The following is a 1,153,433-nucleotide window of genomic DNA, read 5'->3' as shown; positions in this document are numbered from 1 at the left end:
GTTGTAATTAAGCATATTGTTAAGTGCTTTCTTGAATAGAGGTTAAAAATTTGAAGTTTAAAATCATGTTAGCTAAGGATAAAACAGTTCAGAGGCCTTTTTTTTATAAACTGATCTGAACCATATGAAATTCTTCAGAGCATGGATCTGGACTGGCATCCCTTCAGAATAAGGTTTCCCATGATGTTTTGGACTTTTTGCATTGTGTATAGAAACTGAGCACAGATGTCCCAACATGTTTCAGAAATTTTAAAACCTTTTGTTCCACGATAGCAATGGGAACAGTGGGAAACATTAATTAGAGTCTTATTTAGTGATTTTTTTTTATTAATTGGCTTGTTCTTGCTTTAAGTATTATCCAAAAATATCATAGTGAATCAAATCCAAAGGAAATAGTTTCTTTATCCTTCATCCAATAGTGAGAGGCCTCTCTATAACCAGAATCTTTTTGGAAGCATATAAGAATGAACATAGTCTCAATCAGATACTTAGATAGGCAAGTCTGACCTTTAGGATAAATTACAGACCAAACTGCTTTTGAGATACATTTCAAGTAAGGTTCTGCCACGGCAAAGGTACAGTGAATGACTCAGAGATAGACTGTTACTGCAAATACTTAGTTAGTGTTTCTAAAGGGGTAGAGGGTGCCCATTCTAAAAAAAATGGGACATGAGCATTACGCAGATTATAAAAAAGTTTTAAAATTCCTTTTGCTGTGTAGGCAGTTATGGTTAAGGTATATTGTTTTATTGTTTTTCACTAAACAGAATTTTAAAAAACCCAAGCCACTATCTCAATCACAGTAGGGCTTGTGTAGCACAAATCTTTCTCTTTGTGCTGTTTTTTTTGGTTGTTTTTTTTTTTTTTTTTTTTTTAAAAAAAAAAAAGGGGGGAGGGGGGGGAGGGAAGAGAGAAAAACAAAAAAACCCAAAAAGCTGCTGGAGGTGATAACAGCACAGAAATACATTTTGTTGGCACCATGTGATGGCCATATATCTCCCTGATAGTGTGCTACAAACATCTCAAAGAGAGATTGATTTACCTTTATCTCAGCTGGCAAAGTCTGCACATGGTGGTTTATGAGGCAGTGGTAAATGGTTCACACAAACTGAGAGATATTATTCACAGTACCTTTTTTGGGAAGCTTCAGGAAGCTGGTTAAGTGTGATGTGCTTTCATTCACTCCATTTTGGTGATGCTAGGCTGCATTTAAATGGATTTACCTGTACTACCACTTTGGGACCACCCTTTTCAGACCCATGCTGCTATTTCTTTAGTCACCCAGGGCTCTTAAGCTTCTTTGCACTCAGGCTGACTTCAGAGGCAAACTTTTCTCTTGATGAAGCAAGCTGCGTAAATAAAGTGAACACCAGAGCCCTCAGGGCAACAACTAAATCCTTTACAAGTAACACGAAGATAAAACAAAGGGTCTGAGTTGGGTGGCTTCATTAAAAAAAAGACAATGCTAATATTTCATATTAAAGAAGCTGAGACCTTTGTTGAGAAGCCAGGAGACAGTAGCTTCTGAATCTGTGCTGCACAAATAATGGGATGCAGGAGGCTGGACCCTGATGGTCCCCTGTGGTCAGAGCCGGGTCTTAATAATTAAGTCAGCTCCCCAAAATCTTTCCAGCTAAATCTCTATGGCCTCATCTGAAGATCCAGTAAAGCTTTCCCTCAAACTAGAATATGGCTACAGAGACCAGATATTGTATCACCATTGTGTCATTGTTTGGGCAGTCAGGGAGGGATGGCAGAGGCAACTCCGGCATGGAAAGCAAACAGCGCATCTTCTGCTCTCTCCCTCCGGAAACAACCTTTGGGAGGTGCAGGGAGCACTGCCTTCCACTTCCTTTACTTCTTTGTTTTATCTCACTCATTGATCTAGGTTTTCATTGGTCAAGGTTTCATTCATTGATTAAGGTTTTCAGTTGCATTGGGACAGATGAAGAGTAAGATTCTCTTATACTTCTCTAATTTTTTTTAAGGTTAGTAAAGATGCTTATGATTCCAAGCTCTTCCTGACCCACTGCAGACTGGCCTCACACTCTGTGGATGTGCTGGCCATGAAATGATCAGTCCATCCTTGCCAATATCCCTAGTGATGAGGCTGGGCAACAAAAGGCATGGGCAGTGTGGCAGGTGTCACGACTGGGTGTATGCTGTATGGGGTGACTATATGGATGAGATTTGGACACCCAGCAGAAATTCATCCAAGGAGTCAGGATGGAGAGTCAATGGATTGACACAATTTCAATGTTGTTCCTATTTATTTGAAAAACACGGGATTAGCTAAGAATCTCCTTGCACCAAACATCAGGAAGAAGAAAGGAGATAATACTGATCCACATATAAGGCGACGGGAACAACATTGGAGCTGGCCCAGCATTGCAACACCGAACAACCTGGCCTGGAGGTTATAACCTGTGTAAATTATGGCATGGCCCTTTGCTGCTTCTGACAGTAAGAGCAGCCTGTGAGGCTGGGTCACCCAGCTCGAGAGGCTGCCCCTGCCCTTCTGCATGCTGGTTTCATAACCACAATCGGTTTTCCTCCCAGACTGTAAGCTGCAAGCTAGGAGGGGCTTTCTCATATTCATGATTTCTTTGAATACTATGTTTCCAAGTAGGAACTTGGGTAAGTTCCAAATAAGTAAGTTTGTAATGCAAGTGAAATAACCTTCAAATGCTCCGTGTCAGCTGGCTGACATAACAGAACTAGGCTTTTTAGTCACATTTTAGAACTAATAGCCATAACCTGCCTCCAAGCAAGATCCTCTTTCTCCCCACCTCCATTCAGACAAATATCAAAGAGGCCATGCCCATTGCCACGTCTGCAACACGTGCCACTGTGAAAGTGACCATTGCCCTGCGTTTGGTCATCTTTACATCCAAAAATGCAGCTCTAAAACCCCCTCTTTTTCACTGCTCATTGCTACTGGCAATGCTTACTGCTGCAGCTCAGCTGGAGTCTGGGCATCTGTAGGTATGGCTCATTTCACCCATCTCAGACATCAGTTTTCAGTGGGGGACAGAAGGCTGAAATTCTACAATCTAACTAAAAGAAAGTCACAATTATCTAATAAACCTTTTTTTTCCTTCTTCTTATTTTTTTTTTCTTTTTTCTTTTTTCTCCTTGCATTCCATGATTCTGGGATGTAGTGATTTAATTAAGGAAGACAATGCTCCCCACTGGGCTTGCAAAAGCAAATATTGCCACATGTCCCTCAGAGTCATGAATCAGGTGGAGCAGGCACGGCAGTGGCACATTAGGTCAGCTCACAACAAAAGGCAGAATACCACAGTCATCACAGTAAAACTTCAATGCTCATGCAATCACTGCACCACAAAAGATCAGTATTTGTCACTCTGTTGAGGTGCTGTCAGACAAAAAGAAATGTTCCATTCATGCTCAGTACATGGTTCAGTTTCTTCAGCTGCCAGATGGTCTTTCTGCAGTCCACTGAGTTCCGCCGTGTCACAGTGAAGGTCTGTTTTCAGGCATGGCTATCCCTGCCTTGTAAACTTACAGCTTAGTAAAGTGACTCTCCTCCCTCCCCCATTTTATACTGCAAATGCCACAGAGCTTCTGCAAAGCCTTTGCCTCCTAAGAAAAGCAGGCATGTCAGTCAGGACACTGACAGGGCGAGCAGACTCATAAACAAATGGCACTTCTTTTCTGGCTGCGGTTATGGGGGTCTGAGAACAAATGAAAGATGAAAAAAGCAGGGACAATCTCAGCTTTTGTTAGACTTCCAGTTAGAAAAGGCTGGCCACAGACTGACAGGAACCAAGCATCACGAGTGTGCCTACCTTGCTGACATGGGGGAGGTAAGAACAAAGTGTGTTTAGAAGGGTCTCTCTTCTGCAGTGTTCTCTCTCAGTCACTGTTTCTATCAAATTGAGGTTGTACTCAGATCATTTGGATAAATATCCAGAAACGGATGTAGCCTTTATGAACTTGTTTAAATCTATTTTCAACTTCATTCTTATAAATTCCGCTATGTTCTGCAAGAGTCCTTTTCTAGTATTTAGTGAGAATTATGTGCAAAGCTATTTTTACTTCTTTTAAATGTATTTACTAACTGGCCACAGTCAACAATTCTGACAGTAGAAATGCCAACACAGAAAGAGTCTCAGCCACATTTGGAAAGAAAACAGGTCTTATCTATTGATCTTAAACTAACATATTAAGACTCCAGGATTTACCAATCTGTCTGGAATAAAAGGAAATAGTTAATAAGAATGTACATTTGAATCTGGCCCCGAGGACAGAGGGAAACTTTCAGTAAATATTGAGACTAAAGTTCCACCTTCAGCATAATAGATGGTTGTGTCCTCAAGTTCAAAGTGAATCCACCATATCCACCACGCCAATAAAACTACTGACTTAGGTCCCATAACTTCTTTTAGACCCTACTCAGTATTTAATTAACTTGTAGATTCCGTAGTTTTGGAGCAGTTCCACTTCTTCCAAAGGTGACAGTGCATCTCAGATGCAATGTCGTGCCTGCAGGACAGAGTGCCACATGTCCCCAGCAGTGCTGGCTCACTGCAGCGGGGGTGGGGCAGCCAGCAGGGACCGGGCAGGAGATGCTGTCTGAGGACACGGCTTCTTAGGCAGCAGCTTCCTACACGGAGCCAGCCAGTGGGGTGGCAATAATTTCCACATTCCCTCACAGTCCAGGTCACCACAAACCCCAGGCAGGCTGTATTGTTAAACACTGCAGTTGCCATGTCTCCCCGGCCCTGAAGGGCACCTGTAACCACGTTGTGTTTTTACACTGCACTGGCACCTTCTCATAGTCCTTAAATAACCTGGTACCATGTGTACCAATAAAACAAGTCCTGTCTCTCACACAGCCTCAGTCAGAAACTATAACCACCAACCCCAAGGTTAGTTTAGCTTTTGTAATATTGCCCTAGGATAATATTAATCAGTCATTCATCTCCCCACCCCAACAGGTAATCCTTTCAGGCTTCCTTTTGCTCCCAGCCCAGCCCCACCTCAGTACTGGTCTTGCATTCTCTACAGTCCAAGAAATGTCCACAAGGCAGTGTAAACAAAGTGTCGTTTTGTATTTATTTGCTGTACTACCAGTGCATCTCAAAATGTGCTCTTATCTGACACATCACAAGCTCATTTTGTGCAAAAATTACGTACCTGAGTTCTTTTGACATATCTTCTGCCTCAGATTACACCAGTGATAGTGTGTCCACAGCATTTTTTTCTGTATTTACTGCTGGGAAAGGCAAAAATATTAGGTCAGTAACTGTTTGTATGTCCATGGAGCAGAGTGTGCCCCTTGCAAAAAATTCAGATGGATTTTGGATTACTAATTCGGGTGCTGGAAGCATTTTAGCCTTATTAGCAAAATTCTTAGGCTGAGTCTATTAGCCCTAATTACAGGAGCAGTTATATGAGACCAGTGAGAGCTGTATTCTAATGCAGTTATATGGCTTTGCTGTTTATCTCCAGTATCTCTTCATAAACCTTGCTGTGTTTTTTAATGAGAAAATGCCACTTAGAAAAGTGACCAGCAATTTTCCCAGATAAGATCAGAGATTGATAAATGAGTAATGAGAATGCCTATAACCCTTTTTTCTTAGCCAAGTGACTTAGAAGGTGTGAACAATCTATAAAAGCTTGGAAATCCTTTAAATATATCTCCACTTAGTTTTTTTCCAAAGCAGCATTAGGGAAAAAAGTATTTAATTTAAGAATAAGAAACAAAAGTAACTTATATTTTTACAAATTTGCTGAAGATGTCTCAATATGTTTAAAGCCCCCACTAGCTACCCAGGATAGAGCAGAGCTGGTGAAAACACACAGACATCATTTGAATGCACTTCGAAGCAGCAGCAGCGTTCACTAGTCCTTGTAATGTTACTGAGGAATATGAGCTATTTTTATTCTCCTGAGTGGGGAACTACAATAGAGAAGTTTTGTGATTTATCCAAGCCCTGGGGAATGTGGTGGGACATCCAACTCAGAATTTTATCGTGGTGGTTTTCCGGTCCTGTGTCCTGCCACCCCTTTCCCCAGGCACTAAAAGCCGGTACAATCAGAGCTCCCCAGTGAGCGGTTTGCCAGCAGAGCCCTGAGAGGAGGCGGCTGTCACAAACTAACACGGCAGCTACGCTGCCACTGGGAAGCAGGAGAGCCTCTGGACACGAAACACCGCTCTTACAGGGAAGCGGGCAGGTCGCCACTGCATTTGCAAAGCCTCCTCCCTTCTGTGTGCAGTCTCTGCCTCCTGCGTGCCGCTTCCCAGCAGGGGAAGAGCTGGAGGGACCGGACTGAGAGGAGCAGCGCTTTCCCTAGCCGGGAGAGCAGCCTGGTGTCCGTAATTCCGTGTGGATTCAGCGTCCCCTGGGATGTCACCAGACACGCAGTCACGCATGCTGGGACACAGAGCCCTGACCCAGGGCATCTGTAGGAAAGGGAGGCAGGAGGCACTCACCAGCAGGAGAGTACAGCAAGAGCACACACCACCCAAGAAAAGGCGAGCAGGGAGACCATCTGTAGCAGCACTGAAGCATGGATCGTCTGAAGCATCCCCGTGGTACTGAGGGTGCCGTGGGTCCCCGCACACCGCTGTGGGGGTGTCCCCAGAGGCCTGGAGTCTTTGGCCACACAATGCACCAGCCTTGGTGGGATACGGTGGGGCGATCACTACACCCCAGGTAGGAAAGCTCAGCAGGCTCTTGGAGACCTGGCCAGTGGCCTTCACCAGGACCTTGCCCCACTCCATGTCTGCACTCGGTTTCCTGGGCTCTTAAAGGGCTGATCTTTAATACCGGGCGTTCCTTGCAAATAGCTGGACTTGGAAGTTACAAACTCTGTTCCCCATCAAGGCTTTGAGGAACAAGCCGAAGGTGATGCATAGGGCTGGGCGTGCTCAGGGCTCTGACAGGGCTGGGGGAAGCAAGAGAGGAATCTTCATCCCTCTGCACACCCCAAACACTACAAAGCACTGACAGCAGTCCATTTCCAGGAGCCGGGCTTCAGATGCGTGGGACCACGAGTGAGAGGCGGTCCCGAGGCAGCTGGCAGGCGACGTGGGTTATCCCAGCATAAAGCACCTGTCTCGGAGCTCTGCACAGCCGGCCCTGCTCAGGGCGAGGTCAGGTGCGCAGGGATTGCCACGATCAGGCTTCTCCCCGAGAAACCCGGCCTCACCTCGGGCTCAGCAACAGAGGGGAGATTCCTTCCCATCCGCCTGCAGCGTGGGCAGGGACACTGCCATCGCTGACCATGTCGCTGGACGCTATTCCATGTGCTAGCACGAGAAGTCTGCCCACCAAGAGCAGCAGCGTGAGGAGGTCAGCTCTCCCACCCGCCCTGCTCGAGGTGCCGCCGTTCACCATTATCCCTCCCGAAATGGCTGGCAGGGCTGTGTGAGGAGGTCGGGGGTTCCCAGCCGGCGCCTGAGGGGGCGGCGAGCAGCTCCAACACGCAGCTCCGCTCCCCTCACACCAAATCGCTCTGACAAGCGTCCCCGTCCTTCCCACTGTCACTGTCCGCAGGGATCCTGCCCACAGCGAGGACCCGCGGGTGCCATGGGCGGGGGGCAGCGGCACCCGCTCCCCCGCTGCCTTCCCGGCGGGGTGAGGGGGACAGGGGCGGGGGACGCCCCTCGCCAGAGGGTCCGCGGGTGCTCGGAGCCGCTGCGGCCGTGCGTGGGCGTCCCGCGTCCCCCCTCGGGAGGTTGTGCCGCTCGGAGCCGGCGTGAAGCAGGATCGAGGCGGGGAGGAAACCCGAGTTTGCGGCGCCGCTGCCGCCGGTGCGCGGGGACAAGAGCGAGCGAGCGGAGGCACCTCCGGCACACCGGCTCCGCCGGGCCGCCCCTGCGCAGCCCCCGGCCCCCCCACCCACCCGCCCCGATCGCTGCCGGCGGGGCCGGGCCGGGCCGGGCCGGGCCGGGCCGGGCAGGGGGAGGTGGGAGCGGCGGGGGCGGGCGGCAGCCGCGGGGGTCGTCGCCATGACGAGCGGGCGTGCCGCCGCCTCCCGCCGCTGAGCGGGGCGGCCGCTGTCCCTTCAGCACCGCGCCGGCCGGCGGGGCCGTCCTGCCCTGCCCTGCCCTGCCCTGCCCTGCCCTGCCCTGCCCGGCCCGGCCCTGCCCTGCCCTGCCCGGCCCGGCAGCCCCCTGGCACCAGCAGCCCTCCGGCACCGGCATCCCCCGGAACCAGCAGCCGCCCGGCAGCAGCCCCGCGCCGGCCACCGGCAGCCCCGGGCAGCGAGGCGAGCCCTGGCGGCCCCCGCGGGCGGCGGCGATGGCGGGCGGGGGCCGGGGGCAGCAGGGCGCGCCGGAGGGGGGCCGCGGCCGCTGAGGCAGCAGGTAGGGCGGGCGCGGAGAGCCGCGGGGCCGGGCGGGGCGGGTTCCCCGCGGGTCGGAGCGGGGCTCCGGCCCCCGAGGCGCGGCGTGGGACGGGAGCTCGGGCGGCGGCGGGGGCTCTCGTGTGGAGGGGCCGGGAGCGGCGGGAGGGAATGAAAGGTCCGCGCGGCCCCGGAGGCACAAAGGCCGTGAGCATCGGGGCGTCGGTGGGAGCGACAGCCGCAGCCCAGGTGAAGGGCGAGGGGAGGGACAGGAGCCTGCAGCGGGAACAAAGGAGCCTCCCTCAAGGTTTTCAGTGGGAGGTGAGAGAAAAGAAAAGGGGAAAAGGGGGAGCAACGGGGGCAGAGGAGGAAAAAGGGAGGGAAAGCGAGTGAACGGGGGGAAAAGAGAGAAAAGGGGAAAAGAGGGGAGAGACAAAGGAGAGAAGGAAAGAAGGGAAGAAAGAGAAAGAGAGAGAAAGAGGATAAAATGAAATAGAGAAAGAAGAAATAAAAAGGAAAGAGAAAGAAACAAAGAGAGAGAGAAAGAAAGCATCAATGGATGAACGTGCTGTAGATTTGTTCATTCTGCCAACTTTCTGTGTAATTGTATCCTAGGTTTTCATTCCCTACCCACCTTTGGAAGGAGCTCACTATGACAGGGCAGAGTCTGAGGACTTTATCTGAAGCGAATTTTGAAGACAATGAAATCAGCATCAACGTTGGAGGCTTTAAGAAAAAGATGAGATCCAACACATTATTAAGGTTCCCTGAGACCAGGCTGGGCAAATTGCTGAGCTGCCACTCAAAGGAGTCGATACTGGAGCTTTGTGATGACTATGATGACACCAAGAATGAATTTTATTTTGATAGGAACCCCGAGCTCTTTCCTTACGTGCTACATTTTTATAACACTGGCAAGCTCCATGTGATGGGTGAACTCTGTGTGTTTTCTTTCAGCCAGGAGATTGAATACTGGGGAATCAATGAATTCTTTATAGACTCCTGCTGCAGTTATAGCTACCATGGGAGGAAAATGGAGCCAGACCAAGAGAAATGGGAGGAACAAAGTGACCAGGAAAGTACGACATCTTCTTTTGATGAGATTTTGGCATTCTACAACGATGCCTCTAAATTTGACAAACAGCCCTTTGGAAACATCAGGAGGCAGCTCTGGCTTGCTTTGGATAATCCTGGGTACTCAGTTTTAAGCCGCATCTTCAGTGTGCTTTCAATAGTGGTGGTGCTGGGCTCCATTGTGACCATGTGCCTGAACAGCCTCCCAGACTTTCAGATTGTTGATAGCAATGGGAACCCTGAGGAAGACCCTCGCTTTGAAATCGTGGAACATTTTGGTATTGCATGGTTCACTTTTGAACTGGTGGCGAGATTTGCAGTAGCTCCTGACTTTTTAAAATTTTTCAAGCATGCCCTGAATTTGATTGACCTTATGTCTATACTTCCATTTTATATTACATTAATTGTCAACTTGGTGGTGGAAAGTAGTCCGACTTTAGCAAATTTAGGCAGAGTTGCACAAGTCCTGAGACTCATGAGGATCTTCCGCATATTAAAGCTTGCTAGACACTCCACAGGTCTCAGGTCTCTCGGAGCCACCCTGAAGTATAGCTACAGAGAGGTAGGGCTTCTTCTTCTCTACCTCTCTGTTGGCATTTCCATTTTCTCAGTAGTGGCTTACACCATTGAGAAAGAAGAGAATGAGGAGTTAGCCACTATCCCTGCTTGTTGGTGGTGGGCCACTGTTAGCATGACCACAGTTGGCTACGGGGATGTGGTGCCAGGGAGCACTGCTGGCAAATTGACGGCATCTGCATGCATCCTAGCTGGTATCCTAGTGGTAGTGCTTCCCATTACACTCATCTTTAATAAATTCTCCCACTTCTATAGGCGTCAGAAGCAGTTAGAGAGTGCCATGAGAAGCTGTGATTTTGGTGATGGCATGAAAGAAGTTCCATCTGTCAACTTAAGGGACTACTATGCTTATAAAGTCAAATCCCTTATGGCCAGTCTGACCAATATGAGCAGGAGTACCCCCAGTGAGTTGAGTCTGAATGATTCACTGCATTAGTGTACAAGTCTGACAGCAGTTTGCATGAGAGCTATCAAGAGCTATGTTTATAAATGTTTTTCTATTTGTCTCTTTTTTTTTCCCTAGAAGATAGTGTTGCTGACACTGCACTTTGCACTTGAGAAACTAAAGACATTTCTATTACAAGTTAACAGTTTGCACATTTTCATCCAGTTTCATAAGTACTAAATGCTGACTTTTCCATACAAGTGTTACCACTTCCATGACATTAGTGCTAGTGCTATAGTGATGATCTTTTCTCATCTGAGCAGAGAAAGGAATGTACCCAAGTGGAATAAAAATTCTCAGCTGCAACACGAGTAATGAAAAAGTCACCTATACTGGTGTCTGTACTAGTATAGGACTTCCCATGCATTTTACAACAGTTTGAAACAGCCACCTGTGAGTCATTTACACAGGAACACTTTTACCTATATTGCAGACCAGTAATTCTGATCATCACTTGCCTGAAAACACCTTTAAGTTTGCTTACTCTTGAGTATGTGTGTTAAAATCTGGGTGTTTTTGTTCTGAAATGTTATGTGTAGTAATATTTTTCAGAATCTCTTGGGCATGGACCTTCCTCTGTTTCCAAGATTAGATCAATACTGAGCTCTCTGAAGAAGGCCACCCCTCATTTTCAGATAGCTACACATTCAAAGACTGCATTCCCACAAGTGACTCTAGGTATGGAGGCCCATAAAGAGCTCTCAGGATCCCATTTCCAGAAGGGATCTGCTCACAGCTCGGTCCCAGTGCAGCTGCAAATGCGTTGTATCAGTCCATGAAAATGGCTTTGAGTTTAGACACGTGAAGATGTGGGCTTTAAGCAATTAGAAGTGCCAATGAAAAACTTGGATTTGATTAATGAAGTGAAATATTCCCACATGAACAGTACAGGCAGCATTTTAGGAATTGACATTCATATACTGCAAAAAGACTAATTATAAAGATGCCATATGTGATGCTGAGATATAAAATCTAATTTTATCAGTAAAGCTTGAAAGCAGGTGTTGATGACAGACAATTCCATTAAAATTTCTGCCAAGGAATCTCTAAGCAAAAACCCATTTTCACTCAGAAAGAAAATCTCAGTTTACAGCTAAGGGAGAGTATAAGGGCCTAAGAAGGGAACAGATAAAGAGCTTGATACTGCACTATCTGTGGGTAGATCCTCCTACCTACTTCTGTGATGTCAATTTAAATCCTTTCAAGGGCTGGCATGTACTTGTTTAAAAAAGAAAACCATGAGAGAACAGATCATATGCGATTTCAAGGGTAATAATGAATCTGAATAGAATTGTTTTTTGAGTGCTCTGTCTCCTCCCTTACACAATTGTACAGAGATCAAACCCTTGCAGTCAACAGGCAGAAGCCACTGCTTCCCTCTTTTTACTTCTGTGCTAGAAAACAAACTACTGGCACTCAGTGGGCAGAACAGCATTTCTCTTCAGATCCTACTGCTCTTCCATCTTATTCATTACATATAATGTTCCAATTAATTTTTTTGTTAGTTTTACTTGTGAAAACTAGAGAGGTGCAGAAATTAAGTTCAAGCTAGTTAGAAGAGAAATTAAAATACTAAAGGTGAAATTGTCTTGTTTGGATTGGGTCAACTTGACTGGGTTTTTAAGTCATGGCATGGGGTGGGTCAACCGACAAAATAAAGCAAATATGGTATGAATAGGTAATTGCCTCATTTAGGGTACCAGAGGTAGCAGCTTGATCTGGATCTTTTGACTCTGTATCAGCTCCACCTAAAAAACAGAAAGCTGAGCACCCAGGACGGGATTTCTGTTTGCCCAGTGATCAGTGACAGTGTAGACAGTGTGAAATAACTTCGCCTCCCACCCCATTTCCATTGAACACCCTCCCCTCCCATCAGTTAGTAGCTGATCTAGGCAATGAAGTGTGAGGGGAAAAGGTCCTTTCTGACCTTACCAACTTTGAACACAGCCTGCACAAGAAGTCAATGCCTGCATAATCAGCCAATTGGCCAGCCAATTGCTTGCTGTCCCTGAAATTGGAAGTGCCATATACATGGTACTGAAGGTAGACCTAGATAACCTCAATCTGGTGTCCAAACCTGAAACACTTTGCTAAGGCTTACACTTCTGGACAATTCAGGGCTGGTTCAATTCAATTCAATTTATGCTTACTCCCTGGCATAAATTCAATACTCCTGTCCCTGATTCATGCTGCGCGTGTGTAAACTACGACACACCCACTAACAGCTACCTAACACACGGAGCAGTGTGAAGTCACATGTTGAACTGAAATACCAAAAAAGAAACAAGGGCAGGAAGAGGTGGGCATGGGCAGCACATGCTGCAAGGGTGGCAAATTCTCTCCCTAATGCAAGGGACACTGCAAACTGTGTTGTTTGGGGCTTTTTGGGAACTCAGTTCAAATCAGTGGTTTTATTTCAGTTTCACTAACAGTAGATTTACAGAGCTGAAAACTAGGGACTTTCAGAGCAGTTGTTTGGTGAGACCTGTAGACTTGCCAAAGAGCCACAAATTCACTCAGCTGTTGCTAGTTTAACATTGCAAAGCTTGGATTTAACTTTGCAACACATCATTTCAATTACCTATAGCTTATCTTATGTTCTAGATTTATTAGTATTTGTAGGGCTGATGCTCTGTCACTTCTGCAAGTATTGACTGGAATGTGTCCAAATTGCATTTTACTAAAGAAAGTGAAATACCCAAGGAATTCCAACTTTTATTGTACTGGTTGAAAGGAATTTTCGTTATTGCATTTTTATAAAAGTGCTTTTGATCAAAGACACTAAATAAATAAAGTACTGAAATTTAAGATGTTCTTATTATAATGACAATCACTTTACACAGTGCACAGGAATTTCTTTCATAAACTTAACTAATTCCATGTTAGAAGTAGTCACATTTTTGCTCCCCCCTCCTCCTAAAGACTATTCCAGAGCTGTGCTGCTCTCCAAGGCTTGCACAACTTTTAGCACAATTTTATTAACGGCTGCTTTATACCAGTATTTTTTTTCTTTTGCCAACACTGTTCTTTAGTTTAAATATTTCATTTTCCTCTTAGTGTATTTATAGACAGCAACCATATGGCTTTACACACGTATTTTCACAGGTTTATACCTCTCCTTCCTTTTAGTTTTCTTTTTGCATGTCCTGTTCCCCTGACCATGCTAGGGGATGTAGCCCTTTTTTTGCATTACTTCTGCTTAGATTTATTATGTTTGAGCATTGGACAGTATTGTACAGCAGTTTTAATATTTTCTTATGTCTAACATATTTTTTCACTGAGCAGAATAACAATTTAGTGATTTAAGTAATGTTGCTGTCTTAGCTGCCCCAAAATATCTAGGTAAGGAAGAATAGGCACACCTTTCCTGCCATTTTATGAAGCAAAGTCTATTCTAGGGCTCCGTGCAGTAAGTGCTGAGAAAACCAATCTCTCATTAAATAAAAGCTACAGGGAAATGTTTACATTACACTTTGAAGAAAAAATGCAATCTCTCCAAAGCCTCACAGGGGAGAAGAGATGGGGTATTTTTTGCATAGTCAGTGCTTTTGCCAGACTTCCTCACTCACTGTTGTGCGAGGGCAGGGCATCTGCACTTCCATAAACCACTGGGTCAGAACGGAAGGATGAGAGGATTAATTTGCCACTTTTTCCAGAACTGGAAAATTTCTGTGGTCAGAAATGTCCATAGCATGGAGGTGCAGTTCACTGAAGAACATCTGCCTGTGACAGTCACCTTTGTGGCACCAGTGAAAATGCTGTGCCTTCTCTCTTTTGTCTGAGAGCTTAGTATTGTTTAAATGAGAGTTGTGGTAATATTTCAAATGAGGTAACTTGCTTTATTGCCAGAAATAAACTGTTAAAGAATCTGGATTTCTAGTACAAATCTAGGCTATTATGAGAGTCAGAGATGCCCTTGAGAAGCAATATGTTACATTATGTTCCTGAGATGTAAAATCTATATATAGATTGTGATTAAGCTTTTTATGTATGTTCAGATTTTGTATTATTGCCTGGTTTATTACTCATTTACTTTCATCAGTTGCTAATTCTCTCTTTCCCTGCAGACTTTCCATTTTGAAAACAGATTGGATTTTCCTCCCATGTTATATAGAGCATGGGCTACTTCACATTGCAAACTTAAAAACAAAAACTTTGCATTTAGTTTTCCAAATTTAATACCTCCAGTATTTGTACCTTTTTGTATAGCACTTTGCAAGACTGCAGGGAACTTCTGTATCTGGTGCTCTTTATACTGTGTGTCTTGTCCCAGTAGTGTGTAACGCACTCAAGAACTCAGTTTTGTGTCACAAAATGAAAATTAAATGCATAAAAAATTATCTTTCACCAGGGATCTAGAACTGATTTAAGTTTTAGGACATTCTGAGTATATATTATAATCAAAGAAAAGCCTGGGCCTCATTGTGAAGATAAGCTTTTTTAAACATGCACATCACGCTAGATTTCTATTCTTAGAAATACTCTTAATTGGTGATTGTGGTGGGGAACCCACATTTTTCAGTTGAACAAACAGTACAAGCTTCTTGGTCTCTACCTGACAGATTAGGGACTAAACAACATACCACCAGCATTTGTAGGCACTAAATCAACTTGACACGACCTTTCATCTCTTCCAAAATAACCCCCATCCCTAGAGGCCCCAGCTGTGCACATATAAGCAGCAGAAAGCCCCTGGAGTAACTGTTCCTGCTGTGCTGGTTATCCATTTCCTCCCACAATACTCCTGACTTTAATATACCTTTGATGGTGCTTTCAAACAACATTCAATCCAAGGCATCACTCATATCCCTTGGTGAGGTGCTGTGCCAGAACTATTCTTTTCTCATTATGTTATTCTTATTTTCTTTTCCAATTTATGCACCTGGCTTCCCATTAAGTTACACCAGAAATTAATTTGATCTCCTGCAACTAACTTTTAAGTTCCACACTATTCAGACAGGGTGAAAGAATGTTCCCACCTGATTTCTGAAACATTTTTTACTGGTTCTGCCTTTTTCCTTAAAAAAAAAAAAAATTATGCTTCTCATCTGAGAATAATTTAGGGGGTTAAAAATAGAGCAATGGGTAATACATTATTCAAAGCAACATTTCTACAGAGCAATCACTGAAGATGCTAAAAAACATAATTCTCATTAAACATTGCGGATCTCTTCACCTCTCAGATATAAAATTATGGGTTGTCAAGCGGAGGAAGCAACCCCCAAACAGTCTAGAAAGCGTTTCCCGAGATCACATGACACTGTTGGCAAAGGTCTGGCTCTGGAATTTGTCCTGCTAGAAATGAGGATGGAGAATCATCTCACAGGTGCTGGGACTCACACTGACCTCCCACTGCAGAAATTTGTTTGCCTGACATTGCTTCACCCTTTACACACAACCCTAAATCTTGTAAGTCCTCACTTGGATAAACACATGCATTTGCCATAAGAGGCACTGGCACAAATCCAGCACTTCAGCTTCACAGAAGTGCAAAGAAACATCAGCACCTCCCACTCTTGCTTTTTTTCTTTAAGGGTACTAATGGGCTCTGGCTTCTCACAAATCCCTGTTCAGATATAAACAAGGCTACGTTTTTCAGGAATTGGACAAAGACTGCTATAAATCTGACAGTTTCTTCTATAGATCTAAAGCAGCCTAAGAGCTGCCCACTTTCAGATGCACGATCCAGCATCTGCTTGTTGTCACCCAATGTGCAGATGTTCTGGGTGGTGCAAAAGCCTCTGTATCTTAATCTTACTTGGAAGATGAGTGGTACTCACACAGCAGCACAATTTTCTTGCCAGCAGCTGCTGTGTTGCCCATCCCAAGCCCTGTACCTCCTGCGTCACCCTCTCTATCTGCCATGGCCTGACATGGCTATTCCTGCAGTCTCCATGGCTTATGAGGAAAGCTGATGTGGTGGGGTTGTAACGCAGCAAAATGAAGGTTTGGAGTTTCTGAGTAAGGAACATCAATCCCACCAACTTTCAGTGGAAATTATCCTTTCAAATTACTATGCTCTTTTTGAAATTCATGTTCTCTCCCATTGTAGGAAATGTTCTGAATACTGACACCCTACCATAGCCCCCTTAAGAACCATCCATTAGGTAAATTCGAATTTATTTCTATTGTATCAGTGCCTAGTCACGTCAGACCATGGGCTAGCACCTCCCTATGTTAGGTTTTCCAAGTATGGCAAAAGATAACACATCAAAATTGCAGTTTACTTTTGGGAAAAATCTATTCTCTATGTTGTATCTTTCTTCTTTCCATACCAAGGCACACCTTCCTACTGCCACTGTTAGCATGATCATTTTTTAACATTTTGATCCCTTCCTACTGAAGGAAGAAGCCTTGGATGTATTTTTCTTTGGAGAGCTGGTTCTCAGCATTCCCTGTGGGAGCATGCTCTAAAGAAGATAGCTGAAACCAGGGAAGAGGCTGATGCCACTTGCCAGCACCTTCCAGAAGAGTGGTTTATCCCCATCCTAGTCCTCCTTATCCACCTCCCCCTCTCCTGCATGGTCAGCAGCGAGGCGAGGCAAGCCCCACAACAGGGACATCGCAACCGGCCAAGGTTGGGATGCAGCTCCTTCTCTGATCCTTCCTTACTCAGCCTGGCAAATGAACTACCAGGTCTGGCTGTGGATTTTTGCAAGGGGCATCTCAGCTGCAGTACTGGAAATGATTTATAAATATAGGGAAATTTTGCTTATGCTTTTGATGGCAAAAATGCTTGAGCCTTCCTTATATGTCGGTGAGGGCAGCCCCACTCCTGGCTCTCACATTCCCCAAACTGGAACTGTACTGGTGGCCTCCCCAGTGCTACCAGGGCAGTGCTGGGGAGCATAAAGGACTCATAAAGGCTTCATGTGAGTAGTAACACAGCACCGGCCCATCCATCAGCCCACAAAAATACAAATCTGCTTCCTCACACTCGGCAGGAGCCCCAGAGCACCAGAACAATTTAACATGCTGGGAAAGGAACGGAGCTGGCAGGTGTTTCTAGATGCATTTGATTTCCTTAGGAATCCCTTTAGATTCAGAGAAAGGTCAGTCTAGACATACCAAGAATATAGAAGAAAAAGGCTTTGCTAGGCAGCTAATGATACCTGAAACAAGACACCTGACAATTTTCCATCCTGAGAAAGCAGTATTAAAAAAGCAAAGTGCGTCTTTTCATCTTGCCAGAGAAGATGGGAAGAAAGCCACGGGGAATGAAAAGTTAGTCTATTTCAGTTCTGGGCTTTTAAAATTAAGCATTAATCCAATGCAGCCCAGAAAAGAATAAACCTGAACAGAAAACAAAGCTGCAACTGAACAGTGTTTCAATTCTTCCCTTGCAAAGTGCACAGGACAGTCATGTCTTGCATGGTTTCATTTAGAGATCTGGACCAAACATCAGAGATCACCTTCTAAAAGTTTCAACTTCCAATTTCTAAGCACAGCCAGGGGTGTTAGACACACCGTCCCCTCACCTGGGTCAGCTGCATGGCGCTCCAAACATGAGGCTGGCAGCCTCACAATATTTTGGGAGGGTGAGGCCATGCAGGTTCTGTCACTTGCTGTGATGAGGAACACGGCAGCTGTTTGGCTCTGCAGAACAGTGCCCACTCAGGCCTGAGCAGCCTCAATCCACTGATCAGGACAGAAGCTGGAAGACAGCTCAGAAATGGAGCCCTAATCTCTTCTAAAAAAGCCTGAATGGTTGCTCCTTGTTCTAGAGCAGTGAGCTGAACTAAACTCTTCAGTTCACATTAGTCAAACACTGTGCAAGTAAGACTTTTTCCTACTCCAGCTGAAAGATAGGACCAAAATGTTGAGCTTTTTGTGGAGGCAGCAACTGAAGACAAGTGATATGAGATGTATAAACTGATGTCAGTTGATGGGCTGAATAAATCAACGCTAACTACACTTAAAAGACTTCAAAATTATACCAGGTCTTGGAATAAATTTGCATTAATTTTTGGGATGCAGGACTACTGAATTGCTGGTCCTATAATCCTAGAGATCTTCAGTTCCTTACTTATGCTAATAATGACATATTTGGGGGCTGTTTAAACATCTGCTTGTCAACAAAAGTTTATAATTACACTAACTAGGACAAATAGGTTTCTTGGGTTTGTTGAATCTAACACGACACTATTGCTATTGATTTTACCCACATTACATTGTGGAATGTAAACAGCTTCAAAAACTAATCTGTTTTTATAAAAGCTGAGCAATCAGTGGTGGATGTGTTTCCTTAGCAGGAAAGATACCCACATACCTATAGTGGGTTACCAAATTGCTTTTGTTTGTTTTAGAGTTTCTCATGGGATGATAGACTCTTGCAGTGAATCAGAGCAATACTTCAGTTGTATTTATTGAAATACTGAACCAGTACTCACCAGAGAATTCTGTTCACTTTCTGAGATAAATCAGATTTGGACTCAGCAACTGTACATGTATATGAATTGGTACTGTGCTGAACATTAATACAGTCATCTCATTATTTTTTTAACAGTGTCAAGGCCATTTTCCATAAAGATCAACTAACAGGAAAAGCGCCCCAAAATTTCTTCTGGAATTCAGGAGTCTCAGAAAAAGTTATTAATTGTACTTATTAAGTGTACCTTTTGACTTGTTTCTGCATTTCTAATACAAAACACTGAAAAATTCTAGTCTTCTTTCAGCAGGAAAAACTGGTATATGGCAAACAAATATGACTTATCTAGATTGAAATAACACCTGCACTTTTAAAAGAATCTCATGCTTTTGGATATGGTTGCTATGAAAAATGGTACTTCTACTTAATCCTTCCTCAAATAATCTCTGACCTCCATAATCTCTGGACTATGAAACCTGTTTTCATGTGCAATGAGAGATCAAAAGGACACCTCTTGCTGTTAAGCCTGTATACCCCACTGTACTGCAGTAAAAATGAAATATCAATTGATGCATCACACAAAAGGTTTAGTGGCATATAAATCAACTCAAAAGCTCTTGGTCTCCCTCTTTGATGTATTTGGTGTGAGGCTTTTTTAACAGTGACCGCGCAGGCCTTGGGAGCCCAGGAGGAGTGCGAGGCAGCAGAAAAATCTGAATAGGGGAAAAAAAAGTGGTGTTAGAAACATCTGAGGGCCACAACCATCTTCTCATGCATCAGTCCTTCCAGAGACACTGAGGGAATGAAAGAAAGAATTAAGGGGCAGGGTGCTTGTTTCTGGGCACACCTGTATGCAGCAAAGGAACAGCTGAAGCATTATACTGGTCAGCTCCAAATACTGTCCAGAGGAGACAAACAGGAGGGCTGAGCTTTTCTCTGGCAGAAGCTAGGGAGAGATACTGAAATATATATCTGTCCTCAGAAGAAATATCCACAGGAAGATCAAACCGGGTGCTTAGCCAAAAACATATGGCTTAATTAATTTGACAGAGGAAAATATATCCAGGTACATTAGCATGTGGCCATGTATATTTACAAATTTAACTTCTGAAGCTGTGATACCTAAAGAAAAAAAATGTTTAAAGTCACTGGGTTTGCAATGCCATGGTAAACAGTGAATACCATTGTTTTCCCCCACTGTGACAGACAGAAAACCTTTATTTGAGCCCAGAATCAGATTATATTTTAATTCCTTCTTGCTGCCTGGGTCTGGGCAGCTCCCTACTTAGTGCCCAATTTATCCCCTCTGAATTTTCTGTGGCCTTTAGAAAGGCCTGTTTGTAACAAACAGGTACCAGCACCAGGCAAGAACTCTGGCTGTTTGCCCAGAGCGCATGAGAACTTCTTGCTCCCACCATCACTTCTGGCAAGTCAAACCCAGCGCCCACAGTAGGAACTTGGGAGGCTGAGGAATAGTGTCAATGCACTATGAACGGTCCTGGCATGGGGCATGGGGAGATTGTTTCACTGATGGCATTACACAAACTCCTCCACTGCACTGAGATAATTTCCTAAATATTTTTTGTACACCAATTAAAAAAAATAGACACAAGGAACTTTATCTTTCCCAAGGGTTAAATGTGATTCTCAGACTCCTCGGTCTGCATAAGCCTTACCGGGAGCTATGGCCACGCTGCAGTCCAGCCAACGAAGCAAAGTGGCATCCAAAGCTGTTTGCCACCACAGCATGGCTTTCTCCCTGAGATAACAGCTGGCTCCTGCAAGGCTTCCCAGACCACAGGCATTGACTTGAGCTTAGTGCTACCCTGCTGGGGATCAACAGCTTCCAGACTCACACGGAGTCCCTTGGCAAAGAGGGACTCCCTGCTGCGTGTTGGTTCCTCACGCTCTGAAGGAGCGTCAGTGCCTGCAGCACGGCCTGGCAGGGAGAGGAGCAGGAGGACAGCAGCGGCTTCCAGCAGGGCACAACACTTACATGACATCCTGAGCAGGTGCACAGCTCTTCCAGCCCTCTCGATAAAACCATCTCCATCCACGTCTGCCCAGGGCTGGGCCATGCAAAGTCCCTCCACGCACAGACAAACGTTTGCCATCAGAAGCCTCTGTAACCCCAGAAAGGAGTGGGGAAAGAAAGTAGGAGAAAGCATCTTCTCACCTTGGTGACTTCGATTCAATTCTTTTTCCATTTTTATTTACTTGGCACTGTTACCGTGTGTTTCCATTTATAAAGTTTAAAAAATTAGAACGTCTATCTTTAAAGTAGCAACAGGATAAATAAAGCATGAACACAGAAGACAATAAACATGAATGGAAGAAAATCAAATGTGAAACATCAACACAGGGCAGTAAGTTATATGGATGACCACCTGATTCGCTTTTGTCAGCCAACACATTTTTTCCTCACATCCACAGCCTCACACGCAGCCTGGCCAGGTGCAGATGCTGTATTCTTTTTCTTCTCCCCTCAAAGAAAATTTTTTAAAATTATTTCTTTTTTCCTGTTTCTGTGACAAATACAGCTCTTCTCCAACCCAGATGACTCTCTGAAGGCCTAGTGAAATGAAGTGTGACTCCATCCTAAGGACTGTGTAGCAAATAATGGAAAAAAGTATAAAGCATCTGTTGGTCTGGGACTAAATTATTCTGAAAGATTTGCTTTAGTTTCTGAACATCCCATCCTTTCAAAGGAAGAAAAAACAGGACAGCTGAGACTTCACTTCAGTGATCTCTGAATAGAAGAAGAGAATAAAAGCTGTTGCTGACATGTGCCCACTACGTCCAAAGGACACTTGGGGGATGCTCTTAAAAGTAATGCCCACATTAATTTTCTTGAGCAGGAGGAAGAAGGAAAACATGGGGAATTTTCACGTATGCTTTAAAAATGCTAACAAATTACACCAAATCAAAACGGATGAGAGCATACCATATAAAAGATAGGCCCTTTCCAGAATGAATGCACTGAACAAAGAGGAGAAATACATTCTGTGAAAAAATATTTCACAAATGCAATTTAATGACTTCACACTAAGCCATCAATGTAATTTGCCTTTCTCCAAAAAGCTTAAGCTATTACTCCATCTGGCACAATGCAATCATAAGAAACAACACAGGCTACACAGGATGCGTCTTCTCCAAGGCTTTCATTGTCAACAGTGGGCATAACACTGCTGCATCACAGCCTGGCATAGAAATATCCCACAGCAAATTTCCCAGCCAGCTGCATGACACAGCCCCAAGCTGCACCAGGGCAGGTTTTAATTTGGTATTGGGAAAAAATTCTTCACCGAAAAGATTGTCAAGCACTGGAACAGGCTGCCCAGGGAAGTGACAGTGTCACTATCCCTGGAGGTATTGAAGAGACATGTGGATGTGGCACTTAGGGCCATGGTTTAGTGTGGAGTTGGCAGTGCTGGGTTAACAGCTGGACTTGATGATCTTAAGAGATCTGTTCCAACCTAAACTATTTAATATCCATCAGCGCCTTTGGAAACACAGAAAGAAATGCCACCGTAAGCTGGAGTCCTACTTAAGAATATTCACATATTCAAGAATGCGAAGAAATAAAGACTTTCTTAGTGCATGAGGTCTTTTTGATTAGCTTTATAACCAGATATACGCTTAAAAAGTAAACCTCATCTTAGCACACTGATAGAGCCATATGCACACCAGGTGCTTCAGAGAAGCTGTACAGTACACGTTCTGCTTGGAAGCACCAGTGCCTTTCCGTGGCGAGTCAGGCTACCCCTTGTACTTGGGCAGGGATTCACTAGCCATGAGCCACATCTGTATCTGGAAGTTCAACACACTGAATGGAGAAGCAGCTCAAAGCCACAATGCACACTCATCAGAATACACAGTACAATGCAGACAAGCTATTATTTACTGTAAATAAACAGTAAATAATTATAATATCCAATAAATGTCCGATTAATTCAGATTAGCAGCAGACTTCCATGACTTCAAACATGCCATGGTTCACCACGGAGCACTGGTCATGAGTTCCTATAACTAAAATGTATTTGTGGGCAAGTTATTAAGAGAATAATTTTAAAAGATCAGAAAAGAAATGGGCAATGGGATTATATTCAAGACATAAATGTAGCCACTTTTCTGCTTAAGTCTATCCATTGCCTATCGGTTTTCTAGTGTGATGAGAACAACAAAGGAACGACTCAAACCCCTTATGTCCACTAGTATCTCCAAGTAAAGGATGTCTAAGAAGACAGACAAGATATTTGGGTGATGCTCAGCTGTCTCAGGATTAGGCCTTTAGCAATATCAGATTGCAGAGACAAGGATTTCCACAGAGTAATACTGAGGATTTCTGGCCTGATCTGCGTTCATGAGATCCTCAGACTTATGTTCTTACAGCACTGCTGTGATCTGGAAAAATCCTCACCAGAGCTGACTTTGAGAGACGTGGGTTTCTGTGCTCACAGTGTTACAGAAAGGAAACAAAACATGAGGGATGACTATGGAAATGAACATTAATGGTTACTCTTAAGATAATTTTGCTCCAGTTAGAATGAACAAGTCAACAATGATACATGAAAAATTAGCTTTTATTAAAAATGTTTAGTAATAAGCACTGATTTTTCAATTTTTTTTTTTTTTTAACTTACTAAACCTAAACATACAAAGTCAGAAGCAAACAAGAAATTGCTTGGTTAAAATCTTACTGAAGGTTAACTTGTCAGTAGTTCTATTAGATTTCCTGCATGGCTTGCTTTTAAAATATATCATTTATTGTACTGTTGGCTTTACTTTACAGAGATGCTCATCCTCTAGTAGAGATGTGTAGTCAACAACATGGATGATTTGATTAATTTATATAAACAGAAGAAAGAAAAAATAAGTTGCGTCCATCTCTGTGTATACAAAACCTACTTCTCTATGTTAATGCTTGCACAGGATTCAGAGCTCCATACGCTGGCTGCTGCCAAGGCAGCTCTTACACTGACTGCAGTTTGCACCACACCAGAATGGCAACGTACTAATTTCATGTTAATTCATGAAAGTATTCTTTGGTCACAAACATCCTGGACCTACCCAGTTTACAGTATATCAGATGCTATTTTTCACCCTTTTAAGTAGCTTGTTTTATTTTATTCATGGCATTCAGATCATTCTCATGCATGTATATTCCATTTCTGTGTGCATGCATGTGCACCAAGTCTGAGTTGCTTCTATGCAGGCACATCAGGATAGAAAAAAAAGATGGTATTTACCTTCTGATAGCTTTCAGATGTCAGACTGCAACAGCTCTAGTCTAAAATAGCCTTTTCTTGGAGTCCCTCAGGATACACAGATCATCTTTAAGGTACCACATTACTGAAGTTTTCAGAATACACAAAGTAAGAAATTTGTGATTATTTTATATTATTGTCTATTACAATGTAAAGCCCCATTATTCAAACTCAAAGTCTTATTTTTCATGTGAAAATTTTAAGATTGAGTAAGGGAAAATCTAACTGCTGAGGATGCAGGTAAAAGTGTCCAGACAATGACACTTTGCTTAAAAGGCACACCAAGAAAAGACAAGCTAGGTTCCTCTTCTGATGGTTTAAACCTGTTTTATATTTTCTCTTATATATATAGATATGAATATATATGTGTGTATATCTACACAAATCAATGTGTATACACACACTTTTGAGTTCTGGAAAACAGAAAGTTCAAGAAGTAGAAATTACTTTAAATAAATAAGAACCATACTAATAGGGGGAAGTTGGTCCTGTTATTTTTTCCTGCCTTATGATTATAATCTAATGACACAGTGATATATTTATACCATTTTTTACTTTACATCACTTCATTGTATAAATGTGTGGCGTAGGACTACCAGGTACATTTTATCTTCCCTAAAGTAATTTTTATGGATCTTCTGTGTTCTTGCATTTTCGCAAGGAATGGTGGTCATTCCTCTAAGAAGTATGAGGAGAGCTGAAGATAAAGATGTTCTAATAATAACAATTACGATTTATTTGACTCTAGGGTTTACATGTCAGAGCGTGGTGTGCACGCAAACACAAAGAGAATGACAAGGACAGTGACGGCTGTGTATGGCTCAAACCCCAGTACTGGTACCAGCGTGGCTGTAGAATGCTGATCCTGTAAGAACTTTTTGTTTCCATTGGCAAAAGTTTCGTGACATTATGCATCGTTTCCAAAATCAGCACTGTTCCATCTAAATGGTCCACGTATGGTGACAATTAATGTTAAGAGGCATGAGATGATTACTAACTTCCAGAAAACATTTAACAGAAGATGCCCATACAGTAGTCATCATTAAAAGTTTAACAGCTGGAGGCTGAATGCAAAGATCTTTTCAGCTGTATTGTTTAAAGAAGTATGACTATCACAGTGAAGTTATTTACATACAAGGCAACAATAGTAAAGATTTCAATAAGAGAACACAGTAGATTGTTCAGGGAGTGGATCACATTTTCTGCCAAGTCTGAAATATTTCTCACAATGTTGTAAATTCTACCAATAGATATTCCACAACATAGACCAGACAAGAACTTGTAAAAAGCTATTAAGAGCTTGGTCCTGCATTTCTGAGTCCCCAAAATCTACCAACAGAAGACTATAGGAATTTTGAATGCTTAGCAATTGCAGGACAACCCCCACAGAACATTATTAAATGCTGCTTCTTTTCTGTACTTATTAAATATAAGTATTCAACTTATTTTCTTTGGTTTTTAAATTACTATCCCTTTGTAGCTGTAATGTGAAAACAAACAAACCCCAAAGTACTAATAATTCCCCTTTCCCCTCAAAACAGTGATTAAAAAAAACCCACATGAAACAAAAAACATATCCAGAAAGTGTAGCTGTTACATCATTATAAAACTACGGTGCAAAATTGAGGTTCATACTGGTCAGAATTGCAATAGCAATTGGAAGTTTACACTTAAGGAGTGACTGTAAGTATTGCTTCTCCTGAATAACAAAAATTAAAATTGATTAGGCACTTGTTTTCTTGTTTAATGACAGCTGACTCAGTGTGCGTACAAATGACAGAAATACTCTCTCAAAGAATGTTCTGTAGTGTAACAACTGTACTATGCAACTACAACAGTCCCTGATTCAGGAGAGCAGAAAAACATGTGCTTATTACTTACTTTATTCCTCAGTTTTACTGCTATGAATGGGCTGGACACATGTTCAAGTGCTGTCCTGAATTGGGATACTTGTTGAAATTGGAGTTTTAAAAGATAATATAATGGTGAGCAGCTTTTAATTATACTACAATAGCAATTTTATCTAATTTGACTCTGCTCTCCACAATATTATCCTAATACTTCCCAACAGAAAACAGGCATAAAATAAATAGGATAACCAAAGATTACATAATAAATATGCTACTAAGTGGGAGAAAAATACATTGCAATATAAGGCTCGGTAGTGTTGCACAATCAAGAAATCATTCCAGGTGCTTCAAAACACAATTCCCAATGTAACAATACCAAGTTACCACTACACACCTGAAAAAAATTGGGAAGTAACAGATTAAACTTCTATTACATTAAACATTTGAAAATGCAAACAAGTGGTAAAATGTTTTGCCGCCTTTGCAGAACAACATATGAATGTTCTTGACTGTTGCAATTATCACTGCTTGTGAAGGAAAATTTAACAGATTGGATTTTTGGAAACTCGCATAATCGAATTCCTTCTGACTTACAAAGTTGCCAGTGACCACACTGACTGCTAGTATTATGGTTGAAAGTAAAACCAACTCAGAAATTTTGCTGCCTCCGCTTCTTTGCATCCATCGCATCTAGGATAGGTTGCCTCTTCGCAGTGTACCTCTGACGAAGCTCCTCAATTTCTCGTTCCATCATAGGGTCCAAAGCCTTTAATCTCATCTGTAATTCTTCTAAACTCAGATTCTTTAACTGCAAAACAACCAAACAAAAAACAATCCCACAAAAAATATTAGAAACTGTTTTCAACAAAAAGGGAAACCACTGCCTTTCACAAGCCTTTAATTTACAGCTGCAGGGTTTTTACATATTTAGTATATATTTACACATATATCTAACTGTTGATATAGCCAAAAGTCTTACTGTGCTCCACAGTAAATAACAGTATATAAAAGCAAACACACATAGTGCATTTAATTTGAAAAAAAAGAACCTTTGCAAACCTTTGCAAACCTTGCAAATAAATCGTAAATAAATACAGGGCTGGAGCTGAATTCATTAGGCTGAAAAAAGCATGCCACAGAATACACATATATATATATATACACACACACACACACACATATATATATACACACACTCATGTATATAACTTATATTGCATAATCAAGTACTTCTTATCAAACTTCTTACAGATGCTTGAAAAACAGACAGCTGATGTAAGTAATACTCTTGACAGATATTTAGAGGTACTTTCTGATAAGAATAACAAGGCACCTGTCTTCCTCAACAGACTGCTGTCAAGAACTACACAAAACAAATTGCTAACAGTATTTTAAATAATACATGAAATAATTTCCTGAATTCATGGGGGGTTACCTTTGACCAAGTTCTCTTCTCTCCAAAAATATTTTCTCAGAATGTTTAACAGTTTATTGCATTTCACTCATTAAAAGTGACTGATCATACAACACAGAAATTATTTCACTGCTTTGCTGGCTGATGCCAACAAAGGTTGAAGTCTTGTCAAACACTGGGGCATGTCAGGCACTGCTTCTCCACTTGCTATTGCAGGGAATGATCTATATTTGAAATTAGTTCTTTGTCTGGCCTATGTGTTTTTTTCTTGATGTAATTTACTGCCTTTCTGCATTTCTCTCTTTTTAGAATTGCCAATGTGCCATTATTTTTCACCAGTGTGAAAACCAGTAAATTTCAAATAGCACATATAATTTCCTCTTAGGAAAGTGATAATCTTTATTCTGTTTGCAAATACTCTCACAATGCAAACAAGCACACTACCTAAGTCATGGGTAAAAAAAATACTTTTCTGAATCAACTACTAATGAGTCAATTCTTCATTCGTGAATCTAGGGCAGGCTTCCATCAACACAATCTGATCTGTTTTCCCTGAAGAATTAACTGCTACTTTTGATCTTTATTTTTATCAGGAATTGAGGCATATAAATTAGTGACACATACTGCTACAAACAGTCCAAACCCCAGCACTATGACTTCTACTAACAGACCACACTGCACAAAGTAAACAAATAATTTAAAGTCATAATAAAGAGAGAGGGCATATCAGAAATGCATAACAGAGCATATGGAAAAGACACACATCTTCATGCAACATCATTTTAACCACAAGACTCCTAATGAAGAAGAGAATCAAACCCCAGATGTCAAAATATCTTCAAGGACCAAAGATCCCAAGACCTGTATGAGACTTCAGATGTGCTCAGTAATGTTGGTCTTACAGAATCACAGAATACGCCAAGTTGGAAGGGACCCACCAGGATCATCAATGTTCAACTCCTGGGCCTGCACAGTACAGCCCCAAGAACTGTGATCTATTGATCTGTGATCTTTTGAACTATTTGTTCAAATAGTTCTTGAACTCCTTCAGGCTTGGTGCTGTGATCACTTCCCTGGGGAGCTGTTCCAGTGCCCAATCACCCTCTGGGTGATGAACCTTTTTGAAATATTCAACCTAGACCTCCCCTGACACAGCTTCAGGCCATTCCCTCAGGTCCTGTCACTGGGCACCACAAAGAAGAGATCAGTGCCTGCTACTTCTCTTCTCCTCACCAGGAAGCTGTAGATGGCAATGAGATCTTCCCTCAGCGTCTTCCAGGCTGAACAGACCAAGTGACCTCAGATGTTCTCCATATGGCTTCCCCTCCAGACCCTTCACCATCTTTGTTGCCCTCCTTGTGACACTTTGTTTGCTCTCTCTCGCTCTCCCCCAAAGACTCTTCTCCTTATGAATGAGAGAGTTGCCTCCCAAGCCATCAAATATCATCCAGTTTACTGCATTCCTCCCGTACGATATATAGAATAAATGACGGGGGGAAAGGAATTCCTCAGTCACCAAGACTTTTGCAGAAAAAGACCTTTTCATTTTCAGAGAAAAAAAAGATTAAAAGCCTGCACTATTCTATTTAATTTTTAGCCCATTGGTGTGTCACATGACACACTTTTCAGTGAAGATACTCTCTTAGAGAAGTTAAGTGTCAGGGATTTGAAGTATAATGGGAAGAGATGACAGTGCCAACTCCACGGTTTAACTGATCCCAAGACAGCACAGATGAGAGGAGCAATAAACCCACGTGTAACAGGAATAATGTATTTAGCACGTGTGACAGGAATAATGCATTTGGGGCTCCACAGACCAGCAAATGCCTAAGGCAGACACGGAACAATCTCGTGTGAGAACTGCCAGTGATGAAGTCCCTACCCATTCTTGACCAGTCTGGACTGCCACTTGTTCTCAGTCACCACTGTAGACATCAGGCTTAAACTGCACTGAATAGGCTCCAACTGATGTAATCACATAATTATTCTGTCCTGAAAAACATTTTTTTCATATATTAGCAGAGAAAAATGTGGTGGCTGAGTTTTTATTTAAATTTCAATCAAGAAACAGAGCCAGCGAAGAGAATTTACTACTCTTTAAAGATCACAGACAGCTGGGAAAAATATTAAAATATAAAGAAAATGAATTTTTTACACCAGAGAACAAGAATCTTTCAGAATTATCTCAGGCACGTCACCCAGGAGATCCAGATAGCCACAGTACTCATCGATATGAATGGCTTATGCTCAGGACATTTAAAGGAAGGAAGTGGCAGAAAACAGAACTGTTAGGAAGGTCTCACCTATCTGACATCAGATGAGAAAACCACTTAATCAGCCACAGCTGAATCTGAGAAATATGTGTGTGTGTCTGTGCATGTATATGTCTCCTTGGCAAACTTAAAAATATATTTCTTTGATTTCTGGCTATACTATACGTATTACCTCACAAACCCTAAAAGCCTACAATAATCCAAACACTGAATGCAACAGCAAATATATCAAATAAGATGTGTAGAAATAACTCAAACGAGATATTACATTACTCCTATGTAATTTAATGCCCTGCATGATAAATATTTTGGTTCAAATTCTTAAAGCAATAGAGCTCAGCATTCATTTACTTCCCCCTGCAAACAGTTTGCAATTTAAACTGCCATAAATAATTCACCAAGTAGCTTGTTCTAACTACTGGAGCTACTGGCATTAATGGTAAGGAAGAGGGGAGCATTCAGCAGCACCAGCTACAGGAATCAGAAAGGCTTTAAATTATATTTCAATAGCTTTTAAAAAGCTGCTAACTGTAACAATTGTTGTTACAATTACAATTGTAATCAGGATAGCATTTGTGTGACAATAATAGATAGTTCAATTTCTGACACTCTACATAATGGACTGAATCACGCCCTTTCAGAGATCAAACACCCACAACCACACCAGAGACAGCAATTAGTGTCAGGATGGGCCACTTCCAAGACAGAGGTCTTAATGGAGTCTCTGGTAGCAGCTTTGCCTTCACTGGGATCCTTTATTACCCCAGATAATCACATGGGTTTGGGAAAACAATAGTCCAAACTGCAACTTATAATGCCACACACAGACACAGCCTTTTAGAGGGAGTACACACATACCCAGTTTTCCAGAAGAAAGATTAGGTGTACAAAGATAAAACTTTTCTCCTTAAAGATGTATTTGTTAACCTAATCATTAAAGACAGCTAAAATGTATAAGGGAAGCAAATCAAACAAGGAAGTCAAACCACTGCCAGGGCCAGATGACATTAAATAATTTCTCCTTGAAGTTGATGTATTCTCAAGATACAGTCACATGCAAAGAAGAGTCACTGAAATTCTCTGCTTTGCTAGAGCAAGGTAAATCAGCTTTGCCTACGAAGAGACCAGACAACAGTCGTCCTTATGGGACAAGCTCCCACTGCTGCAAGCTGAGTGCCAGCAGCTCCTGCCTCCACCTTGTCTGGTCCCTGATCCAGGGGGAAATCCTGGTGGAAGGTAACGTTTCAGAAAGGAGTTCCAACGACCCAAGTTTCCAGGGGCAGAAGTATCTTTCAGCAGCACCAACCTAAGACGGGACAAATAGAATAAAAGCATAACTAACCTTCTAACTGAACTACAATTTTCAGCTATAATCTTTGGAAAAGGAAACTCAGCCACACACTTGGGAGACCAGTAAGTCTGGAAGCTGGAAACACTTTATCTCACACAGGACACCAATCATTCTCCTTTCCAGGAAAGGCCACATGTAGAAGTTAAAAAGGAGCAGAACAGAAAAGGAATAGTTAGCAAGCTTTTCTTAATGTGACTGTCCTCATTATGCTGGGATACAGTGAAAATCCAAAAGTTGAGGCAGCTCCAAGCATGAAGTGTTCCAGCTGCCATCAGAGCACAGGTCAGAGCTGCAAGCATTCCACAGACAGGCACACTGCCATTGTGTGAAGGCGGTAGGAGCCACTGCTGATCAGTCCAGGGGTTTAAAATAATCCAGCATGATCACACAAGGTTTGCTGAATACAGTGCAAATCAGCATGTCATCAGAAGAATATTTCCTACTCTAGTGGGTTGACCCTGTCTGGATGCCAGGCACCCACCAAAGCTGCTCTATCACTGGACAGGAGAGAGAAAATGTAACAAAGATTCACAAGCTGAGATAAGGTCTGGGAGAGATCACTTGCCAAATTCCATCATGGGCCAAACAGAAGTGAATCAGGGATACTAATTAAATTTACTTATAACAAAAAACAGACTAGGATAGTGAGAAGTCAATGAATCTTAAAAACACCTTCCCTCTACCCCTCCTTCTTTCCCAACTATAGCTGCCCCACTGGCAGAGTTGATGAGTTTATCTCACATTGTTTTTGCTGCTGCACAGGGAGAGTCATCCTTCCCCTGCTCCAGTGTGGGCGCGCTTTCACAGAAGACAATCCTTCATAAACTTCCCCAATGTGAGTCCCTCCCATGGGCATCAGTCTGCACAAACTGCTGCAATGTGGGTCACTCTTCCACAAGGTGTGAGCCTTCCAAGACAGGCTGCTCCAGCATGGGTCACACACAGGGTCACAAATTCTACCAGGAAACCTGCTCCAGCATGGGCTCTTCTCTCCACAGGTTTGCAGGTCCCCCCCAGCAGCTTGCTCCAGCATGGGCCTCCCAAAGATGCACAGGATCTCTTTCCAGCATCCACCTACTCCAGTGTGGGTCTTGTCCACGAGCTGCAGGTGGATCTCTGCATCACCATTTACCTCCAGGAACTGTAGGGGCACAGTCACCTCAGAGGCTTCAGGGGAACCTCAGCTGGAGCTGGAAGCTCCTCCCTCATTTCTTGTCCCCTGACTTTGGTGCCTGCAGAGTTGTTACTCCCACAGTCTCACTCTGCTGTTCTCTGGCCACAACTACCACAGGCAATACCTTTTCTGCCTCCTTAAATACATTATCACAGAGGTGTTACCACCACTCCTGACTGCCTCGGCCTCGGCCAGTGGAGGGTCCAGAGCTGGCTGGCACTGGCTCTGCTGGACATGGGGGAAGTTTCCAGCAGCTTCTCACAGAAGCCACTCTGCTACCAAAACATGGCCACACAAACCCAATACGCCCATGCCAAAAACATTGTTACTCTGGTCATTACTGCTTTCAGGTGATTGGGTTTTTTTACATGGCTTCAAACAGAGATACACAAGGAACTCTTCCCTCAAATACTGTTGCACTCCACTCCCAGAACCTCTGCAAGGGAAGCGCAACAAGCTTTACTTTTTTTGTCTTTTGATCTAACTTCTTGCATCCCATATGGACCAGGTTCATTTGGAGTGCTATTTTCAGCAAACCAAAGAGTAATTACTTGCAGTCAATACTACTGCCTGCAGGAGGACACACGCTGGATCTTACATATTTTGTTGACAGTCTTCATCAAGCCATACTGATGAAAATTCTGGACAAAAGGGGCACTTGGAAAATAGGTGTACATTCCTATCTATAGACCTGCGTTCTGAACAATAAGCTCAGAAGGAAGGAGATAAAGTACAATGAAAAATGGACTCTCAGAAGTCATGAAGTCAAAAATTACAAAGTTAATCCTGACTACTAGATTGCACATGTGTCCAGAACAGGAGCCAAAAGCAGAGACAGATATCTATGATACTTGGTCATGGTTGTGGTCTATGGATTTAGGTGAGGGGGTCTGGAACTCAATAGCCACACTTGGCCAGCACATACCTGTAGCTATCCAAACTTTTCAAGGGGTGGAAGCCAAAGATGTGGTGGATGTACAACACTATAATCTCAATCCATTTTGGACAGCAAGAGAGGTAAATAAAACCCCTATAACAATTATATTTTCAATAGAATAAAAGTAGATTTCATTATTAATTCCATAAGGCATGAGTTACCACTGCAAACCTTCAGTCTATCAAAGTAAATTACGAAATATTGCTACTAAGCTGGTGCAACAAAAACAAACATATGTATTTTCAGAGTTTAAATTGTTAAGAAAATAGATATTCAATCAAAAAGCAATCTGTATCAAGTTTGTATTTGTGTTTACTTGAAAAAACAAATTCTTCCTAGCAACTGCTTAAATGAATCTTACATGCAACATGCCTCTTAGGAGCCTTTGATTAAAAAAATATGGATTGTTAATACTATATTCTGAGTCATCTATTTTCCCACCTGCTAGCAATTCCGACAGTATGAATTATCAACAGAATGGCTAACTACAATTATTGCATCAATAGCAATTGCAAAAGGGGGTTGCCCATAGCACCTTCTAAGATTTAACCAGTACATATCTTCGATTGTCTTGTGTGTTAGTGGTCTCAGGTAACAGAAATTTTTCTCCTCAGCTGTTCACTCCCCTCTGTTGAGTAGCGTTTACTTTTCTCTAGTGGAATGAGCTTCACTGATGCCTTCAAAGTCCTTTTTTTCACTGGTATAAAAAGTTAAACTTGAGTCAGAATCCAAAAGGAACAAGGTGAGCCTTGCTTCCCAATTTTTCTCCACTATAAATTCAAATCCAAAATACATTAATCTCACTAGTGAAAAAATTGTCACACTTGTGTGCAAGGAAGTATTTTCCAGCTACTGCTGTCTGTTCAGCTGCTCCCATGCAGCAACAGAAGAACTGCTTTATGTTTGCTTATACAACAAATCCTGCTGACCCTGTCTAGGCAGTGTCAGGTGAGGATGAGCTGTCTCAGGCACCCACTGGCCACAGAGCAGAGCTCTGACTTGCTGCCATCCCCACACCTGCTGTCAGGGTGAGCAAATCAGTCACAAGAAAACAAACTCATATGGGGAATGGAGTGGGACAATTTATTTCATGGTGTCTGAAGAACAAGAAACCTTGCTGGCAATGCACAAAGTCATAGAAATATAAAAAGGACCTAATTTACTGTAACAATTTATAGGAGAGAAGGACTGATAACTGTCAAAAGCCAAAGTTCATTCCACAGGACTGCAGTTACCTTAAGCATCCTGGGGGCTAAAATACGCATATAAGATCAAATTAAAGATGGACAAGTTCATGTATTTTAAAAATGCTTTTCTAGGGATAAAATTGTATATACTTTCTCCATGATTAATCCCTGTTTTCACTAGTAGAATTCTCTCTGCTCTAATATTAAAGCTGAATGTGATTTTAGCAACACAAAGCTAAATCTTAGCCAGTACCATCAATATTTTTCAGCTCTAGGAGACTTTTCTTGGCTTCATACAAAGTGACATTTCAATAGAAATGACCACTAGGAACAAAACAGTTTTCTGATGCATTAGTTTATACTATCATTTGCATGCTTTTTTGAATAGCGCCCAGGGCTCTCCGTTGAGCACATTAAATACTGCCAGTACTAAAATTCAAAAATCATGAGTTCAGTAATTTACCTTCATTAAATTACCATTAAAATTAGATTCCTAAAATAAGTTGTTTTTAGGAGAAGGGAAGTGTCTTTTTATTTTCCTTTTCATTTCTAAATCATCAGGAATCAGCTAAAATCTAAATATTTCTGCAATTAAAAAGGCTAAAAAGCTCAGGAAAAAAAAATCCAGAAGTCAAAAACTTAATTGAAAAATCCTGATTATTGGAACTAAAATCTAAGGAAAAGTACAGCTTATCATGAATAGCTGTGTAAAATCAATAATAAAGTCAACTTTTGTCAGTTGCAATTTGTAGTGGTTTTGGTTCACCAATTTTTTCGTTTCCCGGTCAGTGCATCAAATAATGTAGTGGGTTGAGCACCCACTAGAATGATTTACTCCTTTTCTGCTGTGAGATAGGATTAGGAGAAGAGCAAAGCAGCACCAAAACTTAAAGGGTATAAGGAAAACTTTATTAACAAAATTACAAGAAGAGCAAATAAAAAATTAGTAGGAATCAGAATAAAACTTTTAAAACACTTCCTCTCCACCCACAACCTTCTTTTTCTTCTCACTGACAACGTGCAGAGATAAAACTTGGAACTTATGTCAGTTTACCACCTCTAAAATAGTATTTCATCTGTTCTTTTAGGGAGAGGAGTCTCTTTTGCTATGTCATGGAGACTTCTCCACAAGAAAACAGTTCTTTCATGGCTTTACTTTTCACTAATGCAGATTCCTGGGCAGCTGCTATTCATGAAGTCCCTCCCATTTCACGCAGGCTTCACACAGCTGTGTGTATGGGCTATGTTAAACTCATGGGGTACCATTTTAAGTATGAGCTGTTCAAAAACAAAGGTTCTCTTCATCTCTTTTTTGAGATCATCTTCATCTCTGGGAAAAGACATCTTCTCTCCCTGGGAGCAAGTCTTTATCTTCATCTCATTACCCTCTCTCTATTCAACTTCTCATGAGATCACAGCTACTTCAACATTTACTCGCTTCAGCACAAGCTGAAAGTGAGCCTTTGTTCACGTCTTCAATTTAAACACTCCATCCCCCACACTGTTTCCATACTGATTAAAGGGATATTCTAGTATATCACAGTCTATTACCATGGCCTTGCAAAAGAATTTCAGCCTAAGACTAAGGCATCTCCTCATTCTCCTCCCATCTGGGACTTGACTCCTCCTTCACTGACTTTGGTGTCTTCATATTGTTTCTCTACGTGTCTTCACTCTGTCTTTTTCTCTCACTCAGAGAGGATTCAATGTTTTGCAAGTTCCATCTGTGCGAGGAAAGAGTTAATATCTCTCTACGGAGGTCACGCTGGTTTCCGCCGGGCACTGGCCGGAGCAATCACGGTGGTAGGTTCCGGCCTCGCTGGGGCTGTGCCAGCACTGCGGCAGAGGCAGGGCCCGGCCCAGGCTGGGAACCGGCCCAGAGGCAGGATGTTAACAGCTGCTGGGGCCTGATCCGACCCGGGCCTTCTTTCCTCAGCCTCTCCTACCCCTGCCTGGCAGCCGCTGGGCCCCCATGGCAAAGGGGGAACCGGGCTGGCTTGTTACCTCTTCCCAGGCCAGAAGAAAAGAGAGCTTTCCCGGGCTTTGTTCAGTTTTTAACGTGTGTTCACAGAGGCATGTTCAGCTTTCTAGAGGTTTAACAATATTCAAAACTAGCCACTGATTGGTTTTGTCAGGCACAAGCGTCTCTTAGAAAATCACTTCCTTCTTCCCTTTTCACTGAATGTCAATCAATGCAAAACGAGCACACAATTTTTACCCAGTTCCTGACAAAATGGTAAAGCATTGATTCTTTATCATATCCTAAGCATTTCAAATACAGTTTACATTGGTTTTACCTACTATAGCATCTGGTGTTCTTGCAGCTATTAGGGATATAGCTTTCACTAAAACAACTAAAGCACCATGAAAGAGACTGAACATGGGGAAACAAACTGAAGCAATGTATCTCAAAAACTCGGCGGCTCGAAAACTTCCTTTAATAAGTACCTTTGAAATCAAGTCCTTAGTATCTCACAGAAAAGTGTAAAAAATAAATTTAGGTGTACAAAAGGAAAAAAATCCTGCCATTCTCTCTTTCCTATGACATTTACACAAGGCATGTTGTTACACTACACACTAGGGTCCACTGAAGCATGACACTTAAATTTGCTATCATATTCTCTTTAGAATTTCATCATCCATCACAGAAATTTTAGAAGTTACTTTTAGAGTATCACAGGCAAAAATTCACAGTTTGAAATTCCTTTGAGAAAATCTTGGTGGCTTTTTATATCCTGGATTTTGTGTACCAGGATTCTCAAGCTTAATTGTACAGTTTGTCTTGAAGAATACTATAAATGTTTACGGAAGCTCCCAACAGAGTAAATAAGCTAAAGATTAGGAAAAGCACTCCATCTGGATACTCACTATGCTGTTTCAACTTCATTGCAAATACATCCACACAGTGTTAATGGCAAAGTAGCTACTACACCTGATCTAAAAATATGCAGGAATTCCCTCCCCAGCCCCTTCTGCTTCTGGGAAAAAACCAAAAAAACAAAAAACCAAAAAAAAACACCCCACCACAACCCCACAACACCCCCACCACATAGGAAGAAAAACCAAACTAAATCACCCCCAAAACATCCTACCAAGCAAAGATATAAAGGTTTAAAAGGAAAAGGAATTCTTTAGCTAAAGCTCTTAGTGTAGCAAGTAAGCAGCATCAAAAAGTCAGCATTTTGTCCTTATCAATCTATAGCTCTCCAGGGCAAGTGCTTCTGAATTATGCTTCATACTGAGCTCAGCTATCAGCAGGTATCTTACAGTGACCTTGAGTTCACCATCACATTTCAGCTACCGCAGCAGTCATTCAGCTACATAAACCCAAATGTTACCCTCATATCCCAAAGTTTTTGCGAGTTAAGCCACTGCCTCCCTGACATCTGAGTCCTTCATGAAAAGAACATTTTAAAAACATTCAGAAAATAACAGTATTTTATTTTTGTAAAATTCTACAAATCTACACAAATGCAAGCTGTTTTAAGAACAAAGATATAAGCTATTAGGGATGAGAAACAGCTAAAAACCTCATTTGGTTAAGACACCAAAACATTGTAAAGATAAATTAAAAAATAAAAGATGCTCCTAGTTTTGCTGAACTACTTTGTAAATGCAAAAATATAGTGAAAAGACATAAGTAACTTGAAGTAGAAGTCCTGAGGTTAAAAAAAAGCTGTATTAAAATCTAATACAGATTTTAATATATATAATATATAATATAATTAATAGAATACATAATGATATATTTTAAAGCTATTTTTCCTCAATAGTCCATTTAAGATTATTTTTTAAATAGAAAGAAAAATAGAAACTCATTTAATAGTGAGTTTTGTCACATAGCAATAACCCTCAGACTGAGAAAAGCATTTAACCTGAAGGCAATGCAAGAGGCTAAAAGAATTTTAAATATCAAACCTCAGTGTCCTACTGAGAGATAATACAAGTGAATCCCAATCTTCTAAGAAGCATAAAAGGTTGATAGTCAAAACTAAACCAACAAAATTAAATATTCCTAACAGGAAAAGTCTGCTGGAAGAGACACGCAACCCCCAAATGCAAAACGCACATGCAAATTTGTATCTCATTTGCTGGGAAACCTTGACTTGGTTATATTTTTTATAAGGAAAAAAAATCAGCTTAGTTTAAAACAGCCAATTAAGAAAGGACCTAGGAAAAGCACTTTAATAAATGGAAAATGATAGGCATAATGTTTGCTGGGTTTTATTTCATGCAGAAATCTTTCTGGAAGTCACATATGAGAGAGGATAGGTTTCAATCACTGATATAAGATGGTCAGAAAAAATCCTATAGTCCAAAAACTCAACTTATGAGCAACAAATGCCAGCTTTATTAATCTCTGGGAGAAGGAATAAAATACAGCAAAGGCAGCAAAAAACTCCCAAGAAAACTGAGACATCAGTTGAAGGAGGCCTGCAAAACATCAGAAATTGTGGAATCCGAACTTGCAGCAACTCAACAAAGACTGAGCTAGGCAGAAAGATTTAATTGAGCTGTTAATCGTAGCAGGGAGGAGAACACTGCCTCAGGAAGGCCTGCAGGTTACCACCTTGGGACAGGGATTGGGGGAGGATGACAACCAAGCACACCCGATTGCTTAAGCACCAACACATGGCCCATGGATGCTACACATAGGGACTGACTGAAGTGAACTGGGAGGGGAGAATCAATCCCCCAGCCTGTAGCATCTTCGCAAGGCAGCACCAAGTTTTCTCTTTTGCACAACTTTAAAAATCAAAGAGAAGCACTGTTGGCTTTTAAAGAATCCATCTTGGTCCACAGTTCCTCAATTTTTTTTTATTCCTTCCTCAAACATTTTCCAGGAATCCTTTTTCCCCTGCCAGAACTGCTTGACTACTACTTAGTTTGATGTGGTTCACAGTTTTCCCAGAAGATTTGCATGCCCAATAGCAATCCTGGCCCATGGCATCCCTGGAAGGGGAAGGGCACCATTCCACTCCTGCATGGCATTCAGCAGCTCGCTAGCCACATGGGCTGGAGATTCACTGGCTGATGAAAGTTTTAATGTTATGAAAACTGATAAAAATTCTTCAGGAAACTCTTTTATTGTGCTCAAGAATTGAAAAGATTTTAAAAAATCTCTTTACACCAAAATCATAGTTTCTTAACTGTTCCTGATGCTGCCCTCTCTTGAAGTCCTATCTATAAATCATGCCAATCAGGCACTACAGAGTTTCAGCTGGTTCATTAAAGTGGATTTAGTTTTTTGTTTGTCAAAATGCACCAATTCCACGTTTGGAAAACACATCACAAATAAACACTATCAAATAATATTTAATGAACCTGGTGAAATCCAGTGTATGATGGGCTAATCTAGTACACATCTCCTGGTTTGCTTTTCATCCAGACTAAATTAAATCTAAAATAAGTGAATGGATACAGAAAAGGATAATCTATGAATAACACCACTCAGCTAGCAGCTTTTAAATAATATATAGTTATCTCTTCTTTTACAAACATGTAGTAGAACACTCTACTACAAATAATATACTAAAAAACAGCCTGAAAACATAGAACAAGACAAGATAATCACTGATAATCTGTCAAGTCAAAACACATTAATCAAGCGTTGCATGTACCAACATACAACAAAGAGAAACACTACATTAAAAAGAATAGACCACTCATCTTAATTAACAAGAAATCCAGGTAATCTAGACACTGAACAGTACACTTAACCATAATCTAAATCTAGTCTCTAAAACACAATCCACCATGTGAGAAGTGTGATGCTCACTCTGTATGAATTTAGAAACTACACTTATTCATTAAGGTTCAATGATTCAGGAGCATATTCACTTACAGAGTCCAGAACTGCCAAAATCACGTGCCAAAGAAATATTTTATTATCAAACATTTTGTCTATGACTCAAACATTAGTGCAATCAAGCCAACTATTAGCACAGTTTTTTCTTACCTTCACAGAATTATCTCCTAGGAAGGTCCCCAGTATTTATCGTTTTTGCTTTCTCACAGGGAACAGAGCAACACTAGTTTATCTGATTAGGTTTTTCAGATCATCATCTGCTGATATAATTTTGACTCACTACTCAATGCAAACAGGTATTATACAAGCTTCTGTGCCAATGCCGTTCATGAATCCCCATTCAAATTTAGAGTGCTCACTATTCCCCTTCTGCACCCCTGGAGTGAGTGAGGACAATGACATACCCTGAACTCAGGAATGGTACAAGCTCTGCAAACCCTTATGAAGTGAACCAAGCCTCAGTAGAAACTTTCTGGCCTCTCTGCTGGTTTTCCAGTCCATCTCCTGAATGATCATCTAGGGTTCAATTAAGGACAGAGTTTTCTAGACTTAAAAATCCATTAAGAAAAAGAAAATCATTATAAAATCTTATCCATTGTATTGTATATCAACAATGAAAAGGTCACACATACTGCACTTGAACATTGGCAATCTTCTAGAGTCTGTAGCTTCTAGTTGAGATCACTCTCAAGAAAAACTGTTGGGAATTCAATACAGGTTTTAGAACTGATTTTGTGTTTACAGTTTGGAAACTGAAGCAGAACCAAAGGCACCACCTGTATTATTTCCAAACTTAACTATCAGGGCAGGAAGTAACGTGAACTCCCACCCAGCACATTCCCAGACCACATCAAAAGCATAAGAAAAATGTGAGCTAGACAAATGTATTCCTCCAATGGAAGGCTTCAGTACTCAAATAAAAGCCATGATCAATGCAGTCAGGGGCTATACAATTCACCGGCTCAGCTTTAAATAAAATTATGTTTCACAACTGCACTTTCAGAAATAATTAAAAGAAAAAAGAAGTATTTCAGTTTGTAGTGCCTTGTAAAAGCAGTTCAGTAGCTTTGACCATCTTCCTAGCAGTGCCTTTCCAAAGTAAAGATGAAAATACAAACACTGAAGTTATTAAATGCCCTCACAATTTATCCAGAGTACATCACTGGGGTTCCTGCTTACGGAACATTTATTCCTTAGTTTGAATGGGAACCTACATTCAAAGATACAACACTGAAGAGAGATAAAATACAAATGTATAGGACTGGACATGTATTAAGTTTCATTGTTCCATTTGTAAGAATAAAAAGCATGTGAATAACCCCCTTATCACCAACAGATCTGATGGATATGCATGAGCTTAAACAGATGCAGGAAACATAGGTTTAGTGTTAAAAGACTGCATATCTGTCCTGGACTTTAAATATTAATTTAACAATGTACATGGGTTATTTCTTGCTCCAGTTATTGAAGATGTCTGGACATGGGCACTAGGATTTACTGTCAAAAAAACCCTACTCTCAGAAAGACAGGTAAATATATAGCGTACACTCTGGAATTGATGCAAAAGAAATTCATCTTATGTGGCAGAAGGATGGGGTATGGGAACGGGAGGAATCGTGAGTATCTTTATAACTTCTGCATCCCATCACAAGCAGAAAACAATACTACCTCAGATAGTTTAAAACCTGGTATTAACATACAGCACCAAATCCAAAGAACCTCAGAAATATAATTATTTAAAGAATCCCCAGTATTAGTATCATCTCTTCTTGTCACCCAAAGCCAGAGATGTGCTTTTATTTGGAACTCAAATGTTTAGCTGGGTAGATTCTATTGGTGACAGAGAAGTTGCTTTTGGCATTGAGCCACCATCTTCTGAAAAGTTGCCACAGTTTTGAACACAAACTGCCTTGTTGAACTATACCACATGAGTAGTGGACCCACTACCCAATTCTTTTTTCCTTGAAGAAACAAAATGCCAGCTCAGGTCTGATGGAGGAAAAACTATACTTCTTCTGCTTAATGTCTTTGAGACTCGAATTCTTACAGTCTGAAATCTGAGTGCAATCCAAGTCAGGATGTCCCAACATCCTATCACCACAGAAATTACATTAGTAATTTAAGAATGCTATAGACATGAAAAAAAACAATGTCTTGTTGGGTTTTTTTTGACATCACTGAAAAAGTAAAGTTTTCATTATAATAGTCCTAACTTCATCTCACACACACAGCTATGTGCACAAAATTGAAAATACAAATACTGTAGAAATTATGAGAATTCACAATGGTGTAAAATCAAATATATTAGAGAAAATTTTTAAAAATTATTTTGTTAAAGTGAATGTCAAATTCACCAAAGGCTCCATTAAAAGACACAAAATGCAAATAATGACTTCACAATATTTTAAAATCCAAAACATAGGAAGTAGCATCACTATCGCGTTGCATACAAAAAAAAATTGTGGAATTGGTCCATCAGGTAATTTTGTAAAGAAGTAACTTTACTTCCATTTTCATTACTGATTTTGACTTTATATTCCATTTGCAGAAGTTTTAGATTCTTGCCCATTTCAATCTCAAACCACATTCCTCTTTCTTCCATCAGTATCTCTTACTGATTTAAATACAGTCTAAGAAAAATATACTATTCTGCTGATTTTTGACATTAATATCTCTAAATATCTTCCATTCTGGAAGTTCATATTTATGTCATTTGATGGTCTGTATTGCACAAGAAATCCTAGTAATTATGAACTAAATGCCTACTAATCTGGTTGGTGATGATGTTGTTAGAATGCTGGTCACGATTACCAGATCCTGGCCATTAGAATAATAATAGCAAAGGAGTATTTTCAGCAATTTAACAGTTTCTCCTACTTCAACAAATGTATTCTATTTATACTTCCCTAAGTAGAATCACAGTGCATAATAAGTTGCCTAGAGGCAGCAATGCTGCAAAGCTACAAGGTAAATTAATTAATCACATTAATTTGCTTAATAATGCTGAAAATATTTCCCCTCTTTCTCAGCAATATAATACCATACAGCATTTTGAATGCAATATGATTTGAAAATTAACAGATTTGTTATTTACTGTCACCATTATAACCACAGAAAATTGTGTAAGAAAATACCAAGCAATAAAGGATGAAATGCCATAGAAACAGATAAGAATAGAACCATTTGTGTCAGTCTGAGCCTTAAGGAAAATTTTAGGCACAGAAAAGCTCATGGACAGAATTATGAAAAAGTGAAGAAACGGAAAAGGGCAGTTAATGTTAGAAAATGAGAAAAGTAGTTGTATGGCATACTGCCAGTGTCCTCCAACAGAGATTACATGCAGATTAGTTGAAACCTCTAAGAAAACTAAAACACATTAGATAAAAATTCAGCTAATTATGATATGAACTTGTTTTACTTTTTGGGGTTTTTTAAATCTTCTGCTTTTAACAATACTGCTGCAGTGTTGCACGATATAAATAGTCAAAGGCCCACAAAACCTGAATACAGTAATAGCTAAATTGCTGCCAGTTTTACACGGTCTTTTAAAATTCCCTCCAGCAGAAGGAACTAACAATTGACTTAGGAAGTTATGAAGGAATTCATATGTAGGATCTATTTTCCTGTAGGTCAACCCACTACTGCACTGTAGAATGAATGTAAATACGAGATGATATCATTTCATCTCTGCTCCTCACCTTTGCAATGACCTTTCAGAGAAAACATCCTGGAGCCTGAGTTTTGTTTAACATGGAAGTCATACAGGCTAGATAATATGACATTCCTACCTATGGGCAAAACATCTTTAACACATTTATTTCTCCTAAAATAAAAATGCTATACAGATATGTCTGTATTACAGGTTTCAACAAATCTAGAGTCAACACACAGAGCAGTCAAATGCAAAGTTTTGTGTACTAGAAGAAACAATCTATTTACAGCTCTTTGTTTGAAGAATTAACAGAGCCAAAATCAAACCTCTCTCTAGTGAAACTCCATTTTGGATGTTATCCATTGTCTTGTATTGAGAACATAATCAAGGAAAACCACTTTCTTATTACATCTCTCTTGTTCCAAAGAAGGATTAAAAAAGCAGATGGCATCAAAATGGAGCTCAAAGATGGTATATTTAGATTTGATACAGCAAACATATGGAAACCATTATATAAGGAAGGGAATTGTTGCATAAATGTTCAGGTGAGATGCAACTTAATGAAAGACAAGAATCTTGGGAGCAGCATAAAAAAGGATAGAGACCAAAAAGAACCTTCGTTCTACACCAAATCTGATCTAATGACAAGAGGTAGCCATAAGTGCCAGTCCTGCTGTGTGAAACCTTCAGGGTTTCTTACACGACAATCTACCAATTCTGCAACTGTAGGGTGAGCTGGGAAAGAGAGGAGGACAAAGGGGTGGTGGACATTTTTTGAGCATGACAAATTGACTCAGCTTGACTGATACATGGTAATAACAGAACTGAGCCAGTGTCCCCTTCTGCCATGCCTCAATCTTTTCATAGCTCCCATCTCCTGGGTATACCACCCATCTGTCCCTGGCTCCAAGCTACTGAGGCCACGACCAGTCTTTCAGCATGGCAAAGACAACAGCTGACTACAGGCTTCAGGCTACAACCCATCTTCCAGCATAGGTGTCAATCCGGATCCCTCTTCTCAAGAGGCAAATTAGTAGTAGTGGTATTGAAACTTGGAGCAAATTAACTTCCTTTGAAACCTCCACTTTTGCCAAATTTGGATAATATGACTCAAAAGTCAACAGGGTAAACAGCATAATAACGTAAGTCTCATTTTCTCAAGAAACAGATGAAAAATAATATACAGCTAAATAGCACAAAAATAATCTTTGTACAGGGTGATTAAAAATTTGAAACACCAGTATGATTAGATGTTAGCAGAAAGTACATAGTAAGTCTAGTATCCCATTTGGGATAAGTATAGGTTGGAAGGGAGATCACAAAAATCTATGAAAGATGACTGTGCTTTTATGACAAAGTGAATAAAATTGATTTTATACAGTAAAACTTTTAAATCATATCAAGTATTTCCCCCAAAGCTCTGGAACGGGATTAATAGCTTCCTCAAATTCAGTCTGTGTACAAAACCGTAAACAAGTAATTTAAATACAAGAGTGGGGGATTCTGCAGTGCTGGGGTCAACCAACACAGCAGCTTTTCTCTTCCTGGTATTCATAGCACCTTAGAAGAAAAACAAAGGTGTATCCACAGCTCATTTTAGGATTTACAGTACATTTTACAGTAAAATAACAATACCAATACTGTTGGAGTCCAGGGCATCCCTTTGGTTGCCCTGGAGGGTCAGGGACCTGGGCAGGGGGGTCTGGGACCCCAGCCCAGAGCCCAGGGCTCAGAGAGACACTGGATTTGATTTCAGTCCATGGGAGAGGCTTCTTGCACTGCAAGAAGCATTGCAGACCACAAGAGTGTAAAAATAGTAGTTTAATATATCACAGGGTGAAAAAACAGTGAGTTTGGGATTTTTGGCATTGAAGTGAATGAGGCAAGATGGAGAATTCAGGGCGTTGTCTCTTTCTTCTTCCTTCTTGTTCCCTCACTCCATTTCTGCAGTGACGTTGGCACAAAGTAGTTAGTGAGGATTGGGTCAAAGTAAAGATGACCTTTTTAGTAATAGTGATAGACATTGGTGAGAAATAGTAATTAAGAAATACGTAGCAATTAGTATAAAAGATAAGGACAGCCCAGAGACAGGAGGAGTCACCAGATGTCCGAGCCCCGGCAAACATCTTTTGGACACTGAGAAAATTGTAAGATAAGAACTAGTAAACGAAGCATGTAACCTTGAAGACTCCGTCTTTTCCTGCGTTTGGCACAGAGCTTTGCAGAGGGCCAGAACTCTAAAACCACCTGAATGCCGGGGAATTTAAGCTCCTAAAAAGGAGCCCCCGACAACTGCCGTCCCTGGGATGGGCAGAGACAACTGCCGTCCCTGGGATGAGCAGAAACAACTGCCGTCCCTGAGATGGGACAGAAACACAATACCTACACCAAAAAATGGCACCACATCTGAAAACCCAACAAGTGAAAATGTAATACCAGCAAGCAAAGCTTTTGTACCAGTTATTTCTTGTAGACTTGGAAAATGAAGTAAAAAAAAAGTAAACTTTTTTCTTACTTCACAATATTTTTTAAATGCTAAATGCCTATAGTAAATGTTATGTTACAATCATCAGTCATTATCAGTGGGCTACACGATAAATGCTTTTGCAAACCTTTCCATTATGTCATCTTACAATAGTTTCTTCTTATATTTCTTCCCTGTTCCAATAGAACAAGAGTCTAGTATCATATCCATTTATTCTCTACAAAAATTTGATCTTCTCACATTTATAAGAAGAATATGAATCAGGCCCAATTGTAGATGCAGATGGGGACGTACTCAAGTGCTGAAGTTATACAACAACGAATTTTAAAGCACAAACTTATCAATTGTATTTCTAAAAAGCCCTCACACCCTTGAAGACGAAGAATTACCGTGTTTGGAAAAAGAAGTTTCAAGTGTCACCTTTTTGAATCTTTATGTTGCTTCAGCATTACTACTGGAGTTCTGACTTGTTCAACTAACTGCTCAGATAGGCCTGGTTTAATTTGGAAGCATTCAAAATCTTCTCTCTCAAAAAAGCCTCTAGCAACTTGTCATCACATCTTCTCATCACTGTGCAAAAGCATTGCTTTATCAAAACCATGATAAATTTAAAAGCAGGACAAATAGCAGCATCCACAACTGTTGCAATAGCGCTGATGAAAATGTGACAACAATCCTAATGCTTTAAAAAAAAAAGTTTTAATTAAAAAGTTTCAGTGAGACAATTGCTATTTTTACTTTTTACCATAGATTTTGATTATCATTAAAAACAACACAAGCAGTTAAAATAAAAGCTTAAGTAACATTCACAGTTTGATTAGGAGATACTTCACCAGAAAGTGAATATTTATTAGTAAATTCTCTGTCCAGTGAATTGAAAAGCATCTGTGGACCTATGGAATATAAAAAACAAGGGAAAAGAAATCTGCAGGTATTGCAAAGTAAGTTAACATACAGCCTACTAAAACTCTCCAAATACTGAGATTCTACAGCACTGCAAGAAAAACCAACGTTATCACTGAAGTAATTGACACTTCTTAGTGATGAGAACTACACCACCTCATCCAGTTTTATTTCATGTTAACCAACCTTAGGTCAAAAGGTGTTACTAAAGTAACCAGCTATGGTTGATTTTAACAATACTGAACCGGAAACCAAAGGCTGCTGGAAAAGGGAGGTTTTCACTCACTGTCATCCAGCGCACTGCATGGTCCAAGACCACAGAACGAGTTATCACAGAACTTATCCTGTAAGGCAGATGGCTTTTACAAAAGCAAAGTTTGAAGTCAGCCCAATTGTATTTAGATTCCCTATATCACATTCTCATGATATTTGTGCTAATTTAAAGGATTCAACTAATTTCAGGTGGCTGCTTTGAAAATTAGAACATTTAGAAGTCTTACACAGCTACTGTTAGTGACAAAGCTCTGACTGAACATGGCTCTGTTTAACCTTTAAATATGTGTACTCTAAAAGCAAGATATCAATTCTTAACATAAGCCTCTCACAGACTAAAAGTAGAAGCCCTCCTATACATTAAGTGTGAAGTGGCCGGGTATAGCTACTCTAGAAGGAAGAAACAGAAAGGAAATTTTGGTACAGAACAGTGAGGAAATTCTCTCTTAATGATTCCTATATATAAGAATTTGTAAAGCACCAGTATCATCATGAACCTGACATTTACCAAAACCAGTCTTAAGACATTCAACAAATTCTTGGGGTGTCTCCTCTATGGTTTGTTACACTGGTTAAAGTCTTGCTGTCTTTACAGCAAAATTCTACCTCTTGCCTGCTTTAGAGGTAGACATGGCTGCTATTAAGAAAAGTAATAAAAATAATAATTTTTACTCTGTACTTTTGTCCTCAAAAATCAACATATGCTTTTTTTATGTACAAATGTAGCAAATAGTCAATAGCAACCATCCCAGCAAGGAGAAAAAAACTAAAAGAATATATCAAGCATACAAGACATTACTCATACATATAAAAAAGATATTCCATGTTCACGAATGCACTGAACACAACAATTCTACTTAAATTTCACAAAAGGTTAGTTGTGATCATGGACTGTCTGGCAACAGGTACCATGTGCTCAGGCAAGCGTAAGGCAAAACAAAGCATGATGTTTGATGGCATAATCAGACAACAAAATAAAACTACTCCTAAAAAAATCCATATGGGTAAAACAGGCAGCTTTCACTTAATTACTTGACACTTACTCAATAGTCAACCACTGCATATAAAGGTCTTGGAAGCTTTAAAAATACCTTCTTTCTTTCTTTTTAAGAATAAAATACTCTTCAAACTATTTCCCATTGTATCAAGCACGAACATGTTTTCATTTAACTTCAAAATTGGAATGTGTCTTACTTTAATTTTTCACCTTCAGTCTGTTGAAGAAACTTGTACTGTTGATAATAGGAGAAAAACAGATCTTACTTAAATTATGATTTATGCTATATGTTTGTATCTCCTCAGGAACACTGCATTACAGATTGATAGCTACTTGGGGGTTTGGGGGGATGGTGGTGTTTGTTTTTCTTTATTTTTGTTTGTTTGTTTGTTTGTTTCCTTGCTTGCTTTGGGGTGTTCTTTAATGTTTTCAAAGCAGTCAATCCTGCAAAAGCAGTTGGCAGGATCACTAGTCTGCTGATGCAGTAGGTTTATTCATCAGGCACTCATTTTGATTTTTAGCTGAAAAACACTTTCCACATATCACGGTTTGGGAATAGGGGAATCCCATGGCTCTGACAGCAACAGCCACATTTGCAAAAGGGACTGCACATTCCCAGTTCCAGACCCTGCCAGTGCCCCGCTGGATGCCAGCACAGCAGTGGCTGTAGGGGATGGACTCGTGCAGGGTGGCTGTGTCACCTCTCCCTGCCCTGGGCTGCAAGAGCCTGGGCAGCTGCTGCAGGTACCACCCACCAGAGCAGCTCCTGCATGTGCTGTGGGTCACACCAGTGCCACACGGCATTCCACCACCTTGGCTTGGTTTTTGGGAGAGACTTCACAATTTGCAGCTTAGACCGCTTGTTACTTCCACATTAACTGAAGGATTATCATGTAGTAAGAACACAGTGGAATTGTTTGGCAGCGGGTTCCAAGAAATGAATACTTTCGTGGATCCAGGGTTGTCAGGACAAACTGCAAAAATAATGAACTCATTTACAGTAGAAAACAGGAACAAAAATATAGACAATAGGAATCAGGGTTACTTATGTAGCTGAAGCATGGACAATGCAAATCCATGAAAAGAAATAAGGGTATCTTCAGAAAAGTAAGCTGCAATCTGACATGAAAGTAATGCCAAACTTTATCACATTCCCATGACTACAACTAAACCAGCCCAGGAACACCATGGTACTCCTTCCTCATCTGAGAATTTAACAAGCCTAAGTTCTAGAACAGATAATGGAATAAAAACAGAAGATTAAGAACTATCCCCTCATGCTGGGTCATTTGTCACAGTTTCCATGCTTGCTGAAATTCTGGTCCTACCTCTAAAGAAAAACAAATGGCAAAAGGAATTGTCCAGCTATTCTCTGTAAGCATTTTGAATTTCCTCCCTCAGGAAACAAAGCATAAATATGAAGCTCAGCAACTTGCTTCTGGTGACTCCGTGGCTGGCTTCTCCTCTGAGAAACTTCTCTTCAGTTCCTAGTCCCTTTTAAACAGAGTGAACATATCGTAATCTCACTGAAAAGCATTTCCAAGTACACTGTAGTCTGAAGAAAACATGGAACAATCTAGTTCCTTTAACAGCATAGTAATGTTCAAAATAGCAAAGTATAGATATTCCTTGTTTCACCTGAATCCAGTGAGGTAAATTTATGGTATTTCAAATTAAGGGATTTACAGCATGAACCTAATAATAAAAAAAGAACCACCAAAACAAAACACAACCAAACAACACAAAACAACAACAGGGAAAAAACCCCAATACCTCCCCTCCCCCCCCCAACTAAACCAAAACAACAACAACAACAAAACAATCCCCGAAAGAAAACCACCCAAAAAACTCAACTCCCCATAAGCCCCCACGAAGACCCCAAGAGTCAAACACCTCTCATTTTTTTGAGAACTAGCTGAAATACTATGTATCCCTGTAGCTTTGGACTATTTTAATTTTTGTACAACAAATCTAAGGGATTTCATTTGCATATAGGAAACTGAAGCAATACACTTTATTTCTTATCAACTCTTCCTAAAAATATACACAGTAAGGAAAAAAAAAGAAAGAATGCTGACCTTGGGAGATGGAAGACCACAGGAGCCTCCCTGGTTAAACCATCTCGCATGGATTCTGCCCTGGACTGGTCAGAGCCAGAGTTCAAAACCACTCCAGCCCCATACTGGGAGAACCTCAGTGGAGGTGAGAGGTGCAGAAGCAATGAGTATCATTACGAATTTTGTCTCCATTAAGGTTTGATTACTGTGTTAAGTGGAGGAAAACTGCCATCACCGTACTACACTAAGTATTTACAGAGCAAGAAATTAAACTTACTAGTACAAAAGTAGTCCATTCTCTTCCAGGCGTTATTTGTGATGCTTTGAACCAGTTGCTCAGTACCATGGCCGCCAGTGGAAGTTCACCCTAATAGCAGACTGCCTCACAGGCTTTCCTACTATCCCTTTTTTCTTTTTTAAATCTGCCATAATAATGGCAAATTTAAATAAATAAAATTTATGCCATAAAATTATTCATCATATATATTTTATTTCTAGTCAAATTCAACACTAGGCATGGGAATGTATTTCTACGCTACAGGTACTTCAGTAAAAATCTGTGAGCAGTTTAATTTAAAAGCCATGGACAGCAACCTAAAGGAATTTTTGACCATGCAAAATGTTTTATAAATAGTTCCATGTGCGCTGTTCTTCTGGAGTCTCACTAGAGACGAATAATGACCTTGTATTTCATTCTCATTTACTCTGAATTAGCCAAACCTTCTGGTTTTAATTACATACTTAATACACCTGGCATGGTCTAATTACAGAAAACAAAACATCATTTAAACAAAGACTGACCTTGAACTTAGTCTATCAAAATAATGGTTAACTTCAAGTTTTCAGTTTTTAACAAACTGCCAAGACATGCAACAGCAATTTTCCAAATGTGATCATATGCCTTTAGAGCAACAGACCTCTTGCATTAGGAAACATCTGTACACACCCTTTACGGCTTTCCTCATTATTAATGCAAATCCCTCTTAGATTTCAATAGGGCTATAAACAGTTCTATAGGTAAACACCAAGTCCACACTACTGATATGTTTAATGTGTTAGACTACACCAGGTCTAGATTTGTCAAGCAGCAGCTTGTTGAAGCTGAAATAACTATTTTTAGTGATTTTATATGAGTATTGCACTACAAACAAAGAGAACACGAAGCTATAGCCATGACAACACACCGCAAAAGAGGCAACTAAGGGTTCTAATACCAGAAACTTCATTAAATGCATTGGGCATTCTACTGCTACAAGGTTACTTATCTGCTTGAAAATGATTATTTGCTTTAATTCCTCCTTCAGTTGTGTTGAAGAGTTTCAGTGACAGATTGGTTTTAGAACAATGTTTCAATATAATAATGAATGGTCTTCACACATCTGATAATGTTTTTTTTAATCCTACCTGTGATCAAGCAATGCTAAGCAGCATTTTTATTAAAGTGCCTGGGATTTAAAGTCAACAGAATGTAATGCCTACACAAAACTCAACAAGGCCTAAAATTCCTGTAATATAACCTGATCATGTATAATTTTATATTGATTATCGTTACAGCCCTAAAGCTTCCCACCTAAGCGTGTCAGAACGGCAAATGGAAAATGCATTTGAGGTAAATTATGCAAATAACAATATTAAGGAAGGACAGGAATAAGAATTTGGGCATGGTCAACAAAGGTCTCCCGAACTACTGGCTACTTTACAAAGAGCTGGCATTTAAAGATGTACTCACAGAACATTGGTCTGTGTTCCTTACTGCTGACCACAGCATACTTTTAAAACAGAATACTCCAGCAGACAAGGGCAGAGAAGCTGGTTATTAGAGATTCTGACAATGTTTCAGCATGGGAACAGTTTACTGTCACTGCTGACACCGCCAATGTTTTGAACATAGATGACAAGAAAGTTTGTGGTTTGTATGTATGTATGTTAGGTCTGAATAGGTAGTATTTGTTGAAAACAATAATTCTTCACTAATTAAAAGTTTCAGTGAATTCATATAAATGCATCCTATATAGATAAGCACATATATTCAGGGTTGTCATTAATGTTGACAAACATCCATTACTTAATTTACTTGGCTGGCAAACGAATTATAACATTGATTCTCTAAATGAGAAATGCATCCTAAGCTTTTGTTACTTCACTGACAGAATTCAATAAATATATTACAATAAATAAAAGAGTAGAAAAATATTTTACAACAAACCATATAGGTAATAGACTGTGATTAAATAATTACATATATCATTAATTATTTAACTGAACTGCAACAGCATCCAAATCAAGACTCCACTGCCTGACACAGACCCATTCCAAACTGCCCAGGAGATGATATGATCTAAATGACATTTGTCACAAAGTAATACATCTTACAAAATGAAGATGAGATATATGGGAGTAGCAGAATTTACACTTCACATGAGACCTGATGGCAGGACTCCTGTGTCTTATTCCAGCTTTGCTATGAACTCACTGTGAAATCACTCACTTTCTGTTTCTCTGTCATCATTCTCCTGATAACAGCATTTGTTAATTTTTTTCCACTACAAGACTATAATTAAGGAAGTCCTTGAATAAATACTCAGATCTGAATCCTTCTCACTGTGCTCTCTCAACCAAAAGGTCTCTGTCAGTGCAATTATGCTGCTTTAGCTCTACCAGAAAATCCTGTTTTCACAACATAGGCTATGGGCCAAACACACAAACAATGCACCCGCTAACATACCACAAAAATAATGTGTCATGGGTTCAAACAGTGTTTCATTCTTTTCAGATCTAGCATGGCTATGCTACTTTGAAATTAAAATAATCCTGTCCATCAAACAATGTTAGTGACATAAACAACCTGGAGCAAACAGGCACGTTACAATAGCAAAGAGGAATAAAATCAACACCAGCAGTTAAAAAAGGTAATCTGGAAAAAAGCCTTGAGACTATGTAGGGCAGAGTGGTCTATGGCTGAGTTCTCCAAAATCTGAAATTAACGGGCACAAATAGTTAAAATTTGCAGTTTAACTGCAAATTGAAAACCATGATAGTTTTTCCTGAAAATTATTTCCCTAAATAGGAAAATAAATAAAAATAAAAATCACCATCTCACAAACATAATACAAGCAAATTAAAATAATCTTTTTGTTCAATTAAATCTGATCCAAAAAATGTGACAATATTCATCTCTGAATTGTTCAAAGCAAATAGTAAATTATATTATGGTTCAAATGACAGCACAGTGTAGTTGTCAAAAATATTGCAAGAAAGGCAAATCTATAGTAAAAATAAAAACACAATCCAAAAAATGAGTGCAAATTCATCCCTATTGCCTTTTCTTCCTTGGTAATAGAACCAAGAGATGAACTTAAAAGTTTCAAACTCTGTTCCCCTAAGTAGGCATTCATAGTAGTGAATTTAATTAACCCATCCCAAGATATGTATAGTAGAAGATACTCTCTTCTCTAAAGCCTTTAATACCAGGAATAAGATCTCAAAATACACTCCAAGGCAAAAATCAGCCCCTATAAAAAAGCATCTCAACAAACCACTGAATTACATGAATGACACACTGAGACTGAAGATAATGGGTCCATCTCTGCTTTCTACAATACATAAATGTTTTAATAATCCTGGCAGCATCCCTGAGGATAAATTCCTTGCTGTCTGCCAGTGCCTAGCCTCTTTCTTCTGTGAGACCAATTATTTATTTACACAGTATCTTAAAACAGCTTACAGACGAAACAGCAGAGGGCTTTTCTTTGGTTGGTTTTTCATTTGACAGTATTTTGTCTTTGTGTCCAAAAAAAATTACTCAGCTCAAAAACCTTTTTTCTGAGTCTGTCTAGAGTCTGTTCAACTGTAGGGAGAGCAAGTAGCTCCTTCAAGAAGATGATACACAGCCCAACTAATCTCCCCTGGCTGCTGTCAAGGCATTTATAAGGGTTTTAACAAAAGTTTCCTGTGCTATGGTTCCAGACCCAGGGATGACTTGTCACAATTTAAAATTAGTGTTCTGATGACAGATGTCCTGTTCCCAGAGAACCAGCTATTCCCACCTGTGAATGTTCATGATGCAAGTACAGAATCGACACATGGAGGAACTAATCATATTCTTTACTGCTACTGACAACTTGGTTATGCTTCAGGGATCTTCAAAGCAGACATGAATGCCAAAACTTTATAATAATTCCTGGGGTGGGTATTTAAATATTCACATATATATTGTTCTAGTTATGCAATATTCTCCCTTAGGCAGACATGTAAGGAAAGATTTAGTAAATGTATATAACTTGAGTATGTTATTCCTTCTTGGAGGAGTAAAAATTGTTGGACTGTTCAAAGAACTTAAACAATACATAAAATCATAAAATTTTAAACTAAAGATAAAAAAATATCATTTAGCTGTCAGATCTATAAAACTGTGACACAGCCTCCCCAAAGGAAAGTAATGGAAGTATCTTCAATTCAGACATGTTAAGCTCATGTGGAAAAAATATTTGGTAGTGTATCTACTTTAGTAGGGATACAGAAATGATCACATGGTAAGAAATTTTAATCTCTCATTTTTCAGATTAATAATAGTTTGGACAAGAACTACCTTACTAAAAACAGAGCAAAACATAAGGAAAGAAATTACTGGAATCAATATTTAGTTGCAAATTTACTTTAGGACAACCTCCTATGTGTATTCAAATTCAAATAATGTGAACACATCCAAAGTACAAGAAGCTCAGAAACCACTGAAAGAATAAAGTATTTTCTCATTTTGGATATTGTATTGGATACTACCCATAGACTTATGTGGTTTTGTGCTTAATATTCGCATTATGTTACGCCTCATTTCAAACATAAAGGTAAAGTGAAACTCAAGTTTATCTGAAATAAAAATTTTGAAAGACCATAAAAAAATCATGATAGCCTATACAGATGACCTTTTATATCCTTGGCAAGAAAACCATCTATTTATGATTCTTTTGGACCTGTGTGCTTTTAATTTGAAGGAGGAAAATAACTTGCACAATTCTTCCCCAACAACTTGAAGGGTTGACATTTCTAAATTGTTTTGGAAAACTCCAAAGAGATAAGGTCAGAAATCAATGATCCTCAAGCATTAGTGTATTTAGATACATGTCTTTGGAAAAACTTTGCCTGCCCACAAATCAGCAGCAGGAACAAGTTTTCCTCAAATTCAAGGTGTTTTCCAGGTAACTGCCAACTCACAATTTTGTGGCAGGTGCAAATTACTCGAGACTGCAGATTTTTCCACGTAACTGAAGATAGACTCTTGACTAAAGAAGTGTTATTATAGACACAATTTGCAAATTACAACATAAATAACATAGGCAAGCCAACTTAATGCTTTGCTGAATTAGAGGTAGAAACTTTCAAAAAAGAGGGATGAGAGAGTCAAGGAGTGTCATTAAGTATTCTCAGAGAGGCAAAGCCAGAGATAAACCTTACAAACATAAGAAAAGTTAAGTAGTTGTATAGATACAAATTACTGGCTAGAGAATCTTCAGAGTCCATACCAAAAAACTTGATAAATCACAGCTGACAGGCATTAATTTCATACAAAGTATTTGATCTAACCATTCACTCACTAACTGGGACCACACAATGTTGTGCCTCATTTCTAGTGAAGGAAAAGGTGGAATGAAGAGAAAGTGGATCTGTTGGTATATAAGCAAGAGGAAACAAAAGGCAAGAAAAAACATTAAAAACAAGGGTTGCAAATGCTCTCATCAGTCTTACACAGGAAAGTGCAAACCAGGTTTTGACTCCATATTTTGCTTACAGAGTTATCAGGTGACAGGGATTTGACACCAATTCCAACAGAAACAAAGCAGCCTCTCAAAAAAACCCTCCAACCACCTTCTACTCAATTTCAAGAGCCATCTTCTTTGTAGTCTTTCTTTTTTCATACTGTACGGCATTCCAAAGAATTTTAGTTTTAACCAAAATACCAATGGCTGCTGAAATAAGAGAAGTGAATGTCTGCTATAGTCATATTAACAAGTAAATGTATATACTCAATATATTAGACCAACTATTTACCTCCACAACTCCACTTCTCTAATATGGTTACAATTAGATTGTATTGCCATGGAGAATAACTGCAGTCCAAGCTTTCCTCTAATTTTGATTGCTGCTGAAGTTTCTCCTTTCATCTTTGTCCCAGAATGCCTTCCTACTGAACAGAAATCGTAGCTCCTCTAAATGCCCAAATAGAAAATCAAAACCATAAACCTGGCAGTAAAAGAGAACAAGCATTACAGTTTCCAATGTTACCAGAAGACTTGCAGCCTCATGGTGGTTTTATTATTTTCATTTTCTTGCAATAGTGTGTGAAATTAACAACCCCAAAACTTAACTGAGTGGTTGTTATGGAAAGAACCACACATTCAGATGCAGGATTCTTCAAATGGAAGTTTATTCTGAATTTACGTTTTCTTCTCTCTTAATTCCTCTTATTTCATTAAACTAGTGGATGAATGCAGAAGTATCCTTCCTGAAATTCACTGTTTAATTCCCAAAGAGCTTTTCTCTTTTTTATAAATAATATACAGCACCACCTAAAATAAGCTACTTAGCAGTAACCAGAATGTCCTTGAAATGTGATGCTCTATGCACAATCCTAGAAAGACTGGGGTTTTTTGGAGGTTGCATATGTGAGGCACCAACTGGAGAATGTGCATCCGTGGTTCCTCACATCCAGAATCCCCTGTAACTTTTAATGGGACCACATATGGAGTTAGGGATACACACATGAATGCAATTTCTTGAAGAAGTTCCATTACAAGCTGAACTCACTGACTGATAAGAATATGTAAAACATTAAGGAAAGCAGTACTTAAGAACCACTTGAGCTGCATCAAAAAAGCAAAAGCACATATAGAATGTATAGGGACAAATCTGCAAGTTTCAGGGACAGACACTTCTCACATCTCAAAGCACACTTGCGCTCATGTGGATACACATGAATCACACCTCTGGCCCTCCTGCAGTAGATCCTGACCCGGCACACTACCACACTATCTCCTTGTGGGGAAATCACCACGCACACAGGCATTTTTGCTATCTCTTTGAAAAGCTGAATAATCTTTCTAAACCTTCTTGTCCACATGAAAAAAAATAAAAATCAAAAATATTATATCCTAGATGTGTGTAACTTTGGTAAGAACACAGGCAGGGTGATTTCCTGGCTTGATTCACACGTTGCAGGAATCACATAAAATGCAAACTTACACAATTTCTTCCAACTTAAAGAAAGCCAATATGATTCAAGATACATTTTCCTAAGCGTGTGGCAATAAGTAGAAAATATTATTTGAATTCAAAGAACTAAAAAATTGAAGGAGTGATCACACAGCCATGAGCTTAGAGAGATGATCCTTAAGGGGATGTAAAGGTAACATAAAAGTCTCAATTAAATGCTGGTTCATTAGATCAACCAGAAAACTCTTACTGTAACTTTTCCTACTGGAGAATTTTGCTGAAGAAAACAATGAACTCATTCCAAGAACAAGGTGTACTCCTAAAGAGTACCTAAAGAATAACCGCTTTTTTTGTTATAAAAAATTATTCTGACCAAAGGAAAGGAGATCTCCCCCTCAAAAGACAGAGGTTGAGTACAAAGCTGGGCCACTACCCACAGAAACTGGTTCACTTGGCTGTGGGTGTACATATAGTGAACTTCAGAGCACTTTTTGATATGGCTGTTCTCAAGAGGATCAGTGTAGGCTGAGGAGACTTTTCATAATCTGGAGTAACCCTTAAGGCATCAGGCAATTAAAGTCCCATGATAGTACACCCAAAACCCCGAAACTGTCATCATGGAGAAGAGGTTGTAGAATAAAAACTGCCTTCATGAAGCTAGGGATAATTTAGGAATATTGTAACTTTCTAAGGCTCACTAATAATCAACACCAAAATTATCTCAGTTGGTTAGAGCATGGTGCTAATAATGCCAAGGTTTCAAGTTTGAACCCCGTATGGCCATTCACTTAAGAGTTGGACTCGATGATCCTTGTGGGTTCCTTCCAACTTGGAATATTTTGTAAATCTGTAAATAAAGTTGCAAGAAAAAAAATGAGCAAAATGACTGTGACTAGTGGATTAAAGAGGTACCCAAATAGGACCCTGTAGATAAATCAGATCATGATAAAAATATTTGTTCACCTAATAAAAAATATTTCTTCTCCATTATCAGGAAAAAATGGGCCCATTTAAGACTCTCAAGTCCCACAAAACTGGCTTGAGTATCTCTCTGAAGCCTGTTCATTCAAAATTCTCCAGTCCCCACTACCCAATATTATGAGGGTTAGTCAATACAAGTCTTATACCAGATGTATCAATTCCACATATAATTACCTTTTCTACAGAGCATAAAGATCTTATGCCTCCATTTGTTCACAGAAATTATTGCCCTGGTATGTTCTTGGCATTCTTGACACAGAGAGGCTTAGACTCTTCCTAAGACTCAATTACCACACTGGAGAACATGGTGAGATGGGCCAGATGGGACCAGTTGCTTCAATGACATCTGCCCTTTGGGTGTATCTGAACAAAGCATGTGCCTGCCTCATGAACATCACCAGCTGTAAGACTGACATTCACAAGTGTACCTACTTGCCAATCACCTAGCTGCTGCAAAATACCAACCAAGAATGCTCTGAGCCAGCTCTGATGATCACAGTTCTGAGGACAGCGAGTCACTCCAGTGAACAGCCAAGAAATGCATTCAGGTCACCCTGTAGGCCTTGTACTGCAGACAAGGCCTTCTTCTGAGAAGTTCCAGAGAAAGGCGACAACTTTACCGAGTAGGAATTTGGAAGCAGTACTTCTGTACATGTGTCATGGGGCAATTTGAGGACAGTTCCAAAAAAAGAAATAAAAAAAGCAGCTAGACTGATTCTCTGTATCTGGCATGTGTGAGCAGTTATGTAGAAACTCACTGAAGTGATCTTAAGTGTAGGACAGATGGTATTTGTGCTTTAGATCACTGAGGGAGAACCAGACCTGGCACTCTTTCCAATAAAGCGAGCATCTGCAATGGCACTTCTTAGCTACTGAGTTGTGACTGCATGACAGAAGTGCTGTATCAGGAAAAGGGAGAGAAGAGCTGATACAGATCATGAAAACTTATTCTTATGTCAGAGATGAAGATGAGCTTCTAGCTATAGAAGATTGCTCTAATGAGTCTTAGCAGGTGAGGTGGGTTAAGTCTTGCTATCAGCCAAATGCCCACTCAGCTGCTCACTCTGTCCCCTTTCTGATCAGGATAGGGGGAGAAAATAGGATGAGAAAGCTTATGTGTCAAGATAAAGACAGGGAGATTGCTTACCACTTACCATCATAGGCAAAGCATATTTGACATGGGGCAAATTTAATTTATTGCCAATATAATAGATTTACAGATTTATAAATAGATTCTCGTCAACAACAGAAAACCGCTGATGCAACAGCTGGTCTCTTTCCCTTCCCAGGCTCGACTTCACTTCTTCATTATAGACTCTGCTACTCATAGACACTACTCCCCCAACAACACAGAGGCACTGAGAGTGCGCAGTTATGGTCAGTCTGTAACAGTTGCTTGTTGCCACTCCTTCCTCCTCATAGTTTTCATAGAATCATGGAATGATTTGCGTTGGAAGAGATCTCTAAAGACCATCTGTAATACAACCCCCCTGCCATCAGAAAGGGCATCTTCCACTAGATCAGGCTGCTCAAAGCCCCATGCAATGTTTGAATATTTCCATGGATGGAGCATCCGCAAGTTCTCTGCAATCTGTTTCAGTGTCTCAGCAACCTTATAAAAAAAACCTTTCTATTTGAAAATGTACTTGCAGCTCACTGAATCAGTTTGAAGTCATTGCACCTTGCCTTCCACTACAGGCCCTGGTAAAATGTCTGTCTCCTTTTTTTTTTTTTTGGAACTCCACTATAGTATTGAAAGGCCACAGTATGGCCTTCCCAGAGTTTTTTCTTCTCCAGATTGAACAACCCCAACCCTTTCAGCCTTTCCTCCCTCTGATCATTTTTGCATCCATCCTCTGGACCCAGTCCAACAAATCCACATCTTTCTTACACTAAGGATTCCAAGGCTGGATGCAGTACTTCAGGTGAGGACTCCTGAGAGCTGAGCAGAGGGGAAGAATCACCTCCCCGGACCCGCTGCCTGTTCATTTTTACGCAGTTGCAAACGACTCTCTGAGCCACAAATGCATAAAATCATTCAATGGTTTGGGTTCAAAGGGACATTTAAAGACCATGTACCCCAATTCCCTTTAAAAAAAGGCATTTTAAAGCTACTTGACTTTCACAGAAGCAGAAGTCATTGATATATGATTTCTCGCATCTCACCATGCATGGTAACACATCTACTGGGCAACTCTCTCACATGTCCACTATTACATGAAGGCCAGGCTGGACTGACTCTCTGCCACAACAACTGGTGGTCAAAGCCATTTGTGTTTTGTTCAGAGTAAAACAGTCAGCATAGGTGATAAGGGCACCAGCAGTTAACAATTCAGTGCTTAGATCTAACTGATGAGTAATGAAAGGCTTTTGAGTGTGCATGGAATAAGTGTTGCTTTTCTCCTTCCTTTCCCTTTTAAAATTGATATGAAATTACATTCTGTGATTTTATATATAAAATTGTGAAAGAATGTTAAGTTAAATCCTTGAGAGACATTAGGGAAGAACATCTTACGATTCCTTAGGCAACCTTAATTTTGCTTTTTTTCCTAAGTATAGCAGTGTAACACATTCTTTAATTACACGACTAGAGGTTAAAACTCAGTTAAATAATAGGTCCATAAGAGGTCAAGTGCTCATAAATGCATCACTCCTTAACTTTTGGCCATTTGATTTCGGCATCTAAACAGTTTTTTATCTCATTTTTGCATTTAACGAGATTAGTTGAGAACCCTTCACAGGTACTCCTTTTACCCACATAACCAACAAACTAAAGATCACAGATGAACATTCTCCTTCATACTTGGTCTTACAATCTGCTTGTCATAGATGAAGAAGACTTTCAATCCATGGCTCAACAAGAACAAGTCCAAAATAATGCCAACAGATTTGGGGAATAAAAAAAAAGGCAGCTAGCTAGAGTGTTCTATCCTGTCATAGCTCCCACTCAGTAAGGCAAAGGCTCCAGTATTGCTCTTAACTAAGATGCTTTGCTCGGATCCCAACTACTCCTGTGAATTTGAGGAGCAGTAAAAACAAGGTCTTCCTCTTGAAACTTGTGCTTGGCAAGAATGTACTTTCCTTTTAGCACAGGTCACGTTACAACCACTCCTCTAACATCATAACATGAAAAATGCCCTAAATTGAAAATTATATTACACCTTTATTAACCAAACCTCTCTGTTGTCATACTATACTGCTGTCCACCTTCTAAGTGACAGTTTTCACAGGAAGTACAGTATATTCCAGATGCCAGGTGAAGTTCACTGCACTAATTTTCAATTTAAAACAGTAAAATAGTGTCTTGAATTGGCCACCTGCAAAATTCTCTCACCACCACATGTTATAATGGCAACAGCCAGAAGCAGAGGTATTTCAGATAGAAATTCACTGATTAAAACTGTCAGGTAATTTTTCAATGAATGTGTCACAGCTCTGGAATTCATTTGTCCTTAACCTATGGTCCAAGAGCTTATGTTTGCTGACTTCCATAACATGGGATATGGAACTGCAGAAGAAAATTACCATTGTGTTTGGTGACAGGACATTATGAAGACCACAGGGTACTATCATTCTTTTAAGTGTTCTATTTTGGGAAACATCAATGAGATGAGATGTATAAAGGTAGAAATTAATTGAAATCAAGCAAAATTAATAAACTGCTCAGCAGAGTTTGGAAATTATGTTTTCTAACGAATCTGTGCTAATTCTAGGGTAGCACAGAAATCTGTAAAAAAGGTGGGTGCAGGGAGCACACTTTGATGCTGGAAGCAATCCAAGCGTTCCACGCACACGACTGCCGAACCTCTGAAACTTCACAGTGCTCATCCTCCATGAGCTACTGTTGCCATAGCAACAGCTCTTTAAAACATGGAAAACAGGTCAGGTAGTTTCAAACTAACCAGTTTCCAATGTCACTACTTCCCCTGTAGTTTGGAACCAGCCCGCCTCTGAGGTGATCACTGGGCTGCTGCTATAGAGCCATCAGCCTGCAGAGAGATGAAAACAAGGCTCTTGAGCTTCAAAGGGATGTGTAAGTAACACGGAGTTTGGCCTCCCTCCACCTACCGCTCTTTCCCCTAAATCCTTTAGAAATCCCCTTCAGAGGTATCAGCTCTTTTCCATCCCTTTTTCTCTGCAAACACTCTTTACTCTGAAAACTGTTTGGGACTCAAGATTTTTAGTTTTGTTTTTTAAATAAAAAGGCACTGCAAAATTTTAGATTTAAATCCTGTTAAATGCTGAGTGTAAGTGAAAGGTGCATTTTTTGGCCATAACATCATTCCTTCAAAAGGCCATAACAGTACCATTCAAAACTTCATGTAAGGAACAACAACCATTGCAAACTAGGCCTTGAAACCCCATGATGAGAAAGTTACTCTGGTCAAGAGGTAACAAATTAAACAGTTGAGCAGCTACACATCAAGCTGCACTATAACCAACACACTCCTGCCAATTCCTTTGTTTCTCTAAAGTAGCACTGAAAGTGGACTGCACACAGTTGCTCACATCTTGCCAAATTTTAAGCCACAGAAAAAATATAAAAGGAAAAGTCTTAGTTTCATTTTTTAATTTAACGTCTTTGTTACTTGAACCTGCCTGAATGCAGGTGTACTTACACAGGTCTCTTCATCTTGTGTCACAGTTGTACTCGAATAATTAATGGAAACTCTTTAGACAAAAATAGTGATGAAATTCACAACTTTGCAAAAGCAAAACAAGACGCTCATTTCATCCTATCCACGCATATCACAAGCACCACGGAAATACCCTATTTCTATATCACTATGAACATTATCAGCATAACAGTTCTCATCCTGACGTGGTTAGCCATCTCTGTAGAATACATGTTCTTCCTGTGTGTGGATGGCATTTAGAACATGTGACTATAATTAATGGCAATCTTTAAGTAACCCAAATGTTTGCACTTTAGAAAGAAAGCCTCCTCTTCCATTCACACACTTCTTGAAGTAATTCCCTATGCCAAAAAGCACAATCTTCAAAGACGATACAACAAAATAAGAGGCAGTCATTTCAGGACAGGTTATTTTTACCAACAGAACTTTTTGCACCTAGATAACTTTGTAGGGTAATGTGAAAGTTTGGTCTGTGCCTTTGAAGAACACTCCCCACCCACCCCCCGCCCCAATTCTTACAAAAACCAACTACATATACTGGACTGTATTGACACCATGAGGGGGGAAAAATTTCAAACATTTTTAGAAGGTTCCACCTAATTCACATCTACAAGCGCTACAGCATGGTCATACAGCATCATGTGGTCAAGGCTACACAGGCTGCAAACTTTCTGCCTCTCAGCTGCAGACCTAACCTTGCCCACGACCCTAGTCTGCTGCCAAGCAAAGTAAGTTAAAATTTTGAAAATGGTTTTAGGTAACTTGCTTTAGTTCTCACTATAGTACACTAAATATTGTCATGGAAATGAAGTCAGGGTTCTCAGCTGAGCATCAAGCAGCTTCTTGAAATAGCTATAACCATGGTACCATTAGAGCTGTCCCATTGAACAATTTTGTCCCAGAACATTTATGTCAGCAATCTAGATTATCTGATTACTATTCTTGTATCTGTACAGCTCCTAATGTCAAACGCAAATGTAAGTAATACTGTGATCATTAAACAGATGGCAAAGAAGTGTTAATTCTTCAAGTATTTCTTTCTTAGGAATGGGGTGAACTTGCTTTAAACTAAGGAATGCTGAGAGAAACAGTCTAAGTTGCAAAATTTCTAACCCAAAATCTAAATGCATTTTCACATTTAGGCGCACAAATGAAAGTAGCTTCTTTAACAGTCTGAGCTGTGAAACTTAACTTTGGCATCAGTAGGAGCTTTGCCACTGACTTTAGCAAGCATGAGATTAAGTTTTTATGGAGAGTCTGCCAATTACCGCAGCTTTGTATACTGGGCTTGCATAGCTTTATTTTTAAATTTTTACTCATATAAAAACACAAAGTAGGTGTAAATATTTGTCAAATTAATTTCTTTGCTTTGTTGGATTTGTCGTGTGTGTGTGTACCCTCCACACACCAGGGGATATCACATAGGGGTTTTTCTACCTTTTTAAGTAGTGGTACATGTCCATGAGGTAACACGTCTGTCACAAATAACAATATCAATGAATGAAAAAAAGAGTCAAGTCTCCAAACAGTTACAATTTACATTTACAAGTTACAATTTCCACACAACTCACCTTTTTCACCAAAAATAAAATTACTAGCTCATAGCAATGCTACAACTCCCAATAAACAAAAGCAATTGTGGATTATAATGCATATTTAGTCATAGATCTAATGTAAAAGAATGACATTTGGGTAGTTTTAACATATACTCTTCATACATTACTAAAATACAAGTAAATGAGAATAATAAGTTATTCAGAAAAGACAGAAATACAAATTTTGCTCTCAAGTTTCATAGCAGTTCTCTTTTATCTCTGAGATATGCAAGTTATAAGAAAAAAAATAAAATTTACATGTAAAGCAAAGTATCTTGGACAATCCCTGGACTTGGTCTATATGCACTAAGTCAAATCTAATCAGATATCTGAAGATATTAATTCAAAATAACAAATAATTCCAAGTATTTGAGCCCACTGCTTGAAGTCAATGCCTTAGTGCAGAAGCGTCTTTCTTCAAATTCTACAAGATATTTGCAAACTAAAACCACCGATTTTTTTCCGTTCCTCATCAAGCTCAGTAGTATTAAATGTCAGCCATTTAATTTCCAGCATTTTATTGACGAAATATTGTTAACATCTATGCTTAATATAGAGTCTAAACATGGTACTTAATGGCTGCCAATCAAAACATGAGGCACAGAAATCTAATACAACATTGTGATTATTCGGAGTCAGCCACACAGTCACTAAACTCATCCAATTTTTTTTCTGTTAAATTGCTAGAATCCTATCTGACAAGATCCCATTTGAGTCCAAAAAAAAGAGAAGGGGGGTAGGTGGAGGTGGGGAGATATGCTCCTAACACCCTAAACTGAAAAAAACATCTCATTCTTTACCAAACCTCATGATGAGGAAATCCTCCTTAAAACTAAGAAGCTATAAAAATTAACTTAAAACAATCTTCCAGTCACCCACTCTCCTGAGGCAGGTGTTATTTTTACTCCTTTTTATTAGCATTAATTACCATAGCAAAGAGCAGAAGAGCAGATTTCGTTTCCTGGTGGCAAATTTGCATGATACTGACACAGAGATGATTTCAAAGAATTCTGCTGAAACCCTGAGCTGGAACAAGCACTCCTTGGTGTAAACATTCAGCGTGGAGATCAGACATTACACACAAAGGTGTGGTACACTGTCTTGACACTAACAGTGATTCATGGAACATGAAAACTCATTGGATTAAATACCCTCCCTGTTTGGTTGGTTTTTGTTGTTGTTTTTTAATTGTAAGGGAAACAGAATAGAGACCTGAATCTGAATTGGTATGGACAAAAAAAAAGAACATTGAAAATTTGTCCAGCTATAACTGCTTTTTTACAAATTTTTCAAAGCTCCTTCTCAACTACATTAGTGAGCTATTACACAATGATCCTAAAGAGGTATATTAATACAGACAACTGGTTACTAAGGGAACAAGACATTACTTTAAACCAGCAGCACTGTCCCAGCTCATCAGCTTCACTCACATCTTTCCTTTGTTCTTTTTAAACTACGCACAAATGACAGACTTGCTGTATAACCAAATGTACACACTAGAGCTATGCTTCAGTTTCTCAGCTCATTTTCCCCATTCAAGCTAATGAGGTAAAAAAAAAGGCATTAAGATGACACAAGCATTTGAACCCTCTGGTGTGAAGTAGTTTCATTCTTAACTCTATACTAAGAATTTGAAAGTTGGCTGAAAAATAAGTTTTAAAATGTTTTCTCACTAGAAACTATTTTATAATTATAAAAAACACTGCACGTGGAAATTATTTGTTGTGATAAAGTAAGATGGCAGGGATCCTTTAAAGTTTTGGGAGGGAAAACCTGATTAAATCTTACTGACTGATTCTTGGCTGAAATTTTCCAGAGGCAGACTCTTGTTTGGAAATAATAGTTGACTTCTAATTGCAAAAAAGATTAAGGTTACTCAGACTCTGGTTTCTCCAAAACACTGATGCTCCTAATAAACAAATTAGGTATGTCACTATTTTTGAGAGCTCCAGCTTGTAAAATCTAAGTGTTCTCAACATCTTTTATGATTACAAACATCAGGCATCAGCAGTAGCTTAAAAAACCATAGAAAAGGCGGCCATTGGAAACATTTACAGGAGCAGGTCACCTACAACAATTCTCTGCTCCAAGTGGGATTAACTCCACTGAAACATTTCCTGATGTATTTTATCTAACCAAGTCTTCAACACTTACAACAATGGCAACTTCTGCAACCCTCCCAGGCAATCTGCTCTTCTGTGCAACTATCCATTCTTCTCACTATCTAACTTCAAATAAATTGCTGCAATTCTAGCCCGACCTCTTGCCTTGTCTTCAGAGTATATGTCAATGATAAATAAAAGCCTTTTGTTCTGTTTAACATGTAACAATGCAAAAAGCTTTTTTTCTAGAAGGGTGTTTTCTGTGCTCTTTTAAGATACAGAAATTTATCTAATCTTTGTCAGACAGCACGATTCACTGTCCAAAGCTGCTGAAGTATAGCACTGGCACTTTGTCATGTTTGACTCAGTCGTCAGAGTAACAGCCTTATAACAGTCCTACAATTAAGGATAAACAGAAAGTATTAATTCTATTTATAGCCTAAAAAATTACCAGGGTTGATTTTCAATTATTTACTTATATACTAATAGAAGAAGGGACATATTTGAAGAGAAAGGATACTGTATTCAATACCAGTTGGAGGAACACTCTGCTCAGGCATTTTATTTCCCCCTCTCTGCATGAAAAATAATTCTCTTTTTGTTATTAGAGTATACGAACAGAATTTAGCTAAATTAGTCAGTATTTGACTTACAGAGTTTAAAAAAAAGTGTAGTAAGTTTTTCTGTTATCTTTGCCTACAAAATCTCAGCAGCCAATACTACACTTCTGGTTTACATGTCAGGCTGGCAAAAACTCCCCTCCTGAACATGATAAGCCTGACAAACCACAGCCACAACCTGCAAATTGTCCACTGTGGACTCCTAACGCAAATCTCTCTCCCACTGACTTACCCACAAACATACCTTTCATTTTTGATAAATAAGACACAAGACACAAGAAGTTTCTCTAAAAGCCACCTACTTTAAAAGGTACAGAAAATCTCCACTGCTGAGGTTCACACAAAATGACCTAGATAAAGCACGTCATTTTCACTAAATTCACTTTACAGTCTCTCCCCTTATAGCCTGAACTGAATAGAATTAAATTCTGCATGGAAACTATCAGCACCAATTTACCTTTATCACATATGTGTATGGCCCATGCAAATGCAGAAATCTAAGTTTCGTATTTGCTTAGTAAAGACAACATTCTTCCTGTCATCACCTGGAAATGCTTTGTCATATTCAAAAACTAAGTAAAAACCAAGCAAAATTAATCTACATTAATATTTAATTTAAAATGTTCAATCTCAGAAGAGAATCAGAAATTAGTGAAAATGGATGAAATAGGTTAATTCCCATTCATTAGAAAGAGAATTCCTCCAAACAAAGTTATCTGCTGCTTAAATAAAGTCAGCATAATCCCAGCCAAGATTTCCAATTAAGTTATCTCAGCTTAGCTTGATTAGTGAAATTGTAATTTAAATCTAGATGTCTTCAGTCATTTTATGCTATTTAATATTTTACAGACTTAATTGTTACATTATACGTTTGTAAATGTTAACTGAAGTCTCAGAATCTGCAGTACTATTATTCCAAAATTATTATATTCTAATGTATTTGTTCCTTTTGAAACCCAGGGAAATATTCTGCCTACAGTAACAGATGGCTTTTTAATATTTTGTTGCTATTCCAGAATCTTTAAGTCACCCAATATGCATGTACTTAAACATGATACTGCAGTTATTATGCAAAACATGATCTACATGTTCACTGTTTAATATTTAACAATCTGGATACCATTCCAGTTTGGAAATAATTCTACTAGAGACAGAAATCATTACCCTAGCATTGCTGTAATAAACAGATTTGCCTTTTTACATTTTATTGTCTCATAACAAAAAGTAAATGACTCATTTAAAATGAAATAACATATTCAATTAGTGCAAATGAAGTTTAGCAACTCATTCTGACTGATGTTAATTCAGAGGTTATCATCAATTAGGTTCACGTAAATACTTTATTACTATCATGTCCCATTCTAACATACATTACTAAGAGGCAGAAGGATTTACAGGGCAATTTTACATCTTAATGAGATCTAAAATGTCATGATACACTAAAAATGTAAGCAGCAGATTATTTCAAACATGTACACACTGCACATCAATCCAGCAAGCTAAGATTTATCTGGGTATCCCCATATAACAAAAATATTGAGATCTTCTTGCTCAGAATAAAAAGGTCACGTTTTCTTGGTGAAAACTAATTTCTATTATATAAGTCATACAGCGTAAAATCGTCAGCTGTGAAAGACAATAAAAAATTTAAGCAAGCTGCTTTAACAACACCCTGCAGTCATACTACTCGTTTAATACACAGCTGTCTTGAGCATGTACCTATTTCATGGGAGAAAGCCCCCATGGAAAGAATAAAGCTATCATAACAGCAACATGATCATAGGAATACATAATATCTACAAAAAACAACTGTTCTTAAAAGGACTGGCCAGTCAGATGGGTGAAACAAACACATCATGTGCTGTTATTCTGATCCAAACTGCTGACTTCTGAGCTAGAACTAAAAGTCAGCCCATTAAACAGTTAAGCCTCCTTATGAAAAGCTGCTTATAACCGTGCATCATTAATACTCCTAAGAATTTCATACCCATACATTAGAGAGCTTTACTGCATTTTTACTTATTCAATGGCATTATGCCACTGTTCCTCACAATGAGTAGTATCTTGTTGATTACACTTACTGACATCAAGGTTTGCCATGCATAAAGCATCACTTAACCCCAAGTAAAAGTGAGAGAATTAAGATTAAAAATACTACTTTAATTGTGCTATCTATAACATGCCTCTTAAAAAGAATTTAAATGTGTAAGAGAATTGCCTATAGGCTGGTAGAATTCATTGAAAACAAAATTCCACAATGATCCTTGAGTGTGAGATACACATTAACAATTTAATATAAAAGTTTAAGTTTGAGTAGATATTAGTTTGGGATTTTCAAAAGAGCTATATATCAAATTAGAGTTTCAACAGCTGCACTTCAAAGGCTGAAATGGATAAAGCAAACAAAACATTACAAGTACTTCCTCAGAAATCCATTTCCCTAAGATTCACTGATATCAAAGACCTATACTTTAAGTTTGAGAATTAATCACAAGACATCAAAAACAGACAGGACAATAACGGAAAACAAAAATTAAAACCAGCAATTCTATACAAATTCCTACTTACAGAAAAGAAAACATTCACAAGCGCTTGAGGTTGAATGTTTTTTGTTTGGTCATTGTTCCTTTTTAAAAATCAAGAAGAAATGTAGTATAAAAATTCCAAATGCCTATTTTGCATGAAAAACAGCACTTTAAGTCCAGAAGGAAATATAACAGGATAAATTTGAAATAATGTAATATTCAAGGTGAGTATACAGTAACATAATCCAGTCCAGTTCAAGTCACTTGCAATATACCTGATTCAATGCATTGTAAAACTTGAAGGTCTGTGGTGACAATTTTTCCTTATCGTGACATCAATAACCAGCACAGACTGATCACAGAACTGAAGGCCCACAGGACCAAAAGTCAGAGATAGACCTTAAATTCCCATGTGGCATCAGTGAAAAAGAATTAAGATCAGCTCTTGAATTTCAAAACAGATGTACTTCAACAGAGAAAAAAACCAAACCATAAATATGTACTTACAGAACAAATAATGCTCCGAAAACTACTCTTTTAAAGCTCAGATTGATGACCAAAGCATGTTATTTTCTTGGAAAAGCCTTCTAGTTATATTTGTGTTGGCAAGTAGTTTTTAAAACATTTACATCAAGACCGAAAACTATGCTCACACCAAAACTTTCAAAGCCCTAGCACTAAGTTCATTTGCCTTATTTTATATATTTGTTTATTCACATAATGAGAACAGTTTCCTATATAATTTATTTACATTATCTAAAAACAGCAAGTATGTAAGACTAACTGCTCTATGCACATTACATGTATTTGTACATTTCAACAAATAAAATAACTATGTTCTATCAGACAGTACAAAGGACTAAGAATAGGATAAAATATCACTGTGACCTAAAGCAAATACACTATTTGGCCACAGGAATTAGCTCCCAGTTCTGCATGTTTCACCTTATAATATACAGAAATACGCAAATTAATTAGTTGCAGGGATTTACAAGGTTGGTTTTCACTTTCTTTTGCCTTCTCTTTCCCATCTCAATGGCATTTCTGCTTCAGAGTTCACATTTAACAGACGTATACAGAAATTTCTAGGTCTTTCCATTCAATACACTTAAATATTTCTTCTTAGCATGACCCTATCATTCACTCTGGCTCACAAGTGAAGTGTTCACTGGCTGCCAGAATTGCCATGGTGTGTTTGGCTTACAAGGGTAAGAAATAATGGTATCTTTCAGCAAATTAGTTTGGCGACTTCTGGCTTACAGAGCATCCTTCCTCTTCTACACAGAAAGCTGGAGTACTACTAGAATATACTACTATTAAGTTGAATTTTGATCATTTATATTTTCGTTCTGGTGTATCAATCCCTTCTTTAAATAAAATTATGACTGTCATCATTTACAGTTTGGATAGCTTTTTAGACCCCATTAAGACTAATTCCAAACAAAACAGTATGGAATTATTTAGTTCAAAAAGTTTCCATCGTTTATCCCTTTCATGAATCATTTAAAGACTTCATGTCAGCAACTGAAAACATTCATGGTGATCTCACAAAGAACAGACAATATATTATGCATGCTGCCCACTGATTTATCCTTTGAGAAAGTCTCTTGCAGGCTACTTGCCAATACTGCCACTCACTGTCTAAAATATAAATAGAAATGCTTCTAGAATATATAAGTAAATAATAACTGCCAGTGGTTCAAATCAGCAGGCAGTTAAAACCTGTATCGTGTGCAGTATCAGTTGGTACCACATGCTTTAAAGAAATGTATTATTGAGTGGACTACTCTGAAGCAGTACATCCACTACTGAAGCATCTTCCTAAACTCTTCCTTAGGATGGCTTATCTCTTCTTCATGTTTAAAACAAAATACCATCACACACACAGAGTCCATACAAACAGTTACTCACTTTTGAAAAAATTCTATTTGGTTTTCAATCAGAATAATTTTGTAGCAACAAGCCACAGAACACTGCCTTTTCAAGAGGCCAAGGACAAAGAGAACAACACATAAATTCCATGAGACCCAAGAACAAATTGCCCAGACAAGTTGTGGATGCCGCATTATTGGAAGTTTTCAAGGTTACAGCTTTAAACAGCCAGTGAAAGATGACCCTGTCCACAGCATGAAAGCTGGACTAGATGACCCCTAAAGGTCCCTTCCTTTAAAAGGAACGATTCTAGGATTCTGAAGTCTGTACTTGCCAGTCTAACACCCCTAGGAATGTTTGTCTGCAAAAATGAGGAGTTCCATTTCCTAATATCAGAACTCCTTGGATTTTGTTCTAAAACAAATTCCTGTCTCAAGAAGGCAACTTAATTGTTCAAGCAATGTCAACAAACTCCACACAATTCTCCATGTATGAATTATCAGTGAGTAATTGAGTAAGAATTTGCATCTTAGCATTTACAAAAAGAATAATTTTTGCCTGCATTTCTTCACAAGTAATGGAAAAGATAGAATGAATTGTTCTAAAGGCAATTTTATTGCCACTATAACCCCACTGAAACAATGGCCAGTTATTGTCCAATGAACAGTGCAACTATTTTGTTAATCATCAGGATGATGATTACTGCATTTGATGGGAAAAAAAAACTCTTAAAAAAAAATCCACAAAAACCAAAACCCAACTATATCAAAACTCTCTAGCAGCAACAGCTTGTACTATGCTATTTAACTGGCTTTACCTTAGTAGTTTAAATTTAAGAGTCAGCTTTAAGTAGAAATGCAGTAAGTGAAAACTGGAAAGAAAATTCCCCACCTACAGCTGTCACCTAAAATTAAACACAACATTTCTCTTGAAATCTCAAGAGTGTTTCAAAAAGGCACCATGTGATCATATTTAGCTACTGCACTGTAGTTAAGAACATTTCATCCACAACAGATAAACAAAGATTTCATTGAAACATGTTTAAAAATTACCCGAGGTAAAAACCAGGTATAATCACTTATAAGTCTCTAATCAATAATTATATATTTCATTTTAAGTGCAACCTATAACTTAGGAATATTTGCTTCTTGTCCCTGTTATAATTTGCCACATAGGCAAAATGAAATTAACTACACATTCTGGAGGGCAAAAACTCTACTCTAAAATAGATAAAAGTTGTGTTAAGTAAAACAATTCTGGGTAAAGAGATGTGTGCTATTGGAATAGTACCAAGAAGATGACTTGTGCAAAACAGTAGGTGGTCTTACACAGTTCCAAGGAGATTGATTAAAGTGGCTCCAATCCTGTTTAAAATGCTTATCATTTTACTGAGATAGCCAGCAAACTTGTCAATATTCCAGGTCTGTAGCAATTTTTTTTTTTTAAACAGAATTAGGTCAAATTTTAAAGTTGTTACAGCTCATAAATTTTAAGGAAACAAAACCATTTTTAAAAAATAATTACAAGGTAGTATAGTGTCACACGCCATTCCTCATTAAAAAGGTCCTGTGCTAATCAGGTGTACTTAGTTCAACAACCAGGATGAGGCACAAAGCTTAAAGATTTGGACAGTATTCTTCAAAGTTTACTTATTTTATTCAGTATTAATATAGTATAGAAAGGTATTTATATAGTACTAATATAGTTATAGAAAGGGATTAACTATTTTTGGTACATATAAAATAAACTGCATGCAAGAGAATACACAATAAAAAAGTACTTACAAAATCAAAGTCTCCATCTTGAGGGACTTTCCAGTTATCAGGGAAAACGTTTTTGGATATGTGGTAAGGTTCATGCATGTTCTGATTACAGTTTTCAGGGCTTTTATTCTTGGAATCTTGTTTATCAAAGTAGTCCATGAAAGAAGGTCTTTGAACTTGTGGTGACGTAGCATTTCCTTAGTTGAAAGAAAACAGGAAAAAAAAGGTAAAAAACTATTCAAAGATTAAAGAATTGCACTATAAACTAAACTTCACTAATAAATTTTCCCATGGTTTGCAGAAACTAATACAGTCATCTGTATGTGATGCAAGCCTCTGTTTCTCCCCGGAGAATCTTTGGCATAAAAGCTCACAGTCTAAGTACGATATTTTTGTGGCAAGATACAACATGGAGAAATGTTCAAGACATTTCAGAGTTGCACACACAAATAACATTAGAAGTTACTTCATGCAATATCAATTTGTTGTTATAGCAACTGAATAACATGAAGTGCTAAGCATTCCTTTGGGTGCTGAATGCCCTTAACTTCAATGCCTGGTCCACAGGCACTTGTAGGAATGGAACAGAGTTTCACTAAAGGTGAGATTTAATGATTATTTAGAAAAAGAACTTGCAAAATACAGCAACACAAATTGTGTCTGGATGCTGCTTAATTGAATTATCAATGAAGATTCCCAGAAAATTACAGAATCGCCCTCTACAGAGGGTTGCAAAGCACCCTGTCTCCATGTCCTGGGGGATTTTTGTCATCATCCAACAGCAGCAAAAGCTTTAGGAAGCAGATTGAGATCAGCATGAAGTCCTGCTCTTTTTTCTTTTCACAAAACTAAAGGTTAAAAAAAAAATCTTCAGTACTAAATGATTAAAATTTGGTTTTGTTTATGGCATTTCAAAGCAAATTCATTAAACAGCACAATAAATAAACATAACTGTCACCTCAGAGACCACACTCTGCATTGCTCTCACATATGAAATGTACCTGCTGGGAGTGTAACACATTTGACATGAATATATATTAAATATATTTCCACAAATAAAATATGGAACAGGATGAGAGATAAATAACTAAGATGGGGGGAAAACCTAAAACCAAAAATCAGACAAAATTATACATTTATATTACAAGCATAACAAAGTAATAGGAATTTTTATTTGATACACTTGTTTCAACAAGTGAAAAGGTAAACTGAAAATATATTTTGAGCTTGTGTTTAACATGATTACTAGGACTTGTTAATCTCCTTATCTGGTTTTACACTTGTTTATATTCATTTACTAAGTGGGGTTTTCCCCCCCTCTTTCACTTCTTATTCCATCATCTCTTCCCAACTCCTTTGTCTAAAGACTTCCTAATTCATTCTAATTTTGCCGCATGACTAATAGCAGCCTATTTTTTCATTAATGTTTATTTTTGTACTGACATATTTTCACAGAATCATCAAGACCAGAAGAGTAATTCAAGACCATCTAGTCTAACCACTGACTTAGAAACACCATAATCACCACAACCATTACCACAAGTGCCACATCCAGACACCTTTGACACTTCCAGACATTCCAGAGGTGTTGCCCCCACCACCTCCCTGGGAAGCCCATTCCAATGCTTACTCACTTTTTCTGTGGAAAAAAAAATAAAATTCAAATATCTAATCTGAACCTCCCCTGGCAAAACCAAAGGCTGTTTTCTCTCACCCTTTCACTTGAGACGTGGCAGAGGGGATCAACCCCCACCTGGCTAAAATCTCCTTTCATGTCATTGTGGAGAGCAATATGGTCACCCCTGAGCCTCCTTTTCTCCAGGCTAAACACCCCCAGCTCCTCATGGGGCTTGTGCTCCAGACCCTTCACCAGCTCTGCTGCCCTTCTCTGGACACACTCCAGCACCTCGATGTCCTTCTTGAAATGAGGGACACAAAAGTGACCACAGGATTCAAGGTGTGGCCTCCCCAGGGCACAGCAGAGGGGGACAATCACTGCCCTGGACCTGCTGGCCACACTATTCTTGACAGAAGCAAAGACTGCATGTTGATTTATTGCTTCTTTTCTTTCTGCTGTTCTTAAATTTTTCTGTTTTAGTAAGATTCCTTCTGGCAGTTTTTAATGTGTGCTTCTACTGTCATGCTCTAAGCTTTAGTGAATTTGACGTCAGCTGCTTCCCTTCAATTCCACAATGATTCCTTCAATCAATCAATCTGCTATTTCCATACACACCTTCTTTCCTCACTTTTTTTAGCTAATTTTTCTCTCAGCTTTTGCCACATTTTTTCTTTTTTTTTTTTTTTCTAATCCCACATCTCTACTCACCATCCTTTAATTAATAACAACAGTGACCTAACAATTCAGTGAATTAAACTCCAGGTTGAATTTAACTGACCAGACAGCAGACACTCCTCTCCAGAATTTCCCAAGTGCCCCCACTAAGCTCAAGATCACTTGAAGGACATTTCTTGATCTCTTGAATCTGGGACTGAGGAAGGGATGAGAAGTAAACAGCATGGAATGCCAAAAAACTAAAGAAAAGAGCATTAAGAGCAAAAACTACAGTCATTGAATGGGTTGAGCTGGAAACGACCTTTAAAAACCAACTAATTCCAACTGCTCTTCCATGGACTAACGTTCTCCAAGTCCCATCCAACCCAGCCTTGAACACTTCCAGGGATGGGACATCCACAGCTTCTCTGGGCAATTTGTTCCAATATTTTAACACTCTCACAGTAGATAATTTATCCCCAATATCTACTCTAAACCTGCCCTCTTTCAGTTTAAAGGCATTACACCTTGTCCTATCCCCACAGGCCATTGTCAAAAGTCCCCCTCCAGCTCTCCTGTAGGCTCCTCATTCAGTACTGCAAGGTTCTACATGATCTCCCTGGAACATTCTCTTCTCCAGGCTGAACAACCTCAACTCTCTCAGCCAGTTTTCATATCAGAAGTGCTCCGCCCCTCTGATCATTTTCATGGTACTCCCCTGGATTTACTCCAACACCTCTGTCCCTCTTGTCTTGGAGGTCCTAGGGCTCAAAACAGTATTACAGGTGGGGTCTCATAAGAGCTGAGTAGAGCAGAAGAAAAATGCAAGAACCTAAATTTTAGAAAAAATACACATTTAGAAAGCAGATCTGAGAGAAGATAGTAATACGAAGGAGGTAGAATTAAAAACAGAAATACAATGCTCTTTCTTAGTACAAACTGTTCATTACTTGGTGAGCGCTGCCCAAAACCCCTGAAACTGTTTGTACCAAAAAGATAGGACACTGCATTGCTGGCCTTTCACAACCAATTTTTACTTCTGCTGAGATGGCTGTACTTAAGTTTCATCCCTGAGACATAGTTATAAACAAAAAGACTGCCAGTGTCACTGTTCAAAATGCTAAATACCAAAAAGTTGGCCCATTATAGGTAAGGCAATCTCTATCCTCTCACATATAAGGCAATACTAAAGATTTTCCAAGCACAGCTCGTAAATTTTAGAACTATTTATAACTATCTTCCTTATACATGTAATGGAAGACTACCTACACACATAAAACAAACCAACCACTCTGAATTCCTTGCTACCAAATGCACATTACGGAAATTAGGTCAACAGGACTGAAATTACTCCAAGGTAAGCAAAGAACATTTATTTTTTACTTTGAGAACATCTTTTATTTGTTTTTCTAAATAAGAATTTAGAACTCACTTCTGATTTCAATTGAGCATACAGTCAACCAAATTAAAAGAGCAAGCTGCTTACCTTCACTGAAAATATAAAAACTCACATACAAAATCAGAAATATGACTGCAAAATGATGGGACCAGAGGTATTTCAACTTGTTGTTGTTGTTGTTCCTTCCTCCAATGTAAAAAAAAACCCCAAAATTAATTAGAAATGTATTTTTAAGGTTTTGTTTTATTTTTATAAATAAATATCATGAAAAAAGAGACACTATTTTGATCTCTAGCTAACCTAACAGGTTCAATTACTGTTTAATAGGAATGGGTTGACATCTACCAGTTTAAAGGCCGTGTGAAAGCTCCTATCTCTTTGGTATTCACTTTATAAAACTCTCAGGATCTTTATGCCAGAGTAAACTGATATGGGTTGCACTTCCCTTCCCCTCCCCCCAATTAAGATCATTTTGGTTTGAAAGTACTTTCTTTTAATATTCATGAGCAACAGAGTAACATTATCTTCTCAACCATCTTTCAAGAACCAAGAAAATCAGAACTATAATACATAAAGATTCCCTTAAGGACAATTAATTCACTCATCTATTCAGTCAGCTACATTTGCCATAAAAAATCTACAGCAGTCAGTATCACTGCATAGGTGCACTGAAAACCTATTGTGCAATAGCCTGTTTCATTCTAGAAGGATCTTGGATCTTTTGGTTCTTCCAATTATTTGCTTTTCAATAAGCTATGATCATGTCTAAAAATGTTTTCCACAGTTTCAATATTTAAGAGCATCTGTCTCCTATCATCCCTAAAAGTTGCCTGCTTCAAAGACAGCTTGGGGGAAAAGGCCATAATAAAACAAGTCAGAAATTGCTGGCAAGCCATGAAACACAGAGAGCACCACTGATGCTGAAAACACATTCTACCTCAGCAATACCCCTGTGACAGGAACACAGCCAATAGGGATGTCCCCAAATAGTTATGTAAGCAAGTTTCTTCCAAAAAGTATGGTGAATAAAATGAATGAGGCAACGACACAACACAACACCAACTCTATGACACTGTTTCAAAATCATATCACAAATAAAATAATTCTCAACACACATTTCAAAAAAGGAAGAATACACACTCCATTCTAATGCATGTATTGGTAAAATTCAACTGATGTCATCTACCATGAAAAATTATTTTGCAGTGAAGCATTTCCAACAGAAAAGTATTACATTAATATGAAATTGATTTTAAACCAGTTAAAAAGTTCTGCTGTTGGTTAACAAGTAAGGTCGGCAGATGAGGGTGACCATCTCCTAGAGAAGGGAGACTCCCACTACAGTTTCCTGGGAAGGCATGGCTGGTGCTATTTTGTTTGTTTGGCATTTTGGAGTGGAGGGTTTACAGTGTCCTGTGGAAAGTCTGTAAGTCTTTCTCTGTGACTACCAGGACACTGGACCTCTTCTGCTGCTGCACATCTACAGAGGAAAGCTTTCTTCCTTTTGCCAAAAGCCATGAGCTTCCACAAACTTCCCCATCCTGTGGATCTCCATCTACCACACAACTGAGGAACATTTTCAGCTGTTTGGTGAAATTAGGGATCTGGCTCTCCTGTCTGAAGTGCTCCTGCAAACATCCTGTCACTCTTTTTTATTCCCTTAAAATACACTGCTTTGTCACTATTAAGAGTCAGAAGCTGTAAAGCAATCAGCTTTCAGCCTTCTTTAGACCTGTAGCTACCTATGTGCTCTCACCCCTGCTGCAAAGGCCACCAGAGCTTATACAACATCATACACTACTCAGGCTTTGGATTCCATACAATCCTACCGCTACTCTCCCCGCACAAGGTGCCCTACGACACAGTGGCAGCAGTTCTAGGAAATGGGAGACAGAAGCCCAACATTTTGACCTCAGACTCCAGGCAAATGCACCTAACAGTGAACTACCACGTAAAAAGCTGCCACAGCCACCTCCTTCAGCCATCTTTTAAGCAGGAATTGTGACTGTATTTTACAAGTGGGAAAGTTCTGCTGCTAAGACAAGCCTATTAAGCAACCACCTCAGATAATTAGAGGTCAGGTTCCCTCCTGGGAACCACAAGGAAGCAGCAGAAGAAACTGTATCAGTTACTTGGCCAGAGCTTCTGGGAGTCTACCTCAAGACAGATCTAAGAAATGCTGGACTATTGAAAGCTGTGCATCAAAGTGGTTACTGAGTTCACGGTGACTTACACACCCGAGCTCAGCTTCAGGCCTCATCCAGTCTTTCGTTTGATGAATGACACACCTATTTACCAGGAAATAATTGCAACTGGCATTTAAATGGAAAATCCATATAATTTTCAAACAGCTGAAGCTTTCAGAGACTTTTTGAAGAACTATGAACCCAATTTATAATTTTTAATGGGGAAAACTCTCCAGCACAAAACATTCCTTTGTTTCTTGAGAATAAGACTTGTAAAATTGGCTTAATATTTTGGGGTGGGTTTTTTCCCCCACTCCTGGGGGAAAAAAAAATAAAAACTCAATGATACTACTGTTATAATCATGGAATATGCTCATCAGGATCATCAAGTTCAACTCCTGGCCCTGTATAGGACACTCCAAGAATTACATCATGTGCCTGAGAGCATTGTTCAAACACTTCCTGTCAGTCCATTCCAGCCGAATTACATTTTATTTCTGTTTTTAGAAAGTCCACATTAAACTACATTCTGCAACAGCTCTCAAAAGCAGAATGGCCAACAACATTATTTAAAAAAAAAAAAAAAAAATCCTCATTTTTAAAATATACTACTACAAGTGACATAAATTAACAACTTTATCACCAGACACAGAAAATGGCTTGAGAACCAATACAGACCTGTAAAGATATATCACTTCTTTATCTATACAAATACAGGAATAAAGCACTAGTACAGCTACATATGGCACCAAGCTAACCATCATACTGAGGGCACAGTAAACATGCTTGACCAAAACTACATCCGTGAAGTATCAACGCCCAGGCTACAGCACCACTGAAACCAGCCCATAATTACGTTTCCTAGTGGACTTAGGTCGTAAGTTGTTATAAAACACATGGCACAAGCTTTTGCTTTCCAGCTGAAAAACCAGCTGTAGGATTTAGGCCTTTCTAAGAGTTTTGAAGCACCACTCGAGAGCTATTGCAGCATATACCTCATATCACAGAGGAGACTGACTTCCAGTATCAAACAATCTCTCACTCTGGATGCCGAAATCACTAAAACATAATAAATAAACCAACTCACAAATTCTTTTATCAACATCGAAGTTCTACAGACAGTGCATGTCGCACTGTAACCAAAAATACCATTATACAGTAAAACAAGAAAGCTGAGCAAGTAAATACCGTTTGGTTCCAACAGGAACCAAACCTGTTGCCTGACAGCTGAATGATTAAACCACCACTTGCCTCAGGCTACCTCCAGTTTTGCCAGATTTGCTGGATTTACACTGCTCAAGACAGGCATGGGGTGGGGGAAGAGGAAAGGGAAGGAAACCTGCTGTCTTGAAGATTATATTCTTATGTCTGATTAGAAGGAAGAACGTGTTTAAGATTTATACTGACTTACTGACTAAACCTAAAACATTCATGTCTTACAGGGCAAAAAGCAATAAAACAAAAACCTGATTACTTTTCTACATTCTAGAGGTCAAATGCCACCTCATGAGTTCTCTGTCCTGTTCTTTTAATACATTCATCACCCCTCACAAGCTATCTAGAAGCTTCACCAAAGTCTGAAGCAAAAGAAACCCAGAACAAACCCAAACCGCATTAAGAGAACTTGTTTTCCAGCCCAAAGCAGATGGCAAATATGAATTTAATAGGGCAAAAAAGAGATGCAGGAGGAACGTTGCTGAAAATGAGGGAAAGAGAACAACCACAAGTACTCTTGGTGCACCAGAAAGCCCTAACACTAAGCCTTGCTGGAAAACCACAAGGGGAATGTGAGGAAGCTGGTCTGAACACTAGTCTCTCCACTGACATATGAAAAGGCTTCTACACAAAAATAAGTAAAACCCAGGCAACCGAACAAAAGAAGCGTATTTCCATCATTCTCACTCTTTCCTCTACTCCACATTAAACCTCCTGAAGTTAAGTTCCATCCAACTCTCCCATGTTCTTCATTTTCTTTCCTCCTTCCAGGTACATACCACAGAATCCCTGTTCAGAGTGTGCACAGACATACCAAGCAAGACAGGATAAATGTTGTTTATTACTAGACTGTATAATGTATGTTGGGGCAGGAGGACAGGCCTCTTTTTGTTCCAAATCCCAATTTTATCTGGGCACAATTCCCTATTTGTGAAAAAAATATGGTTTTAGTTATTTTCTGTCATGGCTCCCAGAGGCCTCTAAGCATGGGTACTTATAAATAAAAACATATTATTGTTTCTTATTTTGTCCTTGAGCAGGGAAACAAAAGGCAGAAGGAAACAAAACATGAAACTAAACACAACAGCAATTAAATAAGAAGTTTGTCATAAATATTTTGTGTCTCTAGGAAGGAAATTAAATCTCTCTTCCCTAGTTTATGAAGTTTATTTCTCCAAGCTTCTTGCTTGCAATGTTCTATTATTCAGGAGTATCAAAGACTGCTTTTAAGATACTTATTCTGATTTATGATATTCAAATCGCACAAGCATCCAGGAAGTTCCTACTTTTCCTATAAAAGTACTTTGCAAAAAGCAACCGATCTCCAAAATCTCGTATCTCTGTCGAGTACAAAGAAGCACAAAATCTGTGGCTGCCTTTCAGAGACAGCAAGGATTTTTATGTCCCTTCCTAGTGACATTTATTCAGGAAACTTGCTATTGCTCCTGTTTCAGCCAACAGCACAACAATCACAGAACCAGAGGACCAGCTACAGTGGACACGATTTATTATTTCTTTTTAGCTGAGAGATGCGGAGATTCCGTTCTTGAATTATTTCTAGTTTTTAATGTAAAAAATGCAAATAATGGGTGCCTAATGCAAAACACAAGAAATTTTAGCAAGAAGTGCGGAAACCAAACCTGTGGCCTGACAGCTGAATGATTAAACCATCACTTGCCATGAGGCAAACTACCTCCAGTTTGCTGTCTTTGCTTTGCTACAGTTACAGGGCCCAAGACAGTCATCTATGGGGGAGGAGGGAGGGGAAGGAAACCTGCCACCTTTCCCAAGATTATTCTTGTTTGAGAAGAAAAATGGGATTAAGACATATACTGATCAAATGTCATGGTGCAGAAAGACAGCTCCCTAACTACAGATTGTTAATGGAATCAATTAAAAATTGAAAATGACAGAACATTTTAAAAGCAATGTCCCCAGCAGACAAATAAGACACAGATTAAGAGATTGCAATGCAAACCCAATGCCACTCTTCTGATCGGTTTGGCTTAGTAACAGGTATTTCCTCTCAACACATATAAAAACTACATGGATAGTGTGGTGCAATTTGGCAAACTACTTATATAGAACTTGTCAAGCTGCTTAGAAACTGCACTAAGCCCTAATTCATAATACTTCTACCCAAGAAAATTATTCCATATTTTTCCATACTATCTTTCCTCTTTCTTTTTTTTTAATCACACAGCCGAGAACTCTAAAGGAAAAACAAAGTAAAATCCAAAACAAACCACAAAAAAGCCAAACAAGCAAAATCTACAAAACCTCTTTTTCCTTCCAACTTCCTGTATGCATAAAAAAGTTTCTGCTTTGCACTTCCAATCAATCTTGACCAAATTACAATCAGGTTCTATATGCAAACACAAACGCAGCTTTGTATTTGCTATAAAACACTACAATGTTACTTATTTGGGACTGATTTCCAATCTTGAGATATTAGCTCTCCATATTACACACACACACACAAAACTTCCCACAACCCCCACTCCCCACAACTGCCTGGAGTTAAACATTACATTGTGCCTCATGACATCAGGCAGCTACAGCCTGAGTTAGAGTCATCTATTGATGCTGCCTATCCAAGCAAATAGCTCTATTAAAATTCGTGGACCTCAATCTGCAGTAGTCTTCAGCCAAACAATGACCATATCAGCCAAGTCAGTACATAAATTAACTATTTTTAAAATGTGTACTTATGGATATTTCAATGTAAGTTATATTTTCATAACATGAATATATAAATATTATATATATATTCACTTTTTATATATAAATATATGAAAACATACACTTTTTTCTTTGTTACGTACTCCCTCACATGCTTTCAAAAGCAAGTAGAACTTTTTAGTTAGGTTTTAACTATCTTTTGATCATTGCCTGAAATCAACCATTGCTGAATTACACTCCAAAAAGTGTCCAGATAATCATTTGCTTAAAAAAATACAGATCTGCTAAATGATCATGAGTTACAAAATGATTTTGCAGCAAAATATATTACTGATTGCTGACCCTAAAGAGAGCCATGATATATTCCCAGGACCACCGACACTGAAACAGCAAGCCTCTCACATAATCATACAGTTTAGCTTCAAGGAACTGGTCCAAATGTACCTGGGACAGGAGACAAAGAGAAAAGCAGTAGAAAGGGACAATTCACAGAAGGACAATTAAGAGTCCTCTAGAGAAACGTAGCAAAGCACCAAAACCAGGCTTCTGCTTTGAATCTCCCACTATAGTCAGCTTTTTCTCTACAAATTATAGAGTGCTCAGAAACACTGTTTTAACCACAGAACTTGACACTGAAAAGCCTTTCATGATACAACATTGTCATGCAGCACAAGAAAACACGTTATTACAAGAAAGCAAATTAACAACATACGTTTCATGGTCCCATCTTCCTCCTCATCGTCATCACTGTTGATTACCATGGTCCCCAAGTCAGATTCTAGCATGGTGCTGTTGTGTTCAATCATTGTCTGAGCACCTTCACTCATCGTACTGGTGGCTCTCATGGTACCAGCGCTCTCTGAATTGGTCTTCACCATGGTGTGAGAGTCCAACTCATCTTCATCCTGGGTGGAAACATTTGCCAGAACACAGCAGAACATTAATACAAAACAAAGGTAAGGTGCATTCATTTATTGATTAGTTTTTTATCTTTATGTGGCCTAACTGTACTGCTGGACTCCCAGGTTGAACTTTAAAAGAAATCACAAAATAAATAATCTTCCATATAAAGAAAAACAAAAACTTCTTTCTCTCACAGATGCACAGCAGGGTAGGTATAACATGGCCCACACACTCACTTTGCATTAGCATTCAGTTTTGAGTTATTTCTGTGGTTTTCATGACCCACTTTATCTCTCTGGGTTCCAAAAATCACTAACACAATTTACAGAAAGAGGTTTTGCTGTTTTGCAAGGGACTGTCACCAAGGGTGCTGACCACCCTTAACTCAGGATCACGCCTAGCATTTGATGTTACATACAGAACTCAGGTAACAAGCTCATGCTCAATTTAGCTATCAAACAAGCTTCAACAGGATTTTTAAAGTCCCCCTCAGAAACAAAAAATCAACTTGACTTACTTCAAGTGTTTACATCCATTTTAAAACCTTTGTTACAAACATGAGTAAATAACTTGTTAATATTACACATAAAAATAGCCCTTGAGCACAGACTTGCCTACTAAGTGCGGGGGAGATAATGTCAAGGAGATAGACAGTAGCATTTTGAATTGGTAATAGTAATGGGCCAGGAATTTGAAACAGAGCACTAATGACAATCCAGTTAATGAAACGTGAAATTCATATGGAATACCAATATTTGAGAACACTAATGAGAAATCCCACTGGTTTCCAAAATCTGATTTAGATTATACACACAACATCATAGCATTTCAGGAGTAATGTGATGGACTGTGACTATACACATTCTGTATATGAATAAAATCTATTACTCAAGGAAAAAAAAATTTAGACATTCTTATTTGTTGATTAAATGTAAGCCATAATATCTACCACTGTGAAGTTACTCTAGGTCAAACTGTTATATTTTAAATACAAATGCTACTTTCACCGGTTTTATAACCATATATGCATCCATTTCCTCTACTGTGTCAAAACTTCATTAGAGTTCCTTGATAAATGAATTTTATCCCTAAATAACAACATATTTTAGCGACATCGTTTGGAAGACTATTAAATAACCCTTGATTTTTTTTTTTAATTAGCCCCTTACAAATAACATGTTGCTACATAGTATCATAGAATTCTAAACTGGAAAAGGCCCCTAAAATCATCAGTCCAACTGTTAATCTGGCACTGCCAAGTCCACCAACTAAATCATGCCCCTAAATACCGCATCCACAAGACTTTTAAATACACTCAAGGTAACATGTAACAGTAAAACAAGCCTTCACTCACTAACAAATTTCCCCTTTTTCCTAAATCTTTGCACTGCTTTAGAGATTTCAAATGTTAAATGACAAGGAGACTTTTAAGTGCAGGGGCTGGGGGGCACAGACACAGAATGGGACCAGAAAAAGCAAAGCCCAAACTCAACCCCCTGTGAGGTCTGACACTTCTGTTTCTCACTGCACTCATTCCCTGGCACTGCAGACAATTTACCTCTCACACAGACACATATCCACGAGCTACATTGCCTGAGTGCCTGTTTCAGTAAGGGCTGGTCTAGGTAGACACAGAAAACTGAGTGCAGTAATACCAGCTCCTGAAAATTATTCTATTACATCTCAACTAAGAAATACAAAAATAGATTTAACTTTGATACAGAAAGCCTGGCTAACAGCATACCACAATGAAGCCAGGATACAGACCTAAACAGATTTAAATTAAAATGCCAAATGTAAAAATAATAATAATTTTCTGGATTATAATTTGCAAAAATACTTAAGCTGTTCGTTTGCATTTTTTCAGGGTTTCTTTTTTTTTTTTTTCAGTTGTATTGTATTTAGTAGCCTACCCTTAAAATAATTGTGATATTCCCAAAGATACAAACAGCCTACAGCTACAGCACTAGGCAACTGTGACAGTAAAAAAAATATTTTGGTACTGCTCCTCCTGGTGGCGACTTTAATTTTCTTTACTTTCTACCACCAAATGTTACCGTTTACCCCAGTGTTTTCTATTAATTGCATATTTCCTCTTCTAAAAAGGGTACTCAGAAAAAACAAGTAGTTTTGCATGGCATTTTAGAGGTGCCAGGACAGTTGAACTACACACGTTTCTTCCAGTACTGCAATACAACATCAAACTGATTCACAACATACTGATGTTTCACCTATTAATCACTACAAACTTGGCAGACAAATCTCTGAGTTTAAGGCATAGTTACATTTGATTTACAGCTTAGGCTGACTAATATTAATATCCACTTGCAGTGCATATGGCCCTAAACTTACCTAAGCTGAAATAAGAAATTAAACACTTTCCGAGAGCGCAAAACTTTTATTGTAAAAGTTACTGGAAAAAAGTGATGGCTAACAATATGAACAAGTATGAAACTGAGGCCTGAATTACCCTTTTCATAACTTCTACTTTACTGAAAAAAATAATCTTTTATTTCTTCAGTCAAATCAACTATCTGGACTTGGTCCAAAGAATAACATTTCATTTCCACTCTAAGAGTGTCAAAAGCCTTTATCTTAGTATTGTCTCTCAGCAAAGAGAACAGTTATCTTTTAGCACCTAGAAGACTAAGGATCAAACTTAGTACAAGAAGAACAGTTCTCCCAAAAAGGGAAGTACACAACAATATTGATGAATGGTGTTTTCCTTATATCAGGAATCATGTACTGAGAAGGAACAATATAAAACTTCGTGGCCTGTGTATACCTCAGAATAATTAATTTTGTAGCTAACACAGATTGCTTCCAGAACTGTCATTTCAGTATTTCTCACAAATATGAGATTTAGCTAATATGGCAGTAGACTACACTGGTTCTGAAAAGGTAACTGTATAAAAATATGCAGTGGATCCAAGTTATGGAAGTGCACATTTACATGAGAGATGAAAGTGATTCCTTCATACAAATTCTGATTCATGCTTTACAGTACAAAAATATTGGTGTAGAACTTGTGATCTGATGTTAAAAAAGGTAAACACACTGATTAAATAAAAACAAACACAATCTCAATTTTAACCAGGAAAAATAAGAGAAGTATTAAAGCTGAAGTGTCATGTTCTCATACTGTTTATGAAAACAGATCCAAGAATCAAACAACAAAAACAACTAACTCTGGAGTTAAACTGTCTGTTGCCCTCCTGTGTACAAGTAATAAACAACCAAACTTGTATTTGGAAGGGGTTTCAGTTACACCACTGTACAGCAGCAGAAGGTGCATGCAAGCTAGAACTCTAAAAATCTCTTGAAATGCTACAGAAATGACAATAGACTACAGAAACTGGGGTAACATGATAATGTTACCATGTACAAGTACAAGTAATGTATCAGCAATAACCTGCAATCCTGTAAGACTAACTCTCTCTGGATCTCCTTATTTACCAATATGTTATTATTAACAAAATCAACCTTTAAAGCATAAAAATGCAATCACAGAGGTTTGATTATCAGGAGAGAAAATTCAAAAATACTTCAGCAGAAACCACACACAAGACTTCATGACATACTTGTAAAATAAAAGATCTCATCACATAAGGAGTTTTAAGTTTTTTCTCAGAGAAGTTGGCCTTGCAGACCATACCTAAGTCTACATCATTACAGAAGTGAATGAGCCGAGGTGATAAAGATTAATGGATTTTTCTGTTGCCTTTTAAACATCAGCAGAGATGAAGGTTGCTAAAAAACTAAACTAAAGAGAAGCAAGGTATGACAGCAGTTACCTTTAAAATCTCTCTGCCTTTGTTTTGGCACGTAAAAAGAACACTAGAGGGCAGCAAAGACGGCCAACTCGGCTGCAAGGTATTAAAGGAAGATTTATTTACATGCTGGCAAATTTTAGTATCCTGTAAAATAATTTCATTTACTATTAACACCTCATCATCACCTTTGAAAAATGTAGCTGTAGTCACAGCTATCTTTTTTTAAAGCACTATAGTGCTTTAAAACACATAATATAGTTTGGTCAAGCACAAGGATTTTGTAAAAGCTCCTAATGAAGAAAGCCAAACTTCAACCTGAGTATATGATTAATACTGAGCACACAAAGCTTAGACTCATCAGTAAAACAGGTAAAAACTTAACTTTCAGCACACAGTCAAATTCCATTGCATTCAACAGACATCTGTCACAAAACAGCACTTAAGCTTGTTTTCTACCTCCAGGCAATGACGCCTTTTTGCATGCTTGTACCTCCTCACGCTTACTCTTCCTATAATCAGCTTCTGGCTCAACACTGCTGTGGATTTTAATAATATGCTATATTTCTAACTTCAGGACACTTAAAGGACTGCAATCGAATTTAATTAACACATATGTCAAGGGTTCTTTGGCATGAAGAAAAAATGGCAGGGAAAGAGAAAGTTTAAACACTTTCATACTTTATGTATGTATATATAGAGACAGACATAGCTATAACGTATACATGCAAACACATGAAAGAAACATGAAAGAAACATGAAAGCCAATGCAAAAACCTTCAGGAAAGTCCAGCACAGTGTATCAGATTAAAAATACAGAATAACCCATCTGATACACTAGTTTCTTAACAACACTGTAAATATTGTAAAAATACAAAGGAATAATTATGGCAATTCTTAGAGTCTCAAAATATAGACGCCACCTTTTCATAACTAATACAGGATTAACCAATAACCTTTTGTATGAATGATTAAATATTCTTACATATAGGAATAGCTGATTATCGACAGTTGGCTTTAGTGTTGATAGCTGTCAACCACTAAGCGCCCAAGCAAAAAAAGGAGACCACTGAAGTAGTATTTCTTGATTTAATACTCTAAAAGACTTAAACATTTCTCACATCGTAGTGACATTAAAATGTAAAAGAAAACATACTGAGAGCTTGTTAGCTCATTCCTTTAAAGGTCCACAGAAACAAATATTTAGACATGTTTCCTGTAAGCTGCCAGGCAACAAGTTACTTAACATTCCTGTAATACACTGCCCAGCCTCAGCATCCACTTCACATCACACTTCCAGAAATGCACGAGAAGAGATTGGTCATGTCCCATAATGCCTAAACCAACATTTAAACTCTGATATTGGGATTAACCTTCTGTAGAACACAACACTTGTGATTTCTTCTTAATTAAAAAAACCTGTACAACTCTCAGCACCTATCAAAACATGTCAGTTTGTCAGAAGGCATTCTCATCACATGAGCAGCTCTCATAACAGGCATAAAATCAATTCTGAGCATACTATTTATAATGATAATATATCTCTCAGGAAGGATACAGACATGAAGACTGTATTCAACCTGGGCATTTATTTACAGCTCTGTAATATGAAGTTTTGAATAGCAAAAATATTTACATTACTACTGACTTCTCATGCTATAAAATGTTCACAGACTCTGTTGAAAAAGAAAAATAAGAATCAATTTTGGGGACGTGACTCTTCTTCACTTGAAGGACAACTACCTGAATTGACCCTGAAAATTAAGTACATAACTGTAAAGACTTTGCATCTGATTATTTCTCCAAATCCACACACTCCAATCTACTTCCAGTTATCCAAGTCACTTTTAACTTGAGTGCCTATTACTATACAATATATGACTTTAAGACGGTATTAAAGCACAAAAACGTAATCAAATGTAACTGCTAGGGTTAAACAGGTTTCCTAACATAAGAAACCTCACAGTTAGAACATTTTACACCTTTCCTCTTGATGGGTCTCAAATTATGTACTAGTGAGTAACAAGCAGAACTGCTCACAATTTACACGGGAAATTCTTGGGGGGTTACATCAATAAATTCAAGCCCCTGCCAGGTTAACTCAAACCATTCTTTTTCAATAGTATATGTATTCAATTCACTGCCCATGAGAGACCTTTAACATCACTAGATTCTACTTAACACTAACACCAATATTTGCTCTTGCTTTTAGATATTGTCAAATACGCATTTCTCAAAGTTCAAGTCTGGTTTTGCATTTCTACACTAAGGACATTAGAGCAGCATGGTTGGGAAAGAATACATTTTTGAGGTGTTATTTTTCAAAACTGAAATGCCAGGTGGCTATTACCTTGCAACTGAATGGTGACTCCAATTCTACTCACAACCTGAAAACATTCATAGATATTAAAATATGAAGAAATATACACATTACTTACTGTCACTACTGCTATGTAAGGTAACACAGCAACTGTCATTAGCTCTTTCTAGGGTTGTTGTCATCACTGCAGACTTATCAAGACCTGTATTATCATTTGAATTACAGGATCATGTAGTCATGCAAACCACATACAAGCAGCCTTGTATTTCTTACAGAGTTCTGTAAAACTGATGGATAAGGAGGAAGAATGTGTAAGGGTTATTTATCATTATCCCTGAATGCTGGACTGCTGACTTCATCCACTACCAAACTGACACTCACATTATCTGCTTTCCCTTTCCAAAAGGAAAATGATAAGCACTCAGAAGCACAGAAAGAATTGGTTTACTCTTTTTCTGGCAGTTCTACAAACAAGTTCCAAATTAAATGAAAGACACAACCTTTGAGCTTATTGTCAATTTATACATGATTCTGAAGTGAAGTGTGGGCTTGGGGAGAATTGTTTCTTTTTCTAAAATGACAAACACAAATATTGTAATGTTTTCATTTTATTCTTCCAGATTTTTATCCTGGTTTCTTCTAATAACTTATGGGTCTATTGATTAACCTCTGCCTAGTATATTTAAAAAACTAAAATCAGAATACCACTTAGTTCAGGCTTTCACTCAGCATGTTGTTCAGGAGTTTTTTACTGTGCAGTATATGAGCAACATGCATTCAAGAAACACCTTACAGGTGTCTTTCATTAAAAAACAAACAAACAAACAAAAAAACCCAAAAAAAACAAAAAACAACCAAACAGTAGCAGTTTCAAAGAATCACACAATGGTTTGGAAGGGATAATAAAGACCATATTGTTCCAACTCCCCTACCATGGGCAGGGACACCTTCACCTAGATCGGATTGCTCAAAGTCCCATCCAACCTGACCTACACCTCTTTAGGAATAGGGCATTCAAAGCTTCTCTGGGCAACCCGTTAGTGTTACACACCCTCTCCTAACATTTGATCTCAATCTATCTTCTTTCAGTTAAAAGCCATTGCCCCTGTATTACATGCCCTTGGAAAAAGTCCTTCTCCAGCTTTCTTGTGGGCCCCCTAGGCACTGCGACAAGTTTACACTGCTGTTTCCTGGTTTGGATGAGTTTGCACTTCTGGCTGATTAGAATCTTGGTGACAGCAACCTTGGACAAGATTCTGGTGTTACCTCTCAAACGAATCTGGAATTTCTTACAATGATGTACGGCACTGAAACTGCTTCAAGACATAGGAAGTCTGTATTATAACTGAACAGTTACTAAAACCAGTCCAGAAAAAAATTTCTTCTGCATTGTGACACACAAAAGATATTCATGGGTCATTCCACAAACTGTTTTTGTCAACAAGGAAATCCCCCCTCACCTCACCATCAATATTCTTCATTTCAATCACTTGTACCCTCACTTTTTCTATTAAAGCTAAGTATTTCAAAACTTTTTTCACTCAAGGCTTACCAAGCAATACAAAATCATTTGACATACATTTACTGATAGCAAAAGTCACACTTACTACCAAATACCACCTGTTTTAACAACTGTTAAATATTTCATCCAAACCTTATCACATATTATTTTCTTGAATCATAAAACTGTGTGAAAACTTAGGGAACTAAAAAAAAAAAATCTCAATAACATAAAAAATTCACAGAATTATTTTTTATAGAAGGTACAAAAATTTTCTTTTACTTGATCTTTTTATAATGGGAAACTTTTGAAAGTGTTTAATTTTTCAATATAAACTTTACAGCAAAAACACCAGGACAGCCTCTTGGATGTTACCTGGACAAGATATTCTTGCATGTTTCTTAACAGCCCTGTAAAAATCATTTGGAATTATTTCTTAATATTAGTTAAACAATTACAGCCTGGAAGTCAGCATCTGCAGTGAAAAATAAAAAGGGGTACACAACATCATAAAACAAAGGATGATAAAAGCATTCTGAAAGAATATATTGCTGAAGCTTTTACCCAGATTCTCTCATCCTTTGTTTTCCATGATGTTAAAGTCTCATCTAGTGATCCCTTCACTCAAGGGAATACTACAAAGCTTCGTTATCCAATTTCTCCCCTTCTGTCTTTCACTGTACTGAAGTCATGCTCTTCTATTTTTCTACTACCTTTCTTTTCTGAACTGATTAGTCTCATCCACAAGCTCACTTTCATGGCTTCATCCTATTCTGTCACTCTTCAGTACTTAGAAGTCCGCTCTGCCTCAAATTTGCCTCCTCCCTTACTCACCTGTGAAGTTTCCAAACCTTTCCTCTTTTCCAACATCCTGTGCAACTACAGGCAGGGCTGCCTCTAGCACTGCACGGCTGGCCTTTAGAACTCCTCTACATCATGATCACAAAAAAAAATTGAGCAAGGTATGCAAATGCTCTGACCTTCTGCCTTATACTGAAGAGCAATTTCTGCAAGCAGAGGTTGACTTCTGGTTCTGGGTTTCTTGATGCTCATGCAATGGTATATGATTTATAGCCCCTAAAGTTCTATTAGTGTAGTAAAAAAATTACAGATTTAGCATTTCCATATACTACAATGGCATTCATTTTAAAGAGCAAACCAGCCTTTTAATAAAAGTAGCTAATTAGACAAATTAGACTAAGTTGCCAGGAGGTGCAGGGAGGCGAGCAATCTTTTCCTGCGGCTCCACACTGCTAAGGCAGCCACACCTGGAGTGCTGGGTCCACTTCTGGGCTTCTCAGTATGAGGGACATGGACACACCAGAGAGGGTTAACAAAGGGCCACAAAGATCATCAGGGGACTGGAACATCTCTCCCATGGGGAGAGACTGAGAGCTGGAACTGCTCAACCTTGAGGACACAAAGCTCATAGGGGGCCTCATCAATGCGTGTAAATATCTGAAGGGCTGGTGCAAGGAGGATGAAGCCAGGCTCTTCTCAGTGGTGCCCAGTGACAGGAGCAGAGGCAATGGGCATATAATGAAATGAAGGAGGTTCCCTGTGAACATCAGGAAACACTATTTGTATCATGGGGGTGACTGAGCATTGGCATCAGCTACACAGGGAGGTTGTGGAGTTTCCTTCCTTGGAGATATTCAAAAACTGCCTGGTCACAGTCCCAGGCAGCCAAACCTCAATGGCCCTGCTTAAGTAGGGGGGTTGGATAAGATGACCTCTGCAAGTGTCTGCCAATCTCAGCCACTCTGTGATTGATTCTGTTTTCTCAGCCCTGTTAACTAAAGATACTCCTGATACTTTCAGATTTGAGGCACTTATCTTCTATACTTAGTGACAAGCAGACTCTTGCTGTCTTTTTTACTCATAACTTGGTCCCTTACTGCACCGCAAGAGCTCATGGCAGAATTCCCAACTACTACAATGGTAAGAGAAGTAACAGATTGCTGCCCAGTCCTGGATTTGAGGTTCTCTAACATTGAACACTAAATGAGGGGAAGTATGGAGGGAAGGAGTGTGGGGGGTGGCAGAGTGAAGAGTGCAGCGTTATATTCTGCTTCTGTACCCATGCAAGAACCATGAGGAGCTGCTAAATGCTGCCTCAGTTAAGGTGAACCAAACTTGTGTTACACCCTTCCATGCAGCAGTGGGAGAGGGAGGTGTGCACCACATCCTTAGCTGGCATGGACTCTGCCTGGCAGTGTGAACTGAACCTCAGACTAAGTAATCAGATGTCATGCTTAATTCTGGGTTAATGCAAAAGACATCAACATTGCCCAAGCATTTAACACCTCCAGTTCAGAAGGCAACAGTACGGATGAAAGCAAGCTAGTAAAGATAGCAGACTTTTATGTCAGTAATAAATCAGTCTCTTAAAAAATCAAGTATTCAATAAGTCACAAACACAACTCTCTATATCAAGTCACAGAGGAAAATTTCCCAACATAAAAAATAATCTCAGCCTTCCCTGCCTTTTTATTACTGACTAAGCAAATACAATTCAGAGTAAACCACCTTTATAAAAACAAGCTATCAATACTTTTAGAACACACTTTTAGAAAAAAAATGCAGCCAACCACACTGACTGTTGGAGATACAAAAGACTGCACAGAATCTGCTTGAAAAGTATTCCTATATATAGATCACCACACAGCACTCTGTAACAAGAATTCTACAAATTGCTATAGGACAAACTGCATTTACTGCACTGCTTTTTTCTGTTTGCTCAGAGCTGTAACATTCCAGTCTCCATCTTCTCTTTGTGCTTTTTCTGAATGACCCTGAATGACCACACATTTTATATCTGGCAATACACTTCTTTGAAGCATATTCTGTTGTGTTGCACAAAACTAACCTGAAAAAATTACATAGGGAAGAGAAATAATGCCAGGAGCACAGATTTATTCTTAACACTGGCAAACAACTCTAAATGCAACCTACTTATCACACAATCCGCTTTTCTCCTCAAACATATGCTGACAATGTTATCTTAAGAATGAAGTGCCATCACCATTTTCATGTTACTTGGTTCAAACCACACTGCAATCACTGCTTACTGAGTGTCATCATTAACTATTCTGTGTATTACACTTAACCAAAAACCCCCAAACAAACACCAAGCAAAGTGCCCTGAACTATAAACTAAACCACTTGTCTAGAAGTCCACCTGTGAAAGTAGAACCTTAAACAATTTGAGGAGTTTTAATGTTAGTCTAAATAGCTGAAGTTGACATGGTTTCTTTCCCTACTTCCTAGAAAAGCTTTTTACTAAGACATTTCACGGAATAGTGCTGAAAGCTGACTTATACAGCATTACTCACAGTTAAGAGTGGAATACTCAGAATTCATAGGCTTAAAACCACACAGAAAACTGGTTAAAAAAAAAAAAGTATTTGAACACAACTACAGGAAGTAGGGGAAAACCAGCAACTTATCTGTAAAGTATATGTGGTTATAGGAAAAATGGGTACACACCGAATTTTCTTCCTCCTCTTCTAGTTCTCTCTGCTGTTCCTCATGTCGCTTTGCCTTTATCTCCATAGCTTCAGTGATCAGGTCCCTTAAAATTGAAACTGGCTTAGCATTCTTAATAAATGTATGCTAGGGGAAAAAGAAATCATTAAAATATGTAATATCATTACAGCAGCTGTGCTTCAGATTTAATTACAAGTCCTATTCAACACCACAGATTTCAGTGATAAACAGTATTGTACATTACACAATAACCAAAATCTACACCAACACAACATACAGTTTATTTCAGCTGCTTCATAACTAAAATTTTACTTTAATTATTTTTAATAACTGCAAGCCTTGGGAAATGTAATCACTTAGTAACTGTTTTATGATTGAGGATACAATTTTCCAAAGAAATCGTTGCAGTATGTTGTAAATAGAATGGTGATGATCTGACATAGAAAACCAAACTTTTTCAGATATTCAATTTCATAATTTAATTAATCTTAACAAGTTGAGATTTGTTAAATTATTAGTGGCTCTAACCAGAGCACCTGTGGCTGCTTACTTCAACCAACCTATACTTTAAATGTTATAAAACATTTCTTGATCTATGATGCTGAAATGCAGAACCAGTAAAAAAAGCCATTACTTTGAGCGGGAAGTATAATTTTTAATTCAAGGTCATTTAAAACATTACTTCTTCATTTAAGACAACATGCATGATACCATTTGCACATTTTGCTGCCTAATAAACACCTGCTGTTAGAAAAAAATCTGATTTTTGCATCATTATATGCAAGTACAATTTAGGCAAAATATAACTAAGTACCTCAGAAAAATATTATTAAATATTTAAAAACTGTTCCATGAAGAACAGAATTGATGAAGCCTCATGCCCTACACCTATTATCTATCTTCTCCCTTGATATATTAATTCAATTACTGTCTTTTTCATTCCATGACCTCTCCTCACTAGCAGTACTTTCATTTCTGCTCAAACATTTCCACAGCACCTCCAGCTCCATCACATATGCTCCAAATTCCAGCTGGGGAAAAAGACAACACAGACTCCTCATAAACAAACAGTATTTGGTTTTCTGGTCAGTAAGCAAGGGAAAGAAACTGTAATGCACACTGAAGCTTTTTTTTGTCTGTTTCTCCTTCCTTGCCCACATTAATGCCAGTCTCTTCTATCCAGCTGTCTGTATTCAGCTAACCATACAAACATCAAATCTTGGAGGTGTCAAGTATTGGTTCATACACCACACAGACACTTACAACTCTCAATTTTTACTTACCTTTTGGTCTACATTTTGGTATTTTGCAATGTATAAAATTAAATATTCTTAGCATGATCTACAAATTTGCCAGATCTATAACCAAATAGTACTTTGCAAAATTTTTTGTTCTCCTTGTAGTGGAGTTCACTGGAACTTAGAATTTAACAGCTGCTATTGCTAGCTCAACACAGAATAAATCTAGCAGGAGAGTAATACAGGAAGCGAGAGCCTGGCATAGCCTGCCTTGCTCCAAAGGTCCACACTGCCAATTGTGGCTGGCACAGGAAAGCACCCACTTGGTTGAACTCATGAACAAACTCGTGATACTGCCTGTCTGCATCAGACGCTTCTAGGACACACAGCCACCTGCCTGCTCAACCTGACACGACCAGAAGGAAAGACTGAATATATCCCATGCATGGGCCACACAGAGGAGTAACCTGGGCTCAGTTCTTTTAGTAAACACTTGTCTAAATCCTGATCTATTGAGGGCCTTTAACCACAAAGCAAGGATCCAATTTTAATAGCAAGAACCAGCCCTAAACTATTTAATGAACAATGAATTTTTCGAAGCAGCGAGAGAAATAAAATGGGGGCAGAGATACAGGAGCTGACAGTGAAAAGACTACAAAGTGGAAAAGAAATAAGGTATAATAACAGTTGAAGCAAGATTTTCCCTTACAAATTTTCACAACATTTTAGGTTTGAGAAAAGAAAGAAAAAAAACCCAAACATAAAATGTGCTTTTCCTCAGCAACTTAAATACTGACCTGTAGCAGCTGGGTTGCTGTAGCTCTTTGTTCAGGATTTTTCACTAAGCATTTCTTCACAAAATCTGTGAATTCATCAGACCAGAGCTCTGGCTTCCGGAAGGTTGGAGGGGGATTTGTAGGAATCATAAAAATAGCCTAGATAAAAATCAAACAATAGCAAGTCTAAACAAAACACATCAACACAGAAGCTGAAGCCAAGTTAAAAAAACAAAATTGTTTTATCTACATTTCTTATCAGGCTAAGAATCTGGAAGACAAATTTTAAGTATGCAAGGACTTCTACTCAGATCAAGATTCAGAAAGTAAATCCATCTGCTACTAATGTAACTACTTCCCCTTAGATTTTCTCTATTTAAACTGTACCCCACTGAGCATAAGACTCCTCATTTTATCTACTGCTGCTCAATAATCTGAAGAGATGATTATATTCTTTCAGAAATTCTTACCAGAAATGACAGCACTGCTCGTTTTAACACGCATATAAAGTTGCTGTGAACAGCCAAGCTCACCTTCTCCTCTCTTTAGTAAAGAGTTTTATTTAAGAATTACTTAGGAAATTCAGGAGGATTGCTATTTCCTTTTGCACTCGTAATTCGTCAGTTGGAGCTTTAAAACTTGCTTGTCCAAGATTTAGATACATATGCTAAAAGACCTAAGGTAACACTAACAGATTATATAAATAAAATAATCAAGTAACTAGTCTTACTGTACTGAGAACCTACATGAAACTGAAAATGCACCTATAGAACAGTTTTACCTATATAACAGAAATTTCTTCTGTTGAGAACCATATGCAGACAGATTTTTCAACTGGGAAAAAAATATTCACCCTATATTTAAAAAAAAAATGTTTATGATTGAGGATACAATCCAAACTTGTCCATATACGAGTATATACTTGCCAAACTAGTATATGGACTCAGCCTGTAACTACTTCACTTGTGATGTCCTACCTATGACCTTATCTGCTTCATTTGGGATGTCCTACTTAAGAGTATATATATTGTGCCATTTTTAATATGATTATTTCCAGGTTTCCTCTGATTAAAAATACACACTTGAAGCAGAGGGAATAAAAAGCCATACAACTCTGACAGACTACTGCAAAATAATGAAAAATTTTGAACTTTTATATGTAATAGATGCATTCAATATCATCACTTAAGACTTATACATGATAGCAACACACTATTCAGAACTAGGTCTATTAAGAAGAACTACAGGCTATTATTTTCTTCTAAACCCAGGTTCAATTCAACCACATTTTCCAAACTCACAGGGAGTAAAAGTTCTTCATTTGTTTTTCTACAAGCACAGGCAGAAATACAAACTCAGAAAAGGGAAAAAAACCACAATTCTGCACACTTTTAACATATCAGAAGCACTAGAAGCTTCAGCCTGTGTCTGAAACATAGGCAGAAGGCAGAGAGAACTTAATGAGATTTTATCCATAGCTTTTAAAGAAGTCTGACTGGCCTTGAAAGTTGGGTGAACTCGTTCAAACCCTCATTAGAAAAATCTTCTTATATTCTGAAGGAAATTGGAATCTGTGCAAAAATGATGGAAAATTTGTTTACTAACATTTTAATGAAAAATTAATTCAGTAATGAATAGTTGCTTGAATTCAAATACCTAAACATTTACAAAATTTGCCATTTTGTTTAATAAAAATGTGTGCTACAACAGCAGCTTTATATTTTCAGTGGTCAGCCATGCCAAACAATTATATGGACTCAGATAGGAAATGTGGCACTCAGTAACTGGCCTTATCTACTTCACTTGTGATGCAAGATTAATTGTCAGTACAAGTGAAGTGCTTCTGGCAAAAAGCAGTGGCTAACAAATTCAGCTGTTTCTGTCCTTGAAATTAATGATCTCATTTGAACTTTGAACTGATGACTTTTGATCTTATCTTCAGCTGCTCTTAACAGCCAACTCTGCAGTAGCTATTGAAAACACACAGCTGTAACAGAAAACTACCAACTTCTGTTTATGTGGTGTCAAAACAGGTACCTCCTGTTCGATCATAAACACTGACCTCTCTCCCCACAGGTAAGCAAAGATAAGTACCAGAGTCCTATTCAGCTCCACAATTCTAGGAAAAATGTTTGCTTTGGCTAATTATTTTCATCAAATACACAGCAGTTTAGAACCACAGCAAAGAACTGATTTAGTCATTCACAAAGGACAATGAGAAGAAAGAGGGAAATCATGAATCATTCTTTTTATGCCAAGCAACAAAAGTCACAAAAGGAGATATTCAAGTATTAGAGTTTTAAATCCACATTTATGCTTTGTACATTCGATGAAAATACTGACTTCAGAAATATATGTATGTAGTGCTTAAACTGCAGGTTTTTAAAATCCTGCTATGTCACATGAGCTGTATTAGCTGAAAAGAGAAATTAAGCTTATTTTTGTAATACAAGAAAACATACAGAAATTACTTATTCCAATGTTTAGTCCAACTTGGTAATTATGCCATGCACTTGCTAGCGTGTACCTCTGCCTCCAGCTCTCATCACTCCATTCTATTAACCAACGTAAAAATTCTGGTTTTCCATTCCATATTCCCTCTCTACTACCTAATTTTGGCTTGCATATTTCTCTGCAGAAAGTTAAGCTCCTTTCCTCTTTCAAAATGGTCTGATTTAGCTTTCAACTACCTTCTTTCCTTCCAAGAGGCTTGCAAAGTGATCGCTGGAGAATCATAAAGGAATGAAAATGAAACACTTATCTGATAGGAACTTACTCCTCATTTTTGACACTTCTTGTCAAAAAGGTCATTTCTATCCTAAAATAACTATACATTATTTTAAAACAAGACTAAGATATTTCATACATTCTGGGTGCCAATGGAAGCAGGAAATACTTGAGGATTTTTTCACGCTTCTTTCATCTTCCCTTAGATTTCTCCAGTCCCTGTTTTTTCCCAAACTATTATTTGTAGTATTTTTTTTACCTCCACTCCGCTTGTAATTTTCTCAGAAGTTACTCACAGCTATTTTTTTCAGTGTAGTTCTCATAGTGGAGCTGAGGACGGTGCTCATACAGCAAATGGTGCTTAAAAGAAACACCAAATATAAGCAACTATCCACCCAATTACACGGGCTGAAGTGGCAGTTCCAACTGCAAGAAATCTTAGGAGGAAACTGCTCAACAGAAGGGACAGGCTCTGACATACTTATAAAAGAGATGGGGCTGATTCTTTTCTCTCTCCCACCATCAACACCACCTTCCACATTGTCTTACGTTTCTGAGACAGACTGACAAATCTTACAGGAGTAACACATGGAATTTACAACCAAAGAATTAGATTCTGTGACTCAGTCTTCAGTTTTAACCATTCAATCATCTTTAAAAAGAGAAAGGAATCACTAAAGATGCAAGAAGGTTCAGCTTAATCTGTGTTTGTCTTCACCTGCCTATAACATACAGCTCATTCCAAACTTGACCTGAACTGGCCCTTCCCCCTCTGAACCTTGAGCTCAATTCTACATTGAATAATCTTTCACACAATTGGTCTGAGGCAAATCCTTCACCTTTCAGTGGAACCAGAATTCAAGGCAGATTATATATATGACAAAAGATGGGGGGAAGATAAAATTATCCAGGGCAGCTTTTGGGGCCACTTCTGAATTGGTCACTGGACAATCCAACACATTCCCTACCATACCTGTTGCCTGGTAGCACTTCCCTGCTCAATCACCAGCAGTTACAACTAAGCTCAATACCAGACTGAGAACCAAGTCTCAAATGAGAGCAGAACTGCACAAGTCAGCCCAGGATTTTCTTTTTATTATTCTTAAAGGGCCTAGTATTTTAAATTAAGTCCAGGCTGAAAACAGGGTTTTGTTTTTTTCCTATGAAGGTTCTTTTATGGACAATTTTATTGGCGTGAAAATGCAATTATGGTGATGATGATGAATTAGGAAACGCCAAAAGAAAAATGAGATGCTCATATACCACACATGGAAATTCCTAATCAGAAAATCCTTGCAGCTCATTCTTCTTGTCAGTCAGGGTAATATATCTGTATTTCACACAGCCCACGAACACATTAAGTGATCAACAGCAATTTCGTAGAGGTACCATGTCTTCTGGCTTTTAGTTCCTTGAATAACTTGTGTCTATTACTTAGCTGAAATAAGCTACTTGCAGTAAAAAGCAGAAAATCTACCCAGTATCATAAATCCTACTGAAGAGGACAACAAGGATTTCTATACTGTGGTGATTTTATAACTTTCATGCTGTGAAGTATGAAGGGAAGGATACATGACATCAGTTTGTGACTTCATAGTTTTGGAACCACAATTATACTATTTAGTTTAGCAATCTACTGTAGGAAACAAACACCAAAACACATTTAAACTCAGTAACAAATTTCAGAGTATAAAAAACTATTTGAGTCTGGTGGACTTAAATATTGAGTACTGTAAAATTTTAATAACTTTGGGAATAAAGTATCACCTGAAAAACACATTTTTCTCTTCTTTGTGATACATGTCATAGAACCTCCCTCCTTTCTTAAATAGCCTTCAAAAAGAACACTAAAACACCATTGATTAATCAGTTACACAACTCATCAGCTGTCTAAAAATGAAATATCAGCATGGAGAACCATGAAATACTAGCAGGTTCTACACTGGATTTTCTTTGTTGAGCATGTTTTCTTGGTGCAGCTTTTGGGGAGGGGGGGCGGGGGGGGTTCTGTTTGTTTTGTTTTTATTAATTCAGAACTACAATATTGCAACACAGTGAAAAATAAAGTTACTGAACAACACCTTGTTGTTTAAAGTCAAGAAAGTCAGTTCATAATCTGCTTCACAGTAAATAATAGATTTATTTATTAGAAGCAACCTAAAAATCACTGTTTCTTCCTCCCATCTGCAAACACAGATGTTGATGAAGATCATCTAGTGTACTCAAACCTTTCGTACAGAACTACAAACATGGTTCCATCAGACATCTATCACCTACCTGATGCAAGTTGATTTTTATTAGAATTATCAACACAGGATTAAATGCAGGAAGGTATAAGTGAAGCTTTAGTTCAGAGAAGTTCTGGACAAACAATAACTGACATAAGATTTTTCATCCTAATGAGGGGAAATATGTGTGACATTTACAATGCAACTCTACTGAGCTTACTTTTATAGTTTTTAGTAATGGCCACTGATTAAACCATATACACAATACTACGTAAGTTAAAAATTACATTTAAATTAGTTTACTATAAAATCACATATATTAACACTGGGAGCACTTGAAATGTAAAATAAATCACCATAGGGGAAGAAATCAAACTAAATAAAACAAACCACAACTCTTACCCGTGGCTTAAGAGCCATTCACTGTCAAAAGCTTCCCTCTGGAATAACGACCTTTGATAATCAAATCAAAGTATGATTCACTTAAGATGTAAAGTAATAAACACAGAGAATAGACACATAATGGAAGGACTATTTTCATGATTAACAGCAAAGATGGGTTACTGAAAGATAAGCTGTTTACATTGACCTGTATATTTATTATCACTAGTAAGCTCATTCTGACAGCATTACAACAGGTCAAGAATGCAACGATATTGATCTCAAACATTTTGCAATAGTAAGTGCAATTGCCAATCTATCGAAAAGAATCAACCCTTGCCTTGTTAGCACTGTCACGCAACAGAACGGTGCCTCGAGATTCACCTCTGAATTTACTCTTCCTGCTAAGGTGGGAATTGGATTAATAAACTTGGAATTGGATTAATGAACCCTATGGGTCCTTTCCAAATTGACATATTCTTTGATTCTAAAAAATTGCTTTATATTTCAAAAGAATATTACAGATTATTTGTCATGTGACAACAGCTTCAACAAGTTAGTGTTCTAAGGCCACAAGTTCATTGAGTTTGGGGTCTTTCATAACTGGTTTTAAACGAGCTTACTTAGAAAACTGATTTTTTAAACCCCACCACATTTCCTAACTTTAAACTTCTACCATATCCTCCACTATTGTACTGGTATATTTATTGTACTGGTATATTTATTGTACTGGCTGCTAGGCAATTATCAACACAAAGAGTAAGTTCCCACTGCTAACTCAGCTAAAAAGATCATGCCATCTGCATATATACCTGTTCATTATCAAACCATTACTCATTTTGTCAGGTGAGTAACAAAACTATTTACCGCCATTTTTTTCCCAGAACTATCATCTCACCATGCTGCCTTATTGGCAGGTAATTAATTTACAAGTTTATCTATTTCTTTTTTTAATTTTTCAAAGCTTCTTGAAATCTTATAACCCATCACTTGTACTATCCAAAGATATCTGAAAGCAACTTAACAAATGATCTCGTGGAATTGTATATAAAGAAAGAACTTTGTTTATCTGCACTGACCTCCTTACGTTTGCTTCTTCCTTCTCTCTCTCCCTTCAAGCCCAGCAGACCTATCAATATTTCTCCAGCTTTTCTTCTAACATATTTAAATAATATTTGGAGAACTCTTCATTACTTTTGCCTGTAGCTTTTTACTATTATCTTGTCCCAACTTCCATCTTCTACCTTGAAATGGAACAGTTTCAGTTTTTGAATGGTGCTCACCAGTGGTGTCCCTCAGGGGTCTGTGCTGGGGCCAGCTCTGTTCAATATTTTTATTTATGAAATGGATGTGGGTATTGAATCTTTCATTAGTAAATTTGCAGATGACACTAAGCTGGGAGAGTGTGTCGATCTGCTGGAAGGCAGGAGGGCTCTGCAGAGAGATCTGGACCAGTTGGATGGATGGGCAGAGTCTAACAATATGAAGTTTAGTAAGTCCAAGAGACAAGTCCTGCACTTTGGCCACAATAACCCCCTGCAGCGTTATAGGCTGGGGATGGTGTGGCTGGACAGTGCCCAGGAGGAAAGGGACCTGGGGGCACTGGTGACAGCAGCTGAACATGAGCCAGCAGTGTGCCCAGGTGGCCAAGAGGGCCAATGGCATCCTGGCCTGGATCAGGAATGGTGTGGCCAGCAGGAGCAGGGAGGTCATTCTTCCCCTGTACTCGGCACTGGTCAGGCCACACCTTGAGTGCTGTGTCCAGTTCTGGCCCCTCAGTTTAGGAAGGACGTTGAGATGCTTGAGTGTGTCCAGAGGAGGCAACGAGGCTGGTGAGGGGCTTGGAGCACACACCCTGTGAGGAACGGCTGAGGGAGATGGGGTTGTTTAGCCTGGAGAAAAGGAGACTCAAGAGGTGACCTTATCACTCTCTACAAATTCCTGAAGGATGGTTGTAGACAGCTGGGTCTCTTTCACCAGGAAGCAACTGACAGAACAAGAGGACACAGTCTCAGGCTGCATCAAGGGAAATACAGGTTGGATATTAGGAAAAAGATTTTCACAGAAAGAGTGATAAAGTACTGGAATGGTCTGTCCAGAGAGGTGGTGGAGCCACCATCCCTGGATGTGTTTAAAAAAAGACTGGATGTGGCACTCGCTGCCATGATCTAGTTGAGGTGTTAGGGCATGGGTTGGACTTGAAGGTCTCTTCCAGCCTAGACGTTCTGTGATTCTGTGATTCTCTATCAGTAGGGCTATTTTGATTTCCTGAACCTAGATCTTCAACACACAATGTTCCTGAATTCTGCCATTAAACTGAATATTGTCCTTTTAGTTTAGGGATGTAACCTTCAAGTTCCCATTTCATCTGCAAGGTGCAAGTCACTGATGTCAGTGACATTTCAACAGAAAGAAGACAGTCAGCAACCTGCTCCTCAAAATTCTTCCCTCCTTCAACTTAGATCCTTGAAAACAGGGCAACAAATGCTTTTTCAAAGTCTGTAGAAATGAAAAATAAAGCGTGGAAATATCTGCAATCTCGTGAACCCTTTGAATCCTTCTTTGGCTTCACAGGTGTTTTTTGTTGTTTCCTTGGGTTTTTTTTTTTTTTGGAGTGTGGGGGGCAAGTGTTTTAGATAAGTGAAATTTTTCAAGTGAAAACAAAAATAATTTTAGGCTACTCAAGATTTTGTGCTTAAACTACCCAGTCAGCTACCAGTTTTGAATTTTAATTGACATATACAGGAATTTTCAGAGGAAAATACCTAATTGCAAATAACCTCTTATAGGTACAAAAAAGACTAAGTATTAAACATTTTATTGAAAGGTTGTACTAAAAGTTCACTTCCACAATAATTACAAGTCTACACATTTTTAGTGTTCTTGGACATAAAAAACATTATAAATCCCAATGACTTAAATCCACACACTAGTGGAAAACAAGATAGTGAAAGTCAGCAAGTCTTACAAAAAACCAAAACTTTCAAACAACTGAAAGGAACTGCAGCATTAAGACACCATCTAGGACAGTATTTCTAATAATTTCATTCACCAAAAGGAAAACCTAAATGAGCTGAAATTTACTTCATTATTCCTATTCTGAAAAGTACCCTCAATTTCAGCACTGGCTGAGCAAGATTCATTTTACCAGGATGAGAAAGAAGGGTGCATTGTATGCATGTATATGTGGGGTTTTTAAGGGTTTGGTTTTTTTATTTGAGGGGAGGAAGTGTTGTGAGCAAGGGGGTTGAGACAGGAAAAAACAAATAGATATTAAACTACCTTCAGTTTAGAAAGAAGTATCTCTTGTAGTGGTTTAAACTTCTAAGTGATTTTTTACTTGACACAGACTTGGAAAAACTAGTATTTTAAACACTATTGTATAGGAGAAAATTTCCTTCTGATAGTGATGAGCAACACCTACTCTTTGTGAGGAAATCAAAATCACCATAACAGAGAGATGGGGCCACTTCAGGCCACTGGCCAATTCTATTCAAACCCACAGAGAACTTCAACACTTACAGAGTCTCTCAGACTAAATTATACATTATGACAGATCCTTGCTCAAGAGCGAGGCAACTCGCTGCCTAAAGGATAACTCCCAGCCACACAGGTGGCCTGGAATCAAAAGAGAAGATGTCCTCGTGAATGTAAGTACCTCTCAGACAGAAGCATCCTGCTATCACATAATCACTGCTATCACTCCCTTCACAGAATACATGAGATCAAGAACATGAACTTGAAACTGAACAACTTGTTCTTTTTTCCGCACTGAACTACTTTCTTATCAGTTACAGAACAAAGAAATGGTTCAGAAAGTACACACTATGACAGAATCCAGAGAATACTCTTCTGATTAATTTAGTCTTCTTTCACCATAGTTTCTTTTACTCCTGATTCAGTACTATCTTGAAAATTCATATGTATAATGCCTAGAAGGTTCCAAGTTTTTACTAGAATACGAAACTTACTTTCCCTCCAAGAAAACTCCAGTAATAGAGCTTACTTTCCAAAAATATTTTTCTCTTCTTCCCACAGTATTTTCTGCAGTTTCTGAGAAAATGAGGCAATGATGACATTACATAGAGACATACTAACATTTTATAAGACATGAAGTAGAAAAACTGCATTTGCAATTATATTTACTAGTAGAAGAATCAAGGAGTGAGTAACTTATATTTGTGAGAAAAAGCTGCAGTAAACTCACTGGACATTAAATGTGAAATCTCTGACATAATCACAGACAGTAGTAATGAAAAAAGGCATTCAAGAAATATGTGGCCGTTCTCCTTTATTTGGAGTATGTTAGACCTCCAGCAGCAGTTTTGTGTTCAGTTTAAGGGACCAAGCTTTCAGAGATATGAACCAACTGAAGATGGTTTGAAACAGAGTAACTACAATGCTTAGATGCTTAAAAAAGCACACTCTGCAAGAAAAGATTGAACCAATGAGGATTGCTCAGAATAAAGAGATAACTACAGTGAGAAATATGGTAACAGTCCCCAGCACGTTAAATGCCACTTCAAAGAGGGACAAAGTCTATAAAGAACTGAAGAGGAGCTAATGAGTTTAAATTTTAACAAGGAATATTCAGGTTACATTGTAGGAAAGTTGCCAATAAACTACCCAAGAAGTTCCAGAACTTCCTGTTTTATTCTCAAAAAAAAACCAACAACAACAAACAAACAAAAAAACACACCAACCAAAAAAAAAAAAAAAAAAAAACCAAAAAAAAAAAAACAAAAACAAAAACAAAAAAAAAAAAAAAAAAAAAAAAAAAAACAAAACAAAAAAAAAAAAAAAAAAAAAAAAAAAAAACACACCTCCACAAACAAATAGACAACCACAGTTTCAGAACTTCATGATCAAAATTTGGGCCTTTTCCACCACTTTCCCATATTTCCCCTGTGCTCATACAAAATTAATTTTAACAATAAAGTAAAAAAAAAAAAAAAAAGAAAAAAAAGAAGAGGATTATCATGTTTGGTCACTCTAGGTGCAGAAACAGAATGACCATATTTAACACAAGAAACATGAAACACAAAGGAACAACGCCTTTCAACAGTGTTTGCTGCTTCCTACTTCACCTTTTACAATGGCAGCAGATGAACAGGTGACAGCAAAAGCCAACCACCAGCACAAAGCAAAACAATTCATTCACCTGCAGTGTGCAAACTAAAATTAAACTGACAGATTACAAAATTCCAGACATTAAATGCCAACATCCTACTGACATAATGAAAACAACTAATTAATTACAGATTTTGTGGTCTTTTTGTGAAAGAGTAATTGAGTTCTTACATCTTAAAGCACTGCCTACTTCAAGTGAAAAAACCTCTCCTGGTTTCTGCTCCACTGACTCTCCAGGTACTGAGAGAATACAAGACACAACGGTGTTGCTTTTCCAGCTACCAGGTATATACAAAAACCAGTGCTACAGTCCTTGCCTTGCTAATGTTCCCAGTATTCTCCCTACTAGTTACAAATACATGTCATTTATATTGTAGCCCCTTAAATTTCATTGCTAGATTAGTGTAATAGCCACATTCTTTCCTGTAAGGAAATGTAGTTGCTACAGTAAAACTGTTTTTTCTACTCCATAGGCCATGATGCAGTGGGAGGCATTACAAAGTAAAATCTGGACATTTGAATGTCCAAATGAAAAGAGAAGTGCAAACAAGGGATAGTATTACTTACATAATGACACTAATCTTACATTTTAAAAAAACTAACGTTTCTTTTAAACCAAACTGAACAATACAACTACAAGATCATAGTCAGAGTTAAAATTCAAGTACACTGCCTGAACTGATACTTCAGTCCTTCAAGGCACTGTGTTAGCTTGGTAAGTGTAAGCACTGCACTCTGGAACAGGGTGTGAAAAATATGAACTACCTCATGGAATTCAAAAGCAATCCTACCAAATGAGAGACATAAAGCAATATATCAAATTCTGGACAAGCTAGGTAAATTGATTTAAAAAAAAAAATCTCTGAAATGGTATTGTGTCTGAGGAAACTGGAATTGGTAACAACTGCTCATGATATAATAACTGAAATTACATACATCCTCAGGAAGATTCATCCAAAACCAGAAAATGTTCCAAAGAAAAAATGTACGCACAAGATTCAGATGCCATGTATTTTGTTTTTTTTAAGAGACAGTAAAACATAAAATGAACTGTGAGCCAAAGTTAACTCTGTATCTTCAGTTTTATTTATCAAACTGAAAAATCTCTCCAACTTTCTCTTTTCCTGTATAAGACCAAAACTATGAGATGTTTTGTTTGTATTACAATTATACTAATTCAATGCAGGTCACTTGCATTTTACTGAATCCAGATGACATTTAGTTAGCTAAACACAGGCCAACTGGCTTTTTTTTTCCTTTTTTTTAAAGGCGGGGGCTGATTGCCGCTGGGTAGGTCATACAGTGGCTACAGAACACAATTGCTTGAATTACATTTTGACTAACATCAAACACAAAACTGAAGCTAAAAATTGCCTTTTTTTTTCTGCATGCCTTCTAGATTTCTCATATTGAAATGTACTAATTTAAAAGTCATCTCTTTCCACCCTGAGGTGATAGATACAAATAGATTCAAAGTTTTTGTTGTTTCCTCTCTCTACTTAGTTTAAAATTATACACTTTTAATACTCTAAGTAGTACAAACAATTTCATTTCCACTTCATTTTTAATATCCCCAGTGGCTAACTAACCTTTTCAAGCCTGCTCATTTGAACATACCACAGTAAAAAAGAAAAATATAGCACCCTAGATTTAGTGAGCAGTAAAAATAAGCCTCTTCTATTTCTGCAACAACATTTGTATTCTCAAATCAACCTGAACTGCCATGTAACTAGCCATACAATAACCTTTACTTTTAATGAATAGAAACTAGTTCCAGAGGAGTAGGAAAACCCTCAAGCTTACCTCCAAGAAAGAAAGAAACAATATGTCTTTCTTAATGCCTTAGATGTGATCAAGGGCTGATTCTCTTTAAACAAAAATACAAGCTATAAAACAGTAGTTAAGAACCATGATATTAAATAAAATATTAGTTTACAGACAGAGTGCACCTGACTGCAAATCAGTCAGTGATATTCTTTCTAATCATGTCTGTCTGGACTTGGCATCTTTTTTTCCCCAGAAGTTATCCACATCTCAAGCACTATTATCAATTGCTAAAATAAAATGTAATGTATATTATAAAATAGTAGCCTCATTATTTATTCTGTAACACACTGAATTATACAAGTTAGTTATTATTTGTATCATCTCAGGGTTTTGTATCCATCTCTAACAGTTTTCCTTTCAATATATCTGCTACACTTTCAACAAATTTCACCCAACAGAGAAAACATGCACAACTCTTTAATTAATAAATTAATTAAAATGCATTACACTAATGGCATCCAATGCTAATTAGAGGTCCCCTAGACTTGGTCATCTTCAAAATACTGCACAATCTACAGCAATTGCACACCCTGCAGGATGTCAAGCAGATAGTTGTATTATATGGTATCGCTCTACAGGATATTGAAGACATAGAAGCGAAAAATTCTTCACAATTAAGAAGAAAAAATTCATAGTATAAGATATTTTAGAGGCCAGAAAGATATATAGACACTAAAAAACGATCTGCAACATGAACTGGTCTTGCATCTATTTTCCTTTGCTTAAATCAAATTAGAAACAAACCTGAAGAGAGAAGATGAAAAAAATAGCAAGCATCTGGAGTCAAGACTTCCACATTATTTAGCCTGGAATATTTAAAAAAAAATTCCTAAGTGTTGGGGTTGGGTCTATGGTCTGTGTTTTACTGCCCTGTCCAAACACTTACTAATCATATTTTCTGCATTTTTGTTAGGGTCTGGTTTAACCTACTGCATTTTGTTCCATTTTAAGGCATGTATCATATCTTTTCTACAATGACTGACACTGCAGAGAAAAAAAGACAAGTGAAAGCAAAGCCCTGTTACTATAGGTACACACAGAAATAACATTCCTTCACACAGTGTTTAGACAACAAAAATTTATAGCCTATATTGCTGAAAAAAATTACAGTTTAGCAATGTGGCTGTTGCAATCACTCAAGTATGCAAACAATATAGCAATAGTTGAAGCAGTGACTAGAAATGCTGATATTGTATAAATGGGCCATATCATACCCTTAATTCCTAGCAGCTTGTTCCCAGTTTATACAAAATACCTCAGGGCAGACAGGGGAACGGATTTCTGAATGCAAAAGCTCTTCAAGACACGGCAGCCATATACAGTTACATGTAAATGGCCTTTCCTCTCTGCTCAAATGACATTAGCAATCATACTCCTGGCTCCTCCAGCAATAAGATAACTATTCACTGAGTAAACTGCAAAGTTTACATGAAGCATCCCAAAAAGCATCTTCAAGATTCATCTTGTTTGAACAGCCTTTGAATAGCAGGATACTTTACAACATATGTATGCCGCTCCCAAGTGAAGGCTTTGCTTTGAGAAAGGTACACTTTGAGAATGGTGAAGAACTGGCATCTCCCTCTCTTGCTCTAATTGTACATATTCACTCCACTCAAGCAGTTTCCGAGAAATTCCTCTATCCAGCCTGAGATAAGAGTATCTAGAAAGCTCTCTTAGAGCAGAGACAACAGAGGCAAGAAATATTCCTAAACAAGTAGAAAAATAAAGCATGAATGACATCTATGCTAGCTGAGGGACAAGTGCAATTTGAAAAGAGTATCAGCTGGTAGATTCCCAGAATAAGAAAATAGTAACCTAATCCCCATAAAAGTCTGCACAGAGTCACAAAGTTAATCAAACTCCTTCATTCCTCCTCAGATCCAAGGTCAACAATAAGGTCAACTCTATTAAAAAGGTGCAGGTTGAAGGAAATCACTACAGATTCAAGAATTTCTGAGAGACACCACAGTAACAGAATGGTTCATATTGGAAGGGCCCTCTAGAGGTAATCTTGTTCAATCCTCCCAACCAAGCAGGACCACCCAGAGGCAGATGCCAACGACTATGACCAGACGGCTTTTGAATACCCCCAGTACACTCCAGAACACTTCCTAGCTGAACAGGGTTCTTACCACTCAAATAGAGCAGGACAGAGTTAAAAGTTCCTCATGGAAGCCAAAAAATGGAGAAGTAACACAAGTGATAAAAACCCTAAAGAAAAAGCTTGACATGAAATTGGAAGAATCATTATTTCCTGTGGATTTCCAAGGCAAAAAGATCTCCTTTGGAAGTCCCGTCACAAAGGGTAAGTTTTAAATCATTTTAAAGCATTCCAGACCCATGTTTTCCTGAAAAGTGTCAGAAACTATTCCTGACAAATATTGCATTCTTGAGCTTAAGGAACAAAGATCTTCACAGGGACTTGAACGTCACTTGACTTCTTTCTTTCTCAGGAGACTGATCCTCACCTGGGAAAAAGCAATCCCTCTTACAATATCACCCCTCTTGGTCATCTATACATACAGTGGCCTCAGGCCACAGAGGAGCTCTTACGCCTAAAGATTCTGATGTGAATGATGAGATGTAGATGTCATCACTGTGTTAGAACAGGACAAAGACTGAAGCTATAGCCGGCAACCAGAGTCTCAGACAGATTCTCAAAGTCAGCTACGAGCCAGCACAAGGTGAATGCAAATTCCAGACATACAGTCCACTCATCCAGGCCAAAGCAATATGCTAATATAAAACAGCACCACCATATGACTCTGCATTAAGAGTGCCATGTATTTCAGGAACACTCTTTCTTCTATCATTGTATTTAGAGCTTACATCTTGTCTCTGCAACTCTACCTATTTAGCCAAACACCAGACCACAGAGTGCACTCGAACCTATTTCAAATCAGAAATGAGAGCCACTGAACTGGAAGACAGCAAGAGCTGGAAAGCTGCTGAAGGCTATTGGCTCAAACTTCAGGTAGAGAAAGGCTGTGCACGCTGCCTGAAGACACAGCACCCAACCTGAAAGCACCAAATGCAAGTTATAAAGCAAAGGTTTCCCTAGAACAGACAGCAAGACCCAGAATCGCAGAGGGTGGTATCTTAATCTTTCCTCCTGCAGTTTCTCTTGGCTACTTACAAAGAGCTATGTGGGGTGGTGCACTGAAACAATGGCTCAAAAGCAGCACAGCACACTCCAAAGGGCCCTTCCTGTGGCAGAGCCCCAGGCAATGCATAACCAAGACCATCAACATGTCCCATGTCTAGTGAACTATCTTTGTCCATAAATGGATATGCCCACTTAAGAAGGACATCAGCCTTCATAAGTTAAAGGGAACATAAAAACATAACTAGGAATGGCATAAAGATGATTAAACAAGCTGCCCAACCAGGATAAAGAGCACTCACTTGAAGAAACTATTCATCTATTTTAAACAAGCATTTATTTTAAGCAGTAGCAAACTCCCCAGTCAAGCCTAAATCAGCTGACAGACAAAGGAAAGGGAGATGTGAGATTGTTCCACCTTTCCTTTACACAGAAAAATAAAGAGAGGGAGTATGAACATACCTGTTACAGACTGCTGGGCTGTAACGCCTATGCTAGACTGATACAGGTCATGATTTAGAAGACAACCATGTAAAGAGAAAAGTCAACTGCTTGAGCTAAAATTCAAGCACACATTAAATTAAGAAGTTCATCTTAAAAACAGCAGCAGATAGGATGAATTCCTTCAGAGATTCAATGCCTGTAATTACCTTTTTCATTTAAAAATAATCAATGATTAAAGGTTTTCATGTAAATCTGTCCAACAGTACAGATAAATACAGGACGATTTACCAGACACCCTGCCTAATTCCACTCCAAGGGACCTGACATCCAACTGATGTTGAAAATGCATAGGAAGACTCATTTTCTACACAGTAGTTAAGCATTACTTGGGCATCCCCTCTTGGCAGTAGAACAGTGTCTCAGTTTAGTATCACATAGAGCTTTAAGTTCACTGGAGCTCTGAGGCATAAACATTTTGTGAAGGGCTATACAGAAACCAACAGTTTGCACTCATAAGATCATCAAGAAGAATGCAAGTTGCTGAAAAAACAATGCCTTCCAAATGTTATAAAAAATGGAGACTAAAAAATAATTAACCAAATACTCATTTTTTGCCTGACTGAAAACATCCCCCTGTAACAGGGATGCAGTATTTGCAAACATAGAGAATGAAAAACTCCTCTGTGTGTGCCTATGTATCTATACAGAGTTCTTTGAGAGATAAATCCATAAATATATATTCCTGCATATAAAAAACTAAGCTGTTTACAGATGCTGAGATATGCTTATGAATTTTAAATATACTTATATATTCCTCTCAAAGAACTAATTCCATAGATACAGATATTTAAAAAAAACCAGTAACAATAAAAATTTGTTGTTCTCTTCACCTTGACTGAATGGAAGCGGGTTTCCACATGTTTGGAAGTAGCTTGTAACCGTGGGGAAAAAATACAAAGAATACAATGGTCATTTTTGTCTAAAAATACTGAGGCTCCTTACCATCTTCTACATGCAAGTTTTTAAAACTTATTGCTCTGCCTCTGAACAAGATTTGCCTGTATTTCCCTAGCAAGGATCTTTGTACTGGAGATGAAGCATAACTCTAGGTTACATAAGCACAAGGTATAGCAGTTAAGGAATGGTGAATTCTTAAAATATATCAGTCACATCTATTAGCTACTCACATACACACCCTGAACTCAAAGTCACTGTTTTTTCTCTTTAAGAAGCCAGTGTGCAGAGACAACAAAATACAAGTGAAACTACTACTACTGAAAAATCTGAAAGCAGAGGCTCTCCCAGTGAGGGAATCACCATAGCTGGGTTCTCCTCTTCTGTGTGAAACAGAACTCCAATCTCTCAAGAAGACTTTGCCAAGCTTCACTCCTGTGACTTGACTTACCTTTTCCCTGCTTGCATGCTGGAGAACTCCCCTTTGCCTGGCCAAAGCACCAGGGACAAGAAAGGAGGTGGAAGAGATGAAAATTCATGTGGAAATTGGGGGGAAAAAAAAAAAAAAAGACAATATTCCTGAGCACATCTTGCCTGACCTAAACAACTCAGATCAAGTTTCAAAATTTGGCTTTAACTTATGGTGGGGGACCAGCCAATCATTACTCTGGCTCTAACCAGGGTCATTTAAAAACCTTCCACTTCTAGAACAGATCCCTTTACCTGCCAAATTATGCCTTTTTTTTTTTTTTTTTTGAGAACTACTGTTTATGCATTAAAAACACTGATTAAAAATAAAAAAGCCAAGCATATATATTTAAATTGTCTGTAATTAGTAGTCATCTTCATTTTTAGAGAATACTCAATAATTTCATTTGATAAATTATAAATACACTTAATGATAAATTTAATAAGAGAAAATATATAACTTAACTCCTAAATTTACCAGAGGTTCTGTAAAGAACAGCATCCAAAACCAACACACCTTACTTTTGCATAGCATCCCATCAACATTAGTTTCCTCTGCCATTTGGACCTAACACTCCACACATAGAAATTACTCTCTCAGTGAAAGAAAAGCAGTCTTTGGTTGACCATCACTGGAATGGTTATTTGAAACCAGTAATCGCACAATTCTTTCAATTCTTATCATGTTACCAGTATTTTATCGGAAGCAGATGTTAGCAGCACAACTTAGTAAGAATTATTGAACAACTTTTCTTTCAATTTCATAACAAATTAGGCAATGCTTAGTTGATGCATCTGAAAAAAGTTACAGAATTGCAAACCCTAAGGCACAGGGCTGGTGTCATAATTTAAACCATCACCATCAGAAATGCAAAGGCATTAGAAACATAATGTTTTACTCTGTTAAACAAATTTCCCTTACAGACGAATTTGTCAATGAATTCTGAAGCCTCGATAGCAACCAAAAGCTCCCACTTCAACATCGAAAGTCTAGTAGAATTCTTACAAACATAATACTAAAATTTCCCAGATGTTTATTAATAAGTAGTGAAATACAAATAAATAATTAAATACCTTTTTTTAATTAAAGCCCATATTGAGAATAGCAATCATGAAATTATGATGAGAGTTTTTGATTCCTATTATCAAAGCAAAAAAAGCTAGAGAAGGGAATAATGCAGAAATCAAATCACCTTGTGTGTACACTACAGCAGCAGAGCCTAGGTAACAATTCTCCAGTTTAAATAGAAAGGAAGGTATTTTCAGTGCTTGTTTTTAGCTCCAGATTTGATGACTTGGCCCTCAGTAGTCCAGTTTATTCCCTTTAAAGTAACTTTGAGAGGCTATTTTTATAAATATAACTTTCAAAGGAAACCAATAAAGGTGGAGACTTTTGTCAACTGCTGAAATTCTGGAATGTGAAATATCTTTATTTTGGCAACTTGCATCAAGAGCATCTTTTAACCAAAGTTATGTTTCAAAAGGCAAAAAAAAAAAGTTTTTGTGTCAATGCCAGGTTTGGCAGTCTCGCTCTACTCACGTAGACTTTTGTCTTCTGATAACTGTCTGTAATCGTTTTAATTTAATAAAACCGGGCAGAAACACCGATTAATGTAGTGGTTTTATATTCGCTGAATTTTGGTTGCTAAATTTAGTGCAGTGGTTTTAGTGTTTATTCTCTTTTTGTGGGAGACAGATTAGGAGAAAAGTAAAGCAGGCCTAAACTTAAAAATAAACAAATAGTTTTATTAACACATGCTAAAAAGAGTGGAAAAGAAAGAAAAAAAAGTTGGGAAAAGAAAACTAAAACAGAATGAAATTTCAAAAACACTCTTCCCTCCCCCTAAAAACTGTTAACTTTCTTACAAAACAACATAGAAAGACACAACTTGTGATTTTCAGTCAGTTTCACCATTTAAACATAATCTTTCATTACTTTGAGAGGAGAGTCTCTCTAGAGTCTCATGGAGACATTCGCCACAAGACAAAACAGTCCAGTGGCTCCCAATGTCACAAATGTGCAACCACCCGGAGTTTCTGCAGATTGCGCAGTTCCATCCATTAGCAGCCTTTCCCTTAGCTACTTATGGGCCTCTCAGTGTATCGGGGTACTGTTTACAAATGCTTCTTCTAGTCTAAAATCATCTTCGTCTCAAAGGCTGAGACCTCCTTTTAACCCAGGGACGAGGACTTTAAAGTTCTCAATTAAATCCTAATCACATCCATCCCCAATTTTGATTTGAATCAGCATTCCCCCAAAAACATTAAGATGCTACAAAGAACAGTCCATTTCTCCATCGTTTACTCCAGAGATGGACGGTCAAAAATGTCCACTTCGTCAATCCTATTCCAATAATATTATTAGTTCTTTTACTCATAATCCACTGACTTCATGCAGTGTCTGTTCCACGTACCCTGTGTCTTTTTCTTCTCTCTCTCAGGAAAAGGTTATGCTTTAGAAGCTTCATGTTGCCAGGAAAGGGTTAAATCTGTCCAGGCCTGCAGTGGCCATGTGATCTCCTCCCCCAGGCTACCATGCTGTAGAGACACAAAGCCCCGCTGCTAGGGGAGGCCGGTGGACGTCCTCTTTTCCACTCCTCGGTCTCATTTAGGGTGGTTCAGCTCAGAGTTGACATAAAGCTGCAGGTTTTCTTTCTCTGCTGCCAGCCGTTCTTGAGCCGGGCCATGGCGTGGTCCCGGGCACGTGGTCAGCACTGCCTAGCTGCAGCCTCCCCTCTCTCCCACTGGCAGCCAGGGGAAAGGGGGCTCAGCCGGGGGAAAGGGGGCTCAGCCGGGGGAAAGGGGGCTCAGCCGGGGGAAAGGGGGCTCAGCCGGGGGAAAGGGAGCTCAGCCGGGGGAAAGGCGGCTCAGCCGGGGGAAAGGCGGCTCAGCCGGGGGAAAGGCGGCTCAGCCGGGGGAAAGGCGGCTCAGCCGGGGGAAAGGGGGCTCAGCCGGGGGAAAGGCGGCTCAGCCGGGGGAAAGGCGGCTCAGCCGGGGGGAAAGGCGGCTCAGCCGGGGGGAAAGGCGGCTCAGCCGGGGGAAAGGCGGCTCAGCCGGGGGAAAGGGGGCTCAGCCGGGGGAAAGGGGGCTCAGCCGGGGAAAAGGGGGCTCAGCCGGGGAAAAGGGGGCTCAGCCAGGGAAAGGGGGCTCAGCCGGGGAAAAGGGAGCTCAGCCGGGGGAAAGGGAGCTCAGCCGGGGGGAAAGGCGGCTCAGCCGGGGAAAAGGGGGCTCAGCCGGGGGGAAGGGGGGCTCAGCCGGGGGAAAGGCGGCTCAGCCGGGGGAAAGGCGGCTCAGCCGGGGGAAAGGGGGGTCAGCCGGGGGAAAGGCGGCTCAGCCGGGGGAAAGGCGGCTCAGCCGGGGGGAAAGGCGGCTCAGCCGGGGGGAAAGGCGGCTCAGCCGGGGGAAAGGCGGCTCAGCCGGGGGAAAGGGGGCTCAGCCGGGGAAAAGGGGGCTCAGCCGGGGAAAAGGGGGCTCAGCCAGGGAAAGGGGGCTCAGCCGGGGGAAAGGGAGCTCAGCCGGGGGAAAGGGAGCTCAGCCGGGGGGAAAGGCGGCTCAGCCGGGGAAAAGGGGGCTCAGCCGGGGGGAAGGGGGGCTCAGCCGGGGGAAAGGCGGCTCAGCCGGGGGAAAGGGGGCTCAGCCGGGGGAAAGGGGGGCTCAGCCGGGGGAAAGGCGGCTCAGCCGGGGGAAAGGGGGCTCAGCTGGCCCAGGCCTTTCCCTGTGCGGGCAGCGGCTCCCAGAGGCCCGGCCGCCCAAGGCCAGTGGGGCCTGAGCTGGGCCCTCCTCTGCTGCCCACGATGTCACCTCATGGCCATCTTAGATGGACGAGGCTGACCTGACGGGGATGAGGGTTTCATGGGGATGAGGGTTTCATATCTTTGGTACTTCTCAAAGTGGCATTCAACATTCTCAGTGGCTAAAACAGACGCTAATATATCAACTAGCATTCTGATAGGTCCCTGTCCCCCTCAAAGCAACTCCAAGGTCCTGGCAGGGAAAAACACCTTTTCTCCCCAACTAAAACTAAACTGTGCTAACCACAACACTGTCGTTAATTAAATGTGCTACAAATGTAATTATGATGCTTAGGACCGACCTTCTTCTGTTAATATCAAAGGTTAATTTTAGGGGAAAAAAGTTCCCTTCAGGTGTGAAAGAAAGCTGAGCCAACCATGTTTTTACTTTCTGAATATAGGTAAGGAATCAAGGTAACATCCTAGAGCAGACATTTATTAAATAGCAGTAGGAAAAGAACATGCTCAGTGCATGAAATAATACCTGGAAGACATATATGACTTAATGGCTTAAGAAAATGAACATTATACCCATTGACTTCATCTATAAGAAAAGGATAAAGTACTAAGGGGTCAAGAACAAACTCCTATTATGGGCATGCTGGTTTAGTTGATTTTTATTAAAGATTTTTTCAGACAATACTAATGCAGCTTTAGGAATCGTAATTCAGATTCAGAAACACTGTAAAAGAATACAATTACACTGTTCTTGTGCAGTAAGTTAATTAAAAAAAATAATTCAAAGGCTAAATTTTGCATCAGCTAACTTAATGCTGAACTAAATCCTAATCTAACCCGAACATGCACAAAGTCAACAAGCCAGTAGCAGAAATCCTGCAGTGTATGATTTAGATGCTCGGTTAAATGCACTTCTGTGTCCACACTCAGTCCAGGTTCTGTGAATGAATTCCATATTAAAAGTTATAATTACAGCCTGGAACAGAAGGTATCTTTCACACAGAGAGAGGTAAACATAGAAACAAGCTCTGAGGCCAGGTACATTACTTTGGGTACAGAGGCACATCAGGTGCTGCCCCCGGACAGCACAGCTGTCAGAGGGAGCACCCATCAACTTTTCAACACCCATCCAGACAGACATGTCCTCTGGCTTTTAGCCTGTCCTACTCTTCACCCAGGCCTACAGCAGTAAGGCCTTTCTCTAGCACCATCAGCTTTACTGTAGTATTTCCAGTCTAGAAAGAACCTACCAGTTACTGCACACTCCACATATTTTCAAATCAAGCAAGTGGCAATGCAACCACTTCCTCCCACAGTCACAATTTATACATGACAATTGACACAACTGCTAGAAGGATCAAGTTCTAAGAAAATTTGTGCCAATTTCTCTAAATAATTCAATTATTCTGTTTAAGAACAGCACGTTTTACAAATTAGGAACTTGCATATGCTCATTTTCACTACCAAGAATCAAATGCTAGCCACTTCTAAATATCAAAAAATACAGCTTGCACAAATTAGTCATATTATTCAGAGAAACAAACAAAAAGCAAGACATTTACAGTACACACACACACACAGATACTCCTGGAGAAAACTGAAAGGAAGGCAGTACAGGCAAATTTCACTTGTGTCTGGATGTACCTGCCCAGTGTAGACGTGACCTCTGTCCCAGGCTAGAGTTCATGATTATTACGTTTCTTAAGGAACATCCCGCTTGAAACAGATGACTGTTTCAACACATACATCTCAGTTTGCCAATAAACCTTGTGCTGGCTGATGCTACCTGTTTCACATTCTCACAGCATGAGAAAAGGAGCAGCAGCAGAGAAAATACTGGGCTGCCATCTCTAATGCCTCCAGTCCCAGCACCAGGACACTGGGAAGTACCCACCACAGGTACCCATGAACTCCATCAGAGGTACTCTCTTTTCTGGGAACAGATTACTTCACTATCTTCTAAAATTATTCTAAGTTTCTGGAGGAGATTGGAAAATGTAAGACACCTTAAACTTCTCAGACTGTCCCATGTTCCTGTAACTATCACTATAAATCTGAATTGCTCCACCAGAATGGCAACTTTTTCCTTTTTTTAATCATCAACAGTATAGCATGGAGCTCAGAGGAGGAGCTCCTCACAGCAGATGAGGCTTCTGTTAGTAAAGCAGAGTTTTTCAGGCAAGTAGGTAATGATAAGAAGTGTTTGGAAGAATTATGTCCATGTTTGTGTTTCTGAAACACAAACTGATAATGCATTAAGATTTGTGGTGACTGAAACACCATATATGCAATTTTCATAAGGTGAATTCTCAGACACAGTAAAGAAGGACAGACGAAAGCAGAACCTGGAGGTAACACTCATGTTGCCTTTATTTGTTTCCCATGGGAATGCAAATAATGACAAGTTACATCTGAAAGAAAACCTTGGATCCATACAGCTTTAAAAGCAGACAGGTTGTGTTATCTAAAAACTATGAATTTTTACTCTAATTTTCTGCAGGTAGTTATTACAGCTTTCAAACACACTTTTTGAGACATAGTGTATCAAAAATACTTCCTGTATCTCAATGCATTTTATAAACAACACAACAATAGAAACTGGCATTAGAACAGAAAATTCTAACTTAAAAAAAAATTAAAAATCACAAATTGTATACCCAAATCATTTGAGTTAGTTTGCAAAGTACTGACTATGTATTAAAGCTTTGTCTAAGTATTTAGTCAGGAAAATCAAAGGCTGAGCCAGGCTGATTTCATTCTTCTCTAAAACCAGGGTGGTCTATGGGCAATTTTTGATACCACTGGTGTTGCCAAGGAAACAAAATGAAAACAGGTGCCATCAAACGCAAATTAAAGATTTACTTTTATTTTAAACCATCTTAAAACAAAGTTTCCATAAACTTAACTGATACTACTACAAATTTGACAATACTTTATAACAAGAAAAGGATTATAAGTTGTCTTTAGACCATCAAGTTTTAACTGAAGCAAATTTAGACTGATTGGCAAGCCTTCCTTTTAAATAAATAAATTTCTTCATTAAATATGCATCATCCTCTTTAAAAATTACCTAGTGTACATTTTAAAGCAATATAATACCATGACAGAAACAGGGTACATGCAGTCTTAATAAGCTTTCTTCATTCCCAATTTTATCCTCCTCCCAATCTAAGCAATTTTTTAGATTCTTTACGAAGTAAACAACCAGTATAGGCTCACAGCATATAAAGATCTTCTGGTAAGTAGCAACAGAAGCTTAATATTTTCCTCCTAATTTGACTGCGGTTTTCTCACACATGTTAAAAAATCAAATACCACTTTAACTAAAATCCAAGTAAATACACTTTTGCTTTTAAAACTTGTAATAATGTGTTAAGAATTTGGCAATACAGCACTCAAGTCTCTAAAGCACTTCCTCCAGGTCAACTAACTATACTGACAGAAAACATATTTAAGAAAAAAAAGAACTTTTAAAATTCACTTCAACAAATAAACATTAATTCAAGTTTCCAAGAATGCCTTAAAATTGTTTACCCAGTTCTTTTTGGGCTTAAAAAGACATTACTTGCATACAAAAATTCAAAGAGATATTTCAGTTAAAAGCAATATACAGATTCCCTCCTCTTTAATGAGGCTAACCACCAGACTCTGAATAAAAATTAACCTTGTCTATTTAGTGCCAATCCTAAAACTTAAAAGATAATAGAAATAAAAAGGAATTGAAGTATATTTGTAGCTAGTGTGTGTCTTCACCTGAAAATTTTAAAATATGTGGTATACTTGACAATATCCTGCAAGGTATTACAGAATTGCTAATAAAATAAATTCTCATACATCTGTGCATAAACACCTTGCTGAATTATTTTCTATATCCATAGTGTTAACTTCTATGTTCCTTCTATTCAGGAACTGAATAAATTCAGCATACGACATGTACAAATGACAGAAAGTCTTTTTTTCTTTTTTAAATAACAATGGCTGTAAAGCTCATTAATAAAAAAAGTCATGTTGTCATTTTAGATTTAATGAATCCTGATGATTTACTACAAATTGCCTATTTCAAATAAAATTTACTTGAGACCTTCAAGTTGCAAAATAATTCTGCTTTGCACTCTGATCTATGTTTATGGTATTACTAGCATTACAAATGAGCAAATCTACAGCAATTTAAAACTTCTGAATAAGCTTTTTGGTGGAAGGTTGTTTGCTTTTAACATTTGCCCAGGAGAGAGCAGCCAGCCCAACCTGTGCTGTGCTAGGTCTGCCAAACACATTCTGGGCTTTACCCTCATTAACAATTCCTTCAAATCATCTTTAACAATGCTTACAGGCACTAGAGCCACTGCTCACTCAAGCCATCAAGAATATTTCCATTAATTTCATGGCTTCATTCAACCTCTGATTGCTGTTCCAACATCTTTAAAAAACAATTTTCCCAGGACCAACATTTACCAGCGAAGCCTCTTGTAAATAAATAGGTAGCATCATGGTATGGGTCCTTTCTCCAGATCAGCACTTCCAAGAATCTGAAACACTCACAGCAGATGCACAGCATTACATGAAACTAACCAAGATCAAACTCCCTTAACAGTTATTTTAGTTAAAAGTTTCAAGTTAACTCACTTGTGTGTAATTATGAAATTACTGTACTGATCCTCCACTTCACTTTTAAAGTGATTAATCAAAGTCAGAGAAAACCAACCATCAACTGAAGCACATCTCAAGTTTCTTATTCAGGGGTAAGTCTAAAAAGATGCACTAACTTAATTTTAATTAAAACATCATTTAGAAGCATGCAATAAATGTTTTCCATTTAGTTCAAATTAAACTCCAGTTCCAGTACAAATTTCAAATATTCTCAGTTTCTGCTACTTTATTACACGACAGATTAACATTTCTTTTTTGCACATATATGCACCAGCAAACGCGACATAATTTAAAAATGCAAAGCATCTATATTTTTAGCAGCAATAAACATTTATTCTACTTCCAAAACTCCTAGTGACATAAAGAAAATTCTAGTGATGTGAAGGAGTGATGATGTATTCTCTAAGCTGCTGCCAAACATGTATACTAGATTCTATAACTATTCTGTAACTTTTAACTGCACTTTATTTATATTGCAAAAGTTTTGTTATGTGAACTTTCAAGCCATCTCTTCACTGAAAGGAAAATCAAGATAGAGAGATGGAAGAAAAAAGGAGGGTAAATAAAAAAAAGGAATACCTACAGGAAGACAACAATTACATACATCAGATTGCAGACTTTTTCAAAAGCTTTAACGTGAACAGGAATAGGATGCTGTCATCCTCCAATTTAATCACTGAACACACCCCAAGTAATCTAGTGTTTTCACAGCAAATCAATGCTAATATCATATAATTAAAGAGTTCAATAAACCAGAGAGATCTGTCAATCCTTTGCTTAGGAAGCCATGTGGCAGAACCTCTTTGAAAAGTTCCTTGGGCTATTAGGGAGAAACTTTTTACTACCTTTGAAGATTTGCCAGAGAACAAATGGTATTTTTCCTTCCTTGCTTTCACAGTGGTATTACAAATCTCTCCTTTCACATGAAAGGGGCTGATGTTAAACATACTATCGCTTTGCATAACAAGCTGTCCAGTCTTGGAAACTGGATGCTGCCATGGTGGCACATCATTCTCTAGGAGGTTCAATACATGCCAATGAGCCTGGTAAAGTCAAGCAATGAACTACTGATTGCAATTTAAGAAAATAAATAAAATATCACATGCTATATTTCATATGTTTTGCAACCAGATACCTCTTAACTTGTCTTCAGTGTCTAAGACTATTCACATACCATTTCTTTTTAGTCCATTTATGTATTTTGACTAATCCATGCCATAGGGCTTTTCCTTAAAATTCTATGCTAGGCACGTTGAAAAACTGAAACAAATTCTGTTTCTCTATCACAAGAAACTGCTTGCCCAAGAGCTAGAAGTGAAACATTGACAGAAAATTATTTTTTGCCTTTATTTTGTTTTCAATTCACTGCTAAAAATAACCACAATGAAAAGTAACATCAAGCTGACACAGTTACCATGTAGCTAAAAACTCTCTTTTTATCTAGTAAAAAGCCATTACTGTAATAGTCAACAATTGCCTTCATTATATTCCAGAAAACTTAGAAATGTATCTCCTCATATTAAGGTACATATAACAACCCATTGAAAACATGCTTTCATATACCCATTAAAGAATAATATCCATGAAATAAGCTACCAAGTCCAATTGTTACAACTACAGCAATTCTCCTGGTGATCAGTAGATCTATTACGTAGATACTAAGATTCTAGCAAACTCTGTGCAAATATTTCATTTAGGTAGGACCTCAGGTATCTGCTCACAAAAAATGGAGATGTGCATAGATCTGCTAGTTCAAATGTACACAATCACTCATTTTAATTTTCCCAACATTTATCATCTCATTCCAGAAGCTTTGTTGAAAGGAGTCAAATCATGAACAGGGTGTTGGGACCTGCTCTGCACCTCAGCAATTACTTCCCACACCATAAGCAGTTCAGGTCTGTTCACGCACTATAAAATTGATCATTCATTTAAAATAAATAAGTAAATATATTTATTTTGACAAGTAAAATAAATCTGGAATGAAAAAGCATTCAACACTTTTTTTTTTTTTTTTAATGTATTGCCTCATCTGTTTTGGTTTTCAATTCATACAACAATGCCCACACAGCAATTATTCACATTTTGATTGGAGCAGGTGGACAGGTTGTTTACTAATTTGAATTAGCAGCATATTTAATTAAAAGTTAAAGCTTTCCTTTTTTAAGAACCCTTAAGTAAGTCATTGAACAAAAAATGGAAACTACCAAAGATACGATACCCAGATCAGCACTGGTAATAGCAAAGCTGCAACTGATCTGAACCACATACTACTACTACTTACTCCACAAAAAATGTTCCATATCCCATTAGAATGTGGACTTGTATTTCTCATTGTGATTTATGTGGAAAGCAATTCCCTTGAGACCAATTTTTTTTCCTCAGTCTGTACAGAGAACATGCTTTATCTTCTGTTAGACAAATACTGTCTGGTGTTAACAGTGCACTTTTATTTCCTTGAATAAAGTTGTAACACCTATTTGAAACTTTGGCTATAAATTATGAATACCAGAGGCAAATTATGAATCAAAACTTGCTTTCAGCTGCATGCAAATTGAAGACCACTGGAAGTTTCCCCCATGAAGTTCTTCTGTATCACAGCAATAACATTTAAAGATGGAAGAACAGAATGAGGTGGAGAAGAAGGAAGGCTCTGTGGGTGTACACTCAGCCATGAAAGGTCTGGAATACTGTCTAATTTTACCAATATGCACAACCAGAAAAAGCCTCAAAGGACAAGTAGGACAGCTACAAAAATGTCAGTCTGTCCCTTAGGACAAGCATTTTTAAGAGTTGAGTTCAGAGAAGCTCCCCAGTTCCTTAAATAATTACTAAGTTTTAATCATAATAAATTTACAGACAGCCAGCTGAGGCTCTGGTTTTGCAACTACCTAAGTCAACCTGGTTGATGCCCAAAAACAGATGATCCATTTCTTCTACCAGTCCCAGCCACACATTTTTGTCCCTAGGTAGCTGGGGCACCCTGTTAACAATATCATTGAAATAAGTAACATATCGTTGTTACTTGGTTCGTTTTCTGATGCAGCTTATCTTGTGACCACCTAAACGTCCATTCCAGCAGAAATGGATGTTTAAAATGCATGGAAACAGGCAGGAACACCACCCCTCTGCACCCACTGCCTGCAGTTAAGTCTGTATAAAGCAAATAGAAAATTCCATTTAAAGCCTAGAGAGGGTGAAAGGTCTTACAACAGCTCTTTGAAACCCCTACCACAGAATACATGCTTCTTCAATTCCTCTGCTGTCACAGCCATATCACATCAGTCTTACGTCCCCACTGCAAACACGTTATGTGCACCTTAAAACATCACAGCTCACTGTCACCCTTCCACAAGATTGTGAAGAGTAGTAAAATAATGAACAGTGATGTCCAAATTTCCATATTTTAAATTCTTTAAATATTAGCTCACCCTATCTTGACACAGCAGGCAAGAAGACCTCAAGTTACAAATTAACAGTGTCTCATAGAAAGTTCTTAAAAGGTAAAGGACTTTTAGAAGTTAATTCAAAGTCTTTTGTAAAGATAAGCAAAAGCACTAAAATAGGAAAACCATATACTTTTACAAACCTAGTCTAATTTAAAAGCAATAATGCTGAGATAAGATAGGTGAACTCTTAAAGAAAATAACAGAAACCAATGAGATAACATCATCTGTTGGAGAGAAGAAATGCAAGAGTGACTGTTCAGAAACACAGAAGTGTTTTTCCTATTTTCCTCTCCTCAATTTCTGGCACAAAAGGCATACAGAAAAGTGTCTTCCCAATGGCTGAAAAACTGGTCCCAATCTGACTGCTATGCTCCACATGACACCTCCTTTTTTCTTAGAGCCCTACAGAGCAGTAATTCTCGCTTCAATCTCCAGTTTTAATGAAATATGTCAAGAATAAAAAACCGGGAAATTGTAGTTTGTTATAAGATACATCAGGAATAAAAGGTTATTACAAACAGATTAGTCCAGGGTGGAAATGACACAGGCTAAGCAGGAGGCATGGATAATCTGGGTAAGTGCCATGGAAAAATAAATACCATGATTGAACTTAAGGCAAATGGAAGCAGTTCAAATTGGCTTCCTCCAATTCACGGCAGAACATGTGATGCCCACATGTCCTTTTCCAACAAACTTCACCATAAAGAAACAAAGACCGATACTGTGGAGTGTTGAAAAACACATTTAGTACCAGCTTCTTCCATGCCACAACAATGTGAATTACTGCAGCTGCCCGATACGAAAGAAAAGAGTATGGGGGGTTTTTTGGCTTTTTCTTCCCTTCTCTTTTGTAGGAGAGCTACCAGCATTTATCTGAAGCACACCAACCTGTCAGTAACTGTTGACCTCGTAAAGAAGGGGAAATTTTATAAAACCCACATTGCAGTTCCATAGTTGGTCTAAAAGGTTCAAAAGCAGTAACTCCCCTCAGCACATTTCCTCTGTCCACTATATGCTCCTACAACTTCTCTGGCCCAGTTCTAGGAGGTTTCTGTCACGTTAACTTTTCAGTACATCAGCTCCTTTATCCAGCTCCACATGAGGCCACAAAAAGGTTAGTGTTTGCTCAACAGAAAGGTCAGAACACCTGGCTACTGACAGCAGCAGCCCATGTTCATATTTATCAAAAAAAATCTCAGCCTGGCAGGAATAACTAACCACATCACTGCATGAACGTGAGGGAAATTTTAGTAAGGGCAGCCTAGAGAAGGACCTCAAAAAGAGCCATGCTGAAGTTTTAAGACTAACTCTATGGCAAAGTGTTATTAATCTACTTCTCTCTAAAGCCAAATACTAGCAGCAGAAGGATTATATGAAAACTATGCAGCTTAAAGGATGTTCCACCAAAAACAATGCTTAGATGACAATTTGAGATTATTTGATTAGCAAAGGCAGAGGATATTTCACAAGTACATTACCAGGTTTTAGCAAAAAAGCAAAATCACAACTGTTACAGTAAAACAGTCCACTCTCTACGTCTTGCTACAGATTAAATATAATAAGGATAGATATCACATGCAGAGGAGTGACTGAACAAAACAGTTAATGGTTTGAATTAATGAACAAAACAGCTAATGGTTTAAAGTTTTTCTGGGGTAGGACATAAATATTTTATTACTCCAGGACAGCATATATGCAGTCAATGGGGACATGGGAACACAGCTGTTAAAACATCGCTGCAGCTTCAGAGGAAGAGACTGAGTCTTGATCTAGAACCATAGTGAAGTCCCCTTAAATTAGCTCCACTATAATTGCTAACTGGTCATCACAGCAGAGCAATCAAAGGCAGATGCAAACGCCGACAGCCACATTAACCCTGGCAGCTGTGCAGTCTACTGCAATCAACATGCTTTTAGCCCTGCTGGATGGGTTAAATTATCTAGGTTTGAGTGGTTTTTTAATCAGAAAATTCCTTGCTATTTCTAGTGGCTCTATCACCATTTTTTAGGGCAACCTTGAGGACATCTGTATTTTTCCCTTCTTTAAAATACCTGAAAACACTCCTTCTTTGGAAAAAACCCCACAGAAAATACAAAGTTTCACTTTTCACCATTAGCAAAAACAGAAAAGGACTCTGACATCAAATGTGAGGCAGTCCATAATTCTTAGGTGAATAAAGCATTAAAACTACTGAGCTGGCAAGTGCTCGTGACCTTTGAGCCTCAAACCAAGTGTGACAACTGCAGCTCCTGTTGAACTCAGGTTTGCAGCAGAAACAAGTGAAATAGCATGGATGACAGCCAAATACACTCTGACAGGAATACCTAACCAGAAAAAATCTGTTTCTTCTTCCCCCTCCCACCTGAAATTCCATCTTGCATCCCCCACTTCTTCTTTCCCAGTTGAAACTAGTACAATTCTTTGGAGTAGTCAGAGTGTGGTTAAGCAGAGGAAGCTATGCTTGTTTGCATGGAATCTGCTATTTCCTCTCTGCCAAAACACTTGTTTAAAGAAGTCATGTAATATTTCTATTAAGCTGTAAATGCAGTTGACAAGGAAATGGCCTACTGGCAGTGCATTACCTTTGTGGCAGTGCCAACCAGCCTACAGCAAAATAGTGTGCATGGAAATTTCACTCTGCATTCCCAGGCAACAAAATTGTGCCTTATATAAATACCACAGAACTCCAGCAACATCTAGAAAAAGCAATGAAAATTTGCCCAAGCTTTCATGCTTGCCTGTATCAATTCTGTGTCATAACTAAAACAAAGCATCTACATATGGCCAGAAGTCCTGTGAAGCTGTATCATATGACATCAGAAAAACTATTGCAACTTAAATCTGTGTATTTCTTGTTAACCACTGTAACAACTCACTAATAAAAATTAAGAAAAACTGGTGGTATCAAATATACAAAAGAACACTAACTACATACAAGCCCTTAAAAACCATAACGTAATTTATTAACAAGAACACATGTTGTACATAATCCAGAATTGTTAAATTACACTGGCCTTTGATAGCATTCACTTGATTGCAAGAATTAAACAGATTCACAAGAATTCAAACTCACTGACCTTTGATTTATAAGCAGCTATTGTCATGCACATAAAAATCCTCTCTGATAATATAGTCCTCACCTTTCAACAGCTGGTGCAACTACATACAATGATGTTACTCAGATGTGAGTAAAATTAAGGCATTTTTGTTAGAAGTATAACCAAAAATCCCAGCATGAACAAGTGCATTTGTCATCAACCATTCTTCAAAATCTTTTTAGAGGTTATATCATCTTATCCTAAATTCCCATCAAAAAACAGCTTCAGAGATACTTATTTTGTTCTTTGCTTTCACCTGAGTATTTTTAGTTTGGATTGTAATTTTAGAACAGTTAATTACATGGAAAAAAATATGGTGCAGGAAAATGATTAAACTTTGCTTCCAAAATTATGTAATGTTTCTAAAAGAAAATTGCTCAGTAGCTTTAACAGAAGTTTCAGGAAACATCTCTCCTCTAAAGAGCACACATAATCAAAAACCAAGAACCCCACAAACTAAAACAGCAGGAAATAAACTTGAATTCAGTTGTGCATCACCTCACAGTAACTGTATAAAAATATACCTTCTCTTTCTATAGTGGTGGCTTACTTATATTAAGATTCTGATATATGAGGCACCAGCTAAAGAAAACAAAATAATTTAGTATGTATGACAATTCTGCAGCAAATTGCCAAAGATTCTTCTGGAAAAAGGTATGCTTTAAGCAATATAAAGTGCCTTCTTAATTCAAAATGAGTTTTAAACAGTTTAAGAACGGAGTGTTTATTGATGCTCAGTGGAATCAGCATACCTATTCTATAGTTTATTACAAAATATTAACAGCATGACTAACAGTGTCAAGGTATCCCTGGAAAAATATTATTCTCCATTAACTTCTCCAAGCAATTCCTTTGTAACTGCTAGTTCTCATAAAGCAACTAATCGTATTTACATTTTATTTTGCAAAAAGTAATCTAATTCAGTAAGAGACCTTAGGAGTCACTAATAAATAAAAATGTCAGGTGTTACTAATAATAATAATACTAGCACTGCTCCCACAGGACAGATCTGAATTCTTCTTTAGGTCACCTTTACTTCAAAACTTCCTTTCAAAGGCAGACAGACTTGGTGATGGAAGTCTCCAAGTGCAGGTACAGTATGGAACAGATTTTATATATTACCCCAAAGCCAATTAAGGGCTTTCTGCTGTAGCTCCCTCTCAAGCGGAGATAAAGGCATTCTGAAGTCTTACAGAAATGTGTTAAAATACAGGCAAACTGGAATCAAGAGGAAGCAACACAGAAAGTAAAAACTTAGTATTAAAATCTCTCTTCATAAACATACAGCTTTATGATTCCAGTATTAGGGGCCTTTGAATGTTTCATGGGCTTGAGAGTGTTTCTTTTAATACAACAAACAAAAAACGCCACCAACACTTACCCTCATTGGGTGAATATCAGCATATGGAGGCTTTCCTTCAGCCATTTCTATTGAAGTTATACCAAGGGACCAGATGTCTGCCACACAGTTATAGCCAATCTCTTGTATGACTTCAGGAGCCATCCAAAATGGAGTTCCTATAACAGTATTACGTTTTGCCATTGTATCCTGTAATTATATTATTTATGTAATTAAACCAGAGGTGCTTATTTTCAGATTATTTTTACATTAATTCAATATTTAAAAATTACATTATCCACCCAAAGGTCAAATGGTAGTGACTTCCAATTAAGGCCAAACAGATTCAGCCCATCAGCCTACAGAAGCCAAAGAGGTGACAATAATCATAAACCTCTAACTAAAATTTAAAGGGATCATCAGGCACTTGATACATTGGATTAAAAGAACAAACAGCTAAAAACTGAATAGCCCTGCACACCATTAAATACTCACTGTGATAAAGATTGTTAGTTCTGCCACTATCACTAGTGGTAGTGACACTGTTCAGACACAAAATTCAAGGCAGAAGACAACAGTGAAAGAATAAGGTTGGGAGTGCTATGGAATTTTTAAATTATCTTTCCACAGTTACTTACTGTTAACTGACCAGCCACACCAAAATCAGCTAATTTTGCATGTCCCTCGGTATTAAGAAGGATGTTTCCAGCTTTTATATCTCTATGTATTTTTCTCATAAAGTGCAAATATTCAAGTCCTTTGAGAGTAGATTTCAAAATAGTTGCAATTTCATCCTCTGTTAGCTGCAAGAAAACATAAAACCATTTTCAGGTATATACATAAGGTCCATATATTTGACATATTTAAATCATGATCATTTCATAATAATTATTACAAAGAGCACTATGCTCAACTTTCTTTTTTTTAGCAGAGCAGAAAAACTTCAGTTTTGAACCTAAAAAAAATTAATAAAAAATAAATTATTAAATGCCAACTATAGAGAAAAAAGATGATGTGTAGACTTGGCAGGCCAAAATGCTTCTCTTAACTCTAATATATTGCAGAGCCACATACCATCACAAATGCTACAATAAATTGCAAGTCAGCTGGCAATAAGCTGACAGACATTTCATTAGAAAACACAACAGAGTGAAAAAAAATTGAGACATATTTTCTTTTACTTGCTTCATAAACAACACAGACTCTTGAGTAAGTCATCAGTTAGCAGTTGTTTATCCTCATCACTTTAGATCAACACAATAAGAACACATAAGCTCCTGAGCAAGTGTTATCAGAGAAACAGCAAGGGTCTCTTTCAGGTACCAGACTCCCCTGAGAACACTTCTCAGATTTTCATCAGCAATTGTTCTCGAATAAAAGCAAAAACACACACATATAATTCATTCCATGTGATGCGTTTGCTCAAGGGAATACAAAGAAGCTATCCATACAACTGAAATGCCAGTTAACTACAGTATACTGATGTTTCAATATATGAACTAAACGGATGAACCTCACACATTCTCAGAAATGCAAGAAACTGCAAAACTGAAGATGAATACTCTGATTTGGCTGCAATGCTGGGCTGCATTTTTCCCTCTTTCCTCCTTTTCCAATCCTACACAGAAATTAAATTACTCAATAGAAATTCCTTCCAGTTTCAGTTCTGCAAGTGTTGGTAGACATCTACACCTCCCTCCAAAAAACAACCACCATCATCAAAAGCCTGTAAGAAACAAAAAACCCACTCATGATCACTCTAAGCCAAAAGAATGAATTGACAAAAAGGAAAAAAAAAAATATATTAGTCAGCAAGATTATCTCCACCTGAGCTGCTCAGAAGATTTAATTATTTAACAAGCAGAATCACTTCCCTGTTGCAGCTTCTATCCAGTCTCATAAAGCCTAGGTGTGAAGCCCAAGAGCAGCTACACGCACATTTATTTAAACAGCAGTCCCAAGCTCCAGTCCCTCCCTTCCCTGCATCCTACAGCAAGAATTCACACACTGTCTCAGCCCTTCCACTGAACAACCGTAACACATCCTAGTCGAAAACAAACCCATCTGCCAAATTATTTTTCCAACAAAACAGGTCCTGGATTCAACTCCATAGTAGAGAAGGACAAAGCAAAGTAGCTGCTGCTCAAATTGGCCTTGCTTTCAAAGAAGTGCATGTGTTGATATACCCCAAGAGTTCCAGAGACTTTCATAAACCTTTTCCTATGCAAGCAGAGGATGAAATTGATGGTGGTATATTAGCTCCAAGTCAAGCAGTTACCGCCTCTGCTGTGCATTATGCATTCCTTGCCCACCATTTATCTCTGAAATCTTTCAGTGTTTCTATTCAGCAGCTCACTGCTCAAAGCCTTTATTTGTGCTACTTTATGCTGACTGCTGCTTCAAAGGACTGTATGCCAGAAGAACTGAAAACCCTGTTGTACACAGTTCAAGTAAGACAACTTTCCTGGCATTGTGCCATGGGAGTAAAACAATCTACCTGACCTAAGATTTTAAATCGACTCTAGGATAAACAGAAGTATTGGTCAAAAGGATATCTGGAGGCAGAGACAATCCTCAATATGTGAGCTAAAAATTCCATGGTGAATCACTAAAAATGTGATTATCTGCAGACTCACACTTGAGACAATTTAGACTCTGGCTATTAAACTGTATCTTGAATGGTTTAAGACATGCTGTGAGTATAATACTTTCTGCCCAAGCTTTGCCAAATCCAGCCAGTTTCAGAAACAATACAATGTCCTGAATCTCCAAGGACTTCCATGCACCTAATCCTGAATATGCAACAGAAAATGATCCTGAGTACTGACAAATGTGTAGCAGGACAAGCACACAACTTCCTTCTCACTTTCATCTAGAAAAAAGTACTATGAAAAATGGTAATTAGAGGACACAGCAAAGATCTCTCTTCAGTGTACTGTGCTCCTAAGGAGGTAAACCCCTAGCTTTAGTACTTGAAAAATTAACTACATTGAGATCTTTGGATCATTTGCTCTAGATGAAGAAGGGGTTTTGTAGCTGCATGGCAAAATCCAGCTCTCAAAAGGAGAGGCCAATGGAATACTGGAACCGAAAGCCGGCAAAGAAGCTATGGAGTGAGAATCCAGCAAACCAAGAGAATTCTGGAGTACTGCAGCCTGATGCACTATCTGGGGACCCTCGGCAAAGCTAAGCTCTAGCATGGCTAAATATTACAGAAGAACAAAGCATTTACACATGCAAATACATAGAGCGGTCAAAAAAGCCCAGAGAATTGAATACCACCTCTAAAAAGTAGGCAGTCATGACCAGCAGTAACAGGGAAGCACAAGAAAAAAGAAGGAAGAATACACTGTTCCAAGACACATCAATCCCAGCTCCAGATGTCCTAGATTTATCCATTTGTGCTTCATATAATCATCATCTATATAACATGATGCAATCACTAAAATCACTCCTGCTTATGTTGTTGCTAAACATGGCCGAGTATGTGTACAATAATACTGAGACAAAATATCTGGCTTTAATACCTAATAATATTTAGAAGGATGCAATGAATTTCCAGCTTTATTCAAGAAGCCAAGAAAGTACACTCACCTTCCCTAGACAAAATAACTTTTTTCAGAAAATAATGCTTTGCCATATTGAATATTACCATGCAAGCATCACAAAAAAAAAAAAAAAAGTATTTAAAAAAAATATTTCAAAATCATTAATTTAATTGTTTTTGTGCAATTTAAACTTTTTGCCAAACACATACCACCTATGCGTAACAGTGAAAGCACATAAATTACAAACTTCTCCATGTTTATACTTCTAAACCCAGAAACATTATTCAACTATACAGTATAGCAGCTGAGCCATACATAAACCATTTCTTCCCTTACTGGATGCACTAAGCATTGTAAAAAAAGTTCCACTTACATTGTTCCTATAGACCATCTTATGCAGATGTTTTTGCACACATTAATGGTATTTAAGTATTTTGTACACTGCCTGCCAAAAAGCAAATGGTATCCTGGGCTGCATGAGACAAAGTTGCCAGGAGGTGCAGGGAAGTGAGTGATCCTTCCCTTCTGCTCCACACTGCTGACATCACACCTGGAGTGTTGGGTCCAACTCTGGGCTTCTCAGTTTAAGAGGCACGGAAACACCAGAGAGAGTTAACAAAGGGCCACAAAGATCTTCAGAGGACAGGACCATCTCTCCCATGGGGAGAGACTGAGAGAGCTGGGTCTGTTTAGGCTGGAGAAGATAAAGCTCATGGGGAATTTTTTTAATGTATGCAAATAACTGAAGGGGAGGTGCAAAAAGAATGAAGTCAGGTTCTTTTCAGTGGTGCCCACTGACAGGAACAGAGGCAGTGGACACACTCTGAAACACAGGAGGTTCCCTCTAAACAGCAGGAAACATCTTACTCTGAGTGTGACAAAGCACTAGGAACAGGTTACCCAGGGAAGTTGTGAAGTCTCTTGGAAATCATGCAGAAATGGCCCTGCCATCTCTAGACCTTTCTTTAGCAGGCTGGTTGGGCCAGATGACCTCCAGAGGTCTTTTCCAACATCAACCATTCAATGATTCCATATTAGTATAATTTACAGCTCCATACAACAAAATTAGATGCATTTTACACCAATCTGAATAAATCATGGGCTGTTTTAGTTGACTTGTCTATATTTAAAGTTTGAATATCACCCCAAAATAAACGCATTCCAAAACATATCGTTACCATGGAATAAGTAAGTTTGTTAACTGTCTGAACAAAAGGCAAGTTTGTGTTCCGTACAGAGGTAAGATCATTACCTTTAGTTCTTGAAAAATTAGTAGCTGAGGTCCCTGCTGACTGAAAGCTAGGCAGTGTTATTCCAATTTACAAAAAGGGCATGAGGGAAGACCCAGGAATCTATGTATCTGTTAGTCTAATCTCAGTTTCTTCAAAACTAATGGAGAGCATCATACTAGCTACTGCTGAAAGGCTTCGAAAGAACAATGAAATCATCAGACATTCTCAACATGGCTTCACAAAGGGAAAAGTCCTGTTTGATACCTATGATAAGGTCACCTGCCCACAGTGAATGAAAAGTAAGCGGTGCATACTGGTTTTTAGTCAAGTAAGGCTTATGACACTACTCCTCACAGCCTCATTCTGTGAGATGAGCAGATGCACAGTGAGCTGGAGGCTGAAGTGCAGGGCTCAAAAGGGTTGCAGTCAATGCAGTCACTGCCACCAGTGATGTACCCCTCAGTTCTAGAGCCAGTTTTGGTCACTACTTTTATCAGTAATCTGGAAGCAGGAATTGAATGCACCATTAGTAAAGCTCGCTGAGGATATCAAAGTGAGAGATGCTGTTTGAAAAGCCTTGCAGAGGGATTTGGACAGAATGGAGCATTAGGCAGTGATGAACAGGATGAAACTGAACAAGCTTGAATGATGAATTCTATATCTGGGATGGAGTAATGCAGGGACAAGCATAAATTGGGAGAGTAATGGCTCAAGAGCAGCCCTGCAGGAAAGGATCTGTGTGTGCTCGTCAGCAGGCTCAGCAGGAGTCAGCAATGCACCCTGACAGCCCAGAGAACAAACCCCTCCCTGGGGTGCATCAAACTCAGCACCACCAGCTGGTCACAGAGGTGACTGTCCTGCTGTACAGCCTTGGTGCAGCCTCTCCTCAGCTCTGTGTGCTACTCTGGGGCCCACATCTGAAAAATGAGGGTAAAGGATGAGAACGTGTCCAGAGGAGGGCAACAGAGGTGGTGAAAGAGCTCCAAGGAATGTCTTGTATAGAGCAGCTGAGAACATCAGGCTTGTCCAGGTTGTAATAAAGGAGGTGACCTCACAGCTCTCTACAGCTTCCTGAGGAGGTGACATGGAAAGGGAGGTGCTGAGCTCTTCCCCCTGGCATTCAGGGTTAGGACACATGGGAGTGGTTCAGAGCTGTACCAGGGAAGGCTTAAACTGGACATTAGGAAGCATTTCTTACTGAGGGTGGTCAAACACTGCAACAGGCTTCCTACAGGAGGTGGATGTCCCAAGCCTGTCAGTGTGTAAAAGGCATTTGGACAAAGCCCTTAACAGACTTTTGATCAGCCCTAACTTGGTCAGGGAGTAGGACCAGATGGTCATTGTAGGACCCTTCTAACTGAAATATTGTTTTGTGTTCTATTCTGTTTTTTACCCTGTGATGAGCGTATCAGTTAACCTCATCTGGATTTTACAATGTATTCCATCATTCTAAACCTGTATAAAAAGAACATATGGACATATTCTTGAATACAGATTGCCTAAATGCATCAACACCTCATGTCTTTGTATTTACAAGGTAGGAAAATAAACCTGTTTTGTTGGGAAATAATTGATTTTTTTAAAAACTGTGACAGAAAGTTCTTCTTTACATCACAGAGATTAGCTGACACATAAACTAATGCAAAACTGATGGAATTTGGGGAAATAAATGTAGGTAGACACACTTTTTTAGCCTACCAATCGTTGGAAGTAACAAGGGACCAGAGTACATAAAAACAGATCCAAAGCTCCTACAACTATTCATTTCTTCATAGAACCACAAACTCTTAAAATCCACACCAAAATGCTTCCTAATTACACCTCCTCCCTTCTTTACTCTAAATCAGAATCTGTCCTCATAAGCCTGGTTAAAAGTCACTATATAGGTAGTGTAGGGTCAGTGTCCCTACAAGTGATTTCCAACATACAAATAGCTAAGTACAGAACCAAATCATTACACACTTTGTAACAGCACACAACTTGCCATCTTCTCAATACCCAGTACTCTCTAGTTCTGTAAGTAGTTTGACACTGACATACAAGCAATGCCATCGATAACCACCACACAGAACAATTAAAAGAAACAAAACTTTTCATATTAATATAAAATTCTGTTCCAGTCAATGTTGCTATCCTGATCTAAATGTATGCTTCTTTATTCTATTCCTGATCAATCTATATCAGTATTTTTCCTGTTAAAAAGTTGGTCTGTTTTATTCTGAGCTTTTACATGCACAGCATCATTCTTCCATCAGCACAGCTCTATATCTTGCACCTTAGTATAATTTCACAGTCGTAATCTTTCTGCTTTGTTTCTGATTTCCATTTGTGCCAAGATCCTCACTTAAAACCTTGTGGAACGTTTATCTGTTTGGTATCTCTGGCTAGTTCTAATCCTGTATGCTGTCCCCCTTTGATGGGTTGGTGCTACCCTTTAAATAAGAGTCAGCCATGGAGCAGCTTCTAATCCTTCACCATCAAAACCACAAGCAGATCATATATTAAAAAGAATGTGAATGATAAAGGTGAACAATTCTACAACCTACATAAAGTACATTAGACATGAAGCCAATCTTAAAAATCAAAATCTGGAGCAAAGCAGTGAATTCTAGTGTTCCACATCTATTAGGAGACTAACAGACATCCAACTGGCTATGGATGCCACACACAAGGGAGACTGAGGGGTGTGCTTACCCCGTCCACCACGCACCATCTAATCCGTGCAGCTGTTGGGACAACTCATCCACAGGTTCTCTTGCACACAGTCATGCTCCTTCCTGAGGCCCCTCTGAAGGGGTCTGGGTCAGCTGAATTGTTTTAAGTCCATTCCCAGCTGCTCTTTTAACACTAACACACACACACACACACACACACACACACACACACACACACACACACACACACACACGTTACATCTGATGCTTCCAGGAAGTATCAGATTACTGCATCTAAACATTGTGATTAGGTTGAACACATTGGGTAGGTCCACTCTCACAAATAAAGGAGGCACTCTTCCACCACGAGCTATGAAGCTCTAACATTTCACATCACATCATCATCACACACCTCTCCTATTCTTCATTTACACAAAGACAAGGCTAAACTAACAAAAAACCTGAGATACAGGAGAGATGGGCAAATAATCAGGAGAGAAGAGATGACAGTTTCCACAATATCCTTCCCATTTGTAATATTTGACATCTAACTTAGGAATCAAGGCAGAAATCTTCAGAGAGAAAATGAGTTGTTAAAGTTACAGTTCTAGCCTGAAGCCAGTCTTAGATTCTAGTTCCCACCACCTGTTACCAGCTACACTGTCCTGAAATTGCTTTCCTTGAGCCTCCCTTTCAGGGCAACTACATTTCAGACTTCTTTTAAGCAGATCTGTATGCTATGTGTAAAGACAGTGCTCTTCAAACAAAATTACAGCCTCTGTCTTGGAGTAAAGTACCAAATCATGATATTACTAATGACAACTAGGTTTGGCCTAAAACTCAAGATAGTCTCAACCTAATCCTATATTATATCTAAGGAGACACCTCAATATTACAGTAAAGGAGTAAAAACTCACTACATAAGACCCAAGCTGCACATAAAATCATACAGAAAATATGCTGCAGTAAGTGTAACTAGAAATATACCCTGGACAGGTGATGATCGGTGTTAGTATTTTTTAAGATTTGTTTTTCACTACATAATCCCAGTAATATAACTTCCATAATATTTATTGAATATAATATGCAAGGGACCACATCTTTTCTTTAAATTAGCATTTTTGTACTGGATAATTAAAGATAGTCTTAACACATCAGTCTTCTATGTGTCGCTTGAAAATTACTATAGCCTAGCAACAGCATAAAATTGTCTAAAACAAATCTAGTGGCTCATAGGGAAAACTATTTCAGGAAATCTGAGGCTCCCATGCTTAACATTAGCTACCATTAATATATATTAATACACAAGCAGACCAAGAATTGATCAGAATATGGAAGTCAGACTCCTCAGCCCTTCATGATCAAGTTCCAGCTTGGAACTACCAAGTTCCTATGAGATATCTATGAAGTACCAAGCCAGATGTTGAGCACAACCTTAGAAGTAATGCAGAAAAGTACAGAACCTCTTCAGTACTGGACTAAGTGCAGATTTTAACTATGTTTCAGTAGCACATGCACTGTCATGTCTACACACAGCAATGATCACCATCAATGTAGTTAGTTTGATTGTGCAAAGTCCTCTTCTGACAAGAGTTAGGTCAAGAACTGCACTGGAAGCCCTTACCACAGGTCTGCTAAAACAATACAAGTGTATGCCTTTCTAACAGGAAGCACTTATCTGAGTTGTCACTATTTAAAACCAACTTTACCATCGTACAGGACACATTTGCAAACAGATCACTTGGCTCACAAACTACACACCTGCTCATACCAACCCCATGCTGCTTCTGACAGCATCACCAAGAGAGATCTTGGACAATCTTATGAGCCAACAAAGAGCTGGCTGAGCATAAAGGACAACCTCCTAGAAGTATGAAAACTGTCCTTCCTGCATGCAAGGTAACTAAACACAGCAGGAGGCCATCTTGACCAAACTAAGAATTCCTAACTGAGCTAAAGTGCATAAAATAAGGCATGCAAAGAGCAGAAACAGATTACTAAAGATAAATAAAGAAGCACTGCCTGGATAGTAAAGAGTTGAATTACAAAGGCCAAGAATAAGGTAGACCTGAATCTGAGCAGCAAAACAGAGCGCAGCAAGAGGATTGTATTGGTCTATATGCAGAAAAATAATGAAAGAAAGAAAGAAAGAAAAAGAAAAACAAATACAAGAAAGATTTTGTGCTGAGTGGTCAATCTATTGACAAGTTATGCAGAAATCTCCCAAACACGTTCCTGGAATCAGTCTTTAGCAGGGTTTCTCTGGCTCTCAGTTGTCTCTGCCTAGTAGCAAAATGGAACGATTTAGGAATTACTCTAGTAAATTTGACAAATACAAGTCCATGGGAACAGATAAAATACATCCAAAGGTGCCAAGGAGCTGGCTAATGTCAACTCAAGGCTGTCTCTTATCAACTTTAAAAGGTCACAGCAATCAGGGTGTCCCCTTACAATACCATCATCTCCAAAACGGGCAAGAAGAAGGGCCTGAGGAACTACAGGCTGATCAGCTCATCCTCAGGCCCCAGGATATTATGGGGTGAATCCACAGAGAAGCTAATTTTTAGACACACAAACAAAAACGTGACTAGAAACAGCCAGCATAAATTGACCAGAAGGAAATCATGCTAAATTAACCTGGTCACTTTCCTATGAGGATGAAGAAAAAGCTGAGGATGTCATTTCCTCTGACTTTACCAAGGCTGTTGGTAGTCCCCAATATATGTTTTTAACTAAATCTGGGGAATTATAGAGAAGATATAGAGGAACAACCTGCTGGACTGCCAAGCTCAGCAGTGGTTCAAAATGTAACCAAGAGCCAGCTATAAGCAGCATTCTCAGAGACTGATCATGGGGTGAACGCTCCCAACATCTTGATGAACAAGCTGAACAATAAGCAAGAACACATCCCATCACGGTTTGTGGATGACATGAAACAGGGTGGAAACAGTCAATACACTAAAAAGCAGGGCAGGGCTGCCATGTAGAGGGATCTCAACAAGCTGGAAGAAATTAACTTAACAACAAACATAGTAGTTCAACAGCAGGGTCCCACACCAGGAGAGAAGAACCAGTATGGACTAAGAATCAGTGTGGCAGGAAACATGCCTGCAGGAAAGGTTGTAGGGGGCTCCAGAAGGTAAGCTGAACATCAGTCAGCAACATCAGCAATGTATCCTAACCATAGACTGGCCTTCATTAGGAAAGCAGTCAGGTCCAGTAAATATTCCCCTCTATTTGGCACTTGTAAAGCCAACTCTGGAACACTGCATGCAGTTCCAGGCAGCTCCAGTTCCAGAAAGGCTGAAAATTGGAGAGTCCAGCTAGAACTAACTAGAGGGGATAGAACAAAACAATCCTCACTGAGCACACAAAACGAAATAAAAGTTCACAGGGCTGGAGAAAAGAGACTGTTGAGATTCACTTTTCAGATTGTTAAGACTGATCTGAACAAGGTCCTAAACACTAACTGGACTTCCTTCCTTGGAAAAGTAGATTCACCTAGCTGACTTCCAGAGGTGCCTTTCAAATTAAAATTATCACTTATTCCAAATCAGTGGCACACTGTTCACCTCCTTCCTTACCAACTCGAAAATAAACATCCAAATTCAAACAGTAGCCTGCAGTTTTCCTACATTTCCTCCACTTCCTCAGCACAGTAATATATAGCAATAAACCCTTCTAAACTTTTAAAATATTTTTTATTGTAAAATAAAATATGAGGAAGACCGCAATGAAGCTTGGCTTAACTCCTTGAATGGAGACAAATTTTATTGTCCAGATTATAACTTTATATGCAGAGACATTGACTCAAACTGGAAATACATTAAAAATTCAGCTGATATTTCTGGCTCTGCAAGGCACACAATGATGGGGTTCTTTTGAGGGGAAAGAGCACTGTGGGGAGGCAATAAGGTTAAACTTCCATCTTTTATTACAACAGGAGTAAGATTTTATGGTTTTTTGTGACGTAAGCTGTATACAAGGTACCAGTAGGTGACTGACCTGAATAAACAGTCATGCGAACAGCTTTTATTTCAAGATTTTATTATAAATTTCTTCATATTCTATGTTTACATGGTAATTTTATTGTTTGAACAACTTAAAATTGGCACCAAATGAAAATTATTTACAAGAGGGGAAAAAAAACCCAAAAAAACCTGCTGCTTGCACTGAGTAACTCTAATAATTTTTTATTCAAAAAATCATTAGCAGCTCAGTTTAAAAAATGAGTAACTGACTTCAAGCCACAGATGCAACTTCTGCTATTCTCCCAAAAGTTCCACAGTTTTGTTTTCTGAAACACGGATGAGGAGGCAAAGGCGATCTGTTGACTGTGCAACTAGCCAGTTTGTTCAAATTAGAAAAAATCCTCCTCAATATATTATAGTCTCTCTCATCTTTTATTGATGACCTGACTGCAAAGAGAACAGCAGCAAATAGAAACACTGTGAAACACAACAAATACAGCCATTAGCACTAAAGTAATATTTTGTAAGCCTTCTTCCAAGAAGTATACTTTTTAAACAGAAACTAAGTGAATTATATTATCATATATTTTAGTATTACATGGTTAGTTTTAAGACTGCCCACAAAATGAACTTCAACATTTTATACACTTGTAGAAAACTACAGAAATCATCCAGGAATCAAATTCTTCTGAGAACAGACTTGTACATGCTCATGGCACAAGTTAACAACAGTATTTCTCTGAATGGAAAGAGTAAGGACAGATAAACGTTGGGGAGAGATAATTCTGTCTTCAGAGCAATTTTTATAGTATTTTACAAATAAACACTGGACTTCAGAGGATGTATAATTTAATAGCATATTATTCCTCACTGAGTGAGCATGATCTGCTAACACTCTAGAAGAAGGGGGAAGAGAGGACAGCTAGTGCATCCCAAAGCACATTTACCAGAGGATGCTGCATGGCCAACCTTTGTTTTGAAACTTCCCCATTTCTCAGTGCCTTTGGTCAATTGTATTTGCATGTAGTATATACATAGTTATTTTGGAAATGGATGAATACCAGTGTAGCTTAAACTTCCTCTTCTTTCATAAAAATTAGCCAACACATAACATGCATCTTATTTCTGGCATACAAAGATTTTTCAGCTCAGGGAAAAAAGTAATTTTCATGAGCAAATTTCCAAGCAGATGAATACAGTTTAATGCAAGGTTGAAAGAAAGGTCTATCATTCTGAGAGTCAGATAGTACAATCCATTTTTAAGGAACTTACAATGCTACCCTAAAGAACTAAGGAAAAATAATTCCCAGCATTTATGTAACAGTCAATTATTCAGAGCCATAGTATGGATTTTAGTAGACAAGCACTAAATAATTTCAGTGTTGCACTGCAGAAGCTAGTATAAGCTACTCTGCTTTGTAAACACATAATAAGGCAACCAGGACATTTGTGATCAAGTTCTTGCCTCCTTTTCCTCAGCCTGGCTACAGAGAAAAGTAATTTAACAATGTTGGCCTAAAGATCAGTCTCTAAGTAGTAACACAGCTGATTAGCTCATTGAGTCAATTCATCACCTAGAAGATCCACTGACAGAACGTGGTCAGCAGCATAGCCAGAATGGACTTGTCCACGGACACCAAAATCAGATAAGCAAGTGAGCCAAGGCAGAAGAAATCTCTATCTTTGTGTATGGACTGTCTGGGTATTAATTAATCCATGTGGGCTCAACTGAGGAAGTTATTCTGCAATAGACTCTATTAAAAAATACAAGAGGTACTAGGCACTAGGTAGCTGCTTCACAGCTAATAATCACACATACTTTAGTGAAGCAAAGGGCTACAAATTGGAACCACCTTAACTGTAAAATTACTGAGAAATATGACTGCTTAAAACTGCAAAATAACATCCTTATGAGCAAAATGCCTTTAGCCCAGATAACAAAAGGTTTATCCTGAATCCCCATGGTAACATACAGATCAACCAAATCCAGTAGGACAATTCAAATCCAGAGATTTGGATATACTATTCACTTGAATTAGCGGAGCTTAAACACATGGAAAAAAGTAATTAGCTAAGAAAACATGGCAGAAGTTAATCATTAAGAGTAAATGAGGCATTATATACGTAACTGATAAACTGGCATGTAAAGGAAATAATTTTAAATACAAAATACACAACCTCTGGGCCCAATTGTACAGTACCTGTGCAACTATCCATTCCAACACTTGTTACTTACAATACTGACCCAAATAAAGCAGGTTTGTCTGATAATCCTACAACATAGCCACTACCTGGTATGTTTCAGCCAATTGAATTTGGTCCCCAAAGAGTCAGGATTAGAATGACTCAGTTAATCATGATCAGTGGATGAGCAAATGTATCCTTAATAATCATTAGAGAGACGAGGTTGGTTGTGTGTAAATATTCTCCCTTATGTTAAGAGCAGCCAGTAAGCCTTATAGTGTTGCTTCACACTGTAATTATCTCATTCTATTGACACTGAAAGTCAGTCCTGTACATTCTCTTCCTTCCCTTTCCACACTGCTCATTCCTTGCATCAGATCAAGCCACCATGCTGCCACAGTGAGCCCAGAGATAGCTCATGACAGGGTGGGGAGGACCGAACAGAGAGGAATTTCTCCCATCATACCATCAAGCTTATTGAAGATCACCCTGCAGGCACAGACAATCGCTGCATCTGAGGCACGGAAAAGGCAGGAGGAACACATCAGTCAGGTTGGAGGACAACAGCAGAACTGCCCCTCCTGGCAGCAACCCACAGTTCAAATGGATAAGATATATGTACCTCCCAAACCAGTCTCTGAGGGAAAGTAGACAAAACTAGATCTAAGCTTTGTTGCCCAGGACTGATGAACACCACACCCCAGATGAGCTAACAAGCACCATGAACTTGCTGAAGTACTGCTGATCTGCCTGGCACAGAAGACTCCAGGCAGAATCACCAGGGGTCCATTTAACTTTGAATTAGTGGCTTAGGCCTCTTGGACAAGAACCTGATCTTGCCAAGCTGAAAACTTCTCTATATGAATAGGCTCCGAACAGTCACTAAAAATTACCCTAACTTTGGATTCTGTTTCCCTTGGGTTTGGTCCACTAGAACAGCAGAACAAAGACCAGTGTTGTTCACTTTGTAGACAAACAATTTTTGAAATAGTAGGGAAACCACAAAACCAGAAAAAGATGATCAGTAAATTCTTAGTTTTAGAGACAAGCAACAAGGGCAAATACACATTAACGTTTCCTCCCCAAACAGGAGAAACCCACCTTTTTCTATGAGTTAATAATGATCATAGAACCATTTAGGTTGGAAGAGACCTTTAAGATGAAGTCCAAATGATAATCCTAACGGCCACTGCACGCTCAGTTTCTTTTCCGCAAATATAAAGAAGCAGGAAATAAACTTTTCCTTGGCCCAGCCACAGTCAGCATTTGACAATTTAGGAAAGCTACAGAATACATAACTCTGTGTGTCTGATTGTATTCAGCAAATATTCTGACAAAATAAGAAACAACTCTCTACTTGTTTGCAAGCAGAGATATTTATTTTCTTACTACAAAACTATTTCTTATTTCACTTAATGAATGAATAAATAAATAAATAAAATGTAAGGTCATCAACAGAATGCTCAAGTACTTTAAGCAGCCTCATTCCAGTAATAGTCACAAGTTTCCCATCATACACAGTCTGAGTGATCAGGCCACTGTTCCACAAAGAGCAAGAGAATTTAAACACACCCCAAAGCCTCTTCCTAAATCTTTCAAAACTTGCAAGACAGAGGCATAGCAAGGGAGAAAAGGAGAAGTTTGCTTTGCTTATTTTTTGTTTTAGGCACTAGAACACTCCCTAATCTACAACAGAATTAAAGTTCTGTCCAGCCTGGTAACCCGCCTGCATGTAAGCACATGTCAATTAAACCATGACAGTTGTCTGCTTCACCTTCCCAGAGATCTGAAGCACATGGACTTCCTGCTCCAGTCATTACCCATTTGAGTGCAGTCACAGTCATTTTTTCCAGGTCTTATTTAGTTGCCTTTTGAAAACCAACTCTCAGCATCTACAAGAACTTCTATAACTATACAGTCACCCTCATGTGCAAAGAAAAAGTTTTGCTTTGCATCTACTGTCACAAGTGGTCTCTTGTTTTGTAATAAACAATACCACAGCCATATCTTACTTTCTTGGTGCTACTCATGGTTTTCAAAATCTTCCACCATCTGTCTCCATCCAGGTACCTCTTCTCATCACAGAAATATCCAAACGCATTTGGTGTCTGCTTCTAGAGAAGTAATCTTTACTTCTGAGTTACCTTGTTACCTTCTTTAACTTCCATAGTTCTGCTATGTCCTTGGTACCACTGAAATCTCTGACAACCACTTAACAACTAACAAAACCTGCATTCTACAGGCTTCCCCTATATTACTTCTGTTATAAGACCATTAAGACACTTCCATACAACTCTCATTTTGGTTCCCTCTCACATTCCTTACTTGGCATCTCTTCCCCTTCTCACTCCTTGAGTAATGCCAGTTACTTCTCATGCTCCCTAATTAGTGAGTGAGAGTAAGACAATTTCACGCCTGTTTCCAAACTATGCAGTTACTAAGTGGCTGCTGACAGACTGTAACGTGGAAGGGGTAGAGGAAAGAAACCACAGTTTTGCCTTCTACAAAGCAGTAATTTTCAACAAATTCCCAAAGATCTTCATATTTCAAAACGCATTTGCTTCTGCTGGTTATCGCTCCACAGAGGAACACACAAAGTTACCAACTGCATGAGCTCATTTCCTGGGAACTAAGGCACAGGTAGCACCCTTGGCATCAGCCAAGTTCTCGTCTTGTAACTCCAGCTTTTATTCTGGCTTCCAATCTTAATTCACAAGTTGATTTTAAGAACTGCTGTATATATTAAAAAAAAAAAAAAAAGGCACACACCCCCCCCAAAAAAAACCCACACAAAAACCCCACAACACTCACCGTTTTATTACGCAGTCTAATTATGTCTGAAACAGAGCCAGCTCCACAATATTCCATAACAATCCATAGATCTGTGTTCTTAAAGTAGCTGCCATAGTACTTGACAACATAAGGACTAGATGGGGAAAAAAAGTTAGATAAATAGGTGAATTCTTAGTAGAAGAAAAAAAATAGAAAAACACCAGCATAAAATCACCTGTTGCTAAAAACTGTTTGACGCAGCTAAAGAGCAAGTGCAACCAAATACATTTTAAATCTGTAATTAGCTTAACCAATGCCTTTTTAAAGTAAATTATGATTACTTAATAAAATTATAAAGGCACTACTATGTATATATGTTTTCAGCAATCTTCAAATACAGCCATCATTCTCCCAAACCTTAGTCATCTGATAAAAAGCTTTGTTTTTCCCCCCTCTAAGGCCTCTCTTGAATTTTTCTCTTCTTAAAAAGACTGCCTCATTTTTGTTTCTCCAGAGCAAAACAATATGGAAACTCACCCATGTTTTCCCAGTTTTGCAAGAATTAACTTATTTCAAGCACAGAGCTAGACTTTCATATTAAAGAGAATCTAATGCTGATTTGAAGCCCTCTGGATTTGCAATGCTTTTAATACTGAAGCATCTTATGTGAACTATTGTCATAAACAGAACACATTGCTTTGCTACTCATCAGTTTGTCACTCGACATAATGCTTCCTTGGAGTCACTTGCAAAATAAAGGCAGAAACAGATGTGGTAAACATAAAAAGGATCACCCTTCATAAGTTACTAGATGGTGTATTTATGGAAATAAAAGACTGAAGGTTTGGGGTGGGGTTCTTTGCAGGAAATTAATCAAAGAAGGCTACGGTTCGATTGCCATCTAGCTCCCACAAAGCCAGGAAGTGAGACACGGAGATTTCAGAAGTGGTTTCTCATCAGAACACCTACATCGTGGTGTGGCATCAAACACCATTTTGTCTCGGAGCAAGGAACTGCATTTTAGGATCAGCATTTCTGGCAACAACACTCTTCACATAGACAACTGGTATCAGAAGAAGAGAGGACCCATGGCTGCCTCCTGCAACATGATACCATCTTTACAAAAAGCAAGGCCAACACTTTTAAAAAACTATTTCATTTAAGATCAACTGTTAGCCCTAAATGAATTTGCCTTTTCAGAAGGAAAGGTGGGTCAGTCTCCTCCTAACTAGTCCAAATGTCTACCATTTACAACCATGATACATTGATCTTGCCCCTTATAAATTCATGAAGAGAGGAAGGCTGTATTACTTCTAAAGAAAACCCACTGATTTTTGTGACCATCTCTTACCAGATTTATACTATGCCAGTATTCCCAGCAACAATTGGGTATCGTTATCAATCAGGACAAGATGATTGTTTCAAAACATCAAGTGCTGTACAATCTCAAAACATTGTTCATATTTGCTTAAAGACTGACACTAACTAATCTGAGTTTGAAGTTGCAGCCCAAAACTCCACAGACAACAGAAAATGCAAAGTAATTTCTGCATCCTTGCACCAAGGCTTCCACTTCTACAAGACCTGCACTCGTAAGATTGTGAACAAAAGATAACAATCCACCGGCAATTTTACAAGATTGTTCACTTTTTTAAAGGGATGTTTCTGCAGGAAAAAGGCAGCCAAGAGAATACTCTTCTGGAAGTTAACTGCTAGCCATTCATCTTCTGCTAGAAACATCTTTATCAATCTTCTGAAACACGTAACTCAGAATTTCACAATTCCTTTAACTAAAAAGTCTACGTTGGACAATTTACTTTCCATGAAAAAGTTTGCAGCTGCTTATATTTCAGCTGTTTTCACAAGTAAATACACTTTCACATAGACTCTTAGAAAGGGAACAGAAATGTCATACCTACCTGTCACATTGTTGCATTATAGATATTTCTTTAATTATTTCTTGAAGATCTGACTCCACAGGGACCTGTTTAATGGCTACAACTTGTCCAGATTCTTTGTGTATTGCTTTAAACACGCTACCGTAAGACCTAAAAATAAGAGACAATCTTTTTAAAAAACAGGACAACCTGCTCCTGATTTCCATTATGCACAAAAAGTCACAGAAGCCATATGCTCATGCAGATGTTTGAGCCTTTTTCAGGCTGCAAAAAGATCAGTTCTACCAGGACCTCAGGAAAGACAGAAGAATGATTTATCAAGACTGAAGAAATCTTTATCTAGATTTAGAGTTTCTAATTCCATTACAGGTGCAGGTACATTTGCTGCTTTAACAAACAACAGACATCAAAAATTCATAAATATATCAGGGAAAGTGTGGAAATCTGCTGATGCATGCATTTGTTTTGGTAGTAAAACTTGTCTGTAGAGGCATTCCTTAGGACATTTACAGTCACTCTCTCTGTAACATAATATTCCAACATATGCTTTATGTATTTTTTTCCTCTGATCCTATGCCCCTGTAAATAGCTGTACTTACCCTTCACCAAGCTTCTCCAGAACATCAAAGACTTCTTCAGGCTGCTTAGTTAAGCTATCTTCACTTAGCTTTTTCAGTTTGCTAAAAGAAAGACAAAAGTTATTTATTTGTTTGGGGGAGAAAGAACTCAAGCAAATTTTCACACAAGCAACTAGACAGAATAAATTATTACAAAGAAAAATATATTCCAATGAAAATAAAATACTTAATGTACAGCAACAAAATTTTAGTCAACTATCATATAAAATGAATAAAGTTATGATGATTTTTGTCATTATCACTTTCCCATTAATGTTTGCTCAATTCAAAGCAGCATTGGACCAATTCACTCTTCAAACCACTTCCTTTGCTTTAGTAGAAACAGACAAAGAATACAGGAAAGTTTACATTCCCTCGAAAAACAGTCAGCATGCAAACACATGCCCCTTACTGCTTAAAGGATGCCATGTTGTTCTCTATTTATAAACCTATCCTTCACCCATATGAAGTACTCAGTTTCTAAATTGTACCCCTCATCAGCCAGTGAATGACATCACTAAAAGCAGAATTCTGAAGTCCAGATGATGCTGGGACCATATGGTAGCACTTCCCAGACAGCAGCAGAAGACTGAAATTCCAAAAGCTGAGTACTGTAAGAGCTGTCGGGGCAGCTTCTCTTGCACCTTTGTAAATGCATATTGGGACAGGATGCGACGAAATCTCTAATTACATAACACCACCATATTTTGCCCTTAGCCCTCTCTCTCACACAGTCTCAAATCACTCAGTAACACCCTATGATTTCTTCCAGCACTTTCAACCCCCTTTTACAACCATTTGTTGTCCTTTACAAGCAGTCCTAGCCTTTCCCTGGTCTCTAGCATTCCCAGCTATCCAGGCCCCCAGACTCCTGGCAAATCTCAAAACACAACTTGGCTGCAAGCTTGCACTAAAGCTAACACTGAACGCAGCACCGGAAAATATAACCACACACACATTGCAGCAGAAACAGGTGGCTGCAACATGTAAATCCTTCACCCTAAAGTTACAGGGAGTTTTGCTACAAGACAGCCAAGGGTACTAATAAAGTAGAAGATGTGCTGAAGAATAGCTGGTGCTGTAGTGTTAAATATAGACAATGTATTCCATATGCAGGAGGAGGAAAACAGGAAAAAAAAAAAAAGAAAAAGGAAGCTTTGAAGAACAGATCATTGAGAACTTATGGAAAGTAAGTTATCCCACAACACTTTCTGGAAACAAATACAAAACAGGGGAAGGAAGAAGGGCATAGACAGAAAAGATTGACAAATCTTAATAGTGGAAGAACAGTGATCTGAAAAAAAACCCTTCATATTAGGAGATGCAATTCTGTGATATACAAAATTAATAAAAATTGAAGTGACCAATGAGGGACCTCATGAGTCGAAACAGACTTGTAATTGCCAACCTTCTAAGTAAAAGCAAAGAATGTGAAGTAATTGTAAAAGCACACAAGTCATATGGATTGGTGCTAAACAAGGGAAGCAAGACGAGGAGAAGGCACAAAGGTGCACACATTTATAAATCAAGTAACTATTTCATAGACACAGGAATTACATGAATGCAAAAAGCATCCACAATCAGTACAGAAAAGTGCATTAACTCAATAAAGACCATGCAGTTTGCTGCAGCAGTCAAGAAGCTGGAAGCTCTGTGTTTAGGGAACATAACCTTCACAGCAAAGGAAAGGCATAACTCATGGAGAAAAACTGCAAAGAAATTCAAATGAAAACAGCTAAATAATGTCTGCAAAACTGGCCTACAAGAACAAAACTCTCTTCTTTTTCACTCTCTGCTGGTTAGACATTAGAAAGCAGAAAGACAGAACTTACAACTTGCAGAAAAGCACATATTTCATTACTGAACAAGCATATGTTGAGACAAATCAAAGAGGAAAAAATACTTTGCAGGTAGGTATTAAAGTAATAAATCATTCATTTTGTTTCTTTGTTCCAGTTTTTTTTTCCTCTCTGAACAGATTATATGCAGCCTTAAAGGCGGCATTCAAGAAAAAGTTGCTGCCATCATCCCCTTTTTGCTACCAAAAAATGCCATGTACAGTATGTTTATAATATAAGCAGAACCTTTAGCTGAGTCTCTCAGTCAAAGAGCAGTGTAACAAAAGATGTACTAAACAGAAAAGCAGAGAGACTGAACTTCTTAGTAACAGCAAGAAAAGAGAAAGCAGTACCCCTGACTGGTGTTCACAAAGAGAACACTTCCACCCGCTCATCGAAAGAGTAACACCTGCTAAAATGAGAAAGAAGCAAAAACAAAAAAACCCATACCAAAAGGGGTCCAACAACACCATTAATACCAAGGCACTGTGAGTGCTTCAGAAGAGTTAGTGAAACAATCACAAACAGCCATCAACTGATCAAAACCAATGTCACTGTCAAACAACAAATTACCTGGACTACTTGAGAAGCAACCAGGAGATCAATGAAATACGCATTCTGTAGTTTTAAAATTATTTTCACATTATCCAACTCTCACAAACATGTTATGAGACCAAATCACACTTACCACTAAGGCAGCTTAATACAAAACCTATTTCCAGTAAGAAAAGTATGGCAGGCTCAGGAATGTCATCAGCAAATACCCTCCTCAAAACACGTCCCACTCCCTCACACTGTAACGGTACAGCTGCAGGGTCCAGTGTTCAAGTGATGGTACCAACACCACAGGTCTTTGAAGCACAGAAAATCCTAATGACACAGACATTCTAATGATTGCTGTTTCTAGATGTTTAAATAGAATATTCAGCTCTTGAACTACAGAATGTCACATGATGTACCCTCAAGGGCTGCAGTAAAGAAAGCATTTATGAAAACTCTGTGAGAAACAAGGAAGGAGGCAGCGACCAGTGTAACTGGCTAGAAAGCACCAAAAGTAGAATACAAGAGGAGACTAAAAATATCATCATGTTGGTTAAAAGCAAGCAACAATCTTGGGACAGAGAAACACATCTAAAACTTCAACATTAGCACCTAATGGTGGGGAGAAGGGGGCAAGGTGAAGAGGAGGCAAAAATGAAGAGACAAAAGGCACAAGAACAATAGGAGAGAAAGATCGAATATGTCTCATTCCTCTCTCTCATTCATCCTCTACTTTCGTAACACAAGCATTTAAAACAGAACAAATAAATCAGTAAATCAAGGCACTTCTTTACTCTGGCCAAAGGACACAAGTGCCATATGTGTGTGGATACATATATATCACCATATATGAGAAAGTCCAAAGGAGATGCAAAGACGTTCAGTATAAAACCTGGGTAGAAAGTCATTCCAGGTTATTTTTTTTTTCTCTAGAATCTAAACTGTCAGGTAGTGATTATGAGCTATTCTGGAGGTCTTCCAGAAGGGAAGCTGTTCCTTAAACCAGAAGGACTAACTAAACTATACTTCTGAGAAAGACATGTCAAAAGGATTTTCCTGTCCCAAGAACAAGACTTTCCACATAAAATCTAGTCTCAACAAGAAAAATACATCCTAGCAAATAATTATACTTTTATAAATCCAGTTCAGAGAATAAATCATTAATTCCTAGTCTTATTTGCCATTGAGTGCATCAGCAAAATTCTAGAAAAGGAAAACCTAGAAAATATAAGAAGGCACCCAATCCCAGAAAAAAGATCAGAAGAATTTGAACTACACGATGAAAGAGCAAGAGATTTCCTCCCCAAAAATGAAAAAAAAAACAAAAAACCAAAATATGAGTATAGTATCTTACAGTCAGTATATACAGATTTTACAAAATAAATTGGTGATGTGTTAAAGAGGTAGGGAAAAAAAAAAATCCCTGAAAGTTCAAAAATAAAAATAAAGCTTGAATAAAGAGTAGAAAGCCATCAATTACCGTCATGAGTTACAAAAAAAATGGACAGCCACTCCAAGAAACATGAATATAAGTGGTTTATTGTGCAGAAGAACTAGCACATTGAAACATTTAAAAAGAATGGCTGGGATCAATTATATTGATATATTAAAAGAGAAGGTAGTAGGAGAAATCACTGCAGTGGAGATGGCATGTGGAAGCCTTGAGACATGTACTCTGCTTCACAGCATTCACACAAGTAGAAGCAAGAAGAGAGGTTACACCACTGTACTTACATTTAGCGTTCCACCAATAAAGCCCAAATACTTTTGTCCCATCATTTTCAGGAGGAGCTTGACAATTGCCAACAAGTCCATTGACACAAACGTTAAAAACCACACTTTTTTTACAAACAGTTCATATTCTAAGAACAAGCTTTTCCTCTTCCCACAAAACCTGAAAACTTGGGTTTTTCAGGGAACATTAAACTCAAGTTTAAAGAAAGGACTAGAAAACCTTCATTAACACTTCCCATGCTTGTTAAGCAGCCCCTCATTTGCCAGCAGCATGTAGGAGGACAAGATTAAAAACTACATACTTGAGAAAATTCTGTCAATAACTATTTTGTTTTTCCCTTGCACGCAACCTGTATCCTCTCATGTGAGCTTGCCAAGGAAAACAGAAGAACACAACAATAACAACAAAAGAAAATTACAACACTAAGAGGCAAATTTTTAGCTATTTCAAGAGCGAATCTTCTTTCTAGTGAGAGAAAAGTCTATAAGCACATCTAAAGTACAGTTAGAGATTCAGATGCAAGAAAACACTGTGTCAACTACTGCACAAATTGTTCAGCTTAAGTCCAGAACGTCTACTCGAAATTATTTTTAAAGTAAAGACATTCTGAAAAGAAGTCTCCCTTAGAAGTCTTGTGTTACTGTTGTGATATGTTAGTCAAGGAAAAAAAGTGAATTATTTTGACAGCACCTCCATTGAAAAGTCACAATGGCCTAGAATGTCACTTGGGCATCATCATTGCAACGTTCTGCAGGTCTGTATAAATTACAGATTTATATATCAGACAATTGCAATGTGTGCTTCTCTACAAGGAAGTGGAGACAAAAGTGCCCTGTACCTCTAAGGCAACACTGGGATTCTAGGACACCCATGCAACCTTTTAGTGTACATATGAAATTCTTGCTACCTCTAAAAAGATGTCTTGCACCACAGATATGATGCCAATAGATCCCTCTCAGTAACTGCTCCTGTGGACAACAGGTACCAAAGAATTCTGTGTTCACGTTTGTCTTGCCAAGTAAACATGGTCCATTTCAAACCACTACTGTATCCAAAGACAGCACCAGAAATTCAGCCCACAAAAAATAATCTGCACTTCTGGACTTGCAGAAAAAGGAGGTAGCCTAGAATAGTTGGGATTACCAACAATCAGGAAACTGTACAAAACTACCAATAAAGGAGATATTATGCACAGCCATGAAGAATTTGTTTCAAATATTAGGAAATAACCTGAGTTAATATCTTATGAAAAACGGAGTTCAGATTTTCTCTTCCACTAAAGAAACAAATCTGAATTCTCATCACAAATTTCTAGAAATAAGCTTAAAAACACATGTGAAATCTAGTTCTTTCTGACCTAATCCAAAGATTTAAACCTCTTAGTTTCAGTTAGGCCAGACACACACCTCCAGCAAGGCCGTAAAGCTACGGCAAATGCCACATCTTCCCTGCAACATCTAACAGGTTATGCTTACTTCACTGTTTGATTTTCAGTCCTGTGATACCATCAGATCTCATGGTTTCCACTGCTGCTGGTGACTTTGATTACTCCTCAGACATTTTCATTTCTTCTAAAGTTTTCCTGGTGCCTGTCCTACCTCATTTGAGATACGCAGCACTGTCAGCCCATAAGTACATCATAGGCCTGTCCCTCCTTATCCCACTGCCTGCTAAAACCACCCTAGACAGCAACTACAAACCAATTCTTTTTCAAAGTTTTCCACAGTAGGTACTGTCACTTGAGGAAAGTCATCAGATGTTCAAGACTACTTTCTTCTCAAGTCCTGTCATCCCAGAGAAAGCTGCTTTTAAAGAATTTTAAAGGTTCGAAATGGAGATTGGAGAGGTTTTAAAGATGGATGTAAAGACTGATCTAATATCCTTTATCACAAGGATAAAGTCCCTAGATTTTTCATTATCACGAAGCAAAAGTAAAATCAGAGCTCAAAGACAGTAAATATGTGAACCATGTAACTACACTTTGTAGACCACATCAACTAAAGTCCATGTATTGTACAATTATATGCAAGAAAGGCTTGTTCCAACTGAAATATATGATTAAAATTAAACTTAACAAAAAGCAAAATTATTTTATGCACTAACAAGTCAAATAATACGCTGCTTTTTAAATCACGCATAGCAATTAACATGACCTGACAGCCCATATATTTGAGAAAATACATCTACTGTGGGAATATTCTTGGGGTTTGCCTCTTCCCACTCCCTGATTTGCAATTGCAACTATGCAACGCCCACCCCCACAAGCATCCGTCCCTCCAGCAGCAGAGCACAAGGACACTTTCCAACCTGAAAAGAGAAACTACTCGTGTGTACTCCTGCCACAGACCTGAACTATCGAGTGAGAGATCCTCAGGCCAGAGAGGAAGGACTCTGCTCGGCGACCAAGTTTCCCTCATTTCATAGTAAAAACTTTCTTCAAGCAGCCCCCAAGGGTTCATCTCCACCGGGGCATTTACTAGACAGTGTTTTTCGTGGCATCCACATTACAGAAGACCCTTCCTCACGTGACCGAGCCCTCCGGCCGCGAAGCAAGGCTCAGCACCGTCCCTGTCCCACCGCCCTCTCACAGACCCCGGGACCGAGGCCTCACCCCGGCCGAGCCACCGCTCCCGAGGGAGGAAGGGGCCGCCGAGGTTGGGTCGTTACCTCTTAGGCGCTGCCTGCTCCATGCCGTCGCCACCGCGGCCCGCCCCGGGGCCTCTGACCGAGCCCCCGGGCCCCGCCGGACCCGCACAGCTGCCGAGCGACCTCGCCGCCCCTCGACGCGATACCCACACCCTCCCACGGCCGCGCTCCGGCTGCCGCCACTACCGCTACCTCCGGCCGCGGCGGGGGCCCGCCCGGCAGCGCCGCTCATTGGCTACAGCCGCGCCAGAGCCGATGCTGATAGGGTGGCGTGGACGTCGCTCAGAGCGGCGGCTGCGGGAAGGCCCCGCCCACCGCGAGCCGGGCGGGCGCTGCCGCGCCGGCGGGAGGGGAAGATCATGGAGGCCGCGATGCTGCCGAGCTCCCGGCGTGCCCCGCGCGGCGACGGCCCGCGGGGCACGCCGGGAGATGTAGTCCGCCCTCAGAACCCGCTCTCGATGCGAGCCGGGCGGGCGAAGCGGCAGCCCCGCGGCGCCGTTCCGCCCCCGCGCCTCGTCCCCCGGAGCTGGGCGCTGCGCTGCCGGGCAAGGGCGGCCTAGGGCAGACCCGCCGCCTGAGGGCGGCTCTTCCCCTGCGGCCACCCCGTGGCCTCGGGGCCGCGCTGCCGGGCGGCCGAGCCTTTCGCCCGCCTGTGCGCGCCGGGTGAGGCAGCGGCATCCAGCCGCTCCTCAGAAAGTCAAGATCTTCGTGGGAACCCGCCGCAGAGCAGTGCTGAAGGGGAGCTTGAAGTCAGTCACGGCAGGACGGGGGAGCTGCTCCACGCAGCCGCCTCGGGTGACAAGGGAAAGCTTCTGAGGTGGAAATTGCCGGCGCTGGGCTCTTGGGTGTGTGGTGCCAAAGCACACAAGTTACCCTGCAAAGCAGGGGAAGCTGTCACGTAATTACTCAAGCAGCAGGTTTTAGGCTCCAGAATACCGTATGACGGATAGCTGCAATTTCACCACCTTACAACTTCGACTTTCTGCTGTTTATGTACTTGAATCGGATGGATCCAAGTAGATCCAGCCAAGTCAATACAAGAAAACCTTACATGCCCAAGCCAGTTTCTATATCCTTTCCTAACAGCAGGTTTATTTGCCTAACTAATGGAAGTTCAAGGTAGTAAAACACCTAGGCAAGTTCCATAAAAACACTGAGATGCCCACATTCCATTTCAACCTGATTTTAGATGTGCAAGTACGACAACACTCCCACTTGGTAAAAAAATCTGCGCTCCATACATAATTTCATCTCTTTGATGTGCATTAGCAAGGAAATTTAGAATGACTGAAGTCCTACTGTTGTGCAAGTCCTCTACTTTGTCTGAGTCAATCCAACCCAGTTGACTCACTGTGGTCGGGCCAAGTGCACAATGGCAATATTGAATGAACCCACAAAACAAATCACACACCACCATATGACCTTTTAGGTTTCTTTGTTTTTCTGAGTCATGGAAAAACTGCAATAGAACATCTTCCTTTGCACAACAGATTAATGCTGAGCTCTTCCAAGTATCATCCCACAAGCCACAGTGGCTCACCAGCAGTACTGCCAGATGTGTCCATAGCATAAACAGCAGTTTGTAGGATATGCCAAAAAAAAACCAAAAAAAAAAACCCCACCCAGGAAAAGGAGCCAGCAGATGGCTGAGATGGAGTATGGTATGAGTGCTTCAGAAAGTGGTAAGCAGGAATCCCACAAGATATCCCATTTTTCAGTTCAAGGACAGGTGAGGTCAGGCAGATAGCAAATGCCATGTGGCTAGTGTCCAGCTTTGTTTTACAGATATTTGGCTATACCTGCTGACCAATTACTATTTACAGTTCACCAATTTCACCTAATGAAGAGCAGTCTGATATGCCTGTTTGGCTTTAATACTCCTGGAATGCAGAGGTTGTCTCCACATCCTTTAACACAAATATTTAAGGCAGTATGTTGTCTGGGTTATTTCAGAGGAGGGAGGTTTTGCTCCCACATCTCTAGCCAAAGCTGCCACAGACTATACATTAAAGCAAGGAAAAGGATTCTTAGAAATAAAATACAGGTACTATATTATCGTTGTAACAGCAATACAAAGAAACAGAGCCAAGAAGTGCTCCCTCTTCCCATTCACACATATATTTCATTTTCTGGAAAAACTTAGGGTAAACAGTGTAATCTGCCACTCTTACCTCTCCCTTAAACAACAGTTGACAAGAACAAAAGAAAAATTTTCCAAGCAAAAAATAACATATTTAGATATTTTCTCTGTTCATTTGAAACTATTTAATACCACAATCCCCACTTCAAAAAAAATACCCTGACTCCTCAGTAACTGAGGAAGATAGAGCAGGACTGTCCTCCATCTATGCCACTGAAGAAAGAAAAGGGTGCAAGAAACTCAAGATGTCTGAAACAGGAGAAGTTAGGTAGCCTGGCTTTATTACATAGTGGAGCAAACAGTGCCAAAAAAGAGTATGGACTAATTCCATGCCTCTCTCACAGAAATATAAGTTGTATCTTGTGCAATTGCCAGAAAGCTTTCTAAGTACATTTGAACTGACAATAAAACATAAGTAGGATAACACATATATCACGGTGTTTTTCAAGATCACTTTATTCATCTCTTATAATTTCAAGTAGTATTTTTAGTCAATGACATTGGAATAAATAACACTATCTCACCTTTCCCCTGTGACATGAATTTGAGAACCGTGCTGTGAAATATGGCACTGATTTGGTATTCATTACAATACTGTACCTAGCCAATGGCAAAGAAGGAACTTTGAAAGGGAAAACAGATTCCTTCTGTTCTCCTACTCCATTCAGAGTTTCCAGTTAAGAGAAGTCTAGATGTTCTGGAGGCATGAATATACTATGAGATTGCTGGTGTCTAGACAAGATGGAGATGAGGAAGTTGCAGACACTCTACAAGAGTATTCCCATGATTTCTTCCAACAGCAGAACTAACACTACTAAGAAGGCGACTGAGTAAGAAAATATTTAATGTAGCCCAATCCTAAAAATGTAGGAGAAAACTAACTGAATTAATCCTTTTCTTCTGAAGAATTTTATCCACTTTACTAATTTATCTGCCTGAATTAGAACGCCCTTTTCTGCAGAACTGGCATCAACATCAAATATAATTCCTTAGACCAAAGAATGGATGAAGACCATACTTAGTTTTTGAGTACTATAATTATTTTATATTATAATATAGTTTTGTAAACATAAAATAATTTATATTATAATTACTTACACCGCAATGAAATCAGGAATCACAATGGCATGGACAACCATTTGGTGCTGTATAGACACACAGAAAGAAAGTCCTCAAGCCCCTAAAAATATGAACAAAAAAAGTCCTAAAATATCAGTCCTGTCTCAGTTGTATATAGTTTGTAATAAAACTAAGAAGAATAAAAGTTACTTTGAGAAGATCATGTCTGCATTTCTAACAGATATTACTGACGATAAGATTTAAATTACAAATATATACTTCAAAGTCATTCATAAACATCATGCAAATAAATTACCAATGTTATAGCAGGGACCTTATCTCGTTCCTTTGATAGGAAATAAAAGCAGCATTTACTTCAGAAGTATTTGATCAGGCTCATTTAAACAAAGTTCATTGTAATGAATACATGAGGCTACTGTAAAACAGCAGAATTAATAAATAGCGCATGTTTTCCAAAAGATACTTGTCATGAACACTCCCCAAAGAAAATACCTCTAGTCCTTCATCATGTCTGTGGTGCTTTTCACAGGCCAGCTCTTTTTCCCCTGTGCTTTCTATCCTTTCACCTTGGTACCCCTCATTTCTTTCACATGGACACGGTCCTCACTGCTCTCTTCCTTGATGTGCAATTGTTATCCTACAGCAGCTCCATTCACCAGCTTGGCACACCAAAACTGACTAAATCCATGTAGACCCCACTCTCCCAGCTTTATCCTCCTAACACTCTCCACATCTCTGGTGCCTCACCATGTCTTGGCCCACTCTGGCATTACCCCATGGAGTTCCAAGGATGCTGTGTCTCCATTACACCTGCAGATTTGCTCACAGATGTTTGGCTCACAGGAGAAAGCTGCAGGCCAGTCCACAGCGTGGTCCTAAACTCAGGTAAGAACAGAGTTTCCCTCACTTCGCCCTTGCCCTGGGGTAGACAGCCCCACAAACAGACATTCTCTCCTCTACCATTGAGTTCTGTAAAAATAAGAACTTACTGTAATTACAGACCTCCGAATTTTCACAAAATATGTTTAAGACTAGTAAGATAAGGCACAAATGATTGTGAAGGGGAGAAAGGCAGGGGATGGCAGGCAAGCACAAAGATGGAATGAATGCAGGAGCCTGCTTTCCTTGGAATCCAATTCATAAATTCAGTAGATAAATAGTCAACAACAACATGTTTGCATGTCTCTCCCTGTGACTGCCTGATAGTAATCTGGTATGCTGAAAGTTAAGGAAAAGGCCTTGAATGAAATACCAGCTTGTTTATACAAAAGATAAGGAAAACTGACTTCTGCCTGTATTTTCTTCCTACCTATCATGTCCAATGTGAAGTAACCTTGAAGACTTATCTAAAAAATTTTTATATACTTTCCTAACCTTGTCAGTCATAAAATAGTTATAAATAAAATATAAAGGAACAGCGTACTTTCAAGTCTGGAATAAAATTTATTCTTTTCTATAGTGAGTTTTTAAGTAAGTTTAGGATTAAAGAAAAAGGCAGAAAATAAAAAGTCAGGCAATATAAGTACAGCAATATAGATTCTGCTATCCATATCAAGTCTTTTAAAATCAGCATGATTCACAAAATTCCTACTTAACATTAAAAAGAGTCATAAAAAAATATTATCTGCACTACTTGCAATTCCTCTCACTACCTAGTATATGTTATTTTGATATTCAAAATATTATTACTGGACCTAAAGCCATTTGTTGATTAGGATAGGATTTTACTGTTGACTAACCATTTAGCTCACAGTCTTGGTAACAGGCTATATATAGACTTACCATTTGCTATTTTTCCTGTTATAGCACACTATGGTAAAAATAAACCATGGATACAGAGTTGCTATTTACAGTTGGCCACAGAAGATATTCCGGTCTGTACTACAGCTGCATTGATTGTGCTCATGGGATCTACAGATTGGCATTAATGTGAAAAAAAAAAATCCCATTTTGGTTTGTGAAACCATTACTGTTGTTGTGGTAATACTGAGGGTTACTCTGGATTCCCTTCTGCACAAAATTTTCCTCCTCTTTCTGAGAGCAACCATCTGCTCTCCAGTGTGCAAAGAAGTGTGCTCACACCCTGGAGATTAAATAAATTATGTTTAATGAGCAAGCCTTGATGCCTGCACTAGGGGTGGAAACGAGTATCAATAACGAAAGAAAGATTGAATCATCATTACTTGATGAAGCAAATACTTCAGGAAACCAGCTTCAACTGCATGAGTACGCACAGCCATATGCCCAAGGCTTCCACCACCATGGTGGCTGGATTTTCTTCTATCTTCCTTTAGCTCCTGAACTGAGAATTTTAATAACACATGGCAGAAATACTTAATGAGGATACAGGTTTTGGGGGTTTTTTTACAGTTTTTAGGGATAAAGCTTTCAAGAGGCTAACAAGACCAATTCTTTCAGGTTCAAAGGAGGCAAGTTTCCTTGCCCTTGTGCGCCTTCCACACAATTGCTGGAAGAGAAGTATAAATATGTGTGACACCAAATGACAGAATTCAAAATAAGGAGAACTCAATACAACGTGAAAATACTTTGTGAATACTGAGCACTACAAAGGCAATGCCATGAAGTGCTTACAGTTTATTGAGTTACAGAGTTTTGGGGTTTTTAGTAGAACCCTTCCTATTTATTTCTGAAGTGCATCTCCAGCATGCTTCATAAATATTAAAAAGCAAGTGTTTTTATAAGGAAGAATCACTCATCTAAATGCTTTACAATCCAGAAGCCACATTTCAGTTTCTTACTTTTTTCCAACTTTACCAACTGAAACATGCCAGAAGACCATAATTCAAGTCCAAATAAGCTACTTGTATAACAAGTACACTCACACTTAAAAAAAGAAAAAAAAAATAATCCAAATACAATTGCAGTCTTAAAACTTCACTTAAAAAAAAAAAAAAAAAAAAAAAATCAGGGACATAACGGCCATTTCATGACTGACTGTGAAGTAATGTGTCTGATTACAAGATAAGGTCCCATGTAAAGTGGGACTAAAATCTAAGAAAACTGTTAAGCTTTGCACTTACATTCCCATTTTGCACTTAAAAGCAGTGTGTGCTAAAGAAACAGCAAAGCAGCAAATAATGAATTTTCACAGAACTGGCTTTGTACAATGCACTCATTTGAGTCTCTTCTAAGCAGGTTTGGTTTGGTTCAATAAGGGAGAGTTTTATGGCATCCTCACCACTACCCAGGATGAGACATTAAACTGCTGTCACTACTGAACAGGGAAACTTTCTGCTGAAAATAAGACTTCAAAGTGACCGAAGTGTACATAAGTAATGCTAGAAAACCATAGCAAAACATAGAGCAAGTTACTATCTAGAGAGCTAATTAACCCCATTGAATTTGAGAACTAAGCTTTTTCCATTATTCCATCCTTAAAAATAATTTTCTTATTGGATGATTAGTAGATTTCTTAAATACCATGAGAGAATCTATCAACAGCCATCAACATGGTAATTTGTACCAACCAAATTAGTAATTTTTAAATTAGGAAAAAGAAGAAAGGTTTAGGTGGCACAATTTTCTTTCAGAGCTGAAGAAAATAGAGCAATTTCATATCCTAGGAGCTTTCTTAATAGAAACAGTTAATTTACCACATAAGGAATATCACATGCGTACCACTTCCACCTAACATGAGTCACTCCTTCCAGCTGAGAAAACTAAGGTCTTTTATCTTCCTCAGGGTGGAGTCCATCTCCTCCCATAGATCCCTACAGAATAAAACTGCTAATCGTTTTAAGATTTAAAAGCATTACTTCTTTTACTTTCTTGTGTTCATATATCACGTTTCAATGTCTTCTAAACAAGAGAGAGCTTAATGTTTTTGTGTAACCTTGAGCAGGCCGGTACACAACTTTTATTGCTTCATCCTTGAGCTCTTCTGTAGTTCCATGATCTAATTTGTTATACTGATGGTATTAAGCTGCTCTTACCAGATTGACAATATGCAATATAAATTCCTTAAAGCTAATTTTAAAATGGGTATGCTAATTTGAATACTAGGTTAAACAAGGAAAAGATGAAACAGAATAAAAAAGTCAAACTACATGTTTTAATAAATACTGTGTCTCTCCTCCTGAGGTTAATAGACAGCAAATCACTGCTCCATGCAGTTCAAACTAGGCAGAATGGATTGGATCCAAAATCTGTTGACATCATCAGTTTCTTTCATTCAAATATACTACTTTGAGGATCAGTCCTTAGAGGAGAGCCCTGTCTAATTTCTCATGGCAGTGTGAATACAAAGGCAGATTTTTGCTTGACTAGTGTTTCCATACTTGGCCCATTTCATGTCCCAGGAGGAAGGAGGAAAACTCAGGATGGGGGACAGGTCATATTAAACACTACCATTTATTTGAAATAACCTCTTAATGATGTGTCATTGGTTCGTTAGATCAGAAATTATGCAGTCAGAGAAGATAAACAGTGTAGAAGTGGCCCCCTTTTTGTGGAATAGATATTAAGCATCTGAAATTTTAGACAGTGCGAAAATCTGCTGTTCCTAGTCACAGGGACGCTTATGCAATGTTGTATAATATGCATTACCTGCTAATATATTATGCATTACAATAGCTATGTATAATTTGCATTGCAATGGTATAGCAATTTTAAGTGAGAAAAAGGTCACACAACTGTGTTAGTATACACACAAATATACACAGCACTAATTTTATATAAAGTAACAGAAACAGCACTTTATAAACACTCGACTCAAATGTAATTAGCATTTTTCTTGACCTTTCAAAATGGTCTTTCAAAAGCAAGTACCTCATTTTGATGGGTGTGGGATACTCAAAAGCTCTAAATTAAATGCCTCAAAAACAGTCTTCAAAACTGTGTTCTAAAGTATATTGCAACTCTCTTTCCAGTTTTTGGCACCTGTTCCTGAAATGAAGGGGGGAAAAAGCTCATTGAAACAAGATTATGCATTATTTTTCAGGAATTCAGCAATTTCTTGAAGGGATTAAATTTACTACAGCTTTAAAATAACAGAGTTAGTGCACATTTTGAATGGTTACAGGGCTGGGTAACAGCTAGTACAGGAGCCTCAGGGGATTTTATTGTAGTTAACCCATCCTTCTGTTCTGTTCCTACTTTTACATCCTGCTTTTACATGCAAAAGAAAAAGGTTGTACTTAATACAATATTTATAGCTATAAGTAATAGTCAGTTCCTTTCTGCTTTTACTGTACCAGCATGTATAAGAAATACACAGGACTATATCTATATTACTGCTACTACTTTGCAAAATGCTGTATATATTGCAAAGCTGGCTCTCTAATAGAAGGCAGTTAAAGATCTCTGCACTGAAATCTGCCAAAGCTGATACTGCAATCGCAAACATGTGTTGTTACACTTCTTGTGGCTCATCTCCACATGGTGCAGCTGTTGTGTTGGCTAAAGAAAATGCAGGCCCAAGGGAAACAAATTTAATTCAGCTGGGGCGACTTCCACTAAAAAAAGTGCTTTAAGGAGAACAGGTGTCCTACAGTAAGAGGGATTGTTTGAGAGGTTTTCCCCAAAGTTGCTTCGCTTCTAGGAAAGCTATTCAGAAGTGGCGTGCCTGTGATAATAATCTTTTGCGGTCTAATTTTTAAATAATGCCCTTCAGAAATGCAATGGATTCCAGAAATTCTGTTTTTGTTTGTTTGGCTCAGTCCTAGGACAGGAAAGCTAGTACAGGACCTTATGCTGCTTGTTAAGAGCTGGAGGAAGCCTCATTGCTGTTATTCAGATTCCTGTGCCCCAGGAAGGTTTGTTTAATCAACAAATGATTGTACCAGGCAGACCTGCAGCCCGGATAAGTCACCAGCTGACACCCCTAGAGCTGTGCCTGTTTAAACCTGTGTAACTGTTGTTTTAAGTTTAATCTTTTACTAAATTCACTTAAATGTAGCCCCCTCCAAAATATGTTCCCATTTAGTCAAAATAAATAAGCTAAGATACAGAATCTTCTCTAAGAAAACAGTATTAAGTATATGAACTTTTTCCTTTTCCGGGAAGACATTTACCTTATGCACTATAACACCTCCTCTTGCTCTGTCACGCATTCCCACCTCCCTGCTTTCTGTGTCTTCTGGTTTATCAGAATGAAAACCATTTGACTGATGTCCAGCAGCCTCCACACTACGGGCGAAGGCACATCCCAGAGCGCTGAGGAACTGGGATCCCTGGAAGCTGGGAAAGACTTTTCCCAGCAGGCTCTCAGATGTGTCTCTGTCAGTGCTGACTGAACCAGCCCTTCAGACAGATACTGCAGCAGACAGCAGCTCTTCTCTTCCTCTTGTCATCTCTCTTTCCAAAATAAGGGTAGTGCAGAGGGCAGTCTCTTCTTGTGTAGATAACTTCATACTGCACTTTCCTCCTTTGGGCCTGTTTTTTCTATCTCCTACAAGTTCATAATTCCTTCTCTTTGAGGCAATAGAAGTCCAAACGAGGGTTAATTTTTCCACACACATCCCATTCCTACAGTGTTGGTTCTCCTATAGGGTGTATAGTATTTGCTTTCAGCTCTTCTTTCTCACATCTTAACTAAATAAATGTTATGACAAAATTCTGTCTATATTTTTGCAAGGTTAAGCTTCTTAGCTCCTTCTTCAATATTTATTGCCAAATGTTGTGTCTTCAGAGTGTCATATGCAGACCTTGGGCTGGTTTTTGGATTTTTTCTCAAATTTCTGAATTGAAGACCCAGTACTCCTCCCTTTGAATAACATTCAGAATTCAACAAGGTCCATAGCAAAATTCATGAGAATCTTGATCTCTCTGTCCGCACATAAAGACCTGCAACAAATCTTGCATTTTTGCCAACTTCCCTTTACCAAGGGAAAGAAATTTATTCTGCTCCTGCTACTTTTCTCAACAGGACTTGTGACAAAAGCCCAAAGTCACACTGATGGAAGGAACTGCTATGGCCATGCCTGAATTCAAAAGCCAGGAGTAGATGGACCATACCCTGCCAGTGAGGGGAAAAATTTATTCCATTTAACAAAATAAAGAGAGACAACAATGTAGTGAAACCTGCATTTGCAGTGAAACCATTAGGGAGACACTCACTCTTTACTGTGTATATGTACAACCAGTACCCCAAACACTGGAAAAAAAAATATATTATTCATAAAGTGAGATCAATTCAACAAAGTGTCTGAGTGTCACTGAGGGAAGCTGCTTAGAGTGATATCTGAATTTGAGATTAACCTCTTGCTTTTCATGGCACTGGACTGTGTGCTTGTCAGGGAAGTTTTATGTTTGAGGTTCAGGGAAAAGGTGATGGCCATGTCCTCTGAATGTTTTCAGATGACTGATTTTCAGAATGTTGCTGGCATTCTTCCAGCTGGAGGCCTGGCCATTAGATAAGTTTAACGTTATGGTGACCATTTGCAAAACAGACGAGAGCAGGAATAGCAAGAGGAAATGAGAAACCCAAGAAACCTACTGAAACTCTCTGAAAAGAGTCTTAGCCTTGGAAGGAAAAGTCTTAGATCCTTCCACTGTAAGAAAAACTATTAAGCGTACATTTTCAGCTGGTAAAAGTATAACCACTATCCCAAGGGAAACGAAAACACTGGCTGAGGCAATACTACCTCAAGTGCCAGCTCAAAGAAATCCAGGAAACGTTGCACTAGTTTTCTGTGTAAGAGTCTAGACAAAAGGTTTAGATATGGCCAGATAGGATACATTTACTTCTGCTTTCAGGTGGGGGGTTTTTGTTTGGTTTGGGTTTTATTTTTAATGGTGAAGCCCATAGTTCTGCTGGCTAAGAACCCTGTTTAATAATCCCTCCTCTGCCAGTATTTAAAGTGTGTTAAATGGCATCGGAGCATTACACTAGCAGAAGATTTGACAGATATCATTTGGCACATCCTGTGGTCGTTCACATCACCCTTACAGCTGCCTTTTCCCTCTCTCTGCCAGAAATTACTGCTTCTGGAAGTGGCTTGGCAAAAGGATCATACCTGTACTTCAGCAATGCTTGTTCAGCCAGATGCTGTAATTCAAACTTGCAAGCAGAGATAGCTGAGGGCCATTCATTTTTGTTCTACATTTAGTAGCTGAAGTCTCCTTTACACTGCCATTTGGAAACATTATGAGCAGTGATCCTTGGTTACCACATTTTCACTATCGGGCTTTCACATGGCAATGGAACTTGATGTGGTGGAAACAGGAATGGGGCTCTCTCCACTGGTAATTTCCTGGCAGAGAGAAAATATTAAGTAATCTTTTTTTTTAATCAAAGAGCCTCACCTGAGTAAATATTCTAGCAATTCCAATTTTTAATTTTATTATCACAGTCTGTTGCTCAAGCTGTGTTTTCTGACTGTGCAGCAATAATAGTACTATGAGCACATGAAGATTTTTCAAACTGGCATTGTATTCGGTTCCTCTTAACATTTCCACACATAATCTGCATAACATTATTAAATCTTTCCTGTACATTATTTAGCCTCTGGGATCAAATGAAATCATACATAACTGGAACTCTTTGGACTTTGACAGATGTCCTCTGGCAGATTTTTGCAGTGGTTTTTAAGTTGTTACTGCTTTTAGCTATTTTCTTGGCCTCTTCCTGGAATTGGACACATGTCAGCTGCTCTGGTGGAAAACACTAACCTCTTAGCTTTCAAAGATGATAAAAGTGGGTTTGAATTACTGCACCAGACTCTGAACTGAAGCAACTTGAAGCAAAGGTATGGTCCTTTTCACCAGCTCACCTGCAGGTAGAGTAGTGCTTCACAGAGAGCTGTCAGAAGCGTTGGGAAGGTAATGCAGAGGACTTGTTTGCAAGCTTCTGGAGGAATATTTACAGCATCTTGCCTCTGGTCCTTTTTTCCTGAGAGCACTGGAAAGCTGAGTATTCTCCTCAGTGAAGGTCATGAAAAAAATACTAAACTTTCGCAGCTCTGTTTTGAAATAATACAGATTCTCCTGAAACCAGTCTGCTTTGTGGGCTGACTCCTACCGTGGTGTTACGGTTACCCTAAGTAATACTGTACCTAGACAGTGCACAGTTTGTTTTCTTTCATCTCTACACCTGCACAAGGCTTTTTATGTGTGGGAGAGAGGGCTTTTTCTACCTTGTGTATTTTGTAAGCAGCCTCTTTGATAAAGTGAACCCTAGATATATTATCTCTGCCTAAGTTACTATACTTTCTACAGATTTGGAGCAAATAAAAAGAGTCATCTCAAATCTGTCATTTGTTTTTTAAAACTTCTGTATCAACCATATAATACAGAAGAAATCTCACACCATCGTATTTTGATGAGTTCAGGCATTTTTGAACAACCAAGAATTTAAATCTGTGAATAAACTGAAGAATGTGTCACTGCATTCAAGAAGCATACTTTCACTTTAAGAAACCACAGCTGCAACAATAAGATAGAAATTTGACACACGCTAGTTCGGAGGTGGCAAGGATTAAAGGTATGGAATTAGAAAAGAAGCCCCTTATGCTGTTGAACAGAATATGGGACATAAATCAATGACTAACTTTGGCTAAGCTTTGCCTTATGGAGGTATGCAGCATTGCAGCTTCACAGTTATCAGTATTTGTCATCTTGAGTATCAGTACACATGCCAGATGCAAAAGAGGGGCCCAGCGAGAACATGGGGGATGAGGAAAAGAAAATTCATTGTTTCAGTGACAATGTACAGTATTTTGATGTGAAACAGAACTTCTGTAATATTTCAAGGAGCTTACGTACATATATGTATGTGTGTGTATATATATATGGACAAAAGCTGTTGGAAATAAGCCATTGACTTCAAAATGTGCCTGATTAAAAAGAATACTGATAAAAATTGAGATGAGAACAGCTGGAACTTTGGTTGCAGTTATGCTTTCTTCTGGATGTTTATTTCTAGATCACTTTTGCAGCTGCTTTTATCTACTCCTTAGAAGTTCTTTAAGATTTGAGGAACCATTAGCTGTAAAAGTAAACATCAGCTGAAGTCTGGTTTTATAGATCTTGAAATCATTGAGAGTGGGAAAGATAATGTGAGACTAAAGCTGAACTAGATCAGACTTAAGTGATGCTTTGAACAGCCTTTAAGGATTTCAGGCTCCACCTGTAATTCTAACAGAACATTGAGTATTTCTAGTATTTGTCTATTAAGCAGTTAGGAATTTCCAAGCTCTAGGAATTAAAGTACTTTTTTTTTGAAAACTGAAATTCATGTCTCACTGTTGTTCAAAAGACAAAATGCTTTCCAAGTATGCCTCTCCTATCTAGGTAGAAAGATGGTCCTTAAAACTATTTCTGCTGCCTTTCAGTATCTGTCATATACAAATATTATGCTTCAAAGAAAAACAGATCTGCAGTTTTGACTCCACTTCACTCTATTTTGTTATTATAGTTGTTTAAGAGTTCTTTAATAACTGTGATTTTTATTTGTTTAAGAGATGCCTGTTTGGAGACTGGAGAAAGGTCAGGGTTAACCCTGCTTAGCCTTAGCTAATGACCTATTTTGGTGGTCCCTTTTTTAGACTCAGGAGTGTCAGCAGTGGTGCTCTGGCCGCTGACTGACTTCCATGCCAGGTTCCACTGAAATAAACACACTCTTACACTTACTTTATGCTTCTCCCCAACAGAACTTTTTAACACACCATATTGGTCAAAGCCCTCTGGTAAAAGTCACTGAGACTTCCCTATTTTCAGATTTAAGATTTTAAGAATTCAAGCACAAGATGTATTTTGTTAAAAGATCCTTTCAGATGGCTTTAGGAGTCTTCTTCTGGGACCATTCCTGGATTTGAAAAATATTTTTTCAGTTTCTGTATTCAGCTTTCATTTCTCTGTCGTGAGCATTTGTGCTAATGATGGAGATTTCATCACATTTCTCCACAGGCATTCTCTCTTGGCTCCCTGAAAGCCCCTGGCCTTGCAGATGCCATAGATCCTCGCTCCCATCACAGCCAGGAAGACTGTCATTCCGAAGCATCCCTTGCCCCAGGGTATCTGCTCCCTTCCACAGGACTGCAGCCTCCCAAAGGAGCAGGGTGCTGTACCTTCACAGGCAGGGTTCACCCAGCAGTTCAGAAACACGCAGCCTCGTGGCAACAGTGAGATTCAAAAGCTCCTGGTTTCATTTGAGCAACTGGTAATCATCAGGACAACTGAGTGGAAAAGGAGAATACATATTGCATTGGAAAGGTTGCAGTATGGCTGGCAGTATCTCTTTCCCCTCTTCTCTGAAGCTGAAAATAAGAGGCCTTGAGTCATCTCTGTTTCTACTTCAATGTCATGTCCTTGGCTCTCAGCACTCCTCTGGTGCTAAAATGAGTTTTGGTGCTGAAATGAATGGGACTTATGTTTTTCTTGGAGACAATTCCTAAGGGAGAAATTTGAAAGAATAATATAACAACTAATATTTTTCACCAGCCTAGCATGGCTGAGCAAGCCAAATAAATGAAAGAGTTAATGTGAACATAAATCCTGCAATAATCATTGATACTGTTTATGAGACAGACCATGCCATCTACTCTAGACTAAAGAGGGAAAAAGGCCATTTGCAAGTTTCACCCTACTCTTCACCATCCCATCCAAGTCCCTCAAATACTCCTGTGGGGTCTGTGAAAGGGAACTAAGGAGAGCAAGCAAAATGCCAGTCCTCTGAGCAGGGACCTGTACCATTGTGGGAACAGAAAACAAAAGTCCATGAGCAAAGAAGATGGAAATCCACTGCTGGGTCTTCACTCTGGTTTGTCCTGGTTTCACATGGTTTCAGTTTGTCGCTGACTCATGGTACCCAGACACCAGAGACTGTCTGCCATGATACACTGGCTCAGCTCAACAGGAAGGGAAGTGAGGTAGAAGAGTATTCTTTACCAGCAAGTCTTCTGACTGGTCCTTGCCCATTTCAATTCTGTTCTTAAATTGATCTGTTCCTTTTCCCAGCTGTTGCTTTGACTGTACTCCAGAGTGATCTTGTCCTGAGCTTTCTCCACAGTGGCTATGGAGAGTTCATGAAGAAAAAGGACTTTTTTTCTCATGCTGTAAGCTAAATTCAAACTGCTCCCCACTGCAAAATCTCTATGGTGTATCAATCAGCATTGCATCTACAGACTGTGTTGGTGCCACTGTCCTTTCATGCAGCAGGATGATGCACACAGTGGTGCTATGAGGTGGCAGCAGAAGCTGAGAACACCAGCACTTAAGGCAAAAACAAGGTAGTCATACAGGTATCAGTGCCAACAACTTAACTCATGGAAAAGGACATGAAAGCAGGCATGATGAAAATTCTTGCCTAGAAGAGTAAGTGCTCTTGGGTTTTTTATAAACTTTTGTTCATTTGTTTATTTTGATGAGGCAGTCTGAAAATAATATCCCTGATTAAGTAAATATTTAAAGCCAGCAGTAAGCCACACATTCAGCAGATGACTGGCATATAAAGACATTGAAGCACCTGCTTAGATACTGCCCTGGGTAGCAATGATCTTAAGCATGCACTTAAATACTTTTTGGATCATACCGAGTAGAGATACAGAGTAATGTTCAGCCTTGGCAGTGTCTTTAAGTGCTTTCTAATGCCTTATTCTGGTAAGCTTTCCCATGATTTCCCTGTATTTCAGCAATCTTCAATAACTTAACCTTCAAAACCCCTGATTTTATTAAGAAGCGCAGGGTTTCATCAGTAAGGTTTGTCTGGACAGTGTAGAAGCGAATCTGCCCGGGAATAACTGTTAGTTTTTTGTAATACCCATTATTGTCCTTTTCTTTGAATTAGATGCCACAAACAACTGAAAAAAACACACAGAGATTACTACAGACATTGTGCACATCTGTAAGTGATGATTTGCATATGCTTGCACCGTGCTTGTAATGCTTTGAAAATATCTGAAATGCTCTGTAGTATCCTGGTTTATAACATATCCTTCACCACAGTTTACACATTGAGAATGCATGCTGAAAACAGGAAACCCGCATATGGAGGGTAGGTAAAAGGGGATTATAGTATACAGCCATTCGACAGAATAGTCCCAGTTTAAGAGTATCATGAGCATCAGGCTTGCATAAACAAATCAGTGCTTAACCCACAGATGTATCTAACGACCAGATGGATTCTGCATGTTTACAACTGGAAAAAACTCTCTGAGCTTTTCTATTGTTTGTTGACTTACACCCTATAATATTAATTTTATTTGTGAAACCAAGCTATTAACAGGCATATTGCAAGTTCTTAAAAGGAAATAGAGTTACTTAATATATGCCACAGGAGAAGATGTATAGGTCTGTTCTCTACTGCCTTGGAGTTCTCACGTCCTAGGTGAGTTACGAGGCATGCGACCAAATGTACAACTGCATTTCTTAAACAAATTTATTGCTTTTATACAATATTTCTTTTAGATTTCCCCCCTAGCAGTTGGCTTGGAGATTGCAAACTTCCTTATGCTTTCAGCCTAGGGCAGTTGCGAAACTTCATGAGAGCCTGAACCTCCACTTTAACTCAGGAGGGTAGCCTACAAACCCATGGCCATGCAGCATGCCGGCAGCCCTGAAGCCCTGCTGACCTTCACCATGCAGGTGTCCTTTGACACGTCTGCCAAGAGAGGTAAAACACCACCACCAGAGAGTAAGCAGAGCCTGTCAGCCTGGGGACCCTCTAGAGTCCCGAGGTGCAGCTTGGGGGGGGGTCAGTGGTGCGGTATGGAGCAATGGGAAAGGGGCCCACGCGTGTGCAATGGCTGGCTGTGGCTCCACAGCCCAGCCCTGCTCAGTGTTTCTGCCCTGATGGCAGAAAAGACTTTAGCCGAAAGGTTGTTTAAACCAAAATATAGCAACGTACGGCATGTTGTATTTATTTTTGTCTTGACATCCGCTCACTTTAGACACCACAAAAACCTCTCATTGCTGATAGCGGGGGAAGGAACGTTTCAGGCTAGAAAAGCCCTTCTATCGAGGGCTCGGGGCCCGCCGTCGGGGCAAGGCGGCAACACCGCAGCTGGCCGCGTCCTCCCCTCGGTCCCCGCGGCCGCCTCCGCACCATCCGTCGCTCCCTCCACACCGCGCTATTGTACAGAGGCAATAGCTGCGGCACAGCGCGCAAGTTCCGCGGGATGAGCGGCCCCGCACCGCTGTGCGCAGGGCAAGGACGGACTCGGCCAAAAGCGGCTTGACGCTCCTCCCGGCACGCCCGTGAGCGCCGCGGCGTCAGACTTGGAGCCTGGAGCTTCGGGAGCGGGGAGCCGGGGCTCGGCGGTGGCCGGAGAACAAAAGCCCCCCCGGGCGTCTGTGTTCCTCAGAGAGGGGAAGACGAGGAGGAGGCACCCTTCGGGCTGGCTGCGGTGGTGATGCCGTCGGGGAGGCATGGGGCGGGCGGCCCGCTGAGGCGGCTGGGCCCGCTCCCTGCTGCCCAGGGGCAGCCCCGCGGCCGGCACCGCGGGCGGGGGCCGAGGGCGAGGGGGTGGCGGAGCTTGCGCGGCCGGGGGAGACGCGGGCGGTGCCCGGCCCGCTGAGGTCGTTGCAAGCTTAATTAGTTTCTTCTTCCGTGGAAATTAATCGCGGCGATATTCTACGGGGATCTGAGTCCGAGAAGGGAAAAAGGGGACGCTGAGCGGGAGTTGCAGCAGCGGTGTCCCCCGGAGCCTGCCAAGCGCCGCGTCCCCGGCCGCCTACGCCTGTTTGTCAAAGCTTGGCATTTCCTGACTACTTCATGAAAAACAAAACATAATATCCCACCCAATAAATCGGAGCGAAGCCGGTGATGATTTAGTCACCAAGAAACACCAGCGGAATCAGATGCCAGATAGACGGGCGGTCACTGTTTTCCTAAAAAAAAAAAAAAAAAATGAAGTGCTCGGTGTGTAGCCGAGTGGTTCGCCGCATCGGCCCGTGTGTCGGCCGGCGTTAGCCCGGGGCTGGGCTCGGTTCGCCGTTGCCCTCGCTGCCGACCGCTCTGCCCTGCACGCCCCGGCAGCGCTCCCCGAGCCAGCGGCCGTCGGGGGCCCTCGGGTGGCTTCCCAAAGCAGGGTGCAGCGATGCCCTGCACCGGAGACTGTGCTCCCGTCGCCTTCCCTTGGCGTAGCCCCTGTCGTGAGCCAGAGCCAGCCCGAGTACCACATAACTCCTTTCCTTCCGGCGCCGGCTACGGTCGCACCCCTGAGCCCTAAGAAGACTCTAACCCATGCATTTTCGCGGGGATGAGTTCCCAGCGACCGCGGCCCCCACTGCCGATAGCGCTCGGCGCACGCATCACGCACCGCAGCCGCGCACGGTGCCCCGCGGGAGGGCCCGACAAGCGCTGCAGTCTCCCGGGCGCATTCCTGTGCTCGGAAAGGGGCGAGCGGTCAAGGTTTGCCCCAAGCTTCGCGGCCGCGGAGGAACAGCTTTAATCTCTTCCTCGCAGCAAGAATAAACGCCGCCTATCTCCTTGCTTCCCTGGACGGAATCCACCTCCCCGCACGAACTTTTTTGGGGGGGTGTGGAAAGAAAGAGCGGGGGGAGGCTGAGATAACCGCGGCGACGTCTGCACCGGCGGGACGCGCGGATGGGACAAGGAGGTGCGAGGTGAGCGCTCGGACGCCCGCGGATAGCGGTGCTGCCTCCGCGCTCCTCGGGGCCCCGCGGCCGCCGTCCCTCTGGCGGTGCGGGGAGAGCCCCGCTCTGCGTCCGCCGGGATGCCCGTCCCGATGCGCCGTGTCCGCCGGGACACCCGCGGCGGGGCCGGGGCCCGTGCCGGGGCGGGCGGAGCGCGCAGGGCGCCGCGCCGACCTCCAGGCGGCGCTGCAGCACCGCGGGCCGGCCCCGGGCGCTCCCCCCGCGCCGCCCGTGCCCGCGCCCGGCCCGGCACAACGGGGCGGCCGCGGGCGAGGGAGGGGAGCGCCCTGGGTGCGGGAGGGGCTCGCCCCAGGCGGTCGCGGAAAAGTGACACGGGAGAGCTGGGCTCCCGCGGGACCCGGCGGCCCGCGCCCCGGCCGGTGTCACCCCTGCTCGACGGGTGCCGCTGCCGTGGAGCCCCGCGGCGTCCGAGCGACCCCGGGCTCCGGCTGGTGCGGAGCTGACGCGGCGTTACCGGCGGGCCTCGCGGCCGGCTCTCGCCGCGCACCTGCCGGCCGGGCCGGGCGGAGTCGCGCCGGGGTCAGGGGCTGCTCCCGGCCGGCGCAGACGTGCGTGGCGACCCCCACGCTGCCGGTGGCGGGAGAGCGCGTAGCCGAAAGGTACCGAGAACGGCCCGGGAGCGAACAGCCCCGGTGACGTCGCACCGCACTGTCCCCCTCCCGAGTTCCCTCCGCTTTGAGGCTTTTTCGTTGCCTGGTTGGCTTGTGATTTGAGGAGATCGTAGTTATTTGGGGATTTTTTTAGATTCTGGTTTTGATTTTGGGCTGGTTGTTAATTTTTTTTTTTTTCTTCCCTCCACTAGTGCCGCTTATTTCTACTTGCTGAAAGGGCAAGAAATTATGGTTCTCCCGAAACAATTTCCCTTTGATCCTTGAGTCCGGGCGTGTTGTCCTTGGTATCCAGAAGCCAGCAGTGCGGGAAAGAAATTGAGACTCTAAAGTCCCCTTTTCACTTCGTTCTTGAAGCAACCGGCCTCTTTCGAGAAAACAAAACGAGGGGATGCGGGTCCTGCCCCCGCGTCCTGCCCGAGTCCCCGAGCCCAGCCGCGGCCAACGAGCCCTTGCCCTGTGCAGGCTCCCCGAGGCGGCCCGCACCCACCTCATACCCGGACAGAAAAAATCGCTCCTTCTCCCGGAATTGTGAACTTCCGTATCCTCACTGCCCGGGAGAAGAAATTCTATTTATTTAGGGTGTCTGGGATTTAAAACAGAGCGTTTTTGAAGCAAGGATTTATTAAAAGAAACGAAAAATAGCCCCGGCGGCCGGCGGCAGTCGCAGGCTGCGACGTGCGCCATCCTCGGCTGCGCTGCCCCGTGCGGGGACACGGCCAAAACTTCCTTTGCTGACTCCTCTTCCCCTCTGATTAATTTTTCTTACTGTAAGCTAAAAGGAGAAAAAGAATCCACATAGAGCAGTAATTTATGTCCTCTTCTCTACCTCGGACTTGAATTACCAGCATAGACCTTACCTTTGAAAATTTTTCAAAGCTATCCTTTAAGTGCCATTTTCTCCGACATCTTTCCGTCCTTTACCAATTTTAGTTCCAATTTCCAGTCCAGATTATACGATAAATTCCCCATATATGTGATTGAAATAAGGCACGCAACAAGATAAAAAGTGTAACCTAAAGCCGACACATGCAACCAGCCGCATTGCAGCTATCGACGAACGTGAATAGAGCTCCCTAATCGAGACATTTGAAGAGGGTTAGGGAGGCCCCATTTAGCAGTAAATTCCCTGGTAATAAATCGAAACTGCTTTCGAAACTATGTGTCTGTTCCAGGTAGGGATTGTGTGCTTAGTCACCGCGCATGGGGATGCTTCCTCAGAGCTTCTCTTTCCGAATCTGCCCTTAGGCGACTCAGTCGCAGTAAAAGGGCAGTGTAGAATCGCTGACGGTCCACAGGGCGACCCGACATGACGGCCACAAGCACTATCTGCGCCCGCTCTCGGCGACAGGGGCACCCACAAAAACCCACGCTCTAAGTTTGGGTGTGTTATTTTCGATATTTAAGCCAGTCGGGCCGCCTATGTCCCAGCCCCAGCTGGGACACCACGGGCAGCCGAGACGGGCGGCGAGACGCAAGGAGAGCGCAAATACCCGCGGCCGGCAGTGGGACGGGGGGCGTCGAACTGTTCTCGGAGGGAAAAGTCACCTTAGGTGACGCGGGGGGAGCGGGGGGCGTCCTGCCACTTTAAAGCCCAGTTGCTACCCAAACACAAGTAAACAGTGGGGCCGGCGCGGCGGGGCGGGCCGGGGCCGGGGCCGCGGCCGGGGGCGGTCCCGTCCCGTCCCGTCGGGGCGGAGCGGCGCGGCCCCGAGCGCGGGGGCCGTGCGCGCCGCGGGGTGGGCCGGCGGCGGCGGCGGGCGGGCGGGGACAGCGCTCCACGCCAGTCACCGCTGAAATGTGATGGACCGGGCAGGGGGCGGCTCAGACTCGCTCCGAGCCTCGCCGGGGTCGAAGGCGGGAGGCTGCGGGCGGGAGGCGGCGGTCTATGCCGGGGCCCCGGGACCGCCGCGGCCAGAGCTCCCTGCCGCCGCCCAGCCCGCCGCAACATGCCGGTCGCCGCCGGGCCCCGGCCCCGCTGAGCGCCCCCGCTGTGGATCTAATGTCTCCGTGAAGGTGCCGCTGCCGCCGCCTCAGCTTTGCCCCGGGAGGAGCAGCGGGCTGCGGTAGGTGAGTGGCTCCGCTGGCCCGCCCTGCCCGCTGCCGTCGGCGGGAGCGGGGCGGCCGCCTCGGGAGCGGAGCCTGCGCTCAGCCGGGAGCGCAGGGCCGCCGGGTTTACTTTCAGTTCGCAGCTCCGCTGCGGCACGGGGTGCGGGTGTCCCCCCACCTTCCACGCCGCGGGCGCGTCGGTGCGAGGCCGGGCGACGCCAGCCCGCCGGGATGCGCTCTCGATGTCCTTCACGCCGAACTCCTAGCAGGGAGAAGCCGGTGCGTGCATGGACCGCGAGCTAAGCCGCGGGTCGCTCTGGAGAAACCTCGGTCGGGGGAAACACCTGGCTGGCTGCGCGGGCAGCGGCGGCCGCGGCTTCGCGTGAGGCCGCCGGGGAGTGGGGGCGACCCTGTGCCCACCCGCTCCTGGGTAGGACGGCAGCGCCTTCGGGACACCGTCCCGGCCCCGCCGCCGGAGAACGGGGAGCGCGGACCGGACCAGCAGGTCGGCGGCAAGCAGGTAGAGAGGGCTGTCCTGACACCGGGCTTAATTTAACTAAGCTCTCTGAGTGGAAAGGGAAAAGGAAGTGCCAAAGTTTAAGTAACATCCGTTTTTGGTTGACTTTCACCCCCCCACCCCCCCCCCCGCCCCAACACACCTTCATATAAATGGCCGTAAAATCACGTATGAAGGTGCTTTCTGGTCTTTTTTGATTCGTTTTACTAAAGTTACCTCCAAATACAATTAGTAGCAAATGTACCGCCGTTCAAACAGAAGGGTAGTTTAAAAAGTTTCTACCTTAAAAATGAGGGTTTCGTGTCCAGAATAGCTTTCTCAGAATTGGTTCTTGGACACCAAAACGAGCGTGGTGCAATGACACCCCCACACACAGCCACCAAACGCGGCTGTAACAGAGGGAGCTCTGCCCCTACAGAAACACTGCCTCTACCTCTGTCGTAGCTCTCAGTCGGTGGCTCCGAAACCCGGCCTCAAACAAACGGGATGGAGGCAGGAGCCGCCGGAACAGCCAGCGAAAAGTGGTTTAATTGCTTCTGTTTCGGTTCCTCGCGGAAACTGAATAGGAACTCATACTACGACATCTTTAAAAATAAGTCTCTATATATAACCACCCCCCCACCCCCGATAAAACGAAAAGCTCGCCATATATAATAGTATCGATAACTGTCCCCGGTGTCGATACAACCACAAACGAGAAAAACTGGGCAGCAGCGGAGGAAGCTCCGGAGACCCGCGACCCGAGGCAAACGAAAACAGGAGTAGGCAGCATTGCACTTCACACCCGACCTCCTTGCCACATTTTTTTTTTTTTTCCCCCAGTCGGCCAACTGTGCGGTGCCACAAACGTGGAGGGAAGGTATTTTAGGAAAGAAACCGAAAAGTGGGTTTCCATCCGGAGTGCGCGGTGCCAGCGGAACGGCGGGAGCCGGGCGGCAGCGGCCCGGGCGGCAGGGACACCGCTCACGGAGCGCGGGCTCTGCGCTCGGAGACCTTCCCTGATCGTTGGTGTTGTTTAGAGAGGGTGGTTTAGGATTTTTGCGGGGGGAGGTTCTCTTTTTTATTTTGGAAACTGCGCGTTAGCAGACCCTCCATGCAAATCCCTTGAGGTGCTGGGTCACCCTCGGCCCTACCTCTTGTTTACAGGCCCGGAGAGACCCCGGCGTTTGCTTTGGCCGCTTTCCTGGGTCGCTGCAGCCTCTTGGCTGCTGGAAGTGAACCCTCAACGAAAGCAAAAAAAAAAAAAAGGGAAGGGCAGGGGCTTGTCCCCCCGCCGATGTCCCCCTGCCCCGCGGGAGTTGCGCGTCTCCCCGGGTCGGCCGAGGGGATCCCCTTGCGACGGGAGCAGCGGGCCCGGCGGTTTCGGTTCAATAGGCTGAGTGAAACCCTCTGACAGTCACACATCGCTCATTAGCTCACGGCCCCGCCGCTCCGCCGGAGCTCCCGGCCGGGGGACGCCCGAGGGGCTGCGGGGGTTTCGGCCGCACGGCTCGGTCCCGCCGGGGCTGCGCTCGCCCTTCTCGGCCCTGCGACACCGAGGGAGCCGGCGGCGGGGCAGCGCCGTGCCGGGCGGCCCTCGGCGGGCCGGGGAGGCCTCCGGGCCGGCCGCTCTTCTCGCCGCCGGTGGGATGGCTGCTGCGCGGGGGGCTGGGGAGGAGGTGTGCGTGCGGGGCAGGGGCTCCTTTCCTGTCCTTCTGTTATCTTGATAAATGAGTTGTTGTTGAGGGAAGAAAAATAAGCAACGGAGTCGGGACGAACGCGGGGTTTATTCCCCCCCGCTCCGCCCCCCGGGCCTGACTCGGCTCTCCGTGAACACCCTGCTCTATCCCGGGGAGGCCCCAGCCAGGAGGGGTCGGGGTCGGGGCCTCCGCGCCCGCAGGAGGCCGGGCGGAGGGTGGGAGCGACGCCGGGGGCCAGGTCGGCGCGGGGGGCAGGAGGGAGGCGGCTCTGGGGTCCCCGCGGTGGGCGCTGCGGGGGAAGGTGGCAAGGGCGACGGAAAGCGGAGAGGCTTCGTCCCCGGACGCGTCTCTGTTCCGCCTGTGTTTTTACACGATTCGTTTAATTTGGATTTGCGGCCCCTTCGGTTGGCTCGGTGCAGGGTTTTCTCCTTTTTATTTTAATTTGGGGCCAATTTTGGGAACGCTATTTTTATTTATTTCCTACGCTTTAGCTTCTCCGGTCGAAGCGATCGCGCCGTGGGTCGGTGGCGGCCGCCGGTGGCGGCGGAGGACGGGAGCCTGGGCTGCGGCGGGGTGCTGGGGCCGCGGCAAGGCAGCGCGCAGCAGCCGTGCCTGGCCCTCCCTGGCTCCGCCGCCACGCTCGCCTCGGCTAAGGAGTACCACGCTGCTCTCAGTAAAAGTCTCTCTCCCCTCCTTTCTCCCTCTTTCTTCCTAGGATTTTCTCCCCGTCTCGGAAGCCCATCAGAGGCACCAGCTGCTCCGCCGGCTCGCGCCCACCTCGGGAAGATGGGAAGCAAGGCTCTGCCAGCCCCCATCCCGCTGCACCCGTCCCTGCAACTCACGAACTACTCCTTCCTCCAGGCTGTGAACACCTTCCCCGCAGCTGTGGACCAGTTGCAAGGTCTGTACGGACTCAGCGCCGTGCAAACCATGCACATGAACCACTGGACATTGGGCTACCCCAATGTGCATGAAATCACCCGCTCTACCATCACGGAGATGGCGGCCGCGCAGGGCTTGGTGGACTCCCGCTTCCCTTTCCCCGCACTCCCCTTTGCCACGCACCTCTTCCACCCCAAGCAAGGCGCCATCGCCCACGTCCTCCCAGCGTTGCACAAGGACAGGCCCCGCTTTGACTTTGCCAACCTGGCCGTGGCCGCCACGCAGGAGGATCCCCCCAAGGTGGGGGAGCTCGCCAAGCTGAGTCCCGGACTGGCCTCGCCCCTGGCGGGCATCAGCAAGCTGTCCCCGGACAGGAAGCCTTCCCGCGGCCGCCTGCCCTCCAAGACGAAAAAGGAGTTCATCTGCAAGTTCTGCGGCAGGCACTTCACCAAGTCCTATAACCTCCTCATCCACGAGCGAACCCACACGGACGAGCGGCCCTACACCTGCGACATCTGCCACAAGGCTTTCCGGAGGCAGGACCACCTGCGGGACCACCGGTGAGGGACCACCACGACCGGGGTCGGGCCGTGGGCAGCCGGGGCGGGGTGAGCCGCTCGAGGGGGATGAGACTCGGTGTGCTCCAGAGGTCATGGAAACGGCACAGGAAAAAAGCTCCCGGCTCGGATTCCGTGGCCACGGAGGGCTCACGGCTGCCGAAACCTGCGCTTTGTGTGGGAAGGGCACCCGCCAGAGGGAGAGCCGGAGGGGTTCACAGCCGGAGATGAAGATCCCGGGGCTTTTGTGCTTCTGAGCCATGACCCTGGGGGGTGCAGGGAACAGGACGGGTCGCAGGTGGGCGCTTCCCCGCTGTCCCCCCACCCATCTCCGCACACTGCGGCCGGGGCTGAGAGGCGCCCGCCGCCGCAGGGCAGAGAATCCTCTCCGCCTTCGGAGAGGAGCGGGCTCGGGTCCGGCCGGCAGCGCAGATGCTGTCCCGGTCTGGCAGAGGGTGCAGTCACGCTTCGATACGAATTATTGCAAGTGTTTTGAACCGGCCAAGAAGTTTTACACAGAATAATAGGGGAAGAAGGAAGGAAGAGGAGGGCGAGGGCGTCTGGGGGGGAGCGAGTTTGGGGAAGCGGGGTCTGGGGTCGTGTGGCTTACGCGCCTTCGGCAGCGCTGCTCACCCCACGGGTTGCCTTCCAGGTACATCCATTCCAAAGAGAAACCCTTCAAGTGCCAGGAGTGCGGGAAGGGCTTCTGCCAGTCCAGGACCCTGGCGGTCCACAAAACCCTACACATGCAGGTGAGCCCGCCCTTCCCCGGCCTCTCAACGCGTTTGCGGCCGGCGCTGGCCCGGCCCGGCCCGGCTCAGCTCGGCTTGGCCCGCCCCGGGGCAGGGGCGGTGACCACCGGGGGAACAGGGCTCTGGAGCGGAGGGGAGCGAGGGGAGTCCGGCACTGCACGACCCCGTGGGTCCGCGGTGGGACAGCGGCCCGTGGTTACCTCCGCGACCGCGGGAGGCCCGCGGGAAAACGGCGCCCTTGGGAGACGGGCTTAAAGCCAGCGGGGACGCGGTTGGCGGCGGGGAGCGAGCCCCGGGTTCGGGTTTGTCCATGCCGCTGCTTCGGGGCGATTTTCGTTGGGGGCTGCGGCCGTGCCCTGGCGGCGGCGGCGGGCGCGGGGCGGCGGGATGCGGGGCGGGAGTCCCGGAGCGGGAGGGCGGCGCGGAGGCTGTTTTCCGCGTGCCCCAGGGGCGCGGAACATCACGACTCGAGAATGATAAAATAAGGCTTTTGGGGCAGGATAGGGAGAGGTGGGCGGCCACCCGGCCGCACGGGGCTCCTCTCGTTCGTGTCCTCCCCCGATGTCTCCAGTTGGGCGTTGCGACGAGAAAAAGTGCAGTAATACGTTAAACCGGGTGGTTTGTGAAGGATTAATCCTTTGCTTGCTTCAAATCTGAACAGGAATCTCCACACAAATGCCCCACATGTGGAAGAACCTTTAATCAAAGAAGTAACCTGAAAACTCACCTTCTTACCCATACAGACATCAAGCCCTACAACTGTGAGCAGTGCGGCAAAGTGTTCAGGCGAAACTGTGATCTACGGCGGCACAGTCTAACTCACACCCCGCGGCAGGACTTCTAGAGCAGCCAGGGACCCGCGCCCGCTCCGGCTGCTCCAACTTGCCCATTTTACCCAAGGAGTGTATTGTAGGAACTCACAGACGCGCGCACACACACACACACACACACACACACACACGGAGACACGCACGCAGACTCGGGGCCAAGCTTTCCTACCACATGTCTGCGAAACTCGTTTAGAGAGTGCGGACTGCAGGATCGGGCCCCTCTCCAACCCACACCTAAGCGTAACGCTCATCTTGTAGATAATCGCGGCTCATTTTAGAGCTCTGTACAGAACGTGTTTTTTTCTTCGTTTGTTTGTTTTGTATCGTGTCAGATGCACATCGATAACAAATCATGGAGGCAAAGTATCTCTTCAAAAATGTATTTCAAAATAAATCCCCCTTTTTTTTTTTTTTTTTTTTTTTTTTTTTTTTAAAGTTCTCCAAATACCTCCCGCCTTCTCGTATTATTCTCTGAGCATTTGGGCTTTTTTTTTTTTTTTTTTTTTTTTTTTTTTTTTTTCTTTTTTTTTTTTTTTTCTTTCTTTCTTTTTTTTTTTTTTTTTTTTTTTTTTTTTCCCTGCTGTGTCAATGCAATGGTAAAGCATATTGAATAAATTTCCTAGCCGGGTAATTGTACTGTCACAACAATTTTGGTGATCGCTTTTGTTTGGTCTGTTCCACTGTTGCTGTTGTGTTATCTATTGTTAAGTAAAATGAAAGTGCCTTATTTGAGAGTTTATAGCTCTATTACTTAATAGTATGAATGTCTAAATATTAACTTCTGTGCTTTTTTTTTTTTTTTATTTTTTCCCGAACGATTTTTTTCAAAATAAGAAAAACAAAGAAATATTTGCAAATAAACAGATCTTAGGAAATAACGCATAGAGCCGTTCTTACGCCGAAGCGGCTTATTAGTAACTTATTTGCAATCAGGCAGTATATTGTAAAAGTTATGCCTCTCGCGGGGATTGCGGTAGACAGCCCGTAGACTTTGGACACTTCACCCGCCTAGACAGGGACTTTATCCTGCAGAAGACGATTCTTTCCCGACAGCTCCGGAGGCGAACAGCGAGGCGCCGGTTCCGCCCTCCGCCCCGGGCTCATCCGCGGGCCCTGGCGGAGCTGCGGCGCTGGGAGCAGGGATCCCCGATCCCCGATCCCCCTGCGCTGCCGAGCACAAGGCACGCCCAGGGGGCTGGACGGAGAGGCTCTGAGGAGAGGGATTGTCCTCCCTCGGGAGACCCTCACCCCACCGTGGGGGTCCCCAGGAACTGCCCGCCGCGGTGGCTTTCGGCGGCTCCGCCCCATGGGCCGCACGCTCAGTGCCTGCACCGGGTCTGCAGCCGGCAGGGTGGTGGCACTGAACCATGGGCTCCCCTCCTTTGCCATCCTTGCAAGCCCCTCACCAGTGCCTGTGGACTCTTCTGGAAAGGTGCCGTGCTGACATTGAGGTATTTTCCCTGATATACTGCAGGTTGGCTTGGATGTACGTCCCCTCATTACCATTCCATTGCTCTTGTCACTTCTGGCACCCTCTCCACAGTGTTTTGAGTAGTGTGGGGCCCCAAAAATTGCTCTTTCTCGGGCTGGGGCAACCATCCTGCCCTACTCCTCTGGCAAATTAAGGACGAGGTTAGAATGGCGGGGAGAAATCTTTCCCGCAGGCCCAGGGAGCCCTGGCCAAGGAGAAAGCAATCCCCTTGCACCCAGTTCAGCAGAGAGGGCTTCACTCCTGGGCTCCATCTACCAGGCTACCAGAACTCCAGGCTGGCCCATCCATGAGGAGGATCACAGATCCTAGCATGCCCAAAAGCAGCAGGTGCTGACAGAGCTCATGTGGCCGCCCTGTCCCCATCCCTGATCCTCACTGATCCTTCGGCAGGGAACCACACTGCCTGAGCGCTGTTAATGAGTGGCAGGTCAAACCCAGCAGTGCCTGGGCTGCAGTCAGACCATCGGGGTGGAAAGCCCTGCATCGCTGGCCGCACTGCCTCCACAGAAGGCTACCGTGGGGCAGGAGCTACCAGCCAGCCCTGCTCTGCCCCAGACCAGCCAGCCAGGTGAATTTCTTGTGGTACAGCAGATCTGACAGTGTCAAAGTCAAAATTTCTTATGTGGTGAAGGCCTATCTCTCCATCTGCTCCTGTCCAGGAAGACGGGGAAGGAAAGAATGTTTCTGCAGCCAGAAATACTCTGAAGAGCAGCCTCCCTAGTCAAAGTTTATGTCAGTGCCATCTGGTCTCTTTCTCTTCACTGCCTGTGAACTTGCACTCCTTCTTTGCTGGGGTGCTGCACCCCTAGAAATATCTTTTGTCACACCCTTCCCTCCCGTGTTGGCAGCCCTTGTTCTCCCTCTTCAAAATGCTTCTCTGTCCACACTGCTCCTCTCTGAACCTCTCTTCATGGGCATCTTCCCGATATCTGATGTCTTCCCCTCTGACTGATTCTTCTACTCCCAGTGCATTCCTCTTCTCTCAGTAGGTTATTTCCTCTAAGTTTCTCTATCCTTATTGTTCTCTGAGTTCCTGTCCCCAGGCTGTTTTACGTCCCCAAGTACGCACAGCAAGGCTGGGATAATTCCATTTGAGTAAACACTCCTGTCAGGGTACATATGGGCTTAGTCCACTCCTCATAGGCCAAGTTCTGTGTGAAGTTTGTTTGGAAAGAACTTAATCAGATGAACAATATCAAAGGACAAAATTAAAGTGATTGTATATAGCTAAGGTTTTATTTAATAGTTTGAGGTTGCTTGTTTAATAATCTTCCCCCTGAGCAGACGCAGACTGTAAATTTATCTCCTGAGGATTTCTAGAGTTCAGCAGCCAGAAAAAAAAGCCAAATTACTGAAGTGGGTCAGCGACAAGCATCTCTGACTGTTGTTCCATGGACTGTTATTTTATATTTAAACCAGTAGCTATCCTCTTCAAATGTCAGAGAATGATTTAGTATTTCTCTTTACTGTCAATACACTTGACTATAGCACTGCCACGCCCCATTCACTTTTTAAAAATTCATCCCTCCCTGGAAAATTTCAAAGGCAGCTATAAAGAACATGTTAAAATACACATATGGTTTGTTGGTTTTAGACCTGTTGGGAACAGAAATGAGCTCTGTAAAGCTACCTTTTGGGCAGGGCTAGGGTTTTTATAGCCATAAAGTTCCATCCTGACTTTCACAATGCAAACACTAAATGCAGCAATATCCCTGTGACTGCCGTTTGTGCCTCTGTGAAGTATCCTCCCTGCCTCTGTGAAGTATCCTCCCTCCCTCTGGAAGTTCTCTGCTGAGTCACAGAACACAGCACACAGCTCCATGCTTCTGCAGCTTCCCAGAGCTTCCCAAACCACCTGCCTCCTGCTGCTCTGTGTTCCCCTCTCCCATTGCCGCTTCTTTTTTGGCACTGCTTTTTCTTCACCTGCATGGCTCTGCACATTTTGCTGTCTTAGAGGCAGCAGCTGCAGAGCTGTAGCAGGAAAAAGAACTAGCTGTGCTACATACCAGGAAGAAAAGAACAGCAGATAATAAGATGTCACAATAATCTCCATTTTTTAGGGGCAAATTATAGCCCTTTAAGTTGCATCTGAAAACTGAGCTCTTTGCACATCAGTTGCTGAAACAGATGCTGCCCACAGCTGACGGCAGAGCAGCTCAGCCCAGCTAATCGTGCATAAAGCTTTTCAATGCAGTAAATATTAGTCAGCAATGGCATGTCATGCTATTCCAGGCAGCACAAACTATATCTGATGCCAGTGCAAATTTGCTGGCAAAGTCTAGCTTTATACCAGTGCCGCCTTAGGAGCATGCATAGCCCAGATCTAAGTGTCAAACACTCAGCAGCAACCCAGCAATGCAGCATGGTCGTGTCTGCCTGGGTCTGGGGGCTGGAGCCCAGAGTCCCTTGGAGTAAAAGGGAAAAAATACTATTTATTGAACTCCTCTCTGCCTGCTGTCCTCTTCCCTCTTCCTTCTCGCTACTCTACTTTTGGATGTTTGCTTCAGGAGTTGCTTCTCTTACTCCAGACATCCTGTACTACCTGCCTCCTGCCCAGTCTCACCTCCATCTCTCTCCCCACTTTTTTCCTCCTGTTTCTTTTTTGCTTTCTCATGCCTCATCCCACATTTCAATCTCTTTTCTGGAGCAACTTCCAACACTTAGACTTTTTGGTTCCCACTTTTGAACCACTCCAACAGAACAACTCCTCATTCTGTCCTTCAGCCCATATGAGCGCCTCTCTCTTCCCCTGTGTGGTACTTCTCACACACTGCTGGCCCTTCCTGGCTGATCCCATTAATTGGTGCCATGTGCACGTGGCGCTCAGATGACATCAGAACAAGTGCCACAGTTGTACTTGGACCATTTTAAGCATGCTGGCTCTGACACGAAGCCACCAGCAATGGTCCCAGGAGGACCGTGGTGGCACATGCAGCTGGTGGCAGCCTGGGCTGCTCAGGGTGGAAGCGCTGTTGTCAGCAGCGCTGCAGCCCCCAAAGGGCGTGGGCCTCATGAAGATCAAGAGGAGCCAGTGATTTCAGGTGCAGTGTTCTGGCCCCAGAATGTCAAAATGGAGTTTGCAGTTAGTCAGCTAAGCTGCACTGGTGGCTCAGAGCTTCTAATCACTCCGTGCTCCTACCACTGTGACTGCAGATAGTTCTATACATAAAGTGTATGAAGAGTGACTGGATTTACCAAACTGCATTACACAAGGGTTTAGGCAAATGTTCCTTTATTTTAAAATTGTACTGTGTTTCCAGCTTATATTTCCCTCCTCGTGGCACATTTCTTCCTTCCTACTTATGTAAACTTGTATTAGTTCTTTTTCCAACTTGGAACAGTGCAGTTATGACAAAAATAGGGTAGCTACCAGCCAAAAAGTTATTTTTATTGAAATTATTAAAAATACTTATTTACATTCAAAATAAAGTCATCATGTCTATATAAAACATTGATTTTAATATCTATTTTCAAAAAATCCTGGTGCAGATGTTTATGAAACCTCTTACTAGAAGCTCCTAGTTTATCAACTGAGATGCAAAAATATCTACACTGAAAACAGTAAACATCTTTCCTAGATCTGCAGAATTAAGGCAATGGAAGTGTAAGCTGCTTCCCCTTCTCAAAGCCTCCCTTGCAAGCCTGAACACCCTGTCCCAGGTGTAACTTTCAAACACTGCTTGGGACTTCATGATGAGTGGAGCAGGACCCAAAAGCATTGGGTGGGACCCAAAAGCAGCGGCCTTGTACCTTCATCCCTATACAGTGAGGCTGGAGTGGTGCATGGTCACCTTTCTCCAGGAAGGTTTCTTTCTGTCAGCACTAGGGCAGAACTTTGCAGTACAGATTGACCAAAAAGGCTTAATCTAAGGTTTACAGATACAGAAAATACCGAGCTCCACCTGAAGTGAGCAGTGTATGCAGCAGGGCCCTGTTGGCGTGGCTGTGTCATTGGGACGAGCACACTGGCTGTGTCCCCAGCCCACAGGCAGCAGGGGACAGCAGGCAGGGGGACAGGCAGGCAGGGGGACGTGGCTCCAGTGGAGACCCTGTATGCTGTGCTGGGAGATGCAGTGGCCCCAGGGGATGGACAGAGGTCTCTTCTCAGACCTGACAATTCCGGCTGAAGGTGGCATCTCTCCTGGCTGCAGGCTACCACCAGCCCCAGCAGCCAGGCCTTGCAGCCATCACAGGGCTGGCTTGGGTTTGGGGAGATGAGGGGCACTCCTACAAGCTGTCCTTCATCAGGACCACAGTGAAAGTGGGTTGAAGAGGGCGCTGGGCAGTCTCTGGGACAATTTGGATTGGCCAAGTGAATTGCCAGGCCTTCAGCCTCCATTTGAAATCAGCCTCCTCTCAGTAAGGGAAGGGGAGCGGCAGGACTTTTGCTTTCCTGAAATTCTTGTAGGATCCAGAGAGTGGCTCCATCGCCTCACACGGCTGAGGGCTGCAGCTGGGAGAAGATTACAAACCCCAGGTCTTTTGACTTTCCCTCTTTGCAGAAACCCCCCCAGATTTCTGGCTTTGAAACAAGCTAACTTCACCTTGCCTGCAGATCAGGGATGGGACCGGGAAGGAACCTGCTGGCAGGGCGGTGGTGCTGTGCCGTAGGCAGTGCTGTGAGACTCCCACTGCCCCAGGCAGTGCCTTGACCTGAGGCTCCCTTGCTGCGCACTTAGGAGGGCTCTCCTACATGCCGGGGCATTTTGGAGACCCATTTGTTCATCTGGGGGAAGTAGATTGACTGATTGCTTGCTTTTCTTTTTTCAAGAGTAAGAGGAAGCAAAACCTTCATTTCTTTTTTTTCCCCTCAGAGATTATTTATAAGGCATTATCTCTGCTATTGCCAGCTGACATCCTTTGGCGTCACTACCACTCAGTGCACTGAAGATGCCTCAAGGTGTGTCAGTCGCGCTTCGCGTCAATGCGCCTTGATGTATCTCTTTGGCTGGAATTGAAGGGTACAGTTTCTAAATCTCCCGGTGACCCGATTTGCATGGATCACTGGTGCGCTAGAATGTAGCTACTCCTTCCCATCGTGTTAATGCAAGTTTGCCTGCCTTCAAAGCAGCCTGGCCTCCGTGTGCCACGCCGAGCACAGACGCGGAGCTCGCTCGGGTCTCTGTAAAGGGAGCGCGGCTGCTGCAGACCCAGTGTCTTCCACACAAGTTACACGCTTTAGGTATTTTCATTGCTATACCCCGGTCCCTTTATTTAAACATTGTAAATTCTTTTGCTCGATAAACATAGGCAGACAGCTGGATTATCTTAATCTTGGGGCTCGCAGTCAGCCGATGGCTCCCAGGTTGCGGAGGCACCCTGTCCTGCCCGGCTGCCGCGGGAGCCCCGCAGCCGAGCTGGGCAGCAGCGCTCGGTGTGCCGAGAGGACCCGAGCGCCGGGGGGGGAGCGGCCCGACACCGGCTGCGGTCACAGGCCGCCCGCCCTGCGGCCGGCCCCGGGGACAGCCCTAATTAATACTTCCAGCAGCGCCGTGGCTCCCCGCGCTGCCCTGTCTGCCGGGATGGGAAGGAGGGTGGCGGGAAGGCAAACCCTCAGGGGCCCTTCCTGATGGCCCCGGGGCCCAGCTGTGATGGCAGATGGGATTCATGGGCAGCTCCAGCCCCGGGCGCTCAGGCTGCCTGCGAGGGCGATGCAAATGCGGTGCACCTGCCCGCAGGGTGCCGTGACCTCCGGAACCCTTTGAAGGACGCCTGGCTGGGGTGCGATGTAAACCCGGTGCTGATTCAGCCCAGGAGCTGGTTCTGCTGGCATGAATCATTTAAGCACACAAGCACCCCGTGACTCTGCCTTTCATTTTCATGTTGTGGTCTTCTTTTCCCGCTCCACAGAGGAAATGATGGCCCGATCCTGGGCAGAAGCCTCAACAGAAAAACGCTAGGAAAACAAGGCGGCATTCGAGGGGATTTCAGTTATATATATGACTGACCAAATCTGGGTGGTTGGGTCAGATCCTCACCACCTTCTTTTGTCATGCACCTATTAGCCTCTAATTGTGGTGGTTGTTGTTTGTTTTTTTTTTTTTTTTTTTTTTTTTTGTTTTGTTTTGTTTTGTTTTGTTTTGTTTTGGGTTTTTTTTTTTGTTTTTTTTTTTTTTTGTTTTTTGTTTTTTGTTGTTGTTGTTGTTGTCGTTGTCGTTGTTGGGGTTTTTTTTGTTGTTGTTGTTGTTTGGGTTTTTGGGTGTTTTTTTTTGGAAACAGGGTCTTGAAGTTAATGCTGCATTAAGAGGTATGTGGCAGCTCACACTATCAGATGTAATGTTCTTGCCAAGCTACAACCATAGCTTTGTCATGATTCATATTTTCAAAATCCCATTTAAAAGGTTAAAAACGGATTTTCAGTAGTTCAGCTGTGGGCACATCGCATTTTTCTGAGTCTCATTTTCCTAGTTAAAACAAATTCTAGACACACCAAATTTTTAAAGAAAAATTAATGTGCAATGCAGTCATGTGGTCCTGTCCTTTTCTGGGGTGCCCAACAGGTTCAGTTCCCTAAAATCACCCAGTGAGTTCAAATGAGCTGGGATTATGGCACAGGAGTGGGGGCTAGAGGTGCATAGGTCTATCCTTACCTAGGCAGCACCTGTTTGTTTACTTCAGCAGGGTTTTCCAACTGGGAAGTGAGGATGTGGGCAAATGAACAAGTTACTGCAGGCAAAACAGGAGATATGGAAGTTCAGCCCCTCAGGTACTGTCCAAAAACTGCTCTAATGTATTCTTTAACCCTCTCAAAAATGCAAATTCACTTTTCCTCCCCCACAGGGAATGAAATACTTGGCTTTTGCTACAAGGTAGTGTGTGCAAGGGGGTGCAGGTGGTCGCTTGCCACCACAGAGCAATCAAACTGTAGGCTGGTGACACCTTGTCCTGCAGTTGGTTGTCTCTCTAAACTCTGGGGCACAAAAGATAAATTGCCCTAAAAGCCTCACTGTAAAATCCTGATTCAGGTGAGGGAATGGCATGGGAGCTTCTGTGCTCAACTGGCCTTTGCCTCACAGCCACTTGCAGGCAGCAACCTGGTTTGACAAAAATTCTTCGGGTTTCAGCAACAGGAAATTGCAGATGAGAGAATGCTCTGTAAAGTGCATTTGCATGGTTTCAGTCACAAGCTGTGAAAAGTAGCAGCTCCCCAAGCCCTCAATTTTAGCACTGCTATTAATAGTGGTTTTTCTAATAGCTAACAATTGAGATTAATGGAGCGTGAGGGTCTTGTTGTAGTAAACATCCTCCCAATGATGCTCAAGAAACCCACGTCTTGTCTTCACACAGTTTGCTGTCTAAATGTCCCAACAAACTCACAAGAACCTTAGTGTCCCAGCCAAAATACAGGATGGCTAGGAAGGTGACTCTGTTTTAAAACCTAGTTCTGAGGTGTTTCCTCTGCCAGGCAGCAGAACAGGCACCCTGAAATGCTCCTTGAGGCAATGATGGGTGCTAGTCAGGGCTCACGAGAGAAGAAATTAAGGTTTTGTCCAGTGCCTCATTCCTTTTCCTTGGAGAGCTCCAGGGACTGCTCTCATACAGGTGCATGGAGTGCTAGGCAGGATAAAATCCCTGCCCCCAAATTGGAATGGCTTTGCAAATTGCCCCTGAGGATTTAACACTACTCTGGTTTCCACAGTGCTCTCACTGGTAATGCAGACAGGCTGTGGCAGTCAAATAAAAGCTGGTCAAGATGGTCAAATAAACTACCAGGACTCCCTGCAGCACTGAAACCTGAAAATGTATTCCTCCCAAAGCAGTCAGGAGAGGGATGTGTGCATGGCTGATAGGAGCAAGGCTGGCTGCTGTCTGCCCCATGGCTAGGTAGTGACCCTTCCCAGCCCTGAAGCCAATAGCCCCCATCCTGGGAGTGGACTGGTTTCAATACGGGACTCCCCATCTTGATCCAGTTTGGATGGGTCAAGGCATGTTGAGACATGCCCTTTCAATATGCTGCATTTTATTAAAAACAAAGTAGCTGTGGGCCAGATTGTAAAACTAGGTGGGCCTCATTTGTCTGTCCCTACTGTAAGCCAATGAAACCTTCAACATATTCAAACTCTCACCTTTTTACCCATTTGAATGAAAAAGCATCACTAATAAAAGAAAATGACTCACCTAATGCTAAACCTGAGCTCTGTAGATCAGCTTTGATCAAATCCACTGACATTTGGATAACTGCGTTATTATAACTAAAACATCTTTTAAAGTTTTTTTTCCAGACGTTCATTCTTTAAAATTTGCTTTGATCACTGTGCATATCCTTTTCAGCAGAAATTTGTCCACAGAGGGTGAATTTTTTTCATTTGTTTTTCATATGGATTCTCTTTCCTTTGTTCACATTTTAAATCAGTGAAGCTACTCTTCAAGCTAGCCCTTACAATAAAAATGCAGCTACTGTGTGGCTTTTAACAACTCATTTAACCCATCTGTGCTTCAATAGTCTTGTTAGAAACCCAAGGCAACTCACACTTATTTATGCAATGAGGCTGATCATGAGGCTTAATTAGAAATTTTTTTTTAAGGCAAAGTAAACATTTCAGAAGGGCAGAGCAGGGAAGCGACGGTCACTGTTATGGTGGTCTGACAACACCAATTTGTAATTTGTTACAACAGCAGTGTTTCAAAATGCTGCACAGAAGGATATTTCTTTCAGAAAGTACTTTTGAATTAGTTCAAGTGCTCCAGTTTCCAAATAGGAGTCTCAATCCGAGACAATTAAAATAAATGGAAGCACGAATGCGTCGGGACAATTACAAATTAAAAGATTGAAATCACTGGACATTGGAAGTGTAAAAATTTGCCTGTGTGCAAGTATGCATCTGTGTATGAAGCTCAGCTTTAGAAGCTGAAAAGGATAAAGTTTGATTTTCTTTTTCTATGAAAAAAATTCACACATCTATGATGCAATAAAATTTACTTTAGCAGTACTTAAGTGCATTTGTAACCAATTTTTCCCTTTCACGCAGGCAGGAAGACTGTTAAAGCTTTAATTTGCTAATTATCATTTATTGTAATTTGACCGTGCAGCTGAGGAAGGTGGTGCTGATTGCTCATCAGAGAGGGCGTCTGCCAGGGTCTAGAGTCAAGATAGTCTTATTAGTGGCTTTTTACAGCACGGGCAGAGTTCTTGTTAGAGCTTGTAACAGAGGTGGATTAACCACAAATAATTTTTAAGACTTTGAAGTCCAAAGCTGCAGCACCTTTTGCCGTATTCTAGGAAAAAAAAAGTGGCCGTGTTCAGGTAAGGTTGGCGGGTGAATTGTCCCGCTGGCTCGGACCAAGGTGCAGCTCGCCCTGCCAGGGCTGCCTGCGCAGCCATTTTGCAAACACAGACTCCTGTCATCTGACGGAGCGAGCCCTGGAACTCCGCACGGCTTCTGCCTCCCATAAAACTCTTTCTGAGTGCACACACTTCCAAAGATCGGGCCCTGCGATCCTTTAGCTCCACACCAAGCTTCTTAGGGATCGCTTGTTTTCCCAAAACACTTTAGGCTGAGAATTCCTATTAATATAAATCTGCTTTAAACAGGAGATAGTCATTTTTTAATGCAGACATCCTTTAATATTTTCATGATGTGGCTTATACCTTAATAGATAGCAGTTGCGGCGCAGATCTGGCCACGCAGTTGCATAACATATTTGCGGTAATGAGAACCCTTGCCGACATGGAAAATTAATATTAAGAAAATTAATGTAAGGAAAATCTTTATTAGGCTTTTGTCTGTGTCTAATACAATTTGCAGTTAGCAGAAGGAAGGAATTTACTACCAGGTGAATAGCCCGCTCTTCAGAAATCATGTTTTGTTGACCACATTTTAAGACCTGCTGGTTTGATTTAAGAGCATCAGGAGCAATATCTGCTTCGTAAACAACAGCATGAAACACCACACTCAGGATCCCGCCTGGCATACTCAGCTGTCAGAACCTTGCCCACAAGAAAGAGTTCCTTGGTACAAATGTTTTTCATGCCGGTGCCCGTTGTGTCTCGGAAAGTGCTTTGAAAGCTCAGAAACTTCAGGAGGGCAGGAGAGCAGCTTAATGCTCAAACCCACCTAGCAGTGGCTGGGTGAAAAGACATTATCTTTTCATAAGCAGCATCTGTCAAGTCCTTTGGCAGAACAGAAGTAGCTGATTTCCCAATGAGAAAGGCTGCTCTTGTTGCATGTCCAAGGACCGTAGTGTTACAGCGCTAGGGCAGCGTGCAGACGCCACTCTGCACAAAAGGGGAGGAAATCCTGGATGGGAACCAACCTCCTCTGCCTCCCACCCCAGCCTCTGCCCCCCCAGCTCACAGCTGCCATCCCATCAGAGAACACCAATGCTGGCATCAGCTTTTGTTCAAGGTGATCCATGGTTTAGATATTAGAGTTTTTTATCTGTTGCCTGGGTTTCTCTCAAATAAAAGAAGACTGGCATATTTTTATCCTTTTTGCTGCAAGGAAGATAGGTACTGACCCCCTTTATTTCCTGGTGAATGCCGATTTTAGAGATGATGCAAGCACAAGATATCTGGCATGACATTACAGAAACCAAAGGGAAAAAAGGGCTTCTTGGAAGAAACCCCATTTTTTTCAATTTAGACATCTTGATTCATTACCTCCTACCTAAATTTCTTGAAAACAATACTTAGCAAGAGGGAGGGATTTCTTGGTAAACACTGTGTATTGTATGCCATTTTTCAAGGAGCGGGCGGACTCCTAACAGCCTTCTGAGTCCTCCTTGAGAGACACCAATTGTGAGAGGAAGGGTTGTATTTGATCAATTAGAAACGTGTGTGTGCGCACAAATAAAAGGAGCAGTGAATCCAACCCTCTTGTCTCCCCTCCTTCTTGCATGCCAGATCACCTTTAGCATCAGCTCCAGTCCTGCAGCTGCCGCTTTCAAGTGGGGCTCATCGACACCAGCCCTGGCTGCTGACCTGCTCTGGCTACAGATTCAGGCCCTGTCTTCCCTCATCCCTTCCCTTTACCCTTTCATTCCCACAACCCGAAGGAAGTGGAAAATGAAAGTGAACTGTTAGCTGCGCTTTATCAAAATTAAACAGATACCAGAAGTTGTCTGGAAGCGAAAGATGATAATTAGTTTCTAAAATACTGCCACAACTTTTTTTAAGAAGCCCTCTGCCACTCACTGTTTCATTACTGAGGGTGCACAGAGAACAAGGTTTGTTTTATCACAGAATGGACTGTTTTCCTGGAAACCCCAACAGACACGTAGAGAAATGTTGTCAGCTTGAAGGGTCTTTCAAGATCTGGATAGCTAGTTTTGCCCAGATAAGAAATAATTTATTCTTCATAACTAAATCAGAAAATCTTCAAACCGGATTGACTAGCAATGTGTTAATATTCATCATCTTGAGTACTGCCAGTGGCTTGATCACATTGTTCCAAAATAAGACACAAACAAAACATGCTTATAAAATATAAATATTGGTGTTCATTCTGTGCTGTGCATGCCATCTCATTTCTTTTTATCTCCAAATATTTAATACAACTTCATTTTGCAACATGTGGATGATTAGTTCATAGCTAGTGCATACACAAAAAGTAACAGAGTATTGAAATATTACCCTTTTTTCCCCCTGAAGAATGAGATAATTAAATCAACTTTTTTCAGTCGCCTATGGTATTTTTAGAGAAGGTAGATAAAACATACATATATTTGGAGATACATGCATTAACACACACCCCCAAAACATATATGATGTTTTGTGGCTGAACCAGTTGCATTTGCCATCAATAGCAGCAAAACATGGACCTGATCCAGTTGCTTTGCCGTTTCCTGTCACATTATTGCGGTATAGAAATATAAAAATAATATATAATTATACTCACCGTGTTACAGTAGAACGTTTTCTGTCTACATTTTTAATTCTATTCTCAGCTCTATTAGAAACACTACTTTATCTTGCTTTACAAGATTCCTTTTTCATCAGAAAAATTGCTGCTTGTATTTTCACAAGCCGTTCAGCAGACCGATAAAGATAAAAACATGCACCAAGCATAGAGGACAGAAGTTTATATCAAACAATACGCATCAAAGAGGAGAGACTTCACTTCCTTTTTGTTACCTCCACCCGTAGATTTTCACATTAATCAAATCATTACCACATCATTGCTAGTAGCCCCAAATGGCTCATATTAATTCACTTCTTCTCATTTGGAATTATTTTTTTTATTAAATACTTAAATATCATTATCTCTAAATAATATGCTAATAAACATTTATCCTTTTAATTCTTGTTAGGTGGACCCCAAAACAAAAACACATCAAAGGAGAAAAAAATCCAAAATTTCAATTAATCTTAACCAGAAGTTCAAGCAATGACAATATCAAGGAGACTTTGTAATACCTAATATCCCCTGACAATATTTCAAATCCACATGTGAATATAAAATAGCTTCTCGCTTGACTTTGTTGATCCAGAATTGTCAGTGGAATAGAAACTTCAGTAATTCCTAAAGGTATCAAAGTGTGATTTGCTCTGATTTCAGCTTAAATTATCTATTTGTCTATATCTGCCTTTTGTCTCTTTCAGAAAGCAGAGGGGATTTGTTCGTTCGTGGTCTTTAAAAACACTGTCTTATTTTCATTAAGCTAAGCCCACTGCTGATGTAATTCTTGCATTACAAAGGTCTTAATTTAAACCATGACATAAATGCTTTTCATCAGTTGATTTTTTTGTTCTTTGTGCCAAATTTCTTGCATTTTTAAAATAAAGAATATGGTGTATAATAACTGCTGCGGGACAGGCTGCTTTATTCTTCAATATGAAAGACAAATGGGGTGTGACATGCATACGTTTCAACATGCAGCACTTACTTCTTCAGGACCTTTACTTTTTCCACTGTTTTCTCAGTAGACTATTTCACTTCCTTTGAATCAGGCCTAACGATAACACCGGATTTGAAGCACGGTTCTCGGCGTTGAGCACACTGACGGGACCAAGAGGTGAAAAGTGCTTCTAATCTCTCTCCTCTCTCTCCCTCTCCCCCTCCTCTCCCTCTTCCACTCCCTGCCTTCCTCTCCTTCCTCTCCCCCTGCACTCAAGGATTTGGGGTCTGCAGATGATAATTTACAGAGCGTTTTGGAAGAAGGGTGGGGATGCATTCCTAACACCCCAAATCCTGGTTTGCATTACACATTAGGGATTTCAAAGCACACCAAGATTTAATCATAATCAGAAAGTAGAGAAATCGTTTCTACAACATTCTGCAGTACCGAGCCTTTTTTTTTTTTTTTTTTTTTTTTCCCTTTGGTATCCCTGTAACTAATAACAGCAAAATTGTATTGCCATCATGTCCTACTATTATTGAAATGATCAGTGAGCTGTGTAAATGCATCTGGGAAAACTGCATAACTTGTTTAGATATTATTTTGTGTTTAGAAGCTTGGTTAATTTTCAGACGGAGTCAAAAGACACTGGCTGTTTCTCTACTTAAATGTGAAAGTACAGAAGACATTTTTCTTGATCCACATTGCTTCAAATGAATCAAGATTACAATGGAAAGTATGCAAATTCTTTATTTAAGTAGAATTTTCAACATGATCTATGCTAACACCAAACCGCAGCTAGTTCATTGATCTCCGCAGGACAATATTGTCAAATACAGAACAGATTTGGAAAATCTCGATTGAATTTGTGGAAGGAATAAAATCTTTAAATTATCTTCATTCGTCTACTGCATTTTAGAAGATGCTGACCTGATACTTCTTTGTTTGTCCTGGCTTTATACTTTATGTTTAAAGCAATGCTCTTAAAATTGACAAAAACAGGATACAGGGACAGGTTGACCTTTAGTCTGTCAAATTTCTTGTATTATGCAAGACATTAAATGAAATGGAAAAGGTGCCTTTTTTACTTAGATTAAGTGTTTGTAATTAATTAATTTAGCATGAGGTTAATAGATTAATTCTATTTCTTGAACATCAGGAACCTAAATAAAAATGAAGCTGGGGAAATAAATATTTTTGCTATGAAATACTTAGGACAACAGTATATTGAATACTTCTAAATTGCAGATTTTATTCATAAGGTTGGATATTATTTGGGCTGTTATTTTATCTTTTCTCCTTTATTCACTTTATTGTTCTATTGCATGAACCTGAGCTGAAGAGAGCAGGGCTATTCTGTAAGGGCGTGTTCATCTTTACATATTTTAAACCTATTTTGATAGATTTATATCAAGGCTGAAGTAATTCACTCTGGGAAAAAACTTGGCATCAAAACTTTTAAATACAAGCAGATTTTTCTTTCAAATTTTTTAAAAGAAAATTTAAAAATAATTCAGCATGTTCTTAAAGGCAAAGGTTTAAGTCCTGATTCATTTTAAGTCAATGGGAGTTTTGCCATGACTTCAGTGGAGCCAGGACTTCCTTCAAATGATGGGAAACAATTACGCTCAGCATTTTCAGATGGAAATTTTGTGCTTGTATAAATTAGAATTGTCCTTTTTTTTTTTTCTTTTTTTTTTTTTGGGGGGGGGGGGTGGGGGGGTGGAGGGGTGTGTGTCTTCATATTGTATAATCCATAGCGTGAACTCATCTCTGGATATCTTTCTGTTAAGTGACTGTCTTTTTTTCATTAAGATAAGTAACAGTTCAACATATGTGGTTACTTAAGAAATTCCTCAGGATCTTTAGTGGAGTCTTTCGGGATAAGATGTGAAATCAGCCGTTGTCATTCATGACAAAGATCCCACATAATTTTTCCAAAGAGTTTGGCATGCCAATGAGAGTGGATCAGCATAAGTGATTGTATTTTGCCCATGCATTTTCCATCTGAGGTTTGGATCCGAGATGGGACTTCTGCCTTTCCTGCCCCAAGCTGCCTTCAAGTACCACTTTGCATTAAAGTAACTCACATTTTTGGCCAGGCCAGGAGAGCTGTGAACTTCATTACCTTGCTTTGCTTCACAGAAAGGCGAGGTTATTGTGGGTGAGATCCTGCTCACCTTAATCAAAGACAAAACCCAACCCCAGAGTAGCAGTAAAGGACAGCTTGTGTGAGGTACCTGCAGGAGGTGCCTGGCCTCTCTCAGGTGAAGCTGTTCCCAAGAGTTTCATCGTGCCTGTCACCTCTGGCTGCGTTCAAATATCAGCAATACTAAAACTATCCGAGGCAGGTGATACAATTTTTGTACAAGGGATGAGTAGCTCAACCAGACCCACCCTGAAGTTCCTGCCTTGAACACTCAGATCCCCAATACTTCCCTGGGGATTTAACCCCACATGTGGGGTCTTGGAGCCAATCCAGGCTACTGCAGACAGGACAGTCCCTTCCCCATGCCAGCAGGGTGGGACAATGTCCAGCTCTGTGTTTCAGGATGTTAGAAACTGGACCAGCTCTGCTGTTGTATTCTTAGATGTGAGACAGCATCTAAAGCCTTTTTGGGTGTTTCCTGTGGATGTGAGATTGATGACAATTCTCTGGTGCAATCCTGCTTATTTAGAAAGAATAAAGTCTGCTTTCCTGAACCCTGTGAGGGACCAGCAGCAATATGCAACAACTTTGCCTGGAATCACTGGCCAGCACTTCCAGAGAGTTTTCTGCTGAAAGGAAGCTCTGCTCCCTGCTTTCCTCCCTGGCTCTGCCATCAGGAACGGCTCAGCTGCACCCTGGCTGTGGTTTCTCCACAAATTATGTGGGCCTTTCTCTCTGTTGCCTGTACACTTCGTGCTGTCTGCACCAGGGAAGGCTGGGCCCCTACACACTGCAGGGGCTTGGGCTGTGCAGCCTGGGGAGATCAGAGCTTCCACAAGTCTCCCTCCTCCACAAAAATGCTGTGAACCTGAACAAACTGGGTCAGCACCACTTTATTGGCCATGCCCTCCCAACCCAAGCACAGGTATGACAGAGCTGTCCTCAGCATGTGTACCCTGGCTGCCCGCCCTTCCCAAGCTCTGGTCAGAGAGCTGAGTGACAAGTGTCACCTAATTGTCCAAATAAATAGTTCCTCCTGCTACGTAGGCATGTACCATGGCCGTTCGAGCTCAAGTGTGTATCCCACCATGCTCGTGGCATGAACAGGCCACATTGCAAAGTCCTGAAAATGCAAATGTTGACAGTAAGCACCAAGGTGAGGTTGAACAGTGAGTTGGATATGGCTAAAATCAGTGATTGCTCTGTGATCAAACATAGCCAAGAGAGTGAAACTCTGTGCTTTTACTCCTTCTTCCACAAATGGAATGTCTTGGCTGTTGTCTGTAGGTAAATGTACTATTGCATTGTGTAGCTGCCTCCACACACATACTTTAATCTTTATATTAATTTCATCCTTCTGTGGAGAATAACTACATTACATGTTAATACTATCAGTAGTTTGCACTGTTAACATTCTATTATACTCCCATAAAATCCAAAGACAATTTAATAGTTAGAGTAAATAACTCTACACTCCCAATCTAAATCTATGTATGTATGACCAAACAACATTTTTTTTTGCTGCTAGGATGAAGCATTTCCTAAGATTTTTGAATATTTTTTTTTACAGCAGGATGCAGTCCAAAGCCCAACGTTGATCCCACAGCCCTGTCTCAACTGGATGTTGCCTTGTGCTGCTGTCTTTTGCGATACAGCTTTTGTTTCCACAGTTATGATCTGTTATGTTATGGTTGTGACCAAATACACCTGGTTGATGTATTTGTAGTTTTGTTTAAACACATAAGGGGCTTAACAGTGCCACCAGAACTTGTTATTTCAATTTGCATAGATTTTAGTATATGCAGAAATAACATGCTTCTGTGCATCTCCAATCTTTTAAGCATTGTAGCCTTTTTATTTTGTTGCTTAGAGTAAACACTGGCCTCTATATACTCATCCTGCTCTCCATCTGGTATTCTGAGACTGCAAGCAGTAGTAAAGGTGGGGCTATGGACTTCAAAGATACTCATACGTCTTGAAACTAAGCACTGTGCTAAACTCCCTTTAATGCCTCTGTGGGAAAGTGTCTCCATATGTCATCCCATGTATTTTCTTTGCTATTTAAAGTATTGCTTAATAGTACACTAAGCTGGTGGAAAACTATTTGCTTTGTTGGGTTAGTTCTACTCGGGCTTAGTGCAGGGCTGGGTGAGCACCAGAGCCTGTGCACGGGAACGAGTGGGACCAGGAGCAGCTGGGGTGGGAGGAAAAGGGACTGGGGCACCCTGCAGGCAGTGGGGTTTCCTTTGCTGGGAAGTGGTTATCAGTCCAGCTGAGTGGAGAAATCCTTGGCTGGCTGGGAGGTGTTGAGGCAGGGGTGTAACTGGACTTGCACTTCATCAATTGCACAAACACCCCGTGGGTAAGTGGGGTCTGTATCTCTGAAGTATTTTCAGACCTTGTAAATCCCCATCCCCATATTCTTAGCTTAAGTCCTACTCCTTTTGGACTGTTCTTCCCAACTTCATGCTTTCTCCCTCTTCTCAGCAATTGGAGCACCTTCCTGCAATGCTGTAATCTTATTTATTGTCTTCTCTGTCTTCTGCGATTCTCCCAACTCTGTAATCCTTCTTTTAACAAGACCTCTGGAAACTCCTTCTTATGTTCCCCTACTGATTTTGAAGGGCTCTTTCAGGTTTTGACTTTGATCTCCTTCCCTTCTCCTTCTCTGGACAACCTCCTACCAGAAAGAGATATATAGAACTCATTGTTGTGCTAGTGAGTCAAAGACCTACCATGCATCTCCTGCCACATCCTCCTGATTTCACTTAAATTGTCTACTTTAAAAAAAAGCCCATCTTTTCCCATTTCTTAAATCTGGGCCACCACACATTCAGAAACACAGAAGTCATGAGACCGGAAGGATAATCACTCATTTATTCTGATTTTTTATCTGGACTTTAAAGTCAACTTCCTTTAGAATAATGATTTTTTAAATTTGGGTTGTTCCCTCCTCATTTGTCACTACAGACCAAATGCCTTGTAAGAATTTGTCTTTCTTAGAGTTGTTATTTCTTTTCCTCTCCAGTACATGGTGACATCTTTTGTGTCTTTCTAACTTCTGCAGTTTTGTAGAGGCAGCAACCAACAAGTTTCCCTCTGGCCATTCTTTAACGCCACTTGGGCTACTGAGCTTTCTTGGTTGCTGCCCTTATTCCGCAAGATACCAAGCAAGATACTGGGTTAAGAGATGGTTATTGAAAATTAAAGTGATAAGACTGATGAGCCTATCTTCCAGTTCACAGTCTAGTTATCACTAGCTTAACTGTTTTACCTCTGCTAGTGCAGTGGTCAGGACCCCTACTGTTGCAGGACTCCTCTTGTACAAGAGAGGGTTAGCAACAGTCTTTGTGGACAATCTGTTTGATCCAGCCCTGAAAGCCTCCTCCATGTTCTCCTCACCTGATGTGATCAGGGTGGCCAAGGCTCTTGCACGAATGCCCTCGGTACAACCCTGTCTGCTGTCACAGAGTTTAACCCCTTTTATGAGTGGCTGCGCTCAGCCCCATAGGCACCTTTTTCATTGCAATATCCCAGGAGGAAAAGTTAGAAGATTTTAAATGCAATGTTTTTATTGGAATGAAGGTGATCTTGCAAAGGTGACTTTTTAACAGATGGTAGGAAATATTAAGGCTTGTGCTAATGTTTAACTGTAATACAGCATTGATATGGAGGATGCATTGTCAAAAGGTAATGAAATCCAGTCCTAAAGGATGTATGTGGCCAGCAGTTACCCTTATTCCAAGGTCTTTTAAAAAATCTTACTATTCATGAACCATACAAAACTCAAGTTTGCCACATAGGAGAACTTTTTTATCTCTGCCTCCAGTTATAGTATTTTTAATAAAAATAGAAAATACAGTATATATTTAATATAAATACATGTAATTTTATTTTCCAAAGACCTGCACTTACGGAAAACTGCTTTTGACCATCAGTAACTGAGTGCCCACTACAAGTTACCCAAAAGACTTCATAGCATTTCAGTTTGAAAGAGTCAGGTCTTACACCTCCTCATGAGGCAGCCTGGTACGGTGATGTGAGAAATGCTTTTCATTTGGGAAGGCTGAAAAAGAAAGGATTTGAACAAACTAACTCCATACATTCAGGTCTAGAAAAATGCTGGTCCATAAATTAAAACTTTTCAGAGAAATCAAATTCTGCTGACTTCGTCAGAAGCACAACTCTGTTTCCAGCCAAAGGAATGAGCATGGTTGATCCCTCCACGTACAGTTTTTTGAGTCTGGAAATTCAAACAGGAGAGAAAGTATCTCTCTGACTCTTCTGTAGAGGAACCATTTTCCCTGCACTGATGTGAGCTGGGCTGTACCCGTAGAAGTGAGGACAACACTTGACTTGGCCCTGTGCTCATGCTTATAATATTGCCCCTATTCACGGAGTGGAAACTCGCTGGATTTTTTTCCCTTAGGAGGAGAAATTGATGATAGGAGTCAGGAATGTCTTTGGTTTATTTACAAAGCATGTACTCAGAATCTTGTTTCTCTGAATGCAGCAGAAACAAACAACAGGCACTTTTCTTACTCAGAGTTTCCAAGCCGGCGTCTGTAGTGCGGCATGTATTCCATAGAGCCGCGCTGCTTCGGCCTGGGCCCCTGGCAGGGCTCTGCTTCCCTGGCTGAGCTCCTGAAGGGCAGGGAGGTGAGACGTGCACATGCACTCTCGCGCCCAAGCCCTCTCCTCCCCACATCCAACCAGCTGCCTTCCTCAGCCCCACACGCCATGGGCGATCCCGGCCAAGCTCGGCCGAGCTCTGTCACCATCCAGGTCGCATCTTCTGTTGTCTGCAGCCCCTACTCCTGAAGGGGCTGGAATGCTCTTTTCATTTAACTTGAGGGACGGACATGTGCAACAGCTTTTCTGAGGTATGTGATTCTAGATTAAAAAACTCCACTGCCATGAGAAGCCCATATAGATACAGCCCACATGTGCAAAGGCACACACGTGCACACATGCAGAACCTCCAAGCCTTTGGAGGAGCTGAGTAACGTGTAGTATAACGCAATTATAAAATAGTTTCATAGTTGTCTAAATAATTTATAATTTTCTGTTCCTTTATTGCAGGCCCAGTTTCACACTAGTTGTACAACCGAACAGCTTATCTCAGATCTGTGGCATGAATATTGTCAAAGGGAAACAGGTAAACGGCAGTGAAAAGTCTTGACATTTTTGAATGCCTACAACAAGACAATGTTCTCACATTTCAAACAAGTGCTAATTTTTATGGTATTGAGCCAGGCACTCTTGAGCTCTGCTGCTCACATTTTGGTAGGAGGGTGCAATGTGTAATGTCAAAAATTTTTCATTCCATGAAAAAAATTCTCCAATCATTTCAAACTAAAAAGGTGGGGATGATGGCCAGGCAGAGTAACACTGTGCTATATTTCTCAGCTCAGAGTCTTGAAGCTTTTTTCCATCTTTAGTAGTATTTACTTGTAGCAAAAAACATTAGAATAGTTTTAAGTGCGAGTGAAGCTGAAAGCGGACTCTCACCAGAACCCATTGCACATAAAGTGGAAAGCTGATAGAATAAAATGTTCTCATGACACTGTAGCTTTGTAGTATTTCCATCCTTTCTTCTCAGGACAACTTGCTTATAACCTTAATTGCACAAAGGTTCCTTTTTTCTCTGATCTCAACAATTCCCTGATCTCTGTAATTTGTGAATTTTCATATGTAAAATTGATCTGAATAATTCTTTTTTAAGTACATGTATAGTTCTAAAACAACTTAAAAACTATTGCTAGGGTGGGATAAGCATTAAATTTATCACATTTACATCAAATAAGAGAATAGCTAGTAGTTTATGAAACAGATCTTTTGAACCTGATGTCGGACCAATGAGAAAGGGATGTTTTCAATGATTCTTTTCATATGTTTATTGGATGCACACGTTGCTTATATCTGTCAATAACACTGAGAGCTATGACTTGATAGGGCAAAATAAACATTTTTAAACATGAACAGACTGCATTGGTAGCAGTGGAATGCATCTAGTTAGCTAAAGACCTTGTCCTCAGGCACTGAAGAGATCATAATTACAGTTGCAACTCCACCTTCTGGCTTATTTTGCTCTAAGGAGTCCAAGATTTTGGATCTTTTATTTGAATAAATTTGGATACTTCCTTCAGGGTTTGAAAAAGGGAAAAATTGACAGCTACATTCCAAAGAAAGCTTAGCTGGGTGGAAAATGACTGCTTGTAATACTAATGTGCTCTTTGTTTAGTGGCACAAATCATTATCATCATTTTTAAAATGTGTAACTAGAATAAACACTGAATATGAAAGCAAAGAACTAATTTCATGACTTGAAGATTTCCATATGAAAATGAATGTACATGCGTGAAATGTTTTTTTGAACAACCTTCAACAAATGTATGGGAAAAATACCATGGAAAACTCTTCTCAGCAGAAGCATTTGGGCTACTTCAAAGGAACACACAAAGGGTAAATGAATCATATGGACATGGAGAGTGAAAAAGCAGCTACATCCTTGACTAGCTTTGTTCTGTGATAGCAAAGAGCCTGAAGGTTTCTGTATTTGTCTCCATATTTGCAAGGCTAGGGTACTGCCTCAGACACTCTTCTATACTAAAGACAGTATTTTTAACATTTAGTGTTTGTCTTCACCACATCTATCTGCAGGAATCAATTTTGTGATTACTCTCTATGGCTTCAGAACAACATTCAAACTCGTATGCTCCTGGTCAGAAGGGTTTTAAACATACAGCTCTCTTTTAAATATAGCGTTATACAGAGATTTGGTTATGAACATCTTTCTGCATCCTTAGAAATAAATAGAGACTCGGAGTCATACACAGGATTTAATGGAAAAAGTTATAACCCTGTGTAAAGACAAGCACCAGCAGTGGAACAGTGATAAATGAAGCTGTTCAGGCTCCCTGGCATGTTGATTCTGTGGAGTACATTTTACTGAAACAGTTTCCATATCATGTTTGGCCTCATGAATGTTCAGTGGTAGAGGCCAAATCCTGTCTTCAGTCCAATCTCTGCAATTCCCTTCAACCACGTTGCAGCTTTCATCTGTTTTCTTGCATCAGATTCTTTCACGGGAGTTCAGACGTGCCAAGCATCTTGAAGTTGTATTACCAAGAATGTTTCAAGCACAAATCTCTTAGCCTCATCACTGAGCACAAATGCCTTTGCCCAAGTGCAGAAAAGATTTCTTTGCCTTGAATTCAAGGAAAAAACTGGCAGATTTTGCACAAATTTGAGTCAAGATCTTGGCTTTTAAAGCTGTGGCATAAATGTAGGCGTTGAACCAAAGCAGGATTTGGACTGTGGAAGAGGAATCAGTGTCTGTAGGAATCTGTGAAATGTTTCCATGTGAAGAGAACGTTCTCCAGTATGTCCGTAGACCAGCCTGTCCGCAGGGCTTGGGAAAAACAGAACCTTGATTTTCTCCACTGCAACCCACATTCACAGATTGAAATTATAGCCATGCCTCAGTCTGAATGGTTTTCAGCCACACCAGCCCTGGGGTCTCAACCCCTTCTCCCTCCTTGTGAGCAGAAATTAATGGGAGAGGAGGGAAACTTTTGTTAGTTTTGGCTCAGGGCTGGCTGGGGCTGACCAAAGTGTCAAGATCTCCCCAGAGGAGAAAGGACTAACTGAAACAAAAACCCTGTGATGAGCAACACCAAAACCAGGCTGGAGTGTGAGATTTGAGGGCTCACATATAGATCAGGAAGGTATCAAGTGACCACGGCGAGCAGAGGACTCCAAAAAATGCTCAGTAGGCTGCAAGTATCTGGTTTACCACTCCTTTGCTTTTTCTCAGCTAGACTGCTGCACCCTGAGAAAAAGCCTTTCCTGTCATCAACCCTTGCCCTCCCCTACCTCACTGTGCCAGGCAGCAAGCGTGTTCTCGAGGGACATGCCCTCTGCTCCTGTCCTGCTCCCTGGCAAAGGGCCTGGTTGGGCTCCAGGGAGAGCTGCTTTCCTCTCCTTGTGCCAGAACAGCTTCTGGCTGAACATGGAAGATGAGAGAAGGCTTTTCTCAATGCTACCATGTCGCCAAAACCAGCATAGAGAAGGCAGTGCAGGAACACTGCCCTGATGGTTCTGGGACATTTAGCAGGTCATGGATTGGGTTTTGGGCTGCTTCTCTTAGACCAGAGCCTCTTTAAAGAAAAGTTTCAGACCAGGGATGGGAATGAGTGGAAGATGGAAGGAATAAGCCAATGAGAAAAAGCAGCTGAGGAACAGCAAGGAAATGAAGAAGGTATAGTGTATTTCTCTGCTGCAAATGGGACCATTCCACTTGAAGAAGAAACATCTGAGAAATAATTTTAAAATACTGTCTCAAAACACTTAGGACTAGTAGACATCAGTCAGGGGAAATATGTCTTTAAGTTCCAGACTCTGGAACTGTATTTCTATTGTGTTAGAACCGATTCAGTCAACCCCACTTAATTTCCATTGTTGAGGGAGTCTAAAATAAGCAGGAAAAAAGGAAAAAATAACTCTACTGGAGAGATATGCTGAGAAAGAAAACAGCATTCTGAGAAGAGGGCAAAAAAAGCAGAGAATTGACAGGAAGAATATAAAATATAGAAATATAGGTAGTGAAGCAATTTTTTTTTTTTTTGAGAATTTGAGAATTTGTCATTTGCCAATTGTAAGCATCCACCTGTACAGTAACTGTAAATACACCGGCGTTAGCAAGCTAATCTTCTGACTTTTCTTTGCGTCACCCTTATGGGGAAAATGCCACAAGAGAATTTTATCTGACATGTTGTCATTTCTCTTTGCATTTTAAACCTGTCCAAAACGAAAAATTGAAGCAGTTTGTTTGAGTTGCAGAAAGGGTTTTGGCTTACTCCCCATGAAAATATGATTATAAATTCCTCCTGCATTTACTGTTGGCATATTATAAACAATTGAGTCCACTGATTACTGGGTTATATAAGACTTTTCATGTTACTTGAGACTAACTCATCAGGTGCTCCATGAAAGTGGCATAGATATTTTTTAACATCTAAAATTCAAACTCAAAGAAAATTTTTCTGTTCTGTGGGATTTTTACTACTAGCCTGGGGAGAAGGAAAGAAAACTGTGGGAGTTCTTGCCTCATACGCCCAAGATGATTGCTTTCAGTGCAATTTTTACCCATTTGCAGCTGGGCTGCAAGTATTCCTGCTCTGTGTTGTCCCCATCAAGATATTTAAAAATTTCAGTGTCCTTATTTAAACCTCTGGGTTTCAGCCTCTGCATTTGATTCAAGATTTTGAAAGTCTTGGCATCTATCCCAAAGCTTCTCGGTGAACTGTAGGGCATGAAAGAAGCTGCATTTTGACCACTGTATTTTACCTTAGTGTGGAACACAGAATTATCTGTCAGAGATGGGGAAAAGCCATGGAAATTAATGTAATACATTAATTAGTTTATGGTCACAAGATCCTCAAGGGAGTGCTCCAAAACCAGAACGCTGAATTTGGTATTTCTGTGAGTTATCAGAAAAATATGACTTCTCATTGACTATATGCCCAGCAGTGCCTAAGGTTTTGATAAAGTCATCAAAGATGCAGAGCAGTCGCATACAAAAATATTCCTGTAAGACATACTAAAACCAATTATATTTTTGTGAAAAATTTCTGACATCTTCAAAATACAATTTAAAAGAGATTATCTAATGTATGAGGATGACCCAGTTGAAGAACATGATTTCAGAAAACATTACTACCCACACTGTGGGTAGTAGAACATAGTTCTATGCATTCTACTGTATTCTGTGGTATTCGTCATATTCTGATGTATTCTTGCAAACTATATTTTTGCCTGTTACTGCTATACTGAGCCAAACCTGTACCTCGGCCATTTGGATAGGTGAGAGTGAAGGTGTTGTAAACTCCCTCTTTCTGCAAGTTTCTCACAGGTTTAAAGGTTTCTTTAAAGAGAAAGTAAAGCATGTACATTTTGTAGTTACAGCAAATTGGACTCATGTCGTCCCTTTAAGTTCGCTTCAGCTGGATTAAGAAAGGAACCTTGATCTACATAAGAGACATTCTCTGAGTGAGCTAGCAGTCTTCAGTCTTTCAGTCTGACTTGTCATTTGTGGAATCAGTTTTCTGATTTAAGGACATTTTCCTAGTCAGACAGCTGAGGAGACCATCATGTTCTTTTGCTGGACTCATGGAACACCCGACAGTATTTGAACCTCTTTGGATGACGCTGGATTTTCAACATACAACAAGTACTTACTCCAAGATATTTTGAATGGATCATAGATCCCATTTGATAAAAGTGCAAGTGAGACCTAATATAAAACTTTTTAAACTGATAGTTCAGGAATTGATTACTCATTGATAAGCGGCTCATACAGCGAAGTAAGAACACACTGGAGAAGAATTTTATTAGATCAAATTCTACAGCAGGATTGGTGGCCCACAACATTAGAAAAAGCAGCAAATCCTGTGTGCCACTTTTGATTCCATTATCAGCCATTTAATGGCATTGTTTATTAATACAATCATTATTTGTACAACACTGTCACTTAAAAGCTTTAAATATGAGACCACAGTTGAGTCATTTCATCTCCAGCATTCAGGTTCCCAATCTCATAGTAATTTTTTAGAGCCATGTTGTTAGGAAGGCTTAGCAATGTTTGCTGAGCCCTTTGAAGAAACGAAGTAACGTATTAAGGTATAAGGGGTGTTGTTATTTTAAAAAAATTGTAATTATTTTTCAAAAGCAAACAATTTTGGCAACGTGATAAAAGGCAGAAAGAAAGAGGGAGTGTAGGACTGAAGACAGTATGTTCATTTTTTCCTCACTAAACAGTAAACTCTTTAAGCAGCACTATATACTTTCATTCTCATTGTTCTATCACCCAGCCTCTTGCACTCAAGAGCAGTCATTTCATATCTGTATTTACTCTTCTCAAGCCATAGTCTGTGCTCATGCTTTTCAGCTCTTTATACATTTATTTAAGGATCAACTTGAAGCACTTATTTTTCCTATTGAGAAAACACATCACATTCACACATCACAGCCTGCAACTGCAGAACTGCTATAAATCATAAAATATCACTGACATTCCCCTTTCATCTTCTGATAGATTCTCTTTTTAGTGGTTTTGCCTTTATTTAGGTTGCTTTGCTACTTCTTCCTTGGGACTGAAATACATCGTCTTTAATTTCTTTTCTCAGCCAACAGATATCTTTTTCCCTCCTGATAGTGCACAACAGTGTGATTGTAAGTTATTGATGTATGCAAGTCCACCCATGCATCTTTGGCAATCAAAAACTGTATCACAAAGTCAACTCCTTTACCAAAAGGCAATGCTCACATCAAACCCATTAATCTTATATTACATCTATCAGGAATATATTTCCTGTAAATTTTGTTTGCCTAAGTACCAGTTTGGGGATGAAAAGACATGAAGGTACAACTCAAACCATGACATTTGTGTGCTATGAGGAAGAGGATAAAATGTTGACTTTGCTTTCCATGGGTTTAAGCTGAATTCAAGTAGTATAAATTAGGTAAGTGTCCAAGTGAGAGGAAAAAGTAATTTGGTCTAAAGAAAGAGACATAACACAGAAGAGACAATATCAGGAATAGAAGGGGGATGTCTAGAGGAGAGACCACTGGGAAATTTCACAGGCAGCCAGAAGTGGGATGAGATTTGGAGTGTGTTACTGTAGAGATGCAGTCAGGACCATTAAAAAACAAAACAAAACAAAACAAACAAACAAAAAAAAACCACCACAAAGATGTTATTCGTTTTGAGCTCTGCTGGTAATTCTGCAGCATACTTAAACTTCATCCACAAGTTGTTGCTTGTTGGCTCATTAAGTCAATCCACTTGCTGATGATAAGCATGTAAATATTTTGTGGCAATATTTTGTGACAGCTACTTCCCATCATTGAAAATATAATCTAGCTCTGACGAAAAGGTGATTAATGAGACTCCACAGCTCTTTTGAAATTTCTTTTGTTATGACTATGAATAATAGAAATATAATTTTTAAAAATATGCTAATTCCTGATGAACTTTAAAAAAATAAGCAACAAAGAGTCTGATTGGGACAGTTTGGGTAAATTTAGCTGGTGTGAATCAGTGGCTAACATGAAACAGCTGGTCTTAAGGTATTCCACCAAACTTCTGTTTTCTGCTTAAAGTCACCATTAAGTCCATTGCTTATTTTTAACTACCTAGTTTCTAAAAGTGGTACATTACTTTAAATTATTTGTTCTGTGAATCTGGCCACAAGATACTGCCTGGACTGTGCATGAAAAATATGCTGGAGATAAAGTGTTTGTGTGTCTTTCTGTCTAATAACAAAAGGTTCAGCTCTGTAAATAAAGTTAAGGCAGTCTATCTGGAATAGGAATTTAGCTCATTTTAAAAGACACTTTCTGAAAGGATTAATTTCCTATCTCTAAAGGTGAAATGGGCTCTTCTTGGATTAGAAAATACTGTCTTCTTCAGAGTTTGCAGGATTATGTCTCTACTGTGTGAACCCAATATTCACAGAGGATTGTGTAATGGTAAAAATATTTGCCTGGAACAGCCAGCTTTATGATTGACTGATGATATTCTACTGAAGATTGAAGTGAAGATAAAATTTTCAAAAGAAAAATATTGCTGGCACTTGACTACCTGTTCTGTACAGCATTTATTCGCACTTGTCAACTAACCAAAATAAAACCTTTAGTATTGCCAAATTGTGACCTTCTTTGCTGTAAAATATTCTGTTACTAAATCAGCACTACTCTGCTGCCTGTGTTTGTCTTAAACCTTTTTGTGAAACAGTATCTACCCCCTTAGAGCCATTTACTGCTCTTGCTGTGTACGCAATGAGAGTTCTGTGCAAAGATCAAGGGGACATTAGGTGTAGTTACATCCAGGTGATAGTGATGCAGGGTTTACTTTAGGGTTGCTCATTTATTAGGATACATTTTGTGTGTTCTTACTGAAAGACAGCTCAGCAGTATTGGCCTGAACTCATTGTTCTCAACATTCAAATGCTTTTTACGCTGAATAGTTGGGATGAGCTGGGTAAATGTTTTGAGGTTTTTTAAGGTAATGAGTGAAGGACAAATGAAACTAGAGTTACGTTTTACCAGCTTAATACAGCCATAAATTGCACTGCCTGATTTCTAATGAGAAGATGTTACATTTCTTATAATAATCTGTGATTAAGAGGAAGTGTTTTTGCCTATGGCTATATTGTGCTAGGGTCTGATTATATCAGAGCTCATAAATGAAAAAGTCAGGAGGGCCCACTGTGATCATCTGGCTTGGTCTCTTTTATAATACATGCCATGGGACTTCCCTGAATTAATTCCTGTTTGAACTGGAGAAAAAGTTCAGAGAAGCAGCCAATCTCAATTAAAATATTTCCAGTGATGAAGAGCCCACAGCAACCCTTAGTGAATTGTTTCAAGGAAAAACTATCTTTGCCCTTACATTTTTGAGCCTTGTTTTTATTTTGAATTTCCCTTAATTCCGCTTCCAGCAATTAAATCTTATTATGCCTTTGTCTGCTAAACTAAGTCTTATTTATCAAAGTCATATTCCTTCCATAGATACTCATGGTCTGTGATCATCTCAACTCTCAGCCTCTTTTTTTTCTAAAACAACATATGAAACTCTCAGAGTATGCTATAAAACTTTTTCTAGTGGTTTAATCATTCCCATGGCTCTTCATAGTCTGTGTAATCCCTTAGCATCCTCCATGGATTGAAAACGTGAAGAATGGACTGTAACCCATCATGAGTCCTACCAATGCTAAATGTAGCAGTGACATCGTTTTCTTTGCTCTTCATACATGCTCTTGGATCCCTTGGATCCCTTTTGGCTGCAGTGGTCACTGAGATGTTATATTCAGGAAGTTATTGACCATCAACATTCAGAGGTTAAATCAAAGTTAGAAATGTACCGAGTAACTTAGAAATAAAAATAGAGGAATATTTAATCAAATATTTTAGCTTCCTTATGTAGGACCAAATTATATCCAAGCTGAACATGGGTGGACATGGGTGCAGAAAAAAATTCCACTCACTGCCTGCCTCTCTTGTATGTCTATGTATGTGGTTGTGTGCAACAGCTTTAGAGGTTAGAGAAGCAACAGGGTTGAACTTCAGGTGCTCCACTCCAGAGCACATCGACTGGTGAAGGGAAGCGAGGAGAGAAGGAGCTGGGTGGCCCCACCCACATCAGAACTTGCTCCCCATCTCTCCACAGTGCTGTGGAGGTGGGCCAGGGGGAGGGAAGTCCTCTGGCATTCCCTTCCTGAACATCAGCAGTCCCAGAAGATTGTAAGGAAGGAGGACATGGAGAAGCAAAGAAGTGCCTGGAGGTGGATTTTTCCAAATCTACTTGACTGTGAAAACCCAGGTTCATTCAGTTTTTAAAGCAAGGGTAGCAAGACAGTCAAGACCATCCAATAGCCTGGCACTATTCCTTCAGCCTTGCATGCTGTTTTCTTGAACCAGCATCCTCAAAGTAATTTTACACTTCATCTTGGAGAATGAGTAAGCATCCTCACACCACTTTAGGCAATATCATCAGTAGTTTGTGTAACTTGCACAGCTACTACGTAAAGCAGCCACTCACCCCCAGGAGATTAGTGAAGCTTATGCTAAACCTGCTTCCTGTGTATAGTTTCTGTTGTTGCATGAAATACATAAAACCTCATGCCGGTGTTGTTGCTGATGCTTCCTTTGCTTTTATTGTGACATCATAGGTGGGCTTTCAGTTTATAGACACTACTGATATCAACCAACAGTACAGGGTAAAAATGGATATGTTTTATACAGTAAATTAACCTGGTAAAATGTCTCCAGAGGAACTATACTTATACTAATGCTCCATTTACTGCATTTATTTAAGATACCAAAATTAATTGCAACTACTACAGCCAATTTATGTGCTTAGTATTCTGTTACATGCCCTTGAAGTCTGAAATTCATTAACATCATACATATTTTAACACACTCGTCTGTCTCTTTCTCTTTTCTTAACTGTGTGTAGCATCTAAGATATTTTCCTCAGGGCTTGGAGAGGTGTTGCTCCACACTGTGCTGTAGCACAGGGTCTTGGATATACCCCGTAGGAGTTTAATGAGTGTTTATCTTCTGGTAGTGCCAAGAGGCTCTCTTGCAGTCAGTCCTTCCGGTGGCTGCAGTTTCTCAATGCAGGACTGATCATATCTCATGAAGGTGGATCTTACTCTCCTTCATAGCAATGTCAAGGACCCAGTGTTGTAATAATGTCTCAGAGAAACACATGCTTGCCCACTGCTGCATTATATCAACATGAATTTCCTTCTTCAATGCCCTGAATTTTTTCAATATCACAGTTTGTCCTGGGGAGATCCCCACTTACAACAAAGTTTCCTGCTCAGAAGGCCATCAGGGTTTTGGTTGTAGTGAATTCTCATCTTTTTACATGCACTGTTCTTCCTCACTTCCTCACCATGACTAGTGACAATGGTGGGGCTGTGAACGTAGAAATATGCAGGCAACATTGTGTGCAGCATCAGGATGTTGTTCAGGCTCTTGGCACATGTATTTCTTTATTCAGGAAGGGCTGGTTTATTTTCTTTGCCTTTTGCAGAGACAGGGTCTCAGACTTTGTTGAGGTCATTGCAACCACCCAAGCTAACACATCTCTCAGTTGGGAAACAGTTCAATTCACAACATGCAGCTCAAAAATAAAATAATGTGTGCTAAATTTACACTCAGCTATGACAGTGCTTTAACTTCACATTTACAAGTGATGTACAAATACTATCTTCTGGGTAAAAATTGTAACTTCTGGGTGCATTTTCTCAGAAGGTCCATCCCTACTATGCTCCAAGGCCTGCTAGGGATGCTGCAGTTTTTCATAGCGTCTTTTGCTGTTTGGACCACATTTCCCCACATGCCTCACATCTGCTTACCAGGTTCCTGGATATCCTTGATACAGTTTGGCCAGTCTGCTGTGCCTCTGGCTCTCCAGATACAGAATGCTCTTCCAAAATGGCTCTGTGTTATTCTTAAGAGTTTCTATTTTCAGTCATCCAACTGCCCTTACATACACTATCTTCTGTGCCCAATTCATCTTGATAGCTGCAATATTTTTGAGAAGCAAGCAAAATTCTTCCCTGATGTCTGGCTTCCCTATCAAAAATCTAGATGCAAGCACTTGTAAATCTTTGTCTTGTGAAGTTTGTTTTCAGATACTTTCCAAATCCATGCCTTGAAACCATCTGTATAAGAAAAAAAAGAAAGAAAGAAAGAAAGAAAAAAATCTACTTCACACATATATTGGACAGAAGCTCACTTTTTAAAAATTCCTGGTTAAAATGGTATATGACTGGATTTTCTATCTGTCAGAGTATTTCTTGCTCATTTTCACTGCTTTCATGCTGCAGGACTTGTATGGCTAAAAATTAATTCTTATTATACAAAAGTAGAATTGCTTTGCAGAGTCAGACGCTTTTGTTAAAAGTTGTCTATGACTTTCTATGCCTAAACTTACAACTCTATGGCCAGACACTTCCCAGTGCATTTTTTTTTTCTTTTGGTAAGAGCATCCCTGACAATAAAGCTATGGAATATTTCTGTCTACAGTGCAATGCCCCAATTCTGTTTCAATTGCATCATATTACTTATTTGTCTATTGATTTTAGTTATTGCATTTAAAGGTGTGAGATATGTTCCCTGATAGATGTGATGGTAGCATTATGCTGAAGTTTTCTTTCTACAGCATCTTTTCTCAGTAGCTGTACCAAGGGTTTCCCATGCATTCCAGATTCTTGGAATAAATATCAATAGATATTTTTATAATCTAATAAGAGAAATGAGAGAAAATAGTAATGAAAAGTATATACGTAATTAAAATTCATGTAAATAAGATGATAAGAATATAAAATGAGAATGTAATGGAAGAAAGGAGACAGCAGTCAGCCTTTTTCTCTCCTCTGCACGTCCTCCTCCTGGCGGCCACCGCTCCCTGGGAGTCAGATCTCGTTAGCATTGTCTCCGCTCTGAGCCCAGCAGTGATCCCCCAGCTCGCAGGGAGCCACGTCAGCATCTGGCATGGCACAGATCCCTGCTGTGCAAATGAGCTAGACAGGGGCTGGCAGAGCATGGCGTAAGGCAGAACTCGTTTGTTCAGGCACACTTCTACCACTTATCAGCCATGCCAGCTCAGGCAGGAGTTTCTTCATCAGCACTGTAGACATGTCCTAGGCTCCTGGACATTATTTAATGCATGAGACTAAGCAGTGATCTTGAGGGGCTTTCTGTGAGGTCAGACATCAGTGACTCCGTGCTCGCCTGCTTTTTCACACACATAATACAGGAGGAAGCCACTACTATGAAGATTTTAAACCAAAGTAGTATCAAGCCTAAAACAAAGACCACTGGACAGGAGTCTGTTCTGTGGCATAACTGGCATACAGGTGAATCAGCCTGGAAACTTACCATAAGAGAAATGAGGTGACTGTAAAAAGAATGCGATATCATTTTATGCAAATAATGACTTGATGCTTAGAATGTGACTGGTATTTCATTATGAAATGAGACAAACACTTAATTGATAGTTTGATTCAATTGCTACCAAAGACTGGCCAAAGATGGCTGGAAGACAAGCACATGCTCTCCGAGTTGCTGTCCAAGACTATCTGACTTCTACTCCTGCTTTATTTGTAAGACCAAAACCACTTTCCTGAGGTGAAGGTAAGGTGCAGGTCTTTCAGCACTGCTTGCTGATGGGCATTGAGAACTTCCCTGGCTGGCATCATGACCTGCAAACATTATGGAGATCCTGAAACTAAGAAAGCAACAGATCTGCATAGGAGCCCCATATTAAATTGGGTTCTCACTACTTACGACTTTCCTCCTCAGATCCATTGTTTTCTCTGTTGTCTAATATTAGGAAGAAACTTCAGCATCCAGTCCAGAACAAAGCTGCCTTATATTTTAACCAGATGCCCGTTTTTGATCTGAGGAATTGAAACCCCTGGGACACACCAAGCACAGATATACTCACCGTTCATGGGTTAGACATGCACCGAGCATGTCTAACTGCAGTCTGAAGAATGGAATAGTTCCTTTTTCCATGTAAAAATTTCCCAGTGAAGCTGAGGAGTAAGCGTGGTTGACATTAGGTTAAGTGGGGAGCCTGAGAACAGCTTGAGGGCTGAAGGCATGTATTGGTTGGATCACAGGGCTTTGTTGTGCTGTGCAGACCTTGAATAGAGAGGACATCAGACAGGCCTGATAAACAGTAGTCAAGATTCAGGTTTAATCACCTCAGTGATCAACTAATGGAAGTCTCATGGGAGCTGAGAGGACCTTGGTGAGGGGAATATTGCAGAGGCCAAGACCCACAATTCTGAAGGGCTGTTGGCAAAGTGCCCCTTGAAACACTTCTGCTCCATCTTCACTGGGCAGCTGGTGTGTGCCTTGTGCTGGGGCTCTGGCCCACCACTCACACAGCTACAGGGCCCAGCCAGGCTGAACCGTGACCTCTGCAAGAGCTCGGGTCCTTCCCACATCGTAGCTGCAACACTGGGAGAGCTCTGCTGACCAGCAGCACATCAGGCAGGCTGCAGAAAATGGTTCCAGCACAAAGGTGGAAGTCATGTCTTTGTACTGTCGTTGGGTGGGCAAGAGCAGGGAAAATTACTTGGAGAGAAGGTAAAATAATTTTTCCCAAGTCCTGATAAAATCAGATTCTCTATGCATGTCAGCCTTTCTGTGCCACTTACCTAGCCCTGAAGAAGAGTTGGTAGCATTGTACTCTTTACACATCATAAGGTACATAAGAATCAGTAGTTAGGGTTGACCTTTCTTGTGCTGCTTTGAGGAACCTCACTTCTGTCATGAAAGTACTCTTACATTAAACTTCTTCTCTGACATGCCTGAAGTCAAGAAAAAAAAGCCTAAAATCAAGTGTGATAAGAGCATGCTATAAGTATTGTCCTCTGAAAAGTCAAATGAGCTTCCTCCTTAGATCAAGTAAGGATACTCTTCCAGCCTGCTTGTTCAGCAAGATGTTACCAAAATCTTGCTTTTCAAAATAAAGATGCTCCTTTGTTTCTTTCAGGGATAAAAAATTTTAAAACCCTCTCCTGAGAGTTTTCCAGACTAGAGGAGCAAATCTGTCCCCTACAATACTCACTTTACTTTTAGTCCAGCTGATTACTTATCACTCAAAATATGAACATCTTTATTTAAAAGTCATCTGATGATCATGAAAGGAGGAAAGACATGAAAAGGAGGCTGTTGCACATGTTGAAAAATGATCTAGAAGAAAGTGGGAAGAAAATTTAAACATATTTCAGTAGGAGGTTATATTACAATTCTCACATAAACTGGGTCTGGCAGTTTATGTAAAAGCAGAGTTTGAGCCTACATGACAAGCACATACAGGGAAAATCTTCATATATCCACGTATTTGGTTTAGTTTTGAAGTGCTGATGCAATGTGTGCGCATAGGAGAGAACAAGAACATGTGCAAGTGAAAGCAGGAGAGAGTCTCTGTGGCTATGCCAGCAGGGCATGACTATATAATTTGTAGTGTGGGAAGAAGCTAGCAGAGAAGATCTTTGTGATGTTGAAAGTATGATGAAATATCTGGGTTAAAAGATTAATACAAAGAGAGCACATGAAGAGTCAGAGTCATGAACGCAGGAAGGTGAAGGATCGATAGGAGTGGTCCAGGGAGACAGGGAGGGCTGCACATGAAAGGCAGAGGAGAAAAGCAGGGCACCAAATATTGCCCAGTGTAAGAGGAAATACCTCAAAATTCAACAAGATAGGAAACTTAAATGGGAAGAAATAAAATGAAGACACTGAAGAAATACAAGGAACCTAAAGCAAATTTTAGATTTTTTTTGGTAAGTTGGGAGCTTTCTATGGTGAGGACTTTTTGTTTGGGGGTTATTGCTCTTTTGGAATAAAATGCACTATAGAGACAGAAAAGTGTCAATAGTCAATACTGGCTGCTTGCTACCTCTCTTATGATTTTGGTTTGGGATTTTTTGATGGTGGTGTGGGGTTTTTTTTTGTTTTTTTTTTTTTTTTTAATTGGTTAAATGCTTGGTTGTTTGTTTTTTAATTTGGTTTGGTTTTTTTGGTTTGGGGAGGCAGGATTTGGTTGGTTGGCTGGGTGGGTGGGTGGTGTTTGGTTTTTTTTTTTTTAGTTTGGACAAAGTTTTTTTCATTTCCTTGACAAGCTCTCTCTAAAGCAGCTCCTTCTAGCTGTACTTGTGCATCCCTGTTACTGGCTACAGTTCAAACTGTCCCATTTACCTTCTAAAAAAGAATCCAAAAATGTTTCACAGATTTTGCCACATTAAGGGAAATTCTCAGCTGTTCCGTGAGCAGTTAATTCTCTTCACATCATTTCCAGGGAAAGATGAGAGTAGGTTGTGAATATCTTCCCTCCTAGTCTTGACTGAGCTATGTCCATGCTATTCTGTCAGGATTTCCATGTACAGGTGGGATGTAAGCATAAAAGTGCAGTGAAGGGGAGCATGAGGTAGAAAAGAGATGAAAAGAGCTAGACAGAAGAAAGATATGCAGATGAATGAAACAAAGCAAAGGCAGTCAGGAGAAAGTCTACGAAACGTGGAACAAAATAAAGCAGTATATAGAATAAAAACTTGATAGGTAGGGGAAATGAAGCAATATGTAAACTGCAAATAGAGCAAAAATAGAATTTTAAATGAGAAAATTAGGAAGGAAATGAAAACATAACAAAATTTGAGCAAGAAATCTAGAACAGAGGAAGAAACGAAAGGAAATTCTAGGGCAAACTAAAGAAAAGTGGAAACAAAGTAAGTAGAAGAAAAACAGAAAAATAAGCCAGTGAGTAATTTTTTAAAAGAATAAATATTGACTGAAGTCAGCATCCTTTTATTTATAGGTGTTGTTACGGAAGAGATGCACTATATATTTATGAAACACCTGGGAGGTTGGAAACAAATGTTGGAAAGAGGCACTCCTGCTGGAAGACATATTTTTGTTTTCCTTAGGCCTTTCATGACGTAGTTAGATCTCTGTAGCTAACCAGGCTGCATTACTGATAGAGTACATTGACATTGAAAAAGAGTGGACATGAGGCACAACAGGTTCAGTGGTGTGTATATAAACATTTCTAGCTACACCCTCATGGGAAAAAGTTCCAACTCTCTCCATGCAGAAAACAAGTCATGACCTTTGAGAAAGTAAGTAACAGAGATAGGTCTAAGCTGCCAGATTTTATTCCTGTCCAACAGGATGGAAAGAGATGCTATGAAATTAGAAATTTGGCTTCGTTTCTTGAGCTCCACACAAGTGTACACACTTCTATTTATTTTACCGCATTGGTTCAGGTATTTGGGCTTTTCTTGGATCAATTTCTAACGAGACTCGGTTATTCTATACGCCTTTTCCCCTAGTTTTGAAGCATTATCTGCATTGATACGTATAGAGCCATTGGCTTTGCTCATGTGTGTAAGTGCTTACCTTTGTTACTGAGGCCTTCTAAATGCTTTAATTCACAGAACAGTTTGTTCTTTTGGTGTGAAACCATACTTTTTGTTGGTTAAACACTAGCAGCTGGAGGGACTTTATATGTGTTTTAATAGGGACCATGAAACTGCCCTTTTGTTTTACACTTTCTTGTACTTCGATTGTGCCCTTATTCCTTGTACTTACTACTCACAGTATTTAATGTAGATAGTTAAAATGGTTATAAGAGAGAGGAAGGGAACAGTTTAACCTCTGACAAGGGCAGCATTTTTAAATTCAACCGTAAGCATTTAGTTTAGGAAAATCTGTTTCCACTTTCCCGATGAACCCTTTAAAAAACCCCCTCAGCTTAACTACACGCAGCAAAGCCACGATATCAACCCTGCCACAAAAGGACAAACCCTGCAGATCCCTATTTGCACGGGAAGTCCTTCAAACTGTGAGTCCTTTTCAAGTGAAAGGAATACACACGTGATTTTAGGATTTGCAGAATTTGGCCTCCAGCTAATCACTTGGCAAAATTGTGCCTCCACAAAATTTGTAGTCTCAAGTAAAACTTCCTAAGTGGTTTTTGAATCCTTTACAGTAGTATTAAGCTCCCTTAGCAAAAACAACCTGCCAGGTGATAAACTTTCCTGGGATTCAGAATATTTGCTAAAAAGCAAGGCAAGGCCCTAATAGCTGAGTAATGGAATTCAGAAAACCAAAGTTTTACAACAGTGCAACCTTGAGATTAATGAATTAATCATATTTTCTCTCTGCATTTGAATAAATGCAAAAGACCAATTTGTCTTGGAAAAGCTAGTTTTATATTGAAGGGTGATCTAGTCATTTTAAATAAGCCAGATTCCGTAGCCTTACTGGAGGAAAATTCCCAGTGTTGTCGTTTGACATCAAAGAAGTATTACCTGACTCAGGGTATAGCTCTGTAAAGGCTGATGCTACTAGAGCTGGCATTTTTATTTGCTTCTAGAAGTATTTTCAGAAGTGAAGCAAGGTTTCCCTTTCCTCTGTTGAAAGCAGAGAGAAATTCCTCTTTTCCAGGCTGTTTGATAAGAAGTGCTGCCCCACACCACTGTCTCTTCTTGCCTGTTACAACAAGCATGTCTCCTGCTGCTTCAGCAGATATTTGAGGGCAATCTGCATGTCAGTCTCTCCAGGGATCCCCCTGCAGCCAGTAATGTCACTTCAGATGGCTCCATTGCACTGCAAGACAACACAGTATGGAATGGTATCCATAATCCAACCAAAAAGGAGAAGATAAAATCCACAGAGCAGCCATTCCTCAAGGAAGGTTCACACCAGAAAAAAAACCCAAAAAACAACAACAAAAAGCCAACAGAGCTACTGTAGGTCGACAGCAGAACTCCAACTGTTCACAACTCCACAGAATCTCTATCAGATTATCCCAAAGGATTTGGCAAATGCCCAAAAGGAATGATACGGTTGTCTACTTTTGTAGGAAGAAACAAACTGGATAAAGTTAATTTCTTCCAATGACAGACATCTGTGATTTTTTACTGGGTTTACAAATGAAATGTGTTCCAAAAGGCTGGGGCCAGCAACACAGTACTGAAGCCCTGCGTCTGAATGTTAAATATTATTTTATTCTAAATGTATTTTCACTAAATCAGGCTTCTGATGTTCCATGAGTTGAATTAGACATCTTAATAGAAAATTCTTTGTGGTACAAGGATCCTCTAAAATAACCTGAAAATACCTGCTCCATCTTTCATAATGCCAAAATTTTGTTATTGCTAGTTCTCTCCCTCTTTTTCACTGTTTCCCTCATTGAATCTATCCCACATGCAACGCTAAATACTACTTTATCCAAGACCTATGCTTCATCCACCTCTGAAGAGGAAAGGAAACCTTTATCTGGAAATAATGCATTTTCGGTTGTTTGGTTCTTAAAGTGTTTCAAGCTGTTTCACATTAGTCTCAGAGGCCTAGGTGGTATACAGAACAGAAAGCAGGTGAGACAGTTCATGATAGATGAAAATTATCTCATGAACATCAGCACCTCATTTGTGTACATGTGTGTTTTCCCCGTTGCCGAGTTAATTATTCTTGGTAATAATATTGAGTCAGACACATGACTATATCATTGCAGACAAACCCATGTTATTAATGCATTTTCAGTAAAGTAATCCTTGCCACAGGCAAGATTTTAACCTTCTAAGGGGTTATAAGCTGCTCATGCACGTAGTTGCTCTCCCCAAGGAACAGACTGTGAACAAACTTAAACTTGTACTCCTGGTTTATGCCTTGTTCTCCCTCATCTCTGGGGAGGACTAAGAGACAGAGCCACAACCGTTTTAATATCTCTGAAGATTCTTTGATACAGATGAAGTTCTATGTAAAGATCATATAAGAAAAAAAATTCCTGGGTTAAAGAACACTTCTTTCTTAAAGTGACTGCAATTTCTTTATTAGGTACAGGAAGAAAGAAAAACACCAGCTCTTGCTCCTGAAGGAGATAATCCCAGCTGTCACGCAGCCGCTCAGGAGAGCTGAGTCCTGTTTGCTCCAGTGACTAATTCCAGCTGAAGAGAGCACATCTTGTCTCTGCTGGCATTTCAGTTTGAAGGACCTTACCACCCCGTACCTGGTATCTCTGTTTCCCCCTCTCCCTGCCCTGGTGGCTGTCACTGCAGCTGCCTGCCTCTGGAGCACAACGCAGCTGCCCCAGCACCGAGCACCGGCAGTTTAAAGCAGAGTTATGGGCAGCAGCATTAAAGAACACGCTCTTACTCAACAGAGCAGCTCCCTGCATACCCTGGAATTAGAGCTGCTTGTTTTTCTGACCAAAAAAGCCTGTTTTTAGTATTGTTAGCACTGTAGAGCCAAGGAGCTCTGGGAGGGCGAGCTGGCTTCTATTCTGTTTTGTACATCATCAACCAAATTGTCAGCTAATTTCCTATTGTGGAATCTTTATTACCAGCAGTGACCTATGAGGCAGAAAGAATATTTTTTATTTTCGAATCTCGTGTGGAAGCTGCAGGTTGCCAGCTGGGGGGAAAAAAAAAAAAAAAAAAAAATTCTGACCTATAAATTTAGCAAATATGATAGGAAAGTAATTGAAAATGAAAAATAAGGTTCTACATTTTGTCCCTGTTAAAGTCTAACTGAATCATAAACACATTTTTAAAAAGTGTCTTTTTCAGTTTTGTGAGTGTGATGTTTCCTTTTCTTTTTCCTTTTGTGTCTTTTTTTGTAGATGTTCTTTAAGGCTCTGTTAAGTCCCTTGGTTTCAAATCATGTTGAAGTGTATAGTTTTGTTAACCCTAAAACTGGCATCCTAGAGGTGTCAAAAATGAGATTGGCTTAAAAACCTTAAATTCCAGAAAAAAATAAGATGAATTTTTTAAACTTCTAACCTTTTATCAAATTTATATTTTCAGATGTTACAAATGTGAGGGGTAGAAATGTACACAAAGAAAAAGCAGCTTAAAACGGTCATGGGTTCATCCACGTCCAAGAATGGCAGTTATAAAGGAAGAAGCAAATATTGAAACTCAAGATAAAATCTTGAGACTTTTCAAAACTAAGCACCACCATCCCCCCAGTCCAAAGCAGTTCTTGTTCTGGAATTTGGATTGTAAATCTCCACTACGAAGGTAGAGCAAAAATACAGCACAATGGTGTCATTTCTGTGAAGAAAAATTAACTCAAAAAACCCTGAAAGCAAAGCCACTTAAAGCTCAGCAGCTGGTATAAAAAAACCCTGAAGCACTAGAAGACTTGCAAGTGCAGATTAAGGTACACTTCTCACCAATTTTGTCTCCATGTCTCTTTGCCCAGTGCATGTCCTTTTTGAGGTGAAGACAGTTAAATCCAACTATCTTCTTGTGCTTTGTCGAGGTCAACAGTAGTTTTAAATGTGAAAGGACTAAAGCACTTAGTCCTTTTCTAGGTAGCCATTATAGGAAGACCTCTTGACCCTACAGTTCCTTACCTTACGCTGATATTTTAGGAAGTCCACAGAATGGTTTAAATTATTCTGAGATTAACAAAATTAAAGAAAATTAAGAAAAGTATTTAACTGGAAAGCATCAGTCCTAGTGGAGAGTGGACTAAATCAAATTTATGCAGGAAAATAATTCAATGATGCTCTAAAAAAAAGAAAAAAAAAGAGACAGTTGCACCGTTTGTAAACCACAGAACAAATCTCCATCTCAGGCAAGGATCCCATGTCAGGAAATATAGTGCAAATAGAATTGGGCAGGAGGAGTAAACAGGGTTGAATTCAATTTGTATTAAAAAGCTTATTGTAACTCTAATTGCACAGAAATAACAGCCACTCAACATAGTAAACAGCCTATAGGTAGAGATCCTAGTGCAACTTCAAAACCAACAAGAAATGTTGAGATCATCTGAATGACTTCTCTACCCCTACAAAAAGAGGAACTGAAAATACGTCACAGTTGTACTGAGGAGTAAGTGCTCACACAAAGAAATAATGAAGAATGCAGAGGTCAACAGGGTATAAGGTTTTCCTAACTAATGCTTCTCCAAGGCGTAAAATACCTTTTCAATAACTACTTATCTTGTTGTTCAAAAATTAGCTACTTTTGCTGATACAGAAGCCCATTTTATCAAAGCTTTGGCTGAAATTCAAATAAATTGTTCCGTGTGAACTTCTGTATTTTTATCAGCTTAGCAAAACTCTAAAAAGATAAAGTCAAGATAGAAGACTAATCAAACAGAGGGAGCTCTTTACCATCCCTAGATGCAGTGAACTAACACAGTTAGTAAAACTAATGTGTGGAAGTAGTTTGCATGAAATTATTGTCGTCAACTTTGCTCAGAACACAGAGTAAAATTTTTCTGAGAGTTCAAATGCCTGTTACATTTCTGAAAATGATTTTATTCCTTTACTATCCCATTTGCTCCACTTACTTTTGGCTGGAACATACAGAATGGTTAATTTGTGTGCTAAGTGCAATCTTCAGCCAAACTAGTAATAAACTTTTTTGACAGCTGCTCCGTTGAGTTTCCCCTCCCACATCTTCATACTCATAAGAACCCAAGAAGTTGGAAACTTAGATTGCTGGGTGTTCTTTCAGGTTGAACTGAAAATTATTTCAGGGAAAACAAAATTAACATTCTGTGATAATTTCATTTCAGAATATATAGTTTTTCTGGAAAAGGTGAACTGAAAACAGTGGCAGAACTAGCCCATATTTGAACACATTTGAATTTGTGATGCTTTAATTGCATATTCTGCCTTTAACTTGATGAGAAATTATTTGTTTCCTGAGATAGTAGCCATTTTGTTTGCAGTTGCTGTTAGGTGGGATAGGTGCACTCTGTTTCCTCCAAGAACAGAATTACTTTTAGTTCTTTTGACTTTTTTTGAAATTGAAAGAAAAACAACTTAATGACCAAGAGAAAAGTGGAAATGTTTTGTGTACATACATGGTACACAAAACCCGAACCAAAATGAATATATATATAAAGTAAATAAACATATTCTACACCCATAGATGGTGTTATAATTTGGTACTCACCTGCATTTTTGTATATACTTCATGGGAGAGAAAATAAAAAGCTTCACTAAGAGATGTTGCAGAGCTGCAGCACAGTGTCCACAACACCATTCTCTAGAAGCAGTTGAATACACAGCAATTCCAGTCTTGATCCCTCATTATCTCATCAGGTGTTAACATTAGTCTGCACAACATCAACATAAAAAATTTTCATTTTAATCAAACATCTAGCTATTGATTGTTATAACAAAATGACTCACATTTTGAGAATTCAACTCTCAGTGCAAACCTACATTTTCTGTGGCAGCTGCCAATCTCCACAAGGGGAATAAGAAGAACTCCGAAAGGCAGTGGAAGAGCGCCATGCTCAGTAATCCCAATCAAGCAAACCCATTTTGTCCTCTGGAATAATGCATTGTATGGTATTTTCTACCTTGTTTGGTATTTAGAGTTGGAATTTATTGCCAGGCTTCCTGGCAGCAAGCTGTGCAGGTTGCAGGCGGAGGCTGATGGAGGTGAGTGAATTAATGTGGTGGCTGTTTGGAATGTCGTCCAGCTGCCAGGGAGAATTATGTTTGTTTGCCTTTGGCACAAGTGTGAAAGGAACAGCCACAGATTTCAGAAGTGTGAGTCTACATTTTTATATCTCACACTAATGAATACATTTTTTTGTATCCTGTACATTTGGGGAAATAGAATTTATTTGTAGATTTTATTTACCACTTGTGTGGTAGAGAAGGAATGTTTCCTCAGAGACTGAACTTGTACTTTAGGAAAGAAAAAGAAGAAAAAAGAAAGAAAAAAAAAAAGGGAAAAGAAAGAAAAGAAGGAAAATATCTGACTAAGCCAAAACAACGTTAGTAAAAGTTATCCTAACTTCACTATTTTTGCAACTATATCTAAAGTCAGATCAGAGAAAGGGGAATTTCAGCAAGATTTGAAAATTTCTGTATGTCAGATTTTTTTGGTGGCACAGAAATGTCACTGAAAGATGTAACTTTGTTTCCTGCTGGAAATTTATTTCTTCCAGTCAAACCTTTACTTTACCTATAACCTGTCAGTTATCCCTACTCCAACCTCCTGTGCTATCAACAGAGGGATGATAATGCTATTTGTAATGTGCTCTGATGTGAAAAGTGCTATGGAAGATTGAATTGTTGTTGCTGATAGGACCAGAAATTTCCCCAACTAGATCTGTCAATAGCTGACACTAAAACAACAAGGTACAAAGTGCATTTGAAGACTGTCAGACACCACTGCTTTTTTGTTTTCTCTAGCAAACTATTCCTTAGATAACTGACTTGACCTAGCATTGCTTAAAAAGATCAAATGCTCAAAAGATCAAGTGTCTCAGAAAGAAAGAAAAGGCTGGAAAGAATAATATTAGTTACTCCATACTATGTAAAGCCTAATGATCTCCTGTCCCATTATAGTAAGTAAATAAAACTGTCACTTATACCTCTTCTGTTGGTCCTAATAATATAGAAAGGAAAACAGCTTTCTAGTTTTGGTACAATAATGAACCAAAAATAATGCTTTGCAAAATTATCTATTTTTAATAATTTGCAAAAAGTCACACTATGGGACAGATTTTAAAAAAGACAATTATGAATACCCATAGCTAGTATCTTAGTTTCTATGCACAGCCATGTAACTTACATATATGATCAGGAAAACTGTAATTTCAAATAAGCTTTGCAATTTTATTTTAATTATTCTAAATTTATTGTCTATATGTTAATTGATTGTTGTGAAGACTTTATTATGCTATAACATACTTCAATGGTTATTTAAGGAGAAGCAAATATATTTAAGAGAAAATAATTTGTTGAGTCAATATTCCTCAAATCCTTGGTTCATTCTAACCATTTAAAGAAAAATATTTGCAATCTTAATCACAGCCCTTCAAGGAAGCAAAGATGTTTTATGTGGCATATCCAGCAGAAGAAAGAAGAATAGATGTAAGCTTGCAAACAAGACTATTTTCTGGTAGGATGAAGATGTGAGATGTCACTCTGGAGATGGGATTAGAACAAAGAGGCAGAGACAAGAACAAGGAAGAAGGAAAAGGGGGGGACGACAAGAATAAAAAGAACAATAGAAAACAGGGAGTGGAGGGTAAAGAATGTGACAGAGAAGACTGAAAAGAGTCAGCGGGGACAGAGAAAGAGCGTAAGAAGCCAACGGGTGGGGGAGAGAGAAAACTACAAAAAAATAGCATAAGGTGAAAGATCTGTAAAGGGAGGAAAAGAATCTCCCGGGAGTGCTAAACTTAAGGAAGAATGGCAAGTCCCTCTTGGATGAATCAGTGCTTCCCAATTACCTACACGCAACCCCTCTGAGTCACCCTATGTTCGTGGCTGCGCAGCCTCGGTGCCAAGACAACTACTTAGAGCTGTGGTCCGGTGTCAGTGGGAGCAGAAAAGATGGCAGTAAAAGTCCTGTGGCAGGGGAGCTTTACTCCTCCCCAGGCCAAGCGTTCCTGCCAACCGAGCCAGTTGCAGCTGGCTGCGGCTGGAGTCACTTGGTACTTGCTCTGCGTGCAGGGTGAGCAACCCAAGAGCCGCAGGGGTGCCGCAGGCAGCCAGACCTCCACGGCTTCCCCTCTGCTTCGCAAGCCGGTGCCTAGGGAGCTCCGGGTAGAGTGATATCCGAAGGACAGAGCAGCAGGAGAAGTAAGGAAAAGGAAAACCAAAAGAGGGCAAAAGGAGGAAGAGAGTAAAAGAGGAAAGCAATTAGTGGTCATGGCCTCTTTACAGCAAGAAATGACTCGTACTACATACATAAGTGATCCCCATGTGAACTGTAAGTGGGAGAGGCACAGCAAGGAGCCTGCTGTTGATCTCATGAGCTGAGTAACCTACATGAAAGCACAAGAGCGACACATTTCTGTCTCAAATCCAGCCACTCACAAACACTTCTGCTAGGGCAGTTCAATGGCATATAACCATATCAGTTCCTTTCTGATCCTTTGATTTCCTTTTCCAGAAGGCAAGCCTAGATTTATCTTCTTTATTTATTTTGCCAACATGGCTGTATTTGTCAGCCTAGTAATTAGTTGAGTCGGTAGAGCTCAGGGAATAGACTTCCAGCTGACATGTGCTCCCTCTTCTGGTTGGCATTTGCCTCTACACACCGAGGTCAACGTAAAGACAAATTTGGGTCCTCTAGCCTCTCAAAAAGGAAGAGCCTTTAAACACCCTTTTTACTCCATTTTAATACAACTGTGAGATCTTTGCTGCTCACTGTCCTAATGGACCAAAAGGACATGAACACTGATGCACTTGTGCCTTTCAGACAAACGATCCAGAAAGTTCATTCATGGATTTGTTAAAATAGTACTTCTACTGTTTTACTGATATGACCATGCATTAGTGCCACTGTTTTCTTCCCCACAATGACAGTCACTCACTCCCTCACACAGCCATTCCCAGCTGAGCTATTGAACACAAGGCAACCGAAGTTTCATTTGGGGGGGATCTGATACATGATTAGAGGGGCACTATTGCAGGAAGCCTTGCTGGTCCATTCATTTGAATACACAGATAGTGGGAAAAGACAATGCTAAAATATATCCTTGAAAGGGCTCATTCTGAGAATTTCTGTGAAAAGCATTCGCTCCCTGCTTTGACTGTGGCCTGCTGTGGCATAACCCCGTGAGCAAGTACCTACAGCTGGTAATGAGTTCAGAGGGCCAAAACCTGCTGCCTGCAGGAACGGGGTCCTCAGGGCTTGCCTGGCACCGGTTATTGAGCTGAACTCAACAGCAATCGGCTCTTGAATTCTAATCTTGTCTCTAACACCGACTCCTGGTCAAAAGCAGTTATGAGCTTTCTGATTTCCTTCCACATCTACAGAAAGGGAATAATCCTTGCTTATAATATTTACCAGGCAAACTGAAGCAGATCTTCAGCATTTACACCTCATATCATCTGTTAAACTGCCTCTGCTTGGCTGGGGACTAGGTCATGCCTCTTTGGTGCTACCACATAAATGTTAGAACTTAACCATCATCTGGTCTTCAGAAAGGGCAGCTCCAATTCTCTGCCCTTTTTTTTTTTTTTTTTTTTTTTTTTTTTTGGGGGGTGTGTGTGTGTGTGTGTGTGTAGAAAGTAATTCTTTGAAATACTGTTTTAATAAAAAAGAGTAGAATAAACGTCTGCTTGGCCAGTGCTTATGAAATGATCTAGGACAGATTGCTGTGTAGCACTTAACATTCAAAGTGGAAGTATTACTTTGGCCCTTAGGCAAAATGTACCAGAAGCTTGTCTAGGGTCATGCCAACAACAAATAATGAAGAAAGCAAACTTTTTTTTTTTTTTCCATTTTAGATATAGTCTTTGAGTTTTTTCAAATAGAAGACTAAATTTGGACAATTGTCTTGGAAATAAACTCAGAGAAAATTTAGGGGTTTTTCCCCCATTTATCAATTTTCTAAACATTCAAATTGAAAATAATCTGTCAGTTTCTATTTCCTCTCCTAGAATTTTTTTTCCTGGTTTTTAACTGTTTCTGACTGTTTTCACAGTTCAGTGCTTGCAAACAGTAAAGCAGCTGAACAAAATAGGCACCCACTAATATTTCCAGATCTTTTTCAACCCACAGGCAAAGCTACATTCCATTTCTCCATAAGAATTTCACTCAAGCTTTTGGAGATTTCTTTTGGGTTCTTATTGTATGAAATCAATATTTAAATATATATTCAGTTAAGTTATCAGCTAATGCCTGCTAGAGCTTACGTCTGTTGGGGGTTAGGAGACAACATCAAATCTGGAAAAGTTAATTTTTTATAGTAAAATCCAAACGGAAATGTAATTTTTATGAGATTTGCTTTACTATCGTTGTCTACCACTGTTGCAGAACAAAGCACATTGCTAAGACAATATTTGTGGGACACAAAAGGCTCAAGGTACGCAAAAACATTTGTTGATTATGTGATATAGATATATCTCAAATGCATATGTATCGCAAAGTCTTTCTAGCAACACTCTTCTTTCAAAGGAAAAAAATCAAATAATGCTTGCTTTCATTTGATACCAATGAAATAAAACAGAGCTGATGAGGTTCATACTCATTCAGCATTTCTTTTCTGACCAAAACCCATTCATCTAACTGAAAATTCACTCTGTGGGATACCCAATTCCTTGTAAACCCAGAGAAAAGATGATACTTCAGAAACATACATCTTAGGCAAATATTTTATAGCTATAATGCACAAACTACTCCAGTGACAGGAATTCCTGTGTCACATTATAAAAACCTGAGATATAAACCGACAACACCCTCCCCTTCTGCTTCCATCATTGGTCCCCAAACTCTGCTTTGTGAATGCTTGCGGAGTAGATTGCGGCCTCTCAGGGAACACCACTGGGCGCAGGTCTGGAGAGTCCTGAGAGGCAGCAGAGTAGAGCACCATGGCTTCTCACCTGCCTTGAGAGCAAACACACCCCATGGGTGCCCTGGCATACAGTGCAGCTCCCAGACAGGTGATGGTTGCACAGGTGAAGTGCTTGGCCAGCGGTGCTGCCTGTCCTGCTGAGAGAGGACCAGGGCTGCCTACCTCAGCCTTAGAATGGAATTTCACTCAGAAGGAGGAGGAACGGCTTCCCTTGCTTATGGACAACAAATAATGTGGTAACAGGGAAATTCATCTTGTCCAGGGCACATCCAAATTTAAATCACTGCTCTCAGATTTGAAGCAGTGTCTGACATGGGAATTCACCACGACAAGTATATACTTAGCCCCAGTTACATATCTGTCGTTCTGTCTCCTTTGTGGACTCTCTTGCTTTCGAAACACGCTGAAAAGTCTTGATTTCACCCTGCATCAGAATGAAACCAAATGCCAAAACCTCAGAATCTTTCACGAAACAGAATCCTTGTTTCCTGGCCAGCCTTATTATTGAACCTTAATATGATACAACATGTGTCCATATTTGCACACATGGTCCACAGCCCTTACACATGTGTAAATCCTACTGAAGTCATGTATAAAGGATCAGGCTCTAAGGCTGTTATAGAAAAAGTTCATGTTTCACCGACTTTTTGGTATTCTTTGAAGATATTACATTTAGAGTAAATATAGAGAAGTACATGTTATATGCAAGATTTTCAGAGAACATTTAACTTCCACACCAGAAGGTCACATCTAAGGCAATATGGTCTTGGAACAAGTTCAAAGTTGTCACACTTGATAAAAATAGCTTAAAGGGCACATAACTGTGCTGGAATATGGGAAAACAGTGGAACATGAGAGGGGGAATGATTGAAGGCCCTATTACTAATTATGTACATACTTTGTTGCTATTGAAAGCTGGCTTTCCAAGCGTGTACATGGTACATAAGTTAAATAAAAGTGAAAGCAATTAAAAAATATATAAATGCTTTTGCATTGCTATATCTAAGGAAAGAACCTTTTACAAATATAATTTTATAGAATAAAGGAAAATCTTTCAAAATAAATGAACAGAGGATAAATGCGTCTAAGGTTTTTTTTTGTTGTTTGTTCTTAGTTTCAAAATTATGTTTATATACTTATATTTTTGCATCACTTATTAGTATTTTTATAATACTTAATTGAAAATTAAAATATTTATTTATTTTGTTAATATAAGAAGCTACATTCACTTTTTTTTCATATTTCACTTTAAACTGCTGCAATTTTGTTAGTTTCTTCTAACCTCCTGAAAGAGGGACAAATGTATGCAACAAACTGAGTCTTAGGAAAAGTTGAATCATACTGGAGGATGGGCTGTTATATCTATCTATCTATCTATCTATCTATCTATCTATCTATCTATCTATCTATCTATCTATCTATCTATCTCTATATATATGTATGTGGCACATCATAAATACAAGTTTACATTAAACTGCCTCTTGAGATACACATCATATTGGCAGTAATTAGCCCTTAGGACTGTGCTCTATGTATTGGATACCTGTTAAACCACAGTCAAACCTCCTGATGATATTTAAGCCATACATTTAAGTGAGCCTAAAATATGGTCCTACAGCCCTTATGCAAACTGATTCACTTGAACCAAAGTTGCACTATATTGGCAGTTTTCCATGGCTAGGACACTCAGTAAGTCATGGGTCATATGTGTCCTACACAGAAAGCCACACCATACATCTTCCAATTCAACGTTTTGATTTATTGTGCTATCATGTTAATTTTGCACTTGTAAAGAATATGTCGTGCAAATTAATCTTTTACTCTGCTTTTAACTGAGAAATTTGCTATATTTTGCACATACTTTTTAATGATTGATGGCATGGTGCAATCTTTGTGCCAAAACATGAAAAAAGCTAATGGTTAATGATTTTGTAATGCAAGACTCTTGACTTAGTTCTGCCCAGAATTACTACATGTAGGGCTCAGTCACGTCCTAATCCTGTTTATCTCAGTGAGGCTCCTGATGACAAGAAAATGAAATTGCTACCTTCCATGCTTGGAAGTAAATTTTTCATTCATCTGTATTCTTCCCTGTAGAGAAACACAGACACAGGTATTTTTTGACCAGGTTTGGTCATAGCAGACTTACATATGTTACCGTGGAAGGTAACATATTTTATGGCATCAGTCTGTAAAATGCATGGTTTGTGACAGCAACACTTTTTTTGCCATAGTAGTGAAGTGCTTAAGAATTGAAGATATTTCTTCAACCAGAGAAACACCTGAAAGCAAGGGTGTCCCATGCCTCCCATGATGCAAACAGCTAGCAAGAGGGTTTTATATCTTTGAGGATTATGAAGTAAATGATTGGAAAAGGGGCCTGAAAGCTGAACTCCAGGAGGTGCACTGGATACACAGAACTTTCTATAGTCCCCTTTTAAAATGTATAACCATGGGGAAAGGTTATATTATATTGCAGCAGAGAAGCAACAATGTAATTTATGCTACTCAGTTTAAAAGCATCACATTTTTATGCAATAACAAAAAAGTAGAGAGTCTGAGTCATTAGAAAAATACTTGCACAGCTGGTAAATTGTATTTTTTATGGACCTTATACATGTGATTGTAAGCACTAAGTATACACATTATTAGGGTCAATCTAAATCCAGGCTGATGAAAAATCCGAAGTGTTGGAGGATTTAGAATCTTCCTGTGGATTTTGTTGCAGCCTCCACATCTATGCTTTCATTAAAATAATATCTGTTCTAACTTCCCAGGTTTTAAAAGGAGTCTTTACAATGTTAACTAGTGCACTGTCTCACAGACTGTACAGCGAACAGATTGAAACAATACTACCAGGATATGTGAAATAACAACAATATTTATTCTGTATTTTTGTCTTCCTGGAATGGATTGACCACTGATTCAGAAGTAAAGAACTACTGTGATATGGCCCTAGCTTCTCACTCAATTGGAGATGGCAATGTTTTAGTGGTTTTAGTGCTAACCATCTATGAAAGAACACAGAAGGTGGCATGCCCCCTAAGAGAGTGAGAAGATGAGGGTCTGTGTGGCTGTTACAACTCCTCTAAGAGGATTGTACTGCTCTATTCTTTCATCTTTGTAAAGTGAGAGTGAAACAGTGCATCACAAAGCTGGGGAAAAAAAAAAAAAAGGCTCAAACGCCGTCTGTGGCGGTGCAAGAAGGGCCGTCCATTCTTATTTTGTCTCAGTGTCTGGAAAGAAGTGCTTCATTTCTTACTGCATCTGGACAAAGACAGACCTCCTGGAGGTGCTCCCAGCTCCCTGAAGATACTAGGATGTTTTGGGTTAAACTCATGCTCTATTCAGGCTTGGGTTCACCTACTTTCCCAGTTATATTTACCCACCACATTTCTTTTGGCTGTATTTCTCTGTGGTCATTAAATCCCTCTCTTTATGTAGTGTACTATTCTGTGAACTGCAGTGAACAGGAAGGTTTTTAGTCATTTTGCCAGTTCACATTATTTACTGCTGGGAAGCCTTTGAGCTGGTAAAGATTGGAAAGGATGCAATTCTTCATGAGCTAATGCCCATTGCTTTTATCTTAAATGGTTTTAGAGGCTATTCAAGTAATGCAAACTGGATTTACATTACTCCAGTCCAACAAATTGGAGTTCATTGAAAGGATTTTGCTACCAACATTTCTTGCAGTGCAGCAAAACTAAAAGCTGCCGTCAGGAATCAAAGTAATGTTTTACAAGACCCTATACAAACCTAGAACAGAAAGATAATCCTTGCCTGAAAAATATACAACATAAAGGTGTCACTTGGCTCTATGCTTTCCCCAGATGTTGGAGTTGGCATGAGTTTGTACCTCAGCTTTGCTACATGAAAAATGGTTGCACCTAATTACATCCTAAGGTAACAACATGGAGATTTGGCTGATGGATGGGGAGCCCAAGGACATAATCCTATGACAGTGATCCATCAGACAGGGAGGGTATCAGTTCCCTTGCTCCTAGCTGTTGTCATATTGATAGACACATCCTGGTGGCAGTGAATTCCATAGAAAAGAAATGACAAAATTTAGTGAGGGTTTTCAGAGGTTTTTAAAACACGTCATCCCCATGTATGAATGACTGCTCAGGTGATAATATGCATAGGGTAAAAAACCTGGTGTTGGGAGGATTATTTGCATCTCTGCCAGTGTAGAAGGGCCGAAGTATCTGCAAGAGTAAAGGAAGGAGAGTAAGGGCAATGTGCTTGAAAGAAGTGCAAAGCCAGAAAAATTAAATCCTTCATCTCTGTTGTGATGGAGGGATGCAAAGGGGAGGTTGGTACTTTGTAGAGAAATGGTATGGATTTGCAATTGTCAGATGCTTTAGAAAGGATGCTGCTGTACCTCAAGGCATGAGCTGATGAGAACACGAACTTCGTCTTGCCAATTAATAGCAGCTATCCCACTTTCAGAAGTTTGCCATTTAGGAAAGTTTAGGTTACCTTAAGATTTTTTTTCCAGCTTCCCTAAAAGAAGTATTCATTTCTCAGTATCAAATTTGTGTGTCTGAAAGAAGCAACTACACTCTCCTATGAAACACCACTATTTCTCCATTTTCACATAGATTTGTTTCTTGTTGAAAAAGAAACTGTGTAAAACATGAGAGAAAGCAGAGGTATGAAGAGAAAATAGCCTAATATGACTCCGTTTTTTCCATGTAATTTGTGAGCAGAATTAAAATCAGCAGCTGTGTCCTGTTGCTAAGAGAATATCTTAGAAAACTAAATTCTTAGGCCTAATTTGCATTTCTAGAAATGCCATGTTTGTTTGAAAACACAGTAAAGGCTATGAAAAAATATCTGGATGAAAGAACAAGACCCATTTCTGCAAAGCAGGTGATTCATGTAGTGTCAACTTTCCAAATAAAATCTGAAAATTAATTTGGGGAAGTACTTCCATCTTATAGACTTGCTGATATTTGTTCTTAGGCATGAGATATCTACAGAAATCTTGAATACACCATCAGAAACAGTGTCTGGATGCAAGCAAGCTCAATTTTTGCAGCCCATGTAACAAATGTAAACTACTGATAGACTGAGTTTGTTGTATTTACTTCGTTTCTCACATAGACCTTAAAAATTTCCAATATGAAGCAAGATTCAGAAGAGAGTGAGAGCCACCACTAATAAAAATTCTTGCAGTATCTCATACAACCATCTCTTACTGAAATCATGCTATAAACATTTGCACACTTTATAAAACAGTCTTTCAAATTTTTGTTACCATTAATAACATGTAGTAAGTCAACACTCTTCCCCATCCTTCCAGGTTTTAGATTATATGGAAAAATAAAAGGTGTATATCATGTAATTGAAATGGCATCACGACCACCACATTCATCATCTTTGGACAAATGAATGATATTAATCTGAAAAGAACCATTCTGTGTATTATGACTGGATGATATAAAATGCATAACAAGAAGTATAGCAAGAAATTCTTTGCATTACCTCAATGCATGTGGGATACAGCACGCCAGAAATCAACACTAAGAGATTGTGTGTTTCAAGAAAAAATGGACTGAGGAAAAAAAAAAAAAAAAAAAAAGAGAAGTACATCCTTGGAATGAAATGCAAGCTATGTAATCCTGCTTGCTCAGTGAATTTAAGATTGAAGGGTGACTTTCTGCAACTTCCAATTCATACTTAGGTTACTGTTGTTAGCAACACTGAATCTAAAATATGGGCAGGAAATTACATGAATGAAAAGAAAAAAAGATGGAAAGCAAGCAATTGATAATGGCTGCTGAAATAGCAAGAAGCACTTGCTTAAAAGCAAAAATAAATCTTGAAAATCTGCAACCAAACCAAAAATGCCTCAAAACTGCTGTGTAATGAATAGACTCTACACCTTGTTTTTCAGGGGCAGAAGCAAATCTGAGCAGTCATTCTATCAGAAGTGGGATCCTTGCTTTTATAGCTATTGATTTTTGGAGAGGTGTGAAAGAGCTATGTAATTTCCTGACAAAATACTGCAGAAAATAATTTAATGCTAACATCTATAAGTTCTCAGAGGGAAAAAAATTTAGCCTGCAAGTTATATGTTAGGACAAAGAGCTAACAAATGACTAAAAATTCTGGAAATGATAAAAAGCCTCCCTCTTATAAAAGATCCATGTACCTCAATTATCTGCTATTCATATTTTCTTTTTAGTCCTTTGTAACTTTCACAGTCTGAGTTCAATTTATACAGATTGATTTCAATATTAGGGCCCATGTTTACTTATCTATAAAGTCCAAGAAATCCACGAGATCAATCCTGAAATATTAAAGATTTTATTCACTTGGGGCTGTACCTGCCATTCAGGTTCCAAGGGTGACTTTGCGGAGCTGACACATTTTCTTGGTTTTGCAGTTCTTGTTGCTGTCCAACATGCCTGATATTCATTAATATCTGCTCTACAATATGTAAATCAAATAATTTTTGTTCACATAATGAAGAAATTTTAGAACAGACTTCAGCTTCTGCAGGAATGTTGCTGGTACAGTGGCAGGACAAGCTAAAGAAAGGGTGTCACAGAGTCCTACAGTTTCACTGAAAAACTCACTTTGCCAATAAAAGGAAGTGGATTTTAGCATAGTTCCAGTAAAAAGATTCCTGAGCTTTGCCATTTTTATCTTCATCCCCTAAAGAACTAATAAATGCCATAGAAAGAAGCTGTCAGTTACTTTTAAACTTTTGATAACATACTCTTTTTTACTGAGGAAAAAATATAATAGTAGTATATGTATAAATATTTATTTGAAATATTGATAGCATATTTATGTATTTCATATTTACTGAAAATCATTTATAGGTACAAGTACATATAAAATCATAGACTCATAATTTTCTGTAAATCTAAATATGGAAATAGTAGAGAAAAGGGATTATTTAACTCCTGAAAAGCAGAATTATTTTAAAAGACTGTATGCTAGAAGTTGTCATTAGAAATACATGTTTTGCATGAACAGTACAGCAACAGTCTAGCAAAACCTGAGTGAAACTTTTAGTGCATAAATCTCCTCATACCCAGAGGCGGTAATAAGTTACATGTTTCTCCACATACAGCGTTTAAAATTGTCAAACATGTATTTCATGTACTGGAACCAGAAATAACATCTTCTTGGCTGACTTTTTTGGATGTATTTCATAATTAGGTGTAGAAGTCAAAGACACCACTTTCTACCCAAAGGACACATAAACCCTTCAAGCATATCAGAACAGGTCAAGTATCACAACATACCCAAAAATTTCACTATTGCAAGGTGGGTAACTGTTTTCCTTTGTGACCAATTCAACAGAACCTTGAAAAACAGTTTCCACTTTTAACTTCCTGGTTAGACAACCATGCTTACCTCTCATGATGTACCTGAAAATTATACTCCTAGAAGACTAAACTGTACATTTACAGCCAGTTCCATTCACGTTTCTTATCTTGTCTTTCATTCATTCTGGTGTGTGAATAAAATTCAGGACAATGCATTCTGGAGATGTAATACTGCCTCTTTATTTGAAGTTTAATACTTCCCAAAGCAATCAAATGTATGTACAAAGAATTTATGCATGCAGGCTACATTTTAAACCACCAGTTACTGTAGCTAAATCCTCACATTTGAGCGCACCATCACTGTCTGGACCAAACCAAGCTGGCTGTTAGTCCATTGGTCACCCTGGAGGAGATTGGACAGACATTCACCCTGTTAACTCAGAGCGAACACTCACCCACAGAGGAGACATCAGGCGACACTGGGGAAGCTTGAGCTGGGTTAGCATCCGAATCTGCATAAATGTGTCCTGTTCCCCGCTGCCCTGGGCATTCTGTCCCCAGACTGCTGCAGGAATTAGCCAAGTTGGGGAAAGCATTTTCCTAAAAAGCCAGATGAGGCAGCAATGAGCTGGGATCATAGATCAAAAGCTTTCAGAACTTAATGACCTTTAATCACTAAATTAATACTTTTCTGTTTTACTTAGAGAAAATGTAACTGTTTCAACAAGCTCCTGCTCATAATCATAGCTACAAATAAGAAATTTATTTTGATCTTTTTTGAATACTAATTTTCTATTTTAAATGTGCCACAATAAAATCTATTTTTCTTAACACTTGAAAAAAATACTGCTTCAAAATTACAGCTGAGAACTCTTTCACTGTGATTTTCAGGCACAATTTAGGGAATAGAAGAACAAATAAAACTTATGATAGACAATTGTTTGCACCTTAAAATTCAGATTACAGTGAAAGCGAATTTGCAATTAAAAAAAATGTTTTTAATGTCACCAACTTTCAAATCTATGTGCATTTTGGTGAACTTGAAAATAACCCTATAGTAACATGGGGGTTATTATAGTAATGAAAGTGGCATGGCATTTTATTCCCCCCCAGTTTCTGATGGCTATATATGATTTAATAATTGGGTAACATGACATCACTAATAACCTATTTAATTCCAACAGTAAAACAGATTGATTTACTTTTTTTTTTTTTAATGTAGTGTTTTAATGTTTGAAAAATATTAGAAGATACATATTTTTAGTCAATTTAGCTTGAGCTGAGGAAATTCCCAGTAAGACAGAGAGGGCAAATCTTAATTTGTTTATAATACATTATTCTTATATATTATGATATAAAGACATTTACACACTTATTTTACATCTATCTATAATATACTACATCATTTACTACACACATCATTTGTAGTAAGAACAGAAAAAGGAACCAACAAGAAATGTTAGAAATCAACTAGTCCATGTTTTAGCACCTAGAACAGAAAGGGAGAAAGAAAGCTAAGTAATTTTTATTTTCCTCACAGGTATTTCTGAAATATTTCTATTAGTATTGATAATTTATGATTATGAACTCCTTCACACTGTCAGTCTCATGCTGTATACAGGTCACCTCAGTAGGCTCTAAAACATCATAAAGCAGCAGTTTTCTGCCACATGAATAGACTGAAAGCTTCTGGGACCTGTTGCTCATATCCCTGCTGCTGTACTTGGAGGCATTGGAGAAGAACAGACGTGGACAAGAGTTCACTCATTAACGTGGTCAAAGTGTCCAGTGTTAGCTCAGGGACATAGTGAAGGAGGTTGGAGGACTAAAAACCTTTTTCCAGTTAAAAAAGAGCTTCACAGGTGGTCTCTCGACCCTTCTTGTCAATAACCTCAGATTGTCTTATATCCTGCAAAATGCCCAGGCCAAACGTTTAAAAATCTATTTAGATGTCTGTTTTTCTTGTTCTTCCCCTTGACAGCAGCCTCAGGTAGTTTGCCCTGGTTGATGCCATGCCTGGAGTATTCAGTTCTGAGGTCTCCAGCTGAGGAAAGACAAGGAAGTACTGGAGAGGGTCCAGTGGAGTGCTGTGAATTTGGTTAGGAGTCTGGAACAACTCACTGATGAGGAAAGGCTGAGAGAGCTGGGGCTGTTTAGCCTGGAGAAAGGAAAGACTGAGAAAAGATCTTATCAATGTCTATCAGTACAAGGGTGTCAAGAGGATGGAGCCAGGCACTTCCCAGTGGTGCCAAGCAGTAGGATGAGGGCAACAATAGGATGAGGCAGAAAATGATGCACAGAAGTTCCAACAGAGCATGAGGAAGAACTTTCTTCTGAGGTTGACAGGGAACCCAGGGAACAGACTATGCTGGAGAGGTTGTGGAGTCTCATTCTCTGGAGATACAAACTGTCCTTGATGCAATCTTGTGCAGCCTGCTCCAAGTGAACCTGCTTTATCAGGAGGGTTGGACTGGGTGATCTCCAGAGGTGCCTTCCAAACCAAATCATTCCGTGGTTGAGTAATTCTGTAACAGGCACTTAAGCATCCTTTAGATGTTCCTCATTTTTTACTGAACTCTATTTTCCCCCTTCATTTTGTATTTCACTGTTCCTACTTCTGTTGCAGAAAACAGGAAATAGCCTGTAACAATAACAACACTGAAGCCAGAAACACATTAATAGACTATTTTATCAAGGAAAAAAGTACTCTGCAGGTAGATATGTTTCCTGAGGACCTCCTTGAAGTGCTATTTTTTTTTCATGTCAGGCCACAAGTGACACTGTTTTGTGCACACTTTTTCAATCTCCAGGTAAACAGTATCTACTTGTTAGCTTTTCAGGGACTCACAGTTGCTAAAGTTATATGATTGAAAAAGATTTGCACACCACTAGATTGCAATTTTAATTATACCTATCCTGCATGTTTCACTGAAGTGTTGAAATACTGAATAAATTGGACTAGCTCAAGGAGCTGACATTTCTAGCAGACATGCCCTCGTTGCTGTAGTATGCCCAAGTTCATTATTGCACATCACCTGTCTACTACCAGCAAATTCCTCCTGCACTCGGCTCGCATCCCTCTGTACATCAGGGACCTTTATAACCCTTTCCAGCTACTCCTGTTTCATTTATCTTCTTTCCTTCAAAGATTCATTCCTGTGTGATCCCTTCCATTTTATTTTGGTTTTTTTTCCCTACTGTAGGAAATAAATTATTCAGGGTGTCAACATACTTGAAGTAGAACTGAGATGGAGGTAGTTATAATGAAATGCTAATAGCTGCCAGGAAAATTACAGAGTTGTTCTCAGCTGCTAGGTCTGCCAGGCAGCTGCCAGGAGCACTAGGTTTTTCCCCTACTCTTCTTCTTGTTTACTGATTTTTTTTCACCAAAATAGGGTGTTATCCTTCAGTTCTGAGGTTTCAGAAAACATTCCAGCACTGATTGGATATGTCATTCAAAAGTAATAACATAATGGACAAAGAAAGAGAGGAATGTTTTTCTGTTGAAATAAGAGCTTTTGATGCAGGCTTAGGGTGTGCTTCAACTTTACACTTACCAGTTGCCACATCCCTCTGTTGTGCCAGTGCCACTCTATGGGGAGGCTATGCTATAAATGATATTGTTTCCATTATCACCGATTATTTCTCTAAGCTGCCTTGCAGTGCATACTCCTGAAGTGTTACCAATAAGATTCACCACTCTCACCACTCTAGCAGAGGGACAGAAAAGTGTAGCAGTTTTCCAAAGGAATTCTTCAAGAATGTTAGTCCTAGAGAAATTGTTTAGTCAGAAACACAACTTTAACTAAAGATCACTGCTGCTGTTCCAATTTTCCTGTCCCTCACCTGCTTAGCCACAGGTTGACATTCCACAGGTACTGAAGAATGGTCAAACACACACACACTCAAGTATGAGCTGTGGGAGTGGTGACCACTGCAAGAAGAAAAGCAGTCCAAGTTACTTTGACTCTGTTTGAGGTGAAATACTGTCTTATGAGCTGTGATTCATGGGTGAAGATGGCACAGCAAGTGAGGCAATGGTGTATGCAAAATGAGGTTTGATTCACAGTTAACTCAGCATGTGGATACCAGAGGCAGAACAGACAGGTAATCCAGCAGGATTTGGAGCCTCCAGACCTTGATTAGCTCAGCCAGATTTCAATACATGTACTGCTATAGGGGTAGGCTCCTACCCAAGCACTTGCTGTTTGGGCTTCACAGGCACTCACTCAGATGCTGTATAGTGTTTGGTTTTTTTTTTTTTTTTTTTTTTTTTTTTTTCAGCCACGTAACTACACTACAGATTAAATTAATGGTATTTCAAATTTCCAGGAGGAATATGCAACTCAAGAAACACATCCCAGGCTTTCCTTTAAAACCCAAATCAGAGGCCTTTGTAAAAGGTTATTCATTATCTACATCAAAGCCATGCCCACAGGCATTGCTTACTGCACTTTTCCCTGACAAAAATGAGCTCATCTCCTTTCCAGATGACACATATGCCAACATGTCAGCCTGCAAGGATTCTATTAACTCACCTTTCCAGGGCATTTTCTGGGTGCCACAAGCAAACCCCAAAAGGACTCAGAGCTGCTGGAGGTGGTTTTTCTCTATGATCCAGAGAAGGGAGAAGCACTCTGGGCATGCAGAACATCAAGGGCATTCCTAGGTGTTAGGAACTCCTCTCACATCTGAAATGGTGAAATTGTGAACCTAAGCAGAAGCTTGCTCTAAACCAAGCCAGAAAATGCATACCTTTATTAAGCAGAGTGGGAACAACTGTTTGCCACCGCCGGGGGTTGCCCCACACGGCCATTTGTCAGTCATAACAACACGACCCAAACCTTGGAGCTGGGGCTGGTTGAGGCAGTGGCACATCTCAGGGGTTCACAGCGCTCCGGGCCAGAGCCCGCCTTACCCACGCTCCCCAGGGCGAGGGCTCACACACACCTGGGGGAAGACTGTGTCGGGTGCTGTGCGCAGTTCCGGGCCCCTCAATTCAGGAAAGCCATTGAGGCGCTGGAGAGAGCCCAGAGAAAGGCAATGGAGCTGTTGAAGGGTCTGGAGGACAAGTCCTGTGAGGAGCAGCTGAGGGAGCCGAGGCTGTTTAGCCCGCAGAAATGGAGGCCCAGGGATGACCTGATCCTCCCTACAACTGTCGGAGAGGAGGCTGTAGCCAGATGGGAATTGGCGCCTCCTCCCAGAAAAAAATGGAGAGAACAGGAGGATAGAGACTCAAGCTGTGACAAAGGATGTCCAGGTTGGACGTTAGGAGAAATTTCTTCACATCAAGGGTGATTAGACACCGGAATGGACATTCCAGGGAGCTGATGGGAGTCATCGTCCCTGGGGGTGTTTAGGTAAAGACTGCACGTGGCACTCAGTGCCATGGCACAGCTGACGTGGTGCTGTTCGGTCACAGGGTGGGCTCCATGACCTCGCAGACTCTCTCCAAACCCACTCGCCCGCCGCCTCTCGGCCCGCGCGCTCCCTCCGCTTCGCGGGGACGCCGGAGAAGCCCCGCCCCCGGCACGTGACTCCACCGCCCTCAGCGCCACCTCCTGGCCCCGCCCCGCGCTCGCGCCAGGCGCCCGCGCATGCGCCCCGAAACCCGGAAGCGCCGGAGCGGTGGAGCCGGGGCGGCAGGCGCTGCCGGAGGCGCTGTGTGCGCGGCGCTCCCGCGGCCCGGCCGGCCCGGGGTGGGCGCGGGGCCTCGGGGCGCTGTGCAGGGCCAGGTAAAGGGGCCGCGGGGCCGCGGGAGGGACGCGCGAGGATGTGTCCCGAAGGTACGGGCGCGGGGTTCCCGGGTTTGTGAAGGTGTCCGAGTGAAGCCGCGGCGGTAACGGGACGGGGAAGGGTCTCCTCAGGACGACGGGGGTTTGGGAAAGGATGTGGGGAGGGATGGGAGTGAGGGCAGACCTTAACGTAACCTCAGCTCGGTTCATGAAGGATGTTGGTTTCTTGGAGTTCAGGCTGGCACGAAATTGGCGGGGTTGCCTTTTACAAGGTGTTGGGACCGGTGAGGTGCATCTAAGGCGATATTTTAGTGTGGATTCTTATCAGTTAGGAGGTACCCTTTTTCGATGTTATCAAAGTTTGTCCTTTTGATGACTCCAGAAAGGAGTTTTCCTGTCACTTAAATGCTACGTGAAAGCATGGTGGACTGCTCGATCACCTTTTATGTTTCTTCGTTTGCTTTTGAACAAGCCAGTTACTAGTTCAGATATATATATAGATATATATACAGATATATGTGTGTGTGAATATACATATATATATGTGTGTAACCTGAAAATTTGTAAATGTAAACCGATGTGCATCTTTCTATACATTTTATCTTCATATGTAACTGTATGAACCTCTGACTATAAATGATATTTAGAATTATTTTCATACATTCAAACAATGGAAGTGTTGTTATTGAAAATTAGACTGGAGATATACAGCTAACTTCTCACTTTCTTGCTTTCTTTTCCTAGTGCTTGACCTGTGATACAGAGATCTTCCAGAATGCTGGAGTCCTATGTAACTCCTATTTTGATGAGTTATGTGAATCGCTACATAAAGAACTTGAAGCCTTCAGATCTGCAGTTGTCACTCTGGGGAGGAGATGTTGTGCTTAGTAAACTTGAATTAAAGTTGGATGTACTTGAACAGGTATGTTATGTTTATAGTTACAGTCCATGTCTTTGATTTAAAGTAGTTGGCTGAATTATTTTAGATTGCACAGCTAACTGTGCGGACCAATCTAAAATAACTTAGTGCTTGCTGGTTTTCTTCTTATACAAGTATTTTTCCCCCCTGCATTTAGTTATTCTTGCTTTAATTTCATGCCATTTGTTAAGCAATGAATGGTAATTCTTTACATATTCTGTAAGTTACGGAGTGTGAAGAGAGGCTGTTTTGTGGACATGCTTCTTCTTTGAGTAACTGTTGTTTTACGGTATGAACATTAATTGAATTGCTTTTCCAGTCATAGTTACTAACTACATATAGTAACTAAGTTGAAGGGATACAAACTAGAGTGGGATCTCTTTTTAATTATGCATACTAAACCCATTTGTGCTCTTGGTATTGTTTTCTGACTCCAGATTGCATCGTTCCAGTTGTATCTAAACTTAAGAGTAATTGAGGAATAGATTTGATCATCTGGTTTCTGTGGAGTGAAGCAAAGACTCAATAAAACTTAGCCTTAAAACAACAAGCTTGACCAAGTGAAATACTAGATACAGAATTTGGAGCCTGCTGTCAATATGAACTGGTAAAACCTTAGCACAGGGATGGTTTCCTTTTATGCTTATCTGAGCTGACAGTTTGAGTGTGTGAGACCGATAAAACTGCTTTCTGTTGTGCATGGAGTAGCAGGGCTTAGCTGGACTCCTGTGGCCGGATGTAGTCCAACCAAGTGAAGGAGCTGAGAGAAATGCAGCAAAGAATGGGAAATTTAGACAATACATCCCTTGAAGGAAGAATAAAATATTCAGGGAAAGTGTTTTTTAATAAATTTATTTTGACTAAAATAAGGTGAGACAAGATAGGGCAAGAATTATTTGAATCTGACAAGAAGCAACTGAATAAATTGCATATTGGGAGACTTAGGTTAGACATAAATGGAAATCTCGTTTATGTGTTAGATTATTAGGCATTGGAATAGGCTGGAGCGACTTCGTGTCTCTATTGGGAACACTTTTTAAAATGTGAAAGAAATACATATGGTTAATTAGGAATCTACAACCCTGTTCTGGAAGAGGAGACAATCTTACAAGAGATCTTGTCCTGTTTGTTGCGCTTTTTAAAGAACCTTACTTGTCTTCCTTCAAGTGTTTCATAGTCTCTGTATTTTCTCTCAAGTCTATTAATTGGTACATCTTGTCCATACAGCTGATGTTCTGTAGGATGTGTTCCCTCGACAGCCTTTTAAAATGTATGTGTACAAAGAAGGGTTGATCAAAAAAGGGGTTCTGGAGGTCATCTAGTTCAGCCTGCTGTTCTGAGCATGGCTGTTGCCAGCATTATGTCAGACCAACTTGTGTTTTCCTTCAGCTGAGTCTTAAAATCTCCTGTCCTGTGAGAAGCTCCTCTCTGGGTAAGCTGTTTTAGCGCTCCGCTGTGTCGAGGGGAAGTTTGTCCTAATAACAAATGATGACTTGGGATGGATATAACAAACTTGCTGTGTTACCTGACACTGTCAGAATTTTGCTGCTCTCATTGAGGTGGTGTTCTTTTTCCAGTAGTTGCAGTTTGCTTTGTAGGTGACCCCTTGCTTCATCTTTGTCTGCCTATGGACTGTGTTCCTAAATAGCCACCTCAACCTGCTGATGTCATCACTCTTGTGGTGACAGATACTGCCATGTGTAGCTGTGCTCATGACTTACCAGTTTGAATGGGAATGTGAATATGTGATTGATGCAAAATTTAGCTCAGATTCATTGTATTTACATTATTAAGCTGAGTGCTTGTGAAATGTAGTTATCTTCATAATTTGGCTCTTACTGTTCTTCAGAACTTGTCTGGATCCACAGACTGACTGTATTTAGAGTAGCTCTCTCTTTTTTTTTTTTTTTTTTTTTTTTTTTTTTTTTTTTTTTTTTTTTGAGGGGATGCTGTTTATTTCTGCTCAGCAAAACTCTTTGAGTAAGCAGTATGTGGTAATACAAAGTCCCCAAACCCTTGCCACTGGTAGGACCTCTCTTGAAAAGCTGGTCTCTAGAAGTTATAAGTATATATCATTTTAGTTGGGTTCTCTCCCTGGATGGATTCATGATACCCAAAGTTAGTCCCCTTAACTGCTCTGCTCTTGTGACACTGTTACTGTCCTGGATTGTGATCCCCAGCCTGGTTCCCTTACCTGACATGAGCACAGCTTTAATTTCATGTTTCAGGCTCTTAGATGCAAATCCACCTATCCTGGGTGTACTTGTCTAGAGCCTTGAACGTTTCCAGAGAATTCCGTCTCCTGTGGAGTTATACATGGTTTTTTGGGCGTGTTAGCATAGGTGCCAAACTACCTGGATGAAGCACTTGATAACAGATTTGGGAACAAGTGTGTGCTTCCTGCTTCATGCACTTCAGCTGATGTTAGTGTTCTCATGTCATGGTGTGCTGTTATGAGCCACCAAACAGAATCCCAAAGGACAGGTGAGAACAAAGCATAAACTGCTGTTTGTTTTATAGATTTTTATTTGTTTTTGTGACCAAGTTGGAACCAATACCTCTTTAAATCAGATGAACAGTTGTTGACATAGAAAATTTACCAAATGTGAAGAGAATGTTCCAGTACCTGAAAATACTTTGCATGTTTTTTACATATATTTTTGTGAGTTTTATGCTTTTGTTAAACTAACCTGAATGTCATTGTAATAACTCTTAAGGTCTGTCCTTCTCTCTGTCCCCCTTTTTTTGTACAAACCAGTTCTGTAGTGGAAGTCAAGTACTTGTTTGTACTGGGCTTGAATCTTCTAGGTACAGTGTAGCTTTTGTACATAATTGTGTCACTCTCTGAGTAGCCAATTGATTTTATAATAATTATCTTCAACTAAAAATTAAATCTAATAAAATTTTGATATTCTTTCCTATCTGGAATGATTCAATTACTAGAAGATTAACCATTCCAAGAAGTTTTCCATCTGTACATAATATGCACATTGTAAAAAACTACTTCAAGGAAGTAATTTTTAATAAAATTTTGAAACAAATACTTTAAATATTGTTTTTTGGGAAAGCGTTTTAAGCGCTTTTGTCAAATTTTGTGTGAAGTCCCCATAGTACCAGAGGTAATAGAACTACCTCTGTGCTTGGTAACTAGTTTGTGTGTAGTATATCTGCTGACACAGTAGTGCCAAAAAGATAACATGCATTGTGATCTCTTCTTGCTGCTTGTTGTATATTCCCATAATTAGTCTTTAGCTATTTTGCATATGCAGAAGAGAAAGATTAAGTAGTCTTTGGAAGACAAAGGATACTTTGGTCTAAAGATTATTGGATTTTATTGCAGTGTGGACCTTTCATATCCAAAAGAATTTGTGTAGAAAGAAACATGAAAAATTCTAATGTACCTAAAATAATTTTAAGAAAATGGGAGCATTGAAATATCCTTATTTTAAGTCTCTGTCATGTGCCACTGGTTACTTGTGAAATGCAGCCTTGCGTGTGAAGAAATGGTATTTGAGTTAACAGTGATGTGGAGGACAAGTACTTGCCTATCACCCCAACTTTTAGAATAGTCTTGTATTTTAGAGCAGGGGGAGATTTTAGGCAAAGGGGATTTGTGATCATCTAGTCTGCAGTCTTACATGTTAGTCAATTATTTATGGGTCAAGCCCAGAAGTTTGGTTTTAGCCATATAAATTTTTGTGGAGGATTTGTATGATTAAATGGAAAATCTAAAATGCAAAGTTTAATCAGCCATAGGTATGGAAGAAATATTACGAATTTCAAGGAGTACTTAATGAAAGGAAAAAGATTGCATAGGAAACAGGGAGGAATAGAAACTTTCTTTGTTATTTTGTGTTATGAACAAGTTACTTAATTTGGCACACATTTGTATTGTCTACTGAATTGTACAACAGAGAGTTCTCTACATTACTTTATTCTAATTGCCCTAGCTGCAACTAGGACAATGAGTTTCCTTAATGTCAGATAACATTTGTATCTAAATTTCCTTTGAAAAAGAACTATCTTCTAAATATGCTGTGCACTTTCTTTTATCACCTTTATTTTGAAATAATTCCTGCTTTGTTTCTTTCAATATCTTGCAGTTAACTAGACAAAAGTGAGAGCATGTTAAATCCATCCAGCAAATAGTGAAAAAACAGCTATTCTAGAATGTCTTTTGAAGTAAAGACAAGTCAGGATCTAAATAGACATTGTGGTGTTGATGAGTGACAAAAACACATCTAAAAGTCCAGAATGGGAATTTAGTTCTATTATTGTTGACAGTGGTAGTTTACTGCCTTGATCTCTGAAAGCATTGTCTCTTACTTTGTAATGTATTTTTAGATTGCATTTTTTTAAATAATTTATTTCTGTGCCACACTTCATGTGTGTCCCCAGTCCTTCCCACAGATAAAAGTTCTGGGACAAAAGGCACTACTTAATTTATTGTATGATTAATCATGTAGCAAAATCTGTAGCTAAACAGCCCAATATTTGCTTTTTAGCTTCTTAACTAAAACTGTCTGGATGAAAATTTTATTTGTGTTGCTCGTGAGCCTAGGGCTGAATTTTTAGGAGAGGCTTTTGGCAAAAATCCTGAAGTGTAGTAGTGAACCAGATGAAGAAAAAACATTTTGTAAAAACAGATTAATAATTTTCTTTGAACTTTTAATGAGACAGTATGAAACTGTCATCTCTTAGAATGGGGACTTGAAATTATATGTGACTTTGTGTAAGCGTGGCTGAAGGAGTTGAGTTTTTTTAGTATGAGATGGGTGTGTTTTTTTAAACTTCATTAATCAGTACTCATTAAGGCTCAAAAAAAAAATTTACAAACTGAAAGCTGTACTTGGCAAAAAAATAGAGTGATAATTTTGTGTCATTTCCTCCTCTGAAGATTTGGTCAGCAGTGAATATACAATAATCTTAGCTACTGGATGCAGGATAAACTTTTTCACAATACCAGTAGAAAGCTTTAGGAGGTATCAGCTGCAGAATGGGGGAAATTGTTCCCTAGAAGTGCTTCTCTTAGCAGCTGTTGTTGCTGTGATGATGTAGGTATTGATAAGAAGAGTTGACTTGCCTCTAGTCATCCCCAAGACCCTCTCAAGATGCAAACGGTGGTTATTTCAATTCTGAACTTAGGAGATGGTAACTACTTAAGAAAATAAAACTTTTTAAGGGGTTTCAAAACATATCACTAAGATTTTATTATATATTAATTATTCATTAATTTATCACTGATAAATGTATTTATTTCAATATATTTAGGCAAAAAATTACATTAACTAGCTTCACAGAAATATTGTATAGGCATGCTTTAAGACTTTATAATACATATCAGGTAGTAAATGCAAAATGCTCTTGTCCCCAGATTTTATTTATATAGAAATTCTTTACAGCAGGGATAGGTCTAGGGTCAAGCAGTGCAGGAAAAGAGGCTTTTTGGATCCACTGGTAGGTGTTTGTCTGAAATTCCCTAGCAACTTGCCTGCTTGATTTCTGTTTCATGGACCTTCTCTGTGTAACAGCTGTTCATTCATACAAATTCTGAGTTGAATGAGATGTATGTATCTAAACTGAGCCAAGGGGCAAAGGTGCTTAAGCCCTGTTTTGCCAGGATGATTCTGGAGTCTTGAACGAAGGTTTGTGTTCCTGAGTTTACCAAAATACAGTTAAGAACCTGTGTGTGCTGGTCAGCAGCAGGCTCAGCAGGAGTCAGCAATGCACCCTGGCAGCCCAGAGGACAAACCCCTCCCTGGGATGCATCAAACTCAGCATCACCAGCTGGTCACAGAGGTGACTGTCCTGCTGTACAGCCTTGGTGCAGCCTCTCCTCAGCTCCGTGTGCTGCTCTGGGGCCCACAGCTGAAAAATGAGGGTAAAGGATGAGAACGTGTCCAGAGGAGGGCAACAGAGGTGGTGAAAAGGCTGGAGGCAACGTCCTGTTTTAAGGGACTGAGGGCTTTGGGCTTGTTTCATTTGGAGAAAAGGAGGCTGAGGGGTCACCTCACAGCTCTCTACAGCTTCCTGAGGAGGGGACATGGAGAGGGAGGTGCTGAGCTCTTCCCCCTGGCATTCAGGGAGAGGACACATGGGAGTGGTTCAGAGCTGTACCAGGGGAGGCTTAAACTGGACATTAGGAAGCATTTCTTACTGAGGGTGGTCAAACACTGCAACAGGCTTCTTACAAGAGGTCTGTGCCTCTGGCCTGTCAGTGTGTAAGAGGCATTTGGAGAATGCCCTTAATAACGTATTTTGACTTCTAGTCAGCCCTGAAGTGGTCAGGCAGTTGAACTATATGGTCATTGTAGATTGGCCAAAACTGCTTCCCTGCATTTAGGAGACTTAGATTCACTTATTTCTCAAACTGAGAACATACTAAACCTGTAGTTCTCAGCATCTAAGATGATGATGAAAACACCAGGCTATAGGCAATTATTCTTCATTAAAACTTAAAAACTTGATAGTAAAAAATATCAGAATATGAGATTAGAAAGGTGGAAAGATGAAGCATCCCTGGAACCTGAGCATTAGAATACTTAGTATTGAGAATCCTGACTTAAAATTCTAACATATGAAATATTGCTTCTTTTTTTTTTCAGTATACAATTGTTTTCATTATTCCAAATCTTGGTTGCTAGTCCTGAGACCAGCTTTCTAGCCTCACCCTTCTGTTGGTTAAGGGTCTTATTGTATGTACACCAATTTTCTTAATTGGGTGCTTTTAATCTAAACTTTGGCACCTTAATTCCTTCTGAATTGCTGCAAGCAGCAGCTGGTTCCCTGAGGCTGTCCTGCAGAGCTGTGATCTGTGCTGGAAGGAGTGCCCAGGCATTTTTTAGAAGCTCTGGACTGACTTGCACAAGTTTTTAAACCAGTGAGACATCTGCATTAGACCTTACTGTGCAGGAGTCTGGTTTTGCCAATGAAAAAATTAATAACTTCGTATTTACTAAGCAGTTTGATGTGAAAGGTGCAACAATGGGCCAGCCTTAAGAGAACTGATCTCTTAAAACTCTTAAGCACTAAAATATGTTGAAAGAAATTGCCTTGCTGTGGCATTGTCAATGTTTAGTTCCAGGTTTGTGTTCTTCACAATAATACTGGTTATGTATCGGTTTAAGTATTTACCTTTGCTTTGTTTGTTTCTGCTTGTACCTTGAGTAGCAAAACGTTTTGCAGTATTTTCATATGGGAGAGAGATGGTTTTAAAGTATCTTTTGTTATCAAGGACATGGTAATCCAAATGTTTCCTTTGAACAGACTAATTGTGACATAATTGTGCAAGTGATTATAAAGGCAAATGTCAAGTCCTGTGGCATACTGCTGATTAGGGGAGGGAGAAAAACTTTTGACTTTTTTTCTGATAAAACATTACTATTTTGAGTTACAAATGTGTCTGGAATTTTGATATGTTTCAGTAGTTAATTCTGCATTCTTTGTTGTTGTTAGGAGCTGAAACTGCCATTTACTTTTTTAAGTGGGCATATTCATGAACTTCGGATTCATGTGCCATGGACAAAATTAGGATCAGAACCAGTTGTCATCACTATCAATACGATGGAATGCATCTTGAAGTTAAAGGATGGGGCTCAGGTAAGAAATGAAGATGAATGCTTTTCCAACATTGTGAGGTTCATGAGAATAAGAGCTTCTATAGGTCACTTTCTTGAAAGTCTTCCGAAGAATCTGGCATGTGAAGCTGGGATCCCTTTTATTTTCTAAATAAAGAGGCTAATATTTTTCTTCATGTCATGGCTCATATCTTCCTTTATGCTTATTTTTAAACTCTTTATTAGCTGTAACTGTGTTCTTGCACATGTGAAAGCAAGTTAATACTGCTCTATCAGATTTCTCCTATGACTAGGAAAGAAATGGATTTCAAGAGCAGTATAGCATCCTGTGTCACTCTGGCTTCTGTCCCCCAAGAAGCAGCGGTGGTTTCTTGAGTCAGCGGCATGTGGCACAGCTCAGCACTGGGCATTTTTCAAAACTTGTGTTGCTATTATTGAAGGAATGCTTTGAAGATTCTGGAGTCTAAGTAATTTTTACCGTTAGAAATTATACTGCTTGTTTGAGTGTACTTGGAAGACTTCTTGTATGTAAGGGTCTTCAGTTGTTTTTTTTTTTTTTTTTTCTCTTTTACTTGCTCAGAATAAGTTGTGCATTAGGTTGTTTTCACAGGCTTAGGTAAAGTTTCCTTCTGACACAATGAAGCTGAAATATGCAGTACCCCAAATTTTATCATATGTCTAACTTAGTTAACCAAAAGTACTTGGTTATGTTAATGTTGAACTTGTGGTGGCTTCTTTTTTTTTTTTTTTTTTTAATCAGCTTTAATTCTAGAGAGGCTTACACGTTTGTTTAACTTACTGGTTTTTTGTAGAGCCTTGTTCACATTTTGATTTCAACAGTGCTTCACTTATATTAGGGATCATGCAAACAAAAATTCCAGTTTGTGAAAAACTCAAGTGTTTGGTAGGGTGCTTGATGAGCTGTTAACATTTAACATCAATAACTAGATACAAGGCAGCAAGAGCACTGGAGAACACTTTCCTGTTGTTTGATATTTCTTGATATATTCTTTTACAGTTACAGAGCTAATTTGCTGGAGTAGAAATCTCTAGTCTTAGCCACCCACAGAGGACTTGATTGCATTCTGTAGTTACGCTTAATCTGTGTGCATATGTGGATGTGCATATATACACATCACCAGCTAAATATTAAGTACTTTTCCAATGTTAAGGTAAGCTTTTGAGACCAGATGTTCCGTGAGAAGTGAGTTTTTGGAAGCAGCAAATTGCAACTAATTATGAATTGCCGAAAAAGATTTGTAGCCCATGACTTTGTGCAACCCAGAACTAATATTTGATATTGGACCTTGCAGATGGCTACTGCCAAAATGATCAGATTTCCTGCTTGCGTGGTATTTGAAACTTAAATTTTGTGGTGCATACATCAAAAGGTCAAGTGTCATGAATGTAAAGCGCTCTCAAAACAAGTATTTGTTACAGATGTTTAAGATTCAGAGGCAAGAAAAGAGTTTTGAAAATTGCAGCTGACATTTGAACAAATTATTCATTGGTATGTATGCTCAGGAGGGTAAAATTTGGGTCTGTGCCATGGAAGGATTATCTTTGACTAACAAGAATGTAGATGAAAGCACTTTTATGCTGTTTTCTGAGGATATGGTTTAAAAAGTTGACAGGTTGAATTTCATTTTTTGAATTACTATTTGAAACTGTTCAAAGTATGGTTGTGTTCTTGGCTAAAACCAATTGTCATAAAAAACTTTGTAATCAGTGAATAAAAATACATGAATGAAATGAAATATTTCTATGGAAAATGGTAGTAAAATGAGCTTTCAGCAAGTTTAGCTCCAGTTGGAACTGTTTTGCCGAGAACTTTGTGTCAGTGAAGGGCATAATTAGCAAGAAAGCTTAGTTTAGTTCTCAAATTGATTGGCTTGACCCTGTATTTCCTTCCTCAGGTGAGACCTCTAATGAGCACAGGCGTAATTTCACCTGAGCGAAAAATAAAAGTTCTTGACCTCAACTTAGTGAGATGTTTTCTTTGGAAAGGTGCTATTTCAAACAATGTTTCTGTTGAAGATATATGAAGATTAAAATAGATGGCATTGTTAGAAGCTATTGTCCAGTGGACCCTACAGATTTTGTAAAAAGGAAGAGAGGTGTTTTGCTCACATTCTTGAAGAGTATCAATTCCCTGTGGTGCTTTTGTATATATAATGTTTTACTGTGATGCTGTGTCATTGTTAGTTCAGCTTCAGTGTTAGTTTAGTTAGGTTTTTTTTTTGTTTATGCTTATTGCAGTACCTCCTCAGCTAAGTTTGGATTAGACAGCAATGGCTCAACTTCTAGTTTTATGCAAAAATTCCTTTTCTAAGCAGAACTATTGTATAAGTGGTAAGTTCCCTTGATGTGTAAAATCAAGAATTCTGTAGAATTAGTGGTATTTACATTTTGAAGGTCTTTGCTTTTCCCCTTTTTCTTCTGTGCTTTTCTTCCTTTTTCTCCTTTTCTACATCTGATACTACTTCTGAAACACAGATATTTAATGTGGATACTTTATAAGATAAGTAAACTGAAGTGCATCAACTTTGCAGTGAATAAATGGGTGTTCTATTGAACATGCTTTGTATGTGCACTTTTGGTTATGACTTGGGTTAGTATCAGTACTTGAAATAGAATTTGGCTGTGAGGTGTTTCACATTGCTTTTTGATGTCTGTCAGCCTAATGCAACTGTGCCTGCCTTTTTTTGCTCTTGAACTAATCTTCTGCAGCACTGAGTTTTAAGTATGAGCATTTATAAAGTTCTCAAATATGCTGGTATAATTTTTAAATCTGTTCTTTAACACTTTAATGTGATTCTGAAGTTTGCTTGGCTTGTATTTAAGTTATTGTAATTGACTGTCGTGACACTGTTCTCCATGAGTGCTATATTTTGTTTTAGAAAGTGGTTAAAGTTCCAGTATTTTGTATTCTTCTCATTACCTATCCCTGTATATTAAATCTCTGGGCTTCATATAGAATTGAAAGCACTTTTTAAAATCTATGTTGATTGCTGTTTTTCCTCTGAGAGATTTTCTCCCTTTGTCCTGCTGGACTGTTCGTAACTCTTTTCTCTTCTACGCAAATTCTTTTTTTTTTTTTTTTTAATATATTTGAAATTCTTTGCTCCTTTCTCTTCCCCTCTCAGTGCTGAGATATCTCCATGCCCAAACGAGAGGATTTAAATTCAGGTCGTGCTAATAGGGAAGGACAAGCCTGTATGCGCCTGTCTGTTTTCTTCACTTTCTTGCGATTATAATTACTCACAAGACTCTTCATCATGATCAACCTTGAATTCTGTGGTTTTTGTCTTGTAACTGATGCAAATGAAGGTCAAGGAGAAATGTGTTATTTGTATTACTGCTTCAGATTTGAGTCCTTGCCTTCAAGCAGAACACAGTGTACCAGAAATATGCTGATGTATATTGTGGCTCTCTGTACTCCAAGGATAATTAATTATGGAATTGTGGAGGACTGTTAGGTTGAAGCACTTAGAGGGGCACAGGGAAACCAGGATCAGCATACAGACAATTGAGCTCCTTTCATGAGGAAAGTTGTGAAGGAATATAATAACTTTGTGGAGGCAGTGGGGAACAGCCCACAAGCAGAATTCTGACTGTCAGAATACCAGACACATTGTTACCTGACAACTGGTAGAGACTGCCGCCAAAGAATGCTGGAAGCAGAAATTGGTCTTGACCGGGAAATGATTGAGATGGGAGATAAGGTGTGTTGACAGATTATGAAGAACTTTGAAGGTGAAAACAGAAGGCTTGTGTTTAATGAGGGTACAGTTATATAAAGTCTTTGCTTAGGTGGTAAAGCTAGCTCCAGATCTGAAGCAGTGCTTTAGTGGTTTTTTTCCTCACCTGGGCTGTAGTAGTTCAGTTGAATGTGGCTGTATGGACAAGCAGTGCTGGTTTTTTTCATTTGACTCGAAGTCTGTTGTTCTGTGACAGCAGAAATATAGTAAGACTTGAAGTCAGAAGACTTAATTAACAGTCTTTAGTGGCTCACCTTTTTATTTGCTCATGTGGAAGCTCAAGGTCTTTATTTTTTAAATAAATTTTATTTGGTACTTACTTTTGTAGTAGTATATTTAGTTCAGTAAATCTGATACTGAGTTTTAGCAAAATTTAAGGTGAAGATTATATTGAGAATTGCTCTATAGGAAGCAAACTATGTTATCAGCTAGTGTTGAATCAGATCACGTTAAGGATGAATATGAAATTCTTATTAAGCAGCCAGGTCATGTTGCTCTTATTTGTGTTTTAATAGAGTAATATAAGAAAAAAGAGAACTTTATGTTTCTGTGTGTCCATACATACAAATTAGTGTATATATGAGTAACAAGAAAAAATTTCCATATTATTTTGAATTACAACAAATTGTTTCATGCAAATCAGACTGTGATATAGTGTTTTCCAAAGGTTCAGAAAGGTTTTGCAGAGTCTTTTGTTGGATTTTGTGCCATTTTCTGTCAAGAACTCCTGTCTGAAGAGTTCTTACGTTTTCTATGAATTGCTTTATGTGAACAAAAGTGTTTTGGGTGGGAGGTTCTCTTTCAAGGATATTACCCTTTTAAGGGATAAATGTCATGCCCCACAAATGTCTTGCAAAAACATTTAATAAACTTATTCTTTCAATAGAGAAAGTAGTAAAGGGAGGCTGTAACAGGTGCCAGAAAAGTCTTTGCATCATTTGGTTCAGACACTTTGTTGTCTTTCTTCAGTGATTTCAAATGAGAGGCTGAGGAGATGAGCGGCTTTGCTTAAAGCAGGATAAGTTCTCACATGTACTAGCTGGGCACGCAACAGTGACCGTGTAATTTACCTATTTTTGTTCCTATTAACCACTTTAATAGACTTTAAAAGCAAAGCATCTGATACTTTAGATTGAAGTAATTCTGCTTATGAAGGAAGAAATTGCCTTTGTGAATTTGTTGAAAGACTCCTGCAGGTGTATTTCTTAACACTCTAGCTGCAGGAGTCTTGCTACCGCCCTTGTGTTGCCTCAGTCGGAATACCTGTCTTGTTTACCTGAATGCCTTTTAATGTGTTCCTAATTTTGGACAGGTTTCACATGCATTTGCCAGTATATTTCTGTTTGAGTCCTTTTCAGGGCTAAGTAATGGTGATTTCAAATGTCTGAAACTGATTACTGTGAAAGCTATGAGAGATCCTGCTTGATTCCTTCTGTGCTTATTCCTGGCTCCTAGGACATCTTTGTGTTGGTGTGCTGCTGACAGGCAAAGATAGCGTGGCACTTCTGACCTAATCCTATTGCCTACTCTGGGAGAATGAGCCTTGCTTTTAGGTGTGAGCCTTGCTTTTAGATATTTCTGGTAAAGAACAAAACTTGTATAATAAGTACTTCTGCTTTCTGACCGGTGCAATCCTGGGTGACATGTACAGCTGTGCCATACCTAACTCCTGAGAACACCCACAGGGACAAGGCGTAGTAACCTTTCCCAGTATCTTGAGAACACAAGTGACTTTATGTGAGAAGGAGCTGACTGGGAAGATGCTTTTCTGGGCAGCCAAACAGTGGATGACCAAGCAAGAGAGGGGGTGTATGAGTGCTTGGGTACAGTGCTCAGTTTCAGGCATATTTACTGTGATAGCAGGTTCAAGGACGGAAAAAGCAGTTGTAAATAGAGTTGGGACTGTATTCTTGCAAGGAGCTCAGATTTTGAATGCAGTTCTTGTCAAGAAGAATCTTTTGATGTTGTCAAAACAGTTGACAGACTTGATGATCTTAAAAAGACCCTTTCCAACATAAGTGATTCTATGATTCTAAAATCGGGTTGGTCATTATTACACAGGTAATTATTAATTATTAAGACATTAAGACTGTATAACATCAGTGATTTTCAATAGCTTTTTTTTTTTTTTTTTTTTTTTTTTTTTTTTTTTTTTTTTTTTTTTTGTTCAAATGAATACACTTTGCACGTTGTGAGGAGAGAGCAAGGTGAGGATATGGCCCTGTGTTGGTATAGGTGTTGCAAGTTAAGGAAGCTGCCAGGAGCTGTGTGTAGTTACAATTTCACCTTCAGGTCCTGTAGCGGGGGGAGCAATAGTATCTAGAGAGCACATGTTGCCTTTTCTCATCTTGTTTCCTAAACAAGATCTCTGCGTGCCTCTGTGGTGGTGTTCAGACCAAATTTGTGGTTTTGAAGAAATCTTCTGGCTATTCAAGCTTACTGTGCTTTGCCCTCTCTTACAGGGTTACTAATGGGCTGGATACCTTTTTGGTCAAACTACCATTCTCCTAGAGCACGTTAAAAGGAAAATGTGCTGCAGCTGTTAATTGAAATGAGAAGAGCTGTCTTGTATGAGTTGGTAATAGAATCAATATCCTGTGATCACCAGGCATGGTGTGCCTCACACTGAGAGCACAGTGAATCCCATGAGATGAGGGTGTTGTTTTTTTTTTTTTTTTTCTCCCAGAAGCTGTTCTGGCAGTCTAGGTTCAGAAAGTCTATATCTAACCTATACTTAATGTCTGCTTGTTTGGTTTTCAAAGTCAGTGTGTCTGTGACAGTAGGCATCTCACAAAACATCAAAGTATGGACATGGCAAGCACCACTTTTTCCCCTCCTCCTTTGTGAAAACACATCCCTCTAGTGCCCTCTGAAGCTGTAGAAAATTGCATGTTCTTATCCAAGGGTTCATAAAAGGGTTTGTATGGTAAGAAAGTGGAATCTGAGCTTCCAAACTAATGGATTTCCATGAGTTTGTTCATTTTTATAATGATTTAAGTAGCAAGCCTTCTGCAAACCCTCTGGAATTGTTTTCTCAGAATGTAATCTCACTCAAACTAGAAGAAAAAGGAAAACTGTCTGTGGTTGTCCGGCGGGTCTCATATTACATGCAAAGGCCAGTGCTTGATATCTGTGTATTCTGCACTGATAGGAGACAGCAAATTAATACTCACTCATATTCTGTTTCCAGCAGTGTTTTGAACTCTGTATCGACAGCAGAACATTCTGGTATGAGATTATTTGTCAAGAAGACTTCAGTGTAAATTGGAAGAATTGTAGGCATATGAGGATGCATTGATGCCATAATAAGGAAGGTCATGCACAATCAAGCAGTGCAGCTGTACTTCAGATTGTCAGTGAAATTTCTTCCTTAGGCATTGTGGTGGGTTGACCCTGGATGGCTGCTAGGTGCCCATCAGAGAGCTCTCTGACTCCCCTTCTCAGCTAGACAAGAGAGAAAATATAATGAAAGGCTCATGGACTGAGCTAAAGATAGGGGCAGATTGCTCACCAGTTACTATCAAGGACAAAACAGAAATTAATTAATGGCTTTACTCTATTCCTGATTCTTTACTTCCTCTTGCCAGTGGCACAGGGGACAGTGAATTGTTGTAGTTAATTTATCACACTGCTGCTGCTTGCTCCTTAGTGGAAGGACTTCTCCCCCTGCTCCAAAGTGGGGTCCCTCGAGGGACAGTCCTCCACAAACCGCTCCAAAGTGACTCCTTCCCATAGCCTGCAGTTCTTCATGAACTGCTCCAGTGTGGGTATCTTCGATGGTGTGCAGTCTTTCAGGAACAGCCCAAGGGATCACAAGTCCTGCCAGCCAACCTGCTCCATTGTGGACTCCCCTCCCTGTGAGTCTACGGGTGATGCCAGGAGCCATCTCCAGTGTGGGCTTTGCATGGCCTCACTGCTTCCTTCAGGCATCCACCTGCCCTGGTGTGGGGTCCTACACCGGCTGCAGGTGGATCTCTGCTCCACCATGGGCTGCAGGGGCATATCTCCTTCACCATGAGCTGCAGGGGGATCTCTGCTCCATGCCTGGAGCACCTCTTCCCTACCTTTCACTGACCTTCGTATCTTCAGGGTTCTTAGCTCCCATGTCCTTATTTCTCTCTGCTTCTGTCCAGTAGTTTTTGGGTTTTTTTCATCTTAAGTCTGTTATCTGATATTTATCACTGATGGCCTTGGCCAGTGCCAGGTTTGTCTTGGAAGCTGGCATTGCTTCCATCAGACATACAGGAAGCTTCTAGCAGCTTCTCACAAAATCACCCCCCTAGATCCCCGCTACCAAAACCTTGCCCTGCAAACTCAGTCCAGGCATGAAGCAGTGAGGTCCTTTTGTCCTTCATACGAACAAACCTCAAGGTTATAGTCTTATTATCATGCACAGGCACCTTATACTTTTGCTGGTGTTTATTTTGTGCTCCTCTGTACTGTAGAATCAATTGCAGTACTGGTTAGACAGCAAGAATTTCTGCTTTTCACATTTTGGAAGTAAAGCTCAAATTGATGATGTCTTGTTCTTTCTCTTGCCTGAGCTATCTCATTCTAAACTGATGATTTTCTTTGGTTTGCAAAAAATGATTGAAAGACAGCCCTTATAATGCAGTGCTGGTAGCTGAAAAGCTAACTTGACATGGCTGCATTATCTTATAGCTGCTATCTCAGTATAGAATTGCTGTATAAAAACAACTCTTTTTCAGCATTAGTAATGCCTGCCAAGTGTTGGGGTTTGGTTGAGGTTCAAGGCCTCAGGTTCCCTAGCTGCCTTGTCATAATTCGTAGTACTTCAATCTTGTAGTATACTAGTACAGTTCGTTTGTCTTAGGCATATGGACTAGGCATCTTGTCATCTATCCCAAGTTCCTTTTTTGCTTTTCTAAAATTTAGGTATTTAGAATTAAGAATTGTTTGGGGGTTTTTATTACTCTTTGGGTATATTGGCTTAGACTGGCTCTTTGCCTTTTAAGATGTCAGTTGTGCGTTGGGAAACATGCCCTTGCCAAAAAGGAAATAACATTTTTCAAGTTTTAAACAACTTATTGCCTTCTGAAAAACCAGTTTAATTGTTCTTTAAGTTCAAGAATGACAAAAATATATTTACTTGTGTGGATTATATACATTAATGTCTCAATTCTGTATACACAGTATACATGAACTTTCTTTTAACTGCCAAATCAATGTCCCTGGTTTGGGTTCTGACATCTTTTTTAAATGCATGTGTGGCACTGGCACTGTACCTCAATTTGTGACCTTTCTGTAGGCTGTTGAGAAGCCTTGCAGCTGCAGAGATTGCAGCTTCAATTTTCTTCCTTCAGCTGGTAAAGTTTGAGGCAGCCAGACTGAAAATGTGCATATTCTGTGATTAAGAGAGCTCTTCTGGAGTCCATTCTGTCTTGCTATAGGTGTCCCACGTGTATTTACAGAAGTAGGCACTAAATAATTTGTATCAGATTTATGGTGTTGTTAGCTTAGTACAAGACACTTGTTTGGAGCATGAAGTTTTGAAGTTTGTTGGTCTGATGTGAAACCTCAGTTGGAGTTCTGTCTTTGCCAAGCAGCAAGAAGAAAGGATAATGGGGATGGGTGTAGTATGTGAAGGAATACTGAGGCACTTAAATGGGTGAGTGGGTTAGGTGGGAAGAGATTAAAGAAAACAGATGGATGTGAAGTCACCCCAAGACAGGAAGGAAGGGTAGTTTTTTTTGGGGTAGTGCTGGTGATCCTTTAAGCTGTCATATATTCACAGGTAGTTCTAGATAGATTGTTTAATCAGGTGAGGGTAGCACGCTCACATGAAGAATTCCACTTGTTTGCCTTGGAACACCTGACTAGCTGAGAAATATCTCACTTATTTTGGTGGAGCTTTTTTAGGATGCCATATTTTGGAAAAAGTAATCCTAATTTTAGATGTGTTGGAGTAGTTTTCCATGTATGTATATTTTTTTTGGGAATCCTACATAGGGCTGAATTTATTGAATCTGTTATAATATTTCAGACCTAGTAGTTTAATATATTATTATTTTCTCCTATGCTTTGAAGAAAATATTTTCAGAGCAGATTACTAGAACACAGTTATTGCATGGGTTTGTTCTAAAATAGATATGGATATGGGGCTTGCTGTTTTCTGGATCAACTTGTATTTCAACAGAAATTAGTGCTTTACGTGACATGTGTTTTGGATTTGTATTTTTAAAAAGCCTTGTTCTATTGGGCAGACATTCTTAAATTAATCTGTGGTTCTCACTCCTTTTTTTTTTAAATTCTCCTTATTTTTTCTTATCCTGTTCTTTTATGTGTGTTGGGTTTATTTAAAATACTTAAACTGTGGGCACTGACTTCCTAGCTAGATTCCTCCTTTCTACATAGAATTCCAGTTTAACTATAGTTGTGCTTTGACTTTTGGCTGTAGAAGTTGATTTCTTTTTGGAATCTTTTCACTCATTAACATGTTGTCTGAGCATTTTCTTGTCTGATCAGTCTCATTCCACTTAATTATATATTGAGTAGCTATCAGCTGACCTGCTGAACTGTTCTTTCTAAAGCTAGTGCTTTATTTTTTTCTAAGAATTGTGTTCTGGGACTAGAGAGTGTCCAAGACCTGGTGTCAATATTGCAATGCTGTGTTCAATGCACTTGTCAGTTTTAACATTGGCAACTCAACACAGAAAGTGAAGCAGCAGAATGGGTTCATTTTCAAAACTGAGGTTTTTGGGAAATAGCATAGTGAGAATTCAGATCTCAAAATTTAGTTTTGAATCAATACATTTTTATAAACATATTGTTCCCCCACCCAATACTATCTTTGTTGATGGAAAATATTTATTTTCATTTGGTGAAACTTTACGTGCTATGAGCTTGTTGCACATGGGCTACTGCTCCTGAAAACAAGAGCTAGATAGCAACCTATGAGACTTTTCCTGGAACTGGACTGTGTTAGAATTTGAGATTTGTTGGCATAGAAGGTGCAAGCTGTGCTTGGGAGTATATTCTGACTGAAACATTTCCTTAGCTGTGGAAACTTGTAGGCTGTTGAACGTATTGTTATCAAATAGGGCACAAGTAGCAGTCAACCCATTTCTCTCTGTCTCCCCCTACCCCCTTTTTTATTTTTGCTTACATAGCATTCTCTAAGACTAATTCTAGAATTTGACTGTAACTTGCCACTGGTTAGTCATGTTCCATTGAAAAAAGAAAAGAAAAATTGGAAATCAAATTATGTAAGCCAAGAGCTGTTTGACCCCCAGATATCCACACTTCTCTTTATTCATGTACATGAAAACTAATAAACGTATGCCAAATGCCTTGTTAACAAAATAAGTGTTATTTGTTTTAACCAAAACCAGGTGCTTCTCTTCTCAGCATGAGGAATCTTGTTTCTGTGCTCATCTCTGTGTGAGTTCTGGCCTGCAATACAGTTTCACTCCAGTGAGCCGCCTCTTACACCTTTTGACACCTAAAATCTGTACATATCCCACTTTGCTTGTGAAGTAGTTTGAATATTGACAGTTCAATAGCATTGCCCATGTGGAGGGGAAGAGTGTTTGTCTCAGAGGAAGCCCATGTTCCCCCTTTTCCTTGTTTAAAACTGTAGTTCCTTATTTTCTGCTTTGTAGTTCTAGATTTCTTTGCTTGGGGGATTGTGATGTTACTTAACAAGTGAGGAAGCAGTAACCACACTTAGCTGTTGTACTGCACTGGTATAGGAGCTTGTTCTTAAGACATACTTTTGTGTGGGTGTTCGTATGTGTGTTTATGCCTATTAAAGACAATTTTCCATCTGACTATTTCCTTATTGCTTGATGGTCAGAAGGAACAATTAGGACAGGAAATATGGATTGCACTTGGTACATAGTAAACAGTTGTTTTTGCATTGGCTATAATTTCACATTAATCTAGTTAGTAAGGCAGTGAGAGCAGGCAAGAGCCATTTTCTGATTGCTTTTTGGGCAGGCACTGTCACACTTACCCAGCTGAATGGTAGTCAATGTATATTTAACTTGCTTCCCTCAAACAATGCAAATTTTTTTTTTCTGGAGTTCTTTAATGGACCCATCTTCACAGTTCTGTGATCACTAGAAAACTGCAGACCCCAGATTATTTCACACTACATAATACAGCTAATTCTGGAAAGCTCAGGAGTGTGAATGTTATGGTTGTTTATTAAGCAAATCATGAATATGCTGTGTGGAGAGTGGAGATGATATGTGAGAGCTTTCTAGCCTGCAAAATGAACTTGGAAGCTGAATGTCAGGTTGAACTCCTGACAAAGCACCAGTTAGAAAGTGCATTGTTGAAATATAAATAATAGTTTTGTTCTGTACCAGCGATGATAATATCCAGTAATTTTTCTGTGGAGTGGCTTTGCTGCTAGGGAATTGCATACAGTAAACCAACATTATATCAAGGAAATGGATGGCATAATTTAAATATTAGAGCCAATGCAGCATTGACCGATTTAACTTATATTTTAGGACTGTGGAGTATGTTGTGGGTCTGGAAGTCATGGATTTGAGTGTGAGTGCAATAGAGTTGCTTTTGGTGTGGCTTAATGTGCTATGTTTCTGGAAAAAAATCCCAAATAGTCAACAGGTTAGTAGGTAAAAAAAACCTACTAGTACTGCTAGTAATGTTAGTGATTTGCATATGCTTATATATTTCAGATAAGTTTACCTATGTTAAGGTATTTATTGCCTCTGGGATATGTATGAGTACAAAGAGGGTTTGTGTGTCTAGGTACATGAATTTTCCAAAATCTACTTTGAGTGATCATGTTCAAGAAAACTTTGTCCAGCTGTCACCTTTTGGTACCTCCAGGGCTATTGGCTGTTCAGGTCTTCTGGATGCTCATTCCTGACACAGGTCCCTCTTGAAGATAACTCTCTGGCGTTGTATGTCATGCTTTTATTATCACATCAAAATTAGCAGGGAAAATTGTTTTGGCAGAAACTTGCATGTTAATGCATAATGATTTTTGAAATATATGAGTAACCTAAATGCCAACACTTACAAGGATAATTACAAGTGTCCTATTTGTAAGTTTTGTGTTGAGAGGCTATACATGGAGACAGAGAGGAGGGTGATATAAGAGTTTATCTGTTTGGGGATCTATACTGCAGGGTAGTCCTGGACAGGACACTGAATGAATTGGTCCGTGCTAGCCAGCCAGCAGATCTGTTCCTCCCTGCCACAGTTCCTTTACTTCCCTTCGGTGTGTACTCAGCATGTGGAGCTCAGAAGCTGGTGTATCACTGATGAGACTGAACTTGCATTTGCTGATAGGCAGCTCAGGGTTTAAATCTATTCCATCTGCTTTTAGAACAAGGTTGCCACAGCATATGTCTTCACTGTTCGTGGTGGTGGACCAGGTTGAAAGGGTTGTTTGGTTTATTTTTTGCTGTGGTAATTTGGTAAATTAGTATTTGGGAGTGATCTCATGGTACGTACTCCTGAATTTTGGAAAGGAACCCATTTGCACAGGAACAGAGACTGACAGTGATTTCTGCAATGTAAGAGCTGAAACTCAGATCCCACAGTGTTGTTGATGTATGTTCCAGAAAATAGGTTTACTAAGACATATAAAATGTGATTGGTGTATTTGTCTATATGAAGTACAGAGGACTGTTCTGATGTGTAGATACAGCTGTATAAAGTAGAAAGATTAAGAGTAGTAGAAAGATTAAGAGTAATCCCTGTCCGTTTACTGATCTTTACTCAACTTTTTCCCTGACGTACTTACAGCAAGGAAATGTAATGCCAATAGTCAGTGTCTTTGTTCCCAGGTTCAGGGAGAAGGGGTTTATATATCATCTTTGGCATAATTCCTAGAAGTTTAGGGTCATATTCTGATTCAGCTTTCCCGGTGTAGGTCTGGACTACTTCAATTGATTTACTTTGGAGTAATTCCAGATTTGTCCCAATCCAGCTGACATCAAATCAGGACCCTACAGTCCAGCTTTGTTTCATGTAGTTGGGTGAAGAGTTTGGATTTGTGTGGTTTAATGGAGAATGAGGTGAGGTAGTGCATTTAAAAATATTTCCTTGGAGAGGAAGTAGGTTTTTCTCATTTGTTGATAGATTAAAGCATAGATAAATTTGTTGGAATGTATTTTAGCTCATCATTACAGCAGAACCTACTATTTGAGAATAGGCATGAAAACACATTTTGTAGTGGAAAAATTCTGCAATTAATTCACTTTTGGTAAAAGAATCTTAATATTCCAAAAGACAAAATACTCTTAATTCTTTCAGTACAAAGCATACTTGGGAATTATAGCTTGTTCTTTTTGGAAGGAGTAGTATTTTCTCTAAAAAGCGTATCATTGAATTATAAATTCTTAGATACAACTTAAGCAAAAGAATTCCCTTTACTCACCTGTTGCTTGTGACTTACCTTGCAATACCTGCACTTGAAGAGTGGTCCCTGCTAAATCATTTTGACACACAACTGATGTAGATTGTGTTTTATTTTGAACACTTATGGATAAAAGTAAATTCAATCCGGGTGAGCTTCACTTTTTCCAAAAAAGTGGGTATATGTTCAGGTTTCAGGATAAATGTTCAATGTGTGCTTTCTTTTCTTAGGAAAAGTCATTGTCTTCCCTCTTTCTAGGCCATAGAACCTGAGAGAAATTGTACTGTGTTACTGGCAATATTCTGGACCATCCAACTGTTATAAATGTGTGAATGTAAATGTAATTTTAAATGTAAATATTTATTTCTTTGCCTCTGGAGAAAATTGAACAAACTTGATTCCTCTGTTGAGAAATAGGATTTTTTTTTTTCTTCCCTCTCCTCTGGCATGTTTGTTTAGTGGTTCTGTCACTGACTTACTAAGAAACCATGTTCTGAGGCCTTCACCTTGGCTTCAAGAGATCCTCTTGCCTTCCCTTACACGTGCAAAGGTCTACAGAGGTCAGAATGCTGTGAGGTTACCCTTCATTTTCAATTAAAGTCCTTATGTATTGCACCCAGTTGGAGATTGAACAATGCAAAGCTGCTTTCCCTTTTTTATTTTATACGTGTGAATCATTCTTCTGAAAGATTTTGTCACATAAAGAGTTCTATTGGTTTGAGTTATTTAATTTGCAAGTATTTTCAGTTAAAGCTGAAAATGTCTTTTAGTTTCATTAGATAACAAAGCCTGTTAGGCCTGTTAACCTCTCAGCATTATTCGATATTTCAAATTAGTTTAGGGTGTCTGGAAATTAATTAACAGCTGCTGTAGCAGCAATAATATGTGATTACTTGGAATTCAGCCCGAAGATCTTTGGTCTTGGTATTCCAGAAGGGTGTTGGTTGTGTGGGACTACTTTTCAAAGACCTGCTGTGGTTTTCCATGTGGTTCTAGGAGGTGAGAGGCCTCCTGATCAATGCAGTCAGTGTTGCTCTGCCGTCAGCTATGGGGAGCACGGTCAACAGCAGTGTTTCGGTCCTGGGGTGGGTGGGCTGCTCTCAGGATTGTTTTTCATTCCCAGTGGCAGGAGAGTGTCATATTTCACAGCTTCTGGAACACTTTCTGTAGGTGAGTATCATCTGGGTTGTGTTGTATATGTGTGTAGTTCTGCTGCCTTCTGGAAATCTCAGCCTTCCTGTGTCTCTACTGGATTCCAGGTGTTTAAGCTTTCTACCCTGCAGTTTTTACCCAGCAGTGCCTGGTGAAGACCTGAGAAAGAAGTCAGACAGGAGTGTGCTGCTGACTCCATACAACTCATTCAGCCTGTTCTTGATGGTGATCTTCCCATATGTTCCTCAGATGTGGACACTGATGATGTTGCGGGATAAATGCATTGTGCTGGCAGTGGGAAGTGGACATCTTTCCTGGAAGCTCTTCAACCCTTTTCGCAGCATGCATTTAAAGATGGGCTTATTATATGATGGGGGAGAGGCTACAAGCCCCCTAGATAAAATGATTGTGGGGAGCAGACTGCCTGCTTCACTGCAGTCATCTGGTATGCAGCTGAGGTTCTTAGGAGAGGCGGCCAAAGGGAACAAGCTAGATGAATTGTCCTGCCACACTGCATATGGCCTGTGGGTTATAAGTTGTTCATTGTAGATATTTGCTTATGATCCTTAAGAACATTAAGATTTTGCAGTAAAACTTTAGAAAAATACTTAACAGCATGAAAGAAATCTGCTTAAGCCACAATGAACTCTCTAATTCTTTTTACCAGCCTTTCACAAAGAGAGAGCATCTGGTGGACAGAATAGATCAGAGTCCTGAGTGCATATGCTAGTGGTTTCATTGTCATCAACAGACATTACATTTTTGTTGATTTATTTTGTGCGATGACTAAAACTTCATTTCCTGCTCTGTTAAGGATGTTCTACTCTGCTTGACTTGTACAAAAATGAAGTATAGTTGTTGTATCCATATAAAAGTTGAAAGCAATTGTGTGGCATGGAGTTAGTGGTGGACATATCTTTTATCTGCTTATGAGTATGCACCAGTTCTTTTCATCTGAAATCCTCTACTTGTTGATGATGCTAAATCTTCTGCAGTTAACTTTCCCTTCTCAGGACTATAATCAAAAGGTCAAGATGCTGTAATCTATTCATAATTTATTGCATATCAAAGAGTATTCCTCTCATAAATGTGGCTTATAAAACTAGTTTATTACCCATATACCAATTGTTTAAGCACTTCTGTTCTCAGTCAAATAAAACCAAGTGAACTGTGCATATAGTTGTAGGAGAGTCTGAGATTCACTTCTACTAGTGTCTGTATAGCTCATCAACTTGAAAAAAGAATATGCTGTAGCTGCTCAGTCATTTTACTCTTGGCATTTTTTTTGCAAACATAATTTCTGCAAAATGGTGTTTTTACTGCCTGTTTTGTCTTGGGGGAAAAAAAACCCAAATGAGATACTGCATTTGGAACAGGACAGGGCATTATTTTTTCTACTTGTCAAAGCAGGGCTGGCACATATTTGGTCTTATTCAATATTGAGCTGTGTGTAATTGAACTGCTCCTCTGTTGTGTGTGAAATGTAGCTTGGATGCCTGGTTCTCTACTCTGGACTGTGTTCCTGGCTGTTTCCTCAGCAGCACTGCTGTTGCTTTCTCTGAAGTGCCTAATACGCTGCATGAATCTTCTGGTTGGAGGGAACCACCAGGGAGATTTTCTTTAAGGGAAGAGAACTGCCAACACTCAGAGCTTGGGTGTCTTGTGGGCACATTTTTTTTTTTCCTAGGTGGATGCTTTCTCATGTGTGAAGCTTTCATCAGACAAAATGGAGTTGTGCTTCTTTCAGGAATGTTGGAAAACTTGATTTGAAACAGAAATTAAAAAAAAATTTTTTTTTTTCAGAAATCTGAAACTGAAGTTTGATTCCAACTAAATGCTTCTTTTTCCACCACTTCCATCTTGATCTTGTACTAAAAGCAAGTATCAAGGTTATGAGACCTCAAGAGTGTGACTCAGTGAATTGGTCAGTATGTTAGTATCCGGTGAGGGACAGGCTTGCCTCAGAATTGCCAGCTCATGAGCACTCATCTTCCCTCTGCTTGTGCTGGACCTGGCTAGAGGTTAATGATTCTGGCCCACAAATTCTTAGTTTAGGATGCAGTTATGAGATTCTGATGCTGTTTAAAGGTAAACTGCAGCTAATTTGAAACTAACACTAAATGCCTTTACACATTATTAAACCAATCTGATGATTACACTAATGCCAAGATCCTATCCTGTCCTTGGCACCAATGGGACTGGTATGAGTTCAGTGGGTGTTGCTTGTTAATAGAAGATGGATTCTGGCTCTTGTAGTATTTTTTATGATCTACTGACACTGGTATTTCATTATTTCAGATTTAATGCGATTCTGAGCTCTCCTGAGCAGTGAACAACCTAAAACTCTCCTTTCTCATCTTCTGTGGAAAACAATTGGTAGATGGTTTGCTGCTTCCAATATAATGATGGCTAGTGCTGTGAGGAGAGAGAAAGCTGAGGGAATTGCAGCTAGCATTTATGAAGAGATCCCCTGCTTGTGAGATTCCACACTAACAGAAGCATTAAGGAAGCATAGTGTGGTGGGATTGAGCTGTGCAAGTGGTGTCCTTCCTTCAAATTTGTCCTGTCCTGCTCTGCTTCAAAACAGCATCGCACACATACCTGTTCCGTTCTTGCTGCTTCCTTTTCCTCATCTTAAAATGATCTTAATGATTAAGTTCTTATTTTTTTTCTGTCCTAGCATTTTTGATGGCTGACCTGTGAGCTTTGGCCATCTAAAAGGTCTGGTGTATGACATTTTACATTTTATGAATGTAATATTCTTGGATATTTTTACCCAGTTAAAACCCCTGACAGCGATACTTGTGTCTTAAACATGTCACACTCTACTATTTTACAGTTTTGCTTTTTCTTTTGGAAAAAAAATTTCTTATTTTGTGCAAAAGGCTTGTGTATAACAATCTTATATAGGCAGAAAGCAAGGACATACCTAAGTGAGTGTTCTGCTCTTTTCAGTTTTCATTCGTGTCTCTAAGGAGACATGTAATGCTTTAAGTGATTTATAAAGTAGCCTTGTAAACACATTTAGGTCATGATAGCGTTAAAGCTTCCTTTGTACATGATTTTTTTCATCAATGAACACTGGTAATGAATTCAAGTGTGGTATGATCCTGTCATTTATGCTGACTTGATGTAACTTCTTGCACTTGATATTTATTTCTGTTCTTGAATATAAATTCATGTCAGTTTTACTGCTGTTACTGGGTAAGAAATGATTTTGTTCATGCAAGGTTATCCTCTTTTTTTCTGCAATTTAAAAAACACGGGTATATTCCCAAGCACATAATTTGCCTTTGCTCTGGTTTTGGTTCATTGCAATGTGCAGCCTGTTCAAAAGAGCAGATACTTAATTTGTTCTGATACAGAAAGGGACCATGCATGTAAAAGCAAATACTGAAGTGTGGTGCTGCTTGGTTTTGACTATATACTGATTATTCAATAAAGATTCTAGATGAGCAACAGAAAAGCCTTGCATAGTGTGGAGATTTTTTTTTAAAATTGTTCTTGCACTACTGTTTCAGATCTTGTTTTAGGAATGGTAGGAGAGCAGGCAGGAAGATGTGGAAGGGAGGAGAACAGGAATGCTTATTGACATGCAGGTCAGCTCACGTGTGTAGCAGTTTGGTAGGCTACAACATTACCAAAATTATTCTCAGGAGATCTCTCAGGCAGCTAAACCTATTTTCAGCTTTCTCTTCACCACGTACTTCACATCACCACTTGCTGTCATACTTGCTGCTTTGTAAGGTGTTGGTCTGCTGCCCGAGCTTGTTCTTTGCCTTTCCAAACTCCCTTCCCTGCTTCAGCCACCTCTTTCGTTTAACAAACCCACAGTGCTTCAATTGTTACTTCATTTTGAATGTCAATAGAGATTTATAGGAGCTATTGCATAATTGATTTTGTTTCAATTAAAGAAATGTGAAACACAAGCATTATAAACACGCTCCCCATCAGAAAGTCAACCCTTAGAAAATCCTGCAGTCCTGAATCAGATTCTGTAAATATTTGCTCTGTTCAAAATACTAATCTAAACTAGGCTGAAAATTAGCATAGTAGCTGATTAGAAGACAAAGGTAACTTTTCCCAATTTGTAGAGTTGTTGGAAATGTTATTTCTTCAGTAACATTCAAGGACTGAGAAGTATTTATCTGAAAAAATAAGTTATATAGTACTGTCTCTTTGAATTTAATTTTATGTGATAAAAATTCAAATTTGGTTTCTATTTGGATGAATTTAATAGTTTAAAAAAATTGAACACATGCATGCTTTCTTGTGGGAGTTTCAAAGTACTTTTATTTGGTTATGTAGCAGAGAGTGTGCATGGAGTTTTTTGATGTTGGTATTTTTTTCTGGCAGTAAAAATGCAAATAATAGTCTTTATCATACTTCTTTTTATAAATGAAATTTTTCATAAACTCTTACATTAAAAAGTTTTTAATGAATACCAGTGTATTTTAGGAAAAAATGACTTTTCTTTACCCTCTCGGGAATGCTACTTTTGTTATGTTTTTCTGTTTATTCTTTTAGGAGCTTTAATTTCTAAAAATGTTATTTCACATATTGTTTAAATATTTGATGTTTTATCCTTAAAAGCTTCTCATATATATCTATAAAACCACTTTATTCCCTCACTAGAATGTTAAATATTTAAGACTGAGGTCAATACATCGCTAGAATGTCATGCCATTTATGATCCACTTTATTAAGCCATTGCTTTCCCAAGTCTGTTAATTAAAATTGCCCTTTTCATGAGAACAAAGTTATATACTCCATTTAACATAGAGAATGGTCATTTCTAATATGAATTTAAATAGAAATTTAAATGACCATAGCAATGTATAATGCAAACATTTTTCTCCACCATTTTTTTTTTTTTTTTTTTTGCCATAGTCTAAGACTTGGAGGAAAAACAAAGTGTTAGCAGTAATGTACCTTGAAATTTGGTTGAAAAGAGGCTTCACAATGTGGTTTTGGCGCTTTTTGTTGTTGTTGTTGTTTATTTAATTGTGTGTGTGTGAGGCTGCACATATTGTGTCCCCACACATTGAGTTACATTATCAGTAAATCTGTTCTTTTACCCCTGTGTAACAGCAGCTGAGACAATCTAGTTACATGTAAGTTGCTGGGAAAAGGACCTGATAAAACCGATGAGCTTACCAAAGTTTGAAACTAGTCTCTAGTGCATGTAGAAATTCAGAGACAATGCTCTGGGGCCTTAGAGTCTGTTCTATTGAACCAAGCTTCCAGTCGGTGTTTGCTGTGGGGACACCTCATTTTCACTCTTGCTGGGGCCGGGCACTGCCTTTTGTAGGGGATGCAGAAGGCTGCTTGTCACTGTAGGAGATCAGCCTGGGGACAGCAGTGTTGCTGCTTGCTGCCCTGCCTGGAGCTGCTGAGAAGTCTGCCATGTCCTTGTGTCCCAAGCTGGCCATCTCACCCCTGCTGTGCATGGCCCTTCCCTTGCCTTGTCTGTGGCCCTGCAGCTTCTCCAGTTGTCAGAACTCGTGTAGTTCAGTAGCTTTACCCAGTGTGTTTCGTTGCTGTGATGTGTATTACTCTTGATGAAATTCTGAAACCGACAGTTTGCTTGGCCAGGGATTAATTTGAAAGTACTTAACCATTTTAATTCTGTACTTAGCAGCATTTACACAGAATACCATGTGGGTAGCAGGTAGTTTCATGATTCTCTGGGGGGGCGTGGTTTGCTGTCGCTGATTTTGTTGTACTCTTATTCAATAAAATGTTCTACTGAATATCTCATAATAAGCTGATGTTATACACTCATGGTGGTATTTTGTAATATTGCTACAATAATCCACCTGGATGGATTTCAGCAAAAGGCTTACTGAATTTAGTTTCCCCCCACTGTTTTCCCCTAGCCCGCTGCCCTGAGTTGGAGAATGTCCCAAAACCTGCTTGAAAGGTAATACTAGGGCAGAGTAACTCAGAAACACAGACTCCATTTGCCTGAGAAACAAAGCCCCTTCCTCCAGAAGTAAAGGGCAGGAGGGAGAAAAGGAAAACCCAAACCTTGCTCTGTATGTAGATAGAACAAAGACACCTTTCATTGCTTATCTGAAATGCTCTGATATAGCTTCTTCATTCTACTTACATTGTCTCATGTGGTTCTGTTACGTGCAGTTGTTCCTGATGTATCTGAGGTGCACACTGGCACCTGGTTTCTGAACATTGTGCTGTGGGATATAAAGATGGTTTAAAAGGTAGTCATCTAAATTACTGTACATTAGAGTGGGGAAAAACCTGTTTCCAATAAACTTTATGGGTCTTGCAGTATTTAATACATATCTAGTAATAGCTGTGTATATAATTGTCTTTATATGATCAAAATATATTATTGGACGTACTTTTACGTTCAGATGCCAAATTAAAATTTACTGTCAAATGCGAGTGAGGGGTTTTTTCCATTTAATAATGCTGGAACTAAGATCTACCACTCAGTACAGTTCCACTTACTATTTTGTAGTGGATTGAAGTACTGCTGCAAGATGTTAATGGGAATTTTCTCATGCTCCTTGGTTTGGCTGTTTTTCAGAAACCAGTTTTCATAACGTCTTCCAAACTATTTCAGTAAACTTATATATCCTATGTATCATAGGCACTTGGTAAATTCTGATCCCTTTAAAACCTTACAGAGACAACCACACATTTGAGTTTTACATAGCAAAAGAGATATATCAGAGAATATGGGCAATGTCTACTGCTTTTTTTTCTTTCTTAGATTAAACCAAGGGATTGGCCATGCTCTGGCTTGCACTATTTGAAGGCTATATTTTTTTAGGTTTTTTTTTGTTTCTACCATTTTGCTTTCATTTTCCTTTGTATTTTGTCATCCTTGTGGTATCTCACTTACATTTCTAATCATCTAGTTTTGGCACTTTTTTTTTTTTTTGGCAGTATTCAGTAGTCAATATCGGAATAAATAATTATTGAAAAAGCTTCCTATCATTCTGGATTAATTGTATTTTAACACCAACAGGAGCTTTTTGATCATCTCATCTGATATTCTTACAAGAAGGTGTCTATAAATTGAATTAATTTTGCCTGATCTTTGGAGTTACCTAAGTCATGTTTCTTCTGTGGGCTAAAATATGGCACCCAAAAAATTAGTCTGGTGCCTAAAAGCATTTCTTGGGTAGACTTTTAAAGGTTTTTTAAAAAATCTTGTTCATTATGTTTGTGGGCTAAGCAGCCCTAGAAACTGAACATCTCCCTGTATATTTGGAAGTCGAAGAGAAAACTTCCTCATGTTGATTTTGTTATTCTCTTTGATGTATATGCTGCCACAGGGCTGGTGCTCTGGGCTGATGGCACTTGCAGCAGGGGAACAACATGAGACTGTTATGTGGAAGGCAAAAATAGTATACTTTCCACTTTTCTCTCCTGACATTAGGAAAGGGACGAAGATTTTCTATTCTGAACTTAGCACAGAGGTTGGAACACCTTAATTTGACAATTTTAATAGCAGTAAAGGTAGAAAAGAACTGAACTGGACTAGTGGTCTGTGGCTGGTGTATACTTTGAGATATTAGGTAAGATGAGTTATATATCGTTTGCTTGTATGAATATGGGTGGCTGAGTGGATTTAGCATAATGGAGTGTTTTAAACCAAGTGTAATATTTGCGTAGGAGCAGTGAGGGACAGAATAAAGGGGGTGGAGACCAGAAAAGAAGTGATAAGTATGCTGGTGATGCCCAAGTCCTCTGGGATGTGACGTGCACCATCTATTTCTGCATATTTGTTTCCTCAGCACTGTGTGGAACATACCCAACTTTTGGACTCAAAAAGCAGCTCTTGGAGTTTTTGTTAAATTTAACTGAAAAACCCCACTCCTTTTTTCTTTCCTGCAGTTTTATCCTCCATGCTGCTGTTGCAGCAGTCAGCAAAAATTCCTTTAGGAGGATCTCAATTTTTGGGATTTCTGAAGTTGAGTTTAGAAGTGGTTAAAATATTTTTGTGAGGATTTATTCTTGTTCAGAAAGCTTACAATGTGCAGGTGTTCTGTGTAGGAGAGTTGTTCCCCTCATCTTAGGTAATTTTCCCTTTGGGAGAGAACCCCAAGCTACTGCCAGCATTTACTCTGTGGTTGCTTTCTGCGGCTGTAAATCAGAATTGATAAGGAAAACGTGATGAGGTGCAGTACCCTGAAACTTGGTGATTCCCAGCCTTTTCTATGTGTCCACTTTAGTCTTCAAGATCTTTTCTCATTTTTGGAATGTGCAAATATTGAAAACGGTTGCTGTCTGTAAATGTCTTGATGAGACCCCTTGAAAATTAGTGCTGTGCACCTTATTTCAACATACCAATCATTGGTAACTAATGTGATGTTAACAGTGATTTACATTGATCAAAACTCACTGAAAGTGAAAAGCTGCTGTGTGTGCTTGTCTTTAGCACCTATTTGCAGTGCAGAGCTTTTATTCCAGAAAAAACCATACTTGGCCTGTTGTGGAGGAACTAAAATGTGTTTAGTCTTCTGCTATGTCACATCATGCCTGTTAAGTTTGGAGACATTTTGTGCTTGAAGCATAAGAATTCTTCAGTGTGATATAAGAAGAATGTATTATTAAAAATCCAAATACGTTTCTGTTCTGATTGACCTAAAATGATGTAGTGGTGAAGATGGCTTGCATTGTAAAAGCAAAATCTAAGTTCTACTTGGTTTTTTAAATTGAATATTTCTTACTTAATAAATGTGTTTTCAATTGTATGCTTTTAGCACTCATTTACTAGACCAAAAAACCCCCTCTAAAATGTCTATATAGTTTAAAAGCTCAGGCAGGAAAATGTTTCATCTTGAAGTGTAAGTTTGAATGGGGGAAAAAAGAAACCCAGGCAAAGATCTTTAATTTACAGGGTTAATTATGAAAAGATGTGAATGTTGGTTGCAGCAGTAACAGACAAAACTTTTCTCTCTGACCTAAAACATGTAACATGCAAAGTTTTTGATTAAATACAAAGTTTTTTCTCTAGCTGAGAGAACACTGTGAATACCATGGACAAATATAACTTTTTTAATACTTCTCACCAAAAACATTCATACAGTATTTTGCAAAGTCGATTATGGGAACACAGATTACTTGTGAAGAATGTGCTGTATTTGGGATCTCTGTTTCTTCTCTTAAATCTGTTTTGCATACTGGATCTAGGGAAAAACTGTAGTGTGAATTTTATCCATGGAGATAGTTATGGGATATTTTGTTCATGGAAGAAATTGTAAAACAATGTCTTAATAGGTAATGATATTAGATATCTGACACAAAGCAAAAGTTTATAAATATGTAAGTATCCATGCAGAAATCATACGTAATTCTGTGTTGGTTTAGCTATAAGCATATCTACATATCCTGTGTGTATATTAATCTCTTATTTATATGCTACACTGATGATCATTGCCAAAATACCTTAATGAAGTAATCTTTTTCTGGAAGTAATAAAGGACTGTAATACAGTACATTTGCAAATAGGAGCAGAGGGTTAGTGATAGGCAAGTGTGCACATAATGTGATTGTAATTCAGCCACAAAAGGAGAGTAGAAGTGGAAGTATCCTTGGGTTTTTTATATGACATTAAGTTTTAGTTGGAAAGGACACTTTGATTTCTGCATCTGTATATCTGTATGAAGAACTCATAACTTAAATTTGTAGATAAATTTGGCTTTGACATTTATGGCGTTAAGATTTATAAGGAGTTAAATGATAGTGCTGTGACTAGGGGGTTTTTTGTCACCTGGAGTTTTTATGAAAATTGTAAAATTGTACATATATTTGATTACTATAAATACCCTGTATCATGATTTGGCATGAAACTTTGGCTTCATAATATAATTACTCTTTTTCCTTCATCTATGTTGTTACTAATATATTTTTCAAAGAGCTACTGGACCCCACAGGTTGTCTATCTCTAGTATTGCATCTCTTAGTTTTTTTTTTTTTTTTTTTCCCCATTGAAATTGCAACTCTTTAATGTAATTTAAACTAATTTTTATGTGTTTTTTTCTGCTTGAACTATATTTTTCCTGCTAATGCTTGTTGGAGTATGGGATAGCTTAAAAAAAAAAAATACCTGTGGATAGAAAAACTCCTTTTCATTATTTGGTACAAATATTTACCCACATGTAATTGTGCCTGTGTACTTCCACAGGGGAGGCAGGATTAGGATGAAATTCAAACTGCCACATGGTGTTTCCAGAAACACAGAAAGTCACAATATAGGGAGCACAGTCAGTATATTTAAAAACAGATATTTAGAAATCCTTGTGTGACTGTCCTAAGATTCATATCAGTAAGATGCGCTGCCACAATCATGTCCTGTGGTAACTTCCTTTATATGCAGTATATTGTTTCTTTGAACCTTTTGTTACTGCTTACAATCTGATTTTGAGACTCACACACAGAAAAAGGACTATTTAGGCCCTCATCGCTTCAGTATTTGTTCAGTGTGAAGTGGAGGTATGTGGTTCTTTGCATCCTGAGTCCTCTGCCAGGAAATTGGGAAATAAAACTGTGTGGGCCTGTTAACTATATGAAAGCTAGCTGCATTTTTTTTTTTAATAAAGTATAAAACAGATACTTATTTTCTTTGTTCAGTGAATCATGAACTTGTGTTCCTCCTACAACAGTAAGTCTTGAGAATTGACTGTGCTTGTATGGCAAGATTTCAGAATAAAATGTGACTTAAAGTGATGTTTTTTAGAGCCGTACAATTCCAGAGCACTTTAGAAATCTGTATGTGTCAATACTTTTTGTTGAACAAAGATAGTTTTTAAAAGGCTATTCAGATATTAATTTTAATGGTATGTAAGACAGGTTTAGAAGTGATAGCCACAGTTTCTAACTTTGTTCAGTTTACTCTGTGCCATGCGGGGTAAAGATTTGGGGCACAGGCTGTTTGAGGGAGAAGGAGAAAGAAGACAGCAGTGAGGAGACCTGCCTGGATAGAAGAAATGGAGGGTGTCTGTGTCTGGTGGGTTCGGGACTGAAAGGACCATGGTCTGTGCCACAGGAGGGTGCTAAAGTGTGAACGTGATCCCTGGGTGATTGCCATGGGTGAACGATCCTCAGTTATCCTAGTCCTTAAATTGTTGGTATTATCTAAAGTTTACAGAAAGACTTACTTATAAAGTGAGGGATTTGCCTTCTGATTAACAAAATTATCTGTTGCTCTTCAGGACTGCAGATAAAAAACATCAGTCAAGAAAAGCTCTCTTTTAGTTTGACATGAATGCAATTGCACTTACATTTCTTAGCATTTTGAATAGTACACCTTCGGTTAGTTTTTGAAGGTGCTACAACTATCCACCACTGTAACCAGTATATACCACATAAAATAAGTGTTAGTGAAACCTGAATGAGTTGATGACTTAATGGTATATTACTTGTGATTTACTTTTGTCAAACTTGAATTTATAAAACAGATCTCACAGTGTAAACTAACAGATAAAATCACAATGAATTAATGTTCTAAGAAAATATTTCTGAGTTTAATTTATTTTTTAACTTTTTTATTTCTTGGCTGATGTTATTCAGTTATTCAGTAGTTTTGTTACAGATGTTCCATGTTTTGATTTGAAACAAGATACAGTATTTTCTTCTTCCTCACTAAATGCTCCCTGAGCTTTCCTTCTTGGCATTATGTGAGATTAGAGGATATTTCCAAGCTTTTTTTGCTTTCCTACATACATATTTTTTTCCCCCAAGTTGTTTTCAATCTTATTTCTCCACCCTGTTGTCCAGTTTTTAATTTCTTCCTGTTGCACGTGGCTGGAGTTGCAGTTGAGCACAAACAGTAACAGTCCTGTCTCCCTAACTCCTTTCAGAATGTTTGTTTTGTTCCCTTGGGCACTCAACTTCATTTCTTTCTGACACTCACTTTCCTACTTCCTTTTAAACCTGTCCTTATTCTTTCATTGCAACTTTGACCAAGGATAAAAAATACTTTCCATTCAAAATGATTGGCACAGATTTGGAAGAAGGTTTTGGAAGAAGCTGTTTTTCTGTTGTTGTTGTTTGTTTGTTTTTTATTTAAATTTTATTTTAAAATTTTTTTATTTGATGTTAAAAATCATCCCTTTTAGTTAGTATTAAGAGAGGTATAATTCTGAACATTCAGATTTGCGTAAGGAAGTGACAAGAATGTTGTGTTCACTGGAAAGAATAACAAATGTTGAATCCTGGTATAGAGTCCATGCTGGCCGAGAGGAGGCACACTGTATCTTAAATTAACCTCTGTGATAAAAAATTGTAAGTTATATTAGAATATAGACATCTTTTGTAAGACTTTTAACATTTACAGTGTAATACTGACAGCTGCACTTGACTTAATATATAGCATTCTGGTGGTTTGATGTGATAGACTGCTGGCTGTTGTAGAAGATAAATTACTGTTTATTTAGGTTTAAGTTAATGTTTCAAAAGCTTTTCTTACTTAAAGCAGAGCATAATAAATAGCAATAAGTTCTCTGAAATGCTCTACACATTACAGACTGACAATTGCGAAAGAAAAGACTGATAACAAATAGAAAACCTGTAACTACGTGTTTTGAGTAAGTTGCTCTTATGTGTACTTTTTAATATTGATTAACTAGGAAGTTTTTGCAGCCATTCAGCCAGCTTTGTAACTTAGTCCAATAGTTTTAAATAATGTTATTTAAATAAGATGTAATTGATAGATTACATTTGGTGAAAACCTGTCCTTCTCCATCATGGTGCCTGAAGTTTAGCTTAAAAAAGAAAAAAATAAAAATAAAGTACACATTTGCAAGTGAGTTGTTAGAAATGCAGCAGAGCTATTAAGGTGTACTTGAAAGTTAAAAGACAAGCATTTTGGGAAAATATGTGGAAGTTTTGCTTGAGACAACTAACTAAGGAAGCTCTCAATTAGGCTTCTGTGTTTAGAATTTGATCAGCTGGGAAGTAAGAAAACTATGTAAGTTAAGAGAAATTATGTTTCAGTCAGATGTATGGAAATATCTAAATTATGATGTACAGTTATACTCAGTAGATTTTAATTTCTTAAAGCTGTTCGAATATTCGTACATAGCAATAATACAATTACATAGCATTACATGTATGTTTATAGAATGCACGAAAAGCATATGTGAGAACTGTTGGAAATAAGTTAGAAAACGAAGTTTTGTCTTAACATAGCACTAAAAAGCAATTACTGTTATTTTTGTAAAGATTATGCTTAGTTTTTAAAAAGGAGAATATTTTTTACTACTGTTTTGTTGGTGTTCCGGTTTCCTTCTGTAGATTGTATTGTATGCTGAGATCTCACTTTTTCTTCAGTGAAATGCCCATAGTTCTGAATTTGCAGAATGCAGTGAAAGCTGCAGCGTTTTCAGTCTTTCTGTGTCTGTAGCTGAGAAACATTTCTACTTCAACCTTCCTGTGCTGGTAAAAATGTCCTGAAGAGTACTACCTTGGGAAGAAGTCCCTGTTACGGATTCTGTGAAGAATGGCCACAAGCACAGGTTTGGCTTGGACCTATCTTGGACCGTAACTGAGGAAGAAAGGACTGCTAGGCTAAAGTCTCTGACCCAAATGCTTTTCAGTTGCATTGGGTTTTAAGATTGAAATCTTAAGGAAACCAGATGTGCATGTCTTGGTCATTCAGTCTTCTTTGCTGCTTTTTTTGCACTGCCCCATGAAATTTTGAACCTACTGACTAATTTAAAACAATTTTAATGGAGAATTAGTCACTGTAAGCATAAACTAAACACTTGTGAAAATCAATAATAGCTGGAGGGATCCTGATGCCACCCTGGTTTTTCTGAGTTTTTTAAAGCCTTTTAATTGTTCATAAAATGGAGTCAGACTTTTTAGCTACTGTACAATATTAGGAGCAGTTTCTACCTTTTTCTCACAGATGTAACATAAACAAATCCTTTGTTTTTCATTCTCTGTCCTTTGTTTGCATATTTCTAACCTAAAAACAATTGTAACTGACAGCTGGTCTAGCCATTCAGCTGAGGGGTGAAAACTCCAAAAGCCAATCTTCAGCCAGACCCACAAATGTATAAAAAGTAAGAAATAAACAGGCAGAGGCTCTCTGCCTTGTTCTCCGCCTTGGCTCAGCCTTGAGCGCTCTCGGAGGAACCCTCTGCCCTGCGAAATCTTTTGTCTCTCGTGTGATTGCTTTGCGTATCCTGATCACATCCTAGTAGGTATACTCTTCCTTCTGACATTGGCATTTGTTATTCATTGCCATTTCATTACATCTTTGCTCTCTTTCCATCCCCAGCACCTCCAAAAGCCAAGCACTAGCCAAATGATGCTCAGCACTGAGAAGAGCTTGCTTGGATAGCAAGTTCTCCAGACAAAGCTTTGTGCCTCAGGCCTTTCACTGTTATATATCAGAGGTTTATTGTGATGATGGAAATTTGAGAGTGGAGGATTACTCAATTTTCTGGGACCCTGCTGTAGGTCTGCTGGTCAGTAGTGTTTGGGATTAGGAGAAAATTTGGTCTGAACAGTATTCTACCTTTCTTTGGAGGAAGTGGGTGGCAAGGTTATGTTGTAATAAAAATTATTACTATATCATTGGCAGATGCTTGGTGGAGAGAATTCTTGCACATGGGGTCTGACTTTCTAATAAAATCCAGTAGGAAATGTGTAAGGGGAACATACCCTCTAAAGAAAGTGTGAGACAGAGCTGAACCACAACCCACCAGGACTGTGCAGGGAAACAAATACCGTCAATCATCTACCACCACAAAGGAAAGTGATGTTTTGGTGAAGTCTGGGACCAGTTGAAATAGTGCTGGAGGCCAGTGTTAGCCCTCTGGCAGGTGGAAGAGAGTATGAGAGAGTCACCTGAATGGATCAGACTTTTGCTAATGGTTCCCAGGTGTTGTTTAATGGATCAGTGATGTGACTGAGCCATGCTTACAATGGTATTTTGATGTTGCGGTGAGCACTGCAGGAACAGACTTGATAAATGCTGGAGAAGTACTTCTCAACTCTTCCAAATATTTCAAGGTACCTGCAATAAGGATGAGAGTGTGTCCGGTCTTTGGTACAGTGTCTTCCAAAATAACATGCACAAAAACGTAAGCAGGCGGTGTAAGAAAAATGTGGTTGTTGTAGTGCTGCCCAGTTCAGTAGCTGGACCTGGAAGAGGGTGAGATGCTTCTCTAACAGGCCCCAAATTGTGTGTTAGGCTGGATGACAGTGAAACACTCAGACTGGTCAGGAGTTTTCATGTATGGAGATAAATTATTTAAATTTGAAATATGTATCCTATTTTGTTCTGATTTAATTTTCAAGAGATTTTTGAAATAGGTATCTGTTCTTTTATCACTCAATTTTATTATATTTGCTTGTTTCTGAACACAAGTTGAAAAAGAGAACAGAAATGCAGGCCACTTCTCTTAGGTTTCAGTCTGTTCTCATAAGCATATTTTGTGTCACTCTTTTCTCCCAGTCTTTCAAGGTTAAACTGTCTTAGTCACTCTTCTTTCTCATTTTCAGTCACAGAGAATATATAGGCCAGAATGACCCATTTCAGCTCACATTACCAGTTTTTCTGAAGGAGCTCACCTTCCTGCCATGTCTTTCCTCTTTTCCTTTCAGTCAGCCTGATGTGAGTTACTGAGTTAGAGTTCAGCTTGCTGTGACTTTTGTGGAACAGGCACTTCAGAATTGACTTGTATCTCTTCCATCTTTGCTTCTACAGTGATGCCAAATTTTGAGTATAGCTGCCAGATGCTACTGTAATATTTCTTATTTTGAGTTGGTTTTGATTTTTTTTTAATAGCTTTGAGAGCTCTAGTCATAGGTCAGACTCACTTTGTTTGATATTAAATGCAGAATAATGTTACGGAATTAACACCACCCCACCCATATTCCTCCAAGCAAAGCACTCCACAAACTTCATGTAACACGAGAGAATGAAATCTTGAAAAAGCTTATCCTAAGAGAAATTGCAGGAAAGTAATTTTGAAATGTTTATTTCTATTAAAAAGCACTTACATCATGGTAGGTGGCCTCATAATTTTTTAAAACTACAGTAAATGTATCAGAAGCTTTACCAGATGATCAGTTAACAGTTTATAATATAACTTTCTTTACACAATAGAAAGAAGGTATTTGTACAACTTCCCTCAAAAATAACTTGCAAGGTCATTTTATTTGTTACTCTGTCTTGAGTGTTGAGAAACTGGGGTATATTTCTGAGAACCACTTAGTGAGAACAGCCTGTTCTGTTTATCTTTGGTGGTATGACTGTATCACCATAGGCTTTCAGGCGCTTGAGCAGCTCCTTTTCTTGTAAACAAAGGAATGTTCCTCTCAATACTCTGGATAATCAGCTAATCAAAACAGTAGCAACATCACAGGAAGATGATGTTATCTAGGAATCAGTAGGAAGATGGCACATGATTTTTGGTATCAGTGCAGCAGGTTCCTTATTGGCCGTCACTGCTGGTTGTTTCTGTTAATTTAACATCAGTCAAGATCATATGCAGCAAGAGGTACATAGAGGGTGACGCCTTGTTTAAATTGTTTCTTGATTCCTCCAGTTTGTCTGTTCTGCTTAACCATACTTAAAACTTGTTTGTTTGCCCCACTCCCTGCATCTCTGCCTCAAATTCCTTGGTATTTCTCCTTTGTAGTCTAGGACATAATATTAAGAGTTTATTTTTGACATATTTCCACATGAAATATTACTGAAAAAAAAACTCTGGTAGCAAAAAAAGACTTTCCTGCATGTTCTTGTCTGACATAGAGAAAGACAGAGCTCAATCTCTGAGTACTCACTCTGAGGTATGTGATTTGAAAAGATTTAAAATTGAGTTTTGTTACAGTGAAAAAACAATGGGCAGTCTCTTTTGAGAGTACTAGAAGTGTATATATATGTATAGAACCTATAACTTCTATATGTAATAATAATTCCTTAATTATTCTACAAAATTGAAACAGCCTGATTTGAGTAATTTGTCTTTGATATTTTACACTGTCATAGTTTTGAAATATACCTATATTTACATAATCTTAATGTAAATGTGCATTAGACTGTTAAAAGATGCAGAAGATGTACAGATGTCATATGTGGGTGACTGGCTTTTCTCTGTTTCAGTGTTACACTTCCAGTTTGCTGTTCATTAAAAAATAATAAAATTAATTTTCTGTACGAATTTCTAAGCAGTGCTTAACCTGTGTTAGCCAGCAGAAGTGTTGTGAGGTTAGAAATGTAATAGGAATCTGTTTATATGTAATGCATATTAGCAATTGTATGGCAGTGGAAAAGAACCAGATATCCTTTTGAAAGCAAGATCTGATGGTGTTTACCATTTTAGTGAAACTTGTGTATTTTAAAGATAATGTTAAAAAATTGTATTACTTTGTGTTCTATTTTCACTTGCAGAGGAATCATAGTGCAATTTGGAATGGTTTCTGGTGATGGTCTAGTCCAACTTCATGCTCAAAGCAAGTCTGATTAGAATGGGTTGCTGCAGGGCTTGGCCAGCAAAGTGCTGAGTAACTCCAGGGACTGAGACTCTACCACCTCTCTGGGCAGCCAGTTCAGTACTTGGGCACCCTCCAAATGATGAAAAAGAGCATGCCCTGCTTGGAATTGCACAGTTCAGATTTGTACCCTGAAAATATGAGTGACAACAGGCACAGTCTGGCTCCCACTTCTCTCTACCCTCCCAGTATGTAGCTGTAGGCAGCAGTAGGATCATCCTTCTCCAGGCTGAACAACCCTGATTTATCTCAATCTCCCCTGAGAGAGCGCACAGGAGGTTGCTCCTGCGCCCTAACCATCATGGTGGTCCTCTATAGATCTGCTTCTGGAGTGTCTTGGAGAGCCCTCAGCTGGGTGCAGTATTCCATACAGTGTCTCACAGGGAGCTCAGGGGGGTGAATAGTTGTGCCCCTGGTTCCACCCTTGCCAATGCAGCCCAGCACACAGTTGGCCTTTGCAGCAAGGACACGCTGCTGACTCGTGCCCAGCTTGCTGCCCCCTGGGACCCTTGGATTGGTTTCTGAAAAGCCACTCTAGAGCTGTTTGACTGTTAGTCTGCAGTTCCAGAGTATCTTTATCCTGGGTACTCCAGCAATCAGTATTTACATCTGGATTTCACTGAGTTCCTGCTAGCCCGTTTCTTCACACCCTCAAGGAGCCTGTCAATAGCAGCCCTTCCCACCAGTGCATCGGTTCCTCTCCCTGGGTTGGTACGATCCATGGTTTTGATGAGAGTGCATTCTTATCCCATCTTCAGGTCTTTAGTATGCATGTTAAAACACCGTGGACCTGGTACTGATCTCTGAAGGATGCCACAAGTAACAAGTCATCAGCTGGACTTTGTACCCTGATCACAAGCCTTTGAGCAGTTGTCTAGCTGCTTTTTCACTGAACTCCCACTGTCCAGTTGGTATCTCACCAGCCTGTGAATGAGGAGACTGACTGCCCATCTCAGGAGAGTGTGTCAAAAACCTTGCTGAAATGGACACATCCTGAATGTTGTTTGTCATCTTGCTACGGGCAGCCAACTACATGGCTGTTATGAGCACTGTCCGCTAATGGTACATAAGTTCCGCTCTCCCAGTTCTTGCGTCTTGCCATGTAAAATACAATTTATAGAAATATGAATAGATATCTTCTAATGACTTGTAAAGGATATTAAGCTTACTGTTTTAGAAATTATAAAGGACGAGAAAAAGCAAATTTTATAGAGGAAAAGGAAAAAAAAATGGGGATGAAGAACTCTCTGCTAGTTTGTGTAGTAGGTAATTTGAATCAGTTTAGGTTTTAAAAATTTGATTCATAATATTTATTGGTTTAAAACAGTTTCTTGGTTTTTTTGTTTCTATAGAACCCAATTTTTCTTGTCTAACTTGGTTTTATGGAAGCAGAGGGACAGTATTTGCATAAACAGCCAAGTGATCTTCAAGAGAACATTATCTTCCTGTGAACCATGCTTATATGAGGCATTTTGGAGATACTGCACATTGAATAGGATTTGTGTGTTTTAAGAGAGTGTCTTTTTTAAGGAGAAAAGTATTTTGAATTTGGAAAGCATAATGAACAAAAGAAAGAATAATGAGTGAAGATTATAAACTCCACTTATTAGGAAAGATTAAATTAAACCTCATCCGTTATGTATTCAGGTATTGTCAATTGTAATTTGCTCCAAACCTTGCAATAACATTTTTAAATTGCAGTAGAAAATTGACTGAGGAACTTGAATATAACTTTACTAGCCTAGGTGTCTATCCTGTTACTTATTACTTGCATAGTTCCAGGATCATAGAACCATAATACTTCATAAAAACATTTCAGCTGACTACTGGAATTGACACATCTGTCAAAAGTGAAAAAAGATCCTGATTGTGCAAAATTGTATTTGTCGTATTTGCAGAACAACACTCAAAAACAGGACCTCTTTTTCAAATTTAAGTTTTCTGGGCTTTACTTACAATACAAGCCAGTGGGGAAAAAAACCCTTGTAAATGAGTTATCTTATTTAGAAATCATCTCTCTAGCTATATAATGAGTATTTTTAGTTTTCCACTGCTGTGGCTGTTCTTTGGAGTCACTATCGTTGGTGATAAAATGAATGGACTTTTATCAAATCTCATACTATAACTATAGTTATTAGCACTTTCAGAATATTAACTCCCTTCCCACCACCTTTACAATTTTGACTTCAACTTTTAAATGTTTGTCATCTGGTGTGAGGTGGATTTATGGGAGCTCAGTAATTTTAGTGCTTTTTGGCTGGGTGTTTCTGATGACATCACTGTGATCTAGACACAGTGTGTGACTCTAGTTGGTTCCAGTTTTAAATAGTTTCATAATTATGCTAGTTTTGGCAGTTTCCTTGGAACTTTCCCCATCTCTTTAATGAACATGTTTTACTTCTGGGCTTATGAGACAACCACATGTTTGAGAAATTAATAGTGTGCTCTTAAAGTTAACATTGAGCAGAAATGTGCAGATACAGAAACCTTCTGGATATATGTGTGCTTAGGAGTGTAGGTTTTTTTTGAGCTCATGGCCACTCTTATCATCTCCCATTAATTGAAGAATACATTTGTCTTTTAAAATATCAGTAACTGTTGTGAAAAATGGTATGTATGTTCATGCTCTAAAAACCCAAAATCAACTCCTGAAGCTCCCAAAAATATTTTTGATAATTTTGTATTGTAAGGAAAAGAATGGATGTTATCCTAGATTAAAAAAAAAGAAGTAACAACAAACCCACCCTTTTTTCAAATGTCAGCCAGGTTGAACTCTTGTTATGTGTAGGTAGGTGTACTCTGTTACTTCATATGGATTAAGTCACACGCGTCTATTTCTGAGATAAATTTGTTTTTGTACCATTTTGGAACATGTACATTTTTGCTTGTGTTTAGGTCCAGCTTGCTGTAAATGATTTACAACCATTTTCCGTCACAACAGACTTTTAACTCAGGGAAATAGAAAAAGCTTGTTGTATATAATGTGTTTATAGGTTGAGATTTGAGACTTTGTTTCAAAATTAAGGCTTCTCCTCCCCTTTCCTTTAAAAAAACAATCCCCCGTCAGAAGCCAAAGTGCTAGTGTTTATTCCTAGGTCTCTGAAAGTGATAAAAGCTTAAACCACTCTTACTTAATCTTTGATCATAATGTTCAAAATTATTGCAGAAATTTTGTGAAGTTTTGAGAACATGGATTGAACATAATTGGAGCAGTATGTAGATAGAAAAGTTAGACGTGAATGTAATCAGGCTTGATAAGAGTTAACACTTCAGAAAAAGAACTTCCCCATTCTGTTCTTCTGCCTTCTCTTTATTTAGTAGCTGACATAAATCTTAAAAGTCAATTGTAATGTGATCCTATCAGACAGAGTCATTAAATAGTTGCAGCACAGCATTCTGTGCAATCCATGAGTGAGCTTGGGGAAGAAGGAAATGTGCTAATTGAGCTTGGGCTTTTTTGCAAGTTCTACATGTGAACTAGTTTCCAAGAAGGAGTACATCTAAAAGTTACTTCAAAAATTTTAGGTTAAGAGTATATGATCTAAGTTTTCTCAGTAAACTGGAGAAGAAGGAGAGTTGAGCTCTGCTGATTACAAAATCTATGTTGATGAAGAGGCTTCCATCATGCTGGGCTTAATGAAGCTCTTGCTTTATCTCTGTCAGGTGTGCCTTAAAGAGAGAGGTGGTGTTCTAATGAAATTACTCCATGGTTAGAAGTTCAGAGGAAGTCTCCAGGAAGCTTGCATTCTTCTATGAAAAATATCAAAAGTTTGTCAGAGATGGGAAAGCAAACAAATGCCCTCTAAACAGAGTTAATTCTCAACCCATTATGGGGTTTTTATGCACTGGAAAAAGAGTATGACTGTATGACTAAAATGGCCAAATAACCATAAATTAAAAAACATCCAACAGTATGTAGTATTGCTTTATGTATTTATAATATAGTATTGCTTTTCAATACTCTATTAGTAACTGGAAAATCTCAAGTCCTTTATGGTAACTCATTCTTCTTTTAGAAGCTATCATCTAGTCTTCTAATATATGAATACATCTGTCTTATTCAATTGCCCCAAATGAGTTAAAGCTTCTATCTTAATCTTATTTTTCCCTAAGATTAAATTACCCTTTTTTTTTTTCTTGGTGAAATGGTAGTTTCATTTTATCAGAGAATTTCCCTCTTTTGTTGTTCTAAGTACAGAGTGGAAGGAAAAAAAATTCTTCAGTTACTTTTGAAGTTGTAGACTTGCATTTGAGATGTATCATTGCATATAGTAATTTTTTTCAATGAAAAAGAAAATCCACATCAAACAGCAAGTAATGTGAAGATTCCCTTTTCTAATTTCTCTGAGATTATTAGAAATACCAGGCAGCGTGTGGGGAAACACATGATCCGTCCTGTGCAAAAACACAGCACATTTTATTAAGCTGCGTGCTTTTGGTGTTAAGAGGACTTAAGAATATTATAATTCATACTGTGTTACTTGACATTTGTTCCCCAAAGCTTCTTTTTTGTGAACAAATTGTGTGATATGATCAGTGGCATGACCCAGAAAGCATTTTTCACTTTTTCTGCAAGGGACTGTGTCTATTAAAGTAATTTGGCTTCGGTCAAAAGCTGTGTTTGCATCTTCTTTAACCTGTTCTTCTAATACATTTACAAGAATATTTGCATTACTTCTCTTGGCTTTTTTACACTTGAGCTTTGTAGTTAAACTGTCATTCTGGAATGTAATGGGAATACCACTGGTGTATTTAAAATCCTAGATTCAGCTAATTAAGGTTTTCTTGTGTCTGCAAATCTCATCTTGAAAGGCTTATATCACATTCTGGAATTATGAGCCATTTTTCTGCTTCTGAATTCCTTATGTTGAATGAACTATATAGAAGCTCCAAAGGAGCAGGTGCCCTCAGTTCATTTATCTTTTCTGGGGTCATGTTTTACTGTTATAGAAGTCTGCAAAAATATTTTGCTTTATGAATCAGCTTCAATTAGCACTATTAGGAAGGATGTGAGTCTGACATCTTGGAACCATCTGAGTTTCATGAGAAGGCATATAAGCTCATACAATTAGGTAGTTTCTCGTACTTGTTTTGGTAATCCGCAGAGCTCTGTCTCTGAAGGAATGTTTCAGCAGAAATGGAGCTAGAAGAAATATGTTCACTTGAAATATATATTTAAGTGACAGGTTTCTTTTCTAAACTAAGGTTAGTGAAAGTATTGATTTTATGTTGTTCAGCTAGTTTTGTGTCAACTTCTATAGTACAGGATTGAATTGATGGAAGAACAGTAACGGAAGTTACAGAGCCTTTACCAAGTTCTCCCCATGTTTATTTTCTTTCTGTTTGGTTGACTTCATTGCTTTCTTTTCCTCTAGCAGGAAGACCACGAAAGCTGTGGTTCCAGTTCAACAAACCGCAGTACCACAGAAAGCATGAAATCAGCAGTAAAATCACGGCGAGTTCAACAGTCTGCTTCTCCTGACCCTGATTTACCTCCAGGTAATCCGTGATTTCAGAAACTGGTTAGGTATTTTTGTCTAATTCAAACACAGAAGTTTATTCAGATGGCCACAGTGTTTAAGTTAGATTATTATGTTTTTGTCTACCTACAAATCACAAAGGTTAGTGAAATACTTGTATGTTAGAAAATAGAACCAAATCACAGTAAAATGTAGTTTAATGCTGATAATCTTTCTTTCCATTTCATCAAATTCTTAAATTTACATAACTCATTTACAGTTCAAGGTAGCATCATAGAATCATAGAATAAATTGGATTGGAAAAGACCTTAAAAATAATTTAGTTCCAACCCCCAGATATGGGGAGGGACGTGTTTCAGCCAACCAGGTTGCTCAACGCCCTATCCAGTCTGGCCACTGGGCAGCCTGTTCCAGTGGTTCAAAAGAAAGAATTTCTTTCTGGTATCTAATGTAAATCTGCCCTCTTTCAGTTTAAAACCATTATCCCTTGTCCTATCTGTGCATGCCCTTCTGAAAAAGTCCCTCTCCAGCTTTCTTGTAGACTGCCTTTAGGTACTGGAATGCTGCTGTATGGTTTTTCTGGAGACTTCTCTTAGGTTGAAAAACCCAAACTATCTCATGTTTTGTTAATGTTTCTTATTGAGCCCTGTATCTACTGGTGGAGATTTGCACTTTTTTTTTTTCTCCAGATATGTAATTTGAATGTGAATGTGGGTTCTGATTCCTACTGCCTCTGATTTTGGATATAATGTGTTTCTTGCAGAAAAGTAAAATTGGAAAGTACTGGAAAGAATTGCAGTTTCCTTTCTTGTGTCATGTAATTTTAGTTATGTTAAAAATATGATAGTTTTGTGTGAGGCTTTCTTGCTGTCTTTTGTTAACAGAAACCTTATACTAGAATCAAAAGACAACATTGACATATAGTGTGCGTAATAGGATGTGCTACACGGTATCACCTTGCTTTGAAATGGTGACTAGAGGAGCCAGGGCTGGAGTGTCTCTTAGAGTTTAGCAATCCAATAAACTCCAGGGGCTTGGAATTGTGGGAAACCATTTCCTACCATGGACAGCGCTTCAGCTCTGGCAGCTGCTTGGGATTTGGTTCTTCGGGTCACATCTGCAAACAACGAAAGTCAAAGGCTACCCAAAAATTGTATGAATATATTTCCTTCAGTGACATTTGTAAGATTTTTGTAACTTACCTCCTTGTGGCGAAATGGTATCAATACAGTTCTATTAATAGTTGTAAATGATGAAGTTGTAAATACAGGTGGCTTTGGTTTTGTTTTAGAGTGGACAAATAGCACTGTTTCATATAGAGGTCCTATGTGGTAAAATGTCCTAAGATAAAATTTGCACATCCTGAATTTTAGTAAGATGTGGAGTTAATGGCTTAGGTTTTATTGTTTGTTTGTTTGTTTTGAGTTTTTGCTTTGTTTTGCTTTGTTTGTTTGTTTTTAAGTCCTTGGAGGATGCATGTATCATATTTGTGCTGTATTTAAAAAAAAAAAATAATTATTTGTCCTTTTGTTTTAGTGGCCTTGGATCTCCAGAGGCAAAATTTAGCTAAAAATGTAGCTTTGTCAACAACAGACTGCTGCTAAACATAAGTTGTTTAGATGTGTCTAGTCTGATGATATAAATTCTCTGACTGTAGAGATGCAAAATTTTTGGAGTGTTGGATTTAAAATTGCATTTGTAGCACTTAATGCACAGTGCAGCCTCCTGGGTTCTAGACAATTTGAAAAAAACATACTTGTGGACTTTGTGTTGTACCTCAGGACAGAATTTAGCCCTACAGATTTTCTGGTGATTTTATTCACTTAACATAGAAAATGTTTATTTCAGTGGCAAAGATGCTCATAGTGTTATTCTTAGAAATCACAGGAGTGTAAGTAACTTTTACCTGCCTTTTCTCACTTGTATTTAAAACAAAACTCTTAAAAAAAAAAAAGAACAAAAACAAAACAAACAACAACAAAACAAAACGAACAAACAAAACCAAACAGAAAAAACCCCAACCAACTCTTTATTATACACGAACTTGCTGATGGTTTTTTAATGTTGTTTTTGAATAGTAGGAATTACAATTTCTTAAGACTGTTCCTCGTGTGAAAATCTGCTTCTAGTATATTTGAAGTTAAACTTAATCAGGAAGCTGGTTTTTATATGATACTTCCAACAATAAACTATACCACTAGCTTGGAAATACCTTCATAGATATTTTTTAGCAAATCCATGACCTCTGTTTTATATGGAGGATAGGACTCTGCTTCCTCTCTTTATGAACTCAGCCAAAAAGACATACAGATGAAAATGGTGTTGCTCTTTTCCTGAATACCTTCGGAAAATATCAGTACAACTTGCCTTTTTTCCTTCTATGATGTAATGCTTTTGTCATTCACGGCAGGAAAATGTATATTGGATTGACTTTGAAAGACCCTTGAGAGCAAAATACTGAAAAAACTTTGGACCTGTGGAGAGACAGCTTCACTTTCTTCAATGAAATTAGGAGCTTGCTTTAAAGTCATAATTAAATAACTGGTTATAATTTTATAGTTGCTAGTTAAATAGTCTGCAAAAATATTTCAATGCTGAAATTAGGGAAAGGAGCTAAATGCCTTGTGCTTCCTTCTATTTATGTACAAATTGGTTTACATCACTCTAGTGATGAATATGGGTCTCTTATACCCCATAATTATTGAAATAATACATCTGTGTTTCTGAGTTTATATAAAATAAAAATGTTATCCTTTGAAGATGTCAGTGAGAAAATCATTAAAAGCAAGTTATTCCACATTTTTTTCAGTAGTTTTAGATTGATACGCAAAAAAAGCCAGTTCAGGTTATGTTAGAAATCTGACAGTATTAAGCTCTGAAAACATTGAATTTGACTGTATTTCTGGTTTTCCTTTTTCTGGTCATTGAGGACTTTGAATCCTGAAAAAAGGAAAAATGTCATATGTCAGCTGGGCAAATTTTTGATTGCGGAACTCAAGCAAGTTGTAATTATGTAATGGTAAAACTTTCCATATGCTCCAAAGTGAAAAGTTATCTATGAATGTGAAAAAGATGAACACCTAGAAAAAGCAGAGTAGAATGGGAGTAGCAACTTAAGTATTTTCCTAGTTATCTGACAATGTTTTGATGTTCATTTTAATTTTTAATTTTGATTAAAATTGTTGATATAAAGGAGTTTTGTGTAGTCTGAGTCTCAGAAAACTCCTCTTGAAACCTGTGGATTTAAGCCTGTATCATTAGCTGTCTTTTTTCAGCATACTCACCAAACTAGAACTGGGTAGTGTCTGTGAAATGTATTTTTAGATGTGTGTAATGTCATAAATTTAAAAACAGAGAAATTTTAAGCCTTACTCTTTTCCAGCAAGTGAGTTGGGTCCATAGTTGGGTTCAGTATACATGAAAAACATGAAAACGGGTAGTATTTAATTTCTTTACAAAATTGTTAAAAATATGAATGCTTGCCACATACTGTGAATTCCCAGATGAGATGATTTTTCCAATAACATTACATCTGAAAAACATGTAAATTGATTTGTTCCCAACAGGCTTCAGTGCAGGTGCTTACTGTTTGGCTTGTTGACAGAAATTGGTTTTGATACACCTCAAAGGGGTCTTACTGAACAAGATGTGGATATATTAGGTTTTAGAATGAGAAAGTACCAGGTGTGTTAATGCTTATTTAATTTATGAAAAAACTGAGGGAACACCTAGGCATAATATATTCATACTTGAAAAGTAACCTGGCAGCTGGTGTTCATTTTTCCAAACCTATTTCTAAATGTCTCTCAAGTAAAAAAGTAATTGTTAAAATTCTTTGTCTACAGTAGTCCATAGTGTTCTGTTTTCTTAATTAGCTTGAAAGTTAATTAGTTTTGTATGCTGTATTGTATTCGTAGTTTTTAACAACTTTTTTTTGTATCTTGCATTTCTGATGGATGCTGATTGACTTAACAACTACACAGAATGTTAAAGAGTTTTAAGTCGTTATTTTTTGGGTAAAGAATGTACAATGATGTTTTGTTTGTTTAAATTTTAATTTCTTTTTTAAAAGAGTGCAAGTTGAAAATAATGAATATATTGAAATAAATAATTTTTTTACTAAATAAATAAGTTTATCATGTCGTCTTTATCATTCCCAAAAATTTGTTTTATTTTATAGGTTATGTTCAGAGTTTGATTAGGCGTGTTGTAAACAATGTCAACATCGTGATTAACAATCTCATATTAAAGTATGTGGAGGATGATATTGTTCTCTCAGTCAATATCACTTCTGCAGAATGCTATACAGTGGATGAGTTTTGGGATCGAGCATTTATGGACATTTCTGGTGAGTAGATATTTTTTGTTTTTACATGTCACTGTGGAGGCACTCTTAAATTCATAGAGAAATTTGTAAGTCTCATAAAAATGGCTCTTTTTTTATCAGAAGTGAGACAATTTCTGCCTGTTTTGATTTCCAATCAGTTTTTTCTCTTGTCCTTACCTTAATTCTGATGAGCCAACTGTAATAATGTAGATTGATTCTTACTGCATCCTTGTATGAGCACAGATAATTGTTCTCTGCTCACACTTGCCATCGTGTGATGGTATTTGAATTACTGCTTGCTGCTGGCAGTGAGTGGCAAGTTTTGTGAGCGAGCAGTAGCACATTAAGGCATTCCATTGCACTTGTTTTAGATGATCTTGAAACTCTGAACAGGCTGGGAAGAGAGGCAGTAAAATGTGCTCACAGTAGTGAGCACAGCATACCAGTTGCAAGACATGATTCATTTCACTTCACATTTTCAGGGGAAAAAAGCCCTCAGATTCTGACTCTGTCTTCAGTATTTGAATGTTTCAGTCCTTGAATTGCCAATGTTCACCTGTAAATCTGGGTGCTCTTACTGATCTTGGCTAGAGGTGGAACTGGGGTACAGTAACTGTGCTAAGACCACACAGATGATTTCAGGTATAGTGAGGCATTCAATTAATGTTTGTCTGAACCTATTTTTTTTGTTCTGGCTAAAATAACTACAAACTAATATGATAAAATCACAAAATATATTTCATGTTAAGATCACTATAATAGCTCTTTTTTTCTTTTGGAAGGTTCAAAAGAAAACTTTAGGGGATAATATGCAAAGTTATTTCTTTGAGAATAATGAAAATGGTAGTCATTGTATGCTTCCACATGAAACAGTACTCTTATAAAAAGAGCTAAGGTGAAAATTTTATTTGGGTGTAACTAATTTGTCCTCACATTCTATGCATTCAGCAGAAAAAGTCTGACACAGGAAACGATTCTCTTCAGTCATGTAAGCAAGTACTTTGCTGCTGATTTAAATAATGACTAAAAAACTGCCTGGTATTGCTTTCTTCTAGTTAAGAACTTGTATGTACAACTTACTTTTTGTATGCAATATATTTTTTTTAACCTATACACTTCTTTTAAAAGCCACTGATCTGATACTGAGGAAGATGATCAACTTTTCTGACTGCACAGTATGTCTTGATAAGAGAAATGCTAGTGGTAAAATTGAATTTTACCAGGAACCTCTGCTGTACAAATGCTCCTTCAGGACTCGTCTGCATTTTACTTATGATAACCTCAACTCCAAAATGCCATCAATTATTAAAGTAGGTATCCAAAATAACTATTTTTGCTACTCACTTTTGAAGTTTTGAGGCTTTTCAAAATATACTTTAAAATTTTAAGTAAAATGAAAAGCTTATACTGTTGTGTTTTGCTAATGGAATTTTTAAATGGTGTTTTGTTCATATGATGCAGTTTATGTACAGAAACAGCATGTAAGTAAGGAAGTTATGCTTTCTAATATCTCTTGTGTGATAACCCAAGTGAATGTTTTTGGTAGTCGTTGTTTGCTGCCCTTCGCCTTCTGTTGTATTGCAAATCTTGTTTTTGGAAATAAAATACCTATACCAAACGAATATAGAGTTGTATGGTTTAAAAGTGGGCTTTACTGATGACAGAGCTTTGTTATTATTTGTTTTTGTTCTCTTTTCACATTATAGGTTCACACTTTAGTTGAAAGTTTGAAACTTTCAATCTCTGATCAGCAGCTTCCGATGTTTATACGTATAATGCAGCTTGGGATTGCTCTGTACTATGGAGAAATAGGCAGCTTCAAAGATGGGGAAAGTGAAGATTTGATTTGCCACACTAAAGATATGTTGGGAAATATCACAGGTAAATGCAGCTTTTAGTTTGTAAGAAGCAATGTTAAAAACAGGAATTTCTTTGTTTTTTCCAAATGTAAATATCCAAGTCTAGTTCTTGCCAAGTATCTTGTCAGTTCGCTAGAGGCAGTTCATTGTACTGGATAAGGATGCAGTGCTTTAACACGTTCAGTGTTATGTTCTATAAGGAATTCTGATGGTCTTGACTAAACTGAGGTTAAATATGATCTAAGAAGACCATTTTGGGAGTTGTGACACCGTTGGTTTGGATTTATCTGTCATTATATCGTGCAACAAGGCACCTTTCCATAAGCAAGTTTGAAACTGGTAGCAGCCACCTTTGAACTAAGTGAGAGAAAAGCCAAAGTGTGCTTCTTATTTGAAAATGGTCATTGAGAATAGATACATCAGAACTTGTTCTAAGCAAGGAGGTATTACTTTGCACTGTTTTCCATAGCTCTGTCCTTTTACTTTGCTCTCGACTGCTTTTTGTTTTCATACAACATGTATTCCTTCGTTTATATGAACTTTTGTGGTAATTTGCTGCAACAGGATCTTTTCAGGAGCATCTCACTGATGAGTGAGAATTTTCTTTATCTTTGTGTGGTTGCTTCCTATCTGCTGCTTCCCAGGCACATGGGATGATTCTTGAGGTGATTCTGTGCAGGGCCTGGAGTTGGACTTTGGTGGTCCTTGTGGGTCCCTTCCAACCCAGTACATTCTGCAATTCTGTGAATTTATTTAGAGATTTATATTTTAATCTTAATCTCCTCAAGACAGAAGTTTTGGTTATCTTTCCAAGATTGGATTTGGATCTGGGGAAATAGGAAGAGAGATCTACCTCACTGCCCAAGAGCGTGATAATGTCTAGAAAATTCTTGGAATTTTATTTGAAGGTGACATAGCTCTCTTAAGCTAGGCTTAAGTTTATAATAATACAGCAGTTTAAAGCTCTATGTAAATGATTAAATTAATCAATTTTGTTCTGTTGAAGAAATATACCATTTTAATTTGCATTAGAAGACTGAATTTTCTTTTTTTTTTAAATTCTGTGTTGCTGTCTTTGCTGTCTTCTCTGGTTTCAGATAAATAAATACATGACAGGTAAATTACAGCACTGGAAATTTTTTTCCAAAGTATGGCCTTCAGTGTTGTTTCACTGAATAACTGTTTAACTCTTATTTCAGATGTAGAATCCTCTTTCATGTTACTGCTGTGTGGAACTGAGAAAACAAATAAGATATCTGTAAATTGTTGTCTCTTGTTTTCTCTAAAGCTTGCTTTCCTTCACTAGAAACTCTGCATTGCAAACACAAGTTCATTATACCAGATGTACGATTAGAAGTAATTAATATTCTGCAAATATTGGCTTCATAGTCTGCTGAGACTTTAAAAGCATGCATGTTTTAAAAAAATCATTAGTGTGTGTTTTAATAACTTCTTGTGTCTAACCTTCATTTGTACTCTTTACAGGAGAAAGTGTCAGGAAGTTTTCTGTGAAGCACTGCATTGCTCTTGCCTTCAGACAGAGGGTTGTCTCTGTATCATGAATATCTTTCTTTCATTAGCATGATTTTTTCCCCCCAAATTTGGCGAAGTGTTCATGCTGTAGTGAATGACATTGTAGTTAGAGCTGCTTGAATTCTGTGGCTGTATTCAGTGAGGCAGTTAGGGCCATTTGAATACAGGATGGACACAGAAAGAATAGAGAAATCATGAGTCAATATGAGAACAACTGGGATGAGTAAGCAATGACTTTCAGTTGAAAAACTAAAAGGATTGGAGACAGAGTGAAAGGATAATGAGAAAAATAGAAGGAAGCTTTAACTGTGGAAGAGAACAGAAGTCAGCAGAGCTATGCAGGTTTTACTTGGCTTCTTTTGTTTAAGGTGTGAAATGGGTGACAATACAAGTACTGTTTAAGCAAAGATTAATTTTAAAAGGCATCTGCCTACAAATGCTCAGTCTCTTTTGCATCTAGAATTAAATTTGAGATTCTTACATCTAGTTATGTGTAAAATCTTTGGCAGTCCATCTTGTCATCCCTATTTTTAATGTCTGTCTTCATGAGGGTTGAATTGCAATTGCTGTTGGTCAGTCCCATTTACTTTCTTTTGAACAACTGTGAATATGACTTCCTAGCTTTTCACAAAAGAGCCATCTAAAAAGTGCAACTTCACACTGTTATACACAGGATTTTTCGGGAGAGTCAGTGATTAGGCTAAGATTGCAAAAGAAATCTGTAATTTCCTACACAGCTTTTGTTCAACTTAATTATAATTGTACTTAATTATATGATCATATGTATTTGACAGAACTATCTCCTTCAGAACACAAGACAGATGGCAATTGTTGGATGGCCAAGGCAGAGATGTAGAGGGAGTTTTAGAAGCCCATTTATATCTTTACTGCAAAATATTTTGCCACACAAAGGCTAAAAAGGCCATGCCATTTATGCTTGTTTCCAGTGTCTTAGTTGTGAGTTTGTAGTAGTTTCTTTGGTTTACAGAAGACAAACTGTGAATAAGAAAATTAATTTTAAAGTCTACATTATTTAGTGACACAAGAATAAACATCTGCATCTCTGTCCTTGAAGCATGTACTAAGTTTCACTGATACAGTTTCATGGCGGTTTCAATGAGATGAAAATTCATGCTATTGCCAGCAGAGATGCATTCCTTCCTTCTTTCTCTAGTGCCAACACTTGTATTCATGTGACCACAGGCTAGGCTGGATCACCATACCTGGCTGAAAATTAATAAGACAGAGAAATAAATAAATACCAAGGATTAAATCTACTGGGTTAATTCCAGATTTACGTTGAGAGATAGCAGTTTCCAGACTCCTATTACAGAAAAATACCTCAAACCCTTTAAAAGAAAGCAAATTTCTGAAGGTCAAACTTGATTAGAACATGCGAGCAGTGAGATGCAGACACACTGCAGTCGTGTAATATATAGAAAATGTATTTCTTAACTGGAATCACTGCCCTGCATTATGGAGCAAGACTGTTACCATGTGAACTCACAATGAATGGCTAGAAAAAAATGGCTTTAGAAACCTGATGCAGGGTAACATTTTGTCCTTTAACAAACTCATGTATGTAAAATGGGATTTGTCACTCTGTTTCACTATCTTGTATGTTTACAGGCAATGTAGTGTAGTTGGTTCAAAGCGAAGAGACTTTTTGTTTCCCAAGTACATACTCCCCTTCATATATTCCTTGCTATAAATGAATTTACACTCTATTTATGTAGTGTTTAGAGGATGTTGTGTGTTTATCAGGCCAATATGCATTTCTTCTGGAGTTTGGTGATTATAAAGTGGCTGTAGAAGTTTTAATTTAGTGATAGAAAATAGATGTATCTTCCTCTTTCAATTTTCTGTCTCACAGTATATAGATAGAGGAGCTAGGGTAAAATGGTGCTTATTTTAATGTTTTCCAAAATATTAAAAAAATATTACAATCCAAGCTATTACTTGGCATATTTTACTGTTGTCTCTGTGTACTTCAAAAAGGGGTATGCTAAATGATGGCTGAATTTCATGACCAGGTAGACCAAACGTGTTATGCATGACCCAGGTTCTACAGCTCCATCTTTTTTCAGTTTTTGCCAGACCTTCCACCATTTCTTTTGTGCTTGCCAAAGCAGTCTGTGCCAAACTACTTGAGTCACGCTCCTTATCAGTTTTTTTCCTTCTATAGCTGACAGTTCTTCCTCTTGGCTTTTTCCAAGATTTTACGTGTATCTCTTCTGTGTTTGCTGTGTTTCAAGATTTGCTTCTGGATTTAAATCTTGTCCTTGAGACTTCTGTGAAGAGAGCAGAAAGGAATAGTACACTACTTTTGTGGGAGGAGGTGCCCTTGCCTCTTAAGCACATGCAGAGAATTCTCATGAGTGTTTTTTATGCCTCTTTCTTCTGTTATGCAAGTACAAATAGAGTAAAAGGCTAGAGACTAATTAGACTAAAGAGTAAAAGGTCTAAAACTTGTAAGAATGGGATCTCTGAGTTTCAAAATAGGTAAAAAGAATGTGCCTGTTTCTGTTCTCAGTTAAATGATTCACCGTCAGGAACAGTACTGCCTCCTGTACTACCTATAGTAATTCTGAAGTATTTAATAGCTCTCACGAGTGTCATGAGAGTGGTGATGAAACCAGATAAAAGCTATTTGTGCTCTTTGCACATGCAGTGTATTACCTACCTGTTTGGATCATTAGTCTTAGACTTGCATCTTTGGGGAGATTCTTGCTTTGCTCTGCGTGCTATCTCTAATGATTTTCACAGACTGCCAACATTTTGACTTTTCACTCACAGATGGACACCAGCTTTTTTGAGTATAGATATATTTGTATCTTTGAATATTTGAAAAGCTTAGTTTTAAACAAAGGAGGTCTGCAACCTTCAGTTTTGTATCTGTGCTGTATTTATACTTTTTGCATTAGGGTGTTGCAACAGAAGTACTTTTAATTTAATTTTAAAATTGGAAACTACAAGATCATAATATTATTTAGTAAGGTTTAATTTTAGAGCTTTAGAAGTTCCTTAATGGAAGCAGTCTTGACAGCTTGTGGTATAGATGGAAAATTCTGGTCTCACTGCAGATGTGTGATACTAGTTTTTGGAGGAAAATGTTAATGAATCAAAGAATTTTTTGTAAACTCATATTCAGTAATTTAAAATTTGTATTGACTTTCTAGGATTATAAGACAAGTATCAGTGAATGCTGTGTGGAATACTGTCCAAGATAAATCTCACATACCATAAATCTGAGTTTAAGAAATAAATTTTCAGTACGGTTTATCTGAAATTTAACTTGGTTTTTGTTTTAAAAGGCACAGAAGATGAAGCAAGCTCAGTAATGCAATATCCTACACAGTACATTAGTCAAGATCCTTATTTGCATCAAGAAGATGACCAGCAACAAGGATGGGTTTCTTGGGCTTGGTCTTTCTTTCCTGCTATTGTGAGTTATGATGATGAAGAGAATGATTCTGGTGGAATTGATGATGGAACAGCAGAACAGCAGAAGTCTCAGTCCCTCAAGGATCCTGTTATTTCAGTTGGGTTTTACTGTACAAAGGCAACAGTGACTTTTAAGGTAAATATTTCTCTGTCATAAAGGATTCATTTAACTTGTTGAGGAAGTGCATAAAGGTTTTCTGAGCATTCATATACTGTTTGATTCAAGACAAATATTGTTGGTATTATGAGGGGAGTATTAAGTTAATGAATAACAAGAAGTATGAATGCTGAAAATTCCTCTTCCATCATACTGGACTGATAATGGCAACCTGAGTCAGTTTTGTTATTCGTGCTAGAATTTGAGTGTGAACTTTAGAATGCTCAAGGGAAACCACTTAATTTACTTAGAGTAATATTTTTTGAGGGGAAAAAAAGCCTGAAGGCTTTCTGTGGATGTTCACTGCAGTATTCTATCCATCCAATGTTTATACAAATACATATTTCTTTATAAAAACCCATTTAGTTTAGAGCTAGGATTGGAGGAATTTTTAGACACTGCTCATTTTTTGGACTATTGTATGTGAAAATACAAGTTTAACTTGATAATGTTGAATTAATTTTCCATAGGTTGAAATTGTATTGAAGGAAAAAAGGATAAATAGTACATGTAGGCTGAGCTATTAACTGTGTATGCAGAGAAAGATTTAAGTATTTGCTCTAAGCAAAGCTGAAAATTGTCGCTGGTCTTCTCTCTTAATATTTTGTAAGCTTGCAGTATGGAGATTTTGACTAAGATATTGAGATGTAATGACAGAAGTTAGAAATGAAGGTATTGAATTAGCAGAATACTTGTGTCAAACTATTTGAAAGCAATTATATGTGCATAGCTACACAAAGTGGCTCCTGGCTTTACAATTAAGGATGTAAGCAGTGTCAGAAATGCCACAGAGTAATTTGGGATAGTTTTTATGACTTTTGTAACTCTCATACAAAAATTATGTGCCTGAGCTCCCTGTCCTTTTCTTGCCTGTTTGGCTTGACATCTGTGCACAAGAGTGTTTTATGGAACTTTATGCCTAATTTAGCTATTTTTGTTTGGTGGTGTAGAAAGGCATTTAGCTGCTCAGCTGTCAGAAAGAGTGAGACAGATGACTTTGGAAGCTGTAGATATTCTGTGGGGACGTTGATGTTTTGAGCCTTCAGCCTCCTGTAAAATTTGGTTGCAAAATTTGAGGATATCAACAGCATTCAAGCGTTCAGTTGTGTTCCTTTGTGTCAGTCTGCTTCAGCCCTCATTAAAAGGGGCTAAAAATAAATACTATGATTTTTTCCCCCTTCATTAATTATATCCCTGGGATGCCGCTTGAAACATGAACAAGCCACCAAAGCTCAGATTTCTCATTTATCATGGCTCAGCATCTTTTTTTATGCTGTCATACAGTAGTAACTTGGTGCTCTTGTTCCTCATGCAAGAAAACTCATTAAAAATAATATGGACTTCTTTTAGGAACATGTGTTTTGCTAGAGAGGGTTTTCCTAATGCTTCACTTGCAAGTTTGCACATTTTATATTAGTAAGTGATTAAAAACTACTCAAAATGTAACATTTTGCATTCTAGAAATTTTAAATGTGAAGTGATGTATGGTGCTAATATGGAAGAAAACAGAATTCATTGTTCTGCTTGCATGCAAAGAGTGTATGGAATTAATTTGTGGTTCATATTTTGGTTAAAAAATAAGGTCAAGTTTCTGCATTAACATTTTGAACAGTTGATATCATTACAGCTAAAAATCATGCCAAATTAAATGTACCATTTTCTAATAATGGTGGAAACTCTTCTTGTAATTTCTGCGTTCTTTTAATCAATTAATTGCTTTTCCTCTGCAATAATTACACACAGGTGAAGGGTGATCAGTGATTTTTTTCATCCAGTTTTCATGGACATACGGATTACAAAATTTTAAATTGAAACAGAATCCACGTGTATCCAGTCTTGTAAACAAAGGGAGTGTGTAGATATTATTTTGTAAGAATTACAGTTTGAAGTATCTAAGCAGATCACCATAAACTAACTTGCATTTTTTCACACCAAATGTAATATATTCAGTATAGTATACCTATTTTCTTGTTTTTCTTAGCTATAGGTTATGTGCTTTTTATCCTGTGCATGTTTTCCCATTTTGCATTTTTATATCAAAATCGTGCAAGAAATATAAAAGCATGTTGCTCTTGATTGCCATGACATGAAACAAAAATGTGTATGGTTGTAACCAGAATATGTCTGTAATATTATCGTGATGTTTAATTTTTTTCTCAGAAGAATAAATAAAGTATTAATGGATTTTTACAGCAGTTTATAAACTCATTTGATATTATTAATGCAGCTGTGTATCAGTTTCATCTTTTCATAGAGTTTCTCTTTAGATAAGCAAACTAAAAATACTGTAGTGGATTTTAAACATTCTGTTATAGCATATTTCAAACAGAAGTTGAATATGAGACATTCTGATATGGTTAATGTGCTACAGCTGTTTAATTGCACCTGTTTCCTGACAGTTAATGTATTTTTTGCCTTTTACTTTGTCTTTAATTATTCTGTGTATTAATGACCATACTGTTGTTTAATACTAATATTGACTTTTACAAGGTATTTATCCTATTGTTCTCTAGCTCACTGAAATGCAAGCTGAAAGTAGTTATTACAGCCCACAGAAAGTAAAATCCAAAGAAGTTATATGCTGGGAACAAGAAGGAACAACAGTTGAGGTACTTTTACATGGACACAGCTTTTTTTATACATTTTAAGTAATGTACCAAATAGTTGCCAGTAAAATATTTTTTTAATTATTTAATTGCTGGTTTTTCATAATATGTCATATTGGGTGTGTTAGTTAATATTTATGTGATTATTACAATAATCTAAACTTCTTTGCTGTAGTGGTCGAACACTATAGGAATCCCTTTCCTTCAAGTGTCCTGTATGATTGCTATATATTAAGACTCTAAATATATAAACTGTGTGTATTTTGCTTAGTTTTTTTCTATCTTCTCTATTTCTGGTGGGGTAGAAGGCTTAAAAAATTATCACTTTTTTTTTTCTTCTTTTTTTTTTTCTTTCTTTCTTTCTTTTTCCTCATTAGGTCCTTATGAAAGGTGAACTTTTTTTTGATTGCCAAATTGGTTTTGTTGGTTGCCAAGCTATGTGCCTTAAAGGAATTATGGGAATTAAAGATTTTGAAGAGAATATGAATAGGAGTGATGAAGTGAGTATGTTGAAATATCAGTAGCTTTGCTGAATAAACAGTTCTGTTATCCTTTATTGAGATACTTGATTGCAAAAATTGAAAAGACTGCTATGAATTGTGATTTTTGGATGTTACTGTGGTACAGAACTCATTGTCCATTCCTTAGAGTTGAAAAGACAAATATCTCAGATTGAGAAAAAGCAGAACATAAGACTTTTTAAAATCTTTTTTGGACACTAACCCATTGTTGCCTTTGTTGGCATATTTTGATTTTGTATAACAAATTAAAATATATTTGAAAATCTTTGAAAGTACTTAAATCAACCAAAGATGGGAAGGGAAGAAATAGGAACATTGTATGCTGAAGAAAATAGAAATGTGGCACAAATACTGAGTGTTTAACCTCACTTTTCAGTAAGGCTGAGAGCAATATAAAGTGAAGGAGTTAGACAGTGCTAATTTTTATATTTTAAATAAATGCAGATCTTTAGTTGCTTAAGACAAAATCAGGTATCATTATGAACTACTTTAAAAATATTTACTGAAGTGTTAAAATTCTAAATTCAATAATTATGATTTTTAGTTGAAGTGTAGATAGAGTAGTGCCCTCAAGTATTGAAGAACAGCAACTATTATCTATGTTTAAATAAAAAATAAGTAATACTGCCAAAAAGAGACCTATTCACTTGATGTTAGTGCTCCATGAAGTCTTTAAAGAGAAAAGTTAAGAATGTGAAAGAGAATGCAAAGTGCATGTGTTTATGTCAAATATCTCCTAACCTGGGAACCTGTATACAGTATTATGATAGATATGGCGAGGCAGCTTCTTATCTTTCCCCTGTGAGAGCATTATGGCTTGGCATCCATCTCAGGTTTGTGGGTGCAGAGCAGAAAACAAGAAAATATCCTTACACAACCACTGAGTAGGACATTGTTGGGATTTTAGGGATGCAGTGGGACCCACTACATGACTGGTATGCTGCAATGGATGCACACAGGCTTTTCCAAAAGGGGAGGCTGAAGAGGCAAGGATGAGCCAGTTGTAAAAATGCTATGCTGGCCTTGTTAATGGCAAGGGAGATGTCGTTGGGGATGTGAGGGTGGACAGCCACCCTGTCTGTGGCAACTGAGATGGTCAGGTATAAAATCTTGAGAAAATTGATTTTTTTTAGACTGAGGTGGGTGGTTGAGCAAGAGAATTTCACAGAACCATGAAATAGTCTGCGTTGGAATGGACCCAGAAAGAACATCAAGTCCAACTCTGAAGTGAATAGACCATACAGGGATTGAACCCACAACTGTGGCATTATTAGCACCATGCTCTGACCAACTGAGATAATTTCCTTTAGGTTAGTTAATAAGGGACATTTGGGGTTTTATTCTTACTCATTTTTCTGCCGCTCTCTAGTTCAGGAATTTAGGAAAGTATCTGCTTTATGACAGTGGTGATGATATTACTTGCCTGTTGTCTGTGTACTGCTGTGGTTGTGGGATCGGTCCTTTCACAAAGGTTCTGGCTCTGCCTGTGATTGAGAATAGGTAGTTGGAAAAAATAAATCTCCTAAATAACTTTTTTGGATTAATAACGCTTGTTAGGAAAGTTGTATTGATTTCAGAAGGATAGAAGTCTGGGAGAAGTCATGTTAACATCTAGATGAATAAAGAATGGTAACGTAGCGATGAGGTCATACATGATTGCCTTGAAGAGGGTGGAGATAGCATCCGAAAGGATTGGGCAGCCGGAAATGGAGTATGCAGTGACAGGTTTGTGTACTGAGGAAGACTGGGGCAAGCTTTGGAGTGATGATGATCTGAGGTTGTTTGCTGTGAAAATGCAACTAATATGTTCTGTATCATGAGCTGTATAATATTCATTGGTTTTTAAGATTTTTATTGATTTGAAAATGGGGATGGAGTGGACAGGAACTTGTGTTATACAAAGGAAATTAATTTCATTGTTTCATTTTCGTTCATAATGAAATATGCTCTTGAGCATACGTATTCTGTGCGTGTCATATTTGTGTTATGACAGAATTGAAACTGCTCTGTTAACTTGACTTGTATTTTTTTTCTCCCCCTGCCTCATTTTCTACTGACTCATGAAGGAGGCATGCTTCTTTAATTGTGGAGAAAATCTGAGCGTGAAAGGAATGACTTATCTTACCAATTCACTATTTGATTACAGAAGTCCAGAAAATAATAGTATTCGCGCAGAATTTATATTGGATGCAGCTCATCATAAGGTCAGAGAATTATATTTTTCTTATAAAAAATTTCCAATGTTCTCTAATGGATTTCTTATAATTATTTAGATCTGTGTACTATTAGAGGACTGAATTTTCTTTACTTTTACACATTTAATTGAATCTTACTTTGCAGCTGGCCAAAAAAAGAGTAAATCTGTTTGTGTTAAAAAAAGACACCCACAAAAACCGAGCCAAAAAAAAGAACCAAACTGAAAAAACGTGTCCAAAAGAAACCTCAAACTCCCCTCCTGCCCCAAAAAATGAATTAATGTCATAGTTTCCAAAAGCAGTAACCACAGAACATTTTAAGAGGAAAAAAGACAGATTAGAAAATACTAGCAAAAGTCAAGCTTTACCAGCATGTATTTTAAACCCAAACAGCCGGTAGTCTGTGGTCTTCAAACTAAGAAGTGCTGTCAGATTTGGACAGTATTATTATTTGCCTTCTATATTTATCTACTTAGAGAAAATTTTGCTAATTCTGCCTTTTGTGGGGGCAAATTTTTTGTCACCTCTAATTTCTGTTGTTCTAAATTGTGCAGTAACAATTAATTCCTTGGTTGTCTGCCATTATTAAAGATTGGTTGCAGTGACCAAGGTGGTCCTTTCCAGGTGTGTTCATAGGTGGAGGTCTGTGTCATTTGTTGTACAGGTAGGCCATTTACAATTTTGGAATATATCTAATTTCCTTTTAATTTAAATTTTACTGTTTTCACCTTTTTAGTACTACTGATGAAGTGTAACCCTGAAGAATCACATGAAAAAATGAAATTAGCAAAATCACAAGTACTTTGAAATTTTTCCCATAGTGTGTTTTAAGCTTTACTCTATCCTTGGTCTGTCTTCGATGCTTTTACAATTTGCCCATTTTTTTGGCAAGAGAGGAAGCAAATTAGCTGTGTGATGTATTATATTATGTATAAATCCCAATGTTGGCATAAAGTCTTGATAAGTTTCCTGCTGTTGAAAGATAAAACCGCAATATTCCTTGAATAGCGAAGCCAAACTGAATGAGCTGAAGTTTTCAGTTTAGTTAGGTTGATGTGTTGCATGCAAGAGGTCAAATGAAGAATATTTTCTTCATTAAAGGTACTAATTGACTAGATGTTATTGATGAATTGGTCAGCATGTCCACGGGAATTATGGATGTGCATTTGTGTGGCCTCAAATGGAAGTTACATTGCCTATCAGAAAGGTGAATTCTTAGTGATAACCTCTGTCCTTTGCTTTGATAAGCCTTTCCCTGTGTTGATGCACAAACCCAAACATGAATATATCTCCCTAATACCAGTCTATCAGTTGGTAATCTCGAGAATCTTTCCTTATACAACATTTTCTTTGTTTGCTTCTCTTTGTTGGTAGGAGACGTACACAGAGGTAGCTGGAATGCAGAGGTTTGGGGCTTTCTACATGGATTACTTGTACACAATGGAAAGCACCAGTGGCAAAGGTACTTTTTTTTTTCCTTTGTTTACCCTGACAAATAATAGAAACAAAGACTCTTCATGCCCAGATGGTCCTTGACCAACTGTCCTCCAACTTACCTTAGATTTACCATCAAAATCATCAATAAAATGCTTTCATCTTCATTGATGTCTTTCAGAGGTTAGTTATTTTGGCTAGCTGTTGATTGTTGGTATTCTTCCTTTTATATTTTTCTTTTCCTGCATAAGTAATCCTAATGATATTTTTTATAGCCAATTGCTAAACTGAAAGTAATTATCTTGTAGCAGTGGTGGAATTCATAAAGTACGGTGTCTTTTTTTTTTTTTTTTTTTTAATTGTTATTATTGACTTTGCATATAGAAAGATATCTTGAGAAGCCCTGGTTGAAGAATGAGATTGATCATATACTTGGTGCAGAAGATGAAAAGGACTATTGGTTTTCTTCTGTGAAGAAAAATGCAAGATAGTGTGAAGAATTGTCTTTAAATATATGTATCTAAACAATTTGATTAGCAAATATTGGCCTAAACCATGTGCACATAGATTTTGGCTAATACTGAATGGGTTTTGTTATTCCTATCAATTATTTTCTAAGTCTGAGAAGTGGATTTAATGTCTAATTTTGTGAGTATCACGAAAGCTGGGACAAAGCAGTTAATCTATCCGCAAGTAATATGTTTATATTTTTACACAGATATTTTTATCGCTGATTTTGATATAATTTCCCCCTCACTCCTCAAAACACTGTCATCTACAGCTGCTGATCTGCAGTTTTATTGTCAAATTAATATTACTTTCTTCCCCATCTGTGTATTTATTATTGTGAATACTATTTCTCTGGGTATCTGTTGTTTCTCTGGGTATTCTTGCTGTTTTGTGACTGAACATTTGTATGCCCTTGCTACATAGTCTAACTCCGATGAGTGGTGGTGTTTTGTTTTTTTTTGTGTGTGTGTGTTTTTTTTAAAAATAATTTTATTTCTATGTTTTCTGGACATTAAGTCTAATAGGAGTAGGAGAGAAACTTCCAGTTTCCTTAGAGATGGGTCATGAAGCATTTACAAAAATGAGTAAATGATGCTATTGCAGCTATTGCCCTCAGCAGTTAGAAGCATACACCAGGAAATTTACCTGTTCTTTTCTGACTCTGAGGCTTTCCTCTGTAGCATGAGTGTGGTGTGAAGCTCTGAAAATGTGCAATTAAGTCAAACTTCTACTGCAGACTAGTTCTGGTTTTAATAACAATATAAATGTTTATTCGCACATTGAACTCCTATGCAGAGAAGTTGAAAAACTTGGGTAAGCCTTATCTCCTTTTTGAATCTTAGTATAGAGATTTAAATATGCTCAGACTATGTGCATTGTGAAGAGAAATTGATTTTGTGGAGTATTTAGTCTTGTTTCTCTGAATGCATAAGGAATGTTATGATCTTCCTGACTTGTAACTTTTTGGAACCCTTTTCAGAAATTACTGAACTCAGAAACACTTTTTTCTTTTCTTCAGTGCCAGGCTGTTGTGTTTTCTGACTACATTTTTCTTTCCTTAGCGTCTTTTTTTTTTTTTTTTCCCCCACAGGATGCTTTCTCAAAGCCTTGGCTTCTAACTTCTCCCTAAGTCACTAGGAAATCACCTCACAAAATGTAGTTTGGCTTCCTATCAAGTCTTACTGTGTGCTTTATTTTCAGTATTACTCCTTTAATTTCAGCAACCTGGCTACGTAAAAGAAGGGAATAATTAATTTTTAAATTGTTTAAATGGTTGTTGTTTCTCTAGAGCCAAGAACTTAAAATCTTAAATTTCCAAATGGAAAGCAGACAAGCAAATATGATGCTTTCTGCTAGTTATTTTCTAGCTAATTTTTCCATATTATGGGTTAAATGCATAGTTGTTAAATAGAGTGTAAACAAATAGGTGTAAAATATTTATTTAAGATGAAGGTATAAGTACCTAAAGATTTTGAAAACAATGTAAATCTGCTACAGTTTAGATGTATTGTTTGTATGGAAGTTTGCATTTTACAATTTCTTATTTTGGTATAACTAGTTTTAGTTACAATTACTGCACAGCACATACCATAAAAAAATGAACCCAACTTAAGTTGTAGGAGGCAGTTGCTGTGATTCTAAGATTTTTATCTATCAAGGCAATTTTGGTTTGACACATTCTTTGCACCTTTAACCTTTCTTGAAGCATAGGATTACTGATTAAACCACAAGTGCCTCCTGGATAACATTAACCCTCAGGAGTTTCATCTGTCACTCGCAGAAGTGCATTAATCAATTTCAGTATTTTGAATGAAAGCAAGATAGTCATGCACAGTAGTCTTATTTTGACATTTTGTCTGTCTTCTCCTTTCTTTATTTTTCTGGATTTTTGCTTCGTATTCCAGTGCAGAACAGTTTCTCTGAAACGTTATGTAGCCTGTCAGTGCCCTGATCACTGATTTGCATGACCTACAGACCTAGCAGGGTGTGCTGTTAAGTTACCTTTTGTTTTTTAATGTGTACCTCTCTACTTTGCTGGCAAGTTCATTATGCAGCACTCATTTTGATATTTTCGGTTGGTCAGAATTAGACATGTGATTTACAGAGAGCTTGAAAACTCATTGGTTGAAAATTGGTTTTGTTTATGCATCTGTGAAGTTTCAAGTCCCCTGTGATCACCTACTTCTGTAGAACCAATAGGTTTTCTACCCCATTCTCTTTGCACTTAGGTGGAATTAACTGGAACTGTTCCAGAAAGTGGATTGTATAAATTCTGTCACTTAGATATATTATTCATATACATACAATATATACAAGCAAGTCTGATTTTTCCTCTTTGAAAAGGCAGGCTTTACTACTTTTGTCCTTACTATTTTTGGCCTTATTATTTTTTATGTGATGGTATGTTTTTTTACACTTTTTGGTAGTGCTCCTCTGAACTGAATGCTGCGTAGAGTTGGAAGGATAAAAGTATGTATGTTAACTGCCTATAAAATAAATGCAGAAGTCAGTATGCTGGGTTTTAAAAAAAACCTTTTCAGGATTCATTCAAAAGATTGTAACTCAGTTCCAGCTGAAGATTTGAGTAGGTTTTATAAGGTAGTAGCCTTCTGTCCTTTTATCTTTCTTTTATTGTTCTTTTTCTTCTCAGAAGAACAACAAACCGAGGGAAGCAGAGGCTATAAATGCTCTCACCATCAACTTCTGTTGAGCTTTTAAGGATAAAGTTAATTCTTCAGCTGAGTGTATAAGCCTGTAAAGGCCTGCAGAGCATTAGGCCAGTTGTGCATCAAATTCGGCATAGTCTCAGTTTATTTGAGGACCTTTATCCTCCAGTGTTTTATGGTGTATGATTTAAACATAAAGGGAAAAAAAATGCCTATCCTTGCTTCCTTTTCCACCAAGCCTGACTTCCCTCAATATAAAGACTATTTTGAATGAGTGCAGTTAAAAGAGTACGGTAAAGGAGAGAGACAAAAGGGTGAATGACTGGATTCCTCTGGGGCAACCAAAAATCACAGACTTGCTAAGGCTGGGAAAGAACTCTTTGGGTCATTTGAGTCCAACTGTTAACCCAGCACTGCCGTGTTCACCACAAAACTGTGTCCTCAAGTGCCATATTCACACATTTTTGGAATACTTTCAGGGAATGTAGTTACAATGCTTCCCGTGACAGGTTGTGCCAGTGCCTGTAGCCATTTTCAGTGAAGAAAATTTTCCCGATATCCAATCTAAACCTCCCCTGGTACAACTTGAGGCCTACTCATCCTGTAGCTTCTTACCTGGGAGAAGAGACTGACCTCCTGCCCTTGCTACACCCTCCTTCCAAGTAGATCTAGTGAGCCATAAGGTCTTCTCTCATCTCCTTTTCTCCAGGTTAAACAGCCCCATCACCCTCAGTTGTTCCTCAGAAGTACTGTGCTCCAGGCCCTTCACCAGCTCCATTGCCCATCTGTAGTCTCAGAATGCACTTAATCTTGATGCTTAGATTGTTCATTTATGTAATGGTCAGCAAAATATCTAATGTTTAGTGCTTGTGTCAAAGCAATGAAGACACTGTCAAAGTGATGATCTTAGGAAAAAAAAGACGGAGTGAAATTCTGCAAGCTAAATATGTTAGAGGGATAGGGCTATATTTTCACAAGTCATATGTGACAGGAAAACATGAGCTTCTGAAATCTGCATGATATAACTGAAGAACTTCCATGAAGTATGTTCAGAGAAATAGTCATGCTGTTTGGTAGCCACTGAGTAGCCTATATACATTGAATGTGTGATTTTGGTCTACCTTTATTACTCTACTTTACTAAACTACTCTTTTATCTGTGTTGGCTCTTAAACAAACAGTCTGAGGCATGATGATTAGAGGAATTTTCTTTCTTGCCGCTCATACACCAGTGAATGGCCACAGATGTGAATGCAAGGAGGGGTTTATTGTCAGTCTGGTTCTTCCAGCCTTGTCATGGCAGGTAACCTTTCAAGGGCCCAGATCTGTCATGTCTTTGCAGCACACCTTTTCCTTGATTGTTGGGGATGGATATCTTTGTGATAAGCACTTTGTGTGTTGGAAGTTTTGAACGCCATGGCTGTCATTGACACTTGGGGTTAAGCTGCCATAGAAATTTAGACACCCCCAAAGAGCCCCAAATTTGAGAAATACGAAGTTTATGGAAGGATTCCTAAGTTGTACTCTGCTTGGAGGCAGGGCAGAAATTTGCTCTCTTTGCTCTGCATTTACCAGGAATATTTTTGGTAAAATCTGTTAAACCAGTCATTGTATATTTGTGTGTTATATTTGCATTGTTATATTTTTCTGTATATTTATTAAGTCTTTGATTGCAGAATTTGAAACAGAAGTAGCTGATAAAATACTTATTATGTCCAATTGTTTTATGTAACTTTCTATAAAACTTGTTGTAGTTTCTGGGAATCAGCAAGACCTTTCTTCAGTAAAGAGTGAAGATTTTGGAAATGTTCAGGAGATGTCTACAAAGAGCCTCATTGTGGGTCCACTCAATCTTCGCTTGGATAGCAGCGCAGTACACCGGATCATGAAAATGATAGTTTGTGCTCTGGAACATGAGTATGAGCCATACAGCAGAACTAAGCCAGGTTTGCTCCTATTGCATACACACTAATATACAGAATTAAACCAGACTACATTTAGTGTTTGTGAAGGTGCAGCTTTCAAATAGTTTTTATGAGTCCGAAGAGCAAAATGTAAAATAAAGGTAAATTAATCACAATATGGTGTTGGATGTACTTCTGAGATAATTTTGGACACTTTGAAAGCCATTTGTTTTAATCATAAGCGTCATGTTGAGTAATAGCTTACTTCATTGTCTACTCTACCTAATTTTGGAGCCTTAGAGAAGAAAGTATTCCTACTGGTATTTATTAGTTCAAAATAATAGTTATAAGGATGCAAATGCGTGGAAACAAGTTATGGTAGACGGTTAAGGTGAGTTTCTGAGAGATTTCAAGTAAGAAAAATCCAGTTAGTATTGCATTTAGCCTTAGGTAGAAGCAGCGTGGAATAACATTATGAACTGTGAAGGGGCAGGGGGGGAGCTTTGCATTTTTTGCTAGTCCCTAGTAATTTCTGAAATATCAGCTGTAGGGCACATTTTATGTATTTTAGTGAAACATACGTAATCTTCATTTATTGTAGATATTATGGATGGAAGTAGAACTATGCCAAGCTCAGAAGAAGTCGCATCACTGGAGGAATACATTCCCACTAGACTTACAACATTCACTGTTCTTAAATGTACAATTATAATCCCTGTGGCAGAATTCAATTTACTAGATCATTTGCTGCCCATAATCATGGGTGAGAAGGTATGTATGCACAGGTAATGCTTCAGATCTTTGTATCAGCATATGCTATACGATATAAATTTTCTTACTGGCCTGTTATTCCATGTGCTGGATGTGTCACTGAGTTCTGGATTAGTTTGGTGCCCATGGACCTTAACTTCAGGTACCTAAAATGAGCGGCGTCTGACTAGTTAGACTTCGAAACTGAAGTTGTTGTGTATGGACAGGAAAAATACCTTTGAATAAAAAAGGTTTTAAAGCATCAAGCAAATGAAGAAGCAGTAGCTCTAATCTTTTGATCAGAAGAGTACCTGTTCTCCAGGTCTTCATAAGCTTGGTAAAATATGAAATCTTTTAATACACAGGCTCAGTAGAGATGACATAGCTTTTAATAGCCAACTCTGTGTGTGCTAGTTCCAGACAAGGTATCAGCAGGACTTGGGCATTTAATGCTGAATGCCTAGCTCAGAGAGACAGAAATTCCCTAATAGCCATAATTTGTTTTATGTGTAGTATAATGCCAGCTAAAGAATCTTATATTGGTTTTATTCTTATAGGTCTCCTTCTTCAAAGTATGAAGTTGAGGTACTGTAGGGATGAATCTCTGGCTTAAGTGAAGACTTACAGTAGGCTTATCTCTTGTGCCAAAGGCTGGAAGGTCTTTTGTGGATAAGGGAAGGAGAGGGAAGAGCAAACCTCGTCAATTCTTGAATTAAATTTCGTGGAATTTTTGTCCAATGCTTCATCTGATATGCTGAGAGAGCTGTGGTAGTTCATCCTGAAGAAGAAAATGCTTTGAGAAGACCTCACTGTGGCCTTTCAGTACCTGAAGGGGGCTTCGAAAAAGGAGGGAGAGGGTTTTGTACAGTCGGATGATGACAGGACAAGGGACAGTGGTTTTGAACTAAAAGAGATCAGATTTAGTTTAGATGTTAAGAAGAAATTGTTTATTGGGAGGGTGGTGAAGCACTGTAACAGGTCACTCAGAGAGGTTTTTTCCTTTTTAGCACTTTTTAATACATTGCACTGAGTAGTGCAGTGGGTTGTGGTGCTTTTCACCTTATGGGCATGAGCAGATGGTATTTTTATAATGCGAGAATAGTCCCATCTTTGTTGTAGGTTTGAGGTAAAGAGGTTGAATTCCAGTGGCTTTTTTGGTTGATTTAGTCATTACTTGAAGTCTCAATTTACATTTCTCGAATGAAGCCAAGTGTATTTAAAATAATGATTTTCAATTTTAGATTGAAAATCATAGGTATTTCAACTTATTGTCCTATTTTGATGCATATTTAATAAAATTTTTAGATCTGTAGTGTAATTTGGATTGGAAGAGATGTTGGAGGTATTCTCCAGGAGTTCAACACCCTGGTCAAAGCAAGAGCAGGTTGCTCCAGGGGTTGTTCTGTCAAGTGCTGAATTAGCCCCTCCTCAGTCTCGCTCTTCTCTATGTCCTCCCAGGAGGTTGCAGTAGACAGCCGTAGGATTCTTCTCTGGCCTTTTCCAGACTGAAAGTCTTCAGTTGTCTCTGTTTCTCCTAAAGCAGAGCTCAGGTGCTCCAATGCCATAAGCACTTTGTTTCCAGCAAACTTGTTTCTGGTATGCCCAACCTTTGCTGGGTACAGTACTCTATTTTAATGGATAAAGTGAAAAATAGACTTGGATGTCTAAAATTGTGGTGTTTATTTTCTATGGAGTGGCATCTTCTTTTGCTGAGATACCTGGCATGGCTGTGAATACATAAAAGATGACAGTGTAAAGGCTATATCAGCATGAGATTAGTATGGTGATAGTGTTTCGGAGTGATGAAGAGGTAAACAAAGATTTTATAGGACAAAATATTTTCACTTTACATATTCTTGTACTGGGTTGACCTCAGCCAGCTGCCAGATGCTTACCCAGCTGTTCTCACTCCCCCTGTTTAACAGAGCAGTGGGGGAGAGAATGGGACAGGTCAGGAGGGAGATCACTTACCAATTACCAGTATGAGCAAAACAAACTTGACTTGGGGCAATTAATTTCACTTATTGCTATAATCCAAACAACATCTATCCCCTGTTCCCGCTTTTCCCTCAGACTCAATTTCACTCCATCGTTCCCTGACTCTTCTACCTCCCACCCCTTAACAGAGGGGGATGGTGAATGAAAGATGGGGGTCAGTAACAGCTGATTTCTGCCATTCCCTCATTCTCCCACTGTTCTGCTTCAGTGCAAGTCATTCTGGCAGGCTGCAGTCCTTGAGGGAAAACATGCTCCAGCATGGACTCTCCTCAAGGCTGCAGTGCCCTTCATGGCATGTCCACCTGCTTCAGCATGGGGACCTCCATGGGCTGCAGTGTGGGTGTCTGCTTTTGTGTTGTCTCTTTCATGGGCTGCAAGAGAATCTCTGCTCTGGTGCCTGGAGCACTGCTGCCTTCCCCTCCTCTGACCTCGCTTTTCACGTTGCTGTTTCTCACTTATGCTCCGAGGCTTTGCAGCCTGTGTGGCATTTTTGCCAATTCTTAAACCAGTTTGCACAGAGGTGCCCGCAGCTTGGCTGAGGAGCTCAGCTGTGCCCTGTGGTGGGGCTCCAGCACTGGCTGGAGCAGGCTGAACCTGGCCCAAGACAGCCCCTGGTGTCCCCTCATTGAGGCTGCCCCTGCACCACCAGCACCTGGACACCTGCACCCAAGACACTTCCAGACAAAAAGTTGATATTTTAAACTTCGAAGAAAATATTTTGGAAAGATTGGAGGATTTAGAGTATAATACCACAGTATCTATCGTTTATTTCATGTAGATTTCCTTGCGTGTTTAGGTAAGAACATATAGATATGATAGATAATATACATGTGCTATAATTATTACATATTTTTTCCTCCCTGCCCTAGAACTTAAGTGGACTGTTAAATGCCACAAGTTTCCAGCCCCTGCGGCCTCTACCTTCCATCCGAATTTTGGTGGATAAGGTGAACCTGGAGCACTCGGTGCCCATGTATGCTGAGCAACTGGTGCATGTGGTCAGCAGCCTCGGCCAGCCGTCCGACAACCTGCTTCATTACTGTTACTCACACTGCTACCTGAAGGTAAAGGAGGCCTTGAGATGTGTGCTGAGAAAAAGGTCGTACACGTTTAGTTAGTCCTGAGTGTTAGCAGGTGTCCTGTAAGAATGTTTTCAGCTAATCTGAAAGGCCATGGAGTAAACACTTTTCACAGAACGTTGCTGTTTGGGATTGCTGACTGGAGCCAGAAGTGTTTTGTTTTGTTTTGTTTTGTTATATGTGCTGAGCGCTTCATATGAGGAAGCTGCAAAATGAAGCCCCAAGGTCCTTGTGACATGATCGAGTTAAAATTATTCAGAAAGAAACCTTTTTCCTCATCTGACATAATGCTCCTATGATTTGTAGATTGCTGCAAAATACACTTACAAACTGGATGGGAAGTTAGGAAAAGCTGTCACTACTAGTAGTATTGATAGAGCAAAACCATCACGTTTGATATGCAATCAAAAACTGTTAACAGACAATTGAATTGTTTTTCATTTTAAGAGGACAGATCTCTGAATGTTCTCAGGTAAAGAGAGCATTATGTGAGAGGAGCTTATTGTGAGGCTGGGTGAAGCTTAAAATATGGAAAATTGTTTTGAGATGGTTCAGTTGCCATCTGCTCTAAGGAGGAGTTTTAAAGCAGGCCTTTCCAGCCTGCTAGTATGTGCTTAGGATGTTTGAAACCTTTTGGGTGCTACTAAAATATAAATATTTAATGCTACTACTGTTGATTTTAATCAATTTCTCGGTTACCTATTTACTTCCATGATATTCTATTTCAGTAAGAATTTAGTTATTTAAATCTTAATTATCTGCATACGAGAAAACGTGTTTCAGATTTGCATAGCAAGCTTTCAGTTTTCTGGGTGACATGTTTATCCTCTGCCACATTGAATGTGATTGGAATTGCAGCACTGCAAGTCATCTGTATGTTTTTTGGTTTGAGAGGATTTTTTTTCTCTTCAGAAAATGTTTTAGTAGCAAAATTTCGACATCAGCTTTGGGTTTTAAAGGGTTTATTTGCTAGCTTTAATAGTGGCTGAATTGTTCTGTTCTTGTGAATAGGGGTACAGCATGTTGAAAGACAACTACAACAGTTTGTTTGCCATATTATGGGGAAAAATCATAAAGAATTCTTGTGATGAATCTTTCTTTAGCCAGGCTCTTATTAAGAAAAAAAGCTTTGAAGGGAAGCTTCTAATTTCCTTAAATACCAGTCCTTTTATACCAATGTTGTTATAATTACACAAAGTGATTTTACTTTGTATGAAAGGCAGTATGTAATCTGCAAGTTTAAAAGATACAAAGTATTTGAATGGAAAAATTGTAATCCAGCATTCTTTGAAATTTAGCAGACCATAGTTAACACTTTTTGAGTGAAGAAAATATTTTTGCATGTCTTTCTAGGGTATTATTTGAGGTAGATTTTTGCAGCTATATTTAAGTTTGGGGAAAAGGATTTATCTAAAAATAATATACAATTTATTATTTACTAAGTGTACTTACAAATACATAGATTGTTATATCTTGAAAGTAATCTGATCATGTAATAATATACCATTTGACCAACTGAATTTGTTCCAGATATTTGGTTTTCAAGCAGCATTGACCTCTTTGGACAGTAAAGGATTGTACTGCATCCCTGTTCCAGTTATCCCCTCATTCAGTACCGCTGTTTACGGCAAGCTGATCAAGTTCCCCAAATACTGGTGAGCATTAAGCCTATATGGTGTGTTTAAGTCATGTACACAGCTACCTGTGCATTTTTAATGAGGGATTTAAAAATGCCAAGCTTTGTGCATACCCCTAAACATCTCTGTCTCCTCTGTCATGTTCTGCTGTTATCGTTCAGAGGTCTCTTGGTAAGAACAGCTGTCAATGAGTGTTGTAGACCCTTGTTTGGCTGAGGGAACTGGAGTGTGCTGCTAATGACACCAAGGTCACGGGTTCAGTCCCTCTATGGGCCATCACTTGAGATCCATGCTCCTTGTGGGTCCCTTCCAGCTCTGCATATTCTGTGTTACAGAAGCCCTGTGGTAAATGGCTTTCTTCTAGACCTTGTAGGTTTCTGGAACCAATTGCCATTCTTTCTTGAGCTGATACACAAGCTGAAGTTACATACTGATGGGAAGCTTGATGTTTTAACTGAGTAGGTTGGCTTTTTCTTTTTTAAACTGGACCAAATAAAAAGCAACGAACTGGGGGTAAAACTCCCAAGCATACCAAACCCACAGTGTTTCTACCACACTTTTATTTGTTTCTCATTACGGTTGGAAGGGTTTCAACACTGTGATGGGATATTTAAACTGTTTGTAGTAGTTCAGGTGTTAAATACAAATATTTTTCTTCTGAAAACAATTCTGTGCTTTAATTATGAAATGTGCTGTATAAATGATAATTTTTTTTAGCCTTAAATGCAATCTAAAATCAGTATTTAAATTTATCTCTACAGTTCAAATCTTGTGATCATAAATGTCAGTGTGTAATAGTTTATATTGATAGGTTGCATTTATAAAGACTGTTTCCAGGAAAATCCATTTTGACAATATTTTTGACATTTTTGGACATAGAGTTTTCTTTGTCCCTCATTTTGAGCAGTAGCTGTCTCTAATACTACTTTATGACTAAATCCATGCAAAAAAATTTTGTATGAAGTGACAAGATAGTGAAAAAGTGTGTTAATGGTTAAATAATTTGGCTTCAAACATTGTGATGAATACCTAATTTGTAAGATACATTTACTTGTGAAACATTAATGGATTATACAAAAAAAGTCTGCTTCTATGATTGTTCTTAGCGTCATGTAAAGAATATGCTAATTTTTCTTTCACAAGCTGTGATACCTTGTTAAATGTAAATGGGTTTTTAGCGTTATCAGCACACCACCAGGTGGTAGCAGCCTAACTTTGTCATATTTTCTATCAATATTTTTTCAAAAGTATTAATGGCTTAGAATTAGTTGCTGTTGTGTTACAACATTTTGCTAAAAAAAAAAAAAGTTTCCGGGATACTCTGTAATCAGCACTAATCAGAGTACTTCAGGGCTTTACAACTGACAGCCTTTCCTTATGTTATCTGACATCTAACATTAAGCTCTGGTTAGTAATCCTGGTTAGCAAACTGCATTAATAAATCCGTGTTGAATGGCAAACTTAAATTTCTTTGCTATATTGTAAACCCTATGTTTAGTTGTGCAAAATAAAAAAATTATTTTAGGGATAAATTTTTAAATAAATCTGTCATCTGACAAGTTCGTGGTATTCAAGTGCTGCTGCTTTCTCATGAGTGTGCTTGTGCTCTTCTGCGTGTGCTTGTGCTTGCTGTGCTCCATCTCTTGGTTTCTCGCTCACGCTTGGTTTCTCGCTCACGCTTGGTTTCTTGTGCTTTTCCTTGTGCGCTTTTTCACACTTGCCCTCCCTCTGTCTTGTGTTCCTGGTCTTGCCCTTACATTCTCTCTCTCATGCATTCTTGGATTCTCTCATGTAATCTGCCTCTCTCACATTCTTTGTCTCTCTTCTAAAAACACATTGTATTACCATGCATGCCCAGCTGGAAAGAGCTGTAGTTTTGGGGAGTGGAGGCAGGGGAATGGTCCTGCCTTAAAACAACAAATAGTCTATTGGCATTTATTAGAAGATATTGCTAGACCAACACTTACTGTAGTACTTTGGTGTAGTGTGTTTTGACGGCTTTCTCACTTTTTTCCTGTGATATGATCTCTTTCTATGGCTTATTTATTTATTAATGAAATAAAATCTTTATAAAATGAACTTAGTCCAACAATTTATCTAAACTAAGCAACACCAATTTGTGAGTAATAAAGTAGAAAAACAAATGAGTACAGCAGCAGCCTGGTTAAATGAAGTGTAGTTTGAAGTGAATAAAACTCCAGATGAAATGCATCAAATAGCACTTCAACTAAATCGAAATCAGCATGAGGACTGAGAGCTTCATTGAAGTCATGCAGTGAGTGAGAATTAGTCTGCTAGGATAACCTGGTAATGTCATTAAACTTAAACTCAGTCCTCCCTCCCAAATTATACCACCTGCTTTATTTGGATTTGTGGATTTCACATTCCAGAGTTTCTTAAAGTACACACGTCTGATGCTACATGTGTTCTTCTATTTCTTTGTAGAAAATACATACCACAGACCATACCTTTTAAAAACAAAGACATTTTATGAACTGTTATGGAATCCCTTAGGTAGTATGTTTTGAGTTAGCAGTGAAAATCTCAGCTTTATTTCTGACATAAATCAGTAGAATAGGTTTCTTTTCTAGTTGCAGTAAAATAATCTCAAAATTACTGTTATATACAGTGTATAAAATACTGTAGTAATATTAATTTTTAAAAACTAGTTGATAAACATTGGCAGGACATTTTAACAGATCAAATTTCTGCAACATCAGCCCAGTAAATTCCAGTAAATAACCATAAATGGCTGTAAAGTGCTGTTTACCTATTTGATTGATGTCTTTTTAAATTTCAGTTAGTACACTTTCTTTGTATAAAAGAAATGTGCTCAGACTCACTAGTTAACTAAGTCTTGGACATCTTTTAAATTGCATAGCTAATCTGTTTTTATTGGAAAGTACAAACCATCTGGTCTTTTGTTTTTGTCAAGCGTAACAAGATGCAAAATACAATGTTAATGTCAATATTTTACAACTGCTTTATGTTGTGTTGCATGCCAGATTGTAAAGCAGCTTTCAGAGCTTTCAGGACGATGTCTAAAACCAACTGAGAATTAGCAGAATATGGTTAAAAGCCTAGAGTGAATGACAAGAATGTTTATTGTTAAACAGAAATCTTGAGAGGAATTAGCTGATTTTCTTTTATTCTTTTGGCTTCAATGTCTGTGGTAACAGATGAGGTAATCTGGTATGAGACACTCCAGTATTACAAACTTCTATCTCAGTTCTGAGATGCCACTTGATTGTACTTCTGAAGAGTGCTAAACTAACAGTACGGAATATGGATTCGTAATCGCCTTCCTTTTATTTTTCTTGTATCTGATTGATAGTGAAGTGTCCTCTCTATATTTTGAGTTAGATATCAGTCTAGTTAGGTGTGTTATTCTATTGTTTTTCTAAAGCTTTCTTCTCTAAACAAGTGTTCCAGGCCTGTGTTTTTGTTTTTCTTTATCAGATCTGCAGACTTACTGTCTCTACCTGTGACAGATTTTGAGACTCTGAGCTCTGGTAGAGTAAGGTTATAAATGAGGGTAACATCATTATCCCTGATTCCTTTCTGTTCAGCTTCTTGGTCCTGTAGTCTACTTTGAAGAGATCTGTTTCCTTGATAGTGAGTCCGCACTTTATTATATGGATACCAGAGCAATACCTGCTGGTTTGCTGCTTTCAAGGAAGCACCAGTACAGAGTTGACTAGTAGCTAGTCATGTTAAGTTTGAATGTGTGAATTAACCTTTTATAAAGAGGTTGAGGGCTTGCTGGGTAGATTATTATCTAGGACTTCATGGTCTGCACTTGAATTATTAGAGACTACAGAGCATTTAATTGATTGTTCTTGAGTTTTTACTCGGTCAGAACAAAAATCTTGAATAGAAACTTGCAATTAGATCTCAATTATTAGTAAACAAAGAAAAGTCTTTGAGATGCTTAATAGATAAAATTTCTGTGAAGATTTTTTCTTTTGAGCTGTTCTCTGCAGATTGTCTTAAGAAATAAATTTCAGTTTAAATACATGTAGTGTGCTAGTCTCCATCAAGATTCATCTTGCTGATGAAGAAGGATTTTTGGTAACAGGAGATTTGATTTGTGTTGGCACTGTAGTTTTATTTCTTCAGTGTTTTTATTGAAGTACTAATCATTAATGACAAAAGCTGACAAAAGTTTAAAATTTGCTTAGCTGTTAAAGGCGGTCACATGTATCACATGCTGGGCACCTCAACTGTCCAGAGATCTGTCACTTATTTCACTGGTGAAAGCTGTGAATTACAGACCTGACATAGCTATTTTATAAATATATGCACTTATAGTTCTGAAAGATCACTTAGAAAATTTAGATGCAGTGCTCTCTGCATGGAATGAATATGTGTATTTTCTGCAGGCTCTTTTTATGAACTCTCAAGAACATTTATATAGCATAGCTGTGCTTAATGTTTCAACACAGATTTAACTGTAAAGGTAAACATTTACTGTGTTCTTAGAACCTGCTACATTTAGAGTAGATTGGTTATAGGGTTATAACTGCCTTTTGGCTAACTATTATGCAAAGATTTTGAGAAATATACTTTGCCACCAACCTGAACATCAGCATTTTGTTTTCTTACCTGACTTTCCTCACTTTTATTTTGATTTTGTCATGGTGTAGTTGTGAAGTAGTTGCTTTGTACACGCAATTTAGTTTCTCTTCTGTTTTCTAGCTTTGATATTAACATTAGAAAACCCGAGGACTCTAACTCCCTCGTTAATACTGGGTAGGCTTTTGCTCAAAATTTTGTTATTGTAAAGGTTTTTGTATTTTTATATAGCTTTACTTCCATTTTCTTCCATCATGTGTCCCCTTAGAAGGCATCCCTCTCTTAATCAAAGCTGTGTACCTGGTATGCCATACAATTGTATTCTTATTTCTAGAATTAATTCTTAGACTCATTAAACAATTGAGTAAGGTCATTATAGGTTCTAGACAGGATATGCACCTGCTCATGTTTGCTTCAGGGGTCATCTTGTAAATACCGTGTGCATTTAATGGTATCCCCATAAATTGACAAGGGTGAGAGCAATTCATGTTGATCTGCAAGCAGAGTGGTAGATGAAGATCTGGCTTCTTACACAGTAAGAAATTATTCAGCAAGGAAATTAGGTTTTGTTGATGCGGCCTTTGCCAACAAGGTACTACTTAGAGTAGGAGATTTCAGGATTTGATGCTCACTGAAGAGATGATTAGAAGTAAAATGGGGGATCAGGTGAACTGTCTGTTTTTTGCTACTATTTTGATTAAAACATCTTTGCAGGCATGTCCAGTGGAGTAATCTGTTTAGGACTAGAAATCATAGTAGTTTTGTGAGCTTGAGTCATGAGATTTAGCGGTCATGATGTTTAGTCCAATTGTGCTAGTAAGAGTCAAGCAGTTCCTACTGGCAGGTAACACAGAGCCAACTATCCACAAACTGTGAGCATTAGATCATAAATCTAGGAAGTTTTTCCATAAATTGACACTTAGGTCTTGATTTTGGCAGCCTGTTTTACTGGCTAGTCACAGTAGATCAAGAGCAATGTCAATTTAGATTGGGTGTGGATTGCATTTCACATGGGCCGTTGAGGGGCATGCTTGTTTCTTTGGTCAGAAGCAGGAGCAGGTTAAAAACACATGAAATTCATTTGGTAGCATTCAGTTGTGACTATTATGTCAGTAATTGAATTTAACTGCCAGATGAAAATTTGGAATATTCTTCAAAACAGAAAAGATCTGGGGTTGAATGCCTGAACAGATGCCTTCAGTGTACGGGACAGGGGAGTTTCAGCCACCTCAGCATTGTGCCGCTTAGATCTGGCACATGTTAAAACCTGTTTGAACTACTGAGATATGCCAGTGATAAGGGTTGTGCAGAAGCAGAACACAACAATCATTCTCCTGGGTTCTGCAGAGGTGCGTGTGTAGTACTGCCTCACATGGGAACAGTCAGAACAGCGCAGGAGTGTGCTGGATTGCTTCAGCGTTGTCCACTTCTCTGCTATTGCCTAGAAAATGTATCAAAGAACATAATGCTAAATCACATTTTTTTAAAATTAATTTGCTGGTAGCTGGTTTTGATAGGACATTAGGTGAGCAGTGGCTGACACTTTCAGAAGTTTCATTTACTGTGCCTCTTAGTGTTTGAGGAGCAGATGTGTCAATGTAGTGTAGCATATTGTAAACAGTAATGTAAGGTGATACAACAGCTTCAGCAGAAGTACTTTTCATTGATTTAACGTATCTTGCTTTATACACATTCAAGGGGGTTATGCTTGTGTATAAGAATGAAGATGCCTAAGGAACTTCTGTGGAACATTTCTAATCTGCAGTGCTACAAACATTTTAAGTTTCAACAAGAACATTTTGAGACACTTTTCAGCTGCACTGTTCTGGAAAGAGCTGTTGTTGGCTACCAAGAAAATCACTTGGAGCAGGAGAGGTTTTGCAGTCTGAGTACATGACTTGCAGCTTGATTAGTGTAACAACAAATTAACTTCAGTTGCAAACCTCAAGTTTAATTTTTTTAAAAAATCAAGTCCAGATCAAATGTTACTGTTTCTCAGCAGATGTGGCAGGCAGCATTCAGCAAATCTCTTAGAAGTGTGCTTATAATCAGTGTAAATTGGAAGCAGTTGTATTGTTAAGTATTGTCCACGAGGACGAAATTCAACTGAGTTGACACTAAAGGGAAGTCATGAGGAGTATTTCCAGTGTTGTTATTTAGACTAATTAATTGTCAAGTCTCTTCAGCAAAAGTAAATTAAGCTTATTAACTAATATCTGTCAAAGGAAAGTGATTGCACATGGTGAATGGTTAATCCTGATTTTTCCAAGTGTTGCCATCAGGATTTGCTGGCATTTATACTAGAAACAAGAAAATGGTATTTCAAAATGTGAAGGATTTTCAGGGTTGAAGCTGCATTTTGATTAGAGACTGGTGACAGGTATTAAAAACCCAATCTTAAAGCTGAAATGCTGCTATATAGCATAGATCCTAAAGAAAAACTGAATCTCTGATATATATTTCTTTTGCACTGGATGTATTTAGAAATTCTGTTTCTCTTAGTGGTAACACTATCTCTATCAAAGGTCCTGTTAGGATTTTCAGTGATACTCTGCTATGAGGCTTTACCCATGGAGATTCTGGTTAGAAAGATGCATGGGTGGCAGTTCTTCACACAAAGTTTGTCACTTGTTTCTCCAGAATTTTATCTGCAGTTTGGTGGGGTTTTTTTTCTGCCTCCAAGTGGATCTGGGAATTATGAAGAGAAATACCGTCACTGTGCTGGCATCACTGCTGCTGAATAAGACATTGCTAGAAACCCATCTGTGACCCTGAGGCTTGGTGTTTTCTCGTGTCTTAATTCATGTACACATATCTACTGGTACCTTTCCTTCCCACTCCCAAAAGGCAGAAAAAAAGTAAAATCAGATCAGAGAAGGACATTTATTGAGGCTTCAGACTGAGGACAGCTTCTGACATGCTCGATCCCTTCAGCACTGTTTGAGAAAGTGCCAGCTGCCCTGGCCTGAGGCTGGCAGAGGGCAAGCCAACAGGTCAACAGTACGCACAGCACAGACCATTACTGGAGCCAGCACTCAGCCTCCATAGCTGGCAAACAGGGATGCCTGAAACTTGCACCCTGAAACTGATTTTGGTGTCATTCTGCCAGCCAGCCCCAGTCAAATGTTGGTTATCACACGGAATTCGGAAGAACTGTATTTTAGTGTTGCAGTTGCTTTCTTACCTGTATCCTTCCCCACTTACCTTTCAGCTTTTTCTTTGCATCTTCTTTGTAATGTAATGCCATGGGAGTTGATGGGATTCAAAGCACTGTTTTAAGAACTTGTAGTCATTAAATACAATAACTTCAAAATAAAAATGACCTTTCATTTATTAGGACTTAAAATAGTTCCACAGGGAACTATATTGGATTATTCACCATTGTGTACCAAATAATCCACCTTCACCAAAGCTGTGTATTTACTTCTTGAATAAGCTATATGCTTGTTGATTAAGCTATATAGAATTGCTGATTTTGTTTATCTTTTTATATTGTCATGTTGCTGGCCAAGCTGTAGCATATGTTTTTTTGACTCTACAGAGCTTTACTCTCAAGTGGTAGGCATCACTTCCACCTGAAGTGGAATACCAGAAATGAGAGTTAAATTATGCACCTATTCTTACAAGCACATTAATGTGACTCTCATTTGAAGCTCATAACCATGACAATTGGTGACTGCAAACATTTTGCTAAAAAACAAGCTACTTATCTTGACTCAGGTAATCATTTGAGTCAATATACAGGCTCATGTGAATGTTCAGCTGTCCATAATACCTTAGCATCTTTACTGCACCTGTGTTCATCTCTAGGTGGAAAAAACATACTGTCCTGTGTCCGGTATCGTTTTGCTGTATCCTCCTCATGCTTGTTCTTTATTACTGTTTCTTTAGCAATGCCTTTTAAAGGAAGTTAACGTAACCTGTCAGGGGTACATACTGAGGAACAGCATTGAATGAGTTCTGAGGTACAGTGTTGAATGCATGCAAACATGTGGATCTCCATTTGGGCCTGTATGTTTGGTAAACGTTGTCTATTTTTCATTGTTTTAATCTTCTAAAGGACACCAGCTCCCAGTTTCTGAACTATATTTTTAGCACAGTGTGTTTGGGATGTTAGAGGGCCATTTGAACAAACACCAAAAAAGAGAACAAGTAAAGGCAGGCTCAGGTGGGATATGAAGCTCTTAAATAGTAGATTGTGAGAATAAAACTTGTTTATCAGATTTGGAAATCATTATACCTGTTGTAGATACTTCGGACATCAGTGCAAGAAATGGAAAGGATTGTGTTAGTTCATACACCACTACAAAAATTGTGAATTCATTTTTCGATTGATTAGATTTTTTTTTCTCTTTTTAAACAAAAGCCAGTATGATTATTTTCTTTGTTGGTGTTTAGTTAGTTTTTTCTTTGAGTTTAATGGCTGATTCCAAAATGAACAATTGAATACAAGGAAATATTTGGTAAACATGGTTAGAATATTTATTTGATAATGAAGAAATATGCAGGGAGAATGAGAGAATCAAGAACCTGACTTTCATATTTTAAATGAGCAAATGGAAATGGGACTTTTATAATGTCACTGATGTAATCTGTTGCTCCAAAAGTACTTGTATATCTTTGATTTTGCATACATGCTGGATTTGGCTGTGCATATATATAATACAAGAAAATATCTTTTTGATGTGTTTTACTGACAATATCTTCATTATGTGTGTGTGTGATATTTTTGATGGTCTTGAAGACTCACTAGGACTTGTGAAGTTTTTAGTTAATTAAATAGATGTTATGAGACACAGTGGATAGATCAAAACTGAACACAGGAAAACTATAGCCATAGAAGCTGCTTCAAAGCTTCTATTATTTTTGAGGAATGAATGGTGTAAAGAAATGCCAGAGTCAATGCTTAAAGATGGTAAATTTAGGTTTAACAATAATTTTAGTCTTTGAAGTATAAAGTATTAGACATTTACTGAGATTTGATGTTTTGCTTTAAATAGCATTTGATAGCCTTTAAAATTCTTTTGAGGTTGATACTTAATGAGGCCACAAAATAATAATTTTAAAGTCTTTGTACTCTTTCTGCAGTTATGCAGTGTATACATGTGAACCATTAGCACACCTTGTCCATTCATGTCCTTGCTGTTGAAGACACCCTTGATCCAGCCTTTGCTACATTAAAGGCTTTTCTGCTAATCAGAAAACAAAACTTGCTTCCATTTCCAGCAGCTTCTCTTTAATGCTGTAACTTCTCTCTTAAAGGACAGTGAAATTGGCTTTTGAGGTACTGTAAGGCACAGAGTTAAGTCCATTTTTTTAGCAGCACGGTTGGATTTAAAGGTCGCTCTTCCAACTCCAAACATTGTGATTTACCTTTCTGAGTATTCACATACAGAAGTACAGCTTTGTTTTTTTACTCCTGTGTATTTTGTTTGTGACATCTCCATTTAGGGCAATAATCTTGTTCAAATACTAATTTTGTTTCGCTAATGCAGACATGTACCTTCTTACTGCTCTGACTAGCTATAAAAATTTTGCCAGAATTTCAAGTAACCTTTTTTCTCTCAGTGTAAATGAGAGAAATTTTTTCCCACCAAAATATTTTATCTATTTGTGAAAGAAAATAAAGAGCATGCAAAAGTTTTTAGTGGAAGAAATTCACAGAAGCCCCCAAGTCATAATCCAGTTACCTTTTTGGACAATTTTTTTTACTGAGATCAATTGTTAGTGTTTACTTGAAGTTAGGGTTGTGTTCAGCTCTTAAATCCTTAGCAAGGAATTTGAAACTGTGTTAGTTCCCAAGAAGACCTTTGAACTGGGTTTGTCAGTGCAGTTTTCTTCACTGAGCACCAGCATGTTTGAGCCCTTCTGGCTCCCTGTTTTACCTGCTAATGGCAACCAAATGGTTCTGTGTGGCAGATTTAGAGGATTGATTTAATGGCTGTTTCTGCTGCTTCTGGGATTGTGTGGAGGGGGAAGGAGGAGAGGATGGGGTTACTTCCCTAGACAGTAAAGCAGGCTGTGCTGTGGGAAGCCAGTTCCCCAAACCCTGAACCACCCCGGTGACTCCTGAGATTGGATACACTCTGGTGTCCAAAGCAATGGTACTGGATTTATAAAAGCTATAAGAAAGAGTAATGCTTCCTTTGTTTTAATACACACAGATCTTTGTGGTTTGGAGGTTTATGGCCATGGCAATTTTTACCTGGTCACCTCTGGTGGTTTTTGTCATCTGCAGCTGTTTAGTTGCAGCATCAGCAAGTTTCAGCTGTATCCTTCTTGTGCCCCACCCACAACTAATATTTACCTGCAAGATAAATGATAATGGTGGCTGGCATTTAGTTTGGCATTGCTGCTTTTTCATTTAGGATCTCTTTCTCAGGAAAAGATACAAGGCACAATTAAAATGTAGGTGTAAAAGTTCCCTGCTTTTTACATGATCGATTCCCTTTGCACTACTTTCATTAAGCCAGTGATTCCCTATTGAATGTCCCTGCTTCTTTCCAGACCCGCTTCTGTCTTTTTTTAAATTTGTAATACATTTTGATTTTTGGCCGCTGTAATGAATGCTGATTTTTCTCATGTCTTTATATTTGGATCTTGTGGAACATAATGCAGCTGTCATATCCCTTCCCTTGTTCTCAGTAACACCCACCATCAATAACAGGAGGATTCCTAGATCCAAGTAAAAAAGTTAGACCTTCTCCCAGAAGTAAAGAAAGTGTAAATGTAAAGAAAATTTAAAGTGTAAATAATTTAAAAAGTCTTGAATTCACATTGAGGGCATTCCATGAGGAAATTTTCTTACCCCTTTTTTTTCCAGATCTCCACCCCACACCTTGTGGAGTTCTTTAAAGATGTAACTGTATGCTTAATATGTATGGTTTACGCACATCAAAAACTTAAATACGTAAAGAAGACTGAGGTCTGCTTGTTGTCTCCTCAGAGCAGGGAAGTTGTAATTTTATTATTTTATATATTAAAATATATATCATATCACTTTGATGACTAATTCTGGAGACAAGTGCTTAGAAAAGAGATTTTCACAAAGAAAGAAACAGCAGTTAGTCACTGATGTTCACTTGCAGTTTGATGGCAGTTCAGATCCCTAGCATCTGTCCCAGTGATGAGTCAGTAAGCTGAATTCGATCTAAACATCCTAAATATGTTTCTCTAATGCAACTGCAGGTTTAAGATGTTCCTGCATTGCCATTTCAACAGCCCCCTTAGTTTATCATGTGTCCGAAAATTAGACTGAAAACCCCCAATTCCTTGTTGGTATCAATAAATTTTTAGTTCAGATCTGTTGCACTTAGAGGCACATAGGCAATGACCAAGCTAGAAGTGATCATAGACTGCTTTCTTGCCTGCTGTCTGAAACATTTAATCTGCAGGTAAAAAAGAGACTGATCTGATGCTTAGTAAGGCTCAGATCATGTTGGGGGAAATTAAAACTTTCCCACCTTCGCATTCCACATGTTTGTTTTTTCTTGCACACTTTCTTCTCATGCTGTCTCATAGCACAGGTCACTGTTTCTCACTTCTTGCTGCTTCACAAACCAGCATTATTATTTGCATATACAGTCATAATTTTTAATGTAATGGTCATAAGTTTAATGTCCAGATGGGACAAGATGAATAAAATTATTTTAAAAACAACCCAAGTTTAGAGTTTCTAACATGTCCAGGCTTCTGCGTTCTTTGCTTTAAAGGGATTTTTTTTCAAGGTTTCTTCCTTTTAGATAATTTTTTTAATTATTTCATGATTTTTGTTCTTGTAGTATCCATTCATTTTTGGTATGCTGTATAAAGCTGAGTTTTATTTTTCCATTAAAACACATACTGGATAGCCTCTATTCATTTTCTAAGCCATATTAAAGTTTGTACTCTGCCTATATTGTTTTGCTTTCACAATTGTTTCAAAAAAATCTGTGGGGATTTTTTTAAAGTTTGCATGGAACTGAACACTTTGCAAGAATGTTTTCTTCACTGACAACTTATATTTCAGAACTGATGTTAAAAAATCTATACAGAAGTCAATTTTAAAATGATAGCATTTTTCTCTTCTAATCACATATCTAAAATTTTCAGAAATATCAAGTTAATATTTTCATTTACTGAAGAAAAGAAAAAATTGGCGAACCTTTGAGTTCGTTGTTTTCTCCCTTGTAAAAAAATGTATAATTAACAGTGTTTCCTACAAGTAAGAGGCTAAGGCAGGTGCAGCTCCTGAAAATTCCCATATGTCAAAGACGATGTAAGATACCAGGCAGCCTTTAGTGAAGTCTATAGAAGAGCAGAATTTGAAGGCATCAGTCTCAGAGGTGCTTTTGGAATTAAGTGTTCTAAAGCAAGTTTAATTGTTGAAGGTTTTTTTAATAGTAACTAACTTGGTCCTCTAGCGTGAGTAATTGTATGTTGCTCTCTGAATACTTGAAAATCATGTTAGTATATGTGGACATGTGATATGTTTGGGTTTTTTTGTGTATAGGAGTGACTTCATTTTGGCATTTCAAACAATAATTCTTCTGTTTCCTTTCCTACATGTTTCCTTCATAGGTTTGATATTTGTCATTAAGGAGCTAGACATTGTTTCCTTTACAATAATAATAGTTACTTAAATGTTAAGAAAAAGGATCAAAGTTTTCATTTTTTTAAATTAGATATGAAACATCAGATTAAGTAGAAATACAGATTTGTTGTAGGTATGTTGATGAAGCCTTTGCTCATGTCTTATAAATCCAGCTAAGACTTTATGGTTCCTGAAGAGGAAAGGTGTATAAATTTTGACCAAAATAATTTGGGCATTTAAATTACATTCAGGTTCTTCTAAGGCACAATTGCTAGGTCCTAGTAGCAAGCAGGTTACTGGTTTTGTTATTTTGGAAAGAATGAACTAATCGTATTTTACTGTACAGGATATGAGTAATAACAAAAATCAAATTTTTTTGAACATTTTGCAGGTTCCAGCTTTGCAGTTGGGGACTCTGTATAAACCTCTGTACCCAGCTGTTCACCACTATATTCTTTCAATCACTCTGAGGTGTTGATTTTACAAGAATGAGTTGCTGTTCCTAAAGTCTACAAACTGAAAATATTTCATAATGGGCCTGTGAACTTACATGGATTGGTTACATTGGTGCCTATGCATGCTGTATAATAAGGACCAATTCATGTTTTTGTCAAAAACAGCAAAGAAAACTATTTTCTTTAATGATATGCCAGATTTATTCAAATATTTCAGCAAGTCTGTATTACAGTTTGTCAGCAAACTGGGTACAACCAAAGTGTATTTAAAAATCATTTAATTAGGACAGATTCATTTTCACTCCATGCCACTACACAGCAAGACTTGCTTGTTCATATTTCCTTAAATTTATTCTGGAACATTTCCAAGTTCAGCTTTAATGAGTAGCCTATCCTGCTAGTTAGGATTTATTTTCCCCTAGAGAAGAGTGTTTGAATTGGTAGTTTTTTAACCTGTTCAGTTAAATGAACATATGTTCAGAACTGCATCTTAACTCTTGAATGTAAAGACTTGAGAAATAATTATTTCTATTGTTTTTGCAGTTCTAAAATGCATGTTAAGTAGTGTTTTTAGACCCAAACTATGTTCCACGACTTTTTTAATAAGGTAAGGAGTTTTGATATGAGGTTGCTTAATGCAAATTTAGTGATACAGTTTGGAAACACAGATCTGATTTGGTTTACTGAAAAATTATTTGTACTTGTATTTTGACTTATTACTTGAATATATCTCTTGCATCATAAAACTTGGTTAAATATAGCTCAATACCTTATTAATGAGGTATTTTCCATATTAACAGGTGCAAGTTGGTGGCAAACTTACATTTTAAGACCTTTTAAATGCATTATTTGTGTTTCAAAACTGTTATAATAAATCCTGAATTATAATTATACTTTCATCACTAGCTGGGTCTAGTTAAAATTTCCTTTAAGGAACATTTGCTGCACACATGGTACCGTGCTTCTCCCACCTTGATTTTTTTTTTATCTATAAAAAGGGATTTATTTTCAACTTCCCATTCCTCCAAACTTATCTGAAAAAGACCAGAAGACTTTATTCCTGTGGGATTGTTAAAGTACAGTAAGTGTAGAATTTGCATATTGTTAAAAAAAATTCATATGTCGTTACTACTCCTAAGGGACAATTTTATGTGAAACTTTTAAGTTTTGAATGTAGCATAGGTCAGTACAGTAGCTCTAATATGTATTAGTCAAATAGTCAGACTTTTAAAACAAAATCTTTTGCAGTGCTATATTGTATGCTGTGATTGTCACAGCTCTTCAGATCCCCTCTGAAATACATTAATTTGTTAATAAAAATGTGTTTAGATGGACTTACAGCAGAGTCATGTTTATTCTGAAGTTTGCTGAAAAATGTTTTCTACCATCTTTGTTCCTTCCCAGTTTTACAGTAGGAAACCCATCTTCTGAAATACTTAAACACTTTGTTCTGAAATATTTGGTTTTAATCCTGCAAAATAATATTCAGAAATAAGGGGGAAAATAGTGACCATGTGGTGTGAAAGGGTAAAAAAATGAAAAAGTACCAGAAAGGAAAAATGTGGCAGTGTACTTTCATACTGAGATAAATAATAAAGGATTACAGTACGTGGCTTAAAAAAAAAAAAAAAAAAAAAAGGAATACCAGGAAACAATCTGATGTCACTGTGCATTACATTTATTTCCAGATAATGTCTGCAAAAGCTTTCCTAACTTGCTTAGCTTGTTTTCCAACTTCAGTTCTGTGTAAAAGAAATGGGTTATGCTGTCTGTCTAATCTTAAGTTTTAAAATAAATTATTATGTGTACCATTTTGTTTCACAGGAATGGATTTTCCTAAGTACAGAATTCCCTTTTATACTCCTTTACTCATGCATATCTATTTTGCTTAAATTGATAGATTACTGAGTTTGGATTTAAACTCTAGGAAATTTTAGGAAAACAAGTTCAAATTGCCACTTGAAATGGGCATCAGAAAAGGTCTCAGAACTGTGGTCTCCACCTGTCCTTTTCATGGTACCCTGAGCTTTTCTTGGAGTGGCTACAGGCATTTGTGTACATTTGCACAGAGCATTTCTTGTGTATCTGAGGAGCTGAAATGGGACACATGTTTTATGTAATTGTATCCACAAGACAGTGATCATTTGTCCTTTTGTGCATTTGTGTGTTTTATGTAATTGTATCCACAAGACAGTGATCATTTGTCCTTTTGTGCATTTGTGTGGTAGAAGTGGTCAGAATATGTTCCAGGCTTTTGATTCCTTTTGGGTGTCTGAGTCAAGTGTTTTTCTTTAGTGGTGGTTTTTTTGTTTTTTTTTTAAACCAGGCAGCATCTGTCTCTATTTGCCCTACTTATTGCTGGTATTATTTTCAGGTTTTGTTTCATCTCTCCTTAAAGCAGTCCTAATTTTCAGATTAGGTAATTTTCTGTTTAGAAAAATGCTTTTGTAGAATGGATTTTTTTCCACCAGCTAAATTCAAATATGTTTGGATACATCCTTTCCTATGATTTGTACTTTTTGTGAGAAGAGCATTTTCAGGAAAGGTTTGCAGTGTGTTTAAACTTCAAACTGAAACAGGAAGAGCTTCAGGAGTTTTTTTACAGATATTTCTTACCCTCTTAGTGACTGACTGTGCTGCAGTTGATAGAAGTGAGCCTGGAATGAGGTCTGGTCATGTACTCCAGAAAGATGTGTATGTACCTGGCTGTCAGCAGGTGAGGCAGGTGGGACATGCACAGTTCCCCCAAACAGGTAGTTCGTAACTTCTTCTAGCTCACTGTTTGGGGTTTGTGACTCCTCTTAAAACAAATAAAATCCAAAAAAACCCAACCAAACAAGGCTTAATACAAGATCTCTTTTTCAAAGGCCTCTAATGAGTTTCCATTTTTCTAGCAACAAAGGCTGTACTTACAGGTAGATTCAGACTTCAAAGACAGAGATTTATTCAAACAGGAGACTGTTCTTTTTGTGGGGCAAGGTCTATGTTCATATGAAAGAAATTTCTACTACCAGACACGAGGCTGAGTTCTCCCATATAAACATGAAATGTTTTTTTTCCTGCAAATGGCATTTGAAGCTGGAAGCATAATTGTGTCATTAGCTTCAAATGAGTTGCAAATCAGAGGCAGTCTTGTTGCTGGTTTCCTCCTCCTTCTCAGCATTTTTGAGTCAGGTAGTCCTGATTCCAAACTTTATGAGGTTGGAAAACCTCATTCTAAAGAATACTGATTGCTATTACAGAAGGTTACAACATCTGTTTTTGTTTGTTCTTTGTCCTTTGTCCTTCATCTGTATTTACATCCGTTTCTGAGAGTCTTTGATGAGTACCTTCTTTCGTAAGAATCAGGGGTTTTTTTATTTTCATATTTTTATTTTTAGTGAGGAGCAATGGTTATTGTGGATGGGCTTTATCTGACACTTTGATCTGTTGTGTAGGCATCCACAGCTGAGAAGTATTGTAATGTCCCTTTTATTAGCTGTGGGCAGAAACAGCGACCTGCAGAGACATTAAATTTATAATCCTCAGATCTTGAATGAGTGGATCTCTGTTATGTGTAGAAGTGCTGTTTTCTTTTGATTTACCTTAAAAGGTTCTATGCCACAGTCTTAGGTGTGGATGTTTTTTTTATACGGTAGGTATCTAAGACTGAGCTTAATTCCTCTTGGTCCAGAGCAGATGGTTTTCACTTACCAGCTGTTTGCTGATACTGACAAGGAATTAAGAGAGGAGCTCTGTTTGGGACTTGAGGTGACTGCTTCTATGCCCGAGTCTGAATTCCAAGTGATGGCATTATCTTTAGCTGTATTACTGTGTCAACACAGTGGTTGAGAGATGTCTTCAGATGTTCAGAATGCTTATTTCCAAACCACACTTCGTAAGCCACTTCTGCAGCTTATGGGCCAAAAGTGTTAGCAGCAGAATATTTTATTACTCCGCTGCTTCATCTACAGCATGGTGATCCTGGGTCTGAGAAGTGATAAAGTGTTTTTTTTTCACAGTTATCTTGGTTAAAGCCCACTTTCCCAGTCAGATGGAGAATGTCCAAGAAATCTGTTCAATATCAGACTTTTGTGTCAATTCATGATGCTAAAGGTTTTAGAATTTGAACATCACAAATGGTCTGCTGCTGTTCTGCAGTCTCTGCAGCCAGTACTAGCTCACGTATGTTCGGTCATACAGCTGCTGGCATTTTCTTTTGGGCCTAGATAGGAGGTGTGGTGTATTATGGCTGCTTCTGAGAGTTCCTTGGAAGGTTTTGATTTTGCTGATCTGAAGAGGCCTTGAATGTCTGCATGTCTTTACATTTTCAGTCCCTGAGCGTTTTGGTGAAGCATGCTTTTTTCAGGGCCAGTGGATTTTGTGTGCAGCTTCAGCAGCTTTGCCTAATTTAAGGTGTCTTAAATAGTAGGTTCAACCTACTATTTATTTTTAAGGGGCTTTGAACATGTCCCTAAAATTTTCTAATGGAGGAGATTCTCCAGAATGAGCAAATATGTGCATCAGTAATTATATTTTATGGAGTCATAGCATCACAGAATGGTTAAGATTTGGTGCAAAGATCATCTTAAAGATCATCTAGGTACAACCCTCCTGCCATGTAGGACATTAGAGAAAATAATGCTAAATGGCATTAAATGGCAAAAAGTACATTTCAGTGGTGGAGTGGAAGGTAATTAGGGCAAGAATGCTAACGTTAAAAACATGATACAAGAAAAGGCTCCAAACTGAGAGGGTGATAGAAACTTTTTAGTTTTTGTTGCATGTAGCAAATCAGTCTGTTGCTTTATTTCAGGTAATAGTGTGTAAATTAGGAAGAAAAAGTAAGTTACTCACTTTGCTATCGTTTTTGTAAAGCATTCTTGTTGATGGTGGATTATATTGTCACAGAGGAATTTATTTCCCCAATGAATGTCCTTTACTTTGTCCTATCGAATACCTTTCTCCTTCTGTTGCTCCTCCCCAATTGAAAGGTAAGACATTGAAAAGTAGTAGAATCACTTAATGAGCTCTGTCAGCAAAATATAGAATGTGGGCTTGTTTGTATTTTGATGTATGAATATTGCCTATGTGTTTTTTGGGTCGCTAGCCGTATGTCATTTAGTGAAGCACTGTAAGCTTTCTAAATTTAAAAAAAAAAAAAAAAATCGTAAAATTAAATTTCTGAACGGATGTTTTTGGTGTTCTTAATATTTGCACATTTTTGATGGGAGCATGTGGAATTGCTTTTATTAAATATTTTAAAACCAAGAGGTAATTAGATAAAAATATATGATTTTTTACTGTCACATTCTGGAGGGAGATAAAGTTAAATCATGTAACAAGTTTCATTTCAGTATAAGTAGAATCAGCTCTTAGAAAAAGAAATCTAATAGGCACACAGTTCCTGTTTTACAAACTAACTGCTTGTACTCCAATATTCTGTGACTAAGTTTTAAAATTTTTATTTTTATGTGCTGAAGTAATGATTTTCCTTTTTTTTCTTTTATTTTAAACAGGACCAAGCGAGCTCATGTCCCACTAACAGAATGCATTTTTGAGCTCCCTAATTTGACACTTCAAGCAACTAGAGCTCAAACCCTTCTGCTTCAAACTATTTATCAGAGCTGGTGTCATCCTGTTGGAAATGTCAGTTCAGTGGTGGTAAATGAAGCTTTACTGAATGAGGTTTTCCAAACTTCAGGTAAATATGTGATGCTTTTGGTTAAGTATTTATTGTTGTACAGAGCACTGCTAGTGAGTGTCCATACAACTAGATCCTTTAAATCCAGGGTTTTACTTATAGTAGCTAACAGACAGAATGTTTTTTGTGTGCATATGGGTATTTATAGCTTATATTTAAAATCCAGGATGTAAGCTAAGCCACCCAGCTTCACTCCTTGGCACCAGTTTCTGGATGCATTCAATTTTCCCATACAGGATAATTTTTCCATGCTTCCCTCATCTGAAACATCCACTTTTGCTACCTTATATGGTACAATGTTATTACTTCAGGATCATTCAGAGGTGAAAGTGGATTATTAAGGGCTTTATTAATCAATGGCATACATTGAATTCTTTAGAACAGCTGCAGATGTTTCTCATTATTTCATAAATAAATGTTACTTATATAACAGTAAATGTTGTGAAAATGCTGAAGATATGCAAGTGTTGCTGATTATTACATAAATAATGAAACTTGTTATCTGTCATCCTTTTGCTAAACACCCATAGATTTTGGGAATAAATTAAGGATTTTGACCAGTTTACAGAGCAAACCAGAGTTTTCAAGTGCATAAAAGTCATCCGGAAAATGATTTTTTTTTTTTTTTAAGATTTCTATGCAGACTAGAATAATTTAGATCTGTTTTTGTTGATTTGTTGTGAGTAAGCTCATAACAAGAATAACAGATATTTTGGAATATCCAGCATTACCAGTCTTGGAGAATGTGTTAGGAGAATGATTTAGGTACACAAAATCATGATTTGAAGCAGAGTGGTGGATTAGACCACTGGAAGTCTTTCAGCCCTGCTTTTCTTGATCCTTTCCGTTCTTCTTTCTCACTTCTTCTGTTTACTGAAGTTAAATCTGTGTTGATCTAATGCTGCAAAAGAACTGTTGTATTTTTGTGCAATCTTTGGAAAAACTGCTTGAAGTGCTTAGGTGTTTCTTCTTAATGAAATTCACTTTTGTCTTTATTCCTTCATTCTGTGTGGGTCACCTAAGAATGGCATTGTGACATTTTATTTTCACGTCCTGGTACTTGTGAAGGTAGCAGGTTTATAATCCACACCATGGAGAAATCTGAAAATAAAGTTGTTTGATCCCTTCAGATGCTCTTAGGGTTTCCACAGTTTCAAACTAACCTGTTCTATTATTTAACATGTTTCAGTTCCATCAATTCAATGAACTCTGAAACAACTCAGGTGACAGTATCTTTGAAGAATAGAAATCTGGAGCACACATTTTAAGTACTTCAAATGAAGTAAATGAAAAGTATCATGCACTTATTTTGATCTTCTCTTGTTCATGGCTTAACGCTTCACTTGGTAAATTTTACACTTCTGTAGCTGTGCTTGGCGTTAACTAGACTTAGGGCAGCTCTGCGTTCAAGGCTAAGAAATGATTGCTGTCAATCCTTTTGTCTGAATTTTTGGCTTGGTTGATTCTGTAAACCTGCTACCTTTTGTTTGAATACTGTTGTGTAAAATTTAATATCATGCCTTGTTGAAAGTCATCCTTGTAATTGGGGTCAGCTTCCACATACTTTAACAGTATGTGTGTAAGCCTCTAAAAAATACTTGACTGTATTTGCACAGAGAAGTTGAAATTTCAAGTTTTCTTTTGTCCTCTCCCCTCTCCCCTCTCCCCTCTCCCCTCTCCCCTCTCCCCTCTCCCCTCTCCCCTCTCCCCTCTCCCCTCTCCCCTCTCCCCTCTCCCCTCTCCCCTCTCCCCTCTCCCCTCTCCCCTCTCCCCTCTCCCCTTTTTTTTTTTCTTTATTTAATGAAGTAACTCTGTGGATAGTGTAGTCAATAAGGAACTTGTCAGTAAACAAGGTAAATCTGTTAAACACTTTTACTTATATTCAACTTTGTTTCTCCAACATAAACAAAAGCTGATGAATGTTTCTTGGGAATCCTTGTTTTGAGTTCCTGCCTGCCCCGGTGCTCCTTTAGCTTGTACAGAGTGGCCTTACCATGGCTCAAGTGTTGGGCCTGGCAATAGCCTGGTAAAGTATTTGGGCTCCCCCTCCTGCCACTCTGAGAATCTTTGTGGGTGAACAGATAAGCTTTTCTTGTGTAACCTAAACTCTCAAGGAAAAATTGCCTTTTTCCCCCATGGTATTGTGTTTTCCATCTGAGCACAAGTTGGTTTTGGCTATGCACAGAAATAATACTTGAAGAAAATAGCTTTCCATCCCCATGGTGCTGTGGATTAATATTTCTTTGATTAATTTACTACAAATAATGAAAGTACAAATGCTATATTTACTGCTATTTACTGTCCTTCCTTTTCTTTTTCTGATTATGTTTATATTAAATTTTAAGGTTCTTGCAGGAAAAAGCAACAATATGCTCAAAGATTCCCTTTCCTTCACTTTATCCTATTTTTCAGGGAATCTTTTCCTTGAAATTAATTGCTTACATTCTGCTGTTTCAAAGAATCGTAAACTATGTATTTCATGAATACAGCGGCCCAAATTTTATTCTATGTTTACATTTTCAAACTTGTAAAAGCCATCTTTCTAACTAATTGGAAATATAGCTGGACAAACAGCTATGTCTCTATCCAGATTTTTACCGCTTTTAAAAGTAAATAAAAAAGCCCTCTCTATACATGATATTATTCTGAAAAGAAGGAAAGGGCTTATGTATTTTATCTTCTATTTGTAATGGTCTGCTCTTATCCCTAGGTTTCCAGCAAATCTGACTGCTATAGGCAGATCACAGGATTTTACATATTCTTGATACTCAGTGTAACATCATGCTTGTTTTGTAATTCGTGAATTAAATGTGTCATCCTATGTAAATTGTCCAGTTATTAGCTGCCCCCCCAGATAAGTTCTACCAATTTTGAAATACACTGTGACATGGAATTTTTCTTCTCTAGGTAGCTCCTCATACATAACTAGTCTCAAATGTGTTTGGCCTTTGTTTATATAGCCTAAAACTTTCTCAACTGCTTATATCTGTATTGCCATGTTTTGTGTGTGATTGAAGAGTTTTACTGGACTGAAACAGTTGTTGCTGGGCTCTTTATATCTCCTGGGGCTTTGTGCCAGGTGCTGTTGGGTGTTGGGCTTCTTTAACACATCAGTTCAGTATTACTTGAACTCAAAAGTGATACAACAAACGTCTGTAACCTCTCAGCCTATATCTTTTTTAGTAGCCATTGGGCTAAAAGATAGTTATGTGCTTTTCCCAACACAGCCAACCTATTCCAGTTTTAGAGCTTTATCACTGAAACTTATTATATGGGCTTACAATATGGGCTAAGATGTTCTATAGGAGAGAGAGATGAATTAGGGGAAAATAGAAATAAAAAAAGGAAAGGAAGGGAAACAGGAGAAAGAGGATCACCTAATAAAAAGGGAAGAGAGTGGCAGAGGAATATAAAACAAGAAGTGGGTAGAAAGAGTTAAAGTAGAAAAGCAGTAGAAATTAAGAAAACCAAAAATTAATAGGAAGACAAGTACAGATACATGAGTTGCAGGAGGGGTGAACCTCAGAGAGGAGCATAGAACTATTGGCTGCTTCACGTGCTGTGGAGAGGCTCACAAGGTACAGAAGCCCCTTTGGGAACCTGTTTGCCAGGTAAAGGCTGAAAGACCTTCTATGGATCTAGTTTAAAAAGGGTATGCTGCATTTCCAGAAACATATGAACGGAATTTATTGCTAGTATCTGGGGTTCTGTCCTAAATTTTCACCTGGAGCAGAAATGTTATCCTGCTCCAAAACTTCTTTCAAAGGTAATTGAGGCTGAAGTTGGTCTAGGGATTCAAAACAACCTCTCCTAGCTCTATCCTCTACAAATTCTTTTTGGTAATAGATTGATGGAATACCAGAAAGGGAAGATTGCTTGAAGATTAACTCTCTTCTGTCCCCCATCTACTTTCTTCCCCTTGTTCTTCAGAAACGTTTTCCTACTAGGAGAGAGACACTTTACTCAAATATTCCCTAGTTTGTTATTAGATTGCTGTCTTCATTAGTTCATCTGAGAGTTTATTTTTTAATTAACTTGCCCAGAGCAAGCTGTCTAAAAAACAATAAAATTTGAAGCCTCAAAAGCAAGCTGTGTGTGTTTTGATTCTGACAGAATTTAATAATGAAGTGCCTATACCACCTAAAATTTGTATTTGTCGTACATATTAGTAAGGTCTCTTATCTTGAAACTTCCAGTGAAGGATGCATACAGTACTGAGATTGACTGAGTTCAGAACTTGTGGAGGACAGATAAAATGAGTATGCCAAGAAAAATGTATGATTTTTACTCTAGAAATTTTTTATAAACATGTTTAAATAGTGTGGTCTGTCTTAGCTTGAGATGATTTAATTCTAAGAGCAGCTTTTTAATTATAAATTATATGGAATTTATTGAAACTTCTGAAAGCACTTCAGTCCATTCATTGCAGTTACATCTTTTTTAATCCATATATTTAAATATCTAGTTGAGAAAAGATTTTATGTTCTTAGAAGTCAAGATAGATTGAAAAAAAAGAGATAATATAAAGTTAAACTTATTACTTGAATGAGTAGGCATTATCATTTAAGTACAAGATTGATGCATACTGCCTGAAACAGTTGTGCAAGAACAAAAAGAATAGACAACATAAAATAGATGGGAATGCAAGTGACAAACTGCAGCATAACAAACAGAAAGTAAAACAGCTGCAAACAGCTTTTTGCTCTTTTTCATGGGTCAAGAAAAGGCATTACTAACTTCTTAATGCATTACATTAAAAAAAAAAAAGGCACAAAAGCAGTCTTCAATCCACATGTAACTCTTTGGAAATTTATGTTTTGGTTTAATTTTATAATCCTTTTGGTATACAAGCACAGCAGCGTGTTACATGTCAGTTAAATAATGTGAGTTCTTATGCTTGTGAAACATCCCAATTCTGCATTTCAATCACTATAAATGCAGAAACAAATATGAATTTGATATACTTCATGCTTTCTGCATTATTTCATGTATAGATGTTAATATTATTACTATTATTATTATTATACAATTTTAAAAATAAGTGTACAGAATATCAAAATATTATGAAAACGGCATTAGTTAAGATCTTTCGAAGGTTGAGCATGATTAATCCTATAGAGTAATTTTACTGGGTATTTTTTCCATTATTTGTTAGTAAGTACCTGAAGCACTCTGTTTCTAACCGTTTCAGCCTGCCAAGAAAATACATACACAGTCACACATGGCTTTAGTTTACTCTGGAAAACTGGAACTTGCTACCACTTTTTCCTTGTCCTGTTCAGGTAGTTCATTATTTTGTTGACAGTTCGGTTCCATTAATCTGGTATTTTTGAGAAAATTGCTTGCAGACCTTACATTTCTCTACTGAAGGTGATCAAATAGGCATTGAATCCCTCATGTAAATGATGTCTTAAAGTTAAAATAAAATCTATTTTCCAGAAAGTAACTGTAAAACTATTTTATGCAAGATTTCATGTGGGATACCTTAATGGTTGAATAATAAATTTTACCTCATAAAAATGAAATTCAATAATACAGTAGCTTTCTCAGCGCAGTAGCATCTGGTTGAATCTCATGAGAGCCAATATTTTCCAACTCATTAGGATCATGTCGTTCTGTATGTCGTCAACATTGACTTAGCCAAGCTACCTTTACTTACATAACCGCCAAACTATTAAATAGGTCTCTTGTGGAGTGAAGTCAAATATTCCTCTTATTTTGCTTTTGCCTTGGAAGAAGAGAAGAAAATGTACATACTGTAACATTTAAACATCTGGTCTAAACCACATCAGGGTAACAGTGAGGAAAGTAACAGGATTCAGTATTCTTCCCAGGTGTACATATAAAAAAAGGGTTGTGGAGCTGCTGCATAGCTCTTTTAACCACTTAGGAAAAAGACTAAAATAAGTGACTTACCTTTCTAATACCCCTGTTTTTAAAACTACTTTTTCCCTCTTGCCTGCTCTCTTGTCACCAAGCTCCTAAACAAAAAAGCCAGCAAAACCCCAACATTACAAAGTTTAGCAGTTGTTCAGCTCTAGCTTCCTTCTGACATACTGACATTTAGTCTCTGTTTCACATAACGTGGACAATTTTTCATTCATTGGGGGGGGGTATGAATTGAAATTTCTGTTTAAAATCGAGGTGTAAGTGTGTATTCTCTTAGTTGCTTGGGAGTGGCAGGACACAGCTACATGAAACTTGCACAGTATAAACAGTTTACTGTCTTGTGGGGGTAATTACTTACATGTGCCCTCTTCCTTCGGGTAGGCCCAGAATGCAGTGTGTAAATAGCATTATTTTTATATGTTGTGCATTTCTGGGAAACTGGTACATTATCAACTCTAATTTCAGATGGAAAAACAGCATGGATAAGCAACCTAAGAACAATTCCTTCTTTAGCTTAATTTTTTAAGCTTACTATATTAATGTATAAGGTTTTATTTCCTCTTGTAGTAAACATTTTCAGTGATATTCTTAAGTCATGAACTGACTTGCAATGAAAGGAGCTGGGTGGGACATTTTATCGTTTCAGTATGTAATCAGTGAGATTTATCTTACTGAGTATCTAATAATAAATCCTCTGCCAGAAGCAATGGCTCTGTTGTGGCCTGACATGAGGAACTGTCATGAAAAGTATGCATTGAAACCAGTAATTATGATTGCCTCTATTTTTTTTTCTGGTCTAATTAATATACACTAGTAAGCTTTGAAATGGAAATGCACAGTATTCTGATGAAAAGATGGTGCTAGGCATACTTAAGGCATTCATACGAGGTTAACTTTGATATGTAATGTTGTGCTAAAGAATCTAATGTACTTTAAAATCCACATGAGACTTTTTAAATGTCTTTTGTGTTGAAAGTGAATGTATACATACTGTCAACAGAACAGTGAAGGAGAAAAAAAGAAGATAAATCAGTAGGTTGTGAAAGGAATACGTGCATGCATGAAATCCATTGCTGTGCATAAATGTATATAAGTTTCTTAGGCTGAATTGTTTCGGAATGGCAGGAGAGCTCAGTTCAGTGTCTGCGTTGAAATTAACAGCCAACTCTTGAGTATGTTGGTGGGCTACCAAAAAAACCACGACACCTAAGCTTAGAGCTAGCTGTAAATAGTGCCCTTACTCCAGAGTCTGTAGTTTATTTACACAAATAGCAATGGAAGCTGTGACTGAGAGCACCTGTTTTGTTTGTTCAGCTGCTAGTCTGATGTTATTGCTTGTTCTTGTGCTCAGATAGCAGTGAGGTAGGCTGCCTTTTTGCTTTGTTCTAGCTACCAGGTTCTCCATCAGGTAAAAAACTACAGGGAGGTTGAGATGGTGGCTTCTAAGAGCAATAGAGCATGTTGAGCCTAAACTATTGAAATTCAGTGTTGCGATAAGAAGGCTAGGATGAATGTTAGTCTTGAATCTGCTGCATAATAGGAACTGGGAATTTTCTGAGAAGTGTTCAGAGCACACACAAAAGAAAACTTCAGAGATAACAGAAGGAAATGTTTTCGTCTTTTGTTTTGGTTTTTTGTGCAAAGGCCCAGAGAACTCGTCAAATTTAGAGTGAACCCGGGAACCATCAGTGGTTGCTGATGTAAGAATAAATCCTGAATGAAGCGGCCATAGTGTTTTCTTGACATCTGTATTTAAGAAAAGGGTTTGTGCAGAGGTGTTGCCATAGAGGTATTGATGTCAATCACTGCCATTTCCTCTTCAGAAGAGCAGAGGAAAGTTATTTCTTTGTACCTGGCAAAAAATAATAGGGTTGTCATAAAATTCAAGCTGGGAGGATCTATGGGAAGTCTCTGCAGTTCAGTTTTCTGATAAAATCTGAGTCAGTAATGGGATCAGACCAAGTTCTTCAGGGCTATACCCAGTCAGACCTTGAAAATCTCCATGGGTAAGAACACCCTATTTCCCTGTGCAGCCTGTGCCACTGCTTGACTGTTCTCATGATGAGAAAGCTTTTCCACCATTCCAGGCAGAACTTTTCATATTTTAGTATGTGACAATTGTCTTTCATCCTACTATTGTTCACTTCCGTTAAGAGCCTTATCACAACTTTGTCGTACATACAGTGTCAAGTGTCTTACTGCTGTTTTTGACCTTACTAAACCTTAAAACAAAACTACACCTGAGAAATCCTGACTAGTCTTAACACTATGTGATGGTGACTCTGAAATCCTTTTCCTCTTTCAATTCTCAAGCCAGTTAGATTTAATCGGAGTGTTGATGCATCAGTACATACAAAATAAATAATCCTATTTTCTGATTAGTTAATATACTGGTGTATAACATGGATTAATTCCAGCTTAGAATATCACTCTCTGCTGGTTTGATATTTGGAAATTCCCAAAGTCAGTATGTCTCCTTTTGCCCTTCTGATTAAACAATCCTGTTTTGTGGGATAGTAGTTTGTGTAGTGAGATATTCTGAGAGGAAATGGAAATGCATACAGGTTCTACAGCACAAATAAATGATCACAGTTTATGGTCATTATGGTATAGTGTTTCTTGTTTATGGTTTCATGGGACATTTTTTATTATGTTTGCTTATTTATTTTTATTTATTGAAACAACTTGAATCACTTTAAAAGAATCTGGAATGCCTTGTAGCCCGTATCTTCCTCCTTTTTATTCAGAACGAGACATTTCAGTTCGGAAAGGGACAGTCTAATTATAGGTTTTGATCTTGATGAGGCAAGAAATATCAAAGAATTTTTAGTGGAGTAAATTGTTAAGGAATGTGAATGATATGAGAACATAGAAAGATAAAATTGAAATATTCCTGTGAAGTACTTACTGTAGTAAAAATATATTTTTTACTTTTTTTTTTCCTAAAAAGTGGTAGTTTTTAGGAAAGAAACAACCAAGGCATAATCAAAAGTAGATAGATTTAAGAATAAGCAACTGTTAAACATGGTAGAAGCATGTATTCTGTTTGCAGATATGTAATGTTGACCACTGACCTTGAGTAGTAAGTTTGTATAATATGTATAGTCTTGATCAAATAAGAGTTGTACTGAGTTGAAGTCATAGGGCAATTCCCAAGTATTGGACTGTTGCTTAAAACTTCTTAGTGTCTACAATACTAAGAGTTAAAAAATACTAATATTCTCTAAAGTTATTTTTATGGAATAAGCTCTAGTGAATGGTATAGAAAGCTACTTTCCATTTGTCAGAGTATTTTGGTCCTTGTGGCAAGGTAAGATGATAAATACCAGTGGTATTCTTGCCATAGAGATACCAGATCATTATATACTGCAATAGCAATTTTTAGTCTGATGTCCCACATGATTTCTTATTATATTAAATCAGACTTTTTAAAAAGATACATGCCTTGTAATTATTTTAAACCTAGTGATTATAGATCCAAATCCAATTTTTTAATTGCATAGATATTCAAGAAAAATATATTCTTTCCCAGGAATATATTATGTGGGAGAGTTGTTAAGCTATTAAAAATGCAGACTGTATGAGGTGTAATCATTGTATTTCTTGCAGTCAAGAATGATGTTTTTCCTACATGTCTAGTCTGCCTCATAGTCATAGAATATAATTAATGCAAGGTATATGTAATATGTTAATGGTAGGGACAGAAAGTGTATTGTTACTGGAAAATACTGAGCTTCAGTTATAGCATCTCTTTTGCCCAGTAATTTTTCACTTTATGTTATGTCTCTAAAGGCAGGCAGTTCTTCTAGAGGAATATTCTACTAAGAGTAGAAATACACAGGAACATAAAAAGGTAGTAATGGTAAGGGAGACAAAGTCAGTGAAACATTAGGTTCTCAGGTAGTAAGCAAGAAAACTCTTAAATTAGCATTTTATGGTTTTGATTTTGCTACTGGAAGGTAATTATCAAGGAGCTAATATAGAAAGGGATGTGTTCTGTTGCAGTGTTATATAATGGTATCCAGAAAATGTCTCTTCTGTTTATGTGAACCATAATAGGAAAATCAAAAATGGCGCAAGCAGATGTAGCTGCTTTGATTTTGTTTTGAAGCGTTGTACTGCTGTAGGCAAGCTGTATTATTGTAAGGGTATGTATCACACTATGTGAAACACTAATCAAAATCTTGGATTCTAAGGAGATGTCAGAGGTCTCTATATAACCACAGCTCCTTGATTCTGGGATCTTTGTCTTATGTGAAATAAGAGCTCTTATATCTGCTTAACATTCTCCAAAACATACTTTGTAACAGGTCTGCTGGCTATTCAAAGAAACTAATGAGAACTATTTCCAGAAACACGTTTGTTTTAGTTGGAGATCATCTAAATAAGCAATGTCCCTAGCCTGAGCTTAGTTTCTTTCTTTTATGACTGTATCAAGTTCAAACCAAATGTGTTTTGCCTTTTATCTTTTTTTGCTTTGTTTTGAGTGTAGCATGCTGGAAAAATCCAGATATTACACTGTCTTAGCTGATTTTTCCCAGTTTGACGCTGTGACTTTGTTGCTGCATCTTGCTCATGCTCTTTTCCTACTTTTACTGTAGTTTTGTCAAATCCTGTGTTAGTCAGCTCTTTTCTTCATTGACCTTCTTGAGTCCAGTCTTTATCCATTCTCCTTTTGATTTGCCTCCTTTTTCTTCTTTAGTACACAACAGGGGACCTGAACAGTTAGGTATGGATAGGTAGAATTGTCTCTCGCATGGTAGTTTCAAATGTTTTTCTCATTAAACGTGCTTTCTCTGAGCTGGGGTTTATGGTAACCATTTTCCCCTCCCCCATCACTTATTGCAGGGCAGGGGAGTGACTAGAAAATACAGAAATGAAGAAGAAATGCAGGTCTCAGGAAGTGTTATAGAAATGTTTTAAATCTTGACTTCTGGAAAGGGTGTTCCTATTAAAATTCCAGTAATTATTAAAATTTTCCAATTTGAAGACATGGACTCTTTTTTTCCTCAGCCTGCTGTTGGAAGAAGAAAAGCATAATTGCTCTAAGGGGTGTCATCTTGTTGAGAAGCTACATTTAGTTCTTCAAATGAATTGTCTCCATAGTGGAATTATATTGTAGACTGTTTCTGTTTTCTGAGCTAAGTGAATACTGGATGATCTAGAGCAAAATGCAAGAATTCCTACATTATAGAAGCCAGCTGTCTTCACACCTCTGATAAGGCTTGGCGTTCTCATCATGTGATTGCTTGGGTTTTACCTGGCTTGTGTGACATACCACTGTTCGATATAGCACTTCTGTTATGTCAACTGCTTTATTCTTGCATTAGTTACAATTTTTCATTCTCCTATATGTAAACTCAGATTTGCAATGTAGCTGAATACCAGGTTTTTTAGTAGTTGGAATTACTGGAGAAAGTTTTCAAAGTAATAATGATAAAAAATACTAATAAATCAATGACTTGCTTTACTACAAGCCAAGATGGCCAAGAAGAGTTTTCAAACTGACTGATAGCTTTCCTAACTGTTTTAGAAATTCAAGGAGTTCATAAGATTTCCATTTTCGTCTATCTCCCAGAATATTTTCTTTACCTTTTTGCTTTTTTTTTCTTTGAAAATTTTTTAGGAAAAATCCATTTTTTTGCTGTCTTAGTATCAGCCTATTTAGTGTGAACTCAGTGGCTTGTAATCAGAAGTTGTCTGGTATCTTTTGGTTTCAGTTTGGATAGCAAAAAATACATTCTCCAGATGTGGTTGTGCCTGTTGTTTGATGGATGGGTCCATTTGGCTTTCTTATTTTGTGATTTCTGATATTTTGACTTTCAATGGACTACACTAAATTCTGTTCCTCTCCTTGAACGATTGTCATCTCAGAAACTCAGACCTCAATTAAATTTTGAGATGCAGAACTACTCTTTTTTCAGTACTTTTGGTTTTGTGAAGAATAAGTTAGTCATCCAACTGCACTGAGTTCAGCAGAAGAAGGTAAATAAGAACTGGGTTTAAATGTTTGCTTGATAAAAGGGAAATTTTCAAACTTCTGCACTTCCAAAGGATGACTAGTGTTAGAGAATAAAACAGGGATTTTGTCAGAGGACTTTTGGGTATTGCAAAAGTCTGTTGTGATTTGTGATCAGATGTGAGTTCATTTTTACCCTATAGAATGGAGAGGAGTGGCAGCCCTGCATTCCAGAAAGGCACTTCCCTTGCATCAAAAATGTACAAAAGCAAAGCAGTTTCTTCTGTTATGGTCTGTTACAAGCAAATGAATTGGGAAGAAGAATGATTTATTTTATTAATGTATTTATGTATTTATTTTCTAAACTAATCATGCTGTTGTTCATGCTTCCCAGGTTTTAAATGCAGTTTTTTAGGAGTGGTTGACAATGAATACTGCTGTTGTAAGTAGTTATGACTGTGCTTGGTACGTTCTGTCAGTAAATGTCTATCTTGCAGGTTTAGAATTGTAGTAGATACAGTGTAAACCACCTGTTAGATAGCTGTAATACTTAATCTTTTTGCAGATCCTTTTGGAGTCGCTCTTGGCTTTTAAAGAACGTAGTTTCTATGCATATTCAAGAGCTTTTCAAATGCTGTGGAATTTGTTATAACAAAGATAATGTACAGTTCAGAGGGGTGAACTGCACTATTCTGGGCATGGTCTTAGGAAATTGTATCTAAAAATATACTGTTTGTGCCAACAAACCCGATCACTTCAGAGACATTAGGAATCCATAGATGTTTATGTCTACTCATTTTAGGCTGAGCATAAGCTTTAAAGCAAAGCTTTGAGGCACTGACATAACAGCATTTGCAGTTCTGTTGAAAGCTCATATGATTGTGTCTTGCTATAGCTCTCATAGCTCCTGGTTTCATCAGTTAACTCTGTATTCCGTTCACTGGGCTTAGATGAGGTGGCTGTGATCAGCAAAGTGCTAAGCACTTGATCTTCTGTCTTTCAAGAGAGCTTTTTATAAAACTTGCTTTGATGTGTACTTCGTGTCCAGCCTACTTTCCCAGTGGGATCACTTTTATGCCGCTGTCTATTCGTATGTTGCAGTATCCCATATGTTATCAATGAAACACAGCTTGCCAGCAGATTTTGAGCTTATCACTGAGGTAGTACCTCTCCCATATTCAGCAATAAGATCAATTACTTCTTTAATTCATAATATTTGTATTCTTCAAATTTGCATAAATCTTGAAAACTTCACGGGTACAGAATATTTCCTAAATGCAAGGGAAAAACTATCTGAAAAAGGGAGTAGTACTGGACCAAACTATTGTCATAACCTCAATCTTCACATGTCATGCCCTCCCACTTCCTTTGCTGCCTTCATTTGAATGATTTGCTGAGTTTGAATGTAAGCCTTTAGGCAAGTTTCTTTCTAACAATATCAGTAGAAAGCTGTTCTAACTTAAAAACTGAATGGAAAAATGATCAACAGAAAAGAGCTGGTGATTTTTACAGCATGGCAGTAAGCGCTAAAAGGTCCACATGCATGGTTATGAGATGAAACAAAGAAATATCGCACAGAGCATCCACTGAAAACATATTTTTTTCAATATTTGTCTATTAAGCATTCCGTCTATCAGGCATTCAGTCAGATCCTGCATTTGCTATCATACACTTGATGAGAAAACTGAGCTGCAGCAAAAGAAGCTGCAGACTTTTTAACAGAATACCTTGAAGCATGTATGTAAGTAAAATCTGCTTCAGTTTTCTTCTGTACCTAATAGTTATGCTCTATTTCATTGAGGTAGCACAGAGCTTTCTTGTCTTAGCAATTGGAAAGGTACTTAGTGCAGTTGTACCTGAAATTGCAGTTCAGAGCTGATGGACCCTTATGGGTGCTTCCCTTTTTGGATACTGCTTATCAGGTGGAGCTCAGGAACCTGCTGGCCATAGTGTCAGGATACTTTCTTCTTTTTGTAAGCTGTAATATCTGCCACTCACTTTTTATTTCACCTATGTTAAATACAATATAACCTCTCAGCCAAGTTTTTCTATTCAAATGTTGAATGTATTTTGTTTGTTACTATTTTTTCTTAGCTTTCCCCAATTTTAATCATATAAACAAACAGAGCATCAAGCTGAGAAACAACTCCAAGGTGGTTCTACTTCAGATTAGCACTCTTGTCCTCCCAGAAGTCTCAAAGATCAACTTGATTTCCAAATGCTGCTCAAGTCATTCTTTTGAAAGGCCACATATCATCTTAAGGCTTATATGGACTTTGAAGGGGTGATGAGACTCATAATAGAAATTGCATGCAAACCTTAAAAAATTTCTTTTTGAGGGGCAAATCTACTTGTATTTCAGTCAACTGCCTTATCTATTCAAAAAGTAACTTTTACATCTAGCATAATGAGGTAAAAAAGTTCCATTATCCAAACCAAATTCCAGTTAAAAAGATGCTTTTTATGTTGACAGTAGTTCATGACTGTAACAACTTTGTGAGACTGCGGGGGTTTTTTGATAGATTCATGCTGACGTTTAAGTATGGGAGGAAAATCCTGCACCGTGTATTTTAAAAGAATCAAGGCTGGATGATCACAAGGCTTCCTTCTTTTCCTATTCATTTTGTGTTTCTTGATGGTTCACAAATTTTCTGTTTGAAATGTTGGTTCCCTCAGTTTTCTAATTGAGGCCAGCTGATTCCTGAACTATCCTCTTGTTCAGCCTGTGTCTCTTCAGTGCAGTTGACCCTTTCTGGGTGCCAGCTGAAGTATATTTTACCTTTTTTTTTTCTTTACTAGCTCTTTTAAATGCAAGATACTAAATCTTGTTAGTCTAAACAGCAGGAAATTGAAGTTAAAGAATATAGTTATTTTCTGATGATTGTCATGGCATTCATCAGTGTAATCTTTAAAACAGAAAACAACAAACAAACAAAAGCCCCAAAACATGCCCCAAACCCCAAAAAACAAACAAAACAAAAAACCCTCAAAAACCCAAACCCCCAGACTTTTAGACTTTTTTTATAGTGATTCACCTATTTCATGGGTGAGTGGAAACATAACCTTCTCAAGAACTTACCAAGAAGCAGCTATTGCATAACCATCTTTATCTGTATTGCCAGTAATTCAGAGATATGTTGTGAATTTAGACACTGGCAAGAACAAACCTCTCTTTTTAATTGAAGATAAGTGGTTTTCATTGCAAGACATTTATACTTAGCTGATTACCTCAGATATTTATTGTTTTTCACAAATTCCCTCTGGCAGGTGAATCTTCCCTGTAATAAGGGGAAAAGCACGTAAATATAGAAATGTTTCAGCAGCATTCTGCTTCCTCAAGGTGTTCCGTGGAGGAGATGGCTTGGGTTTGTATGATTTCGTTATTTCTAACATAGCTGTTCCCTTGCTACAAGAGTTGATGGCTTTTAATCCATGTAATGTGGATAGAAGCCTTTAGACTGTTCAGCTATCCTTGCTGTTGGATTTGAAATGTGATTTTCTGGCACTGAAACCTTTGATGTCAGGAAGGTTAGGTAACTTCTTTCCTTTCTGTCCTTAATGTGGACCATCAGCTTTATTAGCCTTGGAATCTGTGTCAGATGAATTCCTTAAGCCTACTGTGAGTTCCACATGTTTTATCCTGCTTTTCCCTATACCACATAATGTTGTGCAGTGCTACTCTTCTTCAGTTTTTAGTTCCACACCTGTTTCTTTGTTGAAAAAAAAAGGCTTCCAGAATATATAGGTACAATAGAGTTCTCCTTTATATCATTCTCATCTGTGTTAAGAACTTTTTGATATTTCAGTTGTAGGACTCTGTTTCCCAACAAAAGTCATGTGACATCAGCAGTGAGGTGCAATAAGAGCTCTCTTAGGATTACTTAAAATAGAATGGAAGACTTTGAGTATATAAGGTTGTGTGGCCTTGAATGTGATTTTTATTTGATATATGAGCTGTGACATAGCTATTGCATGACTGAGATGTGCCTGTAAGCGAAGTAGTGTACAGATGGGGTTTCTCTGAAACAAAGCCAGCGGCTAAATCTGAATGTGCTCATTTAAAGGATAAAGAATACTTCATAAACATATGGAAACATTTCTGTGTTTTTTCATTAAGAAGGTTTCTTACTCCATATGCATTTTTTATGATTGTTCATGCTAATGTGTCATTTACCTGAATCAAGACTGCCTGTGCATCAGATCAGTTTAGTGGCATTTGTACTGTGGTATGATTATTTTATTTAAAATCCACTAAATACACTTTTCTCTTATTCTAGAGCTTTTCATCATTTCAAAGGTGAAAGAATCCTTTTCTCAAAACTGTTGGAAAAACCCTCATCATTATGTATTGCAAGACACTTTATTTAGGAAAAATATAAAACAATAGTAATAGGGCTGTTGCATGGTAGGATTTGAATTAAATGGTTATAGGGATACACTGGTATTAAATCCAGAATTATTTAAATCTGAACAAGAAATGTACACCAAATTTATAAAAGAGGATCTCACTACTCAAGAAGTATGGATGGTGAAAATGTGCAGGAACCATTGCAGCCCGCATCTCAACGAGGGTTTTCTGTCGTGCTATGTCAGTAGGAGAATTGAGTACCCAAGGCATCTGAACTTCTGTGGTCTATAATTACTTACCAGAACCCTGTGGAAGACATACGTGTTGTTGATTTTTGTCATTTTATGGGAAAAATAAAAGGCAAAATTTCTAAACACTAATTAGTAAATTACTAATTAGTAAATTTTTCTACGCAATTTATTTTCAGGGATGTGAGGTGGAATATGCAAATGCTAAGTTTTTTGCTTCTGCCCACGTATTTGCCACCTGATTTCCTTGATTAGGCTGTGCTTTAAATTTGAAACATCCTTTAGCAGTATCTATAGCATCTCAGATATTATGAAATTATTTTTTTCTACTATGATGTCAAATCCATAGTGGTTTTTAACACTAAAATGTATTAAAATAATGTAGTGATGACATTCATAGCTGCTCTTCAGAATTACTAAATTAGGAGAACAGGGCCCTGATGCTTGAGGTTCCTAGGCAGTAAGTCAAAACAAATAATATTTACCTTAGAAAAGAAGGGTATTAAATACATTACAAAGCAATGGTTTGTGTTTTCTTTGCAATTGTGATGTCTCATCTATAATGGACCAAGAGTTTTGCTTTGTACCCCCTCAGACCCATGATTACAGTGGGTTTGAGCCAGATTTTTTTTTCAAACTATTTTTTCAGTCTGACTGTACCCCTAATGGAAGGCATTAGGGTTCAAGAAACAAAGACATAACACTTATCTCTAGGTCTTACAAGGTCTTACAAAGTCATAGATAGTCTTCTAGAAACTTCTGGCACCTTTTATTCTTGTACACCCTCTTGAAGTGTTTTGGTGCCAGATTTTTATTTGTAGACATGTTTATAAGGTAGGGGGTGTTTAAAGCCTCATCTGCCCTGTCTTATAAAGAATGTAATTTCCTTTTATTTTTAGGATGTAGGACCATACTACTGTGTATAGGGACACTGTGCATTACACTCCTGGCTGCATCTTTCCCACGTGTATAGTCAAGCAGATACGTGAGCAGTTCATTCAGCTTGTAGATCCAGCTGGAAGTTGTTCGTTCTGAGAGTTATTTTTCAGTCATTTTAGCTGTTTTTCTGGCTTATAATGTGCCCACATGAACATGAGAGGAAACTGAAGGCAGAGGGGTTGATGGTATTGCCCCAATGGAAAATGCCTCAAAGGTGAATGAATTTATAAGCTGGTCTTGGTATCGCTCTGCAGTAGTCTCAAGCTCACATTTTAATGCATCCGGTTCTTTTACTTTCTGAAAGATGTACAGTCTTGCAGGTAAAGATAATTTACATTCTTTGTGTGTTTAATATAATTATTAATACTAGCTTCTTATTGTTTTCACTGGACTTAATGGCACAGGATTGTTTGTACTTCATCTATTAATGCTAAAAATCCATATTGTGCTGTAATGTAGCATTGTGCCAAAAATACTTTGTGTACTCTGAGAGGTAAAACAGCTGAAATTTTTCTTATTGACATCCCTACATTGAAAATTCATAAAGCAGAGATCTGCAGTCAGTGTGTAGGTGGGATTTAGTGTCTCGATTTTGAAAGAACTTTTTGTAATGCAGTTTTCTATACTGCTACTATTTGGTGGCCATTTCAGAAGATGTCACTACTTAGCCACTCTTGTATGGTGAAATTTCTGCACATATACTGGTGTAAAAATTTTTTTATGTGTGTGTATATATATAATATATATTATATATATTTTATATATATATATATATATATATATATATATATATATATATATATATATATATATATATATATATATATATATATATATATATATAAAAATTTTTTTTTTCCCTTTAAAGAGAGGGAAAAATATCAACACAAGAAAGGTTGTCATCTGCTTTGGAGATGTAAGAGGAGAAATGGAAATGGGAGTGGAGGAGAAAAAGTTGTGGTTGCAGGAAGGTACATAGGAAGATTCTGTTTGCAAAGGGACCCTGCAGTTGTGAGATATTGTGAGGCAAGCCTCTGTACAGCTGCAGGGGTATCCAATGCAAAGAGAACTGCTATTCATATCCAAAACCGTTCTAAGCATTAATATTATCCCCAGTATAAAACCATTTAAAATATTTTTAGTAAGACATGCCATCCCTGGTAGTTTGGTTTACAAAATGATTTTTAGTTAACAAGAACAGTCCTTCCTTTATGGTGTTACTGGAACAAATATGTATTTATTGTATTTACTGTTTGGGAGATGGTGGTAGGGTTAGTTTGGTTTCCCCTGTGTTTGCGCAAGCAGGCAAGATGCATCTCCTTCAAGTCTCTCAGGCATTTATTTCTTTCTAATTAATTGTGTGTGTGTACAAAAGTCTTCTGTCCATCAGGCTGTATGGCTATATTTTGTACAGTTTCTTACGAAAATAAGTAAATACATTGCCTCATCTCTTAATTGAAAGCTATGCCATTGATGACCCAATCCTGACTGGAGCTCAGCCAGACTCCAGGGCCCTCTCTGTAACATGCTGCTGGAGGCAATTCTTAGCGTGTAGAGCCGAACACCTTCTTCCCTTGGTTTCACTTCCACTTTCATTTGCTCTGGGATTTTTATTTCCTAAGGAAGACTGACATTTCAGTTGCTTGCATATGTAAATAATGTGTGTGTTTTGTCATCTCTGGGTGCAATTAAAATATCTTTGTTTTCGTTTTTGCTTCTATTTCTCTCGAATATGTAATATATTTGTGAGCAAAGTAACTGATCATCAATGTTGCTGAGATTCTTTAGATGGTTTTCCAAGATCCTTATCATTAGTTTCTTTTTGTTTGCTTTCTTATTTCTCAGTTTATGCATTGCAGCAGAAATGTTGTAGACTTCTGCAAGTCTTTAGGAATTGTAACAGAAATAGTAGCTTATGTGCAGCTGGAAAACACCTTAATGAGTTGTAAAACTGTGGTGTTCTTAAAAAAAACCAAAGAAACCCCAAAGAAAATGCAAAACACTATCTGTACAAAAGTTGGAGTAATTCTAAATGAATAGGTTTCTACAGCCAGCAGCCCCCCTTTTTATCAATAACAACTGTGTTCTGGAGAAACAAAATTTGATCATCAGCAAAATTATTCTTGATCTTTCTTTGGCCTTACCCTACATTGATGATGTGCTTAGCAGAAGTAATAATTTGTTGTATAAGGAATTTAATTTTTTTAAATCTATGTATTTTATTTTTTTTAATGCATTGCATTTATGTGTCCATATCAATATGGACATATTAAGATTCAAATATTCAAATGCCTTTCAAAGAAGTGTTAGGGTAGGATGTGTGCTCTTAGGGTAGCTTTACTTTGTTAAAAACATTCAAATTTCTTTTTATTTGAATTGCTGTTTGAAGTAAATTGTCTTTCACAAGTTGTGTTAACTTGTCTTTCCTTGATGTCCTGTTGTAAATATTTTATGTCTTTTGTGTATCTTCTCCTGTTGCAATGCATTATTTTGCACCAGCAAGATGATCCAAATCTTTCCACCTGTGAACGTAATTGCAGGAATACAGGAAACTGTATAGTTTCCTGTGACAGAATGAAGCCTACTGAAAGTGTTTAATATCAGTTGCCATTTCATCTAGCTGATCTACACAACGCTTCTGTGTACTCTGTGAAAAGTTTATTAGTTACTGTTTCCTCTAGGAATTAATTTGAACCATATGTCTGATTATTAATTATGCATTCTGGTTGGTGTGTTGAAAAAAATGATTTCCTGTATTTATTCACATTGTCTAAGTCCTGGGATCTACACTGTAAAATGTTTTGTGATCACTCCAAGTAGTAGCTAATGCACTGTGGTGTAAATGGAAAAGCTACACATTAGAAGTTTTTATTTATTCTATGATATAACTGAACTTAAAGTGGATTTTTTTCCCTTGGTTGCTTGCTTATATGCCAGTCATTTGAACTTTAATTACTGTGGTTCATTATTCCAAGTAGGGGCTTCTTAACACTGCAAAGGTATTTTCTGTTCTTGGGTGCTGTAGTAGCATAATGGAAAGTTCTGAAAGAAGATGTTAATGGGTCTTGTTTGATTGTTGGGTCACTTAGCTCAGCTTACGATTAATTCTTTGGTGACTTCTCATAAGATATCCTGTCTATCCAGAAAAAAATAATCGAGTTCTTCACAGTGAAGGGTTTATTAGTTGAGCTCAGTTTGCCGTGATGAGAAGAAGCACAGGCTTACCTTTGGAGGTAATAATTACAAATGAGCAAGAATACCACTGTTACAAATGCAGTAATTTTTGTTTTGTTCCATAAGCAATCATCCTCAGAGCAGAATTAACTTGAATGTGGATAACCCAGATAAAGACTAAGGAAGGATTTTATCCTCTCCAAAGTTAGTTAGTGCTCTTGCATTGACCCCCTAGTGCTCTTGCATTGACCTGCAGTGCTAGCATTTATGGATTGCAGATATGTATATCCCTTAAATATAGGCTTACATTTTTGTTTGTGAGGAAAGAATCTCGTAAGGGGAAATATTATGTGATGTGTGTTTCTTTCTAGAAAGTGGCTGGAGACTATTGAGCAGATATAGTTAATGTGAGGTCTGTGAAAATGTGTGGTGAAGAAGGTTCCGTGTTAGCCTACAGTGTTTTAGGCTTGCATGTAATCTTTCTGCAGTTGTAGTAGGGTATGCTTGTGCCTATAGGACAAAATTAAGAGAAATGAAATAACAAACATTCTTGATGTATTTATTATGTTCCCGTTTTTCTGCATTGTAAAAAGAGGAGATATTTTCTATCTGTGATGTGCTAAATATTGAATTAATTTCCAATGGAATGTCTGCTTTTCATTTTTAAGATGGTATTGTATTTAATGCATTTCTAGGCATGTGAAAATGATTATGGAAATGAGGGTATGTGATTTGAACTTCACTGCCACTTGGGTGTGCAGTGTAACTTCTGTTAAAGGCCAATGTTGTTCAACACTTCTGCTAATAAGGGCAGTTCTTTGTTAAGCACAATAATCCCATTTGATTTGTCTTTAGGATACTTCTTTCTTAATAGATACAGAAATTATATTCTCAATGTTGGAAGTTGAATTGAGAGTTTCAGTGTTGACATTTTAATGGTTTTATGTGGGAAAAGTGATTTGTCTGAAGAAAAATTCCATTATTGGAAGCCCCCATATCTTTATTTCCTCGTGCCTCTACCCCACCTCCCAGTATCATAGTTCTAATTTTTATATTAGTGTTTTTCCAAATATATAGTAAAGTGTTTCTAAGTAGCAAACAGTAGCGCTTCTGATTTGGACTGGTAGAAGGGCTGTTAACATTTGTCTTTTTTCTTACAAATTGTTTTTGATGCTATTTCATTAATAATCTCTCACATATAGATCTTCTCACTCTGCTGATGACTATAACTAGCAAAATTGTGGCATGATATCCCTCTGGAAGAACAGTAGTGGCTCCTTATGGTGGGGCAAGGCAAAAATGACCTGGACTGTTGACCATCCCTCAGTTTACTGTAAACTAATTATGCTAATTGGAAAAGTTTATTAGTTAACAGTGCTCAGTCATAAATTAACTTGCTAAAATGCAGTGTGTGAAGAGCTGTATTTGGACAGCTTGAAGGATTTGGGAGAATTGAGTTCTTAGCTTAAGACAACAGCCGGTTAGACTTCTAGAAAGAAATTAATATTCTGAGCTGTCTGTCTTAAAGTCCAAGGGAAAAATATTATTTTCAAAGTTTTATTAATGCAAATAAGAGAATAAACAATATGTTGCTAAATAATGGTGAAAGGTAGTTGTCTTTAAGGATTTAATTTAACTGGGCTTCAAGCATAGATTTATAATTAATATGTAAATAGTTAGCAGTGCTAGAGAAGTAAATGGGTTTTCAAAATTAATTATCTGTTTGATTCTTCGAGACTTCAGGATAATAGAGGACAAACAGTGTTTTATTTTGGTAAATGAACATCTTCATTTGTTTATTGAAAAAATTGTACTTGACTGGAGTTAAAGCTTTAGAAATGCATTTCACCAAAATATTTGCCGGGAGAATTTTTTTTTTTCTCTCAAGAAAGCATTAAATGAAATCCACATTTTCTGTACAGGCATATTATGTAAGGAAACTATTTATCAATGCGCATCTGATGCAAGTACGTGGTATGCAAATACTTTATACTCTTTTCCTTGCAGAAATCTTTTCCCTGGATCTTTGAGTAAGGAAGATGAAGTTAGAACTTCATTTTAATGTGGGGAAAAAAAAAAAGAATATGTAGTTTGTTTATCAAGTTCTTTTGCCTTAAATAGTATTATAAAATACAAAACAGTGATTGTTGCTTACTGATTCAATTAACAGTAGATGTAAGAGATACAATTTACTACCCAAAAAAGAGTAAAATCTCAAAGATGAAGCAGTTGTGTAGTTTCCAAGCGAATAATACAGGACACATTTAAAAAACATAAGAAATGGTTTAATTTCATTGACTGTGGTCTAATATGTTGTGCATCCCACTCTTGGTAAACCACAGCGGCATTTACTGGCTATTGCTTCAAAGCACTACTGGTTTTCATCCCTTTCATTGGCCAAATGTGTCATAAGACCATTAGCTGAAGTCTGGAAAACAGTTCTCATGGATTTTGCTTTAATGATAAATCTAGCATATAGTACACTTGCTGATATAATCAAGTGAATGGAATTTCCAAAATCTTGACTTAATGTCTTTTAAGTATGAAGCAATAATGTTTTTATGAAGTAGCTTTTAAATGGCATTTGTTGAAGTGGAGAGCAGCTGGATTAGAAGGGTCTGTTTCTAACTGCAATCAGCAATGATCATAGTATCATATTACAGTCACCCTATAAAATAGCTTGTATTTTAAGAAAAATGGGGGGTGGGGGGGGAAAGGCAAGGTAGGAATGGAGAGAAAAGCAAGCATAGTCTGTGTGATGCCCAAAGGGGTCTGGAATTGGTTACAGTTGGGTAATGTTGCTTCAGCTGTTTGGGCAACAGCAGTATAGTTCTCAGTATAGGAAGTTCTCTATCAGTTGTTAGGTTTTTAGAATGGTTTGGACATACAGTCAATATGCATTTCTCAAGCATTTCAATATGTAGGGTGACTTTTCAATTCTAATGTTTACCAGGATAAAATTTAACTAAAATAGTGATCGTAATTGTAGAACCTTTTGCACTTCTTTCCTGTGTTTCTCTATAATACAGAGTCTTTTTTACCACTTTTGCATTTGTATCCATGTGTGTAAATGGAATTTATCTCTGAACAGTCCATCTTGTTCAGTTGATAGGCTTTGTGATCAGGGAAAATACTTTCTTTTGTTTCCTACAGAACACTAAATATGTTAGTGATGGTGTGTTATAAAATTTGTCTCTGCTGAGTCTCAAACCCTAATTTAGGAAACCATTGTATCCTTTCAGTAATTATCTCTCATTCTCTTCTTTAATGTATAACATCAATGAGTTAACTGCAAGAATTTTCTGTTATTGCTGTTTCAGTGATAGCTTGTCATTTTCCTGCAGTAGGCAAGGTGAATTATTGAGATCTGCTGGCTTAACATTGCACAAGAATGTCTTGCATAATAAACGCATAAAAATTTTGGAAACATGAAATGCTCTTAGTAGGTAGTGCTCTTGGTCGATGTTCTTGAATATTTCCCAAGTATTCTTGCGGCTCTTCTATACTTTAATTTTTATTAATTTAATTTTTTAAAATGGCATACTATCTGCAGCAAAAAATGAATTTCCAAAATAACTATTTCCGTATATTTTTGGGTTTTGTTTGTTTCTAAAGGTTTGATACAGTCTTAGGCAGGATCCTGGTTAAGACATGCGTAATACAACCGTACCTAATATGCCAGCAGGCAAAATTTTTGAATATGCATTTTAAATTAAAGAAAACAAAAGTATAGATTACTTGATTGTGAAGAAGGTCTAAATATGGTTTGACTTGTTCAAGCAAAAATAATATAATCATCCCTGCCATGTAGCTGTGTAGACACATCCTTCATCGTAAGAGCTGTGTTTCCCTATCCATTAGTTCAAATAAGTTCATTTTTCGTCCTGGAAAAGAGCTCTTGTTGAAAGTGATTTGCTTACCTGAGGTCCCTAGACAAAGAAGAGGGTCTATGGCTTGATTTAGTTGTGTTGGAATGCAGATCTTTGGGAACAGTCTGAGGGAAGGTTGCCTCATGATGTGCTTAGATCTTTAACTTTTTAAATTGGAACAGGTTATGTTGGAGGGCTCAGACCACATTCAAATCCATATATACAACAAGTCTAAGCCAAGTTCCACATTTACTCTGCTCAGGGAAGTAGGTCCTGCTGTTATGCCAGCTTTCACGGACTTCATCTTTTGCAGAGCCCTACTACTATGAGAGCGTTCAGAGCTCTCCTTCCTTGTCTTCTGTCTCTTACTAGGACGTTCCACCCCTCATCCCCTTGTCCTTCTCCTTGCTCTCTTTCCCTCTTAAATTTATATTCTCTTATAATTCACTGCATAATATTATTACGTAAAACCGCTAATTCCTCTTTTAAAATTTTTTTGTAACATTCTCAAAAACACTTTCTTAAAGATGTCCTGAGAAGGCACAGTTTTGCTTCATGGGCATCACAATATTTTCCTCTGTAATACTGTAGTCATCTTAGGCTGTTTTTCAAAAAGATACTTTAAGTTTTTATCTGAAGTAGGGCTAATTAATCTCTTGTAAACATTTACTAAGGTTATAGGTTACTTTAATAAAGCAGTATTGTTCTTTTGAATGTAGTTTTTTCACCACTGGTGTAGTATGCCATTATATCTTGAGAACTTTGCCTTCAAACCATCAGTCAGTTTCTGCCATGTTCCATTTGTTACTATATCTTTGATATGGACTCTGCCTTCAGTTTACTAGATTAGTAATTCCACTGTTAAAGCTTTGTACGTGTATTTTGTAGGCTGTAAATCCAAGTTGGGTGCAAAATATGTATCCCTGAAGTTATGAATTTTCTGTTTTGATTTGGAAAGATTGTGGTTTCAATGTAAAGGAATAATTAATTAGCTTCTCCTTTTACATTTGCCCTCTGTTGGAAGAAAAGGGTCAAAAGTGGAAGAATGGCGAGGAGGATAGTAAATTTGCTCAAGTGACTTTGCTGCTGGGAATGCTAAGAATACCAGGGTGGGAAAACTCCATTTCTTATGCCTAGTGCTGTTCATCCTCTGCCTGCTTTGAGAAGTAGAATTCCCGTGTAGAGATAACACACTCTAACAGACGTGCCCAAGCCTCCTGCTGGAACAGTGAGAACAAAAGGTCAGATCATAGAAGCTCAGCCTTGTGATAAACTACACATGCATGAAGCTCTTTGGTATACTGGGGCTGGAAGTGGCCCCTCCTGCTGTCTGCTGAGCTGAGCCTAACAGAGCCTGTGTGTCTGGGCGTCTCTGCCACCCAGCATTGGTAGTGAGGGAATGAAATGAATCTACTCTTTGCATTTTGGCTGTGGTTTGGTGGTTGCCCTGGTTACTTGTATGTGTTGATTCATATCCCTGTATTATAAAGAACCACTTCTTGTTTTGAAGCATTTATTTTTGATTTTATGACATGTTTTAGTAGCTTTTATACTGAATATGGCTGAGTACTGTTCATCTGAGTCTGTTGCCTTTTCAGCATTTACTACAACCTGTTTGGCTTAAAAAAACCAGCTCCCTTTATACACATGAGGAAACGACTATGTTGTTATTAGTTACGTATCAGTAATTATAATGATTAGATCTTATGTTACCATAATATTAACATAACCTTCATGTACATTTCTGAGCCCCCGGTAGTGATATTTCTGGTGGATGATACAATACATGGTCTTGAAATGTCATTAGGTCATGTTTAGGAAAGTGACCTTTAGGAAGCCCCTTCTCTTCTTTCTTGAAATGATGCAATTAACTTAATGAAGCAGGGGCAGTTGGGAATGGATTCCTGCTCATAGCATTCCCAGGTGCTGCCAAAGTCTTGGTCTATGCAAGGAAAAATGCGGTTATGTTCTTAATGCCGGTCAATGTCTACTGTACCAAGGTGTCGAATTGACGTCTCCCCCTCGGCACATGACATTTGAAAGAGCTGTTATGAGTGTGCAAACATGTCACCTTCAGAAAAGAGAGCAATATGCAAGGTCTGGTAAATTTTTGCATTTCAAAACAAACACCAAAGAGAAGCATGCACAGGTGCCTGCATATTTGAACTCAAAGTTTAATGGATGAAATTAATCTAGGATTAGTCCTGATAGCATTTATAGTTTCTCATCTCTTCTGAGGCAATTTTTAAATGCTGAAATACATACCATACAGTGACCGTTCTTAATAAATAGGTGGCAAATGGTTTAAAAATTTTTATCCATTTTCTTACTGATTCTTTTTAGTCTGGATTTTGACATACGAAGTTTCTTAAAGGAAACTTGCATAAAATTAAGTTTACTGCTTTTTCTGGTTGATTAAAATATTTTTAACATCTGTATGACTACCATGAAATTCTCTGGATGCTAATGCCTTCTAAACAGTACTCAGAGAAAGTAATATTAGTTGAGTTTTAAAATTTGTTAAAATCAGTTTAAATAAGCAAGTTAATCACAGTAGTGTTCATTCTACACTTCTCTTTGTCAAGTGTTTTTAGGATTCACCTGTGATCTAAGCAGTTACAGCAAAAAAGAAATAGAAAAATCCTATATGGCTATAGTAAATGTGACATAGCATAATATATAACTGGTAAGAAACTTTGATATACTAACTATAATTGATTCCAGCGATTTGTCTGTTAAAGCCAATGCAAATAATTGTAACATCTGTCAAAAACCAACCACTAGCATGAAAACCTTTTAACATTTTGCACTTAATAAACTATTTTATACATAAACTACCTTATTGTTTATATTAAAAACTAAAAAATATTCGGTCTGTTCCAGCCATTCTAACAAAAACTTTAATAAGTAGACATTGCATTAAAATGACACAATCCAGCAGTTATTTGGTAAGGCCAGCATAATCATAAATTTACCATCCATGCTTTTCCAAAAATACTAACCCATATTGTTCTCTCTGGACCTGTTGCAGGGATGACTAATCCAGCTGCTGAGGTCTCCCTTTATGTGTTTGATGGAACACTTGGCTTGCTAGACTACAGCTGTGTGTTTATGTGCAGTGCACACCTGCAGGGGCCTGACAAATAGCTGTAGTATGCGGAGTATACAAAATTACCCTGGCAGTGCTGCAAATAAGGAAGTTTCTGTTTTGAAGTCCATATGTGTGTGAGCTTGAGATGCCAGCTGGGGTATTTATGTTGCATTGCACAGATGTAAAACTGCCAACTGATTTTATACCAAATAAAGGCTAATCTTTTTATACATACTTGGTGTCAGAGTTATGAAGTGGTACATAAGAATGTTCTCACGACTTAGCTCTTTTAAAATAAAAGCTGACATTAAAAATGCTTGAACGCACAATACTCATAGATGCTAAAGATAAAAATATGCTGTATTTACTTAGATATCTGCTGTAGCATGGTGTTTTAAAGGTTTTATTGTTGCTGATGTATAGTTTTTAGCTGCACATAATCAGGACTTGATTTATTGTATGCACATACACTATGCTATATATTCTTTTTTCCAGGAAGTCACTTCAGCTCTGTGGTGAATCCAGTTTATGGGTTCTGAAATGTGAAAGCTCAGTTTATATAGCCACCTAACTTGCAAGCTTTGCTTTGCTTTCCTATTTTCAAATGTTGTTGAGCACAGTGATAATTTTTCATCAAATGTAATATGTATTTTGAAAATTGTTATCATTGTTAGTAAACTTTGTTTGTGAAGATACTTTTAAAGGTAATACTTGTTTCCAAATACTAAATAAATTAAAATGGAAGCACTAATTTCATTTGCTAAAGCTAACAAATAGCACAGATACGAGTTCTGATATTTTGATGATTTCAGTCAGTAGCTTGGCTTTTGGTATGAAGTGGTTGTAAAGACAACAAGGTGAAATTAATAGTTTGTTTTGGGTACTTTAGTAGTGCATGCTTAATCCTTTTTAAATGCCTACAATGAAGGCTTAGGGCGGGAGAGAGGGTTAATGTGCAGATGTGAAAGTGGACAATTTTTGTGCTTTTGACTACTCACTGGAAGTTCTCTAAGCACTTAGCTACTTTTTTAGGCTTAACACACTTTTCCTTCAATTAGTTTTTTCCGCATTACTGTGTGAAGCAATTTTAGTAACATTTTTAATTTGTTGTTTATTCTGGGCTTCTAAAACATTTGAAGATGTGCAGGATTCTGCTTTGCCTTACTCTGTCACAATGTATACTTGAAACGCATTTATGCTATGTGTGTAAGAATGAAGGAAAAGGGAACAACGTTAAATTATATCACTATAGAATGTGTCCCAAAGGACTTAGGAATTTATTTTGCTAAATGTAGTGAACAGCTTAGAACTGGCTAGCCATCACACACAGTTCACCAGGCTGGTGGGGTTTTTTTAAAGCAAGAGAATTTCATACATATGCACATATGCATGCACATGCTCACCCCAAGAGCACGGTCTTGGGCTTCTTGTGCTTAAAATGAACATCTGCAAGTATCCCCTAGAAGCTCAAACATTATCCAGCTTCACGTGGTTTAGAAGCAGAGCTTTTTGATGACTGAATTTTAGAGCAGAAACCTCAGGCATTACTATTACTTAGCTGAAGAGTTGAGCTGTACCCCCATAATACTGCCAAGGCATGTCCTCCTGGCTAGCGTAATAAGGGTGCCTGTGAGATGCTTAAACTAGCATTAACTGCTGAGAACTAGTGAGCAGAGAGGGCTGGGAAACAGCGCAGAATGCCAGATCTCAGTGAAAAATGGAAACACTTCAAAAGAAGTTACTTCTGCTAGATGAGTATAGGAAGTCTTAATTGTTGTTATATGCTCTATTTAGGATGCATATTCAAGACCAAAAGAGCAGAATTCTCTTGTTGGGTGAAGAAATATGTTGCAAAGATGGTTCAGTTATTTTGTGGCAGGACCAGCTCTGTTATAGAAGGATATCACTTCAAACAGATTGCCGCCACTGCAGGTTGCAAACACACAACTGAAGGCTTCTAGTTCTCAGCCCATGCACAGATGTCTTTCAATAAGTTTAGCCAGTAATTTCTTCAAATTGCTCAGTTTATCAGCAGCACATGTCATCAATCCTGGAGTGGTTGCTCAAGTCAAACTACAGAATCCTTAGCTTACAGACACAGCTGCAAACAGGTGAACAGGCAGAAAGTAATTTGTGCAGCTTGGTGGCTGTCAGACAAAAGACAGACAATCTGTGTTTAAAACAGATTGCAGGCCTTGCATGAGCCAGACAAAAGGGATTTCTACAACTGCAAATAATTCCAAGGTTAACATATTTTCCTTTCTGCCATTAGGTGATTTGTTAAAATTGGAAACAATGAGCATTATAAATCTACACAGAAACTAGAGATAAGATGAAAGAGAAAAACAGATCGCTAAATAAGTTTACATCCTTCTGTTGAAAAGCATACAACTGGTATTCATATAGCACTCCTTTTTATAAACTAACCCGAGTTATAATACCTATGAGGACATTTAATACAGATTTTTAGTTATGCTAAGGAAGTCTAATTGGGTAAAGAAACAGCCTTGTAAAAACAGTAAGTTGGTAGTATTGTTTCTCTGTCTTAAAAATTTGTCTTTTCAGAATCTCCTTTGGTTATCACTCAAAGATAATGTGAAGATTTATCAGGATTTAATTTTAACTTTGAAGTCCTCTCTATCTCAGATATTTTAATATTGGGTAGATTTGTCAAGATTTACTGTACCAAGCATATTGGAGTGAGAAATTTGTAGCAAACAAGTGTACTGTAGTGGTAAACTAATTACAATAAATTAGAAAATATGCAATTGCCCAATTGCAGATATTACCTCAGATGTGTGACCATAGAATATCTATTCCTTCCACTTCTCAGGGGTTCAGTAAACTTGCCTTGACCTCAAAACTTGTGCAGCCTTCCATGAGGTACTAATCAAGCTAATGTAATGTAGCCCTTCTTCCTGTTTAGTTCAGTAAGTACTTACGTGCAATAACATTGATGGGTAATTCTATGCCTAGTTTAAGTTCTGGCAAATTTATTTTCCGTGTTACTTAAAACTTACCAGCAGAGAGAGATTGTGTATGGAAGAAGATGCAAAAAGTAACTGTCTACTCTAAAGTAGCGTCTGCTTTTATGATATTATGATTCTGTGCATAGGTGTAAATCATTCTGCTTTGAAATACGTGGAAATCAATGTACTTTGTGTTCAGTATAGTGATATGTATTATGATGAATTCATGACTACAGGGGATAATCATGCAAAAGTGTTTACAAAACTTTTGTCCCATCAAAAGCCACTGTTGTTTTCTTAATGAAAAAATTAAAATATGTTCTTTTTTTTGCAATCATGCCTATATTACCTACTTAAATCCAGTGTTAAGTATTGTCGTTGTTGAAGACTACTGTTGTATGGCTATTTCAGGTTCATAGTATTATTGAAATGGAGTACTAAATAATGCAGAGAAACCTGATGCTGAGGCTGAATTGAAAAATTCTTTAAATTTCTCAGCTATGAGGATATCACAAGCATGTGCTATAATCTATAGCATGGAAATACCATTTTTTATGTTTTTGGACAAAATGCAAATTCAAACATAAAGTTGTGTCTTTAGTATGTGCTGTGTTATGGGACTCTTTGCATTTGGATTTTCTTCTATTTTTTGTGCCTTAATAGACCACAAGGTTTTTAGCATTTCAAAAAATTAATCACAGTAATTGAGATTTTCTATTTTTTCATCCAGGAAAGATTATATAATATGTTCTTTCTTTGTCATGCTGACAGTGTATGTATTGCTTGTTGATCGTGCAGGGTGTATGCTGCAGATTGCAGCCTGACATTGCTATGGTGCTCCATGCAAGGGCTTGATGTATTCACTGTAAAGGTGAGATCATCATCTTTAAAGGATGGTTTTAATTTGTGTTGGTGAATCAAGTGGATACTGTATTTAAGGAAGGCGGAAAAAAATGTATTCATGCAGGTTGCTGTCTGCAGTCCAAATTGCTGATCAGAGAGCCTTTATACACATCCGTAATGTGCTGTGCAATATAAGCTGAAATATATTCCACAAGGGAGGAAAACGGAATAGGTTACATACGCTGTTCCTAAGTGCAATGAATATAAAACTCCATTACTCACTTTAAGCAGGTGCTTTTTATATGAGGCTTTAAAGAAATATAAAACTGCTGGTGAAATGATTGGTTTGTACAGACACGACTTAACTTCCAGTACTTTGACCAGATAAAGAGGTTAAAAATATTTCTGCAAACATTTCTTTAATGATTTCAAGGATTAAAGGTTAATATCATCCTAGCGTAAGAAACTGTCATTCCAGACACTAAATGTACTGTTTTCTTTAAGTCCTCAGGAGTTGCATAGGCCATTTAAAAGAAAATACAAACATGTTTGTTAAAATTAGAGCATTGTGTTTTTAAGTGGATATCCTAAATAGTCTATATTAAATCTTTGGAAGGAGTACAGTGATATAAAGAAATGCAGTGTGATATAGAAAATTGTGAATAAGAATGATACTCGAGTTAGAAAAAACTCTTAACTTTAATGAAAGTGAAATTTTGTCATCTATGTGCATAGAAAATCACTGGTAAAGGGGTAAACTCAGACCTTTTATTTAAAGCAGCATATACTGTCTGGGAAAGAGAATCATGGGAAGACTGTTCATAATAATACTGATATACTGTATTTTAATCTTTCAGTTTAATTTCTATCATATTTTACTTCCCTACCCTGTCTGAATTACTGTTTTCCTGCCATTCCCAACTCCTTTACAGTCAGTGATTGTAGCAGCAATCTCTGTAGTCCATCTTTTAATTGTGTGACTCTGGGCTTCTTCCACTTCCCAACTGAGGGATGTTAACATTCTCTTTTGCTTCCTCCCCCATGCCTAGCAGCTCAGGAAATTATATATTAATGATTGTACTTTAGATGTTCTTTATTTCTGATGATACCATTACTGAATGCATCTGACCTTTTTTGTTAAATTTTTATGAACATTTGAAATTTCTTTACTGCTTAAAAATTACTATGTCCATCCTCTAGAATCCTCATCTTGTTTACCTTTTTACTGGTCCATCACTGTGGTGTCCTATATTCAATAAACTACTCCCAACTGACCCTGTGAGAGATTTCAGCCATTGGATATTGTGTTTGACAGCAAGCTGGTGACCAGGTGTCATGTGTGTTACAGGGAAGCTCAATCATGTGTAGGTCCAGGTGATACCTGGCACTTCTTGTCTTTAGCACAGCAGGTACGTTACATAGCACTATAAGGTTTGGATCTGTTCTGATGAAGGAGGCTTTTTAAAGGCAATACAAACTCATAGGAAATGTTTATTATTTTGATAGTTGCCAAATAGTTTATTTGAGAGGATGTGCCTTAGAGAAAGGAGCTCCACAGGTGCAACAGAAGGTGATCAGGTCTGAGATAAGCTCTGATTTGTCTGAGATTTGTTCTCATTTGCTCTGATTTGCTCTGATTTGTTCTTTCATCCTACAGTTTGCTGTACTGGAAAGCTTCTCTTTAGTTGCTACCCAGCTTTTTACTAAAAGAAGAGTTGTAAAACGTAGACTTTAATCCAGAGTCTGAGATAAATTGCACTTTTTGCTTTATGTGTTTTAAGATAAGCCCTTTGAGCTAGTACCGGATTGGACTTGAAATAGACTAGATAGAAAATGTATTTCAGATTTTTTTGAGATCCTGTTTATTAATGAGTGAAAGTGTTTTCCTATGTTTTACATGTTGACATTTGGCATGAGCTATTACTATCCTGAGATACAGCAAAACTACTGTGTTGGAAATGGATAGAAGGGTTGTACAACTGAGATGGAAGCAACCAATTGCAAGTGCATGACTTCCAACCAAAGGGCGTCTTACTGAGGATGGGAATTGTGAGCTCTTTCCTCCATCTGTCTGTCTTCATCTTTTTCAGGATCTTGCCTCAAATACTTTACTGTGCAGGTTTCTCAAGTTCATATTTATCTGTATCCTGGAAGCATTTGTATCCATGTCACTTTTAGCATTTGTCTACTGACAACACGTAGGTATGAGGATTGATAGGATATGCTTTTCTAGAGTTACAATTCAGATTTTGATAGGTTTTTTTGCATTTTCTTGGAAGAAAAAAGTTATTTTAATGCATCAACTTTGGCTTCTACCATTTGTCTCAAATGATACAGAATATCTGAAATGCAGCTGTTGAATTGAGCAGAAAGGAAATTCAGTCCTTTTCTTTTTGAACATCTGTTTACAGCAGTGGGAAGAGTAGCACTAAAGCTACTTTAATCCTGTGTCCTGACCAGTGTCATATTGCCAAATCTAAAATAATGGCTTCAGTTAGGCGTGCTTATAATTGGCGATGCCTAAATAGCTGGAATGTTAGCAATAATGAGGTTAATAATAATAAATTGCCCAAAACTATACTTTTCACGGTAAAGTTCCAGAGCTGTTCAATACTATCTATGTTTAAAGGTAGAAAATGGTATTCTTTTTCTAAGTGTTGGCTGTTTAGATCAAAAAGATCTGCAGTCCAGCAGGCAGCAGGAGAAGTCTGGTGGTGTGGGATGAGGTCAAGGTTGCTCATGGCAGAGGGGTTTGTATTGTCTGCATTGCCCATGCCTGGCCTCCTCTGACATGTGACATGCCAGAGGACAGCTGCTTGCCACTCCCTAGCCCCACCTTGGCTTGCAGGTCTACAACTTGTTGTCTGAGCTGCCCTGGTTTTTCCCTACAGCTGCTGAGGTGGAGCTGTTCCCACCTTGTTCCCCTGCTCTCACAGCACTCAGGCCCAGCTTTGAGCCTCTGCCAACTCCAGTGACGTTTTCATGACAGATTTCTCTCACAGAGCGATTGCTACTAATGGGATTCACATCTTCCCCCGCATGTTTTCTATCCTGAAAAATCCTAGCAAATACTACATAGTAGTAAATTGAATAAATATTACTAATCACAAGTGACGCTTAGCAGTCAGTGTGCAACACTTGCAAATTGTTGTCCAGCTGTGCTCCAGTCAGTGCTAGGTACCATGGCAGGTGGAAACAGTGCACTGAAAGTCATGGTAGGTCCATAAGGGAATGTTTCTATTACTAGAAAGGAGGCATGGTTAAAATTTTCACCCGTATCTTCACTAACATCACCTCCAGCTGCACTGTAAAAAGCACCTGGAGGAGGGTGTTTGGTCATCCGATAACTTCTTTTGGTGAACTTGGCAGTGTTGAGTTTGCAGTTGGACTTGATGATGTTAAAGGCCTTCTCCAGTGCAAAAAAATCAGTGATTCTGTGCATTTCAGTGGTGGCTGTTAAGTTCTCGTATGAGCATTCAAAATTAAAATCACATTTTACCTTACTGGATAATCACTTAAAGCAGATCATCTATGAGGAATATTTAGAGTTTCTTCTTACCTAGAATGCCTTAAGCGTATTATTGCAAATGTTCTATGTTTTCTTCAATATTGGTTTTCAGTTTTTGAACCACAGGTTTCTTATTTACCTCTCCATTTGAAGCAGGATTTTAGAAAAATCGAGAGGCTTTTGGGTTAGGGCAAATGGGGACCTGTATGAAGGCCATAGTGTGGGGAATCTTGAAACAGAAATGTAGCAATAGGATTTTGTCTTTTTTAAATGACTCTCCCTATAGATGAAATGCTGCTATTTTTTAACAAGCTGGGAAATATTTTGCAATATGTAAATCTCTGTTTAAAATGATGATCCTGCATCTTGTTTAGTATTTAGGCAATGGAGAAACCTTAGTTAGTTTACAGGCAGTTTAAGGATTGAAGTGATTAGAGAGATTTTAACATGTGCCTCTTGCAGTTTACGTTCTGATGAGGAGAATGATGCATACTTACATGAAAAAATACTTTCTTTGTTGCCCAAGAACAAAGCCGATTATAAGCTTGACCTTCTTTAGGGAGTATTTCAGTCTGTCACTAAATTTCACCCCTTCACGTGTTTACTTTTTCTTTTAGTACCATGGTTGAAGAGAGAATAAAATCAGAGCTATGTTTTAGAACAGGGGTTGCTTATGTGTGGAGCTCTGGCACAGAAGCTCAAGTCAGTAGAAAATCTGTCCAGTTCACAATGTGTTAAAGGCAGGACAAGTCTACCATAATCCTGTTGTGAGTGCCCTGTTGAATCTTGGGAGCTGGTGGGGATGAAATAATTTCTTACAATAGTGATCTACAGACTAAAAACTGGTTGCACAGTTACATGAAAATTAACTGTGATAATCAGAATAGAAACTGTGATGTTAAATAAAGTTGAGTTGGACAAAACACCTAAACAATTTTACCTTGACAGTTCCTTAAAATAAGCTGTCTGAATTACTGTTTTGAAGAAGTAGTACCCTGAGTGTGTACTATAGGGTTGCAAAATATGATCTGTAGACTACAAGTGAAGATGCTTGAGGTGCTTCATTGCACAGATTTGATTTTACTGTGGAAGGCCACAGAAAATACTTATACTCCAGCTCCTATATTTTAGGAAAGCCTCTCTTTTTCTCTGTTTTTCCAGTTAAAAGAAGGAAGGGTGGGAGTGTGGGCGGTGGCAGAGGGAACCTCAAACACAATACCCCGGTGTTTTCAGGTGATGTGGATGAGGAAGCAGAATAATTGAAAGAGATGTTGAAGTTCCTATGTTGCTGCTGTTTTACTGCAAGTAAGAATGTGAAAGCTTTATGCTCTCCCAATGCTTTGAACGTGAGAAGTAGGCTGGTGCCAGTTAGAGCTGGTCTTTGTGGCTTCTGTTATGTTTTTCTGAAAGGAGGAAGGAATTAAGTTTGGTTTTATCTTGGAGTTCCTCAGAAGCGCCATCTCTCTTCCAGAAGTTCTCACTGAGCACTGCCTAAGCAGAGACTGAACACAGATGAGTATCTCTCAGGAAAGAAATGAGGTTTCTCTTATGCTTCAATTTGTTTACTAGATTTTCTGTTTTAGTCATGTAAAACCTAAATATATGTTTGTGTGAAAATAATTTGACATTTTTTGTCATGATTCCAGTAAGACTTATGCTCCAATGTTTTTCATTTAGTTAATAGTGCCTTACTTTTATTCATGAATTGATCTTTTTACTGTTTGAAATAATTTTTGACAAGTGTGTGACAGTCTTTTACTATATCATGTTGCCAAACCATAGTTTATTGGTACTTAATGCTTTAAATATTGAAATTTTTACATCTGAGGCCACAGACTAAATGTGGGGACAATTCATGTGGAGTTGCTTCTAAAAGTTTGTCATGCCTTACTCATTTCCTATTTCATATTTTGCAGTTCTTTTATGATCTTTCTAAAGAATTATTGTATTTCAGGGATTTGGCGGCACACAGTCCTGACTGTTGTCTTCTGAATCAGTAACATACTGATTTTCTGGTTTTCTGTGCATGTTATTGATCAGTTTAGATTTTGTTTCTTGGTTTGCCAGTAATCATTGCAAATTCACCTTACAGCAAATAGATTGGTAAAAGATGTTCACTGGGAAAATCACTAATTAGGTAGTGTTTTAAACAGGCCTTAAATTAAATGAGTGCTTGGATTTCTAGGCTTGTTAGAAGAAATCCTGAGCTGATCTGTAAAGACATACTTGTGACCTGCCTTTAGCTATTTGTTTCCAAATAGCTGCTTGCTCATGGAATGATGCTGAGTGCAGGAACTTGGTGTAAACTGTATGGTTGGTTTATGTACATGGAACAGACCAAGGCTACATCTGGAAAGTTGGAGGAAGGATGTGAATACCTGTTTCAAAGTGTGGGAAAACTTTTCTTGACAGCACAATATTTCTGTGCATGTACCTGGAACACAATGGTCTTCCAGCTTGGAGTTTTAATTAAAGTGAGTTAGTGTGTGCAAGGTGTAAATTGCCAAGATGTAGTAGATTTTAAGTTAGAAAATACTTTTCTGCCTATTTTTGGGTTCTACTGTATGGAGAGAACAGATTTTAAATCTTTGGTGATGTGATGTATTCTATGTGCCTGAATCAAGTGAAACAGGCTATTCTTGATCACTGGGTGTACACGTATTGGGAAGGGAACACTGGATTTTAATGCAAATCATTCTACAATGGGCAAGATGTTTCCAGAAAAAAACCACAGACATCTAGAAAATTTATCTAGAAGGAGCCATAAGTTACATTTGATGGTGACTGGTGTATGTATCTCTTTCTCCATAAAGTCTTTTATTCCCATGTTCCTGGTGAAAATAATAAATTAACTGAAGAAAATTTGATTTGTACTAAAAAAAAAAAGCAGTGCCCTAATCTGACTCCGCTGAGCAACAAAGTCAAGTAAATCCAAGTTGTGCTTTTGCGAGTGAGATTCCAGAAGAATGAGTACAGCACAAGTTCTGCTCTCTTGTCTTGCACCTTGGAAATAAGCCTTTCTTATACTTCATTTGCAGGATGTTGAATTTGCATAATTGTGGTTGGCAATGACTGGTTTTCCTAGTGCCTGTTCAAATTCATGCTCAGTATCTTAATTAAAATGTTGTGGTCTGTTTAACTCCGTACAAAATTTCAGTTAGTACATGGAGGCATGGAACTTTTCATATTTAGGAGTTTGAATGTCTTCATGCTCAATCAATCCCTTAAAACACTACTTGAAAAAAGTTCATAAACATTGAGTGGAGGGAAGGAAGCTCTAGTGTTCGCTTGCTTAAGCATTTGTTTGCTGAAATAGGTGTTTAAGGAGTATTTTAGTTATTTGAACAACTGTTGAGACTTTGATTTTATAATGCTATCACAATGAAAGAAATAAGGGAGACTATTTGGGATGAACTAAAATTACAGGGATGGAAATTACAGATAGAGGCATATGAAGGAAACAAGCCTTCTTTCTTCTTTGTAGAGCAGCTTGCCAATTTGACACGTTTATGACAGATGGTTCATAATTTCCAAAAATTTTCGGGGACTGAAGAAAATGGCCTCCTATTTTAAACCAATTCATTAGATATAGTTCACTAAAAGTCTCTAAACTTTCTGTGCTTTGAAAAAGGTTTGTAACTTGGCAAGGGCAGTCACCTTAAATTTAGGTGATTTTTGTCTTTGTGATGAAAGTCTAGTTAGACATTCTAAGTTTCTTACTGTGTTCTCTGTATAGGATTTCAGTAATTAATAAATAGATTATTAGAGTATCCATCAGTCCAGAGCTGTGAAACCCAAGTGGAATTTGTTATGGCAACTTCTCCTGTGGAGTGCTGGGAGTTACCAGGTGTTGAAGTTGAAAGCAGGTTGCTTTTTGACACCAAAGCAACATAGAAAAGGAAGGGCATGAGAATGCTATGTTTTCCCATACTTTCCTTTCTATTTTCTGTTCACATAGTTGAAAACAATGGATGAAGTGTTTACCCTAACCCTGTAAAAGGAAAAAAAAAACAAACAACCAAACAGCTTATTACTGCTGCCAGTTACTTCTTCATATGCATTAAAATATGATTTTTAATATGATTTTTAATTTTCAATTTATGACCATGTATTAAGTGTTTGTGGGTTTCTTTAAGGCCAAGGCATTACGCTTTCCTGGCTTCCCATCATGGTCCTTAACTGCTGGCTAGGTGAAAAGCAATTCATTGGTTTGTTTGAGCAATGCTTTGCTGACTGTCATGCATATGATGACTGTCAGTTAAACAGGGAAAATACACTCATGTTTTCATGAAGGTTGTAGAAAATAAGGGTCTTGGATAATGCTGTTGCATCTTGCTGAAATTCAGTAACTCCAGAAGTTACTTGGTGAGGGACTAGGAGCAAGCAGAAACGAATAGTGAACATGATCACACTAAACTTGATTGCTTTTTTTCAGATAGGATACTAAACTAAAATGTAAGTTCTGCATGTAAGTAACATGAACAGTTTTAGTTTCAATGGAAAGAAGTTGTCCAGGATAATGGATCTAAAAGTGAACTCTGTTATGAAAATGATTTCGTTTTAAAACTTCTTAGTCTTCCATTGTGAAGTGAGAGAAATGTATTGGGCATCACACCTTTTATTTTGATTTTTAAAAGAATTGCTGGAAAATGAAAACAGCAAGAAACAACCAGTTTTACGAGGGCTTAAAGACGGTCAAATTGTGATCTCAGTTTGATTTGCTTTAACTCTAATATTGGCTGCTACCAGTTTAATAATCTTTGGTTTGGAATTGGCAGAGGATGGAGAAAACGAATTTTTTTTTTTATCTTAAATTAGTTGAATGCAATGGCCTCTATTTTGCACAAATTTATAGGAACTATGAGGAGGCAGAAATGCCTACAGATATCCTTGTTTCTTTGGACAAATTCATGAAATGCGTCAGATACCATGCCTTAGGTCAAAGGGGGGTTTCAGCTTTAAAGGAGGCTTAACCTGGACAAAAACAGGACTGAGGATCTGTTCACAAGATAAACTGGTAGTTGATCTTTCAGACTGAGGACCGATGGGGTGTTGCAATGGAAGGCACACAAATTAGTTTCAGTGAGTATTCTTTGAGCCTGAGGCCTTCCTGGATCACAAATTAGGAAAAGTCTGGGCATACCTCAGGGACAGAAGGCCAATTAAAGTTTGATAAGAAAGTATACCTGGAATGTGGAACCTACTTTCAGATTCAGTCTGCTTTACCACGTGCTGTGTGTCCCTTCATATGTTTCTTCTTGCTTTCTCTTTTGGAGAGTACTTTTTATTCAAAAATTATTTTATTGTCTTACTAGAAAAAAACTTGAATATATATCAAGAAGACTGCTTGCTAAATGATTTTATATGCACCACGAAATATTCTTCAATCTTTAGGATCTGGAATGGGCACAATGAACTAAGCATAATTACCAAGTTTAATCTGAAATCTTCTGTTCCCTACAATTTTTTTTAGGATATTTTTCCTTACTAGTTAATATATTTTAGTATATTTATATATACTAGTTAGTACATTTGTTCTTTGGGTTAAGTCTTTGAGAGATTTTGCAAAAAACGTAATTAATTCTGCAGATAATTACATTTCTTTAATGTGTTTAATAACCTTGAAATACATATAAAAATGCTTTTTTACCTGATATTCCACAATTCTTTCCTTACCTAATTATGGATTTTGGAACAAATTCTATGTTACCTACATGAGGAAATGGTTTCGTAATTATACTAATGTTTGCATAATTAACAAGCTGCTTGCCAATTTTAACTGACAAATTCCAAGTTGCTTCTGCACGAGGGGAAAAAAACGCCATAAAAAGGCAACTTCTGTTAGTTTTTCCTTTCATACTTCTTACAGGTGTTGAAACTATTTATTTCTAATTTGCAAGTGAATTTATGTGGGTTTTTTTCTGATAGGCAGTGCTGTACAGATTTGGAGAGCTGGCTTCCTCCACCTATGCTCTGGGGCTCTCTTGGGGGGCTGCCCTCAAGATCTGCCAACTTATCTCAGTCCTGGCATGTGCAATCCCCTGCTGCTTCTGCTGCAGCTCTAGGCAGCTCTTCAGAAGTGACTGCCAATAGCGCTGACTTCTTCCAAGTGGTGCAGGACTTTTCTGGTGCTCACAAATGGGGGCTGAGGAAAGACCACCAAAACTTATTTCCACTTGTGACCCAAGGCTAGGTTTGAACTCCAGTTTCCGCTGAAAAATGGCAAGCGTGCCTTTGGCCTTCTGTACAGCTCAGCTGCATGGATTTAATGCTTTACTAGCTACTGAGTAAAATGTTGTTGTCTAAATAAAAGCTGAAAACACTTAGTCATTTTAAGATCCTGAAATTAAATGCTGGTAATAAAAACATGAAGGAGAATAGTTGACGTGGCACTTATGAACTGAAAACAAAAGTGTATCTATGTATATATATGCATATTTGGTTTTTTAATTTTAGGTGGTCTTGTGTGTTTTCCCCACAGTATCTCTATATATTTCATGCATAACTGTTTGTGTTAAAAAATCCATATGCAGCATTCTTTCGCTTCCATTTAAAACCTGTGAATCACAACAAAAATGCTATAAGAACATCTAAGGTAGATAATTAAAATATAATTAAGTTTAAATGCCTTGGTGAAGGAATATAAAAATATTTAAATTCAACAGGCTAGTACATTTGCAGTTTTCTTTTATTAGGTGTGAAATCTAAGAATCCCCTGCCAACTCTTGAGGGCTCAATCCAGAATGTTGAATTGAAGTACTGCGGCACATCATTGGTCAAATGTGCCTCTGGGACCGTGGGATCAATAAAAATTTGTGCCAAAGCCCCAGGTATGTGCAGCTGGACCATGTAAAACTTTATTGCCTGTATAGGAGAATTGGCCTTGCTTTTTACAAGGGGAGTTACTGAAACAAGAATTTACTCATTGTTCCTATGAATCAGAGAGGGGTTTTTGTATTCTGTTTTGGGGGTTTTTTGTTATTAGTAAGTATGTTGTGATGATCCAGTCTTGCCTCAGCATAGTCAAATTTTACACTGAATTAAAAAAAATAGATTTTTTTTTTTCTGCTGAGACAAATAGCAGTTTAGAAGCACTCAAGAAATAGGAGAAATACAGAATACTTTCACCTAGCTTTGTCATTAGCATAATTTTTGATTGTTTATTGCCTCATTTTCCATTGATGATAGGTATTTTGCTTATAAAGTTTTTGAGGACTCTGATTTATTTTTTTTTTACTTCTTTAATAAAATTTTTCCTGAGGAGCATGTGGGGTTTATCAATGTCTATGATGTCTTTATGGACAAAAGCAGCTAAGGTCAAGAACATTAAAAATTGAGTGTCTTTAAATTGAGTTCATGGTGATGTTTAAATAGATTATTTTATAAAATTGGGAACGAATTTACTGTTTTAAAGATAATCAATTACTTTATTTGAAATCCTCCTGGATATCAAGGCATTTACAGGATAAACATTAAGTAGGTTGTTCAGTAGTTTTGTGATGCTGATCTTTCTGTTTGCTCTTTTAATTCCATGTTCACAATGTTAATTATTAGATATTCTCTTTGGATTAGTGAATGTTTGTATTGAAAATTTATCTTTTACTTTAGGTGATGGTGGAAAAGAGAAACTGATTCCTTTAATTCAAGGCCCTTCTGACACCAGAGACTTACACAGCAGTAAATGGCTCAATGAGAGTAGAAAGCCAGAATCTCTCTTAGCTCCAGATTTGGTAGCCTTTACAATCCAAATTCCACAGTATATGGACTACTGCCATAATTCTGGTAAGTACAAAACTCTTGTTAAGCTGGTATCACATTACATTTCTCCTATCCAAGGTAATTTTCAAAAGAGGGGCTTGATATAAAGTGTGCCAAATGTCAAAGTATCTTCTACACTGCTCACATTATAGCTTTAGCTCACTGTGAGACAAAAGAACTAAAAGTTGCATTTTGATGTATGTCTTTTTCAATAAGGAGTGCTTCATTAACTCTGGTTGCCTTTCAAAACAATTATATGAAACTTTTGTAAACTGTAGGCAGGGGAAGGGGGAAGATGCAGGATCCATGTTGAAAGTATTGGTTCTATTCTCTCTTGCTGATACTGGGTTGGCCTTCTCATACAGAAGTTGACATTCTAAATGGTTCATATAACTTTACAGCATAATTTATTATTAAGAATTTGTTTATCATAAAATTTGTTAACAGTAAAAAATAATTTTAAAAATTCTGCAGGGCACACATCTGACCTCATCAAATTTGGTGTTGCGGTGGCCTTAAATGAGAAGTTAATAATTTGTGAGAGTTGTTTGGCTAGATTTAAGAGTGTTGTTGACCTTGTGGGCATAAATACTTTTACCTGACATTCTTATGGTTTCTGTGATCTTTAAACAAAACATTGATCTGTTTTAAGCAACACTGACAATTTTGAAATGTGTCTAGTTTAAAATAACTCATGTAGTTTGTGAAATACACCTGGAACTAAGTTATGCTGTCAGTGTGGCGCTTCTTAAAACATTCTTTCATGTTTTTCAAAGCTTCTTCTATTGCCATGCTAGGCATGGAATGAAATGTGGGAAAAAACAGTCCAAAAAAGAATCTAGGTTAAGGAAAGGAAAATAATTACCCGATGCAAATATTATGAAACACAGAAGTAACTTGAATGCCTCAAGTGTGCTTTTTTTCTCTATTTTTTCCTGTGTAACGGTTCTTGAATGTCATTTGTCTGGAAAGCAACAATGAATTTATTACTGTCATTGCAATTTTTATGTGTATGTGTAAGCAACATTTGATTCTTATGTAGAGTAAATATTTGTAAGCACTATACACTTCAGCAGTTGTTAGGTTATTTTTTCAGTAATTGTACTTCTGTGTTTCTTGGAGAGTGTTTTCATGTTGAAAATGTTTACAGCAATGTTTTTATAATAATCTTCAGTTCCTGCTCCTAAAACATTGCCAAAAAGCAGCTCATGGTTCAGTAATATCTGAAGCACTCAGATCCATTTTTAAACAGAAGCTAAGATCTGTTACACCTGTTGATTCACTGAAGTATCTTTTAAATGTTCATAACAACGTTTATTACTATGATTAATTGTTGTATTTCTAAACTTTTTTTGAGGATTTTTTTGAGTCAATTTTCTGATTTTTGTCTTAGTCTCTTAGTTATATTTTAAAGGCTGTGTGGATACCTCTACTGTACATTTACTGCTTTTGTTACAGGTAATAAGGACCACACACATTTTTGCTCATCAGTATTATAGATGGACCAGTTAGGTGGTTGGAGTCCTTGATGGGTTGTGACAGAAGGTGCTTATGAGAATTAAGGCACTGACAAATGAAGTGCAGGCCGGACTCACATTCAGATATTTTGAGATAGAAAACATTTTTTTGTAATAGACGATTGTCTGTGGTTCCTGTTTTGTAGGTGAATGGACGTACATTAAAAATGTTAAGATTTTTGAGTTGAAAATGTCCTGGACAGCTCACCTACCCCTCAGTGTCGCAGGAAAGTTGTAGTGATTCCGTGTGCACAGTGGCAGTCGCTAAGCTGCACGTTCAGATTTTAGCTCTGCTCCTCTAGATGTGTAAGGTGGCACCTGTGAGGGTGACAAACGAGAGGAAAAAGCTGAGTGATTTGCTAAGGCTTTGGTCTCAGTCCACAGGAAGAATGGCAAATCGCAAATGATTTTAACTTTTTTAACATAAATTAAAACAGGAATAATTAATGTTTCAAGTGTCTCAGGTTCTATGCAAAGGATCAGCAAAGCAAAAGACTTTGCTTTCAAATACTTGCTGAAGAAACTGGGGCAATTTAATACAGGAGATATGGCTATCATTTTCATGATGACTGTGAAAATTACATGTAGGGAAAACATGAAGTGCTTTGAGAGCATAAAAGCTGTCAGTTGCAGTCACTTCTGGGAGTTTAATAAGCTATACTGGATAATTTCACAGAAAAAACTCATCCCTTGGGAGTAAAAGGGTTTTTTAAAGCTGTACTACTGGAGGTGATTGTGCAGTGCTGAAGTTGTGCTGTTTGTGAATTTTTTCCTAATGATGTTGCTTATAATGTTCTGCAGTAGGAATTTGGACTAATTAATTCGTGAAATTGAATGGAAAACAACTTGATCAAAAATCAAAGCAGTTGTTTGGATATAAAATGCTAAGGAGGAGGTTGTGCAAATGGCATGAGATTCTTGAATCAGGGCATATTCACCCAGAAAACAGAGTTCCTTTTCCTCTCCTTGTTGCATCAGCAACTGTCTACTGTCTTGTGTCACTTGACTCATATGATCCAGGGTGAGCAGGATGGTTGTGCAATTTCCTTTTACTGCTTGCCTGTATATGGCCCTGCATAGAGGATGTATTTACAGTCTGAGGGATAGAGCATTTCACACTAGTATCTTCCTTTTTGCTATTTCATTTGCGTTGAGAGGAAGAGGAAAAAGAATACGGTTCTAGCCATACCATACTGCATTGAGTACAACCATCAAAGGAAAAAGCTCTAACGTGTACTTTCAAAAAGGGCAGCGTTTAGAGCATATGATGTGTAGCATGTACAATGTATAACAAGCATAAAACAAGTGCAAATACTTATGTCAGGAGTGATTTAATGTTTGATGCGTAAAGTGTCATTATCACACGGAAAACTGATCCACCTATGGAAAAGGAAGTATTTAGGGACAAAGAATGTAAATATGGTTTTTAGTCCTTAAATACAAGTCTGAATGCTGTGATTTTAATTTAGATCAGTTGTACTAAAAACCGTCCCAGGTATCTCCATGCATAGTTGGAAAAATCAGTGAATATCCTCTTCAATCTTTAAACTGCAGGATATAAAATAAGTACAAGAGAAGAGATTATTCCATTACCCCAGGGCTTGGGAAGGTCTTCATACTCTTTCTCTGAAATAACCCTGGCTTTATTAACCCTGGGAGCAAGCTGCAGACCTTGTTTGTTTCACCTGGCCTTTGAGAGACGAGGGAGATTTCAAAATGAATGCTGGTGTTAGTGGTTAATTATGAACAGCTGCTGAATAGATGAGGTGAGCTGATTATGCTCTATTTGGTTTGCCATACTGAATAATTGGGAGTGCATGCACAGCCAGTGTATGGACAGCTTTATTACAAATAAATCAAGAGGAACAAAAAAACCCCAAAAAACAATTAATAAAGTTTTCTATGAGATCAGCTTAGTCAATAATGCAGCAGTGAAATAAGGGAATAAACAAAAGTACTTGTATTAATATCATGCTCATATGTGTTAGATTTATGCACTCAGTGGAGCAAAGCAAGAGTGGGAAGGCTTCTCTAATTTGTCGAGGCTGCATAAAGGCTGAAGAGCAAACATTCAACCTTATAAAAGTTGGTATTTCTTGTTTAAGCGATATGTTTCTCAAAGTTCCAAAAACTTTAGAATTTTTTTCCTCTATCAGTATTTTGATTTAGACGGGATCACTCCATTCACCTCTTTCCCATGCCAAAAAGAAAAAATAGCTGAAGAAACAATATCTTCACATATGAAAAAATTGCCATAGAAGTTGTACCAGCAGGAACATAAACTTTATTATTGTAAACTATATGATTTTTATCTGTTAGAACTTAATAGAAAGGAGGTGAGAGATTAGAGATTTATTTGGTTTTATGCATATACACCTACATATGCCCTCCATCTTCCTCTTTTTGCAGTTAAAAAAGCATGTCGTTGACATATTTTTAAATTTAATTTTGACTGCTAGCACTAGGGATATTAGTCTGAATTTTAAAGCTGGAACAATTACATTTTTTAATTTCCAATTTAACTGAGTCCTTGTGGTAGTAAGTAAATAAGTTAAAAAAATCCTAGTAAAAGAGAATTCATAGTCTAATTTGAAGTATTTTGGAAAGATTTAACACAATGAATGAATAAAAATGGTTAGTATATTGGAGTAATTAAAGACAATTCACATTTGTGGTTTGGACATAAATGTGTAAAAATTATACCCATCTATCTTATTACATTTCCTTTTCTCTCCCTGAGGATTTCACTATGTACTTTATCTGTAATTGTTGCCAGTTTTCTATCAAGTTCCCACTGGGCTTCTGGTGCAAAAAATCTTATCCTATCGATGACAGAGCTTGCCTGAATGATTTCATGCTCTTAGCATTTTTGTTCACGGGAATTAGGGGGAGAATGTAACTGCAGCTGAACATAGCATCTATTTTTGTAATTTTGAAGTTTAGACCCTGTTATTGGAACTAAATGAAGAGATGCAGGTGTTCTCCAGTTCAAGTCCTTTGGGATTTTTTGATGGTAGATGCTTGAAAAGCAAATGCATGTGTTTCCAGAGTCAAACAGCAGCTGTGGACAAGGATTTATGTTTTTCTCAGAACTTTGGGATTTCGAAATGTTACATTTAATCACATGCACAGAAAGGAGAGCAAATGTTAAAGATGTTACATATAAAACCAGGAGACTGATCTTTTTACCATACCAACTAGTTGTGGGAATAGAGGAACAAAGTGATCTTTAATCTTAATATGCACAATTTCAAAAGGATTATGATAGTTGCCAGTACTCTGGTCTTTTGAGAACTGTGCTCAGGCAGTGCACAGCATTTATATCTTCTAAATTGCTTTTAAAATCTGGTTTATTCTTATATTTCTTCTTGGAAAAATATGAATGTTAATAGTATGAGTTACTGAAAACACAGTATTCATGTAGGCTTATTTTGGAGGGTGGATTTAAATTCGGTAAGTATACATGTTTAGAAAAAAAAATTCTGGCAACATCCTGTAGTTTTCAAAATTTGATTTAAAATAGCAGTTCAACTGCCTGAACTGAAAGGCTATATTTGGAAGTTTTCTTTCTGACAGAATTTGTGAGCAAAAGTATTTAGTGGTAATGCAGTTTCTCCCTCCCTTTCTCTCTGGTGATTTTTCAATTAGTTGATTGTAGAAAACAAATGACATCTTAAGTTTAGCTGAAATTCAGGCAAGAGCAGCAGATGTTAGTACTGCTGAGCAATTCAGGAAGGGACAGTGGTGTGGGGAGGAGCAGGTTGGTAACAGTGGTAAATGCCAAGTTAATTAATACCAAAGAAGAGAAAGTAAAAGCCTCTTTTAACATTCACCAGTTTGCGTGTGCTCCATCCTCTGCCATTACCCTCACAACCTCACTGTGTTGTGCACTACAACCATGTTAAAGATCAAATATTTTTCCAGGCTTGAATCACCATTGCATCTACTGTCTCATGAAGATCCAGCACTTAGTACTTTCTCTAAGAGAGAAGTAAACTTGTCCTCAAGTGCAGTCTGTTCCCCTGCTGGCCGCAGTTGTGGATTTCATGTCCTTAGGAGTAGCAGCAGGGAGGGCTGTACTGTACTGTGCTAACTAGATTAAGAGACTACTACCAGTGAGTTGCATGAATCTGGCAACTGCCAGTAAGTTATGGTTATAGAAAGGTAATCGCACAATGCAGGAATAAGACAGCTTGTTCAACCTTCCCTCAAGTAATTCTGCAAATCCTCTTGGGGAAGAGGTGTTTTCATCTCTCCGCTTACGTTGTGGTCAGTTTCTCTCAGTATGCCATAAATCCTTCAGCAGCACATGTGTTCTAGAATTCTGAGATTGTGATTAAATAGGATTCTGAGTTTCGTAAACTCTTATCTCAAAAATTGTTTTTTAAAGAAAGAGTAAAAAGGAAAAAACTTACACTGTCATACAAGTTGTTAGGAAGTTAGCCTCTATAGTTGAGTTACCTGAACTCTTTCAATCCTGACTGATCTTGAGATGTGCTGTTCACCTGCACTGTGGAAGTTGGGTAATTTCTTTAGTCAAAGAAGCACTTTTGCTTTTTTTCCAATTATTTTTTTTCTTAATAAAATCACTCAAGATTAATAGTTTGGGCAAAATAAGAACAAAGCACTGTGAAGATGGGGATGCAACTCCAAATGACAGGAGCTTTAGACATTGTACTGGGAAATATGTGACTGAGGGAACTGGAAAGCCTGCATCTCATCTGGATTTATATATTTTTTTGTAAAAACGCATTGTCTGACTCTTCTCTTTTAACTTAGGATAACAGTGTTCTGCCTGTAGATAATGTAGTTGATCTTGCAGTTCTGTGGGTAGGACTTCAGTATTGGCAGTTAAAGATTTGAGCTCTTGAATGCTGGGTAGTAGGAGTATGTATTTCCTTTGCATAAAGGAAATCTCTCCACCTTCTCTTGAAACAGCTCCTGACCTAGAAAATTCTGTAAAAGTCACTAAAAAAGAGTCATTGAAAAACCCTTTTTTTTTTTTTTTAAACTTTTAACTCATTTAATGTGTAGAAGTTAGGGAATGGCATGTGAGATTATTTCTGCTACCTTTATTTTGTGTTTGTGTGCATGTGTGTTCCACTGGATGTCTGTTCACTTTAAAATCTGGCAGTATCAAAGTGTTCCATATGGCCACCAAAGTCATATTTAACACTTCTGTTATTGGGAAAAAAAAATCTACATGTGGGTTCAAATTATAATTTCTATTTTCATAATGGTAGAGGCTGATGTATCTGTTCTTCCTTTCTTCATGAAAATGCATTTACCTTTCCCACTTATGGCATCTGGAAAAGCATTATTCAGCAAGGTGACCAGATACTTATTGTTGGTTTGGAGTGTTTTGAAAACGTGACAGGTATAGGCTCTCAGCAATTGCTGTTGGACATTGAAATCTGTTTTTAATTGAGAAAATATATGTTGGCCAGCATATTGGGATAGTTCCCTCCCATTTTGAAAAAATGCCATGGGATCTTTAACTTCCATTTGGACACTTCCCAGACATGGGCATAAGGGACTGTAACTGTTTATTTTCAAATAGCGTTTTAACTATTTCCAGGTTTTATAATTGAATTATATTGCTCTCACTGCCTCTTTAGTGATGTAAATGATTCATATAAGATGGCTACATTTTGTAATGAAATGCTAAATAGATATGAGTGAAAATGAGAAGACTCTTGGTGGTAAATTGTAAATGCACTTTGACTAGGTCAACCTCTGGGGCTTTTTTTAAATTTTAGTAACAAGTAATTAAATAACATCATAGCACACTTCATAATAACAGCACTAAATTAACTATCTTATTTTTAGTGCAGAAATTATTATATATATAAATATATTTGTTCTTAATATAATTTTTTTTTTAGTAATTTTCATGGTTCAGCTCTGTTGCAGTTCAAAAAAATGCTACAGGTCACTCCCAAAATTCCAATGCTGTAGTTATAATACAAACTTACTGATAGTCTCATTTTTCTGATTTAGGATGTAGTCAGAGTGAATATTCAACCATATTGTCCCTTTCTGTTGGAACATTACTGTTCAGAAGTTCCTACAGAAATTCCTTCCTATGATGTTATGAATAGCCAGTTGTGGTCAACAATTAAAGTTGGGCCATTTCAAAGTGACTGAAGAGCTGGTTTTATGCAAAAAACCACATTTCACAGTCAGGATAAGCAAAGCAGGATAGAATTTTAATTTTGTTGTTGTTGTTGTTTTTGTTTTTGTTTTGTTTTTTAATTCAACTAGATAACCTCTGTGATGACTCCCAATCTAGGACAGACTTCTATAGCTGACCAAACTGAAGTAATTTTGAACAGTAATTTTGATCTTTAAGGTGTACAAGTTTTTCATGCGCTGTGAAGCTTCTGAAGGTCAGTCACTATTGTTACCAGAAATCTGCCAGCTGTATCAAAATTAGTACTGCAGGAACTATTATTCAGTTGTAACCTTTAGACCATTTAATCACTCCTGTGCTGTATCAGCCAATTTCATTTTACCTGTGCATTCAAATAGAACTAATATGTTCAAGATACATAATATGTACTTGTGTAAGGTGGCAGAAGTACTTAAAATTGATATCAGGAAAACAGTGCACTGTGTAACTTTTCAGTTCTAGTTAACAGCTGAAATTAGCCTACCTATATTATGTGAGCCATTAATGTTGAGTATCTCTATACAACAGACTTTAAGTACTGCAAATACAAACACAGATGTGGTATATTTGAGGTTATCCTGACATTCTCAGTATCACATGGAATGCTAAATCTATTTGAGAAATGCAGTGATAGGATTAGAGTGGATACCTAGTTTAATTAAATAGCTGAATATTTTTAATTCTTAATTTTAATCTGATTTACACTCTTCAGTGGAGAAAAAGGCCTTTTGAAAAGAAAAAAAAAAAAAAAAATCTGATTTTCAGAAGTCATGTCTAAAAGAGAAGATTCTAGGTGTTGCCCTGGTCTTGGAGCCAGTTCAGTTAAGGTAAACATATGCTGGATCAAAGTAATTTGCTGACCTGACTTCTGAATTTCCATCCAGACACATTTGTGCTGCAAATTATTGGTAAGACTTGCAGCACAGCCTATTAGTGCATGCTCTGGCTTTTCAAAGTGTTTTCCTAATTTCTGATGTATTTTCAAGGTGAAGTAGACAGATCTGGAAAAAAAAAAAAAGATTTTTTTTTTCCCCCAGGAGAATTAGAAAACTGTGTATTTGCAGAATAACAAATAATTTGGGGGTTCTGCTTTCTGAACTGATGAGAACATTTCATGGTCATGCAATGAATGGGTATTCTGACAATGTGAATGGAAGAGGCACTGGGAATTCCAAACACTTCAACTCTTAAATTGTTTGCCTGCATCTACCAACTCTTACACATTTAGCCTGGGTTCACCATCTGTCACTGTAGAGCTTCTGGGGCCGCTTGCCTGGGGTTTGTGCCGAGCTGAAGAAATCTCTTTGGCTATGCTGCCTCATGTCAGGAGTGTTGGAAAAATAGACCACTGCCTTTGGGAAGGTGGATGTGAAAGGAGTCAAACTGACCAGAGTTTGAGGCATGTCTTTTTGAATTTCAGAGTTTATGACTGTCATGCCAGTGGAAAAAAGACCATGTTCTTATAATATGCTGCAAACAATACATGAAAGTAAAATTTATTCAGACATCTAATGTTAATCTTCAAATTAATAATCTGAATAACCAAGTAGCTGACTGCCTCATCTCCTGCTGCCCTCAAAAATGCCTATGACTGTTTTACTTTTGGAATAAAAATAACGAAATCCTAAACAACTATTGTGTAAATACAATATAAAATATAATATTTGAACTGGCTTGGCTATCATAGGAGTTTTCCGCATTAAAGTGGGGAAAATAATAGAAATTTTGTGAATAGAAACAATACTTTGAAGAATAAGAGAAGATATGATTGAATATAAGAATTATTAAATACAGTATCTGGCTCAACATTAGTGAGCGGGGTTATGGAGGACATATAATGATGGATCATCACTTTTAGATAGTATTCTTTTCTTTTCTGTATGTCCATGGCATAGATGTAATCAGTCAGATGTCCAGTTTACGTAAAAGCTGATAAAGCACATCTTTTGTGCATTGGGCTTTGCATGAATTATATGTACAGCATATTTCTTATTTTTAGTGTAACTGTGTTCATGTTTGGTCATGCATTCAATAGAAATAAATTAATGAAATTAGAATACGAATTCTCTTCTGTGCTTTTGAGTTCTCTTATATCCCTGCTGTCATAAAAGAAAAAGAATTTAGTATTGAGAAAAATATTCTTTTAGATTGTGACATGAAGATTTATACAAGAAAATGAAATGTGTTCAAACTGTCTTCATAGTATTTGGAAGATGTATTAGCCCAAGCCCTGGATTAATATTTTTCAAACAGTAAAATTTTTGCAAAACACTTCTTTCATACATTTTTCATAATAAATTCACTATTTAATGATAAGCTTAAAATGAACCTATTATGTTGAAAGTGTGTTTTTAAACCAACTTTTGGAAAATCTTATAGATGGAATGTAATCTGAAAACAGATGTGTATTTTTAAGGGCACATATCAGTCCTTTAAGCAGTTGCATGTCTAAAGTAATAAAATGAAACTTAAATGCAAGTTCAGGTCAGCTGATTAAATTCTTTTAAATTGCAAAATAAAATAATTAAGGCGTATTTATATTTTTCAAAACAGGCGTAAAAATATAATAATCATAATACTAATTACATTTAGTGTAAAAACTTGTAATAATTTGAAGCCAATAGTACTTCTTTTTTTCTTGACTGGTAACATAAGCAAAGTATAAGCCTGTGAAAAGGATGACTTAACACAACTGTTGATGCACTTCGACTGAAACATCTTTATCAAGTTAATACAAGAAGCAGTCATGCCCTACTTGAATTACTCATTTATAATGGCTGAGCAGCAGCCTGGATGTGGACTTTGAAATCCTGGGAAAATAAGATGCATGCATGCATCCAAATGTCTAGAGTCTTTAAAGCAGCTGTAAAATGTTGAAGTGAGATGTCTGCTACTAGCTGTTGTCTACATTTTTAGTCTGAAGGGAGGTGTGATCATTTAATTGCTAACTGAGTTTAATATTATTGTAGTCATTACATTCTCAGTTCAAAACTTTTTATTTCCTAGAGTTTTTGGAACTGAAGAATCAGAATATTTGTCTGCTTTTTTGCACCTTTTATTGGACAGATCGTTCCAACTTTTTTTGAAGATCTTATTTGCTTTGTTAAAATACATACATTTTTCTCTAACTTTTATTGTGCTTGTAATGAGGAAATAATCCCAAAGATGTGTAAAATATCAAAATAAAGCACATGTATGGGTAGCAATTCCAAAAATGCTACCTTTGTGCTCAGTAAGGATGTAAAAGTACAATAGCTGGTAAAAGCCATATATTAAAAGGATTTCTGTCTCTATGCACTATTGGGATGTTGCTGTTTGTTGAGTCTTTTGCAGATGATGGCATTGCCAGGTCTTCACAGCTTGATTTCATGTTTTCTTTGAAAAGACAGACATATAGGAAATTAACTGTTCAACTGTAATTTTTCTTCAAATTCTTGCACAATTCCAAAGGGTGTGCATCCCATTATACTTAAAACAGAGATTTTTCATTAGAAGTGCCAGATGTTTCTCTAGTATCCTCACACTTCCCAAATCACCAGTATAGAAGTAAACACTTTTCTTTTTACTGCAGGAATTGTAAAAGTTTTTGTGACAAGAAGTGGGTGAGAGTATGAACATCCAGTTTTGCATGTTGGAACATCTGTAAGGCAGCGTGAATTTCGTGTTGCACTTTGGAGACACAAAATAAAGTCCATGTTGTATCTATGCAGGGATATTCATGATCATCTCACAGCAGCTGGTGAGACTGCAAGCGTGCTTAATTAAGGATCATTCAGGAATTAGTCAAGTAGTTTTTTTCTTCTGTCTGTTACAAGTAGACTTGAGATGGCTTGTACTTTGCCTGTTTCCTGGAAAAATCGCTGTCTCAAAATCATGATGGAATAATCTGTTTTCCACACAATTGTGGCCAACTTAGGCCCCCAGCTCAGAGATTATGCCTTCCTTCCTGGTACTGGGAAAATGGAGAGGTGAGAATAATCCACATTAAAGGTAGAAATAGGATGGCTAAAAGTCTTTCATACTTTTTCCAAGGCAGCCCTAGTAGAGTTATTTGGTATAGCTCATATGAAAGAGCTTTGAAATAGATTTGAATGAGGAAAGGAATAAAACCAGGCTTACAACAAATAAACCTGGGGGCAGTATACTGCTGTCTGAGGGATGCTGTGGTAGCAAGGTCCTTTGGTCCGTGTCCTCAGTGGAGGTCGAGGATGGAAATCCATGTCACAGCAGAGACACAAGGGTTATTAAGTTTTTAGAAACCATGGAAGCACCTGAGGATAGTTACATAGGAATTAGGGCTTGTTGTCCCCAAAAGGCAGAAATTAATAGTCCAACTGAAGTGCATTTACAACAATGCATGCAGCCTGGGCATCAAGCAGGAGCGGCTGGAAGCCACGGTGCAGCAGGAAAACTATGACTGACTTGCCATGATGGCAATGTGGTGGAATGACTTGCGCAACTGGCACGCTGCAGTGGATTGCTGGAAACCCTTCACAAAGGATAGGCAATGAAGGAGAAATATTGGAGTAACTCTGGATGTTGGGGAGTGTTTTGATTGTCTAGAGCTTGATGATGGTGACATGACAGTGAGTGTTTATTTTAAGAGACGGAGAAAAGGACAGAAAGACTTTGGTGGAAGTCTGTTGTTTGTGAGCAGGGGTGGGCTGGTAGATGGTGTGGTGGGTGAAGGCTTCTTGGGCCCAGTAATCATGAAATTACAGAATTTTTGGTTCTTGAAGAAGTAAGGGGCAAGGGACAGCAGATCTGCTATTGGACTTCTAAGAGCTTACTTTGGCTGGCTTAGGAGTCTGGTTGAAAGAGTTCCCTGGGAGACAATACTGAGGCACAAAGGAGTTTAAGAAGGCTGAACATAATTTAAAAAGAAAATCTTAAAGGGATAGAAGGCTGTACCCGTATTCTTAGAAAGATGAGCTGACAGAAAAGTGTCTGACATGGCTGAACAATCATGTTGGAAATCAGGAAAAAAAGAGGAGCTCATGACCTTTGGAGGGAGGGTTGGGAAACTCACAGGGACTGCAAGGATGTTGTGAGGTAATGGAGAAAATTAGAAAGGCCAAAGCCCAATTAGAACTTAACCTCGCTACTGCCGTGAAAGACAATGAAAACTGTTTCTGTAAATACATAAGCAAGGAAATCCATCATTGAATGCATGGTGGCAAAAGATGAGGAAAAAGCTGAGGTACTTAATGTCTTAATGCCTCAGTCTTTAATGACAACACCACTTGTTCTTTGGGTACCCAGCCCCCTGACCTGGAAGACAGGCTTGGGAGCAGAATGAAGGCCCTGTAATCCACAGGGAAATGGTCAATAGCCTCCTGTACACGAGTCTGTGGAGCTAGATGGGGTTCATCCAAGGGTGCTGGGGGAGCTGGCAGAAGAGCTCACTGAGCCATCTTCAGCCCTTTACCGGTGGTTCTGGCTAGCTGGGGAAGTCCCAAGTGACTGGGATTTGGCAGTAGTAACCCCCATCTATAAGAAAGGCCAGAAGGAGGATTTAGGGAGCTACAGGCCTGCCAGCCTGATGTTGGTGCTGGGTAATGTTACACAGCAGCTCATCTTGAGTGTCATCATATGGCACATGCAGGACAGTGAGAGGGATCAGGTCCAGCCAGTGTGAGGTTAGGAGAGGCAGGTTCTGCTTGTCCAACCTGATTTCCTTCAATGACAGGGTGACCTGCCTAATGGATGAGGGAACAGCTGTGAATGTTGTCTACCTGTGTGTTAGTAAAGCCTTTGATACCATTTCACACGGCATGCTTTTGGAGACACTGGTTTTTCATGGTGTGGATGGGTTCTTTACTAGGTAGGAAACTGGCTGGTTGGCCAGGCCCTGAGAGTGGTGGTGAATGAAACTAAATCCATTTGGTAACCAGTCACTAATGGGGTTCCCCAGGGCTTAGTGTTGGGGCCAGTTCTGCTTCGTATCTTCGTCTGGATGAAGGGATTGACTGCACCCTCAGTCAGTTTGCAGAGGACATCAAGTCAGGTGGAAGTGTTGGTCTGCTGGGTGGTGGGAAGATCTGCAGAGGCATCTGGACAGGGTGGATTGATGGGCTGACACCAACAGTCATGAGGTTAGACAGTGCAAAATGGTGGGTCCTGCTCTCATGTCACAACACCACCATGCAGTGCTACAGACTTGGGCAGCCCTGTGGAAAGGGACCTGGTGGTGCTGGTCAGCAGTGTCTGGATGTGAGCCAGTGCATGCTCAAGTTGCCAGGAAGGCCAGTGGCATCCTGGCCTGTGTTAGGAATAGTGTGGCCAGCAGGACCAGGGCAATGAGTGTCCCCTCATACTGGGCACTGGTGAGGCCATACCAGCAGCCAGTGCTGTGTCCAGTTCTGGGCGCCTTGTTTCAGGAAGGACACTGAGGTGCTGCAGCAAGTCCAGAGGAGAGCGATGGAGCTGGTGAAGAGTCTAGAGGGCAAGAGTAAGTCATAGTAGGAGTGGATGGAGCAGCTGGAGTTGTTAAACCTTGAGAAGAGGAGGCTCAGGGGGGACCTTAATTTTCTCAACAACTGCCTGAATGGAGTTTGTAGCTGGGTGGGGGCTGGTCTCTTCTCACAAGTAACAAGCAATAGGACAAGAGGAATTGGCTTCAAGTTGTGCTAGAGGATATTTAAATTGGTTATTAGGAAAAATTTATTTGCTGGAAAGGTGGTCAGGCATTGGAATAGGGAAATGGTTGCATCGCTGTCCATTGACAGCATTTCAAAGATATCTAGATGTGGTATTTAGGTACATGGTTTAGTGGTGGACTTGGCAGTGCCAGGTTCATGGTTGGACTTTGACCTTAAAACATTTTCCAACCTAAACAATTTATGATTCTATTCAGCCAGGGAGGACAATATTTTATCTTATATAGTTGTGTAAAGTGAAGCATTTTGAATGGGTTCGCATTGCTGTTTTCCTCTGAGGTTCCTTGAGTTGGGCTGCTGCAAGTGTATGATGGAGGGATGTTTGCAGTAAGAATGCACCAGCCCTTGTGGCCTTTACTGTGGCTTGGCTCTGTTTGGATTTAGCTCTCACAGTTTTTCACCCCTTCTCAAATGGGAGCTGCTCAGCTAGCTCCAGTAAAAGGTTTCTCTGTTTTGAAATGTGAATTAAGTAAGTTACTCCAGAACACTTGTTCTTAAGAGTGAAGAAATTGGTAATTAAGAAGCATAGTTGTACAAAAGTAGCATGAGGTAATGCTAAGGGAACAAGATGTTTTTCATTCATTTTCTGTGAGGTCCCCTCGTAGTGAAACACTTGCAAATGAATGCTGCTATATTGGAGCCAGTACAGCTCAGATTCAGTTACCAGCAGCATTTTGGACCTGACTTTGAGGAAATAAAGCAACATCTGAGTTCCTGCCATGCTTACCAATGTGGGGCAAGTAAAGTTCTTCCACTTCTGTGTAGTAGAGGTACCTCTGCATGTTCTTTTTGTTTAATTCTCTGCTAGGGGTGGTTGTTGGCTCATACACAGCAGCCAGCATGGAGGACTGCTGTTTGTGAGTTCCTGAGCCTTGGATCCGATCTCTGTGGATAGTTGGTTGGGCTCACACCTAACAGGGCTGTGGCTCTCACCACCACTGGAACATTAGAAGCCATTCTAGGATTGTTGCTTCAGAAAAATAGAAACAGTAGTAGTAAATAGTAGTAAATAAATAATTATTTATTATTATAATAATTAACAAACAATTAACTAGAAAAAACTAGTGAAACTAATGCAGTTTGCAGTCCTACTTATTTCCATTTTTTTAAGAGAATTTTCTTTGTTTCATAAGAGACAAAGCCCTCTTTTTACCCTTCATTTCCTAAACTGGAATGCCACAATAAGAATTTGGATGGGCCAGGGTCAATTTCTTTTTTAGAGTTGGGAGAAGTGGGAATATACACTTACCAGACAGCTGGTATAATTTTCCTAAATGTTTTCATGTTTAGCTATACATGTATAAAAGTATATGGAGAGAACAAAATATCTGTTCTCATTGTATCTATGATTAGGGTAATCTGGGTATTGTTGAGATTTGGGACGAAAGGTTGGAAAAATGATGGTGTAGTCCATGGTGCGTTGTGTTACGTAGCCCTATAAATGTATTGTAGAACTGAAACTTAAGAGAAAATATCAATCTTTTTAGTTCTAGATGTTCTTGTTTCCCAGAGGATTACTAATGAGACAGGAGTACAATTTCTTTAATTCCTTTATCCATAAGTCAGTCCCTCTGGAAAATCTCCAGTTGGTTCTTCATACCTCAGGAAGAATGCTAGCCAAACACTTGTTTTTTGACAAAGTCCTACCAATTTGCTGTCAGTACCAGGGTAATGTGATTGACATTTTTTTAGGGAAATGCAGACAAACTCTCCTTAATATATGTGGGATAGAAAATACAGTGTGTATGTGTAAATATCTATATATCTATATGTGTGTGTGTACACACACACACACACACATATATATATATATATATATAAAAAAGTATATATATGTAGTGAATTTTCCCTGCTACTTTCCAGTAATTTTTCTGCATAAGATAGGATAATAATAAAATGTCTTAAAATCTCATAGTTTTTTCTTATTTCTTTTAAGGAACTCCACCTGGCCTTGTTCTGTCATGACTATTTGACATGTGCAGCACTTTTAAATGAACTTTGCATACCAAATTATCTTTTATATAATAGATCTTTTAGTTTATATTAACCAGTATCAATATTATTCTTACAACTTTGGAGAAAATCAGGTTTTTTAACATTATATGGCTTCTTTGCTAAATTCTTCTCCTACTTTTATAAATTAAATTGTCTTCCAAACAAATAGGCTCTACCTAATAAATTACATGTTATCCCACTAGAAATTCTAATCAAAAGCTATTGTATGGCAACTTGAAATATGTCCAAGTCAGCTAGCATTGCTGCTTTTAGTAGTTTCAGAATTACATTGCACCTACTTAGAACAGCAGAATTTGCCTTGCATGTTAGTGTGCCAACGCAAATAATATTCAGACTTTCTTCTATGTTTCTTCTGTGAAGCTCAGTTTAATATTTAGTTGCTGATAGTGTCCATTATTATTGTTGTGCTTTGGATCAAGGAAAAGATAAAATAGTCTGAATTACAAAGCATCCAATAGCTTGAATTTTCTGCCCAAGAAATAACAAAAAGTAGCAGACTGAAGTTCAGATTTATATGGTGAATAAGTTTGAGTAGTTTTCTGTGCCATTAGTGGAACAAATTAAACTTTTGCTGCTTGAGTGCATATACCTAAACAGTGTAGTGTGGGAGGATTATCAGCCAGTTAGTCTTATTGGTTTATTGGCAGTAGAGCAGATTTAAACGAAATTTTCCCATGGCAGGGGTACTGTATCAGTGATCCCAGAAGTTTTCCTAAGAAATTTATGAAGTGGTATGAAAGTAAATTACTGAAGAGCCATCAAAGCAAGTATGTTATTAATTGACAATTTATTGACTTCATCCTTACTGCTAGTTAAAAGGAAAAAAAAGGATTAGGATTCCCAGTACACTTTGAAAGCTGCGTGAGGTCTTTTGTACGACATTTCAGTTAACCTGTAATTAATTAACTTAATTAAACAAATATTAGTAAAAGAGTAAAAGCACACTTATTCTGATGGATCTATAAAAGTAGTCGTAAGATCAATGTAAATAAGTAATGGAAAGTGTGAATCTGGGTCTGGTTAGGGCAGAGTGTAACACCGATTATCTTTGATCTTCTGAGAAATGTAGTCCTTGCTCAAGGAAATCTCTCATAAACATCACTGACTAATTGCTAAAGTACGGCTGGGTCTTTACCCTTCAGCTTATGGTCAAAAATATATTGCTGTTTATTATACTGGACCATTTTTCTATGCTTAGCTTCAGTACACTTAATTCAAACAGATTACAACTTGATTTTGTTGGTTATTATTTTACCACTGTTAAAAGAGTAGGAGAGTGATTACAGTAGAAAGAAGGGATCTTCTCTTTATTACAATTTCTTCTATTAACTTGCTACTTCTGGGTAATTATTTAACTTCTCTGTGTGTCATTTCACCTGCAAAAATAAGTGTTAACATCCATGTGAAATGCTGTGGGAAATGCCGTAAGAATATTTTCAGACTTTTAGTTGTAAGGCATCACATGAAGACTGGAATTTTGTAGTGATAGTAGTTAGGTATTAGTTATTGAGCGTGCTGTAGGTCTTGTAAACATCTAATTTTTGAAATAGGAATTTAATTCCTACTAATATTATGTGGAAATGGAGGTCTCCTAAACTTAAAAAAAATTAAAAATCTAAAGCTGTTCTTTCCAGATCATTCATGCACATTTTACATTTATAGCTTTTAAAATTTCACTCTTAATTAAGACATATAGATTTAATGACAGGAATATTTTTGCTATTACTAATAATCCCTAAAGCCTACTCCATGTAAAACACATGAATTCTCTCCTTTTCTGCCTCTCTCTGACACGTGTGAACTTTTTCTGTTGCTTTCAGTGGCTGATAAATTGTTTGTCAGGTAGGAGGGAGAATGCTTGACTTTGACTCACAGTTTAATTTCTTGAGAAAATACTGTTCTGTGCAGTGTGTCCATAATAGAAGCTATTAGAGGATATTTTTCTTCGCTATCGCGTTTTTTGGCCAATTTACCCATGAAAGCAGTCTCCTGGAAATCTGCTTAATCAGTAATACTGTTTTGAAAACAAACATTTTGTAAAGATCTGTCCTTTTTCATTAACAGCTGCAAACATTATAAATAAATCTACACCTTTTTTTTTTTTCACTCTCTCATGATATGCTTCCCTTCTTTGATATTGTCAGTTTTACCTACTTTGTTCATGGTACTTCAACTTTGATCTGGGCTAATTGCCATTAAATTCACACCGCTCACTGACTTGGCAAGCCCGAGCAAGTTAATGCTATTCATCATCAGGAGACCAGTTACTTTCTTCTGTCCCCTCTAGGCATGTGCTTGTTTGTTTAACTGCAAAATGATTTGAGCAGTTTTACATATGCTGCTCATACATTTTCCATATGAAAGTCAATAGCACAGTCGAATTCTACAACTGAAGGTTTTAAAATATGTTTATTGCTTAAGACATAGGTATATTTAAAGTTGGTTTGGTTTTTTTTTTTGTTGCTGCTTCAGATCCTGTTTCTGTCTCGCAGCGAGGTTTCATAGGAGGTATTTGGAGCTCGTACTTGGGTCAAGGAAGGATTTTTGTCTGTTTGGTGCTTCTTAACTTTTCAGAATACAGATTACTTTTGCTTGCTAAAACTATTTAAATGCATTTAAATGGAACAAATACAGGATTTTTTTCTTGGGCTGGTTTTCCCCTCTTCAGATATCACAGACTGTCTGATGTTGAGAGAGGAAAAGACAGAATCTCCCAAGTCAATATCTGTTGTAGACTTGCTCATTGTCTTTCCTGGGCTGATATGGTAACTTCTGGGTACTGCATCATTTATCAGTGTTAATGCTAATAGGAAGGAATTAGTTTATTAAATGAACATATTTATTAATTTTAAGCATTTAAAATGTTAACATTTTATTTTAAATATTAAATAGTTCTGATGAAGCAAGTATATTGTATAAATTTCATATGTGTGAACTTGGATTTTTTTCTCCAAAAGATGGAGAGTTGTATTCAGTGGAACATGGGACAGTGGTTATTTTTAAACTCATAGTCCAATACTACCATCAAGAATCATCTATTGACCAGTAATGGTTCCTCTTCTCAGAGAATGTAATGAATTGAGGCAAGATGTAACATCTAACACATTAATAATAAGATAAGAAAAAATAAAAACCACAAAGTAGTTTTTTATAATATATGGTGTTAAATTGACTCAGTTTGAAACTGATAAAAAACTTGTTCAACAGCATTATTGCTAAATCTTCCTGAAGGCAGCTTGGGAGATAATAATAGTAGTTCAAGCCTTTGCTGGTATGTTTCTTGAATCCTTCATAACTTTTTGACCTTCATTAATAGTAAGCTTTCTGCACCTTGTAAAGAATTGTTTTGATATAATCATCTCTGTTTGGGGGGGGGGGGGGAAGAGGGGGATGTGCATTTGAAAATTCAGAAGGTATTTTTGATTGTAGAAAAAAATGTAGCAATGCTGCTTACTGTTCCCCTCCCATCAAATTGAAATTTCTGATTTGATCAAAATTATTTGAGGGTCTGGGTTTTTTTTAATGTTCATCTGTTCTTTGAGGTTTTTGTTTGTTTGCTTGTTTGTTTGTTTTGTGGGGTTTTTTTTGTTGTTACTTATTGTTCATTATTTCCAATTACTTGTACCATTTAGTGTTTCTAGTGTTTTTCAGTGTCTGCCTTAAGTCTGGAAAATAAATGTTACTGAAATATTCTTTGAATTTTTATGTGCTTAGGCTGCAGGGAATGCTTACATCATCATGTGAAACAATTGAAATACCTACTGAAAAGTTTTATGAATTTTGATAATAAAGATAATTAAATTATCTTTCAAATATAAGTAATGAATAATATGGAAAGGGGAAAAAAGTAACCACTGGTGTGATAGGAAAATGAAGGATAAAACTGAATTTGCAATAGGGCCAAGCAAAAGCGATTGGACAAGAATTCCCAATCGGGAAGTACTGAAAAGCAACAATGTTGTTGGGAGCTGCATCAAGCTGCAGTGATGTCATTCTCTGTGGGATGAATGTGAGGGTTTGGTACCTGGTCCACTTTTGTGTTCTGGATAGCAACAATCTTAGGAATCAGTTTTTACAGAAATGCTTCATGGTGCCATCATTGTTCAAACAAGTTCACACTAGAACAGATAGCCTGTCAAGCGCAGGGTGACGGTCAAAGCAGAGCTCGGCCAGGTGCCAGAAGAAATGTAGCCAACTGTGGGAGGATCGACCTCACCTGCACTGACTCGCTCTCTTCCTTCTTACATCCCACACTTAAAAGAGAAAAATGATGCTCACAACAGTTCTGCCAGGTGGATATGTTGGAAATTGTGTGAGAGCATGAATAGTAGCATTAATGTTTAAATATTTCAAACTACTGTGCAGATGTTGTGTTCAGGATTGTTTTGGGTCCTTAGGGTCCTTCATCTCATTTTGGAATGATGTAGTATAAAAGCTTGTTGTTTGTTTGGTTTGGTTTTGTGATACAGTTTTCCCATAAGACTCGTATGAATGTTCAGGAAGCAAGATTTAAGTAAGAGACTGTTTCTTGTTTTAGAAAAGTTTGAATTCTTTCTCCAGAAGAATAAAATGTGTTGTGAGACAGTTAAATACAGTAAAATCTGAAATAAGCTGTCCAAGCTGAACTCACTGGACCACCCAGGTCTTGGACCACCCAAGGGACCCAGAACAAGCAATTGCCTGAAAGAGGTGGCCTTTTACTGGAGGTCGAACAAGTTGTGTTGCAGACCTTGGATATATTTGGTAGTGATTTCTTAATTCAGTTGGCTGCCTACTGGAGATAGTCCTTAAGTTCCCAAAGTTCCCACTGTATCAGTAATGTCTAATGTCCCTGTAAAAATGGCATTTCTTATTTACTTCTGACCTTAACCTTTTTTTTTTTTTTTTTTTTTTTTTTTTTTTTTTTTTTTTTTTTTTTGTCTTTTTAGGACAAAAGTAAAATTAGCATCTTAGCAATGTGCAGCTACTAAGTAGAGATTTTGAGTTACTATAGGGTTGTGTAGTGTCACATATAAATAAGATTTTTGAATGGGGGGATATTTGATATTGCTGGTGGGGTTTGCTATGAGAATTAAATTGGAAGCACTCATGTAAATAATTCTTCACTATGCTTTTGTTCATGAGAAATGGTACAATATGAAACCAGCTAATTCAGCACTAGAATTGCTCTGTTCCTAAGCTTAAATGGCCATTGAAAAATGTAGAAAATCTTAGTTAGAAGTTATTCCAAGTGGCAGTTTTTGTCCTTAAATCCACAGTAAAATGATGTATATGAGTGTGTAAATATTTTCTGTTAAAAATAGACATTGAATTGAAATTTCCTGTGGCAGTCATAATTTCAAGATGGTTTCTCATTCTGTTATTTTTAAAAATTGTTAGATAAAGCGTAAATCATCTAACTTAACCACCCCAAATCAACATTTTTATGTAGACACTTTTGCAGTAATAGTTTTATTCTAGTGATGGTAATTTAAAGACAGAAAGGATCCAAGGAGGGTTTGCTGACATGTAATTAACTGTTATGTGAGTTAAAAATGCCTCCATCATGTATCAATAAAATCTTCTATTCCTATAATCTTGTTTTAGATAGAGAAAACATTTAAAAGAAAACAGCTGTATCTTGTGCAAACCTTCTCTTAAGTATAAGGCTTTATTTCTTTAGCGTTCTTTTCCATTGTAAGTTGTATTTAGCATCTAATTTTATGTGGGGGTTTTTTTTTTTTCATTCTTTCTTAAAAACAAAATAAAGATAGCATCTATTTTTTTCCCTTTTTGCAAGGTGGGTGAAGCACTGGCTAATTAATTTAACTCCTATTGGAGGACTGAATTTTTTTAATACCCATAAATCCATGTATTTTTGTCACAGCTTTTCAGTCTAAAATGAATGCAAACATTGTTTGATTGTCCTGATGAAGACACAAAAACTCCTGTATCTTTGCAGGATAGGAAGAACCATTTGAATAGAGGACTTCAATTAAAGCCCTGTAGGCAGGGCTAAGTGTTGTACTTGTGTGTTATTGTGGGTGCATATATGTGTTTACACTAATTTTAATCTATGCATTAATAATAGTTTAATTATAAAATTAATATTATGCTTACCTAAGTTTCGCAACTACTACATTGACGTTCCCTAGAATGGTTTGGGCTGGAAGGGACATTAGAAATCATCAGGTTCCACCTTCCACTAAACCAGTTTGCTCAAAGCCCCACCCAGTCTGCCCTTTCATGTATGTGGAGTATGAGAATATGGATGAACTTGAGCCATCCACGTCGTGAAATTAATTGCAGGTGCCAATGTAGTAATAATTTTAAGTTAAAACAGTTGATAAAACATCAGTTCACATGTCCTACAAGCCATAAAGCTTTTTCCTTTTGCCACCTTATAGCCAACTGAGCAAACCAAACAAGTTCTGAGATAAAATAGTATATTAATTGTTTTAAATTTAATTTAATAAGCAATATGATGAAATAATGATGAAGAAAGTGGTCGATATTATTTATAGGTATAGAGGTAAGTCTTGTATTCTAATTGCCAGCCTTTCTGATTTTTCTTCAGTTCTCTGATGCTAATAAGTCATTGCAAATCCATGTAAACAGACTCCCAAACAGTTTTACTGAGGGGAATGTTCTCGGCAGGGCTTTGTTAACCTGATGTTCTGTGGTTTTGCCTCGTAAAACTAGCAAAGGGCTCTCTGCATGGAATGTTAATGGGGTGAAGTAATGAATGCAGGATGGGATGTAAGATTCAAACATGCATAAAGCTGGGGGTTTGGAGGAGATCCTTGCAGACAGTAGCGAAGATAAAAGCACTGGAATTTTTTTTTGTTTGTTTTAAGCCAACAGTTGGATCTCTGCTGGAAATCTGGCTTTGAAGTAAGAACGTAAGAAAGGAATTAGAAGTTAAGCTACATAAATTTCTTTTAATTTGGTCTTGGTGAAAGAAACATAGTCGAGGATCATCCCTGTGGTTTTAACACAGTTTTAAAAATTATTCCTATTTCAGAACATTCTTATAAATTATGTACATTTTAGTTCTGCATCAAGAAATTTTCTCTTAAAAGGAAGGTTTCTTGTGCCGTACCTTTGCTTTCTTTGCAAAAGTATGCTTTGAGAAACATGCAACTGAGCTAATTTCAGTTTCTGGGATTTGCAATCGCTTTTGTGGGGAAAATGTATTCAATACTTTGTTGTTCCTGTGGAATCAAGCAGTTGAAATTTTTATACGTGCAGTGCTAATTAGTTACATTGTTCAGGCATGACGTTATCTTGAATTTGTTGTCCAGGGAATGGCTATATCTATGGATGATCTGTTTCTTGCTCTGTGTGATTGATGTTTGTTGGTTGAGGGCCCGGATCAGGTCTGGTGAGGCAGGTGTATTTATTTTTGTTACAGTAAAGCCCACCCATATCTGTCAATCTGAGGATGTTGATCAGATCACCTCCCCTTAATGACTTGGTCACTTCATCTTCTCACTGCTCCATGTGCCAGTTCTGCTACATCAGAATGGCTGACCTGAAGGGCTTTAAGCTTTACCTGTAAATTTATTAGAAATGTAACAGCAAGAAAAGATGTGCAACTGTGTTTTGAAACAGATCATCCCCCTTTTTTTTTAGGGAGGGCGTGTGTACTTTTTTTTCCACAAGACAATTTTTGTATTTCTTATTTAAATATAAACAGGTCAGCTGCATAAGATTTCACAGTATGGAATAACAAGTAGTGACACTGCAGAGAATGGATGCAGCTTGTTTTGGGAAAAACTACTGCTCCAAATTTGAGGGAATAGAAATGTCTGCTAAACACTGAAAATAGAGGGTATGATAAACTAAGCACCGTGAAAACTGCATACCTAGGTAGTTTTAAAAGTGGATAATCTTAGATGTTTGATAGCAGACAAGACCAGGTCAAATTCAAATTTATCTATTTGCTGGCATTTACATTCACACATTTGCACCTAAGCTAAATGAAAGAATGAGGGTAGATCAAGAATGAGGGATTATTACTCTCAATTTTTACCAAGTTTTGAGAAAACAATTTTGTAGCACTGGAAAAAATACAGGTGTTGGGTTTTTCTAGGGGTAGGAGCTAAAGAAGATGAAGGGTTGAAAGAGAAACAGTATAGTTTTTGTAGTACTAGCATTGCTGACTGATACCAGTTAGAGATAAATGATGGAATATATGTATGGAATACAATAAAAATGGTTGTGAGAGAAAGTGGAATGTGAGATGCTTACCTCTGTCAGTCAAATGTTGTTAGAATGAACAGTAGCACAATAAATATCATGTTGCAATGATTTACATGGACTTGTGTAATTTACCTGTTTTAAATAATGACGTGTCTTGGCTTATTGTTAAAAAAGTTGTTAAGAGATAGCTTTATAAACTGTGTATATGCATAAAGGAACAGGCTTTTGAAGCTTTTCAGAATCTAACAGGATCGAATGGTAATTACAGAACAATTCAAACTCAAGAGATGTCTATTGTAATTATCAGATCAATTTATGAAGAGTGATCAATGTATTCTCCAATACTGGTAATGATAAAACCAGATGGGGGCTTTTCCAGAAGTTATGCGCAAGTACAGCCATGTTTGAAGTCAAATTCAGGGAAGTTCTGCCACTTGCTTTTCAGTAGAATTAATTAATTAAGTGGATGGATCTTGACTCATTGCTGTCTCTCACTTAGTACATGGTACTAAAAGATTTCTATTGCAGAAATCACATCTGTTAAGTTAGGAAATACTGAGCCATTACTACTGGTGCTCAGTTTTTTGCTAACTTCTTGATCTGTAGAGTTCTGTAGTACTTGCTGTGAAGAAAAAACTATAAGAGTAATATGCAACTTAATGCTGATGATTGTCTTGGATGTTGTTTGACATATTAAATACAAGATATGTAGTGAAGACTTAAATTGCAACTGGCCCTGCTCTTGTAGGCATTTAGTTGTGCTTTCAGTAGGATGCACAATGCTTGTTTCTGGTCATTCAGGTTACTTCAAAAGGATGGGACATTTTTCTCCCATTTGATAGCAAAAGTTAGAATATGTTTTTTAAATAGAGGTTTGAAATATTTGAATTTTAACCATCTGTCGAATATGTTGTGTATTGGTTCAAAGACCATTGATTGCATTGCAGTGATGGTGCCCAGCTGCATCTGTCTCCATTGATAAGTGCATTTGTCAGTGCTTAACAGAAATAGAGAATTTGGATGAGAAGTTGGCTGAAAGCCAGACAAGATGAGTTGGTGGCAGTGGTTTGAGAGAAAGAGCTTGGAGGAAGCCTCTGAGGTTGTGTTATTCTTTGGTGGAATGCAATCAACATTGCTTCTTGGAGCACAGAAAGTTTACTGACTAGGTGCTCATTAGGACAAAGTAGTTTATTTTTTGTTATTTCCTCCGCCAAAAAAAGGGGAAAGCCAGTTTATGGAACAACTTTTTGCTGACAGTTATGTAAGAGCATTATGGTTTTGGAAATTAAGAGTGTGTATTGGCAACCCCAATTTTGTACAGCCAGGTCTCAGAATCGCAAGCTAAAAATCACAATATTCTCATTGTTATTCAGTTTTTCTTTAGTTGAAAAGGAAGTTTTATATTTTAAATATAAATGTTAATATTTTAAATATAAATGTTTATATTTTAAATATAAACAAATTCTCAGTCATTGAAGTGTGGAATGAGTTTAATCAAGTTCACTTTTACTTTGTGATTATAAAATGTAGGACACTGAACCTCTTTTTCACTTCCAGTATAGTGGGCATCAAGTGTCTGTTGAAGGTCTTAGTTTACAAGATTGCTTAATTAGAATATTTTTATTACTAATGATAATTTATCTGCATAATTGTCTTTTAATGTAATTTTAAGTAAAATTTTAGTTACTCTTAAATGACAGTTAAGGATGGAGGAAGCAGATATGTATCATGCATTTTGCCATCTCTTTTGAAGAATTGCCTCACACGCTGCTTGAAGAAAGGCAAAGAATAATGATTACAAGTGAAACTTTTGAGAGGTTGTGCTTCACATTTTTTAGAAAGGTTTATTTATTGTTTGAATTATGCCAAACCATAAGAAAAAGGTAAATTGTGTAACATAAATCTTGTGTCAGAGGGTAAATGATATTTCAGTTTTTCTAAACAGAATCATAGAGTATAAGTTGATGCATGAATAAGACACAAGCAGACAATATTTACTTTATATATTTACTTCTACCTTACTGGAATGAAGAAAGCTGCTTTTGACTGGTACAACATACAAACCTTCAGCTAATATGACTTTTTAATGCCTGTCCGGGATTGAAAGTTGTGTAGTCTGGTTAAAACTGCATAATAAATCTTGTTGTGAGAATGGAAGCCTGGAAGCAGAAGTCAGCAAAAAGTTGATTAATGGCCAATAGTCACATTTATTTCAGTTCTAAGTGTGGTATTTACTAATAAATCCACTTTGGTAAATCTTCAGTGATTTGAGGTAAAAGTTTAACTCACATGAAATTTAATAGGTCATTTGCATCATTTGTGAAAAGAGCATAGGTTGCATCATTTCTGAAAAGAGCAGCTTATAAGTCTGTTCCATTTGGAAAAGAAAACCCCAAAACATATAACTTGATTCTTAAGCAGTGTAACAATGCCTCCACTCTATCAAGATTAGGGTTCCTGGTTCACAATCTCTATTGCCATTAGCACATGTTTGACCCTCAACAAAGTCGTGGGAAGCTTTTAGAAGTCTTAGAGCTCGCACACTATCCTGAGCACTAGGACTTGGAGATGACCCAGAGAGCCTCTACGTATGCACTCCAAGACTCAGGAATTATTTTACTAAAAACTAAACATTGGTTCTTCAGCTGTTCATAGCAAGAGCCTTTCTTTAATATTTTTAAACTTTTCAACATCATAATTTATGCCAATACTAGTAAAACTTATATTTGTTTGTTGAAAAGGTCATGAACCCGGTAGGATTTGGGGTTAGAACAGAGCATAGGAAGTCTAATGATAGTAAGGGTTGGATGGTTAGCCCAACAAAAGCCATGTTTTTCTGCACGTGATGCCAGAAACCTCATAAAAGGAATATTTTCAGTATTTTACCTTTTTCTACTGTGTTGTCCTCTTCTGCTCCTTTAAGCTCAGTGACCATGATATTTTTACCTGATGGTTGTCACGTATACCTTTTAAAAAGAAAATGAATGCATTAGAAGGTCTTAGAAAGACCTTCTAATTTGTGCTAGCAAGAAACTTGGAGAAACTGTCAAATTATATTAGCTTTGAAGTGTAGGAAGCAAACACTGAAAATTAATCATCTGAATCTTTTTTATTCTAACTTGTGGAGTTAGAACAAAGTTGGGACAAATATTTCATGTTGTGACTGACATTTGAAGAACTTAATGTATTTAGATTATTTATACAGCTCTGTTTCAATGTTTTGTTTAAAAAGCATGAGTGGAAGGCATTTGCTATTTAATCACATGAACTATGACTGTGATATCATAGGAGCAAAATTATCATTCTTCCATAAATATTTAATCTTAAAATGTGGATTAAAATAATTGCTCAGCTGCTTTCTTTATCCTTTTAGTGAAGCGGGGATTCCATGAAATGTCTTTCAAAATTATGTTTTATTTTTTCTTGTTTTGTTTTTAGCTAGCTGCAAAGGAAATGATGCAGGAAATGAACTGAAACAATTATTTTTTTAGACTGTTAGGATTCAGGGACTCCTCTCACATCATGTTTGACAGAGAATTTGAGTTAAAGCTTAGACCTAATGCACTGATTTGTAGGTTCATTTTCCTATAAATTTATTGGAAAAATCCTAAATGCTTCTTAAGATAGAGAGTACTTCTCTATCACAATCTCATAATTCAAGTATTACGTGCTCGGGTTCTGTGAAGCTGTTATCACTGTTAATAGCGTGTGGCTGCTGCTGAAAAGGTCAACTAGGTTGGTTTGCTCTTTCTGGCTTCTTCATTTGATGGCCTGAATCAGACTAATTCTACTTCCTTAAAATGTCAGAGACTTTGATCTGTCTTCACCTGATAAAGAACAGGCATTAGGGCTTTAGAACTGTCGCTGCAGTCTCATTGGGTATGCTGCTAATTTGTAATTTGTCTGTGGCACAGCTCCTTGACAGCTGTGTCCTTTGTTAACACCTTTCTTATCAAGCTTTGCTTTCTCTGTTGCTTATTCATTTGTTTCTTCTTCTGTGAGGTCTAGCAAGGAGAAAGTACTTGGCTTTCTGTTGAAGTGTGGAGGAGTACAATCAGTAGCTGCAGTGATAGCAATTAGCAGGGTTGGGGCGGTGCTTTAAATTGTGACAGGAGAGTGAGTTTTGGATAGAGTGAGAAGTTTGTCATATTTTGCCAAAATTATAAAGTGATTGCATCCTCCTGAGCCCAACATTAGACATTATTGTCTTGAGAGGTCTCCTCAGGAATCGTTTTGTTGGTTAATTTGAACAGTTTGTTACTTTAGGCTGCCTGTGCTCTTGCAGGACTGTGATGGAGAGAATCTTAAGTATATGTGGTAAAGAAGATAGAGAGTGCAAAGAGAATTATCTAAAAATAAATTAAGTTCTCTAGGAACAATCTTACTGTCATATGGAGAAATTTTGGAAAAGGGAAGAAAAAGGATATTGTATTTAGCTGTTTGGGAATCCAGTGATAAAATTAATGTGTGTATTAGAAATGCAGAATGTAGGGCAAGCTTCTTCCAGTGTTTTAGCAGTATTGGAAAATGACAATCATAGAGTGGTTTGATTTGGAAGAGACATTAGAGATCATCTCGTTCCAGCCCCCCTGCCATGGGCAGAGACACCTTGCACTTGACCAAGTTGCTCAGAGCCCCATCCAGCCTGGCCTTGAATCCTTCCTGGGATGGGCCATGCACAACTTCTCTGGGCGACCTGTGCCAGTGCCTCACCACACTCAGAGCCAAGAGTTCCTTTCTTGTACTTAATCTGAACCTACTCTTTTTTAATTTCAATCCATTGCCCCCTTATCCTGTCGCTACATGCTCTTGTAGAAAGTGCTACTACATGTTCCTTGTAGGCTTCTTTCAGGAACTGGAGGACTACAATTAGGTCACCTCAAAGCCTTCTCTTCTCCAGGCTGAACAAACCCAATTCTCTCTGCATTTCCTCATATGAGAAGTGTTCCATCCCTCTAATCATCTTGGTGTCACTCCTCTGGACTTGTTCCAACAGGTCCATGTCCATCCTGTGCTGTGGACCCCAGAACTGGATGCACTGTAGCAGGTGGGGTCTCACCAGAGCAGAGGAGCAGAATCCCCTCCCTCACCCTGCTGCCCACACTGCTTTTGGTGCAGCCCAGGACATGTTTGGCTTTCTGGGCTGCAGGTGCATGTTGCTGGGTCGTATCCAGCAGCATCTCCAAGTCCTTCTTGGCAGGGCTGCTCTCGTTATGTTCATCCCCAGCCTGTTGATATTGGGGGTTGCCCTGACCCAGGTGCAGTGCCAGGTCTTATTAAATGTCAGGAGATTTCCATGGACCAACTTCCCAAGCTTGTCCGGGTCCCTCTGGATGGCATCCCCTCCTTCAGGTGTGTCAACAACACCACTCAGCTTGGTGTCATCTGCAAATTTGCTGAGGCTGCACTCAATCACTTAATTTACATCATTAATGGGGATATTGAATAACACTGGTCCCAGTGCCACTTGGACTCAGACCCATTGACCACTACCCTCTCAATGCAACTGTCAATCCGCCTTCTTACCCATCTAACAGTTCACTCATCAAATCCTTCTCTCTCTAGTTTAGAGAGGAGGATGTCAAAGGCTTTACAGAAGTCCAGATGAATGATACCTGTAGCCCTTCCAATGTCCATTGATGTATTCACTCCATCATAGAAGATGACTAAGTTGGCCAGGCAGGGCTTGCCCTTGGTGCAGCCATGTTGAGTGTCCCAAATCACCTCCCTGTTCTCTGCGTGCCTTAGCACAGCTTCCAGGAGGATCTGTCCCTTTATCTTCCCAGGCACAGAGGCCAGTTTGACAGGTCGGTAGTTCCCAGGGGTCCTCCTTTCTACCCCTCCTAAAGCTGGGTACAATGCTTCCCTTTTTCTGGTCAACTAGGACTTCACTTGACTGCTATGAATTGTTGAATATCATGAGAACGGCTTGGCAGCTCCATCTGCCAGTTCCCTCAAGACTCTGGGATGCATCTCATCAGGTCCCATACTTATGTACATTCAGGTTATAATTACTTACAGGATTTTGTTTACTAGATTTATAGTAAAATATGTAAAACCTGATTACATTAATGCAGCAGGCTGCACATTCCCTGACCACAGCTTTTATTGGAAAATAATGGAGATGCTGAACATAACTTCCTGTAAAATTTTAATTTGGTTGCTGGAAGTATAAACCCTCACCCTGCTTTGTCTTAAGAAGCAAAGAAAACAGATTCTTAATTATAATAGTATTATTGAAAAGCACTGTTACTACATGCAAGGGGATTTTTAAACTTCCCATCCATTATTTTGCTGAATTGCTCTGAAATTAATTGTGATAATAGAAAACTCAACAATTATTATCTTTCCATATATATATAAACCTCTACATGTTTTCCAGCCAAAAATTATTTCACAAGACTGCAACTAGTAATATTTTTTTGATAGTAATAGTATTTGAAAGATATGCTTTGGTTTATCTGCTGCCAAGAAGATGTTCAAATGGCAAAAAGAGATTGTTTTCTTTGAATTGGCAAAAACCGGCCAATCTCCTGTCCTTTGTTTTCAATCCTTTCTTTATTCATCTTATATTGTCACTGTGCATTGCAATTCCTCATCTCTCTTGAAACTCCTCCTCAAAGACTCTTCTTTTGTGAGTCTATCAGCTATCACAGAAGCAAGAATTGGAAAAGGGTTTGTTAGGTCACGCAGTTAGGTTTGCTGCTGGTGTAGTGAGGAGAGGTCAGCGAACAGGGGTGGTTTAGTCTCCTCTGATACCTTTTGAAGTAACTCCTGCTACAATCAGAGTAAAGCCCAGCAGTCACCTATGTTTTCTGCTAAGTACTAATGGACTTGGTCCAGGTAATTGTGGGGTTTCAAACATCACATTATGAAAAAGCTTTGGTTTTTATTACTGAGTCTGAGATCTTTGAAAGAAATGAAATGTTGATAGTAAGAAGCCAGTATCGTGCGTGAAGATGTAGATAATGTATATATAGTGTATGCATGTGTTCCTGTTGCTAAGGCAGGAAAGCCTCTTGTCCAAACTGGTATTTGAAGAGGCAGGAGTAGTGTCTTACAGCTGCTTGCTTGATACCTAAGATAATAGCCAACCTTAAAAAAAAAAAAGGGGGGGGGGGGGGGGCACCAATCTGGGGTGCCCAGAAGGACAATCAAGCCTAAATAAATAAATTATATGATACATAATTATCTGACGTGAGTAATGAATTTCATCTGTAAAACTGAAGCCTGTAAAGTCTCTGCTCTTACAGAACTCTGCTCTACAGATAAAAGGTAATGCAATCTGAACTGGTAGTTTGATGCAAGTGAAATCTTTTCATGTCTTTTAGGATATATGTAATTGTTTAACTATGTAATAAAAAACAGGTGGATGCTAGACTGATTTAATGGGGGGTGATGAAGAAGAAGAGACAAAAAGTTTGACCAAGTACAGGTATGCCCATATGCGAGTGTGTGTATAAATATGTATATACAGATGCTATTTTCTTTCTATCACAAACTTTATATTGGATATTTCATTTGAAGAGACTAGTCAGGTCAGTATACCATAGCTTTGTTGTTAGGCTTAGCTGATTTAACTAGTCAGTGAAAAGGTGATGCTCTCATTACTCTGAATATTGTAGGTGCTTGTGGTTATGAGCACACAAGTCAGTTACATCCACTGTCAGTGTCAGAACAGTCAAACTGGTCAAACTAAATGCATATGCGACCTGATTGGGTAATTAGTAAAATTAAAGCTAGTTTGATCCTATCCCTTTGAAAGAGTGGAAACCCATCATGTCTTCTAGAATAAATAGCAATGTCTGACAAGGATCAGAGACAAAAAAACTCATGCTATGTTCCACTCAGTTTAGGCTGTAAATTTTATAATAGCCTGATTTATGGCCTGTGGAGTTCAGGATTGATTTATTTCCTGCAGTGTGCTTACAATTGTTGTTAAACTCTGACTATGCTGTCATTTAGGTAACAGCAAGCTTTTCAACCCAGTAGGGAAAAATGGATAACGTGTGTTAGTTTCTTGTAGTCAGGGAACTAGATTCAATGACTTAAAAAATACAAGTGCTAAAGTATTTTATTTTTACCTTTTCTTTTTTCTCCATATTTATTTTTTCTTTTTCTATCTTAGTCCTGGCAACAGCTTCTAATAGAAACTCAAGAAGAGTGCTTGGAAACTGTTTCTACGTTGCTCTGTTACTTAACGAGAACACAGTGTCTTCTTGATTTAGGTGGAGAACTTAGTGCCCCTGAGGTTTTACCACGAACCTCAAATGTGCACAAAGATTAGTATATATTGAGATTTCCTTCTTTCAGGATGGATTTATGCACCAGGGATGTTTCATGCTTGGTTTTCAATACCAAAACCTTTCAGCGTGTCTTTTCATAAGTAGAATTAGAATTGCTAGTCAAATCCAAAATGTTTATCTGAGAAATCATGATTGAATAGGACAAACAAATGTCCGGGGAAAGATTTTATCTGATACAGTAGCTCTGTAGTCTAGATCTCTGTGGGTATTCTGGTCAGAAGTGCAATTAAGACAGTTGTTAGCATTCTCTGTCTTTGTAAAGGTTCTTAGCATTAACAACCAAGATCTTTCTCAAATGGCCAGAAAAATCCATCTGCCTTAAGAGGAAACTCCCTGTTAGTTCCAAATTATGAAGAAAGCTGATATCTCTGCAGCCATAAAGTCAGCTTCAAGTGTAATGCACCCACAATTCCCCCAGCTGTCGGCTGGCATGATAGCTATCAACATAATCACTAGACATGCTCTGTGGCTCTGACCCTTTCCTGCCCTTTGTATAGGAAAGTGCCTGTTCCATGAGCTAATGATCAGACACAGATAATAAGGCTTTCCTTACCCCAGAAAACTATTTCAAGGGTCTCTTTAGTCCTAATACAGCCCCTGCTTTCTTCAAAACTAACAGAGCCTTGAAGCTTTGCTGCTGCTTTAAAAACCAAAAGTCGAGCATTGTTTGACCAGTTACTCCAGAAGTGACCCCAGTCTATTGAACCTTCAAAATTACTGTCTGACTCCAGTATACTTATAGTAATATTCAGAGCCTTCTCTCATCCTGTTCTAACTTTTCATTTCTTCTAACTTGTGAAAGGGTTATGCATTACAGTCATTGGATAACATGGCCAGTTGTAGTTATTTCCATAGTACAGTAAGAAACAATGTAATTTTCTGCTATTTTTCTTTTAATTTATTATAGAAATCACAGACATTCTGATAAGGCCTTAAGGAAAAAAAAAAAAAAAAAAGGCAAATATAAGCTATCACTGTCATCAAATATGAATTCACTTTCTCTGGGGATTGAATTACATCTAAGAAGTTGTGGTACTGCATGTTATTTTGCAGACCTCATTAGAATTTTTCAAAGCTGGGTTTCAAACTTCGGCTTCTGAATTCTTTTATAGGGGAGTAAATTATTCTCATTTTCAAGGTTGCTGGGAGCTCAAGCAGACACATCGTGTTGATCTGCAGTTGCTTCAGATTTGTAGCAAATACTGTATTGCTTTGTAGACTAGGTCTGCATGTTTTCCAGTGTAGTGGGACTTCTTCAGTGGTGTTTGGGATTTTGAGTCCTGATATGAAATTAATACTTACAAATAACTGTGATTTTCTTTCACAGAATCATCCTTTATCTCAGACTTTTATTTTTTATTTTACATTCAAGTACTCTTATTGTCAGTTACTTTCCTGTTTCCTTCTGCTCTATTGATTTTGTGTGAATAAACAGAAGTAAATCTGTGAATAAATGTTTGTGAGATGTTTATGAACACTGGCTGGATGAGCTGCAGGAGAGGATGGAGTTGATTGTGAAGAGATGAGAAAGTTGGCCTTGGGAAATTCAGAGTGAGGGAGAAATAGGTTTGCCTTCATTGAAGGGTCACGGGAACGGCTGTTTTCATCCTGAAATGTATATGCACAGTTGGAGGCAAGGAGACTTCCAGTCAGTTTTGCAGAATTAGATGCAGATGCCATAGCCTTTGCACCTTAAATGATGGTGTTTAGGATATGTGGGCTTTGTGGTAATCATATGATTCTTGTTGAATAGACTCAAAATGTTACACCACCTTGGATGATGACATTTGGAGCCAACTAAATATCACTGTTATCATTTTATGGCCTGGTTGTGTAATCTCCATTTCCAAGTAGCTGTTGATATGATTAACCTAATTTCTGATTTTTTTTTTCCTGTTATTAAGTAGTTGTTGTTGAATCTTCAACACAAAAGAAACTTTGTGTTTATTTCTTTTGATTGCTCTGTGACATTACAGTGCATTACAACTTGTGTTAACTTCTGGATTTTCAAACTTGTGAGTGCTGTGAAATCAGCTGGGGTCTGTTTTCACACAGATGCATCCCCAACCCTTTTACCACAAAAGATTGAAAGCTGTTGTGTTGGGAAAGTCAGAAGGCTCTTCAGGGGGACTGTAATGGGAAGTTTTATCCAGGGGAACAGGATAATGATGTTTGGCATGTTTCCTGGGTTTTGATTTTTTGGGGGGTGATTTTCCATGGAACATGGTAAACATCTATGCTTCCATACCTCATCCTGCTCCCTCTCATCTAATAAATTATGGAGCTGTTTGCTGTGTTCCTATAGCCTTTCACCTAACACCAAATGACTTATTCCCTGTAAATTACCAGTATATTCGGGAAGCCATTGAATAATTGGTGGTGCTTTAATCTAGTTTTATGGAAAGGCTGGGAAAGAAGTGCAGAGGCACTGATGATGATGGGTTTTTGTAGCTAGTTTAGGAAGGTCTGCCTGAGGGGTGCAGATTGAAGGTTGAAAGGAGATTTATCTGTGAGTCTGACACAGCCCCTGATTCAGGCCAACTTCAATTCAAGGCAGGAGCTGCTGCTCTGAATGTGCAGGCAGAGGTTGTCCCACCAGGATTGCAGCTGCTCCATGGAGGTGGATGGAAGCTGTCCTTGTAGAATAATTTACATTGAGGTAAAAGTCTAATCCAGGAAGTGTTACTCTGGTGAGAATCCATAATAACTGTTGTAGCATTTTGTGTCTTCAAACATCATGGACAAGTGAGTTCCCATCTGCTGCTCACCTTTGGCCGGGACTGCTGTAGGTATTGCTTTAGATTGAGTAACTACAATGTGCAAAAAGTAGCAGATTGTTGATAATGTGGGTGATTTAAAACACCAACAAGTAGATTCAGAGTCTGGATGAGATTTTTAGAATCGTATTGAGAACCTAATGTTTAAGGAATTGGCTGTGAACAGATTAATTAAGGTGACTGCTTTAAGGTGTTTTATTTTCTTTAACATTACTGCCCCCATATGGATATAGTCAGAACACACAGTGGAGGTAGGGAAGGCATTTTGTATAATAAAGCAGGTTTTTTGTTTGTTTGTTTGTTTTGGGTTGGGTTTGGTTTTTTTTTTTTTTTTGGTCAGCTCTGAGTTCTTAGAGTTCAACTTGCTTTTTACTTGCTTGGTACTCGAACAAAATAATTTCTGGCAAGGTAGGTGCTGATGCCCTTAAAAAATTTGAAAAGAAATGTGCTTTCATAGTAATTATAACTCATCATTTTGCAAATGCACCTGTAGTCAGCAGGTTTTCTGGAAATTCATCTTACTGCCAAATAGAAATTCAACACTTAAATTTTATTTGTAAGTGAACTCTTATGTAAGTGTAGCTGCAAACTTTTAAAACCCATTTGAATATTTTAAAAATAAAGTTCAGCATGTTTCCTCCAATTTTTGAAAAAAGTCATGTAGCTGGTACATGCAGCTAAATTAAAGGTGATTTTTGTTAAAGCTCAGCATGGTAATCTGGAAGAAATACATGTTCTCATTTAACTTATATAACTGTCATTAAGTTAACTTTATTGCTAGAGTTCACTGGTTTCTGTGAGCAAGTACTAGGGGAAAAAAAAAAAAAAAGGAACTCATCTTATTTTTCCATAATTTTGTGTGGTTCACTGTAAAGTACTAAATTCTCAGTCCTGAACTGGTTGGATTGAAAGTTTATTTTTAACAAGCCCCACACAGTAAAATCCAAAAATAAGGAATTAATAAAGGTTTGCTCTTGCCACAGCAGCATTTTTTAAATGGCCATTTCCAGGCAACTAGGGGAACAGTTAAAACTTTTTTTAATCAGCTGAAGTGTTACAGTGTTGAGTGTTCTTTATTTATTCCAAGTAGCTCATTCAGTAAATTCTTTGAATGTCCCAAAGGGCTCTGTGTGGAAAGGATGTTTACAAGTACAAAGTCAGTGTTATAGTTACACTATATGCTTGCTTAACGCCAGTTTGGTTTAAACACGCTGATAACAGGTTAGCATTTGCAACATTAACTTTGTTAAGCACAGTGACAACACTTTGTAATCTTTAAAATATAGCCACTAGTGGTTTGATTTCTTTTGTTTTGATGAAAAAAATGTTTTCTGATTTCTTCCGTATTTTGGGACCATTAAAATGGTACTGAACAACAATTTTTGCTGCATATACTATTGTCTTCCCCTTTGACATCAAGAAAATCTTTCATTCTCTTCAGCTGTATGTGTGTAATCTCATAAAACTCGTTTTTCTAATGAAAAATATGACCTTGTCTCTGAAGTGTGAATTTATTTTGGATAGTGTTTGTTCATTGTCTATAGGAGAAAAATTGGAGAAATGTAGGCATTTACAAACTTTTATATCTACAATAGCCCTTTGTAAATACTACCGAATTATCATTTCAGTAACTCGTTAATTTTTTAGATCTATCATAAGACTGAGGCTTTCATTTGCAATATTGGAATTAAACTAACCCAAAATAACATAAAGGACCAAATGAAAAAAGGAATTACAGATGTCCCCTTATTGTAAAAGTAGCAAGCTCTGCATGACTATCTGTTAGCAACACAAGTGTTTGTTCTGTTCTAATTTTTAGCAATTTGCCTTTCAAACAGGCAGTGCTGCAAAGCGGCGCAAAGATCAACAAGTCGTGTGCGTGACAGCGTACACTGCTGTTCACTGTGAGGAACAGGAGAAGAATGGAAACATTTTAAGCTATGGGAAATGAAACAGAAACTCAGCAACATATCAATCATGCCCTAATAAACTATTGATAATTAGGATATAATATGGTTTAGCAGGAGTGATAGTATTTTAGGAAAGAAATTAGGTTAAACGAATGTTTGCTTCTGACCCCACTTTGCAGCCAGATAAGAATTAAAGTCATGCTCGGTGGTAATGCATCTGCTGCTCTTCTGTGCCATTTTAGGGCAGATGTAAAAGTCAATTGCACAGAAGATAGTGGTAAAATGACTACAGAGAAAAATTAGCTGACATAGATCGGAGTGGAAGAACAGCTGTTGAAGTGGAGCTGAGTGACACGCTCTGTGTCTTGTGCCTTATTTTCCATAAGGGAAAAAGCAAGATCCACATGGTCTGAGTTAACTGATTGTTCTGCAGCATCATTCCAGTTAATTTCTGAAGTGAGAATAAAAAAGTACGTAGAAGACTCTTGTTCTATTACATTAATATTTATTGAAATTAAAAAACCAACCAGCAACAACAAAATACTATCTTAAAGTTTTGTTCAGTTTCCCTTTGCTGCTGCTGAATTTCTTTTTATTTATGTTTTAGTTAAAACTGTTCAACTGAAGAATGCATTTGAAATGCTATTTTCACATTTGACTTACAGCATCAAAATGTATGCAAGACATCAAATCTGCTTCATTGGTAATTTTTGTCTAAATTAGAAATAGAAATAATGCTGACATAGTAGGAAGTTTATAGATTATAATTATTTGCTATACGAGACATATATTTAGTGATTGCCATAAAACTTCGTGTTGCCAAAATTGAGTTACAAATCAGATTACTCTAAAGTATTTGTCACACTGTAAAAGTATATGGTACCTTCAAAAACTTAATTGTGTTACAGGTTCAGAAACTCAGCATAGTCAAGAAACAAAACCAAAAGGGCAAGTGTAGGACATGTCTGGAAGAGTATGGGGTATGTTGATGGGTCAAAAGTGAAAATATTACATGTCTTGAGGGCTACGTTTGAAGAAAAAAAGATGACAATGAGACTTGCAGAAGAACTTGAGATATGAAAGGAAGCTCTTGAATAACAGAATGGATGGAAGAAAGATTAAAACTCACAGTAACGTTGGTTAGAATTAGAGACATGTGAAACACAAATAATTATATCAGTATATAAAGAACATAAATTAGTTATGCCTTAAGAGCTTATTTTTAAGCTTTGATTTGGGGAATCCAACCTGTAGATGTGGCCATACAGTTAAATATTTTGGGTGGGTTTTGAATACTTTTTCCACTATGACCAGCAGTGTTGCCAGATTTCTTATGCTAAAATTTTCCACTGATTCTCCCAAACTTAACCAAAGGACCAGAAGATAGTGCCAGGCTGCTCCATTTATTTCATGTCAGTCTTACTGCTCTATCACGTTCTTGTGGGGAATCTCTTATAAAATTTTGGAAGAAAAAAGAAAGGCCTCCAAGCAAGCAAGAAATCTCATGCCTCTTCTGTTGTTTCATCCTCTGAAACTGCTGTATTTAGTACTGTCTTCTTCAGTGTCACCAAAGGACTGACAGCTTGCAACAAGACACGATGTATTGGTGCTTTTCATCCCCAAATACAAATAAAATTTTTATTCTTTCCAACAAAGTAAATGTTGTAGCAGAAATTTTGCAGCACATTACAAATATATGGGGATTGAATGTGTTCCTTTGTAATTCTCCAGCAGAGGTGACAGAGTCCTCTTCCTTTATCTGGAGCTTTGATAGGGCACCATAAAGGTCCCATAAAGGTCCATTTTTCTGTCCATGTAGCACCACTAAATTTGACCTGGATCACCAGAGGGCACTGCTGGGTCTCTTTAGGGGCCCTTGGTGTCTGTGCCTGGGAGAGAGTTGATGGTTATAAAGGAAGCTATATTTCTCATAGCCTATTCTCTGATAATACCTTTTTTCCTTCTTGACTCAATAAAAGATCTAGGAAGAAAATGATAGAAGATGCACCTACTGAGTTTTGGTGTGAATTTGTTTCTTCCTCCTCTCCCTTCCATTTTACCATGGCAGCATGTCTCATGCCTTCCTTCTTCAGGGACCTAAAGTATATTTCATGGGCTGTCACTTAGGATCCACAGTATCCTCATTAATCCTACGTGATTAACCAGTATTCATGGAATTCCATTTGTCAGCTCGGTGCTTCCATTGGACAATATGAAAACTGTGGTGCCTGTAAAAAAATATTTGTAAAGGGAGACTGTATTGAAAATCTAATTTATCAAGTTTCACTATATGCTCATTTTGTAATGACAAAATAAAGACAGAAGGGTTCTTCAAAAACCACCATCTGTTTGAGTCTTCAGCTTAAAGAACATTTACAAACATTTTGCAGTAATGGAAAATACTTTAAAGACATTCAGAACTGTAGGTTGTTTCTGAATGTTGGCAGTAGTGACAGAAAAATAAACTTTGATGTAATACTCATGTACATTACATTTGAACTTTATCATTTGACTCTGCTATACTAAAGCTTTAGTACCATGAAGTTCCTTCCCTTCAAACAGCTCTCTGGAGGTAGGGCTGATTTGTCGTAATCTGCCATAGGCACTTTGCAGGCGCCCTATCAGTTATGTGTGTGTCAGCATGAGACAGCTGCTGGTGCTCGAGAGGGAAGGATCCTGCACAATTGGTCTGTGCCAGCATTCCCTGGTGCAGCTGGGGGCTTGGGAGCTGAGGGCATAGCCAGACCAATCCAGGACGGTGGGCTACTCCTGCTGGAAAATGCTGGGAGCTGTGTATTGGTTCTTCAGGTGGCATCCATGGGGGATTGTCATCCCTTCCCTGAATGTGATGATCTCTTGTGACAAGAGTCTTTGCTAAGGCTCTTTGCATATTCTGTCAGAATGGGGATATATATATAATTTTGGAGGAGTGTTAGATAGAGTTATCTCTTCAGTTAAAAAACCCAAAAAAATCAAAAAGAAATCTCGGCATTTCTAGATATTACAGCAATACTGGTATCTGTTACATTAAAAACCTGTCTGTAGAATATGTTAGAGAAGTTGGTGCTGAGTGGTTTTGTGATACTGGGAAGAAACTGTTGTTCTTCTATAGGGTAATACAAGACTGAATTAATTTGTGAATTTTTATTAGTAAATGGTTATCCATTTGTAAATAAGGTATGGATTGTCCCCATAGTGTTATTATAATAATCACAGTGTTTTATTGTACAAAATGTGCTGCATGTGAAATACCTGTTGTTTAAAACATCAGCTTTAAAATACTTTTTTTCAGTACCTGTAAATACTTCACTGGCCACTACAGCTGGAGAGTGTAAGATATGGGCAAAACTACAAAAAGTCAGATTAGATTCACAGATGATCTATTCATTAATTTGCTTTACTCTTCTTAGGTGAACAAGTCATATCTAATAAAAAAGTGCACAGTTTATTCTTTGATGTTAAAAATGCTCATCTTTCATGTTTGAGAACCTTTTTTTACCTTGATTTTTAAGCACAACTAGTATTCATTACATTGAGGTCTGACAAAAAATACGTGTTTAAAACAGATTATTTTTAATCTGATGCATTACCTTTCTACTGTACTTTTGAGGCAGGATAATACATTAAGTCTTTAATACATTATCGGTTTCATATTTACAAATATTTGACTTGATTGTAGCTTATGAATACATATCTAGGACAGATACAGAAAAATCACAGTTTAAGTGAGGTTATAACATCTTGCCATCCACATTTACTTTAAATTGTCATCTTTTGAAAGTGGACACATTTGCTCTCTCACAACTCAGTTTCATTCACATTTAAATCCTGCTTTTGTGGTTTCTTTCATTCTGTGCTTCTGTGATTGAGTTACAACTATCGTAGTATTTGTATTTATAATTTTTAGAATTATTTCAGATATGGAGCATCTTTTTTCTCAGTGTCTGGGAGTTTTAATAAAATTCAGGTTTAGCCTGTTTTAATCATAAGCATCCACTGAAATCTGTTATCTTGCTCTTCTGTGGCTGAATGTATTGGCACATGAAAAGAACTAGACTATTTAAAAATACAAATCCTTTAGACTATTAAATAATCTTTCTCGTAAGTTTGTAAACACACTACCAATTGTTAAAGCAGAAAATTATAATTCAGGTTGTGATAAAGATTTGGTGCTGTGCAGGAAGATGTTCTGAATTATGTGAAAAGGATTAATGGAGAATTTGGCATAAAATCATCTGCGTTCGAATACATATGGGGCTTAGGAGCAGGTGCTTTTAATGAAATAACTGGGGACGCTGTTGGGTCTTCTGAGGTTTGACAGATGCAGACACTAATGTCAACATGCTCTCGTGACCACCAAGCTGCACGATGAGGTGCTTGCTTACTTAGTGTACTTTGCCTATTTCGTGGCAATCCAGACAGGAGCATTCCAGCTGACAGTACGAGAATTTAGAGCAAATTCTGTTAAATAATGTGCTTCCAATATGTCTGTAACTGTAGCAGTTGTGAGTCTCCCTAAAGGCATGCTGCAAGCACAACTGGATTGATATGAGTAGAAATTGTTTTCCATAAATTAAGGAGGTACTCAAGTTAGTGTGTAAAAACAACTTGAATGTTCCTAGCTGTCAAGGATATGTAATTAGTTTTCGACAAATTCTCTGGATTGTTAGAGAAGATGAAAATTCTTTTCTTTACATATATCTGCAAAATAAGAACATGAAATCAAAAACTTCAAAGGTTGTGATATTCACTATTCATCTGCTTTTCTCTTGGACTGGAAAGAGCTAAATAAACAGAGTTATTTTGAGCTATCTTGTCACGTTCTTCAATCGGACGCTGTTTAGCATGTAGCTTGTCATTCCAGAGATAGCTGAGCGTGGACTAATATCCACTGAAAATCTGTGTGTTTTTAATAGCCTTTGGATTTGGTATAAATTTACGTAAAAGGAGAATGCAGCTACGCAGCAGCAGCATCAAAGCAGATAAAGTTTATTCTACGTGAAATCCATGATGTGGTAAGGAGGAAGCAACTGAAAGGCATCAGGTATGGTATTGCTGTTTTTGTTAGCAGTGTTTGTCAAGTGGTGTTCTCCTAAACCCATGACTTTATGAAGCTTTAAAATTACTTAGTGCATGAACTAGGAGTTTTGTTTGAATGACAACTGCATACTTGAAATGCATATACTTCAGGCACTTTTTAAATGGCCTTTAAATGTTCTCACAATTCTCCCCCACTCAAAATCCCAACCATAATGCAAGTATCCACTTAGTATCACAAAGTATAAAGCTGTAAATAGGCACAGGACTTTATAAACATCTGTATTTTATTCCAGAATTCTGGTTTTTACATGCAGTGTTATAGTCGTAATAAAGGACTATGAGGTTAATGAGCGAGGGAAGAAGCAGCTGGTCAGAATTATTTCCCTTAATCACTAGAAAAGATGAGGTAAAATCCTCTAGCTTTCTTTTCTCTTGCAGGTACAGAAACACCCTAGTACGCTTGTTGTTATGTTCACCTCTTGGTTTGAGAACTGGCACCTCTCCAGCCCCAGCACAGAGATACAGCTCTGACATATCTGGATTAGCAAATGATTTGTTTAGATAGTGCTATGGTTACATGGTAGGGACCCCATAGGGCCCCAACATGTGGTGTCAGGCAGAAAATTTAAAATTGCAGGGCGTTATCTGAAGCATGGCTATAAGTAAGTTCCTTTTAATGTTTCATTGCTTAGAACCCTCTTCACTTACTTTCTTACGGATTGAATTTCTTTTTTATTAGATGTAATAGTCTGACTTGTGCACTAAAAAATGCAGGAAAACTTCATCTAAATAGTTTTTACAGGTATGTTTTTTGCTGATCTGTAAAATATGACGCAAGAGCACATACCACTCTTTTGGAGCACATCCCCAAAAGATCTGCTTAGAAAATTAGTATTCTGAAGACAACATGATATATTGCCAGCCATCTGCAGTAATATTTGCTTTGTAAATAAATTGAGTGTTCTTATAATGCCTGTGCAGATGTTTTATACAGTTTACTTAACACTTCTTTTGCTAAAAATCTTAAGTGAGGTTTGCAAAATCATAAAGCTGCAGTGTGGAGCTTACTGCCAAAATTATACGAAAGGTTACATGTTTCTGTTTATTTGTAACATCTCTTGCAGAAGACACTGTAAAAATGTGAAAGCTGGTTTCACTTAAAAACCAGTTTTTCAAGACAACATATTTAAAAACTCCCACTGTGACCTAAATGTATGACAGCAGCTTTCTGCACTTCTACTAGTTAAGAGATGCAGTTTTGTAATTTTCCTTACCTGTGAGTTTCTAGTGTCCGTACTGAGAAGTTTATGTACTTTTTAAACAGAACAATTTTTTTTTTTTAAATAATAACCATCTAGACAGTGGTGTTGATATTTTGAGTAAAGAGAATCATTCACACAGGCCCCAAAGTGAAAGTAAAATTCCTATTCTCCATCTAGTTAAGCAGGGTTTTAAACCACTGACTTAATTAAACAACATTTTTGATTTATTAATCAAAATGTATGTAATCAATTAAAATTTAACTTCATTATTTTTAAAAAGCTTAGCAGTGGTGGAAGAGGTTAAAAATTGATTTGAAAATAGCTGTGCTTACATAATACAGTGAATGCTTTAATATAAATTAAACGTAGTTAATAAAATGCAGATTTTCTATAATTCAGAAATATTAGTTAACCTCTCTTAGATCCACATCATTGGGAAAATACCATTCATAAGTCTCAACACCCTGTAAGAATGTATATTTAAGCTTAAAGGAAAATGAAGTTATTGTACTAGGTGTTTCCTTTTTTGCATGCATCGTGTTTAGCAGGAATCTTTATAAACACTTAACAGCTGACTTTAATTATATGTTCCAAATGCACAAACGTGATGGTATTGAGAGGAATAGCTTCTGTGTCAACTAAATGATGATTGTGTAAAAATAATAAATGTTAGATACCCATCTCCCTGTTCACTGCTGGTAGAAATGAACTGCACATACTTTGTCTTTGTTTGCAGTTTTGTGCATTAATTTCTGATGCAAAAAAACGAAGTTACTTTTTCTGCTGTCTGTGTTGGAGGTTCACAGCACTGTTTGAAAATAAAAAAGCAATTTTTATAATATACTAGTTTGGCAATCTGGGTATCTCTTCAGATATTCTGAGCATTGTCTTTCATTGATTTTTTTTTTTTTTTTTTTAATGATACTTCATGAATTTATACTGTACTGTGAAGATTTAAACATCACCTTTAACTTAATTCCTTGATTTTTTTTGCCCTTTGTATGGACTATAAGGACATTATTGTCTTCTTCTTATTGTCATTATTTGTGTGTTGCTGATCATGGTGACATTCATTATATTATTGAGAAAATTCAGAATTTTTATTGCATTTACCTGGAAATCTCAATAAATTTAAAGATTATTTCAACATATGAAAATACTTTAAAGTACTCCAAAAAACCCTCAGTCATAAAGGCAGGATGATCAACAGCCTCCTCCAGTATTACTTGTATTGGTGCTTTGTGTTGGTTCCTTTCTTTTCTGACGTTTTTGAAATTAATTGCTTAATCTCTGTAAAAAAGCTGTGGTGAGCTTTCCTCTGCCCAACTAAGATTCTTCTTTAATCTGTACCTGCAACATTCATAGTGACCATCACCATTGTCTATAAAGTCTGAATTACTGTATATTTCTAGCAATAGAAACACTAGTTTAGGAAATTACCAAATAATTAGAGGATTTCTGATATAAATTCTTCATTGTAAATATGATGGTGTTCTAGAAGGGGATAAAATTGATACCAGTAAAGGCACAATTTTTAATTTAATGTAGACATGACTGAATCTGGGATTAATAAATAATTGTGTATTTTTAGATTTTGTTTATTTAGCAGAAGATTATACAAAAAAAAGCTATTTATTCTGATGAGTTTACTAGCATCCCAGATGAACTTTAGAGAATTAACAGAAAAAACTGAAATTGAGAAATGCAGATTGTGCTCTGTGGATTGAATATGCTCATAGGTAAATTCAATCAGAATTTAGTGAATTTCACAATGTGCAGTAACAGGGCATTTTTTTTTTTCTTGGTATTCATGCTGTGTGGGCATTTTTCAATTAATAGTACCCTGTATATCTTGAAAATAACCTCCAGTATGTCATGCAATTACCTTGAAATCTTCTTTCTGAAACTACAATACATTCCCAAGACTTTCTGAAGATGGCTCCCCTGTCCTAGGTGTAAATTGAATTATTTATATGTTTGAGATGTTAGTTCTTGCCTGATTGTGTCTTGGTACAACCATTTCAGTGTGTGTGGAGATACTCATCTATCCTCTCTCCTTTCTTACATATAGGTTTCATAAGTTGATTAAGGCTTTTTGGCTTTACGTAAGATGTGTAACTCTATCGAAGTGGTACTGTAAATCTCAAATTATCTTTAATGAGCTTGTGGCATTTCTTTCAAATTTGGAATTAAGTCAATATGATATTAATAAATATACCTCTAAAATGTAAATGGTCTTATTTTTGTAAACTGAGTACACATTTGATGAAATAGATTTTTGATGTGTGTCTACTGTAATTCACAAATGCTTTAAAAAGCATTGCCTATGCAGATAGCAACTGCAGAAAGGACCAGGATTGACTGTCCTTCAGAAAATTTGGCCATTTTATGTTCATAGTACCTAAGACTTGCATATATTTCCCACCAAGTAACCAAGTACCACAAATTTCATATTTTTCAAAGTTGTTGTTTGCTTTAAAGAAGACATTTGCTTTCAACTTGAGCCCTGTGTATCAAGTTTCTGTTGGTTTCTGTTGAAGTGCACATATTAAGAAAAGGAAAAAAGGAAAAGTTAATGGCTGAACTGCCTGTGTAACTTTACCTACCTTGCAGTGTTGTGACTTCAGCAGAATAACACACTGTGGCTATTTTTATTCAGGCTCATTGTTTGGCATTTATATGCTATTTATTTCAGCCTTGAATCACTGGTATAGAGCTTGAAGTTTTAAGCAATAGAAAGGAATACATTAATTAATTCGGACTTCCTATTTAGAAGATATATATAGTTTTTTTGTTGTTCCTTTACTTACATTACTGCTACAGAAAAGCATAACCTTATGTGGAGTTTCTACTGTAGATCTTGCATGCCTTTCTAAGTTACTTTCATTTTCCTCAGCCTCTGTGCCTGTGGGTGCATTGTTTCTATTGAGCACCTCAGAAATTATGTGAAATCATCTATGTGTTTTCTGTTGCCTCTGAGAAGCTGTAATGTTTAAGAAAAAAAGAAAATAGAAACCACAGCTGTGTATTATTCAAATTACTTTTAAAAGGAGGTACACGAGGCATCTACTGCTGAAAAGATTTCAGCTTTAGAACTTAAAGTGCAAGACCAGTTGGTATCCATAGTCAAAACACTACAAATGTTCAACTGCTAAAGAAGGAATGAAAATAGCTCCCTTGGTGCCCTGTTGCCATAGGGGAAGAATCTTGTTGCAATTCCCAAAAGCATACTGCAGTAAGAAATTGCAAAATACAGTTTTGGCAGATGATACTGAGGTGTTTATAAATGCAGAAGCTGAACTGTATTAGGAAACTTCTTGGCAGTTTTCAGAGAATTTGCTAGTTTTAGTTTAAAATCCATATTTTAAATAACTATAACTGAATGTTCTATTCAAAATCACTTAGAAGGAGACATATTGAGGCATTACTTATTTTAACTAGATCATTAGCTCCTAATCCTTTTAAAATGTGTGTCACAGTCGAAGAAAAGGTGTGGTAGCATTCTACCAATCCAGTCACAGAGAGAGGGAGGATGCAATTCTGTTACCAGTGTGGTAGCATATATTGTGGTGCACAGTTAACTGTCATAGAACTAATAATTTGTAAATTTAGTAAGCTTTGCTCTGCTGTTTTTCATAGTAGAAAACTTGATAGATATTACTAGGCATTCTCGCAGCTTAGTTAGGAGTAATGCATTTGGATCATGACTGATATTATTCTCTGCATTAATAGAGGTGATGGTATGTGGTCCTCTCTTCCCTGCTGGCTCATGGGTGATATTTCAGCAAATATCTATTTCCCATGATTTCAGAGCCTTGGAGCATACCTCAGCTATTTTCTGCCTGTCTATAATCTTTATATAGAATGGTTCTATACGACTAATTCAGTCAAACCCAGCCTATTTAAGATAGCTTTGAGACTTCTGCTCTGTCAAAATATTATTCCCCTTACTGACATGCAAAAGGTCTTTTTGCATTGACAGGTGTTTTCTCAGTGGCCTTTTGGCCTTTAGCAGAAGCTCTCTGTGCGGAAGTTTGCATGGACTTTGGAGGGTTTTTTAATCAACTGTTCTGCAGAATTGTCTACAGTGATTAGAAATTGTTTGTGGCATGTGTGGAGACTCTGGTATCTTCATCAGTAACATCAGTGTAAATAGCCTGTAAAGTGCAGCTTCTGGTGGTACTTACAGAATTACATTCACACTTACCTGGAATAATGCAGTGATAAAAAACTACAAATAATATTGCCTTTAGAAGAGGTTCTGACATTGCAGCTTTTCTCTGAGGTCCACATCCAGGTGGTTTGGACCTGGAGGTTTTCAAAACCCATTTGCTTTGGAGTTGGCTATAGTAAGTAGGCAATCATTTAAAAATGATGAAAAGAAAATAGTTTAACCAGTATGTGTGTATAATTTTTTATTTCTGTGCTTTCTGCTCTGGGATTTGGAGAATGTATAATCATTTGGCATGGAGCATGGAGTGAATCAGGGAGGATAAACACTGAATAAATGGTGTTGTGAAACACAAGTTTTCAGGTTTGAATACTTAAAACCGACCCGAGTGTTCTGAGTATCTGTGTACACAATGCATTTATGCAGTGGCATAGTTGATATTTTCTGTTTAATTGCTTGTTCCTTCCTTTCTTCCTACGGAACATTGACATAATGCCTTTCTAGAATAAACAGAAATATTGTTTTCTTAGGCAAAGTAGTCAGCTCAGTTATCATTTACATGTGAAGTTAAAATACGAGGCAACAGTACCAGTAGGAGAAGTGTGTTTATCTGTATTGAATCAGGTGGGATATTTGGGAGTTCCTGGGTCAGTACCGTTCATGGTCACTCTGGATAACTCAGCAGACCTGGCCACCACGTTGATGTTCTGTAATGGCTTGGGCAGCTCAGGTCCCTGCAGGGCCCTGCCTTGTTCCATAGTGAGAATTACCATGTTTGCCTATGACTGTTTCTTTTCTCCTAAAGAATTTGCCCTATCTCAGACCAGGGACAGGACTTGAGGACATGGAATAAGCTGAGGCAGGGGAGGTTTAGGTTGGATAGCAGGAAGATGTGGGCATGGAGCAGGCTCCCCAGGGAAATGGGCACACAACAAGCCTGGCAGAGTTCAAGAAGTGTCTGGACAGCAGTCTCACGCACATGGTGTGGTTCTTGGGGTGTCCTGTGCCAAGCCAGGAGTTGGATTTGAGGATCCTTGTGGGTCCCTTCCAGCTCAGCATATTCTGTGATTTATCTATATAATTTTCTCTCTTATACCTTCTAGGTAGCCTAGTTTATTTAAAAACATGTGATTAAACAACTTGTGGAATTTGTGTAGGGAATTCCAGTAGACTACATAACTAAATTTGCTTTGTACTTTTTGATTCTCTAGGAGAACACCAGGTTTGAGCCATAGTATTTCTTTAACACTAAATTTTACACCTTTTTTTTTATTATTATTTTTGCGGAATAGAATATCATCCAAAATTAATACTAGAGATTAAATGGAAGAAAGGATTTGTTGCCCAGCTCCTCTAATTTCTAGTTTCAGTGCATTAAATAAAGGAATTAGCAAAATTCTTGATAAATAAAAAACATTTATATGATGATTTTGTTTCTAATCTTCTTGATGACATCTGTTTTCAGTAGTTCCATTCCTTAGGATTACTGTATTTTACATGTGACACTAAAAATCTCTGTAACATGAAAAAATAGCCACAACAGCCTTTAAAGTGGGACTGAGGAAGTCTCAGGTAGAGCAAACAAAAAGTTAGGCAATTGACTCATAGTTTCTTCAGAGCTCCAAAAACTTCTTTCTTTAATGGAATATAGTCTCCTCTTGATCCATAAGAGTAACTGTAAGTGGTACTGGTTCCATACAGAAAATAGAAAGAGACAACCTTGATGTTGCAACATGTATCTTCATTTTTCAGAGGGCTAAACAAGCTAAAATTCTTAAGCCTTTATAGCATTTTGAAAACCTGTTCAGGAATGATCAAGTCTAAGAACTGAGAGTCAGACTGATGATCAGATTTATAATAGTGACTGTTAAATAGTTTTCTAGTGGGACTTCAGGAGGAAAAGATAAAAAAATAAGATTTTGGTAGAAATCTTTGTAAACTGCTAGTTTGTGTTCCTGAGTTTCTGACCACCTGCTTTCATAGCAATGTGTCCATTAACAGCCTCTGCTTTGAGTCAGTTTGGGCCACCCTGCAGTGCCTGACTGGAAACACAGCTCTCTGAGTGACTCAAATGTTGTATTCTTTTATGAATAGAACAAAGTCTTCTAAAAACTTCATGTTTTTGAAAGCATTCAAAATTTCCTTACTCGCTGACAATATGGTTTTGAAGTCCTTATCCTTCCTTTGTGTTTAGTCCTTTCTGTCAGTTGAATTTAGAGTTCCTCATTTTCCTTTTATTTACAGAATAGTAAGTATGATGGTTAAATATATAAACAACCTAAAAGTGAACAGGAGGAAATGATACTCGACTGAGATATTCTTGCAATAAAAACAGAATTAAAGAAGAGGTGCTATGCAGCTCAGCATAGGAATATTGCCATTACCTTTTTATAGAGATGATTCAGTAATCATTTAAATAAAGCTGACTTTTCTGTCAGCTTTATTTCTGCTTACCCATTTTCTTTTTTTCTTGGTCTTTACTGCCTATTAAACTGTTTCCCTGAACCCACATCACCATATTGTCTAAGGGAAATTAAAATTTTGATCAAATGATTTTGGAAAAAAAGCAGCCTTTAAAGATAATTTGGTTTTTGTTTCAAAAACATGCAGCACACAAGTTAAATATGAATAATGTAGCATTTTTGTGAAAACTTCCAACTCAGCATGTCACAAAGTTTCTCCTCAGTCAGAAAGACAAAATGCTAAAGGGACTAAGTTCCATTCTTAACATCAGAGATGATGTGAAATAATTTCCATACCTTGATTTGATATGGCATGCTGCAGGTTGTTTGCAGAAATGTGACATCTTGTACACTGAAAAATGATGCCTTACATACAGCACTTTGTGTTGGACAGAGTATCCAGCAGTTTTGGTTTTGCCTCATGATGTTACATCTTTGATTATACTTCTATGCCATAATTCTGTAATTCAGCATTTGTGAGCATTTGGGTATGTATATTGATAAAGACTGGGAATTTTTTCTTTAAAAAAATGATGGTGACTTATCAGAACATTTTATTGAAATTAGGCCTGTCTGATTAGTTATGATTAGCACAGGACTCGTACGTTGAATTTTTTCTATTAGCTATAGTAGGCTAATATCTATATGCCACTTAGTTGTGGCATATAACTTCAACATCTGAATTCTATCTCTGGGTCCTGCAGTGTGATTTAATAACAACAGATCTCTGCCTCACTTTCTCTATTTTTTAAATAAAAATAAGGATATTGGTGACTCCCCCCCCCCCCCTTTTTTTTAAATGGTTTCTGCTATAAACATCAATAGGAATTAGAAAGTCGTGATAGCAGTAGAAGTATGTTCATAGTAAATGTTTCTGAATATAAAAAGCTTTCTTAATTAAAAAAAAAAAATGAAAAAAAAGAATGGTGTTAAAATCTTGTGGGGTATGTATTCTTGGGCAAAGAATAACTTGTATGAGGAAACTGTATTTGTTATTACAGACCGAGGTACCTTAGTTAATAGGAAATTGTTACTACTTCTGTTTTAGTGAAATATTCTAATATTAGTCTAAGCAACTAAACTAATTGATCTCAGAGTTATTTTAAGCACTTAGTGAATTAAAATTCTATGCAAGTACAGTAGACTTGGAGTTTTTTTTCTGAGATAAAATTGGGATAATGTTTGCATCTGTAGGCATTCAAGTCAACCTTGAATAGAGAGACATGCAGACATATATTTCAGTAGTTAGACAAAATTTATTAACCTACTGTGGCAGCTATAATGTAAAAATATTTTTTCACAATCACGTAAACTTTGATGTGGCTTGAAGTATCTGCTTCCCTTGGCTTACTCAGCAGTTCAGGATGAAATGGAGGATGGTGTCTCTTAGATAAGCTGATTATTTTGCAAAATAGTCATACTGGCTTTGTCCTTGATATTCCAAAGTAGACCAAAGTTGTATGATTAATTTTTTATGCAGTGTAACTGCAATTTTTAACTCTTCAACTCTCATTCTTCCTTGTGGGATGTTACTGAAAATGGCTGTGGTGCCACAGGATAACTGATTGGTAAAGCCTGTTTGGAATGTGGGTAAGTGAGCCGTACTGGCAGTAAGCAGAGTAGTAAAGAGGAGTCTTTTTCCCTTAGTTGACTCCCAGGCTAAAATTAAACCGACTTAGATATTTCTACACTTAGGGATTTACAATGCATCTGCTTTGAGTCAGCCAGCAGAAATCTACTTTTATAAAACAGAACTCTTCACTTGCATGTAATATGTAGATCTGCATTTTTTTATAGTATGCTTTAGTAAAAATGCCCTTCAAAACAGTAAGGAAAAAAAAGTAAAAAAAATATTTCTTCTCTCAGGTATCATTTTAAATAATTGGATACTAAATTAATGATGCTAACTCAACCTGTTAGCATCTATGTATCATTCATGTGTCCTGAGATATCTAGGAGTCATGAGTGCTCAAAGCCAAAATAATTCATGGTGCAGTTTATATAGCAAGATGGTGCAATATTTTTAAAGTTAGTTACTGGAAATATACAAGGCTTGTCAGAATTAGGTCTTATTATAAGTAATTCCATTTGTTCATATTTGTGATCCCTCCCTTATAGTAAATGTATGTCAACTCAAAGTTCAGTTTACTGTAGAGGTTTTTCAGTTCATTTTACTGGAAATAGCATTAAGGTGTGTTTGGATACTGCATACACGTAGAGCAGAATTTGGAAAAAATTCTGCTAGGCTGGTCCTTTACTGTTGCAAAAATTCATTTTCAGGTGCATAAATCACAAGATCATTTGTTCTTCCTAGTAATTTTTTTTTTTTTCTCCAGATTGTTGGGAGAAACAGTAATGCAGTTTACTCATTCACAAAGTTTGTGAATCTCCAAAAAGTGGGGTTTTTTGCCAAGGGTTGCCGCCTCTCTTCTCCTTCCCAAAGTGCTCATTCACTTCCACATTCCTCTTCCACCGTCCTGCTTCCTTCATCCTTTGCTCGTGTCTTTGATATCTGAGGCTCTTTCCTGTCCTGATGACTGAACATTCCTCAGCTCCACAGCTCTTCTGCTGGACTCAGCCATATTTCACTCATCCTGCCTTTCCCTCTGGCCTCTGTTCTTTGCAGCTGTGTCCCCCAGGGTGGGTGTCCTCTTCCACTTCACCAGAAGTGAAGCACGTTCCCTTTTCTCCCTTTTTGCCCTGAGTTTCTATGGAAGGAGCCCCAGGGTAGTGACCCTTCTCCTCCCTGCTTCTCCAGCAGCCTGTGCTCAGCACTCCAGGTGGGAGGAGGTGGCAGATATCTTCTGCAGACCCCCTGTCCCTTGGGAATAAAAGTGCTGTTGTTGCAGCTGTCATCATCCAGGGAGACTTGTCAGGAAGCTCATCCGCAGGATGAGAGTGCCAAGCATCGCTGTGCTCTGCTGCCTTCCGTTCGTCATCCTTCTCTGCCTGACTGCAGCCTCCTCATCCTCTATTCCTTCAGTAGAGAATGGGAATTCATGGAGGAAGGAAATTATTTGCCCAGGCTGAGCCTGGCAAATGACACCATGACTCAGGAAATTCTCAAACATTTAAGATTACTCGGTGTTGGGTCCAATACATATTTTTCGAATCTGTTACTAGATAGATGTAACAGATGACTCTGGCCAGAACTGAGATCTGGAGAGGAAACCCTGGTGTGCTATGGGACTAAGGTCTGCTTTTTTTCTGAAATGTAAATTTAATTAAAAGGAGAAAAAGGGAGGGGAAGAAACGAAAGTTCTCCACAATCTTAATGAAATCCAGGGCACTTGAGCATTGCATTTTGATGGAGACAGAATAGCAATTAATTTTTTTTTTGTTAAGCGTGTGAGGAGTCTGCTGCCAGCTTCGAGCTTGATCCTCAAATTACTGAGAACTTCCTTAAAAACTGTGAAGAATTCTTATTTCTTGACATGAAAACAGGAGGCAAATCTGAGAAACTTTTTTTGCTAGATAATGATTTTGAAGAAAGCTGTTACACAGAAAACAACTTTACATAGGTGATGAAACTGCCCTTAAATATAGTGGCTAAGTAGCAAACACAGTAGTAAATTTCAGTAATTTAGCGTGACAGAAGTGGCTTAGTAGGAAGCCAAAGTTACCTGACAGTCAAATTGAAAGCAAATAATGTAACTGCTTATCTGAGTACTTCTAACAGGGGTTTTTTTTGTTGTTTGTTTGTTTGCTTGTTTTATTTTTTTAATATCTCAGGCACAATCTATCAAAGACAACAGGAAATATGTCAGTATTTGTGCTGCCTTTCTGTGGAATTTTATGGGATTGTGCTAGTGTTGACCTAATTGAAGGAAGAGTTTCAGTTCAAATTTGGTTGACTTAATTGTATTGACCTTCTTAGTTGTAGCTATTTTTTTCAGTAATCAAGAACCTATGTGAAGTTACTAGAATGATGTGCTGCAGTAACACCGTATTTTTCTTTTCAGGAATCTGCTAGAAATGTGGGATTTTCTATTGACTTTGCCTGTAGGCTGCCTTTATGCTGCGCTCATTGGGAGGTCTGTCTCCCACTTTTCACATCACATGGATATTAAACCTTTCATTAAGTCTTGCTGACAACAGGCAGTGTCTCTTAAAGATGCAGGATTCTTTTACATTGGCATATAAATATCTTATAAAAGATAATGATTGTAGCATATGTTTTATCAATCCTCTGTTACCTTTTGCTTCCTTTTTCTAGTTTCCTGCACATCCTGCCACAAGGCATATTCACTGCTCTTCCTTGCATCTTGCCCCTTTATGCTTGAACGTTGGCTTTTCCTTTAAATGCAGATTTATTTCTAAGGTTTATTGCTGACATTTAAAACTTTCAGCTCACATGGGCTAGTCTGTGTATAGGAGTTCCTCACAGTGTGTGTTCCAACTCCAAGCCTGGGCTAGGCGGATGATTTATCTTTGTGTATTTCTTGACTGCCATTTTCCCATTGTGCTCATCAGGCTTTGCTTGTGTCACCCCAGGTTGGTGGGTCTTCTGCCATTTGGAATTCAGCTGGTCTTAAAATTTTGTTATATACAATAAACTCATAACTTATATTTTTTTAATTAATTTCCCATTTACAGTTTTGCTGATGTGTCTTTTGAGGCACATGTTTTACTGTTTTTTGGAAAGTACATTGAATTGTCTGTCAAGCTTTCTGAATGTATTTGAATTTATTATTAAATTCAGATTGCTGCATAATTACATTGTATACCAGAGAGTAAATGTAGTATATATTGCTTTAGGAACCATGATTCTTAGTATTATAGAACTACTGTAATTCTGTGGAATTTGGTGCTGGGATCCTCCAGTAACCAGGATTTCTGTTTTAAATTTATTTTGTTATTTATTTCATTATTTCATATATTAATTTGTAGTAAAACTGCAAAGCTTATGTGAAAGTATAACTGCCTACTACTTACTATACTTTTTCAGTATAGTTGATACCTTTGTATTCCATTAAGCCACTTGCTTTTGAATTGTACAGCTCTGTAATTACGTTCTGCTGCAATAGATACATTATCTGTACTATTAGAAAAAAACCCTCACCAATGTATGATCAGATTTTTAATGCAGGTTTAATGGAGATAGTGCTTCATAAATGGGGTTTTAGTGTGCATGGTCTGATGTACATGCTAACGTTTCTGGGTACTGATGTAGTTTTTCTCCTATTTTGAGCCTTAACATTTTCCATGTAAGGTTCTCTTCACAAACATAAGAAAACTAGAAGCTTACTTTTAAGAAGTAAAGTTGCCCTATCTTGTAATCCTAGGTCCTAGAAAGTGAGATTTGAAGAGAATAAGATATATTGTAAAGCTTAGGAAAATCCTAAGAGCTCACAGTACGGAGGCTGCCAGTTGTTGTCTGTCAAAAATTTTGCCTTATTTGCCTAACCCATCCTCTAAAGAATATTCATGACCATATTTACATGAAAAATGTTTGTCTTGAGCTTTGGGCAGAGCTAGTGTAAAGCAGGCCAGTCTTTATTAAAAGAACTCACTGTCCTAGACCATGGGGCTATTTTTAATTGAGGTTGTGGGGAATCATGCATTATATTCTTCCCTTTTTGTCAAGGGTTTTACTGACTTATTTTTTGCAATGTTAATGTTTGCTGAAAATTTGAGGGAAGGTGTTGTGAGTATTCAGTTACACAAGCAATTTTGTGAAAACAAGCATTTTTCTTGACAAAAGGTCGTAATAGGCAAAATCAAAATGCAAGTTGCTGCATTTTTTTAGGTGTGCATATCCCTAACACTGGTAGTTCTGGTAAGTTTCTCACTTTGAATATGTCATTGAAGTTTATTCTTTAAGTATTGCTATTTATTACATATTTAGTCCAAGCCTAACAAAAGTCTACATCAAAGATGATTTGTGTGCAAGAAAACTGCATCAAGGAGATTCTTGAGCAGATAGTTTACATTTTTTCTCTCTTCTATGGTGTGCAGGTGCTGTCCTCTTGTCCAGTGTACAAGGATTAGCAATTAATGTTGATCCAGTCCTGTATACGTGGCTTACCTACCAACCTCAGAAACGAGTTAGTAGACACATTCAGCAGGTATGTGCTTTTGTGGGAAAGGGATGGGAAGAAGGAAAGCTTTCGCTTCTATATGTGCCAGTAGTGCATTTTTCCAAGTATTTGTAGTTTGTTACTGCTTCCTTGTAGTTTGTTGCATGTACTGTTGATCTTATTTTGGATTGTTTAAAATGTTAAGTCGGAATATTAAAATTTTAATTTCACAACATTTTAATTTTTAATTAAAAAACAAAGAATTTGGATTTGTGATCACCCTACAGGATCATTATTTTGCAACTAATTTTAACTACTGAGACCTCATAAGCCTCGAGTCTGAATAGTACACCATATTTTAAAATTTTGGATGGTCTATGAAATAATTGCATAACTGGTTATGAAGGCAGCACTCTTACTAAACCCCATTTTAATAGGAGATGAACCATATAGCTCATAACTTGACAGAAGTGAAGGCTGTAACAGATTCTGTATATCATGTCAAAATGGGTATTTGCATACAATGTGCTTGAAAAAGAAGCAGGTGAGGTTGTGGGTCTGTGTGGTGCAATGGTTTCCTTGACATATTCTTAACCCTAATTTTCATATTCCTGGCCTGAAAAGAGCACCAGTTTAGTCTTAGATCAAACTTACTTTTATCTATTGTTTGGCCGAATTTCCTAGAGCTTAGATTTGCTATACTTGATCAAACTGTTTTTTTATGTCACCAGTGATGGTCTGTCTCACTTATAAGTGGTCAGTTATTAAGTAATTTTACGAATGTAAAATTATTTCAATGTTAATCTCATAACTATAGAACACTGCACATCAGAGAAGTTTCATTCTGGTCCCCTGGAGTGGGAGCATAAACATGACTTGTAAACATTTGTTTCTTGTGTCCAAATTACCTTGTTAGGTAGTAATTGTCAAACAGTAATTTGAGTCCCATCAAGCTCATTCTGCATCTGAAAAACTTCACTATGACAGTGAAGCTTTATTATTGTTTTAATGAATTTACTCAGTTTTAAAATGTATTAAGTTATTCTTCATTCCTGCATCATAACTGGAGCAGCAATTTCTTGGCGTATGTTTTTTGCAAAACAAACCATTTATCTACTTTTTACTGTTACGTAGCCTTCCAAAATGTAATCAATACTGTTTATCCTGCTTATTTCAAGTGTTTGTATAAAAGTCTGTCTTTAACATCAGCGTACTTAATCAGTTGTTAGTCAGCGCTTTCTCTTTTGATGCTGGGTGACTAGATGGGTTAAGTAACTACATTAGGAAACTTGTTTGTCCCTGGTTTTGATCATCAGCGGCAAAATTTTTAGCCAAATTTTGTTTATTTTGTAACTCCTGTTACCTCATACAGCCTTCAAAATTTTTTCATCATCTATTTGAGATTAAAATTACTGTATCACAAGTCTAATGTTATTAGCATTTAAAATGTCTTAGCAATTTGAAATTATTTTAAATATGAGTTTATAAACTCAACTGTCAATGTCATACCATTTTCATTGTTAACATGACGGTGGTAATGGACCGTATGTAATAATACGAATTAAAGTGTCTGTAGAAGTCATGAAGAAACTTTATTTGGAAACTGTACCTGTAATAAATTATGCTTAGCCACAGACTTTTTTCTTTATGTAATACTGTAATTATACTAGAATAAGGATTCTAGTCAAAGTTAGGCCTTGTGCCTTATCTTTTGGAAAAATTCAGCTTGTTACCATAGTCTAACTAGTATAACGGAACAAAAATGCTCTATAAAATCTTCCTAATTTTTGAACATTTAACAGCCATGAGATACAATTCTTTCAAGAGTTATGATCAAAATGTTTTTGGTTGGTAAAGCTCTTATCTTCCTCTATTCTGTCAGTCTTATACAATTGCAAAAGAAAAAAAAAAAAAAGAAAATACTTTCTTTAGAAGTTCTTTGTATGATTCAGAGATCTTAATTATTAAGAGATTTTAAGTTTTAATGTCTACTTAATACAATGCTTTTGCTCTGTAATTTTGAGTAAGTCAGTTGTGACTTCTATCTGAAAACACAGTTAGAAAACCTTTCAGTAAATTTGGCCCTGTGTACACATTAAACTCAGAATGTTAGCACTTGATAAAATAAGTTAAATTAAAGTATTAACTTATTTCAGTGCAACTATAGTCATGTAAACTTCTGCTTGCATACAGGATGGGGCTGGGACTGTCTGGCTCCTCACAGGGATGGGACACCTATACATATGAATGTCTTCTTTTTTTTTCTTTTTTTTTTTTGCCTTTTAACTATTTTTCTGGGATTTTAGGCTTAGGTTTATAACGCCAGTTTGGTGGTACATGCATTTTATATTTACTGAAATATTCACCATGTCTGTTTTAACTAGTTTTAACTGAAAGCATGACAAGTTAGAGAAACGGAACATAATAAGCTGCATTTTTACAAAACTCCTAACATTTCAGTGTCTCTTTGGCCTCACTGCCATTTTATTCAGCTGGAGCAGAACAGTGACTGACTGCCGTGCTGGGGTGTGGGGGTACGTGTGAGCCCAGTGAGCATCACCCCTCTTTGTCGCAGTGTCCCAAAAGTGCTTACCAGCGTAGCCGCAGGCTAGCTCAGCGGGTTTCCCACTGCGGCAACGTGGAAGGTCGGAGCGGCAGGCTGGGCAAGCCACTTCCTCCCTGCGGGGACTTGGATCCCCCACACCAGCGACGGGCACGATGATGGTACAGCAACCACGGCAACCAAATAAAAGGCCGACTCCTCTGAGCAGGGTTAACGGGGGTTTATTGATGGAGAGGGAGCACGGAGCTCTGCACTGTCAGACCTGCTGCCCAGGAGAGCACTGAGAGCAGGCGTGCAGCAGCTTATAAGGAGGGGTGGAAACAGGGGTGGCGACAACTGGTCAGCGAATCACAAAACTCAGGGGTGTAACTGGGGGGTGTAAACCATGAAACAGGGGACCAACCACAAAAAGCCAGGTGGGGATTTCCAGGGCCCCAGCCTATCACTCGACGCCCTCCCTGGAGCTTTCCAGAAGCCAGGGAAGGGTCCTGGAGTGATAGACAGGGCGCCCAAGGGGAGAGAGAGGGGATTGACAACTCGGTATAAGGGGGAAGGGATGATTGACAGAAAACGAACTGTGGGCACTTTGTGATAAACAAGTTGAAACCATTAACGAAATAGGGGGGGGTACAAGGAACAAACCATTACATAAAACATGTATAAATTTACATAAAACAATTAAAACAAATTGCTCACCACCACACCTCTTCATTTATTACTGCTGGACTATTGCTAGACAAAGCTCTCTCTGCACCTTGCTGCCTTATATCTTCTGCTTTCAGAGCCCTCTTAAAACTGCTGGCAGAATGCTTTCAGTTGGTGAAAACGAGGGGTTTCTTGGCTGACATCAGTCCATCACATAAGTTTGATTACAGCTGGTCAGTTATCAGTCTTTTATCTCAGCAGAGCACTTCTCCAATACCTAAAGCGCTTACCTGAAGCAGTCAGGGAATTTCATCTGAATTAGCAAGTTCACCTGCCAGGAAAGACGGTGATTTTGTGCACCCCAGGGGTTAAGCAAGTCTTATTATTCAGCAGTTAATTTTAATTAATGCAATTTTATTAATTAATTTAATTTTAATTGGGAACTAGGGCTAATGCCTTGGTTTGTTTGAACTCTCTGAAACAGTTTAGGTGTACTAGTAATCTTAGACATCAAAACAATTAGATGTAACTCAGTAGTCAAGCAGTGATTGCATTTTCATGTCATTAGAACTTGTAACTCAGTAGTCAAGCAGTGATTGCATTTTCATGTCATTAGAACTTGTTGCAAGGTAGACAGGGTAGATCATCCTTGATGTCACAGCTCATTCTGGTGCAGTTCAGACTGTCTTGTAAGTAAATGTAAATATTCTCTGAGTTAGATAGTGATTGCATGACAGTGATCTTAGATGTTCAATAAACACCATGTCTTGAGCAGAAATGCCATCTGTCCCCAATCCAAAGACTTGGTTGTTTTTTCTTCCTGCTTGCTGGTTGCGAGCTACTGCACAAGTAAGCATCAGTCTGTGCACATGCGGCATCCACCGTGTGAGATAACGGGGTTTAGTACCATCTCAAGGACAGCAGCTCATATCTGGACTCAAGCTTTTGAATTTGACATTTCACAAGGCAGTGGTAATGTTTTAGGTTCCTATCTTGGAATATTCTTTTGCCTTTGGTTTGTTATCAGGGAGGTGACTGTATAGGCATCCCCTGAATGAAAGTTTTTCGTCTGCTCGGTTGTTCAAGTTTTCTGTAAAACTCATTTCTCATGCTCCCAGATCTGCCTACAGTCTCTTCAGCCTCACATTTGTGGGAAAATACAATTCAGAAATAAAATATTTAAGTACAAAAAATCCCAAGGAAAATAAAATATTAATTCACCTATGGAAAATTAGTCCTCCTCATAGATACTTTAGCTTTAGTTACTTGGCATGTCTCCACATAAATCAGGAAATACTTGGCTCGTTGTATTTTTGGCAAGCTGTTTTTTAGCTATTATTTTTCCGAGCCTTTCTCTGATTTTAGATCTTTATAATTTCCAAAGTCATGTTGACCACATAGTATGAAGTAAAAAAAAAAAAATTAATAATCGGTATCTGTTGATCTATTTGCATACTTAAATGGCATATACGTGTGTGTGTTTTTATGTATACATACTTAACATGGCATGTAATGTGTCAGATTATTTGTGCCAATAAAAATTAAATTTAGAAAAAGATTGCTCTTCTGTAGTTTTTCAGCCACTGCTTAAAAACCTAATTGTAATAATTATATTTGAAAAGTAGTAACCTTTCTTATTTTGAATTCTGTGAATTGTTACTAATTTAATATTATGTATATAATTGCCACAAAACATTATTGCACTGATAAAACTGTCAGTATTCTAGAACAGAATCTGACTTTGACATTGTGTCAACAAAACAGTCACATATAAAGGCTGCTGTAGTTCCAGAAGTTTGTTACGTGTTCTTTATCTTCTATAACACTGACAATTCGTAACCATAAAGCTTAATCCCAAGTAGGTGTATTTAGGCTTTACTACATCCTATTTTATAGCTGGCTTTTTGGATTCTTGTGATGAAATGCTTATGATAACACTAGCATGCAATGTCTCCTTTCCCATCAGATTCATCTTCTCCTACAGCTGTGGGGCTCTTGTCATCTGCTCTTTCCCAAGCCACAATTTCCTCATCAGTTTGTGGCTAAACCCCAAATCTTGATGATCCTTTTCCATCTACTTCAACACTGATCTTTCATCTTCTGGATTCTTTTAACCAGAAATCTTTTGCCAAAAACCTGACAAGATTGTACTGGGCGTCAGCAGCAGCAGCATCAGACTAGATTTCAGTGAGCAAAGATAAAACATCTGTTTCATTGTCCAGATCAGCACTCAATATTTGGTCATAATTTTTTCCAGCTTTATCTGGCTGTGATAGCCTTGATGTTTTTCACTTTTTGACTAGTAGTGCAACTTATTATATTTTGCTGATCCATTTCTTCAGTGGTTCAGAAATAGATAAGGCTTCTTCAGGCAGTATTTCCATCCTATTGTCTTTTGTGCTGTCCTGTATTGTCTGCATTCATTCTTCAGAAATTCTTGCTTCACTTTGGCAAGTCAGTGTTCTTGCAGTGTTACATGCAGAATTGCCAAATCATGGCTCAACAGTGGCTATCATAAGAAAGCTGCAGATGGCTATGCCTTATGAAAGTTGTATCAGATAAATGGCAAGGTTTTGAAAATAAGTGATGTAAAACGTCTGATGAAAGTTTACAAAATTTCAGATCCTCTCCCTGTATACAAGCGGGGAAGTATTTCTGTGGTGTAAACGTTGTCTTTTCAAAGCTGATGGGGATTTTTGTTGTTGTTACAACTAGAGGGTATGCCAAGGTGGCATGTTACTGTATTCCACAAAAACTTTTTAGTGCTTTTGGAGACAAAGCTAATGACTGTACATTCAGAGGGAGGGGGAGAGATGAGAGTTCTGTTTGTCACTGGAATTAGCATTTTTCTATTAACTTTGCGTACCACTGGATATATAAATTGATTGTTTTCACTGGAGTAGGATTAAATAGTTGATTGTCTTATTTTAATTTACTTTTATAGTGGAAAATGGCGAAGGCGTTTGGAAGCCATTCCCCTTCAGTTAAATGATTTTTCTGTTTGTTTTGGGGTTTTGTATGTGTGCACATATTGCACACTGCTTGATTCAGTGATCTGTTTTCTATTGGAGAAAATTTACAAGCACATTGCCCGCCTCACACGAATTTGTTTCCCACAGAGATTCCTAATGCAATGTGTGAGGTTTCTCATTACGCAGTTATATGGATTACATTTTCACTCCAATACGAACAAAATTAAATTACACAAAAATTAAGATGCGTGTAATCCTAATGTCTGATCTCTAGAAAAAAAACTTTGTCATCTTTAAATGATAACCGTCTGCAAAATCAGTGGTAGAAATATTCTGCTTTTGTCAACTGGGATACATCTGCAATTTACATTGCAGCTAATGTTGCAGCAAAACGTTAAGAGCCAACTGTATAGCAACACTGAGGATCAAATTGTTCTTAATAAATTTGTCTTTTCTTGCTTGCATTAATAAAAAAGGAGTAACAAAGCCAATAGACTATTCATTTGTTCCAGAATCCATATGGATTAATACACATCACTCTTTTCTAATCTTAAAATAAGGATGCAGTCCTTCAAACTTTTTTCATGCCTACAGTTTTGTATTTTTGTGTATGTCAGCAGTTTCACATTTTGAGCAGTTTCTCATTTATTGATATGCTTGAAAGTCACAACAGTTCAAAATCAATAGCAGTCAGTTAAATCTTACATTTAAAATGTTAGGAAGAAGCACAATAATGTAGAAATATCAATACGTCCTATATTTTGAAATTTAATGACGGTTAATAAATGTCCTTGGGTCTTCATATCTGGGTAAATTTTTCAATTTTCCATTAAACATTTAGATAATTATTTTACTTTAGTCATCAGCCAGGTTTATTCCTATGGGTTTTGGGTGGCCAACAACCATGGTACTCTAAGTTAGTTTTATTTCACATTTTTGTTTTCACAGAGCTTTTCCTCAGTCTAACAGGACTGAGATAAAGAATTACAAGTGCAAATCTGAATGTGACATTTTGTTTCAATTTGTTTTCAAAATATTTGTGCTCCAATCTGTGTTTCAAGTTGTCTTCTGTACATTTCCAAATATGTAGTTTAAAACATGTTTCTCATGGCAGTGCCATAATTCTGCATTAATGTGTTTTGAGTTTCAGTGGTTCACAAGGTGTTTCTTTTTCCAGCAGTCTGTAGGAGCTGTTCCGCTTGGTGTGTCAGTAACTCGAAAGAAAGAGGATGAAGCATCAGTTGGAAGTGCACCTTTGGCAAGGCAGCAGTCAAATCAAGCCTCTGAGTATGCCAGCAGTCCTGTCAAAACAAAAACAGTAACAGGTATATATATCACTTCATTGCAACTATCCATTCTGCATCTGCAACCTCCCTCACTAACATGCTGCCACAACAGAACAGCATCAGCTGTGCAAGTACTATGGCACAACTTTCAGCTTTAGAGAAATTAAAACTGTTAAAATGAAAAAGAATCAAAAGTATTGTTTTCGAATACATGTTTATTTTTATTCTCATTTTTGTTTAATGCTGTCTTTGGGGCCCTGAAGTCTAATGTAACATATTTGTAAAACGAGATAAAGGAGATCTGCTTTCAATAGAATATCTGCTGTTCACCTTGATATTTAGTCCATTATTTTGTCAGACTTCACACTGTGATTAATCTCTAATTTCAGTCAGTCTGTTTACATTGCTTAAAGTCTGGCATCTGTGGAAGTCAAGATTTGTGCATAAACAGTTAAAAATTACTGTTGTCAAAATCTCTCACCCATAGAAAGTGCATTTGTTGGCACTTCCGCCTATGGAGTTCAAGAAATTATTTATTTTAGGAGTATTTTCTGTCCACTTAAGTGTCTAAAGTGAAACTTCATTACCACTAATCAAGATAATATGGTTTTCTTGGAATTTCTAGTGTATTTATTCATATGGTACTGTCTGTGAGTAGTAAAGTAGGTGATCACCCAAAAAAAATTACTGTCCAGCTGAGACTTTTAGTGATCCTTCTGAAATACACTGAATAAATTCTCTTTTCCTTTGCATTGATGTTTATTTCCAGATTATCATCAAGCACTTCAAGATGTTGTCTGCTGGTACTAAGATTACAGTCTTGTTCATTAATGGTAGTTAAATGCTATTTTGTGATTAAATGTGACTAAGCCAGAAAATCCCTTTGCTGAATATTAGTGGGTTGACATGTTATCACTGGTAGTAAGACAACAGATTAATTTTGAGGACTTCCATTTTATTCATTAATATCCTCTTTTTATATTTTTTTTAACATTTATCCATTTATTTTTACAATTCATTTATGGATTTCCTTCATTTTTGCCTGTGATGAAATGACTGTACCAAGCATATTCTTCTTTTAACTTTGTCATTTGTTCTGCTTTATCAGCATCATAAATGGTGATTTGTTTCTTCTTGACGTTAATTCTGCCTGAGCCTGCAGAGAGCAAAGGTGTATTTCATTAGAAAAAGCTTTCGTTATTTCCAATATTTGACATTCAAATCCAGCTATTTGCATGAATAGATTCTAGATTAGTTTTTCTTCATTTATTTAACCAGTTTATAAAAAGTAGGCATGTAGTTTGCAGAAATAGCTTTGTACTTGGATTTTGAAAACTGGTGTCCCAGTCTGGTACCTGCTCAGCATAGTAACCCTTTTAGTTCTTCAGTGTTTGTTATTCTTCACTTTGACTATTATCTTTTCTGATCACACCAGAATATTCTACTAAAAGAAAACATTATTCAAAATCTACAAATGCCATGGATGCCAGTTTTGCTTTTTTGTTGGGGTTTTGTGTATGAAAAATAATAAAATGAAATTATAAAGTATAAAAAATGTCATAAGGGCAAAAGTGGGGTTTCTGTGCATCTCAACTTCTTCAACCTTTTTAGTTTGAAGTCAATATCAAGATCTGTTTTCAGTTACACATTGCTGCAAAAATGAAAAGTTCATTTATAGATTTCATTTGTCATCTGCCTCTTACTTTACTCATTCAGTTTATCTAGTAAGTTTAGCTTAGATGCTGAGGATTTTTTGAAATTAAGTAGATATTTGTCTTCTCTATAAACAGTTTTGCAGCATAGATTTTGATACTATGAAATGAGAGGTAGTGGTGCTAATTCTCTCAAGAGATTACAGACTAGGAATATTCTTTTTATTTTATTAGAAGCAGTATTGTAAGGAAGATACTATTGAATTTGGTTCCATTGATTTTCAACTGTTAAAATTTTTGAAAGATGCTACTTTTTTTTTTCAAGTGAAGCTACATATACATATCAGAGGGTCTACCTGGGTTTATTTTTAAGAGGCAATGTACCTGACTCTACTGGGTTGAAGAACAACTTGTTGTCAGGTCATAACCCCAGGCAGAAGAGCAGCCACTCACTTATTTCCCCAGTAACAGGATAGTGGAGAGACTTGTAAGGGTAAAAGGTAGAAAACTAATGGGCTGAGATAAATACAGTTTAATAGGGAAAGCAATAGTCATGCACACAGGCAAAGCAAAACAAGGAATTAATTCAGTTTCCCATGGGCAGGAAGGTGTTCAGCCATCTCCAGGACAGCAGGGCCCCATCAGGTAACTTGGGAAGATGAACTCCATCACTCCAAACATCCCCCTCCCACCTTCCTCCTACTTCCCTCAACTTTATTTTCTGAGCACGATGTCACATGGTCTGGAATATCCCTTTGGTCAGTTTGGGTCACCTGTCCCAGCTCAGGACAGGTGTTGAGTCTCCTCCTAACCTCCCCTGCACCCCCAGCTTCCTCACCAGGGTGGCAGTGTGAGAAGGAGAAAAAGCCTTGGCTCTGTGTAAGCCCCTCTCAGCAACAGCAAAAACATCTCTATAGTATCAAGCCTGTCTATTCAGCACAAATTCAAGACACAGCCCTGTAGCAGCCACTGAAGAAAATTTCTGTACAAAAAGTGTGAGTAAAAATATAAAATTAAGGTCTCTGATTACAAAGCCACCAGTTACAGAGGTTAGAAAAGGTTGGATGGATGCAAATTTGAAAGGTGAAATCTCATTCTCAGAGATGTTTCAGTGGATTCTTTCTTTGAAAATGTGTTTCTTTACAGCTGTATAATGTTTTGGAACATGATGAATGAGTGACCATAGTTTATTAAACTAAAAATAGATTGCCTGTGGTTCTTCTTTCCAATTTTTCTGGGTTGCTCACTCCGATCATCTTTCATTTTGTTTCCTCTTTTTAAATTTCATCTACTTTCTGTCTGAATTTTCTTCCATTATTTCTGTCGCCTTTTAATAGCGGGAATTCCACACTGATTATAGATCTAGGATGTTTAATGTTGCAAATTCTACAAAAACATTCTACGTAAAGAGACAGTGAGCCTTGTATACCTCATATTTATTAATCATCAAGGCTAGAGCTACACAACTTCTAAGCTGTCAGAAAACGGAGATCTTACATTGATAATACGTACATATGCATAGTCTTTGCACATTGAAAGAGATTTTATCTTAAAATCATGCTGTTCAGGTGGGGATTTTGAATTAATTCTCTTCAAGTCTAGCATGGTCTCAGCAGTCACTCCCTTGAGAACTGCTAGGAACCAACCCTACGTACTAAATCAGTGCAGTTTGTAATCACAGCTGTAATATGGTTTCAAGGATTGATCTTGAGTTCAGTTTATTAGTTAATGGCTGCTGACACCTTGCCAAATATGAAGCATGGGAAAAGAGCAAAATTACTATCTATATGGCATCTGTCTCTGAAAATCCAGAGTTTCTGTTCTGAAGTTTCAAATTGTAATTTATAAATCTCCTTAACCAGAGACTTCACAACCAGAATAAGATAATAGAATATATGGTTTAAATCTGACATGATGTGGCTGTGAACAAGTAAGGGGATAAAGAATATTGAAAAAAAAAAAAAAGTTATGTCCGTTTTTCTGTTCACCCACTTCTCCCATTCTCAGTAGTTCAGCAGTTCCATGTATGTTCAGTGATTCACAGACCTGTAGCTGTGCATAGAGGCAGAGCTGTCATATCTGGATAGAGGCAAAATGATTGCTATAGTTGTGTGTAATTCCGTAATATATGTAACATACTTATGCAGGAAGATTGGATGGACTACAGTAGATGAATAGGACAATCTTTGAAGGCTGTCTCGGGCACACTATTGAATAATGATTTAAGCCCAAGTGTTTGTTTCCACACATTCAAGACGTGTACTTGTTTATTACTAAAATAATCTGTAACTTTCTTTTGTATTTATAAAATCATTATAATTATTTTCACTGTGTTTGAAAAATATAGCATTTTCCATGATCAGTTATGAAATTGGGTTTGTGGGTTTGGACTCTTTACTGCCTCCTGGTGAAGTCTTTTTTTTAGCCATGACAGTGAAATATAATTTCACTAGCATCTACCACAATCCGAATTTATCAGTTTGGAAGTAACCATGATATCACAGACACAAATGAAGGTGGCCTTTAATGGAAGAACCCACTTTAAAGAGGCTGAAAGGTTATTAATTTTTGTCACTCAGAATCCTGGAAGTTTACTTTTCTCATAGCCAGAGAATGGGTAGGTAGATGGAATTTAATGTATCTTCTAAGAAGACAAGAACTTTCTGGTTGGGGTGAGCTCCATAACCTGTTATGAAAGCAGCTGAAAACAGAATGCCATGTCCCATGACTGAACATACCTGTGTAAAACAAAATTTGGTGGATCCCTGTTATGCAACAGCAAGATGTGTACTCATGGTATAGGTGGTGACTGCATTTCAGCCCTGTCATGAGTGTACATCAGGCCTGCAAAAGCAGGCAGATGTTTTTCATTGCTGTGTCTAGCACCTGACTTCTCCATTTTCTTGTCTGGTGGGCAGATTGGTAGAGCATTTGCAAAAGAGAATTAAACAGTGATGGGTTAGGGGCAACATTTTTCATAGACCAGGTCTGCACTTCACAGTCTTTTAATTCCTGTAAAAATTCAGTGTTAGTTCCAAGTTCAAAACTGAGAAGAGAATCCACCCTTGTTACCCTCTGCAGGAAGTGTGGTGTGTTGCATGAAGGTACGTGCATAAAGGGAGAAATAAAGGATATAAAAGCATTGCATTTTGGAAAAATCGCTTGTGTTTTGAAGCACTGATAGTCTGTTCTTTGGAATTATGTTCTTAAAGAGAAATAATTAAAGAGTTTGAAAGCTTTATAAATGCTGTTACACCCAGTTTACTATTTGTATTTCAAGTCGATGGAAGATGATGTCATATCAAGAAAACTGAGAACTCTTCTCTTAGATAGACTTTACGTTTTCTGTTCTGTATAAATCACCTGAATTTTAATAAGGACAGAGCTTCTTTCACCAATTTCTTGCTCATTTGCCCTGCTTACTTATTTTCCCAGAGCCTGTAGAAACATAGTACCTTTGAAATATTTACCCTTTTGAATTTGACTAGCAAATGCCTAAGGAGCAACAAGACAAGCAAATGATTTGCAGGCATATGCGGGGCATATAGGATTGCGTAAGCCTTCTTTCCATAGGAAACCAGGCAAAGAAAGATCCCCATGTCTCCTTTCAATCACTTCTAAACATTTGATAGTGTAGCTATAATAAAACTTGAATTGCTTGTTAGATATTTACTGTAACTGGAATTTCTTGGGGTTTATGGAAAGTGCTAGTAATTAAATTTTGAAAGCTTTACTGAAGGAATTCTTAAAATTCTCTCAAAGTGTATGAGATTTTTTTGAACCATTATTAAATGGCTTTAAATTTAGACACATCTCCATTTTGTTTGGAGCAACAGATGCCAGACAAATTGATGTTTGTATCTGAAGTTTTATTTTAAATTAATGAAGTTTCTGCTGAAAAGTTCCAGTGTAGTAGAATAGGACCTGTACTTGGCAAAACTGGGATGCAGTTACTCATTATTGTTAAAGTCTGACTAGAATGCATAGTTAGATCCCTGCTAAAATGAGCTGTTGGAATGCAAAAACCTGGCAAATGTGAGAGAAGTCTGGCTGGTGAGAAATCAATGGATTATCTGAAGTATTTGAATTAGTAGGTCACTATTTCTGCTCAATGAACAGAATGATTATCGTTTATTCATGCCTACTATGAAATATGTGACTGGTGATTAATTTAGGAAGATGAATGAATCTAAATAGATGCTAAATAGGTTAAGTAAAATACTTGAAGGAATAAAAAAGTCAGGAATTTAAATCTGGTGCACATTTACCTAGGCTGCCAGAAAATACTAAGATTTTTATAAATGGGCTTTAGTTCTTGGATTATTCAAAAGGAAGGTGTCCAGGCACAGGTGATTTATAGAAAGTTTTAACTGTCTGGACAGTCACATATCTATATCAAAAATGAATTTTTCCGAGTTTTGTCAGCTAGTAAAATCTTTAACATTTTTGTTATGGTGGCATGATTTCTTCAGTTCACTGTGTGGATTTCAGAAACATTAGTAACTCAAAGCCAATGTAGTATATCAGACATTCTTTCTGTATGAACAAATTCAGTGTTGAGAGAGAACAAATGGTTGTTTATTTTTAGATTATATTATGACACTAAGGAACTTTCTGTGTATTTTTAAAAAGGCAGAGTACTAGGCAGAATTCCACATTTATCAGAACCTATTGCAGATCCAGAATCTGAAGTTCTTACTTTGTGGTATAAATTGTATTTGGAATGGTAAGTGATACTAAGATAAATTCAGGCATGGACTTTAGATATGAACACACAAACATCACATTTTTGTAATTACTAATCTAGTAGCTCGGTTTGGCCTCTGAATGGCTGGTTTTGATTTGTACAAAAGCATCAGTCCTCTTTTATTTTTGTTCCCAGAACTAAATAGGTATTTTTTGCCAGAAGTAGTGCAGCAATCATTCGGAATTTGGTGGGAGAAAATGCTGACCATAGGCGTTCCCTAGCCAACACACACTTTCACACAGAGAGATCCTTTCTTGTTGCACAACATTAATATCACATTTGTCTTTGTTTATTGACATATGTTAAAAGCCTCTGTGTTTTAACACTTATTCTGCTGTTAACTCATTGGGTGAGCACACAAATTTAGTCACTACACCTCTCTGCTGCCATTTCTCTGCACATAAGGGACTCTCATGAGTTGTCAGGGACTGTGTTGCTCAATTATTATTTTGATAAAAGTAATATATTATCTGCACTATTACTAAAATAGAATGCAATAATGCTCAAAGGCCAGTAAAGAAATTATTTATGCCAAGACTATTCAGTATGCTGGCAAATATATCATGTATTTTTATAAGCTTAAAAGGACTTCCTGGCCGTTTAAGTATTGCTTTTATTCTCAGACATTCTGGCAGAGAGTGTAAATTAAAAAGTAATTAACATAGTATATTGATAGAAAATTAATAATTCAAATATCATTCATCCAGGAGTGGGAGTGTGGGGAATACCTCATCTTACAACACCTCAGAAATAAAATGTTACTATTAGTGGAAGACTTCTGAAGGGTACTGATGGTTCAGAAAATATTGATAAATGCAGGTTTGAGCTTCTTCACCTGGTTTTAGTGAGCTGCTGCTTTGATTAACTTTAAAATTGAATGGTGGGGAAAATAGTGCATTAAGGTAGGAAGTATTTTAAAAATAACTCCTTTGTGCTTTTGCAACTCCTTGTATTTGTAAAATGTTATAATATTAAATCACAGAATAAAATTGTTTAATGGGTGTGTATTATAGCAGGAACAGAATTTCTTTGGCTGTCATATATATTTACATGAAAGTGTGGATGATTTTTAATGCCTTCAGATATCTTTATAAACACATGCTTAGTTCTATTGTGTTGCAAGTATAAAAGCATAGAGACTTGTAAAGGAAATTGGAAGGCAAACCTATGGACTAACAAGCTTTTACGTAATGTGTTTCACTGAATTTTTACTTCTATATAGTATTATACACAAAACCAAAAACCTGCAGATTTACAGAAAAGTTTTTAGAACGTGGTGGCTGTTTGGGTTTAATTAGTGGGGTAATTTTAGGGATTTTTTACGTACGAAGAAAACAATTCCTCGTCCGTTAAATATGTATATATGTGTATATATATGTGTAGGCCATTTTGATTTTTTGGGAGTTGTTTAAGGTTTGAATTTCTTCCTCCACAGCATTTTGATCTCATTTCTAATCCTTTGGACCCCTTGATTGGTTCCTTAGATTGTTGCATTTGTTGCAAACACCTTAGTATTTTTGGGTTTATTTTTTCATAGAAAGACATATTTGTCATGAAACTGAATACCTGTTAAAGAAATGCCAGCGAGTACTTTGACTCCATGCAGACTGCTTCCAATTTTAGTAGAGGAAAAATCTTCCTAGAAAAAGAGCAATGTAGTAGGATAACACTTTCCTCTGAGTGCTTTTTTCCTTGAATGTGTTTTGCTGTCATGGCCTCTTGGTAACAGTGGTCAGTCTGTAGCAGCATTTTCCTCAGCTTAGCTCCTTCTGGCGTGTGAGCAGCTGTATGACAGATGATGTGATGGTGAAGGAAAGCTTACCCAGCCTGTTGAGCTCATGGGAGAGGCACATTGTGAGTGGGGTCATGAGGTGTGACAGAGGAGAGAGTCCTGCTGCCTGGCTGGCGGTGGGACCTGTCCTGAGGGAGGAGTACTCTGAGCTTTTGGGCATCGGTGAAAGTGTGGATTTTCCTGCAGCAGGAAAACCTTTTCCAGCCAGAAAGAAGCTGCTGCCTTCTTAAGGTGTGCGGGATCTGAGGCACAGGGGGACAGGAAAAATGAGTCCATCTTGTGTCAGAGAGATTGAGACCTGATAGATCTGTGCCACACAGAAATCAGGAATAAGGTAGCTCCCTTTCATTTAGCTGCTAGCTGTAAGGAGAGAGGAAAGCATGCGGCCATCAGCGCCTACAGATTATCGATGTTCTTCAACACAGTAGCGGAAGTCTCTGCTGTGTGGGTTTTTCTGCACTGAATTATTTGAGAAAATGTCCATTTGTCCCAAATTGCACCTCGGATGTTTTCTTTTCCCTTTTCTGTTTCTAAAGGCTCTGAATATTAATAGCACAGAGTAGTGTCATTTTCACAAAAGTTCCTTTTATTTTCAAAACTTACATATTTTCTGGATCAGAGTTCTAAAAAAACCTCATTTCTAGTAGGCTAAAAAACACAAAGAAGGAGATATTTTTATTTATAAGAAAGACACTTTAAATTGGAATTTATACGTATAAATCTTGCTTGGTGGCATCTCCTACAAAGTGAGTACTTTAATGATTGATTTTGCAAAACTTGGAACTCCCCCTCTGCTTTAACCACGAGTTGTGAAATGAGTTATGAAAACTGCTCATTCAGTGAGTTCTTTTTTTTTTTTTTTAAAGTTTGTTCATTACTGATGTGTTCTGAAATTGCTGTGTGGCAATTTATATGTGATTGATATGGTATATATGTGTTTGCAAAAGCACCGATTAAACAATAAGGGACTAAAAGACAAGAGTAGGAGAATTTTATGTTCCTCAACGCTGTTTTTTGTTGTATTTTGTTTGTTTGTTTGTTTATTTTTTAATTCAACTGGTATAACCTGAAGCAGTCTCCACTCTGGTGGGGTTTTTTGTTGGTTTTTTTTTTTTTTTTTTTCCCCCTTATCAATTTGGAAGTGTTTCATACAAATCATTTTTTCTGTCTAGCTATTGCTGACTGGCACCTGGGTTGAACACAAGACGGATTACATTGCCAGGAAATGTTTCAAGGTTTTCAGTTCAGTAGTACCTAAGTAGCCTAATTATTTTAGGAAATTACCTGCATAGTGAGTCAGATGAGGCTGATCCAGTGCATGTCTACTCTAGAAGACCAGCCAAACACACATGGTAGCCACACCTGAGAGTGTGTATATATATATATATATATATACACACACACACACACACACTGCTTTTTTCCTTTCTCTTCAGGAGTTACTTCTTTGCTCGTTTCTTCTTTCTACTCAAATATACTTTTTATTCCTTTTCTATTTTCAATGGTTTATGGTTGAATGGTTCCTTATCTGTCTGTTGGGTTTTGAGACTTTTTTTTTTTTTTTTTTTTTTTTGATCTCTTGGTTGAACTTGAGGTTACAGTGAAGCTGGGTTTTATTGTGGATATTCCTGGAATTTTGCAAATTTTAGTCAGACTTAAATGTAGAAAACCAGGAGATACTTCAGTCAGCTAATTTTATTTTTAATTCACAGATTGTTGTTTCTGGCTATTCTGCTAATTGAGAGAGAATTAACACTGTTTGTTTCCCTGTAAATAAAACACGGGAGATTGGAACAAAACCTAACTTTAAATCCCACTCATGATAGATGCACTTGTTAAGTGATGTAGGATGTTGATAGTCCCTGCTGAATGCATTGTAGAATATGTAGGTTTACATTGTATTTATCTACTCATCCTGAACTGTAGCATCCTACCTGTGACATTCCTGGAGTCTCAGAGTGACTTTGTGTGCCATTCTCACCATTACCCACACTTGTGTTCTACAGTCCTGTGCTTCAATGACTCCTATTTTAGTATTTCTTGGCACTCAAGCTGTTTCTGATTGTTACTCTATAGAGTGTGTGTGTAGTGTAGGGCCTGACTACACAGAAGACTGCACTGAAGATGGTGTGAATTGAGGTGGGGTAATAAGGAGAGCAGTTATTCCTTGACCAATCTCTTTGTTTTAACTTAATCCATTGCTGATGCGGATGGAAGACATCATGGCATAAATCTGTCCATGTGAGTTGTTATAAAACAGCTATTGCATGCTGCTTCTCCAGATGGACAAATTACATGTTTGTCTCTCCAGAGCAGCTGACAACAAACAATCCTGAAATGTCATGCTTTTTACACTCTCACAATCCAGTTTTCATTCCATATCCTTCTAACCTATGCATAATTGGAGCCAGTAATCTCTGAGAGGACTAAGGATACTGCAACCATAAAAATTCTCTTTTACTCTTTTGACCACCTCTCTTTCTGAACCTTTGGATTCTCCATCAGTTTAACAAAGTGAACATTTTTCTTATAAGATTATTAAAAATACTCTGTTGAGGAATTTTTTCTGATGTTATTGAGCTCTAGCCTTGATGGGGAAAATGTCACAAATTAATTCATCAAGTGACATTAACTTTGCTTTCTCTTGGCAGAGAGTGGCCACTTAGGTGTTTCAGTTTTAAATCTTTAAATCTTTGCATGTTTCATTGCATTACTGAAGAAGCGGTGATGCATATCAAGGACCATATAGTTTTGCTTTCTTTCATTCAATTGATAGCATAATTTTGTCTTAAGAATTTTTCAGGAATTTCCATGCCACAGATTTCTCCTAGCTGTAAAATTGGTGAACATGAATTGTCACACATTGATTTCAATTTAGCTTAAATTTAAGCCATGAGTCTTCATAATTTATTCCTGCAGTTTTGTCATCTCAACAACATGTAGACTGAAACTAGAAATTTTAAATAAGCTAACAGTAGTTCTGTGGGTATCCCAAAATATAAGGAGGATGTTCTGTAACATGTCAGAAGGAACTATGCGCCACTCACCGTCCTCTTCTGAAGTTGTAGTGTGCTTATATTTAATTTAACATTTCTAAAATCTTTTCATGTTATTAAATAACTAACAGTTTAAGGAAATGTCTCTTTTTATTAGAAAGCATTGAATTTTGCTGAAATATTTCATACTTTATTGCCTTAAAAATAAGAAAATAGTTTAAATTTTATGCCTTTTTGGAAGCATACTCAAATTTTTTAAGGGAATTTTTCAAAGAAAACAAATTAAATGCTGTTATTTAGTGTGGTCTGTCATTTCTTACAGTTTTATAAAGGTGAAACCTGTAGATAACAATGACAATAATGTATATGAAAACCTCTTGGATCTTAATTGCATCGTCAAATAGGTTATCACACTTTGAAAACTCTTAATTTGTTTAAATCAAACATTCTTCATAATATTTTCTTAACACTTCATGTTGAAAAAGTTGGAACATTTAATTTTATTGTGTTGTATTTCTCACAAGAATTAACTGGTGCAGTTGTATTGACAAATTTAAAACTAATACAGATGCATTATTACCATGTGCATAGTGAGATATACACAGTGAGAAAAAGACTCAGAATGTAAAGTAAGTAATTATTTTTCTTTGCTATCAGTAAGTATATTATTTACTTAGATATTCTTTTTGTAACTGACTTTTCTTGTTTGCGTTAGAATCTCGTCCTTTGTCACTCCCTGTGAAAACCGTGCTGAACTCATCTGAAAGCTGCAGAAGTCCTGAGGAAAGAATGAAAGAATTTATTGGAATAGTGTGGAATGCAGTTAAGTGCCTTACACTTCAGGTAAGATGAAAAGGAAGTGAAAAAACCCCTATGTGTTTCCACACTTTATTATACTTTTTATGCATCCTAGTGCTTTTTATTAGAGGCATTTTAAAGGAGCTCCCAAGTTTTATTGTCTTATTTCAGTAGTTTCAAAGTCTGAGAGAATAAAAAAATGAAGTAAGGTTTTGGGTAAATTAAGCAAAAAATACTTTGGTTTTAAAATATTAGGTTTCATAGTACTGTTTTGTATTTAAAGGGAAAGAGCCCTCAAAAATTATATTAATTAAAATTGCTTGTCTCACTTTTCTGTATTATAAATGCTGCAGTTAGATTTGCAGAATGCTTTCTTTTCTAAAGCTATTTGTGGAAAGAATGTATGATAAATACTTTCCTGAGGTGTATGACACAATTGCTGCTGTTACACAGTGAAGGCTCAGCAGCTTACTCACTTGTTCATGAAAGTCAAGTAGATGGCTGCTGGGATTAAAGCATGTTGGTTTATGCTGCTCTAGATTGTAGCTGCTGATCAGTAAAAGCAGATTTTTCGTGTAGCAATATAGGTGCCACGTTAGGAGTCCAATGTTGAGATTGCAGGAACAAATATTAGATGGCTTAGAAGTGCTAGAATTAGGACTATGTTGTTCCAAGTACTTCTCAAGTGCTTATTGCAAAATTATTCTTATTTAGAATTACTATAACCTGTGCCTCTTGAACCATACATTCTTTCTATGAGATCAGTATTTTATGGTACACCAGGATACAGCAGCATTTTTTTAAACTAAAAAAACCCAAAAAACTGCCAAAAAAATTAATTACAGCTTTTGGCTAGTTTTTTTTTTTTTTGGTCATTGTTACAGAAAGTAATTGTTGAACGCTTGTTCCTTCTTCCTATCAAGAAATATATTTAATAATATACAGGCTCATCCCAGAATACGTCTGTGTCGCTCCTTTTTCATGTGTCACTCCTCTTTCATGTGTCACTCCTCTTTCATGGAAAAAGTACTTAAAATTCGCAGTTTTAGAAAGTTTAAAAGTTCAGGTTTTGCCTGAGCAAGAACTTGAGACTTGTCACCTGATTGCGGAACATAATGAAGTTGAGGAGATGCTTTCCATTAAATCTATTTTAGTTTTCAGCCTTCTCTTTCATTATTGTTTCATGAGTATTTTGCTTGTTTTCCTTTCTCTGTGTTCTCTCCACTGTAGATTAAAATGTCTAGATAAGAGAGAGAATTTGTAATATGTTTGAAGGAAGCAGTGTATTTTTGTTATGTGTCTGGGTGGTACTTAGCACAGTGAGACTCCCTGTATAAATGTGGCTTACAGTTGGAGTCATAATAAAAGTAATAATATAATAATGACAACGAAGAAGAGCTGGGTCCTTTATAGAGGGGGAAAGCTGAATCAGGGCTACAATACTCTGCTCGTATGTTTTTCATGGCGTGCTTTTTGTGAGCAACCAGCAAATTGAATTTGTTTTGAGGAATGAGTAAATACCAGCCATGAAGTTTGTGTGTTACTAGATAGGTAAAAAAGGTAGTTTTTCTTTCTGTGGAGATGAAAACTGGTGACAGTGATAGGCAGGGGTTGTCTCAAAGAGTAATTCCTAAATACCTTGCTGCTCTGACCTAACATACCAGAATAAGGCTCATACTGGCAGAGAATTTTTTTGTATTGGGTACTTTTTCTGGTGCTTGATGTTCTAGATTAATTTACTTTTTACAGGGTTTTTTGTTGTTGTTATTTTGGTTTGTTTGGTTTGTTTGGTTTTTTGGTGGTGTTTTTTTGGTTTTTTGGGGGTTTTTTTTGGTTTTTTTTTTTTTTTTTTTTTTTTAGTACTCATGCTTTCTATTTTCATCATTATGACTATGAAATTATATTTTTAGTTTTTTTATCTATGTTGAAATTAAACACTCAAATGAGTTCATACAGTAGTTTACAAACTTTGTTTCATCCTTATGCTTAACTGTACTTTGTAAGATATTTGCCAGATACCTTCCCAGAAGTTTATTACATCTTATCAGAGAAACATTTTAACAGACTCCAAGGAAGCACTGCAGGAAAGTTCGAGAATGTGCTTCCACACAAATGTGCAATAGTTATTCCTTGTGAAATATGAAAGATTTATAGATGTGTTTGCTGTTCTTTTTATAACTATTAGTAGTCCCTGTGTCTAATTTATTTAAATATGGTTTTCAAGACACAAATGCCATATATGTAGCTTGTTTCTTTCAATAGCAGCCCAAATGGGAAATCTGTGCAAGACAATATATAGAGGGTAAGAAAATGAGTATCATGATTCTGTATTGCAATTCCAGTACATTATATTTATTTTATTACACGTAATGTGATAATATTAAATATATATAACTATATTTAAATGATAAGTTCGTACAGATTTTCTGTATTATAATTTGGCATGAAAAAGAGAAATTTCTAGAATAACTTGTCTGGTTAAATGCGGGAGCATTTAGATTCTGTGTCTTTTTTTTCTAAAGCTAATTTTCATGTTCCTGGATCTTCTATTTACATGATTGTAGAACAGAAAAGTCTGTAGTTGTCATCAGATAAAACTGAACTTCATAACTTAAAATCATCAAAGGATTACTCTTTTAGTGGAAGTTAGAGTAAGTAAATGTATTTGGAACCAAAGTAACTGGAAAGTTTATTTTGGATCCAAAGCTGGCACTTGCTTAGCCCTAGCCCTGGCTTGCTTGTGATAGAATATTACATGAAGGTTTTACGCATTGGAGTTGTGGTAACCTATTACTATTTAAGTGAAAAGACTTTCGTATTTAATTATAAAAGGTTGGTTTATTATTTAGTTGTTGTAGGATTTTATATGCAGCCTTGAAGTCTTTTTGGCAGTTACACTGTGTAGGAGGGTAATACTCATTTTTCACATGTCCTTCATACTAATAGTTGCTAAAATTGTGAAGCAGGATAAACACAGTAATTTTTAATTGGCTGTTAATGCTGAATTCTATTGAGAACAATGAAGGATCTGTATTAAAAGTAAATTATTTAACGAGTAATGTTGCAACAAGTGCCAACTACATAAGAATGTAATTGTTACATATAAAACTTAGGTATGCCACATGCCTTTAAATATCCCTGAATTTATTTGAAAAAAAAAAAAAAAAATCCTTTTCCTAAAACTACTGAAAATATTATTTTCTTTAACACGTATAACTTGTAAAAATTGACCAAGTGAAACATTGAAAGTTAAGAAAGGGAAAGACAGATTTGATAAGAGTTCCTGTTCTTTGAATTGTGTTGTTATCCAGGGGTCAGGAAGAGATTCTGTGACTTGTAATTTAGCAGTTACAGCTCTCAGAAGTTATTTGGCAATTATGAGATAGGATTATTTCTTAAGTTGGTTACTTACCACAAACCAACAAAAATTTTGTGGTTTTGGTAACTAAATAAAACCCTTTTAAAAAGTTTAAAAGCTTTCTTAGGAAAGAACAGGAATACTATGAAGAACAATGGCACTGTGTTCTAAGTGATCAAAGAAAATATATCTGATCCATATTACGGTCATTTTTATGTACAGGTAACCTGCCCTCTTAGTTCTTTTACTTATGTTCTGCTTTCCATTTGAAACATTCTTACTTTTGTCTACCTTCAAAACAAGAATTTCTATTCTGCCTTTTAAAGTTGTAACAAACACTGCATGTCTGGCTCAACTGCAGATGGTCTGAATGGTAGAATGAATTTGGATGTTGGAGGCTGGGCTACAGTCTTAAAATACTGAGTGCACTAGCACCCACCCATGAGATCTGTAAGCAGTGGTTCTTTGCAGCTTGGAGGTCATTGCAAGATGATATTCTGTACCCAGAAAAACACGTTACCTTTCTGCTGAGAGCATATGAGGGTTGATGACTAATTCAGAGAGAGGCAACTCCCCTGGAGAGACACCCTTATGCAAGTGTCACCTTGTAGAAAATCTTCAGTGCTTCTAATTAATTTATGTACCTGTAAAATGTGGGTTATGAAAGGGAATCTTCTAGTATTATCACTATCATGGAAGGCTGTAAAGACTTGAACAGTATGTCCCTCTTCATTGACTTTTGAGGAGTCACTTGCTTTGGTTTCTTCCCTCCAAACAACCTTCCTCAGTTAGGAGGACCTAATTTTTTGGCAGTAATTATTTCACTCTTCTCTCTAGTGAACAACATTCCTTTTTATAAAATAAGAGTTAAAAGTACTTCAGTAACTTAATACTTTTCTTTTTATACAAGAGTCATTGGACATTTTGAGGCTTATATGTTTGTAAAAGCTTAGAGCATAGAGTTATGCTTTACTTAATGTTTTAGAATTAGAAGGGAAAATACTTTTTGCTTCATTGGTTTATCATTAGTATACATTATTTAGCATGTATGGGCCTTGACATAATAGAAATGAAAATAGGGGGTGATCCTGTTTCAAGAATGTAATAATTCGTTCTCTTTAACACATGAATGTGTTCAGTATTGGCAAACGAACATGTTGCTACCAAAACTGAAATCAGATCCTTGAAACAGAAAGGATGTTGCCATGGAAAAATGAAGTAACACTCGGTGCAGCTGCGAAGCATTAATGAATAGGATATTTTTTTAAAAGATCATTTGTGTTTGGTGTGGCTTGGAGGGTCCCAACCAGATGGTTTCCATGAACAGGATCTGACCCCCAGCTTGAGGACTTCTTACTGGCAGATTACTTCATTTTCTTTCCCTTGGATTGTCAGATCCTTACATTAATGCAAGATTTACTGCTGCAGATTTATATTCAGTTACATAAATCAGTCACATCTTACATTAAATTCACAATTTTAGGCACACAGTTTAACAGTTATTTAAAAAGTGTAAAAAGATTTATATGATAGCTTTAATATATGCTATTGATGTAGTTTAATTTTAAGAATTTGGATTACATATATTTCGAAACACTTTCCGATTGGTGAAGCGATCTGTAGCACACATTCTTGCTTTTATCCAGCATATAATTCCATCATTTTAGGTGCACTCTTCCATTCCTTCACTGGAACTTGTGAGTAGGCAAATTTCCGGATTCTGTGAGTTAAATGTACACAAATTCCATTGAAGTTGATAGTTGTGAATATGTCTCCAAGAGGTTCAACAGGTGCAACTCAGTTTTGCTTCTTGGACTCTTCTGCATTCAAGTTGGGAATTTCTTGTGTGATTATAATCATTACATAATTTTTACATTCCTTTAAAATGTGGACTTTAGCCATACATTCATTGTGTTGGCCATTGAAATCCTGCAGTAATGTTTTGCAAAATTTGTTAATCATATAGAACTTTTAAATGAAACATAGCTAAGTCAACCATATATGTAAGCAATTCTGTAGTATTACATATTGTCAAGTTTTAGTGAATCCAGATTTAGGATCCTGCTGACTGCACCAATTTGTCATGAAATGAGTGATTTAGAGTGACTTAAATAATCATCATCAAAGGCATTAGCAAAGGTGATTTTAATATGAATTCATAAAGGTGCAGCTTGGTGAAGTTCAATAGCAGGGTTCACTCTATCATTTACTGCATGGTTGAAACATACAAGGGAAAACAGAATTGGAATAAATCTGGTGATATTTACATGGAGGCCAAAGATGGAAAAGGGTAAGGTAACCCAAATGCTGAGTTGAGAAATTCAGACCGGACCTCCTTGCTTGCCAAATCTTTGATGTGGCTTAGGTGCAGCTGGATCTGATCTGGACAACAGTTTGTATCTAAGAGAAGAAATACAAAGAGTAAGGAAGTCCTTCCATTGAGTCGTGAGGTTCAGAGTAGATCCCCTTGCTTTAAACTCCCGATGGAGCTTAGGTCCAATCTTAGTCTCAGACTTTGACAATAGTCTGTCTAAAGAAGTTACCTATGTGGATTTCATTAGTATTAATTTAGAGTGCTATCAGCAGCTTACTGAGGATCTATTGCAATTAAGGGATCTTTCTGCCTTGGGTTACAGAAGGAGCACTCAGCCTCAGATAAGGAATCCTAAACACTCAAAGGCATCCCAGCTCAAGGGGAGAATCACTGGTATGCATTCCAGTCACAATTTAGGGAAAGCTTGAATTGAACTCATCCAGAGAGAGACCTGTTCTTAGTAGAAAGGCCTCTCCGCCTCTCGGAACAACCTTGAAAGGTGTCCCAGCCCTAGGGGAGATCACTGCTGGGCAGCCATCCTGCCTGGCAGGGAGAGCCCAAGGGCAGTTCACTTAGGCTGACATTGGCTTATAGTCAAATTGCATGCAATGGGAAGGGTGTGCAAGAGACTCCTTGTACCCACAGCTTTCTTTGTTCCTTGGTACCTGAGTCTTGGAAAAAACACATTCAGGTGTTATTCACGTGATCAGACATGATGCTCATTGGGCCAGTCTGCTCTTTGTGGGTTTCCTGGAGTTCTTGACCTGGCTACAGCTCAAGCCTTTACCTGATTTGGAGCTTGTACTGAGCTACTGCTGGTCTGGTTAAGGGAGCTGAGTGTATCCATTACACATATGGAGGCCTGATGCTACCATTTAAAGCCCACCAAAATTCGTGGTCCAACTCTCATTCAGTTGTTTGAAAATTAACAACAAAGAGCTTGTGTAAAAAAGGAATTTCCATCAGGAATTTAAAAGGGTGGAACTGTTGTGATTCGACTTCAGTATTCTTGATACAGCAAAGTAAAATAAACCAAATGTGACTGGAAGAACTTTTTTTCAGTACAAAGCTGTACGGAACTGTAAAATGAAGTGCAAAAACTCTACTAAAGTATTGAGATCTCTTCTTGAGAATGCTTTGTAAAACATGTCCTATAGATCCTGCTGCTGGTAATGTGATGAAGTATAGTATTTTCCTCAAGTTGGTGGAATTTTTGGATTATTATTACCACATGTGTTGTATATCCAGGCAGCATTTGATGTTAATTGTCATAGATGTGTATATATATATATATGTGTGTGTGTATGAAGAATGGGTGATTTTTTATAAACTGTTTAGTCAGCAAATGCACAGATAAAACAATAGTTATATTGATCATAAGTTCTTTTGTCATCTATTTATCATTATCCCACAATGGCTTGACCTGCAACCTATCACTAATAGACCAGAAAAATGTTCTAACGCGTCACTGTAAAAATCTTTGCAAATTGACACAAAGACTAATTTGCAATTGAAAAAAAATCCCAATCTGTTACATCTGTAACAATACACCCTAGCTTTTCATTCAGTATAAATAAAATACACTCTGCAACCTTGGATCAATAAACTACTTATCAAAGATGTAATTAGCTTCATTTTACAACTCAAACAGTTCTAAATCCAGAAACAAACACGGACTTCATGAACCAATGTATTTATTTTTGCAAAATTCTACTTATATTTTTCTGCAGTGAATTCTTGTCAGTTTGTCTAAGCAAAAGGGTACAAAAATGCTGAAATAAAGATGAATATCTGTGTACTCACTAGGCTGGCAAGGTACTTACAGTGCTGTGGAATTCCAGCTCTATTACATATCACTGTTGTGGTCTTAAAGGCCAAATACCCTTCAGGGCAGAGTATGAAGTACAAATACTTTCCCCTGGTTATTGCTTTTAAGCTGTGCTGTCTTGTGCGTTGTCAAATCAAAAGAGTGTTACGTAAGTTTGCAGCAAACAAATGTTTTTATCACAGTTACAAATAATATCTTGTCCAACAATTTGTATGCTAGGCTTTTGCAAGCAATGTGAAGAAATAAACTGAATCATGGCTTGTATTTGCTTAACAAAGCATTCAAGTGTGCAGGCTGTTGGAGCCTTTTGATATCCAGGTGCCAGAATGGTATTTGTGAGAGCCAGGGAAGACTAACAGTCCACAGCTTACATCACCTCTGAGTTAACAAGTTGTGATGAGTTAAGTTCTTGGTTTAGGCTTGCTTGGCTTCTCCAGAAGCTCCTAAGAAGATGGCAAAATGGTTGAACATGTTCCAGGGTAACAGCATTGAAAATAAAGAACAAAAAATGTTATTTCATATGAAGCCATAAGTGTTGCTTCTGATTTGCATTGAAAAGTGAGTTAAAGCTGGATAAACTTTGTCAGCTTTATTACTATCTCTTTCTCTTTGTTTATGTATAAACCTTTCTATTTGTTTAAAACTCCGTTTTTCTCTTAAATTTTGTGCTTGTCCTAGATTTTCTAATAATTACCTTTTTTGTACATGCTCATTATGTTGCTTATTAAGTAAAGGCAAAATTTTCCCTGAAACAGTTCTTTGTAGAAAGTAACAGCATGTAAAATGTTGGCTAGTTCTAGAGACTTAGCTCTTGCTAACAACTCTAATGAATGGCAAAAAGTGGAGGGCTTTCTCATTCAGAATGTTTTGTGACTCAATTGCACTTGTAAAAAGCTGTTGAAATGTGTGTGTGTGTGTGTATATATATATATATATATATGTGGGTTCACTTTACATGGCATCACCTTTCTGTTGAATTTACACAGCAAAAGCATCCTTCTTCTTTCTCCCCTCTCATAATCATAATTTATGAGCATATATTATTTTCCAGCATTTTTCATTGTCTTTTCTCTTAATTCAACTAAAAGTTAAGACTATTTTCAGTCAGTTGTGATGGATGAATAACTTCAGGTTTTGTACCAATATGAATACTCCACAGTGAGGGGGGAAATAATCTGTTTCTGAGAATCCTTCTTCACTTTGTTTTTTCAGCTTGAAGTGCAGTCTTGTTGTGTATTCCTTCCGAATGACAGCCTGCCTTCTCCAAGTACTATTGTGTCAGGTGACATTCCCGGGACTGTGCGAAACTGGTACCATGGGCAGGCCAGTATGCCTGGCACACTTGTTGTCTGCTTGCCCCAGATAAAAATTATGAGTGCTGGACACAAACACATGGAACCTTTGCAAGAAATCCCATTTGTTGTCCTGAGACCCATCCTGGAAGAAGGTAATGTGATAAACTCAAAAAACCTTACTCTTTAGTTTCCATTTCTAACTGTCATGAAAGTGATCTTCATTTTATATTGAAAACTTCTGATTTTGTACAGCTTTTTTAGCAGAATATTGTTATATATTATTGATGTCTAGAACGACTACTTACAAGGTTGGCCCCGTGGAAATCAACATGGAACTCATCATCAAAACGCTAGTTCTGTGATGTTTTGTGTATTTGAAATGAAAATAATTTTTTACCTTCATTGGTTTTGTTATTCAAGTTATTTTGTAGCCAATCATCTTGACACAACAGGAAGTGATGGTAAATTGGAAATTCCATGACAGAATGATGACAGGTTAGGAAAAACTTCTCATCCCACCAAGGTCTTGTAACATTCAGACAGAACATCAGTTAAACATTCTTTACTGTGAGGGTGGTTGGTCGCTGGAACGAGCTGCACAGGAAAGTCTTCATGGCACTAAGCCTGTCAGAATTCTGGATGTATCTATACAATTTTAGTCATAGATTTAGTCTTAGGGAGTCCTGCAAGGAGCAGGGAGTTGCACTCAGTGATCCTTATGGACCCCTCCCAACTTGAGATATTCTGTGATTCAATATAAAATGAGAAAAGAAATTCCAAAGTATAGCAAACTAGTATAGTGAAAAGAGAAGAATGGAAGAATGAGACTTTTATGGCCATCCTGATAGGCAACTGTTGGGTTCTGTGTTGTGACTTAGGAATTGTAGCAACCACTTTGTAGAGATTTGACGAAAAAAATTGTAAAGGTTGAGGAAAACTCTACTGTAGTTCTTATTTGAAAAGCTAATATTTGATTGGGGTTTGAATTTCAGACCAGCCTGAGGAAAGAATCAGCTTTTAATATTCTGCAACTGATTGCGAAATGAATGGAGGAGATAAGCTGAAAAAGGACCTAGCAAGTTGCTTATGTTCAATATATTTTATTGTGTTTTGGGGTTTTTTAATAGAGCCCTTAGAAATGAACAGAATAAATAGTAAATGGACCTGCATCAGTGTTCTGAAGAAATACTTATGTAAAAATCTTGTTCCATATATATATAGATATTGAAAATTTGTGTACTGGAAATAGGCACGCAAATATTCTGAGCCATCTTAGGAGGCCTTGGGTTCCACGTTTATTGTAATGACTTCCATGAGAGCTAGGCTCCCAACCAAGTTTGGGATTCCATGGAATGGAAATGCCTGTATTTGTGGTTTAACTCCAGCCAGCAGCTCTGGCTGCATGCAGCCCCTCACTCCTCCGTCCTGGTGGAATGGAGAAGAGAATCAAGAGGTCAAAAGTGGGAAAGCTTAGGGGTTGAGATAAAGACAGCTTAAAAGATAAAGTAAAAGCTACAGGTGCAGGCAATGCAAAATAACAAATTGATTTGCTACTTCCTGTCAGTAGGCAGGTGTTCCAGCCTTTCTGTTTGGTGGGTTTCATGGGTTATTTGTGGTCAGATGACCAGGCTGTCTCCCTTCCCAGCTCCCTGTGCACCCCTAGTTTACTTGCTGGTGGAGCAGTGTGAGAAACAGGAAATACTTTAAGCACCGTTCAGCAATAATTAGAACATAACCATATTATCCACAGTTTTAAGCACAAATCTGAACAGCACCATCCCAACTACTATGAAGAAAATTAAGTCTATTCCAGACAAAACCAGGGCATTGGTGTACAGTTAGTTCATTGTTGTTTTCTCAAACTATATTATTTAGAAAAAAAATTGCTGGTTTGTGTATTTATTCTAAGAGAGGGAGATGCAGCAATTATTCCACTGCTTTTGTTACAGCATTTTCTGAGAAAATTATTCTGTTTTCTGCGTACTCACTGCTGAAATACAAACAATTTAAAGGGTATGAAAAATTAGGACGAAATCACATTCAAGAGCTAGTCCTTCTCCTCCCATCTGAAATTTGTTTGCATTTACAACATTGTGTTTTGTCTCCCTTTGATCTGCCACTTATATTGGACTCTGCTCCTTTCTGTATTTTACCTTAACTCATGGCAACAGAAATAAAATTGTAGTTTTTAGCATTGAAAGTCGTATTAGAGATGCTGCCAAATGAAAAGGAAAAAAAAGGTGGAAAGAAAGAGAGAAAGGTCTATGTCTTTTTTCTAATAACTTTCAGTAGGAATGATCTTATTTGCTAATCATAGTGACAGATAGAAGATAAATTTAACGGAAGTCTTTTGTTTGTTTTAAACTGATGATGTAATTTAAACCATTTATGAAAGTAAGAAGTCATTTTAGTTTTGTCAGACCCAGATTTGAAGGAAAGAGCCTAGTGAGAGAAAAGAATCCCTGGTTGGGATAAAGCCTATGGTAAGGAATTTATTTGTGTGTGGCTTTCTGCTCTGGGAATAATGCCAAACAGAATTTCTCACAATCTTGATATTTTTTGATTCACTAGTGGAGCCATTGCCTTCTCCCATGCTAAGACTCCCTCTTAAAGAGATTATTTCAAAGTTTTTTCACAGCTTTAAAGTCACCTTCTTTGTTTCTTCCCCTGTAGAGGTAAATAATTTTTATGGACTTGTATTGTGAAAATCTCTTAATTTACTTCTGTCTTTGAACAAGACTTCAGGGGCAGTCTAACATTCTTCAGACATGTTACCATCTCTCAGAAATTATATTTAGTCAACAATGCTTTTCCTGGTTACTGTTTTTTGGGTCATTCCTTCTTTTGCAAAGAAGATATAAGTAAAGGGCTTTTCCACAAGGATGTGTCGATACTTTTAAGAAAGCTGTGTGCTCACTGATATATTTTTCTTATTGCATGATAAACTAAAAGAGGACAAAAAGGGAACATATTCCTACTGTCTTTTGGGAATATTTCAGCCTACTCAGATACTAACTGACCTCAGGATGTCAACATACTGTAAAAATAGCTTATACACCATCCCACAATCAGGTCTTTCCATTTGTTTACAGAGTTTTGCTGCATCTCTGAGGTAATTTTAGTTTATAAGAATGCATAAGAAAACATTTTAAATACTTTTATTCAGGAACATAATGTAGCTCAGTCATACTAAATAACTAAGTAATCCATAAATGGTTTTATCTGTGTAAAGAATGAAATATTCCTCCGAACTTTTGTGGGAAAAAAAAATATAAAGTATTGAATTGCATTAAGTATTATCTTAAGAGTACAAATTATTCAGACAGCTATCTATGAGGTAATATTTATTGAAGATGTTAAAGTAGAATCACAGAGCCTGGAAGGTCAGGTTGGAAATGACCTTGAGTGATCCCCTGGTCCACACCTGCATGGCAAAGGGACCCAAGATGACATTTTCCAACACCCTGCTTGTTTGCTCCTGAAAGCCTGCACATCTCTAAGGAGGCTGCTCCAGTTAATGATTGTTCTTACTGTAAAAACTTCCTTATGTCAATATTAAATCTCTCCCTGTTCAACTTGTACCTGTTGCCCCTTGTCTTCTCTGTTTTGACACCTTCTGAAGAGGCGGACCTCTATCCTATTTGTAGCTTTATGTAAAATAGTTACTAAGAAGACAGTAAATAGTTAGAAACTCAGTTTGAGCAAAACTGAAATGTTTAGAGCAGTGCTTAGAGCGCATTATGACTTTCCGTGCACATCTAATTTCAAATATTTGATAATTCAGCTGTATAATCTCCAAGGTCCAACCTACAGCAATAGGCTAAAATGTGATAAATATAGGTGGACAACATATACTGTTATGGTCAGAACTTCAAGACTGCTAAGTGGTCTTCCAAAAATCCAAACTCTGATAACAGGAAAACAGGTTGATGACATTAAGGGAACTTTTGCATAGGTAAAGCACTGTTTTAGAGTAGTAATGAAAATTTTTATTATTTATTTAATCCTCCTGTTTTTAGACGTTTACATTTTGAATTATTTTAGTTACTGATTTTTAAAATAATATTAATTATTAATATAATGTTCTTTGGGTTCATAGTAAATTTTATTAATTCATCTTTGTAAAAATGTTTGTTTATGTCAGATACAGTAAGATACAGATCTTTAGGTAAGACACAGTAAAATACTTTTAGAAAGAAGTGTTCAAAATATCTTAAAATTGTTGTTGATATTGCTGCTAATCATATTCACATTGTCAGGTGGATAGCCATATACTGTCGGTCAGTGAATCACTGTATTCCAAATATTTAAATTTGAAAGATGGCTTTTGTTTGCGAAGTAAGACAGATTATGTATCTTCACAGAATTTTGTAACATGTTGAAACTCAATAATCTGTCAATAAGTGACTTGCAGAGAAATAGGAAATTAGTGCCATATAGGCTTCCACCTGAAAACAGTGGTTAAGTGTTTAAAGTAGAACAGCAGTATGTTGGCCTTCTTACAAGTTATCATCTTGCATTAGATTTTTGAAAATGTTTACCTTTAAATTTACAGAAATAATTTTTCAGTTATTATATTTAAGATAAGTATTTGACATTAAAATAGTGTGCTGTTTCATAGAGGGATTTGTGTGTGACCTTAAAGATCATCTATTTCCAACCCCTCTGCCAAGGGCAGGGACACTTTTCACTAGACCAGGTTGCTCAGAGCCCTTTCCAGCCTGGCTGTGATCACTTCCAGGGATGGGGCATCCACAGCTTCTGTTTGCAGCCTGTTCCAGTGTCTTGCTGCTCTCAAAATGAATAATTTCTTCTTTACATCTAATCTAAATCTACCTTATTTTGGTTTATTTGGGCTTATACTCAATGTCACTATCTGTAATAGTAATTACTGTATTTAATTTACTTGTTATGGGAATGGCTTGTAAAATTTAGTTCTCACATTTGAGAAGCTGGGGTTATGCAGACATAGAACTACTTTCCTGTTGCACGACTTGGAGGAAGTACAAGTGAAGTAACATGTAGTGACTGCAGTATCTTTTTTTTTAAACATTGCATGTCCCATCAGAATGAGGGCTTTAGAAATCCATGTAAAGACCCTACAGCGTGGGTACAGAAAGGGAAATAAAGACAGCAACCTGATTCCAAGGGATACAACTGGTAAGCCTGGGAATGGATCCCAGAGCACATGCATGATAAAGCTTTCATGATCTCGTTCCTACCATTACTAATTTTGAACAAACAGAAATTCTCTTTTGTAGGTTTGTCAGCATCATATACACAACATTGTGTACAAATACCACAATTGCAATCTGTTTTTTAAAATAAAGATAAGTATTTCATAAAAATGAGAGCAAACATAACAATTATTGGTAGTTAAGTACATTTATCAATACTGTGTGTCATGCATATGGGAAGTCTTATTATGAGCATTAGTGATTTAACTGTAGCAAAGCAGCAACGTGCATCCGTAAGTACCAGAGAAAGGGCTTCTCCATACCATTTTTTTATTTATATATTGGAAAAATAATTCAAAAATTCTGTAGGAAGTTAGTCTTTCTAAACTATTGCAAGTAGCAGATAAATGATAAATGCCAGTTCTTTAAAAATTGTCTGATGGTTGGGTCGGTCAACTGCCAAATACCTGAAAGTGGTATTTATAAATTTAAGAAGTTATCAAAGCAGTTGAAATAGTTTAATTAATAAATTTTCAAATACAAATCAGTGTTGTTGTTCTATGAAATTAAAAATAAGTGTTTAGTATAGTAGTAGATCAGGAATTAACCAGAATCTTCAATCACAGTAGGGGGTCTTTCTTGTGTATATTTTAAAATCTTACCATAATAGATGTTGGGTGGGCTGTAGTTCCCCTGAAGACAATTCCATTTTTCCCAATTTACTTAAAATATTTCAGAATTTCATCAATTAGGCGGCAAAATAATAGTATACATAGATGGGAAGGTTAGATGTAGATGGCACTGACTTTTCTACCTGATTCTAAAGAAATCATTCTGTAAATGATGGGAAAATCTATAAGCAATGTTGCTTTTGATCCTTAGACACTTTGAATTTTTTTTAATAGTTTCATAAAATAAATTTGCAAATGAATGAAGGTACTTTTTTTTTTTTTTTAAACAAAGGAGACACAGGTACAAGGATTTATCAGGTGAACAGTCTAGTAAAGTGTTTAGAACAGGCACATACTGTATATGGAGCTGAAGAAGAGGTAATTGATGACATTGGGGGAATTTTATAGCTGTAAACTCATTGTATCTTTACTACAGTATTTTTTCAACGTACTGTGGTTTCTGTAAACTGATAAAATTTTATGATTGTTTTCCTTTTAAGTTAGATATTGTGTGCAGTCTAGTAGAGCTACTACTGATTTTTTTCCTTAGATATTATATCTTTCTTTTCTATGAAATATGTTAATTTATATTAATTTGTTTTAATTTCTGTGGTTAATTTTTTATGTTAATTTACTGTGGTGGTCAAAGAGAAAAACAAAGTTCCTATGTTATAATTAGAAACATGTAATTGGAGTTGACTTTGCATTTGAACTTTTTCCATCTATTGCAATCATTTTTTTGTATTTCTTGGCTGACTGAATCTGGAAAAAAAAAACCCACAAATTAACTGCTTCAAAACTTTTAATATGCAAACCTTTTGAAAATATTTTCAAGTCATTTTGAACTGAATTCTTCAGTATGTAATAGCTTCAAAATAAACTATTGAAGTTTTCACTTTATTCTTTGGATGAAACACAAGAGTTTTCTGATACATGCTTTTGACCATGTAAATGTATTGCTGAAGCCACCTGTGGAAGAAAAAATAGGAGTCTTACTAAAATAATATGGTAAAAAGATGTTGGAATGAAGCTTTCTTTTAATTTCAAAACCCTTCTAATTTCTTTAAATGATCACAGTTAACAGTTGGTGCTATTTCTTAGTGTTGTGATTTCTCTGCAGGACGCTATTGCCTGTAGGTCCCACCAGACAGCAAACACGCGTTTCAAATATTATTTAAAAACGCTGATTTGGATTTTTTATTGTCCCATCTGACCCCAAGGGGCCCAGCCAGAAAGTGTCTACCATTTTCTCCTCTGATTCTCAAGACTGGCTCCCATGCTTCTGGGGTATTAGGTTAATTTGGACTATTTTTATCTATATCCAAAATTTTGAAAAATAGAACTTCATACCAGATAACTTTCTGAATTCTCCTATGAAAGGAGAACTTTTCTCCTTCTCTTTCTCCTTCTCTTTCTCCTTCTCTTTCTCCTTCTCTGTTCTTCCTGCAAAGGTGAAGATGTTTCAGGCATGGCTGAGGTTTGTGGATGCTCACCAGCCTGCTGTGTGTGAATCTAGCACTGAATCCAGATGCTTTTATGTTGCTTCATCTTGGGACAGGTAGTTCTCTTGGTGGATTGAAAATTCACGTGCTGGGCACAGACTGGATGTTGTTCAAGTTGTCACAAAAGGGCCCAACTTCCTCAGCAGGGAATCTGACAAATGGGATGAAGACTTTCTTTAAAGAAAACAAAACCAAACAAAAGAAACCCCAAAGCCCTCCTGAAATATTGTTGTGTTCTTATACCTCTGAAGAGCAAAACCCCATATCTATTTCATGTAAAATTAGAATTATCCATGTATCTTTCAGTGCCTTATTTTCCTCACTTCTTTTGAGCATTCTTAAGAGTTTTGGTTCAGTATTTCTCCCAGAGCCTAATTTTTTTTCTCTGGGACCTGGCTATTATATGTGAGATTGTATTTGGTTTACATGGCAAGGTTTTGGTGGTGGGGTGGACTGCAGGGCTGATGTCTTTGAGAACATTCCAGAAGCTTTCCTCATGTCCAACAAAGCCAGTTCCAACTGGCTCCAGGTGGACTTTCCCAAGCCGAGTCTGTTCTGCCCATGAACAGTAACAGGTGAATTATTTCTCCCTATCTTCCAGCCTTTTGTTGTATTTGCTCTGCTAGTCCAGCTGAGTAAGGGGGGTGATAGCAGCTGTAGTGGGTTCCTGATGCTCAGCCAGGGTCAACCTACCACAGGGAGTCTGTTTGAAGTCCTATAATCTGTGTGCTCCTCTAGCTGGTAGAGCTGTTGAAAATTTTCCTTCACCAAAAGGAGTTCCTGTTGGCCCTTTAAAGAACTACCTGAATAGTTCTGTGATCCTGCTTTGGAAACTTTTATCTTTCATCTATTGACAACCCAAAGAAAACTGACTGTATGGAAGCTGTAGGCATTTTACTGTTCAGCTGTGCATTGCCAATTCCCTCACTGACTATTCCTGATAATAATTCCTGGTAGGATGCCAGGAACTTCTCTGGTTAGGCTTCCTCATAAATCTAGGAAATGAAGCGATAAGTGTATGTCCAAAATAATTTAATAATTTGGTTTTGGAAAATCCATCACCATTCTGTCCTAGGAAGTTTAAGTGAGGCGGTGGAAAGAGCTGTGCTATGAGTATTGGAATAGGCTTCACTATGCAACACCACTGTGTTGAGATACAACCTGTAGACTTTTAAAGGAAAGAATTCACTTTTTTAGTATTAAAACCTGTACATAGATTTAAGTATATTAATAGAAGGAGCTGCCTCTGAATTGCACCCATATGCTAAAAAAAGTGGGGAGTGTTTTCTGAGTATTCCTCAGTTTGAGGAAAGCTATATAAAGTAGGAAGATTTCCTTAAAGACTATGTTGTATATGTTTGTTCATAGTTTGGAGTTAAAATTCCCAGTGGATTTCATTTTTTAGAAGTTGTAAAAAAATCATTGCTTCTGTTTAGATTTTGAAGTATAGCATGGAAATGATGGTTGAATTATATTTATCACAGTTTGGGATCAATTTAATGGTTGTTGATTGCAATTGCTGACTTCTAAGGTGGTTTAGAATAAGGCTTTTGCTAATTTTGTGAAATTAATATCCCACTTTTTACTAAGCAATTGTTTAACTATTTCCCCTTCTTTTTAATCACTAGGTGATGCTTTTCCATGGACAATTAGTCTGCATCATTTCAGTATATATACTCTTCTTGGACAACAAATGACACTTAATTTGGTAGAACCAATGGGCTGTACTTCTACTTTAGCTGTGACTTCACAGAAACTGCTTCCTTCAGGGCCAGAATCCAGACACTCGTTTGTTGTCTGCCTCCATGTCGACCTTGAATCCCTTGAAATAAAATGCTCCAACCCCCAGGTTGGTACATTTAATTGCTTTATGAAAGGAAATTAAAAATAACTTGATTTAAGTATGATTGATCTGCATGTTCGTGAAGAGGGTCTCTGTCTTAATTTTTTTTTAACTGAGTCGTCAAGATCAAGGTGCTTAGATTGAGATTTGCTTTGAAGCTCTCTCAACTTCTGTAATTTAAACTCTTCTCCAAATGTAATAGCTGTAGTATGAATGCATCTTTTGGCTGATGGAGTGAAATGAATTGCAGATGTACCATTAAATGCTATGATACTGTTCTGCTGTCACTGTAGATTCTTATATTGAAGTGGTTTAATGTAATTTTTTTGCTACATTTTCATCGAACTTTCTTTGAACATAAAATGTTTTTTAGGCAAGCAATGGTATCCTACAGTAGAGGGAAGAAAATCCAGATGAGTGCATGTAAACAAAAGTTACCACCTCATTTGTGTTTATTAAAAGGAAAAGGTGTTCTTAGATTTTCCAGAAAGTACACCTTGTGTTTTAATGACTTGTACCTAGTTAGTTTCAAATACAGTAGGTGTTTGATAATATTAAAAGTAGAATGACATTGTTATAAGTGCAATAAGTTACCTAGATGTGAGTTGAGAACTAAAATGAAAACAACAAAATATTTTTCAAGCATTCCTATTAAAGTGTAATTCATTCAGCAAACTGTAAGAAAATATTTCCGCTAAAAAAATGAAACTCTAAGCTCCATATAAATCATATTATAAGCATAGTCTAATGTTAAAATGAAGTTGTAGCCTGGAATATTAGATCAAATGTTATTGTCTTAGAGGGTGTCCTTGTACACTGTGATGTTATTAATTTACTGAAGTATTCTAATGACTGAAGGGATTATTTGAGTTTACTAAAAGTTCTTGAACTGTCTTTTCTCCTTTACATGTGCCTTACTTGTCCTTAAGGGAAGAAAAAAAGGCAATCAGTCTTCTTTAACCAGATGTTGAAGGATAGAAGATGAAATATACTGTTCCATAAACAGCATTTGATATAAATTCACAGTGTGAAATTTGATTCCTTACAATGACAGGCTGTATTTTTTCTAGAGATGACAGCCTTAAACTAGGTGAAATTTGGTGAATTTGTTAAATGGTAGCAAAGGTGAAGTATTATATGACTATTATGATTTAATATGAAACCATGTTCTGATGGTCGTAAAGTCAGTAGTGCACTTCCAGTGTGCGTGATTGCCACGATGTTGTCTTTGGTTATAGTTTTCAGTTTTGTAGTAATGTGTTATTTTTAAAATATAAAATGCTGTAAATTACTGAGCTTTACAGATTTTGCCAAGTAGTCAGTAGGGTCTTATTGAGTTATGTCTGTTTTTCCTGACGAGGGAGTAGAAGCAGTGAGAGGGGGAAGACTTTTTAAAGTAATACTGGCAGCTGTCCTTTTTGTCCTACCATTTTTCTTCTCTTAAATAGTGTGTTGTAAAATAATTATTATATGTGCTCAGAAATACTTAGAAAGGAGAGAGGCCTTACATTTACACTAGAACTTCTCGTATAATCAGAAATGTATTTTTAAAATATTGAGACTATGCATTTGAAAACATGCAACCAACAAGAGAAAAAGGAATCCTACTATTTCAATCAGTACCAACCAATGGAATGAAATAAGATGCATTGAAAACAACCAAAGATGTGACTTTATCTGAAGTTTTGAAATTTTATTTACATGTAAACACGTGCCATCTTTTTTGTTTTAATGAGGCTTTATTGTGAGGCTTTTTTGTATTTTTCACCTTTTAATATAACTCCATGAAAATCATCTCCCTCTAATGAAAGTGTTTCTTTTTGTTTGCTGAACTTATTTTGTCCCTAGTTTCAGAGAGAGATAGAGTATTTTGATCATCCTACTTGGTTGGCTGGTTGCTGGTGATATTCAGAGACACAGCTACTGCTGTCTGAAATAGCCACTGTTTCAGAGTGGCTGGAAAGATTCTAGCCTGAGCAATTAAAAAAAAGTTTCCCTGACAAGATAAGTAATTAGTAGCTTTAATGATTATGACTACTGCAACCCCAGTAAAATTTAAACCTTTTGGTGTTGGATTAACTGATGACAAACCTCTTCACTTGTGTGAGCATAGGGTAAACACAAGTTCCTTCTTTTGCATTACTTTGTGCCATTAGGAACAGTAGCATAAATAATTTTCTGAAACCCCTGCTTCATTAAAACAAAATTAGCTTTAGTTCTCCTTTGGTTTCTTGGAAAAAAAAATGGGACATGGGGAAATTGCAAGCATGTATGATTTGGATATCTGCCGGTATCCTATTAAATTTCTAGGGATACTTTTGCCAGCAAAGTGTCAACACCAGTTAATGTTACATTAGTCAATCAATTGGGTGGATGTTACATTAGTTACTTACATTAGGACATTAGTTGAGCTTCCTGCATTACATGGAAAAAACTCGGGAAAACTTAGAAATTTGAATTTGGTAATTTAAAGATTACCAGTGCTTATCAGAGTGCTACAGGCACAAAATACTTTAGAGCATAACTGAAAGAGCTCTTCATCACAGGCAGAGTTGTTTGGCCGTAGATTGCTCTGTGTATGAAAGAAAAAAATGTACTGTGAAGTTTATCTCCTCTGAGGAAAATTCTGTCAAAAGATTAAATGACCTGCTCTGTGTAAACCTTGAAACTTCAAAAGAAAATCCAAGATGAATTAAGGAGGTTTTTATAAAATTCCAGCATTTCACCTCTTAAGAAAGGACTGCATCATGTACTTTGAGACTTCATCACACATTCTCACGCACAAAATCAAGCACTGTTTTATATCAAATATAGATTGACAGCAGTGTTTTTCTGCATCTGTTCTGCCCACATTAGAAGCCAGCTTCATGGAGCAGAAGTGTCCTGAGGCTTTAAGTTCTTATAAATATGAGAATTTCAATTTTTTATAATGGCAAGTTGGGTATGGTATCCAGCTGTGAATCTGCTTATATATTATTTTCAATTTTCACTGACCTTTTTTTATACAGTATGTTCCAATATGTTGTCATACAAATTCCATGATTAATGCTTATTTACATAAACTTGTGTAAATATCTTAGAACTGAGTCAAACAATGTGCAAGTTAAACAGTGTGTTTCCGAATATTGGAATGACATATGCCAGGAGACTAGTTTGGTAGTGAGTATTCTTCCAAAGCTGGATCAGTTTCACATGCTGCATGGGATTATTATTTTAATACAATTTGAATGATTAATTTTGCATTGTTAATATTTTATAAAGTTTACATTTGCCTTTTCCTAGAGGCTGTGTCTATACATATGAAGTACATGATAAATTACCTTTGCTTAATTGTTAAAATTTATGCTAGTAAAAGTTTTACAAGACCGTGTTATTGCTTATGTTTCTGAGCTGTCATATGTTTACACAAAGCACAGATTATCTTTATCAAAGTCACTATGCTGTAACTGATGCTAATTATTTTATTTGCAATGTAGTTACTTATTAGAACATTATAAATGGTGAGAAGTTCAGTTCTGCGATATTGTAAGTCTCGGTGGAAGACTTTGATTTTTCCTTCACCTCATTAAGAGAAGCTTCATCCTAAAACTAAGTTTTATTTTTTCCTTTAGGTGCAGCTTCTGTATGAACTGGCTGAGATCACAAGTAAAGTTTGGAATAAAATTCAGAGGAAAGGAGTTCTATATCAATCTGTATCTTCTGTCTATACTGAAACCATGACAGGACCTGCTCCTCCTAGTTCTCCTGTTAAGAGTAGTGTTGGTACCATTCCACCAGATACCAGCACATACAGCCCATCTGCTGACATTGGAACCACTACAGAGGTATTTTTATTTCTTAAAATAAAAGAAGTGTCAGTTCTGACCTACAAAATGTAGTGGTGTGCAGTCAAGGAAGAATCAGAAAAATCAAAAAGAGTAGTAGAGTCCAGGTGGAAAGTAACTTTGCCTCAATAAACTAATGAAGAATACTTTATTACTCATTTTGGTGGAACAAAATAGAGAAAAAAAAATTTGCTATATTGCACCTATATTTGCTATTTGTTTATACTGTTTCTCTTTGAAGTGAGTTCATATTATCTTGTGTCAGAAAGCTGTGGTTAGTGTGTTTGGGAAGCATAAGCCATTCTTCGAGTCCAGAATTAGTAGAATAGTAAGTGTTGTTTTGAAGATACCTGTGCTGTTTGTGAGCCATTCCAAGCAGTCAGCCAGTCACTCATGCCTGGCTCGGTAGAGAGCTGCTGTGTGTAAATTGCATTGGCAACCAGGAGAGGTGCTGGGCTGTGAAGGTTGGCATTGCGCCCGGCTGTGTGCTCACTGCACCTCCATCCAGCCACGGCTGAACCACTGTGTTGAACCATCTATGAACTACTCCTGAAGCTCAGTCCATTCCCCTGTCTCAGCTGGCTGTGTCTCAGAGTGCTCTTGTAGCTGTGTCATGTGAGCATTTGGGTATGCATCTTCAGATATAAGCTTGGATGTTTTATGTATTTCTGCTTCCTTAATTTATAACACTGTGTAACTGCCTGGAGCAATCTGGTACCTGATCATAATGTCTGTGTTTACCTGAGACTGTAAAATATTCGGGGAGGGGGAGGAGTCTGCACCGTACTGAGGAAAGCAGGCTAATTCTTTTATCACCATGAATGCTGTTAAACTTCACCCATGAGTATTATTAGCTGTAAGTCACCAGGTAGCTGGTATAGAGTAGAGTGGGGGGTCACAGGAAGCTGTGCAACTGCACAGCCGTAGGATTTGTGGTTTTCTTAGCTCCCCTGTAAGGTTTACAAGTTAGAATAGTGAGTTGACCTTGTTCATCCTCCAAGAGAGAGTCAAAAATGCATCAGCTGAGTTTAAGGTATACCAAGGTATCACGTGTATGCCGTGCTTTGTTTTTAACATAAATCTATTAGAATGTAGCGAGACTTTTCTGAATGACTGGCTTTCAGTCTCAGGACACATCAACTTTAGGGACACTTCATAGAGCAATTCTGGAACACAAGCAGATATACAATAATTTGGATTCTGGGTGCAATACATACTCAACATTTGGCCAGGATTGATTTAGCCTTGTGTATAGTTTATATTCATTCCCAGGTTTGGAGAAAATGAAATGGTGATTGCTAGTGCCTACTTTTTATATGCAACATACGCACACACACCCCAAGGAGGCAGCTGATATTAAAAGGTGTTTGAGTTAGAGTTTCAGTTCTTAAGTTGTTTCACTAAAATGTTTCTAGATTATTTGAGTAGCCTTGGTTTTGGTGTATATCTCTGTGTACATGATTTCAATTGTGAAAAATATTGCATGGATACAAAATTGAAGGTAAGTAATAAGAGTAAGAAAACAATATGGTCACAAAAATAGTGGTTTTCCCCCTACTCACATCCAATTAATTTCTCATTACAATCAGAAACCACCAGCTTTATAAATAACAATTTGGTTTTGATAATTTATATAGACAGCAGTATTTGGAGTACATGCTGTACTTGGAGCCTTCATTGAAACTACTCAGTAATTGTTTTAATCCATATGTTACCAAGATTATTTTGGTAATATGGGTCCAAGTTCAGTGTTCATATCCTACCCTTTCCCAAAATGTTCTTCATCATTTATTTAATTTTCTTTGTATTCTCAACAAATGTTATACACTAGCTAGAAAACTTCTTCTCCTAAAAATTCTAAAATATCTAAATGAAATTTAGTGAATTAGTGAACAGGGAACAATATTAGAGTAATTAATTAATAATATATATTTCTGTAGGTTTGATTTGGAGAGATGTTTGAGGAGTTTGTTTTTTATCAGACTCTGTATTTTGTTAATATTTCTGTAGTTTTGAGCCTTGAAATCTTGAAATCTGTCAAACATAAACAGCTTTGCTGCTGTAGCTGTGGGATTTTTTAAATTTTGAGATTTTATAGTTACTGTGTTTTGCTCTGTGGGAGACACATGATTATTTTTAAAGCTTCTTTCAGCTGCAACAGACTTGCTATAAAAGAAGAAAGCAAACTTGCACAACTATTTATATCAAATAGCAAAAAAAAAGGTAATTTGTTTATGTGATCTGTGAATTATTTATATTTTAAGCTGTGTCTAATTCTTTTCTTGCTGACAACTTGATGTGAGCACCACAATCTGCTGTGGATAAAGCTACCTAGGCTTGCTGACTTTTAGCCTGGGTGGTGGTAGGACGGGAAGCATGAGTGAGAGGCTCAAATATTGGAGGCTGCAAACAGTTAATCATTTTTACCATCCCTGCCTTGGAAAAGGTAAGGTAGTACAGACTACAACAGGCCACTTGTTACTGTTTACTTAAGTACAAACAGTGGTAGAAGTGTTTAGTCCTTGGGGAAACTCGGTGATTGAGCAAGAACGCAGAAGTTATTTTGATAAGGCATAGCATTAGTGTGGCCAAACTGTGATCATCCCTGAGCTTTACGCAGGCCAGGGATGAAGGCCTCGCATGTTTGGATCTTCCTGATGAACAAAGATAAATTCTGGTAAGAAAATAAACAAAGTATATCGGTCAATTTGCAACAATTGGTAAAAGAATTTAAATTGTATATTTTAGGACTTGGCATGAGAAGTTGTGGGAAAATAGTTCAGGGTTTCTGACTCTGGCTTGATTTTTCAGTAGATCTGGAAACAGCGCAAAAAAGTAATGCATAAACATATTTAACAATAACATGCTGGGTGCTGAAAATCCAAAATGAAAATTGCAAGTCCATGAGAAACAAGAGCAAGGCCTTTCTTCTCACTTCAGTCTTTAGTCTTTCATTGCAAAAAACGTCCTGTGAAACTGGGCTTATTTGGGGACAAAAAAAACCCCCAAACATCAGCTACTGCAGACCAGTTTTTCAGGCCCTTTGACTCTGCCTAATGGTTGTGGTTACAGTACCATGAACGGAAGGCTAAGAAGAAATGCAATCTCTTCCATTTTTTGCCTCCCAAAGGAGGCATACATACATACATACATGCAACATCTTATATATTTCTTCAGAGAAGCATCTGTCACTGACAAAGAGAATGGGGCAATTCAGCTGTTTACACGTTTTCATTGCAGAAAAAGTGTAGGTAGTATGTTGAAGTTAGACTGTTGAAGTAGGCAGAGGCAGCACCTCTGACAGGGGCGGGGTGTTGAGCAGCTGGAGGTGTCTCTTGGCAAGCTCTGAGGCTGCTGTGGCTGCCATCCATAGATCATCGCTGAATGCCACAGCCGAACCCAGTTTTAGCTACGCTGACCTGCTGCCAGTCCTAGGGGGAGTACGGGCGAGTGACCTGGAATACTGGGTGGAGTGCAGGAGCCCAAGTACGGAATTGTTGGGTGAGGTGAAGTTAGTTGAGGCCCTTGCTAGGATTTTCAGGCTCTGTGGTAGAATGAGATCCAAACCCTGGCAATTGCAGGTCCAGTTTCTAATGATACATCTGGGTGGGTATCTCTAGGGTAAATGCAGTTCTTCAGAAATCACACAAATACTGTTTTAAGGAACCTTGTGCCAAAATTATCAAATGACTGATTCTCAGAGAGGCGTTGTACATAATTTAATATCTTCATAAAAGTAATCCTAAAGAAGTGTGGGAAAATTATAGCGTGACTTCTCTTCAGAGTAAAGTTATCTTTGTACTCAAACCACTAAATAAAAATAGCTCTCTGTGGAAAAAAAATCCTAACAAAATGTATGAAACAGCTGAAAACATTAAATTACAGAAATAAAATAACCCAATTATAAAATTCAAAAATTACCATGGTGGCAATATGTATTTACTGTTAAGTGTACCCCTTTAAGTTTAATCAGCTATTGTTTTCTTCTTTTTCAACTATCAGAAATGTAGAGACTTGCCAAAATTTTAGAACAAAGTTGATTTCCATTCAAAATCCATTTTGGAACATGTTCAGTGGAGGAGTGGGGGAGTGTGTGGAAGACGAGGAGACTGTCTCTCATTCTCACCCATTCCATCACACTTTGTAAGTCATGGTTTGGCAAAATGGAGTGTGTTTATAGTACAAACAGAACTTGAAAAAAAATCTTAAGATTTAAAAAAAAATAAAAATTGTATTTTATACAATACAAGGAATAGAGAGCCACAAATGGGTCCACAGAACATCAGCATTGTCGAGAGCATTGGCTTGAACTGTAAATAAACATGTAAGTATCGTTTTTCCCTTTCCTTACCTTAATTGTCTTTTATTTCTTGATACTTTGAAATCCATCTGAAGATCTTAGTGCAAGGAAATTCTCTTTGGCTGGCTCCTTCTTTCAGATCTGCCCTGCTGAAGGGATCTGCCCAAAGTACTGTTGACTCCACCATCTTTTTGGAGCATGTGAGGTGTGATGAGAAGGGTCATCTCAGACACAGTGAAACTCCAACACTGAAGCGTCATCTTTTAGGGCAATCATTCAAAGGCAAATTACAAAGGTGTGGGAAGTTATTGAAAGGCAGAGTGTCAAAGGAGCTATGTGGATGTTATACAAAAAATAAAAAAAGAAAGGCGTGTATTGTCAGAAATTGAAAGGATCAGTACTAATGCCATTCTCATGGCGTGAAATCTCAAGTCATGAAATAGGTTGAGGCTTCTCTAATGTCCTCCAAGAATGAGGACTTTGCAAATAAAGACTCATCAAAACAGGAGATAGGATTCTCAAAGCATTGTGACTTTGGAAGGATACATTTTTCACTCCTACCTTCCATTGCTTTACACGTGAGCAGAGTAGTTGAAGGAAGGCAGGCTAGTGTTTGCAGAGGGTTGACCAGGATAGTCAAGGACAGCCAAATGGCTGGGTTATGTCACTGTTTTATTACTGTAGCCTGCCATTTCTGGAGAAGCAAGAAGGACTAACAATGGTTAGCACTGGAGAAGTAGCTGCCCTGCCTACATCCTTTCAGATGCTTGGGAGCTTCCAGGCCTGACACTCTGCAAGGCTGCTTTCCCCATACATTCCCATTCCAAGGACAGGTGCTGGCATCCCTGAAGAAAACTGTATTTTGTTTACAGAGTTGAAAAGATATTTACTCTCATGTCACTGTCAGTTAGTGCCGCTTTGTAGGATAATTAAGTGGCACTGGAGAGAGAAGATCTCTTTATAGAGACAGTAGGAAATATCTTGCAAGGACATGGTTAGCAAAGAGTATGAAGAGATGGGAAATCTGGACAAAAAAGTCAAAAGGCAGGAAGGATTTTGCTGAAGAAGCAAATAGGAAATACAAGTCACAGTTTGTGAGAAAGGATTTAAACCTCTGCCCTGAACAGGTTATTTAGCAGGTTCTACCACACTGGTTTTTTAACTTGTTTTGTTGGGTGGCATATGTTCAATGTGCCACTCTGACTTGGGAGCTAGACATGAGCTATCTGAGGTTTCTCCAGTGAGATGTCCTGCTGTGGTAGGCATTAAATATTATTAGATACACAGCAGGAGACAGGCCCTGCTATGTTCAATAATTAAATTTGCAGACAGTGTAAGAGTAAAACAGAAGACAAAGAGTAAGCAAACACTGAAAGCAAGAGGGTCATGCTAGGTCCGTGACCCTCCATGGAGAGAGATTTCAGGTGGGATTGTGTAAGCAAGTTAGCTCACTTAGAATGTGATAGGGAGCAAATGCTTTTTGGACCTCTGGAATCTAACAGTTTTTCAAAAAATGGTCACCTATGGTCTCCAGGTAATGTTCAGAGCTGTAAGCAATAATGCCTTATTTAAGAAATATAAAAACAAATAGAAATGTACTTGTTTTCTTTCATGCATTTTGATTAACACAAAGTCACTGTCACTACAGATGATTGAAGGTAAACTGGATCTTAATTTTCATTGCAATACTTACTGTTACATCTGTTGAGCTGGTCCAGATATTATAGTCTCATGTTTAGGTGTTATTTTCTAGAAACATACCTTGGTTAGTTGGATAACCTTTCCCTTCCTCATACAAATGAGGAAGGGAATCTGGAATGCTAAGTTCTCTGTGTCAGCTATTGACAACGTAGATGGTTTCTCCCAATTGTAGTAAGTATCATTGAGCTTTTTAGGGGTAAAGGTTTCTGCACGCAGATAAAGAACCTTTGCTGTTTCTCTCTGCATCCCCTTATAGTTTAGAAAGCCTATAATTAAATTGTAGCCCTGAGTTGAATGAAAATGTGATTTGTCAACATAAATGCTTCCATATGAGTTAGGTCATTAGGTTTGGGCTAGGTCCTACCCATCCAGAAAACAGATTGCTAACAGAACTTCCATACTTGCATCTTCCAGTCTTGGATTGCAGAATGAGACAAGTACTGTCAGATTTTAATTTTGCTACTGAAAGCAAGCTTTCCTGGGACATCTGAAGTTGGAACGAGTGCATTCTGAATCTTGCCTGACAGGTTAAAATGGTTTCAGTCCAGTTGTAGTGCTTTCTGTGTAGATCTGCCTTCTGGGATGTCTTCCATAGAAATAATCTTGGCTTTTAATTAGCTAAATCTCAAACATGTTGTTCGTCATAATTTACAATGCCTATTCCCACAAACCTTCAATGAAAGATAAGACTTGGGGTGTTTATTGGTCTGTTAGTCTTAGAAACAACTTAGTCTAAGTGGATCAAAGCGCCTAAACCTTTTTCTTTTCTTTGTGCTTGAATGAAGGAAACTTGCAACACATGTTGGAGTTGCAAGTGGAGATACTCCTGGATATTCAGTGGCTTCTGGATGACATTAGTGACTTATGTGTCCCTTGCATTCAGTTTAATAGGCTGTAAACACTGTGGGCTGATGAGCAGTTATATGTTTGCATCTTTCTTTCCCTATCTGGAAGACCCAGCAAAGGAGCGGGATGAGGTCCTTTGGCTGGTAAATATTATCAGAACATGCCCGCATTGCTCCAATAAGCCCATGTAACAGAATTTTCAGTATAGCTTTAATTTGTCAGCATTTTCTCCTAAAAACATTAATCTTTGTGTCTTCTTTGTTGAGCCCTTAAAATTTTAGGGAATGAACAGAGATTATTGATGACATAGAAGCTTCTACAGGCTCATTTGTCAACGTTTCATACATTGAAGAATATTACAAGTGACAATCATTTTTTTAACAACAGAAATATTTAGAAAGTGGCAAATAAAATATCTCCAATTCTTACAAAAAGCTATTATTTTCTGAAATATTTTTTTCCGAGAAGTTACAGGGATGCACATACAAGAGGGAAAAGAATTACTCAAACACAGTGTGTATATAGCATAGGTGTTACGGCTTTACTGGGTGGCTCTTCATTTGGTACTTCCAATGACCCTTCCTTTCGGATATGGGCAAGCCTCATACCCCTTTTCCTATTGCATCTCCAAATATTCCTATTAGCCTTTGTTTTAAATTGATGGAAGTGTTTCCATACTGTAGTGTTCATAAGGCAAGTGTGCTATGCCAAGGAGACCTGTCATAAGACCTTAGAGTTTTACTATTTTGTCTTTGCCAAAGTCTGTTATCTCTACGAAAGTTAAGGGGAAAATACTTTGTTTATCTTTTCCTGGTGTTACAAATGACTTAATTCAAATATACTCTTTGGGAATTTGTATTTCTGTAGTTTCTGCATCCATATCGGTTGAGATAGAAAAAGAACCCAGAAGTGGTGAAAAGCAATACTTTTTTTCCCCCCTCAGCTATTGCTTTTGTTTCATAGGGTGATTCTCTTCAGGGTGGTGATGATTCCCCCTTCTCAGACTCCATTACATTGGAACAAACAACAAGTAATATCGGAGTCTCAAGTGGACGTGTCAGCCTTTGGATGCAGTGGATGTTGCCAAAAATTACTGTAAAATTGTTTGCTCCTGATCCTAGAAATAATGGCACAGGTATTCTGCATTTTTCTGCCTAATGTACTGTTTTAAATTCCAAGCAGCATAGCCTATTTTACAGCACAGTATTAGCTATTCAACATTACTGAGCTCTATAACACAGAAATAATGGGTTGGAGCTGAATTTTAAATAACAGCAACAACCTGTAATTAGTTACTGCATGCAAATTAGAATTCAGTGTTGTTTTTGGCATAAACTTCCCCTCCATGTGGACAGATGATTAAGTTAAATTGGAAATAAGTTGGTTAATTGACATAGAGTGCAACATTTATTTCCTTAGAAACAATCATGTTTCATTCTGATATTATTTAGTCATGTATTTTGTGTATGTACATTTAATATTGATAATGTCAAATTTCAATTTAATATAATCACCATAATTTAATCATTGAAGTCAAAGGAAGTTTAATACAAGGTTCAGAGGAGAAGTTTCAACTTCTGTGTTGAAACGTAAAGTATGTGTTGTGCACAGCTAATCTTTTTTTCTCTTTGAGATATAGTTGAATTATCATCCAACAGCAATTGTTTGAAAGAAACTCAGATTCCATAAACTGCAGGACTTCAATTTTTTTTCTATTAACATTGTTGCCCATAGAAATGTGAAAAATCAAATGACTAATTCTTAAGGGTAATTTTCGAGAAGTGTACTTGAACCTTTGATTTTAAATAATTATAAAAGAGAAAACTGCTGTAATTAGTGTAAATATCTTGGCAAATTTTTTTTCCATTTTTCTTACCCTAGGAATTATGCTATAAATACCTAAACTAGAAACCCCATGTATATGTTTTTCAATATATTTGTATAAAAAGGTTTGGATTCTAGTGTGACACTTGAATCAAAAAGTGCTTTATGAGAAAACTCTGAGTAGAAGTAGCATCATCCTATTTACAAAATGTAGTGTCTGAGCTATATTTCTTGCTTAAAATACTTCAAGTTTCAGATTAATAACTAATAATTTTTATTTTCTTTGACTGTTGCAGAAGTCTGTATTGTCAGTGAATTAGAGGATCTCAGTGCCTCAGTGGATATGCAGGATGTCTATACCAAAATCAAATGTAAAATAGAAAGCTTCAATATTGACCATTACAGAAACAGGTAATTCCTGTGAGTTGTGATGCTCTTATTTCAGGCTGAAAGATAAACGCAAGTGGTGGTTTGTTTTTTTTTTCTTCTTGAGTCTTAACTTAATTTAAGGTAGATACTCAATTTCAGTTAAATTATTTTAATCTTTTGAGTAATAAAAATCACAATTATGTTTCCTCAGAATTAGAGCTAATTCCATAGAAATACATAGATATCATTGCAAATTTGGGAGAGTGGTTTTTTTACATTTACTGCTGTCTTGATCCATTAGACCAAAATAATTCATTTTAGCTGAACTTTAGAATGGGAAATTCCCGAAATATTGATTCATGATATGTTAGTGAGTGCCATTATTTTATGATTTATGCTACTCTTAGCATATGATTTATGCTAATCTATTATGATTTATATTACTCTTACATGCTGAAGAGAAACAACTCAGTTTTTCAGAAACATCTGTTGCTGAGGCAAAGCAGCAGTTAACGTAATGAAGAGAGCAAAGCTGATGATCTCTGTTGTGTCACATGGCACAGTGTTGTGCAGACCCCTGTGTCGCTAGAGGACACGAGTAAATACTCACAGGTCTGACTTCAAGAGATGAAGGTTGAAGAAGGAGAACTAGAAGAACTTTATTATTTACAAAGACCTTGCATTTATAGGTTTTGAAGAATGACCAGGGATTGGAGAACAAGGTTACCACCTCTCCATCCCACTGGCCAGGTTAGAAGTCTATCAGCTGACTATTATCAGAAAGGAATGTTGAAACATGATGTTTACAGTACAGACTGGGAAATTCAGTTACAGAGCTATAAACATCTCATAAAAGCTCACATAATACGGCAACACACCTGAGTAAAACTTCAGTAATTAATCCCAAGTAGTAAATCATCAATGATGTGTGTATTCAGGGTAGGTAGCTAGGTCTCGTCTGCCTTCCCACTGTTCAAGCCCTCTTGTCTGGATGGTCTGCTACACCAACATGACTGTGACACTTAACACCCAGGCACAGGGTTCTGTAGACAGATTGCATGTGCCATCTTCTAGTTTGTACTGGCCATGAACACACCAGTCTTGACAGAGAGTCTATGTACTCTTTGATCAGCTAGGGTAGTATTTACCATTACAGGTCAACAAATTCCATTATGAATTAAAAGATTAAAGGAAAAATAGAATAGTTGTGTTGCTCCTCGAGAGGAAAAACAGTTAAAAGCTTCAGCAGGGCTGTTGACATTGAAAATAACTAAAATATTTAGGAGCACAAATCATTTTGACTTGGAAACCAATGTCTGCAAGGTCTTATAGAATGCTTATTGTTCCCTGTGTACAATAGGAAGAAGATTTAGTAGCAACATTACCATAATTTCTTTATGATTTTATTCCTGATGAGCTGTCTTGAAAATTGTTTCAATTCCTGTCTTTTTACCTAAGTTACAAAGGCAGTTATTGTTTGTTTATAATATAGTATAATACAATATTTACTAATTAACAATTGTACTTTTAAAAAAAATCTTTTAAAGTCATGTCACAATGCAAAAGTGCTGAGCATGTCCTGGGATGCATCAGGCACAGCATCATCAGCTGGGCAAGGGAGAGAGTTGTTCTGCTCTGCACTTGGGCAGCCTCACCTCGAATATTGTGTGAAGTTTTGGGCACCACAATATAAGACAGTTATTAAACTGCTAGAGAGCATCCAAAGGAGGGCAACAAAGAACGTGAAGGGCCTTGAAGGGAAGCCATGTGAGCAGGGTCTGAGATTACTTGCTCTGTTCAGCCTGGAGACCTGGCTCCAGCTGAGGAGACCTCATTGCTGTCTCCAGCTTCCTCACGAGGTGGAGAGGAGGAATTTGTATCAAGGAAAGTTTAGGTTGGATTGTTTGAAAAAGGTTTTCACCCAGAGGTTGGTTGGGCACTGGAACAGCTCCCCAGGGAAGTGGTCACAGCATCAGCCTGAGAGAGTTGAAAAGGCATTTGGACAATGCTCTAAAGCACATGGTGTGACTCCTGGGGATGGTGCTGAGCAGGGCCAGGAGACTGACTTGATGATCCTTGTGAGTCCCTTCCAACCCAAGATATTCTGTGATTCTGTGAAATCCCACTAGCAAGCTCCTCTTAACACACTTCGGGGGAAAAAAACAAAAACTGCACAAAAAACCCCCAACAAACTCAGAACTTACTCCATTGCCAAAATTGTACTGTTCTCATTTATATTTTCTAATCTATTTGGAGTACCTTTCCTATGTGTAAATCTCTGTGGACTAAAACCAAAAGCAGAGACAAGGTGAACTTTCTGTCTTCCAGGCCAGGGGGAGATTGGCAGTCAGGACATTTTGAAGGAATTTTTCTACAATGCAGAGAAAAACTTTTGGTGAGATTTCTATAGTAAACTGAGGTGCTTACCTGAATAACTCTTCTTAAACAAATTACTTCACTTTATTCTCCTATATGTCAAAAAGAATGGTTACAAGAACTGTAGTGCAAGGCACATTTTAACTCTTAAAAGCTAACTTTTTCTAAATAATACTGATTTTGTAACATATGAATACAGCTTTACATTCACAGTGTCTTTGTTCTTGTAATCATCCTCCTCCTTGTCCTGTTAAAGCTATCTGCTGAAAATCCAGGGTAAGAGTCTTTTCTACACACAGGATTTTACTATACTTTTATTGTCATTTGTCTTCACCTCTTGCTGTAGGTTGTCCTTTCACATAAAATTTTACATTTACCTTTTTTAATCTCTTTTTTTGTTTGATCCGATTGAATTTCAGCCTTTTAGGAAAAGGTATGCCATGGGTTTATCTTGCAGTTACATCGAAACATGCAAGTTAAATGTAAACAAATTTTTTTTTTTTTTTGCTTATAGCAACTTTTTTTGTTTATTTTTTTCTTCTCTTCCTATCTTCCTTGCCTTGTTCATTACCTCAAGCCTTGGGGAAGATTCTTGGTCTCTGGGGCAATACGGAGGTGTGTTCCTTTCCTGTACTGACAAGCTGAACAGACGCACCTTGTTGGTTCGACCTATCAGCAAGCAGGATCCTTTCAGCAGCTTCTCTGGCTTCTTTCCCTCTGTAAGAATCTTTTTAAAATTTTTGAATACAGAACTTTCACTAATAAATGCTAGCAGAAAAAGAAAAAAAACCCCGACCCTTAAATTAATTTCTTGTCATCTAGTTGCTTTTTGTACTGAATATATTTCTTGCTTATATTGATTATGTAACTTGTGTTATTTCCACCTTATCCTTTAATAATAGTTCTCAATTTTTAGTAGATAAGGGAATGAGAGTTGATGGTTCACAACCTTGTACATAACAACAGACCACTGAGGTAATTGAGATTAATTTATATTAGAAGTGAGCACGCACAGTATATGTTTGAAGGCCAAATATGTAAAAGCCAGTACTAGATGCTGCATTTTTTAGTGTAATTCTGATATCTACTTAGGGATTTAGGTACTTGGTATTTCTGCAGTATACCTTTATGCAGCCTTATAAAATTGTTTTTCTAATTCTGATAATGCAACAATTAATAATTCCATATTTGAATCTTTCTTTTAAATGCTTGGAAGATTACTTGCTGATTCAGAATATCTCAGTGTGAGATATTTAAGCCATTTTCTTCTTGCCTCTTTATCCTTGAAGAGCTTCATGTGTTATGACATTGGCTTCTTTATGTGTGGTCTATGGAATTATTTTATGTTAGCGAAAGTTCTGGATGGTCTGATTTATTTTCGTCATGAAAATTGATTGGGAGTACTTTTCTATTATTCTATTTGTTTCAGTTCTTACAGTAAATTAATCTACCAGTTTGTTTTCATTAATTTAATTTTAAAAGCTTCCAGTTTTCCACCATTTAAACTATGTATCCTGCTTATTTAAGAAAGAGATGTTGTTCTTCTGCTAACAGCGTTTAAATTATATTAAAATATAGACTCCTGAATAACCAGAAATATGGTAATTGATTAATGTTGCATGTAGATTTTTGTAGCAGTTTATTTATTTATTTGTTTCTCCTTGAAACAGACAACTGCAAAACTTTTAGATGGTTCACACCAACAACATGGATTTCTTTCTCTCACTTACACCAAAGCCGTGACCAAAAATGTCCGGCACAAACTGATATCAAGAAATGAGCGAAGAACATTCCATAAGCTGTCAGAAGGTCACACTGATGGTTCTCCTCATTTTCTCCATGAGATCCTTCTTTCTGCTCAGGCCTTTGATGTGGTCCTTTGTTTTCCTTTGCTGAATGCAATTGCAAGCATTTTTCAAGCCAGATTGCCAAGGAGTCAGAAGGAGAAAAGGAAGTCACCAGGCCAGCCAATGAGGTCTCATGCTCTGACGTCCCGCAATTTGCCTCTGATTTACATCAACACGGGCGTAATAAGAGTCTTCTTTCCCAAAAACGAGGAAGATCATCATATTGGAGAAGGTACAGTATTTTATGTTAGAGATTTTCTGCTGTTCAGTGTTGTAGACAAATACTTCTAGTTAAATCACTGACAGTTGCTTCACTTTTAAAGGTCAGAGTTAGGAAACATCCAACATTCATGCTACTTCTCTGCACATTTGCTCAAAATTTCCTTTAGCTGTTTATTTGGTCCATGCTTTGGTACCTATAGAGTTTGCATTTAAAATGTGGTTATAAAGAATGGTCAAAAATTGTGGAAAGAGAACCCAGTTCTGCAGTGGTGATTCTGTGTCAGCTTTCGTTACGCTGGTATCAGTGCAGTGTTCCATAGACACCTGTTCCAGCAGTGGAATGAAAGTGGGGAGCCTTAGCTCTTGTGGACAGTGACACCTGGAAAGCCATGTGGTAGTAAAGCAACTAGATTGTTTAGTTTGTAAAATATTATTAAAATGTACTTTAAGGATGATGCCCAACAGATGATACAGTTTAGCATTTTAGCTGGAACTATTCCAGCTCTCTTGTGCAGAAGACCTTCAAGTATTTACAGAGTTTTGGTAGTGTAAAATGTTCATAAATAGCTGGATAATACTTGTTCTGTAAGACACTGTTTTCCCTTTGTATGTAAAAATATATTTCCATCCCTATTAAGATCTTTATATAAATAGAGATGCTGGTGTTAAAATTAGACCGTGTAACAGCTAACAGGAGTACATCTACTTCTCACAGTTCTTCTGGAGATTAAGAAAAAGTAGTGTTTTACTAATATCATGATACATTTATGTAACTTCTGTAGGTATAGAGCATTTTTTTACCATTATGTACAATACACAATATAATCCTAAGAGTATAGTCTTTAGATTTTTCTCATAACCTAACTGCAAGAAGTGCACGCAGTGAATTTACATAGATCATTTTTTTGCCAGCATCCTCTACAGTTTTCCAACTGGGATTGCTGAAAACACAGGAAGATAAAATTAGACTGGCTGTCTTGGCAAGGAAGAATTATGATTCTACTTGGAAGGGAGTTCTAGGGCATGCTGTCAAGGAAATCTTTGAGTATGTTTTTGTAGCTCTGTAGCTGTATACTTCATTAAAAAGAAATTATAAAAAATACTTCATATTTTTGCTGTTTCTTGCTTAAGAATGCCTGCAAGGAACAGAGTTGCCATGATTAAGCAGTCAATGTAGGAAGAAAAAGTGTATGCTTTTGAAGCAAAACGCTAAAGATTATCCTAATTAATAAGAAAGCCTGCTACACTCTTGCACTGGAAAACTCTGAAATAGCATCACTTTGAAAATTGGTAGTATTCTTTCATTTCTTCTTTCACCCCAGATTTTCCCAAAGTCTCATTTGTTTATGAATCTGGAATGAATTTTCTCTCTTCACCTGCTTATTGTCATCAAGAACAATAGAAATTAGAAATAATAAGGAGCAAGAGTTGAGTAAGACCCACATCTCTGTTGTGTTAGGTCAGAAGTGTGTTATATCAATGTGTTATATCTTCTGTAAATATGGCTTCATAAGATCCTCATTCATCATTTATTGTCTAGGAGAGATTTTCAATCCACTAAGACTTGTGTGTTCCAATTTGCGATCATTTCAGTAAAAGCAGAAGAATTATTTTAGTTTCTCTTCTAGTCAGTTCTCTTCTGTGCATGCTGATAGCTACAAAAACTATCCTTCTCCCAAACTCCACAAGTAATTGTGACTTTACATGTATAGTTAAAAAAAACAAAACCCAAATCTGTTGTTTACTCACAACTCCTTCAATGAGCCGTGGTAGACAAACACTGAAATGATCAAAATCACGTTTCTTCTCCTGAGGAATTTGCATACATGCATGCATGACTGCACCCACACAGTTTTATAGTATTTTAGTTTCATGGTTTTTGCAGCAGCACCAATTACCATTTCTTTTTGTGGTATATTTGAGGGCAGTGTTCTATCCTTGGCAATAAGCAACGCTGCTTTCTCAGAGTTTGATTTGTTAATACATCAGGTGCTGTTTCGAGCTCTGGCCAACAACCCACACTTGCTCAGCGATGAAGTAAAGGTAACTAAATATATGAAAGCAAAATATAACAAGTAGGAAAAAGAATTATTGTACAGCAGAAGATTATAAGTAAAAATTGTAAATCGCAAAAAACTGAAAAGAACTTGTAAAGACAGAAAAAATCCACATCTGGCTGGTTTGAGGATAATAGCAACTCTTTTTGCAGGTACTAAGAGCAAAATATCAGGAATCACTATAAAGGACATGATAAATTTGTTGATAGTGAAAAAGAAAAGGCAGCACACTGAATAAATGTATGTCCTGCATTTGTAGAAGTGATATATTCTTGTCACGTGAGCATGACTCTCTACTTTGAAGTCTGTCATAACATATGGTCTGTAACATCCTGCTCACTTACTGTTAAAGTTTCAAATCAGTCAGGCTGACTAAGTTGTGCTCAGGGATCTTGGTCTTCTGAGGCTAATTTTTAACACACCTTGGAAGAACAGATTTTAGACAGCTGAAGGTTTATCTAGTAAGATGAAAAGTGTAATGTTCAAATAAAATTAGGACAGGTAGTTTTATTGTTCTCCCTCAGAGAACATAAAGAAAAAATATTACAGGATTCAGTTAATAAAAAATTACATATTTGTTACATGATAATAAATATGTTTTTATGGAAAATTAGACTTTTAAAAACCATCTGATTTCCATTCTTCATTGTGGTTTCAATTCTTAGTTGATAAAATGTTTGCAAAGATTTGATATGCTTAGACTTTTCTAGGGAGTTTGACATTTTATCTCATGGTATTTATTTTAAATACATCTCCATACTATCTCTGTGGAAATGTTATATGAATTTAAAATGGCTAACCAGGAATCTTTAAAAAAAAAAAAAAAACCAACCCACAAAACCTCATCAATTGGGAATAATAAACGAAATTGGTGTTTAATTGTCTGAAAGTAAATATAAAACCGTTGCTGCTATCATCAGCAAATGTTGCAAAGAATTTCCTGAGGCCATGCATCTGGGTTTCTGTGCTTACATCACTGCTTGTAGAAAATACAGTAAATCTTCTAAAGCTAAAGTTACAAATCAAGGAAACAGTTTACACAGACTGTGTCTTCAGGACTGGAGAGACTGTGCTGGGAAACAGTGGCTGAAAACAGCTTGAGGGTCACAGAGGACTGAGGGAAAAGAAATAAGGGAGGTAGCTGTACTTCTGCATATGGCAGATGCTGGAATATCATGGCCAATTTGCTTTCTGTTGTAAAAGTGGGTATTGATAAAAGTAGAGAGGGTGCTGAAAAGTATCGAAAAATGTTAAGTTTAAAAGGAAGGATTAAAAGAGCAGAATGTATTTAGCTCAGCAAAAGGATGACTGAGATGAATGGATAAAACCAAATGAGATTGTGAACATTTGATTCTGTAATATTTTCCTAGATTGTACTTATATTGTAAGTATAAAGTAATGTATGTGCAGCATTATATTTTAAGTATACTTTAATTGTATGTTTTTAAAATGTAGCATAGGTTTTTTTTTCCCTCAAATTTTTTAATATCTGCAATGACTGTGATTGTTTATCAATGTTTATAAACATTGTTCCCATATTTTGAAAAGCATGGGTTAATGACTGGAAACATTAATTCATATGACTCTTTAGAAACCAGCTGATTATATTAATGTCTGTGATTCTTTCTGATTTAAAATTTGCTTATTTACTGACCTACAATAAACTGTACACAAAAGGCCCATGCCTTGAAAAAACCTCCTAAAATACTTACACAATAGAAACTGTTACGGGTAGTCCTGTGTTTATTTTGCTTTGCTAAGTGTCAGAGAAAAACTGAAACACTTAGCCTAAGATATATTTTATTAAGAACCACTTCCCAAGAGTAAGGCATCTGCCACCTAATTAAGTTGCAGTTATAATCAGATGTATATTTAATACCATCACTCCGTTTTCTTGTGTGAGCATTGGAAGCAAATACCCAAGACCTAAGTGCACAGTGGCAGTATTCTAGTACTTAGTACAATGCCTTACTAACTTTTGAAAATATGAGTTTAGATTTAGTAAAAAAAAATTGAGTTTTTCATCAGCTCTTGTGTGTTATTTCTAGCAACCAAACCATCTGTAAATAGTTTTGTTTTGCTTGGGGGGGGGGGCTAAAGGATTTGCCTTTACTTTGTAAGCACATGAGTTTGTTTTAAATAGATCACTTGTGTGCTAATACACTTGTGTATCAGAACTTGTGTTCCCACTTTGCCACATATTTCCTGGGGTATTTCTTGCAATAATTTGAAAAAATCATATCAGAATTTCTATGATTTCTTAGATCTGTTCAGAAATATACATCTCTTTATATGTATTTAACTGCAAAGCATGGTGTCTTTTTCACCAAGACATTACCGGGTCTGAAGAAACCATTTTTTTAAACTTACAGATTTTGCTGGTTCTTACCACACCAAGCATTTCACACCTCAGTAAATTATTTAAACTGTCTCCTACTGGAATCTTATTTTCAGAACTCATAGATGAGAGTCTCGCAGAACTTCCTTGGATGTAGCAGCAGGTGTGATGTTATTCCATCTCACACAGGTGTTGCAGTGAGACCTTTCCCTTCAGCTGATGAACTCTTTGAACTTGCATCACATGTGCTCCGGTGTTTCCTAGTTAATATGGAGCCTTCTAAACACAACCTTACCCAAGTGCTCTGTCTGTGCCTGCTGACAGAGTTAGCTTTCTACAAAAAATATGGTGCTATTCTATTTCTGGGCAGAAGTTTGGTTTTCTGCCCAATATGACCACTGCTGTTAAAGCTAAGAAACTTTACATGTGGCTGAAATTTGAAAATTATGGAGGTAAGTGGAAAGCAGAGGTTTTTCTCCTTGGAATAATTTTGTTATTGATGTGAAATTTACTGTCCAGTATAACATCTTGTTCTTTGTATATGTGTCAGATTTCAGATTCTCTTGTTTCAGTCCTTGTGTTTGAACTTTTCATGTGTGTTGCAGCCGATTCCAAATGCTACCAGGATGGTTATACTGTGATATCCTGTAATGTTTTACATCTAAAGATATAGGCCCATAATAAAAAGGGTGCACAATTCAGAGTGGTTAACATGCTGATATTTCAGCAAATAGTTATTGGAGAAACAAACAGATCACAAAGAATCTGTGATAAAATGTCTGAAGTAATTTTGGAATAAAAACCCCCACAAAAAGTGTCAGAGAGAATGAGAAGTCACAGACCAGGATTCAGTGGTGTGATAAAACTCTGGGGAAATCAAATTACAATAGTTTTGTCTTTATGTATCACAGCAGGGCTATTGATTTTATGTTGCTCCTGTGCAAAATCGAATCCTTAGCAAATATTCTTATGTACATTATTTAAAGAAATAGCTTTTCAGTGTTCCTGCTATGTGCATTTGACTTTTAATCAAACACACATTTTCTCTTCTCCTAACTACAGCTAATCCATCAATTAAAGAAGACACTTTGGTTCTCAAGATTGGATCTGTCTCTATGGCTCCTCAGGCTGACAACCCTCTTAGCAGAGCTGTGCTCAGAAAAGACATTTATCAGTAAGTGTCAGGGGAGGGGTTTGGCTTTTCATATATGGTCTCAGAAAAATTCATTCTGGGAGAAGTTAATTGATCAATAAAACGGGTACGTGCAGCCTGTAAAAATACTTTTCACATACAACCTTTTGATATTGAAAACCAGGTTTTTCTGATTCTCTTCACTTGTGGGCTTTCAAATCCATTTAGACAAATCAAGTTCTGCTGTGAAGTGCTGATGAATAACAGAATTTAAATGTCAAATCATTATGAAGTTTAAACTCACAGATGAGAACATTTTAAGAGGCTTTCTTTTATTCAGCTACTACTAGGTTCACCTTAGAGGAAAGGAAATTTTTTGTGACTTCCAAAGTGTTCAGTAGCCATATAGTGAGAAGGAGATATATCTTAATAATATAAATGGTAAACATATATTCAAACTGTAGAATTCTTGATGTCATGTAGATCAAAGCTTAAAGGAATGCAAACTTCTAAGGAGCTCTTTCCCAGTAAACACATTTTCTGTGAAAATGTCGTGCTCTGGATTATGTCACTAAGTATGTGCAAACCACACTAATCATATATAGGCAGCAAAACTGGTGAACATATGTAATCAACATGATAAAAGTAATATATGATCCTTAGTAGAGTTGGCACTGTTGCCAGACATGAAAGTAGGGTTGCAAATAATATCAAGTGAGAAAAGTCACAGAAATACAGATGAACAAGTGTCTTATACTTCCCGTTGGTCTGTTTTTCAGATGTGGCAATATTTTTAACTACTTCATAGTGCTCTTCAATAGAAATTACAAACATCAAAATCTTTTCCCAGCAGTAAAACATTTACTGCCTAGAAAATGACAGCAAGTTTTACTTTTGTCAAGACTTGGATTTTTAGGAGACCATGAAATATCTCCAATTTCACTTCTGATCACTTAGAAGTTGTAAGGGAGTCTTTTTCTTCATATTTCCATGTGGAAACATTTAAATTAATGGGTTTGCTTGTATGTTTGGTTATAGTAGTTTAGCCTTTCTTTTTTTTCCCCCCTTTTGTTTTTAAATGAGCATTTTATCTTTTGTATTACGGAGCTTACATGGAAGAAGTCTTAGAGCCTGGCACTTGCAGTGGCTTTGGATGGCAGGGTCTGATCCAGCTCTCCATGTGCTCATAGATGAAAGAGATCTTCCAAGCATTTGTACAGGCTCTTCCTACTTCTACCCTTTCTGTCTGAGGAGACTCCCGTCTGATACCTGCTTTAAGAGTCAGAGACCCAAATGTAGATTCCACTTTCCTCATAGCAACAAAAACTTTACCGGAGAAACACCTGATCATAAAGTGGGATCTGCAATTACCGGCTTCTGTAAGGCCATTTCAGTAATTTCGGGGACCTGTGTGATGTTCCTTCTATGCACATTACAAACCAGTGAGTAAGCAACTCATTTACAGCTGAAATCAATGAAACCATGCTAGTTAACGTTTCTGAGTGTGTATCTTTGCCCATGTGGCTTTACCTGAAATGCTGAAATCCAGTGCTTTTCAAATCACTCATTTTCTCAAAGGTTCTGATGCTATTTTGTATTATGGTCCCGTGGGTCTTATATACATAAATGTTCCAGACGAGATTTGTGCAGTGTATATTTGGTTTTCATAGTTTTAAAGCAGTTACAGTATGCTCCAGTCCTCCTTTAGAGATCAGGACACCAAATGACTAATGTAGAAATAAGCTCTGGGCCAGAGATTTCTCTCGTCTGACTGCTACTGGCATTTCGTGACCAGTCTCCCAACATCACGCTTCCTGTGTCCTTTTCTGAGTTTCCTGACATTTTAAGTGAGTTCCTCAGCTTCAGTGACCACTCCCCTAATTTCTCATCAACTGTCAAATGATTTGGCCTTCTCTTTCCTTCTTTAATCATCCAATTATATTAGCTTTACTGTTTCTAAAACAAATCAGAGCAGAGCATCATTTTGCAGTGTTTTATAGGACAATATTGAAGTTGATAGTGGGTGGTCTTTTGGTTTTGGGAAGAAGGTGACTAAATCTGTTTAAGCAAGTTTCAAGATTTTCAAAGAATAAAAGTTAATACTTTTTAGATTAAAAATATTAAGATTCCTGTTGGGCGTTGACCTAGATCCATTTTCTAATTACAAATTTTTTTATCTAGAACGAAGTGTACTTACAGAAGCGTTGTTGCAGATATCTCTTCATTGTCTTACGTGGCATTCACTGCTGTTAAACTGCTGGAGTTCTAAGTGAAGTTAATTTCACCATTTTTCAATTGTTTTTTTAATAAAATAGTACAAAGGGTTTTGTATTGTTGGGCAAGACGTACAGTCTGTAACAAGGGGAAAAAAAAAACCAGTGGGATATTATTAACACATGATGTTAGGTCTAATACTAGTATTTGTTTTTCCAAATATGAGAGTTCTTCTTACAAAGTATTTGCCCTTTTTAACGTGCCCATGGTACTAGATAAAAAACCTTAATATAATACAGAATGCTCTTAAAATTGAGTAGTAAAATGAACAAACCCACACAACGTGTAGCTCATGTATTTAGGTGAAAGATTTCTTAGTAAAAATTAACAGAGGTGCAAGGAGTACAATATCCAGTGTATGAAATGCTATAAAATTAAATTACAGAAGTCTGTTGGTTACTGAAGAATTAGCTTCCACAATATTCTAATAATCCCAACATGTAATCTTCTTTTTCCCAACCCCTCTTCTCTAATTTGATGCTGCTGCTTTTAATAGAATAAAAGAAAATAAATTGTTGTCTGAACCACTGTCTTTACAGTGTTTCTGGAGTGGGGATACAGACTTAATTTGTGGTGTCACTTTGCTTTAAAGAGTCTTCTGTTTAGGCCTGCACTACAACCACATGCAATTAATGTCACTTTTGTAGTGCTTCGTGAGAAAGAAGAATTTTTGCTTCTCATTTAGAAACTGTTCTTTTAGGAAAGACTGAGAAACATTTTGATGGCTAGAGGCTGAATAGTATTTCCAAACATCTTTTGAATTTGTCCCATAAATTTATACATGAAAAGCTGAATGTGCTCATATATCATTAGTAGAATGCCAGTGCATGAAAGGTAAGTTTGGTACAGCTGCAGGTCATACTAAATAAACCAGACCACTTTTGGCCTGTAGGCTGAAGTGACTCCATCTATTATGTCCTAGGAAAAAGAGCTTACATGCTAACTTAGAGAGAGAATTAAATAGAAAAAGGAATGTTGGAAAAACAATGTGCCTCAAATATTGGGGCACAAATATAGTTTCAGGTAATTACTGGGAGCTGGAAAGAAATGTATTGACATTGTAACTTAGATTTTCCTATACTGTATAAAAATGAGAGTATTTCCTCCATTAGAAAATGGACTAATTTAGTTTTGATATTAATGCGCAGTAAAGAAAGATACATGCACCATAACAGCGATTTTAGGGCTCCTGAAAGAAGTATGGTGACACATTTCTCTCTGGTCACAGTAAGAAACAATGTCTCCTTTTCAATTTTTTTTTCTCCTAAATTATAGGAGTTGGTTTGTTGGTTTTAATGATTTTTTGTGGTTCTCTGATTCTTAAACTTCAGCTCCAGCTGTATTTGTGTTCCACACATATTACCAGAATTGTGCATTGCCATCAAGAAAGTGCCAGTTCTGTTGATTGGAAGATTATCAGATTATCAGAAAGCCTTGGAATGGGGTCAGGGAGCAGGATAAAGGAGGGTTTGGATAAGAATGCAGGTAAGGCAGTTCCCTAGGCTGGCTAAACGGAGGGAAAAACAGTTAACTGAAACTGTTTGTGAAGGGGTCAGTCAGAGTAAATGAAGTTTCTGCTTAAGCAATGAAGGAGAGAACTGTATTTTTGTGGGCTTTAACTACTGATGAATTTTTAAGAAGTGTGTATGCTGGGGCTATGAGCAGTGAATAGCACTAGTTGTGCTAAGCTACCCGCAGAAATGGGCACTATCAATAGGAAATGGTTGAGAAAACTTCATCACAAGACCCAGAAATTCTGGTTCTCTGACTGAAGAAAATAAGAGGAAGTAGATGCATGGATATGCTTAAGTATGAAGCTGAAATTGAGATGATGTGCAGTTCTACTTCTGTATTGGGATAAGGGCCCTGCACCAAATACTGTGCAAATGGTCTGAGCTAGGTAACTGCTGAACATCCCCAACAGGGTTGTGTTTAGCAAACTGCCATGGAACAGTAATTAATGGAGTTTTAGGGGGTATCCATGAACAGATAAAGTAAGATAATGTTGAGTTACAATATTGTTAATGCGGAAATGAAATTGCAGACAGGGAGCTCAGAGAATAGAGGCTGTTTGCAGGCTGCTGTGTAAAGGTCTTACTTAGAAAGTCAGGAATACTATTGCTAAACTATCAAGTTCTGGGAGTTTAGGTAAGCAGAATCTCCAGCTTTCCTCAGCTTGGCCAATAAAGAACCTAATTGTTGTCCATGCTCTGGATTCATCATTTTTGAGATCCAAGGATTTCATTCATGTCATATATCAAAGCTTAATAGTCCAGGTCTGAGTGTTCTATGTTCATTTTCATGTGTGGATCTTTCATAGATCAAAGCATAAAGCTGTCCCTAGACTGTTTCCAATTTGTGAATGTAAATGGAAATTCTTTAGACATGCCCCTCCCCACAAAAACATTATATGTAAAGAGTTTACTCATGAAAAGGTAGCTGTAGATTTTATTATTTTTTCACTGAACTTTTTATGAATACAAGCCTTTTCTTATTATAATTATTTTCATTTTTGTAGTTTACTGTTTGTCACTTTTTAACATTCTAACATTTGCAAATAGCAAAACAAAGCTATTTTCCTTACAGAATAGCTGCTATTCATCTTTATTTCAAGGAACTCCATCTAGAACATCCTTGTAATAATCATGTAATGCCCATGACTGGTTAACAAAAATCTGTCAGTGAAATAAAGAGTAATAAAAAATTTTCTGTGTCTGTACTGATAGTGCTGGAGTGAAAGGAGGGAAAAAATGATTCAAGGAATTTATGAAAGAAGCACATACATAGCCAGCAGTCTGTGTGGAAATCTGTTTTTTCTTCATATGTGGTTTGGAAAATCAAATGCATTTCAAAACTTTTCAACAGCACCCACATCTGTAAGCATCTTCTCTTCAGAAATATTTTGATGTGTTTATATTTGAAAAACAATACATTGAAATTATTGATCAAAAAGCCTGGATTTTCTATAACTTTATTATGTGTAAAAAAATTAATTTTTAATATTTTCCTTCTCAAACCAAATAACTGTTTTTGCATGGAAGTTAGCATTAAGATATCAAAATGTTTCCTGGAATATGGACCTAATATGCATAATTTCCTTTTAAGAGTGAATTATTTTATAAAGGTTCTATCAAGACTTATTGTCTATTTTACCTGTTTTAATTTTTAATACCTCATTGAGGCTTATCTGGTAGGCAAACAAGGCATTAGCTAATGCTGAGCAGATTTTCTTCTTTTTTGAATAAAGGCAACAAAGATAATCAGTGAAAAAAAAAAAAAATACAGATAGCTTTTTAGAGAAACGCAAGTGGCTTATTAAATTGTCCATATGTACCATAGGGAATTAGGAAAAGTATCAGCTTTAGTATATTGTAAAATCTCTATTGCAGTTTTTTGTGAATTTCAAAATTATTAAAACTGCAGGGTTATGTTATATAAGAAAAAAAAAATTAAGAGAAGAAATTCTTAGTGTTTTAAGAAGTATGTCTTTTATTCCATGTAAGTCATGGAATGGGATTGCAGTAGCATCCTTTTAAGTTCTCATCTAACTGTATTAAGGAAAAAATATTGTATCAGCAAAGATTTTGAAATTGCTCCTCTAATTTATTAACTAATCTTTTTCAGGTCTCAAACCAAAATTATTTTATTTTTGAAGATTATTTTTTTAAACAGGATTCTCTCTGCATATAATTTGAATATACAATCTTGTTTCTTTTTGCATTTAATCATTAGAATTAATCATTGTTGAATTGGGGTGTAAATCTAAATATTCATACTAAATAGAAAGTTCTAAAAATTGTTCTTTGCTATGATACTTGAAAACACATTTATTAGCATAAAGTTGTCTAAAGACTTAGGAAAACCATCTTTATCTTCTGTAAGAATCTTATACGACTCTGGAGTAGGGCTTCGAAGTAAAGTCTTTTCCTGCTTTACATTCCTCTCTTCTGTGTTTAGCAGAGAGGCAAAAAAATGTCTGCTTAGACCTTTTGCCCAGTAAAATATTCATATATATGGATAGCATTACATGCAAACACCACTCCTAATTAGCATTGGCATGTTTGAGGCTATTGCAGCAGTTATTAATTTAAAACTCTCAGTGGAAACTAATTGTAAAATAACAGCTGGAACTACCCATTTAGTTTCAGAAATGTAGCTTGTTAATTATCTAATACCAAAAGCTATTCAAAGCTAAATTTATATTTGGAATTCGGCTTTAAAAATGTTCAGCTTTAACTGTGAAACTTGTTTTTACTTGAAATTTCTTTATGAGTTCTACAGGAATCTTCAACATAACTAATTTTCCTAAATACATATATTTGAAATACATTTCCTTATAAAGTAAGAGTAAAATAAAATAAATTTTATAAGAAAAGAATTTTTACACCTTTACTATTCTCTTTAATTGATGAGTTTAATCACTCTGTTCTCAATACACATACCTACTTTATATTTTTTCTTTCACTTAGTAACACAGAACCTGATTCATACAATAAGTTTTAATTTCTTTGTGGAGTTCCGTATAGAAAGGAAATTGAAATATACTTCATAGAATCATTCCTAGCAAAGAGCAGTGGCATTATGTCATTTAAGCATCCATTTGTTGTTAATCAGGCCTGCATTTTTGGAAACCTTATTAAATATGTTAGGGGGAAAAGAAAAACAAGTACGTATCAATAAAGAGTGAATTCAAAGAAATAACCAATTATTTTAAACAGATCAAAGTTGAAGCATATAGAATTGATAAAAGTAATTTTGAATTTTAGTAAGTCTTAAACAGTGCATGTATTAGAATTATTTTAATATAAAACCTATGACCTTCCTCAATGATTTATTGTTACTTTCAACATTGTTTTGAGGACTTGATATGCGTTTTATCTGCAAAGCTTCTCCTTTCTGCTTCTAGCTTGGCTGAGGTGTTTGCACAGTTGGGTTCTTGTCACTTGCTGCATCCCAGTCCTTCTTGTGGAGGGGTGGGGAGGAGGAGTGAACTTACTTGCATGGAGATTCATAGAGATGTGTTTGTGTGGCTAAAAGCCCTGTTTTAGAGGCAGATGGAGATTTCAAAGAGAAGCTTGATAATTCTCTCAAAACTGTTCAGATTTGATCTGGAAGACCGTGGGCACTTGCTCACGTGTTTGGGAGGGGCTCCAGTGTTGAGGCATGGTCAGAACCACTGACCTTGGGCACCTTGTGCCATTCTTCAGCATTGCAGGATACTGCAGTGGTCTCCCCTGGCATTGTGGACAGTTCAGTGGCAAATATGATGTGTGTGTGCAAGCCAGTCATGGTTAGTGCTTAACTGTCCTAGTTAATATGCAAAACATTTGAATTTAGTGTGGCTGAGATTGTTTAATTATTCAGGTATCATTCATTCATTCACCTCTGTGTGATTTAGAACTAAATTGGGAATGGGTTTCCAGACTCCCTTTAAATTGTGTGTTCAGATCGGGGATTTCTCAGGTTGGACAGTTTAGCTGTGAATTTAAGAGCCAAGCATCAGGGATGCATCTCTTCAAAATGGAGTCTACGAAGTCTATGTACTTTATATGATTTATTGTACCATGTACTCCATTTCTTTGACTTATTATGATGCCATCATTAAACAGGTCAGAAGTAAATAGCAGTTTTACTATAAAACTTCCACAAGGGCATTGCTGTCTGCTTTGCTTGTGTGCTATACTTTGTTCTATAAAGACTTCTCAGCTGTGTGTGATGTTATCTACTGCATCTTCTGCAAAGTCAAGGTTGAGTTAGAGAAGCACAGCAGCCTGAAGTCAGAGTTTCCTTGGTCTTCTGATACTTGTTGTTGTCTCAAATAATGTTTTAGCACAGTTAATTAGTATTTTCTGTGGTATGTACAGACCTTGCCATGTGAAATTCATACAACCTCAGTTTTGAAATCTGTAATATGTTTAGTGTGACTGAGTGGAGGAGAGATTAGGATTTCTTTCATTTGTGCTGGTTTGAGATGCTGTTTAATGTGAGGGTTTTTTTCCATTTTTTTTTTTTTTTCCCCCCAAAACCTGCAATTCTGCTGTGATAAAGCAAATAAAAATAAAATCAAACAAATTGTTTGGGGTTTTGTTTAATTCTATTCTTTTCAACTTTTTATTGCATTCTATATATGTGAATTCTCCATTTCTTGAATTTCTTGCCTTGATATTTCCTAGTCTTAAGATTCAAAATACTTGTTATGCATAGGGGTGTTTTTGTCTTGAGACCTAACATTATTGCAGTTGTTCTCATCTTCTCTCTAGGAAGCGTAATTTTTTTTTTTTCCTCTCTATGTTTACGCACTTTGAATGAGCCCTTTAGAAATTTCAAATATTTTTCTCTTTAATCAGCACTGAAATCTACCTCCTTCATTGAGATCAAGTCTGTAAATACCTGAAAATAGTTTCCAAACTGTTAATTCCTCTCTAAAGCAATTCTTGTTTTACCACAGGGGAGAGAAAACGTGTCAGATATTTGAAGAGTTCTTTGAGTAGAGAAGTCTCTCACTGTCCCACCCAAGCACGTGATGTGCAGACCAGCCATGGCCAGTGAAGGCACTAAAGGAGTAAAGTGTGGCCCTGGGCTTCCTTGGGGCAGCCCAGAGGAGTGAATGTAATGTCAGTTTTTTAACATGGCTTTATCCACAGTCGATAGGCAATGAGTTTTGTGCCCATTTAAGTTGTAAACCTAAATTTGAACTCTTTTAAGATCTGTTTCTTCATGGTGTTTCTGTTTGTACTTGTGTATAAGAAACAGGCTGAGGGACCTGAAAGAAATAAAAAAATGCTGGTGCCATCAGGCAATTGTTTCCAGCAAGGTTATTATGCTGAGCCTATTTATTTTATAGGGACACAAAGATTGGCCCTGGGAAAAAGGTGTGTTTTATCAGCCTGGGCTTGGATCAGCTTAATCTGCCATCATGGTCTGGGCTTTTGAAACAGCACAGAATTTGATGCTGTCTACTAAGATTTTTTTAAATAGTTCTCAGATTCAGCATTAATATTATTAAATAGACTGTAACAGTTTAAAAAGGTAAACAAGAAAAGGCACAGAGACAAAGCAAAAACGCATTTAATACTACTTAAAAATCCCAGAATACCTTTCACAGTTTATGTACTTAGCAATAATGAAATGAAAAATTTTTCAGATAAAGCTGGGAAATAAAAGGTAATCTGAAAGATGGAGTTGTTTTTTTATATGAGTTGTGTTTTGTGTTTCATGTTTTATGTTATAAAGCAACGTTATTGAAGGTTTTACATTTCTTCAAGTTACATTCCTTTAATCTTTTTCCTGAACAAGTGGCTTTATATTGTGCCTGTTATTGTAAAATACAAGGGGCAATGAGGAGAGGTGTTTGGGTTTATGTTACCATGGGAGAAAATAATTAGCTGGTTCTTAGAAATTAATGCCGCATTAAGAGCTGGAGTGGTTCCTCTGTATGAATTACTTAAGTAATATTCCTTTACTTTACACAAACTCCTTACAGCTTCTTCCCAGACTTTACTTTGCTGATTCTTAAAATATATTATTGAATTCATATATCAAGGTTGCTTTTCTGTCTTATATACTGAAAATTAGCATCTAAAGTCTCAGCTGCAGTAACTAAGTTATTCTGAAAGAACTGAGGAGATCTTTTAAAACTCTTTATTCTATACACTTTTCTTCTTAACTGTTCTTGAGTAAATATAATTTCCATCAGAACTGATTTCAACAAATGCTTTTTGGTGAAAAGTATTTTCCAGTATTATATAAAGCAGATTTCTTTTCTTCATAGCATTTTTGATTCTAGCAGGATCTCAAGGTAACTATAATGCAAGTCGTGTGCTTCTGTTACTGAGAAAAGCATATCCCGTTTGTAATGAAACATTTGTTAACTTCTGTATACAGATTGCGGTTCATTCCATAAATATTTGTGGGTTCTCTGATGTCCCTCACAGGGTTTTATCTATGACAAATTCATACCACAGTTCTTAAACTACATTTTGGATAGAAGTTCTCTTTCTTTTGCAAAACTGTTTGCCAGTGTCTTTCATTTAATGCTTGTAAGAATTTCAACTTTGGTTTTCAATTATTTAACAAAAGGGATTATCAGAAATATACAGAATGGTAACATGTTATTTTAGCATATTTCTCTATGGGATACTCTTCCAAGCTCCCATGGCAAAATTAATTCCATGTTACTGTTATCCGGAGCAACTCAAATTTTACTGTTTAAGTGAGCATGGTTCCTAGCTCTTAACTGACTTTTCCAATATAGTTTAACTTAGCTCAACCACCTTAAGTACGGTCAAAAGTCGTATTTAATGTTTGTTATGTTTAAGGTCTTACTGTGCTATTAAACCTGATTACACTGTAATAAAGGAGAAAAAAGAAATTAAAAAGCCATGTACAGAGGGTTTGTCTTGGATTTCAGAAGCTATTCTTCCCTTTTTTATTTTTTGCTTAAGAGCAAAAAAATCCATCGCTTTTTCTTAAGGATTGGGTTGTAATCTTATGGGCTTTATTAGTTGTTGGACACAAAGATGAATGTACCATTCTTCAGCCTCTCAAAACATTTTTCATGCCCACTGATATTTTTGTTGCTAGGGTTTTGGGTTTTTTTCTGTGAGAAGGCAATGGCCAGCACTGGTATGTTAATGGCTAACACAAGTGCACGTTGAGGGTAATAAAATACAGAGATAGAATCAGGCATCTCTGTTAACTTCAGTGTAAATGATTGGCATAAATCACAGCTACTCCAGTTTTCTGGAGTTTCTGGTATTGTGTGTTCTTGAGCACCCAAAAATAAGCGAGTGTGGAGGTGGTACAAATAGAACATAGGACTATGTACAAATAGATATGCCCTGTACTTGCAGGGTAGGAACAGAAGATGTTTGATCTCTTTCTGATAACCAAAATTATGTAAACATTGAACGGTATTATTTAATCTTTGTATGTGACAGTTTTTCAAGAGACAGAAAGAAACTTGTAGATTAGCAAATCGAGCTGTGAAGCAAATTTTAAACTTTTTAAGGTTGGAAGTATATACATATGTACTTATATGTATTCAAGAAAAATACAGAGGAATGCAATTCTCTGACATTTCTTTTTGGACCCACTGTATTTAGTCAGCTTCATTGGTTGATATTTCTATGGTTTTGGCATAGTAAAAAAAAAAAAAAAAAAAAGCCTGATCTATTGTGTAACTACAAATGTTACTGAAGTTGTTTTCTAGAAATAATTTTTAAAATCTATGTGTTGTGTTTTTCACACATTGCAGCTCATAAAAGTGTATCCAATTATATTTACTAAACTAGACTCAAGCTACAGATGGTGGAATTTGCTCTTTCCCAGATAGGCATTGTGTTTGTTTGTGTGTTTGTATCTGTGCGGTGTCCTTGCAATTGTTTTTCTTAGCTCCAGGCAGAAAAATGAAACTCTTAAGTTTTCTTAATAACCACCACCATTTAAATATTTGTGCTGCATCATGGAGTCACTGAACTACCTGACACTGGAATATGTAGTCTTCGTGGTCAATATTGTGATACACAGGGATATTTTGAGTAGATTTGCATCTTTTTTGTTTCTCTCTTTGCCCTCCTTCAAATGTGAATTGAGAAGTAAAACTTCCCTTCAATATATTTTGTTAGGCATAGATTCATACTGACTTAGGAAGTGTCAGTAGTCAGTTAACAATAGTCCAATGGGGTTTTAAGGACGAAAAAATACTGGCTTTAACATGACAGGTAATATCTTTCGTAATTACGATGGAATGAGGTTTTATATCAGGAGAGTTTTCAAAGGATATTGAAATAGACAAAGTAGTGCCATAACTTCAAGAAAGAAGAATTAAAGGAAGGTTATTTTTTATAGTGTGTTATTGACATCTTTTACAATATAAACAGTGTTTCAAAAATAGTTCCAGCTTCCCATTATGAATATGATGATTCTATAAGAAGAAGAAAATACAAGTGGTGTCTTGAGAAACTAATGTAATCGGTGCCAAAGATAAATGTGAATTGACTTGGAAAGTTAAATACTCTGATTTTAGAGTAGTTTCTTATATTATCCATGCTATAAACATTATCTATTGCAATAGACATGCTGAGAGTATGCAATAATACACATTGTTTAATATAAAGGAAAAGCTGGTATTTTTTTATTTGTAATGTTCTTTTCTGCTTCAGATAAAATTTGATTGATGTCCAGGTATGATTTTGATATACAGACACAGCAGCAAAAAGAAATCCTGTCCCCCATCAGCTTATGAAACACACTGAGGACTGTTTGCCTTCCAGCCTGTTCCTTATACCAGGTTGTACTGCGCTATTTAGTGAAATTCCATGCATCAAATGTGAGGGCTGTGTTCAGTGAAACTTCACCTAGGTATTTCCAGGTGAATTTATAGAACATCTGGAAAGACTGATGTATTGTACCCCTAGATTAATCAATTAAAGCAAAGTGAAATGCTGGCTGAAAACAGTGAGGAAATCACTAGATAATTTATCTTAGTCATATGGCAAAGCAAGTAGACACAAAGTATTTAAAAATTTGAAATGAAAGATCCTTTGAGTGCCAGACAGCATTAAGTTTTGAGATAAAATTATTTCTACCACAGAACAAAAGCATTAAAGTCTTTGGGTTATATTGTATTTTGCCTTTTTTACTAGTCCCCTCCTCAAACTTCGACTGTTTAGAAAAACTATATTCCACTTGGTTTTTTTCAAGGAACATTTGGCATCCAAAAATATCATACAGACCTTCCATTGGAATTGTGCATACTTATCATTTATACAGTCTGTCAAATGTATATTTATACAGTGCTCCCTGAATTTGGGTGAATGTTTCAAAAGTATAAAGAGATTCCTCAAACTGTCTGAACGTTAAGCAGTATAAAAATGAAAAACTGATTTTTAAAAGTTCAAACTTGCTCATGCTGTTATTTTTGTTGAGGAATTTAAACAATAAAATCATAGAAGTAATTAAACAGATGATATCTAAATGCACAGCTGCAGACTTCAACTTTGTTTCATCTTACACTTTTTTTGAGAGCCCAAAATTACTTCATAGTTTACTAATACCCTACCTTCTGGTCACAGGGTCTTTGATACTGTGTTCCAGAGACAGCTCTAGAAGACAAGTGCACTGCAGAAGTTCTTCAGCTTCTTTGCAGGCAATTACTGTAGCACAGCCCTTGTGGCAAGGGACTACTTTTGAATGTCTGTCACCTCACAGGATTTGTACAGCATTTCCTGCCATGGGACTGAGAAGGGAAGAAAAGGGCCAATTTTTTTGATGGATGTGATCTACTGTAATTCCTTTCATGTGTTTAGCAGCTTTTGTATGATCAGTGCACTGCTACCAGTCCTGACCTTGGTGTGGCCCAGTTCACTAAAATCCGGCCTTCCTGAATGGATAGCAAATGCAATTATGGTAGCACCCACCTGGCACCACCACTCTAATTAATGAGCGTGAGGGGGTATTGTTTTGCTTTTTTCCTTCTGTATAGGTACCTCGTGGGTTTCAAAATAAAAATACTTAAGTAGTCGCGTAAATAGAATAAATAAATAAGTAGTGTATAAATTAAAGAATTGGCGTCGTTAATTTTTATCCATATTTTATAACTTTGCATTCTCAGAATACTCTCAAAATGTTTTCTATGCAATTAGTTATATTCACAAAATCATTTTGGCTTAATGCCCACAGTATAAATTAGTAGACTGTAGAGGAGGTCGAATTTGTTGTTTAGAGATAAGTTCTAGGCAAGTTTTGAGAGAAGAGGAATGAAGCCGGCCTCTCCTATGTTCCTTTGCCATGTTCCAGCCTTGCAAAGAGGGAAGCATGTCCTGCAGGCCCATGGCAGGCCAGCCAAAGGGCTCTGCCGAGCCCCCAACGTTCTGGTGTTCAACAGATGGAGACCTGGCAGACCCTGCTCTCCTGCACATCCTTGCATCCACTTAGACTCGTCCCCTCAAGTTCTAACTGAGACCATTTTCTGCTCCTTTTGAGAAGGTGTCAGCCACACATGCAAAACAGGCACAAACCATTGACTTCCATTTGCCAGAATTCTTCTGTGTTCAAAACCAAATCTCTCTTTTCTTGCATTATGATAGCTCAATGAATGTCAGTCCTTTTATAAAACAGTTTGAGATTCAATAAACACCTGTATGACTCAGTAGTTGCAGTTGATGGAACTGTTTGAATAGAGGACACATAATAGTAGTTTCTCTAATAGTAGTTAGAGAAATGTGATTGTAATTTTACATTTTTTTCATCTCTGAGCAATTTGTTTAAGAACGGAGAGTTTTTTTCTGTATTTTCTGTTTCTAAGAAAAAGCTACAAAGCAATTATAAGGGAAGACCTGTCTGCTTTATCTTGGCAAGAAAAAGCTGTGCTGAAAAATATTAGTAAATGAAAATAGTATATTTGGATATTAAAAAAAAAAATTTGGTTATTGCTATCATTTTCTGTAGAAGAGTTATTGCTGCACAAGTAGAGAAGTCTTGAAGGAGATGGGAGATAACTCTGTGTTTCTAACTATCCCATCTACCTGTCTCAAATGTGGGTATTTAATACCTAGCTTGGACCTATTTAGGGGAAACACGTGCAGGTAGAGGACTGTGATGGCTTTGTTGAAGATCCTGAATACCTTCTCTTAATGTCATTCTCTGTCAGGAGCCACAATTGTCACAGTAGTAGATTCTGTACTGTGCTTAAATTATCTAAAGAGTCATCAGAGTGAATTCAAATAGCAGAATTCAAACACCTTTTTCAAGCTTTAATTTTCTAAACATGTATTGCAGACTCTGACAATAGAGGAGACTAAAAGACATGTTAACACCAACTAAAATCTTAGTGCTGTTTTATGTGATTAACTGTTCTACATGAGTGTAGATGATTTGTTCTATACATCCAGGTTGAGTTTTTTTGTTTGGTTGGTTTTTTTACCAGGCACTTTGGCACTCATGTATTGAATCCTGGGCATTTAGGGCATGCTTATCCATAATGGAATAATCTTTTTTGTGATTTGAAAGTACTGGAGGTTCCCACGTGGAATTCATTGTATTCCTTAATGATCTTCATAGCTATTTGTTGTCTTATCCTCTGCTTTAGCTTTTTTTAACACTTTGCCATTTCTTCTCTTCTCAGGGATATTTACCTCTGTAGGTATGAAGAGCAAAAAAGGGACCAGTGCCCAAGAGATAGAAGTCAGACATTTATCCAACATTAATTTGAAAAAGAGTTTCTTGTTACTCTTGTATTTTTGCATCCCTGTAGCAATTGTTTGAAGTACTCTAGTGCAATCAGAAGAAAATTTTGCATGTGTTTCAGTTACTGGCCTTTTTTCCCCCAACATACTAAATGTACAAGTAATCTACCTCTCAGCTGATGTATGCCTATGCACAAAAATGATTAACACTACAAATCGTTATAAAGTCAGAACTTATGAGTGATGTTGACTGCAAGACCTATTCCGTTAGAATGCAATTAACAACTTTTTCCTTTGTATTAGGATGTGATGTATTTGTCCACTGTGTAGATGTTAAGAAGTGGTCAGTCATTTTTATTTTGCTCACAGAGCATCACTGATGTGTTTTTTTTTTTTTTTTACAAGTGTCCTACACATATGAAGATGAACCCGGGTACCTTAACCAGTCTGACTTATAGGACATGTGCCAACTTCTGTAGATAATGTTGATGTATCTGGCTGTGCGGATCACAACACTAGGGCCAATCAGCCAGAATGGAATTTTCATTGTTAAACAGATTCCTGTAATCAATAGTATCACTTGCTAATCAAAAAAGCATTAAGCAAAGTAGCCTTACCGTACTCAGTTTATATTTTCATTGAATAAAACATTGGTGGTACCCAATCCAGAGTATGCTGCCAGCAGTCATGGAGCTGGGACAGTAGTTGTGTAATTCTGAGGCTGAGCTGGAGAGGAGAGAAGGAGCAGCTGCCAATAAAGCCAATCATCTGTGGCAGAGTTCCATAGGGGAAAAGAGACAGAAACAGTGGGAAATGGAGTTTACTGCTGATGGCATTTGAAAGGCTGCTCTACTAATCCAGACTAAAATAAATCGTTTCCAACAGCCTGGCAGTCATAAAACACTGTTTGTTACACCACAAGTAAGTCTCCCTAAGGACAGATTGCAGAGTGGGAAAGCAAAGGTGAGGTTACCCTTGTCCTGGAAGGCATGTGTATCACCCAGTATGGCGGAGTATGTACCCATGATCATGTGAGGACCTCTTCTTCTTGGCTAGGGATGTCTCCTTCTCTCTTCTTGCAACATTAGAATGGTATTACCTGCTTTTCTTTGATTTCAGCCCTAGTGCCCCAATCCCATAATTCTTTCTCTTGCTCAGTGTGCTCTCCTTTTCTTTCTGCTTAACTTCTCATTCTTCTTTCCCTCTTCCTCACAAATAAGTGTTTTTAATATCTGAAAATAGGACTTCCATCATGAGAAGCCATGCTATAGGATTTTTTTTATGCTAGTACTAAGATCATGTCTCTATATGTTGTGTGATGTTGGGGAAATTCTATTTCTCTCCCAAGGGCTCAAGTGTTAACTTGACACTGTGTCAAAAAGACATCTGTGACAAAAAGACATCTATTATACCATATATGTGGTATAATTTAAAAAGTAGTTGCCTTTGAAAAGCTGATTCCTGTCTTGAGGTTTTACTTATATAAGCTTAGCATTCTCAAAGGCCAATTGTTTCATAGATTCTCTCAGTTTATCACGTTTTTGTTGTGTCCTTCTTAACATCAATAGCATCTTATTCCAGATGGGATCCATTGTGTCTCTAAGAAACACTTGCTTCAATTTCCCTGTTTGGTACAATGCATTCAATAGCTTTGTCAAGGACAAAACTATTTAGTTGAATTGGGGAAAAGGCAGTGAAGGTGCATTAGGTCAGTGGTAAATCCTGCTGTGATTTCTAGGGTATTCAATCACATCTCATGCATAGGTGAGGGACTTTCAGACTGCATCTAGCCTGGGACTTCACAAGCTTAAGCAAAAGAGTCAGGAGTCCTTTTACATTTGTACCATAGGTTTTACCCCTATGAAATAGGGACATATAGTTATCCAAGCTTGCTGTCTCTTTCCTTTTCAAATTAGGATGTTTTACCACCGGACAAAACCTTTAATAATTGAATTTTGGGTAGATAGGTATGTTATCTCTGTACCTGGAAGCAATCAGTGCTCACAGAGATCCGTTAAGTGCTAATAAAAATTAGCTGTTGTGTGTAAAGTCTGCAAATATTTCTTAATTCTTACATAATGTATAGTCTTTAACTGCCATTTTCCTGGCTTGTTTAGCTTTTTGTGGGTCTCAGATGAGCTGTAAGTGAATAAATTTAACTTTTTTACTGTGGGTCTCAGAATTATGCTTATTCAGCAGCATGCAGTAACTGGTTCAACATAAGCTGCTTCTTAAATAAATGTACAAAAAGCCAAAAAGCCTGACCAGACTAAATCAATTTAAAAAAAGAAAAACTTTAAACCTGTGTTTCCTGTTACATGCTTATGGTTGGCTTTGGTTGCTTGTGATCTTACTGTATTGATGACCAACTGTTGTGTTCTGCACCACCTGCCAAACAATTCACATGAGATAGTGAAGTTGTTTTCAGAAAAGGGAAGCAATTAAAATCGTAACCCCTACAGTACATTTCAGCTGATAAAACATCACTTATGCTGGAGATAAAGAAGTCATGAATTTGGCTTACTCTGTTTTCCTGAATTTATTTGCTGCAAGGATTCCAAAGGGTTCAGAGTTCTTAAAAAGCATGTGTATTAATTAAGATTAGGCCAGGTTTGCTGTGGTTTAATGTACCTTCATCCTTCTAGGAAGTCTACAACTAATAAATTGGAGGCATACTTAGGAAAATTGTTGATATGGAAAACCAGAAATGAAGTCTTATGTAAAGCCCTGTATGTAAATTGTTGATATGGGAAATTAGAAATGAGGGTTTGTGTAAATGCCTCTACATACATTACTTATTTGAGAAAAGGCTATATTTTTATCCTTGTGTAAAAGTGGTATGATGCACTTTCTGAAAGCCATAATGTGCTTCATCAAAACATCAAGGCATTAATTACTTATCCTTGTATTTTACATGTATGTGTAAAATATGTGTTTCTTGAAATGGATTATCTATAGAAACACAGTTTGTTTGTATTTCAAAAGTGTATCTGAAGGATCAGAAGAGTTTTGTATTATATATAGGACCTTGTTAACAGTAGGAACAAAATGTGAATGTGAACTTTTATATCAGCATGAAAATATTGAAGAATTGGGCTGTAATATCCCAAAGTACATTAAAAAACAATGCAGTGGACAAATGTTATACCAGCAACTCAATACACGAGTACCTTGTGTTTAAATAATACCGTTGTGTATTTTGCTGCACCTAAAAATTTTTGCCAAAGAGTGATTTTGTTGTGGTTTAGGTTTAAATAAGTAAATTTGTGAGGGTAAGAAAGCCATTGGCACAATGGGGAGTTTCAGATTAGTGCATACAGATACATTGTGCTCGAGGAATTTGGTTCACAAGGTCATGGTTATGCTGAGTGAGTCTAAGGAATATCTAGGTGAGCCTATTACAAGTTATCAAGCTGCTCATAAAAGAAGAAATGAAAAATGCTCACTCTGAAGTACAGGGGAGAACAATCCATTATGCATATGAAATTAGTATCATATTCTGTTTTATATACATCAGCAGATTTCTAAAAAGACATTATTTGGTGCTTTATTTTAAGTAATATCTCACAAAATAAATGTTCCAGTATTTACTTGTATTAGACAAAGTGTGAAAATAGACGTTGGATCATACAATAATCTACTGTGGTGTTTTTTGTTTTTTTTTTTTTTTTTAATGCATTCATATTGATGAAATAATGCCTTAAAAAGAATAATAAAAGGCACAGTGGTTGTGGTTAGGTCTCTGTGTGTGGAAAGTTGACAAACACATTCTTAAGTTTTAAGAAACCACAATTAATTTTGAAATACCACTACTGACATAACAGATTTTCAGTGTGTTTCTACTAAAACTTAAGAAAGTTATAGGGACTACTGAACAATGCCATCACACTGCCTCACCAGGAATGACTTGATCAAAATGGCTTTCCTGTCATCCACATGCCTCTGTGGGTACATATGATTAATTACTTCATTTTCCTAATTGCTAACATACTCCATTGATGACAATGGCAGTGTATTAGCAGTTTGAACTCTTATTTGGATTTGGGCTGCACTGGGATTGCACTCAAAAGCAGCTTGCGTACCTATAGTTTCCATACTTGTGCTCTGAGTTTGCGGTTTGGGATGTGCTACTTTAATAGTTACTTATGTTTAGATTATTGGCATCAAATTCACACAAATTGCAGAATTATTAACTTCTCTGTGAAGACAGCAGCTGTATACTAAATCATTTTGGTCCAAGGCAACAACATTGAACAGAACAATAAATTGAATGTCATATGCAAATAAGAAACTTAAGCTTCAATGCAAATGTATGAAATCAATAAAAATAGACTACAGTTTGTGATCATAGATTGAAGGAAGAAAAGTTAAGATCCCCTTACTCTCTTATTTTGAAAAACAGTGATAATATAGTGGTGGATTTTTATTATAAAATCAAATGAGCAGTGCACAGAAGGCTGTATTGTTCCCAGTATAGAAAGGGCAAGATAATTTTTTTTTTTAATATTTCCCAGTGCTCATTAGCAGAAGACGAATGGCAATAGGAGACTCCTCTGTTACCGCTCACAGGTAAAATTGAATGGTCTCAGCAGCCCCCACTGATTTAATAGCTCTTGAAGGTTTTGTTGAAGTTGAGTCTGACTGTTTCCGAAACTCAGCTCAAGACTGAAATACTTTGTAAAACCTAATGTAGAAGACTTGAAAGGAATCCACAAGGAATTTAATTCACTCAAAAATGCTTTTTTCTCGCTTGTTAGAAGAATTTTATTTAAAAAGCTCTGTGCTGAAATACAGTGGTAAAAGGATTGAATTGTTTTTCCATCATCTTGGAATATTCTTTTTAATTTTTATTCTTTGATGAATTTGAGCAGTGAGACAATTGGTTATACTGATGTGTAGCTGTTCTTTTTTGAGGACTTTAATATAACACCTTTTATCCATTCAGTAGATGTGGATCAGTCCTACTTCCCCACAAGGCTGCTCATATGGATCTGACTGGAAGTGCAATGAAGTCCATGCATTTATCTTGTATCAACTTTGGTACATCTGGCTAAATTTAGGAATATATTCGTTTGCAGATCTCCCATTGTATTCCATAGCAAAGAGGCAGATGAGTATTTTTTAAGATTTGAAATGAAAATAGTGCTTAGTGTAGATAAACATCCAAAATCGATACCTTAATTTTGTTAATGAATCTATGGATCTTAATGAATATCTGATTGGTCTGATTTTGACCCTTAGTGGATTTCTTTTCCTTTTTTATGACATTACAGAAGAGCACTAAATCTAGGAATTCTTCGAGACCCTGGATCAGAGGTTGAGGACAGACAATATCAAATAGATCTTCAATCTATCAACATCGGTACTGCTTATTGGAATCAGTTGAAACCAGAGAAGGAAAATGGAAAAGGAGGGGTTTCGACAGAGACTGAGAGAAATTCTCAAAATCCAGCACTTGAATGGAACATGGCCAGTAGGTAAGGATTTTTTAAAAAACTTACTCTTTTCTGAATTTACATAGCACAAACACTAGAGAGAGCATGCACGGTATACCTGAATCAAATGATTCAATACTGGTTTTCCTTTACATTACAAGCACATTTCCCTGGAGTTTCGGGTTGCACATTTGAAATGAATATTACTGTTGTTACACTGTAGTTACTGTTTAGTTACTGTGTACCTTTGCTTCCATTATAAGCTCTTCTCCAAGTGATTTACTTTCTGTCCATAAAAATATCTCCAGGGCTGAGACTTCAGCTTGTCAGTCTCTATAAGCAATGGGAGGTTCTGTTCTGGAGGGTTTTTTTGGTGTAGGGTGTGGGGTTTTTTGGTGGTGGTGTTGGTGTGTTTTTTACTTCTCTTCTAAACTCCTTTTGTTTGTATTTTTACAAAGCTTGAGGAAAACCAGCTTAGACATTTCTAAATTAGAGAGAGATAAAGTAGAACATTTCCTGTTGATTGTGAACCGGTTTTTGCACTTCTATAACTAAAGCCAGATGAATTTTGAGAATGAGATATTTCAGCTAAGTCTCCTTTACTGGGTCTTATTATATGTGCACACAAACCCCATCCTCTGGTTAAACAGGGTTGAAAGACAAAGCATGCATATGCTTGCCTGATCTTTTAAATTTTGAAGTTTTTAAATATAAAAATGGGGGGAGTTAATTGGTTATTTGTGAAGATCTAAAATTTTTATTTTAGTTTTAATATACTTTTTTTATGCTTAAAAATTCACACAAGTAGTTTGAAACTAAATTTTTACAGACTGTGTAACAGATTTCAGTTTTCTAACTGGCAGAAATAAGGTCTGATGGCCAAGAGCAAGTTTTCAAAAGTAATTTTTTGGCTTTGGAAACATTTCTGATAGTAAATGTCCCTTTGCCTATACATTTAGCTATTATTTCATATAAAAGTCCTTTTTATCTAATTAATGCAGGAAAAAATTCTGATTTTTATGAAAAGTGTGCATAATTTTATGTTTCCTAAGATATGATTCCTATGAATTTAGGAATGAGTTCCAAAAAGTGATGTAGAAAAACAGGCAGAATCATCTGGAAATAACTACTTTTGGTTTAATTTTCAGAAAAATGGGAGATGAGGGGAGTCACATTTTTCTGAATGTAAGGCAAGGCTGCGTGAGGATGGCACACAGACTGAGCTTTATAAGTGATGTATTGATGCAAGGCCAAGAGAGCAGATAAGCTCACTCTTCAGGAAAAACGTGATCAGTAATAAATTCCAGTTTATCATTGAAAAACAGAGAGCAGGAAAAACAGTTCTAACCAAAGAAATGATAAAATGACAAGGAGTCACAGGAGTGCAGATAAAAATTTTAATACACAGAAATAGACTCTGGTCTTCATTTATAAGATCACATGGTTCTTTCCTGTCTTTTAACAATTTATTTTTTTAACTCATGTAATTCTATAGAGGTTTTTTATTTTAAATTCCTAGCCTTAAAAAAATGTATATGACTTTCTAGTTGGGCCTTGATGTTGGACAAGTTCCCCGTGAGGTTCTTTGTCACAGAATTCCACATCCACTGGAGTATCTTGAAAAATAAGATTACATTAATTTCCAAAGGACTTGGAGCCAATTTGCAACTTAAGCTAACATAGCAAAACCAGCCACTGGGAGATTGGCTTTCCTTTTCCTTGCCAGTGGTGGCTGAAATCCTACTGCCAGCACATTCTGGGTCTGAGCCTTATGGTTATACATTCAAATAGGAAATTTGGTGGGATTCCTGAAAAGCTAATAGGACAAGGAAAGCAGCTGTTACAGACAATCTTGAGTTCTCTTTCTTTTTTTTTCTTATAATCTTGGACATGCATCCTCAGCAGACTTCCAAAATGAAGCTTTATTAGAATACAAATAAGTATGTTTGGTTTAAAATTGCTTTTGAATGAATCTTCAACTTGACTTTTAATTTAGAACAGTTGTAATTAAATATATTAGATTTTCCTTTCTGTTGTGCAATTGCAGAATTTTAATTTCAGCTTGTTTTCAAGAAAAAATGTGAATGCTTTCTTACCCTTTTGGTTTTAAATTTTACACATTTACTACAGTTTTTTCAGGATCTTTGCATTTTTGCTTTTTGGTTAGCAGTCAGTTTTGCTGTATTTGGGTTTATTTTATGACCTGCAGAAGTGATGTGCTGAGAACTGGAAGAGCCTGCACTGAACTCTGCCATCCCTACCACTGGCTGCAGAATGTTTTACATGGTGCTTACTCTTTCCAGGGTTAAGTTAATCCTAATATTTACTGCAAATACCACAAAATCTTTATGCTTTAATCTAATTTTGATAACTGTTTTGATACCTATTAATTAAATTTTAATCTATTTTGATTCAAATTTTTAGAATTCTTTAAGTTTCTTAGACATGGTTAACCTGGAACATAATGAATGATTTTTGCTGAGTTATTTTAGGGTTAATTTCTTTGTTTGGTTTTAATATACTTCTGTTTGTTTTTACAAAGTGTTATGGTATATTAGGATCACTAGGTTTAATGATTCTACTTTGAAATCTGTTTCCCTCATTTTTTTTATTACTTTAATGCTATGCGGGGCAGTATAGAATCCAATCTATATCCAGGTTTTTCATAATTACTTTACAGAAAACCTCAGCATAGATAACAGCCATTCCTTTTCCATTCCCATTTGTAAAAGCATTACCGGATTATTTCAAAATAAAATTGGAAAAATTTTGAAATCGATTATATTGTAATTTAATCTACAATTGAAGATTGGCCTGGTTTTAAAAACTTGCGTGAAAACCAAACCATTGTAAGTAGGAGATCTATGGATATCACACAAACAAGTATCTGAAGGGTTTTGACATAATTTATCGCTTAAATGCTTTTAGCAATCTTTCCTCTGAAAGCAAATCCTTTGCATTTTCACACCACTTTTTCTGGAGTTCAGTTCTTCTAGTACTTAGTATGTTAAGGAGTTGATTCCCACCCCCTCCTCTCCCCCAACGTTTACACTGCGGTTTGTAGAGCGAGCTGTCATAGTCTAAAACTAAGATGTTGAATACTTGCAGGTGGTTGGTGTAAGATTCTTCAAGAGGGGCAACAGTGAAATGCTGGTGTGATGCCTCCTGTGTCTCTGCAGGTCGCCCCAAGGAGAAGGGGGGAACTGGAACACTCTGCTAGGGTGGATGCAGTCTTGCAGAAAAAACTGTCTAGATGCTGTGCTGAGGATCAGGGATCATAACTCTTTCCATTATGAAATGTTTATACTTCAGCATAGATGTTATAAAAAGCTCCCTAATGGTGTAATATATAAAAAGAATACTGGAAACAGTCAGACAGTTCTAATAAGGTTATGTACAAATGAAACCTGTCCACATTTATTCCCTTTACCAAACAGCATGTGGGGAACTGGGAGTACTTAACCGAAAGAAGTTTTCTTGATTGAAAACTGCTTTTTCAGCTTGCAGGTCTCCTCCTCCCTCTCCCCCCACTCAATGGAAAAAACAACAGCCCTGAAGGAAATAAAGAAATATATCCTCTCTTGAGGCCTCGCCCCCATCCCTGTGCAATCCTTCTACAGCTCCCAGCAGCAACTTCTGCTTCCTGCAGCCTGAATAAACTTTGTTTAAAAAAAATAATAATTGAGCTTAAAAGCATTACTTCTCTGTGTGGTAATGAATTGAGTGTGGCAATATACTGTGTTACAGTTTTGTCCTTGGCATACCACCATCTGGAACAGCTCTCATGGAGTACATCAGGGAGCCAATGATCTGTTGTACAAAACTGAACAAAATACCACTGCAAGGATCTTCAGAAAGGTTTCCTGCAGATTTTTCTTTGAATAGTTTTCATTTTCATGCTTTTTTGGAACGTTCTTGGCAGCTTGCCAAGTTCTAATGAGAAAGACCAGAAAAAAATTGATCTGTAGATCTTTGTGTAAGGAAATAGGGGCATTCCCCTTGAGTCTTTTGGAATAAAATGCAATGCACTTTTTTTCAGTAATTTATTTTAATTGCTGTCTTTTGTGGTACCTGAAGTTGTGCTTGTATTCATACTGTACAAAGCTTTTCTCAATAAAATGTTTTATTTTTTATACTAATCCACAGCAAAAAATGCTGCACAGTGTTCTTCGTAAGATAAAAGTTAGCTTTACTGAGGTCTTAGAGTACAAAAATAGTAATTCTTTACAGCTAGGTAGTGTACACTTGTTAATTTTCTATTTTTGGTTATTAGATGGTCCTCAAAATGTTGCTATGCGATTTTACTGCCATGTGACATGTCTTTGCAACACCTCAGAGAGCTGAAAGGATGTGGATTAGTCATTAGTAGTTAGATATCCTAATACATTCCTAATACATTTGTATATCAGGGATTAGCTGATTTAAACAGCTCCATGGGAAGCCTGCAAGAGAAAATTCTTTCACAAGTCTCAAGTTAACATGCTGTCTTAAATAACATCTTTTGACGTTTTGCATGCCTCAACAGTACTAGAGAACACTTTGACTGTGTGGCCTATTTCATGCTAATATGTTTTTTCCTTTTTCACATCAGAAAATTCTCCATGAGGACTCATCTTTCTGTAGCTAGTAAAACTAGATGATGCAAATGTGCTTTTATTGTTATTCACGTATTCAATGTATACAAGCTTCTCCCTGATGTATGAATTTTTAAGTATATAAGGGCTCAAAGTCTAGATTCAATAAGGTATTATTAAGAAAAAAATTATTATTACTAATAAGGTAAAAATTTCCAAATTTCACATCTAGGTTATGTTTAGCTATTACTGGCCGTATTTTCTGTTTGTTTTGATTAGTGTTTTCCTCGTGAGAGTCATAGTAGTAGGACTTAGTCCTACTTGTGCATTTTCTCAGCTTATCCAGTCTCACATCATTGTGTCTCCTTAATTAGGGCAACATCATCTCTTTGGCAGTCCTTCCTTTTTGTGTAAACTCAACGTGCTTCTGACTGGATATGATCAAATACTGATGACTTGATTTGTTGTAATCAAATGTTGCTTCCATTGCAAAATTCTGTTCTTCACATTTTTTTCTCTCTTCTTCCCACAACATTTTTTGTCATATTAATCATTAGATGTCTTTGCTTTCATGGTACTTCCATACCCCCGGTCTATCTACTTCCCTTTTTGTGTCTTCTTTCATTTTCTTTGACACATCTACACTCCCTGCTCATCAGACCCTATTATGCCAGTTACCAAGACTGGCTCACTCAATGTTTCAAAGAGGCGCTTCCTTGCTCACGCCTCTATCTTATAAAGGTGTTTGCTGTGAATATTCGCCTTGTTACTGCAATACTTTATTTGAAATCTTCCAGAAAAAATTAATTTCTATGATACTGTAGTATAAAAACCGTAAGACAGGTTGCCACTGTATGGATATTGTTACCTGTGCTGCTGTTAGTGGTTCACTTTTACTTCCCTGTCTGTGGGTGTTTTTTTTTCTTATACTTAAATTGTAAGCCTTTGAGGATAGAGACCATTTTCATCCTGTGCTTTTGCAGGGTGGATCTGTGGTCCATAAACAGTTTATGTTATCGTGCAGATAAAGCCCAAATTCTGCACTAAGGCACCTCCAAACCTTATCACAGTTGCTTAACTGCCTTGTTCCTTTGTGTTAGCATATGGTCTTTCAAATGCACTTACTTTTAAGTGTAGATGATCAACTGCTTTAACATCTCTAAAAATACTAGCTTTTCCTTTTTTTTCCAAGACAAATATATAACAGATGCATAAATGAACTACGGAATGAATGTGCTGCAGACATAGAGCCATCATTACACTCTTCACAATCAAGTTTTTTCATAAGCTCATGTGGTGTACACCTGTGTTAAGTTAACGTTGCACTTAGGTGCAGTGTGGAAGACTCAATAATTCAAACTGGAATTTGTTTCTTTGTTCCTTTTGTGCTCTTTCTCATATCCTCTCCCTTCATTATTTACTGTGCTCTGTTTGCCTTCTGTTTGTACTTACAATTATTTTCCTAATACTTGATTTGGCTGAGGTTCAAATTCACCCACAAGAAATTCAGAAAGTTAGTAAGTAGAGCTGGCCGGGGATAGCACATAAGGATGATTTTAAAAAATAAGATAAAATGAAGCAGTAATCAATATATATTACCAAAAATGTCCTTTGAGATGCAATGTACTGGGTATCTACTAGTATAAAGTATGAAAATTTAGAAATGGGAATATACAGAAGCTGAAAAATAATTTTATCAGTGGTTGAAGAGAGCCAGTTGAGGGTTTGAGGTTCAACAAATAACTTGCTTTTACAGTTTCATATATTAAAATCATACTTACTAGCATTTCAAGAAACTTCAAGTAGAAGTTTTCTAGTATAGTTAGAAAGTACAGCTGCATATTCTTTTATAGAATTGTTCTGCTATTTAGCTCTTTCATTGTCCTGAAAAAAAAAGAAGGCATTTCTTTCTCATCCCATTGAGAAGTGGAAATAGGAACTGTGTAGAAAATAATTTGATTTAAATCTAAAATGAAGGTGATGGCAGGGAGAGAAATAATTTAGAACTCCAAAATCTAAGACCATTTTCTCAAGTTGAAGATGTTCACTAGCCTCTAACAAGTCTGATTTCTAATTTGGGGATCTAATGAGACTAACCTTGCTCTAAAAGGCATCATTAGAGATCAAGAGAGATACAGCTGACCAAAATGTTAAAGCTTTTAAGGTAAGATAGTAGTTTTCTTCACTTAGTAATTGGCTTGCTCTTAAGCAAACTGCACACTTCATATGATAATGTGCAGCCTCCTCAGCAGTGAGGGTCATTTGAGGCAAAAGTTTATTAGAGTTGTGCTCTGCCAATTTTAACTCTGTGGCATCTGTTCTTTACTTCTGTATACTGTTGTTCTAAATAAATTTTAAAATTTTAAGGCCTACCTCCACTGTATAATTTGTATTCCCTTATGGATCACCATTCTTTCTATGATTTTGAGGACACTTAAAAAAATATGTATTAGTAGAATTTGAAGCATCAAAATTGAAATAGCCTAAGCAATAAAATGAATTCTGTATCTTCTGCAGTATGAATTTTGTATCTTTTGCAGTAGTCTGAATTCCACCTCAGGATATGATATCTATTTAATTTATTTCCAGCCTAACTCTTGGCTTACAAACCATCAGCGTGTGAGATTGTTTGCTTTTCTACAGAATCCATTAGAGAGCCATTATCAGACTACACATCTCAATGCCCCTTCTTAATCAAGAGATTTCCATAACCATTTCTCATGCTGTCAAGCAATGTCTGCATAGACAGGCATATAAGCATATTGGTTAATAACACTAACATGGGTAACTCTAGGTGATGGCTGGGACCAATTCTTTATTGCATAGTTGGTGTCTGGCTCACTCGTGTGATTTATGCTGATCCCTGAACTGCCATGTCTCTATTAGAGGGGGCGAATTTAAAGGTAATACAGTGAAATGTAACTAACATGCTGATGAAGAGTTCTACATGGGTCTATTTGCTTCTTATCTAAGGCCATGTAGTTTATTTTTTAAACTTACATCATTTCATGGTTGACAATTTTCTATTTTGTAAGCACAGGAAGACTTACCTCTGACCGATAACTTTATGATGCTTTTTAGAATTATCCTTGGTGAAATGCAGGTATTTGATGTTGCTACAAACAATAATAGGTAAAAAGAATTATCAAAACCTATTTTGGTAGAGGAAGTCTCCCTGGAATTTGAAGCGTATCCTCTTTAGAGGCTGAGCACCATCTTGATCTCATTACATTTTTTTTCCCTCATCAGAGGCTCTCAGATGGCATTTTGTGGCAATAGTTTATTTGACCTGACCCAGAAGATTCTGGCCATTTGGAATGTGTTGTCATAGGCTATTAGTGATCCATTATAACAGTTGTGCTTCTAGGCTTACTGTTTGGTTAAAGGGGGGAAAGAAACCCAACAAAACCCCCAAAACTATACACCTGGCTGGAAGAGAAATGCAATTATCCAGTTTAATGACACAAATATTCTTCGTAAGTAAATGTTGATATTTAGCTGAAAAAATACTGAGAACAAGCAGTGACAGAAGGAGTGAAGGAAGACTGATATTCCTGTTTTTCAAATGGTTCTGAACATCTTGGACAATAGTTACTAATTTCATGTGAAAGCCCTAGTGTTGCATGGGATTTGCTAGTTTAATTTTTCATGTCTTTCATTTTTGTATCAGTTCTGTGACTATTTCTTTAACACAGACCTCTAATGCACAAATTCAAATACTACGTAGGCTTCAGAGCAGCCATTTATAAACTGAAGGGCATCCATAGGCAAGTTTTAAAAATACTGATAATAAAGTTCACATCTTTTTTTAAATTATTATGTATAGTGCATTAAACAGAAGAAGCGATGTCAAGCGTCAAATTTGTCTACCTAGAGATAGGTTGAAGAGTCAAATATTTAGAAATACTTTTCCTGTGAAATGGAAATAGAAATCTGCCTTCAGGATTGGAATTAATGTGATTTACAATAATGATATTTATTGATCATAAGGTAGCAATCAAATGCCAAACAAGTATTGGAGAAATTTTTTGCTGTGTGCTGGATGAATAATATGGAATTTTTTTGCCTCTCTACAATTTATAATGTAATTTAATCTTGACTTTTCTTTCTCTTTGTTTCCTAGCATAAGGCGGCACCAGGAAAGGAGAGCAATTTTAACTCCAATTTTAACAGATTTCACTGTTCGAATAACTGCAGCTCCTGCAATTATTTTTACAAAAATTGATGCTGCAGAGAATTTACACCCAGAGGTTAGTACAAAGTGTCAACAGAAATAGTGCAACTTTTAATATGTGGATAATCTGAATATTTTACCATTCCACCGTTTGAAGTGTTGAGGTGTGTTTTCAAATTGCCAGCTGGAGAAAGGTCACGAGCTGAAATGTTCTTTCTCTGATGGAGAAAGAATTTTTATATAGCATTTGATATTAAAAGCAGTCCAACCAGAGGTAAATAAACATATTTTCAGTTCCAAAAATGGGAATCCTTTAATGATTTCCAGCAATATTTTTTAAAATTTTGTGATGGAAAGGGGTTAAGAAGAGGTGCAACATTAATAAAACATTGTATTCACAAGCTTCTCATAAAGAAACCTGAAAATGCAATCTGTATACTATCTATAAGAAGAAAAGTTAAGCTGAGTTCTCTTAGCCTGATTTCCAAGATCCCAAGTTGGCTTCCCTACCTTTGCTATGAGTACTTCCAGGTACTGATATTTAACAATCTCTTTTGCTGGTGTGTTGTTCAGCAAGTTAACGATAAGTCTGTGAAGCAAGTTACGCACAAAAGGTATTGGCTCACTTTTTAGCATTTGCTTGTAGCTCAAGAACATTTTATATAGGGAAGATATCAGAAAATTTTTGTCAGCTCATAAGGATAATTTCCCTTAAAAGCAACCTCCTGGAGGGAGCAAAACTGGTGCAGGAGTGTAAAGGGTACTAGATGTGTATTGCAGCTTGCAGTGGGTGTATGTACATTGTTGGAAAATAAAAGCTAGTGGGCATAGAGAGAAAAAATCAACAGTTTCACGTTTTGTGTAAAGGGTCATCAGAAGGGCAGATGGAAAATTGTTCAACGTAAAAAAGAAATAGAAAGCCCCAGTATGTCTATGATGCATAGAAGTTATTCAAGTAAAAAAAAAGAAAAAGAAAACAAAAAAAAAAAAAAAAAAGAAACAAACTTGAGCTTGGCTAATGCTTATGCTCAAGAATTTCAGTGTTTTCTGTACGTACATTCTTGTTATCTATTCCCTGGATGACATTCCATCATGAAGGGAGAGGTCTAGTTTAGATTAGAGCTTGAGCACTGTGCAAACTTCTCATGAGACAGAGCGGTTCTTCTCCCCTTCTGTATTGGTTCTGTTTTTCATCTCTTTATTGCTTGCCAACAGTGGTGAAGGTCTTTATTTGTGCTAGACACCACCAATAAAACAGTGGCTATTCAGCTAGTGTTGCCAAGGTATTAAGAATGGCTTACAGGCAAAGAGAAATCAATTAGATTGGCTATCAGTGAGTTCCAACACATGATTTCATTATAAATCAAGCAGAGTTTGTGTTTAAATTAAAAAAAAAAAAATGTACATCTTTTTCTTGGAAGGAAAGGAGAATTGAAATCATTGCCAAGGACACTCTGACAGCCCACTGATACTAGCAAGAGATGGAAACAAGGCCTTGTGCATGAAATGCTTTTCTTGCAAAGTTTGCCTTGACAGTTGGGCTGTTGAAACCCATGTAAAAAATAAGCCACATCCTTTAGAAGCATGACACACCAGTTTCTCCTAAAAAACCCACAATTTTACTATATATAATGTTATTTATCTATGTCTTATAATGTTAAGTATTGACTATGGCAAGGAACTACAATACTGTTATATAGAAGCTGAAAATTATTTTCCCAATAACTGTTACCTAGTATTTTCCCTCAATTTCACAGGAAATTTTGGTCTGTGGTCATTCTTTGGAAGTAAATATGACAACGAATTTGGATTTCTTCCTCAATGTGGCTCAAGTGCAACTTCTTCAGCATCTGGTACAAGCTAATATGGTTGGACTGGAACCCTCCAGTAGCACCACGGAGGTAGGTTTTTCCCTGCTTTGCAACTGGATTTTTAAAAAGTCCATCTGCAAAGTACTATAACTCTGAGGAGGTGTTTGTACCATCTAGGAAGAATTGTATAGGTAAAGGAAATACGTGGTTTTTGTTGTTTGAATGGTCAATTTCAAAATGCATTCTGACACTGATTTAAGAATAGAATGAGTGTTAACAAGAATATTATTCAGTAAATGCTATTATTCATTATAGTGGTTCTGCAACATCTTATGTACAAGGAAAATTATCTTATGTAATGTGCAAGGAGGATTATGTAAATGATGAAGGAAACAAATTTTTGGGAAGTAGGTTTTTCCCGCAGAGATTATTTTGTGTTGAACTTTTATTGAATCTTTGGTATTTTCTTTTGAGTTTACATGCTAACACTGACCCTCACTAAAGCTAGTAAACTAGAGAATTTTCACTGTGCCCAGTAACCACTACTCACAATAGTTGTCTTGGGGACTCAAGTCCCCAAGATTCAGTCCACCTCTGAATATTTTGATACTTCTGTAGCAAGAAGGTTGATTGGTACATCATGAGGGATCCTTTATCTGAACGGTTAATCTCTCCTTTTTATCTGGAATATTAGTGATCAGTAGCCATCTCTTGAATTTTGTCATTCTTTATTACTGGGACTTGATACCTCAGTTTGTATTGAGAGCAAATCACTGTGACAGTTTGGTAAGTTTAAATTCCATGCTTCTGGGCTGATTTAAAAAAAAAAAAAAAAAAAAAAAAAAAAAGGAAAATTATTGCCCTAAGGAAAAAAAAGTGTATTTCTTATCTTCAAAACCTGGAATCTAGTCAGGCTGACAGCATATCTAGTCAGGCTGACAGCATCTTTAATATAGTAGGAGTTAATACATGACAAAGCACTAATTCAACTGGAATGGCTGTTGGACCAATTGAGGTACCTTCACAAATAAGAACAAGAGTTAGAGAAAGAGTTATTGAGCAAGACACAGTCAACTATTCCAAGAATCTGGCTGATGGGGGACCTGGAGAAGATTTTCTCTTTCCTTTCCTGAATTTCACAGTTTCAGCATTGCATGTGAATCTGAGTGGAAGCAAGAAATGCTCTAGAGCAGCCAAACTATTTACATTCCTCTCTCTTCACACTGTCAAAACCCCAGAAGTTGTTTGTTTGTGCTAATCTAGGCATCACATCACCCCCCATTCTTCTATCACTTTCCAAGGATAGAGAGAAATAAAGGACATTGTTTTATTAACATTGGGAAACATGAAAGATGTAGAAAAGAAATGCAGTATATTTTTCTTTTCCTTGGATACTTTACAGACACAGGGCCTCTTTTGGAGATGAATACTGCAAATTATATATAGAAATATCTTCAATAAATTATTTGTACAGTGCTGTTTTCCCATTGTCAGTGGAATGGACAGAATCAGAAGATTTGAATAGGTGCCAGGAATTTAAATTTCGAGTTTGCTTTGTGCAGAAGTGCTGCATTACTTACTTGGACTATAAAAACTTAAAAGGAATTTTCTACAAAATTTCAGAAAGCCTTTTGTTGACTACATCCTGAGATACTTATTTGCTCTTCATTGATAACTCCCTTGCATCACTGAGATCTACTGTAATGAATAATGGGGATATTTCTGGCTCAAGGTGTTTGCCTTGTCTTTAGTAAGCCATAGAACTACATCTGGATTTACTATACTGGAAATATAAATCCATTGGTTGGTTACTTTTTGTCCAGTTCTTCTTCTGTATTGTGTAGCTCTATGTGCCGAAGTGAAACCACCCCACCCTCTAATATATGCACATTTATTATTATTATGGTTCTTCTTTAGTCAGCAGAAAGAAACATAATACACTGATTGTATGCTGCTGTTTTTATCTTAGTGAATGAAATCAAAAGCCTGCACATAGCTTTTTCACACCTGCATATTATTTCATTGCGAGAATCAAAACATAATTTAGGTTCAAGACACTTCTGGAAACCATTCCTTTGCTCAATGTCCAAGCTAGATTAGGCTTTTCAGGATGTTGTTCAGTCAAATCTTTCTTTACCTCACAGGAATGACCATCTGCATAATTGTCCTGTGCTTAATTACCCTTGCTTTGGCATATTTTTGTCTTTATATCCGCTCAGAATTTTGCTTGATAAAACTTTCAATATTTGCCTCTCAGCATTTCACAATACCTTTCCAAGAACAGTCTGACTTAATCTTCTTCATAGCCCTGCTTTAAGTAAATGGAAACAGTAATTAGATGACCCTCCATCATCCTTATCTTTCTCTTTTTCTGTCTGAAAAAACCTAGCTCTCTCACCCTCTCCTTATAAATTATGTGTTTTAACCTTTTAATCCTCTTGATGATCCCTGTCCCATTCAGGTTTGTCAATTTTTTCTTCTGCTGTTGAGCTCAAAGCTAAAGACAGTACTCCAGCTGTTGGCCCACAGGTGTCTCATAATCTCACCTCTGATCCAGTGGCTGTGCTGCTGCTAATGCTTCCCAGTAAATGCTCAGGCTCCCACACTACAGGGACGGTCTCCTATCACATGTTCAGGTTGTTGGCCACCAGGACTCTTGGGTTTGTTTGTGCAGAGCTGCTCTGTAGCATCGGCCTCCAGCCAGTTTTTGATTTGGGATTTTACTGTCTCACAGATTCACTGGATCAGTTAGGTTGGAGAAGACCTTTGAGATCATCAAGTCCAGACTTTGACTGACCATTGCCTTGTCAGCTGGACAATGGCAAGTGCCACATTCAGGTCTGGGACTGTCCTTCATGAGGACTTTGTCCTTCATGAGGTTTCTGTTACACCATTTCTCCATTTTGGCCATGTGCCTTTGAATGTTTGCCCCTACCCCTCAGTGTATTAACAGCTCCCCAAGTCTGATGTCATTTTTCTTTGAATATGTTTTCTGTCCTTGCCAAGGTCTTTAATAAAGACATTAAACATGATCAAACCTTGAGGAATGTCCATCAGTAACTGCAGCTTAGCTATACTTTGGAACATTGACCATTACTTTCTGGTTTTAGTGGCCCAGTGTGGTTTTTACCCACTTCATAGTCTGTCCATTCAGTCCACACTTGAGTGTTTGAATAAAAGTCAGCTGTGGAAAACTGCTAATGGCAAAGCATGTTATCTGGTACTCTGTCCAGTACAATCATCCCATCACAGGAGGCAATCACATTGGGGTAAGGCATGACAGTCATCAAAGTAGCAACTCCTTGTTTAAACTTTAAAGGTGAGATTTCCAAATGGACTGTATTTGGTGGTTTGCAGGGCAGTGCTGTAAAGATAAGTGTAGACAAAAAAAAACCAAAAAACCCCACACTGAAAAGAAGTGATGATTTATGTGTAAATATTTTTTTCTTGAAGTGTTTTAATATTCTGTAAAAAGTTTCATGCCAGGTCTCCAGTGCTATGTTTTTACTTATTATAAGCCCTAGCTTTATACTGTTTTATGAATCTTTGATGTACAGTGGGCCTATTGTACTGATTTCTTCATAAGGTATAGTCTATTATTGCAAAGAATATTGCTTTGATCTACTTGACAGCTTTAGAGTAAGGACACATATGTGGTGTTTGACAGATTAACTGAGGGGCAAAGAATGTTGCTGCCTTTTTGTAATTATTCACTTTTTCAAAATTAATATATGCCAAATTCTTAGAAGAAGAACATATAATACCTACACGTGGAGAACAGAAACAGAAGTGCTATGAAATGAAATACAAGCATAAGAGTGAAGTGCATTAATGTCCTGATTTTGTTCAGTGATACATCTAATATTATATGTGAAATATCAATAAAAGGGCCACATTTCCTCCTTCTTAGAAAAATTTTTAATATTCTGGGAAAAGTATTTCCAGTATAAATGATAACTAGTTTTACTGCTGAGCAGTGATAAAACAGGTGAATTTTCAAGGAGTTCATTTCTTCATCTGGCTAATCTATTTCTTGACGTCCATCACTTACCACCTGGAGATTTTTGGCAAGACTTATTTGTCATACTATCATTTAGAAGCAGAAAACACAAGAACTCCGCTTTGAAAAAGAAATTAAATGCAAACCAACACACATCTTGGTCTGCTGCTGACAGTGTAGGAATGCATGAGTAACGTATCTTACTCCTGCAGTCAGTGAATGTTACACTCCTCAAATATGGCTACTGAGGTCATTACCAACTTTTACTTCCCAATAAGCTTGAGATTAAGGCTAGACTTTTGAAAAAAGGGTCGATGTATGCAAAAATAATTTCTTTAAATTTGTCATAAAGGTTGTTCCTGTCTAATAACTATCTACACTGGAGGCATTGAATGCAAAGAACAGCTACTTTGTATCTTCCTTGAAAAACAAAGAAGGTACTTAGAAATGCTTACTTTTTCTTCACAGTATCACTGTGAGGATTATGGCTCTGGATGAAGAGAAGATGATTACTTTTAAAATTCAAGGCAACTTGAAACATCTGAAATATTTTCTAGAGGATAGCCACTGAAAGCATTCACTCACTTTCTGTTCCGTAGGGTATATTTCTCCTTATCCCCTCCATCACAGAATCAGTCACAGAACGGATAAGGTTGGAAGGAACCACCGTGGATTCTCTGGACCAACCATCCTGCCCAAGCAGGGTCTTCCAGAACACACGGCATAGGATTATGTCCAGACAGTTCTTGAATAACTCCAGTGAGGGAGACCCCACACCCTCTCTGCGCAGCCTGTTTCAGTGCTCGGTCACCCACAGAGTAAAGAACTTCTTTTTTGTGTTCAGGTGGAATTTCCTGTTTATCTCTCTGCCTATTCCCTTTCGTCCTATTGCTTAGTAGCACCAGGAAAAGCCTGGCTTCATCCTCCTGAAATCTTCCCTTTAGATACTGATAGACCTTGACAAACTCCCATCTCCTCTCAAAGTCATTCTTAAACAAGCCCAGCTCCTTAGGCTTTCCTCACCCCATGAGATCCACATCTCTCACAAACTGAACAGCCCAGAACTGGACACAGAGCTCCAAGTGAGGCCTCAGCAGAGCTGAGTAGAGGGGCAGGATCGCCTTCCTGAACCTGTCTGCAATACTCTTTCTAATGCACCACTGGATACCTTTGGCATTTTTGGCCACAAGGGCCATTTCCTTGTCCACCAGGACCCCATGATCCTTCTCTGCAGAGCCGCTTCCCACCAGGTCACCTCTCAGCCTGTACTGGTCCCCGGGGTTCCTCCCCAGGTGCAGGAGCTGCATTTACCTTTGAGTTTCAGATGTTTTTTCTCTGCCCATCTCTCCAGCCTGCCCAGGTCCTTCTGAAGGGCTGCACAGCCCTCTGGGCTATCGGCTGCTCCTCCCAGCTTTGTGCCATCAGTGAACTTGCTGAGGAGGCATCTACCCCTTCATCCGAGTCAGAGATGAAAAGTTAAACAAGACTAGATCCAGTACCAAGCCTCTGGAGACACCTCTAGTTAAAAGCCTCCAACTAGACCCTGTGCCACTGATTACAACCCTCTGAGACCTGCCATTCAGCCAGTGCTCAGTTTGCCTCATCCCTGTTTCTCAGGTTACATAGTCTTGTTTGTTTATTTTCTGCTAACCCAAATGCATTTTTCCATTGTCTGCAAGTCCATAGCTATCCTATATAGTCTAAAATTCAGATAGGTACCTAATAAATATAGCATAAGATCTTTCTTGAAAAAATAGCCAAACTCATCATCTTTTCATTCAGTCATGCTTATTTGCAAGTTTTTAATTGCAAAATTGTTCTTTGCAGAGAGAAATGTAGCACTCAATGTTTCTGAAAATATGTAAATATTTTCTCACAATTTAGATAGAAATGAAAACATTGTCCCTGTTTTGGATCCCTCTCAAACCTCCCTTGCCCCTGGCTGGCATTCTTTGATTTTTGCCTAAGCAATGAGCACAACTTCCAAAGTTCTTCACTGTACTTGCTATTTTATTTATGTGTTGCTAGCCATTAGAATATAGTAGGTCCTGCACAAATTTGATGCTTAAGAAGTTACTTTCCCCAGAAAAATACATGAAAAAAAAATCTTGTTAAAGTACAAGAGCAACTGCATTTAACAACTGAGCTGATGAAGTATGGACTCAGATGTGCTGGCAGAACAGTCCCACAAAGAATGGTCTGGGACTTGAAGTGTCTGATTGGAATTTTTCTCCATAGCTGATACATATGTCAAGCATAATTTACAGTCAGAGCCAATAGGCAATTCGCACAAGCTGTCACTCACCTGGGGAACTGTTGAGCAAAATGGGGGAAACCTGGTCTGGGCACATCTTTGTTTTCTTTCAGAAATTCCAGGCATGAGCTGCTGGCTAATGTTTTCTGCTTCGTTAAAGCTTGGTTTTAGGTATTTGACTTTTGAGCACTATTCCTCGGCTGCATAAGTACTAGCTGCAGCAGTGTTTGTCACCTTGCCTGATGATATTCTGCTTCTAGACCTGGCTCATGGTCAGTCACTGAGCAAACCCCACCAGCAGGTGTGATGTGTTCCATGGGGCAAATCCCTGTGCTCTGATTAACTGCAGCAAGAACCCACCAGCTTCCTGAATAAGTGATATGAATACTATCAAAAGTTGTAGGGGAGCAAAAGTTGTTTCAACTTTGGCATTGGAGTCTAACTACTATAAATATTGGATGTTTCAAAGTGAGCAGAATGTTACTTGTATTCATCCCAAGAGTGGGCAAGGCTGGAGGAAGTACAGCTCCTATCTGCTCAGGTAAACCAAACAAGCTAAGCAAGTGCCTGAATGAGTAATAAAAAATACACCATTAAAGTGAACTAAGTAATAGCTGAGAAGCATCCAAAACGGAGAAGGTGTCGAGAACTCATCTGTGGCAGCTGATTCCTTCCTAGCCTGGCTAAGTCTGACTCTGTTGCATTTGTCACATACTGCAGGCATATATACTGCAGTAATGTTTGCAGAAGGTATAAGTCATTCCCTATTGCTGCAGATGAGGCTTAAAAAAGCTTTTTTGATAGGTTTTAAAGCCCTATAATGTGTTGGCTCAGGAAGTCTGGAAGAGTATGCTGAAGAAGTATTTCTCTGTGCTTTCTTTAATTGTGTGGTTTTGTTGTTTTTTTCCTTAAAGCATCCAATTATATCTGCTTTTAGAGAACAGGAGTCTAAGAAGATCTTTGTTCTGACTCAGTAGGACTGTTATGTTCTTTTTTTTTGTTCTTGGCAATCTCATCAACCTGTTGTTACTCTAACTTCACTGTAAGATAAAGAAAATGGTCAGCAGGATATATGTAAAAAAGTGCAGTTACAATTGCATCACACGTAAAATTTGAAGGAATGATAGCTAATGAAGTTTATAGCATTTTTTCTTGCTGATGATACTTTAGCAGAGCAAACTTTTGAGTGATAAGCAGTTTAATTACTCTTTAGTTAAGGCTATTAATTACGCATGTAAAACATAGAAAAAAATTGTTGAAAACAAGCATAAATTTGTTTTCCATTTGTATTTTGCTTAGGAAAAAAAAAACAAAACAAAACAGAAAACTGGTAAAACAAGTTCCAGATAATACTACTTAAGAAGCCAGACAGTCAAAGTGTGAAATGGCAGATCCACATGTTGCACAGATGTTGTATTGACTGGATAGGATTCTTATGGAAAGTTTTTGTAATTGAAAGTATTTTTAGTATGTTGAAACTTTAAGAAGTTGGCATTTTCATTTGCCAGTTTCTTTTGAAGAAGCTGTTTATCTTTTGTCTTTTAATTACTGAAATCTAAGGTAATCAATGTTAAAGAGCCAAAACAGTCTTGGTTTTTGTATTTTATATAAATCAGTTGAATTTAGGTGTGTCTTGATATCCTAAAATGTGTTGGCACATTAAAAAAGGTAATGCTGTGTAAAGATAACTTCCTGAGAGTTTCAAAACTTTTTGCATTGTGCATTTGGTATTTGTTGTAGTGAGTGAAAACAGAGCAAACTTAGTCTGTGGTATTAGTAATGCCCCAAAAACTGTGGGTATTGGAATGTAAACCAATGAAGTATTTATCAGAGAATTTTGTTTTTCTTGTAGCTTGCACAGTTACTGATCAGGTCTTGTGTACCTGCTCAGTTCTGCCCATGTTTTAGAGCTTTGAATTTTCATTCCAGGGAATAGCAGGTCATTCAGCATGTAGTAACTTTGATGTCCTGGGCTATGAGATGCATTCTGGTGGATCTTCAGCTCCTTAATTGAAGAATCACAAATTTATTGCATTTGGAATGAGTATATTCAGTTTTTTGATAAAATTGTTAGCAACAATCTCATGACCTGGGATTTGTGATTTTTGCATGAATATTTAGTAACTGTAGCTTCCCTTTTTTAATTATTGTACCTTTCAAAGAGTAAGCCGTTATAAAACTTCTAACTAGATTACAAAATGTAAAGTTTCTGTTACCAGAAATGAAGTAACAAAGTAAAGAGAAAGTAACAAAATTTGGATTATTTAGATTTGAAATACTTGAGAGTCTCAAGCAACTTGGCAAGGCTTAGCTTAAAATTAGGTTTGGTTATTCTCACTGTGTTGGTTTTATGGATTTGGGAGCAATGGAATATATCCAGAGAAGCATTTTCACAGTTGAGAAGGATTGCAGAAAGCTGTAGTTTCTAAGCACATACCACAACTAGATCCCCAAAGTAGCTCTAATTTGTGTCAATGGAATCAGGAAATATCTTATGCTTTTATTCTTGCACAGTGAGGCCGCTTCTGTATGCTTCAAATTGAGACTGTGCCTTGTACATCTCAGATGGATTTGTAAAAGAGAACAACTTCCATAACGTAAAAAAGCTCACAAATTTTTGATAAGGAAGAGTTGCATTTCATGTAAATCCGTGTAATGTCCTTAGAATGTGAAAAGGGAAAATTAAGAATTTCTCTCCTAGAATTACAAGGAAAAAAAGAATGTTTCAAACTGATTGTTGCAATGAAAATTGCTCTTTGAAGAGATCTTCAAGATTAGATTCTGCAAATACAAAATTTAAAAAGTGTTTATAGTCTCTCTTTGACATACATAGGAAATTTTTTATCTTAAAACTGTGTCTCTTCAATAAGCATTTGTACTTATATAGCTGAGAAAAATCAACAAGCATAAGATAGTTATTAAACTGACAAGGTAAAGAATTCTTAGTATAGTAAAACCAGACTTGAAATGACAGATTCAAAGTATATTTCCTTTTTGCTAGAAAGAAACCAGTTTTTTCCTGCTGATTTTTGATGTCCACAAGCACACAAACTATGTGGGAAAAAATATGGAAAGTTGTATTTGATAGCTGTTTAAGGTCTTCATCATTCATGACCTGTTTCGGTGACATTTTCCTTAGTGTTTTCTGTGGCCATTTAAATTAAGGTGAAAAGATGTTCTTGCATATCAAGACTTCACATGAAATATAGCTGGGGAGGAATTTACCCAATATAATAATCTACAGAGAAGTTCATAAACAACATTCTTCCAAATATTCCTTGCTTCAACACAAAAGGATTTTGTATTGTCAATGAAAGGAAAAATACAAGTATTTCGCTGGAATACTGTGAAGCTTCATATGAGTAGTGTTTAAAAACTCCCATGCTGCAACAAATCTAATGGGAAAACATCTCATAGGAGTTGTTATTTTATGGGAAAAATAAATTATAACAGCAAAATAAAAAAGTTACAGTGACACAGGAAAAAAACGAACTAAAACATTGAAATTTTGGTTTTCCTCTATGTTCTCATCAATACTAGTAAAAGACTCAAGGTTTAGGGATTTTTTTTCTTCTCTTTTCCTATTTTTCCAAATATTTTAAAATAGAGCACAATGGGATAGAAAAAAATTTACATGAGTTTTAAGTGCAAGTGGAGGTTCAGTCAACTTTTTTTTCTTTTTAGCCTACAGTTCTTGATTACCTGAACCAGACCTTCTTGTGTCTGCTCAATTAATGGTATTTATTCTCTTATACTACTCTTAGTGAAATGTTTTAAAAGACATAAACATTTAGTCCAATCTCTGTATTTCATACCCTGCCTAGCAATATTTTGAAGGTAACTTGTGAATTATTTTTATCATTATCTTCAATATCATTATGCTTTCTTATCCAAGTAAAAAAATAACTAAACGGTACATAAAGTTAATTGAGAACGTCACCATTTCTGATCATTTAATGTGTTGACCAAAATAATCTGAAGTGTTCATTACAGAAATAATAAAAATATTACCTAAAAAGGTTCAAATTTTGAACTTTTCTTTAGGTTAGAACACATGCAAGAAATCATATTGGTTCCTTTTTCGGGGGGAAAAAAATATTAGAAAACCATGAACTGTGTAAGAATTGCTATAGGTTTACCATAAACAGCAAGTTTATGGGTGTTGGCATATATGCAGGACAAAATCACTGAAGGCAGGACGGTCGCTCAAACTCAGCCTAAAGAGAAGTGTGAGAGAACACGTGCTTGGGCTTTCTCACAGTGTGGACATGGGACGTGTCACTGTGATGATTTGCTGAAGCGTCTGACGAGGAGAGGAAAGTTGCAGTGTTGGGTCACACGATGTGAGACTGAGGGTTCTGCCTTCTTTGATCTCGACTAATCTTCTCCTTTGAGTCATCTAATGCTTGTGTACAGGAGAGTTTGATGCTGTGGCAACATTACCTTTAGACAGCCCCAGTTACTGTTTCTTCCCTGCGTGGAACATCACTTGCTAGGCAGTGTGGAAAGCTTGATCCTTGACAGGAATTATAAACACGTGGATTCGCAAAATAAGATTTTTTTTTTTTTCCTTAAAGAGGAAGACGAGACATATAAAGTAAAGAATTATTTGAAGGTATAGTCAGGGGGCAATAAGCAATTTAGATTTGAAATTCCCTGTTTTCTTTATGAGAAGAATCCTCACTTTTTTTCCCCCTGGCATTCTCTCACAAGAAACAATTTTTTTTCATGCATTTTAACCTATTTTAAGAAGTAAATAAAGTTAATATAGTCACGCTGTATGTCAGTCTTCCTCAAACAGTATGTAATCTTTCATGTTCTCAGCCAAATTAGAAAGCAGAATAGAAGTCTAAATATTAATTAATTTTTTATTTGTTTTGTAAAAAAACAGGAGATGTATGATGACAAACCAAAACAGGTGTTGCCGCTGTGGGAAAGCCATTATTCAATAGCAGGCAGTATTCACTGTTCAGTCTCTTGTGATGGACCAGCTGATCACCTAGGGCTAAATATGCTGCCTGGTTTCATATTGATTTTCTTTAGGACAGAATTCCACTTCAGTACTATCCTGTTTTTTAAGCAAGGAGGCATAATTTTCTGGGTGTACTGCTGGTGGGTATATTGGCTGCCATCCTAATTTTTCAATTTTTCTGGCCATCTGTAGTCTGTTTTCAGATTCAGGTAATGTTGTATCATCTGAGACTGCAGTAGAATGATACATTCCATTATTTATGCCTGAGATTTTGTCAGGAAACAAATATGGTGCTTTTTTTCACAAACTTATTTTTCTGTTCTGTCAGAAATTCATGAGTTCTTCAAAGTGTTTGAAAAGTGACAAAAATACCTACATGAAGAAATTTTCTTTTCATTAGTATTGAGTTTAAACATAAAAGAGCATAGCCTTCTATGTATATAACATTAAATGTATCAGTGTTGTCCAGGGGGTCCAGAGTGTGTTATTGAGAGAGTTAAGTGGCTCCTGTTTCATGTGAAATTAATTTGCATGTGTCAGAGCTGCAACAGTATCCTTGTACCATTTACAAGCAGCTGTATGCTGAGCAGAATTAGCTATATTTTATACTTTAGCAATTTATAACTAAATTTATATAATTTTCAAACAAAACAAAAAAGAAATCCAATCTAAAATCAGACATTTTTATTCATTATACCTTAGTGAAAGAATGGCATCTGAATCAGTTTCATCTAAATCTGTAAATCTACGTTCTGTAGCAGCAGCTTTGTAGGATGGTGAATGTTTAATTGTAAGGTGGCATACATTTTCTATTTCTGCTATGTTAAAGGCCTGAAACCTTGACATGTCAAAGGAAGCTGTACAAATTAATCTCTCTGGTTTTTTTCAAATATATAGTAACATGAAGATGTATGAAAAAAGTTAGCACATTTAAGACACATACATGTGCTTGATGGAGAAAATTTCCACCATGCATAACTTCATTTTCTTAGTAAAGATTGTTCCACAGATTAATCTAATCCACTTAGATAGTAAGTAGGCTTACTAGATTTAATTGCTTTATGGAGTTGTTAAAATTTGTAGAATGGTGAAATCTTTTGAAATGTATATGACATTAGTCTTCTGATAATATTTACCATTAAGCTGTTCATATGTTATAAACATAATCTTGTAGCTCTGTCATGTCAGAGAGAGTGCCAAAAGTGTAACTTTTTGAGAATGCCAATAAAAACTCTTAGCTGGAATAGCTGAATAATACTTGCATCATTTTCCCGGTAGCTTTACCAGTTCTTGGGTTCCCACACAGCCACTTGTCGGATGTTTTCCTGAAAATAACAGATATTTTGGTTAGTTCAAGGCACACTATCAAAATAAAGTCCTTGCCAGTATCTTGAGTCATTGCCGTACCCTGTTTCCGTTCTTAGGAAGCTTTGTCTCATCATTTGATTTTGTTGCCAAAACCAGTGGGAAGGTATCTTTTTTGAAGGACTGTGCAGTACTTCTTGATACTTCATATGAGCAAATATTCTCATTGCACTGGATGCACTGGAAACCTGGATGCTGTTCTTATATTAGAAAAATTGAGGTGGTTTTTCTAAGAATCTTCAAAGCAGAAACTTACTTTTCAATTAAAAAAAAAAAAAAAAAAAAAGGGGAGATTTAGGGATGAAGTAAATGCACACTAAAGTAGGAAGCCTTATGAAGAAAGGTCCAGTTTGCAGACATGAGGGCAAAACACGTGAGGATTACTCAAAAGGTCATAAGCATGTATGTGGATGCACACACATGCAGAGAGGTTTCACACAGCAAAAACGTCTCGTGACAGAAGATCTGAGTTCTGTGTTAGCCTGGAATTTTTAGAAATGCATAATTTAGTTTTGCACTTCAAATCTAAGTGAGTGGTGTGTTTTAATGTTTTGAATTGCTTTGCAGTTTCGTTCATGCTCTTGCAATGCTGCACAAGTTGCACCCGTAGTCATGCTATGAGAATTTTGAGACGCTTGAAATAAAACTAGTTATTTTGAATGGAAGAGTATCATTTGAACGTTGTGCTTCAGTTGAGGATTTCATAGGTAGACAGTAGTTTCTGAATGTTAATAGCCTTCTCGTGGTCATCAATAATAATTTCTGGGATTATGTGGGCTTCTGAGCTTCTTTGAATCCCAACAATTCAGTTTTTTCTGTGTCTTGCTTGCAGGGAAGTTCACTTATATCAGTAATAATAATTGTCTTGAACATCTGAATATTGCACTGAATTTTGGTTGAGTGAGGCAGAGAAAACAGTAGTGTTTCTTCATGGACGTACGATGTTCAGAGTGGAAGGATAATGAAGAGCCTAGCTGTATTTCATTTCTTTCTAATATGCTCAATGTATTCTGCCACCTATCACAAAAGCCAATCTAGTAAAATTACAATGAACTAATTTTTAGTGGTGTCATGCTTTGATGGCAAGGCTACAAAGTACATGCATAGAGTCTGTGGCTTTGATAAGTATGATACAATCTGGTACTGTTGGTATTCCCATTTAGATAAAAGAGGTAGTTGTCACACTGACTTACATTGCAGAGTGTTTCTCGTGACTATGGAGGAGATTAAAGAGCAGGACAATACTTTCATTTTTTTACAGCTAGCTTCCCTCTGACTGAGTTACTGGTTGCTATATCAAATGGTGAAATCATAGATTATGATTGTGATAAAAGATTGGTATGAGTCATGCATATGATGCTCATAACATACACTGAATCAGATTCAGATTTGCAGCTATTTCTAATTTCTCTGAGCTTTTCTCTGCAGATAATTGTCTGCCAGTACCTTTAGAGAGAAGACATTTTAAAGTCCTCAGTTGTTTATACATAGTATGCAGCTACGGTGTTTCTGCTGTGCTTAATGGGTTTGCTTAATAATCTTGCACATTAGCACTCTTTTTCCTCAGTGCGTGCTCCTAGGCAATATTTCCAGCTCTTCATTTCACTGAGACTGTACCTTCCCCCAGATTACCTGTGACTCACTGTATGAATCAAGACGGGAAGCTTCTTTCTTGACTCATCCTAAGTAAAGGTTTCCACTAATTCTAACTTTCTCCATCAAAACATTGGAGGAATAATGACTTAATAAATATTCTCAGAAATTAGCAGTGACAATAATTTCAGACTGTTGGACAGCTGTTTGCATTAGAGAATCCCTACAACTGAAAATCTGTTAGCTTTGCTGAGCAGAGATCCTACCTCCAAGTTTGATAAAACTGGTTTTTGAAGACCAGTGATTTAGGACATTATTTTAGAAAGCTGGTAATTCTTTTCCTTCACAGAGCTACAGGAATAATTAGATTTGTGAGTTTGCATTAGTTCACCTGTTTTCTTGCAGTAGTTTGTATGTCTTTTTTGCTAGGATAGGCTATCTGGTCTCTACAGATCATCTTTTTTGGCAGAATCTTTGCCTTCCAAAACAGCAACAGGAGAGATTCAGAATCACAAATAAATAATCTGTCAAACTATTAGTTTTTCAGTGGGAGATGGGCACATAACTGTTCTACATTTTCTTGAAAAAGTTCATTATAAAGACAGTAATGGCTTCTCCACACAAGGTAACTGTTCATTACACATTGAACATCTAGAAGTTTCACCCATTGTATTTCAATTAAGTCACTGTTGTACAATGTAATTTCTGAGTAGAGTGGTCTTGGTTGAGTGGTTCATTGGGTCATTTCCCAGGTATGTCTGTGAGCAAGCCCACCACAGCAGATGAATTCATGGCTAGTTTAAAAAATCATACTTAGAATAATGCTTAGGAAAATATTTTAATAAGTATTTTAATAAAAACAAACAAACAAACAAAAACCACCAACCAAACAAAATCCAACAACAACAATAAAAAATACTAATAAGGCAGCAGTTGTTAGTGAACTAAAAGGAACTTCATGGCCCAAAATTGAAAAACATTTTTGTGAAAAAGCAGTATATGTAACCAATATCCAGTAATATATGCAGTCTTTTTGCATCTTTATTGTAGTACATCCTAGTAATACATACAGAAGCATGTAAAGGTCAGACGTGTTTTTCTTTAAGAAGTAAACTTTGTAAACTGTATCTGGGTCTGCTAATGGAATTTGGAATGTTGTTACTATCCCACAGTTTGAATGGCTCCAATGGAATCATAGCACTGTAGATAAAAGCTTTGAAAATGTCAGATTGCTGCAGGATGTGTTTCACAGTAGTTCTCCATCAATTTTCCAGTGAGGTATAAAGTCAAATCTCAGCATGATTTGAGTGCTGGGTGCTTTGGAGCAGTCTCTCAGCACCGAGACTGCGGGCGCTGGAGAACTGCCCGGCCTGATCACTCGGAGTCACCTGAAGATGCAGCTCTGTGTGTCACCCACCCTGAAGGTGCCTTGCAGAGGTCTTCTTTTGGACCTTTCATTCCTGCTCCAGTGCCATGATTCTTTTCATTGTTTTAAACAAATTCAGCAAGCACAATTTAGGATGCAATTTTGAGGCTTAAGTTAACCCAAGGTGAGCTGCCATGGTCTGTCCATTTTCTTCACTGCTTTGTATTGTACAATGAGCCAGTGGAGAAAACAGAACAAGCCAAAAAAACAAGTACTTTTTTTCTCAGTTTTTTTGGTTGGTTAGCTTGTTGTTTTTTCATCCTGGGATTATTTTTTTTGGATGCTTCAAGACCCCGAACTGGCTATTTTACTGTCATATGAGGCACAAACAAGGAGGCAGAAATTCAGTCTGGCATGGAATTGTACACCAAGGCTGAGACAAACAACTTTCTAAAAATGGGGATATTTTGTCATGTCACCAAAAAAACATATTCTGGAATTCCTAATTTTGTAGGTTTTAGTTCACGTGCCATTTAATGTGCTTTACTTCCTCAGATAGTCTTTAAAATATTCTCAACAAATTCAAACATGGTTCACTCAAAGGTCACTTTAGGTACAAGTTGATACAGGTGAGATGTAGTAACCTAGGAAAAAAAAACCTCAGTAAGGTGCAGATAGATAATTTTCCAGACGTCTAACAGCTTTAAAACCTGAGTCACTCAAGATCCCAGCACGTATTTCAGTGAACAGTAGTGTGCCAGCAGTTGGATATTTCTCACAAGAGACTCCTGCACTGTGGATTTTTCTGTTTGGGGCATGTAGTCTGACTCAATCTGACTTATATTGCTGGAAATAACATAGAATGATGTTTGTTTAGTTAGGCAACATCTGTATATGAAATCTTTTAATCTGCTGTGGGTGTAGTTATTTTAATTGCCTTTAAAATGCTTAGAATGGATGAAGTATCTAATGCATATTAAGAAAACAATTGTACCATTTGATTCTGGAAATAGTTCATTTAACTGTACAGTTGCACATTTAAAAGGCTGAAGATAGCGTCTGTATTATGAAAGTCAAGTACCAAGTTACTTTACCACATTACAAAAATGTCTTTTTATTGTTCATACATTCATTCATCCTTCCTTAGAAAATGATGCCTAAATTTGTCTTTTGAGGCTTTGTTGAATTCCACTTTGAATTATTGCCCGGTATTTGGCATTTTCTTTCTGTGTCTTTTAATTTATTTTACAGAATGCTAAATATTAGTCAATGGAAGAATATTCAAGATTACTCCCATGGGAGTAAATAACTTTGTTAAGTTTCTCATGTTTGGAAGTCATAACAATGAGTATTTCTAATATTTTCATATTTAATATAATTAAATAATTTAAAATGCATGGAAATGTGACCCAAAACTGAGACAGGTAAAATTATTCCAATACCGAAATCCTGATACTGAAATGTTAGTGAATGTCATAGAATTGTATAATCAATAAGGTAGGAAAAGACCTCCAAGGTCAAGATCATTGAGTCCAGCCTTTGACCACGCAGTATCATGGCAATTAAACCATAGTGCTAAGTGCCATGATGTCCAGTTGTTTCTTGAACACTTTCAGGGGGTGACTTCACCATTTCCCTAGGCAACGCATTCCAGTGCTTAAGCACAGTTTCAGTGGAGAAATTCTTCCTGATGTCCAAACTGAGCATCCTCTGGCATAGCTTGAGACTGTTTTCTTGCACTTCCAGTATTTGCTTAGGAGAAGAGGCTGGCCCTGACCTTGGTACAATCCCTTTAAGGCATTTATAGAGAGCAATAAGGTCTCCCCTGAGCCCCCTCTTCTCCAGACTTAACAAACCCACCTCCTTCAGTCACTCCCTGTAGGATTTACTCTCTAGACCCCTCACCAGCTCTGTTGCCCTTCCCTGGATGCACTCCAGCACCTCAGTGTCTTCTTGCAGGAGTCCAGTTAGACTGCATCAACAGCCATGACCAGGCAGGTCACTGGTCATAAAAGGAGATCACCTTGGTCAGGCAGGATCTCCTAAACCTCTTCTGGCTGGGCCTGATCCCATGGTTGTCCATGGTTGTCCTGTTTGTGCCATGTGTACGTGCACAGTATCAGGGTGAAGTTTGGACTATTGCTTTTGAAAATGTCCAAATAAAATATGCAAGAAGACTCGTGGAAAAATGCCATTTCTTGGCTTCAGAGAGAAAAAAAAAAATCCCTTCCCTCCCCCCACCAAAAAAACCCTCTCACACAGAAAACAAAAACTAAAACTAAAACAAAACAAAACAACAACAACAAAAAAACAACAACAAAAAAAAAATCAGAAAAAAGTGTGCAAAATTGAGCAAACCGTCAGTATGTCTAAAATAAATATCTGGTTTAAGCCAGTATTTTTTGTATAAAAGCAAATATATGAACTTAAAATTTGAATTTAAATTTTAGAAATAACACCAAAAAAGCTAATGTTTTTAGGAAAAATATTAATGAAAAAATGCTGTGAAATAAAGAACTCTGTCAAATTTCAGCCTGGTATTTTTAAATTGAAAGCCTTTATTTGGAAAGAAAAAAAGATTGAACACAAGTTTCTTACTGGCCTTCATAGGGTAGCAAAATAAACATATTGTTTGTATTAAGATGAAAAAAAAATTGTTGGCATTAAAAAGGATTTAGCACTTGGATATCCATGTTACAATTGGAACATTTAACACAGCTTTGATTTATGAATATTTGCATCAGTGTTTAACAGAATGTAGACTCTTACTTTACTTTTGAAGAGCTGGGAAAACATTGCACAAAGAGGCTGAGTTTGTATTGCTCCTTGCCGTCACAACTTTCATGTAATTCCTGCTGTATTGTGAAAACTAGAATTCCCATCTGAAGTAATTCTGTATGTCCAGAAGCTCATATACACAATTACACTTCAAATTGGCTTGTTTTGCAACAAATTCTGCTTTAAAAAAAAAAAAAAGAAAAAAATCATTAGAGGGGAAAAAAACATTTGATTTTATGAAATAAACTACTTCAGACATCTCTGATATTTTTGTTGCCTCATTTTGGCTTGATTTAATAGTTCACTTTTGGAGGACAGCTTTAGAATCATGTTATAAAGGACTCTTTCTGCAGTTGGATTGATACAAGTAGAAGCAATCTGTCTAGATATAATAGGACTGAAGTTTTAATTTGGACCTTTATTAGACTGGAGGACAAAATTTAATAGTCAAATATGTTTGTATGTGAGTCTAACATTTTCCACATGAAATTAATATGTCAATTTGCAAAATAACTTTGATAATGGTCAGAATTAAATTCGATCATATAACTCGTGCAAAACCTAATAAAATTGTTTTAGTTGGAGTGTTCAGTAATGAGCAATGTGGCAAACAAAGGTCCATTAGATAATAATGATATAGTAACTAAATTTCTAAACTGCTGGAAACTTCTCAATGCAATAGATTAAGTACTTAGTACAAAGGAGGAAATTATCCAATGTTATCATTGTAATTCCAGTTTAAGCACAACAGAAAGTAAAAATGGATTATATATCTTTTCTGTAACTTACTTTGTCCAATAGGCAAGATGTTTATTTCCATGTACATATTAATACTTTTTAGCAAAAGGAATAAAACTAGGTCACATACAACAGTGATGGAGCAGATGTGATTGGCACTTAGATTTTGTGGTTTCACACTTGTGAGTCTTTCCATAACTTATGTAATGTGAAGCATGAGCTCATGATTGGCTGAAGGGTTTTGATCAGAATTAAGAAATGACTGGAAATTTTACTTCAATAGTGACATTATATGACCATAATTAATATGAGAAGCTGGAAAAAATATGCAGATGTTGATGCTTTTCTCTAATGAAAGAATTACTCTGTGAAGTACCAGAAAACGAACATAAAAATGTTTATAGTGAAATTTGCACATGCTTACATTGTTATTGTTGAAAATTCTTGAGATATTAAGAAATATAATGTGGCAATTCTGCCAGTTGCTGTAAAACACTTCTCTTTGATTTGGAAAATGTATTAATTATTGGTCTAAACTATTAGGTTGTGTGTTTACCCTGATGATTTTATTCCTGCTCTTTATGGTGTGAAAACTTCGAAGACACCACTACCATCTATGTACTGAGATCAGAAATGGAAAATAGTTAAGACTTACCTGCTTGAAATTGCAGTGACTTTAGCTGGGACAATTTGCCAATGTTGAAAAGCAAATCTATTTATTGATCCTTGGTTTTATGATGTACTTATCTGTGTGTGTTCTACAGGACATGCCATTTCCATGCCCTTTCTCTTGATAGATATATGTGCCATATGCCCTAGTGAACTCAAGAGGTTAAGCTAGTCAAGTTACCTATCTCAACACATGAAAAGGAAGAATTAACCACAGTTCCCCAGCTACCAGCTTAGCTTTCAACACCTTTTCTATAGTGTGTAGTATTGACAGGATATATAACTGTGAAAGGACAAGAAAATGCACTGAAGTGATCTAAGAAGTAAACTATCATCTTGATGTGTTTTTTCTAGCTATTGAAAACCTTTCCATATTGCAACTTATTCTGACAGTGAAACTGTAGAATACCTCTGATTTAAGTACCATCTGGTTATGCTCAAAGCTTTAAAGCTATTATCTCAGCTTAAAATTTCAGCGTCCTATACTTTTTTCTTCACCAAACTATCCATTTTTAAACCACAAATATTTTTCCAGTCCTTTCAGATTTTATCTAAAAGTATATTTTAACAATATTTAAATAGTTCTTAAACAATAACAATTTATCTTGATAGATGACATGCTGTGTTTTTTCATTTTATTTTAATTAGCTATTGTGGAACTAAATTCCCTTTTGTTTTATTCCTTTGAATACTGTTTAATTATAGTTATCATGCCAAATATCTTAAAGGTTATTTTACCAATACAGTTTCATTTAACATAAGCCATGTGGAATCAATAGTCCTGTTTCCTAAATTGAATGCTTGGAAAATCTTACATTCATATGTTAAGAGTACACATCCTTTCCTCATTAGCTGGAAAGTACAGGGATTTTGGCACAGGTTCTGTGTGGAAGCATTGTGCAGCTTTTATATGGATTTTGTTTTTAGCCTTTGATGACACTGTTTAGAATAGGAAGTATCTAATAAGTAAAGCATTTTGTCTAATGTGCTGCCAGTGTGTTTAATATATGCCTGGAGGTCTGAAACATTATCTTCTCCACTATAGTAATATGCATTTAATTCTCTGAAAGCAGAAGGTCGAACTTTTAAAAGGGACTCAAAGTACATTTTCAACTAAAATAATTTGAAACACATGGGATAGGGGACCAGAGTAATGTACGGTTGGTTTTTATGGTTTAATCATGATCATGTTAATGCACACCAGTAGCTAATTAAAGAAAACTTTTATTGTTCATTTTAAATGGGTTATGTAAAGAGTAAGAGAATTGATATCATACAGCCCAATGATAAATGTTACCATTACATTTGCTAACAGCAAGATGATATTGCTGTTCTTGACATCTTTAAAGTATTCGCCCATTTATTCTGTAATACAGCAAAGAATCTTTTTAGAGTTGTTATACCGAGACTCATTCTCTCTCATCTTCTTATCCCATTAGAGGAATACCTAAATGCTTCCCAGGTTTATTACTAGGCATATCTTCCGGTTAACTTTGGAACATTGTTGGAAGGCTTGATGCTTTACTGAGGTGAAATCAATGCAAGAAGTTCCAGTGATACTTCTGCACTTTTATTTTGTGCCCAGTTGTGTTATGTACAGCTGTCTTGCAAATCATTATTCACGTGTTTCAACCTTTATAATATATGTGGTAAGACCATACATAAGTCAAAGTTTCATTGTGGAACTGGGTGGCATGGAAAACCGTAATAGGATACGGTGTCTTTCACCTTTTGGGCACTGGTTCATATTCCATCCTGCTTAATACTGAGCAGAAATTGCCTCCTGAGTGCCGTTCAGTGACCTGCATGAATTGATTTGGGGTCTCAGTAAAGTTTCTGTAGTTGAATGTCCTCATAACAGGAAACTCAGCAGTTGGGACCAATTAGCACCCTTGCAGCAGTCTGCACAGAGAACCTATAGCCTGACTGAGGATGGAGGCAGAGCTACTTTCTTACTTTCCTAGAGGTTCTTTGCATACACCAGAACATTTAATAAGAACTTAGTGATAAAAAGAGGCAAAGGAAAAGAACTAGGCTTCAACTCAGATCTGTTTAGGTGTGGGAAGAGAGGATCCATTCAGAAACTGGAAGTACTGTGATTTCTTCTTCCACTTTGTCATATACATGTGATACTTTTCTCCCTGGAAGGTTGTCATTTAATACAGTGTATTTTCATTTTCTCTGGCCAAGTCATGCATTACCTAAATGTCAGCTGCAGAAATTTCTGCTGCATAGAGGAGAACAAGAGAATTTCATGTATTAAGAGTGTCATTCACCACTAAATCATGCTTTCTGAGGACATTTTTCATCAGATTAAACTGATGTCTGTGTAGCAATTAAAAACTGCTGGGTTTAGCAGCATATGCCCTCAACTTAATTACAGGCAGCGTTTCCATTAAATGAAATGGCAACATTTTTTCTCAGCTCCATCCTTTATTTCTGCTGGCCCTTAATACATGAGCAAGGAAACCATCTGTACCAATTTTGAAAGTGCCATCAGTGCACGATATGGATGAAGTACTTTATAGTTTACCAGGCAGAGAGACTGAGGTGTAAATAGCCTAACTTTGCTAGGATATCAAGGGGAATGAGGATTTCTTGGCTCACAGTGTATGATTCATTAAAATGGTCTCTAGTTATTTTTACAGAGGCAGCATTAAAAGTGGTATCACATTTACAAGTCAGTGATATGAGTCTGCCATGGAAAACAGCCGCAAAGAATTTTATTGGTTATTTGAAAAATATGTACATGAGTGAATCTGAAAAGATTGTAACCAGAGCTGGCAAAAACCTTTTCAAAGAAAATCTCAGCTAGTTAATGGTTCTGTTTTAGGATTTCCTCTGTAATACTTTTTCTAGTATGTTCATCCCTTTAAAGAAAAGGAGAGGGTAATGCTCCCTTTGTTCCATAAAGCACAATATAAAGGAAGGTTTAAAAAACCTGCTTTTTTTTGCCTCCCTCATAACCCGATTTCTGCAGTACATGTAGAAGCTAATACATTGCTGCATAAAGACCAAAGAAATTTGAAGAAATTGAGTAATTTACTGCTATTCGTTCCTATATTTAAGCTGCTGATAAGTTATTTATTTTTAATTCATTATTCTCTTTTGAAGAGGAAGTTAAGGTACTGTTTGCCCTAGTTCACATTTCATTTTTTGAAGATTCATTTGGGTAGAGAAGATAAGAAGAAAATATTGAAATAGATCCTGCATTGAAGAAATAAAATCATTGAGTCAATATGCAGTGTCAGCCAAAAAAACCCCAACAAAATACTGGACATCTGGACGGAGATGGAGAACAAGATAGAAGGCAGCATTTCACTTTTATAGAGAACTGTTCCACTTCTTGGTTGCTTTGTAGAGTACTCAAGAAGGCCATAGTGGAGTTACAGAAGTAGAGAAGGGAGGCTAAAAAGATTGAAGGTGCTGGAGCACCTTCTTTGTGAGGAGAGACTAAAAAGGCTGGTATTTCCATGTTTGAAGAGGAGAGGGCTGAAGGGGGCTGTGATCATAGTTTACAAAGTCATAACAACACTAATAAAGCTGAATGTGGACCTGAACAATTCATACACTACAAAAGATGGGGGAAAGCAATGTCACTCAAAGGACATGGTTTTAAGCGAATTTTTTTTTTTTTTTTTTGGAACTTGTTGCCCCCAAAGATTGTGGAGAACCAACACTGTCAGTGTGTTCAGAAAGGAAGAGGATTAATTAATGGACAAGAAGCCCAGAAATGGGTACTAAAATGACCACACAAACATGTATCCCTGCTATCCTGCATGCGGCAGCTGTGGACGCCTGGGGAGGAGGAGAGGAGCAGGTTGCAGGAAGAGTTTCTGGTGTTTCTTAACAGAGTTTCCTCCTGGTGCTGTTCAAAAACAGGACTAAATAGGTTACAAATCCAACCAAGTTGGGCATTTCTTATGTTAGCTTCTGTACGGAGCAGAGCAGAAACTCTACCGCAGCAGCACATATGGAAGTGTTAGTTATGCTGTGGAAGCTATACACAGTATGACTCTAACCTGCATATGAATATATGCATACATCAATTGTTATTGAATTTTTGTATTTTTTTTTTCCCCACATGTTCAAGTATATGCTCCCCACCTTGCCCTCAAGCTTTTGATAGGTTTTCTACTTGTTTCACGAGCAGTGTTGAAAATGTTTTTCCTGAAGTACTTCTTTGTCTTGGGATATCTCTGTCTCTTGAGCTGAGACTATAAGGTCTCTGGACACAGCCTTGCACTCTTTTAGTTTGTCAGTCATGTATGTTTTCTTTTTGAAATATTTCTATATGCAATGATTTCTCATGTGAAACCCTATGAACTTCACAGCCAATACTCTGTGTGGCCTTGGTAAGCTAAGAACTCATACCCATCACCAAGATAGTCTTTAGGTAGTTCTGATGTTTCCTTTGACTTTGGTGTTTTATATAAGGCAGCTGCCTTCCATGTCTCTTAAGAAAAATACTTTTTTCTACAATGTATTTTTTATACATTTCAGTTTATACATTCAGTTTTCCATTTAGTTTTTTTTTGTGTGTAGTGGATTAATATTATATTCTATTTGATCTAATCACAGTACAAAACTTTAGTGATAAAGGTGACTTCTTGAGCATCAGTGCTCAAAACTGGAAAACAATTCTAACTAGGCTTTTATTTCCAATACATTATTTCACAGATATATGGGTTTATATTAATCCATAAATTTCTTATAAATTCTTTAGAGTTTTTTACATTAAGAGTTTAATTTTATTTATATTTTCTAAGCCTAGAAATCCTTACTGCTTGCTTTTTTTTTCTCTTTCAGATTTTTTTTTTGACTCTTCAGCTATTGAGTCATCATTTCATTGGAACACACACCTGCTGTGTTTTTATGAGTTATTACTGCGTTAAAGTTAACTTGGCAGATTTTTTTTTTTATAATTCCCTTTTTTGACATCATGTTTATGTAGTGATTTTTTGCTGTGACTGAAATGGAAATAGCTTGGATACGGATATCAGAAGTTAATATAACATTTTCCTTTGCAGGTTTCCAAGCAAGAGCAGAAGAAGATGGATGTGGCTGATGGAGGAACAGTTGAGACTTCCTCCCGTTACAGCGGGGCACAGGACAGTGGAATCGGCAGCGACAGCGTTAAGATCAGGATCATTCAGATCGAGCAGCACAGTGGCACCAGCCAGCACCGCATTGCCCGCCCTTCCCGCCAGTCTTCCATCGTGAAGAATCTTAACTTCATTCCCTTTGACATTTTTGTTACAGCGAGTCGAATCTCATTGATGACGTACTCATGCACTGCCTCACCGAAATCAAAATCAGTGCAAGATCAGAAAGATGGTGAGAAGATAAGTAAAAGCTCCTTGAACCTTCCAGAAGCAGTCTCAGGCAGCAGCCATGATCCCAAGAAGCCCAGTCAGCCATGCATCTCTTCTGTCACAGCAGAAGATCTTCTGAACAGTAACCCTCCCCCGTCCGCTGGGAGAAAACCAGGTCTTTTGTCACTGGAAAGTCTGCACGCTTCCACAAGATCATCTGCTCGACAAGCCCTGGGCATAACTATTGTACGGCAGCCGGGGCGCAGGGGGACTGGTGATGTAGAGCTGCAGCCATTTCTCTACCTGGTTGTATCACAGCCCTCTGTGCTCCTCAGCTGCCACCACAGAAAGCAAAAAGTAGAAATTTCAGTGTTTGACGCTGGCCTTAAAGGAGTCGCCTCGGACTACAAGTGTACAGGTAAGAGCATTTAACAGTCATAACAGGTAAGAGCATTTAACATCCAGTCCTGGTTATAACTGTGAAAATGATTGCACATCTCAAAGTTACAGAGGGTGGTGGAAAACAGCTGAGAGAACTTCAGGATACCTTTAAATATCAATTGCTAAATATGCATATTTATGTGATTATACCTCACAGCTGAATCAAGTTAAGTGTGTAAAATGTTTGAAATTAATTAAGATCTAGCCTTTTAGCGACCAGTTCTTCCTGTTTCTTAGTATTGCTTTCTCGTTATCAGATTGTGACAGGGATTGTTGCATTGCTGTAACTTCTCAAAGTTTTCTAAGGAAGTAAAAGCTGTAAGTCAAGGTAATTTCATAAAGAGCAATTTTTATTACCAAATGTCACAATATTTTCCTATACTAGCCTACCAATAAAATGTAAAGAGAAGCACTGTAGAAGCACCTGGTGTTTTGGATATAAACTGTAGAAAAAATAAAGTGATCTTTCAAACAGCATCAAGTGATGTCATGTATTTTAAGTTTTCATTCAATTGAGCAATAGGGTTTTGCCGCAAATTCCATCCCTTTAAAAATGCCTTTTTTTGTAAATTCCATATGCAAAGTTTATAATGAGTGATGTCAAAATGCATACAAAGTACAGGGTATAAAGATTTCATGAGATATGTCCTGGAGTGTTACCCCAAAAAGTGTATATGAGTATGCAGAGTTCCAGGTGAACATACAGCCAGAAAGATATGGGGTTTCAAATTGTTTTCTGAATGAGAGCTGTAGGTATTGCTAGTTTTTACTTGATAGTATTCCCAGCACAGCAGTTGTGCAGCTTTCCTGTGCAGCTTTACCAAATCTTTGCTGAACGAGATTGTATCTTTTGAAAATTAGCATCAATGCAAAAGACTAAAAATGCAATCTTAGCTGTTCTCAGAAATCTGAATTGTAGTGGAACCTTTAAGAGGTATTAAACAGTGAGAAAGATTAGGCAGTGGAGGAGACAATACTTAAAACAGGGAGATTTGTTTTCTGCTACATTTTATTAATCCTTCTTCTGTTTTCATCTTTCTCTGCTGTTCCTGTTCTGTCCTGCCTTGAATGAAACAACTCTGTGTCATGAATTTGATTTACTCCAGATTCTCATGTATTTCTTAAATACTATGTAAAATGTGGTCATTACAGCAATTAATGTGAAGAGAATTCACAAAGCAAAGCTTGAAGGAAGCTTAGAGTAGGTCTAAGATCACATCTTCATTAAGTTAGTGCTTTGAAAAGATGGCAGTAAGATTTCTTCATTTCTCACGTCTGAGGCATTAAAGCATGTCCTTGGTACAAGCTGCCACCACCAATGAACTGGGCAAAGTTCTGTCCATTCTGTTTCTACAATTAACTCCCGAAGTCTTTCACCATCATCATGTCTATGGCAGCAATTCTACAAATCACCAAGCTGTAATAAAGTCTTCTTATAGACAGAAAGTGCCTCAGAGGGCACAGAACCATGGCAAGAAATCTAAATAATAAAGGTAATAGGAACATACAGCCTGAGAGCTCCTCAGTCACCATAGGTTGCTCAATTGGAAGACCAGAGATTAGCCTTAAGTGGGTCTTACCCTTATTTTTGGCTTTATGTCTCCATGTCAGGCAAATGTAAAAAAGTGTGGAGGTAGGACTCAGACATTATGTGAAGGCAGAAGTCCTGGTCTCATCCTGCTGCCTCTGTGTGCAGTAAATGATCACCTTCCTCGTGTATCACACAGAATCCTGTGCTGGCTGCCAAAGCAGTCACGCTCTTTTCAAAAGAGTTTGAGAGGTGGGTGCCGAACTGCTAGTACCTAAAAAAAACATCCTAAATGTATCAGTAAGTTAATAAAATAAGGTACACTTCAAGTTATACACTAATTCACTCAGCAAAAGCAGTACAATGAAGTTTTTATTGTCTCTTGTTTAGGAAGACCTGCTGTGCTGATAATTGCATCATTTAGGATTAATGTTGTCATACTGCTATAGTAACATGTTAGTTTTGGAAATTTCTATTTTTCATTGCTAACATGTATTAGAGGGAAAATAGCCATGAACAATATGTGTTATATATATGTGTGTGGGTGTGTGTACATATTGCACACACTATATATTGCACATCACATAATACAGAACACGGAGCTCTTTTTGGCATGTTTTGTGCTGCTGTGATTGATTTCATCAATCACACCAACTTCTCTTGATATTGTGACTATTTGCTGACAGCTTTGTCTGAAAGAGATGCATCATCCATATGAACAATATAGATATTTGAAAGAACCAAGTTAGTTTCTCTTCTTCCTTACAAAACATATGCACTATATTCCTATATTTCTCTGTGTATCAAGGAATGGAGAGTGGGGAAAAAGGCATAAATGATGTTTAAATTGTAGTGAATATTACTAAACCATGTTTCCAGGTAGCCTCTCTAGAAATTGCTCTTTTGTGTATATGTATGCATGCGACTAACTCTATTATCTAACATAGAATGGGGAAGAGAACATAAGCTAAATTTAAAATATGTATTTTAGCTGGATTATGAGAACTGAGAGAGCATATTCCCCCTTGAAAACAAAACAAACAAAAAAAACCCACCAACCAAGTAATAGACCTAATGAAAATATTATCCTTTCCATCCTGTGATAGAGGTAGGCAACAGCACAGCAGCAGCTCAAAAATTTAGGCCTATAACCTTGCAAATTTTGATCACAGCCTAAAAATTGACTCTTGTCTGAGCAAAAGTGAAATTACATTGTTATACAGTTTTGTTGGTAATCCTATGGGGATGTTTTCTCATTACTTAAACTAATATGGTTAAACTTATGTAAGCTATAATGGTTAAACTAATATGGTTAAATTTAAGCTATATATGAAATATTTACATTACATTCAAAACATGCTAATAAATTCTCTCCCATTAAAATCATTCTATGTATTCTATGCATTCTACAGCATATACACTGCATAAGAGTAGTTTAGGAGTGCTTTTAAACTTTTGGAAAAATTGTTTCTATCACTTCTGGTGTGAAATTCTGAAGACTTGAATTCTGTTTGTTCAACAGCCATAGATTCGGGTCTTTGTGAAATACTGTGCCATTTCTTAGAGCTTTTATAAAAGAAAAAAAATCTACTGAAACAGTAGATTGAAACAACCCTCAATTTTGTGCAAAGCAGAAGCAAATACAGAAGTCTGTTGAGAAATTAAGAAGGTCTTATTTTTTGGTTGACATAAGTTCCACAAAAAAACTGTAGGGTAAAGAAAACCTGGGGACAGTCTGGTTCTAGCTGTCCTTTTCATCCCTTACCTACCACTAGTGTACTTCTAAGAAACACGTTGTTTAGCTGTAAGTCAACAAGGGTTTTCTAGACTTTAGAAATGCTTCTAACAGGTAATTTGATGACATTCTATTTTATGAACCTTTTTATAAAACAGGGAAATTGTCCTTTAAATTGTACCAACATGAATTTTAAAGAGAATAATAGTTAGTCTCGGGCTGGTGACAGAATTAAGGGTTACTGCTTCATGATGGCTTACTGCTTTGAGCATTGTGTAGAAATGAATATTTTATACTGTTATGAAGCCATATGTATTTTATTTGGGACAAGGGGTTTGTTATTAGTTTTGAATAGAGCATAAAATTCACAATCTCTCACATTAAACTATCGTTCCCTTTGTGAGACAGAGCATTGTACAGTGGCTGAAACACCAAATTTCATCCTAAGAGCTTGGCTCCTCCAACACTAGCTGTGTTATTCAGTTTTAGCTTAATTTCTGAAATATGAAAGAAATAAGAACTTAAGAATTAAATAGGAGGAAATGGGCTATTTAAAAGTTCAGTGTTAGTTTATTAATTAGCAGTCAGTAGCAGCGCATTTGCATCAGACCAGTTTCTGTATGTGGTAGCTAAAGACCCAATGGTTGTGCTTCCTCAGTCTTCCCTACAACCAAGTCCACTGGCAAGTCAATTTGTAGAAGCAGGAGTCTTATTAGGTTGTTGAAATGTTAGCTCGGTTTTATTATGGTTGTGCTAAACTGCTTCATTTGTGTTTTGTAATTGCGCAGCTTGATTGCAATTATGCTACTGCAAGGGACAGGAACTTGCAATCAAAGTAAATAAATTAATGGGATAAATTTTAACTCCTTAATAACCTCCCTAAAAGGACTAGTTGCTCCTTGAGTTTACTTGTGAGATTCTGTAAAAATAGACTGAAAGATATGGTAAAATGGCCGTTTTTTATTAAATGCTCATCCTATATTTAACCAAAAGGCATCTGCTTACTGTTAGTTTTTGCTAACAGAGTTTTGGCCATTTTTACTTAAATAAAAGTGGGTGCAATTGTTTTTAATGTAATCTCATAAGCTGCTTTTATAAATATTTTTTTTAAATCTTTATTTGCTTTGTTTCAGGTAATGTAATCCAGATACAAAATTGCCTCATTTCCTGACCACTGTACTCTGGGCATTCTTGAAAAATCTTTTTTCTATTTGTTTGTTTGTTTACTTTCAAAGAGGAGGTTGTGGTGCTTGCTTGTTTCAAGGGAGAGAAATTTCTCAGTAAATGTCTGTTATGCATGGAATTTCTTCCACTTCCACCAACGACTCATTTGCGAAAAACAGTCATTGTGAGGCCGTCCAGAATTATTCTTGATTTTTATTTTATTTCATTTTATTTTATTTGACACCCACGCCTTTGATGGCAGGGGGTCCATGAGGAGCAGATGCAGTAGCTAAGACCACATGTAACCTCTGATCTAATAGAAAGCCTTTCCAGGCTTTTGCATGAAAAGCAGCGCAGGCTGGCTCTGGCGGGAAGCCTGATTCACTGCCTCTCTGTCAGCCCGTGCTTCCTACACGGCAGAGAGAGGATTTAAGGCTGTTTCCTAGCACAGCACTGAGAGAGTTCTGCTGGACTGTCACCTGTTCCCCTCTGGGTATATTTATTGTCCAGTACATCTGCGGTCATGGATGGGGGGGAGCAGTGCAGCCCCCACCCTTAAAGCCAAATTGGCCTGGGAATGTGCATTCCTCAGGTTACTTTAAGTGCTCGTTTTTGAGCTTCCTGATGCAGCACTTGTGAGTATGCTAGCAGAAATGCTTTTTTCCACTTGTGTTCTTTGAATTCCAGTGGAAACCGTTTTGAAAACAAGACCAAACGTTCCGCTTCGGAGTTTCGAATGCAGAGATGATTGCAGCATCATACTGGCTTTTAAAATTGACTGCAGACCAAAATATGATTCATCGGTTGAAATGAAAGCACATTGCGGTGCTCGTTGGGGCAGGGTGCTGTTCCAGCGGAGCAGCGCCCCGCACACGCGCTCGTGGCCCTGGCCCCTGCCCGCCGCTGACGGCAGCTCTGGGTCCCTGAGCTCCCCCCAGGCTGTGCCCCCTTGGCTGGCCTGGCTGCCAGCTACAAAGAGGAACAAAGACACATTTTGGAGAATGAAAATCTTCAAGATGCGAAATTTCTCCCACCTTCCTCGTTTCCTTTCCCTTTACTGCCTGTTCTCCTCACAAGTTTGGGGTTTGCTGTCTGCTGTTAACAGAAGACCAAGGGGATAGCGGTGAAATCAAAAGCTTGCAAATTCAAATCAAGTTTAGGAAGATACTTCTTGAAGTGAAGTTTGGAGCTGAGGTTTGGATTTCAGCAAGGCTAAAAGTGGCTTTGGGTGAATTCAAAAATAGCCAGAGATTTTTTATTTTTTAATTTTTTAAATTTTATTTTAGAGGGGAGAGAGGAAGGTAAATGTGGATCTATTGAAGGCTTCATCTTTTCAGTCTTACAGATTTTAAATTACAGTTTTGTAATTTAAAGTCTTGTGAATCTATGATAGTTGTCTCACCATTTTCCTTTGCTGGCACAGACAATTTTTTCACATGATGTGAAGGATAAAATTTCTGGCCATCTTCTCTGCTCCTCTCTTCTCAATTCTTTTTTTTCTCTCTCTTGGCTTGCTGTGGAGTAATTCTAGCCTCTCCTTTTACTTATATATGCATCCCTTGGGTTTTCTCCAGCATTTTCTTTATACAAATAACTGCAAATTTAAGTGTTGATTTTTGGGAGAATCATAGAAAATGGAAATGGAAATGACCTATTATAATACATTATTCAGAACTAGTTCCCTGCTGATGCATAATTGTTCCCAATTGTATATTTTATAGTGTTCTGTCAAGTGTATTTTTAAACATTCTGAATGCCTCCATCATTTCCTTGAGAGACAAGAGTCCTTTTTCTAATAGCTGTTCTCATCATGAATTCCTCACTTCTCATTCTAAAATTCTTTTTTTTTTTGATTAAATTACTTCTGTTTCCTGTACTTTTGGCATAGGGATTGGTTGACTGATATTGCTTTATTACTTCCCTGATTCTTGATCCTATGAAAATGCACGTGCTGTTTTCTACCTTAGAAGATATTTTAATAGGGATACACATCCTTTGGTTGTTTGACCCTTGAGATATGTATTTGTCTTACCTTCATACATTTTATTTAGAAGTTCCCTCAAGTTTTTGATATACACAAGTATAGTCAATTTTGAAACCTCTGGATTTTAGCTTTCTTATCATTACATAAAAATTTAAAACTGGCATGTTTGGCTGGAGAGCCAAGTCTGTTTCCCAGGTTCCCAATTAACTCTATGCCGTGTGCTTGGAAGCACTCGAGCTGGCTCTTTGCATGGCCCTTTGATATCATTACCTCTGATGCAAAATCATCAATCCAATACTCCTGCCTCCAAAATTAGCTCGGTCTCACTTGAACTTAAAAGTGCTTGAACTCAGTAAGACCAGTGCTGAGTTAAAAGCAATGTATTTTGTTGGACTTGAGCTAATTTTGTACATTGAGGTTTCTTCAAGTTGTGTTCCTACCATGTAAATTTTGGAGTCCTTATTATGCACATATCCCAGCCCTGCAGTGCCCCAGGTGATGAAGAGATGATAGTGCTGCACACCCTGGAGACATACCAGAGCAAAACAATCTCCTGAAAGTCCCATGGTTGCTTTACTTTTTTGGTTCTGTGCTTAAGTGCTGCAGTTCCCAGTGGCCTGAGGGCAGTTTGTACAGTTAATGAAATATGTCATGCAGGGCTTTTCTGCCGTGTAAGTTCTTTTAATCAGAGATATTTTCAGCTTGAAAGAGCTACAACTTTGAAATAATTATTAGGTATTTAATAACATAAACACATCTTAGGATAATAATACTACCTGTAAGTGTATTTTACAAAACAAATGTTCAGTTGTAAATGTAGTGGATTTTCTAAAAAGCTGGTGGAAGATGTACGTTGCTTTATACTGTATGTATATCTTCCAGAAATGAGACAAAATAATGGCATATTGCAATGTTTTGTGCTATATTAGTACACCTAAATGTTTATATTAATACTTACAGAGGGACGGTAATTTAGAGATTAATTTAATCAATTCATTGATGTTCATTGAGCAAAATCCAGTCATTTTTACAATGCTTTACACTATCTATTCTGAAAAACATTAGAATGTGAACTGGTTATGATGATCTAACAGCACAAACTAAGATATTATTTTATAGATCCAAGTCAGAGATAACATCCTTGTTCAGAACAGCTACAAATCTGTGTTTTGGGAAAAAAGGTGGTAGAGGATGATGAGTAACAGTAGTAGTAGTAGTAGTAGTAGTAGTAGTAGTAGTAGTAGTAGTAGTAGTTTCAGTATACTAGAAAAATGCCAGACACAAGATATTCCCTAAAACAGTTACTATAGAAAAGGCAGTGTGCCATACCACTCTATTCTAATTAAAAGAAAATGAGTAAGATCATAAAAATGTGGAAATTCTCATGGAAAACATACAAATCTGTTGCATGCAGTGAGAGCTCTTAAATAACTATTGAGAGCTGACTTCATAAATGTGTAGCAGGAATAGAGGGAAGAAAAGGCTGTAATGTATATGCTATACAGTACAAATACTGCTGTAAAGTCATTGCCTGAAAATTGATCAAATAAAAACAAAAGAATGTGCTAACTTTTGATCTTTCCCATATAGATCTAAAGTCATGATCAATTGGTTTCAGTAGGTTCTTTGAAATCACATAAGGGTTCATATGTGCCAAGTTTTATATGAATCACATGATAAGGTCAAGAAACACAAATTCCAAAGCTGACTTTATATACCAAGTCCACATATGACTGTGATACCACAATACCATATGTTGAATATAACACTGAGTATGTAAATCCTATTCCTGGAAGGAATTAATTCAGTAAAACTCAAAGCAATTATAGCAGTTTTTAATTGACTGAAAAGGAGAGACTTCAAGAAAATCTCCTTAAGATGGATGAGACAGACATTCAATAATTAACAAAGCAGACTCGATAATGAATGATGACTGATTATTTATAATTTTTTAAATTATTTTTATTTATTTATAATTTCTGGCCATAATGCCAGAATTGAGAATACTCATTATGAAGGTCATGAGTCCCTAAGGATTAAAAACCTTTTACCCAACTGTTTTTGCTATGTGTGATACATGGAAAATGAAGACAATAGCCCTTGGATGGATTTAATTTTAATGTTCTTCTGCAGTATTTCAGACTGATCAAAGGAACACCATTGGAGATGGTACCCAAGAATAGCTACTGATAAACTATTGGGTGAAGCTCCAAAGGGAATGATACAACTGCACTGTTGTTGTGCTCTGTTCCTGAGCTCTCATAGCATCCTGGGGTTTTTGCCTTTATAATTTACCTTTCCAGTATTATTTTCTCTACTGAGCAATGACAATACAATCTAGTAGCAGGTTTTGAGCACAGATTCTCTTGCAAGGAGTCCTTAAGTGTCATTACTTAATCATTAATTAAAGCTGAAATTGTGTGCTATTTACAGTCATCTTGTTTTATTGAGGTATTTTACTCATATTTTACTTAGCATTTTTGCATGTTTTCTAAATTTTTTGTAATTAGAGCTTTGTCCTCTTGCCCATGAGTGCATGCATTATTCTATGCATGCATCTGTCTGTAGGTGCAAATGCTATGTAAACCAGTTATATTAGGTATAATATTTACCATATTACCTTTGAAACTTCTTAATTTTATTTAGTCAATTTTGTATGTAGCATTTTGTAATACATATTATTGCTGGAATATAATTAATGACTATGGTGATTATCATCTGTAGATCCTGGGAAGACTCTGCCAGAAACTCTGGATTATTGCAAGATTTGGCTGCAGACAGTAGCAGGAGAGGTAGATGCTAAAAGTGGTATTCCGCCTCCTCTTATCACTGTGCAAATTAAAGACTTCCTTAATGGACCAGGTAAGTGCTGCACTTTAAACTTTCTTTTCTAATGTAATCTGTTTATAGATAAGCACACATAGACACAGGATGAGGCCCTGAGCAACCTGGTCTAGTGGAAGGTGTCCCTTCCCATGGCAGGGGAGCTTGAAGGACATCAGTTAAGGTCCCTTTGAACCCTAATTATTCTATGACTCTATGATATCAGATGATTAGAAATGTATTGTATTCCTTGTTCATGAATGTGAACTCTTCCTCCAGCAATTACCCTGAATGAAACTGGAAGCTGGGCAATGGGCAGTCCTGGACCAGTCATTGGTTTAAAGTCTAATTATTAATTTTCTTCCCACAGTAAGTTTAGAAAAGCTGAATTTATCAAATTTCCAGCAGAATGAAGCCTACCTGCCTCTAGTCCTAGAAAACTGAAATGTTATTGCAGTTGTGATTAGAAAATACGACTTTTATAACGTTTCTGAAGATTTTTTAAGTCATCTTCTTTGAAATCTGGGTACCTGGTGCTGGAAATTCCAGTCACCCAAAATGCTGATACTGTAAAATTTAAAAGTTACTGATATTGTTTTTCTTTAGTTAATGTAAGTGGTGTAGTGTAGAGGTTTGTTAGCATTTATGTAAGATAATGTCACTTGAAGTTCCACTCCCAGAGCATCAGAAATTCCTGCAATTTGCATTCTCTATTTTGTGAAGTATGTATTTATAGCTACATTACAATGTAGAATGATTGAGGTTATAGTGAAAGTTAGAAAATACATTGTAACTATTTTCTCATATGCATATTTGTTACACTTTGTTCAATTATTTAACTTATTTATTTATCCTGAATATCCTTACTTCACACAGCACAGAGTGAGTGATAAGTCATTTATACTCTTCAGTAGTGGATTTTCCTGTTCATTCAGTTACCTGTTCATACAATCTTACAGCACACTTTCTAATCCTGGATCTGCAGCAGAATTACCTTTGCATGCATTACAGCTGTAGCATCTGAGCTACAGAAATACTAATTTACCTGCAGAACCCTCGCATGGATGTTGGAATACTATGCTCTTGCCATTTCACAGAAGACAACTGAGGCACAGGGACATTAAATGTTTTCTCATTTTATTAAGGTTATCAATTTAAAACACACAATTTAGTTTTCCAAAGTACTTGAAAACAGAATTTGATGCTAGAAACACAGCTCATATTGTCTCTGGGTGAAGCAGTAATCACTTCTGAATATCAGAGCCCAAGACATCATACTGAGTAACCAGTGAATGAGACACACATATTTGACTCGTGACTATAAATACTGTGGTTGTGTCTTGAAAAAACATTTTGCACACAGGCAGAAGTTTCAAGGAAGCAACAAAGTATGTGAACAACCTCCCTTGTTGTCCCTTTTTTTGGTTTTCCATGCTATCTAAAGACATAATTTTAGGGAAGACTTTTAAAACCACTTGACAATGCAGAGCTTTTTTAATATTAGTCCATTTTTGGGGTACATTAATAGGTCTTTGAATCTTCAGGCCTACTGCATGTTCTGCTGCCATTTGAGAAAAAAATGATGGCTTTTCATTCTAATCAGGAACAACACAAGAGGGGTTAAGATACCTACTATCAGGGACCTTTTGATCACTGCTGCCAGAATGGTTTTCTTGTATCTTTCTGCCTCCAGTTCTTATATGTCCTCTGTCCCCACGTTTGTCAGATTTCCATATTCTCAGATTTCCATATTCCCCTTCATTTGTGCATTCCACTTCTCTCAAGGTTCTCACTGTAGTTTCCTGGCACAGCCTTTATATTTAATTAATTACATGACTGAGGGTGTTTCCCTGATCCTGTCCTGTCAGTAGGACAGATTCCTAACTAAACTAACAAACATGGAAGCTGGCACCAGCTTGCAAATTATATATTCACAAATAGTAAGTGTCCACCCCAATCTCACCGGTTCAGTTGTATCTTTCATTAGTGTTAAATCTCTCCCCTCCATAGTGTTTTGCTCAAGAGGGAACTGGAAAACCATAAATTAATGCATCATAATCTTCAATCTATTTATTCTTCCAAAGCATTTGAAACTTCAGAGATTTTCTTCCAGGATCTATTCTTAGCCAAAGAATTTTTTTCTTTTTTTCATCAACTTTTTGCTGCTAATTGGAACTTTCATTACACATGACTCAACGGTAATTTCTCTGAATTTTAATGAAGTGTTTGCCAGTGTAGTATATAACAAAACAGCTCCACCGTCCCTTGCAGATTTTTCTAACCTCAGATGTTACCACTATGAGATCCTCTTCAAATAAACTAACCTTTACCAAGAAGCCTTCCTTGGGGGATGGAAGTTTCATTGGATGAGTAATGGAAGGCTCATTCTGCATGTGATTGCGTCAGAACAGCACATGCAAAGAGTTACAAGAGCCTGACAGCTCCTCAGCAGGCTACTGGAAAATGAGTTACTAACTCCCCTGCGGGACAAGAAGTCCCCTAACCGCAGCTTCTTCCAGGGTGAGGTAGCTTGGCCGTCAGCAGGCCTGGAGAAAGTGTTACACCACCAGATCCTAGCTCAGCTGGCAGTTGTTCTTTGAGGACAAGAACCTCAGCAAAACTCCCAGGAGCTCTTGCAAGGTCAACAAACAGTATGTGTGATGGGAGGCAGCTTAGCTAATAAATTGAATAAATAAAGGCACCAATGGGAGACAGCTTAGCTAATAAATTAAATAAATAGAGGCACCGCTGGAGTAGAGTTATGTTGCAGGCCTTGAAAGCTATTCTTTTTTGGTATCTGGCAAAGAATGCTGCTACTAAGTGACCTATTTTCTAATGACATAGTGTGTGTTTTCATAGTCGTTTATGTATATGCGGTTTATAACTGTAGTAAGTAAATTGCTGAAATGCATTGAATCTACTGGTAGGTGCTGCCTGTTGGTTACAGATGAAAAGTCAGCACGTTTTTGAAAGCTGCGCCTATGCAGACAAAAATATGTAGCAGTTGGGATAACTATACAGTTTTCTGTGTTGATTTTAAGTGTTCAGAGTTCAGTGGTTTAACTGTAATGCCATTTTTCTTTCAAAATACATTGTTGGTGTGCTGAGGTTGAATTTCAAATATAAGAATCAAACATACCTATATTTTATAATGCAAAATACTATCAAGCAGTTAACAGAAAAAAATCTGCAAGTGATTCCCAATGTTTGCCCTGTTAGATAGAACCAGTACTCCTTGCAAATAGTTTGTCAGCTGAAGTAGATAAGTAGATGGTGTTCCACAGAAAAATCGTATGGTTTCACCACACAGGAAACCAGGTTGTCAGTCTGTATTAGCTCGAAGATCAAAAAACTACAGCAAGTAGCTAAACTTGGAAACCACTAATTAAATGAGAATAACAGGATACATTAATGCACTTCTTGCCACATGAGTTGATTATTTTGTACATTTTTGGCAACTAAAGAAAAACTATATTTCTTCCAGATTTAAGGTAATAGGATCCTAGGAGAAATAAGCATTCATCATCAGGCCTGTGGGAACAGACCTCAACTTTAACCCCAAAACGTATTAAAAGACTATTCTTTCTCTTTTTACAGAAACTAATTATTTAAAATTTTTAAAATTCCATTTACATCACTTTACATGACCCTCTGTCTTTTATGTTCAGTCTGTTGCTGGACTGTACATCTAATTTTTGTCTAATACATAGAAGCAAACTATTTATTGCTTCAGCATTAGATATAATTCATTGTGTGAGAAACAAATTATGACCATCTTGTTTTAATAGGTTTTGAAAAATTACCATCTTTACCTTCTAGTCCTCCTTCTGGATTTTTTTTAATCACCTTTCTTACCTATAAATCTGTCTTTGATGTAGTCTTTCCGGATGCAAATGATACGAGAACATGTTTATGAGGTACAGCTTCATACAAATTGCCTTAAAATGCTTATACACGCAAATTGTAGATGCTTTATACTGAAGTCCTCTTTCTGCGGTAGTTCCTTGGGAAGGCATTGGGTTAGATGAGAAGTAATGGAGGTCCTTGATAATTCACCTTTATAAATAATTTCTGCAGAAGAAAATATCCAAATAAACTAAGAACTGTTGTGTCCCAATGAAAGATAAAGTGAGAAGTGGGGACCTGGTGGGTTTCTCTTTCATGCCAGTCCCTCCACACGTGATTTGGGGTCCAAAAGGGGCACTAGGCAGGGGATCTAGGCTTAGGTATAAAAAACAAGGATCAGAACTGCACCGTGGCACTCTCTCCAGCCTTTTTTTCCCCCTCTTGTTTGCAGAGGCAACAATTGTATCCATTACCAAGGTCAGTGGTTTGGAGAAACCTGGAAAATAGCAGCTACCAGAAACCCACTAGAATAATATCTCCAGCAGGTGATAGATTAGTTGGAACAAATTGGAACCATTGCACTTCAGCAATCCTGGTTTCTTTCAAGCTGTTTTAAAAATGTCGTCATTTTAATACACAATATCAGCCCTGCGGAACAGTCCACAGCAGGTTAATTTGAATCATATGATGTATCACTGCCCTCAGCTGACATGAGCTCCGTTCCATGTGTGAAGCCATAATAAATCCATTCCCAACCGAGGCAAATTCCCTGTGAGAAGGTGAACTAATCCAGGCCTCACACTGGCATGTTAGCCCTCCGTAATTGAAAGCAGGGCCACCTGTTCCCAGCACAGTTAGCCTATAGAGAGAAAATTAGCATTAGATCAGATACTTAATATATTGAAAAATCATTCATACTACTTGCAAGTTCAGCTGTGGGCTGCTTAGCATGACATCATATATAAACCTAGGAATGTGCCCACTTGATCCCAGTTTAACAGTTTTGTTAACCATGGTGTTTGTTAACTTTGAAAGGAGAATTTTTTGATTTAATGAGAGCTGACACGTGAGAAGGGGAACTAGCCAGGGTGCAGACTTTTCTAATTAACTCTGGGTCATTTGCAAAACTTTTGAGCTTTCTAGTAGGTTTTTTTTTCCCTTTGCTCTTTTACAAACAAGTTTTTAAAGCACTGACACTGTAGCCATGAAATTATATTTATTTGATTAAGAGGGCAAAGAGTAATATTCCAAACAGGTGTACCAGCCTGTAGGTATTGCTTTGGATTTGACACATCTATTGTCTGTAATATCAGTGTAATAATGAGTAAAATCATCAAAGTACCTCTCTAAAAACAATGTCTACAGCACTTACTTTAAATTTAGTTTCTTATACGCTTTAGTACAGAAAATGAAAACTGCATGCTGGAGCCACATGGATAGGTTGGAAAATATTTTCTAATAATCTTTTTCAGTGTATTGGCATTCTTTTAACACTTATTTCAAACATTTGCCCCATTTTCTGAAACTTCCTTTTTTTTTTCCCATGTGTGTCTTAATATAGATGTATTATTCAGCAGCTAAGCAGAAAATAGAGAGTTAGTATTTATCGATTCTCTTTTTTCCACAAACATGCTCCATGACCTGGAACAATTTATTTCGTCTCACTATATTGTGCTTCGTTTTCTCTGACTCTGTTGAGAGAGTTGATGTTTCCCTTAGCCAGGGTTTTCTTTTCAAGATAGTGCCTCCCAATGTCTCCATTACAGTTTTTGGCCTCACCACCCTGCCCTTGACACACTTCTGAGCTGTATTTGGTAGCTGCACAGTTGCTTAATTTAAGTCAGCATCTACTGAATAGCAGTAACCCTCCATTGTTTATTAATGATACCTTTGGGCTTCTTGACCTACAACAATTTATCTTGGATTACTTGTGACGGTTTAAAAAGAAGTAGAATTGCATCACTGAGCCTTGTCTGAGCTCTCAAAGCTGGGCTCTGGTTAGCTGGAGCTGTTGCTGTCTAAGTGTCACCTTCACGTAATGCCAGTGACACGCTAGGTCACGGAGGGAGGTGTTCCCGTGGGGGAGCGCCTGGCACGGCTCAGGGTGCTTAAGCTCCCTGAAGGCTCTAGTTTGCCGTATTGGCCTTGGAGAGCGGCTTCTGTGGGGCTGCAGCACACAGTCAGCAGAAGGTAGACATACTGAGCAGTGACTGCCAGTCTCCTCTAGACAAACTGGCATCTGTCTCACAGAAGCAGAATGCAAGATGGACTGCAGATGGCCTCTGAAGCCTTGTCTCAAGTTTCTTCCTCGTTTTGCCTTGATCCAAATTAGGAATGATGAATTAGAGGATAAAAACAATTCGTTTGGATTCTTCTTGCTTTTCAATTTCTTTTAATTTGTGTCTCTTTTGATGCTTGACCAGACAATTGAGAACAGTACAACTGGTCTTTTCTTTACATGTCTCTTTCCTATTTTTATAAATTTAATTTTTGCAATTCAGCCATTACCCTTTTGCTGAAGGGCCACCCTGACTCCAAATCAGAATCAGAGCTCAAGATTACCTTTACCTTCCTCGTATTTCCTCTGTTTAAAGTCCCTACATCAGGATGGGTGGCTAAGGGAGAAAGAATATCACTGCTGGTAAAATGTTTCATGCCGTTGTCTGCTCCTCTCCTGTTCAGGACTAGGAAATTAAATCATCTTAAGAGTTGAGGATAAATAGTAGTCTATTCTATAGAAGTACTGTATATATTAAGAAGTTTAGTATTTTACAGCCTTCTTGAGGAAGGGGAGAGCAAGATCCATGTCCAGCATCAAGGAGAAAGACCTGGCCTTTTCTGTATTGGCTGTGAGAAGTAAAAGATCCACTGCTGAATGAAGGCTATGGAAAATGAATAATTTCTTAGAAAATGGCCTATTTTTCTCTGTCACATTTCAACATATCTCGGTCTTTGAAAAGATCCCAGTGTTATAAATGATAGAATCATTGAGGTTGGCAAAGATCTCCAAGATCATCAAGTCCAACCTTTGACCTAGCACTACCGTGGCAACTACCGTAGCACTTAGTGCCATGTCCAGTCATTTCTTGAATACTTCAAAGGATGGTGACTCTACCACCTCTCTGGGCAGCCCATTCCAATGCCTGACCACCCTTTTGATGAAGAAAATTCTTCCTGATCTGGACTTCCCCTGGCACAGTGTGAGGCCATTTCATCTTCTCGTGTCTCTGGTTGCCTGGTAGAAGAGGCCACTCCCCACCTGGCTCCAGTTTCCTTCAGGAAGTTGTAGAGACCAATAAGGCCCCCCTGAGTCTCCTTTTCTCCAAGCTAAGCAACCCCAGCCCCCTCAGGTACTGCTCATAAGATTTACTCTCCAGACCCTTCACCATCTTCATCACCCTTCTCTGGACACTCCAGCACCTCAGTGTCCTTTGTCTGGTGAGGGGCTCAGGACTGCCCACAACACTTGAGATGTGGCCTCGCCAGTGCCCAGTACTGGGGACAGTTGCTGCCCTGCTCCTGCTGTCCACACTATTGCTGATACAGGCCAGCATGTCACTGGCCTTCTTGGCCACCTGGGCACATGATGGCTCATGTTCAGCTGCTGTCAACCAGCACCCACAGGTCCTTTTCCAAGAAGCAGCTTTCCAGACACCTTTCCCAGCCTGTAGGGCTCTATGGGATTGTTGTGACACAAGTACAGGACTCACATTTCGCCTTATCAAACCTCATAGACTTGGCCCATTGATCCAGCCTGTCCATATTCAGCTTATGACTAATTTTCATGGCATTTACCTTCTGGTGTTTAAGATTAGGAAAATACTATGGTTGTTTTTAAGTCATAGAAGTAGTAACATTGTGTACATTAACTTATGGCATATATTAGAATAAGCTCACTGAAACTTTCAGTTCCAGTAAGAGCTGGAATTTATCTGGAGCAACATGCTAGGAACTTTTGTTATTTTTTGCATTGCTTATTCATCCTTAGCCCTCTGAATAAAAAGTCATTTTGAGTAACATCATTATCCCAAGTTCACAGATGAAAATTATATCTTCCCAATACAAATTTGAATGTTATGGAGAACAAGGGTAAAATACTTATAACCCTGATTTTTTTTATCTGAAGCTCTAAGTAATAAAATGACAAAGAAAGAAATTGTTTCAGACAGAAATTTCAGAATGCAGCTCATAGGTTTTCTTTTATAGATGTTATGATTTAGTTCAAACAGGCCATATTGAATCCATTGGTTTTTTTGTAATAGATTTCAAAATACATAATAAATGTAAGTAATATGATGACTAATGGGTCAAGTGAAGTTGGAACTTTCAAAATGAGAAAATAGCTGGAAACGGTTTTCAGGAAACTATTCCAGTTGATTTTTGGTCCCCCACAAGGTGTACATTAACATAAAACTCCGTAGAATCGCCTCTGGGACCTGAATTCCCTCTCTGATTTCATTATTCCAAAGTGTTTCTTTTTCCTCCACTGTTAAGTCATCTCCTGGTGTGGTGGGAGCATATAATAAGTGTAATTTATTTATATTTATCTAATCTCTTTTTAACTCTAGTTATTTCATCATTCTGTTTCCTAGTTGCTGTTCAGAAAGTTGTGAAGGCTAATTAGAAACTAATAATTGAAATACATGTATTTACTGGGTAATCTAAAGAGAAGTAGTGAAAAAAATGATGAAGAGAAAGAGCAATTCAAATTCTACGCTCAAATGCTATACTGTAATCACAAATTGCTTTGATACTGTCTAGTTCAGTTTGCTTTAAGTATAACAGAAGTAAATCAAGGCAATCTATTTGCAAGCACAGTAATTTCTTCACTTTTTTTTTTTTCCCCCTGGAAATAGATAACACCTGACAAAATAAGTTACTGCTAATACGTCTTAAAACTAAGGAATTCGTTGCGTTATAATTTTGGTAGCCAGTCACTAGCAGGCAAAGGAGAAGCTGATAAAATTGAGGAGTTACAGGTGACATTGAGCTACCTTTTGCTCTGTCTTGATTCTGATATAATTTTAGTCAATTCAGAGTTAGTTGAGTTACAGAAAGACTGTGTTTTCCTACAGGTATAGAATCTGTGCAGTGTTAGTGCTGTTCTTCCCAAGGTGTTTAAAATAATCTAAAAAAACTGTTACACTAGGATTTTGCACCCCAAAAATTTTGTTCCAGTTGAATCTGTGCAACTCATAGATTTTAAAGCTCTTTTTAGCCCATTTTGATTGTCTGGTAAAGCTGTTGAATATCTGTCTTAATCAACTTCTATAAATAGCTGTTCATATTTCATCAGTTTTCATTGTTCTGTCCATCACTTAAATATATTTTCCTTAGAAGGAATGTTGAAGTTTCTTTTACATTGCTAAGGATAAAGTATAGAAGAGGTCAAAAGACTGAAGATTGCTCAATTGTGGGTTTTGGTTTTTTTTCTTTTTGAATGTTTTACTTAAAATACCAAAGAATCTCTTTACATAATCTTTAACCAGTTGTAAAAATAACCTATATCATTATGAGATAGTTAAAATACTTGCAGTGAAGGTTCCAAAGTTACATTTTCTGCAATTATGCTTCTGGCTGCCACCACATTTCTGTCAGGGCTGATTTACTGGATAATTATAACTTCATACAAAACTTTGTCAAGTTATCAGTCATGACAGGATTTTTCTGTGTGATGCAGAGTTTCCAAATAGAAAAGAGGCGAGTCATTTGCATTTCTCTGGTGTCCTGGTGGCCCTTTTTTAATTGTCTTCTTGGATGAGTGACCAAGAGCCATGATACAAGCACAGGCCCAGGTGCCAAGTAAGGTGCACTGAGCTGCACCAGCGCCCCATGTCCTCTCTGTCCTGGCCAAAGGAAGCCCCAAGAAGAGCTTCTGCCTCTGTGTTCATCTCCTTTTCCATCTTTCACACTCAGTTTGGGTGTGTTAAGCTTTGGGTTAAGCTCTTGACACCTGTCAAGTCAGCTTAGGTGTAAGCAGTTTTTGGGTGTCAGGAAGGTTTGTTGGTTTTTTTTTTCCTCTGGGCTATATTACCGTAGGAAAGTGCTGGCAATTAGATGTGTATTAGATAAAGGAATTAGATGTGAAAGTTGCTGCACCAAGGAGTAAGGGTCCTCCTTTACTAACTTAGAAACTTAATTATTTAGCAGAAAACAATAAATAACATCTGTTCTATTTTACTTCTTTATTACTGCATTACTAAGGGAGAAATTTAAATTGATAAGGCAGTTGTTTGGTTGATTTTTTTTAACATTTCCTATTAAAAACACTCCTTTTCATCTGAGTATTATAAATAAATTAATGTCCTAATGTCACTTGGCTCTCTACTTTCTTCTTAACTCCTTTCTCTATTTCAAGGAAGGAGAGGCCCAGTGATGTCTGCATAAAAGGCAGGCAAATCTTGGGATATTCCATGTGCCAAAAGTGTGGGGAGTTTTTCTGAAGTGTTATGACATTTTTCTTCCTATGGTTTTAATTAAAATGTCAGTACATAAGGATTTTTAAAAAGTGATCTTGTGTGGTTTTGGATGCCTGAAAATCTTCACAGGATCATTGAGGTTGGAAAAGACCTCTGAGGCCATTGAGTCCAACCTTTGATCAGCACCATGTCAACTAGACCCTGGCACTTAGGGCCATGTCCACTTGCTTCTTGAACTCTTCCAGGGATGGTGACTCCATCACCTTCCTGGGCAGCCAATTCCAGTGTTTAACAGTCCTTTCAGTCCTGTTTTCTTCTAATGCCCAGCTTCCTAGCTTTGGTACTTGCCTTCTTGCTAGGCCCACATATTAGCTAGTGTTTTGCCAGTTCCTAGTTTAGTGTGGAAGGCTTTCAGTGCAAGAGAAAGCTTTTTCAGAAAACCAGTAATTGAAATTCTAAGTTAAAAATAGCTTTTCAGTCTTAAATTTCAGTTAGCTGCAGCTTGTGGAATAGCGCAGACATTTTTCAAAGATTGTTTTGTTTTTTTTAGTTCAGCTATGACAGATCTTACCCATTCATTACTAAATTTCTCTTATCTTTGTAGAAAATGTGCCAGATATTTTTGTGGGAAGGGGATCAGAAAAGTATTTTGTCACGTGCCTGTGAGTCTCTGAAGTCAATATAAACCTGTGCTTAAAAGCAGCTCTGAAACTCTGCTCCTACAGCCCTTCACCATGGGTGTAAAAATTTACCTAAAGAATTAGAGAATCAAGTTCATTAGTTTGCATCAATGTTAAGAGTAAGATGTGATCCTGAACAACTTGAAACTAGATTTGATGAAATATTCATTAATATCTGTAAAACCTTCAACAGAAAGTGTTTCCTATATATATTTATAATGAAACTCTAAACTAAGTAGTGCTGTTTGAACATTTAATCTAGTTTAGAATATGCACAGAATTTTAATCACTTTTGGTTCATGGGGTCGGGGTGGTGGCAGTCAAACTGCAAAGAGAAAAGCACTTTTCCCCCTGAGCAGAATAGCTGTCTCATTACTGGTTAAAAACTGAATTTGAAATGAAAAACCTTAAATACTAAGTTAAAAGCTGGATTTCTGCAAGAAAATGTTATGTACTGATACTGCACCACAGAAATAAGTTTCAGCCTTCATAAAATCCTGCTTCCTATCTGTGAAATAATTTTGGCAATTCCTACATCTCAGCTACCAAGATATCACTATTAACGATGTTGTTCATATTAATTGCGATTCCTAAAAATCCTGTGAGTCTTTTAGTAGTCTGAGAAACACCAAAATCCATTTTTGTGAGGAGACAAAAAACCATTTTAAAAATAATAAAGATTTTTTAAAAAAAATTTAAAAATACATTATTCTCCCTGCAAAATGAAGAAATCTAAACATACCTCAGTTTTTGTATTTGCTTTTTATTTCCCATTTCATCTTGAAAATGCATTGAAGACTGCTGCACATGAGCTGTGTAGGAAACAACACAATACACATGTTATTCACTCATTTAAATGTGTTGAAAATGTTCACTGTTGGCTTTGGAGTTTAGTCAAATAGTTCTCCTGGATATAAAACTCAAGAGAATGTGAAGTATATTTTTATTCTGACACAAAAGAGCTAATGTATCTACCCTCCTACACACTCAAATAAAGTGTGTGTCTTTCAGATAGCTGTCGTGATCCCTGAGAAGAGACAAGATAAAATCCACATTGTGCCATGTTTCTTCCTTTAAAACTGTATATAGTGATGGTTGCTTATAGTATTTTTAATTCTATTTTATTTCTAAATTTTTTGCTAAAAATACTGTTATGTTTTAACATTGATTCAGTCCTTGTAATGAAACATGATGGGAATATGATGGAAAAGCTATTTCCACTCAATGCCTAATATTTGCACACAACTTGAATAATTGTACTGTAGCTAATCACATTTCTTTCTCCAATTCTCCCCTACAGCTGACATTAATGTGGACATATCAAAACCTTTGAAAGCAAATCTCAGTTTTGCCAGACTTGACCAAATAAACCAGTTCTTGAAGAAAATCGTAACCACAAATGAAGATATGCCCAGGAAGGAGGCTGCTTCATCAGCTGGCATTATTCCAGATGAGGATGTCACTTTGATATCCAGACACCCCAGTACAAAGGAATTCCTACCAGCAGCGCACACCAACACTGTGCAAAAGGCTTCAGTGCAAGAAAACTTGTGGCAAGCCCTTTCCTTCTTCCAGAAAATTTCCATTCACACCGTTCAAATGGTTGTTTTGATGGAAACCATCCCACACCCCAGTAAACCTTGTTTGTTAGTCTCTTTCTCAAACCTCAGTGGGAGCCTGAATATTAAAGGTGGACATAAAGCTGCAGGTAAGAGGGGTTTTTTTTTAAAGCTGGAAGAGCTACTGGTTTGTGTAAGTGGTGGTCTGGTGACAATTTCAAAGTGTGGGGCATTGCAGGTAACTGCTCCAGCCAACATCATAAATCCAAAACAGAAAATAGCAAATCCCTGATAGACTCTATTACCTGAGTTTTCCTTTCTGCGAGGGAGCACCCAAGAATGATTAATTCTGTAGTTAATATCCCCTAGCTTGTAATTACTAATTTATTGATGGAATTCTGGCTGAAATAGTGGTTATGAGAACCACTCCTCTGGTATTCTGAAAATTTAGCACATAATTCAAAGGGCAAAATTTTGACAGTTTTCACTCTGCAACTAGATTTTCTTCTTAGGACCTTTATTTCTGTCTTTAAAAAGTGTAAAAATAATTGTTCAGAGCCCTGACAGGTGCTACTATGTAAATATTGGGTCATGCTGTTATTCTCCTCCAGATTTATGAAGTTTTCAATTTTTTACATGTTTCCTCTGCACACCTGAGAGTCACACAGGGAAAACAGGCACTCTGGCCTCATTACTGAAGCACGGCAAGGAAACTTTACACCTCGGGTACAATTAGCCAGATACTAGAGACTCATTTAAAATGGAGATATTTTGAGTGTCATTGTAAATTGTTTTATTAGTATTTCAGTAAAATTAATAAGATGGTGTATTTCCATGGTGTGGAGATGAGCCAGATGTAGATAGTTGGAGGAGTAGCTTGTGAGGTAAAATAATCTCTAGCTGAAAGGAACAAGTTGTTGGCCAGTTGAGGTGGTGATTTATTTCTTTTTCATCAGAAATATGTTTCCTCAGCCCAACAAGTTTCAGTTCTTTATTGTTTGAAAAGCTAAAAATGAAAAATTTAAGATTCATAGGACATGAAAACCTGTGAAAGTGCCAGGGCCTGAAACTTTTGATTTACCCATTAATAAACAGCAGTGCAGGCAGGAACAGTGCCTCTGTTCCCACGCTTTTCCATTTGGATCCCAACTCTAGCATAGAAGGCACTGCAACTGAGTAAAAGCCTTTATAATGTGCTTTAAATAGTTTTACTTTTGTTTCTCTGTAATAATCCTCTTCCCTTCCGTCGTTCCCCTCTATCCTTTATGCGTTATCTGTCCCATGGTACTTTATGGTGTTCACATCATGCTTCGATGCATCAAAGGCGGGCTGCTCTGTCACAGTTCTATAGAGCAATTTGGCAAACTGACGCTGTATTTCACTTACCCTGGAGGTTTTCATCCTCCCAGAAGGAGGACGTACCTTGCTTTGCATGTTAGGCCTCAGAAATGTTTTCAGCTATGAAATTCTGCTTCTTAATTCTTCTGGCAGTCTGAGGAAATCAATCTTTATTTTACGTGTTATGAGCCATACATGAATCTTCAGTACGGTCATAGTCTGGCAGGCGTTGTGAAGTGGAGCAATACTGATGTCACATCTAATGAAAATGGACATTAGTTATTCTAAATAAAGAACTTCCATAACCAGACAATTAATAGACATCAACAGACGATTTTCACATTTTTTTCCAGTTAAAAATGCTTTATCTCTGCTTTATAAAAAGAAAAATACATCTGCATGAGGTTTTGCATACTGTTGTGATGGTGCAGTAAATTAAGTTTCAATTAGAACAAAAGACACACTTCCCCAAAACTGATCAAAATTGTCAAAAATCTTTTAAGAAATTGCTTGGATTTTTTTTTTTTTTTTTTTTTAATTGTTAATCTGAATTTAAAGTGCTAATAAAATCCAAAGTAGAAATTGAAACTTCAGGATAGACGATAAAATAACTCAGTGTGGGGGAAATAGTATTATAATTTAATGTTAAAAATTCTTTAGAGGAATACAATTGCTAACTAGATTTGTTTAATTATTACAAAGAAATTGTGCAAGCTAACTCAATTTTTAAAAGTTTGTAGCTGCTTCTTGAGAGGAAGGAGCATTTAAATATCTCAGTTCTTCACTACTGTTCTTTTTATAAAAGGTTTTATAGATACACCTTTTGAGCTGAACAGGGTTAATGTCAGAGATTTTTTTAAAAAATGAAACTAATATGTGAATACTTCACTGTGTCTTTGATTTTACAGTCAAATAACTATTGTGACCATCTGCAGCAGCTGCATTTTACGAATTATTTGCTGAACCAAGCTAAGCGCAATGACAAAAGTAGTCATCTCAGATGTACTGTTAAAACAGAGGAAGAAAAAGGAGCATTGCTTGCCTTTTGTACAGTATGGCCATCTGCTGTACAGATGTTATTATATAGAATGACTTCAGATACAATAATTGTAGAAAATTTTCATTAAAACCTCAACAATTTGCACTTGTTTACTTGAATCTGCATAACTCCCCAGTGAGACAACACAATACGCTTGGGGTTTCTTTGGTTCCCACTAGCTTACTCTTTGATCCTTTTTGATGTGCTGACTTTAATAAACATAGTTAAAAACACTGTTCAAAAACATCATGGAAAAAACTACAAAGGAACAATTATAGCAGTAGAAACTACTCTAATCCCTTACTTACGCAAGCTATTTTTAGTGAAATATGGTTTTTTACACGTTTTATGTGGCAGTGTTTTATAAACAGTGTAAACGACCCCTTTTCCAGATGAGTTCTAATGCAGGAGATGAAGTTGTTTTGAAAGGAATCCTATTTGCTAGGAATTATTGTGCAAAAAAAACCTTGCAAGAATATATATTGTCGGCATTTTTCCTCACTTATAGGGGAAAATAAAAGTGCATGACCTTGTGTATTGCTTTCATTTCTTTTCAGCTGAAATTAAGAAAGCTTGCTATGCAACTTTTTTTTTTTTAATTATCAGTTTTCCCTCTAGACTTTACTGGTTTAATCATGGAAACTTAAAGGCATTCTGGTTTCATTTTTCTTTTTAATTTCTTACAAAACTAAAAAGTTTTAGCTTCTGAAAAACTTCTAGCAAAATAAATTTTAAGTGTTGAACACTCATATTGCAATTGGATCAAACTAAAACACCTCTATTTCTATATATCCTGCTGTGCTGTTGTACAACCCCAAACCTTTAGTGTGTCAAGGGACTTCATTTTTTGGACATTTTTCAGGTTTTAGTACAACAGTTACTTATAACAACATGGTTACGATTTCTGTTAGAATACTTATGGTCCCCTCTGTGCTCATGGTTAAATACTCACTATTTTGGTTTTAGTAAAGTAATACTGTTGTAGACTCTGTTGCAGTGTACTGGCACAAAAAGAAAAAAAAATAAAACAAAACAAAATCCCTTTTCAAAAAAAAAAAAAGAAAAAAAAAAACAAGAAAGAAAAAAAAAAAAAAACCCAAACAAACTTTGAAAGAGATTACCATCATAGTTTTCCTGACAACCTTAAGGGTAGGACTTTGTCGTATTGATGTTCAATAGAACAATTATCTCTAGTAATTTTATTTTTTTGTGGCTTGGAGTTACAAGTTAAAACCTGTACCCATTTTTTAAATACCAAACCCTTCACTTGGCAGCTTATTTGTACTGTTGATGTAAACCCGAACTGCAAGAGCTGTTGTTAGACCTGGTTCAGTGATTTTTGTCCTCTGAAGTATGTGGCATCTTCTACAAATGCTTAGAACTCGAGTCCCGTGTATCCAGTCAGATCTGAGATCGTTTGGTGCCGTGACTGAGGTGTGTGAGTCGCTCCTTGTCACAGGGCATTAGGATTGAAGTAGGTTTTAGCAAGAAATACTAAAAAACAGAATGTGATTCTAAACATATGGCTTTCAGTTAGTTTAGGTTTGTAGTTGAAATTAGCACTACCTGCCTGCCAAAAGAGCAGATAAATTAAGAGAAGTTGAGGACCATCCTTTCCCCAAAGTGAAAGACAGCAAGAAGCCTGTAGCCTCTCAGTGGAGCCTTATTTTGCTCTGGCTGGGCACGGGAGCAAAGTCGTGCTGCTCGGTGTCTGAACTGAGAGAGTTACGGACATAAAATATTCCAAAGACTATACACAGAATTCCCCAGCCCTTTCTCCCATATGTAGAGATGATTACTTTAGCATATAAATAAGGGGGGGAAAATAAACACTAGTTGAGCCTATGATAATTGCAAGTATTTTTACTAAACCCGAAAATAATTACATACTTGAGATACTTTACAGAACTTTTAGAAATTAAATGCAGATATGAATTGGTATAGCGCAAAGACCAAACTTCATTTTGGAGTTAACTAACTCCCTCGAGAAAACTCTGCTAAGGCGTTGTCATAGCCTTTGGATGCTGCAGATATGCAAGTTAGCCCGTGGGGAAATAAAACTTTAAATTAGATATGACTACCTAAAATAATATGCGGCAGTAACAAGCCATTTACAGCACCCAGAAGGCGTTTGTTACTTTTAGAAAGAAATATAAACTCTTTCCAACACTTGAACAATAGGAAATTAATTCTCTGTCAGTAAAAGCCAGAGGACAAACTAAATATTTAAATGGCCACTGAGGACTGAGGTGGAAGTGCAGCTTGTAGACAGCTATACAAATCACTAACAAACCTTAATGAATATTGGGTGTGGGCATCAGGGTCCTGTCAGATTTGACACAGTGTCCCAAGTAGCTTAAACCCAACACTCAAGGAAAGGTGGAGACCTCATCAGGTCTCTAACATCTGGGATTTTATTTGTCATTTTGGCATATCCTGCAAGCGCAAAAGAAAGAGTAAAAGGGGATTATCCTGACAATGAAATGAGTTACTGAATCTTGTGATAATGAAAAGCAGAAGAATTCTAATTCCTTTCTATAGTCCCTGAGGTGGAGGTGCGTTTATAGTTCTGCAGGAGTATAATGTAGGAGGGAAGAACAGATGGCCTAAAATCCATGAAACAAGACACCGTCTAATCCCAGGACTGAGTACCACTATTAATCCTGCTCAGATTCCCTACTGATACTTCGTAATAGGGTTCAGAGTTGCTACTGATGAACTAGCACTTCAGAGAATAAAAAAGTGAGAAAGAAGTTCCTTGTAAGTTGTTTATTCAAGACAGCGTTCGCTAATTTTGTAGAACTGCATTTACTATCTGAGTAACTCAGCTTTGAAAGTATTTCAGATGAAAATTGATTCAGATCAAATATGTTTGGTGTTTTAATCTCTTCAGCTTTTATTGTGAAATTAATTACATATTTTTTCAGAGGGGAATTTCTTTTGATAGTGGGATCCCAGTGCTGTATGTGGCAATAATAGGTGATACAGTATTTACATGGAAGTCAATTTAATAGACTGTTTAAATTAATGAGAAAATAGATATAATACTGAAAGCTGGGTGTTTTTCTTTATACATTTTATGCTTTCTGAGATGTTCTTCATTCAGTCTTCATTTTTCAGTGTGAGGTATAGAACACAGAGGTTAGACATTATTTCCAGCCTTAGGGACCAGTTCCTTAAGCTGTTTAAATTATTGATATACTGACATGTTTCTTCTTTTTCCATGTAAAGAATATTTTTATGGGATGGAATTACCAGCTTGGTGCCCAGACAAAAGGTGCAATTTCATAGAAAATTCAGGTTATTATAGCCACACATGTCCACACACTGCCTTGTGCTAGCTCAGTTACTCAGGTAGCTGCTCATTGGGTTGAGTCAGGGCACTCATTTCTCTAAAACCTGACCCAGTAATAAATAAAAGTTTGCAACAAGATTGACTCCCTCAGCTAGTTCACTGGACAGGTACAGTTTAATGACCATGCTGGCACAAATGAGAATACAGAGAAGTATACAAAGGAAGAAGGATTGAAGGGAGAAGACTAGAAGAAGACTGGAATAAGTCTGGATCTGGACTGTCCTTGATCCTCAGGAGGCACATCCCAAGAGCATGGGGAAACCTTTTTGGTTTGTGTGGCTTGTCAAGCTTTGACTTCCACAAGCATAATTGGCTGGGTTACAGAGGCCCAAATAGAGCTCAGCTGCTGCCAGGCACTATCTTCAGGATGGTTTATTTACAAAGGAAAGTTACCCTCTAGTTCATGGACGATTTAGTTTACAAAGCAGTTAAAATTCACTGAATCAAGCGTAGAGCCAGAGGTGCAAGACATCAAAGCTATCTTAACTCTAAATCGACTTTGTGATGATTATACTGGCTTACATTTTGAGTGGAATCCACTATTCTGTAATTCTTCATTTGCTGGGCAACCATTCAGTGTCTGATTTTTCAGTTGTGCTAGGTATCTACAACTTAAAAGATCAGTGACATTTGTAGGTAGCAGCTATCTCCTGAAAATAAGCCAGTTTTCAACCAGCCAACTAAAATTAATATGTGAAAATGCATAGATCTTTTTCTAAATTGAAGAACATGTCCATGTGCAGAGCTGGACTAAGAATGTTTAGCTGATATTCTGAAATCTGGTGGTACCTAAAAATAAAATGTTTATGATAAAAGAACCAAGTACTACTCATATCAATATCGCACTCACTTTTGAAAGCTGGACTCACAGATGCAAAATGAACACTGTTTTTGTTGGTTTATATTGTGCATTTTTCTCCACCTAATTGGAATAACATAAGGCAATATGGAGCTTTACAAATATATCCTAAATTTTTGTACTCCAATGACAGCCTTGACCAAAAATTAAAATCCCTTTGGATCTAAACTTTAATATACCCTCTGTGATCAGGCATCACAAAATCCAAAATTACCAAATCACCGAGTGAATTGAGATTTTTCAGTTATTTAGTATGCAGTAGTGTAATTAACATGATGTACCTGCCCAGTTGTTCTTTAAGGGAGATGAGCTCATTTCAAATAGATAACCATCTTTGACTTCTCTTCTGATTCATCACTGACCTGAACTCCATTTGAACCTTGTTAGACACAAAACAAGCAGGATTCCTGGCCTGAGCTATAAAATATAATTAAGCCCTTTTGAAATGATGTGTAAAAGAACATAGCTTTACCCCTACTATAACTACTACCACCACCGCAACCAATAAAGTTAAATCAACCACTGCCTGTAATGGATTAAAATAATAAATGTTCCTGGATTTTAGTGTTTGAAGTACTTGAAGAAAACAGGCTCCCAACAGCCAGTACCGCTGAATGCATGGGGACATTTATTAGTGATGAATTCAAGGGTTTGGCCTGTTTAAGATCATTACTTTCTGTTTACCGTGTGTTACACATCTCATGTTTTTACAGAGCCCATATGTGTCCCAATGTAATTCTGAAAAACTCTCTTTCACTAGAGAATAGCTAATTGGTAACATGTAGGTATTGTTCTCATGGGGAGAATGAACCATCATAAGATTCAGCTCGATACTAATGAGAAATCCAGTGCGGTCAGTGGATTGTAAACTAAATCTCTCTTGGAAAATTGTTCTTAAAATTGTTCTTTACTATGCCTCACCATTTGTTTGCTACTGCTGTTTCCAGACTTGAGTAAATTGGCTAGTTCTTAAATTAACTGCAGTGTTTTCCCTGCAATTGTTTTCACAGCTTTGCTACCCTTTCTTCTCAGAAGATGGTTTGTCAGTGTTACTTGTCAACAGAGCATTGTAACTGTAGTATAACTGCTCAGTTTGCGATGTATCTACAGTTTTCTTAAGAGGAACAAATTGTGTAGATTGTGGTACCACTATATTAGATACAATGGCATGTATATTTTTTAATAGCTGTCTTAATGGCACTGACAATCTGAAAGTAGCTGCTGAAGTTAGAAATGTGAAGAGTGAATATTCAGAACTAAATACCACAGATTATCACTTTAGCAGAAGGTACTAAGGAAAACTATTTGCTAATTGATCTTCAGCAGCAAGGTTGTGTCTCTGCCACCCAGGCATGGAGGACCCATGGGAAAGCCTGGACTTCTTCCTTCAGAGGGTACCACGATCCCTTGGGTGGGAATACATTCGACAGGCTGCTGCTGGCGGTGCGACCACAGCGCTCACGTGCCTCCGAACCAGCATGGCTGGATCTGTGTGCTCTGGGATGCACTCTTGCTTCTGAGCTGCCCCAAACTCAGAAAAGCAATTTTCTTCATAGTGCTATTGTTTGTAGCAAAGCTACTGGCTTTTCAAAAGAGAGCTAACTGCCAGTTCAGTGCCATTTGCTACCTTCGTTAAAATAAATGTGTTTCCATTTTTCTAATTCTCTTGTTCCCTATTCAAGTTTGCCAATTAAAATCATGCTCTGTGTTGCATTAGATGACAGTGCAGTGAACCAAACAGCATTTGCAGCTAAGGAAGAGCAAATGCACAAAGAATAATAGAAGAAAAAAACCTCCTTCTATATTTCTGCTCATTTCATTTGGAGTTGATTCAAACATCAGCACTGAAATGTTTTTGAAAACAGAAAGTCCATAGTTTATGTCAAAACATTGTCTTTCCCTCTGATAACCAGGAAAAACAGAGCTCTTTTAATACCTGTATTTCTTAAACCCTAAGTGATCATTACTGTAAGGCAAGGATTATTTTTAAATATTTGCTGCATCTATTAAAATGGGCCAGCTCTTTCTTTTTTTTATTCATATGAATGGATTTATGCACACATAGCAGTTTAACAAGGATGAAGCCTCCTATTATTGACAAATGCAAATGCAGCTCTACTATAATTATATATAAACCTTAATCTCTGTGTAAAACCGTATAAAGGTATTCAGATTCTGTGATATGTCTTTGTAAATCTTAGCATAAATCAAATAGGTACTGACTAAAAAAAAATGTTAGAATATCAAAGTAAATGTCTTTAGGTAAAATTTTTTCACTGTTCTGTGGTAATGATCTCCACCTTTAATTTTGGAGCAAGGTAATTTCTTGTATGTGACAAGCTAGCTATTTATAAACCCTCCTACATCATTTCCAACCATATAAAAATACCTGGATATTCCTTTTGAGCGTATGTCATCATAAAGGTAATCCTTCAATAGCACACAGAAGCCTGGTCTAAGTTCTCTTTTGCTCTGTTGGTGTAGATGTGTTTTGTGGTGCTATTGTGTTTCTGGCTGGAGTCTGACAGGGGAGGGCTGGCAGCATTTTTTAAACACTGTCCAAAGCAAGTGCTTCGTATTTATTAGTCTCTTGGAGGAGTATTTTAAAAGTCATGAAACTATTTGTTCCTAAAAGTAAATTATTGCACGTACTGAAAAGTGCGTTGGTGTTCATGAGCCATAATTCAAACAGCACAAGTTAACTTCTACAATCATTTATGAAGATATATTCCTTCTTTGTGCTGCCATGTCAAGTTCACTTCAAATGGACACTTTGATTTAATCTATTTAAACTGAAGGTAGACCTCTACAATAAAGGTTTGTGAGAGATACATTGAAGGACTGACTGAAAATAGTATGTGGGAAAGCAAAAACAAGGGAAAATTATTTTTCATCTTTATTTTTCTGAGGTGATTGCTTTAGTCAGGGAAAGCACTTCGCTGAATGAACATATACTTCTAGGTTTTCCATAGAAATAGTACCCTATTGAATTTTCTCTCAGACAGAGAGATCTCTTTACTTACTATTGCGTTTTAAGGTTTGTGCATACTTGTTCTTCATTTGTTTCCTTTAAGCTTCCTCAAAGCATCACTTCATGCAAGTTTGTGTAAATGCTCTCTGTGTTGCATTTTTTAACAGTGAACAGTGTTTTTTTATACTGAGTCACTTCATCCCTGAAAGGACATGTAGATGCAACTGCTAGAGGAGGCAAGGGTGTGATTCTTGTCTACACAAGCGCAATCTGGATCACAGCAAGAAAAATAAAAATCTCTGAGTTCCTGAGCTTTTCCTGGTATTTGTAGGACACAATCCATGGATGTGTCTTGTAATATTTCATGTATTGAAAACTAACCAACACTTCCTTATTCTTAATTGTTTCTTCATTTCTCATTGTTTGCTTAGCATTTGAGAAAGGCACTGCTGATTTTGAACCAGCAGTCTTATGTGCTGAATGCTCAGTTCTGCTTCTAAGCTGCTGGATATTGTGTTTTCTTTGTACTTTGTGGAGCTGACATGACAACACAAAGAGTCTGCAAAGCATAATCCTTCCAAGTGTAATCCCAGTGAAAGAAAACATAAATAAAACCACTTGTATTCTGGCATTCCTTTTCCCCTTTTGTTATTTCTGCAACTTGGCACATATTCCAATAAAACTATAGGAAGAACATTTCTCTATATTGAAGAATTGTGCAATAGTTACCAAGAATTTATTCACTTTGAAGTCAAAATTTATATAGAATATGAAAAAAAAAAAATTATAGTTATTGTTGTGCCTCTTAAAATAACTAACCATAGCAGGATGATGGTGTGTGTTGATGCTAGTTTTCTTGATTATCACTGAAATTCAGTGTCAAAAATCACCTGGAACAGATCTGTCCCACAAGCCTGTTACCCATGAGAGCAGATGCAGGATTTCAGAAGCCAGCCTAAATAAAAAAACCCAAAGCTAGGACTCCTCTCCCAGTCCTGTTGACTGGCATGGGACAATGGTTTGTTTGAGCCCTTGATCATTCTTACTAAACTCCAGCAGCTCAAGGGAAAGATGGTTTAGGTTTGTGGTTCCTACTCAGGTTGGACCCAATTCAACGCCATGATTACTATGGGCACTGTTGGACCACCTCCCTAGTGTCTGCTGGTTTTAAAAAAAAAAATGCGCAATGTATTTCCTTCCATTACAAAAAATAGTGTTTAGTGTTATGAAACTGTAAGCCCCAGGATGCAGACACACTTCTTCCTTGGGTACTAGGAGAGATTCATAGAAGTTTTACTGCATGGATTCAAAACAGTGAGTTGTGTTTTGGGGGGATTTTTCTACCAGCAAACTTATAAAAATATAAAATGAAACTTGAAACACTTGTGTGTAAGCCTTAGGTGGTTTTTTAAAAACGTTTGCCTTTTTAAAATGTCTTTTTTCATTAGAAAAATAAACTGCGTGCATTATAAAGTAGGGTGACATCCAACATTCAGGGTGTTGAGTCCAAGTATTAGCACCAAAGGAGATAAAAGTTAAGGCAACCTCAGATGTAGTACTTTCCATGTAAATATACAAAAGAAATAGAGATATTAGGTATGGTTTATTTTATTAAACAGTGATTTGCAGTAAGTTAAATTGACAAGAGCTGGGATATTTCTAGATGATGTTTCTATCCTCAAAATGTTTGTGTCTTTAAATGAGAGTATCTAAGTTCTGTCATAAATGTAATCTGCCATTATCATTTTTAGGTTTTATGAAGCTATGTAAAGTTCAAAAGGTTAGGAGTGAAAACTTTAAACTCTTTTCTCAGGAAATGTGCATTATATATTTTGAGATAAGCATTTGTTTTGAATTATTTGAATTCAAACAGTACCCTTTTTCTCCTGGTAAGTACTCCTAAGTCTAGCAAGGTGCTATGTTATAGTAACTAACCTGGACAAAAGCAGAGAACTGTTCAAAATCACTATTTCCTATCAGTTTGAAATTTAATCAATTGAAGCAGATGTTCTTGTTCTTAATAGACTTTTGTGGGAAAAAAATCCTAGTTGAATGAAAAATGTCTTTTCTCATAAACCTTAAAATACTCAGAATGCCGAAAGTCATGTTTTGGCAAATGGTTCTTTGTAAGAAATGTGCATGAGACAGACCTGTTCTCTAACAGCAGCATGGTATAAAGCCTGGTTGATAGTGGGAAGAGGAAGTAAAAAACCAGAAAATTTAAAAAAAAAAAATTCCAGATCTTGTTGCCCAGTTGTGATGCCCTTGCTTGGAGAGAAGAGTGATTGTCCACACAAGTACTTCCAAGAAAGTCGGTGGGACTACTTGTATGAGTAGTGGCTTGCAGGCAGGGATCCCCAGGCTCATGGTAAAGTGAATTTATGAAATAAGCACAAAAATGTTGGGAGAATAGCTGCCAGTGGGATTAAATTTCTCTCTCTCATTTTAGGAATCCATGGATCATCTTTAGCCCTTGACATAAAAGATTTCTTACTTAAAACAAGTCTCAAAGAAAGAGCCAAATCTCTGATAGGCCCTTTTTGCTGCTCTGTTAATTTGGAAGCCAAGTGGTGTAAGCACAGTGGTGATCCTGGCCCGGAGCAATCTATTCCAAAAATCTACATTGATTTGAGAGGAGGACTGCTGCAGGTCTGTATAAGGTGCTTATGGTTGTGCTGTTGAGCTGGACTGGCTTTGGATGATTCAATTTTCATAAATAAACTGCATGAAGGCCTTTTCATTCTACAACTGGTCGCTAGGTTGGGGATTTTTGCTTGTTTGATTTGGGTGGTTTTTATTTTACCTTATAAATATCTACTCTTTCATGTCAACTGTTGATTATGTACAGTGTTTTGGGTTTGATTTTTTTTTTTTTTTTTTGTGATTTTAAGTAGTGCTTAAGCCCTGCATTTTAACTGTATGTGTGTGTTCCTTAAGACTACTGGATCCAATTACTAACACTTAATATCTAGGATCCTGTTCTGATGGGTATATGTTTGTCTGTCCATGATTAATGTGTCTGTAATGCCTAGGGGTAGCCTTAAGAAGTACATATCCTTTCTTTTTAAACTTACATGAATTTCTCAGGGGCGTAATTGCAAACTGTTTTTCGTAGCAATTAATACTGTTTTCCGTGCTATACCCTCCTTTTTGGAAGTGCCCACAGCTTGAAATCCGTCCAGGAAGCATGGGAGTTCTTGAAATGAAAAATAGATTCTGTGAGGCTTAAGCAAGTGGGCTTTAAGATATATCTTGTTTTAATTATTTTTATTATAGTATCTATACACACCAAATGTTTTAAAATAAATACATAAATCAAGTATATAAAGCGCAAAAATGAAATTTTGACATTTAATTATGTCATTAAGTTTTTTCCCAGAATTGGCATTAGAAGGTCTTAGAACTGGAAATAGGGTTAATCAGATAATACAAATTTAGGAAAAAAACCCATATGTTAATGAATAAAGTCCATTTGTTTCTTTGCTCCTTTTTTATTTGTTTTTCACAGGTACTTGGCTGACTACCTTTATGCGTTGGTAATAAAATGCTTCTTTTTTTTCCCCAAAATTTTGGGTTTTGACAAGTACCAAAAAAAAGTCTATAAATCTCAGAAAGCCATTTATTATTAGAGTATAATTAGGGACAATTAGCTTTTGCAGAAAATAATATGTGTTTCGTCGGGTAGAATAGATTTGAGAATTATAACAAAATCATTAGCAGTTCTGTTTCAAATTAACTTATGTCTAATGATTTTACCAGCTCTAAACGTGACCTCATCTATCACTGTTAATTTGTATTGCAGCAGAACCTTGAGAGCTTGTGTAAAATCAGTGCCTCATCTCTGAATATTGTAGTTGGAGTTCCATGGCCTGGAGTTCCCACTGCCTACAAATGAAATGAATAAAAGCGTGAGGGAGAAAAACGTTTATCTCTCCTCTCTCAGTGGGGAGCTGGGGCCTCTGGGATTGGCTTTAGGTGACAGAGAGCTCCTCTGAGGCGATGCTGGAGCCGGTGTGGGACCCCGAGATCAGAGGTACTCTAGAAACCATAGTGGAGGTGCACTAAATTCAGGGGATCACCTCTCTAGCCTGCAGTGTTTACCTCAGGACTGGCTGTGGCTGTGTTTCAAGAGGGTCTTGGTTTATTCTGCAGCCTTACTTGGTGCAGGGCAAGAAAAAATCTGCCTTCTTGGCAGCTATACCACACTCCCATCAGGCATCCTTTGATGTTTTTCACATTTGAAAATTGGTATTTCCCCACGGAAAAATTTGCACTACTCTTTATGTGCACACCTGACTTGTTTACTTTACTCACACCCTTACCACGGACTTCAAAGTTACTGTCTGGGAATTTTTATTTCATCCCACAATGGTTCAAAGGCTAATTTATTGCTAGTTGCTTCTTGTCTTCTTGCTTCAAGGCCTGCTTCCACACATGAAATCTAAAGGACTTGTCCCCATTAACACAATTCTCTCAAACAGGAGCTTGATTTGAAAAAAGCAGCAGCGCTTGTCAAAGCTGGGTGAAAGGAATGCCTTCTTGCCTCTTACTCTGCTACAAAGTGTGTGAATCTTCTGAACTTCACATGCCCAATTTTATGAGATATTTTTTCTGAACTTCTGTTTTAAACTTCAGAAAACTTTGAACTTTTTAACGTCAATCGGAGGACTTAGAGAACACCCAATTCACGTGCTTCAATTTTGTGCTTAAGATGATCTTTCATATGTTTTCTGTGTCACATTCTTTACTGTGTCACTTAGTTTTAAATGTATTCCAGAATTCCAGCTTTGGAGCACCAAGCTCTTTGAAGAGTTTAAACTTTGTATCTTTAAGAGGTTTTTGTCGTGTCTTAAACTGAGAAACCTGTGACTAGTCCTAGCATTACGTACAGTTTTGAATATAACTTTTAAAATCTGTGGTCTTGCAGGCAGCATCACTATGAATTGTTAAATGGTAGGAATTCATTAAAGAACAGATTTGACAAATGGTTTTGTAAAGATCTTTTGTTGCATCTGTTCTTTATTTTAACATTAAGAATGCTCGCAAGCAATTAAGGTGTAAGTAGAGCAGACTTGAAGCTGTATAAAGTTCCTGTTGTTTTGGGGAGGTGTTTTTCCCTTCAAAAATGACTGAATATTTGTATGTAATTTTTTCATATTTTCTCTCTCTCTCTCTCTCTCTCTCTCTTTTTTTTTCCCCCCTTTTTAAAGGTTTTCTGGGGTCAAGAGCATTTGAACTGTTTAGTTCTTCTCCAGGAGCTTCTGTGGCAGTACCTGACTGAAAAGGGCAGTGTAGAGACATTGATACCTGAACGTACACACCCCACTTGTTTTTCTGCAGAAAGGAATCAGGCCTCAAAAACTGAGCATACCTCAGATGATCTGAGAACAGGCCTGTTCCAGTATATACAAGATGCAGGTAAGAAGGATATCATTGTGGCTCTCTTTTTTTCTTTCTTTTTTTCTGGATTATAAAGAAACAGTAGTAACCTATTACACATTATTTGCCTCTTTAAATTAATAACTTTATATTTTTTGGAAAAGCAGTTGAAAAGACATCTGCTAGAATTAAATAAAATACTTTAAAAGACTTGTTTGATTTCTTTCCATTAAGCTGTAATGTTCTAAAAGTCAGGGAAATCGCTTTTTTATTTTCTCTCCTTTTGATCCTGAGGGATTTCTTTTTAATCACTTTGGTTTCATAAACCAGCATGTTTCTTTCTAGAAATTGTATAACAGATTATAGCTTTCTTTCATTTGACAGAAGCACAAAAGCTGCCCAGTGCCTATGAAGTTGTGTTTTACAATGAAACTGAGGACAGTCCAGGAATGATGCTGTGGAGATACCCAGAACCCAGAGTGCTCACTCTTGTAAGAATTAACCCTGTTCCTTTTAATACCACTGAAGATCCAGATATTAGCACTGCTGACCTTGGAGATGTTCTTCAGGTGGGTAATGAGTTTTCTACTTTCAGTAACAAATGAAAATGTCACTGCTGTAAAGTGAAAGTTTTCAAACTCAGATTTATTAAAAATGAGCACAAAACAAATGTCAGGAGCTCTATAAAACCAATATGAGGTACATTGCACAGCTTGAGCATATCTTTAGTTTCAAAACTACTTGTATAAACCTTTTACCCACTTACCTCTAAAGCTTTTATGTTGCATAATAAGCTATGGCCAAGTTTATCAGTTTTAGTTTGTGAGCATACAGTTTTTATTCTTTCTTTTTATGGTTATACCTATCAGTCTTTGCTTAAAGACTTCATTTGGTTTGAAACTGAAACATGTGAGGAAAGACCTGGACTGAAATTTCCAAAATCTAGGGAATCATTGAAGTAAAATCTCCAATCTGGCTGTTCTCTCCTGTTTCTGTGATGACAGATGGCTGCCCTGCTCCTAGTAAGATCCACAGGGCAGAGGGAAAGTTTTCTCCCATTTTACCGTGAGGGGGTTGAAGTGGATGGTGCAGTTTGACTCTGTGAGATCATGGAACTTCTCTTTGAAGGAAGGCTGAGTGCTAAAGTCTCCATGCCCCAAAAGAGACCATACTTCAAAATTACACTGATCCTTAATGTGCTGGAATTTTTGCTTTCTAGTGCATGCATTTGGGTCATTACATATTCTTCTGTCTAGTGTAATTCTTTTTAAATTCACTTATTCCTTGCATACATATTTTGATTTTAGCTCAGTTTTACTTCTGGTAATCTCCATTTCCCTTTTGTGTTACAAATTGGACCTGTAATTTTTTTTTTTTTTTTTTTTTTTTTTTTTTTTTTTTTTTTTTTTTTTTTTTTTTTTTTTTTTAATTTCAATCTGTTTGTTAATGAGAATAGTGTTGTGAGTCAAGGGAAATAAATATTTTCCAGTTCTTCCTATTTGTTCAAAACTGTTGAATTATATTTCATTATTGCTGTGATGTTAAAAATTGCTTTTAAAATTGAATTATTCACCAATATGCTTTGAGTTATGAATAAGTAGGATAATCTTCCTCAGATAAATGGTATAATGTTATTACCGTGCACGTACTGTTGGTGAGATCATGTAAATGGCCTGCCAATTTCTTTGCCCTCTAGACAGCCAAATGTCAGCTCCTTTCAGTTACATGAAAATTAAAATTAAATTGAAAAAAATCAGCTTCACTTGGCATGAGGTTTGAATCAAAGATCAAAATTGTGTTATTGCAGGCTGTCTTGATGACCCTATTAGGTTGCTATGAAAGCCAGCATTTTGCCTTCTTTCAGGCTGGTATTTTGGAGCACGGCGCACCAAGGTTTTGGTTTAATTACATTACACTCCCATTATAGATAACAGACATTGTGAACCATTATGTGTGTGCCTGTGGAATGATATGACCGTGTCCAAGGGAAATATCAGGTCTTCTTCAAGTGGGCATACACAGCTGGACTTTTAGCAGCACCAAAGTTCTGCTTTGTGCTTCCATACGACAGTGTAGAGAAGAAGAGGTCCAATTCACAATGATTGTCTCAGAGAGTGAGAAGCACTCAGCTACCAGTGACCAGGTTCTTTCAGCTTCTACTGGTGCTCATGTAATTCTTCAGATTTCTACCACAAGAGAAATTATAAAGATATCATCCAAATTAGAGGCTATCTAGTCAAAACTTCTGTTTTGGACACATGATGTGCAGAAATGCCTGTAAAGAAGATACTCGCTTTGGCTGTAATTGTTGCCTGGCTCGAGGTGGTGATTTGTCACATTTTCCAGAAATGGCCATACACCTGATGAACATCTATTTTAAACATGGACAGTGTGCATTTTTTTATTAATCTAACAGAGGTATGAGAGTGGAATAAGTAATAGAGTAAATTTTTAATTTCTTTAGGTAAAATGAATTTACCAAATACTCATGTCAAATTTCAGATTCTTATTTAAGTTAATCATGAGGCCTTTCTTTCATCAGCTCCACTGCTTCCCTGTGTGGATACATGTTAATTAATATACTGCAGATTTAGTACATATGGAAAATTCATTAAATATAAAGAGAAAAAAGAAAAAAACAACATTATTTTATTCAGTTCTTGAAATGAAACTTAAGAGAAACATCTGCAAGCCAAAGACTCCAGATTCTTTGAAAAAAAGGATCAAAATTTAAAGCAAATAATGATACCAAGCTATATTAAAATATACTTCAAAATCTTTCCCAAGACTGTGTATATGTTCAAATGCAAGGAGGACCCATAATGTCCCCAGCTGTGTTAGCGGTCTCCCTTAATCTTCTGCTTCACAAAGATAAAGTCAAAGGTGCCCTTCTGTAGTTTGTCTTGAATTCAAAGTTTTCCAGTTGCATGTTCTTTCTTTCTGAGTAAGTTGCTATGACATTTCATCCAGCTTTCTGTCTTTGTTAAACTTTTAGCATAACATTTTAATCATGACTAGGTTTTAGAACTCTCTGGTTTTATAGCTATTATTCAAATTCTTGGAACTTCCCAAAGCTTCACCATAAAGAGAATTTTTCTAAATATTGAAGGTGCGTGTTATCTGGTACAGCCAAAGGATAGAGAACAGCTTCAGATTATAAGAGTTGATATGAACTATATTGTTTCTGTTGAACCTTGCTTTGCTGCTATTTCTAAATTGCCCCAAGAGCTGTTTTTCTTTTGCTTTACTTTGTGTTGTTGCAAAGATAAGCAGTCTCACTGGTCAAGTTTCTAATACTTTGTTTTTATAGTCCAAACATTTTTGCTTTTATTTGTGGAGGGAACAGGAATAACTGATGTCTTTGCCATGGGATACCACATGGCATTTCTTTAGCAACTGAAAATAGAACTTGGATCTAATTGTTTGAAGGAAGTGAGAATCCTAGATCCAATCTCATTTGGAAATATGAAAATGAATATATGAAAATATTTCATTGCAGAGGGTGAAAATATCAGAATTTGTTGTTCTTCCTGTTTAACAAACATGGGAAACATCTTCTATTTAATCTTTAAGCCCTTATTGTCCTGTTTTCCCATGTTGCAAATATCCTTTGGCTCTGTGTGATTTACCATTCTTTCAGATAACTAGTATTTGAGGAAACACCTTTCAACGGTGTTTCATAGGCATAGAATGGTATTGATGTGAGAATCATATGTCCACCTCAGGACTAGAGGGAAGTCCAAACTTGGAAAATTTCCACCAAATTTATTCAAAAGGTAAAAAAAAAAGATGAAGTAGCAATTTCATTATTTTTAAAATATTGAAAATTGATATATTGATAATCCAAAAATAGGAGATGCTCTCTGAGACTTTTCCCATTATAACTGATGAAATTTAAATCATTGAAGTTGACTGCTGGTAAGAGGAAGTCTTGTGGTTAAAGATATGTGGATGAGCAACTTTAAAAGCCTATTTTATTCTGTGCTTAAAGAAAGACATGTATGTCTTTTGTTTATGTACACAAAACCAGAGAGAAAAAGCTCACTGATGTTGCTCCAAAAATTTAGTTACTGCTACATTTAGGTCACTCTCATGTGCAGATAATTTCTGTAATAAAAACTGTGCAGGTGTTTATAAATTTGTCTCAGTGAGTATTGACATGTGAAGACTTAAGGCATGCCACAGTTTCCCAGTTTAACATTAAACTATAATCTGTAAGGCAACCAACTCATCATTACTGGGTGAAGGCTGCCTGTTTGCTCTGTGGTGGTCTTGTGGCATGGTAGTTAAAGTTGCAATCCGTGGGCAGTGATGATTCTCATTCCTATGAAATCTGACCATGATTTTCTTTCTTCAAGAATTTTGAAGCATGGTAATAGCCTTCAAGCAGATTTGGTTTAGAATGTACGTTGAAATGTCTCCTGCAGAGATATCAGAATTGTAGAAGATACATGAGCTTCTTTAGGAACAAGAATGGGCTGGACAGTCTAAATTTCAGAGTAAGGGCTTCATAATGTCTCTCTTCATTTCCTAAATGATGAGGACATTGGCTTGGTCTGGCTACTAAGACAGTTGAAAGAGAATTTGTGGTAATTTCCTCCATCCTGATTGTTCTGGTTGCCTTGAAAGTATGGTATTAGGATGAAAGGAGTAAGAGCAATTTCTGATTTCATACAATAGTTTATTATTATGCAGATAATTCCACTATCCCGGAGCATAAATAATAATTGAAGAATCTATTCTACATCATCACAAAGGGCTGTGTTTCAGAACTGTTGTGCAATGTTAAATTCAACTGTGCTTGTACAGTTCCTTGGATCTGTCAGGTCCATATGTGAGAAAGGACAAGTCATCTTTGTTTCTGTGATATTTTTAAAATTCAAAAGAGGGAAAGCAGGAAAAATAAAGCAGGGGAAAAAATCTGTTACTTATTCAGTAGTGACTCTCAGATTGTGCAGATACAGTATGAAGCTAGCTACATTTAGATATTTAACCTCAAAGAAAGTTCTGTTGAATATTTGTGCTGCGGGGCTTAGAACTGTACTTGCTCTGTGTGTCTAGTTTCCCCAAAGTCTTCTTGTGTCTTCTTGCAGTCTTAAGAATCTCAGATTTATGTTTATCTTTGCCTGTGATGTTGTTATACTTTTCTGATGTAATCTAGGTTATATTTTTATATAATTTATCGTTGCCAAGAACAAGGTTGACAGGTTTAGGTTGGCAGGGGAGAGAGCAAAGATTGGGAGGGGCTCACCAAGGTAGGAAAACAGTTCATATGCCATCAGGGAAATATTCTGCTTTTCTGTGCAGGCAGGTGAACAGGACACACAAATTATCTCCTGTACAGCTAGAGGCCTGTTGTATCTAGTGAACCTTTTACAGAGATTCTCATTTATTGTCATTCCATTGTAGAGTTACCTCTCAATGAGGGATGTTGCTGGCACTGCCCCATATCTTAGACAAAAGCTATGTATTGTCACAAGAACATTTACCCAAATGGCATGGATTTAAAAACAGAAGAAAACCAGATTTATCTAATCAAAGTAATCATACAATGTATAATGTTCCAAATTCTGAGTTATCTGATTTATTTAAGATGCATCACTAACACAGACTTAAAATGCTTTCTCTTGGATTGTCATCCAGTGGGAGATGTTAAACAAAAGAAAGATAAACTACGGCATTTGCTCATTTTTCCATATGAAGTTAAAATAAAATATCTGCTGAACTATAATCCTGACAGGTTTTTGTATTTGAGGATGTTTCCCTTGTGTACCTGCCAGGATTCCTATTGCATGCGAGTGTAGTCAGCATTATAACAGCTGATGAAAAGATGAATGTGTGCTGAGGTCTCCTTTTTTGGCCTTTCTTCTTTATATAGTGTCCTAAGATACAGAGCACAATTTAGAAAAGTGGTGATTAAATTAACCAAATCTCAAGGTCTCCTGAAGCATATTTTAGGGCAGTGAGTATAGTTCTGAGGTTGCAAGGGCTTAACTGGGATTTAATAAGGAAAGATTACGTAAATAAAACCACCATGGTAAAATTCACACAGAGCATTTCCAAAGGTGGTGAAATCTCTTTTAGGAGAACATAAAATATTTCCAACTTCAAAAGCTAGGGATTCAAAAGTTTGTCTGTTGCATTGCTGTACATGCGTGTGCATTTGGGTATTTGAAAAAAAGCATTTTCAAGCTTGCTAGTCTGGAATCTGATTTTTTCAACACTGTCAGCCTATAAATAGTCATTTTCTAACACCTTGTGGCTGTTTAACCAGTGGCTTAAGGAAGCATGAGCTTAAGAATGACTGACATTAGACCTACTGTAAATCATTATTCCAGGAAGGATTTGACATGACAGTCAACAGGAAAAGAATTATGATCAATGTCAAAGACATTCATTTTTCCTTTTAACAGAGAATACCTCATTTTTGGCTGACTCTGCTTCCTTTTTACTTTTCATTCCCTGTTGGGGCTGCAATATTCAGCTGGGCATTTGAGAGTCTGGGAAAAGTTCTTTCTGGGAAACCACAAATTTTTGATTTATTTCTTATATTCCCAAAGCAACAACTATTTTGGAAATCCAGATGATTTGTGTCAGACAGGTTAGTGATTTAATATTATGGTGTTACTAGATAATAAGTTGTAAAGTTGAACCATGCTTCTTGATAGACCTGTTGGTTTGCAAGTTATTGAATCTACTGCCAGTTCAATACTGTCTTCAAATAATGAGACTAGATGGATGGAGAAATAATTTATCTGGCTGTTGTGAATTGCTCAGAAGGCAAATTTGGTGCTTTGTCTGCTTTTTAAAGCTTACATTTCTTGTTAATTCAACCTTTGGATGTTATTCAAAATTACTGTAATAGTCATACTACTACTACTATATAAAGATTCTGTACAGTGTTTTTATTATTTCTTGACTTCGTGAAGAGTTGCAACAAGCTTGAAAAGAAACAATTATTATTGAGCATACCTAATCATAAACTAGAAGCGTACCAAATGCCATCTTATTCTAACGTAGGGAACCTCCTTCTCAGCAGTAGATGCAGTGTTTCTGTCCATGCATGAGTACAAAAATGAGAGCAGGTCGTCACGTAAACAGCTGATCTGTGGCCTGTAGGTTTGCTTGTAGCTTGAGCCACTTAGATGATCTGCAGGCAAACAAATTTTCTGATCTGAGTTTTGCACATGTTTTCTGAACTTAAGACTCTGGCTATTAATTATAAGTCTTGTCTTCATTTTCTTGCAAGGAAGGAAATAGGGACTGAAGAAGTTGGAGTCTTAAGCGGATGTTGAAACAGAGCCTGTTCTCTCAGGGAATTCCAGTTTTAAATATTGTTTTTGAACGTCCTTGCCTGAGAGTAGGATTATCTCAGACTTTACTATTTTGTTACTGATTTGTGTGTGTATAATCTTAATTATTTTGCTGTGTGATCTTAGTGTTCCCTGCATCAAGATGAGACTGTATCATTTGTCCTAGAGTTTCTGTGCAGTCTGCGGGGAGTTAAGCGTAACTTGTTGGGAATGTTAATGGAAGTTGTGCATAATTTGCCTGTGCATCACAGTGAAATTTACCCGTAGGGGTTACTGAGCCAGTGAAAATTCTACCGGGTGCCAGAGGACTGACGAAACCATCAGATTATCTTAATGACAGATTTACACTCTCCTCGTGTTCTGTACTCTTCAGATTTTGTGACTCTGATTTATGAAACTTTGCAAACCCAAGTCCTTACGGCTGTACATTGACTTTGTGGTACTTCTCATAAGAGTCAGGCTTTATTGTGGTGAGAATATGTGGTCAAAATATCTCATATACTGAAAATCATAAGGTAGTTTATGTATTAATAGACTGCTAACCTCAATGGTCAGAGGTGACTACATTTCAACATCATAGTGCTTATATTATTAATAAATAGTGAAGCCTAGAAAATTAAAAACCTTTAATGAAATGTGGAAAATAGTTCCTGTATCAGAAAGAGACAATAAGGGTGTTGCAAGAAGTAGGTGAGTCCCTAATGTAAGATCTCCAATCAGTATACTTTTGTTTCTCAATACTTGAAACAATACATTAGGATCTAATAAGTTAAATATTGTTACTTTTGCTGTTCAAAAGGCAAGTGATCATCAGATAAACTCAGTCTTGGGGTGAATGACAATTAGTAGAAAAATTTGACACTTAGCAGTACATAATTTTCCTGTTTAGAATTCGGCAGAAATCTCAGTTATAGCCTGGCGCTATTCTGTGCTTTTTTAAAAAAAAAAGCTGTTAGTGTGTTTAGAGTAATTTTTCCATAATGAAAAAAGCCAATATCTGTGACAGATTACATTACTCCACACACCTGCATTTGCTCTGAACCTGCTAGCCTGATAAATTGATAAGTTGGTCACATGTTGTTTTAAAAAGGCAAAGAACATAGTTCCTAATAAAGGAATGCTGCATATTTCTTCTGAAAGGTTAAAAAGCATTTCTCAGGGCTCTTAAATTACCATATTCTGATACCAGGGGAAAATAAAACCTGGGCTTAGAGTCGTGTTTGTACTTAGAGGGCTTTCCGGACAGGAAGGCGATCTTGATGCAATTCAGTAAGCCACAATACCAGTGGGGCATTACAGGTGAAAAAATTGCAGCTGTACCACGCACCACAATGTATTACAACTGTACAGTGGAATATTTCCTGTACAGAAATAGGGCTTGGTTAACTTTGTTTCCCAAGAGTAGATCACATTAAAATGTTATAAAATCATGATTTCCTGCATTTGAATACTTGTGGTTTCTCAACTGGTTCCAATATTACAAAAGGTTTTTTATAGCTTCTATTAGTTGAAGATGTATAGAAGCTTTTTTCCAAAGTCAGCTAAAAACGAAGTTATGTATTTTTAAAGAACAGCTTTTCTCAGAAGACAACTTTTCTCATCTCTTTATTACAACTCTGTCTGATGTTTATTTTATAAACTGTGGGACAGATGTAAATTTAAATAAAATGAAATAAATATACTAATAGGACTATTAGTATATATGTTAAATAGAGTTGAAAGAGCCATGGTATCTGTTATTACTCAGATAGCCAAATAGTAGTTATTTTCATTAATCAGCCAAAGACCTCACTATAGATAAAGGAAAAAAATAAATTAAGCAGATATTGCATATTAAATTTTAGAGTGAGTATTTGTAATTTAAATGTCCTAGCTTTAGGACCAAATTTATTTTAAAAAAATTCAAAGAGAAGTAAAAGAATTCTGGTAAGAAATTATGTGATATAATTTTGAAAAACATCTCCGTTTAGGGTGTCTGATTATTCCAGAGTTGAAAATTGAGACTGTACCATAGTGGAATATATTTTACTGCCTGAAATATACAGGTATATAACACTTCAAACTGCTGTCAAAGTACAGAAAACTAATGAAAATACAAAGGAGACTGAGGTGGGTGGGACAGCAAATACTTTGTACAACTAAATTATTTTAATCCTAGTACTACTGCTAATCCTAAAACCACTTATACAAGGCTATATTTTTACTTCACTGTAAACCATCACTTTTTTTTTGGTGGTTTGGTTGTTTTGTTTCTTCCTTCATGAAATGGGGATGTTGGTGGTCTATGGCTGTGCCAGGAGAGTCTGTTTTCTACACAGATATGATAATACCTTAGCTCTGAGGAAGGTTAAAAAATATTATCTATCAAACAAGTGGTTTGTTGCATGATTTCACACTGTCAATCACACAAGATACACAGGAATGTGAATGTTGAAGTATCCTACATTTGCCCAAACTCTAGGTGTTCCACTGGTCAGATTGATTTGTGTATGTTGTGTGAACAGTATATTACAAACTTCTATTCTATTTAGTATTTTTCATTTGGGCATATTTTCTACATATTGTATTTTTCTACAGAGTTCTTTTGCTAGTTTTATATAAATAATACTTCAAAATGAAATTTAAAAGTAACGTTCCTGGTAGTTACTGCCAAGACTTTTTTCCTTATAAAAATACGGACAAAACTTTTTATTTCCTGCTACTGCAACTTCTGTTCACCTAATGGGAGAATTGTGTTTTTAAGACAGTTGGCCCTAAACCAGTAAAATACATTAATAAAAGAATAGTTTTATTACAGAGCAATGAGTTTATTCCTGCTCAGGAAGCTGAAGTCAAAGTCGCAGTATGGGTTGGTGTCTGACTCAGTGCTAGTTTGTGTTGTGTTCTGCCTCATTCACTGAGGTGGCCCTGCCTGGAGAAGATAAAACACACACACACACTTCCTGTCTTCTGTGTGCTTTTCTTTTGTCTAGTGGTTGTTTCTGGACCAAGAATAGCTTAATTTCCAAGTGGAAGCGCCCACGATCTGAGGGACTGACATTCAAGAAATGAATATATCTTCTGTAAAAGCTTCTTTTCTTGCAAATACATCAATCAAAAGGAAGCATCACTGTAAGAAACATTAGGCACATCCTGTAATCTGGCTGTTAATATCTATCTTTCTTTCTCAACTGGACAAGGCATATTTTGCAGCCTAAGAAATCTGCATTTATATAGTTTTAAAGTTGATTTTTTTTTATACTGAATTTTAAAATCATGTGCTTCAGTATTTAAGTAATAAGACATAATACTTTTATACAGTCTTAATTCAGCAACTTCAATGAAGTAGGCTGATGGCTGTAGCTTTTTCCCACAGACAAAAAAGATGGGATTAGTTAAGAAATGGAGATATTTCAATTATTTTTCTCCTAGTTGGAAGTTATGTCCATGTCTGAGACCTGTTACCATTCTGACAAAATATATAGTGAATAGTAGGTATGATCATTGATGGTAATGTGGCAGGTTGTGGCAGTCCACTGATGTTGGTTCTCTGCTCAGCTGTAGAAAAGTGCCTGTAGACAGATAAGTGGTGTGCACCCAGCACTTTTCATGTCCAAATTAGCCTAGTCTAAAGCTGGGAGGATAGCATCAGCTCACAGGAAAATATAGAAGCATGTTGTGACCTTGAAATTCTTTAAAAAGCACTCACAGGTCAACACTCATCTCTCTATCAAGTCCTAGTATTACACATAACCACACGTGGGAATAAGGAGTATCTGTAAAACACAACATTAATAACACAGCATTAACAGACTGTGTAGCATTTCTTGACCCCTTAGTTTCCAAGTTGGAATTGAATTATTCTGGTACTGATAATGTGTGACACAATATATGATGAAGAAGAAAAAAACACTGTCACATTGTAATTCTTCAGTGGGAATACTTCATGTTGCTTACTAACATTATACTGTATTGTTGTTAGGTTGACAAGGAAATTACTTGAAGGATGCAGGATTTTAAGAGGATTTTCAGGTTTCTTACTGTTTGGATTTTTTTCAGGGATGTTTTTCATAAGAGTGTAATATACATTAATTTTTTCATCTTAAAATAGAGTGAAATGAGATTCAGAGAAAACAGGACTCTGCTCTCTTCTAATTAAAAAGATTTTTGCTCCAAGGCAGCTGTTTCTGAGCAGTTGTTTGTGTCATGTACTTTGCCAATACACCATTTTCCTTCTTTTTCCAAACACTGCCATGCCATTTTCAGATCTCCAGTGTCTATAGTTCACAGCAGTAAGGAGAAAAAGGAGCAGCCTTCATTTTCTCTGCTTAGAGTTTAGGCTCTTTCTTACAGCTTTTCATTTCTGCTCCTAATCTCTGTTATTAAACAGAGATGCTGCTGAAAAGTAATGTATTTGACTGTGGTTTTGCTCCCTATTGCCATAATCATCCTTCTAAATAAGTATGTTTGCTACAGTGAGTGGTTTTCTAGCAAAACAGAGCTTGGAGATCCTTGGTTAAATCTGAGCTCATGGTTAAATAATACTTTTATGCACACTTAAGTGACAGGTGAATACAATCACTGGAATTAAAACTGTCTTTGAGAGCTATGGAAGAAGAGAAAAAGCTGCAGGGAAGTGTCTGCTGGAGAACCAAGCTAGTTGTTAAGCAAAAAAAATTAAATATTTTTTCGTGTTTGCTGTTATACAGGCAGCCATAGTGGTCACATTTTCTAAGAGGTAACAATTATATGAATTATAGTTTAGGTTTTATTCAAACATTTTAAGTTAAAAGCACCATACTTACTCGACATGAGGGGATTTTTTTTGTTGCAGCTAGTTCACTTATTCCCACTGCTAATGACTCAGTTCTGGCATTATAACCTCTTTCCAGGCTTTCACAACTATTATTTTTGGCAGCTGATATTGCCCAGAGCTACCATCTTTCCTTAAACTTATCCAGATCAGGCATTAGTAATAAAGCCCCTAGAAAAAATAAAGCTAGATATGTAGAAATCAAAGATTCTAAGTCAACTAAGTCTTTTGCAAGCTTCCAACTAGAAAGTTTGCAGTTCGTGTAGTTCCAAAGCATGAGCTGTATTTTGTATAGGCAATCACATAATGTGTGTCCTTGATTTCTTATTTCTCATGTGCAGATGACACTTTGAAACATACCGTCTCTTGCTGTGGTAGATTTCTTGACGTTTTACAACATAGTCCGAAAAAACTGTAAACAAAATAAAGAGGAATAATCTTTTCTACTTGTTGACCAGTCTGCATTAACTGTTTGTTCAATGATGTTTTTTCTGGCTACTCAGACTGCAGAGTTCAGCAATCATTCCTGTGCCTTTCCAAATTTTTCATAATGCACTTTAGAAGTTGTCATGCAGTAAACAGAATCACAGAATGGGTAAGGCTGGAAGGATCCGCAGTGGATCCTCTGGTCCAGCCTCCCTAGTCAAGAAGGGTCATCCCAGAGCACGTGGCACAGGATTGCATTCAGGGGGTTCTTGAATATCTCCAGGGGGCTCTACAATCTCTCTGAGTCACCCACACAATAAAGGAGTTCTTCCTCATACTCAGATGAAACTTCCACTGCATTAGTTTATACCACAGACCACAGCCTGAAGGCGAGTTATGAAGTTATTACTCCTTTGTGGCATAAATATTTTCATCATTTTACTTTGCCATCTTCTCCTCAAGAGTAGTTTCAATAGATCTAATACCTTGTGAGTAGGTGGAAATACTGAAGTACCTTGTTGGTTTTTTGGGTTTTTTTAAACAGGATGTGTGAAATCCAGTTTAGGTTTTTTCAAGTTTTGCTCTGCCCTTATTTTGAATCTTTATTTTTGATCTCTCTTTATTATTTTCCTCTATCCTTATCGATAGTTTTATGGGTTTTGTATTGTAGTACCACTTAGAAAATGACCTTACTGTACTCTTGAACTTGTTCTTACAGCTCATTAAACTTAGTGGGAACAGAATTCATCACCTTGTTTAGCCTCCTTTAAAACACCCATTTCTTCCTATTCTAATCCAATTCTGTGAGATTCTCATTAAAGAAAGAGTTTTGTTTCTAGAGGTAATCTAAGAGAACTAAACACGCTACATATGATAGCTTTGTGAGACTTTCATTGCACACATGTTAGTCAATAACATTGATGAAAATAGGTAATTCAGATTTTGATAGACATTAGGAAGCACAAGACCAAACAAGTATTCAAATATATTTAATTATTAATTATATTTCATATTAATCAACTTCCTAAAAGATTGTCAAGGTATTTTAGGGACTGAGATATGCAGAAATAAATACTGCTGTATGTAAAGTATCTTTGCAACCATGAAAGGCTGCAGCCTTTTGTCAGAAATGAAATGGATCCTTTTATAATTATGTAATTCCAAGACTTCATGCTATAGGAAATAGGCCACATATTGCAATATTTAACTAAACTCAAATGTTTTATCACTGGAGATAAAGCAGTAGAGATTGTGAAGGTTTAAAAAAAAGAAGTATGTGAGCATGACAACAGATGATAGAAGATGCTCTTTATGTGTTCCTAGTTAACATAGGGGAGTTCTTTGGAGGTATCCAATGTATCCATAATTGCAGGGTAGGAACATTGCTGTGGTAGTGTAGCAGTCTTGAGTGTTTTCCCACAGGCCTTAAACATTCAAATAATTTAGCACTGAGAAGTTCTGAAAAAAATCTAAAAGTCTAGTGGCGCTGAGAGCAAAAAGAATCACTTTAGTGTGGATTTGAAATATGGCCACAAATTTAACATGGTATTTCTTATTGCTGCTGTTGTGCACTGCACTATTGTACAGTTAGCAGCAGAGAACCAAGAAAGATGTTTTCTTGTTTATCAAGCCCATCCTTCTCCTACTGGGCAATGCTTGTTATTTCCTCCATCTAATGAACAAATCAAGCTTTTAAAAGCAGCCCTCATGAGCACCAAGGTTGTCCTTGCATGTCCCCCAGTTTCTAGCCTTACACTTTATTAATAAGGAAATTCAATTTTGACTCAAAATTTCTATAAACTTTTCTTCTAATAAATGTTTCTCTCCTGAGGTGTCTGGATGGAACAATTATCTTCCTGGTTTTTAATTTCATTTAGTCTTCAACTCTCCACAGCAAGAGTTAATACAGTTTTAAGATGAAGCTTTGGAAACGTGACATACTCCAGATGAGTCCCCACTGATGTCTTATACAAATCAATTAATATTTGTCCCTCACTTTTGGAAATATTTCACCTGATGTCTATCAAGATGGTATTTACTTTTTCCAGGCTTCATCATGCTGCCTCACACTTTTCCAGCTGACATTTACAGATTTTCACCCTTTCCAACTGGATATGCAGCTTATAAACAAATGTGTTTTTATCTTTACACGACATGTGGGTTTTGATGTTAAATCAATCCCTTTTTCTCCCACTTTAATCTTCAAAATTAAATCAGCTCTCCTGATTGACACTGCTGTGGTACTCTGTGTTACACACATTACTGGCATCAGAGGTTCACTGACAGTTATCAGATTTATTTTTTTTTTTTTTATCCTATGTCTTGAACTAAAAAAAAAAATAGTGAATGTGGTTGCTTTTTTTGGTCTTAACATATCATTGTGTCTTGACATCTGTAGTTAAAATCCACCTTTCAGGCTCTTTGGTTCCACATGTTAATTCCTCCAGAATTCTTTGGTGATTATTTATGTTCCTTTGCCCTCCCCAGCTTGAACCATTGAGCTCCCTGAATTTTCCTTCTTAACCTTCATTCCTGTTAATTAATCAGCTTACTGTCATCTCCATCTGCATCATAATCTTTACCGAATAACAAGAAAGAATGCTTACAAAACTTGTTCTAAATTTACTTGCATCTCTGCCACATTCTTACTTTTTTCTTGGTTATTTATGTATGTATGTCTATACACAGGGGTAAAACAGGTAATAACACATACATATGCAGTTTTTTTCTTACTATTTGCTTTATGCCAGCTTGACTTTTAGTAATTCTTGAGCATGTACAACTGCCAAACCTGTGGATTTCTGTATCTTAATTCTAAAATCTTCATAGGTGGCTGAGTTTCCATTTGCTTTCATATTCTCATTCTCACTTTCTTTCTGTTACCAAAAAAAGAAAAAAAGCACATAGGAACCTAGGATACAACCCTTTACAACCCTTAAAGGTCTATACTTTTATTAAAATTGATTTTCTATTGTCTATAGAAATGCCTATAATAACTTTCTCTCCAGTTCAGTGATACATCCTGAAATAACCCAAGTGGATTATTTGCGGACTTAATTTTAGGGATGTAGTTAAACAGAAGCCCCTATGTATTTATTTGGTTTCATTTGCCTGTATTTGTCTAAATAGTCCTTGAAAGAAGAGATCATCTGCTTACAAGTGCTTCATTTCACCCAGGATTTATAGCAACGTCTTGGCCCCCCACAAAACGTTGTCTATTACAATTTTTTCTCTCCATCATTGGTTATTTTAATAAACTTTTATTGTTATGTAATAAAACTAAAACAATGTGTTTTAAAAAATTAATGACGACTAGAATTTCTCTGATATCATGATGTGTAGACAACTGATGGATTTTTTGGCTGCATAATACAAATAATATTTATATTATATAATTGGAAGTGTTAATCTGCAATGATGCTCTAAAATCATTTTCATTTACGTCAAGACAGCACAAGATCTGAGTAATGGTTACAGTTAAGATTTTCTAGATGACCATTTACTTTTATTTCATTTAATTAGTTTTACACTTCTGACATATAGATTAAAATGCATTATATTTGCAATCAAGCATAAAGTAATTATGCCTTCTCCCTTTTATCACAGATTCCTTGCAGCTTGGAGTACTGGGATGAGCTTCAGAAGTCATTTGTTGCATTCCGGGAGTTCAGTCTATCAGAAAGCAAAGTCTGCGAGCTGCAGCTGCCCAGTATCAGCCTTGTGAGTGATCAGAAGGAGCTCATAGCCTCTGACCTCTGGAGGATTGTCCTCAACAGCAGCCAGAACGTGGCCGATGACCAAAGGTAATTTGGAAGGAGGACGGAAAAAGACATCTAGTGCTGGGCTCCTGAGAAATCTGTTTCAAGAGACTTAGAAATTAGGATCCTTTTTTTGTGTGCCATAAGAGTAGTCCATCCTGTGCGAGTGGCAGACTGTAGCTCACTTCACACAAAGGCATGGAGTGTGCACACCAAGAACTTTCCTTTAGGTTCAGAAGCAGCCTGGCAGTATCATAACCATCCATTTTCTGAATGCCAGGTTTACTGAAAAGTGCAGACAAGCGGGTCCTGAGACCTCTTAGCCTGCATGAGGCAGTAAAATCAGCTAGTTAACAAAAGAAGACTTAGGTGCAATCCGTTCTATAATGTAATAGTAAACATTCTTCTTCCATACAATACCTCCACATCACCTTGATTCTCTCCTCAGTACAAGTCAATGACTATTTTAAAGATATTGAACAAAATGTTACTATTTCTATGGTATTGCATTATTATTTGCACAGATTGCTTACTATGTTAACAGGAAAAAAAATCAATCAGTGTTTTTAAACACTGGGGATCCATTTTTCATTATGTTTACAGCTAGAAACACTGTGCAATGACAGATATTTGCTCTGTTTACATTCATTCTATTTTGGTTAATATGTAGAGTGAAAGGAATGAGTACAAGTTCTGTCCGGGAACAGAAGTGGAATTGCTTTCAAAGACCTGTTTAACATTTTATATTTAGTGCAGAAAACACAAAATTACTCTCTTGGATCATTGGTATTTCTTGCTGCTTGTTTACAAACCCAGGCTTCAGTGGCTATGTAGCATCATCCATGTATGTGTTGAATGAAGCTACAGAATTCAGAGAAATCAGGGAATATGAGCATGGCTAACAAAATCAATGAAGAAAATTAAACATCTGGTTTCCATTAATAGTATCAGGTTGGAAATGATTTCTTGATGTTAATTGTGAAAGAATGCATTTTTATCATTGAGAAGTTAAGTGTTTTAGACAAGGTTAATTCCTCTGAATGTGGGACCCTGGCAGAATTGCCTTCCTGGTCAGCTTAACACCACAGAAATGTGAACTCGGTGGGAACTGGAAATGATGTAGTGAAATTTAGTAGATTTTTTCATCAAGGCATTTAGTACTGTAGTCATGTTTATTGTTTTCTGCTTGAATAGGGTTTATCACTGTATGCAATGTTTCATTCAGGGAGCTCTGATAAGCTAATGAGCTCTAATTGTTCAGAAACAACAGGAATTAAACTGAAGCATTTGCAGTTCACTGCACAAGGATAGCAGGAGAGGAATGAAGGCAGCAAAAAACATTTACCTCACTACTGGAGCATTTGAAGGTAAATAAACAGAAGAGAAAGAGGAAGTCAAAGGAGAGTTCCTTGAACTGACACCTACCTATCCAGAGGCTGCAGAGTCACTCGTCCTGATACTCTGTTGGCCTGGGGAATTCATAATAGCTTTAAGAAGTGTAGTTTATACCTATGTGAACTAACAGTAGACTGGATATTTAAAGATTTGTATAGGTCAGGGTGAACTCCAGAAGCCAGAAACCTGTGGGATATACAAGGCAACCCTCTGATTTCAATCAGAGGAGAGAAAAAGTTATACTCCCTGCCTCAGAAGTGTTTTTAATTTGGAGGTATGGGTTTGCTCTCATGAGGTCACACCTGGAGTACTGTGTCCAGTTCTTGGGGCCCCAAACTTAAGAAGGATGTGGACCTGCTGGAGTGATTCCAGAGAAGAGCCACAAAGATGATCAGAGGGCTGCAACATCTCTCCTGTCTGAAGACAGATTGAGAAGCTTTGAATTTTTCAGTCTGAGGAAAAGGGAGCTCCGAGGAGACCTTAGAGCAGCCTCTCAGGGACTAAAGAAAGCTGGAGAGACACTTTTTACAAGGACATGTAGTGATAAGGGGGGATGGATTTAAGCTGAAAGAGGGCAGGTTTAGATTGGATATTAGGAAGAAATTCTTCACTGTGAGGGTGGTGAGGCACTGGAATAGGTTGACCAGAGAAGCTATGGATGCCTCATCCCTGGAAGTGTTCAAGGCCAGGCTGGGTGGGACTTTGACCATCCTGTTCTAGTGTAAGTTGTCACTGCCCTTGGCAGGGGTGTTGGAACTATGATTTTTAAGGTTCCTTTCAACCCAACCCAATCTCTGGTCCTATGATAAAAATTCAAACTGATCTCTCCAGCTTCAAGCAAAGATGCACTGAAAGCTTTCTTAAGGATGGCTGCAGGAAGAACTGGTGTAGAAGTAGTCCTGACCCATCTGGAGTGATCCTTCTCAGAAAAACTTAATGGGTCAAAATAAGAGCTACTGTTCCTCACATATTAGGCTTTGATCTACAGCATTTGAGTCACAGTGGCTTTTTCTTGGAGACAGTGCAAACATCCCAGTGACATGTCACTGACCTGGAGGTTTGAGACAGCACCCAAGAACTGAATGTGTATGGTTACAGCCACAGAACAAAGTGAAGGTAATGGTTAAGCCCTAAGGGATCATGTTCTGTTGAAGGGAAGCAGGTGGTGACAGAAACTGTGGACCTGCAGAGAAGTTGAACCTTTCTAGATGTCTAGTGGCTTATAGGAAGTCCACGTTGGCAGTAACTTTGCTGAACTGTGGCTTCATCAAAAACACTGCTGCTGGTATGGATAATTTCTTCTCACCAAGCACTCTGAAATATGTTCTATATTCTACTTAACCAAAAAATGCCAAACTTTCTTCAGAAAGAAACAGTGCCCATGTTGTGGTAAATGTCAAAGTCTTGTTCCTAAAGCGATCATTTAACATGGGATTTTGCAGACTTGTGGGAAGAGCCTCAAGGCTTAATGCCAGTGCTGAGTGTTAAACCAGGGAATTCTAATGCTGAAGGATCTGTGAGGGTAAGAAACAAAGTCTGTATAAAAGTTTTCCTTTACACTCATGAAGATTTGACATTAATTACATGCTGGAACTGTGTGATTGATTAGCAATTATAATACGCTATTAATTGTAAAGTATAAAACTGCTTAGTCTTGTTGAAGTTTATCTTCTTAGTTTGACGTTGCATTTTGGGTCAGACTCTAACCACTGCCATATGCATGCAGCTGCTGCTCAATGATAATATTTTTTCCTTAAAATTCTGCAGGGTTGGGGTTTTTTTGTGGTAACCTCTGTGATATGCTAATTATTAATAGCAGAGAGCTGATCCGTTGCGGTTTAGTACTTTATTACTGATTCCTAACATTGGTTATAAGGTATGAAATTTAGGTGTCTCATATGACAGGAAAACAACAAGGTTTGTGAAAAGATGTAGATTCAGCTGGTATGATGAGCAGTAGCTGGCAGAGTGAAATAGAGAAACCAGTAGTGAATATGGGAATATGCAAAGATGTCATAATTCAAATCCTGTGGTATGCAAACTCTTCTGAGATTGATCAGGAACTAACTGGAAGTATAAAAATCAAGGAGCTGTCGGTGAAGGGCATAATAGATTCATTTGTATTGTTTATTCTTGAGAAATTTTTATCCCATTCATTATTTCTATGTATGTATAAGGTTTCCATGAGCATTTATGAAAGTTTATTCAATGAATGAACAAATTTGAATTACTAAGTGAAATAATTTAGCATCTCTTTGGGGCTGTAGTACACTGTTTATGAAGGAAATCATATATGGCATAAATGACTCTTTATGGAAGACCTTAAAATGGGATTACAAGGAAATTATCACAGAATAAATTATTTTTATGGGTTGCATTTGCCTGTTGCAGGACTAACAAATCATAATTGAAATCACTTTTTAAGCTCTGTTTGGTTGGTGAGACACTAAAGCCCCTTCCTGGTTTGGTTGGGAATGATTTATAATTTTTTTCTTTAAATGGGTTACATTACAAGATGTTTTATATACTTGTGCATCTTCTGTGTAATTTAAACAGTATTTTTATAATTAATGACACACAAATGTAGAATAGTAATTGAAAGTGCCTTAAGATACAAACCATGAAACAAGTACAAAAACTTTTAAATAAGCCTTAAATTGCTACTTTTTAAAAATTCAAGTGAGGAATCATGATCATGTTTCTTGCTAATTGTTTCAGCTTTTATTCAAAGTAAATGATGTGCTGTATTTTGACCTCTAACAATTTGGGTTCAGACCAGCATTTGAGTCATAAATTAAATGAGTTAAGTGGTCTCTTTCTTCTTCCCAGTGGATATTTTCCCATGTTGTAGTTTCATCACAAATGGCAGTTTTGGTTTAAATATTCCTCTCTTAAAATAACAAGAATAATGCAGGTCACTGCTAAGTCATTGTTCTCAGTTGCCATATGTTTAACTTGAGCTACTTTGCGTGATGTGAAATATCATAATTTATATGACTTCAAATGTAGGTATTTTCCATTTTAAATAGTCTGATATTTCCCAGCAGTTTAAAAAAAAAAAAAAATCTGGTAATAAAATCCGGTCAGTTTTATTTTTAATTTCCTCTGATTTTGCCACATTCCTCCTTTAGCATGATGTGCCAAACCCATAGGAGTAGAATCTGGTTCTTCCTCTTCTTTCACAGCTGAAAAATTGTGGACAGTCCACACTTCATTTTCTAGCTCCACGGCAGCCCAAAAATGTGGGGGTGTTTTTATATTGTATTCACTTTATGAACAAATTTTGATTTCACAGTCACATCTTCTGATATTAATGCTCTTACTGTTGTTCACCAAGACTTAATAGAACTTTTCCTGTATTTTCAGTTAACACTGCTTTATTTGCTGTTTGTGCACAGCATGTGATAAAGGGCTGTGGTTTTTTTAATTTTTGTGCTCTCTGCAAAGTCAAAGGAAAAAGTGGCAGTGCTACAGGTCTGATGGAAGTCTGCCTAGGCAAAAAGTTTAAATAGGGTTCAATTTAAAATCAAAGGGTCATGGCAGTGGCTACAGTTCCTCTTTAAAAACTGTTAATTTATATTATGACTTTTTATCACAGTTGGCCTTTTTAAAGAAAATACTACAATAATTTGACTGCTGCTTTTAGTATATTTTGTACTGTAGCTGGTTTATACTGTTACTGTCTTCTTACTTTCGTAATGACAAGGCGTCTATAATTCTGAATATGCTTTCTGGTTGAGTAAAAATCAAATGGACCCCTCACAGATAAAACAATTACACTTCAGAAAAAGTCTGGGAAGATGGGAAAACAGTGATGAAAGATCCTTGTTGCGTATCTTTTCAGATGGCTCCTAGAAGGCTATTTTCTCTCTGTAGAGACTTTACCTTCTAAGCTGTGGTTTAGGAAGCACTGTCCTGCTCCTCTCAGTCCTTCACTGCCAGCACTTGTCCCTCCCTAGCCAGGGAGAGGATGCAAGGCCAGTTCTGTCCCATGGGGCAACACTGAACCACCCTCATTTGCTGTTTCTCTCTGGTTAAGTTTCTAAGCATCTGGTTGGACTCTGAATTTTGCAGGGTTTCGGTGCTGGGCCTTTTTTGGTTTCTAAAGTGACTCCGTCAGGAAACAAAAGGCAGCTTTGAATCTTTTTGTTCCCAACATTTCAAATTGCCGAGTATTTCCTCTGTATGATGTGTTGCTTGTGGGGCAATAAAAATGGAGAAAAATATGGCTAAATGCTTTACATTACCTCCCCGGTGTGAAGCTCCTGCCACATTTCCTTCTGCATCAAGCATGTCCTGTTGCTCTGTCATCATGGTGTTTATGAGTGAGAAATTACAGAAGTTCCACCACAGTAAAATGCTCAAAGAATAAAAAGTAGATATATAAAATTTGACTAAATAAGAAATTGGAAGGTTTTGTTTGGTTTTTATTCTATGAAAATAAGCATCTTCAAAATATATCAAAAGATAAAAATGCTTAGTCACAGGTAGACGAGTCAAGAAATCAGTTTCTGAGGAAAAGAAATATATATTTTCATATATATAACCTCAAATATTTATATAACCTCAAATATCAGAAATAAATATCAGAAATATATGGTCTTCCTCTTTACTGCAATCAGTGTTACAGCTGTTCATGAAATTAAGTCATAATTTAGAATATCAAGGTGCAATTAATTTTTTAAGAATTCTTCCTAGTTTGGTTAACATTTGTTTGCATTCATCTACCCCAACAGAAGACTGTTTTCATTTCATATGTTCCTGAATTTCTGTTTCTAATCAAAATGCAATGAGCAAAAAAAATCTTAAAATATTAGTAGTTATTTTGAGAGAACTAACCAGTTTTGCAGATTTAAAAGTACTTAGTTGTCTAAATCAGCACATGAATTTTTGTCCTTTTGGATTTGCTTCCTTCCTTTGTTGCAGCAATCTAAGAAAAATCTGTGGCAGAGCAAAGTAAAGCATCCTATTTCTCTGTTGTCCAGTCCCACACATATGTTATCACGTGAGCACAAAGAATAATTTTATTTCCAAAGGTGCCAGTTCTCAAAAGGCCTACAACACTGGTTTTGGAATGTAATCAAACAATTTAAACAGGTAAAGAAGCACAGGAAAGCAGCTAAAATTCTGGTTAAGTCATTTATCTTTCATACTTTACTGATCTATTCTTAATATCCTGTTATGATTCTTTGATAATTAGCTAATCTAGTTGGGTTTTACTGCTGCATAAGTATTTTATGTCCACAAGCCTTAAATTGGATTTAAGCTCTATAAATAAATACTGTACTAGATAGTTACTGCAACACTAAAAAATACTGATAATTTTACCTATCCATGGGATTCCATCCATTTGCAGCTGAGCATTTTGAGTACCTACTATATTTGTGCATAATTTTGAAGTAAAACACATTGCATGATGAAAAATCTGGTCCTAAAATATTAAGATAGGTTGCTTGGAAAGCCATTGTTCAAATCTGGACTTGTGTTTGAATTTAAAATATCTTTAAAGTGTTAATGGAACTGTATTTATGGTGCTTTATAAAAACTCATGACTCTCTGACAAAAATGTAAAGTTGACCTTAGTCCATCTTTCATTTTTATTTTAAAAATAAAAATAATATTTGACTGAGGATGTGATTGTAATTCTCTTGAATCAAGTCTAAACTTTTAAATTAAAACTTGTGAGAGCCAAACTTCAAAGGGAGTGAGAATAAGGAACATTAAGGATAATTCTGGCTAAATAGGAAAGTTTATTTGTACTTCTGTGGTGTCTTAGCAGCTTATAGAATTGTGATGTAGTGTTAGTTTCTCTCAAGAGACTGAAAGATAATGCTTGGAAATTCATAGTGTTAGGAGCACAGCTATGAAAAAAAATCAGGGGGTTGGCAATTTAAATGTAGAGTTAATATATTGTAATAGATGCTAGTAAAGGGCTCCAGACTGAGTTTGTAATACTTGGAGATTATTTTTGAATTGTGATTTTAGAGTGAGAAGGGCAAAGGAAATAAAGTTTACAAAGACTAGGGGTTCATATATAGAAATAGTTTGATGGTTGCAAGTCGATTTCCCTAAAATTTGGTGGAAAAAACCAAATCATTCTCTTGACCAGATGGACAGAGTCCAATAGGATGAGGTTTAATAAGTCCAAGTGCCGAGTCCTGCACTTTGGCCGCAATAACCCCCTGCAGCATTATAGGCTGGGGACAGTGTGGCGGGACAGTGCCCAGGAGGAAAGGGACCTGGGGGCACTGGTGACAGCAGCTGAACGTGAGCCAGCAGTGTGCCCAGGTGGCCAAGAGGGCCAGTGGCATTCTGGCCTGTATCAGGAATGGTGTGGCCAGCAGGAGCAGGGAGGTCATTCTTCCCCTGTACCCGGCACTGGTGAGGCCACACCCTGAGTGCTGTGTCCAGTTCTGGCCCCTCAGTTTAGGAAGGACGTTGAGATGCTTGAGTGTGTCCAGAGGAGGCAGCGAGGCTGGTGAGGGGCTTGGAACACAAACCCTGTGAGGAACGGCTGAGGGAGCTGGGGTTGTTTAGCCTGGAGAAAATGAGACTCAGAAGTGACCTTATCACTCTCTACAACTTCCTGAAGGGTGGCTGTGGTCGGCTGGGGGTTGGTCTCTTTCTCCAGGCAACAGCAGACAGAACAAGAGGACACAGTCTCAAGCTGCGACAAGGGAGATATAGGCTGGGTATTAGGAAAAAGTTTTTCACTGAAAGAGTGATAAAGTACTGGAATGGCTTGCCTGGGGAGGTGGTGGAGTCACCATCCCTGGATGTGTTTAAAAAAAGACTGGATGTGGCACTTGGTGTCATGGTCTACTTGAGGTATTAGAGATGGGTTGGACTCAATGATCTTGAAGGTCTCTTCCAACCTAAATTCTGTGATTCTGTGATTCTGTCATTCTGTGAACTTTCATCTCTTTCTTACAGCTTTAATAACGATAATGTGCTCTATTTAGCTATTTCAACAATTAAAGATACCTGGCATATTTTGGTTTTATTTTCTGCAAATAGGCTTTGGATTTGCGGTTCAAATATTTGTAAATTGAAAGTGTAGTTTGGTAAAAGCGTGGATGGATTACAATTTTGTCTGTTACGGTCTGCTTTGGAAAAAGTACAGACACTGGGATTAGCAGTTAAAATAAAACCGTGATGTTGTCTGTATCAGAAAATGAGTGTGGAACGTCATCAATTCCTACTGTAAAGATGCAAAATCCTGGAGGTGCTGAAGTACAACTTTGTTATCCTCCTTCTGCAGCTCAGAAAGTGAATCTGGCTCCCAAAGTGCATGCGATCAGCTTGTGACCCCCACGGCATTAGCAGCTTGTACCAGGGTTGACTCCTGTTTCACTCCGTGGTTTGTGCCATCACTAAGTGTGTTGATCCAATTTACCTGTTTGGAAGTCCACCTATGCCATCATCTTGATCAGCTCGGCACCGGTATGTACTGCTTTATGTGGAATAATAAAAACATAGAGTTCACAGATGCTGCTTATCCACTCTCCTGCTCTGTGTAGTCCCCATTTCCTCATTTAAACAGTCTTTCTTGAAATAAGCCATCACAAGCAGCCGCCAGTGGCACAGGCTTTGGGGTGAGACTGATGGCTTGTGTGCACTGAGCCTGTCCACGGGGCCGGCAGTGAGGCTGGGAGAGCAGCCCCTTCCTGCCCCCGGAACGGGTAACTGTAGAAGCTGCCTGTTTGCCATAGTCTGATTAGGGACAGCAGGTGCCACTTCACTTCTGAGCCATCTTAGTGAATGAATTTGATCTTTTACATTTTCCAGTGTATTAAGAGTACTGTTAAAATACTTGAAGATTTTGCAACCCGCTTAGTAAAAATTCCTTGGAAGAGCTCTGAGAAGTGCAGATTTAAGTTATTTCAGTTATGATCACTTTTGAAGCTACATCTGGTTTTGTTCAATGCTCTCTGTCATTGCATTAATGGCAAATACATTCCAAGAGATCTTTAGATTATTGTCTGATTTTCAAATGCCAGGAATGCTTTATATGGAAGATGGGTAAACTTCTTGGATAATTTTGACAGGGACAGCTTTCTTTGTGTGTAGATTTTGTGTTTCTGCAAGTATGATAATATATTCATTATTAAATCATACCAAGATTGACGTTCAATGACTAGCAAATAATTTCTTCTCTATCAGCTACCTCTATCAGTACATAATCTTCCTCACTATTACAGTCCAATTCCAGATGCTCAGCCTTTAAAATTACATATACCGGGAAAGACAAAAATCAGATTAAAATCAAACACAGCTGTTCTATTTCCCAACAATGACTGAGTTTATGCTGTTGTTACTGTTGTTATAGCATCTAAAGGCCTTAAGTTTTGGGGCTCCTTTGTGCTGTGGTATACACAAAGGGAGCACAAACGTTGTTGTATCCATTACAGTTTACTGTAGAATAACAGGGCTTGATCCTGGATAGGGTTGAGTGTTTTGGTTCCAAATCTGTAGAGCACTAGATCATATGCTAATTTTGAGCCTGTGAGTAGTTCCAGCAACATAAATAATAACATCAATGGAAATATTCGCATGCCTAATGTTACACAAGGGGTGTACGTGCCTTGCAGTGTCTGCTGCCTCAGTGCTCAGCACTTTGCACGACTGAGACTTCAGCGAACAAGATAAAATCTTTTTGTGCTACATTTCTCATGCTTTAGTCTTGGGATGCTGCTTTGTTTCATTTCTAGTATTATGGGGTAGTATGTTGCATTTCAGTGAGTTTGTGGTCTTGAACTATCCATAATTGCAGCAAAGACAACTTCCAGTGTGGAGCCTGTTGGCCTGCACAGTCACATGTCAGCAAACACTGCATTGTTAATTTTTGTTGTTTGTAATGTGCTATGTGTGGAATATCATATACACCTACTGTAGCAAAAATTCACGCGGAAATATGGTCCCTGTTCCAAATAGGTGGCAATCTGAAGCATTGACCAGTGTGTGGATAAAGCAGTTTCACTGACTGGTTTATCTATCATGAAAAGATTTTGGTTTGCAGATACTTTATGTTTGCAGCTGCTATTAATTATGATACTGTTTTGCATCTAACAGACAGTGTGAACAGGATTCATTTCAGATTTCAGAAATGTCAACTCTTTGATAAATTTACTTGTTTTCATCTTATGTACAAGCAGTAAAAACACAGTTTACAAAAACATAAAGAATGCAGCAATGGTGATGTTCTAGTCTTGTTTGTTCTTTTACTTTTCAGCACCACCAAAGTTTCTTCAGCCGTTTTTATCTGATAAGAACATGCCATCTGAACTAGAATACATGATAGTTTCCTTTGATGAGCCTCATGTATATCTTCGTCAGTGGAACGATGAGTCAGTGTTCCAGGAGATCCAGTTTTCGACTCAGGCTGACTGTAAACTTCTGGAGTGTCGAAATGTGACCATGCAGAGGGTTGTGAAACCTTTCAAAATCTGGGGACAGTTTGCTGTTTCCAGCAGCACAGCAGGAAGGCTGTTCGACTGCACGATAATGGTTGACCCTATTTTCATCAGCTTTGGCCAGTATGCACTTCATTCTCTAAATACAGCAATTCAAGCTTGGCAACAGGTATGCAAACACAATAATGAGAAAAAATGTAGCTATTGTGATTAATTTAATAGCAAATTAGAATATCAACTGCTTTCATTAAAAATATTTCAAGATGTAAAAAAAGCCCTAACTTATACTGAAATTGTTTTTTCCTAATAAACATTAATTCTGCAATAGCAATGAAAATTAGGAAGAAGTTATGTAAAGGTAAATGTAACCAGAACAGCCTGAGTTTCAGTGAAACTACATGGATTTATATCAGAATAATCAAAGCCCTGGTCTTGAAATGCAAAATATTCCATTAATTTACAAAAAGGTGAGTGCCGCATGATACATCAGCTCAGCTCAGTCTCAGCAACTGCACATATTGTTTCCAGCTACTGCTTCCATCCTTATTGAAGTTTAACACTAGTTTCACATTACGCTCTGTGCAAGCAGCATTAATGGCTGAAGCCAGCCCCAGTATAAGAAACTTGCTTCTGCAATGACCCCTCAAAGGCCTGTAATTCCCTTACTCCACTATAGCCTTGAAATCAAATCATTCTCTTCATCTGCCTGAAGACCTATGTGGAGCCTGGGAATTAATTACCTATCATGGCACTACAATAACAAAGCCCCCAAAAAAGGATAAAACATCTGTTTTATATCAAAAAATTCTTTTTTAAGGGCATTCCATGGTTTTCTTGTTGCAAAAGGACATTCATAAAACAAGATCTAGTGTGATTTAAATCTTCACAGCTGGCTCAAATATCAATGTGAACAAAAATCTTTGTAGCTCCAATTTCTGTTTTTTGTCATATTTTGAACAATGCTTTTAATAAAAAACAAACATAGAAAGTATAAGAGAGTCCTTGGTTGGCTGTTTAAACCCAAAATATTTCTGACTTAGTACTAGTCCCTCATCTAAGACATGTGTGGCAACTACTGCAAAATGGCCTTCAGAAAGGCCAGCTTCCTCTTAGGACTGGGGAAAAAAGATCTCTCAGACATAGCTATACATATAAATAAAATATGGTGCATAAATATTTAAATGTTTTAAACCACATCACAGTGTGAATGACTGACTGACTACTCTGTGCCTTGAAGGAACATTCTGAGTTGAAAAAATGGAATTGTATATTTGATTAAGTGGAGCCATATGTCGCATGGTATATTGCTGACAGGTACATTCTATGAATAGTTGGTACTGATTTATACATGGATTTGGCAATGTTAACATGAGCCACAGGAGGATATACTTCTGTAATTGTTGCTGTAATTTTCTCGTTTCCTCCCATGTCAGGGGTACTTGCCACCATGTTCTGATGTGGTGGGTATCTAGCCCAGAGTATTTGAGATTAAAAACTTGAATTGCTTTGAAGTTAGGGAACAGTTAACACACAAGTGGGTTCAAAATGGCTTATTAAATTAATTGTTGCCAAGGTGTTTTTTATGTGAATTTACTTCCAGTCTGAGGTGGTTTGCATGCCCTGAACAGGGAGGGAATAAATTTCCCAGTAATAAGCATTGTTTGATGTTTGCTGTTCACACAAAATGCAGCATAAATGCTACAACTTAGAAGCATGAATTTAATAACTGGGAAGAGTTATTTGAATTCTCCACATATGTTTTACTGGATTAAAATCTTCAGCAAGTGATGTTGGAGTCAGCGCACAGATAGATGAAGCATGAAACAATTCAGCCACGCACCTTTAGGTGAGGAGTTCAGAATTTACAGAAGCCTCTGTCAGTGTCTTTGTTTCCTAGATATGGACTGATTGTTGTTAAATGGATTTTTATTGTTGTTGTTATTTTTTGGTTGGGTTTTTTGTTTTGTTTTTTTGTGTTTTTTTAATTAAGTAATGGTGAACATTTTGGAAGTACATTAAGGCTAAAAAATACCAGGCTTTATACTTCTAAGTCACATGCTGAAAATCTGAGGGGATTAGCACTTTCTAAAAACAGTTTCCCCTTTTGACATATTTTACTGTCTGATCTGAAATCCCTGTTTAACTACAAGCAGTAACTGGCTGATGCACATCTAAATACAAAGCTAGAGTGATGGGTTTAATAGTTAAAGACCTGGGCAAGGAATTTCAATATTGTTATTTAGTTTTATTATTTGATAATAACACAGAGACTATCAAGTTAGATAGAAAATGTATGTCTCCTGTGAATATACATTGGTGGAGTGTTTGGTATTTTTTTCCCTTTATTTGGGCATGTAAGCCTTCATGAATTGTTTTACAGCCTTAGTGCTTTGAGATATCTAGAGACAGAGGGTCAGCTGAGAAAACAGCTCCCCAGGTATGGTAGAAAGTTTTATTTCTGGGAAAAACGTTTTCCTTTCTGGTCTTGCAACTGTTCTTCCAAACTTCTCAGAAGTTAGAAAAGGTCCTGTTTTAAACCTGTTTTAGACCACTAGACCTTCTTTTCCTCAAGGTTTTATGGTGCTTACCCTTTCTGTTGACAGTTGCCTAAGTTTTCTTAATGAACTGAGATCAGTCAAAATTACATCTGTGATCACAGTAGTTTCCCCATCTTTCTACAATAAGCACAAAGAACAAAGGGAAAAGGATACAGAAGGTTTCTAGCTGATAATGCCAGGACATTACTATGAGAGTGAAGTTTAAAGAATCCTAAGAAAAATGTTCTTTTCTCATAGAGGGGCTCCAAGGGAGATAAATTGCTAAAGACTTTCTGTGAAAAAAGTATTACTAGGTGATAGAGTGTGTGTGTGTGTGTCTGTGTGTACATGAGAGGGAGAGAAACAGCTTGCACAAGTCTTCAGTAGCTTGTGAAGCACAAAGAAAATAACTCTGTGCATATAAAGTGGCCTAGGCTTTTATGGTGTGGGTTTTTTCCAGATCCAGAAATGCTTTGAAATAGCTGTGAGCTAAGACACAAACATAAAGTCCTGAGACAGGGAAGGCCTGGTGACTAGTATTATGTGGGATGTTTTTCTCCCTCTCTGAATAGAATTCACAAAATATTTGAAAGACCAATAAAGGAGAGACACTTTCCAGGCCTCTCTGAGAGAAAAGAACAGCTGAAAAATGATCTAAAGGGGGGCAGGAAATCATCCTCCAGGAACTGACCCTAATCTGTATCTGATTCAGGCTGTTAATCTTTTGCTGATTCTTTTGATTGGCTATTTTAGTTCAGAGAGGGGTTTTTTCTCTAATCCACACTTAGGTGTTTTTAGCTCCTGGAGTCATCGTTCAGCCCTTCAGCATCTTTACCACACAAATGGCCTGGTTCTATTTGGTTTTACTGTACCTGGTTTCTCCAGACATTCTTTTATCAATTAAGATTTCTTCATCCTTTTTTTTCCCTCCTGTTCTGCTTATGCTAGAAGCTTCTACTGTCAGGCTTCAGCGGCAATGTGGAATCCAGTTCCCTGTGATGGGTACAGGGTGCTGCTGCAGATCCCTGAGGACAAAGAAGCATGTGTGTCCAGTGCATGGTTGCCACACTGAGCTAAAGCATCCTCAAGCTTTCTTGATGATCATTTAGTCATCTCTTGTTATCAAGACTGAAGGCATCAGTTAAGCTTTCTCTTAAGCCTGGCAGCACAGAGCAATGTCCTGTTATGCAAATCTTGGTGTATCCTTGGTTAAAACTTTGGAACTATTATAGAATGGAGCCTAAAATACCTCTTTCACTTAACTTTGAGAACTGTTGTTGTTAAAAGCTTTGGATTCTAGTAGCAAATCTAGCTTTCAAGACTAATGATTAATGGCAGTCATTCATCAGCGCCAAAATGTGTGCAAGTGCATTAATAATTCCTGAGAGGATAACGCTCCCCAAGCAGAATTTAGAAGTTCTATGTATGCCAAAAACTCGCTGCATTCTCTTTTTCCTCTGGGAAATGCAAAACCCTACAGTTTGTGTTTACTTACTTGAAACTAAGTTAGCTAGTAAGGTAAAAATAAGGAAGTTCATCATCTTGTGGCATTGTTCTTTCAATCTGTGTAATCAGCAAGGAAATGTATTGGAGTAAAAAAAAAAGCTTTTCTTAAATTCCTCTGGGGTTGTGTATAGTTTTGACTCTAAGAACATGCTGAGCTCTGTGTATAGTAAATCCTCCCTTTTAAAAAGAACATTTTGCAAAGCTGTAACAGGAAAATATATATATATTTGCGGTAGACTTATGGGTATGTGGGTATGGCAGCTTGACAGCAAAAAGTCATAGATCCTCCACTAGAAAATGCCAAAATAAACTCTGCAGTCTGAAGGGGCACTGTAAATGTCAGCCTTTAGCACTCTCAGATCTGCTACTGAATGTGATACAGAGATACTGCTCTGTAAAGAGTTTTGCTGCTTGGAAGAAGTGCAGTTTTGGTTATGCTCACCTGACCCCTGTTTCACAAAAGTTACCTGATCTTATGCAGAGGAAGTAATGAGATTTGGGAAGAAGCTTAAATCTAAATATTCTCATGCTAAAATATTCGTACTATGAATAGTATTTGCACAAACACTCCCAGGCAATCATTCTGACATTCAGTTACAAAAGGAATTACAACTTGCCTTGATTAAGGACAAAGAGGCAACAGACACAAACTGAAAAAGAGAAAGTTCCATCTGAGCATCATGTAAAACATCCCTGCTGTGAGGGCAACCAGTCACTGGAACAGATTGCCCAGAGAGGTTTTGGAGTCCCCCTCTTTGGAGATATTTAAAAACTGCCTCTATGGGATCCTGTGCAGCTTGCTCCAGGTGAACCTGCTTCAGCAGGAGCATTGGACTAGGTGGCCTCCAGAGGTCCTGTCTAGCCCCAGATGTCCTGTGATCCTGCCTGTAGATTCACCCTAGGTTCTTCTGGAGTAACCAGTAGTGAACATGCATTCAAGGATGTTGAACTGGACATACTTTGCACACTTCACTTCTCAGAAAAACCTCCATGTGCATCACCCAGTGATGTGCTCCAAGCAATGTACCAAACTGGTTTTCAAGGATAAGTAAGGCTGCATAGCGATCAATGAGGAAATATTTCTCTCCCTCTTGTTTGATCTCTGAATTTCTGCAGGCTTCCAGGCTCGTTGTTATCAAAGAGCTAAGGGATCCATATGATTAGAGGCAGGGAAGGTGCTGGCTTTGTAGTGTGCTTTTAAAAGGTCCACTGAGAGAGCAAGGAGAGGAAGCAGAATCAGCTCTCAAAAACAATGGAGGTTCCATAAGTTAGAGAAACTGTTGTGGGAAGAAAGGGTGTGAAACAAGTAGCTGAGCTAGGTTGTGAAGAGGGAAACCAGTTAACAGAAAAATATTGTCGTAACAATGTGCTAGGAAAGATGAGTCAAAAAGAGGTAACAAAATCCACAAGAAGATTAATATTTTGCATTAGAACCATAAATTGCATGAAGACTATCCAAATGTTGGTTTCTTTTGAGTAATTGTTGCAGTTGCTAGATAGTTGCTTGTAAGTGAAAGGTGCCAGCCCACTTGTGACTAGGGCGGAAATATATGAGCGATGATCTCCAAATCAAATTGTCAGTCACACTTTGACCTCTCCCATACAGGGGATTATAGTTCATGCCTTCTGGGGTATGAAGAGTGACAAGCAGCCAGACGAAAAGCAAAAAGAGAGGGATGGAAGGATGCTAGAGACAAAATATTGTAAAATCTAAAATACTTTTAAAACCCAATTTTTTTTTTTTCCTATTAAATGGCATGATGCATTTTCAAGCTAGCCTCATGGAGCTGTGAAAATACTCTCCTCATGTCTCCTTTTTTTTCTTCAAGTGCTGTGGTATCAGGAAAGAGGGAGTCTTCTGCTGGTCCACAGCAAAATAAGTAGAAGCAGAAGCTGGGGAGGAGGAACTGTGAACCTGTTGGCCTGAGAGCTCAGTTGTCAAGCACTGAGAAACCTCTTCATGCCTCTCTGCTCAGCCTGTTGTATCTTATGTCTGCCTTATGTAACGTCATTTCCCACAGAATTTAATGTTGTTGCAGTTTTTTACCCAAATTAGAAAATACGGTTTTATTATAGTTTTAAATCTTTAAAAGATTTGCATTACAGAAACATAAAGTAAAATATTTTAAGTCTTGGGATATATTTTGTCAACCCAGAAACTAGATTTTGCAGAGATTACTATGAGGCCATAGCTAAGGGAAGAGATCTTGCATTTCTGTGTTGTAACAGTCACCACTGGGCAGGCAGCTGCCAAATGTCCTGCAGCTGACATTGATTCTTACTGGTTTTCATATCCCTTTCCTTTCAGAACCGATGCCCTGAGGCAGAGGAGTTTGTCTTCAGCCATTTCGTGATCTGTAATGACACCCAAGAGACGCTGAGGTTTGGCCAGGTGGATACTGATGAGAATATTTTGCTGGCTACTCTCCACAGTCACCAGTACAGCTGGCGCTCACACAAGTCCCCCCAGGTATGTCAGAAGCAGCCTGTGCAGGGCAGCATTTGCTAAAGCTCATGTTGGCTTTATGCACTGACTCTTCAGTTTGCTCTGTGGTCTCACCTATCTCTAAAGCTCCATTTCCTTCAGGAGTCACACACACTGGAGCTGCAAAACAGAGAAAAGGTAAACAAAGTGTGAAGAAAGCCAGAGGTCTTTAAAAGTTACTCAGGGGTAGAGCTGGATGTGCACTTTTTGTAAAATGAAGCAGTTGTGTGAAGCTTCTGAAAAAAGGAAAGACAGCTTGCCAGGTTTCTGTAATTAAGTGATCAGTGTTTTCTGAGATGTACATTAGAGATTTGGGGAATTTTTTTAACCTTTTTTTTTTTTACCAGAAGCATATGTTCACTGAAATTGTTTGCAGAACAGGGTCAAACTGGACAAAGCTCTCAACTTAGTGCTTGTCTTAGAAAAGATTTGAAATTGTCAGAAACACACCACTTATATAGTTTAAATAATACCATTTCTGGGTTGATGGATTTTTTGTTGTAAGGATAAACACTGAAACCGATATAAAATACTTTTAAACTATCAACAGGAAGTATTTCAATGAAACTATACAATCATTTAAGTTGGAAAGACCTTTAAAATCATTGAGTCCAACCCAGTACTGCCAAGTCTACCACCAAACCATGTCCTTAAGTGCCACATCCACACATCTTTTATGGACTTCCAGGGGTGGTGACTCAGCCATTCCCTGGGCAGCCTGTTCCAATGTTTGACAACCCTTACCATGAAGCAACTTTTCCTAATATCCAATCTAAACCTTCCTGGCACAACCTGAGGCCATTTCCTCTTGTCCTATTACTTGTTACTGGGGAGGGGAGACCAGCACTTGCGTGGTGGTGAAAAATAGACTTCTCATCTTAATTCAAGACAGGACAAGAACTTAAATCTAATTTAAAAAGTGTTTATGAAACTGCAAACCCATTTCTTCTCTTAGTATATATCCAGCTCCTGCTGAGTAGGAAACTACAGACCTGTGCCACTCCATTTTCTGGGCAGTAGTCCTGCCCTGAAAAATTACTAAAATTTTAACAGATCCTGGGAGGAATGCAGTGAATGGGAGTTCCTAACTCCTCTAGAGCCCTAGGAAATACCAGTCTTAGCATGTGAGAAAGAAGGCAAATTTTGAATGGTAATTCTAAACAGGAGTTGTGCCCACTTTCCCTGCTGACAAGTTTCAAGTGACACTGGGAGGCAGAGATGGCAGATGTACTGTGGTTTTCATTCACATGTCAGCTGATGGATATACAAAACTACTGAATTTTACATTAATGTGGTAATCTGTGCAGAGCAAAATCTGCCAGAGTAAACAATTTCAGTTGACACTGAAGTCAGGGCCTAAGTTAAGAGGAAACCAATCTAATAAAGGACCATCTTAGCCCAGCAACAGAGGAGCTGTTATAAAAAGTATGTGCTGGTGTAATAGTGACAGAGAGAGGCATTTGGAGACTTTGAGACTCTGGAGTACAGTATGTCCCTTTCCATGTTTTAAAAAACGACATATTTTCTCATACACACAAAATGCGTGTGATGCCCCATCCCACAGGTGAGCAAACCAAATGGTGACTGTGCTCTGTGCAACTGGGCACATGTCAGAGTGTGAGACAGGATCCCTGTGATCGGGATATGCAAAGCAATCACACAGAGACGAGAGATTTTGCAGGGCAGAGAGTTCCTCCGAGAGAGCCCAAGGCTGAGCCAAGGCCGAGAGCCCCTCTGCCTGTTTATTTCTTACTTTTTATACATTTGTGGGTCTGGCTGTGGATTGGCTTTTGGAGTTTTCACCTCCCAGCCGAATGGCCAGACCAACTGTCAGTTACAATTGTTTTCAGGTTAGAAATATGCAAACAAAGGACAGAGAATGAAAAACAAAGGATTTGTTTATGTTACATGAGTGAGAAAGGTAGAAACTGCTCCTAATATTGTACAGTAGCTAAAAAGTCTGACTCCATCTTATGAACAATCAAAAGGCTTTAAAAACTCAGAAAAACCAGGGTGACAGGTCCCCACTCATCAGGTGACATAGGATTACAGTTGTAATTCCCTTTGGTTGCGTGAGGGAGAAAGAAAGCTAACTACGTGTAGCCTACATTTCTTAACCAATTATCACTTGCATTGGTAGCAACCACCCAAAATTACATTTAAACCTCTTCATAAATATATGGAGGAAGAAGGAAATATTTAAAGCAATGTAAATAAACCCAGAATTAAGTAAGGCTTTCCTCTTAAAAAATTGTTACATCCATTTTCTGGTTACTCACATAAAATTATTCAGTTGTGACAATCCTCATTTTAGATAAATATGCATCTAAAGGTGTAGTTCTGAGTACGGTGTATATTCAGTAATGGTGCAAACTGGAAAGAGTTTTAAAGCTTATCTTAAGCAAGTGAAAAGCTGAAGAGTTAAAATGACAGCTTATTCTGATACTTTATCTTATTTGCAACTGAACTGCTAAAAACCACCATCAGAATATAAGGCATCTGACACTTGGAAAACTGAAACTGTGCTTTTAGTCACAGGCTTGAGCAATGCAAAGCATTCCATTTTCATGGCTGCTATATAAGTTTCTTATTAAATGAAAAACAAAAGTGCAGGATGAAAGGATGAAACATCCATCAGAAGACCAAATCACACATAAGGGAGTGGGTGAGGTGACAGTAGGAGCTTCAGATTAATTTTTCAGCTATTTGTTCTTCAGCTAACAGTTGGTGATGTCAAAGGGTTTCCCCATTCTGTTTTGCTCTGATCGGATTTAGATTTACCGAAGAAGTGGGCTGGTAAAAAGTCAGGAGTGTCATGGTAGATTCCCATGTCCCAGGAGATGGCAAAGCTAACAGCTGACTCCTGACTCAGCCACACTGCTGGCCAGCAGGCTCTTCTAGTAGGGAGGTTATACTTTCCTTGTCCCAACCTTTGGAAGAATTTCAAGACGATTTTTGCGCTCTTAACGTTTTTAAACAGCCATGTCTTGCTTGGAAATTTAGAGACTAAAAAAAAGCGCTGAGGTAATTTCACTGAAACTGTATAGAAGCACAGTTGAGATAGAAACAAATTTTCTTTACAAAGGTCTTGTAAAGAGATAACCTTGGCCTTCCCCTATAAGCCTATTCATTTGGTTATTGCCAGTTCGAGTCGTTGTAAATACGGCATTCAGATTGGCAGTTCAGCTAACCAGAACGATCTTCTGTCATTTTTAAATAATACAAAACAACTTAGTTTAAATGTTATTACAAATGTTGTCATGTACATATTTTTAATGTTTAATACAAATTCTAGAAATGAGAACAACAATCAAGACATCAGGTTGTCCCTGTTATACTATGGCACTTTTCTGATTGTTTCCATGCAAAACTATCTAGCAGCTTGTTATCCAAAGGTCAGAATAATGCCCAAGCAAGGACAAACCCTCTGAGTGTCATATTCATGGAATGCTAGATGACTTCATAGTTATGAAATTATTTCATTTCTCATGATAATTCCTGACTTGCCAAGTTAGTGAATTTTAAGAACTCTGAGAGCAGATTGTAAGATAAATGTGAAATAATCCATACTTCTGGAGTCAGGGACTTCCCTCCAGGCATTAGTTCATACTTGACTTACTTGACTTACTCTTGGGGATAAAATGAGTTAGGACAAGGTCTTAGATACCACATTCTCTTACTGGGAAAGAAAACCAACTTGCACAACTTTGGCTGGCTCATGTTTCTTGTTACACATGCACTAAGAAGCAGCGGTTGCCATGAAATACTTTATTTAACCTCTGCAAAATGTTTTTTTAGTATGGCAAGGCAGTTCAGTTAAATGAAAATAAATAGTTTTAAAAGGATTGTATTTCTTTTACATTCACATCAATAAAATTCTCCATTTTTCTTCTGCTAATTAAGCATAGAGATGCGGTAATTGCCCTTTTAAATTATTTAACACAATTAAATATATATACACCTAAAATTTTTTTTTAGTGAGTAGTTTTATAATGCTTTATTTACATTTTGAATTAATTTTATTATTAATGCAACTATAGGCTAAAATTTTTTAAATTCTACTTTTTTATGTTGCAAAAACAGCTATAGCACACCACAGACTTGGATTTATCAGCTCTTGACGGTGTCCCTCCAACTGTCTGGCTTAACTTAAAGCTCCTTGCTTCCTTCATTTTTTCCCTGCCCGGATCCTTTACATTTCAGGGAACCTAACCTTTCCCTTTTAACTTTGACTCTGATTCCTGCAAGTCTCACTAGATTGGCTAGTATTTCAGTAATAAGTCTGAAGTCCAATGCTCACTTTTCTACACCGCTCCTTCCCCCACATTTTCCTCAGATTTCATGAGGTTTTGGCCCCCCTTAGGGATAAGACCCCCCCAACTATATAGTCCCTTTCCGAGTTGGGGTAGGTCCAAAACTGATGGTATTTGAGGCTTTAAGCAATTCTATCTAAAGCTGCCAGATTTTTTGAGTTCCTTTTGCAGTTTTTAATGTAAGTTAGAGGTCTGTTAGACATCATTAAAAGGGACGAGAAGATACATAATTCCAGCTCTCTACAGACAACACTGGCTCCTACGTTATTATTGGATCCAGTCTGCACTCCTTATCTTGATCTTCACATTGTTTTGTGGGATGGGCCCCAGTTACATCAAAAGTCATGTTTGTCTCCAAGACAGCTGTGTTTTTTAGATGGACTGGAGCATATGATACATAGGGTGAAACTCTGAAGTTAGAAGAGATCAGATCTTCCCTAGTAATTTACTCAGAGTTAAGGAATTCTGTCTTGCAAGACAGTAGGCAATTGGAGGGTCCCACTAGGGATCATAGCAAATGTAAAAACCAGATATCCATGTGAGAGTCCCCTGAATGTATTCTGCAGAGATTGCTTGCTTACGAACAGACAGCAGAAATTGTCTACAGCGTGCTAGTTACTGCTAGCTCTTTTCCCCACACTCAAATTTAAGCAGAGTCCTCTGAGGAAGCACGGACTGAGGGATTTAAGTTCATTTGTGTGCTTTCTATGCAAAACATAATGTTGCATAGTAGAAGTTTTTAGAATTAGCAGCTCTGAAACCTTTCTACAGTCTCCATCCAGGGTTCCAGTAAAAGTTACCCGTTTCCACTTTTCATCAGCTTTAACTTGGAACGGCAGATATAATGGATAAAAATCAGTTCCTATGTTGAACTGGGCTATGATTTCAATGAGAATGTGGTTATAAATAAAATATATCTATTTCTTATCAAAGTAAATATGCCTAAAACTCTGTAATTTTATTGCTACTTAAATAGAATTTGAGGGAAAATATATCTATCACTTTTCTGATCATACACTTGCAAAGTCTTGAGTATATATTATTAGTACTGCTTAGTACCTTATTAATACTTTCACTGGAACACATTTAAAATTTTTCCTATTTCAAATAGTGTGTCTGTGAACACAAATTCTAAATTTTACAAACTAATTCTAAATTTTACAGGCTACTGGAGTTTTACAAATAGAAAATTTGCTCTTTAAGAACCTCCTCCTCCTACCAAAAAAAAGACTGGAGCCAAATTTAGATTCATGTTGCAGCATGGTCCCAATTCATTGTTATTTACTTCCAGGTTGCAGTTCTTTCAGATACTGGGTTATATAATGTGTAAAATTATATGCAGTACTCTGTGGGTTCCAGCTTAGAAAATGTAACTTATATATTAGTTGTTATTAGGATATTTTTCCATTTTACTATTTAGGAATGTTACAGGTTCTCTGAACAGTCTCTTGAACTTTACATAGTCCTCCCCAGGTCATTAGAGAACAACATCAGGCAAAAAAAGTTGTATGTTATTTTATGCTGTTCAAGTAGTAAGAAAAGTATTATTGCTTTTTTTGGGGGGTCTGCAATCTAAATCAATGCTTATACTATATTACATGTATTTGAATTTCTAGATAATATCTGGGGCAAAAAAGGATTAATATTATCCATGAACGCTCATAATTTGGTTACTGTTCTTAACCAAAAGACTCTTCTGCAGTGTGCAGGGTGAGTTTGTACCTGTGAGGGTCAGGTCTCCTTTGCAGGTAATGCTGAGGTTCACAACGTCTCCAGGAGCCCCCAGGGTCAGAGTTTATCTGCCAAGTGTGACCTTTTTTGTACTAGCCAGCGTGGGGGTGATCGAAATTGCCTTTTTCCATGCTCTGTACTGACTTTCAGTCCTGCAAGGGCTGATGGTATAGAACTGGCCAGATCTCCCAGGTCACATGAGAAAATGATGCCAAAGTGAAGTTCAAGCTGTTTTGGTGGCATTGCAGCTGCCAGTGTGCAAAATAAATATTTCATTCACTAGTTTTCCAAACGCTGGTTGGTTTTATCGTTGTCAATCCTAATCCTAGTCAAGAGCCACCTTGTATTGTGAAAATGGTAAAAAATACAAATCAAGCTTCTCCTGTAATTTTTCAGTTAAAAATTTCTTTAGCTTCAAGTCTTAGACTTCAGCTCCCATCTCCAGAGCTACATTTCCTCCATGCTGCTGCATTATCACAGCTTTTATTTTACTATCTTCTATCTTTTAAAGTAACAACTGCTCCCACACCAGCACCTAAGTCCTCACTTGATTCTTCCCAAACTCTCAGTGTTCATAGCAATTACCCTTGTTCTCTCCAAAAATACATTTTCTAATTTCACTTAGAAGACAAATCTAAAGAACCTTGGTGAAACTAAGTTAAATCTGGTGAATCTGCAAGCAAAGTAGAAATCAAATTTACATCACTAAGTATTTTGAGGGCTCAAGCTTTAAATTACTTATACAGCTGGAAATTGATGCCCTTTCTGGACAGGCTAAATTCTTAGTCTCACTTTTAATCCCCCATTTTTGTCCTCATGCTTTGTCATATGACACACAGCTTTATTTACTCAGATCACATCCTTCACTCACACATCTAGCTGAAAACCTAAGTAAAGTTTGAGGAGCACGTAGAAACATTCTGTGTTTCTGCCTCTGAAGAGGCATGATAAAGATATTCTTTATTTTAAAGATAAAGCTTTTTTAGCCATTTGCTCCAGTAAGAGCAGCTTCATCTTAATCTGCCTCCCTTGAAGTAATTTCTATTCCTCTCAAAACAGAAATCCATAATGGCTAAGAATTACAAATCCAAACCCCAGCCAAGTCTAGTCAAAACAAAACTCTCTGGGTTATCTGCTGGTATATTTCCCTGACAGAAAATGCAGAAATCAAGTATTTGCATGAATGAGTGCCTATCTTCATGTATACAATAGATAGTCTGTTTAAATTCTCTCTAAGCTACAAATTTTTGCTTATCACTGGATTGTATTTCTTAGAATGCTTTGAAGTCCGTTTTTTTGTACCATAATGCAATGACTTCTCTTTTTTCCTTATATATGTCCCATTCCTAGCTATATTTGTTGAACTTTTTTGAACAGAGTGTCTAATAAATTCTTAGAATTAGCATAAAGCTTGATAAATGAAAGACAAGAGCAATTATTGCAAGTCTTTAGTATCACGTCACTTTGATACCTGTTTGGTCAGAACGAGGTGCAAATAACACCGAGGTTCTGGGAGCAATCCCTGTATGAGCCATTCACTTAAGAGCTGGACTTGATGATCCTTGTGAGTCCCTTCCAATTTAGAAAACTCTGTGAATCTGTAAATTTGTTTTCTGCTAAAATAATGCTAATGTCTGATGACTTAGTTCTCTAAAATCAATGCAGTTTTTATTTCCTGCCACATATCTCTGTGTCACTTAGTGTCATTTGCTGATTATTTCTAGCCATCTTTTCCAGAAATCTCACATTTAAATAACTTAATCGTCCAGAGATCCTTTTTTGTTTTCATGGAATGCAGTTTCTTGGCTCAAAAGTTAACTTAAACAGCATCCAGTTCTTACACCGTTAGGTCATTAATACAAATATATTAGATATCTTTAAAGTAAATTATGAAGGCTGTATCCTTCATGTTTACCAGTATACAAATTGTATGTTTGTAAAATAAGAAAATGCCAGTATATGATAATAGCTCTTCTTTATTTTTCTTTCTGAACCTTGCAATGAAATGCAGACTAATCACTACAAAGAAAATTAGTAAGGCAGCATTTGGAAGCTAATGACTGCTCAGGGAAAGCTGACAGCATGTTCCTTGGGAACATTCAACTCATGAGCAAAGCTGTTTATACAGGGTGGGAGACATCCTAATGTTGTAGCTACATGTAATTACTAATCGCCAATTATGGCATTTACATGACATCTCTCTTTGGAGCATACAGTATTTTGGGGGCCCGCTAGCTGAGACTGACCACTTAAGCACCTTTTCTCATTCTTTGGCTGTCATTTCCAGCTACCATTCTCTCCAAAGTAAACAGCTTTCTTGTTTCTCCTAATTTTCATATGTGATGAGATTTATTCCCAGCTGCCTCTGTAAGGAGCTGAACAGATTCCAGCCACTGCAATTGGATTTTTTTTGTTGTTTTCTTTTTCCTTTTCTTTAACTAATACTTCAGAATCAAAGTGACATGTTTGTTTATGAGTTTGACTATCCTAGTGTACAGCCTCCCTCAACATAACCTTGAATATAAATCCAGATGCCTGTCCTTGCACGAATGGGCACGTATCAGCCTTTGTGCTTCCAGCATAAAACTCATTTGAATCTGAATGCAACAGTCATCACTCTTGCAAATTCAAAAGCCACCCACTGAATGGATGTTATTGTTCTGTGTGTAACTTGTGCTGAGGATACCACAAATTGCAAACAGGCTACTGAGTTGTAATATCTTTGAAAGTTATTGCTGTGGTTGTTTCTTAGAACAATGAAGGAAACCCCAACATCCAGACCTTCACTAAGTCCAGCTGACCAGACCCATGGTGAATGCTATCTCTTTCTGGAAACAAATCATAGAAGAACACAATATTTACAAGTTTCAGTTTTTGCTAGTGTAAATAATCAATCTTTGGGCCTGATCCTGTTCTCAATTACTTAAATTAATTAATGACAGATGTCCAAAATCAGAGTGAAATTCAACCCTCAAGAGAGAATTCCCACAAGGCCTTCATATGACTGTTTTAAAGAACTTAAGCGATGCTTAGGCTCTCTGCTGGCCCTCTGCAAAGAATAAATTTTACCCAGAATGCTTATTGCTTTGATCCCTTATATATAACTCACATCCTTAAGTTTGCACAGCCACAAAAGATCTATACAGAGCTAAATAGCCAGATCTTCAGCTGGTGTAAATTTATGTAACTTCATTGACCTACATGGAACAGTACCAATTTTCACTACTCTGGCTTAAAGAATCTCCATGGGACAGAGGTAAGTGCGTATGGTGGGTAAATGGATGAAAGGCTCTTCAAATGATGAAAGACTATATTGCTCTGGAAGTGATTTAAGTTAAACTGGAAAAAAGCCACTCCTTTTCCGGAATAAATCACATAGGGAGTATAATTACGCAGTTAAATTTCTTCTCATGCAGTCAAGCTTGAACTTACCACCACATTTGTGTAAGAAATGAAATGTTTCCCATCTCTCGGCAATATACCACAATCTGCCTTTAACAGACACATATATGCAAACTATACAAGTCCTTCTTTATTTTCGAAGGGAAGGGTATTTGTTATTTTCTGTCTCATTCTGAAGGCAAACAATATGGCATGCACCTGCGTTGCATATCACCTTGCTGGTAATAGGGTGGGCCTCTAGAACAACTTCAAAGGCAGTGAAGAAAATCTCTTATTTTCTGGTTTATGCTCTCTAGTCTACTTGCCTTTTTTCTGTGAACAGTTGTGTGCCTGGATGTTAAATATACTGTTAAAGCAGGTAATTTATGGAAATGCACAATTCAAAGCCATTTTATGGTATTGTTGCTTCTTCTGATTGTGTCTGAAATCACAGAATTGCAGACGGAATGGATCATTCAGACAACTGGTGTGCTCAGCATTGCTGAGATTTCAAACCAAGGATCTTTCTCTGTCATGGGAATTTATATCCTACTGCAAGGCACTTTTTTTCCCCCGGTTATGTATTGAACTAGTGATTTCTTTCTTTCCAGCTGTTACACATCTGCATCGAAGGCTGGGGAAACTGGCGGTGGTCTGAGCCATTCAGTGTGGACAATACAGGGACCTTTATTCGCACCATTCAGTACAAGGGCCGGACAGCATCGCTTGTTATCAAGGTTCAGCAGCTCAGTGGAGTGCAGAAGCAAGTAAGGATTTGATCCAGTTAGGAAAAAATAACATGAGTAATTTAAACTGTTGCCTATTCATGAATTAGTCACTTTTATTTATTCTCTCGTACTGGGATCTGCAAAAAACAAGTATAGCAGTCTTTTGGGGCTATTTGGGGGAATTTTTACAACTTTTGTCTTCACTTTGGTGTTGATCTTAGCATTTAAAAGCTCAGTTACCAACATGTATTTTATATGCTCCAGTAATCATCCCTTTGTGTGGTTCATAAGTTCTGACAGTGCTGAGTTACACAATCTTTTACATGTTTTAAGCTCTTGAGAAACAGATTTCTCTCTCATTTTTTTTAAGAAACTGTTCATAATATATTCTGGGTTGTAATTCAGTCCTCCATATTTTTTAAAGTGAAAGAATTACCAAATTAGCATTTGAAAATGAGCTGCTGTGCAGTAACTTTTCCCTTTACTATTTTTGTAAAGAGATGTGTAAATAACACTGCAGTCGTTCTGCCTGCACTGGCAGAAGCCAGAGCATGTGGTGGACAGATCATGCTCAGCTCATGGATGTGGCAGAGCTGTACTGCACAACAGTGCGGCTGACCAGACAGGAGCAGTGCCTGGTGTCACAGAAAGCCCTGCTGAGTGTTCACATGGTGGGCTGTGTTCCCTCCTTCATGAAAAAAGAAATGATTATGGTTGGACAGGGATACATGTGGAATGGTGTTCCCTGCTATAGCTTGGAAAAAGCCAGATACGTCTCTACAGTAAACAGTTTATGCATGATGGACAGCAACAATTCAGAGTCTAATTTGGTCATTTTCTAGGTGTGAGTACTTAAATACAGAAACACATTACAGTCATTTAATGAAATTATAAGCTTTAAAATGGCAGACATACTGTGAAAGGTCTGGGTCATTGGCTTGGGATTGGAATGTGAAGTATCAGTGGAGACCTTTCTGAAGTACATCCCTGTGACTGCTCAGAAATGTCTCAGCATTCAGAGACCATCGCAGACCAAACCAGAACTGTCAGCTGTGGGCAGTACTGCTGAGCTCAGTGGGAAGGAAGGAAGGAAAGTGGATATGTTATGTGTTTCTTTCAAGCGTGGATACTGCCTTAGCAATATTTCAAGCATTTTAATGGCTAGATTTCTATGAAACTGGACATACATTTGGCCAATAAAAATAGTGTTTCACCAGTCACTGCCTTCAGCAGTGCTCGGGAAAACCCGAAGCAGGGAGATTATTCTTCTACAGGTTTTCACTCTCTAATTCAATTTTGACCTTTTTTTTATTTCCCCCCACAACTGTTTACATAAGAGCTCTATTTTTTGTGTGTTTTAGATCCTAATCTGTGGAAGACAGACAGTCTGTAGTTACCTTTCTGAAAGTATTGAACTGAAAGTGGTTCAGCATTACATTAGTCAAGATGGACAGGCTGTTGTTAAAGAACACATCAACTGCCTTGCAGCCAAGCAGAAATTGCCTTCATATATCCTAGAAAACAATGAGCTCACTGAATTGAGCGTGAAATCTACAGGAGATGAAGACTGGTCCCAAGATGTATGTCTAAGTTCTAAACACACAGAGCACAGCACTGTCATTCAGGTATGACTAGAAATGGGTGTATGGAATAGAGCATTAAAAGCGTCTGAGAGAACTGAGCACTTGGTATTTAGACTTCTATTTGATATAATGAAACAGTGAATGTTATCATCCTGAAATAATGTTAGTGTCATGCTGGTCTTTCTACAAACAGGTACCGTCTTCAAAGAGTTCAATTACATATGTGTGGTGCACAGTTTTGACTTTAGAGCCCAATTCGCATGTGCAACAGCGATTAGTAAGTACATTTAATGTCTCTGAAACATAAATGCTTATGCCTTATATGTCATATAATAAATTCAGGTCAGAATGACCCACTGTAAAGATTTATCAATAGCTTGTTTCAATAGTTGTAATACCAAAATAAAATTGGCTTGAAATTGGTGTATTTTTTTCTTTCTGTAGATTGTTTTCAGCCCTCTTTTCATTGTAAGGAGCCATCTTCCAGACCCTATTATCATACATATAGAGAAAAGAAGCCTGGGACTGAATGAAACACAAGTGATTCCAGGGAAAGGGCAAGAGAAAGCACTGCAAAATATAGAACCTGATCTTACACACCACCTGACTTTTCAAGCCAGGTAATAAAATACTCATTTTCCTTGAAAATGATTCATTTGTATGGAAAAGAAAAAATAATTTACAGTTCGACTTCTGCATTTTTTCCAAAAGTACGCCATGCCCAGAGGGGATATGACAGAACAAGTATATGTAGCTGAAATGATACCGGAGGAAATATTAAATTTGGTATAACTAGCCTAAGCACACTGCCATTTGTTTGATTAAGCAGTCCATATTCTTGTGTTTTAAAAAATAAGTTCCTGAATTATCTTGAAATATTTTTTTGAGAATACTGAAGAGTTTTTAGGGTCATTACGGTGTCATAACAAATCCATGCATGTCAGTAAATTCTCAGGAAATTGTTGGACATCGTAACTTGATTCATCCACGATTAGCGTGAGAGTGTTCTTGCTGCAGAGTACACTTGTGAAGCCTCATTAGAGAAAATGTTAATTCTAATGCTTGATCTCATTGTGTAAGTGACTGAGTCTGTTTTCAATGACAGGGAAGAAGATGATCCATCAGAATGTGCAGTCCCTATCTCAACCACTCTGATTAAACAGATAGCAACTAAATCCCATCCGGGTGGCAACGCCAGCCAAGTGCTCTCCGAGTTCTATGGCACTGCTAGTCCTCCCCAGCCTGCATGGCCTTATAACAGGAAGGATTCAGACAGGTAAGCATTGGTAAACCTTCTTCATGACTGTTGCATTGCCTTTCCAAATAAACTAAAATCACATTCTGGAAGGCTATATGTGATGAACATTGAATGTATTTTCAGCAATTACATAATTCTTGCATGTAAACTGCAGAATCTGTGGCAGGTGGGGAAAAAAGTTAGGTCAGCCTCAGGGCTGCCTTTGTTTATACTGAGAAGATTGCATCAGTATGGATTTTTAAAAAATGGAACCACTTTTTTGTGAATGCACTTTCTTTACTGCAGCTCTAGAGGCTGTTGTTTATTCAGCTGCTGTTTGTTTCAGTAGAGAGACAGGGAGTTGATGCAGAAGTAGTTGGGGAAACAAAAAGGAAATGTAATTTGATGACTACAAAAGTCACAGGTTTAGGTCCGAGGGACAGTGGTAACTGTTAAGGCTTTTATTAATTGACTAAATTGAGGTTGATCTTGTGGAGTTAAAAATATGCCTTTATAACCTACACCTATCTAGATCTTTCTGACAACGCCTCAGTGTGTTCCAGAATGATAAGGTAAGAAGGGAAGTTTTTCTATTTCACAACCAGAAAAGCCTTGCAAATTTCTGAAAATGACACCTTAGCATTTTTAATCTTGAATCCATTAGTCCTTTATGTTTTTGCTTATTTGTTTCTGCCAGCAGTGAACAGCTCTCCCAGTGGGATAGTCCAATGCGGGTAAAGCTGTCAGTGTGGAAACCATGTGTTAAAACTGTGCTGATTGAACTCCTGCCCTGGGCATTGCTTATCAATCAATCCAAGTGGGACCTCTGGCTGTTTGAAGGAGAGAAGATTCTTCTTCAAGTACCTAGTGGGAAAGTAATTATACCCCCCAACTTTGAGGTAACTTTGCTGTTCACATTAGCGGGCACAGTTCTGCTAAACACACTGATACTGAAGAGTGGTTGCTACTCCAGATGATTCCCATTTTCCAGTCCCTGTGTCTGTCTGTTAGTCATATGATGAGGACTAGCAATAACAATAGGAATTCACCACACTGACTGAGTCACCGAGTGGGTAACACAGCATACTTGGTAGTGATGTTTGAAAAACAACATCCTAAAAATGCATAGTTAAAAATTGTCTGCAAGACAAATCTTCTAGGAAGGCCTTCATTCCATCAGCAGCCTTCTCCCTTTCCTCTCAGTTCAGCCAGAATCTGCAACACGGGTGTAAGGTAGCAGCCCAGAAAAATTGCTATCAAGTCCAAGTAAAGACTTTGGCTCCTGCTGTGCCAACGTGTCACTTGGGAAATTGCTGACCACAGTAGCAAAATTGACAGCCTGAAAGGAATGTATGGTTTGAGAGCACTTTATGTTGTGTTATTCCATAGCTTTTAATGTTACTAAGGAAAGCTGATAATGACACTGAATGAATTACAATAGAGGAAGATTTTTTCAGAATGCCTGCCTTCCTTAGTTCCGTGTAATGGATCTTCCCACATATCTTGGCAGTGCACATTCTTTTTTATTACAACTCTGATATTCTTTAGTTTTGAAATAATTAAGGTGATTTGACACAGCAGCTTGCTAATTCCAATTGAGCAATTTGATACTTCCTGTTTATTCTGTTATCTTTTTTCCCCCCCATGTATGTCAGTTAATAAACAAAAGGTCTGCCTGGTAACACATCTCAGTGTAGACCACGCCTTTGATCCCCTGTGAGGATAAGTTCCTTATCCACCTCGTGGTTTTATCCATCCTTGTACCACATAGAAAGAATCAGAGGCAGAAAGGCAGGAAATTGTATTCACTGCCAACTGGAAACGATCTTTAGAACTGTAGTAGAAATGTATCAAATTGTGAACAACTGATAATCAGTCTGTTTTTTTCACTTGCAGGAAGCTTTTCAGGTTGGAATATACTGGGCAAACACTAATACTGTACACAAATCAGTGGCAATTAAACTGGTTCATAATGTGACCTCCCCAAAATGGAAGGATGCTGATAATGGGGAAGTAGTAACGTTGGATGAAGAAGGTTTTGTTGAAGCTGAAATTAAACTTGGTGCTTTTCCAGGTCATCAGAAGGTTAGAAAAAAAATTATAATGATTTGTAACTTTATCATGTAAAAACAAAGTCAAATAGCAGATAAAACAATCAAATGTATGCAGTGTGAAAGCTTCTCCCTAATTATGTTAATATATGTCAAACATAAAGAGAGTATAAACAATGTGTGAAATATAATTTAAATAATTAGATTGCCAAAAACATACTGTGCAACCCATAAAGATAATACAATTTATCCTGGAAAAAGAATTAATGAATTCTCAGTCTTGTTTGGATAACACTGACAGATGCAACTTCAAAAGTATGTGATGCAGCTCCAGTTACAAAGTGCGAGAATATGGAGAGGATTTCTTTGATGAGAAAGAAAACAGCAATTCTGTTGTTTCTATTTGTGGTTTTGTGTGACTTCATCACAATTTTTATTGTCTTCCAGTTGTGTGAATTCTGCATTTCTTCCATGGTTCGACAAGGTATACAAATTCTACAGATAGAAGATAAGACAACAATAATCAATGATACATCATATCAAATCTATTACAGGCCACAGCTTTTTATTTCCAAACCCGACTCAGAAGAAGAGGTAAAGCACTGTAGATACTGGTTTTGTTCGTCATCTGTGGAAAATGGTTGTTTACATCTGTATCTGTATTTAGATGAGCTACATATAGCAGAGCTTGGAACAGAAACCTTTAGACATAATAATCATAAAGTAATTTATATCATTTAGAATACTGCATCCTGGGTAAATTCAGCTCCAGTAATTAACTGTGTTCAGAAATCTGTGCAAACAGCAAATTCTTGCACATTGCAAAATTAGTTCTGCCTGTTCTCCATCTGTTCAGGCCCTAATGGCCATTTCTGTAAAATAGGCAGCGTAATCCGTAGTAGCTGTTGAAAATGTTCTCAGAATTTTTACTGAGTTTGCGTGTAAAAGAGGTATATTGGCTTGGCAGGCTGAAAATGTTTTGTTATCCTTTTGGGAAGATTCCAGTTATCTGAGCAGAGCTGCAGAACTAGAGACATGCCCAAAGTTTATGTATTTCATAAACTCCATCAAATTGTGAATATCAGTTTTCTAATAATCTCACAGAATATTTAAGGGCTAGCTTGCAGGAACCAAAATGTATGCACGGTCAATATATTTTAATCAACCATTTATACATATTTATTGAAGATTATATTTATAATAAAATATGTGGAAGGAATTCTCAGGGTCAAACTTACTAGAAGAGCTGGCAGATCAACAAATTTTTAGAGGTCCTATTTCTGTATTATTTTCCTTTTGCTTTTGTTTTCTTCTCATCAGTATCTACAGTTGCGCATCACACATTTTGTGGCAGTCTTATGGGAATTGGGAGAATGAGGCTAAAATCTATTCTTAATTTTGTAACTCTAAATGGATTTTGTTCACACAGTTTTGTTACAGGAATGTCATTTGATTTTGGTAGAGCTGTTGTGGTACTGAGAGACGACTGTAGATCACAGAATTACCAGAATCACAGAAGGGGTTGGGTTGAAAGGGACCTTAAAGATCATCTGGACCCAAACCCCTCAGCATGGGTAAAGACGTCTTCCACTAGACCCGGTTGCTCAGGACCCCCAGATAGCTGTGCTACAAACCTCCTGAAGACAGAATCTGGCCAAATAGCCTTTAATGCAGTGCACTGAGTGCAACCTTTAGTTAGTCATGGCTGTTTGGGAACGTTCCGTCCAAAATCCACACGAGTAAACCTCCTTTTAGGAGCCAGCACGCCGCGCTACCACCACCTTTTCTGTTTCCAGGACTTCCGCTCACCCGACAGCACGGTGTTCAGCGTCGGCCCGGCCGGGGCAGGCTGCAGCGGGGCGCTGAGCGCCGTGCCCTGCTGGGCCCTGCTGTCGGAGCCGGCTCCCTCGGCGGCCGGGGCGACTCTCGGGGACAGGCGCGTGGTGCTGAGCTTCAGCGCCGGGAGCCGCGAGCTCTGGAGCCTGCCGGCCGTCGTCGGCGCCCAGGTGGCGAGGCAGAGCGTGGCGGTGCCCACGGGCGCGCCTGCCGAAGGTGGATTCTGTACCAGGTACTGTGCGCTCAGCAGCAGCCGGCTTGGCTTGCAGCTGTAAAGCCTCAGCTAGTCAGAAACCATAAGAGATTAATGCAAAAGTCAAAGTCACTCGTGCCCTCCATATGTAAAGGCAAGTCTTACTTTAATTTAAAAATCCTTACCTTCTGATGGTTTGGACGCTTTTCTTGTAAATGGTTTAGCGATGTGACCGTGTACAAGTCGTACACTTTTTAGAATGTATGTCCTGCTGGGGTTTTTCTGTGCATGCAGTTAAGAGCATGAAAAGCTTATATTGGGGAATTAAGAATTTTTTTTAAATTTGTGAACGGCAGTTTAAGAGTTCAAGGGCAGTGTGTAATTATACAATACAAAAATTTAGGTTTTGTTTATAAAAGATAGACATATTTTTGTAAGCATTCTAAGAGGATAAAGAAGAAAAGACAAAAGGGATGAAACTATTTTGATATTACAGCAAGGAAAGATGTCAAGTTTTAAAGCTTGAACTGTGCAATTGTGCATTCTCCATACGAACTTATGGAACCAACTAGTTAAAAATAGCAGTCTGGTGACCTGTCAGATGAGCAGCTTCAGTTCTTGAACCTGATATCTGAATCTATTCTTGCTTATACTGGTACGAACAAGAAACAATCTGCTGAAATTAGAGAAGCTACATCAGTATATATTACCAGAGATGTGATCTTTCTCTTGCCTGAAGTGCTTGATATTATTCAAGCTGTCACACAGTTCCTCTGCAGAGTCCAAGAGGTGTCAGTTATGATGCTAAAGATTCTCACACAAACTTCAGACTTAAAAAAAAAATTAATGGAAACAATAAGGGAAGGTTTCCTTATCATTCTGCCGCAGACACAGAGAATTTCATGTTCCTAATCAGATTTTCAGACTTTGGATTGTTTTAAAATTACCATGAGTTTAAGGGTTTTTAGCAATAGGCAATAAATTTGCACGAGAGAAAAAAGAAAGAATTCATGTTTATGCATGAAAATATGTTATGTAGCTAATAAGTAGCACTAAATTAATTTAATCTCATTTTGGAAACTGATGGAGTGATGATCCATAACATTAACATTTAAAAAAGCAATAGCATTGTGGATCATTCCAGGGGAGCAGTCAGTTAGATTTACATATTTGTTCAAATATTTTTCATGTGTACCGGAGAAGTATCCATGCAAATTCTTCTGGAAAATTTTAAAAGATTTATGTTGAAAATTTGGGCCTACAATCTCATGTTTTTAATTTAATGTAAATCTCTGCTGGCTAGGACTCTTATCTTGTAGACACACATGTTCAATTTTACTCATGAGTACTCTCCATGAGGCAATTTCTTCTGTCATGTTTTTTAGGCTATTTCCACATAATCTTCTGTTGAAGTGGAGATGTGTACTTGCCTAAATGTAGATAAATATCTATGGACTTGGAACTTGATCATAAAGAATCTTACAGATGCTAGTTTTGAATGTTTTTAATTGTTCAGGATAATAATATGTAAAGATTTCATCCAAAACAGGCATAATCCAATATATCTGCCTCTGTTTTAGAGCTATAGCACTGACTTATCAAGAGCATCTTGGCGTGACGTACCTAACACTTACAGAAGATCCTAGTCCTCGTATAATTATCCACAATAGGTGCTCCATTCCATTGCTTGTAAAAGAGAATTTCAAAGGTAGGTACTATGCAATAGGTAGAAACGGTGCACAGTAGTAGTATAACTTATTTTACTGTATCTCCAGTCCAAAACTGAGTTCAATGTGTGTTGTGGTTGTAGCGAGAACTTGATGCTCTCATGAAGGTCTGTCCCAAAGTGAGTGATTCTGGAAGCTATTGGAGCTAACTGTGAGAGCAGGAGTATGAACTTAAGTATTTTGTCTCTGGACTTTTGGGTCTCCCTGGTTCCAGCTGTCAAGGTGACTCAGCTGTAGGAAATCCATAGGCAGTGCAGTTTTGTTGACATCAAATTTTTCGATTCCCTGCAACATTTATATTTCCTCAGATTTGCAAATGTAACACAAAACATGTTGTCAAAAGTCTGGTTACAGTAAGTTAACATCATGATCTGCAGAACATTATTTCTCTAAAACTTTATGAAATAGAAATAGAAAAGGAAAAACCCCAAACATAATTTTCTAACCAATAGAAAAGCAATGTTTTTTATTTATTAGGAATATTTCAGACAGAACGTTCCTCATTTGTGCAAGCATAGATGATTTTTGATGTCATACAGGTTTCAGAAAGCTCTGATCTTGTATATTTTATAAAATTTCAGATACACCAAAGTTTGAAGTTTACTGTAGAAAGATTCCAGCTGAATGTTCGGTTCATCATGAACTTTACCATCAAATCTCCAGCTATCCAGATTGCAAAACAAGAGATTTATTGCCCAGTATTCTCCTGAAAGCGGTGTCGTCAGATGAATTAGTAAATGAATGGAGTGATTTTGTGGACATCAACAACCAAGGAACACAAGTAAATCATTATTAACTACCTCCTAGTTAACACCATAAATGGTTGTCTTTCTGACCTGCACAGTGCATTGTTCTTCTGCAATAAGTGTATCCTTTCTGTTGGTTTAAGGCGTTCTGTTTAATTCCTGGGAACTCTCCTGCCTAACTAAGCCCCTTCCTGTGGAAGTTCTAGAACACAGGCTCTCTTCTTTACTGTCTCTTTTTTAAAATAGCTAGATTGAAAGTAGAGGCTTCCTAACATTGATTTTTTTTCCCCCCTTTTTAATCACCTGGTGCTGGCTGGAATAATCAGTCTTGAAAATTTCTGGGCTCTGTAAGCAAAGAATGCCACAAGACCCAGGAAAAATTGGTGACTTAATTATCACAGAAATTTTATCTTTTTATCTTGCAAGAATCATCATGGTCATTCTCCTCTCCATCTTTACAGAAGCTGATTGTGTCTTTCTAAAACAAAACAACCCCTCCCTTTTCTTTCCTTCTGTTATTTTTCTCTGGGACTTGAGGTAAATGAAAGCTTCCTTGACTGGAGTAATTCTTTTTGATGGGAATTTTTTCCATCTTTGAAGTCATTAGTTTACATGGAATCAACATAAACTACTTGGCTCTTTGAAAGAAATACTAGTTTCAGATGTTTTCCCTGGGCACCAATCACAAAATGCTCTTGATTATTGAGTGTTATGTTATATAGCAAGTAGTTCAGTTCCATTCAGCAAGCCAGTCAAGCAATGCAAGGTTTCAAATTTCAGTCATTAATGTTATGCCAGAGCAGGGTTCTTTATAAGTATCTGGCTCCTAGGAGGAATTAGATGCTAAGACAACATTTGGGGATCATTGTCTACTTGAACAGCTCTCCAAAAAAAGTATAGCCTTCTGTTACTGAAGTTTTAGGGTGTACATGTTGAAAATTTTCCCAGGATTTCTAAGTCTGTCTTTCTCTTAGGAAACTGTGAATATAAGTGAATAAGGAATGTACGAATAATGTCTCATACAATTCAGTTCAGGTTGTGAAATAATGGATTTGAAGGATCTTAGGTAATTTGTGTTTCTTCTATGTAGTCACAGATAGGTACTCCTTTTTCTATTAGAAAGTAAATTTAAAACTGCTTAAGACTAATACCTTAATAAATATTGAAGTATTTATCATCAGAATCATCTGAAACTGGAATTAAAAATTACCGATCTTCAAGATCAGTGGAGGTTTATTTAGAATAATTGGAGTTTTGAAAATTCTGTGTCCTTTTTTTCTCCAATTTCATGTAGGATTGTGAATCTCTTCCAGACAAGCAAAGGATTAAAACTGCCTTGTCAAAATTAGAAATTCTCTTATATGTAATTGTCAGAAGAATAATATTAATGACATTTAATAATCTACACAAGATTATTATAATCTAACAGATATAGCCTAACAAGAATCAGTTTAAGTTGGCTAAACTTCCAATTGTTTTTGCTTCTGTTGACTTCTTAACAGCAGTAAAGATCCTTCAAGACAACTAGCTGTTTATTTTACCTGTGCTAGCCCAATATCTTTGTGCTTTTTCTCGAGTTTACATTCCTTTATATTATAGCTTCTGTCATTGCAATCTAGTAAAGAGTTGTGTTGGTAGTAACCTTACAGGAAACGAGAAGCTAGCTTGCTCTAACAAGGAGTACTGTGAATTTTCCAAACCTTTAAAAGATCTTAATCATTTATATTCTGGAGAAACACAAAACTTGTATGGAAATATTACAGAATTAAGCTACAAAAGCAGTTAATCACTTCTTTAAGTAGGATATTCCTAAAGACAGCTTGTCTGGAATGAAAGTTTGTACACCTGTAAGCAAGACAGAAACCTGTTGTCAAAATCCCATTTTTCCTGCCTTTTTAGATGCTTTCTAAAGCCTCTAAAGCATCCTGCCTTTTTATACTTTCCAATAGATTTTTACCATTTCCTTATGGCGGCACCTTGCCTGTAAAGGTGTTCTTACAAAGCAATTTACCTTAAAAATGTGTACAGTCTTGAGTTGTTAATGCAAGTTTTCATGGATCCAAAATGTTACTTACTTTTCAGTCTTCATGTGTTTTACATCATGCTATCAGCCATTCATCTACCCAGCTCTGACCTAGGGCATAACAACATAATGTTAGTCTAGCGTTTGTTTTCTAGAGGAGAAAGTGAGATATTTTAGAGCTCCAGGAAAATGCCTTCCGTCTTAATCCAAAATCACAAATTATAGTTTCCTGTTTATTCTTCTCATATAAACTCCACCCTCCCCAGAACATCTTGCTTTTTTCTGGAGAAGTTTCTTATTAAAATGTATTCAATTATGCATTTGACTGATGAGATACAAACTTAATCTCCCTGTATAACTGAAATACTTAAAGTATCAGAGCAGTTGTTTCCTGAATTACTGAAATCTGACTTTTTTCCTGAACAGTATCCTGATTTGAGTAAAAGATCTCAACCAGAAGGCATTGATTGCATTAATTTAATTTATGACATTAAAAATAGTGATTTTGGTTACATTCCATGTGTTTTTATCCCTCTCCTCTAGATTGTGTTCTTAACTGGCTTTGGTTGTGTTTATGTGGACATCACCCATCACTGTGGGACATTAGTCATAACCTTGGCCCCAGAAGGAAGAGCAGGACCCGTTGGTATCAACCTCAACAGGTACATAAAGCACATAAAAGATGATTAAAAGCATTGCTGAGAGCTCAGTCGGCTTTCTAAGTGTTAACTGACTTAGAAATTTTGGCTGAACTATTTGTTTTGTTTAATACTGCTGCATGCTCTGTAGCATGTGTTTAGACCATATGGCTTTGTATATCACAGTTAAATGGACAGTCTAACATCAAAAGTCATGTCACTTTAGGGTAAACATTAGATGACCGCTACCAAAGAGGACCTGAGTTGTTCATTAAAAAAATATATATATACATTTTCCATAATAATTAATTTTGAGTGTGTTCATCAATTTAAAATGTATTTAGCCTGGTCCTGCCATTTGTAATCTTACAAGCTCCCAAAAATTTAATATGCAAGAGCTGTAAAATTAGCCTTACAGTTAGTAATTAATCATGCTTGATTATAACACCCTTCTTTAGAAGATTTCCCCACTTCCAAAATACACCACAATCTGGTCCTCAGCTTCATTCAAGTGCAATTATAACACTACTTATTTCTAAGCTGCAGAATGCTTGGCCTCCAGCAATCCTGTTGCAATTAGGGTGGAATTTGTTGTACTGTTTATATTTGCATTGTAATTAAGTATTAATCCCCAAGCAACTGGTAGTCAGCAGTATCTAATAGTCCATTTAAACCTAGTCAAACTTGGCAATGAGCAGTTTATGTTGCAAGGGGGAGACCCTCAATGCCATCAGTATAAAAATACTGCCGTGGCTTCATTGGAGGGCACTCACTGCATCCGATGTGAAATGATTATCTCTAATAGTCACCTTCAGTGAAACAGCTGAGGCTGTACATAAACTGTCAGAAAAGTGTATTTGTGGTGTGTTTTAATATCTGAGTCTGAAGCAAATGCAATAGGGAATTACTATATAGATAGAGATGTTCCTGTCCAATCAATCCTGCTGACTGATAAAAAAGACACAGACAGCCCTGGTATAGATGTATACTGTCTCATTTCTTAGAAGACCTCCTGGGTGGTACTCACTGTGGTGATTTTAAGGTTGCCAAATCCCAGTAACATTAGCAGGACTTACACAGTGAGTTTCCCACGTATTATATAGAGAATGTCTCTCTTGAGAGCTCTTCGAGCAAGCAAGATACCAGGTGAACTCAAAAGACAGGAAGCAATAAAACTTCTTTTCCCTTCTGTCTAGAACTCAAGAGCAGACCCTGTCACTGAAAATGTTCATCAGTCAGTTAAGTCTTGCTGCATTTGATGATATTACAAACCACAAAGTGTCGTCGGAACTCCTGCGTCTCACAGCAGACAATGTTTTCCTCCACATGACCCCAGGCACCGGCTCCCTGTCACAGGAATTCCAGCAGGACTCTGTGGAAGGCCTCCCACAGTTTCATAGTCTCCAAGTGTATTGTGAAGACTTGCAACTGGACAATCAGTTGTACAGCAAATCCAATTTCCATTTTGCAGTCCTGCTGTGCCAAGAAGAGAAAAACGAAACCGCGCAGTGGTCAAGAATGAACAATCTCCTTGTTTGTAACAAAGATTTGGAAAGCTATAAGGAGAACTGCTTTATAAAACTCTGTATTGCTTTTTCTGAGGAAGAGAATTTCACGTTTCATGTGAATGACCTCAGCTTTGAGCTCAAACCAGCTAGGCTGTACGTGGAAGACACTTTTGTTTACTACATTAAGACTTTGTTCGATACATATCTTCCAGAAAACAAAACTGCTTGTAAATCCATGAATGCTTCAGATACTACCCTGATAGTGCCTGAACAAGTGAGAGAGCATGCAAGAGCTTTAGTCAAGCCAGTGAAGCTAAGAAAATTAAAAATACAACCTGTTAATCTCCTTGTCAGTATTCATGCTTCCTTGAAACTGTATATAGCCTCGGATCACACGCCTCTCTCCTTCTCTGTGTTTGAGCGAGGACCCATCTTCACCACAGCCAGGCAACTTGTCCATGCCTTGGCCATGCATTACGCTGCTGGAGCACTTTTCAGAGCAGGTCAGTACTTTCCCTTAACAAGCAACATTTTTGTTGGGCACCAGGATTCTGTGACTGTTGCTTGAGTACCCTAGATTTTACCATAAAATTTTTGTTCTCCTTAGACACTGTTTGATAACAATACTTTCAGACACGTTTCAGGTCCTGTCATAGAACAGAAGGGAAATAAAATAGCTGAGCAGGCACCAGTGAAGATTTGCAACGTTGTGCTAAACATTAGCCAGCTACCTGAAGGCTTTAGCCACCAGAAACCCTGAACACAGCATAAAAATGTGTTCTAGCTGGCTTAGATTTTGTCATTTTATAGTATAACACTAGTCAAAATCAACCCACATTCCTTACATAAACTCCCCAAAACAGTGTTTAATCAAATTATTCAGCATGTTGCTCTGCGTTCAGAACTAAATTATAGACCTGAATGTTGTTTTGTTGTTAAAGCTCCTTTTGGCTGCAGTTTATGATTAGAAGTCTGTCTTTCTTCATACTGCTTTCGATCTGAACTGGCACACAGATGTTTGTTGTCCTTTGATCCAAGAACCATGAAGTTTGCTGTTAGTAACTTTTTCTCATATAGGATCAATAGCAAACAATTTTTTTAAGTTATCAGGTACATTTTGTTTTCCATAAACACTAATGTAGAAATACTGAAATCTGGTCTTCGATGTGTCTCTGTGCAGCACAGAATTTGTGCCCGAGACAGAAGGAAGCTCCTCCATGATCATACACAAGTAACATACTCCACACTGCACCATGGGATTTATTTTCCTGCAATACTAATAGTCAGATTTTCAGAGATCCTAATGCTTCCATTTGAGCTGGAAGCATAGCTGCAACCTGACTTCTGTGCACGCTTTCCAAAACTGTACATGTGTATTTCATCTATTTGTAGGTGCTGACCTTGTCTTTGACTGTGTGCGTACCTTGTTGTGACAACAGTATGCATAGTTGTGCACCAGAAGAGTGTATCAGTTCACTGTTTTCTTGCAATATTATGCTTGAAAAATTTGCAGGTTTTTCTTTTTTGCTACTTGTTTGGATTTGTTTTGTAGTTACATCTCATAGTACAGAAGGGCAGATCTAGTCACTTGGTAATTAAGAATGAAACTGTAGCCAAATATGGTCCGCAGTGTAAATGCTTCTCCCCCATCACTTGCTCTGGGATCAGTGATGTATCTGAAATCAAGCAGATTTAAGTATTAAGAATTGAGGTTTGCTTTGGTGGAACTTCAGGAAAATACATATACATATATACTTAACTCCCTGAAAGCACTAAAATTAAAATGTATTGTTTCAAAGGTGTCACCATGATTAAAGTGGTGAATTGTACTGATCAGTGTTTGCTTTAGCAAAGAAAATGGTTTATGTTGAAGACTTCGTGACACTTGTCAAAAAAGCTGACTGTTTCAACAAAGTAAAAAAGGAAGGAAAAAATCAAGCAAAAAGCTTTATATGATCTGCAAACCCCAAGTATTTTTCACACCATTAGCACAGTTGGTCTCTTATGGAAAAGGACCTTGTGCTCCTGCATTTTCACTACATTGATCTGCGATGTGGGTTGTTTGACCCCCTTTTGCTCACCACTGTCTCATGCATAAATCATTGGTAGCATCTGCACAGCCAGCCTTCCCACACAGCCGTACTTAAACTCAGGGATAGATGCTCTTTTGCCCTTAGCTGTGTGCAGAACCACTGCTGACCTGTGGGAGGGAGCAGGATTTGCCCCAAAGCTTGCTGAAGGGGGTGCATCAGGCTGCCCCATGTGTTGCAAAGGAGTGGTCAGAGTCCATTAAAGCCATGAATGGGGCTGGAGAGCTCTGTTCAAATATGCTGACTAGCATTGCTTATCTCAAATCAGCCAAACTTGCAATGGAATTCTCCTTTTCTAATTAAGTTGTCCCCTATAGAAAAGTTAATAAAATTCTGTTCAAAAATATCACTGGTACTGCATCTGACCCCATACTTGCCTATAAAGAAAATCATCTCTCTGCTAATACAGTCATATTTATTTCATGTCAGTGGATATAATTACTATGCATAAGTGGGAAATGGTAACCTGACGTGATACTGTATTTCTGCAAAGTAAAATGCCACAGAGAGCTCGTGAATTGAGGGATTATTTCTGGTTCCTCATTCTCCTATTCCTGCCTTACTCCCACACCTTCCTCTTTGGGTTGGGTGGTCCAGGCTGGCAGTGAAGTTTGCTCTGAGTATTGGCCAAGGAGTGTCACCCGTGCTGCAGGCTGCACATTATTCCCATACATTCTCCAAGAGTGAGCATGATCCATCAAGAGCTTCCCAAACCTGACAGGCCGGGAAAGATTACAACAGACCATCCCTGGCATACCAGGCAACCCCTCAATTTTGTGTTTAACTGTTTTCATTCCTGTTTTTTATCTATTTTACATTCCTGAAATGCTGGCTGGCCCAGCAGGTGAATGGAGTTGGAGTCCCCCATGTCCCAGGCTGGTGGTGCCTGCTGGGGATGTTGCAGGGCACCAAGGCACTAAGCTGCAGTATCCTGTAGCCACTTTCCATCACACCACCATGTAGGACAAGGAATGTCAACTATATTTAGGGGGGAAAAAGGGATCTAAGGAATTACTGCAATAATGTAGATCAGAAAAAGCAAAAAGAACACCTCTCTGGTCTGCACACACCTCCCCCACGCCTCCAGCTTTTCAGCATTTCACACAGTGGAAAAGATAATCTATTAAAAATCCTAGAGTGAGGGAATTGCAGGCCCAGCCTGGATCTCTGGCTTCCCCTGGCAGGAAAGGACTGCCAGGGGATGCTCCTTTCCAGGACAGCAGGACCACAATGTGTGTTGCTGCTCTCTGTTCATTGCGTTGCCAGTAGCACTTGGGTTTTGTTCTTGTAGTCCATCCTACCCTCTCTCTTATGTCCACTCTGGTTCCTGCTTTTTTATATTACAAGTACTGGAGTTCTCAACCTGCCAGAACAGAAATGTGGGACAGATTCAACAAGAATAATAGATTTTCCGGGAGCTTAGAATGATAATATGAGATTAATTCACTTCATATGAGTAACATTTTCTCTTCTGTTCAGTTTCATGATTCAGCCTTCCACAGGAATGACTGGGAGGGGTTAAAAGAAAACAAGAAAAGCATCTGGATAGCAGGAGTTTTCAATGATGAGACGGGAACGAGGAGGGCAGAGCGCAGATCAAGGGCCCTCATGGGAGACGAGGCCAGTCTGTCCATCCTTCAGTCTCCTGGCCCTGTCACACCTTCTGCCACTCTGCAGTGCCAGCTGAAATTCGTGGTACCAGGGCTCAAAGACCAAACAGTTCCTGTTTCACATTTATTGCCATTTCTGAATTGCTCTCTCTGGGCTGCCAAAAAAAGAGCTATGCAGCAGTGTTTCCCTAATAAATCTGCTGCCTACCAGCCTGAGAAAGACAAGACCTGCAAATAGCTTTCCAGCAACAGATTGCTGCGTGCTCAGCCATCCAGAAAGCTGCTGGCAACCCTGCGTTTATATAGGAAACCAGATCTGCAGATACTTCTCCTGGGATATGCATAAGGAATACTCCCCTATGAGTAACCTAATCAGCATGTAGATGTCATTGCTGTTTACACAACTGTACTGAGCAGAAGACATTTGTCTGGCTTTCGCTGCACTCTGAAAGAAAATGATCAGCTTAGAAGGGTTGGGGTGGATTTAAAATAACTTCTTAAGCACTTGTCAAAAATCTGCATCCCTTTTCCTAACACTCCATCAAGCAATTGACCTGCACACTCCTGTAAAGCAGTACATTGTATCAGTGTAAACTCCCTGTCACAATTCTATCACATAAGGATGTGAAATCACGACGCTGCCTTATAGCGTCTAAACCCGACCATCTGAGCTTGCAGCCCCATTCCTCTGTAGCTGAGGCTCTTGCATCCGCCTCCCTCACACACTTTTAGCAGAAATACGGGAAGCTCCTGGAAGGAAGTAATTCTAAAGCTATTTGTGAGTTTGCCAAAAGGATTTCTTTGATTTACAAAGTATGAAAGATTGCCATTTCTGAATTCATAGTGGATGAGTTATTTCCTGTGTTTTGCTCAAAGGAAGTTCATAATGCAATGAATTCTAGTGTGAAAAAGATAATTAAGGAATAACCTTTTCACAACTGCTGCTTCTGCAGTTTTTGCAGCTGTAACATGTGTCTGGTTTCTCCACACAGGCTGGGTTGTTGGATCGTTGGAAATTCTTGGAAGCCCGGCTAGTCTGGTGAGAAGCATAGGGAACGGCATCGCTGATTTCTTTAGGCTCCCCTATGAAGGGCTGACCAGAGGCCCAGGAGCATTTGTCAGTGGAGTTTCCAGAGGAACGACATCATTTGTAAAACACATTTCCAAAGGTAGAGCTTTCACTTTATTACTCCAACTACTGCTTTGTTGTCATGCATTGTTAAAGTTTTAAGCAATAAAATCTGCCCACCCTTCAGTCTCCTGGCCCTGCCATGTCTTGTGCTGCTCTGACGGTGCCAGTTGGAATTCCTGGTACCAGGGCTCAAAAACAGTTCCTGTTTAACTAAGCTAAGAGGGTAACAAGCTCACATGCGATGTCTCATGTATTAAACAGATCACCACTTTACTACAGTGCATGAGAATGTTTCAGAAACTTCAGAATTTTAAACCTCCCAGTGGGAAATAGATATTCACTCAGCAAGTATTTCATGTGATAACTGCAGAAGTATTAAAGGTGTTCTGCACTTCTGCTAGCCATGAGAAATTCTACACTCGGTCACCTCATCGTATTTATTATTTAAAAAAAAAAAAAAAAAAAAAAAAAAGTAGATACAGTTGTCATAGCTGTGTGAGTACGTGGATAGGATTTGACAGCGGGGCTGGCCTGCCATGGAACAGGAGGAGCTTTTCCTTTGCGAAGGCTGTACGAACAGTGCCATCGCGTGGCTCCAGCCGCCGCACGGGCGCACCGGCTGCCCCGGCGCTGGCTGCCGCTCCGAGCCTCCGCTCCGGCCTCCCGCAGGACGCGGCCTCGCGGCTCCTTCTGTAAATATTTGTTTACCTTTCCATCAACCCCCTCTCCATTTAGATTAGCCTTACACGAGTCAGGGAGCTGGAGAAGGATGTTCAGAGGAGCTTCTGTTCCCACCGCCCAGGCGAACCTGGAGCAGGCTGATGTAAAAGGCGTGACGCGGACCATAGCAGCAGCGTGGTGATGCTTAACAAGTAGTAAAGCGTGTTACACATGGGTGGCTGTTCACTTGACTTGCTGTTCTGCTCATAAGCTCAGTGTTGCAGCGAGGCAACGTCTCCGTGGTTTAAATTAAATCATTTTGATCCAGACCCAAATGTATATCTCCATGCGTTTAGGTACACTGACGTCAATTACCAATCTGGCAACAAGTCTTGCTCGGAATATGGATAGGCTGTCACTGGATGAGGAGCATTACAACAGACAAGAAGAATGGAGAAGGCAGCTTCCAGAGAGCCTGGGAGAAGGACTGAGACAAGGGCTCTCTCGTTTAGGCATTAGCCTTCTAGGTAATGTACTATTAAATATCAAGTTAAGTGATAATACTATTTTCTAATCTGCTCACTAGCCTTTTCTGACTGTGAGTTATAATTTCATATTCTAGGAGGGTTGATGTCTTCTTGTGAAAAAGCCTCGCAGTATGCATATTAGATACTGTTTATCAAGATTTAGTGATTTTTGTGTATGATTTTTGCTGATAAAATATTTGCAGATATAGAATGGGTTTGCACTTCCTTTGAAATAATATTTTTACTCATACATAATGTAGATCTGAGTGGGAAAAAAAGAATAATTCTGCATCGGGCAGCGTGACTTGTAACTAATTCAATATGAAGACGTCATCATGCTGATGTTTGCTTTCCAATGAATTATAGGAATGCCTTCTGAACCTGCTTGTTTTTGAAGCACTGTAGATATCAGAGATTCTTGGGTTTGTTTGAAAACCACTTCAACTTAGTGCAGATGTTAAGTAAGCTTTGATGAGGAATTCTGCTTTTACAAAGAGACCCAGATCATCCTGATTCAGTGTAATTTTATTCATCAAGCAGTCAAGTGGTTTGGTTAGAAGTAAAGATTACTCTATCCATTTCAAAATAGGACCTAAAAATTTGAAAACTAATCCACAGTGGAAAAAGTCTCTGCAAGAAGTTTTTCAGTAAGGGGCTGGATTTTCTAGGTTACTTTGACTTGTCACACAGCAAAGGAATGCAGAACTGTATTGTTTGGCAGAGTTTCTCAGTATGGATTAAACAGTATGAATCTCTTAGAGATCAAAGTGACCAAAAGCAGTCCAGTGCAAAAGGTTAGAAGAGCTGAAGCTTGAAAGGATTTGTCCTGTTTCCTAATCTTCAGTAGTGTACACAACTCCTAAATTTGCAACCGCAACCCTGAAAGCCCCAAAGAGGAAGTGGTAAAAATGTTACAAGTTTGGGTTAAGTTGCTGGGAATTATTTTAAGCAATAACATTAGATGATGTGAAGCACTGTCATTTGATAATGCCTGTAAACCGGCAAGCGAGTGTCCTGGGAGAAATGCGCATAAAGGAGAAATTCCATATATTAGTAGCCACTGTCCTAATAGTAAGCTGTTACTGGTGTTGCAAATCAAAGGCAGTTTGGAGGAGGTTTTACTTTTCCCTCTTGTTTTATTGGGCTAAGGGCAGTCAGGTTGAGACGCTGGATGAAAGGTTATACTTTTAGAAGCTCTGTGTCAGCCTGGTGTGTGTGTGCTGGTGAGATGGTTTGGTGATCTTGGCTCAGTTATTAATAAAACATCGAGGTAACATGGTGTCGATATCCCCTTCACTGACACACCAGAGCCCTTTGCAGCTAAAAACATCAGCTGTGCAGCCTGAAGTAAAGAGCAGAACTTTGCTGCTTTGGCTGTAACAAGACAAAGTTTCTGCTGTTCAGGAAAGCTGGGAACTCCTCACACACACGCACAAATACGCCGTTCCTGCACCTCCCTGCGCACTAGGATTCCGTGGTTCGCGGCAGCACACCCGACTTAAAAGCAAAACAAAAACATAGAGCTAGAATTCCAGTGTCCCTGATTCCCTAAGAAATCAAACTTCATGTTAGAAACTTAGATCTTCATATTAGCATTTAAACAGTGCTCCTCCACAAGCTAGGGTCTTGTTTTTATTCTCACTGTTATTGTTTAGGGATTGCTCCCTGCTAAATGCCTTTTTTCTTAGCAGTGGAGTCAGTGAAGCACTCCAATAGCTAGCAACAGTTACTGTATAGCTGGATGTGACAAGTATGGAACTCTCGCTAAGGGAGAAATCAGAAATATTCCACTTACTTTGTATGAGTTTTTTAATTAAACATGATTTTTAAAAAGCATGTTTCCTCTGTATAGGCAGCAGCATTCATATAAATTCTGTCAAAACCTGACTTATGAATAGACCTATGTTTCAATTTACAAACATGTCAGAAAACTGCTGCCATCCTGACCATTTAGTTTAAAGAATATTGTGGCTTCCCAAAAACAAAAAACCCAGTTGTAATTGAAGGGGTGTTATCACGGTGCAGCTTTTTTTCCCCGGCGTGTTCAGAATAAACATGACCATGCTTACTCTAAAAACACTTAAGGTTCTTCGTACATAAGAAAGTGAAGTGAAGCTGCATTTATTTTCCTCCACAAGGATGAAAAGTTTGATGAGCACAGAAATACAGAGAGCATGATTATTTGAAGCCGTATTCCTATGACTTTCTAATTGTAAAACCGAAAAGTGTGAAGGAGATCTCTACGATGGTCACAGTACTCTCGTGCTCGTAACAGCCATCTGATGCGTGCAGGCCGCTAAGACAATGGCAGATGTAGTTTTTGTGCCTAGGTGAAGTCATGTAAGAGCTGTCAATTCACCGATATGTTGTGGTATCTACCCAGAAAGTAGAGTTGCCTTTTTGATTTTTCTGAAAATCTGGCTCACAGTGGCCCTGATTCAGCAGAGCACTTAAGCATGTGCTTAAGAGCTTTGCTGAATCAGGGCCAAAATCATGTACTCTCGTCTCCTCCTCAGTGCAAGTTGTTCCCTGTGGTACATTCTTAAGTGCTTTGTCCTGTCTCATTTTAAATGACTCAAGCACTGTCAGGGTGTTGTTTGATTTGATTGTTATCTTTGGCCAGCTGTTGTCTTGTTTCTAGTTTGGGGGAGATTTCTGGGTCATTTTAGTAACACTTGTGCGTGAAAAGAAGTAACAGCTTATGATAGGTGTGTTTTTTTAATTTATGTTTAGGCAAAAATGCAGTGAAATTGTTTGTAAAATATTTAGGTGATTGACTCCCCACCGAGGGACTATCTTTTGCATTTTGCGTGACAGAGTCAAACTTAAAATAATAACTTAAAAGCATGTAAAAGAGACTATTTAAACTATAGGCTATATTTTTAACTGCTGGTCCAGGTGAAAAATATTATATTGAAGTGGCTGCCTTTAGGAAGTTGAGCGTATCTGAATAAGCAAAAAGCTGACAACTATTCAAAAAAGTTATTTTTTACAGTGGCAGAAGGGCTCAACATTTCAGTTGCTCCTTCCTGCTTTTGGGGAAGTGAATTGAGTCATATTGCCTGACAGTGTAACTGTCCTGGTAGAGAAGGCAAAGCCTGGGTTTCAGAAGCACAGATTTTTGTTATTACAGGTGGTGGCTGCTCTTGCTGTACACTATCGCTGAATCGCGGCCACTCTATGTTTGCCTATCTACAACATAAGACACCACAAGCCAGAGCTAATCCTGAAATTGTGTGCTATTCCACACACTAATTGTGCAACTCCATTAATGCATGGTAACAGGTGCTCTTTTCTTCGAGCTGCATTTTTATGTGATGTTTGCTGTGATGAGATTATGCTTCAGCCCTGGTTTTGGTGTGAAACATTTGCAGCAGTCCTGAAAGACAGCAGAGAAGAAGAAGCAAAATGGCTTCAGCCTGGCCAGCTTCCAGCCTCATGGCAAAGCATGGCCAGTTTCTCCTGGTGGGGGATGTTTTCCAGTTATGTCTTGCTCTGAAAATTTTGTCACGAGCAATCCGAGCTTTGCCAAGGTCTGTGAGCTGTGCTGTGCTCACCAAACTTTGTCCGTCTGCGCACAAACCAGTTGCTGTCCGTAATCAAATTCTTCTTGAAGTAATCCCGTGATGTAGTCTGAACTATCTGAATTTTGTAGCTATCAAAGTAACTTTTTTATTGTTACTGAGCAACATGTATTAACCAGAGTGCACCCCATCTGATGTTTAGCAGATGTTATGTTGTTGCTGGAACTTCTTTGGTCCAGTAATGGAAGAATATGTTTTTGTTTTGTTGCTTTGGTGTTTAATTTTATTGAGGTTTTCTTTATACATGCATAATCTGTGTGTACATATGTGGACATGCATATAAAATCAAATGCCTAGGGTAAGGAAAAAAAAAAGAAAAATGGAGAACAGTTTCATTTAATTTAAAAAAAAAATACTGGTCAAGGGACATTACAGGGAAAGGACAGGGACAGCAATAGGTCACCATGTGAGAGAGAATGAGAGTGGGAAGGGAGAACCCATTACATGTGGTTCCATGCTCTGTTTTCCTGATACCCTACTTAAATCTGCTGGGGAGAGACTTTCTGTGGAAAGTCCATCCTTCGTGGTGCTCCTGCCAAGAACCCTGTTAGAACACAAGAAGCCACAGGGGCACGGGGAAGATGTGCTTTGCAGAGTTTCTGGTGTGAGGAGTGCCCTGAACCTCACCTGCGTGTCGCCACTCTCTCGCTGTTGCTGGGTTTTGAGGCTGCTCAGGCTTTGCCCTGTGTTTTATTCCTTTGCTCACACGTGCTGCACACAGGAAAGGAGCTGCACAGATCTGGATTCCCGGTGCAAGGGTGGTAGGACCAGCCACTCCTCAATGAAAGAAGTAAGGTTTTAGTTTATTTTGTGATTTGTGGGCATGGCCATGGCACATAAATGAGTTAAGGCAATGAGTTGCGATTCAAGGTAAGGAATTACAGAGGAAAAGAAGATCATTGGTTGTATTTTTTGCAGGTAGAACAACAAGACTTGCAAAAGGATTTGTGGTACAAAAGGGCAATGTCTTCACAGAGCATGCATAAAATGCCAAAGTAACAGAAAGTGTGGAATTACTAGAAACTGGATAATTAAGCTATAGATTATTTTGGGCATTATATAAATATTCTTATATAACACAGTCAAAGCAGTTTTCATTCTGTTTCCTTGTCCTCGGAGCCTAATTCCAGCTGAGCAGTGCCTAGAGCATACCACAGGTCCTTTGGAGTAGGCTCTTATTTATTATTACCTTATAACTTTGCTCAAGTGTATTGCAGTAAATAATTTACTAGCGCTAGGACTTAGGTGGATTACATTTTATAAGGCAATAACTTCTGTTCTGAAAGTGCAGTTGTTGTGGATGACCTCAATAGATAGGGTGAAGGGGGTCACAGGATAGTATAATATCATAACTTAGCAGAACACCAAGTATTGTTTTATGCCTTCAAATGCATCCCAATTGCACAAAAGAAAAGACTGGACAAACAATCCCAATTGTGTAATGTGGTGTTGGGATACTATTTTAGTCAAGCAGCAGGAGCAGCTGGTAAGTACTAATGAATTGAAAATTGAATTGTTTCAATGGCATAGCATTAAGTAAAAAATTTCATGGCCTTTATGTTACAAAAGGTGAATGTTAGCTGCACACGCAGCTTCAGTGAGTGACCTCAACTAAAAACAGGCATCACTTCAAAGATAGACCAGCATTTTCTGTGGAAATACTATCCATTTGTCAAAAGGACAGAATTTGGAAGAATTCTCGCTAAGAGGAAAGGAAGGCATTTATGGGGGACGCAAGTTTCCTGAATTCCTGATAGACAGTATCTCAGGGACAAGGATCTGGGGAAATGCGTGCTGCTTCTCATTCTCGTCTTTTCTTTGGACAGTGACTGTGCACAAATACAATATTAGTTCTTGTTGTTGAAAGTCAGCAATTTCTTCATTTATCCAGTGACAATAACTAAAACCATCTGAAAACCAGTTAGCAGCTCACTGCCTAGTGCACGTCATGCTGGTAAACACATGGAACCAAATACCTCGGTTGCAATTGTCCAAATCTGTGGAATTATGCCTGGATTTCCTTCCACACACAAAGCAGTACTTTCAAAGATGTCTAGGTTGCACTGAAAATGCCTAGTAACCAGGGTGACACTCAGTCCTACTCCCTAAATAATTGTTTTATCTTGATATTTGCAGCTGCAGGTGCAAACTGAGACCTGAACAAGAAGCCAGCAGGCTTGCTTTTCACTGAGCAAAGCACCTCGGATTGGGCATGGTGTTGCTGTGTCCAATCCTTGTACCCTTAGTGATCTCCAAATAGCTTATCTATCAAAATTACAACAACTACAGACATGTCTGTGGTTAAGTGGCTAGCATAAACTCAAGATCAAAGAAATGTACCACCTCACATACCTGTTTACATTTAGGAAGATTTAAGTTGAAGTTCTCTGTTGATACTAAAAGCTGGGAAGGTCACTGTGTCACTTGTAAAAGTTTGACCCATGCGCATTAAAGTAAAATACGATGGTTTTCACAAAAAAAGTAACAAAAAGTCTCAAAGACTAATTCTGCTAATCTGAGTAATATATCAAAAGTTACATTAGCTTATGAACATTTCTGGCAGTGGAAGAGGTTATAAAAATGATCTATTGAATACAAACAGTTTTTATTCTCATGAAGTCAATCTCGCACTTACGTGAAAATCTCATTTCCATAGCAGCTCAAGTCATCTAAAACTGGAGGATTTTATTCCTAACATGACATTTTCAGAATTGTGACACAGAATGAACCAAATTAAATTAACTCAGCAAAAGCATTTAGCATAAGTAGTTGAAAGAGGAAAACATACTGTAAAGTTAGGTGATCTAAATGCTTGAAAAAAGAAAGTTAAGATTTAACTTAACTGAAGCTAAGACAGTGTTTGGCTAATTTGTCACATGCTAAATAACTATAAGAATGGGGTACAGTCTCTAATCCAAACAATATTCAGGTCCAGTCGTAAGATTTCCTCTTATTCTGGAATATTTATCTTCACTACTTACTGGAGACTCTTGTTTTTTCAGGTGCAATTGCTGGGATTGTGGATCAGCCGATGCAGAATTTTCAGCGAGTATCTGAGGCCCAAGCTTCTGCTGGGCATAAAGCCAGAGGGGTCATCTCGGGTGTGGGGAAGGGGATCATGGGCGTCTTCACGAAGCCCATTGGAGGGGCAGCTGAGCTCGTCTCCCAGACAGGTTACGGTGAGTTTCACATTTTCAACACCTCCATTTAAATTTTAAAATGCTATTCAGATACAACCTGCTATGTCTTACTTATCCAGCTCAGTATTGTGTGACTTAGAGAAAGGTTTGAAAATGCCACTGCTAAAAACTTACAAATGCTCTGCTGCTTCTCTGAAATGCCATCGTGTTGTGCTTCTCTCTTGTGTGATCTTCTCTGATCAGTGATGTACAGCCACAGAAACACAGAATGCAGAAAGCATGAAGTAATTCTTGGAATACAGTAGAATTAGTTACAGAAACATATGCGCTTGCAAAATAGTTTTTGACATAAAAGGATTAGAGCAACACTATGTCCAATTAGAGTGTTATTTTGAGATCGCTTTGTTATGGCAGGGAAAGAGTTGGGCTATCTCTACACAAAGAGTGAGTTAGATTCCTGGGAGAAAGAAGTGAGTCGTGTAGTAGGAGCTTCCCCTTTGAACTGGAGCTTCACGAGAAGACAGTCCTGTTTTCAGTTACATGGGTAACCTTAGAGCAACCAGAGGTGGAGTTTCCAGCTAGACCTGGCACTTAATGGTGCTAAATCCTTTCAAATTGATGGGAACAATTCTGGACAAACAAAAAGTGTAAAAGATAAAAATAAAATATCAAAATACACTAATTTATTTGTTTCCAGTATCAATAAGTTAGGTTCAGTTTGAATATTTAAGAAGAAATGGTGGTTGGAGGCAGTCAGGGAAGAGAAGCAGGAAATTGATAGAAAAACAACGTGTCAATAATTCCACCTCATTAATTATACCAGGCAAATCTTGAATATTTAAACCTTTAATCACTAACAATGTTTATGCTTGTGCTGTGTTGATTAGAACATGATTAATTCTCATAGAGCTTAAGTTTAGGATGCTTCCCACAACATTCACAGCTCATTCCATCTTGTAAAAGAAATAATGAACTAATTATTACAATTCTTTTAAATCAACTTTATCTTGTTTGTATGAGCATAAATAGTAACTGTATCCTGAATAATACACCCCATAGGTGTAAAACCCATTCAGCAAAATCAGAAGTTTTTTTCTGTTGTCGGCTGTCTCTGTGTTGGCCTTGCTGCCAAGGACATTATTATTTCTAGATTAATTCTGCCGCTGTCTTTATCAAGAAACTCATAGTAGTAGAGGCACACTTTTCATCGCAGATATGGTATATAGGACATCATGTTTTCCATGACCATGCGACAAAAAGAGTTAGCCAGGAAAAAACATAAAACTATATCAATAATAGCTGACAGTGTGTGAGAGGAAAATACACAAGAGTTCAAGTAACTCCTGCCCACAACTGGATTGGAAGTGGGACTGTGCCTCTTGGGGGGGACCAAGGGGTGGAGGACCACACAGAAATAAACACATGTTCTTTCTGTCTCCATCTGTAAATAACATTTTCACTCACATAATGCTGAGAACCTCGGTAAGCCAACTGTTACAACTGGGATGCTGGTTTTAAGTATTACCATCAACATGTGTGCTAAAAATTAAAGGGTTTTTTTCATTGCTGATGTTTTGTTTAAATTATTATCCATTGTGTAAGAGGAAATCTAAATTATTGACACCCTTATGCAAAAATGCCTTTGGATGCTTAGACAAAAGAAAATCTCTTCATTTATTTGTAAGGAAGTATATTTGTAAGAGAGTAACTTTGCACCAAACCATATAACACTAGTGCTTGCTGCATAACCTCCTCCATGTCTGTCATGTAAAAATTTTTAAAACTACTTAATCTGTGAATTTTTTTTGCAACCCACTCATTCTTTCTGGTGACCATATCTCATCCTTGAATGTTTACAGGCCATCTGAAATCATACATACTGTATCATCTTCAGCTTTGGAGAGTCTCTTTAGAAACCTGCTTAACTGCTGTTTGTAGTCTCCATTCTGTGCTGGCACTAAGAATAATTCACAATAAACCAGATGCCCCAGGAGATCTCATAAATGTACATGGATCTGTGTTTAACAGCTGGATTAAGTAACTGAATGTTTAAATGAAGTATCTAGGCAAGCTTGCTTTCTAATTTGTACCAATTGTGACACGTATATGAAAGTATTTTAATATTAAGCAAGAACGTTAACAATGGTCTTGATTTTTTCTACATAAATCCTGAGTGATGTGTCCGATCCTGCTCTGAAGTGGTGGCTCTCAGAAGTGTTATGTTTCTCTTGATTCCAAGTGTAGAGCTGATTCATAGAACACACAGTGTGGGTTTTTTTGTTTCTTGCTAAAGCAAGATCATGGGGGTTAAGTGCACAACCCTTTCATTGTAATATTTAATGAATTATCTTGACTACAGCTTCCAGACATGTGACATCATTTTGGATCTGCACTATTTTATGAACTGCTTTAAACAGATGACATCACTGCAACACGTAACTGCATTGTAGAAAACAACTACTAAAAACCTGAATTCTCTTACCACAGGTATTTTGCACGGAGCTGGACTTTCTCAGCTTCCCAAGCAGCGCTCTCATCCAAATGATCAACATGTTGAGCAGGCTCCAAACAGCCACGTCAAATACGTCTGGTAACATTATTTAGACAATTGCTCATTTTTACATCCACATTGTTTATTAATAGGTTCTGGCCTCTGGTCAAGTTAACAGGAAAGGCTTCCCTAGGAAAGGCTGAGTTATGGCAGTTTGTTTAGGAGCATTAAACACAAAGGTAGTGCATAGAAACCCAATCTGCAAATGATGGGCCGCTGATCTGCATCCAGCTTTTAAACTACAGAGCTGATCTTTATTTAATGGTATTCAGTGAGTTCTTACTTATTTATCATTGCACTGAGCCCAAGAAAAATACTGCACATCTCCAGAAACAGCTGTTAGTGAAGATAGCTTTATTTTCTGCACTGCATTTCTAAGCCACTTCTCAGGGTAATTTTTCTATTATCAAAGAAATAGGATGGGAAATAGGCTAACCTAGCACAGATATTAGGCCAGTTTTGCAGTGAGTGATTAAGGGGTTTTGATAAGTAACAATTTCCCGTTCATTCTTTAAATCTGAAATCTTACATCTTTCTGTAATTGAAGTTTTGGAGTACACTCCCTGGCTTATTTTATATCTGTAGGTGATAGCTACAGGCTTAAGTAAAAACACAGTGATCAAAATAAGCCCTGGAGGATCCAATGCACTACATTGACTAGTTCTTTTTTGTCTTTTTTTTTCTTTTTTTAACCTGATAATGCAGGAAAATGCTGCAGTCTCTGGGAAGGCCAGAGGTTCATATGGCCTTAGATGTCATGATTGTGAGTGGATCAGGCCAGCAGCATGAAGGCTGCCTGCTGCTCACCTCAGAGGTGCTCTTTGTCGTGAGCATCAGTGAAGACACACAGCAGCAGGCGTTCCCTGTGACTGAAATCGATTGTCTGGAAGATGATCAGCAAAAAGATCTGCTGAAGGTGCAGCTAAAACAACAGAGAGTGCCTTCTGACTTGGAGGTAAAGACTTGAGTATGTTTTCCATTGAAAGACAAAGTTACACTGATGCTGGTGCTTTTGGCAGGGGGAATACTCACCTTTGGGCTGGGAGGCCAGAGGCTGAAGTGCCAAACTAGGAGATCTCAGCTCAGCTCAGTGCCTCATAGTTGGCTCTGTTGCCCTTTGGATGAAAGGAATGTGTCTCCTCCCTTCTATCCTCTTCTTGATTGTGATATACCATATCTATGACAGAAATTTTCTGAGGGAAAAAGTGGAGGAAGTCTGAGTCTCTTTTCTGAGAAGGTTCTCATGGCTACGTATGCACGAGATGTTCGTTGTTTGGCAAGTCAGCGTTGCGCCCTGTGCCTACAAAGTCCCAGCAAAAGCAGTTCCTTTTATTCTGGGAATTCCATTAACAGTTCAGCAGTGCTGATGCTCCTTTCAGCGTGCTTCTCTCTTTTCTGTTCTAGCACAGTGGTCTTGTTTGGTTATATTTACTTCCTTAGATCTTCCTTCTTCTGCAAATGCTAGCTTTAAACTGGATTAGTCCTCCTCTGAGATTGGATGCACCAAGTGTTTGCCAGTAAGAGCATAAGCCCTTCATATTCATGTTTAAAGATGTCTAAGCCATTTGAATACTGAGGGGTTTTGGATTAATTATTTTAATGGCAGAAGAATGTTACATTTTTACTCTTTTGGGAAACAATGTTTATTGTATTAAATTCTCAAGTAGAATCATATGAGAGAGCATTTCAAAAATGAACATGCGTGTCCCAGTTTTTATATAAGTGTGCCAGGTAGTTTATAGACTGCTAAACCAGAATTTTCTGTTTTAAATATAAGAAAAGAACATATAAAAACCCTGAAGTATGAGCTGTGACAAAAAGTAGGAGCACCTTCAGTCAAATCCTAACTTTGCTGAAGTCACTGAAGAGTTTTGCTGTGGATTTCAGCAAGGATTTCATCTGTGTCGTGACAGCACTTGAATATTTTTGTGAAAGCCTTCTTTCGTGCTGAATTCTCTGTTTATGTTTATTGTCTTTCCACTAACCTCAGTCTCACAGAGAACTGTTGACTGAAGTTGCCTTCTCTCACCACAAAGCTACATGAGGGATTACTTAAATTGTGAAGCAAGTGGGCAAAGCTCAGCTTTTTTTGTCCCTGAATGCTGAGTGGTTGGTGGAGGCACACATCAGACTATCAGAGTCCAGACTGTCCTGCTCAGTCCAGAGCTACTGTCCTGGAGGGGAGAAGAAGAAAAGTTGTTCTCTGCTCATCCATCTCACTGGATGCACTCAACCTATCCTATCCCTAACTTTAGCACCAGCCCAGATCTTTTTTTAATTGGATTGGAGTGTTGTCTTTGCACCTGGTTTTCCGAGGGGTGAGGAGCAGGCTGCTGCTGTCGGGGAAGGGCAGCTTGCCCAAAGGTTGCTGCAAGCGGCTGATGAAGGGTGCAGAGAGTCTGCCTGTCTGGGAGAAGGGAAGGCGAGGGACAGGGAGCCTAATTCTAGTCCCCACAGCTGCTACAGCTGGGAATGTGTAGGATTTATGGGCAAGTGGGGCCCCTGAATGCACAGAGCAGCCTGGATGGCGTGTGCAGAGTCCAGCGTTCCCACACACGCGCGCTCGTAACGCTCTCCTTTGGAGGTACTGGACCAAATACATCATTTTTTCTGGAAGTTCTGGATAGAAATATGGGAGTCCTACTCAAGTGGTGCAGCAATGCAGCTCTAGGAGCTGTAAGCCTTGAGCCCCTAGCCTGAATACAGCATCTCTTTTGCTGATACAGGCTCTTGAGAATGCAGTGAAAATGTAGGGCATGGAAAAAGCTGGGAAAAGTGCCTGTGTCCCAGGTGGAGCCAAGTCAGTGATGGCAAGACAGCAAAAGTTGAGTGATGCTGTACAAAAACAGACCTGGCAAAATATTCCTTCAGAATGAAGACACTGACACTGAAATTCTTGTGAAAATTTAAAGAAATGTGCTGTGAGGAGGAGCAGTTGAAAGAAACAGAGACCAAAAAAATTTGAATTTTTTTATGTTAAGGCAGCTACACAATAAAAGATTCCAAAAAGTTTCATATACAGTTTTAGTAATTACTTAGAGTGTTTTGTAGTTAATATTTACTGGTTTTTTAGTGGACTGGGAGATCTCATACTTGGTGATTTTCTTTCTGTAGCTGAGTCTGTGGTCTGGGTGTCACATGCAGCACTGGTGCTGATGGGAGCCAGAGTTTCCCTTCAGCTTCCTGACAAGAGCTTCTACGGAGTCTTCAGATGTGATCAGGAAAAGGAACCTTAGGAGGAGCAAGTTGTCACTTGCAGATGAGCAGCTTCTAAGCTGCAGAGAGATGCCTAAATAGGCACAACTCCTCAGTGTTAATAATGGACCATTGTGTTACACTGAAAGCGTCCTCAGCTGAAGTGCAGGCATGTCTGTGCACGATGACACTTGCAGAGATGGCCCCAATTTTTAGCTGGAAAATGCCCAGTCAGGTCAACCAAAATGTTATTTTGAGTTTAGCAAAACAGAGCTAATGTTATCAAATGTAAGTTATCTCTATTTTTCTGATTAATTTAGTCAAAGATGCTAGAAATAATACAACAAATTGAAACATTTCATTTCACGGCTATAAAAGTCCACTTTTTTGCGTTACTGTTCACAAAAACAATTGCCAAAAGTTTTGTTTCAGCTCTGCCCAAAACAGTTTCTCTCATTCCCTCTCCTCAACTTCTTGGAACAGTTAAGAAACAAAACATGAGTTATTCTACAGCTGTAATCACCAGAGATGTTATAGAGCATATTTTGACTCCTTCAGCAATAGGTTTGCCTGATGCCTTGTTTGCCTTCACGATATATAACTTAATCCATCTGGGTAGGAATAGCCTGGATGGATTCTTAAAAACTCTGGCACTGACAAGTTTGTTATTGAAAGGGAAGCATTAATTGTATTTGGATTATCTTCCAAAGTAATTGAGACACTGCTTGTTTCCAGACAGATGTCAAACTCAAAATGCCTGCTCTTCCAGCTGCTCTTGGTATAGCTCATAACATCAAGAAGACAACAAAAAATTGAAGGGAGGGCCCTGGAATTTCAGATATTCCAAAAATTTTTTTTTTTTTTTCTTTTTGGATGTGTGTGTGTGTGCATGTGCGTGTGATAGTCCTATGTGTTATCATCTTTGGAGCTGAAAGCCAATCTTTGGATTTCTCAAAGCAATGGAAAAAAAATCCTAAAGAGCTGGATCTCCTTAGTCGGTATGCACAGAGTAGATCAGTGCTACACCCACCTGGACTGCACAGCATGGGTGTCGTAGCTGCTGTGGAGTTAGAATTGCTGAAGGCTTATGCATTATAAACCATAATGGGAGGAATCTTAGAAAAATACTGGAGTTCTTGACCCAAAAGTATGGCCTTGTAGTATGAAGGGACATGATATCTGTAATATCCCTCTAGGAGATGCATTAAGCAAGCCTTGATCAAGTTTTGAATCCTTGAGTGATCTGGATATTACCATGATAAATGTTCAAAGCAGCAAGCGAGGGCACTTAGTGACAATCTTAGGTCCCATTTAGGAAAAAATGTAGAATAACATCAATTCCAAAATTTTCTTGTCTTGAAAATATAAGCCAAACTGAAACTGGCTGCAGAAGCAGACACTTAGTTACAGATGAAGTCATCTAAAAGCAAGCAGGGTCTCAGTTACTTTGGAAAACCCTCCAACCATACTTAATATTTCCTCCTGAATAATTATGCTGTATCTGTGGAAAATAGCCTGGGGCTGAATGAAGAATGGGTTCACAAAAGTAGGTGAGTGGGATACCAGCACCATTCCCATCTCCTTTGGTAAGTAGGATCTTGTGGTCACTGTGGAGGCAGAACCGAGCTGTCCCTGGGCTTACCTCCCTAGGAGAAATCAGGAAAAAGTGTGAAGCCACCTACATGCAAGATTTACCCCATAACTTAAAATCCAGTTTACATAGGTGGTACTTCAGCATACTTCTCTCCTTTCAACCGCTGAAACAGTCTGACTGCTGAGATGCTTTTACTGAGCCACCAGCCCGAAGACGTGGTTCAGACACCGTTCTCCCCTGTTAGCTGTGAGTCTGCTGCAGCAGACTGCCTTCCGATTTTCCCCTCCCTTAAGGTCGTTCATGGAAACAACCCTTTCCTCTGCCCATTTCATCATTTCCGCTGTTTCTAGGCATAGGCTTCAACCTTAAACTTCTGAGCTTGTTCATGAGCCTGCTTCCTTTAGCAATTTTGTGATGATGATTGAAAACAGGAGTGTTTCTACTCACTGAGCAGCAAATACATCTCCAAAGGCATAGTAAAAAAAATCAGAGGGGACTTTTTTCATGCGAATGTGACACCTGTCACTATCTATCAGTCATATTAATTCTTTCTTCAAATAAGCAACAGAGTATTTAAATGAGTCTTGCAGTCCAGAGACATGACAATATAATGATTGTGGATGTTAAATTGAATCTAATGGCACTGCTTGAAAATATTCTATCAAGCAAGACCTGTAAAACTCCCTGGAAGACAGGTAGAAGATAGCAGTCTTTAAATGCTCAGCATGAGGTCCAAATGTTAAATCCTACAAAGATTAAACTGATCAGCAGTTCTCCAAGTGTAAAATAAGGAAGCATCAAACCCGAGCCCTATTATGGCTTTTGCCTTTTTCTTCATTGTCGTATTTTGGAATTAACCTCTATTCTGAATTACTTAGCTTGTCTTACTACTGTAGTATCCATGATGGGACTTCTGAAATAGTTTTATTGAAACCATGCCAACCAGATTGATGCCTGCTTGTTTGCCTTCCCTCCTCGAGCTAGTCATAGTCACCTTCAACTTCTTCAAAAATAAGGGCACAGCAGATTGATCTTCCAAAGCCAGGTTTGCCCATAGCTTTTCTGGGTCATAGTTCTGGATAACAGTCTGGTTTGAACCATATGATAGATGACACTGTTTGATTTACTGTATTTTTTTCCTACAAGGATAGGTTGCTTGCATTACTCTTGCTAGGACCTTAAGCAAACTCTACCTATTTCAGCCTGCAAAACACAGAGCCATTAATGTCTTCTCCAGTCACAAAATGCCCAAACCATCTTTAGTAAAATCCTTTTGTTTAGAAAAACGTCCTTGTGTGAATGGGGGTTTTGTTGCCAGAAGCAGATGCATATATCCTGGCATAGAACATTCACCTGGAAGATAGCCCCTAGTCTTCATTTTAAATTAAGTAAGTTAAAGACTAAAATATTTTAGTTAAATAGAATTTCTGTATGATAAGCCTTGCTAAGAGCTACTGACATTTTTCTAAAAGGGGTTTCAATGCCTTTGCTGTATACGAGGAGTTATCTGTTGTAAAGTTTCACTCTTGACCAATTCTCAAAAGATACTGCTTAAATTTTCTCTGTCAGTTAGAGCTTCTCAGAAGTCCAAAACAGCAGAGGAGAGGATTAATTCATGAAGGACTCAACTATGGGAGAACATTCATGATTTAAAAAATCCTTTGAACTATTGTAAGATTTCAGGCAGGAAGATTTTTATCAGAGAAATGTGGAAGTTATTGTCTTTGCTACTCAGTTCAGTTACTGTCAATACTCAATAACTATTGTATCTTATCTGATTTCAGGCCGAGGGAGCCAGAGAGAGACTGTCAGAACAGCAGTACAACCGCCTCGTGGAGTACATCACAAAGACATCTTATCACCTGGCTCCCAGCACCGCCACCGCGTCAGCCCCGCAAACCGTGGCTACTGAACAACCCCTGACTATAACAAAAACATATCACTATGTAGTTGATCCAAATTTCGCCCAAGTATTCATTAGCAAATTCACCATGGTGAAAAATAAAGCCTTGAGGAAAGGATTTAATTAATAGTTATTTCTGGTTTGTGTAGTAACACCATACCAGCTTGAAAGTGATGCCTTCTCTGCAGTAACCTACATCAAGTAGAGATGCATATCATTTTTGAGGAGGTAGAAATTGATAACAAAGCCCAGTAGCTTTTCTAATCTCGGCAGCATTCCTGCTCCCTCGCCAAAATACTAGTGCTGGAAGGAAAGAGTTCTGGCAAACGAATAAAGTGAGAAGGAACAGCCTTGGACTACAGCTTAATCAAAATCCTTTTTCTTTTCGATAACCAAAAATTAGAGAATAAGGAAAATTATGTGCATATGGAGGTTTTTACCACCCACAGAAATGTGTATCAATACCTCTATATCATATTTTAGGGTCTGCCAGTTTCTGTTATAAAGCAGGTTTATAACTCAGCTGTAAAAACTTGCTCAAGGCCGAGCATTTCCCCCCACCCCCACACTCTCCCAACATGTGCGTCCTGAGGCAAAACATTTTCCCCCACTAAATCTGAAAAACCCAGTGTGGCTGTTTTAAGTTACTAGTGACAGCTGGGTTTTAGCACCACTTTAACCTTAAAATAGCTTCCTTTATTTGACTGAAGTTTTGCAGGACATTAGTCCATAATGTAAACTAGTGCCTTTGTGTGGTTTGGAGAACAAAACATGAACTACAACATGACTTTATTTTTAAAACTGTCTGTATACAGAAACTTTATTTTATCCACCATCAAATTTTCAGAAGTACTTTCAATGTATGTATGACTGTGCATTGTCTGTTCATTAGCTGGAAGCCAGTAACATGCAGTTCAAAAATTTAAGAAACAGAGCCGTCTCCTTAAAGTCTTCAAGCTCAGTGTAACCCAGATGTGCAGGTGCTAAGTACAGCTTGTGGGGTCTTGCTTACATCTGATCTGCCACCACTACATTGTGTGTGCTCCCTTCAGCCCTAATTTATTTTATGCTTATCATCTTCGAACTGATAAAAACAGGGATATTTAGGAACATGACCTTTCGAATATGTACTAAGCAAAGTGAGACTTTTTAAGACTGAAAACTATAGACCCACAGCCACCAATTACATTATTAGTTAATGATGCCATCACAATGCACTTACAAATATATGTTAAACACCTGTATTTATTCTAGTAGACAAGAAATCAGTCTCTGGGCAGAGTTAGATGACTTTATAAACCAAATCTGGCTACAGCAGTTTCATTTTAAAACCAAAAGCTTACTTGGTTTCCAACTATGCATGTTAATTTTTCTGTCCTTTTCTATATGCTTACCAAAATGAATTTTGTCTGGAGATTCCTGAACATGGCTGGAATTTGAGTCAAAAACTGGAATAAAATCTGATCACCATTTGGAGCATATGCTTTATAGATAATAACGTCTATGCATACTTGATATGACCAAATGCACAGTAAATAAGAATGTAGTAACTGCAATGTTTTTCTCTTGAGTTCTGTTTTGTTAAAAGGTATTTCTAAAAGCTGTGTCTCTCATCTACTGAGAATAAAGGAGGCTGGGGTCTGCATTGTCCTTTTCTGACTGTGAAATAAGCCCATCCATTATCAACATTTCATACAATGATTTAATAACTTAGTCATTGTTTAAATAACACTGTTTAAAAATGTATATGTATGTAAACATGTGCTTCATTCCTGAATATTTTATGGAAGTCGTTTAATATTTCTAATTTTGCATATTGATGGATAAATTGTAATATAATTAAATTGTTTAAAGATAATAAAGCTATTCCTGTAATATTTGTTCTTGTGAGCTGTTTATTCATTCCATTTCAAGGTGCAGGACAATGACGAGACTGATGTACAAGCTTCATGAGGGCCCCATTAGATCCCAGCTGGTCACTGAACTTTGTAGTGTACCAGAAAATGCAATAGATCATGACAATACTTTGGAAGTAAAAACTGGTGACTAGCTTGCCAAAAACGTGTGCTGAAAAGTTTTATGCTTTTGTGACTAACTGAATCAAAACAGCATTGTAGTCACCATTTCAATTAGACTAATCTGATCCTTATTTATGGAGTACACAGACAAGCCAAGGGGATGCAAACACACCTGTAAAAAATGAGGAACAGCAGTTTCACTTCTAAGTTTGTAGATTTCAGCCATTGTTATAAAATACATTTGTGTTTTTCCTGAATTACATTCTCCTGGAATAAACACTTGCTTAAATTACACTTTTCTTCAGTGAATTGAGCTGCATCTTTACTGCATTATGCAGGTTCTTTCTTCCCCTTCTGACCACATGTATGGAAACGAGTGGGGACGGCACATAAATCAACCTCTCCTGCATATGAGCTGTGTGAACTATGAAAACAAAGTTGTCCAAAGAGCAGCTGCCTGTACTTAGCTGCTAAAGCAGTGCAATGTGTACTCTTAAAACATGCCTACTCTCATAATGCTCTTTAGACCTGGAGAGCTCACAACTTCAAATCTGTCTTTTTAGTTTGCTTCCAGAACAATCAATCACTCCTCAAACACTTGAGAATAAAGTAAGCTAGCCAAAAAATTTGGAGGCACAGAAAGGCAAGACCCTTCCCAAAGCAGTTCAGGTCAAATAATTCCTTTTTATATATCATTTCATACATAAATATAGCAAAAACCTTCAGACACTTGGGATAGTCTCCAAGAGCAGCCAAGCATGTTTTTCAGCTCTGCATCTCCTAGAAACAGAATGTCAGACCCTGTAACTAGCAACTGATTAGGGTCTAACTCACAGGTTTTGTACTATGTTATGTCCTACTCCAGTTCTTTGTATGATAGAATTAGCTGAACTCTTGCTGGGAAAGGAAAAAAATTAGAAAAGAAAGAAAAAAAAAAAAATAAAGAAGGAAAACCAGTGGGTTGCTGCTGATTTCAGAAAAAAACAGGTTAGGTGCACTCCGTTTCTTCTCCAGAGGAAAGCAAGCTGTGGGTTGGTTGCCATTGCCTGCTTAAGGGAAATACTTGCCGTGCATCCAGTGTGAAAGCAGACTGCATCCAGAAAGCAACAGTTACAGCCTGCAGACTCTCAAAGCACAGCCACAGAAGTTAGAACACATTCAGCCAGACACATCCCTGAGCTTGCTGTGTCTGTCAAAAATTGCCTTCAGTCACAAAACTCTCATTTCTTTAAGCCACATGAGCTGGTAGCTGAAGGAATGCAAACTGCTGCCTGCTACAACAATTTAGAAGAAACTAAGAATTTAACAGTAAATTAGTTCACAGCAACTGTGAAGAATACAGGGCCTAGACCAACAAGGGAAGTCATGTCTATTAGCCTGCACACCTGGCAGTAGCAAGTTTCTTTGCCTCTGAAGCTGTCAGTAAGACTGAAGACCCCTGGTTATTTAAACCTGCAGACAAGCCTGAAAAAATGTTAGTCAGTACTTAATGGCATACACTGTTTATACTGTACATTGGGAAGATAAATGGGTATCATTTGCTATTGTTAAGCTCTGGTTTACATTTATAGGAGCTGGGGTATTTTGATTACTAGATGGTTTCCTCTGCATCACTAATGTCAAATTCTTTCTTTGCTTAAAGGAAGCACTGTCTGCATGGGAAGTTTAAAGAAAATCCCATGTTGCTCTATAAAATGATCTGGATCACAGACATTGTTTATGTGCTTTCATTAGTCCAAATGTTGTTCAAGGATACCTATTAAGTGTTAAGTAGTTAATGATCCATGTAAAATAATAAGAGTTACTCCAAACAGGATTTGAACCAAAGACCTTCAAATACAACACAGATGGCCTAATTTGTCATGCGGCTTCATACAAAGACTTCCCTCCTTTTGTGCAGTCAGCTTTTGCCTGCTCTCCTAAGTACCCATATTCAGCAAACAAAAGCTGCAGTCCTTGTACCTTCTTCTTCCTGGGCAACAGGAAATGACAAAACCTGTTCTCACTGACAGGTTTTCATGGCCCAAGACAGAGCACCACGTCTCGGACTGCACAGAATGCAGGAGAGATCCAAACTATGCTCAGCTGACTACTTCTAGGTAGTAAAAAGATGATACATGTCTAAAAGCAGCATGCCAAGATTTTTATTACCATAATATATACTTTGTCTGCCTGTACCCCCTTTCCTCTTGTACATCACTTATATGGGAACATGTCTGCAGTTTGGAGTCATTTTCCAATTAGAGTAACTAATATGCCACGTGTAAGAATGGGCATTTGCAGAGTCTCTAAGTCTTGCTGTAACAGTTTGCTGATCTAAGGAAGGCAATACAGTGATGACAGAAAAAGACAAAAAGGTTGGCTGGTGTATTTCCAGAATTTCTAGCCAAATTCTTTCTGCTCAAGGTCAGCTCACCTTGTGAAGCCAGAGGTAACACAGAGCCCTGCAGAAATCCATCCTCTCCCTTCCTGCAATATCTGTCCTCTGGCACATTCCCATAAGCAGCTGGGACAAACTAGCTGTCACTGCTTAGGGATAAACTGTGCTATCAAACGTGGAATTTGGCCAAAACAGAGATGCAAATAATTCCTGGAGGAAAGATAGATTTAGTCATCTCAGGCAAGTTCTGAAGACTTTGCACCACTCTTTCCATCCAGCACCTGAGCCTTTAAGTATTTCTACATTAATGAAGACAACTAAATGTCACTGACATATGTATTTTATTTATTGAGTTGCATTAGAGCGTGCCATACACTGAAGTGCATTGCACTTCACACTTCAGTGAACAAATAAGGTTCAGTCATCAAGTCTCCTTGAACGAAAGGGAATCTGCAAGACAAAAAAAAAGCCCATTAAGTTATGATGGACAAACTTCATGCTCTAAATAAATATATTAGTATGTATGAATGCAAAGCAGCAGAGAGAAATGTTTATGTGGTAGTTTAGTCTAGAGGAATTCCCCGTTATTTCCCTTATGCTTGAAGCTTCACACACCCTTCATGTGGCAAACAGAAGTGAAACATGGAACAAATCAAGAGCTGGAACAACACTGCACAGCACATCAGATTCTCTATATGCTGCACTGGTAACTGAATCAGTCTTGCTGAGGGCCTGCAGGAGAAAGGAATGCAGCTTTCAGATAGGAGCCAGAGAGGAAACAAGTGATGCAGGCAGCCTACCAAGGAAGGAAGAAAATCAAATTCAAATTGCTTCTCCCCATTATACTGAACACAATCCAAGACCAGCTGTGCTCCATGACAAGAGTCATGAAAGCGGTTAGCACCAAACTCTGAGCTTCCCCCTTTATTCCACTGCTGAGCACAGAGCAGATGCCAGATACTCCTCACGTTTATACCTGCACTTACTTTCCATTGTCAGTGTCACCAGCAGAGTCCACACCAGGCAGTGTGAACGCACCGCGAGGCGCCTCGGTGCCCAGCAGAACAGACCGGGCGCAGAGCGCCGTGCCACCACCACGACTAAGGAACTCCCACCCGACCCGCCCTCGCTACCGGGGCTAAGCACTGCTTCCACTGAGTGCTCACTCAGGTTAAGCCTCTGGACTTACTGCCACATCCAGCACACACTCCAGTGAACTCGGAGATGTAGAGTGTGCATGATTAATGTATCTTTTAGGTAACTATGCAAAAAAAAAAAGGCTTAAAATTCAAAATTGCTAAGATTTAAACTTCTGAGGCAAGCGAAAATGTCTTCCATCTGTTCTGAGTACTTGTCATTTTTTAACAGCCTTTACAGATCATTTGAAACACTTGCATTGTTTTCCCCTTCTTCTACTTTCATATTCGTGTGCAGGCACAACAAAAAACAACCTCTTTTTACTCTACTATGAAGGAGTGAAAAAGTATCTGTTCTTATATAAACAGTCTAAGGAATAAGAAGCATCAGCAATTCAAACAAAATCACAAAAGATGATTTGTCTTCCACATTTTCTTTTCAGCCAGTACAATTAAGAAATGGAAAAAGTGTTTAGGAAACATTTAATTTTAACAGGTGCACACAATGTGCAATTTTTTTTTTAAGCTGCCAACGGGAACACAGGCTGAGAGTGGAATTCTATTTGTACTGAAATAAATCCTGCTCATGATTTGAATTAAATATTCAACATGCATCCTTGTTGACAGTGTTTGTTTCAAATGATTTTACCACCAGATGGCCCTTCAGAATACACTGATGAAGGCCACCTGACTAAAGAATGCAATTCCAGTGTCTGAAGAAGTTTAAAAGTGACTGTATATTAGCCAAAGGACCGAACCAGAGACAGGATTACAAAGATTTAAACCAGGTAAATTTGTAATTTCATTATTTATCTTTATCGCAGTCACAGCTAAAGAACAGCAGAATCCCACTCTCACAAAATTAAAAAAAACCCAAAACATTACCAAAATCTGGGATTGGCACAAGGTTTTTTTACCTTTTTTTTCTAAATTTTTAGAAGAGATGGAGCTCTGAGGTTTTTTACATAATTGTGTTAAGCAGAAACCAGATAGTTGCAGATTGTCATAGAACAGAATTTGGTATTCATAGTGTTAAGTATAAATCTTTTATTCAATCTTGCTTCTTCATGCAAACAAGCTGAGAAAATCCAGCTGGCCATGATAATTAAAGCCACAGATTATCACGTAATGATCACAATATGAAAACATTCCAAAAGAATGAAAAACTATCATTCTAGATTAGTCTGAAGTCATTTTAGGAGAAGCAGAGAACTCAATGTAAAAAATTTGCACCCAGAAAGGGAGAGGAGCTCTTTATTGAGTTGTCACATCAGCTTGTGCAGCTTAGTGAGTGTAGTTATTAATAACTACAACACAGTTGAAATCAAGAATTTTTTCCTGGTGTTACTAGCAAGGGAGAACAAAACTGGGTTGTTTTCCTAGAAAAGGCAGTGTCAAGTGCTAAAAAAAGAGTATTGTGAACAAAGTTCTATTCCAGCTTCATACAATACGGCAAAAATGTGATTATTACTACACAGAGCTGTATGCCACTGTGACTTTTTAATATATATGTGTGTATATATAGATATATTTCCCCTCATGACCAGTCATCTCCCCTCTCTCTCACCAACTTCAAAACACAAAATGATCTGCAGAAGCTGTCTGTTCCTTACATTAAGATGCAAGCTATGAGAGAGAATCAGCCTCTCCATTTTCTCGCTCACTGTATCACCACAAGTATGTAAGCAGAAGACACAGGCAGCCCCAAGTTAAGCTGTTCAAGATGTGACAGCATCAACATAACTGTGGAATCAGGCAAGTCTTGGCATTTAACATTAGAGCTTTGTCTCCTCTCCTTGGTTATGTGAGGAGGGCAAAGGCCTGGCATCACCACTCTGTCTCCTGTACCACACCAGTTAAACAAATTACCCAAAAGGTATTCAGGAGCTCCTATCTTGCCTTTACTTCCCTGTTCTCATGATTCTTCATATTTTTATTACCAGAGGTCTCTTGAGTGCAATTTGTATCCTTTCTCTCTGGAAAACCCTTTCAATTTGAAAAAAAAGATCCCCCTGCCCTCCAAGCAGAAGCACATCTCACTGAAATCATCTTACTCCTGTTCCAATGCAGTGCAGTTCACCACCTGCAGATGCAGCTTACCATCACTTGGGTGGTGCAGACTCAAGCACACCAGCTGCCTTCATGGCTTCAAAGTCCTTCACAGGATCATACTTTTTATAGAACTCTGCATAAGCTCGTTTCCTGGGCTCAGCAACTCCAAACTGGAAAGTAACACGCAGATAATTAAAGTTTGCAAAGCTTTATGAACAGGTGTTTTCTTCTGTTAGTTCCATAATTTCTACCAGTGGATATTCATATAAAAGGCCTTTAGCTCAAATTATTAAACATTCCTTTGCTCCTGTTAAAACCCACAGGACAGGCTACCTGATCATTGGTCAGGAGAACAAATGTCTGCAGTAAAACCTTAAAAATAAAGTCTGTTACAAGGTTACATCACACTTTCAAGATCCAAAACCACTCCATCTGTATTAATATTCGAGTGTCCAACACTCTCTCTGCTAATAGTTTTATAGATAAAACATGTCATTATGGCAAGTTTTGGACCTGTGGGCAGCTGCAAAACTCTTAACTGGATAAAATGGCATTGTACACTAAGGACTACATTTGAGCTACACTCTAAGTCTATTACATCTGGTAAAATTCTACAAGACTGCTGAGCCACCCTTACAGCTCACCAACACAAAGACACAATCCTCATTCCTTGGACACCCATTCACCTGAAGCACAGGGATATACCCAAAAAGCTTCCAAAAATGTGAAAAAAATTCTGAGGTGAGTTTGTACAACAGCATCTTACATGGAACAAAGGAAATTGCTGCTGAGATCCATGTTACCTGTTCTAAATCTGGTCAGCCACCTTACCAGGGTATTAACGTGGAGATGACAAGGTACTAACCCAGAGACTATTAAAAAATTATATTCTAAGTCTGACCACAAATTAGTTTGTCTACCTCTCAACAGATGTGCTAAGTATGTGTGAGCTTATTGTTTCTGATAGACATTTGTGAGAAGTTGTGAAAAACCTGAAATTAACCTCATTTCTCAACTTCCTGATGCACTCATGCTGCCAACAGTATACACACAAGTTCAATGGGAAAACCAAGATCCAGTTCTTCCACAAGAATTCCCACTGTGTTGTTTGCTTTGTGTAGGAGAGCCAAAAATTATTTAATAAGAGCACTCAAAAACATCTTTATCAGAAGCCAAATCTGTAAGGGTGTTTTTCTGGAAACATAATGCTCCATTTCCACATGATACCTCCAAAGCAAGGACAGAAAGATCACATTAGGTTTTCCCACACTGATCTCTTCAGTGTCAAGGATGAGTTTTCCAAATTGCCTAAGAGCAAGTTTCCTGAAATCAGTCAAGAGATAAATTAAGACTTGGACAACTGTCCCATGTCTCAGAAACCGTGGGAGACCAAAATACAAACTATCTAGAGTTAATGTGAATCAACTGTGAATGGTCAAGAGCATTTTGGGACTAGGAGACTCAAGGTCAAGTTGTCACAAATTGCGTAATCTTGAACACACAAAATGAAACATCAGATTATTCATACCCTTTCTTCAAATGAAGATTAGGAAGATTTATTTGTGCTTTGGAAACATGCTCAACAAAAATACATTACTAAACCTTTCTGATGAACAGCTCAACCCAATCTCAACAGAAAAATATTATGAATTCTTTAAATATCTCAATGAACCCGGTTAATAACTGAATGACTACAGAGCCCACCTTGTACATAGATGCGGATCCCATAGACACCAAAAACGCCCCGAGGAGGTGAAACTTCATCCGCCTGGCCAACAGGCCACGCATCTGTGGCTTTGGCAACAGTGCAGCCGGCATGGTGACTGATTTCCTGAAAGAAAAAAGAAATAAGAGAATTGTGAGATCAGGTCTACTTAAAATCATTTTCTGTACTATAGAAAGATCATTCTTTTTGTACTGTGCAATAATCGTCTTCACGATATAAGCAGCAGTGGTCCTGTGTGTTTGACCTGCCATTGAGAATATTTAAGGGACAAAATTCAAGGACAACGTAGTTATGACACGATTCCAGTTTAAATTCCTGCACTTCTTACACCCAGGATTTGTGGAATCAAGGCTAGCCTTCGTTCTTCACACTAAATCCTGCGCTCCTCGCAGGGTCTTCCCTCCCAGGCCTGTTGTCCTGGAGTTTACGTCAGGAGACATTCTACGCAGCACCGCGGATAGGCTGGGACCAGCCCCGCGCCGTTCCCCGCACCCAGGGCGCCCCAGCCCCGCGCTGCAGCCGTCGTCGCCGGGCCCGGCTCCGCCACCCTCAGGGACGCGCAGAGGTCACGGAGCTGTCGCGGGGCCGCGGCCGAGCAGGGAGCGACGGCCGGCGTCCCTAGGGATGGGGATGACAATGGAAGTTAGAGGGAAGGAGGGGAGAAAGAGGGAACGGCGGGAGCCGCGGCGGGAGAGGAGAGTGGCCTCACCTCAGCTCCCACCAAGGTCCTTCCGCGCCGCCTGCCGCGCTCCCGCTGCGGCCCCGCTACTCCGCATGCGCGGGGGCAGGCGGCGTACGGCGGGCGGCGCGGGTCAAACCCGGCCGAGCGCGGCGCCCCGCGCGTGTGGGACCGAACCACAGAATCGGTTAGGCTGGAAAAGGACCCTGAGATCATCGAATCCAGCCTGGGACCGAAGAGCACCGCGTCAAACAGACCCTGGCACTGAGTGCCAAGTGCAGTCTTTCCTTAAACAGCCCCAGGGACGACGACAACACCACCTCCCTAGGCAGCGCATTCCAATGTTTGTTTAATCATCTGTGCTGTGAAGAAACTCCTCCTAATGTCCAACCCTAGCTATCCCCGGCACAGCTTGAGGTGATATCTTCTTGTCCTGTCACTTGTTTCCTAAGAGAAGAGCCCGACCCCCAGCTGGCTACAGCCTCCTTCAGGGAGTTGTAGAGAGCGATAAGGTCGCACCGAGCCTCCATCGCTCCGGGCTAAACACCGCCAGCTCCGTCAGCTGCTCCTCGCAGCACCTGTGCTCCGGACCCTTCACAGCTCCCGAATGTCCTTCCCGAACTGAGGGGCTCAGAGCTGGACACAGCACTCCACGTGTGGCCTCACCAATGCCAAGTACAGAGGGACCATCACTGCGCTGGTCCTGCTGGCCACACCATTTCTGATGCAGGCCAGCATGCCACTTGTCTTCTCGGCCACCTGGGCACATGCTGGCTCATGGTAAGGTCCCTTCTTCTGTCTTTAAGGTCTCTTCCAACCCAAACCATTTTGTGATTCTGTTAAGAGCCATGGAGTTACCCACTTGAAGGATGCCTGGGTGACACTGCTGGGCCAAGGGACTCAGGCCTTTATATGGAGAGTTTACCAGGAATTATTGGCCAAGCCTAGAAGGAAATGGAAGCCATTTGTAATCCTTTCTAGATGTCCCTTATACAGTTTTTGTACCTTTCTTGGAAATGAGGAACATGTGTTTTGACCCTGATTTCCACATAATCACCACCTGCATGTAGAATTGTTGTTTGTATTCCTGGGGAGTCTCTGTGGGATTTGCACTGAGTGCTATAAATTCCTGGCTTGAAAAAACAAGTCCCTCCTGTGCAGTGAGGTATTCATTCAAGCCTTTTGCTCCCCTGCCTAAGCCAGCGGATCAAATGAGAGAGATGGATGTTTAAAACTGAAGAGGGGTTGCTTTTCCTATGATGGAATTAAGAAGAAATAAGTGTCACTAGAAAATTTCAGAGAGAAATCATACAGCTGTGGCTACAAGCTGGAAGAATGTTCTTTGCAACAGCAGTTTGAATAGATGCAATTTGGACAATATTCTCTCAAACTGAAGAAAAGTTCGTTACAATAGTTGAGACCAAAATGAAGAATGTGTGTCTAAGAATTTTTTCCCATGTGGATTAACACAAAAACCCCAAATGTTATTGATGTCATGCAGAAAGAATGGCAAGATATATCACCAAGGGCAAATCGTGCCTGACAAATTTGGTGGCCTCCTATAACAGGGTCACAGCATTGGTGGATGAGGGATGAGCAACTGATGTAATCTACTTGGACTTGTGCAAAGCATTTGACACAGTCCTGCATGACATCCATGTCTCTAAACTAGAGAGGTATGGATTTGATGGATGAACCACTTGGCGAATCAGGAACTAAGGAATTGGCTGGATGATTGTGCTCAAAGAGTTGTGGTCAAGAGCTCAACGTTCCAGTATAGACCACTGATGAGTGGTGTTCCTCAGGAGTGGGTCTTGGGACCAGCATTGTTTAATGTCTTTGTTGGTGGCATGGATGGTGGGATCAAGTGCACCCTCAGCACAGTCCATTCCAAGCTGTGTGGAGTTGTCAGCACACTGGAGGAAGGGGATGACATCCAGAGGGACCTGGATAGGCCTGAGAGGTGAGGCTGTGAAAACCTCTTGAAGTTCAGCAAGGCCAAGTGCCAGATCCTGCTCCTGGGCTGAGGCAATCCCAAACACAAATACAGACACGTGCAGGTGTTGATGGACAAGAAGCTCCCCATGAGGCAGCAACGTGTGCTGACAGCCTAGAAAACCAACCACATCCTGGGCTGCATCAAAAGCAGAATGGCCAGCGGGTGGAGGGAGATGATTTTGCCCTTCTATTCTGCTCTGGTGAGACCCCACCTGCAGTGCTGTGTCCAGCTCTGGAGCACTGCATCCAGCTCTGGAGCCTCAGCACAAGAAAGACATGGACCTGTTGGAGTGAGCCCAGAGGGGGCCCACAAAGATGATTAGAGGGCTGGAACACCTCCTTGTCTCCTTAGGAGAGAAGTTGGGGTTGTTCAGCCTAGAGAAGAGAAGAGTCCAAGAAGACCTCAGAGCAACCTTAGAGTGCCTAAAGGGGGTTAAGTTTACAAGAAATCTGGAGAGGGAGTTTTTACATGAGACATATAGTGACAGGATGGGGTAACGGCTTTAAACTGAAAGATGGCAGTTTAGATTAGATATAATAAAGAAATTCTTTACTGAGCTTGCCCTCTTGAAAAAGACAATACAAATGTAATTGGAATAAAAGTATGGCAGGTTTCAGGGCTACTGTTATCATAGATAAGATATGAGTAATTTTCCTGTAAACATCAGTCTTGTGCAGACAGAATATGTCTGGAACTAGGATGGAATATGATGGAACTAAGTCTGTAAATAAAAAAAATCTTGATTGCTGTTTTCAATAGCTTCCTTCATGGCTGGCCAGGTCATTAAATTCTTTTCTTGTGGCCAGTTTCCCCATGTGCCTGAGATACTTCTGGCTAGGCATCTTTGTGTTATAGTTAAGATGCTAAATGAAGTGCTAATTGTTATCATCCTTTGATGTCATTACTGTGGCATATTCAGCCAACTCCTTATTGTTCTGTGTGAAGGGCAGTTCTGGACTACGCAAATAAGAGGTAGAAAAAGGATGGAGAATACATTACAGCAAGAGCCACTGAAGGAGAGCAGAGACAAACAGCTCCCTTAGGTCAGTGCACAGAGTGGCTTCCTGTCACACCAGTCTCTGAATGGATTATAGAGCTAAGTGTGGTTTGGACCTAAGTGGACCCTGTGCATCCAAATGCAGGAAAGTAAATAAACCTTCTGAAAACAAGAAGGCGTATACAGAGACAACAACAGTTGTTTCCTTCCCAGTCCACCCTCTCCCTGGGGATTCTGACACCTACTCCAGCTGTCTTTGGGACACAAATGTTAGGATTGTTTACTAAAAGGTGTCACAGCTATCAAAGTAGAATCTTCAGTCTTTTTTTTTTTTTTTTTTCCTCTCCAAAATACTGTAGAGCCAGCAAGAGTTTACACTTCTCCATTGTGTCCTTGAAAGGGATCATCTTTTGAAGAGCGAAGGAAGGCATTAATGCTAAATAATTTCTTGCTTGTGCTCCACTGGAATTGAAAGTAAAATTTACTTGTGACTTTAGTGAGAGAAAATTTGTCAGTGAATCCTTGTCTTTTCCATGAAGATTACCAGCTGTGATACTCAGGACTGTACTTTCTGTGGTGTGGACTGACGCCAAATAGGAACAGGACTCTGACAATCAAGTGATTTTGCATATGCCACGAAAAGTCCTTAGATAATCATAATTTGGATCAAATTAGAACCAAAAATCTACTGGAAAAAGACCACATGGGACATCAGTAATCCCCTGAGCCAGATGCAGTCTCAAAGAGTTTAATGTAAAATCAACCTATCACAAAAGAAACAGAAGGTAAACAATGCTATGGGTCACATATGAAAATGGATACATTTGGGCTCGTCCTCCCCTTTTTGTGCCAGAAATTAACTGATCAAATACCTTCTTGCCACAGCTGCGTCTGCATCAACTGTGGAACAAAGATATGGTGGCACAAGTTTTTTTAACAGAATTGGAATGGCAGCTGTACAAAAAAATGAGGATGAATCAATGATTCCTAAACGGAAAAAGTAAAAATTAGTAGGGGGAAGAAAAATATCTTTGTACTTCCAAAAGAGCCGCATAAACAAAGGAGAAAAAAAGAAAACTTCCAATCACAATAAATGGAGCAGACAGGGATTTCACAAGCCTTTGTTGATTTTATGCAAGTTTCTGAAATAGAAGAATTTTTTTAAAAAGTGATTTCTTAAGTTCTATTCCACTTGTAAAGAGATAGATTTTGGTATATTGAATACACATGAAATAGTGAATTATGCAAATGATCCTGTGTTTGGTACCATCATGAGTTACAGTGTTAAAAAAAGAGGAATTTCCCAAGTTCCCAACTTGCAGTCAAGACGTGGCTAATATGTGTATTCAGGCCCAAGAACCAGAAAACACACCAGGCTTCTGAGCTGTGACTTTAACATTTGTGTGATACCTTGTTTTCTGAATTTTGGTTCTGCATTAATTGTTCCCCCTCTGAAGTCCTCAGGTTTGGGGGATCTGTCTGAAACAAATGCACTGTTTATTTTAGCACCAGGAGACCCTTGGTTAGTTTGATCGGGCTTTTAAACAAGTAGAACTTTGTATGTGTCATTCTTACCTAAAAGTTTAACTTAGGCAAGTGTAATTTTGTTATTCATTGCCACTATGTTCTACATTATCATCTGATTTCTTAGGAAAAAACCCAAAGCCACACCCACAAGAAACACCTCCTTCCAGTCCCTGTTCCTTCCTCAAAGCCTTTTAAACTATGCCAAGATTCTTCTGTCTTTTGTGGTTTTAAATGTTATGTAGCTTGTCTGCAATGGAAATAAAGTCATCAAAGAAACATTTTTATGCTGTTCCCTTACTCCTCTGTATTTGAGTAGAGGTGCCTTACCCTGAGAAAGTTTTCTCATTCCTCATCCTTGTTTTTCCAGGAACATACTGAACCACCTTTACAGACAAGTACTCCAATCTAAAATTTAACCACTCAACACATAAAATTGTTATGTGTAATTCAGTCTCTACAGGCCCATCTCAGCAAGTGACAACCCCCCCCCCCCGACGTAGGCCACAAGCATTCCTAGTCTGTGTTCAGCTCCAGAAAGTGTCCATGGTGAGAACAGCACAGGAGAGGAGTTACTCCCTTAAAAAATGAAAGCAGGGACCACAACATGAGAACAAAAGACCAAGTTTTCACACTCCTGTTCAAAGCACACTTTGGTTCATGTGCTGTGGCATGGTTTAGTTTCGTACAAGGCAAAATTTTCTAGCTGCAAACATTATCTATCATAGAGAAATTATTATATGGCTTGCATGATGTGCCCAGCAATCCTGGTGAGTCCCTACATGCCCCTGGTACATTTGCCAGTGCTCCCCTCCTCGATTATGGATGTGTTACTCTAAGTCTGAGCAGAAGATTCACGTGGGAACCCTTCAGTAGTCCAAAGCCATTGAAACAAGGAGTGTTCTTCATACATTACCAGAGGTTAGGCCAGACCCTTTGTTAGCTTCTATTTTTCCCAGATGTGACCAGTGAACATCAGACCTCCAGGAAAGCAGGAGGTGGCCAACCGCTGCTGTTGACACAGCTATAATTTTGCTCAAGGAATTAATTCTCATAGAAAATGGCAGACCAACTTCCCTGTGGGTATAAAACAGTGGCTGTGAAGTGGAAAAGTCTCCTTCAAATAGAAGATGAGCCTCACTCTCCACAAGGCATTACATTTGCACCTCCCTTAGTTAGGGTCAAGGAACTTGCTTGGGCAGCTCTTGGCTCAGCATGCTCCTCTTGGAGGAGCGAGCTGCACAGAGAGGAAAAGGGGCCTTGCTCAGGTTGGGGCCAGCACCTTGCAAGGGCGACATCTAAAAATTTGCAGCAGTAGGATTTAACCTAGGGATATTTTGCTGTTTATTCAATTTGCCTCGTACAATACAGAGCTCATTCTGACAGAAAAAGATTGTCCCAGGTTATAAAAATCACTTTGCAGTTGGTTCCTGTGGCAATTTTTAGACTTTTTACTCAGATTTCTGAACACCTCATTTTAGTCTGTTTTAATTTACACTGAGGTGATGACGTGGTAAGTGTTATGAGATGTTGGCAAATTTTCATTTCTTTGCCTGAAATTAGAGTCTAGAAGGAGTGAAGGGTGTCTCACATTTGTTCTGACTTGTATCATCATAGTGCAGTCACATCAATCAAATCATGTCTATTTATGAAAACAGAGTTCATGAACACAATTAAAATCCAAAAGTAAAATAAAAAGTACCCCAGAGATTATGTATTTCTTGACCTCTTTATGATCTGGTGAATTAATTGTGAGATTGAAAATTTATTCATTGTTTCCAATTACATTACCTGGTCTAGTCAAATATTATTCCTAAAGAAATGCCATTGCTTTCATTTATTTTGTTATTGGAAGAATCTACCAATTTAGGATTACTATGTTTTGCAAAAGCTTCATAATTTCTATTTGATATTTGATGGTATTGCAAATATAATAGATGTTCTTTATAATCATAACCTTGGGAACATTTAAAGTCCCCAGAGTCAGGGAGTTTCTGACTACAAAATCCCCATAGAAGCTAAAATCTCTCTCAGATTATCATCACAGGTTTGAAAGGTGAGGCACAGCCAGACGTGTGAGGCTTCTAGAAAGTAGTCAAATCATCTGTTCATGTTTTTTTAACTTGTTATTGGCATAAACTTTTAAAAATCTGTACTTAAACCAGTCTGTTTTAACTTTACTGTTTTGTTTGAAATAATCTAATTAGGAAATTATGGGTCTCAGTTTTCTACTGCATTGGAACTTCTGAGCTTAATGATTAACAAAACTGGCAATAGATAACAGTATAAGCAACCTTATATATATTTTGGTTAAATGAGTTCAGGATACATTTTCCTGAAACAAATTTGGCCATGTTCAATACAGCATTACATGTAAACGTCTGGAAAAACTGCAGTGTTTTTCCAAGCAGGAGGCATGAGATTACTATAATCCATAGCCCCCACCACTGTATTAATTAGCATGGCTCACTAACCAGGGACATAATATTTGTAAATGAAACTCTAGAAGGGCATCAGTAAGGAACAGGATGTTGAAGCCAAATGGAAAACATGAACCAATAAAAAGGCTCAACTAGCTAGAAGTGCAAGCTCAGCCTTTGAAGTTAGTTCAAGTACTGCATGCTTTAATTTTGGTGTAATCTTATGATGGAGGTACAAACAAGAACTCAGAAACAGATTTTGTAACATTTGGCCCAATCGTAGATGAATCAGTTTGTTGATGGTTACCAACAATTGCACAGCCAGAGAAGCTGTGGTCTTTGTTAAATTAGATTGAATAATTGGCTTCAGTGGGAGTTTCGGGTGCAGAGCAAATGAAGTGTCACGGCCCTTGACTCTCGTAAGATTCCATAGCAGAGGCTAAGCTTTTGCCTTCAGAACAACCTGAATATGGATTCAGAGAACAACTGCCTCAAGGGTTCATCTACTCATTCCCCTGGCCCAGTATGGGTCTGAACATTCTGAGTCATTCCTGCCAGATATGCATACCTTATCTGTTTTTAGAGCCCCTCTGATGACAATAAGGATACCAAAAGCTCTCTGGGCAGTTTGTTTCCAATGCTTAACTGTTGTCTTGGAATACAGTCTTTGATTAGTACTACGTTACTTTGGCAAACCCAACTAAGCCTATGTATTTCTGTGTTTTGATTTTGTTTTGGTTTATTTTTTTAATATACTTTCATGTGGAACTCCAGTGACAAAGCTGTGCTTTTCTGGTGTTTCACTCAAAAATCTAAAAACAAAACAAAACAAAACAAACAAACAAACAAAAAAATCACTGTTTTTGTTGTTTGGACAGCTTTCTGAAGGCCTACTATTGCCAGGTGCTGAGCATCTCTGGAGACATGAATTAAGAGAACGAGTTTCAATACATTCAGCAAATTACAGGATCAGGCAGCCAGGAGTTAAGATGATCTTCAACTGGAAAGTCATAACTGGAAAATGAACATAATCATACACACTCCTTTTTTAGATCAAGCATTCCCTTCATTAGCTTGAAAATAGTAAATAATTTATTGTAGTCTTTAGTGAATAGCCCAACACATGCTGTTAATTACTTCCTCATTTGGGAGAAAAAACACAGCAAAAGTTAATTTCTTTCTTGCATATGCTTTCTAGAAGAAAAAGAACTCCCAAAAAATGCATTTGTTCCTCTTTTCAGCAGCCATGCAGACCTCTGGAAGGAGTCATATTCCTCAAAGCAAGTGTAATGTCTCTGTTTCTCAAATACAAGTGAGTACGGATGCAACATTGTAATGAAACAGACTTTCCTTTCAAAAAAATAACACAGAGGAAAATGGTTGAAATATTGTATTAGAAAAAAAAAGATTATATATGCCAAACTTAAGCCCTATGTGATTATGACAGTAAAACAGTTTCCAAATAAGGTTATTTTATGCATTTGTCAGATTGTGTTCATATATATGCCCATATAGATGCCTGTAAATGCATATGCACATACAAAACTGTAAGGGTGTAAATTATACTAGAGATGTGATAGATTCAATTCCCAAAGTACAATTTTCAGGAATGAGTGGTATCAAAGCCCATCGAAGTCTGGGGTTTGCAAACCCCATGCTGTGTTTGGTCTTGCAGCTGGCATGAAATCCATTGAGTTGCCTATGGATGAAAACTACTAGAGATTGCTATACACTTGTTGACTGCATTTACTGAGCTATAGTCACCACGGCCTATTGTAGTGAATAATTCCAAGGAAATCTCTGTTTTTACTGACTTAGTCAGATGGGGAACATTGCATAAGCTATTGTGTGCCTGTGAATTCCTTGAGTGTGATGCTGTGGTCTTTCTCTTGCTTGCCGTGTCATTTGTTTCCTTTAACTGTCTCATTAATGGCAGAATTGCTTTGCTTTGTTCAAAAATCCTATTCTGAGAAGCAAGTATTACTTTCTTCTTTAACTTCTTGCCAACAAAAAATTTTCAAATGCATGCAGTACAGAGGAATAGTACAAGATTGCTTGAGAGGAAAAAGAAATACCAAAAATTAACCACATAAATCCACTTACTACATTCCCATTTTTCCTTTGACATGGAATGAAATCTTAACGTGAGAAATGCACACAGTTCATCAGCATACTCTGGGCAAATACATAATTAACATGTGGAATAAGCAAAGCTGTTGTCAGCGCTTTCGCATATGTTACCACAAAACAAAAATATTTTAATTAGTAAATAGAGGAAAATCCAAGTAAAAACAGCCTGTACTTGACATAAAAATTAGCTTGACTCTATAAGTATTAAAAGTAAGAGAATCTCATCTCCACCTTAACTACCCTTACCATACTAGGACAGCTTAGTGGGTCTTGCACAATTCAAATCCACTCCAGTGTTCTGATAAATAATTACTTGGCAGAAGAGTCTCCACTGTGGCCATTGTGCAAATGCTTTACTAAATCATTGGTAGAAATAAAAATGTGTGAGTTCAGTAGCAGGTAGAAAGTGTAGACTTCTGTGTTTTGTAATAATTCAATTTACTTGACTTTTTTGAAGGCTACATTATAAGAGGAGAAAAGAAAATTATATAGCAGTACCATGTGGCTTCTGATTTGGGAACTACAATTTAGCCTATTAGACATGGACCTGTTCCAAAAGTGCACATTCAGACAATCATGCATGAAGGAGTTAGAAACAGAGATGTGAATTATAACTCTCTGAAATCCTAGGAATGCTCAAATTTAGGTGGATTTTATCTGTAAGTACAGACCCAGATCTAAAATTTTTGTTCAAACCTGTCTTCCTCTAAAATTTTAAAGCAACTACTAAAGTATTAAAACCAGCAATGTTACATGAGCTTAAAAAAAAAATCAGTTAAGCCCATCTTAGATTTATTCAGACATGATTCACAATGGCCACTAAAAACATTTCTATAAAAAAGTAGTAATGAAAATCACCAGTTGAATGTAATGGGCAGTTCTAAATAGGTCAAATTTAAGCCAGATTATTGCAGCTCCACTGGCCACATACAGCTTCACAGTGATCAGTTTGACCCAGCATTTAACATTAGAAACATAAATAATTTAAGGATTTTCTTATCCAAGTTTGGGACAGAACTTTGAAACATCTGTTCTCTCTTCAGTCGTTTTTACACACAGATGCTAAAGTCAACATTTTTGACTAGAGCAATGTGTTGGTTGGGACTGGGGCTGGCCATTTCACAAGCATACAAGAGGTAGAGGATGGAAAATGTACCTACAGTCCTGTATTGGGCTAAAGGCACAGAAGGAGCAATGAAGGAGCACTTGCCATTTTTCAGTGCTCTCAACAGCAGGAAACTGAGGGTCCCAAATTGATGTGAATATCCAATTCATTGATGCTTTTATCTGTAGATTTCATTACTGCAGGTTTCTCCTTTTTTAAGTCAAACATATTTGCAAAGTGAATCCAATAATTCTTCTCATTTAAATATGTAGAAGGTGTGGCACAAATCAGTCTGGCCTTGGGCACCCTGTACTGTATAGTAAGAGAAACTGGGTCTGCTCCACCAGGTCTACTACTGTATCTGCAAAATGCCTCTCCCCATTGCTGATCTCAACATCTGATGACTAAAAACTAGATTTTCACACCTTGAAGGAGTCAAATGAACCCACAGTTCGTGGTCTAAGACAGTTCCCCATTAACAGGACTTTAAGAAGCAGCCATTAAAATGGGATGGTGAGGAGTACAGAGGCAATGGAAGAGCAGCATTGCACAGACTCAAAGGAAAAAGTATTTTGCCCTTTTTAAATGGCCTAGTCATGGCTACTGCCACTCTTGTAAAATGACAGAAATGTGCACCTTAGTAGCATAATGCAGCACTATGTAGTTTTGGGAATTCATCTCATGATCTGACTTTTTGTGTCATGTAGCAGCAGAAGAGAAGTCAAAGCAAAATGTATAAAGCCCTTTCTGAAGCATCTAATCAGAGCTTGTGTTGATATCAAAAGTATTTGAATGAGAAATTTCACGACTGCACTCTGAAAAATTATAAATTGCTTTAATAAACATGTCGGGTCTGATGAGAAAAAAGTGAAATATACAGTAATAGCATTTTAATGTAAATATTTATCAATCTAAATTACATCTTTAAAAAATCCAAAATAATCCTTCTACTTAATTGAGAGGCTGTTAATTGAGAGTAAACAACAAAAGTAAGCCAGTATGAATGAGTATGATTGCATTTTGTATTTTAACACCACTGGAGCATAAATCTATCCAGAAGTTTTCTAGGTTTGCAAGTTTCTGAAAAAGAGAATTTGTTTTATTGTGTGTAACAGCAAACTTCCCAGAGAACTGTTGTTCTGCTGTAGAGACTTCTGAATGTCACTAAGTACTTAAACAAGGAACAGATTTTAATTGTCTGAAGGGAGAGGTGCTAGGGTTGTTGAGAAAAACTTTTCTAGCTCTTTAAAGCTGCTGAGCTCACATAGATGGTACCTGAGAGAGAACAGATCTCAAGAGCAAGACAAAAAGACAACAGAAGTACAAATATTCTGAAGTTATATAGAGTCACCATTCAGAGTAATAATATTTAGTCAGTTCTCAGACTCTCTGCTGGAACTGGTCCCTTGGGATGAGACTTAAACCACTATTCCATTTCTGGTGTATCACCAAATAGCAATTCTAGGGTATCTGCCATTGCATTAGATTAGATCCAGTAACCCAAAAATTTAAGGGTCCCTGTCTCTTAATGTATTCTCTGTTCAATTGCCCAATATTTCTTTAAAACTGACACATAAAATGAAAATAATGATATGACATTAGTTCTAGCATTGCTAATATGCGTGATCCTTCTCAGTTGCATACTGAAGACATGGCCTTGGCACTAAAACAGTGCACGTGTGTGTACATACACCCATATGTTTCTGCTACCACAGAGACAGAACAGCAAACTAGATTGAGAGTGAACCTCAGTTGGCAGCACTATGAGTGAATAGGGTCAGTTTGAAAAATTCTATTCACTAATTAAGTACATGAAGTATTTATTTTTAAGTTTCATAAACATGTATGGTATTAATGATCATTACTGTCTGGGACAGTAGTTTTATGCATGCGATAAATTTGCTGGTAAATTTTTGTTAACTATTTGGCAAGGCTGGAAAATTCACAAGGAGATTTATCATTTGTAACAAATATCCGGTTAATATTTTTAATTTTTTTAGGTTATCCAAGGGTTAATCATGTCAAAACTACAAGCATAAGATAAGCAATATCTACATGTTTTTTAACTGCCTCAAAATTCCATGAAGGCGAGAATACAGCAACACATAAACAGCCTGCCATGCTCCAGCACTTGGTTGCGTGCACTGTACTGACCAGAGTAGTAGAAGGTGGCCTTCCATGTGCGTTTTAGGGTGACATACATCACTGCATTTATGGCACTTCATGATTCTTCTCTGCCTTTCACATTAATGAGCGGTAGGCCACACAGTACCACATGTGCTCTGCTCACTACAAGATGCTGCATTCCAACTTCCTCAGATGTTTTGAATATTAAAGTTTACTGCATTTGGGAAATTTGGGAAAACATAAAAACCAGGGAAAGTATTTTGTGTTTTAGTCCCTTGTAGCTTCCAACAAAAACATATTTTTCAGGTAACTCAAGCACGGAACAAGTGCAGAGAAGCATGAAGCAAACTCTGAGCCATGGGCAAAGCAGGAACTCAACCAATGATCTCCCTTGCTCTTTGTGTGAGAATGTATGAGCAGGGCAACTACATCCATAAAAGAAAGTGTATTTCTTCTCTGCCAGCCTGTCTGAAGCAACACCCAATGGAAATCCCTTACAATTCTTGGTCACTCTTGTGCCAAGAGTGAAGAAGACTATTATTTGTCCTCAGCTGCCACTCGACACTGAGGGGGAAACAACCCTTGGATGGTCTTTAGCAGCATCATCTGGGAGCTCCAGCTGAAGAACCAGTACTTCTGACAAAGGAGGCAGGGCTACATGGCTCATGCTCCTTGTCCAAGGGATCAGGACAAGTAGCAGGAGACAGTCCCATCCCTGACTCAGGGCTAATCCTCGGGAACTGAGCTCACTGGAGCTTGCGGATCAGCCTTTCTTTTACATGCGTTACACACATGTGGGGAAGAATGGAGCTAACAGCTTTGTGGCTGGGGACTGGTTTTTAAAGTGGTCTGAAGAATGTGGAGAGGTCTAGTATCATCCTGTCTCTTGCCTAGTTTTAATTCTTCCCCTGCCCCCTCTTAATTTCTCAATTAATCCTTAGTCCTCACATCAACTGTGCCCCAAGTATTTTTAAAACTTTTTAGAAGTAGGGAAAGCTACACAAGAGCTATAAGCTCCTGCAACCTTCTGTTGAGTTATTAATGATAGTGTATAGAAGGTCCCAATTCCATCTGTGTCCTGATAGATTTTAAGCCTTTCTTATAGATCAAAACTCAGAAACGAGACAGAAGGTGAACTTTGGAACAGGAATCAGACTGAACTGGGAGGAAACAACAAGAGCATTTGGCTTTATAATAACTCAGAGACCTCATGGGTTATCCTCGACGAATAAAAGTTGTGTGAAATGCATAGTGAGAGTACAGTGTGCCAAAACACCCTGCTTCAGAGCTGTCAGTTCAAGGCGGGATATTACTTATTCATTGGATCAGGTACTGAAGAACTGGGTTTGATTATGTTTAAGATAGTAAACCTAGTAGTTTGTGCCATGCATATTTCAGTGGAATCTTACTGTGATTTGAGCCTCAAGGTATATTATTAATTTATTAACACAAGAGCCAGTGTCACAATCAGGTTGATAAGGAACACACTGGAAGATGTTTATTTTCTACCCTTGATCCCATGGTTCTTAATAAAATTCCGAGTCGTCATCTTTGCTCTAGAATTGTAAGAACAAACCTTGCATGCGTATTACATTTGTGTCTCCTGGCCACCTCCAGTGAATGTCTCTGCATTCCCTTCTTCAGAGAGATTTTAATGTGCCTGAAAAGGTAACAAAATGTCATTGCTGTGTTCAGCAATGTGTGCCAGTCGAAATAATCATAACAGTTCTTCAAAAAATGCATCAACTCAAATTGGGGAAATCAATTTATTGCAAATTAGAATAAATAATTAATGATTCAGGTAGTTGGGGAGAGAGGGAAAGAAAATAACAACATTTACACACTTAGAGAAAACACTTTTCCTCCATGTTTCCCAGGTTCAAGTCCACTCCAAGTACCCCTCCTCCCCTCCTTGTTACCACCACTTGTTGCACTCTGTCCCTTTAGTAAGACACTGGGAAGCTCCTTCTTCCTTCTCACTATTTTCCTCTGCTGCAGCATCAATCCTCCACAGGCCACAGGGAGTATCTGCTCCACCCACCATAGAGCACCTCCTGCTCCTCTTCAACTTCCCCCTTAACCTCTTCCTCTTACACGTCCTCCCCTGCCCTTGGTGTTCCCTCTGTTGCTTATCACTCCATTTATTTCTTCCTCCACTTTCTGGCTTTCCTTGCTCTTTCTGAAATGTGTTTCCCCAAGGTGCCACTGTCTTGGCTGAGGGATCAGCCATGTCCTGTGATGAGTCCATTGGAGGCAACTGGGACTGGCTGTGCCTAGCACATGGCAGCCCTGGCCTCTCTCACAGGCCTCCTGCTGCCAGCCATGCCATTTATCCCCAACAGACAAGGTGTGACCTGTTCTGTTACGAAGTGGAGGGAAGATGCCCCATCAAGAGCATTCATGGTCTTGTGTAGCTATCTCACCCTACCAGTGGTCAGACCACTATAGGACAGTGGCAGGCAAATTTCCAGGGGCATTAGAGAGTGGGCTGCAACTGAAGCTGGTGGGAGAGATCTCTCCAGTCACACGGGACCTCAACTTTCTCATCACGTTAGCCTGTGCCACAGCCCAGTGCCTGGCAGGAATGCAGGAATGCAGTTCTCCAGTCTGGAATAGCCAGGGTGGGCCAGAGATGGCTGGGCTGGGCTGCAGCAAGGGGTGCAGGTGCCTTGTGGGCCCTGTGGTCACTGGGGCCAGCTGGAGGTTCCTGACCCACAGAGCAGGAGCAGAGGCCCTGCGCCAGAACTCCTCACAGTGATCCAGCTCCATGGGGAGCAGAACAGTAGTGCAGAAGGCAAAGGTTAAGAAATCCAGTCACACCTGCGAGGCCCCAGGTGGCTGGATTACTCTACCTGCAACTGTAGAACATGGTAAGAGGGCAGAAGGAGAGTGAGAGGGAGGGCCAAGGAATGCCAAAGTTTTCTCTGAAGTCATTTTCAGAAAACGCTGCCACAGCATTATGTTCAGACACTTGGAATTTTAGGAGGACTAGAGAGGGCAGGACACCAAGTTGCCTAAAATAGTAGTGCTAAGTACAGAATTAGAAGAGGAAGGAGGAGCACAGAAGGGAGGCAGTAATAGTCCAAGTTCTAATAATTTTTTTAAATCCACCTAATTTCAACAAAGGCTTAACGCCTCCCCCCCCCACAAAAAAAACAAAACAAAACAAAACAAAACAAACAAAAAAAAAAAAAAAAAAAACACCTCTAGAGGATTCTTCCTTCTAGGAATTCAAACTATGAAGCAAAATCTGGTTTTCTGTCTTTATCAGATTTGGGGGTTTTTTTGGGTTTTTTTTTTGTTTGGTTGGTTTTTTGTTTGTTTGTGGGTTTTGTTATTGTTGTTGTGGGGGGGTTGTTTTTTTGTTTTGTTTTGGGGGTTTTTTGGGGTTTTTTGGGGTTTTTTTGTGTTCCCGTTTCTTTCTCTCAGTCTAATATTTAAGTGGCTTTGGCAGAGGTGATCTATTGCTCGCTCTGTGTCAAGTTCTTGACAGTAACTTTGTAGAGTCTGAGATTTCTCCAGTCATCTCATGTTCCTATTTAAAATATCTTAACTGGAAAGCTTAGATGACCTAATTTCAGAGACTGCCATTTTGCAACAAAATTCCATCTGGCCAACGTTAGATGCGCTAACCATTGCTGGCATGAAAAATAAGCTTATTTTCGTATGGACGCTGTACAGCTTCAGTTAAACATGATTTGGAGTGGGATAACTTGCTACTAATGAGCATCAGCACTGGCAGCAAGAAAACTAGCTTTTGAGAATTCACATTTGAGAGTACACTTGTTGGCAGTCTGGTACTCACTTCCTGCTTCTTGGGAAGATTCAGAATTTATGCTTCGTAGGGATGGTGGCTTTCACAGAACTTTCAGGCTTCAGGGAGGACAAAGACAAGGAACCTGCATATGGGGAAAAAAAAAAAAAAGTGAAACTGAAGGAACTGAAAATTACATAGTGCTATTGCTAGCCCTACTGTTAAATGGATATTTTTCATAAGAAACAGGTCATGATATTCTTGGCAAAGGCTTACAAGGATATTCACAGCTGAAACAAGGATGAAGCAATGCCTCTCACATCCTCCAAAAACATACTGACAGACTGTGAGAAAGAGGTTTCAGTATCTGCTTGAATGTAAGCTGATGAAGCACGAGAAACCGGGGAGGTGAAATGTGTATGATTGCCATGTCACTGCAGAGTGAAGAAATGGCTTTATTCCTCTCTGCAGCAGAACCTGTGCAGTAAAGGCAGTGCAAAGATACCCTGCATCTTTTACTTTTCCTTTCTTATAAAATATACCACTCATGAGTACAGTGCAGAGACCAATTCCCCTACAGACGGTAAGAGAGGCAGAGGTTTCTGTACACAACTCAGAAGAAGAGCAAACAAAGTCCTTGCACAGTGAAAAATTCACCTAAGCTATAAGCTTATCCTGCTAAACTACAGAGCTTGGTTAATAACCTGCAGGGAATAATGATGAGGTTTTCTCCAGATCTTCTTCCCTTTTAATGTATATTCTTTCCTGCTCCAAGGCTTCTATGTACTTGGAATAGGACGAGGAAGCCTGCAAGAACCACCAAAACCCATCAGCCTTCAGGTCATATCACTGTAGTTTCTGATCCATTTCAACAGTAAGATAAAAAACTTATGTTATATTCTTATTGCTGGTTACTGACAAATATTAAGATTTTTTTTTTTTCATTACAATATTGGAATAATGGGGAAAAGAGTATTGCTGTAAATAAGTAAATCTCAAAACACTTTAAGCAACTTTGACAGATACAATGTTTAATTTATTCTTCATCCTTGGTCTGAGTGTTATTCTCTCCTTTCTTGTTCAAAAACAAAGCAGAAGATCTTTACCCTCCCAAAATATCATTTGTGCTATCAAGGACTTAATTTCATCTCTGTGCTACACCCTTAGTCCTCCCCTAGGACTATGATTGCTCTGTTTGACATAAACCCAAAATAGCGACTGATTTGTGAGGTGAGAGGAAATATATATAAGGAAAGCTGTTTCTAGACTATGTCCTTTCACTGAACATCTCATCAGCCTCACAGCTCCTTCTGCCTACCCTCTCCAGCAGAATGCTGCTACCACTAGAGGCGGATCAACTGGAGACATCATCCTTTCCTTTTCTAAGGATAAAATACTGCTTTTAAAGAAAACAACCACAGTTCAGATTGAATGTAAATAATAGATTGCTCTTCCAAAACAGGATGAGAACTGCACTTTTATTTGGCCTGGTTTTTATCTTATGGCATGAGAAGTTTGGAGCTAATTTGTCATATCATGATTCAGTGAGAACTTCTAGCACCTTCCTATAGTAGAAAGTGGCTTGCAGAGGGAGAAGAAACTGCCCTTTAAAAGATTATTGATTATTCTACCTCTTCTTGAGGGCTTAAGTGTATGCCAGGGATATACTGGCTTGCTCAACTCACTTTTTTTTAAAATAGGTATGAGCAAAAGTGAAAAGGTCCACTTAAGGGTAAGAGTGTAAGCTTATCGATGCAATTCACACTGTGGTTTCAGATTTTGGGGGTATTTCATGGTACCTTTTTCTATATACTGCTCTTCACTACCATAATGCCATGGGAAGAGCTCTATGGAATACAAACAATGGCCAAAGTGTGATTTTCTCCTGATTCACATGACATATTTGGGCTTATATGGTTGCACAGGCTCCCCATTACGTTCTGGCAGTGCCAACTCAGCCCATCCCTTGATATGCCCAATGTAGCATGTCCGGTTTTCCCATTTCCCAGTAAAATAACTGTTACCTTTTCACTACAGATTTGATGCATAGTCAGAGTTGCTATGGAAGAAGTCTTGAAGTGATATTTGCTGTCAGATTTTCAAATACCTAGATTTCCTAAAGAAGTTCAGCTTCAGTTTTTTACATATGACCAGTACAGTACTCTAGCCTAAACCAAATTCTTTCAGGATATGAATTTCACAAATAATGAAAATATTCTTATTCCAGAACTGAACTACCTTTTATTCAATTTATCTTTAAATACAGATTCTTTTTAATCCATAAGACCTTAATATTCTATTAGCTGTTAATACTACTCAGAACCTACATTTTAAAAAAACCCAATAATGAACAAAAAATTTCACCTGCAAGGTAGGTAAGCATACAACAGCAAAGCTAATTGTAGAAGAATGAACAGTTATTGAAGAACCATCTGACAGCAGAATTCAAAACCAGACTCCCCCTTCCCCTTTTCCGAAGATCATTTTATCTCTCTTGAATGACATCTGTAGAAACATGTATTATTTACCTTCCCTCCATATCCACCTATAGGTGCTAAAGATGTTGATGATCTCCTCTTCGTATCAAGTTCATTTGCCAAAACTCTTCTTGGCAGTTGAGTCAAGGGCTTAAGCTGAGTCAAGGGCTCAGGCTGAGTCAAGGACTTAGGTTGAGTCAAGGACTTAAGTTGAGCCAGGTTCATGAGATTTCTCCCCACTTCTTTACCCTGCAAATTCTAAAAACTCATAATTAGATGTGAAAAATAGTTACAGAGCTAAAGTAGAAAGCAAAGTCTGAGGAACCAAAAATCATCATTGGAAATGAGATAGTGTCATTTGCAGTAATGTTTTGTAATGTTTAGTTTCATAATGCATCTTGTTGGGCATATTTTAAAATAGTAGCTGCTTTTTTAAAGCATTTCTTTGTTCTAGTTCATGTTTCCTGTCCTCTACACTCTTGCAGACCACCTTTTTTCAGATTCAATACCTGCTCCAAAATATAGCTAGGTGACAGGGCAGATCTGCCACAGAACATATTTTAAGGACAGAGAAGACATTGTGAACCCCTAATTTCACCTCAGGTATAAATGTAGAATGTAGGATTTGTCATGATTAATTCCAGCTTGGTCCAGTAGCTGTGTATGAACTGTATACAAATTAGGAAAATAGGCAATGTACAATTTACAGTTAAGAACAAGGCATTGTAACCTTTGGCAAACTGCCCTGGTGATTAACTGTTTGTCATTTTCATGTTGGTTTGTTTCACCTTTGCACATTCTGTCTGATGATCCCAAAACTCTTTATAAATGTTAATCGATGTCCATATTTGACCTCACAAAGAGCTCTCTCCAAGAGATGAGTAATATAACCCTCCCATGTTCCAAGTGAGAAAGTGGGGGGAAAAAAGAGGATCAAATGGTTCCCAAAGTTACTTAAAAATCCCTGAAAAATCTGGGAAAAAAACCCACACTATCTTGTTTCCTTGCTCCCAAAGTGCTTTTTCCTTCCTCATCATTCCCTCTATCCTATGAACCCATCAACTATAAGAGTGAAATTTGGGTACAGAATTGCCCAGGCAATGTGATGCTGATCTTCTCTCCAGAAACAGGCTCAGTAACTTGTGTGGCACACTCAGTTGGTGGAATAGGGATGCCAATGCAAACACAGAGGCAGCATGAATACTACTGCACTGCAGCTTATGTTTGCTGCCTCTCTCAATGAGAGTGGTGAATTAAGAAAGATCTTTAAAAATGACTTATAATAAATTAAGCAATGTTATAATGAATTTAGATCCCATGCCATTACACCACTTACTATCAAATAAGCTTATTGCTTAGAGACATGACAGAAACACGGAAAAGGAGAATAAGGTTGATGGCTTTCTTTGCTAAGGACATGGAAAGAGTAAGTACAAATCTACAATCTAAGTTAAAGCTAAAAATTTAAAGCTATTTCGTGCACTTGAAAGCAAAAAAATTCCAAACTCTACTTTGGAGATAAAATGCAATGATGCATACAACAAATTGCTAGTACTGACATCAAGGCAATCTGCAAAAAGTGACTTATATATTTGTAAGTATGTGGCATATGCATCTAGCAGCTAACAAAGGAACAAGTCCATTGCCAGGGTGCATTTGAAAGAATTTTCCCCTTAAATAACAAATAGGCACACAAAAAAATATTGAGATAGTCAAACAATACCAAGTTATGCATCATTGCTCAGTGAAAATCTCCTTGTCTGCCCATTTTTTCCACTATACTACATGAAAGTCCAACTTTTATCTGTTCAGTTCTAAAAGCACAGGTAGATTCAGTGCCCTGGGGACACGTGTAAAGGGAGTAGAAAGCAAATTCCTTTCCTAGGACTATGATTGCTCTGTTTGACATAAACCCAAAATAGCAACTGATTTGTGGAGTGGAGAGGAGATATATATAAGAAAAGCTGCTTCTAACCCTTGCCAGAGCTTTGCTCTCATTCAATGAGCGTGGTGGGGCAGAGGAACAAAGTCCTTATATTCATTGCCAAGAAATCATCACCTTCCACAAGCCAACAAGTGAACCTGCTATTGCTCATATTAGATGAACCTTATCAGTGTCCTTCAGGGATACTGAATCATTTGAATTACGTTGCCACCGAGAGGACAGTAATCTCAGGCAAGAGAACAGGAAATGGCAAATTCTTTACAATAACAGAAAGGGGAAAGGATTTAAAAAATATTGGAAAAAATTATCTGTTTCACCCATTCTTTAAAGAGATTTTAAAAGATAACTAGTTCACTGATTTTTTCGTGATAAGAATACTCTACAAATTGTTTACTGAGCTGCATTCTCTGTGTGTCACTTTCTAAAATTTCTTACTCTTTTTCCCTGCTTAGAAGCGTAATTCACCGTTCCCATTGTACTCCCTAAAAGCTAGGCTTTTTCTCTCCTGCCTAATATTTGCTCTTTATTCCTTGATCATGATCAGAAATCTCATAGACAGGCAACAAACCAATGGAAAATAAGTCCGTGAAAACGCAAAAGTGAATTACTTTGAAACCTTGCATTCTTGCACTGTAAGTATTGCCAATGGCCTTGGCAGATGCATGTACATGGAGACAATGTGCTTTGGACAAAGGAAGATGAGTTCTTGCTTTGGACAAAGGAAGATGAGTTCTTGGATTTTAAACTTCCTTTGACCTTGGTGTGTGGCCTTGTGTGACCTTCACTGGTCCTCAGTTTTCCTGTGCCTAAAAGAGGATAACAATGTATACATGTTCTTATGGGCCTATGTCTGTATCTGTCCAGATAGCTGTGTCGTCTGTATCACATGTAACATCTCAACACATGTACATGGTATTTAGAATATGTAAAGGTCTCCGTAATGCTACTTATTATAGTTTGCAAGTCCAGTAATTTCTCTGCCCTTAAAAGAATGTTCTCTTCTCAAAGCTTGCCAAACAATTGTATTTAATAAAAAGTAAACTTTTTCAAAGCCTATAATCAATAGAAGAAGAAGTCCATTTTCTTTTAATTTTAAAAATCCAAGAAAAACAATTTTACAAACAAGCATTCCATTGTAGAGATCACAGTTCTGTTAATGCGCTGGAACTGTCTGGAAACTCACTGTGAACAGTCTAACAATTTCACTTTAAAGGCTGAGAAATATTCAAGAAAAGGCAAAGGTTATGCAAAGCAATTACCACTTTTTTTTTTTTTTTTTTTTTTTTTTTTTTTTTTTTTTTTTTTTTTTTTAAGTAATCTGCAGGATTTTCAAGTGGTCCTTCTGGAAAATAGATATGAAATCAATTTTGGTTTTGGTTTGGTTTGATTTCAGTTGTGATCCAGAACATAAATTCTAAGACAATTATAGATCATGAAAGTGCAAACAGGTCTGCAGTAGCCCACAGTATACATGGACTGCACACAGATTTATTGTTCTTAATTCAGCCTTCTTTTTTACTCTTCTCTTGGCACAAAAGGTCACTAAAATACATTATTTCCTCTGGTTAATGAAAGGAGTACTCAAATGACTCATCTGCTTCAATTTAAACATATGTATATGTATTGGCAGAATTGGGAGCTAATCACCTTAGGACTGGGTTGTGTGTAAAGCTTGAAATCTAACAAGATTTGGTAGATTTAGATCAGGCTGAGAAAGGGATATTTTATTTTATGCATCTTTGTTCATGTTATTCAGTTGATCAGCGGTCACCTGAGACTTTACGAGCCTTACCTTTGCTGTTATCCCTTCCTTCTTTCGCATCTCTTTTTCCTTTTGTTTCTCCAAGCCAACAAGAATTTTGTCACTATCCATATTGCTTTGGAACTTACAAAATTCTGGCCAAAATTTAAACAGAAGAGCAAAAATACTCATCTGCACAGGAAGAAAATAAAGTCAATCTTGACCGTATTAAGGAAACAGTTGACTGTAAAATAAAATGCAGAATGAGATAACTATTTTTTTTGAACACACAGCCTTGTTCCTCCCACGTACTCTGTCCTGACATTTCAGCCCAGCTTTGCTAGGCACATGCTTTTCATCAGTGTGTTTATTACTGGTGAGAAATCTTCCTAAAACACAGTTAAAAGGCACTTTCTTTTTTTATATTTCCCTAAACAATTGTTTGCATTAATGAAAACATCCATCACTTTTTACAAGTATTCTTGATAAAATATACACCAGTAGAATTGCTTTTGCACCGCTGTTCTGCTCAAGTATTTCAAATATTCAGTTCATTAGGGAGAGGGCTTTTTTCCCCTCCTTAAGAGAAAGGAAATACTTTTTTGCCTCTGGAAAGGCTCTTAAACCACATTACAGATCTATGAGCAAATCTTGGATAATTTTTAAATGATATAATCTCTCACAGGGTCGTTTTTGAACTAGAATAAGAAAAACAATTTTAGAAAAGCAAACAGAGGGGCTTAGTGAATTCTGTTGCTGCACGTACTAAGGCTCACATTTTTCAATTTATTTAGATGTTTAATTTGCATTGAGAAACTTGGCTTCAAAGGAGCCAGGCATGCTCACTGCTTCTGGCTCAAGAGGCTTGAAAGTGACTGTGAGCCACTGTCGGGTTCCAGTCACAGATTTTTGGCCTAGTTCTTCCTTTGGTTTTGTGCCACATTTCTAGGGGTCACTGGGTTTTACACAGGCTGAACCCTTTTCTCTGACAAATCATTCATCTATTGTCATCCACTTTATGGACTCAGAGTTGATGTCTAAAGGTGTTGGTGGCAATTTTATAGGAAAAGAAGAACTACTTTTCTTGGACATAGAAGATAAGACAAAGCAGTATCAAGGGGTAAGAAAATAGTAAGACTACAGTAAAGGTTCCAAAATTGTTATTCCACCTGATTAATAGAAAGAGCAGAGAGAAAATTGTCTACAGCCATTTAATACAGACTTTCTGCAATAAAGAAGGGAAAGACATTCAGCAAGTTAAGTTTTGTGCTTTATTCACATCTGCATTTTTCACAAAACATGAAAACCACAAACTTTCTAACTACGAATTACTTATGTGACATTAACCAAGTGGTAAAGAACAAGTAATTAAGAACACAGACAGAATTCATTTCTACTGCCAGAATAACCTGGATAACAGCCTTCCAGGATCAGCTAGCTGTCAGAGATTTTCTTTATTGAGTAGTATATATCCGAAGACTCTCTTACATCTGCATCTTACAGTCATTGAAATATATGAGTATAGTTTTCTCCTTCAAGCCCATGCTTATGTGTGGAGTCTTGACTGTCACATAAGCAACAAAGACTGTTCTTAAAATCAGGCACTCAGTCTCTAGCCAGACCAATTACAGATTCACCCAGCTTCTTACCTGTGCCTCTCTAAAAATGTAAGGTCCTAGTTCTTTCCTGCGCTCCACAATCTTCTTTGCTTGTTCAGGTGGGATGTCAATCTGCAAAGCTGGGGGTATGGCAGAATTAATAAAGCAGTCAATAATAGCTGTGATCTTTTTCTGAACTATGGCATCAGCACAATGAGAATGGCACAAGTCCTGAAAGATGAAAAATAGCATTTTCAGTCAATGGAGAGAGAAGCACACAAGAACCTTTACAGGGCACCAGTGATCAAAGAGCAATAGTCATACAAAAAAAATTATACAATAAATTCCTTCAGTATGCAGGGCAAAATTCTTTTGGTAAGTGTGCATGGTCAAAAACATACTTAAAACACGCACAGGGCTTCTGGTTTGCAAATGCAGATACACAGCAATCATTGCTTTTAGGTGATATTCTCTGCCTGCATATTCAAATGGAACAGCATAGATTTTAAGTGCATTACTGGCAAATAGGAGCCATTTCTGAAAAGAGAAACACATCTACAAGTGTGAAATGCACTATTTTCACAATGAGCCTGCTATGACTTGCATAGCCATGGTAACTAAAAGATAAATGCTTTAAGTGCTCCAGCAAAAGAGGGGAAATATTTAGAGGGTACAAGATATTCTAACTGGGAATGTTGTCACAAGAGGGGATAATGTCAGATACCAGTACAATCTTCCATTTATTGGAATCTTCTTTTTTCACCATTCATTGAGATTTTCTAGTTCAAATCTTAATGAAGATTTTGGTTTGAAATAACTCTGTACACTACAGAATACAAAACAAACCTGAACTTACAGGAGTGAGATGTCAAATGAACACTGAGGTTTTCTACTTTTTTAGTGTGATCCTATTGTTCTTGTAAAACCTGTTATTGCATTTTACCATGCTGACAATGCCACCATTGGACTTTGATATGAAGGAAAATTAATTCAAAGAGTGTCCTTTCAACACTTTGAAACATGAACTTTCCCTCTATCCATATATTTCAAGAAATTTATATGACACTAGAACTATAACTATAATAAGTAGCATTACAGAGAAGATTATCATGAATATGATGAATATGAATATCTGAGACACAAAGAGCACTCCAGAGTTTTCAAGAAGAGAGCCCTTTATATGAAGTATCTGAATTTAGTTTTGGTATAGAAGGCTATATATTTACTTTGTAAAGAAATTAAAGCCATGGCTTTTAACCAGAAATGTGATCTAGGAAAGAGTTGTCTTGCTTTGTTATGAATATTTTTAGTATTGGGAAGGAAAAAAAAAAAAGAATGATAACAACTATAATAAAGAAAGACAATGCAAAAACATATTCAATATATCCTAAGAATATATATTATGGCTTTCTTTGCTCATCTAGCATAGAAGGCAGAGAGCTGTAGCAAGAGGGAAGACAAATAAGCCATATGATATGATGAGAGATGAGACTGAGCATAGATGAACAGATGGAAATGATCCACAGAGTTATGTTTCTTCATATTTGTTTTAAAAGAAATTTTGGGTTTGGATTGTCCCAAGACGTGCCGCCAGCAAGATGGGTTAAGGGGAGCAATGCAGTCACTGACTCCTAAAGGGAGTTCTGTCTAAACTGATGGCATGATAGGGCTCAGACAATACAAGTATGCACTGTGCCAAGTGCTGCCTACGCCTTTGGCAATATTCCTGCAGTTCAGCCTGACCCACAACACTCCTACCACTCCAGCCCTTTGCTTCCACAAAGAGCGTCAACTGCCAGCCATGACAAATTGCATGCATGGAGAAATATGGTCAGACTGTACTTTTTCTTGATAACAAGACAAATAAAATTAACATAAATGCAGGAAAGGGGGTGGGACAAAAAACAATGAAGGCTTTTTTCAGAGAGCTGTTGTACAAAGAAAGGAGTTAAGACTGCACTCCATATTAATTTGCAGAAAGTTTCCATGTCATCCATGATGTAGCAATGAAGAGTCACAAGTCTCAAAAAAACTTCAAATATCTAGAAAAGGATTTATGTCATGGAACACCAGGTGCCTCCATACCAGAGTTTTTGTCTAGGCTAGTCACTCTCTCACCACAAGAGAGACAGCAGCACCCCTAGAGAGCATTTCAGCCAGTGATTCCTTGACTGGGGATCAGAGCCTTTGTGGAGAAGAGAGACTGTCCCCTGGAAACAAAGGAGCTTCACCTTCTAAAGCAGACACCAAATTCAAATTCACAAAAGTAAACAGTGAAAATACACCCACATGCTTGCAGAGGATCTCCAAGTGCTACTGCAACACCAACTGTGTTTACCGCCCAATTTCTGAGCATGTTGACTGATCCCATGCTCCCTGCCTGCCATGTGCACATAGGCTGTGTTCATGAGCCCAGGAGAGATTCTGCACTCTGGTAACACTTTTGCATCAGGAATATCCCAGAAGCAAAAAGAATGTGGAATACATGAAAGATCTGTGGTGTCCCTGCATTCAGTCCAGGGCATTCCTAGGAGGCTTGCAGTGTGATCTAAAGTTTCACTCCAGAGGTTTTCCATTGTGTTCCAACCTACAGAGAAGCAATTCACAAAACTATATATATTTGGGAGAGATATAATCCCTGCTGACCTTTCCCATCACATTTCACTTTGGTCCTAAGCTCAGCTCAAGTCAAATTTGATTCTACAAAGTGCAAGGGAGCTGCAGTCAGCATTGTACATACAGGTTTTTTTGGTAGATACCATCTTTTCATCTGTAGATTTGATTGAATTTTAAAGTTATCTCTCAATTTTGAGAAATTACCAAATTCAGATAGCAGCTTTAATGACAAAATGAATATTTTAATGCTTGCATATTTCTACTGCTCAACAGATATATATCAAACTCTGGGCATTAGTGAGATAGCAGTGTTCTTTTAGAGACTCAGAAGAATGCTACAGTTTGAAGAAGCATAAAGAAATACAGGGATAATGTATTTGAGTCAAGAATAGCTACCTTAAGAAGTGAGGATTTTCACTGAAGAAAAGAACAGTTTAAACAGTGAAAGAGGCTTTACTATGAACAACAGAATGCTCATAGATATTTTTGTTAAAATTCTAATATGCAAGAATGGATGCATTTGCTTACAAATTGAATGCTATTCCCTTTGCTCCATTTTACCACCATACCTTATACTTTTGCACCTCTTGCCAAAAGAGCACTCCATTCCCCAGTAGGTCTCCCTTCAGTGCTACAAAGCGTTGAAATAGATTTGCTGTCACTGGATCCAACAGCGCTTTGCGAAAAGCAATTATTTCACTAGATGAAGAAACACTCTTATTGTCCATGTGCTGTCAAAAGAAGAAATAAATGCACCAAAAAAACTTTGTTTCAAAAAGCAATAACAAAGGCATTAGTTAGTGTAAACTGTCTGATTCTTATCTTTGCACTGACCCTAACTTTCAGTAGTTTATGAGTTTATGACATGGATACAATAAAATGTGGCAAGGTTTCATTTCTTCCTTTTCTTTTGGTTGTGTTTTTTTGTTGTTGTGGGGTTTTTTTTTGTTGTTTTTTTTTGTTTGGTTGGTTGGTTTTGGGTTTTTTTGTTTCCAGTTTGGTTTGGGGAACATTTTTTGGAAGATGTGATGGGAGAGGAAATGACTGACAATGATTTAGACCATATGACTTCATACTACAAAATATAGAAACAGCTATTGTTATTGATTATGGCAACAGGCTACTTTTCTAGAGAACAGTTTGAGTTTTATGCAAACAAACAACAAAGAAAAATGAACACACACCCCACATAGCTTAAATTTGTAAAATACTTCTGACAGGGATCCCACCAACAAAATGAGGTTTGAAATGTGTTGCTATGATCACCAACAGAAGCCAGAGAGTTTGCTCTCTGTGAAATAAAGCTACCAATACTAAAATAGAATTTAAAGTCATTGAAACATTTTGGAAATCCTCATGCTGCCAAGCACAGAACAGTAGGCAGCCAGGAAAGGGTGGAGAAAGAAAAATGGCTTATGCAGGAACAGTTTGTTTGAACTGAAGTTCATGCTGGCCTGCCTTCCTGAACAAACAGTTCTCGTGCTGTTGCTGAGGAGCAAGCCAAACAACCCCCTTTTGTTATCAGATGGATGAATGAAAACCATCTTCTAAAAGTGGTTTAAAACTCTTGAAGTCCTGGAGGGGTTGAGTTCTGCTCAATGGTGATCATAGGTCAGAAACGTCGTTAGTTGTTGTACAGTCCTGGAAATCTAACCTGATCCAAAGCTGAAAGAGTTTATGCAGCTTATCTTAAAAACAGGGGTTATGCTCAGTGTTCTGTCACAGAGCCTGCCGGGGGTGACAGTCTACCCTGGCAAGGAGAAGAGTGGTGGCTGTCCAGAGGGTCCTTTGGTTAAAATCAAGTCAGCTCAATTTAGGCAGTAGGGTTGGATCTTCTCAGCCTTTCTCCAATACTGCAAACACATTCTATTCCCTATGAGCAGGATTTAGGGAACTTTTGAGAAAAATTCTTTCTAGGGCATGTTTATGAAGGGAAGAACAAAACATTGCTTCCATCCCTATACCAGTATATAAAGACTGCTTATTTTATGGGTCAACAACCTTGAAGAAGAACATGGAGAATAACCATCTTCCTGACAAACAGACAAAGGCAAAACTCAGTTAACAGAACCCACATGCACTTTGGATCCTTTTTGTGATGATGGTTTGCATGGATAATTGGTGACCGGGTCTCTAGTTTGATTTCAACAGACAATAAAAGTTCATCTGAACAAATGTACACAACTTGTATGTTGGCAATCACAAAAAGTTCACTGCTCTTCAAGAGGAAAAAACTGGCAAACAACTGATGAAATGTATTATTACAAAGGTCTAAAAAGCTTAAATTTGATATTATCTCAGTGCTGTGAGATTAAAATACAATTCTAAATGAAACAGATACTGTGAGATATGATTAAACCTGCCCACTCTGCTGCATACTTCACATTCCCTTTTGTGTCTGCACGTAATCCACTTGCAATAATAAATAAACTACCAGATGCTGGAATGAACAGCTTGTCCAAATAAGTCCACTGCATGCAAAATACAGATAAATGTGAATTAAAGGTACAATATTAGTTTGAGGAGTGTTAATAGTGCTCCAAAGCCCAGGACAGGAGACCTTTCTTTTCAAGGTTGACCTCTCCAGATGGAAAGGGAGAGAAATTAACCAGGAACATCCAGCAGGGAGCTAAATTTAGGAGTAATGTGAGTAATCGGTCCACTATAACCAGTACAGTCATGATTGCTTTTAACAGCATTATATTTGGGCCTCACTGTCAGCAGGGAAATTGTGAAGAATGTGCAAGGTCCAAATGAAAAATACTGTGAAACTGCAGACACAAGAAAGACAGTAAATTTCACTTGCCTTCCACATCCTGGTTGTCTTTTGCTGGTCTTTGTGTGAAAGATCTTCAGTTATCTCCCTTATGTATAGTTGAACAAAAGCTTATAATTTCATTTTTCAAATACTGTATTTTGGTCAGCCTTTTAATGATTAAGACTCCAGTGACAGAATACTTCATATGTCTTTTTATGGATTTTATGTCTGAAACTTGTTGTAGACCCACACAGAATGCTGTCCCTTCTTCAGCTATAAATGAGCACCTGCTCATTAAGACTAGGGAATTAGAGAAGACAAGAGGCAACAGCAGTCAAACTGTGCCCCCACTGATGGTGGAGTTTATTTTACCCATAATGTTTTAAGGGACCACTTATGTGAGGAATAAATTTGGGGTTTGGGCATTTTTTTACTGTGAAATTGTTTTAGTTCCTTTGTACAGCTGTATCAGAAATACAGACTTGATCCTGAAACGTCTGTGTAGCTAAATTACACCTAAAGCAAAGGGCAGGTTTCCTGAATACGGACTACATAGTATGCCCACACTGTTTTGTCACTCTGAAATATGAAGCCAGTGGAGAATGTCATCTGGTTTCACTTCTTCTGAAATACTTTCTTCAAAGAATCTTTTCATCCTCTGAATTTTCATGTAGTGAAAAGAGCAATTTGACATAAATGGAGTTAGGAAAAGACTAAAAGCTCATTAGAAGTATGTATTTCCTGTAAACTGTTTATTTGAGTTGAAAACAGCATTTTCTAAACTACTTGGGCTAATCTCCCTGCCAACACAGTGCAGCAGGTGCAAAAAGAGGTATGAGTTAGCTTCCAGACCTGGAAGCAGCTTAGCCTTATTGCTTGGTCTTCTGCCAGGGCTTGTAAAGGAGGCAGAGTTCAGCTAAAAAGGGCAGAGGGTTAGGATTTAATTTAACTAACATAATCATTATTAAAATTACAGTTTCTCTTATTAAAATCTATACTTTTCAATATGCTTAGTGCTCTGAATCAATGGAAAAGATTCAGTTTATATGCACTTCTGACAATACTTCTGACAGCCTTCATGATGTTATAAAGGTGATAGAAAACAAGTTTTATGAACCATTGCAGCTACATATGTGTCTGCTTGGTGGTACTGTGAAGTTTCCTTCTGCTATGACATTCACATGTCAGAGCTGTTGTGGAAGTGCAAAACACCAAGTCTTTGCATCTGTCACCAGCAGGATGATCCCCTTACATGGATCACAGCCACAGAGGCATTCATAAAAGGCAGATGTTAGCTCTGCCCATTCCTCAGTCTTTCTAATGAATCAGCAGGAGTCAAAGGCTCCTCACTCCCAGCTTTTTGGCAACTCTCTTAAGTAACCAATTGGAGCAAGGCTTGTGGCAGTTAACCTCCCCACTCAGAAGAATTTCACAAGTCCTGAAGTCGATTCTACAGGCACTGCAGCTCCAGATGGGAGAATGTGGACAGCAAGAGAGAAAGAATTACAGCTTGGGAAGCTCTCTCATTTGCTTGTGTTCTGGTCCACTTGGGCAAATCCTTTACACAAAGCAGTGCAACTAAGTATGGCTAAGGCAAAATGGCATAGGGAGAGTGTAGCACTGCAGCAAAAATTAGGTCACTCTCCTGGCAGCCTGGATGGCAGCAGAGCTAACATCAGCTCCTCCAGATTTAGGATCTAACAATAACACTGTCAGCTAAACTAAGCCTTCAGATGAACTGCCTTCACACTTATCAAGATAAATGTTTCAACCTGTACATTCTACAACATCTCTTTCAATGTAAACTGAAAGTAACTTGTGGGCTGCTTTTCCTCTGGAACTTTTTATCCCAATGGTAAATTATGAGCCAAACAAAACACAATGCCTGTATGTGTTGCCGTTGTTAAAAAATTACCTTTGCTTGTCCCTCCACCGCATGGTGTTCATCTGCCAGGAACAATGGCAGCCAGTGTTTTTCTAATCTCTTCTGGACGCATTGCTGAACTTCTAGCAGAACCGCTGCCGAAAGTTGATCATGGAGGCTTTGTCTCCTTCCTCCACCTGAATGCATTAGCTAAGCAATCCAAATACAATAACACATGACATAAACTTTTGTGTATACCAAAAGTCCTTTATCTCTCCACATCCTTGATTTAGCAAAGCATGAGCTTAACTGTAAGCAAAGCACTTAATGCATGCTTACCCAAGGCTCACATGTACTTTTCATAAAAGGGAACAGATTACATTTGTCCCTACCTATAATAGAATACAGACTCTGGCAAATAATACCCCAGCTTGACCAAGTAAATTGCCTAAGTATCAAGATATATCAGAGTACCAGAGCTTAGACTTGCTGTCTGTGGCTTTAGTGACATACTAAAATAGAAAGCTGGAAAAAGTCACTGTGCCTGAAAGTCATTTTTACACTTTTTCTGAGCTGTCTTGTGTGTGCTCTGGCTGTGGCCTCAGATCACAGTTTAAGAGAGATGTTCTGTAAGAGATAGGAAGGAAAAGCCTGAGCAGGAAGGAAGGGACCTATACAACCAGAATAGAACTCGATTTCTGGACAAAAATATAGGTAAGATTTGAGGAGATAACTTGGGGAAAAGATGGATCTAACCCACTTGTGGATTTTTATTTCAGTCACAGTCAGAGTGATTTTTCTTTATGAATGGCTCTGTAACTGCTACCTTTTCTTGCTGTTTTCTGGTAGCTGGGCTGTTGGATCCAAAGAAGTACTTGTTGTTTAAGTACTTGGTTTTAATGTCCTTAGATTTTTCATCACTTTTTTCTTTATCCTTGTGGAGTGTCTTTCTGAACTCTTCAATATCTAGCCAGCACATGAGATCCATGCTACAAATTTAAACAGAATGTTATTTCAATATTGAGTTAATTTCATCAACATTCTAGGGAGTTATTAGTTTAACTACAACCCACCGAAGTATTCAAGACCTAAATACCAGGTCAGATTGGGCTGAAATTCTATGTCATTTTTCCTCTGCTAGTACATCTGCTGAGACCATGGCACTTGATGAACAGGCAGAGCAAACTTTTATCTTAGAGATCTCACTTAAGCTGCCATCTGGGGGTACCCTGAAAGGAGTAACCTCTTCAATATGCCATTGCTAAATCCAGCAGGGCCTGTGCAGAGCTCACAGAGAGAATGAATAATGAAACAGATGAGAATTTGAATCAGTTCTGAGGCTGTGAGCCACTGAGAGACCAGTTGATGCCTCCTGGTCTGCCTCGTTGTTATACTGCCTGAGAAAGGAGCAGGGATGACAGCTGGGAACATCAGCACAAGAAATCCCCCGCTTCTTGCCCTGTGTGAAGTGCTAGAGTTTAAGTCAGTATGCAGTTAAGCAGATAAAAAACAATGGAAAAATTTGTTTCTAGGGCTTTTTGTGGGCTGTTTTCTCATAAATTACCAATCTACTACTTATTTCATTAGTCATAGTTGGTGACAAATCATTTCAATGATTCAATTTTCAATATATACATTGTTCATAATATTTGAGTTTACACTATAAGTCTGTTTTCTATAGAATCGTAGAATGGTTTTGTTCTTCAAATCAGACAACAGAATAAATGACATAGCTACAATTTCAGTTTCATTTATTTTACTGTTTTCTGACAGTATCTTAATAGCTGAAGTTCTATGAGCATTTTAGTGAGTACATTCACTGTATTTGCAGCAGGAAATATGAAACATTGAATTCAGACAAATCTGTTTCCGTTTTCCATTTGGTTAACAACTGGCTTTTTCAAAACATTAATCTATGATTAAAACATTCAAAAGCATCTGACTGATTTAAGAACAGATGTTCTCCTTTCAAAAGTCTTTTGAGACCCTTACAGAACCCTAAGTTCTGTTGAGACTGAAATTCTTTCATTTGCGAGTTCATCACAATGTGACTAAGTTCACCCAAACGTAAGTGATCCAAATTACTGTGGTTTATGGAGTAACTCCTTGGCATCTACCTATGACAACTGACCAAATATGTGCATCTTTTTAAAAAGGTAAAATATATAATCTTCAAGTGTGCTAGATGAACCGTTTAGTGGTGGCTTATCCTGGCATACTGGATCAGGAGCACATCCATATTCAATTAGCCTGTTGAGACTAACAAGTGGTAACTCACTAACCTGAAGTAACATAAATTGTCCTGCCATTGTGTGAATATAGCCTATATGTTTAACAAAGTATTAAATAACGGAGCTTTGTTTAGTTTCTTACCAGAATTTTTGTGCAGGTACTCAGCAGCCTGTCCTTCCTGAAACTTGGATCACTTACAACTGGATATTATCAGAACCATAAGTTTTGATGAAAAGGCAAATGACGTATTCATTGGTTTTTTTCTGAATTTTTCCAGACTGCATTAGTTCTAGGATCCCTTCAGCTTATAGTACCTTTAAGCACCTTTATTGTAGCGTGCCAGCTGGACTCCAGAGTAACTAGTCCGGACCCACCTCTAAAACACTTTCATGAGACTTTTTCAAATGGTTTTTCTTTATTATGAAGGTTTATTAAAATAGACAAAAAAAAAAAAAAAAAAAAGCTCCATAAATTAAACATTTCTCCACCTGGCTCTACCACTTAAGATGGGACTTGTCTGTGATAAACAAAGAAGCAGGAAATACCAGAAGCAATTCAGCATACGGGTCCATGACCTGTTATCTGCTGATTCCTACCACTTCCCCAGTTAAAGAGGAACTCAAGACTAGTGGTCTCTGAACTGCAATGTGTGAAGGGGGTGTGCAAGGCCATTTGTTGAGGGGCAGGTAGAAAATACTGAAACTTTAGTAGCACATGTATATAATGTATTTAAAAAATATTTGTATTTATGTGTGTGCATATATATATATATACACACACTAGGGTTCCATTTTCAGAAAGTTTCTACTGATGAGATGCATGAGCAAAAAGTTTGGAGGCCACTGCTCCAGACAACTAACTCAGAAGTCACCTGACTATAGGCAGCTACACCATAAGAATTTCTGTCTGAACTTATTATCTGTAGTCCTTTTGTAGTCAGTAATCGTAGGAATGATCCATCCAATGGATGGATGTTACCTTCAGAATTAGGAATATTGTGTCCACAAGTGTATATTTCTCTCTCTGACTACAAAGGGAACCTATGTGATGATAAGCAGAAGTAATGACATTGAGTCTTGGCCAGAGGAATTTTGTGCCAGATGCCTCTTTCTGGGCACTTTTGAAAAAGATGACCAATATTCAATGTAGAGCTATAGCAGTGCTTGACTAGAAGTAACAGCCAATATGCAAAGCATCAACTCATGGGAAGCCCAGTTAAAGGAAGGAAGTGGCAATTTAAAGACAAAAGAAAAAGTGTCATTTTCTGTTTAGATCTTATTATTAAAACAAAGGCTCACTTTTTCAAAGACCCTGCCTAAGATTGTATCTGCTGCAAGCTATTAATTAATTCTGTTCAGCAAACACAAAACTGTGGTTGCTGTCCCACTGTGAGAATAACATGACTGTTTTCTATTTGCACATTTTTATAATAGCCAGCTTTAATTTTTAAAATGTACTAAATTGAATCTGTACTAAAAAAGAGAAAATTTTACTCATTATAGGCTACTTGTTCTACTCAGGGGTTTGCCACTAATCACAGCAGAAACTGAAAGCAGAACTGTAATATAAGTATGTTCTGACAGGAGAATTTTTACCCCAAACTTGTTAAGACAATTCAGTTGTCTGAACAATGTGTCTGTATGTTTCATAAATATGCAAAAAAATTTTTTTTAATTACTAAAATCTGTCAACATTTAGATAGAATCATTAGCAAATATTTCTTCTGAACTTAGAAACAGGTGAAATAATAATAATGAAGAAACGTACCTAGCAGAATGCTTATTAAGAAAAGCCTGGAACTGTTCTAACTTCTCTTTGTCATGGATCAGGTCAGATAGATTAGGACCTGCCAATCCTCTGGGAGCTTGATTCAAGTGCTGATCTTCTTGGAGAGGCCCCGTGTCAGCAACAGTACTCTGAGGGGAGAAATTATTTTGCTTGCATAACTGTTTTTTCACCTCTGTAGTTTGCTCAGTCTAATAATCCTTGCATTAGATAACCTATCTCTGTCAAATAGCTTTCTAAGCACTGAGAAAATAAATTGAGTTAAGGCTCCAGCTCCTAGTAAGCTTTACTTTGATGTTTGCTTTAAACATATCAGTGTCTGCAGGTTCCATAATCAAATAATCCAATAAATACCTGTAATTCACTTGAAATGGAAGCATTTACTCAAGAGTAGGGGCCCAACATACATTCCACAGACTTTAGGTTTGATGTTGATGGAACTGACAGAAGACCTGTGTATCTGATTAACACAATGTCATTCAGTCCCCAAAATAAATGGTAGAAATCAGACTATTTGCTTCTCCAAACTAGCATCTGGTTAGCCTTTCATTGCTGATACTCAAAGTGTGAACCCTCTCTGACAGCGAAAGGGTTTGTTTTTGTTAGTAGGTACTTGTCTTACCTCATCCTTCTTGGAACTACTCACTTGATGCAAAGCCTGGAGCTCTCTAAAGTACACGGAGTCCAGCTGTTGAGTTTCTTCCACCAACTCCACCTAATAAAAATAATATTTTGTATCACTCCTACAGTACACATTATAGAAAGATGGAGAACTACATGGGCACTTTGCCAGTGACGGTGGATAGAAAAGAATACATTTGCCAGTAATGAAACTGATGTTTAGAAGAGACAAGAAGCCACATTCTTGTGACAAACAATTCTATCAACAGCTCTGGTAGAACAAGCTTTTTCCATCTGTGTAGGATCAGATGCAGATTTCTACAGAATACTACTAAATAACCTAACCATAACATTAAGCAAATAACTTTGATTCAAAAAGTTGCTGGATTCTAATGTGTACATAATATATTGCGTGCATTGTGCATATATTATATTGTGTATATTGGGTCAGACGTACCTGATTGCCTGTACCAGCAAATTGTATGTCAAACTGCCACAGAGAAACAGAAAAACAGTTCTTAAAACTAGGACTCTCAGTGGGAAATGTCAAGAAGACAGAGTGCTGCAGATTTGAAGAAACAGGAATTTAGGATGAGAAAGATGTTAAAATATCTAAACAATAAAGATGAAAGTTTTCTGACTTTCAGACTTGTCCCCTTTCTTAAATTATTAACTGCGTGTGATTTGAATTCATGAAGTTGGCGTTTTTTAACTTAATTAGAAACTGTATGTAACTAGAGCAGTCCTTCATGTTATGTACAATCAATCAGTAACTGTGAAAGAGATATTGGTGAATCTCCTGGCAGACTAAACCATTTGAATGCAGATTTTAGGATATTTAGTAAAATTAAGCCAATGCCTTGCACTGATCTGCATGCCCACTGCAAAGATTAGAAAGCTGTGATTATCTTATACAAGTGTTTATGTGCCAGAGAGAGAAGAGAATGTTTAGATTAATATTCATGATACTTCCATCTAAATGTGAATACCACACTAATCACTCTGTTATCTGAATGTCTTCAAGCCCAATGTAATTTTATTCCATTGTTATAAAGTGCTTTGGGCTATTCTTTCCCTTAAAAGAAAATATAGTTTAAAATTCATTAGTAAAATAATTCAGAACATTTTTCATAAAGTTTAAAGATAAGGCAAATAGAGGCAGAATGAGAGTCAACAGTAAAAAGAAACTCTCCTGATTTCACGTTCCATTTAAAGAAAAAACATATATATATATAAAAATATATATAACGTGTCCCAAATAAACAATTTTGGACTCACCTAATTCTTGATAAAATATCTTGTTTCATTATGGGCCAAATATGTCCTGCTACAGAGTAGAACAAAGGGGAAGAGTAGAGCCAGGGACTGAACAAATTACAAAGCAGACGTTGTCTTTGTGCTTGGGAAGGAGTGTGCCTATCAGTCTGCACCTAGTACTAAGAGACTCTGGTGCCTCCTAGAACAGGTCGTTTTATGTCTATGTATTATAACTCTTCACAAACACTTGTATTGTGCAGTTAAAAGGATTTAGTTGGGGGGGGGGGGGGGGGGAGGTTTGTGCTCAGATTAAGATCTCTGTGTTATTAGAGCACTGAGAAGTCAGCACGTAACTTTACTTGCAAAGTAACGCATCCCCCGAACTGAAAGGGCAATAGATTATCCTGTGGTTAATTCAAGGAGATATAAACTGACATAAATATTAACTGAAAGGAAAAGTTTATCTTCAATTCTTACTTTTCACTAGAAGCAGTGACAACAGAGAGCTCAAAAGCAGACTCCTTTTTATGCAAAAATGATGCACAAGAACTCTCGGCTGCACTTATGACTTGACTCAGTGAGGACCAGCAATAGACACTAGACAACACTTATAGATAGTACACACAGAAAATACACAGTTGCAAAAGACTAAAACTAGTCTGATAAAAAGTACATAAAATTTCAGATTCATGAAAAGTATCAATCAATTCCAAGGTGCACTGCAGGTCATAAAGAATTATAGCTGAAATAGTTTAGAAAAAATAATTTATCTGAAAGGTTAGAAAAGACATTGAAAAGCAAAGAAAATATTTTACAGATGTCTTTGGATTACTATATTTCATTTCACTAAGTTTCTCAAAGTTTCAAAGTTTCTAAAGGATATTATGTTATCACAGGATGAGAGGAAAAGTCCCCTCGTGAATTAATTGCAAGGTAGAAAATCAAAACCAAAGAAATAAATAACTTTCATTATGGGGTGGGGTTCCTATTGGAGTCTCACAGGGACCTGCACTGAGGTTGTTTTTTAAACATTCAGAAATTATCTGGAAAAGGAGGTGAGTGAGGAGACAACAAAGTTTGCAAAATGATTCCACAGAGCAAAAAATTAAATTGACTGTGAAAAGCTGCAGGATAGCGGGACACTTTAGCATCTGCGTGATAAAAGGCCAGCTGAATTCAACGATAATAAACATTAAGTCATTCCAGTGAGCTCCAAATTAAGGCCTTCCATTAGTAATTATTATTTGGGAAGAAAATCTTGGAATCATTGCAGATGGCTATTAGCTCACATTTTGCACATCCACTCAAAGTTCACCAGGAGTCGAAAGGAAATTAGAATGATAGGAACTATTAGGAATGGACAAAGAGCACGACAGAAAACATGGTTCTACCACTGGATAATCTTTAGTGCATCCAGACCTTAAGTATTGCTTGCATCTCGTTAAAATAATATAAAATAACACATACAGATGAGGCAATAAGTGCAACAAAGGTATGGAACAACTTCTATAGGAGGAGAGGTCAAAGTGTCTAGGATTCTTGAGTTTCAAGGAGATCTAATTGAAGTGGGATATAATAGAAACTCGTAAAAGCATAACAACATTGAGAATACGACAAGATAACAATTGTTCACTTGTTCCTCATGACATAGACAACTAGGGCAGCAGGTGAAATTACCAGGGAGGAGTTTGCAAACATAAATCAAGATATACGTTTTCTTCTCCTATTGCTTGACTAAACCATGAAACCCACTTCTGCATCGAGGCTGAAGATATATCACTCAAGATACATTTTACAGAAACTCTTGGGGGGGAAAACCTCATCAAAGACTATTAAAATCAAAAATGTGGATAGGATCTCTGTTCCATGAACTTCTTTGGTTGCAAAGTGCTGAATATGGTTGTGTTTCTTTTCCGTCCTTATATACTCCATTCTTAAATGTTTAATACTGGCTACCACCTAACTGGCTTAGAAGACCATTCTCAACTTTGGTTCTAGGTATCTATTCATCTAGTTGTTCTTACATGCATGCATGATATAGAACCAAAAATACACTGTACTAAAAAATTTCTGCAAAAAGGCTTCAAAATATCTTGCAGGGGTCAACGTGAGCACGTTCTTACAAGCTGACAGAAGTATCAGCAGTAAGCGATGATATTTCCTGTAAATTGGACATGCTTCATCTAAGGACATAGTGAAGAAAAACAGGAAATAGAACTAACTTCCTGCCCTCTAACTCATTATTCCCCTCTGTAAGTTTCTTCTTCCATATCCAAGAGACAGATGCTAAAGACAAATTAGAATCATAGATTAACAGAGTGTCCTGAGTTAGAAGGGACCTACTGTCGGGGGCTTTCCCTGACATTCAGGTGGTTTCAGGGTCCTTTGCTCCCCTGCACAGCTTTGAGCCAAGCCGAAGGAAGAGACAGAGTTCTCAGGTTTAGATTTTTCAAGGTTGCATACTTCATTTATTGTTTCTTATCTTACAATTTTCTCGGAGTCTGACAAGGTGTTCGCAGATGCATGGTTTCCTCACGTCTCCCCCTGAGCTAGGTCATCCTTATCTTTTATACTAATTACTACGTATTTCTTGTTTACTATTTCTTACCAATGTCTATCACTATTACTAAAAATTACTATTACTTTGACCCAATCCTCACTAACTACTTTGTGCCACGTCAATGCAGCAATGGAGTGAGGGAAGGAGAAGGAGAAGAAGAAGGAGACAACGCCCCAGATTCTCCATCTTGTCCCCATTCACTTCAATGCTAGGAACCTAGAACTACTATTTTCTCACCCTGTGATAAGCTAAACTACTATTTTTCACATTCTTGTGACTTGTAAACCTTCTCTCAGTGTAGGAAGTTTTTCCCATGGACTGAGATCAAAGCCAGCGTCTCTCTGAGCTCTGGGCTGGGGTCCCAGACCCCCCTGCCTAGGTCCCTGACCTTCCAGGGCAACCAAAGGAATGCCCTGGACTCCAACAACCTACAAGGGTCATTGAGTCCAACTCCTGATCCTGCACAGTACCATCCCCAAGAGTCACACCACGTGCCCGAGAGCATTGTCCAAGTACTTCTTGAACTCTGTCAGGCTTGGTGCTTGGCCTGGGGAGCCTGTTCCAGTGCCCAGCCACCCTTGGGGTGAAGGAACTTTTCCTAATATCCAACCTAAACCTCCTCTGACACACCTTCAGGCCATTCCTTTGGGTCCTGTCACTGGGCACCACAGAGAAGAGATTGGTGCCTGGAGACCACCTCAGTCTCTTCCTCTCCAGGCTGAACACATGACCTCAGGCCTCGTAGGCTTCCCATCAAGGGCCTTCACATCCTCATAGCCCTCCTTTGGACACTTTCCAATAGCTTTGTATCTTTCTTGTATTGTGGCACCCTGAAGGAGCTTGACCTACAGCTAGCAAGTTGTAGGTAAGTTTACAAAGAACAGAGCCACAGCATCCACCACCGTCATCAGCATTTCTTCTTGTTATTTGTCAAAGGCACAGTCAGGATTCCAGCCATCTCCTCTGACCTCTATGGCAATGTTCAATTCAAGCTTTTAGAACATTTTGGGATTAGAACTGAGTACACCTCTGAGCCACTTTTTTAGAGCAGCAATCTAAAAAGTGTTTGGGGCAAATACAGCTGAATCACCATATTACATTTCCTCTATGCTAAGCAGGAGCTGTACTAAACACCAGAAATACCTATTGTCACTGCACTGACACTCTAAAAAAATGCCTTACTATGTGCTTATCACTGAAAATATAGAGGGCTTGTGGGCAATCCATCATAAAAAAATTACTTCTGATCAATGGTACGATTGCAGAAACATGAAACTTCCTGAGTGCAAAGAGAAATTTTACCATAGCAAGATGTTTTCCTCCCCAGTTCACAGGCCAAGGAGCCTATGAAGCCCACACCCTCCTTTCAGATGAGAAGTCTGCTCTCCACAAGAAGCTCAAGCTATTTCCACATATCAGGATAGAAAGGATTAAGTAAAACCTCTTGTAATACTTCTCCCTTCCTGAGTATAAATACAACAGGGTTGCATATGAATGCTCATGTGACTTTTTTTTTTTTTGCCTGAAACAAGAATTTTTCATGGTGTCATCCAGATATTACCTTTCTATAAGTGTATTTGTCTGCTTCCACCATCTTCATCCATGGTTCCAGCAGAATAGTGAGGATATGTTCTTCTGCTGGGTCAAAAAGATCCTCAAAAGCTGGGTCAATTTTGTGATAAATCGTATTTTTCTTATTCTGATGAAGTCCAATGTCCATATTGGCAGATGGAGCAATGTAAGTTGCATAAAGGAACTACAATAAAACAAGAAAACTGCATGTTAGCCACCATCCATTTCAATGGTTACAGACCCTTGAAGGAGAGAACTAATGCATGTTTGTCCCCCACTTCCCTACTGTATTTTTGGGACTAGTGATTAGTCCAAAATTCAGTTATTGAAATAATGGGTCCCCTTGCCATTTTTACTCTTACTTGTTAAAATGGGTAATTCAATTTTTACTTGGATATATTTGGCTGATACTTAGATTCAGATAACCACAATTACAGTACTCTTCCTGAAGTCACACTTGTTTTGCAGAATATATGCCAATTAGTGAAGACATCTAACTTCTTCTAAGAGATGTAATTTGTCAATTTGAGGTTAAAATTAATGAAAAATTATACTATTTCATTCTGTGTGGAGATTCTATTACATAGTTTTTTGAAAATGGTGATACTTATTATAGTACAGGATCCATGCAGGAGATAGCACTGCACAGGTGAGGTCTAAGCCCTTACAAAAACAAGGAACACAACATGCTTCTTATTTGAAGCACAGAGTTTGCTTTCAACATGTGCAAGGAGCAGAAAACTGAACCTAGAGAACCTAGAGAATATTTCCTTCTTCCTAAGTTCATCCTTGAAGCACAGAGTAATGTTACTTATTTCAAATTTTTTTAAATACAGTCCCCTATGTAAATCTATTGTTTTCTAAATGTTTTGTAAATTATGCTATGAAAATGAACATTGAAAACTCAAACACCTTTTTTCCAGGAATATCTTGAAAGAGGGTATTCCAGAATAGCTTGCTAAAACTTCACTATTCTGACTTCAGCTAGGAACTCAAGTAAAAAAAGATGCTGCCAAAATATATTTCATATCCTTTTAAATATTTTCTTTTCTTCATATTGTGAAAGTGTAACTATATTTCAAACAAAGAGTCAGGGACCAGATTAATAGCACAAATCAGAATCTTTAGGATAGCATTGACAAGTCCATTTTCACTATTTATTACCACACAGGTTTGACAATGAAGAATTCAGGATTCTGATTATTCTCTTTTCCCTATGTTGCTAAAATCCAGCTGTAACTAGCAGATGTACAAAGCAATAGAAGAGAATAATATGTTTACTCTGCGTTCAAGCAGTAATAAAACACTGGTGTGCTTAGATTTCAAGCACAAGGGGAGAATGTTTGAGTACATTAAATAACTATGTTTCTGTTTGGTTTAAATAAAATGTTGATTTATTAGACTCTCTCTTTCAAACAGCACAATGATAGAGTATATCCCCATTATTTTGGACCTTTACAGTTTGAACCAAACCCTTTAGATTCTCCTGGTATTAGGTCACTGAAGAATATAGGGCTATGATGGCTGACATTCATACCCCAGTTAGCTCTTGTTGTGATTGCTGTATTTATTGTGTAGGCAGGATTCTACACTCTTTCCGCATTTCTAAATTTTCTTTGCAAACAAAGATGGTCTATGCCTGCTGTGCCTATTGTATCATATTGTGCATATTATCATGCAATTATGATGCACAAGTGCAAGGTGTAAGACATCCATAGGGAGAGACTTACCTGAAAATAAGACCACATTTATCCTAAATTAAACCCTTCTCAGTAAATCCCTAAGTACATTTAAATTTAACAGCTTTAATTAAATTCACAGTGGTTTCAAAAGTTGAAAGTTATTTTGAAGAGCCCTAACACGAGGAAAGTTTCAGTTAAATCATGTTAAGTCTGATCCAAAACATTTAATGTATAAAATTAGCCAAATTAGAAGAAACAAGTCCAATGTTATCAAGATGTGGTATCTTTAAAAATAGCATTTTTAAAAAGGGGTTAATCATTTCAGTTGTCATTAGGACTATGTTGTTCCCCCTGTTATGACTTACCACACAAGGGATCTGTAAATTAACAAAAAGCCTCAAAAAGAGGTCCTCAATATTTCAGCACATATTAACCTGGTTCCTTGAATGAGTGAACATTTGAGCATAATTTTAAGAACAAAATAAAAACAAACACACCACTAGTTTCTTGGCTGAAATTCCCTTCCCCTATGATTTTGAATGAAATAGGTTAACTTGAGTATATTTGCTATTCTTGTTTAGAGCTGGCAAAAAATATCAGCCTACCAAGTCAAAAATTTCCCAGACTAAGAAACGTTGACCAAAAGCCATTGACTCACATGAACACTGTTGCATTCATATTGCTACAACAGGGATTGCCTTTGTAGCCTACTCTACCGACAGAGCTGTCCCCAGTCCTTTATAAATTTCACATGCAAAAACAGAACATAGCAAAGACAGATATTTTTCTCCAGAACCAATAGTTAGGGCTGGCAATACACATGAAGCAAAAATTTAGAGGTAGTTAAGCTAGCTAGAGGAATGCAATTATCCAAACTCAAAGAACTGGACCCTCAGTGGTGTAATCATTATGGCCTCTTCATTTGAAGGATGCACATTTACAGTGTCAGAGGATTTGGCATCTTTTTACTTGAATTCTCATAAGAATCCATTGCAATGGGATTTGACCAAGTGAATACATGCACTTGCAGATGGGAGAGAAATGAGAAGTAGTTTTCATCCCTGTAACCCCTTTCACAGAGTTGAGGTGCATCTGTAGATCTGCACAGATTCGATTACAAGGACTGCAGGAAAAACAACGGAGAAAAGTTCTAGATATGTCAAAAAAGAGGAAAAGTGTCTGTTCACAGTGTCAAGCACTGGACAATGCAGCTTGCAAGACACATTTTATAAAAAGTAACAATCATAACCTCTTTTTATTCCTATGTCATGGAATTATTGAGGTTTTTCTCATCCTCAGTGGACTATTGAAACTGTTACATTAGTTAATCTCCTAAGGGATCAACAGGAAAAATTACATTAAATGAACTTATAGGTTAACAAATTCATACAAAAATCTGAAGCATATGACATCACGTGCATATCAAACTTTGTTGATTCGTTGTTCTGTTCCTATTGAAAAATGCAAGAATTTTTCTACCTGTCAGCTATAAATTCTTCCATAAATGTAAATACGTGATGGATTGAACCCAAAACCTTATCTGGAAACTTTGTCAGTTTGCATATTGGAATTACTTAAAATTGCACAAACCTGATTATATAAAATGCTTACAAAATTAAGACTAAAACTTTGGCCTCATTTATGACTTTCCAGATCAGGGATTGTACAGGCCTTGGCTTCGGGTGTGAATTCATCCCCAGATAAGAAGGCTTTGATAAGCAATTTCAGAATGGTTGGAGTGAAGCAAGAAATGCAAGAAAGATTTAAGTCCAAGTGCTTTGTACTGCTGCCCAAAGGAATGGATATTGCTCTGATCTGAATGAGGGGCTTGCACAGCTGCTTGGCAGAATCATATGATGGAAGAATGCAATGCACTGGCTGGTGTTAAACAGATAGGCTGAACTGCCTTAACCTCCATCATCACTTCCCACTAACATAAGTCTTGCATTTGACCCTAAAAGTCCACAGTAATGAGGATTCCCTTTATCTAAATTGATTCTAGCATTAAAATATTGTATTTCCCACAACTGTATTAAATTTTCTAATTCTAAATAACTTTTTCTAAAATTAAAACCCAACATTATATGTTTCTTCATTGGTTTTATTTTCAAAATTTTTTCCCTCCTGTGCATTTGTTTACAGTGAATAACTGTAAACAGTTACAGGTGTGTTCCTGGGTGGTTACCGGTACTTGTCATTATTCTTATCCATCAGATTTCATTCCCACTGTAGTTTCTTTCCCCAGGTGAATGCATTTATACCTTGGAAAGCATTTTATTGCTCTATGATAAAGCTGAGATAGCAATGCCTAACAAATGAAACAATGAGTAGCAGATACACAGCAATCAAGGTTTGTTCTTGTTTCTAATGGGAAGCAGGCAACACACATATGGATCACTCTTTGTCTCTGCATGTCTCTTTCTGTAATAAACAGTAAAATATATATGACAATGCGTCATGTGAATCTGATTCACATTCTCTTAGGAGTATTTGGAGTGACTGTCTTCTTGTGCCAAAGGTGAGTGCAGAATTTGGGAAGGCAACCCTTCCGTAAGCGGACTCTGTAGATTGGTTGCAGCTTGACTCTTTACGGTGTTCCAATGAAAACAAGTAAAATTTTTCTGCAACCTTAAAAGGCAAGCTTGAGAATGATACCAAATGTTGCAGCACATGTGTTGATTTGTTATGTTACATTTCAGCTGTTAGTTATGCTAATGGAACAGTTTCACATATTTCGTTTTGATGTATTTACTTTCATGGCTATGTGTATGTACTGTCTGCAACTGCCTGGTAACTGATTGCACGATGTTCTGCTGTCACCACCAGGCCAGCACTGGAAATAAGATTAGTAAAAAAGACCTGGGCCTTAAATTTTCAGCCATGCAACCACTGCAAAAAGAATGTAAACTGGTGTGAAATGAAACCAAAATGAAAACCATCAGGGACCATAAGCTAAGCTTTGGCCTGCAATAAAACACATAGTGACACAAAATGGCGGCACAGAATAGATAAGGTCAACTTGCATGTCTGCTGTGAGAAGGTCCCCAGCCACACACAGGTCTGGACAGACACAGCAGACAGTCAGACTTAAGGGGACATTCAGTCGCCCACAGCCTTAGGCCATAACAAGGGCTGGAGGGGAAAACAACTAAATAGGGTAGAAGTTTCAGAGACAGAAGAGAGGGAAGAATCCATGCCTTGGCCTCTGCTTGGAATTCCTGTACAAATAACACAGATTCAGATGAGAATTCTGGACAAATATGCAAAATTCTGTCATTTTCCCAGTAAAACCTCCAAGAAGAAAAAGAAGACAAATTCAAGGATGTCCAGATGCTCAGGAACATGCCATATAAAGAGATTACTCTCACCTTCTCTCTACAGATATTTGTTCCAATGATATGTGAAGTAGCTTTGCTCTAGTACAGTACAAACTGGAATATGTGGAAAGGTTTATAGAGGAAAATCAGACCAAAGTTTCACAAAGTGATTTTAAAAGTTCCTTGTAGTTCTAATGATATTACCCTGTGGCAGTTTCTACTCTGCATTCAGCCACCACTGTGGGCTAAATGCATGCTCGATTAAAATACTCTTTTATAGGAAATATCAGTTCCACTTAACATTAAATGAGGGTCTAAAGATCTGTTTAGGGGACGACAACCATGGTAAAGATAATAATGATGCCCTGACAATCATAACAATTAAACAGGGCTGACAAAGATTATTATTAGGTCATTAGCTGAAGTTTGTACTATGAGATCTGCAATTCTAACCCACACAGGAGATGGAAGGAAAGGTACAGCACAATTAGATGGTTTAGAAAAAATACTATCTCTGATGTTAACACTGAGCAGACAGTTCCCAAATATGACACAGTGTAGCAAAGGGGAGTTTAGGTAAACTGAATATAATAGATAAAACTGGGAACAGGCTGCAGAGCCTGGAAATCAAACTATGCATGTTTAACATTTGAATCAAGAAATTCCATGGAAACAATCCAAAGAGCTTCTTTTATTGTCCACAACACATATTTACTTGGTGTGGGTTGTCAAGATTTGGAAACTTTTCTATTTTCTATCTTCTTTTCAGTCTTTACACTGAACAAATGCATTTGTGAAAGGAATGAATAAATGTATTTTTGAAAGAAAAACATATTATTTACAACTTACTTGAGCTTGATTGCATATTTGAAAATGTTGAAGGGTTTCCTGGTAAAAAAGCTGATGATAAGCCTGTAGGTCAAACCAAAAGTACACGCAGTTCTTCCACAACTAGAGATGAAAAATATTGTAAGTTATTGCTACCCAGATATCACAGTTTTATAAAAAAATTACTTTCCAATGCAAGTAATTATTTAGCTCCTTGGTGTCATTATAAATCAAGCTCAATTTAAGATGGATTTAATCATCTGTTGCATACTGGCCAAAGGACAACATATACAATAGCATTGTCACAGTGATACTCTTTTATTGTATCTTTTATGCATAATTGGCCATTAAAATCATTAACATTGTAGTTAACATTTGAAGAGTAACCACATTTCAGTGGCATAAAGCCAGTGCTAGAGAAGAGATGCTGATTATGGACATGCAGAGTTTGTGCCATTGTAAAACAATTTTGCAGCAATAACCAAAACAACTAAATACTGTGTACTTGACATATTGTCCTGGGATTATCATTACATGTTTATTACATTAATTTCTGAGAGCCAGAGTCTTGGCCTCATTTCATAAATTCAAACAAACAGCAAAAGATCTTTCAGAAGAAGTCTAGGTCTTTCCCCAAGTCCTCTGTTTTAATCATGTGTTTATGGGGTTTAGACCTTAAAAATACCCTGAAACCTCCATCACCAACCAATAAAGAATGCATTCTAAAAAGGTATGGGTAGGGAATTTTGTTCCTTCCAGACCTGGAACATGAGTGAAGTAGGCTTCACAGGTGAAGAGAAAACTTTAAGCAAATAATTTTGAAAGGAGTCTGGCACCTGGAAAGGCTAGAGCCACATGGGTGGTTGCCTGTCTCCAATGAAAGAATAAGTTTATTTAGATTTCTACCTATACACATTTAATATATATAGCTGAAGGTATTCAGCTTTGGAAACATTGGATCTTGCCTTGTAGAAGCCAGAGGCATTTCTAGCTATTGCTACTGGATTCTGGGTTGTGCTAGTGGTGAAACAGATGTCCATCTTGATTGCATTCAAACCTCCCCTAAAGACTCAATTTTTCTGCAAAACCACTAAACACTAACTCAATATTCATAACTTGTTTCAATTCAATCCTCAATTTACACCCTGCAATGAATGATAGATCTGCTGACTACATAGAACAAATAGTGGTATGTGTCTCAGAAATCCGAGGAGATTCATGGAAGCATAAGAATGTTTTAAAAATATTTGAGATATTGGACATCACTGACCAAAAAAGTAAGAAGAAATCAGATTATCGTGAGTAATAGCGCAGGAGATTTCCCATATTTTTAAAAAAATTGGGGGTTTTGTGAGTTAAGACCTCATTTTTTTCTGCCAAGTTAAAGGTTAATTTTTAAAAATTATTAGTCTTTTTTCTTTATTCCTGATGGTACAATAAGAATTCCAATAGGTTTGAGATGGTAAGAATCTGACAGCTTGGCTAAGACCTGTCATTAGTTTGCATATATACATGAACAGTTTATTGTTGTTGAGGGATTGAAGTCTCAAAAGTAATAATTCATCCAGTCATAAATCTTTCTTTCTCCATTTCTTTTTTTTTTTTTTTTTTTTAAGTCTGGCTGCCCTCTATAACTTGGCATTCAGTCAATTGTGGACTAAATTAACACAGAGCAGGAAAATATTCGTACCTTATTCCCCGACTTCTCACAGAATTGTGTGAAGTAGTAGCCTGCTCTGTTCTCCAAATAAAGAGACTGCAACATGCTTTCAATTCCTGATCCCCTGAAGACAACACTGCCAGCAGCACCTTTCCCCTGGACAAATAAAACATAGTTATACAGCAAGGAATAACAGGCTTTCATTATTTTCAAATAATATGTCTCTGCATTTGAAATGGAGGGCCAAAAAGTGTGTTCAATTAGTATCTTCATACCAAGGAAGTAGACTCCATTTTCTACTACATATATTGATCATTGCCCTCCAAACCACTTTCTTACTAAATATTCACATCCTGTGGAATATATCTGATGACAAGACATGCAGAGCAGCTAAGTGATCATAGCATTCCTTAGGTGGTTCCTCAATACTTAAAACAGAAAAACAAACGTAGCCTTAATTCTGTCATTAAGTCTTTAGCTCTGGGGAATTCCAGTGATGCTCAACAACATCAGTTAGCTGTCAAGGGTTGTCTCAGCTCAGGCTACTGGGTTTTGAATTAAGAGAAGTTAAGAGGCGGTTATTTGGTCACGATTCAAAACATTTAACTATGATGGAACAAAAGATACATCTTCTGGAGTTAGACCACTGACATGAGCAACAAAATCGTAAGCAATTTAGGGAGCCAGAAATCCATGCTCGTTACCATGGCTAGCTCCTAGAGCATTTGAGGAAGAATACATCCATTCTGTCAGTGTTCACAGAGAAGCCAGAAGAGGCTTCTGTAAGTAAATTAGCTTCTGATGATCACAAGAGAGAAACTATGGCTGATTTGCTGTCTCTGATAGCAGAAGTGGAAGACTGTGGTGGCTGGCAAGCAGCTTCTTTCCAAATAGTAGCTAGGAAGAAGGGCAGGAGGAAACCAGACTTCTGAAGTAGAGTAGGAAGAGCTTCCTCCTCCCCCGTATGAAGTTTAACTATGAATTCCGTCATTCCCCTTTGCATCTTATTTGTGATGGCAAAATGTGAGGTCTTGACTGTAGGTTCCAGTCTAACCACTGTAAAATATTTTCTTCTGTCAGTAAGAGGAAAACTGCATATGATGTATAAAAACGAATAGTTCATGGTGTGAACTTTTGCTGAATATACATTCCTTACTGCAAATTTCCCCTAATTGCAAAGACCAAACTTTTTTTTCTGTCAAAAACAACAAAGTAAAATGATTGCAGTGAAGTAATAAATAAAGTGTGATTTTTGAAGTGCAAAACAAACAAGCATGTGCTCAAGTGCTCAGCAAATTCCATGCACATGTGAGTGGGCCCAGATTTCATAACTTTTTTTTTTCTTTTAGCTGTAAGGCTATGAATATCAATACCTCCATGAAAGGTATTTCTTTCAAAGAATTTCTTATTTCAAAGGCTGTTTGAGACCATTCCACAAACAAGAAAGGTTTTGGATATATCTTAGATTGCCAGATGTTGACATATTAAATGTTGAATTTGTCAGCATTTTAACAGTTATTGAGAAAAGGTTCATCGGCACAGTGTGTCTCTCCTGAGGTCTGCTCGACTGAAGATCTGCTTAGCAGGCAATAATTCAATACAGAAAAGAATGAAGTACATAAGCAATAACGAGAGATTGTACAAATGAACCATTTTCCTCTTATGAATGTTATAATTTTAATGACTTTCTAAGGCAGATTCAGTTTTCACTGTAAGTCTGATACATTTTCGTAGGAAATGTTTCCACTGAAGCATTTATCCAGGTAGTTTTCCATAACAGCCTACTGAACACATGGTCACTATGGAGAAGATCAACACTTTCTAGTGAAAAAACCCCCGCTGTGTGCACGCCATGATTTTCTATAAAATAGGTGACAGATACAGCAGAGAAAATGCAGACATTCTAATGTTATCTCTGCGTAAAGCATTGACATTGATAAAATTAAACCAATTTCTCCCCATTACTGACTACTTCATACTGCAGAATAAAGTGTTTTAACCCATGATTCAAGACAACTAATATTTTCAAGATGTACTTACATGGAGCAGCTCAGCATAGGTGTACTTTCTATAACCCTGGTATTTTGAGTCTTTGGTCCCATCCAGAACTAAGCTATGAATCATGTCTGTGCTCACTGACATTGGCCTGGATCACAAGCAACAAAAAAAATTCAATACATATTTAAGAAAAATTGGGGCTGCTTATAGAATAAATAAATAAGAAGGTGCAGAAAAGTGGTGTAATAACTTAGTGAATGGTAGAGGAAAAATATATGGAGTTCAAATTTATAATGAAAAAAATGTAGAAGGATGCCTTTTTCATATTGCCCTGTGGAAATCACTGGCATAGCACGACTCTGAGGGTTAGCATTTGAGACAGGTTAAAAGAATATGATTGTAGATAATATTGACTATTATATAACAGAAAACACTTGTATTTGGGGAAATAAACCCTTTTGTGTTATGGCATAAACAAGCAAGAAACTAATCAGCCAGGGAGGAATTATCAATGCAAACTATCTGTTCCATAACTGTGCTTCACTAAGCAGATAACTTTATTAAAGAAAACTATAATTGAAAACAGTAGAATCTAAAATAGTTCATAAGTGTCTGAGGTATATTGCTGTGCAGAAAGATGCACAAGGACTTTGGTACTTACCACATTCTACTGCTAGAAATATCCCTTTGGAGAATCTGACTTCCTGTGAGAGCAGGTGGTAATCCTGATGATCTCTTCAAACAGAAATTTGGTTTATTTAGTTTTAATAAAGTTGTTGGTGACTTTGTTCTACTTTTGTAAAAGACATTACAGAAAAATAAGGCAATTCTGATTATTTTTATACCTTTATGTTTTCTCAAAGTGTTCTCATTAACTGGTCAAAAACAGTCAAGGGTTTTCAGAAGTATTCTTCCTTGTCAATCACAATGTGTAAAATGGCAAGTTGCAAAAATTTTTGAATATTTTTCAAGATTTTTCAGCATATCTTAATAACCACTACAGCTTAGAAAATGCATTTTTAACAGGTGGAAATGTGCTACAAGCACATGTACAGAGGATGTCAGGTGGAGAGCATGTGAACATGTTTTGTGAAACATTAGGAAGATTATCTTAAGTCAACTTCTGTAAGTAAAAGAGATAAAATCACTGACTGGGAGAGTAAGGGGTCATCCTGCCACACCATCGCTTATTATTTTGAACAAAATCACACTCTGACTTTTTGGAGATGCCAATTGCATTCAGAGTGCCCTCAGAAATTCACCCAGAGCTGCTGCTCCTTCTAAGCTCTTGCAAGCACAGTGTAGCTAGAAGATTCAATAGTCCAAATTTGTCTTGGGAAAAAAAAAAATTAAGAGCAAGAAATGGGCTATCAGCTGACTCTGTGATGTTCATGTGGTACCAGGTCCTAACTTTTGCCAAATTCAAGAGGGACTGGAAAACCTTCAGGTTCCTGTCTGCCTGACCTACAGCTAGTTCTGGCTTGTTAGCACACCTTGTGAACTGGTCACTGTAAGAAACAGGTGCTTCTTGCTCCCATTTCTGCCATGGTCAACAGGAACCTGGCTTCTGAACCCAGTTTCTTCTAAATAGGAAATTTGTCCCACTGTTTTCCTCTATTATCTCCATGAATCTGATTTCAAAGGAAGTAATTGTAGCCCCAAACTATCCAACCCAAAGTAACAGAGGTGTCTGCTGACAATCTATGCCATAGCCTATACAGTTCTTGATACTGGAACCACAGTTTCAATCCACATTCTCCAAGTACCACATTTCCTGAGGTTTAACACTGTATTGCTGAAAACCTAGTTTTTATTGCAGTTACCCCTCACATTCAGGCTTTCAAAGAAGAAAAAGAGACAAAACTGAACTGGCCACCTGAAAGCTATGAACTGTGAAAAGGTCTGTTGAGTGGCTCATGGCCATCTATAGAAAGCAAAAACCATGTGTAGCTGATTGAAGGGCTGTAGTGACAGAAAATGAGCAGAATTCTACCTTTTTTACAGACATGAGTGATAGATCCAGGTTAACTGCAGTGAAGTTTTAAGAATTACTCTGGATTAAGACAAGGCAGAGTGGCAAACCTGCATTGCTAGAGAATTAATTTTGCAGTTCTGAGAACTTCCATTTAAAGTCTCTATCCAAAGGACTTAGGAAATGGCCAGGGTGTAGGTGAGAAGAAAATTTGACTCAATTAATAGCAACTAGTTGCATGAAGTATAATGAAATTTTATTGCATTTTTATATGTAACCGTCCTCAATATACCAGCTTGCTAAATCTTTTCTAAAAAACCAAGTACCCTGTTCTTGTTCCCTTGAATTCAAGGAGTTTTGTCATTAGTTTTGATGGGACAAAGCTTTGTTTTCCAATGTTATGATCCTACTTACCTGAAGAAAGGAAGGTGGTATGTCAGACTTTTGGGTCAATGGTAACAATGATGCTATTTGTGGGAAAGGATCAATGTCCACTCTTGGTCTCTCTTGACATGTGTGCCAGAACTTCAGTTTTGCACTGGCAGCATCTATCGCTGTTGAATGAGTGACACAAAATCTGGGGCCCCTAGGGAGAAAAAGCTAATAAGTAGAGCTTTCCAAAATAATGAAACACTGGACTATTTGGCTTTTTTTTCTTTTTTTTTTTCTTTTTTTTTTTCTTTTTTTTTTTTCTCCGCCCCCCCCCCCCAGTGATGTTGTTTACTGTACCAAAATATGGTGCTGCTATATGCACTAGGATTAAAAATCAGTTAATGTCAAAGGTATGTTTAGATATTGCATGCTTCCAAATCTAAAACCAAACTACACATAAGTAAACTTAAGTTGCATATTCTGCACCATTGCACACAGCTGCCTTTCTATCATTCTGCAGGAAGGTATGCCCCACCCATCCTACAGCAAAGCATAGGATAGGATTGTAGGCCAGGACAGAGACCACAAGTCACGTGAGGATCCACAACTGCAGGTATTTGTTTATGTCTGGAATTTGTTGAACCCCCTTGAGGAGGAGAGAACACCTTCAAAAATTTAGCCCATATTTTGGAAATAGGTTAGATTTTATATCCTCACAGCTGTTAATATGTAAAAGGCATTTTGTATGACAGGCATTGAACAGTAAAATCTCAGGGTCAAATCCCATGAAGACGTATACGCAGAGCATCCTCAAAACTTGGGAAGGGTAGTATGAGGAACAGGTTAGGAGAGAATTAACCTCCTGTGCCTGGAGGGGTTTCCCTGTCCTGCAGACTAAACTTTAATTGAACATTACCGAAGGCATAGATCCACAAATCAGCTCAGATGATCTGGTAGAAAAATGACAAGGGCTCATTAAGGCAGATCTGCTTGGCTTCTCAGCAGATTGCAGTGTAGTTTAGGCTCAGCCAAAAATTCATGTGCTAGTACTTACAATGATATTGCTTCTAATAATTGCAGTGGGAAAAGTGACATGAAATAACAGGCTTATCAAAGAAAATGGATACTTATTAAACAATAGAGTTTTATTTCATGTGCATTTTTTCATACCAGTAAAGAAGCAGTGGTTTCACTACTTCAGGCTGAATTTGTCTTAAATGCATTATATTCCACTGATCTCCATGCAGTAGTTCAAGTCTGAGCAACACTTCTGAACTGAGGAAATAGTCTCCACTGCTCAGCAGGTACAGTTTTTTCATCTTACTGAGTTGCCTGCAGTTAACAAAAATAGTCACATAAGCATGTATCAAATGCTGTACAGAACAGACTACAGTTTCTCCTACTGCTTAAACTGCTGCCATGCAACATGTTTTTAACTGCAAGTGGCAAAAGCCAAAATATTTTTTCCATAAATTAGAGACAGGTTATGTATAAGACAAAACATATAGCACTGTAGAATAGACTATCTGAATCCAGCAGGATCTTTCATAAAAGCAGTTTGTCATACTGATGTCCTACTTTGAATTTAATTTCTTTTATTCTTTAGTTTCTTTCTGTTGCCATCTTTTTTCCAAATCTCTTTCTAACACAGCCTTAATAATATGATTATTCTGACTTCAGGTAAGCTTTGCAAATGTGACTCTGAAAAAAGAGTTTTCACTAGAGTCATTCCAAACCTTGTCAGGGCACACATTTAATTGTGTCTGTTTATTCAGACATTAAAATTTACTCTGAAATCTCAAAACCTGCATTGATCTATCCAGGTTACAAGTATTAAAGCAATAGAAGTAACTGTTAAGTAACAGAAAGTACCTTTGTTGCCTTGTTGCATTCTTAAGAGCCTTTAGTCTTTCAATATCGATCCAGAACCACCAATACCGCTCCCCAAGTGTTCCTTTAATGAACTTCTTGAATCTTTCAAACTCATGTCTGTTGCCAGTGTCGTAAGTCCTGTGACTAATACACCAGGAAGCCCTGCTGTCTGGCCCAACACTTTCAGGACTTGAACTTAAGCTTACTTGTTCAGGATCTTGTTTTCTTACATCTTCCTTGGAGCCCAAGGCTGTAAGTGGAGAAGAGCTTTGGTTAAAGAGTGACTCTGCAGTACCATGAGAAAATTCATTATTTGCTAAGTTGTGTGTAAACACTTCAGGCTGTTTTGTGGAACTTCACATTACTTTCAATGTCAGCAGCTGGCTGGTGGGTCAGTTCTGAAATGGTTTCCTTCACTGCAACTTGAGAGGATGCTGGCATTAATTCTTCCACTGTGTGAAAAGTTGTGCTTCCCTGTTCATTTTCTTCTTTTGCTGCACTGTGCCATTTTGGGTGTAGATAAACTCTTGACTGCGTGTGGGAAGGAGGTTCTGCAATGGCCACAGAGCAGCCGTCCTTAGCCTCTCTGGATCTCTCACTGGTAACTTCAGCTTTTGCAGATGCTGTTCCTGAAGGGGAAAGGAAACTCTGTTTGTGGCATTCCTTAGACAGGTAACCTGCTTCTTTGTCTAACTAGACATTCCTTTCAACTTCCTCTGAAAATAAGCCACATCTAACCAGTGCTGGCCACTGCCACAGACAGACACTTGGACTAGGAACATGCCAGAGAGATTCCCTGCTCTGCAATTGCATAATTTCCTAACTATATATGGCACAATGTATTGATATTAACATAAAAATAATGGGGATTTAAAATATCTTTTCTTAATTCTAAACTATTTCACTTGTTTCACAAAGAAAAATTATAGCCTCTTGACACAGGTCTGTGAAACGAAACATGGAGAATCATTTCTCAGGACTTGAGGCAATTAGGGAGAGAGATACATCTCTGAGAATGGGGAGAGAACAAGCTCCTAACGTATGAGGTGAGGCTTCTCTTCCTCTTGCTACTGCATAAAAAGCAGAAGTAAGGCTGTGCAATGAGGTATATGTCCATATGTACATCTGTATTTTCTCTCCCAGAACCCCTGGAACTTGCCAAACAATTTCAAATAAATTTGAAGATAGACAGGATTCCAAATGATTACATCTTACAAAATTCATAAAAATTGGCAGCCAAAAGACCTTTAGGTGCCCATCATAAATACCCTAAGATGACTGAAACACATCATATGCTATCAAATACCCAAAGAATCCAGACAAGAAAATCTTTCATAACATATGAATGCCTCTCTCCCCAAAAAACTCAGAACAATTCAACTGAAACTTGCAGATTTCTATGAGACAGAAATGTGTAAGAAAAGAAAGTACTACTATCACAAAATTACTTGGCTACTAGCACAAACTTTCAGTTAATATTGTAGCTGTGGAAAGAAACAAATGCCTGTCTGAAGCCTCAGATATCATGTGATACTCGGAAGGAACAATTAGGAACAATTCCTTAGAAGGCCTTTTCTTTCCACCTAGTCTGAGCTGTGTTATAAACCACGGGGTTGAGCCTTAGTTACTTACCCAGAAGGGGACCTTTTTCAGGTAATGATTCATCTTTTTTATGCTGCCCAGGCAAATGCCGAGTATCTTGTATTTTACTAGAAGCTACAGGATGCATAGATGAATCTGTAGTTTTCACAGAATCCTTTTGTTCTGCCAGTGTAAACCAGTCCTTTACCTGAGAAACTGTAGCCTAGGAAAAGGAGTTTCACAGAACAATTAAAATATCTCTGTTTATTGCAGTATTCCTGAGAGCTACAGCCAACTGTCCATAGGAATTCTGTGCAGTCTGTTTGTGTAGATTTCTGTAAGGATAGTTCCCAATGCAGAGAGCTGTATGACAGTAGCTGAGCATCCTTGTGTAAGCTTAAACAACCTCTGTTTATTTTGTATTACAATTGATTACCTTCTTCTACAGTACAAAAACTTTGAATATAAAAGCTATTTAGCAAATCAGAGAATGGTTTAGGTTGAAAGGGACCTTGAAGATCATCTTCTTATGTCCAACCCCCTCTGCACAAGACTAGGTTATTCACGGGTCGGTTGTCCCATTAGGTTGTGACCTCAGTTACAATAATTCTACCCAATCTATTCAATCTATCTCGATGTTACACCCACTAAACATGCTTATTTTACCTCGCCAAGTGATACATAGAACTTCTTCATAGTCAATGAAGTCAATGAAGAGTCATCCTCCTCAGGAGGGGGAGAACTTGGGCTTTGCTTCCATATCCAGGGAGAGTAGTCACTATCTATAATTATATTAATGCCAGTCTTGCTCCATTCTACCTGTGATATCAATTTAGCTAGTCTGAAATTAAATGTTGAGACAAGAAAATAATTAATTTTAGCTTTTAATCAGAGAAACAGTTGATTTTCCCACAGAATTGGCAATTTTAAAAAATCGTCTATCTGAAAAAAAATGGCTACAGAGAACTTAATGATCTGCTTTTTTCATAGAGTAATGGAATTATAGAATATCCTGATTTGAAAGGGACCCAGAAGGATCATTGAGTCCAGCTCAGTGGTAGTATTTCAGCCTTCACCTGCTGTCACGTCTGTAAATGCCAGTGCTGCCACTGAACAGCTCACCAGCACATAGATAGTGCCCTGATTGCATTACCAAGCTTTACCAGTAAAAAAATACTTCTTTCAGGATGATTTTGCATGTATCCCTGCAGTCCCAAGCCCTGCCAAGAATCCCTTTAACATTTTGTTCACTAAAATTGAACTGTTCTCTGAGATCGCACAAGCCCTGTATCACTACCAGATACCACTGGTTCCTGACAGAAGCAAAGTTACAGCAGGAATGCCACAGCACTGATCACATTGATTGAACTTGCAGATGGTAACAAGACAGCTGGCACTCTCATGAGCAGCTGGCTGCTCTGTGAGGATTTCATTGTATCGAAATGCTCTCTAGTGCTACTTTGTGTTAGTGGGAACCTCGCAATGTTCAGGAAAGGCAATCTTAGTGATTTGAACATGAAAACAGTGCGGATGCTCTGGCCTCAAGAACTGGGCAGAATTGAGTTAAGCTAGAAATAAGTACAAAGCCAACCAAGTCACATGTGAAGGGCAAATGAAGCTTACTCTTGAGCCTACAACCAAGTGAATGCTCAGTTTTATTTGTGCCCACTGTTGGAGATCAAATAGGATTTAATTCTAGGGCTAGGGTGTCCTCATCTTTAAATGAGAGTTTCTCTTTTACCAGCTGAACTTGTCTTGATTCTGATTCAGGAAAGCAGCAAACTACTGATGCCAACTGAAATTAGGTATATGTTTAAAGCTGGTTTTATACAATTCTCTTAGTAACTCTGCTTGATCAAACAGTTTGCTATAGGAGAAGATCAAAGTTACTGTTTCATGAGTCCCAGATATGTGTAAAGCATTTAACAAAGGTATAATTCAGCACTCTCACAGTTTCCTTGTTCTTTGCACACTTTTCCCCCTTGAAATTAAGTGCAGTCACCAGATTATTGAAAATAAAAAACATTTTTACATTTTAACTGTAGAAGTCTATATCCCAGTAACCACTCTGCCATTACAATCAGCAAACATGAATTTTGTGAAGCATACTTCAAGGCTGCCTCTCCTTCTGGACCCCTAAAACACACCACAATCATCTGCATCTAGACACAGCCTTAAGGGATATAGAGGTAGGGCCTTCCAAAAAAGCACACTAGTTCTCCTGAACATCTGCTGAATGGTCATCTGGAGAAACCTGCAAGTTTGTAACAGTAAATCATCCAGCTATGCCATGGCATCCCACAAAGAACTTCGCTAAACTCTGACACAGAGGGCCCAAAGACACAAAACGAATAACTGAAATAAAAGACTTGCTGGTTTTTTCTAAATCCATTTAATAGATTTGTAACTTCTACTTATATGGTTTACATATGGCTTAGAAAAAGATGCATTGCTACCGTGATATCCCTGAGGAACAGAGATTTAGAAATCAGTAAATCCCATTCTTACTCTCTTTGTAATGCTGTAGTATAGGATATAATTCTTGGTCAAGGAAAACAACAGCATGATGAGTGAAAAAAGTCACTAATTTTACTTTATCCATGTCACTAAAATGTTACAATAAAGAAAACAGGACAAGAGGACTGCAAAACCACTTTAAGAATACTACCAAGATGAATTAAACAAAAGAGGAAAATATACAAATTAAAAACTGAAAGATAGCATAAAAGATTGCAATACCTGTATTCAAAGTAACAGTCACTTTCTAGAAATGCTGGAAGCCTTTCTTTCTTAATCCACTCAATTGCTTGTTCTTGATCGAGTTGCTATTAAAAAAGAAATGCCAAAGATTTGCAGTATTCTTGACTTCCTTGACTTATTTGCCACGTAACTGATTCTCTACATTCCCCTTCTACAGAAGCATTATCTCAGGAAAACAAATACAGAGTGAATATCACCTTTATGCTGGAACAATTACTTCCCTATTAAAAGCTAAAAAGATCTAAATCTGATTTCACCTATTAGAGTTCAACTTTTGTAACAAGTCATGAACGTTTTCTTCTTCAGAAATAATGTGTGTATGAATCATTTTTTTACTCTACAATTTCAAAGGCAAATTAGAGGCACAAAAATTTTCTGTAATAAGGAGCTGCTACTTTCTGACTTTAACACATTTTATAAATAATAGCTATTGTTTTTCCTCAGGAATTTGAAGTGTAAGGAACCCTTAAATTGTTATATTTTCAGAATTAGAAAGATATGGATATTAAAGCCAAAATTTAAAAAAAAATAGAAATCAAATTAGTTATCACCTCTCATGCTTTTATTTTGGATCACTGCATAACTGCACTGTACACAGTAATTCTCATAGTGGAAACCTATGTGTGTTATGACCTGGGGCCACAAGAAATTTCTGCTCAGGCAGTCTAAGCCTCAGTGCCTCATTGAAGCAGAAAGAGAAGTGCCTCCAAGGAGTGGTTTGGGGGGTAAAAGGGAAATGTTGAGCAGCAAAACTACACAGAGACAGCTAGTTCCAATGGAGTAAGATCTCTGACTACAGGCCACAATGATCCATAGTTTCTTCCCTTAGAAATTACATACAGCCCTTCCTAGTACTTTTTTTTTTAATCATGTACTTTCTCCACTCTTAGGAGATGATCTATTTTATTCATCTGAGATGTATTTTTCCTTTTAGTGAAGGTGGAACTAATTATTTTGAAGAATGCAGTAACTACCCTTGTTCATAAAAACAGGTGAAGTTTGGGCAAAGAGGGATACTACTTGTTATATCAGGTAATCAGTTTAGGTAGATCACAGCTTGAATTTTCTTTCCATGAGCTAATATTCCATTCGGGGCAAGGGTTATTTCTGCCTCATACATATCTGTAGGGGATTAAAAAAATCTGAATTACTCAGAAACAGGGTGGTTTCATTTAGAGAGAAGAAAATATTTCAAAATATGGAAAGCTTATGTTGGCAGTGGCTCATACAATGTAATTTGTGGAGATGGAGACTAATTACTCCCAACCACACACTGTATGCTTCTTCTTGGCAATTGACAAGCTTTTTTGAAATACAGAAGATAGTTTCTTTATTTTGGCATTTAATATTTATGCATTTACTGACTTACAGCCCAGGTTTTTTCTGAATGATTCATAATGTGCTCACATTTGTACATGGCTGGTACACAAAATTATATGTCATATCAGAAGGAAAAAAATTCTATTCTTTCCCCATCCCCAGAGAAAGATGCTACATTTAATCTGATGGGGTTTGTTACCTGGTTAATTTCCTTACGCAATCAGCCTTAGACCTTGCTAGGACCCAATCCAGCAAAGCTTTTAGCATGTGTTTAAGTTTAAGCATGTGTTTAACTTCCATTGATTAAAGTTAAAAACATACTTAAGTGCTTTGCTGAACTGGGGTTTCTCTGAAGTAAGATATGTGGGATGCCAGCCAGTTTCTTTCCATAGCTGTGATCGATTCTCCACAAGTCCACAGATTTTTTTTCTCAATGTATTTCACATCACTGATATTGACTATCCATGAGAAGATACTTACCTCCATATCAATGATTTTCAAATGTGCAAACACACATGAAGAGAACTTTTGCTTTTCTGTAAATTTGTAACAATCTGAGAGGGAAGTAAAATACAGAGAAAAATACTTCGGCGGGTGTTTCTTAGTCAAGATGTGCTTAAATTCAGGTCATAGCCTGAAAGGCCTACTAGGATTTTCCGGTAATAACTCCTTTTCATAAGTAACCTGCCAGTGATGACCACTCAAGGTGACTTTTTGTAAGCAATGTAACATTGAAAACAACTGTCAATCTCTTTAGTTTGTGTGGAGGCAGCCAAAGCAAAGCAGATAGCATCACCTGACAACTGAAAGCTAAAAATCCTATTTGATTTGACCAGAACTACTTGAAAGAGTTGATCTGGGGTGGTTCTCCTGGTTCAGTCACTGTAGTGCAATGAATGGAGCTGACTTCTTTCACCTCGTGTAGCTGCAGTAACCACTTGGGGCAAGCTGTTTCATAGGCCATTTTGTTCCAGCTCGGACTTAAGATGCCAAACTGAACGGGACAAGGCATCTATGTTACACATTAAGTAAAGAAGGAATGAAAAATAAGAAGAAATATCACCCTTTTGCCCCAAAAGGAGAAGAAAGGGTACTAAGGCATATTGTTCTTCAAAAGGCTATAATGATTCCCATTTATGGAAAATATCCCAGGGAAAGAAATGGAATCTTAAATAATACTGAAGCCTTCTTTCTCCAGACCACATGAAAGAAGAAAGTAATAGTGAAATGGCTTTGAATTGCTCGAGAAAGGCCATCTGCAGTGGTAATGATGGGAGGTTAGCCCATCAGAGAGCAATGTTAGCCACACTTGCACAAACACACAGCATTTCCTCAGTTTAATACCGAGAGCTAATAAAAAATCAAGACTAGCTCTTCTGCTTTTGTGCTCTCAAGCAAAGTATTCGTGAAAATTATTATTTAACGTGGTAGGGATGTCTGTGGGCCTTGTCCTTTTGTATTATTTGTCTAGTTTAAATGCAGATAATTGCAATATCACATTAGTATCATTTTGTTAAACATCCTTGCTTTTTGACCTCTCTCAACACTGTTTTCTTTTCTGAAGATCATTAATCATATACTGGGAAAAGCAGTGGTCTGTTACAACTCCCTGTTTTGGTCTCAGCTTTCCATCTATGACATAATTTTGAGCAGCAACTGCAAATATGGACCAAGACCTTAGACTGGCCTCAAATAAAATGAAGCCATGTCAGTGACATCCATGAAAAATAAGCAAGAAAGGAATAAACCAAGCATCCCAGTGAAATACTTTTTATCCTTAAAGCCTGTTGTTTAAAGGTAAAATCCCACATCAATTATACTGACTTGTATTCTCTCAGGTGCGTAAGATGCTTCAGCTCCTGATTTCAACCTGCCTAATGTGGTGCTGAAGATGGCCCTGGGAGTAGGCAGGTAAGAATACCAAAACTGATACTGCCTAAGCAAGCCTGAAACCAGATTTTTTTTTCCCCCTAAATTCCAACCCATCTTTCCATTAATTTAGCTTTCTTCTTGCCAAAGATTATTTTTTCTGGCCATTTCAATTGATGCTAACCATGTAAATCCTTTAGGAATTAATGGAAGAGAGACTTATGTGTTGCCAGACCACAGATGAGCTCATAGCCACACAAGGAAATTAATTAATAAGGAAAGACTGAGCTGCATTAGTTTCAGTCAATTTGCACATTCCAGGGATCACTAGTAAAATAACTGTTGTCATAATATTTTTTCTTTTAATATTAAAAAGTATTCAGACCACACAACTGAACCCTGCCCTACAGAATCTTCAAAATTCTCTGCTACAGGATGTGCATCTGTAATTCCACTCACTTGTCTGCTAGACACATGTGCATTACAGGGCATAATTTGGCCCATCATTATGTTTTCCTAACATAAATTAACATTTTTCCCAAGCTACCAAGCCAAACACAACAATAACTATTGCCAGTATCTCTAGAGTAAGATCTAAATATAAATTCAGAGTCTGTAAGATGCTTACCATAGTGTTGTAATTTGGATCAATACTGAGGGCTGAAGAAGCACTGTGCATTTTGGAGAGCTGCCCATCATTCTTTTCTTTGCATAGAACATCATAAATGGGGCTTGGAGGTTTCTGATCATGTAGAATTTTTTTCGGCTGGCTTTCCAGGCATCTTGGGGCATTAACTACTTCAAAAGCCCCAATGTCAGAGTTAAACTTCACTGGCTGGGCAAAAGTCTACAAAAGAAGTTAGGAAAGTTTATGGTACTGTAATAAGGCAACCGTCATTTAACAAGTTATTTTTTATCATATAAAGGCATCCTATAGAATTAAAAATTGCATTATGAGGCTTCTTTCTCTTGGGCCCTGAAATAGCAATTTTTCTGCATTCTTGTTTATGCTGTATAGCTTTCCAAAGCATTCCTACTTATTTTATCTCAGTAATGCTTAATTGTCAAGAACTGAATTCATTCTAGATCACAGACCATTATTTTTCACATGTAGATAATTGATTCAGTGCACTGATGTCTAGAATATATAATTAACTGTGACTTTAGTAACTGTCCTATAGTCTGGAGAAGTACTCACCCACAAGATCAGATCTCCAATATTAATCTCACACTTGTTATTATCAACAATCAAGGCATGAAAATATTAGCAATGAAACTGACCTTTTGAATGTGAGATGTGTTTGAGGAGGATGAATATGAAGATTTTCATATGTAGGAAAGGTTTTTCACCATGCTGTTACTTGTAGGTCAAACAACTACCAAAACCCATGTCCTGTAGTAAATTTTATTATACATCACTAGTTCAGTCAAATACTGTATAATAGATGAGACAGACTAAACTTCAATTCTGGCCATGCAACTGTGACTTTTGTCAACTCACAAAACCCCGCTGCACGTGTACACATTAAAACAGAGCCATCCTTCATCATTTACGCTCTGGTATTGGGTATTTCCTTAAAAGACTATCTTTCAAATTCTACTTGAAATGTAGAGGAAAAATATGGATGGATTTTACAGAAGTCATAGAGGATATCTGTGATAGTTATGAATAGGAGATTATATAGAACTTATGTGCATTATATACTCTATATTATACAGAGTATATAAGCATCTCTGCACTCAACTGGACAACAAGGCATGTTATATTTAAGTATTCAGGAAACTATAGCCACACCTAGACCCAGGCCAAAACTCATTTTGGCTTCATTCCAGACAGGATCCCACCTAGTGTTTGTACAGTTGTCATTCCCCAGCATTTAATAAGAACATTTTATTTGTTCAAGTACCGTATTTTTAATTTCCTTGAACTTTTTAATATATCACATATATGCACACATAGACATAACTCATATACATTCTAAATATGTTAAATATATGCTACATATAACACAGAAATATATTACAGAACAATTTGATTCTTCTTCACACCTGTATAAGCCCAAAGTAATGATGTTAGTGTCATCTATTTTGTTGATTCTGTTTGAAGCCGCCTTGTTGATCAATTTCTTGCAGAGCAATACCCAGAATTGAACCATGTGGCTGCAACGTGCTTTTTCAACATTCCCTACTTATCCCATAATGTCTCACTGCGGAGGCTGAGCCTGGCAAAGCACACAGCGTGTGAGAGCTTTAGGTGTATGATTAGTGCCTATGACATCAGACCGTCACTGCTCAGGGCCATGCCTTGAATTGCATGAGTCTGTTCAGTTACCTAATGTCAGCTGAAATCATGCATTGGTTTTTGTTCTCTGACACCTTCTGACTCTTTTGGCATTAATTTTCTCCAGGGCACTCTGCAGGTTTTACTGCTTTTTTTTCCAGATGTCCTGAACAGCATCTAAAAAACCATTTATGTGTAGTAGTTTTCCCTACATTCAGACCTCCTCCCAGTTTGCTATGTGCACATTTCATTTACTTTCAAACCTAATTTGAGCTGCTACCAGCTTTTAAGTGACTAACTGTGCAACCTTATTAGCCTTTAAATGTCTTCTTCCTTATATATACCTTCATGTTTAAATAAAGAAACAGAAAAAAGTACATTAAGGAACAAAATACTTCAGTCTCTTAGGATTTGAAGCATTCTCACTTGTGGAAAAAAAAGCAAACAAAACGCAAATTTCATAACAAAAGGCTTTGTGGCTGGCTAGACACAATGAAATTGTTTTAGTTCCAAATTTTTCAAATTGAAAACTAAGCAAATACAGTCTCAGCTTAGCACATATGTCTACTTTTATTTAATAATTTGTAACTTACTCTGTATCTAGGGTTTTCCAATATATATTCTATTTAGCTGCCATAGAAAACTATGGCAAATTTAATGTAGTGAAATAGATGCTAGTGACCATTTTTGAAATGTAAAGTGTATTGCTGTTTTGGGAGTCTGACTACTAATCATTTATAAGAGAAATATACTAATGGAGCAAAAGAACATCCACTGAAGGGACAGGAGGATTTAGACTTCATACACTACATACTTGACTGAAAAGGGGGGTTCTAGTCCAGACTTGTGGGGTTTGGATGTAGTTACTCATTCACAGGGACATCAGAAAGCACGCATGCTTCTTCTATCAGTCAGAGAGTAGCCAGCAGACTTGACACTAGAATGGATGCATCTGGAATACTGCATCCAGTTTTGGGTCCCCTGTACAAGAAGAATATTCTCATATTTGATCAAGTCCATCAGAAGACCACCAAGATGGTCAGAAGCTGGAGCGCTCACCCTTGAGGGAGAAGCTCTAGAAGGACTAGCAGCAGCCTCAGCATATTTACAAGGAGATTGCTGGACAGATAAAGCCAGGCTTTTTACAGAGATGTAACGTGGGAGGACAAGAGACCACTTGTCATACACTGAAACAATCAACTAGATTATAAGAAAAAAAGGTGATTTTGAGCTGATTAGCACTGGAATATGCTGTCCAGAGAGGAATCAGCTATTGGAGGTTTTCAAGACCAACAGCAGAAAGTGCCAAGCAACCTGGGGTCAGTACTAAAGCACTGACCCTGCTTTGAGAAGGAAGCCACGCTACAGACCTCCTTAAAATCCCTTCCAGACAGTAATCTGTGATTCTGTACAAATCCCAAGTTCCCAACAGAGCACCTCTCTATCTCTCAAATAAACATAGAAAAGCATTTTAGAATAGCTCAAACCTTTCTGGAGAAGTTTGTTTACTTAAAAAACCTAGAATGATAAATAAGAATGTTTTTATGAGTATAATAAAAGAAGAGATAATTCCTAATCTTCTTAACTCATCACCATCACAGAAATAAAAGTGATAATGTTAAGAGAAAAATCAAATGGGAACACACAAAAAACCACTCCCAGAACCTGATTTCTTGTAGGAAACATTTTCCCAATTACCATACAGGAGAGAGGATCAGTCAATCGATTTTCCTTTCAGTATCTGGAGAACTTTGGGGCAAAACACAAAATCTAGCCATTCTCACACATCACAAGCCACAAAAAAAAAAAAAAAAAAAAAAGGCACCAAGAAAATGTTTGATACCCTTTGGCAAACCTAAAACCTTTCCAGTGGAAGTCCACTAGTGTAAAATCCTGTAACACTTCACAGGACAATAATAAGAGAGGTTTATGGCACCACCAATATTCCGTCATTGCAATAATGAGGAATCTCTTCAGTGAAGATGCCTATGTTAAGGAGTGGATGATAGTCTTCACCACGGAGGAAAGAAATTATCTATGCCTATCCAATATACTAAGAAATGTCTTTCTTAGCCCACATTTGGCAAGGGCTTTTGGCTTTTCAGAGACAAGTAAAATACACTAACCAAACACTAAGTGTATCATTCTCTTTAGTTTGAGCCAATTTTTGATGCTTTGAAGATAGAAAAGGAAATCTCCAGAGAAATTATACCTCAAGATGTTAAGGAAAAAATAAATCAGGTTTGGCAGGAACCTTGAACCTTGGGGTTCATACATTGTCAATGTAGCACAATAAATAAGTTCAAGGACTTGAGAACACCAACAAATAAGAAGTCCACAGACTTTGCAAACTGTTTCACTCGCAGGCAATTCTCCCATCAAAGCCAGTATGACAAATGTAACTCAGTATAGTAATCTCAGCTTCAGAAAAAAAAATCTCTGAGCAAAGACCAAAAAGCTGGTTTCAGACTGTGGTACAGCAATACTATTAAAGAAATAAACAATTGCATGTACTTTTTTGACAGCAAAGAAATTTCTTAGCAGTCAAATGCACATTGAATATGGTTTTCAGCTGAAAAATAAACAGAATACATAATTCTGAAACCTGAAGTTATACACTTAACTGAAGGGAAGACAAATTTCTCTCAGTCCTCCCATAACAGAAACCAAAACAGCATCCATCACTATGTTGCCAGGATATCAGACATATAAATCTCACTGTTCTCTGTCTTAACAGTTTTCAGATACACTCAACTTCGGATACAATTAACGAATGTGTAAATATGCTTACATCCCAGACCCAAATAATGTAGCTTGATTCCAAGAGAAACAGAATGACCACAGCTTGGCTGCTTCTTAGGTTAAGGGCGGGAGTGAATAGAGATCTCATCCATGAGCATTGCCAAAACTTCCTTAAGAAGGGTATATGTATATCATAAATAAATGTCAGTGAGGGTCCACACCAGAAAAGAATTTGAGCAGCTCTATGAAGTGTCTGGAAAAATTAACACTACACATGGTCAGTGCAAAATCTCCCACTGACTTTAATGAGTCCAGATTTTCTCTTCTGTTGATGAGTAAGACAAAAGCCATAATCACATATCAAAATCTAATTAAGAGAGAACATTTAGAGTAAACACACTAGCAATAAGGAATGTCGTCAGGAATGCTTTGTTTGCTTCCTTCAATGTCAAAGACATGATGCAAGTTTTAGTCCTGGGTAAATCTCAATGTAACATGCATGTAGGGCCTTACTTCTGTGAAAGCTTTTTTAAGGGAGGTTATATTGGCAACTGGAGCCTCCCTCCTCACACCTGGAAAAGACAAGAGGAAACTAATGAGCATGCACTGATGCCATGAACAGATGATTTGATGCATGGAATGATTCAAAGTCATCTTCAAAGCAGTGAAGTGCCTGAACAGTGCAGCAGAATGGATTCCTTTTTTGCTTTCTGCCCTTTCTGTAATCTGCTGCTCAGATCAAGCAAGATCTTATTTGTGACAGCACTAGGTTTTCAGGACCATCCTGTCTTCAGAAAGACCGACTGGCCCAAGCTTTACTTGGACTTTAATTGTTTTCAGAATCATCACCTGCATCAAATGCTGGACCCCAGACTAGTTGGAAGAGAGTTTTACAGTGAGAACAATGTTTAAAAGATTCTTCAAATCTAAAGTTGATAAACTTATGGTCACATAGTAGATTTCTGCTGCAAGGGAAACCAAGAACCAGAGACTTGTCACCAAATTATCATCTCCTGAATGTGGCTCAATTGAGACATAAGGTAGCATTTTTGTCTCTAGTGCAACTCCTTGAGGTTGCAAAAAGGAGAAGTGTGCCTCCCTCAGAAACACTGGGAACTGGAAAATGACAGGTAAGACCCAACATGGACTTGGGACGGAATGAGTAGCAAGCAGCTTGTAGAGTGCAGGAGAAACAAGTTGACATTACTGTACTTGCCTTCAACACTGAGCTGGATGACAATTTCCGACTTCTGAATTTTCATTCCTGACCAAACATATCCTTGGATGTTTTTAATACATGGATCAGAGATTCAAATTCTAGCCTGAACTCCTAGAAATGGAAATGCATCCAGGCCAGTGTTTCTCTTAAATCTTTCATTTTACATTAGTTACTAAGGAAGGTGTAACTCGTTTGTGTGTCATGTAATTGGTTTCTGCTACTGTGAAATCACTGTACTACTGGCAACAACTGCCCCCCTGAGGTTTTTTGTATTATGTATTTCAGAAGTACTTTCTGTAAATTACACTATATTACAGTATATAGCTCTTTGGAGTACCTAGATATTTATGTCAGATTACATTGAATATCATTATAACAAGAGGATCACTTAAGGGATACACTGTAAATCAAAGGGGAAAAAAAAAAAAAACAAACACACAAAAAACCCCCACACTAAAAGCCTGCTGCTGCTATAGCAAGTCCCTAGTGATACAATTTTCCATCTGCTAATGGTGCATTATAAATCAATGCAGAGGCAGTCCCCTAAGCATCTGCTCCCCCTGATTTCTTATATCAAGTGTCACAATATTTTCAGTTAAACTTGTTGCCTAACTACTAGCACACCTGGGTAATACTGTTCCCAGGCAACAGTGTATAAGCACAACAAGAATAAAGAAATGGAAATTTCAATGTGCTGTTTTAGTCAAAGCCTTCTGAGAAGGAGAGGAAAATTGGGAATATAAGGTATTCAAACCACAGAACTCAAGGCATTAATAGAAATTAATCCTGAAGAGGGTAAATCCCTAGGAAAAGATCAAAGAGAAAATAAAACCAATTATGAGAACATTACAGATAAAAATAGCTAATAGAGCATCTGTTTTCATGAAGATATGTAAATACGTGGAAGAGAGACCATGCGTCATCTTAGAAACCTACCAAGATTACCAGCATAAAACAGTGTTTACTCAGGAATGACTGTGAACTCTTTTCTGTGGGCTTCCAGAGCAGTCAGGAGTGCCTGGACAATTGCTGCAGTTCTGGGCTGCTGAGCTGCGCCAGGACTGTGGGCTGAGGAGCCCTCTGAGGCCAAGGAGAATTTTGGCCTCTAACAGATGTCCTGAAATTTGTCTATGTCCAAGGAGATCAAGAGACTACAAAGGCTGCACTTCTTACCCACTCCATCTTCTGCAATCTGGGGAAAACTTGAAGCATAGATTCCAAATAAGCAGCAAAGGCAAGGAGGATGACATTCTTGTATTAAGAACAATCTGGCATGTGGAAAGAGGCCTGGGTTTAAAACCTAAGTAGTTAGGCTTGGATTTAGGCAGATATCCTAAGGCAGCTGTGTGGAAGGGGTAGGGATGGGTTGGAGGAGTGGAGGTGTTGGAGAAAGAAAAAAAACAGCCCTCTCATCACAGGTTTTGCTCCATCTGTGTCTCTCTAGCTTTGTGTACTCTTTGGAAACTTGCAGTGTGGTGAAAGCATATAAAGACTGAATTCCTGAAAGAAGTTAGTATTCATGCTGTGCACAAAACTCACACTCTGACATAGAGTTAATACCCCCAGATTCTATTTTAGGATTAAAAATTGGCATGGGGTGCTCCTTCTACCATCCTTAGTACTGCAGTTTCCATGCTGTGTACATCTACACAGATCTGTGATGTGGCTTAGATAGACAGCTATGTCTGGTTCAATTTAGTAAGCCAAATCATTCACTTATGAATCACAAATTAACTTACTTCATTAGTGGCTTCACCAAAGACTGAAGTCAAAGGAGCATCAAGAAATATTCTGCCCTTTCCTAATGCTGGCAGTGGTCTCTACCAAGCAAGATGTAGAATGGATATATGTTCTTGTAGTATAGCCTGTTGGACTGCAGTGCATTAGGAAGGGAACAGGCTGTGGGGCAACTCTGTGGCACATTGGCTGGGAGCCACAAGTGACAGTGGAAAGACCTGTGCCACCTGGCAAGGGAGTGTAAGGTGTCAGGACCAAGACTACTAAGATGAAGCTGGATGAGGTTGCCACAATGGGGGAGCAGTACTGTACGTGTGACTCTCAACAGAGTGTGGGGAGGCAGGCTAGTTGACAGGAAAAAGGAGCAAAATATAGGAGAATGGGTTAAATACAAGGTACTGGGTATGATGGTCTAACTGTAACTGGATCAGCACACAGAATACAGTGTAAGGCTGCATCCTTCCAGTTGCAAATGGGAAAGGAAGAGAAGGGAAGTGCCAACTTTAAACTCTACCGAGCCATGAAGAAAAAGAGTTGTTTCTTGAGCTTAAATGTTTATTAATCACTGAAAGCATTGCCGGAAAACTGCAAAAGGAAAAACATTTGTTATGGTGTCATGTTGTGACACTGTAATAGAAGTGGACACCTTTTAAGTAAGTAGTTATGTGTCCTTTTCATTTCCTATTCATATTATTTAAGTGCACTGTGATTTAAATACATAAATGATTAATTATGTAAATTTAAATCCATAAATAACCTAGGGATCTTGGTGGACAACAAGCTGTCCATGAGCCAGCAGTGTGTCTCCATGGCCAAGAAGGCCTGGTGTACATTAGGAAGAGGACTGCCATCAGGTCAAGGTCCACTCTTCAGTATACGAGAGACAGGGAGCCACTTGAGCAGTCCAGTGGAGGGATATGAAAATGATTAAGGGACTGGAACAACTCTCTTATGAGGAAAGGCTGAGGGAGCCGAGCACATTCAGCCTCAATAGAGACAAATAAGAGGGGCCCTTATCAATGTCTGTGAGTATCTGAAGGGAGGATGAAGGCTCTGCTCAGTGGTGCTGATCAATAGGACAAGAGGCAATAAGCAGGAAATGATGTGCAGGAAGTTCCACCTCAACACAAGGAAGAACTTCTTTACTGTGTGGGTGACTGAGCACTGCAACAGGCTGCCCAGAGATGTGGTGGAGTCCCCGTCTCTGATGATATTCAAGAACCATCTGGATGCAGATCTGTGCCCTCTGCTCTGGGATGACCCTGCTTGAGCAGAGAGGTTGGACCAGAAGCACACTGTGCTTCCTTTCAACCTGACCCATTCTGTGATTCTGTAAATTAGCAGGAGAACATCTGTCCCCAGAAGTCCAGATACTGGGCTATTCTTACTGATAATAACACTGAGCAGTTAGAGTTGCTACCATTAAAATACAGATACGTGGCAAAACATAAAATTTTCCAAGATGGATTAAGTTACTCTTAATCTTAGCAAGGCATTTCTTGTATTTTGCAAGGGATTTCTGAAATGTACTTACTGGAAGACTCAAAAATTCATTGAAGTAATCCACAAGCATATCATCTGTGGCTAAGCATACTTCCTGTAGAGAGATAAAACCACACAGCATGGTTGTAATAATCTGCGCTAATATTTGAATGCACTATTGCCACAAACAATATTTTTTTCCCATGAGATATGACATGGAAGCTTTTGCAAAATATTGTTTACCATTTGTGAGAATATAGTTATTGCATCACTGTTATATTCTAGACGTTGCACACTGCCAAGGTCCTTAGCAATTTAAAATGCACACATGAAAATAAATCCTTTACCAATGAATTTACAGCTGAAGCCTTCACAAACCAAACAGCTCCTAGATGATGAAAGTCTGCACATTAACTTTTGAAAAAATGTGCATAAGCTAACAGTCTGGAAATTCCTCACATTGTACCTTTCTCTCTTGCACTTGGGAAGAAGGAGAGTATAATATTTCACCAGAGCTACCTTCTGTTCTCACACTGCTGCTTGGGGATGTTTGGAGACCAAAACGGAGTACACTAACCTATAATTTGGCTCAGCAAGCAAGCAGTGTATGCCATACTTTGAATCTGACAGAACTGGGAGGCTTCCTGTTGACCTCATCAGAAGTGAAGACTGCATCTGCAGGTGTTTTTGTATCCTTTCTGACCCCTGCATTTTAAATCCTGCTAACATGACTCAAAAACTGTAGACTAAAATGTTCCTATATTCTGTTAGCCTTCTGAATTGTTTACATTTTTGTAGTGGAGTCTTCTTACAGATTGTAACATAAACAAAGTGATTGTTTTCACATTCCTCTCTGATGAGGGACAATTGATGGACTTCTAGTCTGGCCAGTGGGATGGAGAGGTGGCAACCTTATTCTCCAATCCCTGGTCATGGTCCAGAATCTATATAAGCGAGGTCAAGTAAATAAACTTCCCTTCTTTTTGCTCTGAACTTGGCTGTGTAAGTATTATTCTTTTCGTGTCCTCTAGCAACACTAAAAGTTGAATTTTTCTGCTGTTGACAAATCCAAAAGTATGGCTCCAAGTCTTACTTTTACTGTGTTCAGTATCTCCACCATCCCCATTTCAGTTCAACAGAGGGTAAAACAGGAACATTATTCCAGTGGTCTTCAGATACTGTCTTCAGTATAATGAAGACACTTAAATAATTTTTAATAGTTTCCTTTTCCTGAATATTCTGTAATTCCAGCCTTGCAAGGCAAGGAGAATGCACTTAAATTTAATGTATTGGCCAATAGCAGCAAAGGTGTTGCAACACATATCTTTTTTCTTTTTCTTAAGGTGATAGCATTGTACTGTGCTAGTGAGGAATAGCGTTAAAGACAGGTTGTGCACAGTGTACAGGCAGGGAGTATCTTGAGCCAAATCCCAGTGGCCTAACCTAAATACAGATAGCTTTTTCTCAGATAAGGAAGAAATCTGAGACAGCATGCATGACAAGTCAGGACTAGACCTGATGGTGTTTGTCTGGCCCTAGTTCTGCCAGCATTTATTCCTTAGTACTTGTGGTTGATGTGGTGACTGATACAGCACAGGCAAGGTAGCCCAAGATCATTCCTAGGAAATGCTGCCAATGCTGAAAGCAAGGCTTTCATGCCTTATTTGGATCACAGGCTCATGGCCCAACGCAATTGCAGTGCCCTCGACCTAGAGATGTTTGGGCACTGATTAAATAGGGGAATTTACCAAAGTGTCTAACCCATTTTGAAATCAACAGATAATCCTCTTACTAATGTCAATAGGCAATCAGATCCAGAAATATCGATTCTGCCAGTGTTAACACAATTAGGAAAATAAATTATTTAGAAACAAGCTATAGTCAGCCTCATGTTTGGTTTGACACTGACAAGGATCAATCTCGAGATAGGACTAGATATAATACACAATGAAAATATTTTATTGTTTCAAAGGACTTATTAAAAACAATTAATTTGTTATTGGCTGAAGTATAAACTCTTTAGGAATATGCAGGTAACATGTTTTTAATTTCCCAAGAATATAATCCTCTGTAGTCCCATATAACAGCAAGAAATGTCAACAGTGGTTGATTAATAGATCAAATGCTTATGATCTTATTAAAGTGTGTTTTATTATTTACTGCATCTGTACATTATATACTTTCCCCTGGTTTTCGGAGAGATTTTTTTAGACATCTTATTTTCATTTGAAATCAGTTGCACTTTCTTATGTGCACATTATAGGCTAGGGTGTTGCATGTACAATACTATAACTTAGATTTTTGTGTCAGAAATCATTTGGTTTCATTTCTTTCCATGCCCTTTCTCCTGCAGCACAGTCTAAATTATGACTAGAAAAATCTGCATTAGAATTGCAACTGGAGGTTAAGTGCGCTAAAAATTGGTCCAAAACTTGTATTTATGTTGGTTTTGTTTATGGTAATAAACACTAAAAATAAAACAGTATCTAGAGATTCCCAAAAGCAATATCAACACATGTATACTTTAAAACATACAGTTACAAAGGCATCCAAAACAGGGAATAGACAAACATTACCTGAGCTGCAACAATAAATGTGCCATTTCTTAGGAGGTAACAGAGAAACATATATACCTTTCAAACAAGAAGACAAACATCAGGGAAAACCTACAATGAGCTATGAGCAAAGGACAAAAAAGGCAAAGTAAGGAGATTGTTAACCTGTTATGTTGAATCTTCCAGTTGTTTCCTTCCTTCATCCTAATTCACTTTCCATCTTTATTCTCCATAGTCTCCTGTTACTTTTTTTCTAATTATTTTCAAACCAAGTATTTTGTCTGCCAAAATTTTAAGAAATTGCACAGTAATCTATACTTACAAAAATAAATGAGAAAACAGACAATGGTTTCCAAAATGGTTTTTTGCTTTTTTTTGCTCCATTGCTGCATGATGAAAATACTGACCAAGACTTATAAGCATACTTACTAACATTTCTTCTGTTATACATGGAGGTTCTGAAAAGAAGATATTAAATATATGTTATCCAAGCAGTATAGTCAATCTGGTTCCCTACAATATAACAAAAAGTAGTGAGGCATGACAACTATCCTGGGTATTCTGAAATAAAATAACTCGATCTGAAGAAGTAAAATAACCTAAGAATATGCTTTAATGTTGACCCATGCATGAAAAGATTAACTATCACAAGAATTATTTAAATATAAGTATTATTTAAAGATATTATTTCTTATACTTATCAGTTAACTTCGTGTCATCTTTCCTCTGCATAACCAAAAACTAGAAGGTTGGAGGTTTAATGAAAATACAGATTTGTATGAGACTCTCAAAGCTGTAAACAGCAAATATTACAAATCATGTGATAAAATTAAAAATATACAATCGTGTTCTCAAATAATCAGCTCTCGTTCATTTTAGGACAATATCCTGTCTTTAATGACGCCATTTGAAGGGAGTAAAGTTCTCTCTTCGGAGCGATGAGTTCTGCCGGGCAAGTTTACACCCGTCAGTTCCAAACGCTCCTTTTGTGCCAATGTCTCTGTACCTGAGGCCGCCACCGAGGGGCCCGAGCCCCGTGCGACACGGAGCCAGCCCGGCCCTGCGGGGAGAACGCGACGTACCGGTGGTGAGTCTCTTGGAGCGCATCCCGGCTGCGGCACCCGCTGCCGCCGGCCGCGTCCGCACAGGTGAGGTCCCGGGGAGCAGCAGGAGCAGGGCCCGCACAGGTGAGGTCCCGGGGAGCAGCAGGAGCAGGGCCCGCACAGGTGAGGTCCCGGGGAGCAGGGCCCGCACAGGTGAGGTCCCGGGGAGCAGCGGGAGCAGCGCCCGCACAGGTGAGGTCCCGGGGAGCAGGGCCCGCACAGGTGAGGTCCCGGGGAGCAGCAGGAGCAGGGCCCGCACAGGTGAGGTCCCGGGGAGCAGCAGGAGCAGGGCCCGCACAGGTGAGGTCCCGGGGAGCAGCAGGAGCAGGGCCCGCACAGGTGAGGTCCCGGGGAGCAGGGCCCGCACAGGTGAGGTCCCGGGGAGCAGGGCCCGCACAGGTGAGGTTCCGGGGAGCAGGGCCCGCACAGGTGAGGTCCCGGGGAGCAGGGCCCGCACAGGTGAGGTCCCGGGGAGCAGCGGGAGCAGGGCCCGCACAGGTGAGGTCCCGGGGAGCAGGGCCCGCACAGGTGAGGTCCCGAGGAACAGGGCCCGCACAGGTGAGGTCCCGGGGAGCAGGGCCCGCACAGGTGAGGTCCCGGGGAGCAGGGCCCGCACAGGTGAGGTCCCGGGGAGCAGGGCCCGCACAGGTGAGGCCCCGGGGAGCAGGGCCCGCACAGGTGAGGTCCCGGGGAGCAGGGCCCGCACAGGTGAGGCCCCGCGGAGCGGCGGAAGCAGCGCCGGGGCCGCCGGGCCCGGCCGGGGCCTGTGACCGCCGCGCCGTTGCCATGGCGCTGCAAACACGGGCCGGGCGCTCCCTCAGGGAGGACAGTCCCAGAGGAGACGCCTGAGTAGCAGAAATGCCAGGATACTTGTAGCCAGAAATTAAGCTAAACATTCCCAGAATGTTAGTTTCTGCCTTGGCTCCGGCACGTAAGAAAACGTCACGTTTCTTGCGGGATCGGCGAAAGCTGTGTGCGAAGAAGGAATTCAGACTCCTATATAAGGATTTCAGAAGGATTCAGGTGTTTCACAACTGGGATCTGAAAATCATCCTACCTAGCAAGTAATTTATCCTAGAACTGCATAAATCCTTCAGAATTTTTTGGCATGGAAGTTCACTCAAAGGTTCTCTGCCGCTGCTTTTTCCAGACCAGCGCTGCTTTTAGTAGCTTGGCAAAAATCCCACTGGGATCAGTTGTACAAGATGTCATGGATGCAAGGTACATGAAGGGCTCCTTTGAGAAGCCTAATCCATCAGCTGGACTCAGGAAGTGCCCAAAAGGTGCTAAGACCTTGCCATTCCCAGAGAACTATCGTTTGTGCCCCCTTTCACAGAGCAGAGTAGTATAATCCAGTTGTAACCCCCAGTGGTGAAGAAAAGTTTTATTTTAACTCGTACAAGACCCTGGTGGAATCCATGGTTAAGTAAAAACAGAACAAAATGCACATGCCCAGGGACTGCAGCTTGAAGTCCAGAAGCTGATGAGTGTTAATAATGAACAAGCAGCAAATCTGTTACCATAGAGGCAGGGAAAATGGCTTCATCTCCTAGAAACACATGATATTTGGCACCCTCTATTCCAGATGTGTATTCCCACTCTGCGGGATGCTTGCCCAAATACAATCACTGGTCTAGTTGCTAAATGCCAGAATAATACTTCTAATTGTCTTAATGGAATATTTTAAGCTGTGTGATTGGCTTTTAAGGGTGGTTTGGGTTGGGGTGGGAGGCTTGGTAGTATCTCTTAAGGAGACAATAGTATTTCCAAAGACATAAATGATAAGATGAATAATGTGTTATTCAAGATAACACATTTCAGGCAAATGTTTCATATATATATATATATATATATATATATATATATGAAAAGCATATTCAACAGAAGTAAAGAATAAAATACGAAGATTCAGACAAGTTAACTATGGACAATTTAAATATCAGTATTCTGATGAATGAATGTTCTTACATTCTCTATATGCAGATTCTATTCAATAAGACATGACAAACAATAAGTTAAGATTGAATATGTTCTGATACACATCCTAGTGCTGCATATCAGGACATATTCTACTGTCACTATGAAATATTTCAATAGGTATACTTAATGTATATGTAAGAGAAATATGCGTAACAGCCCATAAAATGCAAAGTTAAACCTTTCCAACAGGTAGAAATTGCACTCCATTGTATTATGAGCATGGATTGTCTCATAACTAAACTACTTCATATGATTTTAAATATTTAAGCTAACGTTCATTCCACTCATTTTCCCCCTGCCCCCCCTTTCTTTCTGATATAGGTATCAAGATAGTCTGCAGTGTATAACTTTCTCCTTAACTTCCCTAATTACTTGCAATTTCTGAAGAAAAACAACAGACACATGATGAGTGAGCCTGTTTTTAAAATTAGAAGTGGAAGCTACAAGATAGCTCAGAAACAACTGAAGAGTGGAAATGAGTCAGTTAAGAAAAATAAAATTTTAAAAGGTTCTTTTCCTATCCTTCTGTCATCAGGTATATCTTGACATAAAACTCTCAGGTCTTTGTGCTGTTTCAATGTGCTTCAAAGATTACATTTAGGATTAAGCTCATCAAAAAATACACATTGTACTCTGTCATGGAGAATCTGTTAGCAATCATCACTTTTTCATTATCTTAGTTAACAACACACATTTAGGTCAAATACCTTGTGTGTGTGCATTTCACTCCTGATTTTATATTGCCAGTTAAAAGTTCACCAGCTAGTGAAGCTGGGATATAAAGATCAAGTTCATTTTCCTCCTTTTTCACATATTTCTTTCCATGCTCTTATTTTATTTTAATTTTTATTATTATTTAGCTTAGCAGACCTGCAGGCCTACAGGATAAACAAGCTTTCTTGGAACTCAGGTACAGACAAAACATAAACTGGATTGCTTTACTAAATCCAAATGCATACTTGTGTTTGTAGGTGCTGATCTGTGCTTGATTCCTGGCAGTGATCATAGTGAAGACATGAATTTTTATATAATTAATTATGCATTCAAAAGGTAGCAAATATTCATAATGAAAATGCAGATACAGCTCTAGAGAGATACTCAGGGACAGCTACTGATTTTCCATAGAAACACCCCATCTCAGATATAAGTGGGCATTTCTTGCTGTAACACCTTTAATACCTAAATATTTTTACAGAAATCTGACTTTAGGTGAATATAACTACAGTTTCTTTTTCAGATGGCTGCCACAGAGATTTTAGTTTTGCATCTGGTAGCTGCAATCACATACACTGAAAACAGGTGCTAGGAAACCCATTTAAATATTGACTGCAGAAGTGCCAAAGTGGGAGTCAGATCACAAGAGGGAAGCACAAGTCCAGAGTCAGATAGCTGGCCCTTAAATGCCTTAAATTATTCTGTTGGCAAAACCACAGAGGCTGCCTGTGGTGATGGAACAGCCTCTGTGTTGAATCTGATAGTCCCAGTTTACAGGCACAGTTTAATGCAGTTCTGTGGCTGTCAGAAAAAATTAGTGCAAGCACCTGAGGAAACTGTTATTGGGAATATGAGCAGCCAAAAAGAATTTGAAAAGGAGAGAAATAATATTCCTGAAGATGGTCTAGGTTAAAAGCAAAAAAGCAAGTGCTTAACAATAAAATAGGAGAGGTCAATAACATCCTGGCCTATAATAGGAATAGTGTGGACAGCAGGACCAGGGCAGTGTTTGTGCCTCTGTACTGGGCAGAGGTGAGGCCACACCTCAAGTGCTGTGTCCACTTCTGAGCCCCTCACCACAAGGACATTGAAGTGTTGGAGAGTGTCCAGAGAAGGGCAATGGAGCTGGGGAATGGTTTAGAGCACAAGTCCTGTGAGGAGCAGCTGAGGGTGCTGGAGTTGTTTATCCTGGAGCAAAGGAGGCTCAGGGGAAACCTTATCACTCCCTACAACAACCTGAAAGGTGGTTGTATGTAGTGACCTGGGGGTCGGTCTCTTCTCCCAGGTATCAGTTAACAGAACAAGAGTAAATGGCCTTAAGTTGTGCCAGAGGAGTTATAGATTGGCTGTTAGGAAAAAAATCTTCACCAAAAGGATTGTCAAGCACTAGAACAAGCTACACAGAGAAGTAGTTGAGTCACTGTCCCTGAAGGTATTTAAGGGACTTGTGGATGTGGTGCTTAGGGACATGGACTCTGCAGTGCCAGGTTAATGGCTGCACTTTTTCAACAATTCTATGATTACAGAAACAGTAAAGGAAGAAATGAGACTTAGCTTTGGGCTGTCAGCATTAGAAACCTTTAACTGGAGGAGACTTTCAGAGGGAAGTCCAAAGGGCTTTACCACTACAGAGGTCTTTTTTTGGATAGTCACTGGAGAATACTTCTTGATTTGTCCATGTCGCCAGTGGCCCAAGGATTCCTACAACAATCCTATTCTATCAGGACAATGTAAAGGTTTCTTATCAAATTTAAAGGCTTTAAGTAAGGTTTGATTTCCATTTGCTTAATATGGGTCTTGAAAAACATTAGGGGAATACAGACATACCAGGAAGATGAATCGGAATTTGGTAGGACTGCTTAGCAATTTGTGATACACCTTTGTCCTCATACTACTTCCTATATGCCAAGTAATGTGCATGCCTTCTGCATGCACACCTGCTGTCATCTGAGTCCTTCATAAATTTCTGTTAGTGTCTTAAGGCATAATTCCTAGAGCTTTAGGAGAATTTCCCTAGTTTTGGAAAGAAGCATTAACACTTAATTGAAAAAAACTATTTAGCAAGACTGTGAAACAAAATTATTAGAAATAATAATAATTTGTGAAATTATTTAGAAATTATTATTAGAGATAAAGTATTAGAAATACAGTAATTCTAAAAAGACAATGAAAATCAGGAAAGAATTGCTAGAGCCACAGCTATCAAACCATGTACAAGATAAAAACATTGGCATGGTGCAAAAGTCTATAGCAAGGCAGAGAGACCTTTTTGCTAGCAGCCCTACTACAGTTAATGTAGCATATCTTTCAGCTGACACATAGATACACATCAGAAGAAACTGTGACAGTTATTTCTCACAGAGATTTCACTGTCATGGGATGTATCCAAAGTTTTGGCACTATGTACAAAAGATTGCATTGTTATTGTCTATTATGTATTTTCCGTGTAGATAAACGGAGTCATGGTTTGTAAGACATTTTGGCTGCGCTAATTTAAGCTTTTGAAGTGTACTACCGCTTCTTACTTCTAGTTGTGCAAGTAGATTTCATTACTTTTTTTGTTTTTCTGGGGTTACTCACAGCTTGGTTTTTGTCCGGTCAGTTTCTTGATCATGGCTTAACAGCTGTTCCAGTCCAGCAAAGGTCCAATGCAAAAGGCATAACAGAGAAGTTCCAGCGGATAGCAACAGAATATGCCAATAACATCAAACATCCTCCAGCAGATCACCTCCTGGCAGTAGGTGTCAAATACCAACATTTGGTATTTGGAAACGCTAAACGCATGCATGTCTTCCCTTTCTTGCTATCAAGCAGGTGTCAACAGCGGTCCCCAAACCCAGGATTCCCCAGTTGAGTTACCCAAGTGAAGTATTACTGATGCATCAAATCTGGATAGCAGCAGTGCTGTTTAAGACAAAGCATCTCACTGACCACCAGTTCCCACATTTTTGTTACACTGCTGTGGCTGCCATGGAGCTCTATAATTAAATAGACTGGGAGACTGATCAAGCCGAAAAAAAAGAATCAGGTGGTAAAAAAGAAAAACATTTTATGTTCCTCAACTTCAAGAATACAGCAGTATCTACTCAGCAGGTGCTGAGAATTTTATGAGAATCCATAACTAAAAGGTACTCCTTAAAATTTCAATAATGCTTCAGAAAAGCATCCAAAAATTACAGCCATCTTGTTCTGTAGGTATTTTACTTTCCTAACTACCTATTGATCTCCTAGACTCCAGGAGTACCTAGCTAAAAAACAAAGAATGCTTTAAGTTACCAAATTCTCACCCAATCTTCATTAGGCAGACTAAAAAAAAAATTAAAATGCCATCATTCAGACTTTGTTTCAAATATGTTGCATGGGAATACTTAGACTTTTCCAAACTGAGTTTTAAAAAGTTAATGTTTTTGCTTTCTTGTTTACTAAAGCCTTCAGAACATAAATTAAGCATGAATAAAATGCATACAACATTTTTCCTGTGGTCACTTAAAAATCATGATAGAAGAGGCACTTGTACAGTATTCTTACTTCATAAAACCATATTGGATTTTACTGTCAAATATATTTTCTATACTTGGAGAATAAAGTCTAGAGCATGCAGCTCCCGAAACTACAAATTCCCAAATTCTTCAACTGCAACACTTGCCTGAAAGAGTTATATATTGTACTCTAGACTGGCATGGAGGCTGCTGGATAATCCAGTCTGTGGCTGCGAGAGGAACTGAGCCAGGAGGCTCTGTTCAGGCCAGTCTATAATTCCACGATCTTGCTTGGTTGCTGTAGCATCTGGCTATGGGCCCACACAGCTTCACCTTGTAAAGGAGGCCCCGGAGAAGTAATGCCATCGGAATTGCTTCCCAGGATGCCCACTCCTCTTGTAGGTTTTGGTATGCAGCTCCCGGGGGCAGGAATTATGGCCACCACTGCTTTAAGCCATTCAAAATATTTTGCATTTGTAATGTTGAGTTAATGTGTATGGGTTAAAGAGGGAAGGAAAACAGGAGTTCTCTTCTGTAAGAAAAACCTTTGGTGCCCCCTTGTGATATTTTATTATCAGCATTTGAAATGAAGGGCTATTTTCAGGGAGGAAAGCAGTTCAGCATTAAGATAGTTTCACTTTTAAGTAAGTTAATTGAGCAAAGCATTTCAAGCATTAGTTTGGTTTTTTGGTACCTATTCTGTGTTGTATGACGTTCTGCCTGGACTACTTTATGTGAATTATTTAAGTCAAGGAACAAGTCCAGAACCTGAAGCTAAACAGTGTTCCAGTAAGCATTTCTGTTTGGAGCAGAAAATGGGACCTGTTGTACTTTCTCATATTATGCCTTGGGATTGGGATACAGAGTCTCAAACATTTTCTTAACAGAAACACTTCCAGCAGAAATGCTGAAAGGTAACTGCATCCCAGTAGTAGTTTTTGTACATCACAACAAAGTACACAAGGAGAAAAGGATAAAGAAAAATGAAGACTAAAATTGCAATATTAATGAGAGTGCTGCTTTTGTACAAATCTTTTCGAAAGAGGAGAGAATGTTTGCAAGACAAGCAGAACTCATTTTTAAAAGCCAAAAATGTTGCTATGGCCACCCTCCCCAGAGCATCTAATCTACCTAAATGTGCACCAGGAAAATGTGATGTATTCAAACCAGAGAAAAATTTCAGTTTGTAGCCCAGTGGTCTAAATATTGGCTGAGTACCGTGGTACTGAGTCCTGGCAGAATGAAGCACTTGAAGGAGATGTGTTCTTCAGATCCTTAATCATGTATTACGCCCAGTTCAGGACTTTAGGAACTTCAGTGTATGCTCAGTAAACATGGATAGGAGTCCTCCATTTAGGCACCAGCAGCCCTTTAGGATAATTAACATTTTTGCTAAAGTGGAAGACCACTGTACAACTACTGAGTAACTCTGCAATAATCTTGTAGCTCCAACAACTTTTACCAAGCATTACTATGTTTATCTAGGGTACTACTGCTTCCCAAGTAGCTGTCCCTCTTTTCCCAGTTACTATCATTCTGCCACTTCAGCTGGTTCTAGTCATGACATAATATCTAAATTTAAGTAGTTTATAGAAAGAGGTTTTTCATTATAAGCAGCAACTGAAATACCTGCATGGTTTCCACATGCCATTTGCCTACACAGAGATTAAAAGTGCCTACAGGATTAAGACACAAGCACTGTTGCAGAATTGCTTTCAGAATGAGTGTTAAGGCACAGCGGGGGAAAATTAGAGGGGCTTTTAACACTTGAACTCCAATCTTCAAGTCAGAAGTCTACTTTTATATGAAACTTTGAGTGTTTGACAGTGCTTAGAAGTTTATTAAAAATGTCATGCCATCAATATTTTCAGCTGAAGAGTTGGTTTCATTACTACTCATCCATTAGCACCCAGCTCAATTAGGGCTTACTAGCATTTAGGCTTCTGACAAGTTTGGGTAAGTTCTAACACTCTCCAGAAGCTTGTCACAGAGAAAAAATGTGTTAAGTCTTTTTGTAATGTAATTTTCAACTAATGAGAGCTCAGAAAGTAACAAAGTGAAAACAAGCTTTGTTTTTGTTTAATTAAAAATAAATACATCATTCCCCAAAAGCAGTCAGATTCTGCTGTGGCATTTGACAAGTGATAACAGAACCTGCTAGATATTTTGCATCAAAAAATCCCATAAGATTCAGTACAGACAAAAATTTGCACCTGTAAAAATATAATATAATCACATCAAATATTAAATCATCACAAGACTCAAGCAAAGGAAAAAAAAAAAAAAAAGCCTGAAGCTTAGAAGAACAAAGTATGAGATTACACAGTTAAAGTTCAGTAGAGATTAATGGGAAAAATTTGGATATTTTCATAATTTGTGAGAAGAATGTAAGAGTGCTACACCAAGTGACTGAACTGTGACCATGAAGAAGACCTATACAAGAAATGCTCATCTTAGTATGCATTGGTCAAAGTATTTCTTGTAGAGAAAAGAAAGCCATAATACTCTTCTAGTTCTTGAGCAGGTTTCACTTGGAATACTGGTTGAATTGAATCAAAGAATAGATTCCAGTGAAAAACAGTGAGGAGTTAGACACAACATCTGTTGTTGGATTGTCTTAAGAGATGAGAATAAATGCAGACTATTTTTGTCAGTAAAAGAACAATCATAATATTGGGAAAAAAAGATATAAAGAATAGCTATTTTAATAGCAATGCTTAGCAATGCTAAAATAAAGGCAACAGGTAAAGTGACTACTACAGCAATCTGGAGTAGGTCACCAACATGGTAATGGGACCATATTCTAATCAGTTTTAAGACAGAACTTGGTGTATTGATGTAAGATCTTGGCACTAGACTCCAGAAGTCCCTTTCTAATCTGACACTGCTGTATTTCTTCACATGCCTATGAAAGCAGAAATAAAAGAAATTACATCTTGTATTAAAATTAATCAGCATGAGCTCAATTGCCTAAGGTCTTTCAAAAGAGTAACCAATATATGGAATAGGAAAGTTATCTGACATATGGTGTTGAGTTACTTAATTTAATGACCAAATTTTTTTATCATTTTTGGCTAGTTAGTGATGAAACATACTAAACATCCCCTAGCCTATAAACAATTCCAAAGATTTATAACCATTTTTTGCCTAAGCTCTTCCATACTTGTCACCAAGGAAAGAATGATCAGAGACTGAAGTAATTTCAATTTCCTTCTCACAAACCACTTGAGGTTTATGGTTGCTAAAAAAAAAAAAAAAAGTAAAATTCTTGCAGCAACATCTGTCAGCTGCAAGAGGTTACTTCCAATAATTCTATTTTAGAATTTAAACCCACAGCTCTGGCTCAAACCATCATGGTCAGAAAACTAAATACATTCCCTGGGCATTTATAGGCAATGACTCTCTTCCCACTATAGATGATGCCTGTCTGAAGGGAAAAGAGGATTGCAAAAATAAAATTATCAGCAGCCCAATACCAATACTAACCCAAATATTATCCTGAACATTATCCTCATCTTCCAGAGGGAAAGACAATCCACTCCTCCCTTTACAACAATCTGTTGTCAGTTGCAAGGAGAAAGCTTGAGCTAGAGAATAACCATGGGCAGGGCATTCTAGAATACTCTCGATAGTTGTCATTTCAACTCCAGGAGTACTTTTGCATCCTTATCTGTGCTAGCACCTGACCTCAGGTCTCCAAGAATTGACTTGGCCCAGTAGAAAAAGAAATGCAAACCCCTACAGTCCCTGATACTTGTAAGCTCTTTCCTATTTGAGTTCTTGGTTTTGTTGGAAGACAGGTGGTGGAGGGGGGGAATCAGTTTGGGAGTTCAGGGGTGGTGTTTGTGTGCTGAGGTAGGTTGTTTAGTTTTATGTTGGGTGGTTTGGGTTTTTTTTTTAATGAAGAACTTAGGTTCTCTCTCCTTTGATGCTTCATCAAAGACCAGACTCATATAGCTTTGTGATATGTGAGACTAATTAAGAAATAGATACAGTATAGAGGAAAAAAAAGCACTCTTTTCTGCCACTCTCCAATCCCAAATACTTAATTTCTGTCAATAAAGCAATCAGATAAGGAAAATGTTTTGATTCCTTTCACCCAAATTATTAGAGACTATTACATAGCTATCATGTACTTTGTGTTCTATTAATGTGTAGGTAAAGAATAACATATCACTACTTTATTTCCCCCTTGCATCAAGGAATAAAGCTAACTTTAAAGGAAATTAAAAAACAAATCATCACTGTCACAGGGAATATTTACCCAGAGACGAGAAGTCTGGCTTCTCACTTCCCCCACCTCTGGTATAGCAGTGACAACCACAGAGAACACATTTCACTCAGCAGAGCATGGATTACTTTTGTAATCACCAGATTACATTTGTGATACACCCAACTGAGCAAGAAACTTTATTCAAGAAGACATTTTAGTGAGATGGATTTAGAAGGGAAAAAAACCCCAACAAACTTCTAAATATACCAAAAGAAGAGAAAAATGTTTACTATTGTGAAATAGGACTTAAATATTCTTTTTTTCCTTTCAAGCTTCTCCTTGTTGAATGGCTACTGTAGGCATCAACAATACCACCTTTAAAAACAAACAATGCTTGTACCCAAACCAACTTACTCTATCCTCCGTACTCTTTAGAAAAGAAAATACAGCTTTTTATCAAATTTTCTCAAATGGAAAAATACTTAATAACTGATTCTTAAACTGAGAACTGAGTTCCTATATTGTTTTCCACTCAAAGGTACCCATTCAGTAATACTTTCAGAACTATTGAACCCCATGTATTTCTGGACTGTGCTGCAACACTCCACAGCAAATGTGAGCTAGATATTCTCACTGCCAATCATAACTTTCCCATAAATTTCAAGAATTCATTAAAATAAATTTTTAAAATAGAGATATTTTAGAGATGTTGGTATTTAGCAAAGGTAACATGCAGTGATGACAACAGCAGTCTGAAGTGTTGTGACATGCAGTACTTATTCTACATTGTGTTTACTACCATCCCTTACTTTATTTGGCAATTCAACAGCAAGAAAAAAAACTAATCCAAACTTTTATAAAGATAAATGACATATATTCAGATTCATGTGCAATATAACTTCCCATCCTGAAAGCTGTTCATTTCAACCTTTAATAGAAAGTATTAAGCATTTTTTTAAAAATTCTACTTACTATATACCTAAGGAATAAAGAACAAATCCAATCTTTGAACCTAATTAACTTTTAAGTATACCTTGAACACCTAAAGCTCTAAACAATTAGAGAAATATAAATATTAAACCAAGTAATTTAACCATTGTCCCACTTGCAGTCTCTTCCTCTGTAATGAATGCCATTCCTCCTAAACCAAACCTATATGGACATACCTCTGTGTTCCCTACCTTGCCCCCAAATCCTCTGCCTCAATTGTTCCCTTAGAATAGACTGAGCAGTCCTCAGGTTGCTACCAGTCTAACCTAAGAACAAGACAAAGACTCAGCAAACACATATAAAAGTATGGAACTGAAGTGTTGATACTTATATTCATGCAATGAACATGATCTTCTGGCAGACATACTGGGTTGATTTCTTCATTAATGATAATGCTCAGTTAATAGAATTAGTGGCAGAATCACCATACTGTTTTAACAGTGTTGTCTCTCCTAATTAAATGCTATGTGAAACTACTATGGGAAAAATCAAGAATGGTAAAAGTGATAACCAAATTACAGATCACAATAGCTGGAGATGAAAAATAAGAAGTGATGTTTCTAGAACATCCTGAAGTGAATTATCCTGGTCCATTTTGCTTAAACATCCACAGATTGCATAAAAAGAAAGAAAGAATAAGAAAAAATCTTAGAGATTTGCAATTTTTAGACACTAAAAATAAAGGGATGCATGAATAAATATTAAAAGGGGCAAATATGAAGCTTATGGTATACGTGAAAGCTCTTCTCTTGGTTTGTTTTTGGGTTTTTTTTAACCAGACTTTTTAAAGTGCAGTGTCAATGCTTACCTACAAATAAACACAGTAAAAACACCATCAAAAATATAACACAAAAGACAACATCAGAGGGAGAGTCTGGAAAAAACACCAGCTAACAACAAGTGTTCTGCAAGATGCTTGTGACAAATGAACTCCTTGAAAGGACAAGTAGGACAATACCAATTGTAGAACACAATTGATGTTATATCTTCATAGAAGTACTGCGTCCATTTCTGTCACCTGCATTTCAAGCTGTTAGGATACAAACCAAAACCACACAAACTGTTTGAGGTCCAAGAGACAGACTGAATTAGTTTTCTAGAAGGGATCAGCAGATTTAGTTAAAGAAAAAAAAATATTGATTTCCTTGGTTAAATCTAGAGACAGAGAAAAAGTGATTCCCAACTGAAGATAATCCTTTAGCTCAAGTAGAAGTGTGAAGGTGACCTAGTATCTGGGAGCTGAAGTCAAGTCAGATTAAGCATAAAGGTAAATTCACAACTGCAAAGGTGATGCCACAGCATTCTTAGGTATGTGACTATATATGGTATCACCTGAAGTTTTCAAAACAAAAATTTTGTAAAACTCAGTACAACAGAACATCCACACAGCATCAGTTTAGTTTACATATTACTATTCTATTGACTTCTATTACAGAGGCTAAGAGAACAACAAATTATTCCAATAAAAAAATTCAGACAGGTAATATATTGGGTTTGACATATCACCATTCATATAAATAGAAGTATTTTTCACAAATGTACATAATGCCCCACTTTGAGACATTTTTAAAGCACTTACTGTAAGTAAATAAATAAGTCTGATTTCAAAGACTTTTTTAGAAATAATTTTCTTTAATTTGTCTTTAAGACAAGAATAACATTTTTAAACATCTATGAAGTGCTGTAAGCTAAATATTGAAAACTACATTTAAGACACTTTATTAAAAAATTAAGATGTTAGTAAATTCCTACCTACTACACAACAGGTAAAACAAGACATAAAATATTTTTAAATGTTCATTTTTTAAAAACCAAAAAGATACTATGTTAATTAATACATAAACATGAGAGGTTATCTTGGTGAGTCAGCAAGAACAAATGGGAGGATACTTTCAAAATGCATACCTTTAGGAAGAACAGGAACAAGATTAGGAATTTAAGGAAAGGGGAAAAGGAATTAAATGTAAGGAGTTACATGCCTTACAAATTTAGAGTCTCTTTAAATTTCTTTTGCTTTGGGCACTTCCTGGTGGAGCATCTTTCCTACTCTTCCGTTTTGCAGATAAACTATTACACTCTTTTGACCCATGGAATGCATGCAGACATAAAATACAGAACTCAAATGCACATGCTTCTCTGCAACACAGTCCCCGTTTCTTTACCAATTGATATTTAGCTGGGTATTGACATCTTGGACACGGTTTTAGAGCTTCATCAATGAACAGAGTTTTAGCAACCTGCAGCAAGAGCAGAGAGGAAAGAGCTGTTTAGTCTCGTGAATGAAAATGTTTGAAAAACTGAAAATGAAGCATTTCTTAGATACCTACTTTCATGTATTCTTCCTGCCTACTAGCTGAGTGAGGAACAGAACTGCATCTCCTAGGTGTAAATTCAGTGTGTGGGGTCTGTAGAATAGGAGTTCTGGCTTGGGCTTGAACAGGCCTTAGAGCAGACCTATTGAGAATATTAAGTCTTGTAGCAGCATCTTCAGCCTTCAATAAATATTCCTGTTAGTTTATAATTATTTAAGAAAAAAAAAGGGGGGGGGGGGGGAGAGAAAATGAGGATTTTATTTAATTTGGGATTTGAAGCTGGATTTTACTTGTTTGGGTTTTTCCCCTCTGCAACAATACATAAGAAAATTATATATACATATCTCAAGTATTTACCATTAAATGTTTCTATTTAGCAAGAGATCAAGAGAGAGCATCAAAAGCCATCCCAAGAGCAGGGTGAAAACCCAGCGGTCTTTTAGCGCCCTCTACTGGTGCCCATGTTCGTGAATTAGGACATCTCAACAGCAATGTGCATGCATCATGGGGAAGATCTGAAAAAATACAGTGCTATTAAGATGCTTACTTCTCTAGATGCCCCTTAAAAAAACCTTCTACACATCCTTCTGATGTTCACAAATAAACTGTGACACAAGTAGTCCTAAAAATAATCCAGAAGTAATCTAGAGTGGGTCCTACAGCACTGCAGACTAGAGTGAAATGGACAATGAGGAACAGCATGGTACAATGGTATGAGCAGTTTAAAATCTAAAGCTAGAATTAGACAAGGAAGAGATACTCCAGGATTCTCAAGAAAGGGCAGGAGGGGTAAATAAGAGTCTTACATGGTTGAAAGACCAGTACTCAAACTGCAGACAACTGAAAGGCAGTAAGAACCATTATATTCTCCTTCTGGAATACATCACCTATCCATTTTGGAACTGTCTCTATCAGTTACCTTTCTCTACTTTCACAGAATGTTTCTTCTTTCCTTCTATCTTCTTTCTTACTTGAAAAAAGATAAAAATCACCTTTGAAAACTATCTTACCTGAGCTGCTTCTTTCAGCTGTTTTATGTACAACTTTCTCCTCTTATCTGCACTTCTGTCTTGTATAATAATTTCACGCCAGCTTTTGCTTACTTTCCAAATGCTGGAACAAATTAAAAAAATTATCCACTTTCAAATTTTTTCAAGCAGAGCAGAAGTCACGATAGCAAGACTACCTGGTAAAGATTTTTGCGTAGTTTCATATATTCTTGGTCATTTTACGGACTGCCGCTATAGACTGCTCATTATTTTGTTATGAAACACAGGCCTTGTACTTTACATATCACAGTATAACAGAAGATCCTAGAGAGCAACAGCAACATAAATAGCACAGTGTATCTTTGACTTAAAAAATAAATTAATTTCTTCCTCCATATAAGCCACTTACCAAGATTGTTTCTAGTGACATTTGTGTTAAGAGCTCTGAAAACATCTATGACCTTGTACTTTCATCTATTTCACCCATTCCCTTTGTTACTAACAACAAAAGAATCAAGAGCATTGTGTGAAATGTAGCAGTTCCTGTCAATTAGAAATTAATCTAGAAGATTACTCGTGAATCAAAATGCTTTGAGCAGCTTTGTGCTTAGAAATAACTGAGGAAATAAAATACGTAAGAAAAGTTATAGAAAATGTGTTTTGAGCACTATGCGCTATTGGGAACTTGTAATGAGAATTACTTTCTAGGCTTAAAGGAATTTTTAATATATTTTAGAATTTACAGGTATTGTGATTTAGTTTTGAGTTTACTTATTTTCCATGTTTGTTTAGCTTTTTAATGCCCCTATTTATTTTTAGATCTACACAGAAAGATCCACTAAATTACTGGTGAGAAAGCTTTTCATTTTTTTCAGAAACAAACAAATTTTATTGACAACACCCAGTATTCCAGAAGTTATTCTAATTCATTCAGAGGAGCGCATCTTTTTCCCTTTTTTGGTGTGTGTGAAGCAATAGTACTTACCTGCATAGACTTTCCACTGTCAAAGCATCTAAAACTATAGCAAGAACATGTCTTAAATTTCTATCTTTCAATTCCGTTAAAATATCTAATTTTTCAAGACCCATTTTCTTGCCAATGAGCCCAGGAAGAACATGATCTAATGAAAATATTTCTGTTCCATCAATATCCTCTGAGATTTGCTTTTGGTGCGATCTTTGTCTTTGCAAGCAAATTTCATGAACTATTTTCAGAGCTGGAGTTCTTGAGAGATCTCCATGACTTACAACCAGATCTCCACTAGGCTGTTCTTTTAGAACTAACTCATGATCTTCACTGACAACGTTTCTTTCTTTTGTTAATATATGCATTGAAGTAGGACTGCCATGATTATCTTCTGTCTCTGACTGGGAGCCTAGTTCCCGAAGAGTGGATAACCTTCTAACTCGCTCAAGTTTTCTTGTCTTTCTTTTACTGTCTAAAGTTTTAGAATCTTCTTTGTGCTTTTGGAAGAGCTCTTGGAAAGATCCCTCATAATCAGACAACGAGTCTCCCGATTTGTCCAGAGGAAGTGAATTATATCCGCTATCCTCAGGCGTTGAAAGATCTGGGTAATTTGCTACCTTAACAGGGGGAGAGTTTATATCACATAGTCCAAAGTTTGAGTCCTCAACCGGACTGGTGATAGAAGTCAGGAATTTACCCTCACTGGCCCCAGGTAACACACTGCAGGTAGGAGTCCTAAGCACCCCATCTCTAACATGCAAAAGAATATTTTCATTAAATTTGTGAGTGTCACTAGCAGCGACATCCTTCCAGTGAATTGGAGATAAACTTTCTGATTCTAACAATAAGGGGTCCTTACACTGGGACTCATCTAGCGTAGAAGTCCTTTGTTGTGAAAAGGAAAGCCTCCGCTTTGGAGAATCAGAATTAGAGTACTCAGGTTCTGAAGTCCTACTTGCCAGAAGTTTATAACCTTTATCTTTTGGAGAATCTGCAGCAGTTTGTGAAAGCTTTTCTTCAGAGCTCAAAACACAAGAGAATATTTTTTTCCTGATGCTTCCTGAAGAACTAGGTTGTCTTTCACAGCATCCTACAGCTGTGCCAGCTTCAACAGTCTTGGGTAAAAGCAGCTTCCTGGGTAGTGAGGGGCCTTTTCTACTTGATTTAGGAGTTTCAAAAAAATCTGCACCTCTATTTGCTTGTCTTTCTTCTGATAAGGAGATAGAATTCAATTCTTTCTCAATAGATGGTGACCTGGGAAAGAAGGCACTTGGATGGAAGGGCTCAGAATGCTCCCGTAGCATTGATACACTTGTTACACTCGGTGCTTCTTCATGTTCTGCCTCAGGATCTTTTACTGTCTCGTTGCATCTGCTGTCCAGAAATGCTGAAGTGCAACATGTGTCTTTAAAATTTGAGTATTTAAAGTTGCTCCTGGGAGGTGTTAATCTATTTCTTTTAAGAATATTCAACCTCACTGGATGACCGTCTGACATCTTCTGTTTGACCCTTTGACTTTGTAAATGAAGATACCCCTGTTGTTTCTGGAACAAACAACAAAAGCAGTCACCAAAAGCCCCTCAGATTTGAGAAGCCTTGTGTAAGTCTATCAAGATAACAGTCATTAACAAAAGTATTGTCATTAGTCTTGGTAGAAACAGTACTTATAGACAAACACAAAAGTAGATGGTTAGAACCAGGGATTAAAATGCAGAGTATACTATGAGTGAATCGAACATGTTTGCTAATTGACCTGGCAGTCCTCACCTGTGGAAAAGCACTTCAAATAAGCAACACAGCAATTAGAGGCTCAACTCCCCATCATTCCCACAGAGCCAAAGTTTTTATTAGCACCGTTACTGGTTCATCCAGCAACTAACAGTTCAGTACCCAAGAATGAGCAGAAGGCATTTTCTCCTTAAGTAAAATAAGAGGATCAATCAGGAAATTACAAGCCTCCCTATTATTTAGATCCCTAGAGTCCCCAGAGGGAATTAATTTGCCCTCTACTTACAAAGTGAAAAGCAGCTTTTTATCTGCCTGAACATTTAAATGTTATTTTGTAAAGAAGCTCTCTGCTTTTGGTCATCTCTGCAGGTAAACTGAGCATTCTCAATGCTTACATTTTAAAGAAAATTACTGACTATACACACACTCACCAGGTACATAGAATTTAAGAGTTACTATATATTTTCCTAGAAAGGTTAGAAGTGGCTGATGCACACACTTCAATAAAAGAAGTGTGGAAACAGGCTTACTGTTGCCACTCATACACTGCAGAGTTTCTCCACCCTCACCGTAGTGGCATTAGGCTGCTGTTTTCTATGCACAATAACTGCACAAATGATGTTATGACCAATGCAGTGAGAGGGCTGTTCTCATAGACACCGAAGTAGTTCATATCAGTGTTGCAAAAATCTGGAGTTTGAATCAGCACCTTTTACTATGGTATGGTACTGGCTTCTAGAACTGATATTCTGGAACATAAAGCCTAGAATTAGCAACTGAACTTTCAAAACAGAAAGGTGACTTCAACACCAAATACTAAGCCATGGCTAATATCCTTCTACCTTAGTCTTAGTCTACATATAAGGCACCAAATACAAGCAGCGGGAACCCAAACTGCCTGAGAGAGGTAAGGCAGAACTATTCTTTGATAATCTTGGATCATTAATTAGCATTTTTGATCCATATGGAAGGCACTTTTTAAGATGGTTGCAATATTAAAAAAAAAAAAAAAAGCTTTGTTTTGTTTTCTACTGCAAGAAGACAGCAACAAGAGAAGTTCATAGCAGAATGACACCTTGGTGTAAAGACAGACAATTGTGCTGATATCAGTATGAAACCATACAGATTTCATCGACATACATAACTGAGAAAAACTCTTCAATCAAAGACAGGTATGTGAAAATAATTCCAAGACAACAACAAACTGAAGTCTGGCGTGCTTCCTTCCCTTCTCCCATTTGTTTTCTGTCTCTGCTTTTACCTTGTTCCTTGTTTTACACAAAGGAATAAGTGACTGCACAAATAGGAATCACAAGGGCACAGCTCTAAGCTAGTGTTTAGTGAATTAGGAGACTACTTCTTTGCTCCTGCAGGACCAACTGCAAACAGCATTTAATGTTTCATCTGCATCACTTCTCCAGGTTTTAGTAGATTTCTAAATACTGGCATCCCCCAACAGTTGATCCTGGGCCCACTATAGTCCAACTTATCCATCAATAACTTGGATGAAGAGGGTAGATGCCTCCTCAGCAAGTTCACTGGTGGCACAAAGCTGGGAGGAGCAGCCGATAGCCCAGAGGGCTGTGCAGCCCTTCAGAAGGACCTGGGCAGGCTGGAGAGATGGGCAGAGAAAAAACATCTGAAACTCAACGGCAAACGCAGCTCCTGCACCTGGGGAGGAACCCCGGGAACCAGTACAGGATGGGGGCTGACCTGCTGGGATGCAGCTCTGCAGAGAAGGTCCTGGTGAACAACAAGCTGTCCATGAGCCAGCAGTGTGCCCAAGAAGGCCAAGGGTACCCTGTGGTGCATTAGGAAAAGTGTTGCCAGCTGGTCAAAGGAGCTGATCTTGACCCTCTGCTCAGCCCTGCTGAGACCTTACCTGGAGTGCTGTGTCCAGTTCAGAGCTTTCCAATTCAAGAAAGACAAAGAAATACTGGAGAGAGTCCAGCAGAGCTATGGAGATGATTAGGGGACTGGAACACCTCAGTTATGAGAAAAAGTTGAGGAAACTGGGCCTGTATAGACTGGAGAAGGGACTTTATCAATGTCTATCAGCATCTGAAGGGAGAGTAGCAAAAGGATGCAGCCAGGCTCTTCCTGGTAGTGCAAAGTGACAGCAAAAGAGGCAATGGCAGAAACTGGTGGATAGAAAGTTCTTTACTGGGAGGATGACAAAACACTGGAAGAGGCTGCTCAGAAAGTTCATGGGGTCTCCTGTGGAGATATTCAAAAACCAGTTGGACACAATCCTGAGTAATGTGCTCTGAAGACCCTGCTCAAGCAGGAAAATTGGACTAGATGATCTCCAGTGGTCCCTTCCAATCTTACACATTCTGAGATCCAATGGTTTTAGGCAATCGGCTGAAAAGGTTTTGTCATGAACCAGAAAATAACTTTTTTCCTATATTTTTAAAGGTATGAAATATCTGTGTAGCACACTGCTGCACTTAAGTGAATTATTCATGCTATGAGCAAAGGACCACATGAACATAGCTCTTTTTTTTGTAAGACAGAGAGCTATAAGAAATCAGTCATAACAAGAAGCAATTATCTTCACTAGTCTACAAGAAAAACAGAGGCTTCATTTTCATACTGAATTTCAGAAAACTGCAGTTAGTTAGCAAACATTACCAGTGGATAGTATTTCCAAATATGTTGATAGACAGAGATTTAAACTGAATGCTAGAGACAGCTATTTAAAATCTCAATCCCCCCCCCAAAAAAAACAAAAACAAAAAACCCCACAACAACAACAAAAAACCCCACAAAAACACCACACATACCCACAATTACCTTTTAAAATACTAGGATTTCCCTTACATACAGTCAAACTAACCACACATTTAACAAAAGCCCAAAGGCTTCTAGTCTTAGAAAATTGATTTTCAGGCAGCATGCTGAAGAAACAAAAGGAAAATCTCATGCTTGCTGTTTCATTCTCAGGCATTCTATGGGGCAACTGAGAACAGAAAAAAAATTAAAATACTACAGTATAAAAGAAGTTAAGCAAACTTGTGTTTCAAGTAACAAAAATCGCAGCAAAACAAGATTTTGCAGGAGGTCAGAATAGCAGAGTTAAATGTTGGGAACTCAAGTGGAAGCCAAATATAACGCTGTACAGAGGCCAGTGTCCAGCAGGGAGAGCTTGTGAGCTCACTGCATTGATTAGCAATCGCTACAGGATAACGTAAATAAAATTGCCAATTGACACTGAGTGAACAATGGCCATCCATTAAGCTTCCTTTCACCCCTTTTCTATACTCCATTCTATACCTCTCCATTCATTCATACATCTTTATACTTATTTTTACTTTATGCCCTACTCCATAATTTTGAGGCCTCACATGGAATATTGCCTTCGGCCCTGAGGCCCCCAAAATAAGAAGGACATGGACATGTTGGAACGGGTCCAGAAGAGGAACATGAAAATAACTGGAGGTCTGGAGCACCTCTTTCCTGAAGACAGTCTGAGACAGTGGGGGTGCTCAGTCCGGAGAAGATAAGCCTTTAGGGAAAAATAATTGTAGCCTTTCAGGGCCCAATGGAGCCATCAAGAAAACCACAGAGAGACCTTTTACAAGGGCATTTGGTGGTGAAACAAGGCGGTGAGGGCTTTAAACTGAAAGAAGGAAAGTTAGGTTAGATGATGTTAGGAAGAAATTCTTCACTATGAGGGCAAGACACGAACAGGCTGCCCAGAGAACTCGTGGAAGTTCCATCACTAGCAGTGTTCAAGGTCACGTCGGATGTGGCTCGGAACAACCTGACCTAGTAGAAGGTGCCCCTGCCCATGGAAGGGGCTCAGAACTGGATGATCTTTAACTTCCCTTACAATCTGAACCATTTTATGATTTACAGCAAATCCCAGTATACATGTACACCTCAAGCTTGTATATGACTTTTTTTTCCAAAATGTATTACCTGTACAAATGAAACTTTAATTTAACATTTTACAAATACAGAAAGAAAAACCTTTCAGAGGTGCTGAACATTTCTCATAATAAAACAAAATTCTATTTCCGTTCATAAGAGATGCCTAACAAAACCTCTTGTAAGAACTACTTTTTATAAGCACTTCTTTTTTATCATGAGAATTTCATCTACTAAATTTGAGCCATAGCACCATACCTTTTTCATTTGGGGATCTTTAACTAGCTCCTGAAAGTTTTTTTAACCTTGTCCTAGATGTCATCAAACAGATGTGCAGGGAAGAAAAGGTTGGTCACACAACTAATCAGTTACAGAGGAAGTAACAAAATACATATCTACTAAGGACTGATTTAAGTGCTCTGTGCATTTTTCATATCTATTATTAATTTTGCAGTTCTCAAATCAATTTACAAATCAACTGCAAACTTTCTGGGAGTTTACTGCACAAAATAATTCATAATCAGAGACCCAAACTAAATTTAGGACAGGATTCACAGATTTAGACAAGGAAAATTTTTTAACAAGTTTAGTCTTACCAAGGACTCTAAAGAGGGTTAACCTAAGAATATTGGTTACTAGAAGGCAGTGTAAATGGTGCCTCCAACTTAGATATAAATTCTAAGATGGAGTCCCACCTGTTCCAGCAATTTACATTCCTTAGTAATACACACAGAACCCTTATGCATTGAACAAGACATTTTCTGCCTTTTTAAAAATCACTGTTCACTGCTAACAAAACAGATAAAAACAAAGTCTTGGTGATACAGGAGTATTTTCTCTGGTATTTAAACAGATACGGTATCTGCAGTAAAACAGACTCTGCTCTTTGACCCCAAAGTCATCGATACCTTCAAAGGTAATAATACTGAAGATGACATAGCCAAGTCCTATCCTCATGATGTGGGTCACTTACCCTAATTTGTGAAGCAAATCAAGATCTTCCAACGCAAAGGCGCTGCATTCAAAGTATTGCTTACCCCTAGTGATAACCTGGATAACCTGAAGTGAGAAAGCATGTGGAAAGAAAAGAGAGAGGCGCAAGAGAAACGTTATCCAGCTGAGACAGTTCTCAGTCCGCATGTATACGTGTTAACTGCAATGCCTAGTTACCCAGCGATGGCGATAACTGAGATGTAGCTGAGGACCAGCAGCCGAGGGTCTCTCAGTCACCTGGGGTGTCCGACATGAGCAAAGCAACCGCTTCGCCCTCTCGTCTGGCAAACCGGTGGGCACAGGAGCAGAGCCTGGAGGCCGCCGTACCACCGGGTGCAGCTGAGGCGGCGGCGGAGCACCCTTAGCAGGGCTGAAGGCAAGGAGCAGGAGTGAAGGAGGGCTTGAGGAACTTCAGCAGCTCTCTCCGCCCGGGCCCGTTGCCCTTGGCGAGGAGCCGCTTCGCCTCTCCCCACCCACACCGGCCCCCCGCGTGCGGCCGCCGCCGCTTTCCCTCGCTCGGGTTTGAACTACCCGCCCTCACCAACCGCTGCCTCCCCGCCCCCTCCGCGCTCGGCCCCGGCCGGGAAGCTGAGGGGACCGGGAGTGCCCAGCCCGCTCCTCGGGGACTTGAGGGGACTCCGCCGGGACTTGCCCCGATCCTCACACTTGATATTCAGCCCCGCGCCTCCCGCCGCACCCAGTCCACTGTAAAAGCGCCCCTGCCCCGGCTGTGCTCCTCCTGAGGCGCCCAGCGAGGGTGAGGTTTTCCCGCCCCTGCCACAGCCCGCTCCGCTCCCTACGGTGCGGGGGAATGGGGGGCGGAGGCGCAGGGGCGCCGGCGCTAAGGGGCGGCTCTGGGTGCCTGAGGCAGTCACAGTTAATTCTTATCTGTACCACAGCCTTTAAGCTTGCTGGTTAATTTGCGTTAATTAGCACCTTTTTTCCCGACAGCCCAGGACTCAAACAGTCACAGAGCGCTTGTCAAGTGCATTGCCTTCAAAGCAGTCGGGTGGAGGATCCCCGACTCCAGCAGCGCGTTGGCTGTCCTCGAGTCTCCCCAGGTACTTTTTGCCAGAGCTTCCAGGAAGGACCATTCTCCCTGGCTACAGTGTAGAGTACATTTTTGTCATCCTGCCGTGTCGTGAATGGCCTAAGGGCTACTCCTGTTTGATTTGTTAAAAAACTTACAGTTATTCAACCTGCCGCCTGGGTTTTGCTGTGATTTTAGTTTTTCTGTGTACTAAAAGAACCCCCCCCAAACAAAAACAAAACCAAAACCAAACAAATAATAATAAAAATAATAATAAAAACTACCCAAACCAAACAAACACAAACCCCGCCAAAACTACGACTACGTGGATCGTGGATGCCTGTTTTTCCTGGGCTCGGTAAGGATAACGTAAGGCTTCACACTGGCGGGATGGGGAATGTCAGACCTGAACGAGAGACCTAAAACCAACTCTGTAAGCAACACCTACCTTTCAATAAGCAAACTCCCGGCTTAAGTAACGTAACCCCTATTCATGGCGTCTGGCTATTTCTCAGCCTTCCCTTTAGGCAACTCTGCTCCCCCAGCCTCTCGCATCCCTCCTGGCGTGAGGCAGCCTGAGAGGGGCCCGAGGAAACAAGGGCTTGAAAGTTCCCAACCCAGAGCCGGCGGTAACTGACATTTTTAGGGAAAGAATATCAGTTTATTTGACTACAAGGCAACAGTTATGGCTAAAACGGAAAAGGCTCTTGGAGTATCTCCCGTTTCCTTTTTAAGAGGAGAAAACAGTAGAAACTTTCTTTAAGGTAATAGAACTTTCCTGAAAAAGCGTTCTGTAGTACCGTCTGTTTCGCAGGAACTGAGTAAAATTGTTTCTCAAAAATTTGTATTTATTTATAAAATAAATAAATTACCTTCTCAGTAAAAACTGGAAGCTTACTAGTGGGACACAACAACTGCAAGCTCTGTCTCCGTCACTGAAACGTGGATGGATTTATGCGAGCTGGATCAAAAATATCCAAGAAATTTAACAAGTCGTAATTGCGACATTTTATGCGATACACAGAAGTGTCACACTGGAAAGTGTGTTTTAACAAAAAGTGCCCCTCCCAAAAACCCACCCCAACAAAAACCGAGCAAACAAACCAACCAGCCAAACAAACAAACAAAACCCCAACCAAAACCTGAGAACGGTACTTCTAACAAGTGAAACGAGGTGAGACATTCTGCAACACCCGCACTGCGCTCGGTTACGGCGGCATTTCCTCCCCCTGTCAAAAGTACCTGTACCCCTGTGCCTTCCCCATCTCGACACAAGCCTCTCCTCTCATTTGCCTGCCAATTCCCCAAGAACTGCTTCACTTTACGGGACAGTGGGAATTTCCCACGCAGCATCAACACTTTCTGCTACTCTAAATCCAAAGGAGTATCTTTAGGGCTAGAATTTACCAGCACACGCGAACAGGACTTACCAAAGTGCTCCTCTCGTAAGGGGCGGATTTTATCGGGAACGGCTAAAGTAACCGAAGCTTTAAGATCTGGTAAAGCATGTTATTTTTCCAAGGGAATGTTTAAAAGATGCCAAAAATCAAGCAATTACATGATTTTTTTATTAATAATGGCGATATTATTTTCACAAGATTAACTGAATTTTGCATGGAGATATTTTTAATAACTCTTTTTAAATTTGTCGGTTTGACAAACGCGTTTTTAAAATACTATTGAGCCTGGAGAAATAACATCGGGGAGGTTTTATTCGCTTTTAAAGGAGTTGGTAATTTCTTATCATGTGTTTACCAAGAAAGATAGATCTCAGGCTGTTTTTCTCCTCTGTTTCAACCTCTTGGTACCCACCCATACCCGGGGCTCCGTAGAGGAGGAGAGGATGCAAGTAGTAACCTATAACAATACCTCTGCCTCTTACAAACCATTTTTCTTTTCCGTGCTTTATTCTGGCACTCCAGAAGTTATATTTAGCTTTATTCTTACAGAGCAGTGTGAAGAAGCAAGACTAAAGTCATTACTGTGATTTCATTACGTTTAATTTAAACACAAAATTAGAAAAACTAAAACTATTTATTATTATCCGAGTTCATTTTAGTTAAGTTACAAGTCATATATGAACGTGATTTGCTGGTAGGAGATAAATGAATTACACCTGATAAAACCTCATCCGTATTAATTTGGATGCTTAGGAAACAATTTTGTATTCAGAAACAGAAAGAGACCTTTCCTTAAACTAGAGAACCTTTGAATAATCTGGTAGTTTAAATTGGTATATTCACAAAATATAGTATTCGTTAAATATTGGGGGGGAGGGGGGAGAAATAAAGTAAACATACCTAATTCTACAAACTGTCAGTCGAAGATTCAAAATTCCTACCGCCAGCGAGGTGGAGCCAATGACAAAGAGCAACCTGTGTCGTTTCAAATCTTGCCTCCACTGTTTTAGCTCAGTACATCGGGAAACGCCGACATTATGAAATTTCTTTCATAACAGAACCTTACACTTAAAATGTGCAATATATATGTTTGTAGTATGTAATTTTGGCTTCATGTGGGTACATGTGATACCGACCACGGCATCAAAATACCAAGATGCCGGCTTTATCCACGAATTTTAGGTGAAATGCTTCTGAAAACACAGAGGACCTTCAGGTAAAACATCTCAGGGTGGTTTAAAACTCCTCAGCCGTCTGAGCAGACCTGGCGCGGGGCATTCTCTATCCCGCGTATGTTGGGTACAACTAAATAAAAGAATGAAAACACCGGGTACCATGCGGCTGATTTTACCTAACCATGCAGTTGCCTACTTTCTTCATTGACAACTGACACTGCTATTCATATCGAAGCTTGCGTCTTAAAATAATCTGTATATCTGTGTGCCCCTTTTTTTTTTTTTTTTTTTTTTTTTTTTTTTTTTTTTTTTTTTTTCCCCTCTCCTCCCCGTTGGTTAACACCCATAACTGAATATTTATTACTTTCTCAGCTTTATTACTATTCAGGACGCGGAGGCCGGAGCTGGCGGCGGGGCGAAGCGCGGCCCGCCCCCGCCGGCGCCGGGCGCTCGTCATCAGCGTGCGCCGGGGAGGCGGCGAGGCCGGCGGAGCTGCGGGAGGCGGCGAGCGGCGCGGGGCTGCTCCGAGCCTTTCGGTGTTCCCTTCGCTGCTGGGCGGCGGTGGCGTGGCCGTGGTGAGCAGGAAAAGGCCGGGACCCGCGGGACGGTGGGGGAGGTCTGAATTGGGGGGGATGGATGGGGAGCCTGGGGCCTGTGGGAAGGGCTGTCTGCCCTTCTCCTTCGTGGGCTCTGCGGGACGTGAAGGAGCGGCTTGGCCTCTCTTACGGGTGCATAAATGATGCTCGGGAAGGGGACCTCATTAATATGTAAAAATATCTGAAGCGGGGGGTGCTAAGAAGATGAAGCCAGGCTCCTCTTGGTGGTGCCAAGCAATAGGACAATAGGCAGCAGGCAAAAACTGAGGCACAGGAAGTTCCATCTGAATAGGAGGAAGAACTTTACTGTGCGGGTGACTGCGAACTGGAACAGATTGTTCAGAGAGGCTGGGGAGTCCCCCTCACTGGAGATATACTCAAGAACCATCTGGGTGCACTCCTGTGTCGGGTGCTCTAGAATGATCCAGCTTAAGCAGGGAGGTTGGGGCAGATGACCCGTTGTGGTCCCTTCCAGCCTTTCCCATCCTGTGATTTGGTGAGGTGCTCTTGGCACATGGTACCCCACGTGTCTGCAATGCATTCTGGCTGCGCCCCGGCACACATCGCTGGGCCTGTTGGCTCTGTCAGCTTGGTTGCACTTCGGGCTGCAGGGTGTGTGTGAATGGCCACTAAACTATGGCACCTCTCTGCAAAAAGGAGTTCCCTACAGAACTCCAGTTCACTGCTGCCCTTAGCAGCAGTATCATTTTGCTGCACAAGCAGCACTAACCCAAGTTTTTTAGCTACAACTGGAATCCACCTTAGTTCAGCTCTGTGTTTTAGAAGAGTGTGCTGCTTTCCAGTGCTAATGGGTGACCTCTCATATGTTACTGCAATGTGCTGACACTAAAAAACTGTAGCACATGTGAGTAAAGATGCCACTATGATTATGGTGTAGTGTACTTGAAGGCTGTAGAGTTTAATGGATTCTTTTCAGTTCTCTTAACACAGTGGGAGTTTTAACAAGATGCTTTGTCAAGTATTGATCAGACTCTAAAAGTATGAAATGTCCCTGTCCTGTTTTCAGTATCATAGTTTTCCCAGCTGAATTTATGCTGAAACAAACTCTGAAGATGAGGGAAATAATATTTGCTGTAATACTAAGTAAAAACATCTGAGAGCCTTTCTCATAAGGAAGCATCAAGAAGGCTGTTTACTGGCATAAGGGTTAGGAATTCTTGTCTTCTCTGTCAGAATAGCAATACAGGAAACAGCAGCCTCAAAAAACATAATAGGAAATATTCATATTATTGTTTAGATTTGCACTGGGTGGAAAAAAGTGTTTATGTATAGTAACCACCTTAAAATTCATGATTGCAAGTACATTTACATGTTAGGATAGGATTAATTAAAGTTTGGTAGAGTGTGGAGTATATGTAACTATTTAGTGTGATGCCATTTGAAGAAATACTTGTCTTCAAATAAGTCTGAACAATCAAAACCACTACAGGGCATTAAGAGATGTTTGAGGAATAGCATTGAATTATCACTCCTGATTTGGTAGGATTTGAGGGGTCAAATTTCATCTCTGTGGCCGCTGTTTGTTTGTTTGTTTTGTTTTGCTTTTTAGTTCCTGCTACTCTTCTACCCTGTTCTAGCCTGTTCTCAGTATTTCTAATACCTTAGAACAAGGAAATGTGTATAGGGTTAGCTAGTGTGTCAGAGGGAGAGGAAAGATGACAAGGCTTACCTTCTTTGTTAGCACCATTGTTACATGAGTGATATATAAGAAATTATTGCATTTTTATTGAATTATTTGAATTATTGAATATTTCCAGCAAGGAAATTCTTAACACTGGCAGGAAGGAAAATACTACTAATTTGTCTTTAATGTTTAAAATACTGTTTAATAGAAAATGTGCTGTCCTCATCATTGGAGGTTTTCTATACCAGAGTGGTAAAGCTCTGTGAAACCTGACATTACTTTGCTTTTAAGAAGCCAAACTAAATGACTTTCTGAAGTTTCTTTAAACCTGAATTAACCCATGTCTTGTGTATCAAATATACATGGAATTTGTTTGTATTTACTTCTAAGGGAGTGATTTCATCTTCTGTTACCTTTAGCTTGAGATATTAAAATGATTATGTATGTCTTGGTAAAAACAAATAAACAAAAACCCCCAAAACAACTTCAAACCCAAGCTAATGTGCATTTTGTGTATTTTTTGTTTTAGAACATGGATTCACAGAAGGATGTTCAGCCTCCAAAACAGCAGCCAATGATTTATATTTGTGGAGGTAAAGAAAAGACATTAGTGCTTTTTTTATTACTTGTTACTGGAGATTTGGTGTGTTAATAATGAATAGTGCTTAGTCACTATACTGAAGGGTACATAGATACAAATAGTTGCAGTGTATATCCTGATGATGTTTAAAGCTTTGTACATTGATAGTAACACATTTATGGGGCACAGAGGGAGTGTTGTGGAGCTGTGTTGCTGCGTGGAGCTCCTCAATCTGCGTGTTCTATGGACAGTGCTGTAAGGGCACTCAGCTTTCCTTGAAGTACCATAGTCAAATTCTCTCTTTACCTATAGATAAATCAACAACTTAAAAATTGGTGATTTTCAGGAATCCCTGGAATATTTTGTCTTTCAAGAAAATAGACTCTGGGCTTTGGAGGAATGAGCTGAAATTTTTATTAGCAGATGGTCTAGTATCAAGTGTGGAATGTGTTCTGTGTGGTAATATTTGTGTGATTTTTAGCAAGATTTTCTTTTATCTTAATGTAAGTGGAGCTTGCTTTTTATTTTCTTTTTCTTTTTTCATGATATCTTGTTATCATTGATCTCTTGATACAGATTCATTACTCGCTGTGTTTATTTGCCACAAATTGGAATTTGACTATCACAACTTTTCAAAGTTGTCTGTGCAGTAACTAAGATGTTTTTCTTTGTCCTTTTCTTTTTTCTTCCTCCATAACACTAGAATGTCATACAGAAAATGAAATAAAGGCAAGAGATCCTATCAGGTGCAGAGAATGTGGCTACAGAATAATGTACAAGAAAAGGACAAAAAGATGTATCCTTTTACAAGTGCACTCAAAAGGATTTGTGAAGCTGTGGATGGAGACGAGGGGAAACAGAATGTAGGGGAAAGAGAAGATTCAAATAATGACGTAACAATTCTTCAGGGTCAAAAATCAATACAGTAGAGCAAACTACCATAGCACAATCTCTGCAGTGTGTTTTGGCACCTTGATTTCTTTTCTGACACTTTCTTTTTTTTTTCCATTTTCTATGCATGATATACTAAGTTATGACAGTCTGCTGGGTAACGTACTGTGAATTGTTATTCACAGTGTTTTATTAAGGATGGCTTTTTTTATGTAGATAGTTGTGACTAGATTTAGAAAGTCTCTTTTCCTCTCCCTCATCTTTTTTTTCACCACAATGTATTTTTTTCTTTAACTGCATTATTCCAGTGGTAGTTTTTGATGCTCGATGATGCCTGCTGAAGACAGTGACTTCATGATGTAATCTTTCTGATAACTTTGCTCTGTAAAACTGTTTGTAAATGCACGCTCTTATTTGTTTTAAGAGATTGAAGTAATAAAGTTTACTGTAATACTAAACTTTGTCTATATTGTCTTCCAGCAATAGATTTCTAAAGCTGTTGTTTAAATTGTTGTCAAAGTATGCAGTATTTTTAAGTTCCATGATAATTGTATTCTTTTTGAGTTATCTTCATTTTCATTACTCTTATCTAAACTTTATTTGCATTTTAACTTTGCTAAATGGACTCCTGTGAACTGCATAAAATAACTGTGCTTTGAATAAATTCCACTAAAAATAAATAGAAGGCTACAGAAGGCTAGTTTTGAAACAGATTCTGGATTTCAAAAAAGAAAATCTTAAAGGACTTCAGAGCATCCAATTCGAGCACCCAGTTGTGGACATGTAAAAAGTATGGACATCTGGAAGTATGAAAAAAATAATTTCTCCTGAAAGAAGAGGGAGAGGGGAGGCAAGTTAAACATTAAGAAGCAATGTGGAAACAGAAATTTCTAAAGTGCTGTTTGACTTGTTTGTATTCAAGGAAAGAATTAGATCTGTGTTACAAAGATTATTTGGGTAGCACCCCAAAACTAAAGTGGGATCTTATTTTGCTTTCCAGATGAATTTTCAGGGGTCTGTAAAAAGTGGTGGGTTTGTGATGATGAGCCAAAACTTTTTGCATCTGTCCCTTTGGAGTGTGTGTTACATAATACCACTAACAGGTACTGTAACATACTGCTGGGCTGCTTGTGCCTGGTCTCCGTTTTGATGGTGCTGTTGAAAATAACTTGCTTAACTAATCACTGTGATATCTTTTTAAAGGTCTGCATGGCTGTGCTGGCTTATAAATGAACTGCAGTGGCTTTTATAGAGAATAAAAAAAGCATTCTGAGATGCTGTTTGGTTAAGATTTTCCTAGATACCTGATCTATGCTATTAAGACAAGACTTTTTTTTCCTGGAAACCAGATACACTCGGGTATAAACGATAACTATTTTTACTGCACGGTTACTATCAGTTCTCCAGCCTGACGAAGGGGTCGGCCACTGGCACGGCTGCTCAGAAGGGTGAGGAGGAGCGGGCAGGAGCCGCGCTGCCCAAGGTCGCCGGCAAACGGAGGCGGGTTTGGCCCCTCTGCGGGCACGCCGGGTGCCTCTGCCGGGCAAAGGCGGCGCAGAGCCCCCGCTGCCCTCGGGAAGGGGCACGGACCTGCTCCGGAGAGCAGCCCCGGGGCAGTGCAGGGCTGACGGGCAGCACTGGTGCGGGCGCCTGGGGACACCGCTGTCGGGAGAGGGACCGCTCGCTCTCGCTGAAACCACAAGAGCGACGCTTCCTAGAACTACAGCACTGCCAGGCGCTGTATTTCTACCCGCTCTCGGCAGGCGCTCCCCTCAGCCCTGGTCCCCGCCCTGACCCCAGTCGCGCCTGCGCGGCCCGAGCGAGGGCCGGGCGGCCGCCGGCTGCGGTGTGGGTCGGGTCGCGTCCGTGTCCCGGAGACAGCGCGGCACCGGGCAGGTGGGTGCTGAGGAGGGACAGGCGACGCCTGTGTCGCTGCGGGAGCCCGGCGGCGCTCTGCGGGAGCCTCGGCAGGGCGTCCCTGGGGCGGGCAGCGCCGCGTCCCTGGCGCCATGTTCTACATAGCAACAGTTGCTACCGCGCGGGCCGGCCGCGCTGCCCCGGCTCCGGCGGTGCGAGCGGGGAGCCTGGGTGTCGGCTGGGGGGTAAAGCCGTGATCCGGGCCGGGGGATGTGTGGGGAGGCTGTATTGGAGAGGGGCGCGTCGGGCTGGGACCGGGCTGTGCCCCCGAGCAGCCGCGGAGTCCTGGTCACCGCCGTGCCCCGGAGCTACGCTGGGCAGCTCCCTCAGGGCCATGGGAATAAACGGGGAAAAACCGCCGGTGGTGATGAGCTTTTAATTCTTCTGTTCTTCTTTAATTATTTCCTGCACTTGCCCCTTTTTCCATGCGTGTTCTTCCTTTTCCCGTACTGACACCGTAAAGTCTTGGCGTGGAATTTCTATGCAACACCTAATTATGACCAGTTATTATTTAAGTGATACTGTATTGACTGTATTATAAACATTTTTGTGTAACTACAAATTAATGTGTGTAATTATGCAAGGCATTAGAACACAATTATTTATATTTGGTTTATAACTACGCACAGTTGTTTTCACATACTAGCTAGTTGCCCTTATTGTAATTCCTTAAAATTAACTGATCGCTTTATGCACTATATAAAAAGGTGGAAAAGGAGAATTTCAGCTCCATAGAGCTTGTGATCAAAACAGAAAAAAGTGCAGACAAGCAGATCAAAGGTACAGGGAGACAGAAATGTCCCATTCGAATCCCTCATTTCATCAATTACAGACTTACTGGAACAGATTCAGATTAGTGCTGTAATATAATCAGAGACCCAGAAAATGCAGTTGGTCAACAAAGGAAATTGAATTTATTTTGTCTACGAGAAGCCAAAGATTTTAATTCCTTTAGATACACTGCACTGGTTAATGTCTTCCCTCTGAAAAAAGGAGTATCCTTCACCATCTTCTCCTTCATGCTTATCCCACTTGTTTAAAATGGTTTGTGTTAAATAAAACAGAGAACTTGGTAGGCAAAAATTGGCAAGATTTCTTTAAGTGGTCTATCTGAATTGTTCTGACTTGCAGAAGCAGTAGAGTTGCATACTGCTACAAAGCATATCTCATACTTCTGTCAGTAAGCCTCTTGTCAAGGACAGTTCATGTGATCAGGCCTTCAAATCTGATATTTTTTTCTTTTATAGGTCTGCTTCATGAGAGACTGGAGTGTGAGCAAGTTTATTCCTTAAATTGGCATTACTTCAAAATGTAACTAGAAGCTTACAGAATCACTATTTTTTTATCTTTTAATATTTAGTTATGGGTGATGAGTCAGTACCATATATGCTGGGTGAAGGAACCACTAAAACATACCAAATACCTATTAGTCATCTGGACTACAAATTCATTGAAAAATGCACAGATGTTAAGCACCTGGAAAAGATTCTCAGGGTATTAAGGTAAATTTTTTTTTCACTTTCATTAATAATGATATTCCTGTTCTGCAAAATTTGAGGGAACCCTTTTCTATTTGTCTGAACCTATCTGTGACTTTCTAATTTGAATTTAAAACACAAAGTTAAAGTAATCATGCTAAAAGTGTCCTAATGATAACACTAGAAATCCAAGTCCTTTTTTAACCATTCAAAAGGTCTGAGTAACTCAGTGCTAGGTTTTTTTTGAAATGCTACCACTCTGTTTTGGTCCTCTCATGATCCATGTTGCCTGACTAGCAATTTCAGATGCCATACCTGTTTAACTTTTGCTGAAAATGACACAAGTTTCTTTTTTATGAGCACTGTGGTGATAATTTTGAACTGTGTATGTGGGCATTGGTACACGGCTGAAGGTTAACTGGAGTTTTTTGATAAAAATGTCATTAGATGGTAGTTAGATTGGGTTGTAACAGGAAAATAGTCCTCTACAGTCAGCGTGCTAACTACACATGGAGGGAAACATGGAGGATGTGGTGCAGTTTAGTTTTTTTGTTAACATTTTTATCTTTGCATTTCAAAGGTCTGGTGAGGAGGGGTGCTACCCTGAACTTACATTGGTTTGTGAAAAGCGTATTGAGTGTTTGGATCCACGGAGCAGAGCTCTGAGAAAAGATAAGCCTGCAGCCACAGCTTCTGATTTCACAGCTGAAGAATGGGAAGCAATTAATAGTGAACTGATGGTACAGGACCTAATTTATAATGGTCCATAATTTAATCACTGTGATGTATCAATCTTCTTCTTGTGCCTAAGTGGAATGTAATTATTTGATTAAAAGAGGAAATGATCAAAGAATTGTGTTTTTAAATTTATTTTCTTGTTTAATGTCACTGAACCTTAACTACCCATTTTAACTCTACAGATTTTAATTCTTTTTGGTAGATCACTTTTTATTCAAAAAAGCGCTATTGCTCTTTGTCTTAATTGATTTTCCCCGTTAAGAGCAGTGCTTTTTAGGGATAATTATTCTACGGCCTTAAGGTAAAAATATATTATTTATTTATTTTCAGAGCTGGCTGACAGAAATTAATGAAGATGATAAAAAATCACAGCTCCTGAGAACAGACACAGTGAATGAAAGACAAGATAACTTACCTCCTGTTCGTTGTTCCAGCAGCTGCCTTCCCACTAATCAGGTATCTCCAGTTTTTTGTGTTAATTATAAGTGTTAATTATAGTTTTTTCTAAAACCGGGAGATTTTATATATATGAACTTCTAATCATTGTGCCTTTCTTACTAGACTTTTTTTGTTAACCAGAAAATAAACCAGAAAAGAAAAACCTTTAAGCTCCCTTGCAAGAGACCAATGCTTAAACAAAAATGCTTTCTTAGTACTAGCATGTGTATTGTAATAATATTTTAATTCTGATCAAGAATTCACTGCCAAAGCAGATCTCCTTAAACACCCTTTTGTTGTTCTTTGATTCATATTTCAAAGTACTGTTTAAACATGTGAACTAGGCTTCTTCTAGATAAATCATGCCAGGAGATTTTCTCCAGCTGCCAACAGGCTTTTGTTCCTCAGGGCCAGTCAGAAGCCAGTCCAAAACAAACACCCTGGAACGGATCCAGTGTGGGTGGTAGAGCCTCTGCAGCAATTGTTTTACACTATAACCACTCCTGTGTTGGGTAGTGTATATGTAGCCTTTGATTGTGCTTATTTTATACGTTGTGTTGCTATTCCCACTGTAGTCATACAGCATACTTCTTAATTTAGCCCTTAAGCAGATTTAACAAATCTTCATGACTACAGAACAAAAATTTACATTTTTGCCCAGGTATTACTTTCCTTACATTTTGGTGGGTTTTTCTCTTTTTTTTTAGATTTATTTATCTGCTGAAATCAGTTTTTTTCTGGCCAGCTTTTCTTGCTAATACTAAATATAGTGCTACCAAAGGGATTGACAGACAAGTAGGTGTGGATGGGATTTTTCTGAATTGTCATGTATTGTCATGGATCAGTTCAGTCTGATTCTCAACATTTTCTTTGAAATTCTGGGACACTGCGATAGGAAATTGGTTAAGCATTGTTCTTTTTGGAGGTTCGTGAGTCAGAAATGTTATGAAGCAATCCTTACAGGTCATGTCATCTTTCTTACTAACTCCTATTTTTCTTGAGTAATCATGTATTATTAAATGCCTGATTTTTGTTCTTGTGTTGTCAGAAACTACTTCTTACTGTCAGCTGGTACATAGGTGTTGGACCCAGACATTTGGGATAGCCAGGCAGTCTCTGTTATGTGGTATACAGAGAGGCTGGGGATTCCACTGAATGTTTTATAAGTAGTTAGTATTGAGATTAAGGTGTGCTTTGGTTTGGTTTGTGGTTTTTTTGTTTGTGTGTTTTTAATTAATGTGTACTCTTCAATATTTTGCAATGTATGTTCCTTTTGACTGTCCTATTTTGCTGAGATGGATTGTGCCACTATAGCTTTATCCTTGATTCATGTCCTGTATAACTGCTAGAACAGAAAATGGTTTAATACCATGTGAACTCAGTAAATCCAGTTTAGAATGTAAGCATAAAATGATGGAAAGTGTCTTGAAATCTAGGATACTCCATGTTACTAAAGAGGATGTGTTCTCCTTTCAAAGACAAAATATTCAATTTTTTTTTCTCCTCCTTTAAACCATGCAGCAGTCTTCAGATCAAATTTTGGTTTTTTGTTCTTCAGCTTTTGTTCTCCCTACAAGGTTTTGGTGTTAGCATTATTACCCAGGAAACCTAGATATAGCTTTATGCTTTACCTGTGGTATGTGATTTCCATTCCTTTTGTCTAAGCAGATGGTCTCTGCAGGAATTATAACCTGTCCTGGAAGAGACAAGAGAAACCTGAAACATTTTATGCAGCAGTACAGTTAGATCACTGCTAGATCTCTACTGAATAAAAATAATCAGTTTGTATAGTATACACTAAATTTATACCTGTAACATGAAATCTCAAAAAACCTGAATAATATACATAATCAGCTTTTCTTTTTCTTTCTTTCTTTTTCATAAAGAAATGTGTCATCTTACAGTTTTTAAACACGTTTGGCTAATCAATTGGGACTATAATTATTTTTCAGACTGGCATCAAATAATTTTGTAAGTGGGAAGTTTAGAATCATTGTGATAAATTTTTCCACTCTGCTAGAAAGAAATGCACAAAGCTTTCCATTATTTTATGTTGTTACTTGGTTGGAGACTGTTTAACTGATCTGATGCATAAAAAGTTCAGCATTTTCAATGAATCCAGTTCTGGCAATCATTATTGACCCTAAACCAGTGGATTGCACTAATGGGTACAAATCTGGTAAATTAAAACATCTTGTTTTGTCTGTAATCAGATTTTCTTGCTGATACTATATGCAAGGTATGATTTCAGTACTGATAGATTTAACTCTGCACAGTGTTTTCTTTTTATTGGTGTGAATCCATGGAGGAGATTTTCCAAAAATGGACTGAAAAAGAGTAAAGTTTATGCAATATTCCTCTCTTTAACACAATGTGGAAGCTTCTGTCTTACACCCCTGTTTTCTTATCATGCTGCCCAGAACTGTCTTAACTTTCCACACTGTATAATTAGTATTTTTGTGGCCTCATTTTGTCCAGGAGAGAACTAAAGCATGTGTTTAAAGATATTCATATTCAAAAGACTGTATTAATGGAATTTCAGCTTAGACTCCTTTGCCACACATGATTTTCTAATACTGTTCCAGAAAAATCTGCATCCTCAGATACGTCCTCATGCTGCAGTCCAGGGCATGCAAAAGACATGCAAGTTTTATGTTATAAAAATCCATTGTGAAAGGATCTAATAGCTTTCATGTTGTTTTGGATATACTGAATTAAAAACTAATATTGGTTAGCTCCCATGGAATAGTCATGTTTTAGGCCAGCACACAGGGCCCACAGGAGAACCAAGACCAAGTTGTGTCACCTGTACTGAAACCAAATTGTGTGTTCATCTTTGGTCCAGAAAATGTTCAGTGGGCTGCAGACCCAGTGAGATTCATGCATTTTGAATTATGGCAGGAAACATGACGAGCACTGAGATTTTTTTTTGGAGTTCCATGGCATGCAAGTGTACATTTTTCATCAAAGCCTCTTGGATGAGATCCTCTGAAATATTTCTGATGGAGAAATTCCTGACTCTGTTGGAACCACAACTTGATTACAATTATTTCAAAGATATAAGACTTAGAATTTTTTAAATTGTGGCTTTTGGAGTCAATGTTTCTTCCTCATTCCTTAAACGTACATGCTATAGTTCTCTCCCTGAGCTGGAGTTGCATTAGCGTAAGTACCTTATGAGAGTTTCTTCTGAGAGTTGCAGTATTTCTGCTTATTTAAATTAAGCACATCTGTTGAAAAAAGCTCCTTGATACTCATTAAATTAGTACATTTTTAATATACACCAGCATGGATATATAATAATAACTCATGTTTCAGGAAGGCATATTTAGGGGTTCCCTCCTCTAAACATGTGATGATCGCTAAACATATTTGTCATTTTGTCTCCCTTCCTGAAAGACATAACATTAAGAATAATTCTGGAGTTATATACTACAAAAGTTTGTGTAACCTAACATTATAGATAGTCAGAGGTGTTTACAGGAAGGGTCGCATTTGCATTATGTAAATTGAGGTGTTTACATCCAGCTGCAGAAGTATGTCCTTGTTACAGTGTCACCACTGGTAAAGCGGGTTTAGGAAGCTTCTGGTCATTTTTTTGGTCCAGTTTATCACATGCTGAATTGAACTGGTACAGATATTTGGGGATTGTACTGTGATCTCTATGAGATTGTTTGTCTAAACACAGAAAATTGTAAATATGCAACTCTATAAAGAATTACACTGGTCTAACTCAGTGAATGCTGGATTACAAGGTAAGAGGAGGAGTGAATGGCCAGGATAGGGTAGATGGGAATATTTTGAACTGGCTGTTCCACTGTGAAATACCTGTTTGGAACCACACCTTGCTATTAAGTATTTTGAAGGTAACAAGCAGGGAGGGGCATAGAAGTAGTATAGTCTCATGACAGAGGTAGAAGAGATGCCAAAGGTGACAGCTAGCAAAATAGAGTCCATTAGTGTAGGAGATGGGTTGAGATATAAGGCAGTCAGATCTGATTGTCAGAACTGATTGTTGCAGGAATGTCCTCAAGATAAATTTTAGGTAAGCAAGATCCAATGATGGAGCTTGCCTATAACTAAAATGATAGCAAATAATCTTGGAATTGGCTTTAGTGTAGTGATAAGTGGTGAAAAGAAGTCCAGACACTACTTTGAAGTAATTTATTTGCAAATTTGTTCTGAGTGTTCCAGGGACTACCGAAATCTGTGCATTGAATGGAAAAGGGAAGCCTAAAGCCATGTTACTGATTCAATCCTGGTGTCAAACACCTCATTTTTTAGTTTTTCTGAAGACTGAGTTCTCCCTTGCTGTGTTGAAAGAATGGTTAGGAAGATGGCACCACAGGATACTAATTCGAAAGTTTCACTCAGTGCCTCTGTGATGTGACAGGACAGCAGACACAAAGTGTTAGACTCAGAAGCTCCTCAAATAGCAATGATATATGAAATGCATCAAGATTTTCTTTAAACCAAGATAAGTTACATTTTCAAGACTGAGCTGAGATTAGTCATGAGTAGTGTTGGTTACTAGGAAAATATGTACTGTAGAAACAAACCTAAAAAAACCACTGTGAATTCCACTGCAACAAATTGTCTTACAAGATGGCTGTTTGTTTCTCTTCTAGAACAAAAAATTGCAAAACAAACAAAGAAGCAAGAAAAACATACCGCGGGATTACAGTGAATGGGACAAGTATGTTAAATACCTTGTATTTCAGTTTTTAAAAAAATTTACTTATTTGTTTAACTAGGGAACACAGTTGATGTATTTTGCAGAAACATAGTATTAAGGTTAGCATTTTAGGGAACTGTAACACTGATGAAACTGGTTTTTCTTAATAAATGTTCTGTTAAAATGCAAATGACACATTCTAGTGCTAACAGCAGAGAACACGTTAGTCTTTAGTTTTGTACAAGCTGTGTGAAATACCATAAATCAGCAGAAAAATAAATAAAAATTGATTGCTTAATTGATGAGATTTTTGAAAACAGCTCTAGGGTTGTTTAACATGGACATATGAACTTCTCTATATCTAAAGCCACAGTTCTACACTGAAAACAAAAATGATGAATACTTACTCCTGAACTGAACCTCACTAACCTCAAAGAATGAGCTTCAGGCAGGTGCATCTGTTTACTCAGATGCAATTACACTTAATAGAGGTTTAGAGAGTAACTATTTTAGAAGGGATGGAGCTCTGATACAAAGACACTCGGCATCACATAATGATGGCACATCACCCTCCCGAGTTACGTGACAGGTTGATGCCCAAGTTGTTCAGCACGGAAAGGAAAAAGCACCTACTTGTGTTGTACAATGTAGAAGCTTTTCTGTAGTTCCTAACATCTGGAATATAATGCTGTAGAATCAGAGTGAAGAGGCACAAGTTTCCAGTGCAGTAGAGGGTTTATTGTGGGGTTTGGTTTATGAAACTATACCCCAAAGCCCCTGCAAAAACCCTGTTCTGCATAAGTTTTACGTATCAGTTGTTTTCATGCGTGTCTTTCAGAAATTGGTGCCTTCCTGCTCAAATGTGGACAAAGAAAATGGGTTACAAAAATAATTTCTGCAACAATTTATTCTTTCATTCATTTATTCTTTACTCTTAATACTACACCTTTCCAAAGAAATTGTACAAATTTTGTTTACACATTTATATATGCATTCTTTAAGTGCTTTAGCGTGCTGATAATAGTACAGGTTGTGAATTTTCCTATAGATTTTATTCATTTTGGATTATGATTACACTGAAACAGTGTGTGAAAGACATTTTCCAGTTTAAAGCATATCATGGTTTTAAAATACTTTGAGGATAATTTCAAAACTTTCAAATAATTGTTCAGGCAATTTCTAAACAAAATATTTTGCTTCTTGTTTTAAAAACATTTATTTGAAATGTGCTTAATTTATTACAAATAGGTAAAAGTAAGATAGCAAAAGATCAGATTCAAAATGGAGAACAATTAGCCTTATGTGAAAAGGCTTTGAGTTGGATAAATTTTCAAAGTAGTATCTCAATTTCAGAAAGATATTCATATTGTCAAGGTTATTGTGAAAAGGCCATTTTTCATTACACACTACACAGAAGAACAGTAAGAATAATGTTTCTGTATAATGTAGGAATTGATTATTACTATATTTATTTTACAGTACTTCAGCAATATTTCTTTGATATACCTTCCTAAACACTGTTTTCAAAAGCTGCTTCAGAGTAGTTTTCAAAGTGTCTGAGACCACTTATCTCAAGTTTACTGTATAAATTGCTTTGAAGCTGTTTCTTAGTTATTTTGGCAAAGGTTAATAGGGATTTTTGATGGGGCTGGGATGGAGCCTGATGATACTGTTTCTTAAATTTTACCTGTCTTTTTTGGGGAAGATGATGAAGAGGTGAGAGATTTTTCTTGGTCATGGGTAATTGAATACATCTTGTATCTCTTTTCCTTTTGTTTATAATGAAATACAGTATGCCTTTCTATCAGCTGAGGAGTCTTGCTGTGCACCATTATTGAATTTGTTATTTTATTAACTAAAGGTTTGATGTGGAAAAGGAATGTTCTAAAATTGATGAAGACTGTGAAGAAAGTAACTCAAAAGCAAGATTCTTTAATAGGCCAAGTCTACCTGTAATTGAAAAGAAAATTGACACAACTGGTAATGTCTTAGAAACATAATTTTTCTTTAGTTGTAATACTGTGTTGTAGAATATGAATACTAATTAAAGAAGTGCATCATAGAGCTAAAGTGCCTTTTTTTTTTCATCCCCTAGAGATGCTAAAAGTTGTTAGATCATCAAGTGAGCTTGAAGCCATGTTTAAAAAAAAATCTAGTCTTGCTTGATAAACAGTAAGAATGTTTATGTTTAGTTGAGAGCACTAGGTAGAAAAGTAAAGCATACATCTGGTATTACAAATGAATGGTAGAGGTTAGCCAATTGCTTCTTTCTTGCACACTAAATTGTATGCCTACAAGAAGAATTTAGTGTTTTATTACAGAAAATAAAATATAAATTTGTCTTTTAGTAAGGCATGTGCTTTTAAAAAATGCAGACTATGAAATTCAGTGTATTTTATCTGACTGTTTTGGTTACATCTGTGCAAGTTGCTAGTTGATGTTCTGTAGAAATATTTTTTGCTAGGAATGACAAAGAGAGAGAAAATTTTTATTGCTACTCGTGAAAAGGAAAAGGGCAATGAAGCCTTTGCCACTGGCGATTATATGGAAGCAGTGACATATTATACTCGGTGAGTAAATACTCTTATGTTCTTTATTTTAATGACTCGTAATTGTGAATGATGTTTTTAGACCAATGTAATTGAAACAACTTCTTACTGAAGCAACTAGTGACAATTAGATTATCTTCAAAAGGGCAGAAATATTTGACAGAAGAGTATTTAAAGCACTAATCCATCCTGATATTAATTTTTATTTATCAGAAGGGAAGAGGCTAGATAGCGATGGAATGCAATCTGCAGGTGTCATAAACTTCCTCAGATTTTTTAAACCATTGAGATTCAAGGGCTTGTTTACAAAAATAAAAGGATAATCAGAATGTCGAGAAACTGTGCTTTGAAATGGTAAGGACTTAAAAAAGCCCAGAAATCAGAAGTGTCAAAGTTTTCACTTAGAAATTTAGAGTACATGGGAATCTTAGGGTATTAATTAGCAGTGTAAGTGGAGGGTAATGATATGACACTACTGTGAGATGAAACATGAAGATAATTAATGAGTTATTCCATTATCCATATTATAGTGGGATAACCTTGAAAAAAAGTAGGAGAATGTTAATGCATTTGTAGTCATTGCAGATAAGTATGGAGAAAATAATGAATAGAAGTAGTGTGGAACAGCAATAAAATAAGTATTTAACAGGTCTGTGTTTAAGAAGTGTCATTTATATTGGCGCTGAAGGAGGCAGGGTTTTGTAGAACAGCTTATGAAAATGTACCTGGAGGTTGCTGATATAGATAGATAAGTACATATATATGTGTGTTTGTATGTGTGTACACTCTTGTAATGATATTCATAGAGCACAAGCCACTTAACTGAGGCATTTGATGTGTGATGGGGTTTTTGTTTTGTTTTGTTTTTTTTTCTTGACTTGCAGCCTTAAGATCTTTCTTGTTTTGTTTGGGTTTTTGACACAAACATAAAAAAAGTCTATCGCTGTATTTAATATACAATAAATAAAATACAAATCCATAATATAAAAATAAGTAAAAATGTCTGCTTTTGGAACATAAATAAGGTACTAATTACTAGGGGTAGGCAGAATCCTTTCTAATGGAGAATTTTTCCATTTTTGACCCCCAAGGAGCATTGTATGCCTTCTGAAATGTATGACAGTGACCATGCTGTTCTAACTGGTCACTTCTCTAATGCTATCTGAAATCTATTTTCTCAGAGTTACAAATATTTAAGTAAAATATTTTGGAGTGAATTGTTAATAACCTGAACAGGTCATCTACGGCTAGAATGGAAAATCTAGAGTCTGACCTCTTATTCTTACCCATTGGCTTTCTTGACTGGCTTGTCAGTCTCTAGCCAGTTTCTCTTGTGTGAAGACAAACCTTCCCACATTGAATCACTCTTTAGCCTAGAATGCATTTCCTCTTCTTCCTCACGCTCCTACCCTCTCTAAAGAGCATGCACAGATTATCCCACCATAACTGTTACCCACTGGGAACATAGCTGCACAGAGCTTTTATTCTTTTGTTTTGTTTTGTTTCCCATGTGTTGTTCATTTGTGGACAAGCATTTGAGATTGTTCATCAACCATGGCTTTTTTCACAGATAAAGTGTGAGTCTATGGCAGTGTGCTGTCCCCCTGGAACTTTCTTTGCTATTCTTTCCAGTGAACACAGTCTTCTAATGAACACAACTTTAGCAAGGTTGTTGGCAAAGATTCCCTAACCATTTTGTTATGTGCATCCTAGCTGTCTTTATTCCTCAGAGATGATCCTTTTGTCACAGAAGCTAAAGCCCTACCAACAAAACCAGCCCTGCAGCCAGACATTGACGTGGACAACTCATCCACTGTTACCTGAGTCTTTCCATTTTACAATCAAGATCAAGGAGAATCCCATGTGTGCTCCCCCACCACCATGTTTTTCATCATAGTCCCCAGAGCTGTGTAGTTACTCTTCATCTCTCGAAGTTTCCATTTGGCAGTTTTGTTGGAGTCTGTGTGGATGGCAGGAGGAGTTAGTAGTCTAAGTGACAGACGAGCCACAGCATCTCCTCTGCAACATCGCAGGTCTAAGTCCTGGCAAGCAAGAGGCCTCTGAAGACAGTAAATCTAGTTGGTGGATGATTGCCTGTGGTCTCACAGAAGGGAGTCTCTAACCACTACTGTGGTTAGAATACCAGTATTAATATTGCTATAGTACTGTTTTCAGCTTCCAGTAGTAAAATGTTTCTAGATGCAGGTGTTCTAACAATGACTCTAACATGATCAATATTCCTTTTCTTTTAGGAGTATATCAGTAATACCAACTGCAGCTGCATATAATAACAAAGCTCAAGCAGAAATTAAACTTCAGGACTGGGACAGTGCTTTGCAGGATTGTGAGAAGGTACTAGATATGGAACCTGGCAACATAAAAGGTAAAGTAGAAAATAAAATTTAAATGTATTATTTTACTTCTAGCAAATAAAGTGGTACATGTTGTTAGTTGACTTAATTGAGCTTTAGATCAGGTCTAAGAACAAATAAAGAAACAGTGTAGCTCCCCACCCCAAAGCAGTTTTAATGGTTTAATGGAAGAAGTTTCATGCAGTTCATGCTGTTGATCTGTAATGGGAATTCTTACACGGGAGCATGTTTTTCATATCGTAACTGTAAGCCCTCTTGTATTTGTGCAGTGTTTCCATAATACCCACACTGAATTATAAATTAATTTAAAAATTACATGAAACCAACCAAAGTTGTTGCTTTATTCCTTTCTGAAGTCAAGAACTTGAATGTAGCTAACTGTATTTGCATGGGTGGAGGGGGAAAATTTGAAAACTATGCAAAGGTGCTTCACAATTCATGATTGCTTCCTCAAAAGACATCATGTGAAATTGCATCATTAAAAATCATCAAGAAAATAGTTGTTACTAATATAGAAGTGCAGAATTTTAAAAACTGCATAACTGCGCTTAATATGTATGGAAAAAAATAGTGTGTTTTTATTCACTTTATAGTTTAAATACATAAATAATAGACTTTGTTCTTTTGTAGCTTTGATGCGTCATGCCACTGTACACAGTCATCTGCAGAATTACCAGGCAGCTCTAGAAGATCTGCATAAAGTGTTGTCTGTTGAACCACAAAACTCTATGGCTAAGGTAAAGATCAGTGAGTTGAATATGGCTAGAAAGAGGCTGTATGCAGTTGTAGCATAAAGTGAGTACAGTTCATGTTGTTTGGTGTAATTATGAGTTTTGAGGACACACTCAATCTGCTGTGCCATTGATCAGCTTCCCAAGACTACATGTGGTGGAAATTAGGTACTTGAATGTGGCCAGATCTTCTGTTCAGGACTTGATTGTGAGGAAAAGTCTTCTCTATTAGTGTAATCTGGGTGCCTAAACCATTTTCTGCTGAACATGCTTGCAGTATTAGTGTCTTGCTGATCAAAGCTATTTGGAAATTTCTCCTGAAAAGATCTGTTGAGATAGGTGCATTTAAGTCTGAATACTTAGAATAATGAGAAGGAAAAATCAACAGGGATGCCAAGCTTTTGTTGTTATAGTGGTAAAGTTAACCCAAAAGGAAGAGCTGGATTCTGTCCTTGCTTCAGTGTGGTGTTATAAATCCTCATTTCTCATCTCCAGGGTAGAATGAAAAACCTTTCATACCTTCTGATACATCTGGACCCTTCATAACCAATTTTGGATCAAAGAAAGCCAGATGGTTTCTTTGAAAATCAAAGTCAGGATGTGGTACTTTGGCTATTTAGGAGAGGATTGGTTTGTGTCCTTTCACTGGTATGTTAGGGATGTTTTGCAGGTTAGAGGTGTCCTTGCATTTGGACTTGGCGTGTCCAGGTACTGGGCAGTGTCCAGAATCTTCAGTACTGGGCAGTTTTGATAGTAAACAGCTCATTGCATGTTGAGTCCATCATACTACTGCCCTCCTAATGTTTTTACATATGACTTCTGGATGCTGTGCAATTGTCCCAACTTCTGGCTTCTGTCCAGCTCTTGTTGGTGGCATGTTGTAAGCTGCTAGCAGCGTGCTCATTGCTGCTTCTTTCCATGGAGTTACTTATTACTATTGCTTGAGCCAGAGAAAGTGGTACAAGCGTCTTGTGTCAATTTCACCACATACAGCATTTATCCCTCTTAGGATGTTCCTGAAGCTAAGTTCCTGTCCAGAAGAGTTCCTGAGTTTCATATCAACCAAGGAATTACATGTCTCTAGATTTGAGTTCTAAAAGACATTTTGGTCTTTTTCTTTTCTGTTTACAATACTGAATAACTAAATAGCTTGTGAGTCTGTGCTGACAAACTCTGCAACAGTCTTTGTGAAAAGATGTAGTCTTTGTGAAAAGATGTATCATATAGGCTGTGCTGAGACTTCTTATAATACCAGACATAGATAGTCACTCATTTAGCTTCACTCTTCCATTACTTGCTTTCCTGAGCAGTGCTTTTGTAGCTGAAAGCAGTTGTCTGTACTTTGTCCTTATCCGTGCCATCTATTATGCCTTAGCTGGCACATCCAGAAATGACAAGTGCTTGGCAGGGCAAGTTTCTCATTGCTTGGAGGATCCTCAAAACCCTCTTGAGCTAAATATGAATGTATGGAACATATGCAGAGTACATGTTTATATCTAGAATCACTAATATGAAAGTGAATTGGTTGTCAGTAACTGGAATTCTTCAAGGTAGTTTCTCCATGTGGATCTTTGCTTGATCCTGTTCTTACCATTTTTTGAGACAGGAAGCACTAAGATGGCAATTTCTTGCACAGCATTTAATTACATTCAGAATGCCACATAATGATGGGTGTGTCTTACTGTGCTCTGACAGTGTAAAATGATTAAGTGGCTTATGGGTTACAGTGATAGTGATGGGTTAACAGTTGGACTTGATCTTAAAGGTCTCTTCCAACCTGGATGATTCCAAGTGCAATTAAAAGGATTTTTTTGAGTAGTGGAAAAATGTGATGGAATGAGAAGCTGTTTGATCCTCTAATTGCAGTTCTTGTAACAGGAGCAAACTTTATAATTATTCAAGTGTCCTTCTGCTACACTGTTAAGAGACTGTTGTCTCTTGGTTCTAGTTCTCTCAGTTACATTTCTCCATCAGATATCCATCTGACATCAGAGTCTCCCATAGCAATAATATTGATTCTGATTTTAGGCTTTTTTTGGAGATTCTCTAGAGAACCTGTTTTCCACATCTCTTCTTAGTAGAACATGCCAGATATCACAATCATAAATCTACTTTTTTTCCTTTGAATTTTTTGATAAGCACTGCATTCAGGAAAAGTATTTATTTATGTGATATCTTCACACAAAGATGTGAAGATATCTTGTGTCCATCTCTTGTGAGAGAGACAGAAATTGACTGTTAATCTTGGTTTGATGCTGACTTTTAGAAAATTCACATTTATTTACCATCTTTTTTTATTGGGAACATTTATCTTGATAATACTTTGGGATCTCCCATGGATTATTTAACAGAATGTATTTGCTGTACATAAATTGTAATTTATATATATAATAAAAAAGACTTTTGCTATTGCTGTTTTTTTCCTCTATTGTAGAAAAGTCTGCTAGAGATTGAAGAGAAACTGGAAAGTTTAAAGCCTGTACCTGAGCCTCAAGGCAAAGGAAAAAAAATACTTATTCAAGAGATAGAGGATTCAGAAAGTGGTGAAGGAAAAGGGGAAAATACAGAAGAATGTGAAAGACGTGGTGGAGATGAAAGTAATGTCTTATTTTCTATTTTATTTTAACCTAAGGGAAAAAATCATTGTCTTTGAGATTGTAATGTTTATTCACACAATTCTTCCGTATTGTCTTGCAAAGAATTTTGCCTATTCAGAGACTAAACTTATATTGACTAGTTAAAGTGGATAAGAGTGTGAAATCTAGAATCCAGTTTTATTACACATCTTTGTAATTCTTTCTAGAATGGGCATAAGAGAGACAAATGGAAAATGTTGCTATAAATCACCTCCTTCCCTTTGCCCTGTGCAATTTTACACCTGTCCTTTGATGTGGACCCAGTTAAAAATTTCTTCTGGGAAGAGAACATTTTGTGTTCCTGAGATCTTTCTCTCACACAGCTTTCCTGCCTTTCCACCAGCACATTTTTCTACTCCATTTTTCTTCCCTTGCTTATGTCAAAGGGTGTAAAAATGTTCAAGTACAATTTGTCAACATGTGTAATTTTTGTTGTTGCTTGTTTTGGGAACTATATTTTTTTTATTGTAAGAGCTCATCTCTGTGCTCTGGAAGTTTGTATTAGAGATAAACAACGTGTAATTCTTGCACAGGATGTAGTTTACAAGCAGTTTAAATGTATCTCCCATCCCTGGATTACTGTGTGATTAACTGCAAGGCTCTTAGGAGGAAGCCACTGACATGATCAGAATCCATGGCTTGCAGGAGGAGGTGAGGCAGCAGGGGCTAGGAAGGCTTGCACTGGCAGGTTGCTTTTATATTCAGCTGCAGGGCTGGCCTCCAGCCTGCAACAGAATAAAATCCCTAGGCTAATTTCACCCTTCTTTCTGTTGGTTATGTTGGTTCTTTAAGGTGTTGTGGCATGACAGCTGTGACTTTTATGTTTTTGTGTTTTATCTTGAAACTAAATCAGTCTGTGGGTTTTGCAGCTTAGTCGTGAATGTTAGAGTGTACATGTGTGATATAATAATGTTTTATTGGCACACAGGATTAGGGGAAATACATTTTTCCACATCAGTTGGTGTCTACCAAATCTCCTGAGCTAAACCTTGGAAGAAAGGGTGCGTCATGTCCTTAGCCTTAAATGTCAGTTCATTTGGGGTTGTTTTCTGTTGTGAGTGTTCAGATGACTGTGTGCCTTCTAGCTCCATAGGAAGACTTCCATTCTCTTGATGAAAGGTTAGGCCTTTAAACATAGGGAAGATTGTCAACTGACGCCAATGGCCTGTGTGTTCCTGTGATATACATAAGTATTTCTGAGATTTAAGTGGCAAGCATTTTCATAGATTACTCTGTGTTTTCTTGTACAACTATAAACAAATATGAATTCAGTTCAGGTAATGAATAAAAATATTCTGTGAACCTAACAGCAATAAGTAGACTAAAATGTAGCCCTGTAATCACAGGCAGTCCAGTAGCCCATGTAGTCCAGTCATGTAGTCACATTTATTTCACATTCTAGTTGGTAAGCCTAATGCATTCCTACTAAACTTAAAATTTAGAGATTGGAAAAAAAAAAAAATCAAAATTTTTTTTGTTTTCTTTAAGGCTGAAGAGTTGATTTCTGAACTTTGAACAAAACAGTCTAAATAGAGTGTAGACAGTCTTCATCCTCTGTTTAACTGAAAGCAAAAGTAAATAGAGCCATTTCTGTCCAATAGGAATGGAAAATTGCTTGCATCCTAAAGACTTTAAGAACCAGTATTCAGACACTGCAAAACCTAAAAAATCATATATGTGCTTGACAAAGCACCTGGTATTTCGACATGTTTCTAGAAGTAATAACCTCAAGTGATAAATACAGTGTAAAGATAAATTGATGTATTTTAAATAGCCCCTTCTAATTAAGACAAATTTCTTGAGCTGTGTGATATTTACTTGATCTATTACTCTATTCTATTCTATTCTATTCTATTCTATTCTATTCTATTCTATTCTATTCTATTCTATTCTATTCTATTCTATTCTATATTCCCCAAACTTCAAATATTCCTATTAAGATTATTCAGTGGGTTTTTTCTTAGTTTTATGATGGTCCTTCCATTTAAAGTTTGTTATTTTAGTAATGACATAAATTAAAATTCTTTCTAGTGTGTATTTATTGTCATTCTGGTCAAAATTCTGTCCAGACTTTTCAGTACCTTTCTTCAAATTCTCCTCAGAATTTATAATGTGTCTTGAATTTTTTTCCTTAAGAAAAGTTCAGAAGTACTGATATTTTTTTTAGCTCAGAATACTGCTTTCCTGAATGCATTTCTCTGCAGAGACCAGTACAGGAGCACTGTTTTTGAAGACTGAAACTAAAAGACGAGAATTATATTTGAGAAGTATAGCTGTACATTTTTTTGCATGCTGTTTACTCAGACCTGAAATATTTAATCAATTAGTATTACCCAGCAGCTAAACAAGGTAACGATCAGCTTGCCTATTGTCAGGGGACTCCAGACTCCAAATAATAGCAAATAATGCTTCCTGTTTAGTCCAGGACTGGTTCTATGCACTTCATCTTTAGGAAATTTCCTCCTGCATTCAGGAATTACACATTATTCACATTAATAACACTGACATCACATACTGTATGTCTGCCTTGCTTTTTCTTTGTCTTTAGCAGCTGGGATGCTCTTTGACAGTGTTTTGCCATGTTTTGTAAAAGCTTGTCCTATCACCTGTTTGTCTATGACATTTAATTTTTTTTTCTGTCTTGGTGTATGTAAAATGAAAGTGTTTTAGCATGTATGCTAAGGAAGTTGTTAATATACTGGCGTCTTCATTCATCTGCCCAGCAAGCCTTTTACACCATTCTCCCTAGTAAATAGACTTTAAACCTTTTTGGCATATTTGGTACCACCAATTGGATGGGTGGGTGGCTGTCTCAAATATAAATAATTTAAGTTTTACAAAAATGTATGTGTAGGTAGATTTAGTCTATGATTGTTCCCCCTGTGGAGTATGAACTTATTATTAAGCATGGTATTTCAAAACAAGGACCTCAGCTAGGTAGGAGGCACTAAAGGATCTATTGTTTCTACAAATCTTATGCTTTCCCGTCCTGTTCAGTTTGATTTCAGTAATACTTTTTGTGTTTAAAAAATTATTTCTTTCATTTTGGACCATCTGGAGTTCATCCGAATGGAGTCAGTGTCAGATGCTTTGTTAAAGTCAATTGAAAGTATCATTCCAATATGTGAAAAAATTCTGTTGAACAGATAATACATCAGGTTGAGGGAAGGGGAAGATAGCATCTTAATAGTACCAAAAAGGCAGAGTTGTTCCGTGATTAGTAGTATTGAGAGTCAAGCTCTGCAGAAATCTGTCTTTGAATAGTGCAGGGGTAATCTGGTAGGAATTCAGCTGAATATAGAAGATAGATATTTTATTATCTAATACCCTTTTTCTATGATTTTTCCTAAATAAATTTGTAATAAATAACAACGAAAGTTGAATGATCACAAGTACGCATAAAATGTTTTTTTTGACATGTTTAAATGAAATCTGCTTGAGAAGGGTTTGATAGCCTGTGATCTAATTTTAACACGCAATCATTTGATTTGGTCACGGAAGAGCAAAGCGTCCGTATTGTAATGGGCGGTATTTAAAGAGTTAATTTCAAGGTGAGCCCTGTACCATTCGACACCTCGGGATAGGGGTTCCCGTGTGCCCAGCAAGGGGAAGTGAGAGCTTCGTAGTGATCCCTTCTCGAAACCAACCGCGGGTTACTTGTAAGTAGGGATTTTCCGTATCCTTAGCAGTGTTTTCTGAGGCAGATAAGCCCCCCCGGCGCTGGGCCGCTGCGGGCTCTGGTCGGTGTGGCGGTGCAGCCCCCCCGTCGCGGCAGGCCGATAGTTCGCGCTGATGATGCGGCTCTAACCCGCCTCATTAACGCCCTTGCAGCCTCGGCAGCGGCGGAGGAGCGGGCGGCAGCCGGGGAGCCCGCGATGGGCAACGCGCACAGAAAGTCCCGCGGCAGAGGCGGCGGCAAGGCGCAGGACAGAGACGCGCACAAACACAGGGACTCCGCCGAGAGCGCATTGAAAAAAGGCGCGTCAGAGAAGAAGTCGGAAAAGCTTTTGTCAGAGCGTGAAGGCGAATTTAATGGATATTTACGCGGTGGTGAGAAGAGTGAAAGCGCCGAAGCTGAGGAAATCTCCAAATCGCATAGAGAAGGGTCGCGGTCGGCTGGTGGTGGCAGTTCCGCCTCACTTCCTCCTGCTGCAGCAAAACTAAAAAGTGAAGGAAACGAGTTATTTAAGAGTGGACAGTTTGGAGAAGCTGTGCTCAAGTACTCGGAAGCAATTGAATGTGTCGCTGGTCTAGGTGAGTGTAAATGATTTGAAGGAACTACAAATGAAGGAATTTAGGCTGCCCCTGCATTTTTGACAGGAGTTACCATGCAGTTAATCTCCTCATTTCAGTAGACAGCAATTAACGCGACAGAAAATACAGGATAATGAGTGAAATAATGTTTCAATTTTCTTGGGGTAGAGCTGTTGGCATTTATTTATGTTTGAATACTTACATATTCTAGGCGACATGATAAAGCTCTTTATTGCTTTGCAGTGTCAGCAAACTGCATCGCTGCAGTGCAACTTGAAGTAAGCAAATCTTTAATTCTTAAGTGTAATTTCAGTAATACTATTCGATTTTAATTGCAACTTCTTTTAGGAGAACAAAGTCCAGAGGATTTGAGTATCTTGTACTCGAACAGAGCAGCATGTTACCTCAAAGAAGGGAACTGCAGTGACTGCATTCAGGATTGTAACAGGTAAATTAAAACCTCCCATGTAGACTAACAACATTCTTGGTGATGATTAAACATTTTAACTGATATATTGCTAGTGCTGTTTGACTCATAACACTATCAATAAAGTCTGATACCCTGTCTAAATGACAGATACCTTTGTCATGTAAATAATCATGTGGAAACTAGGAAAGGAATAACTTTTAACTTACTGTCTTACTGTGTAAGGGCAGTTTGAGCTTATTATGTTCACAGAAATGCATAGCGGGATTAAATTTTTTAACATAAAAGCAGGTTTACGGTGGAGTTCTGCAGTAACTTATATGTAAAAGCTTTGTTAAGCCAGATGCTTATCACAGTACTGGAAATTGCTTTTGAGCACATGTATGGGGGCGGTATGTGTATTCTCTGTTGGTTTGTTGTTTTGGTTTGGAGTTTTTAATACATACTTTATAGTTGTGAACAGTAATTATAGCTCTTAAGGAATTGAGCTAAAATCTTTCTGCTTTTTGTGGCTTTTAAGGATACAGGAGTTAGAGAAGATCAGACACCTTCAATAACTTCTAAACACAACGTTCTACTAAATTTTTACTGTATTTTTGATGTTTTGGGTTTTTTTAGTGTTTCCATAGATTGAGTTTATACTACTGAGGCCTAAGGTGCAAAAAAGTATTTTAGAAGAATTAGAAATCATATTAGTTAGTCAGTGGAGATTTTGTTCAGCAGAGCACTACTGTTAAAAAAAGCCCTCCAAAACTAAAAATAAAATGTTCTGTACCTTTGTAGTACAAAGTAACTTACTGCATATATTCTGACATAATAAGTTCTCTGGAAAAAATTACTCATTAGCACTATTTTTTTAAAATAGATGCAGGATTGCAGACAGCTGGCCAAGTTGGCATATTTAAGAGCCATCACATTTTTCTATTCAGGAACTTTGAAGTATGTAAGACTTCAGCTGGAATCAGTAATACAGAGGTTTTACGTTTTGTATTCTTACCAATTAGAAGCTTTTTATTCTTAGGACCTAATGATAGTGTCCTTAATGTCATGCGTATTTCCTGGATGCACACGGACTCATGATGCTTAGTGGTAGAACCAATACAGAGGTAGAAATAATTTAGAGACTGGGCAGCAGAACTGCAAACACATGTAAATGAGGTAATGTCAAATAAATCTTCAGTAGGCCACATGATATAATAGGTGATCTACAAAGAGGTTGTTTTTAAAGTGAAAAATTATGTAGGGTTATATTAGGAGAAACCTCCCCATGAACAATGCTTGGCCTTCTAACAGGTTGCCCAGAGATGCTGGGAAGAGATTGCCTTGGAGGGTTTTCAGGCCCAGGTATATTGAGCCCCAAGCAACCTTCTGATCTTGGAGCTGACTCTATCTATAGCAGAAAGCTGCCCTATTTCAGTCTGGATTGCTTTATGACTTCATGAAATCAATTGTCTAGACTCATCTTAATTTCAGTATTTCATAAGTTGATCTTTCTTTACCAAGAATCATTGAAAAGAAGGTAGTCTTTGAGAAATAAAACCTTTGTGGACTGCTTCATATTGATGGAAAAGCGCATGGTGTTGGGAAGAATTCTAGTTGCACAATGTTGAGCTTGGTGTTGACCAGGCACACAATCAGAAATGCAAACAGACAAAAGACAGGCAAAAACCTAAAGTCCGAAGAAGGACAGATCTATATTGCTGTCCTAGTCAAAGGGGTTTTAAGGTACATGCTTTCATTTAAGGAATAACAGAAAATCATGTAAGGAAGAGCAGAAAATACTTTTAAGTGCTTGTAGCTCTAGGCAAGACTTAAGAAAAATAGCTTTTGCTCTTAAGCAGATGCCATTACATTAATCATATCTTGGTGACGAGTGCAGTTTTCCAGATGGAAGATGGAGCTTTGAGTAACGTAAGCTGTAGTAAAAGCACTAACAATTTCAAAACTGGGTGTAATTTAGGGTGTTGATATGAACCACTCAGACCCATTTTCCTTAGTTATTTCACTGTGCCATCTGAAATCACGGAGTTACAAATAGTTGTGTATATCATAAAATATTTCTATTATTCTTATTTCAGTTACTCGTTTTCAATCCTGCATTTTTCTTTTTGTTTTCCCAGAGCTCTGGAGCTTCAGCCATTTGCCCTTAAGCCTCTTCTACGCCGAGCAATGGCAAATGAGTCAATGGAGCGGTATCGACAGGCATACATTGATTATAAAACAGTCCTACAGATAGACAGCAGCATCCAAGCAGCAAACGATAGTGCTAACAGGTAACCCCACACAGAAGTTCTCTGATAATAGTCAAAGAGAAAAACAGAATTCAAATTTGTTTGTTTTACATGCTCCCTCTATTCTGTAGCCTCAGAGTTGCTGCACAACTACTTAATTATAGGTAGAGGGTTGGCTGTTCTTCTAGTTGATTTCCCGTAATTTCAGTTTTCCTCTCCTAGCAGTTGGTCCATTTCCTGTTTTCCAAAAATGTAATATTTTAAATATTTTAAGGGTTTTTTTGGCTTTTTTCAATAGTGCTTCTACTTGTTCTCTTTCCTAACTTGTATTTTATACTATATGAAGTAATACTTAAGGCCCATGCCATTTCTCTGACATCCTGTTTCTTTTACATATTAATAGTCTTTCTGTGGCAGCTGGAGATTGATGTTAAGTGTGAATCCTTCTGTATGCTGCAGTTGTGGAAATACTGAAGTAGCTTGATAAAGTGGTTGGCTACAAAAGCTTAGAGGCATAAAAAATATAATTTAATATTATTTTTAAGTATTAATACTTGAAATATACTTGAACACAAGTATTAATACTTGAAAAATATTCATGGTGGTGAATTCTTGCTGCCAAGAGAGACGTTTGAATTTGTCTAATTACGATTTAATACCATAAAGTTACAGAATAGCCATTAATCACTGAGCAGGAGCCCACATGCATGTAACTTCTACAATGAAATCTAGTACAGTTTTTTTATTCCTAAGGCAAGGCCATGAGCACTTGCACTATTCATTAAAAAGTCCATAATATCTTTCTTTAAATTTTGTTTATTTGACAGAGGAAATTGTGACACTTCATAATCTCTTAGAGGTCCTATTTCTTTGATAACACAAAAATTGTTAGTGATCTGCTGTGCCTGCAGTAATAATAGAGCACTTGAATAACTGTTTATCCTGGCACCTGTGTAATTATTACACTTTTTAAAAATCTCATTGGCTTATTTTATCAACAGATACTCTTTTCATATTTCTCCTTGACTTGGGACTTGCTAAGTAATAAGCTTATTTCCCTTTTCCTCTTAACACTCTTCCTTTTCTCCTCTCTAGGCCTTCCTTATGTTTTTAGCCTCACTGCTCATTACTCTTTTCCTCCCTGGCAACCCATCACCTTATTTCAGCTGCTTCTTCCTTCTTCTCTTCTGCTGGTAATTCTTTTTCGCTTGCGAATTATTCGTTTCTAAACTGTAGACCTCCTGCGTAATTGCACTTTAACCAAATTCTTTTAAAAATATTTTATCATTTGAAACTTCAACTGACACTGTACTAAAGCTTTCATTTTCATTTCCAAAGTAAGAGACTTTTCTAAAAACAAATTTTAAAAAACCACCATTATTCTACTGCCTTTTAACTTAAAGAGACTACCCCAATTGTAATTTATTTTTTTTTATATTTAGACAATCAGGTCATAACAGCCTTCTTTTATTGGAGGATGTCTTGGTTTTAAATTTTCTGTGGGAAATAGGCTAGTGATGCTGTAGGATGCTGACAGGAAAAATTCATCATCCTACTTGTGTCTGGGGTTGGGGGGTTGATAAATCATGTTGAAGCTTGTCTCTCTGTGCTTACATAGCTAAGCAGACTTTCCAAAAACCTTAGAATCAATTGTATATTTTTAACACTCACATAAAATACAAGGATGTTTAACATCAAGCCTTTGCCAGATCATTTTGCAATCAAAAGGATATAATTAAGAGTTTAGGTATATAATGTAAACAAGTATAAACAGTTTATTTTAATAAATTTTATTCTAATAAACAGACTGTTTATTATGTTGATTAGATGATGTTAAATTGTGTCTTTTATTGGTTCCTGAGGTGATTTTTTTTTTTTTTTTTAGACAAACTGAAAGGACTGGCTCTTTTAATGGTGTGTGCCAAATAAGTGGAAATTGCATTGCAAGCATGCTTTTAATTAGTGATATTTTCCTAGCTTTGTGAACATCCGTGGATTTTCTACTTTGTGTATTTTAATTTCCTCTTAAATGTTTTGTTATTCACTTTACTCTGTTAGAAATATGGAAGCTCTAATGCGTGGAAATAGATTTATGCATTTCCTCCTACTAAACTGAAGTTTCATTCCAGTTGTCCCAATTCCTTTAGTATCAGTGAGCAAATTGCATGAAATATGTTGGAAGCTATTTTTACCAAGTCCCATATGAGTACTGTACTGCAGAAAGAAATTTGTGATCAGCTCCAGAACCACAGGATTGTTGGGTCAAGTCATGGTGTTGGTATTTGTCCTAGCTTTTTCATGGGACACATGTGCTTTTTAAACTTAGCATGGCACACAGGTATGCATTTTTGTAAAAGACTCTGCTTACATTATGCTATTACCAGAGGTCAGTTGATCATCAAATACTCTAGGATTCTTTCTGTGGATTTTGATGGATTAGAGTTTTTTAAAACCCATTATGATTAATTAAAAAACGTATTAAATAGGAAGTCAATATGACTCTGGTTTCCTGTAGAATTACTCCATTACTTTCTATGGGAAATATCTAAAGTTAATTAATTGACATGTTAATATGAAGTGTACTGTTTTGTTGCCTAAGAAAACAACCTGAGTAAAGCTTTGGGTTATTCAGTTTATGATAGCGTGCCGCATTTTTCTTCTTAGCAATTGAGTTTAGGCTATCATTGAAATCTTGAAGTTTTAGTAAAACTAGAGCAAAGCAGTAATTGGACAAGGCACACTGTTGGTATGTCCTCTAAGACAGTCCCCTGCAAGGATATTTGCAGTTAACACACATTAAAATAGTCTTTTTGACCACTTAGAAAGCAAATAAAGCAACTACATTATAGTGTGGAATGTGATATTCTGTGAATGAAGAAATTTACATTCAAGTCAAAAACACATGTTTTTTTATGCAGCATAGCGTAAGACATAAACTTGCTCGTTATATAGGTCTACTAACAGACTTTTTAGTCTCTATCATTCTGTAAAATATTTTGGAAATTTCTGTTTTACATAGAAGAGATTATAACTGGTGCTGCTTCTTGTATTAGTTTTTTGATCAGACCACAGTGGGAAAAGAATATGATCTTGAGTGCTCTGATTCTATTGCCAAAGTACCACACTGACACTTTTCTTTAATAGCTGTTAATCAAATACTTAAAAAAAAAAAAAAAAAAAAAAAAGTAAATAAGAAAACTCCATTGGGTAATTTATGTTCATTCTGTGTTGTTCTTCATGCCACTTTCAAGTTTTTGAATTGAAGCACATATACTTGGAAATAGTTGACACATATATATGTATGTGTTGGTTTAAGAAAGACTGAACAGGTTTGATATGTAATGAAAATATTTTTAAGTGGGGATTGATCGATACATTTCTCACTATATAACTATGAAATGCAATTTAATGCAGACTACTTTGTGACCTGCATTGCTTTTTTCAGACAGTTGTTGTGCAAGAGGTTTCATTTGGCATTTGCAAATTTAAGTATCACATTTTGCCTGAGAATACTGTAATCTACACTTAGTACAAATAACACCAATGATCAGCTGAGAAAAGTAACCAAAATAAATATATGGATTTTTTTTTTTTTTTAATTTCTTTACTGCATGTGGTAGGCAGCATTTAGAGCTTAATTGCAGAATCAGTCATTGGCTTAAATATTTACAGATCATGCTGAAGTCAGCTTGTCTTCTAGATGCCAGCATAATACTCTAAAGTGGAAAAAGTATGCATCTTAAATGAATGTGATACTGTAGACTGCTGGGATAATATTTTTCAAATTAGCCTTAAGGATAATTGTTGAGGTTTTTTTCTTTAAATATTAAAATATTGCTGGAATGAATTGGTTGTAAGTTATGAAAGTGTGAGTTAAATATTTGAAAAGTCATGTTGGTGGGGCTGTTCTTTTTCAGAATAACCAAGACTTTAATAGATCAGGATGGTCCCAGTTGGAGGGAGAAGCTGCCACCAATTCCAGTTGTTCCAGTTGCTGCTCAGCTACACAGATGGGATGGAGGAAGCCTCACTTCAGAGAATAAGCCAAATACTATAGACATCAACAGAGAAGAAGAATTGCAGATGAATCGTATGTATAGCTAATGCAAATACACATTCAGAAAATAAACCTGATTAGAAAGTGGAATACATTTTAACAAAGTCAAAGAAACTGCTTTAGAAAATACTCATTAAGAGACCTTTGTGAAAAGCCAAAGTAAGTGACTGTCATTTATGTGATGGAGTTCAGTGTGCTTTATGGAGACAGTTACAGGAATTTTTTTGAACCAAGTGATGTAGTTTGCAGCATGTGATTTCTGAAGTTCTGTAAAATCAGCGGAAATACGCAGTGGCAAAATAACAGCATCACCAAAGCCCAGCTACTGGCCCTGCACAGGACACCCCACGAGTTACACCATGAGCCTGAAAGCATCGTCCAAATGCTTCTTCAGTTCTGTCAGGCTTGGTGATGTGACCACTTCCCTGGGGAGCTTTTTGTGATATGCAACCTAAACCTTCCCTAGCTCTGCTTCCTTGAGTCCTGTCACTGATCCCGAGTGATCAGTGCCTGCTCCTCTGCTTCCCATTGTGGGATGTTGAAGACCCCTCAGTTTCCTCCAGGCTAAACAGACCAAGTGACCTCAGCCACTCCTCATACATCTTCCCCTCCAGACACTTCATGATGTTCTCTGATTGCTTAGTATCTTATCTTGTGGTGCCCAAAACTGCCCCCAGCACTCGAGGAGAAGCTGCCCCAGTGCAGAGCAGAGTAGGGCAGTCCCCTCCCTGGCCTGGCTGGCGATGCTGTGCCTGATGCCCTCCAGGACATGGGCATCAGTGCTTTCCCTCACATCATAATACAGTTATAACATAGTTCTCCCCTAGAAAAACCACCACCCACCCAAACACCCAGCTTTGACTGAAGACATTTGGGAGGCACCTTTCAAAGATTTTCTGGAGTTGTCCATACATAATTGCTGAGTGCTGAGCTCTGGGAAACTAACTTCCTTCCTGACTCTTTTTTTTTTTTTTTCCCTTCATTGCAGTTTCCATTTTTCTGTTTCAGTCAGAAAGGTGAAGGAAGCATTAAACGCTCCCTTTGCAAAAGCTTTAACCCTGTGATTCCTTACTCAAGTATTAATTGGTTTCCCTTTATTTGAGTATAAAGTAGTAGTGAAGATGATCTCCCCTCGATTAACAACAGAGGTGACTGCAATTTGTAACTGGGCTGTTGGCCAAATATGTACCAGTGCTGGGATTATCTGTCTATCATGCACTACTTCAATACTGAGTGTCCTCTAAGTGCTTGGCAGCATTTTGATGCAGAACATGTCTCACTCTATTTCAGATAGAGCAGGCTTTGGTTAGGCTTTGTTTTTAGAAATACTAAAATATGATTGAGTAACTGTTTTCTTCACTGAAGGCTGACTCTTAAGGTTCTGATTGCCTTCTCAGGCCTCTGCTGCATCAGTGAGACCTCACAGTGATGGCTGGTACTGAAAGGCTGCCAGTCTTTCAAAAATGTTCAGTCAGTAGTTAAACCTTACTCTTGGCTGACCTTTTTTTGCAACAATTGCGTGTTTTTCTTTATGTCTTACAGCTTGAGTTGTAATTTAGCTGTGTGTTTCATGCAGTGTAATTTTTCCCCAGGTCTAAATGTAGTTTCATGGCATAGGAAACTGCCATGTTTTTACAAAATAATGAGTTGAATTATTAGTTAAAATTGTTGGTTATACATAGTGTTGAAAACCTGAAGCTTGGCAGGGGTCTCATATTCTTCAGCATGGTGCTAAAAATAGATTATTTCATTATGATTTACTTAGAGCTGTGTTGCTAATTACTGTTTGCTCACAACAGAGTCTTGAAGCTGCAGTTAGGATCAGTTTTTCACTGCAAACACTGCTAAAAACTGTAGCCTAAACCAAAAGCATCTGCAGCAATTGATGTGGAATTAAGAAGGAAAGGCAACTATGGAATAACAGCAGTAATTAAAAGAAAAAAAAAAAAAGTGTAGCTAGGTGTGTCCATGTTCATCACTACATCTTTTAGAAATAGTTCTTACCAGAATATTGCTAATGTATCCCTAACTCCAACTGATGTGATGATTTGTTTGTCATTGTCAGTTTAGCATGGTAATTGTGGTAGTTGATTGCAAAGAGAATATTAGATCAAACTATGGCCACCTTGGTGTGATGGTGAAGATCTGGGAGGCCTTTAATCCTGCTGATTAAATCTCCACCGTTGTAAGTAAAAGCAGGGTCTCAGTGGACACAGGTGTAGGCCCTCTCTACCACACAGAAAACTGGGAAAGCTTAGAGATGTCTGTTGCATTCCTGTTATTTTCAGCAGAGTTAATGCTGGTGGATGGGGAAGTATTTGTGGAGCCACATGTAGGTCTGGTCCTGCCTTTGTTGGAAGCAGGGGAGGCTGAGGACAGGAGTGGCCGAGAGCACGGTGCCAGAGGGACTCCATGGCCAGGCGTTAATCCTTAGTTTGCACAGATCATTCAGGCACCCTTCATGAACTGACCTTACATGACACTGTGATCCTTTCATGCTGTAGGTGAGGAAGCTCTCGAGAAGTTCAAGCGGTTGAAAAATGAAGGGAATGATTTTGTAAAAATGGGGGAATATGAAGAAGCTGCAAATAAATACAGTGAGTGCATGAAGTTAAATACTGAAGAATGTACGGTCTACACTAACAGGTAAAGATCCAAAAGCTAACGCTGCTTTGTGGGATAACAGTAGAGATATTTTCTCATTTCAAATAGAGATTTTGCATCCCTTCACTCATTGTTGTGAAAAGGGGATTTTTTTTTTTTTTTTCCTACTTGGTAAGTGTTTGGATTCCTTGTAAAAACATTTTTTAAGGGGAGCAAGTATTAATGTCACTGATATATATATCTTCAAATCTTCTATATAAACAGATTAAGCAATAGTAGAAGTTATACTTAGCATAGCATTTTGCAGTGTTTTTGAGGGTTTTTTTTAAGAACACTGGCATGATTTTAAAAACCTAACGTGCAGTAGCAATATCTCAGATATGAAGAGTAATAATTCAGAGAAAATGTGCATTCTGAGAAAATAAAAGTAAGAACACAGTCATACATCAGCATTATTTTAAAGGCTGACCTAATTCAGCAGTATAATTCTTTATGCTGTAATCTTATCAGCTTCTACAAACTAAGAAGGATTTGATTAGACCAGTACTTGAATAGGAACGTTCCAAGTAATAATTAGGTACAGAGAGCAGTGTTGTTTATTTAATCCAGAGCACTTTTTTTACCCAGAATAGCTGTATAAAATCTGTATTACATTAACCACTATACTGTCATATTGTACTAACATAGGCTCTGCTTTTAAAATACTTGCATATCTGCTTAACTTCAAGCATTAGTCATACTTGAATTTTGACTTTTATTGCAAGAATTGGCCTTCTCTAAATCCATCCAGTGATGTTTTTAGTTAATGGTTTTATGTACTTTAAAAGAAATCACATTGAGACTGAATTGTAGTATTAACATTTGCAAGTCAGAAGTTGTTGGCACTTACAGCACAGTAGAATTTACTTATATTGCAGAATATTCTGTTTTTCTGTGTTAGAGCTCTCTGTTACTTGAAACTGTATAAATATGAAGAGGCTAAGCGGGATTGTGATCATGTTCTTCAGATAGAAGATTCTAATGTTAAAGCTTTTTATAGAAGAGCACTAGCGTACAAAGGATTACAGGTGAGGAAAAAGAAGATGGCAGGTATTCTAAGCACTTCTAAACTTGCTTATCCTCTTCAAAGGCAATGAGGTAGTTGCTGTCAATGGATGGGTGAATACAAAGTACTCAGTGTGGTGATTTACTTTGTAGATCATTAGGCATACATAAAACATTATAGAAACATTTTTGCTACATAAAAACATGCATGTTGATGTAATAATTTGAGAAGATACAAAAATATTGCAATAAATAAGGTTTGACTGGTTGGTTAAGCAAGTTTCCGATCTATTCTAATGATCTAGTATTCTCCTTCTGGGTATCCCGGTCTGTTTTATCTGTCAAGGAGTTTGCTATAACTTTGCTGATAACAAATGGATTCTCTCCAAGTCTGTCTTCATCTGTCCAAACTAAAATCTCTAGCTGTCTTGGCATCTGCTCATGTTTAAGTGCCATAATAAGCCAGGGTTTTAATTATTGTTGTTTTCTCTCTCTTTCTTCCCCTTTGTCAGTACTGTAGTTTGTCACTCTGTGGCAATGTCAGTACTCAGCCTTTCCCTTTCCATCTGCACAGTGGTGGTGCTGATCTTACCTACAGTTCTCAGAGTATCCTTTTACCTGATTATCATAAGTGCAGACACATTGTTCATATCCATCCTGAATGTGATTTCACATCTCATGTTCCATCACTTGAACCATGTTGTTCTGTTTGTCCCTCCCTCTGGTGGTTCCCCATTTTCAGTGATGTTAAATTGGCCTTAACACTCCATAATCCTTCCTTGCTCTACGCATCAGCTCTTACTTGGTATTGAATTAATCAGCTTCTTGATGGCAGGCCTTGTCATTTGCTTTGTATTAAATTTACTGGTGTCTGTAAACAGGCATCTGCAGTGCTGTCTTCGTGTTGCAGGACTGGAGGTCCACCAAGTTTCATCATCGTTCCTCAAATGAATGGACACTTACTCAGACCTCCATTATGTTTGATGCCTTAACAAAAAATTACTGCATGGTATCTCAGCTTACAAATCACCTGAGAACCTGTTTGTGCTTAGCAGCATACCAGCCTGTTCTCATCCCACGTTATAATTCCAAATGCAAGTCCTAGGAAAGTGATACATTTCATTCCGTTGTTGCAGTAGCTATGAAATTTTGAAAGTGTGAAAAGTCCTCATTTTGTGTAATGTTTTTTCTGTAACTGTGGTAAGCTACCTGGTATTAATCATATCAAACCTTATGTTGTTAAACTTGATAAAACATCAGTAGAAATATGAGTATGTAGTCATTCTACCAGACAGAAAGAAAGGGTGTTACACACTTGTGAAAAAGGTTGAGAATTAGAGAAATAACTTCTGCCTTTTTGCATATGCTAGAAGAAAAGTGCTATTTTTGTATTACTGAAGACCACCTGAAATATAGCGTTGATGAATTCATTCAGAACAGTCTGAGCTGGGGAGTCCCAAAATGATTTGTTTGGGTTGGATTTAATGCCTTCATTATTGCTAATTTCAGGGATGAAAGTGATGGGTAAAATCAGAGAAAATGACAAGAATGGTCTGAAATTGACAAATGACTCTGTAATGAAGAATTGTATGGGCTAAAGGCATGTAGTTTGGCAAAGACCTAGCCAAGGTGGGAAGTGTTATTTGTGTGTAATTAGATATACATTTAACTAGCTGCAATGGAATGTAATGTAGTAAATTGGGTTTTTTTAATAGATTTATCAGCATGTAGTTAAGGGAAGATCAGGAAAAACTGTTACTGAGTTGCATTAGGCCTGTGACACAGGACACAAGACCCCAGACAGCATCTCCTGCAGCTGGTTGTCCGCTCTCCTGCTCTGGGTACAGTTGTCCTGTATGATTTTTGTTGGGCAGTCAGGCAGGCTGCAGTTCTACATTTCAGTAGAGTTGTTTGCTGACCCTTGTTAATATTTCCAAAAGTCTGTTCCAGAATCTCATTTCTCTGTAGCTGTGAATCCTCACGTCTGTAATTCAAATGATTTAGCTTAATTAGTAGTGGATTTGTGATAGAAGCAACCTGGCTTCTTTGTGCATTCCTTTGTTAGGGGTACATAATTCTCATTCTCTCACTCTTCCTTCATGACCTAGCAGGCTTCAGTTCACTACTGATGTCCTGCAGCTTCTCTGCACCTTGAACACTTGTCACCAATGTGGAACAAAATGTGGGAAAGGGTTTGAGTGACTGGGACACTGGTTCCTCTGTTCAGTTGAGGTGCTGAGGAAGTACCTCAGATGGTACATGAGGAATTTTTTTTTTTCCCTGATAATACAAATGATTTAATAATAACCTTATGATGCTGATTGGGAACAGAATACTAGACCACTCACATAAGAAATTATGTTGTTTTTTTTACTGTCTGCATGGTCTTTTATTGTTTACTGCTGCATTTCATCTTTTTTTTTTTTGATACTCCAGCCCTCGAGATATCTTGATTTTTTTTTTTTTTTTTCTTTGCGGTAATTCCAGTCTTCCTCAATTGATGCTCTTAACTTTGTCTCTCCAGAAAATTTAGTTTTAAAAATAGTAATTATATGGGGAAAAAAAGTGAAATAAAAGCATTAAACAAATTACAAGGCTGATTGTTGAGGAACTGTGTCTTAATGCCACTCTGTCACTCTGTTTGTCGTAATCTTGTTTAGCCCAGAGGTAACATAATCCTAGTCTTCTCAAGTATTAGCAAAATTTCACTGTAAGAGATGGGCTATTGGATTGAAGTCCAGGAAGATATATCTATATCTTTAATCAAAGCTCAGTTTAATTCTCTTATTGGCAAAGCAAGTATGCAAACTTGCTGGACTCACATTATATTAATTGTGAAAGCAGTGTTACACTGTAAGCAAATTATGCTTAAAAGCAGCAAACTTCAACAATTTGCTCTCTGATACAGGGAATAGGTTTCTGAGAAATTATTTCATATTACATATTTAATTAGAAGTATTTAGTCACAGAGTATTAACTCATTCTCATTTCCTTTTTCCCCTCTAATGAAATCACACTATCAGTATTTAGATTATTTTTGCCTGTTTAGTGTCCAGATCCTGGTATTTTTATCTTTCTTACTTGTAAAAGACAGTATGGTACTTCAGATTTATTTTTCTAGTGATGTGCTTATGAGAAGAATAATTTCTTCTGCTTACAGAATTATCAAGCCAGTGTTGATGATTTCAACAAGGTACTTCTAATAGATCCAAATGTTCTCGAAGCACAGAAGGAATTGGAGGAGGTAACCCAACTGCTTCACCTTGACAGCGGTGCTGGAGACGGCAGTCAGCAAATGCAAGGGAAGAAGATAACCATACAAGAGGTGGTGTACCTGTTCATTTCTTAAAAGCAAACACAACAGAAGCCACACATATGAAGAGATAACGTTAAAGCTTTAGTTTGCCCGTCTTGAATCTATATCGGTGGGGGCATGGTGTTGCACATCATGTTGAGGGCATATTGGAGGATTTTTACATACAGTAAAGCTTGGACTGCTCACAGGCATGTTCAGAACTACAGCAGGAAGGGGCATAGTCCATTTAGATGGCACTAAACTTGAGGATATGCTCCTTGTAAACAAAAGCTGCCTAAACTTTGAAATACATGCTTTACAGAGTGCAGCTGTGAAACAGCAGTTTTGGTTTTGAAATCCTGCTCCTTGGGCAGCCTCTGGGGTTCTGCTGGCAGAGGTCTGTGGTCAGCAGATGTGCTGGCTGCTCCTGTGCTGGTCCTAAAGTTACAGGTCTGAAAAACGAAATCCTACCCTAAAGAGCAAGGGTAAAACATCTGTAGGATCTTACAAAAGAAACACAGGATGTAACGTTACGTGCAGGATCAAAACGTTGGCTTTGCACAGTTCTGGGTAGAATTAGGTGATGAAAGGATTTTCTCAGTCATCTGATATTTTTGGATTGTAGCTTTGCTGGTCGTTTAAGAATTCTTTTTCCCCTTTTCATTTAAAAATGTATTGTTAAAATACATAGTTACCAGTCTGTACAGTGATACTGTAATTTGATAATGTAATTTCAGAATGTGGTATAATGGAAGTTGCAGTTATTAATATAGGAAAAAGAAATGTTCTTGAAGTACTTCAGGTTGTCACGAGCTCATGGGATTTTATGTAACCGGCAAAAGCTGGTATAGTGTTAGTTAAGCTCTGAGTTGCAACAAACAGAGGGACCTGGAAAGTGTTTAGAGGAGGTTTGGGAAGTGACCACATAGTTCAGAGACCAGCTAACTACAGTGCTGGCACTGGTGATTTTTCTAGGGGTGATGCAGGAAGCATTTATGTTTGCTGTTATATTTACAACTGCCCCTGTGGAGAGGCTCTCCTCAGCTGTTGTAGTACAAGGTAGTTCCATGAAAACAGACTGCAAAGAAAACCAAAAAATGCATCATCATTATTCAGTGTTAATCAAGCTATAATTATATAAAAGACAGGTTTCTTCCTTGATTCTAAGGATTATTGAAAAATATGTCTATAAGCCAAATGCAGTATTTTCCAAAAATTACTAATCTCCTGTTCTATGCAATGCAGTATCTTCAGACTTCTCAAGAGACTTTGGCATTGAGACACTCTGTTCAGCAAATTTTAGTCACGTTATACTAATTTCACAACTCTTGATGGCTTGAAATAGATTTTAGCAAATGTAGTTGGCCCCATAGCTAATTTTTAGTGCCTGATTCATGAAACTTGATAGAGGCTGCAGTCTCAGGAGAAGTTAAGTGGATAGTGAGGCAGTTTATCCATGCTGAGTCTTGTCTTTCCAAAGCAAGACTCGGAACAACAACCTGCTCTAGCTGCCATGTGCCTGTACTGCCCTGGAGGCACAGCAGAGAAATGAAACAGGGGTGTCTGCTGCCTTGTCTGCAGTTGTCCTCTCTTCTGGAACTGCACATTTAATGCGTGTGTAGAGTCCTCTTTTCTCCCAGTGCTCTCCAGGGGTGAGTCCACAGTGCAGTGCCAAGCAGTGAAAAGGAGGTGTAGCACACACCCTTTTGACTGTGAGCCCCTGAAGGTGAATTAGAGAGCTCCTGTTCTGGGGGCAGTGTGATGTGGAAGGACGTGGGTGATTTTTTTTTTTATGAAGAGCAGACTGCCGGCTTTAATCCAATGATCTGATGGATAAATGCAGCTTATGAAGTTTCAGGTTATCTCTGTGTCCACGTTAAGTGATCTGTTGCCACTTTGTTTGTGAAGGTGACTGAACCTGATGAAGGGGAAGAGAGGCAGTTTGCGACAGCAGGAGGTGCTGAGACTCCGCACGTTCCAAAGCGAGCGCCCCGGAGAGCCTCTGGCAAACTCCGCGTTTCGGAGCCGTCCAACGCTTACGACTTCGGTCAGATCATAAATGCAGTCAATGCCAGTAAGGATAAAGCTGCTTGTGCAGATCTCTTGACAGTCACCGATCCAAAAACATTGCCAGTGCTGCTAAGTAACAAACTTGAAGGAGAAATCCTTCTGATTTTTATCCAGTCATTGGAACATTATGTAGCTGGAAGAGATCCTGGCCTTGCATATCAGCACCTTTTCTACTTAAGCAAAGCAGAAAGGTTTAAGGTAAGAACCTAGACTGACTGATTGTGTACTTAAATTGCACAGAAATCTAAAGGAATTTTTCATATCTTAAAAGGAAAAAATACAGTGACTTTTGTATCTCTGTCAGATAGTATGATTTTCAGTCCACCTGTGCTGATTATAAAATAATTTGTTTGGGGTTTTTTTTTTTTCAGGTGGTGCTGGCCCTTCTTAGCAGAAATGAAAAAGAAGAGGTACAGCAACTGTTTGACTTACTTTCAGAAAGCCAGAGTGATCAGTACTCGTTGGAAGATCTTGAGAGCCTTAAAAAGGTTTATGAACTTTGAGAAGTTAAAGTTTATTGGCTGCATGTGTGTAATTCATGTTAGAAGGCAAATGAATAAACTCTGCAGACTTGCCTGGGTTCAACTGGGTCTTTACCTGGACTGCTGGGATTCTGTTTTATTGTGACAGAATATGCACATTTAAAACTTGCTGCTCTTTTCTTCTTGTAGTTGTATACATCTCTAGAATTTAATGCCCATCTGTGTTCAGTAATGGAAATAATTTCATTCAGCATACTGATTTTATTTAGACTCAGAAAAATATATTTTACATTATATATGCAAAGTGAAATCCCTTGATGGTACAGTAAGTAAATACACATTTAGTCATCACTTGTTACATCATTTTGTGAGTTCCATGTTCTTGTGATAAAGAAGTGTCTTCAAGATAAATGGGTCAGTTACTTTTAGCAGTAACTTTGCTAAAATGAGTTTACAGAAAGTATTAACACTTTTCAGAAAACTCCTGTGGCCATCTGTTTGTTCACTATTCCTGGTCTGTACAAAAGAGATTGAAGTATTTTGGCTCAATACATCTGAACAGAAAAGGTGAATGAATTATATATGAGCTTGTCCTGGGAACAGTTATTAAATGGATGGGTATGTTTTTAACGAGTAACTTCTAGTGCACAAAGAATTTTTTCCTCTTTGTGCAGGAGGATGGCTGGTTTTCTGACTTTTTTTGGGCAATGACAGAAGAACAGATGGCTGCACTTCACAATAGAACTATTTAACTCTTAGTTTTGTAATCAGATTATTTAAAATACCAGCTATTTCTGTTTACAGATATATTTATAAAACTAAAACAATTTTTTTGGACCAGTATGATTTTTTTTCTTAATTTCAGGCATTACTTATGTTTTGTATTTGATTCTGACAAAGTTCCTTCAAAGGTGAAGCTTTTAAATTTTTCAGATATGCCGATGCCTTCTTTGCACAGGTGATGTAAATGTGTATCAGGTTCACTTAGCACTGCAGAAATATCATTAAGAAGGTTGTTCCAATGAAAATTTTTCTCAGGTGTATTTTAATTAATAAAGTTTTTTTTTCTTGAAAAGTACAATTATGTCTTCTTTTCTGGTTCAGTACACTTTAGGCTTAGAATTCTGACATGTGGATTATGAATTTCAGCTTGGAGTGCCAAGAATGAAGGGTTTAATTCCTTAAAGCATCATCAGTACAACTCCTTCAGTAATTAACGGGTTTTCACTTTGTGTATGTGTCATCTCCTGGGATTAAGGCAGACCCTGAACTTTGGTTGGTTGAGGATGTAAAACACCAGCAGTGCCTGCAGTCATTTTGGTGATGGTCCTGCCTCATTCGGGTTTCACTGAGATTGGCTACTTTTAGTCAGCATTTGGGAAGGCCTGACGGACAGGCAGAACAATTCCTAAAGGCACGGAACTGAGAAATGTAAGGGACTGTACTGCTGGTTTGGCCTGAACACCTCAAGCTAAGGGCACCAGTCTTCAAAACTGAAGGGGCAGCTTTAGACCTCTGGAAGGCATTTCAGGGGCAGGGATGCAGAACGGAATGTCTTTGGGTGTGGATTTCACCATTTGTTTGACAGGTGAGGGCTGCCTAAGTCCGTTCCTCTTGCCTTAGCCTGGGAAACTGCGAGAGAAATGTCTGCAGCCCCCAGCAGCTGCAGCTGAACTGCAGACGTGGGGTCAGCTGCAACGACACTGTCCTTGGCCAGGTGAGGCCGAGCGGCCTCTGCACAGAGGCAGCCACAGCAGCCCAGGTGTGGCACTGGAGCAGCTGCAGTCCAAAAGCAGCTCTGCTCGCACGGGACCTACTGCAAGCTGCGGTTTGCGTCCTGTCTGCGTAGTGGTCAGCAGGAGCCGCCACAGAGCTGAATTACTGCTTTCCTCGCTGCTGGGCAGTCCCCATCCTTCCCACGGAACACTCCCATAATTTAAATCTTGCTTCTGCTCTGTGCTTGGCCTTTATGCTGCTTTTTTGTTTCCCTCTGCCCTCCATAATCATCATCTCTTCTGCAGCTTTGGCTGCTCTGCCAGGCAAAGGTAGGACTGTAGCTGCCACCTCAGCACTGCGGTGCCCAGCCTCAGTGTGGACATGGCACCCAGAAACAACAGAGTGGGCAAAAGGGGGGAGCAAGAGCACCCCAGATGTCCGACCTGGCTTTGTGGCAGGGACACCTCAATCCCAGCATGGTGTTATGCTCTTGGCTTGTCACTCACCCCCTCAGTGTCAACATCCACCTCTAAAAACAACCACACCCAACAGCAGGAGGAGAGCACTGGTCCTGCAGGTGCTGGGAGCAGGGGAGTGAATGTGACCCTGCAGTGGCAGTAATGCAGCCAGTCACACACGGATCTGTCCTGGACAGCCAGGCTGAGCAGGCCTGCAGAGACCCAGCTGCTCCTCCACACACATCCCTGGTTTTCACACAGATGACAGCAAGATTCTGTAGCCACTAAAAGTGCACACTGTTGTTATTTTGGTCCTTTCAAAGTATTTTTGACAGTTTTTGAGAAGCCAGCTCCAGGCTGACAGGTGCTACCAGCGCTGAGTGTCAGCATGGCAGGGCTGCTTCCCTGGCCAAAGTCACTGTACCACAGGGCCACCACTCTTCCCACGCTCCCTGCAGAGTGGTGCAGGCAGAGGTGAGAGCCCAGTTGCTGGCAAACCACACTCCTTGCCCTTATGTGGGATGTATTTCCACTCTCCAGAACTTGATCTGCTTTACATAATCCAGCTGCACCAATCCAGGCTACTCCTGTGGCTGCCAGGCCTTTCAGAAGACTTTGACTTGCTCATTACATTAAACAAAGTAATATTGAACAGCAGAGAACAAAGCTTCTTCCCCACCGTAAATCAAGATTTGTGACCCAAGTCAGTGTAACTCTGCTCGGCAACTGTGAGCTGCAGCGACCTCTGGGACAAAGGGCCGACAGCTGGAGCAGGGGCTGACCCTGGCTGGCTTAGGGGGGTGAATTATCACCGACCCCGAGTCCTCACTCCTTCCCTGGGCGCCTGCCTGGGCCCTCCCCTAGGGCATGGAACACATTTCAGTGCAGACACAGCCTCCAGCTGTGGCAGTGCCATTTTCTTGCAACCCTGTGCCACTTCTCAGTTGCTCCTTGCTAAATGCCACCCTAATTAACACAGTCAGGGACATGCCAGTGGTTTTCCTTGTAAGCAGGAGGGATTATGAGGGGATAAAGAGCTCCTCACACAGAATGCTGTGCTCAGAAAGGTCTGGAGAATGCAGCCTGTGAGCAAAGGGAAGCTCGAGCCCATGCGACCCCATCAGCACAGGGCTGGTGCCTAAACACAACCACTACAATTTAGGCTGTTGGCCCTTTGTAAAGCCAGCTCACCAGGATCTGGTACAAGGAGAGCTGTACCTGGCAGCGTGCTGGGTCTGCCCCCCAAAACGCTTCCTGCTGGTCCCTGTGTGCTGGCAGGTGCTGAGACGGTCACATCTCAGAGATACTGAGTTGTCTGGCCTGGCACGAGCGAGGTGTGACAGCAGATTCATCTCCAGAGCCCTCTGCCAAAACTTGGGGTTGTGTTCAGCACAGGAGTGCAGCGTCACCCCTGAGGCTGTGGATCAAACTCCTCCTTTCCCTCCAGACCAGCTCTGAGTACCAAGAACCTCACAGCCACTTTGCTCTGTTTCTCCTACCCTTTGTTACCTTTGGTCTTAAAGACATTGTCACCACTCTGGGACTGTGCTTCTCACCATCATCAGGCCTGGGGGTTCTTCAATCCTCATGGAGAAACCATTTTTCTCCCACAGCAACACCAGATAATTCCATCCAGGAAGAACCAGTGTGTCAGCCTTGGGACTGGCAGGAGCAGTCAAGGTGGTAACTATGCTCTGCAGATCACTGTCATTTCAGAAAATGATTCTAAATAAACCTCAACATCACTCGCAGAAGTTTCTGTTCAAGACTGCCACAATTTCACCTGCATTAGAATATTAATGAGTTTTAAGTTTATTAATTCTAGTAGTTCTGCTTGATTATCCTTAATATGCATTATTATCCATGAGAGTGGTGGTATTCCTAAGTAGGCAACTATTTAAAAATCAATCTGAATGAATGGAAGAGATGTAAGTCAGTCAAAAAATCTTTATGCAACAGAAAAAAGTAATTAGCTCATACATGCAAGACTTTATGACACTGATTAAATGAAAGGATGGATGTACAAGCCTGGATGCTTCACTACAAAAAAAATACATGCAAACATCATGAGGAAAGCTTTTATGATGGCTTTTATCTGATGTTGTAATTATCTCAAATAGTCTCAGATATTAAAATAAATTTCCTCATGATCCACAACATAACATGAATTAGTCCAATTGGCCAGGAATAATGAAAAAAATTTCTGAAAAAGAACCACCATGTTGGGAGATCAGATGCAAACTTGATCTTTCCTGTAATTTATTTCCATGAAAACCAAGTATTGAATTCTTACAGTAGATCTGTAAATAAGAGATAAGAGAAGCATCTTCTGCATTAGTGTATTAATGGAAGTGTTTTGGTTTTTTTTTACAGACTCAAAATTCAGTGCTGCACTGAACTTACTGGTGCTGTTAAGACTGCCTCACATATAAAATATTACCTCTGAACTGAAAAATGTCACAAAATTATCAGCAAAACAGTTTTCTGCTAAAAACTTATCTCCAGAAAAAACTTACCTGCATTTTAATGTTACCTTTTAGAGCGATGTATAAAATTATCAGATGATTTCAGAGTGACTGAAAATAATGGTATTATTTGATAAAATTTATTTACAAGAGCTAACCATATTTCCAATTACCTCCATAGCAAAACTGAGGTCCTGAGGAATGAAGAGGTAGCTTTAAACTTGCTGAAATATCTCTTCCATCTGACAGAAGTAAAACTTGCATATGGGTTTGGGATGAGGCAACCCAGCCTGGGCTTCTGCAATGCATCCCCGTCAGTTTTAGCTTCTCACTTCCCTGGCCTCTCGTGACGCAGGTGAGAAAAGGAGCCTGAGGAACAGGCAGTTCAGCTCAGCAAAAAACACCAGGTGTTACCCAGAACTCTGGCCAATCTGCAGTGTTTTGGAAAGAACTCTGTGCAGGCCATGTGAACTGAGAAAAGCATCACTTTGAACACAGAAAACCGAGTTTGGGTTCAGTCAGCGATCTGACTTGTGCCAAGACGGTGCAGTTTTGTTTAAAAAGCTCCTGCCAGAACTGCATCCCTCTCACAAAACCATTTACTGTCCTGCCTGCCAGACAGGCAGCTCAGATTTCTGAGGCAGCTCAGATTTCTTTTCATCTTAGAGAAGGCTGAAATCTTGTACAAAATGCAACTGACTTTAGATCTTACATTTCCAAGAATCAGAGCGTTCAACTTCCAAAGCACACCTAATCAAATAAAAATATTTAAAAGCAGCGAGAGGTAAGAGCAGTCAGCACCTTACAGGAAAAAGGGCTCCCAGCTCCCAGGGAGCATACATATTTTCTTAAGGCTGATCAGCACATTAAACAACAGACCACTAGAAGTCAGTATTTAGACATTTATTTCAGATATGCAGTTTACACGCATATTATTGAGCAAAACCAAATTGCAAATATACAAATACTGTAACAAGCATTACCAAATAACGTAACTGGCACTAGTGTTATAAGCTATTACTGAAACTGGTGAGGAGAAGTAATGGAAGAGGACTGTAGCTTATGGCATTCTTTTCATCCAATTGAACTTCCAGTAGCACCATAATGGCAACACATGAAACACAAGACAGAACATTGTTAACTGTTATTCTAAGATTCACAACTTGTTTTTGTTTTCATTTTAGTGAATTACTTAGCAAAAAAATGTTAACAGTGCGGGCGCTTTGGCCAACTTCAGCTTGTGTTCAGCTGTACGTCTTCCATACGCAAAAGAAAAAGAAAAAAGCCAGCATATTTGGAACCCATCTTTGCACTTGGGCAGTCATTGCACTGCACTTAAGATTCTGGGACTGAAGACAGGCATATCTTGCCAAGAGATGTCATGTCCACTAAAGCCTGAGTGAGTCTTTGGTAGGCCAATGCCTCATTATTATATCTATGACAGTCATTTTATTCACTAGGATTTTCTTTTGTGATCCAAGGTGGCCAAAGAGGACATTCTGGAAAACATTACAGTAAAATCCTCAAACGACCAGGCACTTCAAACCCAGTCTTTTCCAAAGGCACCAAGAATGGACGGGGCACCAATTTTCCCCCTAATGAAAGGTGACTGCATCTGCTTTTCTACAATGCTTAGAAATCACTGGATTGTTATTTTACACTTTTTATACACTATATAGTAGCCTTATCTGCTGCATGATTGGTTGCATGAATAAATAGGTAACCCCACTGTTCTACACAGGTGATGTCTCCATTCCACCATATATTAGGTACCAATTTCTTATGTTTTGAAATTATGTAAAAGTCATAACCCTGCTCAAAGTGTACACACATACAAACACTTCTGACACAGGCTACATCCATCTGAAGATATGAAGTTCATTCTACATGCATTCTAAATACGGTGTGTCCAGTTATGAAGCAAAATTATCATTCTGAATATTCACTGTTGAAGTATGTTTGTATAGGTCTCTGCAGGTCTTTGCTTCCCTTAAATTTAAGAGTTCACACAAGAATGGTTTTAAGTCACTAATGCTCAGCTAACACCCTTTATCCCAAACCCCATATTTTTCAAGTGAACAGTGCAGGACATATTATTCATTTCAGCATTTAACATATTAAGAATTTACCAATTTTTATCTAAATACACCAAGTATACGCTTTCAAGCAAAGTTGTGGCAAAAATACAAAACACGGACGTATTTTTACTGCTGTAATGCACTTGGTTAAAGCCTTCATGTCTCTTCACACAGGTCGAAGATCCATAGGAAGTATTTTGCCTTATCAGACAAGTATATAGAAAATGCAGTTGTATCAAAACCTTGCTTCTGCTGGTCACCTGAAACTTATGGAAGTCACACGTGATTCAACCAGCTTTGACAGGGCTCTTTAGTGGCAAATATATTTTTGCAGCACTTACAGATTTAAATTTCAGTCTGAATAGCAGTGCTTAATTCCACAGCCTGTTGTGAATGGTTGTTGTTTGTTTCTTTCAGTGTTTCACCAACACCTAAATCTACATCTGTCGAAGATGCATTATTCATGCTTTCCTCAGCAATGTAACTCAGCTGCGGAACATCAGTGCTTGGGGCTGTTGGAACAGGCACAGGGATTCCACTCGGCTGCGGAGAGTTTTCCAAGCGATCGTTTTCCACCTCTGGGAGAACGCTGACTGTGGTAAAGCGAGTGTGATAGTCGCTGGAACCATGGCTACAGGAAGTCTTCATACTTTCCATATCCGAGCAGCTGAACTCGGAGAAATGGCTGGAGTGTGAATCCGCTACAGATGGAATACTATCGCTCAGAGAGGGAGAGTCAAATTCACTGGAGTTTGTGCTTTGCTGTTCCAACAGCTGCGCATCCATGTCCTCTCTCGTCTCGTTAATCTTCATGCTACTCTTCTTTCTCAGCTTACCTTTGCACTTCTTCCCCGCCGCGCTGTCCTTGGACCACTTGGCGGCGCCGGCTTTGCCTTCGGGCGGGCCGGAGCAGCCGGCGGAGCCGCGCCCGGCAGCGCCGCCGTCCTCCACGCTGCTGCTCCCGCTGTGGTGCCGGAACTTGGCTGGCTTGGATTCGATGTCCACCTGCACCTCCAGGCTGTTACCTTCCCTAGAACGGGGGAGAATCCGTGAGCCTAAGCGGTCATCGGAGGGTGGAACAAACTCGCTGCTTTCCAACATGCACAGCGAAAGTGAGAGGGTTGTATCTTGTAAGGCGCAATGTTTAACCAAATAAACAGCCCGAAGGAAAACACAAAGTCTGAACGACCAAGTGCTTTACTGAGCTATAGCAATAGCATTCCTCTTTGGAAATAACTCTGGGAAAATGCAGTAAGCAGTCACATGTAATTCCACTTGTAACAAAATCTACAGTTTCAAAGTGTGATCTTGAATGTAGAACAGCTGAGGCATGCTTAAAATACCGTCTAATAAGCAAAGCTTGTAAGTATTCTACTTTCACCACATTTCTCTTACCTGTCCAAAGGGATGTAGGAGTTCAGAATGGATCCTGCCATTGCTTTGGTACTGGCATTGTCACTAACTGTTCCCAAGCTAACTGTGCCAGATTCTCCACTCAGACTGTATCGTTCTTTCTGCACATCTGCTTGTACTTCGAGTCTGAAAGAAAGAGAGAAAAAGTTGTATATACTGTCACAACAGTTAAAGCACACTAGCTGAAAATTAGTGTCACCTTGTACATGGCAGTAAGTCAGTAATAAATAGAGTTCCTGAGTCACTCCAGTACAGATGTGCTTATTTAGCCTACTGACACATGTTCTCCATTCCCACTATCAAAAATTACTATTTTTTGATTAAAACCAAGCAAACAAAAACACCTCAAAGCAGAACCAGATTAATCTCCTAAAGGTGTTAACCAAAAGTTCTGGATTCTTTCTCTCCTGAGATTTAGAACTTCCAGGTTCAGCTACAGTTCTTCTGCAGATAGTACACTATACTCTAAAAACAGTACAAACATCAGGATACATACACTGAAGACATGATAGTTCCCATGTATCCCCTGCTGCAAATTACTGCTAATCAAATAAGAGGCAGAGAATTGTGTTCTCTCTGCTCTACATTGCATTGCTATCAACTGCAACAGCAATAATAAAAACCTGACAAATCTTAAGCTGGGCGCAACAGATAACCCAGAAATCAAATTACAAGCTTTTTTTCCAAATGTCTTGTTTATCTGTGTTCTGACAGTGAAACTGAAGTGGAATTTTTTTTGTTTAACTCTCAGCTCTTTAAGGAAGAGGGTATGTATACCTCACTCAGCAGTCACAGCCTGGTACACCTGTCCCAACAGAGGGGAACTCCTGATGCTATCCCACTCTCTTTATTCTATATAGCCTGGACTGCCAAATTACTCAAAATGAGCAGTGTTGGCAGCTGATTTAAGGTGCAAATTCCATCCTGTACCCCACATGCTAACAATCCTTTCTACACACTCCCTTTCTCTTCAGGGTGCAGGACAGCCAACTGCCAGAAAGGTCCAAATTGACAGAAGGCTTTGAGCACGACAAGAAGCTGCCACCTTGGCAAGGCCAGGTGTTCGCCTCCCTCCCCTCCTGCCTAGGTCCATTTGGAGTCCACGCTCCATCCAGGCGTTCTGAAGGCACAGCTCAGTGCCTGCAGACTGAACGAGTCAGCAGTTCTGACTCTCGGGAGAGGTGCACCAGACAACAAAACCGCCTTAGAGATGAGCTGCCTCCCTCTGACTCCTGCCTACAGGCAGCTCTGCTGGGGAAGCAGAACAAGATCTCAGGCCCTGCTCACAGCCTAAACAAAATCAAAGTCCTGAGGATTGTGATCAGGCAGGATCTCTTGAAAATCAGTAAGTTTGCCAGAGATGAACTGTTTATCTCCCAGAGACAGTTCCTTTTAACAGGGACCGGTATCAAAAGGCGAAAATCAGACAGGCGAGGAGGTGCCTGTGCCTCGGCGCAGAGCCGGCAGCGCGGGGCTGGGAGCAGGCCCCTCACCTGTTGAAGCAGTTCACCATGGCGCTCCCTGAGAGGCTGCCCGTGATGCTGGCCCCAGCCAGGGCCATGGTGCTGGCTGTCTCGCTCAGGTTGTCTCGGATGGCTCCTATCCTGTCCATGTGGCTGCCGCTGGCGCTCAGGCTGCCCGTCAGGCCCCCGACGCTGCCCTCCCCGATGCTGGGGTTGTGACGCGCCTCTGCCACCGACGTGGTATCTGCACAGAAACAGAGAAGGCTCCTCAGCCATGGGAGCAGCACTTGGTGGTTTCTAGAACGCGACCGTGAAAGCGGTCTCTGAAACTGTGCTGAGAAGAAGGATTTATAAAACATATGGTCACAAAAAGAGAACTTTGTCAAAAAAAACCCCCAAAAATCACAAATGAGAAGTAATTAAAAAAGACCCCTTTCTGCTATAATGGCTACACATGACATCAAGTAATTAAGATGGCAAAAAAATTAACCATGGATAGGACAGAAAACATGGATAAAAGGAATGCAGAGAGACCCCACAAGGGTCACACAGGATAGTGCCACGTAATCAAAAAAATTGAAGCATCAGACCAGTCTTTAGTTGGCCCTATTAAAAATAAAAATCTAACCAGCTTCCATAAACCACGATTCTGAAAGAGCAACACTAATGCTACGTTAAAACTTTTACCTATGGAAAAGACTTGAGTTTGGCTTTGGGTAAAATGGGCAAGAAAAGCTTTAATACTTGTAATACAGCCCAGCACAAAATGGCAAAGACGCGATTATCATCTGAGAGGTGCAATTTCAGCAATGAGCAGAAGCAGCCCCAAATGCAAACAATTCCTCTAGTATCTAAGACAGAAAATACAAGTCACAAAGCCCATATTTGTAGAAAATGGAACACTGAATTTTCTTACCTACAGCTGCATTTGTTCCACCAACATTTATATCATTTTCATCATCAAATTCTATCCTGACACCTTTTCCATTGCCAGCTGACACACCACAGCCTCCACTTCGGCAGAGGGAAATTGGAACAACTCCATACACATAAGCCAGCATAATAGGAACACCAATACCTACAGAGGGAAGTAGAATCTTTCATTAAAAGTTACTTTTATTTTAGAGCCTTTTATAAAGGCAATTTCATTTTCCAAGATTACTTAATATTTGATTAATATTACACATGAAAGAGATCAGGAGGGAGCAAAATTAAGAAATAATGGTAAATCACTAAGGTGAAATGACAGGAAAGCACTTTCAGGGGGCAGAATTTCCTCTGTCAGCATTGGTAGGAAGCGAAGCTTAATGATTGATGAATTAGTACTTTCTATGTGTCCGTAACATCCTTTACAAACAAAATTAAAGTACTTAAAGGTTCACAACTGGGGACTCCACCTGAGAGGCAAAAATAGCAGAGATCTATTTCAAATGTTACTCAACTAAAAATGTCAGTACCTCTACTACTTTAATAAGGGGCTTCAATTTACAGCCACTGAAGGGAGACATGGCTTTGCTATCAATTTAATAGGACTTAACATTATTATTACTCTGGAATTTTTCAATATAAGTTTTCCTTGAAAGTAAACAATTCTGTATGGTGGTAGGAATTAAGGGAAACCAGCTAAAGGAACTGTAGACTAAAGCACACACAAATACACACACATCCATCCCACCACTTCGAGTGGACGACGGAAGTTAGTCCTTTGGCACATGAATTAAATCATCCTATGGCTTTGCTGATGGAATTATACAGGAGGCACAAAACTCAGCAGACGGAAAAATGCCAAGTTGGCACATTCTGAAAGAAGTCCGGAGAGTCTAAAAGACCTAACAGAAAGGCTACTCAGCCTAACCCAAAAGAAGGATTCAAATTATACAAAAATTGCTCACATTCAAGGAGGAACTCCATATTCTTAGGGTCATTATTTTGGAAACCACACAATGCCCTAAGACTGGAGACCATGTGTTAATGGCAATGGGGCAAGAGCAAAACTTCACAAAATAAAACCCAAATGCTTTTCCTGAAAAGCCACATTTCATCTCTGTTCAGGAATAAAGAAACAGCTTGAGAGAAATGAAGTAAGGCAGACCTATAAATACAACTATGAGACTTTATGTCCCACCACCTGTTTAGCAGGGATCTGACACCACAGCCACATGAGAGCAAGGCAATGCAGACTGACAGCAGTTTCATGGCTGGCATATCCTCATTTGCACAGTGGTCCACCATCGATAACAAACAACTTAAAGACACAGCTTCCTGGCCAATTTGAACCATCACTGCCTAGAAGTGGCCCCATCTTCTAGAGGTTACTCATTACTCTCTGAGCATTGCTTCTGGCATGAGGGGGAACACTGCAGGCACAACTGTGTGTGCAGGGGGCTGATCCAGCTTAAAACGAAATGGTGGGTCTTAGTGAGTCAACTATCCACAGCAGCTTACTGTACAGCTGTGAAGATGCCTGTGCTGCAACAAAGAAGCAGTGCCAGGCAAGTCCCCTCCTTTCAAAAAAAATCTGGGTTTACAGTGATCTTGAAATTACCTGGGAAGATGAGACAACTACTTTGTAAGGAACAGCAATATCCTCCTTGAATGCTATCCTCAACGATCACCATGATAAAGAGTGTAATGCAATTTGAACTGACTTCGAGAGGAAAACGAGTGGTTTCTCAACTACTGCACTGTTAAGTGCAAGATACCATTTTTGTTCTGCATGGAGAAAAGTCTGATATGAAGTTATTAAAATATGAATAGACTCTGACAACAGTTTTTTCCTTGGTCATTTAAAAAACCTTTAAATACTTCAGTTTTAAAAGCCAGATGTGACAATGCGGAAACTTCAAATTTCAAGATAAAAATTAGTTTTAATTCTTCAGGAAACACTACATTAAAATCAAGCACTGTATTCTTGATTCTGCCCCAATAAATGTGTAACCTCAGACTCCTCCTTGTCTTGGTTCCTTCACCTATAAAAGGAAACTAAAGCACTTAACTGTGTTATTCATGAGTGTTTATAGAGTTCTGGTTGCAAGGTGCTACACAAAATAGTAGTATTTGCTTACCTACAGTTACTGCAGCTACAACTGGAGAAACAATTACAGATAAGGTTACACCACCTGCTATAGCCAAGTTTCGCTTGTGCTTTGAAATGTCCTTGCCTTCGTATCGATTGTGAATCTTTAAAGAAGAAAAGAAAGGGGGTTTAGAGTATTATCAACATCAATAACACATTGCTGCAAGAATGGAAGAAGTGACAGAGTTTGAAGCTGTACCCTGTTGTCTTCCAGAGAGACCACATTCTATGCAATGATTTATTTCTTATCTCAAACAAAATAAAATTAATACACATCCTAATTTTAGGCAACTTTTTACAAGTAGAAGTCCTCCCATTCAGCAATTAAGTATTTATTCTCAGCCTCAAGTTTGAAGAGCTAAGTAATTGAAGAGTTTTGTTTAATCGTTACTCCAGCTTACATGGCTGGGAAAAACAGACAAACTTTCAGGATAAAAGAATTAGCCACATATGATCAAATTGACACATTCCCAGCTGTCTTTTCCCTGAACAGCATGGAGTTAAAACTTTTACAGATTACTAGTTCTATAGAAACAGGTTGGCATAACAGAGCCATGAGAGAGCCTTCACCAAACATAGCCTGGAAGGAAGGGAAAGCAAGAACTCCATTGCTCCAGCACCCCCTCATGACCAGCTGTTGAGACAAGAAACGTTTTTGCAAACCTGACTCTTAGCTGTGCTTCTGTTTACTGATGAATCCGCTACCCAAACCTCTTACTGATGGTTCAAATCTGCAATAACTCTGAAACGTGACTGCCTTAAACTTACCTGCCACAAACCCCACATGAACCTGAAAGGCCTTTAAGGATCACTGCTCTACAGATTTCCCACATTTGTGCATTTCATTTACTTTCTCTAGGAACATGGTTTCTCAGAGGTATGCACTACAGCTGTCATCATTCTTGGCTAAGATACAATTACAAAGGAACAACAGGTATCTTAATGGCTGTCACAAAGCCAAGTTAATCCTCACTCCATCTAAGGAAGAGCACAAAAGATGAGTACACAAGAGGATAATGACAAAAAATGAGTCGCATGTCATGCCTTCTAAATTATCATGTTATTGAATGCTGTGCTTTCTAAAACGTAAGTTCAGTTAGAGAATTGGTAGGGTTATTCTCATTTTGGAATAAACAAAGTCTTTGTTCAGGCAAGGCAGGCAAAGAAAGGGCAGAGATGGCACTGTGCTTTGTGCAAAGAGAATGCATTTACTTGCTCTGAGGTACATTATAGAGAGAGAAACACAGAGTGAGGGAGCACTTGAATCCATGCCTATGGACTAAAAAGGAAAAATTGAACATGAGCACAAACAGTATGAGTGTGTAAGAATGATAAACCCAGAAAGATTAGGTTTCATGGGGCTCTGAGCAATTAGCAGGATTGCCTAGTGCTGAATTTTACTGTTATGGACAATTTTAACTCCTGAAACAAAAGGCACAATACAAAACCACACATCCATAAAGGTTACTGGATTCCTTAAACAAAAGAAAAAGAAAAAAAAAAAAAAGGAATGGAAGCAAGAGGCTACAGAGTAGAAACTGATTTAAAACATCAAGATAGAAGGCTACATTGGTGGGAACTACTATGAAATAAGACATTTCTGGATACTGAATAAAGAATAACAAAGAATAATACTAAAGAATAACCAAACAAAACCAGAACAGATAAACACAGAAACCTATTAGGTTACAAGACTTATTTCTGCAAAACCAGAGCACTAGGACTTCCTCAAGGAAACTCTATCAAAGCACAAGCACAAACTCTTCCAATGCAAAGGACAGACAGAATGTTGAAAAAGAGCAATAAAGCTTCTTTTACCAAAGCAGCAGCAGCATTAAGAAAATAGAAAGTAGGTCAGATTGCTATGAATGGGTATAGAAGAACAGCATGAGGGTGTTAGGCCAAAATCAGAAAGGTTAAACTAGAGGAGACAAAAAGGAAGGGACATCAAAGTCAAGGAGGAATTATTCTACAAGTACAGTGCTAGTAAGAGGAAGACCAAATTGGATCAATTTGCTGTTTAACAAATATAAAAGACAGCCAGCAGATGAAACTGGAGACCTGTTCCTATTTTCTTTTCCCTTCAGTTGTCATTGAAGACTAACAGTGAGCCAGACAACTGGTGGCGAAGAAGATCTATACAAACACAGCAGACTGGAGTGTACTTCCATGAGCTGATCTGAAAAATATCTCAGCAGGCCAAATTTAAGAGTCAAAGATCATATCTCAGCAGGCCAAATTTAAAATTTAAGAGAATTACTAGTAGTAATTTTTGAAAAATATTATTATTAGATGTCTGAAAAAAAATCCAGGAAAAATGGAAATGGTTAAATGGCAATGATAATCTTAAAAAGAGTACAAACCAACAAGCAGAGCAAGCAAAAGACCACTGAACTGAACTTTCATTTCCTGAAAATCGGGACCCTGTAGACATCAAAGCAAAGGCAGGAAACAAGAAGGTCACACTGATTTTTTTTTTTTTCCCCAAGTAGAAGTCATGCCAATTTAATTTTCTCCTGTAACAAGATAACTCAGCTTTGAGGATGGGAAGAAACAGATGTCACACACTGACTAATTAAATTCTTACATTCTTGTATGACACACAAGCAGTTATAATGGTTCAAACTGAAAAAAAGGATGAGAGAAATCTACTAAGCTTCATGTGAAACTACAGAAAAACATGTGAATAGTCAATTTGTAAATACCCAAATTGAGACTCTTTACTCCACACTTCCTCTGAGAGATGTGCCTTGGATCCAAGAGTATTGAACATTTTCATTAATGTGGAAGATAGAGGAGAAGAATGTGTGTGTTGCAATTCAGGCCAATACAATCTGGCACGAATGCATAATTCTGCAAGAATGCCAGAATTAACTCCAGTTGTGAGAAGCTCAAAAATGGTGTGAAATGACCAGATGCAGCTGAATGGCAATGAGTTCAAGACTACCCATAGGAAGAGGCCAATTGCCCGAATTACCAGAACATTGGAAAGGGTTTGTGTTTTCGAGTACACAAAATGAAAATAGCACGTTGTTGAAGAAGAGGTAACTGGTAGTTACTGGCACAGAATCACCCTTTCATTTAAATCAGTAGTAATGCTGCAGCTTCAGTGCTGTATTCAAACCGGACAAAAAGGTGGCATGAACAACTACAAGGAAATCCAGAAAAGGAGAATCAGAAACCTAAACCAGTGTTTTCTTGACAGTTCATCAAGAAAAGCTGGAAATGCTAGGCTTGTTAAGAATAGACCTAAAGTACAATTAAATATCTAACGGCATATTGCAAAACAAAAGGATTCTCTGCATCAGCTGAAGAATAGGGCAGTAGGAATCTAATGTAAATTCTCTTCCTATACCAATGTTTAAAACAGTAAGTTTTTCTAAGAAAACCAAGCTTGAAGGGCCTGTGGGATCTCCTTTATCAGATGTTTTAAAGTGCAAATACTTGATAGGGGTCACAGAGAAATGACCACTAAACACTGGGGTACAACAGAAATTCTCATGAGCTGCCTTCACAGACTAATGCTCTGAGACATTAATACATGAAAGGTGCTCTGTGATGAAGTCCCATTCCAAATATAATGAGAAAAGCTAATTGTGCAAATGTAATTTGAAACAGGTAACTGCTGCCTTCTTCCTCTCCTCACTTAGAAAGTTCCACTGACTGTATGGGACTAAGCCATAACAGAATAAAAGGGTCAAAACCCAACTGTAGCAGAAAGTAGGGCACTTGCTACAAAGAAAAAGATTAAATAAATACAGTGGAAAAGCTGCACCCCTGAACATTTTGTCTAGCAGACATACTCCCCCTTCCCTCCCCAATAAATGCAGAATTATGAGTCTGTGCCAGTTACTGTGAGAATCCATGCTGATAAAAGCAAAAAACCCCAAGTCTTCCAAGCCATCATCTCAAAAAACCCATTTCCAAAAGATCTAGGTAACTTATTATCATATCTTAAATTCCATATAAAAGTTTGTTTCTTCCTTTATAGTAAAAGCTATTATATTTTTTAAGAGGAAATATAGCAACTGCCTTCTGACTAACATGATCATTTCTAGCTCCTTCCCAGAAGTAAAATGAAGACAGGCTAGCTAGCACTGAACACTGCTCCACATTAGTGGACTGGCCTAAGGCAATTAACAAGCTGTCAAGTATAAATGCTTAAATATGTGTATGCACAAACCTGAACTAGCATAATTTTATACTAAAATTCTGGTAACTATATGCTCTTAAGAAAAAATCACTTTTTGTCTTCCTTGTGCTCCAAAGGGACAGAAGGGGAACCAGAGATTAAAACCAGAGTAATTTTGAAAAAGCATGCAGGAGCTTTCATGGCAGGACGTAGAAATCGGAAACTGTCCAGTGCTTTGCTCTGCACGTTTTATGAGAATCCAGAGTCTTAAAAAACCACTGCTTTTCATTCCTGTACAACTGACACAAATATCCTTAAACAAAGCAGGTGTTGGTTGGTTTGGTTTTTTGGAGACTGGTTATTTTGTCTTGGCTTTTTGTTTAGAGGCCAGTTAAGATACCCAACTGAACACAGTATTGCCCAAGCCATACAACAGAAGGTAAAACCTGAAGCATGTCAGGAGTTGAGGCACTTTTTACCTTTCGTCCCACATACACAGGAATTCCAATAATCATAGCAGGGATAGCAATGCCAGCTATTAAGGCAATTCCTACAGGAGCTCCAACAAGTGTCCCTAGTTGCCACAGGATTTTCTTCTTACGGCTCCATGGTTTCTTTCCCCAAAATGTGCAACCTGATGGGCTAATAGAGAGAAATAAGAAAGCTGTAAAGAAACTGTAAATAAATCAACCTAGCTACACGCTACTGAACATTTCTCTAGTTAGAAAATTATTGTCTTTAGGTTCAAGTTACAGATGTAACACATCAGTAGTTATTTCTTTTTTTTTTTTTTTTTTTTTTTTTTTTTGCCTTGAGAGAAGCATATTTGCATATTGCTACACAATCTTTGGTTCACATAAAAGTGTGTAATCAGAAATTCTGTATTGCTTAATACAAAGACAACACAGCTGTATTAAGACATCAGTAAAAAGAGGGTGTGTTAATCCAATATACTTGATTTGTACTAAGAACATGTAGCATGCATAAAATTTACAAAATATTTAAAAATAAAAATAATAAAGCACTAATTTAAATACATGCACTGAAAATGGACTTAATTTTCAGATATGAACACTTCAACTGTGATTCTCTAATCCAAGAGGAAGAAAGCCAGACTTACAGCACTTGGGAATCTCCTTCTAAATACTTTAGAAAAACAAATTACCAACCACATACAAGTTTTTTTTTCTTAAATGTACCTTAAATAATGTAAATCTGAGATCTCTTTCATACATAGCCAACAGAATTCACAGCCACAGACAGCACAAGTCATATGATTGCAGCTTCCATCATTCATTTTTATTATGTAAGCAGCACAGCGTGGGCATGGCTTTATGTCATCAGCTGTTTAAAAATGAATATTAAAATCATATCAGTTCCTTAGACAAGAAAATATAATCACAATGCAGACATACATTTGGGAAAACTGACTGAACCATTATCTGAAATAAGGTTAGTTTACAAATCTTCATTTGGCCATGACTTGGTATCAAATTAGTTTTTACAAACCTTGGATCAAGAAAAACTAATGAAAACAAAGTGTATTAGACCACATTCAAGTAATTGAATAGTTAATGTGTACTCCCTGTTCAAGGATTTTCTACGCCTAATGAAATATATATTAGAGTCTGACATTAAATATGTATGCTAACACAGGACTGATAATATGGTCTCTTTAAATATAATTCTCTTTTACATTTCATGCTGTTATGAATCTTATACTTGAATATTCAATCCCCACTCTGTTAACATATCTTAAACCCATCTCCCCATTCACGTTAATGTACTTCTTTGGTATTGCCAACCTCCTCTTGAATGCTTTTCACAGCCCTACTTTATACTTACTTACTCCCTAAAAAAATACAGTGTAGCAGAAGACAGCCCTGGAGAATCTCCGTGTTCCCAAGTCAAATGTGGAAAAATAAGCTTAAGTGACCAACTCTGTCCAACAAGGGGTCATTGAGCAACAGTGAAATAGACAAACACCACAGTTGTGATCTTCACTCCTGTTTAGCACCTGCACTTTAGGACAAGCTATTTATTCACAGCAGCAGAAATACCTCGCAGCTCCTAGCACAGAAGTCCAAGTTTACTGCCTTGGTGCTACTAGGTAGGACAAAGGGAAAGGAGAGCTCATTCTTGATAGAAAGAATACCTAAAGAGGCACAGAACCAGCAGAAAAAAGTAACTCTACCAACCCCAGTGCACAAGGAGTAGGCAGCTGAAAGGGTTCATTGGCTGCTCCTACATGGGAGCACATGCACAGCCGACAGGGCAGAGAATAAACAGAACAAGTTCTTCAGCACAGGAAAGGCAGAGCTGCTGCTCCTCAGGCTGAGAGGAATCGAAAAGGCAAGGAAAGGAGCTGGTGTGCTAATTTATTTTCAAATTTGTTTGAAAGCTAAAGCAAGATGCCGATTTTTAGGGCAAGATGGGATGTATTGTTAAAATAAGCCAGTGAAAACTACAAATTAGAGACCCTTGAGGCTGGGGCTGGATTGAAGAAAAACAGCTCTAACTGCAAGGTGCAAGTGAGACTCTTTACCCAAAATGTCTACCTTGCTTGATCAGGCAGAGACAAAAGCTGACAAATAAATCAGAGTTTGGTGTAATTCAGAGCCAGTTCTTATCAACAGCAAATTGGAATCCTGATGTGCTTAAACACAATGCTGAATAGTTTATTATCTTTTTTGGGGGACTTACAAACAAACTCAGCTTTAAGAGATGGAATTGTTTGGCTTCTGGTAGACAAGACAGATGAGCATTTCCTAGAAAACTAGAAATTAGTACTAACGAAGATGCCAAACATCAGAGCTGGCATCAGAGCAACAGTCTTTTAGAAAACCTAAAATCAGTGGCTTTAATTTTAACAGCTGGGAAATTTCACCTACAGCGGAGAAAACAAGTATACTAAGTGATACAACTAAAAAGGTCAACATGCTAAAAGTGGGATGCCTTGCAGCAAATTAATTTGATTTCACATTTTTAAACTACAAAGAAAATTATTACAAGCTTTTAAGACTTAAGTCAGATGTTCTGGTCACAGAACACTTCAAAGCGTAACATTTAAAATTTTAATTCAAATTGATAATTGTTATTTTATGTTTCTGAAAGACAAAGCATCTAGTATCCATCTACCACATCACCATTCCATTCTTTCCTTATCTAGGGTTACCTGTGAAAAGGTACAGAAGAGATGTTTTACAGACACAGCACCCTAATGATAAATACCTGCTGCTCCAGATTCCTGGCTGTAACTGATAGATGAAGAACGAATTGTTCTCAGGCGCAGACTCTGAGCTCTCTCCTGGCGAGCAGCATCACAGGTCTGGTTGGGATGCCAAATCTGCTTACAGTGGTAGCAAAACTCAGTTCCACAACCTTCTCGTCCACACGTCAGTTTGGGGCAGCTGGCACAACCAAACGCGATCACAGCGTACCTTTAACAACCAAGAGGGGCAAGAGAGAATTTTGTTACTAAAACCAGTTCTAATTATAGAATAAAGCTGACTAGACAGCTGTTAGAGCAAGCTGAAGCAGGTACAAAGGCAGTGGGCATCAGGAGCTGACTACTTCCATCAGGAGATGGCCAGCACCAGTTCCTGAACACCTCTTTCCACAACTCTAGTGCCACTGCATTCAATTAAGATAGTACAGAAATACCATAATCCCTTAAACAATCACTCACCTTTGCTCCATGCAGTATTCAAACACGCTGTATTTAAAGCTGATTGCAGTACTGTAAGGTTTACAGTCACCAAGAAACCACAGTTTAGAAGAGCAGGACAAATAAATAAACCCAAAAAAGGTGTTTAAGCAATTAGGGAAAGTTACAGTTTCAAAAGTGTCCCAGTCACTATGGGCACGTCTTAGGGTGACCCCGTCCATGAGTGAGGAACCCTGCTCAGTGATCTGCAGTGGAACCTACAGCTGTAACGACACCTGATTTGGCACTGCTAGACAGTTTAGGATTTTACTAGTTGCCTTTTATCATGAGTACCACTATGTACTTTAAATAGATGTTTGTTAGCTCTTTGTATTTTAAAATGTCAAAACAACAAACCAAGTATTTTATAAATAGGATTCTGGTTTCTCAATAATTAAGGCATTTTAAAAAATACATGTAAAGCTTAAATGCAAAAATTGGTACGGGTTCAGGCCTCTATGCCACCTTTACTCTGACAATACTACAGAGCAAAAAACCCTCCAAGAATGTTGAGAGTTACAAAACTGTGTTACACCACTTTGTAATCAGACACTACATGAATAGTTCTATACGAGTTCAAGTGACAGAACTATTCCTTCATTAGACCTGCATTTTAAAGTTCACATGATAAAAACAGTGTGTTCATATTAACAGTAAATACTAACATATGTATATATGTTTATTAATTCATACCCACTGTAGCTTTTCTCAGTGATTTTATGCAATAGCTTTCTTTTAAACATATAATACTAAGTCTACTGGTATGACATTTAAAACAGATGTATGGTTTTATTCACGTGAACATGAATGGTCCCTGAGTAGACTTCAACTGATTTATAAATACAACAAGACTTAAGCTTCTGCCTGTTCAAACGAAGGTAATTTTATTTTAAAAGACTGTTTATTTTTAACCCCATCCATTTTATAACAGTTGCATATATTAACTCAAAATATTCTTTATTAGTAATGATACTTTAAAAACATTCCCACTCACAAGCCACTCATTTTTATTTAAGTAGCTAGATCTGAAACTCTGCAAAGTTAATGCAAATCCTATCCTTTCCATTACTGTTCTAAAAGAGCATATGTGATGTTTCTCCCTAGGAAATCTTGCAAACAAACAGAACTTTCAACGTTTAACTTAAAGATGATGCAGTTACAAATGAGACACACGCTTGCCTGTTTACAAATATTTCTTGCTTTCCAAGTAGATATTTATTTCAATAATTGCTAGACTCTTCTATATTGCTGCCAAGTTAAGCAGCTTCATTTTCTCCACTTTCTGCAAACTGAAGAGATAATTGCTTTGCATGTACACAAAGAGACTCTGATCCAAACACTTCTTCAACATACAGGGATACATTCAAGGCTTGCTAATATTAGATCAAAAAAAAAATCTCAAGTCTAAGACACAGAATAAAGTAGCAATTTCTATCCTGTTGCCTTTCCTATCACTAATAAAGCATGGAGTCACCCCTGAAAGCACTCCTTAATTTGGACTGATGTATTTGTACACCTTTAGAAAGTAACTTTTTAGACCAGAATAAATCTCAGTTTAAACTGTACAGGATTACAGGTTTGACTTTAATATTTGCATTCTTTTTAAAAGAGAAGTGAAAGCATGAGAGAAGGGACAACCAACCAAACTCAAAGTAATACCCAGTAAAACAAAAACCAGAGGCAGTGAGCAATTAATTGAAGGCTGCACAGTGAAAAGATGGATGAAGAATCTGTACTCCTTTGTATGATCTGCTTTTTGCTTGATAAAGGTATGAAAATTTAGGAATTGCTGCTCCCTTCTAATGTTGTTAGCAATACAATCTCAGAGCAAAACCATTAAATAATTCAAACAGAAGAAAAGACAGAACACATTTGGAATACTGATTCAGTAATGCTTGTTAAAATTACACTGGAGAACTGGTATGAAAACCAGAATATAAAAATACTGGTCTAGGAGAAGGCTTATGAGGTTTCCTATCAGTGCTCCTTCCCCAGGGAAGGATCACCTATGTGACTGTCTCCTATCAAGCTGCTGCTGGTAGATTACAGCTGGTCCAGACTTTCACAATGTTTCAGGTAACAACCCTGATCAGGATGCATTTGAGCATGCAACAGAAGCTGTGGATAAAGCAGCCCGGGGTCAGAAAGTCTGTGGTGCCCGTGGTATGGCACTGGGCTGCTGTAGTGCAGGAGACCCCTCAGCTGCCAGGCAGCCCACCCAGGGCAGAGCTGCTGCAGCAGAGGTTCTCCTCCGAACTGAGCTGCACTTGTCCTGTTGGCAGGATAAATTCCCCACTGCGACAGAAGTAATAGCAATAAACTCGGTACTGTAGATAACTTTGTTTCAAGATCTGTTTGGTTCATGTTTTGCTGTCCCTAGGACTTGTTTTTACCCAAATAGAGTTGAAACAGAGAGGAAAAAGAATTATTTACTTCTTAACTAATAATTTTTGTTTCCTTAGAACCCAAGAGACCAATTATGTAAAAAAACCCCGCAATGTTTTAACAGACTGATCTAGTTTCCCTCCATTTTTTCATTTCAGGGATCAAAGTTTTTATAATTGCTTACTCTTTATCTGGTCCAGATTTCTGACTGATTGTGCCCAAAGCCTGAAACAATATTACATGGGATGTTTGATCAATGCTGAGAAGAGCTGAAGCACTGTTGAGCACCACCCATTTTTTACCTATTTGTGCAGTAATTTTTTCCTACCAAAATGCTCCATTTCACACCCATTTCCTATTTATTACAGTACTTGTTTCTAATCTTACAGTCAACTTCAGGAAATTATGCTACTCTCTGAAATTATTGCACCTCTCCTACTTTGGGGTTAATTGCAAGTTTAATAAATGCATTCCATCCAGCTCCTTCATGAAATATTTGATCCACACTAAAATGTCATAACCCTAATGCATTTCGCCAGTACTAAATTTCAAAAACTGTTCAGAAAAAACCTCTCAGCTTTAATTGCATATTGTACAACTGGATTAGCTGCCAAAGCAATTAGAAATTGTGACTGCTGTTGCACCACATAATTATTCAAGCAAACGCCTGCTGATCTGAAGTTGGTGTGTACTGTATGTCGTGCATCTCTGTTCAGTGTTTGTTAGCAAAGGCTCTTCTGTGGAGGTCTGAGTAGTGTTTGCTTCCCTAAACCTTACACCTGTACAGTTCCTTCAGCTTCCTGCTAAGCTCCACCACAACATCAAATCCCCATTATTACTTCCCACACCACTCCCACGTCTCCTTGCTACCTCCCTGTGTGTGCTTGCCCTCAGCTGGGCACATGCAGACTTGTCAGACAGTGCTGTGGTGGCTGCCTGAAAGCCAAATTTCAATTTTTAACTGAAGGATTCATACACAGGTATTACTCTTGCTGGAGGCAGTACTGATGGTCTTTCTGTTGTTCATATGCCCTTCCCCCTAAACTACTTAGATTAACTTTTGCTGAATTCTCAACCCCTGCTGCCCAACATATGTAAGGGTTCTGAAGGTTTCAAAACTATCAGGAGAATGATGGGAAAAAGACAAAACATGATTGCAGGAGCTAGTTTGTTTAGCAGGACAACCAGAAACAGTGATCCTCCTGAGAAGTACCCATGTAGCCAACTTTATTCCACTTTAAACTAGTAATGAGAACTCAGTGAGGAGGTACTATCTGTGCATTAAAACCAGAATTCATCTATCACTGTGAGGCATCCCCCTGCCACTTTAAGTATATTAGGAAAAGTCATGGTATCAAAAGTACATCATAAGGTTGCCCATGCAGTACAAGTTTGTTCCCTTCACACAGATATTGGCAGAGTTTTTCTGCCTGGCAATATACTGTATTTTCTACAGGACTTCCCTCCCAGAGCATGAAGCATGCAACAAGCAGTTCTGGAGCAATGATTTAAATACTGGGCTGCACACTAACACATTGCTGTGGTCTCACATGACTGCATGGAACTTTAACTTTGCTCTAGAGACTCACTTTTTATTTTTATAATGGTGTTATCCATAGCAATTATCATCACAGTTTCTGACCACTGGAAGATACTTAGGAGGTTTATTTTAAAAACAGGTAAGAAAATAGAAGCATAAAACCCAGAACAGATTAAACAAACTTGCCTTAGTCTATTTAATTAAATACTAAGAAAGTATCTGAACCACTGAAGCATGGTTTAATAGAAAATAGTTTAACAGGCCTTAAATGCTTCTCCTCAGCTTGAATAATAACCATTTGTAACACAAAAACTCAGGGCAAAGCATACTTGCGCTATCAAATAATATCTTCTATTGGTTGTTTTCTTTTTCAGTATCAAAATATTAAAAGTAAACTGTACTGGCTTTGTCCATATGACTTTGTTACAAGCTCATGCAACCAAAACATCCCTCAAGTTATTTTTCCCTTCTGTTCTCAAACTATACCATAGCAACGCCATAGTTTCATATCTGGTCCAAAGTGGACCAGACATGAAACTATCACTTTTCCAGTCCCTGCCTTTGACTTGCATTAGCAAATTCTTTTTCTTTCAAAGTATGACAGCAAAATTTTATTTGAAATAAGTCCTAAACATTAAGCACCTCGTTATTAATACTGGAGTATTTAATCTACCTAACAGTCAGTCCTACCCTGCTTGCTGTCCTGCAACATTTTTCCTTTTCTTCACTCTACTTACTGCTCGTCTGTGATGCTTCGAAACAGAGCTGTAAGCCTCTGAGTTTTTAGTGTGCACTGCACATCTGGACTGCTGTCACGCCTATAATCTTTAAGCAGTATGATAACACAAACAATCTCTGAAAAAGCAGCCTGCTGAAGAATGGCATGAGACATCAGCAGCACAAAAGCATGATGAGCTGCTGCTCAGTACTATTTAGACTACTTAGAATTCAACATGGTTTCAGAACTGTTTAAAGCATTAAAGCAAAGTTAAAACATTACGTTCCCCAGATAATAAGCAGGAACAAGCTGATTATCCAACATCAGAATCCTGCTGACAAGCAACAAGTGCTGTCTCAACCAGCCACAAGATAGAAGGCATCTGAAGCAGGAGAAGCCTTTTAATTCAAAGAAAAGCTTAAATAATTTTCCACAGTTAAAAAGCCAAATTACCCACTGTGCTTTAATAAATTAAGTTAAATTACAGTCACCAAATTTTCAATTCTCTTTAATTTGAGCTTTGTACCATTGCCTTGGCAGTGCAACATCTGCATTTCTTTTGCATGTTGTAAATAAATGGCAGGCATCTACCCATACAAATTGCTTGACATTGCTGAAATTTCCTCTGTGCAGAAAATAAAAAGAAAAACCTACCTGAGAAAGCATTTTATTTTGGAAGGTGGTTGTGGTTTGGGGTGGTTCCTATTGTTTTCATTTGTTTTGATTTTTTTGTCATTTTTTTTAATTGAAGAGAATTCTGCCTGCTACATAAAACTGTAACAAGACCCTAAGTAAAGCAAGTAACTTTTCAAAAATCATAATGCTGTGAAAATTATGTATTGACACTGACACTTTTTTGCAAAAATAGGAAAAATACATACCCACAGTCTGGAGCTGGGCACCACCTACAATCAGGATCCGCAACCAGCCATCGCCTAAGCATAAACTCTTCATATTTTTCCATCAAGATGTCATCATTTAATATCAAACGAATATCATGAGGATTAAAACGTTCTGAGCATTCTGGGCAGCTAATATTAACTCTGCTCTCAGAGATTTCTATCCGGAGGTACTGACGCAAGCAATCCACACAAGATCTATGGTGACAAGTCATTATCTCCGGGAACCTGTCCTTCGAGTGCCGCAAAAGGCACAAGGGGCATTCCATGAAGTCTCCACTTGGTTTGCTGCTAGAGGTTGTTCCATTATCGGAAGAGGTACACGTGGAGAAAATAGAGTTCTTGTCAGTACACATTTCTGAATGAATACTTTCAATACTTGCAATTCCATCAACTCCTCCATTTAAATCCCTAGACTTGCGTTTCGTGTCTTTTTTTCTCCGAAAAAGCGAGCCCAGTGAAATTCTTCTTTTCTTTGGTGCCTTTTTAACCGATGGCAAGCTCACAGAGGAAGCAGAAGACTGCAGGTCCCGATCAGAGCCCATTTGCCGATGTAAACTCATGTCTAGGTCACTCATCAGAAAGGGGTTAAATTTCATATACAATCCTAATCATTTTTAAGAATCAAATAGAGGCAGAGCATACAGGCATATTATTATGGAATCCAGTTTGAGAGTCTTCATGCAGAAAATTCACATGTATCTGCTTCCAGCGAATTCTTCAGAAGAACTCCCTGTATTAGGAGAAGAGATGGAAAAAAAAAGCAGGATTAGGATCACAACTATCACTATTGGTTCTGAAAGGTCACAGCACTCTAAGTGACCTGTTATTCCTACTACTACCATCTCTTCCTCACCATCTGACCCAATACCTCTTTCTATCTGCTTTTTCTAGCCTTTACACCCTTCTTATCTTAACAAGCCTGTAATTTCCTTCTGGTCAAGGACTATCTTTGTTACACTTAATCAGTGCAGAGAATGGCATCTGTACTCCCCTGCTCCCCCCCAAGGGAAGTGGGGTATGTGCATGTGTCTGTGCATGTGTAGATATTACCAAAACACAAGGCAACAACTAAGTAAATATCTAAGTTCTCCTATAAAGCTTAGCAACATGCTTACAGCATTGGAAACTTTTCTGTTTTCTCTACCTTACGGTTTTTCTGCACATGTGATAACGTCAAGTACAAAATCCAATACAGTTAATTAAAAGAAAGATTTCTCAGTATTTTTTGAGCTGTTTAGACTGACAGCAGAAATGAAATTACCGTGGCTACACAAATCAAGATATTCTCAGAATCTGAGGGTTCTCAGAGAAGTAAGCATATTTATAGCATAAAGCATCTGAATATTTCAGGGAGCAGAGCTGCAGAGTGAGTGACAGCCAACACTGCCTGATTATATAGAACTTGAAGGGCATGGCAAAGACTACAATTAAGGTGACAACATTTGAATTTTTTATCAGATGTATATCTTGTAAGAAAAAAAAAGCCCCCAAACCAGATTCCCATCACATTCAAGCTTATTACCTACGTACGAGATGACACCAAGGATTTCCTTCTGTTCTCTGCTCCTTAACTGACTGCACAGTGAGGAGAAAGAACTCCTCCTATTTTCCTCTGACAGAGGAAAAATTGGCAGATCATCTCCAAACAAAACCACTAAGTTCTCCCCAAACATGCAACGATTCCCAGTTCTTGGAAGTTTGAATGTACAAGAGGATTTAACTTTTGGTGAACTGCATATGTAACAGAAGAATGAGAAGGCATTTCTTATGTGACACCAGTGTTGCAAATCTGCATACAAAAGTACTGCCAGCATCCCTTCTTTCCTCATTGTTTCCCAACTGGCCCCCCAGAAAGGTGTGAATGGGTTTCTATGACCTTACCCAAAGATAAAATCAGAAACTGGATACTAAAACAAAGTCCAAAGGTAGAAACAAAGGAATGTAGAGATTAAGGTCTCTGTTTATAAGAGCTAAGCAGTCTGCACACCCATTAGAGACCGGCACAAATCCAAACACGTGCTGCAGTCTCCGGAACGGGGTCACTGAGTTGCTTGGGTCAAGACTAAGGAAGTTGCAGGGGACAGCTGAGCAGCAGCGGAAACAGGAATCCCTCTCCAAAGAGGAAACACAGAAATAGCTCACGGACCGTCCATCTCACCAGAGCAATGCCTGCAGCAGAGCCGCTGCTGGGCCCTCTTCAGACCACCATGGGTAGCTGTTAAGGATGTACTAGCAGGTAGCAAAGACAACACTCCTCAGTTTGGAGTACCACCCACTACGGCAGTACTCCACACGGACACTACCTTCCAACCCCAGCCAAAAAAAAACATGCACATCTCCTGGTTTTGATAAAAAGAGGTCTTACATTTGGAGCCCCTAAAGTTTTTTTCAGAATTAAAAAGCCACCATATTCTATTTTTCAAATGCTGAATTATTGCTGCTTTCTTCTTTTTTTCTAATAAAGGAAAATCTTACCAGTGTGAACATATTAAAAAAAAATAATCTCAACTTACACTCAGAGTCTAAAATAAAGAGTCTAAATACTTCAAGAACATATCATACTCTTCCTTCCCTCCTAAGGCAACATTTTTAGTCCAAAAGAAAAAAAAAAAACCAACCCAAAAAATCTATCTTGGATGCTTTACCTGCTCCTGTTCCCAAAACAAATGTAGTAATTTTGCAGCCGCTGTTTCTCATTAAATGAACTAAAACATTCCCTGATCTAAAAAAAAAAAAAAAAAAAAAAAAAAAGAAGGTGAAACTGAAAAAAACTGCTCCATAATTTTGACAGAAGAAGACATCCGTCTGTCCAGAATCTTGGTATTGTATCATAGACAGACACAATTGGTAGACCGTGTCTGAAATATACTACAGATACAGTCTATTGCTGACAATTAAATTTATATGTTCAGAAGTGCATGAATAACCTTAAAAGCCTTTTTATAACTGGATAATTACTAACACTGGTATGTTCACACAGATACTACCAGGGCAGTGGAAAGTGCCAATCTCGTAAATCAGGAGAGTTCATGAACAAAATGAACAGCAAGCAAAACATTTCAGCCGAAAAGTCTGCTGTTGTTTGGGGTGGTGGTGGGGTGGCGGTCGTGTGTTTTTGTTTGTTTTTAAAAATAAAATAGAAAAAGGTAGGAAGTAAACACAGTAACAGAGCCAAGTCTATGACTGCAAGCCTTCCCCTCCTCCCTTTCTCTGGAGAGGAAAGAATGTGCATCACAGCATTTCTGCCAGTTCCAACAGATGTACAAAATCAAGAAATAGCAGTACTAGTGATGAACCAGTTGTACTTTTTTTCTTTTTAAATAAACAAAGATTCTCCCATGCTATAAAAAAAGAGACCAGTACATCCCATAGTTCTCTTTGCATAATGGGATCCGATAAGAAGTCTCTTTAAAATAGATTGCTCTTCTAAGGAAAAATTGATGAGATTTTTGAGAAGAAACATTGCCAGTTAGTTCAGACAATCATCAATTATCTCTTTAGATTTAAATGCATAAAACTAGTTTTAAAAGCCAGGCTCTTCCTTATATAGTAATTTTGGACTGACATTCTAGTGACGTTCAAAGATGACTTTGCCGAAGTGAAAAGATTTAGTGGATGACTTATTAGAGGAAAAAATGAAGACAAATGTTACAATGCTAATAATGATCAGAGCTGTAAAAAATCATAAAAGCTTTACTAGTGCAATCTGGTGCACTGGCCAGTTCTCATGTTGCCCAACCCAACACAGCATCTGCATGTTTCTGCTGACAAAAAGAAGTAAAAATTTCTTGATTCTGTGCAGCCGGAGAACACAATGCCCATATTATTCCAGTAACAACGAGTCCACATGAAGGGGATATGCTGTGGGCAAACTGAAGCTCTGAAATCCAACTACTTGAAATGAGCGGAGATGCACAAACTATGGTAATAATAAACAATCTCATTTTGAGGCAACATACAGCGCCAGTTTTGCATTACTCTCACTGACCAGTATAAGCTCTGTCAACACACAGAAGAAACCAGTATGGAAATCAGCAAACAGACAGAAAAATCAGGAAGTGAAAATCCTAAAACTTTCAAGTTCACCACTGTTCTCAACATTTCCTCAAAAGCACTTACTGACTACAGAAAAACCGTATTTCTACCCTCCTGCCATGCGTAAAGCTCTGCCACAAATCCGAATTCCAGCCGTGCTTTGCATTCTGCTCGTGCCACAGACTTGCCACAGCACAAACACACCTTGTCATCTGAAGATGCATAAATGACATTTACAGTTGCAACTCACCTAAAGATCAGTATTAAGCTGGTATCTGTTCCTCCTGCATCCCTGCCTAAACTATTTTTTATGGAATGCTAATGGGTATCCAACTAAATTCCTTCAATAGTTCTTTATGACCATGCTCTTTAAGTAAATGGTATTGCTGACCATATAATGGAGGGGGAGGGAAAGGAAATGGGAATAATCTTGCAAAGGGAGAAGATTTCAACTCAAGAGATGATTGGGGTGATGAGTATCTTCCAATATGGCTCTCCATGGCACAATCTTTGCTTTTCTCATCAATTTCAAAACACTACGGAAATGCCCTAAGTGCAGCTGAGAATAATCTTGCTGATTTTGCAAGAAAAGAGTGACAAACGCCTACCTCCATTAACCAGCTGCTGGGGGAGATTAGCTCCCTCATGCTCCTAACTGTCCTTCAAACACATCAGAGGCACAAGCTCACACGCTGCTTGCTCTTCCATTACACACTCAATCTGGTGTACAGGGGCAAAAAAATCAGAGTCTGCCATCAGGACAAACAGCTTCACACGTCTGCAAAACAAACAGGCTTAAGCATCAGTGTAGGAAAGGAGAAAACTCACCATAAACATATATGTAACTACATCATCACTAAAACACCTTAAATATTCCTTCATGTAATTGGTGCTTAAGGGGCACATCTTGACTTCTGTTCCAAACAAACTCTTCATCTTAGGCATTTGCTCCTCCAATGATTTAACCAAGTGCCAACTTGGTTAGCATACTTAAAGCTACTCTTGATTAAAACTGACTCTTAATAGCTTCCCTTCTGACATCTGCAATTCCCAACATCTAGACTCTCTAGCTGCTTTCTGAAATGCACTGATCCAGCTTAAAGACAGCTGTAGAAAAAACCCCAAACATTCAGAGCTTGAATTTCAACCACCATCACAGATAATTTCTGCTTTAGTCTTCCAATGAGGATCTCCCATCAATCAAATCACACAGCATCCTAAAATTTCTAAGCTGAGATGTGCTTAACATAGAGGAATCTCTAATCATCTAAAAGAGGCATCAAAAACAAATTTTCCTTTTCATTTAATCAATGGCCTAAGAACTATAAACATAGTGGAATAAAATATAAAACAAAAATATGCAAAAGCTGAAGCTACTAAATGAAATACTAGCGCACAGGATTTTGAAATGGCAAACAAGTACCTCATTTCAATGGCCATTCTTTAAAAGCCAGCTCATTGCACAGCAGTTTTTACAATGGAGGGGAAAACACAAACACTTCTGCCTGGGGATTTCTAAAAGAATATATCCTTACTCGCTTTACACATGCCTCAGGTTCAAGTATACATCTGGCACTGCTGAGTTAAAAGAGTGATGAACAGCCTGGAAAAGTTTAACGTCTTTGACAAGTTTAAATGTTGACATCTATGTGCTTCTGCAACTCTCCGTCCCATTAAAAACATCTCACCATAGTCATGTCAATGCACATGGTGTCAGGGCATGTCAGGAGCGTTACTTGGTTTTATTATAGATGACTTAGTACAAACAGAACCAACACTTTGCAACTTGGAAGAATACAGATGGAAATTATGTTGAAACAACAAAGGTTCTGGCAGAACCTTTATATGCACTAATATAAAAAATAAAATCCTTTACTGGTAACATAACGCAGCATATTGTGTTAGGCAAATGTATTTTGTGCAGGTGAAATGCTTAACTGCAACAATTAGAAGAATACCTTTATGACTGCTTCAGTATATTTCCCTTCGTAACCTAAGATCAAGAATAGCAACATTTTCCATGTAGTGTTTCAAATACTGTTAAAGACACTTCAACTTAATTTGTGTGGCATTTTTGATATCTTCTAACTTTGATTTCTAAGAGAAGGTCAAATAAAGGGTTGATATTATTTGGATTAAACTGAACAGTTAATTCTACAAAAGAAAGTTAACTATTTTTTATCAGAAGATTTCTCAAGCTTTTAACACAAACTCAGACATACAGATACTTATTAAACATTTACAGTGATTTGTTACAGTATGACACAGGATGCAAAAAGAGGTGTCAAAGCCTCTTAAATAATTCACTTAAATCAAACTGAACTGCGTAAAACTAAATGCATTCTCGTGTTTTACGTCATTACGACTTTTTTCCTTTGAAAAAGGGCACCCATATGGTAATTTATGTGTTATGTAAGTGAAGTCTTACGTTTCAGACACTTTTGCAGGAAGGCATCTTTTACTTTCTACCCTGCTTTATTCTAAGAGCCACGTATGTGAATGCTTTTCTTAAAGTATGAAGAATGTTTACCACAAAAGTTACTGGAGCTGCTCCTACTAGCAGTAAATCCTTTCCAGAGTGAAAAATCACTTGATCATTTAGTTAATTACATATTACTTTTTTATGCTTACAATGGGCTATTGATACCTGCAGAGGCCATTATTTCAAAAACAGAATTCCCAAATCCACAACTAACTCAAATTTTTCAAAACATTTAGAAATCTGCCATGTCAAGGTTTAAACTTCACGTATCATCTTTAAATGACAGAAAAATTTTCAGCTTCAGTGAAATAGTATCACTTCTTTAATTTATATAAACCCAAAAGACTGGGAGCAGAGTTCCCTGCAAGTACCATACCAAGCATTCACTCACTAATTTCACACTGGAGCTCACAGTGGGCTCAGTGAAGGTGCTGCAAGATCTGGGACATGCCCATATCAGCACAGTAAGCAGAACAGTATAGAGCCCTTATCCCTAACTCGGGAGCAAGTCAAACTCTCTAGACTAAGCCAGCTTGGCACGTACAGGCCATTAGACCAGTGCCAAGTGAGGAACAAGGGGGCTTCAGGAGCAACAGGAGGTGCTTTAACATATGGAAGCTTCTACAATGCAGTCAGTTTACTTTAGGGAAAGTCTAATAATAATTAGTCTCTCCTGACTTCCTGTGGGGAGATTTAGGTTAGATGCTAGGAAGGAATTCTTTACTCAGAGCACAGTGAGGCCCTGGCACAGGTTGCCCAGAGAAGCTAAGGATGCCCCATTCCTGGAAGTGTTCTAGGCCAGGTTGGATGGGACCCCGAGCAGCCTCATCTAGTGGGTGGTATCCCTACCCGTGCAGGGCAGGGGGGTTGGAACACGATTATCTTTAACATCCCTTTCAGCCCACATAATTCTATGATTTGATGTTATAAAAACCCCCTGATATACATGGATACTATCATACAAGAATTAAGAGAAAAGCATTTGTGAGGCAGAGATTAAATTATCTCTACTGAAAGTTACCGTGTCTCAGTTTGTTCTGACTGCACTTTATTTTTCCTTAAGGTCCTGTGTCAATTATCTGGAAATTCTATTTTCACTTACAGAACAAAGCAATATTGTTTGTAAAACAATGACACAAACAGACTGACTATGAAGCCACTTAGGCTCAAGGACTGAGAGAGTCAGACTGACTGGGCATGAAAATCAAAAGATTGACAGAATTTAAAACACAGAAAAACCTAGAGAATTGTCCAAAGTGAACTGATATACAATGTTCTGTTTTAAAACTCACAATGGTAGGTAGCACATGACAAGCCAATCCTGACAGCTAGAAAAATCTTCAGCAGCTTATTAAAAAAAAAAAGTTATGCTTCTTCCTTAGAAATTTATGAGCAATACATCCTGTATCATGTGTCCATGACAGCTGCTATTAGGAAAGGAAGTCTTGCAAGCTGCTCAACTCATTCTGAAAGTCTCTGAACAAATGACTGGCAAAACTCTTCCTCTTGCAGATAATGCCTGTAAAGAAGAGAGTACACTCAAAGTGCCTCCCTCAGTCTGGTGGTGAAAGGGAAAGAATTCCTTAAATTCTGAAAACATTCATTTTCCAAACCAGCAGCATTAAATCTGGGTACATTGTGTGCAGTGGGGTCGACCAAAGCTAAGAACTCAGTGAAGAGATGCTTTCTATTTGCGTATCTGCAGGCCTGTGTCCGTTGCAAGTAAGACTCTACAATTTTCCCTTATCTAACCCAGCAGAGCAATCTTAGCTCAACCACGCACTCACGCGCTTGCATGTCAGAGCTTCTCCCGTGCACTGTGGTGCCTTCTGCAAACAAATGTACACCAAACTCTGCCAAGAGGAAACCAAAGTCTTGGAAACACTGAAGGGAAAAAAAAACACAACACAACAAAACCAAGAAGGAAGTAAAACAGAAATCACCAAAATATTTAACTAGTTTAATTCTTTAATCAGTAAAATCCTCACAATAGGACAATGATTTTCCTGCAAAAGTAACTAGAATGTATTTTCTTAGTGCAATGACAGGCATGGATTTTCACTTCTAAATATTGTGGAGAGATTTATTTTTATGTATTCTTATCTATATATAGATATATAATTAATGTTCTAAAATATTTGACTAGCTACTGGTCTGAAAAGTGAAAGCAACACTAAGGATTTAAAACTGTACAACCTACCTCTGCTCTGTACCAAAAAAAAGAGGTTTAATCTAACTGTATTAATACTTTCATTCCTGCAGTTGATTTTTATTCTACACTATACATTGCAAAATAATCAGAGTAAAGACTTACACCAGTGAAAAAACAAAAGAGTTTTTGCTTCCTGCAGTGTCACCAATCCTGCAAATGGAAAACATTGCAACACTCCTGAATGCTGAGATCATTCCTACAGAAAACTGTTCCAAAATGAAAATAACCAGTACCAACAAACTTCCAGAATAAGCAGATTTAATTTCAGGTCTGTAATTTTGCCTGGTCAAACAGTAATGGTTACATACTGAATATGTAGCCAAGCTTTTGTTTTCAAGCAAGCTTACAAGCTTGTCCCACTACAAAAACAAACCAAATAAAGTGTACTAAGATATAAGGTGGGACAAATATTGTAGTAGAGGGAATTGGAACCATGAGCAGGAGTTCCAGAGAGAGCACACAAAATTTGAACAGCATACCAGAGACAGCAGCTTGAGGGGAAATATAAGAAGTTACAGACTGCAGTTCCTGGCTCCCAATGATTTTTAAATTCAGCAAGAGCCAGAGTTTCTATCTTGCACTGAGGGAAGATATTATTGACTGTCTGACTGGCAGCATCTTCCAGCTCTGTTTTATCTCTGGCATAATCAACCTCTATTTTGGAGGCAAGGGAGACAAAAAAAAAATACAAAAAAACAATCCAGAAACACCAGTAACCCACCCCCTCCCCCAATCTCGAAACAGCTTTGCTTCCAACTAAGAAATGCTGGAAGCTATTAATGGATTACTTTTTTAAACATTTGGTGCTATTTTACCATTTAAAAAAAAAAGTATATACTGATATACTTTGCATAAAACTTTTTAAGTGAACTAATTAAAAGGGAGTTAGAGTTACTAAAAAGTTAGTAAGAGTTTTGAATTCTTCCAGCAACATCGGGTTAGGCTGACTAACGAGACCTTACCATGAGGATTAAGAACTTGATCACAGTTTGTGAAAGTCACTGTGACAATTCACAGTAACTTATTTTACCAGCATCTCGGCCCTTGAGAACTGAAAAACTGCCCTGCATTGGTCTCCTTCCATATCTCTTTACAGGGAACTAATAATTTTGGTAAATATAATTCAATATAAAACTTTCAGAAAAGTTTGGATGACTGAATAATCCATGCCTGTCTATTCTAGCAGCAGCAAGTCAAGGATAGAGACAGAATCTATGACAGAATTTTCTGAACTGTCTTATGGAAAATGCCACAACTTCTGAAACTGCCCTCAGGTCAGGTACAAAGCTGCACCAGCCTAACCAACCACTCCTGTTCTCACTCAAGAGGCGAGATTAGGTTAAAACCTAGCAAAACATATTCAATTCTCCTGCAGCCTGACCTAATAATTTATTCTGTCAAGTACATTAGCTGAAAACTCCTGTATGGATATATTTCAAATCACCAAGTCATTTTTTTGTAATGATAGTTCTAAATTAACTGCTCCAATATCAAATACAGACCAAGATTAAAAAAAAAATCCCCACCAAACAAACAAAAACCCATAAAACCCAGAACAAACAAATAAACAAACAAAAAACTGAAAGAAAAAGAGACAAAAACAAAGACAGGGAAAGGTCTAGCCAGGGAAACAAAAATACTCCATCCTGCCAGAAACACTGTCTGTAGCTTCCAGACAGGAAACTCACTGCCTCCAGAAAAACCATTGGCGTCAGGAAATGGCAGAAGTACCACGAAACTTATCTCACAGCTGAACTTAATGCAAAGTGAAGGGAGAACATTAGAAAAGGAAGGCAAAGATAAATGGACTACCCACAGATCTTTGCTTATGAATACACTAGGTTTAAATTTAAATCTTACTGATGTGTCTTTGGAAGAAATAATTAATGGAAAAGATTATTCTAGTCTTGCTGAAAATAAATAAAGAAAGAAACACCAGGTTGAAAAGACAGAGCCCATTCAGCACAAGAGAAGGGGAATGATCTAGCAGCATTTACAGGCTGTAAATACTAGCACTGTAAATAGTGTAAACACTAGTTAAAAAGCACAAAGCAAGAAAAAGCTGAATGCCAGTCATTTAAACTACATCTGATGCTGTACCTATGCTGGAAACACAATACATGTCAATAGGAGGAGTCATTCTGCCAGCACAATTATCCCACCTACAACAACATCATACTATACCAAAAGATATGCTATGTCAGCACACAGCAGGATTCAGCCAGGTTGATGAGAGTTTTTCCAAACATTTTTCACTGACATCAGCACAGACTGAGGAGTAAGCAGAGTTTCTCCACGCACAACAACTGCTGCATAAAATGGGCAGAAAAGGCATCGCAAACACACCCACTCATGGCTTTAAAGACTTAATCTTGTGAAACTTTCTTAGGCTTTACTGCTTTGTTAATGGTGTCCAAGCATGACTCAACAGGGGGGTTTGTGAATCCCCTGCAAGCCACTGCATTAGCCAGAGGCCTCGTGTCAGGTGACACACTGGATTGCAAAGTGGTGACACACTGGGTTTCAAAGAGAAACCTAGGAGACCCTGGCAGTGCTGCCACATTCTGGATGGTCAGAAAGCTTCACATAAAGTTTTAAAAAATAAATAGTCAAAGGTTTCCTGCTGTGTTTCATGTATTTACCAACAAAGCCAAAAATGACCTGCAGAAGTCCTACCGGGATGTTCCTCTGCCAGCTGAGGATGCTACTGCAGCTCTTAGTGCCCTGTGACACAAATGAGTGTATGCCAAGATGTAACTGCACTATTCCACTTATTCTGTTACTTTTAAATCAGTGAATCACACCTCCATTGCCGGGCCTCACAACACAGTTATTTCTGAAATACAAGTCCCTTGCCCTCATGCTTTTGAGGAAGGATGGCAAAGCCTTTTCCCCTCTACTCACTCCCTCGCATTCAAACTCACATACCCTTTCTGTGTTGGATGTTACATTTTTTTTGCTCCAAAGCATCATCTTAAAGCTCATCCTCCATAATTATAGAAACATCATTAGTTGGGCCACTTCATGCAACAGACTATGACACATCATCTATCTCCAGCAATTACAGGCAAAAAATACAAGGCAAGCATAATGCAATTCCTAGAAAAGCTACTGTGCTAATTTTCTCCATTATTTAGAATAGCTAAACACTTCCTAATTATAGTCTCCAAACAAACCTGTATTATTTCAGGTTCTGAGGTAAACCATACTTTATGGTTTTTAAATAGTAACACTGGTAATATGCCTCCAACTGTACCCTTTTTAGCAAATGTTTTAGAAAACCCAACACCTTAAGTCAGATTTAAAACCCTCCTAGACCACAGAAATACCAGATTTGGTAAACTGAATTAGTGCAGAAGATACTGCCTCCAGCCATGAGTAGCTGTTAACCTAAACCTGAGATCCAGCTCTCAAGTGTCGAGATGATTTCTTCGTTTAAAAAAGGAGCACAAACAATTTGCAAACACAAAAGCTTCTTACTTTTGCAATCAGCTGCAACCCTACATCTCTGAATCCTGTCACAGCGGCATCCACAGTTCTGCTGGCCTTAAATATAGCTTCGCTGATCTGTCTGCATCCAGATAAATTTTAGATGAAACAATTACCTTAAACTGAATATAACACACAGGCTTTCATATTTATTTTTGAGTCATAAATATTTGTTTAATCAGCAATAACAAAAGTCAAATCTCTGTTCACCTTAAATCTAAAATACCAGTTTCTCTGGTGGCTCATAAATTCACAGTGTCTTTGAGTCCTTGCTTTCTTTCTACTTGCAAGTTAACCATTAAGAATTTCAAACTGTAGTAGATGATTACTGATTTATTTTCTTTTTGCTTATCTGAACCAAGTGGTAACACTGCGGGGGGGAGGGAGGTCCTTGAGCAATACATTTAGTTTGCATCCAAAAAATATCTTCACTTGAAACGCCAGGAAAGAACTGTTACTGTAACCGCAGTTTAAAGAGCTAAAAACAATATCCTGCCAACCAATAGTGTCAGGCACAAATATTTACAGAATATTCTGAAATGTCTGTAATAAACAAATGGGACAAAACCTAGTTTATCAAGTACATTTTCTACCCACAAAAGACATACGGCGAGCGGCAGGCTCCAAGGATGACTCCAGTGACAGCCCCCAAGCCCCGTTTCCATTCCAGCAGGCCATTATTCCAGAGCAGAGCAGAGCAGAGCCGAGCGACTGTATGTGCCAAAGCAAAACCTCACCCTGACTTCGCTGACGTCAGAGTTTTCTTGCCAGCAGACGCTTTAGAAATAGTTACATTAAGTCTCCATTGTGCTGTGTAACTCAGAGCTTGCATTCCTGAATCGGAAAAACGAAGGCAAAAGCGCAGGAAGAGGGGAAGGACAAATTCAATTTTTCAGCCCGAGATTACAGCTGTATCTGGCGGTGTCTGTCCGTGTGACCGGCTCGCTCGGCAGGCTTCAGGTGAATCCCCTGTCAAGCAGAGGCAGGAAGGGAAGGGAGCAGTGGCAGAGGAGCGGCAGAGGTCAGCGGCGGCGGGGCTTCAGGTGAATTCCCTGTCAAGCAGAGGCAGGAAGGGAAGGGAGCAGTGGCAGAGGAGCGGCAGAGGTCAGCGGCGGCGGGGCAGAGGCGCAGCGCGGGCCCGTGCGCGGCGGCCCGGCCCGGCCCGGCCCGGCCGGCAGAAGGCAGCCGGCACACCTCGTCCCCCCGGGCCGCCCCGCCTGACCCAGACACAGCGAGGGCAGACGGCAGTGCATCTGCCTTCTGCTGCACCTTCCAAAAACAAACCGGATGCCTCAAGAAAGAAACACTGCGATTATTCTAGGAGCAGAAACCGGAGCCAAAGCCAACAGTTTGTACCCTCTGCGGATTGCTGAAGACTAAGCGATTGCTGAAACTGCCTGCAGACACTGGTCCGCGGTGGTGGCAGAATACCTCACGCTGGCTGCCCGGGGAATAAACAATAATAGTAAAAAGATATCTAAAAACAGCTCAGAAGTCTCCTCCCCTATTCAGTTGGGGGTGTGTTTTTTTGTTTGTTTGGGGTTTTTTTTTTTTTTTTTTTTTTTTGTTTTTGTTTTTTTTTTTTTTTTGTTTTTTTTGACAGTGACCAGGGCTCACCTTTGCATCAATCCAACACCAGTTGATATTCTGCATTTTTACTCAGAAACATAGCACTCACTCTCAGCTAGCTACACAAAAACATGAAGGCACATTCAAAAGTGTGATGGCTCATGTCACAGATCCTCACACTCGAGTCTCTAAGCAAAATGACCTTGCAACCATCTTCATGCCTTACTCTCAGCTACCCCATATATTTGTAATACAAGGCTCCTCACTTCAGTCAGAGCTTCTACCTTACATCCAGCAAGTGCCAGATGAAACAGAAGAACCCTCACTGAGGACAGCATTCTGAAACAGATTTATAACATGGATTTTATAAACCTGCACTGAACACTCACAGATAATGACACTTAGCTTCCACAGCTCCTGACGTGAGTCTGTTCACTAATGAAAATCATCTTGGGGCGAAAACTGAGCACCCGACAGAGACACCAGACAAACCAGAGATGATGCTGACATTTAAACAAAAACCAAACACAAAGAACTTCAAGTTTCATATTCACAAGGGGCCACATCTGTCTCTAGATAACCTGGTGACACTATTAAACATTACGGAGTTAACTGTAGCTTACTATCCCGTTCCAACTCAGTGCACTGTGATCTGGACAAATCTGTAATTGTTTTTGCTATCTCACAGCAAGACCGTATCAGTACAAAATACCTGGACATGATGCCAGCTGCTCCTTAGAAAACCTGGATATCACAGCTTTCTACCCCTCAACTGTAAGGATTATTCCACAGGTATAACGCCTAAGCTCTAGTCTGAACCCGGATCTTCCTTTTGGCCATTGAAACAAATTTTAAGAATGTGGTATGTTTTCTCAGGGTGGGTGGGGAGGAAGAAACAAGCCAAAATAAACAAACTCTGAAAGTATTAAGGATTTCAGAATGGAGTGTTACCACCAGCTCTATTCTTCAGGCAGGCAGCACAGAAGTGCCGACAGCAAACTTGAAGCGTATCTGCGCAAGAGCTTTTTTTTTTCCTGCAAGTCTGCTTTATAATGCAGGATGAAACTTCAACACAATGAATAAATATTCTTGATGATTGTTTCATATTCAGTCTGCAACGTACTTCTCTAGCACTGTTACATTGCAATGCATGTGTGGTTTCATCGCTAGAGCTAGCATGAGACAAAAATTAATCATACACTGTACCAGTGCCAGAACAGAGAATAAAACAAGCGCAATCACTGTTACTGAGGAACGAAAGTCCCCTACAAAAATGTTGGTTGCACATCTGCTTCCACTGTAGGATTAACTTTTTCAGTGACTTTACCTAAAAAATAAGGCATATGAAATGTCAAAAGAGTTCTAGTGGTCTACAAGTGAGATATTTTAATCATACCATGTCAACACAGGTAAGTTGATGAAACAAGAGCTCTAATGATTTAATAGTTATTTAGAAGCTTCAAGTGTATACTGAAAGCAGTAGATAGTAACAGATTCTCTTCTGAAAAAATGCAGTCTCTAACATTTCTGGTATATTGTCTGTTTTCAGTAAGGGGAGCTTATTCTATTTTCTAAACAATTACTCAACATTGCACTAAAAAAAAAAAAGCTGTAACAGAAAAGTATTCAGAAATTAATTCTAAAGTTCTTTTAGCGGTTCCTCATTCACTTCTTTCATGCTCACATCTTTTAGGATTATGAACAAAAGTATTTGTAACAATTCACTTTCTGTCCTTATTTCTGAGCTTTCTGATTTGCAATCCCACTCTTCTCCACTCATCCTCAAATAATTACAGGGACAGAAAATTATCAAATACTGTGTGAAAGAACATAAATGATTCTTCACTCTCTTCAAGTTGTGTTTTAACTACAGAAATACTCTGCTGCAGTTTTAGCCAGCATTGTTAAAGAACCCCCCTCTGAAGAGCGTATCTGTTGTCACCTTGCAGCTATCACAGTGGTACAACTGTGAGAGTCGTGTGACAGAACTTAAGGAAGCTGAAAGGCCAAGGCACATTTAAAAGGATTCAGACGTCATTACAGGTAAAGATTATGAATGATAAATGCAAATAAACTAGAAGAACAATCTGCCAGGTAAACTCACACGGCACAGCCCTATGTCCGAAAAGGGATTGTTACAGCTCACAAGACTTACATTATTTACTTATATTAATAAGCCTTAACCTAAAATTAAATGTATGCTGAGTGCAGCCTTTTTAAATACCTGCCGGTCAGGCTGTCAGTTCCCTTCTGGGAAGATAACAGCTACACTAAAAAACATACTATTTTGTTTGAATTTCAGTTTTGATATAACTGAGGTGGTTTATATCTGCCCACACTTCCCCATTAGAGAAGTTATAGCACCTTCAGCTGCATTTGTGGCTTTTCAATGGAAGAGAGCACTACTTAAACTCAACTGGTTTCCCTGTCTTGGTACAATCCCTCTTCTTTCCCTCCAGATGTCCAGTCATATAGTAACCACAGAAGCCACAATCCTAGAAGACTGTTCTGCTGAGACAGAAGGGGAAAGGAGAAAACTGAGAAAGAGAAAAGAAATATGAAATGTGTGGAGTGAAAGTCAACCTACCATAGAAGGCACAGTTCTATACAATTGACACATCGATGCAGTATTGTTTGTTCACTAATCTGGTCTCACCAATACAGCATACTAATTATTGAGAGAAGGGAAAGAGTAGGAGGATGTGAAATAAATTGTTCTCAGGACAGTAAGAAAAAACCCCACAACTATCTAGAAATTGCCCTCTCCTTATTAGGTAGTCACTGCTGTAAAGTAATTGTTAAAGTGACATCTACTCCTTCCTTAAGTTTGGCCTGACAAAGAAGGAAATTAATACTGAAGTTTGGATCATGTCTATGTTTCAGCATTTCTGACAACTCTGGTTTCTACTTTGATTTAAAAACACTTTTTCTTATCCTTTCATGTTTGTCTACAGTATCAAGATCCATCAAAAAACCTGAGCTACCAAGTCTTTGTCTAGCAATGAAGACAATAAAACCTCTGTATTAAATGACTTTTTCACACAGAACTGTTTCCTATAGTGTACTTAATTAGAGTTCTTATAGTGTACTTAATACAAGTTCTGCACAACCATGCCAAATCTGGCAAAAACAAGAGAAAGTGACTGTCATCACACCACTGCTAATACGATTATAAAAGACAAAATCTTACTCCACTTCTGCCCACAGAAAGTAATTTCCCCAATAAATGAATTCGCTGCTTGTGGCATACAATAGTATCAAATACTCTTCAGGTAACAGAGACACACAAAGCTACACTAAGAACTATGAGGACATTTAATATTGCACACTTGAGTGCTCAAAAATTAAGGATTCCAGAAAGCAAGCTGTCCATAAAAACTAAATTCAGCATCCCCTATCCAGCCAATTGACAGTGTAGCTGGTGCACTGGAAGGCAATGAAAATTTTGGTCCAGTTTCAGCACCTATGATGGCTGGCTGTGATATCTGATCCTTGTCACCATTTCCAGCAACATCAGGACATCTCTTTCCCTGTCCACAACCAAGATCCAACTACCAGGACAGGCAGATATAGATCAAGTGGGGCCCGCTGCTTCCCACCCAAGCAGTGGTGAGTATAGCATGAGGTAGGTGAGGTGCAGCAAGAGAAGCTGGAAGACCTCTGCTGGATGCCACTTAGTGCTCTAGCAGTCCTTTGCAAGCCTTGAGGAGATCCTAAAGGCTGTGTCCAGCTTCTGAACTTCCTGCAGAATCACACAGACATACTGATTCTTCCGGAGTGGCCTCATTCCAGGAATGGCTTTTTCTCATTTCCATACTAAATGAGGCTCCTTATCTACACGTCGTACATTTTTTGCTTTAGAGCAACATTATACAACACTAAATTCACAAATACCACACAAATCCTGAAGATATTTTTACCAGACTAAAGGCTTCAAAATCATTAACAAATCAAATCTTCAAAGCAGTCCTGCGAAATCTTAATAGAACTTCTACAATTGGAAGATTATTTTCAAAATTTGCAAAATGGGAAACAGACAGCAAAAGTAGTGCTGTCACCAGAAATGAGATTATGATATTGTGGGCTGCCAAAGTTCTAAGGCTGTTTTGCATCAATATAGGTTCAAAACTTACGCTGAGCACTGACAGCACTGACCTGATGATCAACACCTGAAAGTCTGAAGATGGACATCCAGGAAAACACCTAACTAATCTATAAGGGCCTTGCCCAACCCTAGAGGCATTCTACAAATGAGGTGCCATGGACTCCTTGTTCTGGCATTCCCTGTCTTAAGCTTTATATCCAAGCCGACTCCAAATAATGTGGGTGTTGTCTAATGATTTTAACACCAACAGTAATTTTTTTGTTGTCAGGGCATGATCATGTTCTCTTACACAAATTTTCTGCAATTTATTAATTTGTGGACACCAAGCGACAAGACTTAACTAGCATTAACTAGAATTAGTTTCTATTTGAAACTTCTGTCCCCGTGACAGATTTGATTAATGCTGGCCAATGGGTTTCTAAAGAGGACAACAAACCCAGAAGAATGCCTTCTCTCAAGGACACTACAGTCTGCTACAGCATGTTTTGAACTAGGGGTTGTAGAATACATCTCAAAGGAGGAACTCTGTGAAATAAACTCATGCTCCTTGCAACAGCAGACACAGGCGGTAGCTGAGAGAGCTGTACATGGCAAAACTTCATTTAAACCTTTCCATCCCTCCTCCCCAGATGCTGGTCAATAATTAGCAAGGGTTAAGGACCTGTGAAGAGTCTCTTCCTTCCTTTTGTAATTTTCTTTTGCAGGTCCTCTAGTTTGAGAGCAAAAATGTTAAACAGGGAAAGCCGTCATAAAAAAGCATATTTGGTTTAAAACCAGCTGTTTCAGTCTACATCACCCTCAGTTCCTTCATGCAACCTTTTCTTCCTGGTCTTCCTCACTTATCCTTCTACCTCTTCTGTTGCCTCTACCCATCACGTTTTCCTATACCTCCTTTGAACAGAAGGTAGACAGCTCCCACTTCGTCTGAAGCCTCTCATTCTGACAGAGAATCAAGAGCAGAAGGAAGCATTTCCCCTTCCCCCTGGTATCTCTCATCACTGACTTGATGCCCAGCAGCTGTGATATAAAATTTAAGTACCTCACCGCTTGCTACAACGGCTGAAAAAGTGTGGCTGTATGCCAAACTTTCAGAATTTTGGTGCCACAGCAATCTTTAAGGAAAATGCTCAAAACCACTATCTAAAAATTTGCCATTCCTTGCAAGTTTTCACAGAGATAGAAAATAAAAGCAAAAGAAAATGGAAAAAAAACCCCCAACCTCTGATCCAAAATACAGATATAACATTCTCAGAGCAGTTGCACTGCACTGTATTTTTAAACATTAAGAAATGTTTCTTCTGCATTCTCAGAAACGATATTTGGTGGGGTTTTTTTGTTTGTTTTTTTTTTTTGCTTTAGACTAACTACATTTTGAATGAAATATAACCAAGAACCTGAATGCCTGGTTTTGTAATGTGAAGTATTAATCTTATTTATATAAGATACTCTCAGGTCTAAGCATTGTACACACAGTTGTATACACCATACTTATAGCTCCTAATAAACTCCTAAAAAGAGGAATTTTTTGATGTTTACTTGAGGTAGTAGCCCTGGTCCAAATGAATACCTACAAAGACCATTTCCATTATACCATACACTTATAGCACATGTGTGAGTGTATTTTTTCTATCCAATGTAAATTCTAAAAACAAAACAGGAAGAGAAAGCATTCATCACTCATTTTACAGATACACATTTGAAGCAGCCAGATGATGTCACTTGCCAAACTCTCATAGAGACAATGCAAAGAACCGCTGAGGCTGGACAGAGGAGAATGTGTCTTACCTCACAGCCAGACTGGGATAGCAGCAATGATCACCCTCCTCTGAGCTGCTAAGCATTAAACCACAATAACTGCACAACTTACTCTTATTTGCTTGTACTCTAATATATGTAGCACACCGGCCCACTCATCACCATGGGCTGTCCTTTAAAACATTTAAAAATCCCACCACCATTTGGAACAGAAATAAAGCATGGTATTTACTCCTTCACATGTAACTCCATCATCCATTCCAAATATCCACAGACTATGTCACTACAAACAACTGTTTCTCCCTTTTATCTCCTGCTCATTTTACACTACAACATCCTCCACAGGACTGACATCACTGGAGAAGGATCCCTTACATCTTCTTTTCGGCAAAATACGTGGCCTGTAATGGCAGCCCGGAGGGTATTTAATGCCATTCAACAGTACACCTTTCTCATCCTTGAAGGAAAGACACCTGTCTAGAAGAAAAGAAACACGTGATAAAAACCAGACAAAAACAATTTCAAAGAATTTAATGTACTGATTCTGTAAATTAGAAAAGTGTTTATACCTTTAGAAGGGAAGGTCATGATAAAATGTTTTTTAAAATCTTGAAGGCCTTGGGTTGTTTCTCCCAAGTGAAGCAATCTTCCCTAACCAAGAAATATTTATGTAAAAGGCCAAGCCAGCTAGATTATCACTCAAACTGACTCAGAAATACAAGTTCTAAAAGTATTTTAATAATATAAACTACTGTAATCTCCGATTTTATTTTACAAAAGCTATTTAAGCAATTACTTAATTTGATTATGTTTTGTAAAAGAAACTGCAAACTTCCAACTGTCTAATTCATAAATTTGCAAATTACAGCATAAACTACATCATGCTAAAAAAAAAAACCCTGTTGGAAGTGCTCAGGCACTTGATTGAAAGCAAGGGGATGTAGCTTTTGTGTAAGACATTCTTTCAATACACCCTTAAAAGCCAGTCTGCATTTTACTCAAATATAAATCACACAAGAATGCATTAAAATGTTACAATTTTAATACATTTCAAGATATCAGTAGCCATGAGAAAACACATGCCATTATTTCAATAAATCAACATTCCCGACTACCCTCCAAGTTCACCAGAACATAACAAGTCGCTCCCGATTTCACGAGCTCAGGATCCTGTCTGCAGCCTGTGTAAGACTCCACTGTGCAAATGACAGGTGCAGGAAAAATTCCACTGGTCTCAGGCCCTAAACACGAACTTCTAACTTGTCAGAGTGGTTTCAGATTCAAAAAGTACATTTATCTCCCAGCAAGTATGTTCTAGAACCTTCTACAATGCCATCCATATAAATACCAAGTCTCTCTCTCAGCACTGTGAATACCTAGGAAAACCTATGGCAATGAGCCCAACAGCCTAATGAAACACAGCTCAAAAAACTGCTCCTTCAAAAATCAGTATTTAATTTGCTGCTAATCCAACTGAATACATTCTTCTATAATATGAGGATGGAAGTTCTAACTTATCCTCATCTTCCTCGTATCAGAACTGAATCTCCACCTAGAAAGATGTGAAGCCTTGGAAGAGCAATGTTAGCCAGGGAAGCAAGCGCATGACCAGAGGCTGACAGAGGGAAGTACTGCGTAAATCTCTGCATCATTTACAGCCACACACAGCCACCTGTAATATAGTGAATTACATATTTTCTAGATTTAAAAACAGTTGGAGAACACTCGTTTCTCCTTTTGTCAGTGGTTAGCACATAAACAGGAAATGAATCAGGCTGAAATAATAAATCTTGAGAAGAAACAATATGAATTTTTTTGACCTTACATAAGATTTATTTTTTTTGAAGTGACAGGAACTTCAGAAAAATTGCTATAAAAATCAAAGTTTTAACAGATAGAGTAACTATGGATTGTTCAGTAAAGGAAAACAGATTGGGCTCTTCTTTTTCTTTGTATTATGTCATATCACAGGTGTCTTTCTGATGTATCATGATCCATTTACAAGTTCACTGACTGATGGAACACCAGCCAAGATAAGAAAGACGGGAGGGCTGCCAAACAAGCATCAGTGCCAAATGACAGTGAACCCTTAATTTTCTATCCAGCTTTGCCACACAAGAGGTTTTATTTCCAACAGCTCCCGGTCTCCATTTTACAGACATGTTGTTGATAATGCATTTACATTTCACTAGGACTTCCTTCAATTAACTGTGAGAAGTAACATACAATGACACCAACAAGCTCTGAAATCACTTTCCCATGCAAGTGCAAAATCCTGTCATCTTCGAGCACCATTTCTTCTGGTCTGTCCCATCTGTTAAATTTAAGAGCAGTGAAAAATAACCATGTCAAAAAAAAAAAAAAAAAAAAAAAAGGAGAAGCCAGCTATTCAAGAGAAAGCCTTTCCACAAAAAATTAAAATGGCAGTCAATAGCCAGATTATTTTGATTGATGATCTCACATGACATTTTAAGACAGCTGTCTCGTTGCATATACAAAAGAACAACAGAACCAGGCTATAACCCCAATTAGAGGCCACACTAATCCCTTGAATTTCAACTTTGCACCAAAATATTCTCCCTGCCCCCAGCCCCCCCTAATCAAAACTAATGATTTATGGGGGAAGGAAATGAACAAAATCGAATCCTGAGTGGGCACAATTTTTGTCTTAATAATAATTTTTATGGCAAATTGATAGCACATTTTTTTCTCATTTGTGAAACATTATTAAAGGTGGGATAGAATCACCCTGGAGCACAGTGTATGTCTTTCAGCTGACACCGATTTAATCCCAGGCTGCCAAATTTTCACCAGCCACCCAGAGGGGTCAGAAACAAACTTGTCTCTCCAAACCAACATATAATTTATGTCCTTACCAAGTCTGGGCTGAGGAAGGAACTTGGATTCATTTTAAGAATGGAAGGGAAATTTGAACTCCTGCCAATCACTGTATCAGCTACAGGAAAAAAAAGGAATATAGCAGAAGCATTCTGATCCTTTGCATATCACTGAACTTCCTTTGTTTTTCCTCTGCAGAACAGGGTGAAATAACTTCCTCCTATTTCCACACTCCCTTCTCATTATATCTAACATCTATAATAGTCCACACATTTTATCAAATTAATTGGATTTTAAAAAAAATCTAATATTGTAACACCAATTCAGTTATTCAAAAGAATTATTTTTATTCCAAATTTTATTTTTCTCATTATTTTAAATGCTTCAGAAATATAATAATTAGCTATAGAATAGTCTGCAATCACAACAGGCTAGGAGAATTTTTAAATTGATGCCTTAGATTTCAGATGTTCTAGTAACCCAAAGCCTGCCTTTAAAAAGAGTATTAGCATATAGTTTTTGCTGAGGAACAAGCCTCAGCAAAATTAGTTAAAAGTGATAAACCGCATGTATCACCTTGAAGTTAAAATTTTATGTCCATATAAATGTGCATTAGTATCTCAGTTTTCCAACAAATGTGTTGTTTTTTATTTTTAATCTTTCCCAAAATACCAAATACATGATGGAAAGTAATGTACTATATTACAGTGTAAGTGTAATAATTTATTCTAACCAATAAACAAGCTTGTGAAGAAAAGTTTCCTTAAAAAATAACTGAACGAACTTCATCCTCATTAATCAAAGTACAGTTTCATCTACCTGTGACAGTTATTTCTTTTGCCAAATAATTTCACAATTTTTGATACAAATATTTAGTATTATGCCCTGAATAAAGGTAAGAGAAAGCCTAATTCTTCTGCCTAATTCCTGAGCCAGGGAGAACATTAAGTTTATAAAACATAGTGCTTGTATTTATATGTAGTTCACACCTGGTCTGGCTTGTCAACAAGAATAAAGTATTTCACCAATCATGGACCTGATAAATGTTTCTCCAAAGCTACCAAAAAGCTGCAATGAAATAGAACTAGTAAAAATCTTGGAAATTACGTTATTTCCAAGAGACTGCTGAAAGCACGTCACTACAGAACATAATATAAAAGGAGCAAACTTTAATAAAAAGTTTTGGTAACAGACCAAAGCAAACAAAAAGCATCATGTCTTTTAAAATGCTAACCACACACTTATACAGACGCAGCAAGAATATTAAACACATGGCCATCCCAAGAGAATGCGGGGAAGCAGTCCTCACAGGTCAGATCTGCAGAAGAAATGAACTGGCAGTGAAATCTAAATATGACAGAGTTTCAGGAGCGTTCAATACTGCAGCTGTAGTAAGAAAAACAAAAACAAAAGGGCGTCCAACAATTCTGCGTATTTGTGTGCATATATCAGCTTATTTGAAAATCAAGTATCTGCAGACATCCTAATTAAGCAACCGTTGTCAGTAAAAACTATTCTATGTTAATTATATTCCTTAAGTAATGTCCTGGTTAAGCAAAGCATGAGATAGATGCTATCAAGTCTGGTTTTGGAATACTCTGGATAAGGACTCACTGAAGAAGAGAAGACAGTGCCCTGCAGTACCACTAAAAAAAAAAAAAAAAATTATCGGTATTGCCTCTTTCAAGCAGGGAGCTCATCTCCATGGAAAACTTTTCTTTTTACACCACTACAATAAAGATATGCAAAAACAGACTAAAGCCAGTAAGCCTTTTCCAATATAAATTCACAGAATCCATTATGTTGGAAAAGAAACCCAAAATCATTAAGTCCAAGTGTTAACCTTACACTACTAAGTCCACCACCAAACCATGTCCCTTATATAATCTGAGGTGCTTGACAGTAGTAGTTCTTTTGCCATGAAAAACTCAAGATGAAAATGTAAGATGGGAATGTATGTTTTTTATTTATTTAAGAAAGGAAAGCAAAGTTGTTTCACTTTTGAAAGAAGTACTTTGAAGTCAGGAGCTTCACTGTTTACTTGAAACCATTTATTTCCTCCTACAGTTCCAAAGAAAACTGTTACACAAATACATTAGAGGAAGCAGGTGTATAATTTCATTGAAAAGCTATTTAAAATTCTGAAAAACAAACTTTGTCAGCCCAGGAGATCTTTCAAGCATTTCCTTATGTTACCTGCTAGAACATATAATTTAATATTTATCTTGCTACTTTGGAAGAAAGCAACCACAGGGTATTATTTCACAGTGGTATTAGCAAGCCATGCATGCTCTGTGACCCTAAGCACAAAATAAAATTATCAGAGTGACAAGAAAACACCAATGTCATTTCAAGCTGTAAATATATGAAAAAAATCCTTAGCATCACCAAAATAATGTAGTAAAATACCTAGGGACATGACACTAAAACAAACAAACAACACAAACCCCTCCTTTAGGATAGATTACATAATTCCATGAGATACTACATCACTTGTTTTCAATGTGCCCTCAGTTTAATTCAAATATATTTGTTTTATAAATCAGTTATCACTGAAGTTACGGTAACATCTGGACTTGTTTAAGACAAATTAAGCTAAATATAGCTTTAAGAAACGTATTTCTGCAGGAAAAAATATATTTACAAAATTATATTAATGTGCAATTAGGCAGCTTGCAGGTTTTTTTGTATTTTAATATAATTTCTTCCAACAATGCACAAAGTAACTCTGTGGACAGAGACATGGCAGATCTACCTGAATGTAGATAGATACATAGATATGGATGCATTTTAATCTATGGAAATATTTAAATATTAAAGAGAATACAATTTTTCCAACGTACAGAGTAAAAGTCTCTGGTACTCTGGTATAGAGGGACTTCATGCTCTGTAAGCTTCACTACTTATCTTCAGAATCCTACAGAAACACCCCCCACTGAATGAGCTTCAGGGGGTTAAATTAGTACAAGCAGTGGCCCATGCTATCTCTTGTTGCAGGTTAACCCACCCTGAAGCACAAAGTCAGAACAGGACCACCTTTCACTCTTCAGAGCAAGGTCAGGCATTTGGTTTAGAATGCCTGTAAGAGAGGTTTAAGCTAAATCTTTGGATCTGAATAGGAGCAGGGACACTCATTGCATTATATGAATGGCTGTAGGTTAGCAAATTCCAAGAGAAAGGCATTCATAAATAGAAGGTGGTAACGAGTATAACATTTTAAATCACTGTGGGTATTTGCTAAATTAACAATTCTGCTGGCAGCAGAGCTTCCAAACTAGCTTGTACACTGTTCTGTGGAACTAACTCGCAAAAGGCAATCATTTACCAGAACTCACTCTACAGAGGCCAGATACCAGCAGCATACAGAAGAGTACAGCAGTCCTACAAAAAGCAGCAGCAGGCTTTTAAACAAGGATGGATATAGCACCTCATGGTTAAACAGCAGATGTTATGGGGGAGGAGAATGTAAGCGCACAGTCAGATTAAGTCCAATTGGGGAAATATAACCATGCTATTGAAAACAGAAAATAAAGTAGTAAGTTAAATGCACTGTGACTCACCTTATTTTTACAGTTTGGCAAGTAATTCACTTCAAAAGACAGTACTTTCTTGTTAAAAGAAAGGCTAGTTATTATTATGACTGCCTGACACTTCCCACTCTAACATCCTATTTTTCAACCTGCTTAGAATCTTCTCAAGCAAACTGGGCTGAAAGTTATACACTAGAATCTTCTTCAGAACTCTTATTTCAACCAAAGTACTTCAGACAATTAAAAAAAAACCACCACAGCTCAAAAAACCGCAACAACCTAATGGAGAAAATTATCCTAGAAGAGAAAACAAATCAAAAACTTACAATATTTTCTCTGGAAATGTTTAGCACTAGCACACAGGAATTCTGGAATTTGAATTCTGGCCTCTGTAACTTGGATGTACCAAGTTCCAGCATTGATTGTTCCAGCAATGTGCATATATCCATGCTTGCAAGTTTTCAGGAATGTGATAAAAAACATACCCAGTCTTCAGCAAAAAGGATATATTTTATCTGCTAATATCTCTTCTAAACTTGATCCAGCCTGGAACTGAATAGAATCTTCCTTTCCCTTCCAGGTGAACAATATGCCTCAATCAAAGTACCAGAAAATAAAGGTAGGAAACTGACTTACTATTTCCAACATCAACTAATAAGTGACAGCAATGTAGAAGAAATTTCAACCTAATGCGGAGAGAGTGGGATTTCAACCTAAACCGTGTTGCAATTTTAACAATATTCAAAGTAGTGGCTGCCAGAAAGGCAACTGAAACCTACACCGAAACTCAATGGTTGAACAGCAACTCCATCAGAGCATCCTAAGAGAAAAATACAAGGAAAAAAAAAAAAGAGGATTGCAGAGTGAGGAAACCAACAGTTCTTGTTTGGGGAAGTAATCTGTGAATTTAGCACAAGTAATAAGAGATTATATATGAGAGACAGAATTGACTGGCTGATCACAAACACTAGAGGAAAACAAGCCAACAAAGGCAAGAAAGATTCTACAGAGTAGTTAACAGGAAGCTGAGAGGGAAAGCCTCTACAAGTCACAGGAGAGAAAAAATAAAGACATCAGATTAGGTATTGAAAAGGATATGATTTTAGATCAGCTAAGGTATCATCCTAACAAAAATCTTAGCTGGCTAAATATGAACAGGATTTGCATAAAACCCTGTTAATGATGCAGAAAGTAAGTTACATTGCTGGTGACAAAAAAAAAAAAAAAAAAAAAAAAAAAAAAAAAAAAAAAAAAAAAAGCAGCAAAGCAGCTTGTACTGTCAAAGCAAGCCTTCCTCTACTGCCCATCCTGCACAGTCCAAAGACAGACATAAAACACTACACACACATATCATACTGTCCCGGGTCAATCCCTATAAAGCATGACAGTATTACTGGATACTACTAGCTCAAAGAGCAGCAGTCTGCCTAGTGAGAAGCTTCCAAACCTCCTGATATGACTGCAATTATTATTTTTAATGGATAGAAAACAACACACAAACTACATTAGAAATAATTCTCTTTACTTGATGAAGTTGCATTTGGAAATGACTGCTGAAGTATGTTATGACAGTTTAACGGCATGGCTTTTATCCCTTCCCCCCAATAATATCTTTGTTATCAGGTGAGTGGTCAGGATTTTGTTCCTTCTTACTCACTCTGCCCCTCTAAAAATAAATAAACAAACAAATAAATAAACAAACAAACAAATAAATAAGCATTGCATAATGCTACATTGAAAGTAGAAATTGATTCCCTCATAAGTCATTGCAGAGCACCAATATGTTAGATTAATATTGCTGAAATAGTCAAAACCATACTCATTCCACTGAAGCAGCATGGTTATTATCCCTGTTAACAGACAGAATATTAGAACGTGATTAAGGATTAATTTACCACCTCAGGTGCCTGACCTGAGATAGCCTAAATGAAACTAAGTTCTTGGCCATGTTACACAGTAAATATGTTCAATGCCTATTTCAGACAAGAAAAAAATCTTTTTTTGCTCTATTTGCATATTATCTCTTATTCAATGGAAATAACTGCCCTAGACACTAGATTTATCTCTGGCCAAAGTAGATGGATGCCCTAGTAGAGAGAGCAACTGTATTCTGAAGAATGCTTCTGCAAGGGAAAATCAACAACAACAACAACAACCCCAAAAAAACACAAACAAACAAAAACCCACAGCTATATAATTAAAAACAGTAACTTAAAGGTAGGCACAAACAATAATCCAGCTATGGTTGCTTCTCCAACATTAATTCTGGCCTTTCTTAACATTTGAGAATTTTACCTGAAACTTTAAAATTACAATTAATTACATGCAGTGGCAGAATCAGTTTCACTTCTCATTCACATGTGCAATCCTTCACACTTCAAAGCCTGGGCAAAACAGTCACGTAATTGCTGCAGAAACCATACATTGCCCTTTCTGGTATTTCTAGTGCACTCATTATCATGGTTTCTGAGAAACAGTTAAACTACCAGCATCCTAAAGCTATTTTTCCTGTCTTTACAATAGACAGAGTTCTTGCATTCTACACACAATGAAAACCTGAGCCATTCTTCACCTACAAAATGCACTGTTTTGCAAAATGCACATTAGATAAGTTAAACTTACTGTAAGTAGATACTGACTTCGATAATATACAACCAAAGCCATACTCCAGTCAACTATTTTTAAGACCTGACACTCATGATAATGAAGTTACATCTAATAAATCCCCTTTTTTGAAAGAAAATCAGATCACCAAAACAAGATTTCATCACCTAATACTCCAAAATCACACATATCCAGGTATTAATCTATAGTAACACTGTACAAAGCATCCTATTTCAGGGATGAACTTTCAAGGTGAATAGCTCTAACTTCAAAAGGGACAGTGTTTTACAGAGAGCTTCACTACCCACACTGCGGTTTTACAGATAAAAGCATCAATCTACCCAAGGCTTCCCATGAAGTGTTGCACTTCTGTTCACTGTACTGCCAACTGGAAGCTCCTTCCTTTCAGGATTCTAATTTATTCTCTCACTGAATGATTTTTAGCACAGTAAGACTATTCGTCTGAATATTTAGAGGTGCATTTTCACCATTTCATGAGAAATACCAACCACATCAAGTATTCTTTATTACCAGTATTTATTATTTTTATCCACCAGAGAGAAACAAAAGGAAACTTACAGATAGTTTAAGAGAATCCATCCCACAAATGCAGCATATTGTGGCTTTACATTAATTGTGCATATGCAATTTTCCATAAGTGGCTTTAAAAAGCATACAGTGCAAAGATCCCCACAGCTTGTGAAAGATAATTTAGGTTGCAACTGTGACTTACAAATTATTTGTTACCCTTAAAACAGAAAGGCAATATTGCATGACCTTTGAGATAAGAAAAAGGATATGACTGTATAGCCCTAATAAAAAACCAGCAATATCTCACACCTCAGAAACAAAACAGAAAAAAGGAACAATGAAAACAAAACCATGTCACTGTCTTTGTATTTTAGTCAATCAACAGTTCTTGGTCTAGATACAGCCAAGACACTATGCTGATTAGGACAGGGTGTAGGAGGTAGGAAGAAACCGTTTTCACTGCTTACTGTTTTAAAGAAAAAGCTGCAGCACTGCTGGGCAGGACTAAACAGGATGCTTTTATTTCTTAACCCATTCCCCAGTAAAAACACCTCCTGCAAAGCTTAAACTTATCTTTTGCTGTTGAATTAATCTGGCACATCATATACCTTATCTACTAACTAAATTAAACACTGAAAACAGGGAAGTTTGTTCTTCCTTTCCCAGACATGCAGGCAGCATGTAATCCTAATAATCTAAATTCTTGCAAAGCAGGACATTTCTCTTTGTTTATCCTTCTTCTCTTTTCATGAGTTAGTTAATCCATTACCTAATTTATCTTGCAATCATCTTTAATTGTTAATAATGGAAAGACTCGGGACTGCTGTGCTGAGTTTACAGGCTCTCTTCTATTCTTGCCCCAGCTGAATTTCTTCCTGGTGTCAAGTCACAGAAGGCGAAGTCTGCTTTGCAGCTATGCACCACCACCACCACCGACAAAGTCCAAACAAAGCACACTGGCACATAAAGGGAAGAAAATGCAATAGCACATAGGAAAAGGAAGGTGAAGAAAGATTTTAAAAAACCCAAACTAGTCACACAGAAACTTTAGGAGGAAAATACTTTTGGCCAGTAGGTACTAAAACCTCTCAATCAAAATGCAGATGGCTTAAAACCATGGTGGAGTGAAATGAAGAGCAGCATGCACAACAGCTTTTTAGGTTTCTCCTCTATGTTGTCCCACAGATAAAACTTACACTGACTGTAAAATCTTACACTTCAGTAAAGCAACAGCCTGGCTCCACAGACTATAAGCACTATCATTCCCTTAGCTTAAAAAGCTAGAAGTACTCTGACCGTGAGTAAAAGGGCTCCTAGCATCCCAAAACGTTTTTAGTAGTATCATATAAAGGAAGGCTTAATATCTTCTTTTGGAAAAAGCAAAGTCAAACAAAAAGTAAGTATCAGATACAATTTCACAGGTAAAATGAAAGTGAAAAGGTTTACTGCTTGTCTCAGTAAACTGAAGCAAGGTCTTCAACTCAGGAGAAAAAAGGAAATTTAAATGGCTTTATTACGCTTATTTTTGACTTAATAATATAGTAGAACACAAAATCAGAGCACCTCCATCAGGACACACAGTGGAGAACACTTTGATTAAAGTTATTTTTCCAATCTAAAAATAAAGTAACCTTGAACATGCTCTACCTTCCAGACACATTTCTCTGCATTGATCAACGTATTAGATTGCTTACTACGGAAACATGAAAGGCAGACTCAGAGTAAGATACTTCCCAATGGCTGACCGGAAGAAAACATTTCTTCTCAGGCTTCATCTCTGCCAGTAGGATGATGTCACTACAATCACTCTTTATTCCCACCCAAATGTTCTTCCACTATCGGAAGTCTGAGGGACACCTGGAAGTTCCCTACATAATGCATTTTGATATAAAGGAGAAAAGCCAAACAGTATGTTGCAACAACCACTCTCTGTCAGCATCGTCACTTATTATATACAGTTCCTGTACAGATGTTGATTAATACTCGCTAAAACATTTACTGGGAAAGTCCTATTAGATCTTGATACAAGGAAGAGCTGCAACACTGAATATGGACCTGGCATATGGCCCAAATTTTCAGGTCATAAAGTGCCTAAAGCACTCCTCAACTACCTAATTTACACAAAATAAAAGCCTTCTATTTCCTAAAAAAAAAAAGCATAAATGTTTCTTCCTGAGATTGAGTTCTGAATGAAGATATTGCAGAAGACCTGCCAAAATATCCCTCCCCTTGTCCAGTTTCACAGAAATATACAGTAAGTTCTGAGCACCATGTACTTTTAGCAAAGGAAACAGATTAATGACTCACTTAGGCATGGCAACACCAATAGTCTTTTCCTCTGGCATGCAACTGTTATGGTGCTAAGAAAGACTCTTATTTGTCTAAGAGCAGTTAACAACGTTATTTTGTATAAGTACTTGAAAATAAAAACAAGGCACAGCAGCACTAATGCTGTGGAGCTATCACAACGAGGATGCTAGCCAGGCAGCACTGCCAAAGTCCCATGCCTCAACTAAAACTTTCAGTCCCACCTAAACCTCCACTGTTCAGAAGATCCCCCAAGGTGCAAGACAGCACTTTGCACTCCCTAAAAGCACTTCTTGAAAATACGTGCAGGGTAAATTTGTCTGACCAGAAGTCATACACAATGCACTAAACACTACAGCTAGAATGGTCTGAGGTATTAAGCATTTTAGGATAAAAATAGAACTTGATTACTTGATGTGGCTCACAGAGTTTGGGTTTATGTGAAAAATCTGATCATTAACCAAGAAACTTAAAAGTGGTAATTTTATTTACTAAGGATATGCAACATCAGTGAAACACAGTAAGAACAAAACAACATGATTCTTACTGCATAGAATTTCCCCAGAGTTAGTCCTTTTGCTGAAGCAGTTCTTCATCCACTAAATGGAACAACAGAAGGGGACAGCCAGCGGCTCCAATTTAGAGTAAGCTCTAATCTGCCTTATGGGAGCAACTAAAGGACCTATGGAAAAATGTTTGTTTAACAGTAATTTGTCTCAACTATAAATGGAAGCAGAACAGAACTGACATAGTCCCACAATGACAGTTTGTGCTGAACAATAACAGGATACTTGCATTAAAAGAGTTGTGCTCTATTTAGGAAGCAAAACCAAGTAACTATACCAAACTCAATTGGTACAAACATTTATTTCTGCAAGATGCCCTTTAAAAGCTTGCTGAAGACATCATTAGGGGATATACTGGCCTCTAAAGAAAGGAAGTTTTAATGCCTGAGGAAACACCTGTATATATGAACTTTAAACTCATTTCATTAGGTCATTTTGCTAAGCTGCTTTAGGTTAAAATAACTCTTATATCAGCTTTACAGAGTGGTGCAGTATGTCTACATGCAAAGTGAATCTTTGGAAACTCACCCTTCAATAAGGGAAAAAAAAAAAAAAAAAAAAAGGCAACTACTATTCTCAACTTGTAATGGTAACATCAACAAATGGTAATTACAGTGTTTGCCTACACGTCCAACAGGAGGCTACCAGTTGCCCAGCAGGTGACTGACTTTGATCCACAGAGTTTAAGAGTGGAAAAGCCTACAGTAATCTTTCTGTCACAAAAAATAGCAACCTAAAATTAAAGTATTCCTACTTTTTCTTGTTCCATGGATAAGCCCCAAGGTATAGTTAATTCTTCTAAGAAGTATGTTACAACATAAGTGAAGGTAAAGCAAAACAGATACTCAAAGCCCTTCTCACTTGCCTTAAGGATGGAAGACCTAAGGATGGTATCACAAATGATATCTCACACCTCACATGTGGGGCTTTTCCTCTTTCTACAAATTCTACTTTGAAGATCATTCTAAAGCTGGCATAAGACATGCTAACAGCAGGAAGAAAAATTCTTGTAGAGCCCCGTAATATTCTAGTCCCACACAACATTTATGGCTCTTTCTAGATACCCATTACTTTGGTTTGGATCCCTGAGTCAGTACCTACACCAAGAGGCAAAAAAAAACCCAGAAAAAACAAGCAACTCATGCCAGAGAAGGACCAGCAACCAAACCCAAAGTAAAACACAGTTATGAAGTGCTTGAGAACTGCCAGAAATGTACATGAAACAACCAAGATCACCAAGTCATAAGCCACCTTATGACTCAGATGAGTGAAATCTCTTCCACAAAGTCTCTTTCCATCAACAAAAAGATCAGCCATAATGAGGTAAACATTAGTTTACAGAAGTTCGGAAGAAATCTGTCAATCCATAAATATCAGCCATAGACTAAATACCTATTAATTATTACAATGCACCGAGAAGTAAAATAAATTTTAAAAAGCACCTGAAGAAATCTGCTGAATTAATCCCTCAAGTGAATACTTAAGGGGGAAGACTGTAATTCTACTTTGAATTCTACTTTTAAGTGTCTTTCTGGGTTAAAGTAGAGCACAACAGTATCTGAAGTATAACCTGTATACAACACACAATAGCATACATTATTCCTTAAAGATTATTTCATTGTTGATTTAAAATACAAACTACTTGAAATTAACTAAAATTAGAATAAAACTTCCACTTCAGAGACTTAGAAATAAATGGAAGCCTCTTCTTGTGAAAATCAGGAGCCTTTTAAAAAAACCCCAAACAACTGTTTTAAGAGGTACTGATACAGCCTCTTCCATATTCTTCCTACTGGGGAAGAAATGGTACATTGCAACGCTAATAAAAACATTCAGTTCTCTAAGACTCAGTGTAACTTTTTACCGTCTTGGTGGAAGTCTACCTCCAGGTGCAATTCACATGCTTTTAGCAGTAAGATCCAACACCAGTCCCAGCATCTTGAAGCTGTATTGGGTACATCGATTCACTCAGCTACACATCTTCCATCAGTTAACGCAGAAGGCACAATGGAAACAGAGCTAAGATAAACACAAGACAAAAATCTGAAATCAGCTTCTTTATGGATAAGCCAGTGTTAAAATTAATGCCTTTATTAATCATTCAAAGAGCTCTGACTGACCCTCAGAAAGAATCAGACTGACTCGTATCTCAGCTACAAACTAGAAATCACACTAAGAGCAGAACCCAAAACATGTATCCATCAACAGATTTAATTCAGGTATTAAAATTTATTCTTCTAGGCTAGTACATGATGTTTACACACATTTCAGAAAACAAATCACAAAGCTAATATGGATGTCTGACCATGGGCCAGAGTAAACTGGCCCCATAATGGAGACCACAAGCCTGGCTAAAGGCCATCAGAGGACAGTGGTCCAGAGCACTATAGCTGTACTTCAGAACTCAAAGATCTTTCTTAGTAATTCCAAACCAGGATTCAGAAGTCCTATGAAAAGATTTAAGCATCCTACATTGTCATCCTGGAAGGAAGGGGGGCAGTGTGTGTATTGGATCTCTGTAAGGAATACTTTAACAAGACTAAGCATGGATCAAAGAGGCCCAATAAACAGGGGGGGAAACCCGACCGACTCTACTAGCTGAGAAGAATCATCTACTCACTGAATAAATTCAGTCTGGAGGTTTTGTCCTGGGGAATAGTAGCTAAATGCCATTAATTAAGCATATGGGGGGAAAAAGCATATACCATAGATTTTCCACCACAAAGCATTCTACCTGACTGCCAAAAGAATTCAAGGGTTTGTGTTCTTTCACAGGTTGATGATATCAACATAAAACAAGTTTTTATAATGCATTTATTAATGTTAACTGGGAATCCCATAGCTAAGGGAGTTTTAATGATTCATTTACTAACGGAGAGACCAGAATTTGTACATACTACAAAGGTAAACAAATGCATCTGTCAAGCATCTTCTTTCCTCCTGAGCCTCAGCTAGTACAATTAATCAAAATCTGATGATTGCTCTGCATAAGGAATGTATCATTTGTGACAGATTTAAGTTGAAGGGGAGAGAAGAAAACCACACTTAAACATTTCAACTCCTTTTAAAAATGATCTGATGTCCACAAATCAAAATTAGCTGACAACATAAACATAATAGCTTGAATTCAGCATTTTTTAAGTGCTGAATTGTATAAAATACAGTTGAAACTGGCAGACTTCAAGAAATACGCGCACAGAAGAGGTACACATACGTAAGCCTTTTACTGAACTAGTTTTTAAGATCAGCATTATTATCATTGTGCAAAAGTGAAACTTTCATTTTCTGGACAAACAGGCTGAGTTCCCCTGCAATTAAAAATAAAAAAGTGCTTTCTCAGCTTTCTGAAAGCTCGAAGTACAAGCATTTAAATGTTTACAGTTAAATAAGTACCAGATTTTGTAAACTCTTAAGTAATGTTACACGGCCATCAATTCTAAGCATGCAAGTGAATTCTGTCAGCTGGGCAATTCAGAATTTTACTTCAGTCTGACCTGGATCTTAAACCAGAAACTTTATTTTCCAACAAATTTAATAAGAAACATTTAACTGGATACTAAAATATGGTTCTTTGACTGACAAAAAGATTAATTACTAAAAAAACACTGAGGGGGAAAATTAACTTTAAAAATGAATTTATGTTTAGTTTTGTCCCCACAATTAAACACTCAAGATGTGATTCCCTAAACTGTGCTTAATAAAATAACGCTGTCCTTGATGACAGATGAGATAAAGCACTAAAGCACCAGTGCAAACTACAGTATTTTAACAGAAACAAGATTTGTTGTGCCCCTCATGGAGAAACACAGGCACATATCCAAATAAGCCACCACAAGGGCATGAAGGCTTTAAATTTTGATTTCTCTGCTAAGCACTAACAGCGTTCTACTATTGTCCCTTTGGCATATGCCCATAACTCCATTCCACTACTACCCCTCCGGCAAAGCCCCATTTCTTTCTGTCAAGAGGCAGTACTGGAGCAGGAGAAAGGCAGAAGGACGCCTTTTCTTTGCCAGCCATCGCCTCCTCAGCTCGCTAACATGCACGCTGGCTTTTACACAGTTGGTTACCAATTCTTCCCTGTCTTCCCGCGCCTGCAGTAGCTCCTGTGTGTGAATAGCAAACTGCCAGGTGGAAAACTCCCAGTTTTGCAGAAGGACCTGTGCAAGGAAAACACTTGGCAGGGCGCGGGCTATTCCTACTACTTGTCCCCCACCGCCTTCACGGCTGAGATGCAGTATCCCTGCAAACTCCTCCGCTCCTCCGACACACCGGATCCGAGGTAGGCAGCAGACCACAGGGAGGTCAACTAGAACCTCTCAGCGGGGAGAGCGCGAATCCCGGGGTGCGCTGGAGGCCCGGGAGCTGCTTGCGCTCCTCTCCCTGTGCCAGGTCTCCCGGTGCCCCGCAAGTTCAAGCTCCGGAGTTCCCAGGCCCCCGGCCCAACGCCGCTGCCGGGCGGCGGGAGCGCGGCGCCGGCCGAGGGGCCCCGCGGCCCACCCGGGCTGGCGGAGGGCGGCAGCTCCTCCCCGCACAGCGCGGCCGCCGCGCCGGGGCCGAGCGGGACCCACCCGGGCTTCCCCGGCTCCCCGAGCCCTGGGGGCCGGCCGCGGACCCCTCCTCCGCCACGGGCCGCTCGCTCCGCCCGGGGGGAGACAATGGGCACGATGACTTCACCCTTCAGCAATGCGAGCGGCAGGGGGGGACGCCGCCGACTTCCCCCCCGGCCCCCAGGACGCTCCCGGGCCCTCTCCCCGCCGGGCTCGGGCTCCCGCCCAGAGGCGGCTCCGGCTCGGAGGTTCCGCTCCACCCCTCACCCGCCGCCACGCTCAGGGCGGCGGCCGCCGGCGGAGGCCCGAGCCGGGGGACGCCGCCACCGCCGGGCCCCTCGGCGCCCCCGCCCCGCCGCGGACCCACCCCCGGTACCTGCGAGTCGGTGGGAGGAAGCGGCGCAGCTCCGTTCCCCCGAGCCCGGCTCCGCGCAGGAAGCGCCTCCGTGTGTGTGCCTACGCGTGTGTGTCTGTGTGTGTGTGTGTGTGTGTGTGAGCGAGGAACGGAGGGGGCGGCACCGCCCGGCCGGGGCGGGGCGGGGGCTGCCCGGGGGGGAGGCGGCGCCCGCGCCGTCGGTTTCCGCGACGCGCTGAGCTCAACGCGCACGGCGGTGCCGCCCCTCGCCCGCCCCCGGCAGGGCGGCCCCGGCGGGCGGGAGCGCTGCGGACCCCGCGGTGGGGCCGGGGGCGCCTCCCGGAGCCCCCGCTCGCTGCCGCCCCGCCGCGGGGCGCGGGATGCTCGGAGCCGGCGGGGTGGGCGCGGTGTCTCTGCCCCCGGCTGCAGCGGTAGCACAAGGTACAGCGTTATGTGCGTGTATGATTCCGTGGGCTTCGCGCCCATGGAAATGGAAAAGTGCGAGGCGAAGAACGAATTATTGGGGCGTTTCAATAGGGTCGTGGCGCTGAGCGCTGATTCACTTGCCAGAATGACAAAACCCCCTTTCCCTGCCGTAAGATACAGATTTACCTTCTTTTCGCCCTCCCCTTGCCTTTTGAAACAGAAGCCCCTTCAGAATTTGCCCACAAGCCCCCAGCTCTTCCTTCGTGGCATGGCCTTGTTCTGCATTTAGCTGCGGTCAGCCCCGGGCTTCTTGGGCGCCGGCGTCCAACAGCCCCGGCCCTGGGCTGCCTCCGGCCGACCTGCATGGCTCACCCGTCCCTGAGTTCGGGTTCTCCGTCTCCTTTTACTACCGACCTTCATGCCGTCTTCCACGGGATTCCCTCCCTCTGCAACCCTAGCAGCCGCCCTCTCCCATAGCCTGCTTGCTGCTCCTGACCTCCACTTCTGGCCCAATTCCGAGTCTCCTCTGGCATGTTTCAGAATTCTCTGCCTATATTATTATTACACTGGGTTTAAATCGTATGCCTTTTTTTTTTTTTTTTTTTTTTTCTCCCCTCTAGTTAATCATTCATACTGTCTCATGTCATCTCAGAATTCCGTGGAATTGGAGCTGGTCCTGTGCTTATGTCTAGTGGTTCTTCTGTTAAGCTGGTATGAAACCTGAAAACTTACTCTGGAAAAAAGTTATTAATCACCCAGCCTGCATTTAACATGCACAAAGATAGTAAAATGAATAAAATGTACCATGCTTTTCCTGTGGGATTTGCCATGTACCATCAGTTAAAGGCTTGCACGTATACTTACCTTTATTTATGTGCATAGTTCCATTTAAGTCAATAGGACTACTTCCAGTACATCAAATTAAAAGTAAATACAAGTCGTTCCATGGTGAGATACTTAATCTGAAATGACAGAACAGGCAATTACAACAAACAAAGGGAGGGGAAGTGGAAAATAAGGGTAACACCAATGAGATTATACTGGAATTTTGGCATGTTGTGTACAAACCACGGCAGTTCCCTCTTTGCTTGTAAAAGCCAGTGGCTAGGTGAGTTGTTCAGGCTCCAGTACTGCAAACATGTACATGTCACTTAGGCCGTGTAAAAGGTGCCATTGTGTTCAGGTGGATAAGATATACGGAAGTTTATTACATACAACAATTTGTGGAGCAAAATCTTGGACACTTTGTTATGTATGGGATTTAATACTGAAAAAGGGAATTAGAGAAAGGGAATTAGCTCATAAAATGAGAAAAAGAAACAAGAATGGAGGTGTGTGAGGGAAAGAAAATGAAGAGAGAAACAAAAAGGTTAATATATAGGATAGCATGGTAGGATTGTGAACAAATTTAGGAATAGCAACAGCAAACCATTTTACCAGTTCAAATGTGCAGCTTCCAATAAAACAAAAAAACAGCCAGCAAAGCAGTGCAGTAATGTATTACTTTCTAAATGTCCAGAGAGATTCAGCAAATCAGTACAAATGTTCTGAAATCTCTTGGCTAATGCTGGAGAATAGGAGGGGAACAGAGCCCAGGTTTTTTAAAATTCTACACTGGGACATTAAGCAGTCGCTGTGGTGGTGAGATGGTTTCTCCTTGAAGCTAATGAGGGACAAAGCAAACCTCCAGCCAGCCACCCTCCTGAGAGCTTGGCAATAGGGAGCCTGCAGCCAAGTAGGTGCTTTTCATCAGAAGTATTCAAAATAGTCAATTAACAAAATACACTAAGCATAGGGAAGGAAGAAACTCTTTTCTGCACAAGCCGTACACTAAAACTGGCAGTTGTTTATTTTGGTATGTAAGGAAGATACATTTGTTTGCTTGCTTGCTAGCTTATTATTATAGAACAGGATGACAAAGAGGTATTAAGGGAAAGTAGGGGCTGCTGAAACTCTTGAGCAGAGAGGAAATACCTTATGCGCACTGCATTTGGTGAGGCATACAAGATTTAAGAATGTGAACTAGCCTGTCTTTCCAAAACACTTTCTGAAGAATATCTACGATTTAACCTTTGTGGGTATTTAATTCAGTTGCTGGCAGAAGAGTACAAAGTATTATATCACAATACAAAAATATTGCCCTCCGAGCAAAGCATCTGGTATGTTCTAAGGAGGCATAAGCACACACAATATGCTGTCAAACATGGAAGGGTAAAAATCATATCAACATGAAGAGAGGTGAGCAGAGAGGGCTGAGAAAGGAAAGTGCTTTTGGTTTTGGTGGTAAGGAATGGGAAAAGGGTATGAGATAGACAACCTCATCTTAAATTTGTATATCCTTCTCATAATCGCTGCTTATCTGAACTTCTGGCCTAAGTGTAATTTCAATATTTACATATGAAACACTGATGTCTCATATGGTAGTGTAAAATCAGCACCTTGGACCAGAATTTCACATGTTGGTGGTCTTTTCTTTAAACTCATATGGGAAGTGTATCAAATATAATGGGTAAATGTTTCCATGTCTCTGATCCCACATCTAAGTCTCCCTTTGAAATCTTTTATTGAATATTCAACCACCGTCTTCAACATAAAATTGACAATGTCAAACTCTATTTTTGTATAGGTAATTTCATGTTTCCTGCAGGCTTTGTTATCATCTGGTCTCCAGCCCATCATTTTTAGGCAAAAACCTGTCCTCAACCCTTCCCCTTTTGACACACACATTTGTGTCCTTGATCTTTCTTTCATCTTGTTTTGAAGAATACCCTTTGTTGGAAGATTCACTACTCTCCTATGTTTTTCAGCTCAACTGTCTCACCAATTTTTTTTTTTTCCTGCAGATTTTATTTTTAGCACCCCTGATTTTACTGATCTGTCTTACAGTGTTGCCCCACAGATGGCTGCATTTGCACAAAAAGCATTGCAGAAGATTGATGTGGCAGCAGGAACAAGTGGCATAGGGAAGGAAGAGAACTGTCTAGATCAATTTTGCCGCTGGAAAAATGTAGTGTGGAAATGCATTCTGACTTGCAACTAAAGAAGAAAGGATAAAAGCCTTTGATGAATTAAAATATCTGCAATATGTATGGATAGCAAAGCACAAAACAGAAATAAGGCATGCAAAACTAAGAAATATTAATAAATGCCACTATATAACTGATAAATATTATATATAAACACAGCTAAGAGACAAATTGCACAGGACAGGAATAAGTGTTGAATGCCATCAGGTTTCTGTTTGCCCATTGTGAAAGATTATTTGCCAAGAACTGATTGTCATAAATTATATTGAGTGCAGTAGATTAAAAAAACAAAAAAACCAAACCTCTGTACCATGATGACAAGGCTAGGATAATGGATTAGTGGCAAATAGAGCTATCTAATACAGATGCAATCTCACTGATCCAAGTTACAAAGTGGCAAGGTACCAGTAAATAATGTGTAAGCTGAGAACTTTCCAAATTTTTGGCATGTCATAAAACATTAAAGATGAAGGCTTCCATAGCCATTTCAAACATCTGAGATATCTTAGAATTACATCATCTGATTTAATCAGTTTCTGTAGTAGCCAATAAAGAAAAACTAGAAAATTTATAATATATAAAACTGCCTATTGCAAGAAAGAAAATCTGTTTAAATAAATAAAATTGTTTAGGTTTATTTCCAGCCTCTATGGCAGAGAATGAAAATAAGTTCAGAAGTCTGAGTGCCTGAATCCAAAAAGTGTTCCTAAGTACATTCAACTTACAGGACTCCAGAAGTCTGCAAAAGACTACTATATGAGCTTAGAAATTCTCAAATGCTTAAAACTCTACTCCTAGACATAGTATTTAAGCTCTGGAAGTAAGGAGTTGTAGGATGCAAAAATGATACCCGTGTATTTTCTTGGAGTTAGCCATTTTAAAAGGCCAGTTTACTATCACTGGCAATCTCCTCAGGGGCCTTCAATTTGTTAGAAAAATAAATGAAATTCAAGTAAGAGTTATACTGCAGAAAGCAGCAGACTATCATTTCTGTTGCACAACACTGTTTCCATTCTAGTCTCCTGAGCTTTCCTCCTCTTTTAGTCAGAACAGCCTGAAATTTCTGTTTTTCTGGGTTCAGAAATTATGTGCTTATTCTCTGCCCAAAGGTGAAATTGTTTCTGGAAAGCTTGAGCAAGAATGTTTTTGCTGCTTTAAGTGTGAGAGCAGTGGGATGGGGGGAGGGGGGGGTGGAATGTTGCATAAAAGTAAAAGTGTTGTAGGGTTTTCTAAATAACTTTTTCATCATGATGAAGAGATGTGAAGATATGAAAGTCGTGGTGGCAATAATCCTGCTCAGTGAAGACCTATACTTTTTCTAAAATTAGTCTCAAATAGGTCCTTCAAGCAGCATATACACTCCATTTTTGTCAGAGCCAGGGAGCATTTACACTTGACCTTCCCTGAGAGGAAAGGCAAGTATCTCCTCAGATTTATCTGTCCTTTGAGTCACAAACAGCTCCTCCATATTTTCACAGTGAGACACTGACTGTACCTGGAAGTCCTGCCCCATTACTGCCTAATTCTTCATGGGGTGGCTCATCTGCATTGTATCTACAGGCTCCCTCACAAATAAACTGGACACGGGAGGCTGGTGAGGGTCAGGCTCGATGCCCACAGGGCCCCACTTCAGTGAGCACTGTGGCCACTCTCTGCTGTTGGCAGTGCAGGATCTCCAAATGTGTCGCAGAAGGCTTTTGTGACCATCTCTCTCTGCATGTCCTTATGCCACAGTTAAGTATCACAGGCTTTAAAAATGTAACCCATCTATGTGACAATGAGGGGCCTCTGTCAGCTGTCTGTGGGATGTGCCGAAGCAGAGTGTTTCTCAGTGGACCTGAAGACAGTATGTTTGCAGCAAGGGTACCAGCTGCTAGCCTGGACAGCAGAAGGAAGGGGGTCTGGGCGGGCATGACATGTGTCCTAGGTTACAATGTAAGATGTGCTCAAAGTATGTATTCTATCACCATCTACATGAGCTGTTGAAGCTAGGTTGGGCAGTGTTTCCCTTGCCCCCTCCCTCCAGACTATCTTCTGTTAATGGCCCATCAATGCCCTGCTGCATGACTCATGGATAACTCCCTCCAGGAGCTATCTCTGTTTAATGGGCAATCAAGGACCCATTGCAAGACTGATAAAATTATATCAGCCCATTGTGAGATGCTCCGCCCAGGGGGAGGAGCCAAGCATTCCCACCTGGATATAATCTGGGATTTGGGACAGCACAGGCAGCCTTACCCACTGGATTCCCAGAGGACAAGGGCTACCAGACCTTTCTGTGGGAACACTGCTTCAACAAGACCACTTCATCTGCACTGCTACCACCACGGTTTCAGGTTGTATTCTGACTCTGTCAGTGATCTTTTGTACTATTGTATGTGTTTTATTTTATTTTACCTTTTTTTTTTCTCTCCTATTAAATTGTTTTTTCTGACTTGGAGTCTCTCGCTGATTTTGCCTTCAAGCCAGCACAAAATGACACAACCCACAGTCACATGCTGTCACATGTGGTCATGTCCAGCATGAGCACACATTGGACAAACAGTGAGCAAGGTGTCCTCGGCTGGACACGGAGTGTACATCCTCTGACACTCCGGTGGCCACAAAACCATCCTGTCAGATAGCAGCACAGGCCAGGGACTCCCCATGGTGACAGGGCCTGTCCCACCATTCCAGCCCCAAACCAGACAGCTGGAGGGCACTGGGACAGCCCTAGCCCTGGGTATTGGGCACGTCCCTGGGAACAGACTGAGGCCAGGCTGGGACATGAATCCACAGGTGTGCCTGGTGCAGTAAGACCCATGGTCAGGACAGGGGCTGATGGCTCCAGAGGGCTGAAATGGTGTCCTGAGCCATGGGTGGGCACCTCAGGGACCCATCACATCCTTATGGAGAGACTCCATATGGCTTTGCCTCTGGCTGACTTCAAGAAGAGCTCACAGAAGCAGAGCAGAGTCCAGGAGCGTTGCTGTGTGCTGTTGGATTGGTGGATGAAAAGGACAGAGGTGGTGAGGAGTGGTTGCCTTTAGCCCCTCCTTTGGGAACACATTTTCTCATACAACAGCTGTGAGAGCCAACAGCAAGCAGCAGTAGGACACAGGACCTCTGTGCAGGGAGCTTTTCAGAAGTGTGTCCCCCCTCCTGGCCTCACCAGGGCACATGAGCCATAGGAGAGAGTCGCTTGCTCTGTGTGGGGAGCTGCTAACACAGCTCTGCCAGACTGTCTGGCAATTCCCACTTACAGTAAAACATTCTGCAGCCCCAGCCACTGCCAAGGGCAGAGGACACAAGGAGAGCGCTCTCATGCAGCCTGGTTCTCCCCATCATCAGCAAATGAATCCTACAACTACAGTGCTTTCCTCTATGCACTGAGATGGCCATTTCGCCATAAGCATCATGACGGTGCCTTCCTTCCTGCCAACATCACTGGCAAGTTTGCTGTTAACTGTGACTGCTCTCAGCATAACCCTCATGAAGCAGCAATTCTGGCCTTTACCTCTTGCCCAGAATCTCCTCTGTTGCCTCTGTTTCCTCAGGCTAGCCAGAACCAGGCCTTCCAGAAGTGTGAAACGCTTTCTTGCATGAAGCTGACGCCAGAAACAAGTTAATACCAGCAATTTCCTGTGGTCAGGAGCATCCAATTCCAATGCTCTCTCCAACAGTTTCCAAGACTTCAAGCCTCTTTTGCATCACATGGAGAGGGCAGTGACTGCAGTGCTGTGAGTTTACCCAGGAATGGTACATAATTAAATCTTTGACAGGGAGTTCTAAATACTGTTTCTGATTCATGGTAGGCAGCATGCTAGGACATGCCTAGATTGATCATAATGCAGGGTGACTGGAAGAGAACTGCTGGTCTCAAATGTCCTTGCCTCATACAAGAGAACTACCTAAAACGTCCAAAGAAGAGTCACACCATGTGCCCAACAGTATTGTCCAAACACTTCTTGAACTCTGTCAGGCTTGGTGCTGTGACCATTTCCCTGGGGAGCCTGCTCCAGCGCCCAACCATCCTCTACGTGAGGAACCCTTTAAAAGATCCAACCTAAACCTCCCCTGGCACAACTTCAGGCCATTCCTTGGAGTCTTGTCACTGGGACCACAGAACAGGGATCAGTGTATTCCTCTCCTCTTCCCCTCGCGAGGAAGTTGAAACTGCAGTGAGGTCTCCCCTCAGTGTCCTCTTCTCCAGCCGGAACAGAACAAGTGACCACAGCTGCTCCTCATACGGTTTCCCCTCAAGACCCTACATGGGGGTCTTGATGTTCATTTGCATGGATGTCAAAGGGAGGAAAATGCTGTGATGTGTTTTCTTCTCCCTGCTGTCCAGCAAAGTCCCCAGGGGCTGGTACTCCATCCAGCTTCACCTCTGCTGTGCTGCAAGTGGAGTGTTACAGCTTTTGGATGGTGTGCCAGCTGTGCCTCTCCTCAAAAAGAAAATAGAATTTAATTTAAAAAATCTTAACATATGTTTGAGGCCATACTTGTTGATTTCTGGAACCATAACTAGACTTTTTATTTTCATTCTAGATTTTACCTTCTGTCCCAAAGGATTCAAGTCAGGAATCAGATGATTTGGCTTCTCCAAGGACTGTGTCTGCCTCAAGTTCTACAGAAGGTACTGTGTGTGTTGATGTTGCTTCCTTTTTTCCCTTTTTTTTGTCTTTTCCCTTTTTTTTCTTTTTTTTTTTTTTTTGCCCTCGGTTTGTCTTCACAGAGTTGTTCCCCTTGATTCCTTTCTATTTTTGCATTAGATCAACTAAACACATGACACCTACACTACACTCACAGTGCCCCCTGCTCCACCCCCTGCACTCCATTCTGGCCAAGATAGATGGACAGAGATTTCCTCTCACCCGAGTTTATGAGTCACCAAGTCTGGATGATTAGAAGGAAGGGTTAGGGTTTCACCTGCCTTTTGGGAGATCATTTTCTCTTTCAGATACCATTCCTAATCCTACACTTACTGCAGATGCACTCTACTACAAGACCTGCAGAAGTGAGTCCTCCCTGGAGACTGCAGTGGTATTCATCACTATATGAAAGGTGTTTTCTCCCCCAGTTTCATCCCTAAAGGGTTCGAATTGACATTTGACACTGAAACTTGTTTGATTTTTTTTTATTAATTTATTATTTTTTTATTTTTTGTCTTGTTTCAAGTTTTGATAAAGTTCAATCATTGAGATAGTCCAGGTTTCTGCTTGAAGCAACAAAAGGGCAGCCATAATGCTCAGTGGGCAGACTCTCTGGTGTTGGTGTGTTTATCTATAATGCAGGGGTGTAGATGCATTTGAGCCAGTTCTGCTTGGGTTCAGCTGGCTATATAAGCATGAAGCTCGGTGAAGAACAACAGCTCACCAGCTTCCAGGCTATGAAATGCTCTGTGTTGTTGTAGCATTAATGCTGACACTGAGTTGGTCAAGATCTTGTGATCCTAGTCTTTCCACTGCTGCTTGATTTTTTTTTTTTTTTTTTTTTCCTTCACTTCCCTAGGGAATACTGAGGTTATGAGATTTACAAAACTATTCCCTGCAACAGCAACTGGCAACACACATCTCTGCTTATGTGAAAGTCTCTCTGCAATGCCCAGGCTGTGTCTCTTAGGGTTTAGGTCATCCCAGTTCACCACTTACTTGTCTGTCAGGTCTGGGCCATGAAATATAGAAGCTGAAGTTATTGGTGACTGGAATTCATTATTACTCCGACATACTTAGCTGACATATCCAAAAAGGTTGCATATGTTTATGATCAATAAGAAATTCATGTAACTACAGAGATGAAGAAGGCAACAAGCAAATGATGCAATCTACTAACCACTGACCAGGGAGGACCGTGCACCTCCACACGTATTCAGTCTTCATAGGAGAGTGGTTCCTCTGAAGCCTCTGGTGTTGCCTGCTACTAGAGACAGGGCTCAGTGGAGTAATTACTTTGCTCATGACGACAGATACTCCAATGACATCAGTGGAAATCCTTTTCATGGTGCTGAATTACAGCTTGACAGCAGCAATCTCATGACACATTTCTTCTGATTCCGCACCTGCATCGTGACAACTGTATTGCTTGGTTACATGAAAACAATATCACTGCCTAAGGGGAAGACAAAATGACAATAAATTTATTTTTATGAGATCTTTGGTTTCTTTGCCATCTCCTGTTTGCTTTCTGTATTTTTTTTGATTTTCCTTTTTGCAGGATTCTACATTTATTGGGACACACTTTTCACTGCTTGCAATTTTCCAATTGCCTCTGATGTGATTGCTTCCATTTGCAATTTCTTTCTATGTGCTGCTAAAATTTTGAAACTAGTGTCACCATTCAGATTTTTCTAGATTGCAACTGACAGGAGTGAAATGCCTCTCCATCCCAAAAGTGAGTTTTATGTAGTTATCAAAGTTTTGGATGGATGCTGTTTATTTAAGCTTTGCTGACAAAAAAGGAAAAAAATCCCACAAACTGGGTTCATATCATCTGTTATAAATATGTGTGAAGACTAATTTTTAAAACTTTTTTACTTACCATGTTAAGAGAAAACTTGGAGCCTGACCGCCTGCAATTAGGACATGAAGGACGTACGACAGTGTTCTGAAGACTGGAGATCCTTAAACAGTTTATATTCTGACACTGGAAACATAGGTCAATGTAAACATTTTAGGCAGGTCATTTTTGTGTGACATACTGTAGCCTCATGTGAGCTGGTCTCTGATATCAATCACCTGTCTTCATCTGCCTTTCTTCTTTCAGTGTTGAGAAAGCACAACCTTACCATTTGAATAATTAAGGTTAGGTAAGATGAATTCTGTCCTCAAATTAGCCAAATATCAGAAAAGGTATCAAATGTTCCTTTTTTCCTTCCTCCATAGCATTACTAAAATCTGGGTGGTGATTCTTATAGAATTATCTGATATAATATATGCTCATACTTAAAAGCAAAGTGCTATGATTAATAAGTGATGATAGTCTACATGGTTTAATTTGCAAATCGACTCTTATCCCATTTCTCAGACCCTTAAACCAGTTTTTCCACAGCTGGAGGATTCTGTCAGCCAAATTACAACAGACAACGGGAGGGAAGCAGTGAGGGAAACTCTTTGCAAGGATTTTATTTTATTTTATTTTATTTTTTTCTGTGCAGAGATGTCAGCTAGCTGGTTGGTTTTTATTCCTCTTTATTCCATATGAAACCTCGATTGAGTGCTTCTGCAGTACCAGAGATGTGCAAGGGTCAAGCCACAGGACTAGTACAGCCAGGTCCCTCAGCCATTGAGAGTGCCCCATGTGGGCTTAAAGTATGTCAGGACAAAGGGACGGTTAGAACAAGGAGAATGAGAAGGTACAAGATCATAGGTTTTTGCACCATACTGAACTGTCATTTTCATGCTTTTCACAGAATTATCCCCAATACTGATAGGTTAGGAAGAGTCCGGAGGGGGGAGGGTTAACATCCTCAGAGTGCTGTGCCCATGATGGCCTGCTTTCTTTTTGTCTAACTGCTAAGCAAAATACAAGTTGCATAAACAGAAACAGTGAATATAGACCGCAGGAGATTATTTTAGCACCATATGAAGACAGGATGCCAGTGAATCTGTAATTTGAATATATACCAGTGAATCTGTAATTTGAATATATATTTTTGTTGCAAGATCTAGTGTTCTGTTTTACACATAAGAGCAATGAGGGTGTCACTTCTGGCCATCTCAATAGTGTTGCAGAATTCTGAAGGAGATGGCAAAACACTGCATTCAGTTGAGAAATCAATTTAAGCAAAACACTTAGAGAAAATAGATTGTTATCTATAGAAAAGGGAAGTTAAGGGCAAGTGGAACTTGACTAAAGTATGCTCTGTGTTGGAGGAAAAAGAGAAGTTCTATGCCACAAATGGAGTTGAGCTTAATCAAGTTGAGCAATTAAACTTGTTGAGCTAGTTTAATTGCAAGAAAAATAATCTAATATATCTGGATATTAAGTTTCCTGAAACTGAAATGGATGCTGGCAGAATATGAGGTGCTTATATACCAATATCAAAGAAATGGTCACAACAGTTTGCATGTAGAATTAAGTAGCAGGGCAAGAAGAAAACCATGTGTAATGTTTTAACAGGAATTTAGGCAAATCTTTGGGTGTCCAAACTGACTAGTGCTCATATTGCTACAGACAAGCACTTAGATGTATCTTCTGGGCATTTTCCTTTTCAAAGTTTCTTCATCCCTATTGCCTATGGATATCTTCACATTATAATGTTTCAATAAGAAACTTTTTTATCAATAAATAAAACTGATCATTGGTATATGTGTAATCCTAGTGCCATTCTCTATAGCCAGGTAAATGAAAGGCAGTTTAAAAATAGTTAATGGAAGAAAACTTTCTGTCCCTTCTTTCATATGCACAGATAGGCTTGGAGGATAGTGTTGGTGACTTTTATTTTCCTTAGGGAAATATAGCAAGCTTTTCCAACTGGCTTGGCCAGAGTTTGCTGGAGCACAGCCCTGCCATGCACTCCTAGTTCTCTGCAGCTTGCTCACTTCCCCAACTCTTAGGTACCTTCCAGTTTAATGAGACTATTTTCCCTTGGTGTTTTGCGGGTTTTTCCTGTCCCTTCTTGTTTTCAGTAGAGTAATCATGCTTACTAAAGTCTTATCCAAAAGGCTAAGACTTCAGTACACCTTTGGAAATACTGCATGCTGTGGAGTTTTATTTGCCTCTTGTTTGTACCTGCCTTTAAACTAGTAATAGGAAAAATTCAGAAAAACCCACCATAACTTAGCACATATAATACTCTACTAAATGTTTTTCCTGCCAAAACTAAAGATGATGTCTCCATGTCAGTGCATAGAGCAATAGAGAGACTAAATATTTTCAAACTGTCTAGAAATTTTCTGCTGTGACCTATGGAGAGCTGCATGGTGATCGCCACAGGCTTGTGTTGCTGGCTCCTCATCCTTTCCAGCTGCTAGTTTCTAGTAAAAGCAGGAGGGAAATAGTATTCCACAGAAGTAATGAATACAGCTGCCCCAAGGGCGTTATGTGAATGTGTCAGTGAAAAGATGATCTCCACAACTCTGGAAGCAGGGGAGACAGAATTTGCAAGACAGACTCTGTTGACCTGTGATCTACCATATGGAAAAGTTGGACATTTGAGTGGGCTTTTATATACTAGTTTGATTAACTTCTTTCTAGTCATTCCTTACCATCATCTTCTTCCCTACAGTTATAATAATAAACTATTCTAAAGTACTTCTCCTCCAAATCTAGATCCCTGGAATGTACATGTAGGGTAAGAACCTTAGCTCCTGAGGCTAAGGATCTTATCCCATTACTCTGCCAATGCACACTTTTTAAATAGTCCTACTCTTAATCTAATTTCTTCTCCAGTCCAGTTTGAAATTTTCTCAGTCAACGTACAGTTCAAACAGAACCGTAGGCTGTATGAATAAGCCTAACCAAATGGGAATTTGTCCTGACTGAAGGTCAGGTTTGGCCTCTGAAGAACTGTGTAGTAATGAGTGTTTGGTTCCCTTGAAAATTGCAATTGTATGGAAATGTCACAAGAATACATGTATCTTTATTTAAAGAACTGGGTTGGGTTTTTTTTTTCCTCTGGGTTGTTTAAAGCCACATGACTGAGGTATTTTACAGTGCAGCTGTTACAGATGATTCTGATGTAATCTCCTTTCCGATGAAAGGGAGGCATGAAAAATAAGAAATCTCCAGGTAAGAGTAAAATCTATTGAAACTGCACTTAGAGCTTGTCATTTACTTTTTCCAGAAGAAGACTTTGGTCGATCCTGCTTTAGCATTCAAGTGGCTGTGCTGCAGGCTGGAGAGCTGAGAGGTCCAGCCTGCCTCCACACACAGGCCTCTGAGGGGCTGCCTGGGGCTCTGCCTCCTGATACCCCCCTCAACTCTCAGCAGTAAAGCCAGAGAGAGCCCCTTTCATACTACAGCCTCTTTCCCGCTGCTCAGTTGGTGTCCCATACCAAGTCCAAGGCCCTATTCAATGAAATTCTCTCCATATCTTGTCTTCACAAATAATGATGTATGTCACTGGTGTGTCCTTATGGTTACAAGAGATTTATTTTAGCTAAAATAAAAGAGAGACTCAAGTATCTACTACTGATAAGCAAGTAGCTTTCATTCCAAAGAAAACATGATATGAAAAAGTATGCTTCAGAGGACTGCAGAGGCGTACCAGTGGATGTTCGCACTCAGCGTGGCATTTGCTGTACCCTTTTGACAATTACCACCTCTGGTGTTACCCAGGGCTGCTAAGCTGACACAGAGCTGGCTTTCCCACCACAGAGGATGCCAGTGAGGTTAAATGTACCACTGAAGGGGTAACGTCCTTCTGATGCATCCCCGGAGCAGTGCTGTGGGCAGCCTCAGCCTCCTCTCAGCGCTGCTCTTCCCTCTCACCCCAGCACCATTCTCTCTCCAGAGCAAAAGCCCAACTTCTCACTGTTCCTGAGCAGCAGATGCTTATGATGCCAGTCCAAGTGCTTGCTAACAGCATGAGCAGGTCCTATGAAACAGTCCTAGCTGCAGTGAAGGACACAGAGGGCACCTTACTGGAGTTACAGCTTGCCCTTGTAAATGGCTGAGTAAAGAAGAACCATTTGGAAAGGAAATGAAAGCAGCAGGCGGATTGCCAGGGAGGGATGTGGGGTCAGAGAGGGAGAGGTGGTGGTGTATTATATCCTAGACAGAATGCAATTGAAACTGCTGGGAGGGAGCATGCTCCTGGCACATCGCTCTCTTCCTCTAAAGCATGGTTGTGTGGGTGCAGCAGGAGTCAGTGAACAGCTCTGCTTTTTGTGTGACTGTTTGTTATTCCAGCCCACCGCAGACTCAGGGTAGAATTACCTAAACACTCAATATTCACATTTTGAAATATTCTTTTAATTCCAGAACCATAAAAACTAGAGATATTATAGTTTTGAAAATGAAGGAGGACCATACAATAACTTGCAGACACATATAATAGCTTTCTACAAGAGGTTATAGTCAATTTTCTGACTACAGTTAATCTGTAATGAATGTAAAAAATCTCACACCAACATGCAAGGAGGGGAGAAGGAAGACAAAATAAACCCTATTTACTTTTAAAGGCCTGTTGATAACTAATAGAAGATCAAAATTTAGGTTTTGAAAAACAGTACATTTTACCAGGCAAAATCTAATGAAACTGATTTTTACACAACTTAGCACAATTACATTGATTGCAAGAGCAATTTGGGTAATTACTTGTGGAAATGACCGCAATTAGCCAGAAATGAGCAAGAACCTTGCAAATGTTCCCATATACAAGATTTTCATCTTTCTGTGAGATGTTCAGTGCTCAGTACAATCTCCTTTCTTTAAGGAAATTGAGATGTGGTGCTGTATGTTCATAAATGACGTGTCATAAACTGGATATCCAACCCCCCCCCAAACTTTGGGACAGTTACGAGTGGTTACATGTGAGGGTTGGGATTTTTTGGGAAAGACGGGCGTCGGTTGTTTCAGTAGCACTGTCCAGTGACACATGCAACTGCATTTTATTGTGCAAATGTGGAGGGGGAGGAATTGTGCCTTCTCTATAGAAGTTCTGCCAGGCATCGTGTCAAAAAGTTAATTTCAGTATGGTAAGAAGAACAAAGAACAGTTTTAAGAAGAGTTTGATATTTTATTCATATTTAAATTAGGTCCAGAGAGATGATGAGAATGTTAATTGGTCTCCTTGAAGAGACAGACATTCCCACCAAGCAGAAAAATCATCTCAAGCAATTGGGTCTTTTTTCTTCATTATTCTTTTTTGGCCTTTTAATTTCCACTATGCAAAACTAAAGGGCAGCTGAAGAAAGCCAGGACAAATGGCAAAAAAATGAGCACATGAACAGAAGAGACTTCAGCTGATGAAGGGATTTGTGAATAGCAGGGACAATACTCAAAGCAGGTCTTATCCTTCTGAATAGAAATGAGTTTGCTAGAACCTTTCATAATTGTTTGTGACCTATTATTGTTGTTATCATAGATCTCTAGTGAAAGCGGAAAGTAGCTGATGGAAATTTATGGCAACTTTAGAGATAAAATGGTGACCCTGTAGAAACTTTTGCTTTATTGTTAAAAAGCAACATTAAATAGTTGTAAGAATCTTCTCTGTTTAACCAAATGCTTCTGGAAATAAAGACTTCCCAGCAGAATGCTCAAAATAACACTGAAGTGACTACCACCATAAAACTCAACATATTGCCAGAAGAGTTGTGTTTTCAACAAAACTCACTTCATAGTTGATCAACACAGTGACCTTCTCTGTAGAACTCCATCCAGCTGGACAAGGTACTTAAAACTAGTAAAATGAAATAGATTAGCTCTGAAGCTGAATTCAAGAGGTGGTAAACCCTGTGCCAAAGCCCTGTTTTTCAGCTCTGACAGGATATCTCCTAGATTGATAGCAATTTTCCAACATTCAGTGTTATTTCAGTTGGCTACTCTTGTTTCCTTGAGTTGTTCCATCTCTGTTAATGTTTATCTCTGTCTCTGGACGTTTTTTTCCACTGAGTTCTCCTGCTTCATTAGCACTGCTGCTAAACATGACGCGAGAGCCTAACCTTTTGGGGATTGTTGACTCTGCTAGGACCTGATGCCCAGCTCTGTCCCACCTCGTCTGGCTTGTCCTAGTCCTTTTTTTTCATCTTGAGGTAGTTATGGCCAAGGGAAGGGACCAGGCGGGGACTTGCTACCCTCCTGCTCACTGCTGAGTTGGTGCAGAAAGGCATCAGTCAAAGCAGAGCAGTTTGCAGGGGCTAAAAGAGGAGGGCATCTCTGGGTAGCCCACCCTAGCAGTGGGGGGCAGAGGCTATCTGGCCAAACAGGCCTCCACCAAGAGACAAGCTCTTGTTCATCGGGAACTGTGGAATCACTGCTTGTCTTTGGGGAGCATTTTCTGCTCTTCAACTCTCCTGGCCAGTAAATTCCTCTTTGGTCAACACCATCTGTTTGGTTTTCCTTTGAGGATAGGACGTGCTGGGCATTTGGGTGGGAAGAGGATGGTTTCCCTCAGAGGCTGGCTGGAGGCTTGAGCTGATGTTTCCTTCATCAGTCCGGAGAGTGAGCCTGACAGATGGGTAGCATGATGGTAGTCTCTGAGATGGAAACATTTCCAAAAGAATTACATGTGGCAGAAGACTGAGTCTGATGGCATTGCAAGCTCAAGCCGGTAATGTATCCTTGTCCTGTCCTCTCCTTTCCTATCCTACCCTGCTTTTTATGATGTAGCTAACAGTACAGTTTCTGAAGAGGCAGAAAATGCAGCATTGTTGCTAGCGAGGAAGCAGTAAATTCCCTTGTGAATGGCTTGGGCTGTGATGATCCACAGACCAGCATAAATTTGAGCTTAATTTGGTTCTGGCTTTTGCTGTCAGAGTGAGTTCAACTAAATTTTTCCACCTTAGCAGGATATGATACCAGATGAGAACTGTCTGACCATGGATACTACTTAAATGTACGGTAAGCTGTAATGTAATACTCTGATCTAAGTTTTTTTTAAATGTTAATTTAAAAGACAATGCTTAGTTTGTAATTTCTAGGAGTGGATCAGAACTTCACCTGGCCCATGACTGCATGACTCCCATCAAGGAGCTCTTATGGTACATACCAACAAAGGGACTGGCTTCAGGACTATGATTACTTTGGGCCCATATTACCTATTCTTACTTTGCAAATGAAATGAATGTGTTTGTAAAGTAAACATCCATCATGCTCCGTGAAAGGCTTGGTAAGCAATGATTGCTATCTGAAGTGAGCTCCCACGTAGCTCAGTTTCATACCTAGCTGTCAATAGCTCTTTCATGGGCTGCTTGGGATACATCAGATGTGTATCAGATACAATTATCCTCTTTTGTTTGTGCCACTCTGTCTAGCTTAGCTCTTTAAAACTCAACCCCTGCTCTGTCTACAGTGATCATTTTCATCACTTGCTTTAGCAAACTTTCATGACCTGGAGAGGTTCAACTGCAGTTAGCAGCAGTAGTGTAAAATTAATTACTTTTGTATATTCCTGTGCTGTAAGCACTGGGTGCAGCTACTGTGCTGTAATATTAGATTAAACTGAGTACACTATTAGCTTTATCAATGATTCATTACAGTCTTAATGCCAACTAAAAGGACACGGAGTACCCGTTTACCACTGTGCCTCTAGCAAACACTGCAACACATACAGGCACTTTTTTTGGAAGAGCCTTTATCAAGGAATATAAAGCAGCAGAAATTTCCTGAGTTCAGTACATGTGTCCCAAGTATATTATATCAGAAATAAGGAAGAACCCTCCTGCTTTTAACTTCAGACTTAAGGCAAGGTTGCTCAAAATGAGACTCTGAGCTGTGTGTTAATATACACAGGATTAATATAAAAGCTGTGTGACAGCAGACGGCTATAGAGTAAGAGCTGGACCATTTGTAACACTGATGGACAATTTTGCTCGTGTCAGTCTGTGCAAAGGTTGGAGCAACCGAATGCAACTGTGAAATAAGGTTGAATGAAAAAAAGACTCACAAAGTCTCTCAGAGGCATGTGGCATTTGAGTCATTGCCTCCTCTCAGCCATCCCTTCTTGTCTTTCCCCATGTTTTGGAAGGTGTTGTCTCCTTAATTCATTGGTCCATTTGTTTCCTCCACTGAAAAGTCATTCCTCTTACACTCTTCACAGCAGGCCCTGAAGGAAGGGTGGGCATTTGCAGTGCTATTAATATGTCCAAGAATGCTAATTCATGACAGAATAAGGAGAACAAAGGAATTTTTCTTTTTCCCTTCCTTTACCTTTGGGCCAGGATGAGAAGGGTCATTTCAAAGAGCAGACTTTAGCTGGTACAGATGTAATACACATGTCAAGGCTTCCCAGCCTTTTTGAAAGCTGAGTGATTTACCTGTGATATGCATGCTTGTCAACAACTTCATATTCACCACCTTGGGCTTGAACTGAATCCTACTACACCCCAGTTTGCCACTGGTACAACCACTGATTTCAGTTAAATTAGTCTTTATTTACACTGGTGAGAATGAAGAAAGGCAGGTTTGCTAAGTGCAGCAGATCACAGAAACCAGTCCTTTTCTTCAAGGGAGGCATTAGTCACCACTGCAGGCACTTTGATTTGTTAGTCTGTACACAGCACAAGCAGCCTTTCAAGAAGGCAAAAGAGTATTTGCGTGGATTTCCTGAGATGTTTGGCGCTCTTCTAAGAGGTGTGTTCATTTTGGCAAGGTTGGTTAAAATAGGTAATTGCCTGCTTCAAAAATGAGTCAGTGGGACTCCAGAAACAGACCCCACCAGGGGTTAGAAGCCAGGGTTGCTGTGGGTGAGACTGACAGGTATTTCCTTTACCTGTGTCCCAAGAACAGCCCACAGATGTTTGCAGGACATCTCTATTAGTAGCTGAAGGATGGGAGCAGTGCCATGTGTCTCAATGCTCGTGTTTGATTACTATTACTCACTGGTATTTGAATGTGCCTTATAGAGCTCAAAGTCCTTCCAAGAAAATAAATAGTTATTAATGATAACAATTAGATTACTGGAGCCTTTGGAGCCCTGCTGGGATTCTCGGACCCAGGACCAGGAGACTCAGTAAACCATGAGTAAGAAAATTAAGCTCCTAGTGATTAGCTTTCATTTTCCTGGAGATAAATCTGTATTTCTACTGGAAAACATTTAGGGTTTAATGACTCAAAAATAACTGAAAACTACTGAGTACCACTTTTGCCATTTACAGATAGATGACAGTAAATAACATTATATAAATGAAAAATCTAAATCATTAGATTTACATATTTAGCCCAAGTGAACAGAATCAGAGTGGTGAAGCTGGCAGAGACCTCTGGAGGCTGCCTGGTCCAACCCCCTGCTCAGACTCACTTTGAGCTGGTTTCCCAGGACTGTGTCCAGATGGCTTTTGAATGTCTGCAAGGATGAGGGCTCTGCAACCTCCCTGCACCAATGCTCAGTCACCCTCACAGGGAAAAAGTGTTTTATTATGTTAAAACTCATACATTAAAACTCAATTTTCAGGTGATGCATATAAAAATAATTTTGGAAAGTAAAAATGTCCAGTTTTGCTCTCCCTCCTTCAAACTGGGTAAGCAAAATGGGCAATGTCTACAAAAGACAAGTAAATAGAAGAAATTGAAAAGCAATTTCCCGTTAAAATGCTTCTTGTAATTTCCTAGAAGCTTTCAAATTTTTTCCCATTCTTTTCATAAACATTTTTGCAGTATCACTGCATGTTATGCATGGAGCATGTCCCTGAAGAAATCTGGAAGGTCTTGTCATTGATATGCCTCTCACAGCTTCCTGATGCTGTGACACCAGCAGGAAAACCAGCCACTGTGTGTGATCTAGGCTACAAGGCAGCTGGAGAGGCAGTGCTCCCTTTCATACGCAAGACACATATAAACATAAACATAAACATAAACATAAACATAAACATAAACATAAACATAAATACAAAACTATAATTATACACACACATATGTATACATATATAGTTCTGAAAATACTCTATGGATATACATATATTAAAAATGCTGAGTATTTAAAGCAGTACATATGTAACACAGAGATGTGTATATGTGTGTGCATGTATATACACACAACCATATGTGTTTAAGATTTATTTCTCCTTTATTCCCTTCCTCCTATACTAGTCTCCTTCGTGGATCAGATGCTATGCCTGTACTGGTGCATCTTGTCTTGGGAGGGAAATGACGTAATCCTGTAATATAAATCACAAAATCACATGCAAATATTAATCTATATCTCAAAATCTATGTTCAGAGAACATTAAGGCTGCAAACTCAAGCAGACAGAGATTGGAAAGACCAGGACCAGGGAGTCCTTTGCTACTTCAATTCAATCCCTTTGCATATTGCTAATTACCTGATCATATATTCTGGGTTTTGCTTTTTCATCACCTCATCCAGTGTTTGAAACGTGTGGTTCTAACTTATTGAGCAGCGATGCAGAGTTGGTTTTCCCCTGTCTGTTCCACAGGTGAATTTACATCCTAGTTGCTGCATGCTGTTCAAACACTGCTACAGGAAAGAAATGGTTGTTTCCACTCTTCTGTGGGGGTGATGTCCATAGCTAATGGCAAACTGAGCTAGAATAAGGCAGGGTAGTTTTGATTTGGCAAAACTGAGATAGATTAAAGTGAAAAATTAAAAAACTTGGGGGACATAATTTGAGATACACTTAATTTTTCACAGTATCCATCACCAAATAATAGTTGTAATTTTAAAGCTTAGCTCGTGAAGCTTCCTTTGATGCTCAGAAGTTCTGAAAAATGAGCCCAGAGATCAGCAAGACACCTTTAACTGCAGAACTGCAAGCCACTAAGCCATCTGAATCCAGATACGAACTTCTGTAGTTATGTTCAAGACATCCAGGAAGTAGAAGAGAGCTCTGCAAGATGTGGTGTGGGTCCCCATGCATTCTATGGTGAGAAACACTGATTCTGGGCTGCTTCAGGCCAGCACACATCAACAGGATCCACAAATGGAGTTTTGGAATGAATTAAATATGAAAATGAATAATGCACTTTGTGCATCACTCACGAGCAGACCTAGTTTGAGGCCACATTTTATTTCATATGCCTCTTAAATATTACATTGTCATTGCACTACTGAATGATAAAACAAAAATCCCAGGTTGTATCCTGAGACAAACAATGGAGGTTTTGGTAGCACAGCAGGGAGAATCAGGAGTGACAGCCCTTTGGAACGTAGCAGGAGCACTGAGAGCTACAGAGCAGGTGAGCTGGCTGGATATTTCATTTGACACCATTTCTTACCATCATTAAGTTTCAAAGTCAGTCTTAGGTGTATTTCTTTGTGGCTGCCATTTCCCATAAAGATTTCCCAGTTTTTCACAGCCTCTGACGTATTCACATCTGTTTGCATTCACTTTGGTCTTGGAAACATTTCTCAAGAGAAGGAGCAATTCAGGTGAATTTTTCTAAAAGAAGAGGTGTATTTCTTGTGCACAATTTGTTGGTATTGCAGGAAAAGTGTGGTTTGTAAGAGATTTGTCTCCTTTCAAGCCGTTGGGCTGATTGTTTTCCACGGGCTATGTGGCTCTGGTGTCTGCTCTCTGCAAAGTGTTCCCAGCTCATCTGGCCCAGCCAGCCTTTGTGTGACCCCAAGAGCCTCTGCATTTCTTGTGACCTTTGAATTCATGCCCATGCACAGGGCAGACCCCAGGCTGCTGTGTGCTGTCTCACTTCCAGCCTTGAAGGACTACCTGAGGTGCAGCTGAAGAAAAATACAGAGGCTGTTTTTGGGAACTGACCACAACCACCCTATAAATTTTCCTGCTTGTAATTCACAGAAGAGAAGTGAGCTGTATCTGGATGAAATCCCATGCCTGCACCTTTCTGGTACCTTTGGGTCCCATTTGACAGTAAAAGCAAAGAGAGGGAGATGTAGGTATCACAGGTGTCACAGGGTTTGCTCTCTTTATGCCTTTTTTGCATCACTTGTGTGCTGTGGAGCTGGTGCTGCAGCCAGAAGCTCATCAGGGGTGGGGAAGGCAGAAGTCTGAAAGTGCAGAAGATTTCTGGGGAAGGAATGTGCAGGTGACCAAGTGAGAGACCAGGGATGAGAAGGACAGAAAGGCTCAGATGTGTGGCAGAGAGGAGATGAGCAGGACAGAGTCCTTGGCATGGGGCAGGCTGTGAAGCATGGGAAGTGGGGGAGGAACTAGTGGGGGGAAAACTACTCTAGGAAACTGTCAGCTAGGTGTTTTGGAAGGGGTCAGGGTGCAGACCAAGACCAGCTGATGTAGCTGCAGGAACAATAAGTGTATGGCCTTCTTCCCTTGAATAGCTCGGTGCTTAAGGCTGGGGAACAAGACTGCCAGGCCATTCAGAGGCTGTTCAGGAACACATGGTAACCTCAGGGGCTCTGACAAGCAGATGCACAGTGAGAAAGCAGCTCTCACACATGGGCAGGGGGCCTGAACAGCCTGGCCACCATGTGGTATGCAGTGTCATGGGGCTGGGGTGCAAGGGGGAGGGGAGAATATCCCCTCTTGTCCTTCTGAAAATTCATCCTGGGAATTAAGATGCAGTGTTTGTGGCAATCAGGTGCTCAGTTTGATGATCCCAGGAGCCCCTTCTAGCCCTTTTTCTCTACCCTGGGCTTATATATTGCTGTACAGCACATCATATGCGGGCATTTGGTTCATACAGCAAGCACAGCATCCCTGCTGATCCCAGACAAGGGACTGCCCTCTAAATACACCCTTTCTGTGCCTTTTGCTAGAGCACGTTGTGTGGAGGGAGGTACACAGCTTTCCCATGTACATGCCTTCACCTTTCTGATGCATGTACACTGGTTCTCATGGCCAGGATCTGCACTGCAATTAGTTCTCCTGACTGTCAACAAAACTTCTGTTGGTTTTAAGAAGAGCAAGAGTGGATGGAAGAATCTGTAAAAATCTGTAAAGAACCTGTAAATCTTACCTGAAGTCTGATTTCAAGTAAGAGGGATTTATATGACATACCACCAATCAGAAATAATGCAACTAAATGTGAAAATTAAATTAACAATAGGAGGGAAGCAACTGACTTGAAACTGAACTTTTCTTCTATACTTTTCATTTGTCTATGGTTTAGAGAAAACAACCCCTCTTGTTGGCTTTATCTGACTCCACAGCCCCTGCAGTACATCACTGCATGTTTTTTCTACCATCTCTGGCAAGGAACTGGAAATCTGTTACCTGGGTTTCAGGTCCAAGCCAGGAACATGACATTTAGTCACCTGCTCCTCCCGTTTGTGTGTGTTAGATCAATGGTGTGGACCCCTGTGAATTAATTGCTGTTCCCTTTTATGTACTCTAGCTGGCTACAGCTGCTTGAGACACTTTAAAATATCCCAACAACTCCAGTATTGTTTGCTGACACTTTCTAAATTCTCTGCTTGGCATCTGGTTGTCGTGATAGCATCAAATGCCCCGGTTCACTTGGAAGCAGCCAGAGGCTTTGGTTAAGGGCCTGTGCAGGTGTTGCGGAAACAATCCAGGGCAATTTGAGTAGCATCTAAAAGCCATGCTGTTTATTTTTCTGTTCACATGGGCTGCTTATCACAACCACCTGGAAAATTCCACACATGCAGTTACCCCAAAATGGGGCTTTGTGACAGTGCAAGAAAAATGGTTATTTCATCTGATTCTCTAGCAAAGGCAGAGAGATGAGAGGGAGTTTTCAGTGTAAAAGGAAGATTTGTTGATACGAAAGATTAACCCAAATTGCTGCTGTTGGTGGCCAGGAGAGCTCCCTCCATGGCCTCAGCTCCCACCATCAGCTTAGGCTTGTCTGGAGTTACGCTGTGTGAAGGTTACAGCTGGGTGCATTTGTGCCAGGGTTGTGTGTCAGTGCTGGCTGCACGCTGACGGCTCACACAGAAACACCCTCTCACGGGTGCAGAGCATTTGCTTTCTCTGCTGCATTCCTTCAGCTTGGCCAAGGTGGGAGCTCTGGCTCGGTGGAGACCCCGGGCTGTGCTGGGGACAAGGAAGGGAAAGGCAGAGCGTGCTGAGAGAGTGCCCCAGGGCACAGGGTGCCTGTGGATGGGCACAGTATCCAAGGGGCCCAAGGCTGTGCCAGGCTGAGCTGCCAGGGTCTGCCTGCTCCAGCTTTGCCCTAAGAACAAACTGGAGCACGAGGCAAGAAGTGAGGCTGGGATGAGGGTGAAGTGGCCGGTTGTGTGCCTGAAGCCCTCTGTGGGATCACTATCTCAGAAACAACATAAGCAAGAAACCGTGAGCCAGGAAAGTAGGAGCTCTTCTCTGTGCCTTACTTTCTTCTGAGGTACAGGCAAAGTCCTCTTCTCCTTCTGCTGAGGTGCTTTGGGGTGGCTGAAAGGGCACTGCAGCACCTGTCCAGCCCTTCACCAACTCTCCACCCAGCTTTTTCCTTCCTGGTCCACCTCAGTCTCCAGCCTTTTCTTGTGCAAATATGTGTATGGTTGTAATCCTCGTGGCAGGAGTTGTATGGCCATTCCTGGTGGCCTGGAGCATGTATGCCACAGCCGCTGATGTCATAGGGAATAGGAAAGTTGTCCCCTGCTAATGGGCTGTGCGTGGGGAGTTCCTCTCCTTGCTGTATCCCTGGTGCTGCACAGACAGTGTTAACTGATTTCTTTAAGGACACACACCACCACCACCGATGGGAGGCAGTTCAGCTAGATAGATGTCCAGCCTGAAAATCAGTGTACCAGAGAATCTAATGCAACACATGAATGTAGAGAAATCACGGGTACCTCTGGAAGTTATCACAAAACTGGGTGTCATAAGAGGGTGATTTCCCTGAAGATATTCCAAACTTCCCCTAGTGATTGGTGGGCTCATAGTAAAGCTTCCTGCACTAGCACTCAGATTTTACTTTTGCTGTGCAGTGTAAACTTTTTCACTCTGCTTGGGCTCTGCTGCTTCCTTTAACATACTGTCCACTTTTACAACTGATTCAGCAATCTCCTCCCCATGAGATATCACATTACTAATATCTTCCTTTTTAATTATATCTGACATGCAGCTGCCATTTTTACAACCTTTCCAGTGAAATTTGGTTCTCATTTGACCTCAGTCTGTCAGAGATTGGGGGGGGCCTCAGCCCTAATGATAAATACTGAAGAGGAGAGGCATTTTTCTTTGTGACCTCTTGCTGTGCTCTGTAAGAAACAATGGCCCCAGCCTACTCCAGGCTGAGTGTCTGTACCCAATGCACAGAACCCCTTGCCTTCACTGGGTTCAGAACATGCACGGAACATACACAGTGCTACAGTGTGTGGTGCTTAATCACCTGTTTCAATGCAAGGACTCAGATGCCAGATTTTTCCCAGGTCTCTCTCCATTTTCCTGGTAGGGCTGAGAAATGTACCCCTGGTCAGTGCCTGCCATAATGTTATGAACAAGCAAAAACTCTTCTGAAGCTGCCCAGCCACTACTCTTTTCAAGTCCCGCTGGAAAACATGCTAGAGTGGTCTGCTACCTTAGGTTTCCAAAGGGATTCACAACAACATTGGAATTGTTTGGTTTTTTGTTTGTTTCAAATATAGCAAAAATCTGAAAGACCTAAAGGTTAATGGAGACTAATCCACTACAAAGACTGAGAGACTGCCCATCCTCATACTGACATCTCCTATACTGTGGATTCCTCAGGGCAGAGAATCCCTTTCCTGTGCTTTGTAAAACAGAGCAGGCTTTTGTGGTGCTAGATATCTGCTGGTGTCAAAGCATTTAGCCAGGTAAGGCTTTTGCACAGCCTCCACCAACACTTTTCAATTCCAGAAAAATACCGAGCAAGGCCTTCAGGATTTAGCCCATGAATTGTGGTTCTCATAGCACACAGGATTCCTGAGATGATCTGGACTAAAATTGTGTCAGGGAGGTCTCTCTCTCATCCTGCCTCTGCTCCTGGTGGGGCAATAGTCTTAATGTCTGTAGCTCTCATATGATTGCAGCTTGTTGCACAAGAAGCAATTACAGATGAAGTCTGAGCTGCCTGGCCCGTGGCTGCCTTCTTAGGTCTCGTTAGGCATCTGTGGATAACTGGGTGGATGGAATGTGCCAACAAACATATTCCCCCACAACCAGGCTTGTCCTACTGCTTGCTTACATCGGTCACATGGAGTGATTTGCCCTTACTCTGGGGTAAGGGCAAATCAGGTGAGTCAGATAAAGGTCTCAAGTGTAGGATTGTCTCCAAACAGCAAATGCTGAGGTGCATCTGTACCTCCCCCCTGCACAGAAGAATTTAGGAAGGGAAGGAGGGCTGGAATATGAGGAGTTTTTCTATAGCTGTCCAGTGCAAGGCTGCCTTGCAAGGGAAGCTTCTGGAAAGCTGAAGCTATGTCTCCTCACATTTTCCCAAATCACCATGAAACACTAGAGAGATGCAAGACCAGTCAGAATTGCCCAGGTGCCCTGGGAGGAGGAAGCAGGCTGAACTGGCTGCAATGTGGTATAGCCCACAAACCTAGCACATGAGCTTGTCCTTGGTCTGAGGCTGCTGGACCCTCTTTTCTCAAGCCCGTTGGAAGTTTTCCAGGATGCCTGTGAGGGTTATACAAATCTCACACAAGGTGTTTGTACCAAGTAGGCACTACTAGGCTGTCCTGGAAGAGGTTGCCATTATTTTTTTTCCTTCCCTCTGATGACACATTTTCTAAACCACAAAGCTGCTTTGATCTGGACAACATTAAGAGTCCTGCTGTGCTGTAGGCTTTCCCTTTAAACCTCTTGGCAATTATGCACACTGGCAGCTGTGCCTCCCCTGGAGGCCACTGCTCAGAGGTCCTCCAAATGGGCCATGCCCTTTCGTACAGCTCTGGACCTTTTCTCTTCCTGGGACCTTCATACACAGAGGTTTTGCTTGTTGTTGAGCCTTGGCTGCCTTGGGTGGCTGCAGCTGGTAACATGCTTGGGTTTAAGACCTCCATGTATACAGGAACTTGACCTGATGTGAGCCTTGAGCTGCTGACTTCTTCCTCACGTTCCTCCTCTCAGCCAGGCCAGCTCACAGAGATCTTGCAATCTTGTGCTACTGTTTTATGACCCACGTGGGCCAGCTGTGAAGAATTGGCTCTGACTTGGAGTTCAGGGCAGGAAAAAGGCTAATTTCATCCTATGTGTGATGATCCAGCATGGTGCTTCTGTGTGCATCAGAGGTCATATGTGGAGGTCTGCTTATTCACACAGAGAGTTTGGTTTCAGCTGACCTTGGTACAGTCATGTTACTGCCTGAAGGGCTGGATTGGGGTTGGATTCCAGTTTTTCGAGCAGATGGCATATGGGAGGTTGTGTGCTAGCTTCCTGCCTGCTTCTGCCTGCAGCTGGATGTGGTCCTGGAATATACTCCTGTAATAACAATGAGACAGCACTAGAGCCAAACCATTCTGCCTGGCAGCCTGTCTGGAAGGTTGTGCCTTCTGTCCAGCAAGGAATTTGGAGCATTTACATAAAGACAGCAGAAGAACTCTGTTCCAGCGCGCCTAAGGGACAGCATGAAGGAGCCAAAATGGTTTTCAGATATAGAAAACACAGATTTTCATGGTTTCATTCTAGAACTCACTGGAAAGGAGGCAAAGTTTTCAGCTGCCACCAGCTGTCAAATGCTCTGCAAAAGTGTACTGGTGGTGTCCATCCATTTCCCCATGGGCAGTCGTCCACACAAAGGCTGTCACCAATCACCTCCACAACCAGGCTACGTGACAGCAGTCCTGGGAGTCCTGATGGCAGGAGACTGCCTGGTCACCACAGGGTGTGGTGTGCCTCACCACCTCTTTTAGGGGAGTGCCAAAGCCCTTTGTGCCTTATTAGACATCTCTGAGCCAGGAAGCAGCTCCCTGCCTGGGTCAGTGGCCAAGAAACCTGCCTGACCCCTTACCTTTAGCACAGGCCATCAAGTGTCAATCAAAGGACACTGCTAATAAGAAGACTTCAGCTCACTCTCTGAAGCATGCCGGTGCTTCACACATTGCTAATTCTTTCCACTCATGTTTCTTCTCACTTCAACTGCTCTTTGCTGCAGCTCTGGATAGAGGCAAAGTGAGCAAGTTTTCTTTCTTTCTCCTATCCACAGTATGAGTGTCTGCTCATACTCCAAAACATGCTTCCTCTTCCCTTTTATCTGATTTCTAAGGAGTTCCAGTTTCACTGAGGTCAGTCGCTTTCCTACCTTCTCTGCCCCTGCCTTTCTGGGCCATGCTCACCCTCAAGTGTGAGCTGTGTGAAATGCTTGTCTCCCATCAAGGGGTAACAGAAATACCCATCATTTCTGTTCAACACCACTGCCAGTAATAAGGAGGTAAATAATGCATGAACTGATGCTAGATGGGGATCAAATATGCACAGCTGTGAGTTATTATGTGGTACCCTGCTTTAAGGTTGGTGAAAAGAACCATTTTACAGCTGCTTACAATTTTTGTATTCTCTTCACAGGAACTTTCATCTGAATGTGCTCACAAGATAAAATCTTAATTAGTCACAGTCCTTGTTTCAATTTCTGCTTTCCTTGAGTTTGTTGGTCAAACACCTGAGCTTCCCAGACCAGGGTCATAGGAAAGGCCATGGGAAGTGGAGATTTTTCACTGCAGGGGGGCAAGCAGAAAGGTAAAATGGGAGGATTGTTTTCCTATCTTTGTCTCTCCCCTCACTTAGAGTAGCTCTAAATAATACAACCTAAATCATCCCCATCTGGAGGCCTATGGACACATCCCACCCTTGACTGTAGAATGGAGAATGTTCACCTGAGGCAGGATGTTAGCCTAGGAAATGAAGCAGCCATTACCTCTCTGGAACGTTTTGAGTGTCTTATTTTCAAGTTTTTGTATTATGTGAAATGACAGCAAATCAGGCACAACACAAGGCAAATTGTCTCTGAAGCTCTCAAAATTGTCACTTTTGGACAGTTTTGTGTTCAGCTATTACAAGTATGCTTTTCCAAATCTTTTCCTGTCTTTGTTGGTGCTGCTGCTGGTGTTGATGTGCTCACTGAGACACATCAAAAGACTTGCTAAGTTTCTTCTTTCTCCTGCTCAAAAGGCACCTGTGCCTCTCTCTGCCTCACGCTGATCCATTTCTAGCACACTTGACACACGAAGGTCAAACGCTTTTTCTGATGCTTCTGAGCTTGTTGCATTGTGAACCAGCTGATGCCTGGAGTGCTCCTTTCACAGCCCTGGGAGGACAGGCAGTTTGGCAAGGCAGCACCCAGAGCTCAGCGAGCTCAGGTTGGGAAGGCTTTGCTTTGCAAATCATCTCATCAGGGATGACTCAACCCCAAGGCAGGCACGTGCTTAAATGGAGGGGGATTATCATGAAATTTTCATCCTTCCCAGGCTGGAAACTGCAGGCAGCCAGAGGAGATGTCAGAGCATCAAGGACAGCGGAGATGCTAAGTGTTCAGACAGTTTAGGGTTATAAATAAGGTATTTTAGGAACAGAGAAGGGTGAAAGGCCCATCCTTCTGGCTGGTCCTCATTCTCCCCAGAACAGGGATGCTGTAAGGGGGACAAAGCAGGGGGCTTTGCCTCAGTGCACTCCTCATGTGGGAGCAGATGGCAAGGCTGGGCTGCCCATCGGGCAGGAAACCAGGCCTTGAACAATGGGGTAAAGCTTGGGCACAGCACCTGTGTCAATCATCTCAGCACGCCTGGCCTCGGTGAAGGCATGGTGAAATGGTGTGGGGAAAGACCAGTGCAGGACACAGAACTAAGCTGAGGCTGTTCAGCACTTACTTTAATTTTTTAGGTTATGCCACTTTGCAGTTTCTAACAAGCCTCCTTCCATCTTCTTGTATGGGGAACTTTTGTCCCCCACTAGGTCACTGCTTTGTTCCTAGTGGTAGCTGTAGGGTGTTGTCTCCCAAGAACTGTAAATACAGGTGTCTGCTTTTAAGTTAACATTTCTTTTTGGTGAGTGGTTTTTGGTGAGTTGGTGAATCCTTTGTGCTCATTGTTGTGCTGCTCTCCGCTGGAGCGTGGAGTGCAGGCTAACACAGGCATCAACTCAGGGCCAGGAAGGACAATCTCCTCCATGGAGAGCAGAGGGAACAGCCCAGCCATGCTTCCCTCCCCAGACATGGGCACCGCTGCTTGCCAAGGTGAGGGCAGGGGCAGGGGGGAGCTGTGTGTCTCTTGTAATGAGTCTGCGAGGGAATCTACATTTTCTTTGGCTTTGCGAGGGGGAGAGGCTTCTGGCCTGAACATCTGCATCCAGGCTGCCTCTCAACACTTTGGAGGGCACTGTCAGGGGAAAAAAAAATCAAAATCCAGACCAATAAAAGAAAAACAGCTGGAAAGATTATGACTTGTCAGTGTCCAAAGCCCAGGCAGGAGCAGAGCACACCAGCAAGCAGAACTCTGATAGTCACTCAAGGATGCAAAATCCCATATTGAAAGCAAGAGAGAGGTTTCAGAAAGAAATACATAAAAACGACAAGATGTGGTGCTGGCCAGTCTGATTTTCCTCTGTGTCCCTTAGGAAATACCTTGTTATGACATCTCAGCAGCAAGAGGCATTACCTGAATGCTGTTTATCTGTGGTCATTAAAAATCCCTTTTCGACTTTGTTGAGAAAAACAATGGTCCATCCAGCACCCTGCAGTTGTGCTTCACTTAGCGGCATGCTTCTTTCAGCTGAAGGATTTTCAGAGGTGTTCCAAACTGTTATACACCCAGCACTCACATAGATTTTCTGGATGATGTGCACTAGAATATTGCATTGGGAATAGCTGGGAATCCTGGCTTCCTGTGCTCTGCAGCATCCAGCGGAGCTGCAGTAAACATTCCCAGCTGCACCTCTGGATGTGGTCACACACATCCCTCTCCTGTTTGCTGACATATGGAATGGATAGCTAACAGCTTTATTGACTTTTCTGTGCAGGGTGCAACTGTCATAACTAAAAGATACCCAGGCATTCAATTTATCTACAAATTTACCTCTTTCATACTGACCCTAGACCTGTAATTCTGAAATGTACTGCCATAATCAATACCAGATTTTTCCAGTAGGGATGCTAACAACTTCACACATTGCCACACACTTCTGTGTCATCCTTTTTGGATCTTCCTTTCCGGTATAGCACATTTTGGCTATGAAGTGATACAGCCAATCAGTAATAAAGCACTTGGATGGCTCCTGTATCAGTGATCAAGAAATCGGGGTCAGAAATGGGGAATAAGGAGGGGAGCTGAAAGAGAGGGGGCTTTAAATTTCATTTAATGATGTCTACTAATACATTGTCAGAATATGAAGCATCATCTACATCTGGATGAGAAAAGGAAAAAGTAGTTGTTCCATTTACACATCCAAAAGCTTATGAAGTGACAAATGGTGTTTATCCTATCTGGAAAAAATGTTATTCTTAATTGTAATACTGTCATTGCTGCCAGCTCTCACAGATTCAGTGTGTGGCTCATGACAAATGGTGTCTTTTCAAGCCCTGGTTTGATTATAGAGGAATCTCAACAATGTTTTTCTTTTAAGCTTGATAGTATTTCCTAGAGCAGAACCTGAAGACTGAAAGGCAGAGAATTCACTCTATATTGATGTTTTAAAATCTCATCATTTTTAAGGAAGTGTGATCATTTCTTCTTATTTTTCAGTTTTCCAAGTTAGTAATATCACACTCAGGAAAAGGAAGGCATGATATACACAGGTAGACATATGCATATTGGTTGCCACAGTGTCTCTTTGCAGAGAATCACATTTATCAATGCAAGCCTTGTATTTTTATACACATATCAAATGCTTACATATATAGAAGGTGCAGGAATATGTAATTATATTCTGTTGTTCACATGATTACATTTCCTAGACTCATCTGGGAAGATACATGCCATAACACCCTGAAGATTATCCATACCATAAGACCACAAGAAGAAACTTTCTGGGAGAAATCTAACAATGTGGTAAAAAAACCCCAAACAAGCAAACAAACAAAAAACCCAACAACAACAACAAACAAAAAACCCCCACCCACAATGACCCAAAACTTAAAAAACCCCAGCTCATACAACATTAGACACTAGATTTTTCACACTAAGAAACAGCAAAACTAGAAATGAAGTAAACTTTCATGAGATAATTTTCTACAGTTGAAGACTGGTGGGAATATGCAGGTAAATCCAATGCTTACCTGAAGGCAGTTGGTGCACATATTTTGACACGCATATTTCTATTGGACATCAAAGAGCATTGAAAAGGGGAACTGCCCATCTCACAGATTCCTGAAAGTGCTGGGCACTCATTCACATGCACAGCAGCTTCTAATCTAGTGAGCCATCACTTACTGGGACTGTGCAGCACTTCTCAGAAACAAGGGGACAATGCAAGAGTAGGAGAGAATCTTTCTGTCTCCCAGACAGCAACAGCCACCTTTGCCCTGTCACAGTCAGCTTGAGGGAATGCTGTTGTAGAATGCAGGAATGTCTCACTATGAGGTTTTGACTTGAAATAGATCTTGGTCCAGTCTGAATAAACATTTTAGCGCTTTGCCACAGAAAGATGTTGTCAAGAGGGTGGTTTCACACACTGGAATTATAATATTTCTTGTAAACTTTAGCACAGCTTAGTTCCTTTGAACGTGGAGGTGCCTGGCCACAGGGGAACACAGAGTTTATGGTCATGCTGGCAGTCTTCCTCTGGCAAACAGAACTCCAAAAGGAATAAACATAGGAAGATGAAGCAAGGCAGGGGGGAGGTGAGCTGTTGGTGCAGCTGGGGGTTCTGTGGCTTCCAGGCTGGGGCTGGGAAGGTCACTGTTGAGATGGCACTAATTTCCATCTATACAGAGCTTTGAGATCCCTGCTTGGACCATGCTGTGGAAGCATGACATCTTGTAGATAACAGTGCCCTAAGTGGGAAATTTGGCAAGAGCCTGGTCAGAAGAAGCCTTTGGAGTCACTGAAGGAGTCCCTCAGACATGCTGCCAGGTGCTCAGCAGCAGGGAGTGTGTGAGTGAGTGCCCAGTAGCTCAGCTCCTGTGTGCTGGCAGACTGCCAGGGCAAGTATTCATTTGGGGCATCACAAATCTTCTGGGGTTAAAAGGACCCAAATTATCAAAATAACAGATTATTTGAAGTGAGTCATTTTGCTCAGCTGATTCCAACAGGACATTTGGGAGCAGTGTCACCAGCATGCTGTCTCCACCAGAGACGAGCAGCAGGAACCACTATTTGGTCTGAGAATAGCAGAGTACCACACGCATCCTTCTAGAAACAACCAAGGAATATGCAGAGGACAACTAATTTCCTTCAAGGATTTTCAAGCAAAGGCTCGGTGGTGGCTGAATTTAGCAAGCAGATACTCACTGTGAAGTAGACAACACAGTTTTACAAAGGCTGTGGGGCTACTGCAGAAATGTGAAGGTGCCGAGACGCTGCTCTGTGGAATTCAGACCGACACCCCTTGTGGCACTGCCGATCCCCCAATCCACACAAAGAAAAAGCAGAAAAAAAATCCATGCATCCACCTATCAAGTCAACTAGCTCTTGCTAGTCCCTTTTCCTGCCAGCCCTGGCGGCTGAGGGAGGGGTGGTAGGGTGAATGCCACAACTGGTCAGACAGGGTGTGGAAGGAGGGCTGTGCACGGTGCCAGCGTGAGGGCAAGGAACGGCCCTGTTGTGGGAGGCACTGCCCAAAATGAGTAGATCCTTTTCTTTACACATCTGAAATATCACAGGGGAAGAAGCTGAGGCAATGGTCCTGTAATGTCTCTGGGTACATTTTTGTCCCTGCTCAGCCCTGGGCCTTTGTTCTGGAGCGATGCCTTCTCACTTACATAGATCTGCAGCAGGTGAAAAACAGCTGAATTGAAGGACAGAATGGGTGTAAGATCTTGGGCTGTACCTCTTGTTTCCAGCAGAACCCATCCTTACCTAGAGCAATTCATAGAATATAGTAGATTCTCTTTGGATTTACACCAGAATAGAAAAGCAGGAGCTCCTGAGAAGTTCATGTTCCCACAAGAGCCATGTACTTTAGTACAAAGCACACCCACCCTTTTCTCTGGCCTCTTCTTTAGGCTGACTCATGCAGATTTCTGCTTGCTGTTGCCTTCAATCACTCCAGTGAGTCTGCTGTGATTCAGCTGTTCTCAGTTTGAACTCCCTCAGAGCATTTAGTCAATCCCAGTTTAACCAAGATTGGAAACTAATGAAAACAACGTGATACAGTTTCCAGAGATGGCTGATATGCTTGATGCTCGCCACCTTTGTCTGCTGAATTGTCACGCAGCTTCTCTGCAGGAACACAATCCACTTCAACGCTCGTTGGGACAGCAGGCATGGGGATGTCTGCCACCATCTCCACTGAATAGTTCACATTCCAACCAAGTATTTTTTACCACATGTTATGAAGAAAATATGATGTTACACACACTAGAAATAGCTGGGAATAATATTTTACAGGGTCAGATGGTATAGGGCTGTCACTGTGGGCCTCAAGAGTCATGTCCTTCCTTTAGGAAGAGGATGTCCTGTCTGAAATGGAAAGATGCAAAATGAGGAAGGGTCCATCTCCAAAGATATTCAGCATGTGGAGCAGACGAGTCGGAAACACTTCTCTGTTTAAACCTGGAAGATTGAGAGGAGGTCACATCTACAAGCTTAAGTACACGTTTGAGTGGGAAAAGAGATATAAAGGGGGTCTTGAAATAAACAGGTGATAGGGAGAACCAGAGAAACGTGTCCACAGATCAGCCTGGCTTTTTGCAGTAAGTAATAGAAATAGATACTTGAACAGGACAACAAGCTGCTTTAAGTGGGAAGAGATGAAGGAAAAGAAAAAACACAGCCTTGTTGATTAGAAAGTTCCATTACATTTAGCAAAAGCCTAAAGGAACTATGGGATGAGGAAAGACTTGTTTTGGGGAAGGTTGCCAACTGAGCTGTGATGTTATTGTAAAAAAAACTATTTTGGTTCTTGCGCAAGTCTTGGGAGTTTTTTAAAATTCCAGGGAAAAGAGAAACCAGAGCAGCCAGATCAAGTGGAATCTCTTTTCTGTCTTCTTTTGTGAGCAATAAGAGCTCGAGTTACAAATTAAGATTGTGTTCAGGATTCAGCATGCTACCTTTTAATTTCTAGTGCACATCTGTAAGCCATCTAAGAAGTTCTACAGCAAAAACAGGAAAGATGAATGATGACATTACCCAGTGAAAAAAATCCTAAAACAACCAAAAAATCCTATTTGGAAGGAAACTCAAAACAAAGAGTTCCCCCCTACACCTCCCCTTTTTAATATACTATAAAGAGCATGAAGGGCACACATATAATTTCTTTTCCTTGGGACACAACTGCAAACCACATAATGGAAAAAGACACTCAAACAAGTTGGCCAGAAGAATGGAGCAAATGCGTAGCTCATGTGGAAATACCTCAGCCCTGTTGCTGATCTCAGGACCTCTCCTTCTTCTCAAGTAAAAGCTCCAGCAGCATTGCACACCCATGGATTGGATCAGCCATTGGCTCATGAGTGACAGAGCAAAAATTTGACTTCCTGCAGAACACAGGACATTGTCTAGCCATCTGCAGAACCTCCTGGGCATGGGGCATGCGGAGATCAGAGGAACAATCCTGGTTGCTTTGGGGTACTACCAGCATCATTGACAAGGCCTTTGGTTTTCTGGAAACAAATGCTTTTCTTTTAAGCAAGTTACTCCCTTGCTTCCAGGTGACCAGATTTCACACCCACCTCTGTTCTTCGAAAGATAAGTTCATTAAAAAGTCATGATCACACCACACCCATCTCCTCTCTAATGTGAGCCATCCTGGCTTTCCAGGCTTTCCTCTTGAGGAAGCTGATCCCTTTGTTCTTTTTGGTTGCCTTTCTCTAACTCGCTCTATTCTAGTGATGCAGAGACCAGAACCACACACACTACCCCAAAGGGGGTGCACCAACCTGGAAGAGCCTCCCTGAGGGTGCTCACCATTTTCCTGGCTTTCTGGCTGCCATGGCACACTGAGCTGAGGTTTTAAGAGAGTAGTCCATGGTGACTCCAACAGCATTTTCTTGAGTGGTGGCAGCTAGTTGTGAGTTCAAAACCATGTAAACATGATTCAGATTATTCTACAGATTATTCTACAGATTATTCTACCCAAGACATCACCTTGGTGAACACTGAAGCTCATGTATCACCATTCTGCCCCTTGCCTTGGCTTTGTTAAGTACTTCTGGAGTTCCTCTCCCACAGCTCTTCTTTGCACTTCACCAGACAAATGAGCTTGCCATTGACTGCAAACCTGGGCATGCCAGACACACAGCGTTACTCCAGGCTGCTGGTGAGGATGTTAAGTAATACCAGAGTGACTTCTAGGGGTTCTGTTACTGCTGCTTTTCCATCCTAAAGTCACATTTGGGCCCTTAACTTTCCTTTCTGTTTTCAAATCACAAAATGACTTTTCATTCAGTCCCTGATGACTAAGTATCTTCATAGCCTTTGCTGAAAAATTGTCAAAAGCTGCCTGAAAATCTAAATACAGTATGTCCAGTATCTCTAGATTCTTGTAACCACCCCTATGGACTTCCAGCAGACTGGTTGCAAGGTTGTCCCTTACAGAAATCACGTTGACTGCTTCTCTTGACATCACACTTCCCTTTGTGTACATGGTTTTTTGGCTCTGCTGTTGTAGGAGGGATGGAAGTCAAACTCTCTGACCTGTTGTTTCCCAACCCCTCTAGCTGTGGGGTGGCAATTCTGCCCTCCTCCTTCTCTGGCACTGAGGCCACTTGTGATGGCAGTTTACATACCTTGGGCCACCAGTTCTGCAGCTTCACATGGGAAATACTCTGTAAATGGTGCCTGGTCCTACTGGTTTACTGACCTCCAGCTTGTCTGTATGGCCTGTTTCCTGTGAATGCAATTCAGGTTGCATTAACTCCTCTGAAGTACTGCTATCACAAATATGCTAGGTTTGAGGGCTCTCTCTCATGTCTTCAGCAGGAAAGACTGGAACATTAAACCCAGTGAGCATTTCTGCTGTTTTCTTGTCTTCCCCAAGTGCCCTTTTACATATTTGTCCTCAAACTAGTTGGCTTCTTGACTTTGCTATATAAAGAACTATTTACTATCAGTTTCTGCAAGGCTCAACTCACATTAATTTTTAGCCTTTTTAATTTTTGGTGTATGGTTGATTTGCTTTATTTTATGGGCTTTCCTGTTCTCCTAATTTGGGTAAGCTTCCCATTTTTTAAACATTAACTTATTGCTTGTGATATTATCCTTAATGTACCTATTGAGCTGTGAAATGGCCTTTTTGGATCACATTGCTTTCTTTACAAATTATGTCAAAATTTTTACCTGAGATTTTAATATAGTATTTTTTTAACAGCACCCAGGCTGCCTGTTGCCTTCTGGCTTTTGGACTGCTCTTATTAAAATTTGCTCCCTTTCTGTCTATTTTTTTTTTTTTTTTTTTTTTTAAATCTCATTTTGATAAACCTCTCTTAAAAATGAACATCCATACGCTGAATCCGCTTGGGTCGTTCTCTCCTGCAACACTGCCCTGTGTTGTAATCACAACTGTACTGTGATTACTGGCACAGAATTGCTTTCCCAATAACACCTGAAGCAGGTTCTGTGTGCCACGCAACACCAACTCCAGAATAACATCTTTTTCTGGGTTCTATGGCTAGGTTTGGTTTGTTTTTGTTTTTAAACAATCTTTTATTATTTGTGTTTCTGCATCTCATGTTGATAAAGATTCAAATGTGGATCATCCTAGAACCTGCCTTAAACATGTAGCTTTAATCTCACTTAACAGTTCATAGAATCAGAGAATAGTTGAGGGTGGAAGATCCTCATCAACTCACCCCTGCTCCAAGGAAGATCAGGCACAGCAGGTTGCTCAGGGCTGTGTTCAGTTGGGTTTTGGCTGTCTCCAAGGAGGGAAGATTAACAACCTCTCTAGCAAACTGGTTTAGTGTTAGACCACATTCACAGTGAGAGATATTTTTTTTTCATACATTTAAATGGAGTTTCCTGTATTTCAGTTTCTGTCCATTGTCTCTTGTTCTTTCTTTAAATATCTTTGAGAAACTCCCTTTAAGTAGTTGCAGTGGCAGAGTTCTGAGAGAACTCAGCACAGCTTGGCCAGGTTTTTGGTTCCTGACAGTCTCTTTCTTTGTTAGGATCCATGTAAAGATCCCTGTTGCTTAGTACTCATGAGACTGCATTTGGACTACTGTGTGCAGTTTGGGGCTCCTAGGAAAGCACTGACAAACTGGAGAGAGTCCAGCAGAGGGTCACCAAGATGGTCACGGTGATGCAGCACTCACTGTGGGAGCAGGGACTGAAAAAACTGGATTTGTTTAACCTGGAGAAGAGAAGGTTGAGGGACAGTCTTTACAGTGCATACATGCTCCTTATGGGGAGTTACAGGAAAGACTGAGTTCCGTGCTTATTGGACGTACATAGCAAAAGGAGAGAAATTCCAGCGGGACACATGGAAAAAAAATTCATGGGAGTACTTAACCAGGGGAACAGGTTGCTCAGAAAGGTGGTGGAATCTCATACTTAGGGACACTCAACACCTGGGCTGAACTAGGCCCTGAGAAACATGAAGTAACTTAGGAATGAGTTATGCTTTGAGCAGTAATTCTTCCTCCACCCTTGCTTTTGGCATACCTTTTCCTTAAAGCTCACCTATAACTTATGGCAAGATAATTGCCTTCTCTGGGCATAAGCATTTGTGAATGCCAGGCTTCATTCCCAGTCAGAGCAGAGAGCACACTTAATGACACAGCTCTCTGGTAACAGAACACGTTTGGCATCTCACACTGCCTGGAAGCATAAAGCTGAGTGCCCTCCAGGGCAGTGAGAGCAAGTCCAAGATTAATAACTCTTCCACTACAAGGCAAGATGGAAAAGACTCAGAACAGTCATGAAAACTGCTCCTTTGCAGGCAAACTTATCCCTGCTCTTCCATCCTTTCATGTAATCCACCCCCCACAGAAAGCTGCTAACTAGGACTTGGAAAGTAAAATGTACATTAAATGAATGGGTTTGGCAAAGGGAACATCTGTTTATGAGTAACTTCTTGTTCTCTACATATGATAATGGTTATGGATTAGTGTGCAGAATACTGCACTTGTTTACAGCTCCTAGGAACTGTATGTTTTGAATCATTAATAAGGAGCGTTTTCAAATGCAGAATTTCTCATCAACACAAGCATTGCTGCTTTTCCCCTCCCACAATAAGTGCAATTCAATTTGCAAATTAAACATCAGTGAGAGTCACTTAATGCCACAGCCACAGAGATCAACATTTTTATTGTCACAGTCTGTTCTATTTAGGATATTGATATTCATGACACCCAGCAAAAATAGATCTCCAAAAGATATTCCAGTTTTAATTTGTCATGACACCAAAGAAAGTGTGGGGGGTGTGGGGGTGGGGGTGTGGTGTCTGCTTGTTTAAAATAAATCTGGGAAACAGAGAACCGAAACTGAAATTATCTCTAGCTCAGACTAAATGTATTTACACTTCTTTCTCCTCACAGAAGGGTAGTCCCTTCTAGGCTAACCACAAGATTAATGAGGAGGACTCTGCATCTAGTCCTCGTCTTTTAAGAGTTTTCCATGATCTGACTCTCACCCTTTTCAGCTCAGATGCTTCCTTCTCCTCCTGCTTTTCACTCTACCCTTTAGGCAGCTCAGTGTTAGACTGACCTAAGCTCTGACCAGCGTTAAAGGCATGTTTGGAGGGCTGCGGATTTGCTGAGCTCCCTACAGAGAGCATGTCTTTTGCTTGTTTCTCCCTGTCATTTTCTTGTGGTATCGCCTCTGCCTTGACGCTTATTTTCTCCGGACTGCAACGTGAGCCTCCCGAATGCCACCACTAGTGTGTGACTGGGAGGTCTGCATTCCAGTTCCCCATCTGAGCTGGGAGCCCAGAATACTCCGTGACATATTCCGGTAGGAATGCCTTTTTAAAAAGAGCTTTTTGGCAGCTCTCCAAACACAGCAAGTGCGGGATGAGGATCTGATTTCACCTCCGATGCAAGGAATATTCATGTGAAAACTTCTCTTCCACAGAAGAGCTTGCAACAACAGTTACAAGTCGTAATTAGTCTCCCTGAGTTATCTGGTTTCAATGAGCATGCACCACACCCTCCACAGCCACACTCAGGCCCGCTCGTAGCTGAACTAATCTGAAGGGAATTGGTTGTCTGTTTTCTCCTGTGTCCAAAGAGATACTCAAAAGTACTTGGGGATGGCCGGACAAATTTATCAGACAAGACAACAAGAAAAAAAAAGCATTAAATCATAAGAAAATTCACATGACTCTGTTTTGCACTTCCTATTACTGCTTTGCCGGGTGCAGAACCTGGGGGTGGAAGACTCTAGCTAGGATGTGCAGTGGTCTCCAAGCAAGCAAGCCCACGATCAATGCCCAGACAACCTTTAAACCAGCTATCCATGAGAGACCATTTTTCATAAAACTACTAACCCATTCTCTACTCAGCAGTTTTCAAGCAGGAGTTACCAAAAAGAAGCCTAGGGGATAGTATTCACCTCTACTAGCTACTAAAAATCAGCAGAGATGTTTGCTTCATGTCATCCTGCAACGTTTCACACATCCTTCACCTGTTAATCCTTTACAGTCTCAGTACTTCCTATCTTGCTGTATACCACCTCTCCCTTTACCAGACCCTCTTGCAGTCCATGGGTATCTTACCTTAGGCTATTAAAATTACTGCATGAAAAATAAACTGATTTCAAAGCAGTTGTTCCTAACCAGTACCATGAAAATTGCAGCTTGTCTCAGACCCATAATACAAGCTCAGATTCCCAAAGATTTGTGTATAGTTTTTGAATGCATAGATAGGCTGGTCTCATGTAAAATTCGCCTACAGTCCTGTCCTCGTTCGTGTCCTTGGACCTTCAGAGCTATTATGATGATATGTAATGTCAGGGGCTGGACACAGACACTTCCCATTGTTACAGGAAGGCTTAGGCTCCCTTTGGAACCAAATCAGTCAAACGACAAAGATTTTGACTCACAACAAAGGCAGAGTGGCTCCTTTGCTATCTCTGATGGTTTCTGCGAATGTTGAAGACATGCAGACACAGCAGAGAAAAGAAAGTTAGCAACTATGTGCAGACAAACATAGAAGTCTTCATAGCAGGAAAAATCCCCCACCCTTGTAGAGACTTTTGGCTGAAAAATAAAGTCTTTGTTCCCAGCTCCAAGATGCTGTCGCTCCTATTTGATTTCGTCTGCTTTAAAAGAAACAGACTTCGGCACATGCTTTGTAAATGAAAGGGATTGCATTGAAAAATGTTTACTGTTATCTTTTTTCTTTACAGAAAGTGCCTGTGGGGTCCCTCTGCTGAATCAATGGCTTGTCAGAAAGCATCAACAGTAACACCGAAGGAGTTTGATGTGTTACTTTCATCCCTATTGATCCAGAGGAAGGAGAAGCAAGTTGCGCTGGCTGGATGCTGGAATCCCTGAGAACAGACTCTCTATATTGGAACTGATCAGATATTTGAGCTTTGGTAACTTTGTTCATAAATGCTCCAACATACTGTTAAAGAGAGGATACAGCCTGTGGCAGATACGAGCCCGAGAGTTCCTCTTGAAAAGATTAAATCTACCATGTCTTCTAGGAAGATTTGCACAGTACGGAAAATTACAAACTTAAAAACATTCCAGCTCATCTTCCAAAAACAAGGCCATACATCAAAATGTTACAATCTACTCATTTTTACATTTAAAAGTGCAAGTATTTTTAAAAGCTCAAGAAACTTGAGAAGAATAAACCATCCATCTGGGTCTTGGTATCTTACAGGTATAAAATTTATAAGAATATAATAGGGGGTTTTGCAAGTCAGAAATTTCCAAAGTTAAACACCTTTAATAAACCTTATTCTCCAATGCTGAAGACTGAATAATCTAAAAATACAATTAAGAAACCTGAATATCTTGTACTATGCCTTACTCTTCACTGCATCACAATGATTTTTTTCCTCCTGTGAAGTCCCCAGGGTAACAGAGATGTGAAAAGAGGCCATGAGGGACAACTGTGTGGGACATTAGCTCCTGATGACAATTACCACAGTGGCAGAGCTGACTGTGGAAATGTAAGGTGCCATGGCAGCTGGGTGCTTGACCGTTTCCCTTGTCTCTGAGCTGTAAAAAATCCCTTTACTTAATTCTGGGGATCAAACTTCTTAGGTCTGTTGTCACAAGCTATCAGAAATACTGGTCTTATTACCATGACATAAAACTATTTTTTAAGGCTAACAGTCTAACAGCTAACAGCCCCCTGCCAAATTGAGCATAACCTCTCACACTGTGTCTTTCTAAGCTTGCAGATTTATTAACAGAAAAAGAAACAGTGAAAATATCAGAGTGATGGAAAAAAACTGAAATCCCTTTGACTCAGTCACCCCTCTGAACGTGTCAGGCAGCACATTTTCTGTTGCCAGCCATAGCAGGCAGATCTGGGCAGGCTTCTTTTGTGACCATGACCTGTACTCTGAGAATATAAACAAGATAAGAACCACTCCGATCCGAACCCGGAGGGCTCGGCACCGCCTGCTGCAGCGTCTTTCACTTCCAGCAAGCAGCGCAGAGCAGAGGGGTAAAGGACGGGAGCCCGCTGGGCAGCAGGACTGTGCAGCTGGGGCAGGGGCCAGTGCTGAACTCTTGAAGACAAAAGGCTTTCCTGAACATGAAGAGCATTTTAAAAGCTTCCTCTCATGGCCTGAGAGTTCACAGGCTTGGAAGACAAACTCTAATAAAGCTATTAAAAATTTTTTCTTGCCTGACTTGAACGCGTGGCTCTATTGAGGAAAGTGACATTTTTCTCTGAAGATACATCCTGGCTAGGATATGGTAAAGCATTTTTTGAGAAAAACACTTTTAGCAGTCTGGCAGGGACATCCTCCCCTTCCACAGCCCCAAAAAGGGGGGTGGGGGTGGCACTGGGCCAGTGCAAATGGCTGGGGCAAGAAATGAAGAACCAGGAAGGGGAGTGGGATACAGGGATCAAAGCGAGGATCCAGAATCAATATTTGAGCAGAACCAGAATCAAGCCAGCAAATAGGTTGTAACAAAAGACTCCCTGGGATTCTCAGGGTGCCTGTGGGAAGCCAAGTCCTCTTAGGTTCCTTGGGAACTCCCAAACGTGCCTGTGGTGTCCAACGGCAGCTTTAAGCATCCTTGGGCATCACCCAAGCACCAGCCAGTTACAAGTCAGGATGGTCAATTTTTGACCATCAAATCCATCAAGCATAATCTTCCCTGTATTCACCAACCAGTTTGGAAACTGGATAAAGAATCTTCGTAACATTCAAGACAACATAGTTTGACACTGATAGGTAACACACAGATGGCAGCATGGCTTTTTGCTGCTCCACGTGCTCTCCCCAAATGCCCTGTAGCTACCAACAGCATAAAAATAAATCCCTGCTGCTTCTCCTCTTGCTATCACTGTTATCACAGTACGAGCGTGCCCACATCTGGCTGGGGATAAGCATCACTCTGTTGCAGTACTGAGCAGGGGCCAGGAGCTTGCTGTGGTAGGCACTGGTTCCCAGGCAGAGGCAATGCCTGCTTGAGAGAACTCAAGACTGCAGTGGAAGATGAAAATGGAAAGATGAAATATCAAATGTTATCTGAATGCCGTCTGGATTCAGCTGAAGGAGAATGATCAGGACCAGTTTTTCCCTAAACTCACCTCTTCATACTTGGCTGACAGGATGATGTCTAGGACACTGTCAGGCAGATGAGAGCATTTTCCATCTATAATTAACCATCTCTGGCAAAAGAGGCAATGAAGAAGCAGGCAACAAAGATTTTATGTGATACTTAGGACAGATTTACATCTCTTTGCACCTTTGATGCAAGGAAGACAAAGGCCACTATCACTGAAAGCATTTTGATCTTGTAGTTGATCATGAAGTCTGTTCCACAACTGGTTACCACCACCCCTCTTGCCATACACAAAAGCATCACAGTCACAAGACACTAACAACCACATGAGCTCAAAGTCTGAAGTCTCATTCTTGCTTTTTTCTCTGTGGGAAGTTCCTGCGTAGATCAAATGCATCATTACTGTGGGAGACAAAAAAGCAGAGCTCAATCATTTACGATTATAATCTATTTTGGGACTTTGCATTTCAGAGGTGTTAATCTCAAAATACCGGCCAACTTCTTTGTCTTCACAATGCCCTTCTATTTCAGAAATTACAGGGGTTGCAGTGTGAGGAGGCTCTTTTTTTACTTTTTGTTTTAAAAGTTGCTGAATGGCCCTGCACTGTGGGGGCCATGTAGACCTGGTCAAAAATTTCTAACTGAATTATTTTCTCTGTAAAATTGCCTCACTTACCCTTTCCAGAGCTACTTTTCCAGACAGGGTACATGCTGTGCCAGGAAAGAAGAGGGAGGCTAACACTTTCTGGCTTGAAGGCCAAGGCACCCTTTCTTGATGAAGGAGCTTTGTTACTATTTGATTACCAGACAAACATCTGATCTTTTCTCGTGTCCTTCTAGAGAAATAAAAAAACAAAACAAAACTTAAAAAAGACCTTGATGTTGGCCTACTAAAATAATTTGAAAATTCTAAAATCTGAACTGTTCTTGTGGGATGGCATGAGCTTTACATTTCACATCCCCCTTAACCAGTAAGTTTCATAGTGGAAGCAGTAGATTTTAGTGGGTCTGGACTTCCCCTCAGCAGTTCTTCCCTTTAGAATTGGGGCCATTTAGACTGGAAGAGACCTTAGAAGTCATCTTGTCCCTCCTCCCATGAAACATTAGTCCAGCAAGATCAGGCGGCCCAATACCGTGTAAGTCAAGTTTTGAAGGTCTGGAAATGACACAGATTCTCTGGGCAGCCTGTTCTGGAAGGAAATCCCTTCATGGTGAAAATTATCTTCCTAACATCTGAATGAATTTCCTGTGCTGCAGCTGGTGCCCATCGCCTTCCATCCTATCAGTGTGCATCACACAGAGGAGTCTGACTCATGTTACTGAGCTGGGGAGTACAAAACCATCTCCCTTGGCCTTCTCTTCGTGGGACTTGACAAAAGCAGCTCTGACTGCTTCTCTTCAAACACTGTATGCTCCTGCCCCCTCACTGTCCTGGTGACTCTCTGCTGGTCTTGCTCCAATTTGTCAGTCAGCTTCTTGAACTGGGGAACTCCAGAGCAGACACAGTACCCCAGCTGTGGAATTCACAAGTATGGAATACCAGGGATGAACAACTACTCTTGACCTGCTGGCTATATTCCTGCTAACTGCCCAACATATGGTTGGTTTTGCCAGCATATTACGGATCACAGAATATTCTGAGTTGGAAGGGACCCAGCAGGATCATCAAGTCGAGCTCTTAAATGAATGGCCCATACAGGGATTGTACCCACAACCTTGGCGTTATCAGCAGCATGCTCTGACCAACTGAGCTAATCTCACATCCTGCTTGAGGCACACAGGGACACCTAGACCCCTTTCTATAAAGCTGCTTCCTAGACAGTTGGCCACACTGGGATGTTGCACAAACTTAGTCCATCTCCTGAACAGGACTTTGCATTTACCTTTGCTGATTGTCACGAGGCTCCTGTCAGTCCTTTCCTCCCACTGTCAGGGTCCCTGTAAATAGCAGCCTTGCCCTCCAGAATGCTAACCACATCCCTGCAATTTGCTATCACCCACAGGTTCGGGTTGTTAATACACACAATTAAAAGTGTTGGCCCCAGTACCAGTCCCAGGGGAACACCACCAGCTGTAACCTGCCACCAGATGGATTTTGTGCTGCTGATCCCAACCTTTTGAGCCAGACAGTCCAGTCATTAGGTCATATAAGTGACCTAATTGTCACTTATATACTTCATATCTGACCTTACAGAGACATAGTGAAGATTTTTGGGCATCTATAAGGTGTTTTGAGAGCTGCAGCCTTTGTGTGAAAACAACAATAAATTTGGATTAAAATATATTTGTTACATTTTCTGAGTGCTTGACTTTGCAAATTGACTAAGTTTTTGTTTATACAAATTTATTTATATTTATACCAAGTGGGAAGTGTTAATATGGGGCTCAAATCCTTTTAAATATTGGGGGATGTACATGTGGAGATGCTAGTGTGTTGCCTTTTTTTTTTTTTTTTTTTTTTTTTTTTTTTTTTTTTTTTTTTTTTTTTTTTTTTTTTTTTCCTGGTAGATGCTTTGAAAGCCTGTGGGTGAAAGATGCAGTAGGAACAACTGAGTGACTTTTCCTGACGAATCTCATTCACTGCAGCTACAGTGACCAATACTATTAATGTTCTACTTTTCCACTGATCTTCTGCCTACAGTAATGGGTTATGTGGTTATGCAGGTTTCTCTCCATTTGCCTGTTGTTCCTCTCTGTGCTACCTGTGATTCATGGAGACAGCCCTCCCAGCTGCAGCAGTCACTGCCTTCCCATGGCACTGGCAATGGCAGAAGTACATCTGACTTCAGGAGCACTCCAGTCTTTCCCTCTGTCCCTTCCCTTCTCACATTAGACCAGGCCATCCTTGCAACAGCAAAAAAATCAGTTTCGCATACAGCGTTGAGAAACTTTGAACTCCGTTTGAACAGATGCCGAATTTACTCACAATCATCACTAAATGGGACAGCAGGGGTGGGGATGGAAAGATTGCATTGGAGAAGGGAAGATTTTTTTGCAAAGAAACTGAAGAAAACTTATTGAGAAACCTCAGGACTCGTTACTGTACCAAAAGGCAGACAGGGCTTTTGGTGATGACGTTAGTTGTCTTCCACAGATAAAACATCCACTTCTGAAGAAGAGGTTTTTGTGCTAGTAGATTAGCTGCAGGCACTTTGCATGGTGGAAGGCCCTGCACGTCACAACAGACACACATAAAAAAGTTCACTTGCTGAATGGGTCACCCCACAGCCTGAGCATTGTCACTGCCTGCCAGGACCGAGTCTCCGTCAGAGGAGCCATCCCAGAATCGCGCGCTTATGGCAGAGACTGGCTGGGAGATGGTCATGCACACTGAAATTTCTAGTTTGCTTCTGCTTAGGCAGAAGAGCTTAGTGACAGCTTTCCAACAACCAAAATTAAGGAAATGTTCAAGGTTTTAGAAAGAGGGAAAAAGAAATAATGCACAAGTTCATTAAAAAGCTATTTCAAGAAAAAGAAAGTCACTGTCTTCCCACAGCAACTGCAACTGCTGAAGCCATTCATTAGCCTGCTAAGTTGCTTTGGATATCTGGATGAAGATGGGTGTTATCTGAGGAAGGGAAGCTTGACCAAAAATAGCAGGAAGCAGAGCCTAGAGAGACTGATGCTTTCTTGTTGAAAAGTTCAGTTGGAAAGCACAAACACAAGGCATCAGTGAGAGAACAAACCCCACTGGACACATGCTGGGCACAGTGCTTAAGGCAGTACTGGAATGCACTCAGAGATGATGGGGATGTGGCTAGTCATAAGAGCTGATGTAGAATGAAAGCTTTGTAAAATTTGGCATTGCTGTAAGTTCAAATGGTTGTATCTCAGGGTGGAAAATTGTTTATAGTTTTTGTCATTGAGTTTTCAGCATACATTGGGACACAGAGACCCAGGAGAGCAATGGCTTACCGTGTTCTTACTCTGTGAGGATTCAGAGCAAGCCATTTACCTGATAGCTAGACAGTATGAGTGATGGGTACTATTTAATGCTAATGCAAATGTTTTGGTGATAGTTTAAAAATATAAATTAAAAAGTAATGATATGCTTTAGAAGAAATCCCAAAGCTGATTGCAAATGAATGCCATAGACACAAAACAGAATGAAGTAACTTCTGGGGAGGGAAATGACATTTTTCCTCTATGTAGCATAATGACGTATGCTCAAGTTTGTCAGAAAATGAGGAGCACTAAGGTCAGCTCTAATGGTCTGTGGTTTTCATTCTGTTTAGCATGAAAAGGGACAACTCTGCTCAGGAACACTGCTTCTGCAGACTGTGGCTCAAACTCTTGTAATGTCAGCTGGTATCTCCCCAGAAGTAATTTAATTCCTGAAGTAGCCTTGAAGATATAAAACCTCCAATATTATTATCCAGCTTTGCCATCAGCAGTTTCAGCTTAAGGGTACTGTGGTGATTAATACTTGGGGAATGTCTGAACAGGGTTTGAATGCTGTGGAGGAACAGGATGCTTGTGCCATGCCTAACACAAAGTGCTCTGGCTCTGAGCTGCGGAACACAAGGTTAGACATGATAAAGAACATGGGTACTCTTGGCAAAATGGTGAATCATGTCACACTGACAGAAAGAGATTATTTTAGGGCAAGAACTAGGAGACTGTGGAGAAGTAGGATGTCAGAGCTTAAGGCCATATACAGCTCTCAGGTAAACAGGTATTTACCCGAGTAACTCCATCAAGACAGAATCTACTTGATTCATATTTGCCTAATTGGTTTGGTAGAATTGGTCCCTGATTTTCCATGCTGTACTTTCTTTTGTCCTTTTTTCCACTGCTTTCTTTTTTTCATCCTTTCTCAGCACCAACTATCAGGCTCCCACTGGTTTAGTCCATTCCATTCACACCCACTCTTTCTCTACTTGCCCTGTTTTACTTGAACATAACATCGTTATGTGTTGTAATGCATTAATTTGGTTTATATTGTGTTTCATGGGATTTGCAATCTGTATCACGTGGTCTGTCCTTGCTCAGCTGTAACCCAACTCTGTTCCACTCCCACTTTATCCCTGATTGGGCAGTGTCTTGTCCCTGGCTCTGGGCCCTGTCCCCTGGGGAAAAAGCCCCGACACGGGTGGGGCCTCGCTCTCTCTGGCACCGGTGAGCCACCGGGGAAAGATCTCCAGCCAAAGCAGGGCAGGACTCCAGAATAAAGCTGTTGTATCCCACCCGGTGAGAGAGAGCAGACTCTTTCCTTTTGCCATCGGCGGTCGTCTGGTCTCATAAAGAAACATCACAGTTATGAACATCATAAAGCTTCATGTCCACCTGCAACATCTTTGTTCCCAAAGTCACTATGAAGGCATGCCATTTCAAAAAAATGACACAAAGAATTGGGGTGCCTTGGTGTGGTTTCTGACACCACCCATAGCCAGTGGGCCGAATCTATTGCCCTTCAAGTCATCAATAGGTTTTCTGATAAATACCAGCTCCTCTTAAGGATCCAGTACTTGCAAGAACTCTGGAAATCTTTCACAATGGTATTCTTACACACATCAGCCTTTTTAGAACTACTTACAAAGGCTGTGCTGGACCCTGTCCTTCATTGTTAGCACAGGGAGAAAAGATACCGGGTACATAAATTAAAAGAAAACAAAAACCCATAGAATTTATTATTTCCATTTTTAATACCCATGAAGCAATCATGGCAAGACAATACCGCTTTCTCACGAAAATGCCTTCAGTGTAATATAAATGATGAATAAACATGGAAAGTAAAGACAAAGCCACTGAAAACTCATGAGGCAGGGTGCCATTTCAATGCAGTGAGTGAACTACAGAAGTGAACACTAATTTTATTTTAAAAAGAATTATACCTCATTATTCCCAGTGAGAGAATAGTTTCCCTTGCCTGCATCACATAGCCTTTTTTTTGGTGTAAGTCACTCTCTACATAGAAAGACAATTCTAGTTTCATTAATTTAGTCTTTCTGTTTTCTACTTGGCTGAGATGTCTAACCAATTCTCCCTTCCCTATGGAGAGGTAGCTTTATCTTAATTTGCTTTCCAATATGCTATTTAGAATAATTTTCCTGCTTTCAGTACTTGGTCTTCAAAGCACCTCATTATTAAAACTCCAAGTTATCTTTTTTTTTTCTCCTAATACAAAGAAAACATATGCAGAGTTTAAAGCTAAAGATAGTGCAAGCAGAGCCTAAGCATCTTAATCAATATTTAATTTAGCTCAATTTGCTGCTTAATTCTGAGTAGCCAAATTCCATGCATTAATAATTGCACCTCTTGGTTTTACAAGCAGTCTTTATCAATACAAGAATTGCTGCCTCTGCAAGGACTGAGAGAACGAGCTAGAGGCTTACACTTCTCACTTATTATAGCTATTTATCTTAATATTCCTTAGGACATGATTGAGATTGTTTGGCTGTAAAACTACCTTGTCCAAACCTTAAGATTATTTTGGTATCACAGAAAGCTGGATGGACCTGAACTGAAAGAGCTTTCAGAAAGACTCAGAGATCCACACAGTGCAACCAAAGGATTGGCTCTGTCATCTACACTCACAAAAGCAGGCAAGCATCTCATCTTAGAGCCAGTTCGTTAAAAAAACCCAACGAAACAACAACCCAGCCATGGCAGAATAAAAGGAGCATGTCCTCACCTGGAGAGTACAGCAGGGGACACAGAGACTAAAATCTGCCCAGCCTGATGATTTGTAATAACTAAGATATTTGTTGACAAATTGTAACAACTCCTTGAAAAGTATTTGGCAATATAAAACAGTTCATCTTGTCTTTAGAAGTTAATCCTGTCTTTAGAAGAGGAATCTACACTTTGCACAGGGTTTTAATGATGCTTAGAGTCTGTCAGTTGCAGCATTCAAGCAATGTCACTTGCCTGAGTAACTGTCAGTCAATATTCCCAGCCTTTTGTCTTTCTATCATAAACTATAATCAGATATTTACATGCCACTGAACTGCTAAGACAAAGTCAACTGCGTAGCTACTTCTCCTAAGTCAGCTGCCCTGCTGAGGCATACCAGTGTCTCTGGTGAATGGATGAGCTGCCCATATCCAAAAAAATATTTCTGGGCTTTGAATGGTTGGAAATTTGCCTGCAATTCACACAGCTGGAAAGTGACATTATGGTTTTTTAGACATTTTTTTCAATCTCTACTGGATATCTCTATGTACAATGACTTTAAGACAATAAGACAGGCAATTCCACAGTGGCAAGCTGGAGCAATACCATTGCTTCAGTGGAGATACTCTGGATTTACAGTGTGGAAAGTCAGATTGGAACCTGGACCTGGACAACTAATAATGGGTCTCATCTTCTTCCCTCTCCCCAAGAAAGACAATGAAGCTAACAGAAATGAAACTGGACCAAAAATAAAGTGAAGTGACTGTTGCACACAGTTGAAGTTGCACCCAGTGTTCTCATAAAGAACAGGGAGTTTTTACATGGGAAATTCCCTTAAACTCTTTATCCTCATGGGAGATGAGCAAGTAAGAGAATGCAAAGGATTCAGCTGCTCCAAAGGAAGACTGGCGTTAGATTGCAGAGGGAGAATCAGAATTGCTATTATTTTTAAATTTAACAATCCCTGTAAGCAAGATCTCCCAGTGGTCAAAGAGGCCAACACAGGTGTCAAAATCAACATCTAATGAGAGAGGTTCATGCTTGATCTTGCCTCAGCCTAGTACAATAAAATATGTGGTAAAGGACATTTTCTCAAGTACAACACAACAGAAAATAGAAACAACACAGCTTACACAGGAGGTCTAAGACTGCTTAACTCATACATCTTGCAGCACTAAGAATATTTTTAAGTCTGGCTGTTTTCATACCACACAAGTGTCTCTGGTGTTAGCTATGTTGCACCAAGAGCCTCACCAAAGTCAGGGTGACACTTCAAGGCGGCTTTTCACAATGCAGTGCCCTGAACACTGATGTTTTGTTCCCACAGTCCAACACTGTGCATAGGGGTGGTGAAAGCAATGAGTTTCACAGTCAAAATAAAGCCTCACAAGCCTGCTATCAGTACCTTGAGTTCCCTTTACTCTTCCTCCCTCCTGTCTCTCAGTGGATTCTTGATTGCATTTGCTTTTGTTTTTCCCTTGAAGTTTCCCAAACTTCTTCCTTCTGGACACCAGAAAGCAAGTTGGGCTCCAGCTCTGAGAACAGACTTCTTGTTTCCTTTAATTACTGTGAGGAGTTTTGGCCCTGATCTCTATTGTACAGGACCAGGTGTTGGCAAGGGCTGTACAAGAACTAAGACCTTTAAGATACAATCCTGTGTGACTGCCTGGACTGGAAACCCAGTGAGCAGAATGGAGGGGACTTGGAAATGCTACAGGAAATAAAGCAGCTCCTTTGTATAAACACATCAACCCATCTTCACCCTGTGGGACTGGAGCAGTCTGAACAAAGTAGCTCCACAGCTAGTCCAAGACATGGCTGGAGAGCACTCCTCAGCTTCTTGCATTCAAACATGCAGTGTCTGGCCTGACTTCTGAGCCTGGATGCTAGATTTAGGACCTGGCCATCAAGTGCTGTCATTAAATGATGTGCTAAGAATGGAGAAATGTCACTGAAGACTTTCCAAAGCTCTGATTCCATAGCTCATACATCCTCTTGCTGTCAGACTTGTTTCCAAAATGAAAACTGATCCCCTGCTCAACAGTGAAAAGTGAGACCCCCTATATCCCCCAGAAAGAAGAAAGGGAAGTGTCTTGTTCACAGTCCTTCCTTCTCTGCTTACACTGAACCTCAGCCAGAGGCAGTGACACAGGGAATGAATTTCTTAGAAACTGTAGGAAATGGCAAACACCTGGCTCAGCTTCCCTGTTTTAATCTTCTTTCATTGCCATTAGTTCTAGCTGAAAACAGGCAGGTCTTCCATCCTTGGCCACGATTCTGGCTCTAAATCTCTGGACACCAATTACTTTTGCCCACAGCCACTGAAACCAATGGGACTTCACATACTGGTGCAGAAGTCTCAGCTGGAGAGTGATGATGTAAGATCAGAGCTTTTGTCTACAATTCATGCATGCCTAAGAGTGCTAAAGAAATAACAGCCAATGAGATTATTAATTGACATATCAAGGAATTTGTATTCCTTTGTCATGAATATATTGGGTAAAGTGAATATATATAAATTGAGTAAAAAACCCTACAGGCTATCAGTATCAGTAGTTAATTTTAAAGACTTTTTATGCATGTTAATGACAACATGGTCGTAAGATTAAGGTATTCTGGTTTTACTGGCAGGGAAGCAGAGGTTAAATAAGTTTAAGGCCACACAGCAAGTCCTTGGATTTATAACTCCCAAATCTGTGTTCTGCTCAGTCCAGCAGGTCATGCTGACTAACTGTGGAATGCATATTTCCAAAGAACACTTAAGGGACAAGAGGAATCAGAAGGAACAAAAGGTACAGATAAAGCAAGCATTAATTAAAAAAAAAAAAAAAAAAAAAAAAAGTTTTCCACCATTCAAAAAACACAAGTCAACTACTGTTTAAGTTGTCATACCTCACCAGCGCCTTAGCCAGGAACAGGAGCACTAGAAGAACATGAGGGAAATTGTCTTGACAGCATTTTTAACAAAACTGAAATAGACACCACAGCTTTATGTCAAGAGATTTCCACTACAAACGTGCCTAAGATTTCAAATAAAGTTTATGGAGGCTTATCCCAATGTAGCTGAAAAGTCCAGAGAAACCAGAACTGTTCCCTTCCATGCAGACCTTGGCAGCCATAAGACTGTAGGAAACAAGCAGTGATACTGTTATTTCAGCTTCTTGAAGACAATTTCTATGCTACTGTTCTATATCATATAAGTCTGCTCCTCACACTGGGACCAATCCATTTGTATGGAATACTTATAAAAACAAAACCTGTTTTAAGCAAATTAAGAATTTAAATATTAATTTACTCATCTCAAAGATGAAACATTTTCAGAAAAGTAAGAAAATTAAATGAAACTGACCCTGCAATTTCAAAGACCTTTTGTCAGACATTAACCAAGACAAGTGTGAAAAGAAGTGTTGATTACGTGACAATACTATAACCAGACCATCTGGAATCTGACTCTGGAGAAGGAACAAAGAATTCATTTCCCTTCCATCAAGAGTCCCCATCCATAAAAAGTTAATTTCCTTTTACAGGTAAATGAAAGGGAGTTGTTCAACCTGACACAGCTCCCTGATTAATCAGAGAAGATTTACAGAGGCCTTAATGCACACAGCAGTTCGAGATGCAAACTGCCTTCTCCCTGTCCCTTTTCTGACTGCACCTCATTTATGCTTACACACCTCATGACATGGGACAAATCCCAACCTGCTGCTGGCAGATTAAAATTAAGTACCTGCAACAATCTTTCTCACGTACTGAAAGAGAGGTAAGTCCTGAGAGTCAAGGGACAAAGTATCAACAAAAACCCCTCAGAGATTAAAGAACTGAATGGCCCTGTTTGAACTTGGCTTTGGTTAAAGTCAAGCAGCTGGAAAAGCTCCTGATCCCATACTCACATGTAAAAAATAGATGGAGAAATCACATATTCTGATACTTAATTTAGAACCTGACATTCTAAACTTACTCTGTGGAGAGTTAAGTCAGAACCAGACACTACTCCCACTATGCATCACCGTGGCAGAAAGAGACTTCTGAGACCTCGTATATAGAAATATCTTAAATAATATTACAAATAAAATTCACATTAAGAATCATATTAGTTTTAGTCATGAGGAAAGATTCCAATTCTGCTAATATTTCTTGTTACAAAACTAGGAATATTTTGCTCACTTTGAGAGCTCTGGTAAAATTACACTTAGGTATCTGTAACTGGAGGAATGAAAGGATTTCCCCCAAACTCTTCCTTTTGCCAGGAGCATGGGAGCGTGTCTGTGTCTGCCCAGTTTTCCTCAGAAACATCTGCACTTTCTAAGGAAGTTGCTAATCTCTCTCTGAATCTTTCTTCATATTCTTTTTGATCCACTACTTTCAGCATTCTTCCTTCATGTGCCAAAAAGTCACACTGAAACTCAGATCCTAATACTTACCTACCTAAGCCAGGGGAAATTACTGAAATGACATATTTTTATGAAGAAACTATGGTGCTGTGCACCAGTGGCTCACACATGGTTTGTGCCCTCCAAGCTGGCCATGCAGAGAGAGCAGACTACATAGCACTGACTCCACTTCCTCTCCTCCCCACCCTGGCCCTGCGTGCACATCCTTGTCTCATCGGTGAAGTGACAGGCACAGCCAAAAATGCCATGGTATGTTCACAAAGCAGGGGAGATGTGCAGCTGGCTCTGCCAGCTCACAGACACTGGGTGCTGACTGGGAACCACAGTGCCCTCAGCTCTTAACATCGAATTCTTTTGGCTCAGCCTCAACAGGTTGTGTCCTCGGCCACTTGCAGGAGAAGGGGAGTGTCTGCAGTGCTTCGTTTCCATTCCAGAGGCTATTTCAGCATCCTGCATTTGTCTGTTATGAAGCCATAACCAAAAGATTGGTGGTGAACCTGTGCCACCCCTGTATGCTGATCTGTGCTGCTGCTGCACACTGCAGATGTCCAGAGCCTGCACCACCCTGTTCCACAGAGCAAAGCCATCTCCATCCAGTCCCACTATCCCGTCTCACAAGTAGTGCAAAGACTTCTTACATCCACTCTGACATAAACCAAGTTCAGCTCGTTCACAGGTCACGTTTTGGACATTTTCTGTTGACAGCTGAAGTAATCCACACAGTTTGATTAAATAAAAGTAACAAAATAATTTACAGCATTGAAAAAGGGAAGTAGAACTGAAAACAAGGCTCACACAACAAGGTTAGCTTCTTGTGTCTATTACTGGAAAGTCTAAATTAAAAAGATGATTACTATTGACAGCAGTGAACTGGTGAACTGGAGCAAACTGATAACCCTCTCTTCAAATACGGTCTCCTCCATCCCATAAAGGGTTTTCACTCTAGACAAAGCTAGGCAAATAAAGATACCTTGGTAATGACAATGGCCCAAGTAAGATAGGGGATAGTGTGCTGTAAGCAGTAAATATGAACAAATGAGGAAGTTCCAGGGAAGAAGTGTGTTTTATGAGCAGAATCCTCAGTGCATATGAAATGGAGTAAATCTCAAGCCTAGGTGAAGCACAAACGGAAGCGTGGAGTGGAGAGCAGAAGATGAAATGAGAAGGAAGGGCAGAGTTAGGAAGAATGCAATGGGAGTGAGCATGTATTTCTGTTAGGGCTGCCTGACACAGCTTCCCAGTTCAGGCCCTTGGGGTCAGATGTAAGCACTAGTGCCAGGGCAGGGGCAAGGAAGCACATTGGGAATAAAGCAACGAGTGCCTGGCTGCCGGCAGGAGGTGAAGTCTGCAGCCTCGTATCCTTATGTTAGTTAAGATTCAAAAGCTGACTTGCACTAAAGATTAATTTTTTGGCTTAAAAGTACATACAAAATATTCCTAATTGCTCTACTGGAGCATAGTTTATTTCTTGGAGGAAGACACAAGTTTTCAAAGTACAGCTTTGAATTTCAGAACATCCATAATGGCCTAAAGTTCCTGCAAACCTACTGTCCTTTGGGTAGAATGACTTAGAATGGCCACTACAAAATCCCCAGGGTCCTGGAAAGCCTGAAAATGCCATGAATAGACACCTTTCCAGCTTTATTGCCAGACGATATTTTTATTCTCCCAAGCATTTGTTCCATCTCCAGAAGCTTTCTGGAGGACCAAGTTAAGCCAAAGCCAATAGCTCCTCTAATTAGTGTTAAATTTCACATGAAAAATTGGACAAAATGTGTTAAATTAGTGTTAAATTTCACATGAAAAATTGGACAAAATGACCAAATTTTAAACTAAACAAACTGTACTACACTAGAAAACTAGTTTCTCACATTGCAAAACAGAGAGCATAACTCTAAAAACCCATGAGAATTGACATTTTTAAACTATCAAATTCACTTACTATCAAAGTAATGGTGCTCAGTGGGGGAAGCATACCTCTGAGAGGCAGGTAATGCGATCTTATCCTTCTTCTACCACCAGGACCAAGAAAATATGTCACTAAGTCAGTGCAACAAATAAAAACAGAAGTGGTAGTATATTAAATACAATCTGATGACAAATGACAAACACCAGAATTCCTTAAATCAGATTTATTTCAAACTGATCTCACTGGAGGCCTTGTTTGCTATTCCTAAACATCCTTTTGGCATAGGAGTGCACAGAGTAAGGACACCCACATGTTCATTATCTGTGCATATTTGCAGGCTGTAGTTCTAGTAAACATTAGACTGAAAAAAAAATAAAAAATAAAGTTCCTTGAACTTTGAAATAAAGAATAAAGCTTTGACTTAGATTATAATTAAAAACTTTGAGAACGGCCTTCAGTTCAAGTCCTGCGTTCACCACTGGTGTTCACTGACTGACACAAGGGTTCAAACCAGTACCATAAATGGGAAAACCACCAGTTCTGTAAGAACACATCTGGCAGGATTGTGCAGTCCACATACAAGCTGTCATGACTTTCAGCAGGATACTTCATTATTCTTCATGTCATCTACAGAAACTGGTCTTGCCAGCTGAAACCTATTGATATCTACACACTTCATTTTTGTCTGAAAATATCTGTAGCCAAACAAACCAAGCCAGGTGTTCAGCTTGCAATGAGACAACAATATGAGCATGAACATATGGCATTTCAATCTTGCATCCTAGCAAAAATCCACTCTATTACCTAGTTTGCAGTATGCACACTTCATTAAGCCAGACAGCCTTTAAATATTACTACCTTCACACCCCTGCAAGGATATGCCAGCTTTTCTTCTAGAAAACTTACCTGCCAGTCTATTTCTTTAAAAAAACCCTCATACTAATGAATTTGGCTCATTAAGGAATTCATATTCTACAGATCAAAACAAATTTACTGTGATCTTCTTCTTGTTTTGCATTAGGAGAATGTTATCTGCTCTTTTTTTCTTTGGCAAAGGAAAATGAGATATTATTGCATATACTTGATCCTTCATCTGGATTCCTGCCTTCTGATATTTAGATAAACATAACTTAATACACCAGAAATATTTAATGTTTTACAAAGAGCTTCTGTTCGCATTTGGTAAAACTTCTTTTGCTAACCTATGTGCAGAGGGTTCCTTTTATAAGAGGAACCGGTTCAGCTTCCACATGAGCAGCTGTTAATGTAGGCACACATTCAAACACACAGTTGTCTGAAATAGCAGAGCTGTAGACATTGAAAGTCAAGAAGGGCCAGCTCAGGTTGCAGAGCTGCATGGCCACCCCTGTGGGATGGTGTAATCACAAGCCAGTGAAATCCTTCTCCTGCTAGGAAGCTATTACTGGTCACTCCTGGCACTGCTTACAAGCATTGGGATTGGCCTTTAAGCAGTGATTCATGAAGGTATCACACTGCTCTGCCCGCCGTGCTGCTGTCTTGGCTCACTGAAGTCACTTCCCTCCTAGTTTCTGCAAGCCATACATAGCACACAAAAAATTCTGTTCCAAACGTCTCTCTCCCCATTTTTTTCCTTATCTAAAAGGCAGTTTAAAATCACAAATGGAAAGAAAGTCACTGGAAGCCACGGGTACGACTTGTTCACACTTCGACTTCATAAGACATTCTAATTTGTTGCTTTCTGGTTATGGCAATTTCCAGTAGATTCCCCATTCCCTTGGCATTAACAAAGAACAACAGTTTTGTCTCCCTGTCATTAGGAAATACAAGTTGCTCAATGCTTATTTACAAGAGTGAATTACAAACTATAAATGCCTACAGCAGAGACACATTTTTCAGGGTTCTGCACACGCAGACTGCTCAGCTGCAACACCAGAGCACTCACCCTGCTTTGCGTAAGAGCACAGACACACCACATCACTGTCAGTCAGGGACTTCTAGTGTTCATCTCAGATTTCTCTGGCAGCATGGCCCTGGGAACACTTCACTTCCCAGCAATAAATAGCAAAGAACTACCAATTAGTTGCATTTGTTTCCTAATACTACGTGTTTTTAAAACGTTCTCTCCTTGAAGCATTTGTTAAGAGCAGTACAAAAACACCAGGCAACAAAAAATTCAGCTGAAGTACTTAAACATGATTAAGATAACAAGCCCATCATAATATTACTCTGCGGGTGCATGTCCTGAATTGTCACAGTTGTCACCAGAAATGAATTTAATAATATTAATACAGATTCAGGATTCATGATTCAACAGTATTTCACCACTTAAGAGTTCAGAGAGAACTGCAGGTTATGAAACTGCAGTGACATTTGAATTCTTCTAGAAAGCTGCAAAACCACAGATGAAAAGTGCAGGAAGAACTGGCAACATTTTTTGTAGTACTTTGGATCACTGAGGAAATTTTACGAAGTATATCTCAAGGAACCAATCTACAGTGATTAATACTGAAACATAAAAAAAGAACAATGAATGAAGGAAAAGCATTCTGACCTTATTCTCACATCACTGAAGAGTTATTTTAACCACTAATTCCAATATGAATTTAATAAAGATCTGACTTCAGAAACAGGAACAACTACAGAAACCAGTTAATTTGTGGGTCAGCTGAGGAAGCTATCAGTTCTGTTAAACATCAGCTTGGGGTAACATTTAAATATATGCTAGACTTTTGAAAATCCTGAATATGATACCAGTCAATATTACCCTTTTTTTGAGTTTTCAAGGAAGTCATCACTTGCAATTTATACTTCTGAATAAATTACTTAATTTGCATTTCTCTAAGTAATTATGACCAAATATATTTTGACTAGAAAAAGAACTACCTATCTAAATAGGCAGAGCTGATGATTTTTACTTATAAGTTATTAAAAACAGCCTTAGATATTCATTGACTCATGGTAAAATCAAACTCCCAATCAGCTGCAAACCCAGAAACTACTGAGATCTTGTGTTTCAATATTTCATAGTGAAACCGTGTTCTTTCTCTCACAGGAGCTTTTCATGATGAAAAGCCCCACAGTGCCAGATCACATCCAGTAATTAACTACCTGTTGTACCGTGGCAGCCAGAAACAATAACTACTCATGACAGTCACCCAACAGAACATTCCCTTCTCAAAGCAAATTACCAATATGAGTGAAAACAGAGCCCTTGGAGATGAAGAGATATGGAACGTGAACAAGTTACTGTGAGGTAAGATAGGTGTGATCTTGCCATGGGATAAATGTGAGCACCAGGACAGTCTACTGCAGAGGAGCAAGTGTCCATCCGTTTTACATCCCAGTTTACCATGCACTATCTTGTCCACAAAGTCGTTTTGTGTCGCTGGAAAAAGAAATCCCTTCATAGCTGTTTGTTTTCCCTCTCAATTCCTTATTCCATTTGAGCTCATTAGTCTAAGAACAGCTTGAGACAACAATCTGTTTTGGATTTGAAGAGTGACTAATCTTGAATCTGTATTAACATTATAAAATTAATTTCTGGTGACAGCAAGGGATAGTTCTGTACCTGCACTTGCAGGACAGCATGATGCACCTGTTATCTTAATCATATTTAAGCACTTGAGCTGAATTTTGTGTTGCCTGGCACAAAAGTGAGTACCTGGATGAAGGTACTGAGACACCACTGCAATAACAAAGAAATCTTACCTACAGGCAATCCAAGATCTATAAAAGTCTTTATACTGAAATAGTAAAAGCCCCTATGACAAGTAAGCTAAAGTTACGGAGGTAAATTTGTTCTTTAGAAGCAACGTTTGAAAAGGAAGACATTAGGGTTTGTAGATATATTGAAAGGCACAGCAGACCTTTGTTCAGCAAGAGGTATATACAGAACAAACTCCCAATTTTATCAGACATTTATCATGTTCTTATTTCAAGGAGCAGTACTCATTACACAGTGAAGTTCAAACAGGGCTTTGGATTTCTTTCTGGTTTAAAACATGAAATATCTTAATTTCAAACACAATTTTTCAAACCTTTCCAATGTGTAGTCCCTGCATGTCTGCCTATGCATGCCTGCCTATGCATGCAGTGAAATAGGAAAGGCTACTTAAGGCTCCAGCTTTGTTTTCGTGGTTATGTTTTGTACCCCCTTGTAGGTAATCTCTAAATTTTGAGAGGCCTCTAGACCGTGTGGTCAATACCTGAAGTCTCAGAGAAGAGAGACAGCCAGACAGCAATTTTAATTCAGCAACAATACTGAAAACAAAGCAGGCAAATCTAAAGAACCCATGCTCTAAAATCTCATTTATAGCAGCTGCATGGTGGCCATTTCTTGTGTAGGGAAGTTCCTCACTTCTGAAATACTCATTATCAATGCACAACAAACTTAGTAAAATGGGGCAGCATCGTTACTGCTGCACTAAGGTAATAATAAACCAGAACATACTTACTACATGTATTTATTTGTGGCATTCACCCATACTGAGAATACAATTACAAATTATGCAGACAATACATACTGAAAGACAAAGTCATTAATAAAGATGCACAGTATTATTAACAGAAATGTAGTTATTTAGACAAGTAAATGTAGTTTAGGTATATGATGAGTTAATATTTATCTGTTCGTGAGCAATGGTAACATAAGTGAAATACTCAGAAGAGGAATATGTTCCTATTTTTTGTTTTTATAAGATGTCTTCTGCAGCATTGTGCTGCTAAAAAAGTATTGTGTCATTAAAGTCTAACTTAAGAACTGAAATCAAGATTTATTCAGATGCAATTTAGGATGGGGTCCAGCTCCAGCGAAACCCACATCACACATTAAAACAAAGACAACAACCCCCTTCATTCAAACCAATAAACAAGAAAGAAAAATACACATGGTACCAGAATAGATCCATGTAAGTTACAATTGAATGTACAATAAATGTTTTATGTTATTTAGCAACAGCTGAGGAGTGGTTTTAATTAAAAAAAAAAAAAATTGATTTCTTAGGCTCACAGAATTCATTTTGTTTGCGACTTTCAAGGCAATGGCAAAAGAGAATTAGATGTCCAATCAGCATGGGGAGAGAGAACCTACTTTCTTTGAAAACCTCCAACCTACTATGCAATACCTTTCTACCCTTCATAAAGGAATATCTAATGGATTTGTATCCCTAGGTTATTTACAACAAAGGGTTTCACAGCAAAGTACAGAATGGATCAAGATTTAATTTCATACAATGTTCCTAAATATTAGTATTTTAAATACCTTTATTCTGCATACTCAGAAAATAATTCATAAGCCTGTAGGTTCTGTCTGAAAGCAAGTGAAATGGAAAACAATTCTAGAAAGGAGTCCTATTCAATCAAGTACTCGCCACAAACATGAAAACACAATTACATGGTTCAGATTGATCCTTATGGGAGGAAGAAAAAAATATCCTTCATTATATATTTCACAATGACCTTACAGAATTATTATATACATGGCAGAACACCTAAATCACTTTTTAATTACCCTTACAAAGAAAGGTTTGCTTAGTAACATTTCAACAAAAATGCAAAATTTTCAGCCCAAGGCTTCTTCAACAGCACAGCAAACAGTTTTATTCTACAAAATTCACTTCAGGCAGGTATTAACAACATTAAATTCATCTGGGGAAGACACACTACATTAACCTAATAAATAAAGGAGTGATCTATACATCAGAGACACAGTAAAACTTGAACTATTTCTCATTCTTTTCATAAACTAGCAGAAAGGAAACTATGGAGAGGCATTAAAATAACTATGGAGTTGCAGCTTATCACTATCTACACATCAGAATGTGTTATTACATTAGTGAGATTTCTTGAGGAGGACTTTTAAGAGTGTTTTTCTTTCAACTGAAGCACTTACAAAAAAATCCAACAACAGATTTACCTCTCTTCATAGGAGAAATAAACCAAATTAGGTTCTGTACTAGGATATATTTTTCATATGCAGGGATTTAATATTCATAATGAAAGAACTTTTCTAATCACAAAATTTATCAGAGAGGACTTTCTTCACATCTTGCTTGCAAGTCAAGGTAAGTCAGAGGTAGCTTAGGAATGCTTTAGAATTTAGTGTTTTACTTGAAATTAATGAATCCCTCTTTCAAAGGGGTTAATATTAAGTACAAAAGGCAAACAGTATATACAGCTGCCACTGTCTGCACCAAGAGAATAATTCCAAGCTCAAAATAAGATTAGTTTAGAAGAGGAAAAAGGACACTGTACTTCTTTGCATTTGCTTCAGTGCACCAGTTCAGGTTGGTTTTCTACAAAAGGAAGCACCCCACTAACATAATATGCTATTCCAAGGGACAGAAGAGCAATGACAATGATGAGGAGCAGCACTCTCCAGAAGCCCAGGTCTTCCACAAACTCTTGCCATGTTGTGCGGAAACTGGAAAGAACTCCTTCACCTTGCTGTAGGTTTGGATTAAGAAGAGAATGGCTTTCCATTGCACTACAAAGGATTAAAGTTAAAAATACATCAGAGCAAAAGAATGCACCTCTAAGTATGACAGTAATCCTACTAAGGGCATCTGAAACATTCTAGATTAAAAATTAAACCCCCCTACTGACATATAGCATTGCTTCTGCTAAATCAAGACAAATCAGATCAGGAAAAGACTCCAAAATCTAAACTTATTTTAGCTGAAAGGACATTTTATTAACCTGTGCAAAGAGAATGATATTTGTGTGTGTATGTATAACCACACTGAATTTTCATGCCTGCTACCTAGAAGCCTTCAAAGGTCAGTCCCCACAATTCCTACTAAATGTGGCTTAGCAAAATATAATGCAGCATAAGTTAAGACCTCAAGGGGCACACATTATTTGTTAAGAAAACAAATCATGACTAAAACTAAACTCTGATTAATAAAATGGAAACTTTAACCAATATTAATTGAGATACTGAATTCTGCAGAGACCTTTAATACTCTGTCCTTTACATGCCTCTTCTCTAGCATAAAAGAAATCACAGAAAACAATAACTTTGGATAACAAGAAGTTTGGAAACCTGATCACGTTGGCATTGCTGTGTTTTCTGCCATATGGTGTTCAGTGACTGCTTTGATGTTTTAGCATTCCACTACCAACCCATCAGGCCCCCTTAATTGTCAAACTATAAATTAGGGAGTGGAATTCTCACTTTTAATGAAAAACAAATATAAAATCTGAGCAAGGCAGTCTTCTTGACAATTGATCACCTTCAGAAAAGATGTAAGTAGTCTCAAAATCTTGCAAGGCTTCTTGTGCAATTCTCTCAATTTTGCTGGTTTCCCAATTGTAACAGGAAACTATCCACTGCTTATGAAAAACCTCATGAAGAGTATGAAATCCTTTGCATAGCTTGACTTAAAATTTGGGCCATCTGCAGTCTTACTACTTCTCACTTGAGTGAAGTTACACAAATGGGTGTTTACAGGATCAGGCCCTGACAACCACAGAGAGGAAATGGTGGAATCAACTAAATACTCAATGATGTCAATATTAGAATGTAAGAAAAAAAAAAAAAATTCCCCTCTTTTAACTACTTCCCATTACCATATTCCTAGATATTTCTTACAGGGCTAATAATAAACATTTAAAAAATCAAGGAAAAGTAATTTCCAAGTAAAAACTAATTGTAGAAATGCTGCAGTTTTTCATGACAGAAATAAATTTTAAAAAGATGGCTATCAGGAAAATGTCTCATTCACTAAACTCTCTTCTAAGATTACACCATGGGAAAACTTCACACTATTCATATGGTGTTTTTTCTCAGGAAGTACAACCACTGAAGAACAATTATCCTAGACTCCCACAGCTTGCTCAAGTATTGCAGCATCATGTGCACAAGATTTCAGGAATTACCTATTAAACAGCCTGTATTTTTGTTTTTTAAATATTTACCATGCTGTAAAGTTATTTTAGCTTACCCATAGCTGCAGGATTTAGTCATCTTCCTTGCTTATTATGATTTCCCGAGCAAAACAAAGTGTTTAGTAAAAACCAGTCCTTTGTGCAGAACACAACTTTTCTTACTCAGTGAGTACTAACTAGTTAATACATAACCAGAGAGAGGTTAAATAAAGATGCAGTGCAGTTTAACTGGAAAGGTCACACGCTTGCTCATTAAAAAGGGTACATATTAAACATTTTTACTACTTTATATTATGACCCAATTAAAATCAATGTTATTCAAGATATTTTTTCTTATTACAAATTACACCTGCGTAAAAACTGGTAATGCAGCGTATCCTTGGAAGAGTTTGTGCCACACAGCCCAGACAGATGTTCTGTGTCCAAGAGCAGGTGGAGTTCACATTTGGACACACTTGTGGCACAGCCACAGGTCCTGCTGGGCTGTGCAGAAGGACAGATGTCTGTGTGAGAGAGGCACTGAGGGAGCTCTGCCTCCTGGCAGCAGGAGCACAAAGCAGGCAAAACCAAATCTGACCTGGGAACAGAGCTCTGGCCTCTGCTTCCTGAGCAGCAGCAACTGTGTGTAACAAGGAGCAGAAAACTGAAGTCAGAGACAGGGTTTAGAAAGTGTTATTCCTCCATAGGTTCATATGTAATGTAAGAGTTCAAAGGTCAGAAGACAGAAGACATTAATCTAAATGTCTCTAAAACGTGAAAATAATACAAAGGGGGAGAAGTGAAACTGTGGAGGTCTGAAAAGCCAACGGTAAAAAGCTATTATTTATTTACAAAGCAAACAGCGCACAAGCTCGTTTGCTTTGGCTCCCGTAGGCATCTGCTATTTGTTACTTTAAAAATAATGTATTTCAGGCATTTTAAACACGTTCCCAAACAAGCTGGGTAGTTCACTGTTTATGTCTCTGTGCCTGTCCCCAAGGAGAGTTGCTGATTTCCTGGCCAAAGCAAACAATATAACATTTATGAAGGTCAAATAACAGAAAGGAAACTATGTTTGTTAAAGGGACACCATCAAATGCAAAATCAAAATTTAAATGGGGCTGAGTTGTTCATCCTTATGCGTAAATAAAATTCGCCTTTTAAAAAAAAGTGCATTTCTGTACGTCAAGAAACTTTCAATAAAATTAGTGAAGTCAGAAAGGTAATATGCACTAATTCCTACAATGTATAACCACGTAATTTTGAAAATAAAATTTATTCTCTGTTTCAGGGCCTAAAACAGAATCTCTGACACGTGAGGTCACCTGATGTATAAGAAAGAACTTCATGTCTGCTCACTGGGAGTATTGGGTACTATTTCAGAAAAGGTTTCACCTTCTCTGTTTACTCAGTTTAGATCTAACTCCATCTATACAGCTTCTTTTCTGTTTACAGCACAGCCTGTTTACATTTTCATATAAACCAAACAGTTATATGACAAAACTCCCTGTCTTTTGTGATATAATGTTCCAGTAGTCATAGTTGATGGTCATCATTAGAAAATATTAAAAAAGCCACCATTTTTTTGAATGGGGGTAAAAAGCATATTAAGACATACTGGAGAGCAGAAGTCACCATTGCTTTATAAAACAGGACTGATAGTTTTCTTTACATAGTGAAAATGTAAAGAAGCACTTGTTTTGTGCTTAGTAGGACTGCACTGCATTTTTCAGGATAGCATTAACTGCTGGAACTGACTAATTCACCAAGCCTGTTCTCCTTATATGTTTGTTTCTCCACTGAGAAATTTCTATTTTATGGCATACAGTTCTCAGCTGCATTTTGTGCTACAGAATCACAATATATTACTACTGATTTCCTCTCCCTTGTAATCCCTTGTGTAGGATTTTGTCTATGCCATCCCAATTTTCTTCAAGGATCTCACTTCTTGGTATCACTAACATGCTTCTAGTTCTCATGCTTTTGCTTTTTTATTTAAGAAATTTGCAAGTAAGCATAGTCCCAGAACCAGACTTTTAGGAATTCATTAGTAATTTCTCTCTAACCCAAGACTTTCCCTGAAATGATCAGCAATTCTCTCAAAATCTTCAGTTCTGCATTAACTATCCCTTTAGCCACCATAAAATTCTTATTCTCCACCTTTTCCAGAACTACTAACAAAAGAAATTTTAGATACGCCATATAAAATCCTTTATTCAAGTTCAATGGATGAAAAGTCTGCTACCCCTTTTTTGCAGAGAAAATCATCAAAAGGATGTCAGGTTAGCCTGTGATACTGTGAATTTTGCATTTTACACTATTTCCTGCTTGGCTTTGTGGTAGGTGGTACCACATTTCCACATACCGTTTTCCATTACAGAGTCCCACATATTTGGGACTCTGTAATGGAAAATTAATTAGTAATTAGTTTTTAAAATTTCTACCATAAAATTAAAATCTCAATAGAAGTTCTTTTTCTTTTCTTACATTGGATCTGTTTAAAGAGATTTTTCCAATATTTAGCACTCAGTTTTGATTTTCTCTGATAATGTCAGGCCATATTTGATATTATCTGTTTTGAGGAATAAACAATCAAGTCAATCCCAAAAAATCTAACAGCCATAAATATTATTTCTCCTGGTACTTATTTTTGTTTGGTAAATACCTTTCGCTTTCAGCCGTTTGCATTGTCTCCAGCTTTGAGTGAGCTCCTCTGTTAAATCCTTTCACCTCTTGCTCCTCTAAAGATTCCAGCAGTCTAATCACATCTTTATTCACACCCCTTCGTTTGGCAAGAACAAGAGGTGTTGCACCTTGGTGGTTGCTAAAACAAGCCCATAAAAATACGTAAGAAAATTTTAACATAGAAATTTTGTAACAAGTCAACTCAGCACAACAAATTACAATTTATAAGTTCTCAGAACTATTTTGTTCTATCAGACAATAATAAATTCCAATCTATCCAAGTTACAGCACAGCACAACTGATATAGAAGAAAATCAGTATATTTAGGTTTGAAATTGCACAACTCTTTTCCCCTCTAATAAAATGAAAATTCCTAGGACTCTAATCTAATTGGAATCTCTGGGTGTTACAGAAAAAAAAAAAAAACAAAACAAAAAACCAAACCAACCCAACCCAACCCAACAACAACAACAAACAAAAAACAAACAAACAAAAACCAAAAACACACAAAAAAACCAAACACCCACAAAACAAAACAAAAAAAAAACCCCACACAAACACACACACACAAAAAAACAACCCCAACGACAGTAGATTTATGGCAATGTTCAAGTTTAAGCTTAATTTCAAGAAAGAATTGTGCAATCTGGCTCCTAATAGTTCCTTTTCCATTAGGGTATTAGGACATGAGGCAGAAATGAAATAAAATACAGATGGTCCCTCTGCTGCTATTAAAATAATACTTAATAGGTCCAGAGCTGCCTTTAGACAAGGAATTTCCACCAGAGCTGTTTGAAATGAGGGGAAAAAATCCCAACCCACAACCCATAAATAATCTGGTCTACCAATAACTAGTTTAGCTGAGTTGAAAACATTAATGAGGGACAGGTGAAAAAGGAACAGATTCAAAAACTCAAAGGTTTTGACATTACTCCTGTTTTTTTGCACACATTGTGAATATACAGAAAGTTCCACAAACAAAGTAATTCAGCACAGGAATGAAACAGCTAGTTATTTTGCAGCTTGAGAGCTTCCATCTGAGCACTGGCATCTGACAGCTGCTGGAAGCCAGAAGGAAAGAATATACAATATTCTGACTCACAGACTTTGAGGGAGGGCAGAAACACTGAAAGGAAGCATTGTTACCAGAGGAGTACGGGAATGAACTGACACACACATATACTGTATTTTCTTTGTCTTATATAGTACAACAATAGAAAATGGGGTGGAGAAATTCTTTTAAAGTAGTCAATGTGATTTTTTCTTTGGTGCCAGCCACCCACACCTGGTTGTCTGGCCAAATCAAGGCAGAAATGTCATCAATGAGGCAGAATTAGCTACAGCAGTTCATACTAGCAGCAGCTATTTCCATTTGCTTTGCTTGTTGCACAGACTAACAGAAGTGGCCTCTTACTGTTTTCCTGCCTTTTTTTTTTTAAATTAAGTGGTATCTTTGTAAAGTAGAATTGCACACAATAAAGCATTTCAGCAACAGCAGATTTATATGCAAGGCTCTGGTGGCAGAAGACTAATGTATTATAAAATATGTACTGTAAAAAGTAACGTACCATATATCAATTTTAAGTCCATTAGAAACTAGGAACTGGATGGTATCGACATGCCCACACAGGTGAAGGGCTGTGTTACCCTGGTAATCAGTGGCTAGTAGGTCAGCACCAAATTTATGCAAGAGTTGACAGATGTCTACATTGCCTCTGGCTGCAGCCAGGTGAAGGCCAGTTCGGCCTCGGCTGTCACGAATATTTGGGTCGAAACCACTCTCTAAGAGCCGTTTGGAATAGTTAAAATCTCCATCAATACAGGCCTGCAGCAGCGGCACGTTCGTCTGCGAGGAGTCGTTCACAAAAACGTAGGACATTGCTCTGATTCCCTCAGGAGAGGGTGACCAACCTGCAAGTAAAAGGGTGAAGAAATGACGGTGAAACCAGGCAAACAAACACAATGCTAATATTCACTAGACTGCTCAGGTTCCCAAACAAGAATGCAAACTAGCTTAGAGATCAACTCTGAAATCTTCTTGCCATACACATTAACTTTGTGTGCTGCACTCCCTTCTGGTAAAAAGGAAAGAGCTCACACCTCTGGAAAGAGCAGCAAAGCTTTGTTATGAGAGAAAACTGCTACGACCTCTGCCACAGATGCCAGGTGATTGGTTTTCAACCCAGTAAGGAATTACATGTAGTAGAATTTGTATTAATGTGCAAAACACCACAGATTGGGACAGAAGGGAAGAACCTTTCATAAATGGGAAACTAAACAATTCAGTTCAATGGTACAGTCACACCAACTGCAATTTTTACCAGCTACAAGCAAAGGTGCTCCAATGGATTTTCATCCTCTGAATCTGAACTTCAGTGCACAAACTACACTACAGCTAAAAATGCTTGATTAATAAAAACACTAATTTCATTCTACAAGAAATATATCTTTCAATAGTCTTTGCAGAACATTATTTTTACAGAGTCAGAGATACACAAACTACTGAATAAACAAGAACAGCAATGTGGAACACAGAAAACTGAATGCCATTAGGTGAAGTTGCCCACCGAAAACTGGAAGTGGGTGCAAGGAAGATGATGGTAAAATGAAGCACAGAGCTACTGTGGGTTTGACTAGAACCTCAATATGGAGAAACACAAACGTAGTTTCTCTGGCTTAATGTTATTAAATAAAGGATTAAGTTCGTTTCTGTATCAGGACATAAAAGAGAAAGATAAATGTTTCACCATGGATTACTTGGTATGGAATATTTGATGAACTATGATTTCGGTTTTGCAGAAAAATATTTTAAGGGTGAGTCAAATCATGAGGGTATGATGACACTGTGTGCTTACAGGACACAGAAAAAATTACTTGAAAACAGTAAGAAAAAAGAGAATGATTTAGCAAGAGAATAGTAGAATGTTCATGAGGCAATTTTAAGAAGCAAGGAAAACATCTAGAAGACTGGAAAACAGTCCTCTTTTTGTACTGCCTCAGAGAGGAGGTAAAAAAGAAAAAAAAAATCATGCAAACAAGTAAAATTCCTGTAGAAGAAATCTCAATAGAGACATGACAAAGTTCAAGTGACAGGAGGTAAAAGTGATTTCACTAGATAAGCTTTGAATAGAAAGTGAACTGAAACATCACTTGAAACAGTATTTTTCAATTGCCCAGGGTTTCTATTCTGGGCTCATGGTGTAGCAGTGTTCTGATTAACTATCTGAACCTCTTATTAAAACTGCTATACACAGATTTAAATTTTCTCATCTATATAAGGTATCCTTCCACACCAGTGGACTTATTCAGCCAGGAGAATGGAAACATGGCCAGTAGCCAAAGAATTCAATTTAAAACCTCTCCTTTTTTGAGAGTTCATAATGTCTTTATTTTATAGCTCTTCCCCCATGTTTTAGATCAAATTCAAGATCAAAGTACCTACAGAAGTAATTTCAAAATGTTTACACATTGGTCTGAATAACAGCTCTAGCACTGGAGGTTGTTGAGATTAATAAATCATATTTAAACATCACCAGGCTGTGTTTCCTAGCTGGACAAATTCTGCTACATATATCAACACCATCTAGTTTTCCAGTGAAGGAATGCACAACGTTTTTTTCTTATTGAATGCTGAAGAGAAAGAGGTAGAAATAAATTCTATGTCTTGCTATCTGTATAAGGAATGATTTTAAGCAGAGTACATTCCTCTAGGCTGCAAGTATGTTTTCAAGCACGTGACAGTACATCACTGGCTCAAGAACCCTTTTCCACAACCATCTCCAATAGCAAGTGGCCAATTCACTGATACACCATAAACTTAGTGTGAGACTGGTGTCATGTAGGACAGACAGCTTCCTCATAAACCTGTACAAAAAGAAAGGAAAATGTAATTACTCGAATTTTCAATGAATGTTACAACCCCCGGATGATACAAAGCTATGATTCCCAGCTGACAGCAATTTGAATTTTCTTGCCCATTTTTCGCCCAAATCATGAATTATATGAGAATTTTTCTTCCACTCTGCTTGTCCAGTCTCCACTGAGAAAAATAATGGGCCCAGTTTTCCTGCTATGTGATTGTGACCTTTATATTCTGCACTAAATCTTCCCTAAAGCAAGATCATACATCATTGTAAAACCTCCAATTATCAGCCATAGTAGCAGCGGATCAATACCACAAACCCCTATTTGCATTTGACAAAAAGATCGTGGTTTGCTTGTAAAAAAATGCTTCAGTGTTTAAACCTGCTTAATAAAACAAGGCCTAACATAAATCAACATGAGAATATTATGCTGGAAGAAACTCAGGCTATTTGAGAAACAGCGTGGCATGCTCTGTTAAATATAAGCTAATGCTTGTATTTTCATACCAGACGTGTATGTCTGGTAAAGCCTTACAGAATTCCCCGTGATGAAACATTAGCTAATAATACCAAGGAAAAAAAGAGGCACCTCCTTATCTTCTCAGAAAAGGAAGCACAAAGACAAGCAATTAACAGAAAGTGTAACTGGAAGTCATTCTGATTCACAATTCATTATCACTAGAATATTCTAGCACTGACTACTGATGTGTAAAAGACTCAAGTAAAACCTTAGTATTTCACAATAAGAAAGACAAAGATTAAGCAAATCCTTCTTCCCAGCATATGAAGATTATAGACTAAGCAAATGCATTCACAAAAAAAAAAAAAAAAAAAAAAAAAAAAAAAAAAAAAAAAAAAAAAATCTGGACCATCTGGTTTGATTTATCTTTCTGATTAAAAAGATTTTTTTCTACCAACACAATTCTATTTCACATATGGCTAGTTAACCTATGCCAAATACAAGCTGCAGACAAAGCTGAACTATGCACCATCTTTAAAATGTCAGTCCCCAAATGACATGTTCTTGCCTCAAAATTAACCCAAGCTAGCAAAATTTCCTGTGTAAGAAAACTCATTAAAAAAACACAAGTCAACTTAATTAGGCAATTTTGATTAAACAAATGGTGGTTACATTTCTGCCCACAGTATCAAAAAGCTTATTATTGCAATGACTATCTAATACAACAGATTCAGGAGCAAAATTTAGAAACAAAACAGCATTAGCCATTCCATTTAAATCGCTTCTGAAAGGTGAATCAGGTAATGACTCTTAACCTCCATAAGCAGATATACTACCAGCAAGAACTGATTTCATAAGCACCAATTAGGACAAATGAACTTGCATTAGTAACAAGACACAAAATATTGCAAAATGACCATCCTGAACAACCCAAAAGGTTACTACTACTAGTTAAGTAAATTTAGTTTTTAAAGACAGAAGCAAATGACTGCTTGTAAAAAGGCATCACAATCTACTGAAAATGTATCTGTTAAATAATATTTTTGTTAAAATAAAAAGCTTTGCTTTTAGTAACTTGGTACTTGGACAGAAAATTAGTTTCGTTAAAAAAAAATGTAAATTCAAAAACATCCTCCCAAGCTAGAAGGATTCCCATTAGAAAGGCATAATATAAGATACATCTTCCCTAGATTTATACATCTATTTAGCCTCAACACAGCGTACTTCTTAATTAATAACTTTATAAATTATGCCGTAAGCCTCTTCAATGATGCATGTGGGCTAGTACACAGGATAAGAAAATTTAACCAAACTGTTTTGTTTTCAAAAGGAATGCCTATATTAAGTGATTCTGTAAAAATACTTTATTAAATGGGAGTCAGTTGTCTGTCACTATACTGTGTACAATGGCAACTCATTGTCACAGACTCCTCTGTTGCAGGACACATTCACACCTGCAGAAGCCAGGAATGATCTTGAAAAATTCAAACCACAGAGCTAAATGCAAGTTCTGTCACTTCTTAAATTAGTCCTAAAATTTGTGCACAGTTTTATTTTACAGTAAATATATGCTGTGGTCTCTCCTTCCCATTAAGTTCAACAGCTACCAAGCAGCTCCAGGAACAGGAGAGAACAGCTCCACGAAAGACAGAATCACTCATGGGATGCATCCCTTCACTACAAAAGTATTAATGAACCTGCCAAATTGGGATTAATCACCAAGTCACTGCTCCATAGGACATACCAGTTCTGCAAAACTACAGTATTTCCCACTCTGTCCAGGAAAACTGAACTCATTTCCCCTATTTTAAAACAACACATCAGCACCACCACACAATATCAGATTGCGCCATTGTAGAAATTGCTTCTCTGCTGTGGACTCCGGGACGGTGTGGATGGATGCAGAAGAGAGATCTCTGAAGCTGGGTTTTAGAAGATGAGCTTTATTGTAAAGGATGGGGAGGCCTTGCTCTGAGCTGCCAGGTGCAGCTCGTGGCAAGGCCTAAGAGGTGGGGGAAGGGAGAGGAAGGGAGAGGAAATTCCAAGAGAGGAAAGTCCTCGGGGAAGGGTGCCAGGCAAAGAGCAAAGAGAGACCAACCCACCCTCGCAGCCCCCTTATCAGGGGGCTTCAAGGTGGGCTGGGACAGGACTTGGGCCAATGGGGTTACAGATACCTGATACTTCAGGGGAGGGGTACAGGTGTGGGATGAACCATACATTGGGGGTGAGACAGGACATTCCATTTGACCTCTGGGTCTGGCTGCAGGTGACCTTCAGCTGGTCACATAACTGTCTTCCCAGACATCTAGTAGCTAGGACATCTCAAACATCAAAACTTACTTTCAATTCTATCTCATTTACAGGTTTCACATTCTCAAGAGTCCAAGCAGTCATATTTATAGGGCTTTCTGGCTTAATCCTCCCCAACACTCCATCCTTGAGATTTCTGAATATTAATACACACTCTGACATCTAGAACCTAGGCATCAGTAAGATTACCACTAGGGAAACTGCCACCACCAAGAAATGGAAACTACAACAAATCCAGGAAATAGTAACTTCCTATCCCAGCAAACACACCATACGTGTTACTTGCAAAATTTGCATTTGTCAACTCCCTTGTGGTAAACAGCAACCTCTTCCTGTAATGCATTTTGTGAGCACTTCAGTGGCAGTGGCCTGCAGAGCTCTTCCTCTTTATTATTTAAGTGAATGAAAAACATTCCAGTACTTTGCGTAAAATGCTGAGGGAGAAATTCCTTGCTAAGTTTTCATGCAGACATGTATTTATGTGTAAATTACTGAGTAATTTAACTGAATAAATACTATATTTAGTAAAAAATGATGTTATCAACTTATTTCCATCTAGGAAAGAACCTCAGTATGTGCATTAAAATCCACTTAAGTTCTCTATTTTCTATTAGAAACCTTTGTTTCTTCAGCACAACTGGAACAGTTTTATGGCTCCACTAATATGGAACTGCTGCTAAAAGCAGCACCTCAGATAAAGTACAGCACGATGCCTATTTTACACACCACTATATTTTGCAGATTTTCCCTTTCTACCTTTAGCTATTTTTTCAACAGTTCCTGGATTTGAGGTATCACAGCAGGTTCTTAACACCTGCATCCCCTCTCATGTCCCTAGTCAGCCACACGGATAGGTTCTAACAGAATAACATTATTTCTGCCATTTGTTTCCAATCATTCCCATTCCCTTATGTAGACATGAGAAACACAGGTAATGATCTCTTGATCTCAGGACCATCCTGTAAGCAGAAACTCTGGTGCACTGCATATACAAAGGGCTTTACAAGTACAGGCTACAAAGTGCTTTACTTTATGAAAAAGTTTTAACCACTATTGCTGCTCTTATGGATCAGCAGATGACGGCATTGGGAAACAGGGAGCGTTGCACATTATTGCCCACTACGTCAATACTACGAGGTAAAAAATATACAAGACCTCAAATGCCAATCCAGGGTTGAAGAATGCTTCCCCAAATAAAACAGTACAAGTCTTGTGCACTTAGGCACACAAAACAAGGGAAAAAAATAAGAGATCATTCTTTTAAAGTGCCTTTATCAACAAACAGATCCACTAACATTTTATCCTTGCTAAACTTAACTGGTAATTCAGTTGCATTACACGTGTGAGCACATTTAACTTATATCAAATATACAGATAAGCATTTTTGAACATCGTTCATCTTTCATCTTCTGCACAAGAACTATTTAGGAAAAAGGGAAATTTACAGCTTTCTTCAAATAATCTGTAACTTTAATTCCCCACAATTGGCTCAATTAAACCAGTATATAGCTGTAGTACCTCTCTGATCATTGCGGCCAGTTTGTATACATCTGTTTTTATATAAAATTTTTGAATCATATCGGTCATAATTATCAACCTCTTCACAAAGCTTTGCCCAAATTCCTTTTGTGTTTCTGCTGGGAACTATATGCTGGTCAAGGAAATATTAGAGGTTGTCACATACTGTTTTGTTGTTGGTTTAACCGTCTGGTTTGTAAGACAGTAGAGAGAATTTGCTCCACTCTTAATTAAGTGTTTGTGTTTAAATTTGCTGCAGACTCGGAGCAGTGCCCTGGAAAAGACATTGACAGAGAACAGGAAGGTATCTCCGGCTGGCCGCAGGCTGCGAGGCAGGAACAGCCCTGGAGTCTGGATGGACACTGCCACCACGTGGACTGATGGATTCCTGTGCGACTGGAGGGACACACAGCCACAGAACGTGAGTTGGGTTGAGGTGGGAAAGTCCTTAAAAAGCCATCTGGTCCAAGCCTCTTGCCACGGACAAGGACACCCTACACACCACCAGACCAGGCTGCTCAAAGCCCCATCCAGCCTGGCCTTCAACACTTCCAGGGATGGGGCATCCACGGCTTCTCTGGGCAACTCGTTCCAGTTTTTCTTCACCCTCACAGGAAAGAATTTCACCCTTATATCCCATCTAAACCTTCCCTCTGTCAATTTAAAGCCATTCCCACTTGTCCTATCCTTCCATGTCCTCGTAAAAAGCCCCTCCAGCTTTCTTGTAGGTTCCCTTCAGGTACTGGCATGGGGTATGAGCCTGGGCTCACACAGACCACTTTTTCTACATTTGTGGTGTTTTCTATTTTCCTGAGAAGGAAATTATGAAAGGCCTGGAAATAAGATTTTATAAAACTTTATTAAAAGGATTCTGAAATCCAAACTGCTACTTCTTTGCAGTATAAACAGCATTCTCATTTAAGCTTTGATCCTCTATTAAAGAAACGAGGACTTAGGTATGTTGCTTGAGTTCTGAAACAAAAGGTATTTAATTTTAAAAAGTATGTCCTTATGCCTGTTTCTTAAAAAACACCCCAAACTAAATCCAAAACACCACACACACAAAAAGCCCAGTCCTTACGTAGACAAACAGTAAGTACAAGATTACAGTTACTAAATGGGGAGAAACTTTGTGTCCAGCAGGAATCATCAGTAATCAGAACTTAACAAAAGCAATAAAGCAAAATAAGAACCTGTCACCAAATAACTTGCTATATAGCTCCTATTTTCTTACTTTTTTCCTTCTAATATGTATAATAGCTTATATGTCCTTAAGTCATACACAACCTTGATAACACGGCCTTAGTGTGCAACATTAAATCTGGTTTAGTGGCTAGTGAACATAAGTCACTTTTAAAAGCAGATGTCTCCTAAACTTGTAAGTCATTTATACATAACTTTATGCTTGGCTTTACCTTTAAAAAAATATCTTGCTCTGCTTGTTCATTGAAGTTCATTATTTTAGACCAATGATGTATTTATATCAATACACCGATGATAAGACAACTAACACTGTCAAACACAACTCTCACTACAATTGCTGGGTACACATATTTCTGCTCAGAATTTTCATGTTCACACAGTAAATCACTAAACCAGTTTATCAAAGACAAATAGTAAATTAATATATTTACTCTTTCAAATATTCTTAATATCTATCAACACAGCATGACTTCAAAAACCTAACTGTATCACAGTGAATCATGTCATGTAACATAGTAAGATGAAATGGTAACACTATTAGGATTGTATGTCTAACTAGTATATACATAATGATACTACTGTTGCATAAATAGTTGCTTCACCACGCTTAGGCTCAAAAATTTCTCCAGGTAGGCAAACATGTAGTACTTGTGTCTGCCCAACTTCAGTCTTAAGGGACTGAAGGGGGTAAAGCAGCAGCCTAAGCATTTCCAGGACAACAGGCAAGTCGGAGGAGAATCAGGGAAGCCAATCTCAAGCTCCTGATCTGCACAGGGGCTAGAATTGTCTAAAACCTGCAAGTAGCTACTGCAATAGCTCAATTGATGTTTACCAATTGCATCAATTTATCCTGCTGAGCCTGAAAACAAAAGACATCACATATACAGGGGAAACTTCTGCCTTTAGATAACTTAGTAAATACCAGTAACTCATCTGTAAAATACTCAATATTCAACATGAAACCTGGTGTCTAGTCAATGAACAGCAATACCCATGTTTCCTTAAAGAGGTTTGACAATTTCTATTTGAGGAAAGATGAAGAGAAACTATGAAAAGTCCACGTCAATTATTAATTTTGTGAATAAAGAGCCAGCATAAAAGTAGCCACAGCAGATCACAACAAAGGTCCATTTAGACCTAGTATAATTTTTCAAATGGTGGGAAAAAGCAAAGGCCAGAAAGTACATTCAATAGGGTAAGCATATATAATATTGTTTTTTCTATTCAAAATGGGTGGGGATTTGGCTCTGTCTCTGCCTCTGAATCTGCTTTCTCCTCTTCAACACAAATACTTCTAACACCCACAACATGCTATGCTAATTTCTCCAGCTCAGTTTCTATGAAGAACATCTTTTGATCTTGCTGAATCAAGGGCTTGGTAGCTTCCCTTGTGGACCCCCAGATCTCCTGTGGGAAGAACAGACTGTGAACCTCTGCCCGTTCTTTTCCTGCCACTCATGATTCTACAGGCCTTCATCACAGCCTCTCAGACATCTCTTTCCAGGATGAATTTTGATGCCCAGCTTTCTTGAACATTCCTCATTTGGAAGGGGGCCTGTGTCTATGACCATTCTTGTTTTGCTTCTCTGAATCTCACTCATTTTTACTCTGTTTTGTGAGCTGGGAAACAGCAGGGGTGACTCAATCAGGATGTTTGGGGTGAACCATGGATTAGCGAGATGACAATATTCTTTGCTTTGTTGTTTACTTGTTTCTCAGTAATAGTCACTGTTTGTTTTACCTTTATCGCTGCTGCTTAACAGTGTTGTTACATTTTCATGGAACCATTCATCAAAACTACAAGATACTGCTCATTACTGAGAGCCCAGTATTTCATAGGGGAAGTCAGAATTCTCTTTATGCTATTTGAATCCCTTTAGTTACACTGAACTCATGTGCCAGTAGGTTGCATTATCCAGTTACTCAGTTTTACAGGGTTCTTCTGCAGCTTTTCCTATCTTTACAACCCATGTCCTGGCAAACACTATCACCTTGTTGCTCACTTCCTTTTCTAGGCTGTACATGCAAATTCTAACAGTTCAGAAGCCAGAACTGAACCATGCAGAACTAAAGTTATTCCAGGCCTACTAATCGCATATTGAGTAGAACTGGTGTCCTGGATCATATTGATCTGGCTCACCCAGCGCTCTGCTTTCAACAGCAGCCATCAGAGATCCTCCTTTAAGAGAGCACATGAGCCAGGCTGCTTCTGCAGTCCATTCTCCACACACACCCAGCAGACACTATAGTACATTGTGGACCTCCCTGAGCAGCTCTTTTAGCAGCCCCTCAACAGACTTTTTGTCCACTTTCTACCTCCTTCCTGTACCTGCTCATGCTGCCACCAGAGTGTCCCTGTCATCCTTCCCTGTAACCATCTGAAACCACCTCCCAACAGCCCCAGCATGCACCTCCCATTTCAGTGCCTCAGCACTGGATGAGTAACTCTCACTTTATTCACTGCCTTCATTGCACAACTCTCGGTTGTGCAATGAAGCAATATCCTCTGTGAACAATCCTGACTTTTCAGTCTTGCCTCTCAAGGAAGCTGATCCTCTTGTCCCTTTTGGTTGCCCTTCCCTATCCCACTGTATCCTTCTTCCAGTGCAGAGACTGGAACCACACACACTACCCCAGATGAGGGTGCACCAGCCACAACAGCAAAATGGTGCCCTCCGTCTTCTTCTCACTACCTCTCTGAGAACAGTCACCATTTTCCTGCCTCTCTGGCTGCCATGGCACACTGAGCTCAGGTTTCCAGGGAACATTCAATGCTAACTCCAAGCACTTTCTCTTGATTGGTGGCTGAGAGTTGTGAGCTCACCACCATGTGAGCATGGTTTAAATTATTCTACCGAAGACACCATCTTACTTTGTGTACACTGAAGCTCAATGTACCATCTTTATGCCTCCTTCCTTTTTTTTTGCCAATTTATTTTTGCCTTCTTCATAATTTTTGAACCCAACCACATCAGCATGTAAGAAATGTCTTTGATGCTATACACATCCATTCTCCTCAAAAGCCTCTAGTATGGCTCTTTGTCTTAATGCTTCCTGAAGATCCATATCACCTATATCTACAACTCTACTCAGTAACCCTGAGTAAAAGCTGATGAGCCTTGGATGTAGCAAAACTCTGAAGATGCACCCAGTCTCAGAGAGACCCAGCCCCTAAGGTACTAACACGTAACATGGACAGGCATGTTCTTCTGTGGATAAAAAACTCTGAGGTGAAGACGACAGATAAGCATTTTACACCATCCACGGGAAGCCCATACACCCCAAGCCTTTCCTGAAATGTGATGCTGCCCTTTTCCTGTCACCATCTACTACTACTGGTCAGACACTCTAAGAGATCTTCCAGCACGCTGAACAGCATCATCAATGACCATTACAGGATTTATGTGTTTGAGTTTCTATTACAAAATTCAGCTGATGTAGCTGCATTACTTGGATGTCAGAAATTTGCTGACTGACAAAGCTAGCGTTTAAACAACTCTGTTCAACTCAGCCAGTTGAAATTTTATTGATAAAGTAAAAGAAAAAATGTCACTTGGAAAAATGGTGTTGATCTATGAATGAAAGCCAGGTAAGTCCTGTAAATACCAACAAGGCTGCAGTGGGAGACTGCACAAGATAAAACCCTTTTTCCCACATATTTAGTAAGCATGATTTTTAAATAGCAAAGCAAACTACAACAAAACTGACCCTTTCAGCATCTGTGCTCTTGACTTACAAGCACAATAAACACTCACAATGGAAATTTGGTGGAACAAGCCCATGCACTCAAGACAGGCCTGTTGCCTACTCTAACAGCATTCTATGCATGGTCCCTCCAAAAAGCTCAATGCTTCAGGGATCGTGTATTTCACATAACATGTATAAACCAATGCCTTCTAAAATATCTTATGTGCTTATATAACTGATCTATCTGGAAGTGGAGCATCCACAACTTGAGATCATGTGGGGAGATATTAACTGACAGACTGACCAAAAGAAAACAGTGGCAGCCCACAAAATTCCAGCATACCCAAATCCCTAGAAGAGCCTCTAGTAACAGTTCACTCCTTGGACAACCAAGTTTCTCAGATCCTGAGCTGCAGATGAGGACTTCAAGGCCACATGTGCGCAAACAAGTTCAAAAGAATGTGAGGCAAGATAACGCAATTAACTTGAAGCACTGCGTCAAATCCCTCACTCTCGATGATGAGACAACTTTAACTAAAGGATACCAAAACATGCAGAAAGGAAATGCGTCACTGAATACAGATCAGAACTGAATTTTGGAGTCCCCTCTTGCAGAGGGCAAACACACTACTCTGGTAAGAAGACAGCAGATGACCATACCACACCTCAGCTTTCAACTCATCTCATCTTACTTGTCACACTTCAACACGAAATGGGCACAATTAGCCATTGTCATTTCCTGATTGTCACCAACTCTACTGTTCAGACTGCAAACATTAATATAAATATTTTTCTTCTAAAAAGCAGTTTAACAAGTTCTTGCTTGTAACCTATTTCACAAACAAACAAAAAAGAAAAAATTATATTTAGTCTACAGGTAACACTAAGCTTAGGCCTCTGCTGCAGCAAACAAAAACATTATTTTTACAAACCAGTCACATTCATCTAATAAGTGTTCAGTTTTTGCTCTTCCTTGACCTTTTGGAAGGCTGGTCCTGAATATCAGCACTCTCTGACAGTTAGAAACTTTCATATATTATTAATCTTAAAATCTATGTTAAATTAATCATGTATTAACATCATCCTTTAGCTCAATTTATTTCCCTCACGGTGTTTACCTTGATGGTTAAACAGAAAGCAAAATCACAATTATTCTGCAAAATTAAAAAGAAAGCCAAATGCCTCTTCCAACAGACTCTTAATTTCCCTACTTGACTCTGGCATACCTTTCTGTTTCTGTTCCAGTTTTCTTTGGTGTTTTTGTTTTGTTTTTGTTTTTTTTTTGTGAGAATGATTAACATTATTTAAAGAATTCTAGAGTTCATGGGTAATACTAACTCCTTTAACTGGATCACTGGTAGTCAGTGTCTACTTTTTCAGCAATTCAACACCTTGTAACTACCTAACATTTTTTGGTTTTATGTTGCTTTCAACTGCTAAGAATTTCTTCTACAAATTTTTGCTTGCAAGGTTACAATTCTAAGCCCTCATTCTTTAAATTGTTATTGAACTTATTTCATACTCTAGTTCTCAGGATCACCCAATTATTTCTGTGTAGTACTATAACCCTCTTAAATACTGTCAGTGCCTCCCAACTCATCACCACCAAATTAAGACAGTAAAGTTTTAATTGCTACATCAAGACCTCTATTAAATATTTAATAAGATTGGTCTCAAGACTAATCTTCAAAGAAGTAATTTTATACCCTCTGATACCCGGATTTTATGTATTTGCGATTCAGTATTAGTCACTATGGTTTGTCTCTAGTTACTTCCCTATCCTGTCTACAATTCAAGAGTTATCCCTACCTTTTCACCACAATAACAACATGCAGCAGCTTTAGCGCGGTCTAGAAAATAAGAAAGGGAACTCCTCCATTTCCCTTAAAAACAGAAATCGCTTCATCAAAGACAGTTATGACAGCAGGTTAAAATACGCATTTCAGTTTCACTTATCTTTTCTCCTAGAAAGCACGTCCAAAGCCGCACACTTACCACCGCCCTGTCAGCACGGCGGCCGCGGCCCCGGCCCCGTTTCCCTCCCCTCCCGTGAAGGCTGGCACCGCTCCCGCCCTTCTCCCACCAAACGGCATCACAGCGCTCCACCTCTCCGCCTCCCGGGCCGGCCTCTGCCCGGGGCCCGTCCCCGGGTCCCCTCCCCGGGCCTGGCACAGGCCTGTCGGGGTGGCAGCGCCCTGCCCTGCCCTGCCGTGCCCCCCCAGGGCTCCCGCTGCCGCCGGGCCCCGCGCGGCCCGGGCCCCGCTCCCGCCGTACCTGCGCGGGGCTCTCGGGGGGCGCCGGGGCCGGGCGGAGCGAGCGGAGGAGCGGGCGCGCGCGCCCCCTGCCGGGGGGAGGCCGCCGTGACCATCCGCCCCCTGAGGCTGCAACCGGGAATAGCGGGGACAGCGGCACCGGCGCCGTGATCGCCCCGCCGTGCTCGGCTATGCTGACACCACGCCTCGAGTACTGGGCTCGGTTGTGAGCCCCTCAGTTCGGGAAGGACATTCGGGAGCTGGTGAAGGGTCCGGAGCACAGGTGCTGCGAGGAGCAGCTGACGGAGCTGGCGGTGTTTAGCCCGGAGCGATGGAGGCTCGGTGCGACCTTATCGCTCTCTACAACTCCCTGAAGGAGGCTGTAGCCAGCTGGGGGTCGGGCTCTTGTCCCAGATAACAAGTGACAGGACAAGAAGATATCCCCTCAAGCTGTGCCGGGGGTAGTTGGGGTTGGACATTAGGAGGAATTTCTTCACAGAAAGGGCGATTAGACGCTGCCCAGGGAGGTGGGAGAGTATACAGCCCTGCAGGTGTTTAAAGACTTAAACACTGGACCATGGTGTGGTTGATGGGGTGATGCTCCAGCACAGGCTGGACTCGATCTCAGATTACAGACACTCACAGAAACTTTATAAACAAATGTGTAAATACTTTTTCCTTGCTAAAGGAAAGTAGGACCTTTTCCCGTCAACCCTCCCCTTTCTGCTTGAAAAGTGTCTGGTGAAAAGGAAAACAAAACAAAAAAGTAGAGTCTCAGACCCATTGTCACTAGTAACTAGAGTTGTAAAAGCTCTAAAGAACAGTGCACAGGCAAGGAAGTACAGTGAAGGTTTTTGGTGGGTGGTTTTTTTTTTTTTTTTTGTCTGTTTGGTTTAGGGTTTTTGTTTTGGTTTTCTTCTTGTTGGTTGGTTTGGGTTTTTTTGTTTGGTTGGTTTTTTTTTTTTCTTTATAATTCAATACTACAACAATGGGTTTATTATTTTCAGACAATTCATTTTGAAAGACAGTATCTAAAATAAATTATTAAGGTCCTCTTCTCTTATTTTCTCAAATACACAGTCATATTCATTTGGCCTAACTAAAAATCTTTTCCTTGAGGTACAACCCAAATGAACTACATGCAGTAGAACAAATAAACAGTTAGAAGGGCATATGCATTTCAATAATTATAGATACATACAAACAAGCTAGAAAATCTCACGTAATACAGATCAGGTTGATCTCTTTGGGATATTTCAGAGAGAATAGAATTATTTTTTTACTGTGCTGGCATAGAACACAAGAACAGTTGTTTCTGCTCTAAGGCTTCTTATATTGTATTGTATGTGTGGATTGAACAGCAGTTCCAAATGTGCCAACATCGATGTTATTTGGCATTATAGTGACCACAAGGACATGTATGCAGGTACTTTAACTGCCTAATAGGACTTCTGAATATGATTGGCTTCTGTTAATCACACACTCTTTAACCCTAACAATTGCATAAATGCTACTTTTCAACTCTACTTTTCCTAAAGGGTACCAAGTATTGTCTGAAGTTTCTGAATACCATATCATCTGGCAGGTATAAGCAGGCAAATTATACTATTCTGCTGCCTGTGTCTGCAATTTTCTGTTGTATTAGGAAAACTTAGGGTACTGATTTTTCTTCTTGATCTATTGTTTGTAAAGTAAATGTTCTGAAAATGTAATATGTGTGTATCATGAAGCTATGGCAATCATGCTGCAATAATTAACATCAAGGCATTAGGAAGCTGGAACAAGGTTTTGCATACATTATCTCTGTAGAAGTTATTTCATCCCTGTTTCAAGATTTCTAAAAGGCAACAGCAGAATTGCCTAGGTGCAGGCACTTCTACATCACAGCCTCACTATCTGCAAAGTCCACCTATACTTCTTCATTTTCCTACTAAATCTTACTGCTGCACTAGATTGTGTATTCAGGCAAGAATTTTCAGGCTGTTATGCTAAGCTAGTAGTATCATGTACTCCTGCAGGATCAGAAACAAAAGTTACATTTTTCTTCTCACAAGTCAGCAGTGAGTTTTCAGTCTTTCAACAGCATCAGTTAAACTTCTCTCCAACTCAGAGCAAAGATTTAAAAGGCTCTTGGGGATGCTAATGCCAAAATTATAAAGACCCAACTCAATCAATGCTTTTTCAAATGAGAATGTACAAAAGAAACTTCTACTACATTTTTCAAACATCTTGGGGGAAAAAAAAAAAACAAAACAAAAAAAAACCCCAAAAAACCACCAAAAAACCCCACCAAAAACCCCAAATTAGAGAAATAGCATAGGAAATCCTTAAGAACATTTTGATCACAGCATTTAGAAGCTAGCTAAGCATGGTTTAAGATTTGATATTAATTCTCTAAAAGCACAGCTTAGTGTATGAAGATGTAAACCACTTCAAATTTGCTGTATAAAATGACATACACCATTCCGTAGTATCTCTGTTTAATGCAAGAGCATACCATGACTTCCTTTAACAGCTCTATTCTAATTATCAGCTTTAATTTTTTTAGCTCACTGAGTTTTGTATCAGAAGCCAGACACAGCTGATAAGCTCAGTGATTTTCTGTTGCCCTGTCCAAGGCTATTCTTCTCACAAAAAAAAAAAAGTTCAGGTCAGGGCAATGGCCTCAAGCCCAGAGTGCCACAGAACTTAGTCCTTGGTAAAGCTTCACCACAGTAAAACCACTAAACCAGATCCTCCAGCACAAGTGCAATTCTAGTCAGAAAATCTCGTCTCTCTTAATTTCAATTTATTTGTGAATTCTGAAGGCCACACCTAATCTGGACTCTCATCTCCAGTAACAAGTAACAAGTATAGAGCACTTCAAAGAAAGGGGCAAGAGAACCCACCACACAGTTTAATCGATTTGCTTACTGAAGAGCAGTTAGTGATTGGTTTTATGGTTTCTGAAGGTACAGCATCATCACTTTTTTTATTAATTCAGATTGAGTTTTTAGAAATATTTTTCTTTTAGAAATTATTTTCTTCAGCCAATCACACACTATAATAAAGGCATTTATTTTAATTTTCTTTGTGTTATTCCCTTTCATTCAACAAATGACTTGAAAGAGCAAAAACTTTTAGTCATTTGGCTGTTCAGGAGCTCTCAGCAATGGATACCGATTCCTGAAAATGGACTTGGGAATGTCTGTGTATGGATAAGTAGCATGTCAGATTTTCCAAATGGATATGATTCCCAACTAGAGGGAAAAACAAATGCACAGACAATCCTAGTGTGGAATCTAAGCACAAGTCTGTAAAATATATCAGCAGGTACATGCAGATATACATACCTGATTTCCATATACATTCTGTCTTTCTGTAAATTTCAAATATGTAATTCAGAAACACTTGCAATAAGCAGACAAAATGACATAAGTTGTTGAACCATCAAGCTAATTTTTTTTTTTTTAATTCAGACATGTTTTTTGCCCTCTTCATCCTCCCAAAAATTCAAGTTTTCCTCCTTTTCCTACCCAAAGAAGTTCTTACTAATTTTTTTAGAAGTTTACCTAACCAGAGAAACAGAGGTTGGGCTAAACTCTACAAGCAAGAACACACTGAATTTACGTTTTGGACACAATTTCTCACTCAGTAACCTGTTTTTGTTGGATGATGGATTTCTTACTATTTTTCATCTATTCGGGCATCTTGATCTCCAGAACAGATTGACAAATATATATTGAGAATGAGCTGAAATGCTCTTCTAAGTACTGTAACAAAATTTGCTGAGCAAATCAGCACGGTTACACCCAGCAGCAGCAGTCTAAGAAATGAACTGGCATAGTGGCCCTTCTCTTATAATTCTGTTTTAGTACAAGCTACTATCCACAGCTGATTGGTTACATAGTGAATTCTAATCTTCATAATTAAAAGTTTACTTCCATTACAAATAAAGAGATCCAGTCTTTCCCAAGATTAAAATTGGTCGTTTCTTCTGAATCAGTTACTGTTTAAAGCTGTGAAATAACATGCTGTTCACTGCCTCACTGCTCACTCTAATCATCATGGGCCCAGAAGATTACATATGGTCCTTTCTTTTTTGCTCTTCAGACATCTTCGGTTGGCAGACAAAGTCTTTAGATATCACAAGGTTAAATAAAGACATTACTAATGCTGGAAATTATTTTTTAAAATATCAAATGTCTGAACATCCTTCTATCCTGAAAGGCCCACTCAAGATAGAAGTATTTTAGCTAGGAATCAGACTTTTAGTTTATTAACACTTCTATTTAAAATTAAAAATTTTCTTCTTGTGAATGTCACAGATCTCAGTTTGGTCTAACATTGCAGCAGATGGAGCAAGCAAGTGAAGTGGGGAAAAATTGAAAGCCAGAAATGGATACGACAGGGTAGTGCAGAACATACAAAAAATCATACCATCTATATCCTATATCATACTCAGAAAAAGTCAAAGTCAAGGAGAGAGAATGTAAAACATATTATTAAAGCCATGTTGAGAAACATAACATTCAGAAAGTTATTTAGTAAAACTGAGCAGAGATGTGCTTTTTAGTAAATTAATTCTGGACTGAAATTTTGCAAGATACTTTTCCTCAGTGGTACTTTTCTCAGCATGGTTGTAAGAGTGATAGAGTACAGCCTTATCCCAAATACAAATTCCTATACCAACACACATGCTCACTATTTCTTGTCCTTTGGATGCCTTCATCATCTTTTCTGATACCATTTTCTTCAAGCAGCTACTGAACACAAAGGTCTAAAGAGGATAAACCAGAGAACTTTCTGATTTTTTCAAAATGACATACTTGACTTTCTATTCCTTCTCCAGGAGAAAATTACAGTCCCTAACTACTGAACTATCATTTTTCTGACTCGGTTTTACCCTCTTCTTAACATCCTGGTATTGCAACAAACGAGCTGAAGATCCTTATGGCCCAGCGTTAGCATGACTAACAATGTAAGATTACATCTTATTCTGATCCTTTCCTAAAAGGATTGAGAAATAACCTGTTTTGTATACAAAATTATCCAGTTTCACGTGCCTGAGTCACTGTACTCAAATCGGTGCTCCAGTGTGACTTCTTTGGCATCCTTTTTATACCCTGGAAAAACAATCAAACAGAAAAACCAAACAAAAACCCTCCAGCCGATGAACAGGGGGAACAGCTAAAAACAGCATTAATGTGTTCAGCCTTAAATCAGAATCAGTCAGTTAGGTTCATTTTATACAGTATACAAATAAAACAGCTGAAATCTCTACCAGTACACTTTCCCTGTGGGAGGTAGGAAGGGGGAGTCTTTGCAAGCATGAAGCTGGCTAAAGCAGTTATTTTGCTCCCACACAAAACTCTGAGAACTCTGCCTCCAAAAGGAAAGGAAAGGGGCAGGTAAAGCACGACATGGAGTGCTAGGAAAGGAAGAAAATGACAGAGTAAAGCGAGATGTTTCACTGCTGTACAGGCTGCCAAGGGAACATGTGTCAGAATAGGTTTGGAGGGGAATATGGGCAAGTGGAAGAGATTTAAAACACATCGCCCCCATCTCCCCAGATCTTTCAACCTTATTTTTCATGACGAGGAAATGAATGTAGGTACAAAGTCAGTGAAGTACTTACAAGAAAACCTGCCAAATTCTTAACCTGTTGATTTTAAAGCTGACTTCTAATTTCGTTAGTAAGTAGTGTCATGCAGTAGCTAATCTCATCATTGCCAACATGGATGTCAGCTGAGCAGCTTTCTTCTGGATAGTCACAAATAAAAGGATCAAACATCAAGCTGTATGTACTGTAGAACTGCATTTCTCAAATCTGCATTGGGAACTGCACCAAGAAACAGAACTAATGCAATTTGCTGTAAAGGCAAGTGGGTCTAGTGATTTTGAGGGGGAAAAAAAAAGAGGGCTATAAGACAAATGTTTAAATTTTCTAATACTCTTTCTTCTGGAAGGACACAACTTCACACAATTAAGTCAGTGCTTGATTCAGAGAATAGTGCCCATAGTCCAGAGTAAGAAACTTGATTTTTGAATTTATTTTTTTTAACAGGATATGATGAGATGCGTCTTTTGGATGTTTATCAGATATGATAATAGTAAGAGATAAAACTAACAAGGAGAAAATACTGTGAACAACAGACCCAGCAGTCTGAATTTTCGTCTGGTTGCCTAAACTGAATGAAAAACTTCTGCACCTGAGTTTTGCAGAGAACAATAACATTCTTCTTGCCAGGCCTTGAGATCCAGCTCATTCTGTTGGGATTTTTAAAAAATATTAACAGAGATAGGAATCTCCTTTTGTATTTGGTGGTTCAGTATCTGACCAGGAGATGAGACCTGGGTCTCTAGTTCAAACAACTCCACAAAACCGTGCTCTGTTTTTGAAGTTACAACCCCTAGTATAATTTCTTTTAAAAATCCCACTTCTGTGATCTGTTTTGATTGTTTTTTTAAGTACTGTTTTACCTTTGCTTTGTTTACATTTTTTGTAGAAATTGAAGTTCCTGCATCTGCTCATCTGTTGTTTTGACCCAATTCCTCTTAACTTCCTGGACTGCCTTAAAAGAGTTTTTAAAAATAGCAGAAGTCAGCAAAAATGTATTTCCTTTCACATAAACATTCAGAAACATATAGAAATAGAAAGCTTGCAGTTTATTTCAATTTTTAAACAAAGCCTTTGATTTTAGGACAAGTTTACTCTACACGGTTCTTTCCTCATGAATTAATAGACTCCAAAGCTGTGTGTAGGTGTACAACTCAACAAACCTACAGTTCACCTACATGCTCTCATATGATGGCAGAGTGCCTACATATTAGGAACATTAGGATACATATATCACCTTGAAAATACAGTGGATAGACAACTAAATATGTCATTTTTGCGTCATATTTTTCCCATGCATAAGCCATAGGTGAGTTAGAATCTCTAATACAAGGGTTTGAAGGGGAAAAAACCCCAAAACACCACGCCCCCTATCAACAACAGCTACATGTAGCACTTAGAAAAGTGGCACAAATCAGTGCCAACAAGAATAATTTATAAATATATCAAGAATAAAATAAAGATTATAAAATATTCAATTAAGGGGAAAGGTAATCTTTAAGATTACAAAGTCCTTTCAGTTTTGCCTGCCTATGTAGCAAATTCAGTGAAATTCTGCAATCCACTAGCAGGGTATTGGGAGAAGGACCCACACCACTTTCCCAAGCCAAGGGGAAAAAGGTAATAAAACATAAAGAAATTCTTCTGTTGAATGGTTGTTTGAATTTTTCAGCTAAATAAAAGGGAAGCACAATTCAGAAAGATTTTATTACTTACCAGATGAAAAAACACCAAACCAAACAACAGATGTAATCTTGAAGGGTGTCCTGTACTCATTCTTTACATGTTGTAGCAGAATGGAAGTAAACTAGGGTCAGGTTATCCAATCTCTCCATTGATTTTGGTGGTACCAAACATGCAAGTTACCATATAAAACTAACACTTTTTTCTCCTGTCTTGGTTTTGAAAGACAGTTGTCTGCCAGGGAAAGCTAGAGCCTCCCTTGGAATGGAGAATGTAAACCCCCTTCCCTCCAAATTATTATAATTTTGCAATTATGGACTTTCAGGCAAAGATATGGGAATAGGAGTAACAGTTCTTTACTAGGAATATTAAAAAAAAAAAAAAAAAAAAAAAAATAGTAGCACAAAAAAACAAGCAAGGAAGCAAACAAAAATCCTGGGAAAAAAAACCCGGACAGAGTCAGGGATACGACCTGGCACCCTGGTGGTCTGGGTGTTGGAAGCAGCCCAAATAAATCCTCCTGGAGTAACAGATGTGGTTCTGTGGAGTAGAGATGGTCCTATAGAAAGTCCAGTGGTGATGAGATGGGTCCAGTCTTCCTCCACGAATCCAGTGGAAAAACAGGATCCCTTGTGTCCTTCAGTCCCAGTTTTTTATCTAGCTGGGAACAGCTGGTTCCTCCACTGGGTGGAGCATCTCACAATGGGATGATGGAATGTGTCATGTCATTGGTGGGCCCTAATGGCCCATTATCAGAAGATGTTCCTCTGGAGGATGGAGGGGTGGTGAAAGAGATAAGAAACACTGCCCCACCTGGATTTAATGGCTGGGCCATTATCAGAAGGCATCTGCCCCCTCCCCTCTGGAGTAAGAAGGATAAAACATCTCCCAAAAAACAGCTTTCAATAGATGAAATAGAATACACATTTTTAGGTTACATAATCCAAGACACCTCCTTTTCTCAAACATCTCTGGGTTTCTCTACACAGTAGGTGGTAAGGCTCCTAGAGGAGCCACTGCCATGCTTCAGTGCTGGCGTACAAAACCAAGCCTGAAGCCAGCAAGCTGCAGCACCAACTGCTGAGGAGCTGCGGCAGGCCGAGCTCAGTGCAGCAGCAAAGCAAATTGTACATTCCATTATCCATGTGCTGGGGGCACAGCTGGCCTGAGCCCTTTGATTTAAAGCAACCTGGGTAAATCTCCACAACCATACGCCTGGAGCAGTGCAGGCTCCATATCACTCGCTCTCTGCTGGGCCTTGCAGGCCAGACAGCCCCATTTCCTACCCTGAGCTTGGAGCAGTGCTGGATGGAGAAGTAACTACTCAGACAGACAATTCGCCATAGCTGAGAACCATGTAGTTCTTTCACTCGACTGCTAGTTCTGCAGTTAATAAAGGCACATATAGGGAAACAAAGATTTGTAGAGGCTGAGCTCTAATGCAGTAGATTTAAACCAGACAAGTTACCAGCATCAAACAACAGGTTTGTGTGTACTTTTCCTTGCTGCCACCAAAAGACATGATCTGTTCTTCCTCCTCTGCTACATTCATTCGTCTGCTGCAATCAATACAATTCACTAAGCAAGCAAAAATAGATTTCTTTTTTTTTCTTTTTCATTCTAGGGAGAAGACCTGAGCACAGCTTCTGCAGGGAGCCATTAGACTGGCCCTGCTATACAGCCCAACTGCCCCCTCGGGGCACTCTGACAAATGGGACCTTGGCATCAGGCTCCCCATCCCCAGGATTTATCCTCACCCACAAGCCAGCATTACCATTTACTGCACAGCAAACAGAACCAGGGGGCTGACTCAGGCCAAAAACAGGCCATCAAAACCAAATCAAAGATAAAGAGCCAGTATTTTTAGACCAGATTAGCTTGCCAGTCCAGTTCACCACTGTTTGCCCACACAATCCCACCAGCATAATGGAGGAGTAGCCCAAGGAACAAGCAAATGAAAGGGGAGGAATGCTGTTTAAGCCAGACTACTCACAAAAAGAAATGCTCAAGCTATGGCCTCAGGTATTATGTATATTAGTGTATAGAAACGAGCACTTCAGATAAAAAGTAATCCACCTCTGTCCAGAGGGGCAGCTTGCAACTCAAAATTCAAAGTTCTCTTCTATTTTGTTTACAGGTGTATTTTTATTTGTGGTAACTGCATTGTGCAAGTATAAATATTAGGAGGCAAGGATCCACAAAACACCTCTCTATAGATTCTGAAAGAGAGAGGGAATAAATAGCTACCCTATACTAAAGGACTCTTCAGGGATACTACAGTACTAAAATTTAAAACAGCAACACCACAGAAACTAGTCAATAGCAACTAAAAATTTGCTTCAGAAAAAAACCAACCAGTCAAGCTGCTGAATTTTGAAGGCTTTGTAACTATTCAAGGGATTTCTTTCTCTGCTTTTAATAGTTGTCATGCATCTTAGTACATTCACTTAAACTTCTTGCTCACCACTTTCTGATCCCAAGCTTACAGTGCCACTCCTTTATGGTCTGAAGTCTCACATAAGGAAGTTCAAGTTCTGACACTTTTTTTAACCACTGGGAAAAGCAAAAAACAACAGAGACATTTGGTGAAATCTAGTGAAATAGCTCAACTACTTTCATGTATCAGTTATTGCTGGCTAGCAATGTGCTTTTAGAGAAGGAAACAATTCAGATTCTGGGATAAAATAAGGTAAGGTGGCAAGTTAGTTATCATCCTCACTTCTCTAAGCTTACAGGACAGTCTGAGACCTACTACTTACAGAACATCTCTACTCCCTGCGACTGGTCTTACAGCACTGCCTTCACTCAAAACACAGCTAAGCATCGTAGATGGTAAAGGACACATGGATGGAAACTTCCAGCACTGATGCTTTTCTGGAACAGATCACCAGACATAGTGTATAAAATGTCAACGTACAACAAGAAAAGCACGTCAGTCTTCAGAGATCACTAGTTTCCTGTTTACTTTAAAAAAAAAAAAAAAAAAGAAAGAGTCTCAAGGCCCAAATCTGTAAACATTTAATTCTAAGCAGATAGCACCATTCAGCAGAACACTTAAACATACCTTTTAAAGCCTGTAAGTATCTAAAATATCTAAAGGTTTTTGGCAGTGGAATGTGGGTTATATTTGATCTTGATGTATTTGTGAGCATTATCAAAGATACATAGAAATGTAATCAACTGAAAAACTTTTCTGTGTATCTGATCATATTGCAATATAAGGCAAAAATAATTCCATCTGGAATTGCTCTGGAAGATACATTTGAGGTTTAGTAACTGCCAACTGCATACTCAGATATCTTTCACAGTAGAATGAAGAGGGCAAGGGAATAATAAGTAAAATAGACACAGACTGTAAAGTTCCTACCTCACTAAGTAAGCCTGAGTTCCTTAGTAAGTCCAGTAGTAACTGAACCTTCATTTTAAAACATTCAGAAGAACACTAACATCTCTATGCCAATGAAAAGACTGAAAAAAGCTAAATAACTGCAATGCCTAATTTAACTCCAGTCGACAGCAAAGACTGTTCACTGTCCTGATGTGGCCTGAGCCTGTCCCAGTCACAGGCCTGGATCCCACCTCATCCATGTACCCACCCATAGGGGAAACAGGACATCAGGAGACCAATGAGGATGCAAAACCCTCTTCACATTTTATGATCATTAAGACTCACAATGCTGATTTACAACATGCTTAATAGCACTGTGGTCAAACTTCAGTTGCTGGCAGTTAAGAAAAGAAACACATCATGATATAAGGAAAGCTAGAGACATTGTTTATAAGTATAATGAGAGAGTCCTGTCCTATTGTTAAACTCAACATGTGATCTGTAAATTAAGAACCCCTTCACGTAGGTATGGCCATCCAATTAAATGGAATGCGCACCCAATAGTTCCCATGTGGGACAGTTGCTACGTGACTTGTAAACTCAAAGGGATGATACTCGTAGGTGAATGTGTTACCCCTACACCACCCTCTCTCTTGCCACACTTCGTTCCCCACTACCAGACTTTCCAAGATGTAGGGGCAGAGAGCTTGAGGGAATTTATCAGACCAGATGGGTCTTTTAATAGCAGAATCATGTAAGCCTTGTTTAGATTTCAGATTCAGTCACTGCAGCCAACATCAACAAAAATCCAAGGGGGGGCTAAGTTAAGCACCATGTAGAACTTATCAGAAAGCTTCATCATCACAATGTTGAAAGAAAAATAGGCTAAAATAAGATTTTTATGAAGATTTTATAAAGAATTTTATAAATTCTCTCAAAAGACCCACTTTCCACAGTGTAACCTTCAGAAATAAAGATGAGCAGAAGCTTCACTATGCATTAATATGAATAAGGAAGCAGTGTTCAATACCTATTAATGTAACTTCACTGTTTTAAAATTTTCCCTTATGTCCCATTTAACTGCTCATTTAAAAGTAAATGTAACCACTCCCATATTCCAGCATGTGAATTTGTGATGAGTTTTGTATGTTTCAAAGCAATGTAAAAATGTAATAAAATAGACTTTAGAATAGTGTTTACTACTGTCATGCATTTGTTCTCTAATGCAAGACATCTGCCATGTTATTCCAGATCTTTACTACTAAATCCTCAAATCCTGTTGTACAGTGAGCACTGTGTGCTCTGAGTTAATGTTACTCATAAGCATCACAAATACGTACTTTTACAAGATTTGTGTATTTTCCAGGCTGATGGACTTCTCTTGTTCTTCTAGGAAATATCTACATGTCTTGCCCCCTTAGTGAAAATACCAGTCTTATTGGGTTCTCTATGAAGGATTCTGACAAGAGCAAACGAGCTCTGTTGAACTTTCATTATCAATACTACCTAAGGAGAAAAATTCCTATCTGGCTTGACATTTGGGTTGCTTTTAATTTGCTGCGGCCTCTCTACATCTTCTCTGAAAGAGGGCAGAAGTAGCACTCAGAGAAAATGCAGACAGTGTTTGCAGGACCAGCTGCACAGTGGGAGAGCAGGGACAGAAAAATCAGGGTGAGCCCACTAACCACTGGATCTGATCGGGATAGTTGTCTTATTCTGGTTTAGGTTCTGAAAAATCAAAGTGTAAGTTTAAACAGCCATAACCTAAAAGAATGCAGTATCATTTAAGCATTCCTAAATTCCACAGTGACCATAATATCCTGAGTTTGCTCAGGAGTGGTGTGGCAATTACAAGAAATCTCTTCGGCCCTGAGAATAATGCTGTCATAGTTACTGTGGCACATCGTGCAACCTCATGCTTTGGTCAGAAAGGATGGACTTTCTCTGTCTAAGTTGGAAGTGTCAGGTTTCTCTTCTTCCAAAGCATGCCAATCCCAAAACACTTCAAACTCTGTCATAGTAACAGCACTGTAAATTCATCTTCAGAAGGGTTTTCTCCACTGGTATCAGTGGGTTCAAAAAGCAAACATGTTTTTTTGCATGGAAAAAAAAAAAAAAAAAAAAAGTAGACATCAAACTAAATATAGGCTGGAAACAATTGTTTCCAGCTAAAATTAGAAGACACACTAGCAAGGTTTTCCTTATCCCAGTTACCAGAGAGGGCAGCAGACCATTAAAATCACTTGTCTCACAGTGAATTCAGACACCAGATATGATGGGAAGAAAGTTTCCTAAGTCCAGACACAAAAGACAAAAAAGTGACTATCTTTTATTCTGTCTGCCACTGTACTGTTCTCACAAATTACTTCAAGAAACCAGCCACAGACAAGTGTGTTATCCCTTAGTAGTGTAATACTAAGCATACCAGATGGCATTTCCAAGGAATGGCAATCACACATCTCAGATTTAGTATGATTTTGACTGCTTTTATTACTTGGATCAAAGCACAAACTGGTATATGCTGCCTGAGCACCAGAATATTAGGGAGTCAGGGTTGTAAAATCTACCTCCATCAAAAAATAACAGTGAATGTAGTAGCAATTTACAGTGACAAAAGCTAAATAATTCCCAAAAGTCTTATTTCATCTTTAAGGCCACAAGAGAAGAAATGGTGTCTGCAGCATTATAAGTGTCATTGCTTCTTTACAGTGTCACATAAACATTAAAAAATATATAAAAGTATTATACAAAGCAATATACAACACCACTGTCTGGCTTGGAAATTACCTTGATCCACTGCAAACTGACAAGCAAAAATTATTAATGTTTTTTAAAGTATATTAGAAAATCCTTTCCTTACTCAAGGCCCCTGTACAAGTTTCTTGTCCAAAAATGTTTTCTTACCCCTTTCACCCTATTAGCGCCTACTTGTCTCTTCCCAAATGAGAGTTCCTATTTCCCTGCCACTCCCGAGGCTTTTTGCCTTTTGCATCTCCCTCCTCCCAAGTCTCCTGTTGCAGGGTCTAAGGCAGATGACGACACTTATGTTTCCCTGGAAGAACCGGTCCCAGCATTGCTTCATATGGTGCAAACCCCATGGCAGAACAAAGCCAGCAAGGGGTCACCTTGTGTTACCCAGTTTATGATTCCTATACACACGTAGTGTAAGCTCTGAGGCTGGACTAACACACATCAGCTCACCAGAGTACAGCAAATACCTGTTCAGCTCCCTTATATCTATGGCCAGTTGAGAAACACCTTCACAAACTCATATTGCAAAGGCACGGCAGAAACACTTTTCTGTAGGGTGAGAGAACATTTCAGAATCCCATGACAAAGAGCAGCACCTGTTGGATAGATGTATGCTTTGTTATCGCTGTCAGCATTAGGAAATGCCGGCAATCAAAGAAGCCTTGCTTATGTACATGGAAATGTGCAAATACACAAAATAGGCAGAGCCATTGATGCTCCTCCTCTCCTGCCATAAGAAGGGAACTCCAGCTGAAAGTTTCAAATACAAACCAGCCAGTTGTGTAAACAATATTTGGTTGCTACTGGTTTCAAATTGTAACTAGCGATTGTTTACTGTGTCTATTGCAACAGCTGTTACAGACATCTCAGAGCCAGCTCTAGAACTACACCAACACTGCAAAAACACACAGATCCACAGAAAGCACCAAGGGACACAAAACAAGTAAAGAAAAGCATGCAGGGGAAAAAAAAAAAATCCATCAGTTGTGCACTCAGTTTTAACAGCAGCTGCCAGCCAAGACATAAATGAAGACGAGATCATTTCTAACTTCAGTGTTCAAGAACTTCTACCCACACTATGCCAAACCAAAGGCAGCTTAATTATGAATGTGTCTCTATGTATTTTCTGATTCTATCATACGTGAAGGAAACCTGAACTTGACAGATAAATGCCATAGAAGCAGAAATCATGTAACATAAAGAAGTCAATTGTGGACAATTCTAAGGACCAAAAACCTCATATGCAAAACCAGCAATGGCCCCCAGCCCTCTGGTACAATAAATCCTTAAAAGCCCACAGAAAATACTCTTATATGTCTTCATATAGAGAGCTTTATCCTTTCCTAATTGAAATTATTTTTTTTTTTTTTTTTGGTCCAGTTCTCACAAATAGGATTTTTCAATACAATTCTAGAAAGCCATTACCTGTAATATTCTTTCTGCAGTGTCTGATGTCTGGGTATAAAGTCTAATATTGCTGCCATCATCAAGGTAAACAACCAAAAAGGCCCTGTGGGTTTGTATCTTAAATGTATCCTGTTAGGTTGAAATGCAACACTTTTTTACTGCTTTCCATATTGCTGAAACTCTTCTGAAGATGCTGACGCTCCATTCCCTATTTATTCAGGCAAAATAAACAATTGAGATTACCATTTAGTACACATAAAGTTACAAAAACTATTATTAAAGCTTGCAGATGACAAAAAATAAATAAATAAGCAGAACAGCACATGGGAAGATACCAAAGAATTGGAGGAGAGTCTTTTTGGTGTTAAGTGCCACAGGCTATCTGGTGTCTCAGTGTTTGTAGGCATGATGCAGCCGCTTCCTAGGAAGTAGCAACTCCAAAGAGAGCAGGTGGATACACAACTGCAGGCGAATATTCAACGCCACAATCTTGCCAAAAGGAAAAAGTGCATCCCTGCACCTACACTTGGGAAAACAGCTGGTGAGAAAAATGAAGCTACAGTATCTGAATAGACCAGAGCCACTGCTACAGGAATACTGGGCAGTGCCAGTGCCTAAGGTTCAAACCACTGCACAGTGAGAGGGGTTGTAAAAAAGAAACCTGAAAGCATTTAGGTCATGAGAAAACAGGTCTCAAATAAGTGACCTCAGAGAACTGTCTTATGCATAGACATAATAAAGGGATGATTTGCAATCTGGAAACCTAAAGCACAGAAGTCAGATCCATTGGATGTCAGCTGATGATAGACAGAGTCAGACTAGAGGAAAAGCTCATATTTCTAACAGTGAGGTAGTGCACAGGAATGAGGTATTCTCCACTGGTTTTAAATTAAAACTTTGTATGCCCCTAAAAGACTTTCCTGAGCTCATATTTAGAAAGTCCCATGCCTTGCTCTGCATGAGAAGTCAGTTACTCATTTCAAGAAGATGGGGACTAGTTTGAGGAAACCCTTAGGATTCCATCTGGATCAGGTGGCAGAAACTCATCACTGCAGATTCTCCTCCTGCTGACTGCTCGGTATCAGAAGACAGCAGCAGTCCTTCTGGCATTGGTGTTAATTGAGAAGGGGTACTTCCCTTGACACTCACAGCAGAGGGAAATGCTGGAATTGTACATACCTGCATGCAACATTAAATTTTAGTTTCTTGTATTCGCCTTTGCTAGCTTGGCAGAAAATATGGGAGCGTTCCTGGGAATGCTTAGGTTTCAAGTACTCTTGGCATCTTTCTGCAGAGTCTTCATGATGTCTGTATATAAGACCATCTCCCATCTCCTGCAAGGTCAGCAAGAGCAGGGTGGCAGAGCTGACATTATGCTGTGTGGTCTATTACCTCTCTTTGGGTACCCTGGAGAACATCCTGGGATGCATGACTCCAATTAACTGACTCAGTTCAGATTGGTAACTTATTTTTTTCAGTCGGAAAGACTATATGAGCACAAACAACAAGCATTGGTTTGGGGTTTTTTCCCAACGAGAACTGAAAATTAAGAACCTGTCATAAAAGTTTGTAGAATGACATGTGGGGGAAAAAGTTGAGGAAAGCCAAACTTAAACAATCTTTCTCATTTAAACAGACTTCTCACAGATTTTCTTGACACCCAGTATTTCACCTATCTGCATACCCACACACCTGTTTGCATGTATTAAGGAATAAAAGAACCCCTTCTCAAAGCCTTCATTCTTGAATCCTTCTAGGGCTTTAATCTTTATTCCCAAATCTATTTATTTCTTGTCCAGGAGACAGGTCTCATTGTTCCTTTTAATTAAAATAAGCACTACTTTGATTCTATGAAGATACAAAAGCCCCTCTGTCTCTTACACAGAAGATCATCTGCTGTGCTTTCTTGACTACTTTACAATTTTCCTCACACGGGAAGGAGCAGATGCTTCCTCACGGATACCTTTGGTGCACATATTTTAGTATGAAATATTTCACGTGTGATAAAAATGCATGGGAAGTGTGGAACAAACATGGGATGCAAACATCAGAATGAGATAAGGACCCACCCCTCATTACTGACTCTCTATGAAGAGCAAGCAGGTCACTATAGAGCCAGTTTACTGCCTGGGGCTCAGCAGTGCTGGGGGGGAAAAAGGCTCAAGTACCAGCAGAGAGTGCTTCTGGGTGTGTGCTGTTCATGATGAAACCTCCACAGGAAAAATACACAGAGGCCTTTATGCATCTGCTGTTCCCAGGTCCTCACTGCCACTGGGCAGCTTTTACAACCTGGATACAGAGCACCTCATCCACTGTGGAGCCCAGGGCTGGGAACACAGGGGTCGTGTTACCCTTCTGCCACTCCAAGGGAGTCCCACGTGGCAGCACACTACCCTCCTTGCCACCTCTCTACTCAGCAATCATGAGAGGAAAAAAGACAAGCATGATTCAAGGTTTCAAGCCACTTCCAAGCAGTTTGAGTTCTCCAAGAACACTGTGAAACATATTAGTAGGCAGATTAATTGGAGAATCTTCAAGAAAGGATGTTAGAGGAAATCAAATCTCAGTTCCATCTAGAACAGTCACATTAAGTATGACTGTTTAATACTTAAACCAGCGGTTTCCGCAGTTGTCTTTTTTAAATGGCATTATTTTATTTTATTTGATTCTGCTGAACTACAAGCACAGCTTCACATTATGGCACTGGGGACGAATTCACTAATTTTCTCCGATTTTTTATTACTGTTATTTTTAAAAGGGCATGTAGTAGTACAACAAGGGAGAATGGATTGAAACTGGGGGTGGGTTTAGATTAGATATTAGGCTAAAAATCTTTGATTGTGAGGGTGTTAAGACACTGAAAGAAGTTGCCCAAAGAAGCTGTGGATGCTTCATTTCTGGAAGTGTTTAAGAACAGGGTGGGCAGGGCTCTCAGCAATCTGGTCTAGTGGAAGTGTCCCTGCCCATGGCAGGGAGATTGGGACTAGATGATCTTTAAGGTCCCTTCCAACCCAAACCATTCTATAATTCTGTAATTGCCTTAGTAAGGTTATGACACAGCAAACTAAAAATAAGAATCATCTTAAACTGTTGTGTTTGGGTATTCCCCTCCCCCTCTTCCTTTTATCACCTGCTTTTAACTAAGAGGCAGAACTGTCCATGCCAGAAACTCCACACATTGTTCAGTGTCACAAATATTTGTGTTTAGCCTCCTACCAGTGAAGTGTTGTTGTGAACAAAGAAAATTACTTACATAAAACAAAAGGAGGAAACAGTGCTGTCTGTAAGGCAGGAGAAGACAGTGTTAAGTGAAGAAATACAAATACAGACATGTCCCTAAAATAACACAATAGAATCCAGCATAAGTTTAATACAAATACAATAGAAAAAACATTTACCAGTGTTAGCAAGGATCCATTCAGTGCACATGGCAATCCTAACCACTTCAAAAATGGATGGAAATTTCTTTTGAAATCAATTTGCAGCAAAAGCTCAGATTTTGTCCCAAGCAACTATTTAAGTTTAGGAAAGAGCACTAGAGTCTTATCTACTCAAAACAGGCACCAACATAAAGAAACCTTGGGTTTCTGAAACTGTAGATGTTCAGTAGAACTATTCATGTTTCTTACACTTTTCCTCCTGAAATCCAGGAAATACACCATGTAATTTGAATTGGACATTTTCTTGTATCCCTTAATATTGTTTGCATATCCCCTTAACAGTGCTACTACTACCTGTAGTAAAATCTTCTGAAACATCTAGAGCTGCTGTCTACTACCCACTAGTCTTTCCCAGTAGCTTAAAGCACAGCTCAATTGTTAACATAGGAACACAGAATAATACAGAGCTGGTAAGGTATTTTCTTTGTGTTTTGGTTTTGATGAAAGAAAGAAAAATTTTCATAAAGAAAGAAAAACAGAAACAAAGAATAAACCAACAAAAATGGAAACAAACAGAAAGAAGTCAAAAAATATGTTATATAACAAGAAAGATATCTAGAAATCTTTTTATTTCCCCCATTTTTCCTTTAGAGAACTTTAGAGAAGTTAAGTGATTTTGTTTTAACAAGAATCAACCAACCTGAATCCTCAGCAAACTCTCAGTGGATCTGTTGCTGAGCTAAGAAGCATGGACCATAAAAGGAGAAAGGATGAGAATGAGGTCCTTATTACAACATATTTGAAAAGAGCAGCAGGTCAGGAGACTGAACTGTATCTTAACATTGAAACACAAACAAAACAGACATCCTTGAATTAAAATTCTTCAGAGCTTTCTATGCCAGAAACCTTCCCCCTTGGCCAGCACACAAAACAAGTCTGAAAGTATAGGAACTTCTCATATGAAATTCAGATGAACTTCAGTTCTGGGTCCAGCTGCACTTTTGAAATAGAAGTTAAATAAGAAACACAACCTAGTTAGATATGAACAAATAACATTTTTAGAGCAGTGCTGAAATCTTAGATACTCAGTCTTCTGTTTGTGTACATACACATCCAAACACATTTGTGAGTGAGAAGAGAGGAATGCTCCAAACATGCATTCCTCCATTGCTTGCACAAATGGTGTGTTGCAAGGTCAGGGGAGCAGAGATCGCATGGTCAGAGACAGGGGCTCTAGCCAAGAAAGTGCAGCCTGTGGTCAGACCCCTTTGATTCTTGTTACACCTGCAGATTTCTGGGTCACATTTTACCTACATTTCCAATACCATACACACCACAACTCTCTTATGGTATTTAATCCTTGGCCTCATGCTTGTTTTTCAGAAAGAAAAGCTTATATCAGTGTCCTCTAGTGAGGAACAACATAAGAATGCTACTTTTTGCCTGTTATCAGGCTCTGCTCTGTTCTATTTGCTCAAGTACTCAAACTTTTCATCTGTCCTGAATCCTCTTCATATTAGAGGCTGCTGTTCAACACAGACTGGGAAAGGTCAGCCTCCTAGATTCCCAACTCCAAACCTCTGCTGCTTCAATGAAACATGCCTCAATTGTATTCACAGGTGCATAATGACTGGCTGTCCCCACAGCATGCACCCTGAACACATCCATTATTGCATGGATGCCCAACACAGGCAGAGCATAATCTCAGGTTACATTCAAGGATATCGATGGGTTGCATGTAAATGAGACTGATAGGGATATATGTACCTGCTCCTTGTGACGGTTCTGGCTTCTTTTCTGCCAAGGTCAGGATTAATAGCACGAGAGACAAAGTTCATGTTTAGACTCCGTGTTTATTATTTCTTATCTATATTACAGCCTGTGAGTTCTGCAGTACCTCTAATTAACAAGGTGCAAAATGGAGTGCTTCTCTATCTTTACAAGGTATTTTCAAGGACAATCCATCCAATTGTGAAATGCTGCCTAAATTATTTTTACTTTAAACCCAATAACTAACTACTTGAAGTCCACAATGCAGACTTTGTTAACTAATTACAGAAAAACACCCAAACCCATGAAGAAAAAGAAGAAGGAAGAAGAAGGACTTAGACAATGCCTTAAATCCTGTGTATTGGTTCACATATATTACTATATACTAAAATCTCAAATTTTAAGTTTCCAGAATTCCAACAGCTCATACTGTCTTTCTCCTGACAAAAAAGAGGACACAACACAGTCACAAGGTCTCCTGTTGTTAGTGGCTTCTTGCAAGAACCACAGCATCTGTCTTTAGGAGCTGGAGGTAGTAAGGGATGTATTGAATCAGTCTCTCCAGCTTGTTCATTGTTCAAGTTCACAGAGTCTGAGAGAGTGGAAGGGCAGGGGTGTTAGGGGTTAGGTCATGCAACTATGTGTTCAACTCTACTACATGATAGTGCTGGTAAATACTTCAGCAATGTTTGTTTTGAGCAAAACATCCATTCTGTCAAGCTGTCTCCCATTGTGTTGGGTGTCCTACTGTCCCCTGACAACTCCTCCCATTAGAGAAGTTACAGGAGCTACAGCCAGAGTATGCCTGCTGTAACCTCTGCAGCAGGAAAAGGTGGTGCCAGGCAAAAACAGACACTTGGAAAGCTGGGTTAGCCTGCATGGGCTTGCTCCAAACTTGGAAATTTGGCCCTGTAAATAGGGTTGGGATATGCAGCTGATTGGTGTGATGTTGGGTGCAGACACACGAGTCATGTTCAACACTGTCAAGCAGCTGCAGTAAAACCATGATCCTTGCACAGCATGCCCACTCCAGCACACACTTCACAACCCCATTCAGAAGAAACACAGGACAAGGACCAGAAAAGTCTCAAATTGAGTTTGATTTTTCCCTTTGCATATTGTACTTTGTTCAGTGACACATAGAAACCCCTTCACATAGAAGCTTAAATACTGCTGTTTAAGGCAAACCAAGAAAATTAGGTAAGTACTAATTTCCCTCTCTTAAGTAAGTATTAACTTCTCTCTCATAATGAAAAATAGACATGAACGTGGAAAAAAATCAGCATAGAATTTTTAGGAAAAAAGTATCCCAACCCTAGACAGTTCATTCACCTCTGGTTTCCTATCTTTTCATTCTATTAAAAATGAAGGTTTCTATTATAAAAGCTGCACTGATTTGACCTGCAGACATATCTATGCTCAATAAATTGCTGTGGTGGCAGAAAAGTGACTGCTTCCCATTCATCTGCACCTGCAGTGCAGTCCATCTGCCTCTTCTCCCACATCAGCTGCCAGGTTGCTTGCACAGGTTTGTGCTAACTTGTCTCACATTGCCATGACTGACTACTCAAGGCCAGTCCATACCATTGTCAGAAAAGGAACATATTTTTCATATTTTAAATGATTTTTTATTCACTAGTCATCACTCTTGCAATATGAGATGAGCAGGTTTGGGGTAATGCTTGGTTTTAACACTAAGCATCAGTAACACAGAAATGTTCACTATGTTTTCTCTCCGAGAAACATGGGGGACACTAAGTGCTGCCTGCACATCTTCAACAATGGGGAAGAAAAGAACAGCACAGAGGTGCTTTAAGAATGAACTTCACTCTGTGTCTTTCAATGCTGTTGAAGAATTCTTTTTACTCTGCCATAAACCACCTCTCAAGTCACAATATGCTAATAAATACTCGAACATATACAACAAGGCCAGGTTGCTGGGTGAGATTTTTTAATAGCCAAAATGAATATTTATTCAACTATCAGTCGCACCAATAAAAGGCACTGTGCACAGGTAATGACAATTATTGCACTCTTGTCTTTCACAGACTTACTTGATCTCTTTTTGGAGATTGTTCTTTACCAGAATGAAAGAGCAGACAAAGGTGTACTGTTATTTGTATTATGAAGCAGCATTTATGTAAGTACAACCATTTTAAGTTTTAATTGTAAGCAAACAAAGCTGTAGAGCTGTTGTCTTTGCCAGCTGGGAAGTCTAAATGCCACTTATGAAAATCCATTGTATTGTGGAATAGAAATTTGGATTAATTTTATGTCTTGAGAACATATTCACCTTGCACCAACATTTAAGGACTGATTCTGTGCCTAACTTGACCTCTATAAAATAACTGACTGCTTTTGGAGCACAGTCATCATATGCCTTTATAAGCATACAGAATGTGCAAAACCTGTAAAATTAGTACTGCACATATACTTACCAAGTCACTCCTCCTCACCAAAAGGGCCTGGTGTTGAGAAAAAAACTATTATACATTATTTCTGCTGGTGTGTTAAGAAAAATCCACAATGTTGTTGTGTCAAAAGACATCTTTAAACCCTGAAAACTGATCTTTTGAAGAATTATTTCCTGCCAGAACTTAATAGAAGTCAGTTGGCAGTGTTTGACAACATGTTGCAGGCACTCCTGATGGATTTAACTTTCTTTAGCAGCCCTGTTATCAGTCTCATCAAGAATAATTAAGACTCAGCAGTAATTACTGGAAGTCATCTGTAGGCCTTTAGCAGGCATTGGATCAGAACTAAAGAGACTGCTTCTCACAACAGAAATCAGAAGTCATTCACTGTCTTTAGCACTCAGGAGGTCTGAATTCAAGAGATTGTAAATAAACAGTATATTTTTATTTACAAAGTATGCAGAGAAAACCCTTCTAGAATTTGTTAGGAATACTTATTAATACCATTTTCTGTAGCCCTCCTGAACTCCCCTTACATACCCTAGTCACACATTGCAAGCAAAGAGCTCTTGAGACACAAACCTCTTATTTGGTCTTTCAAAACATGCCCACTTCCCAGAACAGTTCTCTTCAAGCAAGGTTACCACAGCACACCAAGCACTTCCCAGAAAACCAAAACAGCATCTCCTACCTAAAAATGCTGTGGAGTCATACTGCACCCACCTGCTCCAAAACACCACTATTCCCATTAGAACCACAGCAACATGAAAGGAGCAATGGAAAAGGGACGTAGGGCAACTTGCAATAGTCAGACACAAGCACAAGTTATCAAGGTTCTGAGCCTGCCAGAGAAAGACCACACATCATGGACCATATTTAAATGGATTTGAAAAGTCACCTAGGCTACAACAACCCATATATATGCCAGATTCTGCCCATCACTACAACTGCAAGATAAGAGAACATGACATTTTCCCAGCAGTCATCAATAAACTCATCAGTGCAAACCACTGACACTATCAAAAAGCATTTACAATTGCAAAATCCAAGAATGTGTGTAATCCTTCTATTGAGCGCTCACAAAGACTTTCCTGTGAACAGTTTAGAGGCAAAAGATTAATCAGATATGCCACAGAATATAAAAACAAAGCATGCAGTTCTTTCCATGTGAGAAACAAGTTTGTACATGGAGAAAAAAACAATAGCAATATTATTATTATTGCCACCCAGGCTTCACAGAGAGCACTCTGTCATTGGAACTCACTGCTTTATGAGGCAGACTGATACGCTAAGAACGCAAGGGAAGGAAGATAGCAAATGAAGCCTTGAACCTGGGAGGTAGGATAATATTTCAACTCTTTGATATAACAAACTATTTGGCTGAAAAATTCAAAGCTTACCTGCTGTAGCTTTCAAAAAGAACTACGAAGACATCACTATTTGTAATATTTGAATCCAACGTAACTGAAAAACAAGTGGAAAATGGGGAGAGAAGAAACCAAATGTAGCCAACAGATGAAAAACATGTCCAGTGTCTCAAAACATGACTGTGTATTAAATAGTCAGTGTTACTTTATTGATCCTTTGGTTTCTGCCCAACTGCATTTATCAGTCTTTTAAATTATTGAAGTTATGAGCAGAGCAAAATACATGGAATGGTGCTCTCCTCCCAAAGCAAGACCTCAGTAAGGCTCTTGGCCATGTAACTCCATGGTCACTCAAGGCTGGTAACTTTAAAAGAAATGAATACTCAAGTGAAAAAAGACAGAATAACCACTAAATAAAACTTTAAAGACTAACACTGAGTTTCTGTTTTGCAAATCTTGGCACAAAATATCTGAGGCCAGAGGCTACAAAACCTCTTTAAGCTCATCCCCCTGTACACCCATCCTTTCGGATAGTTGAAATGGATTTTTCTTTTTTATTGGCTAATATAAAACTCACAAGACCCATTCTAGGCATCCTGCAGATCTGTCCTACAACACAGCACACTGCACTGGGATTTAATTTTTCTGCAAACTCCTCCTGTCGTTTTCACAAGTCTTCTTGGAAACTCTTGAAGGGAGGAGGTCCATGTTACGCTTCTACCTGCCCAGGTGCCTCTCTTTTTGCCTCTGTCTTCTACCCACTGGGTCCTGCATCAGCTCTGGCAGTTGTGGAGCAGCAGGGGTGGGTGGCTGCACTCATTGATCCAGAAGGACAGAGAATAGACAGACTATATGCTGTTCAGTGTGAAACTGCACTCTTACATTTTGGGAAACCTGTAGAAAGGCAGCTGCTTCAGAAATTAGAGAAATACAATACCCTGATGTTGTAAACCCGGTGAAGGAACAGCCAGGACAGGGCTGCAATGTTTTGCCCCAGCATTTTAGATACACCCTAACTCATCTCAGTAAGGAAGGTAGAGCACCCTGCAGTCACAATTGTAGACATACCCTTGAAGGTTTAAGCCCTACCTATGAAAGTTGTTACAGCCAGGCTTACCACCCTGAAGATACTGCTCCAGCTGCAACTGCCTCTCTCTCACCTGCCATTGGTTTGGTCATTGTCAGGAAAAACCTTGGATGGAAAGCAGGCATAGCACTCCCAAAATGCTCCTCAGCTGCAAAGCAGACAAAGGAAAGATAAAAAAAAATTAGGAAGTATTCATAGTTTCCAAGGAGCTTTCAGTGCACTCCTATTTTGACAGCAAGATATGATGTCCTGCAAAAGGCACAGGGCACCCACCCAGAACCTCCCTGATGGACCTCAGGGCCCACAGCAAGGCCAGAGCCTTTTTCAGGGCAGGCACCAGAAGACAGCCCAAGTGAGCAGCCTCCTTTGATTTGGGGTCCCCATTTTTACAATCTTATCACTTCTGAGCTCCTGCTCCAAGACACAAAAGTGAATCTTATATTAACCGTATCAGCTAGGTCTTAAACAAATTCCAATTACAGAGGTCTTCTCTTTCCAGTATGTCCATACAGGAATTCTTTGTCCTGTACCCAAGAACTATTTTTTTATGAGCTGGTAACATCTGTCCTTGACTTGTGCTATTTCAGAGTCTTTTACTCTTTTGTCTGTGAGAGCTGATAAAAGCTATTGTATCATCTAATATTGAAAAGGGAAAAAAACCCACAAAGCCCAACCAGAACAAACCAACCAAACAACAAAATATCAAAACCAAACAGAACCAAAAAAAACTCCAAAACAACCACCCCAAAAATCTTTAATGAACACAAATTATCTGAAAGTTTGATTATTCCTCCAGCTATTACAGCTGGCAAATATGGGCATAGATGTGGTAAATAGTTTTGTAGAGAATTCTCAAAGCCTGACAGAAGGCTCACATAGTCTTGTGCATCTGTATGCAAACCTTGAGATAAAGTATGCTGACTTAGAAAGACCATGGAATAAGACAGACATTATTGAGAGAGAAATTGAACTAGAAACAAGTTTCAAATTATGACCTTGCAAATAGGCTAGATATTTTTGAAAAATAGAACTATGAAAAACGTATTGTAACGAGACCCATGTAGGGTATTTTAATTGATGATTGTTTTAGAAGCATTAGCAGCATTGTGTGGCAAAAGCTGATAGGCCAAAACACTCTTATGGTATATTGTAATTAGAAAATAGTTTGGCTTCTGATTTTGATGGCGTGAATTGTAACATCTGTACCATCTCACTGTTCTCATGAGACTGAAAATGGAATAAAAATCTTTAAAATGCCTCTCAGGAGCCCTGTCTCTGGGTTAGAAGAAGGGTTTTTTCCGATAAATTGCGACAAATTTCCGACAAAGTCTGACAAATCCCTACGTCATCTATAAACAGACCTGGAAGTCCTAGAAAACCACAATTACACTATTTTCCAATTGACATAAGGTGGTTCCAAAAGGTTTGGACAGTATTTCGTCCTTGACAGTATAACAATTCTCTACTATAGGCAAATACTCTCAAGAGAAGGATAAGCTATGTTTACTTTCTCAAAATGAACATTACTAAACACAGCAAAATACAGCAAGCTTGCCTGGAAATATTTTTTAACCTAAATCAAAACAATGTGTCATCTGATCAGTAAAATGAGACTCCCTACAGAATGCTGAGATATTACTGCTAATTAAATTTATGCACCAGTATTCAACTCAGCAATTAGTGTCATTAAATAATGTGAAAGATGACATTTTCCCCTCTGGTCCTTGCTGCCTAAGTTTTTCACATGACTCCAACAACTGAAGTATGAAGGAACGAAAGTTTATTCCTGCAACAATTTGCAATACCTTTCCTTTTTGTAAGCTAAAACCAGGAGTGAATCACAGAATCAGAACTCCATTTTTCCTATGCTGGCAACACACCAGCATTTCCAAGGTCTTGATTTTTAGATATGATGTGTGAATTGCTGAGAGACACACAGCATAGAAGAGTTAGATAACACAACATGCTTTGGTTTAATGTAAAGCTAACTGCAATAGTGAGTGGAGAGTGGTTTTTATCTTCAAAGCCCTTCACATACATGATTTTCCTTCAAGGGAAAACTTATGTCTGTTCTAGGCAGGCAAACTGAGGAGCTAGTGTGATGTTTCTTTATGAGACCAGACAACCGCCGATGGCAAAAGGAAAGAGTCTGCTCTCTCTCACCGGGTGGGATACAACAGCTTTACTCTCGAGTCCTGCCTTGCCTGGCCGGACTCTATCGCCAGGGCTCACCGGCGCCAGAGTCCCTGAGGCCCCACCCCGTCCCGGGGCTTTTTCCCAGGGGGACGGGCCCAGAGGCAGGGACTAGCCACTGCCCCATCAGGGACAAGGTGGGAGTGGAACAGAGTTGGGTTACATTCCAGTGAGGGGGATGGGTGCAGCCGAGCAGGGACAAACCGTGTGATACAGTTTGAACAGGGGATACCATAGAAAAACATTACAGAACCCAGTATAAAATGAAACACAATATAAACCCGATTAATATGCTACAACACACAGCCATGCTGGAGATGTGCAGATCTCGAAGTCAAACAGAATAACAGAAACAAAAATGCTGAATTGCTAAGCATCTGCAAAACTGAAAAACCAAATGCAAATGTCACAACATCACAAAGGCAGAAACCAGAAAGGGCCTGGATCTTCAGCAACTGTTTGATTTCAAGGAAATAAGTGACATTTTTAAAGCACAAACCACTGTTCAGAATGATCTCTATCCCACTCTAGAAGCTTCTGTAACTTAGTCCTGCAAGAGAGCCTTACCTCTCCATAAGCAGAATAAATCCCCAGAGCTCTATTAGGGGTCCTTTGGTCAGTGTGAAATCCCCTGAGAACTCTCAGGAGAGAGCTTGACTACAGCACAGAGCACTGTCTGGCTGTCCTTTGGTAAATCTAGGGCCAAAGCTTAAACCCTTCAAATGCATGTCCATCTGCTATCGACACTCCAGGTGAAGGTGTTCACAGTCATTTGCAGAGAATGGCTACACAAATCTCAGTTCAGCAAGTGCAAACAGTCCAACATGTGTAGGATTTGTCCTAAGCAAAAGGAGACTGCTCCTTCAGCTCTCCTTCCTACTGCTAATACTTAATAAAATACCAAGACAGAAGAGGAAAAGAAAACTGGATTGCTAGAGCAATCAAATGCTCTAGCTCCTAAAAGAAGAGGCAAAGGGGAAAACACAGAGCTACCTCTGGACTCTGTTAGAGTCCATACAAAGCCCCGTCTCCCAGAGGAAGCTGAAGGCTGTAGATCCTCATAGCAAGACAGGCGCCCTCTGTCAATCCGCAGCCAAGCACCTATGCAAGAGAAGAAGGGCTAGAGTTGCACCACCCTCCTCAGCATTTCTGCCAGCCCTACCTAAGCAACTCACTTTAAGCAAGATCTCTTTTAATATATCATTATTGGTTGATCACACTTCTCTCTATATGATTTTTCTTGAGTCCTCAGCTTAAAGCTGAGAAATCCCTTGGGAGATGAAGTACCAAGGGATAAGTTGCTCACAGTCAGTACATCTGCACCTCCCCATTCAACAGTGTGTCCAAACTGTCGTATGCTCCATCACCACACAGTGCCTCTGCACAGCGGCTCCCTTCACGCTGTCCTTTTGAAGAGAACAACTGCTCTGAGAGACAGCAAGGAAGCAGAGTCTGGGAGAGTCAAACAACAGAAGCACTCTCAGACTAAAAAGTGATGGGAAGAAGGAAAATGCACAGCAAAAGAAAAGGGGCAGAAAAGGCATAGCGTCACAAGCAAGAATTAAAGTGCCCCTTGCATCACAGGTCAGGAGAGGAGCTTGTAGAGGTGGAATAGGAAAGATTTGAAAATTGCTACCCTGAAAGGGACATAATTATCTCAGCAGCTCATCTAACAGATGCCAGAGACAGACCCTCCAGAGTAGTATTCAAGAAATATTCTCAAGCATAGCAATGCAGAAATCTGTCCATGAGGGAAGTTTATTTCTAATTCACATTCCTTGCATCATAGAATTGTTGCATCTGTGGGACACTGTGGTCATGATATGTGATCTGGTCACATGTGGTGAAAATTACTTTATCCTGGAGTAAAACTTCTCAAACATGTGCATTTTTCTATATTAACAGAGTATTTCAAGCAAAATAAGCAGAACATTGTATTGTAATTATAGACAAGCAACCTCACGGAAGAATAGGGAAGACAATTAAGAGACAGCAGTTGTAAACTTCAAGACCAAGTGCGGGAGCTACCAACAGCAGGAATGAAGGAATTGAAAAGAAAAATCAGGTAACAAGTTCTAAAGACCAGCAGGAGGCAAACTCTCAGTTACCAGGGATGCAGAGAAGGGAAAAATTTTGCTGAGAGCACTAATGATGTTAAAACCTGTTAAGCAAGAAAGAGTGGGCCTTTTAAAAACGGAAGCAAATGCATAAGCTGATTTATTAGTTCAGAAAAGTTATCCAAAATGCTCCATTAACCAAAGCAAAATACTACTGTGAGAGGTCCCACAGGGAACAGAATTGCAAAGCTGCGACTCCAAAGGGCACGCCTCAGCAAACATTGCTTCATGGCAGCTCTGCTATCACTCATGTACCCTTTAGCTGTTCTTCTCCAACCCTTCGTGCAGTCACACAGAGCTGGGAGAGATGGATTGATACCCACCCAGGTTTACTGGCTTAAAAAACTGCTACAGAGTGGTCCTATCACTGCAACTGAGAGCACAGCAAGGAAAGTGCCAAGAGAAGCACCTACGCAACCCACTAGCATAAGTGTTCACCAAAAAGGGCCCTAAAATAGGGCTGGTGAGATAAAATTGTGCTGCTCAGAAAAGATAACTGTGCACCCAGACTTACAGAAAAGCCGGAAGAGATTTTGCTTGGAGCCAAGGACCAGCAAAGGCCAGCCAGCGAGCAAAGAGAAGGCTGACAGACACTGCTTTCACAGAAAAGCTCAGCATCACATGCTCATCTTCACTTTCCTAAGAAATCCAGAGGAAGGATGGGGGGCAAAAGAACAGAGGCAACTCAACAAGGAACAAAGCAAAAGTAGAGATAAACTGGCAGATTGACCCTGAAATCATCCACTTCTTTTGTCTGGGGCCATACATTATTCTCTGAGGCTCACTATTCCTTGGAATACTTCAAACCTGTGTTCCAGGTGTTTTGTAACTCTGTGTGGAAAGAGTCACTCCTGACTTATCGACTTAGGCAATTCAAGATCCAACACTTGGATCAAAAAATAAAAAAGTCTTGCAATCAACTCTGCAATTTGCCTGGGCTGACCTCCACAAACTTTCTAGAGTTGTTCATGGGATTAATGACCAAAATTGAGTAGCTGTACCTCTCTCCCAGAGGCCAAGGAAAAGAGGCACTTGGAACCAACAGCTGCTGCTGCTTGGCCAATGTTTCCCATTTAGCCAGCTTACCATTCCCTTCTGCCACAAGCCTTGGCTTTTTTTTTTCTTATTTCCCTCTCAGTCGCTGCTGGATTTAACCCTGCAAATGTTTGCTCCACAAGCAGCGCTCTGCCCCTCTCACAGGACAGCATCAGGAGAACCAGGTGGGTGCGAGGGCCAGGTGGGAGGGCAGGGCTGGGAGTGGCACCAGGAGCACCCTCACCTGCTTGGAGCTGTGGCCAGGCCATGCCTTGAGGAGCAGGAGCCCTTCTGTGCACACAGGGCCTGGAGGGGCCCAGCAGCAGCACTGCTGCCTCAGACTGCTGCCTCAGACCAGGGTCTTAGACCGGGCTCCTAGACCGTGTCCTCAGACCGGGCTCTTAGACCAGGCTCCCAGACAGTGCCCTCAGACCGGGCTCTTAGACCGGGGTCTTAGACCAGGTCCTCAGACTGGGCTCTTAGACCGTGTCCTCAGACCTGGCCCAGCCCTCAGACCGCTCCCTCAGACCGGGCCCTCAGACCGCACCTGTGGGTTGACACGGGCACTGAAGAGCCGGGGCTGGACATGGCAGGAGCTCAGAATAGCTCAAGGAAGGAGTCTACGAAGTGGTGGTTCATTATGAAGTGATAGTAATTCACTGTTTCTCAAGGAACGTGAACTAGCAACCATCTGGCGAAAGGGTAACACAGCAGGTTTGTAAAACAACTAAATGCCTTTTTCACAAAGTGCCTCGCTGGAGGTCAAGCGTAGTTAAAATGGTACATCCATCTCCGCCCTGGGACTTTCGTTTATCTCTAATTCCCAGACAATAAGGGTGATTTATTCTCGCTGTTTCTCAGTTTCCTTTCGTGTGTTTCTGGTACCCTTGAGGGAAAGGCACTGCAGGCGCTGTGTCTTCTCATGTGAAAATCCTTGTAGACTTACACAAGCAGCACTGCTGGAGATGTGGAATGAGCTCATTAGCAGGGAAATGATGCCACTGCAACACCTGCCCTGCAACTGAGCATGTTATGCTGGCCTCACCAAAAGGCCCTTTTTCAGAGGAAGAAGATTGCTTCGCGAAGGCTGTGGTTGACTGGATGACCTGGGGAAAACCCCTTCCCATTAAAATAAGGCTTATGCATGTTTTTCAAGGAACGTGTCTATTCTCATCTGCCTAAATCTGATTTCTGGAAACTATAGGAGGGGAAACAGCTAATTTTGGTGGTGTCCTGGTTGCAAGGTGGGGACATGGTTCCTGTTCCTGTTCTATACCACCTACATGTCACTGCTGGGGACACGGTTTTGGGGGAAGCAAAGGTAAGTGTGTCACTGAAACTGCAGGAAAAACAGAAACTCTCTAACAACATCTTTTCAGTGTTAGAGAATTAACATTACTTTATTCTGGCCTGGATATGCAATAGAAATCATTTCATCCACGCATGCCTGGGTACTGCGCTGAAAATCACTCTATCACACATAGTTCTTTACCAGACTTTTAACATATTTATACATAAAAGCCCAAAGAAATTCTTATTCATTGGTCCTAAACGACACAGTTCTTAGCATTCAGTCTCCTACTGGTTATTGATCTCTTTGATGCTAGTAGAATGATGGTCCTCATTCTGTAGTTCTCTTTATCAATCTTTTCCCAGACCAGGTGTCTCGGACCACACCACTGGGTGATTGTTAACATTTATCTCCTGTGCATCTTGTGGCTACTCCCAAACTGTAGATATTAAGCTCATTAGGCCTCATCTCACCCAGCATTGGTGAACAGTCTTTTGAAGAGAAACTTCAATTCTCCTTTTCCTGGGGAAAAGGTGAACAATCTCCTGACTAAAGTTACATAAAAAAATTTTAGAAGTTGTATCATTTCCAACAAATGCACCATTTTTGCCTCCCTCTCCCCAGTGGGAAGGCTGTTGGCATCAGCCCTGAGGACCCTTTCCTCTGCCACTGCTGTCCTTCCCTTCCTTTTTTCTCTGAGACACAGCTACAGGACATGGTGCTAAAGAGAAAGCATTGAAACACAGAATCCATGTGGTGCTGAAGGATGGCGCTGGGGAATGAAGGACTGGCAGCAAGCCCCAGTCCAGCCAAGCTGGGGGAAGCTGAGCCAAGCCCAGCCAAGCTGAGCTGAGAGGAGTTGAGCAGAGTTGGGTGGAGTGGGTCAGAGCGATCAAGATGGCTGGTGCCAACAGGAGCCGTGAGGAACTGACTGCAGCATCCAAAGCAGCAGTGCGGAGTCAAAACCCCATCACGTTCTCTGAGTCCCAGCATAGCGTGGACAATCTCGCCTTTGGGGGCTTGTCCATTGTTGTTTTCTGTTGTCATGGGCCTAGGGACAGGAGGGAGCAGGCACCATGGGAACAACCACTATCTTGGCCACTATCGTGACTGTACTGTGGCCACGTGGAACTAAGTTGAGGTGGTACATGTTTTGTGGGTAAAACATCTTTTTTTATTTTATACTCTTTTTACTAATGTTGCTGCTGTTACTGTGCATTTCTTATTCCATTACTTGTTGCTTTCAGGAAATTGTTATCCCAAACCATAGTCTCTTCCTTTGTCCCACCCTGAAAGAGCAGGGGGAAAGTAGGTGGCTTATTGACAGCTAAATCTTTGGTGTTAAAGATATGCCATGTGTGGCAAATCTCTAGCAGTGGTAAGAGACAGGATTAAGTAAGCTTCCATTTACAGATGTGACAACATAATATGCTTGGGGGCCACTTTTTGAAGTGCATCCTCTGTTTCATGTCATATCAGGTTTAACCTAGAACACGTGTAACCTAAGGTCCCAGTTACTGAAATGTGACACAGCCATTTAGCCTGCCCAGGGCATCGTTTTTGGTTTTTGAATGCTCAGATATCACATGGTATATTTTAAAACGTGCTCAAAGCTATAAAAAAGTACAGATATCTGGGCAGCTATAGCCCGATGAAACATGACAGGATAGGGATGTTTCCTTAGCAGGTGACATGGGAAATAGGAGACCATTTGGCAAATGTATTGCTCCTAGTACTTAATGTACAAATGGGCCATCATGTTGGCCTAGCTTGTCAATTTTTTTTTTTCTTAATGATTACCTTCAATCCCAATAAAAGTGAGAAATCTAAATTTCAAATTATTTTTTGGAAAACAGTCTTCCTTTGTTCTTGTTGCCCAAGTTGTAACTACATGTGCACCTTGTGTTCTTAGTGTAGCGGAAACCTTTGTTTTAAATTTGTATTCACTTCAAATGCAGTATTTTTGGAGGATTTGTAACCCTGCTAGCTGCATTTTCATTTCCATACAGCTACTCTTTCTCATTGACCATGTCCTGTAAAAGCAAAGTGAGACTAAAAGCTTTCTTTCAGTGAGGTAGTTACACCACATGGACTCACATATAACTATGGAAGTCTAGGCAGAATTGTGGTCCAAAGGGCTGTGGCTCTCTAGCATATTAGTTTGGACCACAATTCCCAAACCTAGTGAAAAGAAATACAAATCTTTTTTGTTGTTGTTTTGTTTTTGTTTGAGTTTTTTTCAGTTATCCTAAGCACAAATATGTCTACTAGATGTAGATTTCAGGAAATCTTTTCCAAGACTCCTAACTCAAAATGTTAAGTGGCTACCTTTGAACATCCAGTTGTCCATCACAATCATTAAGAATGTTACCAAGGACACTCAACACAAGGACAGAAGACACAATTTATTCAAGAGCAGACACCTAACTAGCACAAACTGGGAATAAGACAGCGCCAGACTCTAGAACATCTTAATTTCCACCACCTTGCCCCTTCCTCCCCTGGACCAGTGAACTCCGAATTCCCCAGATTTCAGTAGAGCAGCAATGAGAATGTGCACAATCCAGATTACCTCTGCACCAAACCTTTGATTTAGCTGCTCATAAAGCCACGACCTGCTTGGGAAAGCAGATGGCAAATATAATACAATACCACTCCTTCATTCATTCATTCAAATCACCACCCATTTCACCAGCAGGCTTTTAGCTGCTACCAAACTCTAAAGTGTTTGCTGTGGTTAGGACAGAAGACACAGAAGAACTGAAGGGATGAAATACCAGAGGATCCAGCAAAATCAGCTTAGCACGGCTGGCTGCAGGCTGCAGAGGATCAGCGTAAGCCTCTGACACATACTAGAGGGAATGTGTGGCAACAGGAAGTGCCTGCCAGTCAGGCTGCTATTAACTCAAAGGAACGGCTCTCTACTATTGAAAAAAAAGGATTTTTCTGCATGCTGCATTGTTTTACTAATGCTAAAGATGCATTGATTGAGGCACTAACAAATACCTTGTTTGCTATCTTTTGGATTTAGAAATAGAAGACTTTTATTGAATAGGCATCTGTGGTATAGAGCAGGGAATTACCATGTAAGCAAGACTGTGAAGCAATAAACCAAATCAACCCCTGGCTTTGTTTTCTTGGGCTGTCACGATCACGTCAGCAGAACTGCCTCACTGTTTCCTTCCATCACAGAAGTTACCCAGTATTTCATCTTGGTACAGATGTTAGTGCATGATACCCCTACAGAAGTCCTGTACAAACTCTAACCATCAGCAAGACGTTAAATAACTTGCTCATTCTTACAAAACAAAAATTAGTTTGGCTAACTCCAGCAGACCCACAGAACACACTTATCTAGGAAAACAGGAAGTGAGAAATGCCACTTTCCTGCTAGTGCCCTGAGAATCCTGATATTAGGATTTTGTAATATCCTTTAGACCTTTCATTAAACCTTGAGTATAATCAGATTCTTCAGCATTCCCATTATGGTGCTAAATATTTTAGGTCATTAAAACTGTCTCCAAAGTTCAAATGTTTTAATACTTGACATTACATAAAATCAAGGTTATACATTCTGCCTCTTAATATGTACGTATCTTGCTTGAACTGCCGCTTTTCTAAGATTTACCACCACTTCAAAAATTCTTAATTCTAGTCACACATCTCAGCAAGACTGCAAGTTAAAGGCTTTCCCAGTCTGCTGCCATCAGGACAGGACTGAGTGTAATAATTACACAAGTTTAACCTAATGCTTTTACAAGAAATTATTTTAATTAGATTCCATTTACACTAGACCAATTCCACCTCATAATGCTAGGCTTTTTTCTTAAATTCCCTAACAGAAAACCTGATTTTCCCATTTTGCAAGAGGGGAAAAATAAGGGGGCTCCTGAACTTCTTTTGGGGGACTTCAGAAAGCATACTAAAGGGCTTTGACTGCAGCAACAGCTCAGAGAACATTGGCATTCGTGAATTCCATAGAATCTGTATTCTTTACATATAGCAGCTGAAACACAGCAGAATTGTAGTGGCCACCAGTCATGCCTTCCTTGAACAGATCTTTCTGCCTCTTCACCACCCCAGCCTACCAAGTTTTACCCACTTCTTTGTAAAGGCTGGATATGCCATTTTCACTGCTTCATTTCTCCCTCTGTGTTATCAAACTTGAAAAAGCAATTTAGAGAGCAAATTATGGGCTAAACTGGGTAGACAATACCTCTTTTTATTCCACAGGTCTGCAGAAAGGAGAAAACAAAAAAGCAAGACAGCAACTGTAGGATAATCCATCTGTGGATTGACAAACTTCAGTATATCTGCTAACTCACAGTGAAAGTTTTGTTTTACAACAAAAGCCCTTTTACTCTGTCTCATTCATTTATGCATTTAACACTTTGCCTGATTACTCATTTAAGTGTTAATCCCACAGAACTCCCAACCTCAGTATGGTGCTGTAGCAAAGAGAACAGCTCATGTGCTAGTGCTGTTTCTTCCCACTTCAGTGCCATTGGCCATTTCACTGCAAAACCCCTTTAGGGGCACAAACTGACCTGAAGACTCCATCAGCCCTGAGTGAAGACAGAATCATTTCTGTGCTATTGTACACTAGACCAGATTCAGATCAAGCAGCACTTAATTAAAAAAACCCCAAACACTGCCCCCCTCCCTCAATTTCTATTATTTAAAAGACAGTCCACAGGTGTAGGCTTATCTTCTCCACAATCCACTAAAACATACTAGAGTGGGATTCTAACTTGGCATTCTGGATGACAAGCTTATGAAAAGTACACTGTACAAAAGAGACCATGACAAGTAAGTCAGTGTTTAAGGAATTTTTATTAAACCAAGAATTTTATAATCCAAATTACGTTTCTTTGCTCAGCTATCAATTCTCACTGTCAACTAAAACAGTGGTGATAATCTGAGCTTTTCCACAGTAAAGAATTACAAAATTAAAGAAAGGAATGCTTTAAATTTTTGTACTGTGCTGAAAATTCTTTTCCCCTGGGTTTATAAAACATTAATTTGTATTTTTTATTTTACTATTTTTTTTAAAATTTTAAATCAATAAGTAATCTAGGACTAGCATTTGTTTTGCTAGCCCCGGCGTTGCTCTGTACGTAAGCTTCAAAGTTTCCTTTCCTTTTTTTATTTATTTTATATTTTGCAATGTTTTTCTCAATATTTAATAGTTTTTTCCATGTTTAAGTTTTTTTTTCTTCGGTGAAGCGAAGTTCTAGATTGTAGTCCCGGATAGTTCTGCAAAGAAAAACAATAATGTTACGTTTTAAAACAAAAGCAGCACCTTGTATGTTTTCTGACATGTTTTCTACTACTGTACATCATGGAGCACTCTGGGCTTTCACTGTTTCAATGATACCAAAGTTCTTTAGAAGCAGAATATCAGAGGTCCTCCCACTTTTTAGGGACACAAAAGTATTCAAAAGTCTGTGATCCCTGGCAAGACAACACTGACTCTAGAACTGGACAGTCCTGCAGACAGCAGCACTGTAAGCACGTTACCATGACTGACTGCAGGTCACCCCTACTCTTGAGCCAGCAGACTGAGGCTCATCAAATAACTACCCTAGCAGTATTTTCAATTTCCATTAGAAAAACATCATGGAGCAGATGGAGTAATAGTCTCAAAGTACAAGCATCTTAGTTTAGGAGAGACAACCTATTCAGCACTCATCTCTGTTGTGAAAGTGTTACTAGCCAAAACAAAAAAACCCAACCCCAAACAAACAAAAAAACACAAAAAGAAAAAAAACAACAAAAAAAAAAAAACAACAAAAAAAAAAAAAAAAAAAAAAACAACAAAAAAAAAACCAAAAACAACCCACACCAAACAACCCCCCTCAAAAACATCACACCCCCCGCCCCCGCTCCCAGAAATGTGTAAAAAATCATTACTGGAATTCTGCCCCTGAAAGAAAATTGCAGAAATTAAAATACCAAAAAAGGAAATTTTATGCAATCAAATGTTAAAGATGATAGCTACAAATGTGGAAAGCAAGTTCACAGGCAAAACCTACCTAGACAGAAGAGATAATAGGTTCCTTTTTATCCTCAACTTAACATTTTTTCCCTGTCAAAATTGTTGAGGTACTACCATTTGCCTCTGTCATGCACAATTAAGATACCAAGCCCACAGAAGGTAATGAAGAAAAATCATTATTTTAACCGACATTAAATTCACCCAAATGTGAAGTCAAGACAGTAAGTTTTCACTTACTGTACATTTTTAGGATTTGGTAAATATATACAAATTACAGTGTAAATAAGCTCTTTGATTTCTAAGGAAAAAGGGGACTGGAGTACCATTTTAAGCTTATTTCAATTCCACAAGTTGTTCTAAATAGTATGAATAGTAGCATTTGACAGAACAGCCCATTTTTGCACACATGCCTAGAACTAATTCCAGCTAAATGTGTTGCCAGAAACAATGACACGTCAGTAGCTTTTGCTAACCAAGTGAGCACAGAGGTTTGTTTACCACAACTGCTACTTCCACTGGCATGACACAGAGCCTGGACACATGCTGCTTACAAGGCTATGGACCAAAGACTTGCCCCAGTTAGCCTATGGAACTACAGCGGCCAAACTTACTTATTAAACACTTGGAACCCCAGTGGGATTATTAACTGCCTTTTGAGCAGCCTCTTTAGCTTGGTGGGCTTGTAGTACGGCTACAGCTTCATCAACCTGTTAAGTACAAATGAAAAATCAATTAAGGGAAGTTTGGAAATTTCTGTATATTTAAGTTAATAATACAGTGGAAATTATACATATTAACACTGCCTGCATTGTTGAAAAGAAAAAGGACAACATTACAATTCCAGTTCATGCAATGTTAAGTCACTGCCACCCTTTGAAAGAGGTCACCCTTGCCCTGAGCCCCATTGCATTGCTGCTACTCCACTGTGCCAGCATGAACAACTGTTAGGTCAGTGCAGACATAACCACCTACAGAACCAGTGCAAGGCACAAGTCCACCTACCTTCGAACGAAGAGACTCAGGAGACTCGAGCATGTGGAGGAGTTCAGAGTTGTCAATCTCCAACAACATACCAGTGATCTTACCCGCCAGAGTAGGGTGCATGCTCTGAATAAGGGGGAATAAACGTTCACCTAGAGAGAAAAAAGTTAACTGAGGACAAATCTAGCCTAAATTTAGGGGTAAGGAAAAGAAACTTGTCCTACTGCTAAAAACCACTTACTCTGCATTTTAAGACTGAAAAAGTGTACTTTAACTGTCCTTCTACAATGACATAGAGGAGGGTATCATATACATACCTAACATCTGCTTTTGTTCTTGTGGAGGGGCAGAAGCCAACATGGAAGCAGTCAAGGGTTCCTGACCTTGCACATGGACAGCAGGCTGCAAATTAATTTAACAACTTTTGAAAATTAAACTGGCTCATAATTAGGCGCAGCTTTAAACTGCCAATATTTCACAACTCAGCATACACAATGCCTACACAGTGTCAAAAACAGCAATGAAATGAACAACTATGTCTATTAAATCAAATACTACTGGTTAGAGCTGAGCAATGATGCTGAAGATTATTAGAAACTGCCCCACTGAGGAGCAAACAAAAATTTAGGCTCAGGTATGAGGGAACTGAAAAGTACAAAGCGACACGGGATCACATCCTGTCCCAGGTGAACTTCAAATGTACTTAACTCCCTACTGCTTTTACTCTACTGCCACGATGCAGAGCCCAAATTGCCCTCCCATCATGCTCACCACCTTCCTCTGCAAAGAGCCCCAGTAAAAGCAGGGAACAGTTCCCCAGATCACGCACCTGCTGCATAGCGACCTGCGGCTGCGTGTTGAGGTGCTGCTGGGGATTGCGAACACCCGCAGCGTATTTGTACTGTGGAACTGTGCGCACGGCAGGAGTGGCTGCAGTAGCTGCTGCTGCAGGACGTGGACCCATCGTTTGTGTTGATGTATTAGCTGAAAAAAATTATAACAGAATTCTGTATGTGAATAATTATGATTATTTTGTCCAACGAACCAACTCGAATCAAATGCCTAATTTAGGTATTGTGATATAGATTCATCTTAGCATATGGTCAACTGTCACATCACTGGTCATGTACAAAAGTTCAAACCTTGAAATTTACTAGATGCTACTTTCCAGTCCCTTCATTCATGAATTGCCCTTTTAAAATGCTATTGAAAAAACATCTGTGATAAAAAATACCCTTTGTTTGAGTATTAATATAATTCCATTGTAAGCTAAAGGACATTTGATTTCCTGAGCACATTATGTCAATCATTCTAAAAAAGATACTTTTAGGAAGGTGATGGCTGTCTGATACATTCTGGGAGAATTTATGCCTTCAGAGAGGTTGTGGATTCCATCCCTAGAGATGTTCAAGACCAGCCTGGATAGGGCTCTGAGTACCTTGGTCTACTGGAGGGTGCCCGGCCTCTGGCGGGGGGTGTTGAACTACATGAGCTTTAAGGGTCCTTCCAACCCAAACCATTCAATGATTACAGTCAATTCTGATTAATTCAGTGATGTGCAGATTTTGCATTCATGACACTGGCTCACAGTAATAAAATATGTGTATGTGAAATATAAAAAAAATAACAAGAGCTGAAATTGTATCATCTGAATACTTCTACATACAACTTATTATTACAATTGCTGCAACTATGTTTAGAAATGACAGAAGCCATCACACAGTATTACTGACGTGCACACAAGAGTAAGTGCTTCATCTTGAGTCTTTGCTGGGACAGTATTTAAAGCAATTACCAGAAGGTGATATTAACTCATTCATTAGGAATATCACGTGATATTAAACTTAAAAATGTTTATTTTGTAAGATCATGCTGAACCAGCAAAACTGGACCAGAAGTCTAATACTTAACTTTTGCATAAATCAAACTCACCAACACGCTGCGTTGACATGACTCGTGGAACTTGGGAAGAAGCTGGTCTCATGGTACTGAATGGTGGTCTGGGTGCTGCTGGGCGGATAGCACCAGGCATGTTTTGGAATGCTGTGGTTTAGAAAAAATATAGTGTTACACGCTGAAACACTGAGTGGTGACAACATGACAAACAGAAGACTGATACTGCAATGCTATGAAAATATATTTGAAGTGTGAAGGTAAATGCTATGGAGTTTACAGCAATCTCTGGAAAGAGGTAAAGAAGTGACTTACGATGAGGTCTGGCACCCTGAGCAGTCCAGCGAGGACTAGGTCTAGCAAGTTGAGCGAGCTGATTAGTAGGATAGTACGCAGCACGGTTCTGAGTCTGCCAAACACAACAGCATCACTTAACTTTGCTGTCTGTGAAGGGCATGCTGAACAGCCCAGCACCCTCCCACTATGAGATGAAAATGCTGAAATCACTGACACACGCTCACGGTTATACTAACTGTTAAATCTAAGCAGATTTTATACGCAGTACAAAATATTCAGTTACTCATCTCCACACTTACCTGAGGAATAGCTGCCATGAAGTATCCTGAAGGAGGTGCTGGCTGGTAGGGGTTGATTACAGGATTAGGTACTGCTCTTACGCTTGCCATCCTCTGCATGTACTGGTTGGTGAGATGAGCTTGGCGCTCCTCTTTACGTTGGGCTAGAGCTACATATAATGGTTTAGTAGCCACAATTCTACCATTCATTTCTGTGACTGCTTTGGTGGCTTCTTCTGGTGACGAAAAGCATACAAATCCAAATCCTTTGCTGCGCCCACCTTCCATCATCACCTGTCAGTACAAAACTTAGTTTTAAAACTAAATGTTTTGTGTTATACCTATTCAACTTGCATAAGTTTCTTGTTTCAGCGTATTAGAAGTGAGACTACAGGTTTGTTTCACTGAGTATTTTGTAAAAATTAATATTATTTTGTAACTAATATCTAGCTGTTACCTGAATAGAGATGAAAATCTCACTGAAATAATAACAAGCACAATATTGCACTGGAAAGATGTAATTTTTCTCACACTAGTCTCACTACTTCAATTATTTCAAGAAAGGATGATCATATGGTGTTTAACCTGACATGTACAATAATCAAGAAAGCTGATGACCACATTTACAGTGGGTCACATCTGTTACTGAATGAAATTTACTTTTCTTTGGTGACAGATCACTACTCATTTTCAGAGAACAGATGTGCACAATCTATGAACTTTACCTTTGCACTAGTGATTGTACCAAATGGGGAGAACTCTTTTCGGAGACGCTCATCATCGATCCCATCATCAAGATTTTTCACATAAAGGTTTACACCCTAAAAAAACAGTCAAGTTATTTTTAAAAGCAAGAATTCTGTGTAAATCGCAAAATATCATCTAACAGAGTTAAGCCTTCTTGATTTAAAATTGAACCTGGTATCTGGTGATCCTGTCCTGCTTCATTTGTTCAAACTTGCGCTTCAGCTCCGTCTGTCTTTCCACCTTTTTCTGAGCCCGGCCAACATAGATTTGTTTTCCATTGAGTTCTTTCCCATTCATCTCATCTACAGCCTTCATTAACAAACAACAAGTTAGCAGTGCTTTGTACTCCACCAATTTTCAGACACAAAAAACCGCAATTCATGTATAAAAAGCTACATGAGGATTCTAGAGGAAGAGCTCACCCATCTTAAAATACCACTAATTGAAACAAAATACCCCAAGACTTCCCCACTTATTGTAACATGAAAACTGCTTTCCAAGCATGATTCTGTCTTGTTGAAGACAAGTCACGAGGGATGCAGACCACTTTTTTTATATGAAGCTGGAGGAAAAAATCCAAATTGCAAGAACTATTTCTTCAGCCTTACCTTGCTAATGGCAAAGAAAAAAAAGCAAATAAAGTTAAAAAGCTTTAATTCACCTAGTTCTGTTTTCAAAAGTAACACCTGAAACTGTAGTATCTATCAGATCTTTCTACACTAAATGTTAAGCTACAGATGACATGTACAGCATTTTGGGTTTTTTTTTTTAATTTTTAGTCTTTCACTAAAGAAATACGTAGAAGTAGGAAAATGTGAACTTTTCCCCTTCATACTGTTTTGAGTTACAACTCTTCAGATGTAAAAACTCTGGCACATATTTACTCAATTAATTTAAAACCGGAAGTCACCAGTTTATTGTATATGTTTATGATCAAAGCCATTAGACATTTTTACAGAGATACTGGAATTTTATGTTATTTAAAACACTCAACATGTGATTCTGACTACAGCAAGAGAAACTATTCATCAATTGATATATGCAAGACTAAAAAATGTAGATGTTCAGACAGACAAGATTTGTTCAAGTCTCTCATTTGTACACTTGCAGTACTGACAAATCACCAAAATGCCTTTTGAAAAGCAAACTTTTTTGCCATGATTTGTTCTGTACTGCATTTTTTTCCTGATGCTATGTCCCTACTGTCACAGTAAACTGACATATCAAAGCAACCAGTTGAAAAAGAATTAAGTTATACAGCATACTGGCATGTTATAGACACATACACGAATAAAAAAGGACCCTTCTTCCAAAGTTACCCCTCGGAGGAAAAGCAACATCACAGGGCTCTATGGCTATTTTCTCACAGCTATGCCAAACACGCTTTATAAAACTAATAGCTTTCCTGCTGACTTTGCAGAGCTACAGTTTGAAAACACAATTCTTTCTGCCTTGCACAAACATTTTGTGCAACTGAATCAGATCCAGTAATTTAGAGATCTGGTAATTTATTATGCTATATATTGCTCAGCATGCAAGAGTCCAAATATCATTGAGACCTTTAAGCCCAACTATAACAGGTTTTTAAATTATTCAAGATTCCTCACTTCTACACTAGTTCCAGCTGTGTCATAGTATCTTGACTTAATAGTCAACCCATGACAGCTTCTCAGACCAACTGACATTTGCTCATAGGAAAGCATTCTAAATGACAGAAACTGTGCTAAATAACTCAATGAGTGAGCACCTCTTTTTGCAGTGTCCTTGACCAACTAAAAAAACTTAATCACTCAATGAAACATATTATTTCTGTCCCAGTTACAGGATTCCTAAAATTAAGTCCAAAAGCTTACTTTTTGGGCATCTTCATGTCTTTCAAAACTAACGAAGCCAAAGCCTTTGGATTTTCCACTCTCATCAGTCATAACTTTCACACTTAGAGCAGGACCTAAAAAGAGAATGAAATACTTACGCTTCATATACAGTGTATTCTTCTCACCTTTTGAACAACCTCTTTAGAGAATAATAATTAGTTTATTTCACTTGTACTACAAAGGACTCCTGCACCAATAATAGCATCAAGTAAAAGTCACCCATTATTATGAAATCACTAACTTGCCATTATGGCTGAAGTCTGCCATGCTGAATTTCTTTTCTACTGTATTTTCGACCAAAATTTCACCTCAGTGTGAAAGAAAATTCCACTACTAAGTGAAAGAAATTTTTTTATCATTAAAAATTATGACACTTGAAAAGTAGTAGTGTTTCCCTCCTTTGAAGCAGGTACTGAAAGCACCAGAAGGAGGCCTTGCAATTAGTTAACGTTTCACTATTTATCCTGGTGAAAGGCCATCCTAGTTCAGCGATTTCATAACCTTGGAAAAATTGCGGTCACACACCCAATTAGAAGTAGCCAATTTAGCTGTAGCAGGTAAATTTGCTACTGTTTCAACCCCAGACACTTCAAGAGCAGAAAGGAATTTCCTGTGCCTGCTGTTTAAGGCTGCTACAGAGTATCTCTTGTACAAGGCTTTCCCTTGCTTTACGTAATATCCACTGGACAACAGCAAAAGCACACAGGAAAGAAGATAAATTTAAAAAAAAGTGAGATTGAAAATAAAACGCGAAGAACACGTAATGGCATTAAGGGAGTTGCCATTTCCCATTTTGATGGTAACACATCATATACATTAGTACATAATGGTCATACGTCCACAATTTTGCCCTGCGTGTAACTGAGGACCAAGGCAGAATCTCATAGCTTGGTGCTGGAATAGCTCCTTATAATTTTGTATAAGGTCAACCACCAGAATGCAACTGAATAACAGACTTAAGTCTGCAGGTCAATGAAAGCCATAGTAAATTCATCTGTCACACATCCTGTAGGTGCATTTATAAAATCAATCCGTACTAAACCAGAGAACACTTCCATTTGCAACTTTCAAAAAATTGCAGAACCCACAAACACACTATTTTCAGACAGTTCTGACAGCAGGATTAAATATGATATTCTGCCTATTTAAAATTCAGATATTACTGCACTTTTGAATCTGAAACTGGAGTTCAGTAATCTTTACTATATTTTTTACATCAACATCACACAGTCCTGATTCCTTGTATGTCAAGGCACTGTACAGGTAAGATACATGTAGTAAACTGAAGTTCACTTGTGTTTATATAAACATTAAGACATTACCAAACTTGCCAAAGAGTTCCTTAAGTCTCTCATCATCCATGTCTTCTCCAAAATTTTTGATGTAAACATTGGTGAATTCTTTTGCTCTGGCTCCAAGCTCTGCCTCACGTTCCTTGCGGGATTTAAACCTTCCAACAAATCTAGATGCAGGAAGAACAGAGTAATACAGATTCAAGCATGTGTCTTAAGGTTTCAAAATTTACTTTAATTCTCTGGCATTGTATTTTATTCTTAATCAGTCTCATTCACTATAGGTATGAAATTCTTTAGATAAAATATGATAAAACTCAATCAGAAAAACCATCTCAGTCCTTTGCTATATCAGCGTGTTTATCCCAGTAACAAGGCATGAAAATGCTTTCAAGTCATTGGTGAGATTGTTCATGCTTACAAAACAGTCTTTGACAACAGGAGCTTGACAATGGAAAGAGTACTAAGTAAAGAGGCTAAACAGAAATTCTAGGTTACAGCATAATCCCTCTGCCATACTAAAAACATGGCAGCAGCTACTGCTCTCTGATCCAGTTTTTAAGCAAGGGATATTTAACTAACTACCCCCCTCCCTAACACACCTTTCCAGCATGTATCAAAAATACATGTTTTTAGGCACAGTGGAATGAACACTTCAACTTGTTCTTGAGTCAAATATCATTGCAAACTGGCTGGGAACATCAATGGTTAGTTCAGACTGGCAGAAAAAGAGCAGAACCTGAACATAAACATTCAGCAGCCCAAGGACATGCCCATGCTCTAGCACAGACTGTACATGGCTGACACTGATTTCTGACTGTAGCAGACTCCAACTTTCAAATTTTATTGTAGGCCCTAACCTTATAGTCGCAAATTTGGCAAATGTGATACAGCAGCATCCAGTACCCTCAGTAATTTTTGAACTTTGACAATTTCACCTAATTTACAGCAATCAAGTATAGTAAAAATGGAAGTGCAATGTGTTCAGCAGATTTTGATAGCGAGCAAAGTGCTTTAATTTATTTCTAAAATATTAGCCTGAATAGAAGAAATTCAAACCAAAATTAACTCCCATGATGATTTTACCCCTGTGCTGATCATATATTTTACTGTATGCTGACCTTTTTTACAAATTTAAGGTTGTGTAACAATGAACACTGAATAAAAACACTCACAATATGAACAGAACAAGCAGGAAAACTAAAGTTTCAAAATGTATGTTTTCCTTGTATGTGTCTTGATCTACCCATCTCTAATAGAAAAATAATCCATGATGGTAACATGATGCTAATTTCTGTTATCCTTTTTCCAAGCCCTCCTAAGTATTTGGAAAGCTGTTCTTTTGCAATTATACCAAACACCATAATGATCCCTTAGGCATAACTGTGAGGCACACTCACTCCCCCAGACTAAATATTATTAAAGAAGTTGCCAAATAACATTTTTCCTACAATGCAGAACAGCGATAATGTTTAAAACATTATGCTTCTCTAAGTTTTATGTTCCACTCCCTAGATATGCCTATTAACAGACATTCATACGAATACATTAGTCTAATCTGACCACTCTTTAGTGCCAAGTAACTGTAACTCTAAGTATCAGCTGACTCCAAAAAATAACACACTTACCTCACAACTCTTATAAAGGAAGTATTATTCAGAATACTCAATGGATTGTATTTTATCTCAGACCAATAAGATCAGAAAACCAGGGGAGATCACAAATCCTCATTACAGTATTGGCTTGTAAGACAATTAATACAATGATTTTTCTCCTACTCCAGAGTCCCTTATTTGTCTTTTTGAACTTATACTGCCTCTAGAATAGGAAGGTGATACAATTCTTAAAATCCCTACCACTAAAACTCTACATCCTCTTAAAATTAGAAATTTTTACAACTACCTTCCTTTTATAGGTAAGCTTTTAAATCTTTGTCTGCCATAAAATGAATTTCAGTTTGCTGATACTGAAATACTTATTTATGTACTTACACTTTGCGGTCATTAAGCAGCATACCATTCATTTTTTCAATAGCTCTTTCTGCAGCTTCTTGTGTCTCAAAATGTACAAATCCATAACCCTTGGATCCATTTTCATCACACACCACCTATTAATGAAAAACCTTGTTGTAACACCCATGGACGTTTCCAGCATAAATTGAGGAGTTTGTGTGTCAATACATTTTACTTTCCACTAACCTTACAAGACAGGATGTTCCCAAAAGCAGAGAATGTATCATACAAAGCTTTGTTATCAATTGATTTGTCCAAGTTCTTGATGAAGATGTTTCCTACACCACTTTTGCGTAGAGATGGATCGCGCTGAGACCACATGATGCGCACTGGTTTGCCTTTAATGACATCAAAGTTCATGGTGTCCAAAGCTCGTTCAGCTGGAAAAACATTACGGAATTAGTAGAAAAAGCTAATTATTTTAATAAACACACAAATACCAGCTGAGGTACAATTCTTAACACTATTTTTTCTATTTCAAGTCTTGCACCATCACCAAGCTGAAAACCCAAGCCTCCAGTGTACTCTGTTGTATACAAGGAAGAAAAGCTGCACTTACGAAGGGGCACAAGTCGGGAAGGGGCTCTGAGAAAGCTGCAGAAATCTCATTAGCCTGTAAGACCAGATATATAAAAAGATGGTACAGTGGCAGGAGAAAATGCAGCAAGTGGCAGCTGTTACAACGTTTTAACATTTGTGAAAATCAGCTGGCTTCTCCCGTGTCACAAAGATGCATATTGTGTCAATAAAATTACTTTTATGGGTACTTCTTGTGCCTATATGAGGCCTTTTGCAAATATGGAATATATATAAGAACACCTACAACACCAATGCCCCTAAACTGACAAAATTTCTTGGCGAGGTGGACATTCAAGCCTCATTCAGGCAGCTATTCCACACAACATCCTCAGTGACCAAAAATACCTGTGATGAAATTCTGGGCAAGAGACATTTCAAAGAGATTCAAAACTAGCACTTACTTAGCTTAAAGAATCTGAAATGATACATATATAAAATACATATGAGCTCAACGAAGGATCAAGCATTAAAACAGCAAACCAGGGTAATGTAAACCATGTTTTGTTACTCCAATGGAGTAGTTTTTCCAGTAAAACTCCATAACTAGCTTTTCAGATCGTGCACGTAAAATCTCTTGTGTATTTAAATGGGGAAGTATCAAGACTTGCTCAGTTTTCACACGTCCCTTCAAAGCCACAAGACATGTCTGTGATGTTTTAACTCAGCTTGTGTATTTAAGCACAAAAGAGCAATAGTTCTCAAGTACAGCAGTTCCTTTTCATCCCTGCTCCTCTAAGTCTGGAAGAACACTGAAAAAAGTCCAAATAAATACCTTAAGTCACATACATGGGTACTAACTCAGTTCACTGTAATTTGCAAGTATCAGAACAATATGATGTTAACAAGACTGAAATCAGCTAAGTGATAGCTTAAAAACAGCAACTGTTTCACATAAAAAAATTTTTTTGGAGGACCAAGGGCGAATCACATTATGAAATCCCTTATTTGATGTTTTTGTTCTTTAAGCGCTGCTTTTGTCTTGAGCCATATTGTTGCATGTCATGGCCAAAGACAATCTGCAGTGAGCCTGGGATTCAGCTGATATACCACATTTTATATCCTTTCTTGTGACATTTTTAAATTAAGAATAAATTTGCAGATTATATTCTCTGAAAGACATCCACAGGCATTAAAGAGATGGGCATCTAATGTTTTCATGGGGAAAAAGGTTATTGATATTATTACTATATTCACGTGACAGTAGCAACTTAGCAACTTTTTTGAACTGAAGCCACAAAAATTACACGTGCCAGTCCTCTAAATAAGTAAATAAAGCTTTCAAAAATAAAAATATTTAATATAATTTAAGCAGGAGAGAAAAGGCAACCTAGATAGTATTAATGAGAAATAAAAATAATTGGAAGGCTCTATCCTACAAAAGTGGGGGGAGGAGATTAAAAGAAAAAAAAAAGAAAAAAAGAAAAAAAAAAAGAAAAATATACTGTGCATATAGGACTGGTCACAGTACAAACTTGTAAGACCTTACTACTGCCCTGGAAGTCATTAGAATTATTACTGCCAGCACCAATAGACATGCCAGCAACAAACAGTTAATTATTTCAAGAAGTAGTAACAGGGTTTCTTCCTTCACTAGAAAAGAGGCTTTTCTAATTCATGCTAATTGCTTCTAGAATAATCCTGATACTCCTCAAAAATGTGTGTTCCTAGACAAACTTCCCAACCATCTGACTGAGAGTGGGTCCATGGGTCCTTTGCAAACATTCGCACTCTTAAGAAATAAGGAGCCTGTGTCGCAGACCAGCGCAATTTCTCCACGAGGACGGCGCAAAAACTCCAACAGCTCTCCTCACCTCTCCTTTGGAGCAGAAGTACAAGAAATTTTTCTGCCTAATCAACACCACACTGTCATTCCAAGGTACATTTTGAAAACATTACTAGACTCCATCTACAACCAGGTACAAGCTACTCATTAAAATTCCCAACGAGTGAAACTGGCTCGCTTTCATTACATTTCAGCCATAAAAGGCCGGGCGGGTTGCAGGACGCAGCTCCATTCAGCAGCGAACTTGTTAGCAATGGACACACCTACCCGGGCTGTACTGCTGATTCGGCTAGCGCTCTCATTGAATGACTCACCAGCTCCCATTTTAGTCGGGAGCAACTGGACAGTCCACTTCAACAATTTCAAAATCACTCAGAATATACAATTAATACCACCCTGTGCTAAAGGTAAACAGCAATAGCTATGAAATATTAAAAAAAACTACGGAAATATAACCCAAAGGATTCTGATGCAGTTTCAGATTACTCAAGAATATTTCTAGTTTAGTGATTAAACGAAATTGCTTGAGTTTTACTCCAGACTATGACTCAAATTCAGAAAAGTCACAACTCTGAAATGCGTGCATACTTCACACGTGTGTCATCAGGCCTAATTAGTTTTTAGAAGAGCTTTGAGATCCCTTGTTTACAGACAGCTGTCGATGTCAAGCACACCTTCAAAGCTATTTTTCAAAATCCAAGGTAGTTGTTACTAGCTGTTCAACAGGCATAGCCTGAGATGCAGCTAAAAATTCGGCTAAACCCATAAAAGGTATCTAGCTTGGAATCAAAATAAAACCAAGATGATTCTAAGAATAATCATTCATCCTCAAAACTCCTATTTCAAGGTCTCAGCAAATAAACATAATGACCTATAAAAAGCCCCCAGCAAATGCTTTCTAGGTATTTGCCAAGAATTTTAAATTCTGAAAATCTTGAAGAAATACAATCACCCAATACCACTGAAGTGTATTTTATCAAACCTGCATCTGCACATTTGCGGAAGCAGTTGTTTAAAGATGAGAAATACTTTTAGCTGAACTGGACTGGTTATAGACTAAAATATGTGTGTCTCCCAATACCTGAAAAACACTTACAACATCTGGAGTAACAACACCTTTCTAAGGGGCATATTCAAAAACTGAATTAAGCACTGCTCAGGTGAAAAAGTTCTATTTGTTCCCACATTTGACAAATTACAAACCAAGTCACAAAAGGTATTGGTTGCTCAACTAATGACAATGATGAAGTCAGCCCTTATGGAACTCTGTCAATACTAAGGAGAAGCAGCATTTGAATCGCATTCACCTTATGCCCTGACATTATTATATCACAGTATTGACTTGTGCTAACCCCTTATTTTTCTGAGAAACTGCAGGACGTTTTTATTTAATGAAAGCAAAGTATATCAAAACAAGCATTCAAATCATCTCATCCTAAAGAACGGGTGAATAAATCAAAAGCTCTCTGAACTGAGAGGGCTGATAACAGGTGGAGTATCTGCCTCTTACGAAGGTGAGCCAGTAACTTTTACTACTTACATACAGATACCATCGGCACACCGAAGTCTGATCTGATAATGGCTGTATGCTAAAGCTAATTCTGAAAGCCAGTTAAATCTAATTGCTTGAAAAGTTTGTAATTTAAGTACCTCACTTTCATATGCTTGAAAATTAAACCATTATAATAAAAAGCTGTTTATTTAACTGTACTTGAAATCACGTATCTTCTAGTTTGCCAATTACTTTTTTTTTAACTGGACTCCACAAAACTCAGAACCAGTCACATTCGGTTCTTTTAGTGAAAACAGCCTCCAAATGGATCACGCTGTATTTCCCAACATAAATAAAACTACAGAAAAAGTTTCTTTACCGATTACCTCTAAAGAAACTGCAACACTTCGTGAAAAAACAAGTTTCATAAAAACACAACTTGGGAGAAACAACGTCAGAGAATTTACTGCGAAGAGACACGAATGAGAGCACAGCTCGGGCTCCAGCCTCTGAGGAAGAAGCACAAGGAGGCCCGAGTAGTTTCATGCCCTCCCTGCACGTGACAGACCTGCCATGGTGTTTCAACAAACGCTTCGGCCTGTGAAACTACCCAGCCACGCCGGTGCGTCCTACTTCCTTCTCCCGGCCTTTTAACCACGCACTCACACACACCCAGCTCCTGCGCGATTATTAAAAGGTGCTAATGAGTGCAATGTTTTCCTTACGCTACCCTTCTTGGACGGACGTGAAGAGCCGCGCGCACACCCACCCACAACCCCCTCCCCGGGAGCGGGGACAGCCCCGCCGGGTCCCCGGGGCTCCCCCGCCCATCGCCGGGGCCCCGCGGCCGCTCTCGATCCGCGGAAGCGCCTCCCCCCCGCTTCACCGGCCGCCACGAGGCGCGGGAGGCCCGGGCCGCGTGTGAGCGGCAGCCCCGCCGCCAACTTCCCCCCGCGCCCGCCCCGTCCCGGACGGCAAAATGGATGCGGGGCGGCGGCCGGGGCGGGGGGCAGGGGACAAACATGGCTCCGCCGGCGCCCGCGGCCCGGCACTCACCGTCGGCGGGCTGCTGGAAGTTGACATAGGCGTATCCGAGCGAGCGGCGGGTGATCATGTCCCTGCAGACGCGGATGGAGAGGATGGGCCCGGCGGGGCTGAACTTCTCGTAGAGCATGGCCTCGGTCACGTCGGGGTGCAGGTCCCCCACGTAGAGCGAGGCCATGGGGTAGCTGGGGGCGCTGGGGTTCATCCTGCCGCCGTCTCCCGGCGCGGGGGGGGGGCGCTGACGAGGCGGAGGCCGCGGCGGTCGGTGCGAGCGGGGCCGGCGGAGACGGCGCGGGGCCGCTCGGACTCAACGGCTGCGGCGGGTGCGGCGGATGGGCGGGCGGGGGTCGGGTCGCTCCGTGCGGGCCGGGTGGAGCTGGCGGCCGCGAGTGCTGCGCTTGGCGGGGTCGGGCTCGCTTGTGTGTCTCCTCTCGGCTGCGCCGGGTTCCGGGGACTTCGCTTCACCGGGTTATTTTATATCAAACCGGCCGTTTGCAGAAAGGTTGTCGGGAAGGTTGGATGAGGAAGGAGGATTATTTTTTTAAAGGTTTTTTAAGATTTTTGGATTTTTTTTGCCTTTTTAAAATATTTTTTTAGTAATAAATGGTGCTGCGGGGCCGGGCCGGCGTGTCCGGGTGGTCCGGAGCACACGCACTGCGCACACAGCTCCGACGGCGGCCGGGGGACAAGGGGGCGGCCGCCGCCCCGGCCGCGCTCTATATATATCCGCCCCGCCCCCCCGCCCCCGCCGCACCGCGCGCCACGCACCGCGCCGCGCGCACCGCGCACGCGCACCTGCGACCGGGGGCGGGGACACGCGCGGCGGCCGGCGAGGGGCGGCGGTTCCGGCGCGTGCGCGAGGGCGGGGCGGGGCGGGGGGGCGGCCGCGCGGGGAGAGCGCCTGCGCCCGCCCGCCGTAACGGTGGGCGGGGCGAGTGTGCGGGGCGGCTCGGCGGCCAGAGCGCACGCGCGGGAGTGAGCGCACATGTGCGCCGTTGGGGGAGGGCGGGCGCGTGGAAGGGCGCGTGCGCGCCGCGCGGACCAACGGCCGGCACGGGGCGGGGGTTAGCGGCTCCCTCGCGAGCTTCGCGCGCCCCGCCCCGCCGCTGGCCGGGGGCGGGGCGCGCGCTCGGGGTGGGAAGGGGGCGGGGCCGGGCCGGCCGCTCGGCGCGTGCGCGGGGAGGCGGCGGCGGAGTTTGCAGGTGGTACGGGTCCCGGAGGAATGTTGTCACTAGGCCGGGAATAACCCGGCGTTTGCGTTTAGGCTCTGCTCTGCTCGTTCCTTGGGTTCGGCGTGTTGTACCGCTGTGTTCTGTGCCGAAGAAGTTCGGGCTGTAGGTTGAAGGGCGTTGGGAGTTGACCGGGATCTTTTTGCAGCTCTGTGGGTGGGTGAGGAGACCACCGTCATCCCGGGCGGTTTGGGGAGGTGGTGTAAGGCCGCGTTCCAAACGTGCCTTTGGAAACTTGCCAGCTCAGTGTCGCGACCTGTGCCGTGTAGAGAATTTCTCAGGGAGAATCGCACACAGAATCACAGAACGAATTAGGTTGCAAAAGGCCTGTGGGATCACCGACTCCAACCTTTGACTGAACATCACCATGTCAATCACACCGTGCCACAAAGTGCTGCTTAACAAATGTACAAACACCTGTCCTAAACCCTTAACATTAGTGCAGGTGTAAAGCAGGAAGCCAGATAATGGATTTGCAGAAGTCTTGGAGGTAATTGCTCTTTTATATGTAGTGTAGTTTGTCTTATTGTTTTTTTACTGTTCTTTACACAGTTTCAACATAAAGAAAAAGAACGGTCTGCACTTTTACATCTTGTTTTGTTTTCTTGTTTTATATTTTGTATGATATTTTATTTCTCTTTGACTTGTATTTGCCATTATGGGTTTAAGTGGAGCCATAGGGGGGAGTACTTGTGGAATTTTACTGTCAAGTTTGAAGATTCCACTTGCACTCAGCAGCTGCTGCAGTTTCACTGCCTCTTGTTGTAGGTGACCAAGCGCGCAGCAGAGCTGGCATCTCCCCATCTGTTCCATTACCAAGTGTGATGTCTTTGTTCAGCCCCCACCCTGGCCTGGCTTTAAACTGAGGTACCAACTGGAATCTGAAGCAGCTGACAAATGAACACTTCCTGAGGTGGCAGTGGTGGCTTCTGTCAGCTGAGTACAGCAGGTGGCCAGCATCAGCAGTGTCTTATAGTGAGGTTTGATGTGTTTGATAAAATTTAGACGATGATTTTTAGAGAAAAATAAAATTTCTCTCCTTTAAATACTGGTTATAATGCCCTCCCTTGGATGTACTATGTACTGTTTCTGGTCTCTCCTTTCCTTACATGGTTCTGTTCTTCACCATGTCTTCTTTCCCCAAACTGTCCTTTTTCATACCTGCTTCCTCTTTCACACTTTTTTGTCATTGGCACTTGGTCATATTATTACATGGTTTTTGTTCCCTTGGCATGTTTCTACTCTTTCTTGTGAGTTCAGTTGCTCTGTTTCTACCCTTGGCACTCCCAGACAATGGCAAGATAGAGCCTAGAGCATGGTAAGTTATTTCTGTTTTACCCAATTTAAGGAATCAAATTTGCAAGTTTTATTCAGCACAGACAGGGACTTTTTGGAGATCTTGTCTCTTAACATGGTATGATTTCAGGGTTTTTTAACACTAAATGCGATTAAGGCAGTAAAAATGCACTCTCAGCCTTATATGGATATCCAGAAGAGTTCAAATTATTGTTTAAAAGCACTGTAGCTTTCCAAGTAAACTTGTCTAGTGTATGTTCTTTCAGCAAAACAATATATTCTTGAGTCTTGTCCTCATAGATTGCACTCCTATGGCTTTGACCTGAAACAAGGACCTAACTTAGTGGGAGTTTTGCTGTCTATTCCCTTCCCACTGCCCTCCTCAAAGCAGCAAATGGGACTTAAGATAAAAGCCTTGTCACAGCAGGAGGTAGGTATAGCCCCTCCGATGGTGCCCAAAACAAGTATCTTCTCCTCCTCCTCCTCTAACAAACTGACTTTTCAAGACGTGGCTTAAGTGTTTTAAGGCAACAGGAAAGAAGACTTTCATGCTTCAGGCACAGAATTTGCATTAAACCTTAGATTCTGGGGCTGCAAAATTCTCTTAGTGATTTTGGATTAAACCTTGCAAAGGATCAGCATGTTTGTGGGCTTGCTTCTCCTGATTGCCCACCCGAACTGCAGTCTGGAGCCCTGAGTGAGATTTGGGGTCTGGGAGGCTCCTGGCAGGAGAGCCCTTGTCGAGTATTACCTGATTTTTTCATCTGAGTCTCTCCAAGATCTGTTTTAGCCTTGCTGCTCTCAGGTTCTACATGCTGTCTGATAAAAGTTGCTGTAGAGAGCCTGTGTCGTCAGCTGTGCTTATTGCCCAGACCTGGTGTGTGTCGTGTCCTTGCAGGTGTTACGTGTGGGTGGCTGGGCCTGGAAGTTGGCCTTCTTAGCAGAAACTACTTCTTTGAAATCCCAGGTTTGAGATTTAGCTAGAATATGTAACTCAGTGTTTCCTTGTCCGCTTCAGGGAATTGCAGTCAAACAGGAATTGAATGAGGGGCAATAATTCTTTAATTATAAATCTTTTAAGTATTTTTGCAATCCAGATAAGTTACCTGGATGTGTTGCCTCCTTTCAGCTCAATGTTCATTGAACTAACAAATAGGAAATAAGTAAAGTGTACACAGTGTTTTTCACTGACAGCATTGAGAAATATTTCAGAGTTCACAGATACATTATTTCACTAAGCATAAGTGTTACCAAGATTAAATGAAGATCCTTTGTAACTAAAACTTCTAAGCAGATACAAGATTTTTCTTTTGTTCCACTGGTATTATGATTTGTGAATGCAATTGATTTTTATTCAAGGCTATCATGGAAATAGGGAAGTTATTGAAATTCATTCAGACTTCAATAAATTTTTTCTCGTGCCTAGAAATTATGACTTTTTAATACATGATGGATTGCACTAAACTGTTGGACATTATGCAAACCCAGCTTTATGTTAGCCACAGGAAGCATTTTTAAATAGTATTTGTAAAGTGCCAGTATTGAATATTTTCTTTTAATTAACACAGCCTGATAGTAAAAAAGGTTTTATTGTTTACCCAGCTTTATAGTTAGCCACAGGAAGCATTTTTAAATAGTATCTGTAAAGTGCTAATATTGAAGTTTTTTTTTTTAATTAATACAGCTGATAGTTAAAGTCTTATTGTTTAGGATACGCACACTGCTTCTGAGTTCAGGAACTGCTCAATCATTTTCACATCTCAGCATTTTCCTTTTCTGTTCAGCTACAAGCCACTGCCATATGCTAAAGTGGCACTGTGAAAGCTAAAACCTTGATGGTCTGTGTTAAAGAGATAAGGAAGAACACGTACCTCTTGAAGGGGAGTGCCAGTTTCTTTAAACTAAGTGCCTGACCGATAACACTGTTTGCTTTTGGTAGCCTACTTAGTCCTGATAGTCTTTTCAGTGCTAGATAATCTTTTGAGCCCAGCCAAACCCAAGTTCTGAGTAATTTGTTTTAAAAAAAACATGTAGGAGAAAAAGATATGTCAAGACCTCAGAGCTCTGTATTTTGAGTCTTCTTGAATGTGGGCAGAAGCAATTTTGCTCTCTTGTTTTTGGGACTATTCTTCATTCGTACAAAGAACCATATGTCTGTTTACTGAACTTGTGAAGAAGAAATAATTTTGGTAACAGAACAGGGAAAGAAGTGTCATTCTCAGGCTGCCATGACATGGGAAAGGTAATGGTTAATTACTTTGTAATGTGCCTGAAGCAAACAGAGCAACAGGTTTGTGCAGTGGGATTGTTTTCCCCAATACCAAGTGCGGCTGAGGAAATAGGAATGTACTGAACCCAAGTCTTGTCAGGAATATTGCCTCAAGTATACTTTGTCTCCCTCTCTTCACTTTAAGAGCTGGTTAATTACTGAGCTTTGGGAGGTACTATCAGGGTTGGAAAGATGGATGGGCAGAGGAGGAGGTACTAGAGCTGGGGCTGAGCAAGGAGCTGTTCTGTGAAGGCTCTGGAGGAGAGGGACAGTGAGATGCAGGAGCAGGGCAAGTCCATGCCCAGCTGTCACTGACTGCACTGAGGACAGGTTCAGCTGCTCTGGGTCTTCTGACAGTTCTCTCTCACCCCTTCTTCCCAAGAGTGAGTGAACTCTGTACTGCTCCATCCCTGCCCCTAATACAGCCACCTCCTCTCAGCCACATCTTCTGCTCCATTTCACTCTGCCTGATACAATCCGCCCCCCTCACTAAGAGACCACCAAATCAAGACATTGTGAAAAACAGAATCTTATTTCCCTCTGCCCTTTATTAGCTACAGTCAGAGCTGGTTAACTCTGAGGCTTGCTCCTTTCACCAGTATCTGCAGTATTTCTTCCTGAAGAGCTGAAGTAGTCTAATCAAAAACATATGAGTATCATGCTGCTGTTCCTGAGTGTCCTCGAAGTGCCACACCATGACTGTTGAGTGCTGTGTACTTGGGGAGACAAAGTTACTGCCATATTTCTATGCAAGCACCTAGATTGTAGACTGTTAAAGGTGCAGAATTTTGGGGAGGGCGTGGACGGGATTGTCTAGGGAAGAAATAGGAAGAAAGCCTGGTAAGTATCCCATTCCATTCTCTCCCCAAGTGAGAACAGTGTGTCATCCCAATTGAGATCTTTCAAGCTTTTTCATATAAGTCCTCCAAGAATGGCAGTTCTTTCATCTCTAAGGCAGTCTATTCTGGGGCCTTACTCTCCTTAATTTGCAAAATATTTTTCTAATGTCTGACCCAAGTTTCCATTTTTGCAGTTCCTTCTCATTCTATCCCCAGTGAAACTGCAGAATATTATTTTTCTTTTATTATTTTTTTTTTTTTTTTTTTTTCTTTTCTCTTTAAGGTACTTTTTTTCCAAGAGAGCCATGCTGCTCTTCCAGGGGGGGCACTGAAAAGTGTTCTGGTCTGTGGTGCTGGCTCAGGCAGTGGGTCAGACTGGAGTGACCTGGCATGAACAGATAATCTGCCTCAGATGGGCACTGCTGAATTAGCATGCGTACTAGATAGTGATTCCTGTGCCAATCTGTGATTCCCTGTTCCAGAGGAAGCTGCTACTGCTGTACTGTGTGCACACCTTATGCATGATGAAGTGCCAGACCTTTCGTGTTGTGGGGATTTTGTGTGGCTATTCCCTTTACAAAAGGCTGATGGTAGTACTGTAGGAGTGTGTGTTGCTTCAGAGAAAAAATGGAACTTTCACTGGACCAGTTGCGGGTCATTCAATTACCAGGAGAATCAGAAGGACCAAATAGCAAAGGGTGCTTTGGTCAGTTTCAACAGATAAAGTCCTTTAGCTGTTCACTGTGACTTGAGCTTACCTATATATAGGACAAATTTCTGTGTTCCATGGAAACTGCTTTGCTCTGAAATTTTCTCACAGGTCTCAGTCTAGGCTCTTTGACCATTTTATTATGATCCTGCCACCTTTGATTCAGTAGCTTGTAATCTCCAGTGCTGCAATCCTGCTGGTCTGAGATGCCAGCCTGCAGCTCCTCTAGAGCAGCCCTACAGGCCCTGCCGGCCTGTGATTAGTTATCTCAACTCACATGGTGAGCCAAAGAAAACTGCAGGGACCATCTGAAAACCAAGTACAGAGAGGAAAAGTCAAAATGAAACTGAAGTAGAATGTGATTCACAGGCCTGTGTGAAACTGAGGGAGGGCAGAGAGGCAGAGTGGGTGGCAGGGCTGGGCTGTTTGTTTCCTGCAGCCTGATGCTGAGCACTGGGGTGAGTCTGCAGGGGCAGCGTGGCATGGGAAGGATGCATGCTGAGGAAGGAGGGTGCAGGATATGGAGACATATACTTGGATGAGAATTTGTTGACTCTCTGCTGGCTTGATTGAGCTCTCACAGGTCACGTTGGTCCATACATACTGGCTCCACCTGGAGCCACCCAAGGATCTTGCAAATCTGTTTGCCAGGCTCCCTTCTCCCTCTGCCAGCACAATTTCTGTGCTGTGCTCCCATTTCCAGTGTGACTTTGCATTAGTGGCAGGAGGATCTGGACAAGCATGTTTTGGAGTTGGACACATGACCTGAGATCTGAGGCAGGAAGAGACCTGCAAATAGTAGAGAGAACTTGGAAACAGGATTGAAAGGATCTGTGATTGAGGGGAGCTGGTGACACGGAGGATAAAGGGGCAGATGGAGAACAAAAAGAAACAGATGATAAAATTTCCAAGGTCCTGTGCAGGGCCAAGGGTTGTACTCATTGATTTTTGTGGGTCCCTTCCAATTCAGGATGCCCTAAGATTCTACATAGGGAGTGCCATGAAACTCTGACCAAGGCACAGATGACAGAACCTGCATAAAGCCCCTGCTCATATAAGTTAAACAAATATGTTCCACTGTGAGGAGTTTATTTCAGTAAACGCTTCTGCCTTTAACCCAATTTTAGGACATTGCAGCTCAGTTTATTGTGTTGCCAAACTGTGGGCCAGACCGCTTGCCCATAGCATGACATAGGTTTTGTGGCCAGAGCTGACCCTGTTCCCCTCTCCACTTCTGACACCACAGCAAAGTTCTTTTGGCACAAAGGGGTGGGACTGGCCATCAGCCACTGCCCTGTAATAATGGCTCTTACCTGTGTGAGGTGGGGAGCAAGGTGCTGCTGTTGTTACATACTGTGATAACCGTTCTGTTGAAGAATGATTTGTGGTGTCTCTGGCTTCCAAAGTACTTGGGCTTGCAAGTGCTTTGTGACCCATTGTGGCCAGACCTGGTGTTTTTGCAGACTGGAAGCATGGCCCTGTCTGGCCATCCTTTAGAGGGCACTGACTGACTGTGGTTCCATCATCTGCTGCACATACCCAGGGACTCGTTGCCACTGAGAGAAGGACCATTCCCCTTTCCTGCTCCCTTCTTCCCTTGTCCTCAGGGCTTTCTCCCATTCTTCAGCCATGTCCTGACTACTTCCCTTTTAAGGGCTGGTTGGTTGCGGGTTGGTTTTTATTTTTTGCACTGAGTTAATTTGGGATGTTTTAGTGATTTAGATCTGCTCCCAGAGTCAGAGCTGACACAACAAAGCAGCAAGGTGTGTGGCCCACAGACAAAGGGAAACTCTTCCAGGGCTGATAAAATGCTAAATGTCCTCCTGTGGAATTATGTCATTTGCAGCACAATTCTGGAAGAATAATTAACACTAGTTTTTGGTCACCCTGTTTTGCCTGAAAAAGGGGGAGAGCAGAAGGGAAGGATAGTGATATAAGGGATGAGTATTGGTGAAAGAACTGAAGACAGATGATATGTCACAAGGGGCTTCAGATCCTGGGACTGGGAAGAGGATTTCAATGACTGTCCAGACCAAGGGAGATTTCACTAAGACCTATGAGAGGTGCCTAGGGCAGGATTAAATGTCTAACATGTTTGGCTTGTGTCCCCTTTGTCCTCATAAAAGGGCAGGGCCCAGCTGGGGAAAATAGATGGTGTGTCTCTGGCTTAGCACCTGGGTCTCTCTGAAGACCCAAATTCCTCTCACTACTGCCACGTTATCAGTGTTAGATAAAACAAAATTAATTTTTTTTGTCATGTAAGGTCATCAATTTAGACTCCCAGAACTGCCTCCATCCCTCTCAACAGGTTTGTACCTTTCCCCTTGGGCTTTGTATGAGTCTGCAAAGAGGGAAAGTCAGTGAGCAGAGGAAGAGGAGCACTGGGCTGGAAGTGGAGCAGGAGCTCTCCTGCCAACCAAGATAACCACAAAGCCAAAGGACCCATCTGGAGGTGGTCCTTGGCCCCTCAACAACTGTTCTCCTTCCAGCTGAGAGTGACTCTGCTTCCTGTGGTGCAAGAGAGTCAAACCTGTCCAGTTACCTGCAACCTGAAGGGGCAGATAACAAAATGCCAGGTAAAGCAAAAATTAGCAAAAGATGTAATGATATACTGTGGTGATGCAAAAGTTATTCTATTAGGTTTTAAGTGTTTTATATAATTAATTTACAGTTTTTAATAAGAAGTTTTGAAAAATGGTTTGTTCCCTGTACCCCCGTTCTTCCCAATGGTTCTTACCCCTTATGTTTGTTATAGATTGCTGTCAATCCCCTCTCTCTCTCTGTGGGCACCCTGTCTGTCACTTCGGGACCCTTCCCCAGATTCTGGAAAGTTCCAGAGAGGGTGTCAAGTGATAGGCTGGTGCCCGGTGGTTCTCCTGTTGAATGTTCACACCCCTAGTTCCATCCTGAGTTAGCCTGGTTAGTTAATCTGTTGTTACCACCTCTCGATCCTCCCCCGTTTAAAAGTTACTGCACAACCACTGTTCAGGGTCTCTCCTGAGTAGCAGTGGTCAGGTGTGGAGCTCCCGTTTGGTCTCCCCCTCAATAAAACCCTGTTAACCCTACTCAGAGAGTTGCCTTTCTGTCCGTCACCGTGGTCGTGACTACCATCAAGTTCGTCGCAGGGTGTGGGGAACCAAGATCCCACAGGGAGGAGGGAGCCAGTCGAACTAGTGACTCCTACCTAAAAGTGCGTGTGCCGCGGTGTGGGACTGAACTAGCCCGTGAGCCTGCGCTTCCACGCGCACGGTGGACACCACGACAATATACAAATCCCCCACCCTTCCTAGGAAAGATGACAACTCACTGCCTTTGACTGAGGTGCTGAAGAAATTGGGCTGTTAGTTTGAAGCATGTGTTGAACTGGGACTGCTTGAGTTTCAGCCATCCGTGCAGAGGAGCAGAGCAAAAGCATTGGCTGCTGTGCCTGTGGCATATGCTGCTTTCTTGTGGGTGGTTTAGAGGCATCTGAATATTTTGGTGCTTTTCTGCTTCTAGAAATGTTCATCCTGCTCTAGGCATCCATACCTCAGAGTCCATGCATATGTTGCATGCAACTGCCCAGCTTATAGGTGGTCTAGTGAGAAATCCCAAATCCTTAGTTATGATGGAGTGTTGTTTCCATGCAAGCTTGCTGGAGAGCCTCGTGATGAATGCCTGGTGAGGGCTTCTTCTCCCAGGCTGGTGCATTTGATGGATGTAGTAAGCGAGGCAGGCACTGCTGACTGGGCCCAGAGAAGTGAGTTACCAGCCATCATTGCAGTATCAGCCTTGCTCCACCTTGGCCAAGACTGGGTGCCAAGGGTGTTGTATGTTGCAGCATGAGCTCTGCTCCACAGTTGTGAGGGAGGGTCTGTAGTAATGCAGAGTCCCCAGGCAGGTGCAAAGGAGAGCCACTTCACTGCAAAAAACAGGCCTTTTAAAGCAGTTAGGCCTTTATCAGTTTGCATAGTTTTAAATCATCAACATAATTCAACCAACCGCTGTACACCATGATGTGAACATGCAATGGTTATGTAACTTTTTTTTTTTACCTTTAATTCAGCTGAGTCTCTTTCCCACAGTCCTTTCCTACTCAGCCAAAGTTAACAGGCCTAAGCCATGATTTTACAAGGCCTTCCTTTTGTAAGGTTTTACCTACGTGCAACACACGATGAGCTGATGACTGGGAGGAGAAGGGGAGGGCTAAGCATGGCACTAGGGCTATGTATAACCCATCCAAAAGGGGGCTGGAAGAAAGGGAGCATGGAAGGAATTGCATCTAGCCCAGCACTACAGACCACTCAAAATGGCTTCAGAAACACCTCTGATACTCTCTTTGCTTGGCCTGCATTGTCTGGGGAGCATCCTGAGTTGCTCTGAGGCAAACCCTTCCATCCTGGTTCCTACTACATGCACATGTAGCCTTCCCCCCTGATCTGCACTTGCTCTGTCTGTACAAGTGACAGGACCCTCTGAATAAGCACAGGATATTAGCTGAGGATCCACTGAGGATGTGGCAAAGGCCTGTGGACAAAGCAATACTTGAAACACGCCAGCTTAAGATGAAAGATGAACCATTAAAAGGCTGGTGATTCTTAACTACAGTAGAATGAGCACAGTGAAAACCAAAATGAAAAGAAAATTGAGTAGAAACAGCTACTAAAAATGTCACTGAAAAAGCAACCCAAAGAAATATATAAATGTAGAAAAAAAAAAAGAATGGTCTTTTTATATACTGCAAGTTGCCTGTTGCCTTGCCTGTGAAATCTCACTGCCAGTGATGCTGCTGCTGGGCCAGAGGCAGATGAGGGCCTGGCCACCCCAGCTGAGCCCATGTGCTGAGGGGTGGCTGGGGTGTGTGCTGAGTAGCCACCAGACCAAGCTCCTACCAGGTGAGCTCAGCCTCCCTTCCATAGGCAGGGCTGCTGCTGTCTCTTTCTTCTATGCCCAGCTACCAATTTTCAGTAAATTTATTAGAACTTCACTGTATTTGAAGCATCTTGGCCAAATTTGATTAAGTTTACCTAGGGATACAGGGGAAAAAACAGGCAGTCAAGTCTTGGGATTATACTTGTCTCTTGCCTTTATGAAATGCAGACTGAAAATAAATCCAGAGCTCAGAAAAGTAGCAACTGCCTCTGGCTGTTGCAGGGTGCCAGAGGCTGAGATGAGCAATGTGCTTTGTGGCACAGAGGCAGGCAGTACTTTTGCCAAACATGGCACTAAGCTGGGCATGCAGCACCAGAGGGGATAGATGAGCATCCCAGTGCAGATCTTCACCTAGTGGGAATCTGGTGCTGCCATTTCTGCTGCTCTCAGCCTAGATGGTGCCTATTGCATGTGAGGTGTGAGGTGAAGACCCTCAACAGGTCAGATACCAGTGCTGAGAGCAGGGATGTTCAGGTACTTCAGTGATCTTGAGTGTGAAAGTTTTCATGAATGTGCACTTGGATTCGGAGCAGCAGAAATGCAAAGCCACACAACAGGTCTTTGATCATCACAAGGATCTGACTTACTCAGGGATGTAGAGTGTTTTTTCTAATTGGCTAGGGTTTTTTCCAGGTATTTTTCTCTGTAAGGACAAGTCTGTTTCATCCAGCTGCACCTTTCAGCTCTGCTGCTGATGTTTTTGTGCTCTCTGCCTGTGGTACATGCTGCATGGGCATGAATAAGCAGGTATCAGTACAGCACATTGGCAGACTCTCAAGGGATCTGCAGCAAACAGTGAGCACAGTGATCCAAAATCGTCTTCCATCTCATGACGGCAAAGAACAAAGCCCAAGGGGACTGATGCCAGCTAGCATAGCTCGGCAGGGAGGGATGGGGGAGTTCTAACTCCTCTATGTCTTTTCTGACATCACTGCCCTGTGGGGTTCATGCTGGGGGTTGTTAGCAGTCCCTGTGCTCCTTAGTGTTACAGCCAGCTTCACATGGCAGCATCACAGCTTCCCTGGAGTGAAAAGGAGGTTAACAACAACCTCTGCTTCCTGAAATAGTACCACTGCAGCCAGGTTACTGGTCTTCAAAAACAAGTTGTCACCTATTCAGCTGTTTTTCACAAAAGCAATTCCCCCTCTATCTTCATAAGAGCTGGCTGGACAGCTCAGACTTAACAGCTTCAATTTCTTCCCCAGGGCACAGACAAGATGTTGCCAGATTATTATCAAAAATTTCCCAAATCCAGGAGGAAGTCTTTGCCTTGGGGATCCTGGTGGACAACGAGCTGCTCGTGAACCAGCAGTGCCCTTGTGGCCAATAAGACCAAAGCTATCCTGGAGTGCATTAGGATAGGGTGCCAAGAAGTTGGGGGAAGTGATCCTGTCCCTCTGCTCAGCCCTGATGTGGCTTCACCTGGAGTTCTGTGTCCAGTTCTGAGATTTCCAGTTCAAGAATGACAAGGAAATACTGGAGAGGGTCCAGCAGAAGGAAATGGAGATGATTCACAGAATCAAAGGGTTGGTTAGGGTTGGAAGTGGCCTCTGGAGATCATCTAGACCAATTGATTAGGGGTTTGGAGCACCTCAGTTTTGAGGAAGGGCTGAAGGAGCCAGGCATGTTTAGTCTGGAGAAGGAAAGACTGAGGGGGACCTCATCAATGTCTTTAAGTGTCTGAAGGGAGGGTGTCAAGGGGATGGAGCCAGGCTCTTCCTGATGGTGCCAAACGATAGGACAAGAGGCAGCCGGAAGAAACTGGTGCACAGCAAGTTTTGTCTGAACATGAGGAGGAATTTCTTTACTGTGAGGATGACAAAGCACAGGAACAGACTGCCCAGAGGGGCTGTGGAATCTCCTGGACTGATTTAAAAGCTAGCTGGACACAGTCCTGAGTAATGTGCTCTGGAGACCCAGCTTGTGCAGAGGTGGAACTAGATGATCTCCAGTGGTCCCTTCCAACCCTGTCCATTCTGTAATTCTATGAAGAATCCACAGCTGCCCTTGGGCTACAGGAATGTGGAACAGAAAAACAGGGCTGGCTTCCTTTGGCTCTTTATTCTCACTTTCTGAGTAATTCTGTCATTTTGAGACTGGAAACAATCCTGTATTCTGCTCCAGAAGGACCTGTAGCCAAACGGTGGCTGTTTGGGACTGGAGCGCCAAAGTTAAAGGCTTCATTCTCTGCATTTTTTCCCCTTGGAAAGGAGTTTGCCTCAATGCTTTACCTGATGTCCAGTTACCTGTACCTGGCTCTTTAATTTTCCTGCCTATCCCCTTACCATCATTGTTCTTATTGCTGGGTCCACATAAAAGTCAGTATTTTTTATAGCCAGAATGTACTACTAATTCCCACTGCCAGGGAGTAAACAGGGGCCCTGACATGTATTGCTTGTCTTATCAGAAAGCAGGGTTGTATGGTGTGAAACTGCAGCAGGCAGGAATACACAACCAGTTGTGCAACTCCCTTCCCTGAAGGAAAGAGTTTGCCATTAAACAGAGCAAGTCCGAGCAGCCAGCACCCCGTGCCCTTCCACACTGCTGTCTTGAGACTGTGCCATGGGGGAGGAAAACAGGGGGAAGGCGATGGCCTTGAAATGCTGAGTTCTGGCTAACAACAGGCTGCCAGCACACTGTGCAGGCAGGGCACAGATTTGGCCCTCTCCAAGCACCTCTGATCAACCTGCAGGAAGTGCTTGATGCCAGCTGAAGAGCCATGGGGAGAAGTGAACCCAGCTGAACCTAGCTGCCTGTGTGTGTCTGTGAACCCCCTTGCTCATCTCACTGCCAGGCCTGCTGCTGGTGGAGCACTCTGCAGCTCCCCTTTCCCCTGTTGCACTGCTCACACCACATGGATCTGCAGATTGCTTCTCTTCATCCCCCTTTTCCCCTTTTGCAAGATGGTCAGAGCAAGAGCCCCATCCGAGAGTTTCCTGTTCTCTGAGTGTTATTTTTGTTTTGTTTTTTTTTTTGTTTTTTTTTTTTCCTTGTTTTTTTTTTTTTTGTTTTTTTTTTTTTTTGTTTTGTTTTGTTTTGTTTTGTTTTGTTTTGTTTTGTTTTTTTAAATTATTGTATTATTTCTTGCTCAGCCTCCTGACAGATCTCTCGTTGTTTGCTTGGATCATTTGAAACCCCTTGGTTGCTGCCCCACTCTCTGCTGGCACAGAAGTTTCTGCCCAGGTTGCGGTTGCAGAACATGAACCACCAGCTCTGAAGAACCTGGCACAGTTTCCTGTGTCCCAGTCCTTCACCTGCAGAATGTGCCATTCCTCATCAAGGTGCTGGAGCACATGCTGCCTCCATGTACTGCTCATCAACAGGATTGTTCCTCAAATCTCCACCTGGGGATGATTCCCAGACTGAAAACCAGTGTGTGTCACACCTACCTCCTTATGACCTTCACATAGGTGGTGGAGATGAAGTTTGGCTTGGTTGAGGAGCCAGGAATGATTACCTGGACTAAATACAGATCTAAGGCTAGGGACACAGGATTTGAGGCAGTCAAGTTAGCAAGTCAGAATTGTAGAATAGAATCATAGAAGTTGTGTTAGAAGGAACCTCTTATAATCATCTTGTCTAACCCTGCTGCCACAGACAGGAACATCTTCAAGTACATGAGGTTTCTCAGAACTCTGAGCTGACCTTGAATATTTAAAAGGGTGGGGAATCCATTACTTCTCTGCACAACTGTTCTAGTGTTTTGCTATTCTCATCATAAAAAAATTCTTAATTATTTCTTGAATTCCATCCCATATGCTGAGCTTGGCTTGACTCTACACAAGGTAACACATTTCAGGTTACCAGAGCTCCCGAATTGCTGTCCATCAGCTGAACCATCAATTGTGACTAATGTGCTCTTCAAGCTGCCAGTGAAGTGTGCTAGTCTGAAACTCAAAATGAAGTGGGAACCACTCAAAGATACCGGGCTGGGTCTGGATCTGTCTGTCCCTTATCATGAGGGTCTTGCAATTAAGTGCTTATGTACATCCATGTCTTTCAACATCTTTGAAAAAATACATAAAGCAACAGAATGGTGCTTAGGCTGTTTCCTTCACTATTGCCCATGAACTTAGTTGCACCCTTAACAAAGCTGTCCCAAAATAAATGAATAGTTGGTAACCTCTGTTCCCAGCTTTGGTGTGAGAGCCAGACCACACAGGCTCTCCTGGCGCTGCTGGCTCCCCTCCTACAATTCTTGAGTCCACTATCATAGTAGTGGTACAAAGGCTTTCTCCCAGCTGTGAACAGGGATGATCACACCCAAGGCTACATTTATGTACCATTATATCAAGCGTCAGGTCAACCAGTTAAAAACAGTTACCTTCTCCATCTCTCCCCAGGTGCCTTGAGCTATTGCCCCAGGCAAATCTGTGTTTCTCACACGAGCCTGATCAGGTTGGTGGTAGCCTGCCTGCTGCATCCCCCATGAGCATTCGGCCTGGAGCCTGCCCTGCCTGATCAGGGAGCAGAGGGCTGACAGGGATTTTCTAGCTGTGCCCTCCCTGCCCTCTATGTCACTATCAACCACTGGGACCCAAAAGGAGGTGGCCAGAGGCACTGGTGCCAGGATGCAACTCCTGGGCACTACTGCTGCTGCTACTTATAATTTCCCCTACCTGTGCCATGTGGATGAGATAACAGGATAGCTGTTCTGCTAGGCAAGGTGTATTTGTTTTTACCACTGCTATATCTTGCTTTGTCATGTTTTCCTTATTTTAATAATAAGTTTGGGTGGGTTTTTTTTCGTTATTTTCTTTTTAATTAAATGCCTCACTAATTTCTGTAAACAAGGAGGATGAGGCACATGTTGGAGAAACTTAAAATGTTTTCAGTGAATTCCAGTGTCACAGAGCAGAGGTGTAGAGGCTGTGAACTGACCATTACTCACCAATTCATCACTCTGAAGAACCATATCCAGAGATGGCAGTATTTGCCACTTGATGGCTGCTCCTTTGTACATTGTTGGTGGCCCGATCCAGAGGTTACTGGCTCCTTACACTGACTTCTGTGGGAATCTTCATGTGCTTTTTTCTCTCTGCAGGACCGAGGCTGGAGTGCTTCATGTGCTATATGACAGACCCTGCCAGGTAGACTTGTCTAGTCATTAGTTTCTCTGACAGCAACAAGGTTTGAAACATTTCTCTGAAATCCAGTAACAGTCCAGAAGGGAATGGGATCCTATCTGCAAGAGCTTGCCTGGAGAGCTGAATGGAAAATTTAAGCCCTGTAACACCATTTACAAAAGACTGGTGCAAGAACTTTTTGGCTAATTAACACTCCCTACCTTGTCTTTTGAAAAGCAGAACTATAATTTACAGGGGCCTTGATCCGGAAGCTGGGATCTCACAAATTGCATATGTTTCTGTAAACATCTGATTCATGTCCAAAATTTGCTGCTCGTTTCCGCTTCACTGTATCTCAGGACTGAATGTGGGAGGATGGGCTCTGCTTCCCCTGAAGCTCAAGCTGTGTGGGTCTGGACACCTCTCTTATTTCACCTGTAAAACTTACTCCAGCTTGAATCCAACCTATGTGTATTTGACAGGCTGAATTCAAGCTGATGGTTACAAGCCTGTATCCTGAGAGGACTTTTCTCCCAGCGGCGGCAGAATCCTCCCTGCAGACCTGGGCAGCTTGTCACCTCAAAACAACATGGGGTGGAAAGCCACATTTAGGGTGTATAACAAAAAGGGGAATTTAAGAAAGCTGTCTCTCCTAACTTGTTGCCCTGTGATGTCTTGCATGCAGGTGACCATAGCAATCCAGAGACACCTATTTTTTTATGAAAAAAAAGCTGATTGCTCCTTTCTTGAGCTCTCCTTCAACCTCCACTTTTTTAAGAGTTGATTGTCATCCCTGTTCTGTGAGTAACAAATCAATGGTACACAGATCTCACCGCCTTTACTGCTCCTCTAGCTTCCTTCCTGTTGCTTCACACCCTTTAGAGGTTTTAGAAAGAAGGTAACAGAGAACAGGAAAGTTTGTCTGTAAATGCTGATCTCCTTTTGTTGATCTCCAAACAACCATGTCCTGTAACCTTCATGGAGAAAGGAAGGATGTCACCAGGCTTTTAAACTCACTTCATTTTCCTGGTAGCATGGCACCTCTGCCCAGGGGAAGCTTACATCTCTTGGGTCTCCTGCCATCCACCTTCTTGTGGCACAGGGTGAGAGCCTGCTCTTCTTTCTGTGTTAAAATGTGCAAAATGATTACTCCTGAGGACAGCTTCTCCTCTAAATCATGTGGTGCCCTGAAGTAATGTCCAAGATTGCTCCCAGTTGGATAGGAATAACTGATTCAAAAAGCCTCAGGCTGTTCCCACCAGCCCATGGTCCATCTCCTCAGACATTCCCCAGGCATGTCCCCAGAGCACAGCCCCTCTTTCTGCAGGCTGCCAGAGCAGGGCATCCCTGTCCCTGGGCTGGAGCTGGGCTGGGTGCAGGCTGAGGAGAGGCTGACATTACCCCTGCCGTGGTGAGGGAAGCTCAGCACAGGGTTTCTGGCTGGCTGGGGCTGCCTTTCAGAGGCCACCAACTGCATGTCCCCTGTACCACCACACTGCTGGGGATGAGAGGGAATGAGGTGTGTGGGAGCAAAGACAGCCAGTGCTCCAGGCACTGTGCTGTTAGTACTGGGGAATTACCATGTTCATGCTCATAACTCCACCACCAGCTTGTGGCCAGTGACTAAATAACCCCACAGTCAATTCTTTACTATTCCAGCACATGAGCTCCTTTTTCAGCAAGGTGATGTGGCCCCTGGGAAGCTCCAGCACTGAAGAGGCAGCTGTCTTGCTGGATTTCCCCTCCTGCTGCTGCTGAAAACCACTGCTTCCTTCCACAACGCCCTCTGGCCCTGCCCTGTCCTGTTCCCTGGGGCAGCTGGATGCCTGCTGATCTCCCCAGTGCTACCTCCAGCCCCTGGCAGAAATACCAAGTCCCCACACCGTTTTTGTGCTCCTGATTTCTTGCATCCCCAGGTAAAGGACAATGGAAAAAGCTCTTCCAGATGGTATGTTCTAAATGCGCTGAGAGAAGTCTCAGTGTGGCACAAGGGGAACAGGCTTTCAAGGCTCCTGACAGCACTTGGGCATCACACCTGAGCAGCACTTGGGCGGGTTGCTGTTGGTCCTGCACCAAGCAGAGGGGCTGGAGTGATGGGCAGGCAACTCTCCATCTCCCTTACACGATGATACCTTTTTATGCTGGGTAACATACCTGGCTATGTTCAAAAGGATGCTGGTAGCTTTCTGAAAGCAAATTCATGAGCTCCAACGAGAGTGATGCTGCCTCTCTTCTTCCAAATGTGTGGGGGAGGGGTGGGGGGGGGTGAGTCCAAATCAGTCAAATAGCACTGATTACAAGGAAGAAAAAGAAAGCTGACTCAGGTAACATCTGTGCATGCTGAGTACCAGAGTATGAAGTGTTCAGGTCAGGGTGCTCCTCAGTCACGGCCTCAAACACATGGAGTAAGCTGTTCCTTGCTGCTTCCAAGTAGACAGCAAGCACAGAAGCATCAGGGTTGGGCAGGGCTGGCCTTGGGCAGGAAGGAATAGGGACCAGGTGCAGAGGGCCAGGGTCAGTGAAGCACAGTCACCTCACAGGGTGCTGGCTTACAGGGCTGCCTTGGGAACATACCTTATCTCAGTTCTCCCTGGTCCTCAGACCTTTACACTTCATCACTTTGATTCCTCTTTTTCAGCATTCCAACCTGCACAGTGGCAAAGGCAGTGCTGCAGCAGCTTCAGGTTTACTTGGTTGTTTTCAGTGCCATGTGGCAAATAGACCCCAGAGCTGCTTGGATGCTGTGCAAAACCATGGGGCTCCTCTAATCTCAGGTGCTCAGCCCAGCTCCCAGAAAGCAGAGGTGCCTCTGCATGTCTGGCCCCGTCTGTTGAGATGGTGTGGGATTCACATTGTTACAGACTGAGGGCTGGGATACACTTCTGCAGGGAACTTTGGTGTGTTTTTTCCAGTTGAAACTGAAGGCATTCCTGGTGGGAAGTGCTACCTGTTTGGATGAATGGGACCTGTGTGCACACCTGAAGAGGTGCATTAAGGAATATGGGAAAATCCATTGTCTTTCCAGACCGAGAAGCCACTGAGAGCTGAATTTGGGAACTTCACACCCCAAGCTCTGACTGCAGCAGCACTCCCTCAGCTCACAGCTTACATTTGAAGCCTTCAAGTCTTTGGCTAGAGTCATATCTTGCAGGAGAAAGCAGAGATAGACCTTGTAAAAGTGTCTTTCCTGTAAAGGGAGCATCTTAAACATGAGTTCAGCATTTGCTGAATAGGAATAACCTGATATCTCTTCTGTGCTGCCTTACAAACAGCACTGAAGTGCTTTTTCTTAACACAGTATTTTGTCACTTCATTATTAGCGGGAGCAAGACTTACAGCTGCTAGGCTTGTAAGCCCTCCTGCCTCCAGAGACGTTACCTGTGCCTGGCACTTAGGCAGAGGCAGCCTGAGACAGCCCCACACAGCTCTCCCTTCCCCAGCATGCTGGGATAAGGCTGCTTGGGAAAGCTGGAGAGAACAACACCTGTGTTTGCTGCAGTATTTTAAGCACAAAGACGCAGCACGCTATGATTATTTTCCATGTGGATGTGAAGACATGAAACATGGTGTAATTTATGGTTATGTTAAAACTGCAAAGCATGAGCTGCTAGGGTGGCCAACGACTGAGTGTCAGCAGCAGGCTGCAGGTTGGATTGCAGCAGGCATTGAAGTTTGAGGAATGCTCAAGGGCAGGTTCCTCTTGATCCTCCAATCTATGTGGCATTTGGTGAAGTCTACATGGAGATGCATTACTCACCCTGTGCTTTCAGTGGGAGAAATTGCTCTGCGCTTCCCCAGGATTGTCATGGGCAGGAGTGGGTGGGGACTGAGAGGTCACAGGAACAGTCCTTGCAGTGCCATATATGCCTCTGTCAGCCTAATGAAAGCCTAATAATTAGGATTGCCATTCTCTTTATGAGGTAATTATGAGGTAGCACTTTACTGTAGTGGGCAAAAGTAACCCTGTAATTAGCTTGTATGATTACTCAGTTATTAGCCAGTCTCTGATGCTGCAGACAGCCAGGAGAACCCTTGGCAGGCTGTCACAGGGCTATGTGGTTTGGATGGGACCCCGGGCAAAACTTCCCCATCCTGCTACTGAGCCCATGCACAAACCTGTCAGGGATGAGGATAGCGTGAGACTCAAAGCACGAGGGGATGACCTCCAGCAGTGAGGTATTGCCATCCAAATGACCAGCTCAGCTTCTCTGGGCTGCTGAGGCCTTGCCATCTTGCATGCCCAGTGTCCCCAGTCTGGTTTCTTTCACCTGCACAGGTACAGGCTGGATTTCCCAGCTCCAAGGCTCCACCACCTGACACCCCATGATCACTGGGAGCAGCCTCCTGCCAGTGGGCATTGCTTAGCACTGCAGTGCACAGCAATATCAAACTGTTGAGGGCATGGGTTGAGAACTAATATGTTCATAAAACAAATTACTTAAGAAAGAAAGAATGAAGGGGTGCAGAAGGCTGCCGTGAGCAGCCCGGTGCTTCTCAGCCATCTGACCAGTTTGTGCTGGTGCCTGGGGTTGTTCCTCCCCAGGGGCAGAAGGTGGCATCATCTCTGCCCAGGCAGGTTGCAGCCTGCTTACCTTGCTTGGGTCTGAAGGACTGAGAAGTTTATGTGGTCACTGCAGTGAGAACCAAAGCAGCTCTGCTGGGCACGAGGGCAGAGAGCATTACACTGATGCAGGGAGCAGCTTGGCATCGACTGCAAGCCCGGAGCATGTAGGTTCACAGCTGTGCTGAAAACATGCTGGATGGGTTAATTTTTCCTTCTGCTGGGCAGGTGCAAACCCTGTTCTCAGCTTAGCTGCCACTGCTGCCTGCATCCCACGCTCTGCTGGGCTTGCGGGGGGTTGTCCCCTCCTCTCACCCCCGCCAGGTTTGTTTCTTTATCTGAGCCATTCTGGGGGCCGGCTGGTATTTCAGTCACTGAAGAAATTAGAAACTGATTTATGTAACATCTCGTGTGACTGACTGCAGGGTCTTCACAGAGAGACAACTGTGAACAAGTATGCTATCGGCAGAATAAGAAAAAGGGGCCCATGGAATCACACTGCGAGGCCAGATGCTGCTCTGCTGTCGTGCAGTGGCACCTGTGCCTGTGTGCCATGGCCATGTCATGTTTTGCTCCAGCTCAGCTCTGCAGGTGAGGCCCAGCATCCACGTTACCATGTTCTTCCCAGGGCCAACCAGAGCCAGTTCTCACCTTGAAAATGAGCTTCTGCTCTCCTCTGTTTCTCCAGATGTCAGGCCAGGCCCTGTCCCAGCAGCACAGCACACATCACCAAGTTGCTGTGTCTCCCAGGGCCCACTCAGGCTGGCATCACCCACCAGCAACATCTCTCCGGCTGCCCCTGCCCAGCTGCATCAGTGCCCAGCAGACACAGGAGCTGCGGTTCTGCAGCGGCTGGGTGCTGTAGGCTCTTTCACCTCCTCCTGGCTCCCTGCTGAGACTTTGGTGTCTGTCTCACATCTGGTCATCAATGCTCATGGTGGGGCAGGAGGGTTGGTCACCCCACACGTGCATGGGGAAACCTGGGCACAACAATTCTGGGACACCAGACCCTGGAGCTCTCCCTGACTCTCCTGGGGCTGAAGCTTTCATCTTGGATGGTCCAGGAGTTATTCTGAGTGTGCACATGTCCCTGGGCCACCGGTGGCAGACCTGACACCCCTGTGCAGGAATGGAAGCCCCACTGGTTCAGCAGTGGTGGGCGGGAAGGCTGAGCAACATGCCAGCATCCCTCTCAGCAGCTGTGATTCAGTAGCAAAGGAAATAACAAAGAAATGCTTGAAAAAATAAAAATGCTTTTGATGTGAATAGAAATGTTTATAATAATTGGATTTTTTTCATGTAAATAAGGCTCAGAAAATGTGTTTTGTCAGTGACACACAGCGAGCTCTAGTAGGTGTACTCATCTCAGGATAAAAGGAACAGAAGCCACTCACTTGATGAACCTGAAAGCTTTCTTAAAATTACAAAAGGAATAAATGATCTTAATCATATTAACTCCTAGGTGGTCGCCTGAGTCTTTGTGAGCAGTATTCATCACATCCCAGACGGTGTAGTTTTAAACTCTCACAAAAGACAACTCCAGATGATCTCATGGTCTCCTTTTCAGCAGTGCAAATTATTGCTAACACCCAAAAGGCTGGGATTTAACTCCAACAGGGCTGTGTCCATTTCAGCAAACCTCGGCACCTCTTGTTGGTGCAGGAGCCTCAGCATCAGCCAGTGTCTCGCAAGGGCTCTGGTGTTTGACAGCTGGTGAGGGGGGAGGAGGGGCTGCAGGAGCTGGGACATTCACTTCTGCCGTGCCAACAGCTGGGCAGGAGATGTAACTCCTCCTCGTGCCTCCCACAGGTTCAGGACCGTGGTTCTTGCCCAAGGTCATAGCAGCCTAGCACAGCGTCGGCCAAGCAGCTGCAATCCTAACATCAGCTGTTGAAGCTGCTATATCATCATGCTTATAAAACATGAAAAACAATGTCTGGATTGTACCTTTGCCTCCAGCAGTGTGTTTTCAAAGGCAGTCTCTCAGACTGTCTTGATCTCAGGTGAGAGGTGCCACTAAATTTTTACCATACTGACATTGATTCAGCAGCTGTTGCCAGTCTTCTTGATCGTGAAATGAAAGTTCTTTACCGGAGGACTTATTCAAATGCAAAATTAATTAGGCTTTTTTTATCTTACTGCACATGTACTTCAGGAATTTAGGAATATTAAGAACCCCTAGAGACTACCTTCTTTTCAGTTACCATGGTTCATCTCGACAAGCAGCAACCCCCTCACTTGCAGGCAATGCCAGAATTTTGGGTTTTGATGAGGGCAGGTGGGAACAATCCTGTGTTGTTTCTGGAAGTGGTGCTGAAATCTGGGCACCTCGGTGTGGTAGGTGAAGTGTCATGAAGGGCAATGTAAACCAAATTAATCCCCACTCTTTTTCCCATCCCCTTTCCTGCAACTGAGCTGGTAGGAGATGGCAAACTGTAAATTCAGTTTATTCACCCAGGAACTTGGCTGTGTGTCATGGAGAGATTAGCAAGTGAAAATGCACCAAGAGGTGCTGTGCCCAACATTTACTCTCTAAACCTGATCTGATACAAGGTACAGGTTGTTTCCCTGCAAACCTTTCATGGCTTCTGTCTCCAGTTCATCCTGGCTACTGCAGCATGCCCCCAAAATCATAATTCTGCAGCAAATGTTAAGAGATCTCACCAGCATGTTGTTTTCATTAAGTAACAACACAACAGGAGGATAAATTCTCTTACGAAAACCCTTCATGTGTATTTCTTATAAAGAGAAAGTTCAGTGTCCTCTTTCCTTTTGGGAAAAAAAAAAAAAAAAAAAAACCCAAAAAAAACTATGAAGCAAAGTGCTTTTTTATTGCCTAACCTAGTTTCTTTTCAGGAATAGAAAAAACTATAAACATTTTTAGCCTTGATTTATATTTCACACATGAATAGAGTGTGTGCAGGACAGGATCTGGTAGTGAGTGACCTCTGCTTCACACAGGAGTGGCTCACGGATGAATCAGTCTGGTTTAGATGCCAGACTACAAATGCTCACACAAAATACGGCTTTGCTCCACAGGATGGAGCAGCCGAGTACTGCATGTGGCTGTTGCAAGTTTGCAGGATCAGGCTCTGCATGCAGGCTATGTTCCCTGATGGGCTGTCATCACAAAGGGTGGTCCCCCAGCCCTGGTGCTGACTCTGTGCCTCGTGCCCTTGCAATCTACCTCACTGTAGAAAATACAGCCTGGTTTTCAGCTGCATCAGTTTTCTGATTGTAAAACCACACGAAGAGATGCGTAGGATAGCCCAGTCCTCCTGGGAAAGAAACAGCAGGACTGTAAATCTTACCCTGCAGTTTAAACTACAACTTCTGCCATGATGCTTTTGCTCTCCATTGCAGCAGGTGCTTTCTGCCTTGTTGAGCTTCCAGTAGCTTCTCTGAAAGACAACAGCAAGGCCTGTGCTGGTTTCAGAAAGAGCCGATTCCCTGCCCGGGGTTCGGCGCAGCACAGCCAAGGAGCACCCTCCGTACCTGGCCCGTGCGTGCTCCCCCGCCTGCCTGGGGGGGCCGGGGCCAACAGGGAGCCTTGCCTTCGCTTTGTGGGGAGAGGAGGTCCGTGTCCTGGCAAGCACCGCTCCGTGCAGGGAGCACCAACATGCTGCAGACAGCTCTGAATTAATAAGAAAAACGTATCCAGGTCCCATTTACAGGTTTCCCAAATGTTTTTTCTGCTTGAATACTTACTCTCAGCAGCATTTGGATTTGCACGTATGAGAGGCTGAATCAAAGGTTTATTGTCTGCACAGCTCCTCTGTTTATCCAGAGATTACGATTTTGGCAAGAAACAGCTTCTTGAGGCACTGGGGTGTCTGCAGGCACAAGGGTCACTGCAGGCACCAACCCTGCCAAGGGGTGGCTCTGCTGCCCTCCTGCTTCAGCCACATAAGCACAGAATTGAAAGAAACCCGCAGGAACTTGCTTTCCCCACGGCTTGGAAGCGAGGGAATTTGTTATGAAAACAACAGGGTTAAGAATCTCCCTGCTCCTTGGGTTGTCGTTTCCAGCCCCGCAGAGGGTGCCCCTCTGGAGCGCCTGGAGCGCACCAGCTCCGGAGCGCTGCCACAGCTGCTCCCAGGACAGGGACCCTCAAACACGGAGCCTGGTGCTGGTGTGGGGACAAGGGGCAGGGGACAAGGCTGCACACACAAAACAGAGCAGGCACGAGCAAGATGCAGAGGGGCAGCTCCTCTGCCTTCAGCCATCAAAAACACGGCTTCACTTGCCCATCACAGGAGGGAAGGGCATCTCCAGGAGATGCCTGTGTCTGCTACACACAGCATTAGCCACCCATGTAGAGGGACCCATTATTCTCTCTTGGCTTTAGAGGGGGCCACAGGGATTACTGCTACCCTGCACGCTGAAGCCTGCTCCTGGAGACAGGTGGAGGGGACACTCCAGCTCTGCCTTCTCCAAGTCCAAAGGTTAGATACTTTACCATTCAGCACCATGGCCTCTTCTGTGGTTTGAGGAATACTGTCCAGGGGTCTTCGGGCTCAAAATTGCTCCATTAGGCTGGATGTGGTGTTGAAATGTGGAGCCTGACATCTTTCTAATCCATGACCTAGCACATCAGACACTTGTTGTCATGACACAGGTAACGATGCTGTCCGATAAGCAAGGCAAAAAGAAAGATTTTGGGTGTTCTGGACAGAAAAAATATTGCTGCTCTACCACAAGAGCTGGAATTCATTATTGAATACAGAAAATGAAGTTTCAGTTTGAACTGCCAACAGGGCTCATTTGAGGCACCAAGGCTTTAGTACTTAGGTCCCTGCACATTTCTCCACTGAGGTTACACACAGCAGATGGAGCTGCCAGGCAGTTATGGACAAAGGAATGAACTTCAACATCGTGTTCAGCCTCTGGAGGAAATCTGCACATGCACTGAACAACAGCTGAGAGCATAAGCCCCCAGGGCGTGTGTTTGCTATGCCTTGTAGAGCGCAGCACATTATCTGCTACCATTACCATCAGCAGAAACATCTCTTGAGAGGTTTTCCTCTCCTCTCAGATAATTCTGCATCTTCTGAGAATTCTGAGAAACAACACACCCTTCTCTCAGTGCTCCTTCCTCAACTACAGAATAGTCAGACCTCTGCACAGCATCCTCAGAGAGCCAGCTGAACGTGGATGTCAAATACTTTCAACAGTAGCTCTTAAGTAACTACAAAAATACTTGGTTTTTCATTAACAACATAAGCAACATTTTCATTTTTTGAAACACAGAATTTATTTCTTGCTGTAACACATCACTGAAATTGCATTAGAGAGTCTGATAACTCCTTGATTTGTTATTTTGGTGGTTTTTGTGTTTTATTGTCAGATGCATATGGACCTATAACAAGGGGTTTCAGTCTGTGACACAACTGGAAGCCTTAGCACATGCCACATGATAGAAAAGACATAATTAAAGAGGATCTTGTCACCAAAAACAGTATCAGAGTCAATTCTGCAGGACCTGAAAATAAAAGAAAAATGTTTCATCAGAGTGTAACAGACATTTCTTGAATCAAGAGAAGGTATCTGGCTCATCTCTTGTGAACATTTTATTTCATCGTGAAGGATTCTTAACTGATTCTTTAATTTCTTCCAGGAACCTTGTTAGGGAGAGTATGATGTAGCTTTTGCTCCATATGTGACATGGAGTCTGTTCCAAATTCAGCTTACACATCCTCAAAAATATCTGTGATTTTGTATAAGGTTTTAAATAAATCTTGAAGTTCCTTGTTTGAATAATAAATGCTTTCATTGAACATTTCAATTAAAAGATCTCTTACATGAGTTTAAGTCAAACCTGGCAGCCCTGCAGACTGAATTCCATTCTTTAGCCAGGGAATAGGAGCAGGAGCAAGGCAGTCAGCCGCCTTGAATTTCTCTGCCAGTGTCTCAGGTGTGACCTTTAAGGACAGCTTTGAAGGGCAGAGAAGAGTTTAGGCTTCCTCATCATTCCAAGCAAATGCGATTTCCTATTATCATCCCACAAACCATAGAGAGCACCGGCGAGGGTCGGTGTGCTGCATCACAGAGAGCTGCCCCCTCCCTCTGGGTGCCCTTCCATGGGTGAGCTGTGTCACCTGCGGTCAGCACCGGAGGCCTGCAGGAAATCCATCCAGCTCCTTGTGGGTTTATCCCTCACAGTGCCTTCCTTCCCCAGTGGAGGAGGAGCTGACAGGCAGGGGAAGGAGACGGGTCACGTTATCACTCCAGGTTCAAACGAACTGAATTCCTGGGGGGCCAGTCGGGAATGCTGCACCAGTGATGACAGTGATGGCCATACACTCATGCTCTCCTGCTGCCTCAGGACTGGCTCTCCGTTCCCCGGCTGACTTGACATTCACACTGTCAGCCTTGGACAGGACCTTCATGTCCCAGACCTTAATGATGATAATGCACTAACTGCCTAATCTGCGAAACCGCCTCAGGCACCCACCGTGCTGGCCTGCTGGGAGGGGAACGTCACGGCCCTGCTGGAATTTGCTCCGTGTCTCAGAGAAGTGAGCACAGCTGGGGGTGCAGGCCCTGGGGCTCTCCTGTGGTCAGCAGCAGGTGCTCCACACGCACATCACCCACTCCAGGTGCTCACGGAGATGGGGAAGCAGCACAACTTAAGGAGAGGAACCCGGAGAACGAGCTCTTGAACTTCTTTGGGGAAGAAGATTCCTTATCCTTTTGCAACAAAATACCGTATATACAGAATTACCAGTGAACAAGCAATTCAGTAATTGGCTACCTTGTTTCATCCATTTGATAAAGAAAAGATAAAAAAGGAAAAATATTGAAGTTCGAGGTAGAAAATCCAGATCTTTTTTAGTCTAAAGTTTTTACAGTAAAGTTTCTTTTTAAGTCAATTACTAGGCTAAAACCAGCCCAGCAACTTCTTTTTCTCTTCCCTTTCTTATCAATCCCACGGTGTCAGTAGGATAAAGGAGAAGGTGACTCAAGAATCAGTGTGGCTCTTCAGAGTATGAGGCACAGTCTCAGAGGCTGCAAACTCATCACAAACTTCATCCAGGTGATCACTGGAAGCCACCCTTCCCCTCCACATATACATTTTCTGTCACCACCAAATGGCCATCCAGGCATTAATTTTATCTTTTCATCTGACTTCCAGGGGTTTCCCTAATTAAGTGCAGTTTGACTGGAAAGCATCCTCGATCGATCCTTTACATTTCCATGGGTTTAGAACATCAGGTACTACAAAAATATATAACAAGGCACTTTGGAGGTTTTTCTCCCCTGTTATTATTGTTTATCCCACTGTAGGAAGACTGCCCACTGCACCCCAACCATAAGAACTATTTCCTTCCCCATCTTGAAAATCCACCACCTTCTGCCTTCCTAACTCCACACTTCTTTCCCAATCTGCTGAACACTGCTGAGAAGCCCCGGGGCTTCCTTAGGCAGTTTGTCTGCCAGGACAGCTGCCCCTGACAGCAGGAGCCAGGGAAGGCAGCTGGGTGGGCAGCAGGCAGGTAGCTCCCACATGATGGCTGGAGATTGTCCTTGGCTTCAGCAGGCTGCAATTGGTAGTGCCAAGTCCGATTTTCATTTTTCTTTGCCACCTTATTCAAAACCTTGGGCTTTGTATATACAGCAGGTTCCAGAGTAGTGGAGAATTGTTCCTGGTACATATTGTACCACTGAAGCAGTCATTGAAGCAGAAATCTCCTAGCTGACCCCTCAGGATAATAATTTTGAGCTCCTGCTGTAATGGAAAACGAGAAACTGTTGAGTCTGTGATGACATGCCCCAGTACTCACCAGGCACTGGCAGGTTTTTAGCTAAGAAAACTCAAAATCAATTTAGGCACTCACTTTAAAACGCTTAATCTGTGCAGCTTTTGTTATCTTCACTCCAATTATGATGTCATTTTACTGGTTCCCCTAGCACCTTAATTGTCATCTAAATTTCTGCTGTGGATAGCAGTACAACCAAAACCAGATTTTCATCAACATCTCATCAGTTTTGTTAGTAACACTGACCTGATATATGCTTAACATACAAATTCTTAATTTAGAAAAAGGTGGAGAAAGAATGAAAAAATTATACAAATCTAACTGTGCTTTTGAAGGTCATATTTAATGAACCTGACCCCATTTTGCATTAAGTCCAGACCATTTTTCTAGGTCGTGTTCTGTCTAAAAATTCTCATGTGTCAAGTCCACGTGTGAGCAGCTTGTGATACATCTTCAAGTCCTCCAACATGGAAGGTCCCACTGCATGTGCTACTCAAATGGTCCCAGCTCTGAGGGCTGGCTCAGAAGTCAGGTTGTGTAATCTCTTAAGTGCTTCGAGGTTGAATTTTTGCTGCCTCACTTCCCTATCTCTCTCAGCACATCTTCCTACTTCCTTTTGTTTTAGTCTTGCCATCAGCATTTTCTTTGTTCACCTCACCAAAGCGCCCCTTCGCATTCTTTAGAAAACAACCATTTATCTTTCAGAATACATAACACCATAGACTTATCTTCCTTCAAATTTAAACATAAACTGTTTCTATAGCCCAGCTGTGCAACCTGCTGTTTTGTTGGGGCTATGGCACACAATGAATTTGAAGCATGGCAAAAATAGACCAGGAAAAGATGGATAGTCTACACAACCTGCTGTGCAAACGTTAGACTTTAATACTACTGATGGGCAGCAGGAAGTAAAATCCATCCTCTTGCCTTGGCAGGTCAAGCTATGTTAGACTTGCAGAATGACCATCAACCTGCTTCACCCTGGAGGAGGAAATTGCTCATTGCTGATGTTTGCTGCCTTAGGTAGTAGACCTGCACTTCTGTTTCCCTGTTACAGGGCAGGCACCTTCAGTAAATCTCTGCTGTAGTGCAAGAGCCTGTCCATGGTCACTGCTCCTCCACACACGGCATGATGAGCACCTGGAGGTGAATGGTCTGGAGTCACACCGCAATGCCTGACATCACTCAGCTCGGATGAGAGCTCAGCTGTAAGCATTGAGGAGTTAACCTTCCTCTACCGTGAATGGAACGGCAAAGCCACATAAAGAGACACTGCCAGGTCTCAAACCACACAAAGATGCTTTGCTGAAGTTCGGTGTTTTCTTCACAAAGCTTCCTGGTATCTCCTCTGGTCAGAAAAACAGGAACATCCTTTGGTCAGAAAACCTCTCATTCATGAAATGCCGCTTGCTGGCAGTCCAGAGACAACCCCACTGACCTGGAAGGGTTCTCCAGTTTGTTTTGGCAGTAGGAGTGGAATTAGATATGCTGATGCTAAATGGCTTAGCATTAGCAGCAAAACAGCTTAAATACCCTGTCCCAGAAGGTTAAACTGCAATGAGCCTCTTAAAAAACCCTCAGTGCAATGGGCAAGCACTTGGTGCTGTGGCACAAGGTTGGGGATCAGCCTTCCTCTCACCTCCTTGTGTGGCTATACAGAAGCAGAAAGCATCAGCATCAGAGGAAAACTTTTCTAAGTGTTACTTTTTGAAACATAAAGAAACAAAACTATCAAATTTAGACATAAAAAATAAAAATCCATAATGGAATTAAATTTGACATTAATCTAAGAATAGGGATATTCTACCTTGGATTATACTTATGCAATTCCTTCCTCTCTAAGGAACTTAAAAAATTCAGCAGCAGGGACTTTGCTTTGCAAATGTACACATTGACAAGGCGATGTGCCTGTCCTACAGGTCACCTGGGGTCCAGGCCAGCCTGCCTGGCATGGTCTGCTGGGATGGCAGCTCAGGTGTATGATATTCAGATTTTATGTGGCTGGCATGCTCGTCGACAGCTAATGGCACTGCCAGTGGATGCTTCCAATACACAGACAGCACTTTACTCACCACAATATGTTGATTCCTGATGAAATGCTCCAACTTTAAAGCACTACAGTATAGTTTATACAAGGGACCAGGATCAAAAGTAAGGAGGAGAAAGACCATAAAGCAAATAAACAGTAAAAGAATAATTTCTCCCACTCAAACCAATGTTTCCTGCCAGGCTAGAAATATCTGGTCAACAAAAATAATTTCCTAAGTTGCTTCAGAGAAGCACATCTGTAGTAAGAAAGAAAACACCATAAAACAGACTCAGCCTAAGAAAGAACAAAACAAAAAGAAGGTCTATGTTTGAAAATACTGTTTTCCAATCCCTTTTCAAGACAAGCCTCAGACATGTAATCCAGGGCGTGACATACTTGAAGTCCTGCCCTTGAAACCTTTTCTTTTTGCCCTCTTCCTCCCCATCAGGAGTCACATAAAGTATTGGGTCTGCAATGAATTACAGCATTCCAGATCTGCACCAAGTAACTGAGTTATGGGGACCGTATTTTAGCTTCCTTCAAGGCTACTTTTAGCCACCACAGTCTGGTAACATCTGGAGGCCTTGCCAGGAGGGCAAAACAACCTTCAGAGCAGTGACCTTAAAAGGTTTCTAGGAAAAACAAAAAAATCTGCAAAGAAGAAAATTTCTGCAGAACAGCTCTACCAGAAAGTTCTCCAGAGGTATCTAAAACTGCCTTGTTTGCTACAGGAACCTCAAGTGTTCCAGAAATGTGGGTTCCTGAGAGGCCAAGCAAAACTGCACGGCTTGCAGAGTGAACCTCCAAAGCCCTTAGGAACCCCTTGTTTCACACCATAATTGTTGCTGTATTCTGCCTGGGACCAGAATCTGAAGTTGTCATTTTCTCCCTAGTTCTAAAAAAGCAATTTGGCATGTGGCATGACTACTCTGTATTTCACTGCTAATAACTGTTAGCCCACTGCAGAAGCAGCAGGTGCATTCCTCCCCTAAATGGTGGAGATAAGGGATGCCCAGTCAGAGCCTCACCCCAGGACACAGGAGTCCTCCCACTCCAGCCAGCACCGATGGGATGGCTTGTGCCCCTCTTGGCTCTGCTCATCTCTGAAGCAAATCCACACCTCTAGAATAGTTTATTCTGCTTCAAGCACACAGCTGAAGATGGAATGGCTTTGCATTTGTTGAAGCTACACCTCAGCCTCGCTAAGGAGAGAAGGTAATTTGACTCTCAGCTCCCAAGAACTAGTGAAAATGTGAAGTGCTGACTCCAGGAAAATCACACCAACCCTGAGACTAAACCAGGAGAGCTGCCTCAGCTTTTCTGCTTTCAGCTGGAAACTGAATTACGCAGGACAGAAAGTCTTCAGGGCACTTTTCTGTCACTCATCTCTCAAAAGCAGGGTTTGGAGACAGCAGAGCACAATGTAAAGAGCATTGAAGTGAACTTATCTGAATTCATATTGAAGTTGTGTCTTATGAATATTTCTGAATTTTTCAAAGATCAAGTAGTTGTTATGCCACTTAGCACCTGGTAGGCTTAAAGATGTTTTTTGTTAGTATTTCAAACCCAGTTTTTGTTGTTATTTCAAACGAGAGGATAGGAAAAAAAAAAAAAAAAGGAGAAAAATTCTTAGGACACATGATTTTGTAACAGAAGAATAAACAAATAAAGCAACTTGTACTGTAGAATTCATAACCCCAAGAGTTGAAAAGCACGCTTGGGTTTCACTCATCACAACTAGCAGCTCCTACAGGCAATGTCAGTTTTTCAAAGGGTTGGGTAGGCAAAAAATTATTTTCAGTGAAATCCATAGGATTAATGCAAGGTCTCTGAATACAGTTCAAAGGTAACAGTGATTGTTTAGAAGGTTTCTCCTCACATGAGTTTTGAGGCACCTTAAAACCATGCAAATAGCAAATTCCTGATTAAAGGGTATTTTGAGTAATCATTTTCAGAAAGGCTGAAATCCCCCATCTTTCAACAAATTTTAACTGCAATTTGGAAGAAAATAAAACTACTGACCATTAAAAAAAAAAAAAAAAAAATCCCAAGAGAATTGGTGAAAGTGGCTACATCACTACTTCCAATAAGTTTTCTTATCCAAAGGGCTGTCTGTTCTTCCTTTTGTCCCCTGTCCAGAAGCTGGAAGTACCATCCTGCCGGGACTTGGCTGCGCTGTGATTTCGCGGCCGTAAGGGATCATACCCCACCAATGCTGCCTGCTGCACAGCTGCCTCAGCAGGAGCAGCCAGCTGAGTGACCTCCCTCGCCGGAAGCGCAACAGGCGCTACCTGGGCTGTCAGGGCTGCTCCTGCAGCGCCTTGAAAGCTCTGCGTGGCCTCTCCTCATCCTGGGAGGTTTCCCTGGCAGTGGGGCACAAGGCTGCCAGAGAGGCTTGGCTGCCCTGGGTGCAATGGTGGGGTTCCACGCAGACACCCCCAGTCCCTCCTGGCTCTGTTCAGGCTGTGCCGCCCATCCCTCGTCTGTAGCCCTGTGCACCAGGAGTGCGTGCAGCCTGTGGGGTCACTCCTGCACTCAACACTCAGCATGAGGCTCACAGAAGCATTTTCTGCTCAGCAAAGCAGGAGGCAGCACTGCCGCACTTCAGGGGCTTCAGAGTCAGAGCAAAGACTCAAAATACGTAAAAACATGTTTGTAGTAAAAGAAGGCTGATCACTCAATACAGGACATCACTTGAGTGGAAGAATGGGGGAAATGAAGACTCCCTGTGACCCTTCTGTGGTATTTAAAAAATCAGCATAACTCTGGGATCACAGAAGGCTCTCTTAAACAAAACCCACCACACCATTCAGTAACCTACATAAAGATACCGTCATGTTTTGTGTTTAAAGAGTCAAATATTTCTTCTGCTGTGTTCCACTCGCTTGATTGTACGTGCTTCTTAATTTCCAGGAATACCTTGATTACTCCAGGCAAGTGGAATTCACACAACCCTATTACTCAAAACTTTCATACACTAAGGGAAGCAGGCAACGTCTTCATTAAAGCGTCTCTAAGACAGAACTCACATGCTGCAGAGCTGTGATCCTTTTAAAAAGTGGATCAAATATCCCCACTGGAATTTCTTTAGTCATGGTCTGTCAACTTGCCTTGCTTCCAGACTGGAATGCAGCCCTTTGTTTTGTAAACTTATTTGATCACTGCTTTTTCCTTTTGGTAAGCGCTTTCATGTATTAGAGAAGTCATTGTTACTTTTTCACTGCTGGTTGAGATATGTAGGCAGCTCTCCTCAGAAATCCTTGTTAACCTCTGCCCTCCCTACACTTCCCTTTCACCCAGTCTTAATCAAATTCTGATTTTTATTGTGTACTGTAACAGATCACCTTCCAATTCTAGGAATGGTGACTATGTCCCTAACTACTTTTATAAGGGTGTGAAATTATCCTCATCACCTTTTCTACCAATCTTGATCCTTACATACCAGAATAAAGGGCTCAAATGCTTCTGGAAATGGAACATCATGATCCAAATGCAATGATGTAAACTTTTTTTTTAGAACAATACAATACCTAATTTGTAAAAGTAAGATCTGTAACTTGCTAGAGTAAATTCCATGTGCAAATGGATAATGCCACTGAGTTAATGTTCAGTGAGGTGGTTCAACTGTTTTCTCCAGGTATCAAGATTAACCTGGCAACCTTTCACCCTAGTAAAGAGTATGTAAAACTAGAAAATACTTACGGTGTGCTTACTGGTGCAGCTCAATCAAGAAAAAGCCACTCAAGCTTCCCTTATGTTGACTACATAAGTATAACACTAATATTTAATTAATATCCAATTACTTTCCAAGATCCTCAGTACTTGATAGGGATAGGACACTTTGAAAATCAGTCTCAACTTCCCTGTAACTGTTTCAGTTTCACACAAATGCCATCCTTACTCTGAATACCACGGGTGCACACCTCCCTGGGGATGGGGAATGCAAAAGCATTTTGCTTCATCCTGCTCAGTTCTCCCTTAAAGACTCAACAGTAGCAAGCCAGGGTTTTCCATATGAATAGAAGTATTCCAAAAGGTCAGCTCTTAAAGAAGTTTTTATGCCTTTTGCTGTAAGTCTGGGGACCATCTGTGTTTGTTAAGGTATCTCCAGAATTCCAGTCAGAAACAGTCAGAAAGCTCAGGCACCTATAAGCTGTAAACTAATTAATTAGAGCAATCTTAAAATCAGGTATGAGGTATTCAATCTCAGCTTCCCTAAAATGAACTAAATGGCAAAATGTCTATTAAAATTTCCCATAACAAAACACACTCTCATATTGCATTTCTGTATAGTATTGCCATTCCTTTAAAAGGTGTGGGAAACAGATGACATGAAATCTACACCAAAGGTAGTTGAAAAGTCCATTCATAAAACTTTTATTCCACTTACATCAACTTAATACACATGTTCTGAACAGTTATGCTTGGATTGTTCATGAAAATTTCATAAGACATTAAACAAAGCTAGCCATCATCTCAAGTTATTTCCCTGTTAACTATTTTTACAGCACATGCATGTTAGGCAAGTATCAAAAAAAAAATCACAAAAGCAAAAAACCTAAAAAAGTTAAATACATGGGTTTTTGTTTTACTGCTGTGCTCGATATACAGTGTCATTATGAATATCAAGCAATTCATTTTTTACTGCATCTTTACTTGTACATTTGTTCTTAGGTTGCTTAAACCATTTAAATACAAATAAAATGTGTAGCAAAAATAATGAAAGCAACAGCAGGTAACTTTACAAATAATGGAATGTGAACCGTTTCTCTGTCCGTCTCTAGAGAAAGCTGACTGGGTTATCCAACTGCCTTAAGGAACACTTCAGCTGCAATCGAAGATGTACACTTGATTAGAATATTCCACAGATGTCACATGCTCACCTGACATGCAATATCTATGGGACATCAGTTTATCCGCAGCCATGTGTGCTCCAGCTTGGATATTCAGACTAACTACACCTGTGGCTGCAACATTGATTATCCCTTTTTTCCATCGTGACAGACCAATATGCAAGCAGTCATCTTTGCCTGACATAGAAAGCTGTTTTAACACTGGCCTTGTGGGAAGCCACAATGTACCAAAAGTACTATGCCAAACATGTAAAACTTGTATAAAAATTTCACAACCCTATATTGGCCACCTCAGATGAAAACAGATAAATTCCCCAAATGTTAACTGGCTCTATTCCCCTAATATTAAACAAAACCACATGGGAAATATAGAAATCCAAATAGAAGTAACATAAACCTGTCAAATCGTAAACAAAAACTATTTGTGGGACAGCATGGATGACAAATGGTCTACTGTTTAAATTTCAGAATGAGGCAGACGGAAGTTGGAAGGCTGGTTAATTCTCCCCTCCTTCTCCTGCTTCAGCTTCATCTCCTTGGGTATCCGATGTCCACAACTGTTTAGGAAAGAAAACAGAGGAACAGGTACATTATTATACATTTATTACTAATAATGAGCAAGTAATTTTTATAAAGAAGGCCTATGTCTTAATAATAGCAACTTCTAAGAGGTCCTACTCAGCACAGTGGAGAAAGAAAAGGCACACGGTAACATCAATCTATTTCTTGCCTATGACAAGATGGAAATTCAGTTCTAGGTGACCCAACCCTACACTGCATTTAATGAGTAAGTTTATGAACAGTTAAAACCCAAGGCTCACTAAAATATGACTTAACCAGCAGGCAAGAATCAGACCTACCGAACAGCTAACTGTTGTTCTTTCTCCTCAAGCAAGTTCTACATCCCTTTCTGAAGGAAGAGCTTCAGTAAAGGTATCTCTCCACATCCAATGCTACAGCAAATATTACCTTTTCTTCAGAACAGGCATCTGAAGAGTTTTTTTTGTTTTTTAAACCCCAAAATATTTCATCAACATCTCTGTCCCTTGGCTCTGTTCAGTTAGTTGTGCTCCCCTTTAGCAACTTGCAGAACACTGAGCTGCCAATTTGGCAGGCAGGGCAAGGAGGGAAGAAAATCAGGCTAACCATGTGCTATGCACAAAATGTTATTTTCAGCTCCATAAAATCAGACTAAGGAGCCATTTATCAAGATTAAGTACTAGCTAAGGAAACTGAGCATCAGTTCCAGAGCAATGGTCAGGGCCAAGAAATTATTTTGCGAACCAAGTATCTCCATGCTGGCTGCTTCCAAACTATTCCCAGTCCAGTATGATTTGTCATCTCTCACTTTATGGAATTAGAGAAGCATTAACCGAATCATTTACGCTCTACAGTGTAAGGTGGTAAAACATAAACCAAATTAATTCCCTTCACTGACAGTGCTATACCACTGAAGTCTTACAGAATGGCTTTATTTTTAAAATCCATCAGAAACATTTCATGCTTTCAGGATCAGAAGGCAACAGTGAAACCTGCACAAGACCAGTAGCCTTGTCCTTGTTCTGAACATAATTGTATGGTATCTGCACTTAATCTTCCTTACTGAAGGCAATAAGCAACAAGTTATTTTACTGGAGACAGCAGCACACCAGTAGTCTGTCTCTAGACCTGCACTGCAATCTTTAGTACATTACTGTATTACTACATTAGTCTCAATTTCAGTGCTGTTCTTGAAAGGAAGAGTTACTAAGAACAGTTTTATCAGAATTTATCAGAGGTTTCTATCCTCAATTATCACCTCTAGAATACAGTCACAAGAGCCATTTAGAATGGAAAAGACTTTCAAGATCATCAAGTCCATTAACACTGCCAAGTCCACCATGTCGCCAAAATACCACATCTACACAAATTAAATATTTTCAGGGATGGTGACTCAACCACTTCCCTGGGACACCTTGCTTGACAACCCTTTTAGTGATGAAAATGTTCCTTATGTCCAATCTAAAATACACACTCATTAAGACAAAAGGGCCTGAGTGCTATGAAAGGTGCGTTACCGATTTTACCAACTGAGACATTGAGATCAGTTTAACAAATCTGCTGGGGCTGGGAGGGAAATGCTTAGGAAGAAGGGCTGCCTTTTATTTATTAATAGAAAACAAAATTTCGTAACAGAGCGAAGAAATTGTCTAGCAATTCCAGTAAAACAGATTATGATGATATGTTCAACAGTCCTCTGAACACTTCTCTGCCTTCACTCTCCACACAGACTTCCTCAGCCGTACAAGACCCGAGGTAAAACAGAACTAACAACTGAGGAAAGTGCTAGTGCACAGAACTGATCACCATGCTGAATCACTGTCTGAAGCCCACCTACCTCAGACTTCGCCACTTGCAAAACCAGCAAAACAGACCTTTTTTACATTTATGAAATTCACTGTGGTCTTTGTCAGTCACACAAAGCAAAAGTTATTTTCTACCTCAAGAAGTTTTGGATAAACACGGAATCAATGCACTCGTACAGCCCACACTAAGCATCTAAAATAAGACACATCATTCATTCAAGAATATGGACTCTTGCATCTGTTTACAGCTTTCTCCCTTGTAAAGGAAAGCTCACATCCATTACCAAACCTACTACCCTAATTCACACACTACCTAGTCAGTACCTCAGTCCAACTTTTGTTCTTGTGTGAAACAATTTGCTTTCCAACTGCTATGACAAGATTTACATTATTTTTACTGGGAAGCCAGCAATTAAAGTCAGCTTCTATTCTGTTTCAAAACCACTCATTCAGAGCGCAGCTCTTGAGCAATCCCACTCAAGGGGACAGTACACAGACACTGAGAGCAATGCCAGCCCTCTATCTGTCTCCAGTACAGAGGTTGAGAAATCACTTCCATTTGTTTTGTAAGCAACAAATGGAACAATTACAAGCAGTTTTTGCAGCAGTGTTAAGTTGCCATTCCAGCAGAAAAGGCTCCAAAGGACAAGAGAATTTAAATGTTAGACACAAAAGCAGAAAGTATGGCAACTCCCATTTTATACAACTGTACAATTTTATTTGTAGTTATTTTTAAAGTAGTGCAGCTATTTTGCAAAGGTCTCTGATATCAGCTGCACAAAGTGTTAACAAGGGGCTACATGTGGCAACAAGAACTGTTTCTTATTTTTTCATTTCTTCTTGCAACTCCCCACAGAGCAAGGACTGAACTACGCCATTTAATTATACTATTGCATGTTTGTTTGCATTTAAGTTTCATTTGCTTTAGATGTTTATCTTTGCCAGTTTTTGAAGTTTAAAAAAATTCTGCACACAAGATAAAGATTTTGATTATTCTGACAACTAACATCACAGACAGTTGTGAGTCCAAGGAGGGAAAAAAAAAAGGAATTAAGGAATTATGTTAAAACCGCAGTGAAAATAGCCTGGCTATTTAAGAGGTCCTTAAATGGACTTGCTAGCTACTAGTTTGGTTTTCAGTTTTCATGCAGAATCTCTTCCTTGCAGATACATTCATGCAGAATAAGCTATATGAAATTTGATGTAAGCTTTAAAGAGGCAAATGCAATTGTTCTCTCAAATGCTGTTTAACATTGGGTAGCAGGTTTGCTAGTCACAGTCCAGACTCATCATTTAAACACGCCAGATTCCTTGAGTAAAATAATCTGAAAAATGTGGTTAATTCATCATCTGTCAGAAAATCATGTTAATTAGCATGCAAACAAAAAACCCCCACCAAAAACAAACAAACCCCACCAAAAAACCCCAACCCAACCAAAAACTAGGCAGGAAAATGATTTAGCTCAGGATGATGTACTAGAGACTTGTTTAAGTGACAGACACAGCTCCGTGGACAGGAACAAAAAGGATAACTTGGAGTTCCAGGAAGACCAATCCTGTAATCTGTATGGAAACTTTGATGATACTCACTGTCAAGTTGTCTCTCAGTAACTGCATTATTAGCGTGCTGTCTTTGTATGACTCTTCACTTAATGTATCAAGTTCAGCAATTGCTTCATCAAAAGCCTAGTGTTATAAAAACAAACAACTCCATTAGCCATGTGACAAAAGGTTATGCAAATAATTTTAATGGAATTTCCCCCTCTTTGACTTACTGTTTTTGCAAGGGAACAGGCTTTCTCCGGGGAATTGAGAATCTCATAATAGAACACAGAAAAGTTCAGAGCCAGACCTAATCTGATGGGATGTGTTGGTTGCATCTCCTTTTTACTGATTTCAAAAGCTTCTTGATATGCCTGTTGTGATTGCTCCACTATCCCTTTGGGGAAAAAACAAACACAAACAAAACCCAAAACAAGTAAGTAATTCACACACTGTATCCAGACATACAATCAGGACTGTGTTCACACTCACATGAAGAAACCATGTTAGGAGTGAATAACTGTGAATGAGCACTTTACTTAACAAGTTGCTGTTTAATCAAGATTTTATTAAATTACAGTCTCAAATTATTAGAAAGGACAGCAGTTGTTACTGACCACATCACACGTTTGAGTCTCTTCCCAAAGCCCTGTGATTACCTGCATTTACAAATGTTTGCTGCAGTTTTGTCGCGCTGAAGATAAAACCCACCATCTACTTGATACAGTACCACAATTTCAGTGTCTTTAAACTCTGCAGGGCATCAGAGCCACATTTTAGTCACAGGAAACAGTGATAACCTTTGCCTGCCATGCTGAAACCGTTCAGTATCAGTCATCTGTGAGTCTCCATTCAAACTGCTCAGCAAAGACTGTGTGCATACCTCAACTCAAATTAAATATATATTTTAAAGGCTTCCAACACAGTTCTATTTCCAGTGCAGACGTGGAATGCATTTTTACCTAACTTATAAGTTCTAGTACCTATAAACTTTGAAGGGAGAAAAGTCAATAATTTGGCTTCTTTATTTTAGAGATTAACCACTTGTCACTCCTAATGGTTCAGTTGTACAAGTTATTAACATTTGGCACAAACCATCAACTACAACGTGTACATGAAGACTGAAGAGGTTGGCAGTTTCCTTTTTTCACTCAGGTATCTGAACTTAGAGCCTGCACGAGTCAGAGATCACGGCCCAACACAGCCCACAGGCTGCAGAGGCCAGGGAGGTGCTGGATGCAGAGCACAAAGGGGCACTTGTTCCTCAGCTCTCCACCAGCATCTGAGAAAAAGGCGGGCAGAAAGTCATTCAATTCAGATGCAAAAATGACTCCAACCCTAACATTTCTGGATCTAACCAGAAACGCATCCAGCATGATGTCTGCAAGAGTGCAGTCACTCATATTTAAAAACAAAGAAAGGAATTTTAAGGTAAGGACTCAAAAATACAGCAGGATTTCAGTAAATCTGAAAACAACTGAATACCAATACTCAGGATGTCTGTGCAATCACTATTTGTTCACCTTCAGATATTCACCAAAATTAAAGCACCGTACTGTTCTCTTCCACATGAAAGAGTGAGGACATGCACTGCACAGTTCATCAGCACTGTTCTCTCTGCACTCATCACTAATAATAGAATGCTGCAGATCAGACAGCTGCCCTAACATCTTGAAAGTGCAGAAGTTAGTACATTATAGTTGAGAAGAACTAGGTTTACTGACAGCTGAATGTAGAAACTGTGAGAAATGTTTAACTCTTCTCATAATGGAAAAGCCTTAGAAAACGGTGCTGTTTATGAAAGGCAAAACAAGCAGAATGAAAAAGAAGTAACTTCAGGGAATGAAGCTGAGAGTTTTATGTTTTAGTAATTTTCCTTTAACATAATTTTGAAACAAAGAGTGCTTTTTTTTCTCCTTATTTGAGAAAAGAGCTACCTTTTGAGCAACAATTCAGAGCACTTAGTGTATAATTTGATGTATTCTGTTAATTTTTAAATCAGTCACACAGCATAAAAGTTTTTTAACCTTGAATTCTTTAGAAAGTGCAGCTCCAAAGTTCAAGGATAAAACAGAGTGTGGTACCTGCTGGACATTCCTGTCTGCTAAACTGCAATAAGGAAGAACCCTTCCATAAAATAAAAAATGGGGTTTATGAAGATAAAAATCCAATTCCTAGATTTGGGAGCTTTATGTTGTTGCTGTATTTACTGCAAACGGCTTGAAGAATAGTGTCCAACTCAGCAGCTATTCCTTCCTCAACAACAATCAACTGCTCTTCTTCAAGGTCACAGATAACATACAGGAAAAACATGTGGCATAAAACACTGGAGGTGGGGGATGAATTGAAAAAATGGAAACCCACCAAAAACTGCTCAGCCAGGAGACTGGGTTAAATAAAAATAAATTTTAAAGACACTTCAAACAAAGATTTTCACAGTCTAATTTTAGAGCCTGTAACTTAATCCTCAACAGAAAAAGAAACTTTGGGAATCAAAATATTGTACCTCCTATGCATGCAAACAGAGATCACCAAAATTATCAAAGGAAAACATGGTAACTATAACAGATCTAAAGTACTGGTACCACATACAATTCTGCAGTCACCAAGAGCGGGTCAGTCTGCATGCAGTAAATTTTAGAAATCAAATTGAGCCTTACAAACTAAGTCTTAGGATCTCTGTGTAACTCTGCGTTATCCAGCATGCTGGGAAACCCGGGCTTTGCTGTGTTATGTGGATGTTACACACGCCAGTAGGCGGACACATCTACCCCGCTGAAGTTACTCCATGTCTGTTTCACATCTGTGCTAATCTCAGTCCAGTCTCTGAAGTCCCCCAGGCATCGCCCTGTGCCACACTGGGGGGTTTCAGCTCGAGAGCAGCACAAAGCGCTGGCTGCGGGCGCTGCCGCACAGCTCCGTGCTCCACACGCCGCAGGTTCACACACCCCCAGCTCCTGCAGGCTCAGGGCAGCCCAAGCGAGTCTGACACACCAGGCTGGCTCTGTGCTGAAGCGTGCTGCTCCTCAGGGCACGCTGCCAGCAGCCCTGAAGTGGCTCCAGGAAACAGCCTGGCACTGTCTGCAGCGAGCTGGATCTCAACGAATGCATTGCTCTCAACTGAAGGGGACTCTGCACATAGGCAGCAATGCTGTTAAGGTGTCTCCAACCACAAGCAGGTAAGGAACTCAAAATGTTGAGTACCTTACTTTTAAAACAAAATTTAGGTAAAGGCAACTTACTTGCAATTGTGACAAGCTACTTACATGAAAATATAAGAAACTTGAGAAAATAGAAGACATTTGGACATTAAACTACCATGGCTACAGAAGAAGTTTTCCTAATGGTAAGATTAATTTTATTAAACCTTTTCTCCTCCAGGTTGTTTCTAGTCTCTTTGCTCACTGAACCTATGCAGACTTCTTATATTCTGTAGAAATGCAGGAGAAATGGCAAGAATAGGTCTTCAGAAAGCTATAAGACAACAATGAGGTAAAACCCCTAACATTCAGCCAGACAGAAATGCATAAACCAGTACTTCAGTGATAAAACAGATACATGCATGCCAGAAGTTGGAGAGAGTTTCAAGATTTTGTGACTCAGTGTCCGTTTCACGCTTCCATCAGCATGCACGTGGAAATTTCTATAACTCAATTGAAAGTCAACAATCTGTGATTTTCCTTCAGAAAACAGGAAGCCTATTACTAAAGAATTTATATCCAAATCAGAATTACTTTAAAATTAGAGTTGTGTCACTGCCCCACCAAAAGCAATCTAACTGGACAATGTTTATCCATGAGCTGACATACAATACCTTTCTTGTCATCTCCAGCAGCAACCTCAGCCAAGTAACGGTAGTAGTCTCCTTTCATTTTCAAATAGAAAACTTTACTCTCTGCTTGCGAAGCATTAGGGATCAAGAACTTTTCCAACAGAGACTAAAAGGGAAACAAAGAACACAGTGTTTTGAACATATGCTGAACCAACAATTCAATTATATTTCAATTTATTTCAAAGTCAAGACAGCTTCACTTCTTGCTTATTTTCTTCACATCCTACATAACATAGTCATCTAGAGAACGTGTTCTGGATTCCAATTCTAGATATAAAAAGAATGCTGCATTGTGTGCCTTGACAGGGAGAAGGAGGCGGTGTCAATTTAGCAGATGAGTTTTATATGACCAAAGGATGGCTTTCTGTAAGCCCTTATACAGAACCCTGGCAAAAATAAGGTAATCCAAAGACTCTGGGCAGAGGGTATGCCATGGAGGAAAGTCTGCATCCACAAAATGCAATAAAAAGATTTGATATATTGGTTGCCAAATCAGAGACCAAATTATTTTACACACACAGGCAATAAACAAGTCTCCTTGGCCCAGTTCCCATTAACTTGAATGCTCTACTGGCATCACCAACAAGAAACCCCAAGGTGAACCTTAATTCTTGCATTTCCAGACAGCTAACAAGCTGACATTCAGCTCTGTAGCACCTCTATTTGACTTTATGTGCTGCCCTAACAGGTATTTCCTTTATCTTCCAAAGCAAAGGTAGCTCTCTGGAGTCACTCCACCTAATTCTACCCATTGACTGACAGTTAAAACCAGGTTTTTCTAGATTATTCTAATTGCTTGTTAACAGAGCAAATTAACATAGCTGAGGCAATCATGTAATTTAGCAAGACTTCTATTATGATAAAAAGAAAAAAAAAGGAAAAAAAATCACTAGCTCTAACACTTTCAGTCAAATTAAGATTAACAAGCTTGTCAGACTTTGTGATATTGAGTGCTTGAAGTCAGACTTTAAAAGAAAAACCAGTTATTTAAAAGTCAAAAAAGGTACAGCATATCTGAATAGTCAGAATTGAATCAGAAGCTGTTACATATACTTGGTGAAGGCAATGCAGAAAATAATTTTTTAAAAGAGGTTTTAGTACAAATTTTTGGCCATCTTTTTTCCCCCCGCTAAATTAGATGACTGCTATTGCAGTTTTGCTTCACTTTTTCAGCTTTTATTTCCAAGGATACAACAAAAATGGACAAACTAATTTAGTTCCAACTTACAGAGGGATAGCTGCTTTACAGCACTTTCCTCTCAAGGCTGTCCAGCAGGTTAAATGAACATCCCACAGGACATAATCCTGGGATAGGCATACCCTGGACAAGGTAGGCTGCAACTACTGCACTGTGACACGGGCACCTGTGGCACCTGCTCTGCTTAACAGGCCAACTATGAAGCTACAGAAAACTGTAACTAACAGAAAGAGCAAGAAGAGCAAATCTAGTCTTGGTTTTTGTTTTGGTTGCCTTTTTCTTTAATCAAACTGATAATTCATTTATATGAATAATGAATATTTACTGGTAGACTCAAACTTGCATGAAACTCCTCAAAATGAAGTGACCCACCGTAGCATGTCCCATGATTTCTACTGCAGCAGACATATAACAAAAAAATCGGGCTGACAGACATGGAAGTCAGACAAGGTTCAGCCACGCCTATGCTACAGTGAGATAAAAACCTGTAAGTGCACTTTCTTTCATGACTTCAACATAATGGATTGATTTGTTCATCCTTAATATTCGGCCTTTCCAGTACTGTGGGGCCTGGTATATAACTTCATTTTATAAGCACATGGGGAGAATGAAAATACTGCACGTCCTCACTTCCCATCCAAATGACAGCAGAGACAATTCTTTGGCAACAGAAGGAACACAACACAAGCCAGTAAGCAGCAGAAGTATTTTTCTGGAGACAGTCAAATGGGCTGCTGAGCTGCCTCATGCCAAAAGCATCCTTCTGAGGGCATCCCACCACGCCAGGAGAAGAGTTCAGCGCCAGCTCTGTCTGTCCCAGTGAAGCTGGGATGTAGCAGGAGGCCAGCACGTTTATGGGTCACACACACACCTCCACTCTCTGTTATCTCCTTACACACTCTGTCCTCACCGCTAGAGAGCTTCAAGGTTTGGAGCTACGACATTTTCTTGAGTGCCAAGAAACTCCAGTGACAACTGAAGGTTACCGGCTACTGAGAACAAGGCTCCTTACTAGTTTTCCTCTGTGAGACTTCAAATAGGCCAGGTGTGTCAGTCTGCACCAATGCTTCTGGCACTGTGAGGAGTTGTGCTCCTTCTGCATGCTCCACTAATTGGCCAGACCAAAATATTTTCAGTGATTCCAGAAACAGAAATTACTCGTCATCTATGTAGATCATGTGACTAAAATGTACAGCAGTACTCACACAGCAGCAACCAGACTCCAAGATTTAAACTTCATTTTGATCACAAATGAGGTAAAGTGGTTTGCAAACTAAATGGGTGAATCGCACCAGTAGACAGATAGGAGGGAAGACTACTAATGGTCTTCTTAAACAGACCAACGTTAGCAGGGCAAAAGGAGCTTGAACACCACAAATCTTGTACTGCAAAAAGTTCTAAAGCCACGTTGAATTTCAAAGACTGATGAACTGAGAAAATCCCTTTGAACAGCTAGTCACAGAATATAGCCAATGCAAAGAGACTCCAACTCAAACTGCATTGGGAGCTTACTCTCATTTGGAATGAAAGAGTCTATTCTGTACAAACAACACATAGGACAGGTGTGCCACGTATCTTTGGAAGAATTTTATCTATGCCAAAAACTTCATAAACAGCAACAAAACCTGAAAGCAGATTAATATTTAAAAGCTAGCATGTGAAATGACTGAAAGGAGATCTCTACCCTATTATTTATTTAGTCTTATAAATTCAGTTTTTCCTCTTTACTTTAGTACATTTATTTCAGGATCTATTTTCTTTTACTGGCATAAGTAGAGACAGACCACTCCTTTAAAGTTAGCCTGAAGATTCATATTTATCCTAGAGAGTGGCTGTGAAAGCATAACCTGCATGGATGTGGTATGGCTACAGAAACCCAGACAGGTAAGACCAATGAAACTAGTAACCTTTTAAAGTTCAATTACAGAAGACAACAGAATCAAAAGCACAGCAAATCTAACAATTTGTTATCTGCCAACACATTAGCTTATGGAGAATACTTGTGGATTCTTCTAATAGCTTTAACTGCAAAGCATCTGGAGGATACAAATTTTTCTGCAAGGAGGAATATCTTGATATTGAAGTCCTATTGATAGGTTGTTTGTCCAAAGCTTAAGCAGCACCAGCAATACATGTTCACCTTCTCTCTCCTTTACCAGCTGATAGGGCAGTGCTTTTCAGTATAGAGCTGATCACCACACAGGCCACTGAAGTGGAAGCAGCCAGACCAAGACTGGATCAGTTACTAAGCTGATGTGATCTGCATCACTGCAATGCGTACAGCACCCTGACAACTGCAGTCCATACAGCACACATCTATTATTACATTATATGTAGATAAGGTCTCATGCTTGTTCATGATGTTCCTGCTATCACAGGGAACTCCCACCCAGGTTTGAGATATACTAATACATGACTAGTTAATTACATCATCTTGATCAGCATGTGGTGGGAATGGTTTTCTGTACAAAACTAAACAACCATTCCCTGTCCTTGAAACCCCTCAAGGACACAGCAGTAATTGTCAGAGCTTTTAATTTGACAGCAAGAATCTAACTGCCGTGAAACAAACCATACCACTGTGGTCAGCTAGGCAGATGCAGCAGCATTTTAGAGCACTTTTCAGCCCATACCTGTAACACCTTGTACAAGTGCTTCTAGCACTTTTTCTAAGTCTTGTAAGAAAGACTTAGTGGGGATTACTTTTTTTTTTAAAAAAAGGATGTACTAAATCTGAATAGCAACTTTTACTAATATGCTGGCCATTCAAAGATCAGGCTTTAACACTTCACACCTGCAGTTCTGGTTCTGACTATGTCAAGAGCTTTCTGGTTCTCTGGATTGGCCAACAAACATGTTCAAACGTGGGAGATGTCAGCTGTGCTCCATGCACCATTGATAAGATTTGGTAGATTCCCTCACCCTCAGCAAGTACTATAGAAAAGTCTTTGCTTCCAAAGACATACTAGAAGCTGTCTGCACACAACCTGAATTATCCTAATGGTGAACTTCAATCCTGGCTTATTTTGAACACTAAACTGGAAAGAGATTGACTTCATTCTTACACATATTCTACTGCCTGAGCAGGATACCGTCAACAGGTGGCAACATCACATTTTGAGCCACTTTGATGAAAGTCGCGATGTACTTTTTCCTGTGGTTTTGTGAGATGAAGTCTGAAAGGTTAAGAGTTATCAGACTTACTTAGGAATGTGAAAGAAGCCTAACAAGTAGTAACAAAATAACCCAAACAGCCAACCCCCTCCTAAAAGTCTGCCTGCTTCCTACTGCAAGTGGACACACTTCAGTTGTTGAACTGTGGTGAGGCCTGCAGTTGCAGACAGGAAGCCAACACAAAGACTCCAAGAGTCTCTTCCTAACACTTGAAGCTTGTTTTAAAAGCATTTGCATCTTTGGCAAATGACTTGTGTGGGTCAGAAACCTATTCCCAAATTCACCATAAGAGCTTTAAATTAATTTTATTTTAATGCTCAGTTTTGCCTTGTTGCTTCTAGTTCAGTGCTTATTTCCCTTTATTAAAGACTTGGTCTCAGTACATGTTATTGCCTAGAAACTTTAGATTAATGCACTAGAGATGACTGCATCAACAAGTAGATTTTCTGTTTATATCTTTCCTTCCTGACAAGCAGGAAAATAAGAATAGTCACCAGATTACAGGAAAATGTAGTAGCAATTAGTGGATAATACATAGTTAAAAGCACTGAGAATGAGAAGCCTGATTTTTAAATATGAAAAAATTAATTATTAAGAGATATAATTGAATAAACCCACTAGAACTATGGGAGAAATAAAAAGATATTCTTGTACAAAAGAACCAAGGTGCAGAATGGCAAAACATGAAAAGAATATACTGAAAAAATTTAGGTACTTTAAATAGTACCAGTTTTTCTCTGAAATAACCTGGCTTCTTGTTCAATAAATAAACAGCCTTTTTGTTTTAATGCAGTACTGAAAGACACCTCACAATAGTTATGTTTTTTCTAATTTTGAGACTAAATTACACAAGAGTACTAGCTGAACTTTACTTGTCACCCACCCATGGTATATGACATAGGCATGAAGATGACATGGAAGAACTCTTGTTTTTTAAATTCATGAAAGACATGAAAGAAACTCTATCTTTTTTATAAGCTCAGCCTGAAACTAATTCAATATTTAATCACAACAGACTGGTATTTTCATGACGTAACAGCATTCCACTACCTTTCTCCAAGACATTTTAAGAACACAAGAGGGATCATAGCAGCTGACAGGACTCTCCTGTCTGCTAACCTCACTACAACACTGCCCAAAAGAGGATGCCGCTAGAAAAACACATGAACAAAGCAAGAAAGTGTCAAACTTCTCTTAGCCTCCATCGATGCCCAGGGACTTCCTGAGCCAGACGTAGTTTCTCTGGAGGTAATAACCCTTAACATGCTTCCTGTTCACATTCCACACATTGTTCAAACTCCCATTACATCAAAATAACCTCAATACCCACAATGCACCAGAGAAGAAGCTGCAGATACCTGTCTACCTGTACATGAGTGCTACTTTCATCTTTAAACTACTTCTCAGTTTCATTAAAAACAAAACACACCTATCGATTCCCATCAGAAGCTAAGAAGTGATTTTCCATTACTGTTTTCCACACAAGGAGTAGAAAGTTACAGGCTGTAAAACAACACACAATTAACTGCACTGCACAGATTGGCACACACACTACAAAGGGTTTAATGAAACCATTTGTGGCCAGTCACTTCATTTACACACATCCATCTGAATTGTTGGAGAAAAGAGATAAATATTTGCATTTTTGAAAGGTGTATTTTTAGACAATCTCTTTCCAGACCCTGTTTTGACGCAGGCTTACTATGCTGCTCCTGATTACAGTTCTGCTCAGAGTTTGGGATTAAGGGCTCTGCAACTGCTGCCTCACGGGTGACCTCCAACCCTCTTGTGAAAACCAAAAGGACTGTTCTCAGCCTTCTACTCCAGCCCAAAGTGAAGCTGCAGCTTAAAGCTAGCTTGAGAATTCTCTCTACTAGTTTGCTCACTGGAACAGGAAAACAAGAAAAGCTGTCAATATTAATGGTTGCTGAGGCACTGGAGATCTCTGCTGAAACTTCTGCTGAAGAAGGAAACCAGCCTGCTGTCTGTTCTCAGTACCAGTTACTCCATCTTCCCATCAAACTGACTGCCTACAGAAAGAGCAGCAGAAGTCTGAGAAAGGTAACAAGGCTGGCTGGAAGAGATGAGGCGAGAAGCATGACCCTCAGCAGGGGAGGAATTCAGAATTTGGGACAAGGAACCTTCAAGGGGGAGCGAAAAATTTGACTGTGGAGTAATTCACAGCATTTATGCAACAGTGGGAGATGTGATGTGCATAGGGACATGTGGAATTGCGAAGAGTGGGAGAAAGGTACACCTGATTAGCAGTTTTGCTGTGGTCAGTTTGGTGAAGATCTAGGAAGGAAACCAGTAGAGGAAATGAAGTCTGAGTAGTAAGATGTTAACTGAAAAAAAGATCTCAAAGGACTAATGGACAGAAGAAAATCCCGTATGACAGAAACAGCGCCAAGAAATCTTAGTTTATACACAAAAATACTACTAAACCAGTCCAAATGAGTTTCCTTAGAAAAGAGAACAAAGGCAGCATCACATATGGGCAGGTGAAGGAAACATGGAAGAAGTATGATACCCTGAACAATCCCCTTCATGCTGAGACATATGCCAAGGGATAGAAACAAGTCACTAAGAAGTAGCTGTAGGCACAAAAATGCACACAGGGTGCTTGGCATGGACACACAACTGGCCAGCGAAACAAGAAATGGACAGCACCTGAGGCAGTGAGAAGCAGCACTTCAGTTCACTCTTTTACAGCCATACATGCAGCTCCCTTTGCAGATCTGCCTTCCCCAGCTTAGACTACCATGTCCTTTACTAGCTAGTTTCTTCTACTCTTTTGCTTTCCACCTGGTATTTACGGCAAGGGAGGCAAGTGTGCCTCGTATCAGGATACTCGCTTGAGATAATTCAAGAGGCTCCTCAAGTGTTTCATGCCAGTCGTTACTGTTTTTACCAAAGCATGTGTAACAAACATGATCGTGAAGGAACCAAATTCTGAAGCACAGGCAAAAATACCTCCCCAGTTTAGCAGCCCGCTCTCAGGAAACTCATATGAAAGGCAGCAGCTGTAAAGACACTTAAGAGAAAAACACTAGGAATAAAGTCTTAAATTTTTTGAGGCATCACTATAGATCTTAATAAACAGTTTCCACTGAGGATCAAAGTCAATACACAATTTTTACCTGGGCCTTTTTTTTTTCCTCAGCATCACCTCACCAAACTGCTTCTTAAATACTGGGGACTTGCATCAAAATAAAATGGTACCAGATGCATCAACCATTAGTCTTTTCACAACATCCTCTGAGAAACCTGAGATAATAAAAAAGTGACACCAACTGAGTTGGGTGAGAATTTCTGCCCAGGATGTACTCAGCTACAGCTATTGCAGCTGTACTCCAAACCAGAACACGTCTTAAGCTGTCTTAAGACTCAACAGTTTCAGTCTCTAAACAAATACTAATAAAACTCCCCATAAATATGATGCAACACTTTTTATCCTTGCTCAGAAATAGAAGCAGGAGCCATTTATCTTTTAGCAGTTTGCACTTTGAGCAAATTGCAAACCTCCTGAAGCAGAATATGGATTGACCAGGGTTTTGCTATAGCATACAGTCTTAATAAAAACCTTTTATTAGGAAAAAAGCCATTTCAGCAATATAAACCTAATCTGCACTAGGAGAAAATGATCACTTAAAAGATCAGATCACTTTTGTTAAATCTTTTGTAACATAATCACGAAGGGCATTATCCAGAAAAAAAACCCAACCACCAACAAAAAACAACTGAAAACTTTTTTCTGCCTCATTTGAGCTGCCGTATAGAATCACAGAATGAAGTAGGTTGGAAAAGATCTCTGAGTTCATTGACTCCAACATATTTTATCTGATAAAAAAATTTAAGAACTTACTGTTGTTCTCAGCAGAATGACTTACTATTACTTCTGCTTTGAAGAGGCATTGCCAATCTTCTGTCAGATTTCAAGAAAAATAATCCACTGCACAAGAGTTAACATTCAGTACCCTCCCCGAGTTTAAGAAATAATTACAACCTTAATTCTCTTCAATCAATTTTAATAGCACAAGCTTTCTCAAAGTATTTAAAAATGGTAGCCAACTGTTGCCTGAATGGACAACCAGCTTCAGAGCCAGGAGCTGATCTCTGCCCACAGCAAAGTGTAAGTAAAGCATTTGAGAACCTGTCTCAGAACTGCACTTCTGTCATGTGCATGGTTATGCGACAGAAGTTTCCAGATAAAACCAGAGATAGCGCAGTATTTGTTCATACAGAGGTGCAGAGACAATGCACTAACTCTGCTCATAGTTAAATTCTGTCTCTACCACTTACAGCTTCCACAGGCTCAAGAAGAAGCTGATATATTAGCAATGCAATGTTTCTGCTATTAACCAGTGAAACAAATACACTTCGCAGCTTCACAAAACTGCAAGTACATGCAATGAAGTTCTTCCTTCAGCAGCACAAAGAAGATGAAGAGTTATCTGTCACAGTGACTAAACTATCAACTTACTTCATTTTGCTGTTTAGAACTGAGTATCAGCAGTAGGTACATAGAGTACTTGAACAATGAAGGCTGCTGTCAAATAAAGCAAGTTGTCACTTCCATGCTTTTGAACAGTATAAGCACTCTGTACCTTTATATTATAAATCAAAGCCAATTGTTAAACATTAATGCCAAGTGAAATTAGTACAGCAGGCTAGTGGTTATAATAAAGTTTTTTTCTACTTTCAGTAAATTCAAGGGGATGTAGATACATGTACAGAGGTGCATACACATGTGCAAGCAGAGTAAATTTAAGTAGCTGCACTTATGCAGAGCACCTTAGCTGATTTTATGATAAATGGGAGCATTAAACATACGTGTCAACATTATGGATGCCCTTCTTGCTAAGGTTAGAATAAATTAAAAACAACACAAGTAATCTCATATTTAAACTGATCCAAATGATGTTTCAATTATAAAAGCTTCAACAGTTTTCCAACAGTCTAATTGCTTAAAAAAGTAAAGAAAATCACTCCAGCTTAGGCACCACTTTCACTGCAGGCAAACAAAAAAGGCCCAACCAACAACCCACACCAAAAAAACCCCACAAAAAACCTACAACCAAAACAAACAAAACACACACACACACAAAAAACCAAAAACAAAACACCACAAACAAAACAAAACAACACAACCAAACCTGAAAGGGTGTAGCTACAATCAGGGAAGTGAGTGAAATAATGAGGTTGATACAAATTGCCTCTGCTTCCTACCTTCAATATATATGAGCAGTGATACCAACCAAACCCTTATTGAAAAAGCCAGACTTGGAGAGTTAATCAAAAGCTGAAGTTATAACCACCCTGGTAAGTTAGCAAATCCTGGCTACAACATTTTGCTCTGCAATATATATATATATATATGTTCATTCACAGAAGCATGTATGAACCAGAGTACTCACATATTTTCACATATGCCACTAACACATTACCATCTTGTAATGCAAATTTTAACAACCTGAGGTGATATCTAGAGTTCTATGTGCAGGTTTGAGCTCCATAGCTCCAAAGCACAAGAAAAATAAAGATATACTGAAGGGACTATGGGGCTGGAGCACATGAGGCACAAAGCAAGGCTGAGAGAGATGGATTTCTTCAGCCCAGAGAAGACCAGCAGACCTTACTGCTGCGTACAGCTGCCTAGAGAAGACAGAGCCAGACTCTTCCTTGAGGTCTACAGTGACATCACAAGAGGCAGCAGACATGAACACAGGAGGCTCTGATTACACCCAAGTATTCTTTCTGTAACAATAAACATGAACAAATATTAAGACAGGCTGCCCAGAGAGGCTGTGGAATCTCTACACTTAAAGATAATAAAAATTTGACTGATTGAACCAGATCTGTTCTGAGCAGAGCTGAACCACCTCCTTCCTTCTAACCTCAATTCTTTTGTGCACCTAACTCCTAGATTTCAACACATTAATCACCCCCTTCTGTGACTGACATTTTTGTGAATAGAAGGTTCTACAAAATGCCTTCCATTTTTTAAATGGGAAAAAAAAAAAGAGGACAGATCTCAAAGACAAAGTGCAATAAAAAATAAAATAAGGAAGCCTGAAGGAATCACAGAACTGAAGGTAGTGATTTTCAGTCAGAACACTGAATTTTCTGTTAGAATCAGATATCATCATAGCAAGAAGATTGTACAGTATCATCAGTCTACAGGTACACTTTAACCATCAGAGGACACTGACCTGGCTGAGTTTTAAAAAGACAATTCACACATGTGCATGTCAAAAACCATATGGCTTCCTGTAGAAGATCAAACTTCCTAACCCTGTCATTAAGCATTATAAAGCATTTTATAGAAGTTAACATAGTAACTTATTAGATGTTTCCAGGCAACTAGAAAATAGTTCCACAGTAATTTGAGAATGATGGCAATAGGCATTAATTCTGTGGTATGTTCTTTAAAAAGCCATTTAGATGCATTCGGAATGGAATTACACTCCCTTCCCCCAGTGAACTGCAGCCCCATGACAGGTTACTAAACATTCTTCTCCCCCTCTCAACAATATACATAAAAAAAGAAATGTAAACCTTAAGTCACTAATCTGAGATGTAACTGAATCTTCTGCTCTCACAAATTACCACTTCTAAAAAGTAAAGCATTCGTAACAAGTGGAAAAAAATCTCAAGTACGAGCACACAAGGTGTACCTTTTTACGCTTCTGAGGGTGAAATTTGGAAGAAATAATGTAGTGAAGAAAGCAAACAATTCATCTTACTGAAAGGTCCTAAACAACACCTGATGCTTTTCTGACAGGAAAAGAGTAGGGAGAAAGTGCTGAGCAGCATCTGTGTGTAACAGTAAGTCCAGAAGGCTGAAGGGCAGCCAAGGTTTGCAGTTCTCCAGACTTTAACAACTAAAAGGGCAAAAAAATGGTGAAAGGGTGCTTAGGCACTGCCAGAGGAGATTTACTTAGGGCACCTCTGCAGTGGAACTTGGAGGAGGAAGCAGCATCACCCAGAAGACAAGGCATCAGTGAAGAACATGGAACTGTCACATACTGTGCACTTAGAGGACATGCAGGAACTGCTGCAGTATGTGCCAGCCTAGGGAAGAGTGCAACTGTCTGGAATTACATTCATACTGATGTGAAGACAGCCAGGCATGTTTTCAATTATCAGTTTACATGTAGCTCATGTAAGAGACTTCCTGAAAACTACTAGAGCTCCTGAGAACTTGAAATATCCAAGCAGTGCAGGGTGTTAGCTATTCAAACTTCTCTGTACTTCAGAACCCTTGTCAGCTGAAAAATTCAGCTTACTGCAGATTTAATTTGAATCACTTCAGTTACAACTCACTTTACTACTGATCGCAAAAAGCAGTTTAAAGAAAATCCACATCTGTTATGTTAATAATGATTTTTATTATGGAAATGACAAAGATGGTTGTAGATCATTATACTGGTACTTTGGACAGACCCTCCTTTCTACCATAAAAACTGAAACAGAACATGAAGCACACACTTAGCTAACATGAGGGAAAGTATTTAACTAAAAGCTTAATTTCCTGTATCAATTGGAAATTTTTATAATACTCAAAGCATTTTCAGATGCTCAAGTATGGCAATGTACTTCCTTACACCCAGCATCACACACACTGTATTACTACTGAAAAATTTGGAAATAGAGTCTTCAAAGCCACAGCGCAAGGAACTTGTCCTACACTCAGTGTGTCACAATTATTTGATGCTTACCAGACCTACTCCAAACTAGAGCTGGTTATTTTAAACTTTAATATACTTAAATGCATATCTGACAGAACTGGTGCTGGAACAAGATATTTTAGGTGTCTCTTCTTTGTACAGCAGCACTCTGAGGCTGCAGGAAACAAGAGGATGAGTTCAACCCTTTGTAGAGTTGTAGAGGTACTCGATGGCAGGCTGAAGAAAAAAAGATTCAGGAAGCAGCAAGCATGCAGATGCAGTCTTTTCCTGTTGCAAGGTCGGTGTAAAGGAGAAAAATAAACATTCAGACCTGACTAGACAACTATTAAAACTTTTATCATTGGGCCCAATAGGGATGAAGCAAGAAAAGTTCATCACTAATTGCTCCTATTCTCTCTGTAAATTAGTAGAAGAGATAGAAACAAAGCCCAGGCAGAGTTTAGTATATTCTGTATCTTCATGATTAGAGGAGCTATTTCTTCCAGTACACTAGATTTCATTCCAATAAACAAGGGAAGAGAGTAGGACGCTGCAGAGGAGCCAGCTTTGGCCACACTCTTCTTGTCACAAAAACATTCCCTGAATCGCTTTCCTCCCTTCAACACTGAAGTTAGGACAGCAGTCACACTCAGCTGTGATGTAACACCCCGGGGCATTAAACATTACTTAAGACACTAGCAGACAACTGAACACATAACAACTCAAACAGAGACACAGCCTCAATAAAAGATACAAAAGTTGCAGAGCTGCTTTTGTACCCTAACTGATAAGAGTCATGATTAAAAGCTTTGAAAGTTTTACATTTCAGGTCTTATTAATTAATGGCATACTTTACACCAATTAAGGTTGGGTAAGACTTGCTTTTCACTTCTCTAAACAGTTATAGACTAGATTATGCTGCATAAAAATTAGAGATCTTCTAAAAAAAACCCAAAAAACCCCAAAAACTAAACCAAACCCTAGTTCTACATTTGCATGTAGCACTGTGCCGACTCCTGTTCCTAATAAACAACTGAACGTTACCACAGTTCTTTTTTTCTCTGTTAAAGCAAAGTGGATAAAGCAATACAGTCAGCCATGTTTCTAGGTGACTAAGAATGTACATGCACAGAATACTTCAAGAAAGAAAACAAGAGAATGTTTTTAAATATAAATCTAAATCTTCAACGTAACTTGCAACATCCAAGGTACCATGTGTCATCTGAAAGTATTTTTAAATCCTATCCTTTGAACACAAAAGTTTTATTTTTATTTTTAAACCCAAGTCTAAAAATGTAGTTTTATTCCTGCTAATCGCTGCCTAAGGCATTGTTTTTTCTGGACAGTAACTTTTCTTTAATGCATTAAGAAAAATTGGACCAGCAATGTTAAAAATTAGTCCGTCATCAGCTTCTTAAAAATAGTAACATGTCAAAGAACAATACCTTCTTTGAATAATATGTCTCATTAACACAAAGAGGAAATCAAGTCTCAATTTTGAGATTCAGAAGATTTAACAAGACTGTCCACCCATATTCCTCCCCTTCCAGGCACTCTATTTGCTGCAGCAAACTCAAAAGCTGGGTTTTGTTTTAGTTTTTTATTTAGCATGCACAATAAAAGCTAGTTTCACCTTTATCAGGTTTCCGTTATCAGATAAAAAATTAATTGCAAACACTAAATTCTTCTAAGGTTTCTAAGCCCAGATTTAATGAAAATAACTTCTTAAAACAAAATGTAGCTTACAAAAGAATTTCAGATCACCCTGAACTGAAAGCATCCATCCGCACCCTGACTTTCCCATTAGTAAAATAATTAAAGAAAGAAATAGCAACCTATTAGAATGCCAGATTTGGATCCTCATTCCCTTGGCTTGAACAGATAATCCACCACTTTACAACACAAGTAGTAGTAAATCAGTTCTTTTCTATGACTAAGTTCTGCATTTCATTTTCAGGGTACAAGTTAAAGAGTTATCCTTACACAAGACAACAAAACATACGAAATTGGGTGTGTTACAACAACCATAAGTGGACAGCCTGAACTGGAAGCCAAGACTCAGTTAACCATGCTGACTCTTACAAACCCTTGGAGAACCAGTCTTCTAGAAGCTATCACCACACTTATCATTTAGTTATCTCACACATCAAGCAAATTTTATGCCACTCATTGATCTTAACTTTCATTTGCTATCAGATCTTCAGGCACTTAGCTGTTTGACACTTCCCTCATGTCACATGTCATTCTGTCACCTACAGGTGATCCCTTGTCACATATGGGATGACAGCCAGCAGCGTCCACAGTGCAGTGGACAACTACTGCTGACAGTAACCTCTGCCTCACAAGTGGTTGCAGGAGCAAACTTCTGCTCCTCGTGTGCTCACTGAAGCACCACAGGCATGTGCAGTTGAAAAAACGTGACAATCTGGAATAAGCATTTGGAAGAGGTTTGGATTTCATAAACCAGCCTCCCAGTGAAAATACAGCGTTGCCTGCTGTACACATGCACATTTTAATGTAACTACAAGTCTCAGAAAATGCCTAACTTGAACATCCTTTTAGTTTGCTACAAAAAATTTTAAGTTTAAGCAGGTATCACAGCATTTCCACTGCCTCTTCCTGCAGGCAATTTTCTGCACGGCTGAGTCATAACTAACATGACATCATCCTACCCAGGGAGGGGCACAATTTCCAGAGAGTAAGAACTACCTCTTACAACTACAGCAGCATATTAAAACTGCAGAAATCAAAGAGATCTAGGATACAAATACTGCATTAAGGGGGAAGGACACTGGGGAGGAGAAACCCACAGACTAAACCTGTATACAGTGCAGTCTCAGGGAAATATGTTGTTGACCTTTCGTAACTACTACTTTATGTACACTAAGGTTTCTGTATGTCTCCAAATTTATTAGTTTCATAACTATAATCTATAGATAAATAATCAGCACGTTAGAGGTAAAGAAAAATGCAGACATTTTTTAAACCTTATTGTCAGAAACAGCATAGGAGACCACAGCTTTACTGATGGACTAGAAATAGTCCCAGAGGGCCCAGCACCATTTAATCTACAACTCTAAGTAAAAATGGACCAACAGTATCGTTATTTCTCACCAGCACATCATTGCAGATGTCTCTTAGCTCAGTCTCAATTTTCTCTCTGTATTCTCGAGCCATCTGCTGTTTTTTCTCAGCGCCTTCCGTCTTTTGTTCAATACTTGAGACGACTCTCCAAGATGACCTACGGGCTCCTACAACATTTTTATAGGCAACAGAGAGAAGATTCCTCTCTTCGTTGGACAACTCAGCTCCTTGCTCAGTCACAGATTTCATGCAACTTGCCATGTCATCATATCTTTCAGCCTGCTCAGCCAGTTTGGCCTTCTGCACCAGCTCATTTTTATCCATGCTGATATTTCTAAAGAGGAAAAAGAGTGAGGCATTATTCTGACATTGGTCAAGGACAAAGGTGTTTTAACTTCATAGGCAGAGCAACCTGTATTCTCTAAGCAGTTTGGAACTGTAAGAGGTACAACTGAAATCCAGAACACAAGGCAAACTAGCAACACAGGATGCTCAAACACATGGACACATGGAGTAGAGTTAAAGCCACTGCTTCCTCCTGAAAAACTGTAAACTTTAAAAAGTATGTTATTTTAATAAACACAAACAAAAACATCCAAAAGTGAACGGGAACCAAGTAATTTCTATCTTATGTAGAAAAACGATCTTAATTTTTTTGTCACCACTCTTTCATAAGACTACATTATCAGTGTAGCAAAATTGACAAAACATCCAATAGTAAGCTTTCCACAGACAACCAAATAAAGGCTGAACAAACAATACCAAGCAGCATCTTGAGTTTTAACAGAATCATAGTTACATGCAGAGGCACTTCACATAAACATCTGCAAATAAAACCCCACGCTGGATGTTAAAAAGTCAGAATGCAACAAATATCTAAATTGCAAGTTGTACACCTTCCCAAAATGGGAATCCCCATTATGGGATGTTCTGTGTTAGGTACTGCTGCTCTGCACAGGAGGTTGTGCTTTCAGAGACAAAAGAAAATTTTACTACTTAAAAATATTACCTCAATGTCAGTATTTCAGACAGCACAACCAGGCTGAAATCCTTCATAATCTGTCTTATCAGCACTTAAAAAAAAAATAAAAATCAAACTCTGCTAAGCAGAGACATTGAGAAATTTCTTTTGGCACAGGAAGAACAAATATTTGTCCCTCATCCATCCTTCCGTGTAGCCTAACTTGATCATTTGGAGGAATTGGTAAAGTGCTTTAGGGGTACATTATACTTTAAAGTGTAATAATATTATTAAAGCATGAACCAGTTTTGGTGATGAGTGCTTTATGTATTTCTCTATGCTCCACACACCCCAACCAAGCATCTTCATTCATAACCACGAAGACTTTTGCCATTTTATGTGACGTTAGGAGAAACAATGGCAGGGCTATATTCCGTCTTTGGAAATAAATTAAGCACATTTTAACATTCCAGGTGACTGCAAGTTTTAATAGCTCCCGTCCCCGGAGGGAGGGGAGGGGGCACAAAACTGGCGTTTGTTTGCAAACGCGCGTTGAAGAACTTGCCCGCACAGCGCGCGGTGGGGTTAAGGAGCCATTTTAAAGCAAGATTTTGGCGGTGGTTATTTACCACTCGGCGTGACTGGGGCAAACGCGGTCTCAACGCCGGCCCCGCAGCCAGTCTCCGGGGCACCGCAGGCTGCCGCGGCAGCATCCCCGGGCGGCAGCATCCTCGGCCGGGCCGCCTGCCGCCCCCGCGGGCTGGGCGCTGCCGCGGCTCGGGCACGGCGAGCGCGGTGACAGCAGAAAATGGAGCGGCCCGGGGGCGGGCGGAGCGGAGGGCGGGGCGGGCGGGCGGCCCCGGGGCGCTGCGGCCGCCCCTCCCTCCCTTCCTCCCTCCCCGCGCCGCGCCCGCCGCGGGGACACCGAGCGCCGCGCCCGCCGCCTTTGTCACGGCGGGTGGGCGCCGGAGCCCGGCCCGCCCCGATGCCGCTCCCCTCCGCCCAGCGCCCCCGGGGGAGGATGCCGCGTCCCCGCCCCGGAATAGGGAAAGCCCGCGGGCCCATCCCCAGGGGATTCGGCACGGGGGAGGGGGAGCGACGGAGGAGGAGCCCCCTCCAGTCTAGGGGAGGCCGCCGCTCTCTCCCGGACCCCTCGGCCGGGGCGGGGAGGATGGGCGGAGGCGGAGGGGCCTGGGCGGCGAGAGAGGGGGTTGGGGGAGGCCTGGGCGGAGGGAGGGAAGCGAGCGCGGCCGAGGGGCGGCCGCCGCCGCGGCTCTTCCGCGCCCGGGCAGGGCTCCCGGCGGGAGACCACGCCCGGCAGCGCCCGCCGCCCGCGCCCCGGCCCCCGCCCGGCGGGGGTGGCGCTCCCCTCCCTGTGGCCGCCGGGGTCGCCTTCACCTGCCGCCCCCTCCGCCGGTGCTTCCCCCTGTTCCCCTCCTATCCCCGGCGGAGAAAGGCCCCGCCGCCCCGCGCGGCGACCCCCGCGCAGCGGCCCCCCGCGCCCCGCTCCCTCCCCACGGAGCCGCCCCGGGGGGAGCGGGGCGGACCGGGCGCCGTCCCCCCGGCCGCCCCGCTCGGTGCTCCCGACCTGCCGCGTGCCGGGGGGGCCGGTCCCGGGCGGCGGCCCCGTTACCTGTGCGCGGCGGGCGGGCGGGCGGGCGCGGGTGCGTCGGTGCGGGCGGGCGGCCGGCGCGGACTGTGCGGCTCTGGCGCTCGCGGCGCTGCAGCCTCGCTCCCTCCCTCCCTCTCCCGGCGCCGCGCACGGGGCGTCTCCGCCAATCACCGCGCCGCTCCGCGCGGGCCGCGCGCCGCCCGTGACGTCAAGCGGCGCCATGGCAACGGCGCGCGAGGGCGCGCGCGAACCTCCCCCCCTCGCTCCCCCACCCGGCGGTCACGCCCAGAGCCGGCGGCGGCCCCGCCCGCGGGCGCGCGCCTGCACCCCCCGCCCCCACCCCGAGCCGAGCGGAGCGGGGCGGGCCGGGGGGCCCGGGGGCGCCGCGGGTTCGGGGCCGCGTCCCGCCCCTCCCGCAGCGCCGGCCCCGGCCCCGGCTCCGGCCCCGGCGGAGAGACCCCCGCACCCGCCCGTGGGCGGCGGAGCGGTGCCCGCGCCTGCGGCACGGAGCGGGGGCGGCAGCACCGCCTCCTCGTGTAGCCGCGGGTGTGCGCGGATGTCACCCGCGCCCCCCGGGCGGGCTCTCCAGGCTTTGTGCCGCTCAGCGCGCCCAGTATCCCCAGTAACCCCCGGCGAGCCCCGTGCGTGGCTGGGTGGCTGAGCCCCCAGGGAACGGGGGGGACCGGGATTGTCCCGGCACACGCGAGGCTGCGGGACGGCCCCGCATCGAACCGCGCCCCCGAGCCTCATCCTGCGCCGGGAGCGCCGCGCATCCTGAGGGTTAAAAACGAGAGGTCCAGAAGAGGATGGGAGCCTGGGGATGGCGGCCAGGGCCCCGGGAGACTCTCCCGGGGCTGGCGGATGGAGGCTCATCGGCTCTGCAGGAGCAGGACTGTCCCTCTGGAAGCCTCTCCCTTGGAAAGGCAAGCGGGCATTTCGGGCAGCACCACCCAAAGGTTGATGAGAACGTGCTGACAGGAGTAGGAAGAGTATTAATAAACATTGCTGTTGTTGGAAGTGCTTTTTCATTTTCTGATGAAAAACCCCACCCTGTTTCCTAAAGGTCTTCGAAGTCGGCATTCACGTGTCCCCTTTCTGAACAGCTTGAATCCCTGTCTCAAGTGTGCAGTCTCCTGACCTCTCCTGCCTTTCTCCTAGGCTCTGGGATCAGCACTGTCTCACAGGATTAGAAATAAAATGGAGAACAATAAGATGGAGAAAGCACCTCGATATATTTTTTGAAAAGGGCCAGGTAGGCTGAAGGTTCTCTTCTAGATTCATGTTGTAACTGGCAGTCCCATGGGCCGGGAGCATCTCCAGAGTGGGAGGGGGATTCACTCCCGGGGGCTCTCCGCCCCGTTCCTGCCCGGTGCGAGGCTCCCGGAAAACCTCGGGCTGAGGTCACGTGCTGTATCCCGGCCGTGAGCCCCGAGCCGCTCCCGCCGCGCCCCGGCACCGCTGGCTGATTGCTGGGAGCCGCTCCCGCAGGAAGAGCCCCGGCGCGGCACGGGCCTGCGTTAATGTCCACGCTCGAAATAGTCTCTTGGTGGGGCAGAGTGAGGGAGCAGCGTAGGAAGAGTGAGGTGCTTGCTTCTGGGAAAGACAGAGGAAGTAATGGATGTATTTGTGTTCCAAAGTGGCCGGGAGCGGGTTGGTTCGGTACCAGAGAAAACAGCGTCTACAGGTTCTCCCGCAGGTGCGCTGCCTCCTGCTCTTGCCCGCACGCTTCTCTCTGTCTTTTCCAGGGAGTTCCAGGACAGCTTTCCCGGCGTGGTCCTTGTTTTCCTTGCACCCTGCAGTGACAAAGTGACTGTAGACTTGAGAGTGAGATAAAGTGATCAGAACGGGGCCACTTTCATCTTTGAAACAGTGATCCCTGTGTTTTGACTGGATATCAGAAAGGTGCTACTTTAAGATCCTCATGACAAAGTTGACTTTTTAAGAATTAGGCTTTTTTTTTTTTTTTTTTTTTTTTTTTTTTTTTTTTTTTTTTTTTTTTTCATTATATCATATAGAGTGCAGTTCTTCCGTGGCATCATTTTTCCTGCAGGGTTTGTTTCTGGATTTCTTACTACCCTTCCTCATGGCCTAAGGTGTATGTTGGGGTTTGTCATAATGTATGTCGTACTCCATGTAAGTTTTGCCCATCAGCCTCTGGTATCTTAGACATTAATTTATCAGTGGGGTATTTAAAAAATTATTTCTCATCAGTTCTAGTTCCTTCAATTAACTCCAAGGTTTAATGAATTTCACTCATGTTCCTATGGAATGTTGTTGGAAGGCTTGTGGAAAGAGCTAAAAAAAGCAAAATAGGCAATATTGTGTAGAATGAAGCTCCCCAGAGTTTACTAGCTGTGTCAGGTGAGAACATCACTGTGGCTTAATTTAGATGTGAAGAATATAACCCTCCTCTGTTTTCCAAACGATGCTTCATTGGAGTATACAGGTACAGAGGGGGGGGTTTGAAGCAAACATTGTAAGGCTCAGGTTCATAATGTATTCCAATACACAATGCTTCATCTTATCTGTTTTTATTTTTTACCATTATTTTCCACTTTAGGAAGCAATAGGAGGAGAGCTTTAGAGCTGTACTTGAACACAGATGGTATGATGGCACAGCATTTGCTGCAACTTGTTTCAAGTTATGTTACAGAGTTCATTTTTAACATAAGCTAAAAACCCTTATTTTGTGGAAAAGTCTCATTGAAATGGCAACCACCCAAATATAGAGCATACATTTTCAGAGGTACATGAATATTTTCTGGTAACACGATGAAAAATTAACTGATACAGGAAAAATTATGATCCTTAAAAGTGCATAAAGAACCCAGACTGGAGCCTGCATTAGATGAAGCACAAGTGCATATTGCTTTTTTATATTTCCAGGAAATGTAGGGGAACTCCGTGTGAAGTAGGCTGCAATGCTGTAGGCAGCATTAATAGTTTTGTGGAAGGAAAACATCAGCCTTTCCATTCTGTCCTCTCCATTATTTTTGGTTTTGGAGTGAACGGAACATCTCCCGCAACAGCCCTAATTGCCACTAACCACAGTTTTTGTTTGCTACCAGCCCCATGCGTCAATAGATGCTGCACTCTTTCCCCTTTAAGTGGGCTATTTTTGCCAAACACCATTTCCACTCCTCTGGATTTCATGAACGCTGCCATTTGAAACAGATCCAAGGAATTAGACATTACTCACCTTTGCATATGCTGTCTCTTAAACAGATACTCGCCTGCTGTCTTCTATTCTTACATTTCCTGCACTTTTCTCCCATTGTGGAATGTTCTATTTTGTCTTGCTTGTTGCAGTTTTGACCAAGGAACTTAGTCTCTTAAAAACCTAGGCTTTAAGCAGCTTTCCTGTCCCTCAGATGCATTTTCTGTGTTGCTTTCCTCGCAGCTTTTTGTTCGATGACTTGCACTTTCACTATCTCAGACTGTCAGGCGGCAGCCAGCAGCAAAAACTCATTTGTAGAGTTAGAAACATTTGCATATGAAAGTACATATATGCCTGTTTATTTACACACATTCTCACTTTACTTTCTTACATCAGAATAAGAAATGGAGGGATGGGGAAAGGGAGGAAATTACTCCAGATATCTTCTATTTCCCCTCTAAAACAGCTTTTAGTTCTTCTCCCCCCTCATCCTTTCTCCACAAGTGCTTAGTTATTCTTTCTTGTGCTTAAAGGTAATTAATTAAAAGCAGACAAGTACAAGGTAGGGTCATCCCCATACTAGAAGAGGATGGCAGGATTTTTGGGGGTTGCCCCCACATAGACCAGGAAGGATAACCCAGGAAATCTGTAGGAATAGCTCTTAGAAGTGGGTGAATGTTGTCAGGACTGGAAGGCTCAGTGGTGGTGACTCTTGGTGCTAACCAGGCTGCTGTTAGAATATGGAGATGTTCTGTATTATTGTTGGTTGGTCTTTGTGTGTTTTTTTTTTTTTTTTTTTTTCTGGGAACAGGAAAATGAGGAAAGGCAGCATAGCAAAGGGCATTTCCCCAGAGGCCAGGAGATGATTCTGCAAATTTACGGCCTGCAGAGAGAAGAAAAGAAGAGCTGGCAATTCTGTTGTGTGCTCTCCTACTGTTAGGAGCTACGTTTCCTAAAGCTGCTCACCTAAAACCCTGATTGTTGTGATTTCGTTACATACCTATCTGTGCTGATTCTCAGGCTCCATGATCATATGCATTTTTATGCAGCCTTTGTGTAATTCTGTAGGGTTTTGAACTTCCTTCCCTCATTTAGCGAAAGTAAGTTCCTTCCATTATTACAACCTTTCTGGAACAAAACATTTATTGACGTTTTTAGGAATATATCGTACCTATCTTTATTTCTTTCCTTGGCCACTGCCTGTGATTTGCAAGCCAAAATTCAAGCTTTGTGCAAGGGAACGAGATGTTTTGTTCACCTCCTTTGTAGTCTGATTGTGCTTTTGGAACAGATGCCCTTCGTCCTGAGGACACTTTTAGCTTGACACACCTGAAAGACTTCAATGAAGAGTGCATGCATTTAGAATATTCTTTTCTTTTTTGTTCCCTCCCCCATCCCCAGTGTTCTGAGTCAGAATTTGACTCTCTGTCTCGTGCCAGGGATAAAACATGAATTGTGGATAATGCTACTATTTTCCATCACCGAGTGGAAAGTAGTCAGAGCTGCTGGATCTCACAAGGCCTTTGTCTCTGCCTCATCAAACATTCTGTAATCTTCTCATCTGTCTGTTTGTAGTCTAGGTTTTTTTTATAAAAATTAAAAAATTAACCAAAGAATCAACATACCAGTGAGTCCTGCATAAGTAATCCTTTACCTCGGATTCAAATCCTCAAGTGAATTTATATATGGAAAGATTTAGGTGTATATATTAGAGAGTTAGTGCATGGTTGGAAGTGTCTGTCTTGGTTTGAAAAGACAGGTGTCTGCTAGGGAGAAGCAGGCCTCCCTAGGAATGAGGAATTCAAATCCTTTTCTCCGTTATAATTTGGAAGATTAAAAAAAACCTTTTCAGTCAGAGCTATGGGGAAAGGAATAACAGTCCTTTACTAGTAACTATAACAGGACAGACAAACAACAGCAATTATAACAATAGTAGAACAGAACCAAGAACCCCGAGGGCAAACGGTGGAAGCTCCGGCGCTGATGGCTGGAAGCGGTGGGTTGTCCTCGGCAGGCAGGGGGTGTCCTGGCAGGCAGAGGTGGCAGTGCCGGAGAACCCACAGTGGCTGGATCCGGGCTGACCCAACATCCAGCAGGGCAGAGAAGAAACTCCGAATTCCTGGGCACTCCAACAGATGATAGAATTCTCAGGACCAGACTCCTCCGTTAACTGTGGATTTCACACATCTACCTGTCGCCTGACTGTTCTCCCCGGAAAACCGAGAGCAGCCAGCCCCCACCCTCAGCTCCCGGGAGCTTTTTTGCGCCCTCACAACTAAGTGATCAACTTCCTTTGCCTGGGTTGAGCACCCTTTAACTATTAGTATTTAGTCTCCTAGCAACTTATGGGGGGGAAAAAATTCTACAGGAAAACTTAACCCTCAACAGTGTCCCTACGGGTAATCCTCCAATTCACCTGTCAGTACAATGCAAAGATACTTTCCACCAAAATAATTTTAAAATGTTTGCAAACATCTTGTCAACAGTGACAAGTATCCAAGGAGGACAGGATACTCAACAAATAAATTGCATAGAAATGATTAATTGTAGGTTACCACATTCCCTGATTCTGAAAAAAAATAATGTAAAATGGCAACTGCCTTCACAGAAGCTGTCAACCTGTGATGAAGATAAATCAGCACTGCTCTTTGCTTCCTACTGACCTTTCTGAGAAAGGAAGTTAGATGCTGGTCTTCCTTGTTTAGGGAAAGCTCCTGGAACTTAGGAAAGACTGTAAGTTTGGAGAGAGGTCATTAAGAGCTGAATTTACTTTAAAGAACTTTATTTCTGACCCTCAGTGTATGAAATGGGGGAAAACATCAGGAATTGGCTGCACTTACAGGGCTGCAGTAACTTCCAATAATCCATTAACTGAAAGGAGGGTTTCAGAGGTCTGGGTGGTGAGGCTGTCACATATATATATGCATGTTTGTATAGGTCCTGAATCTCATTTATTTTCTTTCATTGTAGTGTTCAAGTACATTAGTGACATTGTAAAAGTGCAAATTCTTGAGTTGTTGAGAGCTCATTTTGAAAAACGCATCATGCCATTGCTTTGGGTGTATCTGTTTTCTCAGGGAAAATCCAGTTTATTTCTGTATCTGCACTGATCTTCCAATGTTATATACGAACTCAAAAGTTGCATGTAAGAACAAAGTTCAACACTCATGAGTAAGGTTGATTAATCAGACTATTTTGAGATGTAGCTAGGGAGCAACTGTTTTAGGGCGGCTGCTGCAGTCATCAGAACTGGGAAGAAACCAAATGAAATATCCCCACCATCAGCAACAAGAAGGAGATTTAACATGAATGTTTGAAAACACTTGGCTCGGCAGAGGCCTGCAAGTAGAATATACATGGTTGATATATTATGATTTTATTATAGTCTCACTCCTATCTGATTGCCTAATGCTGAGGTATTTGCGTGTCTTCCGAAGATGCAGAGCCCATCACATCTATTTCCTTCACCATTTCTCCCCACAGGAAGCAAGAGGGATGGTGCCATGCTGTGCCCTGGCATGCGTGGAGGTGGCTGGGTTCCTGCTCCTCTGGGAGCACTGGCTGGACCTGAGTCCTTGGGGCTGCAAGTACGAGTTTGAGTGAACTTAGCCTGGCACAGATAAATTAACTGTGCGTCAGCCTCATCCCAGTCCTTCACACAGGGCTGAATTACCGAATCCAGAGTAATCCTGTTCATTTATAGATTAATACAGTTCTTTACTCATTGCAAACAACAGCCGTTGGGATTTGGGAACTCAGAACTCTTTATATATTCATTTCCACTATGAGTGAGCAGGATAACACTTTAAAAGTGTTGCCAGAAGAGACAGGATGTCTTGAAGCAAACTTGAGACTAACATTGTCCTATTATACCTACTTTGATTTATTTTTGGGCTTATTTTTTATTTATTTGTTCTTACTAGCTAATGTTATTTTAATGTTGATTGTCAGGAGAAAGGCTCCATAATGTCTTGGTTCAAATCAATTGTGCCACTTAATTTCAGAGCTTCTTATCTTGCATGCAGTTATCCTGAGTTTGTCTCTTATTTTTTTAAAAAAAATATTTTTTTTGCATTCTTTAGAAATAGAACATAGTTGTTGGAGTTGAAGGGACCAGAAAAAAATGCTAAGGTGAAAATCTCATAGAGTATGTTCTGAGGATTTCTGGAGGACCTAAAGAATTAAACAGCATAGCTCCGATGGGATACACACCAACTTCTGAACTCTCACTCTAAACATTGTCCGTTAAAAGGATCAGTGGGTAACATATTGAACCTATAGGTCTATAAGGTAATCCAAGGATTTATTAATACAGTGAATTATTTATCGGATAATAATTTGAAGTTAAAAATAAAATGAGGCAGTGCTTCAAAAGGCCATTTTACGAGATGGTCCTTTTTAATTTCTAGAGTAAAAAAAAAAAAAACTCATTAATCACTTACTGGTATCTGAACAGTTCAATAGAGCTGTGGATGGAGGTAAATTTACTAATATATTTTACTTAGATTTCCACAAGCCCTTGGCAAAATTATCACAACAGGCTACTAAAGAAATTCAAAATGTAGTTTTACAAGTAAAACTTAGGCCCATAAATACATACTAAAGTAACTTTATTCAAGTTATAGGCATTAATAGCACTTCTAATCTTGAAGCTTTGCTTAATGCAGTAGGAATTTACATTTTCTACTGGTAAAATCACTCAGTTCTCTTGTTTTCACTGCCGAGCATGTGCAAAACCATCTTGACAGCTCCAGGCTGCTAAGCCCCAAAGAAATACATAAAATAAGCATTTTCTTGCAAGTTTCCTCAAAACTGCCTGTCAGCTTCAGTTTTGCATCCCAGCAACCAATTTCAACTCACTTTATTTTACACTGACTACATTTATCAGAATTTATTTTTATTCTTGATAAGATATTGAAGGAAGATCTCAGGGCCGCATATTGCTGCCAGAGTGTTAGACAACATTTAGCACGAACAGGATCAGAAACGAAAACCTGGCATTTTTTTACCCTGGTTGCCTTTGAAGTTGGGTTTGTGAGATTGTGTTGTTTATTTCTCTGTGTATTCAGCAACTCCCCCGAAAAACTTTGGGACTGGGTTTCAAGCAAATTTGAAAGACGAGCTGAAATCTCAAGATAAATAAGGTCTGTGAAAAAGTGGAGCTGTACAGAGGACAAAGCACCTAAAGAAATGCCTGTGCTGAGGGGGGCAGGTGGATGCAGCCCTTACACAGCGGCTGAGAGCCACCAACCTCATGGAGCGGGCTCAAAGATCTTTGATTGAGCGTAGCATGTGCCCTATAGACAGTGGGCCTTGGAGAAGCACCTGAGGTTCTAATGGCAGAGGAGATTTCAGGAGACAAGAAGCTTAAGTCTATGCAAACAATCGATCAAACCCCACCTTGTTTGTTTAATTTTTTACAGAACAACTCGATTCTCTTCCCCTGCCTCTTTTTCCTCCTTTTGGCCCTGAACATCTTTTCTCCTCCCAGGATCTCTGGAGTCTGTTACTATCTTTGTATTCCCTTTGCTCTCCTGGCACAGCATCAAATCCCGTAACTTAACCAGTCTAAGAATTCTGTCTGATTTAGAAATGAGGTCTCAGATATACCCTGGTGTGAGCCAGTTAATGGCTGGCTCTTTCTTCCTCCCATGAAGTTCAACCAGGCCGTTAGGATGTGCTCCTGTCAATAGTTGCAACAGAGCTAATTGGTACTTACCCCTTTCCATCCTGACTGGAGGATCTCTTGCTTTGATATTTATCCTCCTGAAACACTTGTGGATTCTTATCATGCCACCTTGTCAGCTACCTGACATTTTGAAGACCCAGCTGTTGTGTGTGGGAACTAATGAATCTAGTTTAAGAGAGGCTAAGTAAAATGAAGAAAATTATTACTTTTTAAAATCTATACGCACATTTCAAATAGTACAATGGTTTTATGATGTTTTTATATGGAGTTTTACAACCGTCCCACGGGGTCTGTATTACTCAAAAAAATCATGTGAGAGTTGTGTATTTTACCAATCAGCTTAGCTGGAGAAACAAAGAAAAATGCCTTGCCTTCTTTGTCTTTTCTGTCAGATTCTTCCACAAGATGGATAACTTATCTAGCCTGGAAATTTTTGTAGTTCTTCTCTGGTCAATTATCTAAACAGGACACAATTAAGCTGATGTCAAAACAAAGACTACACACATGTATAGTACTGGGCTGTGATAAAAGCTGCTCTTCTACACAGCTTCCAGCTTGTGAAACCTGACTGGTTTTGCATAATAGATAAGCCCCAGGAAGTATAAAATTAGTGGGAGTACTTGCAATGTGGCCAAGTTACAGTTTTACAGTCGTTTAAAGGTCAGCAGCAAATTGACATCTACACCCAGTCCTGCAGGGAAAGGCTCTGTAGGGACAGAGCTCTCAGGCAAATGTCCACATGATTTCCCTGTGGCCATATGGAAAAACCTGAGGGGCTGAGATCGTATTTGCAAGCTAGTGCCAGAGTTACCAAGCCAATCTTTCTTGTAATTTATCTAGGGTGGACTTTGAAACCTAAGCTCCAAAGAAAGATTTTTGAAGAAAAAAAATCCAGGCCTAAGGTCTCACAGGGCAGGCACTCTTTTTTTCTCCCAACTTTTGGGCTCTCTTTTTTGTATTACTTAACTTGAAAAGGATGTTTCAATGAGGAAAAGGTTAAATTCCTGAACAAGACTACCAAGTTTATAGATGATATTATCTCTCAAATAGTTAATGTCTCACTTCTCAGTTAAACTATTTTGTTTTTTTCAAACTTGGCAGACTTCTGGCCTAGCTAATTAAGAGTGTAACTAGGCTGTAACCAAATGATCTCTATGATACGATAAAGCAGCATGTGAGCAGCAATAATGGCAGTAGACTAACTTCAGAATGCTGTGAGTTGCTCTGAGCTTCACCAACAGATTTGTTGATCAGCTCCAGATTTTACAATGTCATTTTTCTTCTTTTACAGAAAAACTGTCACCAGAACTGGTTACAACAAATGCAAAAAGTTGTATGGAGACAGCAGCACACAGGAAGACTTGCTAGGCTATGGATTAAACCAATTATTCAGAGAAGATGGTGTGCACAAGGAAAGCTCTGAACCCAAAAGCAGATATTAGATGGCCTTTGCAAGGAGAATACATGGAGTGACAAGAATTGGGGAAAAAAACCTGCTGAAAAAAAATGTTCCACTTACTGTGAAAGCAGAAAAGAAGGAGGGTAATAAAAGAAGAATGAAGCCTATCTAGTTTCAAAATTTGGCTGAAGAAAAAGAAGTGGTAAAAGCCACTACTACAGATGAGATCCATAGATAGTCTCATGGGATATAGAAAGATCTGTATTGTATCCTGCAATTATCAGAATGCACATGGGGTAGGCATTTTTAAGAACTAGTTTATAAGACAGAGTGGAGATTTGGAGGTGTCCAGCTAGAGCTATGGTTGATGTTCAGGCAGGAAGTTCTCAAAATGTCCCAAATTCCAGGCTTATATCTGTCTGTCAATGCAGTCCATGCTACAGCTGCTCAGCACTGATGAAGAAACTCTCTGAACTTCTTGTTTTCTCCATCTCCTACTGGTAGCTGGTGATGAGGAAAGCACGGTTAGGAGTTCTCTTTCTGATGAAGCTTTTAACTTCTTGGTGCCTAGGAACTTGGTCTGTGACACAAAACTGAATCCTCAGCATCTGGACACAAATTCAGGGGAGAATTTTCCTACAGGATTTGGGTAACAAGCTAGACTGACATATCTTCACCTCGGCTGTAAATGAAGCCTCTCCTGGCACTTGGACAGTGTGCCACTCCCAGGAAGATTTGGGAGTTTGCTTGGCATGTCCTGTCCTTGGCTCACACATTCCCTGGCACAGCTCTGACATTCATGCAATTTATATCCCCAGCAGATCACTTCCCCAAGTAAATATGGCATAACAGCTCAGAGGGTGGTCGAGGACTGCTCAATACATTCTTTTGGATATATGCAGAACTGAAATGCTCTTTTCCTGTGCCTTGGTGCTTTGCCACCAACCAAAAATTCCCGCTCTCCCCCCTGCCGTGATCTTCCTCCCACAGACTAGCCTTGCTGGAGATTTTGTCTTGCTCCTCCCTTCCCCAGCAAGCTTCTTGCTCTGACAAATTCTCCCTTGGCTACAATAGTTCCTGCTGGGTTCCTCCCAGTCTGTGGTCATGGCTACTGGGGTGGATGTGAGCATACCTGGCCCCAATGCCACAAACTCTCCCTTTTCACCCCAACAGTCTGCAAACTGCTTCAAATTCATTAATCCGTCCTGCATATAATTTGAAAGCTCATTTTCTTCAGAGGAAAAATTAATTGCAAAGAGAAAAATGTCTCCATCTAAAACCAAGCCTGTGCTGTTTTAGGAGTGGAAAAGAATCCCCAAAGAAGATGACAAAAACACACAGTATATTATTTTGATTACAGTTGTTCTAACTGAATATTTTTACAGATCTGACAATTATTAAAGGGATTCAAAAATACAGGAGGTACATTTTTTTTCCCCTAGTGTTTTGAAATCAATCTCCATGTTTGCTAGAGATCCTTTTCTCTGCTCTTTTGTTCCAAGGTCCCCAAGTAAGATAAGTTTTTCCTGGGGTTTTGGGGGGAGGATCTTGGTTAGGCATTTGTGGCTGGCTGACACAAAACCATGGGTACTGCAAAGGCAGTATTTCTGAGGTGTGGTACCACTGGGGGCTTGTTTGGTAACCTCATGGGGGGATCTTTGCTGGACCAAGTGCATGCTGCTCTTCTCATGTCACACCTGTTGCGTCTTACTTGGAGCATCTGTTTGTTACTGTCAGGGGACCCCGGGCTTGTGGAAGTTGGCTGTCCACAACACCAAAGGGAATGTCTTTTATCAGGCTGGGGGGCATTAACATGGTTTTCTTGTGGAGATGACAGCAGCAGGTTTCTGCATATGTTTGTTTCTTCCCATCTTCTTTTTCATGATGAATTCAGTCAAGGTCTAATTTGAATATATAAGGGGTTTTGGTCTTTTGCCATACTGCTGACTGCTGCAAGAAGGGTGCTAGGGAACCCTGAACTCCACACAAATACATAATGAGTTTATTTTACACAGTAATCACCAGAGAAGATGCAAAAGTAGTAGCTCTTAGGGCACAGAGCAGAACCAAATCTTTTCACCCTTGTTTGTGAGCTGCTGTTGCTCTTAGGATCAATGCTTTGTTATTAATTTTTGGACAAACATTTAGCAGAAGCTAAGGATCCCCTTGTGGAGACTGATGGCAAGAGTTTGCCCTGAAGAAATGGATTTGCCCTCTCTAAGGTGGAGGAGTGGATTGAATTTGGGTCCTCCATGTCCTGAGTGCTCTTCCCACTGAAGTGCTGTGTCAAGGTGATGGGGAAGAGAAAGTAGGTAACTTCATTCACTGTTGGAAGGGAAGGCTTGCTCTTCTCACAGCTCTACCTTCAGAAGAAACAATTAGCTCTTAATCCCCAGCAAAAAACAAATTCTTCCCTTCAACCTGGATGTGGGCAGAATGAAGATGCACCATTGGAGAGATGGTGCAAAGGATCTGGATGCCAGGCCTGTGCATGCAGCAGCAACAGCAGAGGCATTTTCAGGAAACAACTGACATGACTGATGGAGCTCTGTCATGCACAGCAAGTAAAAGGTGTAGGCAGAAAGTCTGTCCTCTGGGAAGTACCAAAATCTTGCCAGAACTTGACATGAGGTGGGTGGGGAGGAAAGGGAGGTTTCCATGTTTTCTGCTGAAACAACATACATATTCACAAGCGTCCGTGTTCACGGTCCTTATTGCTGTGCTGGGTTTAAACAGGAGCCAGCCCCACTTAGAAGGCAGCTGTGTATGGGACGGGCTCTGGGTTGTTATTCCTACTTCCGTAACACTTGCGTGTAAAGATGTCAACCTGTGCCGAGATCCCGTTAGGCTATAAACACAGCAGGCTGGAATCCCTTGGAGAAACAGAGGGAGAGATGACTTGCCTGCAGATAAACAAGGCAGTGGCAAAAATAGTACCTGGTCTCTGGACTGAAAAGCCAGCCTGGAATCAGCCTGGTTTGTCTTGTGCTTCCCACAGCTCGCAGACAGCTGTGGATATGTCAGGCTGAATTGGAATCTGTTAGATCTAATTAATTATAACATATTAAACAATTAAAATAATGAAGATCAGGCACAATCAAATTTCAAAACAAAGAGATTTAGCAAGATTAGGCTGTTAACACTGTACAGATGATGCCATTAATCTTGGGAGAGATCCAGCATAAATGATACCATATCTAGCCAGCTGGGAAATGGTAAACTGGAGGTAATATCAGGTTCCCAGTGTAAGGGAGCAAATGTATTTTCCCATTCCATTTTGCAACCTTATTTTTAGACAAGAACAAAATAGTGAACGTATCGAGACATGAATATATGTGCCCATATTCCCTAGGTGTGATGGCTGTGAGTCATACAACTTGTGGACTTCAAGGAGACAGGGATTTCACAACTTGAAGTGCTCGGTTAATTGTATATACTACTGTACTTCCCATTTAAGTTTGTAAGAGTTATTCTGTTATTTGTGGTCACTTTAGCACTGGGGAAGCTGACTTTGACTGACAGCTGGGGGAGCAGAAGTTGTTCTTTGTCCATAAGACAAGTACAGCCCTTCAGGAGATGAGAGGGGGCGTGGGGCCCCATGCCCATTCCTTTCCTGGCCCCTCCAGGATCTTGTCATCACTGTTGTCAGCAATAACGCATTTATGACACTGATGTTTGTGAGAAGAGCCCACTCTGTGGCTCACTTGAGGCCCCCTGTGTCCCCCCCTGGAAACCCAGGTCTGGTGGATGGTCCTGGAGCCTGGGCACAAAGCCAGGCAGAGCTGCAGAATACCCCAAAGCTGTTTGTTGGAGGCTGAGCATGGGGAAGAACAATTTTAACAGTTGCTAATGGAAAAGCAGGTGAATGTGACCAAAGGCCTGGCCTGTAGTTCACAGGTAAAATGATTTTACTAGAAAAGGAAATTCTTTTTAAAGAGCCAAAGAACAAAGATATTTGAGGCCTCCTCTGGGAAATAAGGATGAGCAATTGGAACTGCTGATTTTCTTTGTATAATCAAATACTGTATTCCTGGAGGGACCTTTTTATTTGGTTCTTTGCTCTCTCTGGTTCCTCTCTGCAATGTACACAAGCTGCAGTACAGAAAATAGAGATAGTTGAAGAGAGATAACACTGTACTGAGAGAATTTAATTATTAAGTCCTGGTGGGACTGAATGGGTACGTATGGAAAGAATGGAGGAAGATGAGCAGAAAGAAATCCTAATAATGTCTGACTGTATTAAATATTTAATTGAAAGAAAGCAAAAGATGCATCAAAACAAGCTTAGAGTTCTTGAAAAATCTAAAAAATACTATTAGGCAATGTATTTTCTCTTTTGATTTGGCTTTGGACAAACTTAGTACTGTGCCGCTTTCAAGGAGGACACTTTAGCAACAGATGTCTGAGGATCTCAGAAGGCACTGGGGAAACAGACCAGAGGGAAATACTCCCTCTCTTTTTCTTAACCACCACCTCCCACAGTTGCTCAAGAGACACCCGTGAAGTCCTGCATGGGTGGATGCTGGGTGCACCAAGACACAAATACTGGACACCCATTGCCCCACAGCAGCAATGCTGTTTCATTTCAGGCTGACCCGTGAATGGAAGATTTTTAGCATAGTGATCTTGACCTCTCTTGTGTCCTGTCAGCTGTTACTTCCCAGTGCCCTTGGGCTAACTGAATTTGCTCCTGCTGATGGCCTTTATATAGTTCCCTGTCCTGGCACTTGTGTTGAAACTGGGCTTTCAGGTTTTTCAGTAGATCTTGGAATTGCAAATTAAAATCACATATCCCTGCTTTTACTAGAAGCTTTGCTGAGGTCCAGAAGTTGCTGGAAGCCTGATACTCTTCACCATTTACTGGCTGTGAATTATGTAGCTAGCCATATTTTTAATTTCCTTTCATTTACTTGTGTGTGCAGGACCTCTGTCACGACCAGCAGGAAACTCTCTCCTGGGTACAGAGAGGCAATTCAGCATCTGTGCCAGCCCTGGCTTGTAAAAGCCTGGCAGCTCTTGACAAACAAAGCCTAGAAATGTTGCTATTAAAAGCATTTATTGAATAAATCCATATGTGACAAAATGATAGCTGCGAAAAGCAGTAGAATTGTTTTTTAATGGATAAATCTTATTTGAAAGGTAAAGCTGAGCTGGGGAAGCTCAGAGAACAGTCACCTGAGGATAGAGCTTTGAGCAACGTGGGAAAAATTAGAACCAATATGAACAATATAGAGGATAATAGATTTGAGAACATCTGCTTTGAGTGGAAGCTTTCATGTAAAGAAAAGAGAGGATAAGCCTGGATTTAACTTTGGTATTTGAACGTTCTCACAAATAGAGAGAGCAGAAGGAGCCCTCGTTCCCTTTAGCAGGCCTGCAGCAGTTGGGAGCAGCAGGAGGTCCAGCAGGCTGCAAAGGGGTGCAGTGGGGAGGGCTCTGCCCCCCGGCCAGGGCGCAGCAGAGCTCCCAGGCCCAGCATCGCTCTGCACCTCGGCCACAGATGGCCCCAGCCAGGCTGTGACAGGGGCAGGGCGCTGAAACCTCCCTACAGGGCAGAGAAAGGAGCGGAGGAACAGGGATTGTGTAAAGGCTCTTGCAACAGCTGAAGAGCAGCTCTGCTGGAAATCCAAAATTGCCATGGGACACGATCCTGGGTTTATGTCTCACTATGCTTTGGCCTTTCCTGAGTGGTCAGAACTTGGTCTAGACATGAAGCAGGAAAAAAAAAAAGTCATTGTTTAAAAAGAGACACGGGGACACTATTTGGCCATAAATTCCACACCCCCCCCCCCCAAATTTGCTATCTGAATTGTTGCTTAGATACTGAATAGAATTAGTCCTGATGGGCTTTGGGTGAGTGATGAAATATTTCCTGTTGAGGGATGGGAAACTCTATTAAAACTGGCAGTGGCAGGTGTGGTAACCTAAAGGTGCAGAATAGCCTTCCTGGGAATAAGGAGTCTCCAGCAAGGATAGACAGCTCCTGACATTCATGAATGCAGTATGGGAGTACTCAAAGTAATTCAGGAATTTCTTGGCACACATAATATCCACATTAGGAAAATGTTTTGTATCGTTTCAGAGATCATCTAGCTTGTCCAGCCTCTTCAAAGAAATTAATGGACAAACTATGGAAACAGCATATCAGGATTATAAAGGTTTGTTGAGAGCTAGAAAGAAATGAAAGGGAGGACTGAAAAATGTTGTGAAAGAATGAAAACAAACAACATCTGAAAGTACAGCATCAGAACTGAATATGCAGATAACTCCTGGATGAATGTCACATGCAAGCTGGTAGAGAAGGCACTTGAGAAGCAATGAGTTCAATCTAGCAAGGAACAGATTTTTCAAAATCAGACATAGGGAAAAGTAAGAAACACCTACTATGTTTGGAATATTACACATACAGGTACAAGTGCCCAATTTAGAAATGAGTCTGACATTCCTGCTCACAAACTAGGAGCAAATGAATGTTTGTGTGCACTATTGCTGTAAATCAGTCTTATCACCCATGAATATCTTGCTTTTGGAAATGTCAGTATTTTCTGTGGAAAAAAAAATCCTCTCTTCAGTTTCTTCCCAGAATTGGATGCCTAATGTTGATAAAATTATTTCAAGATTTATCTCACTGGCTTTTCTGTAACAGCCGTTTCCCCATGTACTGCTTCCCAAAGTGGTAGTGGTAGAGCTGTGACAGATCATCAAAGAACATCATGGGCTCAGTGCTTGCAAACCATTTTTAATTAGAAAACATCTTACTTAAACACCCACCCTCCCCCCAGTTTCCAAAATTTGGGCTACTTAAACCTTCAGAAGTGTCTAGGATCCTTGATTTCTACTATACTTTACTCTTTAAAAAGAGTGGATAAAAGAAATAAACTCAGGTCAACACCTTATACAGGGGAGAATAGCTAGAAAATGGAAAACAGAAGCACACTGTATTTGATTCACAGGTAGCATCCCCTTGGCATTAAAAGTGAGCCAGGGTACATTTGTATTCCATTCCTCAGCTAACTGGAATGTCATCTAAGTAAAGCCCAGCTCTGCTGTCTTTGTCTCCTTTCCTCCTTTGCCTGGTGGTTTTGTTGTTCAGAGGATGAGCATGGGAGGCTCTGCTCCCTGCCAGCCCCAGCCAGCCCAAGATGGTTTCTGTCTCAGGAGGGGAAGTCTTGATTCCAAACATTTTGCAAAGTGCCTGCTGTATGGGACCCTATCACTGGGAAGAGTAAGAACGCTCTGAGAATAGAATAGAATAGAATAGAATAGAATAGAATAGAATAGAATAGAATAGAATAGAATAGAATAGAATAGAATAGAATAGTTGGAAGGGACCTACAGAGATGATCTAGTCCAAGTAGATATTAGATATTATATATTTATTAGATATTAGAGATTAGAGATTAGATATTAGATATTAGATATTAGATATTAGATATTAGATTAGAGGTTAGATATTAGATATTAGATATTAGATATTAGATATTAGATATTAGATATTAGATATTAGATATTAGATATTAGCAAAGCCTTCTGCAGGGGCAGTGTTTTCTCACCAAGTGCAGACAAGCTACAGATGCAGACCTCCAGCTTCCCCAGGGAAATGTACACTGCCATATGCTCCCCACACGGGGTGAATGCTGGGCACAAACAGCACAAAGCACAGGACTTCAGGCTGTCACAGCAACACAAGGCATCAGCCCCAGGAAACAAGGCTCAGAGAATTACAGAATCACAGAGTCACAGAATCACAGAATATTCTGAGTTGGAAGGGACCCACAAGGATCATCGAGCCCATCTCCTGGCCCTGCTCATCACCATCCCCAAGAGTCACAGCACGTGTGTGAGAGCATTGTTCAAACAGTTCCTGAACTCTGCCAGGCTTGGTGCTTGGTGCTTGGTGCTCATGGCTGCAGTGGCTGGCACAGGAGCAGAGGGGGCCAGGGCAGTGTTTGCTGCTGGGGGTAAAAGGAGGGCCCCATCCTGCAACAGCATTTCTGTTTTCACCCTTCCTATCTCTGCAGTAGGGGTGGCAGTAGCAAGCCTGGTTTTCCGTCACAGTGCTGCCCTTCCTTCCCCTTTCCTGTGGCAGGAGCGACTCAGCCCTGGCCCCTTGTTCTCAGGATAGCAATTCTCAGTGCCACCAGCTCTTCTGAGGAGCCTTTGCTTGATCCTTCCTGGAATTCCCCACAGCAGAGTGCTGCGGTTAACGCTGGGGATTCACAGCAGCCCGTGGCCCTAAGGCAGCCCACAGGAAAGGTATGAATGTGTCACTCACAGGAGTTCTTAAGGAAAAGCCAAATGCTTAAGTTATATCAGGATTCAGAGCTTGCAATCAGCTTTTGCACCAGCAGAATGACCTCACGGCTAAGGCAAGGTCAGTGGAACTGGAGAGCTGGGCCCGTCTCAGCCTGCAGGGATCCGAATGCTCGCATCCATCGGGAATATCACCAAACTGTGCTGCCGCCCATCTAGCAAAACCTGACCTTTTCACCACTGGACCCACTGAGGAGCTGCTGCCTCATCCTCCAACCCTTCACTGCCTCTTTCTGAGAGAATTTAGGCAATCTGCTCCAGCCTTGAACCTGTACTATTAACTAGCAAAAGCGCTGGACTCAGATGCCTTTGAAATCACTTTGCTCTATTTCTTCCAACAGTTCCCATTTATATACTGTGACATTTAAGTGTCCCAGACCCCTGAAGCAGAATGACTGGGCAATTATAACCTGCATTTGTTGTTCAGCTTGCGCCCCCCTCCCGTGAGCTGAACCGTGAAAACAGAGCTCACACCAGCTCTGCTCTTGTGAGCAGGCAGCAGCATTTATAAACCTCCAGGATGGGGCTTTATGGCCCATCCACAGTGATGGACGAAGAACTCCTGCAGGTGCACAAAGCTTGATGTTCAAATAGTCAGTCTGATATCTAGATTCTTCCTTCCACAAGACCTAAAAAGCTTCTCAATAGGAAAGGTCTTATCTGGATTTCCCATCCAAAAATCCTGTTTCTCTGTTTGCAGACTCTCTTGTTTCTTGGCCTAGTCACAGTGGAGGATGCTGTATAAAGATTATTTATTATCAACCTACCTGGGAATGGAGTAGGACTGTTTATAATGATCCTTTGTATTTCTTTAACCCTTTAGACCTGTTTTCTTAGCTCTTGGCAAATGTTAGCACTTCAGCCTTGCAATGTCTCTTCAGGAAGATCAGCGCAGTTATCCATGGGTGAAAGGTGGGAAACTGAGGCACAAAGGTCTTAAATGGCCACTGGCATCCCTGGCTGCTGTGTGAAGTGGATTTAGATGCAAAGCATTCCAGCTTCAGATCTGTGCCAGCCCTCTCGTAACAGGGCCAGCAGGAAGAGATGAGTATGAAGAATTCTGCCATCCCAACAGTAGTACAGTTTGCCAGCTCTTGCCTGGACATGGGGGGCTCTAAGCAGGACTGATGGGTCACAGGGTTTGGAGGCTGTAGCACCTTCCATCACCCTTGCCCAGGGGCAGTGATTTACACTGGGTGCTCAGGTAGGACAGATGATACCAACAACCACTGTAGAATTGCCTGGTGTTTTCTGTCAAGAGACCTTGATGGGAATCAGAAGGTACATTGCTAACACAGCCAATTCCTTTCCAACCACAAAGACATCCTTCCTTCCCCATGTGTATCTGTCACTTGTTTCAGTAGCTGCCATGTTTTTCTAACATGAAATAAACACATATAATATGATTTTCCCCCCTATTTCTCAAGTTTATCTGATGCAAACATATTTAGAAACTGGATAATAGAGCAGAATGCTGGCCTTCAAACCATAACTTTTAAAGTTGGGTGAAAATTAAAGCAAAAATAGGTATTAAATTTGAGAGAGGCTGAAAAAGTTCTGTTGGAACTTGGAAGAATTTCAAATGTTATTTTTAACCAGGCATTTAGCTCTTATGGGAAACAAAACTTAGAAGGACAGATATAATTAGGTCAGATATTGAGAAACTTATTAGGCTTTGCTACAGATGATCCCAGGAGAATGTAACTTAAGCCCTTTTTTTGTATTAAGATTCAATCATGGTCCTTCACTTTTTAGTGTAAAATAAAGTAGGATAGCAATATACTTTGTATTACTAACTGCTTCAGCATGCGAAGCAATGGATATTTGACAAGAAATCTGAGGACAGAAGGCAAGATTTTTATTTCTCTTTGTACCAAAATACATAACATTATGCTAGCATCTGTGCCTGCTTTTGTTCACTGTGTAGATACAATTGATTTACTGGTGTATCGTGGGAATATCTGATGTTTGGCATCTCCCAAGCAGCCCCGTGCAAATATTGACTGCACCTTGCAGCGTGATTGCGATGCAGGCATTATACCTATCACAATTGGGGAAACTGAGGCAAAGAGCCCCAGTTTGAGCAGCACTGAGCCTGTTTCACTGCTGCAGTCAGGACTTCAGAATTTCTGCCTCCTGCTCCCACTACTTCTGCAGAGACCTCCACCTTGACAAGAGAAGTATGTGCTTCATGCAAAATCAGGGGAGAAAAGCCTTCATCAAAAGAAGAAAGGAGCCAGTAGGTGGCTGATAGTGCTGTTAACACACGGATCTGTCATTACTCACAGCATTTATCAAGTCTGTTGCTGTGAAGCACAGTGTTCTGCTTTAAAGTAGGTGTCTAATTTGAGGGATACTGGTTTTCCTAGCAGCTGCAATGTTCTGGGGAGGGAGAGTGGTGAGTTGCCTGCAGTGAGCTCCTGTGCATCATTTGTTGTAAAGTCTGCCCAGAGAGAAGTGAAAGTGGACTGGAGTCGTGCTAGGCAGGTCCTGGATACCAAGTGTTCCCAGCACAGCCCCACTGGCTCAGGAGTAGAAAAAATCAGTATTTTCACTAACAAAGATTTGCTGGCACCTCTCCTGGAACTCAAAGCCAAATCAGACACAACAAATAAAGGTGAAAAAAGCTAGATAGCATGAATTTTTCAGGAAGATGGTTTAACTCTGTCAGCAGCAACAGGTCTCCTGTTGTAAAATGTTTCTCCATTCTACAGGGAAGTTGTGTGTATAGTTATTAGCAAAACTTCTGTAGTGTAGGATCAAAATGCAAAGTGACTGGAGTATGTGGATTTTGGAGTTTGTGTTTAAACCTTCATCACAGATGAATGAAATAGAAGGAATCTCTTCTTGTTTCTAGGCCATGTCCAGGCCAGAAGTGGTGGTGAATCTGAACAACAGATTAATCTTGAATTCATCGTGAATCTGAAGCAAAGAGCAGCCAGATGCTCTGGCAGGACCATCTAGAGCTATCTAAGCACACTCAAGACAAGCTGATTCAACTGGTGTTTACCGGGAACAAGACCCCGTACCTAACATGGCATTGGAGAGACACAAAAGAAGCCAGGGGCAGAGGATATTTGAACAGGAAACGTCAATATTTCTTATACTATTTTTGATATTTCACCTATAAGTATAGGTGAAAGGCAACCATATAAATTCCTGTGGTAAGTAAAAATCTCATGCTTGATCAAGACAAAGTGGTGGAAGGTAACTGATTCCAGTGCTGCATATATTTCTAGCAACACAAAAGTGTCATCCATCCCACTGTTACCAATATTCAGGAGTTTGCTCACTATCCATATTTGTAAATGGTGGCAATTGCAGTCAGAGTTACGCTGTCTGCCCCAGAAGGTATTAAGGTTGATGAGCTGTTCAGAATTATTGCTAATGACTACAAGGTAGTGATATTGCTCTTCACCTTTAAGGTAGTAAGTCCAGTCATGCTAGAGCAGTAGTTTCCTGGAACAATGTACTTTTACTTTCTAATGTAAACTGTACTCTTATTGATGCAATAAACTGCAACAGTTTCTTCAGGCTGTGGAAGACTTCCAGTAACCCATAAAAGCCTCAATCATGTTATTTTGTAGGGTGCTGCTTCCTCCCAGAGCCTTGCTTGCTGATCTTGCTAGAGGGCCATACAAAAGAGATTGTGTACAGCAAATCTGGTCATTTCCAAGCAGAGCCTGGTTGTTGTCTCACAAACATGCCACTTCCTACCTGCAGTCACAGAACCTCACTGCCCCGAGAGACTCAAATCAGACGAGTTGTAACTCGAAGTCCAGAAGTAACCATTCCGAGATAGGGAAGTATCTTGGATAACCTGCTTGGCATAATGCTTCTTGGTAGCACCCAGACAACAAACTGACTGAAATTAAAGCTAAGTAAGATTAATATTATTTGAGAATGCACATGCTTTCCTGTACTCTGCAGTCACATTTCTACAACAGTACTTTCTTACCCACTGTTTCATTGTGTTTCTGATCTGAGTCATCTGTCAAGTCTATCTCAAGCCTTGTCAAGCCTTGTATAGTTCTTCCAAGAGAGTGAATTTCCTTACTCAGGGTACATTGGATAAAAGAAGTTTGGTGGGGGTTTTTTTTGTTTGTTTTGTTTTGGTTTGGTTTTGTTTGTTTTTGGTGGGTTTTGTTTTTTTTTTTTTCTTTTTTCCTGAAGGACAATGTTTAACTTTTCTCTATCAAAAAAACCTATCCCAACAAATCTGTGTTTTTGCTTCTGTACCAAGACTCTAATTTTCCCAGGATACAAATATCATGTGGATGCATAATGTTGCACTCTAACAACTGGTGTGGCAGTGACAGCTCTCTCCTAACACAATGTCCAAACTCTGAATTCCACATCTGAGTATTCCCTGCTGTAGGCAATAGTGCCTGCACCTCTAGAGTAGCGGCAAGGGGGCAGACAATGCAGAAAGCAAACTCTACTTCATGTTTTTACAATGCTCATCTAAAATATACTATCAGGCCAACATGGAACTTCATCCTCAGGCTTTGAGAGGTGAAACTGAATTCCTTTTAATCCTTGAAACATTGTGTTTCACTGTTAGTATTCAAAGCAACCAGTAGGATGGCTACTTGCCTTTTCTATTTTTCAGAAGAAAGCAAAACCAAATTTTTTCCTGGTTTGATACCAGAGAGACACTGTCTACTTGAAATAGAGCCAGTTTGTGAAAACGAGTTAAAGTCATCTCCTTGCCAATTTTTGTGGGTGTTCATCCTGCCTGGTTAGCAAAAAAAAAAAAAAAAAAAAAAAAAAAAATCCTGCAGGGAATCTCATGAATGCCAGTGCAAGCAGGTAATGAAGAGCTAAGTCTCTGCTACATTTCTTTCTTCCTTCCTTTGAGGAGGAGGAGGAGAGGGGAAGGCAGATGGTACATCTTCTCTGGAGCACTGTGCGTATGTCTGTTTTTGAAGCTTTACCTCTATAGAATTGATGTGTTTGACTAAAGAATTATATCTTTGCTGCAGAAAACAGGAGCAAGATATCAGCATGTTCCCTGACTGCATTTCTCTGAGCTGGAGAAAAAGTACTCTGGAGAGCGGGGAAGGGAGAGGGCAGGAGCTGCTCACTGCAGGGCAGTGGAGGAGATATCCATGACTACTGCCAATGTGCCAGTGAAAGGTGTTGGAGAGTGCTGTTCAGATTTACCAAATTGATGTGATTTATTGAGCTTTTCTTTCATCCCCCTCCAAAAATGTTATGTCTGTTCAAATACATTTTTTACTTTATTGCTCACAGTTGGAGGTGTTTCACACAATGAGGCCCAGGTAATATAATGCAGTTTCCCCACATTTCTCCATGGAAGCTCAAAAAAATGCTTAAGTGCTTCTTATTTTTTTGGATAGACCCTCTAAAAATTGAACCTAATCCTTGTTCCAGCAGTCAGCTTGTGGCAGAACAGTAGAAAAACCTATTTCAATTTGAACTTCATAGATACATTAAAAGACATTTCTTTATTCCAGGTAAAAATATAGCCTAGGACTTCTCAGGGAAAAAAAAAAAAAACTAAACAAGTCTTTAAGCCATTGTTATAGTAAATTTTATTCATTAGTCTCTGATCACATTCTAGAGAAGACAAAAAGGTGCATACTTATAAATATTTACTAAATTTGGGGGGCATAAAGTGCTTCTGCTTCAGCCAGCTGGGAAGTTTGGAGTCTACCACTCCAAAGGAGTGGAGTATGTTAAAAAGATATTTAATTTTATACTGAACACATTGAATGGTGTTCATTTCAGCAGTCACCCTTCTGAAAACATTTTATTCCAACATATTACCATAGAACCACACAATGCTTTGGGTTAGAAGGGACCTTAAAGATCATCTAGTTCCACCCACCCTGCCATGGGCAGGGACACCTTCCACTTGACCAGGTTGCCCAGGGCCCCATCCAGCCTGGCCTGAAGGCTTCCAGGAATGGGGCAGACACAGCTTTTCTGGCCAAGCTGTGCCAGTTCCTCACCACCCTCAAGGTGAGGTTTGTATTGATTTGACTGCCCTTCTCCTGTCCTGCAGCGAGCAGCTGGGAGGAATGGAGATGGAGTCAAAGGTGCACTGCCAGGCTGTTCAGAAAATGGTAGACATGAAGTTCCTGTTAAAAGCCATCTCTGTGAACCTGTTGCTTCAGGTTAGCGTAGAACACTTGGGTGAATCTGGCTAGGCTGGTGCCAGGCAGTGTTTGCCTTTGGATTGCATCTGTGCCAACACGGAAATGGAGTCAATGTTTCTGGACTGTGATCTGGCTCCTTGGAGCTGTCGTGCACCACAGCATGCCTTTCAAGTGGTGAAGAGCTCCTGTGAACTTCCCACTGGCTGTGCTAGAGCCAGGCATGGTTCAGCTGAAGGGCACACAGGCAGGACTGAAATATCTTTGGTATGGGACCCAGAAAAAACAAAATGGGTTGAAGTCACCTTTCCATGTATCTTCACCTTGATTTCTCATTCTACTCTGAAAAGAAGCCCTAGAGATGTCTCATTGCTTCAGCATTATAAAGTTAGGGAAATAAGAATTCTTTATTTAATCCTGACTATTCTGCAGCAGTTTACTTCTGATCTCATATATATTGTACCACACACAAAGATCCAAAAATCTTCTCCTGTTTCTGTTGGACACAGCTAAAAAAGACACAGGGGAGTCCCAATGAATCAGCATGCAGCTACCTCAGCCCATTGCTTCTGCTGAGATTTCAGCAACACACACAGCAGCTGTGGAATGCCTGTGCTGCTTTACATTCAACCCCTGGCTTATTCTGAAATAACTTACATGCGTGGGCAAGCCAGGACAAGGCTGCAGTGCTAACCACCCTGTCTTTCTGTCTTCAGGAATTCTCCCGTGGGAAGGCAATGCTTCATTTCCTCTTTAAAGAAGTGATTTGTCCCCGTATCTTCCACAGCTGCACAAAATGAGGAGACTAGACAGAGGATCTGTGCAAAATGAGAGGCTGGAAGGGGAATAAGCAAATCAAACTCTCTTCATGTTAAGCTCCCATTCACCATTTTGCAGTGGACCCAAACCAGAACACTGAGACTCCTCTCTAATGCCAGGGAAATTCAAATCCAGGTCCAACTTAGAAGCCTAGGAGTGAGAGGTAAGGTAATATGACACTTCTCCTCGGGATGGCTGTTTGAAAGAATGCAGGAAGAAGAAAAAATTAACCCTGTCCAGGTGTAAAGTGAGCCACATCTGTCCTTCATTCATAGATTGGGGGGGAAGTCTCCCTTTTGCATAATTCCTGTGCCACAGGCAAGAAAGGGCATGATACTGTTCTGATGACGAGGGTCTAAGGGATGTGGAGTTCATTATGAATATTGCAGACTTTGCAACACTGACTGCTGGTGTAGAGAGGGCATAACATAATCAGCATTTTAGGAATGTCTGCTTTCATTTGATGCAAAAAGTTAGCAAATAAGTTTCACTTGATATTTATGTTTTTATAGGTGAACCTTATCAACTGCAATATTTGGTCAGCTGTGTAGCGCTGGATTCAGAATGTGCATTGTAGCATCATCTGCAATGAATAAGTAGCAAAATAAAAACAGGAAAATGTGGGTCTGCTTCTGCATGAGGTGGGCACCCTGATGCCAGAGGATACAGGAAAGGTGGAGTTACTGAATACCTTCTTTGCCTCAGTCCTTACTGAGAGAGGTGGCTGTCAGGAATCCCAGACCCTGGTGGCAAGAGAGAAAGCCTGGAGAAATGAGAACTTCCCACTGTTTGAGGAGGATCGGGTTAGAGATCACTTAGGCAAACCTGTCACACACACATCAGTGGAGCCCAATGGGACATGGCCAGGACTGCTGAGGGAGCTGGCAAGTGTTATTGCTCTCCATCACCTTTGAATGGTCATGGAGGAGAGGTGCCTGAGGACTGGAGGAAAGCCAGTGTCACTTCAGTATTCAAAATGGGCTAGAAGGAGGACCCAGGGAACTACAGGCCAGTCAGTCTCACCTCAGTCCCAGGAAAGGCGGTGGAACAGTTCATTCTGGATGTCATCTCTAAGCATGTGAAGGAAAAGAGGGTGATCAGGAGTAGCCAGCATGGACTCAGCAAGGGCAAATCATGCTTGACCAACCTGATTGATGTGATATCATGACTGGCTGAGCAGATGAGGGGAGAGCAGTGGATATTGTCTACCTCACCTTCATCAAGGCTTTTGGCACTGTCTCCCATGACATCCTCACAGGAATGCTGAGGGAGCGTGTGTGGGGTGAGCAGAGAGGGAGGTGACTGGGCACTGGTGGACAGCAGAGCTCAGAGGGCCGTGGTCAGACACAGAGTCCGGCTGGAGGCTGCAGCTCAGGGTGTTCCTGGGGGTCAGTGCTGGGTCAGTCTGTTCACCTGGTTCACCAGTGACCTGGACAAAGGCACAGAGGGCACCCTCAGTGAGTTTGCTGATGGTTCAATAGTGGGAGGAGTGGCTGATACCCCAGAGCCTTGCGCTGCTCTTCAGTGACTCCTGGACAGGCTGGAGAGAAGTTCTGTAAAGGCAAGTGCAGAGTCCTGCACCTGGAGAGGGATAAATGGGAAGGAATAACTCCAGGCACCAGCACAGACTGGGGCTGACCTGCTGGAAGCAGCTCTGCAGAGAAGGACCTGTGGGTCCATGAGCCACAAATGTGTGTGCCCTTGTGGCCACCCTGGGGTGGCAGGAGAAGTGTGGTCAGCAGCTCAAGGGAGGGGATCCTGCCCCTCTGCTCAGCCCTGGTGAGGCCACATCTGGAGAGCTGTGTCCAGTTCTGAACTCTCCAGCTCAAGAAATACAAGGAAGTACTGGAGCAGGTCCAGTGGAGGGCTGTGAGGATGATGAGAGAGAATCTCTCTTATGAGGAAAGGCTGAAGGAGCTGGGAGAAGAGATGGCTGGGAGGGGATCTTATCAATGCATATAAATTTGTTAAGATCAGGTGTCAAGAGAATGGGGCTTGATTCTTTCTAGTGCTGCCCAGTGACAGGAAAAGGGCAATGGGCACAACCTGAAACACAGGAAATTCCGTCTGAATATGAGGAAAAACTTTACTGCAAGGGTGACAGAAAACCTGGGGAACAGGCTGCCCACAGAGATTGTGGAGTCTCCTTCTCTGGAGATATTCAAACCTGCCTGGACACGATCCCATGCAACCTGTTCTAGGTGAACCTGCTTTAGCAGGGGTGCTAGACTAAGTGATCTCCAGAGGTCCCTTCCAACCATTCTGTGATTCTGTGAATAAAAATGATCATCCTAGAACTCAGTAGCACTAACACTTGCTTTACTGTCTCTTTTTTTCATGGATTTGTGGTATTCATACTATGGTGCAGGAATGGGAAAGAGAGACAAACACAGCAGCACTTCACACAAAGCTTCCATTAAACCTTATTTTTTTGGAGAGGGAACAGATGAAATTTGAAAGAAATTAAATTTGAATAAAGAGCCTGGGGCAATGGCTGATTTCCACTTCAGCAGACATCAGAGATGGGCAAGGCAATCTCAGCTACAGTGCTGTCTGAAGGCTGATGTTTTTGCTTCAGTAGCATTGAAGTGCCACCCACCATCACCCGAAGTTTTGTTCCCTCTGTAGAGCCAGCCCCTGTGATGTTCTAGTCTGGGAGGTACAGGAGTACCAGCTATTGCAAATAATTCAACCAAAATCAATACAGATACACAAGCCTAATTGCCTGACAGTGTTGTGCTTGCCGATAAAAGGCAGATAACTTAGTCCTGAGTTTGAAGAGGTGCTTAGTCAGTGCTGAAGAAGTGAAAATCTGAGGTGGGAAGTGCTTCTGACATTAAAAACGGGACTTGCACACTGCAAAAAACATTCGAGTATAGAAGGTTTATAACATACGGTGACTTTACTTCCTCCTACCTTTTGGATAAGTCACTATTGCAGTTAGCTCAAAAAAACCTAAGGCAAACCACAGCCAAAACTGTGGAGCTGCATATGGTTTTGACTCAAAACTGTGCAAAAATGCAGCCCTCCAATGGTTTGGGGAGTTGAAATGATAATTCCCCTCCTCCCTCTGGTTCATGATTCCCTCTGGGAAGGATACTCATGAGGAAACTGAGTTCTGCTGCTCCCCAAATCGGCCTCCGTTTGCTGAGAAGGGCCATGAAGAAGTCAGGGGAACTGAGCTGAGAGTTTGTGCTGGAACAGTGAACCCCATAGCTGAATTCTGGAGAGGTCTCAGGTGATTCTATTTAGAAGCTACAGCTTCTATCAAATTAGTTATACCTCCCCGTGGGCCTAGATCTAGGCCAGTTTTAAAATGGTCACAGAGTCTATTATATTTAAATATGTGCTCCACTCATGGCTTGAGTGGCAGTGGTAACTTCTAAACCAGGTCAATGACTAATCAAGGGCAGTCTGTACTAAAAAAGAAAAAAAAAATTGTGGCACGCACATGACTTCTAGATGAGGCCTTGTGCCCCACACTCTTCCAGTCTGGGGTTTGGCAGCTCAGAGGTCACTCTTATCTCAGATCACTTCTGGGCATTATTATCCTGATCCATCATTATCCTGATGATTCTTTAAAGTCACTCTGGTATTTTACACAGTTTTAAGTACTAAGTGGCCATATGATGGTAAAGTTATTAGGGGTATGTTTATACCACCTTGAGGATGACAGTTCCTCACGCACACTGGTATAATTACACATGCAAGTGTCTTCACACATAATTGTGACCACATAGATCAAGTCCTTGTGTGAAATTGCCCTGATTTCTAAAGCTGTGGTGGGATTGATACCACTTGATTTCAGAGCTTTTCACATCTCTTCTCTCAGGGCTGCCTTTGTAGTTAAGAGAGAAACGGGCACTTAAAAAGTGTTTTGCCAGGTCTTCTTTTTGCATGAGCACAAGGACAAGAGGAATCAGGTTCTGGATATGTTGATTTCTCTCCTTTGACTATCAGAGGAGTCCAGAGCTTTGTTTTGGCGCTGCCATCCCAGCACCCAATCCTCCTGCTCTCCATGCCACTCATGTCTCCCTGCATCTTTGACTGATCGTAGTTCCCACAGGAAACACGTGGGCAGGAAACACAGGCAGCCACACCGTGTAACCCCAGCAGACAGGAACAGTGCTGCAACCAGAGACCCTTTCTGATGGTGGGACAAGCTGCAAGATACATCTGTGGGTGAGGGAGAGACTCAGGTCCAGAATGTTCTTCATAAACTCAACACGGGAACCACACAGCACACCAGTATGCTCTGCTGTAATTTCCTCCTGTTTTTACAGACTCTTATTTTCCTGTCTTAACTGTGCAGTGAGGAAGATTTCTCTTTCCTCATTCTCTTCAGGCATTTTAAGTGTTCAAACCTTGTCACTCTCCAGGATGCCCCCACGGGCTGGCCCTGTTAGGGCGGCGGCCTGCAGGGCCCTTTGGAGTGAGGGCCAGGCCCACGCCGTGCTGGCCGGCCCTGCCAGGCCACACCAGCCTTTCGCTGGAAGGTGACCAGGGCGGCCTCAGCTCCGAGCTACAGGGAAAGCCAGGACACAGGGAAACTGGCCAACAACCCAAACCCACCCTGGGAGCGTGTACAAACAGATCTGGCAAGGGGCCTGGCCTCCCAGGAGCTCAGGGAGAAATACCACCAGGAGCAAATGTAAAACACGAAGAGAGGAGGACGAAGAAAGAGCCGAGCTTTGCAGATGATCTGAAGCAGGATCTAGTGGGTGTTTCACTCCTTTCAGTTTCCTCTGAAAACCCTGGCTCACAGAGATAAGATCACATGGTTGCACAAGCCAATTATTGCACAATTTTGTTCCAGGCTGTTTAAGAGGCCGCGTGTTGTTTTTTAATATACACTGCCCCCTCTGGCATCCCTCTCTGCTGCTGCCTGGCTGCCAGGGGCCAAGCTCCCTCAGCAATCCGGGGTGCGAGGGGAGGGGAGCAGCGCTGCAGAGAACCAGAGAGAGGCACAGTTTTATGGATCACGTCAGCTGGGACATGCCGTGTCCTCAGGCAGCACAGGAGAAAGTGGGAAGATGCTGGTCGGAGAAGCTGGCAAGCAAGCGGTGTCATTTCTGGAGTACAGGAGGTATAAGAATATTTTTCTGCCTCCGAGTGCCATTCACATTCCTGTAGCTGGCACTGCATGGTGACGGAGTTCAAATTATTTGACTTCCATTTATTTTTGTTTCTTTTGCGGTTTTCCTCAGCTATGTCAGCACTTATATAATCTCCATCGGGCTCTGATATTAACACCGCATTAAAATGAGCAGGGAACAGGATTCACACTGCTGCTGTTTTTGCTTAGAGACAGGTGTTCTCTGAGATGGCTGAACCACAGTAGATTTCTATGGGGAAAACTATCTTTATAACAGATAAGGCTAAGAATAGACACACTCCTTGGCTTGCACTCATCTTCCAAAGAGACATCCAGATGGGAATCCTGAGTCCAGTGAGTCAGACCGTCTGTGCAAGATGAGGGGGCAGAGGGCTCCTTCTTTGCAAATCTTCTTGTTAGATAAGCAGGATTTAGAGGGCATTTTCACTCCACGAAAGCTCCCTGTGATCCCACACGGTGCTGGGGGCACCCATGCAGCAGGTTCTGGCTGTGGGCAGGATGGCAGTCGTGCTGTTCCTCAGATGTACAGCCATCAGAACATCCCTCACTGGGGGCTGCACACTGGTAAGGGCCTTTGCACGCTGTGAACATGCTTCCAAGAAGGGAAATGTGATGGCACTCTTCCACAAGAGGAAACGATGTAGGTATGTCCTCAAATATCTTAGGGAAAGGACCTGTCCCTCTGATGAGTTCAGAGAGGTTTTTGCTCAAGAAAGAGAAAGGAGATGGTGATCCAGCTAGGCTCAATTTGTTCTCTTTGTGATGTCCCAGTTGTCTCCATTGCTGGCAGTTGGAAGCCAGAAAAAAGCCAATATTCTAAAGCAAGAATGGTCAAAGAGCAAAGCGGTGCGATGACTCCTTGAAGCTGCCTATTTGTTATTTTCCCACTTGAAAGGCATTAATCCCTTACTTGATTGTGACAAAATGAACTTTGTCTTGAAGGTACCTCTGAGTCAGCACGAAAGTACTAGCCAGATAAACACAACACCAAATTTGGGATTCTTTTTTCTTCAAAGTGTTTTTAAAGAATTAAGGATAACTGCCTTTGAATTAAGTGGTTTTAGGAGTCATGCCTCAGGAGGGAACTAGGTCATTCAGAAACTCTAGCGGACCGCTGCCAGAAACAATTTCTTTTAAAAGCAGTACTTGTATAAGCGAAATGAGAATACAGAAATCCTTAGTCTTACATCTCCAAGTAGTCAGTTAAGTGAGATATCTGTTGGAGGTCTATCCTTACAATAAAAACACAGGTCCCTGGGGTACCATCAGAAAACTAGATATTCATTAACCTCCACATATAACTGTGTTTGTGTGAATGACAAATAGGAGAAAAAACCTACACTGTTGAAGAAAAACACAGCTATATTGCAGAAATTTCTTTAAAACTGTAAAGATAAAAATCCATATTTTATATGGATTCACCTACTCTTAAAGTCAAAGCCCAAATGATTGTCTTTGGTGTTCAAAGAAATGACCCAATATGTATCTTTCCCTCACTGCAGGACAGTAGGTTTCAGCACTGTGAACACTTCCAGTGCACAAAGCTAAATAAAAGCTATTGCATATCTTTTTGTGGGGGGTATTCATTCTTGATTCACATGGCAACTTAATTTATAAATGTATACCATCTTTCTTATGTGAAACAAATCAGACCCGCTGTTCAGTGTCAGCAGCTAGAAAATGCAGCTTCTGAGGTAATGGAGGCCAGTATCACTGCTGTAGTATGCCACTACTGGTCTTATGGGAAAGCTTTTTCTATGGCAAGGAAAAACAGTACCTATGGGCACCATTTATTTTTAATTATTTTACAGATTATTTAAAAAGAAATGTCCATGAAGCAAAGCAGTGATGAAAAGTTGTACTTGTTTCCTACCTATGATTACATTTGCTAAGGAGGAGAACAACAGTGGTCCTTTGTCCCTTTTTCTGAGGTGACAGTGTCTTCAGTGTACCATGCATCAGTGAAGGATCACTGCTACTCGTAAAGTGTTTCAGACCTTCTCAGAGAAATGAGATATTATAGGATAAGATGTTAATTCTATCTGATCTTGCTGTTATCTTTATAAACCCCAGAGGCAAATAACATGGATCTTAGCAAATCACTCCCTATCTATTAAGAATGGCATTTCAGGGTTTGGTAGAGCAGCAAATTAATACTGCATTCTGGATGACTAGTTGAAGAGGGCTGATCATCTCTTTAGTTTCTCTGCTCATGGATTTTAAATTTTCAGTATTCAAGGATGCTGACAAACATTGTTTTCCCTGAAGCTACTCTTCTGTAATGTCATCTGTATAACCCAGTGCAGCATTGTGAAACAAATGTACCTCTTCTGTATTCATAACACACATTTTTCTTTTGCTTACACTCTGTGGTCAGAATAACTAAGGTTCTGATCTATAACACAGCCTAATATCAGTAGAAATTAACGGAAGTGTCTGCTTTGTGGTTCTTGATCTGGTTCCTTAAGTTTCTGGTTAGCCTCATGGAGATCAGCTGCTTGTTTGGAGAGGACGGTTTTGTGTCTGTCAGGAGCAGTGATGCAGGGGAGATAATTGGTATAGTTATGTAAGAAAACACTGTGAAACTTCTGGCAGGTATCAGTTTCACAGGAAAAATGAAAAAGAGAGATATCTAAGCATCGAGTGAAACCAGCTTCTCTCTTTTTCAGATTTTCCCCTAAGCTTTATAACTCACTTGTTGCAGGTCAAAGACAAGTTCTTAGACATGAGCACAGACTTGGACTTTATCAAATGCCACCTAAAATCCCTGTGGATATGCAGGCAGAAGGTGGAACTTGTTGTTCAGATGTTTCCAGAGGCTCTCACAGAAGACTCCCCTGGGCAGAAATGGCCAGATATTTTCATCAGCTAAAGATACTTCTGATGGAAAACTGTGTAGGTGCCACTAAGTATTGGCATTTATCTGGCAGCAGATCAGGCAAACAAGCAGTGCCCTCTGCCCCTTCCCCACAGAACCAAGTCATGGAACACCTCTGTCTGCAAAAGTGATCCAGGAACGTCTTTGTCAGAACCCCAATCCCGAAGTTCACCTGGCTGCCCTGACCTCCTCGGTATCCCACTGGTACTGTGGGTGAATCTCCCTCCATTTCCCTCTGGAAGAATATGCTGAACCTTTCATTAAGCTGTTTATGCCCTTGCTTATGATCAGAAGCAGAGACTGAGAAACTAAGCCCTTTAGCATGTGGGACCAGCAGGGCTGAACTCAGGAACAATATCTCACCCCTGTTTTTGGAGATCAATACCCCCCTTCCCTCCCTGTCTGGGTGCAGGGGAAGCACTGCCCTCTGATGTAGGAATTTCATCCAGCTCTTTCTTGTAGCACCTCTTTATGGAAGCACAGCTCCTTCCCTCAGTTATGTTTTTGGAACAAAGTCACCACCTCTGATCCTGAGGCCATATGTATGCTTTAGATACTCCACAAGATCCCCTTCTCCTATATTTAGAGATACCTACACACTTAAACTCTGCAATTTATTTACCACACTGTGGTTTTCAGAAAAGGACATCTTATCCTACAGGGAAGAAGACCCAGAGCAACACATAAGAGCAGAAGAGAGTTTTGATTCAAAATTGCATTGTGTCCCACCATGAGGACCATCAGCACTTCTCTACATGGGTTAGATAATATTAAAGACATAGAAAAGATAACATTATATGTTAGTAATTTCATTAGATCAGACAAATAATTCTCCTAATTGTGTATACAAAAAATTTGGCCCTCACTTCAAGTACTCTAAACTTTAGCAGAATAAAGCAATGCCTGCTCTGGGCTGGCTTTTCAGTTTAGATCATGCAGTGAATTATGCTTAGACAAAAAACTGTATTAAAAAGCTAAGTGGAACTTGACAAACTATCAAAAATGCTTTTTGTGAAGAAAATGTAGAAAATGAGTAATATTTATGCATAGCTAAAACATATTTGCCAAATGCCGAGGAAATGGGAAATATTAATTAATAGTGTCTTTTAACAGCAGAAAATTAATTGAAATTATTCAAAGTCCAATTCTGTTCTCCGCGTGCTGTGACTAATCTAATTGAGATGAATAGGCTACTTGTTGAAAAAGAAACTACTCAGCATGACTAACTTTGGTGGAATCAAGCCCTCCATGAACATTATTAACCAGTTGTGAAATACAGTGCTTATTTTGTGTCCCTCTACTCTAAGACAGGAAATTTGATCCACTTCCTTATTTCCACTTCATTTCCAAGATGCCCAGAAAGGTGTCATTGTGAAATGTGCCAAGAAAGAAACAGATCATCACAAGAGGCACAGAAGTTGTCCTTCCTTACAGGTGAAAACCACTGCTGCGTGTACAAGCAGTGAATTCACACTTCCAATCCGTGTGCCTCAGGAAGGCAGGACTTCTGCTGGGGTGCTATGCTGCTGGAGGCTTAGCACCCTCGGTGTCAAAGTGATGTATTGGGTTTCTCCAGTGCCAGCTGAAGGCAGGTAATATAAAAACACAGCCCAAGACCATCCCCTGGATTTCTCAGGGCACTCATGTTCTGCAGCCATCTGCTGCACAGAGCCAGTACTCTCAGTGGTGCTCATTATGAGACATGGGTTTAAAGCATTTAACACAACCACAGTCTGACAGACAGAAAAATGTTTATCCCCTTGGGGAAGATGTCAACAAAAAGCACATCTGGATGCAAAGCAAAGCTTCTGGATCCCTTTCCTTGTGGCCTGACTCCATAAATGTTGAAGTAATTCTTTTTTTTTTTTTTTTTTTTTTCCTTCCTGAGGACTTTATGGTTTTTATTCAGAGATGTGTTAACACAAAAAGATCAGAGAGTAGAGGTGGCATCCCATGTGTCCCACTGGCAGATCTCTGGATTTCCCCAAAAGGAAATCCTAGTGCTGTTTCCGAGTCCCACTTTTTGTTTTCTGGGTGCTGTGCAGGCAATTCTGCCAGCCTCTAAGCAGAGAGATCTGGCCACAGGTGTCCAGGCCTATTGAGTTGGTGCAATTTCCAGATAATTACTGGTTTTCTCTCTGCATCTGACCTAACATCAGAACTTTTTCCTTGGTTCTAATACTGCAAGATGGTTATTTATTAAGCTTTTCTAATTTATTCAGTTTTAGTCTTTACATAACAAGCTCTTATATTTATAAGACTACAGACTTGCTGACAATCCACTCTTCAGCATGTCTGCTAACGATGCTGTGGATTCATAGGAAGATGGAAAACACAGGGTAGGATGTCAAAAAGTTCTGTGTTCAATGTCCCATGTTTTACCACCTTAGTGATAAAATGTTCTGCACTGCTGGCTAGAACGTGATGACCAGAGTCCTGCTGCCTGCACTGGTCCTCTGCCAGAGGCTGGGCTTTACTCTCACCCGACCTTGCTGATACTGCCATCACAAGATGTAACATAAGTGAAGCACAAGTTGTCTAAAGTTGTGAAAACCATTTTATGGTTTTCCTGCATACATAAGGCCTTAACTGAATGCACTGAGTCCCAGACAAGGTTATGCATTCCTCCAGAAGTCCTAAGATGTGCAGGATAACAGAGAAAGAAATGTCTTGTCATGTAAGACAGGACAGAAAGGCAGGCATGTAATTTATGCTGTGATCTGGGATGCTGTGAACATCTGTGGAGAGGACCACCCCAAGGATGAGTCACCCCACCTACTCCAGACACCTCTCCTAGGAGTGGTGAGTCACCATGGCAGTGCCTGATCTCTCTCCATGGATTGCAGAGGAGTTGGGAGGCAGCCGACACACAGCAGCCACCCAGCTTCTCCCTCCTTGGAGTCAGGTGAATTCTGCCTCTGCTGATGGCTGACTGCACCTTGTCTGTGGTGGTGGCAAGGGAAGAATAACAACTCTGTCCTTCACTGTTAAATATATGGCAATAAGGTAGCACTAGATGCTGGAAGCCATTTCTGGAATGAGGTGCAGAACCACCTCAACTCAGGTAAATTTTGTACTTTTCAGGTCTTTCTGTCTTTTGCAGAGAGAGCCATAACACTTGCAGTCCCTCAGTTACTATCCCCCATCAGAAATGGGTAGTTCTGCCTTTAAACTTATATGGTTGGCATAGCGATTAATGAGATTTGAATTAAACAATGGTACAAAGGCTGAAATAGTTCCTTGGGGAGCCTCTTTTTTCATTTGACTTCTGTTCACCATTTATATCTAAATTTGAATTGCTTCATTTCTCTAAGCCTGTGCTGTTCATCTTTGAGAGCTGCCTATAGAAGTGTTAGTCAAGCTGAAAGCATTTATAGGAGAGACCTGTTTTTTCCTGGGGCCTTCTAAGTGCTTTCTGAATTGCTGATGTCCGCCAAGCAGAGGCAGAGAGGCCTTGTTGCTGGGCCCATGGTGTTTCCTCATCCTGGTTCCCATCAGTGGGCTAGCAGGGGCCATGTGGTACGTGAATCATGTTCTGGTTTTATGCAGACTTTCCCATTTCATTTATGAGATACTTACATGGTTCCTGCCTAAACCTAGCATTAACATCCACATGTCTTTACAGAGTCAATGGGTTCATTTAGGACTCTGCAACGTGTAGATTTTTTTTTCCTTTTAGCAGGTGCTTTCTTTCATTTATCTGCATTGCATTTCCTGTGCCTTGAGTTGCCCTTCAGCTAGATTACTTTTAGGTTCTTCAAAGCTTTTCACCACTATGGTCAAAATTTTACTAATTTGAATATCTCTTTTGACATCTGTGTATGTTCTTACCTGAACTTCATCTTCCATAAATCACCAAAAGTCATAAAGTCTGAGTTCCAGAAAATTCAGTTGCATGGATGATAGGAAGAATGCTTCTTATCCAGTGTGGATAATATGGACATGGTCTTTCAGCTGTGGTAATAGCGTTCTTATTCTGAAACCCTAATTCAGGCCAAATCTGTTACTACCATATAGGTTGTGGTACAAAATTACACCTTTGGGACCAACTGATACCAACCAGAGGTTCCCATCATTCTGTGCTGATGCCATGGTCCAAAGCCTCTGAAGGAGGCCTGTTTTCTTTATAAGGAGCTTTAAGAAAAAGGGGCCTGAAATGACCATTTTCCTTTACTACCCACCTCTCAGTTTGGACACACTTTTGTGTTGACTTGAAGGCCATGTTTCAGCTTCAAAATCCCTCTCCATTTCTCTGACAGGTTAGATTATGAAGCCTTGAGCAGAGCAGAACCGAGTCTGGGGAATAACTGCAACAAAAGCTCTGGGGGAATATCCTACCAAGCCAAATTTCTTGTGGTTGAGGAATGCCTCCAAAGCCACGTATCCCATATTGCAGTTTCTCTTTGGAACAAATTACAATCCCTTTAGCTAAACATTAATATTTAAAGCAAGAGTTTTATTCTGAAATGCATTTTTAAAAATCAGTTAAAATTCTATTAACTATAACTCTTACAGTTAATTTAAATGGCTTGTTTGATTGATGGATGGCATATGTTTTTCAGACCAGTAAATTGCACTGAACTGTAACCCAGGAATCAGATGGTTAATTATTGCAGTTCTATACAAGAATTGATTGGGAAACCAGGTGCTCACTGTGTACACATTAGGTAGAAGTTTCTGAGAACAAGGTGCCTCTGTAAGATTGTTGTTCTAGCTTGAAACTATGTTGAAGTTATTAGAGTGGAAAGAGAGTGGCATGAAGAATATCTTAAGAGGGCAAAAAGATTATTAGTGTCTGGGCTGCTAGGTTGTTGTTTTGAGCTCTAAGTAAGTTTCCTTTTTCTCTCCCCTGTGTTTAAGTAAGTATGGAACACCCGTGAAATGCTTTTTCTGATGTGCCAGGAGTACTTAGACAAATCTTTCACATATCCAACCTTACTGTATCTTATTGATTATTTCCTATAAGCCTTTCATCGTACATCTCAGTAATTGAATGCCATTGCACGAAGGGGAGCTACCTGGTTCATCATTAAGCCTTTCATTTTCTGACAAAGTTGCCATGGCTGCCATATTTCCCAGTAAGTTCCTCATTCCTAATATCTTGTTCATGAAATTTGTAGAGCTTCCAGTGCCCATGAAATCAGGAACTATAAAAAATAACCAGAAATCATGCTAGAATCTGTCACTTGCTATTCTTCTGTTTTCCAAGCTTGTCATCCAGTTAGGGAACATAAGATACTGTGTGACTAGTCCAATACCAGTAACAGACAGCAACTTGTCAAAATGAACATTTGCAGACAACCCACAGCATTTTTTTCCCCCAAGTGTTTGAGAACACTTACAAATAACAATTGCATTCAGGAAAGCCTGAGAGTACCATTCAGACCAACAAAGCCTGAACTTATATTTTTGACTCAGTATTATTTCATATTCTGAGCGTGACGTGTGCATCTTTAGTTCATCTGGATTAACCAGAGAGAAAACGGAATGCAGAGAGCCAGACTGCTCCAAGAAAGCAGTACTCTTGTTGGGAAAAAAAAAAAAAAAATTTAAAAAATTCTATGTCTAAAATCTCCTACTAAAATCTGTCCCTCCATCATAATGCATTAGCAAGACGTGCATGCTTTGAAGACCTAGCTTTGCTGGTGAATGCTGGGTGTTTGAAAAACCTGACTGCAGATAATTTGCTTAATATTGTGCAGCAAAGACAGGAATGAAAACTACATCTCCAGAAACCTATCTGGCAGCCAAGGGACACAAGTCCCTTCTTGCATCCCAGCAGTACTACAGCTCAGCTTGACTCCAGAAGGACTGGTGATCATCCAGCTGAAATTCAGTACAAACATCAGGATTTGCATGAGAAAAAATGGTGACATTTCGGTCCCCAGGTGGTCAGTGGGCTGGAAAAGGCTGCCTCAGAAGGAGGAGAAAACAGGTTCCCTGCAGGCCTGGCAGCAATGCAGAACTCCAGCTCAAAGCCTCAAGGTGTTAGTGCAGGCTCAGCTGCATAAGAGTGTCCTGCATGGAAAACAGGGAGTCCCTGAGCTATGCACTGAACATGCTCACAGAACTCTAGCATAGTGAGTAGGTATTAATGATAAACACAATGCTCATATTTCACTGTCAAAGAACCCAGAGGACATGTGTATGAGGCACTTAATGCCATGAGCACCCTGCTCCCAGTCTGGAGATGGGTGGAAGAATTGAAAGCCCACATCCTGAACTCACAGTGCTTCTGTACAATTCTGGTTTTCCTCTTTACTTTCTTTGATGCTGGCAGCTTCTGCAGCAGACAGTTGCCTCTGCAGAGCCCAGCACGGAGCACCAAGCTTCTGAGTGTTGTGTGGGGCTGTGTGGGGCACAGGAGACAAACCCCAGTAGGCTGAGTGGAACAGCATTTGCTTTGCCTTGCTGTGCTCACTTGGGTGAAGGTACCAGCAACAGCTTTATTCCATTCATGCCTCCAGCCTGGAAACTTGGAAACTCTTGGTGCCAGGCCATGATGATCCAAGCTGGGCACTGTGTTCTTACAGGACTCCAACATATGCAGTACAGACTACCTGGAGGCAGGGAAGAAGGGTCCACCAAGCAGGATCCACAGAACAATGTGCCAAGCAGGGACCCCATAATGGTGGCCTGCGGTGAACGTGGGGCAGCTCTTGGGGCTGGATTGTGCCCTCAAAATTTGAGGTGGATATGAATCCTGCACTCGGGATTTGCTGCCCTTATCTCCCTCTTCCACTTGAAGTTACATCCCAAAACCTTTATTCCAAACCTATACAAGGGGAAGTATCAGGCCATTCAGAATGGAAGGAACGCCTTGCCAATCCTTTTCCAATGGAATGCAAGCCCCTCTTTGTCGCAGCGTCCCTCACGCCCGGCCGGCGCTGACCACAGGCTAGCTCAGTCCTGCACTGCAGCTAACGCGGATCGGTCGGGGTTGCAGGCAGGGCGAGCAACCTCCTTCCCGTGGGGTCTTGGTTCCCCACACCAGCAGCTGGACCTGATGGTGTCACGACTGCGGCGATGGACAAAAGGTCGACTCTCTTCTGAGCAGCATTAAAGATGGTTTATTAAAGGGGAGTCCGGCAAGGAGCTCCGCCTCTGACCCTTGCTGCCCAGAGAGAGCCCAGATCAAAGCTGTGCAGCGACATAAACAGGGGAGAATCAAGGGGTGGCGACAACAGGTCAGCTAATCAGGGAATACGGGGGTGTAACAGGGGGTGTTAACTTTTAAACATCAGATCAATCACAAGACGGGAGAATGGGATTTCCCAGGCACCAGCCTATCACTCGACGCCTCCCCTGGATCTTTCCAGAAGCCAGGGAAGGGCCCCGAATTGACAGACAGGGCGCCCAAGGGGAGAGAGAGAGGATTGACAAGGACAGGTGGGGGAGTGGGATTACTGACATAAAATGACTTGTTATACAGCAAACTCATGGGGGGAACCATTACAGAAAACGGGGGCACAGTGGAATGAACCATTACAAAAAACTTCTTATAAAACTTACAAAAATTACTGAAGAACTTAATAAAACAACTCTTGCACCACCACACCTCTTAGAAGGAATTTGAATCCCCGTTTGCAACAAGAACCCAGCTTTGCTACTTTGCCAACTGGGCTATCATCTCTTACCACTGGAGGGAGAGTTAGTGCTCCCAAACTCCTATTTTGCATAGCAAAATCAAGCACCCACTGGTCTAATAAACAGGAAAGAAGAAATGGACACAGCTGTGCCTGGTGCTCAGGCATGTACCTCCCTGCTGTGAGGCAGGTTCGTGGGGCCAGCCTGGCTGCCACCATTTAGAAGGCTTCTGAGAAGAAGCTTCCTCTCCTTGCCCTGGGCAATGCCAGCCTCCCAGGAGATACCTTTTCCCCAGGAGGCAGAAGGCTGCCTGTCTTTCTGACACCTCTCATCACCTCCCCTCCCTTTCTGTTTATGCTGCAGTGGGTGTCTGTGGGGAAGTCTCAAGCACTTCCACACATGCTGTCCCCAGCTATTAGTCTTCAGGGTGAACAGCTGTCAGCTGCAGCCCCTCGGGTTTAGTTGCCTGCCTTACCAAATGCCAGTAGACATTTAAGTCAATTGATTGCACAGGCTTGTAGAGTTAGGTTTCTGAGGGCTGGGTCTCCAACAGCAGCTCCTTGAGAGCCAGAGACAGGAACTGCCTCTTAGAACATAGCACCACCAAAAGCTCTCTCCCTGGAGACCTGGAAGAGCAGTTTGAGGCCAAGCTCCTAGGCAGGAGGTCTGGATAAAGCCCATCTTATTTCTTGTTCATGGGTATAGCTAGTTACATAATAGAAAATAGGTTAATTATGGCCCAGATTTACCCTGGCATAAAAGCAGGTGGAAGCAGTTACATCAAGAGTGATCCCTAGAAGAGGAGGCAGCAAAGATGGTGCAGCCCTGTGGGAGGGTACTGGGTTGTACACACTGTCACTGTGTGTCCTGCTTTGCAAGGAGAAGGCTGAGAAAGGACAAGTTCCCTGATTCAAAGAGAAGCCCAAGGAGACTATGCAGGGCTTGGATTCTGAGTCAGAATAACCCTTGGCAGCTTCTGGCAGCAGGAGCCCTCCCATAGCAGGAACCAGAGGAGTAAGGTCTTTGAGGACTGGATGTGACACCTAGGGAGCAAAGGAAAAGGTGCAAAGCTGGTAATGCTGTAATGTGGGATTACTGTAATATAAGTGAATCTTTCTCCTGGGGCAGAGACGTCCAGGGAGAAAAATATGCTGGGACTTTATTTCCCTTTCAAACTGAGGGGAGAGCAGAGCTGCTCTTGGCCCTAGGCCTTGATCCCACCAGGTACCCTGGTGAGGAGTGTTGAAGCACCCTTTCTCAAACCATTTGCAATGATGGTTTATTTTCTTGCCCATTTCTTTAACATTCTGTCAGAATTGCTAATGTTGTACCTCTGCTTCTCTGTCTCTATTTGCTACATGGATGAGGTAAAGCCTCTTGTGAGTGTGCATTGGGAAGTGCCCAGAAAGGCACCTCTTCTAGCATTGAAATTCCAAACCTCTGTGCAGGTCTGCATCTAAACTCAGTGAGTAATGATAATAGGAAAGAAAATCACTAATGGTGTGTGAGCTGAGAGCTGAGACCATGGGGCCACCTCCTTATCCTGAGGTGACTGGGTGCAGGCTCTGGAGGAAGATGCAGTAGGCAAGCTGCAGGCTTAGGAGACTCTACTTCAGGACAGCAGATTTGGGCTTGGTTAGGGAATTGTTCGGCAGAATAGACTTGGAAACCAGTGGGGGGAAAAGGTGCCAAGAAGCTGGCTAACTTAAAAAAAACACCAAGAGCTGAGAATTATAACTTGCTGTTGGATAGTCAGACCATGGGTTTCAGGGGAAGAATGGCTTGCTTAAACAAGGAGCCTCTCAATGATAGAATGACTTGGATTGGAAGGGACTGTAAAGACCTAGACTTAGTGGCAGTTCTACTTGAACAGGTGACTGGACAAAAGACCTCTTGAGGTCTCTCCCAACTTTATCTTTTGTGTTGTTTTTTTTTTTGTTTAATACCTGCTTGTGAAAGAAATGGAGGTGGATTGCTTTCCAACCCAAAGCAGCTGCCACAGCCCGTGGCCAGGTGCAGCATACTCATGCAGAAATCCCGAGGCTGGCTGGGGCATGTGGTCCCTTGCAAGCCAATTGTTTATCTGGATGGGAACAGGCAGTCACAGGACAGGTTGATGGGTGCTAGCCACGAGAAGCCTGGAAGCCATACTGACCCAGCTGGGCCTCAGCCACCTGGCAAAGCATGGCTATGGCATGGAGGTGACCACAGGGCTGGACAACAAGGAGCTGTGCAGGAGGCATCCCTTGTGGGGTGGTTTTGTGGTAACATGGCCAAAAATGGGATGTGTAGTGGTTATGGGCATGGCAAACTTGACATCCCTCTCAGAACTACGCCATTCCAAAGCAAGGCTTTTATCCTCTTCTGGCCTGATTGCTGAGCCCCCAGCAAGGCCATGCTGTTTTGCTGGGAGCCAAAGGAATTAATCTGACCAGGTTAGCCCCATTCCTTCCCCTTACCTGGCCTGATTTCATAGATTTGCTGTGCCTTTCTTGCCTCTGTTCTTGTTGCTCCTTCCCTCTCCATGTTTTTGCCTTATTTTGGCTGCAGCAGCCACAATTGTTCATTTTATTCACTTGCTGCATACAGGGAAGGTGCCAGGAGGAACTGGGGGAAGGGAGCTGTGGCAGAGTGTGCAAGTTTGCGTACGTGTGTGTGTGAGCATGTGAACACATCTCCAGGGCACAAGCAGAAGCAGGCTGATTCCTCCTCGGCTGCCTCTCCTCAGAAAGAGGAGGAGAAAGTGCCAAATATCATCTCAGCAAGAGAGCTACTAGTCAGGGAGCTGGAAATCTTCCCTCTCTTCAGAGCTCTGAAGAATGTAAGAGTCTTATTCAAGTTTTTCACAGCTCCCCTGCATCTTCAGAGAGCTGAAGTAATTTTTCCCAGAAAGCGTGATGTTCATTAGGATGGTGAATGAGGAGGGAAACTTGCCAGGTATTTCAGACAGACCACAACCGGATGGACTGGATCCAGCTGTCAGGCGCCTCCAGAGAAAGCATGCTGAACTCCACCAAGACAGTTAGGTGAGGCAGGCTTTGCAGAGCATTCCTGTACCACACTGGGAACATCCATGGATAGTCTTAATTTAGGATTTGGACACTGTAATTTAAAAGTGATGAGAAAATCTTCATTCTGAATGCCATCAGGAAATAAGAGATGTAATTTTCTCCACTTAGGGAGCCTTTACAATCTTTCTCCAGAATAAAGAACTAAAAAAGCAAGACAGCTCTGCATGGACAGATAATACAAGTGCTTTCCTCACATAAGCCATCTTGATTTATGTGACATAAATCAAATGTTGGAGCTCAAGTCTTTGGCTAGGACCTCAGCACTGGTGGTTGCTCATCATGAGAATTTGCCCATGCAAGAAAACCTCATGGCTTAGTAGTAATTTTTATTTCTGTTTGATCAGAGACAAGAAAATCTGGGCTCAAGGCTGGCCTGGTCTTCCTGGTCTATGTTAGTATTGCACTATGAAATAATTGGGATTCAATTGGTTTGGATGATGTCGTCTTACAGAAGATTCCTTCAAAAACAGGATAAAGTCTGCACGAGACCTCCTGTAGCTGGTGCTGTGGGTGCCACAGACAGGCAGCACTCATGCTGAGACCTGGACACCAGAAGACAGCATTTGAGATCCTCTTTTAATACGATGTGTAAAAGCAGAATGTTGTATTCTTCATCTGCATGGTTCCCGAAGGATATTACTTTACATGTGGTCTTAACTACATGGAAATGGCATTTCAAAATTTATAAGAAATGTATTTATTTATTTCCAGGAAGGACCTATCTCTTTAAAAATCCTATTCCTGGGATGCTAAGGCAGGCAGAATGACACGGGAGTTATGGATAGTTGTTGTTTTGCCACTGGAGAGTAAGAGCTGCTTGTGACTCCACCTGAGGAGTGAATTAAACGCAGGAATGTAAAACTGCCTTTAAGATCTTTTCACCCTTTTTTGCTTTTAACAAAAACAACCCCTGCTTTGCAAAGAACTGAATTACTCATTCCAGACTGACAGATTGCCTTCCCATTTCTGCTCTATTCTGAGCAGTTGCATTTTTCAGCTGATACCTGGAAAGAACATCGTCTCTTAAGAGGCTGCATAGGATGGTAAGAAAATACCTGCCTAGATGAGTCACTGGGGAACAAAAAAGGAGAATGAAAGCTGGAAGCATTATGTTGCAGAAGTGTTACAGGCAAAAGAAGAAAATCAGCACAGAGTTAATGTATCCAAGATCTGCAGTTTAACAAGAAAAACATTATTTTTTTTATTAAAACAAACCCCATTGGGACAATAGAGAAATCATGGAGGGAATTTAACTCAAAAGAGTTGTCAAGCTATGGTTAACACCTTGGAGGCTCAGGTTAGCTTGCCTGGAGGTCAGGTATGCATGTTACATGCAGTTCTTCCTAGTTGTACAGATGGGATAGCACTGTAAAAGAGATGGTTGGTGGTAAGTACATGTATGTGGATTCATGTGTGTGTGTGCAGCACTGCTAACCCAGCTCCTGAGAGCACCAGCAAAGGAGCTTTCACTGTAAAGTTCAGTGATTTTATTCCTCACAGCTGCCAAGCAGGGTCTGAAGTGTGACTGTTTACATGACACAGGTCACTGCTCCCGTCACGCTGCAGGACAGCCCCAGCTCTGGGTGTTCTGGGGTTGCCACTGGGCTGTGCTTTGGGGCACCAGCTTCTGCTCATGCCACCCAGTATCCTGTTCCCCCGCACCGTGGTCAGACTTGGATGGCAACACTTGAAGCAGTTTGACCCAGCTCTATCAAGCTGTAAGAGAGAAACAAAATACCACTTACAGCAAGGTCAAAACACTTGTCCTCCTTACCTGCTAATAGGGTGGAAAAATAATTAACCAGGGGCAGAGTGCCGACCAGCATGAGGGGAACTGGGCAGATCACTGGTATATAAGCCAATATTCTCCATGTGCGCACCCCTGTGTTTGTTCACACGGTTTTTAAAGGTATCTTTGCAACCATAAGGTGTTTTCCCATACTTTTTTTATTAGTTTAAATGAGCCTCAAGAGAATGTGGAAGGTCTTGAAGAGGACACAAGCTCACCCAGAGTGGCCTGGTCTATCTCAGAAGGTGTTCCTAAAATGACAGATAGCTCTAAGTCTCCTGGATTGACAGTGCTGCTTTAAAATCACCTTTTCTGAGTTACACAGCTGATTCTCACAGGAGATACCCATGGCTTTGTGGGTCTCTCATGGCCAGAGCTGTAATTTTTGCATTCAGTGGTTGTTTAAAATAAGTAACTCAAGAGGCCATGTCATTAACCACCAGCTATAATTAGCAGCCTCACTTTAATGGCCCTGTGTTCCCATTCACAGTGTCCCAGAGCTGCTGGATGGTGGTCAGTCACAAGCACGAGTAATCCCCTTGCAGCAACATTCTCGGCAGTAGTGAAACTGTGGAAGTTCCATCCCGGAGTCTGATACATGTCTCTCCAGACCGGGTGTGAGCTTCCCACAGTGTGGCTTTCCAGGATCCTGGGGTGTCTGGCTCAGTAGCCAGAGGCTGTGCTAGCCTGGCCTTGCCATAGGGTGAGACACAGTTTTCCATAACCACACTGGGGTGAAGTTATTTGTCATGATTTGAATAAGAAGAGATTTTGTTGGTGTTCCCAGGTGGATCAGGAGTAAATAATGCACCTCCTCCAGATGTGCTCAAGCTCAGCCTTGTCTTCTCTCCAATGCTGTACTAAAGCATGAGTAGACAATGACCTGAAGACCATCTCATTACAGGCATGTGGGATGCATCATGACAACAGCTGCCTGCACTTATTACTGTCTGCCCTCTTTTGCACTTCGCAGTTACATTTGCCCTTCAGTCTCAACTCTTGAGTTTTACATGTGGTTTCAATTTAGGTTTATTCTGATGTGAAATACCAGTAGAGCTTCACTGGGAATGAACAATGAAAACCCCGAGAGATGCTTGGGCAAAATTCCTGCTGGGATCAAAGCCCTGGCTATACCTGGATAAGGTATAGGCCTTAGGTCTATGTTTGCATTACAGCCATCCCTGCCAAGGTTGCAGCCAGCAGTTGTACAGGACTTCAGCTAAGAAGGGCAGCAATAAAATAAAATATCATATAGCAAGATGTCCCTGTTCACTGAAGGGGCTCAGACTAGATGACTTTCCTACCCAAACTATTCTATTTTTTGATTCTATGATAATCAAGGCCTTTCTCAACATGCAGACTAATGTGGAGAAATGGAGTCATGGGATTTCTTCACAAACATTGGGGAGGGTGTTGGATGCCACTGGAGGAGCAGGAGACACTGCTACTGGAGAAGCAAGGCAGAGGAGGTGAACACACAGGCAGGAGCAGTGGTCTGTAGGAGCCGAGGGAGCTGGGGCACAGAGCCTCTTGCTCGGTGCTCCCAAGGGCAGCAGCTCTGTCCTGTGGGCCCCTTCAATGGCCAGGGATGCAGCAGGGCCAGCAGCTGCTGCCACAGCTGCACCATAGCTGCCCAACTCTGCACCTTGGTTTCTCCCATGAACAGAAGAAACCTCTGGACACTGAAATATTGCCTAATGCTCAACCTATGGGACTGTACCAGCCTGGTTTTACTTATACTGGAGCAAATCAGCTGCTTTTACTGCAGGTCCTTCTGACTTTGCCTGTGTAGGAGTAAAGAAAATTGCTGCTTGGCTTTTTCCTGTGGAGCCTGCAGTGTGATGGGATATATTTAATCTGAACAGGCTGGCTAATGCAGCCCTTTGAAGCAGGTTTGGCTTTGATTAAGTTTTAGCACATGTTTGGGGCCAGCAGATTCTTTTCACAATAGCACTTTATGGCTCTGCTCTTTAGGACTCTCTCAGGGCCTGGTGTATTGGCCAGCATGGGCAGCCTCAGGCCTGTTCAGTGCTCTCCTGCCTGGTGGCTGGGGCTGTGCTGGAGCAGAAGGCACCGCAGGAAGCACCTCGTGCGGGAGGCAGAGGATGTTGCTGTGCAGTCTGCACAATTCCCATGGGGACAGTGCTTGGCACGTATCTGAAGTTCACCTCCACACACCATCAGGAGCACCTCTTATCTTGCTACTCAGCCTGCAAACTTCTTACATTTGAGTGGACTGATTATAATACAAACAGAGTGACCAGGGGGACTTCTCAGGGCCCTGGGAGCATGGGTACCTTACTTTATTCCAGCTATAGCTGCTTTATGACTGTCTTTAGGAAACTTTTTTCTTTTAAACAGGCATATTTGTTTGGGTTTGAAGTGGAGGTGACATATGCAATCAAGGTCAAGCAGTCTCAGATGAATTTCTGGTTACTTTTACAGAAGAGAAGTTGCCTTGTAAGGCATGTGACCCCAGCAGCAAGCTATCTCTTGATGCAGAAGTTGTTTGTCCTCCCTCTCAGAGTGAGCAACCTGGAATGAATGATAACGAATAGATGCTAATCCTGAACTGCAGTGACTGTGAGCTGCAGTGACAGGAGCCAAAATGGGACTTTCAGATGAGAGGTGGATGGAGGAAAGGACAGGGGATGGGCTGGGAACATCACCAGTGATCCTGAGGCCTCGAGTGGTTGAGTCGCCACTCCAAACCTAGCACAGGCATCAGCAGCTCTGAGTAATGATGATTTGTGGGGAATCTGGTGGTGTGGATTTCAAGGAACAGGAGCTCCAGCTTCCCAGCAACATGCACAAGTCCTGCCCTTTGTTTTTGCCAGCTCAGCAGAGAGACACAGAGCAGGAGCCTGGAGAGCAAGACTGGTATTGTACAATCATTATTGGAGGGATAGTTAGGCAAACAGGATGGTGAGGGATGACTTGTTCAAAGCATTTTTGCAGGGACTTGGATTCCTGAGAATCTGCATGTGTGTCTTGCACATCACACCACCTCTTTGAATAGTACCCAATAGGAGGCAAACCTCTTGTGTATTAACCATCAGTATTCAACCTGGAAGCAAATAAAAAGCAAAGTATAGCCTCATGGCAGGATAGGTATGGGCCATCCACAGGAGTTCTCAGGTCCTGGAACCCAGCAGTTTACAGCACAGTTTTAATTGGCCCTGAAAAAAATGTGTATAGTTCAAATATCCTAATTGTTTGCAATATTGGGGAAATACTGTTTACATGCTATTTACAAGATCGATGCCTATTAGAGTTTCCACAATTTGAGTATTAATTAATTGTAAGGTGCAGGAGCTGTGGGGCAGATGAAGCCTGTGAGACTGATTAAGCCCTCCTCCATGTCAGTAGCAGACAGAAAAAAATCAGGACTCTGACAGAAGAATTTGATGAATCCATCAAGCAGCATAATCAATCTGCTGAGAAATGAGCAAGCAGCCCACGTGATGTGGGGATGGTGCCACTGGGAAGGTGAGGGGACAGCACAGAGCCTGTTGGCATGACCTGAGATGTCAGCAGTTTGCCAAGGAGCCTGTCCCTCTCAGGGCAGCATGATGCAGCTGCCCAGCAGCCTGGTGCCTGCCAGCTTTCCCAATGCCAGGCTTTAGTGTCACAGCATCTGAAGACAAGGCCAATGGAGGACTAGCCACAGGTCAGCTTCCTGGGGTGCTCTGGGTGTTTTCTATTGGGCAGCAAAGCAAGGTTGTGTTGAAGGATCGTTCAACCACGCTTCAAGCAGGCTGATACAGGATTATGTTTTCTTTTCTTCTAGAGACAGAAGAGAGAAAAGAGTCAGAATTCCCTAGAATGTGTATTGAACTTCAAAGCAAGAGATCATGGTGTGTTTCTGTGGGACCTACAGTTCTGTGCTCTACCCATGCACTGTTTTCCAGCAGTGGGAATAGACATGTGGTAGCTGACTCAGCCCCAGAGCTGGGCACAGTGCTATTGGCCCACCTGTGATACCGATTTCCAGACAAGGAAATCACAAGACAAAATAAAACCTGTTTATTTTAGCAGAAGCGAAAATCAATATTTTCCAAGTACCTCAACAGCCAGGCAACAGTCGAGTGGAGTAGTTATTTTCAGCACTATCAGAAGGCCTCACTCTCCATTTTAGACAAAGCTGCAGCTCCCAGCAAACACCTGGGCAGGTGCTGTGTTTTGAAAAGGTCCTTGGCGCAGCTCCTGCAATAAGCACAGCCAAGCTATCCATGAGTTAGCATATTGGAGAGACAAACCAGCAGAACAGGAATAATCCAAATCTAACCCAGCACCATCTGCCACATGAGGCACTGCGGCTGTATACAAAAACCTCATTAGTACCTGATGAGAGGGAGGCTGGGCCCACAAATAATCTATTTGCAATACAGGGTTTGTGTGATGCTCTCAGCATACATGTGGCTCATGCAAAGGGGAAACTTGTCGCCGGCAGCAGCTTGCAAGACCTGCAGAAGAACCACGGGGCAGGTGTGGCACCTCCTGGGGGTGCAGAGATTCACACCTGGAATGGCCAGGGGCCAGCCTGGGAAAGCCTGGTGGTGCATAACCTACAGCAGGGCAAGACAATGCCCAGATAAGCTTGTCCTGTGGGCCCATGTTGGTCAGGGTGAAGGCCAAAAGCAGTGGAACCACGAGGAACTAAAATAAAAGCAGCCACGTTCATCTCTCTTGCCCCAGGCTGGCAGCTGCCAGAGAGATGGGGCCAAGCCTGAGTGCCACTGACTGTCCTGCACCCACTGAGCTGCTCACAGTGGCACCTGCCACGATCCCAACAAGTTCTGCCAAGTCCACCCTTGTCTCTGGTGCCCAAGGTGTGCCAGGGCCCAGCACCTGCTGTGCCAGTGATGTTTCCAGCACCAGGAGGGGGCAAGAAGTGACCTGACATTGGCAGAGAGTGTGTCACTTTAGCTGTCTTCCCCCTCAGCTCCCTGTGCCTGCCATCTCCATGTGGACACAGTGGTGGAGTTCTGCTCTCCCCTTGGGCAAGGGGCATTTGGGGCCCAGGTGCCACTCTGGGTGGGGTGAGGGAGGTGCAACAAGGGTGGTGGAGCTGCTCTGGGGGCTGCAGGGAGAGGAGAGCCTCTCCCTGGCTCTCATCCTCCTCCCTTCTCTCCTGCTCACAGCTTGCTAGCAGCCAGCCCAGGGACTTGGAGGCAGAAATCCTTGGAGTCCCTTGGAGGTGCAGGGACAGGGCTTGGGCCCTGCCAACTGCCATGGGATGACTGTCAGGCTTGGTGGGAAAGACCTGCATCCAGGGTCAGCTCCTGCTCCCAAATGTGGTGAAGACAAGCTTGTGATCTACAGTGGCACTTGTGTGAGGCCAAAACTTGTTGTTAACATTATTATTTTTAATTGGTTTATTTTTAGCTGAGCATTTATGTTTGTGTGATCTCTCCTGCTGGGCAGCTCTGGCTCCTCAGGGAGGTCTACAATAAGGCACGGCACAGTGAAATCCCAGCTCAAGGGGAAACAACACTGGGCAGTGGGTGGGGTCAGGAGGATTGGAGGGGGAGAGGATGGCAACTGAGACTTCAGAGCAGATACAATCCATATATATATATATATATAAAAAAAAAAAAAATATATATATATATATAAAGTAATTAAACAGAGGGAGGCAGAATTAAAAGGTCACATTGGGGCTGCCACATGGTAGCATCTTTAAAGCTATCATGCAGTGCAGCCTGGTGTAAGAGCACAGCTCTGTTATGGGGTATTGCATTACAAGCTCCCTCACTTTCTTACACCAGACAGTGAAATACAAGGGTCTGAAACAGGAAACCATTTTCCAAATGCAAGGCCCTGTGAGGGGACAGAGTGAAGGCGCAGTGCTGCAGCAGCCACCTGGCCATGTCACCCAGGGAAGAGGGTTATATGCTTCCTTTACTTTGCTCCTTGCCTCAGGGACACTGCCTGTGCTGACGGTTTCTCCTGGGAGGAAGAAGCCATGGAACAGGGCCATAATTGTTTTTTTTTTTTTAAAGGAGTTAGTCCAAAGGAGAACTGCATTGTGTCTTTTCCTGCTGCTTGTTATTAAAATTACCTGGGAGGCTGGCTGCCTCCCCTCCCTGCCCTTGGCTTTTGCATTCTTCTCTCATGATCCCATTGTGGCATTGCATCCTCTAACACTCTCTGCCACCCAAGGCTGCGCCTTACTCACCAGATTTCCTGCTCTCATACGTTTCATCTTCCCTTTCCCAGTGCAGCCTCTTGAAAAGTTTCTTCTCAGTTACCACTTTTGCTTCTCTAGATATCTTGTTCATCTGTTTTCTTTTGCTGTATGTGTTCTCTTGCTTGTTGGTTGGGTCAATCACAGACCAAGAAGTGGCAAGGCACTTTTATCATGCCCATGTCAGCAACTGGGGCCTTCCTGGTAGCATGGGACACTGTGTTTGTCTGAGGGGACAGGAATTCAGCCATTCCAACTGTTTCTGTCCTTTGAAAGTCCTAAGTTTGCTGTCCCTTTTTAGAGCCTGAAGCAGTTCTTTGTTGGTGCGGCTTCTCTGCTTCTCAGCTCGCTCTGTTTTGAAGCTAGATGGTTTCAAGAATTATAGCTGAAAAGCATTGGAACCGGCAGGCATACTTTGCCTCTCTTCACAACTACATTGCTTGCACACTTAGAATGATTTAGTTCATTTAGCATTTTAAATTCCATACAATTTTAGGAGCACAGGGGGATACATTAGTCTGAATTATTTCCTGCCAAACAATTCTGCCGTGAAGACTGCCAAGGCAGCTCGAGGTGTGCCGGGGGCAGAAAGCTCGCTCCACCGCAGCTCCAGGATCCACATCTATAGCCCTGGAGAAAGAGTTTCTATGGAGACGTTTACAGTAAACAAATGTATGGCTTCCCCAGCATGTGCAGGCACTGCAGCCCAGCCCTGCCTTTGGCAGGGGCTGATACCTGTGAACCCCACCCAGCCTGTGCCCCCTGACAGCCTATGGCCCTGCTGCCAGCAGTGCTGCCTTGCACCTTGAAGAACAGCAGGTTGGAGCAATAATTCCCAGTACTTTAGCTAGGGGGTGAATTTTGAGGAGTCCCAGCACGGTATCATGCTCTCCTGGCACAGCAAACAAAACTGCCATTAAATGTTTGTGTACATATAGCCAGGGAGAGTCACAAAATCCTATGCAAAGGGAGAGCAGGGGTTTCATGCTTCTTCCCAGGGTGCCTCCAGGCTCTGTACCCCCTTCCTGCATCTCCCCATGCTGCAGTGCCCATGGCTGGAGACCTGCACCCCAGCTGACAGTGCTGAGCATCCCTGGGCTCCAGTCCCCAGGTCTGTGGGGAATTAAAGCCTCTCCTGCAAGTCTTTGAACCACTTCTTCCCTGAGATGGCTGAGCAAACCAGAACATGAGGAGATGATGCTCAGTTACCTTCTGTTGGGTTTACAGTCATGTTTCCAGTCAATAGGCAGTTTCCTGTATGAGTAAAATGTATGTGAATTTTTCTCACAGAGGTAGATATGAGAGCTCAAGTACCCCAGCCAAATATTGCTCGGGTGATAACCAGAAACTTTGCTACAGCTTCATTATTTTTCCTGTTAAGGGTTCTCTTGCTGCTCCAGCTCTGCTTTGCATCCCTTCTTGGACTGCAGCAATGCATCATGCAGCATGCAGATGCATTCAGAAGCAATGCAGCTCAAAGGCTGCTGCTTCTCTGGGAAGAACTGTCTGTCACCCAAGTCTAAAGTTGAGGCTGGAATATATAAAATATGCTACACATTTTGCCATTATTAGGCTAAAGAGCAAATGCAGCCACCAGTAACTTTGATCCCAGAAGACTAGCACAAAACAAAGCAGGGATTCACTGGCTGAGTGTACATCCTTATTTTTATCATGCCATCCAACAGAGCAATTGCTAATGGACCTGAACAAAATTTGACCCATATTGATTTCCAGATTCTGAGCTGAGCTGCCTTAGGTGCTGGCTGCAGCTCTTCAGCAGTACCATGCCCTTGAATCTCAATGTGAAACAGAGATGGAAGATAGGATACCTTAGGATATTGGTAACACCTAACTATTGGAGACAGGGAAGTCAGACCAAGTCAGCTGAGTCTCTGGCCTTGTTTCAGCCTGGGCTTGTGCTTTATGGAGGGACAAGGGAACAGGCAGGTGGCCTTGGGGTGCTGGAGGTGTCTTGGGGAACAGCAGACATGCCCCATGTTGTACAGACCAGAGTCTGCTTTGCCCATAGCACTGCTGCTGGTTAATGGCTGCTGCAGCTCCAGCTCAGCCTGCCCGGGAGCGAGGGACCCTCGGTGCTGCCTCACCACGGGCACTCACACAGAGGGGCTGCACAGAACAGAGGCCACATCACACTGAAACCCCCTTATTATTGTTCAGCTCTAAGAAAAAGTTATTTGAGCACTTGACAGAAACACCACATGCTCCAGAATCAGGGTGATAGCATGGTTTTAGACACCCATCCCTGCCTATCTCTACCTAAGGCCCAGGACTTGCCCTGTGTGGCACCTGGAGGGATTCTCAGCCAGGCCATGGCCCTTTAGGGTCCCTCTTGTTTTGGGATTGCAGCAGATGGCTTGATATTTCAGTATGACCCTCAATCCCTCTCACCCACCCAGTGCCCATGGGTGATGGGTGAGTGGCCCCCACACGTTCCCCCCCAGCCCAGGCCAGAGGCTGCTGCTGCAGGTGAGTGCCCCACTTTCAGCCAAAGGAGTTAATGAGGGTGCCCTGCTCCTGCTTGCTTTTCTAGTTCCCTTCCTTTGAGAGTTAATACATATCTTGCTCTATTTTTTGCACAATAACAACAGCGCAGCTCAGGGGAAATTTGCACGAGATTAAAAAAAAAAAAAAAGACTATGTCAGCCAACAGTGGCTTGTTTTATTCACCTGAAAATGGCTGGAAATTTGAGGAGTGCTGGGACAAGTGCCTCCTAGGTGTGCCCTGCTCCTGTCAGCACATGGGATCTGCTGCAGGCAGCTTCCATGCCCAGCTGGCCTAACCCCAAGTGACCAACCTCACCTTCTTACGTAAAGGCACTTACTGAATACAGGTTACAAAACTCAGCTTACTGGTTTCCAAGAGACACAGCTGTCCCAGCACCATAGCCTGCATGTTACTCAGCTGTCTTGTGGGGAAAAAGCACCTTCTGATCAGAGATGCTGCCATGGCCAGCAAGGGAGGGTGGTGACACCTGGCAGGTAATCCAGTGTGGAGGAGTCCCTGTTTCCTAGCCTTGTGCCTTGCTAGCAGATATATTCTGGGGAGCTGCCTCAATGGCAAAACAAATTTGTAGAGGCCTTGATATTGCTGAACCCTGGCTATGCTGTACAAACAGTTCCAGTGAGTGAGGTTAGGAAGAACCTCTGCTCTAGACCAAGGCTAGATATAGAGGCCTTCTTAAACCAGAGACCTCTGGCAACATGAAAATAATCTTGTTAGAATAATATGTATTAGATATGGTAGGTAAAGAGATGGTAGGTAAAAGAGATGGGAGAGTGAAAGGAGCAGATATTTGCTCTGCAAAAATACCGCGATTGAGGAGAGACCCTGTGATAAACCATGTGAGTCAGAGCAGTGAGCATCTCTGCAGCACATAGGGTGGGAACTCAGCTCCAGCAAACGTGGTTATTTGGGTTCTGCTGCTGTTATCAGCTTGGCAGCCTTCAGAAGTGATGCCCGAGCTGTCAAACCTGGTGCAGAAGTGTTTTCAGCTTTGCTGAGGGCAGGATGCCCTCAAAGAGAACAGAGCTGCCTTTCTGGAGCTTGCTGCTGGTCACTGCCTGGTGCAAACGTGGGCTGACAGTGATCGGGGGGACTCTGGGGCTGGGGCCAGTGTGCTCTAAGTAACCCAGGGGCTCAGCTGGCAGAGGGAATGGCTGGATCACAGCCCATTGCCTTGCTGCAGAGGTGGGAGATGCCCTGCCTCTGCCTCAGCACCTGCTTATGCAGCAGCCCGGTGCCGCTCTCCTCGCCTGAGAATCAGAGCCCGTGACTGTGACGAGCTGATGCTGCCCTTTCACCCAAAGCTGCGTTTCCTTCTCCAGGTGAGGGGAGTGTGTGCTAAACTGGTGCTGCCTCACTTTCCTCAGGAATGTTTACCAAGGAAAGATACACTTGCACATTACCCTGAGCTTGGTGTTGTGTTCCAGAAGGCCAGCAACAGACCCAAGACCATCCTTAGGAGCTGCCAGCAGGATGGGGGCTCCTGCCAGCACCTCCTGGCCCCGTTAAGCCAGAGGGGCTGTTCTCTGAGGAACTGGCCATGCAGGAGGATGAGTTCCAGCCAGAGGCCGAGCCCCAGACTGAAGATGAGACAATCATAGGAGGGATTGACAAATAGAAACCACAGAAAATGGAGCTGGCAGTGTCTTGGAATACCTTACTGCTTGTCAGGCTTATCAGGCTGCTGCAAGGCAGGATTGACACTGACTGTGTCACTTTGGACAAATCTAGCCAACTTGTTTTTTTCTTGTTTTTTTTGTAGCTATTTATACAGCAGTATTACTGGTTGCTCTGCCAGTACCACACCACATTCACCATGACCCAGGAATACCAAAGAAAGGTGGATTTCAGTGGGTTTTTGTTCTGCATGAAGCATCTGTGGTGAGTTTTTTTATCAGGGCAGGGAGACTGGCATCTTGAGGTCCTGACCTGATGCTCTAACAGAAGCACTCCACAAGCTCGAGAGCATGCCACCATGTGAAAGCTCTCCAGTGAAGGCAAAGGATAAAGGGACACTTTCAGCCTCCTCTGCTTCACTGCCTTGAGTCTGAAACACGTGTGTAGCTTAAGGCCTATTTGCAGCACCTGGTCCATGTCCATCATGATGCAAATTGTAGCATCCAGCAGAGCTTTTGCCATAAAAAAGGAATGCTTTATTAACCCCATTTGATGCTGATGCCTTGAACCCCACTGCCTTCCAGCACACCACAGAGTGCAGGAGCCCCAGCTCCATGCAAATATTGGGAATTCTGTAGGATGCCAGCCAGAACACTGCGTGTTCTTCTGAGATGCTGGTGTGCACCAGGGGTGCAGGTTCACAGAGCTGTGCTGTTGTGCAGCCCATGTTGGGGCCATGTGAAATAAGCTCTGAGGCAAAAGGAGGCTGTGAAAGGAGGGGAGGGCAGGAGGGAATGTCCTGCCTTACTGCAGACTCTGGTTGGCAGCACACTGGCTGGGTGGCTGGTTTGCCCTGTGGATTTGGCTCTGTGCTTCAGCTGTGTAGGTGAGCTCTTTTGTGGTTTTCAGAAAGAAGGAAGGATTTGGGCATGCCCTAATTAAGGGAATTTCCTGGGCACTCTAGGCACTGAGGGAAAGGAAGAAAGGGAATATAGTACTGAAGGGGTACGGGGCAGCTTGGAAAGGATCCCTGGCCCAGGAGCTGTGCGAGGAAAAGAGGAGAGGGAGGAAAGCAGAAAAGCTTAAGCAGGTTATGGGCATAAAGACAAGTTTTCTCAAGGGAGTGGGGCCATGAGGGTTTTCTCAGCAGAGGAGTGAGCTGGGAAGAAGAAAGGATGAAAAAAGGACACCAATACACCAGCAAGAGCAGTGCCACTGACACATGGTGACATTCAGCGAACTTGGGCAAATCTCAAAGTTGTAATGTTCAAGAAAGAAACTATTTATTTAGCCTTGATTAGCAGTAAAGAGCACAAAGGTCTTACATCACCCTGACAATTAATTTTCTGACAATCTAATACATCCAGCATTCCTAAAATCTAGCATTAAATAGGGAACAAACTAACTCAGCTGAGCCAGCTTGTGAATCAGCCATGAGCACAGCATCCCTCTGCTCCCTATACTGTGTACAGAGCACAACCTCCACCCCTTCCGAAGCACAGCAAGCAGCCAGCTCCCACAGGAGATCTCAAGTGGATGGGGAACACTGCAGCCCACAGGAGCCCTTGGAGAGAATGTTGCCTCCCCTGCACCTTTGACTAGGTAAAAGAGCAGAGTTATAGTGAAAGGGGTGTCAAGCCAAAATTTTTGGTCTGTTACTATCTCCCAGAGGATGCCAAAACTCTCCTTTTGGTTTGGAAGGACCAGCTGGTCTATGCACCTCTCCTGCCCAGCCCTATGTAGCCAGTGAGAGGAGCATGTCCTTCTCAGTCTGGAGGCATCCACCAGCTCCTGATTTAAGCTCTCTTACACGCTTGAGAAGTGGTTGGTGCTGGGTGGGTGATGATGTCACAGGATACCTGATTTCAGAGCTGTGCCTGGCCAGGCTGTGCTGGCCCTGGCTCAGCCCAAAGCACCTTGTCACACAGGCCAGACCTCATTTACAGCCCCTGGGACAGTCAGCTGGATTTATACCTCTGACCCTTGGGCTCAGAAAACCTGGCAGCACCCCTCTAGATCCTGAAGGGTGGAAGCAGGGACCAGCCCTCAGTCCCACCATTAGCATTTTGGTGTTGGTCTGCCAGTGACCACGACACAAGCTCACTTATTTGCTGACTCTGTCAGACAGAGCACGTTAACTTTGCGAGCCCAAGGCAGTGGGGCTGCTACGTGAATATGATGAACCGAGTCATAACTTCAGAAATCCAAATAAAACCTTAAGTCTCATTTTCTGGCATCTGACCACTCTCTAGGAGCTTCTTGTTTGATTTTTCAAACACTCTAGCAGTTTGTCACACCTTATGGCCAAGTCTGCTTTTTCTGCCTTGGAGTGAAATGGAAGGAGCTAATCACAAACTAACCAGCCCTTTGCTAGGAAAAAAAAGTTTCACACACAGCTCCCGAGGATCAACTTCTAGTGGTCAGCTACCTGAAGGCTTGCTTGAGAGAAACTGGCGATCTGCTGGTCATGCCCTTCCTGATATTTATATAGTAACGTGGGTACTAACAAAAAGGGTCTTCAGTTCAGGAACTCCCCTGGTTGAAATCCCCCACGGGCATAAACCTAGCTTAGGTACCATCCATCACCTAAGCTGGCAGGAGCTTTGCTGTTGAGCCAGAGACCAGGGCAGGGATGAGCACCTGCATCTATGGAGAGCTTGTGCCTTCCCCTGTTGATGGACCAGTAACTGAGGGTGTCCTGAAGAAAACGAAGGAAAGCAGTAAATCCAGCTTGAATGAATGTCAACCCCTGATAGTTTCATCACTTCAAATTTACATCAGGTTCTAATGCAGCAGTGATGGAAGAAGGAGGTTGTCTCTTTTTGAGCTAGATAACATGTCCTTGTGGGGGGATTGATCTCCTTTTGCCATGGGACCACAGGGAGTATGCCTGGCCCTGCGTTGCAGGGATGGATGCCTGCGAGGCTGCGTTAGAGACAGTATCACAGTAACTGGTTTCCAGAGACTGAATTTAGGTTTGTGTAGGTGGCATTTCCCAGCTGTGGGTGTCTGGTGTTGCTACCTTCCCACAGGGTTTCATACGTGGTATTAACCCCTCCACCACCAAACAGTGAACCCAGCAAGCCCTCCAGTGCTGGCTGGGGCCACTGTACATGGTCCTGGCACCCTGCCCTGCCATGGGCACCCAGCTTCACTAGGGCTTGCTCACAGCAGAGGACTCCTGGGCTCCCTGTTGTGCTTGGGAGAGGATATCCCCAGGGGGTCCCAAGACCTGCTCCCAGCTCAGCAGCACCTCCCTTCCTCCAGCTCCCTGCTCATGCTCTAGTCATTCAACCTGTCCCCATTTCCTCACTCTCCTCTAGGTCAATCACCGTCTATCCTCACCTGCCATCCCAGTTTTTGCTGCTGGTTTGTCCCCTCTCTGCTCTCTTTGCCATTTCCCATCTCCTGCCAGCCAGCCTCAGGCTCCCCAGTTCTCAGGGCTGCATGGCCTGACACCATTTCACACGCCCAGCAACAGGCAGCCCTGGCCTGAGGATGGCCTGAGCATGCTCCAGTCATCAGTGGCTGGTGAGTGCTGCCTGCCACTGGGATTGCAGAGCTGCAATATCCCCTGCCTCTGCTCAACAAGAGCTTGGATGGCTTTGGAGTAGCTTCAGCCAGACAGCTGAGTAGGATAAAAAAATCATTTAAAAAAACCTTTAGCAAGAAAAATACTTTTAAAAAAATACCTGTATTTTTAAAATAAAGTGTATCTGCTTATCCATAAAACCCAAGAGCTTGGGTCATGCTCTAAAGCCATTTAGACTTCAGGAGCAGGACTGCTCTCAAGCACATTGACTTTCTAGAAGTCAAATCTCTTCTAAACTAGTTGTCAAAATCCATACAGGAGTAAAGTCCCTTGAGAAGACATCTTCCCCCATCCTGAGCCCTACCTTGGCAATGAAGCTGTGCCTTTCAGGGATGTGTCTTCTCCTGTTGATTAAAGGAAAATCTCAGTCCAGGCACTTTGCTTTTCAGCCACTGAAGAAAGCTTTCGAACGGTAGGTTAGAAAGTAGTGCACATGGTTATTACATGTTTTTTTTGTTTCCTAGTAGTCCTTTTTATGTGTTATAAAGAATTTATGACGTTACACATTTATGCCTAACCAGCAGGGCTATTATTTTTCACAACCTTCACGGTGCCCAGCTCACTCCAAGGACATCCTATGTCACATGGGGCAGTCAACACCCCTGTCTTGAGCACTTGCTGTCCTCCCTTGTGCTCTTGGGTCTCAACAACAGGCTTGCCTGGTTGTGGAAACCCCAGTCCATCCACAAGGCTTGACAGCTGCAGACATTTCCCATGAGCTGGCCTTGGGCACACATCCCAGCAATGACTATGTGTGGGAGCAAGCTGGTGAAGAAATGCAGCTGCACAGGGGTCTGCTCAGCTGCTCTGCTGAAAAGGTGCCCAGGTGCAAGGTCATCCTCCTGCCTTTGGGTGGTGAAGCATCCAAACATGCTTCTTTTAATATGTTTTTTTTTACTAATTGTATCTCAGTAGAAATTATATGCTCAAAACTAAGGAAATGGCAAGCTGCTTACCCTGATTAGCAGGTTTTCATTGGTTACTGAGTCTTAATTTTATGATTGGAAGTGAAAAGCTGACTCACCCTCCCTGGCTACCTTCAACACTGATGCAAGAGTTTTCTGGCTTTGCTCTGGAGGCATGAAAAATATCAGGTACAACATGAATACAACAATCATCCAGAGAAACAGCAAAAGCTAGACAAGAACATTATGAAATAATTCAAACTATAACAATCGCTATTGAATGTCTGGAAATATGGTAGAAGTGCAGTGTTATTACACTGTGCAAAATTTGAGGTAATTTGTTCCTGGAATTTGTTTTGTTTCCCTCAGTATTAATGTCTGTCTAGAATTCCTCTTGCAAAAAAAAAAAGAAAAAAAAACAACAAACAAACCCCAAAACAACCAACCAAACCAACCTGCAAACAAAGGTAATCAGTAAATCCAGCTCAACATGAAACTCCCTGAGACAGATGAAGCCAGGAAGACTGGATGTGGCTGCTGGTGGCACGCACCCAGTGCATCCTGCCCTCTGCAGCCACAAGGTTTGGGGCTGCTCACGTAGGATTGCGGCTCTTGTCTCCATTTCCGACCACGTGAATTAAAAGAAAGCCAGCAATGCTTTTCTGACCAGGACAAGGCTGTGTGAAAAAAGGAGGCTCTGGATGTCCAGCACGAGCTACCCCAGGTGTGAAGCCGGCAGCCTCGCGGGGCGCGGTGCAGGGACACGAGCGCGCAGTCCGTGGTGACTCAGACTCACAGGCCAGTAGATGCTGGCTGCACACGGGTGTGCTGCTCTGCAGCTAAGAGGAGATTCTGCAGACCACGATTAATTCTCTCAGGCATGTGAGTGCTGGATGGAACAATTACAGCTGTGGACAGCTTTATCCTCTTTGCCAAGAGCAGAAAATGGAAGTGCTGCAGAAGAGACAGTATTATATCCCCAATCTCCTTATTTAATAGTGGAACAAAATGTACTTTTATTCCTGTGCAGTTTGCAGCAACAAACTGAGTCTTTCTTCCTCTTACCCCAGGGTGCTTTCATTTGTTCTGCCAGCCCATTCCCTGTCAGTCAAAGGATATACATTATTAATGTATGGACTAAATGCTGTTCTCACTCATCCCTTTGCTCTCAAAAGCAGCACTTACATGAAGATTTTGGCCCCAAGATTCTAATTGTGTCACTCCAATGAATTGGTTTAACACAGACTTAAATAAGAAGCTTTTTGTTCTGATTTTTTGGGGGTGTTTTAATTACTGAAGGGGTTATTGATTGGCTAATTTAAATCACTTTGGAAGAGAATACTTGTTTTAAGGGAAAATACACGTGCAGGAAGAGATGGCACCTACAAAGGCAATTACAAGTTTTGAGCTAATCCTACAACTGAAACTGAATCAGCATCCAAAGCATGTTTTCGTCAATTGATAGGCCCATATCAAGACATACATGAATTATACTTATGCAGTGCCACAGTCAGCTTGAGCAAATCCAACACCTGGCTGCTTGTGCCCAGAAAGTAATGATGCTCTGGAAGATACAGGATACAACAGAAGATACATGCAAACTGCACTTTGGATAACAGCCAGACAGGACTAAGGCATATTAATGATCCTGAGGGGATGTTAAAGGGAAAAGTAATGGCTGCAAAACAAAGACCAGTTCTTGCCCCAATGTCCCAAATGTAAGGGCTGGATTCAGCAAGTCCTGCTCCTAAGATTTATTCAGCACTTAAGCAGCGTAGGTGGGATCCCTCACGTGGATTTTTTTGTGCCCACACTCATTTGTGCACTGTGCTGAGGAGAAGGGCAGTTGGGCTGGGAATTCACTTCCTCTCACACAAAGACAGGTGCCTCCAGACAGAAGGATACTAAATGAAAAAGAAACGAGATGATGAATTACAAGGAAGAGGAAGAAGTAAGCAGGCTGGGCGGGAGATGCTGGAAATTCAGCAAAGCCCATCAGCAAGGAGTTGTCAGTTCAAGGTTCACTGGGGCTAAAACCAAAGTGGTAAGCCTTGGACTGGGAACTAATTACATTAAATACAGAGTGTGAAACACACCCAAGGTTTTTAAGGAGCTGTCTGGTTGCTCACTTCAGAACAAGGGCTGCTTAGGTTCACAGTGATTTTAAATGTACTGAGAGCAGGTTTGGCCTGCTCCCAAACTCTCTGGGTTAACTCTGCCAGCTGCACATTCATATGGCAGTAAAAAACCTACCTGTCCACTGCTGTACTGACAAATGCACAGCAAGCAGTGAACAGAGGGCATCGTATGGGGGTGGCTGTGGATGTGCACCCTGCTCTCTGCCCCATCTGGTCCCAAGTCTTGCCCTTATGTCTCTGACTTGCCAGTTCCCTGTCACTCAGTAAGGTCACATGCGTGATGAAGGGCTGAAAAGGAGAAGCTGGCATGGCAGAGGGAAATGTGGTCTTAAAGAGATAGATTAATTTGAATGCTAAGGGCCTAGTCAGTAAATCAGAATTTAAAAATACATAGTCAGAAAAGCAAAGACCTTATGGAGTAAACTATTAACTCAGTAAAGAAGGAGCAAGGGAGCCCCTCTGCTGCTCATGAACTTTATCCAATGAGGAACACAGAGAGGCAGAGAAAGAGCTGTTTCAGCATCTCTCAGCTGCAAGAACTTCTGTACCTGTTCTGCAGGGGAAATAACTTGTCAATGTGACCTGACAAACAGGATGATGTGGCTGTGACCAATGAGAATTTGGGAAGTCTGGCCACAGAGCTGGAGACAACTGTGCTGGGTGCTATTTGAGACCCCACTGGGGGATGCTGCAAAGAGCTGCGGAGATGCTGGGAAATAGGAGAGAGACTGGGAAGATAACGAGAATAGCCTGACAGCTGCTACCAGCTTCTGGGATGCTTCCTGGCAAAGCAGGGTTTTGAAAGAAGGAAGTGAGGTTGAGATTGAGAGTGAGGAAGGAGGAGAGGAGAATACAGCAAACAACAGAGAAGGACAATGATCTTTTGGGCAGCTCTTTGCACCAATGCTCTCCAAGAGTGTGGAACGAGCAAGGCCAGGCAGTGTATATGAAGGCTGGTGCCTTCATATATATGTATATGAAGGGGTGCTGCACAGAGGAGATGTCAAGGACTTGGAAAAAAGCATTGACTAAGGAAGGCAGAAGAACTGGCAAGACTTCTAACTCATACAGAGGGACCTAGATGGAGACCCAAACCAAACCAAGGGCTCGTGGGCAATCCAAAGGAAAATGATAGTTGTAGCTATGCAAGAAAGATTAAGGGGTAGAAGAGTTGTGGGCAAGAGGTTAAGAGTTTTCTTTCAGGGGATATAGAGCTACAGCTTTTGGTTAGACATTCATTTGGAAATGTCAGAGAGAGTACCTGTGATTTATTCCACAGTAAAGAAGAAGACTGAGGAGTTATTTGGAGTAAAAATGGTAGCTCACTCATGTTTTTGGACAGGAAAGACTTAATACAGTCCTAGAAAGCAGGCAGGAAATAAGGATAAAGAAAAGACTGCTGTAAGAATGGAGAAACTAGAAAATGGCAGTGGTCAGAAGACAAAAAAGGTATTTATAAATAATGTTGGTTTTGTTAGGTCTTGCTAAAATAAAAGAAGGACTGTTTCTACACAATATGAAACCACAGACTGCGATTCACCTTTTAAAACAGGTGGTATTTACTATAGCTTAAGAAAAAGAGATGCCTTCCTCAAAAAATAAGCAATGTGTCCTGCACTCTGAAATCTTTAACTAAGAAACTGACCCAAGGGTGACCACTGGAATTATTTGCTTAATGTCTCTGCATACCAACTTGCCTGAAGAGTGGCAAGACAGACCAGTCTCAGTAAGAATCTTGATTTCAAGTTAAATTCTGCACCATCTGTTTCATTATAATCTGCTTCCATTCACTCTCCAAGGAGACAGTAACAGCTTTACTTGTTTTAAGAAACTGGACAACTAACCTTCAGGAGGAATAACATTTCAACACTTTCCCTCATAATCAGTTTTAGCAACAATGGCAATGAGCTCTTAGTAGAGCTTGTATCTGCCCAAAAGCCAGGGCCTCTTGCAAAGAAAACTCTGGAAAGTAGCACTTTTTGGCTGTCATGTTCATAGCGGACAATATGGCTTTTTGGCGGAACTTTTCAATGTTCCCATTTTTCTTTTCTAGCCTTCTCCTGAATGGGTACTGCTTTCATTGGGGTTTCCTGTTAATTTTCTCCCACAGAGCTTCCTAGAAATGGAAGGACTTCTGTTCTCTCCCTGCCAGCTCTATAGCATGTCATCGTGGGAGTCAAATTCTGGTCAAAAGCAGCTCATAAACTTCCCTGCTGACAATGAAGCCTCAGCATCAGTTTTGTTTAAGTTCCCATACAGTTCTTCTCTTCCTAAGACACCCCAATTATATACAAGCCTATTCAACTGTACTTGAAGAGATGAGTATCTGGGTAAGAATGAGTGCAGCACAAGGTCTGGTATAGACGTACCCACAAGGAGGGATGGAGGAAAAAAAATCCCCAAACACTCAAGCACTTAGCACATTCATTATCACATTAGTTAAAGGGATGGTGTGTCAGTACTTGCAAAATATCTGTCATGGGTGCCATATAAAGCACATTTTCATCAAGACATTGTTAGTTTATTGCCTTTAAATGGACCCTAACCATCATTAGCAATCAATCAATCAATCCTGAGCCAGCCTCAAGTGCTCAAAAGCAAACCTTTCATGTAAGCAAATGCAGAGTCTAATTGGGATCCTGCCACTGCCTCTCCTCCTTTCCTCATGCAGGCCAGCTGTCAAGGAAAGGTGTTTTTGCTGAGCTGCTCCAGAAATGCAGACTCCCTGCTGCTTCCCTGCTCCCAAACACATGCTTCCCCACACAGGCACCTCAGTTTGCCAGACTCTTCCAGAGGCTGACTGCTCACTTGCCCGAACTCGGGAAAGGGATTTTGTACCAGGTGCTTTAGTGTGAATTCACCTCCCTGACTAAAACAATGCAAGCATCACAGAACATTTGTCTTGTAGTCTGGGCATTTCTCAAGTGTTTCTCTATGTCCAGCACTGCAGGAGTTTATTTTGCAGTCCTAATCTCCCACCATCCCTCATAATGACAGAAAGCCTTTCCTCTACCCAGCCATTTTCACAAATAGGAACAACAGGATTGCCTTTAAGATACCTCCCTTTCTACAATCTGGCTGTCCTTAGCCAAGGTTTTTAACAATAAGGGCCTAGGGCCAGTTAGACACGACCAGCTACAGGGCTTGTGTGGCCCCATGAGCCTCATGTCATGACGGTGGCAGGTCAGGAGTGCAGTTTCAGCAAGCAACTCTGCAGATGCCAGGTTGCTTCTGTCCCTTTGTAGGGAGTGAAAGGTGAAGTCTGGCCACTACTGACTAAAAACAGCACAGTCAAGGCAGTATTAGCACTGGACAATTTTGTTTTATATTATTGTGCTCCTACTCATTCACCCACAGCAAGTGGGGAAGTGGGGCACAACACAGAGAGCTGAGTCCTGAACAAATGGCTGAAGTCACAGAGCAAGCAAGAGAGGCAATTAATTTCAGAAGTGTCTAAGAGAGTGGTATCCAAATCTCTGTCCACAGGGCACTAACCTCTCTGAGGTCTAGAGAGTCATATTGCCCACACAGTTTCCAATCAAAAGGTGTATGATAAAACAAGAGAAATTTTGAGGACTGACTGACTAGAGACCAAAAACATTTTGACTTTATCAATCAGAATTTGTAATGTCTCAGTACAGCACTGTATATTTTCTAGACAGACTATTGCATCTTCCAGCTATGCATAAATTGTCTTTTGATATACAGACAACAGTTACACTCATTTTAGTAACACGTGTGACATAGATTTTACAGAGGTGTTCAAGCTAGCAGCTTTTTGCACAAGCATGTGAGCATTTAGCACATGACAAAATTAAGTTCCTACTGACTTCAGTGATGTAGAATTTAATTATTGTTTGAGAAAAATACAGGCAGGCTTTGTCCATTTAGAAGTGAACCCAGAAGCTGAGAAGTTGTCCTCCTCTGCTATTGGTGGTTCTGGTGCAGTGTCACATTCTTTCAGCTTCGTAACAGCTCTTGTTTTCAGACACATAACAGCAAATTCTTTGAATGATTTACTGCAGCAGCAAAAAACAGCTTTTTACTATTTCTTAACCTTACTTAACATGGTCTTTAATAAACACAATTTCTTAGACCTCAATAAGAAGAATATTCTCTTCTAGCACTGATCTGATAAGAGCTAACAGCAGCAGATGTCCCTTAGAAAATCTCTTAGGGTTAAGCAATTTTTTGTAAAATCATAACAAATCTAAATTTACTTTCTAAATAAAGATGCAGCAAGAGAAAACCAGTCACAAATAAAAATTCTTTTTCCCTCAGTTTGTGTGGAAAGAAAAAGAAGCTTCATTGACAACCTCATCAGTTCTATTACTGCACGCAGCCCACTGTGATATAAAATCTAAGTTGTGTCTCCAGCAACAGAAAATACAACTGCACTAAGCATTACTGTAACAAAAGTGAGTAATCACCATAAGAACAATTCTGAATACCATGATGACACAGTCAAACATTTTAGACTTTTTGTGGGTTTTTTTAAGAGGACATTATTCTTTTATTATTCTTCTGGCTGGAATTACTTCGTTTTCCCTCTCCAAAGGATCCACAAATATTCACAGGAAATAAATAACTAAAGCAACCATTTTATAGAAAAATATGCAGTGATTATCAACTAAAGAAAGCTAAAGAAAATGTGTACCAAAAGAAAGTAAAACCTATCAGTAGGTAATGGCCATTGAAATTTGAAGGCATATCAGGAATAAGAATTTAAAAATTAACTCCTATCCTGATGGTCTACAAGTATGCTGGACAATTAACATGGATTTGTTGTCCAGGCCTATTTTAATTTTGCAGAGCACTGAAAAACACACAGAGGCAGCTTGTGTATTACTCTTCTATTGGTAAATGAAGGGTAAAGAGACAGACATGATGTGCTCTTGTGAGGGGTTGGATTACATTGGCATCCATATGGAAAAGATGGGCAGCAGTGACTAAAGTATAGGGACAGTCTTGAAAACCAGCAGAAGAAATGGCCAGAATGATGCCTGATGAAAAGTCACTCAAGAATTTAGTCTAATTAGTGCTTTGCAGTTCTATATCTGACATTAACAACTATTGGCAAAAATCTGCACATTCAGATTTATCAGGCCAGCCAGGTCCTTCTCAATGCTAGCTTGTAGGTAATTAAATACTCAGCAGAGCTCAAACTTTAATGAGAATGCTCTTGCATGTTTGGGGCCTTGAACGGATCAGGATGGAGTATATAAAGCTTCAGATAGCTCAACAGTGGGCAAATCTTCCAAAAAAAAAATTATTTCAAGGAGTACACACCAGTGGTTGCAAATATAACCTGAGAGACAAAAGACTGGGCTGTAGATGACTCAATAATCAACACAGTAACACCTTCATTAGCAGAGTCCAAAAACACAGCTGAGGTTCAAAGGCAGATACAAAGACTACAAATATCTAAAGAAAGACAAAGGTAAGTATAGATCTATTACCTGATGAAGAAGGAAAGAAAATGAAAGATAAGATTTCCAAATAAGTAATAAACAGCATTTTTTACTTCACTCAAAAGTTAACAAATCATGTTAAGTTGAAAGAGTAAGCTAAAGTAGTCAGCAGACTTTGATGGAATTCAAGTTGGCAACAGCTAATAATTCTTATCCTAGGATGCTCTAGCAATCAGCCATGTCACTACAGACCATGAGTGTTGCTCTCTGAGAACTCACAGAGCATCGGAAAGAGCCCAGGAGAGTAGTGGGACAAGCACAAGAAATTTAAAAATAAAGGAACTCTTGTCAATCAACTTAAACCTGGAAAAGGGCGAGGATAATTCTTATAAAATTCCCTTTGTAAATGCATATGAAAAAGTAACCAAGCAACAGCCAGACAATATAGATTTGTCAGGAACAAACTATGCCACACCTCACTACCCTTCATTTCTTTGTGAAAACTCGCCAGGCGGCCACAGGCACACAAGATTTCAAATCTCCTTGTTGTAAATACCCCTGACATTGTCAGTCTGAAAAGTCCTCACAGGTATGGGGCGCCAATCCATACTGACCACAAAGAGAATCACAGCAGTAAAAAGTGCTCTAGCAAGATACTCAAGCAAGGTCCTGCAAGGCTTTGCCTGCAATGTATCCCATCAGTGTGTTCATGAACTATACAGACTAAAGAGTAGGAGGACATCTGCAATATCCCCCAGGACACCACATTGGATGAACTGTAAACAGTTTGGTCTGAGGTCCCTGAGAGGCAAGCATGTAGACACTAAATCGAGGCACAAAGTGGAAACTATTAGTGTCACCAAAATGAATCTGTGATGTTGTTGCAGAAAGCCTAATATAATTCCAGTGTATGCAAGTGCCAGACCTTAGTTGTTCCAGCCACTCTGCACTAGCCTCAGCCAGCACTCTGGGTCATATTTTGGACCATATGATTTAAGAGCACAAACTGTAGAGGATCCAGAGCAGCAACAATTGCCAGACTTAGAAAATGTGACCTATGAAGAGTGATTTAATTAACTGGGTTTACTCTGAAGACTAGGAGAACACAGTAGCAATGTTCAAATAAAGGCACTATTCATCCTATCTATTGCCAATAAGAACAGTAAGCAATTGACTTAACTGGCAGGGATAGACTCTTGCTGTGGTAACTGTCCACTAGTACAGCTCAGCAGTGATACACACTACTTCCACGGTCTGGATCGTGGGATCCCTTTTCACTGAAAGCCTTTAAGAGTTAAAGGAACACTTGGTAGTTCATCTTGGCAGATTTTATCCAATCTCAGAGGAGGGAGATGGACTAGATAAATTCCTGAGATTACCTTTAATCCATAGTCCTCTGAAAGAGGTCCAGCTTTCAATTAGCACACTGAATTTGTCACAGCTACGAAGAAGGAACACAAAAATACATTTGCCATGCCATCAAAGTGCTGCATGGACCTTGGCTTTATATATTTAATGGACAGTATTTCTCAAAGGAAAGCTGTGCCGTATTTCCTGAAAAAGCTGAGATACAGCTTGAACAGTTAGGTAACTGTGTTGGGATAACTATAGATTCCTCCTTTCCTAGGAACCCCAGCATGAAGAGAATTCTAAAACATACATACAATCTAATCTACTTTTCTTTGAAAGCTCCCGACATAACTCCTTCAGTGAGCCTCTGTTGTGCTTTATCTACAAAATCTGTAACACAATAGACAATGTATTAAAAGGTTTCAAAATAATTTTAGAAACGTGCAGAATAATTCCAGACAGCACTCAACACCCTCCCACTGTCTGGACTAGAGCAAAATCGCCAATGATACTACAGAATATGTAGAATCACACGCTGAATACCAGCGCAAAGTGAGATTTGGAGCTGAATTCAAAATCCACTCCAAAATCTGTAAGGTTCTAAACAGGCAAATCAAAGGCCCCCAAAATTACACAGCAGAAGGTGGCTGGGTAGACAAAACACAAACTGATCTTTACTTCGCTTGTGGATCCTATAGGACTAATCAAATTTACTTG

At 39.3% G+C, this 1,153,433-nt stretch overlaps 13 protein-coding genes and 3 long non-coding RNA genes across 36 annotated transcripts; 7 read left to right on the top strand and 9 right to left on the bottom strand.

Moving 5' to 3' along the window:
- The first annotated feature begins 7,114 nt into the window (after window positions 1–7,114).
- Window positions 7,115–10,736, top strand: KCNS2 (potassium voltage-gated channel modifier subfamily S member 2). 2 transcript variants are annotated; one of them, XM_040087151.1, is made up of 2 exons: window positions 7,115–7,325; window positions 8,935–10,736. In XM_040087151.1, exons 1-2 carry the CDS (start codon window positions 7,258–7,260, stop codon window positions 10,403–10,405), a joined length of 1,539 nt encoding a protein of 512 aa, XP_039943085.1. In that variant the 5' UTR covers window positions 7,115–7,257; the 3' UTR covers window positions 10,406–10,736. The 2 variants fall into 2 exon arrangements, with proteins under 2 accessions (XP_039943085.1, XP_039943095.1); XM_040087161.1 differs by having other exon boundaries at window positions 7,235–7,353.
- Window positions 10,737–23,397: 12,661 nt separating this feature from the next.
- Window positions 23,398–156,806, bottom strand: STK3 (serine/threonine kinase 3). 2 transcript variants are annotated; one of them, XM_040073495.2, is made up of 11 exons: window positions 156,664–156,806; window positions 149,866–149,946; window positions 149,288–149,416; window positions 147,408–147,522; window positions 131,646–131,810; window positions 131,050–131,217; window positions 97,485–97,622; window positions 95,450–95,575; window positions 84,179–84,371; window positions 73,734–73,909; window positions 23,398–26,707 (listed from the first exon to the last, which is right to left on the bottom strand). In XM_040073495.2, exons 1-11 carry the CDS (start codon window positions 156,684–156,686, stop codon window positions 26,549–26,551), a joined length of 1,473 nt encoding a protein of 490 aa, XP_039929429.1. In that variant the 5' UTR covers window positions 156,687–156,806; the 3' UTR covers window positions 23,398–26,548. The 2 variants fall into 2 exon arrangements, with proteins under 2 accessions (XP_039929429.1, XP_039929437.1); XM_040073503.2 differs by lacking the exons at window positions 149,288–149,416; window positions 149,866–149,946; window positions 156,664–156,806 and adding an exon at window positions 148,338–148,475.
- Window positions 156,807–177,983: 21,177 nt separating this feature from the next.
- Window positions 177,984–183,706, top strand: OSR2 (odd-skipped related transciption factor 2). 3 transcript variants are annotated; one of them, XM_040071686.1, is made up of 4 exons: window positions 177,984–178,116; window positions 181,007–181,733; window positions 182,383–182,482; window positions 183,226–183,706. In XM_040071686.1, exons 2-4 carry the CDS (start codon window positions 181,078–181,080, stop codon window positions 183,298–183,300), a joined length of 831 nt encoding a protein of 276 aa, XP_039927620.1. In that variant the 5' UTR covers window positions 177,984–178,116; window positions 181,007–181,077; the 3' UTR covers window positions 183,301–183,706. The 3 variants fall into 3 exon arrangements, with proteins under 3 accessions (XP_039927620.1, XP_039927605.1, XP_039927611.1); XM_040071671.1 differs by having other exon boundaries at window positions 183,144–183,706; XM_040071677.1 differs by having other exon boundaries at window positions 178,008–178,112; window positions 183,144–183,706.
- Window positions 183,707–245,078: 61,372 nt separating this feature from the next.
- Window positions 245,079–673,959, top strand: VPS13B (vacuolar protein sorting 13 homolog B). Of its 8 annotated transcripts, none has more exons than XM_040076409.1 (62): window positions 245,079–245,142; window positions 245,887–246,064; window positions 253,517–253,660; window positions 291,774–291,897; window positions 296,059–296,226; window positions 297,334–297,515; window positions 297,912–298,086; window positions 302,912–303,177; window positions 305,712–305,807; window positions 306,182–306,304; window positions 308,392–308,529; window positions 309,895–309,982; window positions 314,884–315,075; window positions 315,635–315,804; window positions 318,651–318,845; window positions 320,391–320,515; window positions 339,598–339,782; window positions 381,315–381,449; window positions 382,228–382,401; window positions 438,812–438,921; window positions 446,231–446,378; window positions 458,242–458,369; window positions 467,037–467,271; window positions 476,098–476,318; window positions 479,924–480,136; window positions 487,947–488,118; window positions 489,104–489,218; window positions 492,067–492,271; window positions 493,223–493,631; window positions 499,079–499,190; window positions 519,883–520,086; window positions 528,742–528,868; window positions 530,550–530,693; window positions 555,369–556,071; window positions 565,230–565,367; window positions 577,574–577,981; window positions 589,844–590,043; window positions 592,605–592,812; window positions 593,158–593,342; window positions 608,911–609,107; window positions 617,719–617,900; window positions 619,690–620,039; window positions 626,222–626,383; window positions 636,435–636,590; window positions 637,913–638,176; window positions 638,328–638,411; window positions 638,579–638,754; window positions 639,240–639,410; window positions 640,069–640,270; window positions 641,268–641,456; window positions 641,870–642,016; window positions 643,219–643,490; window positions 645,032–645,159; window positions 645,760–645,959; window positions 648,491–648,609; window positions 649,782–650,596; window positions 654,786–654,962; window positions 655,942–656,112; window positions 662,699–662,875; window positions 665,324–665,426; window positions 666,093–666,342; window positions 671,961–673,959. In XM_040076409.1, the coding sequence occupies exons 2-62, from the start codon at window positions 245,918–245,920 to the stop codon at window positions 672,204–672,206; spliced, it is 12,150 nt and encodes a 4,049-aa protein (XP_039932343.1). In that variant the 5' UTR covers window positions 245,079–245,142; window positions 245,887–245,917; the 3' UTR covers window positions 672,207–673,959. The 8 variants fall into 8 exon arrangements, with proteins under 8 accessions (XP_039932343.1, XP_039932340.1, XP_039932368.1 ...); XM_040076406.1 differs by having other exon boundaries at window positions 245,123–245,193; XM_040076434.1 differs by having other exon boundaries at window positions 245,136–245,193; window positions 291,777–291,897; window positions 492,130–492,271.
- Window positions 673,960–676,801: 2,842 nt separating this feature from the next.
- Window positions 676,802–682,183, bottom strand: LOC120758294 (cytochrome c oxidase subunit 6C). 2 transcript variants are annotated; one of them, XM_040076395.2, is made up of 4 exons: window positions 682,101–682,183; window positions 681,370–681,496; window positions 679,714–679,835; window positions 676,802–676,927 (listed from the first exon to the last, which is right to left on the bottom strand). In XM_040076395.2, exons 2-3 carry the CDS (start codon window positions 681,481–681,483, stop codon window positions 679,716–679,718), a joined length of 234 nt encoding a protein of 77 aa, XP_039932329.1. In that variant the 5' UTR covers window positions 681,484–681,496; window positions 682,101–682,183; the 3' UTR covers window positions 676,802–676,927; window positions 679,714–679,715. The 2 variants fall into 2 exon arrangements, with proteins under 2 accessions (XP_039932329.1, XP_039932336.1); XM_040076402.2 differs by lacking the exon at window positions 682,101–682,183 and adding an exon at window positions 681,720–681,857.
- A 13,765-nt stretch (window positions 682,184–695,948) lies between these two features.
- RGS22 (regulator of G protein signaling 22) lies at window positions 695,949–757,533 on the bottom strand. Its single transcript, XM_040072998.1, is given in 28 exon segments — window positions 695,949–696,032; window positions 698,178–698,271; window positions 698,831–698,933; window positions 700,655–700,861; window positions 704,341–704,481; window positions 705,939–706,118; window positions 709,073–709,234; window positions 711,310–711,367; window positions 713,160–713,335; window positions 713,952–714,114; window positions 717,125–717,273; window positions 717,765–717,857; window positions 723,142–723,336; window positions 729,001–729,102; window positions 730,670–730,795; window positions 732,680–732,785; window positions 733,299–733,372; window positions 735,024–735,195; window positions 736,152–736,313; window positions 736,854–737,103; window positions 737,219–737,482; window positions 738,486–738,657; window positions 739,101–739,275; window positions 741,174–741,259; window positions 745,012–745,230; window positions 753,897–753,959; window positions 756,829–756,857; window positions 757,482–757,533. Coding segments are annotated over 27 exon segments (3,726 nt in total). The 5' UTR covers window positions 757,507–757,533; the 3' UTR covers window positions 695,949–696,032; window positions 698,178–698,197.
- Window positions 757,534–770,276: 12,743 nt separating this feature from the next.
- Window positions 770,277–780,615, bottom strand: FBXO43 (F-box protein 43). 4 transcript variants are annotated; one of them, XM_040071273.1, is made up of 7 exons: window positions 780,405–780,615; window positions 779,918–780,110; window positions 779,721–779,806; window positions 773,165–774,690; window positions 772,201–772,303; window positions 771,206–771,385; window positions 770,277–771,115 (listed from the first exon to the last, which is right to left on the bottom strand). In XM_040071273.1, exons 4-7 carry the CDS (start codon window positions 774,640–774,642, stop codon window positions 770,867–770,869), a joined length of 2,010 nt encoding a protein of 669 aa, XP_039927207.1. In that variant the 5' UTR covers window positions 774,643–774,690; window positions 779,721–779,806; window positions 779,918–780,110; window positions 780,405–780,615; the 3' UTR covers window positions 770,277–770,866. The 4 variants fall into 4 exon arrangements, with proteins under 4 accessions (XP_039927207.1, XP_039927224.1, XP_039927216.1 ...); XM_040071290.1 differs by having other exon boundaries at window positions 780,541–780,615; XM_040071282.2 differs by having other exon boundaries at window positions 770,497–771,115; window positions 780,438–780,615.
- Window positions 780,616–783,805: 3,190 nt separating this feature from the next.
- Window positions 783,806–787,515, top strand: POLR2K (RNA polymerase II, I and III subunit K). Its single transcript, XM_040070510.1, has 4 exons — window positions 783,806–783,920; window positions 786,116–786,179; window positions 786,870–786,962; window positions 787,366–787,515. The coding sequence occupies exons 2-4, from the start codon at window positions 786,119–786,121 to the stop codon at window positions 787,386–787,388; spliced, it is 177 nt and encodes a 58-aa protein (XP_039926444.1). The 5' UTR covers window positions 783,806–783,920; window positions 786,116–786,118; the 3' UTR covers window positions 787,389–787,515.
- A 1,367-nt stretch (window positions 787,516–788,882) lies between these two features.
- Window positions 788,883–826,099, top strand: SPAG1 (sperm associated antigen 1). 2 transcript variants are annotated; one of them, XM_040083012.2, is made up of 20 exons: window positions 788,891–788,953; window positions 790,222–790,245; window positions 790,335–790,476; window positions 791,033–791,192; window positions 791,521–791,646; window positions 796,257–796,324; window positions 798,165–798,283; window positions 798,768–798,873; window positions 801,105–801,235; window positions 801,855–801,961; window positions 804,390–804,552; window positions 808,423–808,845; window positions 809,194–809,293; window positions 811,393–811,545; window positions 815,421–815,593; window positions 818,065–818,206; window positions 819,105–819,231; window positions 822,369–822,533; window positions 824,412–824,771; window positions 824,945–826,099. In XM_040083012.2, the coding sequence occupies exons 3-20, from the start codon at window positions 790,337–790,339 to the stop codon at window positions 825,074–825,076; spliced, it is 2,895 nt and encodes a 964-aa protein (XP_039938946.1). In that variant the 5' UTR covers window positions 788,891–788,953; window positions 790,222–790,245; window positions 790,335–790,336; the 3' UTR covers window positions 825,077–826,099. The 2 variants fall into 2 exon arrangements, with proteins under 2 accessions (XP_039938957.1, XP_039938946.1); XM_040083023.2 differs by lacking the exon at window positions 790,222–790,245 and having other exon boundaries at window positions 788,883–788,953.
- A 4,483-nt stretch (window positions 826,100–830,582) lies between these two features.
- On the bottom strand, window positions 830,583–888,216 carry RNF19A (ring finger protein 19A, RBR E3 ubiquitin protein ligase). Of its 4 annotated transcripts, none has more exons than XM_058422521.1 (12): window positions 888,057–888,216; window positions 884,995–885,149; window positions 864,063–864,377; window positions 851,087–851,837; window positions 845,088–845,296; window positions 843,056–843,200; window positions 842,336–842,498; window positions 837,714–837,828; window positions 835,565–835,726; window positions 834,679–834,892; window positions 833,168–833,311; window positions 830,583–832,802 (listed from the first exon to the last, which is right to left on the bottom strand). In XM_058422521.1, exons 4-12 carry the CDS (start codon window positions 851,701–851,703, stop codon window positions 832,118–832,120), a joined length of 2,454 nt encoding a protein of 817 aa, XP_058278504.1. In that variant the 5' UTR covers window positions 851,704–851,837; window positions 864,063–864,377; window positions 884,995–885,149; window positions 888,057–888,216; the 3' UTR covers window positions 830,583–832,117. The 4 variants fall into 4 exon arrangements, with proteins under 4 accessions (XP_058278504.1, XP_058278503.1, XP_039931536.1 ...); XM_058422520.1 differs by lacking the exon at window positions 864,063–864,377 and adding an exon at window positions 855,751–855,920; XM_040075602.1 differs by lacking the exon at window positions 864,063–864,377.
- Window positions 888,217–895,033: 6,817 nt separating this feature from the next.
- LOC120756797 (uncharacterized) lies at window positions 895,034–897,617 on the top strand. Its single transcript, XR_005702240.2, has 3 exons — window positions 895,034–895,206; window positions 896,018–896,105; window positions 896,981–897,617. It is a non-coding gene; the product is annotated as an uncharacterized LOC120756797 (long non-coding RNA).
- A 51,406-nt stretch (window positions 897,618–949,023) lies between these two features.
- On the bottom strand, window positions 949,024–970,477 carry ANKRD46 (ankyrin repeat domain 46). 2 transcript variants are annotated; one of them, XM_040061528.2, is made up of 4 exons: window positions 970,440–970,477; window positions 956,693–957,035; window positions 955,105–955,263; window positions 949,024–951,057 (listed from the first exon to the last, which is right to left on the bottom strand). In XM_040061528.2, exons 2-4 carry the CDS (start codon window positions 957,001–957,003, stop codon window positions 950,841–950,843), a joined length of 687 nt encoding a protein of 228 aa, XP_039917462.1. In that variant the 5' UTR covers window positions 957,004–957,035; window positions 970,440–970,477; the 3' UTR covers window positions 949,024–950,840. The 2 variants fall into 2 exon arrangements, with proteins under 2 accessions (XP_039917462.1, XP_039917454.1); XM_040061520.2 differs by lacking the exon at window positions 970,440–970,477 and adding an exon at window positions 970,161–970,292.
- Window positions 970,478–1,006,653: 36,176 nt separating this feature from the next.
- PABPC1 (poly(A) binding protein cytoplasmic 1) lies at window positions 1,006,654–1,022,802 on the bottom strand. The gene is made up of 15 exons (XM_040089039.2): window positions 1,022,122–1,022,802; window positions 1,017,398–1,017,591; window positions 1,017,191–1,017,306; window positions 1,015,230–1,015,369; window positions 1,013,887–1,013,981; window positions 1,012,205–1,012,342; window positions 1,012,012–1,012,107; window positions 1,011,308–1,011,580; window positions 1,011,027–1,011,120; window positions 1,010,751–1,010,861; window positions 1,009,648–1,009,802; window positions 1,009,136–1,009,220; window positions 1,008,840–1,008,970; window positions 1,008,449–1,008,544; window positions 1,006,654–1,007,095 (listed from the first exon to the last, which is right to left on the bottom strand). The coding sequence occupies exons 1-14, from the start codon at window positions 1,022,312–1,022,314 to the stop codon at window positions 1,008,452–1,008,454; spliced, it is 1,914 nt and encodes a 637-aa protein (XP_039944973.1). The 5' UTR covers window positions 1,022,315–1,022,802; the 3' UTR covers window positions 1,006,654–1,007,095; window positions 1,008,449–1,008,451.
- Window positions 1,022,803–1,023,299: 497 nt separating this feature from the next.
- On the top strand, window positions 1,023,300–1,037,286 carry LOC120763375 (uncharacterized). Its single transcript, XR_005704085.2, has 4 exons — window positions 1,023,300–1,023,828; window positions 1,024,107–1,024,318; window positions 1,030,760–1,031,027; window positions 1,036,455–1,037,286. It is a non-coding gene; the product is annotated as an uncharacterized LOC120763375 (long non-coding RNA).
- Window positions 1,037,287–1,057,139: 19,853 nt separating this feature from the next.
- Window positions 1,057,140–1,083,179, bottom strand: YWHAZ (tyrosine 3-monooxygenase/tryptophan 5-monooxygenase activation protein zeta). The gene is made up of 6 exons (XM_040067278.2): window positions 1,083,071–1,083,179; window positions 1,080,507–1,080,810; window positions 1,065,333–1,065,456; window positions 1,061,752–1,061,915; window positions 1,061,567–1,061,662; window positions 1,057,140–1,058,188 (listed from the first exon to the last, which is right to left on the bottom strand). The coding sequence occupies exons 2-6, from the start codon at window positions 1,080,798–1,080,800 to the stop codon at window positions 1,058,129–1,058,131; spliced, it is 738 nt and encodes a 245-aa protein (XP_039923212.1). The 5' UTR covers window positions 1,080,801–1,080,810; window positions 1,083,071–1,083,179; the 3' UTR covers window positions 1,057,140–1,058,128.
- Window positions 1,083,180–1,128,442: 45,263 nt separating this feature from the next.
- On the bottom strand, window positions 1,128,443–1,135,796 carry LOC120756461 (uncharacterized). The gene is made up of 3 exons (XR_005702153.1): window positions 1,135,171–1,135,796; window positions 1,133,055–1,133,195; window positions 1,128,443–1,128,566 (listed from the first exon to the last, which is right to left on the bottom strand). It is a non-coding gene; the product is annotated as an uncharacterized LOC120756461 (long non-coding RNA).
- Window positions 1,135,797–1,153,433: the final 17,637 nt, after the last annotated feature.

Source organism: Hirundo rustica, chromosome 1 (assembly GCF_015227805.2).
Source record: "Hirundo rustica isolate bHirRus1 chromosome 1, bHirRus1.pri.v3, whole genome shotgun sequence".
Lineage (NCBI taxonomy): Eukaryota > Metazoa > Chordata > Aves > Passeriformes > Hirundinidae > Hirundo > Hirundo rustica.
The sequence above is the reverse complement of the archived record's forward strand: the minus strand, read 5'-3'. Positions and strand labels throughout refer to the sequence as shown.

Coding starts and splice junctions, on each gene's coding strand:
- VPS13B (XM_040076409.1), top strand. CDS start 245,918: ATGCTGGAGTCCTATGTAACTCCTATTTTGATGAGTTATGTGAATCGC. Junction 297,516..297,911: donor AAATGCCATCAATTATTAAA/GTAGGTATCCAA, acceptor TTCACATTATAG/GTTCACACTTTAGTTGAAAG. Junction 620,040..626,221: donor CAATTCAAGCTTGGCAACAG/GTATGCAAACAC, acceptor CTTTCCTTTCAG/AACCGATGCCCTGAGGCAGA.
- ANKRD46 (XM_040061528.2), bottom strand. CDS start 957,003: ATGTCCTACGTTTTTGTGAACGACTCCTCGCAGACGAACGTGCCGCTG. Junction 955,264..956,692: donor GGACTTAAAATTGATATATG/GTACGTTACTTT, acceptor GGCTTGTTTTAG/CAACCACCAAGGTGCAACAC. Junction 951,058..955,104: donor CAAACGGCTGAAAGCGAAAG/GTATTTACCAAA, acceptor AATCCTTTGTAG/TGCAATGGAAAGCCATTCTC.
- POLR2K (XM_040070510.1), top strand. CDS start 786,119: ATGGATTCACAGAAGGATGTTCAGCCTCCAAAACAGCAGCCAATGATT. Junction 786,180..786,869: donor AATGATTTATATTTGTGGAG/GTAAAGAAAAGA, acceptor CCATAACACTAG/AATGTCATACAGAAAATGAA. Junction 786,963..787,365: donor CAAGAAAAGGACAAAAAGAT/GTATCCTTTTAC, acceptor GCATTATTCCAG/TGGTAGTTTTTGATGCTCGA.
- RNF19A (XM_058422521.1), bottom strand. CDS start 851,703: ATGAAATTTAACCCCTTTCTGATGAGTGACCTAGACATGAGTTTACAT. Junction 837,829..842,335: donor CTGTGTATGTGGGACGAAAG/GTAAAAAGTGCC, acceptor TCTTCTTTAAAG/ATTCACAATCGATACGAAGG. Junction 835,727..837,713: donor TGTAGCTGCAGTAACTGTAG/GTAAGCAAATAC, acceptor TTCCCTCTGTAG/GTATTGGTGTTCCTATTATG.
- KCNS2 (XM_040087151.1), top strand. CDS start 7,258: ATGTCGCTGGACGCTATTCCATGTGCTAGCACGAGAAGTCTGCCCACC. Junction 7,326..8,934: donor AAGAGCAGCAGCGTGAGGAG/GTCAGCTCTCCC, acceptor ATTGTATCCTAG/GTTTTCATTCCCTACCCACC.
- FBXO43 (XM_040071273.1), bottom strand. CDS start 774,642: ATGTCAGACGGTCATCCAGTGAGGTTGAATATTCTTAAAAGAAATAGA. Junction 772,304..773,164: donor ACAGTGGAAAGTCTATGCAG/GTAAGTACTATT, acceptor AATTTGTTCCAG/CATTTGGAAAGTAAGCAAAA. Junction 771,116..771,205: donor GGCAGGAAGAATACATGAAA/GTAGGTATCTAA, acceptor CTCTTGCTGCAG/GTTGCTAAAACTCTGTTCAT.
- LOC120758294 (XM_040076395.2), bottom strand. CDS start 681,483: ATGCCGGCTGCACTGTTGCCAAAGCCACAGATGCGTGGCCTGTTGGCC. Junction 679,836..681,369: donor GATCCGCATCTATGTACAAG/GTGGGCTCTGTA, acceptor GTTACTTTCCAG/TTTGGAGTTGCTGAGCCCAG.
- STK3 (XM_040073495.2), bottom strand. CDS start 156,686: ATGGAGCAGGCAGCGCCTAAGAG. Junction 95,576..97,484: donor CAGCAACCCAGCTGCTACAG/GTCAGTATTTAA, acceptor TTTTTCCCCTAG/CATACATTTATTAAGAATGC. Junction 84,372..95,449: donor AAGAGGAGGAAGAAAATTCG/GTGTGTACCCAT, acceptor GTTTCCACCCAG/GATGAAGATGAGTTGGACTC.
- SPAG1 (XM_040083023.2), top strand. CDS start 790,337: ATGGGTGATGAGTCAGTACCATATATGCTGGGTGAAGGAACCACTAAA. Junction 796,325..798,164: donor GATTACAGTGAATGGGACAA/GTATGTTAAATA, acceptor TATTAACTAAAG/GTTTGATGTGGAAAAGGAAT. Junction 809,294..811,392: donor TGCATTCAGGATTGTAACAG/GTAAATTAAAAC, acceptor TTGTTTTCCCAG/AGCTCTGGAGCTTCAGCCAT.
- YWHAZ (XM_040067278.2), bottom strand. CDS start 1,080,800: ATGGATAAAAATGAGCTGGTGCAGAAGGCCAAACTGGCTGAGCAGGCT. Junction 1,065,457..1,080,506: donor ACATCTGCAATGATGTGCTG/GTGAGAAATAAC, acceptor TTTCCCTTTTAG/TCTCTGTTGGAAAAGTTCTT. Junction 1,061,663..1,061,751: donor CCTGTTCCCTTGCAAAAACA/GTAAGTCAAAGA, acceptor TTATAACACTAG/GCTTTTGATGAAGCAATTGC.
- PABPC1 (XM_040089039.2), bottom strand. CDS start 1,022,314: ATGAACCCCAGCGCCCCCAGCTACCCCATGGCCTCGCTCTACGTGGGG. Junction 1,013,982..1,015,229: donor GGAACTCTTTGGCAAGTTTG/GTAATGTCTTAA, acceptor TTCTCTTTTTAG/GTCCTGCTCTAAGTGTGAAA. Junction 1,012,108..1,012,204: donor ACAGGATCACCAGATACCAG/GTTCAATTTTAA, acceptor CTGTTTTTTTAG/GGTGTAAACCTTTATGTGAA.
- OSR2 (XM_040071671.1), top strand. CDS start 181,078: ATGGGAAGCAAGGCTCTGCCAGCCCCCATCCCGCTGCACCCGTCCCTG. Junction 181,734..182,382: donor GACCACCTGCGGGACCACCG/GTGAGGGACCAC, acceptor GTTGCCTTCCAG/GTACATCCATTCCAAAGAGA. Junction 182,483..183,143: donor ACAAAACCCTACACATGCAG/GTGAGCCCGCCC, acceptor AAATCTGAACAG/GAATCTCCACACAAATGCCC.